Source organism: Trichosurus vulpecula, chromosome 4 (genome assembly GCF_011100635.1).
Source record: "Trichosurus vulpecula isolate mTriVul1 chromosome 4, mTriVul1.pri, whole genome shotgun sequence".
Lineage (NCBI taxonomy): Eukaryota > Metazoa > Chordata > Mammalia > Diprotodontia > Phalangeridae > Trichosurus > Trichosurus vulpecula.
Genome location: NC_050576.1, coordinates 329879811 through 331033243, shown reverse-complemented (window position 1 = coordinate 331033243; position 1153433 = coordinate 329879811). Strand labels below are relative to the sequence as shown.

The 1153433-nt window shown below is 36.0% G+C and overlaps 2 protein-coding genes, 1 non-coding gene and 4 pseudogenes across 6 annotated transcripts; 3 read left to right on the top strand and 4 right to left on the bottom strand.

Annotated features, from left to right (window-relative positions):
* The first annotated feature begins 226702 nt into the window (after nucleotides 1-226702).
* TRNAK-CUU lies at nucleotides 226703-226775 on the top strand. Its single transcript has one exon. It is a non-coding gene; the product is annotated as a tRNA-Lys (tRNA).
* Nucleotides 226776-272030: 45255 nt separating this feature from the next.
* Nucleotides 272031-272751, bottom strand: LOC118847202 (annotated as a pseudogene).
* A 19250-nt stretch (nucleotides 272752-292001) lies between these two features.
* Nucleotides 292002-855317, top strand: KLHL1 (kelch like family member 1). 2 transcript variants are annotated; one of them, XM_036757923.1, is made up of 11 exons: nucleotides 292002-292498; nucleotides 460883-461065; nucleotides 491675-491811; nucleotides 526483-526679; nucleotides 637582-637794; nucleotides 703072-703258; nucleotides 732232-732456; nucleotides 794843-795005; nucleotides 819078-819290; nucleotides 847160-847331; nucleotides 855045-855317. In XM_036757923.1, the coding sequence occupies exons 1-11, from the start codon at nucleotides 292002-292004 to the stop codon at nucleotides 855102-855104; spliced, it is 2247 nt and encodes a 748-aa protein (XP_036613818.1). In that variant the 3' UTR covers nucleotides 855105-855317. The 2 variants fall into 2 exon arrangements, with proteins under 2 accessions (XP_036613818.1, XP_036613819.1); XM_036757924.1 differs by lacking the exon at nucleotides 460883-461065.
* On the top strand, nucleotides 377134-378774 carry LOC118848881 (annotated as a pseudogene).
* LOC118845970 lies at nucleotides 645485-648343 on the bottom strand (annotated as a pseudogene).
* A 193861-nt stretch (nucleotides 855318-1049178) lies between the features above and the next one.
* On the bottom strand, nucleotides 1049179-1050234 carry LOC118847201 (annotated as a pseudogene).
* An 82992-nt stretch (nucleotides 1050235-1133226) lies between these two features.
* Nucleotides 1133227-1138196, bottom strand: LOC118845780 (coiled-coil domain-containing protein 70-like). Of its 3 annotated transcripts, XM_036753802.1 has the most exons (4): nucleotides 1138079-1138196; nucleotides 1136731-1136874; nucleotides 1135040-1135178; nucleotides 1133227-1134698 (listed from the first exon to the last, which is right to left on the bottom strand). In XM_036753802.1, the coding sequence occupies exon 4, from the start codon at nucleotides 1134459-1134461 to the stop codon at nucleotides 1133664-1133666; it is 798 nt and encodes a 265-aa protein (XP_036609697.1). In that variant the 5' UTR covers nucleotides 1134462-1134698; nucleotides 1135040-1135178; nucleotides 1136731-1136874; nucleotides 1138079-1138196; the 3' UTR covers nucleotides 1133227-1133663. The 3 variants fall into 3 exon arrangements, with proteins under 3 accessions (XP_036609697.1, XP_036609698.1, XP_036609699.1); XM_036753803.1 differs by lacking the exon at nucleotides 1136731-1136874 and having other exon boundaries at nucleotides 1138079-1138193; XM_036753804.1 differs by lacking the exons at nucleotides 1135040-1135178; nucleotides 1136731-1136874 and having other exon boundaries at nucleotides 1138079-1138193.
* Between the last annotated feature and the right edge of the window lie 15237 nt (nucleotides 1138197-1153433).

Below are 1153433 nucleotides of genomic sequence, written 5' to 3'. Positions count from 1 at the left end.
CTCTGCAAAATTTATTGTCCTCTCAATGTTTCTCTACTGATGACTTATTCATCTCTAGCTATCCTATCTGATTTTGTTCTGAATTTTTGTCAGTGTCATCTGAAATTCTTGTTTTCATAATCCCCAATATCTTCCAGAAACTCTCCCTGGCAGCCTGCTCTTATAGTCCCTAGAGACTTACTTACATTTATTTTTTTTTAAATTTACAGTCTCAAGTGTTTGTTTTCCCTTCTCCTTCTGGGACTTTGAAGTTGGTCAGATTCCTTCTACCTCTCTTTTATCCTTAAGAGCCCTAGGACATTTGGCATTAAGTGTGCCACTCTTTTAATAAAAGTTTAGAATGGACTAGGGTTTTGGTTTTTTTGTTTGTTTGTTTTGTTTGTTTTTTTTCCTGTACCAAGGCAAATATCAGAAATATTGGTTGTAGCAAGCAGCGTTGGGGGTTGCAGAAGGATGGATAGTTGGAAAAAAGAGGGATTCTACCATCAAGTGAGTAAGAAAGGAGGGATGATTTTAACTAATTATTCTTGACAATTGAGTATTTGTCCTTTTTTTAAAAGTGAACTTATGAAAGATTTCTAGAGTTGCCAGTGCCCTCTAAATTAGTTATCTTCTAAATTCAGAAATTGGTTGTAGAGGATCAAAGCCCCGATTATCCAAGCCTAATTAAAACTCTTCAAGTGGCACATACTATTCTTTGTACAATGCTGGCAGCATAGCTGAGTCTTTGTTCTCCCCACCTAAAACACAACTCCTCACTGAACATTATAGAAAGGTTATTTATTGAGTCACAACTCTAACATGCCTTGGGGTATCACCTATATTAGCTATGATTCTTCTATCTCTAAAAGAACAAAAAATGTGAAAATCATATTTTAAGCACTTTGTTTCAAGCATTGTGCTAAGATCTGGGAATACAAATTACAGTCTAGCAAGATAGTTCCCTACCCTCAAGGAGTTATGTGGAGGAAGTTAACAGGAAGAGGGCGTAAGTAAGTGAATTTTAATGTATGTAAGGTGGATTTTTGTTATTCTTTCTTAGAGTTTAGTTTCCCAGGATCCATGGCCATAACAATCTCTGTTTCCCAGGCTCATGATTCAAAACCTCTCCAGCACACTTGTGCAGTGTTATATAATGATAAATAATATAAACATTTGTGCTTAAATTGTGAATATCCACTGTGAATGCACATTGAGAAACAATGGTGAGATAATGTAAACTTGTGAGGCTATTGCTGGCAATATGCCTTCTTTGTCTGTTCCCCTGTAAAGCAGGTGGGCACTGGTCAGTGAGTGTCAAACCCTTAGTCATTGACTACTGTCTCTTGTGTACCTAACCTGTTCCACTGATCTACCAATCTATTTCTCAGCCAGGTACCAAGTAGTTTTAATGATTGCTACTTTACAATACGGTTTAAGATCTGGTATGGCTAGGCCACCTTCCCTAGCATTTCTTTTCATTAATTCTGTTGATATTCTAGAACGTCTGTTCTTCCAGATGAATTTGGTTATTACTTTTTCTAGCTCTATAAAATAATTTTGGTAGTTTAATTGGTATGGCACTAAATAAGTAAATTAATTTGGGTAAAATTTTCATTTTAATTATATTAGCTCAGCCCAACTACAAGCAACTGATATTTTTCTAATTATTTAGATCTGACTTCATTTGTGTGAAAAGTGGAACATCTTACACTAGTGGAACATCTGCAGCAATCCATGCTTTTCTTCCTCACAAGCAAAGGTCGTATTTATGCGTTCCCAGATCCCAGCATTCATTTACAGGTGAACCTTTTTCCTCACCATCAACCTCAGCTTTTTGTCATTTTAATGATTAAGAAACAAGCGGCTTACTCAACGTCACATAACTAATCAGAAATGTAACAGATACTGAAACCCCTAGGCCTGTGCCTGTTCTGCTATTATTAATGGCAAAAAAGATTATGTCATTTTTTTTGCTATATGACTGGCTATCTTGAGTGTTGTATAGAAAGTGTGTTGTACAGAAAGCAACAAAATTCAAAGGTCTAGTTGTGTTTCCTTTGGGAAAAGTTGCTCCCCACCCCACCCTCCATAATAGGGGAAGAAAGGTACTTTACTTCATTTATTTGCCTAAATTGGATATATATTTTGCATGTAAAGATTCTGTTTTAAATACTGTCACAGAAGAAAAAGGGATATATTCATTTCCCATTTTGAAAAAAAAATTGAGAAATGAATGATTTTCTTAAAAGAATTAAGCAAATGAAATTAATTTTAAAATATTTAAAAGTGGTTTTAAATTAGTTCTCTAAGACTGATAATCATAGCAAATATGAGCTATAATTAAATTTAGTCCCTGGTCCTTCAGTGATTTAAATTATCTATGAGTACTCCCTCTAACTATAAGAGTACCATAGAGGGTCCTCTTATCATTCTGGATCCTTCCTCCAGACCTCTTGACTTTGAATGGATATCCATGAAGAATACGTGCTGTCCGTTATAACAATGGACATTCCTCCCTCCCCCTCACTTTTGCTATATAAATAATCTATTTCCTTCCTTCCTTTCTCTTTCCTTCCTCTCTTTTCTCCCTATCTCAGGCTGGAAGTGTAGTAGCCTGATCTTAAAGCAGCTTGGTGGACATCTTTCCCCAGTGACTTATGATATTATTGCCAGACACTACGAACACCTGAGTGCTTGTAGCCATACTGTAGCACAGAAGCCCCAAACTCAAGTAATGCACAAGTTTCAGCCTCCCCCCAAAGCAGGGATTATCAGCATGCAATACTGCACCTGGTCTCACCTTTTCCAGTAATAAATACATATGATGATACCCATTATATCATTTTTCCGGGGACAGTTGTTCCTTGGATACATGTTATATCCGACATATGCCCATGCAAAGTCTGTCCATGGTTGTTTGGGTGGCTCCAACTTTAATTCTCTGGAGAATAGTATTTTCTGACTCAGCCATACAGCATCGCTGAAAGGATGTCAGTGTTAGAAAGATGGGTCTTGGTTTCATGGAAAAAGTTTGAGGTCATTAAAAAAAGACTGAGGTTTCTCAAAGACAGTTCAACAGTCTCTCCCTTATACAATTCAATTTTAGGCTCAGTTCATTGTTAGGGAATAAGTCAATAAACATTTATTAATTTATTAATTAATGAGCACTGGCTAAGCACTGTTTAATGCTAAGCATTTTCTTTTTATATCTAAAATATTTATTAATGCATCAGCTCTTAGTATTACCCATTTAATTGAATATCATAGTGTGGACAATAGGTATTTTTATCCACTTGCATTTTGTTTTCTCATGAATGGTTCAGTGAACATTTGAATGATGACACCTCAGGACTCTCTCCTATCTTCCTAGGTTTGATATAATCAGCACAGTGTCATCTACAAAGAGAAGCATCTGGAGGACATCACCATCCGTAGGGAATTGGAGAATATCTCTTCCATTTGGACTCCATGCTGAAAGTCCTACGTGAGCATGGCAAATACTTTTGACAACTATATACCTCTCTTTTGTATGCTTTAATTGGTATTAATAATCAGAATTGTCAGAGTTGTCATATCTTTCAAGGAAAATCGTTATGATTTTTACATAGGTATAAGAGGTGCCCTTTTGGAAAATAACCTGCAAGGAATCATTTTTCCCTGAATCAAATAGTTATTTTTTTCTAATTCTCAAGAAACAGTAGGATCTTTTATTTTCTACAACTTTCGATCAATTATGTGATTGTAAAGATGAAGTCTTCTGTAGAAAAAGATTTGTAAAAATGTCCCTGTTTTCTTCTCAAATCATCCTTAAGTATGTTCTTGATTTATGTGTAGACTATTCTCACAAAGATTTCCTATAGATAGGAAAATACACAAGTAGTTCAGTATTTATTGATACTCCTTTGGTTGTCTATTTTTGGTCATAATACTGGCCATGCTTTTTCTAAGCATTAAGTATCCCCTGTCTTGTAGATATCTCAAGAATCAATATCTTGACACTCTCAAAATTAACACTGCCAGGATAGATCTTCCTTGTCCTTTCTCCTCTCTAATCCATCCCTTATGTAGCTGCCAGAAAAATATTATTCCTCAAGCAAAGGTCAGACCTTTGTTATCCCCATACTCAAAAACCTTCAATGCCTCTCCATTATTTCTAGAATAAAATCCTCTGTTTGGCATTTAAAGCCGTTCACAAACTCCAGTCTACCTTTCTGGGTTTATTGAAAATTAATTCTTTCCCTACATGCTATCTAACCATACTTTGTCTACATGGTCTTTATAAATAATTTTCTCCTCTTTATTCCCCATGATTGCACTGCACTCCTTTATTACCCCTGTCTCTTAGAATCTTTATCTTCTTTCACATCTCACCTCAAGTAACATATTTTTGATCTATGCTAGGTGTCCCCTACCCTTTCTCTTTATTTTTGTATTTATTGTGTATGTATGGTATATTTACTTACATCTTGTGTGTTGTATCCTCAATAGAATCTAAGTAGCCTTTTATATCCCTAGCAGCTAGCAAAGTGCCTAGCATATAAAATGTGCTTAATGCTTCGGATTGATTGACTGTAGATTTAGACTTGTCCATATTACTACATTAACAGAATTTTTGTATCGTTTTGTTGTTCTGTTGTTTCAGTTGTGTCCATCTCTTTGTGACTGTATTTGGGATTTTCTTGGCAAAGATACTGGAGTGGCTTGCCATTTCCTTCTCCAGGTCATTTTGTAAATGAGGAAGCCAAAGTACTCTCCACCAAATATTCTGAGATCTGGTGATACTAGCCTCCTTGTGGTTCCTTTAATAGAACATATCATATCCCAACTCAAGGCACTTTCACTGACCTACTCTCATGTCTGGAATTTTCTCCCTCCTCATTTCTACCTCCTGGTTTCTTTGGCTTCCTTCAAACAAATCTCAAGTAAAGAAACTCCTTTAAGAAGTCTTTTTTAGTCTTCCTTAATCTTAGAGCCTTTTCTCTGAAATTATCTTCAATTTATTCTGTGGACATATGGTTCATACATAGGTGATTTCCCCTTCGACTATGAACCCTTTGAGAACAGGGACTGTCTGCTTTTTTCATGTACCCAGAGGTTAGCATGGTGCCTGGCACATAGAAGATGTCTAATAAATGATTATTGACTGAATACATTGGTAACTGTGATGTCAGAGTCCAAATGTATTAGCTCTATCATTAATGGAGAAGAGTTTGTTATGGCTATCTTTGCAAATTCCTCTTTCTCTGTTGCTCTGCCTCTGTCTCTGTCTTTTTGTCTCTCTGTCTCTCTGTCTCTCTGTCTCTCTCTCTCTCTCTTGTTTTATTTTTCTCCTTTCATTTTCATCCTTAAATGTCCTGAAAATAATACTTTATTTGGGTCTGTGGTGCTAGTGTGATCAAAGAATGACAAATCTGGGAGATAGGTATATTATCCCCGTATTAAAGAGGAAGAAACCGAGGATGTGAATGGTTAAGTGACTTGTCTTTCTGTCATATAGTCAGTAAGTGTCTGAGGCAGGACTCCACTTAGGTCTTTGTAACCCCAAGTACAGAGCTGTCTGGACTGTATGTATCACCTAGATTAGACACCTAAATCTCTATATTCTAAACCTTAGAAACAGAAAATCTGGATTTATAGGCATATATTTTTGTTCTTTGTTGTATCAGGTGTGTGAGTACTGCAAGTGATGCAAATCATTTTCAGGTCAATATAAGAACTTATTGAGATGCTTAGGGCATTCTAGTCACTGACTATGTGCGACCATGTGTGACCATGGACAGGTCGCTTAAACCATACTAATTGTTATGACTAACTGTAATAAACTTAAAATTTTAAATTCTTCTGCCTAAACAAGAGGCAGATTGATGGTTGTCATCAAAGTGTACATGTTTATCATATTGTATACATGGGTATCTTCTGTTTTGTCATGTTGCGTTGGTACACAGACTGAAATATTTCGATTTGGGTTTTTTGTGTATATTTAAGCTATCACAAATAGTAGTACAAAAAGATGTGTAATTTTAATATAATTTTTATCAGCTATTGAAGTACAAGTTCTAGCTGAATTCATTTTCTTAAATTATAATTCTAACTTATATAAATTATAATTAAATATAATCAATATATCTAAATTACAATTTTAATTTTATTATTTTAGTTTTGAGTAAAATTATTGTATCCGAAGTTTTAAAAAACAAGAAGCTCTGAATTGTAAAGACAGGATTAATAATCAATTCTCTGGTTTATTTGTATCATCAGCGCAAAAACAATATTTTATAATGATTTAAACTTTAGCTTATAGTACAATGAAATTATTTTTAAAATTACATGTTTCATTAACCTTAATGTTGTTATTAGAACAATTTACAAGGGGGCTTTTTTCATGGGAAATGGGCTGAAAGAGAATTTTGATCCATGATAAATATTTTATTTGCTATTTTATTCTTTGACAAGTGCCATTGCAAAAGGGGCAACATCCGTTTTTCTGGGAATGATTATTGGGGTGAAATAACAGGCAGTTATGGGAATAGTTTAATGTTTTAACTTCTAGCTTAACTTGAAAGCTATCAAATGATGTTGAAAATACTTTCTGAAAATCAAGCTATGGATGTTTATGGTGTGTTGAAGGTCTGTGTGTAACATAGGAGTGAGATGAGTTGTCATGGAACAGACAGTTTTCCTGGAATATCTGAGCAATACTGTTGCAAATGGTCAGGAGAATGGGTGAGGGTGGATCTGTTCTTTTGTTGTCAGCTTTCATGTGTGCACTATAGAAGTAATCCTGTTTTAGATAGTCCTTTTGGCACAAAACAGTTCAGTGTTTCAAATTGCAATGATACCTATGAAAAGGCAAATGTAAGCTACTCATTCTTCTTCCTCTGTCAGTATGGCCTACATGACCACTTAATTTTGTAATACATGTTAAAATAAAATTTTTCATTTAGATAGAGACCTCCATACACCCTAGAGCTGGCCTTTCTCACAGAACCTTTAGTAACCATTAATCTCTTTCTTCTGAAAGTTTTTCATTTCAAATAACACAGAAATTATAACATTGGTGTGGTTGCACTACTTAAAAATTGTCCTTGGGTGTGTTTATTTCATGGGGCAAAGTTATGTCTGGGTGATTGTGGTAAAATGTTTGATCGGTGATAATGATCTAGTTCCAGTACATCTTATTGGGTGAGTTCTTTAGGAAAGAGTGATGTAATGTATTTTTAGGGGAAACATGTACCTCGGTGTCAACCAGATATATCAAATGATTTAATGAAAAATCATTTGGTTCATGTCCCTCTTTAATTTGTTCTATTATCTTAGTTTTATTTGGGAGAATTGTTAATGGATTCAAGGGCAGACAGAATGACCATGGATTAAAACTGTCTCCCTGAAACATTCTATGCATGTATTACTTTAATTATTCTTGACAATATTGGTTTGGGAGAATGTTTTAGTTAGAGGACCCTTGACTACAAAGGATCTATGAGGGAAGATGCTATCCATCTCCAGAGAAAGAACTGATAAATAGATGTAGGCATGGGATGGTTCTACATATATTTATAGATTTGTGTCAAATGATAGCCTTCTCTAGTGCAGGATGACAGGGAGGGAGACAGTTTTGAACATGAAATGCACAAAAATAAATGAAATTACTAAAAAAGAAAAAAAATAGAGGACCCTTCTTCCTTTTGGATGTCAAAATCTCAAGCTTCCTAATTCTACTTCTATATATCTTATACATTTGGAATATAAGAATAACCCATGAGCATAACTGATAATAATATAAATAATAAGTAAGTATCAATACTATAGTACTTTAGGGAAACTTGCTCAATAATTACTTATTGGATAATGAGTTGTTCGTTGTATCCCTGTGACTTTTGCATTCTTTTTGCTTCCCAACCAACACATTTTTTTTCTTGTAAAATTTCATGGAGTTTTAGTGATACAAGTTGGTGATGCTTTGGATAAAATCCATAAACAAGAAATCGTATTACATTCAGAGAAGTCACTGGTGTGCTAATCATGTGCTAGTAGTATGTAATGCCATCTTTTAAGAAGAGGAGAATAAAGCTTACGTTTGAAATGAAGATGATAAAGTGCATTGCTAGTAATTCATGTACCCTGTGAAGCGATTGAACCAATAACTGCACCATTGCTGCTTGTGCCACTTTCCAATTTTGCAGCAAAGCTCATTTCTCTACTAGTTTAGATAATTTCCCATCAGATTTCTTTTCATCCATTTGTTATATTGTTGTTTCCTTTATTTGGATGATATGCCAGTTGTTTTCTACTGTATGTACAAGCAGGATATTGATAAAATTTTCTAATGACTTTCCATAGATCTTTTAAGAGCTTTCTTAAATTGCTTCTGCCAAGACAGTGTTTGACACATATGCTTAGGGGTATCCTTCACCTTTCCTCCTAGGGTTCTTTCAGATGCAATGACTGCCATATACACTGTTGTGTGCAGGCCCAGAAATCTTTTTAAATTGTATGTTAAAGACTGGGGAGTTGAATATGACTGTCACAGATTTCATTTTTTTTTAAATTACTTTGTTTTGTTTCTATTGACCTGCCAATTACATCTGTGTTACTGAAATCTAAAACCATGCAAGACTTGAATGCTGTATTATAATCTATTTTGTCATTACATCAAATTTCTATATATAGGGAGAAATGGGGACTGGCCCTATGATTCCACTGGTGTAGGAAGCTCCATTGTGAGGAAATCTCTCTATCAGTAGATGCCATTACTTTCTCTGCGACTTACCACATTAGAGAGTTGCCCAGGTAGTGCTTCTTAAACTGTGGGTCACACCTTATATGGGGTCATGAAAAATTTGGCAACAGTAAAACTTTTCTGAACACAAAAACAACAAAAAATTAATTAAAAATCAGATGCACGATGAATCCGATGTATTTCCGGCAGAGGTTGCTCATGTTGTATCACTACTTCACTGCAGACTTGGTTTTGAACACAAAGCATGCACAGTTTGCCCTCAGGACATGCAACACCAAGGAAAGCTGCCACTCCAGAAACACAGTGAGGCGGTTCAGATGGTTCATACTCAGTATGTCAAATGTAACACTGAAATGTTTAATTGTTTAGTCAAGATATATGAGAATGATTTGAGGAAATTTAGAATTAGTTTTTTTGGGGAGGGTTGTTTTTTTGAGAGGGGGGTAGGCAGGGCAATTGGGGTTAAGTGACTTACCCAAGGTCACACAGCTAGCAAGTGTGTCAAGCGTCTGAGGCCGAATTTGAACTCAGGTCCTCCTGACTCCAGGGCCAGTGCTCTACTCATTGCACCACCTAGCTGTCTCCAAAATTTAGAATTAGTAAGGAAGAACTGGAAGGGGAGGCGACTGGAGTAAGGCAGGAGTGAGATAAGGACCATTCATTTCTTTTTTTTTTTCATTCAGAACATTAACTACCTTCAAGTGGCCGTGATAAAACACAGTCAGATACCGCTCCACTTGCCCATTTAGAGGCCCCATCTCAGGGCCTTGAAGAAGGAAACACATCTCAGGGCCACTGATGACATAGCAACACTGCTATTGCTGTGAGATACTTGCTACGTTTTTCTACTCCTTCCTTTATTCTCTCTCCAGAGACATCAAAACTCTAGCTGGTATGTGAAAAAAAAAAAACCCTCCACCCTTGCGTCTTGATCTCTCCTTAGTTTCTGTTCTTCCCAACCTGGGAAGAACTGCAGTTCACAGGGTCTTTGTGGCCAGTTAAGTCTTGTCAGAAACTTATATATACTTAAAAGGAAAAGAAACCTGTGTAATAGTCAGAGTTTCACATAAAATCCTCTTTTTATCTTTTACTTTGCATGTGCTGCTTGTTAAATTCATGCACTAATGCTGCTTGTTAAATTCATAATAATAAAAAAACACTTTAAATTTCTACAATTGCTATGACAAGCAGTGATAGTACAATCCAGAGTTGGCAAACCATGCTCTTCTTTTCTACTTGCCTAGGGAGGATGTAATAATGGGGAGAGATACGGGTTACTCCTGCAGGGACTCTCTTGTGAAGAGGCAGTGTCTGGATTGGGATCTTCAGAGTCACCTATGTATCCACATCTGATGGCCTTGTAGCAGGAATGTGTCAGTGATTAGCAAGACCTAGAATATACAGTCCAAAAGAGTTAGAGAACATTGTTCCCCTTGGTTTACTTTTATGTGGACAGTCTCTTAGCTAGAGATAGTGGCAGGGAAGATAAGTCAGGGCCTTAGCTTCATCGGTGGATCAATAAACCTAATATACTTTATTAGTGTTTGTTAATATAGTTTCATCTGTCAATTGGAGTTCTGAAAAATCTGAAGCAAAGCAAGTCTAACTGCCATTCACACTGGGTAAGCCACAGCAATCTCATTAAGTGTAATGCTATGTTTTTCTGTTTTGTTTTGGTTTGTTTTATTCTTTATATTCTTAATATACATGAGATCAGTAGGCAGAGGGAGCATTGGACCATTTAAGGCCCATTTCTGTGCAGGCTTTGACTGAATATGTTTATACTTATAAGCATTTTTACGTTTAACAGCTCCACTGGATTGAGGCAGGATAAAGCCCCAGGTGCAACAGCATGGGAAGGAGCAGATGGATAGACAGGTTAACCCTAGGTGTAACAGAATGGCAAAGAAATAAGCAGAGAAAGGATGAGGTAGTGGGAGGCTTATAGAGATAGAATTCTGGCAGGATCTGGGCAGCAGGTGCGATGTGAAACGAAAGAAGGGTTCATTTTACTCTCATTAGCGATGACAATGGTAAACTATAACTAACCGTATCTGTAGATTAATTAAGTCTGTTAGTGATGGCATTAAGGATACTACAGATCCTTCTAGTCAAAATATTGCTGTTCTAAACATAGGCATAATTGATGTTTGTTGTAATAAGGCTAACATATGGGCTAAGATATGTTACCCACTGTGAGAAAATATATGAAAACTCTTGTGAATCTTAAACCAAGTACTAAGAAAAAATATATTCCAGATGGTTTCAGAGTTTCTCAGATCAAATATTTCACAGAAAAAGGCAGCCCAAGGCCCAGGCATAATAAGGTCACCTAGTTGAGTCTTGAGATGATAATCCTATGAAAGTGTTGAATAATACAGGATAGACTCCAATATATTATAGTCCTATAAAAGTCTTGAACAATTTCCCAAATGCGATTGAAGGCCATTTTTCTCCTCCTGTTCAATTCTGGACTTAGTTCCTTTTCCATATGTGGTTTATATCCTAGATAATTATATGTATTTGTTTTATGTAGGTAGAAGGAGAATGGGAGATGTTCATGCCAATGATTTCATTGGTTTGCAGACTGGTAACTAGGAACAACTTTTATTGTCGAGGATTCTGAGAACCTAAGTGAATTTCCCATGATCAAATAGCCAGTATATGTCAGAGGCACACTGATAGTTGTCAGAGGACTTCATCCCAAATCTTTCCAGCTCCAAGGACGGCTCTCCAGCCCTCTACCCACTTTGCCAAAGTGTGTGTGTTTTTTGTATATGTGTGTGCATATGTGAGTACTAACTCAATAAGTTTCCAGTTCATTGGTATTTCATAACATAGACAACATGCATTATTCATTGACTTTTTTTTGTTTTTTCTACTTTGAGCAGCCACTCTGATGTCTCAAATAACTTTGGATTCCATTGAAGAGGTTTTGTGATATTTCAATTGGCAAAATGCCATTGGCAAATGGGAGGAGACCGCAATCTAAATGGATATATCTATAGACAAGATATATCAAGTACTTTGCAAAACTTGAAGAACTATATGACTTTCTGCTAATGTCATAATCTTTTTTTCTTCCTCACATTTGATAAAGTTCATATAGGACAATGAGAAATATATAGTTTTGATCTTTTCCATTTTGGTGTCTTTATCCTAAAAGCATTGCATTTCAAGTTATTTGGAATTTTGGAGGATTTGTCTTGTTAACATTTACTAAAAATGCTCCCACACTACGTCAGAGATGTACTATCTGCACCTCTCTTGCAACTCAAATCTGTGTGTCATGATCCTGGGCAGTTGTACTAGCCATAGAATATGTTATCAAATGGCAATTCCAAAATCAAATGTTTATGCTAAGCAAATTGAAGAAATTTACAAGTATAAGCTTCGCCTTGATACAAAGATATTCGTGGTGGGAGGGAAGGGTCCGGTGGTAAGTAGAACTTTGGGAGCACGTTCTCACCAAATATGATGCTGAATAGCACCATGTAACTTGAAAGTACATACTGCGCAAATGAATGGTTTTGACAGCTTCTCAAGATAGGAACTGGTCTGGGAACAAAAACTTAGAATCTTGTTTCTGCTTAATCCAACCAGACTGTATTGCTCTGCCATTCTGATACATAATAATATATTATGAAATTAATACATTTCATAGAATGTGGAATACATTGAGACAATATAGGGAGAAAAAAATGCAATCATCCTGCTTGGAATTTGTCCAGGAAGTCACAACACATCTTTATTCCCATCATCAGAATGAGAAACTTTCTAGGCATGAATCAGAGTCTAAAGTTTTATATCTCAATAAAAAGGCAATGCTTTTCCTCACTCACAAATTAATTCAGCTTAGATTAATTCAGCACCTGAGGTTTATCCAGATGATATCACATTATGGTTTCAGAGTTTGAATTCCTAGCCAACGCTCATTTTGGCATGGAATAAACTGTTTTGTAAGTGTGTGGCAGACAAAAATTCACAGGATCATGGACAGAAAGATGGAAGGCGACTCAAAGCTTATCTAATCCAATGTGCTTATTTTATAGATGAGGCCTGGAGAAGTTGATTGACTTGCCCTCGATGAAATTCTCTTATACTAGAGTGGTTAGGCCTGCCCTTAATTCCTTATTATATTACCCAGGAAGAAAAAGACATGTCATTATGAAATGAACCCAGTCATTTACAAAAGCAGATAAGTAGCCCTTTGGCATAGATGAAGCTTATTAGAGATTTTTTATTCATAGAGTTGCCTAGACAATGGGATGATTCTGCCAGCCAAGTGGCAAAGAGTTTATGTGTCAAGCTGGAAGTAGAGGAACTTGATAAAAACGAGAATGATGCTTTGCAACAAAGCTGCATGCCTCGTAGAAGAATGGGTGGAAGACTGGATACTTAGACTCTGAAGAGATAGAATGAAAACGGATTACAGGGATCTTAGACTCAGAGAGCAAGCTATATATAACCTGGGAAGGAATAGGGTAAGTGGAGAAACAACTACACTACTGTTAAATAAATTCTCAATTTTTCTGTCCTTGGACTTCATCTTAGAGTGTTCACCAAGGGGAATAGCAACTACTTCTATTGGGTCAAGGAAGAAGAAACAGAACTCACAGAAAGACAGGATATTATTGTCCATTTGCTAATCAAAGTAGGATAGTAGTCTCTTCTCTTCCCTTAAATGCTTTTTGATAATTGTGCATTATTATGTCCATCTTGGTAGTTTCAGTTACCTACAGGAAGCTGAAACTTTGAGAATCATGAGCCAACTTTTAATGAGCCCAAGGGTTCTTCTGGGCAAGGAAATAGGATAGGGCTAATTGTTGCTGTTGAGTAGTTTCAATCATGTCCAAATCTTTGTGACTTCATTTGGGGTTTTCTTGACAAAGAAGTGGAGTGATTTGCCATTTCCTTCTCCAACGCATTTTATAGATGAGGAATCTGAGGTAAACAGGGTTAAGTGACTTGGCCAGGGTCACACAGCTAGTATGTGCCTGAGGCAGAATTTGAACTCAGGAAGATCAATGTTCGTTACTCTAGGTCTGGCACTCACTCCACTGTGCCATCTACCTGCCTTTGAATATTAAACTAATATCTACCAGGTTTCCTTGTGCCTCCTCCCTATCATTATAGGGGATGATCCCATGCCCCACCAAGGAAGATGTTTTCCTAAAAGGTGGCAAAGCTGTCCCCAGGACTTGACCCTTACCTCCTTAATTTACCTTGCTGGTCACCTAAGGGCATAAAAATCCCCACCTATTGAATTTAAACTTCATTGAGGTAACTGAGTCTAATCATAAACTCATAATTGGGGATCTGTTCAGTGTGCTGGAGTCCCTCTTTGAATACTCTTGACATTGAGAAGACACAAGGAAAAAATATGTGGTGGTCCATCTGTTTTCTGTTGCTATTGTCTTGTCACTACCAGTTCAGAATTAGAGTTAGGGTTCGAATTTAGGCTTAAGAGTTTGGGCTATCTCACTTTTATACTTGTATGATAGGTAATTAATAAATATATATATTTTTCCTCTATCACCTTGAATCAGGAAGTAAAACCTAGGTGTCTTTGGTCCAGCCTAGATCTTCTGATCATATTATGCCAGTAGTATCACAAATTATATTATTTAATTTATTTCTACTCAGTTTTTCTTCTCATATTTGAAGTATCTAAAAGAGAAATATGGAAGCATTTGGGGACAACTAATAACTGTAAGAAATGTAGCTTTGGAATACACATGGCCAAAAATGGTAAATTCTTTAACAACAACCACTACAACAAGATGGTACCCAAGTATAATGTAAAATTAAATATACCTCTTTTTTTTATAAATGAGCCTTTTAATTTGTCTAACCTCCACATGTCCAGTCCTATGCAATGACTTCACTAGCTTATTTTCAATCTCAGATAAAATCACTCTTTTATATAGGAAGCCTTTCCTAATTCCTCTTACTTCTTGTGCCTTCCCTCTATTAACTATTTCTCATTTATCTTATACAAAACTTGTTTGTATATATGTGTTTCCATGTTGTGTTTCCCATTAGATTGTGTGCTCCTTGAGGGAGTTTGACAGTCTTTTGCCTCTTTATGCAATATTTTTTGGTTTTAATTTTGTTTTCTTTCCTAGAACCAGGTTCTCATCTTTATGAGGTATTCTTTACACAATAGCTCCTTTTCTGAAATGTAGGAGGGTTATGGGGCACTGAGAGGTTAAGAAACTTGTCCATCATGGAAGTCAGGATTTGAACATAGATCTTCTTTAATCTAAATCCGGCCCTTTATTAGCTGTTAAAAATTGGTGTATTTTACTAAAATAGAAGTTGATTTTTTTAACTGGTAGATTTTATTTTATGCCATTTTAATATATCTTTCCTCTTTTCCATAATAACAAAAAAGAAAAAAAATTGCTCAGTAAAACTAGTAAATACATCAGTCAAGTCTGACAATATATGAAATGTTCCACACCCAGAGTTCTATACCTCTGCAAAGAGGGGAGGGTGGTGCATATTTTCCTATTTTCTCTGGATCCAGGCTTAATCGTAATAATTATATAACTTTCAACTTCATAAAAAGAGTGCTTGATGATTTTATTATGGTTAAGATAGACTTAAATTTCAAATATTATCATAGAAATTCCAATTGCTATTATTCGCTTAACATGTTAATGTGCCTTTTTATTTTTAATTGACATCCTAGATTAATATTAAAATATGGAACTCTGAAGTTTTCTTTTCCCCACTATGTATCACACAGAAAATTGTTATAAAATTAGTTTGAAAACTCTCAAGTTAATCTAATCAAGAGCACCGATTTTTCAATAATATGTTCATTTTTTAGTTTTAGGTCCAAAAGGAATAAAACATATATTGTCACTTTAAGATCCATGGATTGAACATTGGAGTCTATATTGCACAGAAAAATAACATGAAAAGAGTATCTCAAGATTTTGTTTTTGTTGTTCTCCCCTCTTTTTACTCCCCTTCTCTTTTTCCATTCAAATTCCCCCCCTTCCTCTTCCTCTTTTCTTCTCCTGGATTGATCTATTGATCTATCTATTTATCTGTCTATATCTGTCTAATCTATCTCTGTAAATGAGAGACATAGATGTAGGTTTATATGTGTGTGTCTGTATGTATTAATATGCATATGTAGGTAGCCGGGTGGATATAGGTTATGTCATGTCTATTTTAGGGAGGAGAACAAAATGAGAACTCTGAGGTTTAGGTCAATGCCATTGTTACGCTAACATATTAATTATAATTTTATCATTTGAGCATTGTAAAATATGGCAACAAATGTCTAAAAAGAGAGGAAGGGAAGAAAGGAAGAAAGAAAGAGTATTAAGGAATTACTATGACAAAATTAAACTTTTATAATGTGTTGTTTTTTTAAATTAATAAAATATTCATAAAGCAATACATTTAATATCACTTGCTTTTCCCGAAGATTAAAAATATACCACATAAGAGCAAAATTTAAGATGAAATTACTTTCAGAGTTGTATTTTAAAAATATAACTTAGATCTTAAAAGAACAGAATAATAACAGCTTGTCCAAAGTAGATAAAATGTGTGAGGATAAATGCCTATTGTTAAGTCTCATTTAACTGATTCAGTTCTATATTTGTTATTCCATTAGTTAGATTAACAACATATGGGTTGAAAATGCTTTAATCTTCCTGACATAGTATTTGAAAAATAGAGTAATAGTGTATTAGCCATGCAGGTTCTGTATTAAAATTGCTTTTTAACCATTAATATTTAATCAATTAATTAATAAGCCTTAGTAATAAAAATCAAGATTTATTGTACCTTATAGTGAAGCAATGGAGCATTATGCTTTGGCTACCAACAATAAAATTATTAATAAGGATTCCAGCAGACCTCTAATAAAATATGGAATAAAATAACTGCCATTTTTGCAAACACTTCACAATCATGGAGATAAATAGACGCTAACTTGGCAAAAGTAACTTTGTTGCTTCAGTCTCTAAAAGCCATTTCATAGTAAAGGACCTTACTGTAGCTGATGAACCATTTAACATGTGAAATGTCTTGATAAAACCTAGTAGGAAACGAGAAAATGTTGGATGATAATGGATGGTGTCAGTTTGAAAGGAAAGCATACTTCACCCTTTAGCCGTTAGCACAGAGCTCAACCAGAGATTTTATTGTTGTTCTCTGAGAATTATTTATAGTTTGTGACACTTTTACTTCCCTTAACGCCATGTCCATGATGCAATCCTTTATACACTGTAGCAGTACATCTCACAACTTATTTATTGCATTTTCCTATTTCACCTGTTTCTATACTATTTAGTAGACTGGAAATTCTGTACCATCTATCAGTAACAGCATTGTGCCATGTTTGGGTTAAAAACAAAAGCTTCAACCTTTTTCACTAATCCTTAAGGGGAAGAGTAATTTCCAGCTTACACTTGCCAACTTGGCCTCTTCACAGAAACTCTGGTTAGATAAAAGACTAAAAGAAATAGTGAATAACAAGTGAATTTATTTAACCAAGGAAGTCAACTAACAGGAGTTGGATAAGTTCTACAGATTAGAATAAACCAGTAAACACATCAGATCGGATGAGCTTTTCCGATGAAAGCAAGGTAAGATCTCAGGATCTCAGGTCCAACTGAGAGAGAGAGAGAGAGAGAGAGAGAGAGAGAGAGAGAGAGAGAGGAGAAGAGGACAGAGAAATTCAGAGAGAAATAGAGACAGACAGAGACCCTGATCTCAACAAGAGGAAATATTTTTTCCATATTACATAAACCACCCCCCCCCATGAATATATGTAGGTTTTGGTGTATACACATACTATATAAATGTGTGTATATGTGTATACATGTATGTGTATATATGTATATATACATATGTGTGTATGTGTATGTTTGTATATATGTGTGTATATATATATATATATGTATGTATGTATGTATTTTATTTCCACTTTCACTGAAGTCTTATTCTGATGTTTTATTGTATCATAGAGATCTCAGTGACTTCTTGTGTTGGTAACCAAAAATGGGCTCCTTAGCACTTAGTCAACAAGTGCCCTTGACTAGTTTGGCTTTTTCCCCTGAACTGAATGCTGTTTGTATGTTGGACTGGAGTAAGCTTGTCGGCCCCTTCACCTTGATTCCCTTGCTTACGCTGATCAAAAGAACCTGTGCTTTCCCGGTCAACCCCTTCACCTTGCTTAAGCAGATCGAAAGAACTTGTGCTTTCCCCGGCGTACCTTACACCCCCGCAGAAGCCGGATGGTTAAAAACAGCTTCCGTTGGAGCCAGAGGCTGCTACAGCTACAGCCACAGCCGAAGCTGAAGCAGGAGCTGCCGGTAGCAGAGCTGACCTACGGGAGGAAGCTGAACAAGGACTTGAGGCCAGTGGGTAATCTTTTTACCATAGAGGGGGAAGCATGATTTTGCTTTACACCATCTTGCTTCTCTGTAGCCTCCTGGTTACTCTTGTGCGGCATACTTATTGGGCCTGGAAGCTTTTGATCAATATATCAAAATGGGGATGCTGGTTCATGGGTTGGTTACTGTGGAGCCTAAATATATGCTTTGATTCTTCTGCCTCCTACTTTGAGAGTTTCTTATATCCAGCGGTTCCAAACCTTTCAGACATATATACGATCCTCTTTGAGATTATAAACTCTGCCCTCCTAATACACTTCTTCAAAGCTTTGCCACTAGAGCAGAAATTCTATCAGCTCCTTCAAAGTTGGGAAGACTTAAAATATTGGCCAGGAGACATATTATGTTTTTGTCATTCAAGGAACAGGGAGCTAAGTTTCTGAGAAGCTCATCACCAGAATATTTGCCATCATGTTGTCTACTTAAAATGGGAGCCAGAAGGGACTTTAGAGATAGATATTGCCATACAACTTATGCAGTATAAATGAGGAAGCTTAGGTCTAGAGAAATGAAATTAAATGACTTGGCAAAATTCACAGAGCGAGTAAATTTCAGAACTGTAATTTGAACTCAGTTCCTATGATGTCAAATCTGATGTTCCTTCTGCTGTATCAAAGCTGAACTAGATCAAGTTTTAGTGAAAATTTAGGCAAAGCAAAAAAGGCTATTGACCAATATATTTGCTAAATATATACATATATCTGTAGATTATATAAGACACATTAGTGTACTTTTGAGTCTAAATCTTTGTTTTCCTTCAGTACTAAAGACTGTTGTATGCATCATTCAAAAATTGCTTTAGCTCCTCAGTTCAGCTGATTTTCCCCTACCTCCAGACACCAATAATATTGTGATAAAAATTTTCAATTTGGGGTCAGAGCATCTGGGTTCAAATTCTAGCTTTGCTACTTCTTAACTCTATGATTTAGGGCAAGTCTCAACCTCTATGGTCCTCATTTTCCTAATGGTAAAATTAGGAGGTTTTATTTGATGACTTCTAAGGTCCCTCCCATCTCTAAAACTATGACCCCATGAGTCCTTTCCTTATTGAAATGTCCATCACAGTTCTCTAACTCAAATTGTATGATCTGGGCCTGAAACAGTGAGTTACCTGTGTCTTGATGGCAAAATCAAGTCATTTGAAGGAGCATGTTCACCTTAATATAGGTAGTTATGAAGACAAAATGTTTATTAGTAGGAATGTGGAAAATAAACATTTTTTGAAGAAACGTGTCACCACCCTCATTTCATCCAATGAAACACTGCCGTAAGGATAAAAACATGTCAGATGCAACTGGTAGCCTTGTATGGGTATAGAGATCTAAAGTAGTATCAGCTAATTTTGACTCAAAGAAGAACAAAAATAATTATACTGTATCAAGAAAATAATCAATTTATGCAGAAAATTATCAGCATACAGGAATGACATATCTCAAATCGGAAAGCTTGACTTTTTTTCCTCTTACAAGCCAACAAAATATTTATGACATAATGCCTTAGTGGTGACGCACTTGGAAGAACTGGATTTCAGTGGCCCCAAGACATTGAAAACTAGAGTGGAGTTATCTTTTCTTTTCTTTTTTACCTGTCATGTCCACCTTAATGTCTTTCACATTGGGGAAATTTGCATAGATGATTTAATGTAGATTATAAAAAGAGTAATCTTACTAACAAAAGAGAACTATTGAATGTATTTTAGACATGCCTTGTCATAGTACTGCCATATCAGCACAATGAAAAAGGTAGGTAGAAGGAGTAATTTGGCAAGAAGGGAAATTGTAAGCATACATAGCTTAAGCTTCAAAATGAGTGAACATGAAATGAGTGCAAAAGTATCTAGAAATAGAAATGGGCATCCACGGTTTTTCATAAAGTGTTGCACAAATGTATCATGAAATCATAATAAAAGGAGCTCTTTATATGCAAAGAGAATGGTTTTTCTCCGTTAATAAACATGGATAATATTCGGACTGCATACAAATAATGCACTAAGTAATCAAAAATACAGTTATAACTGAGAAATCAATTCAAGTCATTACTGAGTGCGACTGACATTATATATTGGTTTCCAGGCTATCTATCTATCTGTCTATCAATCTGTCTGTCTATATTTGGCTTCATTAGAAAAGTTATTACACTTTGAAATAATAAGCATTAGAAGCTTTGAATAATTGTGACCTGGTACCCTGGGCCATACATAGGTTGAAGGGTGGGGAGTGATTGAAAATAAACAGATAGCAAAAGGATTTACTGTATACTCAATGTGACAATAGAGGGGCTAAATGTTCTTGGGGACTGAAAAAGTTTCCAAATGGGTGATCCAGCCATGATTTGTTTAATGGATTTAATAATAATAAAGAAAAAGAGACATCCATGTCATGCTAGCAAAGTACCTGTTAAAATCCACACTGTGACTACTACTCCTACTCCTCCTTTTCCCATGATTTATAGTGATAGCTAATATTTATACAACACTTTTAGTGCAACTAGGTGGTGCCATAGATAGAGTTCCAGGCCTGGAGTCATGAAAACTCACATTTCTGAATTTGCATCTGACACCAGCCCCTTATTAGTTATGTGACCCTGGGCGAGTCACTTTATCCTGTTTGCCCTAGTTTCCTCATCTGCGAAATGAGTTGGAGAAGTAAACGGCAGACCACTCTGGTATCTCTACCAAGAAAATCTCAAATGAAGTCACAAAGAGTCAGAAATGACTGATCAATAATAAATACAACATTAGTATTTTAATAAAGTGATTTCTATATGTTATTTCCTCTAGATGTAGAGACATGGTTATTTAGATATATAGTGTGATGACTAAAAAAATTCCAAGAGCATAGTTTCTGGGTGTGTGAGGTAAATAAAATGTGAAGACTTCACAGGGAAGATGTGTATAAATATATATGTATATCTATACTAAGAAACGTTTAAAAATTAAGAAATAGGGAAATAGGGAAGTGGGAAAAATTCTGAGGGCGTGAGAGTCTAATGGCTCAGCGTCTGGGAAAGTTTACCCTGATATTTTTTGTTCTTTCTTCTGGTTCTGGTTTAAAGATTTGCTCAGTAAGAGTGGGGTCACCGTGACCTGCTTTCCTTTATTGTAAAAGTACCGTAGAAGAATGGAGAGGGTCTCCCCCTCCCCTTATCCTATTCTTCTTCAGGTTTATAGATGTCACCTCGGTTGTAATCATTCACTAAGGGAATGGGAATTGGAGTTTCTGTGTCTCGATTTCCCGGCTCGCCTCCCAGCCAATGGTGAGAAGGGTCAGAGGTGGGTGGGAATTCTCTTGCATTAGGTATAATTATTGGTGCTTTGCCCTTGTACTCTGCCTCCTTTTCTGGTTCAGTTCTGTGCTGGTAGAGGATGCCCTATTCTCGCAAGAATTGAATAAAATTCAATTTCTCTTCCCACCTTGAGATGGCTCCTTATTAGTATTATTATTATTTGGTAAGGGTCAAATACCCCACATGTGGATAATTTAATCATTTTATAAAAAGGCCAGCACATTTATTAATAAAAGTATGGTCATGTGGCAGTCTCTTTTAGATCAAAGACCCCTAATGGCAGTTGCCTCACAGTTTATATGCCCTTCAAAGAGTAGGTGTTCCTGAGGGGTGGCAATAAACTCTTATTGGTTAACACAATGGGAGGTGGGCTATATTAAAATGAGGGTCTTGCATGACTTAGGTCACTCAAATATTGGTCAAGGAGACATCAATTTCCATAAACACTTGTCTTGACCAAAGGGAGAATTAACATTTTCCCAGATCTATTTGAGTAAAGACAATGAACAGGAATATACCCATTAGCCCAAATTTCGAATTTCTTTTCCTGTCCGATTAGGTCTTGGCCTGAGTAAATCTTTAAGAGAGATTTCCCACACTGGTTGGTTTCTGGATGAGGAAGTAGAAAAGTGGAAAACCTTGGTTCTAATACAATAATTAGTTATTAAATCCAAGAGAAAAATATTAATTTCTTATAATAGCTTACTTCTTTTTAGCTAAGATGTGTAGAAATCCAGTTTTGTTGAATTTTTAGTCTCTATTAAATTTATATTTCAAAATTATAATTATAATAAAATTGTCTTACCCTAATGTCGAGTGTAGGTCCCATAACTGAACTCCCTAATAAGGATCTGTTTGGTTGTTGTTCTTGTTGTTTTGTTTGTTTTTCTGTTTTCCAGCATCAATGATATTTCCATAGAGAGGGTATAAAATCCTGCATTGATGTGGATTTTACTCTTAAATGATGCTATCTACTTGATAATTCCACATTCGTAGTTAATACATTAAGAGTGATTTATTAAAGCGGTTCTCTAGGAAGGGAAGAGGGGGCAGGTGAGGAGGAATGAGTAAATCTTGCTCTCATCGGATTTGACCTGAGGAGGGAATACCATACACACTCAATTGGGTATCTTACCCCACAGGAAAGAAGGAGGAAGAAGATAAAAAAGGGGGGACGATAGAAGGGAGGGCAGATGGGGGGAGGAGGTAATCAAAAGCAAACACTTTCGAAAAGGGACAGGGTCAAGGGAGAAAATTCAATAAAGGGGCATAGGTTAGGAAGGAGCAAAACATAGTTAATCTTTCACAACATGAGTATAGTGGAAGGGTTTTACATAATGATAAGCATGTGGCTTATGTTGAATTGCTTGCCTTCTTGGGGAGGGTGGGCAGGAAGGGAAGAGGGGAGAGAATTTGGAACTCAAAGTTTTAAAAACAGACGTTCAAAAACAACAACAAAGAAAAAAAGTTTTTGCATGCAACTAGGAAATAAGATACACAGGAAATGGGGCATAGAAATTTATCTTGCCCTACAAGAGAAGAAGGGAAAGGGGGATGGGAGGGGAGTGGGGTGACAAATGGGAGGGCTGACTGGGGAATGGTGCAACCAGAATATACGCCATCTTGGAGTGGGCGGGAGGGTAGAAATGGGGAGAAAATTTGTAATGCAAACTCTTGTGAAAAATCAATGCTGAAAACTAAATATATTAAATAAATTAAATAAAAAAAGAAAACAAACAAACAAAAAAGAGTGATTTATTGATTCACAACCAGTTCCTTCTCCTAAACTATACCTTTCTGCAAAAAGACTTTTCCAGTCCTCTTTAATCTTATTCCCCTCCCTCTGAGACTACTCCCTTATTTACCTTTATATATCTTGTTTGGACATATTTGTTAACATATCATTCCCACATTACACTGTGAGCCCCAAAGAACAGAACTGTCTTTTGTCTTTTTATCCCCACCACTTAGCATAATGTCTGACAAATAGTAGGCACTTAACTACTTATTGACTAACTAACTGATTTAGTTAAGTGGGATACTCTGATTTACTCAACTGATTCTCGCATTATCTCTGAAGGGGGTAGGCGGGGAGGAGGGAGGACAGGGTACAAGACTACGGTCATACTATGAACATAACACCTTTTATAGATCCGTGGATAAAATTGGAGTTCACTGAGAGGAGATGCTTGAATTGATATCCATCCTGGTTAGTTTTCCTTTGGGGCAGGGGTGGCTCAGAGTCAGAATCCTGTTATAAGTCTATAACAGGCCTCTACAACATATGGCCTGTGGACTACTTGTGGCCCACCAAAGGATTTCAGACAGCCCGCGAAAAATGTAGAGATTGTAAAAGAAAGTAAAGATGTAACAAGTGCTTTGTCTGTGCCCCACTTAACCCACCTTCGCTAGTCACTATTGTGCCCATCATGTAACTTGGCAGGTGGGTTGCCACTGTGCACTCTCTCCTGTTTGTAATGTGACCTGTGGCAACCAACCATCCTCAGTCTGTCTCTAGTCTGAAACGAGCATTTTCATGAATAAAATCTTGAATAAAATCATGAATAAAATAAAAATCTTAAGTAATAAGTGTAATTAATTGATACTAATTGAAATTTCTTTTTTATATAGTTTATTTGCAAAATAGTTTAATCATATATTATACCTTTACTTGGAAAGTGAGCCACTGAAAACCTCTCTGCGGCCTGAAAAAGTTTAGCTTATTTTAATTTTGGCCCCAGGTTGTGCAGGTCTGGTTTATAGGAATTATCTCAGTCTTTTGGAGGTGGGTTCCCAGGAAAGAGGAGGACTGTGATAAATTTATAATGTCTGGTATGTGAGCCATTGTATTATATTTTTTGTCATGTTAGAGACACACTCTTTTGCATTCAATATGTAATTAGCTTGATTGTTTATGTTCAGTCATAGAGTATTTTTTTTCCTTGCTTGGTGGAGATTTTAACAAAAGCTCAATTTTGATGTTCCAGTTTAAGAAATATTGGGTACAGACAAGATATGTAAAATTCTGCTGTTCCCAAGGGAAGATATGGGTGGGAGCAAAAATCCCCAAAGAATATTGAGCAACCTCACTCCATGTAAACTGAAATTAGCCCATAAGCTAAACTTGCTTGCATTTCCACAAATTTACATCTTTCTCCTAGCTGCAATAAATGTTTATCCTCATACTTTACTCTACATTTTCCACCATTCATTCATTTTCCTGTACAGTACCTTCTTATATACATATTATAGAAAAGAGATTTGTTATAGAAGTTTTAATAAATTGTTGGTGAAACAGATCAAGTATTGGACTTTTTGTTAGGGAGCCTAGGTGGCAGTGTGGTATTTACCACTGGGCAGGTACTTGCATGACAGTAGGCAAATCAATTGAAAAACAAAAAAAAAACATTTATTGCACAAAATTGACATGCATAGAGACTAAACTTGCACACAGTCTCACAAATATTGACCAAATCCATACTCTAATCTAGGTTTCAAACTACCCCGGTTGTCATTCTCCTTCATGAAGCCACCTTTTTCTGCTAGTTGATATTTGTCAATTTGCTAAGCAGTTGCATTGTTTCCTGTCAATAAGGTGAAGTTGTTTTATCTTTCAGTAGCAAGCAACATTTATGTAGTGCTTTTGGTTTACAGAGCACTTCAAAACAACCCTGTGAATGAAGTAGTACCAATACTGTAACAATTAAAAAAAAAGTCAGCTAAGGCTTAGAGAGTGATTAGATATGATTTACCAAAAGTCACATAGAATGTAAATATCTGAGTCAAGATTTGAACCTAGGTCTATTGAACATAGCATCCTTTCACTCCACTGTGATGCCTCAACTTTTTTTTCCAACTTTTAACCAAAAGATGTCTAACATTTGCTAATTGTTATCTAAATGGACCCTTGATATCAATACGGGTAATTGCTCTCTAGTGGTAAAAGAATGGAACCCAAACACCTTTTTTATCTTGTGTGACTCTTGCCCATATCATTCCAGAAAGGATGTACATCAAATGAAGAAAGAAAATATTCAGCCTACTTTAATTGTCATTCCTGAAATATCATTTTCTAATTGAATTAGTGGAAGAAATTGCATCAGTTCAAGCTTAGTACATTGTGGGTACTACATTTAAGTCTCAGGGAGAATATCTTTATCCTGTTTCTTCTTCACTTTGTTGGAACACCATGACAATGAGCACAATTTCTTGGGTTTGAGTACCATCTAAATGCAAAAACTGGAAAGAACACAAGAATTATAGTTTAGTAACCAACCTCTGCTCAAATCCTTCTGCTACGTACAGTCTGTGTGATCTTGGGTATGACCTTTTAACCTCTGAGAGATAGTTTCCTCATCTATAAAATGAGAGGATTGGACTCAATGGCCTCTAATGTCCTTTTCAGTCATACATCTATAACTATACATCCCGTGATCTTTTAGAGAACAAATTAGGGTTATTCTTTCAGGGTCACAATGAAGGATTTGAATATTTTTATGCTATTTCTAAGCTAATTTTTCTGTTTCTTTATCAAATCTTTTATTGTAGCTGTTGATGTTCTAAACTAATTTGATAAAAGGAGAGAAGTCATATATAAATGGAGCTATTTATAATTAAAGAACTGTCACTGTTGGGTCATCGTGAAATTATAACAGGATGGATTAAAATGAAGAACTTTGCAAATATTCAAACCTTTGTTACATCTAAATAAAGTATGTAGATTTGACTTGTATTAGTAAAATTAAAGAGTTATTCTTTTTATGTCTTCTAAAGTTGATATCTTAAATTATGTGCATGCATTTGTTACTTAAGATGGTCTCATTTGGAGCTAATGAGAAAGTGCAGTTTAGGAACTAGTAACACCTAGTAGGAATTTTCTGGTCTTACAATAAAACTTCTTGTAAACTTCAATTTGCTTTCAGGGGACCAATTGAAAGCAATGTTGCATAATAATGGTGGCTTTTCATGGGATTAGAGACTTAAAGCTGAAAGGAACCTTAGAAATCATCTAGTCAGTCTCTTGCAACCTCGTCTTTATACAGATGGGATCTAAGGTCCAGGTTAAGGGACTTAACGCATAGTCACGCAGGTTACAAATTGCATTCACAAGTCATATAAGAAGTTTTCTGACTTCAAATCCCGAGCTCTTATGCCCCACTACTAGTACACTCTAAATCTGTGATTAGTTTCTTCTTGTGAATATTTGTAGAAGAATATACAAAGATTTCGGCTGGGGAGAAGGGGGGCAGGGATGTACCAGTTATTATGTTATTTTAACAAGTGTCTTTACTTTGAGCTACTTGTGGCTATTGACTGATTAAAGGAAAACTCACCATCTGTCAGTCAACAATTTTTTAAGTGCTTACTATGTGCCAGGCATTATGCTAAGTACTGAATTCATTTAAAATAAAAAAAAAACAGTCCCTACCCTCAATTAGCCCACATTCTAATGGGAGATAATATGTAAATAACTAGGTACATAAAAAGATATTTCAGAGGAGATTGAAGATAATCTAAAATGAAAGACATAAGTGGCTCAGGAGGTGGGTGGGGGAGGGGATTAGGAAAGGCCTCCTCTATAGAAGGTGGGTTTTAAGTTGAACCTTAAAGGAAACCAGAAAAACTAAGAGGAAGAGGTGAGGAAGCAGAACATTCCAGGTATAGGACCTGAGCAATAGTTTTAGGAGAGTGGATGCACCAGAAATTCTAGAATTTGGGAAAATAGTTGTACTCTGGGGACCAAATGAGGGTGGGAGGAGTGAGGGATAAGAACACTGGAAAGGTAGGAGGCGGCCAAGTCATGAAAGTCTTTGAACACCAAACTGAGAATTTTATATCTAATGCTAGAGGTGATGGGGCCTTTGGAGTTTATTGCAAAGCAAAAAACAATCCCAGGATATTTCATTATAGTGTTGTTTTTGTTGACTTATTTTAGTCATGTTCAATTTTTCATGACACCTTTTGGGGTTTTCTTGGCAAAGATACTAGAGTGATTTGCCATTTCCTTCTCCAGTATATTTTATAAATGAGGAAGTTGAGGCAAATGGGGTTAAGTGACTTGCCCAGAATCACACAGCTAATGAATGTCTGAGGCCAGATTTGAACTCAAGAAGATGAGTCTTTCTGATTCCCAGACCAGTGCTGTATCCACTGTGCCAGCTAGCTGCCTCATTTCATAATACACGTAATAATAAATAACTTTGTAGTTAGAATGTCTCATGACAATAGCACAATTAACATGTAGAATCTGAAAATGCAAATCAAGTCAAGCGAAAACAAGAAGCATTAATAATGTGCCTGCTTTGTGTAAGACACAGTGCTAACCACTATCCCTGTGCTCTTTTTCACTATTTGGGGGAGGTTGAGATACTTTGTGGTATAGGAGAAAAATCAATAATCCTAGTACCATACATTTTTTCAATTCTTCCTTCAAATCTATCCTTAAAGTGTCGTTACATATTGAGAAGGAATCCTCACATAGATCAGATCAAATGAGTATGCAGTTATGATTGTCTCTAATGAAGTTTTCAAAGCCAAAAAAGAGGGTTATGAAATAGTTGTTTTACAAACAAGAATTGAAATGTAATTCTAAAATCCCATATAGATTGCACAATTACTTCACTCTACAGATGATTGGTTAAAAGAAAGGAAAAAAATTAGCTTAGGTTGTACAGAAATTAGTTGTCAAAAATTTGTTTAAAATTAAAGACACTGTCTTGCAACTCATTGGATAGCTTCAATAAAGGGACCTACACACACATTTTAACACTTTTAATTGGGCAACGGAACAAGAATCAGCACACTGACCTTCCTTTGTAAAAGTTGAGACCTTATATAACAATGATTATCTAAGCAATTGAATACAATTCATTTGGTAGACCACCTCATTTCATTCTATACACTATTAAAGATCAGGATGATATACATAAGATGAAGGATTGCATCTAAAAGTAGGATTGTAGATTCAGCTAGGTACCACTTTGTTTAAAATCTGCTGATTCCCTGAAACCTTCATTAATATGAGTATCCTTAAAAGGACCTTGAAAAATGTCACTTTTCAGAAATTCTTATATCTGTTCCAAACATTCATGATGAGTTCACACACACTGGAAACCTGCAATTCAGTTTGCTGATTTAAAGTCACTAGTCACCATGTTCTTGAAAAGTCATAAGCAATGTCATACTGCCTACTCTGTGTTCACACAAATTTCTTAAAATACCATCCAGAATGTTTATTTAAAGGAATAAGAAAAAATAGTTATTTTCATCTGCCATAATTCAGACCAGAAAGCTTTTCTGCAGCACATCCTCTAGACAATACAGCACGGAGAAAAGAGGAGACACCTAATTGTCACTTTCACCTATAAAGTTAAAAGAGGTCTGCTGTAAAAATTACATGTAATCAATATGAATACTGCTGTAAAAGGATCTGCACATGGCACCCTGCAATTTCATTTGGTCCTTATAATTACTAGTGGTAGCAGTTTTATATTTATAGTATACATAATGAATGAATGCTTTGGGGGGAAGGGATAAGACCAACTTTCCTCCCCCAACCTGTACTTTTCTACATTATTTGAATTAACTATATATTTTTTTTTCTTCTGAAGTACATTTAAATGAAAATTTTGATCGTTTGAGACTAAATCCTTGAGAATCAGCCATTGGTGTAAGTTTTGGTAGCAAGAAATACAATTTCTTGAAGGGAAACCTGTTTTTAAAAAAGAACTTAGTTTAGAATGAGGGGAAGAGAATCCAAAATAATTTCACTGTACAAAGGATGGAAATCCTGAGCATTAATCGTTATCTTTGTAAGTAAAATTGAATAAATATGCTACAGTTTATTGCTGATTATGTCAATAAGTTCAAAGATGACTTCTTTCATTACTTTGGTGATTCTTTAAAATGAAAATTTTAAAATTCATATATATTATTTATCAAGCATTTCTCCCTCCTAAATGTGAGTTGACTTTTAATCCTGAAAATAGATTAGCTTTGTTTAAAATTTTCCACATCTTTCGTTTTTAAAGTGATTTAAGTATGGCACAGAGGCTTTCACATACAGATTTTAAAGGGTCTTGGTGGTAATGAAATGTGGGTGTACAGAATTACTTAGGCTTCATGAAAATAGCAAATGTAATTAAAAACAAAAATTCATTATGGAAAATCAGTGCCTGCTTTTCCTAAAGGTGATAGAGCATAAAGATTAATTCTGCACCTATGACCAAATCAGTTGTTAGGATGGTCAATGACATCCCTAAATCTGTTCCACTGCAAATTTAGTGAATGATCATTTTGACTAAAATAATGTGAATTTAACTGCAAAGGGTCCTTCTTGGAAAGTCTGCATAGTGTAGTGGATCCAGAGCTGACCTCAGAGATAAGACTCTATAGACTCAAGTCCCTTCTTTGACATATGCTTGTTATGTAAACTTGGGTAAATTTCATTTGATATGTCAATGCTTAAGGAGACTCTTGTGTGTACTATGGTCTCTTTTGGCAGAATGATGAAGCTTAATCCTATTGTGGCTTGTTGCCCACATTCAGGATGTAGGAATTTTAGGAAGAAAATGCTAAAATTTTACTTAGAGATTACTGAAAATAAAGATTTAATTTTTCTGCCTTCTGAGTACATGGATCCCTTAATATCTCTCTAAGGATCTTTTTTTTTTTGGGGGGGGGGAGGAATCTGTTGACTCAATGTTGAAAATCCCTCCTCTAAGAGTACAAGGTGTACTGTGGTTCTTAGTACATATTCATAAAGGAAGTTTCCTGATCTGGAACCTCCCTACACTAGTGAAATCACAAACACATACAGTAGAATCAAAAATGTTCGGCTAAATTTTTGGTTAGCCTAAAAATATTCCACAGTGATGGCAATAATGGCTGTAGTATAGCATGGCTCAAACAAAGCCCATTTGCATAAAACTGTTTGTTGATGGACACTGATTACTCAAATTTCTAAACCTGTGAAAGGGGTGGAGTTGGAAAGAGCTTGAGAGAGAAAGGAGATACCTCCAGCTTCATGAAAGAAGACATGAATTTCAAACTCTCTTGAGGTCCCTGAAGGGAGAGAAAGACCCTAGGAAGAAGTCTGTAAGGTAAGAAGTGGGCACCTCAATCCAGTCCCAATCTGCAGCTTAATAACTGGATATTTTGGGGAACTTTCATTTGTAAAATCTTGGACTTTCTCAGTTGTGCTTTGCACAGCATCTCATGCATAGTATGTGCTTGATAAATGTTCATTGAATTAAATATCTCATTCTCTATATTGTCTGGTACTTTCTCATCTGTATGCTTTTGCCAATTATACTTACTATCATTTTGGATGGGGCACTTAGGTGGCATAGTGGATAGGATTTTGTGCCTGAGTCAGGAAAATTGTCTTCCTGAGTTAAAATCTGGCCTCCTCAGACACTTATTTGCTGTGTGACCATGGGCTAATCACTTCACCCAGTTTACCTCAGTTTCCTCATCTGTAAAATGAGCTGGATAAGGAAATGGCAAACCACTCATATTTTTTTCCCAAGAAAACCCACATAGCCTCCTCAAATAGATACCAAAAAGAAATCTCCTAGGAATATTGTCGCCAAATTCCAGAGCTCCCAGATCAAGGAGAAAATACTGCAAGCAGCCAGAAAGAAACAATTTGAGTATTGTGGAAACCCAATGAGAATAACCCAAGATCTGGCAGCTTCTACATTAAGAGATCGAAGGGCTTGGAATGCGATATTCCGGAGGTCAATGGAGCTAGGATTAAAACCTAGAATCACCTACCCAGCAAAACTGAGTATCATGTTCCAAGGCAAAATATGGATTTTCAATCAAATAGAGGACTTTCAAGCTTTCTCAGTGAAAAGACCAGAACTGAATAGAAAATTTGACTTTCAAACACAAGAATCAAGAGAATCATGAAAAGGTAATCAAGAAACAGAAATTGCAAGGGACTTACTAAAGTTGAACTGTTTTGTTCACATTCCTACATGGAAAGATGATGTGTATGATTCATGAGACCTCAGTATTAGGGTAGCTGAAGGGACTATGCATATATATATATATATATATATATATATATGTGTGTGTGTGTGTTTATGTATATATAGAAGTGAATGTGTATGTATGTATATATCTATGTGTATATGTATGTATGTGTGTATATATATGTATATATATACATATATATATATAGATATAAAAGAAAGAGAGCAGACACAGGGTGAGTTGAAGATGAAGGGAAGATATCTAAAAGAAATAAAATGAAATTAAGGGATGAGAGAGCAACATACTGAGAGAGGGAGATACGGAGAGATAGAATGGGGTGGATTATCTCGCATAAAGGTGGCAAGAGGAAGAAGATCTGTGGGAGGAGGGGAGAGGGCAGGTGAGGGGGGAATGAGTGAACCTTGCTCTCATCAGATTTTGCCTGAGGAGGGAATACCATACATACTCAGTTGGGTATCTTACCCCACAGGAAAGAAGAGGGAGGAAGATAAAAAAATAAAAGGGGGGGATGATGGAGGGGAGGGAAGGTGGGGGTGGAGGTAATCAAAACAAACACTTTGGAAAGGGGACAGGGTCAAGGGAGAAAATTCAATAAAGCGGGATGGGTTGGGAAGGAGCAAAACATAGTTAATCTTTCACAACATGAGTATTATGGAAGGGTTATACATAATGATACACGTGTGGCCTAGGTTGAATTGCTTGACTTCTTAGGGAGGGTGGGTGGGAAGGGAAGAGGGAAGAGAATTTGGAACTCAAAGTTTTAAAAACAGATGTTAAAAAACAACAAAAAAAAAGTTTTTGCATGCAACTAAAAAATAAGATACACAGGCAATGGGGTGTAGAAATTTATCTTGCCCTACAAGAAAGGAAGGGAAAAGGGGATGAGAGGGGAGGGGGGTGATAGAGGGGAGGGCTGACTGGGGAACAGGTCAACCAGAATATATGCAATCTTGGAGTGGGGGGGAGGGTAGAAATGGGGAGAAAATTTGTAATTCAAACTGTTGTGAAAATCAATGCTGAAAACCAAATATGTTAAATAAATAAATTTAAATTAAAAAACCCTCACAAACAAATGCAGAAAATCAGAAATAATAAATACATTTTTATTGATCACAAAAAAACCACATAGGATCACAAAAAATCAGACACAACCAAAAATGATTGACTAAACAAATCAGCTTTGATAATTGGGTTTACTTCCTATTTGCTATATGTGTTCATTGTGGAACTGCCATTTAGCAGGAAAGGAGTCAAGCCTGTCTTCGAACTGCATACTATTAAAAATCAGAATGATATGCCTATGTTAAAGGATATCACCAAAAGTGTGGTTGTAAATACACTGAAGTATCATTTGATTCCAAATCTTGATTCTCTGTAACCTTCGTTAGTATGGATATTCTTAAAAGGACCTCGAAAAATGTCAATTTTGGATCTATAACTTGGGTTACACTTCCATTATAGCACCTCTATTTCTTTTTGTGGGTCTTTTTATGAGAAGGCAATTGCTCGTTTCCATCTCTGTTGTTTTGTTTTCTGCCACCACCTTCTAGGCATCAATTTTTCAGCTCCTTTATGCTGAAGTACAGTGTCTAGGAAATCTGTCTTTGTCCTAGATAAGGACTGATAGTAAGGAGCTATAATCCACCATATTTAGCCAAGGATTCACTGAATTTAAACGAGAAAAAGTGCTATTAAGCTACTACAAAATCCATTCTTTTACCTGCTTGTGCCAGAAAACTGACATCATCAGGTATTTCTCATAACTCTCCTTTTCTTATGACCCTTTTTATCCCCCTAAAAATCACTTTAGGACATTCCATTGAAGAGACCTCATGAGAATTACATGTAAGCTAATGACATCCCCAAGTTTATCTCTATATTTACACACAAAGGTTGGTACATAAGAATAAATAAAAATAAAATGAAAGTGAGGGAATCAAGGTCACTGTTCTCAACTTTCCTAACTTATATTCATGCTTTTATTACATATTTGTCAGCACAAAAAAACAAACAAAACCCTGGGTTTTGTGCTGTATTATCATTACCTCTAAACATTTCTTTCTTCCTACATATGAATTATTCCATTTGATTCTGAAGCAGACCTAGGGAGCAGTGCATATAAACATTATTCTTATTATAACATATGATAATAAAGTGAATAGAGGGGAAATGGGCTGCCTAAGATCCCTCAGCTATCTGTCTGTTTCTTCAGTAGCAAACCAAATACTATCCCCTTGTAATAATGTTACGTTAACATACAGAAGGAAACAAAATGGAGAAGAATATTGGGATACATACTAAATGTACCCATTAGATAAGGAAGATGAAGAAAATTGAATTTTTCAAAAATTTTTTAAAAAATACTTAATAGAACTAACATAAGAGAAGGCGTGCATTATATTGGATAGAGAACCAGTCTTTTGGTTATAAAGACCAGAGTTCAAGTGCTACCTTCACCACACATTGTGTATGGGACCATGGGAAAGTCATTTAAACTCTTAGTGTCACTGGCACCTTTCCAAGACTTTGAGTTGAACAGGACTTGTTCTGAACTGGTAGAAAGAGTTTCCATACTAGAGTTACCCAACACAGATAAATTACATATTCAGACACTGCACCTCCAATAAATAAAAAAATATTAAATATCATATATATTATATATCAAATTATATATATATATATATTTAATATACATATATGTATATATGGATATATGGATATCTGTATATACATATACAGACAGACACACACAGAGTTGTCCTTGCTGTTCAGTCATTTCAGTCATGTCCAGATCCTCGTGACTCAGGGGTTTACTTGGGCAAGATATTGAAATAGTTTGCCATTTCCTTCTCCATATCATTTTATAGATGAGAAAACTAAGGCAAACTGGGTTAAGTGACTTGCCCAGGATCACATAGCTGGTAAGTTTCTGGGACTAGATTTGAACTCATGTCTTCCTGACTGTGAGACTGGCACTCTATCCACTGTGCCACTTAGCTGCCCTAACTATATGTGCATATACATACATACATACATACATATATATGTACATGTGTGTGTATCTATATCTATCTGTCTGCTGTCTATCTGTCTATCTATCTATCGCGTGTGTCCCAAAATCTTAGTGCAGTTTTTTAAGCTTGAGATGTTGAAGCTTAAAACCAAACTTAAGACTTTTGGGATATGCTGTATTATTAATCATCATCATCAATATAATTTACACTTGTATAGTGGTTTAGTTCCACTAAGGCTTTCCTTACACCTCTGTGAGGTAGGATCAACAATTATTATTATTTTCATTTGGAAAAGAAGATTATCTTCATTTGGAAGAAATCGAGACTCAAGGAAAGTATGTGACTTGAGAAATAACAAGGTGTAATAGATAGAATGTTGGATTCGAGGTCATAAAAACTCATTTCAGATCTTGCCTATTAGACTTACGATCTGTGGGGCCATGAATAAATCAATTAGCCTCTGAGGGTAACCTCATCCATAAAATGACTATGGACAGCTTCTTCCCTTGCTATTAATTCCATCTTCTTTAAAGGAAGGACTTAGAGTAAATCACATTTGAGTTATCCTTCAGTTCTAAAATGACATACCACTTGAAGTCCAAGTATCTTACCACAATTTCTTGTCTATTCTTGGATAATAGATGAGGCACTTCAAAGTATGTAACTGAGAGTGGGCAATTTAGTTAATAATAATCTGCCGTTGTATGGCAGAGGACGTGAGTGCAAATCCTGCCTTTGACACATATTAATTCTCCGACCCTGAGTGAATCATTTAAATTTGCATTGCCCTAGATAATGCTTGAAGACCCCCAATTTGCAAATGACTGAAATAATTGATTAAAAATAAATGGAAATCTTTATTTGCATTGATGGAAAGAATTTCCCTAATAGAACTTCCTAGACTTGTTAAAAACCCAAGTCAAAAATAAATAAACAAATAGAGAGAATAGACAGGTAGCCAAATGAATAAATGAATTAACACCTAATAATTACATATACATGTTTAAAGTTTACAAGATGCTTTTGATACAAAACCAACTATATTGGGTTAGCATTACTGTGTCCATTTTATACGTGAGGAAGGTGAAAGCGTAACTTATTTACTCATGGTAACCCATCTACTAAGTATCAGAACCAGAAAACAAACTCATATCTCTCAATATCCAATACTTCATTACAAGTCATAGTTACCTAAAATTATATATGTAATGCTATAATAAAGAAATGTTACCATCATAGAGATTTTATAAAGATCCAAAATTAAATGGGAAAAAGGAGCCCAAATACTGACAATCTGTTATGTTCAAAGCTCTCTACAAGTTACTATATGCATATATATGTATATGTGTGTGTGTGCATTTAACAAACATTTATTAAGCACATTTTTTTCAAGGAACCATGCTAGGCTATGATTCTTCTGCCTTTAACATATTTAAAGTATACTATTAATTCAGACATTCAGCAAACACTTATTAAGCATCTATTATTTTTACTTTCATTTCTCCACCATCTAGTGTAGCACACATTATACTAGGTGCTGTAGCTATAAAAGCAAAATTTAAATAGCCCCTGCCCTCAAGTAACTTATACTTTATTGGGGGATGAGCATTGGGGGAAACAATATGTACATGAATAAGTAAATATAAAATAAAAAGTAAATGCAAAGTGATTTGAAGTTGAGGGTTGGAAGGGATAATAGCCGTCAATTTTTATTAATTATCTTATTTGAATTTTTTTTTTAAAAAAACATTCTTTAAAATTGTATGAATGCAACAATTAGATCAGAACCTAATTAAATCAAGGCAAAGCACAATTTTAGCATCTTATTGTATAGTAAGCTATTCTAGGAAACCTGCCCTGGTTTTTAGATTGCAAGAGTTCTCCTAGAAAAACCTTTCTTTTTACAGATCTGCAGATGAATCAGCTTAAAACTGTATCAATGGTAAGTTTCCCTAGCCATTCCCTACAGGGAACCCAGGCTGACAGAGAGCAAATGATACTATTATTTGTGTTATTCACTTAAATGGCAGCATTAATCTTACTCCAGTAACTTTAGGTTCATGGAAAGAATTATACCCTATTGTCATGTACCACTCATCATCTGAAATGATTGAATGCATTTAAACATGTAAGTGACCACTACTACTAAATCATAATAAGGAACATGAGAATAGAAGAAGCCACAGAAAGTAGAGGTTATACTGTAATTCTGATTGTCCAGGAATTCAAAAAGATTGAATGTTGACTACTAAAGCTGGAGATATCCTTTCCTCACCACACCCCTTCTTGCCCTTATTTTTTTGGATTCATAAATAAAGATGTTGTGCTATGAGAGTAAAGATGTAATTATTGTCATCTAAGCCTTACTATATCCCTTTGTTTCTGGGGTTCTTAATCATTTTTATGTATGTCATAGACTGCTTTGGCAGAACCCCTTCTCAGAAAAAAGTTATTTTAGTAATTGAAGGAACTGATAAATTTCAGATAGTAGTTAATGCAAATTTATTTTTTTTCACATCCAAGATCATAGACCTTCTGAAATCTACCCATGAACAACTTGGGAGGGTACAAGGGAAAGTCCATGGACCTCCATTTTAGAACCATTTCTTGATTACTGAAGTTGCCATCTTGTAACACAAATTCATGAATCTAACACCGTTTGACAATGTAGATCTAAGATTCTGGTAAGGTTAAATGACTTGTCCATAGTCACACAACTGTAATAAGAATGTCTCAGAGGCAGAATTCAGCTCCATAGCTTCCGGGCTTCAAGGCCTCTAAAAATGCATTATTGGAAGTAATAATAAGGACATGTGATTGTGTGTGTGTGAGTTTAAAACTAAAGAATTGCAAGGAAATTCTAACAGCCAATTCTTTAAGCTTCTTTTCAATTACTAGAAAAACGTGAAGGGTAGAGTTGGGGGAGGAATGATAATTAGGAAAAGAACTATAGAACAGATTTTTAAAAACAAATTTGTTCTTTTGTTTTTTAATGCTTGTTCAATTGAATGGTGTTCATGATGATGATACATTATGAAAAAGAAAATGCATTTCACAGTGATAAAGCCCATGATATTTTTAGGGACTTGTCCATCTGCTCCATATTGAAAATACAATGATTTCTAAAATACATGTATTCCTAGCTTAATCTATTATAAATACCAAAATAAAAATAACCAAGCACCCAGATGTCCTAAATTCTACTTTTGTTTTATTTTTCCAAAGACTCAGATGCATGGACAGATTTTTGGAAAAGAAGATAAAAAGGTTATAGTATGTTTTCAAATAAACTTCTATGGAAAAGAAACCAAGATTTCTTCCTTTTCATAAATAATAACTTTTATATCAATAATTATACAATGTAAATTCACACTGCATGAATAACATACATTATATGGCATATGGATCTAAGACCTAATTTTGTATATTTGTATCTTATTTGTATCTGTATTAGAAATGGAGATTTGACTAAATAAATAATAAAGAAGGAAAATTATGCACAAAATATGGGAGAAAATAACATTTTAAAATGCAGAATTGTTGAAATGGAAAAAGAGATACAAAAATTCACTGAATAAAATGACTCATTAAAAAGCAGAATTGGTAAAATAGAAAAAGAACCACAAAGCCTTACTGAAGGAAGTAATTCCTTCCTACATCAAGAAACAATAAAAGAGAGCCAAAAGAATAAAATAATGGCAGAAAATATGAAATATCTCATTGTAAAAAACAACTAACCTGGAAAAAATATATCAAGGAGAGATGATTTAAGAATTATTGGACTAACTGAAAGCTATGGTCAGAGAATATCATTCTATTATACCTGAGTTTTTTCTTCACTTGTAACATTGTTTTATATACATGTATTTAGCGATCTTACACAACCCTACTGTTCTTACTACTACTATTACTACTACTACTGCTACTGCTGCCAGTTATTATAATAATAGCAAGCAGTTTTATAATATTTAAAGTCTAGGAAGCATTTTGCATATTTCATCCCATTTTATCCTTACCAAAATCTCGTGAGGTAGGTGCTATTATTAACTTTATAAATCAAGAAACTGAGTCTGAAAAAGATTAAGTGACTTGCCCAGGGTCATATTATTAGTATGGGTCAGAAAAACAAGAATGATTCAACAAGGATTCGAATTCTAGTTTTCCTGATTCCAGAACCATATTCACAACACTGCCAGTCATCTTTCTATATATTCTATAATGAAGCTACATTGGCCTATTTGCAATTCTTGGAACACAAACTCCATTTCCAATATAACTGCTCTTATTGTGGTTTTTCTACAAGCCTGGGATGCTCAGCTCCACTCACTACTACCTTAGTTTCCTTGGCTTGATTCAAGATTCAGCTCAACTCATACCTTCTTCAGGAATCATTTTGGATCTGCTCAGATGTTAATTCCTTCCGCACAATAAATGCCCTCCATCTACTCACACCTGTGAATGTCCTTTATTATTTAAATGTGATCTACCCCATTAGAATCCTTGGATAGCTACTATTTCTCTAATTAATTAATTAATATAATTTTAAAAATTTAAATTTATTTTTAGGTTTTAACATTCATTTTATAAGATTTTGAGTTTTAAGTTCCATCCCCGTTCCTCCCCAAAACAGAATGCAATCTGATATAGGTTATACATGGACAATCATATTAAACGTATTTCCACATAAGTCATGTTGTGAAAGAAGAATCAGAACAAAAGAGAAAAACCATGAGAAAGAAAAAAAAAGAAAGATAAAATAGTATGCCTCAATCTGCATTCAGACTCCATAGTTCTTTCTCTGGATGTGGATAGCATTTTTCCATCATGAGTCTTTTGGAATTGACTAAGATCATTACATTGCTGAGGAGAGCTAAATCTATCAAAGTCAGTCCCCACACAGTGTTGCTGTTGCTGTGTACAATGTTCGCCTAGTTCTGCTCAGTTCACTTAGCATCAGTTCATGCAAGTCTTTCCAGGATTTTTCTGAAATCTGACTGCTCATCATTTCTTATAGCACAATAGTATTCCATTACATCCGTGTACCAAATCTTGTTCAGCCATTCCCTGATTAATGGGCATTCCCTCCATTTCCAGTTCTTTGCCACCACAAAAAGAGTTGCTATAAATACTTTCATACATGTGGGTCATTTTCCCATTTTTATGATCTCTTTGGGATACAGACCTAGTAGTGGTATTGCTGGATGAAAGGGTATGCACAGTTTTGTAGCCCTTTGGGCATAGTTCCAAAGTGTTCTCCAGAATGGTTGGATCAGTTCACAGCTCCACCAACAATGCATTAATGTTCCAATTTTCCCACATCTTCTCCAACATTTATTGTTTTCCTGTTTTGTAATGTTCACAAATCTGATAGGTGTGATGTGATACATCAGAGTTGTTTGAATTTGCATTTCTCTAATCAGTAGTTATTTTAGAGCATTTTTTATGCTATGGATAGCTTTTATTTCGTCATCTGAAAACTACTTGTTTTGTCCTTTGATCATTTATCAGTTAGGGAATGACTTGTATTCTTATAAATTCAACTCAGTTCTCTATATATTTTAGAAATGGGGCCTTTATCAGAGACACTCTAAAAATCATTTCCCAGCTATCTGCTTCCCTTCTAATCTTGGTTGCATTGGTTTTGTTTGTACAAAAACTTTTTAATTTAATGTAATCAAAATTATCCATTTTGCATTTAATAATGTTCTCTGTCTCTTGTTTGGTCATAAATTCTTCCCTTCTCCATATGTCTGACAGGTAAACTATTCCATGCTCTCCTAATTTTCTTATAGTATCACCCCTTTTATTACATTGTATAACCATTTTGACCTTATCTTATTATAAGGTGTAATTTGCTGGTCTATGGAATGGCTACTATTTTTTTCATTTATTTGTGTCTCCATTGCTTGCTGTGTTGTATGGCACATAGTAAGGGCTAAATGAATGAATATCCAATGAAAGACTGACTGATTTACTCTCTAGGTGAGATTTCAGTATTTTCAAGTAATCTAAAAGAACTATATTAAAATGCTTGGATTTGCAAGGGCTCTTAACTATTCTTTGCATTTGGATTTGACCCATCTAGACACAAACACACATTAAGCCTTTGAAATTTTGGTTTTATGTGTTGCTGTTGTTTAGTCATGTCTGATTCTTAGTGACCCTGTGGACCAAAGCATGCCACTACTGCCCACTGGGTTTTCTTTACAAAGAAACTGGAGTGGTTTGTCATTTCCTTCTTCAGTGGATTAAGGTAAACCAAGGTTAAATGATTTGTCCAGGGTCACACAGCTATTAAGTTTCTGAGACTGGATTTGAACTCAGGTCTTCTAGACTTGAGGCCCAGTATTCAGCCATTTAGCTGTCTTTTTATTTGTTTAGAAAACTACAAAAAAATTTATTTATCTCATATCCATATAATCTTCTGGTGGTATTACTCAAACAGGTAGATTTTATTTGGTACTATTGTCCAGTGGAAGTTGTGCTTAATAAAACTACAAAATCCTGAAATATCTTGAATCTTCAAAGAATGATTAAATAATATGAAGCATAGTTTTGACATTAAATAGATTTTAGGATTTTCTACATTCTAATTTCTAATATTGATGTTCTACGTATAATACGAACAGCAAATTCCAGTTTACTACTATACTTAAAGAAAAAAGATCCCATTCCCGAAAAGAAAATATATAAATGGAGGCATTTTATTATAATTCCTTTGTTAAATAAATAAAACAAACAGAAAATAATTTATCAATCAGAGAACACTGTTTTGTCTACAGCTTCCTAAATGCATTCCCTTGAATCTCACATGTGCCACATAACTTGACGAAGTAGAAATTACTCACTCCACATTTTCATTTTGTATTATGGAAACTAAAAAGATACAGACCATGAATGGGAGCCCTCTCACATCATAAAAGAAAGCAAAAGTATCAAATTTCTTTTTTGTTCCCACTCAGTGCAAAAATCAAACATTTGAAGGAGGTAGTAGCTTAATTTAACTTGTAACTTCTATTATTATTCCAGGTCAGTATGCCATATCCTGCATTCCCTGCCACATTCAGTATTTTCTTTAGTTTTCTTTTTCATTTTATATTTCAGCATCTTAAAACAAACAGAAATGAACTCTCATTACAGGGAAAAAATCCCATTTATATTTGTGTCAATAGAAATAATTTTAATTTTTGAAGTGTGAGGGAATATCATCAATGTCACTCTGTAGTACCTTACAAGTTCCATGTATCTTTGAGCTCAGTGAAATGAGTGCATTTGAAGTTGTCCAATTTCTAAATGGGCATGTCAGTGTACTCGGATTTTCACCTGATAAAGAATGTTCTTTCCCTTTCCTGAACTTGATACTTCTGGTATTGAGTTCTAGGGATAACAAAATGATTAAGTACCCACACACAAACCTGCACATGTATGTGTACATAGGTATCCTATATAGCTATGTGTATGCACAGAAACACATATCTATATGCATACGCATGTATACATAATAATAAAAGCACGCATAAACACAAGACATTGTAGTGAAGTGATTATGGGATCAGCCTTATAATAAAGAAAACCAAGTCAAAACCCCATCCATAACACATACTAACTGTGGGATCATAGACAGGTCGCACAGTCTCTAAGCACTGAAGGCAACAAAACTAGTAAATTGTAAATGAGTCTGCATTATTGGAGGGAGTTCCCACACCTAGACTTCCATACAATGATGAAGTCACAGATCTGAACAACTACAAGAAAAGAAACAAAACATAAATGCCACATAGAAACATACTCCCATATATGCCATCCAATAATGGTGTATTTTTCCTTTTATTGTATTTTATATTTATCCTAATCAGAATTGTATTAGTCTATTCAAGTTAATCCTATTGCACATGCAATTTTATACACGATATTACCTATTAAGTAAGGTAGCAGTTTTCCTTCTAGATAATCAGTGATATGCAGAAACACGAGACATTATCTTCCCCTCTAATCCTTTTACTATATTCTTCTTGGCTATCTCCAAAATTCCTTCATGTTCCTGTTGCCCACAACCTAAGGTAATTCGGCACTTGCCTGGTGACTTGTGGGTAATCTGTATATTTACGGTGCTGAGGTAGCAATGGACAACCATTAAAAACTATGACTAAGAGGCAGGCATCGTGAGAATGTGTCTGCTCACTTTGTAAATGTAGTCCAACCTTGCCTTTTCCTTATTCATAATCTCTTCTATATTCATATATTCCTTCTATACCTTGCACTCTTGATCTTTTCAACACTAATCATTCTTCTGGCTATATTCCTTTCTTTTCTCTAAATGTTGTAAATATCTATCTGACTTTTAGTTTTCATGTTATTATCTTTTGAAGGGGATATGTTTAATTTTACATTCTGCATAAGGTCTATTCCATTCCCAACAGCAAATTTAAAAAAATAATCATAGGAAAAAATTCTAATATGTGACACTTGAATTCATGGATGGTGCTTTTCTGATGTTTATCAATATTAATTTATAAATTGTTTCTTCTGTGTTTTGCATCACTGCAACTGAAATTCTATTTATAAATTGTATATCCAATCTCATATAAAATGGTAAAGATAACTTTTCCAAGTTATGGCTGTAAATGAATCCTGTATGTTAGTCAATGCACGGCATCAATGGAATTACTTGGAACTTAGCAATCGGGTTTACGTACATAAATGTCAGATGCTCTGGCCCCTAGAAATGTATAATTCTTCCATCAGATCATAGATTTAGAACTGGAAGGATCCTTCAAGATCCTCAAGTCTAATCTCCCCATTTTACAAATGAGGAAACTGAGACCTAAAGATTTAAGTGAATTGCCCAAGATCACAGAGGTACCAAGAGACAGAGCCAAGATTTGATCCAAGGTTCTCTGGCTTCCAGTCCCATGTTGTATCTACCCATAAATTTCATACATAGACACTCAGAAGGCCAACAGCTAGAAATGGTCAGGAAACTGCATGAAACTGAATCACCACAGGCTATGTCATGACCATTTAGAGCAAATCCATAACTAAGACTTTTATTTTGTAGCTAGGGCAAATGGCATAAAGCAAGCTTTCAGCCAGAGGACATGGGTAGGATTCCACCCTGGAGGGTCAGAGGCATTAGGAAACCAGAAGGAGCCTACTAATAAGGATCAGAGAACACAAAGGAGGTAGACCAAGTGAGAAGGCCACACCAACCCACCACCTGGTTGCTTCTTATTTTTGTTAGTTATCCTTGCTAGCTAGGAGCTAACCTCTGGGGTTCACTCCTGAAGGACTCAAAGTGACTGAGTGACAAAGTAAATGAATGAATGAAATATTTGACAGTTATTACATGACACGATTTGTGCTAAGACAAAGGAATTAATTTGGAAAAGGAGGAATTCATACTCTAACTGGGAGAGAAGTCACATATAAGTGAGGTCAGCAACAGGGCAATTGGAAAGGCACATAATAAGGCCTAAGGGTACAATGGCGGGTCAGATGTCAGTGCCCACAGATATGGAGGACTTATTAGCAAGGCAGATCTAGAGGATCTCAGGATGTAGTGCTATGGCAGGTGGTAAAACTTAGTAGTCTTACATTTTAGTGGAAGGGCAATCATTGAAGACTCACAGCTCATACAAGTAGTGTGGACATTCGTGTTGTTCTTTCTGTCTGTCTTCAGGGAGGACTGGTTGATTCTGAATTGAGACAGGGCGGAAGGGCACAGGAAGAGTACCCCTACTGGCAGTATCTCTAGAAATTGCTGCCCTCTAGATGTGGTATCCTGGTTAAACCACAACCGCCACAGCAACAATTCTAGTTACATCACTTTGGTTATAGTTCTAGTTTATAATGTTCAAAAACGCTCCACAAAGCAAAAGGTGAAATTATCAGATGACATAATCAGAGAGGCCAGTTCTTTAAGAGAAACTTCTATGCTGTGTCATTAATAATAGAACACAGTGTATTAATTCTGGCAGTATTGACTTAGCGTTTTAGCCATGGTGTTCCTCTTAGGCCCCAAATCATCTGAACTAAAGACAAATGACTATAATCATTAACCCAAATATTATTGTGGGTCATCTGGTATACATAAAGTACAAAGAGAATGGTTGTTAATATTTGAAAAGAGCCATTCTTATGATTGTTACTTTGGCCAGAGAAAGCATTCGATATAGCATTTATTTTGTGTTCTTATGGAGAATTAAAGGGCACCTCCAAAAACAGCATCCCTTCTGCTCTCATCCCATAGTGTATACTTCTAGATTTCTATAGTAATCAACCCACAAACATGCATTAAGCATTTAGATTTTACAGAGCACTATGCTAAGTGCTTGAGGAGATAAATGTTTCAGACATGGCCACTTTCCTCATCAAACTTAGATTATGGGATGACAAAGTTATATTACATTGTGTTTCATTATTAGTGTATTAGGGAGGTTAAAGAAGGGAAAGTCTTTACAAACAAGTAAAATCAGGAAGGGCAACTGAAAGAAGGTGGCATTTGAGTGGGGCTTTAAAGGATGAATAAGAAATTAGCAAATGAAGAGCAGGGGGTAGACATTTAGGTATAGAGAAAAATAGGGAACAAAAATATGGAGATATGACATCATGGGAAGGGAGATGGAAGGGAGTGAGTATTTATTAAATGCCTACTATGGCCTAAGCACTGTGGTAAATATTTTACAGATATCTCACTTGATCCTTACAACAACACTGGAAAGCAAGCATTATTAGGATCTTCATTTTAAATTGAGGAAACTGAGGCAGACAGGGGTTAAGCCTAAGGTTACACAGGTAGTGTCAGGTGAAAAGTGAACTCAGGACTTCCTGAATACAAGCCCATCACTCTAACTAGTGTTCCACTTAGCTTCCAGGGCATGTTTTCATTTTATTTGGCTTTGTTGGGGGAAAGGAGGGGAAGTTAATGATCTAGTCTAGCTAAAATATAGAGTTCGTGGAAGAAATAGGGCTAGGAAGATAGGAAGTCTCTAGCTCATAGAGGGGTTTGAACACCAGGTGGAAGAGTTTTAATTTTATCTAGGGAGACAACAGAAAATTGGAAAAAAATAGAGTCATGATATGATTGAATCTGGGACTTAAAAAAACTACTTTGACAGTAAAACAAAGGAAGGACTGAAGGAAAATATAGAGACTGGAAGCCCTCTTAAGTAGCTATCACAGTAATCCAGGCAGGTAATATTCATGGTCTCTACTAGGATTGAACACTGGGAATAAAGAAGAGAGAAACATGAGAAATGTGGCAGAGGTGGAATCAACAGGTAACTGATTGGATTTGAGAGGTGAAGGAACAACAAATGTGACAGATAGCCCCCAAGATTACAAATGTGGAAGGCCAGCTAAATCGTGAGACCATAGACAGAAACTGAAATCGAGAAGAAGAGCACATCGAAAGGGAAAGATCATGAGTTCAGTTTTAGATGTATGTGAAGTAAAAGAGAGACACCAAAATGGATGCACCCAGCCTGCTACTGGCAATGACTAGAACAGAGACATATTGGGCAACTAACTACTTAGGTGACTGCTAACTAAGTTTCATTAATATAATTTATCATTTCAAGGTATCTGCATTTTAAAGGCTTTAAAGATCTTTGACATAATGCTACTTATCTCTATAGGAAAAAAAATTCCAAAAATGAACCCATATAATTATACGGTCTCAAAGTTGAACTGCATTGGCTAAGCACAATTTTTATGACTATTCACCTAATGTTTCCTTTAATCAATATGCATATAATTTTGAGGTTATTGGTGTCAACTACTTCTATGGATCTGTGATGGTGTAGATTTCTATCAATGGCATAAAACTCTGTGTAAAATTCATCCTCTACAAGTTGTAAGGGACATCTACCCAAGGCCTTCTTTTAGACCTTTGAATGATTCATAGAGGCAATGCAATATACAGCATTTTCATCTCTGATCTGTTTCCTGACCAGATCAACAGTATTTTTGATTAAACATTTCTAGGATTTACTTTTACAGGACAATGATGAAGCTGACCACAGGGACCTGGGCTGCCCTAAAATTGGAGGGACTTATCAGTTCCAAATTGAATCATAGTAAGCAAAGGATGAACAGCTAGTTGGCACAGTGGATAGAACAGTAGGCTTGGAATTAGGAAGACTTTATCTTCCTGAGTTCAACTCCAACCTCAGAAACTTACTAACTGTGTGACACTGGGCAAGTTACTTAACCCTGTCTTAAACCCTCAATTTCCTCATCTGTAAAATCAGTTGAGAAAGAAAATGGCAACCACTTCAGTATATTTACCAAGAAAAACCCAAGTGGGGTCACGGAGAGTCAGACACAACTGAAATGTAGCAGCAGCTAGGTGGCACCAATATTGGATAGAGCACTAGTCCTGAAGTCGGGAAGACTTCACCTTCTGTAGTTCAAATCTGGCCTCAGACACTTACTAGCTGTGTGACCCTGGGCAAGTCACTTCACCCTGTTTGCCTTAGTTTCCTTATCTGTAAAATGGACTGGAGAATCAAATGACAAATCTACTCCAGTATCCTTGCCAAGAAAATCCCAAATGACACAACTCAGACAACAAAAAAGCAAAGGACAACACTGGATCTGCATGTGCTGTTCTCCTGCTACTGAATTTAGGTCAGCATGTGTGCTCTTCAGCTTTGCTGCCTTTTCTGAACCTTGAGGCTGTTGTGCCAGACAGTGTTGGACTATTTACATTAAGATAAAAAATCTGTTCTTTTTTAGTGCAGTAAAGCAGTTTTAAACACATAATCAACTATTATTACAAAGACATATGAGCACACATGCTCTCAGTTTCACATATCCTTACCCTTACTAAACAAAGACCCCATTCAGTATCTCCAGTTAGAAGTGGCCCACACTGAGATTGGGGTTTGTTTTTTTCCAAGTCTGAGGAAATCCAAGAAACAGGCAGTACAGGACAGCTTCTGGTCCTCACAGAGGTTCCTCTTATACAAAAATGCAGTGATTTGAAAGGCCAGAGACTTTGTCCAAAATTATATACCTGGGGGGAGAAAGAAGTTCCTCATCATTGGTTGCCAACTGCTTATATGATTGTCAATTTCTGGTCTATATCTTAAGACAAAAGGAAGTGAAGATAGCCTGTCATGACCTGTCTGATGAATCCATTGGTTGTTGGTAATCACTGCTTCCTTCTTGCTGAAGATTACACAGATTAAACCCAGCCCTTCCTCAATCCAAGGCCAGCTCTCTATCTACTATATAATGCTTTCTGTACCTTATGCAGGTACCTACATAAAAATGTTTCAGAACAAGAATTATTAGAGGAAGAGAAAAAAAGTCTCTCCTGGGTGTATTCAATTCAATCATTTTTTTCAAAGACATATTTAATGTTCTAAACTAACATAGACAAATCATGTAATTCTGAAGTGCCATACAAAAATGTTAAATATACAACAAAGACTATAAGGATAATTGCAGAAAAAAATGTTGTAAGAGGGACTATAGGTCAAGGTAAGGGCAAAGAATGGGTTTAAAAGGAGGAAAGAAGCAGTGGAGGTGGAGTGATAGTACCATTTTACCATCCAGGGGAATTCTGGAGTCCAAGGGCTTGGATATGCAGTAGTTGCAAGTGATGATCAGGCTTCTTGCCATGCTGGAAGATGGACGAGGCAGAGTGGATCAAGGTCATTGGAACTAGGGAGATCAAGTAACAATTAAAAAGTGGCTTATGTTAGCTGCAGTAACTTCAGATATCAATGATATTTCAAGAGATTTCCACTACTTTCTCCTTAACAAACAGAAAGTAACACAGTTTTTTGAAGTGAAGGCAACTGAAGACCCATAGAAGAGGACCAATGTCTCTTGTGTTTTTTCACTATGCCTATTATCACATTTGTGTCAAAGCATTTGTGTTACTGGCATTATTACCTTATAGGATCTGCTCTATTTGACTTATTATTTAAATATATTTACTAAGAGCAGCCAAATTAGTTTCTAATAATCAATTCATTGTCCAAAAGTTCTGAATTTTTTAATGCTGCAATTACTTAGAATCTATCACTTACTGTACCATATACAACATCTCATTATTGGTACAAAGTTTTAAAAATCAGCCTAAAACATATCTGCTCACATTGGCTTCTAAATGAAGATATACTCACTTTCCTTTTTAAAAGTTCCTGTCTTTTTTTTTTGTAATAAATTTTCCATGTCCTTTTCCTTACTATTATAATTGTCAAAGCACTTTGGGACAGAGTATAACTGTAATATATGTAAAAATATATGTATTTATGGAAAGTTACTCATCAAAAAGCTTACTTTGGATATTTTACCTTCCATATGGCCAGTCAGCTGCTATAAATTATGGGAATTAAGATGCAGGGATATCTGTGCTCTTTTCAAAATAGAGGTTGAGTAAGTTGAGGATCTCCCCTTGCCAAGGTGAACAAAAATCACTGACACTCCTTAGCTCCTAGAAAAACTATGAAAAGCTATCTAAGCTCTTCGTAAGCTCAGATTTTATTAATCTATTCAGGGAAAGACACCCTTTGTGCAATGGAGACTTATAATAAAGGAAAACACTAGTGTCAAATATATTATCCAAAATTCAGTTGAAGATTTCTTTAAAAAAAGGAGGAAGTTTATTCATTTAGAGATCGTCAATATTTCAGTCATATTAAGGTTGCCATGCAGTTTTCCAAATTCCCTTTTCTTCCACTGATTGATTCAGTTTTGATTGAATCAATAAATATTTAGTGAATCTTACTATGGGCAAGGCACTTTGCTGGGCACTATGATATAGTTTCTGCACTCCAACCTTGACCCTACCTCAGTATTGTGTAGTAAAAGGTAAATAACCGTATATGGAGTCAGGATGACGTGGGTTCAGATTTTCTGTGTCCAAGGAAAAGTAACTCAACTGATTAGAATCTCAGTTTCCTTCTCTAAAAAATAGGTCTTTATTAAAAGTGCCTCAGAGTCATATTGAAGATCACAAGAAACAATGAAGGCAAAACATTTCTCTAAACTTAAAGTGATAAGTGAACAATGTTAGTAGTAATAGTCATAGTGGTGGCGGTAGGATATAGACAATGCTAAAAATCATACTCATGAATACATATACCACAAAGTAGAATGTGATGAGAATTATCAAAATGATATAAGAATTCAGTAACAGAGAATCAATTTAGAGGGCTGAGAGAAGACTTCGTGGAGAAGGTGGCATATGAGATGTCTCTTGAAGAATGGAAACAATATTCTCAAGAATAGATGAGAGAGTAGACATAGGCATCACAGTTAGGTTTCTGATGCAACAATCCTGTTTAGACTTAAGGAGCCAAAAGTCTTGCAGTGAGAACAGAAACAAAAGGAGACAGATTGTGCGGATTGTGCAAAAAGATTACTTTGGAGTTCTGAATATGGATAATCCTGCACTTTTTAGATAGATAGTACTTATCGTTTAAAGAAAGGTGCCATTGATTCCTTATGCTTCCTAATATTTTTAATAGGAATAGGTATTATATCAATTTTTTTCTGCATCTAACAATATAATAATATAATTTTGTTATTTTTGTAATCGATATGGCCAATTATGCTGATAGTTTTCCTAATATTGAACCAGCCTTGCATTCTTGGTATAAATTCCACTTGGCCATAATGTATGATCTTTGTGACATATTGTTGTAATCTTCTCGCAATTTTATTAGTTAAAATTTTGCATCAATGTTCATTAAGGAATTGGTCTATATAGTCTTTATTTTTGCTCTTCTTGGTTTAGGTATCAAAATGAAATTGTGTCTGGCTTCACTCATGAAACTCCATCTTCTATCTCTCAGCCTTTGCATTGGCCACCCTCCGTGGCTGGAATACAGTCTTTCCTTACTGCCTTCTCATAGAGTTCCTCTCAAAGATGCAGCTCAGAAAACATCTTCTACATGAAGCCTCTTCTGATCCCTTCAACTGTTCGTTTCCTCCCTCAGATGTCTTTTAACTATATACATTGATTTATTTATTAACTTTGATCTTTATGTTGTATATATTTTATATGTATTATTTCCCCATTAGAATTTAAACTTATTGCAAGTAGGGAACATTTCATTCTTTGTACTTGTATCCCCAGGACTTAGTACAGTGCCTGCCTGTAATAACTTAATCAGTTGGTGATTGGTAGACCTCTGACAACATCATAATAATCACTTATACAGCCTCTCATTGAAGACTTACAGTCAAAGGTAACTAACTACCTGAGTGAGCCCATTACCCTTTTGGGTATTTCTACTTATCAGGAAATGTTTTCCCTACAAAAAAACCACAAATTTGAATCTCCTCGGTTTCTACCCATTGCCCCTAACTCTTCTCTCTGTGGCCAGGCAGAATCACTATAATCCTTCTATGATAAGAGAGCTTTTCAAATACTTGGAAACAGTTAACATGTCCTTCTCAAGTTTTCTTTTCTCCCGAATCATACAATTCCTTCAATAAGTCCTTATATGGCATCCCTCATTAACCTCCCTTGGATTTATTTTTCCCTGAAAATGAAATGCCCAGAACTCAACACTCTGCTCGAGAGGTGATCTGACCAGGGAAGAGTTGAGTAGACTCTGAGTAGGCTTAGATCAAACTCAATCTCAGAACTGAGCCTTTAGGCCTTTGAATGTTGATAATCAGGCTAGACCATCAACAAACTTAAAATTAGACCAGCAGTCTAGTCGATTGACCATAGATCTTTACTTATCCCTGGACCATCCTTAAACTGTAGAAGTCACAGTAGAACTTCTGAGATTATCTGGGCAGTGAGCAAGGTTACCTACCTACTCTAGGAGAAATAGAAGTTACCTAGGAAGCCAATTGAAATCCAGAGTTGGGTACATATAATATATGTTTTGCATATCACCAATTTCTATATAATTTTCTACTATGAAGCCAATTGAAATCCAGAGTTGGGTACATATAATATATATTTTGTATTTCATCACTTTTTATCTCATTTTTTACTATTTATGCTCTTCTGTGTATGCAATAGATTTTTTTGGTGTTATGCTTTGTTTGCCATATGTTACTATATTTTAAGAACAAGGGCATACATCTCATGTAACACATACATATAACATAATATAACAGAGTGGTATCTAGTGGCCAAATGCATAGGTAATATGCAGAAACATCCTACATAGAAATACATAATAGCATACAATGTCATGATTAAGATATTTATGACATATGTAGTTGAATACTACATACAATTCTGCTATGTGATGTTTTACACACATGTATATGTATGTATGCATGTAGGGCAGTAAGGTAACACAGTGAATAGTGCTGGGCTTGCAAGAGTCAGGAAGACCTGAGTTCAAATCCAACCTTAGACACCTAATAACTGTATGATCCTGGGCAAGTCTCTTAACCCCTGTCTGCTTCAATTACCACAAGTGTAAATTTGGGCTAATAATAACACCTACCCCCAGAATTGTTTTGAGGATCAAATGAGATTATAATTGTAAGGTCCTATTTAGTCGAAATGACTACCTATAACTATGTTATATGCTAGATTATGATACTTAAGATAGAGATCCAGAGATATTGAATAATACCCCATGAAATTTTCAGAAACTTGTTCCCATTGATAAAGTTTTGTGTGTGAACATGACAGAAGAGTATTCACAACTCCACAATATTGGGGGAGGTGAATTCAATATGGAGTACACAAGGAGAGCCAAACTGGTTAATGGGGATCAGGGACTAAACGAATGGAACCCTAAGAGAGTCAGTACCTTTTTTCATTCCTGTTATTCTGGTGGGACTGGGCAGAGTTGAAAATTAAATGCTTATATTTAGTAAGAGGAGACATCACTGTCTAGTCACAAGACTTCACCAGATGATGCAGGGAATGCCTGTGACATGTATGACATGGTCTGAAGACACCAACTAAGCACTCCGAGGTTCTGTTACTTATTAAAATACATTTTGCCTGTTGAACTACGATGAAGGTTTTGCTTTGAATGAAAATCTCTGAGCATGCACTTGCTAGCTCTCTGCTGGGAACAACAGGAGGAAACCAAACTCCTGGGCTTTTGGCTTAATGGTTACTAGGAAACTGATGCAGTCACTAGAAAGATCATGGCCCAAAAGATGCACATGCTGCACAAACTGAGGTTAACCGGATCTCGTTACCTCTATATTTTGATTAAATGGTATAGAATCAGATCTTTGTAGTAACCTCTAAAAGAAACAGGGTATAGGATGAAGGGAAGAGATGGCAGGTAGGAGGTGCACCACACTAATGGTCTGCCTTGTGGAACAGCAAAACCACATTCTAGAGCGTTTAAAATACTACCCACAAAGAAGCAAAGCAAAGGTTGAGTGCCAGGTAGCTGGTTGAGAGCCCTATGAGAAGAACAGAATGATTAAGAGGTACCCTGCTACTTCACTTGACAGGTGGTATGCCCTGACTAATGGAGCTAAGCACTTCATTCTTAACACATGCACTCATCATAGATAACACAACCCCAGGCCAAACCCTTATCATCAGAAATACAGTCAGCCAAATGTGGTTAATTTCCAAGGCTTCCCCGCCCCACATGCCTATTCTCTTCTCTAATTATACTTTCTTCCTTGGTGCTTGTATCCACTGTCATGGTTTTAATTATCACCTCTATGACAAAAACACCTTATATATCCCCACATATCCTTATCCTGGTACCTTTTAGAACTTTAAACCTAAATATATAACTGTCTAATGCATATCTCCACCTTTCTGTAACTGCCAGTACCTCAATTCAACCTGTCAAGAGCCAAGCTCATCTTTTCCCTAATATATGCACCTCCTCTTATATCTCCTATTTTTTCTGAATATTTCATTATTTTTATGTGCAGTAAGACAATACAGAAAGTTTGTCCATCCATGTCTATATCTTGAACAGATAATAAAAATGAACATGAGTTCAGCCTAGAATTAAACAATAAGAAGAGAGCAGACTGGATTGTCTTCAGGAAATTGCAATGTCTCTTTAATGACCTGAAACTTCTCCAGAAGCAAGGTCCATCTTTTTTTTTTTTACAGTTTTCCAAAGAATTTTTAAAATAAATATCCACAGAGGACAACTAAGAGGAACACTGTGGATGTGATCAGGTTGTGACATATACCAAATAAGTAACTTAAAGAAAAATGAAAATAAACGTTATCAGGAAAAATGTATGATCGAAAACAAGAAGATGGATTGGTCGTGTTAAGAGTGAGGAATAGATAATAGATAGACAGCCCAAATGTGCCATGGCCACTGTTTTGACGTCAAGAGAATGCAAGGAAAGTGTACAGAACACTGGAGAGTCCCCCATCAAGTCAACTAGAATTTATTATGTGCTTTCCATGTTCCAAGCACTGTGCCAACCACTAAGAATGCAATTTTAATAAAAAGATAGAAAATCTTTGTGCCCAAATGGCTTGTATTCTAATGGGGGAAGACGATGTGTAAAATGAACCTGAGAAAGTCAAGGAAGGTGCTCCTGTCGGGATATGATAGAGAAAGAAACCTGATGAGTCAGGAGTAGAGCCAAGAAAGTAAAAAAGGAGTGAATATGGCTGGGCCCTCCTTAAAATGGAGTTTCTAGCAGGAACTAAGTCATCAAAGGAAGTGGTGGAAGTATTTTCCAGTGTGAGAAAACTGTAAGGTGAAGGGATCTTCCAGGGTGAGAAGGCTGAAGGGGCATAGTAAAGTCCTGTGATAAACTTATGGGAGGAGATGGATGAGAGTCAGCTGAGGTGGGGAGGCATGGATGACTGTGATTTGCAACACTAGAGGGAATATACATAGGTCTAAAGTTAAGATCCATTTGAATATTAGAGTGCCCTAGATCAAAGCCTAGTAATCACTTATTTTTTACGCTCCCTAATCTCCCACATCCAATCAGCTGCTCAGTCCTGTTGACTACTGTCCCATTAGTCATCAAAGCTTTACTTATACCTTCTTTTCCCTCATGGCATCGTTTTAGTTGAGTCCATTACTAGCTCTCAGCTGGATTATTGTGGAAGCCTCCCACTAGTCTTATGCCTCTAGAATTTTCAGTCCATCGTACATATTGTGCCCTGAGTTATCTTCCTAATTCACAGCTTATATCACACTATTCCTCTGTTCAAAATTCTAAAATGGCTCCCCACTGTTTACCAAATATGTCCAAAACTCCTAAAATTAACAGTTGTGGTCGAACACAATTTAGTCATTTCCAAATATCTTTAATTATCCTCTCTTTTATAGACTTTATCTTCATGCGAAATTCATTACAAGTCTTAAAATTACAACAGCCCCCTTTTGCTCTCTATGTTTTCTCATGCTACCCCTATTACTAAAATAAAATCCCCCCCCATGCTTAACACTGTCCCTTCTCAAATCTGATAGTTTCACACACACATACACACACACACACACACACACACACACACACACACACACACTTTTGCTTTTAAGGAAAATAAAAACAATTTCTCATCCTTGAACACTCTTCTGGTGATACATCCTAATAGCACTAAAAGTAATCCATCACATTTCTCCAGTCTTTCCTTGAACATTTTGTTTCTCCTATAGATCTAGCAGTTCTGCTTGTCTTATAATGGGGACGTGGCTAGGTGGATTGAAAACTGGGCTTGGAGTTCAAAAGGCCAGACTTAAAATCCCATCTTTGATTGATTTCTATATATCTGATCATGTGCGAAATGCTAGAGATAGAAAGTCAAAACCAGTGCCTCCCTGCAAGGAGCAAATACAATCAATCCTCCACACTTGTGCATTTAACTTTTGCAACTTTAAGCATCTGGATGATTTCATTAATAATCTCATTTTCACTTTCATGTTGGCAACTGCACACATTCCTGGTTTTGCATAGCAGAGGAAAAAAATGATAGGTGCTATGGGCAAGTTTGTGGAGCTCTTCAGTTGTGTTGTTCATCCTAACTTTGTAAAGAGCTCCCCATGAATCTGTTGCAAATATTCCCCCAAAGCATAGTGCAAGTCCTTTAGGCTCTAAGGTGATGTCAAAGATCTCAACAGTCTCAGAATCTTTCTACAGCAGGACTAAAGTCCCAGTCATATGGCAGCCAAAGTGAAAAGGTTGACAGCAGTATAGTATATAACACCCTGATATCACCATCTGAAACAGCGGAAGGTAAGATTCGGGTAAAAACAAAGTTTTAGTTTTAAGAATTTTATTTGCTGCAAAGCATTTACAATACTGTAGATTTCATTTGTTTTGAGAAATGAATAGTGCCTAAAATCAGTGGTTGAGTCATTTATTTATTTACTAATTTATTCATTTAGCTGTTAGCCCAAAAAAGGTCACATAATTCTAGAGAATTAACCAGGGGAAAAATGTTTTGCATGTTACCAGTTTTATTTTGTGTAGTGCATTTTATGAGTTATTTCATAGTTACTATATTAGGAAAAATGCAGATTATCAGAATTAACATTTTGTTATAAAGAATCACAAGTAAAAAAGTTTATTTTCAACAATCTCTAAAAAAAGGTTAGTTTTTGGTGGTTGTAGAACCCTGACCCTCTATTTCCCATAGGTTCAGTGTATCAACATTCATGTTTTTGGTTGTTTGTTTTTTTTGTTTTCCATGAGGTTTTCCCAAAATGTTACCACAGGGAAAGAACTGCTATGTACAATCAATTAAACATTCTTAAGTGCCTACCAGATACTAGGTACTGTGGTAGGAGTTGAGGTTACAAAGAAAACAAGTGAAATAGTCTGTGCCCTAAAGAAACTTATATTCCATCTGGGTTGAGATCCCTATACTTGGATACTAGGCATACCCAGATGAAACTAGATGTTATCCATTTCTCTATGGAACAAACCCATAGAGGGTAAAACTGCCTCCTTTCTCTTCCTACTGTCCCTACCCCTCTCTCCTCTGGACTACATGCCCTTTTATTGTTACTTTTCCCATTCTAGGCTACCCTTATTGTTCATTTAACCTGATTTCTTTTGTATAAAAATAGTTAAGGTGATGATTTAATTCAGAGTGTTATTTACCCTGAGGATTCACCTGTCCATGGACAGGCTTGATCCCTGACACCTACATAAGATTGTCTCTGAAGTCTGCCTTTTGTTTCCATTTCAAATTAATAACTTGTTTATCAAAGAACTTTAATGCCTAAGAAGAATTAATCATATCTGTATTCATACAGATGGTCATCAAGTCTCTGAGAAAACAACCAGTGATAGGGAGCTCACTACTCAAGATAACCAATTATTTTGGAATATTTGTATTTGTTAGGAATATTTTCCTAATAATTGTCTAAAATCTATCTCTCTCTGGATCTTCCAACCATTAAAACGTATTCTTCCCTCTGGGGATAAACAGAACCAGTTCTTATTGTTTGTATCTCTTATTGGTATTATATTAAAAGCAGGGAAGGTCCTTCCCAATGATTCTGCTGACCTTTTCTTTGTTTCAGTAGTATCATTTAGAAGCAAAAGAGGAAGAGGTAGGTAAAAGGAGAAACACAAGAGAGCCTTTGTTCCACTTTATCTGAAGTTCCAGAGAAGTCACAGACCACGAACAGATGAAGACTATTGAATGTCTTATTTTTTCATAAATTGTAATTGGCTGATGGTGACAAAAATACATTTTAATTTAAGAGAGAATTCTGAGATATTAAATCAATAGGTCTATATATTTTTATTCCCTTACAGTTTGTTGTTTATACCATCCTAGGCAGCTTGGTAGCATAGGGAATAAAATGCTAGACTTTGAAACAGGAAGACTTGAATTCAAATCCTGCAGTAGATTTTTAGTATGTATATGATCCTGGCAAATCAATCCACTTCTCTCTGCCTTAGTTCCCTCATTTATAAAAGGGGAACAAAAATAGCATCTATCCTCTCTACTTCTAGATTTATTATGAGGATAAAATGATGTTATACATGTCCATAATTTAAAGCATATATAAATATTAGCCATTATTATTCAAGGACAAGTGAAATCATAGCAATAATTCATCTCATTAACTCCTACTGGACTGTAAGAATTCTATAATTGTTCTTTTTTGTTTGTTCATTTTACAGACAAAGTCTGGATAGGAAAAAAACAATTTAGAGGGTTAAAGAGAACTCACTCTCCATCTGAAACCAAAGGAACAATTAAACCTAGAAATTAGTCACTTTCATTTGAGAGCTATTTCTTTTTCTCTGTATAAGTTGTACCATCAAGAGGGAGCATGTCATAGTGGATAGGAAATTGGACTTGGAGTTAGGAAAACACTGGTTCAAGTGCTGCTTCTGAAACATGCCCAGGTTAAGTCGCTTAACCTTTCAAGCCCCAGGCATCTATTTCTCAAGGAGTATAAGTTGCAGAAAAGCTGCCAAAATGCATTGGTAGAGGTATGAGGAATTCCCTACACCAATGAAATCAAATGTCCAGACTCCCACCCACCCCCCTCCAAAAGAAAAATAATGTATTATACCAAATAGTAACATCAAGAATTCATGGTCTCATTGATAAGGTATTCTCCCTACAAATAACAGATCGCATTTTCCTCCAAATCTTGATAGATCATCTACTCTGTGTTAGTTATAGAAAATCAACACACCAAAAACAAACCATCTAGTAGTCAGCACTGTGGTTATGGGTCTTTGTGAAAACAACGAGGCTGGTCCTCAGATGACAGATATCTAGCACATAGGGAAGCCCATATGTGAGTCCTTTTCAGCTTGATATAACCTCCCAGAATCTGAACTACACTAATTTACCCTTTGAGAATATGGACTTCTCCTCATACCGTACTGAGACATTGGAATAGGACTTTACCAGAGAAATATGTGCATTCTCTTCGTTCTCTCTCTCTCCCCTCTCTCTCTCCATGTATATATAGACACACACACATATATATATGTATGTGTATATATATATATATACACACACACACACACACACATATATGTATGTATATACATATATGTGTATATATATACGTACATATATATGCATATATATGTAATCACTCTGAAGTTTACTTGTCAATCATTTAAAGGGAAGTAATGCTATGACTGAGTTTTAATTTGACATTTTGACATTACAGATGTATGCATATATCATTTTGAAGTATCTAGCACATTTCAGCTTGACATACTAACAGTCTGCATTTTCCTTTGAGAATTTTGTTTTATTTGACACTGTAACATATTATCATGTATGAAGTATTAACCTTTAAAATATTTTTAATTTAAAATGTCAAGGTTTTCTATACCTAGTATGATGGCAAAATTATTTTTTGGACATACAGATAAAAAGCAGTGCATTCATTCAATATGCTATTCTTTTACACTAAAATAATATTTGTCTCATGCTGCAAATTATGTTAATTAGAGCAATGTTTTACAGCAGATTCACCCATTTGGTTGCTGTGCATGGTAGATTATTCTTCATTCAACAATTTTATCATTGTGTGATTCTTCATATTTAATAAATACTGTCCTTGTACTGAGGCAGTGTCTTTGGAGAATTTCTTCATTTTCTGCTGGCATTGTTCTGCTGCCTGATTGGCAGGTTCTCTGCTTTACCATCTGTCTGGCTTTACATTCAGAGACAGCTACCAGTACAATGGGTTTCAAGAATATGGGATGTCATGAAGAATGTTCTTAAATATAAATGTGCATTGATAAAATATTACAGTTTTACTTTGGATGGAAACTAATACATTGGTAATGTCCAAATCACTGTGAGGCAATAATATCCAATATAATGCACAAAAGACTATAAACCTCATTGCAACCCAGGCAAGTCATGTATAATCAATATGCAAATAACATCATTAATGCAAACCACCTTGAAAATACCAAATAAATTAACATCACTGGTATGAATTGGATGAAGCTGTTTATCAAATTATGTAGGGAGAAAAGCAATACAATATATGTTGATTAAAACATTCTAAAGTCTTTGATGTTCTCCAGTCATTGCTTTCTCTTTAATGGAGGAAAGCGAAGTCAAATTGTTAAGAATTTGGGAATGGTCTTCTGTATGTACCCCAACATAAACAAAGCCAGAATTTATTGCATCTATGTAACTACAAAAGGAAAAAGTTATAAAATTTAAGTTTGAAAATCTTAATAATTGATATTTATTAGGCAAAGATGTAACCATCATAGAAAAATAGACCAAATTAACAAAAATAGAAGAAAAAAAAGATCTGGTAGTCAACCTGGAGAATGTCGTCTGTTTATGTTTCCTCTTTATGAACCTCAATATGTTTGCCTTATTTTACTAAAGCTTATAACAAGTTATCCTAGACATTCAAGTTGAAACATCAGTAGGTTGTTTCCAAGAGAGGCTTTAAAATCTTCAAAATCCCTTTACTCTTAAGGTGTTCAATGTTGTTAAAAACTATCTTGAACTTCTTACAAATCACTAAACCTCCATAATTGGAGCAAATGCAGTCTAGGCATTCAGTTGGGATAGGTTAGGGATAAGACCAAGTACTTCACGGGAAGTATTGCTCCTTCTAAAAAAATAAAAACACAGTTATTACAAAGTATAGCACTTGGAGAAAATGAAACAGAAGGAAGTGCTGTTGGTTATTCTCAATGCATCGAGTCAACACAAAAACCAGTATGTCCATCCTACTTTTTTAAAAGATCAATAACCTCACAAAAAATTAAATTCAAGCTATATATCTTTCTCTCAGAAAAATGGTCATTCTCCCCTCCATCCACTTATTTACCCTTTCTCCTTGGTCTCATTTCTTTTAGTGGCTGTGTTAGTATTTAAATTCATAAGTCACAAGATCAGGGATGAAGAATATTCCCCAAAAACAACATCTTCTTGTGGGCCTAGGCCAGTAAACAATATAAAAATTGAAATGTATACAGCAATGGATATATAAGATTTATTGGGAAACAATTCATGTTGGTGTTCTTTTTTTCACTGTTATCCACATTCCTGCTTGCTCATTCCTTTTTGTATTGAGTCTTGATTATTTTTGTCCTGAGGTCTGTAATGAATTTGATGATTTGCCATTGAATAGTCGATCAGTTAGCAAAATTTGGCATTGCAAAAACATTTTCATTATGATCTCAGATCGGAGAACAATGAGATGCCACTTTCTGGGAGAGTGTCTTGAAGATGATCTATCTAGCTTCAGATATGGTTTGGAAGGCTAGCTCTGCTATATGTTATTCTCAGTGGAATTCCTCTACATATTACATTATACATGATCTGCCAATTTTTATTATATCCACATCAACTAATAAGAGGGCTCTAGCTTCAAGAATAGTTGGGAATCTTATTATTGCCTTATTCATGACCCCAAATACCAAATATCTCAATATTTTTCAAATTCATGAGAAGCAAATTATTTTCCAGAACAAATCAAGGAATATGCTGTACAAGATAGCCATGTACACATAAAACTGTTTTTTTTCTGGAGAAAACTAGAAAGCTAAATTTATTTGTTCAATTAGAAATATATGCTTATGTAGTACTAACATTCTTTTAAAATATTTATTATTTATTTTTAAATATTCTTTTAAAATTTTGACTTTCAAATTCTCTCCCTCCATCTCAGCCCATCCCCACCAACTAAGAAGGCAGAAAACATGATACCAGTTATATATGTGTATATACATATATATATATGTATGTATGTATATATGAAATCTTGCAAGACACGTTTCCTTATTAACTATACTGCAAAAAGTGAGAAAATTATACTTCAATTTTCATTCAGAGTTCATCAGTTATCTTTGAAGGTAGATAGCATTTTTCCATCATGAGTCCTTAGAATTGTCTTAGATCACTTTATTGAACAGAGTAGACAAGTTCTTCACAGTTGATCATCATTACAGTTACTACGCATAATGCCATGTTTTGTTTTGCTTTGTTGTTTGGTTTTTTTTGTTTGTTTGTTTCTGATAGCAACCCCCCTCATCATTTCTTATACCACAATGGTACTCCATCACAATCATATGCCACAACTTGTTCAGCTGTTCTTCAATCGACGAACACCCCCTTAATTTCCAATTGTTTGATACCACAAAAGAGCTTATACACACACACACACCTATTTATTTATTTATTTATTTATTCATTCATTCATTCATTCATTCATTCATTTATTTATTTATTTATTTATTTATTTGCGTATAGGTCCTTTTCATTTTTCTTTGATCCCTTTGGGGTATAGACCTAGTAGCAGTATTGGTGAATCAGAGGGTATGCACATTTTTTATTGCTTTTCGCATAGTTCCAGATTGTTCTCCAGAATGGTTGGATCAGTTAGCTATTCCACCAATGGTTCATTAATGTACATATTTTCCTTTATCCCATCCAGCATTTGTTATTTCTGATGGGTGTGAGGTGGTAGTTCAGAGTTGTTTTAATTTGCTTTTCTTGAATAAATAGTAGATTTGGAGCATTTTTATTTCATATGATTATAGATAGCTTTAATTTCTTATTCTTTTTGGTTTTTTTTTTTTTGGAGGTGGAAGGCAGGGCAATTGGGGTTAAGTGACTTGCCCAAGATCACACAGCTAGTAAGTGTGTCAAGTGGCTGAGGCCAAATTTAAACTCAGTTCCTCCTGACTCCAGGACCAGTGCTCTACTCACTGTGCCACCTAGCTGCCCCTAATTTCTTATTCTGAAAGCTCCATGTTCATATACTTTGACCATTTATCAATTGGTGAATGACTCTTCAGTGACTAAAATAAATTTTACTTAGTTCTGTATTTATTTGTGAAATGAGGCCTTTAAAGAGAAACTTGCAGTAAAAAATTATTATTTCATTGTTTATGGTACGTTTTAGAAAAATGAAATTTCCTAATTATCTTTTACAATTAGGTCTAGTTTTGCTTTTGCTTTATCTGAGATCATGATTGCCACTCCTACTCTGTTCACTTCAGTTGAAGCATAATAGACTAAATAGAACAGAAGCTCCAGCCCTTCATTTCAACTCTTTGTGTGTCTTTCTGTCCCAAGCGTACCTCTTACACACAGCATATTATTGGATTCTGGTTTCCCATCCATTCAACTATCTGCTTCCATTCTATGGGTTGATTCATCCCATTCACATTCACAGTTATGATCGTTAACTGTGCATTTCCTTCCAACCCATTTTCCTCTGTTTATCCTTTTCTCTCTCTTTTTTTATCCTGTCCCTCTTCAAAAGTCTGTTTTGCTTGTGACCATTATCTCCTTAATCTGCCCTCCCTCTTATCCCCCCTCAGTACCTCATCCCCTTCCCCTCTTTCCTCCCTGTTGGGTAAGATAGAATTCTATACTCAAATGAGTGGATAGATAGATATAGATATAGATATATGCTTTCCCTTTTTGAACCAATGCCAATAAAAGTGAGGTTCAAGCATTGCCCACCCCAACTTTCCTCTCCACTATAAAAGCTCTTCCTTTCATACCTCCTTTATGTTTGAAAATTTGCCCCATTCTACCTCTCCCTTCTTTCTCCAAATATATCCTTTTCACCCCTATATTGTTCTTTGGAGGTCATCCCAACACAATCAACTTATACCTGTGCTTTCTTGTCTATGCAGATTCCTTCTAACTGCCCAAATAATGAGAAAAAACTAAGAGTTATATTACCATCTTCCCATCTAGGAATGTAAACAGTTTACGTCCAGGAAGTCCTTTATGATTACTAGTTCACATTTGCTTTTTTAGGCTTTTCCAGAATATTGTATTTAAATATCAAATTTTGTATTCAGTTCTGGTCTTTTCATCAGGAATGCTTAGAAGTCCTCTATTGTTTTTTTCCCCTGGGGGATTATATTCAGTTTTGCAGAGTGGATTATTCTTCATTTTAATCCTAACTCCTTTGACCCTCTGCTCCTTTAACATGGAAACTGCCAAATCTTGTTTGATCCTGACTCTGGCTCCAGATATTGTTTCTTTATGGTTGCTTGCAATATTTTCTTTTTGACCTGGGAACTCTGAAATTTATAAATGAGTTTTCATTTTAGGATCTCTTGCAGGAGTTGATCATTGAATTCTTTCAATTTCTATTTTATCCTCTGTATTTAAGGTATTGGGGTAGTTTTCTTTGATGTATGGAAATATGATAGATGTTTAGGTTCCTTTTTGTATCATCACTTTCAGATACTCCCATAATTCTTCAATTATCTCTACTTGATCTATTTTCTAGATCAGTTGCTTTTTCAAAGAGATATTTCATATTTACTTCTATTTTTCGTTCTTTTAATCTTGTTGTATTGTTTCTTGAAGTCTCATTTTGCTTAGACTTATGCAATTCTATTTTTAAGGAACTATTTTCTCTAGTGAGATTTTGTGTCTCCTTTTTCATTGAGCCTATCCTACTTTTAAGAAGATTTTTTTCTTCAGTATTTTTTGTTGCTCTTTTACCAAGCTGGTAATTCTCTTTTCATATTTTTTCCTACATCACTCTCATTTCTTTTCCGATTTTTTTCTTCTACATGCTTATTTCTTTGTTTAACTATTCTAAGAATTCTGCTGGCCTTCAGTCCAATTAGCAATTTTCTCTGCAACTTTGCTTATAGCTTTTTTTTAATGTTGTTGCCTTATTTTAAATTTATGTTTCGGCCTTCCCTGCCAGTGTAAAAGTTTTCTATGATCAAGTTTCTTTTGTTATTGTTTGCTCATTTTCCAAGCCTATTTCTTTATTTTGGCATTTATGTTAAAGTTGGACTCTGCTCAACTGGGGTTGGAGAGACACTGTGCAATGGTCAGGCTTTTTTCATGTTGGTATTTCAGGACCAGCTCTAAAGGTCTTCATTTTTTTGATGTCTCCAAGGTGGTGTTATCCTGGGAGAGGTGTAGTCACTTTGCTCCAGGTCTGCGCTCTGGTCTTTATACAGAAAGCATCCCTGCTCTCCTGAAGCTGCAAATACTAATGCTTCTCTTGGCTGTGAAACTGTGACCAGGACCCCTGCTCCCTTGTGACTGATCACAAGCATTCCTATCATCCCAGAACTGTGACCCAGATTTGCTTTTGGGAAATAGAGTTGCCAGTCAGCACCAGCTGCACCCCATACCAGCAAAGGGGTCCATGCAATCTATCATCAGTTGTCTAACCCCCTTACTATCTCTGGGCTGAGAACTTCTGAAGCTGCTAGTGCTACAGCTGCTGCTTTCATCGCTACATTCGAGGCTCACCATTGGTGCTCTTTGTCACACTCTGGGCCTGAACCCACCCAATTGTTACAGACCTCTTCTGTGAACCACCTAGGTTAACTGAAAAAAACTGGAAAAATTTCTCCCTTCGACATTTCATTGGCTATACTGCTCCAAAATTTCATTTGAGGCATTAAAGTTGTGTGGAGGGGACTTTTGGGAGAGGTCGGCTTGGTCTTAGCCTGTACTCTGCCATTTTAGATCTGCCAGATTACATTAAAACTCTTTCATGGGAAAATAAAATGAAGCATAAAGGATATGAAGATTTGGAGTGTACATAAAATATTAAAACTGAAAAAGATTGTTACAAGTTTCTATTTTAAACAATTCCTCAATTCACATCTAGCATAGTGGGAATGGATCTTTGATCCCTCATCTAGCTGTTGAAGAGAATAAAGAGAGCATGCCTAGAGGCAGGAGAATCCTATATGGCTAATCCTAACACACTGAGTAAGAAGCATTAGCACTAGGAAGAATTTTACATCCCATTCGTTTAAAGTGTTATCCTGGTGAGAAATTACAGAAATAAAAATAAAGATCTTAAGCCTATATGCTCTCACTTTTAATGAAGCAGCCAACAAATGTGGCCAGAGAGCTCCAGGAAAGTAGAGAAAATATATATTCATAAAATTCTGACATGCTTCCAAATATGCAATTGGGCATGCTTAATGTTTCCTGGTTTCTAAAAGATTCTCCTTCTGGCCTACCCTGGAAAATGTCATGCTGTGATATTCTTAAGAATTCTGTAAACACAATAATGCATAGGAAAAATGGCAAACAACAGTTGGCTCTGGTAAGCGTTTATGACAATTGCAGTTTCTACTTTGGTTAACTGTGAAAGGAGTCAATGATTGCTACAAATTTAAACATATTTCAAAAATATTGCTACCTGCATATTGCAGAAATGGTGGCATGCATTGTCAGACATATTACAGTACTATTCAGTAACACTTTGTGTGTGTGCATGTGTGTGAGAGTGTGTGCATGTGTATGGGATGCTATTTGATACTTGCTATGCTACCTGCCTTCTCATTATATTCCTACAAAAAGTATTCATGATTTATAGGCACGAAGCTTCTAAGCATTGTAAAAGCCTTTGCCTTCTGTCATTTCTTAATTCTTTACTATTTTCCAATTTGTATTGTTTGTTGTCGTTGCCCACTATCATACTGTAATTACTGAGTATTCAGATGTGTTAAGAAGCTGAAATTAAATATGTGGCAGGAAGGTTTTTTTTTCCCTGTTAGTGTGTATGCCTATCATGACTACTGCAAGGTGAAATCATTAAATAAATACTTCAAAGATATTCAAACTCTTTGATTCCTTCTACCCAGGCCAAATGAAATCTCTTAATGACTTAATAGATTGTCTTCATTAGTTTCTCAAGCCAAATGAAATCATTGCCTAGAGGCTAATCGTTGTGTAAGGAGTCTCTTCAGTCTTGGCATGGTTGGTTCTCTGATGACAGACATATTGTCTTTACTCAAAGCCTGTACAGGTTAGCAGAAACTCCCATAGTCTGTATAACTTACCAGAAATTCATGGTCACCATTATTTCATGATGTGTCATCCATGTATCACTCTAGGAGAGGAAGGGCCTTTTATCATTTTGATAAAGCTAATATTGTTTTCTATTTTTATGACTTGTTTATGTTATATTTTACTTGTATGAAAATAGTTTGTAAAGGTATTGTCAACATCAGCTCATTTCACTGACGTGAATTTAGTTTCCTGGCAACTAAAGTAAACAGCTGCTCATTTGTAGTCAAGAAAACATCAGTCTATTTCTGACTTACAGGACAAAACAGGAGCTGACAGTTACCGAACCACTGAGGAAAGGGAGAGCAAGGCATCCTGTACTTCCCTCTCATTCTCAATTCTCCCTGACCAGAGGGCAGAAGACCTCAAAGAGTCACAGAACCAATGAATTAGACATTTGCCATATTTCTTTGCATTTAATTTTGAGTATTAATTGGGTATTGATCAGAGGAAGGGAAATCTTTGCTTATCAACTATTTGGATTGAAAACAATCCCATTTAAGAAAATAAAGCAAACATAACTGTTAAGCAAACAATATTAGAGCTAGAAGGGAACTTCGAGAATAATTAATCGAATACTCCTCTTTTATAAATGATAAAACTAGTCTGAAGAAATCTCAGAGAAACTTGGCTAAGATCGTATAGCTAGTAAGCAAAGAGCAGCAGCAATTTGAACTCCATGCTCTGCGTATGTGAGTATATTACATTTAATTCTGGCTTAAATGGAAAAACATCTCAGCCTCTCTTTTACATTTAGATTACACTTTCCCTTGCAAATCACTTTTCCATCTGTTATCTAAGTTTATCCTCATGACTTTCCTGTGAGGCAAGCAAATGAGCAGTTTATGTAAGTATGGACACTTCTTAATTTGTTTATATGACTTCATTAGTGGCTGTTAATACATCAAAGTACTGTTGAGCTTGGCAAAGTGATAAATTGTGCCCTTGTTTATGCTTTTGACAGTTCTTTGATGTTAGAGTCTTAATGAGGACCATTAACACTTTCACTGCCTAATTAATTTCAAGGCAATTAGTTGCAGTACATAATATCAGAAATAAATCTGAACTGAACAGTGACATATGAGTTAATAAAAATGTTAGGCTAGTGCAGGGGTGGGGAACCTGTGGCCTTGAGGCCACATGTACCCTTCTAGATCCTTTGGTGTGGCTTTTTGAATGAGTCCAAGTTTTACAGAATGAATCCTTTTATTAAGAGAATTTGTTCTGTGAAGTTTGGATTCAGTCAAAGGGCCACACTTGAGGACCTGGAGAGCCACATGTGGCCTTGAGGCCACAGGTTCCCCACCTCTGACTTTAGGGGTTGAAATGACCAAGAATAGACACACTTCCTTGGGGGCAGAGCCAAGATGGCCGCATGAAAACAGCATCTTACCAGAGCTCTCTCACGAGGTCTGTCAAATTCCTATAAAAAAGTGAATTTGAGCAGATTTGAGAGACTTAGAAACCGCGAGCAGTCTGAGTGGGGCAAATTTCTGAGCCAGGAGAGTCTGAAAGGCCAAAGGCACGAATCTGTAGGCTCAGAGAGTGCTCTGCGTGCGGAACTGCTCCAGACCAAAGCGGAAGCAGCTGGTTGGGAAATCCATGTGGGAGACGGGCTGGGAGAAAGCTGGGCGCCCGAAACCGGTGGAGATCCCCAGGCCTCCCAACACAGGATGGCAGTCTGGGGAAGCAACTAGAGGCAGTGCAACGCCACGGGCCAGGAAAATACCTACTCCTGAGGCTTGCAGCCTGAAGGAATGAAACCCGGTTTCTTGAATTTCAGGGAGACATAATGGCCAGGTAAACGGCTCTAATTCTTCTCCTCCCTCCCCCACCCAGAGAATTCCTCGAAAAAAAAAAAAAAAACAACACTGGAAGAGAGGAGAAAGATGTGGGGCTTCAGTGGTCAAATAGTAGAAGTCCATTAGTCCCAGAGGAGCAGAGCTGGCAGGGGTCAACACCAGGAGCCCAGACATAATCTTGCTGCCCCAGGGGAAGTGCCAGACATCAGCTCAAACAACAAACAGCTGAGACCATTGCTGAAGAGCAACAGTGCTGGAGAGCACTCGTAGGGAATGAGAAGTCAGGGAGCCAGACCCCTCCCCCACACCTCAAGAAACTGAAGGTTATAATTCTAGACTCACAATCGCAAGAATAAGAAAGCTTGGACAGAGAGCCCTGAGCCCCAAAGGCAAAAATTTGTTGTAAAGCCAGGAAAAGGCAAACCAACATGAAGAAGAGCACAAAAAAAACGAGGACAATAGATTCCTTTTATGGAGACAGGCATGATCAAATTACCAATTTGGAAGAGGGCAGCAATGACACTATAGATACATCTGATACCTCAAAAGATAATGTGAACTGGTCTCCAGCCCAAAAAGCATTGCTGGAAGAGCTACAGGAGGATTTTAAAAACCAAATTAGGGAGGTAAAAGAAAACATGGAAAAAATGGAAAAGGCCCTAAAGAATAAGACTGGCGAAATGGCCGCAGAGATTCAGAATCTAAATAGAGAAAATGACACCCTGAGAGGTAAAATCAACCAATTGGAAAAGGAGACCCAAAAGCAAAATGAAAACACTAACTCATTAAAAATTAGAGTTGAGCAAGTGGAAGCTAATGAATCTATGAGGCACCAAGAAGTAGTAAAACAAAATGTAAAGAATGAAAAAAATAGAAAAAATGTGAAATATCTGATTTGGAAAACAACTGACCTGGAAAATAGATCCAGGAGAGACAATTTGAGAGTTATTGGTCTACCGGAAATCCATGATGAAAAAAAGAGCCTTGACAGTATCTTCGAAGAAATTATCAAAGACAATTGCCCAGAGGTACTAGAACCAGAGGGCAAAATAGTCATTGAAAGAATTCACCGATCACCCCCTGAAAGAGATCCCAAAATGAAAACATCAAGAAATATTATAGCCAAATTTCAGAACTATAAACTCAAGGAGAAAATACTGCAAGCAGCCAAAAAGATGCAATTCAAATATCTTGGAACTACAGTCAGGATCACGCAGGATCCTATGGGAAGTAGGAGGGGAAGGGGGGGATAAAGGGAGGGGGTGGTCAGAAGGGAGGGGAGAAGTAGCAAGTGGGAAATGGTAAGATAAGGGAGAGGAATAAAGAGGGAGGGTAAACTGAGAAAGGCGGTGTACAATAGCAAAACTTTGTTGAGGAGTAGAAGGTGAAAGGGAGAAATAAAAGCATAAACAGGGGGAAATAGGATGGAGAAAAAGACACAGATAGTAATCATAACTGTGAACGTGAATGGGATGAACTCTCCCATAAAACAGAAGCGTATAGCAGAATGGATTAAAAACCATAATCCTACAATATGCTGTTTACAAGAAATGCATTTGAAACAGGGGGATACACTCAGGGTTAAGGTGAAAGGCTGAAGTAAAATATATTGTGCCTCAGCTAAAGTAAAAAAAGCAGGTGTAGCAATCCTAATCTCAGACAAAGCAAAAGTAAAGATAGATTTAATTAAAAGAGATAAGGAAGGACATTATATCCTGCTAAAAGGCACCATAAACAATGAAGCAATATCATTGTTTAACATATATGCACCAAGTGGTAAGGCATACAAATTCTTAGAGGAGAGGTTAAGGGATTTACAGGAAGAAATAGACAGCAAAACTATAAATTGGGAGACCTCAACCTTCCTCTTTCTGAACTTGATAAATCTAACCTCAAAATAAATAAGAAAGAAGTTAAGGAGGTAAACAGAATTTTAGAAAAGGCAGATATGATAGACCTCTGGAGAAACCTGAATGGGTATAAAAATGAATATACTTTCTTCTCAGCGGTACATGACACATACTCAAAAATTGACCATGTACTAGGGCATAAAAACGTCACAGTTCAGTGCAGAATGGCAGAAGTAGTGAAAGCACACTTTTCAGATCATGATGCAATAAGAATTATTTGTAACAAAGAACCATGGAAAAATAAGCTAAAAATTAATTGGAAACTAAATAATCCAATTCTAAAGAATGAGTGGCCAAAGAAGAAATCAGAGAAACAATTAATACCTTCATTCAAGGGAATGACAATAATGAAACAACATACCAAAACTTATGGGATGCAGCAAAAGCAGTTCTTAGGGGAAGTTTTATATCCCTAAATGCTTACATGAATAAAATAGGGAAAAAGGAGATCAATGATCTGGGCATACAGCTGAAAAAGCTAGAAAAAGAGCAAATTGAAAATCCCCAACAAATAACAAATAAGAAATACTGAAAATCAAAGGAAACATTAATAATATTGAAACCAATAAAACTATTGAATTAATAAATAAAGAGCTGGTTTTATGAAAAAACCAATAAAATTGATAAACCTTTGGCCAATTTGATTAAAAAAATAAAGAAGAAAATCAAATTACCAGTATCAAAAATGAAAAGGGTGAGTTCACCTCTAATGAAGAGGAAATCAAAACAATAATTAGGAATTATTTTGCCCAATTGTATGCCTATCAATTTGACAACCTTAAGACATATGGATGAATATCTACAAAAACATAAATTGCCCAGGTTAACAGAAAAGGAAGTAAAATTTCTAAATAACCCCATCTCAGAAAAAGAAATTGAGCATGCTATCAATGAACTCCCTCGGAAAAAATCTCCAGGGCCAGATGGTTTTACATGTGAATTCTGTCAAACATTGAAAGAACAACTAATTCCAATTCTTTGTAGACTATTTGGGAAAATAGGTGAAGAAGGAGTCCTACCAAATTCTTTTTATGACACAAATATGGTACTAATGCCCAAACCAGGTAGAGTCAAAACAGAGAAAGAAAATTATAGACCAATTTCTCTAATGAATATTGATGCAAAAATTTTAAATAAAATATTAGCAAAAAGATTTCAGCAACTTATCATGAGAATAATACACTATGACCAGGTAGGATTTATTCCAGGAATGCAAGGATGGTTCAATATTAGGAAAACTATTAGCATAATTGACCATATCAACAACAAAACTAGCAGAATCCATATGATCATCTCAATAGACTGAGAAAAAGCCTTTGACAAAATACAACAGCCATTCCTATTAAAAACACTAGAAAGCATAGGAATAAATGTAACCTTCCTTAAAATTATAAATAGCATCTACCTAAAACCATCAACAAGCATTATTTGTAATGGGGATAAGCTAGATGCATTCCCAATAAGATCAGGTGTGAAACAAGGATGTCCATTATCACCCCTACTATTCAATTTGGTACTAGAAACGTTAGTTGTAGCAGTAAAAAAAGTAAAAGAAATTGAAGGAATTAGAATAGGAAAAGAAGAAACTAAATTATCACTTTTTGCAGATGATATGATGATTTATTTAGAGAATCCTAGAGAACCAAGTAAAAAACTACTTGAAATAATAAACAACTTTAGCAAAGTTGCAGGATATAAAATAAACCCACATAAATCCTCAGCATTCCTATACCTTACTGACAAAGCCCAACAGCAAGAGATAGAAAGAGAAATTCCATTCAAAGTTACTGTAGACACTATAAAATATTTGGGAGTCTATTTGCCAAGACAAACCCGGGGTCTATATGAACAAACTATGAAACACTTTTCACGTGAATAAAGTCAGATCTAAATAAATGGAAAAATATCAGTTGCTCATGGTTAGGCCGAGCTAATATAATAAAAAATGGCAATTTTACCTAAATTAATCTATCTATTCAGTGACATACCAATTGAACTACCAAAAATTTATTTTACTGAGCTGGATAAAGTAATAACAAAATTCATCTGGAAAAACAAGAAGTCTAGAATATCTAGGGTATTAATGAAAAGAAATGCTAGGGAAGGTGGCCTAGCCATACCAGATATTAAACTGTACTACAGAGCAGCAGTCATCAAAACTACCTGGTACTGGTTAAGAAACAGAGGTGTGGATCAGTGGAATAGGATAGGAATACAAGATGGAGAAGTCAACAACTATAGCAATCTACTCTTTGATAAACCCAAAGAGGCCAGCTTCTGGGCTAATAATTCACTATTTCACAAAAACTGTTGGGAAAATTGGAAAATGGTAGGGCAGAAACTGGGCATAGACCAATATCTTACACCATATACCAAAATAAAGTCAAAATGGGTTCATGATTTAGGAATAAAGGCTGATACTATAAGTAATTTGGCAGAGCAAGGAATAGTTTACTTATCAGATGTATGGAAAAGAAAAGAATTCATGACCCAACAAGAGATAGAGAGCATTACAAAATGCAAAATGGATAATTTTGATTATGTTAAATTGAAATGTTTTTGTACAAAAAAAGCCAATGCAACAAAAATTAGGAGGGAAGCAGAAAATTGGGAGAAAATCTTTACAATTAGTATCTCTGATAAAGGCCTCATTTCTAAAATATACAGGGAACTGAGCCAAATATATAGGAATACAAGCCATTCCCCAATTGAGAAATGGTCAAAGGATATGAACAGGCAGATTTCAGAGGAAGAAATTAAAGTTATCTATAGGCATATGAAAAAATGCTCTAAATCACTACTGATTAGAGAAATACAAATCAAAACAACTCTTAGATACCACATCTCTACTGTCAGATTGGCTAAAATAACAAAACAGGAAAATGATAAATGCTGGAGAGGATGTGGGAAAATTGGAACATTTTTACATTGCTGGTGGAGTTGTGAGATGATCCAGCCATTTTGGAGAGTAATTTGGAAATACGCCCAAAGGGACATAGGAATGTTCATACCCTTTGACCCAGCAATAACACTTCTAGGGTTGTATCCCAAAGAAATCACACAAGTGGGAAAAGGACCCATAAGTACAAAAATATTCATAGCACCTCTTTTTGTGGTAGCCAAGAATTGTAAATCAAAGGGATGCCCATCAATTGGGGAATGGCTGAACAAGCTGTGGTATATGAAGGTAATGGAATACTATTGTGCCATAAGAAATGGGGATGATACGGATTTCATAACTACCTGGAAATACCTACATGACATAATGCTGAGTGAGTGGAGCAGAGCCAGAAGAACATTGTACACAGTCACAGATATATGGATTCCGTGAGGACCAACCCTGACAGACTTCGCTCTTCTCATCAACACAAGGTACAAGGACAACTCCAAAGGACTCATGATGGAGAATGCTATCTACATCCAGAGAAAGAACTATGAAGTTTGAATGCAGATTGAGGCACACTTCATGCTCGCCTTTTTTTCTTCTCTTTTGTTTTTGTTTTTGGGTTGTTTTTTTTTGGTTCTGTTTCTTCTTTCTCATGATTCATTCCATTGGTCATAATTCTTCTCCACAACTTTGACTAGTGTATAAATTAACTTAATGGGAAGTTATTCTTGGTAGTTATATGAGATTCCATGCCGTCTTGGGGAGGGAGGTGGGAGGGAGGGGAGAAAATCTGGAACTCAAAATTATGTAGAACCGTGTAGTATAAACTAAAAATAAAAATTAAAATTAAATAAAAAAGAAATGACCAAGAATAATCTACTAATTTTAGGATCTTTCATACACACTAGCCAGTGGATAAAGAGGGATAAAAATATTTATATTCTGACACAGTAAAATCTTTGGTAATTTTTATAATTAAATATTTTTTAAAATTTCATCTCTAGCTCATACTGGTTGTCTGACATTAAGAATGTCACAACTTCTTAGTTCTCTGGGCAATTTTCTAAGACCACAAATTGCAAAAAAAAAAAAAAAAAGATGAAAACTACAGTGGTGGAGCGAATTTCCTCATGTGAGTGTTTCCTAAATCAGTAAGATCACAGCTCCCCTATTCCGTTATAGTTCATTTATTGTACTATAGTTCAGAAAGAGTCAGTGTGTAATAGTACATAGAAAACCAGTGTCAAAGTGAAGAAGCCTTTAGCTTAAACCCTGCCTTTGGTCCATATACTACTACTAGCTGTGTGGCTCTGTAAGTCACTTAACCTCTAAGTTCCCCAAGAAACTCTGTAAGAGTGTAAGTGTCAGGGAAATTGTCAATCTGCCGAAGTGAAGGTGGTTTCCTTATTAGCAGCTCCTTTACAGATGAAACCACAGATTTAATCCAAAAATAATTTCATTCGCAATTTTTAGATTCTAAAGCCTCATTTTCTGCGATAGGATAGTTGCTTAATGCCTTGTCTGGGTCATTTTAACTTACACAGTCAGAATATGTTTTGAAATAAGGGGGATTAGGAAGGTCGAGAATGCTATTTTCGGGGTGTCAGATTATGACCCTCTGCTAATCTAATGTGGGGTACCTATGGCATCGAGGCCACATGTGACCCTCTAAATCCTGAAGTGTGGCCCTTTGACTGAATCCAAACTTCACAGATCCCTTTATTAAAAGGATTTGTTCTGTAAAACCTGGACGAAGTCGAAAGGCTGCACCCAATCACCTAGAAGGCCACAGGTTCTCCATCCTGATATATACCCTTAATCACAAAGGGGACTGTTAAAGAAGATGGGATGACTAAGCATACACACCACTCCTGAAGATACAACTCCCACAGATAGCGAGGTAGTAAAATCATCTTTGCATATGAAGAACAACACTTTACTTAACCGTTTCTTTGACTACAGCAAGAAGCTTGTTGAGGTGATAATTTTGCTATAAATTTTACATAATTTAGGCAGTCCTCAACTTATGAAGAGGTTATATTCAGTGGAGAACATAGATCATTCTAAAAGGAATTGTTTTACCACACAGCACAATAATGAAAGCTCATAATGAAGACCTTGAGTCATCCAGAGATGTGTCATCAAATGCTACAAGGCCCTCTCTGATACTACCCTTTAGAGGTTTTCTTTCCTCAGACCTTGTATAATATACTCTGTGCCTTGTTTTTTTCTTAACATATTTTAAACTGCATTACACTTCATGTGTTGTTACTGAATATTTAAGTAGGTATCTTAGTCCCTTGATAAATTGTTTATTCCATGAGGGCAGAGATGGTGTCATAATCATTTTTCCATTCCACTCAGCCCTTGCCACTGTATTCTGCAAGTAATTAAAGCTTAATAAATGATAGCTGAGTGAATGAATAAAATGCTTAAATTATGAACAGGGACTTCTGTTTAAGAAAGCAGAACAATTCCTAATCCAAGTGAGCAAAATTTCCTTACGTTTATTTTTTTTAAAGAATGGACTTGTCAATGGAGTTAGCTTCAGTTACTTGAAAAAGTCACACTTCATTCTTTATCTATATCAGACAAAAGAAAGAAATACTATTACATCATAATTATCGTCATCACTCCGGTAAAGGAAGAGGCCTTTATTTTTGGCTATTGCCGTTCTCTGCAGAACCAATCACCTTTTAAAAGTATGACTTTTCACCTCTGCCCAGATTTTTTTGCTAAAATAACAGTAACACAAAGAGGCAGCCTCATCTCTGATTGTAGCACATCTGCCTGGTCTGCCTCCTACTGTGATTCCCCAGGAGTCTCCAACTCTGCTTCATCATTTGAACTACATTTGAGTATGTTCATAGAATTTTTTTTGTCTAGTCTGCTCTTGGTTGTTTGATTTCATTTCCCTGTACAGCAGCTGCTACCTTTAACTCCTCAAAATAGCTGGACATTTTTAATGAGCTACCACAGGAGTCACATTTGTAAATGATCTTCACATTTGGGAAGGATTTCAAATCTTTGTCAATGTGACCTAAGGGAAACGGTTGTAGCAACCAGGAACCAGCTGCTACTCGACCAAAAGTCACCCTCAAATTCTGTTTCCAGTAACGTTTCTTCTTTGTGACTTCACCATTTCTCTCTAGTAGTCCAGGTTGAAATCCCCAGTCATCCTCAACTCCTTATTCTTTGTTGCCCATAAACCTTCACAATTATTTCTTCTCACTGTCTCTCACATTTGTCTTGCCCTTTCACTGTTACTACCACCATCTTGGTTAGGGCCTTCTTACATTAGTTTTAGCATTCTAGAAAAGCTAATGATAAGGAAAATACTTTGTTAATCTTCCTACCTCAAGTCTTTCCCTTCTCCAACCTATCCCACAAAGTAGAATTAGGGAAAATTTCCTAAAACATTTTTTTGGATTGTTCTATCACCTGCTCAAAACCTTTTATGGACCCCCATTGCTCAAAGACAAAATTCCCTGCTCTGGCAATCAAGGACCTGATAAAGTGTTGTTATTGATTTCCCACTACTAAGCTTTTCAGTTTTTTTGTTTGTTTGTTTTTTACCAATACTTATCTAAAGCAACTCTATCCAATAAAGATCGCTTTCTCATTGTCCTCTGAATATCCTTGTGCTTTCCTGTCTCCTGGGGTGCAGTTTGGTTTGGTAAATAGATTGCTAGACTGGATATTAGAAGACTTATGCTCGAGTCCTGATTCTAGCACATTTGGGGTACATGACCTTGGATAAGTCACTTGATATCTCAAGACTTCAGTTTCCTCACCTATGAGACATGGTTAATACTATATACATGAAATATTTCATAGAGATTTTCAGAGAAAAGTACATTATGGAGTATCATATAAATGTAAGGTGTATTATTGGTTTACTCGTGCCATTATGTACACCTAGCTAATCCTCTTTATACATTCAAATCTTTCCAGACCTCCAGATAAACCAGAAATTCAATTGTCTCTGTTAAGCCTTTATTAACTACTCCAACCTGAAGGGATGGTCCTATGCTTTGAACTCAGAAAAGTGATCATCGCTGTGATTTATTACATCAGCTCTTTTAAAAATCCTTAGTCTCATTAGTATGAGTACTCACTACAGCAGTGCACTTTATTGCCCATCCACACCATCTTCCATGCACATTTTCCATGTCTTTCCATAATACTCCAATATAGTAGAAGACTTCCATGGTTGTTTTTTTTTAAATAACAGATAACAAGATACTACATAGGTTGAATACATTCTACTTCTCTCTTTCTCCCTGAACTTAGGATCCTCAATATTATTCAAAAAAATAAAACTAAACTATTTTGGATGGTTAACTGTTTATGGAAAATACTTTTAAAAATTGTGGATATTTTGTTTGTTGGGAGATGTAAGGGCATGTGGAATCTCATTATTGTAGCATCTTCCAGACTATTTCTGAGTTTGAAAAGTTTGAGAAACTCTGGGTTAGAAGAATATCTTATTTAATTGAGATTATAATATAATAAAAATGACAATACTCTTAAATTAATGTAGTTATTCAGTGCTATGCAAATCAAAGACATGAAAGAATATTTTACACATTTAGAAAAATAACAGAATTCATGTGAAATAACAAGAGATCGAGAATCTCAAAAGTAATAAAGAGAAAAAAGGTAGGATGCAGGAGTTTATCAGTACCAGGTCTCAAACATACTTTAATATAGTAATCATTAAATAATTTTATACTGACAAAAATAGAGGTCCATCAGTAAAAGAGATTAGGCATACATCATACAAAAGAAAACAAAGAGCAGCAAACTATTTCAGAAGTCCAAAGACTCCAGTTATGGGGAGAAAATATATCATTTACAAAAATTACTTGAAAAACTGGTTGGCATTATAGCAGTAACTAAGTTTCAGTCGGCACTTCATACCATAAAACAAAGTATGGGGAAAACCAGATAACCTCTTTTATAGGAAATTTAGTTTATCCCAATCATCACCAAACAGTTCTACATAATTTTTCCAGATTCAATCACTGGCTAACACCTTCCTTCTTCCTGAATTGAGAAAGCCAGGTTCTAACTTGCATGTCTGTGTTTCAAAAAACAGAATCACATTTGTTTAACAAACTAAACCAATCCATGAAATCAAATTTTGTACAAGCAGATTTCAACTTCACTAATATCTCTAAACAAGAAAGAATAATTCATTCTCTGGAATCATTTGAGATGATTTAGTAGATTCATCAATTCAGTAAATAAGTATGAAATCCTTATTGAATATGTATCATTGACCACAAAGGATGCTATAATTCTTAGGGTATCAGGATACATTTTGATGGGAATATATTTTTCCAATATTACAGGCAACTCATCCACAACTTCTTGTCCCCCTATGATTCTTCTTTATGTCTTCCATTAACCTTTATAATGAGTTCACTCAGCATACAGTGAGCTTCCCCTTTCATTTATTAACATCTTATGTGTACTAATAATGTCTTGACCACCGGTTATTTCTTCCTCTCAGTACACTACTGACCATCACCCATCTTCACTCATGCATTTCTCCAATGATCCCTTTAATGAAGCTTCATCTGTGGAATTTTTCATATCTTATGCTCATTTTTATTTTTCACAGATTTCAAATTAATTTTGATCTTTGCTTCAACAATTTGATAGTTTGAATTTACAAGGACAGCTGATTCAGAAAGGTTTCTCATATTGGTTACCACAGTTTTCCTGCCTATTATTATATACTTTGTTGTGTGTGATTGTCATTTTATTTAGTGCTATGGCCAAGGCTTCTTAACTCTCTTCTTCAAAAAAGGAATCATTACTCAAAGGTCTGATGCTTCTGTCTGAAACCTTTGGCCTCACTTATTAAATATTTTATAACCCAATTTTCCAGTATGTTTTTGCCTTCTTCCTAAATGCCCATCTTTGTATTAAAGTCACTGGCAATTAAAGTATAGGTTGATTGAATCTGGAGATTCTTGCTGAGTTCTTTCTGTAATTTTTTCTATGTCCTCTTCCTTTACAATAGATGTTGGAATATATGTTGTTATTACCTTCCTAGTTGTTCCTTTCTTTCTTGTCATTAATGTGATTGTCATTTAGAATGTGAAGATTCATATTATTAAGTCTCTCCAATATCTATGTCAACTCATTGGCGATTGGACAAGATTACTTTGTCACTTGGGGTAATAATAGCATTTACATGGCAATTTAAGATTTGAGAAGCACTTTACACATGGTATTTCATTTGATCTTCATGACTCTGGTAGGTGTTATCCCATTTTAAAAATGAGGAAACTAAAGCAGGCAAAGTTACTTGTCAAGGGTAACACAGCAACTTTCTGAGGCAGGATTCAAACTGTCAAACTCCAAATCCAAAACTTTATCTCTTGCACCACCCCTCTGATCTCATATGTAGAGTACCAACAACTAATCTAATGTTTACAAGAAGGTATAGACATTATGTCACTCAGAACTTTCATGGTTATTTTCCATTGCCAAGTGCTTTACAGGGTGGAGGAATTTTTTTTTAATTTTAAGTTCTTCATTGGTTTTCAATGTTCAACGTCCAATGTCCAATAAATAGCCATAGTCAGCCAAATGGTTATAAGCATCTTCATGTCTAGGTAATCTAGTTCTCAGAAAGAACTTTCTTGGCTCAGTAGAATCTAAAGCTTCCACTCTACTCCCACTGACTTGTAAGACCAAGAGACACCTCCAGGTTGCAATAAAATATTAGGAAAAGGACCAGTAATTGATGAAAATGAAAGTAAAATAAGAAGTATAAAAATGCTGTGGACTTTCTAACTAGTGAGAGGAATGAAGACGTTATGGAGGATGTGACCTTTAAGCTGAATCTTGAAGGATGAGTAGGAGATTGAACTCAAATAGTTGAAATAGAAAGAATATTGGATTTGTAGTCACATGACTTGGGTTGGAACTCTATTTCCTACTTGTATAACCCTGACCAAATCACTTAACTTCTATGGACCCTTCTTTCCTTATCTGGAAAACGAGATGACCTTTGAAGTGTCTTTCAGCTATAAATTTTTGATCCTGTGGACATCACAGAAGACCACAAATAGCGAACAGAATGAGCAAAACCACAAAGGCATATTCTGGTAAATATCAGAATTCCAATTTTTCTGGTGCAAAAATGCAGGAAGGGGAATTACAGGAGATAAAATCTAGACAGAAAACTGGTATAAAATCCAAGACAAACCAGAAGGTGTCAAACATTTCTGCCAAATACTTAATGTATCATCTCCTTTCTGGAAAAAAAATGAATGAATTGCAAAATATCAGCAAAAAGCATGATGTTATATGCCTCATTGCCAGGATATGTAACAAAATGATGGTATGTAACACTGTGGATGTAGCAACAATTATGAAGTCAATGGTAAGTTCTTTTCATGGAATGCAAAAATATCCATGAAAAATGCTTCTGGATTTCAATATCCAGAAGCATAAAGGTCATTCAGCATGAGATTTGCATCTCTCATAAATTATTTGGAAGTGCACACAAGCATCTGTAGCTCTCAAAACCCATGTATGTTATGACTCTGAAGTAGAGATTGGCAATATTTTAGTGTGAGCTTTAAAGACACAAAGAATAGCTCACTTCTCTGTAAGAGGAACACAAAGGAGAACTTTCTTCACTTGAAAATACAATGATTTACTTCAGAGAAAAAATAGTACTGAGAAAATGCTATATTAAGAATCAGAAATATATTTTCTATCCCTTGCTCTGCGTTAAGCCTACACAAACATCTACAGACACAGACATTTAATTTTATCTGTTTACTAATATCATTATCTAAAGCATGTGAGGGAATGATTTATTGCTTAACTAGAAATTAAAGAGAAATAATTGTTTCCTGATTGTGCTCTGGCAAAAATAAATGGTTCTGAAGATCTACAAACTTCTCTGGGAACAAATAATGGGTAGAAGACTAAATAATTTTGGTACTACCCATTTTGTCTATTTTTCTTTTTATAATGTTTATTTCCCTCCACCCCCCACTTAAAAGCACTTTTTAAATTGCATGTAAAGATAATTTTCACCATTCACTTTAGTAAGATTTTGAGTTCTAATTTTTTTTCTCCCTCCTGCCCTCCCCTAATCTCTCCCTAAGACGGCAAGCAATCTGATATAGGCTATATGTGTACAATCATATTAAGCATATTTCCAAATTAGTCATGTTGTGAAAGAAGAATCAGAACAAAATGGAAAAACCACAAGAAAGAAAGAAAAAAGAGAGAAAAGAATATGCTTCAATCTGCATTCAGACTCCATAGTTCTTTCTCTGGTTCTGGATAACATTTCCAACATGAGTCTTTTGGAATTGACCATTGCATTTCTGAAAAGAACTAATCTATCAAAGTTAATCATTGCACAATGTAGCTGTTAACTGTGTACAATGGTCTCCTTTCTGCTCACTTCATTCAGCATTAGTTAGTGTAAGTGTTTCCAGGTTTTTCTGAAATCTGCCTGCTTATGATTTCTTGTGGAATAATAGTATTCCATTACATTCATATACCACAACTTGTTCAGCCATTCCCCAATTGATGGGCATCCCCTCAAATCACAATTCTTTGCCATGACAAAAAGAACTGCTATAAATATTTTTGTACATATGAGTTCTTTTATCTTTTTAATGATCTCTTTGGAACACAGACCTAGTACTGGTATTGCTGGATTAAAATATATGCACAGTTTGATTGCCCTTTGGGCATAGTTCCAAATTGCTCTCCAGAATGTTTGGATCGGTTTACAACTCCACCAACCATGCATTGGTGATCTAATTTTCCCACATTTTCTCCAACGTTTGTCATTTTCCTCTTTTGTCATGTTAGCAAACCTGATAGGTGTGATTTGGTATCGAGTTGTTTTAATTTGCATTTCTCTATTCAATACTGATTTAGAGCATTTTGTCATATGCCTATAGATAGTTATAATTTCTTCATAGGAAAACTGCCTATTCATTTCCTTTCACCATTTATCAGTTGGGAATGACTTGTAGTCTTATAGATTTGACTCAGTTCTCTATATATTTTCTCAATGAGGCCATTATCAGAAACACTGGCAGTAAAAATTACTCCCCAGCTTTCTGCTTTTCTTCTAATCCTTCCTTTTGGTTGCATTGGCTTTGATTGTGTGAAATTTTTTTGATGTAATCAAAATTATACATTTGGTCATAAATTTTCCCTTTCTCCATAGATCTGATGGGTACACTATTCCTTGTTCTCCTAATTTATTTATGGTATCACCCTATATGTCTAAATCATGTATCTATTTTGACCTTATTTTTGTACACAGTATATAAGATGTTGGTCTATGCCTAGTTTGTGCCATCCTATTTTCAAGCAGATTTTGTCAAATAGTGAGTTCTTATTCCAGAAGCTGGAATCTTTGGTTTCAAACAGTAGATTACTATAGTCATTGACTACAGTGTTTTGTGTACCTAATCTATTCCATCCACCACCCTATTTCTTAGGTGGTACCAAATAGTTTTGATGATTACTGCTTAATGATATAATTTTAGTTCTAGTATGGCTAGGCCACCTTCCCAGCATTTCTTTTCATTAGTCCCTTTGATATTCAGGACATTTTGTATTTCCAGATGAATTTTGTTATTATTTTTTCTAGCTCTGTAAAATCATTTTTGGTAGTTTGATTGGTATGGCACTGAATAAGTAAATTAATTTAGGTAGAATTGTCATTTTTATTATATTAGTTCGGCCTACCCATGAGCAACTGATATTTTTTCCAGTTATTTATTTCTGTTTTTATTTGCGCGAAAAGTGTTTTGTATTTGTGTTCAGGTAGTTCCCAAGTTTGTCTTGGCAGGTAGACTCCTGAATATTTTATATTGTCTACAGTTATTTTACCTGGAATTTCTCTTTCTATTTCTTGCTGTTGGGCTTTTTTAGTAATATATAGAAATGCTGATGATTTATGTGGGTTATTTTATATCCTGCAACTTTGCTAAAGTTTTTAATTATTTAAGTAGTTTTTTTCAGTTGATTCTTAGGATTTTCTAAGTATACCATCATATCATCTGCAAAGAGTGATAGCTTTGTTTCCTCACGGACTGTTCTAATTCCTTCATTTTTCTTCTCTTATTGGTAAGGCTAACATTTCTAGTACAGTATTGAATAACAGTAGCGATAATAGACATCCTTGTTTCATCCCTGATTTTATTGGAAATGCTTCTAGCTTATCCCCATTACATATAATGCTTGTTTTAGATAATGCTACTTATCATTTTAAGGGAAACTCCATTTTTTCTATTCCCTCTAGTGTTTTCAATAGGAATGGATGCTGTATTTTGTCAAAATCTTTTTCTGCATCTATTGAGATAATCATATGATTTGTTAGTTTTGTTATTGAAATGGTCAGTTATGCTGATATTTTTACTAATATTGAACCAGCCCTGCATTTCTGCTATAAATCATACTTTGTCATAATGTTTTAGCCTGGTGATAAATTGCTATAACTTCTTTGCTAATATTTTATTTAAAATTTCCACATCACTTAGTGAAATTGGTCTATAATTTTCTTTCTCTCTTTTGGCTCTTCCCAGTTTAGGTATCAGAACCATTTTTGTATTATAACATGAATTTGGTAGGACCCCTTCTTCGCCTGTTTTTCCAAATAGTTTATATAGTATTGGAATTAATCGTTCTTAAAATGTTTGGTAGAATTCATTTGTAAATCCAACTGGCCCTGGAGATTTTTTTTTAGGGAGTTCATTGATGGCCTGCTCAATTTCTTTTTCTGAAATGGTGTGACTCTGGCAATATATATATATATATATATATATATATATATATATATATATATATATATATATATATTTGGAAATATTCGTCCATTTCATTAAGATTGTCAGATTTATTGACATACAGTTGGGCAAAATAGCTCCTAATTATTGTTTTAATTTCTTCTTCATTGGTGGTGAATTCCCCCTTTTTATTTTTTATACTGGTAATTTGGTTTTCTTTTTTTTTAATCAAATTAACCAAAGGTTTATTTTATTGCTTTTTTCATAAAATAAGCTTTTAACTTTATTCATTCAGTAGTTTTCTTAATTTGAATTTTATTAATCTTTCCCTTGAGTGTTAGAATTTCTAATTTATTTAATTGGGATTTTAAATTTGTTCTTTTTCTACCTTTTTTAGTTGCATGCCACATTGATCTCTTCTTTCTCAATTTTATTCCTGTAAACATTTAGTGATTTATAATTTCCCCTAAGAATTGCTTTGGCTGTATCCCATAAGTTTCATTATGTTGTCTCATTATTGTCATTCTCTTTTATGAAATGATTGATTGTTTCTATGATTTTTTATTTGACCCACTCATTGTTAAGGATTAGATTAGTTTCCATTAATCTATCTTTCCATGGCTCTTTATTACATGTAATTTTTATTGCGTCATGATCTGAAAAGAATACACTTAATATTTCTGCTTTTCTGCATTGGATTGTCAGGTTTTTATGCCCTAATAGTGTTTCAACAATCCAGCTAGCAGCTTCTGTAGGGGTGTAAGATCTACCAACAACTAGCACCCAGAAAGCTGCCAACACAGGTCCTTTTTGATATGCTTTACTTAAGGAAAGCAATGTTAAGGGGTTAACAATCTTACTTTAATCCAACATACAAATAACATCTACCTAGTTCAGGGGGAAAAGCCAGAAACCTAAATTACACACCAAATACAATTCAAAGTTATCAACATCTGAGTCTTCAGCTGGGGAGCTCATTACAAGGGCAGGCTCAGAGTCATGCACCACTGTTGCTGTCACTAAGAGCTCCAGAGAGAAAGCCAGCCTCTTTTTATATCCTGTTCAGGGCCCTGAGGGCCCTGACCTCACTCAGGCTGGGTGTAGAGAAGTTCCCCACTCCCAATATCACATCAGATACAAATCAATGACTCCCAATTGTCTCAGTGCTGAGAAATACAAAAATATCCCACTTTATCTGCCCCATTCAAACAAAGGCCAGAATCATTAAAGGTCAACAGCAAAAAGTCCCACCTTAATTACTATTACAAATACATGGTCAGTTTTTGTTTAGCTGCCCTTTACCACTGCGGAGAAAAGGTATATTCTGTTCTATCCCCATTCCATTTTCTCCAGAGGTCAACCATATCTAAATTTTCTAAAATTCTATTTCCCTCCCTTATTCCTTTCTTGTTTATTTTATAATTAGATTTATCTAGTTTTGAGAGGGGAACATTGAGGTCTCCCACTAGTATGGTTTTGTTGTCTATTTCTTCCTTAACTTCCTTAACTTCTCCTCTAAGAATTTGGTTGCTATACTACTTGGTTCATATAAGTTTAGTTTTGATATTACTTCATTGTCTGTGGTACCTTTTAGCAAGATATAGTTTCCTTCCTTACCTCTTTTAATACTATTTTATGCTTTTGCTTTGTCTGAGATTAGGACTGCTGCCCCTGTTTTTTGTTTGTTTGTTTGTTTTTTGTTTTTTTTTTTTTACTTCTGCTGAAGCATAACATATTTTGCTCCAGCCTTTTACTTTTACTCTGCGTGTATCTCTCTGTTTCAGATATGTGTTTCTTGTAAACAACATATTTTAAGATAATGGTTTTTAATCCACTCTGTTATCTGCTTCCATTTTATGAGAGAGTTCATTCCATTCATATTCCCAGTTATGATTACTGTGTCTTTCTCTCCATCTTATTTTCCTCCCTGTTTATACTTTTCTCTCTCCTTTCACCCTTTCCCTCTTCACCAGTGCTTTGCTTCTGACCACCACCTCTCTCAATTTGCCCTCCCTTCTATCAGACTTCTCCTTTTTCTTTCCCCTTTCCCCTATTACTTCTGCCCTCTTTTCTATCCCCCTCCCTCCCTTTTCTTTATCCTTTCTCCTCCTACTTCCCTATAGGGCAAGATAGATTTCTATACCCAAATGAATGTGCCTGTTTTTCCCCTTTGAGCTAAATCTGATGAGAGTAAGGTTCAAACAGTGTTCACCCCCATCCCTTCTTTCCTTCTAGGGAAAGACCTGTAATAAGTCTTTTATGCCTTTTCATGTGATATAATTTACCCTATTCTGCCTACCCCTTTCCTCTTCTCCCAGTAATATCCTTTTTTTCACCCCTTAATTAATGAGTTTTTTATATCATTACATCAAAGTCAACTTATACCTATGCCCTCTGTCTACGTACACCCCTTCTAACTACCCAAATAAAGATACAGTTCTCAAGAGTTACAAGTTAATCTTCCTTTGTAAGTATATAAACAGTTTAACCTTATTAAATAGCATGTTGTTTTTTTTTGTTTACTTTTTTTATGCTTCTCTTGAATCTTGTATTTGAAGATCAAATTTTCCCTTCAGCTCTGATTCTTTCATCAAGAATGATGGAAAGTTTCTTATTTCATTGAAGGCCCATTTTTTCACCTGAAAAATCATGCTAAATTTTGCTGGGTAGTTGATTCTTGATTAGAATCCAAGTTCCTTTGCCTTCCAGAATATTGTATTCTGCGCCCTCATATCTTTTAATGTCAAAGCCGCTAAGTCCTGTGTAGTACTGACTGTGGCTCCATCATAGTTGTTTCTTTCTGGCTTCTTGCAGTATTTTGTCCTTGACCTGCTAATTCTGGAATTTGGCTACAATATTCCTTGGAGTTTTTATTTTGGTATTTCTTTTGGATTGGTGGATTCTTTCAATGACTATTTTACCCTCTGGTTCTAGGACCTCAGGACAGTTTTCCTTGATGATTTCTTGAAAGACACTGTTCAGGCCCTTTTTTTTGTTTGTTTTTTTTTGATATGGCTATCAGGTAGTCTGATAATTCTTAAATTATGTCTCCTAGATCTGTTTTCCAGGTCAGTTGTTTTTCCAATGAGGTATTTTCCTTTTTTTCTATTTTTTCATTCTTTTGATTTTTTTGGACTGATTCTTGATGTGTCATGGAGTCATTAGTTTCCACCTGTCTAATTCTAATTTTTAAGGAATTATTTTCTTCTGTTAGCTTTTGTACCTCCTTTTCTATTTGACCAATTCTACTTTTTATGGAGTTGTTTTCTTCAGAGGATTTTTTTTACATTTAGCCAATTGTATTTTTTGAGAAATTGTTTTCTTTAGTCAATTTCTGTCCTTCCTTTTACAAGCATATCTCTCATTTCTTTTCCCAATTTTTCTTCTACTGCTCTTTTTTGGCCTTTAAAATCATTTTTGAACTCTCCCAAGAATGATTTTTGGGCTTGAGACCATTTCATATTCCTTTTTGAGTTTTCACATGTAGGTATATCAACATTGTTGTCCTCTTCTGAGTTTGTGTTTTGATCTTCCCTGTTACCATACTAACTTTCTGTAGTCAATGTTCCTTTTTGTTTCTTGCTAACTTTTTGGCCTATTTTGTGGCTTTTAAAGTTGAGCTCTCCTTCTGGGGCACAGGGGGCACTGTCCCAAACTTCTTGTGCTGGGGGCCAGAGGCCTAGTCACTGGCTTTGTTCTCTAAGGCCTCAGGTGCTGGCAGCTTGCTCACTGTGCTGGGGTAGCCTGCCCTACTCATGCCTGTTGTTGCCTGGTTTCCAGGGCTGGCAATTTGTCTTCTCTTCTAGGACTGGAGGCCTTACTGCTGGCCTGCTGTGCCACTGTCCTGCTGACCCAGGACCAAGGGGCCACAGTTGATGATCTGTGCTGTGGCTAAGACCCTCCCCCTGGCTTGCCTGGACATCTCTGCACTGGTGTCTTGCTCTTCTTTTGCCCAGATGAGACAGACATTTCCTGAAGTCCTCCTAAGTTATCTTTCCTAGAAAATTATTTCACTGCATCTTTTTCTAGGTTGTGTCCCTGTAGAATCCTTTTAGAGGCTTCATTTAATGTTGTTTCTGAGGCAAACTGGGGAGAGCTCAGGCAACTTCCTGGCTTCTGGCTACCATCTTGGCTCCACTGGTACCGACCATTTTGGAGGATGAGCAAGATATTAGGCATTGTCGAGGACAGTTTCTTGTTGGTTTCACTAGGCAAAGTTTGCAAAGACTTATAAATAGATTGGAGGCAAGAAAAAAAATTTAAGTAACCATAGAAAACAAAAATGCGCATTCATCAAGACCATTACATCATTGCAAGAACTCATGAAAAAAGCAGTTACAGGAGGGATTCGTTTGGAGGCCCAACATTATTTTAATTTTTTTTATTATTGTTGTTATGATACAGTCTACACGCACTAATTTCCTTCTTGGGAACGAAGCTATATAATTGCTCTTTTTCATGCCTTGTCTCTACAGAGGCAATTAATAAAGGGATATTAGATATAAAAGAAATTCTCCTGAGATGGCATTTCTGTCATTCAATTACATGAAAAATGAAAAGAAAATGAGAGAATGAGAAGAGTCTGAATGCCCTTAAATAGGTTGTTTAATGAGGCTGGTAAACTATCGTGCAAGTTCCACATTTGGATCAGTTTTAATGTCAATACCAGTTATCAGATTATTTCGGGTGAAGGGAAGTGGATCATGGTGAGATATGCTGGAAAAGCTTTTTTGGTTAATTGGATGAGAGGGACTGGATGCTAACATTTGGTTGCTCAGGGATCATAATCATATACAGCATGAATTTTTATGCCTTGTAGCAGCAAGAAAGGTATGTTGTTTCTCAGATTGAAAATGTCAAATGGATTGTTTTGGGGGTTCATATTATCAACTATAATTTAAATGTTGAGAATAATTATCAAATGTTCCAATTAAAACAAATATTTAAATAATTTCTTTTGAAAATGATGGGGCATTTTTGTTTTCCCTTTATGGTGCTTTTATTATCTGAGTATCACAGTGTTTAACATTTAAATTCATTTCTTAGTCTTAGTGAAGGACCTTTTTTGGTCATGAGCTCAAAATAAAAAAAAATAAGTTAAGGCAACATATTTTCTCTGACAGCACAGTAACTGTATGAGCCAACAAATTTGAAAACAGCATTTTCAACAACATGAAAATCTCTGTAGCACTCCCTGAAATGTTTAGATTCAGTTATATAAGGTCACTGTATCACCATTCACTCCCTTTTCAACATTTAAAGTACGTATATGCATGCAGCCTACCATGATAACTTTTCAGATCATGACAGGGATCATGGGATTTAGAGGTAAAATGACTTACCCAACATTATACAACTACTAAGTAGCACAACTAGGATTCAAACTGCCTTCTAAAGCCAGAGCTTTTATTTTTTTTTTCCCTTCACTGAGATGACCTGTGAAAAGTATTGACCAAAAGCCAAACTTTCCCTTATCTTCTCCTCAGATATTCTTTCTTCATATCTAATTGCCCAGCTACTATTTCCACTACTCCCCATTCAACCTGTAAATAGACAGTCCTCAATTCAATTCAGCAAAACTTAAGTGCCTTCCACACTGGGCTGGGAACTGAGGAAAAAGAGATAAAACTTCATTCTTCAATAAGGTTATATTCTACTCTGGGTTGGAGAAATTATTCAAGGGAGCTCTATTCTACTTTGCTTCAGTCTTTTTTGCACCCTTTATAGCTGAATGCCATCCTTTTGTCACTGATGTATTTCTCCTGCCACCTGGATCAGTGGGGAAAAAAGAAATAGAAAGAAAAAAAGTATCTATTATGTATGAAAAGAAAATGAGTTTCTAAAGAAGCCTAACTGCTGAACAGTATTCTCTAGAATTGTTTATTATTGGTTGGAAAACACTCATAAGAGAGTTGAGCTTTCAACAGTTCTAAATATTATCTACCAAAACATTAAACTGTATGCACTCTTGACTTGATGTTGTAGCTATGGGGATATGATTTCTCATAACAAAAGTTCCTTTTTTTAAGTATGTATTGCCCTATACATACATATTTTCCAAGGAGAATGTATTGTCCAACATTTTTAAAGCATCATTTTGTAACAACAGTAATACGTTCCAGTGAGCAATTCTGATATAACTGAAAGTCTTGGGCAGTTAAATGTGTTTGCCTTTGGTTCATGACTGATAACAAATCTAAAGGATTAGGTTGGCAATGAAAAAATCCCAAGTCTGCCTCAGTTTTGAAGCAGTAACTAGGGATTTTTGCACCTGAGCCAAGTCCCACAAACTGAGCCTGGGGTAAATGGCATCTAGAACATGCTATTGGGGAGGGGAGAGTGTCATATCAAACATGTACAAGGGAGCTCACTGCCATTATCCGTCTGAGAGCTCCCTATGGTAAGTCACTATTCTTGCTAACTCTGTTCTAAGACCTGCTGAAGATCTATAGATGTCTTCTAAACCCTCCAAATTTGACATCCTGGAGCAAGTCTAACTTTTTCCACCCTAGTTAGAACTCCATTTAGTTTAGAAGAAGGGCTCTTAACATGGGATCCACTAAGCCACAAAGGGTGTCTGAACAGACTTCAAGGAATCTTCAAACTTGAATGAGGAAAAGATTCAAGAGAAGGACTTGAGTGCATATGAATCCTTAGGAATGTGCATGTTATTGAGTTTCAACTGGGATTGTAAGATGAGGAAAGAGAAGGGTTGTACTGGTTCTGATATGTTGCTAATGGTCCCAAGTAATTTTCTGGAGCCTGCCAATTACCCATTGCTATTTAACTCAGGCAAAATTGAGATTGCTTTGGCAGATACTAGATTGACAGTTTAGTCATATTCCAATCTGTGAAAGTTAGAATAAGGCACTGATAACTGTTCTTGAAAAAAGACTGATTAGCACGGCCAGACTAATTTGTAGGCCCCAATTTCATGGTGTGATGTCAGGGATCTAATGTCCCATAATTTCCTCCCTTGTCTAATTTTCATTGGTACAAAGCTTTTCATTACACAAGTAGAGAGAAAGGTTAACTTACAAGTAGATCTGTAAGAAGGAATAAATACAAATTAATTCAGTATGAATTTCAAATGACTAAAAGCAGATAGGGAAACTAGGTGGCCTAGTAGAAAGAATGCTGGAAGACCTGAGTCCAAATCCTGCCTCACACACTTGCTAGCTATTTGAACCTGGGCAAGACAGTTAACATCTATCTATAAAATCAGGGGTTTATATGTAATGGCCTCTAAGGTCTGAGTTTATGATCCTTTGATCCTTTCCTGACTTAGTAGAGACAGGAGGGACAAAAGAACAAGGATAGCAGGAATCTAGGTAGGAAATTCTGAAAAATAAAAAGTGGGAAGAACATAATGGTCATTCTGGGGGCACCAAACTGCCTATGACACATTTTTGCCTGGGCCAACTCTAGCCATCAAGCTACAGAAGGAATCTGGAGAGAAGAAGGGAGCATTCCTATGTGAAAAGCCATCCAAAACCCACTTTCAAGGACTTCAGGCTCTGGTTGGGATTGCCCCATTCAAAGGTAACAGAGTTTCAATCAAGAGGAAGGACACCTTGTTTGGGTAATTCAATTTAAAAAGTGGATCTTTTGCCAAAAGAGCTTCAGTGAAGGAATTGACCATTGGCAGAGGCAAACTTCACAATCTGTTCTGAAAATGCCAAGGAGAGCAATGAAAATGTTTGAAAACCTAGAATTCACCAGATCAGAAGATGGTTGCATAAGAAAAACAAATGAACCAACCACATCTATGAGAAGACCATTGTCTGAAGCTATGCAGAAAAAAGGGATGGTGAACAGATTTGACTAGATACAAGAGAGGAAGTATGTATGGATATACATCTAATTCTATAAAGACATGTACATGTATACATAAGGACATATCTATACACATACATGTATTATGTATTATATATAGGCATATATACATAGACATGCACATATCTCTGCATGTACATGTGCATGCATATATATCAAGAAGACATAACTGCCTTTATCCTTAGGAGGCAAGCAGAGCTTGAAAAGTACTAGTGTTGGTGTCAGGAAGACATGAGTCCATTTTCAAATCGCAGGAAACTGAACACAAAAGCTCAATACACTATGTAATGGATTTTTTTCTTTTTCCAAAGGGACTTTATTTTGAAGTTCAGTAACACTAAATGTCAAAATAGATTAAATCAGGGATTCATTTAGCTAAAAAAGTATCAATACTGATAACCACTTCCCCCTGCCTATTTAAAAAAAAAGAGAGGTAAGGAACTTAGGTTCTTTTTTTCTTTTTAATTTTTAGTGGATAGAGTTCCTTCCCCCCTCCCCTCCTCTGATTGATGAGTTCTTCCTGGAACCTCATGTTGAAATATTATCTGGGGCAGCCATTCTCACTCCTTCACTCCTTTCTGTCCTCTGCTCCTTGCTCTCTTGACTTCTTTTCCATTTCCAAGCAGTTTTCTCGTGCTGGAAGATGCTTCTACCCTAGTTACCCTCTCCTCTTTTTCTCCTAGAACCTCCATTTTGGAAAAATGCTCAAGCTAGCCCTGTTTACTCCTTCTCTCCTCTCTAGGCTCCATTCCTGACTCTCTAGACTATATGTTATATTCCCTCCATCCTACCCTTGCTTTTCAGCTCCCTTTTATGTGTTGTCTTCCCCCATTAGAATGTAAGTTCCCTTAAAGGCTGGACTGTCTTTTTTGCTTAAATTTGTATCCCTGGAGCTGAGAAAAAATCAGGGCACATAGTAAGCACTCAATAAATGCTTATTCTTGTTAGGGATCATTTATCTGTTTTGTTACAGCAAAATTTCTAGATGGAATCAACAAACATTATCAAGTACCATTTTTGTGTCAGATTTCAGGACTGAATTTTGGGGTTACAATGACAAAAGGTAAGCAGTTTCTGTCCCAAATTCATGGAGGTCCCTGGGAATATGATGTGACTAAAAGGGAAATATCCAGTCATTGGGAGCTCTCCCCTTCTCTCTGACCTCAGGGTTTCCAGTCCAGTAAACAAAATGAAACTTTGGTGTCTATGTAGAGTTGTGTATGACTAAGAGATGTGGGTGATGAAGGGCAGCTGCTGAGGCTTCTTTTTTCTCCTATTTTTACTACTGCCCCGGAGGTTTTCACTTGGAGCCCCAGAGGCTTAAATACCAAGGAAGTTACTGGGTATAGGCAGATGTAAGAGTAGAGAAAATTATTTTCTTTGAGAGCGGGTACTATATCTCATTTATGTTCATATTCTTCTCACAGGGAATTGCACATAGTAGAAATTTCAAAAATGACTGTTGAATGTTGAATGAATCAGTGAATCAGGCAACAGGCAGTATCTAAGCACTCACTATATGTCAGATACCAATACTAGGTACTGGGATACAACAAGAAAAGGATAACAGTCCCTGTCCTCAAGAAACTTTCTTTCTAACTGAGGATGCAACATGTGCACATATAAAGTATAGCAATATGAGTAGGGGAGAAGGTCTCACGTGTAGGGAGGTCCACCAGTGGTGAGGGCTCAAAGGGAGGCAGAGCAGACATTTCTAGCCTCTTCTCCCTCCATCATTCTCCAAGGCAGACTTTCATTCCTGTTAGGAGGGGAAACAAGAGTTTGGGGCTGGAGGCCACCACTCTGCTCTCTTCAGTTAGAGCTATCTACTCCCTTAAGCACTGTTTGTCTAGGGTATGTATTTTGGTTCTAACTTTTGATTGCTTTGCCATTTTCTGGGGAAAGAGAAAATCCCAGGCTCTATATCCAAAGGTTGTCCCTTTTTCCACCTAATACCAGTTTCAAAATGAACATACACAGCAAATAGCAAAGAAACTCATGTATGCAAATCAATAGTAATACAGAAATCGGAGAAGGCAAACACAGGAGAATATGTGTTAGATAATACAGAATGAAAGAGCTCTCCTGTTGGGATAGGTGTTAACTCAGCTCATCTGAGAGAGAGGTCTTGGATCTCACCCAACATACTGCAATAAACTACACAGTACATTACACTAGCAAACTGGGAATAGGGACATGAGAGAAACTGCCTGCTCCTCTCCTGTCTTCCCAGAGACTTTCCCTTCCACAACCTGGTGTGAGCTTGGCCTTTTCCATCTTTTCTCTTGAAGATGGAAGCCAACTCTATACTCAAAGAAAATTTGAAGATCCTTTAGGACCAACCTGAGGAGTCTCAAAGGGGAACTCTCATTTGAAGAGTCCCTGAAGAGGATTAACTCCTTGAAGACTCCTCAAAGGGGACTGGATAAGAACTGAAATTCTCTGTCTCTCACCAACTCTGTCCTACCCCACCCATCACATGGGTCAGGGCCTTTATCCCCACCAATAAAGGGAGAATACCATATGAATAGGCTTTGAGACAGGGGTTACAATAGTTATATGCAAAATATATACCAGAAAAATTTTTGGTGAAGCTTTAGCAATTTGGAGGAACCAGGAAAGTTTACTTAAAGAATATGGTGCTTAGCTGAGTTTTAAAGGAAACCAGGAATTCTAAGAGACAGAGGTAAAAAGGGAGTACGTTCTACATATTCGGGACAGCCAGTAAAAAGAAATGGCATGTGCCATTAAGTGTGTTGCACGTGGAACAGAAAGATCAGTTTAGGCTATAGAAGGAGCAAAGGAGAGTCATATATAAAAAAGGCTAGAAAGATAGGGTGGGGCCAAATAGAGGAGATTATATTTAAATGTCTTCCTCCTATCCAGATCTATAGGCATTCAGAGTTCTTATGTAAGGAAGTTTAAAAAAATAATGCCTGAAAATCTGTGAATGAAATTTCCTTTATTTGGGTCTAAGTTTTCTTAGAACTTTCAAAGTGCAATAACAAAACAAGTTGACATCCAACACATTAGTCAAACAGCAAATATTTGTTAGCAGTCATCTACTTTTTTTCAACTTGAGAGCTAGCTGAAATCTGGTCCCTGTGAGACTAAGATGGGACAGACACGTAGTTGGGGAGGGATTTAGGGAAAGAGTCATGAAAAGAAAAGTGGGAGGGCAGTAAAGATTGAAGTTAGTCCTTTCCACAATTTTGCCTCAAGCCAGCCCTGCATCTAACCCACAGGGGGGACTGTGAAGATGAATGAGTAATTACTCTGAAGTGCTTTATTTGTTTTAAATAAACCTAGTGTCTGTTGTTTTGCAGTTAGCATTCACACGTGTTTCTCCTGAGAACAGATGTTACAATTTGCTCATTTTAAATCCAGAGGAATAACATATGTAAGAAAGAGCCTCAGAATAAATTTATATATAAAGAAAACAATAGCGTGTCTTTTATTAAAATAAAATAGACCCTAATAACCATTTTTATTTCCCATTCACTTAAACTATACACAAGCACAAAGCTTACAAAGTTATATACATTTTGAAGCTAGGACTCCTTTGCCTCACAAGCTGGTGAAAAGATTCTTCAACTAAAAAGAGGGGGAAGTGTCCAAGTTCCTGAATGTCTAGTAGTCATTAGGAATTTCATTTTACTGGGCTTCCATTGGGTTTGACTCCATGGAGCTACAATCTGAAATTGTGGCAGGGAAGTGAACTGCAAAAAAGGGACAGGTAATTTAAAGAAATGCAGGGTAAACAAAAGGAGTAAACTCTAGAGGAATAGCAGAAATTAACACAGTCTAAAACAAGGAGAAAGAAAAGAACAAATGGGAGAGTTCAGCAAAGATGGTATTGACTCAGCGTTAAACTGAATGGATATAACACATACACGCCCACAGAGAAATAATTGGATATTGTGATTCTATGACCCAGAGCTTCTTTGCAGGGAATTTCTTAAACTGTTTCAAGAAAAATACAAAGCAACTGAGTTGAGCCTTATTCTAAATTGCTATCTGGTTAATGTGGATTTTTTTTAGTGCCCTGTAATTTAAATGGAATAATGATTAAAATGGTCAACAATATAGCCGTATATATTTTCAGATATTCCATAGCTGAATGATAGTCCTTTTTTTTTCCTCCTAGAGGGAGGAAAATCCTATCCTATCTAGAGGATATAGGAAAACAAAACAGGACACATATTGAAGTCATTTTTTTTTAAATTAAGGTATAAGATATAAGCTATTTATTAATTTTTTTAAAAGAGTATTTTTGCTTTTATGGAATGTCAGAAATGGATAAAATCTTGTAAGTCATTTAGTCCAACTCCTTTACCATACAGTTGGGGAAACCAAGACCAAGATAAGTTCACTAACTTGCTCAAGTCATGATAATTAATGGCAGCACTAAGTCTAGAACTTCCTTCTCCTTCCCTCCCCCCCCCCCCCACCAGCCCAACCCAGTTCACTCTGGAACTCACAGATTAGACCCTGCCCTCCTAGCACAGATCAAATTGTAACATCTGTTCTTAGGAGAAACATGCGTGAATGCTAACTGCAAAACAACAGACAGTAGGTTTATTTAAAAGAAATAAAGCACTTCAGAGTATGTAAATACCAAATAGTAACTGTTTCTCTTTTGACCAGGAACCCTGAGAGTCTTCCCCTCCCAGTTTGATTTTTTTTTTTGAGTTTTGATTAAAGGGGCCATCCCTTGATTAACTTCTTAAAGAGGCCTATTCACTGAATTGGGCATTACCTCACAAAGTGAGAACTTGAAAAAACTTTAGCCTGAAAGCACCGGCATGTCACAATGCATCCTGGGCCATCTCCAGTTGTCCTGGTGAATATCAGGCCACTGGACCCAGATGGCTCTGGAGGAGAAAGTGAGGTCAGTGACCTTGCATGGCCCTCCCTCACTCAAATCAAAGTCAACTGCATCATTTCCCTGATGTCATGGTCCTCTTCGAGAACAAAGGACAAACATAGATTCTTTCCAATGTTCTATGCTGCCTCTCTCTCAACTTGAGGGCAAAAAAATTAAAAAGAATTCAAATGATGTATTTAAATGACTGAAAGCTTATAGCAAGTAGCATGGTTAAGACACACTTAATAATGTAGTGAAATATAAATAGTAAATATATAGTAAAAGAAAAGTGTCAGAAATACAAATTATTTACGGAGAAAATCCATATATAAGTACTCATCGTAACTGCAGCTTGAACTTCTGTATCAATGATAGTCCTCTTTTTCTTTCTGGATTTTATTTTTTCAGGAGGGTAGAGTGTTATATTCAGCAGCATTTTCCTAGTTTACCTTTGAGGCAGGAGGTCCTAACTGACTTTTGAAAAGAAAATGCAGCACAAGTAATCCAGTGAATGCCCTGGCAGAGCTGAAAAGCAATCCTAGGATAAAACTAGATATGAATTGTAAGCCATTTTCAGTTTTAAATCCAGGTTTTAAACCTCACAAGAGACTCAAATCAAAGCTAATAAAAGAATTCAAGTTTTCCTCATAGCTCTTAATGAGCTGACCTTCTCTACCTGTGCCTCTCTCTAGAGGAGCACAATCTGTTTGTACAGTCCCAGGCAGCAGACCAACCTTGGGCATATGTTGTGTTTTAGATGTGGGGGAAAAATGGAAATTACTCTGTAATAAGGGTTTCTATTTTTCCCTTAAGTGTTCTATAGGACCAGACTAACGCAAGGCTTCTTGCCTTCTGTTAATGGACCAAAGGTCTTTTCATGTATACAGGCCCAGGGGAATGGAGGGCAAGAAAGATGGTGACCAGCACAGAAAGGAATTTAAAAAGAAAGCCTTAGTTACATTGGGACCAGAATTGGGGTAATTCCTCAAGCCAGTCCTTAAAGATAAACTGAGAGCATGCTTCATACTATTATCATGTTAGAGTTACTATTCATAACTAAAACCATTTAAGGCTCATTTTAAATACTCTCATAAACCAAATGACCTTTTGATCCCATCTGGAGGCTATTCTGTTCTTATGGTTTCATTGTACTATATCATTCTAGGTTTTTTTTCTGAAAATATATTAGATATTGCAAACCTGGTAATTCCAAGTCTTTGTGAATATAGCCCATTCTCAGTTTCTCAAAGTGGGCTTATTTCTTCAAGTTGCTCATTTCCATTACTTAGCTTTAGGACTTGTGTAGGTCTGTTCTATTAGTAGAACAAGACCAGATGGAGTGAGTGAGTGAGTGTGTGTGTGTGTGTGTGTGTGTGTGTGAGCTGCATACCCACATGCATATTCATGTACCTGGCAGTGTGGTGGTAAACTGGATATAATGCTTGTCCTGGAGTCAGGAAGCCCTGAGTTCAAGTCGCATCTTAGACACATGCTACCGTATTTCCCCATGTATAAGATGCACCTTAATTTGGGGGCCCGAAATTTGAAAAAAGTGTATTACATAAAGTTATTGAACTCAAGTTTTATTCATCATAAAATTCATACAACTCCTCCTCGTCAAAACTGCCATCCATTAGCTTGTCCTCATCTGTGTTTGATGACAAATCACTGTCTTCATATATTGCCTTGTCCTCAGTTCCATCTATTTCATGTGAAATGCCACACTTCTTAAATGACTTGACAATGATCTCAATCTTGATATTATCCCAGAATCTTTTCACCCAGGTACAAACTTCTCCTATAATTCGTTTCTTCACTCTTGCCTCTCATGGCCTTCTTCTGCCGTGGCGTTTTCAGTAGGGTTACTTCTTCCCATAGCCAGTCTTGGATTGTTTTCTCAGATGGAGGAGGACCAAATTTAGGTTCACCAGCATGATTTCCATTCACTTTTGCAAACTGGATCACTTTTAACTTGAATTTAGCACTGTTTGAAAATCTTTTCTGAGCCATTTCTGGGGAGAACGTGGCAAAACGTAACCTAATATACCGGTAACAAATGCGAAACAATGAGAGCAAAGACGACAAGCGTGAAAGAGCAGGAAATGCAAGTAAAAAAATCTACAACCACTGAATAAGTTGCACCCAGTTTTTAGACCCCAAATGTTTCGAAAAGGGGTGTGTCTTATACATGGGGAAATATGGTAACTGTGAAACCCTGGGAAAGTCACTTAACCTCTGTTTATCTCTGTATCCTTATCTGTAAAATGAGAGTCATAATAGCAGCTACCTCCCAGGGTTGTTGTAAGGATAAAATGAGATAATATTTCTAAAGTGCTTTGTGAACCTTAAGGCACTATATAACTGCTAGTTATTATTGATGGTGTTATTCAAGGAGTATCAGTTTTGACAGAACTCACAAGCAAGCAAAATGTAAGTGATTTTTGGAAACATCAGCACCAAATAGATCTTTTCCCCTGCATGGAATGTTCTGTCCCTTCATCTCTCAACCTCAGAAAGTGCTTCCCCACACCCACACACACCTTTAAAGCTCAGCTTAGGTGTCACATATGTGGAGATTTCTCTGATCCCTTCAATTGCCACATGTCTCTCTTTCCTCAGTTTACTTTGAATTTTAATCATCCCTGTACATCTCTCATCTTTTCTTGTTTCTTCATGGTAGGGACCGTTTTGTTTGCTTATCTCAATCTGTAACCCAAACCCAGTGAAGGGCACATTGGACCCAGAGGCAAAGTGTTAGAACTGTAAGATCACAGGAGAGAGAGCCAGACCACCTGGGATTAAGTCTTGTCAATTCTCCCTACATTTGTCCTTTTCTCTCCATTCATATGGTCTCCTCCAAAGGTCCTCATCGCTTTTTACCTGGCATATTGCAATAAATTCCTCATTGGTCTCCCTGCCTCAAATTTCCTATCTCTAATTCATCCTCAACAGAGCAAAAATGTGAAATTTCTAAAGGACAGGTCTGACCTACATTTTTTTCCCTGCTTAATAAACACAAGTAGCTCCCTAGCATACCTAGGACCAAACACAAAGCATTTTGGCAATTAAAGTCCCTTCTAACCTGGCGCTCTTTCTCTCTCTCTCTCTCTCTCTCTCTCTCTCTCTCTCTCTCTCTCTCTCTCTCTCTCTCTTTCTCTCTCTCTCTCTCTCTCTCTCTCTCTCTCTCTCTCTCTCTCTCTCTCTCTCTCTCTCTCTCTCTCTCTCTCTCTCTCTTTCTCTCTCTCTCTCTCTCTCTCTCTCTCTCTCTCTCTCTCTCTCTCTCTCTTTCTCTCTCTCTCTCTTTCTCTCCCTTTCACACATTTCATACTGGCCTTCCTGCTGCTCTCCACACTTGACAATCCATCTCTCATCTCTATATGTAGAACAGCACAGACCTAGAATGAACTCCCTCCTCATCTCCACCTCTTAGAAGCCCTAGTTTCCAGGAATACTCAGCACAAAGTCTGTGTGTTTTTCCTGATGCTTCCCACCAAAATTACCTTTTATTTATTTGCATTTTTTGTATGCATAGACATGTATATGTTTTCTCTCTTGGTAGACGTAAGATCCTTAAGGGTAGGAATTGATGTATTTTTGTCTTTGAATCCCCAACATCTGGCAGAGAACCTCACAATTTTATTACCTTAAAAATGTTCATTGTGTAATTAATTGATTAAAATATGGGCTTTGTCAGATGTGTAGCTATCTGTTTGTCACTTGGCCTGTACTGTTGACCCATTTACAAAATGGGTGTAGCAATGCCTGTCCCACCCAACGTAATGACTTGAGAATCAAATGAAATTATAAACACACAAACATTCTCCAAGTAAAGTGTTGTGCAAATAATAGTAAGGCAGCATTACTATGGTAGATGTAGAGGTACCCATCTGCAAATTGTCTTTTAAAGAACACTTGCAAATGGTTCTTCTCCATGAATCAGTGCCCAATGTTTGCAATTTTCACACTGATTTTTTTTTCTGAATAGACACTGAAATTGACTGTTACTATGATATTTTAAGTAATAATGTTAATCTATTATTATACACTAATAACATGAATTGTTTTAGTAGATTACTAAGCATATCAACTGGCAAAGCTCTAAGAAACCTGGGCAGAAGGTGCATAAACAAAGAAATAAAGTAGAAATTGTGTATCAGGATCACTAGCAGGCAGAGCTAGAAGTGTTCTCAAAGATCATCTAGTCTAACTCCTATCCAAATCATTAGTTTAATTTTCAAAAGTCCCAATGTGGTTATCTAACAACTGCTCAGACATGTCTTGTGACAAAAAATTCACTAATACTATTCTCCATTCCCCAACCTACCTCTGATCTGCCTGAGGCAAACTATTCCATTTTGGACACCTTATTGTTAAGATGTTTGTCTTCATAGTGTGCCGTGGAGTTAAATCAAACAAACTTAATCTTTCGTCTACATGGAAGTCTTTCACATATTTGAAGGTAGTCATTACCACCTTCTTAGCTCAAGCTTCTCATATTCAGATTGAAAATAACCACGTCCTTCAATTGATTCTCAGATGCTGTTGTCTGAAAATACCTCGCTTTGAGCATTATCCTCTAAATGTCAAAATGTCTTTCAAAATGATGTTATGTTGCACATAATCCAGCATAGTGTTAGGTCACAATTAATGTTGAGTTCTATTTGAACAACATTTGGTTCTAGTTAGTATAAATTATAAAATGATAACAAGTCATTTTTAATGGATGACAGATTCAATTAATATGACCTGAGGAAGCTTGTCAAGGGTTTTAACATAGTTATCTATTTTCAGTCTATCCTTGCTTATCATAGAATTTGGATGTGATGAGTTATTGTGTTATCTGAATACCAACATTTTAAATTTTTTTTTATTTTAAAGACTGTCTAAAAATGGACAAAAGGAATAATACTTCAGTTAAAAACACAAGGCAAATAAATAAATAGATAAATAAATAAACAAACCAGCAAACAAATAAATAAATAGACAGGCAGGCAGATAGATAGATGAATGAATGAATGAATAAGAGGCTTATCACTACACTGGAACAAAAATTTGATGTAAATGGATGGCATGGGTGTTGTTGTAATAAATCTACAAGGTCTGAATTTACAGAATGATATATTATAAAACATGCAGGCGAAATAAGGTAAAAATAAAAAGTTGCACCAGTTTTTGTGGTTTTCAAACACCTACAAGAAATAGAGATGTTACGATGATGGAAATGGAGAGTCTTTAAGCCGTACGGATTGAAGATTGCAATAAAAAACACATTCTTCTTGGCAAACAGCCATTCAGCTAAAAGCTTCAAGTTTATTTAAGGCAGTGAAAGAAAAGAGAAATGAAGTGGATAGTAAAGAAACTTTTACTGCCAGTGTTGTTTGACTAGGTCACTTTAAAAATCTAGATCAGTTGCATAATGTTAAAATTACCAGAAAGGTGCCTATTGGAGATAAGGACATGCCTATTAAAATATTTTGATGTTCTGAAGACTACAGTCAAAGATGGTGGATGAATTGATCAACCATGGTTAAATGCAGATGAAAAAGGCTTATTCTGGAAAGGGATGCCTTCCAGAACTTAGATTTCTGAGAATGAAAAAAAAGTCAATCTGGATTTAAAATGTTCATGGGTTACCTAATTTTTTTATTGGGAGATAATGCAGATGAAGACTTTAAATGACAAACAATGCTTATTCATCAGTCTTGAAATACTTGTACTCTGAGGGGTCACAACCACTAATATCTTACAATTCATTTGTAGTCAAATAAGAAAGCACGTCTGACTAACCTGGTTTTTAAGCTATTTTAGCTCATCTATTTAAAAATTTTACAAGGTCACCAATATTGCATTTAAATCATTACTGAATTTAAACAATGTTCTAGGTCATCTAATTAAACTTGATCCATTCTAGTAGAATGTAAAAGTAATTTTTATTGTAGCCAGTGGGTCAAAGAACTATTGTGACACCCAAGGCCTACTACCTAAGAAAAACTTTTGAACAGGAAATTGCTAAAATTGCAAGTGACTGAAATTTCCTTAACTGACTTCTGAAAAAATATATACCATTAGAAATACAATCAGAAATATTCACCATGTATAGCCACAAATAATTGCTAGCAATATGCATCTGATACAGAAGCATATTTTCCCACATTGTACAAATAGTAATTTAGAAAGTTTTCACTCACAAAAGCAGATTGTTATAGAAGAAAGAAACATTTGAAGAAAGTTTGTTTTTGATAAACTCAAAATCTATGATGTCTCAGAAATGCTTGTTTGGCACTCAGAAATATTGAGTGATGATGGTCTTCATTAAGATCAACAACCAGTGTTTGAAGAAGCAACCAATGATGCCAAAGAAGCAGAAAATATGCAGATAAAGGAATTCATTGTCAAAGAATCTGAAGACGTGTCTTGAACTCCAGAAGTCATGAAGCAAAGAATTATGATCCTGACTCTTACCAAATGAATCATGAAAATCCTCTGAGATGTGGATAAAATTTTCTGTAACTACCAGTGTACATATGAAGATTCAAAGAAAAAAAATATTTTAAATGGCAATAAGGATATTTTCATCATATCAGTCAGCATAGGCTTGTCTTTAGGTACATATTCGGTTTTTATTTTCCAAATTGTTTGAAATTTATTTTCAGTTCATGGAACAAAATGAGCATTTTAATAACACAATACAATAAAAAAGATGATTGCATGTGAAACTGCAAATCTACCAAGTATAATTTTGCTTTATATAACTACTCTATAACTTTGTAATAAACTTGAATCAGAAATATATTTTTTCTTATCATTTGCTATTATATAATATTAATAAATAGATAAAAAGCTTATTTAAAAAATTCCTGCCCTATTTTCATTGGGCTGGAACCAATTACCATATTTTATATATAATTGTAACTGTAAATAGTGCAAATTAGAATAATGTGACCACTTCATGAGATTCATTATTTCCACAAATTGCGATCTAGCTCTATTTAAAAGTCATCTAATCAAGCAGAATACAAGATTATAACCCTCACTATGAATATCATATTTCTCTTAATGCTGTATAAGATCGAATTAGCTATTTTTGGTTACAATGTCATAAATCTATCTTAAACTTATGTATACTTCATTAGTAGGTGGTTAATATCTGTGTAACCCTGGGTAAACTATAACCTTTCTTGGCCTCAGTTTCTTCACTTATAAAATGAAGGAGTCAACCATGCTGTGGTACTTTTAATCTTTGCTACTGAAGAGTATGAACCTGGTAGATCTCTTAAGTTCAGGAATCCTGAGCCTCAATGGGTAAGGAATTAGGTGTCCACATTAATTTACACATTAATATGGTGAGCCCTCAGGAGTAGGAGGGTTACCAGGATGCCTAAGGAAGGGCAAAGAGGCTCAGGTGGGAAAATGGAGTGGGTCAAGGCTCATGTGGTGATCAACGGTGTGGTGAGTGGCCATTATCCTTCCAGTCTCTGGATGAGACAGGATGATCCAGTCTCCCTATAAACAAAAATCTAGGGAGCTGTATTAGATAAGTGCTAATGTCCCTTTTAGCTTTAGATCTATAAACCTATAATCATCATGCTCACTGATCATAAAAGAGGAAGCTCTATGGAAGGGGGTTTTATGTATCATGAAGAGGAAAAGAGAAGAGGAGGCGGGAGAGAGTCACTAATGCGAGAACTGCTAGTCATGAATTTACTTTATGGTTTTGTCTTGGGCTGCTCATAAATACTGCTAATTGCGCATTTATCATATTCAAGTCAAAATTAAAAACATTCATAGATAGTATGATCTTTGCTGTCTCATACACTTGTCAGTTAAGAGTTACTGTGCTATAAAACAACAAATATGTTTGGATAGGAAAACAGAAACGATGAATACCTTTCAGAGAAAGACATTTTCTATACCCCCTCCCAAGCTGAAACCTGGGGAATGAAATATGCATATTATGCCCAAGGTTAGTTACCTTGGTTCTCTATAGGGAAGTAATAATCACTAAGAGGACTAAAAGTCAAACAATGTGGAGTCTGGTAGATTTATTAACACTTTGAAGTGTGCTTATAAACACATAGCATGGGCTAGGGAGTGCAAATGCAATCTCCTGGTTGTATTCCCTCTATCAGGAAGGCCTTGGGAGAATTCTCCTGGCAGGAAGTTGAGCTACACTCTTCAGTAGAAAGTTAACTTTACTTTGGATCATACCTAAATGTGCACTGCAGAGAAGATAAGACAATATTGTACTCAGGGTAGCCTGAGGAAAAGATTTCATGTAGACAGACTCCTCACTTCCCCACTTTGAGCAGCCTTTTCACTATTCCTGACATATTTCTTTTTTCTTCATACCACCACCTCTCTTTCATAGCCTGCTCCCCATCTTATTCTCAGCTAGCGAACAATTATGATGCAGTAGGAAGTAGCCTAGATTTAGAATCAGGAGAACTCTGTTTGAGGACCTGATTCTGTTACTACTTTGTGAGACAAAGGCAAAGTAACAGACTTCTGGTTGTTCCTCCTTGTTTCCAAATGGTTCCTCATTTGGAAAATGAAGTGGTTGGACGAGATGTCATTTATGGTCTGGGTCAGCTCTAAAGTTATATAATCTCAATTAATCCTCAAGAAGGCGTTGTGTCATCATTGTCATAGACCTACTCATAGTTAATGTCTAAAGGGCTGTTTCCACTTAGAATGTTTCTGCCTTCAAATCTTAGTACTCTCTTTTTCCATGTTGTTCCTTTGAGAGCCTCAGTCATATGACATTCAGATATTTTTAAAAACACCATTAAACTCCCTTATTATTGCTTCTAACTCTTACTTGTAAGTGGGAGAGCACCAGGACCTCTGACTCACACATGGTCTTTGAGATTCATAATCTAAGCTAGATGTGCCATCTCTGACCATGGACTAATATATATCTGACCTTTCTTCAAATCCAGGATCAATCCCCATCCTTTAGACTCACTATAGGTAAAGCTACCAAGCTTATTCTCCCTCTTTTTCTAAACTAATTTAATCACTTGTATAACATCCCTTCCTTTTGTATATCTAGGACCTGGTTTCTCTGAATTACAACCAGTGCAAATCCTGAAACAACATCAGTTCCTAAGAATCAAATTTCTTGTCACCAGAAGTTCGATGGAGAGACAAGTGGCAGGTATTTTATACTCAGACATAATGCCAGTTATGTTTGATGACCTGTTCTCAAGAATATATAAAAGGCTTCAAATTAATACATGATATCAAGGTGAATAAGTCATGTAGCCAAAACCAGGTTGCCATCTAAGCAGGGTCTGGTGGCTATAATCCCTGCATCTAGGGAAGGTTCAGAATGGTGGATCACTTGAGTTTGACAGTGCTGAGCTGCATTGGAAAGTCCATTGGCTGCTTGAACTAAGTCTGCTGCCAATATGGTGAATGCTAAGTGTGAGGGAGAGATGCACCAAGCTGCCTAAGGAGGGACAAACTGGCTCAGATCAGACAGAGAATAGGCCAAAGCCTCAGTATAAATGAGTAGTAGAAATGACATTAAAGAAGAAGCCTTGACATCTGATTTGCTGTTCCACCCTAAGGACCATCTGACTTGCAGCTGAAACCTTCTATATGTGTTATCCCCTCCTCCTCCTGCCCCCATCATTAGAATGTGAGCTCCTTGGGACTGTTTCGTTTTTCTATTTATGTCCCCAGGACTTAGCACAGTATTTTGCAATTAATAAATGCTACATTCATTCATTCATTCATGTATGCCTGTATGCATCCATCCATCTATCCATTCATTAATTCATTAACTCATTCTGAATTTCCAGCCTGGGTGAGGTAGGGAGGTTTAGTATCATCATCATCATCATCATCATCATCATCAGAATAATCTGAATGTTATAATGGCAACCACAAAATGTTAAAATATATATATGTATATATATATATATACACATATATATCTGAAGGAAGGCTTTCCATACATTTGACATTCTCTATGGAGGATTTTAGGGAACACGTGGACAAATATATTAAGTTATGAATAAATGGGCACAGATAGAAATATCCATAATAATAAAATAATGGAACCAGGAAAGTGTTGAAGCATTTTAAATTGGAGTGCTATTTGTTTTTTGTGGTTGTTGTTTTGTTTTGTTTTAGAAAATTAATGACAGAATATAGGTTAGGTACGTGCCTTTGAGATGAAAGATTTTAAGTTCTGAATCTTCCCATTTATTAGTTATGTGACAGTAGGCAAGCCATTTAACCTGTCTCATTTCCCTCATCTATAAAACAGAGATAACAATCAAGGTGCTAGCTAATTCCAAGTGTTATCAGGAAAGTGCTTTTCAAACCTTAAAGTAAGATATAAATATGTGCATGTTTTCTATTTTTGTTTGGTATGAGGTGGGAGTGATTCTGGACTTGAAATTGTGTTGGTATAGGCAAATTGCGGTAAGCAAACACCCTCTATCATTGCAGATTAGTAGCTGTTCTGAAATTCTAATATTAAAATGTTTCCTGCCTGGCCAATACAGGAATTTGTTTACTTGACTCTATATGTTTATAACAGGTTTTGTTTTTCTTGTTCTCTAAATGGGGTTGGGGAAGGGAAAAAGGAAGGAAGAAAATTCAGACTTGAATATAAAATTAAAAAATGAATTTAGAATGAGATTTTCCTAGGGTCACTCAAAGGTTGTGACTTGCCCAGAGCCACACAGCCTGTTTGCATGTAAGATGATACTTGAACCCGGTTGTTTCCGAGCCTAACCTAATGTCCGCTGTCACACTCCCTCTCAAATATGGATGACAATGATGATTAAAAATGATAATGATGAAGATGTCCTTGAATATGTGAGCACATTGATGTGGGTTCTCATCCCCAATAAAAAGATTGCATCTCAAGTTGGCACCATCCTTTACAAATAGGTGTCTTCATGGATTAAGTGATGGACTTGGAGTCAGAAAGATTTCAATTTGAATCCTGCCTTAGACATGAGTTGTGAAAAGCCAGGCAATTCACTTATTCTATCTGTGACTCAGTTTTCTCATCTATAAGATAAAAAAGCTTTGGACCCAAATGGGCTCTAAGATCCTTTCCAAATCTAAATCTGTTATCCCATGATCCTCTCATATCCTTCACAGGGTTCCCCCTAATTTACTGGGCCCCTAGGACTAGAGCTCTATTAATAACTATAATAATAAATGCTACCTAACTCGTGGGGGTTGGTGCGGATCTAGTGATAACATATGTCAAGTTCTTAGGGAACACATAGGCTTTTTCTGAATATAACCTGTTATTATTATGAACTCAAATAAAACATATTGGATATATCAAAAGGCAAAGAGCCTTTTGGTCATCATACTAACATCACATTTCTTCTGAAAGAAACGTCATTCTACAAAGTGATGAAGATTCTAAATATGTTTTGAATACTTTCCTTTTTTAAAACTATGTAACTTTTATTATTGATTGGGGTAGATATTGGGGTTACCTTATTCCATGAGGTATCAAAGGAAATTATCCCCCAAACCATGGAAATTAGAATAATGCCTTTTTAATTTCCTTTGCTATATCACAACGAAAGAGGAAAGAGGAATTTATGATCCTTATGTTCCTTGATCTAGGGATTTCTCTGTCCCAACTACATCATTAGCATCCATAGTCAAATGGACTGGTATAGCATATGGGCTTTTGTTAAATGGATGTCTTTTCATTTACAAACATACCTCTTTGGAGTTGTGGCAAACCATGTGACAGAAGACAATCTCTGGTGTAAAACAAAGCCTTAGTAAAACTTCAGGGTAGAGAACATGTTTCTTATAGATTCTGAATAAAAAAGTTCCATTGCATTCTTTTAGAGTATGGGTGTCTGTTATTAGAAAGTAATTATTATAATATCCTCTGGCAAGACCAAAAATTAAATCAAGAATGTTAAGCTGTTGTGTACTTAAATTATCGCTGGAGAAATTTCAGCTTATGCATAATAAATAACTTGATGTCACTGAGCATTGTCAAACAAGGTCCCAAGGAACATAATTGCACCTCTAGAGAGTTTTGAAAATTAGACCATTTTCTATTTACTGCCTTTGCTAATATAAGTCATTGGATGTCAGGAATTTGGTAAAATGATTACCTGAGGTATCTTTCAGTTGTAAGTTTCAGTCACATGAAAATTAAAATCTACGTTAAACAAGTAAGGAAGTGAAATCATACAAAATGATTTGAACATTAATGTGAGTAGATTCAAGCAGTTTAAGCATTTGGGAATGGAGAACTACAAAATGAAACTGTGGTTAAGTTTTCTGTTTCATAATTTATTCATTGAATTTCGAAAATTTAGATTGTATTTGAGGATTTACATGGAATAGAGTTAATATATAGGAGGCTTGATCTGGTGATTATATAATTTCCTGTTGCTTCTCCCTATGACTCCTTACCGGTGTAATGAAAAGAAGATGTGCGTAATTTGGAAAATGAATTTAGACAACTGAGAGACAAGTAGTCTACTGCTCCAAAAGAATGGAAGGACTATTAAATTTTCTAAACATCACCAGATTTATCATTAGATGATGAATTGAAATACCTGCCTCCACAATTCATTAGCTTTAGCTGTAAAAGCTTAGGCCAGGCACTGAATTTGTCCGATCCTCAATCTTCTCCTATGTTAAGAAAAACAAAAACAAAAATGAAAACTACAGTCATATCATCTAAGGAGGACCAGAAAGAAGTAAATATTTGTATAGTGCCAGCTATGTGCCAATCACTGTGCTAGGCATTTTATAATTATTATATCAGTCCTCACAAAAAACTCTGTGAGGTATATGCTGTTATTATTCACATCTTTATAGTTGAAAAAAATTGAGGGGTAGAGCCAAGATGGCAGCTGGAAAGCAAGGACTTCTTTAAGTACCCCCCCACCCCTCCCAGGTCCCTGAAAACACCTATAAATATGGCTCTGAACAAATTCGAGAGCTGCAGAACCCACGAAATAGCAAAGCGAAGCAGGGCTCCAGCCCAGACAGCCAGGAAGGTCGCTGGGAAGGGTCTATCTCATGGAGCTGGGAGCAGAGTGGAGCACAGTCCAGTGTGGGCCACCCCAGGACCAGCCAGACCTGCAGCTGGGTGGAACAGGCTTAGAGCCCTGAATCAGTGAGCTCTGGCAGTTGCCAGACTTCTCAACCTACAAACATCAATGACAACGGAGAAGGTTAGTAGGAAAAGCTACTGGGACAGAGTGAAAGGAGTTTGTGTTTGGCCACCACCTGGGGGGACAGAGTGAGATCGCCTCCAGAGCTACAGCTGCAGTTGCCTCTGGCCCCGGGCCCACCTGGTAGGAATAATTAAGTGGAATATTAGAGCGGGAGTGCAAAGCCTGCTTTGCTCTGCCTGGATCTGGGCTGAAATCCTGGTTGGTGGTTCTTGGGGGAGAAGGAGTGCTGGTGTGGCAGAGCTTGCCGTGTAGAAGTAGCTCTGAAAATAGCAGCACAGGCCCTCAAGCTTGGGACAAAGTACTCTCTACTCTACGAGTAGTCCTACCCGGACAAAAAACTCAAGGGTCAAGTAGTTGGCTGGGAACATGAACAGGCAGTGAAAACGGTCTCAGATTCAGACTCAGACTTTGGAATCTTTCTTTGGTAACAAAGAAGACCAAAACATACAGCCAAAAGAAGTCAACAAAGTCAAAGAGCCTACATCAAAAGCCTCCAAGAAAAACATGAACTGGTCTCAGGCCATGGAAGAGCTCAAAAAGGATTTGGAAAAGCAAGTTAGAGAAGTAGAAGAAAAATTGGGAAGAGAAATGACAGTGATGCGAGAAAACCATGAAAAACAAGCCAATAACTTGCTAAAGGAGACCCAAAAAATACTGAAGAAAATAACACCTTAAAAAATAGAGTAACTCAAATGGCAAAAGAACTCCAAAAAGCCAATGAGGAGAAGAATGTCTTGAAAGGCAGAATAAGCCAAATGGAAAAGGAAGTCCAAAAGACCACTGAAGAAAATACTACTTTAAAAATTAGATTGGAGCAAGTGGAAGCTAGTGACTTTATGAGAAATCAAGATATTATAAAACAGAACCAAAGGAATGAAAAAATGGACAACAATGTGAAATATCTCCTTGGAAAAACTACTGACCTGGAAAATATATCCAGTAGAGATAATTTAAAAATTATTGGACTACCTGAAAGCCATGATCAAAAAAAGAGCCTAGATATCATCTTTCAAGAAATTATCAAAGAGAACTGCCCTGATATTCTAGAGCCAGCGGGTAAAATAGAAATTGAAAGAATCCACAGATCGCCTCCTAAAAAGATCCCAAAAAGAAAACTCCTAGGAATATTGTTGCCAAATTCCAGAGCTCCGAGATCAAGGAGAAAATACTACAAGCAGCCAGAAAGAAACAATTTGAGTATTGTGGAAACACAGTCAGGATAACTCAAGATCTAGTAGCTTCTACATTATGTGTGTGTGTGTGTGTGTGTGTGTGTGTGTGTGTGTGTGTGTATACATAGAGAGAGAGAGAGAGAGAGAGAGAGAGAGAGAGAGAGACAGAGAGAGAGAGAGAGAGAGAGAGAGAGGGCACAGGGTGAGTTAAATATGAAGGGATGATATCTAAAAAAAATCAAATTAAGGGATGAGAGAGAAATATATTGAGAGAGGGAGAGATAGAATGGGGTAAATTATCTCATATAAAAGTGGTAAGAAAAAGCAGTTCGTTGGAAGGGAAGACAGGGCAGGTGAGGAGGAATGAGTGAATCTTGCTCTCTTTGGATTCGACTTGAGGAGGGAATAACATACACACTCAATCGGGTATCTTACCCCACAGGAAAGAAGGAGGAAGAAGATAAAAAGGGGGGATATAGAAGGGAAGGCAGATAGGAGGAGGAGGTAAACAAAAGCAAACACTTTCGAAAAGGGACAGAGTCAAAGGAGAAAATTAAATAAAGGGGGACAGGATAGGAGGGAGCAAAATACAGTTAGTCTTTCAAAACATGAGTATTGTGGAAGCATTTTACATAATGATACACATGTGGCCTATGTTGAATTGCTTGCCTTCTTAGGGAGGGTGGGTGGGGAGGGAAGAGGGGAGAGAATTTGGAACTCAAAGTTTTAAAGCAGATTTTCAAAAAAAAGTTGTTTTTGCATGCAACTGGGAAATAAGACATACAGGCAATGGGGCATAGAAATCTATCTTGCCCTACCAGAAAGTAAGGGAAAAGGGGATGGGGTGGGGGGAGTGGAGTGACAGAATGGAGGGCTGGCTAGGGAAAGGCGCAATCAGAATATATGTAATCTTGGAGGAGGGGAGGGTAGAAATGGGGAGAAAATTTTTAATTCAAAATCTTGTGGAAATCAATGCTGAAAACTAAAAATATTAAATAAATAAGAAAAAAAGAATAAAAATGAGACAAACAGGGTTTAAGTGATTCACCCGGAGTTATAGAGCTAGTAAGTGTCTGAGACTGGATTTGAACTAAGGCCTTTGTGACCCCAGGCCCAGTATTCTACCCACTGTACCACCTAGCTGCCTCTTTATACTACTGACTGTGGAGAGGGAACAAAAAAATAAACCTGAGTGAAAGTATTTTAAGTTTAAAGTATCATGCTAATAATATATAGTATTACTGTTATTGTTTCAGAAGACTTAATCCTCCTTGTTAGTAAGAACTTATTGCCAGGCACTGTACTGAGTATTGTGGATACAAAGAAACACTGACACAGTCTGATCCCTCAAGAAGCTCACATTTTAATGAAGGAGTCAATATGTAAATGACTAGGTACATACAAATTATATATGTAGATTATATATGGTGTAGATGGAGAGAAAATGGTTCTAACAGAGTGGAAAAGCTTCCTGCAGAAAATATGATTTGAGCTGTCTTAAAGGAAGCCACGGAAACTGAGTACATAGAGTCTTGAGGCACAAAGTAACCATTTAATAAGTGCTTGTTGAATGACTGACTAATAAAATTACCTTGTTAAGTAATAAAAGAACAAATTATTACCTAGCCTCTACTTTGCACCTAACATTACAAAAGTGCAAATGAAATAAAGGATGTGGTCACTGCCAATGGGAAATCTAGTCTGATTTTTGGTTACAACACATGCATTCATTTATTCAGTATTTTTGCCACAAACATTTGTTAAATACTCAGAAAGTATAAAGGTTTATGATGGTACCATGGGAATAATAAAAATGGGGATGATAAAAAAAATCTTAGTTAACATAAACTTCCTGCCTTCTCAGAGCTTATAGTCTAATAGCGTGATAAAATACAAGCACATAGCTGCTATGTACAATGTTGTAAATCCATTGGAGAGTTTACAAAGTGTCACCTAAGGTCAGAGGGAATGGTTGTTCTCTGTAGAGATAATGATAATAGATAGCAGCATGAAAAAGACAAATAAATACTGCAATTCACATTTATATGACACTTAGGGGTTTGCAAAGTGTTTTCCCCAAGACTGTAGGCTTCAGAAAATAATTGTCAGCCAAATAAGACAATATAAAATCAATTGCTAAATTCCTCAGGAAACAACTGTAGATTCTCTAGAAGTCCAAAGATTAGGAATATGATATGGGAAATTAATCAGGGAAGTCTTCATGGAGGACATGGGAAATATGCTTAAACAGACATACTTACAGCCAGAGTACTTTGCTCATAAAGATGGAGTTCAACCTTGAGGGCTTATTTATGAATTACTATATGGCTTGTTCCCTTACCCAAGTTTCCCTTGAAAACAACAGAATTTAGCTTATAGATATAACCTTCCATCAATGATCTCCACAAAAATGAAAAGTGCCCTCAGTAGCCATATAACCACTGAGAACAACAGAATTTCACGTACAAGTTTTATTGACTCAACTAAATAATAATAATAATAAAAATGTCCACATACAGTCAAGGGGAAAAAATCTTTGTTTCTAGTGATTACAACATAATCCTTACCACTGTAACCTTGATAGAACACCAAGTAAAGGACTGATCCAAATGATCATTTCTGGGGAGCTTCATGTAAGCAGAGGTTTTTACTGAGGAGAGTACCTGAGTTCTCTGTCAGGCAGTTTCTGGTCCTGATTCTATTCCTTAATTCCTTCTGATGAATCTGTGTCTGCTGCTCTACTGTCTCTGCTTCACTCTTATAAGTGTTTCTCTCTTCCCTCTTTATCTCTGCTTCTGGTAGAAATGTATGTGACTCCTCCTATATATGTACGAGCCTTTACTTCTGTTTTCTTTGCTTTTACTGTTTGGCATATAAGTCTTTTACTACCTTGATGCCGTTGGGTTTCTGTAGTTCTACATTTATGTCCATGGCTATCTGTATGCAGCACATACTACCCAGCTTCCTCCAGATTTACCAACATTTTAAAGGCCAGCTCAAAGAGTAAGTGAACTAGTTATGACTTTGAATCAATACTAGAACACAGATATCATTGATATCCAGATAATGGAGTAGTGTTGTTTGTTTAATATTGTGGCTTAAGCAAACAAGAAGCATCATTCCATGAGAAACTTGATCATCTCTTTTTGTAATACTCAGAGTAATGATAAAAATGTTATTACCAGTTACAAATCATATTTACATAACACTTTAAGAATGGAAATATATGCTTTTGGCTACATTATCTCATTTGATCATAAGCAAAAAATGAACCCCTAGAAGATAGCTTCCATGTGTGTACCAACATTTGAAGTAACAGATACAGAAACAGGATAAAGAATTCTGTGAAGAATTTTACAAGATTCCACTAAGTAGGTCAACATATACATTGATACTTAGTGACTCTGATGGTAAAATGAGTATTATAAGTGAAAATTAATGTCTGTATCTAATATCCATCTAACCTCTCTTTCTAATTCTCTCTCTCTCTCTCTCTCTCTCTCTCTCTCTCTCTCTCTCTCTCCCAATCCCCTCTCTTTGTAATTTTTTATAGTGATGAGTGTTCTTGGCCGGTGAAGGAAATCTTCAAGTACTCCATGACAACAGTTTTAGAGAGTTGTTTGGGTCACAGATTGGCTGATTGACTTGCCCTGGGTCACATACCTAGGATTTGCCAGAGGCAGGACTTTAACTCAGGTCTTCCTAACATTAGGATTAACTTCTATTCACTATGACACTCTATAGATTATGGTGCAGAAGGCATTGGATATGGTAAGCAACAAACAACATGAAGAACATTGTAAAATTAATTACACAATGTTAAAATCCACAAAATGACTGGACAGATATAAAAATATTTCAAAATTATTTATATATTTACAAGTTCTTCAACTGGTTACAACGATGATCAAAATAAACATCAACTTGAAAAAAAAAATTATGGACAAACATTACTTGGGATTATATCAGCTCAAACTCAATCTATTTCAGTTAATAGGGAAAATGGGAATGGACAAAGGCAAAAGACATTGACTGGCTATCACCATTTCTTAGATAATTTTAAACAAAAATGAACACCAGAAAAAGGAGTTTTAATGAGGGTGGAAAATATGTAACCTGACATACACCCTGTCAAGTAGAGAGTCATGGAAGTCAACATTAATGCCATTTTAGAGTACAAGCTAATATACAAAACACCATGGGAGAGAAAGATAGAAAAGATCACTCATCTTGCAAAACAATTAAAAAGTAGTTGAGAAGAAAGAAGGCTTTAAGAGTACTTGGTGTGAGATCCAGGGAAGCCAGCTGATCTAGATTTATAGGTGGAATCAGAGGAAGAATGAGAGTGAGATGCAAAATGAATTATTTTCCAGTTGTTGTTTTCTTTTAATAGTGATTTATACTGTTCCATGAATGTAGCGAAATCATGTTTAGACTCTGTAGTCTCCATATGTGATATCCAAAGGTAGTTCTAGGTAGTCAATGGATAGAACGTGGGACTTAATGCAAAAGAGTCGAGAAGATGAGATAAAATCAGAATTCAGTCATTTACTAACTGTAAGTCACATCCACTGTCTGTCTCAGTTTCTTCATCTATAGAGAAATGATAATAATAGCACCTGCCACCCAGAGTGGTTTGAGGACCAAATAAGGAAATATTTTAAAACACTTTGCAAAATTTAAAGTATTATGGAAATGCCCACTATTGTTATATATGACATGGACTACCTGAAGCATTGGTCAACAGTTTTGTCTACAGAAATTCCCTTTGCAGGCCAAGAACACTCATCCATATGAAGATAATTATAGAGAGATAGAGGGAGAGGGAAGGATCTATGCTTGCTTGCTTTATCATTTCTAGAAAATGTGCAAGAAAATGGTCTGTGAATATATCAAGGCTATACCTTTTTGTTTCTAAAACTGTATAAGAAATGTAAAGAACATAAGATATCATACTGTCAAATGTTTATTGATTTAACAAAAGCATTTGATTTGGTAGACAGTCTTGAAGATCTTCTTAAAACTGAGTCTCTTCCATGAATGCATTAAATATATACAAGCATTTACAACAGTTGTGTCTTTGGAAATAAAGTTGTTCATATATTTCCTGCATATCAATTTCAAATTAGATGTGAAACAGAGAGGCATATGCTCACCTAAGGTATTTTCTGATGTCATAAAAGATGAGCTGAACAGAATACAAATAAAAGAATTCACTGTTGATGATGAGTTTGTCCAAATGTTCCAATTAGCAGAAAATATTGTACTAATTACACTGAGCTGCAGCATAATACAAAGCATCTAAAGTGTATCTACAGAAAAGTAAAGGAGATTGGCTTCAGCATCCATGCTAGAAAAACAAATTGTGTGATGAATACACAAAATGGAACGGTAACATGCAGATAGATGAACATTCTGGCAAATGAGCTCATCCATATGTACGTATTAGACAGTGTGTGCAGCACGTGGGCATTGATCTGAACTCAGAAATGAGGAGAAGATCAGGGTAGGTGGCTTATGGGAAATCATATAATGTTTTCCATGGTCCCAAACTACTCAGTGAAACAAAAATCAAGCAATTTAGCAGTAGCAATATTTGCCCAGTCATACTATTTATCTGTGAATCATAGTCTCCCAAATATAAACTTGATGAATAAGCCAAAGAGAAATGGAAAGTATTAAGCAAAGGATAAAGAAATAGAAAGGAAAAATTAAGATAAGTGGATGGAAGATGCGAAGAAACAAGTTTAGGTTTGATGTGAGAAAATTCTTCTTAAGTTTTAAGGTGGTCAAAAAGAGGAATGGACTGTCCCCAGAAATAGGGGATCAGATTTCCTTTTATTGGAGATCTTCCCTTAAGTGACGGATAGCCACTTGTCACACTCTGCAGGTCAGGTATCTCCATGTCTTAGTTTTTGCATCAACTTTTAGACACACCTAGAGTCCTATCCTTTCTTACCTCCACCTCTTAGAATCTCTAGTTTTCTTTAAGGTGCAATTCATATGCTTGTTGCCTCTGGTATGGCATCTTTTCTAAGACCTCTATTTCTTAGTGATCTTCCCCATAGTTTACTCCTACCCTCTCTAAATGCATTGTATTTCATACATACTTGCTTAGGTTACACACTTTGGACCACTTCCTTAAGCTTCTAGGCTTCAGTTTCATCCTCTGTTTTTTTGTTGTTTTGTTTTGTTTTATTTTGTTTTAAGGCAGGGTTGGGAGGTTGGTGTTGGACTAGGTTCCCTTTCTATGGTCAGTTATTTTTATGCATTTTGTAACTTCCTTTCTCCTCAGGGAAAATGTTTTTTCATTAATAGTAAGGCTTACTGTGGCCTTATTCCTAGCACCTAGAATGTTGCTGTAAGCAAAGCAGGTGAGTTAATAAATGCTTATTGAATTTAATATAAATAGGGAGATTATTGTTCTGGTAAAAAGTAGACTAGATCACCTGTGAAGTCCTTTTAAATTAGGATTCCAGATAAACAGATTAGACTGGGGAGTTAGGAAATGTAGATATTAATCCTGTTGCTAGTGCTTCCTACTTGTGTAAATTTTCCAGTCACTTCATATCTCTGGTCCTCAGTTGCTTTACCTGTAAAATAAGAAAATTGGATTAGATGACTTCTAAGACTTCTCTCATCTTCAACATTTTCTGCTTCTCAACTTATGAGGTATAGCTCAGATTTAGATATCTACTGATTATCAGGTTCAGGTTTCTTAAAATAAGCAGGAAATGATTTCCTGATGACAAATCTTTCTTTTATAGAAAGATGACACATTTTTAAAAGGATATTAAAATAAAGTAATTAATTTTGGTACCCTGGATCTTAACCACTGAAAGAATTGTTGTATAGGTCAATACTTTCATGCACAAAAATGCTAAAATTATCTCTTTAGTGAACTACAGAATGTAAGAATTATTATATAATCTGTTCATTGATTTGTATGCTTGAGAAATGCTGTGTAACAATGAAAAAGAGGTAATAGATCTGTAAACAATTTGCTATTTTTGGCATCCTAGTTTCTATAGAACATATTTACAAAGGCCATCTTTCAACCAGAGTTGTTAGTCAGAATTAAATCATTTGGGCTGAAGGAAAAAAATCATTATGATGCTAAATGGAAGGTAGAATTAAAGGGAAAATTGGAGATAAAACATTGAGTCTGTTGAGATCTCTTATGAACTATTAGGGAAGAACTTTGACTTGACCCTTCTCTTCTTCTTCAGAGCACCTAGCTGAAAGCCAAAAATATATTAAATGATAAATGTCATCACAGGTATCATCAACATTAGGTTTATCATCACAGGTGCTGTGAGGTGACTGTGAAATTATTTCACTAGATCAACAAACATTAGAAGTTATCTTTAACCAAGATTTTTCTTTTTAAAACATTGAATAAACGATAGATTTTTAGTCTTCAGGTAAATCCAAAGACTCAATATTTTTTCCTATAATAACCTTTGAATGTATATTAACAATGTAGTTTAAATAATCTTTATTGAAGTATTATAAATTATTTTCTAAAATGATACAGTATAAATATTTTGTTAATATGAAAACATTTCCTTTGACATTACACATATTTTCTGCTGCTGAACTCTTCTTCTCTTAAACACTTCTCTGTTTTTCTCCTCTTTTCTATTTACAAGTCTAAAAGAACATAAATGGCCCTAATTTCCAACACCAAGAGAACACTCAACTTTCTCCTTCATGTAGATTCTCATTTAAAAAAATTGAAGAGAGATAAATGAAAGATTACAATAAATTACTTTGAAGGGTGCCACCTATCACTTTTGAACATACGATCACTTACATGTGTTTTAAAGAAATATGATAATTGAAATAATATAATTTGGATTTCTTTATTTCCATTTTATTTTAGGAATATATCACATTGTGAATAGCATACTATGGGGTTTCTGAATCATTGAAAAAAGGCTTATAATTGAGAGAGCACGAATAGTGAAATTTGAAATAATAATGCTTCCACATAAAGGTTCACCCTCAGGGATGACCAAGACAGTATTCCTTCTAGCTTTAGTCTGCGCTAGGTAAGGATTTTTAACATTTAAAAATATACTTTAATAAAACTGAGCTTTTCTTTCGTGTATTCTTAACACACTAGATAAAAAAATTACCCTTTTCTATATCTATAGCTTTATTATGTTTATTTTATACAATATTATACACTACTGAATAACCATAATAATTTATAGATCATTCAGCACATCATCTGGGTCCCAAAACAAACAATAACATTTTTCTGGGAGGTTTATATAGGTAAACATTATGTATCTTTCAAAGTATATCCATACAATTCTAGCAGCAAAAAAATAGTGAGTAAATAACTATCTGCAGGGTGTCTTGTCAAAAACAATAAATGAAATTGAAAGTCCAACCCTTTCTTTCTTTTCTTATCTGATACAAACCTCTGATATTTATATAGCACTTTAAGGTTTTAATAGTACTTGACTTATCCCTTTTGAGTCTCTCCTAGGAAATAGTCACTACAGTTATTATTCCAGTTTTACAAACAAACTCATCTTTAGAAAAGCCATGTGACATGCCCATGGTTATCTAGTGGGCAAATGAGAGAAGAAGAATATAAATCTGCCCAGTTCTTTATCCTATATGGCATTCTTATCTCAAGTAGTCCCTTAAAAAGAGAGATTTTTAGATAACAATAACTTTTAGTAAAATAAGAATCATTACAAAATCAGAATCTAAGAGTTGGAAGGGTTGTCAGAGGCCATTCAATCTAAACCATGCACGTATAGGAAACCTTTTGCTATATGGAAAGTCATTGTGTCATAAAGCAACCTATTCCCTTGTTGACAATTCGAAAATTTGCATTTTATTTGTTTGTTTAATTAAATCAAGCTTACAAAAGCCTCTTTGAAATTTCCAGCTATCTGGTCCAAGATAAGCAAGTCTATTTCTTAATTATTATCCTAGCATTTTTTTCATTCTCAGCTACTATTATTTCTATATCACTTTGTTTTAAGAATGATTGATTTAGGAAATAATCAAGGTTCTTGTTAATTTATCTGTATTTTCTTATCTAAACATACAATAGAGATGATAATACATTAACAAATCAGATGAAAAATTTCAGTCATAAAAACACAACACGTTCAATTAAAGGCCACCCATGTGTTACAAAGAATAATATCCTAAAGTCCTGGGAAAAAATGAATTGGTAAGAAAAGAGAATTGGTAGTCCCACAGGTTAGTCAGAAAACAAACTTAGATCTCTTCCTGGTATATTTCGGCTCTAGGTATTTCATCAGTTTTTCTTATTAATTTGATTTTTGTGTGTGTGTGTATATGTGTGCAGATAATTGGAAAAGCCCAATCCAATTATAAGACATCCTGGTGAATGATTCATTTTATGAAGGATCCAAAAGTTGAGGAACAGGCCGTGGAAGCATAAAAGAGGTCTGAGATATATTCAATAGAGTCATAAAATTTTAATACACATTTACAATTTGCTGCACAAATTAATTTTCATGTCTGATACTATAAAGCTTTAAAAGAAATACTGATACCATTTACTACATATTTGTTATCACAGTTATATGGCACATATTGAAGCTTATTATTAAAAAGATAACTAAAATATTAAACTAATTTGAACTATTAAAGAAATCAATATTAAGGAGAGCAGCTAGCACTTTTAAAGAACAAGTATTAGGAAATAAATGTGCCAAGGAAGAAGGTACAGATATAAGAGTGAAAAGAATCTATTAAATGAGCAGAAAGAAAAAACAATCCTAAAGAGGGAGAATGATGGGAAGTTACCTCAAATCTAGGAAAGACAAAATTCTAAAAAAAAAAAGGATTTTATGCCATTGAAAAGAGAAAGATAATTGGATTTTTAAATAGCACACAGAAATCAAGTTTGATTAAAAAGAGGATAGAAAGGAATAAAGTCTCCAAAAAATATTAGAACACTTCAAGAGACAGCTAATATTTTGTAAACAAATAACTCATGTATAGCTGGATTAGAAAGACAAAAAGATTAGTAAAGAAAAAAAATAGTTATAATATTGTATTTGTTTGTTTCTTTGTTTTCCCCTCAAGAGGTGAAAGACCAAATGGTTTTGTTTTAGGAATTAAATTCAACAAACATTTATTAAAATGCATATTGATTTTAGAGCTGTAGGCTAAATGTTCTACTTATCAGTTATCTATATATATGCCAAAATATATTTTTCTTGATTTTAAATAAAAAAATCATCCTATATTTTCCAGTTATTCTTAAGTTTGGTGCTTATTCCATGATTGACCTTAGCGCTCTTCAGATGGGCGGTAGAGGAGTTATGGTCTTCACTGAGCGTGGGGAGGAAGTGCCAATAGCGAGAAAGCAAGAGATCCTTGAGGCTCCAAGGAAAGATTTGAGTTCAACTCATGTTAGAAATTCCCCCTAACAATGAATGAGTTCTATTGAACATCAAGAACAATATAGAAAGATAGATATCAGGATAAACAGATAAACCAGTTAGCATTTTAATAAAGTTTACTCCTTGAAAAAAAAATGTTATTTTTTCTTTATTTCTGTTTCAATACAATTAGTATGGCCTCATTGAAAAATAATCATCTGTAGTTCAAAATTCAACGTAAGATGAATCTATCTTGGGGACTATCAAAGAGGTTTTATTACTGGGATTATCAGAAGGACCTCATTATAACATTATATCATATAATAGGATTCCACAATATCAACTTTGATGGCACATCTATTTCAAATGAATTCTGATAAATGAATAAATTTATAGAAATAACAATAAAAAAAACACTCCAGAGATTTTTAAGAAAAACATGGGCAAAAAAAGAAAGAAAAGGGGCAGCTAGGTGGTACAGCGAGTAGAGCACTGGCCCTGGAGTCAGGAGGACCTGAGTTCAAATGTGGCCTCAGACACTTGACACACTTACTAGCTGTGTGACCTTGGGCAAGTCACTTAACCCTAATTGCCCTGCCTTCCCCCCTCAAAAAAAAAAAAGAAAACTATATAACAAGCTGGTAGAGATATCAAAAATGTAGGGAATAAATAATATAAATTTTTAAGCTGACTGACATAGGAGGAAAAAGCAAATATATATTTTAAAAAGTTTGTTTCATTTAATTGAATTGTATTGAATATAAGCTTGGTGAATTAACCAGAGGGTTGAAAAGTTATCGTTATGTAGAACTCTCAACCTCTTGCTCCTCTAATCTTTGTTATCCCAAAATACTGCTCTTCTAGGAACCAAAACCTTTCCCCTAGTATCCCTCCTGACTCACACGGATAATTTGCAGCCTCACTTCTTCCCAATAAGTCTCTCTGCTTCCTCTTTTTCCTGTCTCCGCGGCTGGATCCTTTGGAATCCCTTATTTGTTGTTAACACAGTCATCCTCATTCTTATTCTTTTCTTTTTATGTCTCTTCTTTCTGTAATAAATGGAAACCTGGGTTTCCTCTGTGACACCAGATCCTTTGGCATGCTTTAGTGTTACATGTCTATCTTCTGCTCTTATTTCTTGACTCTCGAACCCTTGATCAGGCCTACCTTTGTGCTTTCTCTGTTTCTACTTCTGAGCATCAGGATACTGCTAGAGAAAGTCGCAACACTAAGCTGAAATGACTTACTATAAAATACGTGCTAACACAAACATGGTCATCACTGTGGTTTAATTATTATTTTATTCATGTGTTGTTGGCTTCTTATCAAATTCTCCATATTAACTCTACCAAGCTAAAATGTCAACATCCATCTCCTTCCATGGTTTACCTACCGGATTTCTTTATTAGGCTATTCAACATGAGCTTTCCATCCTATATTCCTTGTAACGTTGTTGTGTCTTTTAACATTCACTCCCCTTTCTCGCTGGTCTCAGAGAATGAAGTGTTCTTCCTCCTTGCCAAAGTGGACCTATTCACCAGTGCCATTGTTCTCATTCCCTTCCCACTCAATAAAGCATTATTCATCTTTCATAAGCCATCTCGCCACTTTTTCCCTCTATTTACAAACATTTTCATGTCTGTTTTTACCCTAGGTTGGATCCTCACCATACAAGTGAAACTATTCTTTTAAAGATCACAAGTGATTTGATAAGTAACAAATCTTGTATTCCTTCCCTTGATCGCTAACATCTACCATTCTTTAGCAACATTTATCTTTTGCCTTTGAATCATTTGGTATATCTTTTTTCATTTACAGATGTACAATTTGTGGTATCCCAGAAGAGTACAAACTTTATAATGAAATGATTTTTTAAACTTATTTTCTTGCACAAAGTAGGATTTTAAGAAAAGTTTAATTAATTCGTGTTTTTTAAGATGTTTCCACTTCCTTCTTCCACTCTGTGTGTATCAGCAGCCCCTAATAATTTTCTTTTCATTTATACTTTCACTTTTTATCTGTAAATGAATGAATAAATAAATGAACAAGTAAGCATTTTTTGATTGATAAGCACTGAGGATGCAAATAAAGAAGCAAGACAGTGGATCTTGTCAAGGCCTTTACGTTCTAGTGCAGGGAGACAAAACAATTGAATTTTTAGCTGCAATTCAGATGGTAGCTAGGTGGTGCTATTGATAGATACCTGGGACTGGAGTTAGGAAGATCTGATCTCCAATTCTGCCTCCATTACTAGCTGTGTGGCCTTGGGCAAATCACTTAAGTTCTATCTCAGTTTCCCTCCCAGGGTTGATTTGAGGATTAAATTAAATAATAATTTTAAAAGCACTTAGCACAGTGTCTCACATATAGTAAGCACAATATAAATGTTGTTGTTATTATGACTTCCAGTAGTAGTCCTTAACCAAAACAGATTGTAATGGATCTTCATTAGTATCATTTACTTATTATCAATTACTAAAAACCATATCCATTGAACCATTTGAGAATGACTCTAACCCTTGGTATTCTCATCCACTCTCATGGATTTGACTTATTTCTACACCAATTAAATATTATAAATATGTTATTATTGTATAAACATTTTATTATAAATTCTATATAATATAAATAATAAATATTATAAATAAATACATTGTTATAAATGTAAATATTTAATATATATATATGTCAAATCATTGGTCTCCCATGAATTACAATTCCATCTTTCTAATACCTACTATATATCTCTGCCTAGATATCCTATCAACACCTCAAACTCAACATGTCCACGATTTAATTAATAACCTTTTCTCAAAAAATGTGCCCTCATCTCCTAACTTCCCTATTTCAGTGTTGATGACACCACCATCAACTGAATTCCTCTCAACACACATTTATTGAGGCTGCTATATGCAAAGAAATGGTAACAATAGAAATACCCTGTGATCAAGGGGCTTCAGTTCCACTGAGGAATAGAACATATTCATAGATCATTGTTCAGAGACAGCAGAATGATCAGAAAGAGCAGAAACATAGTGGAGGTTTGAGATTTTATTGTCTGTAAAGAGTGGAAAGATAAAGGGGTTAGAGATTCAGGGCAGTGAATTGCAAAAATGGTTAACTCAAAAGTGAAAGCTGAGGATAACAAATCAGACCAGAACAAAGATAAGGAGACCTCCTCCTCTGCTCCAGGCATATGGTCAGCCACATGTCTAAGAGCATCTGAAGGCCAGGCAGGAGCAAGTCCTCCTCTATGATTCCACTGTCCAGTTCCCACCAGATGCTGGCACTTGATCTCGGTGGAATATTACCTCCCCCATCCCTAACTCTTCCTGGTCCACCTGGCCTAAGGTCCATTTGCCCAAGCTCCCCTTGACCTAATTCTCCGTCCTGCTTCTTGGCCTTTAAGAACCTAAGGGACACCTGGCCTCTCCTGCCTGAATTTGAATCGTCCCATACATGCTGTGCCCTAAAAATGAATGTGTTTTGTTTTTCTATTTGCATCCCAATTGATTGGCACTGTTTTTGGCATATAGTAATTGCTTGATAAATGCTTTTCCACTTCACTGAAATGCTAATCCCTGTGAAAATTTAGAGCTCCGACTTGGAAGAGCATTGGTGTCAGCATAGTACCAGCAGCATTTCCTCTCTGTTTAGCTGTGCCATCAACAGATGACTTCAGAGTCATCTTTAACCCTTTTCTCTCCCTCACCCTCTATATCTAATCAGACGCCGAGCTTTGCTAGTTATACCTCTGTAATAATTCTTTCCTCCTTCGTTTCTATTCCAACTACCACTGCCTTCCTTAGGTTTCTCATTGTTGTCGTTTAGTAATTTTTCAGTTGTGTCCAACTCTTCGTGACCCCACTTGGGTTTTTCTTGGCAAAGTTACTGGAGTAGTTTGCCATTTCCTGCTCCAGCTCATTTTACAGATAAGGAAACTGAAGCAAACAGGGTTACGTGACTTGCTGAGGGTCACATAGATAGTTAATGTCTGAGGCCAGATTTGAACCCAGGAAGATGTCTTCCTCACTTCAGGCCCAGCACTCAATTCACTGTATCACTTAAATACCACTAAGTTCTTATTAGCTCCTTTAAAATCTCACATGGATCTGGCCATAGTCTCCTAACAGTTTTCCTTGCCTTGAGAGTTTCCCCTTCACAAATTCCATAGTTGTCAAAGCAATCTTCTTACATAGCGATGATGTCAACTTCCATAGTCAGAAACTTTCAACAGCTTTCAATTGCCTACCAGGTGAAATAAAAATGTCTTTACCTTCCAAAATGTCTCTAACTTGCTCTTTCACCTTATTTCATAATAACCTTCCTCATGTAATCTAAGGGAACAGAATGGAACAAGCATTTATATTTTACTTACTATGTCCTAGGTACTTCATAGAGTATTTTACTAATATTACATCATTTAATCCTCCCCTGTGAGGTAGGTGCAGTTATCTGATGCTTTTATAAGTGAGCAAGCTGAGGGAAACAGGTAAAGCGATAGTCACATAGCTAGTAAATATCTGTGGTGGAATTAGAACTCAGATCTTCCTGACTCCAGGACCCATAAGCTGTCCACTGTGAGACCTAAGCTGCCTCTATGATGAAGGTATATTATTCTACACGCACTTCATGTCCTGTACTATCCCATCTTTATCCAGCATACAAACCGTACTCTGTCTAGCTGAGGATGGATTATCCCTCTACGCAATGAATTGATATCCTCCTTCTTTGAGGTCTAAATACCCCCATTCATCTTCCTTCTTGGTTCTCTCAGAGCACTCTTTTGCTTTTATTTTTCATTTGATGCATATTTAACTACTATTATCATTAGTTGTGAATTCACGTAAAGAATTATAAACTCCTTGAGGGCAGAGACTTTACCCTTTATGTCTTTGTAGACTGAAAACCTAGCCAGAACCATAGGCATCTTTAAGTACTTATTAAAGGTTAGGTGAATTGAAAATATCGTTTCTACAAAAATTGAGAAACACCATGATATCTTTAGGCATCGATCAACAAATGCCACTAGTGTCTTACTTGAATCAAGCGGATATTTTCAGACTTCCTAAAGGATAAGAAATATTGACCTTAATCCAAGGGGAAAAAATCACTGCTTTTGATTGCCAAACCCCTCCCATCCTACAAGTACATTTTGCACAGTGGTCTGAGTGCTGCCAGTTGAACCTTCAAAGTTCTTGAAAAAGAAATGGCATGACCAATTTAATGTGTAATTGCTGCTTTTACACTTGAAAGTGCAAATTTTTATAAAGTACATTACTTGGTCAAATGATAACATTAATTTCATTCTGGGCAAATTTTCTAAAAAAAAATCAGTTTTCTTGGCAAACAGTGACCACATTTCTTAAGAAAAAATATCAAACATCTATGTGTTATAACCAAGGCCTAAATTTTTGGGGCCCATTTTCCTCTTCCCAAATTAATGAAAACAGACATGGACAAAAATATTGACAATGCAACCTATGATCTAGATGAACTATATTATTAGATGTTTTCTGAAATTAACTTTACATTTCTTGGCCTACAGTAATTTGTATGCTCTATCTCTCATGACTGGACTACACATTCCTTATTTTTTTTTCTTGGAATTCTTTCAGCAAGGCTCAGTTCAGATTTTACTGCCAACATGAAAATATATTTGTTCCACTAAGTTTCTCCTTCTTTCCTCTAAAAAACTTGTATTCACTTCTCAATGCCTAGTTATACTATCCCCTGACCCTCCCCCACCAATCAGTAGCAATAGAATGTAAGTCCTCCCTGAATATAAACCCCCTGAGGGCACACACTGTCACCCCAAGCAGCCTTCCTGGAATCACCAATCATTTATCCTTTTTTAGGTATATTCCTTGCTAGTCAATCCAAAGCCTTTGACATTCTCTGAAAGGACCCAAGAACTTAAGGATGGGGGCTAAACTGACTCTATCCTATCTATAACAAAGGTAACAATATTCTCCTCTGACCAGATAACATCTGCATGTATTTTGTCCAGTTCTGTATATAACATTAAAGACCATGATAAACTCAAACATGTCCAAAGTTAGATGACAGGATACAAAAAGGCCTGAAAAAAACTACCAATAAACAATATTTTAAAGTACATAATACACCAGCCAAGAAATGGTGACATGAGATAAGCATTTGAAGTGATCATTGAATCAAAATATCAGCATTGAAAGGGTACACATCCAGCTGAAGGTACATCTAAACAGGAACCTCTTCTTCAACATCTCTAGGAAGTGGTCAGTTAGTCATTTGTCTGAAGACCTCTCATGATGGGGAACTTGCCACATTATAACTCCGTTTTGAGACAGCTTCAATTGTTAGGAAATTATATCTTCCATCTGGGTGCGATCTGTCTTTTTGTCACATTTACACATTACTTATAAGACTACTTTCTGGGATCAAGAACAATAATTCTGATATTTCTTTCACTCATATTCTTTCAGGTACTTGAAACTATATATGCTGATCCCTCAAATCTTCTCTTTTGTAGGCTGAATATCTCTAGGCTTTCAAAAGATTTTTTTCTGCGCCATGATTCTGAATTTTCATATTATACTGATCACCCTTCTCTAAACCCACTCTAGTTTGCCAATATTCACATAAATCCGTCATCTCATTCATTTGGTAGTTCCTTCCAAAGAAGCAAATCAAAGATTTCCATTCTTACCCATTTTGAATAACTCTCATCCCATTCTTCCCAAACATTCACCACATGGCATCCATGCTGGAGGCTTTCCTCCTTTTATTCTGACATTACCAGGTACCAAAATCTCTGGCTATCTGTCATTTCTCATTCTTGGGACATGACCAGTCCCTCCATCTTTTTTTCCTATCATAAAATTCCTTGATGATACCCCTTGCTCTTCTTTTTTGGACTTGTTGGCTATATGTTGCTACCTCCTCGTACTCACCATATGCCCTTTCCTTGACTTCTGTGTGATGCTCATTTTTAGGTTTTTGTCAGCATTTGTACTTCAAGTTTGGTTTTCCTAAAGCAAAACTTAAGGCTGCTAATATTGAAAAGAGAAGCTTGGGGTCAATAGAGGTGCTTTGTAATTTCTCAAAAACAACTTAACTTGTTCTAATTCTTGTTAAATTACTTTACTCTTTGTGACATCCAAATTCCTGCAACCAAACAGAGCAAGTTCTTTCTCTCTTCTATGTCAAGCATTTCAAACACTGTAACACATCAATAATATTCTTTCTGAATCTTCTGCTTTACCTTCATCCAATCTTCATAGTAAACGGTATATAAGACCTTTTACAATCCTAGTTGCCTTCCTTTGAACATTGTTCAATTTATCTGTGGTCTTCTAAGATTGTAGTGCCCAGGACTGAATATGGCTCCCTACTGAGTTCTGACAACAATACAGTGCAAAGGGTTGGTCACCTCATTCTTGGAAGTTCTCTTTCTCTTAGTGCAATCTAAAATAAATTGTCTTAACTTTTTGAACTGCCAAATTACATCCATGCCTCTTCTCCAGTTTACAATCCTACTAAAACCATGAGAGTTTTTTCAGTAAGTTTCTATCTAACTATGCCCTTTTGTACTTGGGTGCCAAAAAAAATCAACTTTAGAAATGTAATGTTTCACATTTATCACTGATAAATTTCATCTTACTAAATTCAGGTACATCATAGATCTTCACTCTATTAACCAGTACATTTGATTTCATCAGCAACTTAGTACCATCAGTAAATTTCATGACCATACTGTCTCTTCCTTTATCCAAGACACTGTTTAAAATGTTAATTGGCACAAGGCCAAGCATATATCTCTCTGGAACTCCAAAGGAGACCTCCTACAATATTGATATTAAAATATTAATAACTGCTCTTTGAGGCCAGCAGTCTGACTATTTCTGAAGCAATCTAATTATACAATCATCTAGTCCATATAGTTCCATCTTCTCTAAAGGACTTCATCAATCCCCCTCATTTTGTCCAAAAGAGAATGATTTAAAAAAATAAAAGGCCCACTAGGCTTGTAGTGATCACAAACACTTCCTTTACTTATTTGTTCTATAATTTTGTGGAGAATATAGTTTAAAATGACTGGCTTTTAATTCTAAGTAAATCACCATCTTTACATTTTTACAATTGGGATAAAATTTGCCTTTCTCTAGTCTGAGGCATCTTTCTTATTGTTAGACAATTGTTCTTAGTATTATGCAGAAGATTCGGCGACCTGTTCTATTTGGCCAGAAAATGGAACTAAAACCAATTATGGACATCAAAAGAAGGTAGATTTCAATCCAAAATAAGGAAAATTTTCCTGTCAATTTTTGCTATGTAAAATGGATTGGATTTTTCTAGATAACTAGTGAGTTTCCTGTCACTAAAGATCTCAAGAAATGGCTGGCTAAGCATTGGTTTAGAATAATAATAGTAATATCTACCCATTTTTTATAGTGGTTAATTGGCTATGACTTTTTCTTCTCACAGCAACCCTCTTCAATAAGTAGGACAGGTATTACCTTTATTTTACACATGACTTATCTATTCTTTGATGTTACGTGAACTGCCCAAGGTCACATAGGTAACAAATGCCATAGCCAGGATTTGCCCTCCTATCAGGCAGATATTGGAAACAGGATTTCTTTGCTTAACTTGCAAAAGAAAGTTTGAGTTTGTAGTAGACATATGCTAATAATGTGGGCCTTATACTGCAGCATACGGAGGTACCTTGCAGTGGTTCAGTATAGTCTGGGACGGTCCTTTAAGGGGACAGGGAGGAAGTTTGTCTTCTCTGACACTTGAGACAAAAGTACCAACCTATAGGGAGTTGATTTAGAGGTTTTAGGGGAATTCTCATTCCCCTGTGACATTATCTTTTTGACCCACTGTGGCCAGTTGCCATGGTGAATGTGGAGGGGGCAAAGTAGCCATTTATCTGAAGTGGGATCCTCTATCTCTATTCTCAAGAAATGACATGGGAAGGAAAACTATACAACCTTTTCAGCCTTCCTAAAGTTTAAGAAATGCAAAAGTGCTTTAAAATGAAAAAAATAGACCCCTGTTCGCTTAATAACTAGTCTAATGCTCATTTAACTAGATCCCTCCCTCCTTATATACCTATACCTTCCTTTGTTTTCCCCAACCCAGTGCCTTATGTTTAAGGTAACACATGCTTAGCAAATGCTTATCAAATAATTTGCAGACCATCCAAAGTAGAAAAAGATAGCTAATTGTTTAGAAGAAAAAGAAATGTGAATCTAAAAATACCTCAATATGATATAACAAATAAGTTAGTCTAATAAGAAACATAATAGAAATAAATGTGAAGTCAACATGCTTGCATTCAAAAATCTGCTGCACAAGATGGGCGAAATGCAGAAAGATATCAATTAGCTCATATGAAAAGAGCCTGGGGGATTTAACTACTAGAGGCTTATAAAAAGTCCATAATCATGGTGAATTGAGGAGGCAAGGTTACATCCCTGAATTATTCTTAGTATTGCTAAACTACCAAGATAAACAGGACTCTCATCAGAGAATCCCGCTCTTCTGGAACACAACCACTAGGGATAAGGTGCCCTTATGGACCTTAATGAATCCACCAGCACTTTTAAATAATAATTAGCAAGGGTGGAAACTCAAGACCACCGTGAGTATAGGACTTCCTTTGGTTCCTTGTCTCAGTGTATTAAATAAATGATCCACTTCAGCGGTGCTTCTTTTGGTTTCCTCCCAGTCAATAACGCCACTCTTATACTCACTAGCAAGTAGAGGAATTCTAACTTCTTTAAGAGTACTGCCTTTACCCCAAGGCTCTAGGAAACTTTGGAAACAGCTGTAGTTCAGCAGCTGTCTGAGCATCTGCCATATCTATTTAAAATTACATAGTAGATGAAATTCAGCATTATTTCCCAATAGTCTACATAGGCTTTGGCTGTGAAAACTAACTATTTTATGAAGTTGTGATTGTGGAAAAATTCATTTTGAATTCAAGAAGACAGAAGAGGCTTTAGGTAAAGTGATTTCTCTACAATGTCATCCCTACATGTAGCATCTAATTTAAACAAAAGGAAACCATAATCCAGGTAAATGAATTCCAGATGAAAATATTTAATTATATGTTTTATAAATAATTAATTATATGCTTTCACAGCTTTTCTCATAGTACATATTTTGCCTGGATACTTCCATAGTTAGGCTTAAGGATATAGAATATATTCCCTTCTTGTTAATTTCACTTCTGTCATCAAAGATTGCCAGCTATCTGACTCACGGATTAGCAGCAGTTAAACTTGACAAAAGCAGGCCAATAAGGAAGAATTTATATGAAAAATTACTTAAGTATTTACTGTGCAGTAGAGCACCTAATGACAGTAGTCATCAGCCCATGATGTAGGAGGGACAAAGTGCTAGGGTTAGATAATTTAAGGAGTAGAATTTATAAAGGAAGTATCTTAAGTAGAGTTGGTTCATGATTAGAAGATTTGTAACTCTGGCTACTGGCAGAAGGTGTATAATTCTGTATGGTAAATTTATATGTAGTTTGACTGGAAATTATTTTAATTATGACATGATGTGGCACTCCTTGGCTTTTTTCTTTCAAATTTATTATCCTAGGGAGCATTTCAATTTATGTGAAATATTGGAAAATAGATCAATATGAAACTAGAGACAGCAACATGAATTAAAATCAAATTGGCTATTGGCTCTTTCTTTAAAGTACTCTATAGGGAGTTAACTACTTAGATACCAGTCCATCCCCCTCTCACTGTGAACTGATAATTGCTGTTCTTAAAATACTTTTTAAAAATACATAAATATAATGAGAATTTAGCTAGACTAGCTAACTGAACAGTTCTTTATAACTTCCTTTAATATTTCACCAAATATGTCAGTTGAATACCAGAGGGTAAGGAGGAATAAGCTAAGTGGATCTAAAATGGAACATTCAATGGACTTAATAGAAAATTTCCCTAAAATTCCAACTGGTATATTGAGGCAGTATGGATACCGTGGATACTGTGAGTGTCAGCCTCAGAGTGGGGAGTATTGGTTCAAGTTTCACTGCTGAATCATACTAAAATGTGGCAAATTATTTAACTTTGTAGTCCCCTAGACAGCTTTGGACATCTGTAAATTGCAACCTGCATTTGTAGAGTGAGTTTTCATGCTCTGGAACTCCCTATGTGAATGAAATTGAATGAAATCACAATTCGGTGGATAAAATAAAATCAAGAAAAAGTGTAAAGGCAATTTTAAATGATTTCACTCAAATTCCATTTTGTCTTCCAAACATAAATAATTTATATACATACATGTGATATAGCTGTAGTTATTTTTGAATGATGTTTGGCATCAATATTCTAATAATGCTGTCTGGAAAAATCATGGAATATCACAATTTCAGGAGAATAAAAATAGAAAATATACCATATAAAAATAGAAAATATGTAGAAAGCTATAGGTTAGTGTATAGAATCTAGAACATATCTATAGTGAATTGTAAAAAAAAAAGTACTAACCCCTTGGGGGCGGAGCCAAGATGGTGGCTGGTAAGCAGGGACTAGGGTGAGCTCCATACCGAGTCCCTCCAAAAACCTATAAAAAATGGCTCTGAACCAATCCTAGAAAGGCGGAACCCACAAAACAGCAGAGGGAAGTGGGGCTCCAGCCCAGGGTGGCCTGGATGGTCTCTGGGTGAGGTCTGTCCCACACAGAGCTGGAAGCTGGGAGCAGAGTGGAGTGGAGCCCAGCCTGAGCGGCGCGGACCGGGGGGACCAGCAACCGGGCAGAGCGTGCCCTAGCGCCCTGATTCAGTGAGCTGAGGCAGTTACGAGACTTCTCAAACCACAAACACCAAAGACTGCTGAGAAGGTTAGTGGGAAAAGCTGCGGGGGTGGAAGGAGTTTGTGGTCCAGCTTCCAGCCCTGGGGGCAGCAGAGGTGGGGCAGCCAAGGCTGTTGTTGCTTCTGGTCCCAGGCCCACCTGGTGGGAGGAATTAAGTGGCGGATCAGAGCAGGAGTGCAGAGCCTGCTTAAGATCTAAGCCCAGTCCGGGTTGGGGGTTGGGGAAGGTGCAGTGCTGGTGTGGCAGAGCCGGCACCTCCCCCCCAAACGTGGAACATAGAACTCTCTAGTCTACAAGCAGTCATACCCCACTGAAAAACTCAAAGGCCAAGTTAGTTGGCTGGGAATATGGCCAGGCAGCGAAAACGCACCGAGATTCAGTCTCAGACTTTGGATTCTTTCTTTGCTGACAAAGAAGACAAAAACATACAACCTAAAGAAGTCAATAAAGTGCAAGAGCGTACACCAAAAGCTTCCAAGAAAAACATGAACTGGTCCCAGGCCATGGAAGAGCTCAAAAAGGATTTGGAAAAGCAAGTTAGAGAAGTAGAGGAAAAATTGGGAAGAGAAATGAGAAGGATGCGAGAAAACCATGAAAAACAAGTTAATGACTTGCTAAAGGAGACCCCAAAAATACTGAAAAATACACTGAAGAAAACAACACCTTAAAAAATAGACTAACTCAAAGGTCAAAAGAGCTCCAAAAAAGCCAATGAGGAGAAGAATGCCTTGAAAGGCAGAATTAGCCAAATGGAAAAGGAGGTCCAAAAGACCACTGAAGAAAATACTACTTTAAAAATTAGATTGGAGCAAGTGGAAGCTAGTGACTTTATGAGAAATCAAGATATTATCAAACAGAACCAAAGGAATGAAAAAATGGAAGACAATGTGAAATATCTCCTTGGAAAAACCACTGACCTGGAAAATAGATCCAGGAGAGATAATTTAAAAATTATTGGACTCCCTGAAAGCCATGATCAAAAAAAGAGCCTAGATATCATCTTTCAAGAAATTATCAAGGAGAACTGCCCTGATATTCTAGAGCCACAGGGCAAAATAGAAATTGAAAGAATCCATCGATTGCCTCCTCAAATATATCCCAAAGAGAAATCTCCTAGGAATATTGTCGCCAAATTCCAGAGCTCCCAGATCAAGGAGAAAATACTGCAAGCAGCCAGAAAGAAACAATTTGAGTATTGTGGAAACCCAATCAGAATAACCCAAGATCAGGCATCCTCTACATTAAGAGATCGAAGGGCTTGGAATACGATATTCCAGAGGTCAATGGAGCTGGGATTAAAACCTAGAATCACCTACCCAGCAAAACTGAGTATGATGCTCCAAGGCAAAATATGGATTTTCAATAAAATAGAGGACTTTCAAGCTTTCTCAGTGAAAAGACCAGAATGGAATAGAAAATTTGACTTTCAAACACAAGAATCAAGAGAACCATGAAAAGGTAATCAAGAAAAAGAACAAGAAAAAGAAATTGCAAGGGACTTACTAAAGGTGAACTGTTTTGTTGACACTCCTACATGGAAAGATGACAAGTATGATTCATGAGACCTCAGTTTTAGGGTAGCTGAAAGGAATATGCATACATATATGTTTATGTATACATATATATATATATGGGTGAATGTGTATGTATGTATATATCTATGTGTATATGTATATATATATATGTGTGTGTGTGTGTGTGTGTGTGTGTGTGTGTATGTGTATGTATATATATATATGGAGAGAGAGAGAGAGAGAGAGAGAGAGAGAGAGAGAAAGAAAGAGAGAGAGAGAGAGAGAGAGAGAGAGAGAGAGAGAGAGAGAGAGAGAGAGAGAGAGAGAGGACACAGGGTGAGTTGAAGGTGAAGGGAAGATATCTAAAAGAAATAAAATCAAATTAAGGGATAAGAGAGGAACATACTTAGAGAGGGAGATAAGGAGAGATAGAATGGGGTGGATTATCTCACATAAAAGTGGTAAGAGGAAGCAGTTCTGTGGGAGGAGGGGAGAGGGCAGGTGAGGGGGGAATGAGTGAACATTGCTCTCATCAGATTTGGCCTAAGGAGGGAATGCCATACATACCCAATTGGGAGTCTTATCCCACAGGAAAGAAAAGGGAAAAAGATAAAAAAATGGGGGGGATAATGGAGGGGAGGGCTGATGGGGGTGCAGGTAGTCAAAAACAAACACTTTTGGAAGGGGACAGGGTCAAGGGAGAAAATTTAATAAAGGGGGATAGGTTGGGAAGGAGCAAAATATATTAAGTCTTTCACAACATGAGTATTGTGGAAGGGTTATACATAATGATACACATGTGGCCTATGTTGAATTGCTTGACTTCTTAGGGAGGGTGGGTGGGAAGGGAAGAGGGGAGAGAATTTGGAACTCAAAGTTTTAAGAACAGATGTTCAAAAACAAAAAAAAAATGTTTTTACATGCAACTAGAAAATAAGATACACAGGCAATGGGGTGTAGAAATTTATCTTGCCCTACAAGAAAGGAAGGGAAAAGGGGATGGGAGGGGAGTGGGGTGACAGAGGGGAGGGCTGACTGGGGAACAGGGCAACCAGAATATACGCCATCTTGGAGTGGGGGGAGGGTAGAAATGGGGAGAAAATTTGTAATTCAAAGTCTTGTGAAAATCAATGCTGAAAACTAAATATGTTAAATAAATTAAAAAAAAGAAAAAAAGTACTAACCCCTTCATCTTTAAATCCTAACTTCATTCAAGATTCGGCTCAAATACTACTTCTTACATGAAGTCTTTCTAGATCTATCTAGTTATTAGCAGTTCTCCTCAATCAAAATTATGTTGTATTTATTTTGTATAAGTTTATGTTTACTAATCTGGGTATACATTTTCTCCCTACAGTAGAATATAAGCTGCTGGAGTGCAGGATCTGTTTTTGTATCCCTAGCAGCTCATACATTACTTGGAACATAATAGATGTTTGATAAAGACTTGTTTAATTGAATTGTAATGAATGGAGTTGAAAACAAAACAAAAGAGAGGATGGGTTTGACTACTGCATCTTCTAACTCCATATCTAATGCATTGTCCAATACAGCAAAAAGCAGCACATGAAAACTTCCAGGATATGTAGGGATATGTAGTCAATCACCTGCATATAAAGGACATGAATTACACCAGAAGGAAAGGAATCAAGGAAGGAATTAAGTGACAGTGACTTACAAAGAGAAAGAAATCATTGCAGTTAGTCTTGAGGAGTAGAAGCCTGCAAGAGCTGGCATTTTGACTGGAGAAAAGCAAAAGCTAACCAGGAAAATGAACCTGCCATGAGGGAAAGGGAAGTTAGAATTCTTCATTTAGAACCTGTGAACACTGACGATCTTCCACAACTCAACAAAATCTATTTAAAATTAATGATGTATCACCAAAGAAGTGCATGTTCAGCAGCTTAAGAATCTCTATAGAAAAAAAGTCAAAGTCAAAACACATATAGCAGATGCTCCAGTGTTCCTTGGGATGAATATATTATGAATTCTGAAAAATCATCACAGTTCTGTAAATGTACCTGTATCTGATTTTAAGGTAATGTCATGGGAATATATTATGGACCAGATTAAAAAAGACATAGGAGTTCAATTTTAATGGATTAGTGTATATAGTCGTCAACTATTCTAAACTTGGTATAATAATAAAATTAATATTTGTATTAATGTTCAAAATATTTTAAATATTGTGTCTCTATTTGTCTTTTACATGACTAGTCAGCAATTATTGGCCAGGGATGATTGTAACAATATTTAATATGCCATAAGTTAATGTTTCCATGAATATATAATGCATAATTTTTGCAAAGTGTTTTACACATTCTCTGTCATTTGATTTTCACAATATCCCTGTGATATAAATGTTTTCCCATTTTACAGATGACAAAACTGACAATATCAATTTTCTTTTTGATATATAATAGTGTGCAAGCTAAATTTCTCATATTATTGAGAACTGGGGTTGTAATGAAAAGTTATGTTAAGAGAAATATAATCTAAACCTGTAATATACTGCTTCATAGAATGTCAGAGTAGTCTATGATTATTTTTACTTCTGTTGTTGTTAATACTTAAAGGCTAATTTTACAATCTCTCTAAGAGAGTTCTAACTGAAGATCAACCAATATTTAATTCCAATAAAAATGTTTTATACATTTTTAAAGAGGTGATTCTAAGGTGGAGATCTGTGACTCTCCAAACCAAGAAATTTGAATGAATTTTAACCTGGTAAGTACACCTGATTTTTATCTTGTAATAATTTATATAGCTTGTAGAAGCTTCCTTCCATTGTTCCTTCTTCCCTTCTATCCTGAAACTTTTTACAACTAACACCTTATACTATGTGAAGGGGAAGGTACAAAGACTGGTATTACATGGCCCCTGCTTTTGCAAAGCTTATAGCCTAGAAAAATAGGATGTAGTCACAGGAAACTGTAATGCAAATTACATGATGAGGCCATTTAAAAAGATTAAAAATGGAAAACAATATGAATTGTGAGGAAAGTTATTACCAGTGAATGGATCAACTAAGGCAGATCTGGGCATTAAAGGATAGGCAAGAACATAACACGTATAAGAGGAAGATGTTTCAGGGCGTGGTGGAAGGAGGAAACATAAGATGTAAAGGGTGTATTAGCTTGACTGGATCATATCTAGTACATTATGAATAGGGTTAGGAGACATGGAAGCAAAAGTATGATGATTTAAATTTATGGAGTTGCCTTGAATAACTAGTGAAAGAGCAATTAGACAAACAGGAAGAAAAATAGAACAGAAGTTTATCTGAAATTGGAGAGAGAATACTCAGAAAGAGGCAGTGTTCTGCTATGCGAAAGGCAGAAATCACTTGAAAGAGGTGTTTAAGAATGACATTGGATTGGCTGATTAGTATATCATCAGTGAGCTTTGCAAGAACTATTTCAGTAGAGCGGTATAGGCAGAACTCACGTTCCTATAGGTTTGTAAAAGTATGAGTTAGCGAAAGCCTCTGATGTAGGCAATTTTGTAAAAAAATTTATCAGTGAGGAGGGAGGGAAAAATAGGTCTAGGAAAGGATTTAAGAGTGAAGAGATCAAAGTATGTTTGTAAATAGGCACTAGTGCCCAGCATAGTGCCTGGAAGGTGTTTAATAAATGTGTGTTGATTGATTGTTGGGAAGGAGTTTGTTGAAAGGGAAAGGTGAAAGGTGCATTCAAGGGGGATAACTCCTGGAGCAAGGCCCAGAGAAGGTGATAGTGGATGGAGTTAAGGTAAAAATAAAATAAATTAGTCTTCATGAGGGCTAGAGATGCCACTGCTTCTGTGATTAGAGGGTAAGGGGAGAAAGTGAGTAATTAGCCTGAATTCTGCTTTGAGGAATATAGGAATGCTAAGGAAAGTGATATTCAATAGCCTCAACTACTTTTTATTAAAAATATACTTATATTTTATTTTTAATTCACTTCAGTTTCCTAGTATATCTGCCCCTCCATCATTCAGAGACCTATTCTTTCAAAACAGACTGTGATGTAGTAGGTAAAAAGTTAACACACAGACCTGGATTCACCACTTACCGTTACATTTTTTACCTGCGCAACTTTGGGCAAGTCACTAATCTCTCTAGGCCTTGGTTTCCTCACATGTAAAATCAATGAGTTGGACAAGCTGGCCAATATTGTCCCTTCTAGGTCCAAATATAGTAAAATAAAGCCTAAGGAGTCAAGAGAAGAGGAGGTAGATTGGTATGGCATGATTTTATAAACATGGTTTTGTAGGGTATAGGAACTGTTTAACTACTTTATTCTAAAATTAGAAAATTTTAGAATTGTTCATGCTTCTAAGTGTGTCTGCACTAAGGCTTGTCCAAGCTGGGATTTTGCTGGTTTGCCTTAATGATCTGGGTGGTGATTTGCATTACAGTGGAGAAGGAAAGGAAGCTTTGACAGCTGCCATTGTTCTAATAACAACATTAAAAAATCCTACAGTATTTATTCCTTCCTTATGTTAATCCTATTCATTCATCTTAATATTTCATAGATCTCACAAATGTTATTTGTTACTTAATGTAAATCAATTTTAATTTAGAACTAATGGTTAAAATTATAGTTTCAAGTTAAAGAATTTTCATCTAGAAAGGAATTTACAATTCATCTAATCCAACTTCTTTTCACAGATGAAGATACTGAAATACAAAGATCATGTAGAGAATGTTTATAGACCTGTTAGCTGAGCCCAGCTCCTGGAGCTCACTTTTATTTTATACCTTGCCATTCTGCCTCCCTATAGATTTGCAGAGTAGAAAATTCACTAGGTGTATGTCATAGCTTCCTTACATCTTTATGGCACCAGATGAAAATGAAAACAAAAAAGGATAAAATATAGGAAACTTTCATTTATACAATATCAAATACTGAGTTTCTAAATTTCAAGAACTGAATAGAGATAATGCAGGTAAGTCTCCATAGTTTCTCTCCAGTTCCCAAAGTTAGTATTAGTAATTAGATGAGTGGTTAAAAATAGAATGAGAGACAGAAAAATAATAGTCATACATAGTAGAGAAAGAAGGAGGTCATTGGCCAAATCAGGCTCTGTGATGCAACAAAGCACACAGATCAAAAGGTGTTTTGTTTGTTTGTCTGTGTTTGTTTTTAATAGATCATATCACTTAGTCCTGGAGAGGAGGCATGGACAAAGAGCTGGCCTCAAATCCAGGAAATCCATAACTCAGGGACAAACTCTGGATGCCAGACCCCAAGCAAGTTACTTAAATCTATTATTGCTCCCCCCAATTCTCTAGTAGTATAAATTCCAGAGAAAGCACCTACCTGCATTAGTCAAAGGAGTTTCCTGACTGTGGTGTTCCCGATATTAACAGAATCATAGAGCCATTACAGATTCCTGTATAAACTTGAGGATTTTGGCTTCTCTGTGATAAATATCCAGATGTTCCCATCTGAGGGTATTTTTAAAAATCATCCAAGGGTAATTTTTTTTCCATTTATATTTGTGGAATTTGCTATGAGTTTCCTGAAATTGCCTTAAAAGATAAGGAAACCTGCCACTTTCAATACATGACTACTAATTGTCTAAAAAGAAATGACAGATTCCCTTGCTATCTCAAGAAGATGAAGAGATAGCATCTGTATAACTGCCCTAATTATAGGAGTGTCATAGCAGAAGTACCATCTTCCCAAGAACAACTGAGAAATATTGTTTTGGGAATGCATATAAGCTGACATAAACACGTCAATATGGAAACATCTGTTAGAGAAATATTAAAAGTTAACACTTCAGTCCCATTTCACTTGATGCTTAAGATAAGTAAGGCAATTTGATTATCTATTGGTTCCTATGTTTAGTTAAGTTTTCCTGAGGATTTATTTGTGGTGCCAGATCCTGATTTGATTCTCCTTTATAATTTACATGCCATTGAGTAGCAAAATGTCAAGTTCACTGTATGTGAAAGAACCTACCTATCAATCAAATGCAATAAAAGGGAAGATATTCAATAGCTTCACACTTCATTTTAAGCTCTGGAAGCCTGGGGAGTCTTTCTTTTTGCTGACTCTCCAAGTCTCTTGCTTCTTTTCCACTTCATCAATTCTGCTGGATTAAAAATATTGTTAACCTATTTGGGCTCAGTTCTTATTTCATGACAGGCTATTCAGATAAAGAAATTAGACCGGATATATTTCATGCTGAAATAAATATATTAACTCTTGAAATATTCATTAGCTATTGAAATATTTATTAGTGACATTTAGACATCATACAATAAAATAAAAATCCCTGCCTAGTGTTCTTTGTATAGCTATTGTTAGAAAGGATACACTGGAAAGATTAATTGCTAACTAAATTATTAAGTCTTCACCAATTTTTAACTCTTTGACATTTTTTTAAATCTCCCTATCAATTCTTTTAACTTTATAGGAGTCACTAGTTTTGCCTAATACAGATGCAACTAAAACTCTGTGAGGAAATACTATTTAAATTCTTTTTTTAAATATTCTTTTGATACTCTTCTTGAAATAAACAGGTAATTCTCAAGGAAATTCCAAGCCTAATGCTATGGAAAGAGGGCAGGGTTTTGGAGTCAGAGGACCATGGTATGAATCCTGACTCTGCTACTTACTGCCCCTGTCACTTTGGCCAAGTGATGTAAGCTTCCTGGGCCTCAGTTCCTCATCTATAACATGAGGTATTAAACTAGATGGCATCTAAGGTCCCTTCTGGCTCTAAATATGCTATTCTATAATGAATTGGGTTAGAAAATCAAGCTCTTAGGAGTGAAAGCTACACTTACTCACTAAAAGATCATTGAATTATTGGATAACAAAGTTATTAAGTTGATAAGACCTCAAAGATCATCTAACCCAAACCTTACTTGTCATGAATAGCTCCAGTTTTATCCTTCAAAAGTATTCATCAGGCTTTACTTGGAAGATAAAGTAAGTGATGACACATGTATGACCTATATCTGATTGCTTTCTTCTCAGGGAGTGGGGAGAAGAGGAAGGGAAGGATAGAATTTCGAACTCAAAACTTAAAAAAAAACAAATGTGAAAAATTGTTATAACATGTAATTAGGGGAAGATAAAATATATAAAAAGAATATAATGTAAAACTTGATATTATTAATGAAAGAATGAATAAAAATTTTGTTAAGTGTCTACTTTGTGCCAAGCAGGAGACAGTGCCTGATTTTTGAGAGACTTGCATTCTAATGGGGTAAGACAATGTATATAGAGGACTGCTGTTCTAGGGAACAGAGCTTTGATTTGAAATTTATCAGGAATCATGAGTAGAATCATGGGGCAATAAATTTCATTCCCTTTCCCAAAGCAGTAGGAGTACTGATTAGATAATTGTTCCCAGGGCAAGAAGTTCAAAGTGGGATTTTGAAGAGTCGGGCACAAGAGGCCCAATGGTGAGACGTCTGAGATGGGTGGGTTGTGAAATGTTGTCCCTAGCAAACTGTATAGAGTGAGTTAAGTGAATATGTACTCACTCACAAATAAGGTCAGCTCAACATTAGTGTAGGGTTCCAAAGTAAAGTGGACTAATGTCCTTATAAATGGGGTACATGGTCTCTGGAGACCTGGTCCAGAGCATACCGATATGAAGAGGAGGGTAAGGGGCAGTTTATAAACAGGGCTAATGACAAGATGCCTGACATAAATTAATGTTTGCTTGTTTTTATTCATTTTAACACTAGGTATCCCTATCTCTGCCAAGCTAGAAGTACAGCAGCTACTCAGATCAATTGCATAACTAAACCATATGGAATCTTTCACCTGCTCTGTTTGGGACCTGCCCTGGTTTACACCTCCTACAGTAATTTGGTGGCTCCCTGGTCTGCGAGGCACAGTATATTAATGCTGAGCTTAGTGTGGGCACCCAGTCCGCCCACTGCAGCTCAGAATTCCTGAGCTCAAGAGACCAACAGCCTCAACCTCTTTGGTAGCTTGGATTACAGGCATGCATCACCAAGCCCAAAAGATGTGTTCTTTCTGAAGCCACCAATTCCATTTTTGGAAAGGTCTAGTTAGGAAATTTCTCCTTATATCTTCTCAGATGGGGAGGTGAAGACCTAAAATTGGGCATCAGGAAAACAGAGTGTATCACAAATAATTAGACAAGCTTGAGGCGAAGGAGATAAGTCAGAAGCAGGCTTCTCCTGGTCTAATTGGCAAATGCCAGCCACAGCTGCCATACTGAAAGGAGCAGCTTCTAATACACTTTAGAGGGACCATGGGCAGGGGACAGAAACGTTGCTGATCCCACAGCTGTGACAGACAATCTGCTTTCTAGAGCTGATTGATGAGATGCATTATCTCTGCTGAAGTGACAACTTTTGACACCACGCCAGACAGTGGGAAGACATGCAGTGAGAGTTTTAAATACCACAGACATAAGTGACAGTTCCTGGGCCACAGATGGCCAGGGATCCTGAGTCTTCAAATGTTAGATCTTTAACGGATTTATGAATAGGAAAAGCCCATGATTTAGTCATGCAGTTATTAAAACTAGAGAAATAAAAAAGGTGATCCTTTATTATATATTTATTTATGTACATATCTTCTCCACATTTAGGTTCTAAACTCCTTGAATACAGGAAGTGCATCTTATTTCTCTTTCTATAGCTGTCAGAAAATAACGTAGTCTTTTTTGAATAGTAGGCACTTGACTCTTTCACATTGCATATTATTTTATTTCTTGCTCCATGTGATTTCTTATCTGAAATGCATAAGTGAGTTAATTTTTATTAATTGAAAAATAATCTATAAATTAATGAGGGAATATATTTTTAAAATAAAGTGTATTTTTTTTAAAAGTAGCTTATCTTAGCCTCTGAATTAACCACATGGACTAAATAGAGCTCTTAGAATTTAATATCTACTAAGGAAACCATTCATTGGGGACTAATTCAAATCACTGTCTTAGTCCCAGAGTGAGCTTTTATCCTCCCAGAATGAGAAGGTAATCAATTTAATATTCAAACCATTTCTGGACCTTGTTTCTAGTTCTAAGCATTATATTATTGAAGTGGGACAACAGCAAAATAAAGTGAATCATAGAGAGTGATTGGTAAAAAGTTGGAAACTTTTGTAAAAGAAACATCTGAGGTGGCTGGAGAAGAAAAGTTCAGTTAGGTCAGGACAACTGTCTCCATTATAAAGAATCATTTCACATGGAAGACTGAGCAAGTAGGGCATTGTGTTTTAAAGCAACAGACTTGGAGTCAGAGATATATGTTCAAGTCTTAGCTCTTTTGTTTCTGAATTACATGATTACATAGACTCTAGCCTCAGTTTCTTGATCTGTAGAATAAGTATATTAGTATCTATATCAAATATCTTACAGGGTTGTTGTTTGGGTCAAGTGGGGTAATGTGGTGTGGTAGGGAGAATGGCAGTTTAAGATGAGGAGAATCCACAGAAGAAAAGAGACGGGAATAGAATAATTTTATTTTTAAGGTCCATTGAGGCATCAATTCTTCTAGCAGAGCAGCCAGAACTGAGTATGTGATGGGCAGGAAGCCTGGTTTGGAATTTGTATCAGCTATTCTTTCTCTCTCTCTCTCTCTCTCTCTCTCTCTGTCTCTCTCTCTCTCTCCCCCCCCATGTTATTGTTGTTGTTATATCTCCTAGAAGAATATATGGGAGAGCTAGATGAAAGACTGGATAGAGTGCCAAGCCAAGCATACATGAGGCAGCTAGATGATACAATGGATAGAGTGCCAGGCCTGAAACCAGGAAGTCTCATATTCCTGAGTTCAACCCATCCTCAGAATTTGCCAGCTGTGTGACCCTGAGCAGGTCACTTAATCTATTTTCCTCAGTTTCTTCATCTATGAAATGAGCTGGAGAAGAAAATAGCAAACCACTTCACTATCTTTGGCAAATAAACCCTAAATAGGTCACAAAGAGTCAGACACACTGAAACAACTCAATAACCACAACAAAAAAAATCATATATGCTTATGTGTGTATATTCATGTATGATATTTAAAGAATATAAGGTGCTATACCACCAAGCCCATACAAGTATGGCTTTATGTATTCAAACACAGACATACATATATATGTGTATATGACTATAGGAGTCATGGAGATATATCAATGAAGAAAATCTGCTTAGTACTCATAATATAGAGTATCCTCCTCCATATGATTTTGCAAATGAGTTTATATTCTAAACCAGCATTATCCTTGAACCATTTCTCTCCATTTGGCAAAGAGATTAATTGTTTCCTGGCTAAGGCAGTTTATAGGATCTTTTGTTTTCCTTGGTCTGGAAATTGCTTTCAGATCGCTAACTTTGATATAGGAAGCAAGAAAAATGCATATTGATATCTATTCCTTCATCTATTTATAATTTTTAAAGAATCAATAGCTGTTGGAACAGTTAAGTTGGAATTGTTTTAATTACAATCTCTATATTCTTATCTTTATTCTTCTTTGAATTTGGCATTCATTTGATTTATGTTCCAATACAGGAGGTCTTTACTTTTTTGTGTGTAATAGATCTTCGGCAATCTGGTAAATAGGATCCTCAAAACAGTGTCTTAAATTGACAAAGAAAAGTACTTAGGATTGCAATGAAACCAATTATATTGAAAATTGTCAAACTTTCTAAAAATCAAAAGCTCATAGACCTTAGATTAAAAAACCTCTACAGGGGGGCAGAGCCAAGATGGTGGCTGGAAAGCAGGGACTAGCATGAACTCCCTGCCGAGTCCCTCCAAAAACCTATAAAAATGGCTCTGAACCAATTCTAGAACTGCAGACCCGACAAAATAGCAGAGGAAAGCAGGGCTACAGCCCAGGACAGCCTGGATGGTCTCTGGGTGAGGTCTGTCCCGCACGGAGCTGGGAGCAGAGCGCAGCAGAGCCCAGTGTGGGCAGCATGGACCACCCAGACCGGGAGCCAGGTGGAGCATTCCTAGCACCCTGAATCAGTGAGCTGCAGCAGTTAGCAGACTTCTCAAACCAGAAACACCAAAGACAACAGAGAAGGTTAGTGGGAAAAGCTGCAGGAGTGGAAAGAGTTCAGTTCAGCTACCACCCCAGGGGCAGCGGAGGTGGGGCAGCTACAGAACTACAGCTGCAGTTGCTTCCGGCCCCAGGCCCATCTGGTGGGAGGAATTAAGTGGCAGATTAGAGCAGGAGTGAAGAGCCGCTGAGGATCTAAGTCCAGTCTGGGTTGGGGGTTCTTGGGGAAGGAGGAGTGCTGGTGTGGCAGAGCTGGCACATCCCCCCAAGCTTGGAACATAGTTCTCTTAACTCTACAAGCAGTCATACCCCACTGAAAAACTCAAGGGTCAAGTTAGTTGATGGGGAACATGGCCAGGCAGCGAAAACGCACCCAGATTGAGTCTCAGACTTTGGAATCTTACTTTGGTGACAAAGAAGACCAAGACATACAGACAGAAGAAGTCAACAAAGTCAAAGAGCCTAAAACAAAAGCGTCCAAGAAAAACATGAACTGGTCTCAGGCCATGGAAGAGCTCATAAAGGAGTTGGAAAAGCAAGTTAGAGAAGTAGAGGAAAAATTGGGAACAGGAATGAGAAGGATGCGAGAAAACCATGAAAAACAAGTCAATGACTTGCTAAAGAAGACCCAAAAAAATACTGAAAAATACACTGAAGAAAATAACACCTTAAAAAATAGACTAACTCAAATGGCAAAAGAGCTCCAAAAAGCCAATGAGGAGAAGAATGCCTTGAAAGGCAGAATTAGCCAAATGGAAAAGGAGGTCCAAAAGACCACTGAAGAAAATATTACCTTAAAAATTGGATTGGATCAAGTGGAAGCTAGTGACTTTATGAGAAATCAAGATATTATAAAACAGAACCAAAGGAATGAAAAAATGGAAGACAATGTGAAATATCTCATTGGAAAAACCACTGACCTGGACAATAGATCCAGGAGAGATAATTTAAAAATTATTGGACTACCTGAAAGCCATGATCAAAAAAGGAGCCTAGATATCATCTTTCAAGAAATTATCAAGGAGAACTGCCCTGATATTCTAGAGCCACAGGGCAAAATAGAAATTGAAAGAATCCACCGATTGCCTCCTCAAATAGATACCAAAAAGAAATCTCCTAGGAATATTGTCGCCAAATTCCAGAGCTCCCAGATCAAGGAGAAAATCCTGCAAGCAGCCATAAAGAAACAATTTGAGTATTGTGGAAACACAATCAGAATAACCCAAGATCTAGCAGCTTCTACATTAAGAGATTGAAGGGCTTGGAATACAATATTCTGGAGGTCAATGGAGCTGGGATCAAAACCAAGAATCACCTACCCAGCAAACCTGAGTATCATGCTCCAAGGCAAAATATGGATTTTCAATAAAATAGAGGACTTTCAAGCTTTCTCAGTGAAAAGACCAGAACCGAATAGAAAATGTGACTTTCAAACACAAGAATCCAGAGAAGCATGAAAAGGTAATCAAGAAAAAGAAATTGCAAGGGAATTACTGAAGTTCAACTGTTTTGTTTACATTCCTACATGGAAAGATCATGTGAATGATTCATGAGACCTCAGTATTAGGGTAGCTGAAGGGAATATAGATATAGATATAGATATAGATATAGATATAGATATATATACACACACATACATATATATATGTTTATGTATATATATATGTGAGCATGTATGTATGTATATATGTATGTGATGTGTGTGTGTGTGTATATATATACATGTATATGTATATATATATAATATATATATATATGGAGAGAGAGAGAGAGGGCACAGGGTGAGTTGAAGATGAAGGGCAGACATCTAAAAGAAATAAAATCAAATTAAGGGATGAAAGAGGAATATATTGAGAGAGGGAGATAGGGAGAGATAGAATGGGGTAAATTATCTTGCATAAAAGTGGCAAGAAAAAGCAGTTCTGTAAGAAGAGAAGAGAAGGCAGGTGAGGGGGGAATGAGTGAATCTTGCTCTCATCAGATTTGACCTGAGGAGGGAATACCATATATACTCAATTGGGTATCTTACCCCATAGGAAAAAAAGGAGGAAGAAAATGAAAAAGGGGGGTGATAGAAGGGAAGGCAGATGGGGGTGGAGGCAATCAAAAACAAACACTTTCAAAAGGGGACAGTGTCAAGGGAGAAAATTCAATAAAGGGGGATAGGTTAGGAAGGAGCAAAATATAGTTAGTCTCTCACAACATGAGTATTGTGGAAGGGTTATACATAATGATTCGCATGTGGCCTATGTTGAATTGCTTGACTTCTTAAGGAGGGTGGGAGGGAAGGGAAGAGGGGAGAGAATTTGGAACTCAAAGTTTTAAAAACAGATGTTCAATAACAAAAAAAAAAGGTTTTTGCATGCAACTAGAAAATAAGATACACGGGCAATGGGGCGTAAAATTTGATCTTGCCCTACAAGAAAAGAAGGGAAAAGGGGATGGGAGGGGAGTGGGGTGACAGAAGGAGGGCTGACTGGGAACAGGGCAACCAGAATATATGCCATCTTGGTGGGGGGGGGAGGGTAGAAATGGGGAGAAAATTTGTAATTCAAACTCTTGTGAAAATCAATGCTGAAAACTAAATATATTAAATAAAAAAAAGGAAAGAAACCTCTGCAGTTTAACAAATAAATGGTCTGGCTGTACAAAAATGTCTCAGACATGGCTCCCAGATTGGTAATAAATCATCTCCTGTCTTTTCAGGTAAAATTATTTTCACATTTTGTAATGTTCAGTGTTCACCATGTCCAGCACTTTTCAATCTTATTTTTGAAAAAGAATTAATTATATATAAGTATATACAGATACTTAAATTCTTCTTGTATTTCTCCTATGTAATTTCTCCATTTCCCTACATGCCTATCTTTGTATCACAGTTATCAAATATTGAAATATATTGATTTAACTTGGAGGCTTTAACAGAGTCTTCATAATGCCTCAATCTCAGCTGCAGATGTCATTACAATTGGCAGTTATCTCTTTGGTGCTCTTTTTGATTATGTTCATCATGATCACTGCAATGCCAAATGGTCAAGTGCTTCATGAAATTTTGTTTCAGGTTGCACTTTTATACATAAAAAAAATTCCTATAAATTCCATCTTTTGTCTCTCCGAGAAGAATCGGTGTCCCATACTTTCATCCAGTAGCAATTGTATTATATCTTTGGTTTCTTTTAAAATGTGAATGCCATAATGATATGGTCCAAAATCTCCAGCAACATACCAACTTGTTGGTATTTGGTACAAGCTCTCTCAGGGCAATAACAGTTAAATTATTCTTTATAGATGGTCTAATTTTTTATGCTTCTTAATAACCTCTTCCTTTTCTACCACTCTGCCCCCATTCCTACATAAGCTGAAAAGGACCGTACAGAACTTAGGGTAATTTTGATATTTTTCTTTGTTTTATGATTTGCCATGATTAAAGAATTTGCTATCTGCCATAGTCATAGTTACCTATACACAGTCCTCAGAAAGTATATAATCTATTTCTGTGATCACATTTGAAGATTTTCCTGCATAATTAAAATAAACCTGTCAGAGCTTGTATTCTATTGGAATAGCTGTTGAGAACCTAGAATCACCTTCATACCGTGATGAGACATTGATATAGGAGTTTTACAGAGGCAAAATAGAGTAAAACTGAAGCAACATGGATAAAGGGAGGAAATGTAGAGAAATGAAGCATCAGAATGATAGAGGTAAAATATAATATTAATAATAATAACTAGCATTTACTTAGTGCTTTAAGTTTTGTAAATTACTTTACAAATGCTAATTTTCCCCTCACAACAGTTCTGGGAGATAGGTGCTATTTAATAATACTTTATATTTTAAAATTACCATTCAGGAAACTGAGGCACAGAGAGATTGAGTTTCCCATGGTCAAATACCTAGTAAGATTTGGAGGCAGGATTTAAACCCAGGTCTTCCTGACTCCAAGTTCAATACTCAATGCACTCTGCCACTTCAATAACTATAATAGAGTGATATGTTGCATAGATAATATCTCCTATAGCAGCAAGGGAACGAGCAGCAGCAAAACTGTTATCTATTCCCAAGACACTATCTACATGATAACAAAATGATGATTGGCAAGTAAAATTGATTCAGTAATCAACTAATTCTTTTGCTGAAAATTATTTTTTTTTACTGAATCGCTTTCACATTTTATAGATATAGGCTAAAGAAATTGTGTTAGAAATAAACTCAACTCACATTTGTACCTCCTTCCTTTACTTTTCTTAAATCCATTTGCCCCATATTTAGTATTTTTAAGATGCAGTAGATTCTATAACTACTACTGCCAGTACTAGTACTAGTACTAGTACTACTATGACTACAACTATGACTACTACTACTACTACTACTACTACTACTACTACTACTACTACAACTACTACTATCATTGCTGCTGCTGTTGTCACTACAGAAAAAAGAGGAAGAAGATGGAGAAGAAGGAGGAGGAGGAGGAGAAGCCTTTTCAGACAATCAAGGTATAAGAATAATAAAAATCATTATACATCTATATATACATTATATATGTGTGTGTATATATATGTATGTGTATGTGTGTATATATACATGTATATGTATATGTGTGTGTGTGTGTGTGTGTATATATGTGTGTGTATATATTAAATGGCAGGTGTTCCTATCTACATTTGCTGATGCAGGTTATTTGAAGGAACAACTATATGATTTAAAAATCCTTTCCCTATATTCTGCCCAAGTCAATTTGAAAATCTAGGAGAATAGTCTTAACAGAAACAGAAACAAATTTCCAGCATTAACCATCTTGTAAGACTACTAGAATCATGCAGTGGTTAGTCAAAGAGGCAATTTGAGGCAAATTCACTTTTACATCAGTACTGGATTCAAAGGGGAGAAAATTAAATAGAAGTGGGTCAGGTAGAGGGAAAATCTTTTTTTCTGGTTGGTAAAGTAACCATGTGGGAGTCCTTTGCTACAGATACACACAGAGTTTTCCCATAATCTACCCCAAAGCCCCCAGTCTTGACTTCAGTAAAGCTTCATACAGCACAAAGCAATTGCCCATCCTCAACCTCTATGCAAAGAAACAAGTGAATCAAGGGATTTACTGAACTGGAATTATTTGAGCCATCACAAACAAATGTTTTGCTGGGTCAATTAGAATTTACAGCAGAGAAATCAGTGAATGGCAAAAGAAAATGTACAAGTGGCATATCACCTGCAGCTCTCTATGTTAAGTATTTTGTTAATGATGGAGAGAAACCAGTAACATTTAGCAGCGATTTCTAAACATCAAGTTCAATGTCAGAGCAGAGGGGTGTACTGGAAAGAATGTTGGTTATAGTTGTCATTAGCTAGCATTGTGACTTTTGGCAATTCAGGCTCAGTAAGCCTTAGTCTTTATAGGTGTAAACAGGACTCATTTCATGAGAACCATAAATTTGAAAAAGACTTCAGAGGTCATTTAGTCCAATACTTACCTGAGGGGAAACATGCTCTACAACCTCCCTGACATAAGAGCATCCAGTCTCCAGTTGAAAAACCTGAATAAAAGAAAACTCCCTTTTCCATTGGCAGCCTAGTCTATTTCAGGGTAGCTCTAATTAATAGAAAACTTTTCCCTAAATTAAGAGTTCTTAATCTTTTACATGTCACAGAATCTTTTACATCTCACGCTCTGGTGAAGCATGTGGACTCCTCTCTCCTAATAATGTTTTAAAATCATAGATATCAACTATATTTAGATACATATATATGTACACACACATATACTCACATATGCACACATTATATATACATATATATGTGCATATATATGTACACACATAATATAGATAGATAGATAGATAGATAGATAGATAGATAGATAGATAGATAGATAGATAGTTTGTGGATTTCAAGTTAAGAACTACTGTGGTTTATATTAATACCAATTGACTTTAGTTCTGCTCCTCTGGGACCAATAAAAACAACTTTAATTCTTCACCTACAAATACCTGAAGATATCAAATGTGTTTCCCATGAAGTGCTCTTTTTTCCAGGCTAAAATATAACCAATTCCATCATGTGATCTTTCCATGATTTTAAGCCTCTTTAATATTCTGGCTATCCTTTCTTAACCACCCTGCTTATCATTTTTATTTCTATAATATAACATCCAAAACTGAAAATGTTCATTCTGATTTAGTCTTACCCAGGAAAACAATACCAGAATTCTAACTTCCCTCTTTTTATTAATTAATTTAGTTTTAGTTTTACTTTACAACATTCAGTTCCTCAGGTTTCTGAGTTTCAAATTTTCTCCTCCTCCCTCTCCTCCCTCCAACCCACTTAAGATGACATGCAATACAATATAGTTTCTGCATATACCTTCACACTAAACATATTTTCATAATAGTCAAGTTTTAAAGAACTATAACCAATGGAATGAACTATGAGAAAGAAGAAACAAAACAGAAACAAAAACAAAAACAAACAAAAAGGAGAGCAAGTAGTTTCTTCAATCTGCATTTAGACTCCATAATTCTTTCTCCGGATGTGAGTGTATTTTTCCATGATGACTCTTTTGGAGTGGTCATAGAACCTTGCATTACTGAGAAGAGCCAAGTCTATCAAGGTTAGTAATCGGAGATACCGTGTGTCTTTAATGGTGTATGTTCTCCTGGTTCTGCCCCCCTCACTCAGCATCAGATCATAGAAGTCTTTCCAGGTTATTATGATGTCTGTCTGCTCCTCATTCTTTATAGCACAGTAGTATTCCATTACATTCATATACCACAACATTTTTAGCTATTCCCCAATTGATGGTCATCCCCTTGATTTCCAATTCTTTGTCACCACAAAAAGAGCTAATGTAAATATTTTTGAACATATGGGTTCGTTTCCCACTTGGGTGACGTCTTTGGGATACAGCCCTACAAGTGGTAGTGCTGGGTCAAAGGGTATGCACATTTTTATAGCCCTTTGGGCAAAGTTCCAAATTGCTCTAGAAAGGTTGGATCAGTTCACAACTCCAACAACAGTGCATTAGTGTTCCAATTTTTCCACATCCTCTTCTGCATTTATGATTGTGCTATTTTGTCATGTTAGCCAATCTGACAGGTGAGATGTGGCCCTAAGAATTGTTTTGATTTGCATTCCTCTAATCAATACTGATTTAGAGCATTTTTTTCATACAACTATAGATATCTTTAATTTCTTCCTCTGAAAACTGCCTGTTCATTTCCTTTGGCCATTTCTCAGTTGGGGAATGACTTGTATTCTTATAAATTTGACTCAGTTCTCTGTATATTTTAGAAGTGAGTCCTTTATCAGACACACTGGTTATAAAAATTCTTTCCCAATTTTCTGCTTTCCTTCTAATCTTGATTGCATTGGCTTTGGTAGTATAAAAACTTTTCAAGCTAATATAATCAAAATTATCCACTTTGCATTTCATAATGTTCTCTATCTAGTGTTTGGTCATAAATTCTTCTCTTCTCCATAAATCTGACAGGTAAACTATTCCGGATTGCTTATAGTATCAACCTTTACATCTAAACTGTGAGTCTATTTTGACTTTATTTTCTTATATGGTGTGAGACATTGGTCTTTGCCCAGTTTCTCCTATACTATTTTCAGTTTTCCTAGCAGTTTTTGTCAAATAGTGAGTTTTTATCCCAGAATCTGGAGTCTTTGGGTTTATCAAACAGTAGATTACTATAGTCATTGACTACTGTGTCTTGTGTACCTAACCTATTCCACTGATCCACCACTCTATTTCTTAGCCAATACCAAGCACTTTTGATGACTGCTGCTTTATAATACAGTTTAAGATCTGGTATGGCTAGGCCACCTTCCTTAGCATTTCTTTTCATTAATTCCCTTGATATTCTGGACCTTTCATTCTTCCAGATGAATTTGGTTATTATTTTTTCTAGTTCTATAAAATGATTTTTGGTAGTTTGATTGGCATGGCACTAAACAAGTAAATTAATTCAGGTAAAATTGTCATTTTTATTATATTAACCCAACCCACCCATGAGCAATTGATGTTTTTCCAGTTATTTAGATCTGACTTTATTTGTGTGAAAAGTGTTTTGTAATTGTATTCATATAGTTCCTGGGTTTGTTTTGGCAGGTAGACTCCTAAGTATTTTACAATGTCTACAGTAATTTTAAGCAGAATTTCTCTTTTTCCATCTCTTGCTATTTGGCATCATTTGTAATATATAGGAATGCCTAGGATTTATGTGGGTTTATTTTATATCCTGCAACTCTGCTAAAGTTATTTATTATTTCAGTAGTTTTTTGACCTGATTCTCTAGGATTCTCTAAGTATATCATCATACAATCTGCAAAGAGCAATAACTTAGTTTGTTTTTTACCTATTCTAATTATTTCAATTTCTTTTTCATCTCTTATTGCTAATGCTAACATTTCTAGTACCAAATTGAATAATAGGGGTGATAATGGACATCCTTGTTTCACCCCTGATCTTATTGGGAATGGATCTAGCTTATCCCCATTACATATAATGCTTGCTGATGGTTTTAGGTAGATGTTATTTATCATTTTAAGGAAGGTTCCATTTATTCCTATGCTCTCTAGTGTTTTTAATAGGAATGGATGTTGTATTTTGCCAAAAGTTTTTTTATGGATCTATTGAGGTAGTCATATGGTTTCTACTAATTTTGTTGTTGATATGATCAATTATGCTGATAGTTTTCCTAATATTGAACCAGTCTTCCATTCCTGGAATAAATTTTACATGGTCCTAGTGTGTTGTTCTTGAGATAAGTTGTAATCTTTTAGATAATATTTTATTTAAGATTTTTCCTCTATATTCATTAGGGAAATTGATATACAATTTTCTTTCTCTGTTTTGACTCCTTCTGGTTTAGGTATCAGTACCATATTTGTGTCATAAAAACAGATTGGTAGGACTCCTTCTTCACCTATTTTCCCAAATAGTCAAAAAGTATTGGAATTAATTGTTTCTTTAAATGTTTGACAGAATTTGCTTGTAAATCCATATGGCCTTAGAGATTTTTTTTCCTAGGGAGTTCATTGGATGGCTTCCTCAATTTCTTTTTCTGAGATGGAGTTATTTAGGTATTTTACTTCCTCTTCTGTTGACATATATTTTTGTAAATATTCATCCATTTCCCTAAGATTGTCAAATTTATGAGCATATAATTGGGTAAAATAATTCTAATTATCATTTTAATTTCCTCTTCATTGGAGGTGAATTTACCCTTTTCATCTTTGATACTGGTAATTTGGTTTTCTTCTTTTTTAAAAATCAAATTGACCAAAGGTTTATCAATTTTATTGTTTTTTTCATAAAACCAGCTCTTAGTTTTATTTATTAGTTCAGTAGTTTTCTTAATTTCAATTTTATTAGTCTCTCCTGTGGTTTTCAGTATTTCTAATTTGGTATGTAATTAGAGAATTTCAAGTTGTTCTTTTTCTAGATTTTTCAGTTGCATACCCAATTAATTGATCCCTTTTTCTCTATTTTATTCATGTAAGCATTCAGAGATGTAAAACTTCCCTTAAGAACCACTTTTGTTGCATCCCATAAGTTTTGGTATGTTTCTCATTATTGTCATTCTCTTGAATGAAATTATTGATTGTTTCTATGATTTGTTCTTTGACCCACTCATTCTTCAGTATTAGATTGTTTAGTTTCCAAATAATTGTTAGTCTTTCTTTCCATGGCCCTTTATTACATATAATTTTTTGCAACATGATCTGAAAAGGATGCATTGACTATTTCTGTCTTTCTCCATTGGATTGTGAGATTTTTGGGCCCCAGTACATGGCCAGTTTTTGTGTATGTGCCATGTACTGCTGAGAAAAATGTATATTCCTTTCTATCCCCATTCAGTTGTCTCCAGAGGTCTATCATATCTGCCTTTTCTAAAGTTCCATTCACCTCTTTACTTGTTTCTTGTTTATTTTGAGGTTAGATTTATCAAGTTCAGAGAGGGGGAGGTTAAGGTCCCCCACTAGTATAGTTTTGCTGTCTACTTCTTCCTGAAATTCCCTTGACTTCTCCTCTAGGAATATGGGTGCTATACCACTTGGTGCATATATGTTAAGTAATAATATTACTTCATTGTCTATGGTGACTTTTAGCAGGATATAGTGTCCTTCCTTATCTCTTTTGATTAGATCTATCTTTGCTTTTGTTTGTCTGAGATTAGGATTGCTACCCCTGCTTTTTTTATTTTTACTTTAGCTGAAGCATAATATATTCTGCTCCAGCCTTTTACCTTTACCTTGTGTGTATCCCCATGTTTCAAATGTGTTTCTTGTAAAAAAAAATGTATTGTAGAATTATCCTTTTTAATCCATTCTGCTATCTGCCTCCATTTTATGGGAGAGTTCATCCCATTCACATTCACAGTTATGATTACTATATGTGTCTTTCTCTCCATCCTATTTCCCCTTTGTATGCTTTTATTTCTTCCTTCTCCCTTTCCCCCCTCAAAAGAGTTTTGCTTTTGACCACTGCCTCCCTCAGTTTGCCCTTCCTATCTGCCCTCCTCTCTTATCTTACCTTTTCCCTTACTACTTCTTCCCTTCTTTGTAACCGTCCCCCCCCCCCCTTTGCTTTCCCCTTTCCCCTCCTACTGCCTGTAGGACAAGTCAGATTTCTATACTTATCAGAGTATATTATTCCCTCTTTGAATAAAATCAATTGAGTAAAGCTGCAACAATACTCATCTCTCTCCCTTCTTTTCCTCTACTGTAATATGTTTTTGTGCCTTTTCATGTGATGTAATTTACCCTTTTCTGCTTCCTCCTTGCCTATTCTCTGATTACAATCCTTTTGTACCACTTAGATTTTTTATCATCACATCAGTTAATTTATACCCACACCCTCTACCCATGTATATCCCTTTTAAATGTCATAATAAATATACAAGTCTCAAGATTACCAAGTATCACCCTCCCATGTAGGAATGCAAACAGTTTAGCTTTAATGAATAACAATGTTTTTTTTTAATTTTCCCTGTTTACCTTTTTTATGCCTCCCTTGAGTCCTGTATTTGAAGATCAACTTTCCATTGAGCTCTGGTCTTTTCATCAGGAAAGTCTAGAAATCCCTTATTTCATTGAATATCCATCTCCTTGCCTAAAAGATTATGCTTAATTTCCTGGGTAGTTGATCCTTGGTTGCAGTCCAAGCTCCTTTGCCTTTCAGAATATCATATTCCAATCCCATCAATCTTTTAATGTAGAAACTGCAAGGTCCTGTGTGATCCTGACTGTAGTTCCTCAATATTTGAATTTTTTATCACTGCTTGCAGTGCTTTCTCCTTGACCTAATAATTCTGGAATTTGGCTACAATATTCCTTGGCTTTGCAGTTTGGGATCTCTTTCAGGAGGTGAACAGTGGATTCTTTAGATGAAAATTTTGCCCTCTGGTTCTAGGACATCAGGGAAGTTTTCCTTGTGGATTTCTTGGAAGATACTGTCCAGGCTCTTTTTTCCATCATGGCTTTCTGGTAGACCAATAATTCTTAGATTTTCTCTCTTGAATCTATTTTCAAGGTCAGTTGTTTATCCAATGAGATATTTTACATTTTCTTCTATTTTTCATTCTTCAAATTTTGTTTGACTGATTCTTAATGCCTCATAGAGTCATTAGCTTCTACTTGCCCAATTCTAATTTTTAAACGAATTATTCTCTTCAATTAGCTTTTGTATCTCCCTTTTCCACTTTGTCAATTTTTCCTTTTAAGGAGTTATTTTCTCCAGATAGTCCCTGTCCCTTCTTATGTATTTGGCCAATTTTACATTTTTAAGAAATTGTTCTCTTTTGTGATTTTTTTTTCATTTTGTCCATTGTATTTTTAAAATAACTGGTCGATTTTTCTTCTACCTCTCTAATTTGGTTTTCAAATTCCTTCTTTATCTCTTCCAAAAATCCTTTCTGGGCTTGAGACCATTTCATATTCCTTTTTGAGCTTTTGGATGTGGCTATAGTGTCAATGTTGTCTTCTTCTGAATCCATATTTTGATCTTCCCTGTCCCTATAGTATGATTCAATGGTCTTTACTTTTCTAGTCTGCTTCTTATTCATGGTGGTTGCCTTTTTCCTGGCTTTTAAAGTGGATCTCTGCCTCTGGGGCACAGGGGCCGGGTTTTTCTGAGTTTCCCTGGGGTTGCACTGAAGTTCACAGCATGAGGTGTGGGGAAGGGGTGGTCTAGCTGCTGAAAGTCACCTCCTCCCCTAGGGCTGGATAGGCTCAGCCACTGGTGGACACCTGTGCTGGTGTCTGCCTATTCCCCTGGCTGTGCAGAGGCACATCTGGGGTCCTGGTGTTGGCACTTGCCAGCTCCTCTCCCTTGGGGCTCAGGATCTCCTGCTGCTTCGCTGAAGTGGGACTTACTGAAACGACTCTGGTCCCTTTAGCCACTGCAGGAGGGACCCTTCCCTTCGATCTCCCTAGCCTATTGAGCTAAAAAACTGCTGTACTCCTAGGATCCACTATTCCAGGGTTTTTCCCTGGGGCAATATTCTCTCAGTTTTTCAAGGTTAAGAAAGGGAGAATAAGAGCACTTACTTTTCTCTGCCATCATAGCTCCTGGAAGTTCAAGTATGTGACTTGTCTGTGGGCTGATATCCCCAGGAGTAGCTGCTGCCACTGCCACAGGCACTGCACTTCTGTCTCACCCAGTTCTCAGAGACCCTCATCCTGTGCTAAGAGGTTTGGGGATCACTACTGCTACTGGTAATTGAGTTCCCCAGGGCCAGGCCCACTTCTGCTACTCTATGGCCGAGTCTGCGTTGGTGTAGCCCCCGTACTATGTGATCTGCCAGCTAGGTACAACAGATCCTTCCCTTTGACCTTCTTGGCCTGTCCTCTAACTTCCACCTTAATAATCATTATGTTTCTATCCATATAGTTTAGCATTATTTTGATATTTTGGGGGGAGGGGTTGGCTTGTTGCATTGCTGGTTTTGATATAATGCTCTTTAATTTTTTAGTCTGTTAAAACTTTTTCGAAAATGTGTTTAATATCTCCCCCCCATATAGACACACCTTTGATTACTTGATTTTGATTTTGTACTTTTGATTCTTGGAACCCAAGTACAGGGAAGTGTCAATGAATTTCCCCTAATCATTTAGGGTGATAATCATGTCATTAAAGGAAATTAAATTAGCCTAGTATTATTCATTCTTAAGGAAATCATGAAAGGTTGTAGTCATCATTGCTTTCCCTTTTTAAGTGCTTACAAATTATTCCTTTAATGATATATTCTGAAACTTATCAGAAAACTAAATCAGTTTCACAGCGTTATAGTTTGGGGAAGTGACATTCTTTGTCTTTCCAAAACTTGAGACTTTTTTCCTCCTCTGACTCTTTGGAAACACATCCATTTCCTGTGTGAGAGCAATGGGGATGGTAGCCATGAAAACTGTCTTTAAATACTTGAAGGATTGTTACATTCCCCGCCCCCCAAATAGATATGTTTTGCTTGGCCCCAGAGATCAGAAATTTGAAAAATGCGTTACAGTTGCAGAGACGCAAATTAAAGCCTAACTTAAGGAAAGAAATCCAAATGTTTAGGACTACCTCAAAGTAGAATAATCTACCTCAAAAGATGTGGTACTTAATACTTTGTGCTAGAAGTCAGTTCTGACTGGAGATTCAAGCAGAGAGTAGATGATAAATTATTGGATATTTGCTGAGGGGAATAGGGTGGTTATTCATGTACAGACTGAATGAAATTGCCTCCTAGATTCCTTAAACCTCTGAGATTCTGTGGTTCTTGATATCAGGTAACATCAAATATAAGTCTTGTCTAAAGCGAATCTATTCAGAAAAGAAATATGAAGTTAGTTCCCTTCCATATAGGACCAAGGTTAGTGTCACGCTTAAATTCATTTCAAGTTTAAAGGGCATAAGGGTGTTAATGCATTGGGAGGAAGACTGTCAGACACTGCCAGCTTATACTGCCACCTACACTCCCCCCCCCAACCCCCATGCCATCATTTCTATGCCGTGCTATGCTTCTAAAGCTTCAGGACAATTGCTGTGGCTGGACACTAGTTAAAAGATCGGAGAAGTGTGATGGGAATTGAAAGAGCAAATGACAAGGTGTAGTTGAATTTATCCCCATTCTCAAAAAGACTCACCAGGAAGTGCTAAATATGATATATCAGGACAGGTTCAACTCCTGCACTGTGAGTCAGGGAAAAGGAGAAAGGAATTTACTAAGTGGTCTCCTCATTTCCTGAGTGGCTTTTTCATGTAACATTATGTGAAGCTATAAGACTGATTAAAGATAAAGGAAAATGTGAAATGTGTTGACTAGCCCTGAGACATGTGCCCCAGGTAGATGTCTCTCCCTAAAATAATAGGAATAAAAGATCTTTAGAGTAAGGAGGCTAAGCCACGATGACAGCATTCTTGAGGCAGCCTCAAGAGGATTGAAGCTAAGTAGGTAGATTTTAAGCATAGTATCATAAAAAAAAGAAAGAAACAGACATTTTGGTGTCAGAGTAAATTGGCAAGAGTGAACCCTTATTGTATAAGCATTGTGGAGTCAGGATAAAACGTAAGTGGCAAGAAAATTCCAGAACACTGATAAGACACTGGACCAGACCAAATCAAGGGAGTCATAAGTGGCACCCAGTTGTTTGGTGATAGAGCTGTGTGAACCCAAAGAGGAAAGGTTTTCAAAGCCCTGATTCTGGATAGCCAGGAAGGTGGAAGCTGGACCCTTGATCCATAACTCATGGTGGGACTTTCTTGGGCAGGTTTTTTCTCCCCGCCACTGGTGAAGAAATTTTCAGGAGATTGTACCTGTTTTGTAGAAGGGCTATGAATGATCTTATTCCATATTTTCCCAATAATTACTTTATTGTTCTAACTATTCAATAATTTGGGTGGGGTTTTTTGGTCTAAAATTGACTTACCTGTAAGATGGGATGGCTGAGGGCCAGCACTATAAATGTAACCCCTCTCTAAACTTAAATGAAATGGACCCATAATATGTGATTCCATAGATGAGTGGGATCAGTGCTGTATAAGCTTACAAAATTCTCTTGGCTCCAATACAACTCCATTCAATTCAATAAGCACTGAAGTGCTTATTATAGACAAAGAGATATAGTAGATATTGGGGGTACAGAAGTGACAAATTATAGTCGCTGTCTTCAAGGGTTTAAAGCCTAATAGAAAGGATATAATCCATATACAAATAAATATTATTGAAAATAATAACAAGAAAAGGTGAGTGAAATACTGGGACTATGCTAAAGATCATTTTGATTTGGGTTTTCAATGAAGGTTTCATGCAGGAGTTTGTACATGACATGGGTTCTTAAGGAAGGTAAGGCTTTCAAGAGAATAAGAAATGAAAGAGGTATGTGTGCTAGGGATGTGGGACAGTCAAGTCAATGCAAAGAGGTTGGAGTATAGTGCTATGCCTATAGTTTATACTTAATAAGGTTTTACTGATTGAATTTAACTAGAAGAGTGCAGGACAAAATATGGGAATAGTTTACAACTTGACTGGAATGTAGAGAGTGTACATAGGAAAGCTATTTAAAAACAACAACCTAGAAATGTAGGTTGAATGCAGATTGTGGAGAGTCTTAAATGCCACACTAAACATTTCATGCCAGAGGTAGCTAGGTGACTCAGTGGAGAGCACTCTGGGCCTGGAGTCAGGAAGATATGAGTTGAAATTTGGCCTCAGACATTTACTAGCGATGTGGCTGGACAAATCATTTATTCTCATTTCATGTAAGTTTCTTTGACAGTAAAATGGGTATGATAATAATCCCTACTTTGCAGAGTTGTGAGAATTACATGAGATAATATTTGTAAAGTATTGAACAGTGTCTGGAACAAAATAGGTGCTTAATAAATGCATGTTTCTTTTCTTTTTTAACCAAAGACCTTATATTTTATCTTATACTCAATTTAGTTCATGGTTTTGAGCAGAAAAACGACATGAACAGACTTGGATCATAGGATAATTATTTTGGTAACTCTATGAAGAGGGCTACTAGTATTATCGAGCTTAATTGTTTCCCAGATCTGTTGGAGGTTCTCTATTGTTGGAATCTTTGAAGCACTGGCCATGAGAGTGCCAGAAAACTAAACCAATTCTTAAAAAAGACACAATTGTTCAATGAGGACAAATGATAGTTATTGGAAACATGGGAAATGGGGAAATAGCTAGTTTAGTAATAGCTATAAACAACCCTCAATATAAATTGAGAGCTATCAAAGACAGAAGAGCTTTTACACAGGGCAGCACTGCAGTAGATATGAGATCTCACTGATGGGAATATTCACTCTTATAAGGCAAAATACAACCTATTCATGCTATTAGTCTTAAGCAACTCTCATCCAAGTTCTCTCATACATTTTCTACAGGGAATGAACAAGACAAGGTGAAGGTCTTCCTCATGTTGTCTTTTGTGGGTAGGACACTAGGCATAGAGGCAAAATACCTTGATTTGTATCTGATTCTGGTACTTACTAGAAATATAGACATGAATAATTTCCTTCACCTCTCTAAACATGTAATATCAGGAGTAATTCAATACAAACATGAAAGTTGACCAAAGATGAGTGACACATAACAAAAAGAAAATCCTTAACAATAATCTTTAAAAATATGAAAGACACAATTATTCCTCAAAAAAAGATAGTCATAGATTAACAAAATATTTATCCTATACCCAGCAAGGCTCAATTTGACAAGAGATCGTGTAGTTCTCCCAACTCCAAACAGCATGAGAAGAAAAAGGAAGTAAAGGAAAGGATTGCTAGTTGTTCCTTAGTTCACCACAAGAGTAATCTTTTACTTAGATCTATCTGCTGAGATGCTGGTGAGCAGCCAGGGTATAGCCAGGTGCTCCATTCTTCAAAAAAAAAAAATAAAGAAAAAGAAAATACATAGAACACTGAAATAGTTTTGCTCTCCTATCTATGCTGAGGGAAAGAGAAGAGGAAAAAAAGAGCTGAGGAGCAAGGGGAACAGCAAGGTCAAGAGACCCCAGAAGCTCTGTGTCTTGAAGTTTTAATTAGTATTGCTAGCAGTCAGTTCACATGTTCCTAGTCCTTTGCATTGGCTCTCCCCGCTGCCTGGAATCGATGATGATGATGATGATAACTAACATTTTTCTAGTGCTTACTATGTGCCAGGCACTCTGCTGGAAAGTTTTGCCTCCCCATCTTTGCCTCCTATCTTCTTCTAAAACTCAGGTCAAATCCCACCTACTGCAAAAAGTCATTCCCATGTTTTGGGTTTCTTTGTATCTTGAACACTTATCACCATGTTTTGGGTTTCTTTGTATCTTGAACGTTTATCACAATGCTTGCCACATAGTAAGAGATTAACAAATACTTGGTGCCTGTTTGATTGATTAATTATTCACATTCTTTCTTACAATAATGGAAGATTGCTTTTTTGTGCCTTCCCTAAATGGAGGGGAATATTCTTATCTCCATTTCAAATGCTGTCAGCTCAGAAGATTAATAGATATGATATCCTTCTTTCTAAAGGATGTCAATTTTAAATCAAAGGTTCTCTATTCATAGTAGAAAATTGTTCCCTCATCCTTTTACCCATTGGGAGCCATTCTTATCCTGTTGGTGCCAGGTGTATCAAGTTATATCCTGTGTAACCATCATTCAGCTAGACAGAAGATATGAACCTTCACTTAGAAGAATGGCAAAGATGAGGAAGACTAAAAATCCTGGGATTTTTTCGTGGGAGCAGGAAAATTGAGTTAAAAGCTCACTAGCACTTTAAACTTTGACAAAGTACTCTCCTCACAAGAACACTGTGAGAAAGATATTGTATGTAATATTACTCACATTTTAGAAATGAGGGAAACTAAGCAAAGACAAGGTAAGTGACCGTGCTGTTAAGTGTCAATATGGAATGTTGAACAGACATCTACTTATTCTGTGTCCAAAACTATTTCCACTAAAATAAGGTTTAATCTTTTATCACCAGAGAACAATGGTAAATTTTTGATAAAAAATTATTTTGTACACTAATATTTGGTAAATAACTTGACCATAGTTCCAATAAAGCCTTCTCTTATGATAAAAGTTGTATTTAGAAGAGGTCAATAAGCTAAAATTTTAAAAACCGCTGCTAAGCATAGGATGTTGCTGCTTTTCATAATGTTCCCACATAGTCTTGAAATAGTTATGCATCTTTTATGAATGTTTGTGAAGCCATGTTCCTAATTATTCACGAACATTCATTTTTAAATGCTATGAATATTCTATGGCATGAATTTCCATGAACGTAAAATAAGTCTCTTAATGCTTATGAAGGTAAATTTCCAGAAATATTTCTTCAACTGTTCTTTACAGTTCATGGTCATTATGAATACTTCATGAAGTCCTGTGATTTTTACTAGAAAACTTATGAGGGTTTTTATCCTATATTAGTTTTGTAATATTACAAATTCAGCTATCAGGGCAAAATACGAAGAATATTTTCTCTATTAAAATTGCTGACTACTGTTTAACATAGGATTCAAAATACATAGTTAAAATATTTAGATGAATACTCCAATTGTATATTGTTTAATTTTTAGTGTTTTGTCCAAGTTGAGAAACACCACCAACAATATTTGACGGTAGAAGACACGGTACACATTGTCCAATTGATTGTGAAATTTAGCAAAAAGAAATTAAAAGCCAAATTATAATCATTATTTGTTAAAACATATTCACATACATATATACATATATGTGAGTATGATGCCATGAAAGATTAACAACAGACAGAAACTTTTTTCTGAGTGATGACCCACTGTAAAGTCCAGGTTGAAGAACTCTTTAAAAATGATGAGTTCCTCCCGGTACTAATGTTGAATAATATTGTGCAATCTGAATCATGTCTTATAACATGGGATACCCTTCTAAGTGAGATCCTTATTTATTAAAATGAGCTCTCCCTAACTATCCATGCAGGAAAAAATTAAGGGTCCATTGTCTATATTATGGGCTGATGATGATATATAGCATTTATATAGCAATTAAAATTTTTTGAGGTTCTTTACAAATATCTCATTTTGGTAGCTAATATATAGAGTCAATCTATTAGTGTATGTATGTCTCAGATATTACAGATAAACAAGTCACAATTCATTTAAGGACTACAAGATTACCTATAAAACAATGCTAATCCTTTTATTCCTAGTATTCTTCCAGTGATGTTGGATGACTCAGAATCACAAAACACTGATCTTCAAGGAGCTGAGATTGAGGATCAGGCAAAAGTCAATGGAGAAGGGCACAATGGCCATAAGAAATTTTCTGCCGTTTGCAAGTAGAAAAGCAAAGTGGTGAAAAGCATATCATTTAAGACATACGTGAAAGAAAAAAAAATGAACTGGCTATGTGGTGAGAGTGAGGGATAACTCATTGGCAGAATACAGTTCTATTGTTATCTTTGCAAGGGCCACAGCTTTTGAGAAAAGCCAAGCAAATGTTTAGTGGATGATGAGGGGTAGACTTATAGATAGCTAAAGCCAAAAACCATAGAGATTGAGGAGGTGTAAATGTATTGTGAGTTGCATTACTTTAGGGGATACCAACATTAATGAGATCATAAATCATTTAAAGTATTAGAGCATAAGAAATACTACAGCTTATCAGTAGGAACTATTGAGTTCAAATCTATTTCTCAAAGACCAGTTTTTCCTCAGCTTGTGAGAAATGGCTGCTTAAAGGTAGTATAATCACTTAATAGTGTGTGCATATATACATATGTGTGTGTCTATATACAGGTATGTGATATACATATTATGTGTGCATGTGTGTGTATGTATATATGTGCATATATATACATATATATATGTATGTATATATATCGAGAGAGAGAGAGAGAGAGAGAGATCTTTTTGCCATTTCACTTTTTAAATGATTTTGGTGAGGATCAAATAATTGGAAATGGCTTTGTCCAGGGACTACAGACAACTTTTATCTTCATGTAGATATATTAAATTTAAAATTTATTAAATGGGTATTCTGTTCAGGGGAAGAAATATTGAATATAATACAGTTTCTGCATTCAGAGTGTCAAAAATGAGATTTGAGCCCAGTTTCTCTCACTTGAGAGCTAGAGATCTCTTTCCATTGTACCATGACATTATTTTGGGTTGAGGTAATACTTCATAGTATTATATAGTACTATAGTGTATTACTTACTGCTGAAGGTCACTTCTATCACTCATCCCCATTAGACTGCAATGCCTAATAAGAAAAGTTAATTCATTTAGGCCACTAAGATTACCAGGAGTACTTGGAAAATGTTGGTTGTATGAAACTATTAACTAATCAATAATTCACAACATTTCTAACTCCCACACAGAATTCCTAGTGAGAATCTGCCTTCACAAAGATAAGGCCGTATTTTGTTTAATGCCTCCTTATGCATTTTGTATTCAATATGTCTGATTTAATGTTGATGACAAAGCCTTAATTTCTGAAGTCCTTGTCACTTCATTAAGGGGAATGGTGTGATGTGCTGCAGGCTCAGTTAGTCCTTTCAATCTTTTACTGGTTCTTTAATTAAAGTACAAACTTTTAAAAAAAACTTATAAATCTTAAGTCTCATTGTGGTCTAGAATATAGTGAATGCAAATTCTCAAACATTAAAAATGCAGCTGCTTTAAATATAACTTAGTGTCAAAAAAAACTCGATAATTTCATACCAGACTCTGTTTATTATGAATTCCTAATTTGAAAAATTCTTAATGCATTAATTTGAAATATTCCATAAATACTATACAGCATCTAATATCTGAATCAAGAAGCAAAAAATAGATTCACTATTTATTCACATAAATATTCACATATTTAAATGCTTTCCATTCACTTAGATTCTTTTGCTGACACTTTTCTTGCCATAGAAGCAAGAGGTGTTCTGATCAGAAAGATCCAATTAAGGAGTCATTAAATACACCGTGCTTGATTAGCTAGAAGCTTTATACCATGACAACATCAGATGCCAAGAATTCTGCCATACAGGTGAAGGAAATGATTTTATATTCTTCACCCACCACAACTTTGCACTTGTCTTACGTCCCTGACCATAACCACCTATCACCACTGACTTCTTGGGGATATGGCAAATAAAAATAATGAGTAAAAAAGAGTGAAAGCAAACTCAGTATAGATGAAGAGGAAAGGAAAAAAGGAAAGAAGAGATGATTCCCTAAGAGCCATTTACAACCATTCAGAATGTCACACAGTGATTTTTATTCTTCTGAAGACCAGGAATGCCAATTCTCCCCCTTAGAATCCTGCTATTCTCAACCCAGCATGTAAGAAAGACAAAACTGTCATGTTTAGACCCCCCCCCCCAAATAGTTGTATAAAGGGGAAAGAACACTGGACTTGGAATCAAAAGACTTGAATTCAATCAAATCTTCCCTTTGCTACTTAGCAGCTATGTGACCTGAATAGGACATTTAACTTTTCTAAGCATCAATGTTTGCATCCACAAAATGGGAGAAATAATACCTGCTATCACTAGCTCAAGGTTTTATGAGTACAATCTCGGATAAAGTTTGCCAGATGTCGTGCAACTCTGTAGTTCTTTGTTTGTAAAGTCCATCATTATAGTTTTCCTGGGATGATAAAACTATGGCAACCTTGGAGGACCATATTTTGTGCTGCCAGGTTTATACTATCCGGAAACAGTTAAATGTGTTGTTGGCAATAATTTGACAAATCTGAGCTACAGAGAGAGCTTATCTATCAGGAAAATGAATCCAGGGAAAGAGTAATACACTTTATTATCTTTCCCATTCTCTTTTTTGTTTCAGTCAATTCTGTTACAACTCTAGATTAACCTATACCCTCATAAACCCCAGTGAAATTTTATGTATTCAGAAGTCAATCCTTAGTTTATGCAACTAATCTGTCATTAAGGATGGCAGTGGGATTGGGAGGAGTAGCAGCATGCATAATGTTTAGACCTTCCATTTGTCTCTTTCCATTTATTTTTTTAACATTTTTTTTAAATGCAATTTATTTATTTAACATATTTGGTTTTCAGCATTGATTTTCACAACATTTTGAATTACAAATTTTCTCCCCATTTCTACCCTCCCACTCCAAGATGGCTTATATTCTGGTTGCCCTGTTCCCCAGTCAGCCCTCCCCTCTATCACCCCCCTCCCCTCTCATCCTCTTTTCCCTTCCTTCCTTGTAGGGCAAGATAAATTTCTACGCCCCATTGCCTGTGTATCTTATTTTTTAGTTGCATACAAAAACTTTTTTTGTTTTTGAACATCTGATTTTAAAACTTTGAGTTCCAAATTCTCTTCCCTCTTCCCTTCCCACCCACCCTCCCTAAGAAGTTGAGCAAATCAACCTAGGCCACACATGTATTATTATATATAACCCTTCCACAATACTCATGTTGTGAAAGGCTAACTACATTTTGCTCCTTCCCAACGCATCGCGCTTTATTGAATTTTCTCCCTTGACCCTGTCCCCTTTCCAAAGTGTTTGTTTTGATTACCTCCACCCCCATCTGCCCTCCCCTCCATCATCCTCCCGCCTTTTATTTTCTTTTATCTTCCTCCCTCTTCTTTCCTGTGGGGTATGATGCCCAACTGAGTATGTATGGTATTCCCCCTCAGGCCAAATATGATGAGAGCAAGGTTCACTCATTCCCCCCTCACCTGCCCTCTCCCCTCCTCCCATAGAACTGCTTCCTCTTGCCACCTTTATGCGAGATAATCCACCCCATTCTATCTCTCCCTATCTCCCTCTCTCAGTATGTTACTCTCTCATCCCTTAATTTAATTTTATTTCTTTTAGATATCTTCCCTTCATCTTCAACTCACCCTGTGTCTGCTCTCTCTCTTTTACATATATATATATATATATATATATATATATATATATATATATATATATATATATATAAACACACATATATATATACACATACATACACATACATACATATACACATAGATATATACATACATACACATTCACTTATATATACGTAAACATATATACATACATACATACATATATACGTACATACACATATACATATATACATATATATGTGTGTGTGTGTGTGTGTGTGTATATATATATATATATATATATGTATATATGGATATTCCCTTCAACTACCCTAATACTGAGGTCTCATGAATCAAACTCATCATCTTTCCATGTAGGAATGTAAACAAAACAGTTCAACTTTAGTAAGTCCCTTGCAATTTCCATTTCTTGATTACCTTTTCATGCTTCTCTTGATTCTTGTGTTTGAAAGTCAAATTTTCTATTCAGTTCTGGTCTTTTCACTGAGAAATCTTGAACGTCCTCTATTTTGTTGAAACTCCATATTTTGCCTTGGAACATGATACTCAGTTTTGCTGGGTAAGTGATTCTAGGTTTTAATCCTAGCTCCATTGACCTCCGGAATATCGCATTCCAAGCCCTTCGATCTCTTAATGTAGAAGCTGCCAGATCTTGGGTTATTCTGATTGGGTTTCCACAATACTCAAATTGTTTCTTTCTGGCTGCTTGCAGTATTTTCTCCTTGATCTGGGAGCTCTGGAATTTGGCAACAATATTCCTAGGAGATTTCTTTTTGGGATCTATTTGAGGAGGCAATCGATGGATTCTTTCAATTTCTATTTTGCCCTGTGGCTCTAGAATATCAGGGCAGTTCTCCTTGATAATTTTCTGAAAGATGGTATCTAGGCTCTTTTTTTGATCATGGCTTTCAGGTAGTCCTATAATTTTTAAATTATCTCTCCTGGATCTATTTTCCAGGTCAGTGGTTTTTCCAAGGAGATATTTCACATTGTCTTCCATTTTGTCATTCCTCTGGTTCTGTTTTATAATATCCTGATTTCTCATAAAGTCACTAGCTTCCACTTGCTCCAATCTAATTTTTAAAGTAGTATTTTCTTCAGTGGTCTTTTGGACCTCTTTTTCCATTTGGCTAATTCTGCCTTTCAAGGCATTCTTCTCCTCATTGGCTTTTTGGAGCTCTTTTGCCATTTGAGTTAGTCTGTTTTTTAAGGTGTTGTTTTCTTCAGTGTATTTTTCAGTATTTTTTTGGGTCTCCTTTAGCAAATCATTGACTTGTTTTTCATGGTTTTCTTGCATCCTTCTCATTTCTCTTCCCAATTTTTCCTCCACTTCTCTAACTTGCTTTTCCAAATCCTTTTTGAGTTCTTCTATGGCCTGGGGCCAGTTCATGTTTTTCCTGGAGGCTTTTGTTGTAGGCTCTATGACTTTGTTGTCTTCTTTAGGCTGTATGTTTTGGTCTTCTTTGTCACCAAAGAAAGAATCCAAAGTCTGAGACTGAATCTGGGCGCGTTTTTGCTGCCTGGCCATATTCCCAACCAACTAACTTGACCCTTGAGTTTTTCAGTGGGGTATGACTGCTTGTAGATTAACGAGTTCTATGTTCTACGTTTGGGGGGGAGGTGCCAGCTCTGTCAGAGCCGCACTCCTCCTTCCCCAAGGACCCCCAGTCCAGACTGGGCTTAGATCTTCAGCAGGCTGTTGCACTCCTGCTCTGATCCGCCACTTAATTCCTCCTACCAGGTGGGCCTGGAGCCGGAAGTAACAACAGCTGTAGCTGCCCCACCTCCGCTGCCCCCGGGGCTGGAAGCAGAACCTCGAACTCCTTCCACTCCCGCAGCTTTTCCCACTAACCTTCTCCGCAGTCTTTGGTGTTTGTGGGTCGACGGGCCTGGTAACTGCCGCAGCTCACATATTCAGGGCGCTAGGGCCCCCTCCGCCCGGCTTCTGGTCTGGATGTTCCACGCCGCTCAGGCTGGGCTCTGCTCCACTCCGTTCCCAGCTCCCAGCTCCCAGCTCCCAGCTCCGTGTGGAATAGACCTCACCCAGAGACCATCCAGGCTGTCCCGGGCTGGAGCCCTGCTTCCCTCTGCTGTTCTGTGGGTTCTGCCGTTCTAGAATTGGTTCAGAGCCATTTTTTATAGGTTTTTGGAGGGACTCGGGTACGGAGCTCACTCTAGTCCGTGCTTACCAGCCGCCATCTTGGCTCCGCCCCCTTCCCCTTTTATTTTTTAACACAATCACTGAAGGAGTAATCTGGAAAATAAACAAAGAAAAGCAAAACAAAACTAACATGTACTATACACCACCAAACCAAAAATATGCTACTGTGGTGATACGTGTTGTTGTTGTGTTTGTCCTTCATTTTTGAAGAGGACAGTGACATCAGGGAAATGATGAATTGACTTGCAGTTGACTTTGATTTGAGTGAGGGAGGGCTGTGCAAGGTCACCAGCCTCACTTTCTCCTCCAGAGCCATCTGGATCCAGTGGCCAGATATTCATCAGGATGACTAGGGATGACCCAGGATGCAATGGGAGACCCTGGCCCTTTTAGGCAAAGGCCTTTTCATGTACTCACTTAGAGTGAGGTAATGCCCATTCAGTGAATAGGCCTCTTTAAAAAGTAAGTCAAGGGATGGCCCCTTTAATTAGATAAAAAATCCAAGTGGAAGGAGAAGACCCTCAGGGTTGCTCTTCCAAAGAGAAACAGTTACTATTGATATTCACTCTAAGCCAGGAGGGCTCAAAATACAGCTATTAAGTGGAGCTTGGGCAGGGACCAATTGTGACCTTCAGAGCAAACTGGGTTTAAGGTTTAGGGAAGGAAGGAAGGAACGAAGGAAGGAAGGAAGGAAGAAAAAGATGATATGTAAAACACTTTCAACATATAGCACTATATATATAAATTATTACAGTTATTTCTCATTCTCATCTTTTTATTCAATGAAGTACAAATAGAAACATCTGTATATTGTTAGTATTGTTGCATTTTATAGTGAGTGAAAATACAACATGCTTCGCTGCTTTGGAATAGAAAGATATTTAAATGAAAAATATTTTGAATATATCTTCTCTACTGTACCTAATACACAGTGGTTTAAAAAAACAGGAACTATAACTATTCTTAAATGTTTTCTCTTTTCATGCTGATTTACCTGAAGCTATGAACTGAAAACTCCTTATCCTAAAAATATTTGCCTTTATTATGCATTTCTGGGGTGGGATAGGGTATTTTTAGTTTATATAGATATATATTTAGTTTATATAGATAAATTCCTTGCTGTATTTTAATACATCTATCTCCATATAGGTACCTTTACAGATATTGATATCTTTTGACCTGCTAAAATCCTACTTCAAGAACTTACTATGATATGAAGGTGGTTCCTATGTCTTTGAAAATGATAGCATCAAAGAACAAACTCTGGCAAGTCTTACCAAGCTGGAATGATTTTGAGTCCTGGCCTGAGGGAGAGATTATATCCATCATTCAAGAACTAGAAAGTTCATTTCCAGATAGCTGGTCACTTAATAATAAACTGTTTTGGGCAGCGCATTAAACCACATGATAAAGAATAGAGAGATTTTGATTCCCTAGGAGGAAGAAGCACTGGTGCCAAGGAGAGCCTGGGTGTACATAGTTTTGCATTTAAAATAGAAATCAGTATTTTCTAGAAACAGTATTTTAAAAATATTAGCCTCATTTTCCATGAAATATCAAGGTGTTCTGTAGAACTAGTTTATAAAAGAGAATCACAGCATCCTTTATAATCATAGATTTAGAGCTGGGAATGATCTCAGGTATCACCTAGGCCAACCCAGTCAACTCATAGTTATATTGAAGTATTTATCTAGAATGGGAAAGTACCTCTGAAATTGTCTTTTAACAGGTGTGTGTGTGTGTGTGTGTGTGTGTGTGTGTGTGTGTGTGTAATACATATATATATATATATATATATATATATATATATATATATATATATATATATATATATATATATATATATATATTTGGTTAGAAAACTAAAGCCCTAAACTAAAACTAAAGGGTGAGGGTATGTGCCTTAGGTCACAGGAGTAGTAAGTAAAATGAGGTTATGAATGATCAGGTGATTTTCCCCCAATTAATATAATAGATAATAGGAAATCAGTACAGAAGCAAGACTTAATACTCTTATTCCAGATCATCATAACTGGCCTCATTGTCTTCAGATCTCTAGTCCATCCAAAGTTTGTGTTTTCTAAATTCCCCATTTCTGGTGATGGCCCAAAATCTCTAAGCTTGAAACCTTAGAGTCATTTTTGACCCACCCCTCATCACCCCCTTCCCTTTTTCTTAGTCTCCATATCCACTCAGTGTCTAAGTTCAGTTGATTTCATATCTATAACATCTCTCACATCTTATCTATTTCTAGTACAGCTACCTACATTTGGACTCTAGGTACCTAACCACAAGACTACTTTTTAGTATTTAGTATTTTAGATTCTTTGTTTCACATCTCCCATGCTCAAAGAACTTGGTAGCTCCTGAATACCCACAAGATACAGTAGCAACTCCTAATCCTAACATTCAAGGTCTTTCCCAATGTGGTTCCAACCAATATCTCAACCTTATTCCTCAATTATATTTATCTTTAATAATAATTACCATGATAAAACAATAATAATGTAGAAAGTGAAGCTTTACCAAATGCTTTAATAGAATACTTATTTTAATTGTGACAAATCTATCAGGCAGACAGTTATGGATATTATTATTATTATCCAAGCAGTGATAGCCTACAGTAAAGTTTATTGGCCTGAGGATCAGTATGAATTCTAGTTACTGATCTGCAAACAATTTATTGGGTGTCAGTTGCGTGATACTAAAAACAAACAAACACCACATACTTATTTGAAGGCCGAAGCTCTGGTTTTAAGTCCTTCCTGTACCACTTGCTAAGCTACATGACTTTGGAAAATTCCCAATGTTTCATTTTTAAATTTCTGCTAGAGAGAGAGAGAGACAGAGAGACAGAGAGAATGAGAATACTTGAACCTCACAGGCTTGTGGTAGCAAATCAGATAGTATAATTAGCATGCAAAGTGTTAAAAATGTACATGATTGTTGGCAAATTTCCCCCTTCCCAGCACTGGACCAAGGTTGTCTCATCTCTAATAAGAGGGTGTTGGACTATATGGCTTCTAATTTTGACAGTTTTGAATTACATCAACCTTTCCTTTCATAGCAGAAGCAGATTTAAATATAAAGGTGAGTAGAGGTTGCAAAAGGAACAGGGATTGGCCTCTTCAAATCTCACCTGGCAAGGAACACAACAAATGGGTCCAATTAGAACTCTATCCATGTTCCAAAAAAGTACTATTTTTAAAAAGTAACTAATACCATTATTTGCTATTAGATATATAACTCTATGTACTTCTGATTTAGTGATCAGGTCAATTATTCTGAAATCAGTCATTGTAGCAGGCTAAAAAACACAGCCAAAGCACAGATAAAAGGTATGGAAACATACAAAATGGCCTTCTAGAGATTGGAAATGAATATTCTTATCTCTAATATCCATCAATATCTATAGATTTTTTTAAAAAAACAGTGGAGTCCTGCAAACAAACAAAAATCTTGCCATATTAATGGGTTTAGGTATTTTTCTTTATAATTGATTCTTTAGATAATCTCACTTATTTATAGAAATGTCAGTAAAATAGATTTACTTAAATATGATTTCAGTTTAATCTAATATTCAGTTTTGAGATTTCAAATACAATGAAATCTCTTTGCTACTTTGTTTCTTAGAAAGTAAATCAATTTTAAGATAATTTGAGTTCAAGGGAAAGTAGTTTTGCCCCTTCTTGTTAAAATCTATTTCTAGTTGAATTGAACACTGGCTAAAACCTCAAGTGTATAAATGTCATTATATGCCATAATACTTGTTGGGAAATAAAATTCCTGCTATGTTAAATTTTGCCATGTTCATTAGAAGTTTATAAATAGGCGGAGCCAAGATGGCGGCTGGTAAGCAGGTACTAGAGTGAGCTCCGTACCCGAGTCCCTCCAAAAACCTATAAAAAATGGCTCTGAACCACTTCTAGAACAGCAGAACCCACAGAACAGCAGAGGGAAGCAGGGCTCCAGCCCGGGACAGCCTGGATGGTCTCTGGGTGAGGTCTATTCCACACGGAGCTGGGAGCTGGGAGCTGGGAGCTGGGAACGGAGTGGAGCAGAGCCCAGCCTGAGCGGCGTGGAACATCCAGACCAGAAGCCGGGCGGAGGGGGCCCTAGCGCCCTGAATATGTGAGCTGCAGCAGTTACCAGACCCCTCGACCCACAAACACCAAAGACTGCGGAGAAGGTTAGTGGGAAAAGCTGCCAGAGTGGAAGGAGTTCGCGGTTCTGCTTCCAGCCCCGGGGGCAGCGGAGGTGGGGCAGCTACAGCTGTTGTTACTTCCAGCTCCAGGCCCACCTGGTGGATCAGAGCAGGAGTGCAACAGCCTGCTAAAGATCTAAGCCCAGTCTGGACTGGGGGTTTTGGGGAAGGAGGAGTGCGGCTCTGACAGAGCTGGCACCTCCCGCCCAAACGTAGAACATAGAACTCGTTAGTCTACAAGCAGTCATACCCCACTGAAAAACTCAAGGGTCAAGTTAGTTGGTTGGGAATATGGCCAGGCAGCAAAAACATGCCCAGAATCAGTCTCAGACTTTGGATTCTTTCTTTGGTGACAAAGAAGACCAAAACATACAGCCTAAAGAAGACAACAAAGTCATAGAGCCTACAACAAAAGCCTCCAAGAAAAACATGAACTGGCCCCAGGCCATAGAAGAACTCAAAAAGGATTTGGAAAAGCAAGTTAGAGAAGTGGAGGAAAAATTGGGAAGAGAAATGAGAAGGATGTGAGAAAACCATGAAAAACAAGTCAATGACTTGCTAAAGGAGACCCAAAAAAATACTGAAAAATACACTGAAGAAAACAACACCTTAAAAAACAGACTAACTCAAATGGCAAAAGAGCTCCAAAAAGCCAATGAGGAGAAGAATGCCTTGAAAGGCAGAATTAGCCAAATGGAAAAGGAGGTCCAAAAGACCACTGAAGAAAATACTACTTTAAAAATTAGATTGGAGCAAGTGGAAGCTAGTGACTTTATGAGAAATCAGGATATTATAAAACAGAACCAAAGGAATGAAAAAATGGAAGACAATGTGAAATATCTCCTTGGAAAAACCACTGACCTGGAAAATAGATCCAGGAGAGATAATTTAAAAATTATAGGACTACCTGAAAGCCATGATCAAAAAAAGAGCCTAGATACCATCTTTCAAGAAATTATCAAGGAGAACTGCCCTGATATTCTAGAGCCACAGGGCAAAATAGAAATTGAAAGAATCCATCGATCACCTCCTCAAATAGATCCCAAAAAGAAATCTCCTAGGAATATTGTCGCCAAATTCCAGAGCTCCCAGATCAAGGAGAAAATACTGCAAGCAGCCAGAAAGAAACAATTTGAGTATTGTGGAAACCCAATCAGAATAACCCAAGATCTGGCAGCTTCTACATTAAGAGATCAAAGGGCTTGGAATGCGATATTCCGGAGGTCAATGGAGCTAGGATTAAAACCTAGAATCACCTACGCAGCAAAACTGAGTATCATGTTCCAAGGCAAAATATGGATTTTCAATAAAATAGAGGACTTTCAAGCTTTCTCAGTGAAAAGACCAGAACTGAATAGAAAATTTGACTTTCAAACATAAGAATCAAGAGAAGCATGAAAAGGTAATCAAGAAACGGAAATTGCAAGGGACTTACTAAAGTTGAACTGTTTTGTTTACATTCCTACATGGAAAGATGAGGTGTATGATTCATGAGACCTCAGTATTAGGGTAGTTGAAGGGAATATGCACATGTATATATATGTTTATGTATATATATAAGTGAATGTGTATGTATGTATATATCTATGTGTATGTATGTGTGTGTATGTGTATATATATATATATATATACATATATGTGTGTGTGTATTTATATATATATATATATATATATACATATATATGTAAAAGAGAGAGAGCAGACACAGGGTGAGTTGAGGATGAAGGGAAGATATCTAAAAGAAATAAAATGAAATTAAGGGATGAGAGAGCAACATACTGAGAGAGGGAGATAGGGAGAGATAGAATGGGGTGGATTATCTTGCATAAAGGTGGCAAGAGGAAGCAGTTCTGTGGGAGGAGGGGAGAGGGCAGGTGAGGGGGGAATGAGTGAACCTTGTTCTCATCAGATTTGGCCTGAGGGGGAATACCATACATACTCAGTTGGGTATCTTACCCCACAGGAAAGAAGAGGGAGGAAGATAAAAAAAAATAAAAGGGGGGGGATGATGGAGGGGAGGGCAGATGGTGCTGGAGGTAATCAAAACAAACACTTTGGAAAGGGGACAGGGTCAAGGGAGAAAATTCAATAAAGCAGGATGGGTTGGGAAGGAGCAAAATGTAGTTAGCCTTTCACAACATGGGTATTGTGGAAGGGTTATACATAATGACACATGTGTGGCCTAGGTTGAATTGCTCAACATCTTAGGGAGGGTGAGTGGGAAGGGAAGAGGGGAGAGAATTTGGAACTCAAAGTTTTAAAATCAGATGTTCAAAGACAAAAAAAGTTTTTGCATGCAACTAAAAAATAAGATACACAGGCAATGGGGTGTAGAAATTTATCTTGCCCTACAAGAAAGGAAGGGAAAAGGGGATGAGAGGGGAGGGGGGTGATAGAGGGGAGGGCTGACTGGGGAACAGGGCAACCAGAATATAAGCCATCTTGGAGTGGGGGGGAGGGTAGAATTGGGGAGAAAATTTGTAATTCAAACTGTTGTGAAAATCAATGCTGAAAACCAAATATGTTAAATAAATAAATTTAAATTTAAAAAAAAGTTTCTATTAAGATGTAAAAGGTTTAATAGTTCTATAATAAAAGCATATTGGTTGTAGCCTGACTGAAGCAAACAATACTTAGAGCACAATTTCATCATTTTGGATGTTTGATGATGTTGGGCAAGGCTTTTATTAATAAAGTTATGATATTAAGTTTTTTTTTTAAAAAAAGAAGTTTATAAATACTGAAATCATTTCAATAATTATTCCAGGTGGAACTCAAATTAGAATGGAAAGCTATTAATGATCAAAGCATATACACACATTCAGTTTTGATTCCCTTAGAATGATTTCAGCTACATCATTCTGCACATCAGAGATTAGTTATTTTCCCCAAATAAATTCTTTCCTGTCTCTGATTAAAGGAGTCTGACTTTAATCTAATGGTATGGAGCCTATGAACTAAGACTATAAATATGTGAAACCATATTACTTGGAAGAAACTATAATTATAGCCATTTGTTAAAACCTAGAATAATAATTGTAAACACTAGGAAGGCTAATACAAATTAATTGCACTGAGAGTAGTTATACTAATATGTCAAATTAGCTAGAGATCTGGCAAAAGTCAAAGCAATGAGCAAATGCAGACTGTAAGCTCCATTAATAGCATTCTTAATATATTGATTTGAGATACCATAATTGAGTGTGCTCCAAATTGGAGCATAATATTTTTCAATGCTCTTCTATCATAATATGTCATATAAATTTCACTCCCTGGAAAATGTCTCCTTAGAATTTCCATTCATTTTCCCCAATGCCTTGAATAAGGGAAAATTAGCGTCACATTTCCCAAAAGGAATCCCTACAAATAAAATAATTTGTTTTTAGCTATAATCCATTTACTATATGAGTAATAAGTGCTCCTTGAGTTATTTTCCAGAAATTTTGTTAATTCATATGAATAAACCTAACAGTCAACATGAAAGGAATTGTTAAAGATGCCAGGTCATAACTCAGGAACACTTTGGGAGGTCTATCATAGTTTTACAACTCCAGTTAAAATGGAACAGATTTTTTTTTTCCAGCTCCCTTGAGTACCATAGGAAGATTCAATTTTTTGTTGCTTTATGATAGACTTTTCCGAAGTTATCCTGTTACTTTTCAGGCACTAAAAAACAAAAGCAAAAACTGGTCATGGCATTTTTCATCCGGCACAGAACACAATACCATAAAATTCTAAGTGATAAATGTTGTAATACAGAAGTTTAGTATGTTGGCCCATCATTGGAATACTATAATCTATAAACCTCCTATTAATTTGATCAAGTAACCAATCTGTCATGAGCAATTACTTGTGTCAGGCACTCCCACAAATGGATCAATCTAATGCTGTTTCCTGTCATTTTTCATTTAGCCAGAGAGCAATTCATACACCCACTGCCCTACCCTCAATACACTGACCTCCCACACACTGTGACCTAGCAAAGCACAGCAAATAAAAGGCATTTCTAAGTTTTAAAGCCACTATACTTTAGTAGTTAACTAATAGCAAAGTTATAAATCAACAGAGAGCCTAAAATCAAATCTTGCCTCGGCCTTCCTAGAAATTCTGTTAAATTTTCTGGGCTTCACTTCTCTCATTTGTTAATTGATGGGAATGATCTAATGTCCTCTACATTCCCTACCATCTCTTAATCTATGATCTTTTTAATTTACAGAACAGCAAATTCCTTCTTGTTTATCAGGAGCTAATACTTTAAAATATGCTTTTTTTCTAGTTGTCTGAATTAATCTCTCATTTTCAAGAATATGAATATGTTTCTTTTTACCCTCCTAGTATGAGAGAATTTTGTCCTTTCAGTTATTTCAAGTTCTTCACAACAGCAAAAATTGTTTTGAGTACACTATCACTGCACATCTAAGAAGCCCCCAAATTTGATGTGATTCTGCCCCTTAAAATAAGGGACACACTACTTTGGGGATATGGAATTCCTGGTTTTGGGTTGCTGTCCCCTCTACCTCCAAATCTATGATCCTGTGTGATACCATTGGACAAATCTTTGTCAGGATTGCAATTTGAGGATGGATTTCAATAGTCTTTCTTTTCAATTACATTTGAATTCTTAGAAGAACTTATTGGCCAGGTTACACATGGTTCTGCTCATGGACAGCCTTTGTAAAAATTCAAGATCCTAAGCCAAGATCCTTAGTTACCTTATATGCAGATGGTAGTTAATTGTGGGAAAAGTTTATGAAGAGAACTTCCTTATTAGTAATATTATGTTGGTAATCCTCTAAATCTCCAAGGTATGGAAAACTGCACTCTATAGGGAACTAAGTCAAAGATCTCCCAAAAAGTGATGGAGAAGTTCATAATGGTCATGAGTAGATTGTGACAAAATACACACCAAGAAAAGAACAAGAAAAGCAGAATCAAAATGTCACCTAAATTATGTATGATAGGAAAATGAAAGTTGTCATTTATCTATTGAAGGAAAGAAATAACCACTATGTATTTTGCATGATTTCTTAGTATCCACACCATGTCAATGGAAGCAGAGATCATCCACCAGCATGTTTTTTTTGATATCCTGTGTTGAATTTACAGGGGGACCTGTACAAAAATGAGAGGGAGTGTAATGAGAGTGAGTTGGAGTTGACATTTTTGAAGCAGTAACATCAATGATTTCACAGATTCAATGAAATGTCAAAGTTTATGGACACCAATGAGATTGTTACTTGTCAGAGTTCAAAAGATAATGAATCAATTAAAAAATTACTGGCAGATATGGGCAATAAAGGTAGAGTTATTGAACAAAGATGGAAGTCATTGGCTTTGTTACCTTCAACTAGCTCTTTTATTCTTTAAATTCTAGATTTGTTTGCATGACAATTGAGAAGGGCTTATGGGAGGTGAATAGAACCTCCTTGGTACAGGCTCCACACAGTTTCTAAGATGGTTAATAAGCAGAACTATTGAAAAAAGTGTGAGAGGTGTATGTTACAAATCAGGTATTTGAAAAGGAATTTAAAAGTAATTTTCTGATCTTTAAGTTTCTACCAGCAAAGGACTGGTCTCCAACAGACTCTCCACTGCCACTGATGTTGCCTGGACTTCTGCAGACAGATCTATGCCTTCTGCCCCCTAGTCATGTGTGGTCACCATGTTGAAGCTGGGGAAAACTGCTAAAACCATGGTGAGTCAAAGAAAATGGCTCCTTCTCCAAAAGAGATAGAAGATAGGGAGAATGAGGACACGTCAGAAGACAAAGAAGAAAACAGTGGAGACGAGGGTGTGGTCCCTCAGAAGAAGGGCAAGAAGGCTGTGGCTGCATCAGCAAAGAATGTACCCCCAACCAAAAAGAGTCATTATCGCCACCTCACGCCCTCACCCCAGAAAGCAAGCACAGCTCCTGGTAAGAAGGCCACCGTGGTCCTGGCTAAGAAAGTGGTTACTGCATTCAAAGCTTTTACTACACCAAATGTGAAGGGAGCAACTCTATCTCAAGCAGCAGCCACTCCAGCTAAAGCAGCGGCTCCCCACCAAAGGGCAAAAAATGGGAAGAATGCCAAGAAAGAGAACAATGAATCTGAAGAAAAGGACAGTGAAGATGAAGAATTTGAGCCACAGAAATGGGAGCAGCTCCAGCCAATCACGACTTTGAAGGTGAAGAAGAGGATGAGGAGGAAGAGGATGAGGAGGAAGATGATTGTGATGAGCATGAAGTTGATGAGGATGAGACAGTTTTATAAAACACTGTGAAAAGGCCGTTGGAAGACACTACAGAAGAAACAATGAAAGATTCATTTCACAGCTCTGTGGGTGCTAGGATAGTCATAGACATGGAGAAAGGTTCAGCTAAAGGATTTGGGAAAGAAAGCATGGAAGATGGGGAGGTCAATGGAAACAAAGTAACTCTGGACTGGGCCAAGCCCGGTAGCTTTGAAGGCTGAGGGGGCTTTTAGTGGCAGAGGCCAAGGACACTTTGGAGATCAGGGTGGTTTTTGAGGAGCCCGAGGAGGAGGAGCAAACAACAAGCCATAAGGAAAGAAGGCAAAGTTTGAATAGCTTCTCCCCATTCCCTTTTCCCTTGCCATTTGAATAGACTCTGGGGATTTTATCTTGCCATTTAATCATTTACAGAGCCTTGTGAGGACATTCCAAGACAAATATGCAGTCCAGACATCACCTTGAAAAAAAAACCTGGATGACATTTCAAGGAGAGAGTGTGTTGGTTTTTATTGGATGGATATTCTTATTCTATACAAACATTTTTGCAGAGATGACAGGTAATAGATTGAGTTAACCTTTTTGTCAATGGGTTGTCTTGAGTTTATAATGTTATAGCCTGTTTGTAAAACCATTTTTCCCTAAAAAAAAGCAATTGTCTAACCCCAAGTCAAACAGATGTGCTGAGCCATATATCAGAAGTAAAACGATCAAAAGAATAGTCTTATTCTTAGTTTTGGGCATTTTGCTGGTTGTTGTCTGCCTGATTGATTCAAGTAAATAAGCAAACAGAAATAAGAAAACAAAAACTCTTTAGCACTCCCTTTTAAGGGGAATGGTTATTAGCCACCAGCAGAAAGTAACAGGAAGTAGGAGATGACTCTGAAGAGATACCACACTGAAGTCACTAGAAGAAATTGGAAATTCTGCATCATTGGAGATTTGAGTTGCCCAAGTCATGTATGTACCCTGGCCACAGGAATTCCTTTTTATACATACATTTTTCTGTTGGTGGTGCTGTAACCTGTAAGATCATGCACTCCCAAGAGTCAGAAGGATAAAGGCTCTCTTGTTGTTGCTCAATTTGCTGTACTGCTTGATTAGATTTATTTTGTTTTGAATATTTGTGTTTTGTACAAGTAAATATGTTAGCCTATGTTAGCATAGTTGAAAAAAGGACCCACAGAGTTCATTAAGCCTAGGATAGCTTTCCAAGGCCTTGAGTAACTTTCTACAGAAAGGAAGGCATAGAACTAGAGATGAAAGGCTCTTTCAGCAAAGAATTTGTTACAGAGGTCTGGGGTAAGTTTTAAAAGTTACTAGAACAAGGCTTAATAAGCTTTGCCAATGGACCGTTAAACTCTAGCACGAAGAAAGACCATGCTGAATTCTCACAAAATTTCAGAGAGTTGTGAAGACATTCAGCATATTCTTATCAAAAAGAATATTTATTGGACAAACTTTGCTGGACAAACTGGAAAAATTAGGAATGTGGAAGTGTGAAAGGTGGGCAATTTCTTGGTGCTATCTACATGTGTAAACCTTGTGGTTTAATACATTAAAAATTAGAATCCAAAGGGAAGAATATGAGAACATTCCATAATCCTGACTCAAACTTCTTTTTCAGAGTATTTTTTTAAGTTTCATGAAGGAGAAAAAGACATCACACCTTTGGCAGGTTGTAGGTATTGCTAGAAGCAGTAGAGCCTATTCTATATAAGTAATTAATGAATAACTTGAACTCTGGGGAAAGTGATGAGTCAAATGCAGCAAGACTATTTCTCTAATTAGGAAGAAAAAATGTTGATATTCACCCAGTAGCCAAAGCAAGAATAGTATGCTTCCAGATTCTTTTCACTCTCAGCTGAAAAGTTAAGTTGCAGGAAACAGAGAGAAGCAATGTGGAACAGAGAAAGCAGTTCTCTTAAAGAAGGTACATGGTCCTTAAGGTTTCTGAGATTAGCTGTCACAGGTAAGGTTCTTTTGTTGGCACAGTTAGAACCAGCCCTAACCATTGCATCAGAAGCAATTTGCAAGCATCCAGGAAGTATGCATGGCTAGTCTACATCCAAACCTGGAGTACAGGAAAGTTTGAAATTGTCCTTAAGAGAAAAATAAGGTAGAGTTGTATTGAGCTACAATTGTTTAGCAGATAAAGTTTAATGATGAAAGGTCTAGGGATAGGGAACCTGCAGCCGTGAGGCCACATGTGGCCCTCTAGGTCCTCAAGCCCTTTGACTGAATCCAAACTTCACTGAACAAATCCCCTTGAGGACCTAGAGGGCCACATGTGGCCTCGAGGATGCAGGTTCCCTACCGTGGCATAGACTTTATTTTTCAATGCATGTGTTGTTTAAAACTTGCTTCCTATTGTATCTTTCTTGAAAAATGCATGCAAACATTACCCCTCAAGTCAAAGAAATTATATAGCATGTACAGTGATGTTTGCATAGCAGCGCTCTTACTGGCATCAAAGAACTGTAATCAAACTGGTGGTCCATTGAAGGGAGTATGGCTCAACAAATTATCATGTGAATGTAGTGGACTGTTATTGTGTTCTAAGAAATGAAAGGTATGATGAACTCAAAAACATGAGAAGAAGGATATGAACTTAGGAAGAGAGGAGAAAGAAAAGAACCAGAATAATATGCACAATGACCTAATTAGCATAAATGAAGACAATAATAAAAACATCCAACATGTTGGTTCAAAAACATTGGTTCAAAAAAGCAGATAATGAAAATCACTTTCATATTCTTGGTAGGCGTATGGGGGAGGCAAAGACTATGGATACCAAATATTGCCACTGTGTTGACTGTTAAAACCGTTTTACTACCTTGCAAAGGGAGGCTTGTCTTGGAGGTGAGGCATATCAGTATAAAAAATTACAGGTGTTTTTTAATGTATATGTACATGCAGAGAAATTAATTTTTAGTCAAAAAGTTGCTTTTTATAGCAGAAGTATGTGACTCACTTAAATGTACAACTTCCTAATGATCCTTTCTGGGAAGCACGAAGTCAATTGCCACATGCAATCATAGCCCCCAAATTTGGCTCTCTGAGGCAGCTACCACCCAAATCAAGCAGAGTATATAGGAATCTTATCAATGTCTTAAAGACAGGCACAGGAAAACCAAATCTACAGTGGGCACCTATATAAAATGTATTTCTAGAGCTCATTTTCAGTATGCTATAATTTAAAAATTTTGATTTATTTTTCCATAACCAGTCCCTTTTATTTCTGAGGAAACAAAAGAATACTGAAGCATGAAATGGGACCAACATAACGTGGATGGAAAGAGAAGGAGTATAATCATTTGACTGTTTTTAAAATGCCCTTTTGAAGTCCTATAATTGATGTAGCCTGGGAAATGTTAGACTTTGGCCTGGAAACACAACATGACTAATGTTAGTACATGAAGAACTTAAACTCCTTCTCATATTCCCATACTAATCACCAGGAAGGGAGAAGCAATAGAAAGATGAAGGATTGCTGGGTAGACAACTAAATGAATCCTCTCATAAATCAAGCTCATAAAATCAAGGTTACTGCTTCTGACAGAGATGTACTGATACAACTGACATTGCATTTTGCCATTTCTCAAGAGAAAAAATGATTTAAAATATTTACTCTACAAAACTTTTTTTTTGGTAAAGTAATGAGCCTGATTCCCCCTTGATCATAGACAGAACAAAACCATCTTTTACTTGTCTTGCTGCCCCTTAGTGTTCTCTGAGAATCAAGGTTACCCTGGGATTCAAGGAGAATTGGTGCTCACTTCATAATAATCTATATGGTTGATAGATGTAATAATATCGGTATTTCCATATCTCAATGAAACACTGTTAGTATTCACATGATGAATTCCTCTTTCAGTGAAGATTGAAACTCACCAATACCTTCTCACACAATAGAGCCTTTGTCCTGGTACTTTCATAATCCTTCTTTTGAGGATCTGTCAGTAAACTGGAGGTATTCATGCAATTCTTTTAACATGGGTACCAGGGCAGCACTTTATATCTTAACCACCAATCTTACTATAAGATTGACCTACTCCATTTAATTTAGTTCATATATATTTGTGATACTGTCACTTGTACTACTTTTCAAGTATGACATCTTGGGTGATTTACTGAGCTATATTTAGATTTGCCGTATGGTTTTTCCATCACCCTTTATGAGAGTATTGTAAAGGTCGAATGCGGAAAAAAAGTATGTGAAACAGCAAAGCAGTATATTAATGTCAATTGTTTTTATCATTATGATAATGTTACAAACATATCTCACATTTATAGATATTTTAAGCAATATTTACTTGCAGAAATGAGAATGACTCCAGTGGGAGACTACACATAAGAAGCAAACAATTGGACCAATGACTGAGTGTTGATCTTATCAGACCCATTTGTTGTTGATGTTGCCTAAGTCCCTATGTTCTTCACCTTTGAGGTTCTAGATAAAGAAGATGCTAAAAAGTTAAGACATGACAGACCTGTTGTTGCTGTTGTTCCACCTTCATTCTAAAGAGGATCAAGATATCAAAAGGTACAGTTTTGTCTTGAACTGGATTTAAGTGAGGGATAGCTGTGCAAAGTTATCAACCTCACTCTCTCCTCCAAAGTCATTGGAGTCCAGTTGCAAGACAAAGTCGACTAGCAATGACACTCACTGGATGCAGTGGGAGACTTGGGCCTTTTTAAGATAAGGTCTTTCCCAAGTCTCAGTTTGTCTGAGGCAATGCCCATTCAGTAATTAAAGGCTAGGTAAGAACTGAGGCAAAATATGGCCTAGTTTGCCTTCCCAAAAGACTTAATCCGGGAGAGGGAAGACCTCAGAGTTTCCTTCTTCTAATGCTTATACGTTGTGGACTTGAAAACATAATTTAACCTCTTTAGACATCAGTTTCCTTATCTCTGAAATAAATGGGTTGAAGTTGAGAGACCCTTAGGTCCCTTTCAGTTTTAGCTCTCTTCCTATGGTCCTATTTTAGCACCTGGGGTTATTTTCTCAACTTACAAGTTAGGCTCCCAGCACATGATTAGTTTAGGTTCAAAGTACTTTGTAGGTATGCATACCCCGAAACAGTTAAGTCCTAAGCCCCATCAATATTTAACATAGAGAGCAAGAGAACATAAGTAGCTCAAAGCAAAGACATTCAATAAAAATAAATATTAAGAAAATGGACAACAAAACATTTCTTCCATAAACCTAGGATGAATCCTCTCTAGAATATAAAGGCCATTAGTAAGAAGAATGGGTCCATATATTTCCATGAGGGGAAGGGTACAAATATATGGATGTTGTCTTCTTTGGATTCCTCATCAGAGTCTAGGGAATAGTGCCCCCCATCAGAGACCTCACATTATCTCAACATGACTGTCCCATATACTTATCAATTTCCAGTATTTCAAGATTTGGATACATACTAGACAATGGATAATAAACCAATCAGTTTTAGATTTCATGGTTTTCCAATTTTCACATCCTACTTCTCCTCAATCCACCCATGAAAATGTTGGTGAAGAAAAGATAGAAACATTGTAAAGCCCAGTAGCAAGGCCACCCAGTCTTCTGCCCACTTAGTATTATTCCCAATACTTTTAGATGCAAATGTGACCTATTGGGAGTTCTCTGGAACTTGGAGCCACTCCCTTATTTTAAATTACTATGATATCTTCGTGAGATATGCAACAGGAAGGGACAGAAAAATGAAACAATAACAGCAGCAAAATGCACCCATGAAGAAGGACTAGCATCAGTTTATGGTCTGAGATCTATTCCAGCTCTTTCTCTGATATTTGTGCCCAGATTCTTTCTCTTGCTCCAAAATGAGGGTGACCAGCTCAGATCACAACAGCAGCTTATATCTACTACAGAAATCTTCATATAACCTTTGGTTAATTACAGTCCTTCAAACTAGAATCATCAAATGATATTCCCTGGAGCAGATTATTGTGTATGGCTCACTTTTCTGTTTATTGAAAGAGTAAACTCTTTGTAAACAAATGAATAAACGCAGATGTACATAGCACACTCTTATTTTCTTCCATGTAATAAAAGGATTTGTCAAATTATATTAAAGAAAATATTGAAATATCTATAAAGTCATGACAAAACTTAGGAATGAAAGTAACATTTTGAAATATGCAGGAAAGCAATTCTTCACTAAATGGAGAATTACAGTTCTATGCATACTCTGACCATTCAGTTGGTAACTGTTAACTTGAGGACTAGGCTATGAAAAAGCTCGGAGAGAATGCATCTTCAGGGAAAAACAGATTTTGAAGTGAAAAATTTTGTACATGAGTACAATATTAGCTTCATAGCTAAGAAAGAGATAAGAATAGAAAAATAGTAAAAATATTAATTTGGAATAATCTAGAGCATGCTTCACAATTCAAATATCAACCCCAGTTTTGGGCAGGTAGGTGTCACAGTGGACAAAGTGCTGGGCCTGGGGTCAGGAAGACTCATCTTCCTGAATTCAAATCTGGTCTCAGACACTAACTAGCTGAGTGATCTTGGGGAAGTTATTTAATCCTATTTGCATCAGTTTCCTCATCTGTAAAATGAGTTGGAGAAGGAAATGGCAAACTACTCCAGTATTTTTGCCAAGAAAACCCCAAATGGGGGCATGAAGAGTTGAACATGACTAAAAAAATGAATGAATCCTAGTTATATTTTTGGCATATAATCAACCTCCATACTATAAAGACCTTTGGACACACAGAGACCATGCCGTGGGGGACCTAACTTACCAACCTATGTAACTCCTGCCTTGAAGCTCCTGCCCTGAGGCCCAATTGTCTTGATTTATGGGTCACTGAGCACAAACTCACTTAGTTTACTGTATTTATCCAGTCCCAGACCAAAATTTACATCTGGATTCATCCATTCAGCCTCTCCACATTCAAGCCATAAACCCAGTTGCCCCCTGCCCTGTGCTATTCTTTCTATGGAACTATAATCACATTGATACTATCATTCTATCTGGTAAGGAGTATGTATGTCAGTAGAACCTACTGTGGTTCCATTTACTGTCATGATTTTCTAGATGAAGACATTCTTTCTTGACTACCATTTTCTTAATCATGATTTGGTCCAATGCACAGTTTTTAGCATGACTACAGGAGAAATGTCTCAAATTCTACAGATACTTGCATACTACTTTCAAGGGCATATTAATTTTAAAAATAATTTATATTATGAGATAGTTTGAAGCCCTTTATCTGTTTATTAGTACTAATCATTTTTACTCTGAAACTATTTCACTTAATTAAAAATTCAGTGGTTCTATATGATACTTCTTATTTGCTTTACAAGTCATTAAATAAGGCAAGAAATTCAACTTTTCTATTTTATAAATCGTCCCCCATGCCTTCAATTAATACTGAAGAGTAGATGTACTATTATTTGTCCATCTAACTACCTGTTATTCCTCATTCTCATTACATCTAAATTATCTTATTACTCTGATTGTTCTCCATTGGCAATAGCAAGTGATATCATCAATATAGATACTTCCTCTAATTATTAATAACAGTCTATGTCTTCTCATTCTTTGTGACTCGATTCAATATCTGACAATTTCTCTACAAAGAGCGTACCCAAGGTGCAGTGGGCCTACTAGTTCTCTTTACATTCTGTAGTTACCAAAAGAGTACATGAACCATGGTTAGATCCCCTACATCAGGGCTATTCAGGGCTATTTTATTGAAACAATCAACAATATATTTTGATTTGCCATTTTAGTCAGAGCTCTGCCATAGCTTGGCTTCATTTACTAAAGGATTTATGGAAATTTCTGTGCTTGTAGGCGGGCCTGATCTTGGACAGCCCTGCCCTACATGGTAACTCTATGTCCTCTTTCAGTTGTACATTTCTCATTTCTGTGTCATTCATTATTGATAATATATTTGAGTCTACTTATGATCATCATTTTTCTCTTCATTATTTTGGGGGTGACCTACAGCTTTGATTGTCCATAGGCCTTAATGTTCCATATTTTAATTCCAAATAGAGCTGCTAGAAAATAAATAAATAAATGAATGAGTAAATAAATTAACAAACAAATGAATGAATAAATAAATAAATGTGTGTGTGTGTGTGTGATTTTACAAGTATGAACCTTTTTCCAGAAAGGAGAAGCTTATGGTAATAAAATAATCTATAGTTTCCCAAATGCATTCCCTTTAATTCTCTTCTTTTTTTTAGTTCTCTGCCCTAGTCATTGATTTGTTGTTCATGTAGAGTGTCAATACAATTATAAATGCTTTTAGAAAAGCTCTCTAGGCTTCTCTATCAACTGGCATGTTGTCAATTGACAATAGGCACTCTTCATTCACTTATTCATTCTTGTGTCAATGGGCTCTCCATTAAGTTATTATGCATATCATTTGAGAGATTCTGTCATTTTCTAGAACTTCGTGCAATCATGACAATGCCATGATCAAACAGAAACATCTGGAAGGCCTCACCAATCATAGGAAATCCATTTTTCTGAATTAATTTTGTGCTTCACATCTTCTGTCATAGTGACAAGTATCTTTGGCAAACATAGTTCTCCCCATTTTGTGTAACTATCACTTGATATTTATAATAAAGGAGTTATTAAATGAAGTTAAACATTCATTACATTTACACCATGTTCAAGGCACTGAGCTAGAAGTTAGTCAAAAAAAGACTCTCCGTAAATTCTCTAATGTTAAGGAGCTTACATTCTAATGAGGAGATAAAACATCTATATGAATAATTAGATACAAGATAATTTGAGGAGGGAAATAATATTAACTAGAGTGATAGGGAAAATTTTCCAAAAGAGCATGGCATATGAACTGAGCCCCCAAAAAACTAGGAATCTTAAGAGGAGGAAGTGAAGAAGGGGTTATTCCCAGGCATGAGAAGCCTATGCTTGGGGTGGGATTTTGTGAGTAAATGGAGGCTTGGGAAAATGTTTTCTTCTCATCTTGTCAGTCAAACACATTCTTTACCTGAGTCTTTTAGAATGCTTAGTTGCCAACAGGGCCTAACTCATAGGTCATAACCTGTTGGAAACTATTATGACAATGTTACTTTTTAGTGTTCTCTCCTCAAACTATCGTGTATAGATATTTGTTTATGTATTTTATACCCTGCCCCCCAATTGTATATTAGCCCCTATAAGGCAGAGGTTGTTTTTAATTTTGTCTTTGTATGTATTCCCAGTGCCAGGTATAGTATTTTGCAACAAATAAGTTTTTGATACATAATTATTGGATAGAAATGTATTATACTGGAAGCAAATCAGTATAGCCAGTGGGTCCAGCACAAAAGAAGAAAATAACATCATTAACCAGAGCCCACAAATCCTATGGTGGATTTCCTTTGTGTGCTAAGTATACAACTGAGAGGTTTAAAATTGATATTGCCTCTATTTGAATCCAATCATTCCAATAAAGTTCAACAGCATTAAATTTTGGAGCTAATTTTTCAGTGCACTCTGTCTTGTTGGCAGCGATACACCACTTATCAACATAGTTTATGAGGACTTAGGCACTTCATTTACAACAATACAAGCTTTTTAAATTTGCCACTTACTCAGTGCTTTGGAATGCTAATATTCTTTGTCTCATTGATTTTAGTCTTCCAAAAATTGTCATAAAATATGTTATGAATGACTAATCAAGGTCGATTTTGCTATAGCTATTTGAGAACTTAGCATTTTGGAAAGTAGATAGAGAAGAGTGCAGAGCCTGCTTTGCTTACAAATAGACTTAGTGCTATAATTTTCAAAAATATATAGTTTCTTGCATTTTTTTCTCTAAAGAAAATTTCTTTAAGGTACTATATAAAGAATAGAAATAAAGTGTGCTGAATGTACAAGATGTCGTAAAAGTAAAAAGAATAAGGATGCTCTAAGATGAGATATGAAATGTCCTTCAGGATATAAGCACAAATTGACATTAAGAATAAAGTTAATGATCTAAATAATTTGGTATTTTTTAAAGATTAAAATGGATTTTTTTACTTGACTCAGGATACTTTAATTCATATCTGAGATTCAACATTAGCTATGTGTATGCCTCTGGGCACATCACTTTATTCCTCTAAGTCCCAGTTCCCTAATTTCTAAAACAGGGCTAGTACTATTGGAACTTTTTACATGTTAGGATTATTATTGGGAAGATTTTGTGTATCTTAAGATCTTATATAAATGTAAACTATTCCCATGTAGAATGCATGTGGAAATATGTTCGATGTGAAGATTATATCTGTTCACTTAAATGCAACATTCCCTTCCCAAGCTATTTCATACTTTCTTGTTTATGCAAACTGAGATGTACATCATATAGATTTTAATTCTCAAAACAATTTCATCTCCATTGAGTTATTAAAATCTGGTCATTCTTTTTGGGTTTAATACACATCTGCTCCTTAGTTACAAAAGAAGAAAAATCGATTCAGCAGTAACATGGAACATTTGGGAATTTAAAAATCTGAGAATTATTACTTTTTCTTTATGGTTAAGTTAATGGACATCCTAATTTAACATAAAGTTAACCCAGAGAGTGGTACAATGGATAGAGTTCTGGGTCTGTATCCAGGATGACTTAAGTTTGAATTCTACCTCAGATACTTAATAGCTGTGTGATTTTGGGCACTTAAACTTTGTTTATCTCAGTCTCTTCATTTGTAGTTGTGGTAAAAATAAAATGATATAGTTTTTGTAAAGCACTTTGCATACTTTAAAGTATAAGTGCTATTATAGTAGTAGTAGTAGTTGCTGTAGTTGTAGTCATAGTCATAGTCAGCTGTAGTCATCGTAATTGTAATTATAGTCCTAGTCATAAGGAAGACAAAAATAAAGGGATATAAATCATAGTTTGGCAGCTAGAAGAACCTTTCAACTAATAATACTCTAGTCCAAGTACCTGATTGTATGGGTGAGGAAACTGAGGTTTATAGAATTGTCCAAAGTACATAGGTGGCAAATTAAAGAGCTGAGATTGGACTCAAGTCCCCTTTCTCCACATAGAAAGCCCTTTCAACTATAGCCTGCTGCTTAAGGTCTTATAAATCATCACTCCTATGACCCTTGTACAGTTAGAAGATGGCTTAAGGACAACAAGTGCTTTGCGGGGTTATGTAGTTGAAAGGGAGTAAGGACACCAAACAGATCAGTGTAGAATTAATCACAGTAAACTTTGCACACTTCCAATTTTTTCTAGGCTCTAAGTATAAGTTCACAACATTTTTATAAAACATATTGGTTATAAGTGTAAAATTAAGTTTTCCATTTGTTAAAATAATTAAACATTGAGAACAGGGAAAATAAACAGAAAATTAACTAAAGTCTAAAGAATTAAAATTATCAAGCAAGAATTGTGCTAGTAAGATGTTATTATCCATGTATAAGGTTTCAGAGATTAATAATGTAAATAATTATATCAATGATTGTTGTATGTAGAGCATTTATGATTACATATGTATAACTACATCAATACCTATATTCATACTTCAATACTTTGAAACTTGAATGAATCCATAATCTCATCAATTTCCTACAACAATTCATATCACAACTCATTTTTGCTTTCAATACCCTGTGTTATTTTTGTTTATAATCTTCCAAAAATCCTCCAGATATGGTACTCAAATGTAAGGTACTGGGGCCCTTCTCTAGATCTCTTGACATAGAGTGAATACCAATGGAACATGAATGATATTTTATAGTCAGCTTTTGCTGTCCTTAATAGAGTACCTCACCTCCTCTTTTAGTCACTGTTTCCTGATGACATCCTATCTAGCAATTTTCCTATGCAATTCTTTGTGGATAATTTATTATAGCCTCTCTAGCCACTATGCATCTCTCCTTTATCCTTTGAATGACTTTAGAGACTGGTGGTATTCTATGCTTCAGTTCTATGTAATATCAACTGAAGAACATTGAGATTAAAAACACAGCCTTTTGGTCCAGGAAGAAATTTGGGGTTATTAAACATAATATGCGCTATTCCCAAAGCAGTCTATCCCCTTCTTGTTTAATTTTAGGACTTGTTCACTAGTCATTCGAAATGTTTGTCCATACTGAGGGACCAATTCAATGGGTTGTCTAACTACAGATGAGCCATATGCACATTTTTCATCCACTCTATTTTTTCTGTTTGCATAGATATGACAAATTTTTTTGAGTGATTGCACATCTCATTTAGAAAACCACATAATGTCTGAAGGCTTAAAGTAATCAACACAATGTCATCTGCAAAAATAAGCAAATAGAGAACCTAGGAATTCGTCTTTCATTCAGAAGCTACAGTATCATCCCTTACAGTGACAAATATCTTTGACTAGCATATTTCTTTCTATTTTATGCCTTATCTAATATTAGAGATTTATTGAATAAAGCTCTCTCTTCTAAATCTTTCAAGGAACATTGTATGATGTTGACATATACATAGGAGACACCTTGTTGGAAGAGAGCCTTTAAGACGTATTTTTCTCTTCACAACAAAATGTCTTCTTAAAGTCAACATACAATAAGCACTATTCTCTATATCTTTCAGACAACTGTGCCACAGTAAAGGTGTGCTCTGCTGTACAATATAATTTGTACTTGCTATTCCAATCTAATTCATTCCCACCATGCGTTTCTTGATGAATATGCATAGATTATCTCATGGGATTTGATAGAGAAGAGAAAGTGGGCATAGAAGTCAGTAGTTATATATAATTGGTCATTTACTTTTTTGGCAGCAATGATGTCTATAATATTTCTAGGATTGGATACTTTCCCCTCTTTGAGAGAGCATAATAATTGACTTCCCATAGTCCTCAAAACTATGTAAGCTCTTGCATAGTCCTCCACTGGTCTAATCCACAATATCTAGTCTGGCTGTTCTCCCCATTTTCAAAAAAGTGTCATCTCTCATGCAGCACATTAGTAACTGAGATAGGTTCAGTTGTTCTAATATTATTAATGGAATATAAATTTGTTACATATATCTCACAGATATTTCCTAATTTTTAAAAATTTCTTTGTTTTCCACATAATTTTATCCTCAAACATCATGCAAATATTCTTCTTTTTTTTTCTTCAGCTCAAATCCGGCCTCAGATATTACCCATGTGATCGAAGGCAAATCACTTAACCTATGTCTGTCTCAATTTTCTCAACTGTAAAATTAGCCTGATAATAGTATATACCTCCCAGGGCCTTTATGAGAATCATATAAGATAATATTTGTGAAGAACAGAGTTAAGTGCCTAATAAATGCTTATTTCCTTCTTTTTCCTCTTCCTTCTTTCTCTTTCTTTCTTCCATTCCAGCCATATTGTTTATAAACTTATATGCCCACCAATGATTCTTGCTGTTTCATGTTGATGCTGCCCATAATTATCTAGTATTCTTCTATGTAAAATTTTACACATGAATTTGCATTCTTAAGTAGTGTTGTCATTGGTTGTCACATCTCTTTACTTAATAAAAACATGTTCTAGCTGTGTAGATTTCTAGACCCTTTCAATCTCCTCATTGTGTTGGTTGATTTTATTCAGCTAAACTTCCTTAGGAAATGGTGCATTTATGCTAATAATTTTGTGATGGATCACGATTTTTCTCTGTCAACATTGTATTAAGAGGAGTCAGATTGGTGTTGCCTCAAGAAAACACCACATTTGCTTGTCATTTTTATTCATCTTTCTAAATAGGTATTGATTTTTATTTTCATTCAAACAAGTCGGCTATATATTGAGTGCAGCTTCCCCTTTTGTGAGAAATTCCTCCCACATTAGTAGTCAGTCATTCACTGTCTGTTAAAATGTAATCAATTTATTATTTGTCATATCAGAATTTGCTAAATCCATTGACTTCAGACTCTTTATTTGAAAAAAATATTTACAATATATAGCCTTGTAATATAGCCTACAATATGAACCTTCAGTGTAAAGTATAACCCTTTTGTCTCTCTCATCTAATCTTTTACCCACAAGGATTTTATTGTTTTCTTTTATGCCTAACTTTTCATTGATTTTACTTAACATAAATTATATATTGATTTAAGTTGGAATAACTTATTGAGTTCTTTGTAAAATGTTTCTACCTCTTCATACTCTCCAACAGATGTTGGCAAACAAGCTGGAATTTTGCCCATCATGTTCTTTGCAAACATGATAGAGTATTCCATGAAAGAGATTCTGAGTTTTGGATATATGGCAATACCAAGTCCTTAATTTGCCCCTCCAAAGAAAACTCATGAACAAAAATTCCATTTGCCTTCTGGTTTCATTTATGGTGAAAGCATTCACATTGATGCAATTCAGTTTCTCTAATATATTCACTCCTGTTTCTGAACAATGGCATAACACTTATACTTCTGGCAATTAATTTTTAGGAGGTCCAATAGCTAGACAAAATCCTTGTAGTCTCTGAATCCTTTTCTGCTACTTTAGCATCATCATGGAAGAGGCTGCCAAAGACAGGATCATTCTGTATTTTTCTTTTTTCATTTCATTAACATGACCCAAAACTAATAACCAAGTGGTCCTCCTCCTGGTGTTGAACCCTATCCCCTAAGTTAAGCTGGTCCTCAAAAATTTAACCTAGTCTAATTTTCAATCATGGGCAGTTAAGTGACACAGTGGATAGAGCACTAGACTTGGAATCAGGAAGATTTATAGTCATGAGTTCAAATCTGGCCTCAGAAACTTACTAGCTATGTGGCCCTGGGCAAGTCACTTAACCCTGCTTGCCTCAGTTTTCTCATTTGTAAAATAAGCCAAAGAAGGAAATGACAAACCACTCTGGTGTCTTTGCCAAGAAAACCCCAAATGGGCTCACAAAGAGTCAAACATGATTGTAAAATGACTGAACAGCAACAAAATTTTGGCAGACATAGAGCTTTTGCAGTATTTAAGAAACTCCCAGAGATTGATTCATACCATTAGGAAGCATGGAAATATGATTTTTATAAATCTTATTATGATCATTTAAGTAGGTAAAACATATATGTGTGTTTTCATATTTCAAGAGTACAGATAACTTTTGTTAATCTTTTTTAAACACCTTTCATTCACATTTTTCCAACATTGGCAAAGTGAATCATATTAATTGCAAGCATAACCGAAAATAACCAGGAATTCAAATAATTCATCATAACCATTTTAATTGCATCTTGTCACATGTTTGCTCCAGCAATATAGCTTTTTTTTAGAAAATGTGGCAAAAATTAAAAATTTCTTCCTTATAATGGTTGCATTCACATGAGTTATTTGAAGATATCACAAAAAAACAGTGTGGTCTAAGAGGAAGGGTGATGGCCAATGTGTCAAGAAAACTTTTGGTTCAAATGCCATTTCTGATTCTTGTTGTGTGATTACTTAAACTCTCTGAGGTTTAATTTTCTCATCTATTAAATGATGGTAATAATATCTATATTCATTGCCTCACAGGATTGTCAGGATCAAATGACGTAGGTATGCAAAATGTTTTGCTAAGCTTAAAATGCTTTATAAATATTAGATAATGTTCTTGTTATTGAGAAAACTTAACAAAGAAAAGATTTTATTACGCTTTTCCAGTTAGCATTACCATTCAGCAAATGAATTTTGAATATTTGTGATGCAAGCTCCAAAGAAGAAGAAAAATGATTGATACAAACATCAACAATATGGAGTTTCTGCTTTTAAAAATAATTAATTATACTTTTCTTTTTTATCCTGAATTACACATATGCACCCTTCTTAATCACTGTTAGGGGGGACCTAACCTCTCAGAAAACAGAGATTGTTAATCTTAGAGTCAAAATAATACTTGAGATAGTTTCATCCCTTATATACTAAGTTTTGGTAATTGCTACATAAATAAAGGATGTGTGTATCCTGGAGGTACTAGCTGGCAAATAGTGTTAGTCTTTGGATTCCTGGCTAGACACCCTGTGCCCTGACACTTGAAAAAGTTTTCTGTTGCTATTCAAGTAAGTATGATCATGAAAAACAGTTTTTCAGTCAACTGCAGTAATTCTTCGTGTGTTTGTTCTGTACCTCTCCTCTCTAAGCAACACTTGTGAAATCAGTCACAAATGCACACCAATACCCAGAATACTTACATTTTGAAATTTTCTGATTGGATACACATAATTTTATATATTCAATGAACCCAGTGTTATAATTGAAATCTTATGCATCTTTTTCCTGAAAAGAAATTACCATTATGATCAAATATAAATATAGCATTTTATTCCATAAGGTTGTATTCACTGGGTGCCATAATATTTTAGTAGAAAAATGAAAAATTCATTCAGTCATTTGAATAACAAACAGGATAATGAACTTCTGGATGTTTGGCATCATATGAAGCAAGATGAAGTGGTGAACTATATTATTTATTTTGCAGGCATTTGGTTAAGTGTTGTATAGACACAGCGAGTTCCATGACCTAGTTAGAAGGATTACATTTTGATCATCTAATTAAGTGATTTTGAAAAACAAAAATAACAGTTTGAAAAAAGCAGAAGAAAAAATGGCATGTGTTCTGTCTGTATTATTAATAAAAGCATAGACAGTAATTCAAGTAAATGAGGGAAAATTTTGTCAACAAATTCTCGATATTTCCATTTAGTTCTTATGTTTTCCAGATTTAGAACTGAAAAACAAAATCTCTGAAACCTCTGATTAATCAGTCACTTCAAATGCTGTTTCTCATCTTCAAAATTTTAGCCTGCATTTCCAGGAGAGTTTAATTAGCATATTTGAGTTAATGATGAAAATTTTAAATATTTTGACTGCCTTGTTCTCAAGTCGTTATCTCCTCTTGGCTCCATTGGGTCCCATACAATATTGATATTGACCTATAAGTAGTATTTATTATTTTTTCAGAATAGCTTGCTACCTAATAGATCACAGTTTCTTCCACATTTTCCCAATTTATTGATAAACAGATCATTTTAAAAAATGTTAGTAACATCAGGCTAAGCCATCTCTCACATTCTCTTGAGTTAGAAAGCCTGACACACTATCATAGAGTGAGATTAGTTTACTCTCCTCAGTCATTTGTATACAAAGAAATGTTTATTACCCACTACTATATTCTCTCCAAAGAAGATAACAATTGATTTTTACTATAACTCTGTTCCAATACCTTGCCAGAAAGGAACACAACCTTACTAGTCTGTCTATATTGTTTAGAATATTGCTTTTCCCTTTTTAAAAACAACAGGTACTACCAAACTAGAAAAGAGAAGGTACTTTCCGTTTGTCATGTTCTATGAGTCCATAAAATATTTTTCAGTATAGTAGAATTAAGAAACACAGAGTTTTGGGGGTTGTTTTGTTTTCTTTTTCCCCTTTACGGTAAAATACTAGTGATAGTTTGAGGGTCACATGCTATATAAAAAACAAAACAAAACAATACTATTGTTAGTTTGAAGAATACATTTGAGCTCAATTTGGAAAAAAAGAATTCTGTTGTTTCTGCAAACATATTCTGATGGAATTATTCTTCCTTTTGTATCATTTGCTTCTGAGTCCAGACAGAACAATTTAGCATGGTTCAAGAGGCAGACATTTTCCTCCAAACTATTAAAAAAATCAATTCTGGGAATTTCATTTCAGATGCAGGTGAAAGTCAACATTTATTTTTAAATGTTGACTTTGTACCAGGAATTGTGCTAAGCACTGGGAATATAAATATGGGCATGGAGAAAGATAGTCCTACATATCAATGAATTTACATACTAATGGGTGAATGCAACATATAAAAGGGAACTGCAAATGGAAGGGAAGGTACAGCACAAGGGAGTACAGTAAACAAGTTCTGTGGAGATGAGTCAGCAGTGTAGCCTGGAGAACAATAAAGACATAGTTATCCTACTCATGCTCTTTAAAACAAAGTTTCTGGAAAGAACCAATCAATCAGAAATAGAGGTGGGGCAGGAGAGTACTTCCAATGTAAAAAGTAATATAGAGGTAGAATGAACTTCCAGGGTAAAAAAAAAAAAAAGTTTCTTTGTCATGATAGAGAAGGTATTATGGAAATGAATCAATGATTCAAATTAAGAGAGGAATGAAATGATTTTGAGCTCCTTCTTTTACATGTTTACCTACAAAACCACTAGTGTAATAATAATAATAGTTAACATGTATCGAATGCTTTCAGTTTTGCAAAGCACTTTACATATGTAATCTCATTTGATCATCATAAGAATCCTGTAAAGGGGTGGAGGGGATGTAATTTTCTCTATTTTTCAGAATAGGAAATTGAGGATGGAGGTAAATGACTTGTCCACGGTCATACAGATAGTAAATATCTCAAGAGGGATGAACCCTGATTTTCCCGACTCTAAGTCCATTGCCATATCTACTCCGTTAGTAAATACTGTCTTCTTTAATAAACAATATGCACACATGCACACACACGCACACGCACATATACTCACACACACTGTCTATCCAAAGGGAATGCAAAGTCCACTTTACTACAGATTAATTCATTGTATCTTTTTCTAGTTCCTAGCATAATGCATGGAACATAGAAGGTGGTTAATAAATGCTTGTTGATTGATTTTGAAGGAAGTACCTATGAGGGGAAAAATAATGTATCTTTATATTGAGGTAAGCAATAAAAGATAATTTAATTCTAGTATGAAATTATATATATATATATATATATATATAATTTTTAATCTCTATGCACTTCTGGGGCCTATTGATTCAGACATGAAAAAAATAATGAAATATTTGATATATACTATTATAGTATGATTATACCCATAACACAACTATTTACATGGTAAATGGTATAAAAAATAAATACAAAAGAGTAATTATTTTATATTCTTAATCTACTAAATCTGAGAACATTTTAAACATTATTACTCTCTGAAGGGATCTAAGGTGACAGAATCTACAAAGTAATTTTTGTGTTTGTGAAAAAGACTTGCTTTCTAGCAATAAATAAAAATTGAATACATTGAAGAAACAATGAATACTTGTGTATATGCTTATTGTATTTATTCTAAATTTCTCTCTCCAGTATTGAATTCACAACATAATGGAGTTTAAATTACACAATTCATTAATTGAAAGGTTATGATGTAATTAAAAGAAATATAATCTGTTTCTATGCACAAAAGCCAAGTTGATTGTTTTTACTGAAGAGAAATAATTGTTAAATTCATTCAGATAAACAGAAAAACTAGTAGAATTGGTTTGTGTGGGAAAATATAGCCTAAATCTATTCTTGAGAGATTATTGGGTGCCCTCCCAAAGTCCAAGTCAATTTTATATGTACACATTTGAATTAAATATCAAGTTCCTTGTTTTTTATGTGCTCTACAATTTTGCTCAAATATTTGTATTCAATATAGAGCTCTATGATCTGTAGGTGTATTTTTCTTGCAAGGTAGTTGTATAAATGATGGGAGCAGCATTTATAAAATTTCACCTATCAAAAGGCTAAAGAGAATGGAAAAATAGATTACTGTTTTGTGACTAAATCTTCATTTCTATTCCACAGACATCTATTTAAACATTTATCATATATGAGTATATATGAGTACTGAGCAATACATAAAGATTTTTAAAAGTTTATGAATAAACAAGAGATATAGAGTGCTGTAAAATGGATAACTTTGATTGGATTAAGTTAAACAAAAAAGGGTTTGCACAAACAAAACCAAATAACCAAGATTAGAAGGAAAGCAGGAAACTGGGAAAAATATAATTTCTCAGATAAAGATCTCATATTTCAAATATGTAGAGAAGTTTGTCAAATTTATAAGAATATGAGTCATTCTTCAAATAATAAATGGTCAAAGGATATGATCAAATCGTTGTTTTTGATGAAGAAATCAAAAGTATATGTAGTCATATAAAATGCTATAAATCAATATTGATTAGAGAAATGGAAATTAAAACAACTTTGAGTTATCATCTTATACCTACCATGCTGGTTAAAGCAATAGAAGGGGAAAGAAACAAACAGTGGAGGGAATGTGGAAAAATTGGGAGACTAATTCATTTCTTGTGGAATTGTGAACAGATCCAACCATTTTTAAGAGCAATCTGCAATTATACTCAAAGAATTAAAAAACTTTGACCTAGCAATACTGTCATTAGGTCTGTTTCCCCAAGTTGATTATGGAAAAAAATGAAAAGTACTTAGGTGTTCTAAAATAGTTAGCTCTCTTTATGGTGGCAATGAACTAGAAATTGCAGGGATTTCTGTCAATTGGGGAATGGCTAAACGAATTGTGATATATGACTATGATGAAATAGTACTTTACTATAAGAAATGATAAGCTGGTTTATTTTTAAAATATTATAAATATTCAAATCAACTACAAAGAACCTATGAAGGAAGATGCTACCCACCTCCAGAGAAAGAACAGATAATTAGAAATACATATAGTACAGTTTTACAGACATATACAAATATGTCCAATGTTAGCTTTCTCTAGTGTGAGGTGAGCCAGGAGAAAAGGAGACAGTTTAGAACTTAAAATGTAACAAAAAGAATAAAAGGGGGCAGAGCCAAGATGGCAGCTGAAAGGCAGGGACTAGCATGAGCTCTCCACTGAATCCCTCCAAAAACCTATAATAAATGGCTCTGAACCAATTCTAGAACTGCAGAACCCACAAAGGAGCAGAGGGAAGCAGGGCTTCAGCCCAGGACAGCCTGGATGGTCTCTGAGTAAGGTCTACCCCGCACGGAGCAGGGAGCTGAGTGGAGCAGAGCCCAGCGTGAGCAGCGTGGACCAACCAAACCAGGAGCTGGGCAGAGAGTGCTCTAGCGCCCTGAATCAGTGAGCTGCAGCAGTTACCAGACTTCTCAACCCACAAACACCAAAGACAACAGAGAAGGTTAGTGGGAAAAGCTGCAGGAGTGGAAGGAGTTCGCGGTCTGGCTACCACCCCAGGGGCCGCAGAGGTGGGGCAGCTACAGAACTACAGCTGCAATTGCTTCTGGCCCCAGGCCCACCTGGTGGAAGGAATTAAGTGGCAGATCAGAGGAGGAGTGCACAGCCAGCTGAAGATCTAAGTCCAGTACGGGTTGGGGGTTCTTGGGGAAGGAGGAGTGCTGGTGTGGCAGAGCTGGCACATCCCTTCAAGTTGGAACATAGAACTCTTTAGTCTACAAGCATTCATACCCCACTTAAAAACTCAAGGGTCAAGTTAGTTGGTTGGGAATATGGCCAGGCAACAAAAATGCACGCAGATTGAGTCTCAGACTTTGGAATCTTAATTTGGTGACAACGAAGACCAAAACATACAGACAGAAGAAGTCAACAAAGTGAAAGAGCCTACAACAAAAGCCTCTAAGAAAAACAAGAACTGGTCTCAGGCCATGGAAGAGCTCAAAAAGAATTTGGAAAAGAAAGTTAGACAAGTAGAGGAAAAATTGGGAAGAGACATGAGAAGGATGTGAGAAAGCCATGCAAAACAAGTCAATGACTTGCTAAAGGAGACACAAAAAAATGCTGAAAAATATACTGAAGAAAACAATACCTTAAAAAACAGACTAACTCAAATGGCAAAAGAGCTCCAAAAAGCCAGTGAGGAAAAGAATGCCTTGAAAGGCAGAAGTAGCCAAATGGAAAAGGAGGTCCAAAAGACCACTGAAGAAAATAATACCTTAAAAATTAGATTGGAGCAAGTGGAAGCTAGTGACTTTATGAGAAATCAAGATATTATAAAACAGAACCAAAGGAATGAAAAAAAGGAAGACAATGTAAAATATCTCATTGGAAAAACCACTGACCTGGAAAATAGATCCAGGAGAGATAATTTCAAAATTATTGGACTACCTGAAAGCCATGATCAAAAAAAGCGCATAGATATCATCTTTCAAGACATTATCAAGGAGAACTGCCCTGATATTCTAGAGCCACAGGGCAAAATAGAAATTGAAAGAATCCATCGATTGTCTCCTCAAATAGATCCCAAAAAGAAATGTCCTAGGAATAATGTCACCAAGGTCCAGAGCTCCCAGCTCAAGGAGAAAATACTGCAAGCAGCCAGAAAGAAACAATTTGAGTGTTGTGGAATCACAATCAGAATAACCCAAGATCTAGCAGCTTCTACATTAAGAGATCAAAGGGCTTGGAATATGATATTCCGGAGGTCAATGGAGCTAGGATTAAAACCAAGAATCACCTACGCAGCAAAACTGAGTATCATGCTCCAAGGCAAAATATGGATTTTCAATAAAATAGAGGATTTTGAAGCTTTCTCAGTGAAAAGACCAGAACTGAATAGAAAATTTGACTTTCAAACACAAGGATCAAGAGAAGCATGAAAAGGTAATCAAGAAAAAAGAAACTGCAAGGGACTTACTAAAGTTGAACTGTTTTGTTTATATTCTTACATGGAAAGATGATGTGTATGATTCATAAGGCCTCAGTATTAGGGTAGCTGAAGGGAATATTCGCATATACATACATATATATGTATATATATGTTTATGTATATATATGTATATGTCAGTGTGTAAGTATGTATATATGTATGTATCTATATATGTATATATATTCTTAGGGAGGTTGGGTGGGAAGGGAAGAGGGGAGAGAATTTGGAACTTAAAGTTTTAAAAACAGATGTTCAAAAACAAAAAAAATTTTTTGCATGCAACTAGAAAATAAGATACACAGGCAATGGGGCATAGAAATTTGTGTTGTCCTACAAGAAAGAAAGGAAAAAGGGGATGGGAGGGGAGTGGGGTGACAGAAGGGAGGGCTGACTGGGGAACAGGGCAACCAGAATATATGCCATCTTGGAGTGGGGGGGAGGGTAGAAATGGGGAGAAAATTTGTAATTCAAACTCTTGTGAAAATCAATGCTGAAAACTAAATATATTAAGTAAAAAAACTGGCATCAAAAAATAAAAGAAAAAAATGTAACAAAAAAAAATTTTTAAGAAAAAAACCATGCCCCTTAAGTGTTTATAAAACAATAGACGATGATGGCATACACATGACTTAACATAAAATGAAAAGTAATCATTGAATAAAAACAGAAAAAAATAGGCATTACTTTGAATAAAGATGAGTGAGAAATGAAGATATCATTTACAAGTAACAGGAATCAGAAGATGATTCATGGAGGAATTTGGATTTATTCTGGGCCTCAAAGGACTACAGCAGGCAGAGATGGAAGGTAGTAGGACAGGTTGGGAAGAAAACACAGCCAAAAGCACAGTGGTGAGGAATCAGAGAATGTATTTTGTTGAGCAGTCCAGTTCAGATGGACTCCAGAGTACCTAATTCCTTAAGAGGAATGAGAAATAATTACTAGTCTTTTGTCTTGCTGTCCCTACCACACTGCCTGACACATAGTAGGCACTTAATAAATGTTTTTTGATTGATTCATATTTACAAAACACTTCACAATGTATAAAGCTATTTCCTCAAGGCTATAATCTAAGTGGTGAAAAAAATTATCGTTTCCATTTTACAGATGAAGAAACTGAGCCTCCAAGAGCTTGTGACTTGCCCGTGATCATGCATTACACATATGTGTCAGAACTGGAATTTCAACCCAGGCATCTGAACTGTAAGAAAAATGCTCTCTTTGTTCCTACCATATATATTAAAGTGGACAGAATGAGATACAGCCATAAGTATAGAAAGTCATCCTGTAGAGGACCTTCAATGCACCATGTCTGAAGGTACAAATGATCACAGAACTATAGCATTTGGGTGTGGAAAAAAGACATAGAGAACTGTCATCAGTGCATGGAAAACACAATAGAATTGAGGAGACACTATAGCTCTAAAATATTGCATATTTCTCCAATTAGACATATATAATCATAGAAACTGAGAGATTGTTGATAGCCATCATAACTTTGTCCTTTCTCACATTTCATCAATCTCCCGCCTGCAATTCCAACATGTAGTAATTCATTGGTGTACATCAGAGAATCAGCTAGCTCTTGGAAGCCTATACACTATATACACTATATCAAGTGTGGTTATCAATTTAAAAAAATGCTTGCTTGTACCCCACAAATCAGAATTCAAAGCTGCATGTTCCCCCCTGACACCAGCTAGAAAACAGTAACTTGCTATAAAAATGGGTTAAATTATGATAAGAAAGAATGTGCCTTTTCTGCACATTAGGAGAAACTGCTAGATGAGTGAAAGTTGTTATGGTGCCAGGAAAAAAAATAGTGACAAGAATTAAACTGAATCAGGAATGCAACATTTATTTTCTTGATTGGAGATACTAGTCAGATACTTACTAGCTGTATGACCTTATATAAATCCTTTAACTTCTGTCTGCCTCTTTTTCTTCAGCTTTACAATGAGGCTAATTATAGCACCTAATACCTAGGATTGTTGTGTGCATTTTACAGACTGCCTGGTATATAGTAGGTAATTAATAAATGCTTGTTTTCTTCTTCCCCTCTTTCTTGGAAGTTAGGGGCTTTCATTTACCCCTTGTAGCTTCCAGAGATCATTTTTCTTCATCTGCCATTGCCTCATGGATTCCCTTATTTCTGGAACCATTACTTGAAAGGTCCACTGGGGACTGAGGAAATACTTAATCCAGTTCCATTCCTTTTGCATGTGCATACTTGATTTATGGTTGAATTTTTTAGATTTTGTATGACAGCTGCAATTCCCCATGAAAAGAAAATGTTTGATAGATCAGCATTTTCTTTTGAGCTAAAATTTCCCCAAAGTATGAATGTGTATTTTGTTCATGTATATAGGCTAATTATATTCTCCTGGCTCTGAAATGAAATTTATATATGTGATTTATTGGGGTATAATATACACAAATGCATCATTGTCGATGGCTGAAAGAACCCACTATTTTCAGTAATAGTTCTGATACAGAATTTGAGATATCACAGAAAGAATTCAGGTAGAGGTTATGGAGTAAGTGGGAAGAACACTGAATTTGTAGTTAAAGGAATTATCATTAAACTCCCTTAATACGACTACAACTACAACTCTTCTTTCTCCTCATCTTTTTTTCCTTGTCCTCCCCTTATTAATACTATTACTACTAAAACATTTTCTACTTGCCGGCATTTATACAATGCTCTAAAGTTTGCAAAACACTTTTCATATATTACCTAATAGGAAGTATTATAACTGTTATCTCCATTTTACAAATGAGGAAACAAAGGTTTGGAAGTTTAATTGGCTTCCCTATCATCATGAATTATTTAACCTTTCTGGGACTGACTTTCTTCATCTGTATAACTAATCAGTTGGTCTTGATAAACCATAAAGATCAATTTCTTTCTGACATTCTTGTGACCTTAATAATATCCTTCCTGGGTATTTTGAAGGGAAAACACATGGAAGAAACAAGAAAGATGGCACCAAGTTCAGAAATAGAGGGATTTGCCTTCTTTATGAAATTTGAGCAAATAAAAAGAAATGAAGATAATACTGAAGGGACTTGGAGGAAATTTTTCAACTGGGGTAAAGAGGGAACTCATAATAGATGGCACCCATTTTCTCTGTAAATTATATGGAGCACTCTGCTGACATGATGTCTTGGATGGCTTGAGAAGTTTGTAACTTACTATTATGAGTGTGATAGAGATCCAATCAGGAAAGGGAAAAAAGGAAATGCCAAGTGGTACTATGACTCAGTTGAGATCAGATAACAAAATCATAGTGGAACCAGTCAGCATGGCAGTTTTACTTTTCCTGTAGTGTTCTAGCAGTATGGGTTCAGCAGTAGCAGAGAAAGGGACAGTGAACAAAAAAAAAAAACATGATTTAGTGACATGATTTAGATGAATGATAATAGGGAAAGGATATTGAAAAGATTAATATTGTGAAAGGAGGAGAATTAGGACAAAGCAAAGTGAGAGACATGAAAGACAAGGAGGGATAGAATTATTACAGGACACAGCCACAGTATCAGAGAATTCAAGTTGGAGAGTTTGGGAAATAGGAGTCCTGCAGTATTTGAGAGGATATCAATATTGATACTGAAGTTGTCAAGTGAAGGGTAAAGATTAAGGAGGGACAGAGGAAGACCAGAAGACTTGTTTTAAAATCCTTGAAAAAGAAGGGAGAATGACCTGGGGTGGGGGGCAATGGATAAAAACAACTAAGACATACATACCCTATAATTTAGATGTATAGCGAGGAACAATGACTATGCCTTATTATTTTTCTGGTCCAATCAGAGAAGCTGCATACATCATTGAAAAAAGTTGGAAAGGTGGGGGTGGAGGTGGGGCGGAGCCAAGATGGCAGCTGGAAAGCAGGGACTAGCGTGACCTCCCTGCCGAGTCCCTCCAAAAACCTATAAAAAATGGCTCTGAACAAATTGTAGAACAGCAGAACCCACAAAACAGCAGAGGGAAGCAGGGCTCCAGCCCAGGACAGCCTGGATGGTCTCTGGGTGAGGTCTATCCCGCACGGAGCTGGGAGCTGGGAGCTGGGAGCTGGGAGCTGGGAGCGGAGCAGAGCAGAGCCCAGACTGAGCGGCTCTGACCAACCAGAACAAGAGCCAGGGGGAGCGGGCCCTAGCACCCTGAATCAGTGAGCCGTGGCAGTTACCAGACTTCTCGATGCACAAACACCAAAGACAACAGAGAAGGTTAGTGGGAAAAGCTGCGGGAGTGGAAAGAGTTCGAGGTTCGGCTACCAGCCCTGGGGGCAGCGGAGGTGGGGCAGCTACAGCTGTTCTTGCTTCTGGCCCCAGGCCTACCTGGTGGGAGGAATTAAGTGGCGGATCAGAGCAGGAGTGCACAGCCTGCTGAAGATCTAAGCCCAGTCTGGGTTGGGGGTTCTTGGGGAAGGAGCAGTGCTGGTGTGGCAGAGCTGGCACATCCCCCCCAAACGTGGAAAATAGAAATCTTTAGTCTACAAGCAGTCATACCCTGCTGAAAAACTCAAGGGTCAAGTTAGTTGGTTGGGAATATGACCAGGCAGCGAAAACACACCCAGATTCAGTCTCAGACTTTGGATTCTTTCTTTGGTGACAAAGAAGACCAAAATATACAGACAGAAGAAGTTAACAAAGTCAAAGAGCCTACAACAGAAACCTCCAAGAAAAAACATGAACTAGTCCCAGGCCATGGAAGAGCTCAAAAAGGATTTGGAAAAGCAAGTTAGAGAAGTAGAAGAAAATTGGGAAGAGAAATGAGAAGGATGCGAGAAAACCATGAAAAACAAGTCAATGACTTGCTAAAGGAGACCCAAAAAAATACTGAAAAATACACTGAAGAAAACAACAGAGCTCCCAGATCAAGGAGAAAATACTGCAAGCAGCCAGAAAGAAACAATTTGAGTATTGTGGAAACCCAATCAGAAAAACCCAAGATCTGGCAGCTTCTACATTAAGAGATCGAAGGGCTTTGAATACAATATTCCGGAGGTCAATGGAGCTAGGATTAAAACCTAGAATCACCTACCCAGCAAACCTGAGTATCATGCTCCAAGGCAAAATATGGATTTTCGATAAAATAGAGAACTTTCAAGCTTTCTCAGTGAAAAGACCAGAACTGAATAGAAAATTTGACTTTCAAACACAAGAATCAAGAGAAGCACGAAAAGGTAATAAAGAAAAAGAACAAGAAAAAGAAATTGCAAGGGACTTACTAACGTTGAACTGTTTTGTTTACATTCCTACATGGAAAGATAACATGTATGATTCATGAGACCTCAGTATTAGGGTAGCTGAAGGGAATATGCATATATGTATATATGTTTATGCATATATATATATATAAGTGAATGTGTATGTATGTATATATCTATGTGTGTGTGTATGTATATATATATATATATATATATATATAGAGAGAGAGAGAGAGAGAGAGAGAGAGAGAGAGAGAGAGGGAGGGGGAGAGAGAGAGAGAGAGAGGACACAGGGGGAGTTGAAGATGAAGGGAAGATATCTAAAAGAAATAAAATCAATTTAAGGGATGAGAGAGGAACATATTGAGAGAGGGAGATAGGGAGAGATAGAATGGGGTGGATTATCTCGCATAAAGGTGGCAAGAGGAAGCAGTTCTGTGGGAGGAGGGGAGAGGGCAGGTGAGGGGGGAATGAGTGAATCTTGCTCTCATCAGATTTGGCCTGAGGAGGGAATACCATACATACCCAGTTGGGTATCTTACCCCATAGGAAAGAAGAGGGAAGAAGATAAAAAAGGGGGGATGATGGAGGGGAGGGCAGATGGGGGTGGAGGTAAACAAAAACAAACACTTTCAAAAGGGGACAGGGGCAAGGGAGAAAATTCAATAAAGGGGGATGGGTTGGGAAGGAGCAAAATATAGTTAGTCTTTCACAACATGAGTATTGTGGAAGGGTTATGCATAATGATACACATGTGGCCTATGTTGAATTGCTTGACTTCTTAGGGAGGGTGAGTGGGAAGGGAGGAGGGGGGAGAATTTGGAACTCAAAGTTTTTAAAAACAGATGTTCAAAAACAAAAAAAAAAAAGTTTTTTGCATGCAACTAGAAAATAAGATACACAGGCAATGGGGAGTAGAAATTTATGTTGCCCTACAAAAAAGGAAGGGAATAGGGGATGGGAGGGGAGTGGGGTGACAGAAGGGAGGGCTGACTGGGGAACAGGGCAACCAGAATATATGCCATCTTGGAGTAGGGGGGGAGGGTAGAGATGGGGAGAAAATTTGTAATTCAAACTCTTGTGAAAACCAATGCTGAAAACTAAATATGTTAAATAAATAAATTAAATTTAAAAAAAAGAAAAAAGTTGGAGACAGGGATGCAAGATCTTCTGAAAAGAGAATAAGCATGAGAGTAAGAATTCAGAATGAAGGAGATTTTGTTAACAAGAAAAATGGGGATTTCAGAAGGCGCAAGAGGAGATAAAAGAGGATAGGGACATAATGATTTTATGGATAAGTGTGGAGGAGAGAGAAAAAAGCAAAAAGTGAGTTAACACCTTAAAACCTACCATTCTAAATCACAGAGTTGACTAAAGATAGTGTTTTCTTAGACTTAGGGTAGTGAATTATCATGCCCTTCCTAATAAGCAAGGCTAATTCTGACCTCAGGCACTAGCTGAAATGTTATATTTTGAATTTTACCCCACTTAGAATCCATATTTGTCTGTTTTCCAAAGGACTAATCTGTATGGCCACTGTCTAGGGCCCTTTCTGTTTATGGAGGGTAGAGACACAGTTAATTTGCTTACCCACCTTTATCTAAAGAAAAGCTCTTCTCAGACGGGCAATAGGCCTTTCTTTATGTACAGGTAATTGGCAGAACAAAAATGGAAGCAGTCCTAGGTATTTGTAACAAAATGTATTAGAGGCCAAGATGCATAAGGGGGTGGTGAGAAAAGCAAATATTTAATGGCAAAAAAGTTTGCAAGGAATGGTAGTTTGATTATGTGAGTCAGTGGGGGTCTTATAGTATGGTTGTCAGGAAGTTTGATGGTACACTGGTCACTCTTACATGTTGATCTTCAGAAGTGGAAAAGGAGGAGGCAAAGGAGGAGGAGGAGGAGGAAGGAGAAGAAGAAGAAGAAGAAGAAGAAGAAGAAGAAGAAGAAGAAGAAGAAGAAGAAGAAGAAGAAGAAGAAGAAGAAGAAGAAGAAGAAGAAGAAGAAGAAGAAGAAGAAGAAGGAAAAAAGAAAGAAGAAAGAAAGAGAGAAAGGAAAGAAAGACAAAATAGTATGCTTGATTCTGTATTCAGACACCATTGGTTCTTTCTGTCAAGAGGTATAGCAGTTTTCAGCATAAGTCCTTCAAAATTGTCTTGGATCATTGTATTTGCTATTACTCTGTACAGTATTCTCCTGGTTCTGTTCACTTCCCTCTGTATCAGGTCATGTCTTTCCAGGTTTTTGTGAAATCATCTTGATTGTCATTTCTTATAGTACAATAATTTTCCTTTATAATCACATATCACAACTTGTTCAGCCATTTACCAATTCATAGGCATCCCCTCAACAATGCATTGGTGTCCCAGTTTTCCACAATCCCTCCATCATTTATCATTTTCCTTTTCTGACATATTACCCACTATGATGGGTGTGAAGTGATACCTCAGAGTTGTTTTAATTTCCATTTCTCTAAACAACGATGTAGAGCATTTTTTCATATGGCTACATATACAAATATACATACATATGTACATATATACATATATTCATACATATGTGCATATTGTGGATAGATAGTAATATTTCAAAGCCATCACTAGTCATCTTTACTTTTGTCTTTCCCTTGATCTAGTACAGTCATTTTGATGGGCCAGAATATATATCTTATGTTCTCACTATTGTGATTGCTGAAAATAGTTTACTGTAGAAGCACTAAAAATAATATTCCATTTTCCATTTTTTGTTACCTTCCTTCATCTATGATTCATGTGTTGAAAATTCAATTGACAAGAGGGATGATGATTCCTTCAACAGAGAAATAAGGAAGTTAGCATATGAGGATCACTTTACTGGAAAAGATAGTGAGTTTTCATTTTTACATATTGAGAGATGTCCAGCAAATGTCAAATTGCAACTCAGGAGAAAGATAGGTGCTCACCATGTAGATTTGAGACATATGTGAATAGAAATTAAAACTGAATGCTTGGGAGCTGATGAGAAGAGGGAGAGAGAAAACAGAAAGGGATGAGCCACTAGAACATATCATCTTTAGGTGAGCTGATCTTGAAAGCCTTTAGGGATTGTTATAGAAAAAAGAAGGATGCCAAAATAAGATGCAAAGATCAAATACAATAAATTACCCCAAAAGACAATTTAATTAACATAAATAATTACACATCACTATGTTTACTTTCTCATTTTATTATGCTCATATTCTATCTTTCCTTGATTCCCACTCTTACTGAAATATTAAAGAAATTTTCATACATTCTTATTTGTTTTCTGGAAGGGGAGAGGAGTGAACCACTAAGGTTTTCTGGAAAATATTTTATGGTTTTGAATACTACATTCCTATATTGATGTGAGGAAGGGGATATATCTCCAGCTCTTCAGTGTCTCTTAACTCCCTTTTCTCCAACCAACACTACTGTGTTGGTGCTCCCACTATAGGTATTGACTCACATATAGGGGGTTGCAAGCTTTATTTCATGAAGGATTCATTCAACTCTTCTTTCATTGTCTTATTCCTTATTTTTTCCTTAAGTCCTTAATCCCTCAGATGTCTTTATTTCTTGATAAACTCTATTTTTTAGTTAAATACATTTCCTTTTCCTTTTCAAACAACAGCCTAATATCAAGAGGATATAATTCATTGCTTAGTCTTTTCTTGATTTTTGTTCATATTTATATTTCTTTTATTTCTCTTGTTTGGTGTGCTTACAATTTGAATAGCCTACTCATATCTGGCTTTATCAAACAAAGTAACCAAAAGCTTCTCTTTCACTGAATATCCAAATTGATGATTATTGTCATCTTTGTAGCATGTTATTTTGGGTTATAACTTGAAAACTTTTCCTTTTTTGGAAATATCCTTTTCTTTTATTTTATTCAAATCTCTTGTGATTGCTATATACTAATATTAACTTCATACTTTAATTTTCTCACATGTTTATCTTATGTATAACATTTGTATATGTGTATATTCTTCAGCAAGCATTATTAATTCATATAGATTCCTCAGTGAAGAAACTTGAAAATATTAATTTCACTGCAAATGAACAGAGGTAGGTGCAGAAATGAAGAGAAGGAAAAGACTGGGATGAATTTCATTTGAGAAATTTTGTAGTAATTTAAATGATCCTTAGTAGCTGCCTAGCACAATACACTATTGTTTTCTAGAAGGGGAGAGGAGTGAACTTCTAAGGTTTTCTGGAAAATATTTTATGATTTTGAATACTGCAGTATGATAATCTTCAAATAATCGAAGTTGCTGATGATCCAAAGATCAACAGGTGATACATGTAAATTATAGCATATTTCCAGTGAAATCCTATGTTCAAGAAGTACCATGTGGAATATCATTAAGGATAAGAATAAAGACCGATGGTTGGATGTGCAGGGCATTGCAGAAGTACAACGAAATATAAAAGTACTTAGGGAGAGGTTTTTATTTAATACATTTTGTGGATCCTATTTTGGAAATCTATGGAAGAACATGGACAAGAACCATACTGGATGTGTTGTACAAGAGTTGTGATTTTCACTAATGAAGGGATTACCCACATTGATGACATCATAGTTCCATTGACTTACTCTCATGCTACATAGCTAAATGACTCTCCTTTGAAAGCAGGATAATAATGAAAAAAATAAGATTCATTTAAGAAAGCATTTTTAAAGTTCTAATGTTTATTAAAGTGTCCCCCATTTAAATGTGATTTAAATGTATTTGTCTAACATCTTTGCATTTCCTTGGAAGACACTCGGACTTCAAAATAAACAGCTCTGAATATGGGAGTCTCCTGATTAAAAACCTTAGTGGTATGTTATTGCTGGTATGACACCACGTGTACTATCTGTATTTTTATTGAGTCCTTCACCATCTTGTGATAACCCAGCTTTCTAATCTTATTTCACACTACCCCTCCCCACCCTTTGCACATTTCGATTAAAGCTGAAGACTCTCTCTTCAATTGCATTCCTCTATATATAATGGATTCCTCATCTCACGAAACCTCTCATTGTCTCCTTAGCTTTTAGTGTTCTCTCTGCCCTCAAATTCTCTTATTTTACTTATTTGCATGAAGTGTTAATTTATGTGAACTAACACTGTGGTGATCGCATGAATGGACAAAGGGGAATTAAGACATAGTGAAGAGCTGAAGATACATTCCCTTCTTCCCATCAATATAAAGCTAAGTAAGAATGGATGGGAATTTCATTAGTTTCTCAATAGGAATGGAAATTGTGGGAGGACAACATAAAAGCATGATGAACTGTAGCTATGCAACCTACAACAATAATAAATTATATAAATACAGCCATCTTGAGTGCAGTTTCTGTATGACTTTTCAGTAATAGTAATGATGGTGATGATGATGATTGCTAATAGCAATAGTGAACATCATGTAGCACTTACTGTGTTCTGGGTACTATACTAAACACTTTTCTATGATTATTTCATTTGATCTTGACAACAATCCTGAGAAGTAGGTGCTATTGTCAGCTTCATATTAGAGATGAGGAAACTGAGGTAAACAGAGGTTAAGTGACTTGCCCAGGGTCACATAGCTAGAAAGTGTCTTTGACTGGATTTGAAATTGTCTTCCTGACTCTAGACACCTTGTATTAGCCAATAAATTAACAAATATATATTAGGTACCTACAATATTCTAGGCACTATGTTAAGTCAAAAAACACAAATATAAAAATGAAGCAGTCCCAGTCCTCAACGAGTGTACATTATACTGGAATGTTCATAGACAAGTAAATGCAAGGTTTATATCAGAGCTGTCCAAAATGCGGCCCGCAGCCACATATGGCCTGCAGTGTGATTTGTGTGTCCACCTACAAGCATAGAAATTTACATAAATGCTTTAGTAAGCAAAGCCAAGCTACCACAGAGCTCTCACTAAAATGGCAAATCAAAATATATTGTCTGCTGTTTCAATAAAAACCTGGGGATGGACAACCCTGGTCTATATGAAATAAATATATAGGGATTTGATAGGTATCGCTAACAAGTAGAGGAACTCAGAAAGACTCCTTGAATTGTCCCTTGTTTGAAGGAGGCAGAACTTGATGTAGGTAGTTTAAATTGGTTGGGTTTGAGAAAGGAAAGTAATCCAGGTATGGAAAACAGCATGTGCAAAAGCATATAGGCAGTGGATGGACTATTGTGCAACCTAGCCAATCTGTCTAGTATATAGAGCATACGAAGAAGAGTTACATACGATCAGGCTGGGAATATAGGATGAAATGAGATTGTAGAGGACTTTAAAGACCAAAAAGTAGAGTTTTTACATTATCCTAGAGACAGTGGAACCGATGGAGACTTCTTGAGCTAAGGAGTTACGTGGTCAGACCTGCAATTTACGAATATTAATTTGGCAGCTGTGTGGAGAAAGGATTAGAGATGGGGCCGGACCTGGGGGAAACAAATTAGATTACTGCTATATTTCTGGTGAGAGGTGAAGAGGCTCAGAATAGATCCTCATCAGAAAAATTGGCTGCAACTGTTTCTCATTTGCCTGTTTCCTTTCTAATTTTAGCTGGACTGGTATTGTTTTCTCAAAAAATGTAATCAAAATTGTCCATTTTACCTTCTTGGATTATCCCTATGCCTTGTTTTGTTTTGTTTCCTATACATATCTGAATGGTAATTTCTTCCTTGATCTTCTATGTGTTTATGAATTCAACCTTTATGTCTGAGTCTGAGTATATTTGCAACTTATCTTGGAGTATGTGGTGAGGTGCTAATGTAAACCCAGCTTCTACCAAACTGCTTTCCCCTTTGCCTTGCAATTTTTGTTGAATAATGTGTTCTTTACCCAGTAGCAAGTCTCTTTGTGTTTATCAAACACTAGGTTATTGTGTTCATTTGCTTCTATATTTTGTGTCCTTAATCTATTCCAGCCATCAATTCATTTCTTAAAAAATACCAAATCATTTTGATAATTGTTCCTGTCTTACTATTTTTTATTTGCTCTGAGATTATTGAACTTTTAATCTTTAGATGAATTTTGTTACAGTTTTTGTAGATCTATAAAGCAATTATTTGGTAGTTTAATTGTTATGTCACTGAATAATTAAATTAATATAGTTGGTATGGTCATTTCTATTATGTAGGCATAATCTACTCATTAAGAAATTAACATTTACCCTAATTATTCAAATATATTTTATTTTCATAAAACCAGTATGCAATTGTATTCATATAATTATTTTCCATGCTTTGTAGGTAGACCCCCATATATTTTATGTATTTTGCATTTATTTTATTTCTTTAAATAGTTCCAAATTAAATGTAAAAAAACTTTAACACCCTTTTTTTAAACTTTTGAGCTCCAAATTTTCCCAATTCTCTTACTTCTCCCCCTCTTGGAAAAAAAATTTGATGTCAATTATGCATGTGAAGTCATGCAAACCATATTGTCACATTGACCATGTTGTAAGAGGAAACACACAAAAATAAAAATAAAGGAAAAAAAAACACTTCACTCTGCATTCAGAGTTCATGAGTTCTCTCTCTGGAGGTAGGTAGCATCTTTTTGCATGGGTCCTTTGGAATTTTCTTGGATCATCATCTTGATCAGAGTAGCTAAGTCTTTCACAGCTGGCCATCCTTACAATATTGTTCTTATTGTATACAGTATTCTCCTGATTCTACTCACCACACTTTGCATGAGTTCATATAATTCTTCCCAGGTTTTTCAGAAATGACTCCCTTCATCATTTCTTATAGCACAAAAAGCTGCTATTAATATTTTTGTACAAATAAATCATTTCCCATTTTCTTTGATTTTGTTGGAATACAGACTTATTAAGTAAGATATTTCTGGGTCAAAGGTTCTACATAGTTTTATGCCTTTTTGGGTGTAGTTCAAAATTGTTCTCTTAAATGGTTGGGGTAGTTCATAACTCCACCAATAGTGAATTACTTCCCCAATTTTCCCACATTCTTTCCAGGATTTGTTATTTTCCTATTCTCTTATGTTAATAAGTGAAAGGTGGGATCTCAGAGCTGTTTTAATCTGCATTTCTCTAATCAACAGTGATTTAAATCATTTTTTCAGGTGACTTTTTTTAAAATAATTTTTATTTATTTTGTTAAATATTGCCAAATTACATGTAAAATTTTTTTAATTTTTTTTGAGTTCCAATTTCTCTCTCTCTCAGTACCAACCCTCCACTCTCCTTGAGAAGGCAAGCAATTTGATTTGGATTATACAAATAAGGATGGGGGTGGAGCCAAGATGGTGGCTGGAAAGCAGAGACTTGCTTAAACTCTCCCCCAGGTCCCTCCAAACACCTGTAAAAAATGGCTCTGAACAAATTCTAGAGATGCAGAACCCATGAAATAGCACAGGGAAGCAGGGTTCCAGCCCAGGAAACCCTGGATGGTCACTGGGAAGGGTCTATTGCACAGAACTGGGGCGGAGCACAGCCCAGCGGCAGCTGCGCCAGGAACAACCAAACTGGGAGACAACAGAACAGGCCACATGGTCCTGAATCATTGAGCTGTGGCAGTTACCAGACTTCTCAACCCACAAATGCCAAAGACAACAGAGCAGGTTAGTGGGAAAAAATGCTGGTTGGCCCCAGCCCCAGGGGCGTGGAAGTGGTGCAGCTCTGGGGCTGCTTCTTGAGCTACAGCTGCAGTTGCTTCAGGCCCCAGGCCCACCTGGTGGGAGAAATTAAGCGGTGGATCAGAGTGGGAGTGCAGAGCCTGCTTGGATCTGGGTCATAGTCCAGGTTGGTGGTTCTTGAGGGAGGAAGAGCACTGGTGTGGCAGAGCTTGCTGTGTAGAAGTAGCTCTGACAACAGCAGTGCAGCCCCTAAAGCTTCGGACAAAGTTCTCTCTACAAGCAGTCACATGACCTGGCCCGCAGGTCACACAGTCGTGGGTTAGCGAAGCTGGAGAGGTCCGGGGGAGCTAGGCTCGAGGGGAACCTAATGGCTCTAAGGGCCAAGAGGCTCGGGAACGGGATCACGGAGAGGAAGGAGACTAGACGCGCTGCTGGTGAAAAATGTCTCTCTTTATTGTTCCTGGTAAGGGTTTTTATGAGCATGTTATCAGAATGCCACGTCCCCAGAGGGGTGGCTATGCATAGGACGCAGGCCTGCGTCATATCCCAGAAACGAGAGTTAGCCAGGAAATGAGAGCTAAGCGAGAAATGAAAGCTAGCGAAGGGAGGGGGCGTGGGTCAGGCAGAGGGGAGGGGTAAGGCGATTTTCCAGTCTCCGGCATGTCCCCCATTTTTATTTTAAGGAAAGGGTGACTGGCCTGTCTTAGGCTATGCAACTTGGTTCTGATAATGAGGTGAGAGCGTCAGGTGTACAATGGATTTTGAGAGCCCGCCCTTGATCACTGTCTTAGGTCGTCCGGGCGGGGTGTTTACAGTAGGGTACTACAGCCCTGCGACTTGCGCCACTGGAGGTTGCCCGTCATGGTGATCAGAGGGTCTTACGGCCAGTTTCAACCAGACCTCAACCATCCTTCATTCAGGGTTGCAATAATCCCGTCATGGGCTCAGCCACAGCCGTCCTTCAGAGGGTCAGCAGGACTGTTTAAATGGAGAAAGAAGGGTGGGAAGAGTGAATTCAAAGGTCAAAAGATAAGAATTTGGTGACAGAGCTAAGGCGAAGCTGGTCAGGCAAAAAGGGGAAGAGGTTGATTGGCTTTATTGCACAGGGCACAAAGGTTTGTCTTCCAATCGCCGAGGCCAGGGCTCCTTCAGAAGGTCTTTCGTGAATTGTAGTCGCTCTTCCTGCTGTTCAGTGGTGTCTTGTTCCAGTAGTCTGCTGTAAAATATGTGGCTCTTCCTGGCAATGGCTGCATCTACTTGAGACTTAACAAAAGTGGTTAATTTGTTTAAAAGCCCAGGGGCCAAAGGAAAGGAGCAAGAGAAGACCCACCAGAGGCCCAAGAAGGGGAAGGAGGTATGGGAGAAGCCCATGTAAACCGTTCCAGAGGGGGTTATTTAAAAGCTCTTTACGCCTCTGGACCAATACTTCTTGCAATATCTTAATTTTATCCCTTACTATGCCAGATTAGGCTGAGGAAATAACTTAACCAGTTTTACACAATTGTTTTCATATCATTTTTTTTTTCAACAGAATTCAGATTAATAATTGCTTTGTCTAACACTATCTCCGGTTACTTAAGTTTTGCAATATAGGACATTTTACTACAATCTAGAAGCACACTAATAGTACAAATAGAAAGATTTTCAGATTACATTAATTGCATTCCCAAATCATTACATATTTTAGGCTTACCAAGCATAGAGGCTTTTCTTCTCTCCTCATAGTTGCAGAGCCTAGCTGTGGACTGAAAGGGGGGGGGCGCGAAGGGGGGAAGGTGCTGGGAAGCTGCAGAGTCCAGCACCTGAATTAAAGGTCTAAGGAGTCATTTAGGAGGGTCTCTGAGAGATCTTTACTTTCTAACAGGGGTTGTCAGGTTTGGAAGACTAGGAGCAAAATTCCAGGTTCCAGTGGGAGGGGGGCAATTGCCTAGAAGTGTGGGCTTCAGGGTGCCCGGGGTCCAGGGCTGTTGTCAGTGGGGTAATTATATTTGAAAAGGAGCCAACCCTCTATTGTATATTCGCAGCCAAATCACTTTTTAAACTTTTCAAGTCACAAACTTAGGAAAATCACAGCAAGTTAGAAATATCTATATCTATTGAGCTAATTTCTATTTTAGGAAGTATTTCTGTTTCTCAGGAATGTAATAAGCAACAGTCTTTTGGGTAAAATATGTTCAGATTGGCTCTCATTCTCTGGTCATATTTCTCTATTTTGGAAGCTTTAAGCCATTTTTAAATTCAAATAGGAACAAGGGTCACTAAATTGCACATAAGGATCTCTGTAGTTGTATATTGAAAACTACTATTAACTCTATGGATTTAATACCGTTATGTCATTAAATATTTTCCAACTTTTTTATCTATACTAGTCTCATGGTGATTCTCATTCACCACACAGGAATTAAAACATCTTTGTATATATTTCTGACATAGGGCTGGAATTCTTAACCCCCCAAGGAGTCTACGGATTGGAGGGGGATACAGAATATCTTTTGTCATATAAACTGATTTTTGTTCACATTCATACGTGCATTATTATTTTGAAAAAGGTTTTATATACCTCACCAGATTATCTATGGTTAACAGAATCTGCTAAATCAAAATCTTAATGGTTCTAATTTTCTCAAGTAAATTTTACTTCTGTGTTCACTCCTTAAAAACTTTTTTGGAAGTGAGAGCTTTGAATTTGCCAGTCTAAGGTGAGTGGGACTCCGGAAAAGATCCAGTGGTACCATGTCCCTTTCTCCTCTTACTGGGGAGCTCAAAGTGTCTCTTTAGTAGAGATTTATGCATTTTCCGAATTTGCCTTAGTGCCAAATGGTATGAGAAATTCTGACTTTATCTTAAGCATCAAATCAGGAGTAACACATTTGAATTTCAGGGAAAAGGTCCCCGCCTCCTTTCTTGTCTCTCCACATTCCAAATTGGCCAGATCTGGGATGGAGGGAGACAGAAAGAGCATATATATATATATATATCATTTTTTTAAAACAACTTCCCAAAAGTTTCCACCATGCACTCTCAAAACCTCTATTCACACTATTTGTGCAAATAGATTATGCCTTTTTTAAACTTTCTATACCTCCTCCTCTCTCCTACATGCTTAAACTTTCTTGCCTTTCCTTTCTGGTGGACTTTGATGAAAGCCCCTGTAAAACTGCACATACTTTATTTCTTTCTAATTCTGACCTGACACTCCTCTTTACCTTGCCTTTTCCATCACATAACTTAAACAAGAAAACATTCTTCTCTGTCTTTCTCTCTCCCCCGCCCTCCCGCTCCTCTGCATGCCAGGAGGAGTCAGGGTGGGAGAGAAAGCCAGATAGTGGACATTACAGGGTGTCAGATTACACACACACAGAAGCACAGATACAGACAGACACAGACACAAAGATACAGAAATCCAAAAGCTTTTTGTTTTTCATTTTCCCTGGGAGAGCTTTTCTCAAAACACCAGGAAAAATCCATTCCACCCACCTAGGTCAAATATTTTAAGAGCTCTTGTCTATGGCCATTTTCCTTTCTACTTTTGTTGTTCATTCCAATTTTGCAATCGATTGCCTAAAGGTACCTCACATTTGTGCTCCGACTGCACAGACTTAGATAGATTTTCCCCATAATTTGGTCGGGAGCCGTCGCCGCACTCCCCGAGTCAGAGACTCAACAGACTCTTTTCTCTTATCTCTTACTTTTTGGAATGTCGGAACCTAGCACAGCTTCTGTTCCTCCGAGTCCCTCTCTTCGGGATTTTCCCCCAACTGGGTGGAGCCCCACACCAGGGCCAGGAACCCCCAATAAATCTTTGTGGTGCGCGCTGGATCCTGCTCCCTGGTGAGGAGAACCCCCCCCCCAATCGAGGGGGTCCCGGCCGAGCCCCCAACTGTGTGGGACAAACCACAGGCTCAAAATAAACAAAAACAGAGGTGTCTCGGTTTTCTCAAGGTAGAAACAAAACAGAAGCTTTATTTGATCAAGTCTCGGGAGAATTGGGCATCTCCCACTACCAGGGTGGGATGGTAGTGCAGAGAGGCAAGGGGGAGAAGGCAAGCAAGGGGATATATAACCTTGTACAAACAATTCTAGGAAATAGCTGGAAGTGTCTTAGAATGAATACCAAAGTACATATCTGTAAATGGAGACCATATTGGAAACAGATTTACTGTCCCAAAGTGTAATGCTTACTCAGCCATCTGATGAGATTTGAGCACTAAACAGTTTGAGAGGGATGCATAAAGCTGTTTTATTACAAGATGCTGTTAGTGTTTAATGATGGCATGATCTACTAACTTAAGCAACCGTTCAGGTAGCCATCTGGCGTTTTGTGCATTGGAATCATATATACAGGCATGTCCCTTGCCCCATATAAGGACTGGATCAGGGCCATGCCACTGATGGGTGAGGGGATCCTTCCATTTCACTTGGGCATAATCATGGGCTGACGATGGGTGCCAAAGGCGATCTGCGGCGGATTTGCCATGAGCGTCCAATGTAAGAAAATTTAGGACGAAGAGTGCATGATTTAGGAGGGTCCTATGGTTATTGGCCCGTATGTATAGTTTTTCTGGCCCCGATTGCAATTTAGATATCATTCTTTTCAAAGTCTGATGGGCTCTCTCAACAATACCTTGTCCTTGGGGATTATATGGAATACCTGTAATATTTCTGATGTTCATATATGCACAAAACTGTTTAAAGAATGAACTAACATATCCCGGTCCATTATCAGTTTTGAGAATTTTGGGTTTAGGCCCTATGGCTAATGAGGCCACAATGTGATTGATAACATGCTTGGTGGCTTCTCCCATTTGTAGGGTCGCTATGAGGAAACCACTAAAGGTATCTATGGAAACGTGGATGTATTTGAGTTTACCAAAAGGTGTGAAATGAGTGACGTCCATCTGCCACAGTTCCCCGGGAACCAGGCCTCGGGGGTTCACTCCAAGGTGAGGTTCAGGCAGGAGCACCAGACATCCTGGACATTGTTTGACAATCTGTCTAGCCTGTTCTCTGGTGATTTTATAAATTTGACTTAAGCTGTGGGCATTAAGATGGTGCAACTCGTGTGCCTTGGTGGCAGTCTCTATGGGGGAGGGTTGCAATACAGAGGCGAAAACCAAGTGCTTGGAAGCCGCATCAACAGTATCGTTCCCTTTTGCCAATGGTCCAGGGAGGTCAGAGTGCGCTCTGATATGGCAAATGAAGAAAGGCTGTGCTCTTTCTCTGATCAGTTTTTGTATTTGAAGGAACATAGAGAATGCATTGGTGGAAGGTTTTATATAAGGAACAGTTTCAAGCTCGGGGATTGAATGAGCAATATAAGCACTATCCGTGTATATATTCATTGGGTCCGGTACATGTTCAAAGACCCAAAGTATAGCGGCAAGCTCCACTAGTTGGGCTGATTTATAAGGTGTATGAAAGGAAGTTAGATTTGAGTCTATAGATATGGCAGCAGTTCCTGAGGAGGACCCGTCAGTGAAGACTAGACGAGCATTTTCTAGAGGATCTCTTTTAGTGATTCTGGGGAAGGCCACTGGATTGTCCCTAAGAAATTGGATCAATTTGTCAGGAGGGTAGTGATTATCAAGGATTCCCTGATAAGATACAGAGGAGATGGCCCAAGTATCATCATTCTGTTGAAGCCATGACAGTTGTGCAGAGGTGTAAGGGCAGACAATGTGGTCGGGGTCTTTTCCAAAAAATTTGACTGAAAGAGACCTGCCTTCCTGAAGGAGGGAGGCAGTAAGAAGCGGGTAGGTGGGTAGCACTTTGGTGGGTGTTGCAGGACCATGGATCCAATATAGGGGCAGGTCCTGCCATAAAAGGCCCGTAGGGGAGAATGATGTAGAAAAGATAAGAAACCAGAGTTTTTTCTGGGGGTTAATATATCCTATTTTTTGGGCCGAAATAGCATGATTTATTTTTTGTAGGGCAGCCTCACCTTCTTTAGTCAGAACACGGGGCGAGGTTGGGTTGGAGTCACCTTTCAGAATGTCAAAGAGGGGTTTCAAATCTCCTGTGGTGATTTTAAGGTAAGGGCGTAGCCAATTAATATCACCCAATAACTTTTGGAAGTCATTCAGCGTGTGCAAATGATTTGTCCGTATCTGAGCTTTCTGTGTTATAATATGAGAGGAATGCAATTCGAATCCAAGAAAAAAGAAAGGGGAGGCAAGCTGGACTTTATCCGGGGATATGTATAATCCCCTATCTTTTAAGGCAGTTATTAGCAATGTGGTGATCCTAAGTAATTCCTGCTCGCAGGGCCCAGCAATAAGAATGTCATCCATATAGTGAATGATATAAAGTTGTGGAAATTGTAAGCGAAAGGGGTCGATTGTCTGGGCAACATACTTCTGGCAGAGGGTAGGGCTGTTGGTCATGCCTTGGGGGAGAACTTTCCATTGAAAGCGAGGAGAGGGTCCTACGCAATTGGTAACTGGGACAGTGAAGGCGAATCTTTTGGAGTCGTCGGGGTGGAGAGGAATGGAAAAGAAGCAGTCCTTGAGATCTATTACAATTTTTTGGAAACCTGCCGGGATTGCTACGGGTGCAGGAAGACCCGGTTGCAGCGATCCCATGGGGATCATGGTCTTATTGACCGCCCTTAAATCATGGAGCAATCTCCAGGCACCTGACTTCTTTTTAATAACAAAAATTGGAGTATTCCAAGGAGAGTTGGAGGGTTCTATGTGACCCGCAGTCAATTGTTGTTGAACTAACATTATTGCAGCCTCTAGTTTTTCTTTAGGGAGGGGCCACTGGTCAATCCAGACGGGAGTCTCAGATCTCCATGTAATCTTATCCGCCTGTAGGCTGAGGGGACCAGTGGCCCTTATGAAAAATGTGTCTGGAAACCAAGGCCGGAGCGGTCAGGGTGAGATTGTATATGTAAAGGTTGAGTGATGCCTTGTTTATTTTTTCCTAGTCCTTGGCGGGGTAAAAAGCCTTGACTTAGCATTTGCTCTGTAACAACTGAGCTAGGGCTGCACATGATAACTCCCATTTGTGAGAGGATATCTCTTCCCCACAGATTAACGGGGAGGCATGGGACTACAAAGGGACGGATTGTTCCTCTATTACCCTCACGATCTTCCCATTGCAACAGCTGTGTTGATTGCATAGTGTTGGAACTTTGCCCTATACCTTGTAAGTGGGTCAAGGAGGGCTGTAACGGCCAGGCAGACGGCCAGTGTGATTCAGAAATGACGGTTGAATCAGCCCCAGAATCGAGCAAGCCCATGAAGGGTTTACCTTGTATTTTGAGCATTAGTGTAGGCCTCTCTTGTGACAGAGCCTGGGCCCAGTAAATGTCTGAGGACCCAGGTGTTGAATTGCCCCTCTTATTTTTAGAAGCAGGAAAGGTGGTATTCATAGGAAGAGGGAGGGCTTGGGCAATGCGCTGATTGGGCTGGATTCTCACAGTATCTTTCAGAGCAGAAGCAATTATCTTAATCTCTCCTGCATAGTCATTATCGACAATAGTTGGGTGTATTGTTATTCCTTGAAGGGTGGTAGAGGCACGGCCAATAATGAGGAAAAAGGAACCTCTGGGCGGAGGGCCGAAGACTCCCGTAGGGAGGATTTGTGGGCCGTCCTCCGGTCTCAATATTGCGGCGGCGGTGGCACACAAGTCCACTCCTGCACTGCCTGCCGTTGCTCTGGAGAGCTGTGGGCAGGGTGGGTCCCCGTGGCTGGCTGGGCCAGTCCTTGAGGGGTCCGGGGCGGACCCCGCCAGCCGTTTCCCGACAACGGGGGGAGGGGTTTGCCTTCTACATCATGTGTTGCTCTGCATGTACTCCCCCAGTGAAACCCTTTTCTGCACCTGGGACACGGGGTGGCAGGTGCTGCGCGCCTTTTCTGAGCGGTGGGATTAGGTTGATTCATGGGCCATTGTCTGGCAAAATGACCCTCGGTTCCACATTTAAAACAGGTTTTCACAGTATTATCAACAGCTGCTCCTATAGTTAGAAATGCCTCTGACATGTTTTTCATAGGGTTTTGTAAGGCCAATACCGCCTGAGACATTTTTTCAAGTTTTGCTGCTGTAGGATCTTGGATATCTCGGCATAGTTTAATCATCTCATTTAATGTCTTATCCTGCCATTGACCATTCAGTACACTCCTACATGGGCCATTTGCATTCTCAAAAGCCAGTCTTTTGATAATTAAATCTTCTGATGCCTCATTTCCTAATGTCCTCTCAGCCGTCTCTAACAGTCGACTGACAAAGTCAGAGTACTCTTCATCTCTTCTTTGAGTGATCTTATTAAGGGGTGTAAAGGGGGAGCCTGTAACAGGAAGGGCTCTCCAAGCGCGATTAGCCGCGTGAGCAGTCTGTTCTAGCAAGCCTGTAGGTAACTTTCTTTGTTTTTTCTCTAACGCATATTCACCCCGTCCTGCTAATTTTTCAAAAGTCCAATCCCTATTAGCCTTAGATTTCAAGTTTCTCTTTTCGATGGTTTGACAGTGATATTCAAATTCTGCTTTCCAGGTTAGGAATTGTCCCCTTGATAGGGCGGCCTGAGCTACTCGCACCCATTCCCCGGGCAGCAGATAACCTCCTTGTCCTATAGCCTCAAGGGCAGAGAGAGTGAAAGGAGCATTGGGACCATATTTTTTCACTGCTGCATGGAGATCTTTGATATTTTTAAACTTTGGGGCTTTGTATTTAGAGGAGCATGATTTACTGTCCTCCTCTGAATCAGATTCCTGGTCATCATCCTCCACTTCCTCCTCCTGGCTTTCCTCCTCGGACTCTTCAAGTCCTGCGCTATTTTCAGGGGGGTGCTTATCAGAGTTTGTGTCCTCTGCATCTTTAGGTCTATTCTGTGTATTGCTTCTAAGAATAGGAAAGAGAAGGGATTTCTGTTTCTGTTTTGGTTGGGGAATTTTGTCTTGAGGGAGTGCTATAGGAGTACCTTTTGGGGCAGAGGGAGGAAGCAGTGCCTTCTGCAGGGACGCTTGTAGCGCCGAGAATTCCTTTACCATTTGATGATATTGATTCTGCATATTGACTGTCTTTCTTAATTCAGCCATGCGCTGGGTCAAATCTCTTTGGATTTGGGTAAGGTCCACGAGGGGGGGTAGTAAATAGGGGTGTGGGGAGAAAGCGTGGGATACGAACACTTCTTGAGGGTTGTATGCAGCAGCCTCAACGTCTAAATTGGCTGCGTTCTCGTCAGGGAGCGGGCCGCTTTCGTTTTCGGGGGCAGTATTCATGCCGACTTTCCCCTCGGTAGGGAAGACCGGGAAAGTGAGTGTCTCTTCAGCAGGGTTAGGGAGTGGCGGGTAAATGGACTTGGCGGTAGGGGTAGGGGGAGGAGATTTTACTTCCTCTTTGTCTTGTGAGTTTTCTGCGTGAAGGGAGGAAGCAGAAGCAGCGCGAGAAAGCGGAGCGAGACAGGATTCCGCCTGGACGAGTAACTGGCGGGCACCTTTGTCTCCTGTTGATCCCTCAATAATGTCATTAATTAAGGACCAGAGGGAGAAGGCATTTATGGGAACTGACTCGGGACCTTCTTGTTTCAATCTTTCATTAAGATCTCTCCCTACTTTCTGCCATTTCCCCGGGTGTATTTCTGGACCATTAACAATGAACCAGGGACATACCTTATCTATAAAAATAAAAAACTTTAAAAGGTCTTTTTTCTTTATCCTTATTCCTCTCTCTTTGAAGCTTTGTTTTAAGTCTCTAACAAAAACCTGTTCTTTGGATAGTGGTGATCCCATGATGTCGATAGACGCGAACACTTACCTTAATGGGGTTTTTCGGAGTCCGGAGGAGGGGGCGGGGGCGTCTATCGGGTCCCTGTCCAGCGTTCGAGCCCCCACGCTGGGCGCCAAATGACCTGGCCCGCAGGTCACACAGTCGCCCGGCTAGCTCAGTCGGTAGAGCATGGGACTCTTAATCCCAGGGTCGTGGGTTCGAGCCCCACGTTGGGCGCCAAATGACCTGGCCCGCAGGTCACACAGTCGTGGGTTAGCGAAGCTGGAGAGGTCCGGGGGAGCTAGGCTCGAGGGGAACCTAATGGCTCTAAGGGCCAAGAGGCTCGGGAACGGGATCACGGAGAGGAAGGAGACTAGACGCGCTGCTGGTGAAAAATGTCTCTCTTTATTGTTCCTGGTAAGGGTTTTTATGAGCATGTTATCAGAATGCCACGTCCCCAGAGGGGTGGCTATGCATAGGACGCAGGCCTGCGTCATATCCCAGAAACGAGAGTTAGCCAGGAAATGAGAGCTAAGCGAGAAATGAAAGCTAGCGAAGGGAGGGGGCGTGGGTCAGGCAGAGGGGAGGGGTAAGGCGATTTTCCAGTCTCCGGCAGTCACATACTGACAAAAGCTCAAGGGTCAGGTAGTTGGCTAGGAACATGAACAGGCAGTGAAAATGGACTCAAATTCAGACTCAGACTTTGGAATCTTTTTTTGGTGACAAAGAAGATCGAAACATACAGCTGGAAGAAGTCAACAAAGTCAAAGAGCCTTCATCAAAGCCTCCAAGAAAAATATGAATTGGTCTCAGGCCATGAAAGGGCTCAAAAAGGATTTGGAAAAGCAAGTAAGAGAGGTAGAGGAAAAACTGGGAAGAGAAATGAGAGTGACACAAGAAAATCATGAAAAACAAGTCAATGACTTGCTAGAGAAGACCCAAAAAATACTGAAGAAAATAACACCTTAAAAAAATATGCTAACTCAAATGGCAAAAGAGTTCCAAAAAGCCAATGATACAAATAAGGACAGGCAAAACATTTCCATGTTAGTCATGTTGCAAAAGAAAACACAAGCAAAATACAACAGTAAAGATAAAGAAATTTAAAAACATGTTTTAATCAGCATTCAAAGTTCATCAATTCTCTCTCAGGTTGGATAGGATTTTTCTTAGTGGATCCTCTGGATTTTTTTATTTGGGTTTGTTTTATAACCTGCAACTTTGCTGAAGTTGTAGTTTCAACTGGTTTTTAAATCGATTTTCTAGGGTTTTCTACATGTATCATATTACTAACTGCAAAGAGTGGTTGTTTTGTTTCTTCACTGCCTATTTTTATTTTTTAAGTTTATTGTTCTTGTTTTATTGCCAGAGGCACTAATTTTAATATAATGTTTAATATATTTTAAATTTTTATTTTTCATTTTCATTTTATATTATTTTTAATTTAATTTAATTTTAATTAATATAATATTTTCATTTTAATATAATGTTAAATAAGAGTGGTGATTGTTTTAAGAAAGGCACCATTGATTCTTATACTTTCTAGTTTTTTTTGTATCCATGAATAATTTCATATGGTTATTGTCATTATTGTTATTGATATGGTCGACTATGCTGATAGTTTTCCTGAGAGTGAACCAGTTCTGCATACCTGTCATAAATCTCACCTGGATTGTATGATCTTTGTGGTTTTTCTTCTGTAATCTCCTTGCTATTTTTTTTAAATTTTTTCCATTGATATTGATTAAGGAAGTTAGAATATTTCCTCCTGTGATACATTAAACCTTTCCTTTAAAAATTTGGATGTTCCTCGCTTTCACTTTGGCTTCTTCTGGTCAGTGTAGTTCCAGGCTGCAGTGTAAAGATGGCTACATCTAAGAACCATATCACCCACAACCAATCATGAAAATGGCACAGAAATGGCATCAATAAACCTAGGTCACAGAGATATGAGTCTCTGAAAGGGGCTGCCCACAAGTTTCTCAGAAACATGTGCTCTGCCAAGAAGCACAACAAGAAAGGGCTGAAGTAGAAGAATCAGACCAGCAACGCCAAAGCCATCAAGGCCCTGAGCACCAAGGCCTCCAAGGCCAAGTTCTTCAATCCCAAGATCTACAAGGCCAGTGCCCAGCATTCTGGCCATAAGATAGCCACCAAATGTCCAGGCCCCAGGACTATGAAACCTGACTCTAAGGTTGCCAGAACCACTGACCAAGACTGCTAAGTCCACTGATCCCAAGGCTGCCAAGCCCACTGATCCCAAGGTCACCAATTCTGCCACCAAGGTCAGTAAGCATGATCCCAAGGCTATCAAATCTGGCCCCAAGGTCACCAAATCTGATGCTAAGTCCACCAAGTCTGATTCCAAGGCTGCCAAATCCAATCCCAAGGCAACTGAGTCTAATTCTAAGACCAAAAAGCCCAGTGATTCTATGACTGCTAAGCCTACTGACCCCAAGCCTGCTGAGTCCAAACCCAAAGATGCTGAGGCTAAAACTGCTAGTCCCAAGCCTTCAAAATAGATGCTTCGGGACAGAAAGACTTATTTAAACACTAAACCACCTTTGTTGCTGTTATTGTTGGGTTTTTTCCCCCACTGTATGATCAGTCAGTATTTCACACAAATAAAGGAAATGGTGAGTCATAAGGAAAAAAAAGAATTTGGATGCTGTCATCTGGTACATATAAGTTTTGTATTGATCTTACTTCATTGTCTACAGTTCCTTTTAGCAAGATGTAGTTTCCATTCTTATTCCTTTTAATGAGGTCTATTTTAGCCTTTGCTTTATGTGAAATAATAATTGCTCCTCCTGCCTTTATTTACTTCTTCTGAAGTATATTAGATTTTGTTCCAGCTTCCTATTTTAACTCTGCGTGTGTCTCTCTGTTTCAAGGGTGTTTCTTGTGAAAAAACAAAAACAAAAACATATTCCTGGATTCTGGTTCCTAATGCATTCTGCTATTGCTTCCTTTTTAAGGGTGAGGTCATCCCATTCCCATTCACAATTATGACTACTAACTGTATATTTCCCTCCATCATGTTTTTTATGTTTATCCTTCTGTGTATTTATCCTGTCCCTCCTCTAAAATCTGTTTTTCTTTTCTTTATTTTATCTAAATCAATATTTACATTTATCTTATTTTATCTTCCCCCTCTCATTTCTTTCATCCCTTTCTCTTCTTACTTCCCTGTTAGGTAGGCTAGTTTTTTATGATTGAGTATGTATGTGTGTATGTATTGTTTGTATGTATATGTGTATGTGTATGTATATATGTATGTATGTGTGTATATATAGATATATAGATATTCCCTCTCTGAACTAATTTAGATGGTAGTGAGGTTCAAGTGTTACCTGCTCCCCACCTCCAAACATTTTCCCCTTCACTATAAAAGTTCACCATTGCCCACATCTTTTGTATGCAATAATGTCCACCCTTCTTCTCCTTTCCCCTTTTTCCCAGTGCGTCCCTCTTTCTCATCTATCCATTTTTATATAATCCTGACACAATCATCTCATTCCTGCACTCTTCCTGCAGAATCCTTCTAACTTCCCCAATAATGATTAAGTTCTTAAGAATTACATTTATTATTTTCCCATATAGAAAGGTAAAGAATTTAACTTTACTAAGACCCTTATGATAACTCTTTCATGTTTAGCTTTTTATGCTTCTTTTGAGTCTTATATTTGAAAGTCACATTTTCTATTCAACTCTGGTCCTTTCATCAGGATTGCTTGAAAGTATTCTACTTAATTAAAATCCATTTTTTTCTTGAAGGAATATATTCAGTTTTGCTGGGTAGCTAATTCTTGATTGTAATCGCAGCTCTTTTGCCTTCTGGAATATCATATTCCAAGTCCTCCATTTATTTAATGTTATAGCTGCTAAATCTTGTGTGATCCTGATTGTGGCTCCATGGCATTTGAATAGTTTATTTTTGACTACTTAAATTATTTTCTCATTGACCTGGGAGTTCTGCAATTTGGCTATAATGTTTCTTGGAATTTTCATTTTGGGATCTCTTTCAGGAAGTAATTGGTGGATTCTTTCAATTTCTATTTTACCCTTTGGTTCTAGGATATTGGGGAAGTCTTGCTTTATAATTTCTTGAAATGTGATGTTTAGGCTCTTCCTTTGATTGTGGTTTTCAGGTAATCCAGTAAGTATAAAATTATGTCTCCTTGATCTATTTCCTAATTTGTTTTTTTCTCTATGAAATATTTAAAGTTTTTTCTACTTTTTTATTCTTTTGACTTTGTTTTATTATTTCTCAATGTTTCATGGAGTAATTATCTACCATTTCCCCAATCTTAATTTTTAAGCCATTGTTTTCTTCAGAGAACTTTTGTACCTCTTTTTCTATTTGGCCAATTCTGTTTTTTTAAGGTGTTATTTTCTTGAGTATTTTTTGTGCCTTTTACTAAGCTGTTAATTGTCTTTTCATAAGTTTCTACCTTTGCTTTAATTTCTTTGCCATTTTTATCTATCACTCTTATTTGATTTTGAAAATCATATTAGATCTTCCAAGAATTTATGTTGGTCTTGTTTCCAAGTCACTTTTCCCCCCTTTGAGTCTTAGGTTATAACTGTTTTGACTTCATTGTCTTCTTCTGAGTTTGTGTTTTGATCTTCCCTATCATTACAGTAGCTTTTTGTGGTCAGATTTTCTCATTTTTACACCCTATGCCTTTATTTGGAACTTTATACTAACATTGGGTTCTGTTCTTAGAATGCGGGTTGGAAGAGTACTTTCTCAAGCTTCTGTTTTTTTTTTCCATGATGCTATATTCAGAACTAGCTCTGAGTGTTTGAAAATTTTCAGTGATTCCAAGGTGGTGTGACCTGGGGAGATGTGGTCACTACTGTCCTAGTCTGCATGCTGGTCCTTACCTAGGAAAGGCCCCTGATCCCTGGGATTACAAGTGATGCTAACTGTCACTGATCCCTTAGGACCAGAAGTGAGACTGCCTTTCAAGGTTTCCACTCCCTGACCTTGAACTATGACCCAGAAGTGGCAATGGAGTTGCCAAACATCTTCATGTCCTACATATGGTGCTAGCACAGGGGTCCTTTGTGGGCTTTTTTGGACCAATTCCAGGTCCCCTTATTGTATCTGACCTGGGAACTCCTAAAACTGCTGCTGCTTCTATCACCACTACCAGCTTCCACCACTGGCATTTCAGCCACATGAGCTCCAGGCCATGTCACAGATCTCTTTTTCTGAACTCATAAGTTGTCTTAGGTTTGAGGAATGTCTCACTCTGATCTTTGGTTGACTCTGCCAAGTCAGAATTCAATTTGAACCATTATTTCAAAGTGGTTTGGAGGGGTATGTTGGGAGGGCTTATCGAAGAGACTTCTTTACTCTGGAATCTTTGCTTAGCCCCTGGAAGTCCTCCGTATTTATTTTAAATGAAATGTCTCTATCTACTTCTTCATGTTGGGCTTTGTGGTAATATACAATAATGCTGATGAATTATGTATATTTATTTTATATCCTACTTATGGAAAGTATTCATTTCGATTAAAATTTTAGTTAACTCTCTAGGATCCTCTAAGTAAATAGTTCTAGCTGTATTTAGTTGTATCAAACATGTGGCTTCACTACAAAAATGCAAATATAATATTGAACTCATTTTATAAGTGAAATGTTTATGACTAATGTGGAAATATGATTAATATGATTGTACATGTATAACCTATACCAGATTACTTGCTGCCTTCGGGAGAGGGGAGGAAAGGGAGAGAGGGAGAGAAATTTTGAACTAAAACCTTACTAAATTGAATGTTGAAAACTATTTTACATGTAATTTTAAAATAACAAAATACTAATAAGTGGAAAAAAGAAAGAAAAAGCCACATTACTTTCATTTTAGTGCCTTTTTAAACAACTGTTTTTAGAAATTTAGGTGGCACCAAGTTTAAGAAGATCCTTTATGTTCTGTAATGAATTAAAATAAACTAATTTTTGGTCAAAAAATAAGTGCAATGTTTTGAATAAAAAATATATATTTGTTTCGCTCTTTTGCAGGGTGGTAAGACTATATCTAGAATTCAATGTTTGTTGCTAGACACTAAACCTGGCAGAGTATATTGGCAATCGAATAATTTCAGAGCATGCCACATCAAGATGGAGAGGAAAGACTAAAGTGTGCTGCATGAGTAGTTTAAAAGTATTTAGGCTCAAAACAAAGGTCATGAAAACTGTATTTAAAAAGAATGCTTGCAAGGGTGGGCAATATGACTTATTCTGAGCATTCCATGAGGGAAATGGCTAGAAGTCACATGGAATGGATTTTGGATCATTGTTAAAAAAAATTCAAACACTTGGAGTTATCCCCAAATTCAAGATAATGTTTTCCTAAGTTATTGGAAATAGTAGGAGGCTTAAAAGGAATCCTTGCGTTGGGTAGAATATTTGACTACATGACCCCTGGTGTTCATAGTAACTCTAAGTTTCAAAGATCGTACCCCTGTCCTTCAAATATTGAATATAATTGCTTGACATTAGTATTAGAAAAATTTTCTTTCTCAAAACTCATGGGGAAAAAAATAACTTTTACCTCATAACAGGGAGCAAGCCAAGCCATGCCTTTAAGAAACGGTGAAGTAGAATTGAGAGACAGCATGGAACAATGGATGGACTGCTGACCTTGGAGCTAGAAATACCTAGTTCAAGTTCTGTCTAAGGTATATATTGCCTCTGTGATCCTGGGTAAAACATTTGACATCTTGGTGTTCTGGATACCTCTATAAGTATATAAGTTGTTAGTAAAAAGACTTTCATTGTCAGGACATTCCCTAAACTACCAAAACTACGAGTTGAATTTGATCACCTAATAGCTGAACCATTTTCATTATACCATATGTTTCAAGTTTTCCGCATCCTTTACTGGTTTAGTTTATTAGTGCCTACACAAAAGATTTTGACTTTTGCCTGTGAAATTTCCTTTTATCTACCTTGGTTCCACTATTTCAGCCTATTAATATATTTAAAGAATCTTGATTTTTGCTAACCACTAAAGTCTTCATGTGAAGCCCCATTCTGATAGATGATTGTTACTGAGAGTGACCCTGGGTTTTCGAAGTCATTGTCAATGGAAGACCAGCTCTGACAGGTTCTTCCAAGCTATAAGGGCTTTACCTGTGTCCAATGATGTGTTTTATTCCCATCATCCAAAGACTAGCCTAGCTAAGTTTGGAGAGGCTCACCCATATATTGATTACAGAATGAGATTTTTATTTTTTTCAACACAGATACTCTAGAAGACCTATTTAAACATGAAGAAGTTGTCTGTCAATCAAAGCAGTAACCCATATCAATGAAATCACAGGTGTTTGCAATATGAAATTATAGTAGCTCCAAATAATGTTACTTTTAAAAGAACATACACATACACACACAGATATCTTTAACAATATAATAATATAATTTAATAATATAATAAAATAATAAATATATATGTATGTGTATATATATATATATATATATATATATATATATATATATATATACAAAATCTTTAAAGTCTTTTCCAATAAGTAAAGACTTGGGAATAGAGGTTCTTTTTTTTCTATGTCCTAAAATACTTTGTTGCTAAGTAAGATACATTAAAGCCATACTTAAAATTCAATAAAAATTCTGGCCATAACTTTTAATGCAGCTGACCAGCAAGTTTCTTCTTTTGTATTGTAACATAATTGGAATGATTAATATCGGGAAACAAAAGAATCCCAGTCATACTTCTACTTCAACTGTCATTCTTAATTGGTTTAGCAGAAAAAAAAATATATTTAAATGGTTCTCAGAAATATCTTGTCTTTGCAGTCATCACTTCAAATACAATAATGCAGAAAATGGAACCATAGGGAACTTAAAGCATTAATGCACTTCCATATGCATCTAATATATTATCTCAGAAGAGTTTAGGTCAGTGTAAAAAAAGAACAGATCCCCATATTTAAGCTATGAAGCAATGCTTTAAAAACCTCCAAGGGAAGCTATGGAACAAAGAAAGTGGCATATCAAATATTAACACTTGTTATGCTATATCTATACTAGAATCTTGAGTTATGAATTTCTTTCTGAATCAATAATTCTTAGCCTTTGAAATTTACTATTGAGATTGCAGCTTTTTACCTCAAGTCAATAAAGACATGTGGTTCCATAAATCTTTATGATACTTCTGAAGTGAAATGTTTTCCATTTTTCCCCCAACATAAAAAAGTCTTAAGTATTTTGATGTTTTTTATCAGTAGCAAAATGTCAAGTGAAGGAATCAAATGATTTATATTTCAGTAGACAGCAATGAAGTACTAATGTTCATAAAGAACAGTGGGTTTGGCTCATCATGTAGCTTTCCAACTGCTAGAAAGGGTCTTGGTTAAGTGGACTACAGCTGTTTTACTCCAGATGTCTATTTTCACTTAATGACCATTAGACACAGGCAAGAAAGCAATTAGGAGTTCCCACCTAAGGAAAAAGAGATGGGTAAATCAAACCTTCTGATGACAATCCTTGCAAGACTGTGTAAATCGTATTTTTAATGAATGTTTTCCAAAGAAATTTTTGGAGAGAGAGATTTACTTTTTCTTTGATTCCTCTGGCAAAATTAGTTCAACAATATTTATAAAAACACAAGATCTTCAAGTGTCAATATCTTATAATCCATCTAATCTGAAACCAAGGTTACCATTATAACTAGTATTTTGTACTTTCTTATCTATCATTTCCTCCTCATTCCCACATAGATAGTAAGGGTCAATCAAACAAACAATTATTAAACATCTGCTTTGTAGCAGGCTCAGTTGAAGATAAAAATATAAAAATGAAGCATTCCCTTCCCTCAAGGAGTTTACACTTCATTGGGGGGAAATATGTCTTCATATACATAAATATACATATATATGTATATATGTACATATGTGTGCATGGGTGCCCAACACATATGTGTGTGTATTCAAAATAAATACATGTTGATTTTGGGAAGGGAGGGCACACGTAGCAGGTATTATTAAGAAAGGCATCATGTATAAGGTAGTGGCTGAGCTGAACTTTTAAGAAAGCTAGGAATTCAAAGAGTTTAAGGGAAGAAGAGAATGCCAGACCTTAGGGATAGCATAACATAGTGGGAAAACAAGACAAAATGAAACAATTGCTCTGAAGTCAAAGAACCTAAATTCAAATTCTACCTCAGATGGTTACTTCTTGTGTTACTTTGGATATTCTAATTGATTTTTCTGAGTCTTGCTTTCCTCAGCTACAAAAGAGAATAAAAAAATAATGTTCCCTAGCATTTATATAATACAAACTATGTGCCAGATGCTACACTAAGTGTTTTACCAATATTCTCCCTTTCGGTCCACACAACAACCCTGAGAGTTAGTTGTTGTTGTTACCCTCACTTTACAAATGAGAAAACTAGAACAAGTAGAAGTTAAATGATATGTCTAAGGTAATATGTAGAAAGTGTCTCAGGTCAAATTTGAACTTAGGTTTTCCCAACTCCAGGCCCTGAACCTTGTCCACTGTACCGCTTAGCTGCCTAGGTGTTGTATATAAAGAATACTAAGAACAGTTTTGCTAGATCATAGATTGTGTGGTTGTAATAAGCTTGGAGAGGTAACAGAGAGAGCTGGTGGGAGGATTCAAATGCTAAACTGAGGAATCTGTATTTCATCCTTGAGGAAATAGGATTACACTGCTGAAGCTTATTAAGCAAGACAGATTGATATTGCGATATTAGTGGCTGCTCTATGAGTCAGAGTATTCAACAAGTTCTGAAACCATTTACTTAAATTGTCTCCATCTTGTTCACAAAAATAGTAATGATACTTAATCAAAAGCTTTACTAAAATCTGGCCAAACAACATTTAGAGAACTCGTCATTTGTAATCCTATCAAAAATGGAGATAAGTTTAGTCCGGCGTGACCTTTTCTTTTCTAACAAAGCCACACAACTCATTCCAGTTACTTCTTCCTTTTCTAGTTGAACATGGACAATCTCTTGATCTGTTGTAGAACTTTCAAGCTCATTGCCCTAAAGTTTCCACACCCTTTTTTCTTCCCTTTTCATTTTGACATTTAGTTTGGTGGGGCTTCCCTGACTTTCCATAATCTTTCAGATACTTCTAACAATTTATCAGCTATTATGTCTTCCATCTTTTATACTTAATATGTGATCTATTATGTTACTTTATTCTAATATTTTGTTCATATGACCAACACCTAGACTAGTTACAACATATTCATTTTAGTTACAACATATTCATTTTAGTTACAACATATTCATTTTAGTTACAACATATTCATTTTAGTCACTTTTTGTCTCTTCACAATCAAATCAGTTTATTTAGAAATGCTTTGGACATGATGATTAACTTTATATATAATGAAACATCCTGATGGGCACAGATACTTTTTTTTTCACTTGACTGAGTTTCTAACTACAAATGTCAATGTAATAAATAACTTTGTATATTATATATGACATTTAATATCCATTGAAGTTCTATATATATATAGTGTTCAATAAATTTAAATCAAAGATTAATGTTAAATAATAACTGCATGATTGTCAATTTATCATTATTATTCACAAATAGAGTTGATAGGACGATATAAATCTTTGTCTTAGTACATACTAATGCAAAGTTAAGTACTGGTACAATTGCCATTTATTGAAGGGGGTGAAAGATTTGCTTAAGCATTTGTTTGCATAATTAAAACTTATTTTGTAAAATGTTTCATTTAACTTCAAGTGACTTTAATGGGTACCATAACTTCAATGTTCAAATTATATTTCTTTTCGGGATTAGTAGAAAAGTGAAATTACTTAAATTATTGTCATATTAATGTTTTGATCTAAAAATCACAAAATTCTAAAGTTGGAAAAAACCTTAGAAGTAATGTGGACCTGTCACTTACCTGACCCATAGATATATTCTGCAACATTCTCAATAAGTACTAGAGGTTCTTTTTAAATATCTATATTGATGGAGCATTCAATATTCCTAAAATAAATCTTTTCCATTTATCTATAGTTCTAACAATTAAGCTTCTTCTTTTATAGTTCAATCTATCTATTTATCTACCTATCTATAACTATCTGTCTATTTATCTATCTACCTTCCTATTTGACAAGCCTTAGTTCAAGTCAGATATCATGTTCATTCTTATTTTACCTCTTTTCCAGGTGACACATCTGAAATTTTTCACACGATTATCATGTTCTGTAACTTACAAATAATTTAGCATCTTAATATCCTTGCTTGAGATGTTTCCAATTTTCAAAAAGAGGGAGAATATAAATTTGAAATTTTAGTCGTGTTTGACTTTGATTCATGGTAAAATTATATAATGTATTATAAAATAGATGGTTTGTGAACACTTAGTAAGTTAAGCAGTGTTGCTAAAAGCCAGTATAGTTTATTCAAAATCAAGTATATTTAGGAAGATTCAGAAACAGTGATGTAATGAATGAATGAATGAATAATATAAACACTCATTATGTAACAAAAACTAAGCTAGATGTTTGGGATACAAATACAAAAGTATAGGCATTCCATACATTCAAGGATATTACATGGTATTAACAAGTGATAACATACAGAGGTGAATGGTAGCCAGGGAGGGAAGTCTGGATGCAACAAATTAGAGGAAAAATAGGAAAACAGATTCTTATCCAAAGGATAGCACTTTTGATGGAAAAGGAAATCATGCCACATAAAATTTGTGAAAGTAATTATAAATGTTCAATCCAAGAACAGAACATTTAAGAGGGTTTGAAATTTGTGTTTTCAAGTATTTGAAGTTACACAGAAGAATAATTATTATTTAGGTTGGTCCCTCATGTTAGAACTGGGAACAATGTATGGAAGTTGCAGAAAAGTAGATTTAAACTCCACATAAGAAAAGTAAACAGTAACTACTAAACTATTCAAAAATTGATTAAATGCCTTTAAGATCACTTTTGGGGAATAAAATGAGGCTGACAACTTTCTGCTGCTCTGCCTTATTTCCAGCTAATTCAGGAGTAAGTCAAGGCATCACCCTCGTTATGTTATTGGTCCTCTTCAAAAACAAAGGATGGACAATAACAAAAAAGTGTTCTGCATGAGACATCTACACAGAAACTTCCAGAGCAGGTGTTGTGAGTTCAACCTTTGTCACACAAATTTCTTTCATGTGTTCTTCACTATTTTTATGGTCTAAGTTTAGGCTTATCCCTCCTATGAATATTGTGTGTGTTTGTGGGAAGGGGTGAACCAGATTTTTAGGAGAACATTTTGTAGTAACAGCCTTTACCATGTTTTCTGAACAAATACCTTTGGTAAAAACTAATTGAGACTATTGGGCAGCTAGATGATACAGTGGACGAAGCACTGACCCTGGAGACAGGAAGACTCATCTTCATGAGTTCAAAGACAGCTTCAGAGATGGGGCGGAGCCAAGATGGCCGCATGAAGGCAGCGTCTTACCGGAGCTCTCTCACAAGGTCTGTCAGAGTCCCATAAAAAAGTGAATTTGAGCAGATTTGAGAGAGTCAGAAACCGCGAGCAGTCTGCGTGGCGCAAATTTCCGAGCCGGGAGAGTTTGAAAGGCCAGAGGACAAAACAAATGAAAGGGATATACATAGGTTGTGAATGCCTGTATAAATTAACTGATGTAAAGATATAAAATATAAATAAGAGATATAAAGGGAGGGCTATGAAGGAAGTGGTAAGGAGGTAGTAGAAAAGGGTAAATTACACCAAAGGAAGTGGCAAAAAAACATATTATAGTAGAGGGAAAGAAGGGAGGGAGAAGAGCAGTATTTGACCTTTACTGTCATCTGATCTAGTTCAAGAAGGGAATAACATACTCTGATAAGTTTAGAAATCTAACTTGTCCTACGGGAAGTGGGAGGGAAAGGGGGGAAAAAGGGAGGGGGGAGGGCAGAAGGAAGAGGAGAAGTAGCAAGTGGGTAACGGTAAGATAAGGGAGGGGAATAAAGAGGGAGGGTTAACTGAGGAAAGCGGCGGTCAAAAGGAAAACTTTGTTGGGGAGGAGAAGGGGAAAGGGAGAAATAAAAGCATAAACAGGGGGAATTAGGATGGAGAAAAAGACACAGATAGAAATCATAACCCTGAACGTGCAGGGGATGAATATTCTCACAAAACAGAAGCAGATAGCAGAATGGATTAAAAACAATAATCCTACAATATGCTGTTTACAAGAAACGCATCTGAAACAGGGGGATACGCATAGGGTTAAGGTAAAAGGCTGGAGTAAAATATATTGTGCCTCAGCTAAAGTAAAAAAAGCAGGTGTAGCAATCCTAATCTCAGACAAAGCAAAAGTAAAGATAGATCTAATTAAAAGAGATAAGGAAGGACATTATATCCTGCTAAAAGGCACCATAAACAATGAAGCAATATCATTGCTTAACATATATGCACCAAGTGGTAAGGCATACAAATTCTTAGAGGAGAGGTTAAGGGAGTTACAGGAAGAAATAGACAGCAAAACTATAATATTGGGAGACCTCAACCTCCCCCTTTCTGAACTTGATAAATCTAACCTCAAAATAAATAAGAAAAAAATTAAGGAGGTAAACAGAATTTTAGAAAAGGCACATATGATAGACCTCTGGAGAAAACTGAATGGGGATAAAAAGGAATATACTTTCTTCTCAAAAGTACATGGCACATACTCAAAAATTGACCATGTACTAGGGCATAAAAACCTCACAATCCAGTGCAGAAAAGCAGAAGTAGTCAATGCATCCTTTTCAGATCATGATGCAATAAGAATCATTTTTAATAAAGTACCATGGAAAAATAAGCTAAAAACTAATTGGAAACTAAATAATTTAATTCTAAAGAGTGAGTGGGCCAAAGAACAAATCAGAGAAACAATTAATAATTTCATTCAAGAGAATGACAATAATGAAACAACATACCAAAACTTATGGGATGCAGCAAAAGCAGTTCTTAGGGGAAGTTTTATATCTCTAAATGCCTACATGAATAAAATAGGGAAAGAGGAGATCAAAGATCTGGGCATACAGCTGAAAAAGCTAGAAAAAGAGCAAATTGAAAACCCCCAATTAAATACCAAATTAGAAATACTGAAAATCAAAGGAGAGATTAATAAAATTGAAACCAAGAAAACTATTGAATTAATAAATAAAACAAAGAGCTGGTTTTATGAAAAAACCAATAAAATTGACAAACCTTTGGCCAATTTGATTTAAAAAAAGAAAGAAGAAAATCAAATTACCAGTATCAAAAATGAAAAGGGTGAGGTCACCTCTAATGTAGAGGAAATCAAAACAATAATTAGGAATTATTTTGCCCAACTGTATGCCCATAAATTTGACAACCTTAGAGATATGGATGAATATCTACAAAAACATAAACTGCCCAGACTAACAGAGAAGGAAGTGAAATTTCTTAATGACCCCATATCAGAAAAAGAAATTGAGCAGGCCATCAACGAACTCCCTAGGAAAAAATCTCCAGGGCCAGATGGTTTTACATGTGAATTCTATCAAACATTTAAAGAACAACTAATTCCAATACTTTGTAGACTATTTGGGAAAATAGGTGAAGAAGGAGTCCTACCAAATTCTTTTTATGACACAAATATGGTACTAATACCCAAACCAGGTAGAGTTAAAACAGAGAAAGAAAATTATAGACCAATTTCTCTAATGAATATTGATGCAAAAATTTTAAATAAAATATTAGCAAAAAGATTGCAGCAACTCATTACGAGAATAATACACTATGACCAGGTAGGATTTATTCCAGGAATGCAAGGCTGGTTCAATATTAGGAAAACTATTGGCATAATTGACCATATCAACAACAAAACTAGCAGAAACCATATGATCATCTCAATAGACGCAGAAAAAGCCTTTGACAAAGTACAACACCCATTCCTATTAAAAACACTAGAAAGCATAGGAATAAGTGGAACCTTCCTCAAAATTATAAATAGCATCTACCTAAAACCATCAACAAGCATTATTTGTAATGGGGATAAACTAGATGCATTCCCAATAAGATCAGGGGTGAAACAAGGATGTCCATTATCACCCCTATTATTCAATTTGGTACTAGAAACACTAGCTGTAGCAATAAGAGAAGAAAAAGAAATTGAAGGAATTAGAATAGGAAAAGAAGAAACTAAATTATCACTTTTTGCAGATGATATGATGATTTATCTAGAGAATCCTAGAGAATCAAGTAAAAAACTACTTGAAATAATAAACAACTTTAGCAAAGTTGCAGGATATAAAATAAACCCACATAAATCCTCAGCATTCCTATACATTACTGACAAAGCCCAACAGCAAGAGATAGAAAGAGAAATTCCATTCAAAGTTACTGAAGGCACTATAAAATATTTGGGAGTCTATTTGCCAAGACAAACCCAGGGCCTATATGAACATAACTATGAAACACTTTTCACGCGAATAAAATCAGATCTAAATAAATGGAGAAATATCAGTTGCTCATGGTTAGGCCGAGCTAATATAATAAAAATGACAATTCTACCTAAATTAATCTATCTATTCAGTGCCATACCAATCGAACTACCAAAAAATTTTTTACTGAGCTGGACAAAATAATAACAATATTCATTTGGAAAAACAAGAGGTATAGAGTATCTAGGATATTAATGAAAAGACATGCTAGAGATGGTGGTTTAGCCACACCAGATATTAAACTGTACTACACAGCAGCAGTCATCAAAACTGCCTGGTACTGGTTAAGAAACAGGGGTGTGGATCAGTGGAATAGGATAGGTACACAAGTAGGTGAAATCAACAAGTTTAGCAATCTACTCTTTGATAAAGCCAAAGAGGCCAGTTTCTGGGCTAATAATTCACTATTTCACAAAAACTGTTGGGAAAATTGGAAAATGGTAGGGCAAAAACTGGGCATAGACCAATATCTTACACCATATACCAAAATAAAGTCAAATGGGTTCATGATTTAGGAGTAAAAGTTGATACTCTAAGTAATTTGGGAAAGCAAGGAATAGTTTACTTATCAGATTTGTGGAAAAGTAAAGAATTCATGACCCAACAAGAGATAGAGAGCATTACAAAATGCAAAATGGATAATTTTGATTATGTCAAATTGAAATGTTTTTGTACAAAAAAAGCCAATGCAACAAGAATTAGGAGGGAAGCAGAAAATTGGGAGAAAATCTTTGCAACTAGTATCTCTGATAAAGGCCTCACCTCTAAATATACAGGGAGCTGAGCCAAATATATAGGAATACAAGCCATTCCCCAATTGAGAAATGGTCAAAGGATATGAACAGGCAGTTTTCAGAGGAAGAAATTAAAGCTATCTACAGGCATATGGAAAAATGCTCTGGATCACTGCTGATTAGAGAAATGCAAATCAAAACAACTCTTAGATACCACATCTCTCCTGTCAGATTGGCTAAAATAACAAATCAGGAGAATGATAAATGCTGGAAAGGATGTGGGGAAATTGGAACATTGTTGCATTGCTGGTGGAGTTGTGAGCTGATCCAGCCATTTTGGAGGGCAGTGTGGAACTATGCCCAAAGGGCTATAGAAATGTTCGTACCCTTTGACCCAGCAATACCACTTCTAGGGTTGTATCCCAAAGAAATCACGCAAGCGGGAAAAGGACCCATATGTACAAGAATATTTATAGCAGCTCTCTTTGTGGTAGCCAAGAATTGGAAATCAAAGGGATGCCCATCAATTGGGGAATGACTGAACAAGCTGCGGTATATGAAGGTGATGGAATACTATTGTGCCATAAGAAATGGGGATGATGCAGACTTCATAACAACCTGGAAAAACCTACACGACATAATGCTGAGTGAGCGGAGCAGAGCCAGGAGAACATTGTGCACAGCCATAGATATGTGGATTCCGTGAGGACCAACCCTGACATACTGCACTTTTCTCAGCAACCTAAGGGGCAAGGACAACTCCAGGAGACTCACGATGGAGAATGCTATCTTCATCCAGACAAAGAACTGCGAAGTTTGAATACAGACTGAGGCACACTACATGCTCGCCTTTTCTGCTTCTTTTTTGTTTTTGTTTTTGGGGTTTTTTTTTTTTGGTTCTGTTTCTTCTTTCTCATGATTCATTCCATTGGTCAAAATTCTTCTCCACGACTTGACTAGTGCATAAATTAATTCAATGCAAAGTATTCATGACAGTTATATGAGACTCCATGCCGTCTTGGGGAGGGAGGGGGGAGGGAGGAGAGAAAATCTGGAACTCAAAACTATGTAGAACCGTGTGTGGTAAACCAAAAATAAATAAAGAAATTTATAAAAAAAAAAAAGATAGCCTCAGAAACACCAGCTGTGTGACCCTGGGCAAGGCATTTAATTCTGTTTGCCTCAGTTGTAAAATCAGCTGGAAAAGGAAATGACAAATGATTCCAGTAAACCCAAAATGAGTCATGGAGAATCAAAGACTGGGAACAGATTCTGGGAAGATGGTAGAGTAGGTCAGCAAATTCTGAGCTCTCCAAATTTCCCCCACAAATGAGATAAAATAGTGCCTCAGGGTGTACACAGAATGGTTAAAAAGTAAACAAGAATTGGGGCAGAACAGTGGTTCTCCTGAGACAATCAGAGAAGATCCAAAGAAAAATCGCTGTGAAGAGTAAACACATCCAGGCTAGCATGTTTGAAACAGCAAGAGGTGAACACTGGACCTAGCTGGGTTAGGAGGTGGCCTCTGCCCTAGCAACAGGAATTTTCACCTCCCAGACAGTGAGGGGAGTTGGGTGTCTGAGCCATGGAATATTGAGGGAACCTCAACTGATAAGGAATGCCAGACCCAGCCGTTCTGCAGAGACAAGGGCCTGGACAAGAAGGAACTAACACATACCTATGTATGCATACATATTCTTAGCTTAATTGTAGCCTTCTTTAGGGGGGAGTAGGAAGAATACAAAGTAAAAAGTGCACAGCAGAGAACAAAAGGAAACTTATAAGGAAGCAAAATAAAAAAAAAAGATGGATAACTCTGAACACAATGCATAGTATATATTATATAGGCTTCCTTGAAAAGAAAATTTATTTCTGTATGTTTTGAAACCTCTTTTACATTCTGCTGTGCACATGTGTAAAGGCAATCAGTTAATGGGAAGATCTTCCCTGCCCATTTGAGTGGGCTTAAGGGGTGGGGCTCTCAGGGTCCTGGGGGGCGTGGTGAGGACTGGAGTCCATAGTAGATGCCTGAGCTCTGGTCCACGTGATGACATGAAGCCTGTGGTGGGAGGAGCTTGCTAAACAGTTGTAACAGAGCTAAGAGGCAGTTGGTGAGGCAGTTGGTGAGAGCAGTTAAGAGCTGAAGGAAGGTTCTTGCCAGGATGTCAAATTGGGACACTGGTCCGTGGGTCTGCTACTTTTGAGTTTCAATAAATGCTTTAACTCCTCTTCCTTCTACTTAGACAATTCCTTATATCCTGCAATTCTGGACCATTTAGGCATATTCAAGGTTATCTCTGAAGTCATGAATTCTGCCTTAATGATATAACATGGCATTGCTTTTTTTTGTATTTGTTTCAATATTTAAGTTTACAGTAGGTTTCTTTTTCTATTCTTATTGTATTTAAGTTTAAGATAAAAAAAAACTTTTTAAAAAGACTGAAGAATGACTTAAGAATAATAAATTGAGACTATTGGATGGTTGTCAAGGAGGAATACTGCATTTGATGCTCAAGATCCACAGTAGGAGAAGCACTGGCTCTGAGAGGTATCTTTAGAAATTGGAAAATAGTACCAACCCTGCCAACTGTCAGAAGAATTTGGAGAATGCTACTCTTCCTCCTCCTTCTTCTTCTTCTTCTTCTTCTTCTTCTTCTTCTTCTTCTTCTTCTTCTTCTTCTTCTTCTTCTTCTTCTTCTTCTTCTTCTCTTCTTCTTCTTCTTCTTCTTCTTCTTCTTCTTCTTCTTTCTTCTTCTTCTTCTTCTTCTTCTTCTTCTTCTTCTTCTTCTTCTTCTTCTTCTTCTTCTTCTTCTTCTTCTTCTTCTTCTTCTTCTTCTCTTCCTCCTCCTCCTCCTTTGCCTCCTCCTTTTCCACTTACCACATGTGTTTCCTTTCTCCACTTGGGACACCATATCATTCCATGTGGGTGCTATATCCATAAGGATATAATTTTTGGTCACAAATTTTTACAGTGTTTAGAATTTGGGAGCTAGATTTTTTTAAAAAATATTCATTTATTCTGTTATTTTTCCTCAAAGCTGGGATAATTCACTTTTTGTCCTTTGCAGTTTGACTGTGCCTTTTAACCCAAATCACTCTGACTTTCATTGAATGGCCAATAATAGCCCCTAGTCCAAGCCTTTGTGACTCATTGTTTAGATTTTAATGATTTACAGTAAGTGTAAATAGTGACTGTTTTCTGTTCAGGTCAGAATCTTTGAGGGTCTTCCCCTCCCAGATTGATATTTTTGTGATGGTATCTATGGACATCTTTTGTCTTAATTTTTACCTAGCCCTTAGTCATTGAATGGGCATTTTATCAGACAAACTGAGACCTAGCAAAGACCTTAATTTAGAAAGGCCAAGGTCACCCACTGCATCCTGGGCCATCTAGGTATGGTTGTTTAAACTTTTGTCTCCTGACTGGCCTCCTATAACTCTGGAAGAGAGGGTAAGACTTTGTAGCTCTGCCTCACTTAAATCCAATTCATAAGCAAGTTAAGAAATCATCCTCATGATGTCATTGGTCCTCTTCAAGAAGGAGATCAAACAACAACCTACTGTTTCAGGAGACAGTGGGTTCTTCATCATAGAAAGTTTTCGTGTGGAAACTGGATGACGATTTCCTGCACTTTTAGAGCAGAATCCTGTTATGATGTAGAATGAACAAGATAACTGCTGAGGTTTTTTAGGTTACTGAGATCCTATGATTCTATACTATCAGTTTTCCAATGTCCCTTTTGACATGTGGTACATGAAACTAATCACATCATTCCAGTTGTACCCTGAAGAATGTAGAATAGAGTTGTTTATTGTAATATTTGCTCTGTGTGCTTTACTTTGCATAATGTAAGATTACTCCAGTGATTATTGTGTGGGGTAGTGGTGCTTGGTACTTGTAGACAAGAAAAATGTGGGTATATATCCCAGCTCTGACAATTATTAGTCACATTACTCTGGATAGTTCATTTTGCTTATCTCTTACTCAGTTTCCTCATCTATAAATTAAGGATCATAATTCTTTTATAGTCTGGCATTCGAAGTTGTTTTGATAAAAGCCATTTGTAAACATCTGAGTACTATGTAAATGTAATTTTACATGGTAAGAAAATACTAATTTCACTCATATTAAACTTCTAGTCAACCAAAACTGTCAGGTTTTTTTGATGAATTAATATTAAGCCACATCTCTGCCTTCTTAAAGTCAGGCAGTTGAATGTTATTTTAGCCGAGGGCCAAGACTTACCTTTATTTCTATTAAAATTTGTATTATTAGTCTCTGACCATTGTTTCAACACATCGAGATATTTCAGGTTCCCAATTCTGTTATATAATTAATTATTTATTCATACAAACTTCATGTCATCCACAGAATTGAAAGAAATGTTATCTAAATTTTCTTCTAAGTGATGATTTTTGAAAAAAAACCACTGTTAAATAGAAAAGGGCCAAAGTGAAACACTGCACTAAGAAACAGGAGTTCTTTACCTGGTTAAGGTTGATTCATTAAAGAAAAATTCAGATCTGATAATTGAAATGTGTTAAATTCATCTAAGTGTACATCATCCAGCAATTTTCTTTTTGTCTCCTTTATAGTATATGATGAGGTACTTTCTCAAATGTCTTATAGAAATCCACCTACACATGCCATGTCTTTTTTATTTCATTCTTATATGAATTCAATTCAATATTTAAATACTTCCTGTATTCAAAGTCCTGGGTTCTAAGCATCTGGAAAGGATAGAAAGTTCGTATAAGCTAAAAATTATGTTTTAGTTGAGTGTATAGTCCAACAGGGAAACAAAAATATTTATATGTATAAAAGACTAATATTTTTGGTGTGGGAATTGTCTCTATGATGCAGCTTACAACCTATTTACAACTGGTCTTCCTGCTTATCTATCCAACAAACTTCCAAATTTTGACAAAGTAGTCCAACAAAACATGGTTGGGCTTTGTTACCCTATCTTGATATCACAAAAATTCGGGAAGAGCAATATTGACTATCCTTATGTCTTCTTGGGTGAATCTCCTATTTCTCATGGTAACACATTCCTGTAGTAGCTGAACTCTTCTTTTTCTTTGTAATTCCTCCCATGATCCTTTTAATTGCTCCCTGGGTGGTACTCATTTTTAGTTATTTGAAGACCAGCCTTTCATGTCTCAGAGTCATTGAACTATATAAGAGAAATATTGACATTACAAAGATGGGCCTTTATTTCAAGAAGTTTAGTGGTCCTATGGAAAAATCAGTTTTCCAATTCTGGATACAACTAATTTTACTTTTGGTACTTTGAAGTCTTTCATAATGTGGTAACTACGACCTTTAAGTTTTGCATCACTGGTAATTTAGATAAGCATAGTATCCATAACATAATCCAAATCATCAATAACATAGGTAATAATACAGTGCAATATATCATGGTTTGAAGCCAGGTATGATGGATCACTGACAGCCTGTGAGTTAAGATAAATAATCAACTTAATAAAACATTGAATATCACCAAAGGAAAAAGAAAATGTAGAGAAAACAGCACAGAAAAGTAAAACACATATAAAAGCCACCAAAAGGTACATAGAGAAGGATATTCTACATAACAATATAATTAGTTGAAATCACCAAGGAGATTCTTGGAGTCTCAGGAACATCCCCACCAAAGTCCTAAAACCATTTAAATAGTCTATTTATATTATTATATAGCTACAGCAAAGTTAACTCAAACCATCCTCAGACTTCTCCACAATGTCTTGGCTCACAACAGCTTCAGTTATGTTATGAATGTGTACATGTATGTGTGCATGCGTGTGTGTGTGTGTGGAGCAGCAATCAAACCTCTCCCGTTTCATCAGTTCCCTGAACTGCATCAAAACCAAGAAAGATCTTTGATGAACTCTATGTGACACCTTCTTTTAAGCTGATGCTTAATCAGTCAATCAGTTCAGGATTCAACTAATTTATGTTATTGTGTAGAATACCTCTCTCTATTTTTCCCCAAGGAATAACAAGGGACACTTTACCAAAATAATAATATCCCTTACCCCCCAGTGTTGTTGTGAGGATCAGATGAAATAATATATGTAAAATGCTATGAAAACTAGAAAATAGAATAAAAATGTTAGCTATCAAATGTTTTGGTAAAGTTTAGATGAATTATATTTGTTGTATACTCAGATCATATAACATTTTTGTATGTCAAAAAAGAAGAAAAGGGTTTTTTGGGGTAACTTGCTCTTGACAAAACCAAGCTGGCTCTTTTTAATCACTACTTCTTTTTCAAGATATCCATTGGACATTTTTTTCATATCTTTTGATTATGTAATATTATTGATTTTAACTAATATGCCATATTTTTTCAGCAGCTCCCAAAATGATGAAACCTACTTTGTTTCTAATTTTTAGCTACCACAAATCATGATGTCATGAATATTTTGTTATATACAAAACACAGGTTTCTCTCTTTAGCTTAGTATCAGTAGGAGTGTTGCTGGATGAAAGAAAATAGTTTAACCATTTTTTAAAAATGATTCCAAATTGAGATGCAAACTAATTGACCTGCTTTAGAGTTCTGCCAATAGTGGAACTCTAAAGTATCTTTACATAGATATTCTAACATTAAATTAACTATTCCCATTTTATTTTCCTCTTTGCCTATTTGCGTGGAATTTGATGAAATCTCCAAGTTGTTTCAATTTGCATTTCTCTAAGTACTAGGAACACAGAACCTTTTTTCATTTGTTGATTTATCTGCAAATCTTTGGAAAATGGTTTGTTCATAGCTTTAAACTGTTTCTATATTGGGCAATAACTCTTAGTGTTACATAATGATTTCAATTTCCTTTGTATAATGGATGGCAGATTTTTTTTTGGTGTTATTTGAAAATATTTTCCCATCTACTTTCCATCTTCTACTTCTAGTTTATTGACTTTATACACACAGCATCTTTTTAAAAATTTATAAAATTAAACTTGTCTTTTTTACTTAATAAAGTTGAGTGGATTAATTGCATTCTAAATCAGTGTTTCCCTAAGTGTACATAAATCTCTAGTTAGCAAGTAAGTCAGTTTAAAGTTTTGGTGATCTCTGTCATGGCAATTGACTTCCATTAGCTAAATCTCTTTATGGAATAATCATGGTTGGTGTTTATGTCTGTAGTCTATCCGTATCAAATTCTTCAGCATCAATAATATTTTGTATAGGTCAAATGAGTTGTTTCAATGGCATGCCATTTTCACTAATTCTTCTGGCTTTATATTAAGTTTAATGTTTAATAAGTCAGTGGTTTTGCTGTGAACAGATAACTGATTTTACAAGATTCATATCCATAAAGATTAATTTCCTATCTGTAATCAATTTTGTGATATTAATTGATGTTTACCATGTCCAGAACCTTACTGTTCTTTTGTCCAAGAAGGCACTAATTCAGATGACAGAATGTCTACCATTCAAATAATATCATTCATTTCATGAGATCACCAAATTTTGTCAGTATTTGTTGGATAGAAACTGTTAATATGTATCGATAGCTTATAAGTTTTATCTTTCCAGTTTCTGAATTTTAAGTAATTAAAAATTCTAGCCATATGAAGCTACATAAATGTTATTTCTTTAGCATCAAAATAATATCACAAAGGAATACCACTGCAATAGAGTATATCATCCACATATGATCAATTTTCTGAGTGAAATTACCTTTTCAATTATTTTAGTTCAATACTGATTTTTTAAAAAAATATCTGGAGTACATATTAGCATACATGGTTTTTTATATGGCACACACAGGAATTAACATAATGGGCTAAATGTTACTTTGCTTTATATATAATTCATTTTCATGCTATAAATAAATATTTAAAGAAATTAATTATCAGTCAGACTCACATCATTTAGGGTATTTATTACAAAGTGTAACAGGGAACTTTTGGACATATTTAAATGGGAAAAGATCTTTGAGAAATTCATGTCTTTGATTATTCAAATGAAAAATAGACTAAGAAGTTGGCTTGTACTAAAAGCTAAAAATGGATACAGTCTATTAAAATTTAACCATGAATGTCACATAATTTTCAGTGTTCTATTTACTATATTTCTACTATGGGCATCAGTTTCTCAAATGGCAATGCAGACATAAATTTTCTTCTTTATAAATGTTGAAATTTATTTTACATTCAGATAATATTTTGTTGATTGGCCTTTACAGGCAAGATGGCCCAGAGGGTGGAGTGAAAGGTTTTAAGGGTGAAGGCTATCCTATCTCAAAATAACAAACAAAAATCCTTACAAGAATACAAATAGCATTTTAAATCCAAGAAAATACTGTAACATTAAAATATGATGAGAAATAATATATTTTAATTAACAATAACAACAGTAAATTATAATAAAAATGCATTCTAATTAATGATGCCATTAGTGATCAATCCATTTCTATAAGGGGAGGCCATGGGGCAAAATGACAAAGTAAAGGAATGTAAATCAGGGAGATATACAGTAGGCATTCTGTCTGCCCATAGATTAGTACTGTAGCTGTTGGCAGAAAGACTGAACCACTAGCCAACCGGACTCTGGAAATGCCACTAATTGAGTAGCACTATTACCACCATGATGAAACTCCTCCAATGAATCTAAGAAATATATGGGGTTTTCTAGGGTTGCAGATTGGGCTTAGCTGATTATGAGCATCTTGACATGGAGGAAAGAGGATGAATGAGATACCTTTATGCTCTTCTATCACAAAAAAATAAGAGAAGATACACGAAAACAATGACCAGAAAAATCCACCAATGCTCCATCAGCAGCAAATGCTTCAGCGAAGTTGCCATTAAATCAGACAAACCACAAGCACACATTAAATAAACTGGACACTTGAGTATTTTGATCCTATATCAAAATTATATCCTTACAAAGTTAGAAACAAATGTCACCAATTACAGGCAAAGGATTTATCCTGCTTTTTGTCAGTGGTACCCCACAAGTCCAGTTTACAAATCAACAAATTGCCAACAACTGGAGGATGATCACAAAAATGATTTCTTCTCTGAACCTCAGTTACATAAAATAGCCAAAATTGTGGAGCTACTAAAATCTAAAGAGGGAAAATTTGAAGGCCCTGAGGTCATTGAAAATATTCACATAATACTTAGTAATGAAATGGAGTTTTAAAGTGTTATTTCAAGTGATTTTGAAAAGGAGATAGACTCAAACTGAAAATGAAAACATAATCTAAAGTCAACTATCTTAAACTCCAGTCATAAAAAATAAAATTGACTTACATAATCATTTTAAACAAAGCTGAATTCAAAACAGAAAACAATAAAAGGCCAGAATTTACTTTTAATTATGCTAAATAGTTCCCTTGGAATGAAAATATATCACTTTTACATGTATTTAAGCTTAACCATTTTCAATTGTAATTCTTTTCCACCCATAAGTTCTTTTTCTATTTTATTTTTCCCCAAATATGTGAAAAAACAATTTTCAATACTTGATATTTTACAAATTTTGAGTTCCAAATTTGCTCCTCCTCCCTCATTGAGAAGGCAAGCAATTAAATAAAGGCTATAAATGTGGGGTCATTCAAAACATATCTCCACATTAGTCATGTTGTAAAAGAAACCAAACCTCCCCCTCAAAAAAATAGAAAGAAAGCAAAATTTTAAAAAAAGTATGCTTCAATCTGAATTCAGACTCCATCAGTTCTTTGTCTGGAGATGGATAGCATTTTTCATCATAAGTTCTTCAGAATTGTCTTAGATCATTGTGTTGCTGAGAATAGCTAAGTTATTAATAGCTGATCATCATACAATATTGCAGTTATTATGTACACTGTTCTCCTGATTTTACTTACCTCACTTTGCATCAATTCATGTAAATCTTTCCTGTGTTTTTTTTTTCTGAGAGCATTCTGTTCATCATTTCTTACAATAGCACAGTAGTATTTCATCACAATCATATGCCATAACTTGGTCAGCCATTTCCTAGTTAATAGACATTCCCTCAATTTCCAATTCTGAGCCACCACTAAAGGACCTGCTGTAAATATTTTTATACATATAGGTCCATTTCCTTTTAAAAAAAATACTTTTGGATACAAACCTAGCAGTGGTATTTCTGGGTCAAAGGGTAGATATAGATTTATACCCCAAATTACTCTACAGAATGTTTAAATCAGTTCATAATTCCAACAGTGCATTAATGGCTCAATTTCCCCACATCCAACATTTGTCATTTTCCTTTTCTATCATATTAGCCAATCTGATTGGTGAGGGGTGGTACCTCATGGTTGTTTTATTTTGCATTTCTCAAAACAATAGTGATTTCACATGACTTTGGATAACTTTGATTACTGTTTCTGAAAGGTGCCTGTTCAAATCCTTCGACCATTTATCAATTGGGGGATACTTCTTTTTTATCAATTTGACTCACTTCTCTATGTATTTTAGAAATGAAACCTTTATCAGAGAAATTTGCTGCAAATTTTTTTTCACAATTATGATTACTAACTACATTTCCCTCTATCCTATTTCACTTTGTTTATCCCACTCTCTCTTTTGTATCCAGTTTATCTTTAAAAGTGTTTCTCTTCTGACTGCTACCTACCCCAATCAGTCCGCTCTACTATAAGCCCCCTCCCCTTTCTCTTATCCCCTTTCTCCCACTTTCCTGTAGATAGATTTCTATTCCCAATTGAGTGTACAAATAATACCCTCTTTAAGCCAATTTAGATGAAAGTACGTTTTGAGGGCTCCTGCCCACCACGCCCAACTTTCCCCTCCACTGTAAATGCCTTCTCATGCCTCTTTTATGTGAGATAATTTGCCCCCTTCTACTTCTCTCTTTCCCCTTCTCCCAATGCATTAACTTTCTCACCTCTATATTTTAATTTTTCAGAGATCATTCCATCATATTGAATTCACTTATGTCCCCTCTATGTATACTTCTAATTGTCCTAATGATGAGATAGTTCTTAGGAGTTACAGATATAATCTCCCCGTGTAGGAATGTAAATAGTTTAACCTTATTAAATTCCTTATGATTTTTCTTTCCTTTTTAGATTTTTATGCTTCTCTTGAGCCATATTTGAAAGACAAATTTTCTATTCAGCTCTGGTTATTTTATCAGGAATGCTTGAAAGTCCTCCGTTTCATTGAATGTCCATTTTTCCTCCTGAAAGATTAGGCTCAGTTTTGCTGGGTAGGTGATTCTTGGTTGTAATCCTAGCTTTTTTGCCCTCCAGAACATCAAATTACAAGCCTCTGGTCCTTTAATGTATAAGCTGCTAAGTCCTGTGTTATCCTGACTGCGGCTCCATGATATTCCAGTTGTTTCTTTCTGGCTATTTACAATATTTTCTCCTTGAACTTGGAGCTCTGTAATTTGGCTCTAATATTCCTGGGAGTTTCTATTTTGATATCTCTTTCAGGAGGTGATTGGTGGATTCTTTCATTTTACCTTCTGGTTCTAGAACATCAGGGCAGTTTTCCTGGATAATTTCTTGAAGGCAATGTCTTAAACTCTTTTTTTAATCATGGTTTTCAGGTAGTTCATTAATTCTTAAATATCTCTCCTTGATCTGTTTTCTGGGTCATTCATTTTTTCAATGAGACATTTCACACTTTCTTCTATTTTCCTGCATTCTTTTGATTTTGTTTAACTTCTTCTTGATGTCTCACAGAGTCATTAGCTTCTTCTTGTCCAATTTTAATTTTTTGAGTTCTTCTCTTCAGTGAACTTTTGCACATTTCCCCCCCCCCATTTGGTTAATTCTGCTTTTTTAAGGAGCTCCTCTCTGTATTCTCCCCCCCCATGTTTTCTTTCATCACTATCCTTTCTTTTCCCATTTTCCCCCTCTACCTCTCTCTTTTGATTTCCAATAGACTTTTTGAGCTCTTCCAGAAATACTACGTTTTTGTGTTTGTGTGGCCTAAGACCAATTCACATTTTTTTCTTTGAAGCTTTGGATATAGCAGTTTTGACTTTGTTGTCTTCTTCTAAGTTGGTGTTTTGATCTTCCCAATCACTATAGTAACTTTTTATGGCCAGGATCATTTTTTGATGTAGCTTGCTCTTTTCCCCAACCTCCTTCCTGACTTTTAGCTTTATATTACAATAAGTTGGCTCTCTGTTCCTGAGGTGGAAGGAAGAAGAAATAGCTAAAAGAATCAAGACTAGTAAGACATTAAAACACTCTATTCAGAATATTCTAAATATGACAAAAAGACAAGGAATAGTAGAATGGCATGGAGTAAGATTAGAATGGAGCAATATGTAATAAATACAAGAAAATACTCATTTTAACAATCATAAGAAATGTGTTCTCCACTATATAGGGAACTTAAATAAAAACTGACCCATGCCCCACAAGTTTCATGAAGAAGTGAAAAAGAAGAGATTTTTTTCTTCTATGCCTATAGATGTGATACAGAAAAGCTAATGTTAAATACTAATATGATGACTAGAAGGGATAGGATAGAGAGATCATTTAACATTTTTCATGAACACTCAGCTCTGGCTTAGAAGCAAATTAATAGAATTTTTATCACCAGAAGGTAAACTTATGGAAAATAGTCAGAAAATATGTACTTCTCTGAAGTGGGGAGGGAAAAGCTCCCTCTGTCAAACAACTGATACCTACTTTAATAAGAAACAGAGAGAAGGAAAGAGAGAGAGAGAGAGAGAGAGAGAGAGAGAGAGAGAGAGAGAGAGAGAGAGAGAGAGAGAGAGAGAGAATTGAGATACTGTTAAAAAAAACAACTAGAAAATAAATGAAAAAGCAATAAAAATAAACAGATCAGAGTATCCACTTATAAAACTTGGAATAAGAAAACAAATGAAATGACAAATCTTAAAGCTATTTTTGAAGAGCTATAAAAATGATAAACAACTAACATGTAGGATGAAAAAGAAAAGATCAAAGTCAAATCACTAGAAATCTAAATAAGCAAAAGGAAACAAAAATGAGGACAGAAGAAAAAAAGAAAAATTGCAGAGATTATTATATATTGATGTATTCTGATAAACTTCAAAATACAAAAGAAATGACTGACTCTCCACAGCATCATAAAATATATAAACATATTAAACAAAAACACATAAATAAAATAGGCCAGTCGCAAAAGGAGAATTCAGATATGCTGCAAAATAGTTGTTCTGTAAGGAGACACTGGCTCACATGGGTAAATGGGTGAATTCTATTAAACTTTTGAAGAATATTTAGCTCTTGTTCTCTGTATGGTATATGGTTTCAAGAAATAGATGAAGATTACAATCCATCCATATTCTTCTGTGGCAAATATTTTAGTGGTTCCTATATTGGACAAAAATGAAGAAATGACAGAAAACTATATACTAGTTTTAATTAAAATTTATATTAAATTATATTATATTAAATGTATATTGTAAATATGTGTTATATAAATATATATGTATTAAATTATATTAAATTTACATACCAGTTTAAATTTAAACCATTAAACAACATACAGGGAGAATATATCCATGCATTTAAAAATTATACATTATGACCAAGTCTGATTTACACCTAGGGTACAAGGATGGTTTAATACTTGAAAAATGATCAACATAATAAATCATATCAACAACAAATAAAGGTACAAGAATTTATCTTTAGTAAAAAAAATGATGAAATATAGCATTCATTAAAAATTGAAATAAAAAGTTTTCTTTAATTTTAAAAATACCTACTTGAAAATTTGAAATACTATATAAAATTATATATGTCACTTATAGCTAAGGGTTGCCCAATACCTCTGGGCTCACACTGACTAGGTTCAATCCTGGGGCCTGACTCTAAAGGCTCAGTTTCTCTAAAATAAAATTTTGTATACACTAGAGGGGAGGTTTTCCTTCCTGATAAAACCCTGTGCCTTATGACTCTCAGTCACCAATTACCTTGTAGATAGTTTAAGTGTGGTTGAATGAGAATCAATCATATTAATTTCTTGTGTCTTCTCAGAAAAGGGTCATGAACCACTTGTACTTCTAGAATCTATAACTTAATTCCAGACCCTAAAATCTAATTAAATTACTTGATGGATTTGTCAATTTTATCACGGGTTTCCCAGAAACTCTTATTACTTATATAACTCATATTTGGTTTGTCTCCATGCACTATGTAGTATCTTATACTTCTCACATAATTATACAAATATTCACTCTGAGCTGACTTAGTCACTTCACTCTGCCTTCACACAATATGTATTCCCCGAAAAAGACTACTACCAGGCTATTACATCCAAAGTAACTTGAAATCTTAGGCATCTATATTTTCCCTTCTCATTATATTATGTGCTTCTATTCACACAAAACTAGTCATTTGCAACAAGGCAAAATAAATAATAATTCTATCACCTCCAGAAGTGGTTTGAAAAATTAGTAAATTAAGTCAAAGAGATAGTAAGGAGAGAAGGTTGAGCTCGGAGTGAAAAATTCAGGAGATAAATTCATGGCTTAGACAGAAGCTGGGAAATCTGAAAACAAAACAAGAACCAGCAGGCATCCAAAAAAATGAACTTGAAGAAGACAAAACTCAAAATGCAATGATATACCAATTATCCATTGATATACATATGATTATTGCCATTTTTATATCAAAAGATTAAAAAACAAATTTTCCCTCCATAATAAAACAAATGAAGCACTCTATAATTTTATTTTATTTCTGACATTCTGCTCCCAAAGAAGCTACTGGGAGTTCTTTAATCTTCTTTCGTGGACACTAGTACTGCCAGGTTCAAGGAAGGGGTGGAAGTAGGTGGGCCTTGTACCATCCAGCCTTATATCAGAAGAATAAGGGGGAGCCAGAAGCCTAGGACAGTATGAGTGAGAGTTGGGTTCTGAAAATTATGACACAGGAAAAATTAACAAAGAAGCTATATCTCTTACATCTTACTTTTTTCTGAAAAATAAAGTTCTTAGAAGAGTTGTGGCACACTTCCTCTCCTAACTCCTCTTCTGATGAGATGCCCAAGTTTGGGAAGGGGTCATTGCTGCATCCATCTCTTTTATCTCTTGCACATCCCCATCCCCAGAGATGTCTGCTTTGGGGATGCTCCTTCCTCCTCTATTTGTAAATAATAGCTTCTAAGTCTTGTGAAATGTGTAACTCTAAAAGTTCTTTTTTTTAGTACTCCTGGCTTTCAGTGTCCAATTCCTTCAGTCTTGATACCAGGTGCATCTGGAAGAGGCAATCAAGATACACTGAATCAGGAATCTTTGCCACTTCAGGGTACTGTTGATGTTGATACCCATGGTATGTGTGGTGAGCATGCCTGGGACCTTACTTATATCTGAGTTCTTTTTTTCCTTATCTTGTGATTTTTTTATTAGTTAATTTATTTATTTTTAGTTTTCAACATTTACTTCCATCAGTTTTAAATTTTCTCCCCTTTCCTCCTCCCTCCCTCCCCAAGATGGCCTGCAATCTGATATAGGCTCTACAGATACATTCCTATTAAACATATTTTCACATGAGTCATGTTGCATAGAAGAATTATAACGAACGGTAGAAACCATGAGAAAGGAAAAAACAAAACAAAACAAAAAAGTAAAAGTCTGCTTTGCTCTGCATTCAGACTCCATAGTTCTTTCTCTGGATGTTGATGGCATTTCCCATCAAGGACTCTTTGGATTTGTTTTATGTCCTTGCATTGCTGAGAAGGGCTAAGTCTATCAAAATCAGTCATCACACACTGTGGCTGTTACTATGTACAGTGTTCTCTTCGTTCTGCTCACTTCATTCAGCATCGGTTCATATAAGTCTTTCTCAGTTTTTCTGAAATATGCCTGTTCATCATTTCTCAAAGCACAGTAGTATTCCATTATGTTCATATACCATTCTCCATTTGATGGGTATCCCTTCAATTTCCAGTTCTTGTCCACCACAAAAAGAGCTGTTATAAATATTTTCGTACATGTGGGTCCTTTTCCTATTTTTATAATCTCTTTGGGATACAGCCCTAGAAGCCATATTGTTGGGTCAAAGGGTAGGCACATTTTTATAGCCCTTTGGGCATACTTCCAAATTGCTCTCCAGAATGGTTGGATCAGCTAACAGCTCTTATATCTGAGTTAGTTCTTCAAGGCCTTTGCAGGCAAGGCTTTGCCTTTGTCTATTTTCATGACTGGCTTCTTCATGTTTTCTTGAAAAGAGAAGTGGGAGGTGGAACAGGACCTAGTAGCAAGGAACCCCACAAATCAGTCCAGCTCTGGGCAGCTATGGAGACATGCCAGATGGCCATACCTTCCCCCAATTTGAACTAGAAGACAGCTTCTGGGGAGATAATGTCAAAGTTAAACATTTGTTTTCCCTTTGCTTCAGGTCCTCATCACCTCTGGCATGGATGATTACAATAACCTTTTAAATGTTTTCCCTAACTCACATCTGTTCATTATCCAAAGCATCCTTCCCACAACTGCAAAATTGACATTCCTAATGCAAAAGTGGGACCATGTCCTTTCTCTGAATATATTTTGTATTGACTTATTGCATAAAAGCTATTGATTCTAATAGAATGTAAGCTACTTAAGAAGAGAGTTTTAATTTTAGATTTTTGCCCAATAAATTCTAAGTGAAGACCTAATCTAGAATAGACATAGCTTAACAAGCTTGAAGCAGAATTGGAAGGATGGATCTTTCCCAATTATACATGAGAGGAAAGTCAATAGCCAGATATGGCAAAGACTAGAACATAAAATATATGCACACATGAAAAAAATTGATTGATGCAAATTGAAATAACTTTGTATTATTTCATATCTAGCAAACTAATACGAATTTAAAAGATAGAAAAAAGTCATTGTTAGTGGATAGTGGAAACATTAAAGTGATAATTTCCTGCTGGCAAATTGTTTTTACTATTCTGGTAAACAATTTGAAGTTATACAAGAAAATTTATTAAATTCTTCATCCATTTTGACCCATCCAATCTCTTCTTTATATTTTATACCACAGAATTTATTTAAATTAAGGAAAGAAATATTTTAATGTACAAATATGTTCAATAAAGCATTAGTTTCAGAACCAAAAGCTCAAATAAAATATATGTGCAACTAAATGCTCTAAATGATTGAAGAGTTTATGACACATGAATATTTTAAATATTCTATGTGTCTATAATGTCATTTATTTGAGTACTCCCTCCACTGGTAAAGATTGCAACTTATCCATTCTTTGAGTCCTAGGTAAATCTTGTCCACATCTTCTCATAAATACTTCACAGAAGGTCTATCCATTTGTATTTCTTGACATTACCTGGATATCAATGGATATGATGAATAGTCTCTCTCCTTCTATGGGCCTACTAATCTGGTGAAACTCTTTATATGGAAGAGTAGGGTAAAAGAATAAAACACTAGGTTACAAATCATAAGCCTTATATGCTGTTGTTTGTCCTTCATTTTTGAAGAGGACCAATGACATCATGGGGTGATATCTTGCCTTGCCTTGCTTGTTAATTGAATTCAAGTGTGGCATAGTTGCACAAAGTCATCAGCCTCATCTCTCTTCCAGAGTCATTGAAGTCCAGTGGCAAAAGAAGAGTTAGGAAGATTAACAGTGGCTCAGGATGGAGTGGATGAGTCTGGTGTCTTTGATTTCTGACCGTGTTCTAAGAGCTCCACAGCCCTTGCTTCAGCCCCTTTCATGGTCGTTGGAACAAACTGTTCTCCTCTGCCCATTCTGCCATGGTATGTCTTTACATGCCTGGGGTAGACATCCCAGTAACTCATCACTGGAATTGAGGTCTTTGTTTGCCCTCAACCTGGTTTATCCCATCTTCCAAGAAAGTTTTACTAAGATGTGGTCACTGTCCATGCTACAGCTTCTTGGAGCCACAGATGAGAACTGGTTACTGGTTGGATACCAAAGGAGGATGAACAATCCTAAAAGGTCTAGACAAGTCCTCACACCAGAAGGGCTAGTCCTTCCATAACACCCCATACACCCCTAAACATTATATTATACAATTATATTAAAGAAAAGAATGCTACAACATATCAAAGTTTAAGAACACTGGCCAGAGTTTAATTTTTAATTGTTTGCTTCTTAATAAAAGAAAGAAGATTAATTATTTGTTCCTTCAACTAAAACAAAGTAAATCAATAAATCAACAAGGTGAAAATAAATACCTTTCATTCTTTTTTGATTTTTCAAAATGATGGGCTCTTTTTCCTTTTTCCATTATATAACAATTTTGTGCCTATAATGTATGATATAAAATACTGGTCTAAACTTATGTTTGGCCAAATAGATTCCTATTTTTCTTATCAATTCTTGTTATACAGGGAATTTTCCTTTCAGTAGTTTGTATCATTGAGTTTAATGAGTACCATGTTTCTGTGTTTCTTAGCTTCTACAACTTCATTAACTGTTCCTATGACATATTATTTTCTATTTTTAAAAAAGAAATAGCCAAATATTTCTCATTGTCAGTTTACTATAATTTTATATGTAACTGATCTGCTTTATTTGTGCCTATGTTGAAAAATAATACATAAAATTATTTATCTTCAATTCTAAATGAATTTTTTCATCATGTTTTCTTATTCTATAATTACCTCTTGCTTTTTTCTAATTAGGAAGAGAACAAAACCCTAGCCTAATTTTTTATAATTTCATTTTTATTATATTGACAATGTCCAGATGAATCACAAATATTTCACATATTATTTTTCTTTATTTCTGTAGAGTGCTTTATGTTATACTTATTTTAGTTATGTGTGTATGTATGTTTTATAGGTTGACTCTAATATATTTTATGAATATTATAGGTTTTTTAAAGGTCATTTTATTTCTGTATCCTTTTCCTAGATTTGATTAGCCATATATAGAAAGGTAAATATATCCATTTGGATACTTTAGTCTTTTACCAAATCCGTTAATTGTCATTTATATTTTTCATTGATTGTCTGGAGCTCTTTAAGTCAGAAGCCATAATATCATCAAAGAAAAAATAGATGGGGAGCCACAATGGCAGCTGGAAAGCCGGGACTCACTTAAGTTCTCCCCCAAATCCCTCCAAACAACTGTAAAAAATGGCTCTGAACAGATTCTAGAGCTGCAGAACCCATGTAACAGCAGAGGGAAGCAGGTCTCCAGCTCAGGATAGCTTGGATGGTCACTGGGAAGGGTCTATCATATGGTGCTGCGAGCAGAGCACAGCCCAGTGGGTGCCACACCAAGACAGACTAGACTGAGAGTAGGCTGGAGTCTTAGCACCATGAATCACTGAGCTGTAGCAGTTACCAGACTTCTCAACCCACAAACACCAAAGACAACAGAGCAGGTTAGTGGGAAAACTGTTGGTTCAGGGTAAGAGCAGTCCAGCCCCAGCCCCAGTGGACGTGACACAGCAGCAGCAGAGCACCAGCAAACTCCTATGGCTGCTTCCAGAGCTAAAGCTACAGTTGCTTCCAGCCCCAGGACCAGCTGGTGGGAAGGATCAAGCAGCAGATCAGAGTGGGAGTGCAGGGAGCACTTTGCTTATGCAGAAGAGGGGTTCTTTTGCTTTGCCTTGCTTGGATCTAGGTCATGGTACTGGTTGGTGTTTTTTGGGAGAGGAGGAGCACTGGTGTGGCAGAGCTTGTGGTGACAGTGGAGTAGAAGTAGCTCTGAAAACAGCAGCACAGCCCCTAAAGCTTGGGACAAAGTAATCTCTACTCTACAAGCAGTCATACCCTGACAGAAAGCTCAAGGGTCAAGTAGTTACCTGGGAACATGAACAGGCAGCAAGAACAGTCTCAGATTCAGACTCAGACTTTGGAATCTTTTTTGGTGACAAAGAAGATCAAAACATACAGCCAAAAGAAGTCAACAAAGTCAAAGAGCCTACATCAAAAGCCTCCAAGAAAAACATGAACTGGTCTCAGAACATGGAAGAGCTCAAAAAGGATTTGTAAAAGCATGTAAGAGCAGTAGAGGAAAAATTGGGTAGAGAAATGAGAATGATGTGAGAAAATCATGAAAAACAAGTCAATGACTTGCTAAAAGAGACCCAAAAATACTAAAGAAAATAACACCTTAAAAAATAGACTAATTCAAATGGCAAAAGAGCTACAAAAAGCCAATGAGGAGAAGAATGCCTTGAAAGGCAGAATTACCCAAATGTAAAAGGAGGTCCAAAAGACCACTGAAGAAAAGACTACCTTAAAAATTAGATTGCAGCAAGTGGAAGCTAGTGGCTTAATGAGAAATCAAGATATTATAAAACAGAACCAAAGGAATGATAAAATGGAAGACAATGTGAAATACCTCATTGGAAAAACCACTGACCTGGAAAATAGATCGAGTAGAGATAATTTAAAAATTATTGGACTACCTGAAAGCCATGATCAAAAAAGAGCCTAGATATCATCTTTCAAGGAATTATCAAGGAGAACTGCCCTGATGTTCTAGAGCCACAGGGCAAAATAGAAATTGAAAGAATCCACAGATTGCCTCCTGAGAAACATCCCACAAAGAAAACTCCTAGGAACATTGTTGCCAAATTCCAGAGCTCCCAGATCAAGGAGAAAATTCTGCAAGCAGCCAGAAAGAAACAATTTGAGTATTGGGGAAACACAATCAGGATAACTCAAGATCCAGCAGCTTCTACATTAAGGGATTGAAGGGCTTGGAATATGATATTCTGGAGGTCAAAGGAGCTAGGATTAAAACCAAGAATCACCTACCCAGAAAAACTGAGTATCATGCTCCAAGGAAAAATATGGATTTTCAATAAAATAGAGACCTTTCAAATATTCTTGATGAAAAGACTAGAGCTGAATAGAAAATCTGACTTTCAAATAGGAGAATCAAGAGAAGCATGAAAAGATAAACAAGAAAGAGAAATCATAAGGGACTTACTAAAATTCAACTGTTTTGTTTACATTTCTTCATGGAAAGATGATGTGTGTAATTCATGAGACCTTTCTCAGTATTAGGGTAGTTGAAGGGAATATACATATACATATATATATATATACGCATATATATATGTATATATATATACACACACACACACACACAAACATATATATGTATACACACACACGCACACACACACACACACACATATATATATATACATACATAGACAGAGGGCACAGGGTGATTTGAATATGAAGGGATGATATCTAAAAAATAAAATTAAGCAGTGATAGAGGAATATATTGAGAGAAGGAGAAAGGCAGAGATAAATGGGGTAACTTATCTGACATAAAAGTGGCAAGAAAAAGCAGTTCTGTTGGAAAGGAAGAGGGAGCAGATGAGGGGGAATGAGTGAATCTTGCTCTCATCAGATTTGACTTGAGAAAGGAATAACATACACACTGAATTGGGTATCTTACCCCATAGGAAAGTAGGTGGAAGAGGATAACAAAGGGGGGATGATGGAAGGGAGTGCAGATTGGGGGAGGAGGTAATTAAAAGCAAACACTTCTGAAAAGGGACAGGTTCAAGGGAGAAAATTGAAAAAAGGGGGACAGGATAAAATGGAGGGAAATATAGTTAGTCTTTCACAACATGACTATTATGAAAGTGTTTGCATAATGATATATGTGTGGCCTATGTTGAATTGCTTGCCTTCTTAGGGAGGGTGGGTGGAGAGGGAAGAGGGGAGAGAATTTGGAATTCAAAGTTCTAAAAGCAGATCCTCAAAAAAAAGTTGTTTTGCATGCAACTGGGAAATAAGATATACAGGCAATGGGGTATAGCAATCTATCTTGCCCTACAAGAAAGTAAAGGGAAGGGGATGGGATAGAGGAGTGGGGTGACAGAAAGGAGGGCTAACTGGTGAATGGGGCAATCAGAATATATGCCATCTTGGAGTGTCGGGAGGAGGGTAGAAATGGGGAGAAAATTTGTAACTCCAAATCTTGTGAAAATAAATGCTGAAAACTCAAAATATTAAATAATAAAATAAGAATTTTTTAAAAATAGGTGTTTTCTGTTTGAGTATGTTTATTTTCTATAGTTTTTTGACTCATGGATATTATTAACATTTTTGATGATGTGTCAAAAAATAGTGAATATGGAAGAAAAGGGTATCTTTCATTTTTCTCCAAATTTCAATAAGAAAATATTTATTACAGTCTTCATTATAAATAATGCTATTTCTTGTTTTTTGATAGATAATTTTTATTACATAAAGCAGAGGTTTTTAATTTTTGTGTATATGTCATGGAAGGTTTTGGCAATCTGGTGAAACCTGTGAACTTTTTCTTAGAATTGTGTTTTTTTTCCTAATTCATAATTGATAAAAAAGCTAAATTTCAGTTAGAGGTTACTAAAAATAAAGATGTACTTTTTTCTAATTCCGGTTCATGTGGTTCTATGGAACATAGGTTTAAGAACCCCTCACATAAAGGAATGGCCCTTTTATTCCTATGATTTTTAGTGTTTTTTTTAACATAAAATGTGTGCTATGTTTTGTTAAAGATTTTTAGTGAGTTTATTGACATGCAGCTTTATATAGCTTTCCTAATGTTGAACCATCAAGGCATTCCCAATACAAATTTAACATAATAGTTGTTACTATTTCCAAATCAATTGATACCAAGGCAAATTTCCCTAAATTTTCCTTTGATTTCATCCCCTCCTGATGTTTCCAGAAATTAACTACATGATAATCCTCATTTTCTATCTTATCTTCAGTCTCTTCCTATGTACTGGCTGCTTCTTTTCTGTTTTCAAACATATTGATGTATTACCTATGAAAAACCAAACCAAACAAAACAACTTATTTAATCTTCCCATACCCAGAAGCTATTGTCCTATGTTTATCTTCCTTTTCATTACCAAAAAACAAACAAAAATGGTTGACCATAGATGCTACAACTTCCTCTGTTTTCACTCTCTTCTAAAACCTTTGCAGTTTTTCTTCTCATTTCAACATTCAACTGAAACTGCTGTTCTCTATAGTATCAAATGATCTCTTTATTACCATATCTAATGGCCTTTTCCCACTCCTAATACTACTTGAGTAGGATTTACCACTGTAGATCACCATATCCTCCTAGATATTTTTTCTTCTCTAGGTTTTCTTGAAATTAATCTGTTTCTGTTCCTTTCTATCCAATAGCCCCTCATGCTCCTTTGCTAGTTCTTCAAGTCACACCAACTAACCACGGGTGTCCCACAACCTTTTGTCCTGGTCACCTTTCTGTTCTTGCTCTATACAAAGGCTCTTAACCTAGGAGGTTTTCAAAATTTTGATGATTTTATTTCAATATAATTAGTTTTCTTTGTAATCTTACATATTTTGTTTTATGCATTTAAAAACACTACTCTAAGAAAGGGTATATAGACTTCTTCAGATTGCCCAATATGTCGAAGACACAAAACGGTAAAGAACTCTGTTTGACAGTCTCATTTGGTGATCTCATCAGATTCCTTGGGTTTAATTATCTTCTCCATGCTGATGACTACCACATATTGATATCACGCCCTAGCCTTTCTCCTGAACCCCACTTCTACCTCTTGTACATTTCAAATCAGTTGTCCCAAAGGCATTTCAATTTTAACATATGGAAAAGAAAACTCATCTTCCTCTCCCCAAACTCTCCTCAACTCTGTATATCCTTATTAATGTGGGGAGCACATTGTCCTCACAGTCAGTCCCCAAACGTCATATTCATCCTTGACTCCATGCTCCACATAGCCAACTTCTGCCAAATATTCCAAATATTGTTGTTTCTACCTTGACAACATCACTTGCAAATGTCCACTTCTATTCATATGGCAAAAACCCTATTTCATGCTCTCATTGCCTCTCATCAGGACTATTCTAATATATTTATAACTGGTTTTCTTGCCTCAGTTCTCTCTTCAGTCCATCCACCAGTAAGCAGCCAAAGTTCTCTGGTTGGCATTTAAAGATGTCCATAATATGATCTATTTCTTCCCTTCCATCGTTCTTTAACCTCACTCCCTTCTGCAAATTCCAAAATCCAATAATACTGGACTACTAGTAGTTACTCAAAAACAACCCTCATCTCCCATCCTCTTGGCTTATTAGTCGCTGTCCCCAATGCCTGAAATGTTTTGCTCTCTAACCACCACCTCACTTCCCTGGATTCCTTCAAGGCCCAGATCATACCTTCCTTTCTATAGGAGTCCTATTCAGGTCCCTCCAGATACAAATAACTTCCCATTAAAAATTAACTTCCATCTATTCTGTGTATATTTTCCATGTACATAGTTATTTAGATGTCTCCCTCATTAGAACATGTACATCTCAAGGACAGAGAGAATGGTATTTTGTTTTATTTGCCTTTGTTCATATCCCTAGTCCTTAAAGCAATGAATGTCAGACACATAACGCTTAATAAACATTTTAAATTTACTGTTTCCTCTTTGCTATTATCTTACTTAATATTTTTGTGTCAACATTCATTAGTTGTTTTAGTGCAGAGTATTCTTTCCATTTTCTCTCTTTGCTTAGGTACCAGAATCTTCTGTTTCATAGAAGGAATATGATAAAGTCCCTTTTGTTCTCTACTTTTAAAAACTGTTAATATGTCATACATGCTTATTGTTTTTAAATGGATCCATCTGAACCAAAAAATTTCCCTTCTCCTCTACTATGGGAGATAATTTATGGCTCAATCAATTTTTGTCTTTCTGATATTGGTTTGTTTATATTCCTGATTTTTATGTTTTGCAAATCTTGGGGTTTTTTTGTAACTATGGTTTCATTTCACCTAACCTCTCAAATATGAAGCACTGGACTTTGAATCTAGATGTCCTTGTTCAAATCCTGCCTAACATTCACTGTAAGTCACTTATGACATGTGTGTGCCTCAGTTTCATTTGCAAAAGAAAGGAGTTGGATTGGATGTCCCCTAAGACTCCTTCTATCGCAAAACCTCTGACACTATGATATTATGATCCTACATAAAGCAAATTTTAAGCCTGGAAGTGCTATGCAAATATAACTCACCATAATTCTTATTATTCTAGTGAATTCTGATTATCTTTAAATTTTCTCCTCCATATGTCATGAATTTTCTCTCCCCATTTTTCTACTTTCCATTGTTTTTATTTACCTTTTAAAAATCCAGTTGTCCACTACTGACTTAATTGGTCTTTTAAAAATAGAGCTTACATTTATAAAACAGTTTAAATAATTTTAAATGTTATCAATTTTATTTTTTATTTACAGAATTTTTATTCTTGTACTTATTTTCACAATATTGATATCTTGATATTCCAATTATTTATACTTGAATATTCAATTCATCTTCCATTTCCCTTTATTTGTTAAAAAAAAGTGCAGATAGGAATTTTATCCTACAAACATATTTTATTTGCATGATTTTTCTATATTTTTCTTTAATATAATTACATAATGTTTCTATGACTTGTTCTTTTTCCTGCTCATTTTTTAGAATTCCATTGTGGTGCCATTAATTGTTTCTGAGTTCACATAGCCTTTATTGATTGCAATTTTATTACACAAAGACCTAATGAAGTGTCTTTAATATTTATATCTTTCAGCATTTTTCATGACCTAGCAAAAGTTCAATTTTTATTCAGGTACTGTGTGATGTTGCCAAAATAGATATGTTCCTTAAGATTTGTATTCAGTAATCTCTAAAGTTCTATCATATTTAATTTGTATAATATTCTTTTTGGAGCCTTATTTTCTTCCTTGCTTATCATTTTGTTAGATAATGCTAAGTCTAGGAAAGCCATATTGAAGTCACCTATGATTACTCTCTTACTATATAGATTTTCTGTTATCTGTTAACTTTGTATTTGAGTTTGTAGGTGGAATTATAATAATTTCCATTTGTATGAGATTTAATGTTTTCTGGGCATTTTATATACTTTATTTCATTTGATCCAATACATATACAGCTAATATTGATATGCATTCAATATCTGTGGTGACTTTAAACATAATGCAATTTCCTAATTTGTTCCTAAAACCACATTTATTTTTACTTATGTCTTGCCTGAGATCATAATTGTCATACCTATTTGGGGAGATTCAACAAAGGCAAAAGAAAGTCTACTTAAAACCTTCTTTTTAACTCTACATGAATCTTTACATTTTCAGTAGGTTTGGGGGTTAAGTTCAGCTAATTCTTATTCATAATTATGATAGCTGTTTGTTTTTCTCCACCTTCAAATCTTGTTACATTTCCCTTTCCAACCTCTTTTATGAGAAAAAAAGCAAAAAACAAACAATAAGATTTATACTAGGTAACTATGTTTTGAGGAGCAATCCCCATTCCTCTCCCCTTCTTTTCTCGGCTCAGAGCCAAATTGCTGGGCCTTTTTGTTTCTGTTTCTTTTCCTAATAAACCCTTAATAATGGAAGAATTTATATTTGAGATATTCCTCTCTATTCTCTCTTTTAAACAACTTTTTCCTCTTATGCTTCCCTTTCTTAGCTTAAGCCTACTTTCTTAATTCTATTGTTGTAATGATCCTTTTTCTTAATATATAAATGACTGATCTGGCCAAGATAGAAGGGATACTTAAGACATTCTCCCCCTGCTACCTCTGTGTTTTCACCATCTTTCCCTGTGATCCCACAATCACAACGATTAGTGAGTTTCTCTTCCCTTTTCCTATACTATTTTGGGGTTTTTAAATTTTTTTTTCATTATATTGTAAACCCAGTCTGTTAAATAATCTTTCTTTATTCCCTCAGTGACCTTTAGAGTTAACATAATTCAAGCAATTGATTAATCACTTAGCATTTTTGTAATGTTCAGATTTGTTTTTATCTATTGCATTCACCTTTTGATAACTCTGCCCACATCTGGTCATTGAGATAGGAATGCTCAGAAACTATCGTTTCTCTAAAAAAGTATAAAAAAGAATCATGCTCAACTTTGCAAGATATTATTCTTGGATACAAGCGATTTTCATTTCTTTTTCAGAATGTTGTATTTCTCTCCTTTTTAATTTTATGTACTTAATTTCTAGCACTGTGTGATTCTGACTAGTGTTTCCCAGTACATGCTATATTTTTTTCATAGCCATTGAAAGTGTTTTTCACTTCTTTTATATGGGAGTGCTGGGCTGTGATCACATTTCTGTTTGTGTTACATCCATGGTCTCTCTCCTGCATGAACTATGAATTCAATTGATCTTCATTGTCTTTTGATTCCAATGAATACCTCCAGGTAAATTCTCTTTTCTGATTTCTAAAAATAAGTTGAACAGGTATTTTATTTCTTCCAAATATAGTCCCTGTTTAAGGCTATGCCATCAATTCTCACTCATGTTTTTGGTCCCCTAGGGTATGATTACCTCATTTTCATGGTACTCCTTATAATATATTGCCCTGCCCCTCTCCCAGTGTATATACTCTTAATTGTCATTCAGTCGGCACAATCAGTTCAAAACAAAGGTATTTACTAAAATAGTATGGAGTAAACAGTAGTAGCTAAACTAATGCCCATTTGCCCACGAAACATCACTGGAAAGAGTAGACACACATGGAGAAGAGACCAGCAGAGAGGAACACATAACAGAAACTAGCCAAGGCAATTCACACCTCCATACTGCAGGGGCCTATTTTATTGTTTTCATTACTATTCTATTGGGCAAGTTGCCCAACTACAAGATTCTAATGTCAACCTGAAGGGAAAGGAGAAACATGCCCTTTCTTCTCCCCATCATTATATTATGGAAAAGGTGGAAGAGAAAAGGCTTAGAGCTCTGTTCTTCTATAGTTGGCTCTCTTCTCTACTGCCAGAGAATCTCAGATTCTCAAATTTGCACTTGGTAATCTTTTTTTTAAAGGTCATCAGGTGCAAGACTGATCCTTCAGTCAATCCATGCTTAATAGCCCTATAATTCCATGAAGTATGATGGAGAAACTTCATACCTCTTGAAGAGGCAATTCAGGGTAAACACTTCTTTTACCAGCTGTGAATAAACTTTGATCAGTTTCAAGGCCTTTATAAGCTTGAATGATCCAGTGAGGGTATGAGCTACTCAGTGTTTTATAATCAGGGATCTCTTGATCCACCCCTTAAGACTCAGATTCTGTGAAATAAGGGAAACCTCAAATTCTGTGAACTGAAGGGAAGAGGTGGTGAGTTCCATCTGAGACATCATATGACAACTTAAATGGTTGAATGTATTTCTTTTTGTTTCTTCGTTTGGCTTTCTTAGAACAAACTCAGTAATGGTTGACACTCAGTATCCTCAGACCCAAAGTTAATGGTAGTCAAGCTAAGTGTTTGTTCAATGAATTTGTTTGTCTCCTGGAGAAGTCCCTTTAGACTAGAGTTTAAATTCACTTCTTCAAGCCTCACAACCTTCAACTCTCTGCTCCTGCCCTTATTTATTCAAACAGTGAATAGTTGAGGAGCATCTCCGGGTTGCCCTGGAGCCCTCAGGACTATGCCACTACAGGGCACAGAAGGCTGAGAGTCTCAGCCAGCCCCAAGTCAAGTGCTTGAGGACTTCAGCTGGTTTGGATAAATTCTAGAGATGAGGCTGAAAATGGCTCTCTGGGCCAGATGCCAAGAGAATCAAACCCAGAGGGGGACAGAGATAAGGGTAAAGGGGTTTTTGACTGGGAGAAGGCAAGGGAGAACTTTGGACCTTTTTTTTCTTTAGTGCTATATTTTACTTAAAATCCTCTCAGGTGGGAATCTCAAAAGGCCCATTCAGCTGGTTTGTGACCCCAAAGGAGGGGATCTTTTGTTATTTAGCTCATAAACTCACTTGGGGCTTTGAAGATGCAAACCCCACTGGTCTGAGCCCAATTGCTGCCAGGGTTTTCTAGTTCTCCCTAAACTTTTTGTAGAAGCTGGGGGTTCTTCCCCCCGCCCCCCCGCACTTGGTGTTTTGCGGCTTAACAAACCCTGGAATGTGTTTGTTTCCGTCAGGGGTCTTGTTCTAGCGATCTATTGTTCATGTTACTTACAAGTGGTTTCCATGGCTTTTAGAAGCACTCTGTTTCCTTGTGTCCAGTGTACTTTACCCCCTCTTTTCGTCATCATTTCTCTTGAGGTCTTGCACCTATTGCCACATCCACCCACCTTGCGATTTTGTCTGGTTCTGTAACAGTAATTATCCCGCCCCCCCCCACCCCGCCTTTTTTTTTTTTCCTTTTTGCTTAGATTTAAACATCAGGAAGAGGTAACTGGGCGTCATAGCCTAGGCAACTCCCAAAGGAGGTAGGGGGAGGCCAAGATCTAGGAAGCCACGGTCTAGGAAGGACTTGATGGCAGAGGCCAGAAAGGCACTGGGTGGATAGGCATCAAACAAAAGACTAAATCACTGATTTGTACTCCCAGTTTTCGAGAATGTGTTCAAACCACCTTCAGCTGATGAAGCAGTTTCTGTTTCTCCCGTTGTAGGGCTTGAATCAGGGCTCTTCCCGACTCGTTTTGGCTCTGGAGCTCTGCAATCTCCCAAGCCATCAGCACAGCCGCCCAGAAACTTATCTGGTCCTGCGGCAGACTCTGAGGCACCAAGATCCCAACCCAGGTCAGGGAATCCCGCTCAGGAGATTCCGCGGTGGCATGTGTTGGTAGGGAGGGCTGCAAAGGAGAACCCTGAGGCTGTGCCCGCCCTCGAAGCACTGGAGGCGCAAAGACTCAGACTCTGGCTCCGCATAATCAGTCACATCTTGGGTGTCAAGTACTCCAGGGCCCCAGGTCTAGTGAAAATCACCTGGAACTCTTGCTGACCAAGCTCGGGCTCACTGGTGCAGACCTGGAAGAGGGGAGCCATAGAGGACCCATGCTGAAGGGGACTGACAGCCTTGGCACCCATGGTATAGCGAGTCTGGGAGAGGAATAACCAGCCCTCCTCCACTCGGGCGTTCAGTGCCCCCCGCTTTCCTTCCAGCTGCTGGAGCTCCAGGAGCAGCAGAACGAGGCACGTATCGAACCTGCAAGACACGGTTCCCGAGGCCTCCACCGCCGTGCTCTGCCCGTCCCTGGTCGACGCCATGGCTCCGGAGACCGCCGAGAGCTCCTCTGGTTGAATGTCTTTGTGGCCACAGAAGACCAAATTTTTAAGACCCATTGTCTTCTAGTGATGCTTCTTGACTCTAAATCATGGAATATCGCATTTTTTGAAGGATGAAAGTTAGAAGTCAGACTAAAAAGTGGTGGTGAAGCAGGCAGTGAATGGATGTAAGTAGGCTCTGGAGCACTCCAGATAGGCATTTGGATTCCAGAAGCTGCACTAAAGACATTGTCTAAGGCAAGAATGACCTAAAAAGGAAGGACATTAGAAATGAAGCAAGATCAAGGAATTGTGGACAAAAGACTGGCCCATGTGCTTCCCTGATAATCAAGAAATACTAAATAAAAGTTCTAGATGCATGCCTCCAGGATGCTGACTGAATTTTTAAGGAGGATTTACAGAAGGAAAAAGGTACAATTTGGGGGGGGGTGAGAAAATGTGGATATAATGCAATTTACTTTGGTAGGAAAAAAAAAAGATCCATATACAGGGAGTCCTAAAAATTTTAGTGCAATTTTAAGCTTCAATAAAATGAAACAGCACTAAGACTTTAAGGACGCCCTTTACATAAGAGTGAAGATTAATAGTAGTGTCAGAGTAACCCTAGAATATTTGATAATGCCTTACAAATATTAGATGCTTAATAAAACATCTTGAATGAAAATTACAAAACAGTTCTTGGCACTGCTCTGCTGCAACTTGTAAAGAATTGATCTGTTAGGTTATTATATTAAAAATGCATTTTAGTGATTCGTTGTTTATAAGATATGGCTGCTTGAACATATTCCAACATATTTTAATGAAATTGCAATAAAATTATAAAATGGTCAGAAGGTAAGCAGTATTTGTAAATGTTCTGGCTTCTAAGTAAATTCTTAGTACTTATTTCTTGTTCTTCAATTTATTTTCTGATAAAGTGCTTTTTTTTTTAAAGAGAGATACATAGTATATAGAAAAATTACATTTTGAAGTTGGAGACTTGATGGTCATTTGCCAGACAAGTGAGTACTTCATTCTGAAATTGGATAGCTGGCATATAAACCTGCCTAAAAACTGGACATCAGTCCCCTTCAGGCTTGGTAGAAAGGTCTTCCAGGAGGTAAGGGGTATCATTTGGTGGATATACAGTACTATGTTTTGGGGTAACTAAAGAAATATATCCTCAACTAAGAATTGAGGCTGTTGGATAGCAGGACACAGAATATGTGTACAGGGAACTCTGCCACCTCATCTAAGCTCAGTTCTAGAATATGAGAACCCTTCATTTATCTATATAAATCCTTTCTTCCTAATCTATAATTAGAATTTTAAAGAAGTTTTATTGATGCTCTGTTTTTATATCACAAACACAGTTTATCCTACTTCATAATAGATCTCTTGTAACAAAATAAAAGTACTATTCCCCCTACTCTCTATTTTTAAAAAAAAAAATTAGGTTATCTATTTATTCTTCAATGCTACTCCACATTCAATTGAGAAAAAAATAAAACAAAACAAATTTGTGGTAAAAAAAAATCTACATAGACAAGTAAAATAAAAATCCACAATTAGTATTTAAAGGAGAAGATAGATTTTGCTGTTCCCCACACACTATGTTCTGTTCCCCAGTAACTTCACAATCCAAGAGATGTTCATTTCTGACATGGGAGCTAGGGGCTGAAGTATAGCTACAGCAGGTGCAGCTAAAGCTCAAAGAATTCCAGAATTTCCTAAGGAGGGAGGACATGAACCTGTCTTCCTGAGCAGGGATGTGGTCTTGATTAAAGAATTGTTCCTTCTATCCTACAGATTTTTTCAGTATTTTATGAGGGCTGGTGTTGAGTTATACAGAAATTACTTAATCTTAGAGTAAGGGGTATTTATTTGACATAGAATTACTGGCTGAAGATGCGGAAAGAGTTGATCCTTTTCTGAGGCAGGGTTTATTCCATTAATTTAAGACTTATGGAAAGAGGAATGAAGGAATTAACAAAAGCAGATCAGTATCTAGGTCATTTTCACAAAGTAATTAGAGTTAGAATGGAGAAGTACCAGTGTAAAGAACTGTTCCGCTATGGATAAAGTCGCACCAGGAGAGGGATTTGGGCAACCCTCATCATCATGAAGGTGGAAAGGCACACCATGGTGATGAGACACTGAAGGAAGTGATCCAAAGCATCTGCCCTGTAGGACAGTAGAGAATCCTGTGATGTGGTATAGGGATAATGATGACCATGGGAAAGAAGCAGTGTTTGGGGAATGAAGTAAATGCCTCATCTATCCCCCTAATACTAGCATGAAGGAGGAAGCTACATTGCCCTCCCAATTTACACTCTCTTTTTAGATGCTGTGCAGGAAGCTGGGGATGAAAGTCACCACAAGCTTAGGCCAGGTATATTGACTAGTAAATTCCAAGTGATTGAGTATCCAGACAACTGAGCATATGTATATGTGGTGTAATTCCTGTGTGGAAGAAGGACAAAGCAACCCGTGAGTTTCAGATCTTAATGACTACCAAGAGGGCTTTATGGTTAGGCCCTCTTTAAATTCTGGGTCGCTGCCTTGTCATTCTTTCCTTCCTTTTCATGGAGTTTGTCTCCTTTTTCCTGAATGTGTAGGAATGGGAATGTAGGCTCAAAACATATTGTGGGACTTCCCGTGATATTAGTGGCACTTTTGTATTGAGAATATCTCCTTTAATTCTGGTCAAGAGACCCAGGTAGTTTTTATTCTTGGCAATTTTTTGATGGGAGAAATATGTTGTACTAGAAAAAAGTGTTAGCCCTAGGATCAGAAAAACTTAAAGATTCAAGACTGGCCTCTGATACATACTTTTTGTGTGACCTTGGTCAGGTCATTTAAACTCTCAGTGTCCCTAACGTAATTTTACACATTATAGAGGGGTGGCCAGTCTATATTGTTAGAAGAAATTTCATTATACAGATTTCCTCACACCAATGAAAATAATGCTTAGTCTTTTTTGAACCTAGCTCTATAGTTCTCACTAAAGAAGAAAATGGGGCATAAGTCTCTTAGTGCACCTCTAGACAGAGTTCAAGGAAAAATATCATATGCAATCCTGCTTCCCCATCCATGATTGACAACCACGTCAATCAATGAGTAATTACTAAGCATTTACTATATGCAGACACTTTGCTGGCTATAAAGGGTGAAAAGATAAAAACAAAACAGTCTCTCCCCTCAGGAAACTTACTTTCTATTAGAGGAAATAGGATATATACATATGAATAGAAACAAACTATATACCACTTACCAGATGGTGCTTAAACTAAGTTTTGAAAGAGATAGTCTAAAAGAAAGACACAAAGAGGGAGTACAATCTTGTCACAGAAGATAAATTGTGAAAAGATGAAAAGGTGGGAAGTAGAATGTTGTGGGTAAGGGACAGCATGTAATTCCCCAGTTTGTTTTGACTATGCCTGAAGGAGAGCAATGTGTATTTATTATTGCTATATCATTCTGAAATAACTATCTATTATTTTGTTCAAGAAGAATGCATATAAAATGGCTTTTAATAATGAAAACATTTCATTTATACATAATCCATTTCATGCACTTAAAAATTAGTAATTTATGGCATATATAGTTGGCACTTTCTTAAAAACAAAGCTTCATTAAACAGAATCTTCTAATCCTTAACCATGCTTCTCTCTGTATCCCTAGTGCCTGACAAATATTAAGCATTTATCAAATGCTGGTTAACCAAGTGATTCCAAATTGTAGTATTTGTATTAAGTATTCTAAGTATCATTTTATTTCAAAATGAATTACAAGGAAATAGAATTGGTGTGATAATTTATGCCTATAATACCTATTACCAAGGAGGCTGATTGAGCTCTGAAGTTTTGATGTACAGTGGGGATAAAGTTGATTGGTTGTCCCAACTATCACCAATATGCCAAACCTCTGTGGCTCCCACATTCATTGGCTAACCAGGCTGCCTAAATAGGTGTGAACCAGACCAGACTGGAAACTGAGAAGGTCAGAGAATATACTCATATCAGTAGAGGGATCTGGCTTGTGAATGACCAGCTTCTGCAATTCCGGCATAGAAGGGATAGGGAAAAGCAATTTCCATAAACAAACAAAAAAACAAACTGAAACAGAAAAGAATTATAAATGTGATTCTTGTTTCAAAAAAGAAAGTTTGTGGGTGCATTTTATTTGATAATTCAATTTAATTCAACAAGCATGAATTAGATACGTACTATGTTACATAAAAAGCACTGGGCTGAAGATGGCGGCTGGAAAGCAGGGACTTGCCTAGGGCTCTCCCCCAGGACCCTCCAAACACCAATAAATAATGGCTCTGAATAAATTCTAGAACTGCAGAACCCACGAAATAGCAGAGGGAAGCAGGGCTCCAGCCCAAGACAGCCTGGATGGTCACTAGGTAATGTCTATCGTGCATGGAGCTGGGAGCAGAGCGGAACAGAGCCCAGTGTGGGCTGTTCCCAGACCAACCAGACCAGGAACCGGGTGGAACAGGACCTAGCACCCTGAATCAGTGAGCTGAGGCAGTTACCAGACTTCTCAACCCACAAACACCAAAGACAACAGAGAAGGTTAGTGGGAAAAGCTGCAGGAGACAGAGTAGAAGGAGTTAGTGGTTCAGCCACAGCCACAGCGGAGGTGGTGCAGCTACAGAACTACAGCTACAGTTGCTTCTGGCCCCAGGCCCACCTGGTGGGAGGAATTAAGTGGCAGATCAGAGCAGGGGTGCAGAGCCTGCTTAAGATCTGAGTCAACTCCAGGTTGGTGGTTCTTGGGGGTGGAGGAACGCTGGTGTGGCAGAACTGGCTGTGTAGAAATAGCTCTGAAAACAACAACGCATCCCCTCAAGCTTGGAACAAAGTACTCTCTACTCTACAAGCAGTCATACCCCAACAAAAAACTCAAGGGTCAAGTAGTTGGCTGGGAACATGGCCAAGCAGCAAAAATGGACTCAGATTTGGACTCAGACTTTGGAATCTTTCTTTGGTAACAAAGAAGACCAAAACGTACAGTCAGAAGAAGTCAACAAAGTCAAAGAGCCTACATCAAAAGCCTCCAAGAAAAACATGAACTGGTCTCAGGCCATGGAAGAGCTCAAAAAGGATTTGGAAAAGTGAGTTAGGGAAGTAGAGGAAAAATTGGGAAGAGAAATGAGAATGATGTGAGAAAATCATGAAAAACAAGTCAATGACTTGCTAAAGGAGACCCAAAAATACTGAAGAAAATAACACCTTATAAATTAGACTAACTCAAATGGCAAAAGAGCTACAAAAAGCCAATGAGGAGAAGAATGCCTTGAAAGGCAGAATTACCCAAATGGAAAAGGAGATCCAAAAGACCACTGAAGAAAAGACTACCTTAAAAATTAGATTGCAGCAAGTGGAAGCTAGTAACTTTATGAGAAATCAAGATATTATAAAACAGAAACAAAGGAAGGAAAAAGTGGAAGACAATGTGAAATATCTCATTGGAAAAACCGCTGACATGGAAAATAGATCCAGTAGAGATAATTTAAAAATTATTGGACTACCTGAAAGCCATGATCAAAAAAAGAGCCTAGATATCATCTTTCAAGGAATTATCAAGGAGAACTGCCCTGATATTCTAGAGCCACAGGGCAAAACAGAAATTGAAAGAATCTACAGATTGCCTCCTGAAAAACATCCCAAAAAGAAAACTCCTAGGAATATTGTTGCCAAATTCCAGAGCTCCCAGATCAAGGAGAAAATCCTGCAAGCAGCCAGAAAGAAACAATTTGAGTATTGTGGAAACACAATCAGAATAATACAAGATCTAGCAGCTTCTACATTAAGGGATTGAAGGGCTTGGAATATGATATTCTGGAGGTCAATGGAGCTAGGATTAAAACCAAGAATCACCTACCCAGCAAAACTGAGTATCATGCTCCAAGGCAAAATATCGGTTTTCAATGAAATAGAGGACTTTCAAGCTTTCTCAGTGAAAAGACCAGAGCTGAATAGAAAATTTGACTTTCAAACACAAGAATCAAGAGAAGCATGAAAAGATAAACAAGAAAGAGAAATCACAAGGGACTTACTAAAGTTGAACTCTTTTGTTTACATTCTTTCATGGAAAGATGATGTGTATAATTCATGAGACCTCAGTATTAGGGTAGCTGAAGGGAATATATATATATATATATATATATATATATATATATATATATATACAGAGGGGACAGGGTGAATTGAATACAAAGGGATGATATCTAAAAAAATAAAATCAAATTAAGGGATGAGAGAGGAATATATTGTGAGAGGGAGAAAGGGAGAGATGGAATGGGGTAAATTATCTCACATAAAAGTGGCAAGAAAAAGCAGTTCTGTTGGAAGCAAAGAGGGGGCAGGTGACGGGGCATGAGTGATCTCATTGGATTTGACCTGAGGAGGGAATAACACGCACACTCAATTGGGTATCTTACCCCACAGGAAAGAAGGAGGAAGGAGATAAAAAGGGGGGATGATAGAAGGGAGGGTAGATAGGGGGAGGAGGTAATCAAAAGCAAACACTTTTGAAAAGGGACAGGGTCAAGGGAGAAAATTGGATAAAGGGGGATAGGAAAGGAAGGAGCAAAATATAGTTAGTAGTTCACAAAGTGAGTATTGTGGAAGGGTTTTGCATAATGATACACATGCAGCCTATGTTGAATTGCTTACCTTCTTAGGGAGGGTGGGTGGGGAGCAAAGAGGGGAGAGAATTTGTAACTCAAAGTTTTAAAAGAAGATGTTCAAAAAAAGTTTTTGCATACAACTAGGAAATAAGATATACAGGCAATGGGGCATAAACATCTATCTTGCCCTACAAGAAAGTAAGGGAAAAGGGGATGGGGGGGGAGTGGGGTGACAGAAGGGAAGGCTGACTGGGGAATGGGGCAATCAGAATATATGCCATCTTGGAGTGGGGGAGGGTAGAAATGGGGAGAAAATTTGTAATTCAAAGTCTTGTGAAAATGCTGAAAACTAAAAATATTAAATAAATAATGATTTTTTAAGAAATCACTGCGCTACGGTTAGAGATACAAAGAAAAATAAAACAAAGGCAGAACTGAAATTGTTTAGAATTTCATAGGGAGGTGAGATATGTATACAGATCTGACTGATACAAGTAATAAAATATGAGAGTTCAAACTCACCTGAGAGATTTAAGGAGAAAGGTATCACAATTACCTGGGGGGGATCAAGGAGATCATGGGTGAGGTAGCAATTGATCTGTGCTGTGAAGGGGGAAAAGCAATTTCATAGAAGAGGGAAGAAAGGCTTTTCCAAGAATCAGTGATAGATATGGGAAATGGCATGATTATTGGGGAACAAGGGATGTGATATTACAAAATCATTTCAAAAATTTCTTAAATGTATAAAGAATCCTTATAGCAATTCCAGTCAATTGGAAAACAAGCATTTATTGAGCATGTATTTTGTTCCAGGATCTGTAATAAAGCATACTAGCAGTAGAATTTTATTTTAAAGGGGTGGATGTAGCATTATGAACTTGGAGATATGGATGGTAGCATATAAGTGAAGTCAGAGGCAGGAAAGAGCAAAATCAGACACGGAAACATTCTGCTTCTTTAAGTAGTCTCAAAAATAATGTTTATTTTCAAGCCAAATCTCAAAAAAATTACATATAAGTTACTTTTAGCCAGTCAATAAGCATTTATTAATTGCTTACTATATGCTAGGCTTTGTGCTCATTCTTTCTCATCTCTCTGTAAAGCAGTATCATACTGTGGATAATGTCTTGGAATTGGAGTCAGAGAATTTAGTTCAGATGTCTCTGCCATTTAAAGTCACAGCCTTCCAGGCCTCAGTATCCTCATTTGTAAAATGAGAAAGAGAGGGAACTGGATAACCACTAAGGTCCATTCCAGCTTTTATTCTAGACTCATGGCTTATATTTAGTATTTCATTTGTTTTGCAAATCAGTCATATGTATCATGTATTCAAAAATGAAAGTGAATAACCCATCTCATGCTTACAGATTTTAGAATATATTTTTTAAAAAAACCATAAAGAATACCTCTGTCTTCCAAGTTACATAGCAAATGAATGATTAGAATGGAAAAGCAACTCTGTGACTAAGAATTCTTGTCTATACTCTTCCTTCTGATTCATTTAAAATAGGTTGTGTGTGTATACACAGAAAGAGAGACACAGATACTTCAATGACTGAGTAACGAGGGCTGCCACAATGTTCTTGGAAAATCTCCCTCATTCAGGTATGTGCCCTAGACTCCATAATTCACTCCACTATATGACAACATACAAGTGAATAGTTCAGGATCTTACTGTGAAGAAGTAGTGAGTGGAGAAGTGACAGCTGTCAGTCAAAATATATAAAAGCTTTACTGTAAGTATAGGAGTTGGACTTCAATTCCTTCTACATTTAATGATGCCCTAGAACAGAACCCCAGGTGATTTCACCTCTCATTTTCAGGAGATGTACCCATTAGTTGGAGAAAAGATAATGAGAAACAATTCTTATGTTCCATATGGTCTATTATATTCAAGTCTTTGAAAATAAAGTTCAAGTTCTGTGTTGGGTTGGAAATGCACCAACAGTGTAGCTAGCATGGAATATGTACAATTAATCTACTAATCAACAATTCTGCCCTGGTACTTGTATCCCTTTTTTCCTTTCTAGCTACACTATGCTATCTTCTACTGTAATTCAAATTCAAATTCAAATTTTATTAGACTTTTTCCTAACATGATAATTCCTGTAGTTGTCTCCCGTTTCTTTTTTAGTCAATATGTGTGGCAACAATTTGGCTAGCAGCTGCTGTGGGGGTGAAAAACCAACACAAGCCCAACAACAAAAATGCTGAAGCACAGGTTCTTTTGAGCTGCTTTACTAAGGAAAGCAACATTAAGGGGTTAACAATCTTATTTCAAACCAATATACAAATATCATTCACTTAGTTCAGGGGAAAAAAACCAGCACCTTCAACTTCAGAGCAAATACAAACAAATTACAAACATACATTATAAACAGACCAAACATAATTCATAGGTACCAAGAAACCATCAACATCTGAATGAGCCAGGAGGCTCGTACAGTGGCTGCCCAGAGTCCTCTGCCTCCAGAAGTGAGAGCCTCTTGCAGACAACTCTGTTCCCTCTTTTTATACAGTCTTTAGCCATCAACAAAAGTTATCTGAGCCACCAGAACTTAGGCTCCTACTATTGGCTCTGGTCTTAGCAACTCCCCTTACGACCCTGAGGGCTTCACACCCACATAGGCTTAACACCTAGTAGATTGGGGTTTGGGCCTGGGCCTTTGCAGCTAGTCAGGCTCAATCAAAGACACTTAATTAATTTATCATTCTAAAACAGTAAAAAAATCCGAACTTAATTGGTATTACAAAATGTTAATTTAGTTTCTATTAATCCAGTCTCACCATTATGTTTTCTAGATGGTTAAAAACAACTTAATTCTCCCTTCCCAATCTTTTTCTCCCACACTTACCTTTCTCTCCCTTAAAAGGAGTTACATGGAATTTTTGTTTTGTTTCATATTTCTTCTGTTAGTTATTTGGTATCCTTCCTACCTACTGACAGATATCACATGGCATCATATTTACTGCATTTTTATCCTTCCTTGAATTAATTCACATAGTCACCTATGGAAGGCCAAACTCATATGCAAAAAGAGGAGACATTTCTATTGCTAAAGAATTATCAGTACCTACTGTATGAGCTTAAAAACAAAACTGACAATCAAAAGAAATAGAGGATTATCTTTAATATATAAAATTTCCAAATTAACAAAACACCAGTTAGACATCTTAAATATTCCATTTTCAGAAAAGGAAATTTAAATAGCTTAAAGTAACTAGTCAGGAGGTTAGGGAATGACAGTAACAGTACGTATAGATTGACAGAAGAATTCTATCAGATTTTTTTTCAAAAACCTATGCTACACAACTGATTGTCAAAATTTGAGAAAGAAAATATTTTATTGAACTTCTTTTATCAGACATTACAGTCCTAATACCTAAACCAAGGAATACAGAAAACTAAAAAAAGAAAAAGAAAACTGAAGACAAATATCATTAATTTTGATTAAAAATATTCAATAAAATATTGGCAAAAAGAATACAGCAGCTGTTCCAAAAAATTACTCATTATGACCATGTTAGATGTATCAGGAATGTACACTATTACATATAGCATATATATTACATATATTACATACACATACATACATATTTCAAAATGTTAAGAACTAAAGAACTTAAATAACCAGAAGTATATCCAGTGTTTATGACTAGGCTATGCCAAGATAAAAATAAATGAGCTCAAAGTATATTATAAAGCAGTAATCAACAAAATCACTTGGCACTGGTTAAAAAATATGAAAGGAGATTAAAAGAACAAAATAGAAGGCAGAATCATACAAAATTAATTTTTTTAAATATCAAAGAAGGGTAAAATTTTGAAATCTAGACAGACTTAGAAATAACAATTAATAATGTTAATAAGGGGAGTAACAATTAATTAATTTGCTATAAAACCTATATTCATGAATTGGGAAAGCAATTATTCTACTAACCTACTTTCATGAAGCAAATATGTTACTAATATCTAAATGACAAAGAGTTAACTTGAAGAAAATGAACTTTAGATTAATAATACTGATGAATATTGATAAAAAATATAGAGACAAAGACAGTAGCAGTATATTAAAAAATAGTTATGATCAAGTTGATTTTATCCCTCTGGATATGAAGATATTTCAACATTAGGAAAATAATATAACATTATATTAAAAATCCAAACATCAAACTTGTATTAGCAGAACTTGAAAAAGCCTTTGACAAATTTCACCACTCATTTATGCAAAAGTTCCTACAAAGAATTAATGACAAAAATATAAAAAATGGGGAAATATTAAAATATGTACCAGTAAAGATAGGGGTAAAGCAATGATGCCTCCTCTTCCCGCTACTGATTAGTATGATTCTAGAGATGATAGCAATAGCAATAAAGTGTGTGTGTGTATGTATATATATATATACATACACACACACACACATATATATATATATATATATAAGGGCATAGACATCAACAATGAGATTAAATTATCCCAATTTGCAGATGGTATCATTGTTTACTAAGCTGGGAGAATGAGGAATAGTGCCAATTACAATTAACAGATTCAATAATGAGTAACACTAGAAAATTAATAGAAAAATTGGGATTTTTGTTTAGCAACAATCAACACTAGGAAAAATAATAGAAAAGTGTGCTTTTCAATGTCTACAAAACATGTAAAATATCTGGGAGTCAAAAAATGATGAGCCAGAGATAAAAGTCATTGTATCTCAATCATGCTAACTAAATTTATCTACAAATTTAGTACCACATGAATTAGACTCCCAAGAGGTTACTCTATAGAACTTAACAAATTAATAGTAAAATTCATTTGATGAAACAAATCTGAAGGGGAATATTGAAAAAAATGGTAACAATAACTTTTCCAGATTTGGGGTTGTATTATACTGAAATAATCACCAAAACTATTTGGTACTGCTAAAAACAAAAACAAACAAACAAAAAAACCAGAAAAGTAGGCTGGCTAGTGGAACAGAATGGATAAGGAATAATCAGGCCTAATTAACTCAATAAGCCAATATCAATAAACCTAGGAATATAAAATATTTTGGCAAGGACTCTTTATTTTACAAGAACTAATGGGAAAATTCAATAACATTTCGTCTAAAACATGTGTAGATGAGTATTTAACACCATTTGGAATAATAAATTCCAAGGTGTCATTTAATTATAAAAGATAACATCATAAAAATACTGGAGGGGGAAAAAGGAATATAAGTTTCTGTCACAATTATGTGTTAGAGGATTCCTAACACCGCCCTGCCCCCCCAAAAAGAGGCAAAGAGGTGATCATAAATGATTTTACCATATAAATTTTGGAGGTAGTTGCTATAATTATCCCCAATTTGCAGATGAGGAAACTGAGGCAAATTGTTTAAATGACTTACCCAGGGTCACACAGCTAGTAAGCATCTGGGGTCACATCTGAACTCATATCTTTCTGACTCCAGCCCTAGTGCTCTATCCTATTGTGTCACCAGTATGCCTTTACCTCATATAAATATTATCTGAACCCTAATAAAAGAAAACAAAACTTATTTTCTCCCAACTTAAGCATTCTACACAAAAGATTTAGGAAGTAATAGGGCTGATAAGTGAAATACAGGTTAACTTTGTTATGAACATAAGTTGGTGAACATAATAATATTAAGTGAATAATTGCATAATTTAGGCTTTACACATTTGATCATAAAGCTTTGACTAAAGTACATTAATGTCTTAAATACACTCATTTTTTCTAGAGAGGAATAAAACTTCAAAGAAGCTAAAGAAGTAGAGTAGATTTCTAATATCCCTGGAGGTCAATTAACACCTACAAATGTTTATTTAAGCAGTCACTTAATGGCTATTTAACTAATGTGTACTTAAAATAAAGACTGATTAAGATCTGAACAGGTTTCATCCATTTATTTTCCTGAAGATGGAGTATCCCCTCGAACTCTTCAGGGAATATTTTAAAATGAATACAGTATGGATACTATAGGCCAAATCCCAATACAAAAAAGAAACCGTATAATATAATTTCTACATTACAAGTCAGCTATGCCCTAATTGATGCACCATTTTCCTTCTACTCTACCCAAAGGCATACTCAGTGCATTAAACATTTATATAAAATCTAGACTATTACATTTTTGCCCTTTTTTAAACTATGAAATAATCCTTTGCCAGTCCTGCTTAATCTTACTGTGTTCCTTCTGATACTACTTGACTTTGTTCTATAAAAAAATGGTGTTGTACATAACTTTTTACAGTTTGTCTCCCCCTGGCCCCACCAAGAGACTGAATTACTCCAGATGAGGGATTTTTTTTGTTAATTTTTCTTTTTATCCCTAGGCTTGATGCTATATCCCTGGTACATAGTAAGCACTTACAATTGCTAGTTGACTGACTATGCAACTATACATAGACCTATCCAGATTGGTTATATTCTTTTTAATTTGTCATTCTTTATAGAGATCAAATGTGCCATTGCTTGGATGTACCCTAATGTGTTTAGTTATTCTCCAACTCCTGGGCATTTAGGTAGTTAACAGTTTTGGTTGTTTGTGTGTTGGGCTCTTTTTTCCCTTTGACATCCATAAACTTGATAGTTCTAGTCTTAGCTCTACCATATTCTACCAGTGTAACTTTGGGGAAGTCACTTCCCCTCTCTCAGATTTATTTCCTTCACCAGCAAAAAAAAAATTGCAAACTCTTAGATGATTTTATGTGTCTCGAAGCTCAGAAATTCTTTAACTTTGCTATCCTGCAATATTCCATTCTGATATACAGTGATGATGATGCATTTGAACAGGAAGCTTCACTATCTTTGGAATGGTGGAACATACATCCAACATGCATTTGTAAAAGGTTTACTGGGTTCCCCATTTTTTTTTTAGAAACTGATGGGCAAGGATTAAAAAAGGCATAAAACAAGCAATAACCCAATCCTTTTTATTTTAGATTTTCCCATTATTTCATTGGAAGAAGGATTGACACATAAGACACTATAAAAAAGTAGAAAACAAAAAAAAAAGAAATAATATAATAGAAAAAGAGTGTACAAGGACTGACGAGAGAGGTTGATCAGGAAAATTTTCTTGAAAAAAGCTGAGTCATGGAAGTGCCTCTCCTCAGCAATAAGCATCAGCCTTTTCCTCATTCAATCCATCCGCTCTTGCCATTAACAATGATAACCTTGGTATTACACTTTACATTTTGCCCAAATTTTCTCATTTCATCCTCACAACATTTCTATGATGTAGCTAGCACAATTATTGTTATCCTCTGTACACTGAGACTCAGTGAAAGTCTTAGGTCATACAGGTAGGAAGTAGATGATCCAAGACTCAAACTCAGATATCCTTACATCTCTGCCCTTTTCGTTCTACTAAGATCAATTTTCATAATGGGCAGGTCGGCACGTGCAAAGATTTCCAAAGAATCCATGATAATATTTATTGAATAAATTCAAACTAAAATTCTTTACTTCCTGGTTCCAGTGTAATTGTTTCCAATTGTGCTAAAGTAGAAAAAACCAAGAACACTGAACTTGGTATTGCAATCCCCAGGGTTCAGATCCTTGTTCTGTTCTTTACTACCTCAGTGATTTTGGGAAAGTCATGTGACCTGTCTAGGCTTCAATTTCCTCATCTATAAAATGAGCAGGATGAACTAGATCACCTCTAAGGTTTCTTCTAACTCCAGAACTATTATCCTATGATCTATATGCTCAGACTTGTCTCTATTTATTTTACATAGCTCTTCCTCAATAAGCTATGCTCCAGTTAAACAGGAATACTTGACATCCTTAAACATGTTCATCACTTACCTATTTCCATGGCTATTTCTATTCCCTAAACAGAATATTCTGCTTCTTTTCTCCCTATTTCTATCTCTTGACATTCTCCATACCCTTCAAGGCACAGGCCAGACACCACTATCTCCATGAAGCTTTCCCACCAAAGCTGTTAATGATCTGTTCTATGTGTTCTTTGCATTAACCCTGGGTACTTATCACAGTATAGCAGGAGCTCCTGTACCTCCCCTAAAATCTAGCATTGTGTTGTTGTTCAGTTGTTTCAGTCATGTCTGAATCTTCATGACCCCATGTGGGGTTTTCTTGGCAAAGATACTGGAGTGGTTTGCCATTTCCTTCTCCAGCTCATTTTACAGATAAGGAAACTGAGGCAAACAGGGTTAAGTGACTTGCCCAGGGTCACACAGCTAGTAAATGCCTGAGGCTGGATTTGAACTCAGGTCTTCCTGACTCCAGGCCTGGTGCACTATTCACTGTGCAATCTAGCTACCCCAAGAATCTAGTACAATTCATAGACACTTAGGAGATGTTTGTTGAATGAATAAGGAAATGAATGAACATTGAATCATTTAGTATGTGCATGACATAATCAATCATTTATCATTTATTATTGAATACTATGAGACAAGCACTATGCTGAGTGCTGAATATATATGTATACGTATATATGTATGTGTGCATATATATACATATATACATATTATAGATATATACGTATAATATATATATACACACACATATATATGTATATATATATGAAACAGTACTTGTCTTCAAGGAACTTACATTTGTCAGGAGAAACTAGAAAATGCAGAGTAGTGGGAAGGTGAGTTTCTAGCAGGTGGGGGAATAACGATGGTTTCTTATAGAAGAGACACATGCTTGACTTGAGCTTTGGAGGAAATTACTGTTTCTAAAGGGCAGAGAAGTGAGGAGGGAGTACATTCCAGCAACTGAGGACAGCATGTACAAAGCATGGAGAGCAGGAATGAAGCATTTTGTGTGAGCCAGAGGGAAAAAAAGGAGGACTTTCCTTTACTACAGGGTCTGTGAAGGAGAGTAGTATGTAATATGATTAGAAAAACAGTAAAAATGAAAAAAATATGAATGAAAAAGCACTTCTAGTTCAAAAGAATCTTTCATTAATACTGAGGGGGATGCTACAGTATATTTTTATGTACGTCAGGCAGCTAGGCAGCACAGTAAGTAATGCTGGGCCTGGAATACGGGAGACATGAGTTCAAATATAACTTCAGACACTTACTAGTTGGATGCAACTAGTTGGGTGACTTGGGCAAGTCACAACATATTTGCATCAGTTATTTCAATTTTAAAATAGGGATGAAAATAATAGTACCTACCTCTCAGGCATGTTGTGAGGACTAATTAAGATAATATGTTCCCAGCACATAGTAGGTGTTATGGTAATGTTCTTATTAGTGTACATATTTTGAATATTGAATAATTATGAGGATTCCTTGCACATTTAACTCATTTCTTCTTAAAACTGTCAAAGCATATGCCTGCAGACTGTGTTCACTTGGGCACTTGGTTAGAGAGCTCAGAGTGACCAGTCATTCCAATCAAGGAATCAGTTTGACTGGTACTAGGTAGGGATCCAGAAAAAAAATACTTTGAAGCAGATGTGATTGTGCTTAGGTGATATATTTATGTGTAATTATGGGAATAGATGCTTTTTTGTTTCCCTTTGGCCCTGAATTCCTTATGTGTCAATGGAAGTCAGTAACAGAATATTATTTGATAAACAAATTTCACCTGACATAATTTTCCTAAAAAACAAAAATAAGTAATACATAAAACAAGGTCAGGTTATAATAAGGAACAATTATTTCCCTAATCCCTTTTATACTATACTAAACGAGCTCTTAAGACATAAATGTTAGCAGAATACATAAGTTGTTAGTTCCTCAGGGAATAGTCCTTTCCTAATTTCATTCACACATTTCAGGAGTTTATTGATTAAAGCCCAAATCCATTGCTTTTCATGATTTTAATGAGTTTTAACTTAATAAACTACTTGTCAACATGGCTAGTTTTCTTAGCTAGACTTTTTTTGGTTATCATTACTTTTGCATATAGCTAAAAATACTGGGCTGAAAGATACTGGCAATACTAAAAAAAAATCACTCAGTAATAGCCAAATAGACATTAATTACCAACTGTCACATATTTGTCATTTTCTAATACATTTCCCTGTGTATAGACAAAGCAAATTTTCTCTTTGTTTTTTTTTTTGTTGTTGTTGTATGAATGGAAAGCTTATAGCACATGTAACAGTAATCCAGTGGAAGTCCTTTATCATACTAGTGTCAGAGAACAAAGGACATGAGTGTGATAAATTAATTGCTATTTTTAATTGTTTTGTTGTATGTATATCTATGCTCAAGTGGATGATTTGACATTTGGCAAATTCAAATGTAATAAGATGTTAATATGAACAGAAATGCAATTTGTGGTTTTATAGTTTCTAAAATCATCAATCAGGATTTTTAGGAAAATTTAAAAAGCCTAGACAGTACCAAATTTCTCAACAAATAAACACAATGATGTGCAACTTAACTTTCCAAAGTGACTATATAAAAGAGCTACATTTATCATAAAGTAAAATATTTACTTGATCCAACTCTTGGATGAACGTTATCTGTCGCTATTATTTACTTTGAAGGACTTTTTGTCTTTTTCTTAATCACTAAATACTGAGAGAAAAATCAAGGCACAAGGGACTATGTGGTCCAGCTGTTGTGGCATAAATCAATATGTACAATAGTGATTTTTCTTCCCTTGAAAGGCAAGCTTTGTGTGCTGAATTTCCTGTTTTATTAAAATGTCTAACTTGGTCTAGGCCATCTTCATATTCTTTAGTGAGTTTATGACTAGATTAATTATTCAATGAAAAAATGACTCAGGAGTAATGGAGTAACTCTTTAATATTTGACACCTGCCCTCCTTTTGGGAGTGGCTGAGCCTTGAGATTTTAGTGAGTGGGGAACAGTGTCTTTGTTGAACTCACTGCTCTTTGCTTCCACTGGCCTTAACCAAGGCCTTAGCCAAGGGTTAACAAGAGAGGATTCTGTTAGCACAGTAAAACCAAAGGCAAAGCTAGCAAAAGCAGTAATATCTAGAGAGAAGTGACCTTTCCCAATACTTTTATGAAGAAAAGCACATCCTTCCTTCTCCAAACTCTGATCCTCAAGGTAAAGAGGCACTGAATATCGATTTTTTGCTGCCTAACAACCATCCCATGAATTTTTTTCAGATGATTTTTTTGCATTGAAAATGAATACTTTTCATTATACTTTGGCCATTTTCTTCCATCTAGTTTTCCCCGGGAAAAAAAAAAAAAGCTTTCATTCTGTGCCTAGATTCCGAATGCACTGTTTTGCAAAACTCCTCCCAAGTGGGCATCTGTCCATCAGCCAATTTCTGTGTTGTGACTTCACCTCCCAAGGGTGCAGCACTGTCTGTGTGCATTAATGGCAGGATCAGAAGGTAGGAGCCAGGCGGGTGGCATCGCTCTCCTCTGACACTCAGCGCCTCTCAGTCTGGCATTTATTCCTATTGCCCGAAAACTAAGGCAAGAAGCTAATGAGTACCGCTCTCTAGATACTGTAAGTCATTAACCTGCAACCTGCACACTGATCCCAGTCTATTAAGTTTAGGCTGCTAAGATTCATGCTTTGGTGGGTCCCTGATGCCAAAGCATAATGCCTCTGTTTGTTTTACTTTTATTGCCCTGGTAGCAATGTCGTTAAGGAAGGGGGGAAGAATACAAAGGGTGACAGGACCCACACCAGGGGACAATCAGACCTGCAGACTTACTTGCATAAAGAAGATTGAAGCCTTCCCTCCCTCCCTCTGCCTTTCTGTATAGGCCCCAGTGCACATCTGCGTCACTTAGGGGGGAGGGGGAGGCTCAGAGACAGATAGAAAATTGTACTGTGAGGACCTTAGAAGCTTCATAAGCAGCCCCCCCCCCTTTCTTTATCTTTTCTGCTTTCTCTTTCTCTAATTGGGAAGGGGGTGGCGCAGAGGAAGCTGACTATAAAGAGCTGCCCTTCTCTCTTGTTAGCCATCTCTTGGCTAGCACAGATAACCTGCAAGCATGGGACTCCCCTGAGATCCAGCGGAGGAAGAACCTGCGCACGCTTTATGGCGGGGGGCAGAGCGCTCCGGCGACTTTTCGCTCGCTCTCGGCGCTCTCCCGGGCTCTGAACTCTGGGGCGCTGACTGCGAGAGGAACTGGAGTCCCCACTGGTTTAGGAGGAGGCGGCGGATCGCGTCCGAGCCGGGGCTCTGTTGCTCCAGTGCCTCTGATTAGGGGTTATCTCGCTGCTGTCCGCTGCCAGCCTGCGCCTCCAACTGTGCGTGCGGGTGCGCGCACAGACCTCCCTCTCCCTCTTGGCTCTCTGAGCGCATCTCTCCCGGAGCCGCCGTTCCACTCTTCTTTTACCCCCCTTTCCTCTCCTCCCTTGCACCTCGCGGGTCTGTGCGAGGGATTCCAGAAATCTCTGTTCTCCTCCCTCCAGACCTGGGCTGCTGTCTAGATCCCCAGGGTCAAACGGGCTGAGGGTCCTCTCCGTGAAGAAACAGCTGTAGAACCGTGGTCCCGCGGTGCGCGGTCCTTTCAGCGGGCGGCAGTTCATTTCCAGTGGCTGGACACTCAGCCAGGCAGTCGGGCCCACTCGCGGTCCGTTCCCGGAGGGGAGCGTGGAGGCACAGACTCTGTCTTCTTCCCCTTGCCTTCTTTTACCCTGTACCGCCCAGACTCTCTCCCTCTCTCCCAAGAAAGGACTAGCCTTTCTTGCCTTGGCTGCGGTCGGTTCTCTCCACTTCCCTGCTTCCCTCTGGAAAGCATGTCAGGCTCCGGGAGAAAAGACTTTGATGTGAAACACATCTTGAGACTCCGCTGGAAACTCTTCAGCCACCCTTCCTCTTCCCCAGGCGGGCCGGCGGGGGGCAGCTGCCTCCAACAGGACAGCAGTGGTAGCTTTGAGCACTGGGGGCCAAGCCAGAGCCGTCTGCTGAAAAGCCAGGAAAGGGGCAGCGGGGGCACCTTCTGGAAAAAGCCATCCTCTTCGTCGTCCTCTTCTTCCTCCTCCTCATCCTCCTCCTCTTCCTCCAACCCGCTTAATGGCAGCCCAGCCCCCGCTGCCACCAGACTGCATCAAGGATTACCTGGTCAGAGTCAGCAGCATCCTCCCCGGACAGTCTTCTATGTGGAATCCCTGGAGGAAGAGGTGGTTCCAGGCATGGAGTTTACTGGAGAACATGAAAAGACCTTGGTCCTTCAAGAGATGAAAGTTGAGTCTGTGGACTCCGGCCAGGCAACAGGTGAAGGATGTGGACACAGGTACAGTAACTTCCTTGGGGCAGCCAGAACATCCTCAAGTTTCCATAACAACAGCAGGGTGTCTTCAGTTTTTGTTTGTTTTCCCCATTTAACCTTTCAGGGGCCTAAACTTTCCAGATAATGAATGACCTTTGGCTCAGAATTTTTTAGGCTTTATCTTGTCACCCAGTTGTATTGTTATTAAATGTTTGCTTGCAAGTGATCTTGGATGATGCCTGTTGTTCTTTTGTCAGATATTTTGTTATTGATTTGGCAAACCATATAATCTTCAGGTATAAAGTTCCTATGTTTGTGCTGGGTTTTTTACAACCTTGAGCTAGATTACTACTGGTTGTCTCAGATTCAGGAACATCTGCCTCTGGTGCTTTGCAAATGTTGTAGCAAAATTAAACTCATTGAATGGTACTTTCCAGTTTTATTAATTAGTTATCTGGAATTTCAGTGTCTTGATTTGTGACACATAATATTTGGGAGAGAGTATTAGCATGCATATATTTCTACAAAAGAATTTAAACTGGGAAGAGCTACAATGAGATAATATTAGTAAATATCATCACATGAACTTTTTTGGAAAAGTGCATCTGCAATGAAAATTTGCCATTTATTTATTAACTGCTCTTGAAACCAAACTTTTGATATATGCCATTCACCTCCGAGAGACTCCTTTTTAAATATATTTGTAGTCATATTATTGTTATACTCAACCCCCAAATCACTTTATCCTTATCCCTTTCCCTTTCTGATAAAAGTTATCCCTGAATCATGCTGCTAGCTAAATCTAAGACAGCCTTCAGCTGTCATGAATATTGATCGGGAGTATTAGAAATAGGCATGCTTACTTCCTAACCAAGTACTAAGTCACAAAAAGAGGAAGTTTGAAAACAAGATCCTTTGGATTGTTCCATTCCCTGGGACAGAGAGAAAATTAAACCTATAAATACTTCTGATTTTAAATGTTTAGAGAACTGATGTATTATTATGGCGTGGTTTCCCATCTCTAGATTAAGTGTATAGTATATGAGCTAAAAGTCTTAGTCTTTAATGCTTCATGATGCTTCATAGAGCTTCCTCTCTTGCAAGTTGGACTATACAGAAATCAATGTCTGGTATTTGTTTTATTACTGGAGAAATAATGAATGCTAAGAGATCATAAAGAAATCAGTGGGAACAGTGATAACTTTTTTTAAAAGTTCAAATTGTGGTTTGATGCTCTTTATCAATCAATAGAACCGAACCATAAATATAGCATTAAATGTCATCAAATTATTATATTTTTGCCAGAGGCATTGCAGCAGTTTCTCTTGTAAGATCTTTTCAGTTACACATATTTAAAATATATGTATATTATGCAAATGTTTCCCATTATGTAGTTTTTATTTAACCGAGGGTTAAGGTTTATTATGCCATATAAATATAAATTGTATATTTTGCCATACAAATTTTGAACCATCTAATAAAAGCAAGAGGGAGATTTATTTCCCTTAAAATCATATTGTTATCACTAACTTCTCCAAGTTTTATTCTCCAGTTTTCTTTTCAGTGTAAACTTTTAAAATCCAAAATGAGACAGTAATATGATTTATATCAATATAGTTTTAGGAAAGTAAATTTAAAAATCTTCCAGAAAGTGTTCAGTACTAATTTTGTGTTTTCTTTGGTTAAATCATTTTCTGCTCTTTTATTTTTGGAGACTATTACTAATGCTTTAAAGTCACATCTTCTATTTAGTTGCACAAAAATAAAAAAATTGCATTGAGAAATCATATAGATACTTTTTAGCACTTATTTTCAATAATCCATAATGTAATATTAAAAAAAAAGATTGGGCTAAGTATGTCTTGTTGTGCATGCTCTATGAGAATCAAATATCCCTGGAAAACTTAAGTCTGGTAGAAGATTCTTTACATTCTTTAGCTTTTCTTGTGCCATGAATGCCTTTGACAATGTAGTGAAGCCCAATAGAACCCTTCTCAGAATAATAGTTGTTGTTTGCATTCATAATTGAAGGATAATAAAGATGCATTTTTTCGCATCCATGTTCATAGATCCCCTGAAATCTCTTCAAGGATCCTTTTGGGGCTTGAGGCCCCCAGGTTATGAATTTCTGTTTCAGAGTACGTAAAATTAGCACATCAATCTAAATAAACTTTCTTAATCCACTAGGTTCAATGCTTTAACATTTGGGGAAAAATAACATTGGTCGCTTTTTCTAGCAATTGCACCAATAAAAGTGGATATAATTGATTTGGGGATAACTTTTTTATTGTTTTATAAACCTGAGAATTTTAGAGCAAACATAGAGAACATGAATTAAGGAAGAATAGCTAAATAGGGGGAATGCAAGTGAATTACCTATTCTATAACAAAGTTTTTTGGGAAAAATTATATAAAATACAAAAATTTCCAAATATGAAGATAACAGCCTTACTAATCTTTATCACAAACACCACTGGTCTATATGCATTCTGGAAATAAATATGAAATTCTTACTGGATAGATATTTTTATCATTAGGATCTTGGGAGTGCTATGAGATTCTAGATAATGAGTAACTTGAAGATCTTTCCATTGCTGGGTGAACTTAAAGGCTCTCTCTCTCTCTCTCTCTCTCTCTCTCTCTCTCTCTCTCTCTCTCTCTCTCTCTCTCTCTCTCTCTCTCCCTCTCCCCCCCCACTTCTGTGTGTGTGTGTGTGTGTGTGTGTGTATGTATATATATATACACACATATATATGCATACATACACACATATATATATATATGTATATATATGAGATAAATCTGATTTCCTCACTAGACATAGCACTTAGTAGTGATTGCATTTGATGGATTTTGTATGTTCTTAAGCTTTCATAGTGCATTGGCTCTTTGTTCATGATTAATTGCAGGCTCAGTACAAAATTTAGTAATTAATCACTATTAATATATATTGTTTCAGTTTATATACATGTTAATTATTTAAAATGGTGTTTATTTGTCCAGGAAAAAAAGAATGCTTTTTGTTTGGGGGGCAGGGGAATTGGGGGGGAGGGGCAGGGCAATTAGGGTTAAGTGACTTGCCCAAGGTCACACAGCTAGTACATGTGTCAAGTGTCTGAGCTCGGATTTGAACTCAGGTCCTCCTGACTCCAGGGCTGGTGCTCTAGTCATTGTGCCACATAGCTGCCCCAAGAATGTTTTTCCAAAGACTACTGAAGAGTCTTCCAAAAATTATTGAATTTGAGAGAGAAGAACTTTAAAACTATAACAAGGAATGGTCAACATTTTCTCGGTTTTGTAGAAATTCAGTAAGTTTTGTCTCTGATTTGTGCTACAGAGTATTCAATGAAATATAATTCTTATCAGTACTCATAAGAGAAAAGGAACTATAGAGTCAATACATCATTTTTATAACTGATATAGGAATTTTTTATTCACATTTAATTTTACATTTTTAGCATTTTTACTTTGTACAGTACAATTGCTTTGACAAAATAAATTGTGGTTTTCAATCATGGATCAGTAACCATTACGAAGCAAAATTTTTTTATTTATTCCCTTGCTTGTGAATGGAAAAGATGGTTTTATTTATGAGGAACCTATCTAGATGAGTCTTTTAGCAGAAGTACAGTTGGGATTTCTACCTTAGGGTCCTGTCTAGATGAAGATGGGACCTTAAGTGGAAACAAATTATGGAGGAGTTGGGTGGAGTCCTAGGACTTACCTTTCACACCCAATCTTTATTGCCAATCCACTATTTGTCATAGCCTATAAGTTCATGGCCTATATAATTTTATATATCAATTCATTTCTATCTTAGAAAGTGTATATCTTCAAGTCATTGGCACATCACCACCATATCCTTGCCTTAAAAAAAAAACTTTGATGAACATATTTCTTTACTTAGGTCATGACTTCAAACGTCATAATAACAGACCACCTGAACTTGCAGCACTGTAATAACACCTTGCAAAATGGTCACTTTCTTTGGCTGCAGTCTAAAATAAAAGTTAGCATACTTTGGCAATCATACAGAATCTGTGATCTCAACAGATCTATGATTTGTATTAGTTCAAGACCTAAAAGTAATCACATACACACATATACATACAAACATATGTATGTGCATATGCATGTATACATATGTATCTATATCGCCAAAATATTCTAATTGGTTATAAATCTCGGCTACTTATAGTTCCATAATTTGGTCTAAAGTTGTATTGAAATAACTGGAATGAAGTAAGAATCAAGTGAGAGTCTATATATATATATATATATATATATATATATATACACATATACATATACATATATACACACACACATACACACACACACACACACACACACACACACACACATATATATATATATATAGGTATGTATGTATGTTCTGGAAATAGAAACAGTACAAAAATCATAAAGTTAAAAAAAAGACTTGCAGGGACTAAACAAGATTTAAGGTTTATAATTGACAAATGTGCAGTATTAAAAATAATCAGAGTGCTGGAATGACTAAATATGATCATAAATGTTAAACTTTTGAGTCATTTCTCATTGTCTCATCTATGGAATCCTTTTGCTAATATATTATCTTTGTTCATGGGCACCATAGCTAGACAGAAAAGTCAGAGGAAAAAAGAGCATGAAGATCAAAAAAAAGTCATAAAGAATATTGGAAGAAAGATCAAATTCAATGTTCTTATTCATAAGAATTCATAAGGGTGATTTAATAAATACTGGTGTCAGAAAATACAAGGATTGATTGGTCATATAAAAGGTAGATATTAACTCTTCTCTTTATCCATTAAGGATAAAATCAAATTAGGTAAGCTATATTTTGGCTGTAAGGAATGAGCCTCTTCTTTTCTTGCTGGAAATTAAGTCTATTATTTGTGTGGTGTTATTAAGGTATTTTGATATTTTAAAAGTACGATGATACTATTCTGTAAGTCCACAAATAGAAGTTTGGATTTGTGCTGTTTAAAAGGGTTCAAGAGACATAATTTCTGGGTAATTTAATCATTTTCCTAATCATGTCTGCATTTGGTCATCTTTCTCTTAGCTTAAAGACAATCATGGCAGCAGGCTTACAGTTTATATGCCCTTATAAGAGTAGGTGTTCCTGAAGGTAGCAGTCAACTTTGGTTCACAATTAATGAAAGAATGAATATTACAATGAGGGACTGGGCCTGAACTTTGATTATGTCATTTACTTCTTAAGTTACCCCAAGACTTGGGCAATCCATTCAAAGAATTTATCCCCACCCAAACCTGAGTGGAACAGGAGTGGCCCCCTGGGTGACATCTGGATAGAAGAGAAGGTTAGCTCAATGTTCAGAGACTGAGGTCTTGCAATAAGGATAAAAGAAAAAGGGAGAAAGCTGAATCTTCCCAAATCATTGGTTAGTACTAACCATTTCTCTCCAATTTAAAAGAATAATCCTTATCTTCTTGTGAACAAAGTTTTGTCTGTTATTTGTGTTATCTTGGTATTGTGAGGCTCTAATTATTACATTCTGGAAGACCACACCTCAAGGGAGCACCTTGACTAGGCTTGGTGAGCCAAAAATGAGAATCTGGACAGATTCCAAGAAAGGACATGCACTATCAAGGATATAAAAGTTTTGATAAAGACAGGGTGCTGATATTAGCTTAACTGGAGGCTCTATGATTTTGGTCAGCATGAAGATCTTCCTCTATGAACACAGATCATACCGCATCTGTTAGAGTTAAGAGGTAAGTCCTAGGGAATCATTTGAGTCACCTAGAAAGAAAGTTTAAGTCACTTGTCTAAGGTCACATTATTAATTAGTGTCAGAGGCAAGCTCACAATCCAGATCTTGCTGACTCTTAGCCCAGCTTATTATCCACTGTGCCATCATTACTTTTACAGCAATTGCTTAGGAGTATGGTTTAAGAGGCCGTAAGTATGAAGTCCTTGCAAGATAATCAATATTCCAAGAAGCAATATTTGGGGTGAGGAAGGTGTCATCACTCTAGGTCACATTTCAGGGAGCTTGTATAAGGCTCACAAGAACTATAGAGTGGAGGTATTCCATAACTCTGTGTCATAAATAAGAAATCTGGGGAGCAAATGACAAAAGGTAAAACCAAAATACAGGCTCTGAGCATAATTGTGATCAAACCAGAAATGAAAGTTGGGTCAACTCCACCTAGAATCAAAAGGCAGAATAGCTTTGTATAGCATCCATTCTAGATTGACCTGAGGATAAACTTTAACCTTTGCCAGTCAAGCTAATCACTTTATCAACAGTAGTTAAAAGAAATCTTTAGTCTGCAAACTAATTCATGTCTATGTTTTTCAGTCCTTGCTGTCTTTTCACTTAGTTTCTTTGGGAGAAAAAAGTCTACGTGTTTTGACTACACTAAGCAAGGAAGCAAGGTGATTTTTTCAATGTTTTAAAATTATAGATCTAGAACTGACAGGCACTTAAGAGATCATCTGGTCAAACATAATCTTTTTTGGTTGCAAACCTGAGGAAAAGAGATGTGATGTGGCTTACCTAAGATAACAGGGCCAGTATCTGAACTCAGGTCCCAGGACTCTAAGTTCAGTGATATTTCTATTATACCCAGCTGCATCAAGTTTAGATGGGCTATCAATGTGACCTGAATGCTAGGGGGAAGAGAAATGGATTAGTTTGAGAACCATAAGAAAAAATAGTTTGAGTAGAAAAAAGGGAGGAAATTGAGAATGGTTATCCAAAAATAGGGACTTTGGTTTCTTCCCATCTTCCTATTCACAAATAATAGCACAAAGAGGAGGGAAGGAAACAAGTACTTATATAAGCACCTACTATGTGCCAATCATTGTGCTATATTGCTTTGTAAATATCTCATTTGCACAATGCTTTGATTTTTCACAATTTCCTGGTAGTTAGTGCTGATAGATTTTTGAATGAATTAATATAACAGGTTTATATTATATTTACATATAATCACAATTTAGTAGTCTCACAAAGGAAGGATGTTTGACTAGGAGACTACTGTCTGCTTTAGCACTTCCCAGCCCTAGGATCTGGAGAATATTAAAAGCCCAATAGAGATTATATTTCTTCCTGGAGGTTAAAAAAGTATCACTGGAGCTCAGCATCAGCATGTCAGCTAAGTAGAGGAAGAAATGCAATCGGGAGAGATTTGAAGCAGGAAGATCAGTCGCAGTGCTATTTTAATAGTCCAAGAAAGAGATGATTATGTCTTGAACTAGGGTTGTGACCAAGCAAGTGGAGAGATGTTGTGAAATGAAATGAAATAAAAAGATTTCCCAGTGGATTGTCAAGTGTGGTAAAACCCCACAGGATATGGAGTAAATAAGTTTCAAGGACCATACTGAGATTGTGAACCTGGATCACTGTAAGGATGAAAGTATTCTTCACTGCAACAGGCAAGTTTGAGATAGAAAAGGATTCAGAGCAATAATGAATTCTGCTTGGTACATTTTGAATTTGAGATGTCTAAAGGACATTAAGTTCAAGATGTCCAAAAGGATTTGGTGATGCATGACTGTAACTCAGTAGAGAAGATAGGGCTGGATATAGAGATCTTGGAGTCATCCAAGACAAGGAAGATGGTGTGACATTGTCTAAATTTTGCCAGCATTTCGAAAAGGACAAGAACTGAAAAAAATTGGGATTTGACAATTAAGAGATTGTTGTTAACTTTGGAGAAGACAATTTTAGTTGAATTACGAGATTGGAAGTCAGATCACAGAGGGTTTAAAAGACAATGGTAAGAGAAGTGAAAAGAGATCTCTATTGATCCAAGGCTGCTGGTCCTTTGCCACGCTTGTCCATGTACCCCCATCCTTTTGACGTAGAGCATTGATTCAGTCACTGCAGGTGTTAACTCACTTTTTCCTGAAGCCCTCTTGATTCTTCCATCCCTTGATCAAATTGATGTGTTATAAAACATGTAAATGCTGAAATAAAAATGATCATTTTTAGTCATCTGAAGGTAATCCTGTTTGAAATAACATTTCATGTAACATTTTAAGAAATTTTGTAAATAGGGCAAACAGTGGGGGTATCAATGCAGATTACCAAATAGGTTTAAAGACCATCAGCTTCCTCAAAATAAATTGGTTCTTAGTCAAGGGCGGCTTCATTTTAGTCCAAATTTGGACTTGTGTTTCTCTAAATTTCATGATTGTATCAACAATGTATTAGGTTAAATTTTACTGCTCTTGGCCAAAGGTTGCAGCTAGATTTAAAGACTACAGAACAGGTACATTAACAACTTTAGAATAAATTACAGAAGCAAAGTGAGTTTCTAAATTTGCAGATATGTAACTTTCAAAGATAATTTCATAAAAGGAATCAGACTGCTATATTACCATATAGATTACTATAGCATAGTTTAAAAAAAGTAGAACTGATTTTTTCAATCAGTTAAAAAAATAATCCTCTAGAAGCTATGTATATGTCTGTGCCAGTTTTGTAGTTTGACTGTTAAAAGATAATCAGGGAATTTCTGGCATGGATATAGGTTTTTAGGGCAGACACAAAACTAATGTGGAAGATCCTTCTGCTGAGAGCCCCGAAAAAAAAATAGAGTAATTCAATAATGTGTACCTTGTGTCATGGCAGTGTGCATAGTATATAATTAGATTAACTAATAAGATTGGGGCCTATTTTTAAAATTATATAAGTCCTCAGAAGTAGAATAGAGGTAGCCCATATTAGTTATATACTGAGACCCAGTCTTTAAAGTTCTACAGCTGACTAGAATAAAGGATTAATAATTCATCAATTTCCAGGGAGGAATCTTTTGACTTGTTCAATTGATTTTGGCTATTTGCAAATAATTTCTAATTAAGGAGAGGGGTTATGTCTATACCAGTGATGTGGGTATGCTAAAGTGGAAATGAAATTCATTTTATTGTTCATTATTCATTATTTATTATTTATCATTTAAATGACTCATGCATAGTCACATTGATAATATGTGTCAGAGGCAGCCCTTAAACCCAGGGTTTCCCTAATTCCAGGGATTTTTTTCTAAGCTACCTTCAATACTGCCTAATTGCCTTTGAGGGGTGGCATATATTGGGTGTTTTGTAGAGTCCTCTGTTTTATGATCTCTAGGTCACTTCTGCTTAGCCTCAGAGCTCAGAAAAACTTGGACTGCTGCTTTGCTTTGAAACAACTTTAGGGAAGGGTCATTCAGGTGGTTATGAAAAAAAATACTCAATTTGGCTTCTGTCTTTTTGTTGATTGCTGATCTTTGCTATTTCAATATATCTTTCCAAGATAATTTTTAAATAAATTACTAAATAGGTAAATTTATATTGCTGGTCAATCAGTGTGCTAGTTATAGACCATTGAATATTCCTCGGTGTGTTTCCAAAAAGCCATCATTTTATTTTTAAGATAATTAATATTTTATGATTCTTTTTTGCAGTAGTTGCTGATTTTTCATTGTAGCCTCTAAAAATCTGTGAGTAGTAATAGGATCATATTGTCATCTTAAATGAGAACAGAGATTTTGTCAGAGACAGTTGATAAAGGAAAAATTCTGGGGCAGATAAACTTTTGACTCTCATTAAGATAAAAATCAAATAGAGTTGGGGATAAATGCCCTTGTTCACCCCGTATTCAATATAAATAATTTCTTTCTGGCAAATGTAATTTTTTTATTGTAACATCAAAAAGGAGTATGTGAAGGTCAGACATATTGGAAGTAATCCACCTCCATTTATAGAATTTAAGATGGTAAATTGATAAAGGCAAACCAGAGTTGTAGATCTGGGAAAGGAGGAGGAGTCTCAAGTTAAATGTAAGGAGAAAAAGGAAAAGAGAAATCAAAAAGAAGTTCTTAGAGCATAAAGCCCCAAGTATTTTGATAGATGTAATTCTGAATTTTACCTCCATTGAACTTACTTCTAAAATGATGTATTGAAATTTTGTCAAAGAAGAATTCATGTTTGAAAGGAAAAAAAAGCATTAAATAGAGTCATCTTGACTAGTAATTTAACCGAATTCACTCTGGCTTAGAAAAAAATTGTTCAATGGAATAAGGATAATTTTGAGATTCCAAACAGCAAGTTAAATTTTTATTGAAATATATACATAAATTTATTACCTTTTGTCATTACCTCATGTTCTTACTTTCTTTGAGAAATTTTATTTCCTTAATGAAAGATAAACCTGAAAAGTTTTCTTTTCATTAAATTTTGCCAAATCAATGTTATTTTCAGATATACTTCAGGAATTCGCAAATACATTGATGTGAATTAGAAGTGATTTCTATATCACTTCAAGTCCCTTTAACATATTTTACAAATCTAGATTTTCACATGTTGGGTTTCTGTATATTGGGATGTAATTACAATAACTTAAGCTAGAATAGAGAATTTTTTTCCAACCCAAGAGAGTATGATGTTATTGGGAAACTACCTAATATTTAACTTAACAAATATTTACAACTTTTTTTCTTTTTTTTGTTCAGAACTATTTTGCCTGACTCTCTGACCACTTCAATGATGCAACTATCTATTGTCTTTTTTGACTGTGCAGTTAAATTGCTCATTCATGGTCGGTCACACAGCTGGTATGGGGCAGAGGTAGCACTTGAAATCAGGTGTTCCTGTCTCCCAGGCTAACTTTCTATCCATTATAGTGTACAACTGTTAGGAAGGACCTTTAAGCTCTTTCACAATCTGAATCCTACTGACCATTCCAAGTCTCATTATTCCCCTTCTCATGCTTCATGTCTCTGGATTATTCACTGTTTCCTAAGCTTAATGTGCAGTCTCCCCACTCCATGCCTTTAAGCAAGTTGACAGTAATGATTGTGATGAAATTCCTCGTCTCTGTTTTCCAAAACCCTCATCTTCCTCCCTGCCATGTTTTCTGTCCTTCTTCAAATATCCTTAGAGCACCATCTTGAACTCTCCCTTTCCCCCTTTGCTATTTTATTTCCACCTCTTATTATATTTATCTGTACACATGTCTTATTTCCTCTCACTCCTCTTAGTAGGAATAAGATTCTTGATGGCAAATAATGGGTCATTTTTATCTTTAATATTGAGAAACTTGCATTTTGTAGGCACTCAAATGTTTTCTGAATTAAGTTAAGCTTTTAACCTGAATTATGGCCTCATCACTTAGATTATATTAGCATACAAAGATATTCTTATTAGATGGTCCTTAGCCTTTTGACTACCTGGCATGAAAGTACTCTCTTAAGTTCTCAAAAACTCTACTTATTTAAATCTAGATAGATACTTATAAGTATACATAAACATACACACATACATAATGTGTATGTGTACAAATGAGTGTAAGTATGCTAATATGTATGTACATACATATGTACACGCATGCCCAAATATATACAAGCACATGAAATGCTTGAATCTTTAGATTTACGTTTAAGGCCCGACAGCCACTTAATCTTTCTAACTTTGTTAGTACTCTCATCTGTACGTGCTTCATTCTGGATTACACGGATTTCAATAGTGTCCGACTCTTTGTGACTCAATTTAGGGTTTTCTTGGCAAAAATAATGAAATGGTTTGCCGTATCCCTATCCAGCTCATTTTCCAAATGAGAAACTGAGGCAAGCAAGGTTAAGTAACTTTTCCAGGGGTCAAACAACTAGCAAGTGTCTGAGGTAGGATTTGAAGTCTTCCTGACTCCAGGAAGGGCACTCTATTCATTGTGCCACCTAGCTATTGGATGGACACACATTCCCCAAAGTTGAGCTCCATTTCCCCCCTTTTTGCAATGCACAAATCATTCACCATGGCTGGACTCTATACTTCCTCCTTATCTTTGTCCCTCCGAACCCTTGTCTTTCTTCAAACTCAACAAAGATTCTACTTCTTCCGTTAACCCTTCTCTGACCCCTCCAGTCTCTTAGTGGTCTCTCCCTTCAAATTTCTTTTTACTGATTTGTTTACATTTTATACAGCCCAGTAGCTTATAAGACACTTCAGGGAAGAGAAGATTTCATTTTTTTTAACCCCCATCATAGCAAAATGCCTTTTACAGAGAATAGGCTTAATAATTATTTTCTGAATTAAATTGAAGATGACAGAAAATAGAAATTAGTTCTACTTTCTATCTCCCAGGTGTCCAGTGTTTCTCATATAACTATACCTGCTAATTCACCCAAATGGGGTCACAAAGAATCGGACATGACTGAAATGACTGAACAACAATTACTATTAAGTGCAGTATAATATTGATGATAATGACGTTTATACAGTGCTTGACACAGTGCTCAAGTACCATCCTATCTCATCCTAAGCTGTATGCTTTGATATTATTAGTATTATTATCTTGATATTATTCGAGATACTATGGTAGAGAATCATTTTTGTTGAGGGGGACTAATTGGAGAAAGACAAGCATGAACAGATTATATATATATACATACATGTGTATATGTGTGTGCGTAAATACACACACATGTGTGTGTATATATATATATGTATGTATATATAAACATATGTCTATATTTATGTATCTCCTAGTGCCATTGATTTGAAGATACTTCATTTGGATTTATCCACTAGTCACATTTTAAAAACAGACCAAAAAGTCAAATTTGTACTTATTGTTTAATGTCATGATTGAACAGATTGACTTGGAGAGAAAACAGCAACAACCACCACTAAACAAAAATGATGGTCTGTGAGGAGTTGTAAGGACTTGATTCTAAACTGTTTTGTTCTTATACACAGTGATGTAAAATGTGATAGCACTTTCTTTGTCTTGGATTTTCCTATCCTTGTGATAGTTTGCATCTTGCTTTGGCCTTCCTGGAGTAAGTGTAAGCCAGCAGACTAATGATCCACTGTTTCATAAATTTCCCAAGTGAATGAAGGTAGAAATGGTAGAGGGAGATTTCCAGCTGACAAGACTTATGTTGAATTAGAAGAAAAGGGTCAGGTGGCAGAAGTTTAAAACTCACAAGAACTTATGCAACCTTTTAGTGCTACAAATCATAGCCACATTCCTTGTCAGGCACAACCCCCTGGCATGGAACATTAGAAACATGACATTCAACTTTATTTCTCACCAGCCACCTCTGAAAATTTGTCTTGAGTTCCTTGCTTTCTTGACATCTTAAATGCCTAAAAGTTAGTCAAGCTGCCTACTGGTTTTTTTAAAAAAATTATTTTTTTTGTTACATTTTAAGTTCTGAACTGTCTCTTTTGCTCCCTTCTCACCTCACACTAGGGAAGGGCCACCATTTGTATAAATAGATGTATAAATATATGTAAAACCATACTACATGTACTTATATTTATCAGTTCTTTCCCTGGAGGTGGGTAGCATCTTCTTTCATAGTTCCTTTATAGTTGATTTGAGCATATATAGTATCCTGAATAACTAATTATTCACAATTATTCTTCTAACAATATGGTTGTTACTGTATATAACACTCCCACGGTTCCCTTCACTTCACCTTTCATTATTTCGTGCAAGTCTTTCCATGTTTTTCTAAAAATCAGCCAGCTCATAATTCTTATAGAATAATAATATTCCATTATAATCATATTCCACAACTTGTTTAGCCATTCCCCAATTGATGGGCATCCCCTCAATGTCCAGTTCTTTGCCACCACAAAGAGAATTGCTACAAATATTTTAGAACATAGAGATTATTTTCCTTTTTCCCTGATCACCTTGAATTTGGTATATTTGAACATGCTTCCGACCTCCATCTGAACTAGAATTTCCACTTGCTGCTCCAAGAACAAGAGGGGTTCAGTCAGCACTGTGGACATCACCTTGACAAAGTTTTCATTAAATCTCACTCAGCTCTCGCTCCTCTATCGTGTGAGCCATTATACTGTCCTTAAGATCACAGAAGGATTTTGCCAACATCTATTACAAAGAATGAAGAAGTAATGACTTCAATGTGAGATAAGGCTCAGGAAAGAATAGCAAAAGCTTCCTACAAAAATGACTGAAGGGGCTTATAAAGGTAGTGAAACTCAGCCAAGTGACAGATCACAACAGATACCACAGATGTCAATTGTATGATACAAAATATGTTTAAAGCGATTAGCAATTAAAAATTCAATGCTTGATATCCTAGTGCCCAACTTCAGTTAGGAACTATATAACATGTTTTTCTCTGAGAACCTCCATAATAATTGATCTGTGAATTAGAATTAACTAAGTGCTCAGGCATTTCTAGTAATAAATTTAATTTTAAAATATAGTTTAGTTTCCCATATGATATTCTATTTTAAAAAGGATTGTTTCTAAACAATTTATTCTTATTCCTATCCCTGTTTTTAAATTTTTACAGGAATTTTCTTTATAGATACGAGAAATATCTAATTTTAAATTAGTCAACTCATAAAGTAATAGTATTTTCACTTCACTTCTCATTCTTCATCTAAAAACCAATAAGTGTTGAGGTTGTTGCAAACTCATATCTGTTCAGTCTTCAATCCTGTTGCCACCATTGCTTCTCCTCACAGTTCAAATTGATTGGTTCCATGCAGGAGGTGTGAGGGAGTAGGTCACCTTTAACCTTTAGAATTATTGCTCTCCTCACACTTATCCCCTGCTGGCTTTGGGTAAATCAAAAGTTGACTCTTATCAGGAAAAGGTTGGGGACCACAGAAAAGATCAAGTCTAAGGTTTTGTGTGTGTGTGTGTGTGTGTGTGTGTGTGTGTGTGTGTGTGTAATATTAATTTGATCTCTACTCTTATTTTAGGAATAACTACTGACTTGAAGTAGTTATGCCTCAGCTTCTCTAGGAGAGCACAAATATAGGCAAACGCCACATATTAATAATCATTTCATCGCCCAAACACTTAGCACAGAGTTGCCTTGCTGCTTGCTGAAAGGACCAAACCACTCTAGGGGTATAGCATGGGTTGAGGAAAAAGTTACTTCACTATTTACAGGAAGATATTAATTTCATAGTTGGGGTAAAATAAAACCTGGACATACAGTGCAAAGTCCAGATGAGGTATGTCACAAATCATAGTGTCATAGCCAAGCTTAGAGCCTGAGAAGCAATGCAGGATAGCAATAAGCAGAAATTATCTAATACAACAAGGAATAGTATAGTGAGACAGTGAATGCAGGTAAATTAGAACTGGAGCATAAAGGGCAGTCAATTCTCAGAACTCTTAAGTAGGGCAGTTGGTCAAGGATGAAAAGAAAGAAGAGAGATTAAGAACTAAGACTGACAAGTGATTAACATTGCCAAAGGGCAATAAAGTTGCAGAAGAAATTGGGGCACTGAATGCAGAGAATGCCATCTTTTGGCAGAACTTAGAATATGCTGGAGGAAACTGTTTCTTCCCTCATGGAGGTCATGTAATTGTGTGAGGAAAATGACGATGTCCTTGAACAGAAGAAGTAAGCTATCCCATATTAGTCCAGTTCTAGATCTGAAGGGACAAAAGCATATTCAACTTTAAGCTGACTGAAAGGCTTATTGATAACATAAGCACAATTGATGGAACACTCCTCCGTATTGAAAAGATACAACAAGATGTATGTTTACTCCACAGGACCAGTCGTGGCCTGGTTCTAGGAATTGAAACTGCAACTCACATGTTAGGCTTTATCCAGAGAAAGTCCTATTTGGGGTGAGCCATAAGGATTGGAGTTATGGTTTACGGAGCTTTATACTGAAGTAGAAAAAAAGAGCTGTAGTCTTTTTTATCTAATAGTATTTTTCCCAATTACATGTAAAGATAGTTTTCAACAATCATTTTTGCAAAATTTTGAGTTTCAGTTTTCTCTCCCTTCTTCTCTTCCTCCCCTTCCCTGAGACAGCAAGCAATCTGATATGAGTTATACATGTACAAGCATGTTAAACATATTTCTACATTAGTCATGTGAAAGAAGAATCAGAACAAGGGAAAAACAAGAAAGAAAAAACAAACTAAAAAATGAAAAAGATATGCTTCAATCTGCATTCAGACTCTATGGTTCTTTTCTCTGGATGTGGTTAGCATTTTTCTTCATGAGTCACTTGTAATTTTCTTGAATCATTATATTGCTGAAAAAGGCTAAGTCTATCATAGTTAATCGTTGTACAATGTTGCTATTACTGTGTACAGTGTTCTCCTGGTTCTATTCACTTCACTCAGCATCAGTTCATATAAGTCTTTCCATGTTTTTTTTCCTGAATTCTCTTGCCCATCAATTCTTATAGAACAATAGTATTCCATTACATTCATATACCATAACTTGTCCATCCATTCTCCAATTGATAGGCATCCCCTCAATTTTCAATTCTTTGCTATCACAAAAAAGAGATACTATAAATATTTTTTGTACATTCTTTTCCCTTTTTTATGATCTCTTTAGGATACAGACTTAGTGGTGGTGTTGCTGGATCGAAGGATATGCACAGTTTCCTTGCCCTTTGGGCATAGTTTCAAATTGCTCTCTAGAATGGTTGGATCAGTTCAGAAATATGCATTTGTTTTCCAATTTTATCTATCTATCTATCATCTATTTAAGTTTCCACCTAGCATTTAAGGCCCCACACAATCTAACTCCTCCCCCCACTTCTCTAACTTTATTTTATACTGCTCACTTTCCTTCACTCAGTAGTCTAGATGAACAGCTCAACTAGTTTTTCCCTAAACTCATCACTCCTTTTCCATCATCTTTCCAAATTGAATAGGTCATCTTCTATGGTTGGATACACACACTCCTGACTTCTGTCTTAATTCCTTGTCCTCCCTGAAGACTCCGCTTAAGGGTCAACCCTTATTGGAAACCTTCCCTAGTCACATTAGTTCTTAAGAATGACTTTCTCCTCAAATTATATTGGATTTAATTTATTTATGTACATGTCAAACCCCACCCATCAACTTTGCTTATTGAGAATGGGCACTTTCTGGTGTTTTTATTTCCATGACCTACCAGAACATACTGTAAATAGTAAGTACATAATATATTTTTAAATATATTGCATTCACATGGAAGAAAAGTGGGAAGTTCTATTTTTTTCTCCCAGAAAACCTTTTTGCTGTGTACTCACTGTATGATTGCAATCACTGATATAATTGGTAAAAGTGAGTTAATTATTTGGGAAGTTTAGCAATCGGGGACACGAGGACCAAACCAAATAGAGAAGAGAGAATGATATGATCACATTCACATATCAGAAAGCTTTCAAAAATGTTAAGTTCTGCTCTGTAGGGAGTCCAACCTCTCAAGAGGACCTAGGTTGTCCATCTGTAATGGACAATTATCAGGTAAAAGACATGATATATGATGAAGGCAAGTAGAGAAAACAAGATCATGAAACAACATAAATTCCATGGTTAGCCAGGAGTGTAGTAAAATTGGAAATTTAATAAAAACTGGAGACAGTTAACAGAACTACTTAGCAAAGCAGAGAGTCACTCAGGGAGCCTAGAAAGGACATGAGGAGAGCACAAGTCCTGGCAGCGTTACCTTTTAATGAGAATGTAAATTGATGATGCCCCCTTCCCAACTTGGAACAGCTGCTCTGGACTGAGGTTTGTACAGTACTAGGTACTCATTGAATGTTGAATGGATGAATAAATGCATGAATAAATGAGTTAACTGTATAAACAAATTAGATAAATTGGATGCCTTCCAAAGAATTAACTGATAGGAATATGCCATAAAAAGCTAATTTATACTTTCCCAGTCTACTGATGCTCTGACACACACCACAAAAGAAAATGTTCTTCAATGGTTGCCTCATAACTACTGTAAAATAATCCCACAGTAAATCTGCTTTTGGCAGGGAATTCCTTTTCACTCCATTATTTTATAAACAGTAATTTAAAAAAATAATATGCATGAAATTTCATAAGTGGTACCAATTCCTCAAAAGCAGAACATGGAGAGAAGTTACCTTTTGGTGCCTGTCCCTAGAACTTCACGACAAATAATTTGGGAGTTCTGGAAGCTGGTTCCAGATTTTATTGGAACATTATTATCATTGTTATTATTTTTACATAGATCAGGGAAATGGTAGGTTTGGAATCCATTTCTTCAAATGCTCTAAGTTATTGCTCTTCAGAAATAAATTTGTAATGTGTAGTCTCCATAAATCATGAGGTTAGTGTTCAGAGATTAGCAGTTTACTAAATGCATTTGCTGCTGATCTGTTTCTTGCTAGTCAGAGTCCAGCATAGCTAATTTGTCATAAGCTTTTGGTCTCTTCATTCATTGTTATGGAGAAAATTTCAAATAATACATACAGATCAAACTTTATTTGGAAAGAGTATGAATTAACTGATCAAAGCTGATCAAAGATTTAGGTAAGAAAGGGATCTTGGGAATCATACAGCCCAATGCCCTCATATTACAGATTGTGGAAAATGAGACCCAAAGAAGTTACATAATTTTCCTAAAATCATTCAAGTGGGAAGCAGAGATTTGAAGACAAGTTCTTTGATTTCAAATTCAGTGCTCTTTATGATATAAATCCAAAGGGTTATAGATCTATTGCCAGAAGGGTACTGTGCATTATTCAGTTATCACATGGACAGTAATTTCCAAAATCAATATCAATTATCAATTCTCATCGAGATAATTTTCTAGACTTTTAGAATAGCTTTCTGCTGTTCCATCTAAGACATACATATTCATTCATATATATATATATACATACATATATATGTATGTGCGTATATCTATATCTATATATCAGCTTCAGAAGTCTACTTTTTCAAAGGTGTTTAATAGTTTAATAGATGTGCAACTCTAACCCTAGTTGTCTAATGTGGATTTTAGAGCATCAACTAACCCTGAGGCTAGGAATCCAAGCCTGAAATTTTCATGTAGCTAATTGGTGTCTATATCATTCGAATTGAGTTATCCTCATTCAGTTCTAGTAATTCAGTGGCAGATTCTAAACTCTACACCTTTGTCTTCAAATACTGACTCCAGAATAATACTGCAAACTATAGTTTAAGAGCTTTTAATCTACCCTGCCCCCTTGTTCATATGACTATCAAATGAGGAGAATTTTTCATCCAGAACCATACATGGGCCTATTCATGAGAAACTTAACTAAAAACTACTTGATATGTATCTGATTTCTTAAACAGACAAGTATAATGGATATTTTATAAATTTGACTGCCAGCACCACCACCACTACCACCGAAAAAAAGTTCATTCTTACAGATACTGTGACATATTGTTAGCAATATGTTTTAGCTGGTCTTGGAGTGAGGGGTTGCCAGGTTTCAAATGCTGTCTCTGATATGTATTGCCTGGGGGGACCATGAAGAACCACTTAACCTCTTTATACCTAAATTCCTCATCCTTAAAATGTGAATAATAATAACACCAAAGTTATAAAGTCTTGAGGATCAAGTAAATACACACACATATGTACATATATGTATGTGTGTATGTATAATGTCTTCCCTTAACATGTCATATAAATTTGGGCTATTATGTCACTTTCATATTATAGGATCATGTCTTACAGATATAAAATTTTAAATAATCATGAAACTTTGTTTGACAATTGGCTAGCTAGTTATTCACTTGTAACTTAAAAAAAATAAAACAAAATTGGATAGTATTTTTCTCTGGCTATTTGGTAGTATTTGTGGGTTTTATGTTCTTAATATGTTGTATGTTAAAGGTACCACTGCCTCCAGTAGCATGCTTTCATGTCCTTAGAAAAATGACTAAAAAAAAAACAACAGCACATTTCTAAGAGCTAAACCACTAATTATTAATAAATTATTTATTACGAGAAACCTGTGTTAATTTTCCAGGAAAACAATTGCTTTTCTGCTAATATGTTAATAAGACAGAAAGGTCCTGCCATCAGATAAATTCATAATAATCTTGACACACTTCCAAGATATTTTCTTTTGTAACATTAGTGAGAAAGAGTATGGTTGATAAGTTGAATGAAAAAAAGTGCTGGAAATGGAATCGGAAGGCATATAGGTTTGACTCCAGTGTCTGTGACTTACAGATCCATGAGCATGGAGACCACTTAGCTTCTTAGAGCCCCAGTTTCCTCACCTATAAGATGTGGATAATAAGGACAGAAACTCTTATTGCATAGAGTTGTTGCAAAGATAAAATAAGATAAAGTATGTAAGCTTTAAAATCATATAAAATGTTCATTATGAATGATATAGAAAAATACCAGAATTTCTTATAGTGTGAGTAGTTCATTATGTGTAAGTGGCTCTTTTCTATTATAAAATTTTGAATTTCTTCCCTGAATTATGAGGTTCACTTAGAATATAAATTATATACTTAAGATACATTAAAATAATACACTTGCATAATATATGATATTCTTATGAAAGTAATATATTACAAAATACTCTATCACATATACTGTGTGTTACTGGCCTATTATTTTTATGTGTCTAGAGCTCTCAAAGTAAGAAAATTCTTGCAATCAATGAAGGTCAGCAACTGTATTATGACTTGGAGTTGCCTGGGGCACTGAGAGGTTAAGTTACATTTAGTATATATTAGAGGCAAGACTTAAAGCCAAGTTGTCCTATTAGGCCAGCTCTCTCTTTACTATATCATATCTCTTTCCTTCATAAAAATATAATATATGTACTATCGTATTGATCTACATTAAGAAACTTTACAGTAAGTACCTCCAAGGAGTTCACTAGACAAATGAAATCATGGTTCTAGTAATATATCTATTTTGATATCAATATAGATAGATATACACATATATAATTTATTGTTATCATTTTTCTGTCACGTCCAACTCTTCATGATCTCATTTGGAGTTTTCTTGGCAAAAATATTGGAGTGGTTTGCCATTTCCTTCTCCAGCTCATTTTATAAATGAGGAAACAGAGGCAAATAGGTTAAGTAACATGCCTAGGGTCACACAGGTAGCAAATATCTGAGGAGGGATTTGAGCTCATGAAGATGTGTCTTCCTGATTACAAGCCCAGTGTTCTATCCATTGTGCTACCTAGCTGTCCTCACATATATAATATTCTATATTGTGTTAATATAGTATAAATTTTTAATAAACATGGATTATTTATCCAAAACTTTGCCAGTAAAAAGGAGCCAGGATCTTTAGGAGGTAGGATAATCAAGGCAATAATGTTGTTTCTTAGGAAAAAGGAAAATAATATTTGTAGGCAGAAGAGACAGAACCAAAGCAGAGGGAGATATGAAAAGACACGGGAAAAAGAGGATTGGTGGACATGCAGAGAGATGTTAGCAACGGCAAGAAGTAATGAGAAAGAGGGAATTTGAGGGAGTTCATATTGATTCCATGGTAGGAGCAAACAAATCAATGAAGAGAGTAATCACGAGGTCCAACCTTGGTGGCAGCTCAAATGAAGGCAAAATTTGGCTGAATCAATAAAAAAAAAATTTGAGTGCGGGTTTATGACTAGAATAAATGGAAGATTCAAAGGTCAGAAGAGAATAAGGGAAATGATGGTTTAAAATATGGGGTCCCAATGCAAAAAAAAAAAAAGACAGTTCCCTCTTAGGAGCTTTGTTAATGGACAGATTATAGATTTAGTGTTAGAAGGAATCTTAAAGATCATCTTGTTCAACTCCCTAAATTTATAAATGAGAGACCAAGGCCCAGAGAGTTTATATACCTTGTCCAAACTCTCACATTTAGTAATTAGCAAACAGGAAAGTGGAACAAAGATCCTCCAACTTCAAGTCCAGCGTTGTTTGTGCTATATCACTGCCATTCATTTGCAATTTATGAAGTGTTCTGGCAATGTTAGTATGTGTAAAGGAAGAAAGGTACCAAGCTAATAAGGCTAGCATCTTTCCTGTAATTCTCATACCCTTACTGCAACTTCCTTGCACTCCATTGTTCCCTTTGCATTCACCGTGTGGAGAGCCATACATGTAATTAGTCCTCACAAATAGTCGATGTGATATGGGCCCCCAGTGACATTCTTTGGTTCTGTGGCTTGGGTTCTATTTTCCTTGGGCTTAGGAGAAGACAGGCTATCACTGTGTTAATTGACCAGTAAGGTAGTTTGCTCAGCTGAGTGCAATATGTGAAATGTCTATCATTTGGCGCTCCACTAGTCATCAGCCTTGTTACCGTTCTCTGGCACATATGCAAAGGATCACACTTTCCTAAGAGGTTGAACTATTCATGATGGCCACAAGGGAGTGCTCAGGCTGTACAAATTAGGCTGTTCTTTCCTGCTAATGAATCACTAATTTATCTTTGATTAACCACTCACTGGCCAAATCCCAAGAATGGAACAGTATGCTGCTCAGGTTTTCTCTTTAACTTATTAACCAATTTTCAAAAGTTTTTGTAGCCAAGCTGTTAATTTGCCTCTTTCAAATCAGATGGTCTGGTCTTTGTAGTACAAACATAAAACATGCCCGGCCAATTCTTTCTAGCTTTCTAGGACTTGCAAGCCCATGTGCTTTACTGGTATAACCTTTGAAAACAAAGTGCTACCTCCATATCATGTTGAGGCGTCAGATAAACATTTTGTTGGAGGAATTATCTGTTATTAATGATTAAATTACCATAATCAAGGGGTGCCACAGGAACTAAGGAAGTAAGAGGCTGGTGTAACTTCTTTGTTGGTATAATTGGCTCCCCAGGTATAGTATTACCCAACTCTTGTATAAAGAGATTTATGAGGCAACATTTCACACCCTTCAAAAACTATATTTAAGGCACATCATAAAGACTATACCCAGGAGTACTTGGAAAATTACATGAATTTCTCATTTGGCCCTTCTGCCCAATTTAATTCATTTTTTTCTATTCAGTGAACTCTCATTAAGTGCCTACTATGTGAAAACGTTCTCTTCTTTACAGGACAAGAGGAAGGAAGCTAAAAAAAAAGCCTAAGATCATCTGCCAGAGAGTCTTTGCATTGTTGTTTTTCATGACATTCCTGAATCAGAGGAGATAATTGTTTTAGTGTAAAAGACCTCCTGTTGGGTGCCAGCCAGCGTAGGGAAGTTAAAGAAAATGAGAAAGCTACTTAAGTCAACAAGTTATATTATAACCTCCTTTACCTAATTATGTCAATAAATTTGAAAGTAAGATCTGCCAGAGTAATTAAGACATACTTTTACACCTCTCTGCATTTTTCTATTGTTTTTATTGCCTTACTTTAAATGTCCTCATACTTCCTCTCAAAATGTCTGAATTGTATACATCCATCACTCCAATTCAAATCTCAGGTTCTCGGTGTGAGTTCATTGCTGATCATGCCAGGTGCTAGTGATCTTACTTACTCTAAACTCTTAAGAGTTTTTACTTTCTGTATAAACATTTGGCATTTGCTTTCTGTCCTATACCTTTTAAATTACCATTTAATTTGTATATTTTATCCCCCTCACTGAAAGATAAGCTCCATGAGTCTAAGGACACTTTTTTTTTTCTCATGAAGCTCCTGACTTACAAGTAATTGTATTATAAAGGTCCATTTGCAATTCAGGTGTTTGGAATTTGTAGTACATTTTTTTTTTCCCCACAGAGGGAAATATGCTATAAATGATGGTTGGGCTCTCAAGACAACTCATCATTTTACATCTATCATGAATTAAATAGGTTTTTATCATGACCTTAGTGGTTTGCTACTGCTTATCATAAAATTTGCATTGGAATACATAATTACATGGTACAGAGGGAAGAAGATGATCTAGTGGTATTCCCTCCTTCACGCTTTCCCCATTTTCTGCCTTTCCCTATTGCCACCCAATCACAAATGTTTGGCCCACAATGAGAATAAAATAGTTAAGTGTGACCACTTGTTTTCTCTTCTTCCCATATCCTTCACCACCTGAATTCAACAGGAAGGGAGTTTTGTGGCTTGCAAAATAATCATTGCATTTTAATGGAAGGAAAAAAGAACAAACGGAGAGAGTAATCACAATAAGCCCAGATGACTTCAACAATAATAGGTTATATGAAAATAACCTTATTTCTTTTTACATTCGTTAAACTACCTAATCAAGGGAATGATGCATATACTGGATTTTAATAAAGTTTCTAGATTTTATTGTAGTATGATAGATTTACATGAGCTCTATGAATGTACAAATTAAATGAATTCCAAACTACCTGGCAGGCAGAGCCAAAGAGCAGTCATTAGTATTGTGATGGACTGGATGGCTACATTATTCACTATTCTTTGGGTATAGCCATATAAATATTTAGATGAATTCATCTAATTGTGCTATCATCTAACTCACATGTACTACTTAGACTACAGGGACAATTATAAATGACAGCACAGAATGCAGAAACATTAAATTCATGTTTTGCTCCTGTTTTGTCTTCCAAGAAACATAACCTCTTTGCACTGGAAATAGCAGGACAGAAATGGCCAATGGAGTTAATTGTCAACATAACAAGAAGATATTAAGGAAGTGTTTATTCTTTCTTAGAGGATTTGTCACCTGAACCAGATTAACTATATCTTTGATTATTCACTGAATGGAAGAAATGATTACTTAGGAATTGACAGTAATTTTTTGAAAAGTTATGGAAAGAAGAAATGCTGAAAGACTGAAGTAGGGCAAATTTCCCAGTTTTCAAAAAGGAGAAGAGAACAGACTCTGCAAATGATGGGCCAGTGAACTTGACTTTAATTTCTGTGCAATTCCAGAAGAGTTCATTAAAAAGATGGTTGGTGACCATCTAGAAATGGACATAGTGATCCAACTCTGCCAATACAGTTTCATCAAGGGTAGGGCATGCTAAAAAAAAAGTCTTACTTCTTTTTGTGACAGGATTACTAAACTGTTGCATAATCACATGGATTAATTAGTATCTCACAATATTTTGTGGGCTAGATGGTAATATAATTAGGTAGATTCAGAAATGATTGCATGACTAGACTAAAAGAGTAGTCATTAGTGGCTCAATGTTAACTTGGCAGGAGATCTACATTCAAAGCCCTCGGATGACCCTGTGCTATTTAATATTCTTAAAAAAAAACATAACTTGGAAAAAGGTTTAGATATCATGCACATCTGATTTGCAGATGGTGCAAAGCTGAAATGGATTTCCAACATGCTAGATGACAGAATCAGAATCTGAAAAGATCTTGACAGCCTAGAATTAGATTAAATTTAATAAGAAATAATTCAATAGGTCTGTGTATGCAGTCTTACATTTGCAGTGTGCTATTAGCTTCAAAAGTATAAGACAGGGGTGTCATGGTTAGAGAGTGACTTAATAGAAGAAAAAACATTTATATAGAATAATAGTATTGGCAGAGAAAAGAGATTTAGTGGTCCGAAGCCTAAATATAAGTAGCATTATATGGCAGAGAAAAAAAACTAATCAAAATTGGGCTACATTATAAGAAGCATATCTTCCTAGAATAAAGAGGTTGTAGGCTGTCTTTGCCTTCATCAGATCTTGTCTGGCATGTGTTCAGTGATGAATATAGTGGCATAAGAAATACATGATAAGTTGAAAAGTATTGAGAGGATAGGAAACAAGATGGGTAAGGACCCTGGACTTCAGTTGGGAAATTGGACATGTTTAGCCTTGAGAAAAGAAGACTGAAGACCATATAATTTTACTTTAAGTATTTAAAGGACTATCATATGGAAGAGGTATTAGACTTCTCCTATTTGGCCCCAAAGGCAGAGAGGTAATGGGTGATAGTTACAAATTTAGCTCTGATGTCTGGGAAAAAAATCTGAACAGGTAAGGCCTTCTAAAACTAGAATTGAGTGCTTAATGAGGCTCCTCATCAAAGGTCTCCATAGAGAAGCAGGATGATCACATTACAATGGGATTTCCTTTTCTTTGAGATGGTGATGGTGGTTCTTTTAAACTCTTAAACTTTACATTTAGAGTACTCTGTTCAGTTCTAGCTGCCAAAGCTTAAGAAGCACACTGATGAGGTAGAGAGAGATCAAAGAAAGTGAGTTAGGATAGACCTTAACTACATATTTTGTCAGAGAATGTTAAAAGAACTGGAGATTTTTAGCTTTGAAAAGAAAAGACATAGGAGTAAAGGATAACTGCTTTTAAGTATGTAAAGTACCATCATGTGCAAAATTTATGGGGCTTGTCACAGATTGGAATGTTAGCATGTTCCTCTGAGCCTTAAGGTAATAAGACTAATCTGATGAAAGAAGACATGTGTGCATTATCAGTGTCATATATGAATTTGTACATCCACTGGGTCTCACTCTGACTATATTACTGGCCTACTGTCTTTAAAGGAAAATAGCTTCATTTAATATTAAGAATGTAAATATGAATATGGTTAAATTCTTCTAGTTTTGTTACCTCATCGGTCATGAGAGCAATATTTCTTTTTAAGAGTGCCAACCATCGATGAAGTTTGATAAACACTGTAGGGCAAATTATATGATAACTATGATTCTTAGCATCCTCTGCCTCTTTTAAAAAAAATAATACTATCTTTTGTTTTTATGTCATCTTCATTTCTGAATACCTATTTCCCTGGTCCCATACACATTCATCCCTTTTAACAAAGATACACACACACATACACAAACACATACATATAAAGAGAATAAAACATATCAGCAGAACTTACTAATGCATATACATAAACAGTTTGACAGAGTGCACACAATCATATTCTTTCACTTCCACAAAGAAAGGAAGTCCTGTGTTTTTTTTTCTATTTCTCTAGGATCTTTCACTAGAGAAGTACTCAGGAGCCTTGGAGGAATTAGAGACATTTTGTATTTTTTTGCCTGTTTCATAGGCCATTTTAAGTGGTCATTGGCCAAGATGATATCACTTAGTACCTAGTGAACAACAATAACAAAAAACAGTAATACTAGTAATATCTAGCATTCGTATGGTTCTATAAAATTGGCGAAATATTTTACAAATGTTATTTTATTTAACTGAGTGATGAGACTCAATGAAATCAGTTTACTTCCCAGGTCCATGTACTTGGAACCTGCTCTAGGATTTGAGGGGATAATTTCAGATCCTAGAGAGGTTACCTGTCTCTCTTTTCCATTCTGCGATGGGTACCAGCAAAAGTTTTTGTTTTTGCTTTTGTGAATGGAAGGTTATATGGAAAGCAAAGAGATTTGATATAGGTTAGCATTATAATGTAACAGACTTTTAAAAATGTTACTATATATCATTTTGTAATTTAGGGAGAAACCTTTGGGAATACTTTTAATGATTAATATATAGGCATTTTAGAGTAAAGTTATGATACAAACATATATTATTAGTTATTTTGGCATTTTCCTACCCTAGTAAAATAATGTGAAATGTGCCTTTTATAAATTTATCCATTGGTAACTGAATATTTTGTTTTGCAAACTGTATCTCTTTATATGACAGTACATGCTTTCTGTCCACTATTTATCAATATATGATCTATTATTAATGTTAATAGAATTTGTTTATTTATATTAAATATTTAAGAACGAAAAGAATGAGAGAATATGTTGCATTTATCCTTGGTTCCCTTTTTACATTTTTCTTTCAGCTAAGAAACTGTCTCACTCTCTCTGAGGTAGGTTTAATCCCAGGAATATGCTCAATGTAGGGCTGCCCTTGAAGACCATCTGGAAGCTTCATCTGGTGTAATGTGCAGCTGTCTCTATTCTGAGTCGTATTGGCCAATATGAACATAGAGCATCTGGTCTTGCATTTCTGAACTGGTTCTCTCCAGATGCAATTTAAAGTGGTGGTGTTCATACTTAAAGTTCCTCAGTGGCTGCAACCCAACATGACATTTTTTCCTACAACATCTGACTAAACTAAACTTGTTTTTGATGCTCTTGCCACTTTCAGGTATGCCTTAAACAGTGAGAATGCATAGCCTCCATGCTCTCTACAGCTTTGGTAAATTTGTGCCTGTTAACTAGGCCCAGCTCAACCAGAATCCCTATTCCAAATGTAGGTATTCACACAGAATTCTTTAGTAAGTAGTCTTTCTTGAATTATACTGCTGATTCATCAAAAATAGGCCTCTTCAGTATGCAGTTCAGATTTTGTGAAGAATTGCCAGTGTTTCAGTCTAACTTTGAATGAGCTCAAGAATCCGAAATATATCTCAAAGAACAAAATCAAACAAACAGATGCTGTACAGTCACATATCTTTGCAATGAGAAATTTGTTTTGATTATAGACATTCATTTACTAAATGCTGATTAACTACATACTGTGTACATGTGGAATACCATACTATGAAGTAGCCAGAGGTATTACCTATAAACAGTGCATTGTCTCTTTCCTCGTGGAGTTTATATTCTAAAAGAAGGCTAAGACCTATAGATAAATAAAATCCAACATATATGATACACACAGTAGAAAATATTGCAAAAGTATTATTTGACGTCCAAGAGAGGGGATCATTGACAGCTGGAATTATGAAAGGATTCATGTTGGAGGTGGCCTTTGATTTGTGCTGTAAAAGACTTAAAGGAGTTCAGCAAGGAGAGGAAGGTTGGCTGCTCCAGAAAGAGGAATGTGTGTGAAAGGATCTGGAGGTAGTACAGGAATGGAGGAGTTGGGGTGGGAGGAGAGACGGGCACGGGGAGTATTCTAATTTGCCTGGAGAATAGAGACAAATTTGCTAGGAAGAAAGCAGTAGGAGAAAGGACTAGTAATATGTAATTGATCGTTGTTTTTTTCTTCCCAATTTGTGTCACCAAGCAGGTGACTTAAAACACAATTGACATTCTTTAGTTTCCTTAAGTCTTTTTTGTGCTTTGCAAGTATAGAACTTTTTTGCAATTAAAAAAAAATAAAACTTAGACCTTGCTTCTTACAAAGGATATTATGTGCTCACGAGGCAATTATTTTTGAACAATAGGTAGTTATGAATTAAACTCAATCTTAACATTACTTTTAGTCATCCTGTAAACAAGTTGTATTAAATACTCAATATGAGCAGGAACTGAGAGCTGAGAGGGCAAAAAGAAACAGAAGAAAGTTTTCTACCTTTAAGGATCTTATAGTAAATATACTGATGGTTTTGTAAAAAAAAAAAATTCAAGGTTATGATTTTAATTTCCTTCCTTCAGACAATGGCTTTCCTTTTGTGGAGTATAAATATCTCTCTGGTCAGTTAACAGCTGCACTATCTGAATAACTGCCAGGTGTTGACAGGTGTCTAGACTGAGAGCCAAGTGCACTTTGGCATGTCCATCTGATCCACTCCCCAGGCCAATGAGCAGACCTTCAGTCTATCAGCCTGAGAAAGAAGGCTGAGGTTTGTGCCAAAATGCAACCGGTCAGATTCTGGCAATTACTTGCAACTGATATGATTGCTTGCTGGATAGTGGACAGCACATTAGACATGTAAGTATAATAGCTATGATAGCAGATGTTGTGGATCATGTTCACAAATCACAAATATGTTTTTGATCCTATTAGTCCTATTAGCATAAGATTTAGGGGAACATGCTAACATGCTCTGGTCTATGAAAACCCAGGAATCTCTTACAGGACCAATCACAAAAAATCTCAGTAAATTTAACTGAAAACAAGATGACATCCTGTGATTCTGTGAGATCATGGGGCTTAGAGGTCCTCATAACCTTAGGTGTTACCATGTTTTTCATCCAGATGCAACCCTTCATCCCACTTTTTTTTTACATTTCAATTTATTTATTTATTTTAGATTTCAACATTCACTTCCACAAGATTTTGAGTTCCAAATTTCCTCCACATCTCTCTCCTCCCCACATCCCATGATGTTGGGCATTCTGATTACCCCTTCCCCCAATCAGCTCTCTCTTCTATCACACCCCCCCTTCTCTTCTCTCCTTCACCTTCTATTTTCCTGTAGGGAAAGATAGATCTCTATACCCGATTGCCTGTGGATCTTATTTCCCAGTTGCATGTAAAAACAATTTTTAATATTCATTTCCTCCCTCCCCAACCTACCCTCATTGAGAGCAAGTAATTCGATATTGGTTATACATATGTAGTCATGCAAAATACTTTCATAATAGCCATGTTTTAAAAGACTAACTGTATTTCACTCCGTTCTATCCCACCCCCATTTATTCTATTCTCTTCTTTTATCCTGTAACCCCTCAAAAGTGTTTGCTTCTGATTACCCCCACCCCAATCTGTCGTCCCTTCAATTACTTCCAATTTGTCCCCTTCCAACCTTCTTCCATGTAGGATAAGATAGATTTCCATACCCAATTGAGTGTGTATATTATTCCATTCTTAAGCCAATTCTGATGAGAATAAGTTTCACTTATTCCCTCTCACTTCCTCTTTCCCTCCACTTTCCTGGCCTCCTTTGAGAAAATTTACCCCATTCTACCTCTCCTTTTTTTCCTTCTCCCAGTACATTCATCTCTCACCCCTTAATTTTATTTTTTAGACATCATCCCTTTATACTCAACTCATCCTATGCCCTCTATGTGTGTGTATATGCATATACATATACATATATACATGCACATACACACAAATATATATCTATATGTGTCTATCAATCTACAGATAGGAAGATAGATAGATAGATAGATAGATAGATAGATAGATAGATAGATGTATAGATTATATATATCCTCTAACTACCCTAATACTGAGAAAGGTCTCATGAGTTACAAATATCATCTTTCCATGTGGGAACGTAAATAGTTCAACTTTAATGAGTCCTTTAGGATTTCTCCTTCCTGTTTACCTTTTCATGCTTCTCTTGATTCTCATATTTGAAAGTTAATTTTTCTATTTAGCTCTGGCTCCTCAAGAATGCATTAAATTCTCTGTGTCAACAAATGTCAATTTTTCTCCCTCATAGATTATACTCAGTTTTGCTGGGTAAGTGATTTTTGGTTTTAATCCTAGCTCCTTTGACCTCTGGAATATCATATTCTAAGCCCTCCAATCCCTTAATGTAGAAGCTGCTAAATCTAAAGTGTTACCCTGATTGTGTTTCTACTTACTTGAATTGCTTCTTTCTGACTGCTTGCAATATTTTCTCCTTGACCTGGGAACTCTAGAATTTCACTATAATATTTCTAAGGTTTTCCTTGTGGGATCTCTTTCAGTAGGTAATCAATGGATTCTTTCAATTTCTATTTTACCGTCTGGTTCTAGAATATCAGGACAGTTTTCCTTGATAATTTCTTGAAAGATGATTTATAGGCTCTTTTTTTTATCATGACTCTCAGGTAGTCCAATAATTTTTAAATGATCTCTCCTGGATCTATATTCCAGGTCAGTTGTTTTTCCATGAGATATTTCACATTGTCTTCTATTTTTCATTCTTTTGGTTTTGTTTTATAATTTCTTGATTTCTCATAAAGTCATTAGCTTCTATTTGTTCCATTCTAATTTTTAAGGAATTATTTTCTTCAGTGATCTTTTAGACCCTCTTTTCCATTTGGCTAATTCTGCTTTATAAGGTATCCTTGTCCTCATTGGTTTTTTGGACCTCTTTTGCCCTTGGTCTAGGCTAATTCAGTATTTTTTGAGGTCTCCTTTAGCAAGCTGTTGATTTGGGTTTTTTTATGATTTTCTTGCATTACTCTCATTTCTCTTCCCAATTTTTCCTGTACTTCTCTTACTTGATTTTCAAAATCCTTTTTGACCTCTTCCATGGCCAGATACCAAGTCATAATTTTCCTGGAGGCTTTGGATGTACGAGTTTTGGCTTTGTTGTCTTCTGGTTGTATGTTTTGATCTTCCTTGTCACCAAATTAAGATTCTATAGTCTGAGGTTTTTTTGCTGTTTGTTCATTTCCCCAGCAAAATACTTAACTCTTTGTTAAGGTAGGACTCTTGTGGAAGGCGTACTGTCCCAAGCTTTAGGGGTTTTGTGCACCTGTTTTCAGAGATACTTCTAGGGACCTGTAAGTTTTTGGTTATTCCAAGGTGGAACGATCTAAGGAGAGTTGTTTACTCCTTTCCTGGCCTATGCTGTGGTCAGTGATTGACCACAAGCAATCTTTTCTGCCCTGGAACTGTAAGGAGGGTTCCCTCTCCACTGCTGCCACAAGCTCTGCTATCCCAATCTTCCTCCTTGCCCCAGGACCATCTCCCAGGAATGTGACCCAGATCCAAGTATGGCAAAAGCAAGAGAATGCTGCCTAAGTGCCAGCAGAAAGACCCCTTTAATCTCCTTCTGATCAGTTGTTCAAACCCCTTACTATCTGCAGTCTGAGAGCTCTAGAAGCCGCTGCTGCTCCCTGCTGCAGCTGCTGCCTCTCACCATCGCTGCCCCAGGGGCTGGTCTGTGTTCCTCTCTCACCCAGGTCTGACAGACTTTTCCCACTGAGCCTTCTAAGTTGTCTTTGGTGTTTGTGGGTTGAGAAATCTGGAAACTGCCTCAGCTCCCAGTGATTCAGTCCCCTGAGGCCTCCTCCAAGTTTGCTGGGGCCTGGTCTATGCTGCCCAGGTCCACGCTGGACTGTGTTCCTCTCCCAGCCTGGCACAACAGCAGACCTTTTCCATCGACCATCCAGGCTGTCTTGGGCTGTAAATTTGTTTCACTCTCTCTTTTTATTGGTTCCACTGCTGTCGAATTTGTTTAGTGTCATTTTTTACAGGTATTTGGAAGGGTTTGAGGGAGCTCAAGCAAGTCCCTACTGCCATCTTGACTCCCCCTACTTTTATATCTATGTGGCTTGCTGCATTGTGATCTTTTGAGATCTCTTGCAAGTTTATGGGAATTCAGTGCAAGCAACACAATGTCAATTGCAAAGACAAACATTTAGAGGACCACTCCATTCATAGGGAATCTTTTTTCCCCATTTACCCAGTATGCATAATATTCTCCAAAACACTAGTAACATTTAATGAGTATATGTATACATATTTTATGCCTCATTTAATTCTGATGTTCACAAAATTAGTTAGCAAATGCCATCTCTATGACTGAATCTGTCAAAAGATCTTGTATAATCTTTATAGACGCAGGGGTTATACCTTGGAGAAAAACCCTTAAGTGCCATATCTCAAAGTCAAATGACTTTTAAAATAGCAAATGCAGTAGATTTTTGATATACTTCTCATCTCTTTGTATTATGTATATATAGTCAAATATATAAAGTTGTCTTCAAACCCCTCTGATCCCTTTTTAGATTTTCGTGAATAATATCCTTGATTGGTGATACCAGGGACATTTTAAGAATTAAAATATTAATGACATGAAAAAGTAGTTGGTGGAGTCACCTTGGTTGTTACTAGTGGCTTCTCCAGCTTAAAAAAATAATTCTGCATATAATGTTCTCCACTAATTTTGATTTTTTTCCACTTTGGACAAGTCGTTTAACCTTTTGAAAGGACTAATATAAATTATTGACCTAGATGGTATGATCTTATGATCTATGAAATCTTAAAAGTCAAACCCTGAGTGCCTTTAATATTGTTTCCTCCACCACATGTTTGTAATGTGTGTGTTTTGTGCGTGTATGTGTGTGTGGTCTGTTTTCTATGTTCTTTACTATGAGCCTGTCAAGGAAAGGTAAGATACTATGTGCTAAGTACTGTGCTAAGCTCTGGGGATACAGAGAGAGGTAAAAACATACCCTCCCCTCAAGGGGCTCACCGTTAATTTAATGGGTTTTTTTAGATAGTTTGAAACCTGCAGCACCTCTCACCCACTGTCCTGCTAGTCTACTACCAATCCTAATGATACAAAAGTTGATGACACAAGAATGAGGGCCATAAATCTTATCATTCATTGGCAACCTGGTGAGATGAACTATTCTGTAACTGGTTTGACTGGTTATCTGATATATATAATCACTTGCTAGGCTCATATCTAGCTTGGTGGCCAAAGTTTAAACTCTACTTCTAGAACCTTCAGAACCCATTATTACCTCTCTGCTGCAGTGAAGCTCTCATGAGTGAGCTATTACTGTAGCAATAATAATAACATTGATGATGATGACTGAGGCTTGTGCATTTGATCACATAAACGGAGGAATTTATGACAACAATCCAATTCAATATTATGTCATTACCACTTGAAATTACATAAAGAGCCCAGATTTGTGATCAATGTCAATTGTTTAGGAAATGGCAGAAATTGGCAACAGATCATTGCATGATGCAAAAATTTAGCATGTATCAAATACCTAGTGAAATATAACCTAATGGCCAGAATTTATATCAGTAATTTGCTATTTTTCATGAACAGTTAAATTTCTGAATAACAAATATTGAGCTCACAACGTTCTTCTTCTTATTCAGTCATGACTATCACTTTGTTACCCCATTTGGGGTTTTCTTGGCAAAAATACTTGAGTAGTTTCTCATTTTCTTCTCCAGCTCATTTTACAGATGAGGAAACTGAGGCAAACGGTTATATGACTTGCCCAGGGTCACACAGCTAGTAATTGTTTGAGACTGGATTTGAACTAAGTATGATGAACCTTCCTGACTCCAGGCGCTATCCGCTGCACCATCTAGCTGCGGACAGTATCCTAGAGAAACTAAAATTATTGGAATTTAATTGTCACAAACTGAACTACTGCCCACAATCAGCCATACTTGATATTGATACATAAAAATGTACAAATGATGTTTTTCAATGATATAACAATTCCAAATTATCATAATTTCCAAACTACATGGAATGAAGAACTTTCAAAATATAGAGACTTAGCACAGGCGATCAAAACCTTATGACAATAGCATAATATGTATGTCATACCTATTCTCCCACCTGTTTCTGAAGTTCTACTGAGGATGCTTACAGAGCGAAGTGTACAGCCTAATACTTTTATTCACCATCAATCATTTTATGTATTTGTTCATTATTCTGTAAGAGAGATGTGGACTATGCCTATAATTTCACTGGTATAGAGGACTACTATTTGAGGAAACTCCTTCTATTCATGAAGTTTGGCACCTTCTCTGCAACTTATAGTCTTAGAGAGTTGACTAAACCACTAAGAGATTGTGACTCACTCAGTGACATAGTTAGTCTAAATCAGAAGACTGGAATCCAGACCCTCCTGGCTTTCAGCATGGTTCTCCATTCCCTATAACCTCTCAAGATTAACTAGAAAATTAAATACAAAAGAGTAATAGCATATAGCAGCTGTTCTGGGTTCATTCCCCATCTTCCACTCCAGAGTAGTGGACTGGGTCCCCAGAAAGCGATTCTTACTTCTCCCCTCAGGGTTCTAGAGTTGACCCTCATAGATTGAGGTTTCTACCGCTTTTCTCACAAGCTTCCATCCAGTGTGTTCCCCATTGATTATCAATTAACTACTTGAGATAATTAGCTCTTTACAAGCTAATAGAGTAAAAAAAAGTTGGTATAAAACCAACCCCCAACCCATGGGTATTCTCTCCTAGCTGCATGTTCCCTGGGCAGAGTAGGTTCAGACTTAGCAATCTAATATGGCAAAAGGTAAACTCACAGTTCACTTCATTGAGTCCTCATGAACTTGATAAACCTAGGCTGGTTTTACTCCCTGAACCTGCCTTTCCTCAGTGTGATTAGTTTGTTCTTTCTTAGCACCTAGATGAATACATTGTTTGTGACTGGTCCAGTTCCTCTAATGACACAGTCAATTTGGGGTTGAGAGTTCAAGGGGATGGGGATGGGGAATACTCCATGCCTCTGGGGTCAGACAGCTAGGTGATACAGGGGATAGATGTATCATTAAATAGGCACATGCAGCTGCTTTAACTATTTTTTAGGAACAGATCGCACAGTATAATGACCACCTTTTACACTAAATTAGAATCAGCGTATTCTGCCCTTAAGGACAACGGAAAACAGTATTAAAGAAATATAGAAATATAAAGACAAAGCTAAGCGGAGTAATAGAGATATTTACATACATCACCAAACCAGGGAAGCACCAACATCTGGGTTCACATGTTGGAGGGACCCTTGATTACAGCTCCCAGAGTCCCAGCTGTGAATGCCTTGATCAGAGCATCCTCCCCACGAGTGAAGCCCTGAAGAAAATAACAGTTTTTCTAGATTATATCCAGTTTCAGAGCTCGGTGCCAGGGCCATATGTGACTGCACTTGATTGGCCCTGTGCAAAATCCTTATAGTGATTCAGGACAGGATGTCTTGCGGCTGTGGACTGGGCCAGAGTTCAAAGGGGCAAGACATCCGTGATTGATATGGCAAAACATCTGTGTCAAAAGGACATAGGATTGATTCCATATATTCCTAGAAGGGTGGCCAACCTATCCAGGAAGAGGAATTGTCCAGATATAATCTGACCTTTAAGTCCTGGGAACATGGCCCCAGTTCCCAGGAGAAAGGACAACATTTGTAGTCATGTAAGCCTATAAATGTACAGGAAGATCTTTATATTTCATTAATCCTTCAGCAGAGTGCAGGGCCTGGATTCATCTTCCTGAGTTCAAATCTGGCCTCAGACAAAGCTGTATAACCCTGCACACACCACTCAACCCAGTTTGCCTCAGTTTCCTTATCTGTAAAATGAGCTGGAGAAGGGAATGGCAAACCACTCCAGTATCGTTGCCAAGAAAACCCCAAATAGGGTCACAAAGAGTTGGACAGGACTAACAATAGACCCTTCTGGAATTACTCTAAACACACACCCACACCCTCCCCCCCCCAAAAAAAACCACACACACTGCTATCCTCTGGTACTACTGAGAGGGCTATGTCTCCTTAAGGCACTCCTGAAGCTTAACTAGCTTCCTGCTGGAATCCCTTCTTTAATATACACAGGCTCAGGGGTGTTTCTAATTCTTTCAAGGAATTCCAGTACATTTCCCAAGTGTCCTCATCTGAATCCATCAGATGGTTCAAAAGAAATGCAGTCCTCCCAAACTAATTAAGGACTGTTTGATACCTAGTTTATAATTTTTATTAAACAGAGATGTCTAGGTCTTCTATGAGTATATTAATTGAAGTTGGGGAGTATGAACACCCTTCTTAACAGCAGAATAACTTGTCCCAGGACTTTTTTCCTATATCATCCCCATCAGGAAATTATTAGAATGAGATAACAATAATGTTTGATTTATGTTGAGTTGTTTATTGAAATGGAGGGGGTTATGATAGTGAGTCAGGATCAGGAGATTATCCTAGATAGTAGAGAACATTTATCCTTAAGTTTCCATTATTTATTTATTCAGATCATGCTGTGAATGAGGGAAATCTACGCAACCTATCATGGCAGTTTGTAAAAATTTAACATCTGCACAAACACCTAGAAAGACACAATCGGGTGGTTAGATTCTATGCCAGGGATTTTATATCCTTGATAAAATGATAGAAGGCAAACTTCTACTTCATAGACGACCCCAATAATGTCACCGAGAAGTCAGTCCATAAATTGTACTTGAACCAAAGCATCATTCCAGAGAACTGTTGCCCACAATCACTAAGAGCTAATGTTAATTCATAAAAATTGGAGAACAACATATTAATAGAGGTGACTGTTCCAATAAATACTAATAATCTCCAAATTATGTGGAATGAGGAGCTGTCAAAATATCCAGTTGCTAGTTACACAAATATCCACTTAGTAGTTAAAAAAAACTATAAATGGCATAGTTTTGGTTTAGACACCAGGTCTGTTGACTCATGCTTCTGTGTCCTGCGCCCACTGAGTACTGGGGGAAAAAACAAAGCAAAACAAAACAAAACAGGCTTGGAAGGAGACTCAATCTTGCTAACAAGGTCTTTAGTTTTTGCTAGCTACAGTTTGTCGTTCCAGCCCAACTTGGGTTAATTATACTACATTAGAATTGACTAGACACACTAAGAAAATTTATCTAAGCCAGCAGACAAAATGTTCATTTCTTCGGCCTCTGACCAAAAAGAGAGCAGATGCAGACAATCTGCCAACGTGAAAATGACAGCATGGACCAGCACCTGAGCACTAGGCACTCCAAACACAGGCTAATATCTTCTCTTCCAGAACAGTTTTTTTTTTTAAAGGAAGAGTAAATATAAGCTAAACATTACTTGACCTTTCTGCTTAATGAGAAAAGGGTTGCCTTTTAAAGAAACTCAGCAAGGTAAATATCACAGAAAGGGCAACAGTACATGTACAAGTCTTAAGCATCTATTACTGTCTTCTTCATTGAATAAAATAGTATCTTTTCTTAGTTTCTGTCACTCATCGCGTAGTTCTTAAGTCTTTTAAAGCTAAGTACACATTGTTTGCTTCTTATAAGGAGTTAGGCTCTGGTTGTGTTAGCAAATTAAACTCTTAATATAACTATCCTACATGGATTTAATATCAAACATTTATTTTGGATTTTGCATAAGGAAATTTTAATGAAAATATTCATGCCTTTCTTTGAAGAACAGAAAGGCCTTCTCTATGTCTAGTTATAAAAATACCATTATTTAAATGTAGAAAAGTAAGTATGATTATCTACAATCCTCAACCTGTAGGGTTTTTTTGGAGGTGGTGTTGAGGGTCCCCTCCTAGATGCAGTTGCCTAGAAGGAGTATACAAACTGTAAAATTTTGCTTAGATGCCCAGAATTTAAACTGATGCCTTGGCATATAAAATTAACAGCAACAACAAAAAAAACCCTTAAAACTAATAGTTCCTAAGTTGATATTTTCAACAGCTTAAATTTGTTAACCAAAAAGAATTTTTTTAATATATTAAATGGGAAATCTACTATACTTTTATTCAAAAAACAGCATTTCTGTGATGGATTATAGAAAAATAAAAGGAGAGCAAATATCAGGCTAGGATAAAGTAGCTGTCTACCAAATCTAGTATTCTATTTTTTTTCAAGACTGTGTGTCCCTTCTGGGGATACATCCCTATGCTGGAAGTGCAGAGGTTACTCATAAGGCTATCCTATTCTAATCAGGAGCTTTGTCCTGCTAAGTATCTGACCTAGGCCAGTTCAACTGTCCTTAAGCAGCCCTATGCACTTGTGTGAGCTGATTGTATTAATGCCAAACTTAGTGTGGACTCTTGGTCAGTATAGCCAACTTCAGCTCAGAATTCCAGAGCTTGAGATCTGCCATCTGTGGCCTCCCTGGGAGTTTTGATTACAGGTGTGTGTGGTGGACCCGGTGTTCTATTTCTGAAAGTAGAACCCAAGTATGTTTTGGAGCATACTTCAAGTCACCCAGCACCCAAACTTGGGATTTAATCTGTATAGAGAACTCTCAGTTTGAAATTGTCTTCCCAATGTGTATCAATAATCTTGGAAAATTAATACCTCAGAGAGTTGCCTAGAGTACTAAATTACTTGCTTACATGAATAAGCTTTGGTTACACATCAAATATGTATTAGAGATAGTGCTGGAATCTACATCCTTCTGCCTCTATCCGCTGCACTATGCTGCCTGTTGTAATAATAATTACTTGTTGTGATAATCATTAACATTTATACCACACTTTAAGCTTTGCATAGTGCCTTTTCTCCTGCATGACAACCCCAGCTGTTCAACAGTTAGGAGACGTGTTACTTTACTCATTTTACACATGAGGAAACGGAGAGCCTGGGAAGCTATGGTCACACAACCCATTTCTACAGTGGGATTCCAACCTGACTACAAGTCCATCCTGTTGCCTTCTGTGTGCAAGACACTGCGCTAGATATTTGGGATACGATGACAAAAATTAAGTAGTCTCTGCCTTCAAGGAGCTTTTGTTTTGCAACCTCGTATTTATGATTACAAAAAACAAGGTGAAAATACTGTCCTCTTACAAGCAAAGGAGCCGTGATGAGGTCCTTAAATTGTGTTCTATGCAGAACCTGGCATCTTTGGGCCTTGACTTGGACATGTGAAATCTTACATAAGTAATTCATGCCTACTTTGTGGATATTAGTACTTTCTGACCTTAAAGTATGTTAATTTGTAAAAATATTGTGTCATCTGTTATACTTTAACCCTTTCTCACAATTTGTTCCATACATAGCCACAGGTCTTAACGATGTTTAGTTAGCTAGCTTTCTAACTGGATAGGAGGCACCAAAGAAGGCCTATTCAATCTCATAGAAAATGACTGTTTAGAGAGAGAGCTGAATTTTGTTTCTTATTTAAAACCCATGTTTGTATTTGGGGGACTGACATACATTGGCACTTTTGAAGTACTATTTCTCTCTTGGTTCACCTCCAACTCATCCAAGTGTTCCTTCTCAATATAATTTCCTGGACTGTTATCCACTTCATGCCCACTAACTGTGACTGTACTTTGCCTCTTCTCCTTTTTCTCTGCTTTCTTTCCCTTGCTAACTTCCTCAGCTCTCATGGGTTCAGTTACCACATCTCTACAGATGACTCATGAACTATACTGTATAGCTCTCCCTCATCTCTGGACATTTCAAAATGGATGTCTCATGAGCACTTCAGTCTCTGCATGTCTAAAATAGAACTCATTTTCTTTCCTTCCAAACCTACCACTCTTCCAAACTTCCTCTTTACTAAAGAGAGTACCATCATCCTTAGAGTCAGGCAAGTTCACTAGTTCAGTATCAATCTTGACTTGCCATTCTCCCTCACCCCACATATGCAATCAGTTACCAGATCTTATTATGTCCATTGCCGTAACATTTCTTACATATATGTCACTCTCCCCATTTAGATAGTAATGATCCTAATTCAGCACTTCATCACTTCTCAGCTAGACAATTGAAATAGCCTCATATTTAGTTTCTTTGCCTCAAGTATCTTCCTACTCTAATCTACCCTCCATATCATGTCAATATTATTTTTTCCTCTAAAGTACAAGTCTTACCATGTATGATCTGCGTACTCTTGTGGGAATGCATTACCGTTAGGTTCAAATGTACATTCTTCTGCTTACCATTTAACTTTTTTTTTTACAAGTTGGTCCCATTTTATTTTTTCCAACCTTCTTCCACATTATTCCTCTGTTCTTTTTTATGTTCCAGCCATATTGGCCTACTTAAAATTCAAAACTACATTTCCTCACCTTCCTCAGTGTCTTAGCACAAGCTGTCCCCCATGTTGCTGTGCTCTCCCTTCTGTCTCTTGGAATTCCTGGTCATCTTCAAGAAGTAATTCTTAGCAGTCTCTTGGGTTGTAGGTATTTTAAGTGGTTTGCCTGGCTTTCCCACATGACTCTGTAGCATGGGGAAGGAGTCCTATTAGCCATTCAAAAGTTCAAACTTTTCTTTGTCATTCCCAAAATTTTCTGGCCACCTCAAAAAGTTCTTTTTATCACACACAGGTGTGTAGTGCAATGACCCAGAATTCTGTCAGGTAATCAGGAGTCACATCTCTTACACATAAAACACGACACAGGGCTCTCCTTAAGGGCTCTACGCAACTTGATTGGGTAGAAGTAATGCATTTACTGAATTGAATTGAAATAGAGCCAAAGGTGTGGAAATACAGGGATAAAGGCCTTGGCTTGATATAATGAAAAACTTCCTAACAGAGCCTTCTAAAAATGTGCCGCCTCTATGGTAAGATAAATGGCACCTTAAAACCTGCTACTCCCACAGGGTGTACAATAGGTATCGGGGCTGGAGAAGATAGTGGAAGACATATAGCATGGGCAAGTCTGGTGATGAATGTTCGGTCTTTAAATCCACATATGGCAACGAAGTCTTGGTGGTGATCTATGACAGGTGGAATCCAAGCCACTTGGGACGTATATGCTCAATAGCCTAGGATCTGGATAAGGGAAAGGTCATATCATAGATGCAAGGAAACATGGTGTGAGGTAGGTAGAAGACCCTGAAGTATGGGAGCAACAATTCAGATTACAACAAAGGAAAAGCACATTTCTATATGTTAACTACCCAGTGAAACAATCAGTTATTCCTATATGTTGAAGAAGAACCAGAGACAAAGCAGATGCTTAATAAAGGCTTATTGGAGAGGGAAAGGAAAGAATACATATTTATATGGTGCCTTCTAGATTCCAGTTACTATGATAAGTGCTTTTTAACAAATATTTTAGCATTTGATCCTCACAAAAATCTTATGAGGCAGGGATAGTTAAAACTATCCCTGTTTTACAGTAGAGGATGCCAAGGCAAACAGAGGCTAAGTGACTTTCGTAAGTGTCTGAAGTCAAGTTAGAACTCAAGTCTTCCTGACTACAGGCCTCACTCTCTAAGCACTGTGCAACAAGCGGCCTTATTGATCATTAGGTTGACTGAGTGAGTAAGTAAAAAGTTTCTAAGTGCCTTCTACATCTTGTTGTCTTGGTGAAAATCTTTCAAACTACCACATTCAGCTGCTCACACTTCTGCTTATTGCTTTCAGCTCTACTACGCTAATAAGATCTGGGTTTTTTCTTCCTTTCCTATATATGGGCACAAGGATACAACATAGACTGAACTATTTTGAGGCAGTTAAGAAATCATGGAACTGCAGTTCCTCTACTCATGCTTCAGATACTCTGAACTCCACTTTAAGACCAGAAACAGTTTTCTGTTAATGCAATTGTATTCAGCCTCAGATGTTTTACACAGAGGGAAACAGTAGTTATGCATTCTTTCATTTTCCTTTCAAACTTGCTTCTATTTTTTAATCACCTCTTGAGAAGAAGACAAGATTAAATTTACAGGTAGTAAAAAGCACAGCTGTTAAACCACAGTTCAAATTTGCAAACCCTTATGTTACTTTATTTAGTTCAGTTAATTACTGTTTATTTTGAATAATTACAGTGTAGTCAGTTGTTGAGTAAAAAATATCTAAGTAAATTGATAGAAATATTTATCGCTATCTTGATAAAATATATCTTTTCCCCAAATAATCAATTTAGATTTCTAAGTTTAGCCCAAGCTTCTCCAAAATAGAAGATAAAATATGCTTTAGTCTTTTATTTTAAGTATTTTTGCTATCCCAAATTTGATGAAGCAATGAATGTTAGTAATAAAACTGGGATTTCTGCCTACCATCTGTCTAATCCACCTGCTGAGCTGTTAAGTCAATTGATGCTCAGGTGTCAGAGAACAAAGGCCTGCTCCTAGCATTAAAATGAAGCTTTAAAACTCAGGTCTTTAGCAGTCCATTTCTTCACCCTTTGTCTTCACACCACACACACACACACACACACACACACACACACACACACACAGAAAATAAATCCAAGAAAGATGTCTTTCCCATAATTCCAAAATTTAACATTATGAATTTTATCTAGTGCTGCCTATAGCAAAATTGACTTTGTCTATGATGAAACAATGAAGAGTGAAGTTGAAAGAACAGTTGTCTCCTGACCAGCTTGGGTAGTATGTGGAAAGAACCAGTGGGCATTCAAACTCCTTTCCTTGTCCAATTATTTCTTGTTCACTTCCTTCATATTTCTTTCTATTTTGGCTATATCACTTAACTTCTCTGGACCTAAATTTCCTCATCATTAAATAAAAGACTTGGATTAGATGGCATGTAGGCTTCTTTCCAGCCTGAAATCTATGATCCAATGAATGATGAAGGGCTTATCTGTACCCAGAGCTAATGAATCCAACTCTTTGATGATACTTAAAGCAGGAACTGGGGATGCAAGAACTGTCTGATCTTCCTTTGTAGACTACAGGAATTCAATTACAGACCTTGAAATATGAAAGAAAAGAAAATCCCAAATATGAACATCAACCTCTAACTACTTGGAGTTGTTTTCCTTGTTTCTTTTGCTTTTCAAAAAACTTTTCTGTCTAGGTTCAAAGGAATTGATGAAGGAAAAAAGTAATTGATGAGTTCTAAATTTTTCTGCTTCTATATGTTGTGTAGCTATAGGTGATTTGGAGTTTTTTGTTTTATTTTGCTTTTTCTTTTACTCAATAGGGGTGAAAACTCAAATATTAATGAAAATTTTGGATAAATGGAAACTATGGATCAGGGCCTAGATTCATGCATAATCTATCTCTTCTCTCAGAATGAGCATTTGAAAATAAAATCATTATGTCCCAGGGACTGAGATCCTCAGTCATATCAAGAAACCACACTAGAACTTACTAGGAGTAAGTTGGAATACCAAATTGCTGACAAAGCAAGTGGGAATATCAGCAAATGGGGTGGAAAAGCTACAGTGATGGTGCAGGAAAATGAGATTAGGCTTCCATGTGATCTGAAACCCAAGGAATGCCATCCAGAATCAGGATGTCTGTGGGATTGGTGAAAACTAAAGCAACTACAAGCAAGAAAGCAGAATGGGAAACATGTGGAAACCATGATAGATGTATCAGTTCCACCCTCCAGCGGTCAGCTCTTCATGTGTGGCTATAGCTAATTACAGCTAAGTTGACCTAGGTGCATCCTATAAGAGGAGGTTTAAAACTAGGTATATCTGACTGAAATAGATGACTAGACAGATGTAGCAGCAATTTATGTGAGGTAAACTCTGTCATTCATTAAATCATTAAATGTTCAAGAGGAAAAATTATGTTAAAGATCATCCACTTCAACTTCCTCACTTTACACATGAAAAATTCATTTCAGTGCTACAAAGAAATGCATTATGGGAAGTTACTTGTTCATAGCCATCTTGTTCACACAAAGCTAATCAGTCAATGGCTTTATCTTTTCCATACATGATCATCCTCTTGCCAAGAGTTAGTAGTCTTTTATATATTCTTAGGATAGCATACTTCTCAGTTAATATTATTATTTTAAGATATCAAGAAAGGATTGAAAAATATTGTCATACACAGAAATTCAAGTCATGAAATTGACTTTAGGAGTGACTCATAATGCTCAAGAGAAGTAAAGAAACCACCCAAACACATATGCCATCTGTTAATGTAAACTAAACAGAAATTTGATTTTTAGAAGTCTCTCTTTCTAATATGGCTAGACAATTTTAATGAGTTTATTAAACAATAATTGGAATAAAAAGTCCACAGTGGTCAATCCACATGAACTCAATAATGAGGTGAGGAAAAAAGGAACATATTATATTAATACCCAGAACAACAAATAGCCTGAGTTATGGTGTTAAAAATATATATAAGATTATAGTAATCTTATAGTAATTCATGATCCATGTCAATTTGGCAACTCATAGTATCATAGGAATACAGAGCTGGGAGATAAGTCAAGAGATGATATAGTCTAACATCTAGCCAAAGCTTGGACCCTGCCTTTAGTATCTACAACCAGTGACCACATGGTCTATATTTAAGACCCTCAGTGAGAGCAACTAGGTAATACAGTGGATAGAGCACTGGTCTTGGAGTCAGGAAGACCTGAGTTCAAATTTGATCTTAGAAACTTACTAGCTGTGGGAACATGGGAAAGTCACTTTGCCTCAAAAAATATCAGTGCTGATAGGATATTAACTAATCCAAACTCTCTTTCCCAAAAGCAGCTTGTTCCACTTCTGGCTGATGCTCAATGTCTTTAAAAGGTTTCTTTAAATTGAGCCAAATTCTGTCTCCCATTAATGTCATACTATTAGTTCTAATTCTAAACCTTCCAGGCCAAGAAGAACAAATTGATTTCTTCCTCTACTTGATTATCCTTCAGCTGCTTGAAGATCACTATCAAGTCCATCCTAATTCTTCTTTTCTTTAGGTCAAATATTTGCAAAAGTCATAAGAAGACATGCTTTTGATGTCTCTCACCATCGCGAGCACCATCCTCTACATGAACTCCAGCTTGCTAATGTCTACTCAAAAATGTTATCTGACAAGAGTAGAATGTAAAACTATGACCTCCTTTGTTTTGGACTTGGTATTTTTAATAATACCAATTCACTTGTCAGTATTTTGGGGTACTATGTCACAATTCTTATTTATGCTACTGTGCCATTTTTAACAAGTGCTGCTTTCTGGACACATCATCTCCAATATGCACTTCTACAGTTACGGGACTTTACATTTATTCCTATTAAATTTAATCTTATTAGATTTAACTCATTCACTCAATCAATGAACATTTGTAAAGTGCTCATGTGCCAGACTATTCATGGGGTCAAGTACTGAAGCTGATGCTTAAATGTGCTGGCCACATAATGAGGAGACAGGACTCATGGGAAAACATTGAAGGTGAATGGAGATGTGGATGGCAGAGGATGAGTCAGATGGATAATGTCTTGGAAGCAATGAGCACGAGCTTGGACAGACTTGGGGAGATAGTAAAGAATAGAATGGCCTAGTGTAGGATAGAATGACCTGGTGTGCTGCAGTCCATGGGGTAAGGAAGAGATAAACATGACTGAATGACTGCAAGAACAGCAGTATGTCAGGCACTGTGCTAAGCACTGGGGATACAAAAAGGGACAAAAGATAGTCCCTACTTTCAGGAAGATTACAGTTTATAGGGGAAACAACATTCAAACAAATATATACAAATTGAGCAATATTTATGATAAACAAAAAATAAAAGGGGGAAGATACTTTAATTAAGAGCAGTTGGGAAAGGCTTCCTGTAGAAGGTGAGATTTTAATTTGGAGCTGAAGAGATAGGTCACTCCAGATATGGGGGACAGCCAGAGATATTGCCTGGAGCTGAGAGGTGGAGTAGCTTGTTTGTAGGACAGTCAGAGTCAAAGAAGACTAGAAAATTAGGAGAAGGCTGGGTTATAAGTGACTTTGAATGCCAAACAGAGCATCTTAATCTATCAAAATCTTTTTTTGAATTCTGAATGTGTCATCTTTCTTACTCCCTCTGTCATTCAAATATTTGATTAGCATAACATCTCTGCCTTTATCCAAGTCATAGGTAAAACTGTTGAACAGAACTTTGCAGTAATAAAAAATAATAACAGCTAACATTTATTTAGCACTTACTATATGTCAGGCCCTGTGCTAAGTGCTTTACATTATTTTTTTTCATTTGATTCTCACAACAAACCTGGAGGTAGGTGCTATTACTGTCTCCATCTTGCAGATGAGAAAACTAAGGCAAACAGAAGTTAAATGACTCGACGAGTCAGATAGCTAGCAAGTGTCTGAGAGCGTATCTGAACACAGGTTTTCCTGACCCCAGCTCCAGTGCTCTATTTACTGTACCACAAGTACTTTACTAGAGGTTAGTGTCAGGAATGGTATAAAGAATTACCATTCTTGGTAATCCAGTACAACCAGAAAATTAACAAGTCCATATCTTTTCATCTAGTCCAGTAAAACGTGAAAAACTTGGACAAATCTAGACATTATGGCATTTTTGGTATTCCCTTTATTTACTGGTCTAATATCAGCTCTATATCTATGATCCTATTACCTTCAGGAAAATCACTTTGGCAGTTGTGTAGAGGATAGACTGCAAAGGGGAGAAACTTGAGGCGTGGCGACAGATAAGGTTATTTCAATAGTTCAGTCAAGAAGTGATGAGGACTTGAACTAGGGTGGAAGTCTAGTAAGTAGAAATGAAATATATATGAGAGATGTTGACGAGGTAGAATCAAAGGTTCTTGGCAAGTGACTGAATGTGTGAGGTGAGAGAGAGTTTAGAGTTGAAAATAACATGCCTACTTGACCAGAAGACTGGTGATAACCTCAATATAAATAGAGATATTTGGAAGAGGGGTGGGTTTCAGAGAAAATACAATACATTTTCTTTTAGACATATTGAATTTGAGATGTCTGTAGGATTTCAAGCTCAAAATATCCAATAGGCATTCAAATAAGCAGAACTAACTGATATTCAAAATAACCTTTCAACTATATGTTGAGAGAACCACACCTTCCCACCCTACCCCTATATTCCTTTCTCTTGATTAAATGGTGTGGGACCTAATGTCAGGAAGACCTAAATTTAAATCCTACCTCAGATATTTTCTAGCTGTGTGTCCCTGAGCAAGCCATTTAACTTCTATATGCCTCAGTTTCCTCATCTATTATTGTTGTGATGGTTTAGTCATTTCAGTCATGTCTGATTCTTTGTGGCCCCATTTGAGGTTTCCTTGGCATGTATACTGGAGTGGTTTGCTATTTCCTTCTCCAACTCATTTTACAGGTGAGGAAATGGGGTTAATTGACTTGCCCAAGGTCATACAACTAGTAAATGTCTGAGACCAGATTTGAACTCAATGTTTCCTGATTCATGGACCAGTGGTCTATCCACTACACTATCTCCTCATCTATAAAATGGGGCTAATAATTACATCTACCTCCCAGGGTTGTTGGAAAATGGCAGAGGAAAAATGAGATCATGTTTATAAAGTATTTTGCAAACTTTAAACTGCTATTTTATTGCTGGCTATTATTTGGTATAGTTCTTAGCTCTTTTACTATCCAAGTCACCTATGCTGTTAATGCTTGATTCTACTTTTCTAAAACCCAGGATGTATTTCAGTTTGAGTCCACTGTTTCCCTTCCTGTTCTTCACATATTTATATTCCATTCAATTACATGTGACTTAGTTCAGATCAATTCAATTAAATTTAGCAAATATATATTGTGTCTACAATAACCAAGGCACTGTGATAGGTACTGGGAATACCAGAAATAAAATAAGACACATTTCCTAAATTGAAGAAGAGATAGCCATTGTCTTTTAGGACTCCTGTTATATTTACCAACCAGTTTGTCCTTATCGGTCAGAATTAGGCTCACATCAGTAGTACCCCTCTTCCTCCTTCACTTTCTGAAAGATGAAATTATCGGTAGGGATGTTGGTTTGTCAGTTCCTTGAATTTTAATAGAAATTGCTAGCAGCCATCTAGATAGTTGAAGTTTCGATTCACAATTCTATGCTGCCTCTTTAGCCTTATTTTTTATAAAGACTATAAGATTCATTGCCTCTATTTTGCCCCATAGCATACACCCAATCAGATATCATCTCTTTTTCTTTGCACCTTGAGCCTTTCCCAGTTGCTCTCCATCATGCTTCCCATAGGAGATATATGGGATTCCCACAGAGTTGAATATCTTCTTGATGGTCCTGTCTGATGGTCCATTTGAGCAAGTTATTTCAATTGCAGCCAGTGATGGTGATACTCATGAAGCCAATTTTGCCTTTTTGGATTTAAATCTTTAGCTCACTTTACTGCCCTTATCATAATTTGTTATTTTTTTAAAAGGATATTAGCCCTTGATTGCTCTTTTCGTCTTCCTTATAATTATCCCTTGTGAGATGCTTCCCTTGAATTATTTAGGCAATTGTGATTTTTCTTGATACAATTCACAATAGATGAATACTTATTCTTAGGTCTTGATCATTATTGTGTTTAAGAAGTTGTAAATAAGGTTATTGATCATGTTTATACAGTTAAGTATACATTATAAATATTATAAACCATCAGCAGATGCATTTCCAATAAGATCCAGGGTGAAACAAGGATGGCAATTATCACCCTTATTATTCAATTTGGTACTAGAAATGTTAGCTTTAGCAATAAGAGAAGAAAGGGAAATTGAAGAAATTAGACTAGGCAAAGAAGAAACTAAGTTGTCATTCTTTGCAGATGATAGGATGATTTACTTAGAGAAGCCTAGAGAATCAAGTAAAAATAGTCTAAGTTATTTCAAATTAAAACTATTTTGATGTATTTAATTTGCAGGAACTGTAACAATCATTGAAATTTATGCTATTATTATTGCCACATAATTTTAATGTTATTATTTCCATAAATGCTTTAACTATTCTGAACTTTCACAGAGATGTTCCTTTTTCACTAGTCTCAAAAATACATGTTATTTTACATTTAGATACTCTTTGCTGGTATTTTTCACTCTTAATGATTTGCCAGATGAGGAAACTGAATTACCTGAAGATAAACCACTTTTGTTTTCTAAATTTAACACATGTAATTGGAGTAAGGGGGAAATAGAACTCATTGCAATTTGTACAATAAATAAGGGTATTAGAAGAGTAGTTCTTGAAATTTAAACATTAATAAATTTCTTTTCCATACAGACTTTTGCTCAAATTCCACATTCAGAATCTATGCCATTAGACTGATTTTAGTCATCTTTCTTCTGATAAATAGAAAGTGTCTTAAACAATTAAGTCATTGGAAAACATATAATTTGTAAGTCTAAAGGATGGAAACAGAAATGAGATTCTATTATCTGCTGTCTTGAAGCACTTGTAAAATGCTCAAGAAAACTGACTTGAAAGATGAGACTTTGAGGCCAAGTTTATATGGAACAAACCTATGAAAGACAAGGAAGTTATTATTCAATAAATATAAAAAAGTATATAATTAATATAGTAAATTCAGGGATGGAGTCAAAAAAGTTAGTTAAAAAACAAAAAAATCAACAAGTCAGTAGGTGATACGAAAAGGCAATATGAAAAGTTCTTCAGTGATATGAGACAAAAGACACTAAGGAAGTGTCATGACTCTGATAAACTTGAATCAAAAGTTTATAATTGTGAAAAGCCAAAGGAATTTAATATAAAGTTTTAAAAAAAATCTTTGCCTTTGTGAAAAATTCTCACATGATCACAAAAAACACCTATGGCATAGAATACCTCCATGGAGGCTAATACATCCTTTTGCCCTCATTCATGTCCGTGTTGGTATGTACTATATCACTTGTCTCACAGAAGAGAAATATGCTATAAGCATATCTTTCCACTGTCCTCGAGGTCACCAGAAACCTAGATTCTTCTGAGGTTGCTGAGTTCCATTGTTCACAGTCATAGCATAACTGGGAGAATATTTATGTTAAATACATATAAGCTTCTACAGCAAAGAGCAACTTAGAGTCATTGAAATTGTTGTTCTGTTTCTGAAATGTTATTCAGTCTCATATATGCTTTTACTAAACTTTGGGACCATCTCTTTGTCCCTCTATAGCACTTGCTCAACAATGACTGACTGGCTAACTGAGTCTGTCTGTCAGCCTCTTTGTATATCTATATCTATCCATCTATACCTATCTATCTATCTATCTATCTATCTATCTATCTATCTATCTATCTAATCTTTTTATTTACCAAATGACCAATATACCTACCTATTCACCTATTTATGATAGACCAGACAAGTGAGATAGTCATTCAAGTAAATATTTTAATTTGGGCACTATCAATTTATCATATACTTTATTATTTAAATGCATATTTCACTGATGCTTTTTAGTGTGAGTCAAAACAGTATGGTGCCCTCTACAAGTAGAAGTATTTGTAGAACTATCAATAAGGAGTCATTACTCTGTTTAGTCTCAGATGGCAAAGTACTCTGTTTAGTCTCAGATGGCAAAGTACTTAAGTGAACACACATCTCCTGTTTTATGGCCTACTTCTTCTTAATATTCAGCAGGTAAATTAAAAAAAAAGTTACTTCCATTGTTTTTGTCATATAATTTTATAGTATTTCAATATATAGCTGAAAGACATGTCAGATTCTAAGAGCCTTTCAAGTTTCATCCTATTATATGAAATTGAGTGTGCATGCATTTGTGTTTTAATTAATAAAAATAGAATAGGACGTTAGTTTTCTCTACATCTCCTAGATTTAGATAAATGAAAACATGTATTCTGTTGCAGAAAATTTTCAAAAGCCTGCCTCTTCCCTTTTTATGTTTTCTTTGGGACTGTATATGATTTTTGTAAAGATTGCATAAAGGTGATAAAGTAAGTTTTTGTTGATATCTTCTTAACTACCTATTTTTGGTAACATTCAGTATCATTGGTAACAAATCAATCACCAGATGCCTTTAAAATTGTATTACCACCAGCACATATTTTTTCCTGTTTTTTACTTAGGTCCAGGCATTCTTCCCAACATAATATTCTTAAATGTCTTCTCTACCTGTTTAAATAGTACATTGAATACTGAAGCGTGAAAGTCATAATCAAATTCATAGTTGGAAGGTACCTTAAAAGTCATCAATCCAACTTAGACTTGAATATTGTAGTTTGACTATCCACTGAAGAAAAGACTGCAATAGAAATGCCAGCAGATCTGTTCCAGTTCATATATATTTGGCATCTCAGGATGATTTTCTTGGAACATGGGTTAAAGGTAGAAAGTGAATACAATGGAAATTCATGTGAGATTCTCTTTTTGGGAAGCACTATTGTTTCATTCTTTAAGTGCCTATGAAATAAATAAAAAATACACATGTACATACATTAAGAGTTTTCAAAAACAAAATGAGAAAAAAACAGCTACAGCTATACTATAGCAAACTATAGCTTGCTTCTTTTAAACTGAACACATCAGAAATTCAACCTTCACCTTAATATTTTATAAGCTTAAACTTTATAAAAGTTTAAATCTAGGGATAAAAGTTTAATATACTGGTAGAAGCTGGCTTCTGAATAAGAATTCTGCGAAAAGGTTCTTTAAGAAGAGAGGGAAAAGACATCGGAATCCTGTGTGAATATTTCATGTAACAAGGACCAGCTTCAATGGAAAGGCTTTCTCAAGCCTTTTGGCATACAGAGCATCAAAAGATTACTTATAACATTTTGGAAAAGTTCTACTGCTAATGCGAAACAGATAAAATATCAACTCACTTTCAGACTTTCACTCTTCTTATTTATACTTTATATTATCTGATCAATCAGAATGATCAGTGCAAGGCAACTGTTTTCAAAGTATCTGTTCTCAAGTCATGCAGAAGTATTTCACTGTGCTGCAAATTGGAAGAGGACAGTTTGAAATAAATATAGCCGTTTTAGAAATTTTTTTTGCCTAATTACCAATTCCTGATAGGATTTCTGTCAGTCATTCCCTCCCAGCATCCCCCTTTTCTCTTCCCTTATTCAGTAACCTACAGTTTTACGTAAGTGTGTTCTGTAGATTTTTGTTGCATTTTGTTTTAGTCTGAATTAATGTTATTTCTCTTATCTAGGAAAATTATAAGATTTCAAAATTAAGAAACAGAACACATGTATTGTTCCTGGTGGAATTCTTCTGCCCCATTTGACTACATGCTACAATGCCTATTGGGTAGCTAGGTAGCATATTTGATAGAGTCCAGGGCCTGTAGTCAGTAAAATTCATCTTCCTGAGTTCAAATCCACACTTAGACATTTACTAGCTGTGTGACCCTGGACAATTCACTTAATCCTGTGTAACAACAGTGTGGCTAGCAGCTGCTGCTGAGGTGTAAGAACCAACACGACCAGCAACAACAGCTGCCAGCGCAAGTTCTTTGATCTGCTTTTATAAGGAAAGCAACTTTAAGGGGTTAACAATCTCACTTTAATCAAACATACATATATCATTTACTTAGTTCGGGGGGAAAAGCCAGCACCCTGAACTTCAGAACAAATACAAACAGAAGCTGCAAACAGAAAATACAAGCAGATCAAATAATACAACCAGTAGACAGGCTTCTAGCTTTCTGTCCAACATCTCAGTACATAGTTACCAGGGAAGCACCAACACCTGGGTTTTCAAGGCAGAGGGCTTCTTAACAGTAGCTGCCCAGAGTCTCATCTAGTCAAATCACAGGACACTCTTTCAGTGATTGAGAGCCCCAAACAAAATGCTAACCTCTGAGTTTATATACTCTTCTTAGGGCCAGAAGGCTTCATACCTAATCAGCAAAGGGGTGTGGGCCTAGGGTTTAGCACCTAGCAAGACTTAGTCTAAGGCACTTGATTACTTTAGCATTCTAAAAGAGAAAACAGTAAAAAAAAAGAAAAAAGTCCCACCTTAATTACCATTACCCCCATTTTCCTCAGTTTCTTTATCTGTAAAATGAGCTGGAGAAGGAAATGGCAAACCACTCCAATATCTTTGCCAAGAAACCCTAAAGGAGGTCACAGAGTCAGAAACATGTAAGAACAACAGTAGTGCCCATTACAGTAAAATATGAGTGGCTCATAAGTGCTGCTAATGATGATGATAACAGCCGTCTTCAGCAGGTTGGGATTGTAGTCACAGTTCCACAGTTCCTATTATGTCTTGATCAAGGGCTAATGACACAAGGTGCATGGTGTGAAGGATCAGCAAATGAGGTAGAACTCAAGATACACTGGTAAACCCTGGGAACTCATCGCCCTCAAACCTCTCCTGTGTGCCCATAACCTCATAACTTATACTGTGGTTATTTTTGTCTTTTTAAGCGGGTAGGGAGGGCATGCCAGGGACAGGGTGGGCTGGTATTTTTTTATCTATATAGCCCCCGCACCCAGCATAGCTCATTGAATTTAGTAGGCATTTCATAAGTGTTTGGTGAATTGAATTTATTTAACCTTTGTGTGAATATGTCCAACTATTGACAAAAGATAATTCGGAAGCAGAGAATTTTGAACAGGAAGCTACTCGTCTCTAATGTGTATAAACAGCTATTATGTATTTCAGAGGAAGCATCCCTTTATTGGGTGAGAGATTATACAGAAATGTGCTGGAGCCATCTTGAATTGGCTCATGAGAGCTGATTGTTAAATTTCCACTGTGAGCATTTAATCCCCCAGAAATCAACAAACATCATGGCTTGATGGATTGTTTTGTTGATTGCATAGCATACAAGTGATAGAGGAAATGTAGGTTAAACTTATAACTGTGTCATGAATCACATTTATTGTTCTGATGAGCTGGTGGTATGCATTTAGCAGAATATCGCTAACAATATTAGATAACACCTAAAGTTCCTTTTAATTTTAAGATATTGTTATATTATACATAATCAGTTCTACTATGCATAAATACATACATACACATAAATATGTTCAAAATTAGTATGAAATTTATTTGCCCTAATTTTATTTTTTAATTATGTCACATGAGTCTTTTTATGACTTCTTAGACATATTACAATAATAACTCTTGCCTAGATTTTTCTGATATATAAAACTTTTGAAATTACAGAGTGGCATAGATTATACTTATAAGTCACATAAAATATATGACCTGACTTTTTAAGTGTATACAAGTGGTAAGAGTTGGCATCTGGAGGAGAAAGTATTTTTTTAAATAGATGTGCCATAATCACACTACTTTTTTGAATAACAAGTTAGAAACATTTCTCTTTAAGATTAACTGTGAAAGATTTAAGGTACTTTGATCAATACAATGATCTAAGAAGACAATTCTGAAGGAGTTGTGATGGAAAATGCTGTCCACCTCGAGAGAAAGAGCAAATGCACTCTGAGTGCAAATTGAAGTTTAACTTTTTTAACTTTCTTTTTTTTTGCTTTTATTTTCAACATGGCTAATATGGAATATGTTTTACATGATTTCTCATGTATGATTGATGTTGTACTCCCTGCTTTCTCAGGGGGGAAAGGAGGGATTGGAGGGAGGGGGACATTTGGAATTCAATTTTTTTAAAAGTGTTAAAATGAATATTTTTAAAAGATGAATATTTAGGAGGATAGGGCAGACCTTGAATAAATAATTTGCATTTAATTTGCAGATGCAATAGTGAGTTTAGTGGATAGCCGATACTGTTCTAGAATAACAAGGGAAAATGGCCTTCTTGCTACTCTGAAAACAATATAATTATCACTAGATTTCAAGAGGAAGCGTGGAGCCAGTATGGAATTTTTCTAATCTTGAAACTACTTCTACAAAGTATCTTCCCTTGCAAAATAAGTAGCTATTTGGGGACTTAGGATCTTTCTGGATACCTAAGCATTTTTCTTTCCTAATAACACAAGCATTCATTTATTTATTAAATAACCAATTGATGAATATTTTCCTGTTTAAAGTACCTTGATAGAGGTGGGCATTACAAAGGTAAAAAGAGGAACACGACCCTTGTTTTCATGGCTTTTACAATGTAGGAAGTAGACTAAGACATGCACTCATATACACAATTATAATAAAAGGGAGAATGTAACTAGTGTCACAAGAAAGGTATAAATAGATATATGATTTCAGAGGAAGATTAAAGTTTAAGTTCATGCAAATAAATTCTATGCAATTCAATTTCACTCTTTTTATTTTATTAACCTGTTGTAATCAGATGATTCCCATTTTTCATAGTTAATCTATTCGAAACACCAATGATGTGAACTGTTGGTTGTCAGTCAATAAGCATTTATAAAAAATCTGCTCTAGACTAAGATAGAGAATATATATTAATGGTTCAGTACATATTTGATCTTACCAATGAGTATTTTACTTCTTTCATTAGAAGTTGCAGCCAATCTTTCGGTCTCTTCTCTTCCAGTTGATACTTGTCCATGTTCTCTTGAAGGGCAGAACCACTACACAAGATCTGTTTCATGTTCTGAAGTCCTTGGTCTTTGCGAGACTTTTTGGGTCTTTGTGAAGTTCTTGGGCTATATTCTGTTATTTCTCAATCTTGCAACACATCAAGCCCATCTCACTTTATGGTCATATACTGTTTACAAAAGTAGCCTTTAGTCTAAATCTTGCACATAAGTCACCCATGGAAATATGCTATGTCCTTTTACCCACCATGCTTCTCTCCATTGACCATGGAGCCACCCACAACTTTGATTATTTACCTGCAATTACATTCCAGTATTTCCATTCATACAACATCTTTGATTGAACAGTTTTATTAAAATATGTGCTTTGTGTTAAGGAGCATCTTGGTATTATTCAATGCAAATCCATTCAGGAGGCATTGATGAAACATCTACTGTGTGCAAAATGAGAGGCAATCCTGATATAGTGGACAGAAACCTGGTCTCAAAATTGGAAAGATCTGGGTTCAAGTCCTCCCTCTGATACCTGCTAACTGTGTGACTTGGGGCAACTTAAATTCTCAGTGACCCAGACAACTCTTAAGGAGTATAAATTGAAGAACAGGTACTGATCTGTACTTTCCTTACTAATAATTCTCAACAAAGATGAAATCAAAGATCTGGTCAAAAAAATTATAAGATACCGGGATAAGAGTTGAGGATACAAAATAAACCATAAAACAGTACTTTCTTTCTAAGAGATATGATATTTACACAGGACTAGAGAGTATGCAAACACCTGTGCAACGCTTCCCATAAGAAAAGACACCACCCAAAAAAGTCAAAAGAGAAAGTTTTTAAAAAGATTAAGTTTTTGAATGTAACCTTGACCAGAGGCAAACAGAGGGATAGGAAACAGAATAATACAGTGGAAATATTTCTGGGCTAAGAGTGTGATAAGGCCTAGATTGAACTTCTGTTACTAGTGTTAGCTAAGACAAGTTATTTAAAGTTTCTTGGCCTCAATTTCCCCTCTCTATAAAATGAGAGAGCTGTGTAGTGTAAAGAAATTTACAGTTAGATTCACAGAACCAGGATTCAAATATTATGTCTGATCCTTCAATCTACAGATCAACAACAATCTAATAGCTATTAAAAGCTAGGCATTTTGTTAGAGTCATAGGATATAAAGTCAAAAATGAAATAATTCCTGCTTTCAAGGATCTTACATTCTTTCAGGGAGGATGGCTTGTAAAATAAATGTATATGCAACTAAATAAGAGAAAAATTTTTTGGTGGGGGTGTGTATTGGCAATCAAAATGGGCTCTTAGCACTTAATTCAACCAAGTGCCGTGAGGAGTTTGGCCTTTTATTTTCTTGATTAAATTAGGAGTCCTTGATGACCTCCTTGCCTCAGGGGAGGGCCTAGTCTACATGGGTTTGAATGACATGTTTGTGACATCAGAGGCTTTTAGACCACGTGGGTTTAAATGGCATATTTTGTGACGATTTTAGGTCACGTGGGTAAGTTGCATGTGTGACTCACCCTTGACCCTGAAAAAGATATAAAACCAGGGGTTGGCTTTCCTTTTTAGGAGCTCTGACCCACAGCCGTGGTGGCATGCATTACTCTGGGCCAGCCGTTGTTATGAGTTCTCTGGCTGAACTCAGATGTTGATAACTATGAATTGTATTTGGTCTGTCTGTCCATGTTTGTAATTTGTTTGTATTTGCTCTGATGTTCAGGGTGCTGGCTTTTTCCACAGAACTAAGTGAATGGTATTTGTATGCTGGATTAAAGTAAGATTGTCAACCACTTAACGTTGCTTTTCTTAGTAAAGCAGATCAAAAGAGCCTGGGATTGCAGCGTTCTGTGAGCTGGTTGTTGTTGGTTTTTCACCCACACAGCAGCTGCTAGCCAGATTGTTGAAACAATGGGGTGGGGCAGATCTGGGGAGAACTACTAGCAGTTAGTGTGATTAAAGCCTCGTGAAAGAGCCAGATAGAATTTGAGCCAAGCTTTGATTGAAGCTGGGTTTTTGGGTGTTTTTTTTTTTTGCTCTTTTTGTTTTGTTTTTTGGAAAGGAGGGAGTTCATTTCAGGCATGTTGGTCAGCTTGTGAAAAGTCATGAAGATGAGATATGGAATGCTGTTCCTGGTTTGGGTTACCTTAGAGTGCATAAAGGACACCAATTTATAATAAACCTAGAAAAGTAGGCTGTAGCCATGTTGTGACAGGATTTAAAGGTCAGGCAGAGAATTTTCTACTTCATCCTAGAAATTATAGGGAACCATTAGAATTTTGTTTGCATTTCTTCCTAGATGCTAATATGGTCAGACCTGTGTTTTAAGAAAGTGTGGATTGGGCAGGTCAGAGACTTGAGGTAGGATAATCAATCAGTCCAGTTGAGGGGTAATATGGATTTAAGCCAGAGTTCTGGCCATGTGAATGTAGAAAAAGGGACACATGTAAGAGCTGTTTTGTATGTATTGTTTGGATATAGAATGAGAAAGAATAAGTGAAATTCTTAGCTTCAAAACCTGAGTAGCTGAAAGAGTGGTATTGTCTTCAACCAAAATAGGTAATTTTGGTAGAGAGGATGGGTTTTTTGTGGGGGTAGCAGAGGAGCCAGAACAATGGTATCTGTTTTGTACATGTTAAGTTTGAAATGTCCATGTGACAACTGATTTAATATATCCATTGCACAATAATTGATGTGACTTTGGACAAGTCAGCCCTTTTAATAGGCCTCATTGTTTTCATTGTTATTAATGCTGCATATTTTTTCCAAATGTAATTTAGCTTAATTTCTTCATCCTATTCAATTCTAAGATTAACTCATTGTCTATCTGCAATGGCTGTCACAGATATATGTACTTATATGCCAACTCAAAGAACTGACCGTCTTTCCAATGGCATGCCACCATTTCAGCAATAAGCATTTTTCATTTTTTTTCCTGTATGGATTGTTGAGCTGATTCCTTTTGAGTGATAAAAGGTCTTATTAAGTACACATCATAATTATCTGAGTTTTGATTTAGATCTGATATAATCAGCACAGTATTATCTGCCAAAATGGACATAACAAGCATTTAGTAAATACATATTGATTGGTTGACTTTACCATATTTAAGGAATCTCTATTCCATTTAGATTCCGCACAGGGCATCCTACATTGCGCAGAGCATATGTGTCCCCATTTCATCCTTAATTTTAAATCAATAATTAGAAAGTTATTGAAAAGGATTTTCTGTAGCTCTTTTTTTTAATCAAAGCATTTTGTATTGATTAATATATTTATGAGAAACCCTGGAGTATCCAGCATACAAACTATACCAAGCCATTTGAATTCCTTTTTTATTATCATTATTATTATTGTCCTTCTTGTGTTTTCCCGCAGCTCCTGGTTGCTTTCTGCTCTGATGATGTAAATGACAAGGTGACTTTCCCCTTGGAGGGGTCAGCATAACTTAAACAATCCACAGCTTTTGAGATGATAGATATGCGAATCAAAAGCAAATTATTTGAGCTGTGTGTTGACTTGAGTATAATAGTTTAAATAGTAATTTGCACTCTATGTGAAGATCTACAAAATGATTTTCAAATATGAATTAATTTTCACAACACCCTTGAGAGAGAAATTTGCTCTTCCCTTTCAATACCCAGGAAACCTGGACACAGAAAGTTAAGCAACTTTCCCAAGGTTATATAGTCAGCAGCAAAACTGGAAGAGAGTCCACAAGTCTGGTTCTAGTCTATGACTTGTGCTTTGCTATCTTTCTTAAAACAGCCAAATGTGTTGAAATAGACAGAAACAGAGACAACAATAGAGACATAAGGACAGAGAGGACTTTACAATTTGAAATTATAATTTTAGCATTGAGAATCTGTTGTTATAATGATTTCTTACTATTGTATTTTTCTTATGATACTAGAAAAATACCTAGTATTTCCTTGATACTAAACTTTAATTCAGAGAAGACATTCATAAAGATTTATTATTTTGAACTGAAAGCAGCATTCCCATTAAAATCCTATTATAGAAAAATTCACTCAGTTTTGCTTGATAGCCCAATACATTGATTACTTATTTATACATATGAAAATGTGAATTTCCTTGTCAAAAAATCTTATACCCAGGAATATAACCAATTCCTAGAAGTTGAAATAGAATTTCTGTTGTGTTTAATGCTTCATAGACTAGAACAACAAAGTTATTAATAATGTAAAACAATATTATACCCACCAGCCAAAATTTCCTATCTTATTTTCATTGGTAAGCCACTTACCTACATTGACATTTCAATTTTATAACATTTCAGTGATATTAAAAAATGCCACCTCAAATTGTCTACTTAAACTACAACTTTGAAAAAAATGGCTTTAAAAAAACACCCTTCAATTATGATTCTGAAGATTGTACATAACCAAAACTGTCTTGCTAATATTTGAGGGTTTTTTTACATAGGTTTCTGCATTAGATAGTTATTTCATAAATAGAAAGTGAGTATACTTTTATGAAAAATGAAACCAAGAATATAGGCCCAGTAATATATTTCCTATCTAACAATCACCCTAGTCAAGTATGGAAAGCCTCATCACCAGAAAGTTGGCCATAGGGGGATGACTTATTTGACAATGGTGATAAATTACACAAGTCAAAAATACAAAATAGTTCTTAGTTCTAGGCAACAACATTTTTGTTTCCAGGAGTGGAGTACCCAAAAAGGGGAAAGTTACTAAGATTTACACGGTTCTAGACTATCTACAGCTTTCATTTAACTATTGGTCTCAGTGGATAACCTTGGCCTCAGATGTATTGAATTGGTACACTGCTAAAGGAACTAATCCCTATCCATATTTATATTCTCAGTGTAAAGGACACTATAGAATCTTAGAATCTTAGCCTGGGAGAGGACTTATACCAAAGGGGCCTATACCTGAATTAGGAGCCTCTTCTTAACACTCTCAAAATTTTCAATGATAAGGTACATACTCCCTTTCAAAGCAGTCAACATCAGTTTTGAACAGCTGTAGTTTCTGGAAAGTTTTTCCTTAGATTGTCCAGAAATTTATCTCTCTGTAATTCTCTGTCTATGTTGTCAGGTAGAACAGAATACATTTAACCTCTATTCCATAGTATCTACTTTCAGATACTTGAAGGCAGCTATTTTAAAATCATTTTTATATCTTTTAACTTTACATAATTGACATTTCTCCATGTATTTTTCTTCCCTCTTCCTCCACATAAAAAATGAATAAAAAATAATGAAAAGTAAGTGTATCAAAACCAACCAACACATTCTTATCAGTAACCCCCACTTTAGCAAAAAAAAAATAGGGTTTCATTCTCATATCCCTTCTTTAGGGTGGAGCTGATAATTATAATTTTACAATAATTCAATTTCATTTTTTTATGGTTTGCTGTTATTGTAGCTTTTTTTGTTTTTTCTTGACTTCTTATTTTAATTTTATATCAGTTATTGTTTTCACATGCATCTCTAAATTCATCACATTCATAGTTACGCAGTAAAATTTCTTACATTCATATACCACACTTTGTTTAGTCATTCTACAATCAATGTTCTTCGATTTTGTTTGCACTTCTTAATTTCTATTTTTTAAAAATCTGCTATAAATATGTTGCTACATATTTGATTTTTTCGTCATTGAATTTCTTGGAGAATATATCCGGCAATGAGAATTATAAATCAAAGGATATGGACATTTTATTCACTCTCTTTGATTAATTGCAATTAGCTTTCCACAATTTTTAAACCAATTCAAAACAATGTATTAGGCTGCCTATCTTTCAACAATCCACATATTACCTATTCCCATTTTGTTATTGCTATAAAAAAATGTTGTTTTTGTTTTGTTTATTGTGCACCTTGCTTCTTTCCTGAAGCTGTTAACTATTTCAATTAGTTCCATTGATGATTCTCAAGGATTTTGTGGAGTAAAAGCACGTCTTCAGCCAATACGTAGAGTTTGATTTCCTCTCTGTCTAGCTTTATGCTTTTAATTTCTTCTTCTTGCCTTATTGCTGTTGTTTACATTTCTAGAACTACATCAAATAGCAGCAGGGGAATTCATCATTCTTATTGTTAATCTGTATTTATTGGGAAAGCTTCTAGTTTTTCCCTATAGCATACATTGCTAACTCTAGGTTAAAAGGATCATATTAATAAATAAAAGGATCATATTAATCATATTAATAAAATAAAAATTATTAATAAAATATCTTTCTATTCATATCTTTCTAATCATATTAATAAAATAAAAATTATTAATAAAATATCTTTCTATGTCTCCAACTTCTGGGGTAAAGAGAGATATTACTGTCCTTCCTAAGTCTTCTCTCGTATAAACAAATATAAGCACTCTCCAGATTGATCATCAATAGCTTTCCTAAAATGTGGCACTCAGAATTCATGGCAGCAATCCTGATATAGTCATACCATAGTAAAGTGCCAAAAGGACTGTCATCTGCCTTCTTCTGGATGATATTCTTATATATTACAACTCAGGAATTCCTATGACAAAGCCTTCTCTTTTCAATATGCCATCATTTACACGTCCTTGGCCAAACTTACCTTGTGTTCCCTTCCTGAGAAAAGCCAAACTTGAGCAATATCTTCAACAACCCATGAAGAAAAATACCAGATGGACTTTTGAGGGAAACTGTAGAAATTACAATTACATTTTCTTCTTCCTTTTAGACTTGCTTCAATTCCATCACAATATTTGATAGTTTCTAGAATAAAACATTGCACTAAGGGATGGGAGCTCGTTGTGTTAGCTTTTCATATAAATAAATTTAGATTGTTTTTTGATATTGGATTTATTTTCTTAACAACCTCTGAAGGAAAAATGTTTGTCCAGGAGTTAGAAGGGTTTTTTGTTTTATTTTTGGTTTGTTTGTTTTAATGGCATACTGTGTCTTCATACATTCTATGTTCTCCCAAAGAAATGGTGGAATAGAGGAAGTAGTGGGACCTGCCTGTGTGAGCTTCATAAGAGTTTTATTGATGCCAGTGGAACTCATACTCAAACCGAGATTCCTTGAATTCCAGGCATCTGAAAGCCTTAGGTAGGACAGGACCCTAAGGAAAGAAGGATACAGCAGAGAGAAGAGCTTTCTCACTAGCACCTTTATATATGAGTATATCTTCTCCCTCCTAAAAGTAAATGGCATTAAAATAAATATTTTACTTTAAACTGTACAGTCCAGTGTTTAATAAAATGAAGAACCAACTCCATACCCAAGAAAAAACTATGGCTTTGATAATTACCAAATGTGACTAGTTTTTAAAAAAACTGCCTATTCCTCTTCCTTTGCTTTTTATTTTAGGGAAAGAATAAGGAAACTTTTCTGTCTTTTTCTGTCTCCAATAAGACAATTTTCTCAGCCCTGATCCTATACTAGCAATGATGCATAGAAATGTGGTTGTCATGGCAACTGTTCCACAAACTTGAAGGCAAACACTGCAGATGCTCTAAATGTTTGAGTCTTGGCCTGTGAGAAAAAAGTATGTTCTGAAGACAGGTAAACAGAGGTGAGAGGTGCTTATTCTTAGTTTTTTCCTATGACTGTCTCTGACCTGAAGAAGCCACAAGCATAGATAATAGAATTCTTTCTACATAATATGACTTACTGGCTATGATATTTCTTTGTAATTTCTAATCCTAAAAAAAAAATTCTAATAAGTTCTTTATCCAAGAATTCAATGTAGATTTTCTAAAGAATCATTTATAGTAGACAGGGTATAGTGACCTCCAAATTGATCAGGTAAACCATATTATTTTTTAATAAATGCCATTCTTGGCTGCTAGGCAATTTTGAAAGTTATTTTAGAGGCATACATGGTAACCTGAAATGAACTCCAGCACCTTGGGGAATAACTTATAGCTGCATTAATGTTCACCTCTAGTTATTTCCATGATCCCATGATTCATAGGTACCACCAGCCAGTGATGAATATGTTCCAGAATGGGAAAGGTCTAAAAAAGAAAATGGCAAAACCACTTAGTGGATAGAGAGCTAGAGTCAGAAAGACATAGGCTCCACTCTCACCTCTGAAACTGGTTCTGTAACCCTTGGCAAGCCCTCTCTTCTCTCTGTGCATCAGATATTTGTAAACTAAATTCTAAATTGGTTGAACTTCATACTCAGTTGAAAGTCCCCTACCCTGAAAAAAACATAGGTCCCTAAATGTGAGGCTAAAAGAGGAGATATTTCCAGAATTGCCAGGATTCCAATTCAGTATATCAATCCTACTTTTCTTCTTCCTAACAAGTGGATCAAATACTTTTACTTTCAGCCTTAAGGAGTTTTTAGATGTTGTTGCTGCGGCTCTTAGATTGTAGTTGCTTTTGACTCTTGCTATCCCCAGAGACCAATTTAAATTCTTTTGAAATGCTTCTTCTGACTGCACTTAAGTTTATCTCTTAACCAGAAAGACTGTATACAATGTATGCTTCTATTCTTATTTATGAAGTGAGATCTGGATTTGAAGCAAATAGAAATGAATAAAATTTATAAAAGGGATACTCATAGGTTTTCTGTAATGTTGTTATGATGGCAACACAATAACTTATATTTCTATAGCATTTTATACCATTAGAGTTATTTGAACCTATATAATCTGGTTTTATTTTCAATGCACAGTTTTTAGGTAAGTCATTAGGATAACAGTTTTGTAGATTTGGAAACTGTGGCACATACATTAATTAACTAAGTAAGTAACTAGCACCGACATATTTTCTTGAACACTTTCTATTAATTTCATTGCTTCTTTCATGATACCATAGATTATGTCTATGCACTTTTAGATTGCCATTTTTAGCCTATGCTACAATTATGCAAATGTTTTTACCTGGTAGATCTTCAATGGAAAACATTCTTGCTCAGGAAAAAAGAGACTTTTTTTTTACAGATTGCTTTTGAAAATACTCAGTAATTTCATAGGAAGATGGCTGTCATGTTGTAATAAAGATGTCTCTTTGGGGGATGAATGGCTCCCACCTGCCAATCTCTTAATAAAATGGAATCTCAACAGATTGCTATAGTATAAACTTTGTCTTTGTACTTCTGATCGTTAGGGATGTTCTTGTATAGGGTTTTAATCCTTTTGGGGAAATAGAATTTTTTTTAAAAGAAGAGGAAATAGGGCTGTAACAGTACATTTTATTTATTAATTCTTTAAGGTTTGAAAAACACTCTCCATGTTTTATTTGTTCCTCACAACAAGTATTATAGTTACTATTATCTGCATTTTACAGATGAAGAAGATGAAATTGGGAAATATTATTTGAACTGCCCAGGGCTTAAAACTAGTGTCATAGGTGAGAGTTGAACCCGGGACTTTATGAATTCGAAGCTTGGTGCTTTTTATGCTACCCATGCTGCCAGAATAAGAAAGTAATGATTTAGTACTGATTTTGAAAGGCATCGTTCATGGCAAATTATTTGGGTTTCTGTTTCAGATTAGATTTTTATCTTGTATGAAACTAATAACACAAAATTGCCCAGCCTTTATATAGAGTTTTAAGATTTGCAGAGCTCTTTCCATGTTTCGTCTCATTTGATCCTTACAACATCTCTTTGAGATAGCTACTATCTTTATCTACATTTTAGAGAGAAAGAAACTGAGGCTGAGAAAAATTAAGTAGCTTGCTCAGGGTTGCATACCTAGAAAGTGTCTGAAGCAGGATCTGAACTCAGATCTTCTTGACTCTAGGTGTAGAATAGTATCCACCATACCATCTACAGCTGGACCTATACAATGGCAGAAAAGTGACTTCAACAAAGGGAAAGTTCTGGCCAACAAAAAAAGAGAAATCAGGAAGTAAAAGAAAAGCCCTTTTATATGCAAAGGGAGAATTCTGCATTTCAGGGAGGGTCATGGTCTGGTTAGCGCAAAAGCATATGAAAAGGATGAAGAGACCTGAGCTTGACTCACCACACAAACTACTTCAGTGTCTTTGGCCGGCTTATCCATCTGCCTAAGACCTAAGGAAATGTAGGAAGTGTTTCTGAGGTGGTCCTAGTAAGTAAAGTTGTAGTCTTTCACTGACGGAGCCCCCTCTGGCCAAGAAAAAAATTTGTATAGGAAAGGCTAGACCTATCCCACCTCCCACTTGGGAATGACACAGGTGTCAAGAAGAACTGGTTTCTACTTATCCTAGGCTAAGGGTCTTTGCCAGTGCAGAAAAAAAAACTTCTGAAATATTTCATTTAAAAGAAGAGTTTAACTCTATTGCTAAAAGAGAATGCAGTAACACCCAGCCAAGCCAGAAGATAAAGGTGGTAAAAAAAAATGCCCTTGCCTATTTAAGAGCAAGTCCAGGGGGTTCAGTGGGTCAACCTGCCCAGAAGAGAAACCAAGCCTTATTAAAAGACCACGGGATGAGTGATCTGCCTGGTCAACAGGGCAAGAGATGAAAGCAGCAGAACAAACTTTCCAGATGCAGCTGAATGGCCTGCCTATCCTAGCCCATTTCAAGAGAAATTGTGCCTAATAGCTGAAGCCACCTACCCAGACCAGACCAATGAAGAGGCAGCTCCATAGCTTAAAGACCTGTTTGACTAAGCCTAATAAAAGATCAATGTGTATGACTAATATGTTGGGCCTTTCAAAGAGATAGCACAGTGGAGTGACTCTTACATCACAAATGTCACATAGCACAGGCTTAAAGATCTTCTGATGAAAGAAAGGGCACTGAGTTGTATCCTTGGCCTTGTGTGTTCCCAACATGCGTGTCTTACTACAGTTGGATTGTAAATTTGTGCCCATTCTTTCTTCCATGAAATCTGTATTTAGTTGTGGGAGGAGCCCCAGGTTATGTTAGAAATGCTAGGTAATTATTGTTCTTACCAGTTGAGTATCTACCTTTGCTAAACAACTAATTGAGTCTACTGGCTGATGTTAAGTTGAAGCAGCCCAGTGAGAGTGTGTGTGTGTGTGTGTGTGTGTGTGTGTGTGTGTGTGTATTCCATGAACTAACTACAGTGTTAGGCGTATAGCCAACCATGGGGTTACCCCTAGAATTCTGAATGGAGAAAGAACTTCCCTTCTGGAAGCCCAACCTGTAAACACCAATGTGAGTTGACAGAGTGACTCCAGAGCAGGTGATACTATGAAAATATGAGATCTTAAGAGGAGAGTTTGAATGGAAAAGAACATTGAATTTGGAGTTAAAGAAATTGGGTTCAAGCCCTGGTTCTGATCCTTAAAATCTAGGCAAACCATTTGGACTGAGTCTGAGACTCAAATCTTGGAAACCTCATTCATAAAATGAGGGATTTGGACTAAATAACCTCTAAAGATTCTTCTAGCTCCAAATCCATGTAACTATTAGAATATGACTTACTTGCTATATGGCCATGGGTAAGACATTTAATCTCTTTGAGTCTCAGTTTCTTCATTTGTAATGTGAGTATGATGATTTTTATCCTACCTACCTCACAGGAACAAGGTTAGTTAGTGTAACTTCTTATGGCTATAAAAATGCTATATAAATTTGAGCTATAGTTACTATTAATTTTTCCTTCTTTGAATCTAAGATTCTAACTACATAAAGCTTGCTAAACTTGACAGAAAAATCCAGCTAAGTCTAGATAGAATCTAGTGTTAATAATCTAGATAATAATCTAGATTATTAAGATATAACATTTGTGAAAAATATTTTCTTGCTATATCAAAACATTTTAGTACAATTAATAATCATCTATGGAAACAAGTTGAGAATACCTCAATTTTTCCTATTGAGGATGTAAATTGTCATGCTGTCATATATTTCAGCTGGAAAAAAATATGTATTTTAAACCATACAGATATAATACATTTATTTAATAGCTCTATATGGTCAAAATATTTCAATGGATCATGATCTTCTTGATGCTTTTTAATTTTTTATTTATTTCATTAAATATTTCCCAATTATATATAAAAATATTATAATTTTTTTGAATTCCAAATTCTCTCCCTGCTTCCCTCCTCTACCTCCTCTTGGAGAAGACACTCAATTTAATTTTGATTATATATTTGATGTGATGTAAAAAATTACCATATTAGCCATGTTGCAAAACAAAACATAAATAAAAAATAAAGATATTTTAAGTATGCTTCAATCTATTTAAAGTTCATCCTCTCTCTCTCTGTCTCTCTCTCTGGCTCTCTCTGTCTCTCTCTCTCTCTCTCTCTCTCTCTCTCTCTCTCTCTCTCTCTAGTACTTTTTTTTATTAATTTATTTTTAGTTTTCAACATTTGCTTCCACAAGATTTTGAGTTCCAAATTTTCTCCCCATCTCTCCCTTCCTCCCATACTATGACAGCATGCATTCTGATTACCTCTTCCCACAATCTGATCTCCCTTCTATCACCACCCTTCCTTCTCTTATCCCACTCCCTTCTATTTTCTTATAGGGCAAGGTAGCTTTCTATACACCTTTGCCTGTATAACTTATTTCCCAGATGCATTAAAAACAATTTTTAACATTTGTTTCTAAAACTATGAGTTCCACATTCTCTCCCTTCATCCCTCCCTCGCTACTTTCATTGTGAAAGCAAGCAATTCAATATAGGTTATACATGTGTAGTCATGCAAAACACTTCCATAACAGTCATGTTGTGAAAGACTAACTATATTTCCATCCATCCTATCCTCCCCTCTTTTATTCTATCCTCTCATTTGACCCTGTCTCTCCTCAAAAATGTTTGCTGCATATTACTCCCTCCTCCAATTTGCGCTCTCTTCTATCATCCCCCCCTCTCTTATCCCCTTCCCCCCTACTTTCCTGTAGGGTAAAATAGATTTTTATAGCAAATTGGGTGTGTATGTTAATCCCTCCTTAAACCAAATTCAATGAGAGTAAGATTCACTCATTTCCTCTCACCTCTCCTCTCTTCCCATCCATTGTAAAAGCTTTCTTGCCTCTTTTATGTGAGATAATTTACTCCATTCTACCTCTCCCTTTCTTCTCCCAGTACATTCCTTTCTCATCCCTTATTTTTTAGATGTCAACCCTTCATATTCAACTCACCCTGTGCCCTCTATCTGTGTTTATATCTATATCTATATCTATATCTATATATATATGTGTGTGTGTGTGTGTGTGTGTGTATGTATGTGTGTGTATATATATATATATATATATATATATATATATATATATGGATGGATGTATATTTATATGGATGTATGTCTGTGTACACATGTATATGGATGTATAAGTGCATATATGCATATATATGTATGTATATGTGTATATATGTATGTATATATGCATGTATATGTGTATATGCCTGTATGGATACATGTATGTATGTATGTGTATGTATGCATGAATGTATGTATTCCCTCCAATTACCCTACTCCTGACAAAGGTCTCATGAGTTACAAATATCATCTTTCCATTTAGGAATGTAAACAGTTCAACTTTAATAAATCCCTTATAATTTCTCTCTTCTGTTCACTTTTTCATGCTTCTCTTGAGTCTTGTATTTGAAAGTCAAATTTTCCATTCAACTCTGGTCAAGATTGCTTGAAAGTCCTTTATTTCACTGAATGTCCATTTTTCCCCTGAAGTATCATACTCAGTTTTGCTGGGTAAGTGATTCTTGGTTTTAATTCTAGCTCCTTTGACCTCTGGAATATCATATTCCAAGCCCTTCAATCCCTTAATGTGGAAGCTTCTAGATCTTGTGTTATCGTGATTATGTTTCCACAATACTTGAATCATTTCTTTCTGGAAGCTTGCAGTATTTTCTCTTTGACCTGGGAACTTTGGAATTTGGCTACAATATTCCTAGGAATTTTCCTTTTGTGATCTCTTTCTGGAGGTGATCCTTAGTTTCTTTTAATATCTATTTCCCCCTCTGGTTCTAGAATATCAGGGCAGATTTCCATGATAATTTCTTGAAAGATGATGTCTAAGCTCTTTTTTTGATCATGGCTTTCAGGTAGTCCAGTAATTTTTAAATTTTCTCTCCTGGATCTATTTTCCAGGTCAGTGGCTTTTCCAGTGAGATATTTCATATTGTCTTCTATTTTTTTCATTCTCTTTGTTTTGTTTTATAATTTCTTCATTTCTCATAAAGTCATTAGCTTCCATTTGCTCCATTCTAATTTTTAAGGAATTATTTTCTTCAGTGAGATTTTGGACCTGTTTTTCCATTTGGCCAACTCTGATTTTAAGGCATTCTTCTCCTTATTGTCTTTTTGCACCTGTTTTTTGTCATTTGGGTTAGGTGTTGTTTTCTTCAGCATTTTTTGGGTCTCCTTTAGCAAACTGTTGACTCATTTTTTCATGATTTTCTTGTATCACTCTCATTTATCTTCCCAATTTTTCCTCTATTTCTTTCATTCGAATTTCGTACTCCTTTTTGAGCTCTTCCATGGCCTGCGACAAATTCATATTTTTTCTTGGAGACTTTGGACATAGGTGATTTGACTTTGTTGTCTTCTTCTGGTTTTATGTTTTGATCTTCCTTGTCACTAAAGTAAGATTCTATAGTCTGATTTTTTTCTACTATTTGCTCATTTCCCCAGCCAATTACTTGACTTTTTACCTCTTTGTTAAGGTCTCTGCTTCCAATGTGGAAGGTGCACTGTCCCAAGCTTCAGGGGTTTTGTGTAGCAATTTTCAGAGATATTTTTAGGGACCTGTAAATTTTCAGTTCTCCTAAGCTGGTATGATCAAAGTAGAGGTGTTTACTCCTTTCCTGGTCTGTGCTCTTGTCTGTGAGTGATGACAAGCACTCTTTCTGCCTTGGAACTGTGAGGAAGATTCCCTCTTCACCACTTCCATAAGGTCTGCCATGCCAGTGCTCCTTCTCACCCCAGGACTGCCATACAGAACCGTGACCTAGATAGAAACACAGGCAAAGCAAGAGAATCCTGCCTTAGTGCCAGCAAAGATATCCCTGCAATCCCTCTCTGATCAGTTGCTCTATACCATCCCCCCCATTTGTGGGCTGAGAGCTTCAGAAGCAGCCACTGCCACTGTTGCCACTGCCACCGCCCTGGGGCTGAGGCCATACTTTGCTCCTCTCTCACTCAGGTCCAAGAGACCTTTCCTACTGACTTTCTAAGCTATCTTTGGCATTTGTGGGTTGAGAAGTTTGGAAACCACTACAGCTGCCAGTGATTCAGTACCCTGAGGCCTGCTCCAGCCCCATCTGTACCACTGCAGCCCATGCTGAACTTCACTCTTCTCTTGGATTGGTGCAACAGACCTTTCCTGTCAACCTTCCAGGTTGTCTTGGGCTGGAAATTTTTTTTTTACTCTGTCATTTTTTTGGGTTCTTCTGCTTTAGAATTTGTTTAGAGTCATTTTTACAAGTATTTAAAGGAGTTTGGGGGAGAGCTCAAGCAAGTCCCTGCTTTTACTCTTCCACCTTGCTCCACCCTCCCCTCCCTCTCTTTCTCAAGGTAGATAGCATATTTCATCATGAGTCCTTTGGAATTGTCTTGGATTGTTTTTTTTGATGATTGTAGTTAAGTCTTTCATAGTTGATCACCCTTATAATATTGCTGTTATTTTCCAAAATGTTCTCCTGGTTCTACTCACTTCAGTTTGTATGAGCTTGTATTAGTCTGGCCAGGTTTTTTGGAAACCATCCTGCTCATCACTTCTTATAGCATAGTAGTATTCCATTTCATTCAAATACTACAAATTTTCAGTCATTCCCCAATTGAATCTTTGCCATCACAAAAAGAGCTGCTTTAAATATTTTTTTCCTTTTCCTTTAGATCCTTTTCCATTTTTTTTTTGTTTTTGGAATAAAGACCTAGTGGTGATATTGCTGAGTCAAAGTGTATGCAGTTTTATAGCCCTTTGGGCATAGTTGCAAATTGTTCTCCAGAATGTTTGTAGTAGTTCACAACTCAACCAACAGTGCATTAGTGTCTCCATTTTTCCACATCCCCTCCAACATTTGTCATTTCCCTTTTTTGTCCTATAACCAGTGATAGGTGGTGCCTCATAGTTGTTGCAGGTTTGTTTAATCAGTAGCAATTTTGAGAATTTTTATATGAATATAGATAGCCTTGATTTCTTCATCTGAAAAAGGCCTGTTCATTTTCTTTGACCACTTATTAATTAGGGAATGCCTTTTATTCTTATAATTTTACTTGGTTCCTTGCATAGTTGAGAAATGAGGCCTTTATCAGAGAAAGTTGCTATAAACATTTAGCCTGTTTCCTGTTTTCCTTCTAATTTTGGCTGTATTAGTTTCATTTATGCAAAAGTTTTTTAATTTCATATAATCAAAATTCTCTACTTTGCTTTCTGTAATTTCCTCTATCTTTTGTTTGGTCAAAAACTCTTCCCATATCCACAGATCTGACAGTCACATCCCAAAATGTAAATTCCCAGAAATATTATAACCAATATTATAGTTCATCCAGATGAGTTTTGTTATTATTTGTTCTAGCTTAATTAAAAAAGTTATTTTTGGTAGTTTGAGTGGTATGGGACTGGATAAGTAAGTTGACTTAGGTAGAATTGTTATTTTTATTATATTGGCTCCGCCTATGCATGAATAATTAATATTTCTCCTGTTGTTTAGATCTGTTTTATTTGTGGGAAAAGTGTTTTGTAATTGTGCTCACATAATCCCTGAGCTTGTGAGTTAGTAGACTCCCAATTATTTCATTGTGACTGCAGTTAATTTAAATGGAATTTCGCTTTCTATCTCTTCCTGCTTGGTTTTATCAGCAGTATATAGAAATGTTGATGATTGATATGGGTTTATTGTATATCCTGCAGCTTTGTAGATGTTGTTAATAGTTCCAACTAGTTTTTTAGTTGATTCTCTAGGATTCTCTAAGTATACCATTAAATCATCTGTAAAGAGCGGTAGGTTTTTCCTCATTGTCTATTTTTATTCCTTCAATTTCTTTTTCTTTTCTTATTGCTTTAGGTAGCATTTCTAGTACAATATTGAGTAATAGTGGTGCTGCACTACTGATCTTTTTGGGAAGGTTTGAAGTTTATTCCCACTGTAAGTAATACTTGTTTTTGGTTTTAGACAGATACTACTTATCAGTTTAAGAAAGGCTCCACTGATTCCTAGGAATGGGTGCTGTATTTTGTCAAATGCTTTTTCTGCTTTTATTGATATAATCATATGATTTTTATTGCTATTGTTATTGACATGGTCAATTATGCGGACAGTTTTCTTAATATTGAATCACCCCTTCATTCCTGGTCATGGTGTATGATTTTTGTAATACAGTGCCACAATCTCCTTGCTAGTATTTTATTTAAAAATTTTGCATCATTATTCACTAAGGAAATTGATGTATAGTTTTCTGTGTTTTAGCTTTCCCTGGTTTTTGTATCAAAACCATATTTGTCACATAAAATGAACGTGGTAGGACTCCTCCTTTACCTATCTTTTCAAATATTTTATATGATATTAGGATTATTTGTTCCTTAAATTTTTAGTAGAATTCACTTATAAATCCATCTGGGAATTTTTTCTTAGGGAGCTCATTGATGGTTGGTTCAATTTATTTTTCTATTAAGCTCTCCTTCAATATTTAGGATATGCATTTGGATTCTTTTTTATAAATTTATTTTTTATTTTTCGTTTACACACTCAGTTCCAGAAGTTTTGGGGTTCTAAATTTTCTCTCCCTCCTTCTCCTTCCTCTTCCCCCTAAGATGGCATGTAGTCCAATGTAGGTTCTACATATACCTTCACATTGAACTTATTTACATAATAGTCCAGTTGTAAAGAAGAATAACCAAGGGAACGAATCATGAGAATGGAGAAATGAAAACAAAAAGAAGGAAAAAAGAGAGCAAATAGTTTGCCTCAATCTTCATTCAGACTTCATAATACTTTCTCTGGATGTGCATAGCTTTTTCCATCAGGAGTCTTTTGGAGCTGTCTTTGAACCTTGCATTGATGAGAGGAGTCATTTCTATCACAGATATCATGTGTCTGTAATCATTTATAATGATCTGGTTCTGCTCCCCTCAGTCAGCATCAGTTCATATAGATCTTTCCAGGTAATAATGAAGTTAATCAGCTCCTCATTTCTTATTGCACAATAGTATCCCATTACATTCATATACCATAATTTGTTTAGCCATTCCCCAATTGATGGGCATCCCCTTGATTTCTGATTCTTTGCCACCACAAAGACAGCTGCTATAAATATTTTTGTACATACAGGTCCATTTCCCACTCGTATGATCTCTTTGGGATATAGCCCTAGAAGTGGTATTGCTGGGTCAAAGGTTATGCTCATTATTATAGCCCTTTGAGCATAGTTCCAAATTGCCCTCCAGAGTGGCTGGATCAGTTCACAACTCCACTAACAATGTAACAATGTTCCAATTTTCCCACATCCTCTCCATATAGCCGTAAGGCAAAATTCATGACCTTGGAGAGGGCCATAGACATGCCTGAGTGGTTTGGAATCACAAAGTATAAGGAATTCTCTAGGTAGAAGGCAGAAGAAGTATAATATTTATTTAGACTCCAGAGGATCAAATTCAAGGACCAATGCCCCCAATTTGATATTGTAGCAATAATATTCCAAAGCTAATACCATCTCCAGTCCCTTGTTTTACCTCTGTGTGTTCCTCTTTATGTCAAATGTGTTTTTTTGTAAACAAAGTATTGTTGGGTTCTGGTTTCTTATCCTCTTTGTTACTCACTTCTGTTTATAACTAAGTTCATCCCATCCATGTTCAGTTATGATTATTTGCTGTGTATTCTCTCCATCCTATTTCCTTCTATATGCTTCTCTCTCTCTCTCTCTCTCTCTGTCTGTCTGTCTCTTTCTCTCTCTCCTGACCCTCTTCTAACATGTGTTTTGCTTCTCATCACAGCCATATTTTATCCACTCTTTTTTTCACCAACTACCCCTTTTTCTTATTCCTTTCCTCTCCTACTTTCCTTTTGATTAAGCAAGATATCTATTACGAATTGTGTGTGCATGTGTGTGTGTGTTTGTTTATATATTCCCTTTTTGAACCAATTTAGATGTGCATGAGCTTCAAGGATTTCCCACATCTCCCACTTTTTTCACTCTATCGTAAAAGAAAATCTTCCTTGTGCACCTCTTTTGTGTGAGATATTTCCCCCATTCTTCCTCTCCTTCCCCCTTCTCTCAATACATCCTTTTTCCCACCTATCCATTTTTTTTTGCATCATCCCAACATAATTGAGTCATCACACCCTCTTTCTATGTAGAATCCTGCTAACTGCCCTGATAGTGATTATTATTGTTGTTGTTGATGATGATGCTTAGTTTTTGAGAAGGGTCAGTTATGGTATCATGTATCATGACTTGACGTATGCATGAATTGGATTTAAGTGAGACAGATTTGCCCAAAGTCATCAGTTTCACTCTCTCTTCCAGAAATAATAATGATAAAGTTCTTAGAAGATATAAATATCATCTTCCCATATAGAAAGGTAAACAATTTAACCTTATTGATTCACTTGTGATTTTCCTTTAAAGTTTGCCTTTTGTAGGTATTTTTTTCCCTGAATCTTGTATTTGAAGGTTACATTTCTGATTCAGCTCTGGCCTTTTCATCAGGAATGTTTGAAAGTCCTCTATTTCATTTAATATATACTTTTTTTCCTTGAAGGATTGTGCTCAGTTATTTATTTATTTGTTTGTTTGCTTGTTTATTTGTTTATTTATTGTTATTTTCTTCCACTTAACAGTGATTATGCTCAGTTTTGCTGGGTAATTCATTCATGGTTGTAATCCCAGCTCTTTTGTCTTTTGGACAAAAGTGTGTTTTCTAGGTCCCCTTAAAATTTCTGGCTCAAGAGATCCCAAAGCAGCTGCTGATCCTGTCACCACCACCTAAGTACCACTACTGGTGTTTCTTCCAGCCCCACCCTCTTTGCCACAGATCTCTCTTTCTGACCTCTTATGTTGTCTTGGGTTCTAAAAATGTCTCAATGAACTTTTGTTGGCTCTGACAATCCAAAATTTGATTTGAGGAATGATTTCAAAGTTGTTTAAAAGCGAATGTTGAGAGAACTCGGCTTTCTCTACTCTGCCATCTTAGTTCTGCCTCCATGTTTCATTAATGTTCATTCTTTCCAAGCATCACAAGACATTCTTCCAATGCTTACACGGTGTCTATCACATAATAGGAGCTTAATACTTATTAATTCATTGTAAAGGAAAGGAATTTGATATAGATTACACATGTATAATCATGCAAAACATTTCCATTTTAGCCATGTTGCAAAAGAAAACACAGACCAACCCTACCCCAAACTCCAAATCCCCCAAACCCAAGAAAAATAAAGAAATTTTAAAAATTATATTTCATTCTGTATTTAAATCCCATCAGTTCTTTCTCTGGAATTAGATAGCATTTTTCATCATAAATCCTTTGGAATTGTTTTGCATCATTATATTGCTGAGAATAGCTAAGTCATTTACAATTGATCATAATACAATATTGCTATTACTATGTGGTTAGTATATACAATGTTCTTCTGGTTCTGCTCACTTCACTTTGCATCACTTTATGTACATTTTCTCAGGTTTTTTTTTTTCTGAAACCATTCACCACTTTTTAAATAGCACAATAGTAGGTCATTACAATCACATACCACAACTTTTTCAGCCATTCCTCAATTGGGCATAATAGGAGATATAGAAAGGAGATATAGAAAAATTGAGAATGTCATAGTCAAAGAAATATTTTTCCCCTTTTACTTCAGGGTTTTTCCTAAATGTTTCAATTGTGACAAATCTATAACATTTGAATCCTTGCTTTCAGTGGTGGTGCTTGAATAGAGTTAAAACTTAAAATGAATAGGTTCATACTCTATCCCTTTAATTGGTTATAACTGGATGACTTCTTGCTGGCTTATGGCTGAGGAAAACCTGAACATACACATGCAAAGTGTTTTATTATGTTATTATAACAAATGGCTTTATTTTGTTATTTCCAGTTTCCTTTCTTATGTTCCTCTCACAAAATTTCAGATATCATGGAGATGTCAGCAGCCAAACAGTGTGTGATTACCTCATATACACCCAGCTTATAGGACAAAATAATTCCTTAAAGATTTGCATGCTTGTTGGTGTTTGAGTGGTTTCTTACAAATGTAGAGGTGCATAATAAATAAGGATATGTAGGGAATAAGTTACCTTAAATTTAAGTATTAAGCTATTTTCCCCCATATGATGTGCATTAAATTGTCATGCCTTTATTCAGCACACATTTGATTTTCTCTTTGATAATCTGTCCAGAATGAGAAGTAATGACTATAGTTCTATTGTCAAGAATTGATATTGCCTCCTGAAAGCTGATAAATGCTTCAATTAACTGGATAGTCATACATAGGAGATCCCCTCACCCTGAAAATATAGTGTTTTCTTTCTTGTCCAAAAGCATAATGTTATCTCCTTTCTCCAATGCAGGCTACTGGTCACCTTCACTGAAGAATGTTACCTTCTGATCATCTTTCATGCTCTTGTCAATATGAACCCTTGGAACCTTTTGCTCTTGAATGATTTTCCTTTCATTACAGCTTTTACATCTGTCTTTAGGGCTGGTCCATTTCCCATTCCCTTGGCATTCCACACAAATTGAATTTGCTCAAATGTTTCAGATCCTATCTGATAAATTCTTTTTTTTTTTTTACATTTCAGTTCCTTTGAAATTGGTAGGGGGTAAGGAAAGGGGAATAATGGATGAAATCCCTCAGGCTATCTAGTAATGAGAATTAATAAATCATTCAATCAACAAACATTGATTATACACTTCTTATGTGCTAGACAGAATGATAAACTTCGGGAATACAAAGAAAAAGCAAAAATTGTTACTGTCTTCAAAGAACTTACTTTCTAATATGGGAACAGCATATACATAAATTTGTACATATAAGATTGAAACTGAGTAAATGGAAGCAAACCTTAAACAGGAAATACTAACATGTTAACAGGAAATACAGAAGAGGAACATTAGCTAGAGTCAAAATGTATGTTGAACACAGAATGATTTTTCAATGTTAGCTGCAATAGAGGCCTCAGCGCTTATCAACGTATCTCACATAAGATATATGCTTGAAGTATGAATAAGAGACACTTTCCCTATTACTGTAAAACATTCTGGAATTAAAGATAGGAAAGCTGGTCAAGGGCCCTTATCTGGAATTATATGATACAATAAGTTTCAGTGAATATTAATGGGGAATATGATTTGAACTCCATTATAAATAAATCCGTATCATAGCAATGAAAAAGCATAGATTTAGAGTTGGAAAAGACCTTAAACTCCATCTAGCCCAAGCTTCCAATTTTACAGATATGGAAACTGAAGCCCTAGACAAAAAAAATGAATTGCCAAAGCTGAAAACAAAGAATAAATGGTTGGAAGTTGCAAAGTAAGTTTTAATTTGATGTAAGGAAAAACCTCCTAACAATGAGAATGTAGTAGGAGCTCCTCATTCAGGATCTTCCATGATAAGGGTAGATGACTACTTGTTAGGTATATTGTGGGGGGGGAGAGATTATTTTGGGGATAAAGTTAAAACAGATGGCTGTCCAGGTCCCTCACTTTGAAGCTCTGTGATTTGTGGCAAAGTTGATAAATTATCAGAATTTGAAGCTTAGTCCTCTAAATCCAGTTTTTTTCTAAGAATATTTGATTTAGCAAATATTAATCAATTACTTACTATTTATAAGGCACTATACTGACTTATAAGTTGAGGATGCAGTAACGTGTGTGCAATTGAAAACATAGTGAGTCTGATGTTTGGCAGAGTTGGATCTCCATATGTGTTTAAGAATTGATATGAGTGTTAAAGTCACAGAAAAGACATAGAATTGCTAGATTTGGAGATGGAAAGAACCTTAAATATGCAACAGTTCATCCCCTTCATTTTATAAATAAGGAAACAGGACATGAGAAGTGAAAAGAGTCTTGCTTAATATCCCACAATTTGCACTTGTGTGTATGTATAAATAGTACTTATGTAAATAGAATTTAACCTAATTTTTTTTTACTACAAATCCATTGTTTCTTCTCGTTGACTCAGAGATGGAAGGGGCCTAATAAGTCATCTAGTCCAGCCCCATCATTTTCATATAAAGAAACCGAGGCCCAGAGAGGCTAATCAATTTGTCCAAGGTCTTAGTGCCAAGAAGTGACAGAACTGGGATTTGAACTGTGGTCCTCTGACTCCAAATCCAACATTCCTTCAATTCTGTCACTCAAATGAACAAATTCACACCCTCTCAGATTTGAAAGAAAGATCAAAGGGCATCTAGGACAACCTTTACCTGAAGAAAAATCTTCTCAATTATATTTGCACCAAGAGGCCAACTAGATGCCTATTTGTGACATCTGCTTCTCTTTCCAAGTAGAACAACACCTCTTCCATATGTCTAATAATTTTTCCCGGACTTAGAACTGCTTTTCTTGATCTCTCTCCCATACCCCAAGTTATCTGTTATTTAGGTTTACCATTCTTAATTCCTTCATCCGATCCAAAATTGTACATTTTCATGTTTCTTCACCATCCTGGTAATTGTCCTTTAGATGAGCTACAGTTTTTCAATATCCTTAAAATATAGCTGGCAGAGTCCTCCATTGCCTAGATTATGTGGCTTTGCAACTGCTCATGTTAGATTTCCTGGGGTGGGTGGTTAGATACACATACATACCCTCTGATCACCTGGGAACTCGTACTCAATCACATGAACCAACTTAGTCTTTCTCTGATTATAGAAAATAACATCACTATGCTAAGGTTTCTCATCTTCACCTTTATTAAATTGTTGTTCTACCTTCTATCACAAATACCTGGGATCTGCCTTCCTAACAGACTTTTTTCCAACAATTACCAACATTAGGAGAACATAATGCAAGTCATCTTTATACTTAAGGCTAGGAATTCACAACTATGCACAGCTATGCTTTGACTTGGGCTTATGGGTGATACTACAGTCTATCACTAATGCACAGAACTGTACACAACCTCCCAGTTATAAAAATATTTCATCAAGGAAATATATGAAAGGAAAATAAGATGAGATGGTCATGTGGTGAGGGCAAAGAATGACAAGACCAGCCTTAGTACTCCACTGACATCCTCATATCATCAGAAAAAGTTAGGAAACAAGTAGGGCGAACACCCCCCTGTGACAAATTTATGGAAGGATATGGACAAGAGTCTAACAGATTAGGCAGGCATGGACAGTTTGGTATCTACATCATTGGAAAGGGCAGCCTGATTAATGAAATCACAGATTCATTGGAATATTTTAAAAATCATTTTGCTTTTAACTTATCTGTGAATATACTATATTTGCCAATGGAATGTAACCTCCTTCACGGCAGAGAATGCTTTTTTACCTTTGTCTTCTCAATCCCTGGTAAAGTGCCTGAGATATAGTAGGTGCTTAATAAAGGTGGACTGATTGATTGATACCCTGGAATACAGTCTGTTTGGACCTAATCACTATCTTCATCCTCATCTTCATCTCCAGCCTTCTCTGGCTGCCTTCATGTCTCAGCTGAAATACCACCTTCTTAAAGAACCCTTTTCCAGTTCTACTTAACCTTCCTTCTTTTGAATATTTCCAATTTCTTTTGGATATATCTTGTTTATACATAGTTGTCTACATGTTGTCTTACCCATCAGAATGTGAACTCCTTGAGAGCAGTGACTAGTTTTTGTTTGTTTATTTGTTTTTGCCTTTCTTTATGTACTCAACATTTAGCACAGTGTCTGGCACATAGTAGGTGGTTAATAAATGTTTGTTGATTTGACTAGTCATTGAGGGAAATCATATACTACCTTAATGTCATATTATATATTTTGTAATTCAACATTCTTTTAACCAATTTTGTCATATCCTTCTCAATCCAAAGATCAGTTTGTATGAGAGAAAATGCAAAAGAAAACAGTTCTCCCTTCTCTCCATCATCCATTATCATGACCCCATTCATGCTGAGTAGTGTTTTTATCTTCTTTCATCTTCATCTTAGCCTCAATATAGTTATAAGATCCTCCTTTTATTGTTCATAGTATCCATTGTCAGTCCTGAGCTTTAGTGTTCCTGATACCAGTATTATAGAACTGGGCTTTTTTTTTTGTATTCACCCTCAGTTCCCTGTCTTTATTTCAGCCCTTTAGAAATACCTTTTAAATTCTGTGGATTTTTCCTGTGTACCCAGTTCAGTCTCTAAATAGCTCACACATTTCTTTCACATTGGAATAATTTGTATTTAGAGTTTGAGCTTTCTATCATTCTTGGATGACATTACCGGCAAAATTTACAAATGTGGGATTTAACTGTTCTTTCTATGAATTCATGGGAATCTCTTCTTCCTAAGTCAGTGATTCAGTTCAGGCTGCGTTCAGATTTTCTTTCTTGATCACAGATTCTAAGATGGAGTATTTATTTCTCCTAATGCTTTATATCATTTGTATTTGAATTTGAAAATCAATTAATCATTTAATATGTGAAAGGCATTGTACTAGCCACTTGTGATATAAAGACAAATAATGAAAATAGCTTCTGTACTCAAGTAGATTACAGTCTAGCATGGGATAAAATATGTATGTAGATAAGCAAAAACAAGCTAATTAGAAGAATGCGAAAGCACTAACAACTGAGAGATCATAGAAGTCCTCTTAGAGAAAGTGGCACCAGAGCTGAGGCTTGAGGAACGCTGACAAATTCTTCCTTATTGGTTAAAATTTGGTCTAGGGTAACATTTATTCATATAATAGCTAATATTTATATATCATTTCGAAGTTCACAAAGTGAATTGAACACATCATCTCATTCGATCCTCACAAAAACCCTGTGAGGTAGGTGCTACCGATATCCACGTTTTGCAGATGAAGAAACTGAAGGAGAGGGAGTTTAGGTAACATTATCAGAGTCTGTCTGTCAGCTATTATGTATCTGAGACATGATTTGAACTCAGATCTTTCTTACTTCGGTTTTGGCAATCTTTTCACTCCACCACTCTCTTCACTGTTTGAAAAAGGAAGATATTAGAAAGTGAAGCCAAGAATAGATCATAGGCTTTATTTTTGGCAAAGGAAGAACACTAGAAAATGTCTCAGTAATTGAAATCCCCCCCACCCCAATCCCCCAAGGCCGATAGGGCATGCAGGGAATAGAACACTGAGCCTGAAGTCAGAAAGGCCTGAGTTTAAACCTTGCCTAGACACTTACTAGCTTTGTGACTTCTAGGCAGGTCTCTTAATCTCTGTCTGCCTCAGTTTCCTCAACTATATAATGGGGATATTAGTAAAACCTACTTTTCAGGGTTGCTATGAGGACCAAGTGAGATAAAATTTGTAAAGCACTTACTTAGCCCAGTGACTGGCACACAGTAGGCACTTAGTAAGTCATTATTTCCTTCCTTCCCTTAGGCCAGGTTTGCTTTATGTTTCCTGAAATCCTTGACTAGTTCAGTCTAGTGGGTCAATAATATTCTCTCACAACAAGAAACTTTTTTCTCTCTTTCAGCCACACTGAAATCCTTTCTATCACTTTTTCCCCTCAATTCCTTGATTTTCTCATGTGTCTAACATTATAATTTAAACTGCTTCTCTACTCCCTTTCCCCCTCTATTCTTTCTTTTGGATAAGATATAGACATGATCCAGACTTGTATCCTATTACAAAGCAATTAAATAAGAAATGTGTGAAGTCAGATTTCACAGAATCTCAGAGTTAAGAAGGACCTAAGAGCACACCTAGTCTAGCCTATATGTCAACAAAAATCTCCTTTATCATTTTCCTGGAAAGTGAACAATTAGCATTTGGTTGAAGACTGAAGGTGAAGAAGAACCTACTTTTCCCCAAAGTAGTCCAGTTTCCGTTTGTTCTGCTCTCCCTCTCAAGTGGTTGTATCCTGAAGTGAATAACGTGCTAGACTTGAAATCAGGAACACCTGTGTCTCACTCCTTTCTCATAGAGTTATTAACTGTGTGATGGAGGCAAATCACTTAATTTCTCACAGACTTACTTTCCTCATCTATAAAATAGAGATAATGATAGATGCAACACTTATCTCCTATGGTTGCTATGAGTCCCGAATGAGCTATTTATACAACTATGTATATGAATGTCAGTCATTTCTATTATTGGAAAAGTTTTCCTTATATTAAGCCTCTTTACCATCTGTACTCCACTCCTGGTTCTTTTCACTGGGGCCAAATGAAACTAAACTGTGTTTTTTGTTTGTTTGTGGTTGGAATCAAGGTGTATTAACAAGTATAGAGTGTAGGGCAGGGGGTGGGGAATACATATAGACTGAAAGGTGCAAGATGGCAGGCTGAGACTGAGGAATAGTGGATAGTGTAATTTGATTGCATTGTAGAATGTATGAAGGGGAGTACCATGAAACAAAGCTGGAATAATAGTCTAGAGCCATGGTGGAGAGGACAATGAATGTCAGGCTTTAGCGTTTTACTTTATAAAATAATATACAGTAGGGAACCAGCAAGAATGACCTCATTAAAACTGCATTAGATGATTCTGACAGCTGTATGAAAGAATGATTTGAGAAGGGAGGGACTAGCAAGTAGAAGCCTACTTACCAGAAATCACTATACTCTATACAAGAGATAAGAACTTGATCTGAATACAGATTGCATCAGTGGAAGTGGAATATCAGGGAAGAAGGGACACAGTGATGTTTTGGAGGCAGAATATGGAGAAATTGGGAACCTTTGATTGGGGAATGGAGAGAGATGAGGTGAGAGGAGTCAAGAATCATTCCAAGATACTGAATTTTGAAGAGTGATTTTATATTCTACAGACATAGAGGAGTTAAAAAGGAAATTTTGCTCATGTATTTATATTTCATTTGCTTGAGAAGTTTTTGATATGGTTACACATTGCGTGATCACTTCTCTTATAATGCATCAAGGAAAGAATTAGAGTAAGGATAAAATGATTACATTTCACCATATTCTTATATAGCAACTTTATATCTAATTTCAGAGGGCAGCATATAACATGATTATGTTTATTGCTAAATTTCTTCCTTCACATTTTTTAAAAGTAACATCTAATTTGTAGTCAGAGTATTTTTTAAATAGGTCAAAAATATTTGCTTAAATTTTGAAGCTGAATTTCACTTGCTATAGTAAATATAATAAATATTAATATAAATCTAAGGAAATTTTTTTCTTTATTAACAGAAATATGACATTGCATGAAAAACTTGTTCTTGTCTGGTAGTGTCAAATCTCATTCTTATGCTATGATTCATCAGTCCTTGATATCTGAAGGACAACTTCATTTTTTTAGAATTGGAAAGTTGAGGTAATAAGATTTACTAAAGTGATGGGTTTATTTACAATTGAGGAAACTTAGTTTAGTGTTGCTCCATTGCCAAACCTTATTTGTAATCTCAACCAGCAACCATACAAATGAACACCATTTTTCATGAGGGTGACAGGGTGAAAAGGACATATGGATCCATCATTGCTATCAGGAAAACAACTCAAGTTCATGCCCTTCTGGCATGTTAGAAACATCATCTTTGTCCATGAAGGGTGGTACAGTGTCATTAATGAATACATATAATGTTGTGTATCTATCAAGATCATTACTTGCTCAATAATCCTCTCCACCTTCATCATACTTTGTGCTTGGTTTTGTAGCTTTTTCTGAAAAGCCATTTATTATGACTTTGCCTTTTAGACTAGAAGTGAACACTTCTCTTTTTAAGGTCATGGTAATATCAAGAACAAAGGATAAATTTACTGACAGAAATCATTGCAGAACACGTGAATATAGGCTCCTCCTGAGTTCAACAGGAGACGTTTGGATTCAGAAAGCACAGAAGTTTGGTTCTCGACTATAAGCAGCGTGCTTTCTACTGGAAACTACAGGCACAGCCAAGGAAAACATGCCTTGCCAATACCCAGCATTGACACCAGAGCAAAAGAAATTGCTATCTGATATAGCTCACCAAATTGTTGCTCTGGGCAAGGGAATTTTGGCAGCACATGAGTCCACTTACCCCATTGCGAAGCGGCTGCAGTCCATTGGAACTGAGAACCCAGAGGAAAATTGACGCCTCTATCGGTAGTTGCTTCTGACAGCATATGATAGAGTGAACTCCTGTATTGGAGGTGTTATCCTTTTCCTTGAGACACTCTACCAGAAAGCTGATGATGGTTGTCCCTTCCCCAAAGTCATAAAGGCAAAGGGTGGCCATTGTGGGCATCAAGGTAGAGAAAGGTGTAGTACCCTATATTGGTAATTAAGGTGGGACTTTCTTTTACTGTTTTCTCTTTTAGCACTTATTTAATCAAGTGCCCTTGAAGAGTCTGGCCTTTGTTTCTTTGATTAAATCAGGAGTCTTTGATGACGTCCTTGCCTCAAGGGAAAGCCTAGGCCCCATGTGGGTTTAAGACACATGTTTGTGACACTTTTACGTCACATGGGTGATTCACATGTGTGACGTCCTTTGACCCTGAATAGACTATATAAACTCAAGAGGTTGGCATCTTCCCTTGGAGCTCTCAGCCACTAGAAGAGTGGTGTGTGACTCTGGGGCAACAGATATTAAGAGCTCTGCAGCTTGTGAACCCAGATGTTGATGCTTTCCTGGTAACTATGACTTGTGATCTGGTCTGTTTATATTGTGTATGTTTGTAATTTGTTTGTATGTTGGATTAAAATAAGATTGTTAACCCCTTAATGTTGCTTTCCTTAGTAAAGCAGATCAAAAGAACCTGTTCTGGCAGCATTCTTGTTTTTGGGGTTGTATGGGTCTTTCAGCCCCACAACAGCTGCTAGCCACATTGTTGGTACATGTCCCTGGCAGGGACCAATGGTGAGACTACCAATCAAGGTCTGGATGTGCTGAATTGGAGCTGACTTTGCCAAGTGGCATTGTTTACTGAAGATTGGGGATAATACACCTTCCCCACTTGCCATCATGGAGAATGCCAATGTGCTGGCTTGATATGCCAATGTTTGCTAGCAGAATGGCATCGTCCCCATTGTGGAACCAGAGATCCTCCCTGATAGAGAACACAATCTAAAGTGTTGTCAGTATGTCATTGAAAAGGTCCTGACTGCTGTCTACAAAGGTCTGAGTGACCACCGTGTCTATCTGGAAGGGACCTTGATGAAGCCTAACATAATCACCCTTGGCCATGCCTGTACCCAGAAGTATTCACATGAGGAAATCACAATGGCAACTGTAACTCTCCTTTGCCAGATTGTACATCCAGCAGTCACCGGTATCACCTTCCTTTCTGGGGGTCACAGTGAAGAGGATGCCTTCATCAATCTGAATGCCATCAACACCTGCCCCTTCCACAAGCCATGGGCCCTGACCTTTTCTTATGGCCAAGCCTTGCAGGCATCTGCCCTCAAGACCTGGAATGGAAAGAAGGGAAACAGCCGGGCTGCCCAAGAGGAATATATTAAGCGGGCAACAGCTAACAGCCAGGTTGCTCAAGGCCAATATATTCCAAGTGGAAAGTCAGGAGTAGCAGCCAGCAAGACCCTCTTTGTCTCTAACCATGTGTACTAACTAAGTCAAGGCCTTCCACCTGGGTATGTCCTAACACTCCAGGCCATTCCTCACAGTCAAGGGAGAAGCTTAGATCTAAGAGCTTTGTGCTGACTTCTCTCATCACTCCTAACTTGTGTGGTATTGTTGCTCTCTGGTGAATCTAGTGACCCTTCCTCAACCCACTTTTTCCAATAAACAACTATTTAACAAGGAAAAAAAAAGAACACATGAATAGCTTTAAAATTATTTTTCATAATATATTCACTAGATTCACCAGCGAGGCTGGTTTTTCAAAATTAGAAAATAATTTCTTACATACTGCAGTGTTTAACATGCTGCTCTTTAGCTAAATCTGCTGAAATCCTTTCCACTATGAGTTCAATGACCTGAGATTATATTTTGTATAGTGGAAAGAAAACTGACTTTGAAATGAGATGACCTGGGTTACAATTCAACCTCTGATATGGAGTTTGAACATTGCTTTTGAATCCCTGGAAGATCACTTTTAAGTGACGTAAACAAGGCACTTAACCTTGATTAGCCTCAGTTTTCTCATCTGTAATATGAGGAGACTGAAGTAGATGGCTCTGCCAGGCCTAAATTGGTGATTCTAGGATTCTTTGCTTGGGCTAAGGTTCTCTGATATAGTACTTTAAGAGAAAGAAAAATGGAAAGACCTCTCACCATATTTGAGATTTAGCATCACCTTCTTCCCTTACCAATAATGGCTCTAGAGTTAAATAATTCAATGTTATACTGTCTTTACTTGCTACTTTGTCCCATTGCCACTCATGTCTTGCCATAAGCATGCATAACACACATTTTTGTCACATGAACTTTTTTCCCTATGAATTAAAAAAAGTTTTATTGATGCCTTTCATGTCCAGTACAAGTCACTAACTTATTGTCCCCACAAAACCCCCCAAATAGAAGCCATCCCATGTAAGAAATATCTTTAATTAATTAATACAAATCAGAAAATCAGGTAATGTCTGAAATTGCATGTTTTACTTTCTATCTCTAGTCCATCATCTTTCTACCTAGAGGAAGGAGGTATTTTTCTTCTTTGGTCTTTTGAAGTGATGATTTAACAGATTTATGAGATTTTTAATTTTTCCCCTTCATATTATTATTATTGTGGTCATTGTAGAAATTGTTTTCCTGCTTCCATCCATTCTATCCTGCATCAGTTAACACAAGCCTTTCCATATTTCTGTGAATCCATTATAGTCATCCCTTTTTAAGACACAATAAAATCCCATTACATTCATACACCCCAGTTTGTTCAGTCATTCTCTAGCTGATAAATGCCAACTTTGTTTCTAGTTCTTTGCTACCACAAAAAAAAGTGCTGCTTTGAAAATTCATAAATACTTCACTTCCTTGTGAGTTCCCTCTTTTCCTCTACACTATATCTCACAGCCACTCATCATCCCCCATTCGGTCTTCATTGAATCAAGTATGATTAAGAAATGTTACTTCGAAGCTCAGTATTAAACAATGATAGAAAGGATCATACAGGAAAGAATGGATAATTTGATTTTATAAAGTTAAAAAGGTTTTGGAGAAACAAATTTAATGTAGCAAAAATTAGAAAGGAAGATGGGAAGTGAGGGGCAATCTTTGCAACAGGTTTCTTTGATAAAGGCCACAAAATATCTACAAAGAACTCATCCACATTTATAAGGCTAAGAGCCATTCTCTATAGCTAGTCAAAGGATACGAACAGGCAGTTTTCAAAGAAAGAAAAAAAGAAATCAAAGCTATAAACAGTTATATTATAAATATACATTATATATATATATGTTTATGTATATATATATATGAATATATATATATATAACAGTCGCTAATAACTAAGCAATTTTTAGTGCTATCTCAGTTGGCAAAGATGACAAAAGAGGAAAATGACAAATGTTGATGGGATTGTGGGAAAACAGGGACACTAGTATATGGTTCTTTGAAGCTATGATTAGATCTAGCCATTCTGGAAAGCAATTTGGAACTATGTCTAGGAAGTTCTCAAACTATGCATACTCTTTGACCCAGCTATGCCACTACTATACTTTTGGGATCTATAACCCAAAGCAATCAAAAAACGAGGAAAAATATTGCCGTACATATTTATAGAAGCTCTAATCGTGGCTTTCAAAAATGGGAAGTTTAGGGACTAATTTCCTGTTGGGGGCTGGCTAAATAAATTATGGTGTGAACGTAATAGAATATTATCATTCCAAAAGAAATTATGAAATTACAAACTTCAGAGGAAACTTGGATGAACTTTATGAACTGATGCAGAGTTAAATTCAGAAGAGCTAGGAGAACAGTTTATAGGATGATAATAGTCTTATAGAAAAAAAAAAAACTTTGAAAGACTGTAGAACAATGGAATGATAAACCATGAGTCCAAAAGAAAGAAGAGAGGGAAAAAAAAAACACTCACCTCCTGACAGAGAGATGATGAACATGAAATGAAGAAAGAGACATATTTTTGGACATGGATAAAGTGGGATTTTGTTTTACCACGCCATGTAGGTATGTATTAAAGGATTTGTCTTGTTTATTTATGTATTTGTTCATTTATTCATTTATTTATTTATTTAGCCAATTTTCTCAATTAGGAGAATAGCGTGAGGGATAGATTAAAACAAATATATTAATCATAGAGGCATACGAATGAAGTGCAATGTTTGGATTACATCAAAACTTTATCATAATGTTGAGGTGGTCGTGGGTTTTTTAAGTCAATGCCAGTTGAAAACAATTTCTGTGAAGCTTAAAAGGATTTGACTAGCAGTTTGGCCATGTGCTGTGTGTTCATGATCTGATGACCAGGACAGCTAAGTTCTGAAAGATCCCTCACCAAATCATTGGCTTTAGAGTAATAACTCTCCAATCACACTAACCGACAAATATAGGAACTTAAGGTATACAACTGCAGTCTGCATTGATAGAATGAGTTCTCACAATGAGAAAATTGTAGCCTCTAAAGTACTGAAATATAATTATCATTTTAGCAAACAAAAATGTCTTTTAAAAAACCCAAAAGATAAATGTTACTTCTAACCAAAGCCAAACTCCCTTACTTATACTCTTGAGGCCATGCTCTCTTGTCTGACAAAATGGCCCAACATTCATATTCTCTTTTCTCTAATTTTTAATTCATTCCCTGCTACCCACAAACACACCTAGGTTTTCCCCAACCTTAAGAAATCCTCCCTTCACCTTACAAGGTTATCTTTCTATATTTCTTTCTTCTCTCATAGAATTGTCTGTCTACGCATAGTACTTCCAATTCCTGTTTCACTTTCTTCTCAATTCCTTGCAATGGAAACTACTCCCTCCAAAATTACCAGAGATTTTTAATTTGCCCACCCAATGACCTTTACTCAAGCCGTATCTGTCTTGCTTTTTATGCAGCATTTGAAACTGTTGACCAGCATATCCTCATGTTACTATCTTTTCTCTGTGGTTGTTGCTCTTTTGTTATGCTTTGTTTGTTTTTGTGGTATGGCTCTCTCTTGGTTTTCCTCCTACCTGTATTTCTGTTGTTGTTGTTGTTTTTTTTAATCACTTTTCATTGCTGGATCATAATCTATATCCTGCCACTTAACTGTAGATGTATCAGAATTCTCTGACCTGGATCCTCTTCTCTCTAAGTAGTCTCTCGTGGCACCATTGTTTTCTCCAATGAATTTAATTATTATCTGTATATGAATGACTCTCACATCTATATAACTATTTCTACTCTTTTTTATATAGCTTAAGTCCAATTTGTCCCAACTGTCTATTGGACAGTTCCAAATAAATATACCATATTTAGCTATCCCAAACAGGAGTACTTCATTAAAGAGGTGGCTAGTATCTTTTCTACTTACCTCATAGAAATAGAGGTATTATGAGAAAAAAATTAATATATATATGTATATATCAATTTGTGTGTATATACATGTATATATGTATATGTGCATGTGCATATATACATAAACATATGCCATGAGTTCTAAAATGTAAGTTATTCAAATTTAATGATGTGGTTGGATTTTTTTGGGGGGGTGGCGTGTGCAGGGTGGGCTGTTCACATAGTCTAAGCCAAGTGTCCAAAATATAACTTGCTGCTATCTTTTCCTCAAACCAACCCTTCACCATCATCCTCCTAGCCAGCCAGGGTTAAAAACTTAGAAGTATCTCGAACTCCTTATTCATCCCATAGATTCAGTCAATTAATTCTATGTGCTCAATAGTTATCCCCTTCTCTCCATCCACATGGCCACTACCCATTGCTAAAGAGTTTAAGCCCTCATTACCTTTATTTAGAATATTGTGATCTCTTTCTCGTTGCTCTTCCTGCCTTAGGTTTCTTCCCTCTCAAATCTAGTATCCATAAAGATACCAACTGATGATGTCATTCTCTTGCTCATTAATTTCAGTAAGCTCACTGCTGCCTCGGGGATCAAATATAAAACTCTTGGTTTGGTATTTAAAATCTTCCCAACCTAAATCAAGTTTGCATTTCTAGACTTTTTGTATGTTACTCCCTTTCATTTACTTTACGATAAATTAAAACTGCCTTTTTGATGTTCCTTACATATGACATTCCATCTCCCATCACCATGGCATTATGCAACACTGATTGTTCCCTGGGCTTAGTGTATGCTTTCTTCCTTTCTTTTTAAAATTCCTACTTTATTTCAAATCTTAGCTCAGGCATTAGCAACTATGTGTGGCTAAATCATCATGACCAAAATTATTTATATTTGCTTTTTATAAACAAAGTAACATATAAATCAGTATATCTTATCTCCTCCAATAGAATGTTAGCTCCTGGAAGTCAGAGATGGTTTAATTATCTTTTGTTCGTTTGTATTACTAGCACCTATCACTGTGCCTGGTGCTTAGGAAGTCCTCAACAAATGCTTATTCATTCATTGAATATTCCTTTGAGAGTTTTAAGGATGAAAAGGTCATTATTACTTGGAGAGTAATCAAGGAAAACTTCATTTAAAAAGTTACTAATATCTTCTCTACTTACCACATAGAAATAGAGGCATTATCAGAATAAATTTTTATATACATATACACACATATATGTATGTATGTATATATATGCATGTATGTATATATACACATATACATATATGTATGTGTATATGAATATATACATACATATACATATATGCATACACACATAAAATTCTGGTGTGTGTATATGCCATGTTTTGAAGAAGTAAATGTGTCCTAAAAATGTAAGTTATTCAAATTTAATGATATTGTTATTTTGTGGACATGGTCCAAGCCTTTTTCCAGTCCCATGGTCCCAGTCCCATATCCATCAAAGTCTTTTCAATAATGTGCACAACATTAATCTTTATCCATAAGTATATTTACCTCATTGTCAACTTCAAGGGTCTATCCACTTCTAGAATTCTGAATAAATGGCCATCAGATCTAATAAAATAACTTATTCGAAAAATTGTCCTTGTATACCTAATACAAAGAGCCTATAACAACAATGTGGCTAGCAGCTACTGTGGGGGTGAAAGACCAGCACAAGACCAACAACAAGAAGGCTGCTAGCACAAATTCTTTGATCTGCTTTTGTAAGGAAAGTAACTTTAAGGGGTTAACAATTTCAGCTTAATCAAATATACATATATCATTCACTTAGTTCAGGGGGAAAAGATCAGCCCCCTGAACTTCAGGGCAAATTCAAACAGAAATTACAAACATCAACGACTGACCTTGTCTGATTCAAATCACAATTCATAGTTACCAGAGAAGCACCAACATCTATCCATCTGTGTTACAAAACTGGGGCGGGGAGTGGGTGGGGGTAGGGGATGGGTGGAGGGGAGCAGGTTCAACAGCTTGCCCAGAGTTTCATCACTTTTTCAATGAGTGTACCCCAAAAACAAAAGGCCAACCCCAGATCTTATATGCCCCTCTCAGGGCCCTGGGGGCTCAAGGCTCACCATTTAGGGTGTGGGAAAGCCCTAGAATTGCCAGCACCACCTCATTCATATACAATTCAATGACTGTTGATTGTCTTAGTGCTGAGAAATATTCTAAGACCAAAAAGATCCTATTTTCCCTGTCCCATTCAAACAAAGGCCAAACTCATTAAAGGCACTTAAGAGAAGAACAGGAAAAAGAAAGCCCTGCCCTGATTAACATTACAGAGCTTTCTCAAAATAAACAGTATGATGGGCTACCACTCACCTTCCTAACAAAATCAACTTACACTGGATCCACTAAAAGTAATGCTGACTTTATGCTTTCATTAGATTTTTCCTGGGACTTCAGAAATCATCAACAGCATCAGCATTACCATTGCTGTTGGCATCATCATCTTCAATAATATCTCGCACTTAAATAGCATCTTATATTTCAGGAAAGACTCACTGACATTAAAGTTCAGCAAAGTCCCTATAGCTACTTTGAGCTTGCTGTTGATGTAGGAGATCTTTAATATATATTAATTGATAATACCAGTAAGAATATGTGAAGAACTGCAAGTTTCTTTGTTTTATGTTTCATTGACATTTTCAGCATCTGTCAAATTGAGTGAGTTCAGTGATCATTATTCCAGCTGTCACAACTAAAAGATAATATTTCTACTGTTTCCTCCCTTCTTTTCATCATTTGATCAATGTTTTGAATTCTTCTTATAGGCTCCACCAGAAATGTTTTTACATTTCAAATGATAAGTAATTTTAACCATGTGGATTTATTGCTTATGATAAATCAATACATGCTTAAATAATAACCATCTTATCCACATTTGGTTTATTGTTAGATTTGGTCATTATGTAACTTAAAGCTTTTCTATTTATACAGAAAACTAATATTTGTACATTAAGTACTTTAATTGCCTGTATTTCAATTATTCAAAATATTTCAATCACATCTCATAGTTGAAAAGTGAAAACCAGACAGAATTATTTTACGTTGTGTCACTTATGCTGCTTATCAATGTTGCAATTTTAGACTTGTACAAAGATATAACTTTTTGTTTAAAATCGATTTTTTAGGGGCATCTAGATGGCACAGTGAGTAGAGCACTGGCCCTGGAGTCAGGAAGACCTGAGTTTAAATGTCACCTCAGACAGTTGACACATTTACTAGCTGTGTGACCTTGGGCAAGCCACTTAACCCCAATTGCCTTGCCTTCCCCTCTCCAAAAAAAAAAAAAATCGATTTTTTTACCCTCCAAGTTTCCTTTCTATCACTACTTAACTTTGCTATAAACTAAATATTAATTAGAAATTAAAGAAATTAAACTAGAAATTAAGTAGTTTCATACCCATAATACTTTACATAGCTTTTACTACATTTATTTGTGACTTTGGGAGATTTGGTTTGTTTTGTTTTTTGATCAATGGTATGGTTGAATTTGCATAACAATCAGTTGAGCTATCATAAATTTCTATTATATTTGAGCTTCGGATATTACAATCCTATAAATTTGTGTCTTGACAAATTTCAAAGCCTTACCAATTTCCCAAATACAAATAAGATTTAAATGTTCAATTTGGCAGCTGCATTTCATAATGTTAAAATTATTTATTCTTTTTATATACAAACGTGACCTTACAGAAAACTGCTTTCATCCAAAGAACAGGTGCAAACTATTAACACACACACACACACACACACACACACACACACACAATTAAGATGAATATACCCAGCTATTGTCACAATACTGTCTCTCATTTCCCCACAAAAACTAACAGGAGCAGTCTACCTAAAGAGAAGAAATTGGGAGAGTGGCTGCATGACTTTGTCCTATCAGGCACATTAGCTCAAATAGCTGTGGAAAGCTATTGCAAGCACTTAAGTGTTATGGTGATATTTTCCAGGGATCAGAGTTTATCACTTCCTTGTTCTTGGTCCCTTCCCTTTTCCTTTCTTTATTATTTTAAAGTACCCTTATCTCTTTTCTTACTTCCTCTAGTATGTCTGAATACACCATTTTTGAAGTTTAGGGCTAATGACAGGTTTGTTCCTCAGAATCTATTTGCTATTTTTATTTCATTATTCTATTGAATGCTCCTTTTTATTTCATCTTTGAAGTGTGACTTTTCCATATTCTCTCAAATTAGCAGTGCTATTTGACCTTCAAATTCTGATGCCACATATAATTTTGGTGTCTAATTCCTTTCTTCTGACTTCAAAGAAAAATAACGACTTTCTGCCTTTATGAAACTATAGTATCCTCTTGCACTTTGTTACCGCATGCCCTTCTTCTTGGTTTAGTCCCCTGTTTCCTTAATATAATTGCTACTATTAGAATTTTCTTCAACTTCTATCTCTTCACTGGCTCTTTCATCCATTCACTCAAACACATCTTTCCATTGAGGAAAACAAACAAACAAAAACACCTTTGTGTGATCATATATCTTCTTGAAACATCAACATGTTTATCTCCTTTTCACTAATTCTTAAGTGAAAGGTCTACCTCTGATATCTCCAGTTCACATTTTACCCCCTTTCCCTACTCCATCCATTTCCTTTCTCAACAATGTATTGTAACCAGATGTTTAAGGGTTATAGCAGCATGCCAGTCATCAAATCCAATGGTCTTTCCTCAGGTCTCATTCATTTTGATCTTTCTATAATATTTGATCTTCATGACACATTTATCTGTTTTTTCTCCTATGTCTCTGATTACTTTTTCCTAGTGCCTTTTACTATTTCCACTCACTAACTATGACATTCCTCAAGGTTTCATCTTCAATCTGCCATACCACTTTTCTTTCAATATTTAACTCTTGAAAATTTTTATCAACATTGCCAGCTTCTAAGGTTCTCAATATGATGTCTTTGTCCTTGAAATATCTATTGAAATATCTTTTATCAGCTACTTCCTATTGTACTTTTTTGCTTAGCTGAGCCACAATAAACTCAGTTTAAACATATCTACCACTGAATTTTATCCTTTTTCTCTAGAAGCTCTAAATTTCTTCCTCCTACCCTACCATCTGTGAGGCTAGCAAGTGATTAGCAGATTTAGAGGGAATAAATAAACATGGTAAGAAGGACTTGCTCCAAGTCAGAATTTCAAGACACATCCAAAGTCCATAGAAGTAATATGTATGGGTAGCAAGTAAGGCAGAAAAATTCAAAACCTGGAGTTGAGGTGGAGAGAAAAGTAAAGAAGGAAAAGTCTCCATGGAATAAGATCAGGAAGATACCATGAAAGGAAAAACTTACGGATTTAGTGACTGACAGTTAATTAGTTAGCTATAGACAGCAGAAGCATGCTAATAATCTCTTCTTTCTGTGCATCAGAGAGTTACACAGCTGTGGTCTTGGACACCTCCCATATGCCGTATATATCATTAAACAATGTAAAAAAAAATCTCCTCACTAGGACTTAAAACCTCAAGGTATTCTTTATCCACCATATCTAGTGAATTACCGAGTTCTTTAAAATCTTTCTCATGATATCTAGTACACCCAACCACTACAGTTGTCATTGCCATCACCTCATCCCTGAGTACCCCTCTTGATAGCTTTTCCCCTCCTCACTCTATTTCATATTGTGTAATAGAACTTAGAATTGGGTAGGATCTTAGAGAACTAGTATAACCCCTTTCTCTTCATTTTACAAATTAAGAAACAGGTTCAGGAAGGTTAAATGATTTGCCAAAGACTACATGGACAGTGAATTTCGAAGCTAGAATTCAAATCAGGGTCTCCTGAAGACATGCTGCTTTTTCACTAACAATTAATCCTCCAAAACAATGCTTTCATCAGTCATTAACTATTATTCAGGATAACCCATCCATTCTAACTGGCAAACTCTTTGTCTTCCAAGTATAATATAAAGAAGTGTTCTCCAGTAATATAGGGAGATTTATAGGTAAGTCTTTAATAAACAATACATTCATAGATGAAATAATTAGTGAAAAAGTAATAGTATTTATTATATGCCAAGTAAAGAGTTAAGCACTAAAGATAAAAATACAATAATGATAGTCCCCATTAAATATTTGTATCTTTTAGAGTAGAACTAGGTTCTAGAACTAGAACTATGGGTTCAGCTTTGCAGGCAAGCCAAGACCAAGACCAAGAGATACAGGAGTTCAGATACTAGAATAGTTGGTGAAAATCTCAGTGATAAAGTATCACTTTTCTCCTAATAAAAAAAAGATAGAAAAATCATCCCATCTTCCATCTTTCCCTTCTGCCTGAATCCAAGACTGATCTCTGGTAGAAATAAAATTATGTAGTGTTTAGGAACCTTTCTAAATTAAATGGACATTTCATAGTTGATGACTTTTAGAAATGAGTTATGTCTCTACTATATCAAAGTGAGCCAGGCTCACAGAATTTTTTTTTCCTGTAACTTAGTGCCATCCAATATTCTATTGAAGCAAAATGAGAAAGGAAACATTATCTGGCATTACTTATCTGGCATCCTTGACTCATAAAGATATCTCTAAAAGCAATTTTATTTTGAGAATATACACTAGGTAGCACTGAATTACAAGTACTTTTCAAAGTAATTGCCTTCTGCATCCCATAGCCAACTAAGATAAAATTGTTCCTTACTACTTTTATGTGTGTTTTGCTTTAGAAAAAAAAATAGAAAAGATGCTGATAATGATGTATTCCTGGTATGTTTTTCTCATGTGTTCTTTTTATTTGCAATTTCATTTTTTTTGGCTTTTTTTTTTACCTGTAGAAGTTCTTTTGTAATAATTGATTGTTAAACATTCAGTTGGATGATCCTTCAGGGTGTGAAGCATACCTTTTACCTCAATGACAAATGAGTGGCTTATTTTTCAGGCTGGTAGAAGTGTATCATTCAAAAAAGATAACAAAAGTGGGTGAGAAATGATATGATGAGGAAAAGAGAGAAATATTAATCTTGTGTATCTTCCAGTTTTTAAGCTGTGAATATTTAGGGCTTAATCCTGTCAATGAGAAAAAAAAGAGAAAATCCTTCTTTTTAGGGCATTAGAGAGTTACGCAGATTGATGAAAGGGAGTTCTAAGAATTTTAAAAGTGGCCATTAACAACCATACTCTGTACATCCTTTCTTATATTTCTTGTGTTTTAGTCTGTGCAAAACTTAAATTGTGCAAGATTTTCAATTTAATGTTTTCCATATGGACTCAAGAATAAAAGTGACTAAATATTCATTTAGTTAGAGAAGAAAAGCACTAGTACATTTTGTAATATTGTGCAGTGCATGTAGATTATGTGTGCCCACATGGATTTTCTAAATGTGGCTCAGTGAAGGCATTGAGAAATATTTATGTAATTTTGCCTACCCTTTTCCAAGGTAGACTTTGATCCCTGCCTTGAAAGTAATAATAAAACGGCTTCACTACTAACTGCTACGTTTCTAAACTAAAATATTGCTGGTCTAGGGGCCCAATTTGGGTTCAAAATAAAACATCTCTTCACTAAATGTTCTTAAGGAGAATGGATTACCCCTAACATATTCACAAGCTTAACCCTTCCTTACCAATTTCTACTTACACAAAAGGCCATCACAAATACTGAATAAACTCCTTCACTAATTTTCCATACTTATCTCATACTACTTCTGCTGATTCAATGTACATTTCATCCAATATTCCATAGTGTCTCTATGTCTTTGCTCAAGCTACTACTTCCCAGAAGTAACATGATTTCCTTCAATACCTCTACTTCTTTTACCACCTTCTATGGTGAGTCTTTGGTGATTCCGATAACTTATCTGTGTAAATGTTGTTTCCCTCAAGTAGAATGTAAGAACCCTGAAAATAGAGAAATGAGAGAAAAATAGAGAATGTTTTTCATTTAGTCTTTGCCCCACATGCACATAGTCTATGGCATGGACTGCTGAATGACTGAATCAATCTGAGGAATCTCCCTGAGTGAGAACTTCTAATTGCAACTGTTTCTTTCAAACTGTACATCCTTTGGAAGAAGATCATGGGAGTGAAATTGTATTTAGAAACTATAGGAGTAGTAAAAAAAAAATAGTAGTCTGGCTGTGTAACTCTGAGCAAGTAACTCAACCTCTGCCTTTCAGTGTCTTAGGAAATCCTCAAAGATTGTGAGATGTGATCTACATCACTAGAGGAAGGTTCTTTACTGAAGTGATCCAGGAAACAACAAGAATTGTTAAAAAAAATAGAGGTTTAGTAAAGAATAAAGTATAGACCTCATTTTTCGCATGTGAAAATTTGTTTTAGAAATCTTAAAAATAAATTATACTTATTTACTTTGAGGAAAAAACATTGAGTCTCATGAAAAAGAAAGTAAACATAGAGAATGTTATTTTTAAAATATTACAGCTGTATTCATCTGTGAATATCTTTCCTGCAAACCTGCTGGGTGGCCATCACCTTTCTGGTCCTCAATTTCCTCATCCATAAAATGATGAACTCTATATTAACTTGAAATGTCTGTGAGATCTGATATCCAAAGAACTTGTATATTACCAGAAATATAGTAGGATAAAGTATGTGGAATATTATCACAGAATCATATAACATTAACATTGGAACAGGCCCTAAGAGTTATCTCTTCCAGCTCACAGTTGACACATGAATTTCCCTCTATAATACCACCTACAAATGGCCATCCAACTTCTGTTGGAAGTTTTCCAGTGACAAGAAAACAACAACCTCCTACACCAAAGTAACAACAATGTTACTTTCCGCTACTGTGGCTGTGTAAGGCCAATAACACCAGCACACAGGAGGGCTGCTAGCACAAGGTCTTTGATCTGCTTTTCTAAGGAAAGCAATTTTAAGGGGTAACAATCTTACTTTAATTAAGCGTACATATACCATTCACTTAGTTCAAGGGGAAGAGCAAGCACCCCAAACTTCAGAGCAAATACAAACAGAAACTACAAACGTACATCATATAAACAGAGCAAATAACACATACAGATCAACAGACAGGCATTTACCAGAGAGAAAGGCACCAACATTTGGGTTTTCAAAGCCAGGGGGCTCCAGTGGCTACCCAGAGTCTTGTCTGGTCAAATCACAGGAACACTCTTCCAGTGAGTAAGAGCCCCAAACAAAACACTAACGTCTGAGTGTGAGCCCCAAACAAAACACTAACCTCTTAGTTTATATACCCTGTTCAGGGTCAAAGGGCATCACAACCATGCAACTCAAACCTATGCGAACTAGGCTTTCTTGTTTTTGAAGCAGGTCATCAGAGTCCTGATTTAATCAAAGAAACAAAGGCCAGACTCATCAAAGGCACTTGATTACCTCAGTGCGCCAAAAGGGAAAACAGTAAAAAAGTCCCACCCTAAATACCAATACAACCAACCATGTAAAAATTTTGTATGCTCCAATTATTGGTAACATTTTCCATGTGTTAAGCAGAATTTTTATCCCTAAATCTTTCTCCCATTCATTCTAGTTCTGGTCTCTGGTGTCAGTGAGGAATGAATAAATTTAACGAACAAGAAACAAAAAGAGATAATACTGTGAAATGAATATTGTAGTCAGTATAGATGGTTCTTAGGTGTAACATGGAACAGAAATGAAAAGAAAAGATGAGTAAAATATCTGGTTCAGGTAAACACAAAATTACCTCTAATTGTGAAAAAAGAGACTCATCTATTGTTAATAAATTCCTAGATCTCTTTTGGAAAATAAATTCACTATCATTTAAATGTGAAATGATGAAGTGGATTAAATGATTTTTTTTAAAAATGAAGACAAAAATAACATTGTTTCCATTAATTTTATTCTCCTTCCAGAATTCAAGTTGTTGACAGAAAATAAAACCCAAAACGGTAACTTTTAAGTAATATAACTAACTTATAAGTAAATGGCCAGATGTTAATATCAAACTTTGAGCAGGAAAACAAAGAGCACTAACCAGGCCCTAAGGAATGGAGGGGGTGAGTAGAAAGATGGACAGACAGATATTCATAAAGAGACAAAGACAGACAAAGACATGGAGAGAGGCAGAAAGACACAGGGACAAACAGAAAAAGAGAGAAAGAGATTATATGTGTGAAAATAGTATGTTTAGTACATTTTCCAGATAATTGACAATTTCTTTTGGTCTTAAGTATATTTTAAATTTATCTCTAAGATTGGTTTGGTATGCACATAGATGATGCATGTATCCATACATATACATATCATGGGCTCCAAATTCACATTTGAGACAGAGAAACTAAATTCTCAAGCATGATAATTAGCTGTCACAGACAATACACCATTTTTATCAAGAAAAAGAATCATATTGAGGCTTCTTATTTGCCAGTGCTTTGGAAAAGGACAAGGTTTCACTCTAGGAGTAGCAGAAGTCCAGAGGTGTTCATTTAGTCATAAATATTCAAAATAGAACCTATGAATTATACCACGATAGCCTTATGTTTAATGCAATAAACGGATGTAATTAAACAGACTAACAGACATTACAGAAAATAGCATTTTATTTGTAGGATTCTAAAATAAACACACTGCTTCAAAACTGAACATATCTGCTAATGGAAAACCATAAAGACTATGCTAAAGCAATCAAAGAACAAAAAGAAAAGTGCCAAAAACTCAGAATGAAAACCAGTTGCTATCAAATCAAAATATTTTCACAGTTTCACTCTAAATATTATCATCATAGTACATTTGTCTTTAAATATCAAATTAAATAACTAGAAGAAGTGCAATATTAGAAAAATTCTCTTTTGAGATTTACAGAACGTAAGGCAGGTTGTGCATGTGTGCATGCATGCATGTGTGTGTATATGCGTGTGTGAAATATTTACTATCAAAGTACAGAATGGTTTTATTAAGCAACATTTACGTTCAGAATATTTATAAATAAGGAAAATTTTGTATTCAAAAGCAATGACCCTGAACTTTCACTGTAACATTTTTTATGGTTAGAGGAAATGCTGATAATACCATGTTTTTTTTCATTAATAACAGCTGACATATAAATTTATATATGCATATATAGCTCCTCTTATTTGCTCCTTATAACAAACTCTTTGAGTATGACTGTTTTTAGCCTTTTTTTGTATCTCCAATGATAAGCACAGCATCTGACACAATAGGTGCTTAATAAATGCTCATTGATTGACTAGATATTATAGGAATTATCATGGCCTTTTACAGATGAGGAAACTAACTGAATATCAGTGATTGACTCACAGCAGTGCAAGTGGTAAATGTCAAAAGTGAATTTTTTATTAAAGGACTTCCTCTAAGTATGAAGACCAGCATTGTCCACAGTATGGTACGCTGCCTTTGTTTCGTTCTGAATGCACTCTAAGTATATTAATTCTAAAATTATTTTAATTGATTTTTTGTGGAAAAATTGCACAAATATTTTAGTAAATCATACTTTAGTAGAAGCTACAGATATTTGAGAATAGGATATACATGGTGTCCCAAAAGTCTCAGTGCAACTTTAAGCCATTAAAGCTTTTTAGTTATTTAAAGCTCAAAACTGCACTAAGACTTTGGGGACAACCTCAATAACTAAAGCCCTTTATAATTACTTCCATGTTAGGTTCACTTTGGTTTTGTTGAAGTTGGATTTTAAAAACTTATTTTTACATATATACCTTTTGTTTTTTCTTTCACTTTTTTATCGCTCTGCTATTCTTGCCACTAAGGACCGCCTCTTTTAACAAAAAATAAAATAAATCAAAAAGACTCCAGCCAAATAAAACATCAGTTGCTTCTGACATTATATGCAGCATTCCACATCTATAGTCCCATCCCCCCCACTTCTGCAAAAAAGAAAGGGAGATATCCTTTTCTTCTCAACTAGGGCTAGGCTTGGTAATTATAATTACACAGTGTTAAGTTTCATCATTTTTTGTCATTATTTGTATTGTCATCATCATTGCATATAATATTCTTCCTAGTTCTGCTTACTTCCCTCTGCATAATTCCCTATCATTCTTCCCATGCTTCACTGAATTATTCATATTCTTAATTTCTAATGGCAGAAAGATATTTCACTACAGTCATTCACAATAGCTTATTTAGGCATTCCTCAGTTGATGGGCATTTAATTTATTTGCAGTTTTCTTTGCTGCCACAAGAGATCATGTAACATTTTGGTATATATGATTTCTTCCTTTCTGTCCTTTCTGTCCTGGGTGTATATCTAACAGTGGGATCTCTGGTTCAAAGGATATAAAGAATTCTAAATTGCTTTCTGGAACTATTCCACTAACAGTTTATCTATAGGCCTCTCTTTCCTCCAACATTAACTATTTGCATCTTTTGTCATGAGATTAAAACCTCATAATTGTTTTAATTTTCATTTCTCTACTAGTAATTTATAGCAATCTTACATATAACTTTCAATACTTTTAAATGTATCTTCAGAGATCTGTCTTTGTAATCTCATTACATTGGGGAATTATTCTTTATCTTATGTATTTGGGCTAATTCTCTATATTTCTTGGTTTTAAGATCTTTACTAGGTATATCTGGTGCAAAGAATTTATTTTCCATGCTATCCACATCCAGAGAAAGAACTATGGAGTTTGCATGCAGATTGAAGCACATTATATTCACTTTTTTGGTTTTTTTTTTCTTTCTCATGGTTTTTCCCTTTTGTTCTGATATCTTTTTTCATAACATGACTAATGGGAAAATATGTGTAATATGATTGTACATATATAATCTATATCAAATTGCATGGCATCTTGGGGAAGGGTGAGGGGAGGGAGAGAGAAAAAAATTGACACTCAAAATCTTATAAACGTGAATGTTGAAAACTATCTTTCCATGTAACTGGAAAAAAATAAAATACTATTAAATGGGAAAAAAATAATTTATTTTTCCAATCAATATTTTCCTTTCTTCTTCTAGCTGAAATGATTTTGTTCTTGGCAAAAGTTTTTTAATTGTTTGCATTTATAATTATCCTGTCTTTATCATTTGATTAATAATTCCTCAAGTACTTATAACTATAAGAGGTACTGACATTTGCTATTTTTAATGGTATGAACTTTATAGAAATTTATTTTAATGAGTACATTGCTGGAAAGTACATGTAGTGCCTGAAGCTGAAAAAAGAGTTTGTACTTAGATTCTGTATAATGAATTTGGTCAGTATTTAAATGATGTCTAATTATATAAAAAGTTGGAAGGTATATAAGTTAATAAATTTAATTATTTTAATTCATCCTAATTAATTTGCATGTCATTTCATTCATCCTCACCATCAACCCAAATCTTGACAATGTTGATTATGATCTTTGAGCATTATTTTTGCCAAAATTCCATCACCTGCTGGAGCTAATCAAAATTAGCTCAGTTGGTCTTCAGAAAGCAGACATACAATTAAACATTGATCCCATACCTGAAGCTTCAGTATAACATAACCTACCATAGCAAAACTTTTGGCATAACATAAATCCTTTTGTCCTGAGGAAGATAGGAACCAAATTAAAAAAAAAAGATTAGAAGAAACCAGTAAATATATTTCCAAACCAAATATCATTTGCTTACTTTATGTATTAGAACATCTGACATTGACGAGATGAAATTGGATTGAGCTGGTTTCCCCACTTTCATTTACTTGTCTATAAGTTGTGCTGTATTACATGCCAAACGCATGTATTTCATTGATCTCTTTTGCATATTTTTAATTCTGTGATTTTAAAGGAGATGTACAAAATTTATACTTTTACAGAGAAAACTTCAGTGACCATTAGTGATACTTCAGAGGAAATTAGACTGAGGAAGTTAAACAGTTCAAGTTTCATCCAAGCCACAATGAAATGGGATCAGTCCCACTGAAGCACAGTGGAAAATTTAAAACATCAAGAATTGACAAACTATTACTTCAGAATGGCCTAAGTAATTTGTAAAACACAAATTGACCTTCAGAAGGACCTGGGAGATGGAAGAGTTGTTATTTATTCCTCCAAAATTTAGTGTAGGTTTCTTGTAGTTGAAAAAACAATGAGGAAAAAAAGCAAATAGAACCATTGCTATAAAGAAAACTCTTATCATGGAAGAAGCAATGCTAGAGTATGAAAAACTGAATGTGTGTCTGTGTGTGTGCATGTGTGCATATGTGTGTAGGTACATGTGTACAACTCATGCACAGTTTGTAGCAACAATCTGCTAGCAGCTATTGTAGGTATATAAGACCCACCAACAACCAGCACACTGAAAGCTGCCAATACAGGTTCTTTGATCTGCTTTACTAAGGAAAGTAACTTTAAGGGATTAACAATCTCAGTTTAATCAAACATACAAATATCATTCACAGAGCAGGGGGAAAAAATCCACCCCCTGAACTTCAAGGCAAATACAAACAGAAATTACAAAGATCAACAGACAGACATTGTCTGATTCAAATAACAATTCATAGTTACAAGAGAAACACCAATATCTGGGTTGCAAAGCTGGGGGGGCAGTTTGCAGCTTGCCCAGAATCTCAACACTCCTTCTATGAGTGTGCCCCAAAAGTCAAATGCCAAGCTCTCCTCAATTTTGTCCTGTTCTGGGCCCTGAGGGCTCTGACCTCACCCAGGCTGGGTGTGTGAAAGTTCCCCATCCCTAGTATCACATCATATACAATTTAATGACTCTCTGATTGTCTTAATGCTGAGAAACACTCCAAGGCAAAATCCCACTTCATCTGTCCCATTCAAACAAAGGCCAGAATCCTTAAGGGCACTTAAGAGAAGAATAGCAAAAAGTCCCATCTTAATTATTATTACACAATTGTGGACAAAACCATCATAAGACAGCAAAACATCTAGTCAAAAATTGTTTTGAGGATTTTTCCTCTAACAGATCTAGAAATCTTCCACTGAGGGAAAAAGGAACTCTGATAAATACATTGATATAATGAGAATCAGAATTCTTTTGGAAAACTGAAATTCCTAAATGGAGATGGAATACTGCAGTATGTCATAAAAGGTTCAGAAGTTGTGGAGATAAAACATTATTCAATGAACATAGTCATAAAATGAATATGGTAAATTTGTTATATTATTTTGTTAAAATGGCAGGCTGTTTGTAATTGAGATTCATGGTCTCATGTACAGGATATCTTTCTTATAAGTCTCAGTGTACTTGTAAGGTAGTAAAGCTTAAGACTTTTGGGATATGGTGCATATGCTTTTTCTGTTGTTCAAATATTGAAATGTTTATGACCAAAAAAAATTTTAACGTATATATTAAAAACATAGACAATTAACAAAACTAAACTTTAAAAATGACTGTTAATTGAATTTACACTTGGTTTTTAATATTATAAGTGTGCTTTCATGATGAAGTAAAGAATATATTACAAAATCTTCAGAACGCAATGCCAAATTGTATAAAACAGGGAAATTAAGCAAAAGGAGGATGCATTCATATTAAACATATTAAAATTATAAAAAGTTGGAAGGTATATGGGGCAGCTAGGTGGCGCAGTGAATACAGTGAATACAGCACTGGCCCTAGAGTCAGGAGGACCTGAGTTCAAATCCGACCTCAGACACTTGACATACTTACTACCTTGGGCAAATCACTTAACCCCAATTGCCCTGCCTTCTCCCCTCAAAAAAAAAAAGTTGGAAGGTATGTAAGTTAATAAATTTAATTATTTTAATTCATCCTCATTAATTTGCATATCATGCATAAATTAAATTAGACCTTTTCTTCTTAGCATCTATATAGTGATTAGAGAATATAAGTACCCTTCCATCTCTTCAAAGCTAGATTTTTCATACTCTCTACATATATTTCCAAGAGCATATAAAGTGTCTGCTTTATGTACACATTTTATTCTCACGTTAAAACAATGAAATGAGTTAACGTATCCTTATTGTTAATTTAGTTAATATCAAAATGTTATTTTTCCTCTAAGAAAAGGAATGTAATCATTAAAGCCATGCTTTAATTATGAACCAACGAGATTTTCTAAAATTAAAAACATCCTGCTCAAGCTATTTAGTGCATATTACAATGCTACAATGTATATTCTATAAATGCCAAACTTTTCATCAATATCCCAAGGGAATATTAGGCTATGACATAAAATTGTTCTATAGTCAAGATACTTTTCTTCCTAACTTGGCCACTTTTCAAGACAAGTGAAACTTGAAAATATTGAAACAAAATAAACAGTACAATATGGATGCCATATCATAAAACATTTGTCTTCCTCTTTATTTAACTAAAATAAAATTTTAAAGAAGGGGCTGAATAAACGGCCATTTCTGGGTTTATAAATGTGAAGAGTCAGACTGTTCCACTGCAAAAGTGATTTCATAGTAACTGACAAGGTTTTCAAAGGGCTGAATGTGTTACCTCATTTGATCTCATTTCTGTGTTATCAAGGATTTGTATTTTCATTGGTATTGGATTTCTTTCAACAATGCAGTTTGTACAGCATATCTATAATTCATGAGTTGGGAGTGACCTATGGCTCAGAGAAACTAGGGGCAGTACTTTTAACCTAAGGCTTCCTGACTGTAGTTCTACCTACCACATTCCTCATTGCCATTTTTCTAGCATAACCTATTAGTACTTATAATAAAGAAAAACCTAGAGAATAGAGAACATTCTCAAGTGCTATATAAGCCAGATTTCCATGTGTCCAAGTTACTAGAAACTAGAGTATAATACTTATTGTTGATTTTTCTAATGACATCATATTTTCCCACTGTCCCTTGGTTATCTGCACTTATCAAAGGCATGATAAAGCACATAAAAATTAATAGGGTCAATACTGTTCTTATAAAGTAAATTTTATTTCCTTTTCCTTAACTTCCATTAAAAGTATAATTGCTAGTAACTTAGCACTGGTATTAGAAATTTATTATTTCTTAAGTTTATGATATTTCATTCAAAGACATAAGCAAATCTGCTTAAAAGAATTAGATACATTTTCTTCTTTTTTGCAAAAAAAATTATATTTTTCTTTTAACATCATTTGCATTTCTCACTCTCACTTTTTCCCTAACCCCACAAAAAAGACCATAATAAAGAATGAGAAGGAGGAATATTTTAAAAATTAGTAAAGCTAGCCAACATATCAAAAAATTAAATGCTATACTCAATGTCATATTTCCATAGTTTTCTATCTGAAGTAGGAGGAGGTATCTTCTAATATTTCTTCTTTTGTGTAAGTTTGGCCATTATAATTTGAAAGCATTCAATTTTATTTGTTTTGTTCTACTTTTCTTTCCGTTCGCATTGTTTTAATCATTGAGCATAATGGTCCCCTAATTCTATTTACTTCAGTTTGTATGAATTTATATAAGACATTCCATGTGATCCTCTGTATGCATCATACACAGTAATATTTCATCATATCCACATACCACAATTTCTGTAGCCATTCTCAAGTAAATAAGCATCTGCTTAGTTTTTTTTTTTTTTGGACCACAAAAAGTACTACTATAAATATTTTGGTGCATATGGTTTCTTTATTTTTATTATCGATGTCTTTGGAGTACATGCTTAGCAATAGTCTCTTTGAAACAAGGTAAACAGTGATGCAGAGGATTCTGGGAAGATGGTGGAGTAGGTCAGAAAATTTCAAGCTCTTAAGATTTTCCTCCACAAAAGAGATAAAATAGGTCTCTGAGCAAACATAGAGCAGTGAAACAAATAAAGAGTAGGGGTAGAACAGGGGTCTTCTTAGGACAATCAGAAAAGACCTGAAAAAAAATCACAGGACCAGATTTCCTCCCTGAGAAGAGTAAACACCTCTAGGCTATGGTCTGCTTTAATCACAAGCAGCAAGGGGCAAGCCCTGGGGTTAGATGGGTTGGGAGGCTGCCTCAGCCCCAGCCCCAGAAACTTTTAACCCCAGGACAATGAAGGGAGTTGGGCATCTGACCTGGGGAAGATCCAGGGAACCTCTGCTGACAAGGAATGCCAGACCCAGCTATGCTGCAGAGAGCTGCAGGAGCAAGAAGGAACCAACACATGCCCAATGAGTTCAGAAGCAGTGGGATGTGGACACCACCGACTGTGGGCACTTACTGGAGGCTGGAGGTCTTGGTTTGAGTTCAAGGTCAGAGGAGAGAACTGAAGGAGGATCTAAGGCTGGAGGCACCATCCCCCATACCCCAGGACTAGAAGTGATTATAAAAACTAAATTATTACAAAAACAATGCACAGGCAAAGGAGAAGGAATCAAACAGCGGAGAGCTACTATGGGAATAGGGAAGACTGGGGTTTGTCTTCAGAGGAGGATACTGAAGCAAAGGGACCCTCTCCTACCCTGAAGAGTAATGTCAAATGGTCACCTGCCCAAAAAGAATTCATTGAAGAACTTAAAAAAAGACTTTAAAAATCAAAGGAGAGAGATTGAGGAAAAATTGAAAAGAAAAATAAGAATACTACAAGAAAAATAAGAAGATTTTGTCAGGAAAGTCAACCAATTAGAAAAGGAGATCCAGAATCTTAAGAGAGAAAATTACTCCTTGAAAATCAGAATTGGGCAAGGGGAAGCCAGTGAAGTTATAAGAGATGAAGAAATTATATGTGTGTATATGCATGTGTGTGTATGTATGTATGTATATATGTATGTGTATATGTATATATATATAAAATATATATGTGTCTTCCATATGTATGTGTATGTGTGTATAATGAAAAAATAGATGAGAATGTGAAATATCTCATAAGAAAAACAACAGTTCTACAGAACAGATCAAGAAGAGAAAACATAAGAATAATTGGACTACTTGAAAGTTCTGATCAAAAAAGTATCTTGATACAATAATACCAGAAATAATTAAAGAAAATTGTCCTGAAGCATTAGAACAAGTGGAGGAAGTAGAAATTAAAAAAAAAATCCACTAATCACCACCTGAAAGAGATCCCACAAGGCAAACTCAGGAATGTTATAGTTAAATTCTGAAACCCCCAAATCTAGGACAAAATGTTATGAGCAACAAGAAAAAACTATTTACATATGATGGCACCATAATTAGAATCACACAAGACCTAGCATTAGCCACACTAAAAGATCACAGGTCTTGAAACACTATATATAGAAGAGCAAAAGAAAAAAAAATTGGACATTTGATTAACTGTCAGGACTGTTTCAGGACTCTGTTAAAAAAATGAAACAAAACAAACAAACAAAAAAAATCCCTGAACTCAATAGAAGATTTAAAATATAAGAGCCAAGAGAAATTTAAGGTACATACCAATGACCAATTAGAAGGGACTAAATAAGGATAGAATGTTTACCTTTTGTGTATGGAAAATGTAAAACCTATGTCTATGATTGTTAGTAGTAATTAGGTAGCTTATAAGAAAGATTGGGGTGGACCTGAGTATGATATGACTTCGAAAAGCAAAACCATTCAAGAATGGCCAAAAGAGTAATTATCTTATATAAATGAGGTGGAAGAGGAAGAATTAATTTAGAGGAATCAATAGAGGAGGGGGGGGGGCTGTTAGTTCTGGAAACCTACTTTCATCAGGAATGGGTTTAAGAGGGGAAAATACATGTACATCTAGAAGGGTATAAAAATCTTATAAATTTAAAAAGAAATAAAACTCTAAGGGGATAGGAATGTGGTACCCACAGCAGCTGCAGCTGCTATCAACATGCTGGTGTAGTTCTGAATGGCAAAATATAACAGACTCTCTTCATGGAAGATAGAAACAAGGCATTTATTCCAACACCAGAAAGCCAAATCCATCATAGTAACCAAGAAATCTATACACATTATCAATGCAAGGGCAGCGCCATCCCCAAGCCTGCCCTCTGTCAGCCTTCCCACAAGCAGACTCCCTTAAGCAAAATCACTCCCTCTCTCACTCACACTAGCTGCTGCTGCCTGCTCTCCCTCCAAGCTGCAACTCCCACCGCCTCTTTTCAAGCTCTGCCTCACTCCAACTTCCTGCTCCACCCATTTGGCAAGCTCTTCCCACCACAGACTTGTATGACTCAGGCTTCCATGTGACTCAGGCAGGTCACATGGGCCTATTAATGGATGGGAAAGATCTTCCCATTTTCATTAACATAACAAGGAGAGGGGAGGTGGAATAGCTCAAAAGGGTGCACAAGAGGATGTTTAGATTTAGGGGAGTGGGAAGATAAAGGAGGGACTGCTGGAGTGGGAGTAAGTTAAGTAATAGGAAGGCAAAGTAGCAGGTAGAAGTAAAGTAGAGGAGTTAAGAGAGAAAAGAAAAAAGATGTGCACAAACAAAAACAAGATTAAGTGTAGAAATTCTTAGAGAAAGTATATGTTTATACAGGTATGAATATATGTGTATATATGTGTACATATATGTATATATCAATATCTACATATAAATATATCCATGTTCAATTGTAGCCTTGGGGTTGTGGGGAGCGGGAAGGAAGGGAGAAAAAAGAACAAAGTAAAAAGTATACAGCAGAGAACAAAAGACAACCTACAAGGAAGCAAAGAAAAGATAGGCAGCTTTCAACATAACACACAATATTTAATATATAGGCTTTCTTTAAATTATGGTATTTTTATATATTCTGAATCCTCTCCTATGTTATGCTGTACATGACATGTTTTTTTCTTTTCTTTATATTTAAGTTTAATATTGGTTTATAATGTTTTCTTTTTCTTTCCCTATTATGTATTTAAGTTTTAGTATTTGTCTAAATTCTTTTTAAAAATTATAAAAAGGTAATCAATGAAGAAATGATAAAGCATTTATGGAACATATTTACTATGTGCCAGGCTCTATGGCAAGCTCTAATTATATAAAAAAAGCAAGCAAGGTGGTCCAAAAGGAGTTTACATCATAACATGCAAAGGTGATAAATAAAAGGGAAGGTATAGATGAAAAACGCAGGAGTGAGCCATGGACTAGGCAAGATAAGTTGAATAACAACTCATCCATCAAAGCCCAGGATCATAGATGTAGGAAGCCATATTCAGGTGGGAGAAGGAGATATTTTAGTCACATTCTATACACAATTTCAAATTGATTTACGGAGTGCTTGGGCCAATTCACAACCTAGCAAAAATGCATTAGTATGGCTCTATTTCCATAATCACTGCAAAATTGCATATTGTTGTCTTTGACAAGTTCCTATGTATTAAGTGAAACCACATAGTTATTTTTATTTGCATTTCTTTTATTAGTGATTTATAACATTCTCTCATATGGTTGCTAATAGTCTGTAATTCTTCTTTTGAGAACTATTTGTTCCTAATCTTTGATCACTTCTCTACTTGGGGCATGGCTTTTGACCTATATTTTTCTATTAATTGTTTATATATCTTATGTATACAATCCTTAATAGAGATATTTGATGCAAAGATTTTTTTCTTTCTTAGTCTACCACTTTTCTTCTTCTCCAACTTTGATTAATTTTGTTTGAGCAAAGTTTATCAATGTCATGTAATTTTATATTTTGGAATTGATTTCATCCTGTTTGGTTAATATTTCACCCTTATTCATGACTTTGAAAGAATTATTATTTAATTTTATTCTAATATGTTTAAAATATGATATTTAATATTCAGATCATATGCTCATTTTGAATTTGATTAGCCTTATTTTCTTCTAAACTGCTCTCCAGTTTTCTCAGATTTTTTTTTCAAATAGGAAGTTGTTTCTTAGAATGTTTTAGGGGTATGTAGAAACCTGGCTTTTTATTTCAGTTGGTTTATATTCTTTCTCTATTCTATACTCTTTATATGATTTAAATTTTTTTTACTAGTGTCAGAGAGTCTTGATAACTTTTTTATAATATGGTTTGAGGTCTAGAAATATTATTCCTCTTTGTGGGCATCTTATATGATGCAATTTTGCTGAAGCTATAGTCTTAATTTGTGAGTAGGGGTGGGAAACCTACAACCTTGAGGTCACATGTGGCCCTCTAAATCCTCAAGTGTGGCCCTTTGACTGAATCATCTGGATTCCAAAAGTCTCTGAAGCAAGAAGGGATCTGAATATGGGCTCTAGGCGCAAGTCCTTTGGTGTGTGCATCTCTATCAAAGTAGGATATGTGATGGAGGAGAGGTAATGAGTAAATGTTTTGAGGGATAGCATGCTCTCATCCTAATTTATAAGGATTTTAACTTATTGATGTTGTTTCCCTCTTTAATCTCTGTATTCAACTGTAAATTGCCTTTCATCTGGAATACAGTTCTCTTTATTTTCATTTAATTTTGTTTTTGTTTTATAATTTTTTTGGAGACTGAAGAAAGACTCTACTTCTCCATCTTTTCAATCCCCTGATACCTTCTCTTCTATATTTAACACTGGATGGTTAAATCCATTTAATAAACATTTAATGCTATTTAAAAACAAAACAACTATACCCTTTCAAAAAGATCTTGGAACAAAACTGAAACCCCCAATGTGTAGTCTTTATTCAGTCAACATTCCAACTGTGATTAATTTTGTAAGTGATAAATATTTTATCTTTGCTAAATTGACAAGCAGGAGCTTCAATTGCAAAATGATCTTTCCAGTTATTTCTGAAACCATTCACTCAGTAATGAGTACTATGATTTTTGGGGGGAGGTGGGGCACAAATGATAGTTTTCATCATATCACCACAATTTGGAAAATAGAAATCTAATCTGCATACCAAATAGAATGTTTTATCTCTGGGGTAACAATATAAACCCCTTTTAATTGGTTTGTATCCTTTTTATATTGCTTTGTTATAAATATATGTGTAGGCTTAAAATTTTGTTGGAAATATATAGTCAGTCCTCAAAGAGATGGCAATACCATCATCTTACTTGTCTCCTGAGGAACCTGATGCAGGCCAAGAAGTCACAGTTAGAATGAAACGTGGGACAATTGATTGGTTTAAGAATGGAAAAGGAGTACAAAAAAGACTGTATGTTGTCACCTTATTTATTTAACTTGTATGCAGAGTACGTCATGTCAAATGCCATGCTGGATGAATCAAAAGCAGGAATTAAGGAGGCTGGGAGAAATATGAACAGTATCAAATATGCAGAGAATACCACTCTGATGGCAAAAAGTGAAGAATTAAGAAGACTCTTGATGGCAGTGAAAGAGGAAAGTGTAAAAGCTTGCTAGAAGCTTAACATCAAAAATACTAAGATTTTGGCAACTGGTTCCATCATTTCCTGGCAAATAGGAGGAGAAGAAATTGGAGCACTGTCAGATTTTATGTTCTTGGGCTCAAAGATCAGAGCAGATGGGGACCGCAGCCATTAAATTAGGAGGCAATTGTTCCTTGGAAGGAAACCTATGGGAAATCTGGAAAGCATACTAAAAAGCAGAAACATCACCTTGCTGACCAAGTATAGTCAAAGGTATTTTTTTCTGATAGCTACATATGGCTGTAAGAGTTGGACTATGATGAGAGCTGAGTGCTTCAGAATCAAAACTTTCAAATTGTAATGCAGGAGAAGACTTTTGAGAGTCCCTCAGGCTCTCATGGAGATCAAGTCAATCAATTCTTAAGGAAATTAACCTCCTAGATATTCACTGGGAGGTTAAATACTGAAGTTGAAGCTGAAGCTCAAATACTTTGTCCACATAATGAGAAAACAGATCTTATTGGAAAAGACCATGATGTTGGGAAAGATTGAAGGCAAAAGGAAAGGGGGATGGATGGCATGGAAGCAATGAACGTGAACTTGGCAGACTTTGGGGGATAGTGGAGGAAAGAATGGACTGGCATGCTATGCTCCATGGGTTCATGAAGAGTCAGACATGACTGAACGACTGAACAACAATACAATTTAATTAGTATTCTTTAACCACAAGAGGAATTTGAAGGAAATATTCTAAAGAGACTGAGGAACTAATTGGCCCACAATTCAGGGGACTGGGGAAAGAATTCTATATAGTTTGCTAAGTACCTTCTCATACCTGGAGCAGTAAACGTGATAGATTTTGGGTTGAATGTAATTGGAAATAGTTGTCTTGTATAGTCATGGCCTTGAATTCCTTTTTCTGTGTTTCTTTTTACCAATTTATTTGGATTGGACATAATTTTTTTATTATGAAACAATAGAACTAGAAATCTATTATTTCTTTAGTTGTGTATTCCTTCCAATGATACAGAATGCAAATTAGAAAATGTTTTTTTTTAAAAGTGCTATGGCCTCAAAAATTATTTGCTGAGGCCAACCTGTTGGTGAATTATCTAAAACTAAATAAACAAGTTCTCAAGCAAGAGACATAAAACCTATTACTGCCTCTACATCTGAGACCTTTCTAGGTCACTAGGACCAGATAAATTTTGTGCTTCATTGTTGAGGTCTTGGGAGCAGAGAATCAATGTCTAGCTGCCTCAATGTCATTTTTAAATTTATGGAATAAAAGAAGCATTTCCATAACATAGTACAGTAAAAAAAAGATTATTGTAATTGAAACTGAAAATCTGCTATGCGAAACTTGTTATTCCTTTCAAATAGACAAAAAAGTTATCACATAAATTTCTTTTTTTTTAATTCCCTCCTCCCCCACCCTAGAGATGGCTACCATTAGACACAAATAGGTATGTATTAGCAAAATTATTCTATATGTAATTCTACAATCAGTTCTTTCTCTGGATGCAGATAGTATTTTTCTTCATATGTCCTTTATGGTTAATTTGAGTATTTATAACAGACAAAATACTCATTCACTCAATGTCATTTTTTTTACTTCTTTATTTCTTTATTTAATATTTTTCAGTTTTCAACATTGATTTCTACAAGATTTTGAGATACAGATTTTCTCCACATTTCTACCCTCCCCCACCCCAAGATGGCATATATTCTGATTGCCCTTTCCCCCAGTCTCCCCACTTGCCCCTCCATATCCCCTTTCCCTTCACTTTCTTGTAGGGCAAGATAGATTTCTATACCCCATTGCTTGTATATCTTATTTCTCAGCTGCATGTAAAAAACAACTTTTTTGAGCATTTGTTTTTAGAACTTTGAGTTCCAAATTTTCTCTCTTCTTCCCTCCCCACCCATCCTCCTTGAGAAGGCAAGCAATTCAACATAGGCCACACATGTATCATTATGCAAATCACTTCTGTAATAGTCATGTTGTGAAAGACTAACTGTATTTCCTTCCATCCTATCCTGTCCCCCTTTATTCAATTTTATCTGCTTGACCCTGGCTCTTTTCAAAAGTGTTTGCTTTTGATTACCTCCTTCCCCACTCTGCCCTCCCTTCTATCATCACCTCTCTCTTATCCCCTTCCCTCCTACTTTCCTGTTGGTAAGATACCCAATTCAGTGTGTATGTTGTTCCCTCCTTAGGTCAAATATGATGAGAGCAAGAATTATTTATTCCCTTTCACCTGCCCCTTCTTCCCTTCTAATAGAACTGCTTTTTCTTACCACTTTTATGTGAGATAATTTACCCCATTCTATCTGTCCCTTTCTCCTTCTCCCAATATATTTCTCTTTCATCCCTTAGTTGTATTTGTTTATTTATTTTAAGATATCATCCCTTCATATTCAACTTACCCTGTGCCCTTTGTCTATATATATATGTATATTCCCTTCAACTACCCTAATACTTAGAAAGGTTTCATAAGTTACAATTATCATCTTTCCACGTAGGAATGTAACCAAAAACGTTCAACTTTAGTAAGTCCCTTATGATTTGTCTTTCCTGTTTACCTTTTCATGCTTCTCTTGATCCTTGTATTTGAAAGTCAAATTTTCTCTTCAGTTCTGGTCTTTTCTTTTTCAAGAATACTTGAAGGTCCTCTATTTTATTGAAAATCCATATTTTGTCCTGGAGTGTTATACTCAGTTTTGCTGGGTAGGTGATTCTTGGTTTTAATCCTAGCTCCATTGACCTCTGGAATATCATATTCCACGCCCTTTGATCCCTTAATGTAGAAGCTGCTAGATCTTGTATTATCCTGATTGTGATTCCACAATACTCAAATTGTTTCTTTCTGGCTGCTTGCAATATTTTCTCCTTGACCTGGGAAATCTGCAATTTGGCTATAATATTCCTAGGAGTTTTCTTCTTGGGACCTTTTTCAAGAGGCGATGGGTGGATTCTTTCAATTTCTATTTTACCTTCTGGTTCTAGAATGCCAGGACAATTTTCCTTAATAAAAAGAAAGATTGAAAGATGATGTCAAGGCTCTTTTTTTGGTCTTGGCTTTCAGGTAGTCCAGTAATGTTTAAGCTATCTCTCCCAGATCTGTTCTCCAGGTCTGTGGTTTTTCCAATGAGATATTTCATATTGTCTTCCATTTTTTCATTCTTTTGGTTCTGTTTTATAATTTCTTGATTTCTCATAAAGTCTCTAGCTCCTATTTGCGCCACTCTAATTTTTAAGGTAGTATTTTCTTCACTGGTTTTTTGGATCTCCTTTTTCATTTGGCTAATTCTGCCTTCCATGGCATGCTTCTCCTCATTGGCTTTTTGGAGCTCTTTTGCCATTTGGGTTAGTCTATTTTTAAGGTGTTATTTTTCTTCAGTATTTTTTTGGGTCTCCTTTAGAAGTCATTGACTTGTTTTTCATGATTTTCTTACATCACTCTCATTTCTTTTCCCAATTTTTCCTTTACTTCTCTTACTTACCTTTCCAGATCCTTTTTGAGTTTTTCCATCCCCTGAGCCCAATTCATATTTTTCTTGGAGGCTTTTGATGTGGGCCCTTTGACTTTGTTGAGTTCTTCTGGCTGTATGTTTTGATCTTCTTTGTCACCAAAAAAAGAGATTCAATAGTCTGCCTATTGAACTGCCTGGCCATGTTCCCAGCCAACTACTTGACCCTTGAGGTTTTTGTCAGGGTATGACTGCCTTCAGAATGATGAGTGCTTTGTTCCAAGCTTCAGGGGTGTTGCGTTGCTGTTTTCAGAGCTCCTTCTACATCTCTGTCACCCCTGGAGCTGGGGCGGAACGTACACTCCTCTCACCCTGACCCAGCAATTTTCCCACTGACCTGCTAAGTTGTCTTTGGCGCTCGTGGGTTGAGAAGTCTAGTAGCTGCCAAACCCAAGTGATTTAGGGCTCTATGGCTTGCTCTGCCCAGTGTCCTCAGTACTTGGTCTGTCCTGGTGTGGCCCACCGCTGGGCTGCACTTCTCTCCCAGCATGGTGTGATAGACCCTTCCCAGCAACCATCCTGTCCGTCTTGGGCTAGAGACCTGCTTCCCTCGGTTTTTTCATGGGTTCTGTAGCTCTAGAGTTTGTTCATAGCTATTTCTTACAGGGGTTTGGAGGGATTTGGGGGAGAGCCTAAGAAAGTCCCTGCTTTCCTGCTGCCATATTGGCCCCACCCCCCTCCAATGTCATTCTTAAAATAATATTACTGTTGCTATATACAATATTTTCTATGTTCTGCTCATTTGCTTTTCATTATTTTGTGCAAGTCTTTCCATGTTTCTTTTCTAAAATCATTGAGCTTATAATTTCTTATAGCATAGTATTATTCCATCACAATCATATACCACATCTTGTTCAGCCATTTCTCAATTGATGGGTATCCCTGGAATTTCCAGTTCCTTGCCACAACAAAGAGAGCTCTAAACATTTTAGAACATGTAGGTTCTTTTCCTTTTCCCCTAATTATCTTTGGAAATAGACCAAGTAGTGATATTGCTGGGTTAAAGGGTATATAGGTAGTTTAATAACTTTTGGGGGCATAATGCCAGATTGCTCTCCTAAATGGTTGGATCATTTTACAATTCCACAAACAATAAATTAGTGTCCCAATTTTTCCCCATGTTTTTCAATATTTGTCACTTTCCCCTTCTATCATTCAATCTGGTAGGTATAAAATAATATCTCAAGGATGTTTTAATCTGTCTTTCTCTAATCAATAATGATTCAGAGCATTTTTATGATTATAGTTTGTTTTGATTTCTACATTGGAAAAATACCTGTTCATATACTTTGACCATTTATGAATTGGGGAGTGACTCATATTCTTATAGATTTGACAAAGTTATTTATATATTTTAGATATGAGACCTTTATCTGTTGAACTGTCTTTAATTTTATTTTTCTGAAATTTTCTGCTTTCCTTCTAATCTTAGCTGTGTTTGTTTTATTTGTACAAAAAGTTTTTAATTTGACTTAATTGAAATTATCCATTTTATACCTTATACTGCTCTATCTTATTTATTCATAAATTGTTCACCTATCCATTAGTCTGATAAGTAATATGTTCCATGTTCTTCTGATATTCTTATAAAAATCTCTCTTTATATCTAGGCCATGTATCCATTTTGACATTATCTTGGTATATAATGTAAGATATTGGTCCATGCCCAATTTCTGCCATACTGCTTTCCAGTTTTTCCAACAATTTTTACCAACGTAATTTTTATCAATGTCATTTTAAAAATATTTCAATACTACTATCTTGATCCTGTTCAGAGTTGAACATTTCTATACTCATCAGAAAGAACCAGTTATGGGTGTTCATTTGCTCATCCTGGATGTTAGATGTATCCCCCTACTCCCACAATGGGGAGAAGTGCTAAGATAGTCTTAGGCTCTCTCTTACTATTGGGGGGCAAGGAGGGAACAGAACAAGCATTTATATAGTACACACTATGTACAAAGAAGTGTACTAAGTGCTTTTTACAAATATTATTCCATTGATTCTCACAACAACCCCATGAGGTAGATGCTGCCATTCCCTCCATTTTACAGTTGAGGAAACTGAGACAAACAGAGGTTTTGGTGATTTGTCACACAACTAGGAAGTGTTTGAAACTGACTTTCAACTTAGTTCTTCCTAACTCCAGGCCCAACATTCTATCTACTACACTACCTGCTGCCTGCAGTGGATCACCTTCTATGCCCCAGATCCATGTTTCATACCAAATAGTTACCTAGGAGGTATAGATTATTATTCTTTTACCAAATAAGAAATATGATCTCAAGTCCTCAGTTTTGACAAATCCTGCCTCTTCACTGAACTCATTATGTTTTCTGAATCTGTGTTTTCCAATCTCAGTACACTGGAGCCAACTAAGTGTAGTGTTGGCACAAATATGCTAAGAAATTGACTCTTTTTTACTCTTTGCATAGAATAGTAAAACAATAAACTATACACTGTAGTAATAAACCAATGCATAATTTTGTCTCAATTAAGTATATATATATTATATATATATATATATATATATATATAATATATATATATTTATATACTATCCTCTCTTTAAGACTATAGCACTTTTCAGGTAAAAGATACTTCAAATCCAGGAAATAAAAAAAATGTGTGTCTGTAAAGGGCTACTCCTAGCAGCACTTAAAGAAGAATTCATGAGCCTTGATCTCTTGAGTGTGACTCATATATCTAGTAGGGCCAGTTTCTAGCTGACAATACAAAATCCATGGACTAGAAAGCATTGCTTTTCCTCTGGCAGAAGGCTATGGATCAAGCAAATAGATTATTTTACCCTCTGGTTCTAGAACCTCGGGGGAGTTTTCCATTATAATTTCTTGAAAGATGCAGTCCAGGCTCCTTTTTTTTTTTAAATCATGGCCTTCAGGTAAGCCAATAATTCTTAAATTATCTCTCCTGTATCTGTTTTCCAGGTCAGTTGTTTTTCCAATGAGGTATTTTACATATCCTTCTATTTTTTTCATTCTTTTGATTTTGTTTGATTGATTATCGATGTGCTATAGCATCATTAACTTCTACTTGCTCAATTCTAATTTTTAATAAGAATTGTTTTCTTCAGTTAGTTTTGTACCTCCTTTTCCATTTGGCCAATTTGACTTTTCAAGGAGTTTTTTTCTTAAATGGATTTTTTTTTCCATTTGGCCAATTGTTCTTTTTAAGGAATTATTTTCTATATTTAATTTTTGTCCTTCCTTTTCCAAGCTGTTGACTCTCTCTTCCCAATTTTTCCTTCTACCTCTCTTATTGGATTTTTATAATCCTTCTTGAGTTTTTCCAAGAAGGTTTTTTGGACTTGAGAGTAGTTCATATTCCCATTTGAGGTTTCAGATTTGGGTATATTGACAATGCTGTTCTCTTCTGAGTTTGTGTTTTGATTTTCTGTGAGCCCATAGAAACGGCCTATGGTGAGTGTTCATTTTTACTTTTTTTGCTCATTTTTTGGCCTATCTTGTGGCTTTTAAAGTTCAGCTCTCCTGCCGGGGCATGGGGGCACTGTCCCAAACTTCTTTTGCAAGGGTTCAGGGGTCTGGTCACTAGCTTTGTGCCCTGGGGCCTCAGGTGCTGGCCTTTGGATGCTGTCTATTGGATATAGCATTCTTTGAACCTCTGTGACCGTAAAAATCTCATCTGCTTCAGAATATCATTTATGAAAGACTGCCTGTGCCCTTGTGGATATAAGCATATTATTTCGTAATTTTAAGGTATCTTTGCTTCCATCTTTTTCTGGTAGTAGCATCATCCATAATTTTTATAATCTTTTGGTTTATTTCCCTCTTTTATATATGTCCAAAATTATTGGTCAGTTTCCTCATAAGTTTCACCAAGTACATGAACATCTTTTTTGTATACTCCTATGCATATGGAGCTAAGTGGCACAATAGAGCATAAGACATGAAATCAGGAAGACCCGAACACAAATCCTGCCTCAGATACTTGGTATTTGTTTGGCATTAAACAAATTCCTTAGCCTCTCTATGCTTACTCTTCTCTGTAAAACCGGGTAATAATAGCACCTACCTTTCAGCATTGTTGTGGTTCAGTTCTTCAGTCATTGTCATGTCCAACTCTTTGTGACTCCATGGACCATACTGTTCATGGGATTTTTCTTGGCAAGGACAGTTTTGCAATTTCCTTCCCTAGTGGATTAAGGCAAATGGAGATTAAGTCACTTGCTCAGGGTCACACAGCTAGTAAGTGTCTGAGGCTGGATTTTATCTCACATCTTTCTGACTCCAGGCCCAGTGCTCTATAAACTGAGCCACCTAGCTGTGAGTCAAACTAGATAACATATCAAGTGCTTTGCAAACCTTAAAGTACTCAATAAATGCTAACTCTTGTTCACAGTACTACTATCATTAGTAGTAGTAATAGTAGTAGTAGTACTTAGGGTTGACCACTAGCTGCTCTTCTCCTTGTTTTCTTTATAGCCATTTCTAATTTCTCAGGGATTGTAATGTTAGAGTCTAAATGTGATAGCCCCTGCTATTGATGGGAGAGAATATTTTCTCATAGAAAGGTCGACAAATCCTTTCTACTTTTCATTCATTATTGTTCTTTGAGTTTCATCCCTAAATACTCTCCAGATAATATGACCTTATTGAGTCTGCAGTCAGACTTTCTGGAATTTTCTCATTCATACCATTTTTCATTGATTTGTGCAGTGATACTACACATAAACTTTTACTACTAGCTAATCACAGAGAAAGGTGATTAAACATAGTAACTGGATTTGCCAAAGAGTAAATCTCTCCTTTTTTAAGATTTTGTGAGTTTAAGGTTCAAATCATTATGGTTCTTTGCAAGGAGACCAATTTTTTGTTGGCTAAATAGTTCATAGAATATTTTGGAATCCTTTTAATGATGACTGGTTTCCAATGATTACAATTTAGAAAATAATGATAACACATGCCATTATCTCCTTTTGGTTTTATTGTTCACAGACTGTTAAAATATAAACAAGTTCATCTTCATTATTTTAGTTAGTGCTTGCCATGCACAATACACTTTGACTCTATTATTTAAGAAAATATCCATTATATCAATAGATTTAGATATAAAAAGTATCTAAAGTTTTGTCTATAAAGTATATAGATGTAAATCTACATTTAATTATAAAATTTCTATATAGTTTACAAGTTTCGGCCTCTTTTGTTTCCTGATTGCAGGTCACATTTTTAATATTATGTTTTGGCATTTTTTGTTGGACTCACTTTTGCAATAAAGTTATTGAGTATTAAAACATATTTATTTGATTTGCTGAGTTATATTGAGTTCTTCATAGAATTTTTTACTGCCTTGTTATTTATTCTTATTTAATTATAACTGTAATGTAAGATGGTTTTGTTTATCATGAACACTGTAATGCAAGGTGATCAAGAGTACATTGAAATAATATTTTTCTTCCTTCGAGTATATGTTAAAACCAACTCTGATAACCCTTTCATTTCTCTGCGATCCTAGAATACTAGATTTAGAGTTGTAAAAGATTTAATTGACCATTTAGTACAAGCTTCTCATTTTACAGATGAGGAAACTGAAAAGGGATTTTTGGTTGGAGACTGACAACTCATTGGTCATTGGAAAATGATTTAAATTTAAAAATAATATTTACATTCATATTTGTATACAGTATTAACACTAATTCTTAAAAATCCCTGCCCCCATTTCTACCACTTAACTACTTTTAGTAAAGAAATTGAAAAGGGAAAAATAGAAAAGTAAGGATAATGTTGCATTATTATGTATTTCCAGGATTTGCATGAACAGATAAATTATCATCTGGTCTACCCTACTGGTAATGAGCTCTTTCTACATAGCTATGGTGGTCCTCAGAAAGTAGTTATTGCCAGGACCACATTTGGAACCTTTCCAGTGTTGCAAGACCTTTAAAAACTCATACTTTCTCACCATAGTCTAAAACAACCCAGGGCCATAATTTCAGCATGATGGGGCATAGAGTAAGTTCATGTACTTACTTTAAAAATGAATTTGTAAAAATTGTATTAAGTCATAAGTGACATGTAAGTATTTAATTTTTTCATAACTAACAGATAGTAACTGAATGGATATAACTCAAAATGTTTATAGTTGTTTGAAATCATACATTGTTACAAATGTCACCAATATGTAAAATATATTACAGATAGATCAGTAATAAAGGTCATGTGGGACCTTCTCAATCCAAACCTGAGAGAAACACGAGTTATAAAATCTTATTTGTAATCTATAGATAATGGGAATTGAGGATGGCAGGGAAAATTCAGGGGACTACACAAGAGAGTGAACAGTTGGAAGGCATGGAGAATTTTATTGGAAATAAATATTTTAATACACACATAGAAGAAAGGCAGAGAATTGATTGACTGACTCTGTGTCTGTCTGTCCATATGTCTGTCTCTCTCTGTGTCTCTGTCTCTGTCTCTCTCTCTCTCTCTCTCTCTCTCTTTCTCCTTCCTCTATGTCATTATAGGGGAATAAGCTGTTTTATAGGAAAATGATCAGTAAACATTTACTGGCTACAGATATGCACATTAGAAAATTATTGGTCAAAATATCTAGCATGTAGCATCTGTAATTGGTATTTAAATATGAACACAGCTGTTAAGGCTTTCTGGAATGCTTATAGCTTTTTCTGGGGGTTATGTTTAAGCTAATAGTAAAGAGCACAGCAACTAACTCTAACAGGTGCAAGGGTAGTTTCTCTGGAAATATCTAAAAACCAACAGATGCATATATACATACTATTGGCATTCACATATATGTATGTATGCATGTATGTACATATGTAGTATCCTCCAACCTTCCCAGTTTTATCTCAAATTTTTCTTCTCAACAAATTCTATCCTCTAGTCAAACTGGTGTGTCCATTGAATATGCCCTGTGCTCTGGGATCTCTTGACTATGGTCTTTCCATTCTCTATTCCTGAAATATCCTTCTTCTCCACTTTGCTTGTTGAATTTCACTATTTTTTTTCAAGCACAAGTCAAATTTCACAATAGTCTCCACCACCCTCTAAGCCTGGTTAGTAGTGAAATCTGACCATATGTTACACAGAGTACCTGTTTGTTCGTATTTTGATTGCACATAGGAATTGGATAGTACCTGTAATCTTATTGATTTGGGGACATTTTTATTGAGGACACCCCCTTTACCAATGCAGATTAGCATCTCTTCTTAAACTTAATTTGTTGCCTAGGGTCTTAAAGAGTTGCCTAGAACACTAAAAAGTTAAGTAATTTATCCCAGATCAAAGGGTCACTATACATCAGAGATGGGGACTCGAACCCATGTCCTCTTAAATCCAAGGCCAGCCCTCTATCCATTATGCCACACTGACTCAACTATACTTATCACATGATATTATTTGTATATTTGTGGCTTTCCCTTCCTACTAAACTATAAGCTTCATGATTACTAAGGTACTACTATATACTACTTATATAATTATTTTATCTTCCCTATCACCCTCTACATTGCTTTGTACATAATTAGTGGTTAATAAAAAATTTTTTGAATGAATGATTACCTATAGATGTGACTTTTAGGATGGTCATTTTGATTTCCATTTTATTTTATATTCATTATTTTATCAGAAACCATTTATTAAGTATCTAATTGATTCTTTCATGCTTGGATTCCTCTACAAAGAGAACTATAAAGACTCCTCTGACCTCAATAATCTCAGATAGATATGATGACATAAATATACATATAAAAGGCAAAGAGACAGCAGAATAGAAGCATTAACTAATAAAGTAAAGGTCATGAATGCATATATGGTATGGTATTTTAGGGGTCAGAATCAAGGGCAAGTACATAGTTGAAGTAGACAGAATAGCTTTGGGAGGACACTGCACAAACTGACTTGGACCACTACAGTGATTAGCTTGCTTCTGATTGATCTGAGCAAATTACATGAAAATGTGGCTCTTATGGAGCCTATATTTGTGGTTCAGAATGGCGAAATTATTAGCTCTATTTCTTCCCTTTGTACTATGAGTGATAAAACAACTGCTTCTAGTTTATGCAGTGAAAAAAAATTTTACTCTTCCCTCTTACCCTACCTATACTCATACAACCACACATGAATGCTCACACACGTTTAAGTTTTTTTTTTTTAATTTACATAGTTCTATTCTCTCACTCCCAACTCTCCCACTCTCACTTAAAGGGAAAAAAATATCTTGTAACAAATATAACAGATGTGCATAGTCAAAAAAAAAAAAGACAACCTCCCACATTGACTGTGTCTTAACATTATATTTCTTGTTCTGGACACAGATTCCCTTACCTCTCTCTTAAAAAAGGTGGGTAACAAGCTTAATCATTGGTCCTCTGAAAGCATAGTAGGTCACTGTGTTGATAAGAGTTCACAAGTCTTTCAAAGTTATTTGTCTACAATCACTGATAATTATTGAAATGCGAATTAAGGGAACTCTGAGATTTTACCTTATATTTATCAGACTGGCAAAGCTGACAAAAGATATGACAAAAGTGGAAGGGGTTGTGGGAAAAGACATATAATGCACTATCAGTGGAGTTATTGATTGGTCTATTCATCTGAAAAGGAATTTGTAATTGTATCTCCAAAATCACTAAATTGAGTGTATCAGTGACCCAGTGATAAGGTGAGGCCTATAACTCATTTTTTCCCCATTAATAGTATTTTTCCAATTACATATAAAGATAGTTTTCAACATTCATTTTTATAAGATTTTGATTTCCAAATTTTTCTCCCTCTGTCTGTCCCCGTCCCCATCCCCATCCCCATCCCAAAGACAACAAACAATCTGAAATAGACTATACATGTACAATCCTATTAAACATATTTCCACATTAGGCATTTTATGAAAGAAGAATCAGAAGGGGAAAAAACACGAGAAAGAAAAAATGTAAAACATAAAACAAAAGGTGAAGATAGTATGCATCAATCTGCATTCAGACTCTATAGTTCTTCCTCTGGATGTGGATAGAATTTTCCATCATGAGACTTTTGGAATTGTCTGGGATCATTGTATTGCTGAGAAGGGCTATGTCTGTCATAGCAGATCATTGCACATGTTGTTTTTATTGTGTACAGTGTTCTGGTTCTGCTTCCTTCACTCATCATCAGTTCATGTAAATCTTACCAGATTTTCCTGAAATCTTTCTGCTCATCATTTCTTCCCTTTTCCATTTATCTGACAAGTAAACTATTCCTTGCTTTCTTAATGTGCTTATGGTATCACCCTTTATGTCTAAATCTTGTACATATTTGGACTTCATCTTGGTATATAGGGTGAGATGTTGATCTATGCCTACTTTCTGCCATACTATTTTTCAGTTTTCCCAGCAGTTTTTGTGAGTAAGTTCTTATCCCAGAAGCTGGTGTCTTTGGTTTTATCAAATAGTAGATCACTATAGTCATTGACTCCTGTGTCTTGTGCATCTAAGCTATTCCACTGATCCACTATTCTATTTCTCTACTTACCAAGTAGTTTTGATGATTTCCACTTTATAATTTACTTTTAGATTTGGTATGGCTATGCTACCTTCCTGGCATTTTTTTGATTAATTTCCTTTATACCCTTGACCTTTTGTTCTTCCAGATGAATTTTGTAATTATTTTTTCTAGCTCTATAAAATATTTTGGTAGTTTGATTGCTGTGGCACTGAATAAGTAAATTAATTTAGGTAGAACTGTCATTTTTATTATAATAGCCCGGCCTACCCATGAGAAGTTGATATTTTTCAAATTGTTTAGATCTGACTTTGAAAAGTGTTTTGTAATTGTGTTCATGTAGTTCCTGGCTTTCTCTTGACAGGTAGACTTTTACATATTTTATGTGGTTTACAGTTACGTTAAATGGAATTTCTCTGTCTCTTGCTGCTGGGCTTTGTTAGTAATATACAGATATGCTGATGATTTATGTGAGGTTATTTTATACCTTTTTGTAAGATGCAATTTCCTTCTTTATCTTTATTTTTGCTTTTGCTTTCTCTGAGATCAGGATTGCTAACTCTGCTGTTGTGGTTTTTTGTTTTGTTTTGTTTTACTTCAGATGAAGCATAATATATTCTCCTCCAGCCTTTTCCTTTACTCTATGTGTATCTCTTTGTTTCCAACATGTTTCTTGTAGAGAACGTATTGTAAGATTCTGGTTTTTAATCCACTCACATCTGTTTCCATTTCGTGGGAGTGTTCATTTCATTTATATTCACAATTAAGATTAGTGATGGTTTATTTCCCTTCACCCTATTTTTCACCCTGCTTAAACTTTTCTTTCCTTTCACCCTGTCCCTGCTCACCAGAGTTTTGCTTCTGACTGTCACCTCCCTCAATCCGCCCTCCCTTCTATCAGCCAACTATGCTAGGGTGGCCTGACTAGTCACACCTATTGTGCCCTGGGTTCTAGGGCTAGCAATTTGCCTTCTGCACTGGGGCTGGAGGCCATACAGGTGGCTTGCTGTGACAGTGGCCTGCTGAGCCAGAACCACAGGGCCTCAGTGGCTGATAGATGCTGTGGCTAAGAGCCTCCCACTTTCTTGCCAAGACACTATTCATGCTTCTATCCAAATGAGACAGACTTTTCTTCAAGTCTCCCCAAGTTATCTTAAGCTGGAAAATTGTTTCACTGAAACATTTTGTAGATTCCGTTGCGCCAAAATCCACTTAGAGCTTGATCTAATGTTTTTTCAGAGGGAAACTGGGGAGAGCTCAGGAAATTTCCTGGCTTTTCTCCACCGTCTTGGCCTATAGCTCAAATTGATCAAGGAAAGAAGAAAATTTCCTGAATGTACAAAATTATTTATAGTAATTTTGTATTACTGTTGGCAAATGACTGGAATTTGAGGAAATGCTCATCAAATGGGGAATAGTCGAACAAATTGTGATTTTGATTAGTGATTAGTGGAATATCCATGGTATAAGAAGTGATGAAAGGAACAGTTTCAAAGAAACCTGGGAAGAATTCTATGAACTAATATAGTGTGAAGTTAGCAGAACCAAAAGAACAATTTATATAATAAAATGACACAATGTTGATTCTCATTCGCAGCTAAAGTGCTGTATATTTTCAGCTAAAGGAAACCTGAGGTGTTGCTTTAAGCTGTGCTCATTAATAATCAGCATCCTGCAGATTCTATGAACAGAAGATGTATGTAGGGCAAAGCCTATAAATTGGGATAAAGAGACCAGAAAACATGTCCTCCAAAAACATTAGCTATGTCCTTCATAGAAATGAAGCTAGGGATAGGCAGCTGACTAAGCTACAATGGTTATAGCAGTGTGGTATAGTAAAGTTTGAGGATCTGAGAATGAACCCTGATATTGGAAAGTCTTTTTTTGTCCCTCAGCCTCTGTTTGCTTATTGTAAAGCGAGGGAATTGGCTAGATGGTCTGTAAAGTCCCTTCTAGTTCTCCACATGTGACTCTGTGCTGAATACAAGGGTGGAAAAGATGGATATCATTGATGGGAATGATTCCTTGAAAGGTTCCTCTAAATCTCTTGGATATCACTGGAATACAGTCTATCCATTGGTTCTGTCTCTACCTTACCAATTAACAGGGCCATATCCTTTTCTGGTAATACATTCCAGCTCTCACTACTGTGTGACCTTGGTCAACTCAATAAACCATTCTGAGCCTCAGCTTCTTTATCTATGTGTGGGACGCTAAGTCCTTACTGAAATAAGAATCAGAGGTCTCTCAAGTTTAGACAGAGGCTTTATTGGCAAGTCTCACATGAGAGTTGCACATCACCTACCCCAGGGGGGACTGGTGTAGGGAGGCCCCTTACAAAAAGTAGGCAGACATTTATATATATCAGAAAAACCCCAATAAAAACAATTCAGAGAAAAACCCCAATAAAAACAGTTCAGAGAAGGACATCTTCCTTAATGCCTGGACCTCCATCTCTACTGGTGGAGATGAATGCCCTCACATTCTAGGAACAAGGAAGGACCCTCATACCCGACCTCAATACATATTTCAATTAGTTTCCTTATTGGCTAAAAGAGATAGAGATAGCAGTTGCAAAGTTTGTAATTGTGTGTGCATGAAGGATGTGGATGTATCTGACTATATGGCTTTTCTCTTCAGACAGCCTTCATGTGTGTGCAGGTTTAAGCTGGGGAGGGGGTGCAGCTTCAAATCTTTATGATTTAGGGTAACAAGACATAAGCTCTATAGAGACCAAAGTATTAGGTATCTTTCCCCTTAAATGAGAAACTTTCAGCGGTTTCACTCATCTAGAAAATGAGAAGGTTAGACTAGCTAACTTCTAAGGTCCCTTTAGTCCTGTAAATTTGTGATCCCATTTTCTATCGGAGAATATCTTCCATGTGTTTTTCAATTTATACTATGGAGTAACTTACTCATAACCACTCTGTCCCTCTCTATTGCTAATTGGGGGGTGGTCTACAACTTAAATTCCTATTCAATGACTCACAAACCTACAAACACCAACAAATGAATATTAGTATTTTTTAAAATTATCTTTCATATCATGGAGAACCTGGGAATTATTATTTTAATAGTATTTTATTTTTCCCAATTATATGTAAAAACAATTCTTAGCATTCATTTTACAAGATTTTGAGTTCCAAATTTTTCTCCCACCCTGTCTCCCCCTCCCCTCTTCATAAAATGGCAAGCAATTTGATATTGGTTTCATATATATACATATACATATATATATATATATATACACACACACACACACACACACATGTGTATATATACATATATATGCCATTATGTTAAACATATTTCCACATTAGTCACAGTTGTGAAAGAAGAAACAGAACAAAAGGGAAAAAATGAAAAAAAGTGAAAAAGTATATTCAGAGTTCATCAGTTCTCTCTCCAGATAGATAGTATTTTATGTCCAGATAGATAGTATTCCAGATGGATGGTATTTTCCATCATGAGTCATTTGTAATTCTCTTGGATCATTGTGCTCCTGAGAAGAGCTTAGTCATTCACAGTTGGTGTGTTGGTAAGCAAAATGGCCTTTGTTTTCTTTGAGTAGCTCAGTGTATTTCACTGAGCTTTGCTGGGTGCTGGGCCCCAGGCCCAGAGCCCTATTATGTGTGGAACCTATGTGGGTGCGGATTGGTGACTGGGGTGGGGCCCAAGATGGGGCTGGCTAAGGGGAGGTATTAACTCCAGAGCCATGCCCTATTGGGTGTTAACCTAATCTATGTGGATGTGAACCTCCCAGGGTCCTAAGGGGAGGGGCCAACTCAAGAACCAATCACCATTCACACAGCTCTTGATGATGTCAAAAACTCTGTAAGAGGAGAGAAGACAGCTTGAAGATCCTTTTCTGTTGGAGCTTTACCTGCAGCAGTGGTGGTGAGTGTGACTCTGGGCCAGCTCTTGTTCCGAGCTCCCAGGCTGAACCTAGATGTTGGTAACTATGAATTGGGTCTGTCTGTTGATGTTTGTAATTTGTTTGTATTTTGTTCTGAAGTTCAGGGTGCTGGATTTTTCCCCTGAACTAAGTGAATGATATTTGTATGCTGAATTAAAGTAAGCTTGTCAACCCCCTCACCTTGCTTTCCTTATTAAGGTAGATCAAAAGAACCTGTGCTTTCCTGGCGTGCCAGCAGCTTTCTGGGTGCTGGCTGTGGGTGGATCTTATACCCCCACAGAAGCTGCTAGCCAGATTGTTGAAACAAAAAGCCAGATTGTTGAAACAATTGGCTATCACACAATGTTGCTGATGCTGTGTACAAAGTTTTCCTGGTTCTGCTCATTTTACTTTGCATCAGTGTGTACAAGTCTTTCTAGGTTTTTTCTGAAATTTGTATGCTCATCATGTCTTATTGCATAACAGCATTCCATCACATTCATATAGTACAACTTATTCAGTCATTCCCCAATTGATGGGTATCCCCTCAATTTGCAAAATTTTGCCACCACAAAAAGGGCTGCTACAAATATTTCCCTTTTTTATGATGTCTTTGAGGTACAGACAGTAGTGTTATTGCTGGGTCAAAGAGAACCTGGGAATTATTAAAAGTACTACACAATTTTCCAAATCAATCAAACCCACATTTTTCATGCCAGTCAGTTCTGGAATAAGTTCATTATCTATTTGCAGTGTTTATCCAAGGTGCCTGTGTGTGTGTGTATGTGTGTGTGTGTGTGTGTGTGTGTGTGTGTGTGTGAAGCATGTGTATACTCTTCATGTAGGTATTTATTTTGTAATAAGAAAAGTTGCATTTCCTATATATGGATTCAAAAGATCCTATAGGAGTAACCAAAAAGTAACACAATTTTCAAATCTTGACAGGATAGTGAAGTGAAGCATGTGATTACCATTTTGAAACCCTACCTAGGACAAATGTCTGGGTCATGAATGATTTCTAAAAATATCAACTATTTCCTCTCCATGTCATACCTACTGAAAAAGGGAAGAACTCAGCTTTCATTGTAAATATCCATAAATTAATGCTAAATGTTTTCATATTCTGCATACAGCCCTCTATAGACCCTTCTAGGCTTTGTTCCTTTAAAGTAACAAGGAACTAGCATCATATTTTTTTGCTTAAGCATAACCATCTTTCATAGGGACAGCTATATAGTGCAGTGGATAGAGTGTCCATCTTGGAGTCATGAAGATTCACCTCCCTGAATTCAAATCTAGCCTCACATACTTATTAGTTAGGTGACCTTGGGAAAGTCACTTAACCTGTTTGCTTCAATTCCTCATATGTAAAATGATCTGGAGAAGGATATGATAAACCATTCCAGTATCTGCCAAGAAAACCCCCAAAAGGGGTCATGGAGAATCAAACAGGACTGAAATTACTGAAAAACAACAAACCATCTTTCATGAACATAGACTGCACTAGGAAACAGAGACTGAACTCTTACCTCTGCAAACGGCAACTTCTGTCACAATCTTTTATTGCTCCAGAATCTCTTTCTTTATCCCAGGTCCATTATAAACGTAGCCTTTCTCTCAACATGTCATAATTGCTCATAGTAATTTCCCCTACTGAGCCCTCTAGTGGCAGTTATAGTCTTTTCAAGAAAAAAAAAGTTATATTTAAAGAACATTTAAAAGCTTTGTAGAATTGCATCAGAAAAACTGCTTAGGTAACACTAGTAACAATTCCTAAGTGCCCTTTGATCTCTGCTTTACTATACTCAGTACCAAAGTAAAATGATGCCTCCATTGCTCCAGGACCTTTCATCTTCCCTAAGGATGCCTTCCTGCTAAGGGAACAAATAGAAAAAAAAATAAATTCTTCCAAATTTGTTCCTCTCATGGACCACAGAAGCACACAGACTGCAATCAAATTTCAGTAATAGTCCTAGGTGTTCTCCAATATGCAAATTAAATTTCATTAAAGACCCTGGGTTACAAAAGTTATGCAAATCAACTTCATTATTCAAAGCACTAATATCATAATACTCTGACATTTTCTTCCAACACTGAAGAATTAAAGCATGAAATAAAACCTCATTCCCAAGGGGAAACGTGTATTGGCCAGTGCTTAGGACATTTAAAAATGTCAGTAGCTTCAAGGGTTTCTTTTCTCATTATCAATTCATAAAATCAATATAACAAAAAATGCTTACTGGGATCATTTAAGTTGTGTCTATTATTATGAGTGTAGTGATCATTCACTGTTAACTTCAGCATGGACTGGGGAATTGGTCTGTGGTGCCATTTTTTTCATTCATTCTGTATTTAGATTTAGTTAATTTTAACACCTATAAAATCACAGATGAGAAAATGCATCATACTGAAGTATTTTGATCAACCCAAAGAATGAACTTTATTCTGTTCTCATGAATTGCAGTAGAGATTTCTTACAACACACATATAACATCACAATAATATATGCATATATTGCATTTCATAGTATGATAAATATAGCATATATGTGTCTGTATGTACACACACACACACCACCTTAGAGACTGAATGCAGGCAGGTGTCCTACAATAGCATTTTGGGGTAAATATCACCAGTTCTGAAAACACAAGTATTTCACATTTTCCTCTAGGAGGAAAAAATTGATTATATAAATGATATAAAATTAGGTTTATTCTGGGTATAGTATATTTTCTAATCATGTTTTAGAGAAAATGCACACGTGGGCATGCATGTGTGTGTGTTTATATTTATTTATTTTAAAAAGATTTACCTGAAGATGTCTCTTGCTTATCCCCACACACTTCATGATGACTTGCTTGACTTGTGAAAATTCTTTAGCTGAGTTCTACCTAAACCTTTTAAGGTTGTTGTAGAGTCATTTTTCAGTCATGTCCAACTCTTCATGACCCCATTTGGGGTTTTGTTGGCAAAGATATTGGAGTAGTTTGCCATATCCTTCTTCAGTTTATTTTACAGGTGAAGAAGAAACTGAGGCAACAATGTTAGGCAACTTGTCCAAGGTCATACAATTAGTAAGTGTCTGAGGCTGGATTTAAACTCCGGTCCTCCTGTCTCCAAGGCCAGCTCTTTATCCACTGTGCCATCTAGCTGCCCTCTTTTAACATTAAGCATTTAAAAATCTCAACTTTTTTGGACATCAGTTTTATAATTACTTTGTTATTTGATTAGTGAGTTAATTTCTGAAGAAATGACTACAAATGATATTCAGTAAAATATTTTGTATAAAATAGCAACTCCATTCTGAGCTTTTTAAAATCTCTAAACAAAAATATATTGCATGTGAATTAGGCCAAGAATAGGCTCCTTAATTTTAGGGTTTTTTTTTTTGGTTGGCTTTTTTGCAAAAGAATATCATGTCACTAAAAGCATGAGTGTTAAAACATTTTTTTACACTGGCCATTATATTGAGAACTAGCTATGCCATTTAAATTAAAAATTAGTAGAATCTTGATTTGAGACATACATAACTTCAATTAAAATAAAATTTATGTATTTTTAAACCATAAATATAGTCACTAAAACAAATATTCATTATTATTTTTGTAGTTAGTAGTTAAATGGGAAACTAATTTCTTTTTACTAGACCCAAATTATTTTTAAATACTAAAACTTATGAAAACAGAAAATCAAACCTTATGTCATAGTGAAGGAAAAAACCCTACAGAAATGTTCAATTCTATACATTTTAAAATATGCTTTCTTTTAAAATAGCAGTGCTTAGGATATCAGAGGGACTTTTTATGACAACATACCTGTGATCACCCTCTTAATGATTTGTTTTAAGAACCAATAAAGTTGAAAGGTGGATGTGTTGAGAGACACTTAATTTTGAAAGATTCTCCAAATAAGTATCAATATAGGATTGTATGAACCACAGGAATTTCAAGCCATAAAACTGAGCCTGCCTCATAACCCTTGTCAACTCTCAGTTGGATCATTCTAATAGCTGCTACTCTCTTTATCTCCCCTCCTCAATCCTTTATATAGTTTCCAAGTTAAATTTCTGAAGAATCTAAACCCAAGACTTCATACTCACAGGCTTTTATTGGCTTCTTTTCACTTTTGGAATAAAGTGCACATTCATTATCTTGTCATTCTAAAATTTCCAAACATTGGATGCAACCAGATGATGGGTGAAGTCCCTTCCAACTTTAAAATTTTTTGTCTGCAATTAGTCAGATTTACCTTATTATCTACTATTCTCTATTTTATACTTTTTGTTTGCACCCGACATATTCTGCCTAGTGATTTGTGTGTATGTGATCTCCTCACCTTCACCTAGTGGAATCTCTAACTCCTTTCAAGGCACAAATCAGCTATTCCTCATCCAGCAGGCTTTCCCTAAATGGCCCTAGTTACTGACACTCTCATCTAAAGCACTTTATATTTGTTTTATATCTACTTATTTGCTTTATCTCCCCATTTTTTCTTAAATTTTAAGCTCCTTGAGGGAAGAGATTGTTTTGCACTTTTGTCTTTTTATCTCTAGGACTGGGCTGTCCAAACTTAGGTTATCTTAGGGCTGAATTAAAATAAAATAATTATTCAGGGGCCACACCCAGAATAAAAAATACAGTACACTAATAGAAAGTGGGGGAACGCATATCATCAATACAAAAGGTGAAGGCACAAAGCACGAAAGAAAACATAAAACAACAAAGTGACAACACACATACTGACTAGTCTGCATCTTACAGATGGAACACATTCCACAGATCCATTGAAAATTCCATATGATATGTTCCTTCCGTAATACAGTTTAAAAACACCAAAGAAAATTAACATCAATGAGATTATTTATGAGGGATGGAATTTAAAAATCTAATACGCATTCCATGCAAATTGTTATTTTATGTTTTCGCTCGTGAAAATTAAAACCCCTAGGTGGGCACATAAAATTGCACTGTGGGCTGCATGCGGCCCACGGGCCATATTTTGGACACCCCTGCTCTAGGATATAGCATCCTGCCTTGCAAACAGTAGACACTTAAGGAATGTTTGTTTCATTTTCAAGTCATTAAAGTAGGCTATTCTAAATGTTATTAACTTTTTTTTTCCTCAGAGAAAAGTAGATATAAAAATGTAGTGACTTTCTGCCACAGTGGTAGAATATTGATTACCTAACACCCACTGCTCTACTTAATACTCTAAATTCCATTTAATTCATAAAGTATTTATGCTTTAGGCCAGGCACTGTTCTAAATTCTATGAAGGATTTCAGAAATGGGGGGAGGCAAGAATATTAAGTGAGAGTATATAACTAAGTATGCCATGTAGGGTTACTCAGAATGAGCCTGCTCTGATGGTTGAAGAGTTATGTGAGTTATATGTTGCATTAACATTGTTATGTATGTCTGTAATTTATAAAATCATGTCTTTTTCTCTTGCCCTATCTGTATTTGTTTTCCTTAAATACAGGTAAAGTCCAAGTGTCAGGCCTAGACTAATTTCTTTAGACATTCTTAAAGTTTTCATGTTCAGTCCGAATTTCAGTGTAATATAATGGAGAGACCTCTGAATTTGCAGTCATGGAAATCAAGTTGAAATCCCAGTTTGTATACTTATTCCTAGTGTCGCTTTGGGCAAGATAGGAGTCATAGTAGGGCAATGAATGATTATATAAGAAGACTTGGGTTTACATCATGCCTATGATATTTACTGTCTGTATGACTCTTCGGTGAGTCACGAGTTGCTGGGCTTCGGGTTTTTTTTTTTAATTTGGAAAATGACAGAGATAGTTGGAAAGATTTAAGAACTCTGATAAATTTACTGACCAACCACAATTCCAGATGATCAGTGATGAACTATGCTCCTTACCGTCTGATGGATTAAATACACAGAATGTGATGAACAGTTTTGGACGTGGCCCATGTGACAATTTGGTTTTCATGACTAATATTTGCTATAAAGATTTTGTTTTTCCTAAACACCCAGACTAGAATTAGATTCATGCTTGGTTTTTCCCTCCTTTTCTTTCCTGACATCTAGTCACCAATTTCCTTTCAAAAGGTCTTTCCTTTTTTCCCTCAGCCAATGTCATAACAGGTATGACAAACAAAGACAGGAAGTGGTAAACAAGAAATTTTTATATATTCTTGTCAGGTGTTTCTGTGCTTGATTATATCCAGTAATTACTTAAGGATGCTTGGCTGATAACTAGCACTGAAAGCTAATCAGGCTAGTGCTAACTGATAATTACTCACACCTGGGCAGATCACTGGGGCCTAGCAGAGAGCTGGGAAAGAGGAGTGGATGGAACACTTGAAAATGGCTCTCCTATGTGACTCTGTCTGTGTAGGAGTGCCTCCAGTTTGGCAAAATTAGATGGAAAGTAGTGACTAGCTTGTCACATAGTGGATGCTTAAAATGTTTGCTTAATTGATCAGAAAGTCAAATAAGACCATTTCCTTCTCTAAGGACCTTAGCTCATGCAGACACTAGAAATAATAATCTTCCATATTTTTCCTACAATCCTTCCCTCCTCCAATTTCAGTTAAATCAGTCATTCTGGGAAACATGTTGACCTGTGAAATCTTCCTCAAAAAAAAAAAAAACATTTCCAACTAATTACTAAATAAAAACTGAATTTCCTTAGAATCTCAGGCTATGCAAACCTTCAGCCAGCTTATTTTTCTAGCTTCATCTCCCATTATTGCCCCATGAGAAGCCTTTGTTCAAGATAAACCGTTTATTTATCATCACCTAGAGTACCACAAGGCTGTCTATAAATTTTTGTTCATGCTCTCCTGCTGTAATTCTCTCCTATATCCCCTCCACTAATCCAAATCTTTCAAAGATGTGATACTGTGAGTAGCAGTGGGACAACAGAACTAGAGGAGGAGTTCAGAATGAAGAAGAGAATCAACAGAACGTGGGCCTAAAGAAACAGTAAGGTTGAAAAACTATAGGCAAACATATGTATACATACATATTCAGATACACACACATATGAAATGACAGTTTATAAGATGAGAGGTTCAAAGTCGTTTTACCAAATCAGTCAATATGAAGTCAACATGAGTAGAAGAAATGAAAGGTGAGTAATCAGCAATTTGACTTCTAAAACATAAGCACCATCAATGCACAGAGACCTTTGTTATAGGTAATTGCTTGTGGAGATACAATGCTTGATTGGATATAGTGCATTAACCTCAACTAACTGAGACTGTTTTTGATACAGAGGAGCAAATCACCTTTCTGGTACCATCAACTTTTTGATCCAGTGACTTTATATTTCAACATTTGTCAGAGCCACAAGTCCATTTCCTATGATAGGGTACCCTGTGGCCTATTTTATCTTCTAACAGGGTATGGCCATGGCCCAGATCTTTAGCAGTTCAATTTCCTCCCCACCATGACTGGGGAGGAAGGGAAGATAGGGGCAGAAAGCCTTCCTACTGGACAGAATCACTGAATTGGTTCTTTGGATTGCTTATATTTTTGTAGCCTCAGTTCAACAGTTCCCTTGATTGGCACAGATAATCGAGATTTGATTCTAATGGATGGCTCATAAGAGAAAACAAGTATTTCCCAAGAGATGTCAATGTTCCCCCCAAAGATATTTCTTGTTTTAATGGTCAAAGAATTGCCCATTATTTATTTTCTATTTGAATCTAAAAAGGTTCTTGCTGTTGGACTTTGGCATATTTAAGGAAAATAAGCAGGGGCTGATGTGACCAGTTAACATCATGACTATAATTACTGCGAACTACTGTGCTTAGAGAAATGTTTTGATAATTAGAGGTTCATCCTTGCCTTGCCTGAAGTCTTGGGAAACCCTGGTATGCCAGAAAGTTTCGTTCAGAGTACAAAAGGAAAAGCATGCTGACAGGTTCACATAACAGTCATATTTATAATCAAGTCCTAATTACCTAGCTATAGGTCTCAGCAGCTCTGCACTGATCCCAAGTTGTACTACTGAAATGACTTCTGAAATGTCTGATGCTGATCTACAAATTGTAGGGTGTGGGATAAAGGAAGTACCACTGGTGTGATTTAAATGATGTTGTTCCCATCTCCAAATAACTGTTCCACTCTTCTTTGATGCCTATAATTTACACATTAATCACTCCTTTGGGTTAAGACTTTGAAAATCCCTATTGGAATGCTGTTGTGCCCTTTGAGAGGGGATGAAACACTATCATTTGTGAAGACATGGGCACTAATTATTTCATTAGATTATCTAGTTAGTTTTTTCACCTATTTAGATTTTAATGAAATTGGACTGAAGTCAGGCAAGTTATCACAAGAGTCAAAACATTGGAAGGGACCTCAGAGGGCATCTAGTCCAATCTGACCAAAAATCCACGCTATAACACAAAGAAAAGAAGTCATTCAGAATGAGCTTGAAGACCTCCAATAAATCTTGTCAGCTAAAGCATACTATTCTATTTTTAGATAGCTCTATTACTTTTTTCTTTTTTTTAATTTTTTGATAGTTCTATTATTAAGGAAGTTTTTCTTACATCAAACTTAAATCTGAGTATCTATGATTTTTCCCTTTGATTCCTATTCTGCTTTTTGGAACCAAGCAAAATAAATTTAATGTCTTCTCTGAAGTAGAAATTCAAATATTTGAATTGTTTGATGATTTTTCCCTTGAGGTTGTTAAATATCATAAGATACTCGTGTAATATGTTTTCAGATTCTTTCATCATCATCATCCTTTTATGGATATGCACATTTATTTATCTACATGGCCAACTGTGGCATCTGGAAATCAATTCAGTACTCATCCTGTGGGGTATGAACAAGTCAAAGCAAAACAGACTATTTTGTCCCTTCTTTTGAACTCTCTGACTTAATGCAGACTTGTATAGCATTTATGTTTTAGATGCTTTTTAACTCTTGACAGAGTGAATTGGCAAACCCTCAAAAACCATACATCTTTTTCATAGGAACAATATATTGTCTAGCAATGCATCTACTACACTGGGGCCTTGAGTTCTTTGTCCATTGTTTATTACTTGTCCTCACCACATGACCAGTCCACCTTCTTTTGCGGTCATATGTGTTTTTCAATGACATCTTTTACATCACATCTTCAGAATTCTTTGTAATATGTCACAGCCTACTACAGCCCCTATAGCTACCCTACACCTCTCCATTGTAAAATGTTCATCATTATCACACTTCATGCACAGCCTGAAGATTTCTCAAATTCACAACATACAAATGGATCTAATAGCCTAGCATTCCATACAATGAAATACTCCAGCTACCGAGATAAGAATTCATTATTTAATTTGAAAAAAAAACTGCTGGGAAAATTGGACAACAGAATGGAAGAAATTATATTCAAACCAATACTTCACAATTTACACCAAGATAAACTCCAAATACTTATGTGATGTAGATATAAAAAATCACATCATAAATAAACAAACATATACTTATTCGATCTATGAAGAAAAGAAAATTTCATTATCAAACTGTCCATGTAGATCTGCCAAGCCTTATATTGTGGAGTAGAGATTTAGTGAAGTATATAAAATGGGTTATTCTTAAATTCATTTCATCTATATCTAATAGACACCATGGATACAGTAGATACTCCTGATTACAAAAGAGCATTTCTCTGTGTCTCTGTCTCTGTCTCTGTCTTTCTCTCTGTCTGGCTCTCTCTAATAGAAAGCCTTAGCCCATATTTACCTAAACATATTTACCTAAAGGTGAAATTCTAATGTACTTCTCAACTGACTAAATGAAAGAAATTAATAGAACATAAATAATTGCAATTTCTGATAATGAAAATATAGGTTTCATTATAGTTCTTTAATCTATGAAATAGAGGTAGAATTATGCATTTGTTTTCTAGAATGGAATATATTGCATTTTACAATAGTAATATGCCTTTGTTCAGGGAATACTCTTACATTGAAAATCAAAAATGTTGTCACTGATCTCTCCTCTTCCTCTGTGGGTGGTGGTGGGGAAATCAAACATCACATTGATTGTAGTAGAGTCATAAAAGCTAAATATCATGTAACAGATGCTACCCCCTATGTCTTTCATATAATTTTATTTGACATCCAGTTTGATAAAATCTATTTGATAATAAAAAGGGAAGAAGAGAAAGTGTGCCAGCTCATAGACAAGAGGTGTTACAGTAATTATTAAATATATCATATCACATGGAATGTAATGTGTTTCTCTGTAGTTAAAAAATCATCAAAATCAGTGATGCACATGTGTTGGAAACTCTAACATTATTTTACCTGTACTGCAAGAAAACCCTATTGCCTTAGGGAAATGTGCTCAAGGGGTAATGAAAGTAGAGCAATTTGAAAACAAAACAAAACCACAAACCTGATAAGAGAATGCATTTCTGATAGTAAGTAACAGAGTTCTCATAGTTTAAAATGTCATAAGAGACCCTCAGTGGAATTACAACTCTCTAATTCACAGTGGCTTGCTTTTTATTTTATATAGAAATCTACTGAGATTTTTCCAGTGACCATACCCCATGGATGCTACTATTGCTTTATAAATGAGATTTTCGTTGTCTCTTAAAAGCCTGAGGTAACTTTTTCAGAAAATCTGTACTAAATTGAGTATTTGTGAAAAACACTTCTCCCTTCCACCCCACATCATAGGAAGACTATATTGAAACTCAATTAAATGTAGATGGCATAGGGCCAATTCATTCATTGTTTTAATTAAATAGGAAAAATGACTAGAGGAAATGTGCTAATTTGTTTAGGATTTAGCTTTGATATATGAAAAAAGTTGAACGTAATTAGTTTAAATTTTATTTTGTAAGGAAAAAAAGTTCATCTTTACTTTTAGAACTAGGATACCCCCATTTAAAACACCAACTTATAGCAGATTAAATAAATGGTGATACAGTCACTCTTTTTAAAATTCAATTCAGTAAGTATATACTGAGGTCCAACCATGTTTAAGGCAAAGTGCCAGACACTCAGGATGCAAAGGCAAAAAGACAAATCACTGACATTATGTCCTCATGTAGAACTGGCATTTAAGTTGAATATTGAAGGGAATTAGAGGTTCCAAGACACAGAGATTAAAAGTGAAAGAATCCCAAGCATGGGCCTGGGGTGGGGTGAGAGCACAGGGGGAGGGGGAATGGGGGGATAGCCTGTGCAAGGCAAAGAGGAAGATGTGTCCATCATGCACAGGAAACTGCAAGTAGTCCAATGTGGCCAGAACATAGGTCTTGACGAATAGCAAATGTAAAATTAGTCTGAAACAATAGGTTGGAGCCAGAATGTTAAGTGGCTTTACATATCAAAGAGAGGAGTGTACATTTTATTATGCAGTCAACAGAATACCACTTAAGCATGTTGAATGACATAACAAAACCTGTCCTTGGATAATATTAGTTTAACAGTTACGGACGATGACTTGAAGAGGGAAGAAACTAAATATATAGAGACTATTGCTATAGTCCTAGTGAGAGATAATGAAGGTAGTGATCATGTGATTAAAGAAAGGGGTATAGATATTAGAGATTTTATGGAGGCATAATCAACAAAATTTTATAATCATATATGGTATAGGGGATATTGATCAAAGAGAGGAGAGAGCTGAAGATGACATCACTGTTACAAAACTGAGTGGCTGGAAGGATGATGTTAAAATCTGTAGATTTGGAAGTCATCTGAGAGTCATTTTTTTTCTATATTTTCAATGACACTGTTAAAAGATGATATGAATGATCCATGAAATCACTGAAATGTACACTGCAGCCATCTTAAAGATCAATATGGACAGTCACGTAATCCATTTTATAATGGCAGATGATATGAATAGTAAAGTTAACAGAAATTAATGGATTTGCTATAATAGACTTTATTCTGTGTACAGACATAGACATCAGCCAAACTAAGGGTTACATCATTTTCAAGAGGTATATATTTCATGTTGGAAATGGTATGTCTACAGGTATCATCCAAATTGTGTATGGACTGTCTTCTAAAAGTTCAGTTTTAAGTTGTTTGGGATTTGGAATGGATTTTTTCCATAGAAATTCAATGGTATTTAGGCCCTGGTGATTAGTTATACCAAATACAAAAGCCTATAAAATCTACAACTTATTTGAAAGATAGTACAATTAATACTATCTCAATTATTTATGTATTTATTTATTTATTATATTCGTAAAAACATGCATTCTGAATTCCAGATCTGAATACTAGGTCTTCACCTTAGCAGAGAAATAATTAGCCTTACAGTAGTATCAAAAGCAAGGGAATGAGTACCTGGCCCAAAAACTATGCACCATGTCCTTGAAAAGTATTTTCAAAATGCCTGTTCTGGGTTACTAATAATAAGGTAAAGAGACATAGAATTTAGAGAAGGCACTGACCTAGGGCAATTATTCTTTGAGTATTTTGAATTGGGGAAAAATGGTTAAGGCCTCCTAATTTAGACTACATACTATGGCTATCTGTGACTGCAGGTCATTTGTAAGTCATGTGTTTGTAATTTGAGAGTACCTACACTTATATTTTTGGAAAGAGAATAAAAATAGATATGAACTATTTTAGGAAGAAATTATATTGGAGAAGCAGCTAGTGTAGAAGAAAAAGAAACCATTTAATTCCTTCTCAGATCATATGTGTGTATGTATGTATAAATGTACATATATACATAATTGTATTATTTTAAAACTGAATTTCATATGTAGAAAAAGAAACCATTTAATACCCTTTCAAAATGTATATATGCATATATTTATTATTAGTAGTAGTAGTATCATATTTATATTTATATACATATAAAATTCTGAAAGGGATATGGTTTCTTTTTTATATGTGGAATTACATTCCTAAATAATAGATTTGGTGAAAGTTAATAAATAATAAAAGGATCCCTTCTAAAAGATACATACACACACAATGTTTCTCAAACAAATTAAATACATTGGAAGCATATAATTCTAAAGCTGACACATGGACAGTCATATAAAATTGTCAGATAAGAACTATAATGTATAAATAAATGGAGAGGCCCAAGACAGACCTTAATAGTAATTATAGGCAGAGTCAAGATGGTTGAAGAAAAGCAGGAACTTGCCTGAGCTCTCTGCCAAACTTCTCCAAATATCTGTAAAAAAATGACTCTAATCAAATTCTAGAGTGGCAGAACCCAAAAAAGAGTGAATCATGTTTCCAGCCCAAGACAACCTGGATAGTCACAAGGAAAGGTCTGTTGCACCAGGCTGAGAAAGGAGCACAGTCCAATGGGAGTCTCACCAGTACAGACCAGGCCCCAGCAAACTCCAAGCAGGCATCACAGGACAGAGTCACTGGCAGCTGTGGTAGTTTCCAGACTTTTCAACCCACAAACACCAAAGACAACTTGGAAAGTCAGTAGGAAAGGTCTGTCAGATCTGGGTGAGAGAGGAGCACAGACCAGCCCCAGTAAGATGGCAGCACAGATGTGTTGGCAGTGTCATCAGCTGCTTACAGAGCTTTCAGCGCACAGACAGTAAGGGGATCAAACAACTGATCAGAAGGAGATTACAGGGATCTGTTTGCTGGCACTGAGGCAGCATTCTGTAGGTTTGCCCATACTCAGAACTGGGTTGCAGTACTGGGTGGCACTCCTGGAGCGAGGAGGAATGCTGGTGTCGCAGAGCTTGTGGCAGCAGTGGAGAGGGAACCCTTCTTACAGTTCCAGGGCAGAAAAGAATGCTTGTGGTCATTCACTGACCAGAGCACAGGCCAGGAGAGAAGTAAACATCTCTTCTTTAATCATACCTCCTTGGAAGAACCAAAAACTTACAGGTCTCTAGAAGTGTCTCTGAAAACAGCTCCATAAACCCCTGAAGCTTGGGACAGTTCACCCTCCACAATGGAACAGAGCCATACCTTAACAAAGACTTAAAAATTCAAGTAATTGGCTGGGAAAATGAGCAACAAGCAGGAAAAACTGAGACTATAGAATTTTACTTTGGTAACAAGGAAGACCAAAACATACAATCAGCAGAAGACAAGAAAGCCAACCAAAGCCTCCAAGAAAAATGTGAATTGGTCTTAGGCCATGGAAGAGCTCAAAAAAGGATTTTAAAAACCAAGTAAAAGAAGTAGAGGAAGAATTGGGAAGAGAAATGAGAATGATGCAAGGAAATCATGAAAAACAGTCAACAACTTGCTAAAAGAGACTCCAAAAAATACTGAAGAAAATAACAACTTAAAAAATAGACTAGACCAAATGTCAAAAGAGTCCAAAAGCCCAATGAGGAAAATGCCTTACAAAGCAAAATTGGCCAAATGGAAAAGGATGTCCAAAAGCTCACTAAAGAAAATAATTCCTCAAAACTTAGAATGGAATAAATGGAAAGCTAATGACTCTCTGAGAAATCAAGAAATCATAAAACAAAACCAAAAGAATAAAAAAAGAGAGGACAATGTGAAATATTTCATTGGAAAAACCACTGACCTGGAAAATAGATCCAGGAGAGAAAATTTAAAAATTATTGTACTACCTGAAGGCATGATCAAAAAAGGAACCTAAACATCATCTTTCAAGAAATTATAAAAGAAAACTGCCCTAATATTCTAGAACCAGAGGGGAAAATAGAAATTGAAAGAATCTATCACCTTCTGTAAAAGATGCCAAAAGGAAAACTCCTAGGAATATTGTAGCCAAATTCCAGAGTTCCCAGGTCAAGGAGAAAAATATTGCAAGCAGCCAGAAAGAAACAATTCAAGTATTGTGGAAATACAATCAGGATAACAGAAAATTTAGCAGCTTCTACATTAAGGAATCAGGGTGCTTGGAAAATGATATTCCAGAGGTCAAAGGACCTAGGATTAAAACCAAGAATCACATACCCAGCAAAACTGAGTATAATACTTCACAGAAAAAAATGGAAATTCAATGAAATAGAGGACTTTCAAGCAATCTTGACGAGAATTGAATAGAAAATTTGATTTTCAAATACAAGAATCAAGAAAAGCATGAAAAGGTAAACAGGAAGGAGAAATTATAAGGGACTTATTAAAGTTGAACTGTTTATACTCCTACAAGGAAAGATGATATTTGTAACTCATGAGACCTTTCTCAGTATTAGGGTAGTTGGAGGGAATATATATATATATATATATATATATATATATATATATATATATATATATATATATATATATATATAGACAGAGGGCATAAGGTGAGTTGATGATGAGGGGGATGATATCTAAAAAAATAAAATTAAGGGGTGAGAGAGGAATGTACTGGGAGGAGAAAGGGAGAGGTAGAATGGGGTAAATTATCTCACATAAAAGAGGCAAGAAAAAGCTTTTATAGTGAAAGGGAAGAGGGGGGAGGTGAGAGGAAATGAGTGAACCTTACTCTCATAGGAATTGGCTTAAGGAGGGAATAACATACACACTCAATTGGGTATGGAAAGCTGTCTTATCCTCAAGAAAGTAGAGGGGAAAGGGATAAGAGAGGGGGTAATAGAAAGGAGAGCATATTGGGGGAGGTGTTAATCAGAAGCAAACACTTTTGAGGAGCAACAGGTTGAAAGGAAAGAATAGAATAAAAGGGGGGTGGGATAGGATGGAGTGAAATATAGTTGTCTTTCACAACATGACTATTATGGAAATGTTTTGCATCACTACACATGGATAAACTATATCAAATTGCCTGCCCTCTCAATGAGGGTGGGTGGGGAGAGAGGAAGGGAGAGAATTTGGAACACAAAGTTTTAAAATATGAACGTTAAAAGTTGTTTTTACATGCAACTGGGAAATAAGATACACAGGCAATAAGGTATAGAGATCTCTCTTACCCTACAGGAAAATAGAAAGGGAAGGTGTTGGGGGAGGTGACAGAAGCGGGGACAGGTTGGGGTAAGGGGTTATCCCATCACGGGATGGGGGAGGGAAAGATGAGGAGAAAATTTGGAACTCAAAATCTTGTGGAAGTGAATGATGAAAATTAAAATAAATAAACTGAAATGTGAAAAAAAGAATAATTAAACATCTAGAGTATAAAATGAGTAGGTTAATAACCACAAAACAGGTGTCATCTATACAAATGATAGAAAATTCAAGTCTTCTAACATATTTGGAATACCTAATATTTGTTCGAGATTTTTCTAAGTATCAGGAACATCATAAAAAAGAAGATTCAATGGGAATTTACCATCAGACTTTAATAATAAGTAAATATATTTTGAGAATACTGCATTTGCATATAGTTTCCATTTAATAATTGCTTGCTGAATGAATGAATAAGCACTAACCCTAACCAATGCAAAAGTTGGAAGGAGTGCCAACCTTCTATTGTAAATTTTCAATTTTTGCTATAGGCAAATGTATTAAAGGAATCATACTAATTGAAGCTTAATTTTGGCATGAGAGGCTTTGTCTCAAAAAATCGATGATCTAGCAGACTGAAAAATAACGAGAAATGATTGTTGGTGGCTAGTTTTTTTTCCCTATACATACAATAAAAGTATCATCTGGTGATAGTACCAGTAGCAAGGCTGTGTAAGTCAAAACTCGTCATAGACCACTGACCTGCTAGAGTTTTGCTTTTGAAGGGCACCTTCTATCTACCTACCCTCTGAGCCACCATCTTCCAATATGTCTTGAGTATTACCTGTAGAGAAGCAGATTGCACAGTAGGACACTGGTGAAAAGAGAGTCTTGTCATGAAACAATGAATAGGAACAACATTTATAACTCATAGCACAAGAGAACAAGGAACAGATCTCCTACAATTCCAAGGGCAGTGTCTTTTATGTTATTTGACTCTACCAACTCCTTTTATGCCTGAGTAGCCCAGAGTGATATCAGCAATTTGAATAACCACAGTATGTTAAGGTAAGAAGGTTCTTAGAAAAAAAATAAGGACCATCATTTGCTGGTATAGCGATAAGACAGTGTTAGGGGTTGAAACTCTTATTACATAAGTTTAAGGAACTTCTGAGTGAGGCAACTTCAACTACCAAGTTAGACTGGCACTTTGTTTACAACATATACTCTTAGAGAGATGCCTGGAGCCCTGAGAAATTAAGTGACATGCTCTGGGTTATATAATCATATATTTCTTAAGTGAGATTTGAACCCAGGACTTTTTGGCCTTAGGTTCAGCACCTTGCTATGTCCTTCTGTTATCTAAAATACCTTTTTATACTGTAAAGATACGGCTCTATCTATTCTTTCTATATAATTTCTATATCATAAACAAAGTCTCTGTGCCTACACTGTGTTTTCAGCCCTATCTGCATAGTGAGGGCTAAGATGAGATATTAGCTACATGGATATTCTGTCTTTCAGGAAAGACCATGTCTTGGCAAAGCTGTGAGAGCAGGTATAGTACCATTTAGTTGGCCATGTGTCTGTATCACTTCCTAAGGGCATGTCATCTCTGTGCTATGAACAATATTTCCAGATTCTCAATGGCTTAAGAAAATAGCTATAAGATACTAAATGTTTTGCTACTTTTCTACAAGTTAAAGTTTTCATGTATTTCAATATTTCCTAGGAGCTATGGATTCATCAATATAAATATACATTCCCCCTACTGTCACATCACGATCCCTCTGTGCCTTAATAGATGGACTTCATGACTTGCACTGCCTCAGGAGGAGGGGAGGGATTTTTTTTAAATAAAGAAAAAATTCATCTGCTTCTCTAGAGATGAGACTTTACAACATCACTAGGTTATCCCTCAAGCATGTATCATTGGGAGCGTATGAGATGTCTTTTTAGTCTGATATAACTTGTTAGAACTTGTGCCCCACTGACATATCCTGTGTTACCCAAGTGTCACTACAACATCAAGAAAATGCATCAAAGGAGAACCTTAGTGAACACCTGAATTATATAATTTAAATGCATGAAAAAGCTATGATTCATCAATTGGGGGACCAATTTTTATTGCAACCCACTCAAACAAAGCAGATCACTAACCATCTATCACATAACAAGTAAGTCTTTGGGAGTGCTCAAAACCTACCTGATTTGTCCAGGTTCAAACAGTTGGTATATATCCAGTCAGATATGAACTTATCTTTCTAATTCCAAGCCTGGTACTCTATCCATTAAACACGACAGCCTCTTTCTGGATTTAAAAAAAAAAGCAATTGGTGAATGGTCTCTCAACCTACAATTTTTTCTTTCTCATGCATGCTTCAAATATTTACTGAATCAGTCTTTCTAATGCAGGGGCACCCGTCCTCTGTCACCCAGCTAACAACAGATAAGCTCATTGGCCTGATATTGAAAGCCCTCCACTCTGCCTCATTTTACTCTACTCCCTTTCACACACCACATATTCCAGCTAGAATGTCAGTTTCCTAACCTCATCCTGCTTTCTTCAACCTCCTGTATTTTCTCATGCAGTTATCGACATTCCTCTAAAACTAGCTTTTGAAAACTTCTTCCTTCAGAATCCAAGTCAGGTTCCATGACCTCCATTAAATCTTCACTGATTTCCCCAGGTAATGTTTCTAAACATCATCATATTTTTAGACCACTTTATCTGAATCTTGCTCTTGTCCTTGACACATTCTACATGGATTCATATTTATCTGAATTCATGGAATTCACATCTTCCCCTCCCCTAGGAGATTGTAAACACCTTGAGGGAAGGAAAAGCATTATGTTTCATCTTTGTATCCCCAAGTTCATGCTTTCACATTGAAATTGTTTAATATATTTGGATGAGCTATTAAGAATTGAATCAATTTACCTTAGGCTAAAAAATCTAGAGATGTGAGGGTTCAAAGTATCCAACTAGCCCAACCCCTCCATTTTATACAAGAGAAAACTGAGTCCCAGGAAATACAAATGGTGGGTATTATGTATCACAATTAGGATTTGAACCCAGTCAGTGCACTTTCTTCTCCACCAGGCAGCCTCTACCTGCTTAGAATGAAGAGAAAGCAATGTCTCTCTGTTTGCATTGTTCAGTTTTTATTTATTCAATATAAGAAAATTAGACTTAGAAGATACAAATTCTAGTCCTAACTCTGATAATTATTTATTGTGGAATACTAGGCAACTCTATCACTCCTTGTGGGTCTCAGATTCTTTATCTATAAAATGATGGAGGTGTGGTAAGGAATATGCCTTGTAAAACTTAAATTGCCATATAAATGTGAGTATTATGATTGCTATTTGGAATGGGTACTGTTCTGTGATTTCATCAGTGATGGGAACCCACAGGTGAGGAAATTCCCTTTGCCAATGCAGGTCAGCATTTCCTCTGCTGCCTAGAACACTGAGAGATTAAGTGACTTTCTGAGTGATGAAGCCAGAGGCACAATGTGAACCCAGGTCTTCCTTACCTCTCTCTTTATAATGCTGCGTGGTTGTTATTTTTATTAGTATTATTAACAGACACTTGTGAATTGATCTATATGATTATCATTAATAACAACATAAGGTACCACTAATATGTGCTTCAATATATGCTAGATATATAACTTATCTTCATAGAACCTGTATTGGATAAATGAAAAAAATGACATTGATTTCAGTGATCTAGAAAATTAGGCTCCTTTTTCCAGAATTGGCTTGTTATGCAACCAGTAACTGGTCTATATCTTTTTTTGGTATATTGTATAGAACTGGATCCTTAATGACCATTTTAGTAACTTGACTAACTTTGTACTTTGTAAAACCTTGAGAGCCCATTTTAATCAAGCTCTGTGCAGTGGTATTTGGCACCATCACTACCCCTTTTTATAGGACACTAAGAGTCATGTGCCCTTTTGGAAACGTTATTTTTAAACATTCATGTCCCTTTTGATTCTGCTCTGTGCAGTATTAGTAAGTTGATAACATTCTAAAGACATAAATGAAAGTTTCCTCTCTAGATAAAAAGCATTTAAAGCAACTCATGTGTCCAGAATAACATTTGTCTTCTTTTAATTAAACTCAATCCTGAGCTATTTGGTATATTTAACAGTTAACATTTAACACTGGAGAACTGTAATTGGTAACTAAATCACAAGGAACTAAAAGGTTTTCACTACATTAACTCTTTTTGAATAGTAAACTTCCTTAAAGGGCAATGCAGAAAGGAAAGAGAAAATGTAAATCAAACGAAACCTCGTTAAAAGAGCCATGAAGAACCAACAACATCAAAAAAGATCCAACCAACTTTGTGCCTGATTTACAATCAAAATTTTAAAAGTTGTTGGTGATCTTGGTTTCCTTAATCATTTTTGATAATAATGTGAAGAAAGATTTGCTTATTTTTATGGAATTTGTTTGCAGTTTAAGTCCACAACATACATGTTTTTTCCACACATTTATTGAAAGTAGTAGTAATAGTGGTAGTGGCAGTAGTAGTAATAGTAGTAGTAGTAGTGATGGTGGTGGTGGTGGCAGTAGCATTTGAGTTATCAACAAGCATTTATTAAGCATCTACTATATGTCAGCCATATGTGCTAAGCACTAGGTATACAAAGAAAGAAAAAGCAGTTCCTATCCCCATGAAGCTCACATTTTTATGGGGAAGACATGCATCAAAATAACTAGGTATATACGAGATATATTTAGAATAGATGGGAAGTAATCCCAGAGGGGAAGGCACTAACTGCCAGGGGGATTTAGAAAAGTCCTCCTGCAGGAAGTAGAATTTGAGCTGTTTTCAAAGGAAGCCAAAGAGGCTAAAAGGTGGAGGTAGGGAGCAAGGGTATTACAGGCATGCAGGATAATGAGTGAAAAGGCTTGGAGATGGAGGTGGAGTGTCACGTGCCAAGAACAGGTAGGCTGTATATTAGAGTGAGTAAATGAGAGTAAAGTGTAGGAATGCTAAGAAGAGTCCCGTTGATTAATAAAGAATAGTTTACATACATTATTTTATTTAATTCTTATAATACCCCTATGAGATTTTTATTTGGTTTTGTTCAGTCATTTCAGTTATGTCCAACTTTTCATGACCCCATTTGGGGTTTTCTTGGTAAAGATACCAGAGTGGTTTGACACTTCCTTCTCTAGTTCATTTTATAGAACGGAGACTGAGGCAGACAGGGTTAAGTGACTTGCCTGGGGTCACACAGCTGGAAAGAGTCTGAGACTGAATTTGAACTCAGGTCCTTCTGACTCTAGGCCTGGCATCCTATCTATTGAACTACCCAGCTTCCCACCTATGAGACAGGTACTCTTATTTCCATTTTGCAAATGAGGAAACAGAGCCTCAAAGAAATTAACTGATTTTGCCAGGTACAGAGTAAAATGAATCCGTATGACATCTAGCTAAATTTAAAAATACTCTTTTCCGTAGACTCTATTGAAACAATACTAAAATACTTGATTATCTATTTTTAGTAAACAAAAAGTGAAAATTATTATGTGCCTTTACAATTAACTACAAAATACAGTTGAAATTTATCTTTAAAAATGATTATTTTGTGTATGTTTGAAGGCATTGAATATTTATAGAGATATGTTATATTTAAAACTACTTCATTTCAATACTTTTCTTGTTTTGAAAAAGTCCTAATGAATAATGATTAACAGACAAGGCAATTGATAAATTAGTGTAGTTCTAAAAAACAAGACACACCTGGGATAATGATATTCCTTGGAAAGTAATCTGCTATTCTCACGGTTACTGGTATTTATTTTTATATGGTGATTAATATTTTGGTATTTATTTTAAATGTATAGATTTCTACCTTAGTTTATTAAACAAAGGATAAGCAATGATGTTTATATAAACATTTTTTATATCACAATAATGTTGCACATCTTAAAAATGAATAGAAATCATCTATTTTTTTAACTCTGTGGACTAGACTTATCTCAAAAAGTCAAATAATGCAACAGGCTTTATTTTGTATTTTGTAAGTGGGTGTCCCCGTGCTCATCTTGAAGAAATTTCAATAAACTAATTGGAACTTGGGAATAACTGTTTCTGGTTAATGACCAGACATATGGAAGATACTGGTTTTCTGGTTCCTTCAGTGGTACAACTATCTCTATAAATGAATGGATCCTTAGCATTTAGTGTTATGGCAGATTTACAATCAGACTTCCCGAAAGTGTGGTTATGGTTCTAGCTGCAGCCTCTTCTGTACCCTCTTGGGGCATAGTGTTTCCAGTTTTCCAATTTTTTTGGCCTTCAAACAGATGGACTTTGGCTGGAATACAGAGATTAAATATGGTGTGATTGAAGAAGGTAACAAACAGAGGAATCACCCATATTTATATTGACCAAAATTCAGCTCAGGGAATTTTTCAATTAACCACAATCTCTTCCCTGATTCTGTGACAGCAATATAGAGTTGTTCTTATTCTCTGATGATTGCATTGGTTCCTATTCTTTGATGGAGCATTAAGTCCTCTATGTATATATCTTTGATGGCAATCAATGCCATCATTGACTGTGATTGTTATCCCAGAGCTTAGACATAGGGGGGTTTAGATCTGTTATTTTGTTTGTTTGTTTGTTTTTAAGCCAATGATGTGCTCTCATATGCATGCTAACTTGCCTGGTAGCAATTATGATGGCATTGTCAGGGAAGCCTTCAAGGAGAAGTTGGGACCTGAATTAAGATTTCAATTGGGGTTATTTTTTTGAGCATTATAATTCTTTTTTTTTAAGAAAGCATTGTCACAAAAGTGTATTTCTTCTTGAGTAGGTAGGAACATAAACTGTAGCTCCTGCACTGGAGTTTCCCTGTACCACTCTTTGCCTTTGCTAGTTCGCTTTCTACGCCTTTAAACCCAAATTACTTTGTCCTTCACAGATTGGTAATAATAGGTCTCAAAGGAAGCCTCACTTGCTCTCTGTTTGGGTTTTGTTTCTGTTCTGGCCAGAAACTCTGAGGTCTTCCTCTCCCAGATTAATTATTTTATGAAGACAACTAGGCCATCTTTCACCTCAATTCTTACTTAGCCTTTAAATATTGAGAGAGCTTTGCCTCAGACAAACTGAGACTTGGCAAACACCTTAACTTTGCATCCTGGGCCATGGTCAGTCTTCTTGAGTTATGTCTTGCCACTGGACTCAGTGATTCTGAAGGTGAAAGTAAAGCAGATGACTTTGTACAGCTATGTTTCGACTAAATCCAAGTGAAGACATCAACCTCCTTAAGGCATGGGTCCTTTGACAACAAAGGACAAAGGACAACAATCATTTCCTTAAAGTATTTGCATTTGAAAAGGGAATTATTTCATTGCAGTTTCACTGGACTAAATAAAGAAGACACCACTCTGAGCAAACACTACGGCCTCCCTTCCCATGCTACAAGTTTATACAAAGAATTGACCCTGAGGCATTCTGAACTCCTCTCCTGTCCTCTACTGCCCTTCCCTCTCCTCTCCTGAGGGTGCCTTGCCCAAAGGAAGGTACATTTCGATGGCCGAAGGCTCCCTCCTTAACTTCGGGTTTACTGGCTAGATTTCTTTCTCAAAAAGTAAGCCTTATACCCAACTCATTCTGCAGCTCAGAGACTGGACAATAGGTTCCTGCTCTCCTAGCACAGTGTGAATGTAAATACTAAACAGCAACTGTTTCTCTTTTGGGCAGGAACCCTGAAGGTCTTCCCTTCCCAGTTTGATTTTTTTTTAAATTTTTGATTAAAGGGGCCATCCTTTCCTTGATTAACTTCTTAAAGAGGCCTATTCACTGAATGGGCATTACCTCACTCACAGTGAGAAGCTGAAAAGACCCTAGCCTGGAAGGGCCAGGGTCTCCCAATGTATCCTGGGCCATCTCCAGTTGTCCTGATGAATATCAGACCACTGGACCCAGATGGCTCTGGAGGAGAAAGTGAGGGTGCTGACCTTGCACAGCCTTCCCTCACTCAAATCAAAGTTAACTGCAAATCATGTCATCATTTCCCTGATGTCATGGTCTTCTTCGAGAATGAAGGACAAACACAACTTCTTTGGTATACTCAAGGTGGCCTTGATAATAGTAAGTTCAATTCTAATATGTGCATTCTAGTTTGCCCACCTATAATTGGAGAATATATTTTTGATGGGGTATGTAGCTTAGATAACAAGTGAAAAATGAATGCATGATTCGGATCCACGGGCTATAGTTTTAAGTGGATGCAGCCTTCAATGTGCTATGAAACTGGGGTAGAATTTTTAGAGGCCTTCTAAGCAAGGGCTCCCACCTGCTACATTAAACAGTCACCTGCAAAGTTCTTGGCCTGAGAAGTCCAAGGCATAATATCATCATTAAAAGTGCAAACAACCAGAATAGTAAATGTGCCAGTCATGCAGTGACAATGAGAAATAACTGACAGGTAGCCTGGAATGGAATGAAATGAAGGCCCTCCATAATTATCTGATCTTTTATGGAAGGTGAATAAAAAGACATGAGTGAAAATCACATTGAATGAGAGGGCATGGGTGGTTTCAGAACTATATCAGCAAAGGATTTAGATGGATAAATGGATCACAGATCTATCTCAGTATGCATCTGTATATTATTTGTCATTACAAACACTGTTTAAGTATACAGGTAAAGGAAAAAAATCCCAGCATATTTCACACCAAAGAAATTGGTGTCAGATAATTGAATTTCTGGATGACTGACCATTAATAAAAGGGGTGGGGGGAGTTATATACAAGTGGATAGATTGTTTATTGCAGTAACACAGGGTCTGTGGCATTCTTTGATTTAAGGGTATTGGACTGTTTAATCGAAGTCTTACTATAGTGAATAATGCAACCTGTTCATTCAAACTAAGTACAAGTAAAACAAAATGTAACAGATTATTCCTGATTCTCTCCCAAACATTTGATCTCTCCTCCATTTTGAAGTCAAATCTAAAAGGTTTCCTCTACCTAGCCCTGTTAAGAGATATAAGTTGGAAAACAAAAGAACAGGTAACAGGAGCTAATCATGGCATTTATGATTCACTTTACAACATAGAGTTGCACAAGTTGACTGTAAAGCCAATCATATTTTCTCCTTGACTTCCGTTATAAAATCAGAGAGACCTTCACTTGTAAACTTTTTGGTAAAGAAAAGCATAATATTGTGTACAGATGCATTGTCCTTCCTCCAATAAATTTAATCAGCATGCATGGGACAACTATGGGACAGACACTGTGATTGATACTGGTGATCCAAATGCAATGAATAAAACAATCCCTACTGGCAAGGAGCAAGTAACTTAATTTCAAGTTTACATTGTTTCTTTCATTTTTTTTTCCTTCTTTCCTTCCTCCCTCCCTCCCTACCTCCTTTCCTTCCTTCTTTCCTTGCAAAAGTCATAAAGTCTAATCACAATTCAAGTTAGATGGGCTCATAGTAATTATTTAGTCTAATTTCATTTTATACATGAAGAAAGTTAAGACCTAGAGAATTTAAGTGGCTTGTCCAAGATAGCATCATAAGATAGTGGCAAAAATAAAACTAGAATCTCTATCTTTTCACTCATAATCAAGTATGTTTTTTCTACACGTAGGAGTGGCATTTCTTTTTTAAACACAAACATACTAAAACAAACAAGCAAATAAAAACATTAGAAAAAATGATCCTCTAATAAGAAATTAGGATGCAGGAAGAGAGGTTATAAAGTTCAATAACTTAGATGGCCAGTCTGAGGACCTGATATGAGGAGCAGTCAAGTTGGGGAGATATGAATGGTATCTACTATTCATCATTTTAAATTTCAGTAATGATCTTATTTGATGATGTTGGGAAAAGTTTTCACTTCTCTCTTATCTTGAGCCACTCATTCATTTTCAGCTATTGGCCAGTCACTTTTAGATCTTATTCCCCCATTCTCCATATAAAACTCCATCGACTTTTTTGTCAAACCAATACAGGAATCCCATCTAATACAAAAGGAGAAAGCAACATGATATACAGTTTGTAGAGGAACAAGATTCTCTCCTCCGCCCTTTTTGGGTGGGTCAATGAGTAAAGACTATGAGGCAGATGGAACTTTACTGTCTTATGAGTTTCCAAGAATCTGTTGTGGCATAAATGAGTGTCTGTCCGTGTGTATGATGTTACAGGGATCAATTAGATCCTTAGGAACAATTACAAAATGATTCACTTGCTGCCTTTCCTATTACCAAGGTTCTCCTTTCAAAGATTCTCATTCTTCTTCTTTTGTATGTCTATTGACTTAATTGTTTTAGAATTTATAACTACTTTCTTCACAGAGAAAGATCAAGACCCTCCCCCCACCCTCTCCCTTACACACATGCTCACAACTGAGGAAATGGTCTTTGACAGTTGCTCTGTACTATATATACACACACATATGTATGTGTGCATATATATGCATATGTGTATATATGTATGCATGTGTATATATATATATATATATACATGCATACATAATGCATATGTATATCATTCTTCCATGGCAGATCTAGTGATTATGGTTAGAAAGTCAACAAGCATTTCTTGAGCCCCAATTATATACCAGACACTATGCCAAGTGTTAGGGATAAAAAAAAAAACCCAAACAACCCTAAAACAAACAAAAAAGTCTCTCCTCTCAAGAAGTTCACATTTTAATAGGGGAGACAGCACACATATGGCTAGGTACATGCAAGACAGATAGATAGGTGGATAGGTGGATAGGTAGGTAGGTAGGTGGGTGGATAGATAGATAATCTTAGAGGAGGAAGCACTGGCAGTGAGTGGGATAGGGGAAGATCTATGTAGATTATGTAACTTGACATGAGCCTTGAAGAAAGTTAGAGAAACCAAAAGGTGGAAGAGATGGGGAGATGTAAACTATCAGTACAAGGACACTGAGATGGGAGAGATGGTGTCATGTTTGAGAAACTAGATAGACCAGGATAGCTGGACAGTAGAGTGTTGTATGGAGGACAGTAAAATATAAGAAGACTGGAAAGATAGGAATGGTCCAGGTAATAAAGACATTTAAATGCCAAACAAATATATGAAAATTCATGTATCATATAAATGTAAAATAATAGAATATATATTTGTATCTAACAAATACATATATACATATGTATTTGTAAAGATAATAGAGAGCCACTGGAGATCATTACACAGGGAAGTGATATACTCAAACCTATTTAATAAATCATCTTGACAGCTCAGTGAAGGATGGAGAATAAGGAGGGACTTGGGGCAGGGAGACCAGTTAGAAGGCCATTGCAGTAGTCCAGGCAAGAGGTGATGAGGCCCTGAATTGGGGTTGTGGCTTGGTGAATAAAGAGGTGACATATATGAGACATGTGGAGAAAGTAGAAACAAAAAGATTTGACAACAAATTGAAATGTGGGGTAAAACACCAAGGTTGAGTTGACTGAGGGATGGTGTTGCTATTGGCAGGAATAGGAAAGTTCAAAAGTGGGGAGGATTTGGGGGAAAAAGTAGAGTTCTGTCTTGGACATGTTGAATCTGAAATGCATTCAATGAGCATTTAATAAGCACTTATTGTATACCAAGTACAGTAATTATAAGACATCTAGTTCAAGATATCTAAGAGGCATTTGGTGATATGGGACGGTAGCTCAGGACAGAAATTAGGGCTGGCTTATACATTTATATCTAGACATACATACATACACACACACACACACATATATATATATATATATATATATATATACATATGTATATATATATGTGTGTGTGTGTGTGTCTATGTATATGTACATACACAAATATATAGACAGATATAGATATCTATCTATATGAATGAATGATCTACATAGAGATGCTAAACTCTTGGAAGCTGGGAGCTACTGCAATCACAAAGTCAGATAGTATAGAACATAAAGGACAGAGGGCCTAGGACATACCTAGCCTTGGAGCTTGAAGAGACTTTAGTGTATACTTACCTAGTCACAAAGGAATTATAGAGCTATGGTTTGAATTCGGGTTTTTGACTCCCAACCTCGCAAGCTTTCCACTGCAGCAAGCTCACTCTAAGCTATCCTTTGGACAACAGACATAACAATCCATCATATGGCTGTAAAACAGAATCTTATGTTCGCTAGGATCTGCCAGAGCTTGTGTTCTTACTGTCATGACCTTTAAGAAGCCAAGGTCGTCTAAATACCACACTGAGGCAGCAGAAAAAGACTTTAGTGGTCTGATTATATAGCAGCTTTTTTTTGAATGAGCTAAAATGCAGCATCACAATTTGTTAGCATATGTCTCATTTAACTGAACATGCACTTTGACCTGAAAATTTCTTAAGTGTGTGGCATGAAGAATTTCAAAAGAACTAGTACCCAACTTGATAAATTTTGTTCAAATTCTGTTTGAAAAAAAGTTATAGTTAAAATGAAAGATGCCTGCTTATACATTTACCCTTTGTAAAGATTAAATGCTTAGTCTTGTTTTTAGCAGGATAAAATAAATAGCATGTTAATTAATTCTGTTCTCATTTATGTTTCTATTATCAATATTAGTTGTTTTTTTTTGTATAGGACTTTGTGCCTAGATACTGTTACTTGAAAGGTAAAAGTTGTTACTTCCAAAGTATGGAGGTTTGGATCTTCTTTTATTTCATACCATAGAGAAAGGCCTATCAGATGTTTTTGTATATAAATAATTTGAATCAAAACAGAAAGCTCTAATTCAACTAGGAATTAGCATTAAGAGAAGTGTGTACAATAGTAAAATATGTAAGTTTTAAAATTGTTGACTTCAGTGACTATATCATCTATGGTGATCCTCAAAATCTAGACCAAAGAGTTATTTGCCACTACAGATTTTTGAAGAATATGGAACTCAATGGGTTAAAGCACGTAATACTTGAATTTATTTTGGTCAGCAAAATTTTACTTTCATATTATTGTAATTTGATGATCTTTTGTTGTCTATTCTAGGTAATTTTTAATTGATAATAAAATGCCTCTTATTTGCTATTAATTTCAGTGGTAAGTTCTTTTTCTTCTTAAAAAAATATATGTCTAGAAATGCTACTTTATAGAGAGGCAAAAGTACTGGTCTCTTTATCATCATTGATTTGATTTATGGAGAGGCCAAATATTTTGCTACTATTTCATTGGTTTCCTGTTTATTCTTTTACCATTCCCCAAGGCTTAGGTTATTGTGGGTTAAACACATCCTTAGAGAAAATTTGTTTTTCAACAAGCAGGAAGGAAATAATAAGCAGGAAAGCCTCATAGATAGCTGTTTACTCTGCCCTCCTAAAATTAAATGTCAATCTATCCAAATTGGGTTTTAGCTACTTATCTGATGTAAAATTTCCTTTCCTCCTGAGTCTCTTCAATCCATATAAGACTGTTTTACTTCTTTTTCTAAAAAAAAGGATGAGTTTTCTATACATGTTTGACTCTTTAAAAGAGAGGAAGGGGAATGCTTATGGAATAATAAATGAAGTCATTGAAAAAGTAATAAGTAGAAGAAGGTTGAAATTTGGATAAAGGGGGAAAAAATCCAGATACGATTTAAGAGGAACAAATAAACGAAAAAAAATCCATAATAGACATAAATAAAGATAGGAAAGATAGCAATAAAAGTTTAAAATTAGACACAGGAAGCCTTAGAACATAAGCTCCTTGAAGTCAGGGGCTGCCTTTATCTTTACTTGCATTTTTATCTCTAGCACTTAGCACGGTGCTTGCCTGGCACATTGTACACACTTAACATGCTTATTTCCTTCCTTTTCTTTGAGCAAAAGTTGCATTTTTTTTTAAAAAATAATTCAGATTAATTTATGTGTATTCTGAAGGGATATTATGACACTTCTGAGCTTTTGTTGATTTATTTATTTATTTTTTGGTTTTGGAAACTGTCTCCCTATCACTTCCAAGCTAGAAGAACAAAGACCACTCACTGATCAGCCCCTCTTTTGATTAGGGCAAAAGCTGTGACCTACTTCATTTATGTCCTGGGTCAGTTTTCTCCTCCTTAGGCAGTCTGGTGGCCCCTACTCCCAGGGGCTATTCATATTGGTGCCACGCTTAATGAATTCACCTAATTAGCTTTAGCCCTACTCTATCTCAGATTGCTTGCTATTTGTCCTTCATTCTCGAAGAGGACCATGGTATCAGGGAGGTGATGCCATGACATGCAAGTGAATTGCATTTAAGTGAGGGTGGGTTGTGCAAAGTCACCAGCATCACTTTCTCCTCCGAAGCCATCTGGGTCCAGTGGCCAGATATAGATCAAAAGACTGGAGATGGCACAGGATGCAACGGGGGACCTCTAGCTCAGAATTCCCCAACTCAAGTAATCCAACGGTCCCAGCTTTCCTCAGAGCAGAGATTACAGCACATGCCACTAAACATCTATGAGCTTACAGAGTTTCAGTATTTTTTTAACTCCTAAGTAAAACATTCTATATTGCTGTTACTATTGCCTGGGTAAAAGTCTTTCTTTTAACCTCCCATTTATCAGGTATATAGTTATGATTTTTGATTATCAGTTTTATTAAAACTGACCTCCCAGTGATGTTTGATTACCCCAAACTCCGGGATTAATGTTAATGAGTGGATAGTAGCTCCTATCATTTATTATTAAATGGGGAATATCATGTGAATAATGGTTTTATTTTTAAAATACTTACTGTAAACATGAGAGTAATAGTATCATTTACCTAGAAGTATTCTGGTAAATGTTTAACGACCAGCTTCCAGGAGAAAAAAAATGCTTTTGATATACTTTAAGTTTAATTAGATTATTAACATTTTCTCCCTCACTTTTTCAAGCCTAGAATCGTTGGGTCGGAAAAGATTAGATGATCCCTTCCTTCTTACATCTATGGTTCTAAATAGTATACTTAAAAATATTCAAAAGCATCTGTATCCTATCAGTTTGAATGTTCCTTCCCATGATTAAGATTATAATCCATACATATTCCTATACCCATCTTGTACAACTCTTTTCCATGTCCTACAGATTTGCCATAGGGGATCACCCCAACATGCAGGAAGCCTCACTCACTCTATCTTGACATCCTGAAGGCAACAGTAGAGCATGCTGGCTACCCATTAGTCATTCCTCCTCCTATTTGCCATTTGCCCAGCCTGTGTTCTCTACCTACCATAGGATTCCTTAATGATTTTTTTAACCCCTATTCTTCAAAATCCTTATTTTTAGCTCACCATTAATGTAACTATTGTCCTTTAAAAATGTTCCTGCAATTATTTAATTATTCTGGCATGGAAATATTTTCTTTTTGCAGTCATTCTGTTTTGCCAGATCGGTGAATTTCTTCAGCGTTTTTGCTTTATTTCGTTCTGAGGGGTTTTTTTTGCACTCCCACTGCTATCATCTCTTGTAATCATGCATTATCCTCTTTATGTAAATATATTGTATATAATTAAGAACTTTTAAAAATAGCTTGATTCCACAGGTATCACTTTTAAGGCTTTTTGCCTTCTTTTAAATTCTCCATTATTTTCACCTGAATGTCCTACCAACCATAAGGTTTTTAAAATATATTTTGTGTGTGTTTATGTGTGGCAATGACTTATAAACTGAGGTTTTTTTTTTAAATGTAGCAGAGGATTTCAGAGACCTAAGCTGTGATTTGTTCTCTTAGAAAACTTTAGCTTTCTTAAAAAAAACAAAAAAAACAAAAACAACAACAACAACAAAGAACAAGGACTATACTTTTTTGTTTGCCTCATTTTGTTAAGTGTTTCATAGAAGTAGGCAATTAATAAATGTCTTTGATGATGATTCAAGCTCTTTGGGCCCCTGCTTTCTCCTCTTCTAAGAATGAAGAGCCTTCTTAAATGCTACCTCATATGCAAGGATATTGAAAGGATTTGTGAAGAAATTTGTAACCACTTAGGAAATAGCAGGTGATAGGGTGGGGGGATGAAGGGTGAGAAGCCCTTATCGGCATTGTAGAGAGCAAATCAAGTCAAGCTCATCTGATTTCACTCTGTGACAGAGAGACTGACCTTGGAGAAAAGTGACAGCTTTTTCAAGATATAATATGGCAAGGCTCAAAGACTAGAACATTGGGAATGTGAAAAATTTATAGGTACAGGCTCAGATTTTGGGAAATAACCTTGATTTTAGAACTCTTTCTTTTTCAACCTATTATGCCTCTTGGCATGTTTTCTTCCAAAAACATAATAGTTTTAAATTTTGCAAGGGTTTTTTTCCCATAGACTCATACCAGCCTCACCACAACCTTATCAGGTCTCTTTTTACATGTTAAAAACTGAGATTTAGAGAGTTTAAGAGACTTGTCTATGGTCACACAGGTAGTAAATGTCAGAGCTACAGGCTGAACCCAGGCTTCCCAATTCTGTACAGTTTTCTATCCTTTCTGTTCTGAAGACTATAATTAATATGATAATTCAGGATATTTGCTCCTTAAGCCTCATTAAGAAGAAAAATAAGAAAGAGGAAACTGGAAAAAGGGAAGGAGCCATTCCTTTTAACTTCATACATAAAATTACAAAGGAAAAACAATTATATTGAAATAGAGTTATCTATCTATCCCTCTACATATCTATCATCTATCTATCTTTTTAAAACCATGTTTATGGTCACCAGGCTAAAAATCCCTTCATCAAAGTGGTGCTAATCATGATTGAAGATCTTCCCCTGCCCATTCATTCCCTTAATAGACCTCAGCTGAAGCTAGCTAAGGGAAGCTTAATTAGGGGAGGCTTGTTTACAGGAAGGCCCACACCTTTTTGTTAAGTAGGTATGAAGAACTGGAAGAGACTGAGAGAGAAAGAGAGAGAGAGAACTGCAAGGGCCCGGAGAATTGTAAGGGCTTTCAGAACTGTAAGCTCTCAGAACTTGGGGAGGAGAAGATGCAGGCCAGCAGACAGTTAGGATTCATGAGTGAGTGTTTACGGGAAGGCCCCAGCAGAGGGGAAGGTTACAGGATGGCTTGGCTCCTTGCTGCAATATTGTGTTTTAATTTCTTTGCTGTTACATTGAGGTGGACTTACTGATTTTGGAATACAATTACTGCTATGTTGAATTGGGCTTATTTGTTCTGGGATCTTATCCTTTCATGTCTGAATAAATGTTTTACTTCTTCTGCCTTCTACACAGAGTCTCTTATACTTTGTAATTCCAAACTATACAGGCATATTCATGGTCACCATCAATATCATGAATCTTGCCTTACTGATACAATCAATAGCATGTGTCATACTACCTCTTGGTTCTGGCTGCTGAGAGTCTCTGATTTTTACCTTATTACTACCTCATCTGCCATTAATTCATTCACTCAATTAATATTCTTAGAAAATAAACCTTAGAGAGCTAGCTTCTTTAGAGAGAGGACAGAAAAGTATTTAAGATACAGTCCATGTTGTTGAAGAGTTTATAATCTAGTAGGGGTAGCCCATTAACAAGTAGTTCATTACCAATCTCCCTTGTCATTTTTTCTTATTTACATAGGCATCCTCCATTAATTCTTACTCCAAAGCCTGGAGGTGATGCTAGGCACTAAAAAAAATAGAATAGTACAAAGGGAGAAGATGTTGGAGTATCTTGGCCCTTATCATACTCTGTTGTCCGAGGACAATTCATCATCAGAGGGTTGGCCACAGAGTTCTGAATTTATTATTCACAGCAGATTGTCAAGAAAATATATTGTTGTGTAATAGTTGTTTGGACAGACCCGAGGTGGTTCTGTGCTAAGGACATCTTGAGGGAAGTAGTTTAAGCCTTCACTAAGCATCCCCTGGGTTTATAGTTTGGGAGAGGCTCATCTTCTTGCCAAAAATTTCCTCTCCAGGTAAACATGGGAAATGGAGCTTGGCAAGGACCATGACAAAAAAGAAATGTTGTAATGGGAGTTGGGGAGAGGAGTATTCATTCACCTTGCCCCAGTGGTCACAAGTAGCTGGAAGCAGGCTGGGAACATTCTTATTATCTGTAGTGGCAAGGACAGTAGCAGAGAAGCAGTTTACCTTCCTAGGCCCAGGCTATGGAGAGACTGTGCTCTGTTGTAGTAGCTGGACAGGGTGGGTGAGGAGTTCTAGTCAGGGAAGATATCATGATAATGAACCAGATTGTCTTTATCCAACTGCTCCACCTGCTTGTTTATTAACAAGCATTGGTTTTCAATTAGTTATTGTGTTATGAGCTAAGCTGTTTTCTTTATATTGACTTTTGTTCTTTCTCTCTATAAAAATGTGATTTTGCTAGTGTCCTTTTGTTCACGGACTAAGTTGGTAGTAGGACAACTCTAGTATTTTTGCCAAACAAATGGGTATTGGATGGGAAGTTTCTTTTCTGCTTCCATTGTGTTAGATGTCTCAAATTAGCAACATACATTTTGTTCCACTTTCCAGCTTTTTGCCATTTTTTCTAAGCTCCCCAAAACAGAAACTGGAAAAAGGATTTGTCACCTTTCACTCTTTAAAAATACTAATGAGCCTGACATTCTTTGTGGTATCTAAATGGAGGTTTTGAAGGGAGAGAAAGAGAAGTGACTGTGGTTTGTTTCATGTCTACCCTGCCCTCCTAAATCTTGCTCTACAGTGACCTCTAGTATTACAAGTACCTAGAGGCGTTTCAGTTTTTCAAATGGAAAGTAGATTCAAAATGATGAAATCATGAATGTTTGAAGTTTAAAGTTTGCAAAGTTGTTCATATAGTCCTAAATATCATTAGATCCTCTTCATCCTTATAAAAATTTAGATTGCTACCACTTGTTGCTATTTCTAATATCCTATTCTTATGTGAACTAAAACATCCTAAAACATGATATCCTTTCTTACTGTTCTTTCTCCTTCAACATTCTCCTTTATCTATAATATCCACACCCACCCATACATACAGACAGATACATTCACACTCCCTATTTGTTAGACATATCCAAGAATTTTTTCCCTGATCTTAACACTTATTGATAGGCACTGTAAGCCATATTCCATGACTCTAACAACTTCTATACTCATTTAAAATAAAATGACAAGAAAACCACAAATGGTCCTTTTTTTCCCTTAAACAGCCAAGGCTTAAAAAATGCAGAACAAAACAAAAATAAAACAAAACATCTACTTTATAAATAGCTCAGTCTCAGAACTGTACTAATACCATGGGAATAGAAACGACTCCTCAAAGATCAGGCAATATCATGGAACTCATACAGAGGAAGAAACTTTGTCAGTAGTAATAAAAAACCCAAGAAAGATGGTGGAACCCGGGAATGGAAGCCAGTTCAAGATGATTTCGGGTATTAGTAGATAACACCTAGATTATAGAAACTTAATACCATAAACTAGTAGATTGTACTCCTCTATGGCTACAATCAAAGGGCAATTACTTGTAGGACCTTCTAGTGTTAAACTTAGGAGGGTCCCTGAAATTTCAAGTTCCATCCTTAATGTCTGGCACCTAGAATGTCTTGTGTATGGAACAGAAAATGCTTTATCTTTTCTGTACTGTCTGTGTTGGATTTTAGAGCACTTAGCTATAAACCAAGTAGTGAAGATATACAAAATATGGTAGTGATGAATGATCATTACAAGGAATGTTTTGCAGACGTATCTTTTGTTTATATTAAGTAAAAATTAGTTGATTAAAAGTAATTTTAGTAAGATTTATCATAGATTTTAAATTACATGTATTATTCAGATACCTGGAATATAATTTTGTGTTGTGATTTATTTTAATTTACATTGGGTTTTATACAGCTAATTTTTAAGTAGTTTATTTTTGTAGTAGCATTCAGAATTTATTGAAAGTCTGTATAATCTCTGAATAATTTTATGGCTATAAATAAAATCCTATAACTAAAATAAATCAATTTTCACAGTATTAGCTATTTATGGGAATATCTTATATTTATTTTTAATAATGGTGCCTCCTGTTGACATTTATCTTCTACTAAGAAGACTTCTTTGAAAGACTTATTTTGCTCATTTTTCTTACTTATCATTTCCAAAATCTTTCTTGTCCCTTCCTCCCCTCTGTCTTGCCCTTAATGATATTCAAATCAGAAAATGGGAGTTGCCTTTGTTTTCATTTGACTTTTAGAAGTGAAAGTATATTAAGTTCTAGTGAATTTGAAGGCAAAATTCCATTTTTAAAGTTTACTTCCATGTTTTCTGACCATTACAATAGAATTATCATAGTGGGAAAAATGCTTCTTTATATTCAATTTTTTTCTTTTTATTCTGGAAGATTTTTGCACACCTTTCAGGGAGTTATAAAACTTTTGATCTTACAGACAATTGATAGCCTGCTTGATAAGATCCTGGCAAACTGTTAATATACTGGTGCCAATGAAGCTGTTCTAGGCTTTAATCCTTTTATCCATCTATTGGAGTGCAAGCTACTTGAGCTATCTTATCTGCCTTATTTAAACTTGATAATTCCCTCAGCACTTTGTGTATGGAGTGGATGCTTAATAAACATTAAAAATACATTCACAAGAGTCTACATAGCCTGAGAGCTCCATGACAATTCTTAAGTATAATACTTACAATTTCTCCCAAAGAGTCCATACCATTCCTGAAGTTTGTCAGTATTGAAAGAATTGTAAGAATTTAAACAATGCTTTTGAAAATAAAACAAACATTATTATCAAAGTCACTTATATTTTATATACTATAACTTCCAAAGCCAGGGTACCCTGGGGATACAAAGAAAGGCAAAACCCAGTTCCTGCCTTTAGGGAGCTCACAGTCTATTGGGGTGAACAAGTATGTACATACAAGATATATACAGGATAAGCTAAAATGTTTGAATTAACCTCTACTCACTCTACATTCAGCACACACTTTCCAGTATAACATGCAGCCTCTTCTAAATAATTTGGCTATTTGCAGCAGACTTTTGGCACCAACATTAAAGCAAATTGTGAAAACAACAAAATTTTCTTTCTTCAAATTGGCTTATTCACTGATTAGCTGTGCTACTGCTTGTGTAGCATGTGCAAATCACGTAACTTATCTGAGGATCTTCATTAAATGGGGATGATAATGTTTGCACTACCTACTACATAGGGTTTTTTTGGTTTGTTTTGGTGAGAAATGCAGTTTATAAATGCCTACCATGATTATAGAATCTCAGAGTTGTCAAGGACCTCAGAAACCATCTAGTCCAACCTATGTAATACCTGCATGTAATTCCTTCTACAGCTTATTAGAGAACAAAGAAAATGAAGACCCATATTTGAACTAGGCTTCTAAGTCTCTCTTGCTCCCTTCCTCATCCCACAAAATTGATCAGAATCCTGTGGCTGAGTGTATAGCCCGTTTCCCCTTGTTGGCTGGTCATTCCTCTGGCTGGATTCTAGCCTATGAGTTGAGTTGATTGTTGGAGACATTTTAAGCCTATTTCAGTACTGACTTGAGTCCCCATGGGTGGCACCAGTAACATCAAAGCAATTTCAGTATTGAAAGTACAGGCCATGGAGACTGAATATGCAGCATTATTTCTATGTGATAAACTATTTGAGATATCTTATCTCTGATAAATGATACCGGAAGCTGATGATGTGAAGCAAATGGTAGGAAGTGAATAACATTTGTGGCTGCTTTTTTGAAAATTCCTCTTTGGACAAGTTAGATTTTGGATGAGTTAGGCTACTGTGGATAGATTTTAATTCTGTATCAGTTCAATTTTATTTGGGAATGTTTGCATCATTAAGACTTTAAGGAGAGGCTCATATGGTTTGGTTAAATTAGCCATTGCAAGAATGTGAAAATTACACTCCACTGAGAAACCATATCAGTGTGTATTGTCCCCTTGGTTCCCATTTTTATCAATTTTTTTAGTTGCTATTTTCCTTTAGTAAAGATATTCTTTTCCCCTGTTTCTCTTCTATCTACACTTACAAATTCATTGAATAACAAGAGTCAAGACAGAAGCTTAATTCTAAGATTGCAGGAATATCAGTGCTAAATAAGATAAGGCAGGTGGCTATCGTGCCCTTTTAAATTTCATTGTTAACCTTTAAAAAAAAAGAAAAATCCACTTCTCTCAGAGTAAAGCAGCACTTTGTACAATAGCCAGTAAAATTGGTATCTCTTAGCACAATTATGAGAAGTATATTGAAATTAACTGTTCCCAATAACGCATGGGACTAACATTAGCAATTAACTTTAGGATAAGCATGCTAATTACTTATTGGTTCTTTCAAGTTTAATACATAGTATTTCCCTATAGGTAATGTAAAAATGTGTTATTTCCATCATGCAAGAAAAGTCTTTTACTAGCCCTTTATTTCCTACTCAAGTTAATCCTTTGAACTGTGGAGAAAAAAAAAAAGATTTTTTTCTGCCTTGTATTAGCAGTGATGAAAGCAGAGAAAGATGCATTGACTTCTCCTATCAACGTGGAGAAATCAGTGATTAGGTCTGGACAGTTGGTGGCACCTGATCAACATTACGTTATATTTATAATTCACAGGCTGACAGCAACCAGCCATTCTCTGACACCTCCAAGTGATATGGACTCAAGTAGCTCTGAGGAATTCTATCAGGCAGTTCACCATGCTGAACAAACCTTCCGAAAGATGGAAAGTTACTTGAAGCAGCAACAGCTCTGTGATGTGATCCTGATTGTGGGCAACCGCAAGATTCCTGCGCATAGGTAAAGGGGGAGGGGGTGTCTTTCTTAACTATAAATGTATGCCTGTGTACAAAAGAGCATAGTCTTTCTTTCTGAGAACAAATGTGAGAGTACTTTAAACCTCACATATTTTCATAGAAGAGTAAGAGGATTTTAAAACATCTTTCAATTGTTGATGTGCTTTCATTATAATCTTAGATGTGGGGGCTGAGGTGGGGTTAAGTTGTTGGAGTTTGTTTGGTGTTTGTTTTTCCTAGAGTTAGTTTATATGGAACATGGACTGTATAGCGATATCTGGGGAATAAGATAAGGTCTGCACTTATCTAAAAAACTACTGTGACACCTTAGTTTTATGTAATCATTTTCTTCCAGTAAATGCAAAGAAATTTTCTCATATTTTGGTGTATTGTCATCACTGTTTAATATATTTATTAATAATATTAATGATATTGTACTTTGTCCCTAAGGCATTTTAAAGTGAAAAGACATTTAAACTTCCCTCATTCCTTGGTAATTATAATTCCAAAAGTAAAATGTAAATTATCTCCAATCATAATGATGCCATGTCATTTGCATTAAGAATTATAATCTATTTTGGCTGCATTCACTAAATTCGATTCTGACTACTGCATTTATCTTTTGTAAAATTGCCTCTACAGTTTTAAGTTGGCAAAAGCAATTATGTCGCTTTAAGTTAGGGAGTTTAACTTTTTCTACCATAATGCTCCGTATTTAGGCCTACCTGGAAATACGATATTTTTCATAAGATGGAGAATCTAGCTTGGTGAATAAACATTTGTTTTCCTACCACTTTCTCTGTAGTTTCCAATATTTGTGAGCCTACAATAAGGGAGTTACTTCAGTGACTTTCAGAACCATAAGAAAGGGGCAAAAATGATGATTGTCAATGTGGCCAAGGAATATGCTATAATATAGAAGGTGGACATAAAAATGGGTGTGAGGAGAAAAGAATCACTGATTTTGGAAAAAAAATACTATATCACTTATTCTGATGCTGGCTCAGGCAGCAAGCTGTGTTGGATGTTCAAAAATGTTAGGATTTCTTTTAAATCACTCACACAGAATAATCATTTCTGTTGTTATCCATAAGACAATTTTGCTCTTCAACAAATATGATATTTATGAAACATTCTCTTTGCAGGTAGGGTTAACTAAATTAGTATGGAGCTGGGAAAAGCAAACCTTCCTAAGCTTACATCGATTTTTCTTTCCTCTTTGGCTGGCCAGTTTCTCTCTGAAGTTAATAGAAGTTAGCTTTAGCCTAAAGTAGTGCACTGATTCCATGTTAAGAGAATTGCTTAACATCATGGATCACAATATCCCCTGTGACAATTCTTATTTGAGAATTCTGAAGAACACAGTAAAACTCAGATTATTTTCCCCTGAAAGTATTATTCACTGTGGCAGCACAATTGTTATTGGAGGCAGTTATAAGTTATTGCCAATTAGCTGATTATTCAAACATAATATAGACTGAGAATATTTGTCAAAAGAATTAAACTAAGTAGTTCCTCCAGACCACTAAAGTCTTTCAGCTAAATCCTTTTCTGGCGTATTAATTGGTATATTAACAACTTGAAAGAGGTAATGAACCTAAAAAAAAGAGAAACTCCTCATTGATAGAATAAGACCTATAATTTTTTTGTTTTGTTTTGTTTTTTTTTAACAAAAGCTGACTTAAATCCTAGCATTCCAAATTTTCTCAGTAACTTTTAAAATGTAAACAAATTTGAAGTAAAAATGTTATGCCATCGTTTTGTCCAAAAATGTCAATTACAAGACAGATCATATTTCCTTGAACAGAAAATAATAGATGTTTGAATAAATGTTTCAAGGTTTACAAAGTATTATATTATTTATTATTATATTATTATATAAATACATATATAAACATATGTATTATATGTAAAATGTATGGTGTTGTTCAGTCATGTCTGACTTCATGACCTCATTGGAAGAGAGCGGGGTTTCTTGGCAAAGATGGTGGAGTGGTTTGTCATTTCTTTCTTGAGCTCATTTTATAAATGAGTAACTGAGGCAAACAGGGTTAGGTGACTTGCCTGGGGTCACATAGCTATTAAGTGTCTGAGGTGAGATTTGAATTCAGGAAAAGGAGTCTTCCTGATTCCAGCACTATGCACTGTACCACTTAGCTTCTTCTTCCCCTGGCAAATGTAATAGCTCTCATTTTTAATCTTTGACTTCTCAGCATCGTTATCACATGGTTGATCACCCTTTTCTCCTGGAAATCCTCTCCTTTCTAAGCTTTTATGAACCTTCTCTCTTCTTTTGCCTTCCACCTATCTGGCCATGTCTCATTCTCCTTTGCTGGGTCATCATGCTTGTCAGAACCTCTAACTGTACATCTACTCAAGGCTCTTTATAGGACCTCTTTTTTCTACAGGTTTCTGAGTGGTTTCAACAGATTTTGTGGGATAATTTATCTCCAAAGAGATAATTCTCAAATCAGTATATTATCTTTCTCCTAAGATCCTGTCTTACCCTACTACTTACCTACTGGACATTTCCAACTAGACATTCCATAGGCACATTGAACTCGAGATTTCCCAGATTGAGCTTCCATTTTTCCTCCCTAGTCTTCTCAACTCTGCCCCCACCCCTGTTCCCTTCTATCTAAGCTACCACCTTTTCAGTCAAATCTCAGAGAAATGACTCCTAACTCTCCCTCCCTAACTCTCTAATATGTGATATCAAAATGGTTGCCAAGTCTCATTAATTTTTCCTCCATCATGCCTTTCACATTCTTTCCCAAAGTACATTTGGCTCTCCCTGCAGGTACCTGATGTGGACTGAAACTATTAACTGACCGTAGAGTTATTTGTACTCCCCCAAATGGATGTTCTCCCAACTCTCATTTCAATGACTTCATATTGGGTGTACTGACTCACTGAGGGAAGTTATGTCAGAACCGGGTTTTGTCAATAACTGCCACAGCAGAGAAAGAACAATAAAACTGCAGCTGTGACACAGGCAACAAATTAGTCACCTAGATTTTGGTGGTGTAAATTTTGAAAAATATTCTGGAGTTGGGACCATCATTTTTCCAGGCACTAAGTTTCAAAACCTGAATCATTTCCTCCTTTCATGTCCTCCCATAACCTGCAAGTCTTGTTCAGTCTGCCTCCAAAGCCTCTCACAACCAGCTTTTCTCCACTCACACCATAGCCGCCCTAGTTCAGTTCACTTTCATTTCTCTTATTAGAATAGCATCCTCATTTAGCTCATGGCTTTATATTTCTCTTATCTCTGAATCCATTCCTCACAAGCTACCAAAATGATATTACCAAATCACAGTACTGACCATGGCATACTCCTTCTCTAAATTCTCCAGTGTTCTGTTATCTAGAACCAATATATACTCCTGGATTTTTAAAGACCTTCCGTCTAGCTCACAGTGTTCTATATTGTTCCTGAGAATCACATGAGAGACTTTATCAAATTAATTGCTGAACTCTAGGTAAGACATAACATTCCTCTGATATAGAAATCTGTTGTTCTTCTGTTTTGCTTGTTTTTTGTCTCGCTCCCCCAACCCCGCCACCTTTCTGGGGTTGGTATACAAATTCATCAGTGTAAAAATTGCAAATGTGGAAATGATCAATAAATTTTCTATAATTTACAGTTGTAGAGTTGGTTGACAATATGGAAAACTTAAACGACTTGCCCATGGCAATATGGTTAATACATGTTAGAGTTAGATCTTGAACCTATGTCCTCCTGATTCCAAGGCTTGCCTTCTGTCTGCTAAGCTTCCTCTTGATCTAGTAACGGTCAACAAAGAAAATGATGTTAGTTTTGCATAATCCATTATTGATGAAGCCCTGCTGTCGCTTGGTGATCACCATTTACTTTTCTAGATGTTCACTAACTATATTTTAAATAGTACTTTAAATCATTTTGGTAGGAATTAAGTAACTGGTGTATATTTCTGTGAAAACATTTTTGAAAACTTGAGTATTTGTTCTCCTCCAGTCATGCGGCACTTTTCTTTTTCTCCAGACTCTTTCAAAGGTCACTGTAAGTGGCTCTGCAATTCCATTGGCTAGCTCTTTTGGTACCTGCTTCATCAAACTGGTTTACTATGCTGAGTCTTTTCTAAAAGCTTATTTGCTCATATTCCCCACTCCCTAGATGATCTGTCTTTGACGTTCCCTCTAGCACTAAGAGTCTAGGTTTGATTTCATAATAGAAACATCCAAAAAGCTGAATGAATTATATAAAGGAACAATTTTAAAAGCCTCATTTGCACCTAAAATGTAGAAATCTTGTAAAAAGAATACATGTAAGGTTGTTTTAAAGGAAATAGTATTCTTTCTTTGTGTTATATAGAGCATAGCATGCATTTATTAGCCGATTTTGATTTTTTTTTGTATTTGGAAGAAAAGAAAAATGTACAACATTGCCTTACTTTCCTCAGAGTAAAAGTACTTTAACAGTTTTACCACGAATTCATAATTTAAGGGCTCTTCTAAGCAAAAATAATTGATTTAACTTGAAAATAAATTTTCTGCCTTTGTGCCTGGCAATGTGCTAAGCATTTTTATAAATATAATCTCATTTGATCCTCACAAAAACCCTGGGAGCTAGATGCTGTTATTATCCTCATGTTTCTAGTTAAGGGAACTGAGGCAAGTGGAGGTTAAGTGACGTGCTCAGAGTCACGCAGCTGGGAAATATCTGAGACCACATTTGAACTCAGATCTTCTTGACTCCAGACCACTGCACCACCACTGCCTCTAGAGAACAAAAAGCAGAAGGCTGAACTGTTTTCTTTTTGACCTCTGTCCTTGTATTTGATATCAAAACAATCCTTCAACAACTGCTCAAGACAAATTTTGCCCTAAAAATAAATACAGCATCAATCTACAGGACCTCAAAAGGAACTTGCATCATTGCACCCTCTGACATACATCACATTTATTTTCTTGGCTAATATCAAATTTTAGGTGACAAGTGATTTGAGGCTGTCTGGTGCTTTGTTAGTGGATGGAGAAATGTAATACGACTCCAGTTCCACACTCACAGCTGCTAGAGAAGAATGTTTGCTTCCTACACTTTGTGACTTTTCAGTTTTCAGGCAATATAGTTGAAAAATTGGTATCAGGTGACTAGAAGGGAAACTTCTTATGGTCCTTCTGCTTTCACTTCACCCTGGGAGAAATGTCAATTCTCAGTTTATCAACATGTTGAATTTATTAGCCCATCTGTTTTCTGCACTTTCTGTGATAGATTCAGTAAGTGCCATTACAGTGACAGGAACTGAAATTGATCCAGCTCCATAGTTGATGACAAATACTAATGACTGAGCAAAAATGACTAATGAGTAGGTGAAGGAATAGTAGCATGGGTGTGTGTATTCATGTATGTATATGACAAACACATTTACCTATATGAATATGATGTGTCCATACATGCATTATATCTACATATATGTGTTTGTACATATATAATTTTTATATATATACATACAATGTGGATATAGATTTAATATAGATCTCTTTCTGTCTATGTAGGTTTCTGTGTTTTAATCTGGATGGAAATAACTGAAGCAAGCATTGAGACCTCATGCTATTAACAATTCAATAGGCTTGGTTACTGTTGTTGAAACATTTTGATTCATGATCAACCTGGAAAATTGAAAAACCTGTTTCAAGAATCTGATTCAGTTTGTCTTTACCAGCTATGCCGTGCTTTACTCAAGTGATAAAACATGACAGTGAACATTTGCTTCAAATCCCTGACTACAAAATGCTAAAACTCAATTAAGGGAAATGTAGACCCATTATTAGAAAGGGTACTATCTGTCCATTTAAGTGTTGCAAATAATTGCTGGAATTTTTGACTGTTTGAATATAGGTTGGCTATGTAAGTTATAAGGACTTTTATTCATTTTCACTTTGATAGGCCAAAATAGATCCAAAATTTCTTCCCCTCAGATATTTCTACACAATTAAAAAATTCAGTTAAATTCAAAATTTACTAAGTAACTAGCATGGGCAAGGCATTATAACAAGTGTGGGTTTTAGAATGATGAAAAATGGTATAGGCTTGCCATCAAATAACTTACAATTGAATAAGAGAGATATTATGACATTTTATACTAATTTTATAAATAATAAAGGGACAAAGTTAAAGGAGATATTACGGCACCTTGTTCTAAGAAAAATGTGCGGAGGGAGATATCACTTTACATTGGTAGGATCAGGCAAGGCTTCTTGAAGAATAGTGCCGCTGAGCTTGGTATTAAAAAAAATTTAAATGGGTGAATATTTATAGATAGTATGTTCTAGATAAGGGGATTGCCTGTGTGAACCTTCAAGGAGATGGGGGAAGGCAGGATGAGGTCAGAGAATAGTTAGTAGTGTGAATTTAGATGGAATATGAATCAAGAAAAATAATGTGAAGTAAAGCTTAAATATATGGAGATGGGATAGCTAGGTGGCATAGTGGACAGAGCCCATGGCCTGGGGTCAGGACAGCCTGAGTTCCAGTTCAGTCACACATTTACTAGCTGTTTGACCATGGGCAAGTCACTTAACCTTGTTTGCCTCAGTTTCCTCATCTGTAAAATGAGCTAAAGAAGGAAATGGCAAACCACTCCAGTATCTTTGCCAAGAAAACACCAAATGGGGTCATGAAGAATTGGACATGACTGAAATGACTGAACAACAACATGATGGAGATTGATTGAGATAGGTCTTAAACTTCATGGTAAGGAGTTTGTATTCTGTCCTATTATAAGCAATAGGCATAATAAGAGACTTTTGAATAGGTAAGTGATGATGGTCATATCCATAGATTTGGAAATTACTTTGGCATTCACTCAAAGGAAGGATTAGGGAAGGGAGAGTCTGAAGGAAGGATCATCAGATAGAAGGTTCAACTAATAAGTGTTGTGTAGCCTGACTGGAGTTGACAACAATGTGAGTGGAGACGAGGTAACAGATCTGAGAGATAATGTGCCGCTAGAATGGATATGACTTGGCAATATATCAGATATGGGAAATGGAGATGGAAGAGTATAAGACCGCTGACAGTATAAGATAAGTATAAGAGTATAAGTGTCAAGATTTCGAGCTTAGGTAGCTGGGAGAACGGTGGTATTATCAACCAAATAGCAAAGTTGGAAGGATGGGCAGATTGGGGTCAGGGGACGAGGAAGAAGGAAATTTCAGTTTTACACATTCTTAGTTGGCAGCATCAAAGGGAAATCCATAAACTTCAGATAATAGACCTGGACCTAATAGTGTACATTTGAGAGCCATCAGTATAAATGTATTTAATTAATCAACAAGAATGTATTAAGTACTGCCTATTGGTCAGGCTCTCTGATAGGAACAAGGGAGACAAAGACAAATGAAATAGTTGCTATTCTCAATGTTTCTGTATCCTATTAAGGCAGCAACACTCACATATGAAGTGTGTGTGTGTGTGTGTGTGTGTGTGTGTGTGTGTGTGTGAAGCAGGAAGATATAGTGACTAGGGTAGTGATTTACTTTTGTAAGTATATCCAGATGAAGGAAATTGTTCTACCAGCACAGGTCAGTATTTTCTCTGAAAGTTAGTCTTAGAGAGTTGACATGTTAAGTGACTTGGCCAGAGTTTCACAGCCATTGTGTGGCAGAGTCAAATCTTGAACTCAAGTCTTTTTGGCCCCAATTCTGGGGCCCAATGAACTGTATTTTACTACAAAGTATGAACAAGGTAATTTGTACGATTAGAGCATTAGGTAATGATTGAAACCATAGAAAAGTCTGAGATGTCAAAGAAGAGGAGAAAAAGAAAACCTACCTCAGTTCAGCAACTTGAGGGATATCTGCATTTAGATGTCAGGGGGACATGAAACACTGAAGGAAGCCACTAAGGAACAGCCAGATAGCCCCAAGGACAATTAGAAAAGAACAGTTTCACAAAATCCAAAAAATGTGTGGCCCTCAGGAAATGGGGTGAAGGTAAGAGGTCGTGACATGCCCATGCGTCAAATGCCACCAAAAATTAACAAAGAATGAGGATTGAGGAAAGGTTAATTTGGTTCTTAAGCGCTCATGGGTGTTGGGGAAACAGTTTCAGTAGAACAGTGGAGGCAGAAGCCAGATTGTGGATTGTAAGGAAATAGAAGCAGTGAACATAAACAATTCTTTCTAGAAATTTATCAAGGAAGTAGGAGACCTAGAGCTTGAGGGAGCTGAAGGATCAAGAGGGCTTTTTAAATTTTTTTAAGTGTAGAAGAAAGATGAACTTGTTTATAGTTAGAAACAAAGGTGCCAGTAAATAAACACCAAAAATAGTTATTTTGCGTTTGTGTTTGTTTTTGGTATGTTTGAGTTTTTTGCACTTAATAGTATTTGATTTTTTTTATCTTCACACGTAAAGATAGTTTTCAATGTTCATTTTTGTAAGATTTTGAGTTCCAAATTTTTTTCCTCCTTTTTTCCCTCCCTCCCCACTCCTCAATACAGCAAGCAATCTGTTAGAGGTTATACATACATATGCAATCATGTTAAACATATTTCGACATTAGTCATGTTGTGAAAGAAGAATCAGAACAAAAGGAAAAAAAACACGAGAAAGAAAACAAAAACAAAAAACAAAGTGAAAATAGTATTCTTCAGTCTGCATTCAGACTCTGTAGTTCTTTCTCTGGATATGGATAGCATTTTCCATCATGAGTATTTTGGAATTGTCTTGGTTTGTTGTATTGCTGAGAAGAGATATGTCTGTCATAGGTGATCATTGCACAGTGTTGCTGTTACTGTGTACAATGTTCTCCTGGTTCTAGAAGCTCACTTCACTCAGCATCAGTTCATATAAATCTTTCCAAGTTTTTTCTTAAATCTGCCTGCTCATCATTTCTTATAGAACAGTAGTATTCTATTGCTCTGCCATTCACCAAGTGATGGGCATTCCCTCAGTTGCCAATTCTTTGCTGTATGTGTGTGTTTTTGTGCACACAAGGGAGAGACAGAGAGATCTGTTATTGACTGATCAGTACCAAAAGATTTTAAAGGCAATAAACCAGGATGGGATCAAGAAGACGGCTTAGGTTTGCTGATAAGGAAGTCTGTCTCATGCTCAGATACTAAAGGAAAAATTAAGTGTATGGGTGAGAGCATAGGAACATTCTGAGGTGTGGAAGAGGAGATAACAGAACATTTTCAGCAGATGCCTCATTCAATATGGACTTTTTTTTAAAATCAAAGTTTTTGCTCACTTCTCCCTGAAAAGGAGGCACCATTGACAGGTTATGTGAAGTCACCTAGAATGCCTCCATAGTACTGTCATTATTAGAATCAATTCTAAGACTTAAGATATAGCTGCTTCTTGAAATACTCATATGAACAAATTATATATGCATTATGTATAATATGGGCAGAATAATGGAATAATAGTGTAATTTTCCCGCAAAAAAAGTATCACTTATGGGGGGGGGTGTGAGGATTGCATGGTGATAAATCACAAGCACCTGCATTCCTAAGGCATCTTTTGTTCTTACCACTCCCTCAGTTCAAGGTAAAAGGCAATCTGAGCTACAAGGCAATTAATTGTCCTGTTGGTCAGACTAGAGACATAGGTCAGGGTGACCTAATAACAACAACAAAAAATCAAATGCAAGTGCTACAGAGTGATGTGGAATCTATAGTGACAGATAGTTCTGGGTTTTCTCCTTTCCCACTTTTTCTCCACACATTTGTAGAGTTGGTTGCTGCCATAAACTTTGAGCAATAAAACACAGCTCTGGACACACAGCTACATAACACTGTACAAATTTATCCTTGGAAAAGAATTCCATAGAAGGCCTGAAATTGGTATAAATTGTAAAAACATGAGTATAGAGGTAGTTTTCTTTCTTGGAAGGCAGTACCTTTTAGCGGATAGACAACTGCCCCTAGAATCTATGACATTGGTATGGATCCAATCTCAGACACTTAATATCTCCATAATGATGGGCAAGTCTTTTTTTTAACTTCTTGGAACCTCAGTTTCCTTATCTGTAGAACAAAGTGGATTTAGGGCTGTATTTGATCTTTTGAGGTCATCAAATCCAACCTCTTTGCTTGAATAGATGGAGGAATTTGGTGGAAAAGTAGCATTGTGTGGTTGATAGAATAATGGGCTTATGGAAGGATGACTTGGGTTCAAATCCCACCTTTTACAATCACTAGCTTTGTGACCCTGGAAAGGGCAATTAGTTTTCTGAACCTCAATTTCATTAACTGTAAAATGGGAATAATATTGACTGTGGTATCTATTTCACAGAACTGTTGTGAGACTCAAATGAGATAATGTACATAAAATCCTTCGAAAATCTTAAATGACTCAATATGTCAGGTATTATTGTTTGACTGGATTAATGAACCAGCGTTAATGGCCACTATATGCCAGACTTTGCAAAAAAGATAGATTGGGGTGGGGCACCTGCGGCCTTGAGGCCATATGTGGGGCTTTAGGTCTGTGGCCCTAAAGGGCCACGGGTGATCTCAAAGCCACAAGTGCCCCACCCCTGGGGTAGACATACCAGTGTCTAGGTTCACAAAGCTTATATTCTTTTGGGGATGTTATGGAAAGGGGAGGGTAGAGACAATGCCCTAACTTTGAGATTCTGTGAGGCCCAGTAACATTATATAGGATATGTCACAGAGTTCATTAAGAGGAAGAGCAAAAATTAGAATTTTGATCTAAATCTAGGACTTTTTAAAAAAAACACTTAGACATGAAGTAGAAGAAAAAAACATTGGGTTAGAAGTCAAAGGACCAGAGTTCAAATCCCAGACCTGTTACTTATTATCTGTATATGGATAATGATAATTATCACTGCTATATCTACTTCACAGGGCTATTTTTAGTATTTTACAAAACGTGTAGAGATAAATTAATGCAAATTATTTTTATCCTACTTCCTCTTGAGAAAAGCAAATGCTCAGAATCATGGAATCATAGACCGTCAGAGCTAGAAAGGATGGTAGAGATTTTCTATTCCAAACCTTCATTTTACAGATGATAAAAGTGAGCCCTAAAAGTGATCACTGTCACACAACTGGTTAGAAGTAGGGTCAAGTTTAAAATCTATCTCTTCCAACTCCTATCCAGTATTGGATTTCTCCCTATACTATTACTCCACAGAATAGGTGTTTGTTCATTTGCGTATAACTTCATAGATACTGAAAGACAAGTGATTCAGTTCCATCAGTCATTTTGCAGTTAAGTATATCTCCAATACAAGAGAAATTAATTTTATGTTGTTGCTTTTTTTTTTTTTTGCAATTTACTACTAGTGCAGATTGAAGTCAAGTACTGTGTTACATTCAGAAAACATCTCCATGACAGCAAGTCAAGATGAATAGATCTTCGGTTACTTATTCTCAGTACAGTATTGATGTTGTAGTCCTAGGACATAACATTACAAATGTTCATTTTAGAGATCTCTTTTTTTTCTATTTGTATAACTGATGTATCAATACATTATAGCTAGCCCTAGCCTGTCTCCTAAACTCCAATGTCGCACCATGCCTATTGTACATCTTCATCTGTGTAGCTCAAATTCAACACATCTAAGGCATAATTCATCCCCCCAAAAAGAAAAACAAACCAAAACAAAAAAAAAACCTATCAACATTGCATATTTCTGTTGAGGAAACTATCATCTTCATAGTCACCCAGTTTTCAATCTCAGAGGCATTCTTAATTCATACCCATATCTGATCAATTGATATAACTTGTCATTTCTACCTCTATGACATTCCTTACATATGTTCTATTCTCACCATTTCCATTTCCACCACCCAAATGGAAGTTCTTATTGCCTCTTACCAAGACTGTTGTAATGGACTCCTATTTATAGTCCTCCCTGCCTTAAGTTTCTCCTCTCTCCAACCTGTCTTCCACAAAGCAATATTTCTAAATCACTGTCCATTGCTCAGAAGCTACCCTGGGTCAGTCATTCTTGCCTCTAGGATAAAAGGCAAATTTGTTTGGCCAGACAAGGGTTCTCCCCACCTTCCCCTTCTGTTTGTGTTTATTTGTGCGTAGTATCTGTGTTAAGGTTGTTTCTCCCAAATAGAGTGTGAGCACCTTGAGGGCAGGAACCATTTCATTTTTGCCTTAAACACATAATAGGTGCTTAATAAATGCTTGTTGGATGAAAATATAGATAAATGAGTGAATGAATAAATGGTAGATTTTCATAAAAAAAAAAAAAACTTCTTGTGAGCATCTATTTTACTGTCCTTATGTTCAGCAAAATAAAACACAAACATAATCTTAGAAAATGGGATGTTTGCAACAGTTTATCAAGGTATATGTCTGGGTGAAAGTATGTGCAGCAAAGTAGGGGAAGGCAGGGGAATGAGACTAAAGGGTGAGTACTGGAGGTAGTTTTTGAGTGAAGCACAGTGTTGACTGCTTATTACCCTGTTACTTTAAAACTAAATGCTCCTGAGAGCTGCTGCCTGTTAACCTAACTTGAAAACTTCACACCCCTCACCACCTAGAATTTTTATCTATTTGGATCCATAGCTCTCTTGAGTAGAGACAAATCTTCTGACTCAGCCCTTTTGATTAGATAGTTGACAGACTTACATACTCCCCTTTAAATGAGGCCAACCAATACGTGAAGCACAGCAGAGTCTCTTTACAAGCTGACAAAACTGTGAGCAGGTCAGCTTGGATGAGAAAAAAAAATGTCTCCACAAAGCACTGGGAACCAGGGAAATAAACATTCAGAATGAATGATGTTTACTTTAGAATAATCCTTAATAAAAGACATTTGGTGGTTGTCCGCGGTAACATCACTGAAAATTAATAAGCCTTGGCAAGATCAAGTTTTTTTTTTTCCCCCAAGGAAAAATATATTCTTTTCCTCCAGAGAAAACACTGTAATGACTGGCCTAACTCCTTGTCCCCTGTGTCCCTCTAGCCCCACAGCTGGGACTAATCCCCAATGATAAGGTGAACTTCCCTCTCTAAAGATTCTTAACCTGGATCCAAGAACTTTTAAAGAAGGACTTTATATCTATGTTCCTATGTGATTGGTTTCTTTTGGAATCTTCCATTTTATTTTACGTGTTTAAAAACATTATTCTAAGAAGCTGTCCAAGAGCTTCATTAGATGTCCAAAAGGGTCCATCACACCATGGGTGTTGGATGTTAAGACCATGGGTGTCTTAATATTAAGAATGCTTGGTAGATACTCTAAGGCTTCTCTGATCCTTAGGTAGGGACATAAAAGGATTCTTGTATCTCCTCATAGAACAAGCATCTTAACATCACGTTGCCCTCGGTGCCATTTCCACTATCTTTAATAACAGGGCCCTTCTAAATAAGCCCTTATTTATTTGACTCCACTACCAGCATAGTAGGTTCTGGTTTTATCCCCCTTTCCCCTCCTTCTTCCACGATGACCAATTGGTTGCAGCAATCTATGTCTAGTTTGCAGGGCCTGGCTTTCCCTGGTTTGAGCAGTCCCAATACTATACAAGCTTTGTTATTGACAAACAGTAAGTGATCTATTGATGACAGGAACCAAACATGTCTACTGCTTATATCCTTATTAATAGCATGCCTGTAGTCTCACCAAAGTCGTTTCTTACCATACTGGCGTAAAAAGCATAGCTGATGGGTATGTGTAAATGGTTCAAGCCAACAGGCTTGCTTGCCTCTGGTCTTTTCTTTCTGTTTTTATTAAATAGTCTGGTCCAATGCCAGCCTAAAATCTCCATCACTCATATACAAGTATAGAAGCTCAAGGGAACAAGGCACTAATGTAATACATACATAGCAGATACAATTACAGGGAGAAAGTGACAAGCTCATGAAAGTATTAACTGGATAAGCACAGGTAAAGGTAGCCATCTGTTTCCTTTAATGAGAAAAAAGTTTCACCTGAGAGTAAGTAGAAACCTAGATAGAGAGGTGATGACTATAGCATTCTGCTGTGTGATCCCAGTGGTTACTAGCACAGAGATATATTGTTGGTGAGCATATCATAAGCACAGGATTATAAATCAAGGGTGTGTGTATGTGCAGAGTCTGCTCTCCAACAAAGGAATTGCAAGTAGTGTTTGTAAATCTCTGTATGGTTCTATGCAAAATACATTTTAGCTTCTACCTCCCAGCAACTAACTTTCCTCTCCACTGCAAGCTAGGAACTGAGTCAGCTCCTTATAGGCCTAGAGATCCTCAGAGAACTGCGAACATATGGTACTTCATGCTTTAAAAAAATCATAAATTGAATCAGTAGTTCAATAGATGAAAAATACGCTAGAAATGTATTTGGTAATAATAAATTGAGTATTTTCTGAGCAAAACAGGAAAAAAAAACAACCACCTCTTTTTAAAGTATCAGATTTCATAGTATGCAATTAAAGTACCCACATTTCTTTTCCTCCCCAGTATATAAGTGGGTATCTGATAAAACATAAGGAATATAAAAAAGAATAAATTGTCAAATTATATTAATCCTTTTTCCCCCTTTCTAATCTAGCAAAAAAAAGTTCTTCACTCTCATTACCTTTATTCTTTGTTTAATGCTATAGTCATTATCAATATTCAGGGCCTGAATGTACAAGGCACAGAACAATTCAGTGAGAGAGAGAAAAATGTAAGACATGTCTAAGTCTGTTTATATTAATATTAGCAGCCATGGGGGAAATAATAGAACTGTGCTGAACTCTGGGGACACTTCTATCCTTCAACTGACAATAGTAGATCGAGATCACATCAGAAACACAACTACTGGAACATTTTAATTGCTCACGCTAACAGAGGATCATTGTGTGTCACCAACTTTTCACTTTCAGAGGCAGGAGAAATAGGGATGCAATGGATTGAAGACATGTACATATTTGTTTATAAATCGACCTTAATTGTCTATGGCTTGGAAAGTAAAGAAAACAGTAAATGAGCTCCTGTAGATTAGGGATGACAAAGGAATTCTTTTTCTGGAGGAAACTCTGGGACCCCAATAGAAGTCCTGGGAGTAATGAGAAGTGACAGTTTTTGTAATTATATTGTTTACAACATTCCTTCAATTTCTGGTTGGTTTCTATATTTGAAACAATTTTAATGGTAGACAACAACATAGAAAAAATTAAAAAGAGAGAGAATAATGATATACCTGTGTAAACCATAGACAACTAGCTGCCCCCAAACCAATCAATTTTTTTAAAGCACCAAATATTTTCCAAGCACTGTGCTATTTGCTAAGGGTACAAACACAAAGGATGAAGTAACCCCTGCTCTTAATCAGCAGGTATATAATTGTATAATTATATAAAATACAAATATGTAATTGATACACAAATATTTTGATATTGATGTATATTAATTGATATATAATCTAATGATGTATACACACATACACAGTAGTTAAATCCAACTTAATTTAGCAAGGTGGTCCCCAGCAGCTGGAAGATGAGGAAAGGTTTCATGCAGAAGAAGGTACTTGAAATACGTTTTTAAAAAGGGAGAGGATTCATGAGGTGGTGGTAAGGAGGAGTGCATTCTTAGTCATAGAGGATGGCCAGTTCAAAGACAAGAAGAAGGGAGGCTTAGTGGTGTTCATGAGGAACAGAGGGGACAGTTTAGACAAATCATATAGCGCAGGAGAGGGAGTAATATCCAGTGAGGCTGGAAAGATAGGTTGAGGCAAGGTTTTGTAGGACTTTAAAAGCTGAACAGAAGAGTTCGTATTTTTCCTTGACATAATAGAAAGTAACTAGATTTTATTGAGTAAGGGAGTCACATGATGAGATCTGTATTTAAAGATTTTTTTAGGGGGTGGGAGGGTGGGCAACAGGCTGGAGTGGGGAAGAGGCTTGACACAGAGAAATCATTTAGCAGGCTATGGAAAAAATGTAGTCAATAGGTGATGAGGGCCTGAAGATTTTTTGAATGTTAGAACCTGTGTTAATAGAGATAACGGGTCAGATGCAAGAGGTATTATGAAAATAGAAACAGCAAGATTAAGCAATTGCTTAGATATATGGGGTGAGGTAGACTGAGGAGTACATGGTAATAAAGAGATAATCACTTGGGGAGATGAGAAGCGTGGTGGGGTTCTCAGTGGAAATAAATTGGAAGAAAGGAAAGTTTAGGGGAAAAGATAGTAAGTTCAGTTTTAGACAAGTTGAGTTTAAGACATATCTAAGACACAGTTTGAAATGTCCAATAGGGAATTGATTATATGGGACTATACAGCTCAGGTGATAGGATGGGGCTAGATATATCCGAGTGGAAATTAATCGCATAGAAATAATAATTCAGCCCATAGAGATTGCTGAGATTACCAACAGAGAGGACAGAACCTTAGGGAATACCAATAAGGTGTGTGATGTCAATGATGAACCAGCCAAGGAGACTGAGAAGCAGTGGTCAGCGTTATAACACTTCTTAGAGCAGCTAAAGCTAAACTTGAGGGGGACAAAGTTTATTTATTTATTTATTTTTATTTCTTCACTCTGTCCATTACTGATAATAGTCAAAAGTACTCAGATCCTATGGTGATCCTTTAAAGCTGTTTAGATTGATTCTAGTTAGTAATACTGGTCTCTATAAGGACTTCCATGGTCTCCAACCAGCTAAATGAAAAAGCCATAGGAGAAGCTCAAATCATCTGAGTCACTCTATTAAAATAAAACTTTCAGGTTGACTGAAAGTCCCTTTTCTTGCTGGTGGGGAAGTTTTAATATCAGCTAACTGACAATTCCCCAGGTGTTTCTCCCCCACCCCCACTTACCCAGCATGTATCAGTGCCAATCTCTAAATCCTGATCTACACACCAGATCCAGGCTCCATTCCTCCCTCCTCCTACTCACCTGCCCTTGCCTGATCCTCCTTGATCAGAATAAGAATTGTAAAAAATTTATCAGATTTTAACAAGTTTTGGTGCCCTCTTCCACCCAGCCTCAGCAGACCTGTTCTCATCATCCCTAACTACCAATCTTACTGTAAATATTTCCCCTCAATAAAATTGACTTGCTTTAGGTTCTCTCTGCTATGTTCTCTCTTGTGGTGATCCACCTCTTTGATTTCAATTTAGAATTAGGAAGCTCCCTCAAATTTCATTAAGACAGTCCCCATGCCTTGCTTATATTACCTGAGATCAGTACAGGAAAGAGCTGCAGTAGCTGTCAGAAGGGCTTCAGAATTATAGGACGACTCTAATGGAAATTCATGAAATATTATGTTTCAAAAATAGGTTATCTGTATGAAACATAACCACTATTGTTTTAATTGGATTATCTGCCAGTCTTTGTTATTTTGTAAACTGGTTTGAGAGGATAGATTTCCATCAGCAGTGGGAACATTTTGAATGTGTAGCCTAATTCATTAAGAGAAAAGAATAGATATGAAACAAAGACATTTAGATAAAGAGGCTCACACTTGAGTGGATTTTTATTTAAATTAAGCAAAATCAATTTAAATCATAATTTAAATAACTAGTCAGGAAGAAAGTATTCAATCAAATTTTTCAACAAATTGTTCATTGTCATTTTTTTATATGCTCAATACACATTTTTCACCACTCAGAGATTTAGGTTTCATAATTAGAAGGCATGGACATACATTTTAGGGCAGTGATTTGTGTGTTTTTTTTTAAAAAATAATTTTTAGATGCATCATAAAATTTAATGTGAGTTTCCCAAAATATTTAAATAGATACTGTGATAGTAGTCATCTTTACCGAAAAGTTCAATCAGAATCATTGGAATATTTTTTGTCATGCTGTACCCAGAGGACAATAACCATTACTAAAACAAAACTGTGTGTAAGGTTTCTTGTTTTTTTTTTTTGTTTTGTTTTTTGCTTTATCCAGTCTGACTAAAACACTGAGTATATCTGGGAGAGTAATAGGTTATGATACGTTACAAAAGTTGAAACTATGTGTTGAATAAAATTGTGTACTGTAATGTGAAAAGCACTGGGTCTGGAGTTTAAGGTTGTGCATTCAAACCCTACCTCTTATGCTTACTTTCTGGGTGGCGTTTGATAAATCAATCCTCTTCTATGGACTTCAATTTATATCTGCAAAATAAGAGGACTGGACTAAAATCTCTCTGAGGTCCCTTTCAGCCCTAATCTAATGACCCTGTGACAACTAAGAAAGATAGTATTTAGAGGAATGAGGGCAGCCCCTTGGGGAACCACTATGTTAAGGGATTGGGAAGAGTTTAAAGAAACATCAAAGGAGATGGAAAAGAAGTGATTAGAGAAGAGGAGGAATATGAGGACGGAATTTTTGGAATGAGAGTAAGAGAATATCCAGTAAGACGGTATATTCAACAGTGTCAAAAAGTGAAGACTGATTAAGGAGCATAAAGACTGAGAAAAGGTTTTTTGAATTTGACTTTTCAGATATTTGTGACTTTTGAGGGAGCATTTTAATAATTATGTCACTAAAATCTGTCCTAAGTCTTATTAAAAGTACATACTTTAAAAAATGTTTAAAAAACCAGTCCTGGTTTGTCTTTATGATGTGAATTGGATATTATTTTAGAATGGCTAAACTATGAATACTTACCATTAGTTATGAGGTCATTAAATAAGGTTAATTGGTCAGTATCCATTTGTAAAAAAGCTGTCACAATGGGTCCACAAATTAATGTATTTTTCTAACACACATGGAAGTTTTTAATAATATGAAATCATTAAGTAGAAAGTCAGACAAGATGTTGTGTGTTATTCAATGTTGTATATAATGACCTACTCATTCGAATGATGAGGATTAAGCTGGGGGGGATGACTATAATTTTGAATAAATCCTTAATAATAATGGCACCTATCTACCATGGTGATTGTGAGGATAAAATAAAATATTTGTAAAGTTCATTGTGAACCATAAAGCACTTTATAAAATCAAGCTATTAAAAAAAGTCTAGGTAAAGGGAGAGCATGAATTTGTATTATTGGTTGGGAAATAAAATTGCAATACCTCCTTTACCCCTTAGATGCGCAGCTAGTCCTTAGAAGTTAAGAACATGAGGGAGGGTTTGGGAATGTAAGTAAGAGGGCATAGTACTCAGGGCTGATAATTCTTCAGATTTCCATGAGTTGAGACACTATCTTGAACAGTATCATTTGGGTGACTTGGTTGTATATTCTAATAATCTGTGATTTTAGGAAAACATGGCTTATGTTTTCACACAGATATACCCAATCGATTAACTCTTCAGCAAGTCAAAGATTTCATGCTTCACTTGATAGATTGTTTCTGCTTTATTGTTGGTTAGAATAAGGGTGAATGGATAGGCTTTTATTTCATTTTGATACATTTATTTTAAAATATTAATATTGAAAAATGGAAAATAGGTGAAAGTAAAGTACATTAACTCTGATTATCATATTTTCTTATAGAAATGTAACAAATGTAACATTCTCACTTCATCAAGGGAATTAAAAGATGCCCAAACCATGTCAGCACTTGATCTCCTTTCCAAATGGAAAAAGAATCAGCTGAAAGATAGAACTTACAGAATAATTTCATCCATAAAATTTTTTGGAGGTAGAAAATGAAAGATTACATTTTGTCTAACAAGAGAGGGGGGGGGGAAATTTTGTACAACAAAATACCACTTTCAAGATTCATTTCCCATAAACCGTCTTCCATTTACATGTTATGATTTCATGTTATTACTTTATAGATGTACCCACAAAAATAATTTTATTCCATGATCCTGTAATTAGCAATATCAAGCAAGAAATAAAATAGTTTTTTATATATCTATATCTATAGGTGAATGGATGGATAGATATATTTAGCAAAGATTTTTGCAACTATTGTGAACAAAGCACTTTGTTTAAGTCTACATAGATGGGAAGTTTCTTAGATGACAGGGTCTTCCAGACATGTCTGTTTGTAGGTGGCATTTTGCTAATTGCCAATGGAAAATTAAGTGACGTAGTGGAAACAACATTCAACTGATAGTGAGAAGAGAACCGAATTTTAGCTTTCTTGTCAACACTCTCTCCATAGGCCACTTGGCTCACTATATTAATTGTCAGATTTACTGTAGACATATGATTGTTTTTTAGTACTACTATAATTCAGAATTCCTGAGTTCAAGCAATACACCACCCTCACCTTCCTCTAGTAATATGGATTACAGATGTGTGCTACCCTGCCTGGCATAAAATGAGATTTGTTAAGATAGGTAAAAGAATTTTTTTTATGTCTAGTAAGACTGAACATTTTTTTTCCTGAAAAAGAGGTATGTGATCCAAATTTGGATTACAAAATCTCTGACTGAGAAAGTTCCACGGATATAAACTGAAGTGCCCTATACCTGACTGAGAAATCCCAACCCCTCTAGAACAGATATTAAATACATAGCCAGCCCCAGTACAGCCTGAACCATATTAAAATGTAATTGGGAAATATTTAATAAAATAAATAAAAACACAAGAATAATGTTAATATGTAGTTTTCTAAATCAGCTTGAGGCCCACGTGATTTAGAGGCCCTCATTTTTATTGTAGCTTGAAACCACTGCTCTAAAACAAATTTCTGCCCATTGCTGGTTCTGCTTTCTAGGGATAGGCAGAAAGGAAAAAAAAAACATCCTTCATTTACATTTTTTTTTTTGCTGGCAGTTTATTCAATCTTTATTTGAATGGAAGTCATATGAGACCCTTTCTTTAAAATGTTGACTGCCTTTTTCTGGATATTCTATAGTTTATCAATAAAGATGGTTCTCAGAACTGAAACTAACAACTAGATATAATCTGACAAGGGCAGAATAGGGAAAGGATTATCAATTGCTAACTTATGGACATGTGACAGCTAGAAATAGCTGTAAGAACAAAGATGGGAAAACCTTCTATTTTCAAGAGTAAACCCCCGCCTTAAATAAGGTATACTACTTCTATGAAATACATTAATAAATGTAAAGGAATTTTGGTAGAATCTAAGAGGTATGATAGTTGCCCATCTGGGTTGTTGAGGTTGGTATTCTATATCACTAAGGAGTCAGTCAAGAGTAAAGCAAGAAGGCATTTTCTGGGCAGCCCAGGGAGATACCAAGATGGAAGGCATCTACAATCAACCTGGTGTAAGAGGTTCCTCACATTCAAATTTTTAGAGCAACGTTCATAACTCAATATTAGTTGGTGTATCATGATGTGAAAAAAAGAAAAGTTGACTATTCATAAAACACAAGTAGTTACACACACACACACACACACACACACACGTATACTTGTTGAAGAAAAATGTGTATTATAAGTTAGAGAGGTAGATAAAGCACCTATCTTCTGAGTAGAACTAAGTCTCATTATATTGAAGAATACTGCTCCTCAGGACAAACAGGGATATGAGCTATCCCAGGACTCTGAAATCCTCCAATGTCAGGAGCAAAATCTTTTTGTGCTGATAACAGGCAAAAAGGAGAGAAGGAAGGACTCTAGTTGTTGCAGCGACTCTTACAGCTCACAAGTCATTTTCAGTAAAAAAACAAAAAAAAACAACAAAAAACAACAAAAAAACAAATCCAAAACACACAAAGACAGAGTCAGCTTGCCGCCTTGAGGGAGAGCTCTTTCTAAGGAGGGAAGGGTCTATCTGTTACACAAACATGTCAGGAAAGTTCATGGTCCAATAATAGAGTAGGTTTGGTAAGGGATATTAAGACAAGGGCAGTAAGGAGGTTCATTCAAGGCTGCCAACCTCTGGAAACTTGCTAGAATCAGTCTCCAGAAGCCATTAGGGGAAGTAATTCTGTCTACTTCTCCCACATAAATAAAAAATGTAAATCAACACCTTTCACATCACAATAGGAACCCAAACTCATCTAATACTCTTAATAAAGGAGTAAATATACAAGTTGTCATAAAAATATAAATACAATGTTGCTTCATAAATTGTTATTCTTTTGCTCCAGAATCAGACATGAGCTAGTGTTTTGTTATTTGCTTTGTTTTTAATTTTTTTTACATATATTATATGTGATTCTTTGAATATTTCAACACTACATTAAAGTACTAACTAAAAGAACACCAAGTAGTGCCAACTGATGATTCTCTTTATAGTGAGCTACTGTCTTTCTGATATGAAATAAGCCTTTGCATTCATTTGCAAAATACAAAATAAAAAGTAATGTAAGTCATCTGTTGTTGGACAGATTTTAATTAATAACTCATATTCAAAGTGGCAACATGCCCATGATCATTCTGCTGTATATTCTTTGCAAAAGAAAAAAATCACAAATATAAAGTTCTTCTTTGCTTCAGGCTCAAATATAAATCCTAAAATAAATACTGTCTTCTGAGAAATAACCCAGACTGATTGATTAAGAGCATGCCAAATCATTTGAGAGTAAATCCCTATATTCTAAACACTGAGAATGGCTAATAAGTAAGCTGCTATGATCAGTCATGTCACATTCAGCAAATGAGTCTGACAAAATCAATATTCATAATGAGACTTGAATTTTCAATGGATTCAAAATTAAAATTCTCCAAGCTCTGATTAGACTGTTAGAATATTAAAGGACAATGGATTATGATTCTTACCTGGTTGGTATTAAAAAAAAAGAAATACAATGTCCTAAGAGTAAGTGAATTAAAAAACAAAACACCATGGAAAGCTCTTTATGAACAACAGAGCTTTATGACTGCAAAATAATTATATTTGATGACAGGGGAAAATTATTTTTTTCCTTAATAAAATAGGGGTTTTTAAAAAGGACTCCTGTGACCTCTAATTTCCTCTTAATTAGTCTTTCCTTGGCTCTTCCTCAGTCCTTCCTGACTTCTGGGTTTACCAGGGTTAATCATCTTTTCCTTTATGATAATTTCAATTCCTTTGCCTCTGCATCATGGTCCTATTCTTGGTTTTCCTCCTAAGTCTCAGGCTTACTTTTTTTTGTCATGACCCTCCCAAGCTCATCTTATTCCTCCCACTCTCTAAATGTAGTCACTTCTTAAGGCTCTGCCATGAGCCCTCATTCCTTTTTGTTCTACACCTTTTCCCTTGGTGATTTCATTAACTCTTATGACCTTAACTCTATAAAGATGATTCACGAATCTATAGAATATTAAAACTGAAATAAAGGTGAGAGGTTACTTGCTTCAGCCACCCCATTTTATACATGAGGAAATTGTGGCTCAAAAAGTTAAATGACTTGTCCAAGGTAACAACTACTAGTGGCAGACTGGGATTATACATGGTAGTTATATGAGATTCCATGCCATCCTGGGGAGGGAAGAAAATCTGGAACTCAAAATTATGTAGAACCATGTGTTGTAAACTAAAACTAAAAATAAATAAATAAATGAATTTTTAAAAAAAGAAAAAAATAAATAAATGCATATGGTGCTCAAAAAAAAAAAAGAAGCAAGGTTATATCCAAAAATCTTTTCTCATCCCTTAAGTCAGCAATGATCTTTTCATTCTCTAAACTTTTGTAGTACTTTGTACCTCTTTAAAGTTCTTATTATAATTTGAATTATAGTTATTTTTGTATTTTCCCCTACTATGTATGTGTATCTTAAGGGTGGAGTTGCTATATTAATCTTTATATCAACCAGTTGCAGGTACATAACTATAGATACAATTAGTGGTCAATAGGTCTATGTAGTTTAGTTTAGTAGTTTACAATTGAAATTTCCATCTGCGTGATCATCAAGAAACAACTTAATCTTCCTAATTCTGAGTTTCCTTATCTGTTAAATTGGAAGTGGGGTCAGGTTTATATAGTATTTTTTAATATTAAAAATTTAAGTCTATTATTCTTATGTCCACCCCTATGCTGATAGTATTATATAATCTAAACTAAATTTTTCATAGCTTAAAAATGAGTTATTCACCAACTAAAGGCTCTATACTCAAGTGGAGAATTTAATATTTAAAGTATAGTAAATTACATATAAACATAATATCACTTGCCCAAGCCTCAGAGACATTGAAACTCTAACTTTGTTTCCCCGTCTATGTAGACTTATATTTTGATTCACAAAAGGTTCTCTGATTAAGGAAAATAATTTCATCTTTACTTCATTTTGACCCCTTCATGTGGAGAAGGAAATGGCAAACCACTTTAGTATCTTTGCCACGAAATCTCCAAATGGGGTCACAAAGAATCGGACACTACAGAAACAACTCAGCAACCACAACAATCCCATCATCACCACAATATCCCAATTGACCCATTTGTTCATGTATTCAACTTTCAGCTACCTGTGAACACGCATACTCATCTGTGAGGCAGTATGGTTTAGTGAAGAGAGTCAGGAAGATCTAGGTTCATAGCCTGTCTCAGATACTTACTGGCTGTATAACCCTGAGTAACAACCTCTCTAGACCTCAGTTTCCCCATCCAAAAAAACATTAAACTAAATTCTGACCTCTAAGGTTCCATCTAGTTCAAAGTCTATGAACCTATTATCTCTACAAAGTTCAGAAATAAGAAGTCCTACCACTCACTTGCTTCTCCATCTCATGACATCTTTCTGTTTCAGTCAGTTAACAAGCATTTATTAAGAGCCTTTCATGTGGCATGCACTTTGCTCCCCACTGGTGATAGAAAGAAAGGAAACAGTCCTACCTCTCATGGAGCTTGCAGTCTAATGGGAAGACAACATGCAAACAATTGGTACAAACAAGATACATACAGGATAAATTGAAGATAATTAACAGAGGGAAGGCACTGGAATTAAGGGAGAGCAGGACAGATTTCTTGTACAAGTTGGGATTTTAGCTGGGACTTGAAAGAAGCCAGGGACAACAGAAAATGTAGATAAAGAGGGAGAGTGTGCTGATAACTCAGCAATAGATGTCATGAGCATTTTTCCCTCTATCATTTCCTAATCAACCAACAAGTGTGTGTGTGTGAAATATGTCTGACTAACACAGAAAGAGAGAAATAGTGGGATCCTCCTTTAGGGGAATAAGACATGAACTACTTATGAAATAATTTGAGTGTTGAATTAAATAATTCTGCATCTAAGTGCAAAGGAGTTTAGAGAAAAATGAGAATCAATATGGGCTAGAATAATCTAGAAGGCTTTATTAGGTGGATAAATCTAGAGCTGCACCATGAAGAATAGCTAGGATTTGTTTAGGTAAAGAAGAGTAAGGAAGGCATGACAACTTGGGGAAGCAATAAAAGCCAAAGCGTAGAGATTAGGAATCTATTTGAAAAGAGTTAGGAACCAGGTCTGACTGAATCAGGGAGTGTATGTTGAGCAGTAGTGGGAAATAAGTTTAATTAATTAGAGGAATGACAGTTTATGGACGCCCTTGAAGAGTAGACACACATTCCAACTTGATACCATAAGCAAAAAAAGAGAGGAATTGGCATGATCAAACTGGTATTTTAGGACAGTTTATTTCGTTAGGATACAGGACAGATTATAGGGTAGAGAGGGAGGGAGAAAAGAATCAGCTCTCCCTAGGAAGTCATTGCAGTAATCTAGACAGAAGTCTAAACAAAGATGAGAAGGAAGAGAAAAGCACATACAATAGATATTTCAAAGTAACAAAGAATAAGACTTGGTGATAGATGGAATTTAGGGGATGAAGGAGAAGGAAGAACATTTTCACCTTGAAAATTGGCAACGTGCAATTTATTTTTTTGTTGATTATCTAGACTTTAAAAAGTGATGGAGAAAATGCTAATAGTGAAGATTAAACTTGAGTGTCTTTTGGGGCACCTAGGTGGTGTAGTGGATAGAGCACCAGCTCTGGAGTCAGGAGGACTTGAGTTCAATCCAGCCTCAGAGATTCTTAATAGCTGTGTGACCCTGAGCAAGTTACCTAATCCTGATTGCCTCAAGGAAAAAAAAAATAGTGTCTTTCATTTTTTTTGTTTTTTTTTTTGGAGAGCTGGTTGTTAAATATTTACCAGCACACCCCCTCCTTAAGTAGTAAAAGGCAGAGACAGGATTTGAATTCAGATCTTCTAACTCCAAAAACATCACACTTTCCTCCCTACTGAACTAATTGATTGTGGTTGGGGATACATCGAGTTTGATGCAATAGTGGGGCATCTAAGTGGGGGGTGTTCTTTAGGAATTTGGGAGGAAGAATAAATGACATTTTTGTAAATTAAAGTTCACAAAGTACTCACCTAAATTGTCACATTTGATCACCACTATTCTTCTAGATATGTAATAAAATATAACTATTCTCTATTTTATGTATGAAGAAATAGAAACTCAAGTTAAACATCTTGTCCCTGTTATGGAAAGCAAGTTGATATTTGAAGTAGGATTCAAATCCAGATCTTTCTTGACTCCTAGTCCAATGTTTTGCTTTATATTATTTTTTTATTCTACCATGATAGGACAAAGTTGAAGGTGAAGATTTGAGTGAGATAAGCATGGAAGTGATAACTAAAGTCAAAATATGTAGATAAACTGTTTATAAGGGAGTGGATATATAGAGAAAAGGACTGTGGGGGATAGATTAGTACAGTAGAAAGAATGCTCATTCTAGAATTAGAGGACCTTAGTTGGAATTTTGATATAATTACTTATTGCAGGGCAGCATGGATAGAGCACTGGACCTGGAGTTAGGAAAATTAATCTTCATGAGTTCAGTTCTAGTCTCAGACACTTACTTACTGTGTGTCCTTGGGTAAGGCACTTAATCATGTTTGCCTCAGTTCCTCATCTGTAAAATGAGCTGGAGAAAGAAATGGCAAACCACTCTTTGCCAAGAAAACCCCAGATGGGGTCATGAAGCCTTGGACAGGACTGAAATGACCGAACAACAACAATTGCAATTCATCTAATCTCTCTGGATCTTGGTTCCTCACATGTAAAATGAGTAGATTAAACTACTTGGTCTCTAAGGTTCCTTCCATCTCTAAATCTGTAACAAGAGTTAGGTAGAAATTGCAGGGAAAAGAGTCGATAAATGGGTAAAGGGGGCATAGCTAGAAGAAAGTGTCTATGGATTGTCACATAGTCATTTTGGGGAAGACAGAATTTAAATTTAAAGTTTTGAGGTCCAAATCCAATGTACTCCAATCAATGATACCGCATCTACAATTAAGTACTAAACCTGATAAGGAATGAATAAGAATTTTTTTATCTTCTTTGATACATAAAGCTATTCTCAGCTCTGTTCATTGGACTAAATATTCAAAATTGATCCGTGTGGTCTGTTGCAAACACAGAGACATGAGGTGGTTGAGGATTTTGGGGGGGAAAGCTATTGGATTTTGTAAGAAAGATATTTACAGATTTCTCAATAAAGAGGTTATTTTATATATCCACTTATGTCCCCTACCATTTCTGGGTCGGAACAGTTTGCTGAAAGCCAAATACATAAGTTTAAAAAAATTCCAGAGTAACTTGAAATCGCCTTTTCTAACATCTCCCTGAAATTTCATATATCACCACAGTTAAATGCTACATAGACCTTTTTTCCCACCTCTGCCTTTGAGTGCACTATATTTGGAAAACTGATAGATGAAAAGGATTTAAAGTATTCATTCAAGAGAGCGATTTTTTCACTTCAATTTTCCGAGCTGTATTTTTTTTTCCTTCAGCTGGGCCAACAGTCCATCTTTTTGTAGGTAATAAGTTTAACCCAGTTAATTTCACACTGATAAACAGTTAATTCCCTAGGATTTTGCTAAATCTTACCTAAGTTAAATGGAAAACAGTTCTCACATGTAAGTAAGAACTTGTATCTTTCTGACATAAAATCATGTCTAGTTCCGTGGGACCAATATTTGATGCTGATTTATCTGCTTGGTATGAATTAAATACATGGAGACAGATATGCCTTAATAATTTTATCACACTCTAACACTATAAAGTTCTGACATGTGAGTTACAGACAGCTCCTTGAATAGATGGGTACTTGCTAACTTTGAATAATTGCACAGCATTTCCATGTATACGATGAACATCTTCTGAAGGATTTCAACATGTAAATAACTTTTTTAATGTTTCTTTAAAAAGTGAAAAGGAAAAGAATCAGCATTATGCATTTCTTCAACTACTAAAGGAAATTTGTGGACTGGTTTCAACTTGAAACATCCTCCTTTGATTATTCTGTATTATTGGAAATCAACATTAAATATTGTTAAATATTCTTTCCTCAAGATTTTTAAACTATTGAAGCCTTCAAGTAGCAATGCCTAGCTTACCCTTTTTGGTTAAAAATAAATTTTTGTGGATAGCTTCTATTTTTACATCACCCATTGTAGAGCCATTATAATGAACTACAAAAAGAGGAAAGAAAAACAAAAGCTTATGAAAATTAATTTACATATGAAAAATTATGATATAACATACATTTATACATTGAACTGTTCTCATAGGCCCCACTTCCACAAAGAAGTAAAGGAAGTATCATCATTTTCTTTTGTTTCCATCCTCAACAATGTTCCTCCAAGGAAAATTCATGCCAAGGTCTCCATGTATGTGTGTGTGTATGTATGTGTATATGTGTGTGTGTATATATATATATATATATATATATATATATATATATATATATATATATGTGTATATATATATATGTGTGTGTATATATGCGTGTATGTGTGTATGCATATGTGTATCTATAAATCCTACATATACAATACATATTTGTGTATGCACGTGCATACACAAATATGTACATACACACATATATGTGTGTATTTTTCCTTTATGGTTAAAAATCTGAATGTATCTTTTAAAGAATATCTTATCTTCTTATATAAATTTTGACCATGTTACTTCATGTTTCTTCTTTGGACCCTATCGTACGTCCTGAAATCATTTCACCTCCTTTCACTGACCACTTTTATTCTCATGTCCTTGTATTCAAAAATTTAGACCTGTCTTATTTGTTTGCCATTTACCTTCATCTTCTCATTTAAAATATTCTTCAAGTACTAAATGATCCAGATATTGAACATGAAACAAGTTAGTTAGTTGATGTGCATATATTAGAGTATAACTTATTCTAATTTCTAAGATCTGGGTAACTCAACTTTGTATTGTCCCTAGTAAGTATTGAAATGACTAGAGGTAGGGTATCCTGCCTCTAATGATTACAAGTTGCGTCATCTTCGACAATGACTTAACCTCATTAGGCTTTAGTATCCTCATCTGTAAAATAAGGAAGTGTTGTACTAGATGGTCTCTGAATTTTTTTCCAGCTCTATATTGGTGCGATAATATGCTTTAGGTAATAATATCCTATCTTTGATGTCTCTCTGTCATTAGTTCTTATGTATATGTGTGTGTGTAGTGTGTGTGTATGTGTATATATATATATATATATGTATATAGTTCTTATATATATATATATATATAATTCTTATTCAGCCTTCCCTTTATACTTTGTACATTTGTAAACCTTCTACTAGGGCGAGGGGTATAGTCTGTTGGCGTAGAACTGACAAAAAGCTAACTAATTTACATGGATATCAAACCTATGGCATTAACATAATTAGCATAGTGAACTAGCCAATTTTTGTTAAGCAGACACAGTTCTGTGTTTATTTACTACAAAACCTAGTGTTGTCTGTTCATTCAAATTTTAAATGCACAGTCTCTCTGAATTATCCTGGGCACTGACCCAGTAAAGACATTGTTATGACAGTGGCCAAAACCTACAGAGATTTGTATAAGCATATCTACAGTGACATTGTGACAGGTATCCCCTTGCCATGATCTCAGACTTTCAACTGAGGTTATTATAAATCTGTCTTCATTGTATCATGTATCATAACATTTTTTTCTAAATGCTACTATTGTAATATGATGTACAATGGTGGTTAAAATTAGGCTAAAACAATGGGGATATATTATTTATTTTAATTTTCTTGTTAACCTTTTGAAAAATGAGTATCACTTTTTAATAAATCCCTGAATAATATTTACTTTAATGAGCTCTGCCTATGAAGTCTACTTGGACTTTAATGCTAGATTTTTTTAATCATTAATTTTGAAGAGCAATTGTTCAATTATTATCTAATTATAAAATTGAATGTACATGAAAGAAGAACTTGATATCATATGGTACATTCATGTATGTTCTAAATATGATTTCTGAAAAGTTACATTGCATACGGATAGAGTATTGTGAGACTTGTTTACAGGCTATCATTTGTAATTTAGGGTTTCAAGAGACCACATAGATCATCTTACCTAAAACCCCTATTTTAGAGAGAGTGAAACTGAGGCCTGGAGAGGATTGGCATTCTGCCTATAGTCAATAAGTAGTAAGTTATAGAGCCAGGATCCAATACTTTTTTCTAGAGCTTCACACTATTTCAAATTTGTGTTCCTCCTATGAATCTAGACTAAAATTGAAGACTGAACAGGTAAAAATGTGAAGAAAGTATGGATAGGATAAAATACATTATTAGGGAAAGGGAGGAAAAAATAGACCAAAGCAATAGAGGAAAGAAAAAAAAAATGAGGCAAAGAAACCATGTACTCCCTGTAAGTTTCAGTAGATTAGATGTAGCCATTCATCTCTAATGGCTTAAGTGTGTTCTTTTTGAAGGTAAGGGTCTCTAATAATAGATGACCTCTCGATGTTCCTTCTGGATCACATATCCTACATGACACTTTTTCTTATCAAAGAATATACAGAGGCTTTAATTTAACTTGAAGCTATATGTTTTGCTTTGTCTTTTCCAGGCTTGTTCTCAGTTCTGTCTCCGACTACTTTGCTGCTATGTTTACGAGTGATGTTTGCGAAGCCAAGCAAGAAGAAATCAAAATGGAAGGCATAGATCCTAATGCTCTCTGGGACCTTGTACAGTTCGCATATACAGGTATTTTAAAGAGTATATTTATGATTTCCTGTGACTGATGATGATATCCTTTTTTTCCTTCTATTTGTTCAATTATGGGTTTTATCTTCTAAATTAGTATTTAGAATTATTATTCCTTTACCTGACAGATCATTACTTATACTATCCATTTTATTAGCAGAGAGGGGCAAAAACCAGAGAGGATTCATTTAACATGAAAAGATCAGAGTGAGTCATTTTATGTCTTGTCACTTATATTGTCAAGTTATATTTATTTTCCCACTCTCTATGTTAATGAGCAGAAAAAGAGATGCTAGTTAATTGATTTTTTTCTCCTCCTAGAGGTTCTATCTTTAAATAAACATTTTCACTGGTAGGTATCCTAAAGTTACATCTTTCTAAACAATTCAAGAGGCTGTGCTTTGATCTGTGATGTCATTCAGATACATGATGTTCCTCCAGTTAGTGGTCTGAGATGTTGGTATAAATGATGTTTCTGGGTTTTGTTTGCACTTAACTCTTTTTACATTTGTCAGGTGTCTCTAATCTCTCTACATAATCACATGCTCATGGGTAACTTCAGTGTTTCCTTTCAATTGTTCAAGTATACAGACACATAGTAACACAGCATTTGAGCATACCTTACCATGTGTAGTGGAAACAAATTCTGTGTCTGTTCTTATGATCCTCTTGGTAGGTGCCTTACTGTTTCTCTATGGAGTCAAAGCAGTATGTCACTGAGAAAGAGAGATCTACATTCTTGTTCTTAAATAGGATTTCTGTATCAATTTCATGGAAGCAGGTTTAATGGAACGAGAGTCTTTGATTGGGCAAGGACCCTTAAGAGTCCATGTAGGCCAAATCTTATGCTAATATGTATAATATAACACTATGGTAGAATAATATTATAAGCTTTCCTCCCATACAAAGTAGGATAGTTTGTCTTTAAAGGTTTTTAAACGTTTCTGGAGACTTGGTTGTCTTAGGGGACTAATGGCTTAGACTACTGGCATCATTTTCTCATCACCTGAGTACAAAGCAAGGACAAGAAACTGCAGGGGCAGGAACTTTGGTGCTTAACTGGTGGATCATTCTGGATAACTGGCTGCCTTCGGTTAATAGGACACTGCATCAATGGTTCAAGATTAGACACTTGGATCAATGAAAACTCAGAGAAAGCTTTCCTTCACCTAGTAATGCCATGGCAAAAGAAGAGATTACTAAGAGATACATTTTTTTTAGGAAAAAAAGGATGAAGAAAAATTAGCCTTGAGGGAGTAAGGGAAAAAATTGAAGTGTTTTCTGCAGGAAAAAGAAATGAATCAGCAGGCAAAAATAGAAAAGGCTAGATATTCAGGAACACTTTGTTGGATTTTAAGGTCAAAGGGGATCCTGAGAAGCAAAGAAGCTCAACTACGTCAGAATCTAAGAATTGCCCATTTGTATTGGAAGCAGAAAGGTCAATGGAAACTGGTCAGAGTGTTTCCAACAGTGTTGAGATGGAAGTCCCTGAAATAAGAAAGTATGCGTTTAGGATGTAGAAAAGAGAGTGTATGGATGATTTCAAGTAGAAGTGAAAGGAAGGACTCAAATTGAAAAGCATCTGAATGGGCCAGTGGGATGACATTGTTCTTTGGTCTTTCATTTGTGTCTGGCACTCAGTAACCATACTGTCCATGGAGTTTTCTTAGCAAAGATACAAGAGTAGTTTGCCATTTCCTTCTGCAATGAATTAAGGCAAACAAAGGTTAAGTGATTTACCAACGGTCATGAAGCTAGTAAGTATTTGAAGCTGGATTTGGATTCAGGTCTTCCTAAATACAAGATCATTGTGTTGTGGTTTTGTGATGTGTTGTGGTGGAACAGTCTCAGACCACCTCTAATCCAAGTATAGGCATTTATTGAGATTGACACCTCTCATGAAGCAGGCTAAATTCCAAGAGGAACCAGCAACTTCAGAGAAAGCAAGATGGATTTTTATAGTGTAAAGATGCAATTACATAAGAGGAATTATGAACATTAAAGAGACAGGAGGGGTTTGTTAAGAGATTAGATAATAGAGGAAGGGTCCCAGCCACAGTAGAACTGCATGCAATTACCCAAAATACATACAGAAAAACCTATTTGGGGGGTATGTATGTATGATAATGATATTATAATAAGCTTCTCCATGTCATAAGTTCGCCTTTTGCTGTTACTGCACAGGTGCCTGCTTAGGGAAAGTCCCTTCTATTGTTTTGGGGTTCACATCCTGCTTGAGTATCCTAGTGGTGCTGATTTCTGATTGGCTGAGTATTGTGATCCTGTCTGAGACCAGATGGATGTGGTTGTGGTTGAGTACATGAACACACCTGCTGTTTCTGTGGGACATATGAGGAATGGGTCTGGGGGCAGTAGCTAGCTAGAGGCAGTGGCTGAGATCCCAGCACATGGACTTGCCTGCTGTTTCTGTGAGAAATATGAGTTCATGGACACACCTATTGTTCTACTGAGCCGTGAGGCACATATGAAGAAGTTAGGTTATTGAGTTGGGAGTGGAGGGCTGGGGAGGGGGGTGAGTGGCTAGGTAGGGGCAGTAGGCCTGCTATTCAGTTGGGCCTATAAAGAAAGTTAGACTATTGGGTCTGGGAGCAGTTTTATTAAAGGATTCCATCAATTGATCTTTATCCACTGAGCTATCTAGCTACTTCCTGGATTGAAATTAGCTGTGTTAAATAAATACTAGAGGTCTGTAAGTATTGCCTGAATGCTGGGGAAAAGGATTTATCTTGGCCAAAGACTTTGGAAAATAATGAGTAGCGTAACAAAAATAATAAAGGTAATAACTAGCATTTATATAGTGCTTTAAGGTTTGCAAAGTGATTTACATGTTATAACATTTGATCCTGTCAACAACCTATGAGTCAGATATTATTACCATTCCCATTTTATAGATGATGAAACTGAGGCTGAGATAGATTCAGTACCTATCCAGGTCCACACAGCTAATTAATGCCTAAAACAGTACTTGAATTCAGGAATCAACCGATTTAGAGTCCAGTGTTCTATCCACTATACTATCTGGCACTATGCTACCCCCTCAGGGAGGTTTCTACCCCAGTCCCAATTATTTTAAATAAATGTCTAGATTCAATCAATCAAAGATATAAATTAGGAATGAACAAATCAAATCCTTAATCTGATAGAAGTAAGATTCTTTGAAAACTGGATAAGGAGAGATGAGGCTATGTAGGATTTATCCTGAGATTGGGTGAAAGAATCTGACATACCTCTGGGCCTATGTAATGGTCCAGTTTGGAATCTCCCATTCCAACAGCAGGAAAATCCTCCTCTCCCAACCCCCCTGACCATGTAACCACCTGATGAGTTTTGAGAGGTTAGAGATCTAGATTTCCTATCAACATCACTGGATCTCATTGATTGGACAACAATAGGTCACTGCTGAGGCACCACTTAATGGTTATTTTTTGGGTCCTCCTGGCTCAGAGTGAATAATGTAAGTAGTAACTGTTTCTCTTTTGGCTAGCAACCCTGAGGGTCTTCCCCTCCCAGGTTTGTTTGTTTTTTTTTTTGTTATTGTTTTGTTTTGTTTTTTAAGGGGTGATCCCTAGACTCACTTCTTAAAGAAGCCTATTCACTGAATGGGCACTGCCTCATTCAGAGGGAGAACTTGAAAAGACCTTAGCTTAAAAAGGCCCAGGTCTCCCAGTGCATCCTGGGCCATCTCCAGTAGCTCCTGGGCCCTGATGGCTCTACAGGAGAAAGTGAGGCTGGTGACCTTGCACAGCCCTCTCTCACTCAAATCAAATTCAATTGCAAGTCTTGTCATTATCTCCCTGATGTCATGGTCTTCTTTGAGAGGGAAGGACAAACCAGGCAGCCATAACCACAATAGCAGTGTACCTGAGGAGCAGCCTGGGACAGAAGCATCTGCGTGGTGAGTTTAGAGAGACATTGGGGACAAACTCTACGTCAAGGAAAAACAGTTGTAGACTGTACAGGGACACTGACTCTTGGAACCCTGGCGAGAGATATACCTAAGGCAGGACTATATAAAAAGTGAAAATGGTTTCCAGTAACTAGGGGGCTTACCCTTTGGCAACATGTACTCTCAACTGTCAACCTGAACTAAAGCAGAATACCAAATTAGCAACAACAAGGGTCTTTAACGCTGGCAGGAGGATTGCAATTCAGGGCACTACACAGCACCACAGTACTGAAGTGCCTGGGAAGGGCAGAAGGAGCAGGGTTTAAATACACTTCAACAGAGAGAGAGAGTCTCATGGAAGGCACAGCCGCTCAAAGCTATTGTGTAAATTGTTTTGCAAAATGGTAGAGAGTCCACAGAGAAGACTGGGGAAGCCTGGGGCCTGGTGACATCTGGTCAGAATAGTGGGCAACGAGGAGTTTCCAGAGAAACCACAAGACAGGCTCCAAGTAGTTGGAACTTCTCCATCCATGGGGTCAGGGTCAGGTAGCCCTTCTAATGGCTGAAGTCAACACTATTTTCGAGTCTCCTCTTCACAGGAAGTCTCCAAGGAGTGAGTGTGCTTCCATATGAAACAATAAATTAGCAGTATTAATTAAATGAACTGTGTGCCGAGCTCCGTGCTAAACACTGTGCCTACAAATAGAAAGATCGAGACAATGATCGCTTAAGGAAATCATATTCTAATTTGGGGAGAGAACATGTGTGAAAAAGGTAAACTGTGATGTAGAGACAAAGTACTGGACGCACTAAAGATGCTATGATGGAGCGAATTTCAAGGCCCACAGGTATGTAGGTTAAGAAGATAATGCAGAGGGATTGTAGGGAATAGAGGAAAAGCATCAGTTAAAGCCTGTAAGGTCTTAGGAAGCAGTGGCAGGTGTGGAATAGAGAGGTTGGACTCCTCCCATCTAACCAGTGTAAGCAGTCAAGCACTGTGGGCAAAGTGGAGATATGTGGAGAGTAAGCTTCTCTAGTGGTGGTGGCTCTTCTTGTCTTCCACCCATCCCACTGAAGTTATGGGTTTGGGGCCATGCTTAATGCTTGCCCTTGCTATACCTTATTAGTATCTCATTTCTAAAAACTAATTAACTTTTGTGGATAATCAAAGAACAATGACTATGATCAACTGCATTGCAAACATGAAGTCCCTCAATGTTACCCTTAAGGGAGAAGTCAGATACCCTCTGGGGATCCAGCACGCTAATGTGAATGGAAGTTGGGAGAATGAACTCAGAAGGAATACTACAAAAGGTTATCAGCAGAAAACTGAAATGAAGCTTTCTGTTACAGAACAATATTTCTTTAGGGATTCTCAATTCTGAAGAACAAGAAGATTCAGTGGGTAATTCAACATTTCAAGTGGCATCAACCTACATTTGTTAAGCACCTATCATTCAAAAGGTGGAATCCTAGTTAAAGAAACAATATGCTTCCTCAATAAGGAATAAAAAAAGTATCCCTGGCCTCAAGGAGCTAATAAAGTAAAGCAACTAGGTGCACACAAGTAAATAATAAAATATATACAATGAGGATAGAATGAATGTGGAGGAAGAGAGAAAGAGATAGAAGGAAAAGAGAAAAAAGGGAAACCAGGAAAAGAATATCAGTAGGTTTTGCGATTAATGCTAGGTAAATACCCTATTCTTCTTTTGGAGTAAAGCTTAAATGAAAATTGTCTCATGTCATCACTGCCCTGTGAAATTCTGATTAGCCAATTACTTCCTCAGAGGAAAAATCTGAACTAGCCAAGTTCCTTATTCTGGTTTAAAGAGAAAGGGCTTTCAGGGAATAATAAATGTGTGAAGTAAAAAAAAAAGAAAGAAAAAAGGATAAAAAAGTTACTAGACACTAAGCTGGGTTAGCAGTTATTTGTAGAATATTTAAAAAGGAAGGGTATAAACTACCAAGCTATATGTTATAAAATATCTCTAAAAGGTGTACCTAAATTTAATGACTTAGAAAATGTACATTATATATGCCATATAGATATATGTATATTATGTGCATATGGCACATATGTGACATATAACATACATTATATATTTGAGTGTAGGGTGTGTGTGTGTGTGTGTGTGTGTGTGTGTGTGTACAGAATGAGGGGAGAGAAAATAAAGACATTAAAAGCATCATCTAAATTATTCCCCACCTGGTTCACCTAACTTAGAAGTCCTAGAGTCCAAGTTCTTCTTTGAGACATAAGAGAGCCCATGGTAATGAATGTTTTAAATATAGATGGAACTGAAATCTCCCAACTCTAATGTCCTTGTCCTTCCCCTATAATATACTATAATTCTAAGGGATGACAGGTATGATGTTTGTGGTAAACTGTCTACCGCTCATGCTAAAAATGATGTTTTGTGTGTTCCATTAGAGGAAGTCACCCTGGAGAAGTCAGACCAGGGAAGTATCTTTAGGTTCAGTGCTGCCCATTGGTCTAAAGTCTCCATGATAATGTTGAGTTACATAGGAAGGGATCTCCAGAATGACATCCTTGAAGCAACTTGAATAACACTGGGAACATCCTTGTAGTGAATGTTGAGATATTTGTGACTGCCAAGAGTGGTGTACAATCATAGGATTACAGATTAAGGGGCTGGAAAAGACTTTAAAGATTATGTATTCCAACCCTCTCATTTTACAGATGAGGGAACTAATTCCCAGGGAGTGAGAATCATATGCCTCAGATTAGAAAACATGTAGGTTAAAATTTTTATTGGCTAAATGACAAAACTGGTGTACAGAGATTTGATTTGTTCATGGTGGCGGAGCAAGACTTAAATGAAGGTGCTTTAATTTTCAGCCTATGATTTACTTTATCACAGTTTCCTCTAATCCCACCAACTAAATCTCCATCTAAAAGAGGTTCCGTTACTTCAGTACTTATCCATTTTGGTATTTAATAACCTCTGTGGTCATTTGGTGGTTTTATACATATGTACATACATATACATATCTGCACATATATATAATATAGACATATACAAATATGTATGTGTATGCATGTCTGTGTGTATATATATGCATATAATGCATGCACGTGTATGCATATCCATGTGTATATATGTGTGTAAATATGTATATGTATGTGATTCATATATGTATATGTGTGTGTATATATCTTGATAGATAGGTAGATAGAAATGAACACATCCCAAAGTAATTAAGGCTTCAAACAAACTTGTTTTTCATTAGTGTACATTGTTCTGAGGATAACACAGTTTTTGGTCATACTTTTAAAAAAATGAACACCCTGCTTTTCATTCTTACAGAATGGTGCCTATTATAAATTGCTGAAGGTTAATATACTGCTTTTGTTTATACATTTTAGGATGTCAGACTTTGCCAAAATGTTGATTATTGTATTGTAAAAAAGAAATATTGCTTTGTCTTTTAAAAAGAAGGTATGGGGTCCATTTTTTTTTCTTTTAAAGTTGCCTTCAGGCTGACAGCAAATTGCGTTCTGATTTATCTCTTACATAGTTCCTGGTATCCTGACATCCCCTAAAAATGTTCTGTGCTCATTGATGTGTAAGCAAATAGAGTCCTAACAAATACAGGAGGTGGAATTATGGGGTAAGTAGCAAAGTGTCAGGTTCTGTAGCGAATTGATAAGGACAAGGTTTAAATAAAGGAAGCTGTCCATCTAGCAGCAGTATTAAGGAGAAGGGTAGAAAATTAAACTGCCAAATGGCAAACCTTTAATCATAGTGAGTGTTAGCTTTCCTTTGAGAAACCTTTTCCTGGCACTGAAGTTAATTAAAACTTTGGTATATACTAAGAATGGCTAAAAAAATAGAAATAACAATCTTACACTTACTGCCAAATACATGAATAAAATAAATACTAGCATAAACTGTATGGAATATTTAATGCTGTGTTTAAAAATTTATTTAAAGTATTAATACAAATCATTTTGCTTAGATTTGCTACAAGTTTTACAACTAAAGTTAATAAAGAAGTTTTTTTATTACAATTGAAACTAAATTATAATTTTATTAGACCCACCAGTTTAATTTGAATGGGATGAATTATGCAAAAACATTAGCAAAATGTTGGTTTTAAACTTAGAGTATTCACTAGACTGCAAGCTGCTCTTTTTCAGCTTAAGGGATTGGATGGAAAAGTCTGCCTGCTCACATTTGCCTGTTACATTTGTGGCAAAGCCACTTCACTGATATCAGCAACATAGACTGTATGCCAAAAGAACTGAATTCAGTGTACAAAACACAATCAAACAACCCAGAGACAACAAAAAGCATTACTTTCTTGATTTTTCATCCTCCAATTAGTAGTGATGGCACCAAGTGGAAACAGCCAGAAGGCTTGATGGAGATCAATTGCACCTGATTTTAGACTTTTTATATGTGACTTTAAAACAAAACAAAAACCGAGGCCTGATAGAACCAATATACCATTATATGTAGTTAATGTTTTAAGCTACCTTGGGGTTTATAGAACTATTGCACTTGATTATCTAAGAGATAGAAGATGAAGAGGCATGATTCAGTGCAACAGTATTGCCCTTAGACTTGGGCAAGCAGGGTTTCATGCTTTGGATAAGATCCGACTGTTCATCCTGAGGAACCTGGACCACTTGGGGAAGTGGGAGGCCCGCTGCAATGCAGCTAAACTTGTTAAGCCACAAACAAAGCAACCAGTGCTGTCAGCTCCCAATGAAGAGCTTTTCCTTAGCTGCTATTTACCATCAACTTAGGGCCACCCCTTCTCTTATCCTCCTTGCTGTAAATTCTCCCCCAATTAAATTTGTCTTGAACTCTTTGTATCTTGATCTTGTACTCATTAAAACCTACCCTGTGTTATAGTTCCTGGTGTACATGTTATAACTTGTAAGTTCCATAAGCTCACAGTCTAAAGGGAATCAAGAAAGGATTGTTGTAGAAGGTGGGATTTTAGGTGGAACATGAAGGAAGCCAGGAGGCACAGATGAGGAGAGAAAAAACATCCAGAAATGGGAGACTGCCAGTGAAAACGCACAGAGTTCGGAAATGGAGTGAAGAACCTCAAGATGTTCAGTGTCTTTGGATAACAGAGTACATGTGGGAAGTGAGGTGTAAGAACATCAGAAGAAAAAAAAAGATCATTATAGGAAGGACTCTGAATGGCAAAGAATTTTATATTTGATCTTGGAGGTCCACTGGAGTTTATTGAATAGAGGAGTGAATGACATGATCAGACTTGTTGACTTGTTAATGAATTTATGAAATTATGAAATGGAGGCAGGCATGTCCAGTGTTTTGGGTACTCCCTGAGAAAGCCCATAATGGTAGCAGGAATTGAGACTGCAATCACATTTTAGTAAGGCACTGAGGACACAGAGAGAAGCTGTAAAAGGGGCACAGAGGCAGACAACATGGGAGGAGAGGGAGATGGGATGGTGAAGGGAAGCAGGGTAGCATGGGAGAGAGGCAGAGAGTGTCACTCAAATAACTATAGATTAGAGGTGGGAACACAAGGTAAAGAGGGAGGGAGAGAGAGAAAGGGACAGGGAGAGAAAAAGAAAAGAGAAGGGGAGTCAAAGGAGAGAAGTGGAGAGGGGAGAGGAGAGAGGATTCAAGATGAGCAAGGTGAGGGTTATAGAGGGTGCAACTGTAATATTAATTAAGGTGGGCCTTTTTTTTTTTACTGTTTTTTCTTTTGGAGCACTTATTTAATCAAGTGCCCTTGATGAGTCTGGCCTTTGTTTCTTTGATTAAATTAGGAGCCTTTGATGACCGCCTTGCCTCAAGGGAAAGCCTGGTTTGCATGGGTTTGAGTGACATGTTTGTGACACCAGAGGCTTTTTAGGCCACATGGGTTTGAGTCCCATGTTTGTGATGCTTTTAGGTCATGTAGGTTTGAGTCACACATTATGACACACTTTGATCCTGAACAAGATATATAAACCCAGAGGTTGGTGTTCTCCCTGGGGGCGCTCAGTCACTGGAAGAGACTCTGGGCAGTCATTTTAAGAGCCTCCTGGCTTGTAAATCCAGATGTTGATGCTTCCCTGGTAACTGAATTGTGATTTGGTCTGTTTATATTGTGTGTATTTGTATTTTGTGTTTGCCCTGAAGTTCAGGTTGCTGGCTTTTCCTCCTGAATTAAATGAATGATATTTGTATGTTGGATTAAAGGAAGATTGTTAACCCCTTAACATTGCTTTCCTTAGTAAAGCAGATCAAAGAACCTGTGTTAGTGGCCTTCTGTGTGTTGGTTGTTGTTGGTTTTACACAGCCACAGTAGCTGCTAGCCAGATTATTGCTACAGAAATCTGCTGAGAAAGAGAAGATAGAATGGAATCTTGTGTATATAGAGAGGTGTGACAAGGAGAAGGGCCAACACTTCATGTGAGACAGAAGTGAAGGGGTAAATGGTTGCTGAAAGCATCTAAGTGAGGTAAGATAAGGAAGAAAAAAGGGGGGCTCTAGGAGCATGGCTTCATTTTTTTAAGGGAAATATGAGGCAAGCTTCTTAGCTGAGTGAGAGTAGGTAGAGGGAAGCTCTGAAAAGTTTGATGGGGGGACAAAAAGTACAGAAGAACCTGGGTTAGTGAGTCAGTTAGGAACATGTAAAAGGATTACCCTCCCTTACCGAAGGACCAGTTGAGATTTTATGACGTATTAGCAGTAGATCCAATCAGCACAGTTTCCTGATTTTCCCCAGCTAGTTTCTGCAGCATGTGAGTGGGAACCATGTCAGTGAGGGTAATCCAAGTCTGAGGCTTGGCAGAGCAAGATAGATAATAGAATCAGGGGGTAAGTGGATTCAAGAAAAGAAAACAGTATAGAGTTAAACTATTTCTCCAAGGGGTCAAGAAGGGGGAGGGAGGAAAATGTAGTCATCGTAGAAGTGAGGGCCTGGAAAAGAACTGAGAGATCAAGGAATTGGAGGTCATGGTGAGAATGAAGAAAAAATGTTTGGGGTTAAATATTAAAGTTAGAATGACAACAGATCATAGTCATAAAAAGGAATTTTAGAGTTTATGAACATAGAAGTGGTACATTTGTGGGTGATAGCAAGATGAAGTATATGACCTTTATGACTGGCTAAATATATGACTGAAGTGGATGGAGTTGGTCAGGGGGAATGAGTATATTAAGGAACTGGAAGCTGAGGATATGTTAGTGATTATCAGTATGAATGTTGAAGTCCTATAGTATGAGAGCAGGAGATAGAGAGTAAAGACTATGAGCTGGTCAATTAACTGATTGAGAGGAAAAAAAAGAAAGTATTCTGGAGGTCAGTAGACAACATCTACGAGCATTTTGATTGGGTGGTAGATATGCACTGAGTAAACCTCAAAGCAGAAGCTATTACTGAGTGATGGTGGTAGTTGGAAATCTTGGAAGTGTCCAACTGCCCCACATGAACCAGATTGAAAATACAACCAGTTTTGGAAAGAGTAGCCAGGGAGACTATCACGAGGTGGAAGCCAGGTCTCAATGAGAGTCAGAAGAAGAAAGGAGTGATACAGGAAAAAGATTTAAGATTAAGTCAAGTGTGTTACCTAAGAAGCAGGCCTTCCAGAACACAGTGGAAAGAGGTAGATAAATTTAGGGTGGGACATTGGGGTGGGGGAGATAGAGTGTGTTGAAGAGAATGGGCATAAGGAATTTGGGAAGAACAGTTTTTATATCATGACAATTAAGTGTTCAGAATCCATAGGATGTGGAGGGAATAATGAAATAAGAGATAATAATTGATGAAAGAGTTGAGGTTATTCTTCTAGGGGTTTGACCTCAGGGTAGAGTCTTCTCAGGGCCTTAGGCGGCTCAGGTGAGGGGACCAGTGGGGGCAGATAATGGAATGGAGTTATATTGCTCCTTCACTTAAAACAAAATAATTATTGTACCAGGATTTGGCAAATTCAAGAGAAAGGAAGATTAAAGACAAAAGAGTTTTGAAAACAATTTTCTATTAGTATTCAACTACTTTCAATATCAACACTATATCCACTGGTGTTACCAAGCAACATATGGATAGTCTGTCATCCATTGTACCATAGATTCTAATTCCAAAGTTAAAGACCAAACTCTCGTGAGTATTGATAAGAAGAAAGTACAGTGCTAATGACCATATGTGTATAAATATATGTGCATGTTATGTGTATATGCATTTATGTATTGTATACACACACACACACACACACACATTTTTATATATACATCCACAAAATTTAAGACATGCAGGTAATTTCACAATTACTCTCACAGTGTTCCAATCACTTGTCCATGGACTGGCCATGTTCTAAACAGAGCAGAAGAAATCACCAACAGAACCAGTGAACATAAGAGGAGTATAAATGTGAGGACTATGGTGTTGGTTAAATGGCTCTCACATACTTTTCTTTCCCTTTATGACTATCTCTTACTCAATAGCCATTTGTTTCCTCATTGTTTCCTGGACGTGAGTGTCACGACTATCCACTCTAAATTAACCTTATGTTGTATTCTAGCATCCTTCTTGAGTATTATATTAATTTTTAAAAATTAATTTTAACATTTATTATACTCCTGTGCTGCATGCTTTACAAATATCATCTCACTTGACCCTCACAACAGCTCTGAGTTAGGAGCTATTGTTATCCCCATTTTACGGAAGAGGAAACTGAGGCAGAGAGGTAAATACCTCACCCAGGGTACACAGCTGATAAGTGTCTGAGGCTGGATTTGAACTCAGGACTTCTGACTCCAGGCCTAGTTCCTATCCACTGTGCCACCTACCTGCCTATTAAGAGGTTCAAAGGGAAAAGACTTATAAACACTTCTCTCGTCTTCAGTCTTGTTAGGGTATCTCCATTCAAGTAATTTCTAATGTCTTATATAAAAGTAACCGTAACAATTTGCCATCAAGTTGCAATGATTTCATATTTCTTAAGTTGTTTTCACTTAAATGTTCACACTGAACAAACCCTGTGTGTAAAGCTGACAATAGTTGGATAATCTTGATAGCAGGTATTTGATCATTAACTCTGATTTATTTAGGGAGAAGTGCATTGATTAATTTGACTCTTTGTATAAGCCTAGTGCCTTCCTAGTCACAGCAAATACTTTAATTCCATTACTTTAACCTTGAAGGTAGAATTGAAGCTTAAATGGAATGAGGCAGTATCCTGGCATACTGATACAACACAGCTTTTCAGGGCTTGATATATTCCACTGACTTTCCATTCATTTTACCACAGTTAAAGCTAAGGTTGTTTTCCTCTAAATCCATAAATCTAAATTCTTTTTTTTGCCCTATACCTCTGATATTTGGAATTTTATTTTAACTAGCCACTTCCTCACTGTCAACAGAATTAATATGTGTTTACTAAGCTGTATTAAGCAACTTCCATTGCTATGAGAATCTTTATTTCAGCTTTAGAAATGTCATTTCTTTTTAATTTTGGAGATGAAGATCTGCATGATCTACATAAAAAGTTATTTATTTTTGAGAATCTGCTTAAGGATAAAAGGTGTTTGTTCTTCCATAGTATAGTGAAGGCAATGTATGGTTGCAGGTGAAAATTTAATTCACACTAGTCATGGTTCAGAACAGTTGTCTAGCAAAGAGACTGGCTGAAGGAAGATAGGCCACAGACTAAGACAGGCTACTGGTAAGGTAGAGGTTAAAAGAGAGATAAATTAGCTCAGAGGACTGGTATCAGTAATATTCAAAGGTTTAAAGCAAACAGAAAACATTGAGACAGACACAGAAACAAAGGGCTGTGGTTTACTAGGTTAGAAAGAATGTTAGTAAGGCTGCAGCTTTACCAAATTTAGAGATCTCCTTGGGGGGAAAATACACTAAGTTGATCTGAGAGATTTTTATGCTCAGAATCCCAGGCTGATTCAACTGGCTTCACTTTCAATGCATCAACACATCCATGAATTCATTAATGTGGCTACTGCTTTCAGTGATGCGGGTTGACAACCACGAAAGAACTTAGGATATAGTCTTCTTGAATTTACTTGGAAAAAGAAAAAAAACTACCTGGTAAACTCTCTCTCTACATAGCTACATAAATATATCTATATGAATTATGTTATACTTAGTGTATTCTCTCTGTATATATTCTGCATATAATACTTTAGTAGCTGTGATATTGTACATATAAAGTTTCATATTTGCCAAATATATGAAGTAAGCATAATAAAAATACATGATACAAAAATGAATTGTCAGGTATGTATGTATATGTGTATATATATATGTATATGTATATGTGTGTGTATTTTTATATATATATATATGTTGTGTACGTACCCACAGATGATTACTTTTTTTATCCAGAGAAGTCCTTGAAAACCATGTACTAGACTATATTCTACTTATACCATGCATGCCCCAAAGCAGACAGGTAGGTAGTGCGTGAATAGAAGGGTTCAAATGTGGCCTCAGACACTTATGAGCTATATAACACTGGTATGTCACTTAAACTCAGTTTCCTCAACTATTAAGGGGGAATTATAACAGCATCTACCTCACAGAGTTGTTGTGTGGATCAAATGAGATATTTGTAAAAAAAAAAAAAAAAAGAGGAGGGGAGCTTAGTTATATAGAGACTTGTACCCTTTCCTTCCCCTCACGAAGCTTTCAATTTAATAGAGAATGGAAGGCAAGCTATCATCTCCTCCCCTAAAGATTATGATGTGTACTCTTAAAGAAGCAACAACAACAAAAAAACACCATTGTTATTTCAAAAACAAGAGTGATCACACCTCATTGTGGAAATCCGAGAATGCTTCATGGATGAAGTAATGTTTCATCTGTTATTTTTTTTTAAGGATGGTCAACATTTTAATTGAGTCAATGAAAAGTCAAGGCACATTTACAGCTAACACATCATATGGGAAAATGAGTGCTGAATATATCTTTAGTTCCAACTGTCATCAGGCATTAGTGTCTTGAAAATTAATTCTTTAGTACATGAGGCACAAGGTATCCCTGAGGAAAGGAAGTAAAGATTCAAAAAATTATTTGGAAAGATAATTCAATGCAGATCATTGAGGACTTCAGTTTAATAACAGACTTGATATTAATTTTCTGATAAATTCATAATTGACAAATTTTGTTGTATTTTTGTAATTCAAGACCAAAAAGAAATGGAGTTAAATGTATTGAGTTGGCCTCTTCAAAAGAAGACAAGATGTGATGAATGTCACTTTCATTGTTTTTGTTTTGTTTTGTTTGTACGGACTAAAATTTTGCCTATCCTGCACAGGGTGAGGTGATGATATACCACTACATTTGAATAATGTGAATTTCAAAGTAGAAATTGATTAATCCTTCAATAAGCAAATGCTTTTGAGTGTCTTTTTGTATAAGTTATTATCTAATTCACTTATTAGTTACTATTTAATATACAAGGGATATAAGACTTATAAGACATAGGTCTGTAACAACAATGCTACTTGCTGCTACTGTGGCTATATGAGACCGATAACACCAGCACACAGTAGGGCTGCTAGCACAGGTTCTTTGATCTGCTTTTCTAAGGAAAGCAACTTTAAGGGGTTTACAATCTCACTTTAATTAAACATACATATGTCGTTCACTTAGTTCAGGGGAAAAAGTCAACACTCTGAACTTCAGAGCAAATACAAACAGAAATTACAAACAGAGAAAATATAAACAGAGAAAATAACACAAATCAGCAGACGGAGCTTCTAGCTGTCTGACCAAAGCTATACATACATAGTTATCAGAGAGAGAGTCATGAACATGTGGGTTTTCAAAGATGGGGGGAGGAGGGGCTCCTTAATGGCTACCCAGAGTCTCGTCTGGCCAAGTCACAGACACACTCTTCCAATGGGTGAGCCCCCGAGGCAAAATGCTAACCTCAAAGTATACATACACTTCTTCAGGGTCAGAGGGCGTCACAACCATGTCACTCAAACCCATGTAACTTAAGCAGGTCATCAAAGTCTTCCGATTCAATCAGAGACTCTTAATTGAAACAAAGGCAATACTCAAAGGCACTTGATTGCCTTAGTGCTGAGAAGCATTCCAAAACAAAGACAACATAAAAGTCCCACCCTGCTTGTCATTACAGATCTTTCTTTCACGGAGCCTTTAATGGAATTAGGGAAAAAGGACATGAGTTCTTTGTTAAAAACACAAGGCAGTGCATGGTTATTTAGCAGGTGATCATATGAACAATAAATACTGCAAGTTGTTAGATAAAAGACTTGTGAACTCAGGGGTAAGATTGGAGTAGGACCTTGTAAATCTGGGATGGGTAGTAGAAATAGTAAAGTCATTCCAAGAGGAGGGAAGGACATCATTTATCCTGTTGTAAACAAATAATAGAAGATAGTGGGTATAAATATACATATACACATAAATATGTATGTGTATATATATATGTATGTCTATATGTATGATTGAATGAGTATATGTACATATTGTGTGTGTATATCATATATATACATATATATGTAGATTGTGTGTATGTATACATATATCCATCCATTCATATATGCGTGTGTTTGGTTTTTTTTAACATGAGCAAGTAATGGAATTTATACCTGTAAACAAATTAGGGTCAGATTATGTAGGATCTTGCATGACTGATAAAAGAGTCTAGAGTTTATCTTGTAGGCAGCAAATTCCATTTGACAGTTTTAATAGATTAACATTTTAAAAGAATGATCAAATTAATTGCAATATTTCTTGACTTTATGTTTTTGTTGTGTAATTTAGCTAACCGAGCACTCTATCTAAGAAGGTATTGCCCAGCAAAGGTCACTGTGACTACCTTGGGGTGAGACCTCTTAAAGTCTCTATTCCCCACTTTGGGAAAACTGGAAGGACTCTAAATACTAAGTTACCTGTCTGCTAGTAGATAATGAAGATTTTAAAACTGTGAAGGTGATTAGTGTATTGTCAGTTTCCTTTCTCTTGAAAGCTAAAAAACAAAACACACACACACACACACACACACACAAACACACACCAAAACATAAAAATTAAAAATAAAATAAAACTAGCAAGCACGATTGCATAAAATGCTTCAAGTACCAGGCATTCCTCTGATTACCAAAGAGGAAAATTAACTACTTGCCACCCAGTTAAATTTAGCACAATAAAGATGGATCCAGGACAGAGTAGATCAGGGAGGAGATTCAGCATCATAGTTGGCTATTAGTAAGTAGAGCTGACAGATCATGATAGACAACTGGGTCCCTGATTCATACTAGGCTTGTGATCTTTTTAAATAGATGCTAGACACTATGAAAATTCAGCCTTGGATAAAATGTAACAGAGATGCAGCTGGTTGAGTATTAAATCTTTGAGTGTTAAATCTTCATTTACACTTCAGAAATTGGCAAATACTACAAATTAGTCCTTGGTTTATTGTTTTGTTGATTGTCTAGACTTAAGAAATCATGGAGGAAATGTTGATAATGCAGATTAAACTTCAGTTTTGTGCATGTGCAATTTTGTTGTGGTGGTCACTATTAAATATTTACTAGCATATGCCTATAGAAACTCTTCAGTAACAAAAGATTTTTCATGGAACATGATTTTTATTTTGTTATAACCAGTGAGAGATTCAAATAAATTAACAGCCTGTTCTCCACACAACTGAGCCGAGGCCCCGCTGCGGCCGCTGACATTGTGGGTGCAGGCCCTGCCCCTGCTAACAACAGGTTCGCCAAATTCAACCTAAAATTGCGTAGTGGTTCTGCCGAACCAGTGAGAACCAGCTGAATCCCACTACTAGTTGTAACCATTATTAGAGATGGTACAGTGGATAGAGCACTGGACCTGACGTCAGGAAGATCTATCTTCCTGAATTCAAATCTGGCCTCAGACACTTACTAGCTGTGTGACCCTGGGAAAGTCAGTAACTGGAAATGGATATTGCAAACCACTCTAGTATCTTTGCCAAGAAAACCCCAAGTGGGGTCACAAAGAGTTGGACAGGACTGAAAGTGACTGAACAACAATAATAACCATTATTAAAATCATCATGACTGGGAAGTGACAAAGAGACACAGTGGATAGAACTCTGGGTCTGGAGTAAGAAAGACTTGAATTCAAATATTGCCTCAAATATTTAATAACTGTATGATCTTGGTTTAGTCAATAACATCTATTTGCTTCAGTTTCTTCAACTGTGAAATGGGGATAATAGCAACATTTATCTCCCAGGGTTGTTGGGAGGATCAAAAGAGTAATATTTTAATGCACTTAATAATAAGTAATGAGTAATATTTTAATGCACTTTAATGCAGAATACCTGGTACATAGTAGTTGCTACTTAAATGCTAGCTATCATCGTCATTAGTAGATGTCTATTAGCTAGCTATTATCATCACCATCACTTTCTATAGTCATTTATAGTTTACAAAGTGCTTTCCCTATAGCCCTATGAGGTAGGTATTGCCAAGCAGTATTCTCATTTGATGGAATAGGAGACTGAGACAGAAATTTTAGGCAATTAGCCCATAGTCATAAAGGTAGGAAGTGTTTGATTTGGAATTCGAACACAGGTCTTCTGAATCTTATTCCAGTTTTCCTTCTATTATACCTGGATATCTCCCAGATTATCTTTAGCTAATCACTGGGCAGTAATTTTGTGGTTTGTTTGAAATATAAGAAAGTATTAAAACACTGAAAGATCAAATTGTTAGTCTGACCTAGTCAAAATAGCAGTTAATTCACAGTGAGGTAGTTCCCATAAGGTAGGATGGCAGGTTGAGAAATGTTTTAAGCTCAGAATGTTCTTTGTAATAACAAGTATAATAGTGTGGGCTGAAAAAGGGTTTGCTGAAGGTTTCAGGAAAACTCCTGAGAACACATGCCGGAATGATTAGTTGGCCTGGGGCAAAGTATGTTTTCAAAGAAGCCTGAGACATATGCTTTCTTTATGTCTTACTCTGCTAAATATATGGTCAACACTTTAGTTGACTGAAGTACCCTTTCTAAACTAAAGAAAATCAAATCTTATGATTGTTTTGTTCAAGGTTCTCTTATATTTCAAACAAATGCATTCACTAAAAGTTCCAGGGACCCTTAATATCCATATGAAATAGAAGCTTTGAGGGTGGGGAAATTTTTTATTACTTACTGTATTTACTATTGCCCATAGGTAGAAACTGGCCCATTTGAAGATGGAAGGAAAACATTTAGAACATTCAAAAATATTAGAAATGTTGACTTATTGAGTGAATGAATAGATATAGCATTTAAGAGGTTACTATGTGCCAAGCACTGCTTTAAAAAAGGATATGAGTACAAAAACAAAGACAGCCCATCCCCACAAAGAACTTACATCCTAATTAGGGAAGGCAACAACACATACAGGGAATTGCTGTCAAGTTAAACATATAGTGAATATAGTCAAAGAGGAGTAGATTGACACCTCCTTTCCAGGAGCAATGGCATTGACACCTCCTTTCCAGGCGCAATGGCAGATTGTATTTATTATGGTTTTAGAACTTAGAGGTGTGTGTGTGTGTGTGTGTGTGTGTGTGTGTGTGTGTGTGTGTGTGTGCGCACGCGCGTGCGCACACACACACATGTATGATATACATGTGAATCTGGTGAGAAGACCAGGAGTTAGGAAGTAATGAAGAATGCGAAGCATGGCTGATACCTGCCTGAAATAGTGGGCCAGTGAAGGAAGTGAGGCCCCAGATCAGAAATTCCAAAAATTAAAGGATTAAAACCTTCAGGTCATAAAATAAAACTAATTCCTGCTCAAAAATGAAGTTGATATTTTATGTTGTATGCTGTGTTTTTATAATATGCTTTGCCTTTTTAACCCATGAATATGAATTCCCCTGATCTTGAATATTTCGCTTAATTTCCAGTAAGTTTCTGTTTGTGTTTGTGCTCATAGAAAGGTCAAGTAAATTTTAATTCTCATCAATAACAAAGCTCTTTCAAAGTGACCCGACATTTCACTTGATTTTTGCATGGCCTTTAGTATTTTGTATAAATAAGGGCAGATCTAATTTTCCATTGGCAAACAAGCATGGGATGTTAAAATGTAAATTTGCATCACCTCATCCTTCCCATGGCTGTGTATGTCTCTTTCATGGTTTCCAAGGATTTAGCCCATGGAATTTAAGATTGTTCAATATAAGTTTTCCTTTTATACTGAAGAGATACTCTTCAAATGTTCCCTAAACACATACATTTCCTCTTCTTGCAGTAAAGGGAGAATCAACTGATGGGAAGTGGGGAGATACTTCAGTCTTGGAAATAGATGACATTACCTAAATAAGGCTGCATGAGTACATTCCCTGATCCTTTGGGATGAAAGTGGACCTTAGAAGGAAAGCTGATTGTTTCCTCTCACCAGATGGTACAACAATCTCTCTCTACTGACTTCTCCCTTTCTGCTTTCCTTTACCAGTGAAAATACTAGCATACCAATTGGCATTTACAGGATTCTATTTCTCTCCTCCTCCCAGTTTCCCTTTTACTTTTCCCCAACTTAAGTAGGTAGATTAGGTAAGATGATAGAGCAAAAATGATAGAAATTAAAAAGTCAAGAGATAAAAAGAAATTATTGTACAGCAAAAAACACAGTAAACTCAGAAGGAAAAAAAACTATATAGCCTAGGAATGCCTACAGAAACAATTTAGAGACATTTAACAATTTAGCAAGGTGCAATATATGAACCTTAGGTAACTTTTGAAACAAACAATGGATTTAGTATAATATAGTTTCAGATATTCCTGGTATTGTTATCTGTAACATACCTTGAAATTAAAATGACATATATACTTCATAAACATAAATTATTGCTATTGAGTGCTACCTGTATGGCAGAATACTCTCAGTAACTCTCTGCTAACATTTTGTTAAGCTTCTAAATTTGCAATATCAAAAGCAAAAATACATTCCTATGTATTTATTCATGCATGTGCTCCAAAGCAATATATTTCACACTTTTCAAAGAACTTAAGCAAATGGAAATATCTCATGCAAATAGGCACATTCAACAAATATTAAAAAGAAGTATTTTTCCTTCCTATAATAACCTATAACCATATGAAGTGGAAAACTACCTGAAAACCTTATCTCACATAAGAAGGGGGAAAAAAAGATGAAGAGAATTATTCTCCTTTAAACATTAAGGAAAAAGAGATCTAAGCAAACAGAGGATATGTTCAATAGAGTCTAAACTAAATGGAGTGAAAAGAAATTTTATCCATATATTCAGCAAAACTTTTCAACTATATTTTTTTTCCTCCATTAGAAATAAGCAAACATTGTAGGGGGGGGGGCTTAGAAACTTTATACAATTATTTTGTATTAGTATTTTTAATTTTAAAATAATGAAAAGTATTGAATTTCATAGTTATTCATAATCAGTGGATTTCAAATGGTATCCCCTGGACAAGATCTTTTGATTTCATTGGTGCAGGGAATGAATATGGTCAACTGTTCTGCAGCTTACAGTTTCTTAGAGGCTCTGAGAGGTTGGATGAATTACCCAAGGTCACATAGTCAGTATGGGTGAGAAGTGGTACTTCTCAAACCCAGGTCTTCCAGACACTGAGGACAATTCTCTCTATACAGTACTTTTCCAGGCCACCTCTCAACCAAGGCACATTGGTGAAGGCGGGGGAAAATAAAGTGAGCCAAAGGCACTAATTATGTGGAGTGACTCTGTGATGTGTTCTAAAGGGCTTGGCTCCTGGTCACAAATCTCCTAGAGCAGAAATAACTATCTCAGTCAATGCCCAAGAAACAGAGAGATTTACTTCCTTGCAAGAGGAAAACCACTGGAGAGTTATTTTTTCCCCCTTGTTTGAGGACTGGATAAAATAAGATTTTTGTCTTTTGTAGAAGAAAACAGATTATAGATTGTAAGCTATGCGAACAATGGCATAGGCCATTTCTCAGATAAGGAATTGAGAGATTGTGGCAATTACTGCCATACCTGTAACAGCTACCAGCACCTGCAGCTTCTCGAAAGTGCCTTCTCCACTGAACTTCAGCCCCCAGGGGATATTGGGATATAAATAATGATCAACATGTATTCCAGTTAGTGAAAAGATTTTTTTTTTCCCCATCCAGAACAAACCCTGAAACCTAAAAAGGTTTTAGGAAGAATTTTGTTAAATTGGGTCAGCAGAGGAGAAAGCCAGAAAAGACGTGGCTCCCTCTCCAAATTTCTGTTGTCTGACATTATATAGAGTTCAAAGTCTCACGTTGTACAGAGCTCTAACAAGAGCATAAGGACAAACATCTGGGTAGCCAGTACTTGGTAGGTAAGCAGTTTCTAGAAAAAAGCAATTTCCTAGGTTGCTTGAGATGTATATCAGCAGGTAAGTATAAACATTCGTTGTAATTTAGATGAAGCCAAAACACAAGCCTAAGACCTGGGTGGACCAAGTTCTCTGGCTTAGCTAGGTCAACATGACCTACTCTTTGGGGCTAGATGCTTTTTCTAGCCACATAAAGCTAGGTTCAAACAATATCAATACATAATAAAGTTTTTTTTTCCCTCCCAGTTGGGGCAGAAAGCGAAAAATTATGGGAACCTCACTATTAATAGGGAGGAAATTAGGTGGAAAAAAGCTAGTTTGCAATGATTTGCAAAGACCCAGACTTAAATTGATTCTGCCCCTGGATCTGAACAAAGAAAAAAAGAGGCTATCTCATAGCATGTACTGCCCAGGGGACTCTTGTAGTAACAGGAGTAGCCCCAAAATAATCAAATAGCAGCTTCTCCGTCCCATGTATGCTCTGTAAATAACAAGAGGCCAGCCCTGTGAAAGTGAGGCGAACCTTGGTAGAGAGAACAAATTAGCCAAGGGCAAAAGTTCTCTAATTTAATTAGTTTTTATTCAACTTCTCAAGATGCAGGAAAATACTATTTCTTACTCAATTTAATTTTAAAACCATTTTATTTAATTTCAGGAATTGTGTTAATATTGCTTTCAACTATTTCATTAAAGAGATATAATATTCATCTGCATGATAGGCTAAACAGATTCTTGTAAGCTAACAGGGAAATAATCCCGATGATAATAATAATAGGGGCTAATAGTTTACATAGTGCTTTACGGTTTGCAAAGTACTTTAAAAATATCACATTTTATCCTCATATTGACACTTGTAGGTAGCTGCTATTATTTTCCCCCTTATATAGAAGAGGAAACTGTGTCAGACAAAGGATAAATGACTGACTTAGGGTCACACACAGTTAGTAAGTATATAGGCCATATTTGAACTCAGGTCTACGCTGACTCTGTTGTCTACTGTCCCTAAAATTTGGTCCGGCACTCTATCCTATATGCCACTTAGCTCTCTAAGTGACATTCATAATACTGTTCCTAAGGGAAAATGTCATCTGAGCTGTAAGCATTTGACTTAAAAATGAACTTTTGGAACAAACTACATTCATAATTGGAGAACTTTTATACATTTTAAAAATGGGAAGGGCATGATTTCATATTTTGCCCTTATAATTTAGTTATCTCCCATTCACTATGTTTGGGATAATAAGGATCAAAGTTAAGGGTTCCTCAGAAATTCCATAGTCCAACTTTTTCATTTTATAGCAGAGGATATGGAGACCTAAAGATGTTATTCATCTACCCAAGATCATCCAGGTCCTGGGACTATGAATAGAGTATGTATTTCCACATTAACCCTTGTTAATGTTTATTATTATTAACATTAAGACTTCTTAATGTTAATGTGTAACATTATGTAAAAATAGTCATCTAGCTGGTGTAGTGAATAGAGCATTGAACTTGAAGCCAGGAAGAATTGAGTTCATATTCTCTTTCAGGCAACCCAGTCACATACCTACAGTTTGCCTTGGTTTTCTCTTTTGCAAAACAGAAATAATAATAATAGTGATAATCTTCTAAGATGATGTGAGGATTGTAGTGGAATTTTTTAGGGACCCAAGAGGGTGAATACTTATTAATCTGCTTTCTTGAGGTCAGGATTGGATAGTAGCAGTAAGGAATCAATTGAGAGTGAAGCAGAAAGCCTTTTAGCAGGGTAGATACCAAGATGGAAAGCATCTATAATGAGTCTGATGTAAGAAGTTCCATATATACAAATTTTTGAGGCAATATTTGTAACCTAACATTATTTAATGTATCATCGTGTAAAACAAAGAAAAGAAAGATGGCTATTCATAAAACACAGGTAAGGTTACCTGCGTACTTGTTGAATAAAAATGTATATTATTTGTTAAAGGAGATAGATAAGGAAGTTGCTAAATTAAAGAAATGTGCCCATCAGGCCAGCCAGGGAAAAGAACTGTCCCAAGACTCTGGAATCCTTCATTTTCTGCAGTGAAGTCTTTTTATATCTCTAAGAGGTGAAAAGGAAATGCTGAGGAGCATTAGCTGCTGTACCTGGTCTTACAGTTCATTAGGGGGTCATTTCCAGCAAAATGGCTGGTACAGAACAAGATGGAGTGAGCATTGAATTGGTTCTGTTTCTAATGAAAGGAAGGTTTATGCATTACACAAAGAATATCTGGGAAACTCATTGTGCAATAACAGTGGGATTGGTAAGGGATGTTATCAAGGCAAGGTTGGTGAAGATGCTCTCTGGAAGCTGTCAACCTCTGGAAACTCGCTGAAGTCAGTGGAGCAGGGACATGGTATAGCACATAGAGTGCTAGACCTAGTCAGGAAGACTCAAATTCAAGTCCAGTCTTACATGATTTTACTAGCTGTGTGACCCTGGGCAAGACACGTTAACTCAGCTTGTCTTAGTTTCCTCAACTATAAAATGATGATAAGAATAGCACCTCCCTCCCCAGGTTGATGTGAGGATCAATTGAGATAATTTTAAAATGCTTAGCACAGTGCCTGGCACATAGTAAGTGCCATATAAATATTATTATTATTTTTGTTATTATCATTATTACTATGTCAGTCTCTGGGGATGGCAATTTTGTCCACTTCTACAGGATCAAATGAGATAACTTATATAAAGTGCATTGCAAACCTTATAGTGATATTAAATTGCTAGCTGTTATTATTATTAGCAGGTTAACAGTGGTCTACAATTTGTTTCACCTTTTTTCTTTTATGGAGAACCAGTGTTTTGTTTTTATAGCTAAATAACTGAAGGATATAGCAGGTTCATTTTTTATTGTAGTCAGGACTTTAAATGAATTTCAGCTAAATATAGATATCAGGATTTTTATCCCATTGTGAAAAATGCCACTCAAACATAGTATTTTGAAGCTGAGAAAGAGCTGAGAAACACAATTACCTTAATCATTTGGAAAAATAGCTATTCTTTACTTTGTTTTGGTTGGCAGTATTCATATCTTTCCTAAAATCACCTTGAAATCAAATTTATTGACAAAATTTTTGTCAGTACCACCTACTAGCAAAGTGGCCAGGTAAAGTATGTAAAGGAATACAGCATCCATGAGGAAAAAGTTCAATTTGTGTGCACTCAACCTCAACTTTCATTATTATTCTATGTGTACCTTCTAGATTTTACAAAATGGTTCTTTTTTCCCCAATTTTTAACATTTTTATTTAAAGTTTTGAGATACAAATTCTATCCCTTTGTCCTTTCTTCCCCTCCCCCTCCCTGAAAATGGCTCTTTTTTAAAAGGAAGTATTTAAAGGTGGAAAACAAAAAAAAAATTAACTTTCCAGGGCACATGGTGATTGGATTCTACTTATTCCCAATATGTATTCTTTTCACTTTTGCTTTGGAGTGGGCCTGCTGGGAAACATTTAGCTGACATTGTCTCTTTATTATGAAGCAACAAACTAATCTCCTTTTAAAAGTCTTCTTTAAACCCTGAAAACTTATACATGTCTATTACATACACACACACACACACACACACACATGTCCTTTAATTAAAAGAGCACCCATCTCTGGAACTTATTCATGCATTGGTCTGATTAGGTTAATTTTGATGACTCTAAAAAACTGATAATAGAAACATATAATTAAAGACTGGCTTATTACAGAAATAAAAATCTTTGTGCTCATACATTTTAAAGGTTATTTATAGATTATTTCATAGATATTACCTTTGCATTCAATTCAAACTTTCCACAATTCTGATGGGTAATGCTGCTACTCCGTGGAGAAAGTTGCCTTGCATATAGATGCACAGTCATACTGGGGAGACATGCACAAATGGGGAAGAAAGAGCAAGCAGTCATATGGAAAAAGAGCAGATGGTGTGGACAGAGAAGATAGCAGCCACCTGGAACAGAGAACATCTACATCAGAAGGAAAAGCAGGCAGGTTCTATGGATCTGAAGTAGATAGACTGAAGAAATCAACAAACATTTATTAAATGCCTCCTATATGCCAGACACAGTGCTATACAATGACAATAAAGAGAAAAAAATCAAACAGTCCCTGCCTTCAAAGAGTTTATATTCTACAAGGGAAAGGAATAGGCCATGGGGACTGGGAAGAAAGGACAACATTGAATTGGATTGTAATAATAATAGCTTTAATATAAATCTTTAACTACGGCAAAACACTTTACAAATAGCTCATTTTAACCTCACAACCATGCTGGGAGGTAGATACTTCACTATGCCAGCTGGTCCTCTGCTCTACTTATTATCCAGCCTGTGTGATTGAGATTAGATGGGAAAGAAGCTCAAAAGACAGATGGAAAGGGATCTGAATCTTTACTAGTAGTACTATACATATGAACTGAAAGTGTCAGCCAAAATCCAGCCTTCTGCAAGAAGCCTTTCCCAGGCAGGAGGCAGCTAGGTGGACCAGTGAATGCTGGACAGGGAATCAAGAAGATCTGAGTTCAAGTCAAACCTCAGACCCTTCACTGTTTAACCCCAGGCAAGTTACTCAATCTCTGCTTGCCACAATGTCTTGAACTATAAAATGGACATCTTTAATCAAAAATTAGAGGGTCACTTCTTAGGAATGTCCCAGAAAAGATTTTTATTAAGGTGTAAGGTTGACTGGATGGTCTCTACCTCCCAGGGATGTTGTGAGGATCAAAGATAATATTTTCAAAGTGCCAAGAACATAGTAAGTGCTATGTAAATGCTTATTGCACTTTCCCCCAATGCTAGTGTGAAACTTCCCATTAGACTGATCACCTTTCATCTATCCTGTATCTATCTTGTATGCACATAGTGAATTCTTCCTCCCACATTAGGAAATGAGTCCTTTGAGGACTGTTTTTGCCTCTCTTTGCATCTCTAGCATTTAATACAGTGCTTAATAAATATTTGCTGAAAGGGAGGGCTGACTGGGGAACAGGGCAACCAGAATATATGCCATCTTGGAGTGGGCGGGACGGTAGAAATGGGGAGAAAATTCGTAATTCAAACTCTTGTGAAAATCGATGCTGAAAACTAAATATATTAAATAAATTAAGTAAATAAAAAAATTTAAAAAAATAAATATTTGCTGACTGAATTAAGAGGAGATGTATTAGTGTCATGGAGTTATGAAAAGGCAGATATATTGGTGCATTGAATCTTCATTACTTGAGTCATTTCCGTTTTAGTTACCTTTGTAGGAAACTCCTAGTGTGGAAACTCTCTCCACCAATGCAGATCAGGAAATACTCTGTAATTTGTCGTTTTCGAGAGTTGTCTAAAGATACTGAGAGTTTATGTAATTTACCCAGGGTGGCATACTCAAGGTGTTTCAGAAGGAAGATTTGAATCTAGGTGTTTGTCTTCTATGCCTCACAGCCTTAGAGGTCCAGAGCCAAGCTTTTGCTTTTACGATTCATGTATTATGTGATCTATCACAAGGATACGTTGGTTGTAGTTTAGGCCATAGTCTTAAGGGCAGCTAGGTGGCACAGTGGATAGAGCACCAGACCTGGAGTCAGGAAGACTCATCTCCCTAAATTCAAATCTGGCCTCAGAGACTTACTAACTTGTGATTGTGACCCTAGGCAAGTCACTGAATCCTGTTTCCCTCAGTTCCTCCTCTATTAAAAGAGCTGGAGAGGGAAACAGCAAACCATTCCAATGTCAATGCCAAAAGAACCCCAGATAGGGTGATGACTGTCCTTTCATCTCCCTTTTATATGCTGCATTCTTTCATTAGCATTCAAGCTCCTTTAGAGGCCTATTCACTGAAGGGGCTTTACCTACCTCAAAGTGAGAACTTGAAAAGACCTTAGCCTAAAAGGGACAAGGTCTCCCACTGCATCCTGGGCCATCTTCAGTCATCCTGATGAATATCCGGCCATTGGACCCAGATGGCTCAGGAGGAGAAAGTGAGGCTGGTGACCTTGCGCAGCCCTCCCTCACTCAAAGTCAACTACAAGTCATGTCATCATCTCCCTGATGTCATGAGAACAAAGGACAAATACAACACAAGCCCCTTTAGAAAGGGGGCTTTGTTTTTAGTTGAATTTATAAAACCAGCATTTAGCATAGTTTAATCTACTCTAATCTATTTGTTGTTGAAATGGTGGTGTAGGGAGCACTGAAAAAGTACTAATGGCAAGTTGTTCAAGATAGATAGATGAAGATCCTCCCTTGTTCTTTGCCCATCCCCTTTCTTCCCATAGAATGATTAATAAGAACATATACATTAGAACTAATTTCTTCAATTCAGTGTTTGCCAGATAGTATTTTTTGAGACCAATTGGACCATTAGTGTTACCCCACCCCTACCCCCAGGGGAAGAAGTCCATGCTCCCAATGCCAAAGCCATGCAGTTCTAGAGAGAAGTAAACTTAAAAAGTCAGTACTAACAATGACATAGAATTGGTCACATTTATATAGCTCTTTGAAGTTTACAAAACATTTTCCTCACAGCAACAACCATACGTAAATTATTCAAATAGTATCCCCATTTTAAAGAGAATAAAAATCAAGTTTGGAGAGGTTTGTCCCAAGGCTACACAACTAGCAAAGATCAGAGCTAAGACTCCAACCTAGGTCTTTTAACTTCAAAATTTCAGTTCTTTCAGCTGCCCAATGCCTATTATTTAATATAAATTCATTCCAGCTTACTTTAGTTAAAAATAAATAGGTAAAAATAGCAGAGAAAACTCCCAATGGGAAGAAATCAAAATTCTTAGCTGATGGGCTCTATCCTCTGCTTCAGCTCGGGTTTTCACGTTTCCCATCACTCCAACTTCCCTACTTCTTGTGCTCCTGAGATAGACTGCTACTGTCAACCCAATCTTTACTCAGGATCATTTTTATACCCCTGTTTCTTTTATTCGAGGTTCAGGAACCCCCCCCTTTTTTTCCTTTCCTTAAGAGAAAACAAGGTTGAGTTTTAAAGGAAGTTTACCAGGTAGCTACGGGCAAGTTACACAAAATAATGTAAGTGCAATCTTGTCTTACTGGTCTGGCTGACAGCTCAAGTAGATATGTTCACTAAATTCTATTCTTACCTGATGTCTTGTCCCTTTTTCTTCATCCCTTCCCTACCTTTCTGAAAGTAAAGAAAAGAGGTCTAATTTTCATAAGAGGAAAGAAGAGAAATTAAAAGATCAGAAATTGATAGCAACTTGGATTTCCACTAAGATTTACCAGGCAAAAGGTAGGAACCACTACTGATTATGTTACAGTGATGACAGGAATCTGCTCATTTGCATTCATATGCACCTGAACAGTGGAACAAGTAACTTCAGATTACAAGATGAAAGGGTGGAAAGTCCCAAAGGAATCCAAGGATAGGAGATGGTGGACAAGGAAGGGGAAAAGTACACTGATATCTTGACATCTGATCAGTTATAAGGGCAGAAGAGAAAAGAAAGGAAAGATCAAGAATTGCCCAGAATTTGTATTTCTACATGAGATCATAGAGACAATAAGTAGCTAAGAGAAGGTGTGATTTGCTTTAGGTTTGCTGAGAGTTTGCTAGAGTAGTTTTCAACACAAATCTTAAATTCCATTGAGATAGCAGGCGTTGGGGCAGCTAGGTGGTGCAGTGAGTAGAGCAGTGGCCCTGGAGTCAGGAGGACCTGAGTTCAAATGCGGCCTCAGACACTTGACACACTTATTAGCTGTGTGACCTTGGGCAAGTCACTTAACCCCAATTGCTCTGCGTCCCCCCCCCGCCCCGGCCCCCCCAAAAAAGGGAGATAACAGGTGTTGCAAAAGGTAGACTATTGAAAATATGTTATATAGGATCTTTAAAAGTAATATGATAATACTATATATATGTGTGTGTGTATATATATATATACATACATATACATATATTATACAAACGCACACACAAACACACAGATATATGTTTAAGAAAAAGGCTGACTTAGAAAAATACATTGCTCCAAGTTGACAACTTCTCTCACTAATCATAGGAAGATTTTCACAGCTCGGAAAGGTAAGTATTGAGTTGCAGGAAGAGAATTTGCTCTTGTCAGATCAAATTAGGTAAACTGAGTTAGAAGTCTAAAACATTTTAGAAGTCAGGAGTCCCCATTTTTCTTTCACATCTTAAGTTTCCCAAGTAGGCCAAAAAAACAAAACAAAACATGGGCACTGAAGGGAGAGCCAGCTGTGCTGTCAAATGCCATTGCCTATGAGTTCTTATTTGAGAAGAGTAGTCAGAGGAAAAAAAAAGACCAAATGAGGTTTCTGTCCTGACACTTAAGCTAGAGTCGATGTAATTACAGAAGATCTAAAGAAGAATTTCTTAACCTGGGACTCACAGACCCTTAGTGGATATATAAATAGATTTCAGGGGGTCCAGGAAATTGATGGGAAGAAAAATTACAACATTATTTTCATTAACCTCAAAATAAAATTTAGCTTTTTTCTATCAGTTTTGGAACAAACATTATTCTGAGGCAACACATATTATTCTGAGAAAGATCGCTTCACCAGAAGGAATAATGTTATTCAGGCCTCAGCTCTTTCCTGTCTGCCACCTTCTCTGGTCCTCTCTTCCTTCTTGCCTTCTCTGAAGAATTTGACACTCGATCACTCTCTTCTCCTTGATATTCTCTTCTTGATAGATTTCTATGATAATACTGCTTCTTCTGTTACCTGTCTGATCCCTCCTTCCCAGCTTCCTTTCCTGGATCTTCATCAGAGTCATCATCATGTGTCCCCTAGGGCTCCATGCTGGACTCTCTTGTCTTCTTTTTCAATCCTTTTCCATTGGTCATCTCATCAACTCCCATGAGTTTAGTTACCATCTTTATGCTGATGATTCTCAGGTCAAGTTTGCCATCCCTTACCTCTCCCTCAGCTTCCAGTTTCATGTCTCCAACTCACTATTGAAAACCTGAAACTGGATGTTCAGTAGACATCTTAAACTCAACATGTTCAAAATTGAAATCATTATCTTTCCCCTCAAACCTTCCCCTTTTCCTAACTTTCTAATTATTGTTAAGGGTACCTTCATTCTCTATATCTCTGACACACTGCAATCTCCTTAAAGGTAGTGGCTATTTGTTTTTGGCTTTGTATCTCCGGTGCCTAGCAAAGTATAATGAATAACTTGGAACTTGATAAATGTTTGGTGAATTAAATTGATTGTACCTTCTCATTATAGCATATCCCTCACTAAATTTTGATGAACCAAGTATGATAAAACCTTTTCTTGTTTGTTTAGTTTCTAAAAGCTTGTGCATTGTATTGTTTAAAATTATTTTCCAAATGGAGAATATGCAATAGGAGTGACCTTACCATTGTAGAAACAAAGTTTCTCAAACTGTTGTTTTGGTCCATTAAGGGATCATAAATTGATTATAACATCTGGAAAAGTTCAAAGAGGTGTTTGGCAGTGTCAGCAACTGAATTCTCATAGCTTTCTTCTTTGAATCCTCATAACACTTTTAAAAATAATTCTCATAAGACAAACACAGGGCTGACATGAACACAATTATGAAACACTTGTCACACAAATAAAGTCAGATCTAAACAAATGGAAAAACATCACTTGCTCGTGGTTAGGCCAAGCAAATATGATATAATAAAAATGACAATTTTACCTAAATTAATTTACTTATTCAGTGCCATAACAATTGAACTACCAAAAAATTATTTTACTGAGCTGGATAAAGTAACAACAAAATTAATCTGGAAGAACAATAGGTCCAGAATATCAAGAGAATTAATGAAAAGAAGTGCTAATGAAGGTGGCCTAGCCATACCAGATATTAAACTATACTATAAAGCAGCAGTCATAAAAACTATTTGGTACTGGCTAAGAAACAGAGTGGTGGATCAGTGGAATAGGTTAGGTACACAGGTTGCAGTAGTCGACAACTATAGCAATCTAATCTTTGATAAACACAAAGAATCCAGCTTCTGGACTAAGAATTCACTATTCCACAAAAACTGCTGGGAAAATTGGAAAATGGTGTGGCAGAAACTGGGCCTAGACCAATATCTTACACCATATACCAAAATAAAGTCAAAATGGGTTTATGATTTAGGAATAAAGGCTGATACTATAAGCAATTTGGGAGAGCAAAGAATAGTTTACCTGTCAGATTTATGGGAAAGAGAAGAATTCATGACCCAGCAAGAGATAGAGAGCATTACAAAATGTAAAATGGATAGTTTTGATTATGTTAAATTGAAAAGTTTTTTGTATAAACAAAGCCAATACAACAAAGATCAGGCAGGAAGCAGAAAATTGGGAGAAAATCTTTACAACTACTGTCTTCATCAAGGGGATGCCCATCAATTGGGGAAAGGCTAAACAAGTTGTGGTATATGAATGTAATAGAATACCATTTTGCTATAAGAAATGGGAAGATCCTACATGATATGATGCTGAGTGAAAGGAGCAGTGTTAGGGTCTTGGCCAGCAAGTTGCCCTGTCTCAGTACGCAATGATGAGGCGGGAGCAATGATGATTATAACTCCGCTTTATTGGCAGACATTATCCAGTTTTATAGGGTTTTGCACTACATAAGCAGAAGCAGGTGTTCAAGGGGATGAAAGCATGGGAAAAAAGGGATGTGCTTCAGTAATGTATTGTTGCACTTAGATTAGTAGCGATATCTGGTGGGAAGAATCTGGATTATTGTAAACTATGCTGCCTACAAGCGTATGGGAAAACTAGGGCTGTAGTAAGTATGGGAACAGGACGGGGTGCTGTCCTACAGTATCTACGGAGGTATGGGAAGGCTCAGGCATGTAGCCAGCTGATATCAGAGCTGTATGAGCTATGTGAGGCATGGGGCAGGATGCCCTTGTAAAGTATCAAAGAAGTTCCCATTAATTAAAGCATGTTTGTGTTAGGCACTGGTTCAAGAGCATTGGGTAGTGGCCTGCTGTGTTCCTCCTTCTGGGCCTGTGAGTCCTTGGTGAATGGACTCTGCCTGCATGAGAAAGGATGGCTATCAGAGCAGGAGGGGGGTGCTGTTAGGGGGGCTGCTGCTAGGGATGGAAGTCTTTCCTCTGGGCGCCTACCGTTCCAACTCCTACTAAGCCTGTCTGGTATTACCCAGGAAACAGGCCAAGTGCTAGGGTCTGAGCAGCCCCGGGGTCGGCCCTAACTCCCTACAGAGCAGAACCAGGAGACCATTGTATACAACCACAGACATATTGATTCTATGATGACTTTGATAGACTTGGCTCTTCTTAGCAACACAAGGTTCAAAGACAGCCCCAAAGGTCTCATGATGGAAAGAGCTATCTATAATCAGATAAAGAACTATGCAGTCTGAATGCAAATTGAAGGACTCTATCTTCTCTCTTTTTCTATATCTTTTTTTTTATTATTTTGTTCCTTCTTTCTCATGATTCATTCCATTGATGGTTCTTCTTTATGACTTGACTATTGTGTAAATATGTTTAATGTGAACGTATATGTAGAACATATATCGGATTCCATGCCATCTTGGGGGGAGGGGAGGGAGGGCAAGAAAATTTGGAACTCAAAGATGTGTGGGATTGAGTGTTATAAAGTAAAAATAAAAAAAATCTAAAAGCTAGTAATTCTTATGTATTTATCATAAATTAGTACTATATTTATTTGTGTATATGTATTTTCTCCTCCATTATTTTGTAAGTTGTGAGGCATGTCTGTAACTGTTTGTATCCCACTGTTACTGGGTTTTGATTATTTTAGGTGCTTGGTGCTTATCTTTTGAATTTTGGTTAATGAATAAGTATCCAACTCCTGGGTTCTTCTGCCGAACTCCTAACTTCACAGTCTTTAAGAATTACTCTGTTAACTAGAAGGGCTTCAGAACTTCAGCATTCTAAATAAATATTCATTGGTAAGGTTGTTGTTACAATAAAACTATCTGAGTTATTTTAATATTTTGGTGATATGGATTATAATGTGGAAAGTGAGCGTTTGGAAAGGGAATCATTAGGATTAAAAAAAAAAACAATAAGAATCACTGATCTTGGAGGCCATGGTCCAAGGAAGATGGGACATTTTGACTTCCCAGTGGAAGGCACTCCAAAACTTTGAATTCAAATAAAGTAAAATCAATTGGACTGTCTAAGAACCTTTTGTTCAAGTTTATATACAGCCAGATACTCTGAAGTGCCATAAACTTGTACTCAAAGGTCCTAAACTGAGTTCATGTCTTTTTTAAAATTCTAAATCATGAGACAGTAGTAGCTACTGCTGGAGGGGCTACTATTCTTATAATAAATGGCAACTCCTTCTGGTTTCGGATACTCATTTTCCTTCATCAACTCAGTGTAACTTTGATTTCCAGTATTACATTAATGCATACAATTTCACTTAGCTATGTTATAAATGAGAGAGAGAGAGAGAGAGAGAGAGAGAGAGAGAGAGAGAGAGAGAGAGAGAGAGAGAGAGAGAGAATTTCATGAGTCTCTTAACTTATTTTCAGGTTGCCTGGAATTAAAGGAAGACACTATTGAAAATCTTCTTGCTGCTGCTTGCCTTCTTCAGCTTCCTCAAGTAGTAGAAGTGTGCTGTCATTTTCTCATGAAGCTTTTACATCCATCAAACTGTTTAGGAATCCGAGCATTTGCAGATGCTCAGGGGTGTATTGAACTCATGAAGGTGGCCCATAGCTACACAATGGTAAGAAAGTCTTACTATAAATTTCCATAATAGAGAAGTACTGTAACTACAGACACATACAATGTATTGAATAATCTAGTGCTGTTATTTAATGCATCATATAATATGGGCAAAGGCAATAGCTTATAGTGGCTGAAACTCTGAATTTGGATTCAGGAAGACTAGGTCCAGATCCTACCTTTAGCACTAGCTGTTTGATGCTAGGTATGTTATAAGTCCTATGTGCTTTAGATATATAGAGCTACACGTATACTTATTTACAGTCATAAATGGGTTGTATTGGTAGAAGGCATTCTGGTGCCAAGGGTTTTTTGCATTGATGAAATCACAACCCGATAGCATACAATGTGTATGGCATAACAATATGTTATCATTTCACAACCATTGTATAATGAATACTTTATTGCTGTTTGATCAGATGTATTTATAGATGAGTCTTTCTCTCTGTACGTATACATATATATGTACACACACACACATATATAATACACATATACACACACACATATATTTATCATCCTACACACACACACACACACACACACACACACACACAAATGTAGCTTGTTCATTTCAGGTGCCAACAAATCTATCAGTATTTTATTCTGTTTTTTCATGTTAGTTTTAAGCTATGATTATGTTTGTCTTTGTTAATTTAGTTGTATCTGACTCTTTGTGACCCCATGGACCATATCACAACAGTATTTTCCGTGGGGTTTTCTTGGCAAACTAACTGAAGTCATTTGCCATTTCCTTCTGCAGTGGTCTGTGTGTTTAATCATCAGTACATAGTGTTAATGTAATTTGGGCCCATCTTTTCATTATCTATTATTTACTTCTTATATAACTGTAAGATTATCACAGTCTTATGTAAACCACCTTGCTATTATTATTACTTATTATTTATTAAGATTTCTTTACTAGATATTAAAGAACTCTTCCTTTCCCAGTTATGATTAAAATTAGAAATCTTGGAGAAATTCCTACTAAGCAGAGAAGAAAATCTGATTTAGACCAGATACAATAGGTTTTTTTTAAATTGACAAATTACTTATGATCAGACAGTATAATACTCTTCTAATTGGTATTCTTAGGTATACTTTCAAGATTATTTCTGTTTTACTCTGTTCAATCCTTTAATCAGATTATTGAAATAAATTAAAATATAAAAATGTAGGGCGAGATACAGAATTTGTAATTCCATTGTTAATTCCTACTTTAGCAATCTTCCCAGACAAGATCGAGCTCCAGTTTTAAAATTTATGAAACATTTAAAATCAACATAGCCAAGCATTTCATCAGTTACAATATGAAAGTCCAACCACATTCATTTAATTATGTATGTTTTAATACAATTAGCAAGTTCTGCCTTGCCAAGCTAAAGAATAATATGCTCCCCTACCAAAGGGAGGATGGTCCCTTCTGCTCTAGATTGAAATAATTTGTTCAGTAATAAAAATGTTTTCCATGCAGCTGCCTGAGTTGTTAAGCAGTTTACCAACAAGTATAGCTACTATTTTTTGAATGCTCAAAGATGTTCATTCTATAGAAGCATAGATGTTCAGTGGCTGATATGATAACCATTCTCACTAATGTGCAATTATGATCTATACATGCTATGTCAATTTCCACATTTCCCTCTCAATCCTTAGATCTCTGAAATCTTGCTTCTCACCCTACCATGATATTGAAACTTCTCTTTGAAAGCTGTATTTTAAATTACTGAATTCAGTAGTCTTATCTCATTCCTTGTTTACCATTGCCTTTTGAATATACAGTATACTCTTGGTTACCACCTTCTTGCATCTCTCTTCTTCCCCTTTCTGGTTAACATGGTTACACTTTTAAAATTCTTGCTCTATGTTCTGATGTTCCTCCCTCATCTGCTTTGCTGATTCCAATTGTTTCTATTCCTTCCTGAAAATGAACATTTCTTAAGAATCATTCCCAAGCCCCTCCTCTCCTTTCTGTACATCATTTTCCTCAGAGATCTCATCCATTATGACAGATTCAGTCATGGCTGCTATGTCAATTGTATGTATATGTATATATGCATATATTTATATATGTGTATATATCATATATGCTTGTATATATATGTATATTGTGTGTATCTATATGTACACATGTACGTGCATATGTGTACATATGCATATGTACATATACATATATGGCCTATATATACATACATAATAAACACACATATATAAACTAGATGGCACTTTGGATAGAGTGGCGGACCTGAAGTCAGGAACACTCATCTCACCTCAGACCCTTACTAGCTATGTGATTCTGGGCAAGTCACTTAATCCTGTTTGCCTCAGTTTCCTCACCTGTAAAATTAGCTGGTGTAGGGAATGTCAAACCACTGCAGTATCTTTGTCAAGAAGACCCCAAACAGGGTCACAAAGAGTTAGACATGATTGAACAACAACATGGCAGAGACCAGTACCAGCAAACAATTCAGATGAAACTGACCAGCAAGTTTCAAATTAACTTAAGTTTTAAATGAATCAATATTGTGATATTTATTGACAAAAAATCAATCTATCTTAGACTATACTAACAGAAGTCTAGATCATGGGAGATAATACCACAATAATCTTTGTTATTCTCAATACATCTTGCAATTTTGAGTACTCTAACATCTGTTAGAAATGATGAGGAGGTAGGGAAATTCTAGGAAGATTTCAACAAAACCATCCAAAATGAAGTATTCAGTGGACATGGAGAAGATGGCAAACATTGTGGGGAAAAAATGGCTCAGAGGTAAACAATAAGGTTAAAGTCTTATAGATATCTGAAAAGCTTCACATCCAGTTATCATGACTATTTTTTAAGGAAATTTAGGAATTTAGGAAATTCAATCCAATTAATGTACTGTGCCAGGTGCTAGAGATAGACAAAAATTAAGTAGTTCTTATTCTTGAGGAATTTATGTTGTATAGGGGCATAGAACATTTATAAAAATCAGTAAATACTACATTGCCTATGGCAGCTGGTTTAGAAACCATAATCCTGTATATGAATATAGGTATGCATGTGTCTGTGCGCATACATTCATAAATATGTGTACTGTACATATGCTGTATTGTGCACTTATGTGTGTATTATGTGTATATGCATAGCTATCCAAAAGATACAATTATTTTCTGGTGTTCTTTTTGCAAATGCTTCCTATGTACACCACAAAAAGACCTCACCAAAACCCATTATATATTTATTGTTGTCTTTTGATTTATGATTGAAACCAGCTCTGCCAATTCAGTTTCTTTATTTTCCTTTGTAAGGAGAACCAGAAGAGCTGCAAATTCCTTTTGTCTTCTGATTTCATTTATAGTGCAAATGTGAAGATTGCTATGATTTAGTCCCTCCAGTAGGATGCCCACTACTTTATAATTGGATAATCATTTCTCATTTAGAACACCATAGCTAAATTAATGATTTAAATAATTTAATAATTAAATAAATTTAAATAAATGATTTAAAAAATGTTTGACTCTTAAATTGAAAGTCCTTGATGTCAGGAACAGTACCTTGTTCAACAATACTTTGAATTTAAAGTTTTGAAAGATACACACACACATGCGCACATGTACACGCGCGCACACACACACAGAGGTAAGCATGTGCCAGCATCACCTGACCCCTGAGTCTACCACTTCTTCAGTGTGAGAATGAAAAGGTACTACAGAAATTTGCTATTATTCCCTTGATTTGAATTACAGACAATATAGGGAGATTGTTGTCATGGAAGATTATCTTTTCTGAAATTTCTTTTCTCCCTTGGCTTGTTTTTACGTGATGATGATGGTGATGTATAATTTTTTTACACACAGATACATATATATATGTATATGTACACACACACACACACACACACACACACACACACACACACACACATATTTATCCGAGTGTGTGTTTCCTCCTCTGGTGGCTATATTTTATTTGTCTTATAAAAATCATTGGTAAGACTTCATTAATGTAATCAAAGTGCTGTAATGAGTAGGGATTTTTGTGAATGAATGAAATCAGTATTAAGAATAGTTTTTGACTTACATACTTGGATTCAGGAATGCTTTAGGTTTGGAAAAATTAGCTATGTTGTCTTGGCATTATATGAGCATATCTATTTTCTTTTTTATGTATCATCTCTTTTTCTATCAATCCATCTGTAGATTTAAATGAAGAAAGACAGGCACCGTATTTCACAGTGGATAAAACCTGTTTCAGAGTTAAAAAACATCTGGTTTCTCAGAAACTAAGTTATTCTTTTCTACTGTAAATTGCAGAGAAGGCAGATCTTCGCTGGTAGAGGGAATTTGCTTATTAGATATTCACTACTCCATTGAAATCTGAATGCAACTGTATTTGAAATTTCTAAAATGTTTAATAATTGTGGTCATTTGATAGTATCTCATATAATATAATCACATGCTCTTAATAGCTTAGAGAGACCTTAAAGGTCATTTAGTCTAATGTCTGCCCCATGTTGAAATCCTCTCTCGTATAACTCAGAGATCACTATGCAACATGTATTTGAATATGTTCAGTATTCAAATCTGAGTTTTACTTCCATCCTATCTATCCATATTACAGAGTCCCAGGCAAAGGGAGGGAGACCTTGCATTACTATATAGCCTGTGAGGCAATGGTAGGGTGAATAAAATATGATCCAAGATGAGAAAAAAAAGAGCTCCATAGATTTAAACTTCTGTTCATTCTATTTTCTTACCTTCCCATATGACTTTTGACTTCAATTTCTGTTCTGTGCCACCTTATGGCATATAGCATTTACAGTGTTCACCTTAGAGATGGAAGCAATTTTCAAATTGCTGATTTGGGGCTCTGGACCTCCCCACAAAGCAGTATCTGTGGAAGAATCTATTGAGCTATTAGTGGAGAATGAAGATTTTTTTGAATCAGTGTTTGCTTCCTAAAGCTGTCCTTTCAAAGTCAGGTGGCAATAACAAATCTTATAGGCAGCTCACTTGCTCTTCATGGCTATTGCAGCCCTACGTGCAAAAGAACATAAGCTTTATTTATGTGTCTTCATTCCAAGATTTATTTTAAAACATATTTTCCATTTCTCATAGTCACCAGGACTGCTTGGAAAGCTAGCACTGTGCCTTATCTTTCCTAATAAACTTTTCTAATAAACCAGAAATTGAATTCTTGGACTGAGTACTCAAATTGATGAGACCACAGTTCTATCAAAGTATTTGAGTAGAGCTTTTTGTGTGATATTGTCAAAGTATAATTATGTTTTATAGTATATAAGTTTTATAATATTTCGTATTATCATACAGTAGTTGTTAATTATTGAATATGTTTACATCTTATCAAGCTACTAGCCTATCAGGTGTTCATTTTAACTTTTTTATCTCCTTTGACACCTCTCAGAATGTTCTAGATACAGTAAGCAATGAATATGTAGCTTTTTGGTACATTTTTCTGAAGTGGAATTTATTGAAATGGAAGTAGATAAGTAAAGAGAAATGGAACTTATTTCTAAATTCGTCAATTTTCTTCTTCCTTTTCCATTGTTTTCTTTTCCTCCTGTCATGCTTAGCCCCAATTGAGCAACAGAGATTAGAACAGAATTTGGATAATAAATAATGTTTTCTTGTTTTCAAATTATAGCCATGGATATAAATTCTTAGATGTCTTGCCTTTAAGTCATAATACTAAGCCTTTTAAAATTAGGAGTTTTTAAAATATTCTAAGATGTTGTACATTTTTCTCTTGTATTTTTAATAACTGAAGTTTTACTGGAAATTAAAGGCAATTTTATTACAAAAGTCACAATTTTTAAAAATATATAAAATAAATGGTTTGACAGAATATTTTGTCTTGCTTTGCTTTGCTTTTGTTTTATTTTGCTCTTATTGGATCTGTGATTTCACTTGCATATGCAACTTCCATTGAGAAAATCCTTCTATTAGTGCAGATATGTATGAGAGGAGATTCCACATGGGGCAGATAATGGACTAAATAATTTTTAAGTTCTTTTCAAGTTCTTAAGATTCTATTCAGTTATTGGATAGCTCTAAACAAATTACTTCATTGAGAAGAAATCTACTTTCCTGTAATTTTCATCTATTCTTCTAGGTTCTATCCACTAGAGAATGTCTAAGGCTACTTTATAGAGATATTCCTTCAAATATTTGAAGAAGTCCATCACATCTTATTTGTTGTTTGTTCATGTTTTTAAAATTCATTTAATTTCCCATTCTATGACTTTTGGGAGAGGTGAGGAAAGTGGGGAGCATGGGCATATTTAACAGAACTTGTCTTCTGACAGTTCAATTGATCAATATTATTTTTTAAAAGTTCTGCAACTATATTATTAGAAAGTTGACTAAGCCACTGAGAATTTAAATGACTTGACAAGTCACACAGCCATTGGGACCTGACTCTAGGTCTTCCTGATTCCAAGGTTGTTCCTCAGATGATAGGAAACAAAACAAAACAAAACAAAACATTGATTTGGGAAAATCTTTTGTGTTAATCAGAAATGAGTTTGTTTCATTTTTTCCACAAAGTGCCTCAAAACATAGGCCTTTATAGAAAGGGAAAAGATACAGATTATTAAAAAAATAACTGAACTGTGAAAAATACTTTAGGATATTCATTCTTAAGTCATTCAGAAATTACAGCAACATTGCCAAAATTAAATGGCTATTTATTGTTGGTTTTTTATATTATCTTATAATATGTAGTCATAGAACCTTAAGAGCTTGAAGAAACCTTAAAATTATTTAATACAATCTCTACCCTATGTTGAAATTACCTCTGAGAGATCATCATTCTATTTTAATACACCCAGTCATGGAGTGTACAGTAATAATAATAATACTATATATTAAAATACTTTAAAAATTAAAGTATGCATTTGTAACTATTGTCTCATTTGAGTCTCACTACAGCCTTGTTTGGGAGGTATTATTACACACCTTTATTGATGAGGAAGTTTGCAGTTCAAGGAACTAATCTATGATAACATTGTAAGTGATGGAGCTAAGACTTAAACCAAAATATTCTCCCTCCAAGTGGTGTCCCCATCCCACCCCAAAGCATAATTTCATTACCACATGAGATTATCAGTTCTGTTAGACAACTCAAAAAAAGATTCCATCACTCATAAGAAATCTACTTTCCTATAATATTCACCCATTCTATCCACTTGAGAATGTCTCAAGCTACTTTGGAGAGACATTCCTTCAAATATTTGAAGACATCTATCATGTCTTAATTTTTTTCAGTTCATTTAATCTCTCATTTGATGACTTTTGTGGGAAGGGAGAGGAGGAAGAATGAGAATATTTTAAAGGACTAATTGTTTTACCTCTGACAATTCAGTTGATCAATATTTTTTAAATACTTTTCTGGAAATGAACATAATATACCTCTCCAGATCTAGGCACTATAACTCTATGCGATCTATAATTGCATTAGTTTTATTGATAGCTCTGTCAGTCACACGGTTTGTTCCCATTGATTTCATAGTCACCTGAAAGTATAGGTCTTTTGTACATCCCTTGTGATTGTACATGTAGTTAATCAATGAACATTTATTAAGTACCTACTGTGTGCCAGGCACTGTGCTTATAAAACGATTGCTTGAATATATATTTTTGTTAAGTAAAGTTTCCCCAGTTAATCCTTAAGTAAACACATGATTTAAAAAATAAGTATTTCTTGATTTTATCCCCCCAAGAATTCCACGGTAGAATCAGATCACAATTACTGTATATAAAAATAAATCTGAATCATTTCTTTATTTCTTTCCTCTATATTATTAGACATCTTTTCTAATTCAGTTTTAAACAATTTTTTTTTGCCATTCGTATTATTTATTTAAATGTCATGGTATCTATTTAGGTTCTTGACAGAGCATTAAATCAGTTTCACAAATGAATTCTCTGGACCTGGATCTGAGAGGACAGACTCTGGAACCGGGGGTCTCCAGAGAAAGCTGGTGCCTTGGGTCAAAGTGACAGAGCTCACTCTCTCCGGTCTTCTTCTGGTCACGGAGGAGGCTTTTTCCAAGCTCTCCAGTGATCATTTTGGAGTAGCTGAATGTGAGACTGTCTCTTGGTCAGATAATAGCTTGCATATATGCTCTCTTGAGCTATGGTCAGTTTGCTTTCTGCAATATTGCTATTTTCTAAGCATGCGGTGAAATGGCAGACAGTAATTGCCAATTAGATAACTGAATATTTTTCTGCTGTTTAAGCTGCGATGCCAGTAAAAACTCTTTCTCCCGTTCCATCTCCCAAAAACAAATCTGCAAGAAAACAGGAGGTGACCTCACTAAAACGGGGGGGAGGGGGGAGCAATGATTTAACGTTTCCCCGCTTTTGAACGGAAGATAACGTCTTGACAAATTCCTGTGTCTTGTCTAGAACTGTCGTTCCATCAGAGATCATGAGATCTTAGAAATCCAAATGCTTCATTTTGCTGATGAGGAAACAGGCTAAGAGAAATTACCCAACTTAGACCAGTGACTTAATAATAGAACCAGGGCTGGATTTTCTCCATCTCCTAAATGGCTTTCTTTCTACCGTGCCACAATTGTCCCCATTGAGAAGCCTCTTGGATGAGAGGAGAGTAATGAGACAGTAAGGGATAATGACTGGAAGTCTTACCACATGAGGGCAGGCCGGAGGAAATGACATTTAACCTGGAAGAAAGAGGACACGATCATTGTCTCCATTCATCAAAAGGGCTTGTCCTTTTCATGCTTCTCTTGATTCTTGTGTTTGAGAGTCAAATTTTCTATTCAGCTATGGTCTTTTCACTGAGAAAGCTTGAAAGTCCTTTATTTTATTGAAAATCCATATTTTGCATTGGAGCAGTTTTGCTGGGTAGGTGATTCTTGATTTTAATCCTAGCTCCACAGACCTCCAGAATATGATATTCCAAGCCCTTTGATCCCTTAATGTAGAAGCTGCTAGATCTTGTATTATCCTGATTATGTTTCTACAATACTCAAATTGTTTCTTTCTGGCTGCTTGCAGTATTTTCTCCTTGATCTGGGAGCTCTGAAATTTGGTGACAATATTCCTAGGAGTTTTCTTTTGGGATCTTTTTCAGGAGGCAATTGGTGGATTCTTTCAATTTCTATTTTACCTTCTGGTTCTAGAATATCAGGGCAGTTCTCCTTGATAATTTCTTGAAAGATGTTGTCCAGGCTCCTTTTTTGATCATGACTTTCAGGTAGTCCAATAATTTTAAAATTATCTCTCCTGGATCTATTTTTCAGGTCAGTGGTTTTTCCAATGAGATATTTAACATTGTCTTCCAGTTTTTCATTCCTTTAGTTCTGTTTTATAATATCTTGATTTCTCATAAAGTCACTTGCTCCAATCTAATTTTTAAGGTAGTATTTTCTTCAGTGGTCTTTTGGACCTCCTTTTCCATTTGGATAATTCTGCCTTTCAAGGTATTCTTCTCCTCATTGGCTTTTTGGAGTTCTTTTGCCATTTGAGTTAGTCTATTTTTTTAAGGTATTGTTTTCTTCAGTATTTTTTTGGGTCTCCTTTAGCAAGTCATTGACTTGTTTTTCATGGTTTTCTTGCATCCTTCTCATTTCTCTTCCCAATTTTTCCTCTGCTTTCTCTAACTTGCTTTTCCAAATCCTTTTTGAACTCTTCCATGTCCTGAGACCAGTTCATGTTTTTCTTGGAGGCTTTTGATGTAGGCTCTTTGACTTTGTTGACTTCTGGCTGTATGTTTTGGTCTTCTTTGTCACCAAAGAAAAATTCCAAAGTCTGAGTCTGAATCTGAGTCTGTTTTCGCTGCCTGGCCATGTTCCCAGCCCACTTACTTTACCCTTGAGTTCTTCATCTACTGCTTGTAGAATATAGAGTACTTTGTCCCAAGCTTGAGGGCATGCACTGTTGTTTTCAGAGGTATTTCTACACAACCAGCTCTGCCACACCAGCACTACTCCTCCCCCAAGAACTGCCAACCTGGATCAGACTCAGATTTAAGCTGGCTCTGCACTCCTACTCAGATCCTCCACTTAATTCCTCCCACCAGGTGGGCCTGGGGCCTGAAGCAACTGCCACTGTAGTTCTGTCCTCAGAGCTGAACCACCTCTGCTGTCCCCAGGGTGGTGGCCGTACCTCAAACTTCTTTCACTCTGTCCCTTGCAGTTTTTTCCACTAACCTTCTCTGGTGTCTTTGGTGTTTGTGGGTTGAGAAGTCTGGTAATTGCCACAGCTCACTGATTCAGGGCACTGGGGCCTGTTCTGCCCAGCTCTTGGTTCAAGCACAGCTCATGCTGGGCTCTGCTCCCAGCAGTGGACCTTACCCCGCGACCATCCAGGCTGGCCTGTGCTGGATCCCTGCTTCCCTCTGCTATTTCATGGGTTCTGCCATTTTTTATAGGTGTTTAGAGGGACCTGGGGCGGGGAGCTCATGCAAGTCCCTGCTTTCCAGTCGCCATCTTGGCTCCACCCCACCCCAAACAAATCTTAATTGAGTGCCCACTGTGTGCAATGGACTTTGCTAGTTGTACTCCTGTGACATATTTGGTAAGCATACTTGCCATGTTTTCATTAAAAAAGGTAATAAAAATATTGAATGGAAAAGGGTAAATTATGGGCCTTTGAGGTATGCCACTAGACACTAACTTCCATAAATCGCTTAATCTACATTTTTGTGCATATTTGTTCCACAGAATCCACTTTTTATTCAGATCATGTTTTTTCCTCATCTCATAGACAGCCTAACAAAGAGAGAATCCAGGCCTTAGAAGTCAGAACACCTGTGTTCAAACCTTCCCTTAGATACTTATCAGTTTTGTGACCCTGAGCCTGTACCTTTTTCTCTGTGACCCTTAGATAAGTGCTTGTAGCTTGATATTCATTCACGGAGGCAGCTCCCACAGCACAAATTCTTCACATTGATAAAAATATGAATTTTTTCAGGTATACAGGCCATCTTGAAAAACTTTGAAAAATCAAGGTATTCTCTGTCTATGGAAATCTACAAAATATACTAACATTTTTTTAAAGGAAGGATGAAAGAAATTGGGTTACTTTGGAAATCTTTCCCCTTCTTTCAGAATCCGTGCTAGTTCCAAGTGACCACCTCTCCTTTATGTGCTCAAAAATTAAACTATTTAGTAATCAAATCTGTTCTGGAGTCATTCCTAGCATTAACATTAAATTCATTGGTCTGTAGTTTCCTGAATCTACTTCATTTTATTCCCCTCCCCATCTTTAAAAAAAAAATAATCATTTACTCATCTCCATACTGTCTTTTCGTTTCTTATTCTCCATGATTCTTCCTCTAACTCCCCCAATCCCATCTTCTTTCTGCGTTTTGGGATATAATTTTTGGAGACCTAGAAATCTGATCTTATCTAGGATCATGGGGCCAAAAAACTAGAGCTGGCGAGACCCTTAGAGGTCATCTGTTTCATGGATGAAAATACTGAGGCTCACAAATTTTAAAGTATTTGTTAAGGTCATAGAGATCGTATGAAACAGGGCTGGAAATTCAATTGAAGTTCTGCGCTCTGGGTCTCTAAGTTCAGCCTTTTTTCCACCTACACAAAGGAGCTACATAAACTCATACTTCTTCATTTACCCTAGACTTCAATTTTCTTTTACATTTTCAGTTTTTAAAACCATTCTCCTCAGTATACACAATGGATAAAGAACAAGAATGGAGTGCTTATGTTTTTCCTCATCTGTTAATATTATAGCACTTTTCCTAATTCATATTCTTCCTCTAAACATAGCTTTTGAAGAATACTTTTTTATTGCCTTTAACCTTTTATCAAAAGCCACAGATGATTCCATGTTTTAAACTTACTGACATTGTATTTACAGTCATGCTAAATTTTTTCTTGTATTCACATCGTGACCTTCTTTCTGTCTTCCTTTATGTATTTTTAAAGTCTGAATTCATTAGCTTCCTGTACAGTCATACCAGTTTATTAAAAGAACTTTTTACCCTTTCTCATCAGGATAATTTAAGATTGTTTTGCCAGAACTTCATTTTTTTTGAGCATCCTTTTTCATTTAGAGATATCTTACATTTAGATTTTGTGATTTTGCGGTACCTAATTTAGTGGGAGTCATTGAATCAAGTAATCTGAGATCACTGAGACCATCTTGATTATTTCACAGATGAAAAAAAACAAACAAACCAAGGCCCTCTGAACTAAAGTGGTTTATCCAAAGCCAGTACTCAAACTTACCCCTCCTTCTAAATCTCCCCCCCCATTGTCATTCTTAAGTTGTTTCAGTCATGTCTGACTTTTTATGACCCCATTTGGGGTATTCTTGGTAAAGAGACTGGAATGGTTTGCCATTTCCCCCACCAGCATGTTCCCATTTTGCAGATGAGAAACTGAAGCAAATAGGGCTTATGTGACTTACCCAGGGTAACATAGCTGGTAAATGTCTGAGGTCAGATTTGAATTCAGAAAGACGAGTCTTCCTGATTTCAAGCCCAGCACTCTATCTATCCATTTTGTTACTTAGCAGCCTAGCCCTTCCGTTATAATGTGCATATTTCCCTTTTTCATTACTATTTTGAAACTTGGTACATTCCTTACAATGGCTAACGTCCTTTTACTTGATTACTATTAACTCTAATGTTGACACACTTTCACCTAAAGTTTTATGTTAACATCTTTGTCCATTTCCTTTCTTCTTATGAATCAAATACAGATTGTTATTCAATCATTTCAGTTGTGTCTGACTCTTTGTGACCCCATTTGGGGTTTTCTTGGCAGGGATACTGGAGTGGTTTGACATTTCCTTTTCCAGCTCATTTTATAGATGAGGCAAACAGGGTTAAGTGATGTGCCCAGTGTAACACAGCTAGTAAGCATATGAGGCTGGATTTGAACTCATGAAGATGAGTCTTCTTGATTCCAAGCCCAGTATTCTATCTGCTGTCCCACCTAAATACAGAGTAGCTACCTTTTTATTCCTTCTACAGTCTGTAAGATGAAATGGTCAATGCACAGATAAGGAACTTCTTAGTTGTCTCTGGAGTGTTTTGTGTGTGTGTGTGTGTGTGTGTGTGTGTGTGTGTGTGTATAAAGAAAATGCCAGAAGCTTTAGGATCATTGAAGTAACCCTCTAGGGCTATCTCTTTCTTTGATTCAGTTTTGTGATTCATTTTGAAGCACTTTCAGCTATATTCTTCAACTTAAAACTCAGCCTGCAACTATACCAGATAGAGGAAATGCACATAGAATACACCTGAATGCTTTTCCTTTCCTGGAGAATCGGATATGAGACTATGTGAAAAATTTGTAATTTAACTTACTAGTATATGAAATTTCCAAGGTGGAAAATCTCTTTGCCAATAAGGGAGATCAAAACTCCCTTGAGGAAGAGTCTCAACCAAACTTCTGTGGGACTTGTCTAGCACTGTTTGATTTATTTATTTATTTTCGGAGGTATGCTATTTGCCATAGAAAGCAATTCAAGATCCCTCAAAAATTGTGCTACACCAGTATGTTTATGGGGCCTCATGCAGCATCTCAATAAACTAAAAGTCCATAGGAAGGGGTTGCTTAACTCCTGAGAAACCCCTAGGGCTGCCCAGGAGAATGTAATTTCCTTCAGCACATCTAGTCTTTTTTGTCTTTGTGTCATTAATGCTTTTTTTTTAATAGTAGACACTTAAGAACTGTGTGTTGAATTAAACTTAATTTCTCACTTTTGTTGGGAGTTCATTTTATATTTTTTTTCCTTTTTCATTTTCATTATTTGTTTGATACTGGTTTTTTTAATTTGTTTTTTGATTCTTTTGGAACCTTTTCCTAATTATTTGTTGGAGGTCAGTGTAAGCCACCCAGATATGGAAAGTCTGAACACTCATATAAGATTGCTAATTTGGGGCACATGCGAGGCCTGGACACCTTTGGGGAAAATATAAAGAGCTAGAGAAACCAATCAGGAAACAGACTTGCTACTATGGAGTCTTTCTAGATCCTCAGAGAACTATGCAAAATTGGGGATTAAAGCAATTTTCCTGGAGGCAACTTGGTTTGATTTTCAGGAACTGAAATATTTTAAGGGGGTGATGGGACACTACAGAGATGGTTGATGAAGGAAGCCTAATCAACTAGATGCAATTAAAGAGACCATTGTTTAGGACTTTTGAGTATATGTCCAGCAGCTGTGAATATTTCCCTTAAACCTCACTGAGAGGTTTGAGAATATCTGAGTCTGGGTTCTAGTTGACCTATACAGAACTCACCTAGAATTAGTGAATAAGTCTCAGTATCTGGGTCTTTTTTTGTAATCTGTTCTGGTTACTGTGAATCCTAGACACTCCTATGTATTGGGCCTATAAAGGAGATCGGGTAATCTATTTCAGACCTGCTTGAGTCAGACAGTTAAAAGTGATATCAGAGCTGTGGGTGAAAAGCCTGTATGTCTTCATTGCCTAATTCTCCTACCCCCTGCTATTAATGACAGCCTAGGAGAGGCAGAGACCCTTTGCAGTTATACATATTATCATCCCTGCTGCTTTAGTCTAACTAAAATCTAGTAGAGAAATCCCAGAGAGTTGCTTGGGATGTATAGAGGTAAGATTGTCCTAAGTATTAAGTGTCAAAGGCAAGACCCAGGAGATCCTCACCCCAGACCTGGTGCTCTATCTACAATTCCCTACTGCCTCTATGGAGAAAACGATATCCAACATTACAACCCTTATTGTCTCACAATTGCTGCACCTGTATTGCTTTCCTACTAGGAAAGTCTATTCATTTGCTGCTGCTTTGTATCTGTGCTATGATGAAATATAGTCTCAAAGACAAACACTTATTACAGACTGCTTTCCTTCTACTTCGATAGACTACCTGACTGCCTAATAGTCTTGAGTTTGGGGACAGAGTGGGGGAGTATGTTACACTTTCAGGTTTACCTGATTCCTTCTTTTCTTTGTGTTCCCACTAGTCCCTCCCTGTGCCCCTTCCAGGTTTTTAACAGTGAGTTTTTAGACTTATTTTTTTATTTGATAACTTAATAGTCCTTAATAAATATTTAGTTTTGATTATTTGGACCAGAGTACTCCTAAAAGAAAAGATAATTCATTTTCACATACAACCAAAAAATAATAAAGAGAATAATTAGGTTGTTCAGAGTTCCTCTAAATTAAAGAGTTTTACATAAACTGAGTCTTTTGAAATGATACTGATTCACCATGATTAGAACTAATAGAAGTCATTGTAAAGGACATTGCGGATATTAATTATACTATGAATATACATTTAGAAGAACTGCACAGCAATTCTTAAGTAGTGTATTAGTGTTAGGCAATGATTTTACTAATTACTCCTTACAACATCCCTCTGTGAAAAGTAATATTCCCATCTTCTTGAAATTGTACAAAAAAGTTAAATTAACTTCCGATATTATAAACCAACAGGATTACAACAGAGGGTTTTCTGAATCTTAGTCCTTTGTGGAATTTTCCAAGTGCATTGCTAAATTCTGTTATTTACCTATAATTTAGCATATGCGACTATAAAAATATTATTGTTTATTTAAAAAGATGTCATGACCCCAAACAAACATTTTATCATAAGCAAAGGAAATAGCATGTTTCTATTCTTCTCCAAAGCTAGATGCATGGTTGTCAAACATTAGAGAAATGTTACTTTAATTCATCTTGTTTAGAATTCTTTTGAGCCATCACTTCTCAACCTGTATTGTGCAGTTACTTTAGAAGAGTCAAAAGAAGAAAGAACTGATTACAGTTAAAAAGAAAGTATGTGAAAAATGAGGTTGGAGAAACAATGAAAACATGGCCATTTCACCTCATCCAGTGATACGACACAAAATACGAAGGTCGGGGTCAGGGATCTTTGGTGTTGTTTTTTAAGTTTTGAGGCACTTGACATTCTTGCTATGGCTTTTCAAGTGTAGTCTGCTATGTCCATATCCGTCTTACATTTGGTGTCTTTAGAAGAATTCTCTGAAGTTATCAAAAGGTCTTTCTCTAACAGCTACAATCTTATAGGCAACAGTAGTAAAGTGGAGAAACTCAAAGGAAGAAGGCTAATTGGGAAGCTATTGCAATAAACTAAGGAAAAGGTGATGAGTCCCTGAACCAAGGTGAAAGCTGTGTGAGTGGAGAAAAGAAAACAGATGCAACAGAATTGAAAGTCTAGGACAAAACCTTGGGGAACACTCAGAGGGGAGTGTGATATAAATGATGTGCTAGATAGGTAGGAAGAGAAAACCAAAAGTAAAGAATGTCACAAAAACCCAGAGAGGAGAGGGTTTTCGAAAAGATAATGTGGGTCATGATGTGAGATGGAGTGTTTAGATTGAGGAGGAAGAAGAAAAAAAAAGATGATTCAATTTGGCATTTAAATTATCATCAATGACTTTGGAGACAACAGCTTTAGTTGAGTGATGAGGCTGGGAGCCAGATTGAGTAGTAGGAGAGAAGAAAGAAACTGGAAATAATGAGTTTAGAGTTTTAAGAGTTTGACTAGGAAAAGGAGAAGAAATATAGGACAATAACTTGTGGCTATAGTAGGATCTAGTGAAAGTTTTAATTGTTTACCTGTTGTGTGAAGCCTTTGGGCCCTAAGAAGGGTCTATACGCTTGGAGGTTAGCAGTTTGCTTTTGGTCTCTCACTCACTGGAAGAGTGTCCTGTGATTTGACCAGATGAGACCCTGGGTAGCCGCTGGAGCCCCCCAACTTTGAAAACCCAGATGTTGGTGCCTCTATCTCTGGTAACCATGTAATTCTTTGATTAGACAGCTTAGAGGCCTATCTGTTGATAACTGTGTGTGTTTGCTCTGTTTATATTGTCTCTGTAATTTCTCTTTGTGTTTGCTCTGAAGTTCAGGGTGTTGACTTTTTCCCCTGAACCCCTTAAAGTTGCTTTCCTTAGAAAAGCAGATCAAAGAACTTGTGCTGACAGCCCTTCTGTGTGCTTTTGTTATTGGTCTTATACCCTCACAGCAGCTGCTAGCAACATTATTGTTACAGTTTCTCAAATAAATAATACCAAAACTTAATAGTTACTCTTCATAAAGGATAGGAATCAAAGAAAAATAAAGGTTGTATGTCCTAGTGGACAGATTGTTAGGATAGGAGTCAGGAAGACTTGGGATTGAATCTTGTCTCTGAAACTTACCAGTTGTAAATGGCCATGAACAAGATGAAACCTCTCCCAATTTCAGTTTCCTCATCTGTGAAATAGGGATGATGATAATACTTGCAGTCACTATCTCATAGAACAGTCAAACTCAAATTAGAGTGTATCAAGGAATGTTCAATCTTTTAAGTGGTACATAGGCGTAAGTTACTATTCTATGTGTGTGTATATATATATATATATATATATATATATATATATATGTATTTGTGTATATGTGTATGTATGTATATGTATACACACATAAGAAAAAATATTCATTGTCATATTAAAGTGTGATTATCTCTAATTAGAACTTAACCAAGAGGATAGGGGATTCATAGGGGAAAAAAAGATTTAACTATTTTAGGACATCACTGAATTCTTTACGATATGCATATTAATTATTATTTCACCCTTTTATATCCTTTTTTTCATCAGCATGTTACCATATCAAAATGGCAATAAAGATGTGACTGTTAGCAGAGGCTTGGATCTGTTATCGAGTTGGAGGCAGCTATAAAGTTTGGCACGTTATGCTGAATCATTGGAAGCGATGAAAATCTAATAATACATACCGTCACATTTCTTTTTATTTGGTAACTAAGCTGAGGTGGAAATGTTTTAGAATTTGGAACCTATGCCATTTATTTCACATCTTTCCTGGAAGTCTAAATGTGATTTCAAAAGAGAAAAAAAAAGAGGTATTGACTGTCAGTCTGTTCTCATAATGCACTCTTTTTCCTACTTTGATTTATACTATAAGATGGGACTTCCTACATTTTTATCTTTTTTTGTTTTGTTTTGAATAACTTAAACTATTGTACATTTTATGCTTCAGATTTTGAAGTAATTTTGGGTTCTTGATACATAGTGTACTCAGTGATAAATAAAATCAATGATTTCTCCAAGATAACTCCATTCTGTTTCCCAATTTGTTGTAATTCCCAACTTCATGCATACACTTTTAGCAGGCTATATAGTCCCACTTAGCTACCATGAAAAAGTGGGTTGAAATATATTTGATCTCACAAAAAATAAAAATAACATTCCCATATATGCTTTAGTTCTCAGTCCCAGACTTCCAGTACAACTTCCAGAATAGATACCCTCTTCAAACCAAATCAACAAATATTTATTAAATTCCTATTATGTCCAAAACTCTGTAGTAGTGGGGCAAAGTATTACATATAGTTGTGTCCTCAAGAATATCACAAACTACTTGGGTAATAAATACAAAAAAAACTGCAGAATTTGTATCAGCGAAATATTTAAACAATATTTTGGGGTACTTTTAAAGGATATTAAGTAGGACTTTATATGATTAATTGTAAGACATAATTTCTATAGGAATTAAAATGGGGGGACATAATTTCACACAAGGGTGGTCTGGGAATACTTATTGAAAAGACAGTATTCGAACTGGTTTTAGAGGGATGGTATTTGGGTAAGTAAAGGAGGTAGAAGGGAATTCCAGATAAGCACAGCAAAAATAAAAAATAGATAAGAAAATTAAACATGTTGTGGGACAGTAAATTTGACTGGACAGGTGGTCATTTAGAAAGGTACTTTACGATGAACCTGGGAAAATTCCTAGGGAATGGATTGAATAAGAAAACTCATCTTCCTAGTTCATTAATATTAAGAAATTAGGAGGGGCGGAGCCAAGATGGTGGCTGGAAAGCAGGGACTAGCGTGAACTCCCTGCGAATCCCTCCAAAAACCTATAAAAAATGGCTCTGAACCAATTCTAGAACTGCAGAACCAACAAAACAGCAGAGGGAAGCAGGACTCCAGCCCAGGACAGCCTGGATGGTCTCTGGGTAAGGTCTATCCCACACGGAGCTGGGAGCTGGGAGGGAAGCAGATCAGAGCCCAGCATGAGCGGCTTGGACCAACCAGACCAGGAGCCAGGTGGAGCCTGCCCTAGAGCCCTGAATCAGTGAGCTGAGGCAGTTACCAGACTTCTCAACCCACAAACACCAAAGACAGCAGAGAAGTTTAGTGGGAAAAGCTTCGGGAGTGGAAGGAGTTCGTGGTTAGGTCACCACCCCTGGAGCAGCGGAGGTGGGGCAGCTATAGCTGCTGTTGCTTCCGGCCCTAGGCCCACCTGGTGGGAGGAATTAAGTGGGGGTCAGAGCAGGAGTGCAGAGCCTGCTGAAGATCTAAGCCCAGTCCGGGTTGGGGGCTCTTGGGGAAGGAGGAGTGCTGGTGTGGCAGAGCTGGCGCATCCCCCCCAAATGTGGAACATAGAACTCTTTAGTCTACAAGCAGTCATACCCCGCTGAAAAACTCAAGGGTCAAGTTAGTTAGTTGGGAATATGGCCAGGCAGCGAAAACACACCCAGATTCAGTCTCAGACTTTGGATTCTTTGGTGACAAAGAAGACCAAAACATACAGCCTAAAGAAGTCAACAAAGTGCAAGAGCCTACACCAAAAGCCTCCAAGAAAAACATGAACTGGTCCCAGGCCATGGAAGAGCTCCAAAAGGATTTGGAAAAGCAAGTTAGAGAAGTAGAGGAAAAATTGGGAAGAGAAATGAGAAGGATTTGAGGAAAACCATGAAAAACAAGTCAATGACATGCTAAAGGAGACCCCAAAAAATACTGAAAAATACACTGAAGAAAACAACACATTAAAAAATAGACTAACTCAAATGGCAAAAGAACTCCAAAAAGCCAATGAGGAGAAGAATGCCTTGAAAGGCAGAATTATCCAAATGGAAAAGGAGGTCCAACGGACCATTGAAGAAAATACTACCTTAAAAATTAGATTGGAGCAAGTGGAAGCTAGTGATTTTATGAGAAATCAAGATATTATAGAACAGAACCAAAGGAATGAAAAACTGGAAGACAGTGTTAAATATCTCATTGGAAAAACCACTTACCTGGAAAATAGATCCAGGAGAGATAATTTAAAAATTATTGGACTACCTGAAAGCCATGATCAAAAAAAGAGCCTAGATACCATCTTTCAAGAAATTATCAAGGACAACTGCCCTGATATTCTAGAGCCACAGGGCAAAATAGAAATTGAAAGAATCTACAGATTGCCTCCTTAAAGTATATCCCAAAAAGAAATCTCCTAGGAATATTGTTGCCAAATTCCAGAGCTCCCAGATCAAGGAGAAAATCCTGCAAGCAGCCAGAATGAAACAATTTGAGTATTGGGGAAACACAATCAGGATAATACAAGATCTGGCAGCTTCTACATTAAGAGATCGAAGGGCTTAGAATACAATATTCCAGAGGTCAATGGAGCTAGGATTAAAACCTAGAATCACCTACCCAGCAAAACTGAGTATCATGCTCCAAGGCAACATATGGACTTTCAATAAAATAGAGAACTTTCAAGCTTTCTCAATGAAAAGATGAGAGCTGAATAGAAAATTTGACTTTCAAACACAAGAATCAAGAGAAGCATGAAAAGGTAAACAAGAAAAAGAAATCACAAGGGACTTACTAAAGTTGAACTGTTTTGTTCACATTCCTACGTAGAAAGATGATGTGTATGATTCATGAGACCTCAATATCATAGTAGCTGAAAGGAATATGCATATATATGTATATGTTTATGTGTATATATATATATATATATATTATATATATAAGTGAATGTGCATATATATATATATATATATATATACAGAGAGAGAGAGAGAGAGAGAGAGGACACAGGGTGAGTTGAAGATGAAAGGAAGATATCTAAAAGAAATAAAACCAAATTAAGGGATGAGAGAGGAATATATTGAGAGAGGGAGATAGGGAGGGATAGAATGGGGTGGAATATCTCGCATAAAGATGGCAAGAGGAAGCAGTTCTGTGGGAGGAGGGGAGAGGGCAGGTGAGGGGGGGATGAGTGAATCTTGCTCTCATCAAATTTGGCCTGAGAAGGGAATACCATACATACTCAATTGGGTATCTTACCCCACAGGAAAGAAGAGGGAAGAAGATAAAAAAGGGGGGGGATGATGGAGGGGAGGGCAGATGGGGGTGGAGGCAATTAAAAACAAACACTTTGGAAAGGGGACAGGGTCAAGGGAGAAAATTCAATAAAGCGGGATGGGTTGGGAAGGAGCAAAATATAGTTAGTCTTTCACAACATGAGTATTGTGGAAGGGTTGTACAAAATGATACACATGTGGCCTACGTTGAACTGCTTGACTTCTTAGGGAGGGTGGGTGAGAAGGGAAGAGGGGAGAGAATTTGGAACTCAAAGTTTTAAAAACAGATGTTCAGAAACAAACAAAAAAAAGTTTTTGCATGCAACTAGAAAATAAGATACACAGGCAATGGGGCGTAGAAATTTATCTTGCCCTACAAGAAAGGAAGGGAAAAGGGGATGGGAGGGGAGTGGGGTGACAGAAGAGAGGGCTGAATGGGGAACAGGGCAACCAGAATATATGTCATCTTGGAGTGGGGGGGAGGGTAGAAATGGGAGAAAATTTGTAATTCAAACTCTTTTGGAAATCAATGCTGAAAACTAAATATGTTAAATAAATTAAAAAAAATAAACTATTATCAGCTACTGCAAAAAAAAAGAAAGAAATTAGCACCGTTTTAGGTATTTTATGACAGCAAAGAAAGAAGAAGTTTATAATCTTGTCTTTGCATCTTCACTCCCTACTTTGTTCAGGTGGGCATATTCAGAAAACTTAAAGCCCTGGAAAGAAAGGATTTAAAGTCCCACTTTAAAAAGCCTTTTAACATTTTATCAAGTTCCCTTTTTGTGACTGATATCCTTTGTCTATTATTACATCTAATATCTAAACAGTGATCTCTTGTTGCTCATACATTTTGGGTTAGGGTGTCCAGATCTATACCAGAGGCAATGTAATTTAATGTCTAGAGCCCTCGGTTTGCAATTAGAAGATATAATTGAAATCCAGTTCTGCTACATGTTGCTTTGTGCGATTTTTTTTGTGGGAAAATCACTCAGTTTCCCCATTTGAAAAATGAGACGGCTGGACTAGATTATGTCTAAGGTCCTTTCCAATTCAAAAATCATTTGAGCTTACCTTGTTTTATTTCCCTTCTTTCCCAAGTCTCCTTCCTTAGGGGTTCCTGACTCTTGCTTGAGCTAACTTCCTTTGGGGATGGTTGTTTTTCGGTTTAGAACCACAATTTGTTCCTGATGTCAAGTACAGTGACTAGAACACAGTAGGAACTGGATAAATAACTGCCGGTTGATAGAATGATTCTTCCAAAATTTTGCTATCTTCTGTAGGCCTCACCACTAGAAGAATTGTATATGTTCTCTGTCATCCCTCCTCCTGTCTAGGCGAACTCCTAGCCTTGGCCTGCCAGATTTTGATGTGACAATGTCCTCTACCCACCAGCAGCTTCTAATTGAATCAATACACATGGATAGATATGGTATTCTTCCAAGACATTAATTGATAACTAAGGGGTTGGCTTGGATACCTCTCAGCTGGTTTTGCATTTTAATTTGCAATTATTGAAGACCAGAAGATTTTTAAGACTCAGAGGCATGAAGTTATAATTGTAGAAAAACAAATGGAGCAGATCTTTTGGGCAGGCAGGAAACCTCTTCTTGTAAAGCACACTAAGTAGGTAATCTTCTGTGCTTTCATCCTGTATTTTTTTATGAGATTCTCACAAAGTTTCCTCTTTTAGATTTCCCTATATATAGGAGTAAAATCAAGAGAAAAGGATGAGGAGGGAAATCTGAAGTGTATGTAAAATAAAAGTCAGTGAAAACCAATTCATATAAGGTACATGGAAATCACCAGCCTTCTGCTACATAATGTGTAGAAAGCTAATTTGACATAATCTCTAACTTGGAAATTTCTACTTTGTTATTTCAAGAACTGTTAAATCAAAAAAAAATTAGTATTGAAATGCAGTTACTCTGAGTACTGCATGATGTAGGTCAACAAGCTTCCAACCAGGGAAACAGGGTTTAAATTCTACCACTGATACTACCTCTATGACCTTTCCATCAATCTCTGTGGGTCTGTTACTTAACCACTCTGCATCTTAGTGAGGGAGTTGACTTAATTCTGTGGGCCTATTACTTAACTACTATGGACCTCAATTGTTTGGTCCACAAAGTGAGGGATCTACACTCAACCTCTGAAGTCTCTTCTTGCTCTAGAGAGATTATCTATGTTCTCAAGTAACAGAGAACATTATTTCCTAATTGGTTTCCTAAGTTTGAAAGGATTACTATTTGGGACAGAGGAGCAGGAAAGGGGGAAAGAAGCAGTTAAAAAACTAATCCTAAATAAATTTCAAAAAGTTCTTCCCATCTCCAAATAACCTACAGGGCTTTTCATCAGTCTTATTGCAAGTAAAAGGATACAGACCCAAAGAATGTCATGCCTAGTAAAGGTGATTTTTTTCCAGAAAGGAGGCAGCTTTGCCTTGTGCTGTTGCCATAAGATGCCTAGGGCCTTAGCCCAGTGGCCGGCTTGTAAGTAAAGCCACTGAGTACATCCTGCATCCCTCTGTTGCTGCTTGTTATCCATTTAATTGTGGGCTTCATTCCAGGGGAAGGCTCATTATTGTTTATGGAAGGGAGTATATGAATGCAAGTGAAGATTTTAGTAACATGCCAGTGACAGATCCAGAAGCACTTTGGATTTTAACCTACTTAAGATAGTATCATTTAAAATTGTGTAATCAGTAAAAGGGTTGTTGTTTTGATAGTGCTGAAGGCTTAAAATGTTTCTTAAAGAAGAAATAGGACTATTATTTTGTCTGTCTTCTTGTCAATATGAAATCTTAGAGAGCTGATTTAAAAATTGTTGTAGGAACAGCACTTGCTTTATGTAGGTTTGTCGGTTTTAGGGCAAAGAAGGGTCGTCACGGGTTTGGATTCCATGCTTTCTGAAGCATAAAAAGCCAAGCCTATGGGGAGTACTGTCTAAAATACCTCACTGTCCTTAGAGAACCCCTTTCTGACCTAGCATGGCTTATTATGGCCAGTTGCCATGGTGAGTGGGGAGGGGGCTAGCCATTTTACCTGAATTTAGAAATGATATCATTTTTATCCATTGTTACTGGTTATTTAAGGTTTGTGGGTGTACATTTCATTCTAACCTCAAGCCTCAATTATCAGACCATCCTGAGTTAGGTCTAGTCCAAAATAAGATTTAATAGAATACCAAGCCAAGTGATATATTAATTAAAGTAATGTATCTTAAAGACACATTGAATCTTAATAGTTTTGAGGTAAAAGAAAATAAAGAAGTTTCCAAATAAATTTATAGGTCTGGAATTCAATTTACTCTATACTCAACATTTAAAAGGATAATAAGATGATTATAGTATTTTCTAACCTTAATCCAGGTGACTAAGCTGGAATAAATAATTCTAATAAAAACAAGAGGCAATAGTGAAGAATTTAAAATGTGGGGGGAATAAGGCAGTTTAATAAAATACATTACAGTTAAAGTTACAGAATATTGATTGAGTTAAAAACTAATTATGGCATCCTGTGTTCAGTCACTGAAAATTTGAGCTTATTCCTCTAATTGTCAGACCAAGGATAGCAGGAATTTAGAGTTGGCAATAGAGTATGATGAGGTAATTACGTACTCTAGGACAAAAGCAAAAGGAGAGTTGGCACCAAAATGCAAATAGTAATGACATATGCATATGTGGATTTATAAGAATACAGTGTACCTGTTTGTGAACAAACTGCTATGCTATGTGCTAAGATCCTAGGCATTTTAGGGCAACAGCACAAGTATAATATACTATATATGTGTATATAGTATATTACATGTCTCTGTATAAATGTATAGTGTGTGTGTGTATATATATATATATATATAGTATATTATATGTCTGTGTGTGTGTACGTATACATTAGTACCTCAGATAATATCACTGACAAAATGGTGTTATCTGAGCTACTGTTTTCTGTCACAACTTTCATTCAGGGATAATAATCTAGAATTCCAAATTCATTTTCCATTTTGTAACTAGGCAAATCAAGAAGCAGGATTATTTGGGTGCCCTTAACATTCTGGACACAGGAGATGCGACAAAAGGAAAAGGCAACAGGATAAAAAAACACCCGATACATGGTAATGATTTTTCTCAAGGAAAATTTAGCTTGCCATCTATATTGGCAGATGTCACTGTCAGGTATAATGATCTACTTGTTCACCTATAGAAGAATGTGGCCAATTGTATTTTCCTTTAATGAGATGACATGCACCTTAATGGGTGAGGATGCTATTAAAAGTTGTATCCTTAAAGAATTGAGCTATTCATGCAAAGACTAAAACTGGTGATTAAAAGGCCAAAAAGATTGTGTGCAGTGAATGTCTGTTGTGCTGAGTATAGAGAGCTGCATAATTTGCTGTAGTTTATTATTCATTTGACAGATGGAGACTTCAGTTTGCACATGAAAAGGAGATCATTTTACTAGTACATTTAGAGTTCCAAAGTGGACACTTTGATGAATTCACTTGAGATCCATCATAGTAAATGTACATTGAGTTTTTTTTTGTTTTTTTTTTGTTAAGTTTTGAAATGCAGTGAAAATTATCACTCTATCTTATTTAAGCAGGACAGAAATATGAGCAATATATACCAGTATAATACAAATAAAACTTGGTAATAACCATATTCTGAACTAAACAAGCTCGGAGTCTATAAACTTTACAAAGCAAATGCATCCGTTGGCAGCCTAGTCCATAGAGTTTGGAACCAATGAAGCTGCATACTCTAAATCAAATTTAAAGATAATTTACAGACTGAGTTATGACTGTGGATGGAAATCCACCAACTCCTGTCTTTTGGAGCAATAGCATAGGATGGATAGCTGCTTGCAATAAGTATTTTCTAATCTATTTTCAACAAAGAAGGGTTGTCACTGGCTGCCAAGTTCAGGATATTTCCTGCACCAAGATTCTGTTGGGATTTGAGTTGGATATGTACAAAGCATAATTGGAACTTTGGGTCTGGGGCACTGGGGATAGGCATAGGGTGGAGACAGAGATTTAGGAGCTTGTTGTTACTAGAAATGATAGTCAAAGCCATAGGAGGAGGTAACCTCCTCAAAACCAATCAGAATTAAAGAGGTTGGAGGCCATCTAGTCAAGCGTACGCCTTAATAAAAATCTTTTCTGTGACATCCCTAACAAGTGACCATCTAACTTTTGATTAAAGACTTCCAGTTTGGTTGAAATCACCACCTCCAAAGGCAGTAGTTTTCATTTTGGCTGCTCTATTGTACTGTTGATAAATATTTTGCTTGTAGTCAGTTATAACTTGGGGAAGTTTTTCATAGGAAAAATCATTTAGCCCTGCCTCCAAGTATTTTGCATATAAAGTTGACATTTATAACCTTTTTCTAGACATAGGATTATATATTTAGAGCTTTAAGGGACCTCCTAAATCATTTAATACAAGTTCCTTTAGTTTACATATGGAGAAACTGAGGTCCAGGGAGGCTGGACCTCAAGGTCACACCAGTCATAGACATTGGAGATGAGTTCTAAACTCAAGTTCTTCGACTCTGGAGCCATTCTTCTTTCTACTGTTGTACCACACTCCTCCCCTTAAAGTAGAATTTTATATTTAATCCTATCAAATTTCATTTTAAAAGGTCCTACCCAAATTTTATACTCTGATTAAGAGCTGAATTCAAATCCCAGCCCTGCCATTAAATAATTGTGTGACTTTGAGCAAGTCATTTAACCTTTATCCACAGTTTTCTCATATATAAAATAAGTGTTTTGTACTATGTGAATTCTGATGGCCCTTCCAGCTCTAGGTCTATGTTTCTGATCTTTTCATCTTTTTTTAAGATCCTGACTTTGTAATCTAATATGTGAGCTATTCCTCCAAATGTTGTATCATCTGCAAATTTAATAAGCATGCCATTTATATTTTCACGCAAATCATCAGTGAGAAAATTGGACATCACAATGCTAAGCACAGATCCATAGTCCAGTCCACTTGAGACTATTTTCCAATATAGCATGAACTCTTTGTATCCTCTCATTCAATGAGTTCTTAAATTTACTTAACCAAACTATTACCAAGTCTACATTTTTGCATAGTCTATTAATCAACAAGTATTTATGAAATGTTTATTATGTCCCAGATACTGTGCTAAGTGCTGGAGATATGCCTACAAAACTGAGACCATTCTTGCCCTCAAGGAAATTGCACTCTATTAGTTATTGGCATAGCATATTGACAGAGAAGATATATACAAAATCAATGCTCTAAATCACCATTGATTAGAGAAATGCAAATCAAAATGTGGCTCAGGTAGCACAAGATGCCTATCATATTGGCTAACATGACAAAACAGGAAAATTATAAATGTTGGAGAAGATATGGGAAAATTGGAACACTAATGCATTGTTGGTGGAGTTGTAAACTGATTCAATCATTCTGGAGAGCAATTTGGAACTATGCACAAAGGGTTATAAAAATGTGCATACCCTTTGACCTAGCACTACCACTCCTAGGTCTGTATCCCAAAGAGATCATAAATACGGGACAAAGACCTACATGTACAAAAATATTTATAGTAGCTCTTCTTGTGGTGGCCAAGAATTTGAAATTGAGGGCATGTCCATTAATTGGGGAATGGCTGAGCAAGTTGTGGTATATGAATGTAATGGAAGAGTATTGTGCTATAAGAAATGATGAGTAGGCGGACTTCGGAAAAACCTGGAAAGATTTATATGAACCGATGCTGAATGAAATGAGCAGAAACATGAGGACATTGTACACAGTAACAGCCACATTGTGCAGTGACTGCCCTTGGCAGACTTAGCTCTTCTCAGCAATGCAAGGATCCAAGACAGCTTCCAAAAGACTCACAATGGAAAATGCTATCCATGTCCAGAGAAAGAACTTTGGAGTCTGAATGCAGATGGAACAATACTATTTGCTCTCCTTTTCTTTTGTTGCTTTGTTTTGTTTTCTTCTTTCTTGTGGTTCCTCCTATTATTCTAATTCTTCATCATGACTAATGTGAAAATATCAGATTGCATGCCATCTTGGGGAGGGGGGAGGAGAGGATGGGGGAAAAAATTCAAAACTCAAAATGTTATGGAAGTGAATGTTAAAAAAACCTAAAAATAAATAAATTATAAGAAACAAAGTTTAAAAAGATATATACAAAATCAAGAATATAGGAGACTGTCAAATCTCTAAAATCTAGGTATATGGGTTCTTACCATCTGGCTTACCTGTGAAACCTTCTTTCTGCATTTACTCCTTCATTAGAATGTGAGCTCCTTGAATACAATGACTATACTTTTCTATTTGTATCCCCAGCACATAGCACATTACTTTATCCTTAATAAATGTTTTATTTATTCATTCATTCAAGAACTTGAGAACTTTCATTATTCTGGTTGTCCTTCTGTAGACACTCTCCAGGTTAACCTTTCTAATGTTTTTTTCTAGAATGTGGTACCTAGGACTAGACAGTTCTCTAGATGTACTCTGACCAGGGCAGGGTAACCAAGAAACGATCTGTGGCTATCATATCACACCATTGATTTATTAAGCTTTCAGTCTTCTGAAATTCTTTTGTGTATTTTTTCAGACCAACTTCTACCTGGTCATACACTTACAGATTCAAACAATGTTCTGGGCTAGAGGTGTCAAATATCCTGCCAACAGACTGTATGGATCCAATGGGGCATGGCACACAAGTGTCATGAATGCAACTAGAACTGAATTAAAATATAATTAAGAACTATTTTACAAAATAAATACAACTACAATAAAGCATAGATAATGTTAATTTGTGCTTTTCTAAGTTAATATGTAGTCCACGAGTGTACTATGTTATGGCTTAGTGTCTCCCATTTCTATTTGTGTTTGACATGACTGTTCTTTCCTCACTACCTCAGCTCATTCTGAACTGTAACATTCCTGCCTATAAATAGTCTTACACTGCTGGGCACATTGTTGCATCCTGACTCTCAGACAGCTATCCCTTCCAATTTAATGGCATCTGAAACTTTTATGAGAATGCTCTCTTCCTCATCTAAGTTATTGAGAAAAATCATAAATATACAGGACTAATCAGATTCCTGGCTCTCTCTGAAGGAGACCACATGCCAAGTTGACATGGAATCATTATTCTATGGTTCCTACTTAACCAGTATTTCCAAAAAACATCTGAGCATTTTGCTGTCTAGTCTATCACTCCATTTATTTTTTTTAGTTTTTTTTTTAATTTATGGACTAAAACAAACATTTTCATATCAGTATAATAAAAAATGTTTGCACATGAAACTGCAATTCTATTTTTTACTTTTTAAACAAAAGTACAGCAGACTAAACTTTTTTAATCTATATGAACTATATTTGTACTATGCCCTTGATCTATGATCTAAATATCTTGTCAAGAAATGAAATAATTTTATTGTCAGATGATCTATTCTTGAAGTCACCCTTTTCCTTTGTGATCACTGCTTCCTTTTCCATGTTGTCATTTACCATTCCTCTCTTACTACTACATTACACTTCTTTGGTGTCCACTTTCTACAAGTCATGTTTCATTCTGTCATTTCTATACCCAAGGTTATTGTTTTAGGCAGAGAAAACAGAAGAAAATAGAAATTGAGCTGTTCCCTCTTTTTTGTTATCACCATGTCACTGATATAGAAAAGCATCTCCATGTCATCTTTGATCTTTCTCTCTGTGCCCAACAAAGCTAAAACAACAGAAACCTGAAAACAAGACAAAAAAATACTCTTGTTTACCACTTAACATTTTAAAGCAATGAACAGATTTTATGTTAGAGCTTTCTGATTTCAGACCATTTGGGCAGTTAGATGAATATGTCCCAGCAACCAGTGATTTTATAACAGATAATGCAGTAGGTCAGTTTGGAGAGGAAAAAATAATCATTTGGTGATATGCTATTTAATAGACAGAGGTTAGTAATACAGTGTTCTAAGTGGAGTTATCTGATGGTCAAACTCTCTCTCTCTCTACACATACATATGTATATATATATATATATATATATATATATATATATATGTGTGTGTGTGTGTGTGTGTATGTATGTATGTATATGTATGCACATATATAGTATACATATATATGTATCATATATACATACATATATGCATATATATGTATAATGTCTATAAACACACATGCATGTATGTATACATAGTTGTAGCGTCAATGCGATACAGCTACCACTGCTGCTATGAATATGCCCGCGCAGTTCTAAATCACAAAATATAACAGACTCTTCATCAAAGGCAGAGTCAAAACATTTATCCCAACATCAGAGAGCCAAATCCATCATAGCAACAAAGAAATCTATACACATTATCAATGCAGGGGCAGCGCCATCCCCAAGCCTTCCCCCTGCCAGGGCCTTCCCACAAATGAGGGCAAAAGCCCACCCTCCATCTCTCACTCACTTGCTGCTCTGTGTGTGTCTCTCTCCCAGCTCTGACTGCTCTGTCTCACTTCCTCTTAGCTCAGCCCCACCCTTCCTGCTCCACCCATTCAGTAAGCTCCTCCCACCACAGGCTCATGCGACTCAGGTTTCCATGTGACTCAGGTCACATGGGCCTATTAATGGATGGGAAAGATCTTCAAATAGTATTACCATTACTATAGTGAAATTGTCTCTGGCCAATATTACCCCATGTAGGGTTTGGCGTATAAAATATGCTTTCATTAGAGCATCTGGTAGAAAGTTGTACCAGTCGAGATCTTAATTATAATATTTGAGAAATCCCAGTCGCCACCTAGTTTCTATCTAGTAACCAGCCACATTGTCGATGCACTCTGAAAATCTTGCTACTGAGAAGATCATGACCATCTACTACTGCTTTTTGGATACATTCAGACTCCCTGTGAAATTCCCTTCCTTGATGAAGATCTCACAGATCCCTCATGCCAATCAATGTCAGTCCTATTCCTTCCTTATCACTCTTCTACTCCACCCTACCCTTTCATTGTGCATTCTGGCAGAACCTTTTATTATTTTATTATTTATTGTTATTATTTATTTATTATTATTTGAATTGTTGTCTTATTATTAGAATTATTATTCTATTATTAGAATTGTTCTCTTTCCCCTAAACTCCAAATGTACACAGATGCATATGTATATATATACTTTTTTGTATATATATATATGTATATACTTTTTTAAAAATAAATTCATACATATAATTACATATATGTATGAATTTATTTTTAAAGTATACATTGCACTACACCCTTCTGTATAATATAAACTTTTTGAGGTCAGAGACTATTTCATCTTTGTTTTTGTATCCTCAGCATATGGTACAGACCTTGAGTAGGTACTTATTAAATGCTTGTTAAATTGAATTTAGCTCAAGATCCCTGATATGATGCAGTTATCAGTTACTCTCTCCATTACACATCTTGTACTCAGTACTTTTCAGGTGTTCTTTGGTCTTTTAGGAAGATTGATTGCACTTTCTATAGGTGTGATTGTATATCTGTACAGATCACTATTTCCATAGCATGTCCCAATATTAGCACAATGAATATATGTAAAACTCTACGTTAAAAAATAGCATATGGAATAGTGAATAGAGTGCTGGACATCAAGTCAAGAAGATGTGAGTTCAAATTCTACCTCAGATATTTAATAGAAACTATCTCACAGAGTTATGAGGATAAAATGAAATAATACGCATAAAGTACTTTGCAAGTCTTAAAGCACTGTATGTGGTAGCTAGTATGTTGCTACGATGATGATGATGTAAAATATTCAATTTCTGTGAGACTCAATTTACTCATCCATAAAATAGGGTAAGAATATCCACGTCCTAGTGTTTTTGCGAGCATCAAAGAGAAGCATATTTAGAGCTCTTTGAAAAGCTGAAAGCAATATATGAATCTCAGTTATTTCTGTCTATTTTAGAAACAATGACTATATTATTCTGAAAGAAGTTCTCTCTAGATTTTAGACTGGAGTTTTAGGGAATTCCCAGGGAAGAAAGTATTTGGTCCTTTCACGACATCACTGAATTTTTGTTTGCTTCATGTTGCCTTAGGTCCATTAACTATCCAATTATCCCTGCTTGGCTTATCGCAGCTCTGGCATATTCTAGTGAGACTAAGATCTCTGTAAAAATCCCGTTTTAAAATTTTATAGTCAAAATCTCGGCTGCCCAGGAACTTGTCTTTCGTTTATAACATTGTTGCTGTGAACCTAACTCTCATTTCCCTTGAAGTTGTACTTTCCTAGAACCAATTAATGGTATTCCTTCCCTACTGACCCCGCTTTATGACCCTTGATTAAAATATATAAAATCAGTCAAAGAAACTAATGAAGCTGTATTCTCTGGTCTGAAGGTTTCACACCAGGCAGGTTTTAGATACAGCTTTCCTGAACACAGGCTCTCAAGAGTTCCCGGCTTAGGTTGTGAGCTTTGCTGTTTTGGAAGGTTTTGTTTTGTTTTATTTTTTTGTGAAATCAGTTGTTTCAGAGTGCTGATTAACTTGGAGGTAGTGGTAGTGGTATTACTGTATTGGGAATAGACAGCACATTATTCTTAAAGGTACTTTAGGGATAATAATACCTCAAACTGTGCAGTTCTTTAAGGTTTACAGACCTTTTCCTACAGATAAACTTGTAGGGAATATAGATTATCACTTGGTCCTAAGGAATGGGAATGACATATCCCCCCGAGATGGTCATATTGTTCACATTTGCACTGCATACTTCCAGTGGGCTGAACCAGTGGCCATATTTTATAATACTACAACTTAAATTAGTGTGAATTTAGATACATGCTAGTAGTCAGGACCAAGCTGTGTACCATTATCTGAATGAGAAAACTGAGGCACAGAGCACAGGCTCATAAGTGCTAACTTATGCACTCACACCCAGTCCTCTGACTCCAAATGCATTATTCTATTATTCCAAACAACTTTTGAGATATCGTAATTCTGTACTGCTATGTTTTAAAACATATAATTTAAGCAGTTTCATCCAAAGCCATTTAAAGTCTTACTATAGCTTAATCATAATACTTTGGTATTTTTAATCCATGATCTTACTAATGTGGGTAGTCTTTTCACCCTTGTTGATTGCAATACAGCCAAACCATCTGATCAAATTGCAACTCAACCAACATTGTAAAATAATTACTATTTTTCAGGCATTAATTGATAATTCTGATTTTTAGCAAGTTGTTCATATCATCAAACCTAAATGTGTCTTTTCAACTTATACCTATTATTCATAGTTTTTGCTTTAGGATAAGCACAACAATCCCAATCTCCCTTCCATGTGACAGGTTTCAAATAAATGAATCTGGAAATATTTTCAAATACATAAATCTGGAAATATTTTCAGATACATAAATCTGGAAATATTTTCAAAACAATATTTTCAACAATTGCTGGCTGCCAATTTCAGGATATTTCCTACACCAAGACTCTGTTGGGACTTTCAGGTAGTTAAAGTTGGAACTTTGGGTCTGGGGCTTTGGGGATAGGCCTAGGGTGGAGACAGAGATTTAGGAGCTTGTCTTCTCATGTCTTCTTTCTTCTACTCTAAATATTCCTAAATACTTCATCCAGTTTTAAGATAACATGATCTCAAGATCACTGACCATCCTGGTTATTCTTCTATAGTCACCCCCCCCCCACACACACACACTCCCCAGCTTCTCCATATCCTCCCTAAAATTTAACACCCAGAACTATTCAAAATATTCCAGATAAGGTCTGACCATGACATAATATAGCAAGACTACCTACCCAATCCTGGGCACTATACTTCTCTCAATGCAGCTAAATATTTATTGGCTTTGTTGGCTATGGTTCTTTGGTGTGACTCTATCATATTTTCAACATATTTTTTACTATTATCATCCTTCCTAAAGTTATCAAGCATAATAAATATTAAGTTGGACTGATAAAGTTTTGTCAGCTTTTTAAAATTTCTCAACCTTTAAATCCTCTTCAACAGGTCCTGTTAATTAAGCTAATATTATCTTCATGGTGGCCTTTTACTTATGATGGTTATGAGATTGCAAGTCATTGCTTGTCTTTGGATGATTTTCTTCTCTCTGTTCCCTGTCTCTTTCTTTGTCTTTCTTTGTTTCTCTCCTGCATCCCTTATCAATCTCATGTGGTTGATAATCTCTATGCAGGTGTTGTTGTTGTTGTGTTTGTCCTTCATTTTTGAAGAGGGCCATGACATCAGGAAAATGATGACATGACTTGCAGCTGACTTTGATTTCAGTGAGAGAGGGCTGTGCAAGGTTACCAGCCTCACTTTCTCCTCCAGAGCCAACTGGATTCAGTGGCCTGGTATTCATCAGGACAACTGGAGATAGCCCAGGATGCAATGGGAGACCCTGGCACTATCAGGCTAAGGCCTTTTCAGGTTCTCGCTTTGAGTGAGGTAATGCCTATTCAGTGAATAGGCCTCTTTAAGAAGTGAGTTAAGGTATGGCCCCTCTAATTAGAAAAAAGAATTGGAGAGGGGAAGACCCTCAGGGTTGCTTTCTCTCTTCTGAGTTCCATCCCCATATTAACAATGGACTATTGCATATCTCTACCTTCCTGCAACATAGACATCTCAAGCTCAGTATATCCAAAACAAAGATTCTTGTCTTTCCCCATGAATCTATCCCTCTTCCTAAATTCCAGATTTAACTGATGGTAATACCATTCCTCTGGTCATAGATTTACAGCTTGCAAGCCATCCTCTCCTTTTCACCTTATCTCATTTTGCCAAGACTAGCTAGTTGCTAAGTTTTGTCAATTCTATCTCTATAACTTATTTCATGCCAGTCCCCTTCTTTCAACTCACAAAGCACTATACTATTCCTCCCTTCATTATTTCTCACTTGAACTAGAGCAATATGCTTGTAATTGATATCACTGTTTCCATTCTCTTCCCTCTCTAATCTGTCATCCGAATAGCTGCCAAATGTATATGGTCATATATATAGTAGGTGGCAGAGCCAGTATTCATACTCAGCTTTTCTGACTTAAAATCTGGTATTTTTTTTTCCTTTAGTACCACCATCTCCTACATGAGCATGCAAATATACACCTGCACCATGAAGATGTGTCTTTAGTGTAACAAATAATTTTGCTCTAATAGGCAAATGATATATGATTTCTTCAAAGTAGAAACTAGTTCCTGCGTTTGGGAATTTCCTGCAATGATCTGTGATACAGATCAATTCCACCAATTTACAGTTCTGTAGATAAGCCTTGGGGACTTGCCTGAGGCATGTAAAGTCCAAGGTCTCAAAGCTAGTGTGAGAGACAAAATTTGAATCTAAGTCTCCCTGACCCCTAGCCCTAACACTCTATCTACTATATCATATTGTCTCTAACAACTAATTTTATTTCCTAATAGAACTACAAATAGGACTCAAATTAGTGGATTTGCTATTGGTTGTTCCCTTTTAAAATAGTTAGGCTAATTTTTGTCATAAGATGGAATATATATTTAAAACTCTTGATGTTAATGCAATTGCTGGGCAGAGTTAAAGTGAATAAGTATTCTGAATTACCACACTGCATTATCTCAATTTTCAGAGAAATTATTCAATATGAAATCACCAGTAGAAGTGATAAAGAAATAATTTGTTTCTCATAACAACAATGCTAAAAGAAAGATGATTAGATGGAAATGAAAATCCCTATCTTTTTTTTCTTTAGTTGAATGAAGCACAGTAGTGATTTGACAGCAATAGAGTATACTTAAGGTGAAATGATAAATTAAGGATACTTAAATATGTAGTCACTTTTCACTGAAATAGTATATGATTAAGATTTTTGGCAGCAAAATAATTACACATCTATAATATAATGTACTTATTAATATGATTCATTCTCTCTTATATTTCTGCTTCAGTTACTTCACTTTATCTATAATTTTAAGTTATTCATTCTTTTGCAAAAAAATAAAAATAAATGCATTCACTCTAGCGTTTGATTGACCCAATCGAGTCTAACTCGTGTTATATACAGAATGCAAATACACAAATTATATTGCTACTTTATTAAGAAAAAGCTAAAGTAAACTAAGCTAATAATTGGAAGTAATACAAAAGGACAGGACAGAAATATTCTATATAAAGGATTTTATGTTGCTCATCATACAATTCTTCAATTCCCTTATGTCCAATGATTCCTTCCTCTATCCGACTTCCAACACCTAGTCAGTATAGTCACAAGTGGAGTTATAACTATTTGGTGTTTGTCTTGACCAGTATTTTATCCTAGAAGTGGATCTTATGTGCTGTCTGTTGTAGATATAATCTGGACAGGCAAGATGGCAACTAACTGAAAATCTTTCTGATAGGGACACAGGCATCAGAAGGAAATATAGCAAGCTAAATGTACATACTGTTTGAAGTCACACCTTAAAGATATCCAGAGAATGGGAGCATGGTGATAGCTGAAGAAAATATTGGATTACTAGTGTATAATGTGGTATTTGAAACAAGGATGGGTAGATAAGATGTTGCAAGCTAAGTCCAATTCCAAAGCTAGCTGTCTAAACACTGGGGGAAAAGAATGAATAGAGTACAGGGTTGTTGTTGTTGTTTTTGTTCACTTATTTCAGTTGTGTCCAACTCTTTGTGACCCCATTTGGGGTGTTCTTGGCAAATATACTGGAGTGGTTTGGTATTTCCTTCTCCAGCTCATTATTACAGATGAGGAAACGGAGGTAAACAGCTCTGGATCACACAGCTAGTAAGAATTGGAGGCAATATTTAAACTCAGGCAGATGAGTCTTCCTTACTTCATGCCTAGCCTCTATTTACTCTGCCATCTAGCTGCCTCAGGCCAGTACAGGTATTTGAGATAAATTTCATCAAAATTTAAGGCAAAATACAAGGGAGCTCCAGTCCTAGAGGACTAAATCACAGCAATAACTGAGCACTGATGGCTCAATGAAGGAATTTATGGGAAACAACCAAACCACTCATCACATAAAATAACTGGATATTTCAAAACAGTGGAATAAGATATCATGTTGGAGGTGGGGGGTGGGGATGAGATTCAATTGAACATCACTTTTCTAGACTTGGAGTCAGGAGAAACTTGAATTCAGTTCCTGCCTCTGGTGCTTTTAGCTATGTGGCCATGATCAAGTCACCTAAATTCTGTGAGTTGTAGTCATTCAGTTTCTTCATTTATAAAATGAGGATAATTATACCTGTTATTCTTACTTCATGAGGATGTTCTGATGATCAGATGATTAAGTTTATGTAAAATATTTTGTGTATCTTAAAGTACTGTCAAAATGTCAGATACTGTTATACAGAACATGATCTCTATTGCTACCTGTTGCTCAGGACCAGCAAAGAGGAAGAAAACTAAGAAGAGAGCAGATATGGATTCCCCTTTGGGAATTCTTCTACCTCTGAAAGAGAAAAGAAAAAAAAGGGGGGAAGGGCTTATTAACTTCTGCCTCATACTTTTAATCTAGTTTGATAACATGGTCCTAGTTAAGATTATTACTTACTAGTGTCTAAGCCTAAGGTCCTTCCCACTGTATCTGCCTCTCCTCTTCTATTAGAAGTGAATGGGCTTTGACTGCCATTGGGTGAAAAATATGTAAATAGATCGACTAAAACCACAGTGTCATAGAGGTACATCAGGACTCTGTCTTCTCCATTCCCTGGAGTCAAGGCCTAGGTCTAGAGTTACTGATTTGTTACCTAATGACTAGCCATATCAAATGAATAATCAAATATGAGATGCAAACAGCTGTGTTGTCTAATCTCCTTTGCCTATTTGAAGAGGAATGAGCCATGAAAACCAAAGAAATTGAGTAATAACTTTCCTAGAACTCCTGTATTTGGAATGACTGATGGACTGTATAGTAGTGACCTATGTCTGAGAGAGGTTGTGGGCACAAGCCTGAATAGCAGATTGTTTTTATTGCTTTTTATTGTCCCAAGGCCAAAAGTAAAATATGCTACACAATGGCCAAGTATGATTATCCATTCCTGTGGGGAGATCACTCCATTATGCCAAGGTCATGTGACTATAATTCAATGAAATATAGCAAGCTCAAAGGAAGCAGGGTTTTGCCAGTATAATAGTGGCTGGGAACTTATTCCACATGAACTATTTTTTCCACATAACTTCTCAGCACAGCCACCGAGAGAGGTATCTGAGGGAGTGAAAGATGTCCAGTCTAAGAATTATAGAAAGCTTAGAACTTAACTAGCAAGGTAGCACAGTACAAGCATGGGACTAGTCCAACTTCTGTTTCTGCCTGTTGACTAGGATCAGGTTAATGCCTAGCAACACCACCACGTAGTTGAATATGCTGGTTATTCTCTCCTCCTGAGAATTGAAAACATCCTACCTTCTGCTTTTATAATTTGGAGGACCAGTGGAAATATTTTCTTTTCGAGAGACAAGTAGATTTTGATTACCATCACTTATGCCGTATTGACAGAAAGTCATATTGTTCTGGATGTCCCCCTTATGGGGGACAATTTATCATTCTCCCTTTTTCCCCATTCCATATAGACCGAAGACAACCCAGTGTCAGGATGGCTAAGCAAATAGTCTCTTGGTTTATGGGAATGGAGGAACTGTTCTATGGACTGATTAATATGGTTTTTCTGCTGATGAGATTGGGGATAGTAAAAAATGGACAGGCAAATTTCCATTTAGAGAGCAATGAATAGAGTCATCTAGAAATGAATTATGACTGTCATCTGTAGTCTTAGACTGTAGAGTTTGCATCTATACATGCGCAACAGAGTTGGGTTTTTCTCTGGAGGGGCAAGCAGAGTCAGTGTAAAGGAATATAGAATATAGATGCTACATGACTAATGTGGGATTTAATTTTGCTTATTTATACATATTTGTAATGGGTTGTGTTTTTCTTGTCTTGTTGATGGGGGGAAATGTAGTGGGAGGGAGAGAACCAAATTCAGAACCAAAAACAAAATTAAATTGAATTAAAAACAAACACAAGTCCCACTGCTACTATTGTCAGAAAACTAGATGAGATCAAAGTGAGACAGGGCAACTATAAAATTCTCAGCTGAGAATAATTCTTATGGCGATTACCTCTCCTAAGCTTCCCCCACCCCAGACTCTGGTTACCTGTCACGATGTTTGCTAATAGTTCTCAGCCTTGGGGGAGCTATTTGACTTTAAAATCAAGCCCACTAAAAGAAAACAGAACCCATCATTTGTTGTACTGGTCTAGGTTATTGCAGACCCCAGATAATCTACTATGGGATAGTTTTTTTTCAACTCTAATTGGATGTTTTATCCCCCCAAGTGTTTTTTTTTTCTTTTTCATAATGATAGACTGTTTGATTAGTAGCACTTCTCCTGCACCCCCACCCCCACCACCCCAGATTGTATGGTCATGTTCTTCTCTAGTCTTTTTTGTACAGTGGAAAAGTGAGGGTCATTACACATTGGGTGATAGGTTCAGATCAGCCTTTAACATGATTGCTTTGTTTTGTTTTGTTTTTTTTAACTTCCTAAGAAGCATAATTTCCCATCCTAAAAGCATAGTGGATTTGGAGTAATGCTGGTAGGCAAATGACAATGGACTTACAGCTTTGTTTCTTGAATACCTATTCAGTAGTAGTGCCTGCATGTTGGAATTCTTTAGAGTTCTCTGTTGCATATTATTAAAAGGTTAGTCAAGGCTGATTAGTATATAATATTCATTCAGGATGCCCTGAAGGGTTTTGTTGTTGTTGTTATATTTGTTTGTTTTGTGGTATTAAAAGGTTCCCTATCACCTCATACTTTGCCTGGATCATGTTCTGGGTAGTCTTTCTGACTCCCTGGCCTGTTTAGTGCTAATGAAATTAATGTGTTTTTAAAACTGTCACTTAAAAGTGCCTCTTCACAAAGATGTAGTGTTAGTGAGAATGGAGCAAGATATCGGTTTGGTTCTCTAGATCTTGTAAATAGATTAAAGTGTTGAAAGTAAGATACCATGCTTTGGCCCATCTTAGAAGAGATAATTCAAACAAAAATAAATGATGGAAGGTAGGCGAGACATTATAGAATCCAAGGACCATGCTTCCATATTCGTACTCTAAAGTGGGTGTACTTCCTTCTTAATATTTCTCTGGAAGATATGGAAAAAGATGACATGGCCCAATTGGTCCAGGAAGAGAGTAGTGCAGAGAAATGAGTACCCCTAATAACATTAGCATTAGAGAAGTAGTAGAAGAGTACAATGAAAAGGATATTAGATCTGGGTTCAGATCTGCTAGTATATAAGAGACTTTGAGGAAGTCTCTTAGCCTCTCTAAGCTTCAGTTTTCTCATCTACAAATAGAGGAGTTTGAAACAGATTGTCTCTTTAAAGTTCCCTAGTGTCCTAAGCAACTAGCTATCACATGATCAATTTTATTTCAGACAAACGCTGTTGGGAGAGGTGACTAGGTGGACAGATCATGGTTGGACATTCGTTTTTGTGTGTTCCTTCAAGGTTCACATTTCACATCTTGAGAAGGAATAGATGTGACCTGTAATGATGGTGGACATTGGTACTAAATTAGTTGAAGAACCATAGGCCCACAGAACCATTTTGGGAATGAATTAGATTGATCTGATTCAATCAGCAAGAGACTTGGATGTCAGGTAGGGTCAGCCAATAGATCCTGGGAAGAAGAATTAAAGAAAGGGCATCAAAGGTGAAGTTTCTTATTGTGCCCTCTGTCAGTTGACAATGGAATGGTTTTGTGAGTGATGAGGTCCAAATGGAAGGGTCAGTTCCCATTTGTTTCCAGTATGGTGGATTTTAATCTGATGTCTCTAGGGAACTTGTGGATAGATATCAGGGAACTCTGAACTCAAGGAAAAAATATATATCTTTATTTCAAATAATTGACATACTTTGTAATCTTCTATCTTTTATACATTTAGGAATATACTTTAAGAAGAGATCCCTTCCATAGGATTTACCAAACTGTGGACAAGATCAATGACAGACAAAAATTAAGCACTCTTGTTCTAATAGCACTCTGGTGGCATACCAACACTAAGGAGAAATTTTGATCTATCAAGTTATATTTTTTAAAGCGGCAGCATGGCTCTTGAGTCTTTCCCAACAGGGTCTAGACCTAGGCTGTGTAATGTATCAGGAATTTTACTACAAGAGATAAATATAGATGGGGGCTGACTAAAATTTTAGTAATGGAGGTCATGGGTAGAATGGTGACTTGTGACTCTGGGAGTTTGGGTTTCTTTTTAATCATCTTCCGTATTTCCTAAGCTTCTTTGTTAGGGCAACTCAGAATAAAGTGCCCAAAGTGTTTATGGAGTAAGTAGTTAATAAAAGAAGGAATTCTCAGCCAGTAAGGGTGCTCTTTGTGGTGTTAGCTAGATTTCATCCTTACCTGTATTTGCATCTTGCTGTGAAAAAGGGAAAAGGGACCAAGGAGTTGTTGCTATTAGCCTTAATAAGTGGAATGTTTTGTGTATCTTAAAAATATTGTTATGCAAGAATAGGTTAGGAATTTGTATCTTTATCTGATGTGGTTCATACTTGACTGATATCTTGTAAGTTAGTTCAGTCCCAGGAAAATTTTGGCTGAGCACCTCGAAGATATAACCATATATAAAAACTTGTAAGCCTGAGGGAACCAGATATTATCCCCAGTTCATGGTTTTTATCTGTTAGGAATTGTCAAAGACCCTATAGGTGAAAGACTCAAAAGTACCCAGAAGTTGATTGTTTTTAGTTAACTGATAACATAGCCCTGTGTTTTACCAAACCAGAAGCTACAATAGAGCCACTCACACCGTTGTTCGTTTGATGTAGTCTGGAGGAAGAATTCTAGATATAGTAATGTCTGGGCCAAAAAGTCAGTGAACTTTTCTGCATGTAAAATGAGTTTGGGATGGGGGTATTAAACTAAGTGAGAAGACTATGGACTTGGATGACTAGTTTTTCAGGCATTCATTTGCAGGACACATTGCATCTCTCATTGGAGTTGGCCTTTCTATAATGCCTTCCTCTCTTGTTGCTTGGTTAATTTAGTGCCAATAGTTGCCAAAGGAGACTCCATTTCTCTTGGTAGATAAGATTAATCTGACATATCCTCACTACTTTGGAAAATTAGCTCCCAAAGAAATTACCCCTCATGAAGAAAAGATATATGACCCGGGTAGACAATATAACAGTCAATTAGAAAACTTCTTGAAGAAGCCACTAGAAGGGATGTAAGGAGCATTAGCATCAAGGAAAAGCTGAACAACAGAACTGAACAGACACTTTACCAGCAAGCCAGCTCTAGGTACCAGAGAGATTCAGCTAGGTCAGTGGTATGGTCAGAGCATAGAAACTTTAAATTAAATCAACCAAATTGTCAAAAATGCTGATATACTGAAGTACATTATTTGAACTATTCATTTGATGAACCATGAGCTTAGTTTTATGGGTCAGTTTGTCATGACCCTTTTATGAGAGCAGGGAGCATACTTATGCACTCTGGTGAAGCATTAACAACTCACTAGTGACTTGGGATAGAAACCTTTGTCTATGTTACTATATTTTGGTCCCAACCTGCTATAATTCAAGGCAGAGTAAATCCTGTCATCTGATGTCTTTGCCTTTGCTTGCAGGCTTCTGAACATTACTGGGGAAAATAGCAAAATCAAGCTTTTCCCTGACTAGAAATTTATAGTGTATAACCCTCACTGCTGCTCTGTAATTCTTCTATTGTGCTTATCGACTCCCTAACTCATTTCCCACAATTACATTTCCAAACCTTTACCTGTTTCCTCAAGCCCACATGCTTAACAGAGATGATTTACCCTATTACTCCACAGAAAAGACTGATGCCGTTTGACAGATTCCCTTTCAATTTTCCTCCTCCACTTCTCAAAACTTTTCAATATCATCACTCATTTTCTTCTCCTTACCTCTAGTCACAAAGGAAAATGTATTCCCGTTCTTCACTAACACTAATCACTCTCCCTATTCTCTGGATCTTAACCATTCCTGCTTCCTTCAGGACCTTGCCCCAGAAACCGTCTCTTTCCCCTCATTTTTACATAATTTCTCCCATTCATCTACAAACATGCTTAGTTCCTCTCAAATCCTAAAAAAATATGCAAAAATGTACATCTTCAACCTTTCTTTCTGGTCTATTTAATGTTCTAATTTGTGTCTTTACTCTCACCCTTCCTGATATCCAGTCTGTTGCTAATTCCTGCCAATTCTACCTTTGAAATATCATATATGTGTGTGTGTGTATGTGAATGTGTATGTGTACGTATATTTGTCTACATGTACACACGTATAAATGTGCATACATGCACATGCATACACACGTGCATATGCACATGTGTGTCCATATATGTATAATGTAACAAAATGCACACACATATACATACACATATGCTTGCACACATATACATATATATGTATGTGTATGTATACATGCAAATACATGTATCTATGTTTCTATCTATGTATCTATCTATCTATTTGTATGTATGTATGTATGTATGTATCTTTTTCATCTGACACTGTTAGCACCTGGTATAGGCCTTGCCAATTCACTGGACTATTGCAATAAATAGACTTCTGGTTGGTCTCCCTGCTTTTAGTCTCTCTTTGCTTTAGCCATACCCCACTCAACTGTCCCAGTGACCTCCCTGAAGCCTAGCACTGATCATATCATCTCACTCTTTAGTCAACTACAGTTGGTCCCTATTACATCCCAGATCAATATACTATTTATTTTTTGGCTTTAATGGCCTTCATAACCAGATCTCTTCTTAGTTTTGCAGTACTCTTATTCCTTTCTCTCCTCCACATATTCTAAGAGCCAGTGACAGTGATGTTCTTGCTGTTCCTCAAACTAGACACATTTTCACTGGCTGGCTCCAATGTCTGGAATTTTCTCCCTCCTTACTTAACCCTCTTGCATTCTGTGGATTAATTCAAGTCTGAGCTAAAATTCCATCTTCTGCAAGATGACTTTTCTGATCTCCCCCAATGCTAGTGTCTTTCCTCTGAGATTATTTCCAATTTATCCTAAATATATCTTTGTTATACATCACTGTTCATATGTTGTTTACCCTATTAGATTGTGAGGTCCTCAAGGGAAGGAACTGTTTTTGCCTTTCTTTGTAATCCCAGTGCTTAGCCCAGTGCCTGGCACATAGTAGGTACTTAACAATGCTTGGTGCCTTGATCTCACTTGAGTAGTGGTTCATCACTCCTCTTCAATCAATTAATCAGTAAACATTTATTAAGCACCTACCATGTGCCATTCAATCTGCTAAGCACTGGAAATACAAAAAGGACAAAAGGCAGTCCCTACCCTCAAAGAGCTTACAACCTAATGGAGACAGCACGTGGACAAATATACTTGAATCAGGCTATATACAGAATAAATAGGAAATAATTAACAGAGGGAAGACGCTAGAGTTAAGAGGGGTTGGAAAAGCCTTCCTGTAAAAGAAAGGATTTTAGTTGGGATTTAGAGGAATCAATGAAGTCTCTAGGCAGAGTTGAGGAGGGATAGCATTCCAGGAATGGCAGACAACCAGCGAAAATGCTCTAACAACAATGTGGCTTGCCACTACTATAGCTGTGTAAGACCAACAACACCAGCACACAGAGGACCTGCCAGCACAGATTCTTTGATCTGCTTTTCTAAGGAAAGCAACCTTAAGGGGTTAACGGTTTCACTTTAATCAAACATACATATATCATTTACTTGGTTCAGGGGGAAAAGCCAGCTCCCTTAACTTCAGAGCAAATACAAACAGAAATTACATACAGAGACAATATAAACAGAGCGAACACACAGAGTTATCAATAGACAGGCCTCTAGCTGCCTGACCAAAGAATTACATCATTACCAGAGAGAGAGAAAACATCTGGGTGTTCATAGCTCAGGGGTGGTGGTGGGGGGCTCCAGTGGCTATCCAGAGTCTAGTCTGGTCAAATCACAGGATACTGTTCCAGTGAGTGAGAGCCCCAAAACAAAAAGCCAACCTCAGAGCTCTTATCCCCTGTTTAGGGTCCTGAGGGCTCAGAACCTACTTAGCAAAAAGGTGTGGGGCCTGAGCTTTCTTGTTTCTTAAGCAGGTCAAAAATTTTTGATTCAATCAAAGAAAGAAAAGCCAACAAAAAGTGCACTTTGCTTGCCATTACATTTGAAAGGCAAGACTCATCAAAGGTACTTGATTACCTTAGCATTCTAAAAGAGGAAACAAAATAAAGTCCCACCCTGATTACCGTAACAAATGCCTGGAGATGGCGTTGTCTTATTTTTGGGACATCCTGGAAGCCAGTGTCACTGGATGGAAGACTATGTGATAGGAGGTATAAAATAGAGGTATAAGAATGCTGGAAAGGTAGGAGGGGGTAGGTTCTGATGGGCTTTGAATGTCAAATTTAGGATTTTGTATTTGATTTGTATTTGATCCTGGAGGTGATAAAGAGCCACTGAAGTTCCAACATGCTCAAACTCCTAGGGGAAGAAACGTCTACTTTGATCTTAAGCCAGACAGTCTAGTTTCTTTCTTCACACTATACCATAATCTTCCTTAAAATTATCATCAGAGATCTGATCATGAAATCCATTGTCTTTCCCTTCAGTCTTTATCCTCTTCGACCTTTTATCAGCGTTTGGGACTGTTAACTTCTCTCCCATTTTGGAGACTCTCTCTACCCTTGCCTTCTGACTTTCTCCATTTTCTAGTTTTCTTCTTAGCTCTAAATCTACTCCTCTGTCTCTTTCACCTTCTTTCTAATTCCTTAAGGTGTGTTTTCACATATAGACTTCTAGGATTTTCTTTGCTTCTACTCTGCCATAGACAGTTTCATTTTTTCCCAGGACTTTAACTTTTATGAAGACGATACACAGTTCTTCACCCTATGACTGAGTGTCCTCTGTTCAGACCCACATTTCCAACTAGGTATAGAATTTCTCCATTTGATGGTTCCGACTTCACCTCAAACCATTATGTCTCTAATTACACTTATTACCTTTCTCCCATAAAGTCATCTTTAATGAAGCAAGAAAGAAAGCATTTATTAAGTGCTCACTCTGTGCCAGACATTTTGCTAGGGATGGGAGATACAAAGACAAAAACGGATCAGCCCCTGCTCTCAAAGAGCTTACCTCTTAAGAGGAGAAGTAACTACATGTATGTGTGTGTATATATAAATATATGTGTGTATGTATATATGCATGTGTATCTATATATGTATACATATATTCATGGATAGATATATATATAGATGTGCAGGTAAATATTAAGTTACTTTGGAGATGGACTCTAGCAGTATAAATGATTCTTGAGCTAGGCTTTGAAGCACAGGGGTTACAAGAGGTATAGGTAAAAAAGGGATTCCATTTCAGGTATAGGGAATGGCCAGTAAAAAAAGCAAAAAACAACGTATAGTTATGGGAGATGGATGTCTTGTCTGGGTAAGAACAAGAAGGGTAGTTTGGTTAGAATGGGTAAATGTAAGTCATCGTGTCCTTTTGATTTCAGTCTATCTGCAATATTGCTGCATTCTTAGAGATTTCCACATTCAGAACTTTAATTCTGTATGTACTTGATTCTTCCTCTGTCATATACAAGGCTATCAAGTCCTGTTCATTCTTCCTTCAGAGTATCTATTGCATCTTTTGTATCTTTTCCCTCCTCTCATTTCTACCAGCCACCCCCTAATATCCTCATTACCTCCCACCTGAATTATTACAGAGTCTTAATAAGTGTTTCTAATTCCACTCTCTCCCCCTCATCTCTGCCTTTCTTACAATCAAACAAATCTTCCTTGTGTCATTAAACTCCTGCTCAAAACTTTGCCTTTGTTTTTCCTTGGAGGGGGGGAAGGGAATAAGTTATTAATATAGTGCTTACTAGGGACCAGGCGCTATGCTAAGCACTTCACAAATATTTTCTCATATGATCCTCATAACAGCTTTGTGCAATAGCTTTATTATACTCTCCATTTCACAGTTGAGGAAACTGAAGCAAACAGAGCTTAAGTGACTTGCCCAGGGTAGCAAAACTGCTAAGTATACGAGGCAGAATTAGAACCTGGGTCTTCCTGACTCCCTCCCCAGTGCTTCATCCACTGTGCCACCTAACTGCCTTTATTGCCTATGAATCAAAACAAACATCTCTTACCTAGGGATTCAAAAACATCACCACTTTAGCATCTCCCTACCTTTTGCTTTTCCCTGCTGTATACTCCACACTCTATAGCTATTTGCTATTCATACTATAACTGAATTTTCAAGCAGTCCTATCTTTGTTCATATTGTTCTCAATCTTTTGAATAGCCTCCTACCCAACCCATTAAATCCCCCAAATAAATAAACAAATAAATGAATGAATAAATAAATAAACAAAAAATTCAATTTAACAATCATCTCCTAATAGGAAAAATTTCTAATTATCACACATTAACACTGACATCCCCAACTTGGGCCACAAAAAGAATTTTTACATTATCTCTCTTTTTTACATTTAGCTTACATCATAACTCTTTGAGTAGATGTCATATAACATAAGCTCTATGGAAAGAAAGATTCCTTAGTTTAATCTGGTATTTCCTTAAGCACCTAGCACCATATTACATGCAGAATAGATGCTTAATAAATGCTTCCTTAATTTGGAAACTTCCAGAGGAGGGTAATCAGGATGACAGTGATTGGCTGAAGAAACTGAGTGTATGTATCCTAAAAAAGAAAAGATTTAGGGAAAATGTGTCACATGCAAAAAGAATTAGACCTGTTGTTTTTGGCCTCAAAGGGCAGACACGGGGAAATGGATAAAAGTTACAAAGAGGCAAATTTAGCCCTGATTTAAGGGGGTAAGAAGACTTCCACTCAGCAGATTTTTTTTGAGCAGCTGTTCTATATGAAGATGAAGCGTATTAAACGGTTTTGGTAGTGGCGGCGGTACCAGCAGCAGCAGCAGTAGTATTGGTAGTGATAGTGTTGAGAGTTTTCAACTATTACAAAAAGAATATCTACCTATGGGAACAAATTTGATTGACTGAGACTTAATGAAAATGAAAGTATTACCAATGTCAGGAAGGAGACAGAAATTGGGAGAGTGAGAAAAGTCAAGATTTCTGTCTCCAAAATAATATTGTGGTGGCCGAGTCCTAGCTATTCAGCAATATAAATATCAAATAAATTTTTTAAAAGACTAGGGATATTGGCTGAACCCTACTGTAATGCTGGTATTGGTGAATATGGTTTGAAGTCAGCCTTAAGTAGGCTTTTTGGGTGTGAAGTTTAATATCCATCACTATGCAGACATTTGCATGATTTGATGCATAATACAACCTAATCAAAGGCATGGTAAGGTCCTTTATAATGATGCATATGGGTGGAAAGGAGAGGATTTTAATTATATCTGAATGAGCCATTGTGCCCTCGGTTCTGTTTAAGTCTTAGCTGGTAGGATGCTAATGAAAACATGATACATGTCCCTTGGTGTTTGGTCAGTAAGATCATTTACATTTTAGGATATAGAAAGCCCCTTGTTATATAGCAAGTAAATGCTGAAACAGCACCAATCTGTTTAATTATTATGCAGAAACAGATTTTATGGATATGCTAAAGCTGAACAGAGGTTAACATTTTATGACATTTTCTTTATATATTTGTTTATTTTGATGTTCTTGTCTCCCCCTTCACTGCTCCCCCCACCTGCCCCCACACTGGCTCTTCCCAGGCTGAATCTACTTTATGAATGCTTACAGAGCCTGGTTAATGTTTGTAAATTTTCTGTGCCAATGATAACATGTTCAGCAAGCAAAATTAATTTAGCTGACTTTTGGCTGTTGCCTCCCACCCCTCACACAAAATAAATAAATATAGAACAATTACTTCAGAAAAAGGAAATTTAAATGGAAAAAGTTCAAAAGAGTCTTTTTAAAAATTTTTATGCTTTATAAGTGAAAAAAAAATCTTATCTTAAAAAAAATGCCATGTCTTTATATAAAATAGTACTTTCTAGATAGATGTTGAAATAAGCATTTCCATTCCAATATTCTGTGACTCTATGATCTCATATAGGTGTGTATTCTCTTTCCTGTAATAACGCCCACAACATAGTTATGCCATCCAGGAAATTGAACATATATATGTGTGTATAAACACATATACACGTATTTATAGTTTACATATGCATATAGTTTACATTATATTCCACAACATTGCATTGTAAATCATGTTATATATGTATAATTATAAATATATAGACATTTGAGCATCCTCAATTTTCCCAGTGAAGTCCTTTACCTTTGTGACTACCAAACTCACTATTGCTTTCAGTATTCTCATAGAAGCTGAACCTTCACCCTAATTGCCTAGCCCTACCCACTCCAAGAGTTTAAAAAGTAACTTTAAAAGCCCTTATTGTTTCAGATTTCCTCTTTTTCATATATGTAATGTTCTAGTAGTGGCAAATGTAAGTAGCCTCTTTTTTTTTTTTCCATTCTTATTCTCAGTGTTTCGGCTCTCTTAGAACTCTGGCTAACCATAGTCATAATGTCATTGGCTTGTCTGCTAAATTAGTATTTATTAGTCAATCAACAAACATTCATTAAAAATTTGTGATAATAGTCATAATGCTATGCACTGAGGATACAGAGAAAAATTGAAAGTATCGCTTGCCCTCAAGGAACTTACGTTGTAATAGAGGAGACAATATAAACATAAATAGATATATGAAAGATATCCACCTTGGAAGGGGTGAAGGTGCCTCTTTACCATCATCCTCTGATAAACAGTGGGCCATGCATTTTACTCATAGCATTTTTTTCTAGTCCTATGATTTGAGAATACAATGATTCTCCCTTGAAAAAGAGTTATTTATAGTTTTATATATCTAACATTAATGGTTCTTTCCAGTTCTTCAAGAGGAAATTAGCTATACTCTTTAAATAATGGATAACAAATGTGCACTTTTTGCAATTCTATCTCCTTTCCTATTAAGTTAGCTTTTTAAATTATTTTATAGCCATTATTGATCGGGCAACATCATTTTATTTGTCTGTTTAATTGGATAATGCCTGAGGGGTTGATAAAATAATACCTTAAGCCACAAAGGATCCAATGTTTTAGATCTGAATATTCATTAAATTTTCTAATTTCCCTTGAACTTGAAGGTGATCTGGACAAATTATTACTGTCTTAAGGCAATCAAGTTAGGCCAGAGTATTTATTTCCTCTTCCCCTTCTTCTATTAAGAGTAATTTTCTTACCTCTCTCAGAATAGATATGGAAAAAAAAATAGTAATTTCAACACAATGGGCTTAGTGAAAGCATAAGACAGGTATGCTAATTTTATGTTTTCAATATGTAAGAAAGCATCGGTATTATTAAAAACTTTGTAAAACAAATCATCATCCATGCTACTATACTAAGAATTATGCACAGTTGTTCAAATGGATGAAATCCATGTGATGCCCTCAGACAAAATTCAGAAGCTTCAGAAGTTAACTTTGAAAGATTTCAAACATATTACTTGGTTTTCAAAAAATGTCAAGTAGGAGTAAGGAAAATATCTCCATGGTAATGTCTATATGATAAAATATTGAAATTAACTCAATGAATATTTACTGAGAGCCTGTCATGTGCAAGGTGCTGTAGGAGCTTTTTGTGTATATTTTAAAAAATGACATAGTCTCTGCCCTCAGGATGTTATATTCTGTGATTAAAAATAGTTCTTAGTCAATGAACTGGAACTCTCTAAATATATTAAATAATTAAAAATTGTGTCGTATAAGGATTAGATAATAAACTGGAAAGTTGTCAGAAAAAACATCTGACTTTGTATTTCTATGGTCGCTCTTTCAGTAATTATTTTCTGGTTCTCAGAGTAAAGATTTGTGTTTGTTAAAGTGCTAAATATCTAATACACAAATGAGAAGATAACCATTATATACTGTAATTCTACACATTCAAAAGGGTTCTTAGGGGTTAGTAAAGTATATATATGCTTATGAAGGGCTCTTCCTTCGTCAGTTTTACTGAAATTCCTTTTAACTGAGGGTACAGCATTTAGTTTAAGGAAAACTTGCTTTTTCCCTAATCTTGATGACTAATTGTATATAAATAGAGATAGATTACACATATGCATAATACTTACTTATGTGAGAAAATATATATTCATGTTTCCACATATCTGTAGCTGTCCACAGCTAGCTAGCTTTCTATCTAGCTTCCTCTCTAGCTTAAGGTAGTTTAAGAATCTCAAAATGTTCTTTCCAGTGATAGAGATTAGAGATAATTTGATAGGAAGACTATCATTTTGCTAAGAAAAATACTGTGTTTATTTTAAGTGATCAATAAAACTTGCCAAATGGATTGATAGGTTAATTCTACTTATTCCCAACACATATCTCATTATACTATTTTAAGAGGGAAAAGATTTCTTTTAAATATTCTTTTTTTGAGGGGAGTATAAAAATAGAAATGGCAAAATTCTGTGTACCATAATTTATCATATTTCAGTAGTTGAATAGCTAAAGGATTTTTTTTTTAAGATTAAGAAAAAGGAGATTAAGATTAAGGAAAAAGGAAAAAAAAATCTTTAAATTCAATTAATTAAATTAAGCTTTAGATCCATGTTCCCCTGAGAGGTTAAAAATGAAGCACATTAATAATATGCAAATGAGGTCAATTGTTACTGCTTGATCACCAAAGAAATTATGTTCAATCACTGTCAGTTTGACATGTTTAGTGATTAGTAAAATCATTTAAAACGATTATCATTCAGCTTCTTAATGATTCTGTATTTTTTTTTCTGGGAATTGCCTTTCCAAGTGATTTTCTCCAAACTTTTGGAAGTCTGCTATAACAGGAGTAGCTCTAATTAATTTTAGTTGTTGGGAGTGGTGATAATAAATCCCTGGAGAGCAATGGGGGGGAGGAGGTGGGGGCTGGGGCTGCTCTTCTTTCTCTGAGACCCTTGGTTAGGTTGAGTTAGGAGGGAATTTGAAGGAAACAGCCTTCAGTATTTCCAAGTAAGAGCCCCTAGTTTGCTATAAATCCATTTTTATATCGATCATTTATGTATGTCACTTAATACACATGAAATATAACTGCTAGTGAAGATTATATTACTAAAATGTGTAATTTTATTTTTTATTGCTTGTAATTTATCCAATCAAACTGTCACTAGTCTTCACAGCAACACCTCTTCCCCCACCAAAAAAAAAAATGGAGTTACAGGAGTTGATTCCCTTCTTGGTACAGTGGAAAAAGAATTGTCTATGGAGTCAAGTCTTGCCCCCGATATGTGGCTACCTCAATGACCTTGGAACATCCGTTTAATATCCCTTGGTCTCAGTTCCTTCATCTATAATGTGAAGGGACTGGACTGAATGTCCTCTGAGTCTCCTTCCAAATCTAAATCTATCATCCTAGGAAAATAAATCATTAGAATTTAAATGGAATTACAATGGCAGAATGCTGAGAGCTAGCAAATTGATTTTAAATACTAAGAGACTTGGTGAATGACTTTCTACACTCCCACTGCCAAGAACCACTCCTCTACCCCAGGGTCAGTATTATCTCTGGAGATATGGGAAAACCTTTTGAGAGGCAGTTCATATTCCTTTTGGAAGACTGAATTCAGTAGTGTTTTATCCTACATCTAGAGAATGACTAAGACCTTAGAATAGATCCAGCACTTCTGGGAAGTTAAAGACCTACTTTATAGGACCACTGGGGGCCTTGGTTTAATCTTGAACCTCTAGGATCCTTCATAGCTGGGTAAGAAACATCTTTGAAGTCCTAGGAAGAATTTAGAACCTGTAGTCAACACATACAATTCCTTTGAACTTATTTTAGGCACGTAATGCTCAAATATCAGGAAGGTAAAAGAATGAGAATTGGCAGAGCTGTTTAAACTTGGTGGGGGAGAGTAAGGGTATAGGGAGGGAGGGAGAGGGAAATGATCTTAGCTTGAATTTTTTAGTATGAGACCAAGTTATTTCAAACATAAAAAAACAGGATTTCAGTTTTTGTAGTGTCATAGTCGGAACAGAATTAGAACTTATATTGTTTATGTGACATAAAAAAATTATTTTAGGGAGGATCTTTTAGCTTTGTCATCTATATTTCCCCCTGATGAGGGTTTGGGGTGAGAGGTGCTCAACACCCCAAAGTACCGACACACCGGGTCCTGCCGACAGAATTCGACTCAAGCTTTCTCAGCCAAGGGAAAAGATAAAGTTTATTAAGAGTTAGCCAAATAGGCCTGCCCCAAGAGATCCCACCCCTTGTGACGCCCGTAAGGAAAGCGGGCCAGACCAATCTGAGCTAGATTGGATCTGACCACCTTCATGGAGGCAAGATAGAGATTTTATATACACAAAGGTTGTGGGAGGGATTGAGGGATGGTCTGGGGTGACCAGAGGAGGGGTCTAGGGTAACAGAGCTAGGGTATAGATATTTTGATCAGGATTAAGGGTGGGAAACAGCTGGACAATAGAGGACTGGGCAAGGTAGGCATTTGGGCCTAATGGTTATAGCCTCAGGCCAAGGCCAGATCAAGTGGGAAGATTCAAGGAGAGTTCAAGGGTTCAAGGGGTTCCCAGAGACTGTGCCCTCATCACCCCCATTTTAAATAAAGCTAAGTACATCTTATGTATACTGACCGCAATATCTTCTGTATTCCCGACTTCAGTTCCCTTTTCACATATGCACACCTAATGGTCCTTTAACATGTATATGGACATGTGGCCTAGGATACTTTTAATTAGGAACTTGTCTAGGCAAATCTGAAGAAGAGGAACTTTCATTGAAAATGAGCAGTTCATATAACCCTGTGATACCACAAGGTGCAATATGCTCACCTTCATTACATCTAGATAAATATGCCTTTATGATTCCTGTCATAGAAGCAATGCTACAAAAGTGTGGGCTGCTGTCGAGAACACGTTAGTTTCTTTTCCTGGTAAAATTCCTGGAGATTGGTGCTTGGTAAAATGTAGATCATTTCGTCTTTCTTCTGCCCCATCCTATGTTAAAATAAATTTAAACATAACAGAACTTATCATATGTACTTCTCAGGGCTAGTCATTCAGCCTGTTCTGAATTCATCTAACTATACAGTCATAAAGATGATATTTTTTCCCATCTCGTTCATAAGACATTTATGCCATTCCTTCTGCATATGATATTTTCCTTCTTATTTTTGCCTATCAAAAATTTATCTGTCCTTTAAGGCTCAGTTCTAATGTCACTTCTTTTATGAAGCAGTGTAGCTCACTACAACCAAAACTCCTCCGCTCTATACTCCTACAGGTCTTTACAGCACTTATAGGATGCCTAACATGTATGCTGCCTTTCATTGTGATTATTTTTGTGAGTTCTCATCTACTACATATCTCAAACAAGAAAATATTTGTGAAATGCTTAGCACATTGCCTGGGACATATTAGGTGCTTTATAAATGCTTATTCCCTTTCCCCTTCCCTATATATTGCATTACATATTTTCATATTCTTCCTAGGACCTGGTATAGTGCTTTACAGAAAACAAACACTAGATATGTGGTTGTTAAATGAATTAATTTATATATCTATTATGTAGAGACATATATACACTATGTGAATTTACATAAGCATTATTTGTATATATTATCCTAATTACTACATTATACATATGTAGTATACATATGTACACAACTGTATTATCTGTAAAATTTGTATACCACTTTGCAGGGTTTGTTTATACTTTATCTCATTTGATTAGATTTTGAAAATTGCTTTTATGATTAAATCCTTGCCAGCTACTCACTTACTTGTCATTTCTATCTTTCTCATGAAAATAGAGCAGGAAAGTAATACTTTATGAATTGGTGCATGAGGTTAAATTTCAAGTTTTAAAGATTATGTGGATTAAAAATAATTGTGATTTGCATGAATTATTTGGCCAATATCTAATTTCATCACTTTTGTACTCAGTATAATGCCACTATTTATTTTATTCCTTCTGCAAACATAGCACTGTTAAAATGATATGCTTCAGTCACAGAGACCAATGATTCCTTGGTTAGTAATAACTCTCTTTATTCAACAGGATATAAATGTCATTAAGAATATCTTATGATAACCCTAAGGGGGTTTCATTTTAATATTTTTTTTTATCTAAGCTTTAGGTTAGTTCTTGCTAAAGGGAATATGTGCCTTTCTGTATGAATATGTAATTCCAATCCACATTAATGGGAGTTAGCCATACATTGAAAAGAAGAATAGACTACTCCACCTTCTCCCCTCAGGTCATTTTTGCCTTTAATGAAAGGCAAAAAGCTTCAATATTTTTAAACAAAGTAGAATTCAGAGATTCTCCAAAAGGATATTAAACATTCTTAGCAGGACCTAAAGAGACATGATAGGAATGAATATCAAGGCTATGAAAAACTTGGCTGCTGTGTAACATTTATTACATAATATAGTGATAGAAAAAATACTCTTAAAGGTAAACTCTGAACTCTAAGAACACTTCATTGAGATTCTCCACCAAGTGAAGATCCCCTTTAAAAAAAGAAATAGTGTTTATGCTATTTTCTGAATGGCCATCTCATTTTATTTTTGAGACACCTAGTTGTATCAAGATCCTGCAGTATTTTTTCCCCCAATTTTCTTTGGGGATTTGGCATTTTAGCTGTTATATTGTGAGTTTTGCAAAAATTCTCTGAGGAATACATCATGCTAAGGCCCTTTTCCTCCCTTCTTGAAACATTATTTATATGGCTGTAGCCCCGTTTAAAAATGAATTCTCTCTGGACTAAAGGTATGCTTAGTCTGCATAGTTTTGTTGTAAGTTATAGATGTTAAAATTCCCTCTAAGCCAAAATGCATCTGGTCAGCATTTAGCCTGTGCTATTCAGGATTTGGGGCAGGGAGGTGGTGTAGTGGATAGAGTACCAGGGCTGGAGTCAGGAAGACCTGCTTGAGTTCAAATCTGGACTCAGACTTACTAGCTGTTAGCCTATGCAAGTCACTTAACTTTTGCATCAGTTTCCTCATCTGTAAAATGAGTTGGAGAAAGAAATGGCAAACCATTCCAGTATCTCTGCCAAGAAAACACCAAATGCAGTCACAAAGAGTCAGAATGACTGAAATGACTGAACAACAAAAATTCAGGTTTAGAGTTTTTGTTGTTTTCAGATCCAAAAAATAATTTTTAAATCTCTCCCCCCAATGTAAATGAATATTTTGGGCTTGTGAATATTACATCCCTTCCTTTAAATTAGAGAAAATAGTCACTCAACAGGCATTTATTAAATGCCTATTATGTACCAGGCTCTGTGCTAGGTAAGACAACTACTGACTTCAAGGAGCTCACTTAATCCTACTCAAAATCTTTTTGTCCCTAGGAAGCATTCCTATAGTTTAACAAAGGGTCTAATGTTTACTAGGGGCTTAATAAAAGTTTATTGAATTGAACTGAATTTAAATAGATACTGAAAGATAAGAAAAGGCCACAGTTACTACTCTAGAAATTAGACAAGGAACATACTCATTAACATCCCAGTGTTTCATAGCTGTTTCACAACAATGATTTTCCTACAATTATCAGAATTTGAGTGAGTTTATTAACCTTTAGTTTTTGGCATCAGCTGAAATCACATCAACGGGCTATAGCATGAATTTGCTGATTATAGCATGAATTCCTGAAATATGCGAAATTGCCCTCTGAAAATAGAAGTTAATAGCCATTATTTCTAACTGTCATATAACAGAAATAATCTCTTTCACACTTATTCTTATAGTACTGTACAGTGCTTTATGCCCTTATGGTGGTGTCAAATTTATACGTTTAACTGTGTGTGCGTGTGTGTGTGTGTGTATGTGTGTGTATAATATACTTATATACACTTATAAAAACATAAATGGCTTAGCATAACTACTAGTTTGAAAGGTCTTGGAAGTCAAAGAATGAGTCTTTTTTATACTTGCATCTCTCTCCTCACTTCTATGATCTTATGCCTAGCACAGTGTATTTCCCGTAAAGAGTGCTCAGTAGATGTATTAAATCAATGAATACAGTGATAATAACTCTAATCATCTTCAAATCAAAATGCTAGCATTTATCTCTAAGAAGATTAATATATTTTCCTCAGCATGGTGATGTTTTCTGTTTTATATGGAAATGATTTTAAAAATAATATTCCTTTCTCAATCAACCAATAAGCATTTATTAAGAGAGGCACTGTGCAAAATGCACAAAAAAATGCAAAGCAAAAAAATCTCTCTTTGTAATGGATTAGATAACATATCCCAAAATGAGTGTATCAAGATTCATAGAAAGTAGATAAAAAGTAAAGTAAGGCGACCAATTAAGACATTAATATTATAGTAGAGGCAAGAAGTAATGAAGACCTGAACTAGGGTGGTGGCTGTGTGATTGAGTAAAAAGTTTATATATTAGAGGTGAGGTGTGGTAGAGATTCAAATGATAGGATTTGATGACCGGTTGGGTATGCTGGATGGTATGTTGGGTAAGAGAGAAAGAAGAGTTGAGGGTGACACCAAGGTGGTGAAGCAAGGTCAGTAGAATGATGGTAGCTCTCTTGACAGTAACAGGGAAGTTCAGAAAGAGTTTGGAAGAAAAGTTATTTTTATGTTGGACATATTGAGTTTGAAGTGCCTTTAGGATATCCAGTTCAAAATATCAAAAGTTTCTTTTAATGTGCCATATTAACATATTTGTAAAATATGATTGAACAACCTTTATATTATCTTCTCCACAATGTAATTTTTTAGTTGAATGAAACATTGAATTAAGCCTGGTGATATAAAAACTTTTGTCAGAAAATGAACAACTATTTTGTCCTATGCTTTTCAATATTATACTTTTTTTTCCTCCCTTCGTTCCATTCTGTCTTATAAGTTTCTTTTTCTGTTCTACACTATAGCACTTGCTAAAAAAACATTCCTAAACAGATTTTATAATAAGCATGAATAGGAATTAGGAATTATCCATTGAATTTTAGGCTGCTTTTTTCATTGCACTTGACTCCTACTGCCAATATGCCCAATGTGGTGTCTTTAGAAAGAAAAGGAAGGCATCAAGACTAATGATGCCATTATATTATCATGCTTATTCTATAGTAATCACACTCTACTCAGTGGTCAAAATAATAAAAAAAAAATAATGGATTTTTGACTAAATATAGAGGTATTTACTACTCCTTAATTCGCTTCTCTTAGTGGCTGCCAAAGGAAACCAATATATAGGAAGTCAAAGAATGCAAAGGCATGTAGGTGGAGACATAGTACTGTTTGGGAGAAATGGCAGTAAGGCCTTATTGCTAGACTGTAGAGTCCCTGGAAGGTTATAATTTGTAAGATTTGAAAGATAGGAAAGGATCTGGATTGAAGAACTTGAAATGGTAACAGAGCATGGTCCTAAAGATAATAAGAAACAATTGAAATTTGTTGAGTAGAATGTAGTTGGACCTGAACTTTAGGAATATCATTTTGGTAGCTCATAGAACAAAGGTATTGTTGTACCAGAAGCGAGTGAGACACTCCACAGAGTATAAGTTTTAAATGGAGAATTTATTAGCTGGCGGCCATTCGGGGAATTCATCCCAAATCAAAATGGCCCCGTGTTGGGGTGACAGCTTGACTTATATAGGATATGTGGGGGTACAGGGTGGGGGAACAGGAACAAAGATCCTGGCTGCTCAAAAGATTCAGTCAGGTTATCATACTAGTGGGATAATCTCATTTACAATCCTTGGTGGAGTCATGGAGTCCCAGGGATATCTGCTAGAAAGGGTCTGCCAGGTTATCCTTCAGTGGGATGGTCTTATCTATTGACATTCCTTGGTGGAGTCATGGAGTCCCAGGGGGTTTGCTAAATGCCAAAGATATCTGGGTCTATTCTTTCTGGGAGTGCTTGTCAGTAGCTAGGGGTTTCTCAGGGGTTCCTAATTTTTCCTTGTATTACAGTATCAAACATGCAACTCTTCCAAGTGTAGCACAAACCAGATTAAAATGTAATTGGGAAATACTTAACAAAATAAATAAAAATACAATGAAAGATAGCATTACATTTTAAAACTAAGTCAATATGTGGGTGAAAGTTAACCTTATATGTAGATTAGTGGCCCCCATTCTTATTTAAGTTTGACACCACTAGTGTAGAGGATGACTTGTAGTAGAGAGAGATTTTAGGCAGGGAAACCAATTTGAAAGCTATTGCAATAGTGTAAGTGAGAAGTGATGATGCTGGGCCTAGGATGGTGGCTGTGTGAGAAGAGTGAAGCAGATATTATACAGATATAAATGACAAGAAATGTGTAGAAATTTCAAAGAGCCAAATTTGGTTCCCTCTCATTTAAGATTTTAAGGGTAACACTAAATTGTTGGGCATGTTGGAGCAGGGATTATATGTCATCTATGAATTGAATTCCTTGGTCTCTGAAGTCCCTTCAAAGCATATAAAATTCTGTGACCTTCCAATTAGTTGTAAGAAGTTATTTCTCAGTCTTGTGTGTGGTATGATGATTATTTTTCAATTGTCTTCCTTTTTTAGAAAAACATACATAAATAATTTTTGAAAGAATATAATGAAAAGGTGTGTAATTAGAATTAAAATACTTTTCTAAAGTAACACTAGTGAAAATTGACTTGCCATAATTATTATAGCACAAAATCCATTCTGTTAACATTCTCTGACATTGAATAATGGAGCCATAGCATGTGTTCCTTCCATATATGCTTTTTAAAACAAATAAAATAGAATTCATACCAATTCAATTAATATCATCTACATAAAGACCCGGTTTTCATTGACATTTGTGTCTGAGTGGTTTGTGTTTCATGGAGGAAACATTTAACATGACAGGTTTGGTTTTGATTTTTCTTTTTTACATTTTCTGGTATTTAATGAAATTAGGAAAACTGGTAACACAAAATATAGGAGTGAATAGATTAGGAAATTGCTTAGTTCTGAGAATAATGCTTTTTTTCCAGAGATATAATAGATAACATGCAATTTTTAAAGGCTGCTATTCAGACATGATTGGCACTCCATTTAAACTACAGCATGCCTGTGACAATAGGCCATGAAGTATAACTTTGAATATATGTGAAAAAGGAATGATTCATGTTTCAATTATAAAACACAGTTTGGAACGTTCTCTTTAGAAATCCAGTTATATTTTGAAAACAGACCACATGAAGTGCTTTTACTTTGCCAGTTTTCACCATTTATGAATGCTAATTGTCACTGAACACTTAATAACTTTTCATTCACTAACGTTTAATGTTAAGAATTCAAGACATTAAGTCCATAGAGTTATATAAATGTTGTTTGAAATTCTAAAGCCTTGTTGCATTTTGTTGAACCTCTGCAGAATTCTTTGTAGAGGTTATTGAATTAAAATGTAATCCATAAAAACTTCTTTAAAGCCTAGAGACAATAACAAAATCATCACACTATTAGTCCTCTTCTTCACCTGCTCATCCCTTTATTTTTTTTTGAATTTTTCGTAACATGTAGATTATATTATCCAAAGATAACAAACAAGTCAGCAACAGATTAATGTGCACAATTTATGTTTCATTTTAGATGCTTTCTCAGATCACTAAGATATATTGTTTTCTGTTATCTCTCTGTGGGAAAACAATATTGTTAAAATATTTTTTTTGGTTATGTTTATGATGTTCGGAAGAAAATGTTTCTGGCTCTTCTGAGAAAATTCTCTGAAAGGAAGGAAACTTTGAAATCTTCAGCTTAGTTGTAAAAGTTTAACACTGCATTTCTGGAAGGACCTTTTCAAGTAAAGAAATTCATTCAATGCTAATGGAACTGTTCAATAGAAAAGAGAGGTAAATGAATAAAAGTAGGTTAGAAGTAGGAAGTTTGCATCTTGGCTAAAACAGCAATTTAGAAATTCTCTTAATAGAGGAATTTATTATGGAGTAGGACCGAGTTTTAAAGAACTTGAGGGAAAAGAGATACCTGTCCTGACCTTGGGAAAAGAAAAAGAACAAAGAATAGTGGAACAGCAAAGGCAGTTTGAGTTCTTACCTGAACCCATTTGTAAGGGGCCAAATGGGCAGTGGCCAGCAGAGGAAGACAGTATGCCATCCATTGTGCTTAATAAGAGCAAAAGAAACTCCTTTCTCAGGTAAGGTTAAGTAGCTAATTAAAACCTTTCCAAACTTAAAAAGAGGAAGCAAGACAGACACAGTGGTTACCTTCAGATTAGAGTTCGTGCACACATATGTACATGTATATGTACATATATACACATATATGTATACATACACACACACACACACATATCCTAATACCCTAGAGTCCAATCCCCTCATTTTACAGGTGGTGAAATCAAGATTCACAGAACTTTAGTGATTTTTCAACTTAGAAAATGAATTAGTTAATGGCAGAATCAGAGTTCGAATCCAGAAATCCCTTTGAACAGTCAGGATCTCTTTGATTATTCCTTAAAGAAGCATAGTTTCATAATAATGGAATAGCTGAAGTGGATGGAACTGTCAGTAAATAATTCCCAGGTATTTTTTGCTTCTTTTAAACATTTCTCCATGTGTTATTTATTTATTTTATTCATTTCGTACAGTGCCTGTGTATTTATTCATAATGCTAATTTCAGCAAAAACTTTTATTTCTATTTTGTCTGAGTTTCTTATTGACTCAGTAGCATTACCCCAGCTTTCGGGGAAGGTGAGTGATTACTGGCACACATGTGTTAGCTTGTACCTTCAGCCACAGGGTGGCAAGAAGGATTACGACCCTGAGTCTGTCTTGCTAATTTTCTATCTCTGACAGTAGCACCAAGAAATAGTATTATAATTGGTATTGTTATTAGTGCTATTAGCTAAAATTTAGAAAGAGCTTTGAAGTTTGTAAAGGGTTGGAAATACATAAATTCATTGAGTTAGCAACAATCAACCTTGGAGGTAGTACAAACAACATTATTCCTATTTTACAGATGAGAAATGGAGTTTAAATGGCTTGTCTAAGGGGTGAGCTATAACTAGGATTTTTTTTTTAATGTGAGCAAAGATACTTGAAAGGTGAGCAGTTTTCCCTCAGACCCAGAATAGCAATTTTCCTCTTTGATTCCCTAACTTTTTAGCATATGAAAATTAGCTTAGTACTCCAATGGATAGCGTTGGACTTCAAATCAGGAACCTTCGAGTTCAAATCCTGCCTTAGACACTTACTAGCTGTTTGACCCTGGGCAAGTCATGTAACGTCTCTCATGCTCATTTTCCTCATTTGTAAAATGCGAGTAAGAGCACCTACCTCAAAGGACTGTTGCAAGGACCAAATGAAATAAAATATTTTGTAAACCTCAAATCATTATTGAAAACATGCTAGCTGATGTTATCCTTATTATGATTTTGAAATTATTAAGGTAAGTTAAGAAATCCCCTGAATCTCAGCATGTCTCCAAATAATTGAAATCCTCCTTTGCTACTATATCATGCCCTAGGTTTGTAATCTGTTTCCTGAAACTGCTTATCTATTTTGCATTTCTAAATGATATGTATTACATGCACATTTGACAACCTTCTTCTTCATTCTAACCATGACATCCAGTCCCTTGACTGCTTAGTTCTTTCTAGGTCATCATCCTTCTAATGGCAGAACTCCACTTGCTTGCCCATCTTGATGCCTTGATGAACTAGTTCACCTCTACACTGTCTCTCTCAAGTCACTTGCTTTCTTATCTCACTGCCTATGTTGCCCTGGCAAGCCTTGGCCTTGGATCATTCCCACCATCTACTGCTTTTAGGCCTATACCTGTGTACCAAATGAAGCTGATGGAAATTGCAAAACCTTATTGAGTCAATCCATTACAGTTTTTGTCATATAATCTCAACTGGGACCTCACTGTAGCAAGACAGTCCCTTTATACTTCCCTAATTGACTCATTACTCGCTTACCCAGGGGCTTTTCCAAAGCTTTTCATCCCTCCTCAAACCTACCATGGCTCATCTTCCTGCCACTCTCTCAGCTGAGAACCTTACCTCACATTTCATTGAAAAAAAAAAAATCAGGCCATTCAATGAGAGCTTCCTCTTGCTCCATCTTCTACCCTCTAGCAATTATCTCTGCCTTCAGCCCTCTTTCATATGAGTCAGCCTTTCTTCTTGCCAAGGCAAATCCCTCTACATGCTGGAGTGATTCCATTCTGTTAGATCTTCTCCAGGGGATTATCATACCCACTTTCTCATTTATCTTCAATCTAATCCTGTCTACTTCATACAGACATACCCTCTATCATAAAACAAACAAATCAAAAAAGAAACAAAAAATAAAAACAACAACAAAACCCTCTCTTGATCCCTAGGAACTATTTTCTCTTATCTCTTTTGCCTTTTGTGGATAAATTCTTTGAGAAGTCTATCTGCAACAGATGCCCTCATTTCTTTTCCTTTCACTTTTTTCTTTACTCTCAATAGTCTGGCTTCCAACCTCATCACTTTCCAAAGACATTAATCCCTTAATTAACAAGTTTGATGCCTTTTTTCTTCATTCTTCTACTGTGCGATACAGTGACCCTGGCCTTTCTGTTCCTTGCACAAAATACTCTGGCTCCTGACTGGGCATTCTCACTGACTGTCTCTAATAACTAGAATGCTCTTCCTCCTCACTTTGTCTCCTGACTTCTCTTGATTCCTTCAAGTGCCTGCTAAAATCCTACCATCTACAATAAGCCTTTCCTATACTTCAAAGAATGCAACTCTGATGGGCTGGGTCACTTTTGTTTGAATGCCAAACATACAGTTGCCCAAAAGACTATTTTATTGAAAACTCAGACAAGGCTCATACAGTAGTTAGGAAAAGGACACTCTTAAGATTTCTCTTAAGAACTTTGGAATTGATTGCATGACATGGGGACACGCTGGCACAGGATCATCTAGCATGGCATGACCTCATCAGAGAAGGTGCTGTGCCCTATGAGCAAAGCAGAATCGAAGTAGCTCAAAAGAAATAAGAAATGTGCAAATTTAGAGAATCCATCTCAAATGTTCACATGCCCAATCTGTGGTAGAGCATTCCAAGCTCATATTAGTCTGATCAGCCACAGCTGGACACACTGTAACTCAACTCTAACATAATGATGTCATTTTGGTCCTCTTCAAGTACAAAGGACAGCAACGAACCTGATTCCTTTTAATTCAAATGCCTTCCCTCTGTTATCTCAAATTTATAGGTTGTTTGTATTTATCTGGTTGTATATTACCTCCCTAATTAGATCACAGGCTCCTTGAGAACAGGACTGTCTTTGGCTTTCTTTGTATCCAGAGCCCTTAGAACAGAGTCTGACATACAGTAGTTAGTAAATGTCTATTGAATAATTAACTGACATGCTCTGGATGATGCCTCTCTCCTCACCAATTTAGTTTCTGACTTTCATTGAATGAATATATCTTCTTAATATGTGAGGTTGTTTGGCTCCACTACCCCTACATGTTTTATCTATTCTGTTTTTTAAAATTATTTATTTATATTTCTTCTTAAAATTATTTAATTATTTTTTAGTTCTCACCATTCACTTCCGCAACATAACTCTTCCATTTTTATTCCAGAAATGATCTGAAAAGAGCATCAAATTGAATGATTTTTTTGATAGAAAGAAGATGTGGGTACTGAAAGAGGTGTCCCAATAGAGAAGCCAGTATAAACTGAGATAAACCCTAGTCTCACAAAAGAGGAAGCCTGAAGCACCATTCTGCCTGGGCTGGCCTATGAAGAATAATAGAGTCCTAATAAGGGAAACCTCAAAGTGGGGGCTACTGAGACAAATGGGGCAATGCTCAACAGAGGAAAAGAAGACTTCAGAGCACCCTAGACAAGGAAGTCCCAGGGAAAACAAAAGACTACCTGGTTTCTGATCAAGGATGTCTCAAGGGGCACAGATACCTAATTATACAGTGACTTGATCAGGGCTAGTCAACTAGAGACCTCTGGCAAGGACAGTGAAGCATGACAGTACTCTGAGCTAGGAGAAAGGTATTCACACCCACATCCTTTGACTTCAGAATGAATGTTCTTTCTAGTGTGCCACACAAACCAAACATCAAGTTCAGAAGATGCTATGTGAGAATGAATTTGGATTTATGAACCTTGGTTTAAATAAAAAAAAATATTGACCCAATGAGGATGGACAGGAATAATTTTACTTGGCACACTTTCTATCCACTAACAAAGAGGTAGTAGAAATAGGTGCAGAATGAGGCAGGTGTTTTCATACATGACCCATGCTTTCAAGTAACTTACAGTCTAAAGGAGGAAACAAAGCTATATACAAAACAAGCTATATGCAGGAAAAACAAAAATAAAAATAACAGAGAGAAATCACTGGAATTAAGGGGCATTAGGGAAGGCTTCTTGTAGAAGGTTGGCTTTTAGTTAGAACTTTAGTGGAGCCAGAGAGATAATGTATGTATTACAGATTAATATGACAGATACATATTACTGTATTCATGTTACAGATTAATATTGTAAGGATTTGTGATATTTTCAAGGTTACATGTGGCCTCAGTGAATAGAAGCTAAGACTCTTTACTTTTAGCTATGACTCTGTCTAAATTGCTATTTATTAGAGCATATTGACTTTGCACTCTTTGACATGACCTTTATAGATTAAACATTTCCACTGAACATTAAGGATCTATAAAGCATTACTTAATTTAATTAATTTACATGAAACCTTCATGGACTTATCAATAGTCCTAGAATTTTGGAACTGGAAGGGAACTTTGATATTATCTATGGCAATCTCCCATTGAATGAAGAATGATTTTTGTCTTATTCATGACCTATAGAGAAGTGGTATTTTTTTCCCTGTTTTAATTTTTGTAGTTCTCCATAGTGAAAAAAGTGTGTGTGTGTGTGTGTGTGTGTGTGTTTTGCTACAATTTATATAGTATCTAAGGAATTTTAGTCTCTACCACCTCCTAGATAACAGCGTCTAAAAATTCCATCCATAGAAGGAAGAAGAATTTTCTTGAAGGGTTGCTTACTCTTCCTATTATCATATCACTTGACCAACTTATTTTTAGTCAGCAGAAACAAATCAGTACAAAAAAATGTTACTTTGCCACTTAAAATCAGGAACTCAAGCCAAAATTGATTAAGTATGTACTATATGCCAAGAACTGGGCTAAGCAGCAAGGAAAAACAGCCCCTGTCCTTGGTGAGCTCACTGACTAATGTGGGGAAAGGGAGACAATGTGACAACAACCATGTACAAAAAAGATATAGACAGCATGAATTGGAGATAAACTCAGAAGGAAGGCTTTAGCATTAAGGAGGGGAGAGAAAGGCTTCTTGAAGAATGCAAGATTTATTTGAGACATAAAGGAAGCAAACTAGTCCATTTTCAGGCATTCATAGAATAGTTATGAGATTTGGCGTATCCTTCAAAATTCCTCCTTATGAATGGTAGAATCTGTTCCTTGAAATTCATGTTTACACACGACACAATAACCCAGAAGCTAGGAGCTACCTCAGAAAATATTAAATACTCATTAACAGGATTATGGAGACATTTACATACTCAGGTATTAATCACTCAGAGATTTACTCATTGTACATCAAACAGTTGTTTCTATATCTAGCATTTTTGAGCTGTAAATATTTCCATGAGTTAAAATGGATCTATATATACAAGAGAAATTTTATTTCAATTGGGGACACAGAATAATAAAGGACAGTGAAGTATAGATATAGCTAGAAGAATATAGAATTGAGTTAAGGTCAGTTGGATGCAGGGGTTCTTAACCTTTTTTGTGTCATAGACTCTTTTGGCAGTCTAGTGAAGCCATAGACCCCTTCTCAGAATATTTTTAGATGTATAAAATAAAATGTATAGGATTATAAAGTAAGTCAATTATATTGAAATACACTTAAAAATTTTAATTGTGATAGAATACAATGTGTTTCTTTATTAACATGTCAGGTTACATTTAAAACATAGGCTATTTAAAATTAAATTTCATTTAATTTATTTTTGAGACTAGGTTTTGCTATCATGCCCAGGATAGAAGTTCAATTGTCACTCATGAGCTCAATCACTCTGCTTATTGATGTAGCAACTTTGATTGGCTCCATTTCATTGCCTCTCCTTTAGGCAGCCTGATCTCCAACCCTGAATCTACTCCTTTGGCAACTGCCATGCTTATTCTGGAATTAGTATAGTCATTAATCTACTTTTTAGCCCTGCTTCAGCCTAGAACTTTTGAGTTCAAGCAATCCATAACCCTTTGTCTCTCAGTAGTAGGGTTAACAAAAATATACCACCACACCCAACAAATTTTATTTTATTAAGAACATATCAGGCTATTCTTTCTTCACCTGAAGTAGAACATTAACCTATCAGATTGTCATTGATAAAGAAACACAAATCTTATATTGGACATATATTGGACATAAGAACTGAACATCCACCCTGATTAACAAAGACAAATTGCTACAAATGGAATTAAAGCATCTCTAGCTCACTTTACAAGGCAAGGAAAGACTTTTCTCAAGGAACACCAGAATTTTCCAAAGTTTCTTGAGTTAAACTCCAATTGCAGTAAGTTTTTTGTCCTAAGATCAAGATATTCATCATTGGCTATGTTACCATCCTCATTATAGTTTAAATCAGAAATAAAAGGATTGTGAATCCATGAACCGATTTTAATGTCATCAAGATAGGAAAAAAAAAAACTTGGAAGAATTTTGAAGTGTTCTTAGATGTTCGCAGATTTCTCTTTTCAAATAAATTGACAGAGAATTTTGTATCTCAACTCCATCTTGTTAAAGCATTTCCTCTAGCATTTGAAAAGTTTGTAAGAATGTCAGCCTCTATTCTCTCTCTCCACATTGACGGCTTAGCCAAGAAAGTTTGTAATTTTTCAGTAGCATTTATAATGATGACTTCAGGAACTTGAATGGAAAGGTTTATTTCATTCCTGTGGTTGAAAATATCTGCCAGATAATCTAACAAATGATTTAAATTCTCTTTTTCTTTTATATAAAGTCAAGCTTCCACTTTGAGTTCAAACAAACTCTTCAAGACTTATCTCCTTGAACAAAAAAAAAAAAAAGAAAGGAAGAAAGAAAGGAAGAAAAAGGAAAAAAGAAAAAAACCTTTTGTATTGTAGAGAAAGACTTTATATTCTGGTACAATTTCTTGACAAAATCTTTTTTTTTTCTTTAAGATACAGTGATTCAGAAACCTGCTTCTGATTAAGTTGATGACATTTATACATGCTAACAAAGCTACTTTCAGGATAGCTGTGATTATCTTTCTTACCAGTGCATGTCTGTGTAAAAGCAAGAAGTGACAAAGATGTGAGGAGCTTCCTTTTTCGCTAAACAAAATGAGGTATATTACCCAGCATCGAAGCTTTTTATTTCTTTTCAATATTTTATTTTTGTGGCAATGGTTTGAGAGGGGAAACATTCATATTTTCAAAAACACAGCCTTTGGATTTTACAAAAGGGACTCACAAAATAAAAGTCTTTGATAGCATCAAAATATATGTACACATCAAGCAAAAACAAAGACCTTACTGAAAGTGAGTGAAAAGGCCTTTCATTTCCTTGATAGTTTGCTTCAAAATCTGAAATATCAACTGGTTTAGATTACATTACATCATTTGACAATGGAATCATTATTTGTTTGGTTTTTTTTTTCTCTGTTATGGTCACAAAACACATTGACTATTTCTAGTACACAGGATCTCAATAAATCTGTCCAATATTTTTTGTTTCTTTCTTTGTTTTTGTTTGTTTGGCAATCTGGTGAGCAAATTTGTAGTATGCCTTAAAAATTTTTTTTTTTTGTGAAATGACAAATTCAGATTTTGGAAGCACCTTTTATTTTTATTTTTAATAGTATTTTTTTTTTTCTAATTACATGTCAAGACAATTTTTAGCATTCATTTTTATGAGATTTTGAGTTCTAAATTTTTCTCCCTCCTTTCCTCTCCTCTCCTCTCGTAAAATGGTAGACAATTTGATATAGATTATACATGTGCTATCATGTAGAACATATTGCCATATTAGTCACAGTTGTGAAAGAATAAAGAGAGCAAAAGAAACACACACACACACACACACACACACACACACACACTAAAGTGAAAATAGCTTTGATCTGCATTCATAATCCATGAGTTCTTTATCTGGATATGTATAGAATTTTCCTCCATGAAAATTTATACTTGTCTTGCCTCATTGTGTTGCTGAGAAGATCTGAATTATTCATAGTTGATCATCACACAATGTTGCTTGATACTGTGCACAATGTTTTCCTGGTTCTGCTCATTTCATTTTTTATCAGTTTCTTTTCAGGTCTTTCTGAAATCTACCTGTTCATCATTTCTTATTGCACGGTAATATTCCATTATATTCATATGCCACATCTTGTTCAGCCATTTCCTAATTGATGGGCATCTCCTCAATTTACAATATTTTTTTTAAAGTACTGTATAGAATTTATTATATGAATTTTTTTTTTGAATTTCTTTATTTTTAGTTTACCACACACGGTTCTACATGGTTTTGAGTTCCAGTTTTTTCCCCTCCCTCTCCCCTCCCTCCCCAAGACGGCATGGAATCTCATATAACTGTCATATATAACTTCGCATTGAATTAATTTATGCCCTAGTCAAGTCGTGGAGAAGAATTTTGACCAATGGAATGAATCATGAGAAAGAAGAGACAGAACCAAAAAAAAAACCCAAAAACAAAAACAAGAAAAGAAGCAAAAAAGGCGAGCATGTAGTGCGCCTCGATCTGTATTCAAACTTCACAGTTCTTTCTCTGGATGAAGACAGCATTCTCCATCGTGAGTCCCCTGGAGTTGTCCTTGCCCCTTAGGTTGCTGAGAAGAGCGCAGTATGTCAGGGTTGGTCCTCACGGAATCCATATATCTGTGGCTGTGCACAACGTTCTCCTGGCTCTGCTCTGCTCACTCAGCATTATGTCGTGTAGGTTTTTCCAGGTTGTTACAAAGTCTGCATCATCCCCATTTCTTATGGCACAATAGTATTCCATCACCTTCATATACCACAGTTTGTTCAGCCATTCCCCAATTGATGGGCATCCCTTTGATTTCCAATTCTTAGCTACCACAAAAGAGCTGCTATAAATATTCTTGTACATATGGGTCCTTTTCCCGCTTGCGTGATTTCTTTGGGATACAACCCTAGAAGTGGTATTACTGGGTCAAAGGGTATGAACATTTCTATAGCCCTTTGGGCATAGTTCCACACTGCTCTCCAAAATGGCTGGATCAGCTCACAACTCCACCAGCAATGCAACAATGTTCCAATTTCCCCACATCCTTTCCAGCATTTATCATTTTCTTGTTTTGTTATTTTAGCCAATCTGACAGGAGAGATGTGGTATCTAAGAGTTGTTTTGATTTGCATTTCTCTAATCAGTAGTGATCCAGAGCATTTTTTCATATGCCTGTAGATAGCTTTAATTTCTTCCTCTGAAAACTGCCTGTTCATATCCTTTGACCATTTCTCAATTGGGGAATGGCTTGTATTCCTATATATTTGGCTTAGCTCCCTGTATATTTTAGAGATGAGGCCTTTATCAGAGATACTAGTTGCAAAGATTTTCTCCCAATTTTCTGCTTCCCTCCTAATTCTTGTTGCATTGGCTTTTTTTGTACAAAAACATTTCAATTTGACATAATCAAAATTATCCATTTTGCATTTTGTAATGCTCTCTATCTCTTGTTGGGTCATGAATTCTTTACTTTTCCACAAATCTGATAAGTAAACTATTCCTTGCTTTCCCAAATTACTTAGAGTATCAACTTTTACTCCTAAATCATGAACCCATTTTGACTTTATTTTGGTATATGGTGTAAGATATTGGTCTATGCCCAGTTTTTGCCCTACCATTTTCCAATTTTCCCAACAGTTTTTGTGAAATAGTGAATTATTAGCCCAGAAGCTGGCCTCTTTGGGTTTATCAAAGAGTAGATTGCTAAACTTGTTGATTTCATCCTACTTGTGTACCTATCCTATTCCACTGATCCACACCCCTGTTTCTTAACCAGTACCAGGCAGTTTTGATGACTGCTGCTGTGTAGTACAGTTTAATATCTGGTGTGGCTAAGCCACCATCTCTAGAATGTCTTTTCATTAATACCCTAGATACTCTAGACCTCTTGTTTTTCCAAATGAATTTTGTTATTATTTTGTCCAGCTCAGTAAAAAAAATTTTGGTAGTTCGATTGGTATGGCACTGAATAGATAGATTAATTTAGGTAGAATTGTCATTTTTATTATATTAGCTCGGCCTGACCATGAGCAACTGATATTTCTCCATTTATTTAGATCTGATTTTATTCGCGTGAAAAGTGTTTCATAGTTATGTTCATATAGGCCCTGGGTTTGTCTTGGCAAATAGACTCCCAAATATTTTATAGTGCCTTCAGTAACTTTGAATGGAATTTCTCTTTCTATCTCTTGCTGTTGGGCTTTGTCAGTAATGTATAGGAATGCTGAAGATTTATGTGGGTTTATTTTATATCCTGCAACTTTGCTAAAGTTGTTTATTATTTCAAGTAGTTTTTTACTTGATACTCTAGGATTCTCTAGATAAATCATCATATCATCTGCAAAAAGTGATAATTTAGTTTCTTCTTTTCCTATTCTAATTCCTTCAATTTCTTTTTCTTCTCTTATTGCTACAGCTAATGTTTCTAGTACCAAATTGAATAATAGGGGTGATAATGGACATCCTTGTTTCACCCCTGATCTTATTGGGAATGCATCTAGCTTATCCCCATTACAAATAATACTTGTCGATGGTTTTAGGTAGATGCTATTTATAATTTTGAGGAAGGTTCCCCTTATTCCTATGCTTTCTAGTGTTTTTAATAGGAATGGGTGTTGTACTTTGTCAAAGGCTTTTTCTGCGTCTATTGAGATGATCATATGGTTTCTGCTAGTTTTGTTGTTGATATGGTCAATTATGCTAATAGTTTTCCTAATATTGAACCAGCCTTGCATTCCTGGAATAAATCCTACCTGGTCGTAGTGTATTATTCTCGTAATGAGTTGCTGCAATCTTTTTGCTAATATTTTATTTAAAATTTTTGCCTCAATATTCATTAGAGAAATTGGTCTATAATTTTCTTTCTCTGTTTTGACTCTACCTGGTTTGGGTATTAGTACCATATTTGTGTCATAAAAAGAATTTGGTAGGACTCCTTCTTCACCTATTTTCCCAAATAGTCTACAAAGTATTGGAATTAGTTGTTCTTTAAATGTTTGATAGAATTCACATGTAAAGCCATCTGGCCCTGGAGATTTTTTCCTAGGGAGTTCGTTGATGGCATGCTCAATTTCTTTTTCTGATATGGGGTCATTAAGAAATTTCACTTCCTTCTCTGTTAGCCTGGGCAGTTTATGTTTTTGTAGATATTCATCCATATCTCTAAGGTTGTCAAATTTATGGGCATACAGTTGGGCAAAATAATTCCTAATTATTGTTTTGATTTCCTCTTCATTAGAGGTGACCTCACCCTTTTCATTTTTGATACTAGTAATTTGATTTTCTTCTTTCTTTTTTTTAATCAAATTGGCCAAAGGTTTGTCAATTTTATTGGTTTTTTCATAAAACCAGCTCTTTGTTTTATTTATTAATTCAATAGTTTTCTTGGTTTCAATTTTATTAATCTCTCCTTTGATTTTCAGTATTTCTAATTTGGTATTTAATTGGGGGTTTTCAATTTGCTCTTTTTCTAACTTTTTCAGCTGTCTGCCCAGATCATTGATCTCCTCTTTCCCTATTTTATTCATGTAGGCATTTAGAGATATAAAACTTCCCCTAAGAACTGCTTTTGCTGCATCCCATAAGTTTTGGTATGTGTTTTCATTATTGTCATTCTCTTGAATTAAATTATTAATTGTTTCTCTGATTTGTTCTTTGGCCCACTCATTCTTTAGAATTAAATTATTTAGTTTCCAATTAGTTTTTAGCTTATTTTTCCATGGTACTTTGTTAAAAATGATTCTTATTGCATCATGATCTGAAAAGGATGCATTGACTACTTCTGCTTTTCTGCACTGAATTGTGAGGTTTTTATGCCCTAGTACATGGTCAATTTTTGAGTATGTGCCATGTACTTTTGAGAAGAAAGTATATTCCTTTTTATCCCCATTCAGTTTTCTCCTATGAGGTTTCTCCTATATGAGGTCTATCATATGTGCCTTTTCTAAAATACTGTTTACCTCCTTAACTTTTTTCTTATTTATTTTGAGGTTAGATTTATCAAGTTCAGAAAGGGGGAGGTTGAGGTCTCCCAATATTATAGTTTTGCTGTCTATTTCTTCCTGTAACTCCCTTAACCTCTCCTCTAAGAATTTGTATGCCTTACCACTTGGTGCATATATGTTAAGCAATGATATTGCTTCATTGTTTATGGTGCCTTTTAGCAGGATATAATGTCCTTCCTTATCTCTTTTAATTAGATCTATCTTTACTTTTGCTTTGTCTGAGATTAGGATTGCTACACCTGCTTTTTTTACTTTAGCTGAGGCACAATATATTTTACTCCAGCCTTTTACCTTAACCCTATGTGTATCCCCCTGTTTCAGATGCGTTTCTTGTAAACAGCATATTGTAGGATTATGGTTTTTAATCCATTCTGCTATCTGCTTCTGTTTTGTGAGAATGTTCATCCCCTGCACGTTCAGGGTTATGATTTCTATCTGTGTCTTTTTCTCCATCCTAATTCCCCCTGTTTATGCTTTTATTTCTCCCTTTCCCCTTCTCCTCCTCAACAAAGTTTTGCTTTTGACCGCTGCTTTCCTCAGTTAACCCTCCCTCTTTATTCCCCTCCTTGTCTTACCGTTACCCACTTGCTACTTCTCCTCTCCCTTCTGCCCACCCCCCTCCCTTTTTCCCCCCTTACCCTCCCATTTCCCGTAGGACAAGTTAGATTCCTAAACTTATCAGAGTATGTTATTCCTTTCTTGAACTAGATCAGATGACAGTAGAGCTCAAATACTGCTCTTCTCCCTCCCTTCTTTCCCTCTACTATAATATGTTTTTGTGCCACTTCATTTGGTGTAATTTACCCTTTTCTACTACCTCCTTACCACTTCCCTCATAGCCCTCCTTTTATATCTCTTATTTATATTTTATGTTTTTACATCAGTTAATTTATACAGGCATTCACAACCTATGTATATCCCTTTCATTTGTCATAATAGTTGTACCATTCACAAGAATGACTTATATATGTATATGTATATACACACACACACACACACATATATATATATACATATACATAAAAAACATACATAATATGATATAACCCCACATAAAGATGTAAACAACCTGCCCTTATTGGTTAATAAGGTTTGTGGGGTTTTTCCCCCGGGTTACCTTTTTATGTCTGTCTTGAGGTTTGTATTTGGAGATCAAATTTTCCATTGAGTTCTGGCCTTTTCGTCAGGAAGGTCTGGAATTCCCTTATTTCATTGAATGTCCATCGCCTTGCCTGGAAAATTATGCTTAGTTTTGCTGGGTAGTTGATCCTTGGTTGTAGTCCCAGCTCCTTTGCCCTTTGGAATATCATATTCCAATTTCTCCTGTCTTTTAATGTGGAAGCTGAGAGATCCTGCGTGATCCTGACTGTAGTTCCACGATATTTGATTTGCTTCTTTTTGGCTGCTTGCAGTATTTTCTCCTTGAGTTTATAGCTCTGAAATTTGGCTAAAATATTTCTTGGTGTTTTCAGTTTGGGATCTCTTTCAGGGGGTGATCGGTGAATTCTTTCAATGACTATTTTGCCCTCTGGTTCTAGGACCTCTGGGCAGTTGTCTTTGATAATTTCTTCGAAGATACTGTCAAGGCTCCTTTTTTCATCGTGGATTTCCGGTAGACCAATAGCTCTCAAATTGTCTCTCCTGGATCTATTTTCCAGGTCAGTTGTTTTGCCAATCAGATATTTCACATTTTTTTCTATTTTTTCATTCTTTACGTTTTGTTTTATTACTTCTTGGTGCCTCATAGATTCATTAGCTTCCACTTGCTCAAGTCTAATTTTTAATGAGTTAGTGTTTACATTTTGCTTTTGAGTCTCCTTTTCCAATTGGTTGATTTTGCCTCTTAGGGTGTGATTTTCTCTCTCTAGGCTCTGAATCTCCGTAGCCATTTCGCCAATCTTTTTTTCCATATTTTCTTTTAGCTCCCTAATTTGGTTTTTAAAATATTTTGCCACCACAATAGCCAAGAATTGGAAATCAAAGGGATGCCCATCAATTGGGGAATGGCTGAACAAGCTGTGGTATATGAAGGTAATGGAATACTATTGTGCTATAAGAAATGGGGATGATACGGACTTTGTAACAACCTGGAAAAACCTACACGACATAATGCTGAGTGAGCGGAGCAGAGCCAGGAAAACATTGTACACAACCACAGATATATGGATTCCGTGAGGACCAACCCTGACATACTTTGCTCTTCTCAGCAATGTAAGGTGCAGGGACAACTCCGGGGGACTCACAATGGAGAATGCTATCTTCATCCAGAGAAAGAACTGTGAAGTTTGAATACATATTGAGGCGCACTACATGCTCGCCTTTTTTCTTCTCTTTTGTTTTTGTTTTGGGTTTTGTTTTTTTTTTTTGGCTCTGTCTCTTCTTTCTCATGATTCATTCCATTGGTCATAATTCTTCTCCACAACTTGACTAGTGTATAAATTAATTCAATGCAAAGTTATACATGGTAGTTATATGAGATATATGAGATATATATAGTTATATGAGATTCCATGCCGTCTTGGGGAGGGAGGGGGGAGGGAGGTGAGAAAATCTGGAACTCAAAATTATGTAGAACCATGTGTGGTAAATGAAAAATAAATTCAAAAAAAAGGAGAAAGAAGAAAGGGGCAACACTCTCAGAATGAAAAAAAAACCAACCATTTTTTTTTTCTCATATTGCTTAGCCTCAAATAGAAAACATTTTTTTTTTTTGGAAAAAAAATTCAGGAGACTTTCCATTTAATAATACATAACATGTACACACATAATTTATAGATACATGATAATGTATCTTTGTATTGAATAATATATATATGGATGCATCTATGTGTATCTATACATATTTATTTGCATATATGTATATTTATATACGTATACACTTATGTGTATGTGTATACATATATACAGATTCGCATACACATAACTATATTTAAGACATGCCCTGCCTTTTTCGGTAACAAAGTTAAAATGTTGATAAAAGTAGCATTTTTTTTAACAATCTGCAAGCATATAATTGACTATAATAAAATGTAGAATATAAAAAAAATATATTTTGCAACCACAAAAAGGGCTGCTATGAATATTTTAGCAAATGTAGGTCCTTTAGCATTTTTCATGATCTCTTTGGAATACAGACCTAGTAGTGGTATTGCTGGATTAAAGGGTACCCACTGTTTGGTTGCCCTTTGCACATAGTTCCAAATTGCTCTACAAAATGGTTGGACCAGTTCACAACTTCACCGACAATGTATTAGTGTCCCGATTTTCCCACTCCAACATTTATCCTTTTCCTTTTTTTTATCTTATTAGCCAATCTGATAGGTGTGAGATGGTGTCTTAGAGTTGTTTTAATTTAAATTTCTCTAATTGAAAGTGATTTAGAGCACTTCTTCACATGGCTGTAGATAGGTTTGATTTCTTCATTTAAAAACTGCCTGTTCATATCCTTTGACCACTTATCAATTGGGGAATGGCTCTTATTTTTATAAATTTGACTCAGTTCTCTATATATTTGAGAAATGAGACCTTTATCAAAGACAGTTGTTGTAAAGATTGTTTCCCAGCTTTCTGGTTCTCTTTTAACCTTGGTTGCATTGGTTTTGTTTGTGCGAACACTGTTTAATTAAATATATTTTACATTTTGTAATTTTCTGTTTTGGTCATGAACCTGTAATTCATTTAACATCTCCTTTAAGAATTTGGATGCTATGCCACTTGATGTATGTATGTTTAGTGTTCATATTACTTCATTGTCTGTGGAACCTTTTAGCAAGGTGTAATTTCCTCCTTTATCTCTTAATCAGGTCTATTTTTGCTTTTGTTTTGTCTGAGATCAGGGTTGCTACCCCTGCTTTTTTAATTTCTGGAAAGGCCTTTTTAAATTGAGATTCCTATGCATGAAAAAAAAGCATTTTTAGATGTATTTTCTGGTTGGGCAGATATGACTTTGGATGCTGGCTTCCTCCTACCATACATAAAAAAACACAAACAAAGAAATAAAAACTGTTTTTTTTTCTGTCTTGCCGTGGTTGCTAATGCAAAAGAAACCATATAATATATATTGTCTTTACTTCAACATTTTGACTGAAATTGGTTCAGTAAATATACACAAACACACACACACTATCTATATCTATATATCAGCTAAAATGAAGTATTAGTTGATATTTTTGAACTCTACATTTTAAGTCACTTTTGAGGAGGGGCAGGGTGAAAGGAGACAAAGACTTGAATAAATAGGGAGGGGGGAATAGGATAGAGAGAAATACATTAGAAATAGTAACCAAAAAAAAACATTGAAAGAAGTTTCTCTGAGAAAGCCCACATTTCTAACATATATGGAGAACTAAGTCACATTCATTAAAAAAAAAAGCCATTTCCCAATGGATAAATGATCAAAAGTTATGAACGGTTTTCAAATGAAGTAATCAAAGCTATCTATAGCCATATGGAAAAAAATTGCTGTAACTCACTATTGATTGGAGAAATCCCAAATAGAACAATTCGGAGGTAATACCTCAAACCTATTAGAATTGCTAATAGGACAGAAAAGTAAAATGACAAATGTTAGAGGGCATGTGGGGAAAATGAGACATTAATGCATTGTTGGTGGAGTTGTGATCTGATTCAACCATTCTATAGAGCAATTTGGAATCAGCATCAAGGGGCTATAAAATCCTGCATACCATTTGACCTAGCAATACCAATACTAGGTCTGTATCCAAGGAGACTTAAAAAAAAGGAAAGGATATATGTGTGTGTGTGTGTGTGTGTGTGTGTGTGTGTATACACACACACACACACTATATGTGTATATATGTATATATATATATATATATATATATATATATATATATATATATATATATATATATATATATGTTTAAGGTGTTATTTTCTTCAGCATTTTTTTTGTGTCTCCTTTAGCAAGCTGTTAACTCATTTTTAATGATTTTCTTGCATTGCTCTCATTTCCCTTCCCAATTTTTCCTCTACTTCTCTTACTTGATTTTCAAATCCTTTTTAAACTCTTCAATGGCCTGCAACCAATTCATATTTTTCTTGGAGGCTTTGGATGTAGGAGCTTTGACTTTGTTGTCTTCTGGTTGTATGTTTTGATCTTCCTTGTCACCAAAGTCAGATTCTGTAGTCTGTTTTTTTTCCTTTGTTTGCTCATTTTCCCGGCCAGTTACTTGACTTTTTAGCTCTTTGTTAAGGTAGGTATCTTCTTACGCTGTGGACAGTGTACTGTTCCAAGCTTCAGGGTTTTGTACAGCTATTTTCAGAGATATTTCTAGGGACCTATAAATTTTCAGTTCTTCCAAGATTGCATTATCAAAAGAGAGGTGTTTACTCCTCTCCTGGTCTGTGCTCTGGTCTGTAAGTGACCACAAGCACTCTTTTCTGCCTTGGAACTATGAGGAGGATTCCCTCTCTACCACCACCACAAGCCCCGCCAAGCCAGTGCTCCTCCTTGCCCCAGGACCTCCACTCAGGACTGTGACCCAGATCCAAGAACAGGGAAAGCAAGAGAATCCTGCCTCAGCACCAGCAGAAAGATCCCTGCAATCATCCTCTGATAAGCCACTTCATCCCTGCCACTGTATGTGGTTTCGAGTGCTTTGGGAGTACCCAGTGCCTCTTCCATTGCCACTGCTGCTGCCATTGCCACCCTGGGGCTAGACCATGCCTCTTTCTCACCCAGGTCCAAAGGACCTTTCCTACTGACCTACTAGGTTGTCTTTGGGGTTTGTAGGTTATGAAGTCTGGAAACCACCACAGCTCCTAGTGATTTAGTCCCCTGAGGACTGCTCTGGCCCTGTCTGTGCTAGCATATCCCGTGGTGGACTGTGCTCTTCTTTCAGACAGGTGCAACAGACCTTTCCTGTTGATTTTCCAAGTTGTCTTGAGCTGGAAATTTGTTTCACTCTGTCATTTTGTGGGTTCTGCTGCTCTAGAATTCATTTAGTCATTTTTTACAGGTATTTGGAGATGTTTGAGGGAGAGCTCAAGCAAGTCCCTCCTTTTACTCCACCATCTTGGCTCTGCCCCCGAAAGGACATATATGTATAAAAAATATTAATCGCAGCTCTGTTCTAGTGGAAAAGAATTGGAAATTGAGGGGATGCCTATCAATTGGGCAATGTCAGAACAAGTTGTAGTATGAGATTGTGATGGGATACTATTGGGCTATAAGAAATGATGAGCAGGATGCTCTCAGAGAAACCTAGAAAGACTTCTGTGAGCTGACACAAAGTGAAGTGTATTGTGTACAAAGTAACAGCAATATTGTAGGGTGGTCAGCTGTGAATGACTTAGCTATTCTCAGGAATACAATGATCCAAGACAACTCTGAAGGACTTATGAGGAAAAATGCCATCCATCCCCAGAGAAAGAACTGATGGTGTCTGAATACAGATTGAAACATGCTGTTTTACTTGATTTTTCTTGATTTTTTTTGTCTAGCTTTTCTTTCACAACATAACTAATGTGGAAATGCTTTGTATGAAATACACATGTATAACCCATATTGAATTGCTCTCCTTCTCAGTCGGGGTGAGGGGGGAGGAAAGGAGAGAATGTGGAACTCAAAGTTTTAAAAACAAGTGTCAAAAATTGTTTTTACATGTAGTAGGGGGGAAATACTAAATAAATTTGAACAATATTTTAAGTGATTCATTTACTAAATGAAAAAAATTTAATAAATATGCATGGAAATAAGTAATTTTATGTCAAATGTAAGATAGTCAAGTGTGTTTCGTAAATAAGTAAAATATACATGTTTTTACAATTTATCCATTTAAAATATTTTTGGTGGCTTCTAATCCTCTGCTAGACATATTAAAAAAAAGTCTCTGAAGTAATTTTCTTTCTAGAATTGACTGTGGTTACACATGGAGTCACATGGATTTCTGCATCTTCTTAAAAAATGGCTATTTTTTTATTCTCTTTGAAATTTTGTCACAGGGTAAATTTTAAATTTGTGATATTTTAATGGAAAAATAATGCACAGATAACACTTGTACAACATACTGTGTGTGCATGCTTTTATTCATAACTCATTCTAAAAAAATGAGAATATGAAAAGAAAACTAAAAGTAAGAGCCTTTCAACTCAGAACTTAACAGAATTCTACATGGCATATGTAACTATGCAATCTGTTAGAAATAATGAGAAGTTACTTTAAGTAACACATTTCAGCAGTTATCTCAACTGCTTGAACTTTCCTAGTCTAGAGATTCATAACCTGAGTGTAAACCATCTTATTTGACAGAGAGTTAAGAATTCTAATTTAAATTATTTATTTTTGAAAAACATAAACAAACAATACAAACAACTCAAATCCTCACATGTATTGATCAAGAAAAAAATTAGATAAAGAATATTGTAAGGCAAAATAAATATTTAGGTCACTCAATGTGAGTACATTCAACCACTTTTTATGGGCCAAATAACTAACAGGTACAAATGCCAGACAGTTGGCCAGGTACAAGGGAGTGTCTATAGTCAAAAGGGCTATGATCTCCTGTGATTTAGCAGGAGATCTAATAACTAAAGTAATTTTGAAATAATGATTATTATAAATTATACTTTGAGATGTTTACACTAACTGCAATGTGAATATTTGTATGATTTCTCTTAGTGACAGAGCCACAGGTATTATTAATACTCCTATGGTTTGTTGTTTATATCCATAATTGAAGGCAATGGGAAATTTCAAATAGAGACTAATGAAAATTAAAGTTATACATATTTTTATCTATCCAAGATCACAGATCCTCTGAAATCTATGCACAGATCTAGAATCCCTGATCTATAGTTAGTACAAGGAGTGGTAATAATAATAATGATGATGGTGATGATACCTGGCTTTACTAGGTATGTATTTTAAAGTTAGCAAAGGACATTGTCACATTTGACCCTTACAAAAACTGTAAGAAGCAGGTACTGTAGATATTAACATCCTCATTTTACAGTTGAAGAAATCGAGACTCAGGAAGCTTAAATAGCCATTTCTTACATAATATCTATGGCATGGAAGCTCTCTGAGGGTGGTAAGTGATTTAGAATGTTCTTCAGGCTCCTATCAATTATAGCAGTCAGAAGATGAGAGAACGAGAAGCAAACTGTGACAAGTCCCTCTAGAATGCTTTTGGATCTGATCCCATGAATCACAAATATGTCACCCTTTCAGGTATCCCAGATGTGGGCATATCTGGAGAGGATCACCACTCAGAGGGGTTAGAGACTGAATTTTTCCTTAGCCCACTCATACCTAGAATGGTTCCTGTTATATAATTATTTTGTTCTCTACTCAAACATTTCGTTGAAATGTCATAACTTTAAATTCTATTACTAGAACACTTTCAGATGGAACTGACAAAGCAAACTATTGAAAAGCAACTAGCATCCCACTTAATGAAGATAAAAGAGGTAGCTACAGCCAAAGGAAAAGTGTGGAACTGTTCAATCCCTTTCTCACAAAGGAAGGGGGTGGGGAAAAGAATCGATAAAACTTCATACTTAAAGAATCTCTAATCCTTAATTGTACTTTGGGAGGGTGTTTCAACAATCTGGCTAGCAGCTTCTGTGGGGGTGTAAGATCCACCCACAGCCAGCACCCAGAAAACTGCCAACAGCACAGGTTCTTTTGATCTGCTTAACTAAGGAAAGCAAGGTGAAGGGGTTGACAAGTTTACTTTAATCCAGCATACAGACAGCATTCACTTAGTTCAGGGGAAAAAGCCAGTACCCTGAACTTCAGAATAAAATACAGACAAATTATAAACATCAACAGACAGACCCAATACAGATTCATAGTTACCAACATCTAGGTTCAGCCCGGGAGCTCAGAACAAGGGCTGGCCCAGAGTCACGCGCCACCACTGCTGTAAGGGGGAGCTCCAAAGAACAAACAGCCAACCCCTGGTTTTTATATCTTTTTCAGCATTGGGGTGAGTCACACATGCGACTCACCCACGTGACCTAGAATCGTCATGAAGAGGCAGACTTAAACCCACATGGTCTAAAAGCCTCTGCTCTCTCAGACATGTAAACTAGGCCCTCCCTGGAGTTAGCCCCACCTTGGGCCCCACCTTAGTTGCCAATCCACACTCACTAAGGTTTTACACCTAATAGGGGTTTGGGCCTGGGGCTTAGCACCTAGTAAGGCTCAATGAATTACTCAAAGGGAACAAAAGCCAAACTATTCAAGGGCACTTGTTGAACTAAGTGCTAAGGAGCCCATTTTGCCTATCAACACAGAGGGGATGTCTAGTGGCAACACACAACTATGTCTTCTTCCATATTTATGTGTGTATGCATATATACATACATATATATAAATACATACATATATACATACACACATATGTACACATACACAGACATGCTATATACACATGCATATTACTTATGCACACATGTATATATTTCTGGGATCTGGTCCAACAGAAGGTTAGAGTCTGAGAAGGTAGATTGTAAAAGTGCTGAGAAATGCAGACCAAACAAGAAAGATTAATAAAAATATGATTTTCAATAAAATGGGTATATTTGGCATCTGAGAGATATGCATACCCAAAGGTGCCCCAATGCCAAACCATTCTGAATCAGAAAAAGCTTGATACTACTACAAGAGGGCTTGGAGCCCAAGTTAAGATCAGCAGGATAAATTATGAATGTTAACATTTCTAATTTATTTTTCTTTAAAAATAAGATTAGAATCAGCTTTTAAGCAAAAACAAAAGAAAAATAAATCAAAACAACAACCTAGAGATTATTAAGAAAAGTTACACCCATATATCTCACATATCTTACTTCCCTTTATCTTCATGTTTAAAATATCATTTGACTTAATGCTTAAGTTACAGAGGGATCTTCAGGGTCTGTGGTTTAATGTCAGAAAGTTCATAAACTTTAAAAAAAGTAAGAGAGGCAACTAGTTGGCATAGTGGTTAGTGGCCTAGACCTTGAAATAGGAAAAGCTGAGTTCCAAACCAGCCTCAGACGCTAACTTTATGATCCTGGAAAAGTCACTTAACCTTAATTTCTTCATCTGTAAAATGGGGACAATAATAGCAACTACCTCCCAGTGTTGTTGTGAGGATAACATAATATTGATAAAGTGTTTCACAAATCTCAAAGTGCTATAAAAATGCTAACTGTTATTAAAACATTCAAATATCTTTGCTCAAATATTCTTATAATTTATGCATTATTACTTGGGCCTGTGGTGAGCCAAGATCAGCCAATAACCTTGTGCCTAAAACAGAGGAAGTATTAAGGGAATGGAAATGTCTCCCTGAAATGCAGGGATTTTAAAACTTACTTCAAGGCACCTGAAATTCAAGATCTAAGCTATAGGTCCATGAGTCACAGAGCAATGAATGGTAAGGAGATACAACTCCTAGAGCATGTTTACTTAAAAAAAATACACACACACACACACACATATGCATACACACAAATATATATGTATGTGTATACACACACACACACACACACACACAAACACACCAGGAAATGCAGCAAACTTCTGGACATAGTTAATTTTTGCTCTATGTTCTCAGCAGCACCTAGAAATTCTCCCTGTTATGATCTCTGTGTTAAGGAGGAATGAGGGAGAGATTTGGATTCTGGGAAACTGGAGTCAAATTTCTGTTCTGCTACTTGTTACCTATATAACTTTTTATCCTCTCAAGGTCTAAGTTTCACAGTCTATAAAATGAAAGGATTAGACTAAATTAGTTTTTAAATCCCTTCCAACCTTAGACCCTCTGACAGTAGCTGAAACATAACAAAACAACAATCCAGAAAAGCTGCATATTTTACCAAAGGTCTCATTGCACTGCCACATCGTCAGCAATTAATAATACAAATAACTGTGAACCACATATGGAATGTAGACCATACTTCTAGGATCACTGCTTGGATCACCATCCTTCTCATTCTCTCTCTCTCTCTCTCTCTCTCTCTCTCTCTCTCTCTCTCTCTCCACCCCCCCTTTCCCTCTGTAAACACACACACATACACATGTATATATACACATATGTGTGTATGTATATGTGTATATGTATGTATACACATATATGGACTTGGTAGTGCAAATTCTTTTGAGAGTTATGATAAGAATAATGTCTAGAAAATGAGAATTTCCATCAGTCCAAGTAATTACTTAAATGTGAGTCAAATGGAGGAAGGAAACTGAATTAATATAAAACAGAAAGTAGAAAAGGCAGTTGTAATTTTTTACATTATTCTTTTCTTTAGTATAACTGTGGTATAGTCAGTGTCATTTTCCCTAGTTATCTTAGTAAGATGTTCAAATATTGCAGATACTACAGCTATGGGAACCATCAGATAGAACATATAATTGCAAACCATTAGCAATAGGTTGTCAAAGAAAATTAAAGAAATGATATTAAGACCCTTAATGAAAATCCAAATCTAGTTCATTTGTATTTTTACAAGATTGGAGATCAAGTATTAAACATGGAACATACTTTAAGGCAGAACAGTGATGACAAAAGCTAGAGAAATAGTAAGATTTTATTTTGATGTTTATAATCAATTTATAATAAATCAGATAACTGGTAAACATATTGTAAAGACAAAGCATCTATAACCTCCATTCTTATTAGACAAGTTCTAAAGAGATCAAATTTTAAATGACCTATGTGTGTCTTTTAACTTTAGAATAAAAGATAATTCATATTTTCCTAAAATGAGCAGTCAGGATAAAGCATAATTGTGGTCTAAACAATTGCATACTACCTTAGATTACATAAAATGATGATAACAGTTTATAAAGAGAGAGGACAAAAGAGAACTCGGTAGCCAAGAGATCGTTCTCTCTTTGGGTAGATATGCTCACATCAACATCACTGCATTATAAAAAGAATTACACACATACACTTCAGTTCGCCTTACATTCTGCTGCAAACATGATTTTCCTTCTGCTCAGATCTGACATTGACAATCTCAGTTTAATCAATTCTGTTTAATCAATTCCATATTGCTATTAGGATAAAATGTAAACTCCTTGGTTTAGCTTTTAAAGCTGGTAACATAAAATCCCCCATCTATTTTTTCATCTTCATTAGACACTTACCTTCTCACACACTGTTTTACAACCAACTTAGCCTAGTCTCTGTTCCTCTGATAGGACATTCCATTTCCCAGACTCTATGTCTATCCATTGCCATCTCCCATGATTGAAATGCACTCCCTCTACACTCCCACCTCAAAGAATGCCACCCTTCAAGATACACATCTTAGTGAAGCCTTTCCTGATCTCTCCCACTTTGTAGAGTTCTTCCTCTCAAATCACTGTGTAATTAATTACTTTGTGTACATACTTTGTATATGTTTGTATTTATTCACGCATTTATCCTGTGTTTATCCTATAGGAGTGTGTGTGTGTATGTATGTGTGTGTGTGTGTGTGTGTGTGTGTGTAGACACATGTGTTATCTCTCCATTTTGATGTAAAGTTTTTTTGTGAAGGTCTTTCGTTGTTCCTAAATTGCATATTGCCACAAAAGCCCATCTTACTCACACCGGTATTATTCTATTGATATAATGTAGCTGTGAACCAGGAAACATTTTGATCTGAGAGAAGTCAGAAATAAAAAAATAATAACAATCTATGAGGCAATGAGAAAGATGCATGGTAGACATAAGTAGAATATAACAATTTTACCAAAGATGAATTTTGTATTATAAGTGTCACACAAAACATGACATCCTATAGTGAGGAATGAGAATGAGAAAAAAACAGCCTGAATGATTCATTGTTACACACATACACACACAGACACACACACACAGACTGCATGTTGAATGAATGTATCTTCTTTGGAAGAGTTGTAGAAAAATACACACAAGGTATCACAAAGAGTGAAAAAGTGTGTAGGCTATATATTTTTCACAATCGGCACTGATAGAATATATGCCAGTAAACAAAGTATTCCATTGCTAAATATTACCAAAGGGATGTTGGTAGGACTGATGTTGGTTCCAAGCAGTCACTGTCTATAATGTACTGCATATAGTTATTCAAGGAGTATTTGCAGTATTTCTTCTACTTATGTTGCCAGTAGTCACTCTATTCCTCTCCAGAAGAGTATCTGTTTTAACATTTTTCCTCATATCCAAGTTGAACTAGATTGCTGTGAATATTGTGACAATACTGAAAGGCTGTGAGTCAAAGTTAGTGGTAATTCTGGTTTTCTATTTACTCATAAATATTGCTGATTGATGATTCAAATGGAATGCTTCACAATTCAGAATGGAATGTAGTTGACTGGTCTAAGGAATGAATTTAAAATTATATGATTCCAGGAACATTTAATTTTAACAGGAGACTCATGCAGACGTGATATCAGACTGCCAATTACCCAGAGATGCCTGGGGATTCTTGAATCAGTTTTTTTTTTTCAGCACATCATTTTGCTTCATTGATGTTCAACTAAATTAGAGTTAGGTGACAGATTTCAGTTCTATATGCAGATCTCTGGAATTTTTTCAAAGGTTCTTTTTGCCAGTACTAAAAATCTTTTAGGAATTTGAGACACAAATCAGGGAAGAAGAAGCCAAGTTAAGTGATCCCTACTGTTAACACATATAGAAAGATCAACAAAATATAAATGTAAAATTATTCTTAAAAGTACAGTACTGTAAATTCTTAGGATGATAGCTTTCAAAAGAAAACAATTGCCTTTCAGATACTTTTTATGATGGATGATGACATAGGTATGAAGTAAATGGAAAGAGATAGGCAAGAAGAGATAAAGAGAGAGATCTCAATGGGAAACATAGCCAGAGTACTAGTCCCAGTCTCACCCATTGATACTTGAGATAAAGTTAAGAAACTAACATTGGGAATTTTCTCCTTTTTCTCTTCATCCTGCCTGCTAATTTTTTGACCAAGTCATCTCCAATTTAAGCAACTTAATATGATTCAAAGTTCTTAGAATTTTATATTTCCTGACTGCTGTGATTTAAATTTGTAACCTTAATTCAAGGGTTTTTTTTTTAAATTTTTTGCATTAAATAATGAATGTGAAATCACTTTAATAAATCTTTCCTATGATCTTTTTAGTTCTTAATTTCTAACATAAAATAGCTTTAAGGTCTATATATTAATATAAACACTTTTAGTAGTTTAATTCCTTTTATTAAAACTAAACTGAGAAAGGTTTTAACTTGCAAAAGATTTTTTTTAATTTGTAAGTAAATAATGAATATCATATTCATGTTGTTTAAGATTTAGGAAAAGTATCATTTCTTGGGCACATTGGGAATAACCGTCTAACTAGTAAAATTCTTGTAGCACAGTTTTCTCTTGGTTGTTTAGAGGTACTTGCATTTGAATTCTTATTTATATGAATTGCTACTAGATCTATGATTTTATTAACATAAAAATGCCTAGGAGAGGGAACTCCAACGACTGTAGGGGTAGTACATTTTTTTTTTTTGGAATTTTTACCTTTATGAGTTGTGTTGAACATAAGAAGATAAGGGTCTGGCCTGGGGTGATATAACCAGAACGTTATGGGGCAAAATTTTGACAGAAATACTTTAGGCTACGATCTGGCTTTCTATCCTGTTACAATACCATACTTCTCATGAGGTGTTTGTGTGTGTGTGTGTGTGTGTATACACATGTGTATATTTAATTAAAGTAATTACACTTTGTGGTAGTTTAATACAAGACAATTTCCCCCTCCTTTGAAGGAGCTTCACACTGTACTTTCATGCTATTCATTTCACAATAAGTAATTAGTAACTAATTGAAATGCTTTGCAATGTATAGAATATTTGGTTTGTATAGATACTAGCTAATCTTTGGATTGTAGATATATTCCGTCCATTTTGATGCTGTATTGCTGGGAATGTTTTACTTTTCTTCTACCCATTGGGAGTTTGTGTGTGTTCAAAAAGAAAACACTCAGAATTGCTAATATTCAGTGATGAAGGCTAGAGCCTGGTTTTAAAGTAATAAGCAACCTAGTTTCCTCCTACATGTTTTTGGCTCTCTGAAGTTGCATAAAGAAACTCATTTTCTCTTTTCCCCTACCTGTGTTCTTATGTTTACCCAACCAGCATCATCCGGCACATTGATCTATTGGATTATCTGTTTCTTCCTCTTATCTCTTTCAACTTCAATTATCCCTTAATAGATGATGTCTTTCCCCATAGCAAAATAGAGTCTATCCTTCACTATCCTATAAACATGTACCACCCAACCCCTGCCTTTAGTAGATTCTTTACATTTTAAACTTTAATGTCATATTAATTTTGTTTTCTGTCATTTTATACTATTAACTCCTGTTGAGGTTTAAGTTCATGAAAACCCCCAAGATTTGTTCTGCACAATCTGTTATCTAACCTTGCTTCCCCTAAAAGCCCTGGCTACAGTTTCAAAAGACCCTAGTTTGATTTCTCGTACTTCCATTTGCTACTGATGTGACCTCAAGCAAATAACTACTTCTGTGGACCTCAGTTTCCTCATATGTAAAATGAATTAGATGTCCTTTATGGTTCCTTCCAACTCTAATTTTATGAATACAGTGTTATATAAGCAAAACTGATTTTTTTTTTAATGCAAAGGGAGGATCTTACATGTATCTTTGTCAGGAATTTGTAACCATCTTTGTGTCATGGATCCCTTTGGAGGAATAGTAAAGCCTATGGACTTCTCTCAGAATAGTATTTTTAAATATACAGGATCACAAAGGAAACCAATTAAATTGAAATACAATTTATCAAAAAATTAATTTCATTTAAAAAATTATATTAATCATAATGTCAAAATGCAAGTTATCAAAATTTGTATTTTTAAAAAATGAGTTCTTGTACTCAATGCTAAGAACCCCTTCCCTTATACTGAATTTTCTTATTACATTTGGCCTATTATTTTAACCTTTTGATATCATTTAACATCCTGATACATTCACCCAATGTGTTTGCTATTCCTTCATGGAACCAAGGACAAATTTCTCTATTAATCCCTATGTGGGCTTTGTCTCCTTAACTAGTTGATGTGATCTGTATTGATACAGACTGACTTCAATATTCTACATACATACGTACGTATGATAGATAGGTAGACAGATATACATATGTATATCTGTATATATATTTATATGTGACAGAATTCAAATAAATCAATATATGAAATAAATCTAATTTATCTAATAAATCTAGGTATGTATTATATAGAAATATAAATATATTTATGTATATATACACATACATATATACATATATATGTACACATACACATGCAAACATAGAGAGCAAGAGAGGGCCAGGGCTATTTCCAAACTCGTGGTTTATTTTGGAAGTTGTAGTTGGTGATTGTTCAGATAGTGACACAGGAATAATATGTTTGTTTTCCTCTAGGTGTGATGCCACTTGTTTCCCCATCATGATCTGCTTGCATATATGAAGGGTAGACAAAGAATAGAAATACTCTTTGAAAGATTTAAATGACAAAACTAAGTTGTAGTCAGCTTGAATCTATAGCTTCTGGCCTTTCTTTGTAGCTATACAATCTGCTGATAACTCCCAAAATTTTCTCTTTTCCAAGAAAAGAAACTACAACTCAAAAATGCAAAATAAGGGAGTATCTTCCTATTATAGAGTGGCTAAACAAATTATCGTGTATGAATTTAATGAAATATTGTTATGCTATAAGAAATTATGAAATTTAATGTTTCAGAGAAAAGTAGAAAGGCCTCCAATGAACTGATGCAGAGTGAAAAAGCAGAATTACAGAATAATTACAAGAATAAAACATTATAAAGAAAAAACAACTTTGAAAGACTTTAGGATTCTAATCAATGCAATGGTAAACCAGAAGTTCAGAAGAATCAAGTTGAAACATGCCACTCACCTCTGTTAAGAGCGGTGATCAAGTTAAAATGAAGTAAGGAATGAAAGTTCAGGCACTGAAAATACAGAAATTCGTTTTGTTGAATTATGCATGTTTATGAGAAGGTTTTTTGTTTGTTTTTATTGGGGGAGGATTGAGAGGAATAGACTATACATTCATGTGCAATATAAATAGGTGTATTTTTAATGAAAGAAACTATATGTATAACTTTAGCTTGTGTAGTATTAAAGTCTATCATGACACTTCCAGAATATAATTTATTTTTCAACTTTGTAGTCTAGGTATGTGTAAAGTTGAGGATTGATATATGATTATGCATGTTTCAAATACTTGTCAAAGTACCCTATTATCAGCAACACAATTTTAGATCATAAGAAGTATTTTTAAAAAAATTTTCCTAAACCAAGTGGTCCTCTTCATTATCCTGGATAAGTAAAGTATCTTTAATTACTCAACATTCAGAACAAATCTCCACCTCAGCTAGTGTTCATTAGCAAGAAGAGAATGAATCTTCTTGCTAAGTATCATAATGCCTCTGTACTTGTGCTTTGCAAGTTTACTCTAGGGATCATCATGCATTTCCTAGAGTATTATGTAGGTGATTAAAAAATAGATCATCAATTAATTGGCTGGATTTGGTTCTCCTTTGAAAGTTCCCCGCTGCTACAGAAATACAATAAACTTATTGGCCATTTGTCTGTGAGCTGTTAGTGCACATTAATCAATCAACACATATTTTAGAGAATATATTGTGTACAAAGTACCAAATTAGGTATGATGGAACATACAGAGATGTTTAGGACATAGTCCGTATATTTGAATGCAATCATAACATACATATAGAGATTTACAATTTGTAAATTATTTTCTGTGACATAGCAATGAGGGGTGGGTGAGGCAAACCTTACTGGCTCCATTTTATAGTTGAGAAAGCTGTAGCTAGAAAGAAAAGTAACTGTCCCCTGGTCATATATTTATTAAATGTTGGAGTGTATCTCAAAAAGCAAGGTCTTCTGGCTCCCAGTTTGTGATTGTTTTCATGACCTAGAATGAAAAAATATGTTGTGTCTAGGCTTCACTTTCTCAATTGATTCTCTTCAGCTTTGTACCTTTGAGGAAGATTGCTCCCAGAATAGAAAAGACCTCATGATAATATAATAGGGAGAGAAGTCCTCAGGCTGACACTGGGAAAGCAAAGAGAAAAGAACAGATTCACTGCATCTTTTATTGTTTGTTTGTTTTATAATAATGAAATATATATTAAAAAGAGGTTGGTTGGGCATATGATTTAGGTGAGGGACAGCTGAAGTGTTCTATAGATATTTTCAAATTGTAAAAAAGACCTATAGGAAAATCTCTAACAAATTGAGTGGATCTTTCTTGGAGAATCTATGGAAGAATATGTACAGGAACTGCACACCTGTATAGACAAATTATGGTCTGTGATGTTGGAAGGAATACCCACAATCAAAGAGATCATAGGTTCATTGAAGTATTGAAATACTAAGGAATTATATTATACAGTATATCTGTCCTAATTGTGAGCTTAGGATAAAATTTTATTGTGTTATGCTATTTGGTCTGTCTACTTTCCAGAATTTAAGGACACAAATAAAACAAAGTCCTAGGGGAACACACGTAGTTTTGTTGTAGAGCTTTGTATGCACTGCAAACGTCTTATTTAATTAAGGCAACTCATTTAGTACTAAGGTGCGGCACCTCTGGCGATATCATCTGGAAGTACTTATATTTCACCTTAGTATAGTAGTTCTTTCAGAAACAATATTTTCATAGATAGAACTAAAGTTTTCAAAGAACCCTCATTGAGGTTTCCTAGTCAGTCATCTTTGGTCCATTGGTCATACAAATATCAAGCACATGAGCCTAGACCAGTAATTGGGAGGTACAAAATCAACCTGCTGGATTTTCACAGTGAAAAATAAAATAAAAAGCAAACTGTTGATTCAGTGAATGATACTCCTATTGCCACCATTTTCTCTTTCAAACCACCCTTGGACTATTGACAGCTAAAAGAGGAACATAGACTTTTAAAGATGGAAAGAAGCTTAGGGGTATTCTATCTAGTCCACAAACCTTCTCTCCACATTTTTACACATTAGGAAAAAAAGAATTTCAGAGAGATTAAGTGGTTTGTCAAAAATTAAAAAGCTAGTATGACTTAAGATTTAAATATAGCTCTCCTGATTCCAAGTTCAGGTCCTTTTGAATAGAGCTCTTTCAAAGTACGTGTGATGCTCTTTAATGAAGATAGCATCAAAAAAATCATAAAATTACATTTTCCATAAAATTATGCTTGGTATTAGTTTTCCTCTTTAAAGCATTTTATCTTTTATTATAACATAAGTCATAGGCTTACTTGTGGCCCTTTTTAAATTTGTTTGATCAGAAAACTTGACACTTATGCAGATCTGCTGCTTATAAAGATTGACACATTTAATGTAACCTTTACGCCTATGAGTAGGATTTCTTTATTCTTCCCATTTTTTAACTGTCCATTTTAATCTTCCTGACCTACTTGGTAAACTCCAGTGGCTCCCTGTGACCTCCAGGATCAAATATAAAATCATGTGTTTAGCATTTTGAGCCGTTCATAATCGTACTTTCCTACCTTTCCAGGACTTTTACACCTTACTCCTTCCCAAACTTTGAGATCCAGTGACACCAGCCTTACTATTCTTCTCAACTGACAATCCTTCTTGTGATTTTGGGTGCTTCACTGGCAGAACCTTCTGCTGGTGACTCTTTACCTCCTCACTTCTACATACTAACATCTCTGGCTTCCGTTGAGTTTTGCTTACAGTGTGAAACCTTTCCAGGTCTTCCTTAAATATTAATTCCTTCCCCTCTGAGACTATCCTCAATTTATCATATATATATATATTATATATACATATGTGTATATATATATATATTATATATATATACATTTTGTTTATATGTATTTATATTCGTGCCATCTCCCCTATTAGACAATATACTCCTTAAGAGCAGGTACTGTCTTGATTGTTGTGGTAGTGGCAGTAGTTGTGTTTGTTTTGATTTTCTTTCCTTTGCATTATTAGTGCTTAGCATAGTAACTGGTACACAGTAAGTGTTTAATAAATACTAGTTGACTGACTATGTTTTTCCCTAATGAAAGAAATAATCTGAATTTCCATTTTAGGCCCATTAGAATTTTTTTGGTGGAAGGTCTTTTATCTTGCTTATGATTTTTCCCCATTTAATAGTATTTTGTTTTGCAATTACATGTAAAGATAGTTTTCAACATTTATTTTTATAAGATTTTGAGGTCCAAGTTTTTCTCCCTGTCTCCCTTCCCTTCCTCTTCCCCAAGACAGCAAGTATTCTGATAAACGTTATACGTGTACAATCATGTTAAATATATTTTTACATTAGACATGTTGTGAAAGAATCAGAGCAAAAGGGGAAAAAAGTGAAAATAGTATGCATTGAGCTACATTCAGACCACATAGTTTTTTCTCTGGATGTGGTGAGTATTTTCCATCATGAATCTTTCGGAATTGTCTTAGATCATCGTATTGCTGAGAAGAGCTAAGCCTGTCATAGTTGATTATCACACGAATGTTGCTGTTACTGTGTACATTGTTCTCCTGGTTCTGCTCACTTCACTCGGCATCAGTTCATGTAAGTCTTTTCCAGGTTTTTCTGAAATCCATCTGCTCATAATTCTTGTGGCAAAATAGTGTTCCATTATATTCATATACCACAACTTATTCAGCCATTCCCCAACTGATGATACCATTCAGTATCCAATTCTTAACCATTACAAAAAGAGCTATTATAAATATTTTTGTACATGTAGGTCCTTTTTACTTTTTTATGATCTCTTTGGGATACGGTACTAGTAGTGGAATTGCTGGATTGCAGGCTATGTACAGATTGCTTGCCCTCTGGACCTAGTTCCAAATTGTTCTCCAGAATGGACAGATCAATTCACAGCTCCACCACAAATTCATTAGTGTTCCAATTGTCCCACGTCTGCACCAACATTTATCATTTTCCTTTCTGTCATCTCCAATCTGATAGGTGAGGTGGTACCTCAGAGTTGTTTAAATTTGCATTTCTCTAATCAGTATTGATTTAGAGCATTTCTTCATACGACTATATGTGGCTTTAATTTCTATAGCTCAAAACTGTCTTTTCATATCTTTTGACCATTTCTCAATTTGGGAATGAGTTGGATTCTTATAAATTTGAAGCATTTCACTATATACTTTAGAAAGAGGTCCTTATTAGAAACACTGGCTGCAAAATTGTTTCCCGGATTTCTGCTTCTCTTCTACTCTTGATTGCATTGGCATTGTTTGTGAAAAAACCTTTTTAATTTAATGGAATCTTAACTTAATGGAATCAAAATTATCTATTTTGCATGTCATAATGTTCTCTATCTCTAGTTGGATCACAAATTTTTCACTTCTCCATAGATCAGACCGGTAAACTATTCCTTTTCTTGCTTAATTTGCTTATGGTATCAATCTGTATGTCTAAATTATATACCCATTTTGACCTTATCTCATATAGGGTATGAGATATTGTTCTATGCCTAGTTTCCGCCATACTATTTTCCAGTTTTCCCATCAGTTTTTGTAAAGTAGTGAGTTCTTTATCCCAGTAGCTAGAGTCTTAAGGTAAAACAGAAAATTACTATAATCATTGACTACTGTGTCTCATGTACCTAAGCTATTCCACTGATCTACCACTCTTATTTCTTATCCAGTAATAAATAATTTTGATGATTGCCACTTTATAATAATGTTTTAGATCTGGTATAGATAGGCTACCTTCCTTTGCAATTTTTTTTCCATTAATTCCCTTGATATTCTTGACCTTTGTTTTTCCAGATGAATTTTGTTATTACTTTTTTCTAACTCTGTAAAATAATTTGTGGTAGTTTGATTAATATGACACTGAGTAAGTAAAATAATTTAGGTAGAACTGTTAATTTATTATATTAGCTCAGCCTACCCATGAGCAATTAATATTATCCAATTATTTAAATCTCATTTTATTTGTGTGAAAAATGCTTTGTGATTGTGTTCATATAGTTCCTGGGTTTGTCTTGGCAGTTAGAATCCCAAATATTTTATATGTATACACTTATTATAAATGGAATTTCTCTTTCTATCTCCTGCCGCTGGGCTTTGTTGGTAACATATAGAAATGCTAATGATTTATGTGGCTTTATTTTGTATTCTGCAACTTGGCTAAAGTTTTTAATTATTTCAAGTAATTTTTACTTTATTCTCTAGGATTCAGCAAGCATATGATCATATCATCTGCAAAGAGTGATAGTTTTGTTTCATTGTTTATTCCAATTCCTTCAATTTATTTTCTTTCTCTCATTGCTAAAGCTAGCATTTCTAGTACAATATTGAATAATAGTGTTATTAATGGGCATCCTTGTTTCACTCCTGATCTTATTGGGAAAACTTCTTACTTATCCCAGTTACATGTAATGCTTGCTGATGGTTTTAGATAGATGCTACTTATCATTTTGAGGAAAACTCTATTCCTATGTTCTCCAGTGTTTTTAATAGGAATGATTGCTGCATTTTGTAAAAGCTTTTTCTTCATCTATTGAGAAAATCATATGATTTCTGTTGGTTTTATTATTGATATAGTCAATTATGCTGATAGTTTTCCTAATACTGAACCAGCCTTGAATTCCTGGTTTAAATCTCACCTGGTCACAGTATACTATCCTCTTGACAAACTGCTGTAATCTCTATGCTAATGTTTTATTTACAATTTTAAATCAATATTCTGTAGATAAGTTGGTCTATAATTGTCTTTCTCTGTTTTGACTCTTCCTGTTTAGAGTATCAGCTTCAGATTTTTGTCATAAAAGGAATTTCATAGGACTCTTTCTTCTCCTATGATCTTCCCTGTCACCATAGTAACTTTCAATGGTCAGGGCTCTTTTCTATTTTTTTTACTAATTTTTTAATTTGTTTCATAAGTTTTAAAGTTGAGCTCTGCTCCTGAGGCAGAGGGGGCACTGTCCCAAGCTTCTTGTGTTGGGAACCGGGGCCTGGTCACTGGCTTTCTCTTCTGGGGCATCTGGTGCTGGCAGCTTGCCCACTGTGCTGAGGTGGCCTAGCCTAGTCATACCTGTTGTTCCATGGAATCCTGGGCTGGCAGTTTGCCTTCTGTGCTGGAAATGGAGGCCTCACAGCTGGCCTGCTATAGCACTAGCCTGCTGAGCCAGGACTGAGGGGCCTTGGTTACTGATCTTTGTTGTGGCTAAGAGCCTCCTGCTGTTTGCCCAGACACTGTCTGCGCTGGACTGTTACTCTATTCCTATTTTATGCACTATTCCTCTTGTACTCAAGTGAGACAGACCTTTCCTGGAGTCATTCTAACTTATCTTAAGCTGGAAAGTTGTTTCAATCCATATTTTTGTAGGTTCTGCTGCTCCACAATCTGTTAAGAGGCTTGATTTAACATTTTTGAGAGAAATTGGGTAGAGCTCGGGCAACTGCCTGGCTTTTCTCCTTCATCTTGGCTCCCCATCTCTTGCTCAGGATTTTTAAATTTCATTTTGGATGATGATCCTAATTATGCCTGCTGTTAAAAGGTTTTAAATTAGGTTAAATATTATGAACAGTAATATGCTTTGATCCTGTAATATTGGGTGCATGCAACTGTTGATAACTTTCTGGCATATTAGTCCAGACCAGAAGGGAAATAGCCCAATTCCCTTTATTAAAAAATGAATGGATGCAAAACAATAATTAAATTTTTAATGGGATGCTGTAGATTCAATTTTGGTCTTCACATTCTTACATAGCACTATACAGCCAAGTCACTGTTTGTTTGTGAGAGGACGTTGTACAATATAGGCAAAACACTTGGTTTTTTGACCGCGAATGCTAAATTTGTAGATTTATGCTCAAAGTGAAGTTGGGGCAATGTTCTTTTTACTTAGTATTTTATTTTTCTGCAGTTACATGTAAAAACAATTTTTGACATTAGTTTTTAGAACTTCGAGTTACAAATTGTCTCCTTTCCTCCCTCCCAAACCCCTCCCCCCACCTACACTCATTTAGAAGGCAAGAAATTTGATATAGGTTATACATGTGTAGTCATGCAAACTATTTCCATAATAGTCATATTGTGAAAGAAAACAGAGAAGAAAACCTTGAGAAAAATAAAGTTTAAAAATTATGCTTAAATCTTTGTTCAGACACCATCAGTTCATAAGTCCTTCAGAGTTGTTTTGGAGAGTTGTATTGTTGAGAATAGCTAAGTCATTCACAGCTTATCATCTTCCAATATTGCTCTTGCTTTGTGTGTAGTATGTTTCACTTTGTATCAGCTCGTGTAAGTCTATTTCCAGGCTTTATCATCCAGCTTATTATGTCTCATAGCATAATAGTATTCCATTACAATCACATAACACAGCTTGTTCAACCATCCCCCAATTGATGAGCATCCCCTCAATTTTCAATTCCAGAAAAGAACTGTTATAAATATTTTTATACATATAAGTCCTTTTTTGTTTTTCATCTCTTTTGGCATGCAGACCTAGAAGTGGTATTGCTAGGTCAAAACGTATGCATGGTTTTATAGCCCTTTGGGCATAGTTCTGAATTGCTCTACAGAATGTTAGAATCAGTTCACAACTCCAGCAACAGTGCATTAATGCCCCATTTTCCCCACATTCCCTTCACCATCCATCATTTTCCTTTTCTGTCCTATTAGCCATTCTAATAGATATGAGGGAATATCTCAGCATTGTTTTAATTTGGATTTTTCTAATCAATAGTGACCTAGAACATTTTTTCATATGGCTATAGACAGCTTTGTTTACTTCATCTGAAAACTGTTTGTCTTTCGATGATTTATCAGCTGGGAAATGGCTCTAAACTTTATATATTTCCTTCATTTTTCTATGTTTGAGAAATATGGCATTTATGAGAGAAACTTGCTTCATTTTTTTCCACAGTTGCTATTGCTAACTGTATCTCCTTCCATCCTATCCTCTCATTTATTCCATTCTCTCTCTACTTTCACCCTGTCCTCCTCAAAAGTTTTGCTTCTGAATAGACCTTCCCCCAGTCTTCCCTCTTTTCTGTCCCCACACTCCTTTCTCTTATCCCCTTCCCCTCCTACTTTCCTCTTGGGTAATATAGATTTCTATATGCACTTGAGTATATATGTTATTCCCTCTTTGAGCCAATTCTGATGAGCATAAGCTTCACTCACTAAAAGTGCTGTTATTAGCGTTTTTTTTGCATACATGAATCCTTTCTTCTGTCTTTGACATCCACTGGTATACGTTCAGCAGAAAGATTGGTGGGGAGGGCCCAGGGTCCAGCCGCTGCCACTCACGCCCTCCTACCCCTTGGCTCTCTCCATTGGGGCTAGGCTAGGTTCCTGACCAGCCAGACCTCATCCCCCAGATGGATGAGGGTCCCCCTGGAGAAGCTGACCCTGCACTACCTGCAGCTCCAGCTCCAGACCCGCCCTGGGCCCACCTCCCTCCATTGGGGGTGATTGAGGTGGCTTGGAGTGGGGCTGGGGATGCCATCGGGTACCCCTTCTCATTGTACAGAGGCAGCTGAGGCCCAGAGAAGGTATTGGCTGACTTGGGATCACACAGCATCAGGGCTGGGGTTGACCCACCGCTTCCGCCCCTCAGCGGTCCTTCAGTTCTAATTTTTATGGAATTATTTTCTTCAATAAGCTTTTGTACCTCCTTTTCCATTTGGCCAGTTCTGTTGTTTAAGTTGTTATTTTCTTCAGTGTTTTTTCCTGTCTCATTTGCTGAGCTGTTGACACATTTTCATTGTTTTCTTGCATCGCTCTCATTCTTCTTCCCAGTTTTGCCTCTGCCTCTCTTAACTTGATTTTCACAATTCTTTTTGAGCACTTCTATGGCCTAAGACCAATTCATATTGTTCTTGGAGGCTTTGGATAGAGGAGCTTTGTTATCTTCTTCTGAGTGTGTGTTTTGTTCTTCCTTGTCACCATAGTAACTTTCTGTGGTTAGGATCTTTTCCTCTTATTTGCTCATTTTCCCAGCCTATTACTTGACTTTTAACTGTTAAAATAGGGCTCTGCTTCCAGGGTAGAGGTACACCATCCCAAGCTTTAGGGGTTTTGTGCAGCTATTTTCAGAGACACTTCTAGGGAACTGGAAGTATTCAGTTCTTCCAAGGTGGTATGATCTAAGGAGAGGTGTTTACTCTTGTGCTCTGGTCCGTGAGTGACCACAAGCAATCTTTTGTGCCCTGGAACTATGAGGAGTGTTCCTGTTTCATTGTGGCCACAAGCTGTGGTGTGCTAGTGCTCCTCCTTGCCCTGGCACTGCCACCCAGAACTGCGACCCAAATCCAAGTATGGTCAAAGCAACAGATTCCTGCCACAGTGCTAGCAAAGAGATTGTTATGATCTCCTTCCGGCCGGTTGTTGGACCCCCTTACTTTCTGAGCTGAGAGCTCTGGAAGCAGCTGCTGCTGCTGATTCAGGCATTCCCAAGGCCTACTCCTGGTTTGCTGGGGCTAGAGCTGGACTGCTCCTCTCTCATCCAGGTGTGACACACCTTTCCTGCTGACCTTCTAAGTTGTCTTTGGCATCTGTGGGCTGAGAGGTCTGGAAACTGCCATTGCTATCACTGATTCAGTCTCCCCAAGGCCTCCTCCTGGTCTGCTGGGGCCTGTTCTGTGCTGGCGTTGACTTGCACTGGATTGTGTTCCCCCTTCACTCTCGTGCAAAAGACCTTTCCTGTGGACCGTCTAAGTTGTCCTGGGCTGGAAATTTGATTCATTCCATTTTTTTTTGTCTGTTCTATTGCTTTAGAATTTGATTAGAGTCATTATTTAAAGCTATTTGGAGGAGTTTGGGGGAGAGATCAGGTGAGTCCCTCCCTATACTCTGCCATCTTAACTCCACAGCTGTGGCATTTTTCAAGAGAATTTACGCCTCCCCTTCTTTGCTTGTTCCTTCATATTCTACTGCCTCAATTTTCCCACTTCACCGTATTTGATTTATTGTGGCCTAAAGGGATAAGAACAGAACCACCAATTCTAGACTAGCAACATATACCTTTTTTGGGATTGAAAACTATTTATTTCCGGTAAATGATAGAAGTATCTTTTTTTTAGTTTTCTAGTCATTTATAATAGTTATTACTATACTATTTGATATGTTATAAATTGATACAGACATAACTAATTCCTGATTCTTACTTTTGCTCCTTCATTCTCTCCAGATATGTTGCATTCATGTATTTTTTACTCTAACCCTAAATATTAGGGGATCAAGATGATTCTTGCATTTCCAGCAAGTCCATTGAAATATATATATAGCATGTAACTTCAACCAAGAGTTCTATAAACTAATCATACACATATTACTAATTATTTTCCTCTTCTGCACAGGGAATAAATGAATGTGTTCGATTCACAAAAGGATTCCAAAGTTAACACTGTTCTCTCAATTACCCCCCAAAATTTCTGTATCTGACCAGAGTCTATTGTAGAACTCTCACAATTTGAATTGTCGATGTATAAATAATGGAGGAGCGATGAATATTTTGTAGTACCTTTGTACTAGAAACTAGTATTGAATCCTTGTACTCTAGTATTTTCTTTATGTGATAAAGTGGATAAAGAGCTAGCCCAGACAGCAGGAAGACCTGGCTTTGAGGCCTGCATCTGACACGTTTAGTCACAGCGTCTTGGTGCTCTTGAGAACTCCTTAAGACAATAAATTGCAGAGAAGGTGATGATATCATTTGGTAGAAAGATTTTCTTTTCCCAGTTATTCCACATACTAATGAAACAATGAGCTCGATCCTTATATAGCAGGCAATCTAGTGCCTGAACTGATTGTCAAACTGGAAATTTTGAGACCTGAACTGTCTCAAAAAAAGGGGGAGGCTGTCCTAGATTTAAATTCCCTTGTACACACTTATTTGATTTGATATGTGGTCTTTTGATATGAGGCAGCTAGGGGATGTAGTGCTGGGTCTGGAGTCAGGAAGATTCAGGTTCAAATTTAGACCAAGTTATTTAATAACTATATGATGCAAATCACTCAATCTCTGTATGTCTCTGTTTCCTTAACTATAAAATGAAGATTCAATTTAATAAACATTTTAAAATACCTACTATGTGTCAGGCACCATGATAATATTAGGGATATAAATAAGAAAAAGAAAGATGGTTCCTGCCCTCAAAGCTTATAATCTTAGAGAGGAAGGCAGTATACGAAAGGAAGCTAAAAACAGTGGGGTACCTGGGGTAGACAATGAGGAATGGTATTTGGGAGTCCAGACCAAACAGAGGTGCTCATGAAAAATGGAGATTTAACTGGAATGTTTTGAGCCCTCTATAAAGGAATATATAATGACAGCAGTTACCCCACAGCATTGTTATGAGCATCAAATGACTTAATGCTTCTAGAAGCAAGGACTTAGCACAATGCCTGGCACATAGTAGGTGCTTAATAAATGCTTGTTCCCTCCTTTCCCTCTTGGGAAAAGTCACTTAGTTTCTTCTTTTTTAATTTATTTTTTTAATTTTTAGTTTACAACACTCAGTTCCACAGGTTTTTGAGTTCCAAATTTTCTTCCTTTCCCTCCCCTCTCCCCTCCCCCCAAGACGGCATGGAATCCGATATGTGTTCTACATATACCTTTGCATTAAACATATTTATGCAATAGTCAAGTCATAAAGAAGAACCATGATCAATGGAGTGAATCATGAGAAAGAAGAAACAAGATTAAAAAAAATACATAGAGAAAAAAAAAGAGAGAAAGCAGATAGTTTTCTTCAACCCCCATTCATACTCCATAGTTCTTTATCTAAATGTAGATAGCTCTTTCCATCATGAGACCTTTGGGGCTGTCTTTGAACCATTGCTGAGAAGAGCCAAGTCTATCAAAGTTAGTCATCACAGATTCAATATGTCTGTGGTTGTGTACTCTGTTCTCCTGGTTCTGCTCCTCTCACTCAGCATCATATCATATAGTCCTTTCCAGGTTATTATGAATTCCGTATCTCCCCCATTTCTTATAGTACAATAATATCCCATTACATTCATATACCACAACTTGTTTAGCCATTCCCCAATTAATGGGTATCCCCTTGATTTCCAATTCTTTGCTACCACAAAAAGAGCTGCTATAAATATTTTTGTACATACAGGTCCCTTTCCCCAAAGTCACTTAGTTTCTAGGAGGCTTCCTTCCCTCATTCATAAAATTGTGAAATGTAATTGGCAATTCTTACCTGATAGGTGAGGAACCTTACCTTACGGTGAGGAAAATGTTTTGAAGATTTTGAAGGGCTCTAAACATGTAGTATCATTATTCCTGGATAGTGATTTAAAAGAATAATAATATTGTATTTTTTACTCAAATGCATTAAAACAATTCTTAACATTTTCTTTGTTTTGAGTTCCAAATGTGTAAAAATTAGAGTCATTGCCCAATTGATAGATTGTCTAAATTTATAAGCAGACATTTTTCAAGGGCAACAACCTATACTATCTATAGACATTGTAATAAATGCTTCTAATTACTACTAAGTTGAGAAATGCAAACTAAAGCAATTTTGAGATTTCACCTCATACTCTACAGATTGGCAATGTATAAAAAAAAAAAGAAAAGTGATAAATATTAGGGGAGATGTGGGGAAACAGGCACATTGTTGTACTGTTGGTACAACCGTGAATGGTACAATTATGCTGCAAAGTAATGTAGAATTATAAATTAAAAGTTAGTTGGTAGTTCATGTCCTTTCACTCATTAACACACTAGTAGGCTTATACATAAAAATTAGAGAAATACAAAAAGCTTTCATGTTGAAAAAATATTTATTCTAACTCTTTGTGGTTGCAAAAAATTGAAAATTAAAGAAATGCTCATCAGCTGGTGATGGGACAAATTGTGGCATCTGATTTTGATAGAACATTATTGTATTTACTCATTGTGAAGAAATGAGTAAATAATTTCAATAAAGCATGGAAAGATTTATATGAACTGATACGGAGTGAAGTAAGCAGAACCAGAAGAATAATTGATACTATAGCATCCATGTTATAAAAAACAAACTATTTCAAAGACTTATAAACTGATGAAGAATGAAATGAGCAGATCATGAAAATAATTTATGCAATAATAACACTATAAAGTAAAACTTTTTTGAAAGCTATATGAAGTGTAATCAATACGTCAATAATCTATGATTACTGAGGACCAATAATAAAAAATATTATCCATCTCCTGATACGTATGTGACTGAGACATGCCCCCAAGCCCCGCTCTGTGTAATTATGTCTATATTTATCTACACACATAAGAGAGAAGTAGACATATATGTATCATATTTGATAAATATGTATATACACACATATATGTAAATATGAATGTGCATGTGTATTTGTACGCAGCCATTGAGAGAATTTGTTTTGCTCGATTAGTCATATTTGTTGCAAGAAATTGTTTTCCTCTTCTTTTTTTTTCTCCTAGTGGAGGTGGGTGGTGGGAAGGAGAAAAAATTTATTTCATTTAGGAAAAAAAAATATAGAGTGGGATTTAGGATAAAAATTATAGAGGGGGATTTTGTAAACTAGGAAGCTAGGTGGTACATTGGATAGAGTGCTGGGCCTTAAGTCAGAAAGACTCATCTTTATGATTTCAAATCTGGCGTCAGACAATTACTAGCTATGCAATCCTGTGCAAGTCACTTAACCCTCTTTGCCTCTGTTTCCTCATCTGTAAAATGAGCTGGAGAAGGAAATGGCAATGCACTCCACTATCTTTGCCAAGAAAACCTCCAGTGGGGTCAAGAAGTATCAGAAATGACTGAAAACAACTAAACAACAACAACAATCTGTAAACTAAGTGATATTAAGATTTTTGTTTTCTTTCTAGTTTCACATGAAACAATTTCAAGGATAAGAGGTAGCTAATCTACCATGTGATCTTGAGCTTGTTGCTCAATTTCTCTGTACCCCGGTTCATTCATCTGTACCTGAAGACTTTGTACGAGGCAACTTCTGAGATCTTTTCTTCTAACTTAAAATTTATGATCATATGTTTTTCAGTCGAGGTAGAGCCAAGAGAAAGCAACCAGGTGAACTTTTCCCAGTCAGGATACACACAGGAAAGTTCAAAACAGGGGTCAAAAACCAGAGTGATATGTAAGGATTAGCAGGACACAAATACAGTCAGACAAGTAGCATGGATGCTAGTAAGCTAGTTTTACTGGAATTGCAAATTATAAGGTAGTATAAAAATGAAATAAGCTAGAAAGGTAGGTAGAGGCCACTTTATGAAATACTCAAAATGTTAGGCCGAAGATATTTTTTTATCATAGAAGCAATGTAAAGCCACCGATGATTTTTAGTTGAGGAGTTATATTATCAGATCTGCATTTTAGTTAATATCAGTTTGTTATTTATGTGGAGAATGGAATGGAAAGTAGAGAGACTGGAAAGAAGAATTAGGAGACTATCACAGTTGTCTTGGTAAGAGGTGATAGAGGATGAGTGTGTATAAAGAGAAGGATAGTTGCTAGGGATGCTATGCAAGTAGAATTATTCTAAAGTTTTAAACCTAGGTGATTGGATGGATGGCCATGCCTTAGCTGAAATCACAAAGCAGAGAAGCTGAGTAGCCTTAGGAGTAAACAATAAATTTTATTTTGGACACAAGATTTAGATGTCTATGGGATATCCAGGTGGAGATGTCCAGCAGAGAATCAGCAATGTAGCCCTAGAATTCCAAAGAGGAGATTAGGGATTGATACAAAGATTTGAGAATCATTCTCCATGATGATGGTAATTCAACCTTTGGGAGCAAGTGAGGTCACCAACAGAGAGTGGTCCTAGCATGGAGCTTTGTGGGAAACATCTATGCTTAGCGAATGGGAGATAGTTAATGATACAACAAAACAGTGAAAAAGAATGGTTGGACAGGAGGTAAATCAAGAGAACAATGTCATGAAAACCATTAGAAGATAGAGTTCAAGAAGGAGTGGTGATTTATCCTGTCAAAAGCTAAGAGAGTAACAAAGGAGAAAAAGAAAGCATTTTATATTTAAGCCTTCAATAGGCAAAGCATTGTGTTAGTAAAAGTTATTATGTGCTACTTAGAGACTTGAGACTTTTAAACAAACCTTTATGCACAGTGTCACATGTAAAAAGAAGACTGTTTTTTTTTACTCAAGAGGTCCAATCTCATTTCATGGTTTGACTTTAATCATGAGACCTTGGACAAGTCCTTGCATCTCTGAGACTGAGTTTCCTTTTAAGTAAAATGAGATTAGACAAAATTAACATCCTCTCTATATCTATCCTCACAAATAATTGACCAGTCACATAAGACAGAACTGGCTAACCAGGAATCCTAGTCAAGTGAAACAATGCTAGATTTGGAGTTAGAAAACCAAGATTTGAAACTTGGCCCTCCCTGCTAGTTGCCACCTGTGTGACCTGGGAAAATTCACACAACTTCTTTGTGCCTCATTTTCAAAATCTCAAAAATTGATGGAGTTGGGCTTTTAAAGACTCTTATAGCTCAAAAGCTGTCATTTGTACCCTGAAGCCCAATGCAATTTGTGGTTAAATGGAGTGCTGGGAACCTTTTGTTACACACAAAGGAAAGAAAATGAAAACATGGCATTGCCATGAGACTAATTTTGCCTTTAAGACCCACTCTGGTTCATTGAAAAAAGTCCAAGGCTAAATTTGAGAAGTGTCTTCAGATGAAGATTTTGAATTATGCTTAGGTTCTTAAAGATGACCTTAAAGTCATCTATGGATACAAATATCTAGATCTAAAAGAAACAGGGCAAACACTAAGTTGACGCATAGCACAAACATCCCCTGGTTTGATTATAATGATGGTGGATACCAGAAAATCTAATGATGGCAGAATATTCCACTAAATGTTCAAAGCTTAATAATACTGAATTCAGTAAACATAAGATCTAAACCAAAAAGTACTAGATAATGTTTGTTGGTGGGTACTTGTGTGAATGAATGTTGCTAGTTTTAACATCACCATTAAATTTAGTCTAATGTCTTTGGTAGAGATTGAGAAAGAAAAAAAGTAGAGTGAATAAAATACTATATGACAAATTAGCTGTGGGTACTATCTTTCATAATAACAAAATTATAAAGCCAAGGAAATAATTAAATGAAGTTACAAATGAAAATGAATGTTTTAAAGAATGGTCATAATATAGAGGAAAATTATATTCAACCAATTGTGCATGAAAATAGAATAAAAATAATTTGATTAAGATGGTCCTAAATTTTTCACCTATATGTTTATTAGAAATTAAAATATATAGAGATAAACACACAAATATATTTTGTTCTTAAATCTGTTTTACTATTTTATTAGATCAGTGACCTATTGATTCAACGATATAGATCAAAACTCTCCTGCCTTTTCATTCTGTTCAACTATAGTCTATGTCCAATTCTAAATCTTCCAGAAGGATTACATCAATTAATCTGGGCCAGGCGTGGGACACTTATTCTTTATCTCTTGGCATTCCATGGGGTTATTGTAACATTCAAAGTATTTATCTTTTATTTCTTGTTCTTGTTCGTTAGCTGGCCTGCCTCTTTTACTGGACATTCCTCTCTTTGGTGACATTCTTTATGTTGTTTTATATGTGGAAACAATCATTTATAATATACTTCATTCTCTTCTATCTACCATTTTCCTTCAGATGGAGGTTTTGTTATATTACCTGACTCACATCCGTAGAATATTACTAGTGAGAAGTTTGATTTCATTGAAAGGATTGGAGAATTTTACAAATACAATCCAGCCCTCTCTGTTCCTGTTTTTCAATCCTGAGTCCCAACTATTATCCATTTATATTGTCTATTTCAGATATATGTATTCATGCTTATCAGATATAAACATTTGGTGAGCATAAATCTCCCTGTTTTATACTGCACTGGGTATTGTGAGAGAGTAGTCAAAATTATTTCTGCTTTTGAATCTTTGAAACAATCTTATGTGATCTTAATACAGCCTAAGAGAACTTTACTGGCGGCAGGTGGAGGGGGCGGGGTCGAAACTTTGAAGGTTAAATTTTATTCTATCAAATTTCATACGTTTTTATAGTAAGCAAACAACATACAAAATGGAGTCTTTTATTAGCTATATACTTCAGTGAATTGTGTGATTATGTAAGATGTTGAATATAGAATATCATTTGCAAAGCCTCTGCATTCCTTTATAATGCTTTCATCATTGATGGATATATACGTTTCTCTGATAAAGGATTGTGAAGAAAAGAAAGTATGTGTATGAGTAGTAAATTATTAATATTGACTTGATTGCCTTTTTTGGTGATATAAAACTTGTTATATTTTCCCAACTCTATTGCTTAGTTTTGTTTTTTTTTTTCATTTAATATAGCTTCAAAAATGATCCCTCAACATCCTGACAATTTTGTTACCTGTAGCATAGAACTCCTTTGTGTATATTGATTTTACTGCTTTTCTACTGTTGTTTCCTTTAGCTCAGTTTCCATTTCCTCATGCAAAGCTTTTGGGATTGTTATTTTAGAATCCAAAAATAGCAATTCCACTGATATTGACAGAGAAAATTTGTTAGAAATTTTGGCATATGGTTTCTGTTTTTCATCTCTAGTCCACCTTTTGGCGCTCAACTCTAAGGAGATCAGAGATTGCCTGGAAAGCCCATCTGTTGGCAGAACGCCGCATCCTTCTCTTCTTCTGTTCCAAGCTCTTTTGGAGGACCTCCAAAAGGTGGACCACTCATCTATTTGTTGTCCTTCCAGTTTCATAATTAAATGTTCCTGGGAGGATCTGGCTTAAATGAGTATCACAAGGAGCTCATAAACTCATTTTCTCATTATTTCATAATTAATATTATTAATAATCTAACATCATCCTTTATATTTCACAGGTGATTTATATTCTGAGCTGATTGCTACTCTTAATTGTAGTATCCTGCTTAACAAAGAGATCAAGTGTTACCTTGATAGGTCTCCTCATTATGTTTATTGATTGCACTGGTTAAAATAGTGTAGAAAATAGTGAATAGTTCATGTTGATGGCTGCTTTTTTATTCATTTGGCCTTTTTTCTGAGTCAATTAGTAACTTAAGTGATATAGTTTGGAGTTAGTTTTATTACAAGTACTATATTCTTATTTTTATTCTTCATTCTAATTTGGTCTTTATTTTTAATCTTCTAATAAATCAATGATATGACTCCATAGAGAGCTGCATTGTTGTTAAATTATTTCCTTTCAGTTATAGTCAATTTCACTTTTTTTGGTAATGTTAATCAGTGCTCATTATGGCCAATATATCCCAACCCCTTTTAAAGAAAGCATTTGTGATAGCTAGGCATTGGGTTCATGTGTGTCACATATGTGTTCATAATAAGGAAATAGTTTGTCCTTTAATCTGGCAGCTAAATAATAACATTTGGTGCCAGGGATTAAGTTTATAATAAACATCTACTTGGATAGTGTACATAAATATAATCCCATTCCTGTGGTTCATGTGAAATAAAGATTTCAATTAATGTAGGTGCCATGTAAGAAAGAAAACTTTTCTAGTTAGAGCTATGCAAAAGTGGATTAGCCTTACCAGGAGATAGTGAGTTGCTCAGAATTAAAAGTTTTTAAGCAGTGGTTGGCCAACCGCTTGTCAGGTATATTGTGGAAAGAATTCTTGTTCAGCTACAAGTAGGACTAGACTACCTATGATGATATTGCATTCATGATTCATTCCTTTCTAGCTAAGCAGATTAAGTTATATTAGGGTCTTAGATGTATTTACTTTTAAAATACATTTATATTGATATATTTTATTTTTACAAAGCTTAAATTTCCTCCTGAATCTGCCCACTTATCCTGTTCTGCAGAGCTATTCCAATTAACTTTAAAAAAAAAAGAAAAAGAAAAAAGGAAAGGAAAGCAGAGTATAAGGGAAGAGTCAATAAAACTGATCAATCCATCAGAAAAACATGACTATATATACAATTGAACTTCTGATCTTTGTAAAGGAATAAAGGGAGGTGTCTTCTCAATTCTTTTTTTAGGATCATAGATTTATACTAAAAATCTAGTCTTTCCACTCCATCTTTTATAGATGAAGAAATTGATGTGGAGAGAGGTAAAGTAATTTGCACTAGGCCACATAGGTAGTTGGTGACAGAGTTGATATTTGAACTGAGATCTCTTGATTCCAAAGCTAGCTCATTTTCTATGTTGTCTCTAATCCTTCTTCCACATGACAGCACTTCAGATATTTGGTAATAATTATCTTTCCCTTAAGATTTCTCTTTTCCATATTAACCATCCCTACTTGCTTCCACTTATGAGAAGAGATCCTGGGTTGTCAAGTTTCCTTCTTAAAATGTGGCACTAAAATCTGAGTAAATTCATAATTTGAGAATACATATTGGGGAGTAGTGTGAATTAGGACTGAAAATGCAGATTACAGATTATGAAGAACCTTAAAAGCCATACTAAAAAGCATGAAATTTATAAAACATGTCTCCTGAGTGGGCACTTTCCATCCCCACTCTCCTTTTTAGTTTCCTTTTCCGTATTAAAATATAAGTTCCTTGAAGGCAGAGACTATCCTTTTTGCTTGCATTTGTGTTCTCACAGTTTAGTATGGTGCCTGGAACATAGTAAGCACCTAAATGCTTGTTGTCTGTCTGTGACAGGCAATGGAGAGCCATAGAAACTTTTGAGGTGTGAAACATCATTATCAGACCAGTGAATTCGGAAGGTTGATCTGAAAACGATACGTAAAATGTGTTGAAGGAGTAGGGACTGGAAGCATAGAGACTACTTAAGAGGACCTATCAGTTTGGCAATTTATGAGATCTTATCAGTTTCATTTTGTCAGATTTGACCCATCATTCTAGCCTTTTGAGATCTTCTTGGATTCCAGTTCTGTCATTCAACATATTGGCTATCAGTTCCAGCTTTGTATCATCTGCTAATTTGATAAGTGAGCCATCTGTGCTGTTATTTGAGTTATTGATAAAAGTGTTAAAAAGAACAGGGTAATGGACAGAGCCCTGAGGCATGCTTCTCATTGACATGAAGTAAAATTCTTTCTTTGCCTTCACTTGCTCAACCCATTATGGATCCACTCAACTATAGTATCCACACTTCTTGTTATTATTGCTATTGTTTTTAATCCTGGAGTTTTTATCTTCTTTTAATACATATGTTAGTTCTCTGTTTAAAACCCTACTGTTTCCTTCACTAATTATTAAATGGAAGTTCACTTGATGCTTCATCATTTTAAGTGCTCTGTGTATTCTTCCTGCAGATAGAAACTCACCATTATGTGTATAATTTGAAACAAAATCCCTCATTTATTTTTAGGATTCTGTTGTCCTGGGTGCATTTATACATCAGTTACCATTACCAGGCTTTCATTTTTGCTCATTTCTGAAGGATTCACTTTCAAGGATTATGTTTTAATGAATACAAAAGTTATTATAGGCTGCTTTTCCCCCTTTTCTTTCTGAGGTACCTGCCTTTGCTAAATAAAAGCAAGCAGAATTTATGCTGAGATATTTTCTCTCTGCAGGAAAATATAATGGAAGTTATCAGAAATCAAGAGTTTTTACTCCTCCCAGCTGAGGAGCTCCATAAGCTGCTGGCCAGTGATGATGTGAATGTTCCTGATGAAGAAACCATCTTCCATGCTTTGATGATGTGGGTTAAGTATGACACACAGAGGAGATGCAGTGACCTAAGCATGCTTCTTGCCTTTATAAGACTGCCACTGCTTCCACCTCAGGTAATTTGATGTGACTGTCTTAATTGATATACAAAATTTCATGGTCAACAGTTAACATTTTACTCAAATGTTAACAATCCATTATCCCAATAAATTAGTTCATAATCTATTAATTCAATTTTTTTCTTGTAATTAATTTTTATTGTTTGAAAGTATATTTAGCTAACATCACCTGGAGTAACATTATTATTCTGTGACTGAGATAACATATTCTGTTTGTCCTTTGTTTCCCTCTGGAGTTCTTTTTCTGCATTTCAGCCATTTGTAGAGAAAATTTATTTATTTTTCCAGATTAGAATGCAGATATAGAAATAGTGCATTTTCCAAATGTAAAATGTTGCATAGTCTATATATTTTTTCAGGATAAGAAGTTGGGAAGTAGATAATCAGGAAACAGAATAGTAACATACAGTTTTATAATATTTGAAAAACTGGATCATAGTTTGGGCTATAGGAATTTTTTAAAAAGAGTTCATAAAACTATATTAATAATATTGGTAATGGCTTCATATGACAATATTCTAAGTAAAGAAAGCTTTGCATATAAAAATTATTATACTACCTTGCAAATACAAATTAAAAATGGTTATTACCTTTATAGGCAAAGAAACATAAATGGTCAAACCAAACCACTATATCCCCTCGTTTTCGTGTCAGGTGAAGTTATGGATTGGTGGATAGCTGTAGCAAAATAGAACATGTCTTTCAATGTTCCCAGTATGAGAAAGTGGTACCATCTAGATACTTCCTCCATGCAATTGAAAGGACTTCATGGTTGCCACAACACATCAATATGAAAGATGCTATTCAAGGATAGGAGAAACAAGCCTACCATTTTCATCTCTTGTTAGACGAAAGTACAGTTATAATCTCAATGGATCTATCTTGATCATGGTTTTTCCCAGCCTTTCAATGGGGAGGGGTCTTCAAACTGGATAAGAGACTTTTAGGGTTTTGCTGTATCCAGGAAACATTGTTTTTTGTTTGTTTTATTTTTAGTTTTTGGAACTATAGATTATAACTTTTGCTGGTGGAAATTGCCTTACCCTGGACTTAGGGGAAAGTGGGGAGGTTTTTTTAAATTTTATTTATTTATTTTTTTAGTAAAGATCAAATCTCTTAATTTCTGTAAGTGTCTTACAAGAGTAGGTGGACCTCTAATGATATGAAGTTTGATATGATAGCAACTATAGATAACAAATAAGAAAATATTGAGAAGGTCTATTTTCCATGAGCAATAATGTAGAAGGGAGCTTATATTGTGAGCAAACTTGTGTGAATGGTTAGGGTAAAAATGTAAAGAGTACTAGGAATATTAAAGTGCCATGATCTACTAAGAGTATTAAAAAGCTAATGGATTTATGTGACAATAAAATGCAATTATGTAGGATTTTTTCCCTTATACGTGGAGAGAATAGTTATGAGTATTCCATATTAAAGTCATGAAAGTTTAATCTTGATAATGTTAAAAGGAAGAAAAAAATGAGATAAAATATTAAACTGGATTTTGGAAGATGTGGAATCAAAGCAAAACAAGAGATATGAACATTATGGAATATTAGGAATGATGGAATTTAGGCTATGATCTCAAATGGCTTTTAGATCATTCTTGTTCTTAGATATCCTTGTTCTTTAAAAATCATTGGGCAGTTCACCTAACAGTCTGAGAAAAAAAATTCAGTTACAATCACTTTTGCTGCTGTATCTCCTCATGTTTTTGGTCAAGATGTCTGCAAATGACTAATCTTAAAGGCTACATAATAACTTTTGTTTCAGTATTTTCTATATATTGTAAGTGCTCATGTATTTTATGTAACCTTGAAGACTAGTGGTATAAAAAAGGAAAAAAAAAACTTTGCTCATAATTATATAAAAAAGTAGATTTTGGGAGAATATATGATGACCAAAGAAGAAATAAAAAAGGGAAAGTCAATAGTGATTATTTTATCCTCTTGAAATGGGGCAGCTGATATTGAAGAAAAGTTGTTTGACTTTGCTATAGGAAAAAAAGTTGCACAAAATTGCAGAATGGAAGGAAAAGGATAATTGAACTGATGGTATAGGAAAAGATAAATGATTCCTGTTAACATTAAAAATAAGTGAAGGATAGATAGAATTAGACTTAATACCTTCCTTGCACTGCATGGCTACTCTAGATATCCAAATCTTAAGTGCATTGTGTGAAACTGTGGACATAATTATCATTTCAGAAAATATTACTTTCTGGAATTGTATTCCTAACTGATGCCAGGTCATACATATTTGTCTCCCATGAGATCCATTGGAATAGCTTATGTAATTTTCTAGTTCCTGTCCTATTGACAGAATGATGTAAAAAAAGGCATGGTGGTTCAGTACGATTAATAATATATGACAAATTCAAAAGTTATGACTTTTAACTCTCTGCATTGCATTTGGTGATTTTCATGACACCTATCTATGCCTCTTTTTTATCTTGAAATATATTAAAATTTATAAATATATTGAAATCATGGTACCTAGACTTCTGATAAACAAAAAATGAGAATAAAGCAGAATGCTAACATACTAATTATACACTCTATGTGTATATATGTGTTTGTATGTATAAATATATCTGTAAACAAGCATATGACAAAAGATGCTCAGAGAAATGTAATCTGATCACACTCAGAGGGCGCCAAGAATAGCATGGACAAATTGATAAAATTTACCTTGATATGATTCTTGAAATTTGGTAATATTCCTCTCTTTTGGAAAAAAAAAACAAACCAATACCTAATGGATATTGTCTCATGGATCTAGTGCTGTTATGGTTAGGTAGGTTTAGAAATGAATGACAGATTTCTTGAGTGTTGACTAACATATTTTGCCAGCTTTGAAGGAAGATTCTAACAAAGTTCTACAGGTCTCTGTAAATGACCCTATTACATTCTATAGTATCGAAAATTTGAATTAAAATGCAAATGGTATGCTTATCAAATTTACAAATGACATGATTTTCAGATGGGAGTGCTATCATGTAGCATAATATGAGTCCAAAACAATAAAGAAAATGAGTATAAATCTTTTTTAAAGCAAATACGTTGAATAAGGTCCAATCTTTTTTTAAAAAAAAAACCATTTGCACAAGTGTGAAATTGATAAAATGTCACTAGAAGCAAAAAAAAGACAGCAATTTTAATTGCCTGCAAATTCAGTAAGAGTAAACAGTGTGATTTATAGAATAACTAAGGTGTTTTAGGATGCATTAAAATAAATACAGTGTTATAACAGAAGAAAATATAATTCTACTTCTGACTTCCATGGTCAAGGTATTGTATGTCTTATGTCAGCACTGTCAATAACCACCTACTATACATGAGCAAACTTGAAAACCTGGGCGGGGGGGTTCTATCAAAATTTTATATTTCTAACACTTTTTTTTAAAGTTTTGCATTCTAAATTCTCTTTCTCCTCTAGCCACTCGCCTACTCCTTGAAAAAAAGCAATATCAATTATACATATGAAATAATGTAAACCATAGTTTCATATTAACCATGTTACAAAAAAAGCAAGAAAAAAGTGAAAAAAATATTCTTTAATTTGCATTTAGAGTTCATCAGTTCTCTCCCGGGAATCGAATAGCATTTATCATTATAAGTCTTTCGAAATTGGAATCTTAACACTTACCTCTCCCTCATCCTGTATGACCAAGAAGTTAAATACTCTTGAAGCTTTCATCTCAGGAAAAAAAGTTACACAGACTTAACCCTTCCAACTTGCAGGGATTAGGGTTAGTTCAAACCCTCCTTCCCTTACGTGGCATGTTGCAGTAGATACCTAATCAGTCTCCTTAACCTCAATCTCTATCTTATCCAAAATATAACTGGCTCCAGCTAGATAAACATGTGGTGAAGCTCTTCTGCTTACTTAGAAGTCATTCAAAAAGATCTGTAGGCTTCATCTTCCTCTTCTTGGCTTCAGCACTTTTAAGGGAAATAAGTGTAGAAGGGAGTGGAGGCTATGATCTTTTGTGTTTAAAAAGTCCAGAGGGCTCTTTGGTATCTCAGTGTTCCAGAGATCAGGTTAGCATCTAATGCAGCATCGATGCCAAGAAATTTGAAAAGAGTTAGGACCACCACATACCCACCTTGCTATCCTATCATTTTTGAGTCTAGGCCCTGAGAAACAAGGAGTAACTTTTGGGAATGACCTACTCCAGAAATAGCTGAGAAGCAAACTTATCTGGCAGTCATGCTGCATCTGAATATGAGACTGGTGGGCCTGCACATGTGTAGGAACTGAGCTAAATGTTGAGTAACGCTAGCAGCAGAGATTGAGGTGGTGTATGGAAATTATGCCCCTCTCCCTGAAGTATTAGGAGAAATATTTTCATGTTTTATTTTTCTTGCTACATTTTTAAAGTAAAAGCTAATTGAGTTGTAAGTGCTTAAATGGAACTGGTAGTATGAGTCACAGGCCCCTAAAAGATGGGGGCTTGAGTTGACATAAAGAATACCCACAAAATCCTCAGGATACCGAAGAACCCTAAGGGGAAGATAGTTCAGCAGGTCTGGCCTTGAGAGAGTTGGGGCAGAGCAGACATGTTATAGTAAACACTGCTTGAAGTATTTTGAATCAATGGCAAAAAAAGTGTTAAGAAGACTCCCAAAAGTGTTGAACTTCAAAAAATAAGTCATATCTGTATTATGCTGGACTGAATTTATACTAGACAAAGTGGTAATGGGGTGTGTGTGTGTGTGTGTGTGTGTGTGTGTGTGTTTAAAGTTTCTTTCTCTTAGTAATAGATGAGAGAGGTAGAAAAAAGATCTTCAGCCTTTTACTACATTGGCAATACAGTGATTGATCAGACACCAATACCATAAAGTTTCTGTTGTCCACAAAAATTATAGCTGCAAATAAGAAACCTAATGAAAAGGCAAGCCAAATGACACAGAACAAATCAATATCAAAAGATCCTTCATAAATAACCACATAAGATTTATGCATTTTGTTTCGTTCTTGAGTTATTTATGTATTTTGTTTGATTTTACTTCCCAACATTAAGCACATGTAAAGCACATTCTGCCAAATGTGACAGGTTGCAAAGTTTATCACCCACAAATATATGCTCTTTCTTTGATTTTATCTGTTGCTGTCTGTTTTAGAGCAAGAAAACACTTAGTTTCTATAAATGTGAACTACCAGATAGATAGGTAGATAGATATACTTAGACATTAGCAATGCCAAATTCACAACATTCATATTAGTTTTATTCATCTTAATATTTATCTAGTGTGGATTCTTAAGCTTTGTTGTGTCATGTATCCCCTTGGCAGTCTGGTAAAGCCTATTCACCACATTTCAGAACAATTTTTTTAAATGCATAAAATAAAATACATAAGATTGATTTAAAAAATCAAAGGTTAGCAGAAATAAAATTGTACTTTTTTCTGTATTTATGGACTCCTTGAAAGGATGTTTGGGGATGTTTGTTATTGTTATTGTTTCATTCATGTTTGACTCTTCATGACTCTGTTGGGGTTTTCTTGGCAAATATACTAGAGAGATGCACCATTTCTTTCTCCAGCTCATTTTACATATGAAAAAGCTGAGGCAAACAGGGTTAAGTGACTTGCCCAGAGTCACACAACTAGTAAGTGTCTGAGGTCAGATTTGAACTCAGGTATTGCTGACTCCAGGCACTGCACTCTATCCACTCTGCCACCCAGCTGCCCCATGTTTGAGGACACAAAAAAGAACTGAACCTGGTTTTTATTGCTACACGAAATTCATAGGTGATGAAACTTGCTCCGGCAATGCAGGTCATCAGTATCTCTAGAATTTATAATCCTAGCAAGAGGCCTAGGCAGGGGTGGCAAACACATAGCCTGTGGGCCATATGCTGCTTCAACACTCCAAAATTGGTGAAGTGGAGGGGAAAACCAGATTAAAAGGTAATTGGGAAATATTTAACAAAATAAGCAAAAGTAAAATAAAACATTGGTAATGTTGCATTTTAAAACTGAGTTCTGTATGCAACCCTGAGGGATACAGGTTAGAGGCCTCTGCTTCTTTTTGAGTTGGATACCATTGGCCTAGAGCACTGAGAAAGGAAATGGTCAGGGTGACACAGACTCTGTGTCAGTCAGAACTTAAACCACCCTAGGTCCTTTTTGCCTCTGAGACCATATTTCTACTGATTGTGCTTTACTGCATCTCTCATCATAGGGTAGTAGATTCATCCTAATGGCTATCTAAGTTCATTATAACTATGACATTAACAAGAAAATTTGCAAAGTAAATAGCAGTAGGCACTTAAGTGTCCTAGGTACTTAAGGGGAAACAGAAATTTATAGCCTCATCGGAGATGAAGTAATCGAATTTTATGAACTTGTGTATATGAAATAATTCTTTTTTTTAACAATAAATTGAATAATTTTTATGCATTTGCTTGCCAACTTGGGGGTAACTAATGATATTCTGTTCTTAAAATTTTCCTATTAAAATGTGAAAGTCTTCAAATAACCTGGCACTGTGAAAGCTATAGTCAGATTTGATAGTTGCAAGTGGGTTCATTTGGCCTGCTAACCTTGCATGAGACAGTCTGAAAACCACAAAAAAGCTTACATTTTATGCTAAAGTTAATGAGCACAGAGGAAAAAAGACTTCTGTGCCTGTTGTCTCTTAGCAGAGAATTGAAATGCCTATGTACAGGTAACAAGTGACAGAATTTGTTGATGAAGATCTCTAAATTATGGGCAATTATAGAATCTTGGTAAAGAGAAGAGCATTTCTATACAAGGTCAACTATATATGATAGGATTTTTAGGTTCCAAGGAGAATCTAACATGATGTACAGATTTTTTAACATCATGGGTTTGGGTGGCATTGTTTACTTCCCTTTCTTTTGCTTCTTGATTTGGTCCTACTTTTGCTTAGTGAATGAATTGATTCTTGAAGATATATTAGCTGCTTGGACTGGGGCTGGAGGTAAGGTGGGTAGTGAATTACTCTCATCTACCACTATCCTTTTCAATGCACATTATTCAAATATATGAGTAATTCAGGCCCAAAAGGTTTGTAGCATTTTTTTTGTCTTAACAATAATAGAAGAAATTATTTTGTATCGCCTAGATGACAGTTTAACAGTTCAGATTCGACCCAATTCATCATTGAATCTTCCCTATCTAGTTTAGTAATCTTAAGAGCCCTGCGGCTAAGGAGTGGTAGGAATGCTATATTCTCTTGCCCAAAGTTCTGAAAAATAGAGATTAGATCTAAAGGAAATGTGATAGTCCCTCCTTTTCCTTTCCATTTTCTTTTTTGTATGGATCTCATGGAAAAAGGTATCTGTGGAAACCCTATCATAGAGTCGTAGAGCTGGAAAGGAAACTATGGGTCAGAAAGGATTAAAGGATTTTCCTAAGGTCACATAGCCTGAGAGTGGTAGGGTCAGGATTAGAACTCAGCTCTCTTGACTGTTTCAGAAAACAAATATTTTATATTCCCATAGTCTAGGGAAAGGAGAAACAGTAAGAAAGAAGTCAGGGCTAAGGAGAGATAGCATTGGTAAAATCAAGTGAACTTTATCTTTTAGAAACTTGAAAAAGCTTTTCATAGTAGTAATATATAAGGAAAATTACTTAGTGGGCCAAAATGGTGCTTTTGTGAGTACCATAACAGACCTTTGTTGCTAACCAGATATGATTTCTACAATTCCATTCTTTTATACTAAGGTATTCATCAAGAATATAGGCTTTAAGTCATAGAAACAAGTCTGTATATCTTTCTGGGCAACACAAAATGATTGGATCCCTGGTAGGCCCTTGTAGAGGTGACTGCTGGAAGTGGTTTCAAGGAGCATCTAGAGTCAGAAAAAAAAAATCTTGAAAAAGATTTTCCCTCACAACCCCATTCCCATCCTGTTATTCATTGCTCAAAATAGCCACTCTCTTCAGTCTTTTTTTTTTTTTTACTTTAGGTTCAAGTCAGCTTCAGTTCTTTGTGGCAGTACCAAGCACTAGATAGCTAAAGCAGCTGAAAGGTGTATATGATGAAATGGGTGGCATCTGCTAAGGCATTGGAGAATATCCAAATGCAGACTCCATGTCACTACAGGTGGCATCGGAAGAGGGAGGATCTCCACTGTCAAAGTCCTACTAACTTTTGTTGTACCTCCCCTTAGAGAACTTTGTCTTTTAGACTTGTTTGTGGAACAAATTAATTGGGAAATCTTCCAGAGAGGATGGATCATTCTGCTATCACCTAAGTTTTGAGATGCAATCTTAGTCATGGTAATACTTCCTTGTTCTCTTAAGGGTGATATCTTATGGGGAGAGATTAGGTTAAAACCATTCATGTGCAAAATGTATTTATTCATTGTAAAAATGCAGGAACAGAAGGGAGGGGGGAAAATGTTTGGCCCAGTGTTAGAATACTTCAATTAGGAAATCAGGATTCTGTCAATCAGGTTACCATTTTGAGATGTTTTAGAGTATGAGGATGAGCTTATAAAATTGTTAGTTTGCAGTTTACCTTGAGTTGGTTCTGCTTGCCTTTGGCCAGATGAGTTTTCAAATAGTTCATAGTCAACCTGCACATTGGCAAAGATCCTTCCCTGCTCCCTAACAACCTTTCTGACCATTAATACCAATGCTATTTTTTAAAGAGATTGTCTGCCCTTGGTATGCTTGAGCCTGGTGCTTACAAATACCAAACTTACTCAGTAGAATGAAAGCATCTCGGGTAAAGATCTTGTAGAAAAATGGATTGGCACAGGGGTTAAGCAGATAGAAAAGGACCAGTAGGATTTTTGAGTTACTAATGGTGATGAGAGGCTTGCTTATAACAGCTGACAAAGCATGGAAGGAAATCGGCTCCATGCACATGAAATCAGTGAAGATCAGGACAGCCATCCTCTCAGCAATTTTGGCATCTTTGTCTCCTGGGCTGTACTGGGGATTTCAGACAGTAATGTAAATTTTTATGTAGCAGGCACAGATGATGATAAAAGTGATGATATTCAGAATCAGGACTACAATGATATACATAAGATCAAGGGGAGTGCCTGTGTCCATGGGGATCCAGATACTAACTTTGACATAACTGCTGATCCCCACCAATGGAAGCAGGGCTAGAAGGAAAGAGCAAACCAACTCACCTAACATGATCACATATGCATGCTGTAGTTGGGTCTTCCTCTCCAGGTACCTGGCAAAAATGATGGGATACCAGCGCTTCAATATGATGACTATCTATGTGTACACAGAAGGCTCACTGGCAAAAACAGTGAAAAATCTAGCTGTGATGCAACCAGAGTCAGTCTGCCAATTGATGGCATAGTTGTAGTACTCAGAGAGGATATTGAAGTTAATAGAAGCAATAAGGAACACGTAGATCCCCAAACAGAAGTCAGCAAAGGCCAAGTTACATATGAGAACACTTGGGATGGTAAGTTTGTAATGGCTGGTGAGGATAATAAACAGGATGAAGAAATTGCCAAGGAGAGCTAGCAGGTTGACAAACCACACTATAATTCTAAGAAACTTGTATCGCATTATATCTTCACAGGGGTTGAATTCATTTGCCTCTGGGGAGCATGCCAGATCTTCATTGTCTCCACACACAGAACAGTCATAATTGCTATCAAATGCCTATATAATCATTCTTGAGGATTTTTAAGTTCTTGGCCAAATCCAATATTCTTATCCTCCTGCTCTTCAAAGAAGACATTATAATGGTTAGTTGCTGTGTGAAATCCTGTAGTGTGGAGTCTCCTCATGCACTGCCTTTGTGTGGTTCTGTTCCTCTGGATAGTCCTGGTAGAAGAGACCATTCAAGGCATTGACAGATTTCTTCTGACACAAGCTCTGAATGCTGCTCTGGTTGCACATTAGGGACTCAAGGATCCCTTTGATTTTCTTTCTATTCTTGAAAGCACAGCATTGACTTGGATAGGAAAAGTCAGTCTATGTCAGGTAAAGGAAATTCAAACGAAAGGGAATCTTCTTAAGAGTCCAAGTATTTCTTGGTATTGGTTCTTTCAGATGCTTTGGACCCTTAGGTGGACTTCAGACAGCAATGTAAATTTTTACATAGCAGGCCTGTGCTATGAAGATAAAAGCAATGATGTTCATAATCAGGACTATGATGATATAGATAAGAGCAAGGGGAGTCTCTGTGTCCAGTTACTTTGACGTAACTGCAGTGATACTGGTGTACAGGATAGGTACACTGTATGTTCCTCCAAAAAGCATCTTCATCAATGACAGTCAGATATTTGTTTTTGTTTAAGTAAACGGCATCCAACTTTGTCCCATTAAAGGCATGTCCTTGGACACAGGTAAAGCCATTAGCCATTAGTATAGATTTTCAAGGTTAAGGTCTGATTGCACAGCCCTTGGAAATCATTCACAGGAACTGATGTTATAAAAGTGTTATCTGTAATTTCAAGTAAAAAGAACACATCAGCTGAATCAATTTTGGTCAGGTCAGGAAATATTTTATGTCTGATACTGAAAATCCCAAGAAATTGTAAGAGAGGCAGGACTTTGAGGGCATAAGGATCTACATAAGTTAAGTTCCTAGTATTTCAAATTCCTCTGCAAGAGTTAAAATGAACAAGTTCGCAGGCTGAAAAATATTGTGCTGAATAAAATACCTGAGCTCTTTCTTCATTAGCTACAAAACTCAAAGAAGCAAGACATTAAAAGAACCCCAGAGGGGGAAAAATAAATGAGTTTGAATTAGGAGATGAGAATAGCTACTGGCAGAAGTACAACAACAAATTGCTCTCAACTCAGAGAAGAGGGGCCTGCTCATTCTTTGCTGCCTCTGGTAGCTAGTTATAAAGTCATTCTAAGACTATGGAGGGAGGTGTTTCCTAGAAGGTTAGAGAATGCTTCATGTCTATTTAGAAGCACACATTTGATTTCTTAGTATCATCATTTGATTTCTTAGTATCATCTTTTCTGTTAAATTTTCTTCTATGAATTGAAGAAGCAGTATCCCTGCTGGGCCTGTTGGTGTGCACCTGTGATCCCAGGGAGCAGGAAGGCAGAGGCTGGTGCATCACCTGAGCTCAGGAGTTCTGAGCAGCAGTGGGCTATGTCTATGGGGTACCACACTAAGTTCAGTATGAATATGGCAAGCCTGTTTCTGGAGGACATTATCTAGGGATCACTCCTTAGGCAACCTAGCGATAAAAAGGCCCAGACAGGAAACAGAGCAGTGCAAAGCTTCCCAGCCTATTAAAGCAGGACCACTAGAGTAGTCCCTATTGGTTCAGACTGGATAATAGGGAGGCATAGTCTAAAAAAGATTTTCTAATACTCGCCATCAAACTTGATTTTTTTCAAGGTCACAAAAGGCAGCCTTTATTAAATTGAACTGAGTTGGAGCTAAACAGTTTTGTTATTGTTGTTTAGTTGAAAGTATATGTATCCAGGATCAATCAGTAAATGATCAAGCGTTTATTAATTACTTAGGTGCCAGGCACTGTGCTGACTACTAGGAGTACAAAGAAAACCCCTACACTAAAGAAATTTATAGTATGATGAAGGAGATAACATGATTAACTAAGTAAAAACAAAATATTATCAATGCCAAGGAAGGTGGCCAAGCCATACCAGATCTTAAATTGTATTATGAATCAGCAATCATCAAAACTATTTGGTACTGGCTAAGAAATAGAGTGGTGGATCAATGGAATAGGTTAGGGAACACAAGACACAGTAGTCAGTGACTATAGTAATCTACTGTGTGATAAACCCAAAGACTCCAGGTTCTGGGATAAGAACTTGCTATTTGACAAAAACTGCTGGGAAACCTAGAAAATAGTATGGCAGAAATTGGGCATAGACCGACATTTTATACTATATATCAAAAGAAAGTCCAAATGGGTACATGATTTTGATATAAAGGCTGATACTATAAGCAAATTAGGAGAGCAAGGAATAGTTTACTTGTCAGATTTATGGAGAACAGAGGAATTTATGACCAAAAAAGAGATAGAGAACATTATGAAATGCAAGATGGATAATTTTGATTACATTAAGTTGAAATGTATTTGCATAAACAAAGCCAATGCAGCCAAGATGAGGAGGGAAGCAGAATATCGGGAATTTTTACAACCAGTGTCTCTGATAAAGACCTCATTTCAAAAATATATAGAAAACTGCATCAAAGTTTTAAGAATACAAGTCGTTCCCTAATTGATAAATGGTCAAAGGATATGAACAGGCAGCTTTCAGAGGAAGAAATTAAAGCTATCTATAGTCATATGAAAAATGCTCTCAATCACTATTGATTAGAGAAATGCCAATCAAAACAACTCTTAGGTACCATATCATACCTATCAGATTGGTTAACATGACAAAACAGGAAAACTATAAATGTTGGAAAAGATGTGGGAAATTGGAACACTAATTCATTATTGGTAGAATTGTAAAATGATTTAACCATTCTGGAGAGCAATTAGGAACTATGGCCAAAGGGCTATAAAAATGTACATACCTTTTGACCCAGCAATACCAATTCTAGGGCTATGTCCCAAAGAGATCATACGCATGGGAAAAGGACCCACATGTACAAAAATATTTATAACTGCTCTTCCTGTGGTGGAGGGAATCCATCAATTGGGGAATGGCTGAACAAGTTGTGGTATACGAATGTAATAGAATACTGTTGTGCTATAAGAAATGATGAACAGGTGTACTTTAGAAAAACCTGGAAAGACTTATATGAACTGATGCAGAATGAAGTGAGCAGAACCGGTAGAATGTTGTACACAATAACAGCCACATTGTGCAATGACTGACTTTGGTAGACTTTGCTCTTCTCAGCAATGCAAGGACTTAAAACAGTCCAAAAGACTCATGATAGAAAATGCCATCCACTTCTAGAGAAAGAAATGTGGAGTCTGAATGCAGATGGAAGCATACTATTTTCCTTTCTTTTATTGTTTCGTTTTGTTTTTCTTTCTCATGGTTACTTCCATTCATTCTAATTCTTCTATACAACACGACTAATGTGCAAATATGTTTAATAAGAATGTATATGTAGAGCCTATATCGGATTGCATGCTATCTTGTGGAGGGGGGAGGGAAGGGAGGCAGAGAAAATTTAAAACTTATCGAAGTGAATGTCCAAAATTAAAAAAAATAAATGAATGTATAAAGATATTATCTAGAGAGATTAGATGAAAGGAAAGGAACAAGCCCCTGGGGATACTGGGAAAGGCCTCTTGCAGAAAGTAGTCTGGGCCCACTATAGGCAATGACTAGTACCAGCCCAATAAGGACATTTCCACTTACTTCTTCCAACCTTTTCTAGCAGTCATATCTTCACTCTCATGAATCTTTAATTCTTCTCTTCCCTATTGGTTCTCTACTCTGACTACAGGGACACTTGAATCTACTTTATTCTAAAATAAAATTTTAAAAAATCATTTGACTTTTTTATCCTCAGTACTATATTATAAATTTGTTTTCCTTCACTGTGAATCTTTTTGAAATAGTTTTCTAAAACATATTGGTTAAAAAAAAATGGAAGCTTACAGTCCGATTGCTCATCATAACCCCTTCTAGGCCCTCTCCTTCTTGGAGGTTTGCCCCATTCAGATATTTTACTGGATCTTAATCTTAGTGATTTATGTACTTGGCCCCAGGTCATTATCCCTCCTTTCTCAAAGAGTTCAATACTTGGTCCCACAGTATTTCTTTCCACCCCCATCCCTGCTTTACAGCTTATTCCAAGACTTCAACTTACATGTTTGTTTTCTTTCAGACAGCCTTGATTCCCTGTTCATTAGCCTCCTAAACTCCATATTCTTTACTTTAACCTTACACAAATCACAGACAGTGATGCATTAAATCCTTGATCTTGTCATCACCCATAAATATTAAACCTAGAAAATCAAAATTAATTTCTTGGGTTCCTTGAAATGTCTATGAAATTCAATTTTATATTTACATAGTAAATGAAGTTTTTTTTCTTTTTTTCTTTCTTATTTTATTTTACTAAAAAAACATATGCAACTACCAATAAAATTATAAATGAAATTTTCAACAATCTGACTAGTCAAATATCCCCTTATTTTGCACCTGTAGTATGAATTTGTAAAAACCCAAGCAATAAAATGCCCTCCATTCACAATTAAATATCCTGAAAGATTCTTTAAGAATATATCAAAATTTCTTATTTTTGGTCATTGCTTGAAATACTTGGTAGACTCTGTGTTGAAGCCACTTACTTTACTTTTCTCAGAAAGGTTCGTTTTTCACATCGTTTATCATTCATATTTTAATAGACAGAAAGAATGACTATTTTTAAATTATAAAGAAGCACTTTAGAAATTACTTTGAAATTGCTTCATAATTAAAAAATTCCCTAAGAGAAAAGGAAGCAAAACTCTGACAGTGTGAAAAAATCTCAAGTGAATTTAGTTTTATCACCAATGTGCAGAAATTACTGTTATTGAGATTTTAATTTCCAACACTTAGACAAATAAAGCAGTATATCATTTTAATACTTCTGAAAACAGAAAGAAAATACCCCCTAGAGAAGAGCAAGTTCAGCATTAATGACTAGCCAGAGGATGGTGGGTAAACTTTCTTTCTCCTACCCTTTGAAAAAAAGTGGAAGAAAAAAAATCCTGCATCATACCACAAAATGGAATAGGTCATTCTGAAATAATTTGAAAATTGTCAGTGGAAAAGCTATCTGACTCCATGGATTGAATAGTTTTAAGTGATTTTTTTCAAGTTTTCAACATAATATATTTAGCATAGTATATTTAAAAATATAACAGTCTGAGATAAATCAAAATTATCAGTAATCCAAAGCATGGTAGAACACTTCATGATGGGCATGTAAATAGATATTAGCATGTTAGCAACACAAGATGTGAACTTTAGATGGGTCATAGAAGATACTATCAAGAATACTTGTGACCAAGAAAGGGATGTTTGTAGTTAGAATGATAAACCTATGAGTAAAGTAAATGCCCTGCGAATGTTAATGACAACAACAAATCAGAGAAAGCCCTCTTGTGTATTCAATGTGTCTATCATGGAGAATGTATAGAATAGCTAGGTCAAGAAATCCTCAGGATGAGACCGTTCCATGTGTTTGCACTCTGCATCAGTGGAGTAAATACCAATTTTGGTCAAATCCTGGATTTTCTACACAACTTTCTAAACAAATCTTCATAACATATAGTTGCTGACTGTGTCATTTCCCTGAAACCCTCAGAAATTCCATTCTTCACTTCTCTAACTCCCCCCTCCTTACCACTTATCAGAAACATAATCTTCCTCCACAGCCCAGCTCAGATGCCACTTACTCTTTTGAAGCCCATCTTGTTTATCTTAGTTACTACTACTTTTGTTCTCCCCACATTATTTTTTTAATCATCATTCGTTACTTTTTTGAGTTAGACCTTCAACCAACAAATACTGGTGCAGCATAATCTTGACTGAAAGACTGTGAAGAACATTGTGACATTTTACTACACCAAGTTAGATTGAGAAAGGTTTTTGTTTGTTTTATTTTGTTTTTTGTTTGTTTGTGTTTTTTAGAATGGAGACAAGGGTGAGGGGTGGCAAGGCAGATGGATCTAATCTCTCTCCTGAAATCCAATGACAATTTGGCAAGTGTTTTATGGCCTGCTTAAATCTGATGCCCTACAGGAATCTCAAACTCAATATGTACAAAAGGAAAAAAAGTTACCCTCAAACTACTTCTTTTCCCAATTTATCTTGTGTTGTGTTTGTCCTTCATTTTCCAAAAGATCATGGTATCAGGGAGATAATGACGTGACTTCCAGTTGATTTTGATTTCAGTGAAGGAGGGCTGTGCAAGGTCACCAGCCTCACTTTCTCCTCCAGAGTCATGTGGGTCCAGTGACCAGATATTCATCAGGATGGCTAGAGATGGCCCAGGATGTAATTGGAGACCTGGCCCTTTTAGGCTGAGGCCTTTTCAGATACTCACTTAGAGTGAGGTAATGCCTATTCAGTCAATAGGCCTCTTTAAGAAGTGAATCAAGGAATGGCCCCTTTAATTAGAAAAAGGAAAAAAAAATCAAGCAGGGAGGGGAAGACCCTCAGGATTGCTGTTCCAAAGAGAAATAGTTACTCTAAGCCATTCGCTCTAAGCCAGGAGGGTCCAAAATACAGCCATTAAGTGTAGCTTGAGTGGACCAATCTATGAGATTCAGAGTGAATTGAGTTTAAGGAGAGAGAGACAGAGACAGACAAAGAAACAAAGATCTACCCAATAAACCCCAAGTTAAGTGGACAGCTTCTGGCCATCAAAATTTGCCTCCTTTTGGAGAGGAGAAGGAGAAGGAAAGGGAGAGAGCGAGGATGAGCTGAGTTACCCAACTAGCTGGGTCCCCATTCAAGCATCTCAGTCTACTCACAGGTTGTCTTTGTCTTTTTTTTTGGTTTTGTTTTGTTTTTTATTTTTAGTTTACAACACTCAGTTCCACAAGTTTTTGAGTTCCAAATTTTCTCCCCATTCCTCTCCTTCCCCTTCCCCCTCAAGACAGCATGTAATCCAATATAGGTTCTACATATACCTTCATATTAAACTTATTTACACAGCAGTCAAGTTGTAAAGAAGAATTATAACAAATGGAATGAATCATGAGAAAGAAGAAACAAAACCAAAAAAGAAGAGAAAAAGAAAAGAGAGCAAATAGTTTGCTTCAATCCGCATTCAGATTCCATAATTCTTTCTCTGGATGTGGATAGCTTTTTCCATCATGAGTCTTTTGGAGCTGTCTTTCAACCTTGAGGACCATGGCATCAGGAAAATGATGGCATGACTTGCAGTTGACTTAATTACTGTCTGTACACCCAGGCTTAAAACCTTGATCCTCATTTCTCATCTTGTATACCTCATATATCCAATCTTTTGCCAGATCTTGTCATTTTTGCTTACCAGTCATTTAGTCAACAAGCATTCATTCAAGGCATACTATCTGCCAGATATGGTACTAAGCACTGAGGACACAAAGGAAGGCTAAAACACAGTCCCTGCCCTCAGGAAACTCACATTCCATTGGAGGAGACAGTACAGCCACCACCTTTGTACAGGTAGGTCCTCATCACTTCTGGCCTGGACTTATTGTGCAATAGCCTTCTCAGTGGTCTCCCTGATTTAAGTACCTCTTTATTCCAATCTATCTTCCAATTAGCTAAGTATTTTTTTCTTTTCCAAAAAAATATCAAATTGTGAATCCCATTCATCTCCATAAACTTTAGTGACTCCCTGTTACCTCTAGGATCAAATATAAAATGCTCTTATTTTCTATTTAAATCCCTTCATAACCTGTCCCTTTTCTACCTTTTTTTTAGAGTTTAACAGAAATCCCTTTTCTCTCTCTCCCCACCCCCACCTTATTGGGAAAAAAAAGAATGAAAAACAAATATCTTGTAACAAATATGCAGAGTCAAATTCACTCATTAACTGTGCTTAAAACAAAAAATCATGTCTCGTCTGTATCCTTAATCCATCAATCCTGTGTAATGGTCATGTAAATTTGAAGATCTTTCCCACCTATCAATAGGCTCATGTGACCTGCTTATGTCACAGGAAGCCTAAGTAACATGTGGTGGGAGGAGCTTGCTGAAGGAGAGAAACAAGGAGGGTGGAGATGGAAATGCTCAGAGCAGTTAGAGCTGAGGGAAAGAGAGGGGGCAGGCAGCTTGCTGTGAGTGTGTTTGTGGCAAGGTCCCCTCAGGGCGGGAGGAAGGCTCATGGGATGGGGAGGCTCCATGCTGTGATATTGTGTTTTAAGTTCCTTGCTGTTATGATGAAGTGGGCTTACTGGTTTGGGTAGTTGGTTGCTGCTTGGATGGTATGGATTTATCAGTTTTGGGATTTGGTCCTCTGGTGTCTGAATAAATGTTTTAGTTCTTCTACCTTCTATATGGAGAGCCTCTTATATTTTGCTAGACAGAACTATACAGGCATATTCACAATTATCGCTGATGTTGTGATTATTGCCTTGCTGATACACCCTGTCAAGGTGCTTTGTCACAGGTCCTTTGAAATTATGGATGGCAATTCTGTTGTTCAAAGTTCTTAAGGCTTTCAATATTATTTGTCTTTGCAGTGTTGTTGTTATTGTATAAATTGTTTTCCTGATTCTGATTATTTCATTCTTTTGTTAGTTTATAAAAGTCATCAAAATAGTTTGGTTTTGTAATATTGATGTTGTAATACAAATTATTCTTCTGGTTCTGATTACTTCACTCTGCATCAGTTTATACAAGTTGTTCTATGTTTTTTTTTAAATCATCTATTTCCTTAATTCTTATAGAACAATAATATTCTATAACATTTACAGATCACAATTTGTTCAACCATCACCTGACTGGTAAGCAACTCCTTAGTTTCTATTTGGTTTTGTCACCTTAAAGTAATATTATAAATATTTTTATACATAAAAGACCTTTTTCTCTTCCTTTAACCTCCTTTGGGTATGGGCCTAGCAGTGGCCTTAACCATGTATTCCTTTTAAAATTTTTGTGTATAATTCCAAGCTGCTTTCCAGAATGCTTCTATCCATTTACAGGCCTAATAGTGCAACATTTCACCTGTTTTCCTTCCAATATTTGTTACTCCTTTTTTCATTGTTGCCAATGTAATGGGTGTGAGGTGGAACACCAGATTTTTTAAAATTTTCATTTCTCTAATTATTATTGTTTTGAACTCCCCTTGCCCCCATATAACTATAGATAACCTGGGTTTCTTCCCTGAGAACTATCTGTTCTTATTCTTAGACCATTTGTTAAAAGTATAATGGCTCTTATTTTTTTTTTATTTGAATCTGTTATCTATATATCTTGGAAATGATTCCCTTATCAGGAAAAAAAACTTGCTGCAAGGACTCTTTTTTTCCCAGTTAACAGCTTCTCTTCTAACCTTATGGTCCTTTCCCCCCTTGTTTGGTCATGAATTATACCCCCCATCCATATAACTGAAAAATCTTTGCACCAGGTTTTCTCTGATAAAGATCTCATTTCTCTTTCCTACCTTTCCAGTCTTCTTACACTTTATTTCCTTCCACATACCCAACAGCCTAGCCACAGTGACTTACTTTCTCTTCTTCACCCATGGCACTGCATCTTCTAATTCTGAATTTGTACTGACCATTTCCTATACCTGAAATTCTCTGTCTCCTGACCTCCAAATCTTAGCTTCTCTGACTTTTTTCAAATCTTGTAGCTGTACAGGCTATTGCGTTAGATGATGCCTTCCTTGGACCATTCCTACTCTTCTCTTCCCTCTGAGTAAACTTCCATTTATACAGTATGTATCTTACATGTACACACTTATTTGCATGTTGTTTTACCATCAGAATGTGGACATCTTCAGAGCAACAGCTACGCTGTTTTTTCCCTCATTTTTTTTGTATCCTAAGTCCAGTAGTGTGCATATAAATACTTAATAAAGATTTCTTGTTAATTTATGTGCTCTGTGCCCCAGCCAAACTAGGCAACTCACTGTATATATGTGTATGTGTTTGTATGTGTGTGTACTTTGTCCTTATCTATCCCTCTGTTCCTTTGTTCATTCTGTTCCCTATATTTCTAATACATTTATTTTCTCTCTGCTTGTTGAATTTCTACCCATCCTTTAAACCTCAGCTCAAATACCTGATCCCGTAATAATCATCTCTTTCACCTAAAACATAACACAGTATTATGCCTTCACTTCTCTCAAACAATTACAGTTTATTATTTTAATATTTATTTTTACATACATATCATATATTCTCATAGTCAAGTGTAGGCTCCATCACAGGTGCTGATGAATTGAATCAAGTTGACTTGTTAGATAACAAGAACTGGTTACCGTTCAGTATAAAATAAAGTCAGGCATGATCCTACTTGGAGATATTGAATTAGACATCAGAATCTCTCAAGATTTGTTCTAGCTCTATGATTTTCTTTGACTTCAAAATGTCTTATGAACTTGTCTGCTAAGTTGAAAAAGCAGCACAGTTAGTGAATTCTCCAAGTTGACCTACAAAAACCTGGGGATAGAGTCATAAATAATAATGAATTTGTTAGTCTATTCAGTCAACTGTGGGAGTTTTCCACGCCATTAAACAACTATCCAATTTGCTGCAATTCAGCATAAGTGCCAAATTATTTTCAAAAGAAGTTTAGATATAAGGGTGGCATATTTCAGGTCAGGGCTTAGGTAGCAGTGAATATTTAATGGAGAAGGGGGAGCACCTGACATCTGGTTTCAATGAGTATTCATTTATAATATTATACACTATGAAAATAGAAAATGCAATTCTCGAATGACCTGTACTCTATTGCCTTTCCTACTTTCATATATGTATAGATGTATGTGTGTTGTTTATATATATTAACCTTAATATTGAAACTGTGTGTTCCTGTGCCTGCGGTATAAGTGAATAAGGATTTGATGGATAGACAGGACTAGAATAGAAAATAAAACCCTGGTTGTGGCCTGACTAATAATTTGCAATATGAATCTATATTTCACCTCTCTGGTGAATTTACTGTTGACCTCCCTTCAGGAGAAGTGACTGCCATCTCCTCTTAAACAAATAGTATTCATGTCTCTGTCCTTTTGACATTAATCAAATCTTTCACATGAAATAATGTCTTGCTCAAATGCTTTTCTGCCTCCAACTTCCCTATTTTCCTGATCATCAAAATCATTCCTAAAATGCTATGGCAAGGGACAGGGGAGATGAATCTGTTCCTTAAAACATTTTTTGTACCTAAATTTGTAACAAAGCATGATTATGTTCATTTGCTATTCATCTTTTCTAAGTTATGCTTCTCAAAATAATATAAGTATTTGATTGTTTGGAGACACCTTAATTGAAGTGAAATTTTTGGGGCTGGGAATATGGAGTGTGGTGAAATACTTGCCCCAAAACAAGGTCAGGAGCACTAGTCATTTATATTTACTGAATTATTTTTAAAAATCTTTTTCTCTAACACAATTTTAATATTTTTTTTGATTTTTTAAGCTGCCAGAATGTTCTGTTATAAATCATTGGACCTTCATATAATTTTATTAATACTTTTTGTGAATGTAAGAGTTGGTTAATGTATCTATAAATATTACATATTACCTTTGAAATATATACCATATGTGTATATTGCAGAGATACAAATGCATGGACATATGGGTGTGTGTGTGTTGTGTATGTATTATATCTGTGTATTCATCTAGACCAGGGGTGGGGAATCTGTGGCCTTGAGGCCACATGAAGCCTTCCAGGTCCTCAAGTGCAGCCCTTAAGGGAATAGAGGGCCATATGTGGCCTTGAGGCCACAGATTCCCCACCCCTGATCTAGACCTATGATTTCATCTTTGTGTGGACTTTTGATATGGATACTTCCTTCACTGATACCAACTGGCAACTCTTTTGTAACTTCTAGTCCTAGAGAGGTTCTTTTGTGACTTGACTGTGGTCATAGAGCTAGTAATTGAAACCCAGGTCTTCTTGACTCCAAAGCCACCCCTCTATCCATAAGGCTATGTTGACTTTCACTTGAAATACATAATCAATCTTATTATTTAAATGATTTAATAATGAAGTCATTATTTAAATGATTTATCAATCACATTATTTAAACAACATAGATCTCAAAAAGTGGGAGAGATTGTTTTTAGGAAAAATTATTTTCCTAGGTATTTATTTAAAATAATAAAAAAAAACTGTTGCCTGTATTTTAAAATTTGAAAATGTTTCCACATTGAATGTAGAATGATATATTCCTGGTATATTTTTCAGGTGTGTACAAAACAATTTTTCATTTGACAATTCATCAGAATTTAGTTGAATTGATAGAGGTCACAGAAGCATAGAACCAGTATGTTTCTTCTTCAGAGACATTTTATGAAGTTGCAATTTTTCCGCCAGATGAGCTGAACATTCGATTAGCACAGAATGCCTGAGTCTAGGATTCCTGTAGATTAGCCTGGAGCTATTTCCTAGGTACTGTGATCTTGACAGGGCCCCTGTACTAAACAAGGTCATGTTGCATCATCTCTTGTGTAACTGAAGAAGGCTCTGTAGAAAAAACTCAAAACAAACAAACAAAAAGCTGTTAATTCAGGAAGTGAAATCACTTTTCCCCCAAGTTAATAAACAGATATGCAAAAAAAATAGATATAAATAGTGTGCACACACGCGTGTGTATATACACATGTGTATATACATATATGTGTATAATGGTGTGTATGCCTATACATATACACACATAGATACATATACACACATATATTTATTTATTTAATGGTCAGTTGTCACAATGGGTTCTCACACGGATGGGAGACGCAGAAACCTAGCACATTAATCTTTTTTTCTGAGTTGCGGCCATTTTACTGAGACGGTATATTGAAATCCGAAACATTCTTAGGCCATTCTGTGGTTCATAAAAGTGAGTGGTGATACTAGTGGAAGTCCAGATGTCACAACAGATCAAACCCATGTTTTGATGTGACAGATATTGAAATGCCCGGGTTCGTAGTAATTTTGCCCGTGGATATACGTGAGTGGCTCATGATTATTGCCACGTCCCTCCTCACACACATTCCCCAGAGAAAGAACACTTTTTACAATGTACTGAGAGATTTGTGTCCCAGCCCTGAAGCAAGAGCTCTCCAGCTCTTAAATGCCTTTAACAAAATTATACAAGGAAATGCACAGGATAGAGTTAACCATGAAATGGGTGTCAGCCACACCCACTGAAGTAAGGCTGAAGGGAATGAGGACTGCATGTTCCTTCACATTTCTGTATCATATTCATTTTTTTTCTTTTTGTTTTTTCTCCCCCTTAGCGGTCCAGTCCCTTAAGTTAACAACCACAATAAAAATAAATAAATAATGTTATATTTCCTTGCTTTAGCTTTCACCTCTACAATCTACCCAGAGCTGCAGGAACTTGCTAAACTCATGGCAGCTCCTCCACTTGACTTGGGGGTAAGGGGAAAGGGAATGTTGCTATTGTTTTCTCTCCCCTCTCTCTCCTTCATAATTTTTCAAACTGCCTCTGTGGGGGAAGACTTCATCCTGTACCACTGATCCTACAGTTAAGAAATACCAGTCCTAGGATCTTTAGGGATTCAAATTCCTCTGCATTGCTGCCAATCCAACAAAGTCTTGTCCGGAAAAATGGTTACACTAGTGCATGTGCGCTCGCCCGCCCTCCCTCTCTCTCTCTCTCTCTCTCTCTCTCTCCCTCTCCATCTATCTCCCTATCTCCCTCTCTCCCCCCGCACCTCTCCCCCTTGTCTCTCTCTCTTGTCCCTCGGTCTCTGTCTCTCTCTCTTTCTCTGTTTTCTTTTTTGTCTCCCCACATAGGGAAAGAAACACACATGTTGCGGAAAAGACTTTCATTGGGGTGGGGGGAGAAATCTGAGCCTATGTGGAGCTTCTCCCAATCCCCCTTCCCTGGAGCAGTTAATGACAACTTAAGGTAGAAGCACCTGGCAGAAGTAGACATGTGCTTGTACAGTTCCTGACAATGAACTTTCCAGACTCAACAAATAGAAATTGAGGGCACTGGTAGATTTTCCTATAGGAGAAATAAGGTAGACATGTTGATGCCTGCTTGACCCAAGGAATGATAGTTAAGAGACAGTATTCTGGAACTCCAATTCCTATGTGGAAGGGGGGGAACCTGAATTCTGTAAAAATTGTGATGTTAAATTATAGTCTTCTAGCCAGAGAGGAATATTTCCTGGGAAGCATTTGTCTTAGAAATGTCTAAATTTTGGAGTTCCCACGAATGAAGGTTTATAACTCAGACCTTCTGTATCAGTGGTTCTTAAATTTTTTTGTGTCGTGGACCTCTTTATGAATTTGGTGAGGTTCGTGGAGCCCTTGTCAATATAATGTTTTTAAAAACATGTATGGTGGGGTTTGGTTCTACAAACAAGGAAATCAAATCAGCAGAAAAAGCTAATAGGTTCTGCACATATATCAGACCCTCATTCCATGTAAAAATAAAATATACGGAATTACAAAGGAAATCAATTATATTGAAACAGAGTTATCAGAATATTAAATAAAACAGGTTTGTGGATTCCAGGTTAAGAATGCCTGTCATAGAAATGGGGATTTCTAAATATAGAACGTTGTTGAAAAATGAGACTCATTATATATTAATTCCTCAGCACCCTGCTTTGAGAGGAAAACCAGTGAATTTCCCAAAGAGTAAGAGTCTGATGGAAATATGATTGCTTATTCAGGAGCTCCCAGTTTGTTTTTTTTCCCTGAATAGAATCAATTCTCTAGTGGTCACTATAACTCTTGAAAATATTAAGTTACTATGATACTGGGGGACAACTATTAAGGACTTTTTAAAAGGAGAACCTCATCAGAATGTTCTTGGCATCCTATGCATTATCTATGTGATAAAACAAAGACTATCTTGTATCTATGTCCTTTTGCTACCTTACGTACCGTGTGTGTGCAATCTGGACATCTTTTTACAAACATTTGGGGAAACTTAGCCAAGAACATTCTAGGAGATTTTTCTGGAATGAATATAGACTGAGACAATGAGTAGGTAAGAAAACTCGTTTTACTTGAGGTTAGTCCCTAAGATCAAAGAATCGGTGTAAGTCCAGAATACTTGGGGGTGGGGTGGGAAGAAAGTTAAATATATCATATGCCTTTTTTATTTGTTTTAGGAGCAATTAGAAATCACGAACCTAAAAAAAATCACAGAATATTGGTGACCGCACAGTCTCATTTTCAGAGTTTTTCTGTTTTTGTGCTATGTGAAACTTCATATAATTTAATATTTCTAGGAAAAGGATTGCAGGTACAATAAGGTCATCCAACTATGTCACAGGCTTAGGATTTAATGGGGACTTCACTGATATTTCCTCTGCTCAGAATTGGGTGATTAAAAACAAACTAAATGCTTGATTTATTTTTAAAAAATGTATAATATGCATACCATCAAAATGAAATTGTTTTCGTAAAAATCCTCCAATATGGCAGAATTTTATAGTCAACTGACTCGTAGTAACTTTTTCGTTGTGACATGACAATGAGAGAATAGCCTCTGTCTACTTTTAGTTGGTTATTTTACCAGAAGCCTGGTTCACTTTTAGCTTTGTGATGTTGGCTTAATCACTTTCAATTGGCTAGTTACTGGATGGGGTTTTTAACTGTCTTCAGCATATTTTTAAACTTTTCCCCCAGACACCAAATAAAAGAATCATAGAATCTCAAAGTTAGAAGGGATCTTCTAGTGTATGATCTAGTCAATCTTCTTAATACAAAACAAAATAACCAAGGAGGAATCCCTTCATTTCTCACTGATGCTCATTCAGTTTATACTCTCACTTTTAATGACATGGATTTCTCCCATCAATCAAAGTTTCATGACTCTGTGTTATAGTCCATTTGACCGTTGATAAAAATCTTATTTTGAGAATAGTTTTCTCCTCCTATAGTTGTAGAGACCAAGAGTGATGTCTCTTCCACTTCAAATAGCTCTTCAAATACTTAAAATCACTTACTAGTTACCAGTTGTTCAAAAGTCTCCTGTGTTCAAAACTAAATCTTTCGTTATATGAAAGTTTCCAGATCTCTTGCCTTCTTGGTCCATCTTCTCTAGATATATTCCATCTTTTCAATGGGCTTAAAATGTAGTGCCCAAAACTAAACATGAACTCCACATGTTAACACATCATTTCAAAGTATTTTTTCAATGTAACATGCAACTCCTCAGACCCCCAAAGCTTAGCCTTAGGAGCCCTGTAAAACTGCAAATTTGACTTTGGCAGGAGATCCCTAGAGTAGCAACAGACCAATATTTACTTTCTTTTCCCAAACAACCCAACCTTGTCAGAAATGCATGTTTTATAATTTAACTTTATTTTATGGATCTTTTTTTTATTCTTGCGGTCTTTTGGTTGGAAATACATGTTGGTAGAACTCCCGGAGGACTTGAAAAGACCTTATGTATTTTAAATTGTATGGAAATTTTAGCTATTAGATGCAGTTGCTTATTCAGGAATTGGACGTCTGGGAAGAATTTCAGAAACTCTATGCATGACAAAATTTTATTAAAATCCAATATGAAATTCTTACCAGAATATACAGCCAACAAAACATACTTTTCAGATTTTGAGGGCTGTCAAAAATGGTTGAATTGGAAGGTTAGAGATTGAATTTTATATACTTTTTCTTTGTCTTTTTTTATGTGACTGTAAAAGAAATGTTTAGAATTTCAGGAAAAATGGAAATTTGAATAAACTTAACACCTGCATTGAGATTTAATTTAAATACCTTCATAGCATTGACAGGTGATATATAATATTAGATTATAATTTATTGAAAATTAAAATTGGACAAATGAATAATGCAAAAATTAATGGAGCATGTTTGGACCAAGCTTTTAAAATTGAATGAAAAGTTATCAGTCAGTTCCATATGTCATGCGCCTCACTTTTCCTGTCAGTCAGATCTGTCCTGCTAGAATCCAGTTTCTCTGAAATACTTCTACTGAGACAAGCTACATGGTGAGCAATTGTTTGTAAAGAGTGATTTCCTTGCTTCTGACATTAGTAAAGTAATTTCCATTGGACTCAATAGCTACTATTCTTAATAAGAAGTTTATAGCATTTAGATCTGGAAGAGACCTCAGAAATCATTTGTACTTGCACTTTGTTTTACAAAACATTCAGATTAAACTAACAGCATGGTGAAGCAAAAAGAACCTGGTTTTCAGAATAGGATGACCGCTGCTACTTTCTGTCTGTGTTACTTTGGTCAAATCTTATAGTATCTGTGCATCTGTAAGATGAGGTGATTGTAATCTAAAGTATAGCAGCTAGGTGGGCCTGGCTTCAGGAAGTGCTCAGTTCAAATCTGGCCTCAGAAATTTGCTGGCTGGGTGACCCTGGGCAAGTTACTTAACCTTGTTTTCCTCACTTTCCTCCTCGTCAAATGAGTAGGAGAAGGAAATGCCAAATCAGTGCAGTATCTTTGCCAAGAAAACTGCAAATGGGCTCACAAAGAGTCTAAACCACAGGAGGGCTTCATTTGATTTGCCCAAGGACACAGGAATGGTTATGGGTGTTGAAAGGATGGAAGAAATGATGAAACCCAACTGGGACAGTGAAAGGGTTAGAGATAGGAAGTAAGAAGAGTCTTTGGACGGTTAAGTCCCTACCCAACACTGCCCTGTCCATATTTTTCAATAAGAGAGAATTTATTTTGCCACAACCAATTCTTTCTTTTTTCACCTCATCTCATTGTAGCTGCCACTTCTATGATGTAATAGAACTCTAGGCTACAAGTAAATAGACTCACATTCTAGTTTCAGTTTTAGCATTCAGTTCCTGTATGACATTAGGCAAGCTCATTTACCTTCCTGGTCCCCCCTCTCTTCACATGTAAAATGAGAAGCATTGAGCTTGTGACCTCTGAGTTCCCTTTCAGCAACAACCTTATATAATTCTATTCTGCATGTTTGCTAAAAAGTTCTTTACTCCCTTCTTCTAGCCCATGTTAACGCTATCAGTCCTCATTTTTGGATGTGCCATGCGACTGTATTTGTATATTTCTGTCTGTGTATATGCGTGTGTATGTGTGTGTATGCACGTGTATTCCTTTGGTTGTCAATGTTCTCATTAGCATTGTTGAGTTTTCCTTTTAAGGTGCCTGACCCACTTCTCCCCCTTTTTTCTTTCTTTCACCCATGCCTGATATCCATGGAGTAATTTCCAAAGGGCTTTTTATTATTTTCTACTAAAAACTACCCCAAAGAATTAAAGCCATTGTCCATGTCTTTTAGACCAACACACCTTAACCAAAAATGTGTTGATAGTGGATGCAAGCTGGTGCACTGTTGCTACATAGACATTTAAGTTATCTGATGCACAATAAATGAATAGAAAGTGACAGATGATACGCACCATTTACCTCCTCCCCTTCAGTTGTTTCACTAATTCATTTGTTGTTTTTTGTTTAGTTGTATTCATTATCTGTCTGGGGTTACCATGTAGTTCTCCATCATGTTACAGCATTAGACATACAACACTATAACTTCAGGGGCTGTTAGCACCAAAATATTAAGATGCCTATAACCTGATTCAGGTACTATACCTGTAAAACCTGTAGTCCCCTAGTTATGGACTCAGGGTTTGCACTTAGGTTTCCCAAAGGAGTGGAATTAGTGGGTAGCTTCCCCATACACGCATTCTACTATTATATGTATTGGAAGTATGTGTTTGTATGTATATATGTATATGTGCATGTATATGTGTGTGTGACTGATATGTATACATATATACACACACACATATATAATGAGGGCTAATTTTATACATACACATATATGTGACTGATACACACATGTTTGTGTTCATGCATGTGTATATATGTATGTGTGCTTTCCAGTGCTGCAGAATGTATTTTAAGACTCTCCCTTGCTCGTTTGGTACTTTCAATATTTGTAAAAGGTGATGGCATTTTCAACAAGATTTGTAGGAATATATACTTATGTAAGAGAGACAGCATGATTTAATAGATTCAGCACTAGAAACACCCAGAAAAACAATGACTGAGTAACTTTTCTCCAGTCACTTAACTTCTCAGGTCCTACCTAGTGCCAATCTACAATGATAGAGAGAGTTCTTAACTGTGGCAGTTCCCTATACCAGTGAAATTACAGATTCAATCTAAGAAAGTAATAAAAAAGTTAATTACTTTTCTCATCATTTGTCTCACTGTTCTTTACAAAGTCTTAATCTTAAGGTACTAAACCTTTCTTTACCGAAAAAACAAACAAACAAACAAACAAAACCAAATCCAACCTGAACTTTTCTTCATATCCATATATTTTTTTAATTTTTTACTTCAAGACTTAGTAGCTATCTTTGAATCAAAACTCTCTTTACATAGCTTTCTTGTAGCCTTTGACCTCTAGTCATCACTTACAACTTGGGTAGTAAGATAGTAAGTTGCACTATTAGTTTTTCCAGTTAGTTATCTCTTTAACTTTCCTGTTCCTTTCTGGCTTTCTTCTTTATATCTTCCCTGACCAGGTGGCAAAAAGGAAACATGGATTATAAGGGTAGAGATTAGTCATTCTTCAGCCCCACTTGAAACTTTCCTCTTCTTTAAATTGTCCCAAATTCCTCACTACCTTCAATTCTATAGCTCTTATCTGTATACATTCCATCTCTCCATTAATTGCTGCAAATCCTCTATATTATTTTTATAGCTTGGCCCTAATACTTGATTTTAAGAAGACCATAGGCATCTGTATTTAAGAAGACCATATGCAGGATATAATATTTTAAAATGTAACATAAGGTTTTTGAATGTAAATGTAGTTATTTCTCCATACTCATGTGCATATGAAAAATTAGATGACTGTTCTCTTAATTAAATTAAAATTGAGTTAATTCTCATTTACCTCTCTTCTGTTTCTAACCTTTAATGTTAGAATTCCATTAACATTAACTTGACGTGGGATGATAAATACATTCATGTCAAAAATTCAGTTTAAAAACGTTCTTGTTTACCATTCTCTGTAAAGGTATATTACTGAAAATCCGAAAACTTTTTTTTTTCCCGGAGATTCTTTATATCACTGTTTCTGTTGTGTATTTAAAATCGAATTTGTAAATTTAGTTATCAAGACTCTAGATTCTAGAAAGGCTAAGAGAGAAAAGTGATAGTGAAAGTGATAAACTGCCTTAACTTCTATGAAATAATAATAAAAGAGATATTTAGGATAGACATAGAATGACATCTTTTGAAATTGTAGTCAACATTTTGCAGATATCCACAAGAGAAACAGAAAGACACATGATAAGTGACATAAAAAATAAAATTATTGAGTACATTTGTCACTAAAAAAGTAGATGGCTCAGTTATGCAGCAAAAATGAGAGAATCTGGATTAATAACCTGAGTGGTATCTTGTTTCCTAGAAATTTAAAAAAAAAAGAAACAGAGGAAGATATTCATCAAAATAGGCAGTTCCTTCATTGAATGTGTATGAAAAAACAAAAACAAGAATTACACACCATGAGAAGAATTGGAGGAGTTGCATCTGTATTTAAGAAGACCATATGCAAGATATAATATTTGGACATAGTATTTGTATCAATGAAATCATGACTCAATAGGAACTCTATATTTGTTTTTTTTTAATTTTTTTATTTAATATTTTTATTTTCAGCATTGATTTTCACAAGAGTTTGAATTACAAATTTTCTCCCCATTTCTACCCTCCCCCCTCCAAGATAGCATATATTCTGATTGCCCTGTTCCACAGTCAGCCCTCCCTTGTCACCCCACTCCCCCCCCATCCCCTTTTCCCTTACTTTTTTGTAGGGCAAGATAGATTTCTATGCCCCATTGCCTGTATATCTTATTTCCTAGTTGCATGCAAAAACTATTTTTTTGAACATCTGCTTTTAAAACATTTGAAAGTGTTTGCTTTTGATTACCTCTTCCCCCTATCTGCCCTCCCTTCTATCATCCCCCCTTTTTATCTCCTTCCTCCTTCTTTCCTGTGGGGTAAGATACCCAATTGAGTGTGTATGTTATTCCCTCCTCAGGTCAAATCTGATGAGAGCAAGATTCACTCATTCCCCCTCACCTGCCCCCTCTTCCCTTCCTACAGAACTGCTTTTTTTGCCACTTTATGCATGATAATTTACCTCATTCTATCTCTTCCTTTCTCCCTCTCTCAATATATTCCTCTCTAATCCCTTAATTTGGTTTTTTAGATATCATCCTTTCATATTCAACTCACCCTGTGCCCCCCCGCCTGCCCCTTCTATGTGTGTGTGTGTGTGTGTGTGTGTCTGTATACACACACACACACACACACATATATATATGTATATGTGTGTATATATATATATATATATATATATATATATATATATATATATATATGTATGTGTATTCCCTTCAGCTACCCTAATACTGAGGTCTCATGAATTATACACATCATCTTTCCATGTAGGAATGTAAACAAAATAGTTCAACTTTACTTTAGTAAGTCCCCTATGATTTCTCTTTCTTGTTTACCTTTTCATGCTTCTCTTGATTCTTGTGTTTGAAAGTCAAATTTTCTATTCAGCTCTGGTCTTTTCACTGAGAAAGCTTGAAAGTCCTCTATTTTACTGAAAATCCATATTTTGCCTTGGAGTACGATACTCAGTTTTGCTGGGTAGGTGATTCTTGGTTTTAATCCTAGCTCCATTGACGTCTGGAATATCATAATCCAAGCCCTTTGATCCCTTAATGTAGAAGCTGCTAGATCTTGTGTTATCTTGATTGTGTTTCCACAGTACTCAATTGTTTCTTTCTGGCTGCTTGCAGTATTTTCTCCTTGACCTGGGAGCTCTGGAATTTGGTGACAATGTTCCTAGGAGTCTTCTTTTTGGGATATTTTTCAGGAGGTGATTGATGGATTCTTTCAATTTCTATTTTACCCTCTAGCTCTAGAATATCAGGGCAGTTTTCCTTGATAATTTCTTGAAAGATGATATCTAGGCTCTTTTTTTAATCATGGCTTTCAGGTAGTCCAATAATTTTTAAATTATCTCTCCTGGATCTGTTCTCCAGGTCAGTCAGTGGTTTTTCCAATGAGATATTTCACATTATCTTCCATTTTTTCATTCCTTTGGTTCTGTTTGATAATATCTTGATTTCTCATCAAGTCACTAGCTTCCACTTGCTCCAATCTAATTTTTAAGGTAGTCTTTTCTTCAGTGGTCCATTGGACCTCCTTTTCCATTTGGCTAATTCTATCTTTCAAGGCATTCTTCTCCTCATTGGCTTTTTGGAGCTCTTTTGTCATTTGAGTTAGTCTATTTTTTTAAGGTGTCATTTTCTTCAGTATTTTTTGGGTCTCCTTTAGCAAGTCATTGACTTGTTTTTCATAGTTTTCTTGCCTCATTCTCATTTCTCGTCCCAATTTTTCCTCTACTTCTCTAACTTGCTTTTCCAAATGCTTTTGGAGCTCTTCCATGGCCTGAGACCACTTCATATTTTTCTTGGAGGTTTTTGATGTAGGCTCTTTGACTTTGTTGACTTCTTCTGGTTGTATGTTTTGGTCTTCTTTGTCACCAAAGAAAGATTCCAGAGTCTGAGTCTGAATCTGAGTCCGTTTTCACTGCCTGGCCATGTTCCCAGCAAACTGCTTGACATTTGATATTTTCATCGGGGTATGAGTGTTTGTAGAGTATAGAGTACTTTGTCTCAAGCTTGAGGGGCTGTGCTGTTGTTTTCAGAGCTTTTTCTACACAGAAAGCTCTACCACACCAGTGCTCCTCCTCCCCCAAGAACTGGCAATTTGGACCAACTCAGATCTGAGCAGGCTCTCCACTCCCACTCTGATCTGCCACTTAATTCCTCCCACCAGGTGGGCCTGGGGCCTGAAGCAGCTTCAGCTGTAGTTCTGTAGGTGCACCACCACTGCCCCTGGGCCGGTGGCCAAACCGTGAACTCCTTTCACTCTGTCCTGGAAGTTTTCTCCCACTAACCTTCTCTGTTGTCTTTGGTGTTTGTGGGTTGAGAAGTCTGGTAACTGCCACGGCTCACTGATTCAGGGCACTAGGGCCTGTTCTGCTTGACTCCCTGTCTGGTTGGTCCGAGAGCAGCCCAGATTGGGCTCTGTTCCCCTCTGCTCTCAGCTCCGTGCATGATAGACCTTACCCAGAGGCCATCCAGGCTGTCCTGGGCTGGTGCCCTGCTTCTCTCTGCTATATTGTGGGTTCTGCAGTTCTAGAATTTGTTCAGAGCCGTTTTTTATAGGTATTTGGAAGGTCGTGGGGGAGAGCTTTAGGCAACTCCCTGCTTTCTAGCTGTCACCTTGGCTCCACCCCAGGAACTCTATATTTGAAAGGTATAATACAGAGGGAATAAAAACCTTACAGAAACATAAATGAGTCCCATCAGTTTATTGACAGATTAAAGGTAAATTGTACTCTGCCACATTATATTCCCTTGGCTTTCATTAAGCATTACCTTATTATGTTACATTGCTTCTAAAATACTGCTAGAGGTAGTATTCATTTAGAAAGTTATAGGAATTAACATTTTGTAAGAAAAGAAGTGGAGTAGGGAAATGTGTATTCTTTTAATTAGATATCACATAATATTTTGGACTTCAACAAAAATAGATCAACATATTAACACTTAAGCATCTGTAATATGTGAATTATTTTAATGTGTAATTATATTTTTTTCTATTTGAAAAAGGTGCAATTTTAACTACATGTGAATGTGGCCAAAAAGTTTATCAAGTGAGAGACATTTCTTTCCTTTCTCATTAATACATACATATATATATATTTGTGTGTGTATATATGTATGTATGTATGTCTATATATACATACATATATATATTATATATATATGTATACACATATATACAGACAGACCTATTGCTCTCTTTTTGTTCTTGATAGATATATCTTATCTCAACTAGGATTTTAAACTTCTTGAGGTCAGTACCTGTCTCTTCTGGCTCTTTAAAATGTCTCTGATGGCATGTCACAAGAGGCATTTAATCATTTGCTTGTTAGCTATAAACTGCCCTTTAGTTGATGGCCTTACCTTTTATTTGTGATTGACTTCTAAAATGTGTAGGTTGAAATGTACATTTATTTTAAAGCTAAAGGCCACATACTGTCAAGAGAATATCAGATTTTACTTTTGTTAGCACCTCTCTCAATCCAATCATATGTTTAATTGAGATGACTACCTTCTTCTCCAGGGATGATTTATATACAAATACTGTGTTTTATTAAGCCTACAAAGTGATAAACTGGGTTTGTTCTTCCTTCTTTGTTCCCAAGGTTGGCTGTCACTTTTAATAACTTTTCAATATATCAATACCCCTACACATCATTTTCCCATTCTCTCCTCTTTTACTTTAGTCTCTGATGAAGAAATGGTCCTTTTCTTTATCAATATTAACCCTTCTATGTATGCCCTTTCTCGAGCTGATTACCCCATCCCCCACCCAAATCATTCCTCAACGTCTCTTTCTAGTTTTTTATTTCTTTTTAGCTCCTGGCTCTTTTTCTGCCACCTACAAACCAGCCCAGATCTCTACCAACTTTTAAAAAAAGAAAACAAAGAAATAAACAAAAAACCCTCACTTGATTCTTCCATTTCCTCAAGCTGTTATTCTATTTCTCTCTTTTCTTTCATAATCACCTAGAAAAAGCTGCCTACACTCATTTCCTGTCCTTCCCCTCCATGCCTGCTTATCATCCTCTTTCAAACTGGTTTCTGATCTTAACACTCAGCTGAAACATCTTTCTCCAAAGTTAGTTATTGGAGTCAATTATCTCTTAACTGCCAAATGCAATGTCCTTTTCTCAATACTCACGCTTTTCTTCTCTGCAGGACTTGAGACTTTTGACGATCCTGTCCTCCTGTATACTCTCTCCTCCCTGGAATTGTTGCGTTGTTCTCTTATACTTAACCTATGTATCTGACTGATCTTTCTCAGCATTCTTTGCTGGTTCACATCCATAATTGCCGCCTCACTCTCCTTCTCCCCCAAGCTCTGTCCCAGAGGTCTTCCTCTATATTCTCTATCTTGGTGACCTCATCAGTTCTTATGATTTCATTTACTTTTCTATAAAGATGACTACCAGATAAAGTCCTGATGTTTCTCCTTATCCCATGTTCCAAATTACCACCAGCTCATAGTACATGTCAAAGTGATTGTCCAATAAACATCTCAAAGGGCAGCTAGGTGGGGCAGTGGACAGAGCACCAGGCCTGGATGACTCATATTCTGGAGTTCAGATTGGGCCTCAGACATTTCCAGCTATGTGACCCTGGGCAAGTAACTTAATACTGCTTGCCTCAGTTTCATGATCTGTAAAATGAGCTGGAGAAGGAAATGACAAACCAGTATCTTTGCCAGGAAAACCCCCAATGGGTCACAAGGAGTCAGATACAACTGAAAAATGACTGAAGTGAAAACGTTTCAAAGTGTCTAAAACAGAACTTTTTTTTTTTTTCATGAAAACCAATCTCTCTTCAAAACTTGCCTTTTTTTCTCTCAGGGGCATATTCTGTTTACCAGGCTTGGTCACTTTGGAATTATGATCCATTCTTCATTCTACCTAGCCCCACATATCCAATCATTTGCCATGTTTCGTATATTATATCTGTACAGTATCTCTTGAATCTATTCCTTTCTTTCCACCCACGAAGGCACTTCACTAGTTCACTCCTTCATCACTTGGACTGTTGTAATAGCATCTGAATTAATCTTGCTGCCTCCGGTCTCACCCCTCTCCACTCTATTTTTTTTTTTGCACAGCTATCAAAGTGATATTCCTAAAGCACCATGTCAGACTCTTGATCAATAAACTCCAATGGCTCCCATTGTCTGTAAAATCAAATACAAACTCATTTGTCTACTATTTAAAGTCTTTCACAACTTGGCTCTACTCTACTTTTTAGAGTTTATACCCTACTTGGCTATCACAGTGTAAAACACATAGTAAGAGCTTAATAATGTAAGACATAACCCCTGCCCTTATAATCCATCAGGATAAATAAATGATTATAAAATAGAATTATGATGAATGCATTCATTTTAATTCAATAAAACAAATAATTGCTAAGCTTCTTCTAGCATCATGAGAGGTACTGGGATAAAAAGAGGAAATGGAAAACTAATCCCTTCAGGAGCTTACATACACATAGTGTACAATATTTAAACTCCTCCTTTCTAGCTCCCCTTTAAGTATTATCTTTAGCAATTAGAATGTAAGCCCTTTGGGGTCAGAGGCCATCTCTTTTGCTTTTATTTGAATCCCTGGCATGTAGTACAGAGTAAGTGCTTAATAAATGTTCTATTTATCTGTCTTCCTGATCTTTAGGGTCCAGCCAAACTGGTCATTTTTCTATTCCTTACACATTATATTCTGTCTCCTATCTTTGCCTTTGTATAGGCTATCCTCCATGCCAGAAATATTCTTCCTTCTTGTCATTGCCACTTAGAATCCCTAGTTTCTTTAAAAAACTCAAGTATTACCTTCTTCAAGAGGCCTTTTGCAATCTCTATCTCTAGCAGCTAGTGCCAAATTATTTTTCTCATATATATTTCATACACTTATATCGTCTCCTGATTGAAATCATCCCCTTAAAAGCAAGCATTATGTCATGTTTGTCTTTGCATACCCTGGGACATAGTAGGCACTTAATAAATATTTTCTTGTTTGTGTGATTGAATGATGCTAATGGCCCCTAAAGAAGTATGTTAAATTCATATGATATTGCATTGAGGATCATGAAGTTTTATCATAACTTGCTATCAAAGTGATATTCCTAAAGTACTATGTCAGACTTGACTTGGTTATGTGTTTTGCTTGCTTGCTCTGCTTGCTTGATTAGGTCTTTTATATGTGTTATAGCTTGATTTATCAGTGAATCATACCCAGTCTGATATTGGCATATTGGATTGATTCTACAGATTTCAGTTGCTTTCAGATATCCTACGTCCATTTTGATGGTCTCCAGTATTCTTTCAATATAATGTTCTATTAAATAATTCAAGTTTTGAGTCTATTATGTTCAAGGCATTGTGTTTGGTAGACATTGACTGATATAAGATGAATTTTGTCCATTTCTAGTCTATATTACCTCCATTCCAGCCACCCTCCTCCATCCCCACCAAATTCATTTGGACTCTGCTCCTGGGTCCCTGAGCTCTGATAGGTGAGATTTCACCTTAACTTGTAGAAAACCAGGCCTCCAAATCACTTCTAGGCCATTTCCAAACCATATCCCCTCCTACATACTGTCCTCCTAATACCCCTAACTTGGAAGCTCTTGATATGTCATCCGCTTCTTAGAATTTAAACTTCTTGAGGACAGAAATTTCCTTGCTTACTTATATTGTAAATCCAATATGTAGTATGGTGCTTGGCACACAGTAAGAATTAATAATTACTTTATCATTCATCATTCCAAAATTATGACCCTCTTGTCCTTACAATCTAGCCTGAAAAATAATTATAAAATAGAATTATGATAAATTCATTCATTTTAATTCAATATGGCAAGCAATGATTAAGCTTCTTCTACACTATGCAAAGTATTTTGCTAGATAAAAAGAGAAAATGAAAAAAAAAGCCTTTCAAGGTGCTTACATATCCAGGGTATAAATATTTAAACAAAAGTATGAGATCATTTGAGGAGGGCAAAAGTACTAAGAACTACAAAAATTAGGAAAGGTTTCCTAAAGAAAGAAAACATATTTCTGAATTGAGGCTTCAGGAAAGTAAAGGATTTTAAAAGAAAAGAAAACCTGTACAAAGGCAAGTGATAGAATTCTGAATCTGGGCAACCACACTAGAAAGGTAATTTAGCTAGAACATAGAATACATGAAGGGGAGAAATGTGAAATGAGCCTAGAAGAGTTAGACTGGAAGCAAAATATCTTTCTGATGATTGTATTCAGCTGTAAGTAACATTTGCTTGAAGAAAGCCAATACTTTAACTAGGTCTTACTTGGACTTATGTGCTGATTTTGTAAAACAGTCAGTGACACGCTACACATCTTTCCCATGTGTGCCCTTAAGGTACAGTGACTGGAAAAATACAGGACTGCAATCTTAGTAAGTGATTGGTGTTCAAGCATGGCAGTAGGGTTCAAACTAGCTAGAGTTGTTTTTTGTTGTTGTTTCTTTTATTTTGAGTTAAAGAAATATCTAAGTAGAGAGCTGTAAGCTTTGGAGACTTTGTAAGAAAAAGAAGCCATCAAAATTTTAGAACATTTCTAGTGAATTTATAAGATGACCCAAAATCAAGGAACAAAATCATATGAAAGGAATTTTAGGAAATATGTTTACCTCTATGGCAAGGGAAAGGGGAGATCACCAGTTTGTTTTTATTTTTATTCATTTTTATTTTTATGTCTCCTAACCTAGCAGCTCCATTTTTATTCCTTTAGTCATAGTATATTTTGCCCTGGGTGATCAGCTCATGACCCATACATCTACCTTCTTAAGCCCAAACTCCAGTGAGATCAGTTCTAATCTACCCAAACGATTAGTATGAGTAATGAAAGAAGAACAGTGTCAGGAATGAGATTACTATATGCTATTGTAGATAGAATGAGAACTATGAACAAAAAAATAAACATCTCATTCCTGACACAATTTCCTTTTCATTACTCATGTTAATCATATGAATATATGTGTCAAGCACAATACTAGCTACCGGAGATATGAAGAGAAAAACCCAAAGTTTCTTGTATTTCATCATACCATAACATAAGTTTGTACATATAAATAAAGACTGGGCCAATAATTTCCTTGGTGTAGGCAACTCCCATGTTTTTTCTAACAGTGCAGGCCAGTACCTTCTCCTAAGATCAGTCTTAGAGAACTATCTATAGCACCGAGGGGTTAAGTTACTTCCCCAAAGTCACATAGCCAGTATGTGTCAGAGGCAAGAAATGAACTCAGATCTTCTTAGCTTTCAGGCTAACTCTCTATCCACTGTACCATGCTGCTTCTGTTTGTTCACACACATACATACTCACACACACACACACACACACACACACACACACACACATACTCTCACAGGCACACACATATCTGTTTGTCTGTGTATATCTCCCAACAAAATAGTGCTTCGCACATATCAAGTGCATGAGAACCATTTATTGAATTTAATTTACATGTATTGGTATCAGTTTCTGTCTGATGAGCCTAGGGACCTCAATAAATATTTCAATAATATTTTAGAAGAAAAATACTATTCTTCTAAAATGAGAAACGAGACCCCAAAGATGGTAGTTAATTTACTAAATTTGAAAAACATTAATTGCTTATTATAATGCTTCTAAATGCCTTAAAATCACTCTTCCTTTGTTAGGCAGGACTCCTGGTTATAAATTGTATTTTTAGTCAGTTTATTAAAGGAACCAAGGGGATCAAAGTTCTTTCATATATTGTCAAAGGGTTAATTCTGAATTGTAAAACTAGAAAGAAATTTGTATTGGGCAGGGGGATAGAGACCACAGGAGTACAGTCAAGTTCAGTGCTGGGTCTGGGAAACTGTGGAAAAAAAATACAAGTATGAAGGAGGTAGGAATGATTTTTAAGGTTTATGGTTACTTTTGGAGGTCAAAAGTAGAGACAATTATTCTGAGCTGGGCCTGACTTAGGCCAGGCCCTTGCTAGTTATGTTCAACATTGGAGAAAAAATTGGAGCTTAGAGATCATTCTGCAGTTAAGAAAAGGAGTTTTTCTTAGCAATAGCAGAAGGATATGTGGTGATATTCCATATGCCTGGATACATCCCAGGCTGATTCCAGAGAGCTAAGTTCCATTGCCTGGATTGTACCAGCCAAATACCAGCAAGGGCCTCAAATCCCTTCATGTCTATACTATAATCAGGTATGGGGGAAGTTATGTCAACCACCTAATGAAAAAATTGATCCCCTGAACCAATCAGGTTTCAAGGATGGCCTTAATACCTTTTAATAAAAAATTAGCTTAATTTGCATGGATTAGGGGACGGATATTACCACCACGACAGGCAGATAATTCAGGACAATCAGAGTAGTGGAAATACATCGAGCTGAAGATTGGAGAAGTGGGCACGTTCCTGAGAAGATCCCAGTGTTGTAAACTACAGTGGATTATGGAATCCAAGACAAGAAGGTATACTGTTGGTATTAGATAATTCCCTGTCCATGTGTACGCTTTTTGAGCAAATTACAATATCCCTCTTGACTGTATGTCAGGCCCTATACAAGCACACATTCTTTGTGTTCTCCTTAGTTATTATCACATAGAAATATACAATATATGGGATCTAGTTTATAAATGCTCTCCTGGCCCATGACTCTCCTAAATGTCTTTTATTCTTTTGGAAATTAGATCTGGAGTGTCTCCAGAATGAACAACAGGTCCCAGACTTTGCTGCTTCAGCTCTTCTGAAGCCCTCCCATCGCTTGATCCCATTCTGTCAGTATTTATTTCCTTGAATCACATCATGCTTAGTCCTACATTGCCAACCTATACCTGCATCATCAATCCTTCTCTTTCCTTTACATGTTTTTATTATTTTAGTATTATTCTCAATTATACATCTTTACAGATATGTCCAAAAAAGGGACAAGTAACTGTGTACCTGATTCATTTATAGGTACATATCTTCTTATAATTAAAATGTAAATGACTACTCCCCAGACTTAAGTGGGTATTCAATTATTTAGGGGAAGAAGCTATTATTTTCAGTAACATGAAAGCTTTGAGGAGTTAGGAAAAGTGGCTAAATATTAAAAAAAGAGAAATTCTCAGTGGTGGCAAGTAGAGCCCATAGACATCACTGGAAAAGAGAAGTTATATAATAGAAGTTGTGTTATTTGGAGTTGTAGATGGATCAGAGGAGGAACACAAGTGAAAGAAAACATGGCCCATTGTTCACCTTTTACTCAGATTTCTTTTTTTTTGACATTCTTGACATTGATAGTCAGCTTTTGTTGGAATTCCTTCTAATATGACAGTCTAGACATATTAGTCTAATGAAATATTCAATGCAGTATGTAAAAAAACTGTCTGGCATAGGTTGGATTTAATTAAATTGATGTCTACCAGTATGTACCATAAGGTATGAATAGACATTGATTTTTACAAAATAATAATGATTAAATGCATAATCTCACTAAATTAGAGGAAGTGTTAATATAAAAAATGATTTTACATGCTGCAGTCAGCATGACCCCCACATGTGTTAAACGATATTAGCTATATAAAATTAAGTTCAAACAATATTAACAAAGAACAAAGTATTTTCCCTATAGCATCTGATTCTCAGATTTATATATCCAACCCTAACCTCTCTGCTGAACTACAAGCACAGATCTCTACGTGCCTCAGGGGCATATCAAACTGGGTGTTTTGTTGGTATCTTACTCTCCTAAACCTCAACCTATTCCAAACTTCCCTGTTACCTTTGAAAGCATCCTCATCTCCCAGTCACTCACAACTACAGCTTTGGCATCATCTTTAAATCTGCTTTTGCACTCTTCCCACACAACCAACTATCAAAAAATTTTGCCATTTCTACCTTGAAAATATTTCTGATATGCATCCACTTGTTTCTACTCATAGTTTTCATAACCCAAGTTTAGACCTTAATCACCTCTTGACTATACTGCTAAGATAATCTTGTAACTGGTCTCCCCATCTCAAGTTTTTCCCCACTTTAATCATCTGCCAGAGTTATTTTCCTAAAACATGTATTTGGGCGTGTCATTCTCCATGCTCAGTGAATTCCATTTACCTCCTGAATCAAATCTATGACTCTGTTGGCATTTAAGGCACTTCATTATCTGGCTCCTTCCTACCTTTCCAGCTTTTTTATATCTTACTTAAAGAAGAATGCAGTCCAGTTAAATTTGCCTACTAGTAATTGCTCAAACTCTACGTTCAATCTCTTTGCCTCTGCACTGTCTGGCTCTGATTCCTGGAATGCCCTTCCCCCTGACCTTTACTTTAAGTTCCTCACCTTTTTCTTTCAAATATCACTGTCCTCAAGAAACCTTTCTGCTTCCCAACCCCCATCTTGCTACTAATGTCAATCTCTTTCAGACTACCTTCCCTCTTTTATCTATCTATCTTCTATGTGCTTAAGGATTTACATGTTGACTCCCTCCCATATACTCCTTAAAGATGGGATCTGTTTTTTCTTTGTTTATTTTGCCCTTCTTTGTATCCCCAGCACTTCCCACAATGTCTGGCACATAAGCGCTTAATTGTGCTCGTTGACTGAGAAATTCCATTTAGTGAAAGTGCCTCCTATACCCTTTCTTCTTCTCCTAAGACATTGGCATACTTTATACTACACTAGGCACCTCAAGTATCCAAGGGGTAACAAATTTGTAGCCCAGTTACCTTCCCTTAAGTGTTTGGTTGGGCTTATTCAACTCATTCAAATCTGTCAACATCTGCCTAGTTTTCAGCCTGATTACTCTCCATTCCCAGGTACAATTCTACCATTAGGTGTCTAAGACAGGGGTTCTTATATGTGTGTGTGTGTGTGTGTGTGTGTGTGTGTGTGCGTGTGTGTGTGTGTGTGTGTGCATACATGTGCTGTGGATTCGTTTGGCAATATGATGACAACTGGGCTCCATCTAAAAATAATGGCTTTAAAGAAATACTAAATTTTAGCTAGAGGCTAGTAAAAGTAAAGGTATAGATATATGTAGATATATTTTCCCTAACAGCAGGAAAACCCATTAAGTTTCACTAAAACCCCATTAAAATATCTCCCCTATGGTAGGCATGCTCTCAGTTGGCTACCATTTACCTAAATTAGCTTGAGGGAGAAAGGAGTAAAGGATATTCTTCTCACTAAAGAACAAGTGGGCAGAGGTTGAGAGGCTAATGGATAGAAAGCAGGTTCTGGCCTCAGGAAGTTATAGATTCAAGTCCCATCTCTGACAGTCCTATCTGTGTGACCACAGGCAAATCACTTAACCTCTGGGTCCCACTGACAGCTTTCTAAAACTATAAATTAGGAACCGGTTGCTGATCAGTGCAGGAAATTTCCACAAAGATGACCTCATAGGTCTTACCAAGTGGGAGATAGGGAAGCAAGGCATAAATACTTTAATTCTAGAGGGAATGATGTGGAAAAAAATGTTTGTAGCACACATTCATTCACTTAGTTAGCATTTAGCAAACATTTGTGAAATGCTGTAAACACCCAAAGCACTATACCATACAAAGATGAATAGTTTATGGTGTTCTCTTTTCTGGCCTCACTGCTTTTGAGAAATACACTCAGCCTGGATTTGGAAGGAGAGTAACATACTGCTCAGCCTTCCAAAAGGCAGTCTCTAGCCTTTGACAAACTGGAAAGGGCTGTTAGTCTTTCATTGTATGGTAATGATCTTTTTTTTTTTTAAAAAATCAAACCTATATACATAAGTAGTGACCATCATAATGGTTACTTACTGTAATTAATTATCTTTAATTTTCATTATGAACATCTTTGATACTTTTTGTTTCCAAGTGTTTCAGTGGATGTCATTTTTTATTGAAGTTTCTGCATAGTAATGGTCCACTTGGGAAACTCTCCTTTATGTCCCAGCATTATAAATTACACAATGAACATACCTGGTGGAGATAGCTTTGCTTATGAGAATTTTTTTTAATCCCTTATTGACTTGCAAGACTCATCCACCTTGATGTTTTCACAGGAGCTTATTCCACTGGCAATGATCAAAAGAGGTATGCTGGGCTTTGATCAGAGTAAATCTGAAGAAAGCTGGAAATCTGCAAATATGCGGTGATTAAAATTCTCCCAGCTTGTTCCATTATTAAAAGGAAATTAAGATCCTGACCAAATAATACTTTGCACTAATAGTTAGACAAATTATAAGGCTTTACCTTGAAGGTCACTGAGATAAGAATGAAACAAAACTAAACTTTAAGCATGGCTACACAATTCAATGACATCAGTGAATCAGATTTTCTAGATATATATCTTAATGAATACTATGTCTATCACTCCTGAACCCCCTTCCTGCAGATTGGTGACTAACAGTTGCCAATAATACCATCTGCTTGCTGGTTCCTGACTGCAATCACTGGGGAATTTCATGCCTGCCATGTGACCCTCCCTTCCCCCTGCCTCCTATACATCTTCACAAAGAGCAAGTTTAAAATGCAGGAGGAGGGGGGTGAGATAACAAGAGTATACTGGTTTTCCTAGCACTAGATTTCAATTTCAGGCACCAAGAGATGAAAACAATTATAACAAAGTACAGTCTGTTGGCCAGACTTACTCATGAAGCAGCCTATTCTATTTTGAGTAGCAGTAATTTTTAGGAAGCATTTCATTACAAAATTCTAAATACGCCTTTCTTAAACTTTGCTCTCCTCCGGTGAATATCCCCATAAGTTTTGTGTCTTTTGCTAATTTTCCAAGAATGCCAATAATGTCTTTGTAGTATTTGCTGATATAAAACAAACATTTAAGAGACAAGAATGAAGCCCACATCCCTGAGGAACTCCATTAGAGATTTCTTTCAGTGGTGATGATGCCTCATGGAACAAATGAGACATAATCTGTGCTTGTAGGTTAGGTGGGATTTGGATAGGTGAAGGGAAGAAGAAAAAACATGCCAGAATGAGGGGAAAGCCCTTTGTAGATTTGGAAATAGGCATGGAATATTTATGTAATAGTGAAAAGACCAGCTCATCTACAGAATTTTTGGAAGTTGAGGAAGACAAGATTAAGAAGACAAAATGGTACCAGACCATGGGAAACTTGGATTCCCAAGAAGTTTTAATTCTATATTGAAGGTGGTAAGGTACTATGGGGTATGTTTCAGTGGCATGAGAAAATTAGGGAAGCCTGTTTTGAGAAAAGTGTGTAAGGTAGGTTGGAGAGAAAGAGCAAATGAAGGCCAGAAGAACATTTAGGAGATTACCCTACTAATGTAGGTGTGAGGTGATGATCTTGCTGGAAAAACAAATAATTTTATTCATTAGTCCATTTATTTTACTTACAGAAATGTTCCTATATAGGACTGCCACTATTTCACAGTAAAAGATGGAATTTGGTAGGATTTCTAGAGGACTGACTTTTTAGAATGTAGTTGTTGGAATCCTTATTCTAGTGTAGCATGTGAAATTTAACAAAAAAGGTAAATGGAAGCAATTGTCTGAGCAAGATGACATTTTATTAACAGAGGCATGCTGACTGTCAATAAAAGGCTCAATGGTTACCTCATTTTTATGCCAAAAGGATAGCTCCACTTTTAAAGGTATTGGGGAGTACAGAACAAAGAACAGAATAAGATAGGTGACATTATGGGGTTGAGGGCAACATGATTGGTTACAGAGCTGAAGCACAAGGGACAATATGATTGGTTGGAAGTTTGGTAATGAAGGGCTAGTAGTGACACACACTCCACCCCTACCCCACCCCATCCCACTTATCTGCTGCAGCTAAGAAGTGTTCATTGTTTTAGTTAGGTTACTAGGTCTTAGAGATAATAGACCAGACCTTTTGGACAGCAAACCAGGCAACCTTGGAGGATGGCTTGGTGGTATAAGATATTAGCCTTAACACCCAGGTATTCACACATATTCCCCAAAGATAGCTAAATTCCTTGAGGCAATAACAGATCAATGATCATCAAGAAAACTTTTTTTTTTGCAAATTCAACCCACGATAGAGCAGCTGAATTCTGAACTAAGTTCAGAGACAAAGAACCATGACTTAAGCAATTACAAGGCAAAGTCAATTAACTATATATTGAACCAATAAATAAATGATACACCATCAATCTTAGTCTTCTCACTAGGATGGTTTAAACAGAGCCCTGCTTGGTAACAGAGGAATTGGCTGCATCTCTCAAAGTTCCTCAGATAGATTATTATTTGTGGTGCTCACAACAACCCTTAAAGGTAAATAGCACTTCAGGTCTTATTATCCGTGTGGTGTAGATAAGGAAACAACTTCAGAGAAGTAAGTGAAATGTCTGTGGTTACAGAGTTAATAAATATGAGTGGTGGTATTTGCACCAAGGACTTTATGACTGCAGGTCCAGCACCTTATTACAGTTCCACCACAAATATAATCCTTTGGTTTTCATCATTTCTAGGAATCTTTGGATTTGAAACCAAATGCTATTACTATATCTAGAGTAGAGAACCTCTGTCTTATTTGTTGTCTGGCCATAATACTGAGTTTGTATGCCCCTCCAGCCCATGCAAATATTTGCCAAGTGGTAACTTGCTGTGATTAACCAGATTAAAGCTGAGACTCAGGAGGTTTAAGGAAAAGAGTTTAATTTAATTAGAATTTCAAAATTTCCAGGGGTTGCTGGCCATTATATTTATCATATTCTTTCCCCAAACTCCCCCCAAAAGTGCAAAATGTTGAAAATTATGCCTCAAGTTATGGCATTATTCCCTTCCCTGCTTATATGTTTCCAGATTCTATGTTACTAAAGTCTATGATCTTTGAATTCCCCCCTATCCTCAGGGAATATTCCTATTGACCACTGTGGAATTCATTTGCAGTATTTACTTCTTTTCTGGAGCATACTCTGGAAATAACAATACAAAATTTTAAAAACATAAGAAAAATGAAATCTAGACTCATATGAATAATTGTTATGTCTTTTGAGATACTGATTTGCCATCTTTTGCCTAATGGTATGTGGCATATGGTGATATTTCATCAATCATTTTATCTTTTTTTAATTTAGATGATTTTTTGGAAAGTTATAAAACTGTCAGTTTTATTCTAAGGGCTGTCTCTTCCTATAAGAATCCATTTAGTTTTATACATTTACATTTTATGAATAGATTTTATTATCCCTTATGTCACGGAAAAAAAAGTATTAAAAATTCTGAAGTAAAGCCAAAGGGTTTTTGACCATCTTTGTTTGTAAAGGTGGCAATATTTTTAACATCTTTGAACCCTGAAGACAGTGCAAATAGAGGAACTTAATGTTCTATTCTTGGTTTTAGTTTGTCCTATTTTTTTCTTTCAGTAAGCATTCCACAGCAAAAATAAGCAATGAACATTTATTAAAAGCTCCTTGCATAAAATCTTCCCCTACCACCCCATCTCCCAGGTTTTCACTGAGTGAAACAAAAGTCTTGGTTCCTGTCTTCAAGGAATTTACCATCTCAGACAGAAGTGGTATACTGTGTGCATGTGTGTGTGTGTGTGTGTGTGTGTGTGTGTGTGTGTGTGTGGTATTCAGAGACAAATAATTAAAGTAGAATAACTAAGGGACCAAGAAAGGTGCAAAGTTCAGAAGTGGGGTGAGATCAATTCTGATTGTGAAAGTTTTATGAAAGAATTTGCACTAATCTGAAAGGGGAGTAGTGGAGGGCATGTGCAGAGTATGTTTTGAACCAAAACATAAATGCCATACAGATGTATTTGTAAGGAAGTTAGTAGTACACTGTGTCTCAAGTTTAGGGTGTATAATAAATGATAGCAGTCCATCAACAAGCATTTACATTCCTCCTGTGTTTCAGGCACCATAGTAAAGTCTAGGGATAAAAAGATAAAAGTGGAATATCCCCTGCCCTCAAAAAGCTTGTTTTCTTATGAAGAAGACAATGTATATTCATGAAGTGTATAGTTATTAACAAGGTACAAAGTTAATGAAAAGGTTACCTTACAGGGGAAGGCACTAGCATTTATGGGAACCAGAAAAAGCCTCCTGCAGAAGTTAGTGTTTTAACCCAGTCTTGAAATTAGAGATTCTAAGAGAGGAGGTGAGAAGAGAGCACATTCCAGACATGTAGGACAGCCAATCCAAAGTCCCAGATATGAGAGATGAAAACGTGAGCAACAGCAAGTGGACCTGAATGAATGGAGGAGAGTAATGGATCAGCAGACTGGAAAGGTAGAGAGTATCAACTGTCTAACAGAGAAGTTTACTATGACATTGGCAATGTAGAATAGAGACAGATTATTAAGAAGTGTGGATATAATTCATCACAAAATTATTTGCTACTCCACAGATGATTTGTCTCCTGGCCATATAGTGATATCCTAGGATGGGATAGGTTTTAGAACTGGATCTTTCCAAGTGTCCTACAGATAGCACATAGGAGACCAGATATTCGTATTGAGAACTTCCAGCGCTAAACTCAGTGTTCTTTGGGAACTTCCATAAACACATTGGTGTTCTTGAAACATCTTGATTTTTCAGTTTATCCTCCTTATAACTCCCATAACCTTTAATTTTACAGTACATCATCTACCCACAGGGATACATCTGATCTCAGAGGCACCCATATATGTGTGGCATCCATGATCTTGACCTCTGAAATCTTCTTTTCTGATCATAATTTTCCATCTTTCCATTTCTCCATCTGCTTAATTGAAAACTTTGGCACCCATATCCTTCCTTATTTTCCAGTCAAGCACCTATCATATGGACTCACTTTCCTCTCTTCACAGTTTCAATTCCATAATTGACTAGTTTAATTCTAAATGTCCTTACCTCACGCTTCCTGAGACCCCTTTCCCCATCCTGCTGCCACTCATTCCTGCTAGAACTCAACCACAAACTACCCCTCCTATCAGCCTTCTCTGGTTTACTCAAACTGCTTAGTATTTCTGGAAAAAGTTACACAATCTTGCCCTCAAAACCCCTCTATAGTTTTACTTAATTTCTCTATTTTTTTTGTCTCTTAGTCTGAGAAAGAGGTGACTCCAAAAATTACCAAGTCCACACTGTAAACCTGTATGGTCTGCTCTGGTCCCCTTTTGTATTCTCAAGAACTTGCCCAATGAGCCACTCTCTTTCATCCTCAGCCTCTTCTTATCTTTTGACTCTTTCCCCACTGCCAAATAGTTAGACTCATCCTATCCTTAAAAACATGAAATAAAACAAAAACAAAGACCTCTATCTAAAGATTTTATTTAGAGCCTCAATTCTAATTCTAATAGAATATGCTCCCTGTTGCTCTGATGTCTATGGGCTATAAAGTCCATGTGGGCAGGAACAATGGAAGCCACTATGCCATTTTGGAAATGGAAGGATGGGACTATGTTCAAGGGATAGAGACAGGGGACTGGACCTGTAATTTCATCTGGTATATTGATGTGCCCTCTATTGGTAATCATTTTCTATAATTTATAATTTTGGAAGGTTGACTAGAGCCCTGAGACTAAGGGACTTGCCAGGGTCACTCAATTAATATGTGTCAAATGTGGCACTTGAACCCAAGTCATGCTGGTTTTGAAATCTTCTCTCTATTCACTTTGCCAAAAGCTTCAACCATGCTTTACACTAGAAAAATAAAGACCACCGCTTGACACAGAATCCAAATGAAAATTTTGTTGTGGCATTTCCTAACGATGAATATATTGAACACTACAAAGTATAGCTGCAATGATTTACATTAACTAGGCACTGTAAAATATATTAGGTATATATTTGGATCTCTTAAGTATAGAGATATACTCTCATTCATTCAACAAATGTTTATTGTGTGCATACTATGTGGAGATACTGTGAGGTTTTTCAGAAAAATGTAGATATTCTCTGACCAGAGCCACTAAGGCATCTATTTTAAAATGTCCAAGGATTAATATTAAGTTTGCTGTACTTTTAAAATGTACATAGCAAAAAAAAGTATGATCCTTTGGCTTTACTTATGATTTGAAATGAATTTAGATTTATTTTTCATTTAAGAAAGTATAACTCCATTATTCTGCATTGAGTTGACAAAATAGTAGATAAAATACAGGACATTAGCATGAAATTCAGATAAAGTTACAACATATTTCATTTGTTTTCCTTCTCAGATGTCATTTCTGGTAAAGCATTATATAAATGACAACCAAAAAAATCTGCAATGCAGCTTAAAAATGGTTGTTGGTTTTTATAAAAGTTTTTAGGCATATTTTTAAGAATTTTCACTTAGGATCATTTAAGCTTAAAATGCTATTTGTAATTTTTGTTTTAAAAAAGATAGATTTATTGGAGTAAAAAGGGATTGTAAATATTTCCAAATTTAATAACTCAACTATCTGTGCTTGAAGGAATATGGCCATAGGCTTTTATCATGCCATTTTTCTATTAAAATGATTGGATCCTGAGATAAAGTTATATATATGGCAGGCTTTACCACCATGTTAGGTAGCAAGTATATACAAAAAGAATAGAAAAGATTTTAGCCTGAAGATTTAAAGTCGCATGGATTAGAAAATTGATTTAAATTCTAACATTCTTCCTACAGGTAATCATTGATTCTGATTTATATCTTTAGCTCTTATCCAAACTATGAGAGCTTAATTTCTTTTCTGTCTTCATTTTTTCTTAAATTTTAACTTGTAAGTAATTTATGAGATTAGCTAGCTGACATTTTATTTCCAAACTAAAATGATGTTGCAACCATCCCATCACAAGGAAGAATTGAACCTGCCTGCAACCAGGCCTAAATCTCATCTTCTAGTCTTGACCATACCAGGAAGGCTTTTGGTGACAAGTAGTGATGTTAAGATAATGCTCTTTAAGATGTGTGTCTGGCAAAATGGGTATCCTACTCTCGCCTGATTGCATGGCTTTTTCTGGTATAAACCCCAAACCTAAGGGTATCAGGTTCTTTCACTAGGAATCATCATTCATCTGAACAAGGTTAAAGGTGTGTTTTTTTAAAGGAAAACTCATTTGAATCTTTTTAAACATGCTCATTCCTTTCATCTTACTGGCTAGCTTTGAACCTGTATCTTGATGGATCTTAAAATTCCACTGCCTGTAGTTAGCCAAGAAAATCTATTCTCTTTCTTTTCCTTGTTAGATAATAGTAAACAACTACCTTTGATTTCTTCAGCAGGTAAAATGAGTTTTACTGACAGATATCAACAATCAATGAACTCTGTTAATAATGAGTTATTCTTCAAAGCACCACCGTTTCTAACCTCTTATCAATGCATTTACTCAGTAGCAAATTTGAAAGCTTCAGCCCTTTGTTTGAAAATCTTTAGGCAGTAAGACTTGTCCTTGATATTTGTTAGTTTGATAACACTTCCCTGTGAAAATTCTTAGCTTACTAGTTCAGTTAAGCACACTCTACGAAAGAGTGGACAACATTGCTTTATTAATGAAAGAATGAAAAATGACAAAACAAACAAACGTGTTAATCACTGTGCTAAACACTTACAATAGAAATATTAAAAAAGTCCTAAGTTCCACCAGGAACTTACAGTCTAATGGGGGAGACAACACGTGTGTGTGTGTGTGTGACACACACACACACACACACACACACACACACACACACATATATATATATATATAGATATAGATATAGATATAGAAATGGTGACTAGCAAAGGGAGTTTTCTTCTGTGGTATCACAGAGATGGTAAGGGAAGTCATAGAGTGCTTGACTGACATGGCCTTTTTAAAAAAGAACTGATAGTGTTTATTTTCTTATAATTTCCAGATTAATATATAAAAAGTTATTTGAGGGGTCATGGGGCTGACACATTGGAGTAGACAACATGAGTTGTCTTTCAGTCACTCACCAGTCAGAAAAGAACCACCTCAAAACAACACTTCCAAAGGTGAATGGCTTAGCATGGTCACTAGAAATCTTTTATCCCTATTCTGAGTAGGACAGTCACTAATTTTTCTCCAAATCATATAAATCTAGCTCTTGGTTTCAAGTAAATACTTACATAATAAAATAGAAAATTCCTTATATTTCTCTCTTTTTCATGTTTTTACATACATTTTAAGAAATATTTTGTATTTCTATTAATAAAACCATGTGACTTTCATGACTTTTATTCTTGTAAGGAGGGAGAGGAGGAATGCTGAGATTTCATTAGTAAGGAGAAATACCAGAAAGGACACAATGTAGATTGTCACCTGCTCTGCAACGTATATTCTTAGATCTAGAGTCACCTGAGTAACTGATAGTTTTAGTGACTTAAGCAGGGACACTCAGCCATTATGTGTCAAAGGTAGGACTAGAACCCAGGCCTTCTTATCTCTTTCTATCTCTCTATTCACTGTGCAATACTGCCTCTCTTTTATAACAATATAATTTATTAAAATGTTTCCTGCTATTACACTGTTCTTTTATTCCTATTATAAATCTGAGAATCATAATTATAATTTTTGCTACATATTAGTATACTATATTACTCAATACTTTAGTTAATAATAATTATCATATAGTTTAATTTATGTAATACTTATATAGTTTAGACTAGATAATAAATAATAACTAACATTTATTTAGTGTCTACTGTGTATCAGGCACTATACTAGGCACTTTACAATTGTTAACCTATTTGATCATCACAAAAACCCTACTTTCGTGTAGGGTAAGATACCCAATTGAGTGTGTATGTTGTTTCTTCCTTAAGCCAAATACAATGAGAGTAAGGTTCACTTATTCTGTTTCACCTCCCCACTTTTCCCTTCCATTATAACAGCCTTTTCTTGCCTCTCTTATGTGAGATAATTTACCCCATTCTATCTCTCCCTTTATCCTTCTCGCAATATATTCCTCTTTTACCCCTTAATTTTATTTTTTAGATATCATCACTTCATATTCAACTCACCCTGTGCCTTCTGTTTCTCTATATATGTATATATATATATATATATATGCATATGTGTGTGTGTGTGTATATATATATATATATATATGTATGTATGTATTTTTGTATGTATGTATATTCCTTTCAACTACCCTAATACTGAGAAAGGTCTCATGAGTTACAAATATCATCTTTCCATGTAGGAATGTAAACAGTTAAACTTTAATAAGTCCCTTGTGATTTCTCTTTCCTGTTTACCTTTTCATGCTTTTCTTGATTCTTGTATTTGAAAGTCACATTTTCTATTCAGCTCTGGTCTTTTCATCAAGAATGTTTGAAAGTCCTCTATGTCATTGAAAATCTTTTTTCCCCTGAAGTATTATACTTGGTTTTGTTGGGTAGGTGATTCTTAGTTTTGATCCTAGCTCCTTTGGCCTCTGGAATATCATATTCCAAGCCCTTTGATCCCTTAGTGTAGAAGCTGCTAGATCTTGTGTAAACCTGATTGTGTTTCCACAATATTTAAATTGTTTCCTTCTAGCTGCTTTCAATATTTTCTTTTTGGCCTGGGAACTCTGTAATTTGGCTACAATATTCCTAGGAGTTTTCCTTTTGGGATCTTTTTCAAGAGGCAATTCTTTCCATTTCTATTTTACCTTCTGATTCTAGAGTATCAGGGAAGTTTTCCTTGATAATTTCTTGAAAGATGGTGTCTAGACTCTTTTTTTGATCATGACTTTCAGGTAGTCCAATGATTTTTAAATTATCTCTCCTGGATCTATTTTCCAAGTCAGTGGTTTTTCCAATGAGATCTGTCACGTTGTCTTCTGTTTTTTTTCATTCTTTTGGTTCTGTTTTATAATTTCTTTATTTTTCATAGAGTCATTAGCTTCCATTTGGTCAATTCTAATTTTTCAAAATTATTTTCTTCAGTGAGCTTTTGTACCTCCTTTTCCATTTGGCCCATTATGTTTTTTAAGAAATTCTTCTCCTCATTGGCTTTTTGGGTCTCTTGCCGTTTGGGTTAGTCTATTTTCAAGGTTTTATTTTCTTCAGCATTTTTTGGGTCTCCTTTAACAAGCTGTTGACTCATTTTTCACGATTTTCTTGCATCCCTCTCATTTCTTTTCCCAATTTTTCCTCTATTTCTCTGACTTTATTTTCCAAATCCTTTTTGAGCCTTTCCATGGTCTGAGTCCAATTCATATTTTTCTTGGAGGCTTTCGATGTAGCATCTTTGACTTTGTGGTCTTCTTCTGTCTGTATGTTTTTATCTTTTTTGTCTGCAAAGTAAGATTCTATAATTCTATACTCTGAGTATTTTTACCCTGCCTCCTCATTTTCCCAGCCAATTACTTGACTTTTGAGCTCTCTGTCAAAGTATGACTCTGCTTCCAGAATGGAGAGTGCTCTGTCCCAAACTTCAGGGGTTTTTCGCTGCTGTTTTCTGAGCTACTTGTAGGCATCTGTAAATTTTCACTTCTTCTGAGGTGGTATGATCCAAGGAGAGGTCTTTACTCCTCTACTGGCCTGTGCTCTGGTCTGTGAGTACCCTCAAGCACTCTTCTCTGCCTTGGAACTGAGAGGAGGTCTCCCTCTGCACAGCCACCACAAGTTCTGCTATACTAATGCTCCTCCTCCCCCAAGGACCACCAACCAGGACTGCGACCCAGATGCAAGCAAGGCAAAGCAAGAGAATCCTGCCTCAGTGCCAGCAAAGAGATCTCTGCACTCCACCTCTGATCAGCCACTTTATTCCTCCCATCATCTATGAGCCTGGAACTCCAAAAGCAGCTGCCACCAACACCCTGTGGCTGCGGCTGGATCAAGCCTTTCTCTCACCCAGGTCCAACAGAGTTTTCCCACTGACCTGCTAAGTTGTCTTTGGCATTTGTGGGCTGAGAAGTCTGGAAACAGCCACAGATTAGTGATTCAGTGCCCTGAGGCCTGCTCACCAGGTCTGCTCTGGCCTGGTCTGTCCTGGTGTGGCCCACACTGGGCTATCCTGTGCTTCCAGCATGGTGCAATAGACCCTTCCTAGTGACCTTCCAGGCTGTCTTGGGTTGGAGACTTGTTTCACTATGTCATTTCATGGGTTCTGTAGCTCTAGAATTTGTTTAGAGTTTTTTTTTTTTTAACAGGTGTTTGGAGGGATTTGGGGGAGAGCTCAAGCAAGTCCCTGCTTTTACTCCGCCCATCTTGGCTCTGCGTCCAATAGGTGCTATTATTATCTGAATTTGACTAATAAGGAGACTGAGGCAAACAAAGGTTAAGTGGGTTGCCCAGGGTCACATAGCTAGTAAATGTGTCAAGTGCTTGAGGCCGGATTTGAACTCAGGTCTTCCTGAGTTCAGGGCTGATGCTATACTCAAAGTGCCACCTAGCTGCCCCCAAGAGTATGCCTTTTAATGGGGAAACAACATTCACATAGGTCACCTGTTAAGACTCTTCCCTTAAATGCTATGGACTACTGTGAAACAGCATAAGCTACAGCCTTGGATTTCCAAGATCAGTCACATCTCAGGAGTGGCTTCTGTGCTTTTTGGGGAAAAACAAAAACAAAAGAAAAAGGGAAAAAAACCAACCAGCTAGCCTAGTTTATTTGTCCAGGCCTTCAGGTGACTGAAACCTTAGCCTCCAGAGCAATCAAATAAAAACTAATTAGAAATAAGGTAACTTTTAGAGAAGTCACTAAGCAGCCGAATGACCAGGATATATTTCATATAAAAAGTAGCTCTTGAGCTGCCTTGAAGGATACTCATCATTCCAAAAGGAAGGAGCAAGAAGGGAGAACATTTCATGCATGGAGAACAGTACATGCAGAAGTGGATTATGATATATAAAGATCTGTAAGGAGGGCAAGACCACGGAGGATGTGAAACAGAGTAATATTTTTATAGCCTGGACATGTAAATTGGGAGTAAGACTGTGGAGACCTTTGAATTCCAAACATCAGTTTGTTTAATGCAAAGATCATTTGTTATTTCAACATTTTGCAGAATGTAATTTTCAACCTACCTGGTACTTTTCGATGGGGCAGCTTGTTAATGACTTATTGGACCTTGCATTCTAAGACTGGTTTGTTTTGGTTATATGTTTTCTAGCTGGTGAATCTGGATTCTTTACATTGTTATAATTGTTCGTGTCTTTCCTATTACAAGTTTTATCCACATATATCAGTGCATAAGAAAAACAATGCAGAGGACTGAGTTCAAGCATTGGAATGAAGAAGCCCTGGCTTCAAATGCTCTGTGACTTGAGAGTTTGGCCAATAACTATCCAAGTCACTTACCTGTCAATACTTCGGATACCTCTCTAAGACAACTGGACAGCTAGGTGGCCCAGCGGATAAAGTACCCAACCTGGAGTTAGAAAGACTCCTCTTCTTGAATTCAAATCTGGCTTTAGACATTTACTAGTTCTATGTCCTGGGGCAAGTCACTTAACCCTGTTTGCCTCAGTTTCCTCATAGGTAAAATGAGCTAGAGAAGGAAATGGCAAGGTACTTCAGTATCTTTGCCAAGAAAACCCTAAATGGGTTCATGAAGAGTCAGATACAACTGAATAACAGCTAAGACAGTAAATTTCATAGAACTTGTCTTTTGACATAATTAGGGGAATTTCTCACTAAGAGGTTTCTACACTAATCAAATCACAAGTCTAGTAGCAAAACAAAATAAAACAAAATATGCATGATATTTCTCCATTTCTTCATTTGAAGCAATCTTTTTTTAACCTCTGATTCTGGTATTCATCATCATCAACAATAAGTATTTATTAAGTGCCAAGTGTCTCCAGCATTGTGCTGAAATGCTGGGCAAAAACTCAGCTACTATCCTGAAGGAGCTCACATTCTCATGAGGGAGTCAACATCTCAGAAATATGTACATACATACCAGATATGTAAATTATAGTTTACAGGCCATCTCAGAGGAAGACCCTTGCAGTGCAGGAAGAGGGCATTCAAGATGGGTCAGAAAAGTCCTCTTGGCAGAACGTAGGAATCTTGAGTGTTTATTTTTATTAATTTTTGTTTTAGTGACACCTTGAAGAAAGTGAGGGAAGCCATGAGGGGAAACTGAATAGGGAGAGCATTCTTTTGGGGGAAATTTAACTTAGGGGAAAGCCAGAGAAACAACATGGACTCTGGAAATGGAGTGTTATGTGTGAGGGACATCAATGAGGCCAGGGTTACTTGATCAGACTGCAAGGAGGTGTCTAAAATTTAAAAGGAAAAATAGAAAATGATCAGGGCTTTAAAACCTCAAAAGAGGATTTTATACATTTATTATCCTTTCTCTCCTCTTTTTGATTAAATTGCATTGCATAGTGGGTAGAGACCTGGCCTTAAAGCCAGTAATGTCTGGGTTCAGATCCTGTCTTTGGAGATATAGTAACTGTGTGTCTCTGGGCAAGTCACTCAGTGTTCTGGGGAATTTTCCAAGAAATTAAATTGCAGAGAACATGATAACCTGCATTAGTTAAGAGAATTTCCTCAAGTGAGAATTCCAGTTACCAGTGAGATGACAGATCCAGACTCTAGCACTCTCCCTATGCCAATGACATCAATTTAATAGGTATTTTCAAAAAAGCAAATATTTGTTGAGTTCATTTTGTTTTATTGATTTTTTGGGAGGGTGGGTTGCTGATTTTGTATTGTGATTACTTTTTTGTATTAATGTATTCAACTTTTTTCTATGTAAGTTTTTTTCTACTTATGATGTGTTCAAAAATTATAATTTTCATCTGAAAACTATGTTGCTTTTATTTCATGAGTTATATAGTATATCTATATTTTTGCTTTATCATCTACAATTTGTTCATGAACTCCTGATACTCCTAATTTTTTATGTTTTTATTGCAGATTACTGTTTTTGTTGCATCTTTATCCATAAATAATTTTCATTTTCTGATTTTTTTCAAATATATCTATAATATGCTGTGTTCTTTAATGTCGTTCATTTTGTGAGTGCATGTTCCGAACATGTTTGGAAAATAAAAGCAGATTTCCAGCTTTTTAATTCAAGTCCCTCCATTTACCTATCAAAGCAAATTTCCACTTTCTATTAAAGTGTATAATTTTTTTCTTACTTATCTTTCTTTTTTAAATTTGTTTATTGTATTATATTACTAGAATCTCCCACTATTAACTTTTTATCTTTTTTTTTAACACAATTAACTTTTCCTTTGTTTTTGCTTGTCTGTCATTCTAGAAGAGGACCATGATGTCAGGGAGGTGATGCCATGACATGCAAGTGAATTGGATTTAAGTGAGGGAAGGCTGTGCTAAGTCACCAGACTTACTTTCTCCTCTGGAGAAATTATAGGTTGTGATTCTGTTTCATTAGGTGGAGAGTTTGAGGTTAATATTTTCTTCTTGTCAATGGTACTTTTAAGTTAAATGCAATTCCTTTTTAAATTTCTCTTATTACATTTTAATTTGGATTAGAGTTTTAAAAGATATGTGTCTATATACATATATGTGTATGTATATACACACATATATCTTTATACAACTCTGGATTTTCTGGAGTTTCCTGAAGCATGGCAAATTTTAGTTCATCCTACCATCTTGAGTCTATCTGTATCTAAGAATATTAACTACATATTTTTATTAGCAACAAGTTTATTAATTTTATTTTTAAAACATAAAACACTTTTTTCCCTTTTACTATCAGGGAATTCAATAGAAATAATAGTTAAATTTAACTCATCTGCTATTATTTTTTAAAATTATTCATTTTTTGATAGAGATATGTAATCTTTATTATTGTTAATACTAATAATTTCCCATCTTTAATACACAGAAACCACTAAAGTTCCAAATTTTAAATATCAGCTCCATAAATTATCTCTTAAAATGACTTCTACCAATGACCCCTTCCTCTCTCTCTATCTCTTCAAATTCAACCTTTTTTCTCTCTTCCCTCCACCTTTTGTTTTTCCTTCTCTTATCTATATCTTTCAGGAGTTAAGCAATGAACTACTACTTTTGTTGTTCACTTGTTTCAGTCGTGTCCAACTCTCCATGTCCCCAATTGGGGGTTTTCTTGGCAAAGATATTGGAGTGGTTTGGCACTTCCTTCTCCAGCTCATTTTACAGATGAGAAACTGAGGCAAACAGGATTAAGTAATTTAACTAGGGTCATTCAAATAGTAAGTGTCTGAGGCTAGATTTGAACTCATGAAGATGAGTCTTCCTGATTCCAAGCCCAGTTTTCTATCTACAATGCCACCTCACTGCCCATTTACTACTAGTAAGATTTTTTTAAAATACCTCTCTGACATTTGCCCTGAGATAGTTAATCACACTTGTAAAACATCAATTACTTCAAATCCCATAAACTGTTTTAAATTTGAATCTTCTTTCCATAACTTATTCAAGTTCAATTTTTTAAATGGCCAGCTTTCCCTTTTTAAAGATTATTTAGCTTTAGTGGAAACTTGATTTTAGAATTGTCTTATGTCACCTGTTCATATATCACATTCTACTTAATTGTGTTCCATTAAGAAGAAATTTGTTCAATTCAAAATGTTGGAGTTGAGGTAGAAATAGCTACCATCTTTCATATTAATTGCTTGTAAAGCACCTTGCCATTTTATTCTTGACTTGAAATTTCATAAACATGTATGTGGACAAATTGAATTTGGGGTCCACTACCACTGTCATATAATACATTCTGCAGATTTGCTCTTTTTCTCCATTTTCAGTATTTTGAGGAGAATTTCTTGTTCAGCTTCCTGAAATGCAGTGATCAGATCATTTTCTTTTTCACAGCTTTCCAGACAAAAATTCTTAAATTATTTCTCCTCCTTTTGTACCATAAAAATATTGCTTTAATTTTCATTACCTACAAATTTTTTTTTCAATTAGGTAATTTTATTAGTTTGTTTTTCTGCTACCTCTATTCCTTCTGTCAATTCTATCCTTAAGTAAAATATTCCACTTTTTACAAAATCAATTGTTGTCATTTTCCATAGATATCATTAAGCTATTTAACTCATCACCATCTCCAGGGATTTTTTTTTATCAAACTCAGTTTCTTCTTCATTATAACTCAGACTATTTTTCTTTAACTTTTTATTTATATTTTTTTCTTTTAATCATTTGTGGATGTATAGCACACACTTTACTAAAAGAATATCCTAGCTTTTTTTATTTCTACATATTTTTGACCTCGTGTTTTTTGCCTAAGCTTCTTTTAATCCCTGCCTCAAAAATCTCATAATGATGCCTCATTGTAAAGTCATTCTTATGCTCTTGAATGATATTCATATGGAACAAAAATTATGACAACTCCTATTAAGCCAGAAAATGCTTCAATTATAGCCCAAATGGGATGATGATAGTTTTGTCCTCCAAGGAAGAGACTAGCCCCACTCAGAAGTGGGCATGATCAGTCTAGTCACAGGGTGATAAGATTTTTAGACAAAGGGACTCTTTAAAAACACCAACTAAGGTGTAAAAGAATTATGCTCTGTGTTAGTGAAGGTATTACACATATTGGTAACATTGTAGACATGTAAATATTTTTGTATCCTTTTAATTTGAGACCTGTCAGTGGATCCAGAATCATTAAAGGAAGAGGTCTTCCTAATGTAGCAAGAATGAGCAATAGCAGGTGATCAGACTGAGTGCTATACTTTCTTCTCAAAAAGTGTTGTAACACTTCGGCAAAGCCTGAAGGATATTGCATAGATCTTTTTTAAAAGAACCAATGGGAGATCATGGGCAAGAATCACAAAAGATAAGTCATGAATTAATTATTTTCTATTTTGGTGGAGGAATAGCTCACACCAATGCGATTTGAATTATAGAAGTATTTTCTTTGGGGTTGGTACTTTGGAATACTTACTTTTTAAAAGATATTTTAAGCATTTTTAATACTTTTGCTTCTCTTTGACATTTATCTTGGCAGTGTCAAGGGAAAGAAATAAAAGGATACTAACTTTTGTGACCTTTCTCTCTATATCTTCTTAGGAATTCCTTCCTACAGGAGAGGTTTCCGAGGAAAAAATTCTAGATTTACTTTATCAGTTTCCCAATTGCCCTCATTTCCTTCCCATCTCCTTCCTCATTCATTTTATAAATCACTATCAGATAAGCTTTCCTAAAAAAAACAACTTTCATCACATCAATGTTTTGTTCAAAGGCTTTTGAGGCTTTTGTCTGTCACTGTCTTGAAGAACCTTTTGCCTGAAGTCTATATGAGACCCTTAGAATTATTTTGTGGAACCTGAGGGATGGTATTGCTGCAGCCATAGCAGCTGCAATGTAAGGAATATGCCCATTCTCAAGTGCTATCTTGTTTGGCAAGTACCATGGCTATACTTTATGGAGAAGAGTCTTTTAGGTTTTAAAGTGTGGAGGACTTGAAATGCTATGAAGAGGGAAAAAGCAAATTATTAGTTTTTATGGTCAAATGGTAACTGTAATATACACTGAACTTCACCATTTAAGTGAATAAAAAAAGTTTTTGGCTTCTCTTTTTCTCTTTCTTCTCTTCCACTCTCTCTACACCACTCCCATTTTCTTGGTCATTTCTGTTTTATGTGTCCTTAAGCTCTTCCCTATCTCCTATTATTTTTCCCAGCTGCCTGTCTCTTTCTCCTTCTTTTGACTTCCTTTCTTTCTAAAGCTTCCCCTTTTTCTGCTTCTCTTTTTGGGTCCTGTGTCCAGATAGTTAGGCACTTGCTAGATTTGTTACCATGGGCAACTCATTTAACTACTATCTGCCTCCACTGTAAAATGGGGTGTGTGATAGCAAATACCTTCCAGGGTTGTTGTGAGGACCAGATGGGATAATATTTGTAAAGTGCTTAATAGAGTGCCTAGAACAAAGGAGGCACTTAACAAATGATTCCTTCCTTCCTTCGTTCCTTCCATCTTTCATTATTTTTTCCTTCCTGCCTTCCTTCTCTTCCCACCTTTCCCTACTCTTTCTTCTATTTTCCTTTCTTTTCTTCATTCAAATCCACCATTCGTATTAGTCTCAGACCAATTGTCCTATTCAAGTATTAATCATTACTAACATACATATCCAAACTTCTCTGGCACTTAAGGCCCACTAGTATCTGATCCTACCTTACCTTTCTGTCCATCTCCCTTACTACTCTGCAAAAGGCACACCTTCTGTTCTAGCCGAACTGGTCCCTTCAATATCCAATTCTCAACTCCACGTTTCTGCTTAAGTTTTTCTCTTCCTTTCCCTGTTAAGAATGCCCTTTTCCCCTTATTCCTAATCAGACTTAATCCACTATTCAAATCTCAGCCTATATCTCAGTTTCCTCATGAAATCTTTTTATGACTACTCTAGTCCACACTGATTGGTACCCTGGCAGAACTTGTCAATATACTAACATTAATTACTATCTAGTTTCATATGTGCTCGTCTTCCCAGTTAGGTTGTAAGGTCCAAGGAGGAGAGAATATGACATATAATAAATAATAATAACAACTTCCCGATTTGACTAGAGAACCTACAGGTCAAGTTACTTGCCCACTGTCACACAATCAGTATGTGTCAGATGTAGGTCTTAGACTCAGGTCTTCTTAGCTTTGAGGCCAGCTGCATCTATAATGCCACTTTGCCTCCCTACCATATAGCTTGTGTACTTATAATGCTTTATGCTTTACAAGATGATTTCCCAACAATATACACACTACCTAGTAAAAAGAACTGTTTTATAGTTTAGGAGCCAAGGGATTGGAAAGGTTAAGTAATTTGTCCCAATTTACACAGCTAATAAGTATCAAACCCACTACTCAAACTAAGGGCTGACTCCAATTTTTGTACTTTTTCTACTGTTCCATACTGCCTCTAAATTTTTTTTTATCTTATAACCTCTCCTAGCACGTTGTATTGACATATGCACTATTGCCATTAAAAAAATTCCCAGAGCTCCTATTTTGCTTGTATCTTTAGCTCAGATGTCTACAGACAGTTATTAGGTGATAAGACTCTTTAGCCTTTAGCCTAAAGTCTCAAAAGAGAAAACCTTACCACAGATTATACCTCTTCCCTCTTGTGCTGCATAAAAACAGAACAATGATTCCTCAGCATTTATTGGTTTAAAGTGATCTCCTTAGACACATGGATGTTTTCAATGGGTAATATGGGAAGATAGGCAAGATTAATTTACTTCCTGATTGCAGTGCCTGGCCTCAGATAAATAGGGAGCCTGAAATCAATCTCAAACTCTTTTCATCACTAGATACATGGACACCATGGCTTCTTGTATCCTTTCCAACTGAGTGATTTCAGTATGAATTCAGTAAATACTTGTTATGGAGTAGGCACCAAACCTTTGATTTCATTGATTTCTCTGGTGAAGAAACTGCTATCAATGCAGACTGGCACTTTCTCTGCAACTTGTAGACTTGGAAAGTTAAATAGAGAACCTACAGGTCAAATAACTTGTTCATAATTACACAGTCAGTATATATCTGTGTTAGGTCTTAGACTCACATCTTCCTGTCTCTGAGGCCAATTATATACACAATATTGTAGTGCCTCTCTAAATATTTATTATTTGATAATCCAGGTATGAGCTGATGAGCATCTAATTGTGTCATGGATTCCCTTAGCCCCTTAGCATTCTGATTAATCTTGTAGAACCCTTAAAATAATGTTTTTAAATAAAAAAAATAAAATGCATAAGATTGCAAAGGAAAGTAATCATATTGAAATATATCTGGCATTTTTTAAATTATATACCACAGTTTAAGAACTCCCTAGTCTGACATAATATGGTTGTTGTGTTTGTCCTTTGTTTTCGAAGAGGACTGTGGCATCAGGGATATGATGACATGACTTGCAATTGACTTTGATTTGAGTGAGGGAGGGCTGTGCAAGGTCACCAGCCTCACTTTCTCCTCCAGAGCCATCTGGATCCAGTGACCAGATATTCATCAGTATGACTGGAGATGACCCAGGATGCAATGAGAGACCCTGCCCCAGCTTGATTTCTTTTTCTTTTTTTCTAGTTGAAAGGACCCTCCCTTGACTCACTTCTTAAGGAGGCCTATTCACTGAATGGGATTTACCTCACTTTAAGTAAGGACATGAAAAGGCCTTAGCCTAAAATGGCCTCAATCAAATCACTTAAAGGACCTCACTCCAAATCAAAGTCAACTGCAAGTCATGTCATCATTTCCCTGATGCCATGGTCTTCTTTGAAAATGAAGGACAAACACAACCTGTAACTAGACCGAGCTGGCTGAATGGGGACCCAGCTAGTTGGGTAACTCAGCTCTCCCTCTTCCTGTTTCTCTCCCTCTCCTTCTCCCTCTCCTCTCCAAAGAAAGGTAAATTTGATGGCCAAAAGCTGCCAACTTAACCTGGAGTTTACTCACTAAATTTCCTTCTTTTTGTCTGTCTGTATGTCTGTCTTCTTTCACAAAACCTTAAACCCAGTTCACTCTGAAGCTTATAGATTGGACCACAATAGGTCCCTGCCGAAGCTCCACTTAATGGCTGTATTTTGGGCCCTTCTGTCTTAGAGTGAATGTCGATGGGAACTATTTCTCTTTGGAACAGCAACCCTGAGGGTCTTCCCCTCCCAGCTTGATTTTTAATTTTTTTTTTTCTAATTAAAGGGCCCATCCTTTGAACATAATATGGTGGGAAAAGAAACAAAGATGAAAAAGATAAACACCACTATGAAGATGGTCTGTAAAAGACCAATTAGATAAACAATTGTGGTCTGAATGATCCTCCAAAGGTGTCTATTGACAATTGAATATTTCAACCCTGTCTAAATTAATTATGGCTGCCATATAATGCTTTAAGATTTGTAAAACATTTTACAAAAATTATGCCATTTGAGCATCAAAAGTGCCCAAGAGGTAGAAAACAAAGATATTAGTGTCTAAAGATAAGGTAAACTAGATCTTTGAGAAGTTGAGTAATTTCTTCATAAGTCACACAGATGGTAAAAATCAAAGACTAGATTTTAACAAAGATTTTTCTGACTCTAAGTCAAGGAGGCTAAAAAGTGGCTTATTAAGAATCTTCAGTTTACCTCAAGATTTGTAATGAGGAGAGTGACGTTTTCACTAAGGATAAAAAACATTCTCTGAATGATACCAGCATAGACTTAGATGAGACATAACAAATATTTCCTGACAGACATGAATTATTTAGGAATATTGATTAATTTATCTGCCTGGACACTATTAAAGGATAGCATAGACAATCATTTTTATTTTTATTCTTAGCAATAATAGAGGGATGGCCCAAGTGACTTCTGAAATTCCCTTTAGCCTCTGTGAATCTGGTGAAAGGAGGCATTGAGATATAAAGTTACCATTCTTCTCAGTGAAATTTACTCATGTTTTTAATGACAGTATTGAGAAGTTCCTTGTTACTCCTTGCATTATTGATTTTTTTACCTTCAAAAATCATTATTTTTTCCTTTTTTGTTTTATTTTTCATTTTAGACTCAAAACACCAGAACTCAAATACAGAATAGACAAAAGAAAAAGAAATGTATCATAAACTTAATTACCAAGTTATAAAAGAAAAAAAAGCATGTCCTGTGCACACCAGAACGTAAGAAAGAATTCAAAATATATAGCAATAAATTTTGATTTCAAGAAAGCCTGTATGATAAATACTGTATGTTGTGTTGAGAGCTGCCCATCTTTTCTTTGCTTCCTTGTAAGTTTTCTTTTGTTCTCTGCTGTCCAATTTTTACTTTGTTCCTTTTTCCCCCTTCTTCCCCTCCTCCACCACCCCCACCCACAGAAGGCTACAATATTTATATATAGATATATAATACACATATACACATATACCCATATATACCTACATACATACATAGACTTATACTTACTTTCCCTAACAAATTCTACACCTGATCTTTTTTATGTTTGTGCATATCTCTTATTTCCTATACCTCCTGACTCCTCTAGTTTACTTCTACCTGCTACCTTGCCCTCCTATTACTTAACCTACCCCCCTCAAAGGATCCTTCCCCTATCCTCCCATTCTCATTCATCTCAACATGCTTCTGTTGCCCTCTTTTAACCTATCCCCCCATTCTCCCCTATAGACATCCCTCCCTTATCCTCTCCCCCCTCCCTATAACCATACTTCTTTATTTCTTCTGTTTAGAAGACATTTATACTCATATATACTTATATACATATATGTATTGTTCCAAAAACCATTATTAATAAAGAATCTGATTTATTATTCACAGATTTTGGCTGACCTTGAAAACCATGCTTTATTTAAAGATGACCTAGAATGTCAAAAACTGATTTTGGAAGCCATGAAGTACCATCTGTTGCCTGAAAGAAGAACTTTAATGCAAAGTCCAAGAACTAAACCAAGAAAATCTACTGTTGGAACCCTATATGCTGTAGGAGGAATGGACAACAATAAAGGTATACAAATCCAAGGCTCCAAATTGGTTATGTTTTGTATCCTTTTAAGAAGTTATTTGCAATGTGATAATTTCTAAAATCTTAACCAACCATAAATAAAGTATCCCAGAAATTTTTCCTCATTGTTTAGGGATAAAAGGTTTTGCAAGAACTACGTTTTCCCTCTTGCCCTTCATCTTTTCCTGCTTTTTTTTCACACACACACACACCCTACACATTTTACCAATAAATAAGTTTGTGTTTTTTATAGTCTTTTAAAAATAACTCATTTTAATTTAATGGAGAAGGAATATGAAACAACATTTGTAATAATAAGGAGAAAAGCACATATGTTTGTGTAGGTTGATTGTTGAATATTATTTATAGTGTTGCCAAGGCTTGGACTAAATCTAAAATGATAGAAACACTGCAATCTATTGAAATTCAACAGGTCAGGTGATCCCACCTTTGAAAATATTAAAATTATGAAAAAGCGGTTTCACCTATGCTGCTGTCCTATTGCAAGACTTCCCTGCTTCTAACCCCCCTGACCCACCCAAGGTGTGACATAAGGACATGATGCATCCTAAGACCTGTCTTTCATCTCCCCCAACTCCTCCTTTACCTTCAACCGTGCTTAGATTTTCCCGTAGCTCTGTGTTCATTGTCAAACTTTTTGCAGTGGGGATTGGGATAAATAATCATTCTTTGATAGTAGGCTTTCCCAGATGAGGAAACTCTCTCTATCAAAGCAGGTCAGCACCTTCCCTGCAATTTAGAGACCTGGAGAATTGATTAATATGCTTAAAGGTTAAATGACTTGCCCAGTATGTCAGAAAGTGTGTGTCAAAGATAAAACTTGAATCTAGGTCTTTCTGAATTCAAGTTTCAAATTTCAAAATCAAAATTCAGAGTCATCTCTCTATCTACTATGTCTGGCTTCCAATTAAAGTAGCATATACTTATTATTTCTATTTCTTCAACTTCTGTTTACACCCTGGTGATTGGTTTCTTCTCTACTGAAACTTCCCTGTCAAAAGTTCCCAATGGCCTTGTAATGGTCAATTACAATTATCCCCCCTCCCCCCCAGTTCTCATTCCCTTTTATCTCTCTTTACCATCTTACACTGTTGACTATACCCTTGTTCTTGAAACTGCCCTACTTTGGCTTTCCCAGTATTCTGTTAACCTGAGTCTCTTTTCTTCTCTCTGACTGCTCCTTCTGTGGCTTTTTTTTTTTGCTTTCTCTTCATCCTCCTTTACCCCTACATAAAATGATTCCCCAAAGAATAGTCTCTCTTTTCTTTTTAGTACTTCTCCTTTATCATTCTCATCCACTTTCTTATCTTTAAAAAATGGTCATACTCTGTTCTAGTTACTTTTCTCCCCTTAGTATAATTATTAAGGAATTCTCAAGGATAAATTGTTTTTATCTTTTCATAACTGCTTTTAATTTGGTTTAGAAAGGAATAACAACAAAAAGAAACCTTCACAGTATTTAAAAGAAAAAAGAAGAGAAGTTGCTTATATGCTATTGTACCCCAAATCCCTATAACCAGCCCCAATCCCTCTTCTGAACTACAGACTTTCATTTCTAAATATCTACTAGAAACTTTCATTTTTATGTTCCATTGGTCTCTCAAACAACATTTCCAAGACCAAACTTCCAAAATAGCTTCTCCTCTGATATTCCTTGTCTCTGTTAAAGGTATTCACATTTTCCCAGTCACTATTTTTAACAGTCATTCACATTTCTCTTTGATGTCCAATTAGTTGTGTTGGTTTTAGCTCTGATATATCTCTTGGATATGCCCCTTTTCATTTTTGCTGTCAGAACACAGCTCACCCAACTTAATTGGACTTTGCACCTCCAGCTTCCTCCCAATATAAAGTATTGCCATGGTAATCCTCCTAAAATTTGCCTTGGATTGCATTACTCTTGTGCTCAAAAACCTTTAAATTGTGCCTTATTGCTTACAGAATAAAGTCTAAGCTATTTCACATGGTATTTAAATTTCTTTGGTCTCTAGCTTTAATCTTTTTTTTTCTCAGCTGTGTTACCTACTATGGCCCTTGATATGCTCTCTGTTCAAGGAGTCATATGTGCTAGCTCTTTAAGCATAATCATCTTTTAGCCAAAATAAATATATAAATCTAAGTATAGACTTATCTTACCTAAATTAGTAATTTGTAAATCTTATGTAAAATCATAACAGCTATTTTAATATTATTTAAGATCTGAAAAATTTATACATTTATGTATATGTGTATAATATTATATATGTGTGTGTGTTTATTTATATACACACTCATACACCTATACATCACTTCATTTACTCCTAAAATAGTCCAGTGAGGTAGGCATTAGAAATAGTATTCTTTTTTCATTTACATATGAACAACATGAATTTTAGAGATATTAGTGACTTATGGTTACATGGCTAGCTAGTAGTAAAACCAGGTTTTGAAACAGTCTTTTTAAACTCTATGCTCAGGTGTCTTTGTATTCTATCACATTGCTACATTGTTATGTTTAGAACTGAAGAGAATTCAGATATAGATCTCTTATATTCTCTTACCTATTTCCCAAAACAGAGTCCGCATTGTATTGTTTCAGTTGAACCTTTTCTCCTCATTCATTATCTCTATTTGAAAAACCTCCTCATCCCATCAGGACTTATTGCTGGCATGTTTTCCATTTTTTCACCCTCCTGGCCAATACTTCCATTAATCAGTATTAGAATTTTGCTGCCTTCAGAGATAACAGTCAACTAACTGTCCTAATATGTTAATAGACAAAAGGAATAGGAGATTCTCAGGACTTTTCCTTCAGCAGACCCTAAGTGCATTATAACCATGGATTTTTAGAGAGAGTATAATGATTTGTATTTGGCATTTCTATTGTACTGTACTGACTTATATGAATTTAAATAAAATAATCAAAATGTATAAACAAATACAGATTAGATGAGTTTGATGTAAAATCTTTTTGGCTTCAATTTAAGATCTATAGAAAGATATACACACATATGTATGTGTGTGTGTATATATATATATATATATACACACACATATATATATATATGTACATATACCTATGTGCATATGAGGTACAAATCAAATTAAATTAGGTCACAGGTAACAAGTGCATTAATACAAATTGTATTTGAATCCCATGAGTTTTATTTTGTGAACATTACCAAGTTAAATATCTCCAGGTTTTTTTTAATCCATTTCTCAGATGACATGGCTTTGAATCCCATAACTCTGTTCCACTCCTCTGGGAGCCCTGCTAAACATTGTTACCGAGAGTTTACTATAACCATAGGTGTAATCTGATCCAGAAGACCATAGCAAAATCGTCATGACTCCCTTGTTCTAGGTATTATACTTATGAGGAGAAAGATAGGAATGGTTTGAGTTGTTTAGAATATAGTATAAAAGTTAAGGGCATTGTTGTTCCCAGATTTACATAATAAAGGCAAGGAAGTAAGTCTGGGGATGGAGGGTAATGATTTTGCTCTTTTAATTTAGCTTTTGATCTTCCTTAATTTAATTTATATGCCAATAAAAGAGGAACTTTATAGTGAACAGAACTTCAGAGACTCAGCCTACACACTGCTTCTGTAGGTTCTGTTTTACTTTGTTTTGCATAATTTCAGAAATAAGCCTTTTTAAAGGCACAGAATCCTCGTTGAGATTTAAACTGGATTTACAAGGAATTTTCTTACCCAAAGTCATATAACTTGGATAAGATAGACCAAGGCAGTCAAAAGAATAGATTTAATTTTACTTAAAAAGGATATAGCTGGCTTTTGTCTAGTTTTCCTTTGTTTTAGCTATGCAATGCTGTCAGCTTTCCCTTGTCAAAAAACATGCTTTCTAGCAAATGTACCTTAGCATTTGGGATCCAAGATTTCCCCAAAGCCAATGCACAGAATCTGGCAGCAAAGAGATTGTTTCTCTTCCACATTATTGATAGAAACATTGAAGAGAATGGAAGTGAAGAAACAGCCCTAGAGCCTGACACTAAAGGGTTTCTTACAGATTGATCTTCATTAATAAAATAAAGTAGCACATGACCAGTAAAGAAATGTACAGCATAAATAATATACCCAGGAGAGAGCAATAGCATGACCCATTCAGATCAGAGAACATCAGCATCTGCACCTCGGGAGCACTGAAGGTCTGGTGTGCCCAGTACATATTTATTCCTTGGCCCCACCTGTCCCCTGCATGTATTCTCTGGACAAATTGGTTCCTGGAATGTAGCCTTTCATTCAAGTTCCTTGGTATATGTATTTCCTATATATGTGTCAGTGCCTAGCGTATAATAGGCACTTTATAAATGTTTAGTGAATTGAATTATTGAATTCATGTTCCCTGGTCATGTGTGTTTTCTGAGTGTGTTAACTACTATGTGTTTACTCTGAGTTTACAACCTTTCCACACATCTGTTGGGGTAGTAAACCACAGCAAAGTGTATAATAACTATGTAATGTATATGTGGTGGTGGAAGGGTCTCAAGTCTCTATTTGCTATACCATTGGATTAAATTTCTTTTGCTTTGAATTAAAAGCCTCGTAAAAGTAAGCAAATCAATAAGGGGCTATAATCAGCATTTTGGACATTGACCCACAAAAGTGCCTTGGAGTAAGAAAGTTTTTTTTCTGAGGCCCATGTATTTGTCAGTGCCTCATTAACTATATACTTCACTTAATGTATTTTGAGATCTAATTTGTTTTTCTGGAAACCATATCATATTGCTGGCCCCTCCTAGAATTTTAGCTGACTATCCTGCATAAGGCATTTTTTTTTTGTTCACGTACACTTCCATCCGACTCTATCACCCTAATCTCGATTTTCTTTCTTTTTTTTCTTAACCTAAGTGCCAGAGATTATTTTTATTCTTAAGTTCTGTTTGGGGCTGTTGAAACCTTTTTGAATTCCAAATCATTCATCTAGCATGTTATAAACACCTCTTCATCTATTGATGAAAACATTATTGATAAAAAACATTGAATAGAATGGAGGTGAAGAAACAGCCTTGGAGTTTGACACTTACAGTTTTTTTCCAGGTTCATCTTGCATCATTAATCAAATAAAGTATCAGATATAATTGCCATTGACAGGAAGTATTTGTGATGATCAAGGGAATCATACACACAGTAATTTGTAAAATCCTTCTTTATTTAAAGAAACAACCAATAGTCTTTTAGATATAAATAAAAATTCACAGACCTAGTATGTGATATTTTCTTTTCTTTTTGAAATGCACATCCATTCCAAGTTTGGAACCACACATGTTATTCTTATGAGAACAATAAATACAAACTGTTATCTATGTTTTTAAAATGGATGTGTATCATGTGCGCGCACACACACACACACATACTTCAAAGCTGATAATTGCTCAACTTGCTCTTAAATTAGTAGTACAGCCCTTCACTATGAGCCCAATATTCATTCTTACTGCAAGGTTGTTGGAGGTTAGTATGAGCTGCCAAGGGAAGTGTCCTGATTTCCATTGACTTCTTAATGACTACCCCAAACTTTGTGTCTGGAGGGACAAATATGTTTTCAGTTAGTGCCACTCTATCTGGCTATCTTTATTTTCAAATAATTAGATATCATTTTTTAAAATGTCTATGGTATCCTATAAAAAGAATATGCATTATCACATGGTGAATTTTCCTTCAAATTAGTACTTCTCAGTAACTGTTTTTTTTCTTCATAAAAACTTAATATGAAAATCCATAAGTTTATGTCTGGCATTTTTGCCTTAAACTATTAATCGGCATTAGTACTCAGCAAAGATGGTATGGAAGAATGTGATTAATTTGAATTTTTAGCTAGTTTGGTATTACCTATTACCTAATACTCATTACCTACATTGAGGACTTTAATTATTACTCTAAATATCCACTCATCTTGTCCTGATGCAGTTTTAATTGATCCAGATCTGGAAATCTTTTCTTTGAGTTAATATTTTACCATTTTGTTTGGTATAATCAATCTGGCATGACTGTAGATGAGAGGCTAACCTACTATCCTGGAAAGCAGGATAGCTACTTTTGTACACATCAATTGACCCTTGTATTATTATGGCATTTTGACAGGAAGGTATGGAAGTTGGAAATTATGCTTTAATCTGGAGCTAAAGACTTTGAAGCTTTCCCAGACACCTAGATGATTAAACATTTCTTGGCTGGAAATCATTAAGGTATCATGCAAATGATTTTCCTCAAGCATTTTAAAAGCATTATGACATTTCTGTTTGAAGAGCTGGTGCTTTGACCTGCTGCTGCTCATTTGTCTTACTTCAGAGCCACACAGGCCAGAGTTCCACTTTCTCCAATTGCTCTTCCGTTAATTACCCTTCTGCTTGTCTGTGGTGTCTGAGATGTAAATGAATCTCAAGAATTTCACAGTTCCCTAATGAAAAATCCTTTTAATTCAGCATTATTTTTGTTATTTAAATATTATATATTATTAAATATCATATAACATGGTCTAATCTATAGGTTTGTTGTTGTTGTTGAATTGTATGTTTATTTCAGGACTGTGATTTTACAGATCTATAGAATTCCCGGTGTGGAAACTCCATCCATAAAGCATATTACTGACTCTTCTATAACTTTCGTCTTAGGCAGTTGTCTGGGTTACTGAGAAGAATGTTGGTTGACCTGACTGTGGTCACATAACTATTTATATGCAACAGAGACAGAACCTGAATTGAGATCTTTCTGATTTCGAGGTATTAGCAGTTGCCATTACAATATGCTGTCTCCAGTGAAAGTCATTGCACATATAGAAGAAAGTTATGGAAGTAAAAATGCTTGTGCAATGGGTTCAGCTGGCACATGATGGAGGGTAGTGGGACCCAAAATATAGGAAACATGTCTTGAATGCAAGGCTAAGGAGCTTGGACCCTTTTTAGGGACTAATGAGCCAACACAAATTTGTGAGCAGGACATTGATGATCAAGGCAGTATTATGGGATGATAAATCTGAAAATGAAAAATGGAGCAGGAGAATCTAAGGAAGAAAACATAACTTGGGAGGTTATCATAATCGATTTTGCAAAAGGCAATGAAGATTTGAGTTAGGATGGTGATAGTGATATAAAGGAGGAGCTAACCACAAGAGGTATTGCAGAAGAAGAACTGATAAGACTTAGTTATCAATTCCATGTGGAATGATAAGAGAAAGGGTGGGGGGCAGCTTTGGACACAAATAATTAGGAGGATAGTGGTGCCATTAGTAGAAGGAAGTCGAGATTATTGCAGCCACTGAGATGTACTGGACATGTAGATTCAAAGTACAAATAAGCCATTCTGGTGAAGATTCTGATAGGCAATTAGAATTTCATGTCTTGAGCTTATGAGAAAACAGGAGAAGAGAAAAATTTGGGAATTATCTCATAAACATGATAGATGAATCCATGGACCTTATTGAAATTGCTAAGGGTGAGAGTATATCTAGATAGAACAGAAAGTGACAGAGGAGTATCTCAGGGTACTTAAGAGGATGTGACGAAGAACAGCTAGCAAAGAAGACAAAATCAAAGGTTTCAAACTGGAAAGAAATGTAAACATCATCTTTTCTACCATCACAATTTTATAGATGTGGAAACTAAGGTGACCTTGTGGCCAAACAGTCCCACTAAAAACACACATTTACCAACTAACAGAGTAGGGACCCAAATTTGACTGCTCTGAGCCCAACTCCATCTCTCCTTTCCTGTTCCAATTTTCTTGGTTGGTTAATTAATATGTTTTAAAAAAGGTAAATTAATAGAACCATAAGTCATTATTTTATTTGCTACCCAGAATTATAACACTTTTCTTCATTTGTTACCTTCATCCTTTCCCTAAATGAAAAAAGAGAATGAAGGATCATAGAGATTGGATAAAAATCAGGAAAGTGCAATTTCAGAGATGCCAAGAGAAGAGAAAGTGTCCAGAAGGGTAGAGTTGTCAGCAATATTTAATGCTGAAAGAAGTCAAAGCAGGGGCGAACTGAAGCCAATGAAATGGAATTTTCTTTAGTTTATAAGGTTTTTCTTTGATGTTCTCTTAGTTAATTTGCAACAGTACACAAGCAGAAATATTTCTGAGAAACTTAAATCAGCAAATGGCAATCAAATCACAGAAAAAAATGTAGATATGATCAAACATATATAATCTGGAAGCATAATATAGCTATAAATATTTTCATTAAGCTTGATAAATAAAACCTTTCTAAATAAATTTATTTGCCCTTTAAATTATCTCCACATAATTTGAGTGTCTTACTCTAGTGATTTTCATTGAGCTCTTCATGTAATATCTCTTTATATTAGAACTATTGTAGCAGTTGCTAGAATTGGATTTGTATATTTTAAGGATAAATAACATGAGAGCTTGCATTAGTGATTTTTAAATGAGGAAAGACAAACAAATTACAATAATTCCATGTAAAACAAGGACAATGCATAATGTATTGGTAGTAGAATTTATTCTTGTGGCTAACTTTAAAGTCCTACATATATTTATCATCTATCAGTAGTTGTGCTTGTTTTCTCTCACTTTAGAATATTTTTTTCTTCCACTGATCATTGGAACTAAAGCAAACATTTAACTTCAGCTATATGAAATATAGCTCCCACTTTAACCAAATCTAGATGGCAATTCTTAGATTATTTAAACAAAAATTATCTTAAATTTAAATGTTAAGTATTGTTTGTAATCAAACCATGCATATATGCTGTGTGAATAACTAATTTTCAGTATAGGACATAGAATGGCAATACTATGATTTCTCTACCTGTCCAGGCACAAAATGTCAGTCATCTTTGACTCCTCACTTCCTTGGCCCCATACAAATCATGATATTCTGTTTTCACATTATCCTGACATTTCCTTTCCTACTGTCTCTCAGATCAGTCTTTATTCCCACTTCCACCACCCTAGTTCAGACACTTTTCGCATCACATCTAACCTCCTGTAATAGCTTCCCAGCTGGTCTGTTATTTTCAGATGCACAAAATTCAGGAGGATTCATGACACAGAGCTGGTCCCTGTGGGTCTAAACTTTCACCATCACAAAACATTTTTATACTTTTTGTAAAATAATCTTCCATGTCTATCTCGTCATTCCCCAGCTTAAAAATTGTCGTCTCCCCTCATCAATCAAGGAAAAGTTCTAGCCTTGTTAACTTTTAAGGCATTCTAGAGGCATAGACATCCTTTTCTGACATTATCATTTATTATTATTATTATTATTATTATTATTATTATTATTAAACTATCCTACAAACCAGAAAAAAATTTACAATAAAAATGCCTTGATAAACCCATTGATTTCTTTACTTTTTACCAGCCTATTTCCCTAATTTGGAATGCCTTCCTCCCCCTTCCCTACTTTGCTAACTCTGTCCCAAATTTAAGTTTTGGAACATATCCTACATCTCTTGTGTAGCTATTTCCTCAATACCTCAGCTCACATCTTCTTCCTCCAAATATGTCAAGCATTTGTCTAAGCTACTCATTTTAAACATTACCTAGCCTGCTTTTGTTTCTTTACTTAACATATTATATGGCTATTTACTATCTTATAAGTTAAATTTTAAGCTTCTTGAGAGCTGGGACTACATATTATACTTCTTTGTGTCCTCTGTAGTAACTAAATTGTTGAACACCTAGGTGGCACAGTGGATAGAGTGCAGACTGGAAGTCAGGAACTCATTTCCTGAGTTTGTCTGGCCTCACTGACTTACTAGCTATGTGACCCTGGGCAAATCACTTAACCCTGTTTACCTCAGTTTCCTCATGAATAAAATTAACTGGAGAAGGACATGGAAAATCACTCTAATATCTTTGCCAAGAAAACCCCAAATGGGGTCACAAAAAGTTGGAATGACTCAACAACAACAAAAATAAATTGTTAATTTATAATATTAAACACATTCATTTATTTTTTAAGGACCAGTTCTACAGGCAGTCTTTCTAGTTCTTCTTATAGAGTTATCTGGATCTGTTTGAAATCTTCCTTCTTACCAGCTGAACATGGACTTTAAATTAGGCAGTCAAAATAAAAAAAAATGTTGGACAAATCTCTACTGTCTATTAATCGTTGTGGGAAGGTAAAAAATTATTTGGAGAATAAAATTCTTGTCCTCCAGAAGTTTTTATCTTATTCTAATTGAAGATATCAAACCATTAAAAAGTTAAAGGACACACACTATCTGACCATCAAGTAGAAACCGATTTAGTATAATCAGAGTATCAACAAGGGCACACTCAAGATATGGAACCAATGTTTCAGTGTCATTATATGCTATTAGGCTCAAATATATTTTTTCCAATCTGTGGTTCTTTTTCACTCCTACTGAAATGCTTCTTAAATAAAGCTAAAGAAAATCATATATTATTGACTGGGCCTATTACAATTTTGTGTTACATAATATTAATAGGGCTGTCACTGAGGCAACTGTTTTTCATCTCCCTGATTGACTCACTCTCCCGCTTACTCTTATCCCACTTACTAAGTTTTTGCCAAACCTTTTCTTCCTCCTCAAATGCCCCCCCCCCCACACTTCCCTCTGCCCACACTCTCTCAGATGAAAACTTTACTTCATATTTCCTTGGAAAAATTAGGCCCATTCACCAACAGTTCTCACTTCTCTACTCCTCATGGCATATCCCCCCGGATGCTTTCTGCCACTATATATCCTTCTTTAGCTCTGTCTCACATAAAGCAGTATCCCTTCTTATCAAGGCAAACCTCTGTACATACATAAACGATACCTTTCCATTACATCTTCTCCAACAATTTGCCCTTTCTATTATTCCCATTCTTACTTGACTTTAATATTTCCCTGTCTGCTAGCTGCTTGCAAAATGCCTACAAATATACCCATATCTTCCCCATTCTAATAAAAGAAAACAAACAAAAAAATAAAACAAATAAAAATAATCTCTTTTGATCTATCACTAGCTATCACCCCATATCTCTCCTTCCTTCTGTGTTAATTTGATGCCTCTATTTCCTTCTCATTCTCCTCTTAACTCTTTACAGTATGGTTTCTAACTTTATCAAGTTCAACCATACCTGATTTCTCCAGTTATCAGTGCTGTGTTAATACAAAATCTTTTGGCCTTTTCTCAGTTCTCATTCATGTTAACCTCTCTGTAAGTTGTTAGAATAGAAAAGAATGAATTCATTACCTTAAGCTTCTGCTTTCTTATTAGATGCCGACATAGACCTTGATACAACCATAAAATTATCTATATATTAATTTTAATATTCTGTTCATAAAATCAAAGAAATATTGCTTTGAATTGCTTGTTCTTAAATAACAATACAACATCTCTCCCGAAAACCTCAGGTCCATTCCCTGACCATTGTATGCTATGTCACTGGGAAGAATGAAAACACCTAGGACACACTTATGGTGAGGCACACTAATAGAAACATATATGATCAGGGAATAAATATTGATTTCACCTTATTCATTTGCTTTTGGTTGATTTGATTTTACCCTCATCTTTTTAATAATATTGACTAAAGCCTCATCAATTTTATTCATCTTTTCAAAGAAAAAAATCTTTGAATTTTATCATTTCTGTATTTTGGGAGGTTTCAGTTTATTTCACTTCTTGTTTTATAACTCGTCTTTTGTGCTTATTTTATGTTTGTTTGTTGCCGTTCTAATTTTTGATGCATAATCAATTCTTTAATTTTCTCCTTTTCTATTTTGTTAATGTATATTTTAGGGATGTAATTTCCCCCCTGTGGACTGCTTTAGCTGATTCCCAGAAATTTTGGTATGTTGTTTCATCATTATTATTTTCTTTCACATAATTATTATTTCAATTTTTTACCCACTCATCTGGAATTCCATTGTTAAGTTTCCATGTATGTATGTTATTTATTCTACTCCCTGAAATTATGACTATTTTTATGTGTTATGATCTTACAATTTTTGCCTTTTTACGATTATTTGCATTATCGCTATGCTCTGATACCTGGTGAATTGTTTCTGAAAGTTATATATAGTGTTAAGAAATATCTATATTCTTTCATAATCTCCTTTAGAAGACACTATCTATGCATATCTATATCTATTCCTATACATACACATATGTGTGTATATGTATGTGTGTATACATATATTTAGCTCTTGTATCTCAACAATTTATTCAATTCTATGTTTTTCCTTTTTATATCTTACTGTTAAATTTCTCTAAAACCGAGTGAAGGACATTAAAATATTCTGCCATCATTGTACTACCATCTGTATCTTCTTGTTACTCAATTTCTTTTTCCTTTATGGAGTTAGATACTAAGACATTTATAGCACAAAAGTTTAATATTAATATTAATTTGTTGTCTATGGTCCCTTTCTGCATAGTGTAGTTTCCTTGTTTATCTCTCTTTATGCTGCAAATATTTGTTTTTGGTGGTGTTTTTTCCCCCGATAGTGTGATTAAATATATTTTTTTATTCACCTGATACATAGTAAATTTTGTTCAAGTTCTTTTTTTATCTGTCTTTTTTATTTTAATAAATTTATTTTTTTATTTTTAGTTTACAACACTCAGTTCCACAAGTTTTTGGGTTCCAAATTTTCTTTCCGTCCCACTTCACCTCCCAACCCCCCAAGACAGCATATAATCCAACGTAGGTTCTACATATACCTTCACATTGAACGTATTTACATAATAGTCCAGTTGTAAGGAAGAATTATAACCAATGGATGTGTCTTTTTTTAAGGTACATTTCTTATATGCAACACATTGTGTTTTTTTTTTATTTTTAATACAGTCTGTCACTTTTTGTCCTATACATTTTTATCCATTCACATTTAAAGTTATAAGTTTTTTTCTCTCTCTCTAATATTTTTCCAAATTAATTGTTTTGCTTTGTATTCAAGTACTTTATCTTTTCAGTTATTTTAGATTAATATATTTAAATGCAATTATTTTTATACCAGCTCCCTTTCCCTCATCTTTAGATTTTCCCCTACCATATTTTTGTACCCCTTTCCCTAGCATTGGAGTTTTCCTTAGATTATTATTATTTTTTCTTTCCTTCTGTTTCTCCACTATAACTTCTATGTGACTACCAATGTCATATTTTACTTAAAGTACCTTATGTTTACTTTTAGTTTCTCTGTTGTTTTGTTGCTATTGTTTTTGGGTCCTCTATTTGTTAAGGTTTGTAATTGAGTTTTATTTCTCCTGAAATCTTTGGTAATTTCAGTCTCTTCCCCCTCTCCCCCCAACATTGCTCACTTTCTGACTCCTTCCCTTTTGGTGGTGGTTTTCCTTGGGGCAGGACCACAAAACTATCTTAGCCTCTCCCACACTAGGAAAGTCACATTTCATTGGCCTCAGTCTTTTCCCAAAATGATTTCTGGAGAGACAGATCTGGCCCCAGCTGATTGCTGGTCTCTTTACTTAAGGCAGATCTACTATATAAATGCACATGCTGGTGACCCTGTTTATGTTGCCCATTTCTTTCATTAATTCATCTCATTTTTATCATTCATTAATCTGTTGGGTGTGTGTGGATTCTGAACTAATTTCTTCATCTGAATTTCCAGTTTCTTCATTTGCTTCATCTTATCATTTTCTTAGCAGTGCCAGATTTTGCTAAATTTCTTTGAGTGTTTCATTTATCTGTCAGCAGAGAGTTCTTAGGATATATCATTTTTTTCATCTTCTTGCTTTTTACCTTATTCAGTTATTGTGATGCATTTTTAGTCATATGAGTGCCCTGCTTTGTTAATTTTAAAAACTCATTTTGATTGTGTTTTCTTTTCTAATATTATTTTTTAGGCAGTTCTCATCTGTTTGGTGCTTTTCTTTGTTTTTTTTTTCCTTTTTTGGTTATTTTGTTTATTGTGTGAAGAATCTGTGTTCCTTTGATCCTCTTTGATGTGCTAGATCAGACATCTCTACTAAATCTTTATAAAATATTCTTTTTACCTGTCATAGTTATTCTTGATAAGAAACATAAGATGAGAAAAGAAATGTTTTTCTATGCTTTTTTAAACTGGAAACAATATCAATAAGGCTGAACAATTGAATGAAAGGTGTAGAACATGCTTTTTCCCCCGTTTTCATTTATTTTAAGAAAATAATAAACTTAGTAACTTGTTAGGGTTCTTCTCAGAAAAGGTGTTTTTCATGTGCATTTCAAAATCATACAAAGCTGTGACCAATGTGACTATGGAAATAAGCTTTTCCATTGGCTTTCTCTTTGGGCACAGGGAAGGTATTTTTGTTTATATTTGTTTTAAATTTCTACTTTGTCTTAGTAAACAATGTTAATCTCCCCCCTCCCACATTGTACTATTTCATATTGCATCTGGGCTGGAGCTATTGAGAACTGAGAGAGGGAATGATCTAGCATTGAGAAGCTTTGCCAGATGCTTTGTTTTCTGCCTGGGGGCTTGGGACTGAAAATGATAAAGAGAATTACAAACCTGTTAGTTCAGCTTCCCAGAGTAGAGGGAACAAAGCATTATAAAGGGAAATCTATCACCAAAGTTTCCTACCTATGTGTGTGTGTGTGTGTGTGTGTGTGTCTGTCTGTCTGTGTGTATGTGTATATATGTATGTGTGTATTTGATGGATTCATTTGGCAATCTAGTAAAACTTAATACTACTGTTATCTGTCGCTCACATAATTAAAATATAGCTAGGGGTTAGAAGAGAGAGAGAGAGAGAGAGAGGGAGAGAGAGATGGAGCTATAGATATATCTATATATTTTTTTCTTATCCAAGTTCATGAATAGTTTAAGAACCCTTTATCTAAACAATGATTCAGTAGGAGAGAAAGACAAAGAGGACTAATTGAACATTACTGCTCATTGCACCATCCTGCTACAAGCAGAAAGGGGAGAAAAGGCTAAAATATAGCACAAATGAAGACAACAGGTAGATAACAGAAAGGAATTTTTGAAGACCTTTGGCAGGTTTGGCATATCCACTGTAGAGGATTTATAGGGTAGTATGGACAAAAATCACACATAATGTGAAAGGGAATTATTTTGAGAATCCATTGATACAGACATTATTTCTTTAAATTTATATTTTATTTTCAGTTTACAACACTCAGCTCCACAAGTTTTTGAGTTCCAAATTTTCTCCCCCTCCCTCCAAGATGGCATGTAATCCACTATAGGTTCTACATATACCTTCACATTAAACTTATTTTCACAATAGTCAAGTTGTAAAGAATTCTAACCAATGGAATAAATCACGAGAAAGAAGAAATAAAACAGAGAGAGAGAGAGAGAGAGAGAGAAAGAAAGAGAGAGAGAGAGAGAGAGAGAGAGAGAGAGAGAGCACAAATAGTTTGCTTCAATCTGCATTCAGACTCCATAATTCTTTCTGTGGATGTGGATAGCTTTTTCCTTCATGTGTCTTTTGGAGCTGTCTTAGAACCTTCCGTTGCTGAGAAGAGCCATGCCTGTCAGTCAGTCATCACAGATACTGTGTGTCTGTAATTGAGTAAAATGTTCTCCTGATTCTGCTCCCCACTCAGCATCAGATTATATAAGTCTTTCCAGGTTATTATGAAGTCCATCTGCTCCTCATTTCTTATAGCATAATAGTATTCCATTACATTCATATACCACAACTTGTTTAACCATTCCCAATTGATGGGCATCCCCTTGATTTCCAATTCTTTGCCACTACAAAAAGAGCTGCTATAAATATTTTTGTACATACAGGTCCTTTTCCTACTTGCATGACAAACTTATCATTAATACACTTTAATTTACTTGTATAAAATAAATATTTCTTAAAGCATATTCTTGTATAACATTATTTGTGCTTTAAAAAAATCTACTTGTGGAGAGCAAAAGGAACAAATTTTGCATGCAATAGACACTTTTTACACATATTCTTGGTGTTTCCATAATGTTATATTCAGATTTCATGTTAACCTAGATAACCATAGTTTCTTCAGAATTTCTTTTTCACCTGTAATAGTGACAATGAAGGTTGCCCATAACTGTCTTCAGAAGCTTCTGGCAGAATTTAAGTCCAAGGGTGTTTTTCTCTATTTGGTTAATGAATGACTCACCATTTGCCATTTAAAACAACATAAAATCTGTAGCTATTCATGATATTGTGAGGGGAAAAAATCCTCAGCTTAGGTTTGTCTTGTTCTCTGACAAATACGGATAAGACTTCTATTATTACCCCTTTATCCCATAATACAGTTCTGCCTGATGAAAAAGAACTGATTTGGAAGAAAAGGAACATCATTTTATCCTCTTAGTGAGTTCCCTGGCTCTCTGCTGTGTGCAAGAGTTGTTTAAGAATGCTCAGCTTGCAGTATAATACAGAAACAAATGCTTAACTTTCCCTTTTCTGAAGCTCTAACACAAATTGTTGCCTGGAAACCCACTGATTTTTCACTGATAGAGACCTCTTCTGATGCTTCTTTTGTGCGACACATAGAATCGTCTTCCTAATAAACAGTTTGTCTCCAGTGTTATAGTGGGCATTTTTGTTGCAGAAAAGCATCCTCATCGTGCTTCTAACTGGTAAAGAAACCCCATGAAAGAAGGAACATTTAAAGAACTATTTAATATATAGGTGGGAGAAGAGTGTGAAAGCAAGACTGTATAAATATAAATAAGTACTTGCAGATTCTACATAGTTTAACAGTATACATGAAAGTAAAGTATAAACCTGCACAAATGAATTGTTGGTGTCCATAGCAGGGGAGATTATAGATAAAAAATAAAAGAGAAAGAAACAGCATGGTATAATGGAATAACTACCGGATTTGAATTCAAACCCTAGTTTTGATGACCTATATGATGGTTTGAAAATCCTGTAACCCCTCTAAATTTCAGTTTCTTAATCTATAAAATGAAAATGTTGAGCTATATGATCTCTAAATTATCTTCCAGTTCAAACATTTTTGGATATAACTAAACCCAAATACCTATGAATAATATATTTTGAAAGAGGATAAAGAACCTTTAGAATGTAAACTCCATGAAGTCAAGTACTGTCTTTCTACTTGCATTTATATTTTTGGTGCTTAGTGCAGTGTCTGGCACATAGCAAGGGTTTAATAAATTTGAAGTCATAAAAGTTGATTATTGCTAGATGGATTCCAGGGAACAAAACTGAAGTGGAGACTCATTACTATATACACAGTAGAACAAAGACAGCTTAGTACACTGTCTGTTTCCTCTTCCAGATGAGTTTCAACAATCACTTCATAACTGGCACCTAATGAGTTTCATTTAGTAGTGATCTTTTTTAGATCACCTGGGCCAACCTCTTTATTTTACAGGTGAGGAAAATAAACCCTGAAGAGTTTAAATGATTTCCCCAAAATAAAAAAAATAGATTGAACCCAGGTCTTGTCACTCTAGATAATCAGCTTTTTTCTGCTGCTGTATGAATACATGATTGCTCAGGAGATCTTAAAAAGTCTGCCCTGATAGTCAGGATTCTGAGTTAAAATCTTTCCTTAGGCACTTACTAGATGTGTGATCTTGGGCAAGTACTTTACCTCTTAGATTGTATTCCCCCCACACCTGTAAAATGAGGATGATAACTGCATCTACATCACCAGGTTGAAGTGAGGATCAAATGTGCAAATGTGAGGATATTCTTCTTGAGAGTTAGGACTGACTCTTTCTGTCTTTCTTTGTATTTCAAGGTTTAGCCCAGTACCTCATACAGAGTAGGTGTCTAATAAATGCTTGTTGGGTGATTGGCTAAAATCAAATGAGATAATATATGAAAAGAGCTTTACAAAACATAAAGAACCATAAATAATAGATAGCTATTATGTCTTAAATTATAATATTCATCATAAATATATGATTGGCAATAATCACAGAAAAAGGAAAAACAGGAGAAAGAGAAAAATGAAAATCTTATTCTTAACTAAAATTTCTGTTCATTCTTTCAGAGAGATTCTCTTTCCCATACTTTTAAAATTTTGTAATCAGTACTATTTTGTTAAAGTGCTCATGTCCCACTGAAGGAAGAAAAAATTGACAAATTCACCTAGCCATGGACCTGGAGTAACAAGAATTGTGTGTGAAATAGTTCTAATTAGCTCAGTTTGTCAGCTCTAAGTCAAGTAGGTAAAAATCAGGTCAAGATGGCTATTCTTATTCATCTATTTCAGTTTCAGCTCTTACTTTTCAATGAGGCCTATGATGATAGAATCAGTGAAGAGGCACCTTGAAGATAAATTGGTTAGGCACAGTCTTTGGAATCTAAAGTGAAAAGCAAAATCGGGAGAAAAGAAGGTGATTGTTGGAGTTTCTCGCTTTCCTTCTTTTTCATATGAAAGTCCAGTACAAACTCCCAAATTGTGGAACCCACAGTGCTACAAGATGTAGCATAGAATGACTAATGTTCATTTTAACATCAGAGAAGCCAGTATGTATTGCAATTAGATGAGGAAAAAGAGAGGCTTTACTGAAGCTATAGGGCTTCCTCTGAAAAAAAAAAGCTGAATCACAACAAGGTGATCCATTATCTCTGCCCTGTATGGGACTGCCCTACTTAATATCTGACTCAGTAACCTACTTTGCTCTGTTTGGTTCCACTTCAGCACATTTTCTTTGTGCCTGGTGTGTGACTTTGGAGAATACCAGATCAAGGTTGTCAGTTTGCACCAAGTCACAGAAACAACTATCAAAACCTTGAATAAAATTGTGCCAGCTGTAGCCCTAGCATCTTGTTTCCAAGATGGGGGTTGAGGGGAGAAAATCCTTTATAGAATGAATCTCTTTCCTGGAGTTTTGAGCAGGTTTGTACAAAAGAAACTGAGTAATCATGCCTCTTTTGGTATTCCTAGCACTTAGCACAGTGTTTGGTACATAATAGATAATTAGTAAATGTTTATTGATTGGTATCATCAGGGTCCTAACAGCCAACATAGGTGCAGAACATCAGCACAAGCAAAAACAGGTAGGGCAGCATTTGCACATAAGAATAGACTTAAGCTAAGCATATATTTAGTTTGCCAATTATAAAAGCTCCAGTTCTTCCTTGTTGTTGATTTCTCCATGTCTGATCTATACCTCACCACTGGACACAGATGGTTCTGGAGGAGAAAGTGAGGCTGGTGACTTTGCATATACCTCCTTGCATGCCATGGCATCCTCTCTGATGTCATGGTCCTCTTCAAGAATGAAGGACAAACAACAACTTTCTCTGTAATAATGCATTTTGGAATTTTGCTGGGATTTGAAGTCCAGCTAAGTCAGTCATGCAATAAACATTTATTAAGTGCCAGGCACTGTGTTAAGAATACAGGTTGTGTTTGTCCTTCATTTTCAAAGAGGACCATAGCATGGGGGAAACGATGACATGACTTGCAGTTGACTTTGATTTGAGTGAGGGAGGGCTGTGCGAGGTCACCAGCCTCACTTTCTCCTACAGGGCCATCTGGGTCCAGTGGCCTGATATTCACCAGGATGATTGGAGATGGAAGACAGATGGTCTTTGCCTTCAAGGAGTTCACAATCTAACAGAGGAAAATGGAGGAAATCTAATGGAGGAAAATAACACATAACAAAGAAGCTGAAAGAGGGAGGGAAAAGCAGGAGTACAGCCAAGTGGAGAAGTATGAGATGGCCACCATGGGTACCCCTCCTTAAGTGGAAGATCAGGGAGGAGCTCACCACTGTCCATCCCCCATTCACTATAATCAGAGGGAGGTAAAGGCCTGGGATCACAGATACTGAGAAGGTGTGAGTTTTGGAGCTGGTATGATCTTTCAGTAAAATGAGTTTCTGGAGAGTGATGAAGCTCTAGACTCCTGAATTTTGAAGATTACATTATTTTCCCTTTCTTGGAAATCAGGAAAAATATTTACCCTTCTCCAGTCGTGTGGTCATCTCTTATTCTCCACAATCTTTTATTAACAATGCATAGACATCACATCTATGTTTTTTTTATTACGTTAGGATATAATTTATCTGAGTCAAGTTACTTGAATTTATCAAAGGCAACTAAGCCACTTGAATTTATTACAGGCAACTAAGTGTTATCTTAATGTCTCCTTGTTTTGAGATCAGCTCCTTGCTAGTCATTTTTGTTGTGTCCTTTCCCCATTGAAAGGTCTTTTTCCTTTGAAAATAGAAGCAAAAGAAGAAAAAAAATACCTTTTCTTAACTGACAGTTATCTTCCTGTACTTTCTTTTATCCTCCTCTCTTCCTCAATGTAGTTAAAAAACAAAGCAGAAACATAAACAAGAAAAATATTCTTTATTTTATCCTTAGCTTTCCTCACTTGTTTCAGCTCTTTATGAGCTCTAATACTCTCTAAACTATTCTTGCAGTAATATGCCCCATTTTTATTTTCTGGAATCTGCCCCCCCCCTCTCCAGAATCTTCAGAATTTCATTCCTGAGAATTTTACAACTTTCCTGGCCCTCCTTCTCTTGTAGAATTTTAAGACCTGGGAACCTAACCTAGCCTTCTTCTGCATACCTGGAAATATGTGCTCCCAAAATCGTCGGTGCTCCTCTCTTTGTATATCAGAAGCCCTAGTAGTCATTTTCCCCCAACATTACCATTATTTCCATCACAGCAAGCATTTTCTTACTGTTAATGGGAATTAAATCTTGAAAAGAAATTCCTTTTTCTTGTTCCTCTGATTTTTGAAAATAAAACCATAATTAAGACATACGAAAAAATCACTATGTGCTTGGATTTTTTGGCAGAGAGATAGAGATCCAACAGGTCTTAATAATTAAAATTCCCACCACTATTCTAGCATGTCTTTGTGCCAGACAGGATCTCTTTCCTGAAGTTTTCACTTACTTATTCTTTGTCTCTTGGTGGTCTCTAGTATACCATGATGGCAATAGTCTTTCTTCCTCAATTGATTGTCACCCAGATGTTTTCCACCATGCTTCCACATTCTCCTATTCCCAGTTCGGCATTTACTCACTTAATTGCAGTTACTTAAAACATATTTCAACTCTGATTTCCTATATTCTTCCACTTATTCTACTTATTTCAAATAAGGCATACCAATCTTAGAATCTTATTTCAATCATATGTTATATTGCAATGTCTCAATAACTATGAGGTCAAATTTACCTCCTTGGTAATAAAACCCCTATTTAACTTTGCTTCTTGCCTTCACATTTGGCATCAGTCTACATTTTGAAGGCATGGGTTCTTCTCTTGTGTACTTTCTTGGATTTTGTTTGCTGTCAACTTTGAGACATCTCAATAGCTAGTTTTTCTACTTTGCAGTTACTCTTTATGATATCTAGATTGGTAGAGGAAAAAGTGCCTAGGTACAGATAAGTGCCAATGTGTATTTATACATAGGTACTTTTTCCTCTACCATTTCTTTTTTAGTCTAAAATCCTGAGGGTTAACCTCAGGAATCTATGTCTGTAGTATTTGGGGAGAAAAAAAAATAACCGTGTGTTGCATATTTTGCTTTAAAGATATTTAGACGTTAGGAAAAAAATTTTGCAAGGAGGATCTGAGGAACATCATTGTACCCCCTTCGCTAAAAGTATTTAAAATTGGATCGATGCCTATCTGTTATTGCAAATACATGATGACCCATGTAAATTTCCTTTGACACAAAGCTGCTATTATTCATGTGAAATAGTGAGAAAAAGTAGGATTTAATCTTCGGGAGAACTGAGACTCCCTCCTCCCCTCCTTTTATCTACTTAGCATGAACTTTGTGTTCATTAGAAATAGGCAGAGTCCCCAGGGGATCACCAAGCAAGATCACACGTTATAATGGTAAGAAGAAAAAAGACAAAAAATGAGGGGAAAAGAAATCAAATTCTTTCCACTTTCAACTCAAAAGCCAATAACTGAATTTTGACCTTGAGCAGTTGCAGTGTATAAATACTTTCTGTATAGAACCTAGTACATCATGAATGCACCATGAATATTAAATAAATACATTTTGGTAAAGTGCCTAGCACAGTATCATGTGCTGATGGGTACTTAATAAATTCTGTTTGATCATGTTGGCTACGAATGTGCAAAATGTTAATAAATGCAGTTCTCTTCCACAATAAGACTCTCATATATGGCCCCACAGGGGGCAGAGACTGTGTGAGGAGGTATAAGGTAGGAGGTGTGTGCACAGGCTTGAATGTGCTCCCACTGAGTATATGTCAGGAGACTGGCAATGAAAGACAAACTTCCTAGAGCTGATTTAAATTGCTTGCTCAGTAGAGGCCGGCAGAGAGAGCAGAAAGTAAAAGAGTTGGAGATAGGTTAGGAAAACTACACATTCGGTGCCTGAAGTGAGGCGATTTTCAAACATCTTTTTGAAATAAGTCAACATGTAGCTGTAGCTGTCTATGCCAAAGGTACAATGCCTTCCTAGTGTACATAACATACATGAGGGCATTAGGACACTCTTGTAAGTCACTACAACTATGATAAGGTATTACTGACCAGGATTTCAGGCAAGCATTCAATAATACATGGAGAAACTACTGTCAAGTAAGTCATCTTTTCCATTCATTTCTGAAAGTGCCTGCCAGTCTCAAGTAAAGGCTAGAAGACCTCAAGTAAAAACTAAATAAAGTATATCCGATCCTGAAGTATTTTTTAATAAAAATCAAATCAGGAAATGTTCATTTATTTCCTGGCAACTCTTATTCATTATGGGACTATATTATATTATGGGACTATATTTATTTAGGAAATTTTTATTAAATTAGGATTTATGTTCAAGGAACATTCATTAGAAACACAGAAAATAAAATTCCCTGGCAACAGTCTTTTTTCTCTCTCTGTTATTTAATTTCCCCCAAAAGGGTAGTTAAGCCTCAGTGGTAGAAGAAATAACTTCATGCTTTGGCTTACTCTGTATTTGTAGACTAATTATCTATGATACTTGGGAATTTCTCAGCTCAGAGTTGTTGTTGATCACCATTACCATCATTATCACTATCAAAAAGCATTTAACACATGTCTATGTGAGGTGGCATTGCACCAAGTTCTTGGAAAAAAGTCATTAAGACACTTTTCCTGCCATTTAAAGATTTATGCTGAAGTAGAAATCCTATTTGGAAGAGTGTATTCATTAGAAGAATGAATAAGAGTATTTTCGTGTGTTCTGCATATACTCTGAGAATAGTGACTTTTCCCCCACAATTTATATTTAAATCCCTGGTACCAAGACATGCCTGGGAACCTAGTAGGCACTAAAAAGTGTGTGTTGATTTCATTAATTGATTGATTAGAGTATCTGTAAGAGAACATGAACACAAACTATAGCGGAGAAAGAGGCATGGAAGAGTCTCAATCTTTACTCATAGAGGATAACCATATCATGAGCTAAAAGATTCATTAAAGTAAAGAACTATTACTATATATGAAAATAAAATGAAAAGTGCATATCATAGTGAGTAAAAGGGGAATGATAAAAATGAGACATAGACTGACTAGGTCAAATTGGAAAACACTGCCTTCCTTTACATTAACCTGAGCAAATTTTGTGGCAAGAGAGAATTAAAGAACAATTTGAAATTATTAGAGTAGAAATAATGAAAATGATGAGGAAAGAATATCCAAACATAGTACATGCATCTTATGTTATATATTTGATTATGACATAAATTTGACTCAGAATAACAGGGTGATTGGATGAAGAAGAAAAAAAAAGACAAGGGAGGAGAGCAAAGAGCTTTGCAGTGTGAAACAGAGCACTTAGAGGTGATCTAATATACAATAACGAATACCTGAGACAGAACACTTAAAATTATGATGACACAAACAAAACTATGAACAGAGAAGATCATATGGATATATTACATTTAGTTATGAGCCTTGGCTTTGGATAAGGAGCTATCAACCTGCCCTTTTCAAGGAGAAGCTTTCTCATTATTGTACCTCAGCTAATGGAAACTGAGATATCCAGTAGGGACCTAATGAGATGAAGCCTAGAAACTGGTAATAGAGAGAAGGAGTTACTACAAAACCAGGAGGGAAGACCAGTGGAGACAATGATATGCACAGTGGAGAACAGATGTGATACTTGAGAATATAGTAACTTCTAGTATTTATATGATGCTTTAAGGTTTGCAAAGCATGTTCCATGTTATATCATTTGATCCTTGCAATAACCCCATGTAGGTGATATTATTATCCATATTTTACAGATGAGGTGAGGCTGAAAAAGTCAAGTAATTTGTCTAAGGCTGCAGAATTAGTGAGGGTATGAGTATCTGAATTTAGGTCTTCCTGATTGCAGCTTTAGCCCTCTATCCATTTACACCTCGCTTTGTATAAAGAGACAACATTCTTGGCAATGATAATGTGCTAAGTGGAAAGGAGAGATGTGATTCCCATTAGAGCAGAGCAGAGAATAGTGTGATGACATCGACAGAGGAAACCAGCAGCTCTATTGTATCAGTTGTGAGTTTCTTTGGCTACAAGACCCGGCAATTTTCCTGAGGAATTCTAGAACATAGGATTCTATATAATACGCTCTCTCTATGTACACTATGTCCATGTGTTTTCCCTGGTCTTATATGTTCTCTGCTTCTTTTCTATCTTCTACAGTTGATGTGGGAAATATACTTAATGTTTGCATGGGAGTTGTGACAAGATCTTTTTTCTGTATTTTAATTGCTATGCTATCTGATTACATTTTTTTATTTGAACCATTGTTTTCTCCATCTTGCTGGTCAATATATTCCATTGATGGGGGCTCATGAACTATAATTTTGGTTTGGTAATGACTCAGAATGCTGAAGCCTGAAATATATTTACTGAGGTACCAAATGAGAACGTGCTATAGATACTACATTTATCTTTAGAGCTTTGATATCAGGGTCTGTATAGTGTATTCTTTTCATTTCTACTACTCTCAACAATCCCTTATTTTCACCAATGGGGGCATTCTTCTTGTAAAGTAGATTTAGTTTCCAAGCATTCATGTATATTCCTCTTGGGAATAAATCTTGGTATAGTGGAAGGAATGCTAGTTTGTGAATTCTCTAAATCCTTTGTAGCTTTGAGGCTCTGAGAATGAGCTAGTTGAGTGATCAATAGAATTTTACAGATACAAGTAAATATAAGTATAATTTTACACATACATAGATGGGGGGCGGGGAGAGAAGAGGGACACAGGAACAAGCCCATAAATGTATAACAAATCTTTATCTCTGTTGATCCACATAGTACACGCTAAATAGTACTTAGTATTTTGTCTCAGAAATTGTATTTTTTTCATTGTTTCATTCATTCATTTAGTCAGTCAGCCAGGCAAGCAGTCATTAAACTAGTCATTTCACTAAAAATCTCTATTACTAGCAAATGACATTTTACACCTGGGAAAGTATATTTTTCAGGAGTGAAAACTTTGCTGCAATTAGATAGTGAAACAAAATCATAACATAAGGTGAATGGGAATGAACAAATTTATAGGAAAATAAGGGAAACATCAGACAGATAAAATATAACTTTAATACATCTTTCATACAGTAGTTAACTTATAGTAAATGCTTAATAAAGGCTTATTCATTTATCTACTCACCTGATTGACTGATATGCTCATAATTTATTATTATTAAAATTTTGTGTATGAAGTACATTTTATTCAGAGTTACAAGTAGAGATAAAAAGGTGAGTAGTCTAGGGTATAATTTATAGGGAAGGTATACTGAGCATTGTGCAATGCTTTTTGGTATGGTAATCACTCCGAGATTACCTTTCATCTACTATGTTTGTGTGTGCATGTATGTGTATATGCACCACACATATATATGTATAAATATATATATACACATATATATATATACATATACACATATATGTATATACACACATATGAGTGGTAGCATGTCATTGCTAATACAGAACCAGCCTTATAGTCAGGAAGACCAGTATTGAAGTTCTGCCTTAAAGATAGAGAGATAAATGATAAATAAATATAGATACAGGTTTGGGTGACATAGTGGATGGAGTGCTGGACCTGGAGTCAGGAAGACTCATCTTTGTTAGTTTAAATCTGGCCTCAGGCACTTAAAAGCTTTCTGCCCCTGGTCAAGTCACTAAACCCTGCTTACCTCAGTTTCTTCATCTGTAAAGTGAGGTGGGAAAAAAATGGCAAAAGCACCTCAATATCTTTGCCAAGAAAACCCCAGATGGGGTCATGAAGAGTTAGACATGGCTCAAAATGACTGAACATACAGATATTCAATATGTGAATATATTTTATGTATGTATACGTATATATATGTGTGTGTGTGTGTGTGTGTGTGTGTGTGTGTATAATGTGTGTTTTTTGCATGTTGCATTTTGTTTTACGCATTACACTGTGAGGTCCTTAAGAATAGGGACTATTTTGCCTTTCTTTGTTTCCACAGGACTTAGCACAGAGCTCACATATAGTAAGTGCCTAATAAAATCTTGTTGACTAACTTATGACATGGTATCATTTTCCAGGGAGGAAATTTGATCAAGGAATGCATATTGGGAACTTTGAAATATACTATCTTAGAAAACTGGCTAGGGAAGCTGAGAGACTAAGCAACCTATCTTTGGTATACGTTAGAGGCAGGGTTTGCATGACTGTCTTCCTGACTCCAAGGCTGGGTCTGTTCTGTATTCACTATGCCATGTTACCTCTCACGTGTGTGTGTAATATGTACATATGTATATGCATATATATGTACATCTAAAACGATCATTTAGTAAGAGGATAACTTGACTGGGAGTCAAGTGATGCATGTAATATACACTGGCTGTTTGAACCTAAGACAAGTCACAACCTCAGTGCCGAAGACTGCTCTGAGACTATTGCGGGGAAGGTGTTGACCTGCATTGGAAGGGGTTGTTAACTTATCTGGGAGTTCCCTATACTAGAGAAATCTCATGTCCATTCAATCCTTATGCCTATAACTTGATGACAATTTCTGAACAACCAGAATGCCAATTTTCAACACCAAATCTTTCATTCCTCATCACCAGATGAAGGTCCAAGTAAAAAGTAAATAACCACTGATTGTGAACATTATTAAAGAGGTTATATATTAAGTAGGATGTTGAGTAATATAACCTTAAAGATCAATCCAACTTCAACTCATTTTTTGAACTAAAATGTTCAAGGCCACTTTAGGGACTAATGCAACCTTTTTCTATTCTAGGATTCTTCCATCTTGCCTTTGAAAATGTAATCATCAGGGTCTTATCTTGTCATTATAACCAAGAGCAGAAATCTATCCATAGTACCTCAGGGACACAGCAGTATACTGAATAGAAGGAATAAGGAGTGATGCTACATATAATCAGAAAATTAAACTTTAAGTATAATTCCAAATTATTGCTGAATGCTATTAAAATTTGACTGAAAAGTTAGACAAAGTCTGAATTAATAATGAAATTTTTTCTGTTCAACAAATTAGTTCACCTTAGAACAGATCCAGTGTGGAAAAAATTCTACTTGAGTACATGAGGACTTTAGTTTTATAGAATACTGTGTAATAAACTTTTACTGAAAATAATTATCTTCATGTTATGTCATACTAATATGCACTCTCCTCAGATAATTATATATAAAGAACATTGTGTTTCCTTATTGTTGTGTATAATCAGGAGATTAATTCATTTATGCAACTTTCAATTTTAAATTCAGATCTGCTAAGAAAAAAATCACTTCAGTTAATTGAATGTGGAAATTAGTTCATATTTTTATAGTGTCTGAAAACTAGCAAGGGACTTAATATACCCAGTTGGATTTCCATGTTATTACAGCTCAGGTACACTTAAATAGAATTGAATATTATTTATTTATACTTTTAGTTCAATTAAACCAAAACTACTGATACTATGCTGTTTGGTATTTGTGTGTGCCTGTCTGTATTTATCAGTATCTCAATTTAAGAGATAAATGAATACTGAAATTATTGCTTTCCATAGAATTTCAAACTTTTTAAATAGTAAAAATAGTCAAAGCTTTCTTAAAGAAATACAGGGGTGTTGATTCTCTCAAGAGAAACTTTTAATTATTTGGGTTGAACTATTACCAGACATAAATTTGAACATTAAAGTAAAATACTGAAATTGCTTAGTTCCAGTTAATCACTGTTTATCAGTGGTGAGTTAACTTATAATCAATCATATAAATATTCACCAGTATGTTCTAAGTAAATATTTGTCTATACAACTTGATTAATACAATTTATTTTATAAAAGCTTAAGTACTAGGTTAACTTATTTTTATCACTATTACCATTCTTTGCTATTAACATATTTTGTATCTGTTTACTTATATATTACATCCATAATCAAATAAGTTCCTTAATTTAGAGATGTCATCGTTAGCAAGAAATTAATTTACATCTCTGTTTTCAGTCTATACATCAGTTAGTTACATAATAAAATAAAAATTTCAACTCTAAAATGATATTAAATGTTAAAATGTCTTTCAACTGAACAGGAAGGCCACTTGAGAGTTAAGGTTTAGTATGTAAATTAAAAGGCACCATATAATTCATTTTGTTATGGGGAATGTCAAACTTTCTGAAATATATTTTATCATTAATATCTTTCATTAGAAACTCTTGAAGCATAATATATAATTCAGCAAACTCTAATCTTAAAGTTTTGGTTTAGAAAGCTTTACCTAACTCAGACATATCACTATTCTAAATTGATTAGCAAGCTGTAGTTCTAGTTAGGATGAGAAACCAGCCAAAATAACTGGACCATGAATAGCCACTTTGCCAATCCAATCAAGATCCTGGCACCTGGGCTGTTAAGACTATCAAACAAACTAACAAGTCCCATCAGTTTGACAGGTAAACATACTCATTACCCAGCAAGCCATAAGGGGGATGTGAGGAAAATAAATTTTAATAACTTTGTTATTGCTTTTATTTTGGTTTTAAGAGAGACTGACTGTGGTAGATATAATTCTTGTTCCAATTTTTGTAGTAAGTATAATGCAACAGTTATATAGTCAATGGTAATTGGTGATGATCTTATTATATGCTTTATCAGGTGCTACAACTATTGAGAAATATGACCTCAGAACAAATTTATGGATCCAGGCAGGAGTGATGAATGGCAGAAGGTTACAGTTTGGTGTGGCTGTCATTGATGAAAAGCTGTTTGTTATTGGTGGTCGGGATGGCTTAAAGACCTTGAACACAGTTGAGTGTTACAACCCCAAAACCAAGACTTGGACAGTTTTACCTCCAATGTCAACACACAGGCATGGTTTAGGTAAGGATATCAAACCTTAAAGATTTTATATTTTGCATTTGCTTTAGTTTATAATGTAAAATGAATGTTGAAATGTGCAATGACCACATCTTGTCAATTATTTGGAGGTTAAGAATCTGACATTTTGTTTTACCTGAAGCAAATCCTGAATTATAGCTAAAATTGATGTAATATTAACTCTGGTTGTTATATATTTTGTTAACACTACCATTTCCTCCGTTTACTTTTACAATCAAGGTATAGAATGAAAGCCAGCAGAAGTTTGAACTGAAGTCCTTTTAATACCCCTGAATTTCTTTTAATCCCAAATTATATTCATTATCTCTAGATCCAATAAAAGTTATATATTATTAAGCTACAGAAAAAGAGCAGTTCTCACACTAGCAGAGTAAATTCTGAGAGGTTCTGTCCATCACTCATGTGCAAGGAGAAAATTTGTGAGGAATCAAGTTAAGGTGCAACATTTTAATACTTCCTAAATCAGCTATCAATGGCAAATAATTTAGTTATTTATATTGAGTTACTTCAAAACTCTTTAAGTTTTAAACTAGCACCAGTAGTATGGACACTAAGAGATTGATTCTTTGGACATGGCAAACCATAAAACAAACACAATGAAAGAAAAACATGGTCTTCAGTGTTATGGCTGTGGTGATGGTGGCAGAGTGGCAAAAAGAGAAGAGAAGATGAGAAGAATCTCCAAATTTTTAAGTTGTAAGTTTTATTTTAAATGTTGTTACTCTAAACATGAAATCCTTGTCCAGACACCAAAGAGTTAACATGGTAATAGAAGAATTAAACTATGTCAATATTGTTAGTCTTGTAAATAAAACCAAAAAACATAGGAAAGTTGGAGGTAAACAGAAAAAATGGCTCAAAGTATCCTTTTGTCATTATCCCAATCATCATCATAAATTTCAAAGCTCAAGGGGACCTAAGAATCCATTAAATCCAATCCTCTGATTTAAAGACTAGGAAACTGAGGTACAGATTGGCTAAATGATTTGACCCATGTCACATGGTGACTAAGTGTCTGCTGTAGTTCAAGGGTAGAATCTGGTCTGTTCCAATGAAACTAAACCAGAAATGGTGCTTTTGTTCATCTCAACATTAATAGCAAAATAAAAATATTTCAATAAATGTATCTTAAATGTATGTGGATATATCTCATGACATGAATGAAAAAAGTAGGCAAAATCTTCTGATTAAATCATTATGTACAACATGGATACTTGGTGATTTCAAAGCCTATGAGGAGAACAGTGAAAAATATTTTAGAAAATGGACTTAAAGGTTAGAGAACAAAAAAGTCCAAAGGCTTGCAAATGCATAGAACCGTCTAACTGTATTGATATCACATATCAATTTTTTTTTACTATATCTGATTCATCTCCTCATCTCATCTTGGTTTCTTTATGGCTATTTCCATTTCTTCCTATATTCCACAGGTACTGAGGTGTGAGTGGTCAAACAGGTAATTTATAATTTTACTAATGGTGAATGTGCCAGTCACCTCCTATTTACCCATATACACATACATATTTGCTAACATGTATATATAGACACACATATGCACATGTATAGTATATCTCACCATGAATATTTTAAAAGTTTTATATCTCCCTTAAACCCTGTATGATCCTGACCATAACTCCTTAGTAATTTAATTCTTTCTTGCTATAAATAATATTGTTTTCTTTGACCTGGAAGGTTTGGATTTTGGCTATATGATGATCCTGAAGTTTTTCATTTTGGGATTTCTTTAAGGAGGTAAATGGGAAATTCCTTCTATTTTCATTTTGCCATTCTGGTTTGAAGAGATCTGGGCAGTTTTATTGCGAATTTGTTGAGATATAATGTCAAGGATCTTTTTTTATAATAACCTTCTAATAGTCCCATGATTCTTAAATGATCTCTTTTCAATTGGTTTTCCAGGTCTGTTATTTTTTATAAGAGATATATTATATTTTCTTCTATTTTTTCAGGCTTTTCCCTTTGTTTTAGTATTTCTTGTTATCTCATGGAGCCATTAACTTCTATCTGGTTCATCTAATTTTTAAGGGTAAAATTTATACCTCTTGTGCTAAGCTGTTAATTTTCTTTCCAAGTCTATCTTCTATAGCTCTCATTTGTCTTCCATTTCTTTCCTTTATTTTTTTAATTTCATGTAAAATATCATTCTTTCTCTGTCTCTGCATGTCTGTGTCTGTCTGTCTGCCTCTCTCCCCCACCCTACATTCCCCAGGAAATCTAGGCAGATTTGTTGCTAAACTATCTTTTAATTTGAGGTTTTCCTATAACATATTTAAAGTCATTCTCTTCTTGTGAAATGTTGTCTTGAGCATCATTGTCACATACATACATACATTTACATATGTATGTACACACACATTATATACACACATATATTACACATACATATATGTATATATGTGTATGTATATATATGCATGTATGTGTATATATACACACACATACATGTGTGTATGTGTATGTATATATGTGTATATATATACACATATATACATATACATACACACACACACACACACATATATATATATATATGGGGTTCTTTTTCTTACTCTTTCTTCCACTTTACATCCAGAATTTGTACTTTACATCAGGGCTATGCCTATGCAATGCTGGAGAAAATATTTGGGTCTTGTTCTGTCCTGATTTGTATTCTCTAGGTTGTAGAATTTGAGTACTATGTTCTTCAGGGATTTCAGGGCACCTACATGTTTTTGGTAAAGTCAATATATACCAATCCAGGGCAAAGTTTGATTAGTGCCCTTCCTGATTTGAACTTTGCAAGATCCTGAGCTGGGTTTGGATCTTTAGGTCTCCATTTCCTCATCATTAAAATAAAGGTTTTGGAATAGATAACCTCCTGGAGCATCCTCCAACTCTAATCTTTGATCTCATGATCTTTTAAACAATATTGGTTGCTTGGTAATCATTTCCAAGGTGGTAAGTTTTAAAGAAAATTCTAAGACATGAGGCTCATATTGTTTTAGAATGTTCCAGCTATTACATCCTACAAAAATCTAATTTAACAGATCCATTTTAGTGGAAATTATCATGATTTACCTTATCATGATATCTGTAACCATTCCTTCAGTTGCCTCAAGTAGCATTGTGTTAAATATACATTAGACACAGTTTTAATTCGATAATTTTGTTTAACCTGAGGTTAAGGTACCATTTAGACCTTTTTGTTTCTAAATCTGAACTTTAAAAAATGATATGTAGATTTTCCATTAGATTTTATTTCAGTAGCATTTGTTTTAAAGATGCTGTTATTGTCAACTATAATGATCAATTAATACTGATTATATTCTGATTTTCTATTAAAATAGTCTCACATTTATGTAACATAGGAAAAGAAAGGGAATAAGCTGTATTAAGTATTTGCTATGTGGCAGGAACTGTGCTAAGTGTTATATAGATATCATTTCAGTTGGTCCTCACAGCAACACAATGAAGTAGGTCCCTACTTTAAATTTAGAAAATTGAGGCAGAAAGAGGTTAAGTGACTTACCAGGATCATATAGCTAGAAAATGTCTGAGGTGAGATTTGAATTCAGGTCTTGATTCCCAATCCTTTATTTCCTGTACTATCTAGAAGTAGATGTGAAAAACAGTTATGAGATAGCTGGAATCTTCTTGAAGTTCCTCTGTTTATACATATGTCTTTTGCTGTACAGTTCTATAATATTCCAACTAAATGGAAACATTTCGATAGCTTTTCTATGTTTCACATATTTTTTAATCCAAGGAACGTTTTAGCAAGGCTTCTTTCTAGAATATCCTGTAATGGATATTTTCCTCAACTCTTTCTGTCTGGTTTATTCAGTTATTTAAGGGTAGTTAATGTTAACTACTTCTGAGTTACCTTAGCAATGTAACATGATTTACTACCCATACGTCAAGGTAGTGCATCCTCTCATCATATTTATAGTTTATCACTTATCACCAGAGGTCTTTGACACCCACGTAAACAAAATGTCCTTTTGGGATCTTCGTCGTCATTTTTACAGGCCATCGTGATGCCATCCAGATTTGTTGCATCAAACTCACTTATGGATTTTGGGACTGAATTATGTTCTATCACCCTTAAATCCAATCCATTTTGCAATTCGAGACTTACGTAAATTGTGACCCTTGATTATTTAACTATGTTGCTGCTGGATGTATGCTTATACTTCCAGTGAATATCAGAAAGAAGAAATCTGAGATCTGGGATTACATGAACTTTACCTTCCATAGCAAATAGCCCCTGGTCGAACTAACTAACTGGTCCCTGATCCAAGCAGCTAAAGTCCAGAGATGTTCCTCAGCTTCTTTTACCCAAGAACTAGACTAGGCCATGCATTCAACATTTCTGGTTCTTCAATTAAAGGAACAAATTTTGAATTGAAGCTCTTAATAGAAAGACACTTTTGAAACTACATCCACATACCAGTTGGATGATGAAGTTTTTAAACAAGGGGTAAGTTGCACAAAAAGAAGTTTGCTTCTCTCAGTCTGTGACTATTAGAACTATTCTTATGTATTAGCTAGAGCCAAAGGGAGAACTCCCACTTCTTCCAATCAAACGACCAGAATGTGCCAATTATTAATTATGTGAACATTGGCAGTGACTGACCTGAGATCTTATAACACATAGTGGGTGCTTTAATAATTTGTTGAATTAAATCCAAAGTAATAATGTGTCATATTTTGCATAGTTGGTTAAAGAAATTTATGGATTATTATTTTATGTAACTACCATGATTGAATTAGTGTTATTTTAATATAAACTAGATTATCATTTAAAAGGACTTTAATTATGGTCATTTCAAGAGATTGACTTTACAGAGATTTATGGAGCTTAATTTTATTCCCCCTCATTTTACAGATGAAGCAACTTTAATCTTTGAAGATCAAGTTGGGCTTTGTTGAAAGGGTTCATTATTGTAAAAACAACATATAAAATGGTTGACTTTTTTGGTTGCAATTATAAATAACAGGGAAATATGTACCAAAAATAAAGAAGAAAAACATTTCATCTTAGTGAGTATTCTTATGAATTATGTGATATTTACTTCTTGCCTAAAATAAAAAACTTGTATGTTATTAATAATCTCCATATTCTAATTTAATTTATATATTTTGGCAAAAAGGAATCTGATTCTCTGTCTAGAGTTACTGGTAAGATATTTTATATGTTTATAATATTATATAAAAGGAGAAATGAATAGAATATTTGGCCTGATTTTCATTAATAAACTGGTCTTTTAATCCAGTAGATTTTGCATAAATAATCTGTTAATTTAGTCTGTTGCTGATTTAGAAGAATTCCTTCAGCTCTTTCTCATTTTTACCCCTAAGGATGGAAGTAATATTATCTTTTCCCATCACTACTCACATTAATGCTATGAGGATTAATTATGTGAGGATAATGGCCATATAAGTTCCCTGAGATTTCCGATAAAAAGTATTATGTCAAGGATAAAGAATGATTATGGAGTCAATGAATTAAATTGAACTGAAAGCACATTTATTTCACAAATTATGCAAGATGGAATGATAAGAAATTCATCAATAGACCTTTACTCTGAAATTGCAGCACTCCACACAAATCTATTTCTGTGAAATGGGAATATGATCCATATGTTTTTTCTCTACTAAAATATAATCATTAGCAAATTTATTGCAGAGTATGGAAACATTAGATTCCATTTTCCACAATTCCTAATTCCTTCTTGGTTAAGGATGCATTGAAACTCTATACATACAGCTAATAGAACCTGAAAAGTTAAAAAAAAATCTAATCAGCTAGTGATTTATTTGATTTATAAATGCCAAAGAGCTGATTTTGTGACAGGAAATGACTGAGTTGGCTGTGTTTTCATTAATTTTCTGTTCCCATAACTTAGCTTCTAGGAATGAAAATATTATGAATTGGTAAACATGGTCTAAGTGGTGTAACATGTTTTAAATGTTCCCTAGAAAGAATGCATTAATTCACATTCTATTGATTTTATTTTTTAGAGTATGTTTTAGTTTCTGTATATACTACCCATCTCACAAAATTAAACTCTATCTTGTAATAAAGACAAAAATAGCCAACATGTTGTCCATGTTTAAGAAGACATTTAAAATTTTCTTCCCATAATCTATCACTTTTCTGGTGAAAGGTGGTAGTTAGGTTTCATTAACTCATTTAAGCTATATTCATTTGTTTTTAAAACTACTCCAAATTTGGCTTCCCTTAAGTTATCTTTTCATTTGCATCATTATAATCATTGGATTTATGTTTCTTCTAGTTTAGCTTACTTTACTATGTATCTCTTCCCACAAGTTTTCCCTTTTTTAATTTCCTCAGATTTATTATTCCTTTATATACAGTAATATTTATGTTATTATACCAATTTACTCTGCCATCTCCCTATAGACCACCTGTCTTCTTAATCTTATTCTTTCCCTTATTCCCTCTGAAACTCTCCCCAACTTTTCTTATATCTTTTATTCGTATATACTTCTTTGCTTGTTATCTCCTCTTTATACTATGAGCTCCTCAATAACAGGTATGGTTTGGTTTTACCTTTCATTTTATCCTTCGTACTGACCTCAGATGGGGGTGCCTTCAATATAAAAGGAAAATTTGGAAGAAAAATTAGTTTGGAGAAAAAAAGATAATGTAATTTTAACCTGTCCATGCCTGTTCATGTAAGCATTGTAAGCATGTAAGCATTACTCACTTTTTCCCTCCTAAAAATTAAAAGTATGAAGAACACTTATTCAGTGGCTACTGTCCCATAATGCAGTGGCAGCTAAGGGAAAAATCCAGTAGTCTCTAGCTAATGAGAGATGGAGGGGTACAGGATGTGGAGATGATTTTTTTGAGGGAGGGAATTTTTCCTGTACAGCTGCTGGAGGGACCTAGGGCAGGTTAGGTTATGACATCCTTGTAACAGCCATGCTTGGTTCATAGGGGAAGACCAGGCTAGGGGAATGCTTAAGGTGAAAGCATAGTTGTGTTGATAATAAACCCAGGTATCATTTTGAGGAGGAGAGTCATGCAGCCCATTTAACTTTCTTTTAATTGGTTGATGATATATATCATAAAGGTCAAATCACAGGCCCATTGTGTTACCATGGTACCACAGGGACGAACGTTCAGTCCCTAACTGGAAACCACTAGAGACATGACAGAAACATGAATCGTGAGAGAATTCATATGCCTGAAAAATAGTTATACACATACACTATGTTTAAGGCAAACCATTTATTCAATCAATAGCAAGTATACTTACTTATTTTTGGATTAATTAAGTTGTTAAAACAGAAGATATAGCTAAAGAAATACAAAACAGCTGTAGGTACATATTATCAGTTACTGAATCCTTGTCAATAAATTAAAATACATAATTACAAATTACATTTCTTTTTTTCTTACCTATTCGTTTTTGTTTTCTGTCATTATATTTTTTTTCTTAGTAACATCTTCGTTCTAGTAGACACTAATGAGTTTTCAAATGAGTTCATGGATTTATACCCTATTGTGATTGGCTATTTGCGGTAGGAATAGTTAAAATGTGCCTTGGCTTCCCTAGCTATTATGTACTCCCAACTCTATGGTACTGAAAAGAGGAAAAGAAGTGTACCAAAAAAGGAATAACAAAAAAGACCAGAGAGCATCATTAGGGAATTTATCTCTGATATGGATCAAATCTGCAATTAAGACCCTTATTATTTTCAAATTCAATATGATCAAACAGATACCTCATATTGCCTTCTTGGATTCAATTTAATTCAACAGACAGTATATATTTATAAAGAAACCAACCTAATATTCTATGTCAAACTTTTGAACTAGTGAATCTAGTAGATCATTTGCAACTTAGACTATGAAAGTAATTAGCCTATTTAAATCATATTTCTGATTTTTCCTTCTGTCTTCTTGCTTCACAGAAAAGTACATATAAAGCTGAAAGAAAAGAAAGGAGGGAGAGGAGCTGGACAATGATATGATAAACTAGGATTTGTCCAACACATTTAATATATGTCTGATAAAAATATATAGGACATGTTATTGAAGAAAAAGTATGGTTATGGCTGTAATTGGCCTATACATTTGCATTGTTATAGGCAAGATTTTTATAGACATTTCAATACTATCATTTGAATATGAGTTTCAATGATAAAAAAACACATTCAACCAATATCTATGGACAGGGAAAATGTGACGTGTTTAAACCTTGGGGAAACAAGAATGAATAATCTGTTTTATAGAAGGAAAAGTGAGGCAAATCAAACATTTTAAGTGTTTAGTTTCTGTATAGGGCTATCTGCTACATAACTGAAATGGTAAGTCTCAAGCCTCTAATTTCTAAATACCAAAACAAAAACAAGACTGAAAACTTCCCTTTACCTTTCTTATCAGGATAGTGTACTCTCTTCCACTTGCTAGGAAATCAGATATTAGAGATTGCAAATGTTTTTAACTGCCCATGAAGCAGAGAAAATTGAATGAAATGGGATAGAGGTAGCTGTAAAGTTACAGGTTTTTTTTTTATAAACTAAATCAATAATAGCACAATACTTGCTATAAAAATAATTGGGATATATATGTATATACACATAAATGATAGAAAAATTCTTTATTACCTATTTTGTTATAACATGAATTCAGATATAACATAGATCAAATTATCTTCTCTTGGTTCAGTTAGAAAATCTTTTCCTGTATCTCTCAAAGTCCTGTTATAAAATGCAAGGGCACTGACTCCCAGCTGTTTTGAGAATCAGTATCTATTTTTATTTTGTGAGGAAGAGATGTGAGAGATCCCCATATGATATTATTATTTGTATCTATTAATTACAAAAATGCAGTGACACAAAACTACCTCTGGATATATTGGTACTTTTTATTAATTTGCATTTTACTAATCATGCCAGAATATATATATATATATATATATATATATATATATATATATATATATATATACACACACATTTAAAAATTGTAATAGATACATATGTCATACTATTTATTCAGTTAATATTTATTTTTAGATTATAGATCCCTATGATAAATTCATGTTCTTTTCCCCAGGAATCTATAACTCACTGTATTTTTACCACTGTTTTTTGGGAAAAGACCTGTTTCTAATCATACTGGAAGAATATTAATTTCTGTGTATGCTATTTAAATATACATGATACACAAAATTAATGAAAGTAGCAATAAATTTTATACTAAATATAGCTATGAGATAAAGCTTTTATTTTTATATCATGGTAAAAGGATATAGTGTCATATCTTCTAATGACTGAAATAAAGCATATTGTATGATTATATTGAGAAAAATGATGAAAGCACAAAATGTAACTAATTTTAAAACACATTTTACTGTTTGATTTATTAAATTATCAAATGACTGTTACTGTGGCTCTGCCATAGGAAAATTCTATTTAGTGTGGGAGTAAGTCTCTACCACTTCAGTCTTTTAACACAAACAAGGAGAATAAAAATCTGGTTTATGAACCCATGTCTCTGTCTTTATGATTGCTAGTACAACTTAATTTTAAAATCCTTTAATACATTGTAGAATAATAATCTGCTCTTACACAGTTATATCAAAATCAGCATATCAAAAACATTCTAACTGAAAGAAAAAAATTTTTATTTTGTTTGTTTTTAAATTAGAAGTATTTTCAGTCCTAGGTCTATTACTAGCTGAATGACATCTGGTAAGTCACTAATTTTCCTTGGGCCATATAGATTCTTTGTCTCTAAAACAAAGGAGTTAGGAGATGATACTTGCAATCTACTCACACTCTACAATTCTATGTCTCTATTAACTATATACAATAAGAGTGTGAAAATAACATGAGGAACTTAAAATGTGGTATTTTATTCATTCATATAACCTGTATTTAAGCACCTACTATTTGCAAAATACTGTGCTAGGCAGTAAGAAAAAGAACTCTCCTTGCCCTCATAAATGATACATTAGTGGATTCACTGTATTTATTTTCTTTAACAACAACAACAACAAAAAGATAAACACAAAGAATGTTGAATATTTGCATTTGTATCAACATCTCCCAAGGTCCCAGCAACACAATAGTAAAAAAAAAACTAACAAGAAAGTACTACTTATATTTAGTAACTTTTTAAAAATAATTGCAATTCACTCCAAAGATCCTAGAAATCCTAGTTTCTCCACCATATTTAGTAAAATACATTATTTTCTGAGGCTAATTATAAAAAAAATTCCTTCTGTAGAGAAAAACTGTGCCTTTCTACTAGCAATAGCTTGCCACTACTCTCTTCCCCCACTTTCACCACACTTTGTTGTTTTTTAGTCATTTTAGTAGTGTCTGACTCTTCATGACCCTTTTTGGGGTTTTTCTTGTCAAAGATCCTGGAGTGTTTTGTCATTTTCTTCTCCAGCTTATTTTACAGATGAGGAAACTCAGAGTTAAGTGACTGGCCCAGGGTCACATGGCTAGTAAGTGTCTGAAGCTGGATTTGAACTAGGTCTTCCTGACTCCAGGCTCAGTACTCTATCCACTGCACCACCCCACATATCACATCTGAAGTTCCCTCCTTCTTCACCTGTGCCTTGTAGGATCCCTTACTTCCTGTAAGGATGTGTTCCAGTTCATCTTATGTGAAGCCTTTCTTGATCTTCCCAATTGCTAGTGCTCTCCTTCTCCAAATTGCTTCATTTTATGTTGTATTTATTAGATAGAAAGATAGATAGATAGACTGACAGACAATAGATAGATGGACTGACAGACAGGCAGACAGACAGATCAATAGATGTCTGTGTTGTTTCCTTCATTAGTGTCTTTGTATTCCTAGTACTAAGCTTAGATTCTGGCACACAGCAGATACTAAATGTTCCTTGATTGAGCTTTAAGACATGCACAACTGAACTAAAACATTAGCCAATCATATAATGACTATTCTATCTCAATTGGTGATCTCATCAGCTCCCATGGGTTAAATTACCAGATGATTCACCAATTCTATATAATTCAATCCTAGTTTATATTAGGAGCTTCAGTGTTGTATCACCAACTGCTTATTGAATTCTTCTTAGTAAATATTCCATATACATCTTAAACTCAGCATATCCCAAATAGAACTCACTTCCCTCTCTCATTCTCTGCTCTTCATCCATATTTTCCTTTTACTGTCAAGGACATTACCATCCTCCCTATGTTTCAGGTGGCCAGCTTAAATGTGATTCCCAATTTATCACTTTCACTTAAACTTCAATTCCGTTGCCAAATTTTGTTCTTTCTAACTTTACAGCATCTTTGGTATATAGCCCCCTCTCCTCACTCTCATGGACATTAACCTAGTTCAAACCTGTACAACAGCTCCCACTGACTCAGACCTCTTCTCATACCAATCTTTTCTCTATTTCTGCTAAAGTGAATTTCCTGAAGTATAGGCAGATCTGTTCATTTTACCTTCTCCCTTGGAAAATTCCAATGACTTCTTATAACCACCAAGTTCAAATTATGTCTTTAGAAGAAACCCTTTCCTACCCTTTCCTGCCCTTTCCTACCTTTCTGTCTTCTTATAATTTATATAACTCCTGTCCACACATTGGATCATCCATACTGAAGTGTTTGCTGTTAATTGCTTATGCACTCTATCTCCTGCCTCCAGACCTTTGAGTTAGTGGTCCACCATGCCTAGAATGCATTTCTTCTTTATCTTCATCTCTTAAAATTCCTTTCTTCCTTTAAAGATCAGCTCAAATGCCACCATTTGCAAAAGTCTTTTCCTAGTTTCCTTGGCTTTTCATGTGCTCTTTACGTTCCTGTGTGCATATCTATTTATTTACACATTACCTCCAGAATCCTTCTGGAAAGAATTGTTTTGCTCTTCTTTATATCCCCCCAAGAAATTTGCATAGTAAGCACTTTATAAGTGCTTGTTCATGAATCGATGGACAAAATGACCAGTCCTATAGCAGCATAAAGGAATGGGGTGGGGAAGGGAAAGAAACATTTATTAAGTGCTTTACTATATGCCAGTCACTGTGCTAAGTCCTTTAAAATATCATCTCCTTTAATCTTCAAAACAATGCTGTGAGATAGGTGGTATCACCATTCTCATTTTACAGCTGAAGAAAGTGAGGCACACAGAAACTAAGTGACTTTCTCAGGGCTGTGTAACTAGTGAGAGTCTAAGGCTGGATTTCTGTTCAGGTATAGCTCTTCCTGATGACTCTAGGCCAAGGGCTCTGTCTACTGGTAAAACTAGCTATGTATGGGAAGTGTATTATAGAGGGCTAAAGTTTTAATTGAATCAGTCAGAGATATGAACGAGGTGTGAACAAAGCCTAGACATCCCTACTGAATCAATTAATCACTCAATCAAAAGTATTAAGCTAAATGAACAAAAAAAGTTCATAAATCAAGTTTCAAAAGGAACCAAAATCTGTGCTTCCCCCCACACTTTCCAGACTTCTCTACCTCCCCACTAACAACCTGGAAGTGCCTGAAACTCAATCTTACATTTGGTGAGTCCCTGACCACGTGAACTGTTATTACATGAGGTAGTCAGACCGTGCTCACTTTACTCCTTGTCCAGTCCTCTCTCTTGATGGAGTGCGATTTCCAGAGGCAGCAAGATGTTAGACTGCTGGGCCTAGAGTCAGGCTGACCTGAATTCAAATCAGGCCCCAGACACTTTCTACCTATGTGATCCTGAGCGAATCACGTAACCTCCATGTCTTCACTTGTAAATGGGGATCATAATTGCACCTGCCTCCCAGGGGTTGACATGTGGGTCAAATGAGATATTTGTAAATAGCTTAGTGCAGTGCCTGGCACTTAATAATTGCTTGTTTCCTTCCTTCTTCCTATCCTTCCATGCCTACAGCCTTGCTCCCATGTGGGTATCCCCCCTCCACTTTGCAGCTCCTTTTTATGGATTGTCTACTCCCATTAGAATGCAACCTCCTTGAATATAGGTGCTGTCTCTCTTTGTTTATATCACTAACATCTAGCATAGTACCTGACACATGGTGATCATGAAATAAGTGCTTTCTCTCTGTCCCTGCCTTTATCTCTCTGTTTCAGTCTTTCTCCTTCCCCTCTCTCCACACCTCCCCCTCTTACTTCATCTATGTATCTGCATATCTATATATCTATGTAACTGTCTGTCTCTCTATCTATCTAGCTATCTGTCTTTCCTCCTTGAGGTTGTGGACTATCTTTTGGTACAGTGCTTGGCAAATAATAGGTGCTTGTTAAATGCTTATTGACTGATGATGCACACAGGATGTATATCAAGATTGAATGAAAGAACTCAGTCATGTCCTCTGAGTCTTGTATAAAACAACAGGCTAGTTTGGAAAAGGAATAATTTGACTGAATGTCTAGAAGAGAGGGCAATACTCTGAGAGGGAAACATTTGGGTTGGGAATGGGAGGGAAAGAGACTCTACATATCCCACCCTCCTTGATTAAAGGAAGACCTTAAAAAGTTTGAAAGTTCTGGAAGATTCAGACTTCTATTAGATGACATAGCAGTGTTTCTATAACAGCTGACAACAATGTTTGCCTCAGAAGCAAAGGACAAACCAGACATACTTGGGAAAGACAGCTTAGAATTATACAGAGACCCCAGCAGAAGGCTGTATCATATCTAAGGGAGCTTTATGAGGGACACAAAAGGGGGTAAATGACTTAGGAAAAAACTTTCAAGATCTGGGAGTCGTACTTTGCCACATGGACTCCAAGATTGAGCTCACTTTTCCCTAGATTATGTATATACTTGTGGGAGAATGTTTTTCAGACTTTTAGGGGGGAAGCTAGTGCCATCTGCTCTTTCCATAACACCTTAGTAAATATCCCTAAATAAAAGCTAATTAAATCTATCAACTGATTGCAATCAATTGATAATAAATGGGGGAAACACTGACATGAACTCATGATCTACATTGTATTAGAAAATCACCAGCCCCAACCCTCCAGGCCTACCTTTAGCACCCTGGAGAGAGAAGAAGCCAGGTGGCCTCCGACTTATTAGCATGAGCTGAGATTGAGATACCCACAGAGCCTGTGCTACACTGGTATTCCTAAAATACTATGAGAATAAGAGGATTTTTTTGTTTGTTTTACATGGATCCTCTTTGGAGGATGTATGAAAATAAAGAATCACAATGGGTGATGGGTTATAGATGGGTTACAGTCTTCATTATTGAAAGAACTGTTCATGCTGATGAGATAATATATCGAGAAAGAATCAAAATTCTAGTATTCTAGGTCCACATCTAAATTCTAATAAGATTTTGGAGAGAATTCGTCTCATAAATTGAAGTTCTATATTGCACTTGTCAATTGCAATTTTGTATGAAAACTGACCCATTTTCTAAATGGGACTTTTAAATTAAAATTGCTTACAATGTAAAAAATGGATGATTTCATGAGAAAAATAACATATATATGAAAAGATTTTAAGGATGATGAGCTGCTTGAAAATGCTTTCATTTGTATAATTAAATAACAGGGGGTCCCTCTGGTGGATGAAACTCTCTAAAAAAAATTCTCCATATATGTCAACAAAAACCTGAGAAGTCAAAAGAAAAGGGTTTTTTTTAATTTTGTTTTGTTTTGTTTTGTTTAGCCTTGAGAATGGAATTAAGATTTCAATACCACCGATGTGTAAAGAGACTGTTTGTTTTGTTACATATAAAACAAATAATTATTTTATTACCTTATTTTTAACTCATTTTCAAATTTGGGAGCAAAACATTTCAACTCAACCAAGAGAGAATCCTAGATCTCACCTAAAGGGGAAATTGCCTGAAGTCTCTATTGTAACAGGTAGGGGATAGGAACATTCTGGAGATTATTAGCTCTTCTCATTTAGCTTCTTTCATCTTTCAGCAACTTGAAATGGTGGTGGTGGGGGGGCTGCTATTGTCCATATTCTAGCTCAGATCTGGAAGCCAGAAGTTCCTAAAGAGCATGAAAATTCTCAAAACACTACGAGAGTAAAGAGATCAAACCTTTTCTCTCCCTCATTTTTGCGGAGCCTACCACACCCCTCACTTAGGCATAGGACATTGATCTCCACCAATGAGAAGAAAGTTTCATACCAATTGGCTTTGGGCCTTGGGTTAGAGTAGAATCATAGTATTTATAATAGAAAAGCAATGGAATGCCACATTTTACATATAAGGAAACTGAAGCCCAGAGAGGCTGTGACTTGAACAAGGTCATGTACCTAATTAATGGAAAAGTCAAAATTTAAACCCAAGTACTCTGATTCCAGATATAATAGTCATTACACTATGCTACATTTTCTCCTGTTATTCACTTTATTACCCTGTTTATTCAAAAAAGCAGTAAGTATTCAAAAAATTTTCTAGTGATTAAATTAAATCAATTAGATCAATTAGTCTTGACCTTGTTTAAAGTGCAATAGACTGGATGAAAACATTTCACTTAAAATATGGTAGATGTGGAGGATGCTTATGCATACTACTTCTGCTTTTTGGTTGCTCGCCTGTTTTAAAAGGGATTTCATAAATCTGTGCAGTGCACTACTGAAAACAGAGTTGTGATCTGATATTGATAGGGAGGATAGGGATTGGGTCTGTGGTATTACTGTTGTACACAACGTCCAGGTAAAGGAATTCTCTTTACCAATAAAATTCAGTACCATCTCTATAATCAAAAGGCTAACAGAGTTGCTTAGAGCATGGGGAAGTTAAATTACTTGCCTTAGGCTATATATATATCCAGTGTCTGTGTGTCAAACCCAGGTCTTCCTGGCTTCCAGACTGGCTTTCTATCCATGACACCACACTGCCTCTATTGCAATTATAATTTTACCATTAGCATGTAACTATGTTGTAAGAAATTTGAAGAAATAGGCTGTGGAAATTGAATATTTCCATGCCTCCTGAAATCTAACCAGCACTCTTGAATAATAAGATGAAAACTGTGTTCGTTGTCATTTTCAAAAATGTAGGATATATTTCACACACATGCACACACACAATACTTGTAATAGGAAGCAAGGATTTCTGCTATCTATTTTATTGATTGATGTATGTACATACATACACACGCTGTCCATAAATTCTTATTACAGTTTTAAGCAACTCTGTGCAGGTTAAATGAATGAATGAATGAGTGAATGAATGAATGAATGAAATACACTATTACCCACACATATATTGTAATACAAATATGAGAATGTTGTCATTTGAAATACATTTCTTAATAAGTCAATATAAGGTATTATTTGAATGACAATTCATCAGGTGACTATTGAACTATGTTTAAAGAAAAAAGATAAATTCCTGACGTCCAAGTTGATATTACATTCATTAATAATTGCATGTGATACTATATGCCATTTCATTATGCAAGATTTTCCTAATTTCTTTTTTGTTATTATCTTCCTTGGCTTAAGAACAAAATGATTTTTTTCTGGCTAAAATCAATGATGTGATTCTTAGTTAAAATTTTTAAAGTTATAAAACATTTAACTAGAACAGATTCTCCAAGTTTTAGATTTAGTAATAGTTTTCACCTGCTTCTAAGCTGAAAACAACTCTAAAACAATTAATCAGTTTTTTTTCCTTTTTCTTTGTACAGTCAGCAGTGTGTGAAAAAGCCTTAGTAGATGGCTACCTTCCAAATGTAGACCCCCACTGAAGAATTGAATATCACATTGCAGAGTTTCCCACTGAGCCTCTATGGTTGTTTGTATTTTGTTGAATGCTCAATTAAATTGAACCATCTATACAGATGCCTGCTGCACTAAAGAAAATGTTTTCAGTAGTGGAAAATAAGAAATATCATGTTGGGTCAAATCAATAATGTATCTAACCCAGTATTCTGTCCAGTGGTACTAAGTCATGATGATATCAGAGATAGCTGCAGTTGTATTTCATTACTTCCAGCCTACAACTTGAGTGATTTGCCTCAGACAATCTAAATTTCCATTTATAACTCAAATCTAAGGCTGTCATTGTTCATTAAACAACAACAAAAACAGAATTCCTAAAGCTACTTACTAACTATTCCATTTTGGGTTTCTGTAAAATGCATATAAAATATTTCCTTTTGTATGTCCTACAACCTCTGCTCAAGAACTTTAAAGAGTAAAAGGATTTCTACAATTCAATCCACACCAATGTACTCAGTTCAAACAGCATTTATTGTGTCTAGTAATTCAGAATTTGATGAGAAGTCCACATTTGCTACCTTCTTCTTGGATCATCTCACTCTTTAATATTTTTTTCAAATATGAAATATCTTTAATTGAGCAGAGAAGACACTTTTTAGATTAAAGGTCCTGATCTTCTTCTTTTCTTTTTCAATTCAGTAGCTCTTTCCTGTACCTACAAATCTCTGTTAATTCTGTTTTGAAGTTTAATGGCCAGAACTACCATAAGGGTAAGAGTAAATGACCTCTAAGGATTATTCAAGCTCTAGTCTATGCTTTGAGATATTACTCTCTAAGCATAGAACAAAACTCTTCATCTGCCAGTCAGTCAACCAGCATTTAAATTCTGGGAATACCAAAAAAAATTTAAAAAATAGTAAACTAAACAAAACAAAACACAATACTGTCCTTTCTCCCAAGGAATTCACAATCTAATGGGGAAGACAACATGCAAACAACTATGTACAAATAAGATATATGAAAGATGAAGTAGAGTCAATCTCAGAGGGAAAGCACTAAGGGAGACTAAAAGAAATTTCTTGTAAAAGTTGAAATTCTACCTGAGACCCCTTCAAGCCAAGGAAGTCAGAAGTTAGGAATGAGAAGGGACAGCATTCCAGGCATAGGGGCCATATAGTGAAAATGCCTAGAGCCAGGAGATAGACTGCCATTCATTCTCAATTACTTTTCTCCTTATTTCATATATTGTCTGTTCTTCTGGTTTTATTCTTTAATTTATAATTATTTAATAACTTATTATAGGCTTTGAATAGTTAGGTGGATATTTTGTTACTTTTCCTTGCTTTATAAGAGGGCAGATTAGATTATTATACAAATTGTAATAAAATGATAATATAGAGAAGGTTGATTATTTTAGAAAGGATTTCTACAATCCACTAATTTTATTATTAAAATCCTTGCTCCTATATATTAGTAATTAAGATTATTCTTAATCAAGCAACTTTTATTATGGTACTCTGTAAGGTATTGGGGATATATAAACACAAATGGAATAGTCCCTATCTTCAAAAAGCTTACATTATTAAATTATGAATTATCAAAACTTTGCCCTTTAAAATGATTTTAATACATTTTTAAAAGCAAAGAGAAATCATTAAAAATGTGATGTCTGTATTTAATGTTAGTACTGAATGAATAGCCTAAGTGAATTCTAAGCTAGTATGCTTGCAAAGTGTGCCCTTCCCCACTCCCAAGCACCAAGGTTACTATAGTTCTTTGTTATCTGGCTCTATCAGCATCCCATTACTTTCAGGATTGGAGAGCTTCAGAAGCAGTTTCTTTATTTATCTGGTGAATTTAAAAAATGCAATTTAACTGATTTATTTTTAAATGAAAAGTAAAAGTTTAATGCTATAGAAGAAATGCTAGTGGACATTTCAATCATAGTAGCAGTTTTGACTTCCAGATTTAGCAATTTTTAAAAATGATATCAATGAATCCATATTTTTACTTGCTCTTCCAATATATTGTGCCTTTTATTTTCCTTTCAAGCTGACGGTCTAAGCTGCATATACCTGCAGATGAAGAATTTTTGAAATATGTTAATTAGGCTAATAAGGATGTTCAGAGAAGAAATGGAGACATACATGCTTAGGAAGGCTTTAATCAATGTAACTGGTATTTTAGGGCTTGTTCTCAGTCTCATTAAGGACTAGCCTTTGAGCTGAGACATTATTATGAGTACTGCTTGACTGGAGAATGGTTTTGACAGCAGAGGTGAAACATGTTATTTCCTTTTTCAAATATTGATGTAACTCAACTCTCTATGATAAGATCTGAGTTTCTCTAGCAGGAATGGGAAAAAAAGCTTTAACAATAGTAGGTTTGAAATTCCCCAACCCTGTTTATTAGGTCATTATATGGACAATTTCCATTGATTCCAATCTAGTAGCAAATTATACTTGTTGAAAATTAAATTGTTATTTGAAAAAAATGAACCTTCCTCATTCCCTTTTCTGAATTTAACTTGATCCTATATATCTTAGGTTGCTATAGTGATAGAATATACGTTCTTTCCCCATAGTTGTCTATCTTATGTCTACAGCAATTAATTAATATTAAGTTATTTTAATGATTCCTTCTGTACAAGAGAATATTTATGACATTTTAAATATGGCATATGCTCAATAATGACTGTTAAGTGTAGACATAGCAATTCTTGTTTTGCAGTCCAGAAGAACAAGGCAGTCGGTGTTTATAGAGGTTTAAATCTTTTGACTGTTCAAATTATATCAATAAGGCAAGATTCACGACCTTGAGGATGACTATGAACATGCCTGAATGGTTCAGAATCACAAAGTATGAAAAACTCTGTATGTAGAAGGCAGAGGAAGTATAACATTTATTTAGACTCCAGAGGATCAAATTTGAGAACCAATACCCCTAATTTGATATCGTAGCAATCATATTCCAAAACCAATAAGCCCACCTCAATGTGGTAACAAGGTAATTATAACACAGTATTATAGCAAGGAACCAAATCATCCTGTAACTTTCCCCCCTGCTAGGTCCCTCCTGTAAACAATCACAAATCCTAATGCTCTGCTCAGCACTTTCTTCTGCAGCTCTGCCAAGGCTGGTTCTCTCAATGTCTGCTCTTCAGCACCCTCTTGATGTCTGCTGCCTCAATGTCTTCCTCTCAGTCCTGCTGCTGTCAGTCCTGCTGCTCTCAGTTCTGCTGCTCTTAGCTCTGCTCTCAGTTCTGCTCCCCTTCAATTCTGCTCTTCTTCAATTCTGGGATCTCCTTTTATACAGTCCTAGCTGGCATCTGATTGGATAGAACTCAGGTCTCTGATTGGCTGAATTCATGATTGACTAGAACTCAGTGCACATGCCATTGGCTCTGGTCTTAGCAACTTCCCTCAGGGTCCTGAGGGCTGCATGCCCACATCGGTTTAGCACCTAGTAAGTAGGGACTTTAGGCCTACTTACAAACAAAGATAGAATCAAGCTTTCCCACCTAGGTTCACCTGAGGCCTATTGAATGGGTGGGGAAGATATTCAATCACATTAATACTACAGGGACTTAATATAATTTTGTATTCCTTTGTCAGCAACAGCATAAAGATCTCCACTGAGATAGTCTACCAGAATAATTGTAGTGTATATGCTGAGTTAACCAGACAAGAGAAAAACAAAAAAATGAAGTAGTGTCGAAAGCATATACAGTCTGACATTAGTTTGTGCAAATATTTTTTTAATTAGTACAACTGTTAAACCATTAATTTCCCCCATGAGATTCATCTCATATGTTTTATTTCAAAGAACTTTCCTTAAAAATTTCTGACATATGAAATCATATTTTCCTGCCATCTAGAGGTTGGTTTTTCAATGGAAGTTGAAGTATTGTAGAAAAATTCAAAATCATTTTAAATCTATCATTGTCATAAATTTATATTTTTTGATTAACACATGTTCTAGGAAGAGAGTCAGAAATGAAAATCATTTGTCAGTTTTTTTTCTTTCACATTTTGGAAAACAGACATCATAACAGACAGCAAGAGAATTATATGATTTTTCTCATGGTCAGAAGAGAATCTTATATTTTTATGATAAATCTCATTAGAGTAGAAAATCACATTTTTGGTTGTCTTTTGCCATTGCTCCAAAAGGAACTCCTATTTCTGTTTATTTTCTAGGTTCTCCAACTACATCTGCATAGTTCTTTTTTCTTTCATGTCTCTTAACAAAAATAATTTTCTTCTCAGCATCAGTAAAAGACTTGCTTCTTAAGATCACATTCCCTCTTCTGAGTTTTGAGAAAACTATGAAGGGAATAGAATCAAAATCTATCAATTTTTTTGCAGCCTCCTACATTTATAACCTAGGAGTTATCCTAAATTCTTTACTCTCCTTCACTCCCCATATCTAGTTATAAGCTGCCACTGTTTCTGCCTCCATAACACCTCTCATGTCTAACCCTGCTTCCTTACATCTCTACTCTATTTAATTCTCTACCCCCTTAGTTCAAGCCTTCGTCACTTCTCAATACAGCAGCCATTTCCTAGTCTCCCTCCCTCAAGTCTCTCTCAACTACAATCTGTCCTCTACAATTCTATCAAAGTGATTTTCCTTAAGTGGAGATCTGACTATGTCACTCCCCTACTCTGTAAAATTCAGTGGTTTCTTATTGCCTTTAAAATGAGACATAATTTTAAATTGCCTTTTAAATGAGACACAAATTCATTTGTTTAGCTTTTAAAGCCCTAAACAACCTTGTCCCAACCTATATTTCCCTTCTTATTGTACATTACTTCCTGTCAGTCATTGTTATGCAGAAAAGCTATGCTCTTTGTTCCTCACACATAGAAGTCTATCCTATCTTTGTACTTTTTTCTGGCCATGGGTATGTCAATCAAACTATCTGAGCCTTAGTTTCTCACCAAAAAAAAAAAAAAAAAAACAAAACCCAAAACAAAACAAAAAACCCTAAAGGTAACACTAGATAACCTCTAAGGATTATTCAAACTCTAATCTATGCTTTGATATATTTACTCTCTAAGTGTAGAACAAAACTCTTCATTTGCCAGTCAGTCAACCAGCATTTAAATGCTCAGAATAAAAAAAAAAAGTAAAAAAAAAACCCACAAAACTGTTCTCTCTCCCAAGGAACTCACAGTCTAATGGGAAAGACAACATGCAAACAACTATGTGCAAATAAAATATATGAAAGATGAATGAAGTCAATCTCAGAGGGAAAGCACTAAGGGAGACTAAAAGAAACTTCTTGTGAAAGTTGAAATTCTTCCTGAGACTCCTTCAAGCCAAGGAAGCCAGAAGTTAGGAACGAGAAGGCACAGCATTCCAGGCATGGGGGCCATACAGTGAAAATGCCTAGAGCCAGGAGATAGACTGCCATTCATTCTCAATTACTTTTCTTCTTATTTCATATATTCACTGTTCTTCTGGTTTTTGTTAATTTATAATTATTCAATAACAGTGTAATCCCAAAGGACCAATGATGAAGCATACTATCCATCTCCAGAGAAAGAACTGAAATTGATTGAATACAGACTGAAGTATGTGTTTTTTTTCTTTCTTTTTTTTCCCTTTTATGAGTCTTGTACAAAATGACTTATCTGGAAATATTTTACATAATTGCACGTGTATAGCCTATATCTCACTGCTTACTACTCAGGGAGGGAGGAAGGACAGAATTTGGAATTCAAAGCTTTAAATAAAAATGTTTTAAAAACAGTCTTTCTGCATTGCTATATTAGCAAGGCAATAATCAAAATATGGATGATAATTGTCAATATGCCTATGTAGTTCTGTATTGCAAAATATAAGAGACTCTCCATATAGAAGGCAGAAGAAGTAAACCATTTGTTCAGACACCAGAGAATCTGATTACAAAACCAATAAGCCTAATCCATCACAGCAGCAAAGAATTCAATGCACAGTGTCACAGCAGAGAGCCATTCCATCCCAAAGCCATCCACACCCCCTGCTGGGGCCTTCCCACAAACATACTCACAGCACAGCTAGCTCACCTTTGACTGCTCTTTTCCTCAGTTCTAACTGCTCTCTGAGCATTTCCTGTGGCACACTTTACTTTTTTTCTCAGCAAGCTTCTCCTACCACATGTTACTTAGGGTTCCTGTGATGTAAGCAGGTTACATGGGCCTATTAATGTGTGGGAAAGATCTTCAAATTTAAATTACCATTATAATTGCTTTATATTGCACATACTTCCTAGTGTTAAAGGCATTACCATATAGTGTTCCATTAAATTTAATGTACCTTAATTTATTCAACCATCCCTCAATTACTGAATATTCAGATTACTTCCAGTTTTCTGTAATTATACGTAATACTACCATGAGATTATTGAATTAATAGTTCTTTTTTGTAGTTTTCAAAAAGCTTCCAGTGAATATTTGCAACCATGGAATTATTGGGCCAAAGGATATTCAATTCAATTTCAACAAACATTTGATTATTTTTATGTCTTTTTCAAAGAAAGTTTTAGGCCCTTTTGTTATTTGTTGTTTTTTTTATAGCTTGATTATTGCTTGATATGCTCTCTCATATACACATCGATTCCATCTCTGTAACATGGGAGAATAGTTAAACAAAACTGACCTTTGACAGATTATCTGATAGCATATGCATGCAGTGTTATATGATCTTTGCTCAAAAGAAAAAAGAGTGTTTCATTTTCTGTTCTCTAGGATCATTACAATATGACTTCTTTTAAGATTGGAATGGTTTTTGCCTTTATTTCTCCAGCATTTGTCACAGTACTTGGTTAGTGGTAAATGCTTAATAAATGCTTATTGACTGACTGACTAACCAAGAATGGTCATTGCAGTTGATCTAAATTTTGATTTTCATTGTCATAGTCATGAATATTCTTCTCCTGGTTGTACTTATTTTATTCTGCATTAGTTCAAATATGCCTTTTGATGTTTCTCTGACTTTCACACATTCTTTCTCTTTTATAATTCATTAAGTTAACAAGCATTTATTAAGCACCTACTATATGTACCATACAGTTTTCAACATGCTGAGGATACAAAGAAAGGAGGAAAAAAAGTTCCTGCTCTCACAAAGCTCAAAATAAAATGGGGGAAATGACATATAAACAACTGTATACAAATAGGATATAAACAGTATAAATTTAAAACAATCTGAGGGAAAAGGCATGAATAATAAGCAGGACTGGGAATTTTCAATTCTAAGTCATATAAAGATGAATGAAAATGTGTCACCTTGTTTTGTTTCTCTGTTTTAGTGGTAATGCATAGTGTTTTTTTTCTGCTGTTGCCTTCTATTGGCTCTTGATTTTAAGTATATATATTTTTTATTACCTTCAGAAAAATCCCTTTATAGTTTATAATATTTTTCTCACAGATTATGTAAAATTCTTTTTTTCTGATTCTATTGTTAAAATGTGTTCTTTTGAGGTTTTTCTGGTTTATATAATTTGTTATGTTGATGCTTTCTTTTATTGAACAAACCTTTTAGTGTGCATTGATACATTATTAATGTATTGTTTTGTATCATAGTTGAATTCAATATATCTCTATCTATCTATCTATCCATCCATCCATCTATCTATCCATCTGTCTATCCATCTATCTATCCTTTGCCTGGAGTCAAAAAGACTCAAATTCAAATTTGCCTCAGAAATTGACTGTGTGACCTTAGGCACTTAACCTCTGCTTCAGTTTCCTCAACTATAAAATGAAAAAAATGATACCATCTAACTCCCAGGGTCACTGTGAGGATAAAACAAGATAATATTTGTAAAACACTTATCATAATGCCTAGCACATTGTTTTTGTTGGTCAGTCATTTCACTCGTGTCTAACTTTTCATGACTCCATTAGAAGTTTTCTTGGCAAAGATACTGGAGTGATTTGCCATTACCTTGTCCAGATTGTTTTGCAGATGAGGAAACTGAGGCAAACACAGTTAAGTGACTTTCCCAGGGCCACATGGCTAGTAAGTATCTGAGACTGAATTTCAACTCAGGAAAATGAATCCTTCTCACTTCAGGCCTGTTACCTAGCTTCCCTGTCTAGGACATTGTAGGTACTATATATTATATGTATTATATATATTATATGTGTATATTTCTGTGTGTATAAATACAAATATCTATATGTACACACACAAGTGAAGTCAGTCTAGACTTTTTCTTTTTTCATGTTCTATTTTGCATTTCAACATCAACACCATATTTGCTTCATAAAAGGTATTAGGTAGTATTTTAGCTTTCTACTTATGTAATATATGTAATACTATGCTCTTTCTTAAATTGGAAATTTTGAAAGAATTGATATATGAATCTGTCTGGATACAGTGAGTTGTTGTGGTTTTGATAGGTGGACAAGACAGAGTAATTATTTGAGTATCTGGTTTATTTTTTCCTTCAGGATTAGTCCATTCACATTATTCATTGCCTGTTGTATTAGATTTTGAAATTATATTTTGGTAGGAATTTGGTTTTGATTTTCTTTTTTAGCATATAACTATGAATTATATTCTCTAATAATATTATTCATTTCTTTTTTGTTGTGGTCTGTACTTTATCATTCATTTTTTGCTTATTCACATATTTCTTTGCATTTTAAAAATAAATTTGATAATGGTTTGTCTTTATTATTATTATTTTCAAAGCTCCTAATTTTACTGATCAATTCAATTATTCATTCTTTTTTAAATTCTATTTATTTTTACTGTTAAATTTAAATTTTCCTTAGTACCTCCTCACTCTCTTTCTTTGATTTTTACTGTTTCGTTTCTTCTTTTCTAGTGCATTTAGATATGAACTTAATTTATTTTATCTTTTTCATTGTTACTAATGTAAGCACTAAGTGACATAAATTTGCTGTTAAGATCAATTTGGATTGTATCCCATACACTTTGATATATGATGTTATTGTGGCATTGTCTTGTAAATATTGTCTTTATTTTATGATTTCTTCTTTTACCCGATCATTGTTTAATGTTTTTTTCCACTTTCTGTAAAGTTTTTAAAGTACCAATTGTCATTATTTACTCTAATTATGTTACATTTTGATAAGGTTACAGAGTGGGTAAGTTTTGCCTTTTTCCTATTTCATGCAGAACTTCTTAGCATATGTTCAGTTTTTGTGAGCCGTCCATGTATACTTGAGAAGACTATTCAATCTCTACTTCTAATGCCTATTTATTCTTTTTTTTTGCTTTTTTTGGGGAGCAGGGCAATTGGGGTTAAGTGACTTGCCCAAGGTCACACAGCTAGTACATATGTCAAGTGTCTGAGACCGGATTTGAACTCAGGTCCTCCTGACTCCAGGGCTGGTGCTCTACTCACCGTGCCACCTAGCTGCCCCTGCCTATTTATTCTTATATGTTAATTCTAACCTATTTCATCCATTTAAGGCTGGGTCCCCCTACCTCAACCAAACCAGAACTACAGCAGTCACCTCATAGGTCTGATATCAATACTGATCAATGTAGTTATTTTCATCCGTGCCATTTTTTTTTTGAGCTGCCATCAGCTGGGCCAATTTTCCTCTTCAGAGTGGACTTCCACTGCAAGTAACTCATCATATTGGTGTCAGATTTATGGAGGTTGCTTAATTGGCTTTAGTCTTATATAGCTTAAAACTCTGGAACTCAAGCAATTCTCCAGCCTCGGCCTCCTCAGCATCAGGGACTACAGATATGCATCACTCATGCCTTTCACCACTGCATTCTCTTATACATATATATATATATATATGCATATATATATATTTATATCTTTCATTTTTTCTAATTTTACCTTTTTTCTAATGTTACCTTGCCTACTTTTTTTTTACTGTAAAGTTGAATGACATATATTTAGAAGAGCTTATTAAGATGTCTCTCTTTTGGATCTAATTACCAAAGATTAGGGTTCATAGCAGAATTCCTCACAGATACTCAAAATTTTCTAGAGTGTGGGAGCAGGCAGCCTCAGAACTGGGGTTCATAGAATGGTAGGAGGGAGTGCACCTAGCCTCATTACCACTGTCCAGTGGGTAAAATTTACAGTGGGGAAAAGCCTACAGCAAGATACAGGTAGGATGGGACTGAGTAGCAAGTAGTCTTTGTGATTTTTATCCCTTAAGAGCTATTCTGAGGTCTAATGGTAAATAGAAAGAGAGAGTGATCCATGAAGCAGGTACAAGGAGGAGGTGGGAGGAATTGGACCAAGGAAACTTTTCCTTGGCAAGAACCAGTGACACTTTTTTTCCTCTTTTTTCCCCACTTATTGAGATGAGGAAGGGACTAAATGAAGTTTCTCTACCCAGCGAAAAATGGACAAGGGGATCTGAGCCAAGCATTTCCTCTGACTTGTTTCTTATTTTGTCATCTTACAGGAAATACCTGTTTATGTTTTTTTTTTCACTACCTATTAATTTCATGATTGTAACTGTTTTCACATCCAAAACAAAATGTAGTATATTGAAGCAATTATCTAGATAATTTAAACAAAAATATTTTGTGTAAGGCATTCACAATGTATTTTTAAATTATTTCCATTATCTCACCTCATTTTGATTGTACATATACTTTATCTTGCTTCTCATTTTGAGCGAGATCAAGTTCATAATCAGAAAGATAACATTTTAGTGAAGAGAATACATTTCATATGACATATAGAATTCAGTGTTCATAGATTTTGGCTTTATGTTAATGTATACTTATATATGATTATATTAAAGTAACAACTTGTATAAAATTCAAATGCACATACGAATTGCCAACTTTGATATTAAGTTTATGATAACCACATGCATTCTATGTTTGTTTATATTTATTTGTATATTCGTTTGGTTGATCTGCTAAAGTTTTATAAACCTTTAGGTATGCTGGTCATGGTGGAGTGGATAGATTTCAAATTGTTTTCAACATAAAAAAATTAAATAGAGCATTACAAAGCTTCCCCTTAACTATTTCTATTTTTCTTAGAAATCCTCGTTATTCCATTTTTTCTTCCTAAAAGAGAAGTTGTGCATTTAGCTTCTCTAATTCTAGAAACATTCTACAAAATGATGATTCTAATAAAAGTACTTACATTTGAACTTATAAATTAAAAATTAGTTTCTTTTGTAGAATAAGATGCAGTAGATAAACATAATTTTAGATGAATATAATTAAGTGTAATTAATTTAGATTTCCAGCCACATTTCATTATAGGTAGTGCTTCAGAGTTGAAAGTATTGCATTGGGTAAAAAAGGGTAAAAGTACACATTTTTAAAGGTATCCCTTCTAAAGGTGACTGTTCACTAAATTATTCATTCAGAATCTGAAGCTCTATTACCCATTCTTCTATCCTTTCATGGTTCTGCTACTATCACCACTATCATCACCACATATGTAGTCTCCAAGACTGCTATAAAGGAAGCATAATGTCTATAGTTGTCAAGATCAATCTTTTTAACCCAGTCACCCAGATGAAAAGATGTAATGTGTGAATGTCTTCCTACTTTCAATCATATTTGTGATTAGGTGCTTTTTGGGCATGAAGCAATTAGTGAATAGGGAGTGTGGGGAACCAACCCTACCCATAGTCATAAATCATACCTTTTTAACGACATCTATGGAATAGACAGTTGCACTCCAAATTTTAATAGTTTATCAGTCATAGATTAAGATTTGAATAGAGAAGCCCTTTTTGCATCTCTGAAGAAAAATGGATTGGCAGAGTTGTCAAATTTAATAAGGATAAAAGTTGGTTTCTGAAAATGTGTCACCTTTTTACAACCTCCATTCTGGGTTTTACTTTCAAGTGAGAGATAAAATATCTTAGGACATGAAGCCTCTGTTCAAGGTACTATAGAGTTGGAAAATGGTGTCATAGCAACATTATCTTTCCCTGATCATTTTGGTTAAAAATAGTTTTAAATGTAGAAGGCTCAAATGGATTTTAGAAACAGCTTTGATGGATAAGCAGGGCTGGTTCAATGAAAGACAACTCACAGGTAATTGGTAAAAAGAATTCCTGAGGGGTAGGAGGACCTGATAAGTTGTCTTTAAAAAAAATAAAACTTTATTAGACTTGAACTATGCAAAACTATCTAGAATATTTTTATAGTTACAGATATTGACTTTTTAAAAAATGAATTAATGCTATATTGCATATTTAAAGAAGTTCCTTTAGAAAACATGAAAAGGGAGGCTAAAACAAGATTTATTTTAGGGGGTTTTTTTCAGGCAAAATTACATGACCCTTGTGAAAATATGAGATAAGGAAGGTGATTGTTATTTTTTTTAATCTGATATTTTAGAGTGGATAATGGTTTTCTGAGAAAATTAAGCAGTGCCATAAAAAGATAAAAAGGAATGATTCACAAGAATGAAAAGTGACACCACATATGATATGTGTCAATTTTTTATTTACACATGCTTAGCCATTCATTGGACAAGGATCTCAAATCTAGAGTATTAATATATGAACATTTAAATTAAAATGGGTTTTTTCAAAAAGTGTAGTAGATGAAGGTAATTTTTAATGAATATAAGTAGGCATAATTAATTTAGATTTTTAGCCATTTTTACCCATTCTGGGTAATCCTTCAGAGCCAAAAATACGGCCATTGATAATGTTTAAAGGTATCCCTTCAAAAGTGGCTTTTCATTGGGTCATTGATTCAGGATTTGAAGCTCTATTACCCATTCTTCCATCCTTTCAAGACTCTGCCACCATCACCACTATCATGTTTGTGTTTATAAACTTCCTAACATAGCAATGAGATTTTTAGCATTCTCTTCCTGATTTTCAGTCACTCAGTCATTGTCACTGCCAAAATGAAAGAGGATTTCATATTCCTCATGGTATTTTGCATTTTTAAAAATTTTAACATTTATTAAACAGACATGGCTTATTTGCCATTTTCATTGATCTTAATACCAAATGATCAGCCTCCTAGTAATTATCTTTCCAAAGAATTAAAGTTGTGTATCACTACAAGGGCAGTGGAGGGGTTGGTATTAGTGAGAGTATACAGCAACAATATAGTAAAGAGGGAAAGATTACACGGAAGTGGCATAAAGGGCATTATCAAAGAAATATGATCAGAAAAAGATGGGTTGGTCACACAGCAAGAGTCAGGGATAACTCTTTTATTTGTATAAAAACTTTTAATTTAAGGTAATTGAAATTATCCATCTAAAACTCACACCACTCTCTATCTCTTATTTATTAATAAATTGTGCACCTACCCATAGACCTAATAGGCGATATGTTCCATGTTCTTCTAATTTTCTTGTAATATATCTCTTTATATCTAGGTCATATATCAATTCCAACCTTTATCTTGGTAAATAGTGTAAGATATTGGTCTGTGCCCAGTTTCTACCATACTACCTTTCAGTTATCCCAAGAATTTTTAGCAAGTAATTGATTCTTATCCTAAAAGTCTGCCCTTACAATTGTCAAATACAAGGTTACTATATTTATTTGCTGCTGTAAATAGTATGTTTGCTCTGTTCCACTGATCTACCATTCCATTTCTAAGCCAGTAGCAGGTAGTTCTGATAGTTATGGCTTTATAATATAGTTTAAGATCTGGTACTGGTAAATCTCCTTCCTTTACATATTTTTTCCATTAGTTCCTTTGATATTCTTAACATTTTGTTCTTCCAAATGAAATTTATTATTTTTTTTCTCTAATTCAGTAAAATAATTTTGGTAATTTAGTTGAGATGGCATTGAATATATAAATTAGTTTAGGTAAAAATGTCATTTTTATTATATTGATCCTGCCTGTCCATGGACAATTACTATTTCTCCAATTTTGGTTTTATTTGTATTAAATGTTTTTTTACATAATTTTGTTTATATAGTTCCTGGGTTTGTTTTGGCAGGTATATTCCCAGGTATTTTTTACTGTCTAGAATTATTTAAAATATTTATCTCTTCTTGTAGGGTCTTGTTTGTAAAACATAGGAATGCTGATGATTTATATGGATTTACTTTATGTCCTGATACTTTGCTAAAATTATTAATATAACTGTTATCTAATGGGCAGCCGATGGCTCTGTTGGTATCTTTGTTATATCAAAAGAATGTGATGATAGCCCATATCATTTTGAGTGGATCCTTGGTAGATGTATGGGAGGTTGTAGACAAGTGCTTTAGAACATAATATAATACAGTCACATGAGATAATATATTTGATCAAATAAGCTAATGTGATTTTGGTCTGCTCATAGAAGGGAAAAGTGTGGTGACTATTCCACTGTACTCTACCCTCATTATAACTCATGCAGAATATTGTGTTAAGTTGTGGGGGCCATAGTTTATTCAGGACATTCATGAGCTCAAAAGTGTCCAGAGAATTGTTAAGATGATGAGGGCTCTTGAGTCCTTGATATAAGGATCAGCTGAAGTCTAGAAAAAAAGATTCATTTGAGGGGATTTGACAGCTTTTTGTACATTTGACTTTTGTTTAGCTTCAGAGGGCAAGATATGGCAGGCAAGTTTTGGCTTGATGTCAGCAAAAAACAAAATGAACAAATGAACACCCTCTCTCCCAATTTTCTAACAATTAGAGGTGTCTAAATCTTGCTCTTGAGAGGGGATAAGTTTCCCTTCCTTGGAGATTATCAAGAAGAAGATGAATGAAAGCAGGGAAGTGTATCAGCATTTATAAAGCACTTACTATGTTCTAAGCTCTTTAAAACATATTACCTTATTTGATCCTCAGAACAACCCTGCAAGGTAGGAGGGACCAGAGGCAAACAGTTACATGCTGAGGCTTACACAGTTATTAAATATCTGAGGCCAAATTTAAACTCAGGCCTTTCTGACTCCAGGCCCATTGCTCTGTCCACTGTGCCACCCGTAGCTGCCTCTAATGATTATTTGTCCAGTATGTTATATTGGGAGTTCCTTTGGTAGATGGGTTAGATGAGGTCATTGCTGAGGTCCTTCTGACCTCTCAGTCCTGTGATTCTATGAACTAAACTACCTAGCAGATTGCCTGGCACAGAGTAAGCACTATATAAATGTTGTTGTTATTGCTGTCATTGACTTTAAAGAAATTAAGTCTAAATCAGTTAACCGACCTTAGCCAAGGTCACGTTGGTAGCAAATGTCAGAGTCAGAATTTGAACCTATATCCTGTGATTCTAGATACATCATGTTAGGTCTACTATATCACACTGCCTTCCTTTCAAAAAATAATGGATAACATCTTGGGCGGTAAACCACTGAAACAGATTCCAAAGGAGTAAATTGAATTTTGAACAACTAAGATACCCCTAGACCATGATAGAGTATGAGTAATTAAAATTTGTATTAAGTGAAATCATGAGGGGAAATCATTACCTTCCAATAAATGTGTATATATGTGCATATATAATATATGTAACATACATATATTATATATATATATGGGCACTTATATGTTTATACAAATATTTTGCTTCTGGGGTAATTTGTCTTTCATTCTTTTTGAACAAGAGTAATGATTCTACTTCATTATTTATTAGCCATGAAGATAAATATTAAATAAAAGTAGTCTTTTTTCCCCATCATGATACAGGTATGATAATCAATATGTTATTCCATGATTCAGATTCTCTAATCAAAAGTTATATTGAGATTACTCTTATTTGATAATTAAGAAAAAGTTGTTTCCCTTTCTTTATAAAACAATCCAACTAACATTACCTTTGGGGATAGTCTAATGAAGCAAGTAAATGGGAAGGTATTTGAAGTCTGTTGCAGAAGGAATGAAGACATGTACTTTAACTGTTTTTTTCCCCACATACCAGCATTTAAAAAGGAAATACTGCTTTGTTTTTGGTGGTGTAAACAAAGTAAACAAGCATTTATGTTTGCTAGACTATGGCATAATGGCTGAAGTCTCTGAGCAGAGGAGGGAGTAGGGTTATTTATAGTGAATTTGAATGATTGTTAAAGTAGTTTTTTTCCTTGTAAATGATAAAAGTTAAATTGCTCTGTTTTAATATCTCAGAGGAAATAAAACATTCTGACCTTCACTGTCTGTGGATGGAAAAGTAATTCTCTGAAACAGTTATTGACCAGCCATTTTTTTCAATTCTTAGTTAAGTTTTTGGTTTTATTGTTCTTTTTTTTTCTTTGTCAACTATCAAAAGGCTTTTTAAAAAATCTTCTGAATCAAAATGATAGCCTGATCATCATTTATTTTTACTATAGTACTTTACAATTCATTAAAGTTACCCTGAGCCCATGTCTATCAGTCAATAAAATTTATGAAATAGCTTCCTTTAAATATCCCTCATGGTAAACAAATGGTAATTTCCTAATTTAAGAAAGCTAGGGGCAGCTAGGTGGCACAATGAGTAGAGCATTGGCCCTGGAGGCAGGAGGACCTGAGTTCAAATCCAGCCTCAGACACTTTACACACTTACTAGCTGTGTGATCTTGGGCAAGTCACTTAACCCCAATTGCTCTGCCTCCCCCCCTGCAAAAAAAAAAAAAAAGAAAGCTCATGGAAATTGAACCCTTATTAAAATGTTTTGCATTTCAAGGAGAGGAAGGAGTAGAACTCAGAAAGTCAAAACTTGGAGAGAGACATGATCACAAGTGGCAGAGATTATAGTTAAGGAGGATTTATGAGTAGAAGAGAAAATCAGGGTAGGTGGCCAGAGATAAGTTAGAGAACTAGGGCAGGAAAAAGTCATATTCAAGGGAATTCAGCCCTTTTAAAAAATTATCCTTACAGTAAATAGTTATGTCTAGGTAGCTGATCCTCACTTTTTATTTCTGGCACTCAGAACATGAGTTCAAGTGACAGGCAACTTTGTGTATCCACCACCAAATTCCAGGTCCAAGGAAATACTTCCATGCCAATTAAATGTTTCCATTAACTGTTCAAATACCTAAAGTCTTTGAGTAGGATCATATGTAATCTCAAAATTAAGAAAAAGATAGTAAAAATGAATTCCAGCAAATGTGGATAATCTTTTCCTACTTTTTAATTTCTTTGATTTTCCACAGCAATTAAATCGAATCTTTTGCATAATGATGATAGAAATGCTGTTATTTCTTCAAAATGTTTTCCTTTGATATCTCTTTAAATATCATTTTCTGGTGTCACCTCAGAACCAATACGTTCATGATGATAAAAGGATAGCATCCCTGAATAAAAGTTCAATTATAATTTTGCTAAAGTTTGTTTTTTAAATTTTATTCATCATACAGTACTGAAAAAGGAAATAAATTTTGAAATCATTAGGTTAATGCAAAGTTTCATTTCAAAGGAAAAAAATAAGGATTGGACTTGTTTGAAAATTGCTTTGTCAAGGAATAAGTGTTGTATGTGGTACAGTGTATTAAATGGTTGAAATGGATCCATCCAATGAAATTGCCTGGAACCATACTATTGACTTGTAGACAGAATAGCTTATTTAAAATTAGAGAATCAAAAAAAATCTATAAATCTGGGAAGGATTTGAAAGATTGTGTTCTACATTATAACCTCCTAACTCTCTATCTTCTAGAAACCAATAGACTCCCTTGCCCATAATAGGTATTTGGTAAAATAATAAACAAGTGTAGTATGACCTTTTATTTTTCAGATTAATATATTGAGGATATAGAAGTTCAGTGATTTGGCCCAGGTCACAAAACTAGTCTATTTGTATGGCTAAAGAGTCTGAGATTCTGGCTTTAAGCTTTCCTAAGCGTTTTGTGATTGACAGCCAGTTAGGGGATCATTATGATCAGCTGTCAATTGTCACTAATATATAAGGAACAGAAGAAATGCAAGACAAAGGCAAAGACACCCAGTCTCTTGAGCTGAAAGCTTATAAATTAGGTCCCTGACCTTGCCACTTAAGTCTTGGTTTTTATTGCTATGGATAGCCTGCCAATATGGCCTTAAGGATTTAAGGCAGAATAGCAAAGTTAGCTCATTAAAAATAAATTGAGATAGTTAATCCTCAGTGCTTAAAACAGAATAAAAAATAATAGACAGGAAGTGTGTTGGTATTACAAGATATTGAAAATAAGCGACCATTTCCTACCTTTTGTAATCTTTATAAAGATGGGTTGCCAAAAGTAAATCAGAATGTTATTAATCTCCTAAGGTTTTCCTTTCAGCATGATTTTAAAGACATAATAATAAATAAAAGGTTAAGCTGTTAAATTAGGGTTAAAATGATCAGACATATAATAGAAAGTAAGAGCTCTGGTTAGGTGAACTTCACAGGATAAGACATGCAGTGCAAAGGTTGGAAAGAAGGTAGGGAACTAGGATTATAAAATAAACATATTCATATATAATAGTAGGGGCTGGACCTATTATCTCTAGAATGGAAGTTTCTAAAGTATTTCATAGAGGATAGAGTGGTCTAGGGGGATTAAAGCTGGATACAAGTATTTAGAGATGAATGCTCTGCCTGATTGAAGTGGGTGCTGGTGATGTGAACTGTTTTTTTTTCAAAACAACAAAAAACATAAGATGATTATAAAAAATGTTCTCTTACTTCATTCTTTTTTATGTGCCATTTATATTTGTTTTGGCTTAAAGCCAAATAATCAAATGCCAATTATTAATAATTTCATTAATCAGGATCCTATTTTAGTTTTCATCTGATATTGTGCCTTTGAAACAAATCATAATTATGTAGAAATGCAGAGTGAGCTAGGTCCAAGACATGGGAATATTCAAATACATTATCTCTTACTTATGGGCAGTAACAACTTTACCAAAATAAAGACACCCATTTCAAACAAACTTCAGATTGATTTTACAGGATAGTCATAATGCAAAGGATACAGATGTTTGATGTCAAGACATTTAATTTAAGTTCTTACCTGAGTCATAACCAAGCAGGAAGAGAAAGGTAGAATAATGATCCTCAAGCCATTGGGTGAAGCAAAATTATTCTGTCAATGAATTCTTTCTATTATTGGAGTGTACATTATTTTCAAATGTACAAAGTACCCTATATAACAGACTTACAAAACTTGGGAGTAGGTAGGAACCAAAATTAAAATAGGATTCAGCTGGTGGATAGGTTTTTAGCAGCTCACTTTATAAGTAAAAGTATGATTAATGATTAAACTATTTTGCAAATAAGCCATCTTTGAAAAGGGACGTTTCAATTAATATCAATTAATTACACGTATTACTTATGATTTTTGTTTATCATGAAATCACATTAATGTTAAAAATTATTTTGCTAAGCAGTACAAATTTTAATACATTTTTCAGGTTGTCTTACAGTTTACATTTAGTTAATCGGGTGTATTATACTTCTTGTCAGCAATCAGTGTTTCGTACTCTGGAATCATGTTTGAAATAAATGTTTTCAAAATATCTTCAAAGTATTCATCGGTTAGAGTTGATTGTTGCTTGTTTTTACTCAAGTTCATAATGGAGAAGGTTTATTCACATATGCAGGTACTCCCAAATATGCTGACAAACTGTAAAGCAGATTTTCAAACTTTCCCTTGTCCAAACTTTTGGAGAAGCCTTGAAGGTTGGTTTCTCTGTGTTTATTTTGATAAACTGTTGAACACTGAATTTCAGTCACCTCTAGTTAGAAATACCCGGGGGAGTTCCTGTGGATCCACAGAGAAAGGATCTTCAATTAACTTAAATTTAATGTCATCTTCTTTGGATAGTATCAGTCTTCGGTCAAACTCCTGGATCAGAAGTTCAATGCTTACACAACGGAATATGTTTCATACACGTAGTAAAGTGGCACATTTCTCCCTTTCACAGTTGGCTTTTGAATAGCCCCAGTTTCATTTTGAAAGCCTTTACTGCTTTTATCACTCATTTTACAAAGTCACCCCAAAAACTTTAATGTTAGAACCAAAAAATCTCTACAGCAGCTGCTCACATACAAAGAAATACTGAATTGAGTGTCTGACCTTGGAGAGAGTGCCAGATACTCATGTAACTTGGAGGGTGGCAGTGAAGTGAGGGAGGGGCAGATACCCTCTCCTGTTGCTTTTCATTGCATAGAAAGTGTCAGCTGCATTGTCTCGTGGCTGCACTCACTTTTTTGCCCTGTTCAATGCCAGTAAGGATGGAAAACTCTCACTCCTCTCAAACTAGAGACAGACTAATAATGGTTGGTTGCCACTCATCACCTGACAAACAGGAGAGAGTGACCAGTGCCAACCTACCCACCAAGTCACATGATGGGCACAGTAGTGACTAGTGGAAGGAGAGTTAAGCAGGGTATGGACAAAACACTCATTACATCTTTACTTTCTTTTACATGCTCTACATCTTTGGGGGGCTGGCCAAAATCCTTTGGCTGGACCCAAGTTGCTTGCAGGCCATATGTTGTGCAGGCCTGCTATATGCATATATGTACATACATATATACATATGTGTATATATGTTATTATTTTATCTTGATCTCAATTTGGAAGTGGCTTTGTAACCATAGCATTAATTTTTAATAATTTGAAAGTTAAAGAGATAGAGTACATTAAAATATAGACTTTATCTTGAAATTTTTCTGAATCCAGAAAAAATAAATTGGTTTGGTTTTCCATTTTGGCTAGAAGTAATTAATTAATTAAGGATCATTTCAGGAGAATGACTCCTTGTTAAATTCAGATAATTCTCTCATAAGAGAATTGGAAGAATCTTTATAATGCATTAGTTTAAATAAAATTTAGACTATTTACTCACAGAATGTTAAAATTTTAGAATTCTTTAGAATATTTCTCCAGTGTATACAATTTCTCACTTCACTCTTCACTATCTACCAATCACCTTTTCATTTACAATATCATACCATTTTGCACAGATGTGTGGGTCGTAACAATATTTATACTGTAATTCAATCCACTAATGTAGGCTACTGGAAATATCAGGCCCTTATACAGATTCACCTTTAAATAATTAGCATTTAATGAGTTAATCTATAATACCTTATTGTACTAAAAGATTTTTAAGAGATTTTGTAATTAATGCTTATTGTCTTGGCTTGTATACAAACCCCAGAGTCATACCAATGAATAGCAAAATGTTAACACTCGAGTATTAGTGGTATAATTTGTACATACCTATATATTAAGAAATCAATGGGTTTTGTACACATATCCACACACCTCATACCCAAAGAACTTTCCTTATGAGAACATATGCCCCCACTTATGCATTCATTGAAATAGCCTATAAATGACCAAATTACCCTTTACATTGAATAGGACTCATTTTGCTTGGACCCTATTAACCTAATTAGGCTTGAAACAAACCAGCTCATCCTCAGCGTCCCTCCCCATGGAGAAATAACTTTATTTTATATGTAAGTAAGCTATATGAAAGATCGATTCTTGATAATTATAGGAGCTGCTAACTTTGATAAATAATTTAATAAAATACATGTCCACTCATTTTCCTTTAACCCACCTGACTTCACCAAGGAAAAACTTAAAAGGTAGTAGCAGCTTTCACTTTAACGCAGTGATCTTACAACAGATCAGAGAGTCACACTTGAAGTCAGAGAGTCATGTGATCAAGTCCTGCCTCTGAAACACACTGGCTGGGTGGCTCTGCACAAGTTACTTGACCCCTGAGTGTTCCAGGCTACTCTCTAGAATTCTTAACTTTCAGGGTAAGGGCCCATCTGTGCTAGTAGAGGGAGCTTCCTTTGAAAGTTACCTTTACCAAAGAAATCACGATTCGGGTCTTTAAAAAATACTGCCAATAATGCAATTGTCTATTCCTTTTTTTAAAAATAAATGAGTGAGCTTCCATGTAGTTCATTTAAAAGTGAAGACATTGCTGCTGTTCATGAAATATTTGGTACAGGCTTGACCAGGTTTACAAGGTTAAAGCAGAGTGAGTCCTAGCAAAAAAATGGAGATATAGCAAGATTTGATTGGTGTAGATGTGAAGATTATCTATAGTATTAAAAAAATCATCCTCTGCTGGTGTGACTGAGAAAACTGATGTGTGACAAATAGGAGTTTACCTTAGGTTTTCCACACTCCAAAATGAAGCATAGAATAGGTTTAAAAATCTTTCATGCCTTCTATGATCTCATAACCATAAAGCTATAGATAGGCTTGTCCTGTGGGCCCTATTCCTTACGTAACTGAGGATTTATGATTTCATAACTTTGATTTCCCTCAATTTGTGTCAATATTTCTGAGGAGTCAAGCTTTCTTTCTTTAAATTGATATTTTCTGAAAGTAATTTGGGAGAATTTTAAAGCTAAAACTAAATATAAAAGTACATTCATTCAACAAATACTTTTGAGTACCTATTAGTTGCAAGGCACTATATTACTTACTGTGTTATAACCCAGTTCTTCTGTATTAATCTTTGCCAAGCTACACGTTTCAAGGAAATCACCCTTAAACTCTTATTTCCCAAATGAATAAAATCACAAAATAATATAATTTTAAAGTGGAATAGAAGAAATACTGTATACTATTAAATTTCTAACACTGATGAAAAATATCTTAGGACAGGTTGGTGAAAGGAAAGACAGATAGGCAGGCACAAAAAGAAGAGAGAGAGGGAAAGATAGAGAAGGGGTGGAGGAAGAGAGAAAAGAGAGACAGAGCAAGAGAGGGAGAAGGAGAGATGGACCAGAGATGGAGAAAGGTAGAGAAACAGAGAGACAAATATGGCTAAAAGAGTTGTTCATGTAACATATTTTGGCTTCTTGAATTTGTTGTCTTGGACCTCTTTGGTAAGCTAGTGGGACCTATAGATCCCTTCTCAGAGTAATATTTTTTTAAATAGTTGAAGGAAAATTTAAATACACTTAAAAATAAATGTAAAAAAGGATGAGTTTTCAACATTCAAATTTAGTGACCCAATGAAATCTACCGCCCCCCCCCCACCAAAGTCCATGGACCCCAGGTTAAGAACCTCTAAAACAGACGATAAAAGCAGTTTTATAACTTTTATGAAAATATATTTCAAGGTTGATGCTTTAGCTCCCTAGATAATTATCTCTACCTTTCAACTATAAATGTCACTCTCACCACTAGGATGCCTTTCAAAATTGACTTCATTTCTTACATATTAGATACAATTTAATTCAGTTGTACACATACTCATATACACACAGACATATACACACACAGATGCACATTGTACACTTATATTTGCTATGTTCTGGAAGCAACTGTGCTAGGCACTAAGAATATAAAAACAAAAATAATCCCTGATAATAAGGAGTTTACATGTTACTGGGGAGACATAGTATGAACACACAAATAAATACAAATATATGGAATATTCAATAAAATCATTTTAGGAGGGAGAGAGTACTGATAGCTGGATGAGTCAGAAAAGGCTTCATAGAGTAGGGGATACCCGAACTGTACTTTAAAAATGAAGATAATCTGAATTGAAAGTGAAGAGAGAGCTTATTTAATAGAAATGTGATACTATCTATGAGCTTAACAAATCTCCCTTTTGATATTCTTTACAAAATTTTCTAGCTTGATTATGACAGTTCTTTTAATTTCCTCATGTCAACTTTCTGACAGTACCAATGGCTTCTAAGTCTCTCTGCCTCCAGCAATTTCTAGATTCACTTTTGTACAAACCGAGCTAGTTGGCACAGTGCATATTGCCCTGGCCCTGGAGTCAGGAAGACCTGAGTTCAAATGTGTCCTCAGACACTTGGGTGACCCTGGGCAAGTCACTTAACCCTGTTTGCCTTAGTTTTCTCATATGTAAAATGAGCTGGAAAGGAAAATGGCAAACCACTCCATTATCTTTGCCAAGAAAACCCCAAATGGGGTCACGAAGAGTCAAACACTACCAAAATGAACACAGTGTATACATATGTGCATGCGTATATACATACATGCATACATACATACATATACCTCTCACAGAGCAGCCGCATCATGTATTAAAGAACTGGCCTCTAAGTCAGGTAGTCCTGGATGCAAATTACCATTCCACCACATATTGGCTGTATGACTGAGGAAATAATTTCTCAGTGTGCTAGAAAAAATCTCTAAGGATATAAATTTCAGACCTGATACATTGGTAGATGAAGTTCTTCTCGGGATCCCTTAATACCAGTATACCAGTAATACCATTGCCAACAGGAGCAGAATTTGGCAGAGGTTTACTAAGCTAGAAAGGTTTTAAGTATGTGTCTGATGATAGAATCTGTATCTGTCATCTGAGGATCAGGTACCAGCTAAATTCAGAGACTCTTCACCAGAAAACTGTCAATCATAAGCTAGAAAGGCTCTAAGTATGTGCCTGATGACAGAATCTGTATCTTTCATCTGAGGACCAATCAACAGCTAAATTCAGAGGCTCTTCACCAGAAAACTGGCAACTATATATCAAATTTTTATGGCCAAGTCAACTCATAAGAAAATCTATTAAGGAGTGTGTGTGTGTGTGTGTGTGTGTGTGTGTGTGTGTGACTAGTGAAGAAGGGTTATGATTTGCAAACGTGTGTCCCCAAACTAATGAAATCACTGAACCTTAAAGTACTGAAATGATTTAACAATTTAGCAGCTTCTCTAATGTGTTGCTAAAGAAGCAGGCGAAGTACATGGAAGGGTGAGGCAGGATAATCCTCCTTAATAAGCAGTTATTAAATATCTTTAACACTGAATGCTGCAACATTTCTATTCTTTTTAAATTCTCTAAATGGAAAATGTAAGAACTTCATAAAAATTGCATTATGCCATACCATTCATTCATTAACTTCTTTAATGTTTCGAATGCTTATTAAATAGAATATAACACACCAAAAAGAGAATGAAAGCCAATTGCTTGAAGAAGCAACAGTTTACTAAGTTCATTGATTCAATTTTACCAGCCCAAATGTCATTACATTACTTTCTGAAACTATTTACTTGTGATTTAGGGTGTGCATTTTATGCAAGCCTCATTAAGTAAACTCTTGGTTATTTAAAGGAATGAGAACATAAATTAGATGAGAAAAGCTTTCAGAGAAAATAGTCTCTCAAACTCTTTTTTTTTCCAGACTTTGGAAGATTGTTGTGTAAGAAATACACATTCTAAAGCTCTCTTTTCCCAAGGAGGGGAGTTTGCTATAATGAAAACCATACTCTAGCAGTAGAGAAAAGACCAAGGTTTTAGTTCCAAGTGGTGCACTGGATATAGTGGCAGGCCTGGAGTCAAGAAGGGCTATCTTCCTGAATTCAAATCTTAGACACTCATTAGCTGCGTGACCCTGAACAAGTCACTTAACCCTTTTGCCTCAGTTTCCTTACCTGTAAAATGAGATGGAGAAGGTATCTTTGTGAAGAAAATCCCAAATTGGGTCACAAAGAGTTGGACGTGACTGAAACAACTGAACAATAATCGTCAGTTATCGGCCAGTTGGCTTTGATTAAATCCCTTCATATCTCTGAGCTTGTTTCATCACTGCAAAAATGAGGGCTCAAAACTCGATCAATTAATCAGAAAGTATTTTAAATACACCTTTTTTGTATAAGAACTGACCAGGGGGTCTGGTTTACAAACACGAAAATGACACAATACCTGCCAACAGGGAGCTTCCATTCTATCAGTGAAAACAATCTCTTTACAGATAAGAAAATATAAGATATATATACAAAAATAGATATAGTGATGTCAAGATAGAGATGGTCCTAACAACTAGGAGAATCAGGAAAGGCCTCTTCTAATTCCTCCATTTCTTATGGGATCAGTTTTATTTTGTCATTTATGCAGCTTTCCAACTTCAGGGATATCCTCAACTTCTTAATCAGTTTGCTGAATCTTATCTAGTGTACCATGTTAGATGTCAGTTAATCAAGCAGTCAGTCAGTCAGTAAGCCTTTATTAAGCACCTACTAGGGACCGGTTAGATCTAATTAAGAGAAATTATTTTGGTTTACCACTATGATTTTAAGAGTGTATAGGACCTCCTCTTCAGAAACTGCCTTCATTGATTCAGATGAGAAACTCAATTGCAAGATATAATCTGAGAAGATTGTTATATTCTGTTATATTCTGCATTATATTCTATTCAATTAGCATTCCAAACATTAAAGATGTTAATGAATGAATGGTATGGCATAACGTAATTTTTATAAAGTTCTTCCATTTAGAGACTTTAAAAAGAATAGAAATGTACCAGCATTCAGTGTTAAAGATATTTAATAACTACTTATTAAGGAGGATTATCCTGCCTCACCCTTCCATGCACTTCACCTGCTTCCTTAGCAACACATTAGAGAAGCTGCTAAACTGTTAAATCATTTCAGCACTTTAGGGTTCAGTGATTTCATTAGTGTGGGGATACACAACGTTTGCAGTTCATAACCGTTCTCCATTAGTCAATAACACACACACACACACACATACACACACACAGGATACTAAGAGTTTATGTCCATGGTCACACATCTATTATGTCAGAGAGGGAACCTGAGCCTACATTAGGTCTTCCTGAGTTCAAGACCTGCCCTCTGTCCTCTATGCAATCTCTCTTTTATCTGACAGAAATTTATCAGAACTAAAGGTTTAAGAAGTCTTGTGCTTCATTTCTTTTTTTAAAATTTTAGACAAATACTAAAACTTAAATACCTAATAAGAAACATTATAAGCTTAAATACAAAATAAGAAAAGAAAAAAAAGTACATCTCATGTACAACAGAACATAGGAAAGGATTCAAAATATATAGCAATAGCTTTTCATTTCAAGAAAGTCTATGTATTAAATACTGTGCATTAAGTTAAAAGCTGCCCATCTTTTCTTTGCTTCCTTCTAGGTTTTCTTTTATTCTCCGTTGTATACTTTTTTACTTTGCTCATTTTCCCCCTTACTCTCCTCCTACTTATCACCCCAAGGCTACAATTGAGCATGAATATATTTATATATAGGTGTTTACATGTACATACACATATACATATATACACGCATGCTTCATTGAGGATGAATAGGTCATCAAGGTCAGCTACCACACTGATGGTAAATTCTTCAACTTGAAAAGGCTACAAGCCAAGACCAAAGTGGAGGGAGTGTTGGTACATGATTTTCTGTTTGAAGATGATTGTGCACTCAGTATAGCCTCTGAAGCTGAGATGCAACAAGGTATGGATCAATTCTCTGCTGCTTGTGCTAATTCTGGCTTACTAATTAACACCAGGAAAACACAGGTACTCCATCAGCCACCACCACACCACCTACACATGGAACCATTGGTTACAGCAAATGGAGAAGTTTTGAACACTGTGGATAAGTTCACTTACCATGGTAGTGTACTTTCTAGGGATGTGCACATTGATGATGAGGTTAACACATGCATTGCCAGAGTTAGCTCAGAGTTTGGGAGGCTCCGAAAAAATGTATGGGAGAGAAGAGGTATGAGACTGACTACCAAGCTGAAAGTCTACAGAGCTGTTTTGCTGACCTCCTTGCTGTATGCCTGTGAAACCTGGACAGTCTACCAGCGCCATGCCAGGAAACTGAATCACTTCCATTTGAATTGTCTTAGGAAGATTCTGCAGGTCACCTGGCAGGATAAGGTACCAGATACTGAGGTCCTTATTGGATCTACACTACCAAGCATTCAACTTCTGCTTCAGAGAGCACAACTCTGATGGGCAGGCCGCATTGTTCGAATGCAAAATGTGCCCTTGTCAAAAAGACTATTTTATGGAGAACTCACACAGGGCAAGTGTTTACATGGTGGTCAAAAGAAGTGATGCAAGGACACTCTCAAGGTCTCTCTTAAGAATTTTGGAATTGATTGTGTGACATGGGTAACACTGACACAGGACCCCTCAGCATGGTGTGCCCACATCAGAGAAGATGCTGTGATCTATGAGCAAAGCAGAATTGAAACAGATTAAAGGAAACACAGGATGTGCAAATTTAGAGTATCTACCCCAAATGTTCACACAAACTATTTGTGCCCAACCTGTGGTAGAGCATTCTGATTTTGTATTGGTCTGATCAGCCACAGTGGGACACGCTGAAACTTGACTAGCATAGTGATATCATTTTGTTCCTCTTCTAGAATGAAGGACAGTAACCAACCAACCAACCAACATATGACATACATACATACATACATACATACATACATAAACATACACCTTCCCGAAGAGATTCTACTCCTAATCTTTTTGTTTGTGCATATCTCTTTTTTTCCTAACTTTCCTACCTCCTCTACTTTACTTCTACCTGCTACCTTACCCTCCTATTACTTAACCTACCCACACTCCAGCAATCCCTCCGTTACCCTCCCATTGTCCTAAATCTAAATACCCTTTTGTACACCCCTTTGACCTATTCTGTCCCCCTCCCCTCTAAAGTTCTCTCTATTATCCTCCCATTCCCCTAAATCTAAACACCCTTTGATACCCTCCTTTTAACCTATTCCCTGACCCTCTTCTCTAAAGATCACTCCTTTATCTTCTCCCCCATCCCTATCCCCTTAGAGTTTTATTTATTTTTATTAGATTTAGAAGACTCTTTTATACTTTTCTATGTATTTACCCCCCTTAAACCCATTCCCAATGAAAGTAGGTTTCTAGAACTAATGGTCCCTCACCCCTATCTAAATCCTCTATATTGGTTCTTCCTCCTGTACCTTGTTTGTATAATTACTCTTTTAGCTGTTCTTCAATGGTTTTACTTTTTAAAGCCATATCATACTCAGGGCTGCCCCAATCTTTCTTATAAGCTACCTAATTACTATTAACAATCTTAGACATAAGGTTTGCATTTTCTCTACATAAAAGGAAAACATTCTAGCCTTATTGAGTCCCTTGTATTTGATCATGCACCTTGTATGCACCTTATCTTTCTCTTGGCTCTCTTGTACATCAAATCTTCTGAGTTCGGAATTTTGTTTTTTAACAGAGTCCTGAAAGTCTGACAGTTGATCAAATGTTCATTTTTTCCCATTCAAAATTATGCTTAGCTTTGCTGGGTATGATATTTTTGCCTGGAGGCCCAATTCTTTTGCTCTTCTGCATATAGTCTTCCAAGACCTGTGATCTTTTAGTGTTGCCAGCACTAGATGTTGTGTGATTCTAATTGTGGTACCATCATATGTAAATTGTTTTTTTCTTGTTGCTTGTAATATTTTGTCCTTGATCTGGGGGGTTTCAGAATTTAATTATAATATTCCTATGCGTTTTCCTTCTACGATCTCTTTCATGTGGTGATCAGTAGATTTTTTCTATTTTTACTTTCTCTTCTTGTTCTAATGCCCCAGGATAATTTCTAAAAATTATTTCTTGTATTATTTTACCAAGACTCTTTTTTTGATCAGAACTTTCAGGTAGTCCAATTATTCTTGTGTTTTCCCTTCTTGATCTGTTCTCTAGATCCATCATTTTTCTTATGAGGTGTTTCACATTATCTTCTATTTTTTCCTTCTTTATATTTTGTTTTTTTTTAAATTTCTTCATCTTCCTATCTTTGCTGACTTCCCTTTTCCCAATTCTGATTTTCAAGGAGTCATTTTCTTCATTAAGATTCTGGATCTCTTTTTCTAATTGGTTGGCTTTGTTGTCATAATCTTGTTTTTCTTGTATTATTCTTTTTTTCTTTTAATTTTTTCCTTAATGTCTCTCATTTGATTTTTAAAGTCTTTTTTAAGTTCTTCAATGAATTCTTTTTGGGCAGGTGACCATTTGGCATTACTCTTGGGGTAGAAAAGGGTTTCTTTCCCTCAGTATCCTCCTCTGAAGATGAATCCCAGTCTTTTCTATTCCCATAGTACCTCTCTATGGTTGGATTCTTTCTCCTTTGCCTATGTATTTTCTCTCTCTCTCTCTCTCTCTGTCTCTCTCTCTCTCTCTCTGATAATTTAGTTTTTATAATCACCTCTAGTCCTGGAGTAGGGGGGATGGTGCCTCTGGCCTCTGATCCTCTTTAGTTCTCCCTCTGACCTTGAACTGAAAGCAAGACCTCCAACCTCCTGTAAGTGCCCACAACCAGCAGTGTCCCTGCCCATGGCTTCTGCACTCACTGGGCATGTGCTGGTTCCTTCTTGCCCCACCCCCTTCATGGTCAGACACCCAACTCCCCTCACTGTCCTTTTACTCTTATTTGTTTTCATGGCTCTATGTTTGCTCAGAGGCACTATTTTATCTCTTTTGTGAAGGAAAATCTTGAGACCTTGAAATTTTCTGACCTGCTCCGGTATCTTCCCAGAATCTTCTCTCTTGTGCTTCATTTCAAATAATCCTCTCTACAAATACAAAATAAGGGAAAAGGTGAGTATCCAGAACCTCAGGTTAAGTTTTCTTGGGAGTTTTCCTTAATTGAAACTTCAAATTGATCGAGAATATGATTGATATTCACAAAATGTATGTTCCTTTAGACCTAGGAGTTAGACAAAAATCTCACCCTCATGACCAAGCATGAAATGGACATGACCATGAGGTATGGATGCTTTTGCCAGTGTAGTACATCTTCTGTCTTTGCAATAGAATGATTGATTTACAAGAACCAGTCCAAGAACAGAGAAGTTCCTCACCAATAATACTAATAATAATACCAATAGTAATAGCTAACATGTATATAGAGCATACCATGTATTCATGGAGACAGCTAGGTGGCTCAGTAAAAAGAACACTGGGCTTGGCATCAGGAAGACCAGAGTCCAAATCCAGTCTTAGACATTAGCTGTGTGACCCTGGGCAAGTCACTTAACCCTTGTTTGCCTTAATTCACTGGAGAACTATCTGTACCTTATTTACCAATATGTTGCAAAGAATTATCAGGCAGAGAAATTCTGTAGGGAGCTGAATAAGAAAGAGCCTATAAATTAATTCAATATATCCTTTGATAACTAGTACTTAATGAAAAGGAAGGAAGAGGTGAGGACAGTGAAAAATGTCTTGGGAAATATAGATCAGAAATAACAGATGAGAAAAGTCGAAGACTTAGACTACACAGAAAGCTTCTGCCCATAGGTGATGAATATGTTCCTTTAGAAAAGATTTGATAGGCCTTAGATGTTCTGTGGACTAAATAACTTCACCAAAAAAATGAAATAGATTATATTTCCATGTAGAGGAAAGAATTAGTTATTAATATGGGAGCCATTACCAAATGAGTCATCTCTCTGCATTCAGACCATTGACTTGTTAGCACGACAATAAAAATGTAAAGCTGTAGGAAAGAATTAAAATGAGTGTGAGAAAAAGATGTGGAATGCAATAAAAAGAACTCAAACCTGATTTAACAAGTAATTGATACCAAGTTGTTGTTGCTGTTGTTGCTGTTTGTCCTTCATTCTTGAAGAGGATCATGACCTCAGGAAGGTGATGCCACGACTTTCAAGTGAATTGGATTTAAGTGAGGGAGGGCTGTCCAAAAGGACATAGACAAAAGAAGAGATATACACATCAATTGCAATGATCGCAGTGATTCAGCTATTTAACTGATGTATGTCAGTTGCTACAATGAGGAAAACAAAACAATCTTATTTGGCAATTGATCAATCAACATGCATTCAATAAGGGCTTACAATGTGCCGAACATTGTACTTAGTTGCCAAGCAGAGAAATATGGTAGATAAAGGCAATACTAGTTGAGAATATAAACTACTTTGTATGATCTTACAGAGAGTGAAAATGGAAGATTATAAGCATTATCATGGAGATGGAGAGATGCAATGGAGCTTGGCAAGAGACCCCACTAAACAAAGCCATTCAGAGGTTCTTTAAGGAATTAACTCGAAAGAGTATAACAATCAGAAAAAGGAAGATGGAAAAGTTTTTTTTTTTTTAAATAACAAACCCTTTTCAGAATCAAGGATAGCAAAGCAACTATATTTGTACTGCTTATAAAAGAAGAAGTGGTTCTTGGGAGAAGCAAGATCAGAACGTCATTTGGGTTAGGTGAAATAATCTTAGAGGAGATCCTTGCTGTACATGATTGTTAGGGCTTTGAAGGATAAATTTACACGGTATCTGGAGAAAAGAAAGGTATCAGATGTGTGAGAAAAATCTCAATCCTTATAATTATTCCCTCATCCCTTGCCAAGGGCTACAAAATAATCACCAACAAATATATATATATATATATATATATATATATACATATATATATATATATGTATATATATATATATATACACACACACACACACACACATATATATACACATATATATGATATATGCACATATATATCCCTACTTTCTTATTTATATATTTTTATTAAAATAACATAAATGTACATTGATTGTTTCCTTGAAATGGGTACCATTCCAAAGCAAGCGGCCTTTTTATTTTTTCCATTTTATTCCATAAAAGACCACATCTTTTATTATATAAATGACTGAAAGAGTGATTATAAAGATCCCACTGTGCTTAATATTTGTTGGCTATTTTTTAAAATTTAGAATTTTCAGTTCCAAATTTTCTGTTGGATATTTGTTTTAAGATTTTATCTGATAAGGCCAAAAGACATCTTAAAAGCACTTTTTCAGCTTTGTGTCTCTTCCATACAAGTGAAAATTTTCAACACTCCTTGAGGGGCAGCTAGGTGGTACAGTGAGTAGAGTAGTGTCCCTAGAGTCAGGAGGACCTGAGTTCAAATCCGGAGTCAAACACTTGACACACTTACTAAGCTGTATGACCTTGGGCAAGTCACTTAACCCCAATTGCCTTGCCTTCCCCCCTCAAAAAATGAAAAAAAAAACTCCTTGAAAGACATAACAGAAATAGCCTTATTTAATGGCTCCTGGTTATTACTATCAAGTGAGAAATAAAGCAGACATATATTTTCCAAAGGCATTCACCTTTGTCAGGGAGCAGATCCAGCAAAGAATCACAGTTGAAGAGGGATTCATTACAGAAAGTGAGACCCTCCAGATGTCTCTATTGACTATTATACTATTTACCTTAAGTCCTAGGACTCTGCTGAGCCCCCGTATGAGAGCTATTGCCATACAAGTAAATTCAACTAAACCATTCACACCAAAATACTTAGACACACAAGAGAATGAAAAATATATAGTCTAGATTATGACTGTTACATAACCTAGTACTCCATCTGTGTAGTTACAAACATGTGCATGTACATACATGCACACATACATACACACCCTTATATTGGACAGATATTGCAAATGGACAGTGATTTTGGCCTAGAATTAAACAGGAAAGGAGAACACTGGACTGGACTGCTTTGTGAAAATTTAAAAACTTTTTTAATGACACCAAACTTTTTCCATGAAATAAAGAGCTACCTTCTTAATATCTAACAGTAATATTGTCTGATTATGAATTATGGAGTGCTATAGTCTCTAAAGAATTAAAATAAAATTCAAAAGCTATGGAGAGCTGTATGACAGATGTAAGCATGAGGCCATAAATAATGATTAAAAAAATTGAATCAGATTTAAGGATATCATCAAATAAATATGTGACAGAAAATTAAGACAAGCTGGTGCTCAGATGGCATGATTTAAGAATAACTGTCAGCTCATGTGTACCACTAACATCCTTCCAATATCAAGACAAAGCAAGGAAGCTTCCTCCCCCACCTCAGGCTTTGAGGTGGACCCTCTGCAGTCAATACATGGTCAAATATGTACAAGAGTCACAGAAGATGGGCTGCAATTTGTATCACTGGAGGAGTGTGCCCATGGATGAGATCACAAATCCTTTAGAGTATTTTGAATATTTTGGACCACAGGTGTTAAACATGCACTCCAGGGGACATATCTCCTGAGTGTGGCTAGGGCCAGATTAAAATGTAATTGGGAAATATTTAACAAAAAAATAAAATAATTAAAAAATAAAACTAAATAAATAAATAAATGATGTAATGAAACATAGCACTACATCTTAAAACTAAGTATGCAGCTGCAGGGACCCTTATGTATGCATTAGTGGCCCCCATTTCTATTTGAGTTTAACACCATGGCTCTAGACTACATATTAATAGAAATATGTCTAGAGCAAGGATTGGTGAGGGTTCCACTGAAATCCTCAATGTGAATACCATATCTGAAGTAATATGTTCAAATGAGAGTACACCATTTTAGGAAGAACATTGACAAGCTGTGGAACAAATACAATTGGTACCCAGAATGGAGGGGGAAACTTTGATTGTGTTATATAAGGTCCAGTCGAAGGAAATATTTAAGAAGATTTAGGGGAGTAAGCAATTGCTATTTTCAAGTGAGATAAAATGAAATTTCATATGTAAATTGCTTTAAATACTTAAAAGCACTATATAAATGTTAGCAATAATCATTATTTTCATATACTTAATAAATGATATTCATGTATAGTCTAAACCTGTGGATTCTTCAGTTTAGGGAACATTTCATATTGAAATTATCTGCAATAATGTAAGTGGGATTATGACAGAGAAAAAAGTGATATGACTACAAACTATCAAGGAAGAACTCAATCTACCCTTCCTAGTAACCATCATTATCCACTTGAGCAGCTCTGGTGCTGCTACTTTGCTGAGCTTGTGCTGGCTTATAATATAACAGTAAAGTGGCTTCACTGCCTTACATAAGTGGTCTCCTTCGGCACACTTCCAACCATCCCCACCTGGAATCCTGTCATCCCTTGCTCTGATGAACTGATCATCAGTTGCACTCTCTTCAATAATTCAGTAACCCTTGATCTGAATAACTTGAGTACCCCCTTCAGCAGTTCAGATCCCACTTTGTGGTTCTTGCCATACGTCCGAATGGTCACATGCTAGATCTTCCAATTGCTCTCAGATGTCCCTGTCCTAATTAGACATTCTGACATTCACCATCTGATTGAAACATCCTATCATTCTTCTTGTGCCTCACCCTTCCTAAACACACTCTTTGCACTCATTGACTTTCCTCTACCTGTTCTCCAAGTGTTCCCCCTTCTCTGGCTTCAATTTCTTCTCTTCCTATTCTTAACTCAATGGTTAGCCATTTCAACTCTACATTGCTCTCTGCTTTTGAATCCCTTACTGTCTTCTCCTCTGTATTGCTCATCTATTACCAAAATTCAGCCTTGGGTCAATCTCAGCATTTGCTAGTTCTGTTCCTATTAACAAGTTCGTTGAATGCTCCTGGAGGAAGTCTTGCAACCTGCTAACTGTGTATATTACACATTCATGTAATTAAATTTTAACTGGACATTATTGCTTTAAGGCAATTATTTTATTCTTCCCTAATTATTTCCTATCTCACTCTGCACTGACACTATTTCAGACTTCCTCTTTTCAACTGAAAGAGGTAATTGTGAGAGGCTTGAAGAGAAAAAACCTTGGCTACTATTTCACTGAGAAAATTGAGGTTATTTGATTTAACCTTCCTCTTTCCCCTTCTTTTCATCTCAAAATCCTTTGACATATCTTCCACTCTCTCTTCCTCTCCACTCTCTAACAAAAAATTGTTGCTTCTTTTTGCCAAGGCCAATCCCTATACATGTGTACTTGGCCTCTTCCCATTTTCTCCAGCAGATTGCAACCTCAATTATCTCCTCTGTTTCTCAAATCTCAAACCTCTTGCTATCTATTTTACTTCACTACTGTTTTAAATATGCCCAATTCTCCACATTTCCTTAAAACAGACAGACAACAAGAAAGTTTACCAGACCAGACCATGCCCTCAAGGTGTTGTCATGTGCTTTCTGAGACAAACTTAAAAAAATCTGTCTATGCTTGCTGTCTCCACTCTTCCTCTCATTCACTCTTCAGCCATTTGCAATTTGGTTTCTCACCTCATTACTCAACTCATACTACTCTTTTCAAAATTACTAACAAATGCAGGGTGACAAATATGGTTATTTTTTTCTCAGTCATTATTTTTCCAGAGCCTTTGGCATTTGACACTGTTGAGCAGGCTCTCCTCCTGGACAGTCTCTCCACTCTGGAATTTTGTAACACTAATCTCTTCTGATTCTCCTCTTATCTCTCTGAACACTCCCTCTCAATCTCCTTTGCTGGCTCATCATCCATATCCCTTACCCTAATTGTGGGATTTCATGTAGGTTCTGTCCTAGACCCTCTTCTCTTCTCACTCCACACATTACTTCTCTTCTCAACTCCATCAGTTTCCATAGTTACTGACATCTCTATGCAAGAGATGTATATCTACATACATGTCAGTGTACATGTCACTTTACGTTCAGACCCAGTATTTCCCCTGCACCTTGTTCCTGAATCACCCAATGGCTATTATAGATTTTGACATTTCAGAATGGGTATGTGAGAGACATTTCAAATTTAGCACATTCAAAACTGAGCTCATTGCCTTTCCTTTTAAACCTTTCCCTCTTCTAGATGTCCCTATTTCTCTTGAAGGTACCATCATCTTTCCATCTCTCACTTTTAGAATAATCTCACCATTAGTCTTGCCTGCACTCGCCTTCATCTCACATATCAGATTAGTTTCCAAATCATTTCATTTCTCCCTCTACAGTAGCTCTCACTTTTGCCTGCTTCTCCACACTCAGCATCTTAGTCCAGGTATCCCTCATTTCTCTCAATTATTCCAACAAGCACCAAAATGATTTCCCTGACTCATCTGACCATATGATTCTCCTAGTCATCAACTTCAGTGACCTCCTATTGCTTTGATATACCAACTCCTTTTTTTTTTTTTGGTTTTCAGTGCCTTAGCAATCTGGCCTCTACTTTAATGGGCTCGTTATTCCCTCTTCCAAATTCTGTGATTGAGCCAAATTGGACTTCTCCTTTTTCCTCTAATTTCCTATATTCATGCCTTTGCACTGTCTTTCTCCCATGCCTAGAATGCACTCCCTCTTTGTGCTTCTTACAATCTTTTTTCTTCCTTTAACATGCAGCTCTTGCGCCATATTCTTTAAGAAGTCTTTCTTGATTATCCTATTTACTGGGACCCTCCATTCCAAGCTCCCTTGTATTCAACTAGTCTGTATACAATTGTGTTTATTCCCGATATATATGTATGTGTGTGTGTGTCTGTATACATATATACATATATATGTGCATGTGTATGTATACATATACACAAACACACATTCATCTACTTGTCATTCCCATTAGAATGTAAGCCCTATTAAAGTAAAAATTGTTTAATTCTTTGAAATTGTATCTATAATACCTATAATAGTGTTTAGCAAATAGATTGTCTGACTGATTGATATAAAATGACAGCTTTATGTAGAAAGTGAGCATGGCACAATAGTTACAGTGCTAGGCTTGAAATCAGGGACCTGGGCTTGATTTCCATTTCAGACTTACTTTATTGACTATATTAACCTCTCATAGTCAGTTTCCTTACCTATATAACAGAATAAGTTATATTTATGCTAGAAGATCATAGATTCAGAGCTGGATGGGACCTTCTCATTTATTTAGTCGAACCCTAATGTAATAGATAAGGCAGAGTACCAGAGAGGTTCATTGATTAACTCAAGGTCATACAGATGGTATGCAGCAAAATCAGGACTTTAAGCATGGGTATTTGTCAATTAATCCAGGGTCCTCCACCTTCCCCCATACCACAAAACTTCTTTTGAAGAAAGTATTATGCAACCTTAAAGCACTATGTAAGTATGAATTATTATACATCGCAAGTATTAAAGGTATTAAAATTAGGGATCTTTAATTACTTTATCTTATTTATTTCTCCCCACACTCAGAAATCATTGAGAGTGTTTTTGGTATTTTATTTATTGTTATTTCTGTGCCTCGAACAGCGTTGAGAGTTACCTCTTTACTGCTGATTATTCACTGAATCACTGCTTTTGTGGTAACAAATATTAGCTACCATGGCCATTAAATAAATCACCAGCATCATTAGCAATGAATATTTATTAAGGGCCACCATGCCCTTGAGATGTTTACAATCCAGTTCAGGAAAGACAAATACAGAAATATATCAATTAAGGATATACAAGGCCATATATAGCCTGTGAGAACACAAATAAGATGGAGTCTCTTTTTGTGACTTTCATGGAGTAAAAACTTATTAATATGATAGTGGTTTGTTTACCATGCTAAATAAATCAAAGTAATTATAATTTCTCATTCTCTACTTATAGCCATTCTTTCCCTCTAAAAACAACTAAAATGAGATAATTTAATAGGCAAAACAAAGTCTAACTTTTTCTTCTGATTTCGTGAATTTCAAATACCAATAATATATATATGAAAACTTGACAGTAACCAATATAGGAAATTCATTTCATTTTTTCCATTATGTATTTTTAAGATCCCTGTTATTTGGAATGAGACATTATTAGAAAATTGAGATTAAATTTAGTGTGATCTTGAACCAAGGGGAAAAGGTTTGTATGCTAGAAAAGTCATTAGGCTAGAAGTTAATTGGAATCAACAAGCATTTCAGTACCCACTATGTGTCAGACACTGTGCTATGCATTGGGGATAAAAAGAAAGGAAAAAAAATGCCCCCGCTGTTAAGAAACTCACAGTATTATGGAGGAGGCAACAAGTAGATAGCTAGGCTCAAAAAACATATATTGGATAATTTAGAGATAGGTACCTTAGATATAAGATTTGTGGGTCTACTCTGTCACAAACTACCTATTTGACACTAGACAAATCATTTTTTCTCTGAAAGCCTCAGTTTATTTGTTTGTAAAATGATAGGAGTAGACTAGATAATCACTATGGTCTCATCTATATCTAAATTCCCAACTTCTTTGATAATTTAGATTGGTTGGTTTTGCAAAAATGTGGTTTGTTCATGCCAATGAAGAGTTTGGAGTAATAAACAGATTAATACGCAAAGTAGAAATGAGCGACTCATGAATGGCTGACAATATCTGGGCCAGTTTCAGACTGGCAACCTTATAGCAAGCTGCCTTCTAGTTATGAAACCATAACTAACAATATCACTGTTGCTACTGGAAAGGGCTTTCTTTTTTTTTTAATTTAAATTTATTTATATAACAAAGTTAGTTTTCAGCATTGATTTTCAAAAGAGTTTGAATTACAAATTTTCTCCCCATCTCTACCCTCCCCCCCACTCCAAGATGGCATATATTCTGGTTGCCCTATTCCCCAGTCAGCCCTCTCCTGTATTATCCCACTCCCCTCCCATCCCCTTTTCCCTTCCTTACTTGTAGGGCAAGATAAATTTCTATGCTCCATTGCCTGTGTATCTTATTTTCTAGTTGCATGCAAAAACTTTTTTTTTTCTTTTTGAACATCTGTTTTTAAAACTTTGAGTTCCAAATTCTCTCCCCTCCTCCCTCTCCACCCACCCTCCCTAAGAAGTCAAGCAATTCAACATAGGCCACATGCATGTCATTATGTATAACCCTTCCACAATACTCATGTTGTAAAAGACTAACTATATTTTGCTGCTTCACAACCCATCCCCCTTTATTGAATTTTTTCCCTTGACCCTGTCCCCTTTCCAAAGTGTTTGTTTTGGATTACCTCTACCCCCATCTTCCCTCCCCTCCATCATCCCCCCCTTTTTTATCTTCCTCCCTCTTCTTTCCTGTGGGGTAAGATACCCAATTGGGTATGTATGGTATTCCCTCCTCAGGCCAAATCTGATGAGAGCAAGGTTCACTCATTCCCCCCTCACCTGCCCTCTCCCCTCGTCCCACAGAACTGCTTCCTCTTGCCACCTTTATGCGAGATAATCTACCCCATTCTATCTCTCCCTATCTCCCTCTCTCAGTATGTTCCTCTCTCATCCCTTAATTTGATTTTATTTCTTTTAGCTATCTTCCCTTCATCTTCAACTCACCCTGTGTCTGCTCTCTCTCTTTTATATATATATACACATAGATATATACATACATACACATTCACTTATATATATACATACACACACACACACACACACACACACATACATATATATATATATATATATATATATATATATGCATATTCCCTTCAGCTACCCTAATACTGAGGTCTCATGAATCATACATGTCACCTTTCCATGTAGGAATGTAAACAAAACAGTTCAACTTTAGTAAGTCTCTTATGATTTCTCTTTCTTGTTTACCTTTTCATGCTTCTCTTGATTCTTGTGTTTGAAAGTCAAATTTTCTATTCAGCTCTGGACTTTTCACTGAGAAAGCTTGAAAGTCCTCTATTTTATTGAAAATCCATATTTTGCCTTGGAGCATGATACTCAGTTTTGCTGGGTAGGTGATTCTAGGTTTTAATCCTAGCTCCATTGACCTCCGGAATATCATATTCCAAGCCCTTCGATCTCTTAATGTAGAAGCTGCCAGATCTTGGGTTATTCTGATTGGGTTTCCACAATACTCAAATTGTTTCTTTCTGGCTGCTTGCAGTATTTTCTCCTTGATCTGGGAGCTCTGGAATTTGGCGACAATATTCCTAGGAGATTTCTTTTTGGGGTCTATTTGAGGAGGCGATCAATGGATTCTTTTAATTTCTATTTTGCCCTGTGGCTCTAGAATATCAGGGCACTTCTCCTTGATAATTGCTTGAAAGATGATATCTAGGCTCTTTTTTTGATCATGGCTTTCAGGAAAGGGCTTTCTAATCTAAACCCCTATGACTTAATTCCTTTAACTTTCCAAACCAAAATGCCTACTTCCTTAGCTGTGTGATGTCTTTCTCTATCAGAATATAAGTGTCTTGGGGCCACTAGGTGGTGCACTGGATAGAGCACCAGCCCTGGAATCAGGAAGACCTTAATTCAAAGCTGGGTTCAGATACTTCTTAGCTGTGTGACTCTGGGCAAGTCACTTAACCTTGATTGATTTTAAAAAAGAATATAAGATTCTTAAAGTTAGGGACTATATTTGCTTTTGTATTTATATCTGAAACCTTTAGCTTAGTACTTGGCACATAGTGGCCTCTTGAGAAATGCATATTCGTTAATTTCTATTATGCAAGCAAGTATTGATAATATACGAAAGGCACAGGAAAGACTTTTATGTTACATTTTTTGCTCGTAGTCCTTTAGTCAGTCAACAAATATTTATTAAGAACCTACTATGTGTCAGGCACTGTAATAAGTGTTGGAAACACAAAACAAAAACAAAAAAAGTCTCCAGTTTCAAGGAGGTTACATTCCAATGGGAGAGAATAAAGCACATAGAACCTTAGATACACAGTAATTGATATCAGTCAGTAATAGTAAGTCAAGCACTGGTTGTGGCCATTAGGGGGTGCCATAGTGCACAGAGTGCTGAGATCAGGAAGACTTGAGTTTAAGTCTGGTCTCAGACAAATGTGAATAATAATAGCAGCCACTTTGTAGGTTATGTAAGGATCAAATGAGATAATATTTATAAATAATAATACAGTGCCTGGCACATAGTAGGTTCCTTAAATGTTACTTATCATTATTATTATTATTACTATTAGACCCCAGAAATAGAATCGAATTGCTGGAAACCACACTGACACAGAGAAAGTTCTCAAAAGAAAGAGATGATGACGATACTCAAAGCAGAAAAAAAAAAATGTAAACTGCCTATTCCCGCTTTTTCAAAGCATACTGTTTTCCCCTTTCCCAAGATGAACGAATTTAGATTCTGATTTACAAAACTATGAATCTTTCTTTGAGGCAGACTATGCTGTTAATTAAGTAACCAAAAAAAAATTCCCTATAAATGGCAGTTAATTTTCTCAAATAAAACTTTTATACAATCATTAAAATATTAATGAATGAATAATGATTTCTCCAGTGCCTACTAGATGCTAGGCACTGTGCTAAGTGATAAAGATCCAAAGAAAGGTAAAAGGCAGTTCATAGTCTAATGGAGGAAACAACATACAAAACAAACTATATACAAATGCAATAAATACAGAATAAATTGGAAATAATCTCAGTAGGAAGACACTAGCATTGATCAAGAAAGACTGCTTGTAGAGGATGAGATTTTAATTGGGATTCCAAGAAAGCCAGGAGATAGAGATAAAAAGAGAGAAAGTATTCTAGGTTTGGGGAACAATCAGTAAAAAAACCTGAAGTCTGGCGATGTAGTATCTTGTTTGTGGAACAGCAAGGAGGTCAGTGTCACTGGATCGTGGGGTAGTTGGTAACAAGAAAGATGTAAGAAGACTGCAAAGGTAGAATGGGTGCATAGTTGTAAAGGTCTTTGGATGTCAAACAAATGATTTTACATTTGATCCTGGAGGTGATAGGGAGCCAGGAGAGTTGACTGAATCAAAGGAGGGGGTAACACGGTTAGACTTGCGCTTTAGGAATTTGACAGCCAAACAGAGGGGATGGGCTGGAGTACAGAGATAATTGAGGCAGGGAGACCAGCCATCCAGCTAGAACAGTAGTACTGGCATGTGGTAATGAGTGCTAGAACCAAGGTGGACAGTGGGGCATATACAAGTGATGTTATGAAGGTAGGAATGACAGGACTTGTCAATAGACTGGCTATGGGGATTGGAATGGTGAGAGATAGTAAGGAGGTATGGTGGATATCTAGGTTGTGAGCCTCAGTGACTGGAAGCCTGGGGGGCTGGGAGGAAGTTGGTGCCTTCTACGGTAACAGGGAAGTTCAGATACAGGGACAGTTTCAGAAAAAAAGACAATAAATTCATTTTTGGACATGTTTAGTTTAAGATGCAAAAGAACATTAAGTTTCAGATGTCTAATAGTTGGAAATATGAGTGTGCAGGTTAGGAAGGAGGTTATGATTGGATAAGTAGATCTGTAAACCATCATCAAAGAGATGATGAAACCATGGGAACTGATGAGATTACCAAGTGAAATCATAGAAAGGGGGAAGAGAAAAGGGACTGGGTTGTTTTTGAGTCATTTCAGTAATATCTGCCTGACTTTTTGTGACTCCATTTGGGGTTTTCTTGTCAAAGATAAGGGAGTGGTATGCCATTCCCTTCTCCAACAACAATAATAACAATTCATTATGAAAAGGGCAGGTAGTATAGAGCACCAGTCCTGGAGTCACTTAGTCCCAATTTGCCTCTGTTTCCTCATCTGTAAAATGAGCCGGAGAAGGAAATGACAAACCACTGTAGTATCTTTGCCAAGAAAAGCCCAAATGGTATCATGAAGAGTCTGACAGAACTGAACAACATACTCATCATGATTTTTTAGTGGTACATATAAGAAGAATGTATCATTTCTTGGAATTTATATTTGTGGGTTTGGGAGAAGGGCATATGTCAGGGAGGAAATACGCATTTATATAGCACTTATTATGTGCCAGCCACTTTACAAATATCTCATTTGATCCTCACAATGACCTTATGAGGTGGGTACTGTTTTTTTATTACATAATTTATTTTCAGTTTTCAACCTTCACTTCCACAAGATTTTGAATTCCAAATTTTCTCCCCATCTCTCCCTTCCCCCCACTCCAGAACAGCATGCACCCCAATCACCCCTTTCCCCAATCTGCCCTCCCTTCTATCACCCCCTTCTCCTATGCCTCATCCCTCTACCTGTAGGGCAAAATAGATTTCTGTACCCGATTGCCTCTACATCTTATTTCCCATTTGCACGCAAAAATAATTTTTTAACATTCATTGTTTTGAAGCTTTGAGTTCCACATTGTCTCCTTTCCTTCCTCCTTCCCCACTCACCCTCACTGAGAAAACAAGCAATTCCATATAGGTCATACATGTGTAGCCATGCAAAACACTTCCGTAACAGTCGTGTTGCCAAAGACTAACCACATTTCCCTCTATCCTGTCCTTTCCTCCATTTATTTCATCCTCTCCCTTGACCTGTCCCCCCAAAAGTATTTGCTTCTGATTACTCCTTCCCCCAATCTTCTGTCCTTTCTATTACCACCCCCTCTTTTATTCCCTTCCCCCCTGCTTTCCTGAGAGGTAAGATAGATTTCCATACCCAATTGTGTATGTTATTCCCTCCTTAAGCCAAATCCAATGAGATAAGGCTCACTTATTCCCTCTCACTTCCCCCCTCTTCCCCACCCAGTGGTGGCGAAGGAGCATAAAAGCTTGTTCTTGCCTCTTTAATGTGAGATGTTTTAGATAGGTACTACTATTATCCCCATTTCACAGATGAAGAAACCGATGTCAATAAAGGGATTTTGCAGCCCTGAAAACAGTATATAAATTCCAGGAAAATGAGAAGCAGTTTGGTATAGAAGAAAGAAGACTTGATTTATAGTCAGAGAACCTGGGATTGAATCCTGCCTCTGGCATCTATTGCATAACACTGGGCACGTAGTTTAACCTCTCTGAGCCTCAGTTTTCTCATTTGTAAAATGAGGTGTTGGACCAGATGGTCTTCAAGGCATATTCCATCTCTAATCTATGATTCAGTGATTCCATGAATGTAATGATTTCCATTCACATGTCAACCTTCATAGTTGTTTCCATTTTTAAACTTTAGAAAGTTCCCTGACCCTCTTCCTCCATTAACCCCAAATCGGTTCACTTTCTAGGGCAGGATATTTTAAATCAGAAAGTGGAGCTGAGTACTGTGAAGAGACTCACCAGAATGACAGGGACTGATTGCCCTAATAGTAACTCCCAGTTAATTTCCTCTCCAGCAGGAACTGAAGATGGGCTTTTTCAGTGTTTTGTGTATTTATCTTTTCACAAACTCCTGTGAGTCTTTATGTTGTCTGCCTTTTCTATGGGTATGAAATAAAATCTGTCTTCAAACATAATTTGCCTGTATTACCTTGAGTGCTCACTCTGCACCTGAACACATTTTTTTTTGAAACCAACAATTATGGAAACAGGCATAAAGCCCGGATGAGAATAATAAGCCAAAGAGAGATAATGACCTTTGATAGGTCAGTCTTTGTTATTGAACCTGTTGGGTCTGAACTTATAGTCTTGGGGGGCTCTGGGTCACAGATTATAGGGTCATTGAAAGCAATAGATAATTTCCCACTCTCTTCTCCTCCCATCACTTCCATCACTCATACATTATCATAGCCTCATTATCATTTTGCAGTGCCGATCCAAGATAAATATACTAATAGAAAAGCTTAAGAGAGGGTTTATCCAATGCGTATAATAGTTTGCACAGAAGATAATTAGTTTTTTCCTGTATGCAATTATTCCACTTTTTTGAGTTATTATGGGTTTCATTTATGAAGCTCTTATTTTTCTAGGTTTGAAGCAATTGCCACAATATAATCTGAATGCAGTGTATCTATATGACAAAAAAAGTATAGAGCTAACATTTTGAAAATAGTTGTTTCCAAGAACAACAGACATATTTGTTTGATTTTATTTGTTAATGTCTACTTGGAAACAGTAGGATTCCGTTTGTGCCCTTATCTTTTGAATTCATCTGAAATGTTGCTAAAATATTGTAAGTGTTAGTTTATATAAGTCCTTGAAATAGTCACAGAAGATTTTTTATTATTTCTAATATGACTGCATCTAAATATAACTTATTTATGATATCTCTCACTTAGGCTTCAACATGTAATGCCATTCTTTGTATCTATTCCCATGGACCAATAATTTGCATGGCAGGTAGAAGTATGTGAGATCAGGGAATCATAAGGTTATTAGCTTTACCAAACAGTTCTATTATAACTAAACTGAAAAAATTATTGTCCTACTGTAAGGCATATCTAATATTGTATGTATTTTCCTTTAATATAGTTAATATTCATTTGAATGAGGCTGTTCAATTCATGTTATAACATGTTCTGCAATATTCCCTGTCTATTTCTTCTCAACAGGAATTTGTACTAAATAACAACAGAGTACTATATGGGTGTGTGTGTGTGTGTGTGTGTGTGTGTGCATGTATTAACACATCTGTGCATATATTTATGCACGTATTTATTTTGTGGGAATTATCTATACTGATAAATAATTTTATGAATTCATGCATTTTTTCTTTGTTAGGAGTGACAGTACTGGAAGGTCCAATTTATGCTGTTGGAGGCCATGATGGCTGGAGCTACCTGAACACAGTGGAGAGGTGGGATCCACAAAGTCAGCAGTGGACATTTGTAGCAAGTATGTCAATTGCTCGGAGTACAGTTGGTGTGGCAGCACTAAATGGCAAGTGAGTAGGTTACCTTGTTCTGTTACTTGAATACTGTGTAAGGTAATCATTGTTCTCGTTTTACTTTTTGACAATCTCTGAGTAAGATAAATGATGCTAATTTAAATGTTTTGGATTTTGTCATTTCTGCCTTAGTCACCACGGATAAATGACAAATGAAGATATATTTCCTTATATTTTATTACTTGGAATTTCATTATCACCCCTGTACTGAAATACCTTGAACTAAAACCCAACTCTATATACTGGCAGTTCCAAGAGTTTTATGGTTTTTTGATGGTTTGTAGTGGCCAAAGGATTACTCACCCAGTGACCAATCTACTGGTGATAAGGTTCTTTATATTCAGTTTAGTCTGTCCCCAAATATCAGACTTGCTCTGTTTGATGGAACTGCTCCATATGCATTTACAGTGTGATGCCAGTCAAAAAAGCCAATTCAGTGCTGTATAGCATTGAGAGGTATTGCTTTCATGAATAAGAGAATGACTACCTTCTTATGTCCTATGCTGGTCAAGCAAGATCTGGAGTACTGAGTTCAGTCCTGTGCATCACATTGTAGGAAGTATATTGATAGAAGCTGGGGAGTATACAGAAAGGGCAACTAGAGGAGGAAAATCACTGAAGGAACCGGGGATCTTTAGCCTGAAGAAGAGGTGACTCAGGAGGTACATTACTCTCCACAAATATTTGAAGACTTATTCTACTTCCAGATATCAGAAACAATATCAATGGTTTGAAATAGTAAAAATGGAAATTTGGCCTTGATGTGAAGAGAGGAGAGAAAAACAAAACTTCCTAGCAATTAGAGCTACCCCCAAGTGTAATGGACTTTCTCCCAAGTTGGTGAGTGTACCTTTGATAGAGAGTTTTAAGCAAAGGGTGGATGACCACTTCTTTGGTGTGTTGTAGCACAGATTATTTGTCAGGTATGCGTTGGACAATCTCTATGGCTGCTAAAGCCACTCCTAACTGAAATTTTATGATTTCATATTTCTGTGATAGAACTTTCTAGAATTTGAGTTCTGTTGGCACAGATTTTATGGGGTCACATTACAGGATCTTTGGGTGCTCATTAAGTAAATGTGCATACACCTGAAAACAACACTGAAACTATTTTATAAAGCATACATTAGGTCTAGATGTATACAGGTGAATCTTAAACATCACTGCAATTTTATTGCTGGCAGAATTACTGGTTAATCCTTAAAAGGGAATCTTTCTTCTTCTGGAAAAGTCATCAAAAATTGAAATCGTATCTCTAGGAAATGACTTCTTTGTATCTCTTGAGTAAACATTCTATCCAGTCATCTTAAAAAAAAATCTCTGTTTTTGGTTCCAAGTTTATGATAGAATGATGGTGTTTTTGTAACACAACTTAACCTTAAAAGGATCATATTTGATATGAACAAAGTATTGCTGAAATAAATATTTTAAATGGCATTTTAGTTTTTACAATTACATGCAAAGATAGTCTTCAACATTCACTTTTTATAACATTTTGAATTCTAAATTTCTCTCTCTCCCTTCCCTCTGCCTTCCCCAAGACAGCAAGCAATCTGATATAGGTGATACGTGTGCAGTCATGTCAAACTTATTTCCCCATTAGTCATGTTGTAACAAAAGGGATGTTGTTACAAAAGGGAAAACCATGGGAAAAAAGAGTGAGAGTAAAATGGTTCGATCTGCATTCAAACTCCATAATTCTTTCTCTGGATATGGATAGCATCATGAGTCTTTTGGAATTGTCTTGGATCATTGTATTGCTGAGAATAGGCAAGTCATTCACAGCTGATCATGTGATATTGCTGTTACTGTATATAATGTTCTCTTGGTTCTATTTGCTTTACTTTGCATTAGTTCATGTAAGTCTGAAATAAATACTTTCAGTATTTTTATGGAATAATCAGTACCTTAATGGTAGAGGCATCTTTGAGTAGTGAAAAAGAAGCTGGTCTCAAGAGGCAAGAGGACATGAGTTCATGTCCTTTCTCTGAAATATACTGACTGTGTGACTTTGAGCAAGATACTTAATCTATTAGTGACCCAGTTGGTGTATGCCAACTTTTTAATAGGCAATAAACATTGATTAAGAGCTTGCTATGTGCACTGTGCTAAATGCTTGGAATACAAATAAGAAAAAGAAAGACAGTCCTGGCCCTCAAGGAACTTACATTTCTTTCTCCAGTGGATTAATACAAATTAATTAAATTAATTAATACAAATACAAATACAAGTGACTTGCCCAGGGTCACACAACTTGTAAATGTCTGAGGTTAGATTTCAACTCAGGTCTCCCTGACTCCAGGCCCAGAGCTCTAGCCATCTAGCTGCCTCCATGATATCACTATAAATTAGTTATATAGATATAGACATGTACTTATTATTCTTCAATAATGAAAACATGTTTCTAATTCTCATAAAATATGTATAATTAGGCCACTTGAGAAATATCCTAGAATTGTTTTACTGTCAACATAATATTGATGTGATTTTTTTACTTTAATTTTTCCATTTTCAACTTTTATTCCTTCTTTACATTTGTGACAGTTTATAAAGCATGGTAAACCAAGCATGTAACTTATTTTTTCATTTTCTGACTAAGAATTTGGTGGTACCATGTCTACTACTTGACAGAACTAACTATAAATGAAGCAAAAATTTGTCTAATGTAAGAAGTGACAAAGACCTGTCTTCCTAGGACAATCAGCTCTCATGTCTCCTACCTAATAGTTGCATAAATAAAGAAGATTTCTCAAGTACCAAATGTATGCAGGATCAAAGAATCATATATTTAGTGCTGGGGGGCAAACCTTTGAGGACGTTTATTTTAATCCTTCCCCTCTTATGTATTACAGATATGGAAACTGAGTTCCAGAAAGATTACAAGTAATTTGCCCACGGTCAAAGATGTAGTAAATGAAAGATGTAGGATCTGAATCCAGGTTCTCTGACTTCATACCTAGTGTTCTTCCACTACAGAATACTGCCTATTTAGTGCAAAATTGAAAGTATTTTTATTATTACAAAAAATGCTTTTAGAATGTAAATAACTTTAGGGTTAAAGAAAAGGATTTTATTTCTAGGCAGTGGCAAGATTCAACATGAGTGGGTACCTCTCTACATAAATGAGAAATGTACTAATGTCTTCTATGTCACCTTGCTATTCTGCAATGGAAAACTACTGGTCTGGGGTGTAAGCTTTAATATAAGCAATGATCCACTTATACCAACAAATCAGGATTCATTTCTCACATTGTAGGCAAAAGTATCTACATTCATTTGAGACTCCAGGAGAAACTCTAATGTAAAACAATTTCATTTCCTTCTGAATCACATAAAGATACAAGGTCATAGAAAAAAAAATATAAAATAATCAAGCTGTTCTCTTATTTTAATGCATAAGGAATTACAATGGTATAAATTTAACAGCTGTGCATAGTTGCAAATTTATTATCATATAGGGAAAAGGCATTTGGTCATATTTCAATGATGGAACTTTAAAAAAAAGCTATTGATGAACATATATAATTATTGTATGGTATCAAAGAAATGGAATGTTTCTCATTAGATTTTGGTTTGTTTGTTTGTTTTCCTTTCTGTAAAGAGGCATCACGGTTTATTGCATAGAGAGGTGGCCTCAAAGTCAGGAAGACCTGGGTAAAAGCCTTGCCTGACTCTGGCTATGTGATCTTTCATGAGCCTTTTAATTTACTTAGGTAACTCTCTAAGATTGTGAATTTCAGAGCATTTGTAGAACTGAATGGGTAGAATGTTCTTCATTCTGCAGAATTCCTACACCTATGAAATCACAGATACCACTTTTAGCTTGTGGGCTGTACCTAAACTGGCTCAGACTGGATTTGGCCCTGGGGCATTAGTTTGCCAACCCTTGCTTTGGATCCATTCTTCATATTCCATGCAGCCAAGAACAGGAAGTAACTTGGGTACATCTGGATGTTTTGCCATCTGTACCTCCACCATGTCTGTCACTCTTCTCCAACTCCTAATTTTTCACTTCTTTTTCTGAGAAGAGTAATCAAATTAATACTACCATTGTTGCTGGAAAGAGCACAACACCATTCCCAATACCTGTAACTCCCCAGACCAAAGCTCCCTTCTCAGGTCAACTATTCTAATATGTTTTATACTCTTTAAAATGTAAAATTCCTGAGGGCAGAGACTGGCTCAATTTTTAAATTTGTATCTCTGGTTCCTGGTACATAGTAGAGAGATTCTGTGCACCAAGTGCAAGATGAGGTCCTAGACACTCATACGGATACTGAGATCGTATGCAGGTATAGAAATAGGGGCTAACTGTGCAGCTATGTTGCCCACTACCTAGTTTTAGGTTATAGATCCAGGAAACAGAAATAGGGACCTGCACTAAGAAGTGGCATTCCAGGAGGAAAATTGTGTACCAAGCAAGGAGCAAGTTTAGAAACATATAGCAACAGTACAACATAGATCCACAGGAATGGAATGGATAGTCACCTTCTAGACCAAACTGTAGTCTAAAGAGAGATAACCATGGCACAAGTCCCTCTCAGTTCACAAAAATGACCTTCCTAAAGTGCAATTGTTACTGTGTCTTCCCGCAAACCTCCCCCTGCCCCCAACACATACACATCAATAAACTCCAGTGTCTCTCCATCACCCCCAGGAACAAATATAAAATCCTTCATTTGTCATTCAAGCCCTTCAATATCTACCCTCTACACACACACACACACACACACACACACACACACACACACACACCCCTTCTTATGCCTTCACCCCAACCCCCACATATATTGTAATCCATTGACCCCTCCTTGCTGTTCCTTGAACAAGACATCCCCAACCCCTGAGTCTGGGTATTTTCTGTGGCTATCCCTCTCCCCTATGCTTGAGTATTGTCCATCCTTATCTCTGCCTCCTGGTTTATTTGATTTCCTTCAAGTCCCACCTAAATTCCATCTTCTACAGCAAGCCTTCCTGATCCCCCTTATTTACAATGTATCCTATATATAGCTTATTTGTACATAGTTGCTGCTTCTTGTGTCCCCATGAGACTGTGAGCTCCTCGAGAGCAAGGACTATTTTTTTACCTTTCTTTGTATTTCCAGTGGTTAACACAATGCCTGACACATATTAGGTGAATAATAAATGTTTATTGACTATTTATTGATCTTACTCTGAACTAGGACAGTTTTCCAGCCGGAGAATACTGGCCAAGTCCAGCAGCATCTACATATAAGTTGTTAACACGAACTTTGACCTAAGCTTCACTTCAACCCAATATCTTTTATGGGCAGCTAGGTGGCACAGTGGATAGAGTGCCAGGAGTAGAGTCAGGAAGACCTGAGTTCAAATCCAATCTCAACACCGTGGTCTTGGGCAAGTCATTTAACCTCTGTTTGCCTTGAAGACAGCTAGGTGTCTTAGCGGAAAGATCTCTGCGAAGGAAGATCTGAGTTCAAATCCGACCTCAGACACTGACTATGTGACCCCTGGGCAAGTTACTTAATCACTGTTTGCCTTAATCCACTGGTGAAGGAAATAGCAAACCACTCCAGTATCTTTGTCAAGAAAACCGCACGAATGTTATTGGTGTGATATGGTCCACCAAGTTTTAAGTTAGACGTGACTGAATAATTCAACAAGAACAATTAGACAGATAGCCTGAGAGTGGTTCTATCTTAATGATATCAATGATGACGCATGCTGTCCACTTCCTAATGAAGAGATAAGAGACTAGAATAAGGTATATATGTAATAGAACATATAATAAAAGCAGATGTATAGGACTTTCAGGGAGCCCTGTCCTCTATCCAAACTCATTCCCTACATGGACATGAAAATGGAGAACATTAAAATGTTTTGCAGCAAAGGCGGGCCAAAAAAAGAAAGAAAATGAAGAAATTGGTAGAAAAGAATTTTCTGCAGGGATAATAAAAACTTGACTCATTGGAAATGGTAACTATTCAACTTAAATATGATGGTTTAAAAGAAATCTCTGCATTACGTAGTTTTTCTTTTGTATGTTTGTAACAAAAAATACAGTCCAAGTTGTATTTAATTTTTAAAGATATATATATAGAAGCAAATATTCTGAATGTGGCCTGAATCATGTTTAAATACTGTTGGCTCATATTGATTATGATGCTGGATAAATACATATATACATACAGATAGATGGATTCCTAGATAATTCTAGGTAGATAGATATAGATATATCAATAGGTATAGCTCTATCCATCTATATGTGTGTGTGTTTGTATGTATAGTCAACTTGTTTTACTGTCTTGAGTTCTGTCTTAATTCTGCAAAATAAAAGTTGCATATTTTTGTAAAAAAATTATGTAATATGTATGTATACATGTGTATATATTCATATATGCATGCATGTTAGGTTCCTTTTGGACATAGTCAATGTGGACATTTGTTTTGTTTGACTACCCCATGTTTGCAATAGTGGTTTTATTTCCTTTTGTTTTTATTTTTCCCTTTTATTTAAGGAAAAGGGAGAGAAGGCAGAATTTTCCTGATTGGAAAAGAATAAAATTTAGTTAATACTCAAAAAAGAAAGCAGAAGACTGGTAGAATAAGTTATTAGAATAGATGGCAGATTTCAAGTGAGGTCAAAGGCATCAAGGATTGAACTTATTCAGAAAGAAAAGAAGACCTAGGATCTACTCCTGTACTCCACTGAAAAGATTAAAGCCATCCTATGTTAGTTCTCTCCTTTGTTCCTCATGAGTTCTCAGCATTTTCACCTTCTCTCTCAATTCTGGTCACAGAAGAAAAGAAGAGAAAAAGATGTTTGAACAGTCAGTATGGAGAAAGAGATGTGAGTTAACAGGGCAAAGTGGAAAGATTATCATGCATCGGCAATAGCTCAGCTGAGGTTTTGTGTCAGGAATTTCTGGCTATTTCCAGAGAAGTTTAGCATCCTTGTAGCATGAGCAAAGGAATCAAGTGATGGGTTTTTACCAAAGGATGACATTTAGCAGGTCAGGAATGGCAGGTTAGTGGGGCAAAGGATTATAAAAGAGTAACTTTTAAAATATTCAAGTAGTAGGTCATGATGGGTAGCTATTAAAGATAGGGCATGAAATGAATACTGGTTAAATTCAGTAACACATTGTAAGGAAGGAAGTATATGGAAAACATAAGGAAAAAAGTAATACCAGAGTTCAGAGTTCAGAACTAAGATTGAATATTCTATGTCAGGATTAGGGTTGATCAGAGTAGGAATTGTGAGACTTTATAGAAGGGGAAATGTTATAGATGTTTAATTTGCAGAAAAGGCATTGAGGCTAATGTGCAAATGTAATAAGAGGTAGATTCTGATGACTTGCTAAATAGTGAAATAACAAAATCCATTGAATTTCAAACCACAGTTTTTTAAATGTTTGCGTTATATTGACTATTTAAATAACATTAATAGGGGATTTACAGGTTGTATTACCTTGAACTTATATACTATGTAATAAATGTTTATATGAAATTACATAACAGTTGCAAAAGAAAACATATGCACATTCCTTCTAGTAAATACTTAAACATGTCATAGATAGTTTTCCTGAATCCTTTTCCAGAAATAATTAGATATATTAACATGTAAACTAGCATTTTGACCATGCAGATTTTTAATGAAAAAGGATAAACCTCAAAAATTGACAAAAATAAGATGACAAATCTATTCTTTTCATTGATTGTTATACAACACTTTCATCCACTACTGTTGCTTATAGCAAATGTTGCAGTCCATTAGTAAGAATAACAAAGAGGGACTAACAGTTCTTCATAGGCGAAAACATGAGTCCAGATGGCATGGTGGCTCTCTTGGACTTCTGTCAGGATGCTGTGACTCCATATATGTCTCTCTTTAAGGATGGTTTAGAAATGGAGAAATGTTAACAAATTCACCTGTCATCATAACTGGCTGGTTTATTTTTGGTTTATTTATTTTTAGTTTTCAGCATTCACTTCCATAAGTTTCAAATTTTCTGCTCCTCCCTCCCTCCCAAAGACAGCTATGCTGTCTGATATAGGCTCTACATATACATTCTTATTAAACATATTTTCACATTAGTCATGTTGTATAGAAGAATTATAACAAATGAAAGTAACCATGAGAAAGAACAAAATGAAACAACAACAAAAGAAAATAGTCAGCTTTGCTCTACATTCAGACTCCATAGTCCTTTCTCTGGATGTGGATAGCATTTTCCACCATGAGTCCTTTGGAATTGTTTTAGGTCCTTGCATTGCTGAGAAGGGCTAAGTCTATCAAAATCAGCCATCTCACACTGTGGCTGCTACTGTATACAATGTTCTCCTGGTTCTGCTCACTTCACTCAGCATCAGTTCATGTAAGCCTTTCCAAGTTTTTCTGAAGTCTGCCTAGTCATACTTTCTTATAGCACAATAGTATTCCATTAAATTTATATGCCACTACTTGTTCAGCCATTCCCCATTAATGGGCATCCCCTCCCCCTCAATTTCCAGTTCTTGGCCACCACAAAGAGAACTTCTATAAATATTTTTGTACATGCGTGTCCTTTTCCCATCTTTATGATCTCTTTGGGATACAGCTTTAGAAGTGGTATTGCTGGGTCAAAGGGTATGAACATTTTTCTAGCCCTTTGGGCATAGTTCCAAGTTGCTCTCCAGAATGGTTGGATTAGCTCACGGCTCCACTAACAACAAATTAGTATTCCAACTTTCCCACATCTCCAACACATATCATTTCCCTGTTTTGTCATGTTATTCGCTGCTGCTTTCTGTCCTCTACAGAACAGAAGGACTTGGACAAACTTGGACTGATATCATCTTGAGCTTTATTCACTTATTTTTGACCTTGATTTATTTGGAGTGGAGGCATTTTTTTAAACATGCCATGTAGGCTGTCTAAAGTAAAACATAATTAAATCCCCACTCCCTCACCACCAAAAAAGAAAAGGACATTTTTGAGTTTGTGGGGTCAAATGGTTCTGCTTATTTATTTTTCTTTCAGAGTTCAAATTGTAAATTATTGGCATTATCTTTAAGCTTCAGACAATATTTAATAGATCATAGCCATTTTTTGTGGTTTGTCAATTGGTAATTTTATAACTAATTCCAATTATTTGGTGATGATAATTTCAATTACTGGGTATCCACACATATTAAACTCAGTCTAAAGATACTAGCTTTTGAGCTGAAAGCCCCTTGGAGGTCGCCAAGTACAACCTCTCCCTCATTTTATAGAACCTGAAACCAAGAGAGGTTAAGGGATTTGAGAAGGGTCACACAGCTAATAAATAGCACAGCATTTGAACCCACAGATCTTCTAACTCCAAATATAAAACTTCTTCTACTATATATCAGGCTGCCTTTCTATGAAAAGCTACAGGACACCATGTTGACTGATAAGCTAAGTCATTATAGACTTATTTGCCCTGACTAGAAAAGAAGGCCTATTAAGATGCCAGTGAACTAATTTCTTCCCAAAGTGGCTTACTAATAATTAGTCTTATCTATATGGAAACTAGAGACAACCAAAGAATCAATAAAAAATTCCATCTTCATTTTCCTCAAGTTTCTTCCTTATAATTGTTTTCCATATAATCCATTGCTTGTGTGAAACTGACTATATAAGAGGAAATCTAGCCACGTCTCATTGGATGGCCCCAGTGTAACATAGATATTATTGGTTTTCTTCAGCCACTCCCTTCACTGCCTTGGATCCACCTCCTCCACAGTAGGATCTTAGTGAGCATACATGAGAGGAAGAGGCAATGTGACCAACATGGCTCAGACAGCAATGGCTGCCATAAAAGAGCAGTTCCATGAACAAGTCACAAATGCTCAGCACCCTAGGCCACTTCCTAGGACATATATGCTATAGTAAGTTATAGAGAGATTGTTATCTGACATGGTAGAGGGAGTTACCACACTAGAATTTCCATCACAGATCCTTTAAAGATTCACATCAGTGAGTAAGTTGAGAGGCAAAGAGTTTAAGTGATCTGCCCAAGGTAAAGCATCAAGTGCCAAAAGAACTCAGTGGTAGTGAAATCAGAGGAGGAGGTTCAGATTCCACCTCTGACACTTGCTATGTGTTACCTTGGGCAAATCACTGTTACTGCTCCTAAAATTCCTAAATTCTAAAATGATAAGAGTTGGAGAAGGTAGCTTATGAGGTCCTTTCCTAGAACTATAATCTGTAACCCAGGTCTGCCGACTTCAAGCTCACTACTCTTTTGATTAGCCTTATTATTGGAGTTTTTTTTTCATATAAAAAAACATAATGCTTACCAATTTAAAAATGTAAAACATGTCATTAAAGAAAGTTTCTATATATTCATATATTCAAAGTTTCTATATGTTCATATATTCAAAATAATCTCAAGGAAGACATTTTCAAGATACCTAAAACTGTAATGATAATTGTGTGTCTTGTGTTAATAGTAGGGAATCAATATCCCAGTAACACTAGGAAAAGTACAAACAGTTTATAAAATAATTGATTAACTTTAATTAGTGTTCTGTACTTAATTATTCTATAAAAGAAAGTCCTATATTAAATACTGGCTTAATATTTTTTAGGACAGACTGTTTCACTTTCAAAATGATTTGGAATATTCAAAATTATATAGTCTGTATAGAAAACAGTCTATATCTCTTTATCTTTTCTCTTGCATTGATGAAAATTCATTTGCTTTATTTGAATAAATCTCAACACAAATAAAAATACCCTTTTATTCTTACATAAAATGCTTTTTGGTAATGCAAAGGGTGATTATGAATGTAATGTGTGAATTCTTTTCAGAGAACTAGAAAATTAAAGTCATATTTTCATTTCATTGAATATACACTTAATGTAGATAATCCTCATGCATCAAGAAGAGAAAATGCACTTAGCCATGCTTGATGTCTTCCATTCAAAAGTGATTACTATTCTACACCAATGTATTTCTTTTCTATTATATTTATTTCAGTAAAAGATTGAATTATAATTTGGATGTAAAATAACATTAAACTATGACCTGGAAGTCTTTGAAGCTTTGAAATAAAGATAATACTTGCTTTTACTCTTTCCCCTAGATTCCGTTAACATCCTAAATATTACAGTGGTCTTTCAAGATATGTTGTAAAACATAAATGCAACGTTTTAATGAAGGTTAAAGATAAAGTGTAAAGAATTTATATTTCTTCTTTAATTCTGTTTATGTAGCTATTTCAAAATTAAAATATATACTCCTGAGAATGCCACATCATATTCGTATTTTTTGAAGAGCTAATTATTTTGTTTATTAAACTAGTGGTGAAAAAGGCAATTTCAGAAATATTTAGAAAGCACAATGCTTATAGCAACATAAGATTGAGGAAAAATCTCTGAGCTACATGTCAAAGACATTGATTCTAGTCCCAGCTTTACCATCTATATGACCTTGAGAAAAATCACTTAACTTCTTTAAATTTCAGATTCCCCATTTGTAAATTGGTATAATAGCTCTGTCTACCTCATGAGATTCTTATAAGACTCCAATGAGATAATGGATATTAAAGTACTTTGAAAACTGTAAAGTGCCAGACAAAATCGAGTATCTGGAGGTCACTTACTTATCTGGCAACCTAAACTAAATGGAATGCAGCCAAGAAATAAGGGGGGAAAAGTCTCAGAATAGCTAAAAGGCAGTTCACTAATATTGTTGCTCCTTATTCATCAGAGTCCCTCAGAGCTTCAATAGAATATATCTACTGGTATTATAGAATCAATTCTAACAAGTCCTCGTATCTAATTTTTCTAGCCCGCTAAAAATGGTATGGCAAAATACTCTGCTGACCATACAAGTAGCATCAAAAAATAGTTGCTGGCAGTTTGACAGAAATTGTGGATTATTACAGACTGTCAGGAGCAGAACCAAGATTTCAAAAAGCAAAGAAGTCTGGAGCCAGATCTTGTGGAGGAACATAACTTAGCCATCTCAGTTATGAAATCCTACAATGACAATGTACAGGGGATTTTTATACTGTTGACCTTGAGCTTTGAAAGAAGAGTTTCAAATGCTGTTTAAATAGGAAAAGGAGAATATCTTTTGCATTTTAATGCATTTTTAAAAGACCTTATCCAAAATTATTAAAATACTGTATATTTGCTTATTTTTTTTTTACAATGAAAATAGAAAGCTTCTCTTTTCTGGAAAATTTATTTCTGTGCATCACCTCATTTTTCAAGTATTCTACTCCATCTCATGTGACAAGAATTTTACTCAGTGATTACTAACTGTAAGGCACCTTATTAAGTGCTAGGTACACAAATACAAAATTTTAAAAAAAGGTTCTCCCTGCAAAACATTATATTCTGGTGGAATTCAGCTTGGAAATAGATAAATGTGAATATGCTAAAATTCAGGAGGCAGGAGGGGTCCCTAACAGCTAAGAAATTCCAGTAAGACTTCTCTAGAAAGTAGTACATGAGTTAAGCCTTGAAAGGATTTTAAAACATGGGGATGACAAGGTAAGTCACCCCAAACATGGAGGACAGTCTATGCAAAGGCACAGGGTTGGAAAATGTAAGACTAAGTTTAAGGAAGAAGAAATATGCCAGTTTGGCTGGACATATAGTGTGTAAGGGGAGATAATATGAAATAAGCCTGATAATATTAGTAAGAGCTATGCTAAAAAAAGCAAAATATCAAGGTAAAAATATTATATTTTATGTTAGGGACCATTGGAAACCAATGAGAGGTTTGAGCATGGAATTTCAGTATCGACCATTGTATTCTAATTATTTCTAACAATAAATTCTTAAGTTAGTGCCTTGGTAGCAATCTTATGTTGTCTGCTCATTTCATTGGTGTCCAACTCTTTGTAACCCCATTTGGGGTTTTCTTGGCAGACACTGGAATGGTTTGCCTTTTCCTTCTCCAGCTCATTTTGCAGTTGAGGAAACTGAAGCAAACAGAATTAAATGTCTTGCCCATGGTCATACAGGTATTAAGTGTCTAAAGTTAGATTTGATCTCAAGTCTTCCTGATTCCAGGCCCAGCACTCTATTGACTATGCTTACTGGCTGCCCCAGAAATCCTATAGTTGAACTAAAAATATAGTGTATATATTACAGGCTACTGAGATGCACTGATAAGTCAATATGCTTCCATTGCTCCATTTTCTTAAACATTTGATACAAATTATTGAGGATTTGTACAGTAACAGACTTCTTTCCCTCTTCACTGCCCTGGAGTGGGAGGGTGGGAATGAAGCAGAAATATCTAGTTGCTAATCTTTATTGCTCTGCCTCAGAGACATTGTTAGGCTTTAACACTTCAATTTCTAAATGTTACTGGAAGTTCTAGCTTTCTTCATTACTTGGCTCAAGGGCCACTTTCTACATGATGTATTTCCTGATCTCCTTGTCTGATAATACCTCCCTACCCTTTACCAAAAGTATCTTCTAGATAATATTCCAAAAAAACTTTTAACTCTAATAGCTTAAAACTTCACTAAGTCTTTTGGGACACCCTGAATTTACTTTGTAGATATTTTAAATTTACTTATATGTGTACATGTTAATTTTTCTAGATGGAATTATGAATTCCTTGATGGCAAAGACTTTCATTTTTGACTTTCTAACCTCATTACCTAACCTCAATAGTTAGCATATAGTTGACACTTAAAATAAACCCTTGTTATTTGATTAATTGACTTAAGATATGTAAATGAGATATATTTTTATAACCTTATGCCACATGTGAGTGCTTAGTAATTACTGTAATTAAAAATGCACTTTCCCCAAGCATACATATTTTTCTTTACATATGAAGTCAAGTTGGATGGTGGCACAGTGGACACAACAATGGTCCTGGAATCAAGAAGATATGGATTCAGCCCCATACACTTACTGGCTGTGACACCTTGAGCAAGTCTCTTGGCTCTGCCATAGTTTTCTTATCTGTAAAATAGAGATAATATCACCTGCCTCAGGTTGTCGAGATCAAATGAGATCCTATTTATAAAGCACTTAGCACCGTGCCTGACACATAATAGACACTATATAAATGCTTATTCCTTCCCTTTTCCTGTTTCTAAACCACTTGAATTCCATTAAATGGGGAAATGATTAATAATAACTATGCTTTTGATCATTAAAATAGTTACCACTGCTTTATACTCAAAGGGCCTGTCATCTTATCCAAGAAAATTTAGTAGAAACTATGTTGTAATATATTCCAAAAAAATATTACTCAAAGGAAATTGTTTTGACTGTTGTTAAGCATGTTAGAAGCACCAATCTCTCTTTCTTAGCACTCTAATTCCAGCTGCTGTATATACCTGAGAGTAATAAAATTGTTTTTTTACCCCCCAAATAACTTATAATTTCACCCTGTCACTAACAGTGTTTGTGACCTTTCTTTCTTGGCTTCCCCATCTGTAAAGGGGCTTCAGGCTCAATTAGGTGCCTTCCAGCTGTTACAACTCTGTGAGACTTTAACTGAAATTGCCTTTCACTCAATTAGTCCACATCAGGAAAGTTTTACTCTATTTAGTAGTGTGTATATATATGTAATAACTGTTTTTATTTTAATAATTTGATTGCAACCCTACCCTTCATAAGGAGGCAAGAGCAGGCTGATCTAAATCAATTCAGTAATGCTTTCCATGGCTTTATGAAGGGGGCAAAAGATATCTTCACTCTCATGTTGAGATGCCTTTTTGCAGCACAGTACCCCTGTGCTCACGTGTACTGCATAATTAACGTCATTGTCATATCCCATCCAATTTGCCATTTTCTTCCAAAGGGGAAAAACTATTTAACCAAATATTGATAATTGGCTCAACCCTCTACTAACATACTTGTACTTTATACAGGAGAGCTCCTTAGGAAGGAGTTTATCTTCATTGACTAAAAATATACCCAGTTACATAGTATAGACTACAATATAATTGTAAAGGAAACTAGGGCAGAGACACTTTTAATGCAAATAAAAATGACTAGTATGGTTCAATAGTTGTGGAATGAAGAGAGTGATGAACCCCACATGAAGAGAGTGGTTCACATATGGTAAGGGATCTGTCATTGTGTGTGGCTTGAAGGTGGCAATATAGATATCTCAGTAGAGCAGGAAGCTGGGCCAAGAGGCCTCTCTGCTCTCCTTCAGAAAAAGGGAGTATTGGGCTAGAAATACACGTATCTGTTCCCTTAAATATTTTAGTCTCTAAGGTATGATTGCATTCCATCTAATTTCAGATCATTTTGTCATTTCTTGGGGAAAGAGGATCCCAAGCTCTATAGCCAAGGCTTGACCCCCTTCCTACCTTCCACAACGAATACATATAGCAAATAGAAAAAAAAAACCCATTTATCAAATAGTAGCAAAACAGAAATCAGGGAAGTTATACATGGGAAACTATATACCAGACAATACTGAATGAAGTGGTGTTCCCATTGGCAGCTTGATAGCTCAGCTCAACCAAGAGGGTGTGTCCTAGATTTTACCCAGACGGAAACTTCCCAAAGTCTCTAGCATACCAAGCTGGAAATAAGGATATGATGGAGGCTGCCAGGTCCTCTCATGTCTTTCCGGAGTCTTTTCTTTCCACAACCTAAAGTGAGGTTAGTCTTTTTCCTCTTCTTTTTCGCAACTTTGGAAGCAAGGGACACCTGGATGATCAATCCCCAAAGTGGGACTGGCCGAGAACTGATGCTCTCACTTCTCACCTCTCACCACCCCTACCCCATCTCTCCTGCAGGGCAGGACATTAATCTCCCCCAGTAAGGATGTACCAACAGGCTATGTGAAGGGGGTTACAGTTGTTATTGTACTTTTCCACTTACTAAGCCATTCTACACTATAATGTAATCTTTTTTTTCCAGGTCATTCAGACACTGTAAATTACATAGATAATTGCTAGTTAACAAACAGTTTATTTAGTGGGAAAATCTAGCTCAATATATACACTTCTAAAGAGCAGAGAAGGTCAATGAAATGACTCATTGGATAGAAGGCTGGACCTAAAGTCAGAAGACCTGAATTAAAATCTGGCCTCAGACACTTACTTAGACAAGTTACTTAACCCTGTTTGCCTCAGTTTCTTCATATGTAAAATGAGCTGGAGAAGGAAAAGGTAAACTACTCCAGTATCTTTGCCAAGAAAACCACAAATGGGGTCATGATGAGTTGGAGACGACTGAAAAACAACTGAACAACAAAAGAGGGCAGAGATGGCATCATGTTCATCTTTGTATCCTTAGTGAGCAGCACAGGGCCTTAAGCAGTGTGTGTGGGGGTGTGAGTTAATATTTCCATATATATGTGTGTGTGTATATATATATATATATATATGTGAGAGATCAGTAATTAGTGCAGAGTTACTCATCAAAATTTAAAGGAAATTGAGAGAATTCATGTTCATTCAAAAAGGCAAACAATGGAATTTAACACTTAGTTATCTAGAATAATTAGTTAAGTTGGAAACCTACCAGATGGCATGTTTCTTTTCCATGACACACTAGGAAAGATCTTCCTTAGTCCTGGCTTTCACTGTTTCTTCCTCCACAACAACTTTATGATGTTCTAGTCCTCCATTCATATGAGAGAGCAACATATGGTCTTTCCTCATAATGGGGCTTTATATCCTGAGATATTTAACCTATGTTTCCAAATTTTTTCCTGATTCCCAGCTACTAGTGTTCCCAAAAATTACATTACATTTACTTTACAAAATTCTGTATTTTATGTGTTATGTCCTACTACGACCTCTGCCATCACCACCACAGAATATAAACTCCTTTTGGGCAGAGCTTACATTTTTTCTTTTTATTCTTAATATCTATCATAGTGTCTAAGACATAGTGGGTACTCAATAAATGCTTGTTTGTTGACTAATGCTTGTCCCCTTTAACAGAATTGCTAGTAATGATTTTCATGAAGATGCACACATGCCTTAATATATTTCCGTGTTATCTTTTACCAACATAAAGGGAATAATAACAAAAAAGGAGGGGGTGATGGTCTCAGTATTAATTTAGATCAGATAATTTGGCAGTTCTTTCCCTAAAGTCATGCTCAGTTACTTTATCTTGCCATTGAAGTGACCTTGAGTCGTTGGCGACTGTGGTATTGGAGTTCTGGAAATTTTCATTAAGATGAAAACACTTGGACTATGTGTCCATAATCCAAAGATCTAATTACTTAGGTTTGCAGAGATATGTCATGTAAAAAGAGGAAGCATGGTATAGTTGGTTGATAGAGAAACTACCCTGAAGTCAGAAAAACCTGGGTTCAATTTTGACCTTTGATCTCTGGGCAAATCAAAGACTCTCATTGCCCTAGGTCATTTTAAGAGCTTAAAGTTGCCTAGAATGTGCAAGCCTATATTGGTAAAGGAAGTTTCTTCATTTAGAAGTTCTTCATACCAGTAAAAACAATAGGCCTAGTTAAAAGCCCATCACCAAAAGCTTGGCTAAAGCAAATTGTAAAGATCACAGACCAAGGTATATGGGAATTGTTTTTTACATTAGTAAAGAAAATGTCCACCCCAATGAAGCTATAGGTGCTTGAATGCTGAAGAAATTTACTCACTTGAATTGCTGGTCTTGGATTAAATCGGTAGCATTTCATATCATTATTACTTAATTCAAGTCTTCAAGAATCCATTTTTAAATATTGGCTTGTGTTCTTCCATTGACACGAATAATAGCTCCTTTATGGCTTGATAAGTGGCATCTGAGTTTCTGTGAACAAATCATTATTTTAGAGCCAACCTACTGAGGAGTTCATTCATAGATCATTATAACTTATTTATGAATAAATATTGCAAAATGGTTGGGGATCCCTATTCCCTTTAGTAAACAGAAAAGGAAATTAATGTGACATAGGGAACTTCAGTTACCTTACTTAAGTCAAAACTTATGGATTTATTGAAGATCTAGAGATTATAATGTACTTCCTCGATGTTGATATTCAGCACATCTTCAATTTTAATGAAACATGGAAATAAATTCAGGTCAGAATTCATGGAGTGTTTAAGATGATAAAAGCTTCCATGTGAATAATTGTTTCACTGCTGGGAGCTTTTGTAGACTGCATTGCCAAATTCTTGGACTTTATAATGTTCCTATTGGTTAACTTCACTGTGTTCAAAGGAAGACAACTAGTTAGAAACCAACTTAATGAGCAATATATGTGGAAAGTTAACACAAAGGGCAATTAGAAATATTTTTATCATGGAAAATACTAAAGATATTTGGAGCAACACTTGTTATACGTCTAGGGGAATTGAATGGTAGTTGAACAAGAATTTTTAAAGGTTCTCACAGAATAGATTCATAACGCAGACATGAGTGATTTAATGGTCTTAGAAAAATGGTTATGTAATTGTCTATATGGGAAGATTACTGACATAAAGTTATCATCCAAACAAATTAAGCAAAACATTCCACTAGTGGAGGAGAGTGGGAGGAATAAGACTTGGACTATACATAATTCATTAGATAATTGGCTGAAATGGTCTTGGCCCATTATATTTGCTTATTCCAATTTATTCCCAGTCATTTTAATGATATGGGTTGCAGGATCTGTGGTAGCTATGTTCCTGATTCCTTCCTCTACACCCCAGTTAAAGATGACCCATAGTGAATAGCATGGACTTAATATTTTAGTCCCTTTGCTTTGGATATCCTTATCCAGAATGCTTGATGTTTTGAAATGTTTGAGGTAGCACCAGCAAAGAGTTATTAATATTGTCCATTGAACATGATAGACTTTAGTTTACATTATCACACAATGACAAAGCAGGTATGGGTAGGCATGGGGTCAACATTAGCAGACTGATTGCAGTCCACTGGACAAAATGATCAATTATTTCCATCATTAGGATAATTTTCTTTTTTTTAATTAATGAATTTATTTTTAAATTTAATTTATTTAATATATTTAGTTTTCAGCACTGATTTTCACAAGAGTTTGAATTACAAATTTTCTCCCCATTTCTACCCTCCCGCCCACTCCAAGATGGCGTATATTCTGGTTGCACCATTCCCCAGTCAGCCCTCCCATCTGTCACCCCACTCCCTTCCCATCCCCTTTCCCTTCTTCTCTTGTAGGGCAAGATAAATTTCTATGCCCCATTTCCTGTGTATCTTATTTCCTAGTTGCATGCAAAAACTTTTTTCTTTGTTGTTGTTTTTGAACATCTGTTTTTAAAACTTTGAGTTCCAAGTTCTCTCCCCTCTTCCCTCCCCGCCCACCCTCCCTAAGAAGGCAAGCAATTCAACATAGACCACATGCGTATCATTATGTAAAACCCTTCCACTATACTCATGTTGTGAAAGATTAAATATGTTTTGCTCCTTCCTAAACTATCCCCCTTTATTGAATTTTCTCCCTTGACCCTGTCCCTTTTCGAAAATGTTTGTTTTTGATTACCTCCTCCCCCCATCTGCCCTCCCTTCTATCATCCCCCCTTTTTTATCTTCTTCCTCCTTCTTTCCTGTGGGCTAAGATACCCAATTGAGTGTGTATGTTATTCCCTCCTCAGGTCAAATCCGATGAGAGCAAGATTTACTCATTCCTCCTCCCCTGCCCCCTCTTCCCTTCCTAGAGAACCACTTTTTCTTGCCACTTTTATGTGAGATAATTTACCCCATTCTATCTCTCCCTTTCTCCATCTCTCAATATATTCCTCTCTTATCCCTTAAATTGATTTTATTTTTTTAGTTATCATCCCTTCATATTCAACTTACCCTGTGCCCTCTGTGTGTGTATGTATATATATGATATATATGTATGTGTGTGTGTATATATAAATATACATACACACACACACAGAGATATACACACACACACACACATATATATATACGCACCTACATATATACATACATGGACATACACATATGTATATATATGTATACACACACACACACACACACACATATATATATATATATATATATATATAACATATTCCTTTCATCTACTATGATATTGAGGTCTCATGAATTATACAAATCATTTTTCCATGTAGGAATGTAAACAAAACAGTTGAACTTTAGTAAGTCCCTTATTATTTCTCTTTCTTGTTTACCTTTTCATGCTTCTCTTGATTCTTGTGTTTGAAAGTCAAATTTTCTATTCAGCTCTGGACTTTTCACTGAGAAAGCTTGAAAGTCCTCTATTTTATTGAAAATCCATATTTTGCCTTGGAGCATGATACTCAGTTTTGCTGGGTAGGTGATTCTTGGTTTTAATCCTAGCTCCATTGGCCTCCGGAATATTGTATTCCAAGCCCTTCAGTCCCTTAATGTGGAAGCTGCCAGATCCTGTGTTATCCTGATTGTTTTTCCACAATACTCAAATTTTTCTTTCTGGGTGCTTGAAGTATTTTCTCCTTGACCTGGGAGCTCTGAAATTTGGCAACAATGTTCCTAGGAGTTTTGTTTTTGGGATCTATTTGAGGAGGCGATCGGTGGATTCTTTCAATTTCTATTTTACCCTCTGGCTCTAGAGGGTATCAAGGGCAGTTCTCCTTGATAATTTCTTGAAAGATGATATCTAGGCTCTTTTTTTGATCATGGCTTTCAGGTAGTCCAATAATTTTTAAATTATCTCTCCTGGATCTATTTTCTAGGTCAGTGGTTTTTCCAATGAGATATTTCACATTGTCTTCCAGTTTTTCAATCCTTTGGTTCTGTTTTATAATATCTTGATTTCTCATAAAGTCACTAGCTTCTTTGTTCCAATCTCATTTTTAAGATAGTATTTTCTTCAGTGGTCTTTTGGACCTCCTTTTCCATTTGGGTAATTCTGTCTTTCAAGGCATTCTTCTCCTCATTGGCTTTTTGGAGCTCTTTTGCCATTTGAGTTAGTCTATTTTTTAAAGTGTTGTTTTCTTCAATATTTTTTTCAGTATTTTTTGGGGTCTCCTTTAGCAAGTCACTGACTTGTTTTTCATGGTTTTCTTGAATACTTCTCATTTCTCTTCCCAATTTTTCCTCTACTTCTCTAACTTGCTTTTCCAAATTCTTTTTGACCTCTTCCATGGCCTGAGACCATTTCATGTTTTTCTTGGAGGCTTTTGTTGTAGGTTCTTTGACTTTGTTGACTTCTTTAGGCTGTATGTTTTGGTTTTCTTTGTCACCAAAGAAAGATTCCAAAGTCTGAGACTGAATCTGAGTGCATTTTTGCTGCCTGGCCATGTTCCCAGCCAACTTACTTGACCCTTGAGTTTTTCTCTGGGGTTTGACTGTTTGTAGAGCAAAGAGTACTTTGTTCCAAGCTTGAGGGGATGCGCTGTTGATTTCAGAGCTATTTCTATACAGCCAGCTCTGTCAACCCAGCACTCTTCCTTCCTCAAGAACCACCAACCCGGACCTGACACAAATCTTCAGCAGGCTCTGCACTCCTGCTCTGATCTGCCACTTAATTCCTCCCACCACGTGGACCTGGGGCCGGAAGTAACTGCAGCTGTAGTTTTGTAGCTGCACCTCCCCCGCTGCCCCTGGGGCAGTGGCCTAACCACGAACTCTGTCCCCCGCAGCTTTTCCCACTAACCTTCTCTGTTGTCTTTGGTGTTTGTGGGTTAAGAAGTCTGGTAACTGCCACAGCTCAGTGATTCAGAGCGCTAGAGCCTGTTCCAGCCTGCTGCTGGTCTGGTTGGTCCTGCCATCCCCCACGCTGAGCTCCATTCCCTTCTGCTCTGTGCATGATAGACTTCATCTAGCGACCATCCAGGCTGTCCTGGGCTAGATCCCTGCTTCCCTCTGCTATTTTGTGGGTTCTGCATTTCTAGAATTTTTTCAGAGCCATTTTTTATAGTTTTTTGGAGGGACCTGGCAGGGAGCTCACGCAAGTCCCTGCTTTTCAGCTGCCATCTTGGCTCTGCCCCTGGATGTGTCTAGGATCATTTTCAATAGGCTGTTTTAGCATTTTCTTATATTTTATGTAAACAACACGAGGGAATCTTTTAACATTGTCAGCAACAGATTTTTAAAACATGACAACTTTCTGGAAATGATAGATTTTAAGGGGAGGAAAAGCAAAGAGGCTATAAATGATTTTCCATTTTGGAAAATAATTAGGATTTCAATGAAACTGAATTTAAAAAAAAACTGATTAGGGATGGGGGGAGGGGCATAGCAACATTGTCAATGACCCTTCTTTCACCTGGTAGAAAAAATAGAAATTTTGAAGGAAAGCTTCATGTCACACTTTAATGAACTGGTTATAACAACTGACATTTGGTTTGGAAACTCTTTAGAGGAAAAATATTTATATTTACTAGCCTAACTTCTTGCTGGTTCCCAAAATCTAGACTTTTACTAAGCTTCGCTATTTTGCAATTCTGACTCCTCATCTCAAAATATTCTACTTTTGTAGAGAAAACTAGTGGAACGCTGACTTTACTTTTGACAATTATACCATTTACTACTTGAGACTTATATTATTTTCTTAACCATTTTATATTTTGAAATGTGTCTTCTCAGGAGTATATTTTCAAACACTTTCCTTTCAGGCAGTATATTTTCTGATTAACTCTTGGGTGAAATGTGTTTAGAAACATTTTAGAACTTAAATCAAGAGGTTTGAATCTGAACCAATCTCTCTTCCAATCTTTGTATCTTTGTGACCAGCTTTTTAATTACTTGACTGTATAATCTCTTGGATATGCCACACACACACACCCACACACACCCACACCCCCCCACACACACTCAGTATATGTATGTATACATATATACATACATATAAATAAATGTGTATATGTGTGTGTTCCTATTCTTGTTTCTATTTAGATTTATGTCTGTACTTATCTCTTTAGGGTATATATTGGGGTAGTGAGAAATATAATAAATAAAAATTACTATCATTTTAAAAAGAGGCTCTCATTTCTGCTGCTGTAGCAATGGTCAGATTTTACTATCTTAAAATCTTTATAGTGGCATGTAAATTACTTAGGACAACGAGTAGTTTTGATAGGATTACATTTTGTGATAGTAATTACCATGAGTCTATACTTCTACTGACACTATAGTGACTCAAGATATCTGAACTTAACTATATGAAATCAAATTGCAATAGTTTCCTGACTTTCAGTGAGTACTTTGGCACTTAAGTGCTAGATTTCCTACTATACATAACACACACACACACACACACACACACACACACACACACACACACATGTTTCATTGCTCTCCTTGGTTATATTTTAAAATCTTTGGTTTTTAAGTATTAATATTACTCTAAGGAAATGCACCAAAGTTATAGCTCTTAAAGTTCATAATTCAATTACTATGAGAGATATTGCAGTAATTGTGGGTTTGGGGAAATCAAGCATTTCAAGAATCATTCAAGCTTGCAATGAAACAGGATTGGTTATACAGAAAAAAGAGGAAAGTGTGTTAAAGAAGAAAAATATCAAGAATTGGCAAGATATTACTGCAAAATAGAATAATTAATTCTTATGGGAAAACAAAATGCTCTTTAAAATACCGTCATAAATTAAGTGATTACTATTCATTTTCTACAGTGAAGCATAGGCTTCTTAAAGTTGGAGTAACAGAGAGAAGATCAATCTAAAAAGAAAAACAGTTGCTTTTCATGATTACAAAGAAAAACTTATAATTTGCAAGAAAATACAAAGATTGAGTAGTGAAAATTAGGAAAATATAATTTTTCTTCATAAAACTCAATTTTTCATTCAAGGCTATACCAAAACTATTATACAAATTGTAGTTGTGCGTGGAAGATATGGGTATCTTTTAATCAATCTGCAAAACATCTCCTCCCAAAAATGAAGGATTTTTTTAAACTTTCAATGGGCTTAGAAATCTTGTCTTCATTAAAGGAGGAGCTTATGTTTATTTTTTTATCTTTGAATGTTTTATTTATCTTTCAATTTTCCTGTATTTATCACATCACCTTGAACTTAGAAGGCTACTTTAAATAAATCATTGTTTAATGAATGAATATGCTACTGAGGAGCAGTTTTTAACCAACTGAAAGCAACTACAATTAGGTATATTTTCCTTTCTACTCAGCCTGCATCAAATCTCCACATGTCTAAAATGTGTTTCCCATTTTTATATTTTAGGTTATATTCAGTTGGAGGTCGTGATGGTAGTTCTTGTTTGAGTTCAATGGAATACTATGACCCTCATACCAACAAGTGGAACATGTGTGCACCAATGTGTAAAAGAAGAGGAGGAGTAGGAGTGGCCACCTGTGATGGTTTTCTTTATGCAGTAGGAGGCCATGATGCACCTGCTTCAAATCATTGTTCCCGTCTGTTAGACTATGTGGAAAGGTAAGATTTAAGAATGCTGTTATATGTGACACAGACAAAGCGAAGTGGAGAATTAATTCATGCCACCTTCAGATCTGGAAAAAGATAAAATCCCAAAGTATTACTATTCTTAAGTAATCAAATATAAATATTTCGTCTAAGTCCCCAGTGCACTTAGTTTGTTAAACAACATTTTTATATGCAAAATATATTATTTATATTATTATAATCAAGTAAAGCTTTATTATTTAATGGGACCTGACATCTCTATGGTATAAATGCTGTGACCCCAAAATGATATGATATAATACTTTAAAATTAATCTTAAGTATACAGTGTATATTTTCCTGGTTAAATTAATTTTAAATTATTAAAGCTAAGCATTTTTAAAACAGTTGTTGAACTAGTTAAATGCACATTGATTTGTTACTTTAATTCTGTTTTTCTTTTTTTTTGCCTTTGGGTATTCTACATTTATATACATTGGGTGCTATTACTCTAAAATGTTATGGAAATCTTAAATATTATAGAAATGATAGTTGCTGTTGTTATTTTCTTTGGTCTAGTCTCCTAGAACCTTATGTTCTTCCAGGACTATTTTTGTAACAAGCAGAATTAGTTATTCTGATTGGGTGAGACCATATTATGGCTGGGTGATGAGATACTCTGCTAGGGTATGTATTTTTCCTTTTTTCCTGAATAAATAATTGCTTAGGAAGTTGGCAAAAGAATGGCTATGGCTGCAGGTTTATCCATGTTTCCCAGAAACCCCTTGAATTGGTATTATCTGTGCAGTCACATAATTTTATTTCTGAGATTGTGTCACATGAAAGTCTTAGGTTGTACTCAGGGGTGGGGAGTGGTAAGTGAGTGTGAATACGGGAAGGGCAAAGAAATAATAAGTTGCTCTTCCTGACATAACAGTACTTGACACCAGAGCCGTGACTAGGTTGAGGCTACTGGGGCCTTCTCTTGAGGCATCAAAATTTAAACAGATTACATTCCTGTGACAAGTAGAAAGAAATGCACTTAACATCTAGTTAGCAAGTATGCTTATTTATAATAGGGGAAAGCTACCAGATAATGCTTCTGTGGTTGTCCCCTGGATGAGCTCCTACTCAGTCCAGCCAAGTCCTAGTCTCTTGCCCGGTAGTGGTTTTTCCAACAGCAAACTTAAAAAGTTCCACCGGTTAGGATAGTGTCTTGGGATTTTTGATTCCATGGGACTTCATTTTCCAACATCCAAGATTTCTTTTTGTGTTCTTTCCATACCTCCCTTAAACTATTTGCACCCTGCCGGAATTCCTAGTTATGACTCCTCGTTGTTACTCAAAAAATAAAATGATGATTAGAGTTCAATGAAGCTGATTTTCCTCTTTGGACTCATGAAATCATGTCTAGTGGTTCTAAGGGTCTACCTTTCCTAGGAATATTATAGAAAGAATTAGTCACCATCCACTCCTACTCCATTTTTTTTTGCTGGGTGATCTAATACCTGAAAGAAAAGTAATATTAGTCTCTCACTTCATAAGGAGGATAACCAGCTTCTTTAAAAGAGTGATCAAATTTGATACTTCCTGACCAAAAGTATATGGATAGGCACTAGTTGCATAGATACCAGCCTGAAAAATCTACTAACAAAGGAATTTAATCATTGAAATCTATAATCCAAAAGAAAATAAAATCATATTCTCCACGAATTTGATGTCTCCCTTCTCCAGATCTCTACTTTTCCTTAGCTTTTGGTTTCTATCTTTTGAGCTGATAGCCATGAAGTTAAGACATGGAGAGCAGTACAGTCAGCTATAGAAAATTTAGATATATTACCACTGTGTTAGTATTACTGGGTTTGAAAATAAAGTTCAGTGTGATGATAGGCTTATATTCCATGCCCAGATGGCTAGTCTTCTGCAAGGTTATACCTCGGCCATAAAGCAAAGTGCACAGAGTTGCTGCTCCTAGGCAATGAGTGCTATGTCTCCTATGTACCCACATACCAATTTGCCCTGGGATATGAATTACATCTTCACTCATCTGGGCAGCTAGGTGGCACAGTGGATAAAGCACTGGGCCTGAATTCAGAAAGACTCATCTTCCTGAGTTCAAATATGGCTTCAGATACTTACTAGCTGTGTGACCCTGGGCAAGTCACTTAACCTTCTGCCTCAGCTCCTCATCAGTAAAATGAGCTGGAAATGGCAAGCCACTCCAGTGTCTTTACCCAGAAAACCACAAAAGGGGTCACAAAGAGTCAGACACAACTGAACAACAACATTGTGTTATAATGGAGAGATCTGTGGATTCAGAGTCAGAAGACATCCAGAGGAGAGAGACCAGGATAGTGAACAACCTAGGTCATCTGTGATAAGGAACGTTTATCCTGAAGTAAAGAATATTTGGAGAATAGAGGAATGGGAATTCCATAACAGTTATTGCAAGAATCTGAAGGTCTTCCTCAAAGGAAAATGGGGAATAGCCCTTGTTCTTTTTGGCCCTAGAGGACAGACCTAAGAACAAGGGGACCGAAACTTACAGAAAGGTAAATCTCGAGCTGATATAAAGAAGAAACAAACTTTCCAGATAATTAGAGCTTTTCAAAAGTTAAGTGAGAAAGTTCTCTTTGGTTAGAAGTCTTTAACTATGGGTCAAGATGACTGACCACATATCTGGTATATTATTGAGGGAATTTCTATTTGAAGGAAGAAAGGAAAGAAGGAAGGAAGCAAGCACTTATTAAATGCATACTATGTACCAGATGCTCTACTGAGTGCTAGAGATGCAAAATATATACAAAAAGAAAAACAGACCTTGTTCTCTGGAAGCTTTGGAAGACAACACACAAATATAAAAGAGAAGGCTGAAAAGTGGTGGGTGGGTGGGAGTAGGTGGAGAGAGAATGAGAGTAGCCATCATATTATTGTTGTTTAATCATTTCAGTGGTGTCCTACTCTTAGTGACAGGGGCAGGGTGGGGGTGGGGGTGGGGGGATGGTCTTGACAGAGGTATTGGAGCGCTTTGCCAATTCCTTCTTCAGCTCATTTTACAGATGAAGAATTGAGGCAAATATGGTTAAATGACTTTCCCAGTGTCACACAACTAATAAATGTCTGAGGATGAATTTGAACTCTTGAATATGAGTCTTCTTAATTCCAAACCCAGTGATCTATCCACTGTGCCACCTAGCTCCCACTAGGAAAGGCTTTTTGAAGTCTGGAGCCAGGATTAGGGCCGGGAGAAGAATGAAGGCTGAAGAACTCACCAGTGGAATATGTTGGGGGCCAGGAAGGGGATAGAAGGTTCCATCTACTGATGACACAGCAACGGGCCCATGGTTTGAAAGTCTGGAAGCTAAGAATGAGGCAGGAATAGCATACTCTATCGTAGTCATATGACTTGGTTTTTATGACCTTTGAGTGCCTCAGAGTTCCAATGCTGAAATCTCTTTTTGGTACTGAAATTCTGTGATTCAGTAAATGAGTTTGAATTGCAGGCTTCTTAGTTACTGGCTATGTGACACTGAGCAAGTCACTTAACACTTCCATGCCTCATTTTCTCATCTAAAATCCTGAATTTGAACTAGGTCATCTCTAAAGTTTCTTTGAACCTAGGCTTCTGTACATAACAAAGTTAGGAAAAATAGAAAGGAAATTTGAGGAAGGAAGAACAAAATACTCATACTCTCATCATCCTGTATATTTAAATAGATAGTGTAAATGCCACCAGTGTAATGACACTTCAAAGGCATATTTCCAACCTAAGATCCTCTTCTGAAATATTGAAACATTTGGAAATAGAGAGTATGACTTTTACATCTCCTGTCACAATCATGCACATATAAGTAGTTGATGTAAATGCTGCTAATGAAATGGCATATCACTCAATTTCACCTGCGTTTCTCATTTAAAAAAAATGAAATGTGGGGTGTGTGCAGAAGCATAAAGAATTTGGTCCAGGAATCAATTCATGTTACAAAAATTTGCCTTAAACAAATTTACCTATTCTTAAGTTATAGGAATTCATGTGGGAAGAAAAGCTATTTAAGTAATGCTGATGCACACTGCAGCATCATGATTCTTATCAAAGCTGTTAGTGCATGTCACATAAATGGAATTTTGTTTTTGCTATATTTACAGTATATTTCCTATAGTGTTCATTTAGCATGTAAATAGTCAGTAAATCAAGATGCCTAATGCATAGTTGGATAGTCTAAGAGCCATTATAGTATATCATTATAGTGAGTTATAGATTATAAAATAATCTAATATAGTTTAGTGAAGTGTCTTATAGAGTTTCAGAAATATTCTATAATATTGGAAATAGGGAACGGATTCAATAATTCACAGGAAGAGCATAGCTAAGATTTCCAAATTTTCTCCAGTGAGATAGATTTTGAAGGCGATATGAAGTGTTTTAAAATTTGCCCAAAGGATAATAAATTAATACAATCTATCACAGTAACCATAACTCATATTTCTATAGCTACTTAAGATTTTCAAAGTACTTTCCTTCTGACAACCTGTGATATTGGTTATGCAAACAATATTATCCCTATCTTACAGATTAGAGAACAGAAGTTCGGAAAAGTTTAGTAACTGGCTGAACGTCATAAAGTTTAGTAAGCTTCCCAGCGCTGGAGCTCAAACTCGTTTTCTCTTGACCTTAAGTCCAGGGAAGTATCCATTACACCAAATACTTCACCTATACTTAGTGTCACAAAGGCCTAGAATCCCAGAATTGGAAAGTATCTCAGAGGCCATGAATCCAACTGTACTTGTACCTATGCACAAATCCATCCTATGTAATCCTGATCAAGCAGTCATTCAGCTTTTCCTTTAAGGTGACTAATGTGGAGGAAGTCACTACCAGCTGAGATTGCCTATTTAAATTTTGCATGCTTCTGTTATTAAAAAAGATTTTCCTTACACCAAAATTTAATATGCCTCTCTGCAATTTCCACATATTACTCCTAGTTCTGCCTTTTAGGTCAAGCAAAACACAAATCTAATACATCTTCCACATAATAGACCTTTAAATATCATTGACAATCATAAGCATTCTCCATCTTTTCTTCAGGCTACGTTCCTTTAGTTTGTCTTATGTCATAATCACAATGTTCATCAAAATCTCAATTGTCTTTCTCTAACTGCTCTTCTTCTTTTCTATGTCCATCCTCAAATGTATATAGTCCCAGAATTCCTTCCTAGGAATGAACACAATTATCTGGATATAGCCTAACCAGGAAATATTATAATGGTAGTGTCACTTTCTATATTTTAGATTACTTTTCTTTCTTTCTTTAATTATTTTATTTTCAATTCATGGAACAATACTAGCATTTCCAAAACACATAAAATAAAAAAGATGATTGGATAATAAACTGCAAATCTTCCATATACAACTTGCTATTCACTTCAAATATACAACAAAGTTATTATGTAAATTTCTTTTTTTTCTTTTCTTCCTTCTCTCCTTACCCTAGAGATGGCTACCATTAGACACAAATACAAACATATATGTATGTGTGTGCACGTGTGTATACACATACATACAAGTATATATGTGTGTATATCTGTATCTGTGTATATGTATGTGTATGTATACCTATGTATGTGTATATATAACATGTATATATATATATATGTATACACACATATATATTTTTGCCTGGAAGAAGATATTGTTTTTCTTCTTATGTCCTTTATTTAGTCACTCAAAGTCGTTCTTAAAAGAATAATGCTGTTACTGTATACAATGTTCTCCTGGTTCTGCTTATTTAGCTCTTCATAATTTCATGCAAGTCTTTCCATGCCTTTCTACGATCACTGGGCTCATCAATCACAATAGTATTCCTTCACAACCATGCACCATAACTTCTTCAGCCATTCCTCAATTGATGAGGATCCCTGCAATTTCCAGTACTTTGACACCAAAAAAAGAGCCGCTGTAAACATCCCATACTTTTCAATGAAAGTGATTACATCAATTTTTATGACTGCCACGATATACTATTGACACTGAGATTGTTACCCTCTGAAATTTCAGATTTTTTAATATGAATTATTTTTTGCCCAATAACCCTTTACCCATCTTGAGATTGTGAGATTGATTTTTTTTGACCTGAGGCATAAGATTTTACATTTGTTCCTATAAAATTACATTTTATTAGGTGTAGTCCACTTTCTGTACTGTTGAGATCTTTGCTAGTATTTGGTTCAATGTATTAACTACCCTCCAACTTTAGATAATCTATACATTTAATCGATATGGCATCTGTGCCTATAAGTTGATTTAAATATACATACATACACAATACATTCGTGTATGTGTGTATGAATACATATGTGTATATATTGATGCATATGTGTACATGTATTGTTGGGCCAAAGGCAAATCCCTGGTACCTCAAATAGTAACTTTTCTCCAAAGAAACATAATCACTAGAAAAGGAATCCAATCAATACTGGGCAATACCTGACAGCATTATAGTCACGCAAGCACAGAATAAAGGGTACCAGAAAGTGGCGTAAACCATTCAATATTTTTTTCATAAAGGAGATTTTGCCTCTGATTTTTTTTAATGTATTGATACTTTTTGTTTGAATATAACAGACACTTCCCAACAAATATCCAAATAAACCTTCTTGCAAAGTACATATCTCCCAAACATTATGAGTTACTAACTGAAAGAAGAAAAGTGTCTTTAACTTTAACAGTATATTTCAAACATTGACAATTAGGACAAGAACTTTGTTGCTTCTTTGCATTGTCGTATATTGTTCTTCTGGGTCTAATTTCTTCATTCTTCTTCCATGGAAATCTTTCTATGAATTCTTCACATTTATCACTTCTTAAAATGCCATAAAAATATATTGTGTTTATTTTCCATAATTTATTCAGTTATTGAGCATATATTTTATTTCTGACTTTTTCTTATGACAGATAACATAGCTCTATGAACATTTTTAAACATGTGGGAGAATGCCTTTCATATTGTCAGTAATCTTGTTTGAAAGTAATCCAATTAGTGTAATCTCTAAAGTTAGAGGATTCTGACAATTTATTCACCCTTCTGGCTTAATTCCAAATGGTTTTCAAGGACACTTGAATCAATCCATAGGTTCACCAATGATTAATCAGGGTCCCTCTTTTCTCACAGCCTCTTATAAAATGACACTTCTCATCTTTTATTTTCTTTATTTCCTTGATATATATGAGGTAATACTTTACAGAATCTCTTATTTCCTTTTCTTTGATTATTGGGGATTATGAAATTTTTTCATGTCATTATTTATAGTTAGTAGTTATTTTAAAAACTATTTGTGTATTTCACCTACTTGCCTATTAGGAAATGTCTCTAAGCTGGAATAAATCATGTCAATTTACTGTAGATTTGGGGCATCAAATTTTAACAAAGAAGTATAATACAAAGATTTTTTCCCCCAATTCATATATTTTCTTGGTTCTTGCTGAATGTGTTATTAGTGCAAAATTTTTTGATTCATATAATTTAGATGATCTATTTTATCTTTTCATTATCTTTTATATCCCATGACTAATAACAAAATTTTTTCCCATCCTTAATTATAAAATATACAAATTTCCATTATCCTCTTCTTTTGTTGTAGCATGACTTTTTTTTAATTTTTAATTTTTTATTTATTTTTAATTTTTTTATTTAACATATTTAGTTTTCAGCATTGATTTTCACAAGAGTTTGAATTACAAATTTTCTCCCCATTTCTACCCTCCCCCCACTCCAAGATGGCCTATATTCTGGTTGTGCTGCTCCCCAGTCAGCCCTTCCTTCTGTCACCCTACTCCCCTCCCATCCCCTTTTCCCTTCCTTACTTGTAGGGCAAGATAAATTTCTACACCCCATTGCCTGTGTATCTTATTTTCTAGTTGCATGCAAAATTTTTTTTTTGTTTTTGAACATCTGTTTTTAAAACTTTGAGTTCCAAATTCTCTCCCCTCTTCCCGTCCCACCCACCCTCCCTAAGAAGGCAAGCAATTCAACATAGGCCACGTGCGTATCATTATGTATAACCCTTGCACAATACTTATGTTGTGAAAGACTCACTATATTTTGCTCCTTCCTAACCTATTTATTGAATTTTCTCCCTTGACCCTGTCCCCTTTCAAAAGTGTTTGTTTTTTATTACCTCCACTCCATCTGCCCTCCCTTCTATCATTCCCCCCCTTTTTTTATCTTCTTCCTCCTTTTGTCCTGTGGGGTAAGATACCCAATTGAGTATGTATGGTATTCCCTCCTCAGGTCAAATCTGATGAGAGCAAGACTCACTCATTCCCCCTCACCTGACTTCTCTTCTCTTCCTACAGAACTGCTTTTTCTTGCCACTTTTATGTGAGAAAAATTACCCCATTCTATCTCTCCTTATCTCCCTCTCTCAATATATTCTTCTATCATCCCTTAATTTTATTTTATTTCTTTTAGATATCTTCCCTTCATTTTCAACTCACCCTGTGCCCTCTCTGTCTCTCTCTCTCTATTTATATACACATACATATATACATACATACGCACTCACATATACATATATACATAAACATATATATATATATGCATATTCCCTTCTGCTACCCTAATACCGAGGTCTCACGAATCATACACATCATCTTTCCATGTAGGAATGTAAACAAAACAGTTGAACTTTAGTAAGTCCTTTGCAATTTCTTTTTCTTGTTCTCTTTCTTGATTACCTTTTCATGCTTCTTTTGATTCTTGTGTTTGAAAGTCAAATTTTCTATTCAGCTCTGGTCTTTTCACTGAGAAAGCTTGAAAGTCCTCTATTTTATTGAAAATCCATATTTTGCCTTGGAGCATGACACTCAGTTTTGCTGGGTAGGTGATTCTTGGTTTTAATCCTAGCTCCATTGACCTCCAGAATATTGTATTCCAAGCCCTTTGATCTCTTAATGTAGAAGCTGCCAGATCTGGGGTTATTCTGATTGTGTTTCCACAATACTCAAATTGTTTCTTTCTGGCTACTTGCGGTATTTTCTTCTTGATATAGGAGCTCTGGAATTTGGTGACAATATTCCTAGGAGATTTCGTTTTGGGATCTATTTGAGGAGGCAATCAGTGGATTCTTTCAATTTCTATTTTTCCCTATGGCTCTAGAATATCAGGGCAATTCCTCTTGATAATTTCTTGAAAGATGATATCTAGGATCTTTTTTTGATCATGACTTTCAGGTAGTCCAATAATTTTAAAATTATTTCTCCTGGATCTATTTTCCAGGTCAGTGGTTTTCCAATGAGATATTTTACATTGTCTTCCATTTTTTCATTCCTTTGGTTCTGTTTTATAATATCTTGATTTCTCATAAAGTCACTAGCTTCCACTTGCTCCAATCTCATTTTTAAGGTAGTATTTTCTTCAGTGGTCTTTTGGACCTCCTTTTCCATTTGGCTAATTCTGCCTTTCAAGGCATTCTTCTCCTCATTGGCTTTTTGGAGCTCTTTTGCCATTTGAGTTAGTCTATTTATTAAGGTGTTGTTTTCTTCAGTGTATTTTTCAGCATTTTTCGGGTCTCCTTTAGCAAGTCATTGACTTGTTTTTCATGGTTTTCTCACATCCTTCCCATTTCTCTTCCCAATTTTTCCTCTACTTCTCTAACTTGCTTTTCCAAATCCTTTTTGACCTCTTCCATGGCCTGAGACCAGTTCATGTTTTTCTTGGAGGCTTTTGTTGTAGGCTCTTTGACTTTGTTGACTTCTTTAGGCTGTATGTTTCGGTCTTCTTTGTCAACAAAGAAAAATTCCAAAGTCTGAGACTGAATCTGGGTGTGTTTTCGCTGCCTGGCCATGTTCCCAGCCAACTAACTTGACCCTTGAGTTTTTCAGCCGGGTATGACTGCTTGTAGAGTTAAGAGAACCATGTTCCAAGCTTGGGGGAATGTGCCAGCTCTGCCACACCAGCACTCCTCCTTCCCCAAGAACCCCAACCTGGACTGGACTTAGATCTTCAGCAGGCTCTTCACTCCTGCGATGATCTGCCACTTAATTCCTCCCACCAGGTGGGCCTGGGGCCAGAAGCAACTGCAGCTGTAGTTCTGTAGCTGCGCCACCTCTGTTGCCCCCTGGGTGGTGACCGAACCGCAAACTTCTTCTTTCACTCTGTCCCCTGCAGCTTTTCCCACTAACCTTCTCTGTTGTCTTTGGTGTTTGTGGGTTGAGAAGTCTGGTAACTGCTGCAGCTCACTGATTCAGGGCGCTAGGGCATGCTCCTCCCGGCTCCTGCTCTGGTTGGTCCATGCCGCCCACGCTGGGCTCTGCTCCACTCCGCTCTGCTCCCAGCTCCGTGTGGGGTAGACCTTACCCAGAGACCATCCAGGCTGTCCTGGGCTGGAGACCTGCTTCCCTCTGCTATTTCGTGGGTTCTGCAGTTCTAGAATTGGTTCAGAACCATTTTTTATAGGTTTTTGGAGGGACTTGGCAGGGAGCTCACGCTAGTCTCTGCTTTCCAGATGCCATCTTGGCTCTGCCCTGTAGCATGACTTTTTATAATTGGGCTGCTTTTTTTTTTATTTTGGAGCTATTGTAGGATTTGGCATAACATTATTCTAGGCCTTTTCATTTTTTATTTTTACTACATCGCCTTCTAGTTCTCTCAATAGAACTTGCCAAGTAAACAGTCCCTTTTCCTAATAGTAGGTTTACTTGAATTTATCAAAACGGGATTTGACATTATTGCTTTGTAATATTATTGCATCTTTGCAGACCTTCTTTCTACTTCCCTTATATATGCTCTCGTACAACTGATATTATATTGCACCAAATGAGTTTTTTAAAATAATCTGTCCAATTCTGGAAATTGTATGATACAAACTTAAATCTGTTGAATAATTTTGGTAGTAGCATAACTTTTATTATATTGATTGTCCATGTAATATAGTCTCTATTAGTCATTCTTCACATTCCATAAAAAATTGAATCCTTCCATGTCTTCATAGGTTCATCCCCACATAATTGAATGCATGCAGCTATTATATCAAGAGAAATTTGTCCCCCTAACTCTTTTTATGAATTTTTTTAGTAATATGCAGTAAACTCGATGATTTTGTGGATTTCCATTTTTACCCTGCTAATTTAAGGAAATTAATAATTTAAAAAAAAATTTTAAAATGAATTCTCCGTGGTTCTCTAAGTAAACCATCATATAATCTGAAAATAGAGAGAGTTTGATTAGTTTGCCCATGCTTACTTTCTCATCTTCTATTTTTCCTTATTGATATAGCTATCTAACACTATGTCAAATAATCATGGGAATAGTGGCCATTTTTGCTTTACCTGTGATGTTACTGAAAACTTGTTTTCCTCATTACAAATTGTACTGACTCTTTATTTTAGATAAACATTTTACCATGTTAAGAAAATGCTCATTTATTCTTTAATTTTGCACTTTGCATAAATTAACTTTGTTAAAGCTTTTTCTAATAATTTATATATTCATTAACCCTAAATTTTATACTATAAATTACTGTATTTCTCTTATTTTCTTTTTGAGATATTCTTGTATTATTGGTGTAAATCCAACTAGAGAAGAGTAAATAATTTTTTCAGGATATCATTATGGCACTTTTTTCAATACTGTATATTATTTAATATTTCATTTCAATATTAATTAAGGATATTAGTCAATCATTTTCTTACTCTACTTCATCCTTCCTGGTCTGAGTATCAGGGCAATTTTTCTTCATATGATAAGTTTTGGTAAGGTTCTTTTTCTCTACTTTTACAAATAGTTTATGTAAGAAAAATGTTTAATCATTAAATGTTTGATGGAATTCACTTAAGATATCATTGGGGGCAGCTTTTAATTTTTTTTATATTTATTTATGGTTTATTTGCTCTAACATAGTATTTAGATTTTATATTTGCTACTATGCTATTCTGCATATTTTATATTTTTATAATACTCAACTTATATAAGTTTTAATTTATTAGCATACAACTGGCTATGGTAGCTTTTAATCATTTCCTTTATTATGCCTTCATTTACTGTGAATTCTGTTTTCTAATTTTGATATAGATTTTTTTTCTTTTAAGTCTATCTCTGCATTTTAAAAAATAACTCTTAATTGTAATTATCAGAATTATAGGCTTTGTTTTGAATTTTGTATATCTTGATTTTTCAAAATTTTTACTTTGGAGTTTATTTAGGAATCAGTTTGCTATGCTTTGGACTTAATTATTAGTCTGTTCAACTTATTGGTCTTCTCAGTCTCTCTTTTTTTGATATATGGTCGGAGAGATAAAATTTCTTCTAAAGATCAATTTAGCTGTCTTCCAAAAGTTGTAATCAGTTGTGGCACCATTACATTCTTACCAAAGTTATCATTTTCTGAAATAGCATCATTTATTGTTTCTATAATTTGTTCTTTGACCCACTCATTATGAATTCTTTGCTCATATTTCCTTCATTAATTATATTATGCTCCATAAAGAATGCATTCAGTATTTCCAGTTTTCTGCCTTTATCAGTTATTCTTTTATGCCCTAACACATGGTCATTTTTGTATTGTTGCTATGCAATGTTGAAAAATAGGTATTATCTTTAACATTCTCAAAGACCTATAATAAACAATGCTCATATCTTTAATTGCTTTACTGTTCATCTTTATTTTAGAATTGTCTAAAATTAAAAGAGATATTTTGAAATTCCCCCAAAGTCATTCTTTTTACCAGCTAGGTATGCCATTAGCTTTTCTAGAATATTTAAAGTATACATTTGTTTATACTGTGTATATATAAGTGTCTATCTTTTTAATGTTGATATTTTTATTATTTGTGGTGTCTGCAAGCATATAATTTCCCTATACACTCTCTTGACTATATAAACCCTTAATTTTTAAAAAAATTATAATTCTTATTCTTGTTTTTACACCGTGATTTTAGCCATAATAAATTCTTTATCATCCTCTCATTTTATTTTTGCAGGATTTATATCTTATATATGTTTCTAAAACTTGTTGGATTTTTCTTTCTAATTCATTATGTCATCCCTGAACATTTTGTGGACAAATTTGTTACCATTCACATTTGTAGTTAAAAATCATTTTTTCCCTTAATGAAACACTGTTAAGTTTTGTTTGAATGGGGGTTAAAAATTAGCATAGAAATTGACATTTAAAGTTAAATTGTATTATTAACACTTTATCCTTCAATATTTAAATCTTGATAATCAATAAAACCATATAGTAAGCACTGATTTGTAGTGTTTGCCAATATTTGAGATGTAACACTGAGAAAAGTAATTGAACAATCACCTTTCCTGAGTCAATATTAACTGACTCCAACCCATGCCTGGGTGATCTCCTTCCTATCACATGTATTTGGCTAAGGGATTGCTCCTTTTATTTCCCTCTAAGACTTTATGTTTCAGGAGGGACTTCTGAGGTCAGAGCCAAGATGATAGAGGAGAGGAAGCAGGTGAGCTGTCTCAATATTCGCATCCAAACAATTTTAAAATGACACTCAAATCAAATTCTGGGATAACAGAGCCAACAAAAGGTCAAAATGAGACATTTTCCAGCTCAAGATAACTTAAGGGCCTTGAAGAAGAGGTCTTTGACCCTGGAGTCTACGTAGCAGCTACACTAGCACTAAACTTTGGAGGCAGCAGCAGCAACAGTAGTACCTTTGGGAATTCTCAAACCAGAGATGGTTAGGGTATCCGACAAAGGGTTAGAAAGAGACTTTCCACTGAATGCAGGACTTCATACTGTTCTACAACTTCACTGCTTATACCTACTTCCAAGTCACAGATCCAGGGCAGAGAAGAGTATTTGCTTTCCTGAAGGGAGCCAGGGTCCTAAGAAGCAGTATTCCTTTCAGTCCCAAGGGATCGGGATCCCTGAGAAACAAGTGAGAAATGGCCCTGATTAGTGTTGCTTCTGATCTCAAATGAACAGTGACCATGCCTCCCTATGGATCACACCATTTTGGAAGCATTGAAAACTTTTAAACTCCCAAAACAAGCTCTGAAAATGCAATGCAGAAAAGCCTGAAGCATCAAACATTTCACCTACCTATCTGCCTCCAGTCCTTCCATGAGAGCAAAGTCAAATTTTAACATAAAGTTCAAAAGTTAAGAAATACTCTGGGAAAATGAGCAAAAAAAAAAGAAAAAGAAAAAGAAAAAAAAACCCTGGCCATAAGAAAATATTACAGTGACAAGAAAGATCAAGACACACAGTTAGACTACATGATGACAAAAGAGCTACAAGGAAAACCTCAAAGCAAAAAAAAAAGTGAATTAGACAAAAGACAGAAATTAGACAAAAAATCATTGGAAGAAATTTTAAAAATGATTTTAAAAATCAAATAGGACTCATAGAGGAAAAATTAGGAAAAGAAATGAAAGTAGTGCAAAGCAATTATGAAAAGACAAAAAACAACTTGGTAAAAGAGCTACAAAAATGATGAAGAAAATAACACCTTTAAAAAAAACCAGAATTCACCAAATGGAAAAAAGAGATACAAAGCCTCACTGAAGAAAATAATTCCTTAAAATTTAGGATTAGACAAATGGAACATAATAACTCCATGAGATATGAAGAAACAATAAAAAAGTGAAAAGAATGAAATAAAAGAAAATGTGAAGTATCTAATTGGAAAAATAACTGACCTAAGAAATAGATTAAGGAGAGATAATTTAAACATTATTGGATTGCCTGAAAGCCAGGATCAAAAAGAAGAGCTTGGACACCACATTTCAAAACAAAAAAATCAAAGAAAGTTGTCTTAATATCCTACAACCAGAGAATAAAAGAGGAATTGAATGAATCTGAATCTGCTAAAACAGATCTCAAAATGAAAAGTCCCTGGAGTACTGTAGCCAAATTCTAGATCCAACCATAACCATTCAAATATCATACAACTATTCAGGATCACACAAAGTTTAGCAGCTTCCATGTTAAAATAGCAGATGACTTGCCATATGACATTCTGTAAGGCAAAGGAGCTAGGATTACAAACAAGAATAATCTACCAGGCAAAACTTAGTATCATACTGAAGGGAGGAAAATGGATATTTAATGACATAGAGAACTTTAAGTATTCTTGATAAAAAGATCAGAGATAAGTAGAAAATTTGACTTTCAAATCCAAGAGTCCGGAGAAGCATAAAAAGTTAAACATGAAAGAGAAACCGTAAGGGAATCAATAAGATTACACTGTTTACATTCTTATATGGGAAGATAATATATACAACTCCTAAGAACTTTATCATCATTAGAGCAGTTAGAAAGACTCAACATAGAGGACACAGGAGTGAAGCAATTATTTTAGGTTGATCTCAACAAAAAAATACTGGATGGGTGGGAAAGAGAGATCCCTGGGACAAGGGTAGAGGGAAAAGAAGAATAGAGAAAATTATCTCTCCAAGGAAAAAAAAAGAGGTACACATGGAAGAGCTTTTAGAGTAGAGGGTAAAATGGTGAAGGGAGAATGCTTGAACCTTACTTTCATATGAATTGGCTCAAAAAGGGAAGACTATCTATGAACACTTAATTGGGTATAGAAATCTCTCTTACCTTATAGAGAAGTAGGAGTTGAAGATGATAAAAGAAAGAGTGGATGATAAAAAGGGAAGGTAGATTAAGGGAAGCCATAGTCAGAAGTAACACAGACTCTTGTAAAGAAACAAGGTTAAAAAAAAAAAAACAAGAAGACAAAATGGAAGAAAATAGCATGGAGGGAAATGTACGGTTGGTAATCGTAATTATGAGTGTGAATGGGATAAATTTACACATAAAACAGAAATATGTAGAAGAATGGATTAGAGGAAACACACTTAGAACAGAGAGACACACAAAGGGGCTGTAGTGGAATATATTATACTTCAGTTGATGTAAAAAAAGGGAGGAGTAACAGTCATGATCTTGAACAAAGCAAAAGGAAAAACAAAAACAGACAATTAAAAGAGATACTCAGGAAAACTACATCTTGCTAAAAAAATACCATAGACAATGAAGTAATATCAACACTAATATATATATATATATAATCACATATATATATTATTATATATATACCAATAGCATCTAAACTCTTAAAGGAAAAGTTAAATGAGTTAGAAGAAATAGTAAAATTGTACTAGGGGAAGACCTCAACTTTCCTTCTCAGAGCAGATAAATCTAACAATGAAATAAATAAGAAAAAAATTTTTTAGGAGAATAGCATCTTAGAAAATTTAGATATGATAGACCTTTCTAGAAAATTGATTGTGAATGCAAAGGGGTATGCCTTTTTTCTCAGCTGTACAGCTGTACCTTCAAAAATATTAACTATTTGAACCTCATAACAACCTCACAATCAAATGCGTGACTTTATGTTTGAATGACCCTCTTCTCTGGTGCCACAATTTTTTACAAACACATGTTCACGCACAGACACACACACACAAATTCCCTGCTTTCTTTTCTTTTTCTATGGTATATGTGTGTATGTTACATGGGGTTTATATACGTGTGTTATATAGTGTATGTATATGTTGCATAATATATGTTTTATATATAACATATAATATGATAACATTATATATATACACACAAACATATACATACATACACCCACACAGGTGTGTGTGTCTATGTGTCTGTGTGTTTGTCCTTTGTTCTCGTAGAGAACCATGACATCAGTGAGATGACATGACTCGCAATTGACTTTGCTTTAAGTGAGCGAAGCCTGTACAAAATCACCAGCCTCACTTTCTCCTCCAGAGTCATGTGGCTACAAATTGGGAGGGGAAGACCCTCAGGGTTGCCGGCCAAAAGAGAAATAGGTACTTTGGGTAGAACACCCTCAGTTAAGGGGAGAGGAGGGGAGAGGAGAAGAGGGGAAGGAAGTAGAAGGGAGAGGAGAAAAGGAGAGGGGAAGTGAGGGGTTGAGTTGCCCAACCAGCAAGCATTTATTAAGTACCTATTATGTGTCAGGTACTGTACTCCTAAGCTGGAGATAGAGAAAATTATACAGTACTTTCCTTCAAGGATTGAGGGAGATCACATGTGCATCTAAATGCAATATTTGCATTTAAATAGAATACAGACTAAATACAAAGTAGTTTGAAGGAGGAGAGCACTAACAACTAGCACTAATGAGAGCAGGAAAGACTTTATGTAGAATGTAGAGTTTTAAGATGTGACTGGAAGGAAGTAAGAGATATTATGAGGTAAGAGGAGGAAGTACTTTCTAGGCATTGAGGCTTGGAGTAGGAGATGAGTGTCACATATAAGGCAAAGGAAGGCCAATTCGATTGGATTGTAGAGTGTAAAAGGGGTGTGTATGTGATATAATAAGCTCAAAAGGTAGATTAGGGACAGATTAAAATGGGTTTTAAAAGCCAAACAGAGGAATTTATATCTTGTCTTAAAGGCAGGATAGAGACACTGGAATTGAGTAAGGATGTGACTTGGCAGCTGTATAGAAGATGGATGGGAGTAGAGATATTTGACCAAGGACAAGTTATCATACCATTGCAATAGTCAAGGCAAGAGGTGAAGAGGTCCTGACTCAGGGTTATGTCTTTGTGAATAGTAAAAATGGAATAAATTTGAGAAAAGTTGTGGAATTAGAAAATGTATGATCTGACAATCAATTGAATATGTGGGGTGTGGGAGAATGAGGAGTCATGGATAATGTAAGCCTGAGGGACTTGAAGGGTAATGGTGCTTTTGACAGAAAAAGAGAAGGAAAACAAACAGGGAACTTGGGGATAATAATGAGTTCTGTTTTGGATATATTCATAGTATATCCAGTGTGAATACATAAGTAGCAGTTGGTGCTGCAAGACTGGAGCTCAGGATAGAGACCAAAATTGGATATATTGATCTGGGAGTCCTTTGAATAGAGAAAAGAGAAAAGGTCCAGAAGAGAGCTTCAGGATATCACCACAGCAAGGGGGTGTTATATAGATGATGAGACCACAAAGGAGACTTAAAGGAGTACAAACCCAGGTAGGAGGAATGGCAAGAAAAGATAGTATCATGAATACTCAGAGAACAGAGAATATCAAGGAAAATACCAATAGTATCACATGCTGCAGAGAGGCCAAAAAGGATAAGAATTCAGAAAAGACTACTATATTTGGCAATTAAGAGCTCGCTGATAATAAAGAACAGTGATGAGAACCAGGACAAAGCAATTTTATGTTAGCCAATGATAGAAAGAGTATCAAAAATGGAAGAGTATCAGAAGTCACTAAAATATCGTTAAAGTTCAAGAATTAAAATATCATTAGAGTTCAAGGAGGAAGCCTGAAAAAGAGGCTGGATATTCTAGAAAGTTGTATTCAGTAAATGTTACTTTTATGTGTTTCAGGCTGCATACTAGTTTATCGCAATCCCTTCTCAACTCCAAATTCAATTATGCCTGAAGGCATTAAATTTCATATATTTCATGTCATCTTACTAATAATAGTTTCTCAGGGTGACTTTTATTTGCCTTATTGCCATATTCTGGTCATGTACCCTTTAGATCTCTATGCACTACCAAATTCAAGCTTTTCCACTGATTCATGAATGCCTTAAGTTTCCAGGATTCCATCCCAAATAGTTGTTTCCACCTGTACACATATTCTTTTAGTAGGAGGATGAAGTAGAGAGAATATACTATTCTTTTTTTTTGAGGGGGGAAGGCAAGGTAATTGGGTTGAGACCAAGGTCACATACCTAGTGTCAAGTGTCTGAGGCCACATTTGAACTCAGGTCCTCCTGACTCCAGGGCCGGTCCTCTATTCACTGCACCACCTAGATGCCCTGAGAATATACTATTCTTGATGTGATACAATAGCACGCATGGAGACCTAGGTACCCAAATATTAAATAAGAAGGAGAAATTGGCATTTGTTCCAGAGGTTCTAAGCTTTATAATTAAATTAAAATTTTAAAAAGCATTATCATATTTTCCCAATGATTTGTTATTCACAAAAATCATAATTATTCCAATGATCAAATTGGTTTTTTTTTCTAATTTATTCCTTTCTACACGCTATGCAATATTGGGGAAATCACGCAACCTCTAGGTTTTAGTATTCAAGAATGTTAAATGAAATGGAATCTAAAATTCCTTCTGGCTCAAAATGTTATAATCTGTTGTATATCATCTTCATTTCCAAATAGATCCCTCACCTGTGTTCTGCCTCAAGAACCATTTATGAAAACAAAGGGAAAAAAAGGAAAGGGAAAAAAAAGAGTTAAAAAAACTAACTCATATATTGACCCAGTTTGAGTGCAAATACAATGTTCTATGCTCACTAAGTCCATAATCCATAAGTTCCATACTTCTGTGATTTTGAATAAGTTCTTATTAGAGTTAATTTGTCTTAATTTCCTCTTTTATAGGTTTTTCTTAAAGTCAAAATATAGTATTTTTGATTATCCATTTGGCCTGATAGTCATTGATTTTCTTGCTATGGTCAAATCAAATTATAACTTAATTTTAACTAATACCTTTTTCTTTCTCAAATACTGGTCACATCTGATTTATTAAAAATCAGTTAAAGTACAGCATGTGTGAGTCATTTACTTTTGAATTCCCAAATGACTATTAAAATCTATTTATCATCACAGAACTCATCTCAGCATGAAAAAAGTGGATCTTTTTCAAAAGATCAAACAACCATCTGTAGATTCTATTTTGATTTAAAATCCTCTAAACTTTAATTTAGGTCATTCTCCATTTTAATAAAATGAACTTCCATAATTTCACTTACTACCCAGGTATATATGGATAAGAACCAGACCTGTTATTCTACTGATATATTATGCTCCATGATGAAAAACTCACAACCAATGAAAATCAACATTATCTCTACATTTTATAACCTTAGACAGTTTCTTGGAACACTAAGAAATTAAGAAACTAGAGTAGACTTATATAGTCCATTTGTGTGAGAGGCAGCATCGGAACCCAAGCCCTCTAAGCTCCAAAACCAGTTCTGTATCCACTATCATGCTGACTACTCCCTATGCAATATTGGGGAAATCACTCAACCTCTAGATTTTAGTATTGAAGAGTATTAGATGAAATGGTGTCTAAAATTCCTTCTAGCTCAAAATGTTTTAATCCATTGATCCTATTTATAAGATAAACATTTTGTTGAGAAAGTACAGATAGACTGCAAGCCTTCTGTTGAAGGGACTACCACATCAATGGAATCTATTGACCATAGTTGTTTAATTTTATCATCCAAAAACAAAGCATTAATTATCTTACAAAATATTTAAGTGCATTTTATTCATTAAAGTGTGGAAAGAATTTGTCATTATTATTAGATTTATCATTAGTCCTATGATTTAATCAGTGAAAAGGACAGATCTAATCCATAGATACAGAAACTACCTTGAAATTCCAGATGAACCATTTCTGACTGTTACTTTCATAACCATAGAGCATGAGTTAGTGACAGGTAAAGTGACTTACTCATAGTCATATGGATTATATATGTCAGATATGAGTGAAACTCATATCTTTATGACTAAAGTCAGCCTTCTATCTAATATATTATGCTGGGGGTGGGGGGAAACCACAATAGTATTATTTTACAACTCCTGAAAAAAAATACTATCTTCACAGCTATTTTTAAAGATAATCTAACTTCAGTTTTAAGAGGATCCTATACCTCTAGCCATTACATTTTACAACTAACTTTAGCAACTGTGCATAGTGTCTTCACTTCTCTAAAGGCTATAAATTGTAATAGATTCTTTGATATAATACTTCCATTGTAACTCCACAAAGTCCAAGGTGAGTAGTCGGAAAGGAAAAATATCTAAAAATAAGCATGCATATATGCATGCATTTGTATGCATATATATAGCTACCTATGCCCATATATATATATGGAGATATGTAGATATATACATATATAGATACCAATACATAGAGAGATCTACATCTATTTATCTACATATTTTAGTCATTTCAGTCATATCTGACTCTTTGTGACCCTGTTTGAAGTTTTCTTGGCAAAGATACTGGATGGTTTGCATTTCCTTCTCTAGCTCATTTTACAGATGAGCAAAGTAAGGCAAACAGGGTTAAGTGACTTGCTCGGGGTCACATGGCTAGTAAGTGTTTGAGGCCATATTTGAATTCAGGAGGATGAGTCTTCCTGACTCCCAGCATGGTATTCTATCCATTGGGCGAATTAGCTGCCCATATCTACAAAATAAATGTATAAATATAGACATACATAGCAGGTATGTACATAGCAGGGCTAAAAAGAATGCTGAGAACTGAATCCTATCAACAGAATAGGGCTGAAAAAGAGAATTTGCTGTTGTAATTGCTTAGAAAAATTTTTCCTTCACTTTCTTATTTTCTTTCCTCAGCTAGAAAAAGCTGTTGATTTCATCTTTGTGTAATAACTTGAGATGCCCCAGGCTAGAGAGAATAAGAAAAAAATCCTGAATGTAGAAAGTAATGAATTTAAAGGTGAAGACAAGGAGAAATGTCACTGAGTGATGTTTAATTTAATTATTTAACTGGAAACCCTCATCTATAGAGCATCTGAGAATAATTACTGTGAAAGGAAAAAAGAAAAGCTCCATGGGTTTTTGTTTTGGGGTGTTTTTTTCTGCTTGATTTTGTGTATTTTTCGATCAATACATTAATTTAAATGATGTTACCAGAACTAGGTATTTTTGTTGTTCTCTTTAAAGTTTTCTGCTTTTCTGCATTTGAAATAAAATACATACAACCATACTGAACACACAAAAAGTGTTTGTTAAGAATTGATCACAATTAATTTTGAATCCTTTGTAGTCAGCTTATCATTCAAGTCTGAATTTCAGTTATCCTAATAATTCCGTGTAGAGCCATGGTTAGTACTGCATGATCATGGACAAATCAGACAGCACAAAACATTGAGTCTGATTTTCCATAATTATTCTGCCCAGTTCTTCAAGTGGGAGGGAAAATAAAAGTGGTAGCCTTTGCTTCTTATGTCCCCATTTAGACTGTCCATCAGTTTCATAACTGAGACAGGGTCACTGAGCTTTTGTCTCAGGGTGCAAAAATGTAGAAGTGCTGACAAGGTTTACATTCCTTTCTGAAAAATCGAAGAAACTAAGTTTAGCATCTAGTTCAAAAGAGCAATTTTAAAAATAGGAATCTACCAGATGGTGCAATCTTTTAAATCTCAGGTGAGCTCCATCCTCTCTCCCATCCCTGTGGAGAGTCCTCTCCATCTCCTGAGACCTCTCCCTCATTCCCCACCAATAGACAATGTCTGGATTAGTCTTTAAAAGTTAATTTCAGGACAATTTTCAAGCTTTTTGCCCCAGGCTCATTTTTTGAAACTTGCCCTAGGCATGTTTTGTGAAATTTGCCACAGGCATGGAAAAATCTAGTTTTATATAGCTGCTGGCCTCAGTGAATCAGAATGACTGAAAAGCTTGCTTGTATATGCACCAGCAAAATGTATAGGCAGACAATTCTTTACCATTCTGCTCCTCTATGCCAATACAAGAAGCAGAAATATTGTCCCTAAATCAATAACCCTAAAGGAACTTTTTTCCCACTTAAAAACTTTATTTATAACAACCCTTTTTGTGGTGGCAAAATATTGTAAATTGAAGGGATGCCCATAAATTGGGGAATAGCTGAACAAGCCATGGTATATGAATGTAATGAAATACTATTGTGTGATATGAAATGATGAACACGCAGATTTCAGAAAAACATGGAAAGACTTGCATGAACTAATGCAAAGTGAAATGAGCAGAACCAGGAAAACATTGTACACAGTCACCAGCAATATTCTGTGATGATCACCTGTGAATTACTTGGCTCTTCTCAGCAATACAACGATCCAAGACAAATACAAAAGATTCACAAAGTAAAATGCCATCCATATCCAGATAAAGAACCCTGAATGGACTCTGAGTGCAGATCAACCCATATTTTTTCCCACTTGCTTCATTCTTTCTCATTTTTTCCTTTTAATCTATTTCTTCTTTCAAAACTGTGACTAATAAAGAAATATTTTTGCATAACAGCACATGTATGAACTATATCAAACTGCATACCATTTTCATCGGAGGGGAGGGAAGGGAGGGAGGAAGAAATTTGGAACTCAAACTCTCATTAAAATGAATGCTAAAAATTTTCTTGACAAGTAACTGGGGAAAAATAAAATGCTATTTAAAACGATAAAAACTTTATTTGCCAGAAAATATTTACAAAAAAAGGAAGCAATTGTTTCAGAAAATGTTATGAAATAAATGGTTGTGACACATTAGAATTATATGAATGGCCCGAAATTTCCCAGATAAAAAATGTTGACCACTTATCCTATTGCTGAAAATGGATAGATTATTAAGAAGAGCATTGCTAATGTGCAAATGCCACCCCTCCCCATACACACACACACACACACACACACACACACACACACACACACACACACATTAGCTTGTACTTGTAATCCTCTCTCTTGGAAATATTTTTAGAGTTCTTCAATGCTTGCCAGTTTAGATGTAGCTTCTAAGTAATCTGATTTAAAAGGAATTCTTACATTTTACAAGAAGCTTTGCAGCTGCTTTGATCCCCTTCCATTTAATGTGAATCAGTTAATGAAATACATAGCAATTACTTTGGAGACCTAAAATGAACAAAAATCTTTTGGAATCCTTTGGGGATGTGTAAGGTTGGAACAATGAGGGAAAAAAGCAACATGCCTTTCAAAAATCTTCATGGCAAGCTCATTCTAATGATTGCCATTAGCAGATGGAAATGATGTCGTTTATAGACAAGGAGAGCAGGCCTTTGTGGCCCCCTTGCACCTGTAACAGACAGGGAAGGGGAAAGTGCTTCTTCAATAAATGTTATAGACTGAGAAAACTTTCCACTTATCAGCCTGATGCTGTGCACATTAAGTAGATGTACTGAAAGGAGAAATTCAGTTAAAGACAAATTCTCGGGAAATTTTTGCAGTATGAAGGACCTATATAATATCTGTTCATGATTCTAGGACATTTAAAACAAAGCTCTATTTTATTAATTTGCCATTGAAAATGTACAAAGTGAATAGGTGTCAGTGTTAGAATGTCTTGAGGCCAAATTTAATGGATAGCTAAAGGCTTCGGAAATGTTTTACTATTCAAACATCTATTAGTATGAAATCTTCTCTTAATTCCCTTTCCCCGCCCAAAGAAATCTTGTTAAATATTTTGTTGACTGAAAGTAATGATTGCATTTAATAGAACTATATGATAAAAATTGAGTTAAATGAATAATGTGAGAAAGCATATATCTGTCCTGGAATAGTAGACAAAGCAGCTTTGGAGTGAGGAAGAACAGGATTCAAGTCCTTCCTCTGACAAAGAACCTATACATACACATGTGTATATGTGTATATATGTGTGGATATATCTTTGTGTTGTGTATATTTAGACAGATGTATGTATGAAAAATACATATGTTACATGTGTATATAGACATGACTTTACTAACATATCTGTATGCATGTATGAACAAGCCTTTTCTTTTGTGTAATGGTAAGAAGGGTGCGCCTTTTTTTTTTTTTTACTGTTTTCTCTTTTAGAATGCTGACATAATCAAGTTCCTTTTGTGAGTCTTTCCTTTCAAATGTAATGGTAAGCAAAGTGGACTTTTTGCTGTTTTTTGTTTGAGTGCCTCTTAGCACCAAAGCAATCAAGTGCCTTTGATGAGTCTTTCCTTTGTTTCTTTGATTGAATGAAGAGTCTTTGAAGACCTGCCTAAGAAACAAGAAAGCCTAGTTCACAATGGGTTTGAGTTGCATGGTTGTGACAGCCTCTGACCCTGAGAAGGGGATATAAGATCTGAGGTTGGTGGTTTGTTTGGGGGTTCTCACTCACTGGAAGAATGTCCTGTGGTTTGACCAGATGAGACTCTGGGTAGCCATCAGGGAGCCCTCTAGCTTTGAAAACCCAGATGTTGTTGCTTCTCTCTCTAGTAAATGTATGTATTGCTATAGTTAGACAATTAGAAGTCTGTCTGCTGTTTTGTGTTTATTTGCTCTGTTTATATAATGTATGCTTGTAATTTCTGTTTGTATACTCTCTGAAGTTCAGGGTACTGGCTTTTCATATGTATGTTTAATTAGAGTAAGATTGTAAACCCCTTAAAGTTGCTTCCTTAGAAAAGCAGATCAAAGAACCTGTGCTAGCAGCCCTCCTGTGTGCTGGTGTTATTGGCCTTACACAACCACAGTAGCAGCAAGCAACATTGTTGTTACATGTTGATAATAACTCATCCCTGAAAAGTCACCTCATCCCTCTGTCTCAATTTTCCTCTCCTATAAAATGAGGGTGTTGGACTAGTCTTCCCCGCCAAGGTTTCTTCCAACTCTAAGATACTATGTGGGTTACTATAACCTTAGTCTCTGATGGGTGGAAATTACTGTCAGGCAAGTAGATATATGGTTGAATGAAGAGGGAATTAAAGAATGGTTCCCACAATTTTGGAGTAAAGTGCTAAACTTCTTTACATCTGTGACATTTGCAGACAAAATCTAAAGGTAGAAATTTTCCGCTGAGAGAAGTTCTAGGAATGGTTATCAGACCTACGGAAATATACTGACTTTCCTTCCTCCAATGTTACTGGCTAAATGAGTTGTCTATCAATATTGGTCCAGCCATGGATTTCTGTAATTTGTTGTTATACATTCCAAAGGACAACCTGTGCTGATTGACAGCTCAATCTATGACAGGGAATGGAGAATTCACTCTCTGGCCTTCTCCCTCTTCCCTTTGCAGATTCAACCTAAGGGAAAAGTCCCGAACTGTAATCTGTTAAACAACTATATACTACAACTCTGCAAATACTGAGGCTGTAGTAGATTCACTAGTTTCTTAGAGTACGGGTTAGTATATCTCTCACTACTTCATGCAAATAGGACTGGGAGGTAGAGGAATTTCCAAATGGGATTTGGGCATCACAATACCCTTCTCACCCTGGTGGTTTTGACCTTGGCCAAGAAATATGTTAAACAGTTTTCCTCTCTTTTTCATCCATCAAGCTAGAAATGCTATGAAAATCTAAAGTCGATTCAGATGAACCTGACTACATATTTGAACATTGAGTTACTTAGGGGTATTCCTAGGCACAATTGTAATACTAATAGAACATAGCACCCCTTGGTGGCTCAAGTTTCCTGGCAGTTCTGGATGGCATGTCATGTTGCCAACCTCCCTCTTCATTATAGCTTAGATAGCCTACATTTCCTTCTTCCAAGAAGTTATTTTATTACAATCAAATAACTCTCTCTCCTCAACTTGTAGAAACCTTCAAAACTTTTATAGCCCTGACAGTCTAACAGGATATGGCATGAATACCAAGGGAGTTGCTTCCCAGAGTCCAAATCTGTTGCTAATAGCATGAAGAAAAATTCAGTGAAATTATAGCACATTCTATATTGCCCATTCCATGACCCATATCCATGTTTTTTTAAGGCATCACTTTCAAGTCAGTAAGTATTGTTAAAAGCAGTCTTTGACAGTTATTTTTGCAGGTCTCACATTTGCTAGTTGTGCTTTACAAATCTTATTCACAGTAATTCAAAGTGAATTATCTCATGTCTGATCTTCAAGGCAATTGTACCACATCAGGCCCCTGACCAACCCATCATTCTTTAAATACATTATTAAGGTAATCTCAAATTCAAAAAATACAAAGTGCTTGTATACCATTTTGGAAGTGACATGTTCATTATAGAGACATGATGTAGGGGAAAGAGTATTAGATTTAAAGTCAAGAAATATTCCAGGTTCAATCCTTGCTCTGATACTTAGTGGCTGACAATGAGCAAGTAGCAAAATCTGTGAGCTTTACTTTCTTTACCTGTAAAGTGGAGATAATAACATGTGTAGTTGCTACCTCACAGAATTACTACGAAAAGTGTTTTACAACCTTTAAAGTGTAAAACGTGGTGTTATTTTATCAGTCCCAGGCTTGTGGTATTTTCTTATCCATTGATAAAGAATGTCTTAACTTCCATTAAGATTAAATTAATATGTACTGAATCCAAAGGATGTGTTGTAATTTCTTAAATTTTCTTGAAGAAGTGTATGAAGATGCATAAGGTAAATAGAACCAAGGAAGCAATATACACAGTGACTGTGGCAATGCAAATGAAAGAACAAAATAATAATTTTAATGTGTGTTTACAATGACCAAGTTTGGCTAGAGATGAGAAAATACACTTCCCTCCCTTTGATGCAACCACGGGGAACTATGGTTGTAGACTACTGCATGTACTGTCAGATTTATTTAATATTTTGACTCTTTCCCACCCCTCCCTTTTTATTTATTTATTATTTGTTTATTTATGTATGTATGAATTTATTTATTTTGTTGAAAGGGAAGGCTATTTGGGTAGCAGAAGGGAAGAGATATTTCTTGTGATGATAATGACATAAAAACAGAAATTATATTTACAAGTTCAAAGTAAAAAAGCTACATTAAAATGCAGGAAACTAAAGTATTGTTTTTAAAATATATGTTTAGAATTTAGGATAACTGTGACTTTTAAAAATAGATTTTAGTAGTAGTTTAATGTTAATAATCATGCCCTTTTTCCAAGTAATATTCTGAGGACCTTTAAAAAATTAAGGAAGATTATTCATCTGTGAAATGAAGTTAAACTACTTGTTTTCTTAAGTTCCTTTAAGAGCTAAATCATATAAAGCTCAACAAGCAAGACAACCAGATTGTTAGATATGTTCCTATTATCATTAGCTTTTAATCTTTCTCATTATTGATGATGTTAAAGTTAAACATTTTTCTCCATAAAAATACCCTCTGAAGATAAATCATTTATAAAGGTACAATTAAGAATATACTACATAATTTATTTGCAATTTCGCCTTGTTTTATAGATACGACCCTAAAACAGACACATGGACCATGGTGGCTCCTTTGAGTATGCCTCGAGATGCTGTTGGGGTCTGTCTGCTGGGTGACAGGTTATATGCAGTAGGTGGGTATGATGGACAGTCCTACCTGAACACTATGGAATCCTATGACCCACAAACAAATGAATGGACACAGGTGAGTCAGATTGGTTACCATAAAATGTTAGAAGTCTTTCTTCAAAAATTCTTGAGAAATGAAGTATGTAACCTGCCCAAGGAAGATGATCAAGAAGCCTTGCATGGTGCAATATATTTTCCTTTTTACTGTAATGATAACTTGATTGTTCTTTTCCTCATAGAAAATTGAATTATTTTCCTGATTAAATATATTTCTTAGTCTTAATTAATTTTTTTAAATAGAAGTTTCTTTTTTTGGAAGCACTATTCTAAGTCTTTGCATTAACTGAAAGAAGGTTCTAGAATTGTGATCTTTATAATCATTTCAATATAAATTTTCTGTAGTCACTAAACTTTTTAGTTTCTCACAAAGAGAAAACAAAGTAGTAACCAAAAAGCAAACTCTTAATAGGTTTACTTCACATTAGAGAGACTTAACGTACATTCCTGCCTAAATCTGTCTATTAGAGGTCTTTCTGTGTGGTCATGAAGCTTGGGCTAGCCTAAGATTAATTCCAAAAAGACACAGTGGGCCTAAGTGAGGCCAGCATCCAGCAGCCCCAGAGCTTGCACCTGTCCCATACTCCGAAATGAATTTGGATAGCCTGTCTTTGAAGCAGACAAAACTCTTCTCTTATTTTTAAGGACAGGCTGTCAGCAAAGATTTTATTCTTCTGTAATATATAAGCCTGACTCTTTGGAAAGCACTCTCCTATGTGCTAAATAGAAGAGGGTCCAAAAACTGGTGCCCCAATAGGGAGAGAGAAAGAAACAAACCTTAAGATACTCTATGACTCATTATGACTCTTGAAGAAATTATCTCTCACCAAAATTATTATAAGGTAAAACGAAAATGATGTTAATGGTCTCAACTCTCCCAGCCCAGTTCCTAATATAATGCAAAATCTTGTAACTGAACTTCTCGCTTTCCTAAAATACAGTGTTCTAGATATAATAAGTACTGAATAAATATTATTGACCAACTAAGTGAATGCTCTGGGTAAGAGTACATTTTAAAGGTGCCATTTGTACAAATGCACATTAAGAAAGGCCATGAATGTGTGGTTTATGGGTATATAAATGTTGTAATATAGAATCTTCATTACTTATTCATAATGACTAGCCATTACACATATCATTCTTCTAAAATTGAAATAAAAATCTGCCTTTTTCCTCTCTTGTATTTTATTATACCCTTTTGGCTCATATAGCATATTGTGGATGGCTAAGTAGCATTTAAATTTTTTTGAAAACAGCAACTTTACTTTAGTACATTAAAATTGTTTTTTAAACTGGTACATTACTTTTAGGTTTTACTTCTTAATTCTTTTTCCCTTTCTTTACAATTGTGCCATCCACCTAAGGTACCAGGGTAAGATAACCTCCACAAAATAGGTGGGGAATTTCTAAGCAGAGTACTAATCACCTCTCTTCTACTCTTCTCATAAGAACAAAAATAAATAAATAAACACAGTTTACCTTTTATGCCTTAGAGCAAATGCCTGATTGTTATAATGAGAGGATATAGTATTGCAAATGTTTACATTTAACATTTACCTTAATTCTTCTATTTGAATTAAGGATGAAATATGTCCTCCAAGGCATAGAAGGAAACACTTCTCTGATGCCTCATTAAAGCTGATCAGTGCCTCTGGGCTTTCAACTGGTTACTGTTAGAGAATAAATGATCGGCCATCACCTTTTCTGTACCAGACACTGTATTAAATTCCGGAGATATAAAGAAAAGCAAGCATGAAAGTCCTTGACATCAATGAGCTTATATTCTAAAGGGAGTAGACAACAGAAAAAGTGGAGCTGGTAATGGGACAGAAAGGGGAGGTACACAAATGCAGGCATGGCTAGAGATGTCCAAGAACTGTGGGTGAAGGTCTGGAACTGAGTAAGATAAGGCAAAAGCTGAACTATCAAAGCCCAGGAGGGCTGGTTTCAGAGGCAAAGTCCAATCATCAGGTGAGGAGGGAGTGGAAGACCTGATATAGCTTGAGATGTCCAGGAAGAATAGTGGTTCATATCTATTCCTACTCATGCCTTTAAGAACTCCATGGTTGAAGGAAAAAAAAATGCTATCCACTCTCCAAAGCAAGAACTGATAAACTCTGAGTGCAAATGGAAGCATATTTTCCCACTTTATTTATGTTTCTTTATTTTTGTTGCTAGATAGCTAACATGGAAATATGTCTTGCATGATTTTACATATATAATTGATATATTGCTTGCCTTTTCAATTGGTAGAGGAGGGACAGGAGGGAAGGAGGGAATTTAGAATTCAAAAAAAATTAACTGAATGTTAAAAACTAATTAATAAATGAATAAACAAATGAACACATAGATAAAGTTTTGTATGTTGTGGGGGGTGGAACTGCATGGTTATGTTCTTTCTAGTTGCTCTATCATTAACTCATATGGCATATCATTTGCAGGGAGGGTGGGGGAGAGGGACTAATACTGAAAGAAATGGTTTGGGTTTGTACCCAGGGATTTCCCCACTTTCAGAGAGGGAAATGGTATGGAATGTGAAAAAAGCAACCATCCCCAAAATCATTGCCTTATGACTGAATGAGTGCATATTCATTCTATGTTGTCTAAACTGGAACAATTTGCATGGGACTTCTAGAATTGAGATAGATAGACAACCATTTTATGACCTTAGGCAGAAAAAGTCACCTTAAAAAAAGGGAGCAAGAGGAAACCAGGGAACGTCCACAGTAGGGAATTTTTTAAGGCAAAATGAGGTGAGAAAAAAACATTTTTTCCTAATCATTTGGGGGTTAATGATGGTTAAAGAAATGTATCCCTTTCACTATTGGTTATTTTTTTAAAAAATCACTATATGACTCTGGGTCATTATTTTGTTGTCACTGTTTGTATGACAAAGAATATAAGTTGAAACCTTAAACTTTATTCTGTCATTTTCTTGTATCCACTAATTATTTCCAAAGATCTATGGTGAAGAAGAGTTTATGGATGGCAAAATCTCACATTAATATAAAGTTGATCTAACATCCAAGGTACAAAGTTTCATTAAAACCCAAGTAAAACTTTTTCTTTTTAATATATTTCTAACCATGTTCATATCCTTCATTATTAAAAAAATCTGGGTTCTTTCCTCAGTTATTGTCATAAGATGGATTTTAATAAGGTACTATGATTTTTGAATTTTAATAAGGTCAATAGCATTTTTAGCTGTTGCCTATTTATGACAAAATATTGGAGTTATTCCATCGTGTGTCTCTGACTGGAGTGAATGAATAACACATTTTTAATACAGTATAATGGTCTGGGGAAATATCTTCAAAATTATCCCAATAAGCATAATAGCTATTTCACCTGAAGTGTACTCCAAGTGAATAAATTTATAGATAGTTGTCCCAAAGCTATCACTTCCTACACCACAGTGGCAGCATAATAAAAGAAGTATTCTGTATGGAGATATAAAATATACTCTCTGTGTATATCTACTCACTTCATATATCCATATATGTTAGCTTCACTTCACTAAGGAATACTAAAAATATGCCAATGTATCTTTCCTGCTAAATCAATATGATTCTTGAAAATCAATCAATAAGCATTTATTAAGTGCCTACTATTTTCCAGGTACTGGAAACACTAAGGATAAAAATAGAAAAGGAAAATATCCCCTATCCTAAAAGAGCTTACATTCTAATCAAGGTTAAAATATGTACCTAAATGACAAGGGTTCTTAATCTTGGGTCTACAAATTTCCAAGGATCCATGACCTTGAAAAGAAAACAATATACTTTAAAAAATTCACTAACCACTATGAAAAATGGTACATTTCCTTCAATTACGAATCCAAGCAAAACTCAACTAAAATAGACATTATTCTGAGGAATCCATAGGCTTCACCAGACTGCCAAAAGGATCTATGATGCAAAAAAAAGTTAAGAACCCCTGCTTTATTGATATTTTCAAGATATGTATATAAGACACATGCAAAGGAGAAACAAGGTACTTTGTGTGAAGGGAAGGCACTAGCAATTAGGCAATCAGAAAAGGCCTGCAGCAGCAAATGGCACTTGAGTCTTGAAGGAAACCATGGATTCCAAAAGACACAGCTGAGGAAAGAGAGTGTTATAAAGTGAGGGACAGACAATGCCAAACATAGAGTCACATGTGAGACATTTGTGGCTGGATTATAGAGTGCATGGAGAGGATTAAAATGCAAAAAGACTGAAAAAATAGGTTCTAGGTTGTTAAGAACTCTGAATTCCAAATAAAGGAGTTTCCCTTTGATTCTAAGACTACTTAAAATAATTCTACATATTAGTTTTAACTTGTAAAATGTGATTTTCAGTGACTCATTTAAACATAAACTTATTTATTAACCCCCTAAAAGTAGCTTTGAAATTTGCATTTGGCATTCTTTAATTCTCACTTATAACTCACTATTCTGTTTTATTGCTCTTATTTAACATTTTATTTTTCCCCAATTACACATAAAAACTACTTTTAACATTCTTTTTTAGTTTTAATTTTAAGTTTAATTTAAATTCTATCTTATTGAGAAGGAAGACCAACAATTTGATATAGGCTATAGGTGTGCAGTCATGTAAAACATTTCCATATTTGTCCTGTTGTGAAAGAAAAGACAGACCAAAAAAAGAAAGGAAAAAAAAAAGAAAGTTAAAAAATGTATGCTTCAATCTGAATTCAGACTCCATCAGTTCTTTCTCTAGAGGTGGATAGCATTTTTCATCATAAGTTCCTGAAAACTGACTTGGATCATTGTATTGCTGAGAATAACTAAGTCATTCACAACTGATCACTGTATAATATTGCTGTTACTACCTGCAATGTTCTCCTTGTTCTGTACATTACTGTATATTTCCCTCCCTCCATTCTATTCTCTCTCTCTCTCTCTCTCTCTCTCTCTCTCTCTCTCTCTCTCTCTCTCTCTCTCTCTCTCTCTTTCTCTCTCACTTCAACCTGTCCATCCTGAAGAGTGATTTACTTCTGACTACCACCTCCCCCAATCTGCCCTTTCTTCTCTCAGCACCTTGCCCCCTCTTTTCCCCTGCCCCTTTTACTTTCCTGTAGCTTAATGTAGTGAGTGTGTGTGTTATTCACAATTTGAGCCAATTCTGATGAGGTTAAGCTTCAAGCACTTCTCTCCCCTCCCCCATTTCCCTTCCTCTGTAAAAAGCTCTTCTGTTGCTCTTTTATGTTGGACAATTTACCCCATTCTACTTCCCCCTTTCCCTTCCTCCCAGTACATTCCCCTTTCTTATCCCTTTATTTTATTTTTTAGACATCATTCCACCATATTGAACTCACAACCATGTCCACTGTCTATGTATATTTCTTCTAACTGCCTAATAAATGAAAAAATTTCTTAAGTTACAAGTATCATCTTCCCATGTAAGAATGTAAATAGTTCAGCCTTATTGAATATCTTATGATTTATCTTTCCTGATTATCATTTTTATACTTTTCTTGAGTCTTGTATCTGGAAACCAAATTTTTTATTCAACTCTGGTCTTTTCATCAGAAAGTTTTAAAAGTCCTTTATTTCATTGAATATCCATTTTTTCCTCTGAAGAATTATACTAAGTTTTGCTGGGTAGGGGATTCTTGATTACTATCCTCCCTACTTTACCCTCCAGAATGTCACATTCTAAGCCCTCCAACCCTTTAACATGGAAGCTACCAAATCTTGCATTATCCTGATTGTGGCTCTACAATATTTTAATCTTTTTTTCCTGCTTACAATATTTTCTCCTTGCCCCAGGAGCTCTGGAATTTGGCTATAATGTTTCTGGGAGTTTTCATTTTGGGATCTCTTTCAAGGGATGATTGGTGAACTTTTTCAATTCCTATTTTACCCTTTGGTTCAGGAATACCAGGGCAGTTTTCCTTGATAGTTTCTTAAAAGATAATGTCAGGGCTCTTTTTTTTATCATGGCTTTGAGATAGTCCAACAATTCTTAAATTATTTCTCCTCAATCTATTTTCCACATCAGTTGTTTTACTTTTTCCAATGAGATATTTCACTTTTTCTTCGTTTTTACAATTCTTTTGATTTGATTTGATTGTTTCCTGATGTCTCTTGTAGTGATTATCTTTGACTTATCCAATTCTAATTTTTTTTGTGTGGAATTATTTTCTTTATTGCACTTTTGTACCTCCTTTTCCATTTGGACAATTCTGCTTTTCAAGGTGTTCTCTTCAATAATTTTTTTTATATTTTTTTTCCATTTGGCCAGTTGTACTTTTAAAGATTTCTCTTCAGTAGATTTTGGTTCTTCTTCTATGATTTAGTGTATTCTGTTTTTTAAGTCGTTATTTTCTTTACATTTTCTGTGCTTCCTTTGCCTAGCTTTTGGCTCTTTTTTCATGATTTGTTTACATCACTGTCATTTATTTTTTCCAATTTTTCTTCTACCTATCTTATTTGACTTTTAAAATCCTTCTTGAGCTGTTCCTGGAATTCTTTTGGGGCATATACTAATTCATATTTTCTTTGAGTCTTTGGATATAGCAGTTTTGACTTTGTTGTCTTCTGAGTTTGTGTTTTAAAATTCTTTCTCACCATGATAATTTTCTATGGTCAGGGCCTTTTGTTGTTATTTGCTCATTTTTTTTCAGCTTACTTCTTGGCTTTTAAATTTATGTTAAAATGGGGCTCTACTCTAATATATGTATGTATGTACACACACACACACACACACACACATATATATATAATATCTAATAGATAGATATGTACATGGGTTTGAGTCCCTATTATCTACTTATTTAGAGATTTAACATGGTAGCAAAGAAGATTAATTTCATATTTGTATGTAGTTAATTTGAACAAAGAATGAATTTTAAAAATCTTATTTAAAGTCCTATAACCAAAACCAATGTTATAACATATGTGTATATATGTATAGATGTGGATATTATATATAAGTATATGGATAAAATATCAAGAAAAATACGATTATTGTTAAAAATAAAAAGAAAACATTAAGAGAAACTTGTCTTAATCAGCTGTCCCACTAATACCACTACCTTTTTCACTTTTAATTCTGACTTACGATATTTTGCGAGTACTTGCAAATATTTTTGAGCAAATTTTAATCAAAATGTCCTTTAATTGCAATCATAAAGCTATTTAAATCTGTATTATGTTCATATTTGAACAAGTAAACCTTTTAAAGTTTTTACTGGCTTAGAACCAGAGTATGAACTTAAGCAAGGTCTCATTTATCTTATACAAAAGAATGAAAGGAACGTTTCCTTATACAAGGCAAGGCAGATAGGTGATTAATGATTTTTCAATAATTTAATTGTCAACCAGTTAGTGTGATTAACATTTTTTTAAACAATTGCATTCCTGAATTGTTTATACAGTTCATATCATATAAAACTGAAAATTGCTAATAAATTTATTTTTAATGTTTTTAAATATAAATTGATAAAATCTTACTCAATTTTACTTCTTTTTCCCTATTTACCCCTCCTGTTTCTATACATTTTTCCTGGAGATATATCCCATAACTCTCATTTCTGTCACCTTGAATCAGTGTGGCAGGTTGATTTGTATCGTACTATTTCTAGCTGAAATATGAAAATATAATCCTATTGAATGCCTTTATTAGCCTTCACTAATCCAGACCCTTTTTAAATATCACTATATTAATAGTTTTCTACAATAGCCCCAGCATCCTACATTAAATTATTTTTCATCTTCTCTCAACAGATGGCTTCATTAAACATTGGAAGAGCAGGTGCCTGTGTCGTAGTCATCAAGCAACCTTGACCTGCTTATATCTCTTGGGATTTGGCTCACTGGAGTGATTATTTTTCTATCAGATGATGAGAATGGTATCTTATAAGAACAAGATTTTATGAAAATTGGGCTACCACTATCAAAGAAGGTGGAAGATCAAAAAGAAGGAAAGGGAATAAGAGAACATTAATCAGCCTGTTTTGGGGACAATGTCTGGCCATGCTGTAGTTAGCTGAGGAACTGGTACTGGTGCTTTGTTTTGTAGAATATATGATAACCAGAAATGGTGAAAGTTGTGTTTTTTTTTAAATTAACCAAAAGACGAGAAACAGGTATTTATCTGTGGCATGACTATTTCCAATAACTATACAATATTCATTTTTTAATGTCACATATTTTAAGAGGAAGTCAACAATAGTTACCCTTCATTGGGTCAGGATACATTTGAATGAGTTATTATTTTCCTAGTTTCATGTGATTTTTGAAAGGAAGCAGAATAATTTCTATAAAATAAAGATGTTTGAGAGGATGTACATTCTTCATTTTCCTAAATCATAACGAAAATTGTGCAGAAAGACTTGTGATTGCCTCTTGAACATAGGAAACAAAACAAAACAAGACAACTCTCCCTTCTATCAGAAGTGCACATCTCACCTGCCAAGGTGGTTCTATTTTATTCTGGATGCCTAAACAAACTGAACGAGCAAGATGGAAGAACTGTTTTAGCTAGGTTATCCACATAATTTTGTTTGATAAGAACATGAGCCAAAGATTTATGGTTTAATAATTGACATTTGCCTTGTGTAGAGTTAAGCGTGTGCATGTGAAATGTAGTCCCAGAATACTTCTTTGCATGCTTTGCATGTTAAAGGCCAGATACTACTTAGAAAAACTAAACTATCTGACCTATTAAAATGATGACATCAAGGTCTTAAAGTCACAAGTGTGAAAGCAGAACTCTCATTCTTACTCCACTAGTGACTCTTTTGGAGCCCATAGCATTGAGTTATGCATTCTTTTATCTGTTCCAAAAATTCTTTGTGAAGGATAATTCGCCAGTGAATAAAAATTCAAGTAGCATGGTAGTTTCTTTAAGGGGCCCATGGATACTCATGTTTCAACCAACAAATGGTTGAAATAAACAGCATTTTTAGCAATTAGTATTCCCTTTCATTTCTTTTGAAGTAAAATTAAGTACACAAAAGTCATTAGTAGAATGTCACAAAAAGAACATTTCCACTGCTTTCCCCAGACCTTGAACAGTCCATATCTATATCAAAGGATCAGATCCAGATTCCTCCTAAGTAGACCCAGCTGCTATCAATAAGAGTAAACCTTCATTAAAGCTTTCCTTATTCTCACTCACTTAACATCATCAGTATTTAATGGAGTGTCCACTCCCATAGAAAAAGCATGTAATAAGACTCAAGAGACATACAAAGCTGGAGAAGTGGGCAGGAATGGACAGAGCAGGAAATTGCCTCCCTCCGTGAACTAATGCAAGCCTATGTAAGAATAGATGGGTGTCACGTTTCAGATTCTGAAGCATGAGGGCATCCTTCTTAACTGGTTGTGGTTCCTCATTTTTGTTGAGTATTCTTATTGAGTGTTTCTTACTGCTGAGATATATTGAAATACAATTCATCTAAAAGGAAACTGAAAAAAAACAGATTAAAAATAAAATGAAAAGAATTCATTAATGCTCTTTTCTCTTTCATGTTCTCTTCATAGCACAGAGGTGTGTGGAAGGCTCTTAATGATTTTAGGGCCAAGTTCAGTAGGGAATGTTCTATATACCAAAGTTATCAACATAAATCCTAGAGCAGTAGCAGTTAGATCCTAAATTCCAAGAGTTAATTAGAGAACTAATTACAAATAAGGAAGACTTTCCTTGTATAAGGACTGGTGAATGATCTTTTAAATTTTTTTTCCTGGATCTGAATTGATGTTTAAGCAAATTATCATCTTTATTTAAGGCCTAAAACCAGACATATTCAGTGATAACAATGAGTCTGCTTGTTTGCTCCATGTTGTGTTGTGTTGTGTTGTGTTTTTTAACTTCTCTATTTTTAATCCTCTAGGTTGAAAAATATGCTATCAGAAAAAAAAATCTACAATATAATAAAGCATCCAACTAGATGTCAGAAATTTTTCTTCTAATTAAAAAATCATTAAAAGAATCAATGGAAATTGGTCCAAGTTGTGCTTTAAATGTATATATTAACATCCATTCCTGTTAACACTGATAATGGGGGTGCTTTAGAAGAATTTGGTATCCTTCCTTACCCTTAAACTGGACATGGTTTATGGTATGGTCAAATACATTTTCCTTTTGGAAAGAAAGATCAACTTCTACAGCTAACTTCCATTAGTGAAATGTAGATAAAAGGAAACATTTCAGACCATTGCTCTTCTAATGTGTTTTTTAAATCTTTACATTCCTCTATATGTATAGTCTCAAATGTACATTTTAGAGAATTTTTTTTGAGAATTTACAGAAGTCCAATGTGGTAGTTAAGTTTATCTCATTTATTGAACAAAATAAATCCACAGTATCAGTGAAGGCAAAGGTAGATGCTAATGTTTTTCTTATAATTAGTGAAATAAAAATTAAAGTATTTCTGCTAGCTTTAAAATTCACATAATACCTTATTTAATTACCATTAAATGAAAATATTGTTTAAAATCTGAATGGTAAATTCAATCCTTCCTCAAACCAAATAATCTAAAAAAAATTCAAATTCACCCCATGGTTTACTGCAATATGTTAAATGTTAAAAAAAAAACTAGCATCAAATATAATTAAATTCACTTGATGAAAACTGTCTTTTTTCTGTTCTGAATTTTTTATTTTTTTTTTATAATTTTTGTTTAATTATATATCATAACCAAACTGACCATTTTGTTAGGGAAATGTTTGCTATGGAATGGTCCATGAAACAATTTAGGATGAAGATGTTCCAGTCTTCCAAATAAAATTCAAATTGCAAAGGTTTGTCATTCCTTGTTACTTGTAGATCAACAATTCTACTGATTTTTTCTTTTATTTCCACACTGTCCTTGTTCCTCTCCTTTTCCTTCTGTCTCTTCTCCATGTCCCTTAGTATTAATTGCCCTAAAAGGATACAACCAGGCATGTGCTGTTAAATGGATACTTTAACCTCAGGTTCTCCAAAAAAATAATAATGTATGAACACACACTTTTAAGTTTTATTAAAACTTTCTTAAATCTACACAATTTGAATAATCAATCAACCAATAACTGATTTGTAATTATTTTCCATTTCTGAAGTGTAAATGTTCACAAGGAAAATTTAACAATTGTCTCTAGAAAGCCAATTAGAGCTGACTCCAGCAAGCTCCTGGATACAATTATTTTCCATTTTTGAAGAATGAGAAAACCAACCCACAATTTATTGATACCACTTAAATGTTTATAAAGTATTTCTCCCCCACAACTACTGTATTAAGTAGTTACAGAGCAGAAAACAGGCCAAAGAAGTAAAATGATTCATCAAGTCTGTGATTGAATGCAATGTTAAGTGCCAGAGCTAAGATTTGAAGAAGGACCTGTGGCCTTGCTTTAAATCTTTTCAAAAGACTGAAACATTTACCTATGTCTCATTTGTAAATTAAACTTTTACCATTTGTAGCATGCATCACACACAGGTCTTTCTTTCCTTCCTTCCTTTTTCTCTGGCCTTTACATACTTACCTCAAAAGCCACTGAATATTTAAATTTAGCAAAATGTTTCCTGTAGGATGTAAACCACTTCTCACTTGCAACCAATTCTGTCAGAGCTACAGAACATGGTCAAATCCACTGAAAATAGAAAGAATATATATTTTCACAGGTGGCTGGATTCAGTACAGAACTGATGTATTTACATGAGGAGCTTCGTGGAAATAGAAAGAGGATTCTTGTTTTGTTTAAATAAAAAAGGGAAGCAAAAGTAAACTTTTAAAACAGAAACATTGCTGAACAGAAATTCTATCTTTCATAAAACCCTCAGCTTCCAGCACTATAATGGACTCCTTTTCCTGTTTTTAATTTTGGCTAATTTCAATAAAATCTGCCATATCCAAATCAGCTGTGACACCTTTTCTCTCTCAAATTTTCTCTTGCATGCCTACATATGCCCCAAACTCCCATTTATTCAGAAGAGTTTATTAGACCTGGCTAATTAAATATTCTCCAAATGTGAAGGGAAAAAAGAATACAGTAAATTATACTTGCCAGCCTGAAATGAACTGAATATAATCTTTCTTTAATGACTCTGTAGGTGCTTTAGTACCTCATAATGCCTTGCACAAAGTAGGTGTTCAAATGTTTGATTATAAAAATTTAGAAAATCCCTTTTCTAATTGTATAGTACTAAAGCTATTGAAAATACAGGAAAATGAATATAATCTGTTGTCACGAGCTTCTGAAGCCTCGTAACTACGCTCGGGGTTCCCCCCCCAAGCCCCAGGCCTCTGCCTAAGCAAAGGACCTGATCTCGCGGACAATGTAAGGGGCAGGAGCCGAACAAGATGGTGAATGACTCCGTTTATTATTTCAGCAAGCAGCACATTTATACCTTTAGTGACGTAGGTACACTCTTTGGTTACGTGGGTGAAGGACAGGTAAAACTATACACCTGGGGACTAGGACCGCCCTGACTCTGCCTACTCTCCTCCCCTTCTCTTCCCGCACTACCCAAAGCTCCATGCGGGCAGGCAGTCCAGGCAAAGACCGGAAACTCCAAGTGGTCAGGCAGCCGGAAGTTCCAATTTCGAGACTGCATGCTCTGCCAGAGAGCCGGAAGTTCCACATGATCAGGCAGGTCCGACCTGGAATCGCTAGGGAGGCAACAAAGGCGAGACCCCTCCTCCTGGCTCCACCCCCATCCCAAAGCCCTGAGTCTATCTCAGCAGGCCCCTGGGCCTGGAGGTCCGAGGAGGACAGGGCTCAGCTCTAACTCGGCCTGTAACAATCTGTACCATCCCCTTACAAGTTGTCTCCCTATCCTTCCCCCAAGTTCAACGAATCTCTGATAGCACCTTCTTTATTTTTAATTTATATCTTATGAAATTAGAGCATGTGTGAGAAAGGTTAGAATTCTGCTAATGTGAGTCTCCTGATTGTTTTGTTTCTGACAAAAAAAAAATATATATATATATACATACACATACATACGTATGAATATACAAATGCATATATGCGTGTGCATATGTGTAATGCATTTACTAGAAAATTCGTGCTACAAGGAAGAGTTGAACTAGAGAACTTCTCAAGTCTTCAAATCTAAGGTTCTATAACTTTGTGATAATAACACATATACCATTTCCTGTCCATCTGCTCAACCATGCTGCCTATGATCTGACCATCATCCTTACTTCCTATCCTGACTGTCATGCAACCTTGGATTCTGCCATATGATTCCTTTGGTCCTCATCTTGCCAGTAATTAACCCTGTACTTCCTGGATATCTCTTCACTATGCCCCTTCATCCCTCAGCAATTCTTACCATCTTCAACTTTACCCTTTCAATTCTACTTTGTGTTATCTCTCCCCCCATTTCAATATAAAATCTTTGAAGTCAGGATCTGGTTTGTTCCTTTGTATTCTTGTCCCCTGCTCTTAGCACAGTGCTTTGCATAGAATAAGTACTTAGAAAAGGTTATACCTGTCTGTCTCTCTGTGTATCTATCTATCTATCTATGTCTATCTATCCATCCATCTACCTACCTATTTTTGTCTATCATCTATCTACATGTCTTTAATACTGCAGACATATCATTTCATAAGATTTTTGAAATGATTATACTTATATCACTATTAAACATAGATTAATTATTTAAATCCTTTAAAAAATTAATATATCCCTGATTTTCAGTGATATGACAGCAAAAATATAGTTTGTCAGTAAAATGATCTTCAAAATCTTAATAAAATATGTTAAGATGATAGTCTCTTAACTTTAGAATTTAAAACATACATTTTCAAAGGTAGTTATTTTTTCATTAAAATTCAAGATGCATTTTTTGGTCAAAATACATCAGCAATGGTTAGTAGGCTATGGAAATATGGAATTTTAAAATACACTTTATGTGATGTGCAAATAAAGATGAAGATTCTATATGAGGCAACGTAGTAGAGTGAAAAAAAAAACACTGAATTTGAAATCAAGAAAACAAGGATTACAATCCCCTTTGTTACAATCTCCTAACATGGGCAAATCACTTAATCTCTCTGGACCTTTGTTTCCTCATCTGTTAAATGGGAACCATAGTACTTGAATTACATCCATCATGGGGTTGTTCTTAGAAGAATGCTTTATAAACTTTAAACATTTAAACATGCGGTATCATTGATAAGATCTCAGCTCTGGATCTGGAAGAGTCCAACTTTTCATTTTAGAGATGAACAAACTTCCTCATGTCACATGAGAATAGAATGTTAGAATTGAAAGGGGATTTTGAGATCATGTAGTCTGACCTCATTTTACAAATGAATAAATTGAGGCCTGAGGGAGTAAACTGAGTAGAAATCTAATGGCCAAGCAGGGGGCATATAGGTTTAGTTTCTATTACTCTATTTCCACAAATCAACAAACAAACTGAAAATTATCCAATGGCAGACATTTTCAGATGATCTTCAAGCTCATAGATTTAAAACCTATTTTTGAAAGTAGGAATTCATAAAAGAGGATTTTGTGGTACTGCTATATAACATGTCATAATGAAGCCATCTTTGAAGATCCCTGACTACATAGGGATTAAGATTATTAAAGTTCATCTTTAACTTCAATACCAGTGTTAATGTGCTCTGGCTGAAAATATGGCCTCCATTGAAATAGGCAGGACTCAGACCTTGAATTTTGGGACATAGTATCTTGGTTGATGAATTTGTTTACCTATATGGCATGATAAAATGTAGAAAGTTTTAGTTTTCCTTGGAATATTTTGCTTGAAGTTTTTTTCTTTCATCTAAATCTCTAGAACTGGAGTTCTTAGGATGTTCATGGATAGATTTCAATAGAACTATGAAATTGGATGGAAAAAATACATTCTTCTTTCACTGTCATTTTTATTTTAATATTATATATTTTCTTTTAGGTATTTAAAAACTGACAAAGAGTTCATTGTCTTTACTAGACTGCCAAAGAAGACAATTATCAAAACAAGTTTAAGAATACCTCACATAGAACATTTATCCACTCAACAGTGAAGAGTCACTATGCTAGGAAATAGGGGAGTTATGAAAACAGAGTCACACATTTCAAGGACATCTAGTGAGAGCGAGAGGGGAAAACAGAGGAGTGAATAATACAGTACATGCATACAGATAATTGTAACACAATGGAATGTGATTAATATGTCAAGTAGGCACAAAATACTACGAACTACGACTTCAGTGAAAGGAAGAATGCTTATCAACTGAGAAGATGAAGGATTCAAGGAGATGTTATATAAATCAGGCCCTGAGCGATGTAGGTTTTAACACTCTAATGCAGCGGTTCTTAACCAAGGGTCAGAGAATGTACTTTTTTGTTTTATTTTGATAATTGTATGACATCATTATTGGTTTCCTTTCTAATCCTTTGTATTTTATGGACTTAAAACATTGTTTTGAGAAGGGGTCCATATACTTCATCAGTCTGCTGTTAGGGTCAATAACACACAGATACATACAGGTTAAAAACCTCTCCTGTAGTGGTGGACTTGGAGTTAGGAAGATCAGGGTTCAAATCCTTACTCTGACATTTATAGGTTAAGCAGGGAGGGGTAAGTCTCTTAATCTCTCTGAGATTCAATTTCATCATCTGAAATATGAGGATAAAACTTATAGTATTTGTCTGACAGGGTTATTGTGAGGATCAAATGAGAAAAGTTATCTACAATGATTTGCAAACCTTAAGGTGCTATATAATTGGCAGCTATTATAATTACTAAAGCTAGAGGTATATCCATGATAATCCATTTTTTCAAGATCTGTTAATTTTTTTTTAATTTTACTACTTTTTAAAATTTATAATGTAGTCCACATGGGGCTTACAAAGTCTATGTTCTTGTCCAGGCTCAATCTTGAATTTGCTTTCTATTAAGCTAGTTACTTAACCATTTCTAAATGGGAATAAAACACCATCTATCTCACAAGAATAATGGGGATATCAAAGTAAGAAAATGTATAAAGCACTTCAAGCTCCCTGGAAGAAAGACACAATAAGAATAGAAGATTATCATGACATTCTCTGGAGAGTTAATACTTGCCTAAGGAGTTTTAAGGAATTAAAAACCAAAGTATCTGCTTTTGTCAAGAGTAGTGAAAAGATACCAGAAACTAAAGGAAAAAGGGAGCTTTTTCATTACTCAGCTGGTACCCAGACTGGAAGAAAGAAACTTCATATTTTTTTGTAAAAGGTTTTATAGGAACGCCTCTAATTTGAAAATTTTGTGAATTTTATGCTATTTTACTCCAGGAAACTATTCTAAAGATACTGGTGTGAACTGTATCAATGCCATCAGATTTTTGGGAAATCCTACAGTTAATCATATCTCCACCCCCTCACTGCTACTTTGCATAATTTGTTTTAAAGAAGGATTCAGTTCAAACATTCTATCCATAAGAAGTCATATTTTAAATTATTAATTTTTTGTAAATTGTGATTGATTTGATGCCATGGAAATAGTGTTGGATTTCATGGCAGAGGATTCAGTTTCCAACTCTTCTTCACACTGTATGACTTTGGACCTTGGACAAATCACTTCTCTCAGGTCTCAGTTTCTTCATTTGTGAAATGAGGAAGTTAAACTAGTTGTCCTCTGATGTCCCTTCTTGCTCAAAATGTATAATCTGATGGTTTGAACAGCACTTTTTTATCCTCATCCTATAAATTGTACTCATCAAAGACTTTCTTCTGGGTGACTATGTTACTGGGTCTCCAGCTGAGTTAAGCTGCTGGTGCTTCCAAATCATTGAATGTCTTTTCATGTGCCAGATCCATGAGTCAGACAGTATCTCTTGGGGTGTAGCAAACCACATTTGAACTTTATGTAAATGGATATAAATGACAGTGTCACTAAGATAAAGGCAAATATATTCAACCTAACAGTTTATTTTGTTTTCTTTAATGAACTATGGCATTACTGTTTTTTAATTTGTGGAGAAAAAATTCAACCACCAGAGTGTGCAAAATATAAATGTGAGTGTGTGTATATTTATACACACATATATGTATATGCATATACATATATGTGTGTATATATATATATTAATATATGTTTATTTCGCACCCCTATCAATTTAAGACCTTTAAAATGGACAGCCATAAGTCAACTACAACATGAGAAAGAATCATTTCACTTTAGAGTGTATTGGAAACATCTTGTGACAATGTACACTACAATCTGACATCTGTATATAAATTAAGTGTCAAAACTAATTGCATTTCCTTCTGGATTTATGGAATATTGCTCAGAATTTGTTCATTTGTTCACATCTATGTATAGAGTAAAATGTTACAGTGTAGGAAACTCATCTATTTACAACTCATCATGTTTAAAGAAATTTAAATCCATTGTCAGTCAAACAATAAATGTGCCTGTTTTAATGACTGTGGAGTTGGGATTATTGACAATTGCTGTGATAGCCCATGAAGGGACTCCTTTATAGTACTACCTGGTCCACTCTGTTTTCTTAATAATAACATGTGCTAACAGTATTAAAATCCTCATCAAGAGGATCATTATTGCTAGTATACATCAGTTAGATTCTGTGTTTCTAGCTAATGTCTTGCCACATGCCAATGTTACTTGCCTATTAGGAACTGACAGCAAAAAGAATTAGAAAAACAGGTTACCAGTGAGGGAGATAGTAATTGTAGTAGCTAGAATGTAGGGTAAAAACACAGTAGATTTATTTAATAATTCTTACATCAAACCCTCAATAATTCAACCAATCCACTGATATGGAGCTCCTACCCTCCCCACCACAGACCAAGGCCATGATGTTGTTGAAAGCAAAAAGAGAAGAGTTGGAAAAAGAAAAAAAAACACAGCCTACACAATTAAACAGGAGAAAGAGTGATATATTAAGTAGTCTTCTAAAGATAGTGGCTATTTATTTGTATTTTTATTTGCATTTATTTGCATTTTGCATTTCCTAGTAGCCCACGTGGACATTTATTATCCAGACTGTGCCTGCTACACTGCCCAAATTATGGTAAGCTATTACCCTAGCTGCTCCCACAATAACAATGCCAATGTGTGTTTCAAGGACTGGAAAGTGAGGAGAGCTTAAATCAGAAAGAAATATAGGATGTGTCTTATATGTGCTGTCACATGAATGAGCATCCGCTCCAAGGAAAGGCCCAAATCAGAAAGTTGCAGGAAATTGTTGAGGTAGAGGAATCAGCAAATCATATACAGAGAGATGGTAGAGAAAGAAGCTATAAAAACCAAGCAGTAGGAGAATAAAGGAGATGGGAGGTTGGATGTTAAAGTGAATGGACCTCTCTAAGGTCATCCTCAGACCATCAGGACTTTCTGAGGTTATGCTGAGGCTGAAATATGGCTGATGTGGACTGGGGTTAGAGTATAGACTTGGTAATTCTATTTCTACAGTAGAATTTACTTATATTACTGGTGGAAGAGAAGTGGGAGAATCTTTGCTGCATCCCTCATGAAGTACTTGGGTATAATAAGACCAATACCAACTGGGCTCCACACTCCATATTAACACCATCCCCTTACCCCCATTCCCATCAACATGGGTTAGGAAGAGATGACAAAGGCAGGGCTTGATTGGCTTAGGGATAGAGCAAGGCTCAAGCTGGGAACCTCTTGACACAGCTTCCTAGTGGTCTTTGGTTGTTTTGAAAAGCCTTCCTGGTTATATAGGAGCATATGTTGAGTTGGGGTCCCCCAGACTTGGTGGATGCCAGAAAAACCACAGGACAAGATTCATCACACCTGAACCCTTTGCCCTGCTGAAGAAATGCTTCCCTATGAAGTCTGTGGGGTTTAGGGGAGCATGTCTATTGAAGCTAAGCACCACTATATCCCTATTGCATATTCTTGCTATGACAGGGTTAAATAAATCTTTTGTTACCTGTTCAGTGACTTAAGAGTTCCTCGTTTCCTTTCAAAATCAAACCTGAATTAATGGAGTGCCTACATCAAAGTCTTCCCAAACACCTGATTAGAGTCCCTTTCCTATCTTTTCTGGATTTTGTTTTAAGAACCCTCAGCAGGTCTAGAGCTAGGGAGAATGATGGTGTATTAATTAGGAAAAAGACTTTTATTTACCTCCCAATAGGTTATCCTCTTATGAGCCCAGGAATCTGTTAGGATGGTAGACAGAAAGTTGAAAATAGAAAGACAGAGGATCTGGGCTCAAATTCAACCCCTGATGCTTAGGAAAGTCATTTAACTTTCCTGGGTCACAATTTCTTCATCTGAAGAAAGAGAGGGGAGAATCCTAAGGTCTCTTCCAGATCTAGATTTATGGTTTAATTAAGCTATGCTGGCCACATCTGAAGAAACTCCTTGCTAGATTAGAGATTATCCAGCAAAATCACCAGCTGTGCCTGAAGCCCAACCACATGCAAACATGCTCCAACTTGTTATAGTCTTGACATAAGTAGTTACTTCTCTTACTCTGTCACTCACTCACTCTTCTGCCTGTATCCACACTAGGATACGGGGTCTTCTAGGGTTCTAGAGTCAAATGTGTGGGAGACTGCATTCCTACTCTGGTAGCTCATCAGCCCCCACTAGTGCCTCTCCATTACCAAATAAGGCACTTGACTCATTAGCTCAACCAAAACATGTATTCAAAAGATAAAAAATGATAATTAAACAGCATTCTACCCATCAACCTGGTGAACACTCTCTCATCAATGCACACCGTGTCTGTAAGGGTGGGGTAAAGTGGGCACAAATTTGAAATACCTTGGTAGTGAGGCACACATTAAAAGTCACAAGTCTGGAGCCTCAGTTTTTTCTTTTTTTTTGGTTGTTTTTTTTGGAGGGGGGAAGGCAGGGCAATTGGGGTTAAGTGACTTGCCCAAGGTCACACAGCTAGTAAGTGTGTCAAGTGTCTGAGGCCAGATTTGAACTCAGGTCCTTCCGACTCCAGGGCCAGTGCTGTATTCACTGCACTACCTAGTTGCCCCGAGCCTCAATTTTTTCAAGGACTGGTAATGCAGAGTTCACTAGTGGGTATAATCTCTGTTTTGAATTGATACCCTGATTCCAAACAGGGTTGCTAGATTCCTGAGGAACTTTGCTCCAAACCTAGGATACTCTGCTGTTTAGTTGGACTTACTCTAAGGCTAGATAGGTGAAGTACACTGTTCTGCTGTCAAGCCATTCTTTATCTCTGCCTATCAGGCCACTATGCTGTTAAGCAAAGACTATTTATTGCTGGGATGGTGTTGTACTCTTTCAGAAATGACAAATACACTTAGCCTGGTGTTTCACAAATAACACACGGGAGGCACTTGAGTTTCTGAACTCCAGACTCTAACAGGTTCACTCTTAATCTGTTCAGACAGGAAGGAAAGGAAGACAGCTTCTGAGGGGTTAATGATCTTACTTTATTCTAGTCTAGTCTTCTCAAAGAGAGTTTGCTGATAACAGGAGCATCAGCTCCTACAGCAGTCCCTAATCACCCTTCCCACAGGGGCAGGCGAGAATACAGTAAGTAGGAACTACAACTCCTATGGGATCCCCTAAGCCTCAGTGGGGGCCGGTTGAGGCAAACACACATTCCCCCCTTGCCTTGATGGGGCCAATCAAGGCACACAAAGCATTACACTGTCATATCCGCCTTTGGGTTCCCCACTTACTGACCAGTGCCCAGTTGCTTTATAGGGCAACAGACAAAGAAGATATCTTGCCACCAATAGCCTCACTGCTAACTTTAGTAATATCTTCATTCAGTCCAAGCTCAGTGAAAATCACATCATGTCACCTCTATATCTCACTGTGCATGCATGGAAACTATTTTCAACCATGATTGTGAGAATTATTACCTAGCACCTGTACCTAGAGATTATTATGGCCATGTAAGCTGGAAAACTAAATTCTAAATTCTAGGCACTCTGTATTCAGGTTTTATTTTGAGACAAAATGAGGAATTTGTAAGTTACTCAACAGGTAACAAAAGATTTATTCAACCGTTTCATAGCAAGAATATGCAATAAGGATATAGTGGTACTTAGCTTCTATAGACATACTCCCCCAAATCCCCCAGACTTCATAGGGAAGCATCTCTTCAGCAGGGTAAGGTGTTAAGGTGTGATGCAGTCTCCCACATGTTAGCCTCTAGAACCCTAGAAGAGTTGTAGGAGCCATCCCTGTAGACCCTGTATCCTTTAAGAAGGACAACAAAATCCTCCTTACTTGTACCTAGAATTCATATAAGTTAGGTGGCACAGTGGGTAGAGTGGCAGGTCTGGAATTATCTTCCTGAGTTCGAATCTGGCCCCAGGCACTTAGTAGCTGTGTGACCTTGGGCAAGTCACTTAATGCTGTTTGCCTCAGTTTCTTTATCTGTAAAATAAACAGGAAAAGAAAATGGCAAATATTCCAGTATCTTTGCAAAGAAAAACCCAAATAGGATCACAAAGAGATAGACATGACTGAAACAACTATACAACAAAAACAACAAATTTGAAGTTCCGGTCCCTTGGCTGGGTTCTGAAGGGTTTTCTACATCCCAGACAGCAAGTGGTTGTGCAAAGTATAATCTCTCTCTTTTGCCATTTCCAGCCAATAAGTATCAGTGCAAAGAGTGTTATAACTGGCTTGTCATTAATCAACTAGAGGGCATATGTCTACTGTGCTAGGCACTATGTTAAGCACTGGGGTCACAAAGATAGAAACAAAGCAGTGCCTGTCTCAAGGAGTTTGCATTCTCTTGAGGGAGATAATATGTAAATAAGTAAGCTTATATAAAATTAAATAAAATCCTAGTTAAATGGGAGGTACTATAAGCTGGGAAGATGGTGGAAGGCTTCATGTTCATAAGACAAGGCTTCATAGAAGGTATTGTTTGAGCAGAGTTTTGAAGGAAACAAGAGACTGTTAAAAGGTGGAGGAGATATGAGCATACATTTCATGCAAGGGGTAGAAGAAAGCTAGTGCAAAACCAAAAAGCCAGGAAATATAGTGATATGTATGAGGAATAATTAGAAGAAATTACTGGAAGATTGTGGTTGTTAAAAAAATTAACTTTTATTTAATATGAAAAAAATTGGGATGATCAAAAGTATTGCATAATTTAATAAAACAAAAACCAACAACAATAGTTAACATTTAGATAGCTCTTACTATGTATCAATCACTATACTAAATGCTTCCTAATATATTATCTCATTTGAGGTACTATCATTGCCCCATTTTGCAGATGAGGAAAATGAGGCAAACAGAGTTAAGTGACTTGCCCAGAGTTTCACATCTAATAAATGTCTGAGACCAGACTTGAACTCAGATCTTCCTGACTCCTGGTCTGACACTCTATCCACTGCACCACATTACTATCAATCCAACCCAATTACTTCCTTCTATTCAATTTCAATCCAATTGCTGTCTGTCTAAGATATATGTTCTCTGGGTCCAGCTCTGGGTACTGTCTAATGGACAATATATAATATAGTTTTGACAATAGATATTCTTTATCCACTAAATATTTTGTCCCAACATGTGGATAATTAAAATAAACTTTTCAGTGCGATTCTGTATCTCCTATTGGAAACCTGTGTTATTCTAGGGCTTGAGGCAATTAGAAAAAATAAATCCAAAAGTAAGAGTATTAACCTTGGGGAATGTAAGTAGGTTGCAATGTAGTCCTAAGAAAGGATTGTACATGAGAAATGGCATAAATGATATCATCCAAGAGATACATCACCTTATATTGGCTCTAAAGCCAGTGCTCTGGTGTTGGGGTTTGATGTCAGGAGAAAATGAAGGACTCATATGACATTTAACAATTAACAAAAAGAGATTTACTGTGCTCTAAGAGAGCAAATACATGAAACAAAGATACAATGGCACTGAAACTTAGCTTTTCTAGATTCTATATGCTCCAAAGGGAAATGTGTCTCACGATCACAAAATTGTACATGTACTGTGAAAGAAATGCTCCCTGATCACATAGAAAATATACTAATGATTACACAATGATAGCATGCCTTCATTAAGAGTAGCTTAGCAAAATAAAGTCAAAAGTCAAAATAAAGTCAAAATGGATTCATGATTTAGGAATAAAGGCTGATACTATAAGCAATTTGGGAGAGCAACGAATAGTTTACCTGTCAGATTTATGGGAAAGGGAAGGATTCATGACCCAACAAGAGATAGAGAGCATTACAAAATGCAAAATGAATAATTTTGATTATGTTAAATTGAAAAGATTTTGTATAAATAAAGCCAATGCAACAAAGATTAGGAGGGAAGCAGAAAATTAGGACAAAATCTTTATACAACCAGTGTCTGTGATAAAGCCCTCATATCTAAAATATACAGGGAACTGAGCCAAATTTATAGGAGTACAAGCCATTCCCTAATTGAGAAATGGTCAAAGGATATAAACGGGCAGTTTTCAGAGGAAGAAATTAAAGATCTCTATAGGCATATGAAAAAATGCTCTTAATCACTATTGATTAGAGAAATGCAAATCAAAACAACTCTTAGGTACCACATCTTTCCTGTCAGATTGGCTAACACGACAAAACAGGAAAATTATAAGTGCTGGAGAAAATTGAAACACTGTTACATTGTTGGTGGAGTTGTGAACTGATTCAGCCATTCTGGAGAGCAATTTGGAACTATGCCCAAAGGGCTATAAAAATGTGCACTCTTTGACCCATCAATATCACTTCTAGGGCTGTATCCCAAAGAGATCACACAAGTAGGAAAGGGACCCATATGTACAAAAATATTTATAGCAGCTCTTTTTGTGATAGCAAAGAACTAGAAATCAAGGGGATGCCCATCAACTGGGAAATGGCTAAGCAAGTTGTAGTATATGAATGTAATGGAATATTACTGTGCTATAAGAAATAGGGAAGATACGGATTTCATAATAACCTCGAAAGACCTACGTGATCTGATACTGAGTGAGGGGAGCAGAACCAGGACAACATTGTACACAACCACAGACATATTGCTTCTGTGATGACTAACTTTGATAGACTTGGCTCTTCCCAGCAATACAAGGTTCAAAGACAGCTCCAAAGGATTCATGATGGAAAGAGCTATCTACATCCAGAGAAAGAATTTTGGAGTCTGAATGCAGATTGAGGCAAACTATTTGCTCTCTCTCTTTATTTCTCTTCTTTTTTGGTTTTGTTTCTTCTCTCTCATGATTCATTACATTGGTCATAATTCTTCTTTACAACTTGACTATTGCATAAATAAGTTTAATGATAAGGTATATGTAGAACATATATTCCATTGGGGCGGGGGGAGGGAGGAAGGGGAAGAAAATTTGGAACTCAAAAACTTGTGGAATATTGTAACCTAAAAATAAAAAATGTAAAAAAAAATTTTTAAAAAGAAGAAAAAGAGTAGGTCATACTAAAACTTCATGTTATTTGTTGACAAAACATCAAACTAGTTTATAACCAATCGGTTTCTATAGGGGAAGCCAACTTAGGAAAGTTACCAAGAATGAAGTTCTGAAGAAAAAAGCAAAAACAATTCTGATGAGTCAGAAGTGGGAGGAGGAGGAGGATAAGATAGAGCTAATGTAGTGATAGAGAAAGAAATAGAGGTAGGAATAGAGAGCTAGCTTCTGAGTCAGGAAGAGTTGGGCTCAAGTCCTGCTATAGGCATATTGGATATTTGATCCAGGAATTTTGATTTAATCAGAGAATTTGATTTAATTTAAGAGATCATTTAATCTCTCAATGCCCTATGTATCTTCCCAAATTGATAAAATAGCAGGATAAGTGCCAATCTTTACTGGTAGAAAAGATTTCCTAAGGAAAACCAACCCCCCCCCCCCCACAAAAAAAAAAAGCAAAAAAAAAAAAAGAAATCATAAATCTGGGAAAAGAAGAAAAAAATGGAGGAATGAGGGGAAACCATTCAACTTGTACATCAGAGAAATACTAAAGACATAGTTAACCTAAATTTCATCAAAGCATATAATATTTTATTTTCATACTATTCCTGTGTGTAAGATGGAGTGATGTGAGCAAGAAGACATTTAGATATCTTCAGAGATGGTCTACTGGCCAGACTCAGAGGCCATTAATGATTTGATATCAACTTGTTGCCAGATCTCATTTAGGCTTCCTCAGAGATCTGTCTTATTGTCCTGTGATATTTAATGATTTCTATAATTTATTTGAATGAACTCATGTATTGTATGCTTTTCATATTTTCTGATTACTTAAATCTAGATAATATACAGGGCAAAATTTAAAATTTTATATATTTTTTTCAAAAGTTAAAGATAAAGAAGGTAGCTAGATAACAATTTGTATGAAAATGTCAGTTTTAGTCAACTATATAATCAATATTAAGTCAAAAATGCAATAGACAAAAGAAAGTAATGAGAACTTGGAGGCCATTTGCTGGGAATTCCCTCTTTTCCTCTCTTCCTCATCTCATATCAATCACACACCTTCTGCCACTATCTCTTCCTTAACTCCTGTCAGACATAAAGAGATTTATTTTTCTCCTTTCCAAGACAAATAACTCTAAGTATACTTTTGATCTCATCCCATCCCATCTTTTGCAGGAGATTGCTCCTGCTATCATCCTCCATTCTCTCTGAAATCTTCAATCTTTTCTTATGTACTTATTCTTTCCTTGCTACTTGCAAACACACCCACATCTTCCCTGTTCTTTAAAAGCAGTCTTACTCCTAGTTTTAGAAAAAATGTTAGAACCAAAAATTATGTTTCACTTTTAAACTTGGAATTGATGGGGTGATGGACCTGAGCCCCTAAAAAAGGGAAAGACCATGTCTTTGAAAGCAGCACAGTCCCTTAATTTTTCCACACATTTCAGCAGCCCAGATCACTGGTGTCTCTCCTGAAGCATGTGGCCCATCCCAGTCCACCTAGATACTCAGTTGTCCTTTCAAAGTGGCTCTTGTCTCACCCCAGACCACGTAACTCCTTTCACTGTCCCACCCAGACCACCCCAGGCTATTTACACTCCTTAATCCCATCCAGATCTTCTCACTGTCTTTTTTGTATCAATCTCACTGGCATTAAGGTATAGATTCACTAGGAATGTTGCCTGCTCTATTGGTCTTACAATAAATCTCTCTACTTTGAACAAAATAAGGATTGAGTGCTTGAATTCTTTCTAGGAAAAGCCCCCCTGTACCCTGACATTTCAGGGTTCCTAGCAACCCTAAACTGCATCAGAATGATGCTTTTTGAGAGTGCATTCTGCCTTATATATTTCCCATAAAATTGCCTGAGTCCTTAGCCTGCCAAATATAGGTCATCAAAAACTGAGTCTGTTTAGAGCCCTTCCAGAACATCTGACTCCCATCAATTAAAACAGCTGCTATTTCCCCAAGTGTTCTAGATACTTGCTGTAGTAAGAAATCATGGAAAAATCATTGATAATTTCTCTTGGTCAAGGAAAGCTTTATTCCAAGGTCTGAGTAAGCCCTAAAAGTACTAACTAAAAGGACAATATAAAAGGAGAAGGGCTCCATTTTCTAAGGGTTTACTGAACCACAGTTGCTAGTACCATTTGCCCAGTGTCCAGGCCTTATTAAAGCCTACTTGGGCATTTTTCTCCATCTATCTCTATAAACTAACATTAGCTGAACATATTTCACCACCCGCACTGAAAGTGATCCCTCCCTACTTAAATTTCTTACAACTCTGTACCTGAATCTCTGCTTTATACTTACAAAATCCCCCCTTGTATAATAAATACTTCATCTTCTCTGACTCCTTGCCTACAATTAGATTGCAAATTCCTGGAGAGGATGGATTGTGCCAGCTATTTTCATATTCCTGGAGTATGCCCTGAGCATAGCTGGCACTGAAAAAAAAGTATTTGTTGAATAGACCTATGCCAAACATTGATCTCTTGGTTACTATATTTTCCCCCATTACATATTAATAGGAAAGGTATATGGCCTTCATCTTAGATCTTCGCTGAAAAGCAGGTTTCCAAGTTTTATCCCCTTTGTTCATGAAAATTTTATGAAGAATTCCAGAGTGGTAAAGTGAAACAAAGGTCACTTGACTGATTAATCCTTGACCCAATGCTAAAGTCAATTTGATTCAATTCAAGGAGGAAGTATTATTATTTTTTTATGAGCAAAGAATGATGTTACACCCTAGGGATACACACACATTAAAATATGTTTCTTTTATTTGGAAATATTAAGAAATAATGTTATGTTAATGTTATAGTCTGAAGTCCTTGGAGTCACCTGAATGAAAAACCTTATGAATTTCCCTTGAACCTGGACTTAATCTGTCCCAGGGAGGAATTCTGATCCTCCATTCCCAGAAATAGATTAGGGTAGTGACCAGAATAAGAACAGGAAATTATTGTGATTAATTTAAAAAGAGGAATGTCCAGAGGAAACTAAGGCACCAGAGTTCAACTTTGACCAAATTAAAATGGGAACATTTGAAGAAGGAAAATCCTTTTGTTAAAAAAAAGATGAGTACCTTAGTTTATCCTGGATTCAATCAAGGAAGATGGCTCTTTGTTTAATCTGGAGATAGGGACCCTTTATTTTCCTAGGAACACAGCTATTTTTCTAATAGTACACCGGTGATATTAGCCTTATTATTTTACTTTGGTAAATTAAACCTAGCCTGTAGACCTGGCACCTGGCTTTATCATGCTGGAGGAATCTGTCTTTTTCTTTCTTGAATATAGTAAAATGCCACAAGCCCTTGTCTGGGTGAGATAGAATTTCAATTAGCAGGAAGGAATTCTGTTCCTTTGGATCTTCCTACAAGCAGCAATATTTGTAAACATCAATAGATGTGTGCATACATAAGAGTGTGTATACATCTCATACATGTATGAGATGTATACAGACACACACACACACATATATGCATATGCGTGTATGCTGTTGTTGTTTATCCTTATGACAAATGACACCGGGAGGGTCACGCCATTTGGATGTGACTTGCAAGTGAATTAGATTTAAGTGAGCAGTGTTGTATGTACGTATGTATTGAGAGTATATGTATACTCTGATTCTTTTAAGCCTATTTAGCCAATGTTTGTCCCTAGGACAAAGAATCAGAGTTATGGAGTTTTTTCTACCAGAAATCTGTTGTTTTTGTTTGTTTGTTTTGTTTGTTTATAAAATTCAAATTAGAATATTGTGATAATTGAATAAAAGAGGTCAGATAGAGTATTAGGAGAAGTAAGGGTTGGTGGCTGTGTGGGATTAGAAGAGTAAAGGTAGTATGTTACAGTTCAGAAATGTTATGTAGGCTAGAGTTACATATGAATGGTGGAAGAAGAGGACAGGAGAAGATCAGGGGCAGAAGTCCAGTTTGCCTAAAGGATGTACATAAAGGGAAAAAAGTATGAATATAGCTGAAAATGTAGGTTGAGCCATGTGAGGGGGAAGAGGAGTTGAGAAGACATTGCTAAGATTCACCTACTTCACTCTCCTTCCTGTGGCTGTGTATCTCTGGTGGCAGACTTCCTTTTCAGCTATTTTTCCACCTAAAATTGGAGCAAAGTCAAAAGAAGATCCAGGTGATACTTTGTTTAATATTAACAAATTCACATTGGTCTTTCATTTTATAAGTCTACAAATTTCTTTCCAAAAAAACCCACAACTCTGTTGTAGCTCTGATGCATATGAAGTATATAAAACAAGTAGTATTACTCTTTTTTAAAAATTTCCTTTGAGGATTAAAGTAGTAAAGTAATTGGCCCAGGGTCATAAACGTAGCCTTATAGAGTATGAATTTGAACCCAAGTCTTCTAACTTCCAAGGTCAGTGTGTTTTCTACTAAACCACATTAAGCCAGCTTGCATATTTTCTAAGTTATTTACTTTCTGTAGGGAAACATGACACCTATTAAAGTAAGAGATCCTCAAAATTTGGCATTTCTTCCTTGAAGAAAGACTACTAAAAGAAAAGACTAATTGAAATCCTTTCTGGTTCTAGGAAAAGACCTATTCTTCATTAAGAGCAGTTCTTAAAGAGGAATAAGGGGCCTTCATATTACTAGGGCTGAAGACTTAGCTGGTTTGGATAAAGCATTAGCTATCTCTTTCAGTTTGCTAGGATATCTTTAATGCTTTAATTCACTGTCCAATTTTCTCTTTCTATGTGTAACACCCAGTTAAAATTGTTAAAAGAAAATCTTTTTCCAGGTCTTGCTCTCAATAATGAAGCAAACCCAGAAAGAGAAAATTTAAAGGAGTTTATTGTGGCGCCCAAGGCAAAAGCACGGTGAATGTAGCCAGGCACCACATGCAAAGTGCACGATATTTTTATAGATTAATTCCTTAATAAAAGAATATGATCCTGATAGGTACACATTCCTAAAAGGGGATCAAAGTGTAGGCATCTGCCCTTTCCTAAGCTTGAGTTAGCAGGTACTTATAAGACGTCAGGCACATACAGCTATGGGAAATTATGGGCTCAGTAGAATTAACTTGGTGGTAGTGGCTAAGTTCTGTGCTTAATACTACTTCAGGTCTACTTGATTACCTATTGGGGGGCTTTAAGGATTTTACTTTTGAGTTCAGTCACTCTGGCTCTGAGTTCCCAGGTAGGGAAAAAATCCTAAAACCTAGGCAGGGCTTGGGTTCTTCTTTGCCTATCCTTTCATTCATATCTATCTCTTGTTAACCTCTGGCTTCATTGTACTTGAGGCAAAATTCAGTTTACTACGAACATTTGGGTAATGAACACAGCAGGTTATATTATAATATCTGTAAATAGACAAGCAATCAGAAGGGAAAGTTGGGACAGAGGCAACTGTTTCTTTGGACTTCCCTCAGTCTGAGTCCATCTGAGATGGAATCAGTGACTTTGCTCTGTGCTTTCCTTCTCTGCCACAGACCAATCCTCCTTTTGCTCCATTCTTGTTCTAGCTCTGACGTTTGTTGGCAGAAGACTGTGAAATTCTCTACCTCTATACACATGTCCAGCTAGAAGTACCAGGTGCATCGATTGATATAAATTTTTCAAAATTGATGAATTTTTTTAAAAAATTGTGATAGTTTAATTTCTCCTCTCTGTGCAAATCAGCTTTAAATGTAAATAATTACAAAAAAATTATAATTTTACTTTGAAATAAAAATTACATCCAACTTATTCTACTGCCCTTGCTTTATTGTTAAAAAAATGTACTTTGTCAATTGACCCAGCTTGTTCATTTGAGGTATTCTTAAATTGTTGTCCTTTTGGTTTAAACAAACTCTAATTTTTTTTCTACTACAGTTAACAGGAGCAATTTTTACCTAAACTGTAACGATGGAACTCATATGAAAAGTGAAGATTATTCCAGCTTGCTACCTATTAAGAGATAGTCCAATTTTAATATTAATTAGGCCTGTTTGTAGAAACATTTAAAATTAAAGCCAAGAGATTATAAAATTTTAATTCCTAATTTTCTTTGATTTTTACAAAGTATCTTTTGCAACTATATTTGGGTAAGGACAGAATTCTTTTCTATTAAATGCAAGTCTGTTTTGTTCATAGGGGCACCAAGACAAAAGCTTTCTATGTTTGCACATATATAATTTAATTTTATCTATACCTTCATCTTTGCTAAAACTAGTTTATAAGAATTACAATCTCTCCCAGTCTGATTGGAAAACTCATTCAATTCTGTCTAAATAACAAAGCTGTCTTTTACCTTTAAGTAGCAGTAGATAATAATGAAACCAGGGGTTTGTTTTTTGCTTTACAATTGGTGAGTAGTGAAAGGAAAAGGCAAAAAATAAATAAATAAAAACAAAAAGGAACCCCAAGCTGGATATTTGATAGACTTTATAAAGCAATTGTGAACTGCAAATAAGAAGAAAGAAAATTGAACAGTAAATAAGGCAACACAATTGAAATGAATTGCAATTACACCTTCCCTTGGAAAAAAAAGTAATAAAAGGGAGAAGAAAAACAAAAAAAAGAAAGTGGTTTGTTGGTAAGCCTTATATTGCTTTTTTGTTCCTAACACGGCTAATTTTAAGTGCCACTATTCTGTGGACCATTACGATAATTAACTTTGAGTTGCATTTTCCTCTTTGCCACAGTTGTGCCATAATTTGATCAACTGACTTTTGCTCTATTTAATTTTTTTTCTGCCCCAAAGATACTGCTCAATATAGAAACCTTGTGTGACTCACTGGATCATTATAGCCAAAGGATTTATAATCCACCTGCTTCTCCCAGTGCTTAATATCCTCCTTACAAGTAAGTTTAAAGTTCCTCAGGGATCATCATAATCTTCTTTTATGTGCCAGGCCTGCTTGCACTGGAGGAATAGCCATCTCCAAGTGGCATCTCAGAACAGTAGGGTCTTGTTTGAGAGTACTAAAAGGTATCCTAATGGCTTAACTACATTAGTGTCTCTCTGAAAGAACCTAGCTCATAGCAAGCAGTAAAAGTTCATTGGCAAAATAGGATGAAATAGCACTAGTCAATACTTCCAGGATTCATAATTTTATTGTTGTAAATAATATCTAGGATGACAGAATATGAACCCTCTGGACTTTAGTGAACTTCATGAATCTGTGTCTGAAAAAAACAAAAACAAAAAAAGGTACCATTCTTCTGTCTGCATATGTATAACTGGGCTGGCCCTTTGCAGAGAAACATATTTTGTCACCATGCCTAGATCTGAAATCTTTCCAACTTGGTAAGACCTCTCAGAGCTTCTGCCCCAGTGGGGCAAACCTTGAGAGCCTGGGGTCATCTGTGTATCACAATGAGGAATTTAGGGTCTAAAAATAGCAATAGTCATTATTAAAAAAAAAGGAAATAGGCTTACTATATCATCAAAAAGGAGCAACATTTATTTCTGCTAGGTTTGATTTCTCCTCTATTATTTACTAGCCATAACTAAATCATTTAACCTCTGTGAATCTCAATTTCCTCACATTTTTAATGGTGATAATGATATCTGTAATTCCTGCTTTACAGGGGTTTTTTTTCCTGCCTGATTATAAAATGAGATGATATCTGTAAAGCATTTTATAAATCTTTAAGTACCCTATCAATCAAGCAATTCATAAGGATTTATTAACTACCTATTACCTGCCAGGCAAGGTGATGGAGGGGAAAGGGAAGGAACTAGCAGCTGGGGAATCAGGAAAAATCACACACGCACACACACACACACACACACACACACAGATATTATGTCTATAATATATAATTATATTTATAAATATATACTTATTATAGATATTATTTACATATATATTGGTGAGGTATATATAATATATATGTGTATATACACACATATAATTATAGTAGTAGTAGCAGCAGCAGCTAACATGTATACAGCACTTTCTGTGTGCCAGGTGCTGTACTAAGCACTTTACAAATATTATCTCATTTGATCCTTACAACAACTGTAGGAGGTAGGTATTATCATGTCCATCTTATAATTGAGGAAACTAAGGCACCCAGGATCAAAGAGCTAGTAAATGTCTGAGGCCAGATTTGTACTTAGTTTTCCCTGACTCCAAGCCATGTGATCTAGCCATTGGGTCACATTGTCACACATACACACACACACACACACACCCTACTACCACCACCATATATGTGTGTATGTGTGTGTGTGTGTGTGTGTGTGTGTGTGTGTGTGTGTGTAGAATAGACTCTACTAGGGCTAATTTCCCAAATTCTAGTTTGCTCTTATAGGCTGGGTCCCCAGAGAGCCATGGTCTAACCTTATTTCAGGGTTCTAGAAATAACCTTAAGGGGTTAGCAGTGTCTTTCTAAATGCTGTTGCTAAGGAGGCCTCCATGAATATGGTCCTCTATTGATTATCAACTGAGATGTATTAGCTAGTTAGGCATAACTAGTTTTTAAAAACATGTATTTCCTAAGGTGGTGTGGTAAGAACAGCTAGTATAAAACCTTTCTCCAAACTGGGGGCACACTTTTCCATAAGTACATACAGAGTCCAGAGTAAATGTACTTAGCTTAGAGAGCACACAAATGTGGCAAAGGGTCAGCTTTGCTCCTGACCATTCCCTCCCTTTTTCTCTTCCTAGAGTGCTCACGAAATCCCCCTTAGCTATTGTGCAGCTTTTTGTTGGGCTCTTTTAGAATCTTGAAGCTGCTTTTCCTCAGAGAATCTAGTTTGTCTTCGATGTGTCTCTCAATTTATGATGTGAATGTTGCTCATTGGAGTCAGAGCCCAGCTCAAGCCTTACTTGCTCATCATTTGGGATTTGATGGCTCAACATGAGTGTAAAAAGCAATTATTTCTGTTCTGACTAGATACTCTGAGGATCTTCCCCTCCCAGACTGATTCTTTTGCGAAGGCAAGCCTTTACCTCAATTCTTACCTAGCCTTTAATTACTGAATAGGTGTTGCATCAGACAAACTGAGACCTGGGAAAGACCCTAGCTTAAAAAAGGCCAAGGTTTCCCATTGCATCCGGGCCATAGCCAGTTGTCTTGACCTATGTTTTGCCACTGGACTCCAATGGCTCTGGAGGAGAGAGTGAGGCTTATGATTTCATACAGTTCTGCCACCCTTAAATCCAATTGACTTGCAAGTCAAGACGTCACCCTCCCGTTGTCATTGCTCGTCTGAAAGAAGGATGAACAACAACAGCTGCCCATCAGTCACTAGTGTTCCAGAGACATTGCATTGGTAAGATGCCTGTGGAAATTACCAAATCTTCTGACCTTTCAATGTTGAACCAGTCATCTTCTAGTCTTAGGGGTGAGGAAGAGCCAGAGACATTTCAAGCAGTTGTAACAACAGTGCTACTTGCCACTACTGTGGCTGTGTAAGAGCAATAGTGCCAGCACACAGGAGGGCTGCTAGCACAGTTTCTTTGATCTGCTCTTCTAAGGCAGAGTATATACTCTTTTTCAGGGCTTCACAAGGGCTCCACACCTCTCCTGACCTAATTAGCAAAAGGGTGTGAGCCTTCCTACAAACAAAGACAAGACTCAATCAAAGGCATTTGATTGCCTCACTGCTGAAAAGCACTCCAAAAACAGTAAAAAAAGGCCCACTTTGCTTGCCCTTAACAGCAGTTCAGCCTCAGGGGCTTGTTTTGTTCTCCTTCCATCATTGAGCTGACCCAGAACACAAATCCCAGCTTGCTCTTTTCCACAAGTTCCATAGCTTGTGACTGAATCTCCTAAACCAATACCTTCTTTTTTGGTTTCATTTCATTTCATCCAATTGCTCAAAGCAGTCTATTGTTTCCCTGCTTTACTAACTAGATTGTTCACACTTAGTTTAATACCTATGATGGATGGATTAGTTTAATAGAGCTGTTCTCACCTGAAAAAGATATTGGACTAAGATATGTCTTGTTAGTTACTTTAAGTAGTGAAGTACAGTGGGGATAATTGATTAAATTGACCCTTTCCATCTGTACATATGCATATATACATACATGCCTGGGGGAGTCAATTAAATGATAATCATGATGGATAATGATGGAGAGATTTGTCTACGTGTGTATGTGTATTATATATGTATATACACACATGCAATTTACATACATGGATATGATGTATTTAATATACACAAATATATACATACATGCTTGAGAAAGCAGCATGGTGATGAGACTAGAAGTGAGGAGCTTTTCCTGGAAGTGACATCTTGTTCTGTGGAGGTGAAACCAGGGAAAACAGCAGATGCAAAGTGGGGTGGTGAGGAAGACTCAGGGAATCAATATCCACCCAAATGAAGATCTCATGATACAGAGAAATATCACAAAATTTTTCAAAGTTTTCTGTGTATTAGATTCTAAATGAAGAACAGTGCTTCCCTTTTCCATTTTAGACAAATAAATAGTGAAACAGCTTTGGTGGCCTCAGAGTCTGAAAGACCTGGGTTCAAGTATCACTTCTGATAATTTCTTTGTGACCCTGAATAAATCACACAATCTCCCAGTGCTCTGGGGATTATAAATTTCAGAGAAGATGCTGATCTGCATTATTGGAGGGATTTAACTCATCCAGGAGTTAGATATATCGATGAAATCACAGGTCCAGTACCTATCTCTTCCCCTTTTGTGTAAATAGAAGCAATGAAATGAGAAAATAGAAGACAAAAAATAGAAAAAATATAAATATACATACATACATGTATGCACCCATATATAAAACAACTCTGATAAAAGTATGATCTCCAAAAATCGATAGGCATTTGAAGTAAATCTAAAAGACTAAGAAGTATTCCTTATTAGCTAAGTGGTCAAAGGAAATAAACTACATTTTTTTTCAAGAAACAAACCAACTACCAATAATGTTAAAGAGTATTCAAAATTGCTATGAATCAGAGAAATGAAACTTAAAAGAAATTTGAGGTATTACCTTAAATGCAGCAAGTTGGCAAACATGTTAAAGGATGAAAAAAAATCAATGTTATTTGGCTTAGTGGAAAATAAAGCATGTTTACTGCTGGCAGAGCAATAAATTAGTACTATTGTTTTTAAAAGAATATGGAATTATTTAATAAAAGTCACAAAATTGCTTATACCCTTTGACCTAGAATCCTGTTAATGTGTCTGAGATCAAAATAAGTTATAAGCATTGGTAAGAAAAGAACTAGCTGTGAGGGGGGAAAAATGTAGCAGTGCTGTTTTAAGAGTTAAAAAAAAATTATGTAGGGACTATTTTTTGTCCTTTCTTTGCATCCTCTTCACTTAATACAGTGCCTGGCATATAGTAGGTGCTTAATAAATGCTATGTGATTGACTGACTACAAATGTGAATGTCAAGATATTAAATGGCAGTAAAATTCAAGTTAAATATAATGTAATATGTCAGCATTTTCTCATTAAGATCACAAGATACAGCTTAGTTTCTTCTAAAAGCAGTTCTCAAGTGTTATGGTCTCAGAACCCCTTTGTACACTTAAAAATTATCAAAGATCAAAAAAAGCTTTTGTTTATGTGGAGTATCGCTGTCAATATTTGTCATATTAGTACAACAGATAGAGCACTGAGCTTAGAGTCAGGAAGATCTGATCTCTAATCTAGCCTGAGTCACGGGTTGTGTGTCCTAGGAAAGTCATTGAATCTCTGTTTGCCTCAGTTTACTTGACTATAAAATGAGATAATAATAGCATTTACCTCCCAGAGTTGCTGGGAGGTTCAAATGAGATAAAAATTGTAAAGTGCTTAGCACAGTGCCTGACACATAGCAGGCACTATATAAAAATTTATTATTGTTATATTATAAATTAAACTAACTTGGTATTATTAGGAAAATATTTTTGATCTCCCAGACCATATGAAAAGGTCTTGGGTACCCCCAGATGTCACTGGACCACACTTTGAGAACTTTTGTTCTAACCTATGTAGCAAAATACAAGAGGGCCTGTAATGGCAAGTAAAATGGGACTTTTTGCTGTTTTTAATTTTGGAGTGTTTCTCAGCACTAAGGCAATCAAGTGCCTTTGACTGAGTCTTTGGCTGAGTCAAGAGTCTTTGATGACATCCTTAGAAAGCCTAAGTCACATGAGTTTGAGTCGCATGATTGTGATGCCCTTTGTGGATTGACCTTGAAGAAGTGTGTGTATATATATATACTCTGAGGTTGGCATTTTGCTTTGGGGGCTCACTCATTAGAAGAGTGTTCCTGTGGAGACCCTGGGTAGCCATTAAAGAGCCCACTGGCTTTGAAAACCCAGATGTTGGTGCTTCACTCTCTGGTAACTATGTATGTATTGCTATGGACAGTTCTTCTAACTGTTGTCTACTGATTTGTGTTATTTGCTCTGTTTGTATAATTTCTGCTTGTAATTTCTGTTTGTGTTTTCTCTGAAGTTCAGGGTGCGGACTTTTTTCCCCTGACCTAAGTGAATGATATATGTAAGTTTAATTAAAGTGAGATTGTAAACCCGTTAAACTTGCTTTCCTTAGAAAAGCAGATCAAAGATCCTGTGCTGGCAGCCCTCCTATGTGCTGGTGTTATTGGCCTTACACAGCCACAGTAGCTGCAAGTAGCATTATTGTTACGGGGCCCCATTCTGTGAAATTGTGGCCAGAGTGGCCTTTGTTTTCTTTGAGTGACTCAGTTTATCTCACTGAGCCTTGCTGGGCCATGCTTGGGAGCAGAGAACTTCCTGCGTGACCTCTTCCGGGGCAGGAAGCCCAGAGACTCATGCCTGTTAGCAGAGAACTTCCTGTGTGATGAGTCATGGGGCTGGCTGAGAGGAGGTGTTGACTCCAGAGCCACGCCCTATTGGGTGTTAAGCTAGGGGAAGGGGCCAACTCAAGAACCAATCGGCCCGGTCATTCAGGTGGTGCTTGATGATGTCAAAAACTCTATAAGAGAGGAGAGGACAGCTTGAAGATTCTTCTTTCCTTTTCCGGTTTGCGTGGGAGCAGTGGCAAGCGTGACTCTGGGCCAGCCCTTGCTCTCGGGCTGAGCCCAGATGTTGGTAACTATGAATTGTATTGGGTCTGTCTGTTGATATTCGTAATTTGTTTGTATTTTGTCCTGAAGTTTGGGATGCTGGTTTTGTTTTTCCCTGGGACTAAATGAATGTTGCCTGTATGCTCCCCTGAACTAATTGAATGCTGGATTAAAGTAAGCTGGTCAACCCCTTCACCGTTCTTTCCTTGTTTAAGCAGATAAAAAGAACCTGTGCTTTCCCGGAGTGCCGGCAGCCTCCTGGGTGCATCTTATGCCCCCACAGAAGCTGCTAGCCGATTGTTAAAACAGAAATCTTTACCAGTTTCAAGCATTCTTTTGGGATGTTTGACAACTATTTTGGGGAGAGTAAGTACTATATATGTTTCTGGGTTGTGTGCCTATGTTCATCTGATTTGGTAAAACAAAATATAGCAATAAAAAGAGTGACAAATAGTCTCAATAAGGATCATTGTTGCACAGTACTTACTTGCTCATGAATCATATGCACAAAGCAGATTTGTGAACAGCATATTTAATTACCTCCCATTCTGATTCCTATAAATATCGTCAAAAAGGCACATCTCTATACATTTATAATACTTAAAATAGCTTCTGGTAATTATGCAATTAAACAATTTTAAATGTTTTCATCTCAGTTTTAAAAATACATATGGAAAATTCATTTATTCTTTAATTTTATAACTCTCTGATTTTTTTTATAAATCCATGTAATTGCATCTGTTTCTTTCCTGCCTCCAATTTAAGAAAGCTAGAATTCAATCCCTGCTCATTTTCAAACCAGATCCAGCTATAAAATTTAGATTTAATGTTAGTGCAATTCAATGGCCATCTGACCAGGATAGAAGCAATAAATGTTCATTTCACCATGCCAGTGACTTTGACATCGCTGGACAATCATTTCCCCTACAGTGCCATCATCCCCTGTACAGACAAAGGGATGATTCAACATTATATTTTTACCTTGACAAGAGCATATGCCTTTTGGGATGGATTAAGTACTGCCACACAGAATTTCATTGCTAATTTTCATATTTCTGGATGAACGTTTGTACCAAATGCCCTTTAAAAAACTTTTTTTAAAAGGCTTTAAATGATGCCTATTGGACTCTCTTTGTTCTCAGCAAAAATCCAAAATTATATTCACCTTGCTCTTGTTCTGAGACTTGCTAATTCAAATTTGTCTCTGTACTGTTGTTTTGTTTAAAAAAAATTATGATATGTTCAAGTTGTTTTAAATTGTTCTTAAAAGAGATAAAGAACATGAGAGGGATTAAATTACTTTAGAAGCAAGGTCATTTAGTAACTGAGGCTAGGATTATGCTAAAATTGGAAGACTGCAGTCAAGAAGAGATTGATGAACGTCAAAGGCAGTTGCTGCTCCATTAAAAATGAAGAAGGGTTAGGCAATTTTCTGAAAGCAACCAGCCATTGGAGAAAGATAGACTTTGATCCTTCTTGGGAAGAAAATCCAACTAGATTGAACAAGGTTAAGCAGGCCATACAGGAAAGGGATCTGGGGGTTTTCGGGGATTTTTCCTTGATATTTTTTTAATAGGAGTTGTTGTTTTGACTTGAAAGGAAAGATAAGAGATAGTATCTGGCAGGAGCACACAGCAAATAAGGTAGCGCAACCTGGGACTTGCCAGCATGAGCAGAAGGCAATCATAGGTAATGGTACTCACTAAGATATTCAGATAAGTATTCAATTTAAAATGATGGCTAATGGGAGTACACAGAGGCAGGAACTTTCCAGAGAAGATAGAGTAAGCCCGGAAGTAGAGCCACAGTGATGCTTCCAAGCTTCTAAGGGCCAAAACACTCCACAGCCGTAGCCAAAAATTTTAGCAGGTGACAAAGTCACATTGAGCCCTGAACTATTATATCATTCAAATTTTGGAGGACTTAAATGATAGAGTTGTGAGGGAACCTTGGAAGTCATCTACCAACTCTGATCTTTCACAGTTTTGGTGCCTTTAGAATGAACACAATTCAAGCAGCATTGACTAATCAGCTTAGACCATCTGACTGATTTTCTTCCTGGACTGCAGAACCTGCTCTGTCTTATGTGGCAGCAGATAATAAAAGAAACAAGATCCTTTTATTCTTTCCTGTATTGCTTCCTACTTGCTGTGTAATTCTGGTCCAACCTACCAGCTGGAATAGGTGGTCAACAACGAGGTGTGGCCAACAGGTATTTGAGATAGAACCAGTCTGAGTCTCTTGCCTGAACTAGAACTAGACAAGAATGTTGGCATATGAAAGTATTCATTTTAACACTTTCAATAATAGGGAACTCACATCTAGAAGTAGGAAGACCTGAGTTCAAATCCTACCTTCCATAATTATTAGCTATATGGCCCAGGTAAATCACTTAACCTCTCTGCCTCCCTTTCCTCAGCTTCAATATGACGAATTCAGAATCAATGGCGTCTAAAGTCCTTTCTAACTTTAAATCTATAATCCTAGGAAAAAGCCTTTCATTTTCTAATAATTCTAATTGTTAGGGAGTAGTTAATTAACACTAAACAGAAATCTACCTCTGTGAATGCTGGTCCTTAGAAAAGATCCTCGGAGAAGCAATCAGGTGCAAAGGGAAGCCCTCTATCTCTGGAATCAGAGGATTTAGCTTTAAATCCCTGCTTCTGATGGCCACTAACTTTATGAATTTGCCTAGTAACATAACCTCCACAGGACTCAGTTTCTCCAAAAATGAGTATTAGACAAGGGTCCTCCAAAGCTGCTAATAGCTCTAGATCTTTGGTGCTATGGAACGGAATGGGATTCTGATGAGTTTGGGAGCACGCTAATAGACAATTAGAAAACTAAAAGCTTTTCTATCGAATGTAAATCTTTAAGTTTATGGGGGGAGGAAGATGCTCTAAGCGATATATCCACTTGTGGCACTGATTGAGAGCTAGTTTTATAAGATGTAAAATTATGTTTTACTCATAAAATATTTAAGTATTTCATGATAGCTGATGATGTATCACAGTTCTCTAGATACGGCTTAATAAAGATACAAGCTCTTTGCTTATGCTTTCAATGATGAGGGCCATCTGGTGGTGCTTCAAGACAATTAAAATTACGTGGCCTTAGCATGGGATATGTGTGTGTGTGTGTGTGTGTGTGTGCGTGTGTGTGCTTGCTGTGTAATTCTGGTCCAACCTACCAGCTGGAATAGGTGGTCAACAATGAAGTGTGGCCAACAGGTATTTGAGATAGAACCAATCTCAGTCTCTTGCCCAAACTAGAACTAGACAAGAATATTGGCATATGAAAGTATTCATTTTAACACATATATACATGTAAACACTCACATTTTTGTGTGTACATATGTTTATGTGTACACACACATATATATCAGAGAAAGTCAAAGCTACATCATTGATTTATACAAATAGCATATTCTTAGTAGAAAGCATGATACAATGATAGTATTAATAATAATAATAATACCTAGCATTTATATAACACTTTAAGGTTTACATACTTAATCTCCTTTGATTCTTAGAGAAAAAAAAACTGTTAGGTTACTGTTGTTATCCGTGTTTGTAAAATGAGACTGATAGAGGTTAAGTGACATGCCTGGGATGGTATCACTGGGAGTCATCAGAGACAGGATTTGAACGCAGGTGTTCCTGATTCCAAGTCCAAAACTTTATATACTGCTCTACCAGCATGTTTTTTTTAATTGATATCCCATCGCTCCGATTTCATAGAACTGAGACAAATTACATCTCTGAGTTGTCTCCTTACTCCATCTGTTTACAAATACATAATCCTTCAGTCAATAATTCTGATGATTTTTTATCAGAGATGATTCAAATTGGTTCAATACTTATTTATTTTAAAATTAAAACAAAATCCAATTATTTATAATCACAGCTGAAACTGGTTTATAATTAAAATGGGGAGAAATGACTAGCGATCCTTTCATTGGTTTGACTAACTCACTGATGAAAAAAAAAGGCCACTGCCTTAAATATTTTCTCAGTCAATAGTGGGCAACTGAGCATGGCAAAATTCAAACTAATGAAATATTGAGACATCAGCATTAGTTTTAAATTGGGTTTAGATGGTCACATTTCCCATTGATCTTCAAATCTCTAAATTTCCAATATAACTACTTTATTTTTTTCTCAAGAGTTTACACATCAAAATGTAGGCATAGACTTTATAGTGAGTGAGAAAATTATATCCAACTCAATCAATCTTCAGAGCTTTTTATTCAGAATTTGCATTTACAGGTGAAAAGGAAAAACTATATTATTCTGAATTTACCATCTCATTTTTCACTGCCTGGTAGAAATAATTTTCCTGTGATTTATTAATTATTGGGACTATGTTAGACTACTCAAGTAGTTCTTAAAACAATATTAAGACCTATTTTTGTCACTTTTTCCTATATATAATATGCATGTTCTAGAATTGAAAGCTTTTATACTATATTTTTCAGTCAAGATGTTTCAGCTCAAGATTTTCATAAATACCTAAGTTTAAAAAAATTTTTAAAAATGTGAAATAAGAATAAAAGAAACACTAATATACTATTACTAAGTCCCATGAAAATTTGGAAGTGACTCCTAAATTCTCAAAAATAACATCAGTGAATGCAAGTCCTGGAAGGTTCAAATAAACTGGAAAGATTTCAAGTATGGTCTCAAAAAGAGATTGTATACATATCATCCTTGCTAAGTTCAATGAGACATCATAATAAAGTTGGTATTAAGTAATTTTTTTTTTAGCTAAAAGAACTCATGGAGACCATGTACTATGGAAGGACTGCAATCAGCATCAATAAAAAAAAAACTACACTGAAGAAATCATAGATGTTTGGATGAATCATATGAACACTTTGAGTTCCCCAATGGAAATATGAAAATAATATGATGTTGATCCTTCTGTCTTGTCTTAGGCCTAGATACTATCTTCTTCCTGGGTTTCAGAGACACCATAATCTCCTGGTTTTATTCCCACCTTACTATTTTTTTTCCTTCTTCTCCGGCTCCTCATCCTCCATGGATAGAGAACTGGACCTCTAAAACCAGGAAGACATGAGTTCAAATCCATTTACTAGCTAAATGACCCTGGGCAAGTAATAACCTCACTTTGCCTAATTCCTCATCTGTAAAAAAAAACAGAATAAAAATAGGCTCTACCTCCCAAGGTTGTTGTGAGGATAAAATGAGATAATATTTGTAAAGTACTTTGCAAACCTTAAAAGTCCACAATTAAGGTGGATGGTGCCTAATGTTCCACACTGACCTTCTTTTCTTTATACTCTTGGCAATCTTATTTTTTTCTCACAGCTTCACACATCATCTATATTCAAATGGGTCACAAATTTATGTCTCCAGCCCTGATCACTTTCCTGAGTACTGGATCTGTACTTCCAATTACCTGCCTGAATGTTCCCTTGGTATCTCAAGCTCATGAAATCCCTTTCATCTTTCCCCCTAACTCAGTACTCCACGTCAAAACCTTGGAGTTATCTTTGACTCAACCTTCTTATCTGTCCTATATATTTGTAAAATATTTAGCATAGAGCCTGGCACATATTAGGCACTATGAAAATGATTATTCCCTTCCCTATATTCAACTACCATAATATTTCTCACACCCATTCCCTAGTCTCTTTTCTAATGACTGCTATCTTTTGTTCAGACCCTTATGACCACCTACCTGGTCTACTGGAATAATCTTCGCAAAGTCTTCCTTGATACTTCTTTTTGGCAATGACCTTCCTCCTCATATCTCAAATAACACTTTCTCTTGTGACTCTCTAATACGTTTGTCTTATAATACTGTATATTTTTGCTGGTCTCTTATTCGCCTACTAGACTGTACATTTCATGAATGCAGGCAGTACTTTTTATTTAAACTTCATATCATCCCCTTTCTCTAGTGCTAAGCATTGTTCTGGATTAATTAATGTTGATTGAACATGGAATGAATAAATGGATGGTTGGATTATCAAAAAATCTTCTAGCCTCCACTAGCATTCCTTCTAATGGATCCTACTTACTTCTGACAGACAAATCTTCTTTAGAGATAGATCTAGTCACTTTACTCCCTTGCTCAAAAACCTTTTGTGGCTCCCATCTCCTGAGTAAAATTCAATCTTCTTCACCAGATGTTCTAGGTCCTCTACAGTCTGATAACATCTTAACTTTCTAGTTGTATTTTGTATTGCTTCCTGATATAAACCCCTTGTTCCAGATAAACTCAGTTACTCCCTGTCCCCTGAATATGTTCTGAATGTTCTTACCTTGATGCATTTTTTCGTGAAGTAACCTGTATGCAGAATGTCCTTCCTCTACCTCTTTGCATGTTGAATTCCTACCCAACCCTCATAGTCCAATCAACTTATTACCTCTTCCTAGAATCTTCTCTGATGCTCTATTTTCCCCTTGGACCTCACAGAGTGCAGTTTTATACTAAGCTGTTGACTGTATTATGAATTAATTTGTGTTATATTGTATTTCTACAGTAAGAACCTTATATAAACCAAGAGAGATAAGGAATATATATCATTTAAGACTCATATTCTTCCCAGAATTTGGCACAGTGTAGATAACAGAGCATATAGAAGATAATGGAAAAAGTATCTGATAAATTTGTTGAATATGAGAAAAGACCTCTTAGAGCAATGCTACTTGTCCTCATTATGGATTCCCTCCACCACTAACATAACCTCTACAGGACACGTGGAAGAGAAAATAATTATATATGTATATGTATATACACACACACACATAGGTACAGGGTGTTCTCAAAGTCTGGACACATAGGAAGTCTCATTAGCACCTCATTAATCATTTCACCAAAGACTCATTGTTGTTCAGCAACTTCTTTTTCCTGGGTATACTAAAGGAGAAGGTGTACTCAATGAAAATCACAGATGCAACACACTTGATTGAATGCATAAATGCATGAAGAGTGAATGTGCTAAAATTGACGGCAATGTGGAGTTATTGCAAGGAGTTCATGTGAATCTTGCAAAGCACAATTTTTACATGACAAATGATGGAAATCATATTGAAGATGTTATTTGTTAATATTCCAATTAAATAAAATGTTGAAAATTTCATTCATTTCAATTCTTGAAAATATGCATTTTCATGTGTCCAGACTTTAGGAACACCCTGTACATATGTGTGTATACACACACGATTAGACATGTAATATGTGTGCATTATACACACATATACACAATACCTATGTGGATACATATACAAATACATATATACACATAAACACACACACATACACACACACACACACACACACACACACACATATATATTTGATGGGGGGGGGGAAGGAAATGGTGAACAGGGCTGGTGAGGGAAACATTGAAAACCAGCTTAATTAGAAACAATAATCCTGTGTGATGACTATTCCTGAGTCCTCATACATATGGTAATTCAAAATTTTTTAATCTAACCTAATCAATATTTCAAGTCAATGCTTACAGCACATCACTAACTCAAACGTAGAAAAACTCAATGTGTCTAGGACAAAGTCAGGGCTTTTTAAGTAGCAAGGTCTTCCAAGATTCATGTATAGAACTGAGTTTCCATATATGTGAATGCTTCCAAAGGTAAATTAAAGACCCTTCCTTTTAAGATCATCTGGCTTGGTATCTACTGAATACTTAGGTATTAAAACTGTCAACACTGAGGGAAGATCTGTAGACAAGAAATCTGGATAGTGAAGAAACAAAGAACTGGTTTGTTTGCTTTTCTGTGTCTATATTTGGCTATTTTGAGTATTCTGAGAAAGATGAGGCATAATACAAGGAAGAAAAAGGATATGGTCAACCTTGGGAAGCATAATCACACTATTACTCTTGAGTGAATCACATAAAAAGAACTGGATGTTTCACTACATATTTGTTACCCAATCAGGAGACTGACAATGCTACCCCGTAAAGGGTTTGGCTCTTTATTTTCCACTGTCTGGCAGAAACTTTTTGGTTGTTTCTCTCCTCCTGCTTACCTACCCCACACTGTTTATTATAAAAGTCCTACTTAAACAGAAACCATTAAGAAAAAAACAATATTTGGCGGTAACATTAAACAGAATAAATAATAATGATTTTGTCCCAAGAAGGCATGGTTAAACTAAAAAACTGCCTAACTAACAAATGAACTAACGATGAGATTGAGAATAGAATCAATGTTGTAGGTTCAGAAATATCATAATAGTGAGTATACAGCAATTATAACTTGGTAAGTATTCTCATATTCCTTTCTCTCTATGTGAAGAACAAATTCAGAATTCCCTTGATCAAGGCCAAATTACAAGTCATAGAATCATAAGATCATAGAGCTAGAAGATCATAAGATCAGAAGGGCTAGAAAAGACCTTAGGGCTCATCAAATCTAATCCCTTCATTTCACAAATGAGGAAACTGAGATTAAAAAAAGTCCATGCTTTGCTCAGAGACACAAAGTCAGTAAGTGTCTGAGAGGGGATTTGAATGGGATCTTCCCGATTTTAGATCCATGACTTTATCTTCTATGCCCCTCTACCTTTCTAACAGTCTTTCCATCCCAAGTCTCCATGACCTGTGGATGGTTCTGATTGGTGCCCAGGGATTCATTGCATATACCAGGTCAGAGCAGATCACCTATGAATGGAATGGAAAAGAAGGAAGTTTAGATAGACGCCTGAAGCAGTAGAAGATCTAGAAAGTCTGGGATCATTGTAAGAGAAGTTAAAGAAAGGTAACAGGATGTTGTTGCAAAAATAGGGCCGAGCACAGCACCATCTGAGTAGTGTTCCAGATAAATGAATTTAACAACAAGTAGAGGAGAAAGAATCCATAGCATCAGCAGAGTGTGGAACGGAGTTCTAGTTCTTCAGAGAACTAGTGAGAACTTGGTGACTACCTCAGATGCTACCACTGTGGTCTGTGCCCTTAATAAATATTTGCTTACTACCTAATTCTTCTCAGCAAAGCAAGGAAGGACCTAAAATAATTCCAAAAGACTCATGACGGAAAATGTCATCCACATGCAGAAAAAGAAATGTGGAGTCTGAATGCAGATCGAAGCAGACTATTTTCTTTTTTTGTTTGTTTTATGTTTTTCTTTTTCATAGTTACTCCCCTTCTTTCTAATTCTTCTATACAGCATGACTAATGTGAAAATATGTTTAATAGGAATGTATATGTAGAGCCTATATTAGATTGCATGCCATCCTGGGGAAGGCGAACGGAGAGAGGGGAAGAAAATTTAAAACTTATGGAAGTGAATGTTAAAAACTAAAAATAAATAAATTAACTTCTTAATAAATGAATAAATAAATATTTCCTTACCTCAAAGGATCACAGCATTGATAGCTAAATGGATTTTTGGAGTTCATCTAGTTCAATTGCCTCATTTTGCAGTTAAGGAAATTGAGACCCTGAAAGATTAAGTGATTTGCTACCAATGAGTAGTAAATAGCAGAATTAGAATTCAATCTGGGTTTTCTGATTCCAGTTCAATTTAACTTGTATTGAATTGAGCACATGGTTAGAATCCAATCCAAGAAGATCTAGGATAGGGTAAAAGATGGACTTAGATAGAAGGAATAATAAGACAAAGTCCTGGTACAGGAACTGGGAAACAAAATATAGTACTCAACCAAAATGGTCAAGGAAAGAAACTAATTCTTAGAAGTGGGTTATGAGATGAGAGCAGGAATATAGCAAAGCGATAATGCCAAGCTATCGGAGACATAGCTCTACAGGCTCTCTTGTCTTTTAGGACTGAGGATCAGACTACAGCAAGAGTCAGGAGTACCATTAAGTCTATGTACAGGTGGAGGGTTAAGTGGCCATAAATGGGAGAATAAAATGTATCTCATTGCTTTTCTGTATATAGTATGCCTTATTTTGATGACCCAAAGCATCCAAATGTTAGATGTTTTCAAATGGTAATTATTTGTTTCTCAATTATCCAGGCTTATTACCCCAAAAATATGTGGGGTAAGAGGGTGACAAGAACCCAGTTCAACAATTACAAAGTCAGCAGCAAAGTTTGTTCAGAACTCAGGTCTTAGTTCCTTTGACCAGACAGTCTATGAGAACAACCTGCATGAATTGCCTTGAGATTTTGATTTATGAGGAAAATCTATGGAACTGAATTCATTTAGGCAAAATAAAAATGACATTTTAGAAACTGTAGTAACTCTGTATGAGGACTGAAAGGAGGGCACTAGCCTGCAGCTAAATGCCTAGCTCCCATTAAAATCATTATAAGGATATAATATGAAAGTAAAGAAAGGAATGAACAAGAAATTTGACTAGCTCTCATTTTAGCAAAGTGCAAATCCTTTTACCTTTTGTGAAATAATAAGCAGTCTCTCACTAGAATATAATAAAGTTTACCAGAAAGTTATTTAGAGGTCTAACTGTTCAGGTAAATTGGATTGTCCTTGTGCTTAATGTTTTGTTTTATATTTCCCCCCATATGATACCAACAAATTAAACTTTTCTGGGGTGAACCCAGGTAAAAGTATTTGATTCAGGAGTCCTGCCTCCCTCTATTACTTCATCAAAGAATGGTTAAAATATATTTAACCAAAATAAAAAAAATAAAATATATTTAACCAAACTATACAGTTATATTGGTTATCAACAAGTAGTGTTTCTTACTGGAAGCCACACTCTTATACAAAGGTGTTCTAAGGATTGAACTGTCCCAACATACTAAATAAAAAAGAAAAAAATAGGGGCAGCTAGGTGGTACAGCGAGTAGAGCTCCGGCTCTGGAGTCAGGAGGACCTGAGTTCAAATCAGGCCTCAGACAATTGACATATTTAATAGCTGTATGACCTTAGGCAAGTCACTTAACCCTAATTGCCTTCCCTTCTCCCCTCCAAAACACAAACAAACAACAAATCTGTAGTCATGCAAGGAGGGTAGGGAGAGAAAGAATAGTAATCATATATCTCACATTAGTGACACTAGTCAATCATGTGTATTCATACTCTGATCAGACCCACTATTTGTATCCAGTCACACAAAGCAAGTTATCATTAAGAAATACTGGGTCCTCAAGTGAGATGTTTATAGGACCGTGTTAAGCAGGAATCTCCTCACCTGTAATTTTAGCAATCCTGTTTTTATTGTCCACATGAGTGGGTCAAGATAGCTCCCAAAAAAATTTGTTTTTTATCCCCTTATTTGGATCTGAGTCCCAGAAATAGAGTTTATATCTCTGTTTCCCAAGAGAACTGGGGTCCATAAAACATTATCTCAGAATACCATAGTGGCCTCAATTGGAAAGATTATAAAGCAATATCATCAGTGAAAAGTATTGGCCACACATTAGGTAGGTTTATCTCTTGACTTAGCTCTAATGTTTCCCCAATCAGTAGACACACAATATAGCTGGTGACCCTGGGCAAGTCACTTAACCTCTTGGTGTCCCAATAAAAGCTCTTAGACTGTTAAGTTACAGATATGTCAAACTACATCACTGGAGGGAACTTTCACACTAGAAGCTCCCCACACAGATGAAATTACAAGTCTGGACAAAAACCAAAATAAGGCACAGTCTCTTCCCACATGGGGCTTAGAATATAGTTGGTAGAAAACTTGTTCCTTGCCCACTAGCTACTTAAATGTGGTCCTTTATAACGGTCTTTCACCCAACCCTAAAATGCAAACTATCTAAGCTTGAAGCTCCTAAATGACTGAGCAGGATTGCTATGACAACACCTTGAGAAATAGTATATTATAAATGATAGAGGGTCGTCCCTGAATTCAGGAAGCCCACTCAATCCCTGCCACTGAAACATACTGGCTCTGTGACCTTGGGCAAATTATATAATTTCAGTGCTCTGGGAAACGCTGTCAGACTATATTTTGCAGAAAATATGCTGACCTGCATTGGTAGAGGTAGTTTGCTCACCTAAGAGTTCACTATACCAATGAATTTACAGATCTTGTCTTTAGCCTTACCTCTCTAATTAAGGCACAGTGAACATTTCAACCAAGATTTTGGCTTTTCATCCCTTCAAGGGAACAAAAACTTCTCTCATCTTAGCATTTCCTATCTCTCCAAATTAACTCAGGGACAACATGGCTTCTGCTACCCTCCCAGGTTATATTATATCCTATCAAGGAAAATTAAAACCTGTGTAGTAATTAGGAAACAATTGAACAAAAGGTGATATATAAATGTAATTAAAATATGTTGACTCACAAATAATAATAATTATATATTTGATGAACTAAAAATGACAGGAAGTCTACAAAGGCAGTGACTAACAGTGGAAAGGGTGCTGATTACAAAATTAAATGTCTGGAGTTTGAATCCTATTTTTGCCACTTATAGCTTATGACTTTGAGCAAGTTACCTGTCTTCTTTGTGCCTTAGTTTCCTTATGAATAAATGATAGGATTGATGGGGCACTGATGCCAGACTCCTAAAAGACCCTGGACTTTTCCACATGGCCCAGGTCCCTGGTATTCAGCCTGTGGCATACAACCCTTCTAGGTTAATAATCCTTTCAACTGTCTTTGTGTTGTGGCTTTGACCCTGCCCCAATCTCTAATTCTCTCTTATCTCTAACCTGACCCAGTACTTCCTTGTCTCTTACCAAGGGATCTCCCAGGCTACTTCCCACCCTTAATTCCATCTAGATCCCTTCTCTGTTATCCCCCCTCCCCCATCACCCCAGATCCCTTGTCTACTCCCATCCAAATCTTCCCACAGATCTTTTCCCTATAAAAAGGGCTAGTCTCATCTACCAGAGGGCAGATTCTTAAAATCTTACCCACCTCAATCTGGGTTTTAATAAACAAGGCTTGGGTTGAATTCTTTCAAGGCAGGACCTGCATCTTTTGCCCTTGAACTTCAGGGTTCCCTTCATCAATGTATGAATGAATGAGTGAGTGATTGAAAAAGCATTTATTATGTTCTTACTATGTGCCAGCAGGCACAAAAATAAGCCAGATAGTTCCCTGACTCCTAGGATCTTGCATTCTAATAGAAGGAAACAACACATAAATGGGGTGCTAGAATTAAGAAGGAGATAGTGAAGGGAAGCTTGACTTTCAGGTGGCTAGGAACAGAATGGTAGATTAAGGACCAGAATAGATAAATTGACAAGTTACCACTCAGAGGCAGGTCACAAGAGGGGAAGAAGGAAAATGAGGATGGGGAAGAAGGAGGAGGAAGAGGCCAAAGTACAAACAGAACTCCTTCGAGATGACTGGTAAATGACTTGACCATTGTAGATCTAGTCAAGATAAAAGGAAAGGTCACCAATCATTCATTTCATACCAGCTTGCATTTCTGGATTGTACCCCAGCATGCCTTTAAGAAACCTCTTGTTTAGGAAATTCACCCAATGAGATGGCTTCAGCTTTTGTTCTCACACTTCATTATTGCAGTCAGTATCCTCTGCCTCTTTGGAGGGCTGGGGAGGAGAACCAAGACCCCCTCCAAAACCTCCACTTAAACAAGACACCCAGGGCCACTTACCTGTTCATTTGTTATAGGCTATACACCTTTAGACTAGGCTCCATCATAGTCCCATACCCTCCCCCACTTGTCAGCTTCCCCTTCATGTGCTGTCTTCCCTAATTAGACTATAAGCTCCTTGAAGACTGGAACTGTCTTTCTTTTTCATATTTATGTCCTCAGCATTTAGCCCAATACCTGGCATATAGCAGTTGTTTAATAAATGTTTATTAACTAACTGATCGTGAGCCTATATTAACAAGCACCCTAGCACACCCAGGATGGCCTGCTAGCACAGGTTCCTTGATCTACTTTTATAAAGGAAAAACAGCTTCAAATGGGTTAAAAATTAGTCAATGCAGACTTTATTCTAACTAACCTTCTCCCAAGGGTTGCTAAGCACCACCTCCTACAGCATTCCCTAATCACCCTTCTTGCAGGGACCAGAGAGAAGGGGTGTGCAACTGCCCCTACATCTCCATGGGGCCAGTTGAGACAGGCACAATTTGTGCATTCTGCTAAATCTCCTCAAGCTTCAAAGGGGGCCGGCTGAGACAAACAGATTCCCCCCAGCCTTGATGGGGGCTGATCAAAGCACACACAGCAGCCTAGCTTGTGCATTTCAGCCCTAAGATTCCCTACTCACTGACCAGTGCCCATCTGCTTTACACTCCACCCTTCAGGGTCCTGACCTTTATAATCTAAACAGGTGACACGGGCCTTTACAATCTACACAAGTCATGGTGGAGATGTTTTGAACCATAGAACACCTGGGGATGAGAGATTGTTATGGTCATGGATGTTGGAAAACCAAACTCCAAAAAATACTAACAAAAATCTACTTTGCTTATGCGTACTGAGCCAGAGAGCACATTCAGTACAAAGATAATGCTAAAAGGCAAAAACTGAGGTCAAATATAGTAGACGGCATTAGTACTAAGTATTAAAGTTAAATACAATGCACAGACTTCCTTTCTATTATTATTCAATAAAGTACAAAAGTAGAAAGTGACACTTCCATAAGAACACTATTTTGCTGGGAAATAGCCCCTTGTATATGAGAGTGTTTAATTCAGAATCAGTAGTCCTGGGATCACATCTCCATTACGACATTCCTTAGCTGTGTGATCCTGGACAGGACATTTGACCTGTGGCATGTTTCCTAGCCTATAAAGTGGGAACAATATACTAGCATTAACTATTTCATTGGGTTGATTTGGGGCTCTCATTCATTGGCCAAAAAATAGGTCACAGGCCTAACCCTATTTGGGCCCTGATTAGCTCAGAAGAAATATAAATAGAAGGATTTTTTTTTCCTGCTTTGGCCAGAAACACTTAGGGTCTTCCCCTCCCAGATATTTTTTTTTAAATTATGCAAAGAGGCTATTCTCTGCCTTATTTCTTATTGAGCCTTAATTACTGACCGGGCATTGTCTCAGTCAAAATGAGATCTATTAAAGACCTTAGCTTGAAAAGGCCAAGGTACCCCAGTGCATTCTGGATTATCTCCAGTTGTTCTGTTCTATATTTGCCCACTGTACCCAGATGGCTATGGAGGAGAAAGTGAGGCTGGTGACTTTGCACAGCCCTCCCTCACTTAAATCCAATTTACTTGCATGTCATGGCATCACCTCCCTGATGTCATGGTCCTCTTTGAGAATGAAGGACAAGCAACAACATTTCACAGGGTTGTGTCAGTGAGTAAGCAGTTTGCAATCCTTAAAGGGCTAAATATATAAGTTGTGACTACCATATCACAAGCCTTTGCTCTCTGATTCCCCTCTCCCTTATCTGAATGGGATTTATGCCTACAGAATGGATATTTGCTAAGCAAGCCCTGTTTCTAGGAGACCAAACTATAAGTGATGTGTGCGTGTGTGCGTGTGTGTGTTTTCTGCAAGCTGTTAAGCTGTAGCATCCTAGTGCTTGAAAAGTCCTTTTAAATTCTGCAGCCTCACCTTTTGTAGAATAGACCATCAGACTCAGAAAGGGTATATGATTTGCCCAAAATCACACAGGCAGACAAAGCTGGGATTACTATGTTTGTATTTTAAAACCTCAGAACATTGTTCTTTTTCAGATGCAGCTAATTTATAAGTAATTATGATAGTGTTGCTTTCTCCTTAAAAGCAATCATTTACTGAATATTGACTAGAAGGTATGAATAGGAAGAGAATTGTGATATGTTGCTATGGCTATAAGGAGTTCTGAACCGTGTGTGTGTGTGTGTGTGTGTGTGTGTATGCACATTGATGGGTCCCTTTGGCAGTATCATGAAGCCTATTGATCCCTTCTTATAATATTTCAATGCATAAAAAATAAAATACATAGGATTGCAAAGGAAACCATTATTCTAGAGTATTTATCAAAATATTAAAGAAGCAACATCATGGATGCAGGAATAGATCACTGTAAATGACTATATTTATCCAGTGCTCATGAAACATCGGAGGTGAAAAGAATCATAGAGTTTATTTGCTTCAAAACCCTCATGTTACAGAGAAGGAAAAAGAAGCGCAGACATATGACATAGTCATGTAGTCTTGTAGTCTTATAACACTGTGAGATAATGGTAAAGCTAGGATCAGAACCCAGATGGCCTATGACATCCACTATGGCATGGTGCCTGTTTGGTTGTGAGGAAAAGTAATAAGAAATATTGGAGAATGAAAAATCTATCTGGTAGAAAAGATTTTAGACTTACATAATAAGTAAACATTCTTTGAGATTCTCTAATGAAAGACAAGAGGTATTGTAATGAGCCATTAATAAAGGAAGCTATCCACTGCCACAAAATCCCTGAGTTAATATAATCTGCTAATATTCCTAATAGGCACTGAAAAATTAATTTTAAGATGTAATAATGACTTTGGCTTTATTCTCAGTGAATGAGGTTGACTATATCTCCTCATCAGGGTCCTAGGAGTCTGGAAAGGTGCTGTAGCATCTAATACAGTCATCTTGCCCCCTTTCTGGTGTGTCTCACTCTCACTGTTAGCTGTCAGTTCCATTTAACATATTATTCTCAATTAGTTTTTACAAAAGAATACTTACTTAGAAGACATAGGAAGATGTATAAACTTTCTTCTGCCTTACACCACCTTGGTCTTTTAGTAGTGTGGGCTAAGAATTAATGCAGTTTCTACAAAGCATTCACCAAAACCAAGTTCACTTTTAATTGGAGCATGGCCTCCAGGGATTCTGCATCTCTGCTTTTACTTAACTTCATCCCTATCTAGTTTCCAGTGAATCTGCACACGGATTCTAGCTCCTGGATTCTAATTGCTCCCTCTCCTGGTCTTTCAAAGATCACAAAGTCATTGCCATCTTCGATCTCTTTCACCTAAAACTGGAATAAATGGAAAGAAGCAAAGGACAGAAAGGTCATCAGTCGTGGGCCACGTGTTTGTCATGCATGTGGAAGGCCTGAGGCTTCTTCCTTTACAGAATTAACTCAGCAGAACATAGAAAGAAAAGGAAAAGACTGATCAACAGCATAGCCCTGGCTGACTTGTGCCTTTACTGTGCCCTAGTTCCAGTTCCATCACAAATCAGGACACCTACTTTTCTTCATGTAGTCAGTGGACCAGGACCAGTTACAGAATGTTTGCATGTGTTCCAAAGTCCACATGGGAACTTCATCAGCTGAGTATTCTGTGCATGCTTATGAGAATTAAGCTCATTTGTCAGTACCTGTTTTAAAACAAAACAAAGCAAACCCTTTGTTCTTTCTAGACCTCATGCATATCTAAGAGTCCATACTAATAAAGATAGACATAAGAGAATATTGGCATCAATTAGCAGTTTGAAAGAAAATTACTTTTAGGTCTTCACAGAACACCAGGCAGGATGGGTTCTGAGCCTGGGTTATCTAGAAGAGGAAATACCACTTGAATTACATACTCAAGTACTTCTCAAATACAAATTAAAACAATTCTGAGGTACTACCTCACACCTATCAGATTGGCTAATATGACAGAAAAGGAAAATGATAAATATTGGAGAGGATGTGGAAAAATTGGGAAACTAATGCATCGTTGGTGGAATTATGAACTGATCCAACCTTTCTGGAGAGCAATTTGGAACTATACCCAAAGGGCAATCAAACTGTGCATACTCTTTGATCCAGCCATACCACAACTAGGTCTGTATCCTAAAGAGATCACAGAAAAGGGGGAATGACCTACGTGTGCGTGCGTGTGTGTGTGTGTGTGTGTGTGTGTGTGTGTGTGTTTATTTATAGCAGCTCTTTTGTGGTGGCAAAGAATTGGAAATTGAAGGGATGCTTATCAATTGGGGAATGGCTGAACAAGTTGTGGTATATGAATGTAATGGCATACTATTGTCCAATAAGAAATGTCAGGCAGGCAGATATCAGAAAGACCTGGAAAGACTTGCATGAACTGATTGACGAAAGTGAAGTGAGCAGAACCAGGAAAACTTTGTATACAGTTATAGCAACATTGTACGATGATTAACTGTGAATGACTTAGCTTTTCTCAGCAATACAATGATCTAAGACAATCCCAAAAGACTCATGATAGAAAATGCTGTCTATATGCAGAGAAAGAACTCATGGAATCTGAATACTGATCGAAGCATACTATTTTCAATTTATTTTGTGTGCGTGTCTGTGTGTATGTTTCTGTGTGTATGTGTGTTTCTTTTGGTCTGTTTCTTCTTTCACAATATGACTAATATGGAAATATGTTTTACACATTTTCACGTATTTAGCCTATATAAAATCACTTACCATGTTAGGGTGTGGGGAGGGGAAAGATGGAAGGAGAAAATTTGGAACGCAATTTTTTAAATGAATGTGAAAAATTGTCTTTATATGTAATTGGAAGAAGATAAAATGCTATTTAAAAACAAACAAAAAAAGTTTTCTCTCCACTACCCTAGCCTCAATGCATTTTAATGAGATTGGCTTTACATGTCCATCAACCTTTCTTAGATCAGACTCTCTATGTTCCTAACCATGAATTAGCAGCCTGACTCTAATGTTCATGCTCCTGAATTCAACAATTTTCATTTTCAGTCTATACTTGTACCAATTTCTATCTTTATATTTCCAGTCTCTGCCATGACCAATTGACACTGACATCTGATTTCTTTCTTTCTTAACTTATTTTTAAAAACAAGACCTATGATTTCACTGGTATAGAGAACTCCTAGTATAGAAGCTCCTTACACAAATGGAGTTCACCATCAGCTTGACCACTTAAAGTCTTAGACAGTTGTCTAGCATCACTAAGTAATTTCCTTATGGTCATATATCCAGAATTTGTCAGTCAAAATCTGAATGTGAATGTGGGTGTTCCTGATTCCATGGCTAGAATATTATCTGCTATGCCATGCTCTCATGAAACCATCTCCATGCTAAGCCATGTAGTTTATTCCGAAGTTGCTTGAGGTAGAAAATACAAGTTAATTTCATTTTGATGATGAATAACCTGCTGTATCTGTATACTGCCACTGATTGAAACTTCCTTATGGCCAATCCAAATTGTCTAATCATGTGAACGGTAGTCTTATTTAGTGGTGTTAAAAAGACTTTAAATTTTACCAATTAAAGCATGAGACACCACATAGCATGCTTACCAAAGGTGGCATGCCAGGTGACTTGAAGGATCCTCACACGACAAATTTAATTAACAGTTTATAAACTCATGCCAGATAAACTTCAGAACCTTAGCAGTTATCTATAGATACTGCTGCTGAGCCCAGAGTTGATCTTTGAATTCTAGGTCTCAGATGAGTAGTGGTAACAGAACCCACTTTCCTGCCTTCTCCCTACTATTCAAGCCAGAATCAGAATCTTTTACAACCACACTCAGCTTCAGCTAGTTAACTGTTTAAATATGTAGACCCAGGACTGCTTATGCTTTGACCCCAATTTCTGCCCTGGCAGAATCTCTTTGAGGAGGTTAGATACTCCTTACCTCAGTATCAGACTCACACTTCATAGAAGGTCATCACATGCTGTCATACCATAAATAGTAATTCTAAGAATAAAATCCTTACCTTCACAAAAAAGAAAGTGCTTATTCTCTTGAGGTATAGGACCAAAGCTTTAATAAGCACAATTTTGTTGGATACAAAGCTATTCTGTAAGGTTAAAAAAAAACTGATTGTACGTTAAATATTCTGCTCAACCATTCCTAAGTTCATCTTTAACCAATTTGAAATATGAACATAAAGGCTTACCATCCCCTTTCTCTTCTTTGCTTAATGGTCAAATTGTACTGCTATATGATCCTTATCACCTAGTCATTCCTATAATCTGGCCTCCCACTTCTGTCTATAGAAACTGCACATTGAGAGGCTACTATTGAACTCCTAATCTCTTAATACAAGCACATTTTCACCACCCTCATTTTCCTTCAGGTTTTTAATGTATTTGTTTCTGTGTACTGCTACTCTGTTCCTGTTTCTGAAAATTCTTTCTTCCTTTGTTTTCTATGACACTATAAAATACTTTTTTTTTTCCTGAACCAATTTTTGATTTAACATTTCTTCTTTAACTAGGGTTTTTCTTCCCAAACCCCAAACCTAAGTAGTCATTTAAAATCATAAAATCACATAATCAGAGAGAAGACAATTCAGAGATTGTTAATCCAAACCATCTTTAAACAGGAATCTGCTCTATGATATTCACAAAAATGTTTATCCAGCCTCCGTTTGAAGACTTTCCATGATGAGCAACTTACTAGCTCCTGAGGCAACTTATTCCATATTTGAACGCTTTTAATTGGTTGGGAGATTTCCATACATTGAGCTGAAATCTTCCACTCAGTATTCTGCTAAAAAGCTATTACGATAGTATATGAGAGAATTAAGGAACTTGAACTATGGAGGTAGCAAGTGAATGAAAAAGTGGGGGGAGCCAGGGCAGACAAGACAGAAATTGCGGAAGTTGGCCAGTGAGGATATAAGTGGTGATAATGAAGGAAATGCCAAATATGAGTTTGAGTTTTTAAGTCTGAGTGACTAAAGAAAGATTAGTACCGTAAAAATAAATAGGCAAGTAAGGAGAAAAGCAGATTGGGGAGGGGGGTGATGTTGAGCACGGTTTTGTATGTGTTGGTCTGAGATTTCAACATCTAGGAGGTAGCGAGAGATCCAGATCACATTTTCTATCGTCTTCCACTGCCCTGGAATACTTACTTCTTACTTCATACATTGATACTGCCCAACATTCATGCTATGTTTCTGTGAGGAATCTTTTAGCTTTGGCGGATTGCGTCATAATACATTTAAACCTTAATCAATGTCTTCATGCCTTGTAGTGGCCAAAAATTAATCATCTACTGGTCAATGGTATTAGTCATACTTTTACAACAACAACTACTACTACTACCATTACTACTACTATGTTATCAGGGGCAGCTAGGTGGTGCAGTGGATAGAGCGCTTGGCTTGGTGTCAGGAAGAACTGAGTTCAAATCCAGCATCAGATGCTTACTAACGGTGTGACCCTGGACAAGTCACTTAACCCTATCTGCCTCAGATTCCTCATCTGTCAAATGAGCTGGAGAAGGAAAGGACAAACTGCTCTAGCATCTTTGCTGAGAAAACCTCAAATGGGGTCATGGCGAGTTGGACATAACTGAAACAAATGAACAACAGCACATATATGATCATATGTGATGTTCATAATAACCATGGGACATAGAAAGTGCAAGCATTTGTTACTATTCCCAGCTAAGGAAACTGAAGCTCAGGGAGATTATCTAATTTGCCGTTGTAACAAACTAGTAAGAATCAGAGTAGAATTCAAACCCAGATTTCCCTGGACCTTAAGTCCAATGCCAGCTCCACCATTCCACACTGTCTCACATATTGAACATTTCTGAATTTAGGCTGGTCCTTAAACCATGTGTAGCCAATCACCAAGCCCATATTACAGCTGGGAAGGATTTGACAGATGATGTTCTCTGCTAGTGCAATGTCTGGTAACCCAGGGTTACCTCTGCAGTTCTATGAGGCTTCAAACTAGGAGTATAGGAGGGATTGCATATAAAAAATTAATAGGCTTCTGGGAATGGAATTGTGAGCTCCAAACTTTTTCAACAATTTAAGGCCTATTTAAAAAGAAGACCAAAGGCTAAATTAGCTTAAGCTTCATGGCAAATCAATGTTTTTTGCTAGCGTACTTCATTTTCCAAGAGAAGAATGCTTTTGTTATTTTAAATATGTTCTGGGTTGCATGCTTGGAATAAAATCTGACAATTTCAGTTCCATCAGGCAATGTTTATTGATCACAATTGGAGCTGGTTATACAGACTGAAGGATGATAAATTATAGCACTAAAATTCCTTTTTTGTGATAATAAATTAGAAATTTAATTAGCAACACTTTTTTATGTGACATTCGTCATCCACAAGGATCACTTTATAGCTATTTAGAGGTATGATAAGTAATCAATATGCTATTAAGGCTTCAAGCAAATAGTTTGTGTTAATCAAAAATTCAAAAGCTGTCTTCAATGAGAAAAATCATCATATCATTATCTTGTTTAGTATTTATTGCACGACTCAATTCTTCAAGAAACTTTGTCATTATTTATTTGTGCTATAAGGACTTCAGTAGTGATATCTATGGTTAAAGATGATATATATTCTTGTTCGAATAAGGCTTTGAGGCTATAAAATTTGCAGCATTCTGAAATCAGCAGAAACCAGGTTTTCAGGGAGGTGGAGGGAAGGATTGAGGAAAACCAATTCACCATTTTGGAAGCAAGTAGAAAAAACAACATACTTTCAACTCTTCCTCTTTTATACGTAGTTCCAAATTCTAAACTAATAAAGGTTTCTGGAAATAAAGTAGTTTTGAATACAGAAAAGGAAACTTTTATGAGATGATTTATTTAGGCATAAGGAAGGTACAGGCAATTTTGAGCATGCCTGTGGCAAAATATCCTTTAGACGCTCAGTTAAGAGGGTATAGGATGAATGTCTTCTTTCAACAGCTCTTTGGGGAGAGCAGCATCTGTGTGGCACCATCAGCCAACAAAGATCACCTGCTGAGTAAGTGGAATATAGAATTAATCCCTGCTAGAGGGGACCTATCCTGGGGCAAATGATAAAGGATTTATCAATTGCACGACAATTTGAAGAAATAAATCAAGACAGTCTTTGGCATGCTGACTACTAAGAAAGTAAATTTATTCCTTGTGCAATGGGGTTTTTAAAGATTCTCAGGTATTTAGTATGTGAATTACTATATTCAGATACTTTATTTCTTTTTATTCTTCAGTAAACATACCTATTAGGCAATTGGAACATATTAGATTGTAACTTCACTCTTCGCACATCAGAAGCAGCTGACTACTGGATTTATACAGGGTGTTTGACTTGGAGTCAGAAAAGCCTGAATTCAAATTCTGCCTCAGACACTTACTAGCTATGTGACCCTGGGCAAGTCACTTAAACTCTTTTAGCCTCAGTTTCCTCATTCATAAAATGGGAAAAATAAAATTACTTACTTCACCAATATCACCTAATTTGCCTTACAGGGTTATTGCCAGGGATTAAATGAAATAGTATATATGGAACTTTGCAAATCTTAAAATGCTATGTGATTGCTAGCTATTATTACAAGCCTAGCTAACAGAGCCTGTGTGCTAGTTTACCACTACGAAGTGGCATAAGGTTAAGGAAGACACATACAACAAAATATTGCAATTTATCATACCTCTGCCCACAAAAATCCATGTACCTGAAATTACATACTCTTTAAAATATCAGTTTTCATTGGATGAGGAAGAACAGCTTTTTTAGTCTAGAAATATTTATTGATTACTTGCTTTGTGCAAGGTACTGTTCTAAATTCTGACAAAACTAGAGGCATAAAGTACAGTTCTTGAACTCTAGGAATTTGCAACGTAGTAAGGAATATAAGATATATGCACAGGAAAGTGTAGCTAAGAATAACAGGCAGTAAATCTCAATTGTCATTTGAATGTTCAGACAATATTGGGAAAGGATTTCAGAGGAAAGAGAGATCATTTTGTCTGTTAAAGCCCAGGCAATGGGTGGGATCTAACTGGATCTTGAAGAATAAATAAAATGCATCAATGAAAACAATGATTATTCCGGGTTGGAGAACTGAATGAGAAATAACAAAAAGGAAAACAACAACCCTTCAAGCATTCACTGGTTATGTGACCATGGGCAAGTGAGCCTGTGATTCAAATTATTGGCAGCTCTCATGTTTAAAAATGAGGCAGAAGTACATTTTAAATAGATTTTTTTTTGTCTCAACTGAACATTTAAATGACCTTTAATATTTTTCATTGATAATCAAGAGTTGGCTGTAGAGTTGATCTTCAACATTCTCCCATTTAATTTTTGCCACTTGATTTTGATAGTAACCTCATTTTCACTTTTGTGTTGGCAATTGCCCACATTCGTGGCTATGCACAGTAGAGAAAAAAATGGCAGATCCGATGCCCTCAAGTTTGTGGAGTAGTTGGTGCCCTGCTAGGTGCTTCACTGGTCTGGGTCACCCTACTGTTGTAAAGAGTTCTAAATGCATTCATTGTGTATTTTCATTGTTTGTCTTTAAAACTGATTTTGTGTTTCAATTATGAACCCAAACTATAATAAAAATCCTTTGGTCTCTAAGCCCAAGTGGCAAAGTCAGTGACGTGGCTTAGTGAGAAAAATAAAGGTGTTAGATAAACTTCATGTCTGCAGCAGCTGTCTGCCTCAAGTGTGGTGTTAATGAATGGATGATTCCTTATATCTGCAAAAAGGAGTCAAGTATTCATAAAAGTGTTTGTGAATCTGCTCCAGAAATTGCATATTATAAGAATTAATGTTTTGTTTTAAAGAACAGTATGCAGAAAAGTGTGTTTTCATCAATTTCTACCAAAAGATTATGGTTTTTGGTAGTCAAATGGGTACCTAACACCTTATTTCCCATAGGTTCAATGTACTAACATTTGTGTTTTTGACTTGCATGCCATTTTCTAAGAATATTTCCCACATGAAAGTTGAAGATTGACTATACTTATAATTCAGCGTCCCAGAATCTCAGCATACCTCAGGAGCCAAATGAGCCAATCCTTATCTGGATAAGAATCTCCTCTACAACATATCCAACTAGTGATCATTCAGTCTTTGCTTCAAAATTGCTAGTGAGAAAAACCCCAACCCATTTTTGGATAGCTTCAATTGATGGATACATTTTCTTTACATTAAGCCTAAATCTGCTGCTTTCAAACTTCCATCTATTTTTCCTAGTTCTGCCCTGTGGCATCAATCACAATACTCTAATCCATCTTCCCTGTCACAACTTTGCAAATACTTGAAGATGACAATAATTCTCCCTACTCGCCATCCAGAGTCTTTTTTCCCCCATAGGTTAAATATAATTTAATTCAATCGATTCTCATATAGAATGAATTCAAGTCCCTTTACCATCCTGATCACTCACTTCTGGATTCTTTTTAGCTTTTTATTGCGCTCAGATAACTACCACCCAGGTGACAGTGTTTTGACATATATTTGCACATAGTGACTTCATAGTTATATGCCTCTACCTGGATGAAGAAGAAAAGAGCTCGATGATAAGATTGAGCCATAAAGGAAAAAAGAGACCATATTTTAACCATGAAGTCCCACCTCAAAAGTATAGAGAGAAGAAATACAAATTATCCCTTTGTCTTTTTTCATTTATTCACATTCAAGAAGCCTCCAGAATATGATTTGCAGAGTTAGATGACAGAGAAGGACACACATATACACAAAAGAAAAGACATGATCATGGACTCCAGGTAGAGAGAAGGCATATTCACATGATATAACATCAAGTGTTAAGTAAAATAAAGTATAAGTACTAAGTAGCTGCAGGAAGAAAAAAAAGGAAAGAAAGAAAGAAAAAGAAAAAAAAGCAACAATCAGAATGGATGAGGCCAATTAAGAAAGACTTTTCAGGTGAATTTTGAAATGGATGCTAAAGAAGGAGATAGACATAGCTGGAAGGTGTGTGAGAGAGTGGAGAAGAGTAAGGGGAAGGGAGATGTAATTTGAGTGAGGGGAATGAGATGAGCAATAGAATTGAGGTAGAGATGAGCAAGTGAGAAAGAACAATAAGTAGATTATCTTGATCTGGACGGAAGAACCTCATGAGAAAATACTAAGAGATGAGCTATAGAAATGAGTAGCACTAGTTAATGAACATCTTAAATACAACTTTGGAAATAATCATTAGATGTTATTTCCTATAAGGAAATTACATAAAGAATTATATTGATGCACTCAATGCTTATGAATGTCTTTTATGTGCGCAACATCATAGCAGTTCATGGGATATAAGAAAGACATCATTTACCAACTTGGAATTTTCAGAGTTGGAAATCTAAACACCAATTTAACCAAAATCTCTTCATTTTATAAATGAATTGAATGGTTAAGTCAATTACCCAAGATCACCTAGCAAGTCCATTGAAGAACCAGATCTGGAACCAAAGTCTCCTGATTGCCGATCTAGTACCTTGCTGTACCATTATTTTGTACTAGACTCCCACTACACAATTATTTTGGTCTCTGGAACATTATAAAATTTACAGAATAATCTTCTAGGCAACATTAAAAGGCATTACAGCTCCAAGTTCCTCATTTAACTTACGGTCAGTGACTTAAATGGTAGTAGAATGGATTTGATTAACCAAAAAGTAAATGACTAATTGGGGCAGCTAGATGGTGCAGTTTCTAGCAGAGTGCTGGGCTTGCATCCAGGAAGATTGATCTTTCTGAGTTCAAATCTGGTCTCTGCTACAATCTGGCATTCATTCAAATCGGGCCTCTATTCAAATTTGTCTAGTGTGATCCTGAGTAAGTCACTTAACCCTGTTTGTCTCAGATTCCTCACCTTTAAAAAGAGAAATGGAGCCATGAGAAGTCCACACAACTGAAAATTAATTGGGAGACAAGAAGTGACCAATTTCTTAATATAACTAAGAATGTGGTCTTGGCCATTTTTTTGCTGAATTTTGCAATGGTGAATATGGATCCAAAATTTTTGGATAGATTTTCTTTAAAATGCTTAATCTTTACCAACAAAAAATATTAAATTCATTAAATTCAAGATGTATTCTTATTAGGTGGTCTTTACTTCCAGCTTCCTCAATCCTGTCCCAAACCATTACATGCTATCTTTCATGATATATCTAACCTAAAACGAAAGGGGGAGGAGTCAACTGGGTTGGAAAAATCAGTGCCATATCCTCTTGACTAAATGGCCCATAAGGTGCCCCTTTAACCTCTCCTCCAACATTGGGGGTTGGGGAATCAGAAGCCATTTGCTCCTCTTGCTATGTTCTGGAAGGATTCTTGAAGGGTCAGAATTTCTTGGATGAGTTTTACACATAAATTCATGCAACTTTGGTAAAGTAATATCCCTTTTGTTTGTAAGCAGTTTGATGGCAAAAAGAGTGAATAAGAGAAATTAGCAAAGGACAAAATTGTTTTGAGAGGAAACACAGCCTCAGATAAAATCTTGAGGTGAGAACTAGGTTGTTAGAAGGACCAAATAAGGAACTGCTCAAATAAATACACACAGAGTATCTGGTTAAAGATTGAGAAATTACTGAGGTAATTATAGCTTCAAGGTATGTTGATTCATCATCTCATTTTGCATATGACTATTTTGTTAGAGCTTCGAAGGTCATGATTTACAAAATTTTAAATCAAGTAACTGCCTGGAGATTATGAGGAGAATAAATATGAGGAATGTCATATTCATACTTTAAAGGAACATGGATTTCTTGAATTTTACTTGATAAAGATGAATCACTGACCATCAGAAGGCTCTTTAAGTCATTGGTTGTATGAAAAGCCAACTGTTCAGAAGCCAACAGGAGAATAGGCTGAAAAGAAGGCTTTAGCTGTTTTGCTGGGAACCAGTTGATTATTTAGAAAAGGGACACTCATTGGAAGAGAGATCAATTCTTCTTCTAAGTTTCCCTATTTATGTGCTCACTGTCCTCCACAGACAATTAATTCATTAGTGGAAGAGGATAATCCACATTTATGGTTGGATTGTGTTGGGATTTAGTGATTTTTCCTTGATTTGTCTTACATAGAGTAATTGTTTTGTCTTATTTTTAAATAAATGGTTTATGTTAAAAAGTTAATGGTGTCCTGATAACTGATTTAGTCACACTTGTTGGGGTTACAGAGATATGGTGGTGAGTAGTGGAGTCTATCCCTCCCACATTAGGATTGAGACAAGGATCCTGAGAAATTTTTTGTAGCAGTGTAGTGGTAGATCCTTTTTAGGAACCCCATACTTGCTTCATGAGGGTAAGTTGGAGTGATCAAGCAATCCCAGAGAGTAAGGAAAGAGGATGTGATGTATTCCATACTGTTGTGGGGTTTTTATGTTTTGCTTTGTTTTTGTTTGTTTATTTTTTGGAACAAGAATTACCTTTGTGGGGCTAGCATAGGTTTTTATTGGTGGACAAGTGCATCCTAGAAAAAAAAATTAAAGCTCGGGTCAGGTTAGGAGATGAACACTCATATGGTGGTGTTAGAACAATCAGCATGTATTATTAGGTCGAATATTTTAGAATTATGAAGGTTGCTGCCAACACAAGCCATAAGGGTCATTTTATTTCTTGCAGTGATGGGCTGAGATAAAAGAAAAATCATAGAGTTTTCCAAATCAACCTGAGTAGTGAACATAAAATGATATCACATTCCACGAGGTTGATGAAGTCACCTCAATAATGAGGAGATGATGGTCAGAGTGCTGGGATTAAAGATTCTCTTTATAGTCACTCTTGTTTGGCTTGTCCAGAAAGCCACTGGGGCATGTAAATCCACTGGGATGTGAAATGTGTGTAGGTTCATGGAAAATAAGAAAAGAACCATAAGAAGAAAGCAAATACCCAATTTTGAACAAGAACAAAAAAGATAGAGGTGGAAGAGAATGGAATCTAGAAACAATAGACCAGTGAGCTTTATTTTGATACCTAGGAAAATTCTAGAATAGACTATCAAGCAATGATTAAAAGAGTCAGCATGGCTTCTTATAGAGTAGGCCATGTCAAACAAATATTATTTCTTCTTTTTATAAAGATACTAAAATCATAGATAAAGGGAATACTGTAATTATTTGATTGCTAAGATTTTTGTCAACACTTTTGCATTTCAAATTCTTCTTATAAAAATGGAGAAATGTAGACTAGGGGATAATATAATTAGATTGATTAAGAAGGGATTAGATAGCTGGGGTACAAGAATAGTCACTGGGGTACAAGAATAGTCACTAATGGTTTGATATGAACATTGTAGGGGGTCTCTACTGAGATATCTCAGGGATCTGTCTGGGCCTGTCATGATTAACATTTTTATCAGTGACTTGGATAAAGTCATAGATATTATGCTTTATCAAGTTTGTAGATTATATTAAGCTTTGAGGGATAGGGAACCCACTAGAAGATAGTTGGTATCCACAAAAACCTTGACAGTATAGAACATTTGACTAATTCTAACAAAATGAAATTCAGTGCTGAGAAAAAGTCTTACAAGTGAGTAAAAAAAAAAAAGAAGCCACAAGACAAGCCAACATGGTCAGTAGCAATATGCTTCAAAACGATTTGAGGGCTAGTGGACTATGGCCTTTAGACAATGTGATGTGGCATCTAAAAAATACTAATACAATCTCTGAGGGGTATAGCTTCCAGAACTAGGTGGAAATACTGCATTCTTGTCCCATCATACTTCACCTGGGGTGTTGTGCTCAAAGGTGGGTGGTGCAGTTTTAGAAGGTACATTGATAAACTGAAGAGTCCATAAGAGGGCAACCAGGATAATGAAGGGATTCGAGTCTATGTCATTTGAGGATAGAAAGGAACTGTTTATATTTAGCCAGGAGAAGAGATGCCTCAGGGGGATATGGTAGTTGTCTTCAAGTATTTGAAAGGGTCTCATATGGGTTTATCTTTAAAGGGAAGAACAAGAAACAATGGGTGAAAATTGTAATTTTAGTCTTGACATCAGAAAAATACTTACTGATAATTAGAGTTGTCCGAAAGTAGAGTGGGCTGCCTTGAGAGGTGGTGGGTTTCCCCTCGTTGGAGGTCTTCAAGCAGAGGCTGGATGATTACTTGTTAATTACTTCATAGTGGGGATTCTTTTTAGGTGTGGATTGGACTAGATGGCTATTGAGGACCCTTCACCTCTCAAATTCTTTGATTCTCTTTCAAAAATATAATATAATTCTCAGGATGTATTATATCATATCATGTGACACAATATGATATGATGTTATGTAATATTGTATACCCATTTTATACAAATATATGCATGTGTGTATATATACACATATGTATATACGTATATGTGTGTATATGTGTATATATATGTATCTTCAATTTAGTCAAATGATTTTGTTGTTGTTATTGGGGGTTGAACTAAGAAAAGTACTACACAATATTAACTGGGTTTGATTTCCCTACTTTTTCCTCATGTACACATAAGTATCTGCACTTACTTGCATACACACACATACACTAATTTAACTTATTTAGACCCAGCCTCAGAGGAACGTTCCTTCACCTTGGAGGTGAAACCAAATGAACAATCTGTTTATACCTTTAAGGTAAAAAATAGACTACTGAATAATCAGTATAGTTATACTTTCTTGATTTAATTCAGAAATAACATGCATATTATATATATATGTATATGTGTGTGTGTACATATATATGTATGTATGCATGTGTATATATGTATGTGTGTGTGGGGAGAAAAATGTTTTGCCTCTACTTCATTGTTAACTTTTTTTTCATTTTTCAAAGCATGGGCAACACAAGGAAGCTTCCATCATCTTGCCAAATGGATTGTATAGCAAAGTCTTTAAGCATTTGCATTTTTCAAATGACTGTTAATATTGTGCTTATTTAAGATTGAAGAATTTAGCCTTTTTTTCCAGTACATTAGGCCTTATCAGCCTCAATATTTTTTTTTCTGTTTTTAGATACTTGTTGATAGATTTTGCAATTTTATAGAGATTAAAACAACAACCAAGATAGTGAGGCCCATAAAAAACTCAGTAGGTTTCACTATCTTGGCTGTAATTCTAATTTTTTCCATCAGAGCACAGCAATAAAAGCACTGAGAGAGGAATCTTAATAGGATGTATTGCAATGCATTGCTCTGAAGGCTGAGCTTTTATCTTCTCTATACGCTGAGTCTGCCTCTTATATATTCTTATGAGTGGTAATGCCACTATATATATAATGTATGTGTTTCATATTCCTTCAAGACATGAAATAGATTTTGAAGTTCTTTTTCTTATTAAAAATATTTATTAACTTTAGCAACAATGTCTCTTGAGCCAGAGGGAAATTGCTAATGTATATAGAGAGACAATGTGATAAAAGTTAATACTTTATATTTTTTGGTTAATAACGGTATTCAATGCCCATGGTTGGAAAAGAGTTCTCTCTGTTTGCTTTGCTTTATATGCTGGGTAATAGAAAGTTGCTTGTACTATAACACATTCGTTTTTCAAATTGTTGTCCCAAATGCATTAGGAATAATGTTGCTGCAGAGTTAAGCCACAGTGGACTTAAAAAGAAATTTAATAATATAGAGTAGAGGAGGATGTACACAGTTGGGAGAGGAAATGCTTGATTTGTTTTACTGGTGCATCATTAACCAGAGATTATGATTTCCTTTACATGCATTAAGCAGTTTAACTCTTCCAATTCAATTAACCTATCAACTTATTTTATAAAGAAAATAAAACTCAGTAAGAAATATAGTTGCTGGGCCACTCAATTCAGACATAATGATGAATACATTCTTTTATATGTGACAGAAACAGAGTCAAGATTGCTACTTCCCTTATATATGCTTTGTATGGGAGGGCAACAGGCAAAGTGATTGTCTAAGAGGTTATACTTGAGTTCATTATCTGGGCATCTTTTCTCTTTCATACTTGCTTCATCAGAAAGACTCCCTTCATTTTGAAACTATACATGACATTATTGGTGCCATGGATCCAACGGAGAAAATATGACATTCTCAGGAAGGTTGTTGTAGTCCTTCAGAATTTTTATTCTACCTTTTATAAGCATACCTGCTTTTTGTTTTCCTAGCCAACTTTGCATGTTGGGGAAATCAATGCATCGACCATCTTCCATTTTGTGTTCAGTAGCTCCAGACTTTCCCAATCAAGGGATTTGAAGATAGAGTCAAGCCCTTACCCCCTGCCCTACCTCCCCCATGACCAGGCTCAGGTGCAATCACTCCTTCTAATAGAACCCTTTCAAACTCAGCAGGGAATGAAATAAGAGTCAATATCTTCTCCCTGAGAATCACTGTGACAAGACAAGATATTTTTGTTTTAATTGTAAAGATAATTAGTCTTGAAATCATTGCTTCCAGCTAGACTGCTTCCCCAATTGATGAGCACACTGGTGCTATTTAAGGAGTTCTGAAAGTCGCTTTCGGAACAAACTTATTTGTAGGTCTCCAGACATTTATGTTGAGAGGTACTGAATTTTGTTAAACTTGCTTAGCCAAGCTCAGTCTTTCTTTTAATTTCTTGCCTCTCTGTTTTATTTGTTTACTTTCTTTGAGATGTAGAGCTGCCTTCACTTTGATCCAGAGCTGCCCTTTCCCTGGATGCTTCTATTTACAGGCAAGACTCTTTAACACAGTCCATATAACAATATGAAATATTAATAGACTATGGATACTACAGCTGTTCTACTTTTATAAAACTACTCCCAACCAAAAAACAATAGGAATGACATAAATAAATGAAAACCTACCAGGCCTCTCATAGGTGCAGAACAAACTGCTAAAAATGAAACATCTGCTCTCTCTCTGGTCAGTAAAATTACTTTGATTTGAATTTTGATAATACTCACTGTTCCATTAGATCTAGAGGAAAAAACATATAGGGGTCATGCATTAGTGCAAATAGTCTCTCTAGGGCTTGGCAACTTCAATAAAGGAGGCACTCAAGACTTAGGGCAATAGTCAACAAATGGCCTGGTGAACACAGTCGACTAAAAAGGTTGCCTAGGTTCCAAACCTGCAGTTTTGTTGCTGTATCTCAGTCTTGCCCAACTCTTCATGACCCCATTTGCACTTTTCTGACAAAGATACTAGAGCATTTCCTTATCTAGATCATGTTTACCAACAAGGAACTAAGACAAAAGAGTTAAGTGACTTGCCCAGAGTCGCACAGATAGTAAGTATCTGAGGCTGTATTTGAAGTAACAAAGATAAGTCTTCCTGACTATAGGCCCAGCACTCTATGCACTGTGCCTCCTAGATACCCTAAATTTGTTGCTGTTCACTGTGTCTAACTCTTCATGACCCTATGGACCATACTGTGCATGGAGTTTTCTTGGCAAAGACAGTGGAGTGGTTTGCCATTTCCTTCTTCAGTGGATTAAGGCAAACAGAAGGTTAAGTGACTTGCCTAGGGTCATACAACTAGTATCTGAGGCTGGATTTGAACTCATGTCTTCCTGACTCCAAACCCAGTATTCTATCCACTGAGCCACTTAGCTGACTAGGAGCATTTCAAATAGTACTAAATGCAAAGGCAATAAATGTTGGGTCCAGAGAAATCTTTCCAATCAATCAGAGGAGAGAATTGAGAGAAAAAGTCAGATTACTTAATTATTGTGTATGACTTTCCTAACCATTGTGCCTTAAGAATGTTTATCACAATGCCTGTGGTATTATAATTGCTACTGCCAACTTGGATTAGGAACAATTGGATCTCAATGTTGGCTCTAGATGAAGTTGAGAGAATCTAAGACAGACTCAGGAAGGAAGAGAGGGAGGGAAATGGAAATATAGGCAGCATTGAAGACAGAGATAACAACTGACTTTGTGGTTTCCTTCTCTTTCCTCTCCGTCAACACTTGTTCCCTCACCATAAGCCAATGTTACCAAGAGGTTAGCTATGCGTGGAACAACGCCACTGTCTATCCTCTGATTTTTCTCCTAATGTTCTGTTGTCTTATCTACAGCATGAAATGCTAACAGTCAGTTATTCAAAACAGCAATGAGCTAAAGAAATGAATCTGGATATGAAGGCTACTCAGGTGAATATTAACAATACCTCCACACATGTGCACACATCCTAAAATTACTCACAGCCCTTTGCCTTGACCTCTCCTTTACAGTTTGCACTGTCTCTCGCTGTATGGCAATTTGTGTCTATGTCAGTCTCCATTATGAAATTATAGAATCCTGGAGTTGGAAGGACCCTCAAAGGTCATCTTGTATAACCTATACTTGACTGGATCCATTCACTCAACATCACGGATAAGTGATTATCTAGCCGCCGCTTGAATACTTCCAGACAAGTCACTATATCCCCAGACCTTTTATTTTACTTTGAGACAGCTCTACTTGTTAGGAAGCTTTTCCTCACATCAAACATTAATTTTCCTCTCTGTAACTAGTTCTTCTCTCTCTGGTGTTAAACAGGAAAGTTTCATTTCTCTTCCACATGACAGCGGGCCAAATTCTCAAAGATAGCTATCTCATGCCCACTAATTCTTTTCCCTCACCTAGACATCCTGAGTTCTTTCAATATATCCAACTATGCCAAGGTCTTGAATCCTTTCACCATCCTGGTTACCCTTCTCCGAATGTGAAACGCTAAAGCTTGTCTACTTCATTAAAATGTGGTGCTGAGAACTGAATACGGATTTACTTATGCAGTGTGAGAAAGAAATATTGAACTATTATTATTATATTTTTGATGATCAGATCTGGTATTTACACAGTACTTAAAAGTTTGCAAAGCACTTTGCATGCATTATATATTCTGATACCTCTTAACTAAGCCAAAGGTAAGATTAAAGATTTTGGCTGCTGTTCTATTGTTGACTCATTTTGAGCTTTTCCATATATTTAAATCAGAAGATTTTTTTTCATTTTTTCTCATAGAAAATTGTCTCCCCATGCCTCCCCTGTGCTGCACTTGTCCTTTCCTTTTTAACAGAAGCATAGAACTGTTCATTTGTGATTGTTACATTTCATCACATTAGATTCTATTTTGGATTTTGACTGCCACACACTGCGTTAGCAACCTCATAGTTTTGTATCATCTGCAGAATTAATAATCATAATATCTATAAATTTATAGAATTCATTGATAAAAAATATTGATAAACACTGATTCAATGATAAATCCCTATGGTACTCCATTAGAGACTTTCACTCAAGTTGGCATCTCCCTGTTAACTACTCTTCGGTGTTAGTCATTAAACCACTTGTCACATGTGTCTCTCCATCTTATTCCCAAGTATAATATGTCAAATGCTTCTCTGAAATCTAGTTATTTTATATGACAGGATAAGGGGATTACTAATCTAGGACTAGAAAGGTACTCAGAGATTATCTAGTCCAACTAGACTTTTTACATAGATAAGGATGTTAAGTCTCAGAAAATTGTCTAAGGTTACATAGTAAGTGGCAAAGATAGATTTTACTCTGGTACTCAGGTACTCTGACTCCAAATTCAGCAATCTTTGCACTGTACCATACTGTTTCTGAGGCAGTTCAGTGGTAGGTAAGGCACAAGGTCTGGAGTCAAGAAGACTGAGTTCAAATTCAGCTTCCAATACTTACTAGCTGTGTGACCTTGGGCAAGTCACTTAACCCCTATTTATCTCAGTACCTCATCTGTAAAATAGAGACCCACTGGAAAAGAAAATGGCAAATATCTTTGCCAAGAAAACCCCATGGTTTTTGTCCATGAGGTCAAGTGAGTTAGACATGACTGAACAACAAAACAACAACACTGTTTCTACAATGCGTCCTTATTTTTGGTTCAGAAAATATGGTCATCACAACCAGTGCTCAAGAGATAAGCTAAGGATTCTTCCCTAACTTAAGTCTTTTATGATTAGTGTCTTGTGCAATACTTTCTTCCAGTATGAATCATGAGGACTGGATAGTGATTGTCTCTTGGGAAATATCTCAAATATATTCAAGAAAAGAGAAGACTTCCCCATTGTTTTTTTAACTAGTCAAAAGTTACTGCCTTACTGCCCCTCAAAAGGTATCTACTACCTTAATACAAGGAAGGTAATTCCAAGGATTAAAGGAGTGATAAATCTTACACTATCAAATATTCTCTAAATGAATAGTTATATGGTAAATATTTGGTGAAAGGTGAAAGCAAAACCCAAAATATAACTCTCATAGTACAGTGGTGTTTATTGAAGAATATTATGGCCAGCTGGATCTTGATTAGATAGTGAATGGAGGAAATGTGACGACTTCCAGGATCATTCCTTGAATACTTCTAAATGAAGATCACATTTCCATAGGCCCACAAAATTCCTTGTGTCACATTAGTCTTCAACACAACAATACAAGAACCAGCATCAAATGAGGGTTGTGTGGTGAATTTATGGTAATTATGATGTAATTTGGGGTGGATGCTCCTGCTTATATACTTTAAAAGCTCTTTTTTTTTTCATTACTTATCAACAAAGTCTCACTTTTTGATTAGCCTTGAAAATTTTGGACCACTAGGTTGACATGGCTGAACTGTTTTCACAATTCAAAATTGGCCTTTCAGGCAATTTGTCCTGCATTCAATACCCTCATAAGTCTCAGATATAGGTGACTATTATCTGGTGCTATGTGAGGCACAGTGATATAATAAGAAGATTGTCAGAATTAACCTACTTACTTATGCATAAGGAAAAAATCCTGTAAATGAAAAATTCCCCACTTAAGTCTATTAAACTGCTAGTTTATCATACTTTATCTTTCTACTGTTTCTCAGATAAACTTCTTTTGAAAGCCATCTTCTCTAGGTGACCCCACTTCTCTACTAATTCCTCTCTAATCTGACTTCTGACCTCATCATTTAACTGAAGGTATTCCCTCCACATTTACCAATGATCTCTTAATTGCAATATCTACTAGTCCTTTTTCATCCTGCTTGACCTCTCTGCAACATCTGACACTGTTGATAAGATTCTCTTTATAGACATTCTCTTTGGGTTTTGCTATTTCTTTGTTCTTCTAGCTATCTGGTCACTCAGTCCCCTCTGCTGGCTCTGTATCCAGGTAAGACAGACTAACCATAGCTATCCCCAAAGGTTCTGTCCTGGACCTTCTCTTTTCTCTCTCTTCTCTCTCTCTCTCTCTCTCTCTCTCTCTCTCTCTCTCTCTCTCTCTCTCTCTCTCTCTCTCTCTCTGTCTGTCTCTCTCTCTCCATGTTTCATTTGGTAAATGTAAAATTACTTTAAATATAAATTTCCTTTTAACTTGTCCCATTCCTTTGATACTTCTTATTTTTAATGCTTCATTCTTGGTCTTATTTCCTCTGCTCATGAAGACAATATATTATAATTTACTATAGTATCTTATAATTTGTGTTCACCGTAAGTCTAAGCACAGGGTATTATATCAAATACATATTCATTAAATGAATGAACTATTACATATGATAAAACTGAAGTACACAAAGTCACATATTCTCTCAAAATGTTACTTCCAACAAATATTAGGCAGAAAAATAAATAGAGTAAAATGTGTAGTTTTTGAAATAAATTCAATATATAGTGAATGCTTTCGTTGTTTTTTTCTTCTAATTTTTGTGAAGCTATGCAGCATAAGGCTTAATTGTTCTTTAAATGTTTGATAGAATTCAGTTATATGTCCATCAGAACAAGGATTTCTTTCTTTGAAATCCTTTTGTAGTTTACTCAATTTTATTTTGTAAGACCAGGTTGTTTAAATTTCCTTTTTCATATTCTAATAATTTAGGTATTTTTATAATTTTTGTAATTTTGGTCAGCCATTGTGGCACAGTGGATAAAGTGGCAGGCCTGGATTCAGGAAGACTAATCTGTCTTAGTTCAAATCTGGCCTCGGACACTTAGTAGTTAAGTAACCTTTGGCAATTTACTTAAACTATTTACCTTAGTTTCCTCATCTGTAAAATGAGCTGAAGAAGGAAATGGCAAACCACTCCAGTATCTCTGCCAAGAAAAACCCAAATGTGGTCACAAAGAGGCAGACACAACTGAAACAACTGAATGACAACAAGAACAAGTATTCATCAATTTTGAATTTCTAATTTTGTTAGCATATAACTGGGATAATAAACTGGCATAATAAATTTTGATTATTTCATGCATTTTCTCTCTATATCCATTGTTAATTAATATTTCTCATTAAAAAATCTGGATACCTCTTCTATCTCTTGGATAATAGTATGAAATTATTTTTATTGACCATTTTAAAAAGTGGTTACTAATTTGATTTATTATTTTAATAGGATTTTTGTCTCAAATCACGTTTATCTCATTTTAGTTTTCTATTATATGCTTGCTTGACATTCAACTACCTCATTTTCTATGTTTTTTTAGTTGTTGCTTTCAAAGATTGATCTTTTCTTTTTCTCCTTTCTTTACTTAATTATCCAGAGACACATAAATTATCCATAAGAATATTCTTAGTTACATCTCACAAATCTTGGTTACTTATATCATGATATTTTTCTTCATAATCACGCATTTAATAGTATTATACTTTCCTCCCCCCGCAATTACATGTAAAGACAATTTTTAGCATTCATTTCTTTTCCTTTTTTCTTAATAGTATTTTTTTTCCAATTACGTGTAAAGATAATTTTCAACATTCATTTTTTGTAAAATTTTGAATTCCAAATTTATCTCCCTTCCCAAGATAGCAAGCAATCTGATATAGGTTATATATGTATAATCATGTTAAAAATGTTCCCACATTAGTCATGTTGTGCAAGAAGAATCAGAACAAAAGGGGGGAAAAAACTACAAGAAAGAAAAAACAAACGTCAACAGAAAAAAATAATACCCTTCACTCTGCATTTAGACTCCATAGTTCTTCCTCAGGATGTGGTTAGCATTTTCCGTCACTAGTCTTTTGGAATTGTCTTAGAAGAGCTAAGTCTATCATAGTTAATCATTACACAGTGTTGCTGTTACTGGGTACAATGTTCTCCTGCCTCTGCTCACTTCATTCAACATCAGTTCATGTAAGTCCCAGTTTTTCTGAAGTCCACCTGCTCATCATTTCTTATAGCACAATAATATTCCATTACATTCATATGCCACAATTTGTTCAGCCATTTCTCAATTGATGGGCATCCCCTCAATTTCTAAAACTTTGTCACCACAAAAAGAGCTGCTATAAATATTTTTGTAAACGTGGGTCCTTTTCTCTTTCTTATGATCTCTTTGGGATAGAGACCTAGTAGTGGTATTGCTGGGCACAGTTTTATAGCCCTTCAGTCATAGTTCCAAAGTGCTCTCCAGAACGGTTAGATCAGTTTACAACTCTACCAATAACGTATTAGTTTCCCAATTTTCCCACTTCTTCTCCAACATTTATCATTTTCCTGTTTTTCATATTAGTCAATCTAAAAGGTGTAGTGTGATACCTCAGGGTTGTTTTGATATTCATTCAATTTTGATTTAGAGGATTTTTTCATATGACTATAGATAGATTTAATTTCTTCACCTGAATGCAGCCTGTTCAAATCATTAGATCATTTATCAATTGCAGAATGAATTGTATTTTTTAAAATTTGATTCTGTTTTTTCATATATTGAGAAATGAGGCCTTTATCAGAAACACTTGCTGTAAAAATTGTTTCCCAGTTTCCCACTTCCCTTTTAATCTTGATTGCATTGGTTTTGTTTGTGCAAAAACTTTTTAATTTAATGTAATTAAAATTATCAATTTTGCATTGCATAATGTTCTCTATCTCTTGTTTGGTCATAAATTCTTCCTTTCTCCATAGATCTGACAAACTATTCCGTGCTCTCCTAATTTGCTTATGGTATCAACCTTTATGTCTAAATCATGGGCCCACTTCAAGCTTATCTTCATATAAGGTGTGAGATGTTGGTCTGTGTTTAGTTTCTACCATGCTATTTTCTAGTTTCCCAGCAGTTTTTGTCAGAGAGTGAGTTCACATACCAGAAGCTGGAGTCTTTGGGTTTATCAAACAGTAGACTACCATAGTCATTTACTATTACCTCTTGTGTGCCTAATCTATTCCACTGACTCCCCACTCTTTTACTTAGCCAGTACTAAATAGCATCGATGACTCTGCTTTATAATATTGTCTTAAATCTGGAACAGCAAGGCCACCTTCCTTTGCATTTTTTCATTAACTTCTTTGATATTCTTGACCTTTTGTTCTTCCAGATAAATTTTATTATTTTTTCTAGCTCTATGAAATAATTTTTGGTAGTTTGATTGGTATGGCACTGAATAAGTAAATTCAATTATTTAGAATTGCCATTTTTGTTATATTAGCTCAGCCTACCCATGAGCATTTGATATTTTTCCAATTGTTTAGATTTGACTTTATTTGTGTGAACAGTGTTTTGTAATTGTGTTCATATAGTTCATGGGTTTGTTTGGGTGGGTAGACTCCTAAATATTTTATACTGTCTATTGTTGTTTTAAATGGAATTTCTCTTTCTATCTCTTGCTGCTGGGCTTGCTTGGTGATATATTGAAAATGACATTCACTTTTACAAGATTTTGAGATCCACATTTTTCTCCCTCCCTCCTTCCCCCTCCTTTATTCCCCAAATGGTAGGTGATTTGATATAGATTATGCATGTGCTCTAATATAAAATACATTTACATAGTAGTCACAGTTGTGAAAGAAGAAATAGGTCAAAAGGAAAAAAAACATGGAAAAAATAAAGTGAAAAAAAGTATGTTTGAAGCTTCATTCAGAGTCCATCAGTTCTTTATCTGAATGTGGATATCATTTTCCTGCCTGAGTCCTTTGTACTTGTCCTAGACCTTTGTGTGGCTGAGAAGAGCTGAGTCATTCATACCTGAACAATGTTGCAGGTACTGAGCATGATGTTTTTGTGAATTTGCTCATTTCACCTTTCATCGGTTCATATAAATCTTTCCAGGTATTTTTTTTCTGAAATCTGCCTGTCATTTCTTATTGCATAAAGTATTCCCTTACATTTGTATATACAGCAGCTTGTTCAGCCATTTCCCAAATGATGAGAAATTTCTAATACTCTCCCACCATGGAAAGGACTACCATAAATATTTTTGCACATGTAGGTCCTTTCCCCTTTTTATGATCTCTTTGGGATACAGACCTAGCAGTGGTATTGCTGGTATGCACAGTTTGATTGCCCTTTGGGCATAGTTCCAAATTGCTCTCCAGAACGGTTGGATCAATTCATGACTCCACCAATAGTGCACTGGGACATGCATTCATGTCCCAATTTTCCCACATCCTCTCCAACACTTACCATTTTCCATTTTTTGTCATATTAACGAATCTGTTAGGTGTGAGGTAGTACTTCAGGTACTTTGCATTTCTCTAAACAAAAGTGACTTGGAGGACTTCTTCATATGCCTATGGATAGGTTTGATTTCTTCATCTGAAAACTGTCTGTTCATATCCCTTGACTGCTTACCAGTTGGGGAATGGCTTGTATCCTTATAAATTTGACTCAATTCTCTACGTATTTGAGAAATGAGGCCTTTATCAGAGACACTTGCTGTAAAGATTGTTTCCCACCTTTCTGCTTTCCTTCTAATGTTTGTTGTATTGGTTTTGTTTTGGCAAATGCTTTTTAATTTAATATAGCTAAAGTCATCTATTTTATATTTCATAGTATTCTGTATCTCTTCTTTGGTCATGAATCTGTAATTCACTTAACTTCTGTAAAAATTTAAGAATACCACTTGGTGCATACATTTTTACTATTGGTATTACTTAATTGCTTCACTTTCTATGGCACCTTTTAGGAAGATGTAGTTTCCTTCCTTCTCTCTTTTAATAATGAAATCTATTTTTGCTTTTGCTTTGTCTGAGATCAGGTTTGCTACCTCTGCTTTTTTTTTGACTTCAGTTGAAGCATAATAGATTCTGCTCCAGCTCCTTATCTTTTCTCTGTTTATGTCTCTACTTCAAGTGTGTTTCTGTTTTTTATGTATATATTTTATTTAATATTTTAGTTTTTCAACACTGATTTGCACAAGATTTTGAGTTACAAATTATCTCACCATTACTACCCTCCCCCCCATTCCAAGATGGCATATATTCTGGTTGCCTCTTCCCCAGTCAGCCCTCCCCTCTTTCACGCCATTCCCCACCCCCATCCCCCCATCCCCTTTCCACTTACTTTCTTGTAGGGCAAGATAGATTTCTATGCCCCATTCCCTATATATCTTGTTTCCCAGATACATGAAATTTTAAAAAAAAAATTTTTAAGCATCTGCTTTTAAAACTTTGAGTTCCAAATTCTCTCCCCTCTTCCCTTCCCACCCACCCTCCCTAGGAAGGCAAGCAATTCAACATAGATCACACATGTATCATTTTGCAAAACACTTCCACAATGCTCATGTTGTGAAAGGCTAACTACATTTCTTTCCGTCCTATCCTGTCCCCCTTTGTTCAATTTTCTCCCTTGACCCTGTCCCTTTTCAAATGTGTTTGCTTTTGATTACCTCTTCCCCCACCTGCCCTCCCTCCTTATTTTTTTTTTATTATCCCCTTCCCCTTACTTTCCTGTTGAGTAAGATACCCAGTTAAGTGTATATGTTATTCCTTCCTCAAGTTGAATCCAGTGAGGGTAAGATTCACTCATTCCCCCTCACCTGCCCCCTCTTCCCTTCCAACAGAACTGCCTTTTCTTGCCACTTTTATGTGAGATAATTTACTCCCTTCTATCTCTCCCTTTATCCCTCTCCCAATATATTTGCTCTCTCACCCTTAAATTTATTTCATTTTTTTAGATATCATCCCTTCATATTCAACTCATCCTGTGCCCTCTGTCTATATTCCCTTCAACTCCCCTAATACTGAGAAAGGTCTCATGAATTACACACATCATCTTTCCATGTAGGAATGTAAACATAACAGTTCAACTTTAGTAAGTCCTGTATGAATTCTCTTTCTTGTTTGCCTTTTCATGCTTCTCTTGATTCTTGAGTTTGAAAGTCAAATTTTCTATTCAGCTCTGGTCTTTTCATTGAGAAAGCTTGAAAGTCCCTTATTTTATTGAAAATCCATATTTTTCCTTGGAGCATGATACTCAGTTTTGCTGGGTAGGTGATTTTTGGTTTTAATTCTAGCTCCTTTAGCCTCTGGAATATCAAATTCCAAGCCCTTCGATCCCTTAATGTAGATCTTGGGTTATTCTGACTATGTTTCCACAATATTCAAATTGTTTCTTTCTGCTGGCTCTTTATTACATTCCTCACAGAAGCTGTATTAAACAATTGTCCTTCTGTCCTATTCCCTAGTTCCTTCCCTCTAAGCAGATAACCTGGCAGGGACATGTTTTTTACTGAGAGTAATGTGACTGAAATGATAGGTCTCTTGACAGAAACTGGGCCATGGCTCTGCTTTCCCACTGGATCTCTGTCTTTACAAGGTCAAGCCAAGCATAAACTCCAACTGATATAACAGATATAGCTGCTAGTTGTCCATGCAAATTCTTTCCTCATTTGGAGAGCAGCATTGGGAAGCAGTTTTACTCCCTGAATTTTGAGGGAAGAGTGGTGAGGATAAGGTAAAATAAGACCATAAATCCTCAGGAATTCCTCCCTAAGTTAATTAAACTTTCAGATGACAGTCACTTGGCCTAACTCTAGATTGACTATCTTTGATGAATTCATCAATATTTGCCCACACTCATACAAACTGTATGAAGATACAAGAACACTCAAACCACGTATCCAGATCTATGTCAGTATTCATCAATCCATCTGACAATCCATGGAGATTTGCAGTTTAGGAATTTAATAAAGGCTTCCTAAGGCTGTAACTCCAAGGTGATTCAAAGGAAAGGGACAAATGTGCACGTGCCAGACAAGGAAGGTAGTTTGATGCCCAAAGGTGAGAATTACAAGCAGTGAGCCATAACTAAGTCAGAGTGATCAGATCTGCCACAGAATGGGAAAGGACGGGAGGGAAAGAAGAGAGAGGGAAAGGAGTAAGCATTTATACAGTATGTACTCCATGCAGGGCACTTTACAGTATAATTTCCTTTGATCGTCACAGCAGCCCTCTAAGGTAGGCTTTGCTATTATGCCCACTTTACATTTGATGAAAATGAGACAAACAGAACTTGCGACTTGATTAGGGTTACACAGTAAGTAAGCATCTGAGCCTGAACTAGAGTCTTCCTGACTCAAGACTCAGTGGTTATATCCACTGTGCTACTAAGTACACTCAGAGTGATGAATTTGCAGGACACTGACAATACTTTAAATCCTTCAGCAGAATAGAAATAACATAGCTTAGTACCTAGTTACCAAGAATAATTACTTAAGGTATTAAGCTTCACCTCACTCCCTTGAAGCGTCTTTAGAAGCCGGTCTCTGCTAGTATTCCTGGGCCTTTCAATTCCTACTCAAAGGTAGTTTTCACCCTTCCCAACTAAAACTGCTCTTGGTGCAACTTGCTATATGGACTGCAGTTGTTGCCCAGGTATCAGAAAATCCTAATTATGGTTTTGCTTTATAAACTAACACTGGAAAGTGATCAGACTGTGACAAGTGAGAGCTCTTATTTCAAAGTGTTTGCTTTGACCATTCAGTTTCAGGAAAATGACCCAATGCAGATAATACTCGATTAGATTATGCTCAATTGCCTTCTTTGCTCTTCTTTTTGTGGCCTTTGCTCTAGGGGATTCTCTTAGGTATTGGGAGACTGCGAGGAAGACTTTGTTCCTAGTCTAATCACTCTTTAAACAAACATAGAGTTTGGGGATACTGAAGAGTTTCTTGAAACTTCTAGGTGTTCTTATATATTCCTTTGATATTATAGGAAATAACCCCAACATAAAAGTCTAGAAAATGGAAAACTACAGTGACAAGTTTGGCTCCCATCTCCAACATTCCCATAGGCAGGGAACTTTATCCCTATGTCTTGGTTCAGACTACTCAAAGACCTCAGAACAATCAAGCTCCTTGGCAAGGGAGCCACAAAGCTCCAGATCTACAGCCAAAGCTTGGATGATTGAGCATTCAGACCTGTCTAGGGAAAACAATTGTTTCACTTCCACTAACCATCCATCCCAAACCAGTAAAGTGACAGCAAATGCCATAAAGGGCATTAATGTTAGATTAAGTACCTGTCCAGGACAAATTGGAGGGTTGCTGGATCTGGAGAGAATAATCAAGGAAAAAAAGCCGGTAAATCAACAGGAACTCCTACACCAAGTAAATTTAATTGACTGCAGCCTGATCCAGCCACAGAAATGCCAAACAAAAAAGTTTTGTCTAAGGATAGTATTTAAAATTAATTTCCTTTAGTAAAGCTGATTTGTCTCATTATATATAATTGTGTTTCTTCTACCTCTGCAAATGGAGAGTGATTCTGTGGATAAAAGAATTGAAATTACCTCATCCGCTTTTATCTCCTAAGAATCAGATTTCAGAGTGATGATATTCTCTGATCATGTCACCTTTAGGTCAAGGAACCTTACGCTAGAAAATCAATGCCCATTTATTTAGGTCCTCTCTTCTGACACTAACTGTATGAGCATGGGAAATTCACTTAACTGTGACTCAGTTTCCTATAATGTAAAATGAGGAGGTTGGACTAGATGGCCTCTGAAGTGCCCTTTACCTTTAAACTGTAATCTTTCTTCTCTTCAAGCTAAAATAACCATTGTAGTGATTTCTCTGAAACTTTCTTTAAAATTCTAAATTTGGCATATCTATCCTAAGATGAGTCCATGAATCACTTGTTAGGTAGGGGAAGTAAGGAGTGAAGGAGGACTTCTAAAACTTTCTGATGGTCAGATTGCCTCCACCCAATCATTTTTTATTTTAAAAAAGAATCTCATTGCTATCGTTTTAAAAAGATTTAATCTTTTTTCAATAGAAAGCATTTTCTATATCTCCCTCCCTCACTGGAAAAATAAAATAAAACCTTTGTAATACACATATACAAGTGTGTTGGAATTTTTACCTTTTTCAAAGTTTTAAAGTTTTTACAGTATTATTGTTATATCATCAATCTTCTGATTGAGCATACTTTACTCTGCATCAGATCTTAATTTTTTTCTGAAATTTTCCCTTCGTTGTTTCTTATGACTTAATAACACTCAATATTATTGATAAATAACATTTTGGCAATTCGACAATATAGTTGAAAAATAATAATTTGTTTAACCAGTAGCCACTTGATGGTCACAATAAGCAAGCTACTATAATTTTTTTGGTACTTACAGATCCTTTTCTCCTTTGACTAATCTCCAAGAAGCAGGTAGGTAACTCAGTGGATAGAGCACTGGGTATGGAATCAGGAAAATCTGAGGTCAAATCCAGCCTCAGACACTAGCTGTGTGACCCTGGACAAGTCATTTAACCTCTGCCTTAATTTCCTCACCTGTACCTACTTCCTAGGGCTGTTGTGAGGAACAAATGAGACAATCTTTTTAAAGTGCTCAGGACAGTGCGTGGCCCATAGTAGATACCTAGTAATGATTATTTCCTTTCTTTCTCTTTTGTATTTTGGGCATAGAGTGGTATGTGGGGCATTCAGGAAGGAGTAGTACCTCTGGTTTGAGGGTTCTGAAGCCTTTTTCAGGGCTGCTCATCCACCTTTGGTGTCCACCTTTCACCCACCTCTGACCTTTGGCTCTAAGAAGCTCTATCATGCACAATAGCCACCACCCATCTTGACAGGCAGGCTAAACCAGGTTGAGAGTAATCAAGAGACATCAAACCTGTCAGTGAGTTAGGAAAATGTCTGCCCAAGCATGTGAAGACACCCCCCTGGCAGAATGGGAAAATGAGAACAATTTGTTCCAACAACCATGAAGGCTCCTGCATCAGGTGCTGGGGAGTGCTTAGAGTTTGTTTAGACACCAAAGAAAGCAAGGCCTTCTGCTCTATCCCAGGCCACCACCAGTCGTCATGATTTTTCTCTTGCCACTGGACTCTGATGACTCTGGAAGAGAGAGTGAGGTTGAGAACTTTGTGCAATTCTACCTCACTTAAATCAAATTCAAGAGCAAGTCAAAACCTTACCTATGATGTCATTGGTCCCTCTTTGAAATGAAGGATGAACAGCAGTAGGCATGGAAGTTGATATTGCTTAGTCAAAGAGTATGAACAGGTTATCAACGTTGAGGAATAGTTTAAACTGCTTTATAGAATGTTTAGAATGATTTACTTCTCCAACAGGGTATTAACCAACTTTTCCCACAGTCCCTTCTTTTCATTTAACTTTGCCAGTGTGATAGGAGTGAGATGGAACCTCAGAGTTGATTTAAATTTTATATATTTATTATTATAGCTAAGAACATTTTTTTTCATGTCACTAGTGATAACTTGGATTTATTCACTTGAAAATTGACTATTCATATCCTTTATTTAACATTTGTGTGATAGCTTTTATTCTTATAATTTTAAAGTAGTTCCTTTTATCTCTGAAGTGGGTCTATTATTATAGAAAATTACAGAAACATTTTTTTCCCATTTAACTGTTTTTCTTCTAATCATAGCTGCAATGGCTTTGTTTGTGAATTTAAAAAAATTTTATGTAACAATATTGTCTAATCTTCTCTGTGATCTTTATTTCTTAGTTGGTCATGAATTCTTCCCTCAATTCACTCCTACTTTACAATGCAAAATTTAGGGTTACTGTTCTTCCTTTCCCTAACCTTACCCTAGCAGTTCATTTAGGGCTTACTCAATTACTTTTTCTGAGCCCACACTTCTACATACATTTTCTTAATTTGAATGACATTTATTTGTAATGACTCATTTTAAGGATTTAAAAAAAAATAATCCTTCCGTACTTCTTTCTCCTACAATAACATAGAATCAAATATCATCTTGGGCTTCTCTATCTCATTGTCTCTGTCTTTATCTATCTTTGTGTCTCTGTCTCTCCCCATTCTCTGTAATATTAATTCATTGAGTACACAGTCCTATTCTTTGGTGTTTTTTTTTCTTTTAAATTATAAGTCTATCTTAATGTCATAATTATTATAATTATTCTTCTGGGCCAGTGACCCCATTATCCAGCCACTCTGATTTACGAGCCTCACTCCCCAAAGGATACATAACAGTAGTGTTCTTCTGTTTTGTTCTTAATGTTACACACACACACACACACACACACACATTTCTGGCAGATCAGTCAGTTACAGGCAAGATGGTTTCATTTCCCTAACTATGAGCTGTCTCCACACCCATTCTCCTTGCCTATTCTCACAAAACCTCTACAAGATTCTACCAGTACACTCCTCTCAACTCAATGTAGAGACTTCCCTCTATGCTATTATCCCCTAGATTGATTCATTAATGAGGGGAGATTTAAACAAAAATCTCTGTAAAATGATTTTTTTTCTTCCTTCCCTCTGATTTATCAAGAATGCTTAAAAATCCTTTATCTCATTGAATATCCATTTTTCTCCCTGCAGGATTATACTCAGTTTTGCTGGGTAGGTGATTTTTGGTTGTAATCCTAGTGCCTTTGCCCTCCAAAATATCACATTCCAAGTCCTCTGATCCTTTAATGTAAAAGCTGCTAAATCTTGTGTTATCCTGACAATGGCTTCACAATACTTGAAATGTTTTTTTCCTGACTACTTGCAATATTTTCTTCTTGACCTGAGAACTCTGGAATTTGGCTCTAATATTCCTCTGAGTTTTCATTTTGGGATGTCTTTCAGGAGGTGATCAGTGGATTCTTTCAATTTTTATTTTGCCCTGTGGTTCTATAATATCAGGGCAGTTTTCCTTAACAATTTCTTGAAAGATGATGTCTAGGTTTTTTTTTGTTTGTGTATTTGTTTTTATCATGGCTTTCGGGAAATATAATAATTTTTTCAAGTTATCTCTCCTGGATCTATTTTCCAGGTCGGTTGTTTCTCCAATGAGATATTTCACATTGTCATCTATTTTTTTTTGTACTTTTGTTTTTTTTTTTTGTTGTTGTTGTTGTTGTTTCTTGATGTCTCATAAAGTCATTAGCTTCCATTTGCTCCATTCTAATTTTTAAGGAATTATTTTCTTCAATGAACTTTTGCACCTTTTCTCCCATTTGGCCAATTCTGCTTTATAAAGCATTCTTCTTTCCATTGGCTTTTTGTATCTCTTTCACTGTTTGGCTTAGTCTGTTTTTTTAAGGTGTTATTTTTTCAGTATTTTTTTGTGTCTCCTTTTCCAAGCTGTTGACTCTTTTCTCATGATTTTCTTGCATCACTCTCATTTCTATTCCTAATTTTTTCTCTACCTTTCTTAATCAATATTCAAAATCCTTCCTGAGCTTCTCCACGGCCTGAAACCAATTTACATTTTTTTTGGAGGCTTTGGATTAACAGCTTTGACTTTGTTGTCTTCTGAGTGTGTGTTTTGATCTTCCTTGTCACCATAATAACTTTCTGTAGTCAGAGGGTTTGTTTTCTATTGCTTGCTCTTTTTCCTAACCTATTAGTTGACTTTTAACTCTTTGTTAAAATCCAGCTCTGCTTACAGAGTAGAGAGTGCATTGTCCCAAGCTTCAGTTATTTTGTGCAGCTGTTTTCAGAGCTGCTTGTAGATATTTCAGAGATACTTCTTCCAAAGTGGTATGATCTAAGGAGAGGTGGTTGCTAGTCTCCTGGCCTGTGTTCTGGTCTCTGAGTGACCACAAGCACTCTTTTCTGCCCTGGAATTGTGAGGAGGTTCCCTGTTCCACTGTGGCCATAAGTTCTCTTGTGCTAGTGCTCCTAGTCCTGGAACTGCCACTTAGGACTGTGACCTGGATCACAGTATATTCAAAACAACAGGGTCTTGCCTCAGTACTATCAAAAATACCCCCATAATCTCCTTCTGACTGGTTGTTCCACCCCTTTACTGTTTGTGGGCTGAGAGATCTGGAAGCAGCTGCCCCTGCTGCCCCCTTCCCTCTGATTAACACCACCAACAAAGGCCTTAGATAAAAGAAAGCATTGATTTCATTGCTTAGTGATTTCTTGCTACCTTAACTAAATTGTATTTCTTTTTGGTAAAGATGAGCTTGTAAAATGCTTTTATCATCTATGTTTTCTGTTGAAGAGAGAATGACTATAGTCTTTGCCTTTTTGCCTTCTGATCTTTTCAGTCTTGTGCCCTACCATAGTCTTGTATTGTAACAAGAACTACTTCTGGTCCACTTTGCTCTCCACTTTTCAAGTTTTTTTCAGTCCTGAGTCAAGGGCCAATCAGATGTAACAAGTTTAAACCTAATGTGGGTTGGAGTTGAGTGGAGGTATGACTTTGCTGGATGGACAATCTGAAAGTTGATATATCACACTGAAGCACACTGCACACAGCTCCAGGCCAGCACAGTGTCCTATGGTTTGAAAGTATTTGATAGCCTTCTGTCACTTTTTCTATAAGAATTATCTTGTAATTTGTTTCCTTTATTTTGTTATTAACATTTTTATTTCCTTTTTGATTTGAGGTACTGAGGAGAGAGCTAGGGAGCACATTTCTTAACCTGTCATCACAACTAGAAAATGTTTTATATGTTTTGTTGAACAGGATAGATCTTGAGACAAAGAAAAAGAAGGAGTAAAAAGGAAAGCCTAAATTTTCATATCCTGAGGTGTAAAGAGAGAAGTCTAGAGTTTCAAGGACTAGGAAATAGAATTTTAGAGTTGTAAAGTACCACAGAAGTTAATCTGGTTCAACACATACTTACATAATAAATTTTGTATGCTGCATCAGTGATAATTAGACTCTTAGCCTGCACTCAATATTTCTCATGACTAGGGAGTCTCTACCAACCTATTTTTGTGCACTTCTAGTTGTTAAGAAGTTTTTCCTTATGTAAAGGTGAAATCTGCTCCCCTGTGACCTCCATCCATTGGCCAAGAAAAACCAAAACCAAAGAAACAAGTATAATTTATCTTTGCTACAAAAGCCCTCAAGTATCTGAAGACAAGGGTCTTTCTCCCAAGTCTTCTCTTTATATTTTCAGGTTTTCCACCTAACTCTCATACGATAAAGTTTTAAGTCTCTTCATTATGCAAGTTGTTCTTCACTAGTTAACAAAACTCTAGCTTTCAGACATATGTTGTTCGGTGCAGTGCCCAAAGGGAGATTATGTAGAAATAGACTTAGTCAATTTCCTATGCTGCTTTCACAATCATATAAGAAATTAACTTTGTTTAGGAACATATGTTTTAGGAAAAGGGTTTTGAGTGGCGAAAAGTGGAAGAATATTAATATATTAAGATTTCTCCCTAATGTATTCAAGTCACTTTCTATATCAGAAATGGATTGAACCAGTGAAGAAAACCAATACTGGTATTATTTTTAAGTGAAATGCTACCTTATATTTTAAAAGAACACATTTTATAACCTATAAGTTACCTTTTTTGCTATATCTGTGTGAATTAACATAAAATAGCTGAAACAAAATGGTTTTAGATACTATTCTATATTGAATATTCTCACTTCAGAAAAAGACAAACTATATAAATAATGCCAAAATAAATGGAATGGGAGACATATTGTAAGCTAATTAGATTTACCGTGCTCCCTTGAATTCACTGGTGGTACATAAAGGCAACTAGACATAATGCATTCCGAAAAACATGACTATGATATAGCATAGTAGTGAAGTGAACTAAGATTTAAAGCTATTGTACATGATTAAATCTTTCAGGCTGTGGAAAGATTAAGTAGGTTATTTGATTTTTTGGACTATATTTTAAATTGTATTATTTACATTATGAATTTATACAGAGAAAGAATGACAAATGAGAAGCAATCATTGTTATGTCATGTTAAATATATATGCAATCTTTCTAAACAAATTTATGTCAAGAAATTTATTGAAGACTTCACACAGCAGATAATACCTTGTTGGCATTAAAAAATAAAGGAAAGGAATGGAATCTATCAGGAAAAAATTTTCTTAGCATTTTATTTTCACATGAAAAATTTATTATATTAATCTAAGACTTAAAAATCGGATTTTCAGATCCATTTTGGATATATGGTATCATTTAATTTGTTCTATCACAAATCTACCAGCGCATTTCCTTTGGTAAGTTATAATATACAACCCTGACTACCTGTAATAGAAATATGGCTTAAACTTTTATAACTTATAAGAATTGTTCTTTAAACGTGTAAGAAGCTAAACTTTTCAGAGCGCAGGTGATTTCCAAGAAGCACAAAATAGAAATTAATTAGGAATTTTAATATTGCAAATATACAGCAGACATACTGACTTGCTGGCTTTTAACTAGATTATTCCTTCTAGGAAGATTTAGGGTTCTCTAGCACAGGAGTCCTGGAGGTCTTCCTAGGTATGCAGGTAAGACACATGACTATCTCTGGATGCAGGACTATCAAAAAAAGGTCATGAGGAAGAGATACATAAGAATGGCATCTCCATGCTTTGACCAGCTTTTATACCCATTGAAGAAATGGCCTGTGTAGTAGCAGAAAAACCACTAAGCATAAGTAAGAGAGTGGGCAAGGTTTATTCCAGTCAAGCTCATGGGGAACAGTGCAGAAAATCATTAGGAGTGGGAACCACCTTCCTGCTGTCATTTAGAGTGACAAGTGAGACCCCAGTTTCCTCATCTGTAAACTATAGATAATAATACTTCAGGGTTTTTTGGTGAGGATAAAATAAGATTTTTGCAATATATTTTGCAAACCTTAAAGCTTCCTTGTAGTTATTATAATTATAATTATCTTTATTATTACTATTATACCAGTATGTGTTGGGAGGAACTGACATGGAAGCCACTTCAGAGATATGTTAGGCTCTCCTTACTTTTGATTACCTTTTCATCTAATCAGATGAGGTACATGGGGTGTTCAGGGGGGACTAGTGCCTCTGGTGTGAGGGCTGCCAAGCCTTTTTCATAGCTGCTCATCTACCTTTGGTGTCCACTTTTCACCTAACTCTTACTGGTGGATGCAAGAAGTTGTAGCATGTGCAGTAACCACACCCTGGTATAACTATCTGGGCAGATCGGCTAAATCAGGTTGAGAGTAATTGACAGGTCTCAAACCTGTCAGTGAGTTAAGAGAATGTCTACCCTAAGCCTGTGAAGACTTTCCCTGGCTGAGTGGATGAATGAGAACAATGTGTTCCAGTAGCCATGAAGGCTCCTGAATCAGGTACTGGGGAGTGCTTAGAGCCTGGTCAGACATCAAAGACACAAAGGTCATCCATTCCATCCCAGGCCATCACCAGGCATCCTGACTTTTGTCTTGCCACTGGACTTTGGTGACTCTGGAAGAGAGAGTGAATCTGAGGACTTTGTGCAACTATGCTTCACTTAAATCCAATTCAAGAGCAAGTCTCTTTGAAAAGGAAGGAAGAATGACAATCTAATCAGATAAAACTTTTTTTTACTAAGATAATGATGTCTTGTTAATAGGATTGAGAAAGAAGTGAAGGAAGGGAGTTGCTAGTAGGTGAGGATATGAATCTAATGTTTTGATTAATGAACATACAAAAGACTCAATGCAACCAATATGTGCCATTCCTCTGTCATATACATGATACTGCCAAGAGTGACAGGTTTCACCACATGCCAACTGACATTTGGATGAGAGTACACGTTCATCTATTGGATTATCCTTTGAAATTATCATGATAATGCTCCATCATCATGTCTACCCTTAATTCCTAGAGACTCTAAATCAAAGGATTAAACTATGGGTCAACCCAGAGCTTAAGTGAGGGGTGCAACATAACAGAACAGGAGACATGAAGAATCATATTAAGCAATCCACAAACCCAAGATAAGTCCCGGAACCATTCATTTACTAAGCCAATTTAATGATCTTCTAGGAGCATTGGAAGCAGTTACCTATTCAAGCAGTAGGTGTCTGTTGACAGAGTGCTTCTGATGTGTTCTTTGTGTATAAATCCTGCCTCAGACACTTTTTACCTCTGTAAGCCTGAGTAAGTCACTTAGCCTTTTTCAGCCTCAGTTTCCTCGTATGTAAAATAGAGATAATTATACCCAACAGACAGCATGGCTGTGAGGATCAAATGAGATTACAGATGTAAAGTATTTTACAAACATGAAGACTATATAAATGCTAGGTATTATTATTATTATTATTATTAACCAAACATGCTTTATTGTTGATGACCTATGTAATTTCTCTTCAATATGCTTTTCTTTTTCATCTATGCTCTATGTGCTAATGCCATGTATATATAATTCTTATTTGTTCATATATTATTTTTCTAGGAGTGATCTCAGTGCTATCAAATGTAAGTAGAGATGGGGCGACTAAACCATTCATATGGATGCTTGTGGGATGTTTATTGACTCAGAAAGCCACATATTAACACTATCTACATTCCAATATATCTTATTTATTTGTTAAATATTTCTCAATTACATTTTAATCTATTTCAGGTTCCAGCTGAGCAAATTTTGGGCTTCAATACTACCGTCTGGTGGTATGTTTGATACCCCTGATCTCAATCATGGCATGTTGTGGACTGATCATTACAATGCTGTTGGATACTTTTGATTATGTATTATATCTTTGAAGAGTTGAATATACTCATTCTAAAGTAAATATCATGTTAAAAGGTAGAGCCAAGATAACAGATTAGAGGCAACTCAGCTGAACTTTTATGATGTCTCCCTCCAAACAACTTTGAAATAATGCATCAAATAAAAATTTTTATTTTTTTTAATTTATTTAACATATTTAGTTTTCAGCATTGGTTTTCACAAGAGTTTGAATTACAAATTTTCTCCCCATTTCTACACTCCCCCCACTCCAAAATGGCATATATTCTGGTTGCCCTGTTCCCCAGTCGGCCCTCCCTTCTGTCACCCCACTCCCCTCCCATCCCCTTTTCCCTTCCTTTCTTGTAGGGCAAGATAAATTTCTACGCCCCATTGCCTCTGTGTCTTATTTTCTAGTTGCATGCAAAAACTTTTTTTTGTTGTTTTTGAACATCTGTTTTTAAAACTTTGAATTCCAAATTCTCCCCCCTCCTCCCTTCCCACCCACCCTCCCTAAGAAATCAAGCAATTCAATACAGGCCACATGTGTATCATTATGTATAACCCTTCCGCAATACTCATGTTGTGAAAGACTCACTATATTTTGCTCCTTCCCAACCCATCCCGCTTTATTGAATTTTCTCCCTTGACCCTGTCCCCTTTCAAAAGTGTTTGTTTTTGATTACCTCCACCCCCATCGGCCCTCCCCTCCATCATCCCCCCCTTTTTTTATCTTCTTCCCTCTTCTTTCCTGTGGGGTAAGATACCCAATTGAGTATGTATGGTATTCCCTCCTCAGGCCAAATCTGATGAGAGCAAGATTCACTCATTCCCCCCTCACCTGCCTTCCCCCCTCCTCCCACAGAACTGCTTCCTCTTGCCACCTTTATGCGAGATAATCCACTCCATTCTATCTCTCCCTATTCTCCCTCTCTCAATATATTCCTCTCTCATCCCTTAATTTGATTTTATTTCTTTTAGGTATCTTCCCTTCATCTTCAACTCACCCTGTGTCCGCTCTCTCTCTCTCTCTCTCTCTCTCTCTCTCTCTGTATATATATATATATATATATACACATACATATATACATACATACACATTCACTTTATATATATATATATATATATATATATATATATATATGTATGTATATCTGTATTCCCTTCAGCTACACTAATACTGAGGTCTCATGAATCATACACGTCATCTTTCCATGTAGGAATGTAAGCAAAACAGTTCAACTTTAGTAAGTCCCTTGCAGTTTCTGTTTCTTGATTACCTTTTCATGCTTCTCTTGATTCTTGTGTTTGAAAGTCAAATTTTCTATTCAGCTCTGGTCTTTTCAGTGAGAAAGTTTGAAAGTGCTCTATTTTATTGAAAATCCATATTTTGCCTTGGAGCATGATACTCAGTTTTGCAGGGTAGGTGATTCTAGGTTTTAATCCTAGCTCCATTGACCTCCGGAATATCGTATTCCAAGCCCTTCGATCTCTTAATGTAGAAGCTGCCAGATCTTGGATTATTCTGATTGTGTTTCCACAATACTCAAATTGTTTCTTTCTGGCTGCTTGCAATATTTTCTCCTTGATCTGGGAGCTCTGGAATTTGGCAACAATATTCCTAGGAGATTTCTTTTTGGGAGATGATCGATGGATTCTTTCAATTTCTATTTTGCCCTGTGGCTCTAGAATATCAGGGCAGTTCTCCTTGATTATTTCTTGAAAGATGATATCTAGGCTCTTTTTTTGATCAAATAAAAATTTTAAAGCAGCAGAGACAACAAAAGGCTAGGGAGAGATTTTTTTTTGGCCTAAGAAAACTCAGGAGGTTGGCAGAAGTTTGTGACATGGGATAGAAGCCTGTCTGTAGGAGAGAGAGAGAGAGAGAGAGTGAGAGAACACTGCCATTGCAGCAGCTTCAGGGGTTCTCAAACCAGAGACAGTGTAAGGGTTTGATAATTGGTCAGGAAGAAATTACAGGGGACCCTTTGCTGAAATTGGGTACAGCTGGCATTGATTGGCAGTGTTATTGTCCCTACACAGTTCTAGGTCATAGTTCCAGTATGAAGAGCATCACTGGGCATCAGTGAAAACAGAGCAAGGGCTCTGGTCACAGTTCCAAGGAAGAGAGAACAATAGTGTTTGTGGATTCCTGGTATCAGGAGCATTCCTGGGTAAAGACCAGAGAGTATACCTGGAGAACAGTGACTATGTTTCCCCAGGATCCCACCATCATGGAAATGCTAAACATTCAGACCCCCAGAACATGCTCTGAAAACAACAACATAAAAAAGCCTGAAGCTTGGGACAGTTTTTCCCCATTCCCAGGGGAGCAGAGCCCAACTTTAACATTAAGTTAAACGTTAAGAAATGGGCTAGGAAAATGAGCAAACAACAAAACAACCAAGAAGAATTTGACCATAAAAAGTTACTATGGTGACAGAGAAGACCAAGATGTAAACACAAAAGAAGATAATAATGTGAAAACAGCTACAAACAAAGCCTCATAGAAAAATGCTAGTTGGACACAATTCCAATAAGAATTCCCAGAAGAGTTTAATAGAGAGATGAGTAGCCAAGAAAAAATGGGAGGGAGAGTGATGAGAGTGATGTAAAACAATTATCAAAAGAGAATTAATAGGTTGGTAAAGGAGGCACAAAAATACTGAATAAAATAACTTAAAAATAGAATTGGCTTAATGGCTTAAAAAAGCACAAAAATTCACTTAAGGAAAGAACTCCTTTAAAAGCATAATTGGTCTAATTAGAGGTGGGGGATGTACAAAATTTCATTGAAGAAAATAATTTCACAAAAATTAGAACTGGGCAAGTGGAAGCAAATAGTTGTAGAAGACATAAAGAAATAATAAAACAAAGTCAAAAGAATGAAAAAAAGAAAAGAAAAGAAGACATGAAATATATCATCAGAAAAACAATTGACTTGGAAAATAGATCCAGGTGAGATAATTTAAAATTATTGGACTTCTTGAAAGTCATTATCAAAGAAAGAGCATAGGCATCATGTTTCAAGGAGTTATCAAGGAAAACTGCCCCAATATCTTTGATCCAGAGGATAAAATATAAATTGAAAGAATCTACTGTTCACTTCCTGAAATAGATCCCAAAATGAAAATTCCGAGGAATATTATAGCCAAATTCCAGAGGTCCCAAGTCAAAGAAAAAATGCTTCAAGTAATCATAAAGAAACAATTCAAATATTGTTGAGCCACAGTCAGGATCACACAAGATTAAGTGGCTTCCATGGTAAAGGAGCAGAGGATTGTGACATTCCAGAAAGCAAAAGAATTAGGATTACAACCAAGAATAACCTACACAGGAAAACTGTGCATAATCTTTTAGGGGGAAAAATAGATACTCAATGAAACAGAGGACTTTCACATGTTCCTGATGAAAAGACCAGAGCTGAATAGAAAATTTGACATTCAAATACAAGACTCAAGAGAAGCATGGAAATGTAAACATGAAAGAGTAATCATAAAGGCCTATATAAAGTTAAACTATTTATATTTCTGAGTGGGAAGATGATGCATGTAACTCCTACAAATTTTATGATTATTAGGGAAGTTTAAAGGACTTTACATAAAGATCAGGGATGAAAGTCAATTATGTTGGAATGATGTAAAAAAATGAAGGGATGAGAAAGAGGGATGCACTGGGAGAAGGGAGAGGGAAGAAACAGAATGGGGGATATCATCTCATGTAAAAGAGTCATGAATTAGATTTTACTGTGGGAGAAGTTGTAGCAGGGTAGTAGGCAATGCTTACTGTCATTGGAATTGGTTCAAAGAGGGAAGAATACACACACATGTACATGCACACACACACATACACATGCAATTGTGTATAGAAATGTAACTTAGACTTAGGTAGTATGGATGGGAAGGGAAGAGGGGAGAGAATTTGGAACTCAAAGTTTTTAAAAACAGATGTTCAAAAACAAAACAAAAAAAAAGTTTTTGCATGCAGCTAGGAAATAAGATACACAGGCAATGGGGCGTAGAAATTTATCTTGCCCTACAAGAAAGGAAGGGAAAAGGGGATGGGAGGGGATTGGGGTGACAGTAGGGAGGGCTGATTGGGGAATGGGGCAACCAGAATATACGCCATCTTGGAGTGGCGGGGAGGGTAGAAATGGGGAGAAAATTCGTAATTCAAACTCTTGTGAAAATCAATGCTGAAAACTAAATATATTAAATAAATTAAATAATAGCTAAAAAAGCCAAAAAAAAAAAAAAGAAGTGTAACTTATCTGATAGAGAATTAGGAGAGCAAAGTGATTAGAGAAAGGAGCAGTGTTGATAAAGGGGGAGGACAGATTTAGGGAGGTAATGCTTAGAAGCAAAATAGACTTTTTAGGAGGGACAAGATAAAAAGAGATAGAGAAGAAGAAACAGAAAGAAAAATAGGGTGGAGGCATATACACAGTAATCAAAACTGTGAAGGTTAATGTGATGAGCTTACCCATAAAACAGAAACTGGTAGCAGAATGGATTAGAAACCAGAATTCAATAAAATGTTGTTTACAAGAAACACACTTGAAGCATAATGACACCGAGTGCTAAAATAAAGGGCAGGATCAAAACCTAATATGTTTCAGATGAGCTAAAAAACAAAACAAAACAACAACCAAAAAAACCAACAAGAGTAGCAATAACGAAATCAGACAAAGAAAAAGCAAAAAAATACAGTTGGTTAAAAGGGATAATCAGGGAAACTACATTTTGCTAAAAGGTACCATAGACAATGATGTAATATCAAAAAATTTTACAGCAAGTTTCTCTGAAAAAGGCCTCATTTCTCAAATATATACTGAGTATAGCATCAAGTTAAATTTCTAAAAATTAGACCCTTTCTCCAACTGATGAATGGTCAAAGGCTATAAATAGAAAGTTTTCAGAAGAAACCCTAGCTTTATGTAGTCATATAAAAAAAATACTCCAAATCACTATTGATTAGAGAAAGGCAAATTAAAACAGCTCTGAAGTACCACTTCACCAACAATTCCCATTAATCCGTCATTACAAATGCTGGAAGGGATGAGGCAAACACAGGTATAATAATGAATTGTTGGTAGAGTAGTGAACCAGTCCAATCATTCTGGACAACAATTTAGAACTAGCCCCCAAAGGCTATATAAAACTGCATACACCCTTTGACCCAGAAATACCACTACTAGGTCTGTATCCTAAAGAGATCAAAGAAAAAGAAAAAAAGACCTATATGTACAAAAATATTTATAGCAGTTCTTTTTTTGTAGAGGCCACGGACTGGAAATTGAGGGGATGCCCATCAACTGGGGAATGCCTGAACTTGTGTTATTTGTGATGGAGTACTATTGTGCTATTTAAAACAATGATGAGGGGGGTGACTTCAGAAAACAAACAAAAAAACAAACAAACACGGCAAGACCTATATGAACTGATGCTATGTGAGGAGGAAGAACCAGGAGATCATTATGTACAGTAACAGCAATGTTGTAAAGATGATCAACTATGAAAGACTTGGCTATTCTGATCAATGCAATGATCCCAGAATATTCCAAAAGACTTAGGATGAAAAACTGCTATTCACCTCCAGAGAGAGAACTGATCAGCTTTGAAGGCAAACTGAAATATACATTTCTCATTTTCTTTACTTTTTGCCTGTTTTTGGAAGTATGGTTAATATGGCAATATGTTTTGTGTGATTTCACATGTATAACTGATATATGTGTGGGGTAGGAGGGAGGGAGAGAATTTAGAACATAGAATTTAAAAAGAAAAGAATATTTAAAATAAATACATAATATTTTTAAAATAAAGTAGATATCAGACATTAAGTACTTGAATATGCATTTTTAAAAATGTATTTGCTATGTGCTTGCTTTTGTCCCTGGATTTTATCTTCTGGGCAGCTCTATTGCTACCTCATATATGAATGTGTGTGTGTGTGTGTGTGTGTGTGTGTGTGTGTGTGTGTGTGTATGTGTGTGCACCTTTTCCCAAGGGCTTCTCTCTGACTTTGAAAGTGAAGTCTAGAAGGAAGGGACATAGAGAATTGCTGCCCAAGGGAAGAATTTCTCTCTACTTTTTAGCTTGGCTCTGCACATGAAAAAGAAATTTACAATTCTATAAAAGGGATAGCAACAGGTATGAGCAGCAAAGTCAGTGTGGTCCCATCCAATCACACAGATGGGGAGCTACAAGAAGTGGCAATTGGGTGGAGATTCAGTTTCTTACTGATATGAGAGCAACAAACAAAATCCCAACCCATGGTCAAGAATTGGGTGGGGAATGTGAGTGACTAAGACCCATTTTCTCCCTCCAGAAATTAGGCTTACTTGAGCACCTGAATCTTTTGTTACTTTTCCTATGAGTAGCTGGTGCCAACGAGGGTGAAACTGCTTCCCAGTGAGGGATGGGAGAAATAGTCATGATTATTTCTTCCTAGGTACATGTTTCTTTACCTATTTTTTGCTATCCTTTAATCTTATTAAATTGTTTAATATGATATGCTCTGTGAAAAGGTTATTGATAGGCAGCTTGAGGGGAAGAAATGAACTTGCTATTGAGTGGAGGAATGAAGGGAGTAATTTGATAAAAGGACATAGGACTACCTCTAAATCTACACCAGAATTTGTTTTAGCTGACTGCACGGCCAATGGTCTATAGACAACGAGCTCCATTAGAATATTGAAATGGAAACCAGGTGGTGTGGCTAAAACAAAGTCACAAAGACTTTTAAAAACATAACACCCTTGTACATAATGGGCATGCACAAGATATTTAAGGGTTAGTATACCATGGAAAAATTCAATTACACTTTAAAACATATACAGAATTAATCCATAGATGTAAGATATAAAAGACATTATAGTAGCTACCCGAAAAAAAAAAAAGAAAGACATTGTCCTTGCCTTCAAGGAGTGGTGGATATAGTCAGGATACAAATCAATTCTAAAATGAATCCATAATCTAATTTGTGTGGGAACTTTCTCCATCAATGTTTCTGTCTTTTTATAAGATTATTTTGATCTTCATTTTCCATAAATTCAATATTAAGAATCCACCCAGAGCTCTGAAGGTTTTTTTTTTGTAGTTTTTAAAAAAATATTTATTCATTATCATTTCAGTGCTCAGGCTGTCAATCCTACTGTCACTTAGTCTCATTTATTTTATCTAGTCATGTACGTTTTTTTGAATATCTTTTCTCATCGTTGATTATAGAATTACAGAATTTCAGAGTTGAAAGAAACTTTAGTACCTACTTGTTCTAACCCATGTCTGAAAAAGAAAAGGCACTATAATATACTCAATAAGTACTTGAAGGCACCCAATGGAGAGCCTACTAATTCTTGAGTTAGCACACTACACTTTTAGAGAGCTCTAATATTTGGAAGTATTTTATGGCATCGAGTCTAAATCTTACTTTTTATAACTTTCATAAGTTAAACCCATAGTTACTAATTTTGCCCCCTACAATCAAAGCAAATCTAATCCCACTTTCATTTTATATGACAGTCCATTAAATGCTTCAGACAAGCTATGATATGAGCCCTGAGTCTTCTCCTAACCAAGCTAACTATTGGCATTTAACCAATCCTCATGTGACATGTATCATATGTCCTTCACTATTGTGACTGTCCTTCACTTTATCAATATCTTATATTCTCCATTTTATCAATATCCTGAATATATTTATCAATTTTTTTAAGAAAAATTGTTGCAGGGATGACTCTCTGAGAGGAAGGAGGTGAAGGTATTCATGAGGAAATCTAATAGATGTAAAAAGAAAAAATATCAACAAAAATCTATCTTTAAAAGGAGATTAATCTATCTTAAAAGGAGAATACCTTCCAAGGAGCTAGGCTGCACACTGGAGAAAGCACTAGACTTTGGTCAGGAACACCTGAGTTCAAATCTAGCCTCAGACATTTACTAGCTATGTGACCCTGGGCAAGCCACAACATTTCTCTACCTCAGTTTCCTCAACTGTAAAGTAGGGGCAAAAATAATACCTACTTTTCTGGGTTGTGAGGGACAAATTAGATAATATTTGTAAAGTGTTAAGCATAGTTTCTGGAACATAGTAAGTACATAACATATGTTTCCTCCCTCCCTTCCTTCCTTCTTTCCTTCTTTCCTTCCTTCCTGTATTTCTGCTTGTCTTCCTTCCTTCCTTGATCAGGAATACAAGTCATGCCACAGATCTAATTTACTTAAGTCAGAGAGAGGAAACTGAACCAGAAAGTCACAGGGAAGTCAAGCCTAGTTGTAGAGGAGTAAATAGAAATAACCCTTCTAGGAACAATGATAAATTTGATTTGTTTATGGTTCCAGAACTAGAGAGGGTATGTGTTACAATAAGGTGGTTGGTGAAAAGGTTTCTGTGGAGTAAGTACTGATGTAAAGCATGACTGGGACCTGACACAGTTGGTCAAATGCAGGTAGTCACCAATCAGGACCTCTTTCTTTATTTTCATAAAGACTGGTGGATTTAAAAATAGTTGCTGTCTGCTAATCCTTGACTTTTGCTTATGAAAATGATTCTGTCTCTCTTTGCCTATAACATTTAAAAACCCCAAAGATATTAATCACCATGAGTTTCATAGAAAAATCGTACAAAATTCTGGGCAAGGGTGCCGGCCTGAAACAATCACTAATGCTGCTTAATTATCTTCGATACAGAATTTATAGTTGCCCCTGCATGGCAGTGGAATGGTCAGGACACAATATATTCAATGACCTTTGTCTTCTAAATAGATTTGTGTACTATCAATAAATTTCTTAAATCAACTGAATGTGAGCCTTAAAATCCAGCACAAGGCTGGAAGTATATTGCTTCAGTTTAATGTTCTCTTCATTCTTGAATGTGTTCAAATATTGATGATTCTTTTATATTGCTTACATACCCAGTGTCCTTATGCTGTTCCCCGCTACCCAAAGCTTACCATGCTCAGTATCCTGGGACCTGATATTTTGAGTAAAGTCTTATGGTTCACACCTTTTCTCTCTCCTCCAGTCAAAAGTGACCTACTATTTGCTTTCTTCCAGTCCCATAAAGTGACTGACTAGTTCATCTTATTAGCAAATCTGACTTGTGGTATTAATTGAAGGTGGCTTAATGTGCTCTTCTTTCCAGAGAATAAGATCACAGGGTTCCAGATTTGGGGTTAGAAGGAACATTATACTTCATCTCCTCCAAACCCATTATTTTTCAGATGAAATAATTGCAGCTGGGAGAAATGAAATTACTTACTCCAAGTCATGCTAGCAAATAGAACCATGTTTTTAATCTAGGTCCTTTGATTCCAAATATAGCATTACTTTGAATATATTTCCATTTTAACAGGATCCTTCAACATAGTTAACCAAAGAATTTTTTTTTTTTTACAAACTATATTTTACAAATTGTAGCAAGGAAATTTAAGGAGATATTTGATGATAAGGAGAAATATTATTCCTTTATAGGGTCAACCAGATGGCGCAGTGGATGCTGCACTGGGAATGGAATTTGGAAGATTCATCTTCATGAGTTCAAAAACGGCCTCAGATAGTTACTAGCTGTGTGACCTTGAGTAACTCAGCTCTTCATCTGTGAAATGAGATGGAAAAGGACATGGCAAGCCACTCCAGTATCTTTGCAAAAAAAATGGTAAAATGGGGTCACAAAGAGTCAGACACAACTGAAATGACTCAATAATAACAAAAGTGTTACAAAAGTCTGGATACAGTTTTATATCATTAAATCTTAAGCTTTCACTAGGACTTTTGCAACACCCTGTGTGCATGTGGTCACCTACTCCACCTTGCTCAGAAGGTTTGGCTTAAGTATAACTGTTGGCAAGGACAACTCCAAAGGACTCATTATGGAGAATGCTATCTACATCCAGAGAAAGAACTATGAAGTTTGAATGCAGATTGAGACACACTTCATGCTCGCCTTTTTTTCTTCTCATTTGTTTCTGTTTTGGGGTGTTTTTTTTTTTTGGTTCTGTTTCTTCTTTCTCATGATTCATTCCATTGGTCATAATCCTTCTCCACAACTTGACTAGTGTATAAATTAATTTAATGTGAAGTTATACGTGGTAGTTATATGAGATTCCATGCTGTCTTGGGGAGGGAGGGGGGAGGGAGGGGAGAAAATCTGGAACTCAAAATTATGTAGAACCATGTGTTGTAAACTAAAAATAAAATAAAATAAAAATAAAAAAAATATTCAAAAAGAAAGTATAACTGTTGACTTGATTTTGAAATTTCCTGTGTCAGAAAAATGCTTATGCATCTCTGTTGGAAAGTGAAGAAGAAAAGAAATGATGTCTGAATTACTTTGTTTTTTTAAAAAGAGGATACTAGACAACTGTAGGTAAGGTGGGTTTTGTTATTCTTTTTTAGATAATTGTTCCCAGGATCATAGATACTAGTTCCCAGGATCCATGGCCATAACAATCTACTAGTTCCCAGGCTCCTGGCTTGTAAACATCTTCAGCATACTTCCACAGTGAGATATAGGGATAAATAATAAAAACATTTGAGTTAAATTGTAAACAACCCAGTGTGTGCACACCGTGCTAAGTCACAATGATATTGCTAAAGCGAATGTAAACTTGTGAAGTTATTGCTGGCAAATTGTCTTCTTTGTTTATTACCCTATAAATCAAGTGACCACTGGTCGGTAACTGGGTAGTAGGAATGCACAAGGAGAATGCGCATGTGTGCAAGCCTTGACTGTCCCCTATCAAGGCTCAGGGGTGGGGATACACAAGCTAGAGTGCTGTGCATGTCTTGATCGGTCCCTGTGGAGACTTAGGGGATCTTGTAGGAGTTGGAACTCCCATTCTTGCCCACCCCTGGGAGAAAATAATTAGGGAATGCTGTAGGAGTTGTGCTCCCATTATCAGTAACACCTTTGAGAAGACCAGAATAAAGTAAACTTAATTAGCCCCTTATTTTGTCTCCATTCTTGTCCTTCTGCCTGCCCAGATCAAGAGTGAACCTGCTGGAAACTTTCCTGAGTTACCTCCCACCCTACAATTGGCATAGTCGGTGTTATTTGTCTTACAACTATACTGATGGTAAGTATCAGAGTACAACCAAGAACAGGTCTGTCTTATTTGGAGGACCTAGCTAAGAAATACATTGTACATTCGATGATTTACTCTGGAAGCATAATTAAGTCATAGTAAAGTTCTGCATGTGATGAGTTTATATCTTTTTGAATAAACTTAAAAGACTTTATTCAAAATTTTAAACTTACAAAGTCAATTGTGACTAAAGAACCAAAGTAAAGCAGGAGATTTAAAAGTATGTTGTTGTTCTCCCTTTTATATATTTCTTTGGAGAAGAAATCTCTCCTTCAACCAAAGCTTGTCTAATTTGTATTTATATTCATTCAGCTTAGTTAATTAAAAGTATATCTTTCGCTAAATATCTTTCACTCAGGCATCCTATGAATATTAGAATTCACGTCGTGTTTTCAGACCAAGAATTAAAAGACATATTCATCATGCACCAAATACTGGTGGTTGTAATGGCACTTTGAATAATCACTGAGCCATGCTCTCCACAGAACTGAAGGAGCTCTCTGCTAGAGAAGTAGTTATTTAGAGTGGTCCGTTAATTCTTTCAGCCATTGAAAACATTTCAACTTTCACCTATTACTAGAGCAACAATGCGCTAAACTATATCTATATAAAGTCAAATAATTACAGATCAAAACCAGAAAATTTTAGTCAAGGATCAGGATAATCACTGAAATATGAATGCTTGGTTTCATGTAGTCCCCTGCCCCTGCCCTTTTAAACTCTATGACTGATCGAGTTTTGTCTTCATCTGCCATTAAAAACAAACAAACAAACAAACCAAAAAACCACATATATTTTGAAAGACCTAATTTGCTACCGTGAAACTTCTCAGGCTCAGAGAAGGCACAGTTAGGTAATGCTCCTGATCAAATGGATATAGTTTTTTCAGTAATAATTATAATTGGCATTAATATAGTAATTCGAGTTTGCAAAGCACTTTATAGATGTAATCCCCTTCCCCCCCACCCTCCACAAGTTTCTAAGGATTAATCACATCCTCATTAAGACATCATATAGGATTGGAGCCTGGATAGTAGGAGGTCTTTCAGCCTACAGAGTTTTCTAGGAGTACAGGAGTCCAGGCTAGGAAAGTAGCATGCCAAGAGTGCCAGGAGCAGTAGCAAAAGTTGATATATCAACTAAGGGACATAGGGAGAGAGGTTATGGTGGGAGAGCAGAGCTGAAAGGTGTCAGGGAATGGAAGCTGAAACCACTCACACTCTTAGGGACCAACCCAGCCAGATACTGCTCAGCAATTAACAACACTGATAAGTAGGTTGTAGACTTGTCACCTGATCCTCCAGTCCTTCTAGGTTGTGAATCCAAATAACTTGGGGCTGCGTTCTGTCTCCTCATCTTGTGTCTTCCTGCTCCTGCAGCTGTCCAAAGCAACTGAATTTAAAGCCAAGGTGTCTTATTTCCCTGGTAAGCTCTTAAATTTCCATTATCATTGTAACCTCTGGTGGAATATACTAAGGCAGCCCATGCTTGAGGTTAAAGCTAAGTTTCCTTTCCTGCTTTTGATATGAGGGAATTCGGGTTAGGGGACCAGGAGAGGCCAGAGTAGAAAGTCTTGGTTCCAGCCTACCAGTAGGTGGAGATAAGAAACTTAGTCAATCAAAAAATTAATTTATTCCTTAGTACGTGCCGGGCATTCCTTTTAAAGATATAAAAATGATGTACTTTCACATAAGTAAGAAAGAGTATAAACAAACTGAAGGTTAAAAAAGTTAGGCTACTTTAAATCTTCATATAACTTTGGAAAGTCATTTTCTGGTATATGGCATCCTTCTATCAAGGGCCTTAATTTGTTTTTGATAACTTTATTTCGATGTAATTGATTTCCTTTGTTATCTTATATATTTTATGCATTTAAAACATTATTCTAAGGAAGGATCTATGAACTTCATTAGACTATTAGAGGGATCTCTCTCTCTCTCTCTCTCTCACACACACACACACACACACGCACACACAGAGTTAGGAATTCCTGTGCTAATCTATATGAAACATTGATTATGAAAAAATATATCAAGTACTCACTTGGGACATAATTATTGTAACCAATTCTGAACACTTGAAAAGGAAAAGTCTTATTTAAATAAAAAGTCTTACTTAAATTTTTAAAATCTTATTTAAATCATTACAAAATTAGCACATCTCATATGCAATATGCATTTTTGTAATTCCAAACGATTTTATAAGGATCAGGTTAGCAAGTGGCAAAATAATTTATCACTACTATTTCTACAACCAGGAAGTAAAGGCAGCTGATTTGAAGGCAAGAGCTGTTTCACAAAGCCCTAATGAGTACCACCAATTTTTATTTCACTCTAGGGCTGACCATAAGCATCATATAAAAAAGGGAGAACTGGAACCTCTGGACTGGTGTTAGGCTAGCCCACAATGCACTGGTGATTGAATTATATGTTTCTGATGGAGACAAGAGGGCCAAAAAGCAGTCCCTTTGCAGCAGAGGGGCAAATATCTGGGGGCATTAGTTACCATAGTAGTTTGTTTGGTGAAAAGTCTTATACATAAAGCTGTGTTTTAAGGTCCTGGAGGTCTTAGGCACACAATGTAGCCAGGAACTGCTCAGTGACCATTGTCTTGCAAATAATCTTCCTCAGCTCTCCACTGTCCTTGGTATTATCATGCAATAGCTGACCCCTGGCACCATCATCATGGTTCACTCCAGAAACACACTCATCTCTATTAGTGAGAATCAGCTTCAAATTATAATTTCCTCCTCCTCCTCCTTCACCCCTTCTAGAGTTTGTCCAATATAGGCACATTCCCCAAGGGGTTAAAATTTAAAGGGACTATCCTGTAATTCTAGGTTGACAGATCAGCCAATGGATATAATATACAGGCTAAAGAGATAGCTTCAAAAACTATAGGAGATGGTTGTTACATTGTGGTGTAGCAGAATAATCCCCTTCGGGTGATGACAATGACTCCATTAATTGCCTGGCTGCTGCATGATCACATCCTTACTTCCTAACACAAGGTTTATGGGCAAGAGAAGTAGACACTAGCCTCCCTAGTCAGTCTGAGCTAATCCTTAAGACACAGCCGTGGATCTTCTCAACAGGTCTAATCAAGGGTGGCCTTAACCGTGAACATACTAGATTGTGGCCTTGTATTGGTTAGTTCTTCTGACAGAATAGTAGAATTCTTATGGTTTTAGCTACCATGATGCCAAGTAGGATTTAATTATTTCCTTTCCTTCTCTCCCAAGAAAGACATACTTTCATAGTCTACATAAAAGAAATTCGCCAGAAGATGGCGGCTGGAAAGCAGGGACTTGCGTGAGCTCCCCACCACGTCCCTCCAAAAACCTATAAAAAATGGCTCTGAACAAATTCCAGAACTGTAGAACCCACAAAATAGCAGAGGGAAGCAGGGATCCAGCCCAGGACAGCCTGGAAAGTCGTTGGATGAGGTCTATCGCACATGGAGTGGAGGGGAGCAGAACTCAGCGTATGAGGCAGCAGGACCAACCAGACCAGGAGCTGGGCAGGACAGGCCCTAGCACCCTGAATCAGTGAGCTGTGGCAGTTACCAGACTTCTCAACCCACAAACACCAAAGACAACAGAAAAGGTTAGTGGGAAAAGCTGCGGGGGACAGAGTTCGTGGTTCAACCACCTGCCCAGGGGCAGTGGGGGAGGTGCAGCTACAGAACTACAGCTGCAGTTACTTCGGGCCCCAGGCCCACGTGGTGGGAGGAATTAAGTGGTGGGTCAGAGCAGGAGTGCAGAGCCTGCTGAAGATTTGCATCAGGTCTGGGTTGGTAGTTCTTGAGGAAGGAGGAGTGCTGGGGTGCCAGAGCTGGCTGTATAGAAATAGCTCTGAAATCAACAGCACATCCCCTCAAGCTTGGAACAAAGTACTCTTTGCTCTACAAGCAGTCATACCCTGCTGAAAAACTCAAGGGTCAAGTAAGTTGGCTGGGAACATGGCCAGGCAGCGAAAACACACCCAGATTCAGTCTCAGACTTTGGAATCCTTCTTCGGTGACAAAGAAGACCAAAACATATGGCCTGAAGAAGTCAACAAAGTCCAAGAGCCTACACCAAAAGCTCCAAGAAAAATATGAACTGCTCTCAGGCCATGGAAGAGCTCAAAAAGGATTTGGAAAAGCAAGTTAGAGAAGTAGAGGAAAAATTGGGACGAGAAATGAGAATGATGCAAGAAAACCACGAAAAACAAGTCAATGACTTGCTAAAGGAGACCCAAAAAAATACTGAAAAAAATATTGAAGAAGGCAACACTTTAAAAAATAGACGAACTCAAATGTCAAAAGAGCTCCAAAAAGCCAATGAGGAGAATGCCTTGAAAGGCAGAATTAGCCAAATGGAAAAGGAGGTCCAAAAGACCACTGAAGAAAATACTACCTTAAAAATGAGATTGGAACAAGTGGATGCTAGTGACTTTATGAAAAATCAAGATATTATAAAACCGAACAAAAGGAATAAAAAATGAAAGACAATGTCAAAAATCTCTTTGGAAAAACCACTGACCTAGAAAATAGATCCAGGAGAGATAATTTAAAAATTATTGGACTACCTGAAAGCCATGATCAAAAAAGAGCCTAGATATCATCCTTCAAGAAATTATCAAGGAGAATTGCCCTGATATTCTAGAGCCAGAGGGTAAAATAGAAATTGAAAGAATCAACAGATTGCCTCCTCAAATAGATCCCAAAAAGAAAACTCCTAGGAACATTGTCGCCAAATTCCAGAGCTCCCAGGTCAAGGAGAAAATACTGCAAGCAGCCAGAAAGAAATAATTTGAATATTGTGGAAAAACAATCAGGATAATAGAGGATCAGGCAGCTTCCACATTAAGGGACTGAAGGGCTTGGAATATGATATTCCAGAGGTCAATGGAGCTAGGATTAAAACCAAGAATCACCTACCCAGCAAAACTGAGTATCATGCTCCAAGGCAAAATATGGATTTTCAATAAAATAGAGGACTTTCAAGCTTTCTCAGTGAAAAGACCAGAGCTGAATAGAAAATTTGACTTTCAAACACAAGAATCCAGAGAAGCATGTAAAGGTAAACAAGAAAGAGAAATCATAAGGAACTTACTAAAGTTGAACAGTTTTGTTGACATTCCTACATAGAAAGTTGATGTGTATGATTCATGAGACCTCAATATCATAGTAGCGGAAAGGAATATGCATACACACACACACACACACACACACACATATATATACATATATATATACACACACACACATATATACATATATATACATATATACATATATGTATATATATATATGTGTGTGTATGTATATATATGTGTGTGTGTGTGTACATATATACACATACAGGTGTGTCTATGTATGTATATATGTAGGTATATATATACACACACACACAAAGGGCACTGGGTGAGTTGAATATGAAGGGATGATATCTAAAAAAATAAAATCAATTTAAGGGATTAGAGAGGAATATATTGAGAGAGGGAGAAAGGGAGAGACAGAATGGGGTAAGTTATCTTGCATAGAAGTGGCAAGAAAAAGTGGTTCTGTAGGAAGGGAAGAGGGGCCAGGTGAGGGGGAATGAGTAAATCTTGCTCTCTTTGGATTTGACCTGAGGAGGGAATGCCATACACACTCAATTGGGTATCTTACCCCACAGGAAAGAAGGAGGAATAAGATAAAAAAGGGGGGATGATAGAAGGGAGGGCAGACGAGGGGAGGAGGTAATCAAACATTTTCGAAAAGGGACAGGGTCAAGGGAGAAAATTCAATAAAGGGGGATAGGTTAGGAAATAGGGAAACATAGTTAATCATTCACAACATGAATATTGTGGAAGGGTTTTGCATAGTGATACGCATGTGGCCTATGTTGAATTGCTTGCCTTCTTAGGGAGGGTGGGTGGGGAGGGAAGAGGGGAGAGAATTTGGAACTCAAAGTTTTAAAAACAGATGTTTAAAAACAACAACAACAAAAAAAGATTTTTCATGCAGCTATCAAATAAGATACACAGGCAATGGGGCATAGAAATTTATCTTGCCCTACAAGAGAAGAAGAGAAAGGGGGATGGGAGGGGAGTGGGGTGACAGATGGGAGGGCTGACTAGGGAATGGGGCAACCAGAATATACGCCATCTTGGAGTGGGGAGAAGGTAGAAATGGGGAAAAATTTTGTAATTCAAACTTTTGTGAAAATCAATGCTTAGAACTAAATATATTAAATAAATTTAAAAAAAAAGAAAAAAAAAAGAAATTCACCAACCGAAGGCCATTTGGTTCTAGAATAAGGTAATGCTGATGGAAATATTTATAAAGGCTGCAGAATATGGACGATACCCTTCAGTTGAATGACAGCCTGGAAGAAAGAAGTAAAGAGTAAAATTGGCACTAGGAATTATATGGAGCCATGGCACAGTAGTGGTTCTGAGTCCCACAGCCAGAGGCCAGTCAGAGATTATGGAACCCGAATAAATTTTAGTTTTATATTTACCAGAGTTTATACTTGTAATGTGATGTCTCTGATAATAGGCCTTTGGTGCCTGTAATCTAGGGATCAGGACAAGTCAAGTCAGTAAACATTTATTAAGCACTTACGGAAAGAAGCCATTAAATAGTGGGAAATACAATTTCCCTAGACCTCAGAATTGATAGCGCTGTGCCTGGCTAACTTGTCCTGTCTTTAGTCCCAGGTCGCTACTTCCTTGGGGAGAAAAAATGGAGGAGAGGGGTTAGGGAGCTCTTGGACTCATTAGGAGAAACTAATCTTAGACTTGGTATTCTAATGTACTCGTGTAATAAGTAGAATTATCTGAACCTGAGCTTCTGGTGCAGGGTCCCAGATCAACTAAGTAGTGTAAACAGAAACTACATGAGAGCAAGAGGCAGCGAATAGAGTCTTGGGGATACAGATAGGAAAAAAATTCTCTATTATTTACATTTAATGAATGGAAAATGAATGAATTAAAGAAAAAGAAATCATTAAATACGTTCTACATTCCAGGAACTGTGGTAAGTGCTGAGGATACAAATAAAAGGAAATAAGACAATCCTGGGACTCAAGGAGCTTACATTCTAACATGGAATGGCAACAAAGTTAGGGGAATGGTAACCAGGAAAGAGTATATTTCACAGAAAGTTGGAGGGAATGGTGATTGTTATTATCAGGGAAATTATTTACATGTCCCAAAGGAGTAATTTACCTGGAATTGGGGCTAAGGAAGTCTAGATAAACTTGGGCCCAAGGAAATTATATTTCTACCCCTTAATGGTGAAGTGGGGCATGCCATTTTAAAGATTGTCCTTGAACTAATTTTCATGGCTGAAAGAAGACGTCTGACTTGAGAGCCCATGTACTAACAAACCATTTTTCATACCTGGTAGTCAAGGATCCACTCGGGGTGGCTAGTTTTGAGCAATATTAACAGTGTCGTATCAGCAGTAGCATCTGGGCTGCAATAACTCTTCGAATTCCTCCTGATCTCCCAATAGAAAAGTTGGAACCTTGAATCAAACCAACGTTAGGGAGGAAGCCAATCAATGTCCTTCTGTCATTGAGAATGAGAACACTGGGACATCATTTAAAAAGCGAGGTAAAAGTTAAAAGCTTCATTAATGTTTGAGAGTCCTACATGCTGTCAGAATCTTGAAACTGAACTTTTGGGGAGAACTTTGAATGTGCAAGATGGGAGGAGAAATAGCCTTTAGCATCAATCAATTCTCTAGGGAAGGGATAAATGAAAGAATTGGGAAAAAACAAAAAGAAAACCCAGCAGAGTGCTCTGAATAAACACAGGTGTACCAAAGCAGGCCACAAGGGTGTTTATATTTGTGGAGGCATTAGCTCAGAAGCAGATAGTGGACCCTGACCAGACCCAGGGAACAAATAAGAAGAGACCTTTGCAAGCCCTGTCTACTTCCTCATCAGAGGTGCAAAGTGAAACAAGGTTGGCCTCATATTCCTTCCTCTTTGGAAAACTGAAAAAGGAAGAATAGATGATATAGGGAAATACTGTTTCTACAACGAGAACAGCAACTTTCCTGGTCTATGGGAAAGGACAGGAGTGCTATTGTCAATGTCCCTAACTTAAAGACACACCCTTTTCTCCCATACTGAGGCTGCTGGGGTACTTAACCTTGGGTCTGTGAACTTATTTTGGCAACTGTGTTTCAATATACTATTTTTTCCCTTTTGCAGTCCTATGTATTCTACTTTGTGCCTTTGAAAAAATATTCTGAGAAGGGGTCAAAATTACTAAAGGAGTCCATGATGCAAAAACAGTTTAAGAAGCCCTGTTTAAGGAAAGTTGAATCTCCAAACTAGTGTTAGGTAGGTCCATTATATTGTGGTGGTAAAGAGCTGTGTGCCTTGGAAGACAGAAAAGCAAGAAAACAAGTTGAGACTTCTCCACAAAAGAGCAGTAATATTCTAGGGAATCTGTTTTCCTTTCACTAATGTTTGGCTCTTGGGAAATTCTCCTTTTGTTGGGCTGTCCTATACGCTACTTGAGGACATAAACATAAACTGAATCAAGGCTAGTCACTAAGATTTTGTGCAATCAACAACTATTTTTCCCTTGAATGAACCTTCTGCACCTTTCCCAGTTCTGTGTGGCTGGTCCACATCTCAGGATACAGATTATATAATGAAACCCTGGCAGATATTGGTCTCCAAAGCCTGGCACCTCTCAGTCTCATTACCATTATAGGCTATGTCTTGTTTTTCGGCACTATTGCTTGTACAACTTAGTCTTCTGGGGAATGTTACAGTGCACCATGAGTTTTACAAGAATCGTTTAAAGTTATATGGCCTGAGTATAGGTGGCAGATCTATAGCATTAGAGCAGATAAGATGTGTTCTAACTTCCATCGATTTGCTGTCACCATTAAACTATTCTTGTATATGGCAGTCTTTTTTATGTCATCCTTGGATCCAGCACTTTATAAGGGGGACTGAAAGAAACAGAAAATAAGGTATAGAAATTTGAAATTCCTTTCTCAATTCACCTGCTTACCAAATTCAAGTGATTCTCTATGAAACCAGTATCAGGTAAATCAGTTTCATGTATCTTTTGCTCAAGCTTCCTCCATCTTCCTTGATTCTTTCTCAGGTACCATCCACGCACATAACTTGGAACTTGCTGCTCCCAGCCTCAGGCCCATAAAAGATGGAAACTAATGGTCAGAGCTGGATATGACTGACTAGATAAATTAGTAAGGGAAAAACGAGAACTGCCTACAAACTCTGATTTGGCCAATGCAACTGGATTTATAGAAATGACCAGTTTAAGCATTCCTAGGCTCATAGGTGGAAAACTGGAAAGACACAGAGGTGATTTAAACAATTCATTTTGCAAATGAAGAAACTAAGGTGTAAGACAGATTAAATGAGTTATCCGAGGTCACATAAGAGCTAAGCATCAGAGCCCATGTTGGAACTCAGGTCTAGTCATTCTAGTTTCAGCACCTGTTCCCATTCTGAATGCTAAAATACTGTTGACCAAGTTGTTTCCCCCAACAAACTTGTCTGCTGTTCTTAAACAAAAGGTAAAGACTTCCTGGGGTGGGGGGAGAGCACTAATCTAAAGGGAAACTGCTGCAGGGGAAATTATTCACATTCCAGATTGGATTTTTGAACTGTATCACTAACACTTCTCCACAAATACAAAATGGGACAGCAGAGTTTCATATCATTTTGATGAAATGAATAAATTCAGAGGGGAACACCATTGGTACTCAGGGTTTACCAGAGAGGAGAAACTCACAATTTTTTTTTTGAAGAGTCATCAGATAAGAACAAAAGACGATATAAAGCTGCCAAAAAAGAGAAGCCGATTTCATGTTTGCCTCAGGCAAACCAAATGTTCAGTGCTGATTTACTGTCGATTTGCTAGAGCAAAGGAATTTAAAAGCAGAAACAATCTTTGTTCTTCTTTTTCTCCCCATTTTGGCCCCTTGGTATCCTGGAATGATAGAATCTGCTTTGGGAGGTTAGATGGGTAAAATTTAGAGACTTTAAAGCAATTTTAACATTGTGCACATGACACATTACAAATGAAATCATTGCTGTTGCAAGCACTGTTAGAATTACTATTACATTACAATCAGCCTGCGATAGAGAAAGTGAGTTTTAATTAACTCTTTCCATCTTTGTAGTCATTGTTTGTGGGATTGAATTGTATTGGCAGTGACATAATGAATGCTGAGAAATTCAGTGAGGAAAGGAACATCACCCTCTGATGTCTGCATACCATTGCTTTAGAGATAGTACACATCCCAGAGGGATTCCTCTTGGTGCTGCAGGGATGACTAAAAGTGACTATATAGATCGAGTCCTGTGGGAAAAGTGGGAATTTGGTAGCAGTAGGGAGTCCTCGAGAGTCTGGAGTTTTATTTCTCTCCTAAGGCCCATTGTACCTGATGTAGAGAGTCTGTGACCAACCAACCCTTTGAAGTAGCAGGTCACCTGTGGGGACAGAAGAAATCTCAAAATGATTCTTTAAGTTTATGAAAAAAATCTGACTCATAGTAACTGGAGACTTTAATTTTTGAGGCCTGCTGCTCTAAAATGAAAATTTCTATAGCAGCCAGGGAAGTAGCCAATAGGTACAGCTCCAAGTTCCTATGACTACTAAAAAAAGGGGGCAAAAGGTGAAAAGAAATGAAACTTATTCTTTGTTTTTTGCCTTGTCAAATGTGTTTGTTTTTCAGGATGTTTCTGAGAATTTATGAGCAGAATCTGAGTATTTACTTTAAATGATTAACCTGGTGATAGGATGTGTCAGAACAGAAAAACGGGCTGGATTTGGAGTTGGAAGATCTGGGCTCAAATCTTGTCTCCACACTTAACAGATGTATCAACTTAAGTAATTCGCTTAACCTTTTGAAGATTCTCCTTCCTCCTCTGTAAAATGGAGATAACATTCTCCCACTTACCTGGGGGGACTATCGTGTTTTATATCTTGAAAAGTCACTAGTTCCATTCTAGTGGCAATTCATGTAATTCACAGATTCAATTGTCATCTCTATGCTAGTGATTCTCAAATCTTCTTATCTTAACCTCTCTGCTAAGCTACCGTCTTGCATCACCAACTTATTGGACATTTCAAATTGGACATCCCTAGACATCTTAAACTTAACTTGTCCAAAATGCAATTCATGATACTTTCTTCCAAACTTTCCTTTTCTTATTCTCCCAGTCACCCAGGATTTTAATCTAGATGTCATCACTGACTGCACTCTATCTCATCCCTCACATCCAATCTGTTGCCAGGATCTGTCAATTTTGTCTTTGCAACATTTCTTGCATACACCCCCTTCTCTCCTCTAACATGGCCTTCATCACCTCACCCTTGCACTATTGCCATAGTCTGCTGGTTAGTCTGATCACCGGAAGTCTCTCTCCATTACAGTCTATCCTCCACTTAGCTGTTAAAGTGATTTTACTTAAGGGTAGGTTAGATCATGTCACCACCACCACTCCCCCCACTCAGTAACATCCGGTGGCTCCCTATCATCTTTAGGATCAAATATAAATCTCTCTTTGGTGTTCAAAACTCTTCATAATCTGCTCTTTCAACCTTTCTTGTCTTCTCACGTCTTACACCCGCACTCCCCAATGTGTGTTCTCTTTCATCCAGTGATACTGGCCTTCTAGCTATTCTTCTAACAAAATGTTCTCTCTCTTGACCCCGGGCATTTTCATGGTCCGCTATGCATAGATTCCTCACCCTCCTCATTTTTGCCTCCTGATTTCCCTGGCTTCTTTCAAGTCCCGGATAAAACTCAACCTTCTACAGAAAGCCTTTTCTAATTCTTCTTGATTCTAACATCTAACCTCTCTTGATTATTTATGATTTATCCTGTATATAGATTGTTTGTACATGGTTGTTCAAGTGTTATCTCCCCTATTATATTGTGAGCTCAAGAGCAAGGTGTTTGTTTGTTTTTCTTTCTTTGTGTCTTCACCATGCATGGCGAATTGTAGGTGTTTAACAAATGTTGTTGACTGACCGACACCTTTAGCCCTCTTTGATAGCTCTTTATCCTCTGCCTACAAGTATGCTTAGATTCTAAAACTGATGCATATATACACACATTTTTCATATATGTGTATATACACATAGCTATATTATATACATAAACACATATTTTGTATATAGATATATACATACATATATACATACACACATATATATATATATACACACATATTTATATCTGTGTGTATATGCCCTTAACCTTGATCTCCTCTTTAATCTAATCTCTTTTTTTCCTCCATTTTTAAACTAAAAAGAATCATTTTAATTTGTGTGTCTTTTGCTTCCATACTACATACTCATACCTCAACCCTTTATGATTTAACTTCCATCCCTTCAGCTGTACTTAAACAGGACTTTTCAAAGATATCAGTTACTTTAGTATTGTTAAAACCAATGGTCATTTTTTTTCTTCAGTCCAATATTATTTTATTTTACTTCTCTGCAGCATTGGGCATTTTTACTACATTGCAGTATAGGCTTTCTTTCTTTGCATTCTATAACATTCTCCTAGATCTCCTTGTACCCTTCTGTTTACTCCTTTTCTTTCTTATTCTCTGGTTCTTCTTCTAATCTGATGCTCTCTAAAGGTGGGCATCAAACAAGTTTCATTCCATGGCATCATCTCTTTCTACCTTCATTGGCCTTATCCATAGCCTTGACTTTAATTATCATCCCTGGGTAGATAATGAGATCAAACTTCTATTTCTAGTCATGACCTTTGTCTTAAGCTCCATCTCTACATTTCCAGCTACTTCATGCATGTGTCTTACCACAACCTTAACCTGTACAACATTGAAATCATCCACCTCCCCACCAGGTACCTTGCTCCCTTCAGGACAATACCATCCCGAAACATGCTCTTGGGACTAGTGAGTTCCTGGATGGTGTCACTATTTCTTTAGGGAGCTCCAGACCTATTGGCTTGATTCCAGCTCATCTTACTCTCTGAACTGCTTCACCTCCCCATCAGTTGCCTTTTTATTGCTGAAATTCTAATCTTTCCCCACCTTTTCAATCCTCTACATCCCTCCTTGCCAGTTGCCATTTATGGTTTGTCTTCATTTAATACAGTGCAAGCTCTTTGGGAATAGGAATGCTACCCAACTTTTGAGTTTTTTGTTTGTTTGTACTTATGTCCCCAGTACTCTCTCTCTCTCTCTTCTTCTTCTTTTCCCCTAAATCTGTCTCTCCAGCTAGAATTCCTTACTTAATTGTAGTACTGTCCCAGTCACAAAGACATCTGAGTAATCCTGGACTCTTGTTTCTCCCTCACTCTGCATATATAATCAGTTACCAAATCTTTTTCTTTTTTTCAATTCAACCCTGAAATATCTCTTTAATTGTACCTTTTCTTGTACTCCCTCTACCTAAACCCTAGTTTTGGCATTAGATATGTATTGACCGCATAATTGCAATCTTATTTTTGATCTCTTCTCTCTCCAGTTTTCATCCTTCCTCCAGAATATTTTCCATTGTCCACATCTTATCATGTTCTTTTCTTGCTTAAACCCTTCACTGATTCCCTTTTGCTTATAGAATAAAGTAAAAATTTTGCAGGTCCTAATGTTGTTCTACCCTTTCCTACCCCCCTACTATTAGTCATACTGTTTGCCATTCTTAAGATGGTTCCATTTCATATATTTGCCTCTTGAAATTGTTTTTACTAAAGAAAAGGATGTGTGAATTTTAAAAAGTAAATGAAATAGAAATAAATTAAAATGAAATAAAATAAAATAAAATGGTAGGAACTTGAGACAGGATGCTCATTTGGGAGGTTTTTAAATATACGGAAAGATAAAGTGGGTGACTGAGTAGAAAGTTTCATTATAAATGAAGATTTCTCACCACTTTAGGAAATAAAGATTCAGTGTAAACTGTCTGGAAAAGTCCCTCCCTAGTCAAAAACTAGGCAAGCTAATGTTGTCCCAAGAGGGCCCAAGAGGACATTAACCTAAGCTCACTCATTAATGACCAAGGGTTGGTAAAATATGCCTTCTCGATATTGATTTACAATAGAGAACTGGAAAAAAAAATAAAACACCTCCTAGGTAGCAAATGAGGTGAATATTGCTGCCCTTGAAAGAAAGTTGGAATCCCATAAAAGAGCTAAGTTCATCATTACTGAACATTAGTAATGCTCCAACAACATGGAGCAGGTACATGGAATATAGAATGAGATTTAATCCTTTTCCATAGTACTCACATGTAAATTTAATAGATGAAACATGACAAGTGTGAGAAATGAAAACCGGATTGTAATAGCATGCAGTGTCACTGAGTCCTAGACACAGGCTACCTTCAGGGAAAAGAATTTATATTATTCCGAGAAACAAAGAAACAAAAAAGATGCTTAAAGACATTACTGAAAGGGCATGATGAAAGTATGGTAATAGACACTGAGAGAAAGGACTTAACATAAAGATTTCAGGAAATGAAAATGAAATGGGCCAAATATAAATGAGTGCATTTGAACATTTGTGGCCAAGAATAACTATGGGTGAAAGACAACCTTTTAAAAGTAAGAAGATGGGAGCAAATTGGTAAAGATCCTTTGCATGTATCAAATCACATATTACTAACTTACATAATATCACCACATGACGTGGCATGTGAATTTAGGCTGTGACCATGTGGACAAAGTGAAGTGGAGATTGGAGAGAATTAACAAAATATGAAACCATTTTGCAGAATGTTTTAATCTTCCTCCCACAAACCTATTATGTGAACTTGCATAAGGGAACTTGCGAGAAAATTTCAGTCTCAGTTTCCTTATTTGCAAGACAATGACTTAACCTAGATTTGCTGGTGCTTGACCTCTAAGGTCCTTCCCTATTCTAACATTCTACTATTTATATGATAAAGATACATACATATACTCTAATATGGCAACCCTCCACCAAAAAAACAAAACAAAACAAAACAAAAAACCAAAACTAGGCTTTTGGGCTTAAGTTAATGAGATTAGACCTGAAAAAAAAAGAAAAGAAAAGAAATTACTGAAGTAGATGGTTGCCCATTTGGGCCAATTGTAGAAAACCAAAAGGACACTTAGTTGTATTTAATTAACTCAGGAAAGAATGCTAGGAGTATTCCAAACCTTGATTGATAGTGATATTTATTAAGAAAATTGAAAGCTTGGATATATACATATTGACTGCTTTTTCAGATATGTTCATGCATTTTTTTCATAGAAAACTTTTTTCTAGCCTTAATACACACACACACACACACATACACACACACACACACGTCTTGATAATTAGTTGAGAAATTATGTGAAATGAAAATTCCTAGAGGAAAACAGTATTTCACATAAGTGATGTTCCTATTTTAATAAATAAATAATATTCTAGTGATTTCCCTCACTGGATTACTTTAAATTTCTACTGACAATTGCCTGCATAGACATAACTAAAATGAGGGTAAGGCTAGAATGTTACCATTAAAAACTCTGCCTTTTATTGATCCTACGAAGGAAGAAAATCATTATTAGTTGAATGCTAGTGATCTTCATTCCATGTTGTTTTCCTGACCTTGCGCTGTGTTTACTCCCTTTACGCTGTTCTCCACTCGTGGACATCTCACCCATTGCTCCTGATCTCACTCCATGCTCCCTTAAATGTTAGATCACTGATTATTGATTTTGATGCTTGCATTTTTTACCAGGTGCTCTCCTGAACTCTGAGAAGGTCATTGGATTTGAAGCACAATCATTCCTACAGAAGTACTGACATAAAACAAAGGTTATAATACAATGAAAGGCCCTTGCATTGTTGAAAAATCTCACTACTGCTACTCTGTGACTGAGTTTTCAGCTGACGATTCCTTTTAACCTGTTGAAACAATTCAACTAGACCCCAAAATCACAGAGCATGATCAATGAGTTCAAGCAACTTTTTAAAATTTCATCTTCTTTGTTGATTTACTCAGTATTTTTAAAAGTTCATGCAGTAGTAGAGAATTCCTCATCCAGTTTTAGAATTGGACTGATTCATCCCACAGAAGACATTTCCCCAACACATGCACTATCAATATACATGTACCTTTCCTGAAAGTTAACTCTAACAGAGAAAAACTAAATTATATCTGATTAAAATACATACACAAACACACACCCACACCTATACCCCACCACACACAATTCAAAAATTAATATATGCAAGTCTCTGTATTAGGTGTTGGGGATAAATAAAACAAAATATAGTCTCTATCCTCTCTCCCAAAAGAGCTTATATTCTGCTGTGGGTAGCAGATAACATAATATATAAACAGATAAATATATATGTGATCATTTGAGAAAGAAAAATAAACTAATAAATGGAGAAATCAGGGAAGTCCTCCATGAGATGTCCTGTTTGGAAGCAGCTAGGTGGCTGGACCTGGAAGAAGTAAGGTCTGAATTCAAATCCAACGTCAGAGACTAGCTGTGTGACCCTTGGCAAAGTCACTTAACTTCTGTTTGCCTTGGTTTCCTCAATTCTAACATGAGAATAATAGCAACACCTACCTGGCAGACATCATTGTGAGGATTAAATGACATGAAATTTAAAAAGCTCTTAGCACGGTGCCTGACACACAAAATAGGCACTATATAAATGTTGATTCCCTTTCCTTACTTACATTCCCTTCCTCTTCTTCCCCCACCCCCTTCCAACAAGTAAATTTCAAGTGTGGCACAAAGTCTGTGCCAAGGTAGAGAGGCAGAAGATAGGATGCCAAGAAAGACCTAGAGGAGAGTTTGGCTCGAACATTAAACAAGTGAAGGGATGGGTAATGTTAAATAAACCTAGACTGGCAAGCTGGAGCAAAATTATTAAAAGCACAACTGAAGAATTTGTGTTTTATCCTAGAGACAATAGGGATTCACAGGAAATCATGAGCAGGGGAGTGACGTAGTCAAGTTTATGATTTCAGAAGAGTACTTTGGAAACTCTGTATAAAATGCAGCAGGGGAAAAAAAGAATGCTGGGAACCAGAACTCCACTTAGGAAGTCACTGTACAAGTCCAGGAAAGATTTTTTTTTTTTTTTTTTGGTATTCAAGGGCATTTTTGAAATGAAATGCCTTAATTCAGGAGCCTACAACTCCATCATTCAGGAGCCTAGAACTCCATCATCATTTATACATGCAAGAGACTACAGTACTCTCAGTCTTTTTCTTGCAGTCTATTACATCAACTTAGACACTGATTGGTGAGTCTGCCAATTTAACACAATATCTTGAGACAAATTTATAAAAATAAAACCCATTCCCCAATTGAAAAATGTTCAAAGGATCTGAAAAGGCAGTTTTCAGAAGAATCAAAGCTATCAATAGTCATATGAAAAAAAATGCTCTAGATCACATAAAAGTAAATAAACTCTGAAATACCACTTCATACCTATCAAATTGGCTAACATGACAGAAAGGGAAAATGACAAATCCTGGAGGAGAGGTGGAAAAATAGAGATGGATTGTTGGTAGAGTTGTAAACTGGTCAAACCATTCTGGACAACAATTTAGAACTATGCCCAAAGGGCTATAAAACTGTATAGCTTTTGACCCAACAATACCATTATTAAGTCTATATCCTAAAGAGATCAAAGAAAAAGAAAAAGGACCTATATGCACACAAATATTTGTTGCAGCTCTTTTTGTTGTGGCTAAGAATTGGAAATTGAGTGGATACCCATCAACTAGGGAATGGCTGAAAAAGTTGTGGTATATGATTGTGATAGAATACTATTGTGCTGTAAGAAATTATGAAGGGGATGATTTCAGAAAAACCTGGGTAGACTTATGTGAGCTGACAGTAATAGCGGTATTGTGACAATAATCAACTATGAAAGATTTCACTACTCTGATAAGTACAATGATCCACAACAGTTCCAAAGGACTCATGATGAAAAATGTTATCCACCTTGAGAGAAAACTCATGGACTCTGAGTACAGATTGAAAGTACTTTTTCACTTTTTCTTGTTTTTTTTTTGCCATATGGTTAATATGGAAACTTTTTTTTTGCATAACTTCACATGTATAATTGGTTTCATATTCCTTCACTTACCAATGGTTATGGAAAGGTCTGGGGGGGTTGAAGAGAATTTGGAACTTCAAATAAAAAATGAATTATAAAAAAATACAACTACCCTTTCTTAACATTTTTAGTGAATCCCTATTGCTTTTAAACTACAAAAAAAATGAGCATGATACTTAAAGCCCAACCACAATCCAGCTTCAACCAATTTTCCAGGCTTATGGTACATTACTCCCCTTAATGTAGTAAATAAGACAGCCAAATTTCCTTACTTACTCTTCCCAGAACTTTCGAGTCCACCTCCCATCCCCTTACTTTTGAACAGGCTCACACTTATACCTAGAATGAAGTCTTTTCTTAACTATTTATAAGAATCCTTAGAATCAAGTCTCAGCTTGAAACCTTACTTGATGTCTCAGGTTGTTACCATTCTCTCCATTCTTCAATTACTTTTTTCTTTACTTATCTCTGTCCTGAGGGACTGGCCAAAGTGCCTAGTCTTCATGAGCCTGAGGCACTAGCCAATGCAATCCCCATGTGGACTTCAGGGTATGTATAGACATTCTGTTACTGATCAAATAAAATGAAATCTCACCTTCAGGAAGCCTTTCCCAATCCCTTTTAATTCTGATATCTTCTTTCTGTTAGTTGTTTCCTATTTATCCTGTCTATTAACTTGCTTGTACCTAGTTGCTTAGATGTGGTTTCCCCATTGGACTCTTTGAGGGCAGTGACTGTTTCTGTTTGTTTGTTTGCTTTTCTGTGTATCCCAAACATTTAGCACAGTGCCCAGCACTTAATAGGCACTTAATAAATGCTTATTGGATGGTTTCTAGTTGCTAACAAAATTGTGGAGCTTTTGGTTTTTGTTTTAGCTATGGAACCAGATTTGGGATATTAATTACACATGAAAATGAGGGCCTGAGCACATAGATATGATGAGAATAATAGCAAAATGAACCTTTGAGTTGCCACATGAGCCCAGAAGGGGTGATGTAGCTGATTTCTTTTCAGAAGAATGAGTCCATATGTATGTATGTATGCACGTATGTATGCATATATATATATATATTGCATATGGTATCATTCTAAAACAATATAAATTTCTTGACTGCAAAGACTTTTTCATTTTTGCCTTTGTATCGCTAAAACCTAACACCTAACACTTACAGCAAATGCTTAATTTATTTTTCTCGAACCAATTGAATTGTATTGTGAAGATGAATACAAGATGTCACAATAACACACATACATTTCAAGTAAGACAGGACACCTGTCCAAGTTTGTTTGCCATTTAATTTATAGTTAAGTAATTTAAAGCTCCATCTATTAAAGATTAAAATTCATGAGATTCATTAGTCCTAGACTCGTATCCTAGCCCTTTCAATAGGTAGGTACGTTTTCTACATTTAACAAATTTAATCAAAAGTATTTTTGATTATTAATGCCACTTGGAGTCACCTAAAATTTGGATCCTATATTTTCCAATGATTTTAGGAAATTATCTAATCTCCCCAGACATATAAATATATTTATTCTCTTTGAATTTTCACTGTAAAATACACAGAATGATAACATACAACTCACATGTGATACTTTGGGATATGAAGTAATGATAGAATATTTGGTTTAAAAGAGGCCTTAAGAGAACACGTAAGACATGTGGGGGTCCTCAAAGAAGGATATTTCTTTCTAATTCTCTAATGGTTGTAAGATTTCATTAATGTATGTATTACTTCCAGTGATGAAAATTATAGGCCAGTTTTTGTTACTCTCATTTCTATGCTCCCATTAGTTCATCGCAAGGGGTTCATTTAATATCTTGGAGCCTTTTCTCAAATTTTCTTGACATCACAATGATACTAGTATGGAATATGAGCTGAACGAAGTTTATCTTTGGTTTTCTAATGTAACTTAAAATAAGGAATTAGGAAAAAGTTTACTAATAAGGAAAGACACCAAAGAAAACAAATACTTTATTCTATTCACTTTATTGAAGCAAGTGATAAAGGAAAGATGGTACAAGGTAGATCTTATTAGAAAAAAGATAAACGCAAAAAGAAAAAGCAAAATCAGCAAATGTTCCCATCTCTTTTCTGTGCTTAATATTTTGTCTGGAATTTAGCGCTTAAAAATACTTCTTTTATTAATTCAAAGCTAAAAAGAGACAGGGCTAAATTCTTAACTGAAGTGAACATTTGAATAATATTTATCTCTACCAAAGTAAACTAACTACTAGATGGATATACGCACCTACAATACACATACATATGCATATACACATAAACATATATGTGCACACACATACATTCACATGCATGTGTAGATGTATGTTGTACATGTATGTGCATATACATGTATGTGTATATACATGCACATGAATGTATATATGTATACATATGTATGGATATATGCATGTGTATATAGTATATATGTATATGCATGTGTGCATATACATATACATGTATGCCTATGTGTGTATATATATGCACACATACATACGCATACACACATACATATATGTATTTAAAAATATACATATATGCATATACATATACACATACATATGTACATACACACTGATTTTTATATCTAGATCTCTCTCTATATATATATACATACATATATATATATATACACATACATATATATATATATATATATATATATATATATATATATATATATATATATATATATATTAGATATAGATATAGATATGTAGTGACTTTGGTGATGAGCCTCTCAAACGTACCTAGCATATCTCTTGGAGAACATGGAGCAAATTTAATACAATCATAACACTATTTAAGTTTTTTTTAAAATCATGAACGACCAAGTCAACAAGCCATTGTTTAATGCCTACTGTATGCCAAATACTGTGCTAAGCACTGGGGATACAGAGAAAAGAAAAAGAATCCATCCCTAGTCTCAAAAAGCTCACAGTCTAATGGACAGACACTAGTCACAAAGAAAACTTATAAAGAATAATTTGGAGAAAAATCTCATGGGCAGGCCCTAATGTTAAGGGAGAAAGGGAAAGGTGTCTTGTAGAAGATGGGATTTTAGTTCCAACTTGCAAGAACCTGAGAAAGCAGGACTTTATTGGATAGAGGGGGTGACATAGCAGTAGATGGCCTGGCCTGTAGTGACTTGAGGAAAGTAGGTCAACCAAAAGGCCACTGCAATAGTCCAGGCATGTGGTGGTGAAAACTTTCACCAGGTTGGTGGCAGTAACAGAGAGAAGGGGGCATATATAAGACATGTTGCAGAAGTAGAATCAATAGAACTTTGCAGCTGATTGGATGGGGGTGAAGAAGACAAGAGAGAGTGAAGATGAAGGGTAAGTGGAAGGGAATAAATATTTATTAGGTGCCCATTGTGTTGCAGGAACTGTATGATCCTTAAAACAACCCTATGAGGTAGATCGCCACTTTTACATACCATGAGGTATCTCCATTTTTGCAGCAATTTCGCATCATCAGCTTCTCCTATGGGAAGCATCTTGCTCCACGCATTGAAACCAAGCAGAGTCTGGCATAGAAAATGGAGTAATAGTTTCCTACAGCAGTGGGAAAATTAGGAAGAATGGAGGGTTTAGAGGAAAATATAATGATTCCAATTTTGCACTTGTTGAGTTTGAGGTACTTATGACATATATAATTTAAGATATCCAGTAGGAGATTCAGGACTGGAGGTCAGGAGAGAGATTAGGGTCAGATAAATAAATATGAGAATCTTCTAGATAAACATGATAGTTGAATCCCTGGGTGCTAGTGAGATCACTAAGCAAAATAGTATAGAAGGAAAAGAGGGCCCAGGACAGAACCTTGGTGGATGGATATCCATAGTTACCAGGCATGAGACAAGGCCATTAGATTTTACAATTAAGAAATCTTTGGTAACTTCTGGTAATTTTGTTTCAGTGAAAATATGAAGCAAAATTCTTGGCTGAGAAGGTAGAGGGAGGAAAAGCCATGGGAGGTTTGAGTAGGAATGAAAAGCAGTTGGAGAGGTGGAATAACAACATATAGTGATGAAAAAAGGGAATTTCAGAGTTCATGATGATGGAAGTGGAACACTTATGGGTGATGACAAGATTTAGGATGTGACCATCTCTGTATGTAGCTGATCTGGGGCAGATCAGTAGGTCGTGGTAACTGAGAAAGTTGTAGAATTGGAGGGTTAGGTGTTTGAGATAGTATTAAAATGTACGTTGAAGTCTCCTTGTATGAGGGTAGTAGTTGGGGAGGAGAGAAAGAATGTGAGCCAGACACTGAACTCATTGAAGAAGAAAGGAAAGAGTACTGAGGATTAGTAGATAATAACTACCAGAAACTGGACAGTGCAACAAATATGGATTGAGTGAACTTCAGGGGAAAAGAGGTTAGTGAGTGATGGTAAGAACTGCCAGAAAGCCTTCAAGAATGTAAGGTTTCTTCCATAGTATAATGAGATATCAGAGGAAGACTTTAGTGGACATAAGTAGAAAATAATAGTAGCAAGTGCATTAGGATTTTACATTAAATTTCAGCCAGCACATGCTTTACATATTTAATTTTTTTTCTTTTTTAAAATCACATGAAACCACTGTTAGTGTAGGTAAAGCTCTGAAAACAGAATTAAGGCATGCTTATGATAATTGGAATTCTTGATTTAAATGTAACTGTGAATATGTTTTTTCTACGTAATTAGTGCAGAAAGATGTTAGACCTCAATTAACAATACCGTTATTCAATTCTGGGGCAGGGATTTGTATTATTCAATAACATTGCTAAGCAGACTAAAACATTAATATTCTGCTTTCTCAGCTGTTGCCTGAAGTCGATTTCTCCTTGCTTCCAGCCATAGAGGTAAATATCATCTTGTAGCTAAGTAGTTTCTTTGTATTTATATGGTGTAATACTTTAAGTTTACAACATTTGAATTTTTGCAGCAACAAAGATGTCAACACTTTTATAGCCCTGTTCCTAACTATATCATATTAAATCTTAGCTATTAACATATTTAAAATATGAGAATTAAGCAATGTGAATTCTCCAGACTTTGATAGGAACTAAAGGTTAAACCCATATACTCTTTTTGTAATATTAGTACTTAATTCTGAGTAATTCTGGTACAACAACAACAACAAACAACAAATCGTTGTTTAGACACTAAATCTGCAAGCAGTTTCCAGACCTTTAAACTCAGAAACAAAATAAGATTTAGATCTTGGTAGGGTTCATTATTTTTAGCAATACTTTCTTATCCTTGGGAGAGTATTGCTAACTTTTAAAATCCATATACATTAGTCTCTTCAGTGAAAGCTTCTATGGATGCTTTTTTTCCTTTCTATTTTCATGAGCTCTAATCTTGTTCCAGAAGTTGAGTGGTAGAGAGGTGGTCATCTCACCAAGGGAGACAACAGATTTCACATCTCATAGAAGGTGTTTTTTTTTTTGGTGGGGCAGCATTCTAGGGACATGGAGAGCAGTGTGTAAAGCATCAATTTCTATGATTGGAAAGAAACCATCTTTCAAACTCGTTTTATTAGCAGGTGGCACCTCATAGTAGTAGGATAGTTGCCGGCATGAACTCATGGAGATGGAGAGAGGTAAGTGAGACGGCACTGATTGGACCCCAGATTACTGAAACTCAACCTTGTCCCATCTTCAGTACTCATTAAAGGTGAGTATTGTGAAGTCACAGAAAATATGTCCATCTATCACTTTCCTCCTCCTTCCCTACTCCACTCCCTCCTCTCTGTCTCTGTCTCTCTGTGTCTATCTCTTTTCTCTCTCACTTTCACTCTCACATACACATACACAGAGAGAGATACGATATATGTGTGTGTGCCCATGTATCTATATATACATATATGCACATATATGTGTGTATGTATAAAGATACACACATATATGCTTTTAATTTGGGGACAATGATTTTAGAATATAGGAGAAACCAATATAATCTAAGCGAGCTTAGTTCCCTTTATGAGAGAAGTAATTTGGAATTTTTAGCACCTTAGGGATGCATCTTTTGTGTACTTCTGCCCCCAGAAGAGTAATAATATGTTCAAGATTATCTTTGGTTCACATTCACTAAAGAAGAAAAAAACCCATAGTTCCTGAGATCCTGCTTGCAGTGTTCACCTGGTAGACAGGAAACACTATTAGTTCAAAGCAAAGGCATTTAATGAGATAACATAGTAACAAAAGTAGCAATAGAACATTTCCCCCCAAAACCAGAAACTTATTCTTCTACAAATAGTGATTTCTAGTGAGAAGAATAGATATAGCCAGAGAACATGTGAAGGGTAATACATGTAGAGAACAGATGTGGCCTGAGTGCAAGCACAAAAAGGCAAATTGTTGTTAGTTCTTTCTTCTGGAAGAGGACCAATGACATCACAAGGGTGATGTTTTGACTTGTGTGTGAATTGTATTTAAATGAGGCAGAGATGCTGCACAAAGCCTTCATCCTCACTCTCTCCTCCAGAATCATTGAAGTCCAATGGCAAGACAAAAGTTAAGATTATGGACAAATTATATAACAGAATCTAAATAGCCTCTTATGGAGGGGTGGGGAACCTGAGGCCTAGGTGGCCTTCTAGGTCCTTGGGTGCAGCCTTTTGACTAAGCCCAAATTTTACAGAACAAATCCTTTTATTAAGGGGATTTGTTTTGTGAAGTTTGGATTCAGTCAAAGGGCTGCACTTGAGGACCCAGAGGGCCACATGTGGCCTTGAAGCTACAGGTTCCCCACCTGTGGACTCATGTCCTTTAATAATGTGATCATGCTTCTCTGATGACTAAATGATACTTTTGTTTTTAAAGTATCTGTGAAACATTTTGCATCTTCTAGGCATTGCTTCTGGGCAAACTCTTCTATGTTACCAGCTTTGGGGTTTATCATTTTAGGATTAACTACTGACTATCTCAGGTCCCGTTTTATAGAGTACAGTGATTAGGAAGCTTCTCTATAATGAAAATAGGCTGATAAGTCCTTAGTTATAATAAGTCTACAAACCACAATATCCAGTGAAGGAGGCTGCCAACTAAAAGCCAGCAGAGTGCATCCAGGCTAAAATTAAGTCTTTTCATCACTCTGTGCCTGAGACTGAATCGTAGCCCTTTGCTCCATTATCACTTACTGATTTAGGTTTAGAAATGCCCAAGCTTCTCTCAACTTGGCATAGAAATGGATCTGAGTCACAACAACTGAAACTACTACCTTTATTACATTTAAAGGGTTAGTGATAAGCTTGGAAACATACAAGAATATTAAGCTATTGAAATTCATTTAAAATGAATACTTAATAAAATAAATAATGATTGATTTACCAAACAAGGGTCTATTGTGGCCAGAACATTGACATAGGCCATTTTCTTTCTAAACAGAGAGACTTGAGAAAATTTCTCTCCAATTCACTTTAATTTAGTTTGACAAATAGTGTATAGAATTTAGTCCCAATTGTTCCACATATTTTGTGAAGCTCTGTGTGAAGGGCATGTAAGAAAGAATGATAATAGTACCATTCTTTCCCATAACCCAGTACTGAAGGGGATTTCCTGAAGGTCCATATCAAGAAGTGGTTCAGCAAAGATCCTTCATTCAACTGCTTCTTCTGTCTTTTAAGAAAGTACATCCAGAGTACAAGAAAACTGAGTCTAGTTTTAAGTGAAAATCTAAGGCCAGATGACAAAATTTTTTAAAAAAATCAGCATCAATTTCATGAAACGGTGCTCTGTCCACATACTTCTAGCCCCACAAAATCCATTTTAAGGCCTGATCTGGAACAGACAAGGTTGAAAGGAAAGAAACTAGCATTTATTAAGTGCCACCTGTGGGACAGGCACTGGGTCAAGTGATTTACAAATATATATCACTGATCTTTATAACAGCCCTGAGAGGTAGGCATTATTTTTATCTTTATTTTACAGGTGAAGAAACTGAGACAGATTAAGGTTAAGTGATTTGCTCAGGGTCACATGGCTAGAAGTGTCTGAGACAAGCTTTGAACTAAGTTCTTCCTGACTCCAGGCCCAGTGCTCTATCCACTGCACCATTAAGTTGCCCTAGGAAAGGACAATATTTCATGTAAGCTTTTTCTTCCTTCAGTTACTAACAATGCTTTACTCTGATAGGCTTTTAGAAACACCTTTGGAACTGGATTGGTTCTTTCTTCACAAAGGCAGCCAGGTATATGAATGGTGATGTCTAAACACTATAACAAGCAATTAACATGGCAGGATATTTTATCCCCTGAATCTTTTAGTTAATTGTATGACTGTAAAGATGTGATCTGTTGGGGATAATGTTTTTTTAAAAATCCTTTTTCAAAAATCTTGAAAATTCGGGATAAAAGCCCCAAATTTATAAATGCTATGGCATATCTTCAGAAGACAATGTAGCCTAGAGGATAGGGGTCCAGTCTCAAAGCCAAAAAGGCCTACATCTAAGTCCCCTCTGGTGCATGTTAGTTTGTGACTCTGAGCAACTTACTTAACCTCTAGTCAATTGTCTTTGACAAAATAGAGAAAATACTCACCTGCATTAGTAGAGGGAGTTTCCTCACCAAGGGAGTTCCCCTTACCAATGAAATCAAGTATGTAGTCACTATCTATATTATATATTTTATACCTATAACTTTAGTTAGCTAGATTATGTTATTATATTCTTGATAGGAGAGTCAAAAGAGCTCTAGAAATCAGAAATGTGTTAGGATCCTGCCTCAGAAACTAACTGTGTGACCTGGGCAAATTATTTAACCTTTGTCCATCTTGTTTTCCTCATTTGTTTTACAGGATTGTTGTGAGGATCAAACTATTTAATCTATGTAAAGCACTTTCAAATCTTAAAGTTCTATATTAATGTCAGCTATTATTACCCAAGTGAATTGACAAGCTCATGTTCAGCAAGCTTAGAGCTCCCCCTTTCAAGGGAAGAAAATGGTAGGATCTTGGAGTAAGCCTGATGTCATGTTTCCAAGGTCATTTTTTAGTCCTTCTCATCGATCATAGATATTTACTTTCAAACAGTTCAAAAGTCACAAATCATTAGCTTCTCATGGCCAATAGAATGACTTTAATACAACTTTTAACATATTGTGTGTTAACTTCAGGATTTTTTAGATACATCCCATATTTTAACCTACTTTCCAGGGAAAGTGACTAAGTTAAAGGCTGACTTTAGAGCTATAAGCTGGTTTCAGGAACAAAGAAAGTGACTTTATCACTCAAATTACCTGAAGTTGCTTGCTTGTCTTCAAAATATTGCCATAGGTGGGATCGGTTTTTCTTCATCTATGCAAGGACAAGTAGGTACTGTGCCAACATAGGTGTTTCATGTACTGCTTGGTAATGCAAGCCTCTATCTTTTAGGGAACTCTGGTCTCTAGGGAAGAACCAAGGAGGAGTTTGATTGGCTATGCCCTCTTCTATGTAGCATCACTTTAAAGAAAAACTTCAAAGCCTTCTCATGCAAAATAGCTAGAGCACAGAAGGCCATCTTTGCACCATGGGCACCTCACAGGCAAACAACTTTCTCTGACAAGTTAATTGCTCCCCTGGTGCTTTTATCAGTTTTACAACAGCCTGCCAAGGCTGTGAGCTTTGTGAGTTTGAAAGACTTTTCAGAAATTGTACTTTATTGAGTTTGGTCATCTGGGGTAAATTATTATTGATGAAAGCCAACGTCTCCAGCTCTGCACATTCTTCAGTATTTGTTTCTCCCTATATATTGTTGATAAACTCTGTAATTTGTTCTTACCTATCAAGAAAGAGAAGAAAAACATATTCAGTATACAGTAGGGTATGGTAATAAACATAATAATAAACACAAGATATTAACTTTTTTTAAATCCATGGGTCTCTGCAGTATAAAATGTTAATAGTAGAACAATAAAGTGCTTAAGATAATGGTAATTTAACCTGAATTGCTATTAAATGCAGTGTAAAGTCATTCTTTCAACATGACTGCTTAGTTCCAGATTAGAAACTTTTCTTTGAATATAATTATAATACACTAACTTCTTTCACTGATGAAATATAATGTCCATTTTTAAAGCCTATATAAAGTGTAATTAGACAATTCACACTCTGAGTGCTCTAGGTGTTTAATTAGTTTCCCTGTTAACTAAGGTTATAGATGAATGGGCAGAAGCAGGCTTTAATGATGAAAAGAAAGTTCTTCATTATCCCCTTCCAATCAAGGACATATATACCATGTCACCTTTCTCATCTTCCAGCAATCAAGTCACCAAAGATCCCATAGGAATCATCTCTCTATCCCCAACTTGACTGCTCTTCATCCAAAGGAAAAAATGGGATGAACCTGATTATTCCTTCTGCCCTAGGGAACATATTTGCCTTCTAGAGGAGGATATGTTGGGAGCAGACAGCCCATACACTGTTAAGTTCATAGTGAACCCCAAACTGCTACCTAATGTTATAGCCAGTTAGCAATGTCAATGAAGCATTGCCTATCACCAAAAGTGTGTCTGTCTGTCTGTCTAATCTATTTATCAATATTCTATATATCTTGATATATAGATAAAGAATGGAAAAATAGACACAGGGATATATAGACAGACATACAGACAGGTAGATGGATAGACAGGTAGATAGATAGACAGATAGACAGACAGACAGATAGATAGATGCATAGATAGATAGAGGGATAGCAACACTGCATTATGAGTCATATTTCATTAGATGCATCTTATGTAGCTATACGACTGAGAATACACTTCTGTTCTCCTAGGAAACTCTTTCAACTTAACAAGCTAAAAATGTCATCAAAAGTTATAGAAGCTGTCATCCAGGAACTATTGCACAGAAATTGCTATACTTTGTAAGTACAAAAACAAATCCATTCTGCAGGATAAGCATAGCAGTGACTGACAATGCAGTAGCCAACAGGATTGGTTAAAGAACAATTGCTTACTTGGCAAACATATTGGTGGAACCACAGAAGCTTTGTAATTACTTGTATTTGAAAAAAAAATTGAAAAAAGCAAAGAAAAATACTTTAAAACTGATGAATGTCAGTGTTCAACTAAAACCAACATTTAAATTCTAAATTAGAAGTGCAGTTGCAGTTTAACACATGTTTATATTTTCAACAGGTGCTGCACAAAAGAGATAAGAAACCAAAATCAATGACCCAGAGCCTGCTGACACTCTCATCCATCTGGAGTCCCCATTTTCTAACATTTCACAGTAATATAGAGAAATGCTTCACTTATCAGATTTCTCTCTCTCTCTCTCTCTCTCTCTCTCTCTCTCTCTCTTTTTCTTTCTCCCTTCTGTATATATATATATATAATATTATATATGTATGTATATATATGTGTGTGTGTATGTGTGTACATATATACACACTTACGTATGTAATATTTCTATATATCTATCTCACAGTGTCTAAACCTATCTCTACATAAATCTCTCTACTCCTGTTTTCTCTCCTTCTGTCTCTTGATCTCTGTCAATTCTATCTTAATCACATAAAAAGTATAAATCTATATATGTCTTCAGTACTTCCAAAGGATCTCTGTGTTTAGGTGCCATTTCTCCCAATACCGAAACACTTTGACAACTTGGCTGATGGATTTAGGGATCTTCTGAGAGTAAAAAAAAAATCTTACCCTGCAGCAAGCCTTGTGATAAGATCCTCCCAAGTTAGGTAGTTTTGTTCTCTTCCTACAGACATCTAGTTCAGCGACAGAACCGTACCAAAATGCTTTCCAATAGAACCTGCACAGAATTTACTATATGTTGCCATAGTCTTTGAAAATCCAAGGTCACCCTCAGAAGCCCTGAAATTCAAACTGAGATGAGTGGGAAATAAGGAAGTAAAATTATGATCCCCTATTCTGATCCTGTTCATTCTAGCTTTGGTTTGTATTTCTGGAAAATGTGAAGCTAGCTTTCCTTTTTTTAATTTTTATTCATATCCTTTACATTATTTTTACATCATCTTTATTTTCCAATACATACTTTTTCCCACACAGAGATCCATCTCTTATAACAAAGAATAAAAAGAAAGAGAAAAACATAGTAACTCATCAAAACTAACCAGCATATCAAACAGGTCCAACATTCTATGTGGGACTCCATATTTATAGTTGCCCACCTCTATAAAGAAAGGAGGAAGGTGCATTCTTATATCTCTTCTTCATGGCCAAGTTTGGTGATTATAATCATACAGCATTCAATTTCTATTTTTTTTTTAATAATTTTTAATTTTTTTCTAATTACATTGTCATATTTAGTCTATGGTGTTGTGATACTTCCAAGCAGCGTATGTCACCCAGCACAGAGATGTGAATGTCATAACACTATTATACTACCAGGATAAACTATGCAATGAAAGTGTTGATGGGCCCAGTAGCATTAGGTAAGGCATTCAGTTTGTCCTTCTGGTCACACACTTCTGTTTTGCTTTCATCTGCACACCAATAACTTTTCCATTCCACTCACTACTACATCTTTTCTTTTTTGTTTTGTGAATCTCAATATTGGTGAAACTGGGAAGGCAGAACTCCCAACATCACCCACAACTGTTGTGAGATCTGGTATAGACCTGAGGCATTTTGAGTTAACTTTGCTCCCAGATGGATTGATCTGGAACCCAACTGGAAGCCTTTTGAGTATAAAGAATATTAAATAAGTTTGGGGGACTTTAGCAGAATACTCCTGAGATTCCAAAGAATTTCTTTTCCCTTCTTACTTTTAATTTTTTTGCCAGTAACTTTTATCCATTTTTATTTTCCTGAACTGCTTTTATGTTAGGTTATTTGAATATATATTTTATCAAATGGATTGTTTAAGACCGCAGGCTTTGTGTCATACATTATGTTGGAAGTAGAATCTCTGTCCAGTCAATTTTATTTCCGGTCTCTAAGAAACTCTCTCTCAAATCTCTAGAGCCACACCTGGAAGGGGCAACAAAGGTTTTGAGAGAGAGTGCTAACATGGGGAGTGGGAATAGGCAGGTGGATCCTTCTTCTCTTATGTCTTATGTCAACTATGGCACAATTCTTCTCTGGGCTGGGAGTGGGATCAGCTATGCGGGCCGTTGAAGTGAGACTCATAAAATTGGGAGGAAACTCACCCCTCACCTGCTATGTTTATGCCCTGACTGTAGGAAATAGCCTGGATAGCCATCTCCTGTTGCTGCCATGGCGTTCTCTCGAATGTACCCACCACTGCGCAGATCTGTCTGCACCTCATCAGGAAAAACCAAGTGTCCAGAATCAGTAACAATTATGGTCATCACTGAACCTCAAGTGTCCCATGTCCCCGATGCCTTCAGTCCGCACTCGCTCCATTTCTGAATTTGCTTCAGGAGTCAGAATTTCAATAGAAAGCTATACAAACGACTTCATAGGGGACACTGTATTCTAGGCTATGGGGGGGGGGGTGCGGTGAAGCTGAAGGATTGAAACAAGGAAGAAAGCACAAAGGATGATAAGTCGCTCGGGACCCAGCCCTAAGATCATGTCTCTGGAAGCCTTCCAATTTCTCACAGGGCAAAGGCCTACGGAGAAATTGGGAGGCTTCCAGAACGAAGAGGTTTAGGGGTGCTGGGACCCTGAGAATGGCAAGGCAGAGTTGCCTCGAATGAATTCACACACTCAAGCCTTCTCTTAGTCAAGTGGTAAAAAATTTATTTTAATGCTCTAGCAAAAGCAGCAAGGGTCCTTAGGGAACCTTCAAGCTAGTGAGGATGTTGCTGGGGCTTATATGGCAAAGGAACAAGGGAATGCAATGGCAGGAATGCTAGTTAGGTAATCTATAGGTCTAGGTGTCTTTGGGAGCTATGGATGGGAAAATTCAGGGAATCTACAGAGATAACTTTGTTTACACCAGGCACTGAGGGAGTTGTCAGGAGCTTGGATCTTGGGGATCTGGTGTAAGGGAGAGTCCTTGGGTCAGCCATGGACAAAAATCCTTGGGCCAGTATCCCTGTGTCTGTTCTGATAAGAGAATATGTTTTGCAACAAGAAAAAATTTTCTCACAGGGCAAGGACCTACTAAAAAATTGGGAGGCTTCCAGAGACATGATCTTAGGGCTGGGGCCCTAACACCCTATCAAGAAGATCTGCCTGTATAAGAGTGGTCCCAGGGATATAGTAGTCTGCTAATTTTCTGAGTTTCCAGATGATAGATTGTGTGGTAACAGGTGAAGTACTATTAACAGCTTTGATCAAGTTCTCTCTTGCTGTATAAAACATTAATCCCAACAAGAAATAACTAGATAAACAAGAATAAAATAGGCAATTTTGAAATTATCTGCCCACTGTCATAATAATGCAAATACATTTTTGAAACATGCATTGAGAATCATTGAAAAGACTCTCTTGGATTAGTTATGTATAGTCTCTGGAACATGCATTGTGTCATTCTGAGTAGCATTCTAGTCAGGAATGAGGTCTAATCTATCCTTGCAAGTGTGCATTTGCTCACTGCACCTAGGGAAAATAAAGATTCTGACTTCTGTTATGTTACTGTACAGGCTTATGAAGAGGATGAATGAGAAATAATCTATTCTCATTTATATTGTCCAGAAAAGGCTTACTGCTTATCCAGAAAGGAATATTCGCTGGTTCTTCACATGAATTGTGTGACATCATGTATCTGAGGAATGAGATGCAGAAAAGCACTTTTTTCTGTATCTCAAGCTATTATTGTGCTGCTGTTACTTTTTTTCATTTTCTTCTGGCACAAACTTCTTGGACTTTGTCACGCTTTATTCCTTTTTATCTTTTGAAACACAAAGAAGTACAAGACTTGAATGCTGGTGCTTTGTATTAGAAGGGGAAAAGGCAAAGGTGGAAACTGTTTTGATTTGGCCCATCTTGTGTGAAAGCCTCTATAAAACTAGAAAATTTTCCACTAATCACCTGGATGTTTTTGACATCTGTTGCAACGCATTTAAAAACACTTCAATAATGCATGTCAAATTATTATTGAATAGATCTCTCTTATTTTCCAAATGCTGCTTTTTGATTTTATATTTATAGAAATACCTGTGTATATATGTAGATACTTACCTATATGTACACATATGCATATACTTTATACATACATGTATTTATATTTAAAGATAGTATATATATATATATATGTGGAGAGACAGGAATATGCATATATGTATATACATATAGGTGTGTGTGTATGGAGAAAGAGAGAGTTCTTATGTGTGATGGTATATTTTTCCTTCTTTTTTATATCACTTTTTTGTTCCAACTCTTGTGTTTTGTCTTATTGTTACTTGCCAAAACAAATTTCTATTATGCTTATTTGGTAGAAATGAAGACTGTGTCTATATGGAAGCATGGTACATCAACCACAACAATAATTATGACTAGTGGGGCCACTAGGTGGCGCAGTGAGTAGAGCAACAGCCCTGGAGTCAGGAGGACCTGAGTTCAAATCCAGCCTCAGATGCTTGACACACTTACTAGCTGTGTGACCGTGAGCAAGTCACTTAAACTAAATTGCCCTGCTTTCCCCCTTAAAAATAGAAAGAATAATTATGACTAGCATTTCTATAGTTCTTTAAGGTATGCAAAACACTGTAATCTCATTTATGTCTCATTTTATTATTATATATCTCATTCTTACATCTCAGTATCTCATCTTACCCTCACGACAATCCTGGGAGGTGGGTGCTATTATTAGCCCTGTTTTACACGTGAGGACACTGAGACTGGGTGATTAAATAACCAGCCAAAGGTGACACAGCCAGTAACTGTCACAAGCCAGAATTGATCTTGGGTTTTTCTGACTCCACATCTAGAAAACTTACCCATTGCATCACTTAGCTGCCTTGTATATTGGAGCAGGTATTAATATGGGAGTCAGAACACCTGGATTTGAATCATACAACTGTTTTTTGTTGCCTGAATGATCCTGGGCAAGAAGATGTCATTGCTCTGGTCTAGCCCTTAGTTCTACCATTTGTAAATGAGTGGATGATTTCCAATGTCCTTACTATAGGGAAAAAGCTCCAAATAATGTCCTATGGTAAAAATTCAGAACTAAAGAGCTAAGTGGTTTAAGAAAAACAATGACAACCGGCATTTTCATAGAATCTTTAACTCTTCAATCTACATACCTATACCCTGCCTTTTACTACACAGCGCCTTTACATGAAACTTGGAGTCAAGCTGGACCTTGGCCACGTCATTTATAATCCATTTAACATAGCCTCTCAACCTCAGTTTCCTCATCTTTCAAATAAAGATAATACTTGTACGACCCACCTCACAGGATTGTTGTGAGAAAATGTTTTTATAAATTATGAAGTACCATAGAATTCTGAATTGTTATCAGTAGCAGCAGCATTATTAAGTTTTCATCTTTTTTGATGGGATGCTGATAAACGGTTCTGGAACAAATCTCAAATGTGCTATTATTCTCTTATATTTAATAATCTGTAGACTACTGCAAAGATAGATAAAAAAATTTTGTTTTGATACAAATATTAGAATATACACTCATCATCCATAGGCTCACTTAAATCATACTGGCAGGCAACACCTATAGCAGACAACATGCTGGGCTTATATATATGCCCCTTATCTTGTTCCCACATGATTTTGATCTCCTTTGATGGATATCTAGTTTTTGAAAGCTTCTCATTCCCTGTAGCTGGGAGATTGAGAAAATTTGGTATAGCTCCACATATTTTAAAGGTACTTATTTATTTTGAAAAAATTTATCAATGTGATATCTAACACATGTGGGCAATAGTTTGGATTTTTTAATAGCCTTTTTCCAACAGAGTCTTTTGGGTGAATTTTCCAGAATGTTTTGAAGTCTGTGTTTATAGTGTGGGGATTCGTTATCTGTCAGTCTATGCAAGAAAGTAAACTTCTGTTGTATAATTCTAGCCCCCAGGTCATCACTTGCTAGATAGTTGGCAAGTGATAACGTTTTTCATCCAGTTGTGTTGTATTGTGCAGTTTCTGCTTCCAAGGATAAGCTGTATTGATCACCAAGAGACATTTCCTTAGGTGTGACCCTCCCTGTGGTAATAACTTGGTCTTAAATTACAATAAAAACCAACTTCTCCAGAAATAAATCCTCATGACTCAGCCATCTGTTTGATGTTTCTTTGTTGCCATGTTGTTGTCTTAGTTAGCGTAGATGTTGCCCATAGAGAGCCTTTTGATTCCATTCTTGGATCTTAGCCATTTCATAGGTTGCATTTGGAAGTGAACCACTTTTAGCTACATTTAACAAGGTGAATGGCATGTGCCTGTTATTAGCCTTTACTATTACCTGGTAAAATATCTGTTTCAGAGTGTTTCTGTAGCTTTTTAAAAAACTCGTTGATTGTGTTTTCTATCAATTCATTCCCTTTTGGGGGAAGTGTTAATCTTCCTTTAGCAGTTTGTGTGGTAAGGGTATGTCTTATTACTATTCTTCTGGAGTTGTTAGGATAATTTCAAAATATGTTAGGATGCATTATATGGCTCTGAACCTATATAATAAGACTGATACTCAAGTGTTACATAGTGGAATTATCAACATTCTTCCTGTGATCACTGTTACTCCATTTCTTTCCTCTTTGATGGAGTTAAGATGGGAATCATCTGAAGATATTATCCTGTTATTATCTTTTATATTAGACATTCTATGAACTATGGTGCAAATACATAAAATGACTGTTTTTTCAACTGAGTGAGAATATTGAGTATATCATCTTCTCTTATGGTCCGTTGAAAGCATCTTTGGACAGCTCTAGTAGCAGAAAGGACTACAAGCATGACATGTACCTCATCCTGTCGGCGGCATGGTGTGAATCTCTTTCTCTATATTCAGAGAGGTTTTCATTTTATGTAGTTTGGAGATTGTGAGAATTCAGTATGGCAATATCTATTAAAATGTTTATAATTTTGTATGGATCAATACTATGTGTCATATGTGTAATTAAATAGCATATCCAATTTATTTAAAAGGATATCAGGAGGTTAAACTAGTAAGTAAAAGAATCATGGTTCATAGAAACAACTTATTCACTGCCAGTAAGTTTGTTTGTTGGTCTGTGAGAAATTGATCTATTTCACTGGATGGAAATATTTTCTGACGGAAATGAGTGAATTTAGGTGTATTGAGTTAATTTACTGGGTTAATTTCTCAGTTTTAAATTCACATTTGTTCCTAGAGGAAAAGAAAACATTTGAATTTGAAAACTAAATGAATCAATAATTTGATGGATCTGTGATATCATAGGTATAATACTCTTTCCTCTGTGTCAATCAGAATTTTCAGTACTTTTTTTTGACCCATGTAGTATCTTCTTTTCTTCTTCAAATCTTCCTTAAACAACCTTTCAAATGAGTGAGTGCTTTGCTCTAGCTCTTTCAATATTTCATAGATACCACTGTAGCATATGGGCCATTTATCTAGTATCATTTCCCTTTCTATGTGACTTGGCCACCTCCTTTTTTACTTATTTCTTGATTATATCTCCTTAAGCTACTGCTTGCCTACAATGTTGGTGTAATACACTTTATTTATGTGCATATGTATCTTTCCATTGTAATTTGGGTTGCTCCCACTTTAATTCTTCTGAGTTTTGTGAGGTTCCGTGATTCATACACTATGACTATGAATCATAGAACCCCACAAAATTTAGAAGAGACAAAACGCTGAGAGAATGCTACTGTTTAAAAGATGGGCTTGTGGCAGTGAGCAGCTTGGAGTCATTGAAGAAAGGAATGATACATGGTGAGTAGTTTTCCCCCATTTTTTTTCCTGGATTATATAAAGCTCTTTTCACTAATCTCTAGAAAACAATTTCAGGAGTCACATTCAAGGAAAAAAAAACATAAGATTTACAGGGTGAAGTGGAGTTACTAAATTGCTACCAAATTATATGTTATATTTACATATAGTGTTTGAAAATAGAAACGACAAAATATAGAGCAGATTGTTTATATCGTATCTGATAGAAAGAGTTGACGAGATTTGTGGTAGCAAGAAAAAATATTTTAATGGATTTACAATTAGGCCAATTAAGCTTGTTAAATGGGATATCATTGCTAGTTATCTGATTTATATGCTAATTTTACAAAGAAGATATAGTTGCTGTGTTTATATAAATTGCTTGTTAAAGAAACAAAAAAAAATCAGAAATGTTTTTATATCTTTTGGACACATAGCCATACAATCAATAATACTTAACTGATTAATTGACTGAAATATAGCTTTATTTTTCCATCTTGACTATCAAGTAAGTGTTTTGGTATGTGTGAACTGCTGAATATCCAGGGCATTCTCACATATGGATGGAGGGAATTTTCTGTCCACGTAGGTGCTAGGTAGGCTACCATATTGCTAGTCTATTTTTTTTCATAATTTTGAGAAGGAATGCAGCTTAAGGGGGGGGGGGAAGCAGGAAGAAGAAGAGGAAGGATGAGGTGAGGTAGCTCTCAAGTATCCTCCACGGTGATTCCCTGATTGACTCCATGACATTCTTCCCCCTTGCTTGGAAACCATTCTGTTATCAAAGTGGCAAAATTCTAGCAAATCATTTGCTAAGACAGTTATTTTTATATTATTCCTTGGGTCTGTGTAATGAGGAAAAAAAAAAACTATGTTTACTCTGACATTTTCCAGAGAGTAGTAGTAGCAATAGTAGTGATGATAAAGAACGAGAATGATAGGTCATATTTACATAGTCCTTTATAATTAATATATTGCCATACATAGGATTTGTAGTATACATGGTATTGAACATGAGATTGTAGAAATTGGATTTGAATTTTCCTTCAGAGACTTAATTATGTGTTTGGACACAGTAAATGTACTTTTTCAAACATTGATTAATTGGTATTGTTCCCATGTGATCACGGACTTTCCCTCATGAATATCTGTCAATATAATTATACACATCCTTTTAAATTTAGTGCATTTGTTTTCAATAAGCAATATACTATGGAGGTCATATTCTCTAGCAGCATCGTTTTATATATTGTAAACTGAGGCACCAATAGTGGATAGAGCACTGGGCTGGGAATCAGAAAGACTTAATCTTCCTGAGTTCAAATCTGGCCTCAGACACTTACTAGCTGTGTGACCCTGGACAAGTCACTTAATTCTGTTTGCCTCAGTTCCTCATCTGTAAAATGAGCTGGAGAAGGAAATGGCATGCCATTCCAGGATCTTTGCTAAGAAAACTCCAAATGGAGTCATGAAGAATCAGATATGACTGAAAAATGACTTACAACAACAAAACTGAGACCTAAATGTCTAAGTGACTTTCCCAAAGTCACATAGGTAGTAAGTAGTACTGGTAGAATTTCAAACCTCGGTCCTGTGACTCCAACTCTAGCACTCCCTACCATGCTACCCCTCTATAATCCTTCATGAATCCTATCCTATCAGGTATCAGGGATTCCTGTGATCAATTTTAGCCCCCAATATTAAGATCTCTATTACTTTACTCATTATCTTTATATTCTTTTTATGTTTGTGTGTAACAGTCTCCATTTCTGTATATAGTTTACATTCCTGGAAACAGGTCCTCATTCATATATTTTAGAACAAGGTATAGAATCTGAATGTTATCATTAGACCCCATCTTCATAACCAGTTGTTTACTTCCTAAACCTCCCTATCTCTTCTAAAGCAACCTTCAGTCGACATGAATGATGAAAACACCATCTGTGTACCTGTGGTCTTCAGTTCCCTGTTTAACAATGATGTACTAGTTCCTAATGTAATTTGCCTTGATATCAATCAATGAAAAATGATAGTGGCTGTCAGGTTTGACAAGTCTTTATTACATCCTGAAAACATGTTCCAGGAAGACAACATACTATCCTATTCTTCTTGCCAGTCAACCTTTGGCAGCCTTCTTAGCTCTCAGAAAGGATTTGCAAATACCCTTCACTTGCTTCTTCTCCTCTAGTGAGTATTAGGTTTCTTCTTTCATAATGGTGCATGTGGATCCTCACACCTTTCCTTGGGGCATGAAAGGTTCTTTTTTCTCCAGAAGATGCAACTTCTATTTTTATGGAAAAGGCCTTCTAGCCTATTAAATGAGCACAACAATCCATGGTTCTTCTTCCATTTCTTCTTGATATCAGTCTCTTCAGAATATTCTTTTTTTTTTAATTTTCAATTTCACAAGTAAAGAGTAGAGTGGTTAGATAGCAATTTATACAGAAAAAAAATCTGAGGATATTAATAGACTGCTAGTTCAATATGAGGAAACAGCAGTATGATAGCCAAGAAAGGTTAAGCAATTTGAGGCTGCATATGTGAACAGGCGATAATCTAGTTATTATATGCCCTAGCCAGGCCACATTTGTTATATTATGTTTAGATATAGGTGTTACATTAATAAACTGGAGACTGTTCCAAGAACAGTAACTAAAATGGTAAAAGACTTTAGGATCAATTGAAGGAACAAGGATTGTTTCAGCAGCTGATCCAGCAGCTATACCATATTTTGGCATAAACTAGATGAGACCCAAACTATAGAAACTCCATTTTCCACTCTCCCTAGGGACAGAAGTAGCATAGGTAGGAATCAGCCTCATTCCCCAATTGTAGGGAGTAGAAGGTGGGAGATGTCTGCAGTTCTGTTCTTGATATATCTCTGAAGTAAATATCCCTTTGTAAAAGTTAATTGATGTTAATTGGTTGAAAGAAACCTAGATGTTAATCACTGTCAGCTAAATATAAGGGAGTGGGGAGCAGAATAAGAGTTTCAGCTGAGAGCACTACACAGAATCACCCTGAGTTAAGTGTATCCCCAGACCCTGAGGGGACTATGTAGCTGACCTTGTTCTGGAGGCCAGAGAGTATCACTACACTTATGTAAGTATATGTAGAATAATGAAAAACAAAGCAAAACAGAAAACAAATATAAGCTAGTTTAGGGAGGTATAGAATTAGCAGTTGGAGGTATCATAAAAGGTTTCATGCAGACAGTGGTGATCGAAATTAGTCACGAAGGAATGAGATTCTAGGAGGTAGAGAGAAGGAGGGGGGACTCAAAATGGGTATTTGAAAAAGATGCCAGCACATTAGGAGTGTAGGAAATTAAGTTTCACCTAGATTTCCTGATGCTTTTAGTAAAGTAACTCAGTGTTTACTTGTTCATATCAATTATCTAGTTTCCTAAATGATGTTCCAAATAATATTCAGTTTTATGAAGACTATACTATTAGATATTTTTCAATATATAGCACTGCAACTGAAAATTTTAAAATAATAAGCTTACTCTACACCCGTTAACGTGCCTGGTATATAAAACCACAGTAGTATTATACAGTGGTTAGTACAAATAAATAGATATTTAGTACTTGTGCTAAATGTGAAGAATGATGATGTAACTATTAAAGTCTTACTATGATTCTTCCTTATGTAGTGTAAGTAATCTTGAGTTCTTTGGGAAATACCTGTCCAGTGAGGGAAATATTTGTCCTTCAAAGATCATAACCTTGGATCCAGGCCCCCTTTTCACTGTCATTTTCTCACTAGGAGTATGTCTTTCTTCCACTCTCCTTAGCTCTTTATACTCTCCCTGGGAGTACAGAAACTGTTAGGGGAGAAAAAGGATAGAAAGAAATCTCCTAGCCTAGTCCCTCAATATGCAGAAATGGAAGCAAAGTACCTGCACTGGGACCAAGTAACAAAATAAATACATATTAGTACAGTAGCAGTGTCGAGTTAATTCCCTTTCTGCCCTTCACCACTGTTTTTTTTTCTCTCCTTACATTTTAAATACTTAATGCCTCACATTTATTTCAGATGAGAGAAGAATCGCTTTTTATCCAGGGAGAAGTTTCAGTTAGCAATCACACTTTAAAAATGAGACCTTTTGCTGCAAGGAAATCAGAAGATCATGGATTTAGAGGGAATAGACCTTAACAATCACAAATTCCATATTGATAAGAAAAATGAGAACAAAAGAAATTAAATGATCTTCCTAAAGTTATACAGTAAGCATGAGGACGAGTTTGAATCTAAATCTCCCTCACTGCAAGTCCGTGTTCTATACACCATTCTATATTGAATTATGCTGTTATAGCCTTAAAAATCTAGAATCATCTCCATTCCACATCAAAGAAGGACTCAAGAGGGAAAGAAAGCAAGTCATAAGTAATTTGCAAATTGATGAAGGACTGTCCATCTATAATATCTTGAAACTTTAATAAAATATTAATAAAAAAAGAAACAACCTGACTCATAATAGCTGTGTATTTTTTCAGGGGGATTACAAATGCTTTTGAGAATTATCTTTGATAACTCATATGCTATACATACTTTTTGACATTTGTCATGACCTCGAATAATTAATGAAATGAATTTTGACTTTGAAAATCAGGATTTCTTTAATGAGGGAGACTGAGAGGCAAGTAGTTTGGCATTCTATTCCAATTTAGTAAGATTTAAAAAAAAATTGAAAAACATCTCATTGTTTACTACATGGTTTACATAACATGTTAACAAAGCCTGGATTAGAGTCAGAAAGCTTGGTTTCAAATTTTATTTCAACTATTTACTGCCTGCTTGATATCTGAGCAATTTATTTGATATCTATGGGCATCAGTTTCTTCATCTTTAAAATCAAAAATCAAGACTAGGTGAGCTTTAGGGTGCTACCCAACTTGAAAATCCAATGATCATAGGTCAAAGACCAGATGATTGACCACGTCGTTTAGTGTCCATTCAGATGTATTGGAATTTGATAGACATAGATAAAGTATAATCCAAAATCAAAACAGAATACCTTTTGTCTCATTTATTTTATCATTTTTTAAACCAGAGGCAAGGGACAGCAATAGTTTTATTATTGTTCATGATATCCCAAGAAATATTTTTTTTCTGTATGGTGAAATAAGTAAGGTGAAAAAACTACCATTTTTTTCCTTAAAATATCATTTGGATTTTCACTGACTTGCTCCTTTTATAGTTATCTCTATCACAAATAGAATTACTTTAAAAAAAAAAACAACAGCTATTAGATTGCCTTACAGAGGTCAGCTATGATAAGAAGGTGGAAATTGGGTCATTCATTTTTAGAAGTTATGATATAAACACAGCCATGAATAATGTTAAATCTTGCCACCCATCTGCCTCAGGTTTTTCAGGAATCCCTTCTAGTTCCAATAAGTGCTATTGGAATGGGTGGCGTGATACTTCCCTACTGTAAATTACTCAATACTTGACACCCATTAAGAGACTATAAAATGAATAATTGTTCCTGGAGTCAAGACAAATAAAGATTTTAGTTAATTATTGGTATGGCATACCAAATGCTATAGAAATGAATAATAGTTTCACTATATAATGCCCTTGAAGGTATCCATGGATACTTGGATGAAAATTATTATTCCTAAATAGAAACTCCTACAATTGATAAATTAGTTACTTTCTGTTCCAGTAAAATAAAAATATATTTAACCTTTATTGTTGAACATAAATGCTACAGTAGAGACCATATTCTTTTGCCCTTTAAATTGAATCTAATGTGGTTTAAATAAAACAAAACCCATCTGCTCATGTCTATTTATGATAATTTGAAATAGATATTGTTTTATTTTTTAGTTGTCACATTTAATTGTTTTAGTTGTCATACTATCAGACAAACACAAAACAAGGAAATGTTTACTAGCCAAAGCTGTTCACCATAGTCATAGTGTAGTATGATTTTAAAAGCAAACAGAAAACTTTCACATTCACAACCCCATCCCCAAAGGCCTCCCCACCTGTTTGTTGTGGTCTGAAATTCCTTTAGCAGGATTAAAATATTTCCATAATCAATGATAAAAGGTTTACATGTGTAAATACCATAGGGGAGTTAGTACAGCAATATGGATCAGTTTTAAGTATATAGTAGTTATTGTTAAGTCCTTTTAGTCCTGTGCAACAATCTGTGCCAGAGTGGTTTGCCATTTCCTTCTCCAGATCATTTTACAGATAAGGAAACCGAGGCAAATAGGGTTAAGTGATTAACCCAGGGTTGCACAGTTAGCAAGTGTCTGAGACTGGATTTGAACTTGACTCCAGGCTTGGTACTCTATCCACTATGCCACTTAGCTGCCCAAGTTTTAAGTATAAAGAGTACTATTAGAGCCTGCCTTGATAGGGGGAAAAAAAAGATAAAAAAGAATAGAAAAAACACTGGCTCTGGCATCAGGAAACTTGGTTTTAAATCCCAGTTCTGATCCTCACTATCTGTGTGACCTTGGGTAGCTAACAACCTTCTGGACGTCAATTTCCTCAATTTAAAATGGGGAAGAGGTGAATTACACGGAATAAGGCCCTGGATTTAGGAGTCAGAAAGACCTTGATTTACATCTTGCCTAGGATACTTAATAGTTGGCTTAATAGCTGGCTGATTATTTAACCTTTTGCATCTTAGGTTCCTCAACTGTACAATGAAGGTGTGGGTTCAATGAATGCCCCTCTCTGGTCTAGGTCTATGGTGCAATGATCAGAGAGCCTCTGGGGTCCCTTATAAGTCAAGGTTTAATTTTTAACTAGTCGCATGCCTATTAAAAAACAAACAAACAAAAAACAAGTTCAGGGACCTCAGTTTAAAATCCTTTCAATGTGTCAAACTCACATAATTCCTAAGAGTTTCTGAGGCTAAGCCCAGTTGAATGGATTTTGGAAGTCTAGAATTTCTGTAATGGGCAGGACAGGAGTTCAGAATGTTTGCCTTTCACAAACAGTTTGTGTTAAACACAAAACTCCAAAGGTTTGGGCTGCCCAAAATATTGCTTAAGTTCTTTCCAGTATGTTTCTATAATGTAATCCACAAAATAGAGGAGGAAATTTAATTTTATGACATTGAAAAAACTTGGCCTGGAGAAATGATTCATTCATTTTTGTTTTATCTTTCATAGTCTAGTAATGATTCCCATACAGTAGATGCCATGATCCTTCAACTATTACATGCATCAAGCATACTTTCACCTGCATTGATGAAGTTTACTTTGCTCCACTTCATCTCCTTTTTTTCCCCTTTTTTTTTCTTTCCTATTGCTGCTACCAAAAAGGATGAAAGAAAAGTTTAAGGGGGAAAACTATTTTAAAAAGCTATCTTGAAAAATCAAAATCAATATTCTCTCCTATAAAGCCAAGTAGGAAAATAGAATGCTAAAATAGTTTGTCTGGGGAACTATATAGCAGGTGACATAAATCAATAGTTCCTTGTTAGAAAAATAAAAATCTTTGGGGAAATGGAAAGATACAAGATAGCAACAGAATACTAGTTTCTGTTTCTAGCATTTCTAGAGTTGATAATTCAATAACTAATCATTGTCTCAGACTAGAAATTGTCCCACCATTTCCAAAGGTTTTAAAGATCTGGGGTGAATATATTGTTGAATTTTTTACTGAGCTAGCTGAGCTTTTCTATACATGGGAGACTCTAATATTCGACTGATCAATTAAATGTGAATGGCTATGTGACTTAACCTTTGTCTATAGTGGTAATTAAGTCTTTTAAAGCCTGATGCTTACCTTGTATTAGCTCTCTTACAAACTGAACATTTTTTTTACACCTCTTAAAAATTCTTGCCATTATTAAATACTTGTTTAAAATCTCTAAAGGAAAAGAAATCTAGAAGGGGCATGTCACTTAGTTGAATGTGGCCTAAAATGTGTGAAAATAATAAGTCACCAAGGTCAAATTTTCTTTCTCTGAAAGTCTCTATAGATACAAGTAATGACTTTCCTGGTCATAAAGAGAAGAAAACATTTCTCTTATTCCAAGCCTAGTTTACTCTCTCAAACCAGGTTTGAATGTAGCTCAAGGAAAAAAAAAATTCATACACTCATATAGACATAGACATAAATACATACATATATGCATAAACATATACATACATATATACAGACACATGTACATATATACACATACACATACACACAAATATATATGTGTGTATATATGAGTGTATATGAATATATACATGCACACACATATATAAAAATGATTTTGCCTGAAACAATTGCCTCCTCTGGGAACTTAGCTTTACTATGAATTTTCTTACTTTGAGCAGCTGGACATATAAACACACACACACACACACAATGTTATTGCATATATGTTGTTGATCAAGTGCCACATAATACATTTAGCTGTGCCCAATAGTTACACAGCAAATATTTGCTAACCAATTTATGGAAGAATGCTAGTTTCCAGACTTTTAAAAACTAAATCATATAAATGTTTATGAGAGTTTTTAGTACAAATTATTGGGGACAAGGAATATCTCTACTTGAATAATCCCAAGTAACTAGAAAGCTCTCCAGTGCTGTGAATATGGACTTTATTAAAAAAAATTCAGTTGATTTGTGTGGCATAGCAAATTTTCTAACTGGGAGGAGGGGGAGTGTAAGGGAATCTCTGATTGCCCTCTCAGCCCTTAAAGTATAGTGTTTACAATCACAAGTTGTTAAGAAGTATAACCCTGGTTTCTAGCTAAGCCTGTGGCATTTTGCATGAGACTCTCTTAAATGATGAACAGAATGCTGACAAGATGGTATGCGCCATGTGAGGGAAGGAATTGGTGTGAGAGATTTGAAGAAGAGAGACCTTCTTTCTTTGGGATTGAAACAAGTGGTTCCAATATCTCTTCCAAGAGAGACATGTGGAAAAAAAGGAAGACCTTGTAAGCTACAAACTGGCTCCTCATCCTGGACCTGATTTCTAGCTTGCTTCCCTGAACATCAGAGAATTCCCTTTGGCCAGAGATAGGGGCCTATTTATCTTGGTTGCGGCAAAATCTCATCTCACTCCCATCTAAAGAGCTGATTAATTTTCTGGTATATTGTAATCTGTAGAATTTCTCTGATTTCTGTTTACTACCTAGTTGGAAAAATGGTTTTACTACGTATTTGTTATTTGTGACAGACTTTTGTATAACAAATGTTTGGTGGAAGAGCAGCAAACCAATGTGGTTAAGTTTGGACCAACCCTACCCCATAAGGTATAGCGACCAAGAACTATCCCTAGTTTACCTTAAAATTACTTTATTTGTTAAGTACCCCTCCATATTTCAAAGTTACTGGTAAAGAAATTTCCTAAAACTTTCAAAGAAACCTATGGCAAAACCAGAGATATTACTCTTATAGATCTTTCTCTATTCCCTTGTGCCACTCTAGGACTTTTTTTTTTCTTCTGGGAATCCGTTAGTTTCTTAAGGAAATATACCATGTGGTAATGGCATAATGCTGCAACATACAATTTTCTAGCACCCTGAACTGCGCTCACTGTACTGCATTCTTACATTGCATGGTATTATGATTCTCTGCTGCCTTGTATGACCCGAGAGAAGATTTTCTATGTTGGTTTTAGGAAGTCTACTTTACTCACCCAGGGGATAGGAAGGGAACTATGTTATAACATACTAGAGAAAATTGGGGGTGCACCTCTATCATCCCCCACAATTCCAGGGTTCCTATGATAAAACCTGGTCTCTAACTTGTAACGGAGAGATAATGAGTTCAAGTACAGATTGACATTTTTTTTGGACATAGCCAATACAGACCTTTGTTCTCTTTGACTATGTATATATATTTTCACAAGAATCTTGTTTTTCTTTCTTTTGTCTTTTTCTAATGGGGAGTGGGAGGGAGAGAAAATAGACTTTTGTCAATTAAAAAAATATTTAAACAATGGATATAAAGCTGAAGTTGGGGTTGAAATAACCCAAGTTCAAATCTTGCCTTAGACACTTAATAACTGTGTGATGCTAATCAATTCATTTAACCTCTCTCACCCTCAATCTTCTCATCTATAAAATGGGGATAATTATAACATGCTGTTATAATCATAAGCCCTGGGGCTTATATTTCCAAAGTCACTCATACTAGTAGGTACAGAACTGGGCCTTCATTTTAGAAGGGGAATAGATCTTAGAGACATTCCTTAAAGTACAAGCTCTTAATTTTACAGATGAGCAGGGATACTACCTAAGGCACATAAATGACTTGTCTATGGTTATGTAAACAGAGTACTCATGTATAATTTGAATCCACTACTCCATGCTGCCTATTTTAATGATAGCTCCCACCCCACATGATTGTTGTGAGGATCAAATAGGACAATATTTGTAAAGCACTTAGTGAAAACAGGAGTGATAAATAAATGACTGCTATTATTATTTTGTTTGATCATCCCTACAAAAGAGTATACTAGCATTTTAGGAAAGAAGAAATGTATGTCCATGCTTATGAACAACACCATCTAAACATCCAAACTACTTCCTTGATACTTTAAGTTAGATTTCGGTCCCTCCCATGGCTTTCAAAAACATTCAAAACCGATTATTTTTCAAAGCAGAAAAGCAATTCACCTTCCCAATATTGTGCTGTGTTTATATTCTTCCTTCTGGGAATAATTCTTTGATGAGTCTGTTTTAAGATCTTAGATCTCATAGTCCTTCTTTTATTGTCCTTTCTTACTTTTCTCATTTTGCATTTTTAAATTGCACACACACTCCATTTTCAGACTGTCTCATATTGACCATCCAGGCTTTTAGAGAAACACTTTCTCTACTTTCTCTTTTAGTGGAAACTTTTTCTCCACTGTTATATTAATAACAATTTGTTCTTTAAAACCCCTTATACACTGAAAATATACTTATTAATAACAATCTTGCCAACATAATATACAACAGCATTCTTGAACATAGGATATAATTGGATTATATATCCTGGGCATAGTTGAATCTACTTCGACACAACGCAATGTCAACTGAAGTCCTGTGAGAGAGGAAAAGGAAAGAGAGTAGGTCTTGAAATGAAGATGAAAAAAAGCATTTCTCACTGCCTCTCAGACCTAAGAGAGGGAGCTTGGTAATACCCCAGGAAAAGGATCGTGTAGGTTGTCTCCTCCTCCTTCTGTCTTCCAAAAAAAGGAGAAAAGGGAAAGCTATTGCTTAGCTCTACAATATAAAAACCTAGAGAGCACACCCACGAGAATTCAATTGTAATAAACCTTGGCAAGAGATCGGCAGGTAGGTATATCTGCCATATCTGTAATTCCTTTCTTTGAACCATGAGAGATGACTTCCATCTAAATGGATAAGTCAGGAGGTATGTTTGCTTTTACTGTAGGTGCTCATTCAAGTGGCAAGAAGTCAGAGAGAAACTAACAAGAGGAATGTATGGGTGGGATCTACCCTGCCCTGGACATATACTTAATTGTATCTTTTAAAATTTCTGTTTAAGGATATAGTTACCAAATTTAACATTATTTCACATAAACACCTGTGGTTGAAACTGTCTTTATTTTGCCAGATATCAATTTGCTTGTGGCACGAGGGCTACAATGGAAACTCATAGAAGAGAGAGATCTTTCTGAGCTTAGGGCAGGTATCTCAATCTCTGGTCCACTGTTAACTGGAGGCATTGGTGTGAACAAGTTCACAACCAGACCTAAGGAAGAATTATTCTGAATTTGTTATAGAAATACATATAAATCAGCTCCATAGACGTGCACCAAGGTTACGCTGTCTTTTACTTCTGCCCAGGTTTTTCTGGACATTAACTATGTTTCCAATTTGTTCCACTTACAAAACTTTTCATTATAAATATCTAGGAATAAATGGAATCTTTCTTTTTGCTGCCACTGACCTCCTTGAGGCATATGCCTAGCAATAGACTCTCTGAATCAAGATGTATGGACATTTAAGTCACTATGATATAAAGTTATAAGGTCTTTGCATTCCAAACAGTTAATCAGTGGCTTCTTGTCAGCTATAATTAAGATTTTTTCAATGATATGGAAATAGACACACTCCCAACAAGGAGAAAATAAGTCCAGTAGTCAATAGTCCGTGCAGTTTCTGGTTTTATTCAAGAATGAATGAATGAAAAAAAAATCATTAAGTGTTGTGTGGTAAGCACTGTGCTAAGTGCTTGGTATATAAATACAAATTAGATATATCTATATCTTTATCTGTATCTATCTAACTATATTTAGAGAGAGAGAGAGAGAGAGAGAGAGAGAGAGAGAGAGAGAGAATGAGAGAAAGAGAGAGAGAAAAGAGGGAGGGAGGGAGAGAGAGAGAGAGAGAGAGAGAGAGAGAGAGAGAGAGAGTCCTTGACCTTTCCTGTGAATGTGAGAAACAATATAAAAAGGAGTGGCTAAAAAGGTCATTATTTATGGATTGTAGACAGCCGATTGACAGAAAATATGTCCTTAAATTGAATAGAGAACCAGCATTGACAAACTCTTCTAAAAATCATTCCTGCTTTACCCAAGAATTTTAGAATTAAAAAATGTAATGACTAATGAGAAACTGCTTGATTTGGAAATACCTTCTTTACTACTGTAGAACAGAAGAATTCAAAGCAAATATTTTTATTAAGCTTTTTTTCTCAGCCCAGTTTGGCTTTGAAGTTTATGTTATTTCTATGTGATATCACAAATGCTATGAAAACTAGTGTTTTTCAAAGAGTTGGATTTTGGTATGCCATACACAATGCATACAGGTATTTTGCTCTAATTCACATTAGAAGAATATTGAAGAACGAGAGACTTTTGATCATTTCTAATGCCCTTTGATTATACAACCTATCTCAAAAATTAGAATTTATGGCTAGTTCATTTTGATTATGTAGAAGTAGGGGGTGCAGAAGTATTCAGGTTATGAAGAATAAAACTCCACCAAAGTCTTTCTCCAATGCTTCGTCTTGGTATAGAATTGACCCCAGATTGTCAAAGGCTGTGGCCACAAAGAACAAACTCTGACAAGTCATACAAATCTAGAGAATGGTATGACCCTAATTAGAAATTGTTGTCTGATCCAGCCATTTTGGAGAGCAATTTGGAACTATGCCCAAAGGACTATAAAAATGTTCATACCCTTTGACCCAGCAATACCACTTCGAGGGTGGTATCCCAAAGAAATCACACAAGCGGGAAAAGGACCCATATGTACAAGGATATTTATAGCAGCTCTTTTTGTGGTAGCCAAGAATTGGAAATCAAAGGGATGCCATCAATTGGGGGATGGCTGAACAAGCTGTGGTATATGAAGGTAATGGAATACTATCGTGCCATAAGAAATGGGGATGATACGGACTTCATAACAACCTGGAAAAACCTACACGACATAATGCTGAGTGAGTGGAGCAGAGCCAGGAGAACCCTGTACACAACCACAGATACATGGATTCTGTGAGAACCAAGCCTGACAGACTTCGCTCCTCTCAGTAACACAAGGTGCAGGCACAACTCCAAAGGAGTCAGGATGGAGAATGCTATCTACATCCAGAGAAAGAACTATGAAGTTTGAATGCAGATTGAGGCACACTTCATGCTCGCCTTTTTCTCTTCTCTTCTGTTTTTGTTTTGGGGTTGTTTTATTTTTTTTTTTTGGTTCTGTTTCTTCTTTTTCGTTATTCATTCCATTGGTTGTAATTCTTCTCTGCAACTTGACTAGTGTATAAATTAATTTAATGTGAAGTCATTCGTGGTAGTTATATGAGATTCCATGCTGTCTTGGAGAGGGAGGGGGGAGGGAGGGGAGAAAATCTGGAACTCAAAATTATGTAGAACCGTCTAGTGTAAACTAAAAATAAAAATAAATTAAAAAAAAGAAATTGTTGTCTGAGAAACAGCACAGATAAGTTCAGAGAAGGTCATAAACAAAAGGTCAGCTACCAGTAAATGCAGTTTCAGAGTCACAGAAATCATGAAGCCACCTACTAAGGGGCAGAAGGGTTGCAGTCTGTGATAATGAAGGAAGTATACCACACCATGAAATCATGGATCATTTGAGATATTAAAGGAAGCCGGAAAAATAATTATCTATGTGAAACTAATTCAATAAAGAAACATTGCCTCATGCATTTGCTAAATAATGGTCATATCAACTTAGTATATATATGAAATATATTCAGATAGGTACAGAGGGCAGACTCATTAGAGGTCATAATTTTAAATATATTCATTACCCCAGGGCTGTGTTAGCAGTACACAAAAAGTTAATAGTATTATTTCCGAACCCCATTAAATGTTATGACCATAAGAAGAGTTGCTATCAGTCAGACAGACCTAGTTGACTATTTTGGGGGGTCCTACATAATTTATACACATTCAAATATCAATGTATTTCCTGAGAATTACTTTCTTTTATGCTTAGCAAGTTACAAAGGGGACTAAAATCATTATATAGAACGCATATGTCTGGAAAGGTTGCATTCTATACTAAATAATTTTAGAATGTTGACCACAAATACAATTGATTCAATTGGCCAAGTTTTGAAAGGGGCTCAATAATTCCTGCATAAGTATCCTTGATAGGTGATCATTCCTTGCTTGACTTGTTATTCAGAATGAAAAAATCAAAACCTACTTCACTGTAAACATATTACCATGTGATTTTACAGATACCGATGTCTCCATTCCAAATTCAGAGTACACCAACTCTAGCTAATACCATTGTACTGTAATGGGTAAAGTAGCTGGAAAGCATGTGGAATGTTATCCATTCAGAGAAGTCTTCCAAAGTTATCTTCTCTGTATCCCCTGGTAGGGGGAATAATGATTCAGAGATGTCAAATGACAATTGTAATGAGGAATGTTGCTGAAATTCTATTGTATATCACTGTTAGTCTCATTAAAAAGCTATGACTCAAATTCTGTATATTTAAAAATGTAATGCTAAGCTGTTGATAATTCTGCTGACTTAAAGATGAGCAAACAAATAGCATTACTTCAGTTTGTTTATAAGTGTGATATATATATATATATAAATTTATATATGTAATATATATTATATATACATACATACACACATGCATATACATATATAGTATATGTATTCATAATGGTGTGTATACACACACACACACATATATATATATATAATATAAAATTAGCAAATGTAATTATGTAATACAACATAATTGTTTTTCCTTTTTTACAGCATTTAATATCTAAATTGGAAATGGGATTTTGCCTCATAGAATAGTGAATTTTTATTCACTTTGTGTTTTTGGCACTTAGGTTTGCAGTTTTCTTCCATAAGAATCACGTCTACTGAAATAAAACACGTATCCCCTTCACTTCCCCCCATTGTTTTATGGTTTGGGATCAAACTAGAATGAGAAAAAATTTCTGGTTCAGTTCAATAAGCAAGGAAAACAAAAGTCTAGTTATTGGCTATATTATACATTGAGAGTTTATAGAGAACCTAGGATCAATATTTTTGTTGCTTTCTGCAATGCAGCTTCACATATCAATAATAATTTGGAACTAAAAACAAATTAAATGCTTAGGGACAAATTAGGTAGGAAAAAGCCCCTGATAATAGTAACATTCATAGAAGAGAACTTTTTGAAGTTTGTTTTGCACTACAGCAAGCCTCTCTGGTCTGAGGCATTGAAAAATACATTAATTATTCAAAACCTGTTATGAAAGGAATAAGCAGCCAGTAGCACTGACAAACCAGGGCCTCAGAACTCCTGTGATCTAAATGAAAACTGAGAGCTTCTAGACAAGGCATCGAGAGTTATCTGTTAACCAAAAAAAAGATGGGATAAATTCTTGTCTAGAAATGCTTTGGATAATTCAACAGGAAATACATACATATATACACATACATATGGAGTCAATTTATTTTAAGGTAGAATTTCAAACATGACAAGAAGAGATAGATGGGAGGGTACTCAAATGTACCCTCCAAAAATCAATAAAACTTCTTAACTTATATGCACATATATATGTCTGCATGTCTATATACACATAGGCATGCAGACATGTGTATGTGGATTATATATAATGTACAAAGAAGAGCTTGATCTTGGACCTGATGCACATCTGGCTATAGGAGTCAGGGAAAAGATCCTCAAGCTTTACACAGCCTACATTTAGAATGATAATAGCTAATATTTATATAATATTTACTTTATGCCAGGCACTGAGCTAAGCACTTTACAATTATTATCACCTTCGGTCCTCACAACAACCTATGTGAGATAAGAGCTTTTTTATCCACATTTAACAGATGAGGAAACTGGGGCTGAGAGAGGTGAGGCTATCACATAGCTAGTAGATTTCTGAGGCTAGATTTGAACTCAGGTCCTCCTAATTCCAAGAGCAGAACTCTATCTACTGGGCCACCTAGCTGCTTGGAACAAAGAGAGCTCACTTCGCAAACAGGCTTACACAATTATAAGTTACATACTTTAATTTGTTGAATATAATTTGTTTATCTCCAGATAGAACCTCTGAAATAGATTAGATCCAAGACTAGACTCGAAAGGGATTACATGGGCAAGATATACATGTACTCAAACAAAAATATTTTAGTAAAGTCTCTTTGAACAAGTGTCAAGTTATTCAAATTTGTTTATAGAAATGAGAGATGATTATTGTAATCCAAGATCATATTAGCCACTATAAATTCCAAAAAAAATATCCTTAGACACTCTAGATTTATTGATCAATATAGATTATACAATGAAATAATGGAAACTGTATCACATGACATTGAAACTTGAAAAAACAATAGTATCTACCAGCTACATAGAAAAACACAATCTAGTGGCCAAAATTAGACACCATAAGATTGTTATTTTTTGCAAATTCACAGCCATTTTCCTACACTACAAATACAAATCCCAAGATAACCCTGAGAATTCAAGAAATACATTCTCCTGGAACCAGAACATTATTTCAGACAGGATTGTTGCCCACAACAGCCCAGACATAACATTGATCCATAGAAATCTAAGAAACATGCTTTAAAAGATGTCATCGTACCAAATGCTCAAATCTCCAAACTACCTGGAATGAAAAGTTTTCAAAATATATCAAACTAGTGGAAGAAACTGAAATCAGGTGGAAATAAGACAAGGTACATGTCACCTTCGTCACATTTTCTGCTACTAGTTGTATCCTGAAGATTTTTTAAAGAAAATGTGCTTATGTTCCCACATTTTTTTATTCTGTTAGAAGAGTAGTCATTTTGCCCACCTGAAAGGCAGAGGGAAAAATAGTCAATATTAAATAATAGTAGCAGGATAGTGATTTGTCTCTGGATTCATTGTTTCTTGTCTTCCTAAAATATGAGAAGAATAATAGGACAGCAAAAATGAGAGCAACCATAATACTAAATGAAAGGAAGTAAGGATGGTTCCTAAGCCATAGAGGAAAACATATCAAAACATATTAATCAGATGTTACACACATTATAAGTTCAAGTTATATGGCTCCAAACAAAGACTCTTTAAAGAGCTTCTTTATTTTATAGAAATGATATTAAAATGATATTAATGCCATTAAATCATATGTATGTACAGACCTACATGTGCATATATGTATAATGAGATTAATAATATTAAAATGATACTTGATGTTATTCAATGGTATTAAAATGTTATTCACACTTCAAAAGTACAAAATCATTAAAGTATGCTAAAGAAAAATAGAAAAATTAAAGGCTTTGAGCTTAAATTTCTACATTAAATAAAAACAATGCACGAAGGTGATAATTGCAAATATCTTGATATTCTAGAGGTAAGATGAATCAAGTGTAAAGTGATAAATGTCAAAACTGTGAGTATATATGTCAAGTATATGTAGAGCAACTAATTCCTACGTAATCTTGATTTAACACATATTTTTGAACCAGTAAAATGGTTGATAATTGATGCAGAAAAATATCCAAATGAAAACCTGTATATTATTAATGAAAGAAGAATCTATTATATTGAAAACAGCCATAGAAAGATTCATACTTCTTCATCAAAAGAAGGAAAACAATTGATAGATTTTCTGAGAACACATGACAAACAGTTTGAAAACTTATAAAAATGCTTCTGGAACTAGTGTATATTTCTTTATCATTCAAAAGCTGACAATAAATGTACATCACTGTTTTGTTTTGTTTTTTAATGTGATCAGAAGTAATTCTCTCTGAATGGAGCCTATGAAATAGCCAATATTTAATAGGAGTAACAAAAAGCATTTCATGACTATATTCAGAGAAAATCAAACCAAAATATGGTGGCAAAGGAACATTGAACGTATGTCCAAGTCATTTGGATTTTTTTTTACAGAAACAGTAAGTTTTATTGTAGGCATTTAGGATCAAGTCTTTGCCAAAGGAAATTAACAAAAAGGTTATCTTCAGCTCACTGACATTAATCATTGCAAGGAAAATTATAAAACTATTCAATTTATGATGACAGATTGCAAAAAAAAATAGCATCTACCAAATACTTAGAAAGACAGGATCAGATATCCAGAATTGCACACCAGAAGTTTGTTGTTCTTTACAAACCTACAAGGGAAACAAACAAACAAACAGAACTAACTCTTATTAGAAGTTGGTAATCCAAAATACCTATAAGAACTCAATATTAAACCTGGAGCATTATCACAGACAAGACTCTTATAACTTTGATGCATAAAACTTAAGAACAGCATTTTAAGTAGATGTTATGAGACCAAAATACTTATTATCTCCAAACTACATGGAGTAAAAAGCTGTCAAAATTCAGAGACCTTGCAGAAGAAATCAAAATCATGTGGGAGCAGGAGGAAACACATATTATCCCTACCATCTTGTATTCTACCATAGTTGTCTTGAATCAATCAGCATGTACTTATTAAGCACCTACATGTGTCAGACACCTTACACAAAGTATGATTTTTCCTACTCCATAGTTTGCTACCTAATTGGGAAGACAATAAATACATGTTAGACATATGCAGCAGAGATATAAAGTTAATAAATACATATGCATAAACAAAGTAATTAAGGACAACATACTATTAGGGAGGGCACTAGCAGTTGGAGGGATCAGGAAAGGTTTTATACAAAGATAGTATCTGAGACATTATAAAGAGAGAGACACAGACAGACAGAGACAGAGAAAGAGAGATGGAGAGAGACAGAGAGAGACAAAGACAAAGAGAGAGAGACAGAGACACAGAGAGACAGACAGACAGAGACAAAGACAGAGAGACAGACAGACAGAGACAAAGACAGAGAGACAGACAGACAGAGACAAAGACAGAGAGACACACAGAGTGAGAGACAGAGGGAAACAGAGAGAGAGAGAGAGAGAGAGAGAGAGAGAGACAGTGAGAGAGACAGACAGACAGATAGACAGACAGACAGACTTGGAGGTAAGTGAGTAATTCTAGGCATGGCAATAACCAATGCAAAAACAAGAAGATGGAGATATAGTGCTGAGAGAAGGTCAGTTTAGCTGGATAACAGAATGTGGGAAGAAGATTAATGTTCAGTGAGAATTGAAAGGCAAGGTTGGGAACAGGTTGTGCAGTGCTTGAGAAGCTAAACTGGGAATTTTCTATTTTATTCTTCGATATGAGTTAGGTGAGTAGAGGAGCCACATGGTAAGATATGTGCTTAAGAAAAATTATTTTAGCAGCAATGTAGTATAGTTCAGAGTAGTATAAGATTTGAGTTAGGGAAACCAAGTACGATATTGCTATAATAATCTAACTGAGCTAAGTAATACGCTAACTAATCTGAACTAAGATCATAGCAACATGACTGGAAAGAAGGAACTGAAAGTAGAAATGGTAGTATTTATCAACGGATTAGATTATGTGTTATGAAGGAGAAGCAAATCTGGCTTTAGACAATTACTTAGATACTTAGTCACTTGCTACCTGTGTGTCATTTATCTTTGCCTGCCTCAGCTTATTCATCTGCAAATTGGTTTGCTATTTTCTATGAGCCCTGTGGGGCATGATTGTGTTTCTTTAACCAAACCACATAGACTTTTTCATGATGTCCTTTATGTCATCCAATGTCTTTAATCACTACTTCTTTATAACTTGATAACCTAGGTTTTCACACTTAGTTTAATGCTTTTGATCCATTAATTCAATATAGGCATTCTTACTTGATAAAGTATCAGAGTTATAGGATCTTGTTAGGTGACCTTGTTGAGGTAATTGATTGATTCAGTGGACTCCCTTTCCCCATACTTTGCACACAGCAGGTATACATATGCATACATATAAACTGATAGTGTCTTATACTGGATGCTCTCCTTTAGTCATTAGAAACTTACAGTGGGTAGTAAAGGGAAGGGACATAGTGAGGAAGGCATGTCATCCACAGGTCCTTGTTTTTCTTGTAGTCAGTCAACTGACATTTGTTAAGCACCAACAGTGTGCTAAATTCTGGGGATACAAGGAAAGACAAAAAATAGTTCCTATTCTCAAGGAGCTCATATTGTAATGTGGAAGATAACATATAAATAATTATGTACAAACAAGACATATATATATATATATATATATATATATATATATATATATATATATATATATGCATGTATACTAAGAAAAAGAGGGAGTAGAGATTCTTCTTGCCAAAGGTGGGACTTGAGCTGAGACATGAAAGAAGCAAGGTAAACCAAAAAGGCAGAGATGAAGAGGGAGAGTTCTAGGCATGAGGAAAACCAAGGAAAATGCCCAGATTCAGGAGATGAAGTATCATATATCAGGGATGGCAAGGAGGCCAGTGCCATTAGATCAGAGTATGTGGAAGTGACTAAGGTGTAAAAAGGCTGAAAGGGTGGGAAGGCAAAAGGTTGTAAAGGTTTTTGAAAACCAAAAAGAACATTTTATATTTGATCCTGGAGGTAATAATGCAGCTCCTGGAGCTTATTGAAAGGTGGGGTGATACAGTAAGATCTGTGTTGTAGAAAAGTCTTCTTTTTTCAGTTGAGTGGAGAATGACATGGAGTGCAGAGAGAACTGAGAAGAGAAGATGAATCAGCAGACTATTGCAATAGTATAAGTGTAAGGTGATCAGGCCTGCCCCAGGATAGTTGCAAAGTCAGAGGAGAGAAATGAGTACATATGACAGATATTATGAAGGTACAATTAATAGGACTTGACACTTGATTATAGATAGGGGGTGAAAGTGGGTAAGTAAGTACCTTTAACATTAATATGATGTCAGGAGGAGGGAAGGGTTTGGGGGCAAAGATAATGAGTTCGGATTTGAAAATGTTGAATGTAGGATGTCTATGATCCTACATTAAAAAAATGAGAATCATCTATATAGAGATGATCATTGAATGCATGGGAGCAGATAAAATCACCAAGAAAGATAGAATGAGAGCAGTAGAGAAAGCATTTAGGATGGAGCCTTAAGGGACACCTAAAGTTAGAGGGCATAATATAGATAGATAAAGATCTGACAAAGAAGCCAGAGAAAAAAGCACTCAGGTAGGAGAAAAACCAGCATAGAATGGTGTCACAAAAATCTAGAAAGAAGAGTTAACAAAGAGAAGAAGATGAGTGACCCTGTAAAAGACTGCAGAGAGGTCAAGAAGGATAAGGAGTGAATAGAGGTCCAGAGATCCACTCTGCAGGAGGAAAATGCTCCAAAATATTTTAAATGACACAGTATCCATTAACATCAAGATTTTTTTAAAAAAATTATTTAACCAAAAGGGAAAATCAAAAACCTGCAAATTTGCCAAATATCACACTCTAGCACATGAAATAAGTTTTCTGAACAGGTTTGTGCAGGCTTTTTTCTTTATATTTCTATAGACAGTAGCACATCAGAAGGTCAATTTGTTTCAGGATTACTAATGCTGTTCTGATGTTTAACTTTTATTGCCTGGAAACTTCATGGAATAAGTAGCCTACAGATACACTGTAAAGATGAATACCTTTTTTTCTTTTTGCTTGGAGTATTTGAATACTAGCTTGTTTCTGTCTTTTGCTTTTTTATGTATTTTTCTAATATTTTTAGAATGCTAGCCATCCATAAAACAATCAACAACTATTTATTAAGCTTCTACTACGTGCCCAGCTCTGTATTAAGTGCTAGAGGTGCAAAAATAGGCAAAAGATAGTCCCTGTTCTCAAGGAGCTTCCATTCTAACATATATTTCCTAAGTATATTCTCTGTGCATAGCAGTGAGCTAGGCTGGACTGTTGTTAAAGAAAATAGTAATTTATAGGTTATAAGTTAATAAGTGTCAAATAGTAGTAGAGACAAAAAAAATAGTATAGAGGTTCTGGCAGGGAGATACCATCGAGAGCTAGGGATGTTAAGGACATCTTATAGAAGAGATGGATCTTAAACTAAATATTGTAAAATAGGTAGAATTAAGGCAATGACCATAATAACAGTAAAAAAAACACATTTATTAATCATGTACCATGTGCAAAACAATATGCTAGATCCTGAGTCAGATACAAAGATTTATTAGAAATGAGTCCTGCCATCTTGGGACTTAGGGTCAAATAGAAGGGTATAATACAAACATAAGTAATTATAAATATCTTTAAATCCCTTTCAGTTCCAAAATTCCAAGAGTCTATAATTCTATGACATGAAATATGTTGAGCACATGGTCTTAGGCTTATGCTCATGTTTAACAAGCAGTTTATTCTCAATCAACACAATTTCCACGGTATGGAGGCTGATGTTTTGACATTTTAAAAGTCATTTCAAGAAGGATTTCGAGTACAAGAATGAGGAGGCCTGGATAGATAGCAGTTTATCTGAAAAAAGATATGGAGATTTGAGGGGATATGAATCAATAGTGTATTATGATTAACCACACACACACACACACACACACACACACACACACACATACACATGTCCCACCACCACCACCACTACCACCAATAACAACTAGTGAGATCTTAATTTATATTTAAAAAGTAAAAGACTCTAAACTCAAGTAGTGATAGTTCTGATGTTGCCTGACCTGCTCAAGCTATAGCTTGAAAATCATATTTAGTTATAGAAAGGAAATTGATAAGGTAGAAAATATCCCAAGGCAAGCAACCAGGGTGGTAAAGTATCTTGAAATCATACCAAAAGGACTGTGGATGAGTAATTTCATTTTGACATAAAGGTAGCATAGAAATATCCACAGAAAAGAAAAGATTTTTTACAAGGTTTAGGAGGAGAGTAAAGAAGAAGAGAAAGAAATAAGCATTTGTATAGTACCATTTATGTGCCAGGCATTATGATAAGTGCTTTTTAAAATGTCTCATTTCAAGATTATTATATCTTGTTAGTTACATTAAATGGGGTAGTATGATCCATTGATTCAATGAATTCTCTAAGCCTTTCCACCCTCCCAAATACATACATAAATACACATACATACATAGAGGATAAAAAGAGAGAGGAAGCATATTTTCTGAAGATTTGATCTATATGGTATTATTCCTAGGAGTGAGAGGGAGGACAGTGGCAGGGTAGAAAAGTGATGCTATGTTTAATTGTTTTCCCCAAAAAGATGTGATAAATATTTTATCTTTAAATTACTACTCCAAACACCTAAAGTCAGATCATGCAATTTTAAAATATGAGATTTCATGATTCAAAAATGTATTTCCTTTATAAAAAGGTGTTGCTGTTGTTGTTGTTTTAATTTGAGGATGAGGAGCAAGCCTTCATGATGAAGATGTTAGAGAACCTACTTCTAAAAGGCATGATGGTGTCCAAAGTGCCTTGTTTATTCAGTTGCAGACTTCCTGTAATTGGTTCTTCTCTGGTAATTATGTGAGGCAAGTTGTTACTTGGATACATAACTACAACTCAAGTGCATTCAGAAGACGCTGTTAAGGTACCAGACACTGAGGTTCTTACCAGAACTAAAACAGCAAGCATTCAAACTCTGCTTCAGAGAGCACAACTCCAATGGGCTGACCATGCTGTTTGAATTCAAAACGTATGCTTGCCAAAAAGACTATTTCATGGAGAACTCACACAGGGCAAGCGTTCATGTGGTGGTCAGAAGAAGCAATACAAGGACACTCTCAAGATTGTGTGACATGGGAGACACTGGCACAGGACCACTCAGCATCAGAGAAGGTGCTGTGCTCTATGAGCAAAGAAGAATTGAAGTAGCTCAAAGGAAATGCAGGATGTGCAAATTTAGAATATCCACCCCAAATGTTCACATGGACTATTTGTGCCCAACCTGTAGTAGAGCATTCCGAGCTCATATTGGTCTGATCAACCACAGTTGGACACATTGAAGCTTGACTCTAGCATAGTTATGTTATTTTGGTCCTCTTCGAGAATGAAGGACAACAACCAACCAATCAGCCAACCTTAGATAATCTTTTCTCTTTTGAATCCCTGGTGAGACAATGCTATAATAAGAGAGGCCGTAGGAATAAAAATAAGGATGATAACAGTAATGATGGTAATCATAACTATCACCAATACTGCTACTATTACTTCCACTACCACCAACACCAGCACCACCTCCACTACTACTACTACCATAAATAATATTCCACCTTCTCAGGCACATCTCAGAGCATCTGTCCCTTAATAGAAGGTCTTCATCAGTTGTCTTTTTTTAACTAAAATTTTAAAGTAATTTTTTATTTTCAGTTTCATATTCTCTCCTTCCCTCTGGTCCACCTTTCACTCACCCATTGAGAAAGTAAAAACTATACTCATTACTAATTGTAATATGAAATTGTGCAAAACACATTTCCAAATTAGCCATGTAGTGAAGTGGAAGAGGGGCAAGAAAAATGAAGTGAAAGAAAATATGCTTCAATCTGTACTCACTATTCTGTCCGGAGGTTAACACTTTTCATCATGAGTCCTTTGGATTGTCATGGATCATTGCGTAGATCAGAGTAGCAAAATCTTTCACAGTTAATCATTGTCACAATATTGTTGTTACTGTGTACAATAGTCTTCTGGTTCTGCTCACTATGCTTTGCATCAATTCATATAAGTCTTCCCAGGTTTCTCTGTAACCATCTTGCTTGTCATTTCTTACAGCACAATAATATTCCATCACAGTCATATACCACAATTTAATCAGCCATTCCTCAATTGATGGGCACCTGTATATGTATATGTATATATGTATATATAGGTATATGCATGTATATATGCACACACATATGTATGTGCATATGTATGTATATATGTGTGTATATGTATGTATGTAGGTATGTATATATGTATAACAAATAGGTCCTTTTTCTTTGATCTTTTTGGGATACAGACCAGTGGTATTGCTGGGTCAAAGGTAGGGCACAATTTTATAGCCCTTTCAGCATAATTCCAAATTGTTCTCCAAAATGATTGGACTAGTTCACAATTCTACCCAAAGCATATTAATGTCCTAGTTTTTCCACACCCCCTCCATTCAGCATTTGTCATTTTCACTGTGTAACAACAAAGTTGCTTGCTACTACTGTGGCTGTGTAAGACCAACAACACCAACACACAGAAGGGGTGCCAGCACAGGTCCTTTGATCTGCTTTTCTAAGGAAAGCAACTTTAAGGGGTTAACAATCTCATTTTAATCAAACATACATATATCATTCACTTAATTCAGGGGGGAAAGCGGGCTGCACCCTGAACTTTAGAGCAAATACAAACAGTTATCAACAGACAGGCCTCCAGCTGTCTGACCAAAGAATAACATAGTTATCAGAGAGAGAGGCACCAACATCTGGGTTTTCAAAGCAGGCAGGCTCCAGCGGCTACCCAGAGTCTTGTCTGGTCAAATCACATGACATTTTTCCAGTGAGTCAGAGCCCCAAACAAAATGCTAACCTCTGAGTTTATATACCCTGTTCAGGGTCAAAGGATGTCACAACCATGCAACTTAAAACCATGTGACAATTCTTCAGGCATCACAACCATGGGACTCAAACCTATGTGAACTAGGCTTTCCTTTGATGTAAGAAGGTCATCAAAGACTCCCCATTTAATCAATTGATTACAACAATGCTCCAAAAGAGAAAACAGTAAAAAAGTCCCACACTAATTACCAATACACCTTGTCTGTCATGTTAGCCAATCTGATACAGGATGTGGGAAGAGTCATTTAAACTTTCTAGGCCTCATATCTCAGAGATGTTTTAATTTGCATTTCTCTAATCAATAGTGATTTAGAACACTTTTTTCATGTGACTATTAATAGTTTTGATTTCTTATCCTATTTCTATCTTTGAGGGGAAAATGGCAAACAAAGATTTTTGACATTCAAATAATCAAGGAGTCATTCTGGTAGAAACCCTATAGAAAGAAATTAGTAAACCATAAACTCTGGTAGAAAAACTCTAGAGGAAGAAATAAGTTATTGACTACAGGAAACATATCTAGGAACTCAGGGAAGAAAATCATAAAGGAGATTGACTATCTGTGTTAGCTACTCATAAGAACTCAGAGAAATGATTTCTTCATTTGCAAAATGAAGGGTTTGGATTAAATAACCTCTAAGATCCCTTCTAACTCTAAATTTTTGATTTTATAACTCCTCAAAAAGACTCATTCTAAATGGAGAAGGAGAAATAAGACATTTATTGTGGTCAGATATAAGATAGAATGTGGTAAGAACAATCAAGAAATCTAATAAAGGATTTAAAGGAGAAAGAAATCATTTAAAGTTGGAGAGATTGGGCAAGGGCTTCTTATTGGAATTGGTAATTGGGATATGTCTTGATAGAAGGAGAGGATTTTAATAGACTGAGGTTTGTAGGGAATATATTAGAAATGTGGGGAGCTGTCAACAGAAGCACAGAAGACAGTAAAGGCAAGAAAAGACTGGAGAAGATTGTTTATTTTGGCTGAATATAGAATTCATAAAGAGAAAAATAATGAACTAGGATTGCAAAGGCAGATGGAGTCAGATTAAATAGTTGTTTAGACAGCCAAAATGGTTTCTGGGCCTTGAGTTTGCATAAGCTTTGCAACTGATCGTAAAAGCAACAACATACACAGAATCAGGAGACATGGGCTTGAATTCCAGAACCACTACTCACCACCTATATAACCTTGGACAAGTCCCCTCACTTCTTTGGGCCTCAATTTTCTCATTTTTAGAATGGGTTTGTATTAGGTTATCTTGAAAATTTCTTCAAGCTCAAAATCACCAATCCTGTGAGCTGAGTCTTGAATGATTGCTATCCAATGATATTAACTTGGATCTCCAGCTTCCCTGTCATTTTATCTTGAATGAATGAAAAAGTGTTTATTAAATCCATATGAAGTATCAGATGAGAAAGTGTGGTATAGTAGTTAGAGAGCTGGCCTGGAAAGCCAGGAAGATCTTACACATAGTGACTGACATAGCCATCTTGGACAAGTCATTCAAACACTGAGTGTTCTTTAAAACTATAGATTGCAGAATATATGAGACCAAAATTGGTGGGATGGACAGTCTTAACCTCATAGTTCTCTACAGCAATGAAACTACAGTCCAGCACATATTACTCTGTATCAAGCACAGTGCAAAGCTTTGGGAATACAAATACAAAAGCAAAGACAGTTCCTGGTCTCAAGAAACTCATGTTACATCAGAGGGAGACAAAACAAATACAGTTTGACAGTTCTGCTGTAGGGAATGGTCAATGTCACCTAGGTGTGGTGGGACACTCGAGGCATTCACCAATCAGAACCTTCAACAGTCTTGAGCCTTGCTTACCTGCCTGCTTCCTAGGTTTCTAATTTGCATATATGATGCTGTACTACAACCAATGAAAGGCAGTTGGTGGCATAGTGGATAGAGTACTGGGCCTGAAGTCAGGAAGACTCATCTTCCTGATTTCAAATCTGGCCTCAGACACTTAATAGCTGGGTGACCTTGGACAAGTCACTTAACCCTGCTTGCCTTGGTGTCCTTATCTGTAAAATGAGCTGGAGAAGGAAATGGCAAACCACTCCGGTATCTTTGCCAAGAAAATCCTAAATGGGGTCACAAAGACTCAAGACACTACAAAAACAACTGAAAAACAACAGATGAGGATGCTCTCCTATGAGGTCCAACTTAGCAATATAAAAAAAAAAGCCTGTTAAAAGTTCTAGTTTTATCTTCAGGAAGATGGCCTCCTCCTGAGTAGGCACCTAATTAGTTGAAGGATATCTATGCACATTCAATTAGGCATCAAATTATCATTATTATGGGAAATTTCAAACTTAGAATGGTAGCAAGAAAAATCTGTTCCTGTGACAGGAGAGTTTGGAAAGCTCGGTTGATTATAAGGAAAGGAAACTTCAGCCATTCACTAACATTCTTAAGAAGAGGGCAAAAACAGGAAAATATTTGTCTATGAGAGAGTCCTTTTAGCCATAATAAAGGGGATCACCCAGCATTCATTAACCTGTATTCTATAAAACAAAAGAGAATTTAAGTGATTTATCCAAGTTCACAGGGCTAGTTTGAAATCCAACACAAATCTTTGGGTTTTCAAATATAATATGCCACTTTTTCCAGTATAAATGTATTGTTCCATATTGGTTGAACTCTACATTAGACACAGTTGTAGAATATACATGAAAAGTATCAATAATCCCTACTAGTCAAGGAATGTACAATCTTGCTGGAAATGAATAATGTATACCCTAAGAAAACCTTTCTAAGTTTCAATTTTAACTTTGTTTTTTTAGTAAATATAATATATACCACTCACTACATTTTAAACTATGTTACACCTCAACCAAAGCTGATTTACTATTTGTCTGGTGGTGACTTATTGCTATTATAAATTATGAAAATTGCTCTGTGACAGGGACATCTATAATAATAGGACATTGGCTATTTCAAATGTGATTCAAGATCAGAAGTGGATACTGAATGTTTAAAAAAAAACTCAGGGAGTTTCACATACAATACTACATTTAAAATGCTTGACTTTATAGGTAGTAAAGTGAAAGGGCTAATCAATACTGCAAGAGGTAAAAGGCATAAAGAAAGAAATGAAATCATTCTACCCAGAGCATCATGAAATTATAAAGGCATGTATTGTTTCTGGTTAGGACAGTTGGGTGAGCTATCTGAAGGAAAGAAATTTTCAGTGTTTGCATTTCTATTCAATATATATTCAAGTTTATTGCCGAGGTAGTATTGCTCAGTCTTTGGTATGCTGTCAATTCTATCTTGAAAATTTACTTTAAAATGGTGTTCCTGGGGGCTATTTTTAAAACTAAAGACAAATTAGCCCATTCAAAAAGTTTAAAAAAAAGTAGCTTAGAGAGAGAGACAGAGACAGAGGGAAAGAGAGAGAGATTCCACAGCAAGGGTTTCAAACTATTGACGAAAACCTAAGTGTCCCAGAGCGATTCTTCTGACTTCAGAGAGGACAAAAGGTATCTGGGGATGGGTGGGAAGGCAGAGATAGGCAAACATCTTGAATTAAGGAGATTTTTTTTTAAATTGTCTGTCTACATTTGAAAACAAACAAATAAACATTCAGGTATTTGGAAATATCCTTATTTTTGCATCTTTTTTAAAAAGCTTTATTTAGTTTAGCACTGCGTAGATACTAGAAAACTCACATATGGTGGCTGTTGGTGAATACTCCTTGCTACTATGTAGATTTCACCCAATCCATAACTATCTATGTCATGTTTTTATAAGTCCTTTACTTGGACTTAGGCTAACCCTTTAGCTAAAAGCAAGGAAGCTGTCTTCAAGACTTGATTGGCCTCAGGGACTAAGGCCTACCCAGCAAAGCTATTTAAACAGTTTTCTTATGGCCCCAAGTTTGGTTAATTGGGTTATGATGGCCTGCTTGCCTAGAATCAGATCTCTTCATACTTAGTAGAAATCCTGAGTTCTCCAATGTCTTACAATTCACCATTCCTTTCCATGTTGACCTGACAAATACCAATATGAAGACAAAGGGCCCTGCTTCTAACTCAGCTAAGTACTCTCTCTGTCACTGCTGAATATACTTTAAAAGCTATGGTTAAGCAAACCTTCTTTCACTATCTAAAAGACTGAGTATCTGTTTTGTTCCAACATCACATCCAAACATCTAGGGAACCAGCCTCTGCCAGGCTCCAACTGACAATTTTATGTAATGTAGATATGCCTTTAAAATAGTTTTGCAATTTGTCTTACTTTATTTTCAAATCAATTTCCTTTAATGATCTGTAGTTCTTTTAAAAAATAAATTTGTACTAGTATCTTTTGCCTTCATATTATCTGTGTTTCCTACTGTATCTCTCCATACTTCAGAGAGTCATCTTTTACAACAAATAATTCAAAAGTAAAAGAGGAAGAAGAGAAAAATTGGTAAACTCAACTCTAAAAGGTTGTCATAGGGATTCAATAAAATAATATATGTAAAGAGATTTGCTCCTTAAAATGCTATATTAATGTTTTACAGAATGGACTCTAAAGTTCCATTTACCTGTGAGATTCTGTGATTCTGGATATATCATTTTTTTGAGATGCAAAAGGCATAATATTAAATTGTGTTAGAAGTATCTGGGTCAGGTTTCCTGACTCACAGAGGGAAGCCCAATCACCTGAGCTTTTTTCTCAGTTTCTAGTTTTGGATTCTGTTTGAATAAGATTTCCACTCTTTATCTTTCCTAATGCCTATGTACTGCTTTTTAATTTCTTCTGTAATAGTGAAACCTAAGCTCAATTCTTGGCAATTTTGCAGAAGAGCCTGATTTGAATTTCTGAGCCAAAGCTCCTCTCCTCTGACTTTGGCCATCTGTGATCAGTATAACAAAATTCAAAAGAAACTAGACTTTCTCTGTCAAGCCTATGGACTAGTTACAGGAATCTGTTTTGTGTTATACTTGGAATATAGGTATATATATATATATATATATATATATATATATATATATATATATATATATATATAGGAGGTACTACTGGCTGTATTTGTAAAGCTTTAGCTATTTTTAGTCTGTGTTAAATAAAAGGATTTTAGAACTGCTCTTTTTATGAATCCAAGCATTGTGAATACTCATAATTAATAATAATAGCAATCATTTATAGAGTATTTCAAGGTAACACTTTACATATTATTTCATTTGCTTCTCATAATGACACTGTGAGGTAGGTATTCTTATTATCCCATTTAACACATGAGTAAACTGAGGCAATCAGAAGTGAATTAATTTGCTCGGGGTAGTGCAACAATTAAGTGCCTAAGGCCACATGTGAACTCAGGTATTCCTGACTCCAAGTGCAGCCCTCCTACCCACTGTACCACCTAGCTGTTTCTTCCCATGTTGAGTATGCTCTGTAAGTGGAGCTCTGAATGGGCCAATGTTTACTTTAAAAAAAATAACATAAATATATCCCCAATCTGTCCAATTCAAATAATTGCCATAGCTCAAAGTCGAAAAGGCCATTGAGTCTAACCTGTCTCTGAATTAGATGCCTTCTACAATGTGCTCTGCTTAACCAACCTTCGCTCAAGACTTCTCTATTAAGGGAGAACCCACTGTTTGTCTCTTCATTCAGTTCATTCCATTTGGGGACAGCTCTTTTTGTTAGCATTTTCCCTTAAATTAAGGTGAAATCTATCTATATATTTTCCCATTGAGCCAAGTTCCAGACTCAGGTGGCTTCTCTAGTAAGTCTAACCCTTTTTCAATATGATAACCATTCATTAATTGAAGACAATATCGGCCTCCCCTTCTAGGCTAAACATATCCATTTTCTTCAATTGATTCTCACATGGCATAATCTCAAGTTCCTTTACCTTCTGGTCACACTTCTATCTCTAGCTTTTCAATACTTTTTTCTTAGCATCTGGGATCCAGAACAGAACACAGTAAAGCTAAAATATTATTTAAGTATTAATGGACACCATGCTTCTCCATGCAGCCTAAGATGGCATTGACTCTTTTTGGCTGTAATGCCACGTTATTGAATTATACTGACCTCAAGGTCCAACAAAACTCTCAGATCTATTTCAGAGGAACTATACTCTAATGCCCTCCATCTTGAACTTTTGAACTTAGAGCAGGACTTGCTATTTAATTCTAGTGAATTTCTTCTTATTTGATTTGGCCTAGGCTTTTAGCCTTTCAAGATATTTTTGGATCCTGATCTGATCATCCAAAAAAGACATATTATATGAAATAAAAGAGAAGAATAATTGGGAGACAAATTGTGTGACTTTGCACAATTTGTCTCCTGACTATCCTCCTTTTTTTGTTTCATATTCAATTTTAAGTGACCCTGTCAGGATCAAATTATATTGAACCCCTTCTGCTGCTCATGATAGGGAGAGCAGAGAAGTTTGTCCTTTTTATATGGACAGGCATTACTCATCACAATTGCTGATAGAATGAAACCTGAACCTGGCATTATAAAATGGAGCAATATACAGAGAATGGATGAAGTCTTCTATATTCCCGAACTTTTGCTCTATTACTAAAGGGAAAATGTGACTTCTTATTTAGGTTAGAGGACCTATACAAAATATTTCCAAATATTGGCCTTTATAGAGTTTGTGATTTGAGTTAAAATTCGATTTATTCATTCTAGATAATTTCCTTAATGAAGAAAGATGTGAAAAGTAATCTGCATCTTAGTTGTCTACACTTGTTAAAATAATACAATTTGTGAATATTTGTGGAATTGAATTGTTGAAACGTATGATTCCAAAATTTAAAGGAAAAAATTCTGTATACTTCCAATTTTATTCATAATAATGAAAAGAATACTGGACAAAGCACCATAAAACCTCGCTTTTAGTTCCAAATATATTAATAGCTTTATCATCTCAGCCAAGTCAACTAATCTTTTTTTGTATCATTTCCTAATTCGTGAAATAATGGTTTGACCAAGATCATCTATAAGGCCTTTTTATTAGTTATAGATATATACTATTTATCTGAGTGACTGACTAGATTTTTCAGTTATTGCATTTTTTTAAACTACTTGAGAATAGGTCTTGTTTTACTTTTCTCTTTGGAGCCTCAGATCCTAGCACAGTACCTACAACAAAGAAGGTACTTCATTGATTTCACATCTAAATGGTAGATGGAAACAATCCATTTATATCACAACACAGTTAGGCAGATTAAGGACCAACTGAATGCCAGACCCCAAAACTAATGATTAATGAGTATCTGAGATTGGTTGTTGGAAGTGTGCTATTGATATGTGCTATGATATGAATGAAGATATACAAAGTACGTTTTTCAAATTTACAAATGATATGAAGCAAGAAAGAAGAGCTAATTAAATCATAAAATCATGATTCCAAAATATTATAAAAGGCTAGAATACTAGGCCAAATCAAACAGAGTGAAAATGTGTGTGTGTTTTGTGTTTGTGTTTGTGTGTGTATGTGTGTGTATACCTTACACACTTGAATTCAATGCTTCAATTCTTTGTTTTTATTTTTTATTTTTAGTTTACAACACTCTTCCACAAGTTTCAATGCTTCAATTATATAAATACAGTGTGCCTCACAACTATAGATGAAAGTTTACAAAAGTATAAACATAATGATAAAAAGATAAAAGATAATTTTTATTATGTGAAATTGAAACACTTTTAAATCAATATAGCTAGGACAACAAAGGCAGCCGTTGATTGGGGGTAAAAAAATCTTTATATTAAATATCTGTGATGAAGGTCTGGTATTCAAGATGTTAAGTAAACAAAAAAATAAAAGACTAACAGCCCTTCTCCAATGCATAAGTGGTAATAGGAAATGAATAGTTTTCAAAAGAAAAAATTACAAAGCATTTTCAACCATATAAAAAATGAAAAAAGAGAAATGTAAATCAAAATAAGCCTGAGGTTTTAGCTCATATCCAACAAATTGGCAAAGATGACAAAAATGATCAGTTTTGGAGAAGATAAAGAAAGAAAGGCACATTGTTGTCAGAGTTGTGAAGCAGCCATATATTTCTAAGAATTATTAATGGATTATGAGCTCAATATTTATGTTTTGTTTAATATTGTAATATATCTTTTGATGGTCTTGGTGCATATACAATATAGTGAAGTTACATATAGAGTTTATCCTTCTAAAATATTTTAGATTTTTGTTTTAGTTTTAGAGCTAAAAAGTGACTTAAGAGGGGATCTAGTCTACCCCCATAATTTTATATGTGAGAAAACTAAGACCCACAAAGATGAAACAACTTGTCCAAGGGAAAACAATGCCCAAGGCAGGGTTTGAACCTTAAGGCTTAAAGTTCTTAACAATTCTTTTCCAATATCCCTGCCCCCACCCACACTGGAGACAATTCAGTTACAGTTATGGTGATTAAAGCAAAAAACTAAGTAGATATCTTTCCATTAAAATGTAGGAGGAAAAGTTTATTTAACATTTAAACATAGTATTTAGAAGTCAAATGAAAGATAAATTATTATGGCAATTTAAGAACAACTTTCCTTTATGCAGGAATCTAATATAGGAAGAGAATAGCCATGTTAGGGCAGGGAAGTGGCACAGTGGATAGAGTGCTGGGCTAGGAGTCAGGAAGGCTTGACTTCTTGGGTTCAGATCTGGCCCTAGAAACTAACTCTGTGACCCTGGGCAAGTCACTTAATCCTGTTTGCCTCAGTTTCCTCATCTGTAAAATGAGCTGAAGAAGGAAATGGCAACCTACTCCAGTATCTCTGCCGAGAAAATGCCCAAAATGGGGTCACAAAGAATCTGACATGACTGAAATGTCTGAACATTTTTTATCTGTGTGGTCTTGACCAAGGCACCTGACCTCTAAGTGCCTCATTTTCCTTGCTTGTAAGTTAAAGGAGGTGACCAATATGATCTTTAAGTTCCCTTCCAGTTCTAGATGAACAAGAAAGTCCTTTAGTTCTTGATCTTTAAACAATATTTTTTTTCTAGCTCTGATCCTTTTACAGCAGTTCACAAGTTATACCACCTATTTTTGAGCTATGCTACATGTAGTGAGCTCTATTTATACTTGCTACATTACAGCTCATTTTTCAGGCACTCCTCATTGGGTTCCACTGCTAGCTCTAAACACATCTTATTCATATGCCCTGCCCACATACAAAAGAGCTATGTTTCAGTGGGAATTGCTTTTGTATTGATAGAAGTTCATGTAGTCATCCTGTTTTAGTGAGAGCTACAGATGAAACTTCTAACTAAATGTAATATCTGTGGTAAATTTATAGTTATATTGCAAACAGAGCTGAGTACCACTATGCTTTTTAGTGAACTATTTTATTAGGCTGCTGTGTAGTGAAATCTTTAATTAATATTCTCTTCATAAGTTCATGTTTGTCTTTTTACATTGATCTTCAACATTGTCAGTGAGTGTTGCACTAGACCTGACCTATGTACCATCCAGAGAACAGAATTTATGAACAACATTAAAACTATGCCTATAACTATGGCAAAAAAATGAAGAAAGGAAAATTGCTAATGGCAAGTACCAACAATATACGAGAAATTAGTTTTTCTTACCTGTATGCTTCCTAATCTAAGCTTTTCTCTTTCTGTTTCTCAAGGTCCCTTAGACGTGATCCTGTTAAAGAATTCTAACTGAGGTTTTCATCAAAGAGCCATAATTCATACTCTTATGTCTATTCTTGGTTTCTAGACTCAACCTAATAGAGTTTGAGGAGGTCTCATGTGTATTGAAACATAACAAATTTTACATATGGATAGATAGATAAAATATAATATATGTATGTATATGCATATGTATATACATATACATATATGCATATGCATATATGTATAGGTATGCATATACATACATATGTGGGGTATATGTGTGTATATAATATCCTGGCTGCAACTATCCAAATATCTCATCAGGCTTTCATTTGCTGTGCTTCATGATTCTTTCTTATAAGCTGATTTTTTTAATGAATTTTTTCATTGAGTAATAAAGTGTATAGAGTTAATGGCACCTTGAAAAGTAAAAAACAATTTTTATCTATCTTTTAAAAAGTCAAAAAGTATATTTTTAAGGCTTAAATTCTGTAGAAATTGATATCTAATCTCTTCTAAAATAACTTGATTAGTAGGAAAAACAAATGCAGCTAAAGAGTAAATATTAGTCATAGAGTAATTAGAACTAATCCATAAGTCAGCATATTAGATACTGAGGCTCTAGAGTCTGTATTGACCTCCCCTCCTCCACCCCCCCAAAAAAACAGTATCTTAATGACACGGAATTTTCTCTTAGAGATAAAAGGAAGAAAGCATTATTGTCAAGAAGTTTTTTTTTTTAATTCTCATTTCATTTTGATGTTGATTGGAGAGAGCAGATAGAGAACAACTTAGAAGTCTTAGAAGTGAGAAGATAGATGCTGTGTTAAAAGGATTAGCTAGAGGGTGGGGGAAAAAAAAAACTCAACAACTCTATTCTGAAAAAAAAATTTTTTTTTTGTTCTGGGCATTCGCCAGAGCTAGAAAACATAACATGGCAGTTGTTTCTTAGTAGAAAAATTCATCTATAGTTTCTGCTTCTTTATCTCTCTTTTTTCCCCCAGATTTAGAAGTGAGCTAAGCTATAATAAAACATTTATTTCTCTTTGTTTCTTTGAGGGAAGACTATGTCTTTGAAAATATAGATACAGTAAACTCTCAAGTATGAACACAAATGGAGTGAATCAATGAGAAAACATAATCTCATAATTGTATATGGAAACAAAATGTAACAAAACTTTGGAAAGAGAGATGTGTACCATTCACTGCCTGGTAAGAGTTTTGAACAAGTAATAATGCAAACTAGAGCCCTAGTGAAACCAGTTCATCAAGGTTAACTACTATCTATATCTATGTGAAGTGATTTTGTCAGCCCTAGAAAGGTTCCCTGGATGCAAAAATACCTCTCCCATCTGGTCAATGATTCTTGAAATCACTTTAATAAAGAAAAAGAAAAGGGAATTTATTGCACAATAAAAGATGTTTCACATTGCAAATTCTCCTGCTAAAGCGAACATAGTGACACATTCTCCCTGATGTATAAATGACTGATACCAGATGCTTACATGAAAGCAGATTTGGATCCAATCTATCCAATTCAACAAATATTTATTAACCTGTTTCCATGAAGGACACTCTGCTAAGTATTGGAGATAGAAAGAAAAAGTAGAAGGATATAATATGAGAACCAACAAGTATATGTAATTGGAGTGTGAGAAAGAGAGAGAGAGAGAGAGAGAGAAAAATTTGGGGGATAAAGGAATCCTCCCTAGGGGACATGAGCTCTCCCTTGAAGTAAGTACATTATGAAGATTAACAGATAGAAAGGGAAAATCCATTTTAGCCTAGGGAGATAGTCAACGCAAAGAAACAGAAGCAGAAGATGGAGTATGAAGTTCAGTGTAAAGGAAGTAGAGCAGTTTATTTGGGAGATCACATGGAGGGCACTAGCAATGGTAGACATTGAAGAGGAACCAAGAGCCAGATAGTAAAGGATTCTAAAGTTTGAGCTGACCTCTTTGTATTTTATTCTAAAGGCAATAAGGAGCCACTGAAGACTCTTGAGCAAGGAACAAATATGGTCAGGCTTGTATTTCAGGGGAAAAAATGTGTTTTGGCAGCATTGTGGAGGATGGATATGAAAGAGAGACTAGAAGCCAGGAGTCTAATTTCTAGGCTATTACAAGAATCTGGACAAGAGGTAATAAGAAGTAATACCCTTTATTTTAGAAATAGAAAGGATCCTCTGGTTCTCACAGGTACAAAGTTGTGAGCCTCATTCCATTTGTTTTAAAATGTTGTGTTGTTTGAGTTCTACCTCTCCTTTCCTCCAAAACAGTTCAGCTTTGATTTTTACCCCCTTAATGTCAATTTTCCATGTTTAGATGTTATGACTTTGATGTGACATTTCAAGAAAAAAATAGGGAGCCACAATGGTGGAGAGAAGCCAGGAAGTTGCCTGAGCTCTCCAGAGTTTCCCTTGGAAAAAAAGTTAAACCAGATTCTGGAGGGACAAGACCTCAAAAAGACACAGGGAAATAGTTTTCCAGCTTAAGAGACCTTAGAAGTACTTCGGAAAAGATTGGTCTCCCTTAGGTAAAAGGGGAGCACAACCCAGTGCAGATGGTGTCCAGGAAGCCAGAAAGAGGCTCTTAGCCATGGCACAGATCAGTAACCAAGGCTCTACAGTCCTGACTCAGCAGGCCAATGATGAGGACTGCAGCCCCAGTGCAGAAATTGCGAGCCCCAGAATCCAGGCACAACAGGCACAATTAGGCAGGGTCACAATGTCAAAATGCCTACACGTGAAGCCTTGAAATGGAATATGAATTGGTCTCAAGCATAAAAAGTCCCCTTGGAAGAGCTCAAAAAGCATCTTAAAAATCATGTAAGAAAAGAAGAATAAAAATTGAGAAAAGAAATGAGAGTTATGCAGGAAAATTATGAATAAAAGAGTCAACAGCTTGGAAAAGAACCACAAAAATTAACTGAAGAAAATAACTCCTTAAAAAAATAGAATAGGCCAAATTGGGGGGGGGGGATCTACTGAAGAAAACAACTCCTTTAAAAATAAAATTGGCCAAATGGAAAAGGAGGTACAAAAGTTACCTGAAGAAAATAATTCCTTAAAAATTAGAATTGTGCAAGTGGAGATTAACATCTCTCTAAGACATTAAGAATCAGTCTAACAAAATCCAAAGATTGAAAAAAATAGAAGAAAATTTAAAATACCTCATTGGAGAAACAATTGACCTGGAAAATAGATCCAGGAGAGATAACTGGACTACCTAAAAGCATGATTTAAAAATTAAAATAATAATAATAATAACAAAAAGATCCTGGAGAACATCTTTCAAGAAATAATTAAGGGAAACTGCCGTGATATCCCAGAACCAGAGGGTAAAATAGTCATTGAAAGAAACTACTGTTCACCTCCTGAAAGAGATCACAAAACAAAAACTCCAAGGAATATTGTAGCCAAATTCCAGAATTATCAGATCAAGGAGAAAATACTGCAAGAAGCCAGAAGGAAGCAGTACAAATATAAAGGGGCCACAGGCAGGATTACACAGGATTTAGCAACTTTTACATTAAAGGATCAGAGGGCTTGGAATATGATATTCCAGGAAAAAAAGGAGCTTGGATTACCACCAAGAATCAATTACTCATCAAAAATGAGCATAATGTTTCAGGGGAAAGGATGGATATTCAATGAAACTTTCAAACTTTCCTAATGAAAAGAAAAGAGCTGAACAGAAAATTTGATTGTCAAAGTCAAGACTCAAGAGAAGCATAAGGTAAACAGGAAAGAAAAAGGAAAACAAAACATGTTATTCAATAAAACTTTTTACATCTCTACATGTGAAGATTATACATATAACTATTGAGAACTCTCTTTATTAGGGCAGTTAGAAGAAGCATATACAGACAAGGGGTGTGGGTTTGTTGGCTTTGATGTGATGATATTAAAACAAATAAGAGAGTGAAAAAAAAGGATTATACTGGGAGAAGAGGAAAGGGAGAGGCAGATAGGGTAAATTATATCACATGAAGAGACACAAAAAACCTATTACAGTACAGGGAAAGAAGGGAGGTGTGACCATCATTTGAAACTTAGTCTCACTAGATTTGGCTCAAAGAGGGAATAATACACACACACACACACAAACACACTCAGCTGGGCATAGAAATTTACCTTACCCTTTAGGGAAGAAGGAGGGGAAAAGGGAAAGGAAAAGCAAAGGGGGCATTGAAAGAAAGGAGGGCAGACATGGTAGTTAGAAGTAAACGCTGGTGAGAAGGGACAGGATGAAAATAGGGCGAAAATTATAAATGGGGGAGAGGGTAGGGAAGAATAGAATGGAAGGAAACACACAATTAGTAATCATAACTGTGAATGGGATTAATTCTCCCATAAAATGGAAGTAGATACTAGCAGAGTGGATTAAAACCAGAATCCTATAATATATTGTTTACAAAAAAACACATTTAGAGCAGAGAGATACACAGAGAGTAAAGGTAAAAGGCTGGAGCAGAATAAATTATGCTTCAGCTGAAAAAAAAATTAAGGAACAGCAATCCTGACTTCAAACAAAGCAAAAGCAAAAATAGATCTAATTAAAGGAGATAAGGAAGGAAACTACATTTTGCTAAAAGGTATTACAGACAATGAAGCAGTATCAATACTAAGGAAACATGCACCAAGTGGTATAGCATCCAAATTCTTAGAGGAGCAGTTGATTCAGTTACAGGAAGAAATAGACAGCAAAATTATACTAGTAGCAGACCTCAACTTCCCCCTCTCAGAACTAGATAAATCTAACCACAAAATAAACAAGAAAGAAGTTAACAAGATGAATAGAATTTTAGAAAATTTAGGTATGATAGACCTCTGGAGAAAACTGAGTGGGGATAGAATGGAATACACCTTTTTCCTAATACATTAGGATATAAAAACCTCACAATCAAGTGCAGAAAGGTAGAAATATTAAATGCATCCTTTCCAGATCATGATGTAATAAGAATTTTAAAGGGCCAAGGAAAAATAGGTTAAAAACTATTTGGAAAGTAAATAATCTAATCCTGAAGAACGAGTGAGTCAAACAACAAATCATAGAAATAATCAATAATTTCAATAAAGAGAACAACAATAATAAGGCAACATAAAAAAACTTATGGGATGCAGTCAAAGTAATTCTTAGGGGAAATTTTATATCTCTAAATGCTTACATGAATAAAATAGAGAAAGAGGAGATGAATGAATTGGGCATGCAACTAAAAAAGCTAGAGAGACAACAAATTAAAAATCTCCAATTAAATACCAAATTAGAAATTTTGAAAACCAAAGAAGAGATTAATAAAATTGAAAGTAAGAAAACTACAAATAAAACTGAGATGGTTTTATGAAAAAAAATCAATACCAAAACTAACAAAAATCATGATTATCTAAATAGTAGCAGGAAATGCTTTTGACAAAATACAGCATCCATTCCTACTAAGAACAACAGAGAACATAGGAATAAATGGAGTTTTCCTTAAAATGATAAGCAGTACCTATCTAAAACCATGAGCAAACATTGTATGTAATGGGTATAAGCTAGAAGCATTACCAATAAGAGCAGTGGTAAAACGAGGATGTCCCTTATCACCAATATTATTCAATATTGTGTTAGAAATGCAAGTTATAGCAATAAAAGAAGAAAAAGAAATTGAAGAAATTATAATGGGCGATGAAGAAACAAAACCATCACTCTTTGCAAATGATATGATAGTATACTATGAAAAACCTAGAGAATCAACTAAAAAAACTACTTGAAACAATTAACAGCTTTAGCAAAGTGGCAGGGTATAAAACAAACTCACTTAAATCATCAGCATTTCTATACATAACCAAGAAAGCCCAGAAGCAAGAGATAGAAAGAGAAATTCCATTTAAAATAACTGTAGACAATATAAAATATTTAGGACTATACCTATCAAGACAAACAAGTACAAAATATTTTTCACACAAATAAAGTCAGATCTAAATAATTGGAAAAATATCAGTTGCTTGGGTGGACTGAAATAACGTAATAAAAATTACAATTCTACCTAAATTCATTACTTATTCAGTGCCATACCAATCAAACTACCAAAAATTACTTTATAAAACTAGAGAAAATAATAACAAAATTCATCTGAAAGAACAAAAGGTTAAGAATATCAAGGGAATTATTTTTTTTTAATGTAAAGGAAGGTGCCCTAGCCATGCTAGATCTAAAACCATGTTATAAAGTGGAAATCATCAAAACTACTTGGTATTGGCTAAGAAAGAGTGTGGAATACATTAGGTATATAACACATGATAGTAAATGAACATAGTAATAAACCCAAAGTATCCATCTTCTGGATAAGAACTCACTATTTGTCAAAAACTGCTGGGAAAACTGGAAAATAGTATGGCTGAAACTATGCATAGACCAACATCTCACACCTTATACCAATACAAGGTTGAAATGAGCACATGATTTAGACATAAGGGATGATAACATAAGCACATTAGGAGTACAAGGAATAGTTTACTATCAGATTTATGGAGAAGGGAAGAATGTGTGACCAAACAAGAGAAAGAACATTATGAAATGCAAAATGGATAATTTTGATTACATTAAATTAAAAAAAAGTTTTTACACAAACAAACCAAAGCAACCAAGATTAGAAGGGAAGCAGAAAGCTAGAAAACATTTTTAAGTGTTTCTGATAAAGGCCTCATTTCTAAAATATCCAGAGAACAATAACAATAAGAATCATTCCCCAATTGATAACTGGTCAAAGGATGCAAACAAGGTGTTTTCTGATGAAGAAATTAAAGCTACCTATGGTCATATAAAAATGCTTTAAACCACTATTGATTAAGAAAAAACAAATTAAAACAACTCTGAGGTACCACCTCACGCCTATCAGATTGGCTAATATGAGAAAAGGAAAATGATAAATATTGGAGAAGATTTGGGAAAATTGGGAGAACAATGCATTGTTGGTGGAGTTGTGAACTGATCTAACCATTATGGAGGGCAATTTGGAACTATGCCCAAAGGGCTATAAAACTGTGTTTACCCTTTGATCCAGCAATACCACTAGTAAGTCTGTATCCCAAAGTGATCATTAAAACTACTTACAGGTACAAAAGTATTTATAGAAACTCTTTTAGTGGTGGCAAAAAATTGGATATTGAGGAAATGCCCATCAGTTGCAGAATGGCTGAACAAGTTGTATGTGAGTGTTGTGGAATACTATTGTTTTGTAAGAAATGATTAACAGGGAGATTTCAGGAAAAAAAAAACCTTGAAAGACTTACATGAATTGATGCTGAGTGAAGTGAGCAGAACCAGGAGAACATTGTGCACAGTAATAGGAACAATATTGTGTGATGACCAACTTTGGTAGACTTAGCTCTTCTCAGCGATACAATGATCCAAGGTAATTCCAAAAGACTGGTAATAGAAAATGTTATCCATTTCCAGAGAAAGACCTATGGAGTCTGAATGTAGATCAAATCATACTACTTTCACTTTTCTTTTGTTTGTTTATGTGTGTGTGTGTGTGTGTGTTTCCTTTCTTGTGGTTTTTCCTTTTTTTTCTGATTCTTCTTTCACAACATGACTAATGTCGAAATATATTTAACATGATTGTACATGTATAACCTATATCAGATTGCTTGCTGTCTTGGGGTGGGAGAAGGGAAGGGAGAGGTAGAGAAAAATTTGGAACTCAAAATTTTACAAAAATGAATGTTGAAAACTATCTTTACACTTAAATTAAAAATAATGTTAAGAAAAAATACTGTTCAAAGTCAAAATTTTTTTACCAAGTTATTTTACTCTATTTTACAATACTTCAGATCTTACAGAAATTGTAATTAGATTGCTATTCATCTTGGTTAGCCTCACTATACAGGTATTCCATGAAGTGATACATTTTTATATTTCTAACTACAGGAATGGGTAGTGACTGCACTGCATAAAGAAGGGAAGGGGAAAGATCTGAGTGATGTTGTGAAGGTAAAATTGGCAAGACTTGGTAAACAATTGTGTATGTTGAGGGGACATAAAACGAGAGGGAAAGTCCTTGGATAATTCTTAGGTTTTAAAATTCAGGAGCTAGAAAAATAGAAATAGTAATAGATAGATGTGCTAGGCACTGTGCTAAGAGCTTTACAATTAGCATCTCATTTGGTCTTCACAACAACCCTGGGAAGTAGGTGCTATTGTTATCCCAATCTTACAATTGGGGAAACTAAGGCAGATTTAGAGCATGAAAAGGTTCTAAACAGTGATGTGCTGGAACCACTTCATACAAGCTTGTGAGAGTGACTTTATATTTTCAGTGTGAAAAGTTACACCTCGGAAATTGGTAACCACTACAAATTAGGGATTTATTGTTTTATTGATTGTCTAGACTGAACGTGATGCAAAAATGTTAATAATGCTGATTAAACTTAAAAGTGGGTTGTATTTTTTTTTTCCTAGACAGCTGGTTGTAAAATATTCACCAGCACACCCCTGACCTTAGTGGTCATGTGGTTCAAACCTCTTATTATATAGATTGGGAAATTGAGAACCAGAGAGTGGAAATGACTTGCCTAGGGTGGATTGAGAAGGGAATACTGGGAACTTGATGTTGAGGGTTGGGGAGAATTAAGAAGCGATTTCTAGACAGGGATCAAGTGTAGAAAGAAAGTCATGACAGGCACCTGGATTTCTACACAATTTATAAGCTATTAAGTCAGAATCCACTCTCAAGGGTACAAAGCAACTGTAAAGAGGAGGCTAAGTCCTGAAGTCTAGAGGTGTTAAACACATGGCCCAGATTAAAATGTAATTGAGAATCATTTAATAGAATAAATAAAAATATAATAAAACATTTCTTGTTGAATCCATTAGTCTTGACTCTTTGTGACACAATTTGGGGTTTTCTTGGCAGAAGTACTGGAATGGTTTACCATTTCCTTCTCCGACTCATTTGACAGATGAGGAAACTGAGGGAAACAGAGTTAAGTGATTAGCCCAGGGTCACAAGGGTCAGCATGGGTCAGCACTACAGTGCCCAGGTGTTCTAACACAATGTTAATTTGTTGGTTTCTAAGTCAATATGCAGTTCGAAGACATCTTTATATAAGGTGGGCCTAATTTAGTGAGCCCTGTTTCAGTTTCAGCTTGACACCACTGCTTTAGTCTAAAGTAAAATTTTTATTTCTAAATTTTGCTGAGTTTTGATGCCTCAAATGGGAAATTTGCATTCTTAATTGATTAAAAGTTGCCCAGCTGGTGTTCACCCTTAGCAAATCAGAATCAGAGCAAAGATTTCAACTTATAACTTATGGGTTGTTTTTTATTTTGGCTCCCTTTTCACATTTTCTATGTAAAAGGTTCATATAGAGTACTAGAGTACTATCTCATTGATTCAAGTACATTACTTGATAAGAAAGTTCTGAGGTAAATTCTTCTTAGAAATTAAAGGTGGGAGTGGTAGACCTGTGCTTATCTATCCTGATTTGCAATCCTTCAGAAAACAAAGCATTTGCAGGAAATAAGAAAAGTTCTGGCACTAATTAAAGAACCTCCAGGAAATTTAAATAACAACTCCCCCCACACCCCCCACATGCCCACTCCACTACCCACCCCCCCACTTCAGAGATTGATTAATTTCAAAAACAAAACAAAACAAAAAAAAACAAAAAAAAACCCAAAAAAAAACCCAAAAAATAAAAAACAAAATAACTCTTACTTTACAAATGTTTCTAAGGGCAGAATAACCAGATGTAAAGCAGACTTGAAATTTCCTTAACATCAGAAGGGAGAAGTAAGAAGAGTAAAAGAATTTTTCTTTAAAGATCACATCAAAAGATATAATATTTTAAATGTGCAAAATTGACAGCAAGAGAAAACTGACTTGTTTTTGTTTGTTTGAGGAGGGAGAGGTAGACACCATTATAGCAGCAGATTTCATAACACCTGGGACAAGACTTACAGTTTTATGCCTATAAGAATCAATGATTCCTATTTATTCATTCTAAATGTCTCTTGCTTTTGCATAGATTCTAGCTACAGCATTGATCAGGCAGAGAAAATGTGATGCCTCTTCAGGCCCTGACAGCACCACTGAAGCAGAAAATGACTGGCACATTGGGATGGAATCCACAAATTAACGTTTCCTTAGCCTATGCTGGACAAGAGAGGCATCCTGGTATCATGGAAAGCATAATGGCACTGGAATGAAGAGACCTGAGTTCAAATCCCAAATCCGAAATTATACCTGGACCTCTAAGCATTGTCAGTTTCCTCATCTGTACAAAAGATATAATCAGTTATTCTCCATCACTCCATAAGGCTGCTGTGAGGGAAGTATCTTGTAAACATTCAGGTACCATGGAAATGAATACTATTGTTATTTTAATTCCAACTAAGGTTAAAATCAAGTAGATCTCAGAAACTGATACCTTTTTTTCCCTCAGTGGGTTCAGGATCAAAGTCTAGAAAATGAATTATTTTAAAGGAAGGTGGGAAAAGGACAATCTAAGTACATGTGTTTGGTTTAAATACTATCCCAGTGTGTTTGGCAGTCAGACTGAAGCAATTCCAACCATCTATAATCTACACTCAAACACTGAAGAAAAAAATCCTCTGGTTCTTAAGGCAGAGAGCTGTCACAAAATCCATCCATCCAGTAAATTATACTGTACAGAAGGAGTACATCCACCCTCCAGCCATAGTCTACAGATTTGGTAGAACAAATTCCACCTAATAGACTCTTTTTCTACATGTACCCCTTCCATACATCAAAATCATTCAAGATATATACTTACCTTACTGACAATACTTTTGTACTTAAAGTATCCATTATCTATTTCAGTGATGTGGGTGTATCTTCCATTCATGTGAATGAAAGCCCTCTATGATTTAATTGATGGTTCCATACATGGAAATTGCTGAGAAAATTCACAAACATACACATACCCCTCTCTCACTCTCCCCACTCTCTGACAGCTGAGCAAAATTTTGTTTAGGAGATTTTCTTAATTAAGCTAGACTGATCAGTGAACGGAAGGAAAAAGTCCACCATCAAGGCTCATTCTTACGACTTTATCAGCTTAGTTGACAGTGCATTTGAGAACCAGAGGCCACCTGTACCTTATAATGAAGCATTAGAATAAGACTTTGGAAGTCATTTGCAATACTATGTGTTTAAAAAAAGGCAATTCAAGGTTGTCCTAGCTTCCCATGCTTTCCTTTTGAATGTTACTTTATTTTTTAAAAAATTTATTTAACATTTTATTTTTCCCCAGTTACAGGCAAAAAAACCAATTTTTAACATTTGTTTTTAAAACTTTGAGCTCCAAATTCTCTCTCTTCCTTATTCCTCACTCACCCCCATTGAGAAGGCAAGCAATTCAATATAGGTTACATACGTGTAGTCATGAAAAACATGTCCATATTAGTCATATTGTGAAAGAAAACACAGACAAAAAACAATAACTTCAAGAAAAATAAAGAAAGTAGAAAAAGTATGCTTCAATCTATATTCAGACACCATGAGTTCTTTCTCTGGACATGGATAGCATTTTTCATCATAATTCCTTCAGAGTTGTCTTGGATCATTGTATTGATGAGAATAGCTAAGTCATTCAGAGCTGAACATCTTAAAATACTGATGTTACTTTGTACACAGTACATTTCACTTTGCATCAGCTCATGAAAGTCTTTCCAGGTTTTTTTCGCCCCCTGAGAGCATTCTGCTCATCCTATCTTGTAGCACAATAGTATTCCATCATAATCACATACTGCAACTTGTCCATCAATTTCCTAATTTATGGGCATCCCCTCAATTTCCAATTATTTGCCCCCAGAAAAGAGCTGCTATAAAATTTTTTGCATGTATACATATTTTCCCTTTTTTGTTTGTTATGTCTTTTGGGATACAGATCTAGTAGTGGCACTGATAGTTTGAAGACTATGCATGGTTTTATAACCCTTTGGGCATAGTTGCAGATTTCTCTACAGAATAGTTGAATCACTGTGCAACTCCACCAACAGTGCATTAATGTCTCATTTTCCCCACATCCCCTTCAACACTTGTCATGTACCTTTTCTGTCCTATTAGCCAATCTAACAGGTATGAGATAGTACCTCAGAATTGTTTTAATTTGCATTTCCACAATCAGTAGTGATTTAGAACATTTTTTTTTTCATTATGGCTATACATAGCTTTGGTTACTTCATCTGAAAACTTTCTATCTTTTGATCATTTATCAATTGGGAAATAACTATTTTTTATATAAATTTTACTCAGTTTGTATATGTTTGAGAAATGAGGTCTTTATCAGAGAAACTTGCTTCAATTTTTTTTCACAGTTACTGTCACTAATTGTATTGCCTCCATTCTATTGCCCCAATTTATTCTCTCTCTCCTTTCACCCTTTCCCTCTTCAAGTCTTTTGCTTCTGACCAACTCCCTCCCCAATTTGCTTTTTCTTCTATCAACCCCCTTCTTTTACCCCTTTCCTTCCTATCTTCCTGTAGGGTAAGATAGATTTCTATACCCAATTGAATGCACATGCTACTTCCTCTTTGAGCTAATTCTGATGAGATTGTAAGGTTTACTGACTTTCCCCCTTCCCCTCCACTGTAAAAGCTTTTTTTTTTTTTTGCCTCTTTTATGTGAGATAATTTACCTCATTCTACCTCTCCCTTTCCCTTTCCCCTTACATTCCTTTCTCTACTCTTAATTTTATTTTTTATGTCTTCCCTTCATATTCAACTAACACCTTTGCCCTCTAATTATACTCCTTCTAACTGCCCTAATAATGAGAAAGCTCTTATGAGTTACAAGTATCACCTTCCCATGTAGGAATGTAAACAGTTTAACCTTATTAAATCCTTTATGATTTCCCTTTCCTGTTTACCTTTTTATGCTTCTTTTGAGTCCTGTATTTGAAAGTCAAATTTTCTATTCAGATTTGTTCTTTTCACCAAGAATGTTTGAACGTCCTCTATTTCACTTTTCTTCCTCAAAGGATTATACTCATTTTTTCCCCCTAAAGGACTACACTCAGTTTTGCCGGGTAGGTGATTCTTGGTTGTAATCCTAGCTCCTTTGCCCTCCAGAAAATCATATTACAAGCCATCCAATCCAATGAAATGTAGAAGGTGCTAAATCTTGTGTTATCCTGAATGTGCTCCATGATACTTGAATTGTTTCTTTCTGGCTGCTTGAATATTTTGTCCTTGACCTTGAACTCTGGAATTTGGCTCTGATATTCTTGGGAGTTTCCATTTTTGGATCTGTTTCAGGATCTGATCAAAAGATTCTTTTAATTTTACCCTCTGTTTCTAGCATATTGGGGCAGTTTTCCTTGATAATTTCTTGAAAGATGATGTCTAGGTACTTTTTTTTGATCATGGTTTTCAGGTAGTCCAATTATTTTAAAATTATGTTTTCTAGATCTATTTTCCAGGTCACTTGTTTTTTTTTTTCCTATGAGATATTACACAGCTTTTTTCATTCTTTTAGTTTTATTGTTTCTTGATATCTCATAAAGTCATTAGCTTCCATATGCTCCATTCTAATTTTTAAGGAATTATTTTCTTCAGTGAGCTCAGTACCTCCTTTTCCATTTGGCCAATTCTACTTTTCAAGGATTTTTTTTCTTCAGTGAATTTTTGTGCCTCTTTTACCATTTGACCAATTATGCTTTTCTGAGGCATTATTCTGATTGGCTTTTGGTTTCTCTTTTACCATTTGGCCTTGTCTATTTTTTAAGGTGTTATTTTCTTCAGTATTTTTTGTTTCTCCTTTACCAAGCTGTTGACTCATTTTTCATTATTTTCTTCCATCACTCTCACTTCTCTTCCCAATTTTTCCTCTACCTTTCTTACTTGATTTTCAAAATCCTTTCTGAAATTTTCTATGGCCTGAGAGCAATTCACATTTTTCTTGGAGACTTTGGGTGTATGAGCTTTGACTTAGTTATTTTCTTCTGAGTGTATATTATGGTTTTCCTTGTCACTGTAGTGACTTTTGAACTCAAGTCCTCCTGACTCCATGGCCAATGCTCTACTTTTTTATGGTCAGAATTTTTCTGTCATTTGCATATTTGCCCAGCCTATTATTTGACATTTAACTCTTTGTTAAAGTATGGCTCTGGCTCCAGGGTGGAGGGCACACTGCCCCAAGCTTCATGGGTTTTGTGCAGCTGTTTTCAGAGCTATTTCTAGACACCTGTAAGTTTTCACTTCTTCCAAGGTGTTAAAATCTAAAGAGAGGTATATTTCTATTCTCCGGGCTTGTGCTCTCATCAAGTACTCTTTTCTGCCCTGGAACTGTGGGGAGGGTTCCCTCCCTGCTGAAGTCATAAACTCTAGTGTGCTAGTCCTCCTCCTCGCCCTGGGACTGCCACCCAGGACCGCGACCTGGATCTGAGTATGGGTGAAGCAACAGATTCCTGCCTCAATCCTAGCAGAGAGAACCCTGTAATCTTCTTCTGACCAGTTGTTTGATCCCCTTACCATCTATTGGCTGAGTGCTCTGGAAGCAGCTGCTGCAGGTGCTGCTTCATTCACTCTCAAGTCCTGTTCCTGGTTTATTGGAGCTGGGTCAGTGCTGGTACAGGCTGTGCTGGACTGTGCTCAACTCTCACCCAGGTACAACAGAGCTTTCCTGCTAACCTTCTAACTAGTCTTTGGCTAGAAAATTATGGGTTCTGCTGCTCCAGAAATTGTCTTATGGCATTATTTAAATGTGTTCATAGGGGTTTGGGGGAAAGGTAAGGAGACTGGCTGACTTTTCTCTGCCATCTAATGTTACCTTATTATTAACTTTATCTGTATTTTGTATATATCTACATTTTATCTCCCCCAATAGAATGTAAGCTTCTTGAGGGGAGTGTTTCACTTTTGTCTTTGTCTTCTCAGCACTTAGCATACTGCCTGGGGGTGCTTAATGAATGCTTATTGATTGACAATTTTAAGGAAAGTGAAAGAGTGCCTTGCAAGATATTTAAGGAGGGGAAGATACCAAAGGTATGTGTGGGGAAAATCTCATACTTAAAATAAAAAGCAACTAAGGAAGCATTGATAATCACTAACCCATATGTCTCTTTTCCCATTCAAAGTAAATTTTTACGAGTGTTAATTATGTGTGATGTTCACTACTGTTTTGGAGAAAATCCAGTGAAGAATTAAAGTTGAAAAGAGATTCTCCTTGTATGATGAGCTCCTCCAGATGGTCCTGTTTTTGGAAGACATTGTACAGATTGCATTAAGCCTTGTAACAGCAAAGAATAACGTTTAAGCAACACCAACCAGAAAAGGAAACCCTTTGTTATCAGGACAATTATCCATATATATTGTTAATGTAATGGATATGGGTGTGCTGACAGGAGCTAATTTCTAGGAAATAGAAAATTAAGCAAAAAAGCAAAGAGCAAGACATAGCTATCTTCTTTCTTGGGGTAGGGGTGGGAAGGGGTGGGAAAGAACACAAATGAGTTGTTATTGTTGTTGCTGGTGGTATTTATTTGTTGTTGCTGTTGTTCAGTTATTTCAGTCATGTCTGACTCTTCATTACCCATCTGGGGTTTTTTTGTCAAAGATACTGGAGTGGTTTGCCATTTCCCTCTCTAGCTCATTTTACAAATAAGGGAACTGAGGCAAACAGGATTAAATGACTTACCCAGGGTCACATAGCTAGTATGTGTCTGAGGCTGGATTTGAACTCAGGAAAATGATTCTTCTTGACACCAGGTCCACCACTCAATCCATTGCAGTGCCACCTAGCTGTCCTAAAATGAATTGTAATGGCAACCTTGGATGTGAATATAGGAATTGGACCTCTTGAGTTGATGTATAGATCTATAATTCACTTGCTGTCTTCTATTACAGTGTAACTGATAATAATAATACTGAGTTTAGATCATTAAGAATGGATTAGATTATGCTCACTACTTGAAGGGATCTGTAGGTGAATCACTTAACCTTTGGTTTGTTCCTCTGTAAAATTAGGGAGTTGGACTATATGACTTCTGAGATCCTTTCCTTCTCTCTATGATCCGATGATCTGTAATTTCACAAGCATGGACTCTTGTTCCACTAATAAATAACAGTTCTATAACTTAGATTATAATGAACAGTTGTAGCAAAAAAAAAAATGTATCAGCCTGTAGTCAGACCTGGTAATGAGTCTCTGAATATAGGCAAGTTTTAGAACACAGTAAATCACTGAGCACATTTGATACCCTCAGTTTATTAATGACCAAAAGTTTTACGAAATAGTTTTAAAAGATTTTGCTAAGGAAACATACATAATTATTAAAAAGCACTCTGAGCACTTAAACAGAATGTGGTTTAGTTATCTGGAAAACATAACTTATCTGGAATATTTAATTCCCTGATGATCCAGATAAACAAAATATGCTTTTATTGGCATGTCAATGAAACTCGGGATGAGTAGTGCAATAACTTATATGCCTAATCAGCCCACCTTAATAGCATTAAGACTTGCAAACCACTTTACCTTGGTAGCCATGTAACAGAGGTAGTGTTAGTATTAAACTGAGGCTTAGGTTAAGTGATTGGCCCATGAACATAAGTGTCTAGTAAGTCTAGTAAGTGTTAGAGGCTGGCTATGAAGCACGTGTCCATTCCAGTGAAACTCTGGGAGCCCTGCTCTGTTCTGACTAGCAATGTTGACTCACCCCTTAACCCTGAGGTAAACTCATGGGAATCTCACTATGGCAAGCAGTTTCTAACTGCTTCTGTTGCGGGGTAGAGATCTCTCCAAGGACACTTCTGCAACCCCTCTCTCCCTGAAGTTTGTCTATTCTGGTGACCCTATGGGTGACCCCAGCTAGGAACCTGCTCAGCAGCCTGCCTCTGTTGGCTAGAAGTGGCCTAAATTGATCCTGTGTCCAAGGCAAAATATGGACTTTCCATAAAATAGAGGACTTTCAAGCTTTCTCAGTGAAAAGGCCAGAACTGAATAGAAAATTTGACTTTCAAACACAAGAATCAAGAGAAGCATGAAAAGGTAATCAAGAAACGGAAATTGCAAGGGACTTACTAAAGTTGAACTGTTTTGTTTACATTCCTACATGGAAAGCTGATGTGTATGATTCATGAGACCTCAGTATTAGGGTAGTTGAAGGGAATATGCACATATATATGTTTATGTATCTATATAGGTGAATGTGTATGTATGTATGTATCTATGTGTATATGTATGCATGTGTATGTAGGTATATATATATAGTGTGCTTTTATATATGTATATACATATATATATACATATATATATATGTATATATATATATATATATGTAAAAGAGAGAGAACAGACACAGGGTGAGTTGAAGATGAAGGGAAGATATGTAAAAGAAATAAAATGAAATTAAGGGATGAGAGAGCAACATACTGAGAGAGGGAGATAGGGAGAGATAGAATGGGGTGGATTATCTCGCATAAAGGTGGCAAGAGGAAGCAGTTCTGTAGGAGGAGGGGAGAGGGCAGGTGAGGGGGGAATGAGTGAACCTTGCTCTCATCAGATTTGGCCTGAGGGGGAATACCATACATACTCAATTGGGTATCTTACCCCACAGGAAAGAAGAGGGAGGAAGATAAAAAAAAATAAAAGGTGGGGGAATGATGGAGGGGAGGGCAGATGGGGGTGGAGGTAATCAAAACAAACACTTTGGAAAGGGGACAGGGTCAAGGGAGAAAATTCAATAAAGCGGGATGGGTTGGGAAGGAGCAAAATGTAGTTAGCCTTTCACAACATGAGTATTGTGGAAGGGTTATACATAATGATACATGCGTGGCCTAGGTTGAAGTGCTCGACTTCTTAGGGAGGGTGGGTGGGAAGGGAAGAGGGGAGAGAATTTGGAACTGAAAGTTTTAAAAACAGATGTTCAAAAACAAAAAAAAAAGTTTTTGCAAGCAACTAAAAAATAAGATACACAGGCAATGGGGCGTAGAAATTTATCTTGCCCTATAAGAAAGGAAGGGAAAAGGGAATGAGAGGGGAGGGGGGTGACAGAGGGGAGGGCTGACTGGGGAACAGGGCAACCAGAATATATGCCATCTTGGAGTGGGGGGGAGGGGAGAAATGGGGAGAAAATTTGTAATTCAAACTGTTGTGAAAATCAATGCTGAAAACCAAATATGTTAAATAAATAAATTTAAATTGATCCTGTGGTCCTTATAGGAAAGTGCTGTCACCTTGCAATAATTAACTTATGAACAATCCCCAGTTTCATCTATGTACCTAACAGCCCCCTACTTCTGAGTACGTAGAACCTCTGTTTGTAAGTCTCCTCACTGAACTTCCCTGTAAGACAGTTCATCGTTCCAAATTGCAACTCCTTGATCCTGAATAAATGCCTTTGTTGATCTGATTTTTCTACAGGCTTGACACAAGCTTATCAAATTAGAAGTTTAGCATATGTTTCAACATTCCTCACTGCTATTCAGTTTATCAAATTGTTTTAATACTGAGAGAAATTCATTTTCCTTCTGATTTTCATTTTATTTTTATTATATTCCATTTTATTTTATTTTAAAAATACACAGTTGGCAAACTGATTTTAGAAAAGATCCTTGGTATATAAACTTTTTAAAATAGAGGGTCCCTGTGAGTTTAGGAGCTGAGAAATCCCTGAGATCATTACATATGAAAAGAGTGCCCTCTATCGACTCTGTATGGCCATTCAACTCTCTAAACATGTAGGTTTGCTGTTATAACTATCATCCTTCTGTGGCATATGACAATGGCACCTAAATCCCTTAGTTAACACTGTTCATCGTGTCTCTGAAGGTTTTGCAGACACTGTTACATGCAGTATATCATGCTACAGGTCAAAAATCTTCCTTTTGTAGATAGGCTAGGAAACAAAGAAAGAAGTCAGAAATGAAACTATTCTCTTCAACACTCCAAAAGTTATATTATTTACTTTTATGCAAACTAAAACTGATGTGGTCTGATCATACCTGGAAAAAATGTGATCACTTTTGGGCAATAGCATTCAGGAAGGACATTAATACGCTGGAATACATCTGGAGATGAGCAATCGGGCAGGTAAAAGAGGGGAAGGAAACAAATATTTATTAAGCACCTACTATGTGCAGGCATTGCACTAAGTACTTTACAAATATTATTTCATTTGAACCTCATAGAAATCCTGTAAAGTATGTGATATCCCCACGTTACAGTTGAGGAAATAAGGCAGATGGAGGTTAAGTGACTTCCCAGGGTCACACAGCTAGTAGGTGTCTAAAGTTGGATTCAAACTCAGATCTTCCTGACTCCAGGCCCAGAGCTCTATACACTGTACTACCTAGTTGCTTTTAAATGCCTTTAATCTATATTATGACAGATTATATACGTATGTATATATATATATAGATAATCAATATACATATATAATTATATATTAATATAGATTAATCTATATTATGAAGACAGATTAAATAATTCTGTGCAGGTGGTGGTGTTAAGTAAGTCAGCCATGTCTGAGATTCTTCATGATCCTGCGGACCATAGCACACCCAGCCCTGTTATCCTCCATTATCTCTTGAATTCTGTCCAAGTTCACGTTCATTGTTTCCTTGACAGTATCTATCCCATCCTCCACCATTGCCTTTTCCTTTTGCTTTCAATCTTTACAAACATCAGAGTCTTTTCCAACGGGTCCTGTCTTCTCATCATGTGGCCAAAGTTTTTAAGCTTCAGCTTCAGTATTTGACCTTCCAGTGAAGAGTCTAAATTGATTTATTTAAGCATTGACTAATTTGGCCTCCTTGCTGTCCAAGGGATTCTCAAAAGTCTTCTTCAGCGTCAAAACTTGAAAGCAACAATTCTGCAGTACTCATTTTTCTTTATAGTCCAATTGTCACAGCCATGTAGTGCTAGCCATATATTGCTACTGGAAAAATCATATACAGACCTTCGTTAGCAAGGTGATGTCTCTGCTTTTTAGTGCGCTGTCCGACTTTCCTTTTAAGGAGCAAGCAATAATATTATTGTACATGTAGGTCTCTTCCCCCTTTTATGATCTCTTTGGGATAGAGGCCAAGTAGTGGCATTTCTGGATTAAAGGGTATACACTGTTTAATTGCCCTTTGAGCTTAGTTTCAAATTGCTCTCCAGAATGGTTGGATCATCTTTTTTTCTGGGGGTAAAGACTTGGAAATTGAGGGGATGACCATCAATTGGGGAATAGCTGAACAAGTTGTGGTATATGAACTTAATAAGACGCTGTTGTGCTATAAGAAATGAAAAACAGGTAGATTTCAGAAAAAAAGAAAGCTGTAAAGGCTTACATACACTGATGCAGACTGAAGTGGATGAAACCAGGAGAACATTGTACACAGTATCAGCAACCTTGTGCTATGATCAACTACGAAGAATAAACTTTTCTTAGCAATACAAGGATTGATGACAATTCCAAAGGACTCACGATGGAAAATGCAATCCACATCCAGAGAAAGAACTGATGAAGTCTGAACGTAGATCAAAACATACTATTTTTATTTTCTTTACTTTTATGTGGTTCTTTTCTTTTGGGCTGTTTCTTCTTTCACAACTTGACTAACATGGAAATATGGTTTATATGATCATATGTTCGCAACCTATATCAAATTGCTTACCAGCTTAGGAATGGGGGAGTGAGAGAGGGAGGGAGATAATCTGGAGCTCAAAATTTTTAGAAAATGAATTTTAAAATTGTCCTTACACGTAATTGGGAAAAAAATGAAACACTATTTAAAATAAATTGAATAACAAAGCCCACTACTGTTTCTACAGTAATTTAAGATTTAAAAAACAATTTTCTTAATATGATTTCATGAAGCAGGTACTGTAAAACTCTCATTATCCCATTCTGACACAAGTGGAAAATGAGGTTCAGAAATACTGCTAATAAATGTCAGAGCTAGGATTTAAGCCCAGGTTCTGTGGTTTAGAGAACGGTATATGATGGCTTTTTCAAAACATTTCCTTAATGGATATTCCTCCTTCCCCATTCTGTGCAATCCTAAATTCACTAATTATTTTAATAATTTAGTAGCATTTCAAACTGTTTTATAGTATTTGACTTTTCTGATCAGGAACACAAATGTTGACCTACAATGCTATATCATTAAGGCAGAATTTATGACTTCAAAGATAACCATGAATATGCTTGAATGGTCCAGAATCACAGGATATAAGGAATTCTCTAAGTAGAAGGAAGAGGAGTTAAAGCATTTATTGAAACTCAAAAGTAGCAGACCCACGAACCAGTGTCCCCAATTCAACATCCTGGCAAGAACCTTCCAAAACCAGTATGCCCATCTCATAATAGTGACCAGGAGACCACAGAAAAAGATTACAGCAGCAAGCCAAGCCATACTGGTGCTTCCCCCCCAATGCCAGGGCCCTCCAGCAAGAAGACCACCCACTGGCCTCAAGCCCTTGCTCAGCATTCTCCAGTCTCCACGAGGGTCAGTCCTGCTTTTTTGTAGTGCCTGCTGCCGTTGCTGCCGCTTCCGCCACAATCTCCAAGCTGTGTTCCAGCTAGCTGACTGCTTCCTCTCTCCTTCAGCTCTTAACTGCTCTCACTGACTCCCTCACCAGCAGCCTCTTAGCTCTGCTCCAACCGTTCAGCAAGCTCCTCCCACCACAGGCTTCATGTCATCATGTGGACCAGAACTCAGACACCTACCATTGGCTCCAGTCCTAGCCACTCCCCCCAGGACCCTGAGAGCCCTGCCCCCGAAGCCCACTCAAATGGGCGGGGAAGATCTTTCCATTCACTGATTGCCTTTACAAATGCTTAATCTCATGTGAAGTATTGTGTATAATTTATGAGTTCCCTTAAGTTAGATTTTAGGGGGAAAAAGATATATTAAAAAAAATACATTCTTTCCTTCATGGGAGAATGCGTGTAGGATGTAGACCATGATCAAAGTACATAAAGTTGCTCATTTCATGAAGCCATTTGAGTGGCAATTGGTCATAGGTAACCAACCAGTCTGGGTAGAGGAATCCTTCAAGGAATGTTGAATGTGTAAGCTGTAGGGTGGGGGGGGGGGGGAAAGTCTTAATTCCTTTATTTGGCATTTAAGGACCATAACAGCCAGGTCTTTTTCATAGTTCTTTTTCTAGATGTGGACAGCAGTTTCCATCATGAGTCTTTTGGAGTTGTCTTAGATCTTTGTATTGCTAAGAAGAGGTAAGTCTATCAAATTTAATCATCACACAATGTTGCTGTTATTGTATACAATGTTCTCCTGGTTCTGCTCACTTTACTTGCCATCAATTCATATAAGTCTTCCCAGGTTTTTCTAATAGTCTTCTTAGACTTTACACCTCACCACTTATGCTGATCTGCAACTATACTGAGTGACTTGCTGTTCCTCACACAAGACACTCCATTGCCCAAATCCATGAATTTTAACAGGCTATCCTCTGTCCCTGGAAGGTTTCTCCTGACCTCTGATCTCTTATTTCCCTGACTTCCCTCAATTTCAGTTTAAAGATTTCTTTCTACCTCAGCCCTTTCCTTCTCCCTTCCTCTGTTAGTTCCTTCCTTCTGAAATCACCTTCTATTTACAGGGCCACCTGTATCTTGTATGTTTATAGCTATTTGCATGTTTTCCCACTTCATTAAAATCTGATGCCCTGATATTGCCTTTCTTTTGCATCCCCAAAACTTAGCACTGTGACTGGCACAAAGTATTTAAAAATAAATGCTTGTTGACTGACTGACTTGGGATGGGGAGGCATAATAGCTGCCCATAAAAATTTAAAGAGGTTTAATTTGGAAAAAGTATTTCATTTGTTTTGTTTGATCTTTGAGGGTAGGCCTAGATTAGTGAGTAGAGTTTCAAAGTTGAATTCCAAATTTAGTTTTCAAGTAGGTGTAATAATAATTAAGGTGGTACTTTTTTACTCTCTTCTCTTTTGGAGCACTTATTTAATTAAGTGCCCTTGATGAGTCTGGCCCTTGTTTCTTTGATTAAATCAGGAGTCTTTGATGACCTCCTTACCTCAAGGGAAAGCCTGGTTTGCTTGGGTTTGAGTGACATTTTTGTGACAACAGAGACTTTTAGGCCACAGGGGTTTGATTCCCAGGTTTGTGATGCTTTTAGGTCACACATTGTAATGCCCTTTGACCCTGAACAAGATATATAAACCCAGAGGTTGGCATTCTCCCTGGGGGTTCTCTGTCACTGCAAGAGTGGCATAGTACTCTGGGCAGCCATTTTAAGAGCCCCGCCTTGTAAATCCAGATGTTGATGCTTTCCTGGTAACTATGAATTGTGATTTGGTCTGTTTATATTGTATATGTTTATAATTTGTTTGTATTTTCTCTGAAGTTCAGGTTACTGGCTTTTCCTCTTGAACAGGTTACTGGCTTTTCCTCTTGAACTAAGTGAATGATATTTATATGTTGGATTAAAATAAGATTGTTAACCTCTTAACGTTACTAGTAAAGCAGATCAAAAGAATCTGTGTTAGCAGCTTTCTCTTGTTGCTGGTCTTGTTGGGTCTTATACCTCAACAGCTGCTGCTAGCTGAATTGTTGCTACTGTGGAGGGGTGGGGTGGCAAACTTTTTAACAATAGTAATAACCAGCCGAAGGTAGAATTTACAGCTTATAAAGGCAGGACAGCCACAAAACATTTAAAAGACTTCTTAGTAATGAGAGCTGTTCAAAAATGGAAAGTCAGTCTTAGATGGTAGTAAGTTCCCCTCACTTGGAGACATAGGATGGGCTACCTATCCTCTGAGATCCTATCCAGTTCTGATATTCTGTGATTTTTTGATTTCTTCTTATTAGAGACATGAACAGTGTGCCAAGGGTATGCTTGCAAATGGTACGATCTACATACATGTTTGTGTCAATATTTTATGCCCCAATCCCTAAATGCAGTAAATCCCCCTTTCCCCTTCCCTCCTTTTCTTCCCATGTAAGTAGAGCACAAATTGCTGTCATTTTTTCTCTAAAGTATCTTTGGTATGAAGACAAAGTTCAATAAATCCACTCCATAAACCAGAAAGTTAGTGAAGGCAAAAGAACAAAACAATTGTATAAAAGCCATTTTTATATGTCTCCATATCTGTTACTTTGTAAAAGTCTTGTCACTATATCATATAAAAGATTCAAGAGCAGGAGAAAGTCTGGAAAAAGGTTAATAAAAAAAGATTAGAGAAGGTGAATTTGTATGTCTTGGGGGGGGGTGAAGAGATGTGACATAAATCGAAATAACAACAAACTAAAAACTTAGTTCTTTCCGTTTGAAAAAAAAATAAAGAAAAAGGATATGATTGCAACCTATCAAATCTTGAATGACACAAATGAGAAGATAAAGACAGTATCTGCAAATAGAGGTCACAGTAACAAATGTATAGCTTGGCCTCAGTGTAGAAAGTCAGTCAGTTGGTCAGTTAATAAACATTAATTAAATACCTATTATGTGCCAGGCACAGGATTAACTTCTGGGGATACAAAAAAAAAAGGCAAAACATGATCCCTGTCCTCAAAGACCTCTCATTCTAATGGGGGTAGGGAGAACAACATGCAAACAGCTATATATTTAGAAAAATGTGTGTATGTATATATCTATATATACATGTTTTAGATATATGAGTACATACATATTTATGTTTATACATACATACATATATGCATGCATGCATACATACATGGTAGATGGAAGACAATTTCAATTGACTGTATTAGCAATGGAGTTAGGAGTGGGAAAGGTGACTGAGAAGGGACTCCTGTAGAAGGTAGGGTTTGAGCTGAATCTTGAAGGGAATTAGAGAAGCCAGTAGGCTGAAGAGAGAGGTAGAGTCTTCCAGGAATGGGAAATAACCATTGAAATAACATGGAGGAGGAAGACGAAATCATGGTAGATGTTGGATTGCAGTTCAAGAAGACTGAAAAGAGAGGGAGGAGTCAGGTTATGAAAGGTTTTAAAAGCCAAAGAGAAATTTTATACATAGTCCAGGCAATAATATGGAGTTACTACAGTTTATTGAGTATAGGGAAAGAGGGAACAAGCATTTGTTAGTCACCTACTATGGGTCAGACACTGTATTAAGTACTTTATAAATCTACCTCATCTGATCCTCACAGCTCTATAAGGGAGACAACATTATTACCTCCCCCTTTAGAGTTGAAGAAACAGAGGATAAGTGAGAACCTCCATGTGGGGTAATATGTTCTGATCTGTACCGTAAGAAAATCACTCTGGCAACTGATTGGAAGATGGACTGCAGTCAGAAGACAGTTGAGGCAGGAAGACTTAACTAAAAGACTATTGCAATGATCCAAGTGATGAGATAATGAGCATATGCCCCAGTGCTGGCTCAGTGAATAGAGAGACCTGAATACACATATGAGATGTGAAACCTAAACAACACGACTTGGCAACAAATTGTATATGTGGAATAAGAGTAAGAGTTGTATCTTTGGGCCACCTAGTTCAAGATGTCCAATAGGACATCCAATAGGAGATGTGAGGGGAGGTCAGGAGAGAGGTTAGGACTGAATAAATTGATTTAGGAATCATCTGAATAAAGGGGACAATTAAATCTGTGGGAGCTAATGAGATCACAAAGTAAGAGTAAAAGAAGAGGCCCAAACACTGATCCCTTTGCACATGCAGTAGAAATATAGTCCATGCACTAATAATCAAAAAACATTTATTAGGGGCTTATTGTGTGTAAGGTATTGCCCTAACCACTGAAGATAGAAAAATAAAAATCGAGATGGTAGCTCTCCTCAAGGAGCTTTAGATTAAAAAAGGGTAAGTCACATATCCAGCAGAATGACGGACAAGGAAATATGTTTTGGTCTTTGTAATTGGAGATTGTCGAACGCTTTCTGGAAGTAATATTAATGGTGATTTGATTATGGTTCTCAAAGCAAGAGTCAGAAAGCTGGTGGGCCATGGTAATATATACCTGGTGGCAGAGAAGAAAAAGACTGGGATGTAGAAATATGGTTGGGTGGGTCTGGAATTATCTAGATAAAATGAGCTGTCATCTGTCAGGATGAGAGGGAACAGTAGTAGTAACAGTAGTGATATGGAAACAGGGGGAAAATGATGATGGTGAAGCAGTCTGAAGCCAGTTAGATATGGAAACCCATAATTGCATACATACATACACATGGTAGATGGAAGACAATTTCAATTGACTGTATTAGCAATAGAGTTAGGAGTGGGAAAGGTGACTGAGAAGGGACTCCTGTAGTACTAGTAGTACCCTTAGACTAGAGCTATTGGAGTGGTGTTATATAGATATAAGTTTAGCCCCACATTCCTATTGAAGATTGGAGAAAAGATCATCCAGCTGCATCTATCCTTTACCCTGCCTGTTCTACCCCCAGATGCTACTGTCATTTCCTTTACTTTTCATGGATAATTCATGCCCACCTGGGAGCCTTGTCTGTCTGTCTGTTTGTCTGTCTGGGGCATTAGATATAGCATTGGGCCTAGAGTCAGTAAAAATTGAGTTCAAATCCACCCTCTGGGGCAGCTAGGTGGCACAGTGAGTAGAGCACTGGCCCCGGAGTCAGGAGGACCTGAGTTCAAATCCGGCCTCAGATACTTGACACATGTACTAGCTGTGTGACCTTGGGCAAGTCACTTAACCCCAATTGCCCTGCCAAAAAGCAAAAAAAAAAAAAAAAAAAATCTACCCTCAGCCACTTACAAACTGTCTGATCCTGGGAAGTAGTGTGACCTCTATTTCCATTTCCTCATCTTTAAATTAACAATAATAGTAGCACCTCCCTCAAGGTTATCAAGTGGGACAATATCAGGCACTTAGTACAGTATAATACTAATATATGATAAGCACTTAATAAATGTTTTTTTCTCCACCGTTACTTGTTCGTTTTTTTGTCTATCTTTCTATCAGTTTAGGTATCTGTCTGACTATATATCTATCTATCCATCTATTATATATTCTACAGCAGTGTTAGCAACTTCCAAAACGAAATTCAGATATTTGAATCATGAAGCCAACCTCAATATCTCAATATGTCTATTGGAAATGTAGTGATTGGGCAGTCAATTCCATCAGTGCCTCTGGATTGATTCACTTTTTTTTTTTCCAAAAAGCAATGTCTGTGGTTTATAAATATTATAAATATAAATAGCTCATCTATAGAAAACAGGCAACTTAAAGTAGATGGTTAAAGAAGAATCCACTTTTCTTCTGCTCTATGCTAGGGGTGGGGCCAAGGGAAGACCCACATCAGGTGGAGTTGTTGGCTGTAGCTGCTGCTCACTGGGTTTCCTCACAGGCTCACAAGTTTCTCACTGAGAGCAATTTGTGACTGGGTTAGGTTGGCAAGGTAAGTCACCATCAACCGGTCACGGTCTCGAAGTCCTCAGGGGCAATCTTGGGAACCTGGCTAACCAGGACCATCAGGAAGCGGCCAAGGTGTTGTCAGCTGATGCCTTTCCAGACAGCACATGCTCAGCACACTGCAGCATTGTGCTTAGAGCATCTTGTATCCGGGCTGATGCCCCACCACCTTGCTGCAGATCACTTAGAGGGCCAATCACACGGTTGGAGCTGAAACACGTCTCCATGATCAGGTCGATTCCAATTCGCTCAGTATCATAGTAGACATATTTCACTGTCATCGTTTTTCCATGGAAGCACTGACATAGGCTTTGATGCTCCTTTGTCTGTTCTGGAGGCTGGGGTTCACAGTGAGGCGAATGGGTCTATGGGCCTCCCTGCTGTAGTACTCATGAATCAGCACCAAGCGTCCTGTGATGTCACGGCCCGTGGCAAACCAGCCCAGAATAAGCTCACTTGGAGAGACATCATACATATTCTTACCAGATTCCACGTCCTCGGAAGCCTCATTCTCAGACTCATCATGTGGCACTGAAAAGCAGTTGGTGACCTCTACCGAGTGTTTGTCCACTGTTCCCAGCAGAGTGCTGATGACGCGGCCCGCGCCCTCGCGGCGACGCTCGTAGATGTCCACGCCGGAGGAGAGGATGGCCGGGCGCTGCCGGGCCACGCAGACGCCCGGGAACTGCCTGAGAGCCCGGGCCGGAGGGGGCCTGGCCCTGGGCCCGTGGCTAGGCCAGGGTGGGACTGGAGGCCAAGACTGTGGTGGATCGGAAGCAGACTCCCGGGTTGGGGTCGGGGCCCCGGTCGAAGTCTGGGAGGAACCTGAGGCCGCCGTCGCATCAGTGAGCAAACTGTCAAACTGGTGTCTACCTCCTCGAGTCTGCGTTTGAGGGTTAGTAAAGCTCCGTGAGTTCACGAACCACAGCGTTCCAAAGACATAGGGAAGGCATAAAAACGTCGAGCGTCTTTCTAATTTTAACATAGCAGTACCCGCGTTATATTGTACACGTAGGAATGTGTGCAGATGTGGATTATAATGTATTATATATGCATATATGTATTAGTCGATTTCCAAAAGAAAATTCAAAAGAAAAATAAGCGTTCGTAATGAAATGAAATTAAAGAAATAACCGTACTTATCCAATACCTGTAGAATTTCAATCATTAATAAAATGATCAATTATTTGAGTATAAATCTTAATAGACGTGATTTTAACTGATTAAAATTTATATGAAACATTTGTAGAGACAAAAGATAATTTTAAAGTTTGGGGTCATTTTTTAACTTTAACTAGAATATTAAATTTCTTACTAAATTACAATACTCTAAAACATTTTCACTTTAAGTGTTGCTAGCCACGCTTGAGAGTGAAAACATTTGCAGGCCTATACTGACATCTGGTGGATATTCTATTTATTATCCTAAACAGAATATCAAACAAGTAAATGGTACCAACCTGCTAGTACAATTTGATTTTAGGTGGATGAAAGAACTCCGTAAACTGTTAAATTTCATCATCTGGGGAATGGAAACATTAGGTTACACTGCTAATGATGAGACTTCAGACCTTAGGACAACTAAAATGATTAAGGTGATGGAGTGGAGAGAGAGTTTTAAAAACTGGATGTAACAATTTGGGAAGGCAGAATGAGATCAGAATCTATAAAATTTTGAGAGAAATGGAGAAAATGAGTTTGTTCATCAAATCTTAATATCCTAGAACATACTTCTCCCTTAAAATGTAACTTGAAAAAGGTAAGGGTAAAAGTTATTAAACAACAACAACAAAATCTGTTAGATCTTTTTAATAATGTTGTAGCAAGAAAAAAACTACTGAAATTTAGAATATAACCTAGTCAAAGACTTTGTTCTGTATATTATTTCATGTATAAGAAGCAAGAAAGCTTCATAGACATGTAGACAATTGTGTCTATGGGGCAAGTGGACTTCTAGTTATGAAATATTCCCTGCAAATACCAAAGCAACATAGTTATGACAGGTTTACAACCATTCAATCATTGGCCTTGTGGGGCAGTTAATTATTTTGTTTGAGACAAGGGAAGATACTATCCAATCTCATAGTCTGTTGATGATCTTGGTGACTTGAAACATAATGAGCTCTTTACCTTTTGGTTAGCCTTATAAGAAGAATAGGGGGGTAAAGAAAGGCAAAACATAAAAATTAGATGAGACTGCCTTGAGGCATTTGAAATTAAGGCTTATTCTTAAATATCATTACTCTTGTCAAGATGGAAAAATGCAGTGACCCTTTTTCTCTTCCACTGCAACATCTAGTAAATTTAAGAGACTTGCTATACTCAAGATATGTTTCTTCGACATTTTTAAAGACCTGTAATCTCACTGCTGTAGGTACTTCTTTCTCTGAAACAAATAACATCTTCTCCATGTTTTCACAGACCTGTAGAGCTGGAAAGGACATAGGGTCCATAAGACCTATGCCTGAACATGAATCTTTCTACCAGTATTTATGACAAGAAGGCATTCAGTTTCTATTTTAAGAAGTTCCAGGAAGAAATAACGCACTACATTCTGAGTCAACCTCTTCTGCTTTTGGACTGGTAGCTAACTATTCTGTATATTGAACTAAAATCTTCCGATCTGCAAGTTTTAACTATGACTTCTAGTTCTGCCCTCTGAGACCAAACAAAATAAGACTTGCTCTTCGCCAGGGAAACTCCTCCAATATTTGAAGAGAGTTTTCATGTCCCACCTAAGTCTACTTCTCTTGCTTCAACCAATCTTCCCATGGAATGGAGACCAGTCCCCTCAGCTTCTCAATGTCCATCCAAAAACTGCCCGTGTAGGAAGAAAGAACAAATCATTATTTACATAAATTCTTGGGTGATTGCCTTGAAAACATTACTCTATATGTGGTTTAACTATAGCAGTGTACAAACAGATTGCTGTTTTCCTCCTTCATTCATTTCCATAGGCCTTTTTCCCTGGCCAGGTACATACTAGTCCAAACTTCAAGCCAATTCTTGGCTGCCATTAACAATGGGGATGGAGAAAAAAAATGCAAAAATGTCAATTTCACATAACCTTATACAATCTCACAACAATAAATATCTCAGTAATAAATATCTCCAAATACAATGTTTTACAGATTCAACAAACATTTTGATAAGTTTATCAGAGATTACTGTTTCTTTCATAGTGAACGAATGTTTCCCTAGAATGGCCATTCTAAAGCCATCAGGAAAAGAGATAGGAAATAGAAAAGAACATTGATTTGCTGTCTTGGAAGAAAACCTGGTCTTTATGAAACTTTCCAGACCACTAGAGAATTTCATCATAAGGATTTAGGACCCAGGATTGATGAGGCATCTCCTGTCTTTCTCAAAAGAGAATTTTTCTGGGTGAAAACTTCTCCATGTTTCCCTTAGCGCAGAAGGCCATGCTACTGGAATCTGGTCATTTTTTATTTTTACTTATCACTTTCTTCCCAGGGCACACAAAATTTTCTCCCAACACATAAGGAAGTAAAAAAAGTTTACAAAATTACATCAATGAATCAATTGGTGGGGGACCATCACTTAAAAAATACTGTATAATTACAACCTATTTTTTTCTTCAATTTCTATGGGATTCCACAAACTAAACTATCAAAAGTTTTAAGTTCTCAATAAAGAATCTCTCTAGGGGTCCTCACAAATGGGAAGGACCTACTTTAATCCTAGATGAGGCCCAGGGTCTGATATTTATTTATCATGGAAGAAAAGTGGGATTTTATTGAAATCTAGTATAAGGACAGATTCATTCTAGCTTATATGAAAAAAAGGGGAGTACTGAGAACATATCTGAGTAGAAATTCCTAGTGCCTATCCTGGAAATCTATAGTCCCTGAAAGAAAAATTATAGCACTAAGAATAGATCTGAATAGTAACTCCAAGGACCTGGGTCGGACATTCCTGTTTCCTTGAAGAAGAAGGGATCTCTGGAGAGATCTTAGTAACAACTCCAAATGCCTGGATCTCTTCCTTCAGAAAATAGCTTGCCATTTAACTAAGTAAAAGAAGCAAGGGGACAGGAACCTGAAATATATTACTTCTCAGGAACAGTGAATAAGTGGTACTAAGGCTAGGCTAGAAAAACAAGCAATTATGCCTTGCACATCACGATTTTCCCCATTGCAGTTTCAATATATCATGAGTTGGCATGAGAAATTAAATGAGAATTTTGGGGAGTTTTGTGGAAGCCATAGATGATATGCAAAGGCCAACAGATGACACCAGAAAAAGTTTAATGAAATGAAGGGAGGGCCAAAAAATTTTACTCAGATTTTTCAAGATTGTGGGGGCGTAGTAACCCTAATCCCCATGATGTGGAAGGGATAGTTATATTCCCTTTTTTTTTTTTTTAAGCTGGTAATTAAGAGCAGGAGGTTGGGTTCATTTGTTTTATAAGTGATTAGGTTCTTCAGAATTTAGAAGAAATATGATCAAGTTTCTGACTTTGATGGGAGAATGGAGGTGGGAGGAGGGTATTATCTACTCCAAAAATCTTAATGTAATTTTAAGCTGTAATGAGGGGTGCCTATCGTAACAGGCCTGGTCCCAAAACAATGGGGTCATGTTACATGTAACGTCTTATCTGGGGTAAAACTGTACCTTTCCCATTTGTGAAGATTAGAAATTCTCTAGCTAGGACTTCAAAGTTTAAAATTGCACAAAGAATTTTGCAACACCATATATAGTAGAAGCCAAAGCTAAGATAATAGCTATTCTTCTGATCCAACTCCTGTCTCTTATCTCCTGGAAAAAAAATTGGGAAAGAAATATTATAATATCTGCCATGAATTCATGAAAAGTTCATCGAAATATTGAGTTTTCTCCTTGTATGTCAAGATGACATGTGTTTGCTTCCCTGTCTTTATAAATGTAAACATTCAGTAAGAAGGTGAAATAACCTCTAATAAACCTGTAGTCAGGCAAAAGAAAAGAAAACAAAAAAAAAAGTTTCAGGAAAAAACTGTAGAAATATTTTGATTAGGATTGGAATCAGATTAAAGTAGAGTGTGGTTTTGCCTTATCTAGAGTGTTGTTCCTCTGGAAGAACTGATAAGTAATCTTGAAATTTATTGCATTAGAGGATAAATTATATTAAAAAATCAAGAGTTTGCTACATGCATGGAATCAGACATGATCACTTCAAATATGAATTCGATGAGTTTATTTGTTGCAAATTTTAATGAGAGTCTCATTGTCAATATTTCAAACACTGAGTTTCATGGTTTTGTTTGTTTGTTTTTTTCTGGGATTTTCTGGATACATCCATCATGGGTTGTTAAATTGGATACTAAATTTGGATGTTTGCAGCTAGAATCCTTTCTTGAACATGTTCTCTTCTTTCTCTGTCTCTGTGCCTCTCACTGAGCTTCTATGTCTCTCTGTCTCTCTCTCCCTCTCTCTCTCTCTGTCTCCATCTCTTTTTCCTCTCCCTGTGTCTCTGTCTGTCTCTTAAAATCTCTCTCTCCTTTCCCTCTTATTTTCCTGGCTTGAAGTTTTACTGCTCTGATTTATCACTTATGTCATATTGTCACATCTCTAATTTATTGTTATGAGTTGTTAAAATTAAGTTCCCTATATAAGTTATCTGACTTAAAAATGTTTTACTTTGATAAAAAAGATTTGTGTATTAAATTTAGAGCTAAAATTCTCTCAATATGATGTTACGGTAATTAGGGTGGGACTTTTTTTTCTGTTTTTTTCTTTTGGAATGCTGAAGTACCTATGAGGAATCTTGCCTTTCAAATGTAATGGCAAGCAAAGTGGACTTTTTGTTGTCTTTTGTTTCTTTGATTGAATCAAAAATCTCTGACCTGCTTAAGAAACAAGAAAGCCTAGTTCACATAGGTTTGAGTCCTATGGTTGTGAGGCCCTCTGTCCCTGAAGAAGTGTCACATGGTTTTGAGTCATATAGTTGTGACGCCCTCTGACTCTGAGAAGGGTATATAAGATCTGAGATTGGTGTTTTGTTTTGGGGCTCTCCCTCACTGGAAGAGTGTCGTGTGATTTGACCAGACGAGACTCTGGGTAGCCGTTCTTAACAGGCCCCTGGCTTTGAAAAACCTAGATGTTGCTGTCTCTTTCTCTGGTAACTATGTAATTCTTTGGTCAGACAGACAGAGGCCTGTCTGTTGACCTCTGTGTGTTATTTGCTCTGTTTATATAATGTATGCTAGTAATTTCTGTTTGTATTTGCTCTGAAGTTCAAGGTGCTGACTTTTTCCCCTGAACTAAGTGAATGATATATGAATGTTTAATTAAAGTAAAATTGTTAACCTCTTAAAGTTGCTTTCCTTAGAAAAGCAGATCAAAGAGCCTGTGCCAGCAGCTCTCCTGTGAGCGCTTGTTGTTGGTCTTATTATTGGTCTTTCACCTCCACAGCAGCTGCTAGCAACATTGTTGTTACATGCGACAAAGGCATATTTTTGGAAAATTCTGTAATTAAGCAAGACTCCTTTTGGGGGATTTATTTTTTTTAAAGAGGAAAAAAAGTGTTGCTTTAGTCTATATACTAATTCATTTGTGTAATTAGAGAATTAAGTATACCACATCTAGAATATGAGTTATAACATCTAAATTAGAAAGCAAGCAGTTTTGATACTCAAAGTGAATTTAAATCAGCTTGAGTCTGCATAAATTTGTATGACTGTAAATTTAAATGAATCAGTCTTAAAATTTAGAAGTCCTTGTGAACAGTAAACTATGAAAATTTAGAAGCTTGGATTTGTTGCAGACCCTCTTTCCTATTTTAGCTAACTTAAGAAAGGAGTTCTGAATAATACAGGAAAACCTGAAAAAATGAAATTCAAGAATTCTAGGCCATAAGATACTTGCTTTAATTTTGAATCTCTTCTCTAATTGTGAAGTCCTTTAGCATATATTTAATGTTGGTGAATAACCAAATAAAATGTCAGGGAATAAATAGAAATCCAGCTTGAGTAGAATATGGAGTACATGAAAGGGTGTAATGTGAAATCACACTGGAAAGATTGAGAAAAATCTTAAAAGATGGTAAAAGATTGCATATTCTATCCCAGAAACAATAAGAAGAAGCTCCTGAAAGCTTTTACGGGAATTAAGGGGGTGATTTTACATTCCCCCACTAGAATGTAAACTCATATAAAGTAGAGATTGTTTCATTCTTGGTATACCTCTAGTACCTAGCACAGTATCTGGCACATAGTAGGTACATAATGAATAAATATTTGTTGATTGGTTTATTGATTATCAGATCTATATCTTAGAGAAATCGTGTTGCTGTTATGTGAAGAATGGATTGGACAGATCAAAGACTTGAGGCAGGGAGGCCATTTAGGAGGCTATTAGACTAGGCCAGGAAGTGGTGAGAAACTGAATTATGGTGGTAGCACTGTGAGTGGTGAATTGGGGATTGGATGAGAAATGATAGCAGAATCAAGGCTTAGCAACTGATTAAATGTGGAGGGTAAAAAAGGTATCAAATATGACTGTCAGGTTAAAGAAATATTAGTAGAAAAAGGGAAATAAGGGACAAGGGAAGGTTTAGTGGAAAAGATGATGAATTCACTCTCAGACATAGTGCTTTTCAGGTGCTGATATGGAATCCTGCTGGAGATTCCAGTAGGAAGTTGCAGATTCAGGGCTAGAATTCATGGATGTGTATACAGATTTGGGAATCATCTGAATAGAGGTGATAACTGAACCCACTGGAAGGAGTATAATAACACAGGGTAGCAGTGGGAGAAAAGGAGAAAAGAAAGAAGGGGTAGTAAGGAGAGGAAAAATGAAGAAAGCCTAGGTCAGAGTTAGGGAATATACTTAATATCCAGAAGGAAGATGAGCAAGTAAGTGAGATTGAGTAGGAACTATGAAATAGGCAGGAAAAAACAAACAAACAAAAAACCAGAAGAGACAAACGTTGGCCTAGAAATCAGGGGAATCTAGACTACTGAGGAGGAGGGAGTGATAAACAAAAATCAAGTGTTATATGAAGGTCAAGAGGGATTAGAACAGAGAAAAGGTGAGAGAATTTATCAATAATTAGAATGTTAGAATAATTTCACTAGAAGAGTGGGATCTGAAGCCAGGTTATAAGGCAATGAAGAGTGAATAGAGGGTAAGAAAGTAAAATGTATATTACATTTTTTTTTCTCTCCCTTGGAGTTTGGCAGTGAAAAATACAGTAAACACATGACAAGAATTTCTAAGCACAGGGACTACCTGAGAATTTATAAGCAGAAGCAAGGACTCAAGGTGAATAGGAAAACAATTCAAGATGAGCAGAAGAAAGCGAGTGATGACTACGGCAATAAGGAGAGTATAAGATCAAGAGAGAGTACATGGCAATAAAAAAGCATTGTGTTAGAAGTCAGAAGATATGAGCTTGACACCCACTTTTCCACAGAATAAGTTCTAGGACCTCAGGATAATTATTTAAATTCTTTGGTCTCAGTTTCATCATTGGCAAAATAAAGAGTTAGACCAGATGGCCTTGTATATTCCCTTCCAGCTCTAAGTCTATGAGCTCAAAAACTCAGGATTGGTCATTTTTTTGTTTGTTTGCTTTTTTGTTTTTGTTTTTGTTTTTCCCAATTCATAGTTTCCCTTCTTGCCATGGTTGAATTATTTTTTCCAGGGGAAATGATTCATATTTATTTAACAATCAGTTGTTAAACATTTACCATTTGCAAGATATACTGCTGGGGGCTAGTGATGCAAGGACAAAAATAAATCTTCCCTGCCCTTAAGAAGCTTATATTCTATTCAGAGGAAGGGCAGATATATGGTGCATACATAGATAAATAAGTATAAAATATACACAAAATTAGAATATGGTTTCTTAATTTGTTTTGGTGTTATGGACCCCTTTAGCAGTCTGTTGAAACTTCAAGCAATGCAGTAGCCTCCCTAAACTGCTAAATGAAGATACCCCAAAGAAGCTTAAAACCTTTGACAAGGAAGATAAAACACCCTGCCAATTTAAGACCAGCAGTAACAACAAAGCTAGCAAGGAATTTGAATATGAACTAGCTTCTAATTTCCCAGGTATCTTCCCTCCCTATTAAAAAAAATTTAATTAATTAATTTTTAGTTTAGAACATTAAGTTCCACAAGATTTGGAGTTTTACATTTTCTCCTCCTCTTTCCTTTCCCCATTCCCCAAGACAACATACAATCTGATATAGGCTCTACATATACATTCATAATAAAACATATTATCACATTAGTCATGTTGTAAAGAAGAATTATAACCAATGGAATGAATCATGAGAAAGAGGAAACAAAACAAAAGAAAACAAAAAGGAGAGAGAGAAAATAGTATGCTTTGATCTACATCCAGTCCCTATAATTCTTTCTCTGGATGTGGATAGCATTTTCCATCATGAGCTTTTTGGAGTCATCTTGGAACCTTGCATTGCTGAGAAGATCCAAATCTATCAAAATTAGTTATCACACAATGCATCTGAAACTGTATACAATGTTCTGGTTCTGCTCCTCTCACTCAGCATCAGTTCATATAAGTCTTTCCAGGTTTTTCTGAATTCCACCCGCTCATCATTTCTCATAGCACAATAGTATTCCATTATACTCATATACCACAACTTGTTCAGCCATTCCCCAATTGGTGAGCATGCCCTCAATTTCCAATTCTTTACCACCACAAAAAAGAGTTTCTATAAATATTTTTGTATATGTGGGTCCTTTTCCCATTTGTATGATCTCTTTGGGATATAACCCTGGAAGGATGCTGCACAGTTTTATAGCCCAATTGAATTGTTTTTGTTTGTATCAATCAATACCTAGTAATCAGAATTACACATTTTAAATTGTCTTTGCCCCTTGTTTGTTTAAAAATTATTCTCTTGAGGATCTTAATTTTCTTCAATAGCTCCCTATTGTCTCCATGGTAAAATTTAAAAAAATTAAAGAAAACAAAAAATCATCAATCTGGCATTTGCAATATCAGATTCCCACTCATCTTTTCAGTCTTATTCCATATTATTGACCTTCATGTACTTTCCATTACAGTCCAGGTGCCCTACTAACTGTTTTCCACATGTGACAATTCTAAATTTTTTCTCCATACCTAGAACATTTTTATTCATTATGACCACTTTGTAGAATTCCTATCTTCGTGAAAGAAGATCTCAGGTGTCATTTCTTTTTTAATAGTATTCTATTTTTCAAATTATATATTATATTATATATATCATGTATTATATTCCATTCATTTTTACAAAATTTTAAGTTCCAAATTTTCCTCCCTCCCCTTTTTCTAAAACTGTAAGCAATTTGATATAAGTTATATATGTGCAATCATGTAAAACATATTTCCATATTAGTCATGTTGTTAAAAAAGTAACAGAGCAAAAGAAAAACAAAAAATAAAGTGAAAATATTATGCTTCACTCTTCCGCTATCATTTCTTAAAGACTTCTACGAGTAGTGATTTCCTTACTCTGAAAGTATTCAAGATGAAATGATAAGCATTTGTCTGAGTAGAAATCAATCATACTTTATATTTTGCTTAGGCCTTAGTCTAGATTCTAGATTTCTGACATAACTATCAATTCCACCATGAAATGGCACAGCGAGTAGAATGCTCAAGTTTGAGTCAGAGGTCATAAATTCAAAATGAGCTCTGGATACTTACTCCTCATGTGACCTTGAACAAGTCATCTATCCTCTGAGTCGTCAATAGGTTTATCTATAAAATGAAGGAGTTGGACTTGATGGATTCTATGTGGACCCATTCTACTTCAAATCTACAGTTTGTAATTATAACTTGATACACTGTTATCATATGAATTTTTCTTGAACCTAAAAAAAACCCTAGGGAATATTGTGATTTTGCTTTATCACTATGACTTGGCTTCCAGTGGTAGCAAGGGTATACTTTGCCCTCTGTGGCTATTTGAAGATTTTTTTCCCATTAATTATTTAATATGAATCCCAAAATTCCAGATTGGATGAGTGATGTTGTTCCTTCTGGAGTTAAACATCCAAGTAAAAATATCAAAATATTCACATCACTAATTATCCATTAAAAAGCATGATCTACCTGAGTAGAGATGAAGAGGTACCAGAATTCTAGTCAGCTTCTAGGTGATCTCAAGATAAATCTGAGACGTGGATCAGACTGTGCAGAAGATTTTTGTAAGAAGAAACTTAAGATGTCTTGCTCCCCAAATATCTATCATTTAGAACCACTGTCTGACTAGTTTTAAATCTTTCTTTTCACTCTCTATATCTTCAGGATTATCCATCCCATACAACCTTTCTTTATACCATATGTTCCTAAAGTGATCCATACCCACCCCCTGGGGGATGATAGAATGATCTGGTTAGGAGGGGAGTAGTAGCCTCAGGTACAATTGGGAGGCATTGAATAAAAATAGGGAGGTGGTAGAAGCTTAAAGAAAGAAGAGAAGAAAGTTCTGAAAAACCATCCATACATGTTTCATGTGTTGCATAACAGAGTTAGTCATAGTGACTATATTTTTTTCCAAATGAACACACAAAATGCAAATTATAACCCATCAATGGCTAAGTCCACCGACTGGTCTTAACAAGCAGGTGTTGGCAGGCAAGCATGTCCAGCATTGTTGGGAAATCCAGCATGCATTGGTAGGAATATGTGCATGTAATGCCTTATTTATAATATGATACTCTATAGTTACATGAGGCAATATTGTGTCATCAAAATTTCAATGTAGGAATAAAACCCCCACAAATTTACAGCAAATGACTAAATTTAAGATATGCCTAAACATTGATGTATTTTTTTAAAATGATGCAAATTAAAAAAAAACTTTTAAAGGGTTAAAGAAAGTAGATTTTCAGGGGGGTGCTGAGGATTTTTTTAAAGGGGGCAGTTGACCAAATCAGTTTGGGAACCTCTTTTCTACACATACTTTCCAACATATCTTTCAGAAACACTTTGTTAATGAACTCCTCTCCTTTTCATCCTCCTTTTCTTCTTATAATTGTAGCTCAAGTTCAAAAAATTTAACACTGAACGTAACAATTCCCCACATCTTATACACAGTTCTATTTTCTCTATTTATCTGAATGTCACCACCAACCTCTCAGTCCTCAGAATTAAAATCTGAGTAATATTTGGCTCTTATATTTCATTCTCCACGTCCAACAAGTTTCAAAATCCTGTTTTCTCTAATCTCTACTCAGATTGCTATGACTCTGTTTCAAGTTGTCTCCTACTTCTCCCATAAGATACTATACTTGTTTCCTAATTTGGTTTCCTGGATCTAGGCACTTCCATTGCTAAATCATCCTTTATACAAATGCCAATATAATTTTTCTAATACTGTATACAGGTCTGAAGTCATCCCTCTATGTAAGCATTAATGGCTTGCCATTGCCTAAGAAACAAACTATTTACTCCTTTGCCAGTGTTTTAAGGCCCTGAAAAATCTAGCTGTAAACTATATTTCCTAAACTTATTTCATGCTGCTCTCACTGAGAAATATTACTCTTAGGCCAATGCCTGCCCCTACTAACTCTCCCCATATTTTCAGCCTTATCCAACCCAGTTCTGTTTCATCTCTGCCCCTAACTTTTTTCTGAGGCAGACTTGATACAGTGGATAAAGTGCTAGGCCAAGAGTCAGGAAGACCTGAGTTTAAATCTGACCTCAGATATTTACTAGCTGGGTGACTCTGGGTAAGTCATTTAATCTCTGCCTCAGTTTCTTTAACTGTAAAATTAGGATAATAATAGCATCTCCCTGACAGGAGTGTTGTGAAGATCAAATAAGACAACATTTGTAAATCATTTAGCATAGTGGCTGGCACAGACTAGGCACTTAATAAATGCTTGTTGCTTTTCCTTCTCATTCCTTGTCCCAAATTTCCTCTGATCAGAGCAGTCCTTTTTATGAACTCTGTAATCCAGGCAAACTAATTTCCTGGTCTCTTTACTCCTGGGCTCCTGATCACTGTCTTCTCCATTCCTAGAGGGCTACTGGGCCATTTTCCATGCTTGAAATACACTTTCTCTCCACATCTTTATTTGTGGGAACCATGCTCTTTTTTAAATGTTAGACAAAGGGGGACCCTCTTTGATAAAACTTCCTCTGATCTTCCAATCTAAAAGTGATCTCTCGCTCCACAAATTTCTCATGCAACTTTGTCAGTATCTCTCCTTCAACATGATCATTTGCTTCAATAATTTTTGTACTGCCTTTACCATTTTATCAATTCTTATTTCTAAAGAGTTATTTTTTCAGTATTTTTGTACCTCTTTTACAAAGCTGTAGATTTTTTTTTCATAGTTGTGTACATCTTATTTTATTTCCCAGTTTATCCTCTATTACTCTTGATTTTTAAGATATTTTTTGCTCTTAAAAATCTTTCTTTAGCTGTTCTTGGAATTTTTATTGGGTTTATATCCACTCTGCATTTTTCTTTGAGACTTTGCTTATAGATCTTTTCAAGCCATTGTCTTCTGTATTTGTATCTTAAGCTTCCCTGTCACCATAGCAGATTTTTATGGTCATGCTCTGTTTTTGTTGTTTGCTCATTTTTTTCAACCTACTTATTGAATTGGGCTTTATGTTGATGTCAGCCTCTGATCACCTTGAGGTTGGGAATGACTGGCTTGCACATCTGTTCTTTATGTCCTGCCGCTTTCACAGCTCAGTCTGGGGGCATGAATGTTTTTGGTGCTTTCAAAGTGATGTGCTCTGGGGAAGTCTGTTCACTGTCCTGGTCTGCACTCTGCTCTGCAAATTAATGATCCGGTTTCAATCTCTTACCTTCTGTATGGTTGAGTTTTTATACTACGTCAGATCTTAGGAACTGTTGGCCTACTGGGAGGTTTTGCAGGTTCAGAGCAACTGAACTGCTGACTTCCCATTGACTTTGGTCTCCTTCCCCACTTCATTCCACTTAAGGCTGATATGTGGGGCTAAAGGTTAATACTGAGTCTGCCCTTTGCCCTCGGACTCAGAATCACACGGTTATGTCTTTGGAACTTTTTCCTTGCTTCTTACACAGATAGATCCCTGTTCCCTTTAGCTACTCCTTTCTACCTTGCTACTGTGACTTAGAACTTTAAAATAGGCAACAAAGGTACCAGATAGCACCTGCTCTTATTGCTGGTGCTACTACAGGGGTCACCTAGGATCACTTTATGCCTAAGTGTAGATTCCTTTATCATCCCTAAGTGCTATTCTGCTGCCTATGGCTGCTGCTATCATCATATACATCTACCTGGTGACATGCTGCTGCTGCTGTAATGTGTTCCTAGCCAGTCCCTACACCAGTGACCAAAGGTCTCTCTGATTATCATTCTAATTTTCTTTAGGCTGGAAAAAAATGACCCACTGTGACTTTTTCTTGTCTTTTCCAATCAAAATTTGGTTTGGCACATTTTCTATGTTGTGGTGGAGGAGAAATTGGGAGAACTAGGCAAAAATGCTGCCTCTCAATCTTGTTTAGACATTTTAGTAGTGTCCTACTTGTTGTGATCCCATTTTGGGTTTTCTTGGCAAAGATACTAAAGTGCTTGCCATTTATTTCTCCATCCAGCTCATTTTACAGATGAGGAAAGCAAGGCAAAAGGGGTTGAGCAGCTTGCCCAGGGTCACACAGATAAAGGCATAATCACAAATATAGAAATTTACTAACCCCACCACATGGTGTAACCCCCCTCCCAGATCTTATACTTCTCTGCCTGGGGAAGGAAAGGGGATTAGGTTTATAGTTTAGCTCGGTTCCTATAGAGCACAGATGTGAGGCCAGATTTGAATTCAGGAAGATGCAAATACCTGATTCTAGGCTCTGCACTCTAACCACTGTCCAACCTAGCTGCCCACTATCATCTTCCACTAAGATCATTTTATATGGTATTATAAGCATTTATACACATGTATCATCTTTCTTTTAGTCCATTGGGCCAGAGACTGTGTTGTTGTTGTTTTTAAACTCTTTATTACCTATTATATACCATCTTGCCTATAGAAGATGCTTAATAAATATTTTTAATTGATTAGTTTGTGTATATTCACTGCTGAGAGTTGTTTTAAGGCAGTCATTGTCTACCTTAGCAACTTTAAATGCCACCATTCACCTGATGGCACATAGGAAGATCAGCTATTTTGTTATTATCATGTGTAAGGATGTGTCCCTTTCAGACCTCAGAAAATCTGCGGGATGTAAAAGCTAAGTAAGCAATAGAAATGAGATATGAGCATAAGAACCTTTTAGATGAGTGGATCACTTTACACCTTGAAAAGGATATAGACTTTTGAGCAGAATCATGCGTACCTTATAAGAGAAGTGAGGATTTGAGTTATTTATTTGTACATATCAGTGCTAGGAAAGCAGCTGAGCAGCCAGGAGACAATTAACTCACCCCCAGGGCATAGATTTCATCTCAATATCTTTTCCCCAGCCAATCACTTACATAGATCTATCTATTCTTAAACTCTTTAGACTCTGGACTATTCTACATTTGTAACTCAGGCTTTTGAGCATGCCCAGTTTGTTTAGGATGGAGCCTATGGTGCCCCCTTGCAGAGGTTGCTGTTTGTCTTTCATTGTTGAAGAGGACCATGACATCGAGGAGGTGACACCATGACATTCAAGTGAATTGATTTAAGTGAGGGAGGGCTGTGCAAAGACACTTTCTCCTCCAGAGACATCTGGGTCCAGTAGCCAGATATAGATCAGGAAAACTGGAGATGGCCTGAGATTGGTGGCAGACCTTGGCCTTTTCAAGCTAAAGTCTGTAATAAAGTCTGTAATAGGTTTCAGTTTGATTGAGGCAACACCTGTTCAGTGACTAAGGCTTAATAAGAAATTAGGCAAAGAATGGCCTCTTACATATGGGGAGGGGGGAGACCCTCAGAGTTTCTAGGCAAAACAGAAACAATTGCTATTTACATTCATTCTGAGCTAATCAGGGTCCAAACAATAATCAAGTAGGGCTTGGGCTGTGCTCTATTATTGGCCAATCAATGGGAGCCAGATTAATTTGGTGTTAAGGCTGGTCTTTAAGAGAAAAAAAAATAGTTTCAGAGATTAAAATTTACATTCCTTTTGGGCAGAGGACCTGCAGGTAAGGGTGTTCTTGGGGGCAGCCTCCTTTGATTGGCTACCAGAATCTTTAAAACTGGTGAGACTGAGCCATTCACCCTCTTTTCCAATATCCTTTTTCAGCTGTTCTTTTCTGCCATTTTTTGGCTCCAGTGTTTTTGATGATTCCTATCTGCTTATGCCCAGCATGGAAGCCATGAACTAAACTGGTGAGAAGGAAACGAGAATTCTTCCCCTGCTCCCTTTTGTTTCCCCTGGCAAAAAGAAATGATTGCAGGAGCTGTTTTTTTCTGTTTGATGTCTCTTTTCAGTTGCTAAGGTGATGAACCTCATATAATGTGGAGTTCAGGCCATGACAGCTTTGGGCCCAGGAGTACAGATGGGCTGCTGTAGCAGCCAGACCTTCATGAAAACCCTGAGCATCCACCAGCCCTGGGATTTGAGCCCAGAGTGGGTTCTGGTCTTTGAACTTTGAATGTGCTCTACAGGAACCTAGCTAAACTATATACCCAATCCTTTTTCCTTCCCCAGGCAGGGAAATATAAGATCTGGAAGAGGGATTATGCTTTGTGTTGGGGAGAGTAAATTTGTGTATTTGTGATTACACCTTTGGAAATAAATATTCCTTTGTAAAAAACCCCTGTATTATATGTGAGGCTGTGTCTGGAATAAAATAGACCCTTTAATTGTTGAGATTCTGCCCAGGATTTTTGATTTTTGAGATACCCTAGGTGTAGACCATAAAATTCCCAAGTAATTTGGCAATTTTTCTTTTTATGGGTGTAAATGTCTAGGGGTATTGTTTTTGTTTTTGTTTGCTGGTGAGTGTTCCCTCACAAGTCAGTTCCACTGATTTAATATTTCAAACTTTTCCTTTGTCGATTACTTGGCTGTTTAAGCACTCATACTGTTCATATTATACAATTCTGTGTAAAGATTGATGTATGTTCTATGTTATTTAATCCTATAAAGACTGGTATTAAGTTTGGTGGGAGAAATTTAGAATCCTTCAATTGCTTGGGACTAGTGGAAATGCTTATATTGATATTTTTGCATTTAAGTAGACCTAATCTGCTTGCCATTTTTTGAAAGAAAAACATCCTACAAATTCTTAGAGTGAGAATATCTAAGCCCAAAATCCACAAGTAGCGGATAGTTTTTGCTACTTCTCTGAGCTTACTTGTTTTTTTGTCCGGATGAGTGAGTTAACAATTCATTCTGTCTTGTCCTGGCAGTAGCAAGGATCCATGGGTGGATTTTCAATGCCCTTAGGGATAAGGACCCCTGAAACTCTATGGGATTACCTATGCTAAAGGGAATCCTACAGAATTTTTAGTATGCCCTGTGTAGAAAGTGACACTTTTTGCTTTGGTTGTATAATTTGGGCTTTTGAGAATACCCAGTCTGCCTAATATGGAGCCTGTTGTGTCCCCTACCATATGGATGGGGGTAGCATCCTTTGATTGGCCACCTGTTTAGAACTGGTAAGGCTAAGTAATTTGCTCTTTTCCGCCATCTTTTGATGTGCTACTTTCAGCGACTCCTATCTACAGTACCCAACACGGGTGGAAGGAACGTGCCTTTCTCTTCTCCCATTCTTGTATGCTGGCTCTGAGAAATAGACACAGGGTGATGTTTGCTTCTGTTCTGTGATGTTTGCCTTCAGTTTCAGGTGCCAGAGGCTATTCCCATGGACTAGGAATTTGAGCCATGAAAACCATGGATCCAGGGCTGCATTTGGGGTAGCACAAAAAGCCAAACCAGCATGAAAATCCTGAGAAGCCAGGATGCCTGAGACTCAAGCCTGAAGCAGGTTTTGGACCTAGAATTGGGACTATGCTCTCTGGGAAAATAGAGCTAAGATATGAAGCTAATCCCCTTCTAACTCCCCAGGGCCTGGGGTGGTACTTCCCATATGTGGGAGATAGTAGGGGCTAAGGGGAGGGGAATGGAAGGTTTTCAATATTTGTTATCATGCCTTCTGAAGTAAATATTTTGGTAGTCTAGATTATAACTTCTCAAAAAAATCATTGAGGGCCCCAAAAACCTTCTTTTTATGTGGGATATATCTATCAATATTTTCCAATTTAGAAATGAAAACAAATAATTAAAATAATTTTTATTTTTAAAATCGCACATGTTCAAAATCATAACATATTAATGTTCTATAGTAATATAAAAGCATATTTTGTGAAAATAACTGTTAATGTCCAAAACAAAAAAAATAAAAAGAGTGTAATTGTTTTTATCTATTTTTGCAAATCTTTTAAATTTCTGGCTTAATAGAAAACAGATGAGTTTTTATATCTGCTTCTGCATTCATATTGGTGTGGTTTTTTGTTGTTGTTAAAGTATATGAAGAAAACTGGGCCTCACACAGCTATGTAGTTGGAAAAGGGAGAAATATGATATCACAGGCCCGTGGGAGGATCTCAGGGACTTACTGGGTTCTATAGACCACACTTTGAGAACCATTGGCGTATAGCAACTAGAGAAACTTAAGAGTTAAAAAGAAAACTAAGGAGTCCTAAATCCCAGTGCTACTGGGTGACTATTGGGCATATGCCCCCTGATTCATTATGGTCTAGTTTATAGAATTTAAGATTCTGGAAATGTATTAGATGGTAATCATGAGTTAGTATGAGGTCTCTCATGAAGAGGTCAAAGCTGTGAACTAGGAAGATGTGTTAAGGAAAGACTTAAACTTGGCACTCCTACTTCCTGTCTGTGAGATAGCAAATCTCAGAGCCAAAGCCCTGAGGAAATAAATAGGGTTCAAGAAGCTTCTGGAAGTTCCAGACTAATTCTCTCCACTCAAAATGTATAGCAGCACCCTATTTGAGGTTTTGAACTGAGTGTGAAAATGCAGGTGGTGGAAACCAAAAAGCAAAGCCTGGGAGTTAAAGAGATCCATCTGTCCAGCTGAAGTGTTGTGACCTGTAAGGGGTAAGCCCAACCAACTGACTCATATAGCTCAGATGTTATTCCTAGCACTGAACTTGGTGAGTACTCTTCAATAAAAGGAGAGAGTCCCTGAACATTCGGTTTTGAGTTTCCATGGCCATTTGTGCTCCCAGTATGTGTGCTTTAAATTTATGCTCCCTCTCCAAAGACTTGTGTATTTGTGGGATAGTGCACCCAATGATTTTGAGGGAATGTTTTGCCACTCTTGTTCTTGTTACGCCATTGAGTTAAGTGGCTAATAGCTAACTGTCTAAACTGATTATTAATGGGTGGTGCAGTGGTTAGAGTGCCCGGTCTGAATTCTAAAAAACACTCATCTTTCTGAGTTAAAATTTGAGCACTGAATAGCTGTATGACCCTGAGCAAGTCAATTAGCCCCATTTACCTCAGTTCCTCATCTATAAAATGAGTTGAGAAAGTAAATGGCAAACCATTCCAGTATCTTTGCCAAGAAGACCCCAAATGGGGTCACGGAGAGTTGGATGAAACTGAAACAACTGAAGAATAACAATAACAATGAGGGCTTGCGAGATGTAGTTTTAGAATGGTGGTCTTATAGGATACATCACTGAACACTGAGAACAGACACAATCCCTAAGTACAAGTGGGAGGAGTAATACAGAGAAGGGGCTATGCATATACTGATAATCAAAGGAGTGTTGATCAATATCAGTTAATATAACTAGAAAAGGAAAGAACCAAAGAAGCAATGAATCCAAGGGTCCTTTTGTAGACATTTGTTTATATATATATATATATATATATATATATATATATATATATATGTATACACATAAATATACATATGCATACATGCATACATGTATACCCACACTGATATGGAATCTTCCTGGCAATTCTAAAATTGTTTTAGTTTACAATTTTTATGCTTAATGAAGGGAATTTTTTTAAAAAGTGCATAGAATACTCTCACATTAAATGCCAGGTCATCTGCCACAGGCACAAAAAAAAGGTCAATGCTATTTTAGGTTGCATACAATTATGCAGCGTGTCAGGAAAGGTGAGAGTTGATATTCCTTCCTCGTTTGGAAAAGGTGAGACTGCACCTGAGAGAATAAATTCAATTTAGAGCACCTCAGAGTTAAAAATATATCTTAATGGTCCACACATTTTTATAATATATTAATTGGTTTGAATTCAGAAGATAGAAACAGTTCCCATAGAGGCAGCTTAGTAGAGTAACAATAGTTGTGGATTATAGTCAGAAAATTCAGGCTTGAGTTTCTTACCAGCTTTGTGATCACTGGCAAGATTTACTTTATCTTTCACAGCCTCAGTTTCCTTATCTATAAAATCTGGATAATATTATCTCCAGTTGCTACCTCATAGGGTGTTGTAAGGAAAGCTGAGAGTTAATGACATAGTTGTTATCATATAGAAAAAATTTTGCCAGTAGTTTAACGGACATGTTGCAGAGAACATATGGGAGGACATGAGTAAGTCACATCAGCTAACAATGCATGGGTTAGTTTTAATCTGTACCATTAAAGAGAATATCTATGTATGAATGGATCACAACTCCATGAACTGGCTGCTCTGTAGTATTCTCCAATTTATCAATGTCTTTCCTAAAATGTGGTGCTTAAAACCAAACTGCTGCCTTGGGGTTTCCTAAACTAGGGGGACCTCCCAAGACTGAAGAAAAACATAGTCATCCCCTACTATATTGCTTCTTCTGCATGTGGTTAGGCAAATTTGAAATCACCTACTTTTTGAAATAGGATACTGGTTGAGTGGCAGAGATTAGGAGCATCAGTGGAAGGGGTAATAGGAGGGAAATCTCTGAGGTAGTAAGTCCTGAAGGCCAAGCAGGATGGGTAGTGGAGGGATGTGGAGTATGGGGAGTTTGAGGAGGTGCTGAGTAAGCTAGTTAGGGGTTAGTGTTTTTCACTGTTAACTCATAAGACTCTTAGGTTGTTAGGCTTATTGCTTTGCTGTCCTGTGGAGACAGTGGTAATTTCTCCACTCCAGGCACTTAATTCCTTTTGGGAATTTTTTTAATGTATTGATGGGGTTTAGAAAAAATGTCTAGCCCCCATCCCTATCTCTGTTAACTGCTACAAGACCTATGAGCATCTCATTTTTTTCAATTATACAGCCTAAACTAATAGAATACCGTGTGGAGTCAGACTTGCCCATTAAAACCTCTGCCATTATCTATTTTCTATTGTTTATGAAATTTCTTATAAGATTAGATACAATCTTGGTAGTCCTCTAGTCCTACTCATACTCAGAAAAAAAATCTCTTTGACAACATATCTAAGTAAAAGATTTTACATTTATCCCTCTTAAATTTCATCTTCTTAGATTCACCCTATTTTAACCTAATAAAGAAACATTTGGTCCCCGAGTTTCATGTAATGTAATAGCTATCCCTCCAATTCTAAGTCATCTGCAAATTTGATGAAGAAGCCTTTAATGGATTAACTCAAGTAACTGATAAAAATTTTAAATAGCACAGGGCCATTAATTTTGCAAACAAAAGCATTTTAATACTGTCATAAACCTTATTTAATAATGACTTTTGAGTTATTTTTCAGTCATGTCTAACTTTTCATGACCCCATTTTGGATTTTTTTTGGCAAAGATACTAGAATAGTTTGTCATTTACTTTTCCAACTCGTTTTACAGATGAGAAAACTGAGGCAAACAGGGTTAAGTGACTTGTCCAGGGTCACACAGCTGGTAAAAGTCTGAAGCTAGATTTGAACTCAGGAAGATGATTCTTCTTGACACCAGGCCTGGCACTCTATCTACTGTGCCACCTAGCTGCCTATTATTGATTTATGACTTATCTATTGGCAAAGCGTTTTGAAATTTGATATTTGTGTCATTACTTTTTTAATATATACTTTGAAAATTAGACAAATGCCTATATCATAGATATTTGATACAAAGATGTTTTCTCAGTTGATAGTCTTTCTTTTATTCTAGTTACATGTCATTTGCTTACATAAAAACTATTTAATTTTATTACTGCAATTACTTCAGTCTTTTGCAATCACTTCTATCCCTTACTTGCTTAGGAATTTTCTCCATAGCTTCAGGTGAAAAAGGTTTCTTCTTCTTCTTCTTCTTCTTCTTCTTCTTCTTCTTCTTCTTCTTCTTCTTCTTCTTCTTCTTCTTCTTCTTCTTCTTCTTCTTCTCTAAACTTAAGTTCTGCCAAACTCAGTAGTTTTCTCAGTAGTTCTTATTGAAAATGGAATATTCCCCATAGTAGTTTGTGATCTTTGCTTTATTAAATAGCAGATTACTGTGTTTAATTCCTTCTGAACCTAGTTTATCATCCATTTTGTTTCACTGAAATACCTTTCTATTTTTTACCAATTCTAATGGTTTTGATAGTTACTGATTTATATTATACTTTGATGTTTGGTAATGCTATAGTCCCCATTACTTTTTATCATCATTTTCTTTGAGATTTCATTATTTTATTTTCTTCCTTAAAAACACAATTTATTATTTTGGCTAATTCTATAAAATAATATGTTGAAAATCATATTATATACTCATTTACATATTTAACTAGAAACACAATAAACCTCAATACAACTAAAATTACTTAGTAACAATTTATATTTACATGAATTAATTTCAGCATATATAATGTAACATAACACTTTTTAAGTCTCTGTTTTTTAAAACCTCATTAGATATGGTATTCGTTTTGCAATTATTTTAAGTGGCTAGTCTGATTTATTCTTGGCAAACCCATGCTGGCTCATACAGATTGCTGTTTCCCTTTCTTAGCGCTCATAGAACACCTCTGCACTAATCTAGTCTAGGTTGTCTAAGGAATCACCATCAAGTTATTGAGCAATAGTCTGCATAATATGTTTTTCCCCTTTAGGAAAATCAAGCTTCATCTGCACATCTCCTATTCTGGAACTCCATTTCTGTTCTTCATAATTTGTGAAAGATCCCTAGCATTAGTAGAGTATTCATATCTCTAAGCTCTTTCAATGCCTTAGGATATAATTCAAGAAATTCAGGAGACTTCAGCTCAATAAAAAGCACCTAAGTACTTTCTTCATTTATATATTCCATGTATATGTAATGTTTTATATATATGCACCAATGTCTAGTTCTATCTACGATCTACCTATCTATTTTATGTTTTAATTTCTCCCCATCCCACCCCTGCCCCATACTATCTCATTTAAGGTCATTCTCTGTGATAAAGAGCAAAACAAAATAGGAATTGAGTCGTTCTGTTCTCTTGTTATTTCTATTATCATCACTCTATCCACCCTGAATATCAGACCCACCACTTATTTATTCTTTTGCTTTTCTCTTACTGTATAGCTTAAAAAAGAAGCCGCTTAGTATTTTTGCAAGGTTCTGTTCATACCAAATTTCAGGCACCTTGTTCTTCATTGTATGTTGTCCTTCATCTTTGGAACAAAAACATTTAAGTATGAGCTCACTGAAGAATTCCCTGTGTATGTAGCCTCATGAGTCTTCTTAGACTACTCCTCCTTATTTTCCTCACCAGAATCATTAGCAAATGAACCATTGGAATGATGATGTTATAATAGACTATGCTGGCTCTAGGATGTGGTATTCAGCAATTTCTTTTTTTTTCCCCCAAAATCTCTTTATTCAATTCAATTCAGTTCAATTGTACAAACATTTATTATGTGCCTAATGGGCAAAGCACTGTGTTAGGTACGTGGGGTACAAAGACAAAAATGAAAAAGTGCCTGCTTTCAAGAAGATTATATTCTACTCAGAGAATGTGTGTTATCTGACTTTCAACTTCTTTGAATTTAATCTATTAACATGTGATAAAGACTGATGAAAAGATGGCAAAGATGATAGGATGATATATGATATATATATCTGGAGCTGCAAGGAACATTTGGGGCAAACTTGTCTAACTTCCTCCTCCTATAAGTGAGGAGACAGAGGCACTGGGAGATTAAGTGACTTATAGTCATTACTGTTAGTGGTAGAATCTGAACCAAGGTCATTTCACTATGGAGTCAGTGCTCTATCCACTCTAACTTTTCATCCCTACGAACGCCTGCAAATAAGCATTTTAAACCACCACTCTTGTATATGACACACATACAATTGTTAGATGTAAATTCGCTTTTGGAATCTTATTTAGGCATTTTCTGCAGACGACCCTAAAAGACAATGAAGCATAGTTTCAACTCAACTCTATTTGAGCATATGTTGGTAAGACTACTCAGGTGCTTTCCTTTCCTGCTGTCTGAGCTCTATCCACTTTATAAATGACAGCATTGGCAATTTAAGTCCATCTGGAACACCTCAAGCATTCAGTTCATTTATTAACTTATTACCAAGCCTGGCATATGAATCCTCTGACTATCAGTGAGGCATAAAACTTAAAATGAAATTAGATAAACAGACTTTTAGAGAACTTATGGCTATAGGTGATATTATTGAAAATTGCTTCCTTTTAATATTCGAAATTGTCTATCTCTCTGATGTCAGATTACTATAAATTAGCTGCACAGAAACTTTGTGATGAATTTAAGAATATGATATTTTGAATAGAGAGCCAAAATGCAAAAAGAAAAAAATGGCCAGAAGAGGGAGATCTTGTAAAAATATCCAGCACCATTTTTGAAAAGATTTCGAAGAGCCACGGACAGACATAGTGTGATTTGCACACAGATAATGGAAAAGATGATTAAAGTTTTAGAAATTAGAACTTCCTATAATTACTCCAGTTCACTTGGCAAAACTCTTTGTGAAATTGGGGCACAGCTTTGTAATTTATACAAACCTACATGCATAACATGGTATTTATATTAACATTTTGATTAAAAATGAAGACTTGATTATACTAAATCTACTGCAAATGAAAATAGTATTTAATATACAATGTAGAAGCTTTTTTGTGAGGCTTTAATTTTAATGGTCTTAAATCATTATAGGTCTGTGATTACGCTATCTGACTATCATGCTATCCAAAAATAAAGTGATTGTGAGGTAATCGTAGTAGTGGTACATTCCATAATAACACATATTGGCCCAAATTGATGTATGTTTTTTAGAGGTCAAGTTCTTCTTGATGGATATGGTTAATTTTTAAAATATTAAAATAAACACAGATGGAGCTTTGATTTTGCCACCTGGAGAGTCTCATTTGATGAATTTGTGTAGTGAGATGAGGAAAGGCCAAAAATTGTGTTTTGGGCAGCCAATACCTACAGTTGGCACCCTTTTAGCTCAGAATACCACTGGGAAAACTAAGAGATGCCTATGAGTGGCCCCAGGAAATATCCCTTCTCCTTCTGATGGAACAAGGCTATTCATATGAGAGACAAAATAGGATGCTATCATCTCTGCTTTTGGCATCTAGTACTTGCAAAAATCTGAAACATGAGGGATTTGTCTTTCTTTACACATGACAACAACATGGAAATGACCTCATCTTTCTCTCTTAGTAGTAATGAAGAACCAGTTTTATAATATAACAGCTCCTGTCCCAACTTCCCAAGAGTCCTACATTAATAAGATCTCAGATTCCTACAAGGCAAAGCCTATACTACAATAGGGAATATGCATTTGTGTAAAAGACTTATAGCAGTTCTCTAGCTGCTCAAAGTACCACTATGACTTTATCTCCACATTGTCCATATTGATAGCATCCGTGGCTAATCTTCTGAGACATCTTAATGCGGGTACAGATATAATCATCTGAAGACTCAGTTCACTTCAGCTCCACCTTGATACGCTCTTATTCGTAAATCCACCTAATTACGGATTTCATGTAGGCAATGGAGCTTCCTGTAAAAACTTATAGACTGACAAGAGCATGGACCCAATGAGAAACCATAATAGTAGACAACATGTATAAATGGTAGAGGTTTCCTATCAGTGCCATTTCACCAACTCATTGCCTCAAGGTTTGGGAAAACTTTTCAAGATAATAAAAGTATCTTAGCCACCAGTCTTAGTGGCAGGGATGAATCAACAAGTATCTTGGTTGATCAATAGGTTGAATTAAAAAAAAAGTTAACTCCTGTGACATATCCACATCTTGTGTACATTCTCCCCAGGTGGGTCTTTAATCCTGCAACTGGTTTGCTTACTATCTCAGGAATAGTGATTTTACTTTTGCAAAAAAAAAAAAAAAAGAAAGGAAAAAAACAGAAACAAAAAACAACTCTGGTACTGACCCAGTCTGACCTGGTCTTTGGTTAATTCTTGCATGAATGGATCTTTCTATAGATTCTTCTACCACCATCTGGGGAGGAACTGTTGATTTTGCCATCTTGATATTTGTCAGATAAGTAGTACTTAGTACTCTGGTCCTTAATGTTGCATAAAATTAGATTCTGATATAATAATTTATAGAGTACATTGAAATGGGAGTCAGGAGAACTGTGTTCTAGTATCGGCTTTTCTGCCACTAATAAGCTGTTTGATTAAACTTGGACATGTTATCTTTCTTTTCTTTGTCTCTTTGTCTTCACCTATAAGTTGTATTAATGATTCCTAATTGAAGATGACTGTAGTAATGATTCCTAAACTCCCTTCCAGCTCCAAAATTAAATAGTTAATTGGAATGCCTATCTTCCATCAGGCCTGCACAACATGTGGCCCATAGACCAAGGATTTTAGGTGGCCCACGAAAAATGTAGGGTTGCCACTCCATACCCTCCTGTTTGTCATGTGACCCGTGGCAACCAACCATCATCAGTCTGTCTCTAGTCTAAGCCATCTGCAGCCTGAAGAAATTTATGAGATGTTCAGTTCTATCTTACGTTAGTCAAGATTTTAAAAAGTGAAAAATAAAATTCAAATTACAGAATCTCAGAGTTGAGAGAGAACTAACAGATTTTCTAACCAAATCATATCTGAACAGGAATTTGCTCTACAACATCCTTGACAAGTAACCATAGAACCTTATGATCTTTGTGTGTTCAATCATTTTTCAGCCCTGTCTCGTTGGGACCCCATTGGGGGTTTTCTTGGCAGATACTAGAGTGGTTTGCCATTTCCTCCTCCCCCTCATTTTACAGATGAAGAACTGAGGCAAATAGGGTTAAGCAACTTGCTTAGGATCAGACAGCTAGTAAGTGTTTAAGACTGGATTTGAACTCAAGCCCTGTTGACTCTAGGGCCAGCATTCTATCCACTGTGCCATCTAGCTGCCCCTTAAGATCTTCAGTGAAGGTGAACCTACACCTTCTCAAGACACCCTGTTCCACTTTTTAACTTTTATTTGTTCTTAAATTGTTTCTTGTATCAAGCCTAAGTTTGCCATTGTGCAGCTTCTACCCAATGTTCCTAACGAATGTTAAGATTGTGACTACATTGGCCAAATTAACAGGCAAGATACACCCTAAATTGATGAATTGGAGGTACTGTGGTGCCTTAAAAGGAAACATCAGATTCAAAGTTAGAGACCTTCTGGCTTTGCAGCTTTCTACTTGTGTGATCCTGGAAGTCATGCCACTGAACCAACCTCAGCCTTAGTCTCTTAATGTGCAAAATGAGGAAGTTAGACTATATGGCTTCTGAGTGTCTTTCCAGCTCTGCTAGAGGCAGCTAAATGGCAGAGTGGATGAAGCACTGGGTCTGGAGTCAGAAAGACCTGAGTTCAAATTAAGCTCAGGCACTCACTCGTTGTGTGACTCTGAGTAAACCACTTAACTTCTTTTTGGCTCTGTTTCTTAAACTATAAAATGGGGATAATAAACACACCTGCTTCACAGGGTTGTTTCGAGGATCAAATGAGATAATATTTGCAAAGCACTTAGCACAGTGGATGACATATAGTAGGAACTTAATGAATATTTATCTCACTCCCTTTCTCATCCCCTCTAAATCATGACCCTAGGTAGAAGTTTTCCAAAGTCCCTTCTACTCTAAGTCTGGCTTTTTCCTTCCCACTTACCTTTTTTCCTTCCCACTTACCATTGACACCCAATAGAACCCCTAACCTATTTTTTTTTGAGAAATGCCATCACTTTCTTCTTTCCCATTGTGTATACATAACTGAAGTAGCTAATGATAGCAACACAAGAGTTCCATTTGAATCATACACAATAGTGATAATGGTGATGCAGCTAATAAATTTACTTTCATACCACTTAAATTCTGCAGTCTGCTTAAATTTTGTTTTCCTTTCAGAGTTCATTATATATTTTTTTAAATATAAGTTTCTTATACCTGGCTTGACATATGGTATTTATAATCTAAGAATCCTGTTCATAGGTTGCAATTTTTTGTTTTTGTTTTTTTTTTTGGTTTGTTTTTTTTTTAAGCAGGGCAATTGGGGTACATGTGTCAAGTGTCTGAGGCTGGGTTTGAACTCAGGTTCTCCTGATTCCAGGGCCAGTGCTCTACTCACTGCACCACCTAGCTGCCCCATAGGTTGCAAGTTTTTAAATGTTACACAATGAAAGTTATTCAATTAGAACAACAACATATAACAATTACCAAAACAGTTTGCCCTTTTGGTCTCATTATTTTCTTTCATTCTTCTCTGTCACATCGTTTTCTAGTTCTGGATGGTAATTTTCAGAGGGCATCCCTTAATTGAAATGATATTATTTTATGTGCTTCGAATTAATGGCATTCCATTACAAGTCATAAAAAAGAAAAGAAAACAAAACAACTCCACCCCTTTAATGAATGTAGCATGATGAAAATTGTTTATAATAGAATTTGTCCATCATGTTGTGAAAGATTTTAGTTTGACTGCTATAATTTTCTTACTGAAACAATTCTTTTGTGAGCAAAGGACATTTTAATGCTCTTAAGAAATTTGTAGAAATTAAAGTTTCTCTTAACACTTAAGAAATTTTCCTAAGAATACAGAAGGGAATCCACTATCAGGGGGATTATATGAATTTAGCTTCACAAATTTTCATTAGCTTGAGGAAAATAACCTTTTATGCCAGCCCCATAACTCACAAAACCCATTTCATTTTTCTACTTTGGTTTCCTGAGGAGTATAGATGGTCTTATGGAATGTTCTATAGAGTTGTTTTTTAAAGTATTTTTTAATTATTTTATGTTTACATCATGGACTATAAAATAAACAATTGGAGGTATCAGTTCCACAATAATTCTCTTACGAATAATTTCCCAAGCATAAACTTATTTATGCATTCTTTATAAATATCAGCCAAGCTAATTCATATGTTGGATTTAATATGTACTGATCAATATTTTCCCCCCAATTTGTGAATTGTAAACTCCTTTCTTCCTGATCCAGTGGATTCGATGATGATCCTAACCTTAATGTAATGAAGTTTAAAGGTTCATCCTGAATGCAGTTCCCCAGTGAAGGTCTTCATGCCAATGTTAAGTGATCATTTGTTGACTGTGCTGAAGAAAGGATTCTTTTTTTCAGGTAGAGGCTGACTAGATGGTTTCTGAGGTAATTGCAGACATCTAAGGGAACTGGCAGCTCTGAGATTTTCTGGTTCCATGTGTAGTTCTCCCTTTCTCAGATACAATAGGATCATTCACTTTCCCAAGAGTCTTCTCATCATTTTTTTTCTGGTATTTTACCAAATCTTTAATAGTTCCAAACAAGTTTTTCAGACAGTGACAAGAAAAATAAAATCCCTAACTCCTTGCATACAAGCCCATACTACCATCCCCCACCCCTCATTCCCTATTCATTTGCTTGGTTCCCTGGATATGGCTATAAAAAAGAATAAAGAGCCAACTACAAATAGATACTTTTTTCTGCTTCACTAGCCAAAGGAAGAAACAAAGAGAGCAAGAATGGCCACAATGGTGAGACAGACACCGAAGATTGACAGAAATGCTTGATTTCTTTCTTGAAATCTTGAGAAGGAAGTGAGATGTACTTGAAAGGGGACAAATGAGGGGCAGGGAGGAAAATCATTCTATCCCTCCTAAGCAAGAAATAGCAAAATTGAGCTCCATCATGTATAAAGTATCACATGAGAAATGAGGCTAATTTTCTTGTTTCTCTAGCATCATTCTAGCTGCTAAAGAAGAATGTGCAGGGAAAATGTGACAAAGGAATAAAAACCCAATGAAGAAAGAAGTGAATAGGAAGATGATAACCATGGTTTCTTGAGGATTTCATTGAGATAAGACAAAGTTTCAGTAATAGAGAGAATGTAAAACACGAGTTGTAAAATAATGGTGAAAAGGATGCTGGTTGATCAGTGTGAGGGGCTAGGTTTCATTTAGGATTTGTGATTTTAAAGGGGAGAATGATTTGTTGTAATCACTGGAAAAAAAATCAGGAGGAGGAAAATCACATATATTTGTTATAACTTTCTTTCAAAAGCACCGGACAATCTTGAAATCAGATTCAAAACCACACTCTATAATCACTATTTGTATGACCTCAGACAAATCATAAAAATCTCAATGAACCTCAGTTTCCTCATCTGTGAAAAGGAGATATACAAAATATGTCCTTTGCCAGTGTAACAGGGTTATTGTGAGAATTGAAGTATCCTTTGTGAAGATTGTTATTTTTCAGTTTTTTCATATGTATACAAGTCTTCATGACCCCATTTGGGGTTTTCTTGGCAGACACTGGAGTGCTTTGCCATTTCTTTCTCCAGCTCATTTTATTGAAGAGGAAACTGAAGCAAACAGGGTTAAATGGCTTGCCCAGAGTCAAACAGCAAGTAGATATCTGAGGCAGAATTTGAATTTGAGTCTTCCTAACTCCAGGCCTAGTACTCTATCTACTGCAGCACATAACTTTCCCTAGGAATGACATTAAAGAGACTTTAATATCTGCTTTGCCACTGTACCCCTAAGGATCATGGGACTTCTCCGATCTGACTTGTAGCTGAAACCTTCTGTATGTGTTGTCTCACCCATTTGAACATAGTCTCCTTGAGAGCACTGACTTTCTTACTTTTCTATTTATATTATCAACCCTTAGCACAGAGCTTTGAGCATAGTAGAAACAATAAATATTTCATTCATTTGTTCATTCATTCATTAAACCAACTTATGGATGTGAAATGAATTAATACAGTGTAATGTGCTACACTCACAATATATTGTTCTTGTTTTTAGAAATGTTCAAGATGAATCACAGGGAAGTATGTGAATATGTATGAACTAAATTGAAAGAAGATAGGCAATGTTAATCTTACTAACTTGAGGATAAAGGGAAAATATCCTAAATGGAATAAATACCAAAATACAGTTTAAGATGGCAAACACAAACATACACCCACCTATACAAATGGATAGTAAATTCCATGAGAAGGATCATTTCTTATTCATACATTTTCCTCCTCTTCACCAAGATTTGTCTTATGCACAGTAGGTACCCAGTGAATGTTTATTGGATAAACAAATCATTAGTTGTAGGATCAGTGGAAGCTAGAAGAATTGCTTTGTTGTGAGTGTTTATATGTGAGTATGTTATGTATGTGTTTTCTGTTAGAATTCTACTTCCAAGAGGAAAGCTTTGACTACCACTCTCAAATGCTGAGAGTGGCCATTAAAATGTGAAGTTTCTTAAGAGCAAACTGAAAGAGAATAAAAAACAATACAAATAAGGAGTACCCTCTGAATCTAGAACTGAGTTGACAATGTTAATCTACAGGCTAATGTTAAATATTCAGCAAAAATAAAAATCAAGACTAAAACATGGGCAGGAAACTGATTCTCTGTGATAGGTTAGTTTAATGATACAGCTCACAATTGAAAGAAAAGTTTAATGGAAAGGCATCATCTTGTTTGTTGATCTGTAGCAAATACTAAGTGCTAGTCTTGCAAAATAAAATTGATTATAAGATTATAATTCATTCATTCATTAAAAATGTTTATTGCACACATATTATGCACAGGGTGCTATGGGACTACAAAAAAAGAGTAGGAAATCTTCTATTCTCAAAACACTATGCATTCTTATAACCATACTTTTCAAACTCCATTATACTTATCTATGTGAATATTTTATTAGTTCTAAGAAGGTCACTCCAGGGACTCAAATATTTTAGTTTTCTTTGAATTCTCTTTCTTCCAGGGTCCAGCACCATACTAGTAGATGCTTAGTAATATTTGCTAAATGAATGTTGAAAAACTCAATCTCCCACCTCCATGTAACTTGTATCCTATTAAGGAGACAAGACAAAGGGACATATGATTACAGAACCTTTATATCAGAACAGCCCACGGCATAAACAAGGCAGATTATTTTAGGGGTGACACTTCTCTGGGCTTAACCTACCACTCAGGATCCTGAAATAAACTCTTGACTTGTCATCCTAATAAGGCTGGGATAATTTCCCAGCCCTAGGCTCAAGGACCACAATGGCTCATGGCACCATGAGATTATAGGTTTAGAGAAGGAGGGAGCATTTGGGGCCAGCTAGATCTATCCCCTCAGTTTACAAATAGGGAGATTGAGATTTACAAATGAGAGAGGTTAAATTACCTGCCAAAAATCACACAGTATAATATGCAAAGCATGGATTCAAACTCTGGTCTTTTGACTCCAAATTTAGCACTCTTTTCACTTTGCCTTGCTGCCTCTTCAATGTCATTCAAATGAACAAACTTTAAATATACGTATATACACATACACGCATATATATATAAATAAATATACATATAAATTTTGTTTTTAAGTACTATATTGTATATAATATAAAAATTATTTTATAAAAATATATATATGTATATAAAATTACAGATGCCTTCTACTTCTTGTGCTATATAGCCATTTCAGGACCCCCTTGCGACCAAGAAAGACATTTGAATATAATAGCAACCAACACAACAAGGCTATCTGAAAACCTATTCAATACTTCACCCCTATAGGTCACCACTCCTCTATAAACATTCCACACCTATCATTCTCTCACTGTTAAGTGTTTTTTCAGTCTTATCAGCCTCTCCATCACCCCATTTGGGGTTTTCTTGGCAGAAATACTGTAGTGGTTTGCAATTTCCTTCTCCAGCTCACTTTACAGATGAGAAATCTGAGACAAACAGGTTAAGCGACTTGCCCAGGGTCCATTGCTAGTATGTGTCTGAAGCCAGATTTGAACTCAGTATGATCAATCTTCCTGCCTCCAGGCCCAGTTATTCTATCAGCTGTGCTATCTAATAATAGGATGAGGGAGCCTATCACTCTACAGTCTACCACAAGTCATCCTAGGGAGTTCACTTATTGTGCATGGAGGCCTATGTCATAGTGGGCACGACAGCAGTGACTTTTTGCTCCCTATTCATTATTATTTCTTAATTGTACCTTATGCTGTTTCCAAATACCAATTTTCTGCATCAACTCTCAGTGTCCTCTCTAAATACATCTTATCTTGACTCACTCTTGTTTCAGTCTTTTCTTGACCACCATGTGTGTATATACCTGTGTGTTAGTGTGTATGTGTGTGTGTTAGGTTTTGTGTGTGTGTGTGTGTGTGTGTGTGTGTGTGTTAGGGAAGATCCATTGACCTCTATGAATCCACTATGTGCTGGATGCAGTTTGTGTGTCTTTCCCTGTTCATGTTGAATGTTGTCACTTATTCCACACTAAATAAAATTAACATAGTACATAGCATTAGCATCCAGTGACCTAGCCAGAGATTATCCCTTGCTGAGTCCAATTCCTTGTAAGTATACAGAGACACCCACCTGAGTTCTGTCAGAGCAATAACATGTAAGTTGTTCACAAGAACTTCGACCTAGGCTTTACTCCAACCTAATATATTTTATGGGCAGCTAGGTGGTACACTGAATAGAGGCCCAGGCCTGGAGTTAGGAAGATCTGAGTTCAAATCTGGTCTCAGATATGTGTGATCCTGGGCAAGTCACTTAACCCTGTTTATCTCAGTTTCTTCATCTGTAAAATGAACTGGAGAAGGAAATGACAAGCCACTCCAGTATCTTTGCTAAGGAAACCTCAAATGAGATCATGAAGAGTCGGACATAACTGAACAACGACAATATCTTTTATACTTCTTGACATGAAGGGATAGACATCCCACCCCGCAACATCCATTCTGCCATAAGGAAATAGTTCCTGTAATGTCGAAGGCATACATTCTAATCATTCCCCATTTTTTACTCCCTCAGTGCTTAGGTGTAATAATTTAAACCAAATTAAGTATCTGTACTAAATATCATCCCCACCTGAGGTTCATCAGTTCTTAAAGCAGTCATATTTTGGAATCCCACTTACAATCAACATAAGGTGGATGGAGAGGTAAGATTTTAGAACCTTCTTTAACCAAGGTTAAAAGTCTGTTGGAAGATGTAAAAACAGAATTAAGTGCTATGGAAATTTAGAAGAGGGAGGATTACTTTCTGTTGTGAAGAATCAGGAATGCTTCATAGAGGATTTGGCATTTTAACTGGGCTTTAAAAGATGGTGAGGATTTGGAACAATGGAGTAGAACAGTGGAGACAGCTAGTCTAAAAAGGGCAAGAGAGGGCATTTGGAGCTCAAAGAGCAGTATCATCAAAGGAATAGAGGTTGGAAAGCATGGGGCATATTTGGAGAAGGAGGGTTAGTCCTGTTTCCTGGATCATTGGCTACGTGAAGGAAATAAGTCAAGGAAAGTTTTGGGAAAGTAATACTACTAAAAACAGCTAGTGCTTATATAATGCTTTGAGGTTCACAAGGCGCTTTACAAATAATATTTCATTTTATTTTCACAATAGCCCTGGGTACTAGATTCTGTTATTATCCCCATTTGATAAATGAAAAACTGAGGTACAGAAAAGCTAAATGGCTTGCTCAGGGTCACACAGCTGGTAAGTATGTGGGGATTGACTTAAACTTCCTGACTCCACAATGGTCTATCCACTGCATCTTCTAATTGCCTCTGACAGTAGACTATGACCAAATCATGGGTGACCCTAAATGTCAGTCTAGGGAATTTAGGCTATGATTAGTAGGCAGTGGGGAGCATTGAAGATTGGTGAGGAGGAGTATTGGGATGCAATTTGTGCTTTAAATTGGCAGCAGCGCTCATCCGAAAGGTGGTTTTTGAGCAAGAGAGACTGTAGGTAGGATGTTTCCTTGGGAAAATATTACAATCGTACAGGCAAGAGATAATGAGCACTTAAATGTTGGTTGTAGCAGTGTAAGAGATGGATTCAAGAGTTATTTCAGAGGCAAAATTGACAAGACTCAGGAACAGATGAAATTTAGAGGGCAAGGAAGAGGAAGGGCTCAAATATGAAACCTAGATTTCAATCCTGGATGTTGGAGAAAATGATACTCCCACCAACAGAAATAGGAAAATAAGGGAAAGAAAAATGTAGAGTTGGGGAGATGGATGAGTTTAGCTTTGAAAAAGTTGTATCTGAAAATTAAATGTAACATATGTATCTTAATAAGTTATCCTTATGAGAAATGTGTTTCTAATTTAAAAAAAAGCAAATTGAAGACAGCTTCTTAATCCTTTAGGAATTGGAAGCTCTGAAAAAATTTCTATTTTGATATACAACCTATGTCTTCAGAATTTGGTTAGCTATTATGCTTACGGTATGTGCAATAATATATTTGTAATGGATTTGTACCTTGATTTCCAATCTACTTAATAGAAGGTTCATGTTTGTTAAAAGCAAAATAGTCTTTAAAAATACAAGTTTCTGCATACATTAGATTATTAGGGAATTCTGAAAAATTTGTTTTCCAATTTAATTTATTCACCTGCATTTTACCTTTCTAGTTATGAGAGCACATACAAATTGTCACCCATAACCAGTTAATATTCAAGTCGACAATTTTTTTGGTCATAATTCCAGTCAGCTAAATAAAAACTGAAAATTTAATACTGTGTGGTAGTTGCTATGGCATCAAATGATTCACAATAAAATACAGGTGCATCTCTCACATAATTCACTCCTGTTTAACATGATCCTCTATTTATTTTGGTCAACACCTGTCAGCTCAAATAGCTTGTGTGTGTATGCAGTTGCATTTTTCTGCCTAATTGGATCACATTCTGGTGGGGGTGAAAAAAGAATAATCCAATCAGGAAATTCTGAATTCTCTACAACAAATGACAACAAATCAAAGTTGTTTTTCATTTTTTCCCTTTCTATCATGTCTTTAGTTGAGAAGTGCTTTAAAAAAACAACTTTCCATGGATGATTAAAAAGGTAAAGATACATAAATATAGGAAAATAATAAAAATAATTCCATAAAACAATAATGGTGATGATGACAAAGGAACAAATCATAGAGAACTTAGTGATTTTCGACACTCTCCTGCTAAGTCTTTAAGAAGATTTTCAAAATAACAGGAAGTAACCTAAAACTAAAGATGAGTATATAAAATACATGCTTATGGAAGCAAGGGGGTTAGAAATGTGTTGGAGACCATTTAATCCATCAACCCACCAACTGAAGGAATTTCACTAAAGCATTCTAAGGAGGTGAGAACCTATCTAATCTTTATTGTAACAGCAACAGTAATAACAATAATACCACCACCTTTAGCAACAATGAGAACTAACATTTGGCAGTTTCCAAATATGATCTCATTTGATCCTTACAAAATCATCAGTGGAGATGCCACAGCAATATGATTTTGCATATAACGGATCTGAATTTCAGGACATCATGCCTTCTTCTTGACTTATTTCTTTCATTCTGTAATTCAAATGTCCTTTTTTATAAACTGTTATTTTTGCAAATAATCCTAGAACTGGAAAAAATCTATCAGTATATGATAACTCCCAGGAAAGGCCAACTTCCTTTTACTAATTTTAAGAGCTCTTCATACATTAGTCTAACCCTACATATAAAACCTTATTTCTTAATGCTTGCCAAAACACAAACACATAAACACATACATACTCCATTCTAGTTAGGCAGGTTTATTCACTGTTCTCCACATATGTTATGCTTATTCCTGTCTCTCTGGGCCATCCTGCACGTGGTTCCCATGAATTTGCTTTGGTTTCATTTCTCTTATGTACATGCTACATCATCCCACAAGGTTGACTGCCTCCATCTAGATACTTTCCTTTATTCCTATAAGTCCATCTATTCCTTGAATGCCAGTAGCATTGAACCATGGAATTAAACATTTAGTTGACCTGTCGAAGTTTTCTAACTCTAGGCAAAGTATTGGAGCATACATCTTCTGCGTCTTTTGTATTTGTAACAGTTCTAAGTACCTAATAAGTACTTAATATATACTTGAGTGAATCCTTAATATTGTGTATCTAAGCAAGTAAATAACTAAGATGTTCCACAGAAATGACTGCCTATTCTAGTTCTGAAGATCTCCACAGACCTAACTTCCTAGGACAATAGTAACATAAGATATCAGAGCTGAAGAGGACCATAGAGTTAATGGTATTCAACTTCCTCATTTTGCAGATGAGGAAAGAGGTGAGATGTATAGTAAGCTAAGACTAAGCAGTTTGGTGGGCAGTTAGGTGATGCAGTGAATAGACCTCTGGCCCTGGAGTCAGGAGGATCCGTGTTCAAAACTGGTCTCAGACAATTACTAGCTGTGTGAACCTCAGGAAGTCACTTAACCCTGTTTGCCTCAGTTTCCCCATCTGTAAAATGAGCTGAAGAAGGAAATGGCAAACCACTATAGTATTTTTCCCAAGAAAATCCCAAATGAGAATCAGACACCACTGAAACAACTCAACAACAAAAGCAACTTCATAAGGGCAGAGCTCGCTCCCTCAAACATTTATCTCACATTGGCTCCTCATTTTTTTCATAAAATATTTCCCTATCCTATCTGAGAAAAGAAGACAATGAATATATAAAGAAAATGGACCATACATGCAGGAAATATATATATGGGCAAATAGCGTGTAACAGAGTAGGTGATTGCTTAGATCCAGTCTCACTGTTAAATTTTGTGATTCTGCAATGGCTTAATGTGATTTCATATGAACTAATGATGATAGATACATCAAAGTGATGTCAAACACCATCTAATCTAGCTCTTTAATGTACAGATGAAGAAACTGAGGTCCAGAGAGACTGAGAGATTGTTCTCAAGGTCAGTTAAATAGTAAAGAACAAACCTAAGATTTGAACATAAAAACAGGAAGCTAGAATTTCTTTAGGGAATCATAAGTACAGAGTTTACTAATATTTTGACAGACAAGAATTAGTCTTTTATCTAGAAATTTTCTCTTAAGAAAGTAGAAATGAACATTTTGAAATACACATTTTATTTCAGGAACAAAAGTCACTTTATTTTTATGTTTAATGATGTTAATATTATAACACATTCAATTTATCACTCAGAGTACAATAATGGAATTCAGAGCCTAGGTCTATCTACAAAAATATTTATTCAATGATTCATAGAAATGATAGGTTGCTAGTTAATGTAATTAAATCCAGAGTTTCCACCTTTCCTAAAGCGCATGGGTCCAGTCCAAATTAATAAGATTTAGAATTTGCACATATGCTCATAGAGGGCATGAATTGTCTCTCTTTTACATTTGTTCATGGTAATAATAACTGACATTTATATAGCATTTTAAGAAAGTTGACAAAGTACCTTCAAATATTACATCATTTTAACCACATAACAATCCTGGGTGGTAAATGCTTTATTTATCTCAATTTACAGATAAGGAAACTGAGACAGTCACTTATCCAAAGTAACACAGTAAGTATATGAGGATGGATTTGAACCAAAGTCTTCCCAATTCCAAGTTGAGCACTCCACCCACTATACCACCTAGCTACAGTTTTAAAATTACATATTCTAACACTATGCCTTGAAATATCAGGAACTTTATGAATGTTTGCGAAGCTGTATTGAATTTCATCCTTTGTATTTATCTACATGTATTTATATTTAAAGCCATGAAAATCTAATGCTGAATTTTCCTCAACTGTTTTCTAAGAAATTTTTTCTTCCATCAAGGGAAAATTTTATGAGACGGATATGACTCTGAGATTTGTGCAGTTGTGTCAATCATTTATTGATTTCCTTACAAATTTATCAGGACAAATAATAATGATTACATTCGAAAGTTTTCTGAGGCTTGTAGTTGATTATAAATTAAAATTAACTTAAGTTTTGAAGAATTTCAGATAAAAAGTCAAATTTTTAACTTTCAAAATTAATTAATTTTCACTATACTTGCTTATGTGGCTAGATTTGAGTTTCACTGAATTTGTTAGAAAATGCTAATTCATCAAAAATTTGTTGGATTCAAAAAGTTCTCTCAAAATTTATTTTCATGTCTTTGTACATGGTTTGCACATACACAGTGCACATATTTGTGTGGGTGTGTGTGTGTTTTCTTCTGCCTATTTTAGAGTTTGATAACTACAGAACAAATGAGAGGAAAATAATATACTCCTCATGACAATTCTATATTACTAAGACAAAACGGGCTCATTCCTTCCTATAAATCAGAAATAGGATCTGTGATCAGAGGACAAGATACAGCTATTGGTTTGATTTCACCTGGCATTCAGGCTACTATTATCCTAATTTTTGCCATTATAGCAAGAACAACTGAGCTCCATGGTATATACTTCTTGGTCTATTCTGTTTAGAGTTGAGACTCTAAATATTTAAAGCGCTTACATTCTAATTTCTGACTGGAGAAATTGTTCCAATTTTGTCTTTGCAGTCCTTGCAAGGTATAAAACTGAGAGACAGGTTTTACCAAAAGTGTTTGCCAACATCACAGGATATTTGGCATAGAGTCCAAATATTGTAGAAAAGGGATTTTCTAGGATGAAGTGTTCCAAGTGATCCTGTTAATAGATGGTCCTTTGTTGATTACACCAAAGTCTGAAATGTTATAGAGCCTCCTATGTGAGATTTATAGTCACTTAAAAGTTTAATCATTTGCATAAGAAAATTAAAGGAGAGAGTCTTTGTCCAGAAAATGAAATGCCATCGGTTGGACTACCCATAAAGTTGGTTCATCAAAGTTCACAGACACTATAAATGGACAATGAACTAAGCCAAGACCTGTGGAGGAGGAAGTGAAGGAGGAAGATTTGAACTGCCTTTGGGCATTTATATAGCTCCTTTAATGACTGAATAAAAGGCAAACAGAAGGGCAAACTTAATAATACCAGTATTATTTTAGTAATATGTATTGATGTGAATCATGAAATGTGATAGTATCCAAAGAACTGAAATTGATGATCACCCAGTGGACAATTGAGAATCTTGGAGACAATGCATGGTGGGCATGTTGTTTGTTGTTTCAGGTGTGTCTGACTCTTCATGACCCCATTTGGGATTTTCTCTGCAGAGATACTGAAATGATTTGTCATTTCCTTCTCTAACTCATTTTACAGATGAGGGAACTGAGACAAAGTTAAGTGACTTCCCCAGAATCACACAGCCAGTATAGGTTTGAGGCCAGATTTGTAATCATAGAGTTGAGTCTTCTGATTCCAAGCCCTTTGCTCTATACACTGTACCATCTAGCTGCCCCAATATGCAGATGGGTAGGCCTCTGAAATAATGTATGTGACAGATCTATGAAAAGTATAAAAAGACAGAAATAGAATAGAAATTATTATTGCTATTATTTGAGCTAATAGAATCAGGCAGAGTGGTCATTGCTAGGAAGGATCTTGGTGAGTGATAGAAACACATTCCTTTGCTTGAAGCTACACAGACTGCTGGAAGTGGAAGGTTATCTCTTCTTTTCTTGCATATAAGAATAAAGGAAGGTCTGGAGAAAGGTTTTTCTGGTGTGTAGGCACTGGAGGGTACATTGCAATCTTCACTCAGATACAGAGAATCAAGCCCTAAGAGAATTAACAATTTTTAGTTATTAGAATTTGTTATTGCTGCCACTAGTTTAACATTGTACAAATAAGGCTAAACTGCTTACTACAATTTCTATTTTACCCGTGGGTACTTATATTTTCCTATTCAGTGGGAATAAATTATTGAACATATTCAGATGTATTTATTAATGTAACTAGATAGTATTGTGTTTATATTAAATATTTTTAAGATACTTTGTAAAAATCTTGACATAACCTGAAAAATTAAATATAGACAAGTCATTGCTACCTTAAATGCCCCATTTTCACTTAACTCTTTAAAATTAAAGTTCAAAATATGGAAATATTGAAAAAAGGGTTCTTCATGTAGAACAATTATACAAAATGGTAGAAATATTGCATGAAGGAAAAAAAATCTAAATTAACAGATGATTATGCTAGATTACCTACCTAATTGCTGCTCCCAGTCAACTATTTATTGTGCTTATTGATGTATATAGCACTATGGTAAATAGTCAAATATATTTCCTCTATTATCCTCATTTATCAGAAAAAAGCAACTGTTTCTAACATAATTGCTTTATCTTAAAGATTAGTGATCATATTATTAATAATTTAAATAAAATAAATAGTTTTAAAAGTTTCATTTCACAAAGCAACTCTTAAGAAAAGGAACAAATGATGTTTAAGTTCATGCTAGTAACTTTGGCAGAGTACCATAGTAGAAAGAGTACTAATCTGAAAACTAGGAAGACCTGGGTTCAAGTTCTACCTCTGACTTCTGGTTGTATTACCCAGGGTAAGTCACTTAACCTCTTAGTGCTCTAAGCAGTTTCTAAGACTAGCATTGGTAGAGGGCATTTATTCATTCTGGAGTATCCAACAGCAGTGAAATCATACGTACAGCCCCTATTGTTATCTCATCAATTTTCATTGATTAGGAGCTTTCTTTATGATCATTTAAAAGTAACCTTGTGCCTTTAAAGATTTATTTTTTAAATTATAAAATATTTGATTACACAGGTTATTTTTCTACTTCTTTGCATCTTATCTATATCTTTTCCCAGCTCCTCATTTTCTACTTGTCCCTTAAATTGGCATCCTGAGTTCTCTTCTTTCTTTAAATTTCTTTCCTTGGGGATCTCATCTACATCCACGACTTCAATTATCTTCATGTAGCTGACTACTCAATAAATACCTGTTACCTTGGGTTCAAGCTTGGACTATTTGCATAATACTTTGCCCATTGGCAGAGAGGATTCTGAGGAGGTTGCCTGCTTATGTGAAGGTCAGATTTGACATTAGAGCTTTGGGCAAAGAGAGATCTCTTTGTTTCTGCTTGAAGAAAATATATACATAGCTTCAGAACATCCTTGGGAAGAAATCTTAAAAACAAAAACAAAAAACAGACTTAGAAAGGCAAATACTGAAGAGAAAGTCAACCTCCCAATACATCTCTAATTTTCAGTTTTTCTTTCCAGAGACTGTGGGGAATTTTCTTTTCAATGAGATAAGATATCCCCCTCTCAGTTGAACTGATATATTTCATTTCCAGTAGGATAGCACATTCACTTGTTATATTGTCTGGTATACCCTCATATGTGTAACTCCTCTGACAGGTTTACTCCAATAGATAGGTTTACTTGCTATTCACTATTTTTCATGGTCTTTTATACTACTAGAATTTAGCAGGAGTCAAGCATGAGGATATAAGAAAAGTTTATTCCTTCCCTTTTAAGGGATAGAGACTAGAAAATATCTTGAACCTAAGAACAAAATTATTTCATTTAAACCAGCAATATTTAAGCCAACTAGGTGGCACAGTGGATAGAGTGCCTGCTGGGCCTGGAGTCAGGAAGATTCATCTTCCTGAGTTCAAATTTGGCCTCAGAATCACTAGCTGTGTGACCCTGAGCAAATCACATTAACTCTGTTTCCCTCAGTGTCTTCATCTGTAAAATGAGCTGGAGAAGGATATGGAAAACCACTCCAGTATCTCTGCCAAGAAAACCCAAAATGGGGTCACTGAGAGTCAGGCAAGACTGAAAGGACCCAATAACTTGAAGTAATATTTAGGGGAGGTGGGTTGAGTGATATAATGATAGAGAACTATTGTCTCCCCAGGGGAAAACAATGTGGCCCACCTGCTGGTTCTAATCTCTTGCTTTCCTTCAGGAAGGATTCTAAATCTTACTTGGAGATATTCCAGAGATATTTATGCATACATTCCTGCCAGTCTCATTAGACAACCCATGTGGACATACATCACCTATATTGTCACATTCTAGGCTAAGTTTGACTCAGACTAGTCCTTCGGTAATTTTTGTCCAGTATTAGAACCTCAACGGCTTTCTCTCCAAAATCCCAACAGGTATTTATTGAGTAGTCAGCTACATGATGATAACCGAAGTCGTGGATGTAGATGAGATCCCCAAGGAAAGAATTTAGAGAAAGAAGAGAACCAAGGACACGGATTTAAGGGACAAGTAGAAAACGAGGAGCTGGGAAAAGATATAGATAAGATGCAGTCAAAGGAGTAGAAAAATAACCTGTGTAATCACATATTTTAAAATTTAAAAAATAAATCTTTAAAGGCACAAGGTTACTTTTAAATGATCTTTAAAAAACTCCTAATCAATGAAAATTGAAGAGATAACAATAGTGGCTGTACATATGGTTTCACTGCTATTGGATACTCCAGAATGAATAAATGCCCTCTACCAATGCTAGGTCTCTCAAATCCCAAATTTATAAAGAAACAAAGAAAGAAAATAGACAAAACTCAAATGATGCCTTCAGTGCAGCTGTTAGACAATCCTTAAATTTTAGAAATTTTTCATTTTCTCTCTTTTGGGGTCCCTCATTCCACTGACTATGTCTATATATGATTATAGGGCTAAGCACCTCTCTCTTGGCTGCACTGTTATTTTCCCAAATCTTTTCAAAACAAAATAGCTTACACAAATAGGACTCTCTCAAACCAAGAAGAATTTTTTTTCGAGAGACTTCACCTGAGGCACTGGGTAATAACTACCATTAACAATGTCATTCCCAGAAAGTACTGAACGCAAGTTCTTATGAATTTGTCCTTTTCTAATGAGAGAAACATTTCTTTCTGTACTCCCCCAAATTCAGTCTTTCCCAGAGGTCTTAAAGGCAAACTGAAGAGATCCCCTGTTAGAATTTAGCAGAGGCTTAAATCACCAGTCTGGAAGATCCAGCAAAGATGGAGAGCCTAAAACACAATTCACCTCAATTATATTCAAGGTACAGTTCTTAAGGACATCAAACATTCTCATTGTCCTCTTCTTGCTTGAATGACTACAATCAGTTTACTCTCTAATTTCCCAGGAGTGCCTGCCTCATTACAAAGAAACACTATTTCTGAAGACACCGCCAATAAAACCACTAGAAGCACGAAGGCCAATTTGGGTTCACCTTCCTCTGGACTGCCCAGCCCCCACTTCAACCAGCTTATTATGTTCTAATCCTGCAAGACTCTGCCAGTTGTTCTGGGCTGGGTTGGACTCAGGCCAGTCCCCTGGAAGTTTAGCTTTGATATTGAAACAAAATGAGACAGAAGATCTTTTAGCAGCTAACAAAAGGAGAAACTTAGTCAAAGTTAAGCAATCGACATTCAGTAAGGATAAACACTAAGTATATCTGTAGTGGATTCAGCTCTAGCAACTCCGTTGCCTGAGTTGTCCACTGCGATCCACCGGCCAAAATTTTTGTAACATCTCCATGAAGGTCTTAGAAATGTCTCAATATCTTTATAAGGAAAAACTAGCCAAATCTGCATGAAGGAAGGGATTAAGATACAGCTCCTACCACAGGACAATGCACACATCCTACATATCTCTACTTCTCCTCTCCCCCCAGGGTTACTTCTCAATATTGCTAACTACCTAATGTCAATCTCCACTTGGACTTTCTATCAGCAACTAAAATTCAACATGCCCAAATCAGAACACCCCCCCCCCGTCCCATCTCAAAGTCTCTCATTCACATTGATTGTACCATCATCTCTACCATCATCCAAGATCAAACTTCATTTTTGTCTTTTTTTTTTACTTTCCTGTCTCTCTCTGCCTGAGTATCGATTCAATTGACAATTTCTACCAGAAATACCTTGTTGATATCTTTTGCACCCATACTTACCTTTCCATTCCTGCCACAATCACCCTTGTTCAGACATTTTATTTTAATAGTCTTTTAAATGGAGTTCTTATTTCCAGTCAATCTATAAAATCCATCCTCCATAGTACTACCTGAGTAATTTTCTTAATATATTGCTCTGATAATTTCTTAATATACTGCTCTGATAATGAGATTCATCTATTCAAAAACATTTAATGACTTTCCATTGCCTACTGAATAAATTATAAACTTCTCTTTCCGTTTGCTAATAACTCCTCAAAACTCCCATTGTATGTTAAGCTCTCTCTCCCCTTCTTCTTATCCCCACCCCAGTGCTGATTCCCCATTAACTTCCTCTGTTCCCAATCTCTTAGTATTCCTGGGGAATAACATAGCATCATGGATAGAGCAGGTACTTAATAAATGTTGATTGAATCAAATTTAATTCATTTATGTTCAACGTGCTTTATATAACATAATAGGCTATAGCTAAATGCTCAAGAATATTTCTGATTAGAGAATATTGAGGCACAAAAATAGGATGATTTGCCTCTCACAGATCAGAAGGATTGTAGCAATCATCCTAATAGATAAAAGTGTTAGACTTAGAGTCTGAAAAACCTTTATCAAATATTTCTTTAAACTGGTTGTGACTCTGTGCAAGTCACTTACCATTTAGTAACCTCAGTTTACTTATCTATAAAATTGAGATAATAACATGCACTTCATAAGGATGTTGTGATCATCAAGGAGATAATATAGGTAAAATGTTTTGGAAACCTTAAAGTACTACATAAATGTTAGCTATTATCATCACCATCAAATAAAGATAAAAGGGATAGAAATGGAGAATATTTGTGGGAATGTATATGAAATGGAGAGACTAGTTAAAGTTATAGCCTAATAAGGAATATAATCTCTATCTAAATCTTATCAAAGATGGAAATGTTTCTTTCAACTTTATAACATCAGGCATTCAGATTCAGCACTCAAGGGACTACTTTGTCCCTAAATACTTCTTTTTATCATGATGTAGTGGAATGAACACTGGAGAGTGGAATCACAAGACCTCAATTTAAATGTTGCCCTTTACAATTGAAAATAGTATGACCTTGCATAAATCAGTTGAACTCATGACTATTGCTGAAGATGGGCCAGACCAGGCACCGTTAAAGCTTTACTAGGCCTGCACATATCGCCCCAATGCTGGGAATGTGCATTTTACTTGATCAGAGTTAAGAAGACACTCACTAAGGTAAATACCCCCTAGACCAGGCTGAGCAGAGCCAAATCCCCTTTACATACATAATCCATTACTTAGTGAATGGGATAGATAATTGTGAAGACTTCACAGGGTATGTCTAATGGAGTAGGAGAGGTTTTGGGACTTGGCTTTGTGATTTTGGAAGGTCAGGGCCTAGACCTGTGGGCATGCCCTTCCCCCAGTCTCTCAAATGTTAGAAGATAATGAACTTCCTGTGAGCTATTTGTTCTCTGCTCCAGGAAGGTCTCTCCTCCCCCCTCCCCAACCCCATTTCTTCTCCTAGACTTTCAGATGCCACCTTGGCAGTTGAGTTCTGATAGAGAAAACCTGAATGGACCGGATCAACCTTGGTCCTCTGTGTAGTTTTCCCACCTAGACTGTAAGCCCACCTTTCAGCCAATGATGAGAAGGGATAGAGGTGGGTGGGAATCTTTTCATTAAAGAGTATAAATTAAGGTAGGTTCCCTTTTACCTTGCCTCCTCCATTATGGAGGTGTGCCCAAATCTTGCAAGGTTTGTAAAATAAATTTACTTTGTTTCTCCTAAGGATGTCTCTCCTATTATTTAAAAATCCTGTCCCACACACTAGGGACCCCATGTAAGCCCCAAATCCACTCTCTGAAGTAAAAAGATCCCATAGCTGCACCAGAAACTCAGATCCATGTAAGCAAACTGCTAACACAGGACATAAGATCCGCAAGGTTAGAGACGACCTGGGCTTGCAGCTCTATGCAAAGTAGCTATGCTAGTTAGGATAAAGTAGAGATTACTAATGTTTCTCTGTCTTCAATATAGATTATGCAAGCAAACTGACAGTAAGTATGTTCCTTGTGGGAAAGCCTTGGAAGTACTTTGAGTCCAAGGTCAAGACAATAAATTTCTCTAATGAGAATATTTTTCTTTTTCTGATAGTTTTCTTCTAAGTCGTTACCTGATTATTATTGGTTTCTGCTTTTTTGTATGGGTTGTTTGTTGCTATTTCTTGTTTTTGTAAGTCATTCTAATTCTTCCTTTCCTTTCTGATCAATGGTTCATTTGTGTATAATGATTTTCAGTCACACTGAGGTTATTCCTAGCAATGGCTATAGTTACTAATTCACCTGTAACTTTAAGACTGACTGATACAAAGTTTCCTGCTACTAATCCGAGAAGAATCCCCAATTGAATATGTGGTAAAATGTTTTCTCACCTCCGTGGTTCTAGGAAGCACATTGTTATGCCCTGAAGATTAGCTAGGGGGAACCGGGAAGATTATATGGTAATAAGAAAATCAATTCCAATTATTATTTGAGAGTTTCCCCATCTTAAGGAAAATAATGGACCAAATTCATTACTTGGCTTCTGGGATCTAATCTGCGGCCCTGTGGCTCTGTTCTTTAACAGAGAAGACAATTAACTAAAGATAAGTGGCTTGTTCAAGATCACACAGCAAGTTATTGGCATAGTCTGAACTTGAACACATGGACTCTCAGTTTCCCATCTGTTGCTTAGCTCATTTGGCTGTTGTACTGTGTGTGGGTGTACGTATGTATGTTCATCCAGGAATTTCAGTGAACAAAAAAAGGAAATGGAATGGTCTTTATATTATTGCAATTAGAGAAATAAAGAAAGCGAATGACTTCTCCTTCCCACCCCCACTCCCCTTGTGTTTGTTTAAATGTAATATGGGGATATTTAAGCTCTACTTAAAGGAAGCATCATAATATTCTGATAGCATGGTGCAGTGTAATGTCTGTCAGTTCAAGAGATCTGGCCTTTAGTCTTGGTTCTATCATTACCTATCTTTAGGACCATTGACAAGTTGACTGACTGACCTATTGGCAACTCATGTGGACTTTGTGTATCTATATAATAAAGAGATTGGATGAAATGATTTCCAAAGAACTTTTTTTTTGCTTCAAAATGCTGTTAATTACTGAAAATTTCATAGGATATATTTGTGTCTGTGCAGATTTTTAGCTATGTATTTTTTGAAAATTCCTTGATGAAGAATATGAGCCCTTTTCATTCTTATCATCAGTATAGAGATGATGCTTGGGAAGTAAGGAAGAATCAGTCTGATACTAATCCCTGACTCCTCAAGAGTAAAATCTTTCTTTTATTTTTACCTGCACTGTCTGTTCTTCTTATCCCCATCCACTCTAATGTCATCTCTCAAATGACCCTCTGCATTTCTGTGCCCTTACTATATTTACTGTAATTCCTATCCCACGATTAACAAATTTCCCTTCATTTTGTACCGCCTCCTCTGATCTTCTGGCCCTCACAGAGATCTGGTTATCCCTAGATAATACAGAAGCCTTGGCTATCATTTTCGATATTAGTAGGACCTTCACTACTTGACACACTGGTCTTAGAGGGAAAGTCAGAATACTTTTTGCTCCCAATTGCCAATTCCAGTTTCTCTCTACCAACATCATCCAGCAATTTCTCTTCCTTTAATGGCCACTACAGCCAAATGTATTATCCAAATCAGATCCCTATCAGGTCATTATCTACTGAACATCTTAAAAAGCTCAGTACATGGTGCTTGGTTTTCCTCTCCACCCCAAATCCTATCTACCTACTAAAAAGCTACAAAGTACGAATTGATGTTCCCTTAAATGCATTTATGTCTCAGTTCCTCAGTCCACTCAACTCCAAATAACTAATCCTCTCTTCCACTTCATCTCCAAATAGAACTGTTCATATCCCTTCTCATGAATCACATTCTACTTTTATGATAAAGAACTCAGAAATACCTTTATCTAATTGTAAATTTTTATCATTCTACTTCTCATTCTTTTTTATTCATAAATGAGTCTATTGTTTTTGTTATGACCTACATTTCATTTTGACCTATGGTGTCTCCCCACCTTGGCATTTTCCCAGTTTATTACCCTAGCTTTGGCTATATTCTTTTCCCATCCCAATCTCAACCTGTTAGTTGTCAAGTTCAATTCTACCCTGTCCTCTACTCTCAAAACATTGCTTCTTTAACCTGTTACCTCTCATACTTTACTTATCCTCAAACCTGCATTGCTCCTGCTATTTGCCTCTTATAAATATGTTCTTGAGCAGATCTAGAGAAAGTGACACAGTGCATTTATCTGATCCACTAAAATGACTAATCTAATATGACTAATATGACTGGGTGCTGCCTATAGTGAGTCAATGCTCTTAACCATTCCTATCAATTTTCTTCCCCTCTCACCACAATAACCATTACAATCCCTTCTTCCCTCCTCAAGCTTCCGACTTGACACCTCCCTCAATCCTTAAACCTGAGGATTTTTCATACTTTACTGAGAAAAGACACCATCTGCCATATCTCCTTTGGGTTTTTTTGTCCCTCCTTACATCTCACAGCCTCTTTACATCTTCCCTTATGCTTTCCTCCCTTTCTCGAATTTTGGTGAAGTGACCCTTAAACTTCCCAATACACGTACATTTGCTTCCATTCTCTTTCATCTCCTTCAGCAGGTTGCTTCCCCCCCCTTATCTTCATCATCTATTGGCTACTTTATATACTGATTTTACCAACATACCTCATCTCTGTCATCCTTAAAAATCCCTTATTACACTGGACTACTCCTACAAACTTGTCTTATATGTCTTCTCCCTTTGTCAGCCAAAGTCTTAGGACACACACACACACACAAACACAAGCACACACACAAGCACACACACGCACCCACATGCACACACACATACATGCACAAAGAGTTTCTTGTTGCCTTGACTTCTCTCACTTCTTAATGTTTTTTTTTAATTTCCTTTCTGATCTCAGCTTACCTTAAACTACTCTCTCCAGTGTTATAAAATATTCAATTGTAAAGTCTAATGATATTTTCTCAGTCCTCATCTTATCTAAACTCTGTGCAGCGTTTCTCACTACCCTTTGCTGACTACAGCATGCTGACTACCCTTTACTCTTGAATAGTCTCTCCTCTCTGTATTTCATGCTCCTACTGTTGTTGTTTGTCTTTCATTCTCGAAGAGGCCCAATGACATCATGAGGGTGACTCACTTCTCTTCTACCTGTTTCATTGCTTCTTTTCAGGTATCTTTGCTTGATCACCAACTACATCATGCCCACTAGCCTTTCTTCTCTTCTTGTGCAAGAACACTTAGATGAAATACGATGAGGCTTTTTGTCCTCTCCATTCAGGGACACTTAGGATTTCCTAAGGAAAGGTCTTCTCCCTATTAATTTGGAAAGACTTTATGACTGACAATGTGTTTATACAATGTTTTCAATTATACCATACTGTTTGTTGAGCAAAAGTCCTTCTCTTTATATGACCAATATCTTCTTGGTGCTGCTATGTGACTGAAAATTCATAGAATAACATGATATAGTCAGTATTCAAATTACAAACAATCCTGAGGTAAATGAAACTGTTATATAGGGAGCATAAAATGAAGATACATCCTATAAGCTAAACTAAGAATAGGCTTGTTTCAAGTAAAAAAAAAATGCATTTTATAAACTAGATATATAACAAAGAACAATGTATTAGAGGTCAAGTGACTTGGGTTCTAATGCAAATTCGACCAAAATGTTATTGTTTTGTCTACTGCAAATCACTTAATGCTATAATGTGATAGAGGAAAAGCAACAGGAATTGGAGCTAGTGAAGTGGGTTTTGACCTTGAGTCTGCTTCTTTCCTCTTTAATGAATCCAGGCAAGTCACTGAACCTTGGGGGGGGGGTTATTTTCTCCCCTTTCAATAATTTTCCATTAAGTGACCTTTAAAGTCCTTTTCTGCTCTAATCCTTATAATCCACTTCTGCACCATTGTCCTTTTTTTGGATTTAGAGACTTCTACAAACTGTCAGATGCAAAAATTCTAATTCTCTTTTAGAAAAAATAATACCTGATTCATAGGATAGTTTTTAGTCTTGAAGTATTTATCCTCGATTCTCAAAAGAAACTGAAAAATGAAATGATGATATAAGGATCTAGTCAAATTGAGTGACTTGCATATCTGGTTCAGAATTGCTTCAAATGAAAATATTTTTAACATTTTCACCATAGTTAGATTATATGTTTTATACCAATCAGTTCAAAAAAGTTATAGAAAGTATTTAATCATTTATCTTTGCCCTCGGAAATTAATCTGCAATGTAACATGACTTGAACATTAATATTTGATAAGACTCTTGCTTGTACCATTAGAATGCAAAGGAAACATTGTTCATTAGAATCCTGATTTCATACTTATCAGTTGTGGGTCTGCAAGTGTGAGCCCTGTGCCCTTTCCAGGGCCAACCTTGTCATTTATACACAAACTCCAGAGAATGCCAACTACTGGAGAAACTTCCTACTATATTATCTTGTTTCTCTTTTTGCATCCCAACTTCAAGGATATAAAAGTGACTCACAAACTTTAAATTAACCCATTGGGTATAGATAGATGCTCAGGACAAACCAATAGACAGATGTGATCACTCATTTTCATTGAGTTGCAGCACTGCGCATAGACAGTGATGTTACATCACTGACAAGTGTCATGTCATTTGATGTTGCCCAGACAAAAAACTCCAAGGTCTCTGTTTGTGCTGCCAGACTGGATGACATACAGTCTCAGATACTGGTTTTATGCCTCAGGCAACTGGAACTAAAGGAAGTAGAGTGGAATATGGCAAGTTAGAGGAGACCCATGGATTCAAGGCAGCCTATTTTCAGCCTTCCAGCTGTCTGTGGTGCATCTCTATTCTCTGTGTTACTTCTATAGTTCTTTCCCTAGAGAAGTAATTCATGCCCATGACATCAGCTGCTACGTCTCTGTGGATATCACCTAAATATACATTTAGAACTCGGTCTAAGGAAATGGCTTCTAGTTCCGGCTCCTCCACTAGCTAGCCAGATGACCTTGAACAAATCATATAACTTCTCTGGGTATCATTTTCCTCTGCTGTAAGTGGACGGATAGAGCATATTACTTCTAATGTATGGCAGTGCACTGCAGCAAGAAAACTGCTGCAGTGGAGTTAATAGACCTGGGTCCAAATCCTAGCTCTGTCTTTTCTTATTTATAGGACCTTGGCAACCTATCTGGGTCCGAAGTTCCTTCTCTATAAAATGAACAGTTGGACTACTTAACATCTAATGTCCTTTTCACTTTGAAATATATGATCCTCCAGCTCTAAATATTATGATTTATATTGTTCATTCTAGCTCCCTAATTCTATAATTCTATGTATATATGTTTCCAATATTGCAACATCTATTTTTTTTTCTAAAATTATCTAGACCCTTTATGATTGTATGTCTCATATTCACAATCTACTTTTCCCTTTTTCAAAATTACATTCCAGCTTTATTATTAAAGGAGATATTCCTTCCTTCTTTAAATCTGCCATGATGGGTCTAACAAATATGTTGGGAGCTTTCTTTTAATTCTCTTGACATTGCATGAATGTCAATGGATTATGTAGGCTGACCATCAATTATTCTTCCTTCTCACAATATGAAAGATCTCTCTCTCTCCCTCTCTCTCTCTCTCTCTCTTTTCCCCCCCACCCAGTTGTACATTGATCTCTCTCATGACATCCTTTAGGAAACACCTGTGGGAGTTCTGCCCAGATCCTACATGAAGTGGTCTCTACCACCGCTGAGGAAGCCCTTTGCCTTCTCTGACAACCCTGGGAAGGCTGGACCATATCAAGATTCCAGGTGGGTAGAACAGCATGGCTGTTTCACACCATTTGGATAAACTAGTTAGTTAGCAACTAGTCTTCCACTGAAATAGAAGACCATCAGGCCTTACCATCTGCCCTGTTACTTCAGCCTAAAGTTTTCTGGGCCTTACCATGTGTCCTGCCATGCCCTTCACGCTTTTGGGAACTGTTATCTGACCTATTGCTTTGCCCTAATGAATCCTAGGCCTTTTAATCCACCCTGTGGCTGAACCCTTAGGATTTCTGGTACTTTCCATCCTGAAGCTAAATTATTTTGTGTGTATCGTCTCTCCCAATTAGAGCATAAGCTCTTTGAGAACATGGGTTATTTTTTATTTATTCCAACTGTTTTTTCCCTATTATTTAGCACAGTGTTTGGCACATAGTAAGCACTTAATAAATGTGTTTTTTGTTTTATTCATTCATTAATTTGTTTTAAAGTGTGGTATATCGGATAGACAGAATTACAGAGGACAGGTAGTCAAGGGGGTGCTATGATCTGTGTCACTGCAGGGAATACCTATCTCACTGAATTCACAGAACCATTAAAGTATCAAACTCCAGGCACCTAGAAATCATGCTCATTGTAGTTTTCAATTAAATCCTCCACCCCAGGCTCAGTTTATCAGAAGAGTTTATTTAGGGTTTGTTTGACATGATTATTTTCCTAGGGGATGTATGAGATTATGATTCTGGTTAACTAAGTTTGTTCAACTTCTATAACATCGAAGGGTATATGATATCATGGACCTACTTTTCTTTAACTTTTATGGCCTAAGAGGAATGTACTTGATTTCAATAAGTAAAAGATTTTTTTTTATTTTGCTGTCACTCTGATGTAATTTTGCCTGTAGGAGGATTGTGAGAATCCCAATGGTTGTTGAGGTTTTCTGGGGTCTGAACCTATATTTGAGCATAAGAGTAAAACCTAGATTTTTACCTCTATAATTTCTGTACTGTTGTAAATATATTTTGGGAGAAGTTACCTATGACATAAACTCAGTGAGGTGATATTGCTCCTGTAACAGTCCATTCAAATACATGCCATAGTCTGGACAATAAGCAGTCTTCATTAATCATACAAGATTCCTTCACAGACAAAACAAGAGAGATATTTTAGGACCCCTTAGAGGGTCCAATGACCCTCTGATTATTATATCAATGGAGGCATAAATAGAGAACTGTTATCTTGCCAAAGGTATTAGTCACTATTCTGAAAGATGTCCAGCATCCAAATGGCAGAAGAATGGCCTACATTGGATAAAGTCTTCTAGATATTTGTTTCCGGATGACCTGTGTTAATTGAATTATTCCTCCATTGCTGAGGAGTCTTTAATGAAATCTATAGTCATTCAGAGGGATTCAGCCAAATCTCGATGCTACAGAGAAAAAAAATACTCCCTCTGAACCTTTTGGTGTGTATGGGCATTTCTGAGGTATGTCTAAATAACAGTAATAGCTAACATTTATATAGCATTGACTATGTACCAGGCACTATGCTAAGTACTTTCTAATTATTATTATTATGTCATTTGATCCTACAAAGTAGATTCTATTATTACTCTCATTTTACAGATGAGGAAACTGAGGCAAATATCACTTAAACAAGAAGTTAAAACAAAACTAAACAAAACAAAAAGCAGTTAAGGATCACACAGCTAGTAAGTGTCTGAAGCCAGATTTGAACTCATATCTTTCTAATTCCAGGCCCCAGTGCTTTTTTTGTTTTACTACACCACCTAGCTCCTACAGTGATATCAATCTGGCACAACAAAGACATTTCATGTAGTTATTGTCTCACAGTCCAAGACAAATATGTTGGTTAAAAAATAGCAGTTCTTACTATACAGATGAGGTTTTCTGATGACAGGAGCCTTAATGTCCCTGATCAGCTTTCATTTTCCCACTTCCTTTGCCCTCTCCAGACAAAGTACTATTCCTTTCTTCAATGTATTCTTCTATTATCAATATGGATCCCCTGTATTTAGAATTTTCCCTGTGGTTTTCATTGTTTGTAGTATCCTTAATTATATACTCAAATGCTTGTCTCCAAATAGTCCAAGTGATTATCAATAAGTAAGATATAAATAGTACCTTACTATTCTGAAGATGAAGGGTAGTATAGTGCAATGGGGTCAGACTCAAAGAGAAACAGATTCGGGACCACAGAGTGACTTAGAAAATAACAAATTAACATTATCTATGCTGTACTGAAGTATTTATTTACTTTTAAGCATTCCTCAATTATATTTTAATCTGGTTCTGCTAGCCAGACTGTGTCTCTGGTGTAGTGGAAAGAATCATGGTTTTGGATGAAAGATCTAAGTTTAAATCCCAACTTTATTACTTCATACATATGTAACTTTAACAAGTCACTGAACCTTCCATGACTTCATTTTCTTCATCCTTAAAATGAATGAATTAGACAAGGTGATCTCAAAAGCCTTTTCTAACCCTAAATCTTAAGACTCTGTTGTTCATTTGAAAATTCTGTTCCCCTCATACAGCAAATTTCAAATGCTGTTCCTTTAACTGAATGCCAGCACACCTGAAAATTGTACTCCTTGTAGTCTTCAATTAAATCCTCACCTATATATTACTTCCTGGATGTTTTTTATACCATGATGTAGCTGTGACATCTCTGATGTGAATATTCTGTCCTTCCTTGACATTTCAAGGAATTCTGTCTCCTCTTGGCTAAATAACAAAATTCTCTTTGCCTTACTTATATTCTTTACTCAAGTAACAAGAATTCTTCATTTCTTTCTCAGCATCAATTCTATATTTATTTCTGCATTCCTAAAATATAATTTGCATTAATTTGCAAAATATTATTGCATTAATTTCAATGGGGTCATATGTATTCACATGTTCTCAATATTTTGCTGTGTCTCTGACATATAATTATAACAAAAACATTAATCAAAATTTTGTGTATTTTTTTAGTTTGTTTTCCTGCAGTCTCTTTAGAGAACAAACCCTTGGATAGTATGAAGAAATGGGTTAAATTTACCTAGACATAAGGAAGAACTTTTTGACCATGTTAGTAATAAAACATCGGAAGAGAATACCAAGAGAAGCTCTGAAGTCTTTATCTTTAAGGTTTCAGGAAAGGGGAAGAATGAGATAAGCTTAAGGTCTCTCAGTTCAGTTATTTTTCTCCCCCACCCCCTTTATTCATTACTTACCACATTGTGGCTGTAAAATACATCCTAAATCAATTGAGAATATATGCTTCTCCTTGTATGAATCATCTATAAAAATGTGTATCCATGAGTAAAGATTGCCTCATCAAAATATTGGATTAGTTTCATGTAGAAAAAACTAAACCCAATGGAGAAAAACAGCGGATGACATTTTCTCACTTCTGTTCCTTTCTCAAATGCAGTACATTAATTTTTGCTGCCTTAAGACATCTTGGTACACCATGAAAAGGGGTGTTGTGTCATAATGGTAATGTTACTTGTAAATAACCTAAGAAAATTTACCTTTTCTATTATTACCTTAAAAGTTCATTTTTGTAACATTTCTTTTATTATGCTCCTCATTTAATACCTTTATGTATACCTTCTTAATTGAGAATCAGTTCCCTATATACTTCCCCTTCCTTGAATCCTTAAGCAAAACTCAACCCACAAAGCAATTGTGTTTGACAGTATACATACCATTTCACACTGGGAGTTTCTTTGCTTCTCTAATGAATGGACAGATCTGTGGTACTTCTTGTTTTCTTAAGGAGCAAAGTTGGTTAATGTAAATGTTCTTTGAATTCAACAGCATTTTATCATCTTCATTCACTTTGTTATAGACATTTGTAAATATGCAAATATGATTCTCATGATTCTACTCCCATGTTGCAGCAGTTCAAATAATTTTTCTCACCTGTAAAATGAGGAGAGAAGTAGAAGGAACAGTATGGTACAGGTTAAAGAGCATTGAAATTTGAGTCAGAGGACTTGAATTCAAAGTGAATTTTACTGTGTGCTACCTGTATGAACTTGGGCCAGTCACTTCATCTTAGCTATAGCACCTGCAAAATTCGTATTTGGCTTAGAATATACCCTTCCAAGCCTAAATTCTATGAACAAATCAACCCTAAGGACCAACCCAGTTCTGAAACTGAATGAGTTTGGTGTTATCCTTGATTCCTTTGAGCTAAAAGTATGTTGTCTCTCATTTTTTTCATGTAGGTTGACTACATTATATTATTGAAAATATTTATTGCCTGTGTAACCATCTGTTCAGCCAGACCTCAAGAAACAATGAAAGGACTATTTCTTGCTATTCCTTGAAAAGTTTGTGCTGCAAAGACTGGATTTCAGTACGAAAAAGCTGATTCTCTCCATGTTGCCCAATTTTCCCTGTCCCTAGATGTCTGTAGGTAGCAGCTTAGAGTTAGTCATATTACTACTATATCTGTGTCCTTTTTGGGAAAATAGTCTAGAGATGTAAGAGATCTTAACTTTTAACTTTACACATCAACTCTCCTCTGTTTAGAGCATTACTATTTATCAGTGCTGAAAATATGGCATCATGTGTAGCACACCAATTTTCCCTATCTGTCACTCTCCAGTCTAGTTCCTGATTTCCTGTAGAAGCTGTCACAATCTTTTTATCAATCAATAGCAGATGTTCTTGCAAAGCATTTAATCTTTCTTCTATAATTTCTTACCCAGCTGTTTTTGAAAAGATGTCTTCGTAATTTTTCATCCAAATCATCTCAAAACATGAGTTTTCTTTTATAAGCACAAGTAGGAACTTTAAAGTTTCTTTTAAAATCTGTCCATTGTATGTCACATTTGTATGAGAATTCTAAGAGGTTTTTGTGAAAATTAATAATGTCTAGCACTAATAAAAGACAATCAAAATATAATTACTATGACTAGCTACATGTAGAATTCTTCAGTACAAAACTTTGTTAGAAGATATCAAATCCCATCAAAAATCTTAATACAATTGAACTCATAACTTTTTCCATTTTAAATGACAACTGAATGTAAACCAAGTGAAACTGTTTAATACCTAACATTGCCTCTTGAGATTTTTCCTTGATTTCAGATATGATGTGAAAGCTGTATGACTCATGCAATATGATTCATTGCCCTTGAGGAAGGTTGAATGGAATAGCTTCAATAAGGGAGATGAATTCCCCATAGCATCTCAGAATGCAGCATTTTTTAGAGGGTAAGAATATTTTTCCCCACACAATTAGCACAAAATCATACTGTCAGGGATTTGCCTTCAGGTTGTTAACTAATTTGTTCCCTAACAACTCTCAGACAAGGGAAAGGAGGGGGAGAAATGAGAGAGAGAGAGAGAGAGAGAGAGAGAGAGAGAGAGAGAGGGAGAGAGAGAGAGAGAGAGAATTTTCTGTGTGTCAGAATGAACTGCAAATGATTAGAACATTCACAACGAAACTCCATCAGTTGACTTCTAATTTTTATAGTAGATTGCTGTTCCAATTATAACCCTCAATGACATTCAGAGTTTTTAATTTATTTTTCTGCCTCATCCATCTCTATGATGCTAGAATACTTTTATAACAAGGATAATGATTTAATCTCTCTGCAGCTTGTTCCTTCTTCTGCTTCTACCCAGGACATTGTACCAAAGATCATAAAAATCTGAACATTTGGACTTTTTTCATTAGTTGGTGTTGGTCATTTTTACTGCCAAATTTGTTAATTATCCTTGAGAGTATTGACAGTATATTCTGGGTGTGTTATGTATGTTTTTGGGGGGTTGGATTCTGAATACCAAGGATAGTGCAAGCAGCTGCTGGCACTTAATATTTATTAAATGGATTGAATCATTATTTGAGAATTTTGGTTATTAAAAAGACTTACCCTAATTCTTAAATAGTTTTAATTTATCAACAACTAAGTCAACTAATAATAAAACTTTTTTGTTGTTCAGTTACTTCAGTCTTGGCCAACTCTTTGTGACTCCTTTTTGGTTTTTCTTGGCAAAGATATTGCAGAGATTTGCCATTTCCTTCTCCAGCTAGTTTTATAGTTGAGGAAAGGGAGGCAAACAGGGTTAAATGACTTGCCCAGGGTCACACAGCTAATAAGTTTCTGAGGCTGGATTTGAAATCAGAAAGATGAGTCTTCCTGACTCCAAGCCCAGCACTCTATCCACTGAGCCACCTAGCTCTCCAACAATAATAATGATAGCTAACATTTATATAGTTCTTATTATGTTCAGGCACTTAGCTAAGTGTTTCACAATTATTTTCTCATTTGATCCTCACAACGACCTTGGGAGGTAGGTGCTGTTATCATACCCGTTTTACAGATAAGGTACTGAGGCGAACAGGTTAAGTGACTTGCTCGGGCTCACACAGCCAATAAGTACCTGAGGTCACATTTGAACTTAGATCTTCCTGACTCCAGGTCCTGGACTTCACCATTGAGTTAGATCCTCTTAAGAGTACTCAGATATTCCCATTAAATAATTTTTACCTATTATCACTCATTTGCTGCTGGGTCAGTCAGTCAGTAAGCATTTATTAAGCACCCACTATGTGCCAATCACTATGCAGTGAGCTATGGATATAAAAATATACAAATAACAGTCCCTGCCATTGAGGAGTTCACAATCTAATGGAGGAGACAATAAACAAATACATATATACACGCAAACTGTATTCAGGAAAAGCTAGGAAATAATTTACAGTGGGAAGGCATTAGAATAAAGAAGGATTGGGAAAGATCTCCAATAGAAGGCAGGATTTTAAATGGGACTTGAAGGAAATCAGGGAAGCCAGCAGGTAGAGATGAGGAGGACAGAGAAAATGCCCAGAGCTGAGAGATGGAGAATCTTGTTCAAGGAACATCAAGGAGGCTGGTGTCAGTGGATTGAAAAGAGTGGTGAGGGGAAGACTAGATCATGAAGGACTTTGAATAGCAGAAGATTTTTGTATGTGATCTTGGAAGTGGGAAGGAAGCCACCGGAGTTTGAGTAGGGACATAAACTGGTCAGACCTGCATTTTAGGAAGATCGCTTTGGTTGCTGAATGGAGAATGGATTAGAGTGGAGAAGCACATGAGGCAGGCAGATCTACCAAGAGGCTGTTGCAATAGTCCAACTTGAGGGGAGGAGGGCCCGCACCAGAGTGGTGGCAATGTCAGAAGAGAAATGGGAGATTCGCAGATTGTAACATAGAACAACATAATAAAAAGTGAAGATTTGCATTGAGGAACAAGAGAAAAATAAGGTCAGAGTAAAACAAATGGAGGACAAATGGAGAGCAGGGTAGGAGTAAAATACAGGGTAAAACCAAACATGTAACCCAGATTTATGCAAAGAAAATTCTAAATGATTCAGAAAAAAATACTATGGCACAGAAAAAGAATCTCAAAATAAAGATGGTTCCAGAGGATTGAATGGCTCAAACATATGTGCATATATATCAACTTTGTATTCAAAATGATCTTGACTTTGAATAAAAGGGAAAGGCAATTAAAGATGACCAAGAGTAAATAAAAAAGAATGATTAAGGATATATAAGAACAGTATCAAGAAAATGACTCACCATCCCCTCCTCCCACCCTGAAGAAGAAGAAGAAGAAGAAGAAGAAGAAGAAGAAGAAGAAGAAGAAGAAGAAGAAGAAGAAGAAGAAGAAGAAGAGGAGGAGGAAGAGGAGGAGGAGGAGGAGGAAGAGGAGGAGGAGGAGGAAGAAGAAGAAGAACAACAACAACAACCACAACAACAACAGAATGTACTTTAGTTATCTGAAAAATGCTGAGAACCACAAAGGGGTTGGTTTAGGTATATTCAGAGAAAGAGGAACATATGGAATTGACCCACTATTCAAGGAAGATGATAGTGTATTATCAGACCACAGATAGAAAGGAGAATCAACATCTTCTATTTGGCTTCCATCTCCTCTGTTAAAAATTATATTGGAAAGGAGAAGATAAAAATTGTTAAAAGGGAATTTGAACTCAACGTAAGTAAAAAGATTGCAAGAGAGCATCAAGCCATTTTAAACGAGTTCATATCTCCTGGTTCAGACATCCTAGGTTATTGAAAGAACTTGCAGGAGATAGAAAAGAATGTGCCAGAATTTCTGATCATAGCCTTATAGATGAAAAAGGAGAAATAGTGGATGGATTAGGGTGAGTTAAATGAATTCATTGCTCTTGGAACAACTATATCTTGAGCCTTGACTAATTGATCAGTGCTAATCTGGAGAGAGGTTTCTGGTGATACATCACTTTCCTGTTCTCTGACCTATTCAACAATTTTGTCAGTAATTTATCAACCCCCAGATTGGACGGCATGACCTGTTAAACGATATTACTTTTGCAAAATGTCTTTATGTGATTCCTTCCTTCCTTCCTTCCTTCCTTCTTTGTTTCCTTTCCTCACTCCTTCACCTCACCATGGAATAGTGGAAAGAGTTTAAGATTTGGAGTCAGATGATCTAGACTCAAATCCTACCTCTGCTATTTTCTACCAGTATGATCTTGGAAAACACATTTAACCTCTCAGTGTCTCAGTTTTCTTATGCAAAATAATGAGAAGGCTGGACTAGATGGCCTCCAAGGTCCTTTCCAGTTCTAAATATGTGATCTTTTAAAAATAAGACTTTTCTAGAAAACCTGGGACATATAGTCACTAGGCATCCATACAGGCATTATATTTTCAGTGCTAAGAAAGCATTCTATGTAAAACATGATTTTTATATTTTTTAAACTTCAAAAAGTTAAAACAAAAATTCTCACAAAGGCCTTGAATATTCATTCCTCTCCATAACTTTACAATCCAACTATACTGCCTTACTTGCTGTTCATTAAACCCAAGACTCCATTCTCCTGTCTTTGTACATTTCCCTACACCCAGAATGTTCTCCCTTTTCAATTCTGCCTCTTAGAATACCTGGTTTCCTTCAAGATTCATTTCATATACTATCTCCAGCAGGAGGCTTTTCTTAGTCTTCACAGACTCTATAATTTTTCTCCCTAGGATTACTTTCATTTATTCTGTATGTATCTTGCATATACCTAATTATTTCAACTCGTCTCCCTTACTTGCATGTAAGCTCCTTTAGGGCAGAGACAGCTTTTGTATTTCTTGTTGTTATTTTATTCTGAAGTTTGGCACAGTAGACTTATCGATTGATTGGCATGATTGCCCCTGGGAAAGAATCTTAAGGAAAATCATATATAATTTTACAAAGGTAACTTTATTTTTTATTCACTGGAGCTACTTAAACCTAATTTAAAATATACATTGTGAGACTGAAACTTTTTAAATTCATTATTTTGTGATACTAGACATACATTTAAATTTTTATCTGTTTAGAGAATGGATTTCTCTATCTCAACCAGGCTGGAAGTACAGCAGCCTTATGCTCCATCCCCACTGTTGATCAACATGAGTTGCTCCATTGCTAAAATAGTCCAGTTTACACTATCCTTAGGCCGCACCTATCCCCACCTTGGAGATCACCAAATTGGTGCCAGACTTAGTGTAGACAATCATATCTTCCACTCTATGGTAGCTCAATACTCCCAAGTTTAAGTAATTCCCCAGCTTCAGGTTCTCCAGTATTAGAGAGTATAGGTTATCTGCTACCATGCCAGCCAACAGCATGGAATTCTGATGCAGCAAATAAAATAGCTCCTCCCCGCAACAACACTATTTTAAAGGTATGCAGTCAGAAAAATGACTATTTTGTTGATTATTTCAATTTACAAGGCTGTGACAGAATAACATCTTAGTTAGCAAAAATCTATGGTGGAGAAATGATCACTAAAACTTCTTGAGAAAAAAATGTGTGTTTTCGTTTGTTTGTTTTGCTTGTCCTGTAAAAGCTCACTTAAAGGGAAAATATTTTATTTACAAATTCGAAGGATAGTTTGGCATTCTGGGGGCTTGTATTGCCTTCCTAGGTTGGCAGACCTAAGTGCTAAAGAATCATGAGTAGTTTTGCATAAGAAGGGCCTCGCTCAGGTGGGGAGCCTGCTTTGAAAAACTCCATCCCTGCCAGGGGTTGGCAAGTTGAGCCTGAGTAGAATCACACTTTTGATGATTTTAAGATTTACCTTTTTGTTTGAAGAGGCAGAGACTTCTGAGAAGTTACTCAGAAAGGTTCCCAGCTTGGGTGAGGGTGAGACCGAACTGCAGGTTTTCTGGGGGAGTTAGGATGCACTGCAGCTTGTACACGACTAAGATGGAAAATTTTTGACCTTGTCTGCAGAGAAAGAGACACTGCTGAATACCTCCTGCTGGTTCCTAAGCCTGTAACTCACTCTGGCTCTGAAGTAGGGGAGATAATACATTAATAGGGAGCTCTAAGATGTTTGTATATCTTTATAACAAATATAATTTGGCTTCACTATCTTGGAGGCAAAATGGCTTTCTATATGAGATTTAATGTAAACTCAGGTCTTAATTTGTTTTTGTTTTTATACTACCTTTCCCTGCCCCCCTTCCCTTTTTTTCTTTACCTGGTTATTTTGAAGATGAAGGGAACAACCAACATTTAGATAGTCCTTATTAGTTTATTATCAGCTAGGTACTGTGCTAAGAAGTATCTGAGGAGGAGTTTTAAACTCAGATTCTCCTAACTCCAAATGCAGTGCCCTTTCCACTTACCTGATTAATTTTCTTCCATCTCCTCTATAGTGGTTTTTTGTCTGTTTGTTTTATTTTGTTTTAATGTTTAAGTCATTCTTCCAGCTGAAATCAAATGTGTGTCTCTCTGTATCCATTCCTGTGTGGAGCATATTTCTCTCTTACCTCAGCTAGAGCTCTAACTTTCTCTGACTCTCCGATTGCAGGGTAAGATAGTTTTCTTCTTTTGGCTGAGTTATTCTGCGGCTAGAAACAAGTAAAAAAATCCTTCAACTCAAAAGCTTTTCTCTAGGTCTTGTTTCCTCCTCCTATCCTAGCTCCTTGGTCTATGCTACTCACACTAACTAGACTGTGTCTTTAAGGGCCATTGGAAGACATGGCCAATCATCATGCATCCAATGACATTGCTCTCTTCTAAGTCAATCAAGAAGTACTCATTTTTGGTAAGGGGATAACAGGATGTTAATATTACATTAACACTTTAACACCTTATCTTTAGTAATTAATTATATCTTGTTACTACATTGAGTTCCTGAGGGTTTATTCCTCACCATAAATTAACACATTTTCTTCTCATTCTTGAAAATTTAATTCTTTCAAAATGTTTATTTCCTCCTCCCCCACTCATTGTCCTTACTCCCCAAGAGCATACAGTTAAATGTTTTTATTGACTTGTTTTTTTTGTAGGGAATAATATTATATAAAGTAAAGTAGATAAATATTTACCAGAGACTTTTTTTCTGTCAGTTTGCTGTGTATCTAACCTGATTAATCCTAAGGGTCTATACCTCAGTATTAGGTACTTGGCTTTGAATCATTTTGTAGTTTGTTGCTTACAAACTTCTGCAATTCTAATGCTGCCATTCATATAACACTTTAAAAGCAGCCAAGTGTTTTAAGTGATTGTTCTCATTCAAGCTTTGCAAAAGCCCTGTGAGGCAGGCACTGCTGACAGATTGATCCTAATCTTACAGATGAAGAAACTGTGGTTCAGTGAGGTTACGTGATTTGCCCAGGGTCACACAAGTTGTCAGATGTTAGGGATGGGATATGAATCTTCATCTCTCTGACTTCAAGTCCAGGTCTTTTAACCACAATGTGATACTACCTTCTGGACAGTAATGGTGTTCAATATCCCTTATGTTTTTATTTTTTACACCTAATACTTGTCCTTCATTTTGTTTTTGATAAGATGGCCATCTGCCCTGTTCATCTTCTTACCCTCTTGGTGATGGGGTGCTTGAACCCCAATACCAAGATCATACTTCTCCCTAGCCTAAAAACACTATCCCTGGCAGTTTCTCCCCAACCCAAGGACACTATGCCTAGCAATTACTCATGAGTGGGCCCCAGCAAAACACCTCTCTCTCTCCCTGGTACAGTAACAATCTGCAACTGTAGGAATTATTAGATTGAACTGGCTTTGTACTGGCTCATAAAGCTATTCAGTACCCCCTGGACTATCTATACCAACTCCTTATCTCATTATATGCATCCTGGCCTCCTCATTATGTGTATCCTAGTCTCAAGACATATGTATACTCCCTACATCTATCTTGTCAAACAGGACATTGATTGGTGGCAGACTGGGCAATCCTGAGTTGGCTCTGACTGCTAGTTAACTTAGTAAAGTATCAGACATAAAACCACACCTCCCTGTGCCCCTCCCCCCCCCACCTTAGGCTTTTCCTGGTGAACTCTCCATAAAATGCCTACACAGTAGATACAAAAAGTACATGTTCCTTTAAGTACTGACCGCCCCTTAACCACTCCCTGATCCCACCCTGAATTAGCATATTTGGCATATGTTTTACTATAGTTTATCCTATATAAACTTTAACTGTACCCCTCTAAGATCGCAGGTTCCTTAAGAACTTTTGCCCTATGAAAAGTATAAAAATAAACCTTTGCCAACTTGACTTAAAGAATGCTTGAGTATGTGAAATCATTCCAGACCACCCTGTCTAGTACTCTGGTACTAGAGGGGTCCCTGAACCATCCTCAAACTACATCATTGGGACCTCTTGAGATTATGCCCTAGAGGGCTTGATATACTTCCTTTTGGAAGGGGCATGCCAATCAATTCCTCTGTGACTCCACTCATGATTTCTGTTATTCCCCAGAACAAACCACCCTCCCCTGGCTACCATTCATCTGAAAGCACTGGTGTTACATTAGAATGTAAACTCTGTAGGATCATAGATTTCATTGCTTTTGTATTTGAAACCCCAGCACCTATTACAATGCTTGACACAAAGCGAGTATTTGATAAACGTTCTTTATTGTTCATTCCATCATTTTTCCTGTCTGATGTACGAGATTCTTAGAATTCCATCTCCTCCCCCCGGGGTTGCTCAATACATACCCAAACATTTAGTTTTTATAGTAAGATGCCAGATTATTGATCTGTTTAGTCAGGGAGATGATGGTTATTGGCTAAGTGAAGCACCAGCTATATAGGCATAGGGAGAGGTTTTCAGCATGGAATATGGAACTTGCCCAAAAAGGAAAATAGGAAATTTTAGGTAGGAAGAGGGCATGGATCCAAAGAAAAGGCAACCTGCTGCAAACAAATTTTATAAATCTTAAATCAGCTTCAAAATACCAAGAATCATACTATCACACCAGGGAATAAAAATTGAGAGTTTTTGGAACCTACTGACTGATGAATAGCTTCTTAACTTCTCCACAATGTCAACCTGTCAAACCATTGGTGATTTTTGATGTCTCCCACATACACAAGGGAAAATAGTTGTCTTGCCTTAATTTAAAGGAAAAATGTACTGAACTAAGGCATGCTGGGTTTCTACCTTACTTGTAATTCTCTCCTTCTTCATCTCCACCTTCTGGCTTTCCTGGCTTCCTTCAGATGGCAGCTAAAATGTCACTTTCTGAAGAAAAAGACTTTCCTAGTTCTTTTTAATGACTGGGTCTTTTCTCTAATATTAACTTTGATTATCATGTATCATTTTTACATAGTTGTTTAAATCTCTCTCTCTCTCTCTCTCTCTCTCTCTGAAATAAGAAACTGAACACCTGATAACTAGCAACAGCATTTATCAGGCAAATGATTTCACTTCTACCACCCAAATATTGGGAGAGCTCAACATTTGAGTTGTGGGAACTGGAGAAATCTTGATTTCTTTGCAAAAGTGTCAAATATGATGAACCTTTTCATAAATCACCAGAATATATATTCATCCATAATATAAAAAAAAAACAAATTAGGAGATTCTATAGGAAATGGAGATACCATAGACAGATCAAAATAATGAACAAGAAAGTTGTGGTGCCAAGATATTGGGATAATTGACTAACATGCCAGATATTTATGTATTTATCTTATTATCTTATCTTATTAATGTATTATATTGTTAGTTTTAACACTTTGTATCTCCACCCCCACCCCCATCACCACTGTATTGCATAGCACAGTTCTCTGTGCACAGTGGGTGCTTACCAAATTTTAGTGCAGAATTTGGGGCCAGAATACTTGTTTAGGGGAAGGAGGATGCTCTTTATGTGACAATAGCAAAGTTGGCATTTTCCAGGGCATCATTTTCCTCATCTATAGAAGAAAAGGAGGGAGAGAGTAGATTGAAAAATGAGGGGAGGAAAATGACAAAGGCTGGAGAGGATGTAGGAAAACAGGGATACTAATGCACTTTGGTGGAGCTGTAAGCTGGTCCAACAATTTTTAGGACAATTTGTAATTATGCTCAAAAGGTTATTAAACTGTGCATACCATTTTACCTAGCAATACCACTACTAAGCTTGTATCCTCAAAGAGATGAATGAAAAAGGAAAAGGATCCATATGTATAAAATATTTATAGTAGCTCTTTTTGCGGTAACAAAGAATTAGAAACCGAGGAGATGCCCAACCCCTGGGTAATGTGATGAAATACTCTTATGCTATGAGAAATGATGAAGCGTATGGTTTCAGAAGAATCTGGAAAGGCGTATATGAGCTGATGCAAAGTGAAGTGAGCAGAACTAGGAGAACATTTATACAGAAACAGCAATATTGTGACGGCAATCAATTATGAAGCAATTAGATACTCTGAACAATACATGACAATTCCAAAGGACTTATGATAAAAATGCTATCCACTTCCAAAAAGAGAACTAATGAACTCAGAGTACAGATTGAAGCATATTTTCTTTCTTCTAATTTTGCTTTTTTTTTTCTTTTGCAATATGACTCATGTGGAAATATGTTTTGCATGACTTCACATACATAATGGGTATCACGTTTCTTGCCTTCTTAGTTGCAAGTGGGAGGGAGGGAATGAAGGGACATTATTTAGAACTGAAAATAATTTTTAAATAAAGGAAAATTAAACAAAATAAAAGAAAAAATGAGAGGATTGGAATATATACTCTCTGAGGTCTCTTCTAATTCTAGCTCCATGATCCTTTCATCTCCAAAGTCCCTTCAAGCTTTTAATACACAATCTCAGAATTGTTAGGAAATTCAGAGGCCACTAAGTCAAACCCATACCTGAGTGAGAATCCCCTGAATAAAACCTCACCAGCTAAATGCTTGCCAAATAGAGTAAGAGCTTCATTGTACATTAGGAACCATATGCTTCTAGTCTCTGCTTCACTTTCTTTCATTTTCATGTGGGGGCATTAAGTCTATGATTTATATAAGTAGCAGAGTCTGTTCATGGGGATTCTTACTTCTAGCCAGTTGAAAGTCTTTACTGGTAGACTGGTTATGCTGTGAGAAGCAGATTCAGTGTTTTCATTCCTTCAAACTATTCTTTCTTTGAGGGTGCTGCCATCTTGCCGATCATCCAGTTTCACAACTTCAAAGTCATCATGAGGATTCTTTGTAATGTGAGTAGAGAAGAGATAGTTCAGAAAAATGAGGTTTCAAAGAGAAGGGGGAGGGGCTAGATCTGGAGAGATGGGACTTGTGATTGAAAGAAGATTCCTCCAAAACAGCTCTTATACTTTCCTATCACTCACCTCAAGTTCTGGCTGAATGAATCTCAGTTAAGGAGTGTGCTGCATCAGGTTTGAACTAGAAAAATCTCTTTAAAAAATTTAGTGTGACCATTTACCCCCTCACAAATCAACAAATCAGGGCTTAATTTATTGCTCTGTGATTGTCTAGGTTTAAGGAAGTTATGGAAAAATGTTAATAATGCAAATTAAACTTAAAAGTATGTCATGTATTTATTTCCTCCCTTCCTCCTCTCCCCACACCCCAACAGATGGTTAAAAATTTAGAGCACCAGCCCTGGAGTCTGGAGGATCCAAGTACAAATCTGGCTTCAGACACTTACTAGCTATGTGACTCTAAGAAACTCATTTAACCTCAGTTGCCTCAAGGAAAAGGAAAAAAAAAAAGAAAATTCCATGAGTTTTAAGAGTAAGTTGATTTTTTTTTATTCAGGATTTGAACTCAAACTCACCTGCCTGTAGTTGGAAGAATTCATTTTCTTTCTGTTTTGGAAAATTTGAAAAGCATTAGCCCATCTCTGACCCGGCAATGCTTACATTTTTTACTCATTTCTTTTTCTTTTCTTAGCCAACACATCTACAATTTGAAATACAAAATTTATTAAATACTTTACAATTTCGAGATTTTTCTGATCATAAATGATTTAGTCTACTGGTTTTGCAGACAATCCAGTCTAAGGTAAACGCTGAGGTGGGTGGGCAAAAACAACAACTTTCCCCTTCCACCTTCCCTCGCCCCCACAAACCCTCATAATCCTTTTGGGCGGACAAAATATGATTCCTTAAAGCTATATCTTGTTAAGCATAGATATAAGAGAAAGACTATTTTTATATTTTACCATATCATGAAAAATTAACTTTCTTATAAACATAATTTCCCTGTTTGTCTAACAATATGGATTATGTCAGAGTATCTGTCATGAAATACGAATCTTCATTTATCTTAACTTCAAGGGAATGCTAAACCTTCATTCTTTCTAATTGTTTTGACTCATCACGATGGAAATTGCTTCAACTTTGGTACTCACATCTCATTCATAGCCTCAGTTGCTTCTGCCCTTCTGATCAGAAGGCGCAAGGGTGAAGAAAAATCTCCTCCGATAGCCTTCTTTGAGAGGGTTCAAAATCCCAGCCATCTCTTCATTCGTCACCAGGTTATCTGCGTGGTTTCGATTCCAACATCTTCATCATGCTCTTGTGTCTAGTACCCTCTGATGCCCCTCTCCTAGCATTTCTAGCTTCCTTTGGTGTATTATTCCCCTCAATTACATTGTAATCTCCTTGAGGGCAGGGACTATCTTTTTCATTCTTATTTGTATCCTCTCTGTTTAGCACAGTGCATGGCAAGTAGTAGGAACTTAATAAATGTTCATTGTATTTCTGCCATCCTATTGTTAATATTTGTATTTATCTTGTGATAGAACCAGTGTTTCCCTGATACAAATTGTTTCCTCATATTCACGTTAGGGAGAATTTATCTAAAAGGAGACAACGCTGCCCGGTGGACCTGATTATCCCGTTTCTCTGATGCTTCTTCTTGATATTACAAGGGCATAAAAAATCCCTAAAGTAATCTAGTCCCCTTAGACGTGGTGGTTTTCTGAAGACCATGCGAGTTACCACATCCTTAAACATATCCTGCTGTGATAATCAGAAACATTTCCATATAGAGAAGGGAGTGTTGGCGGGGGGAAGAAGACAGACACATCCTGAAAAATCTAAGTGCCATTATATCTCTGTTTTACAGCCTTATTGTGTTAAGGCAATTAAACTTCCTTTTATTAACTGTTCAATGACTGTTAAGTACTTAATTCTGTCCTGACATTGTACCTGAACTAAAAGACGGCCAGTATTGAAGCTGCCTCTTCTGCTTGTCTTCAAGTAATTATCAATACATATAAAATAGTTACTATATGTTCTGAAACCTCAATGTTCACTAACATCACAATTATGTTTACCCTACTCTTTAATAAGAATTTAAAAGCCCATTTAAATACTATCAAGCTCTGTTAATCATTATTAGAGGTCTCATGCTTCTTCTTTTGCTAACGGTTTACTACATAGTATTTTTGCAAAATAATCATTCTATCTAAGAAAATTTCTTCTTATTAATATTATTGATGTTTCACTAAAGGAAAACCTTGTTTATTATTTGAAAGAAGAGACCTCAAAAATAATGTCAAAAGAAGTGAAATATGATTCAATATTTTGAAGAAAAAATAATTTTTCTTTAGAAATCCTCACGACAAACAATTTAAAAATATTGGCTAATGGTTAAATGTGAAGTTGTAAAGTATAGCTGTATAGTTTGGTTGTAGCATTAATACTGTATTGCTTTAATTTCTGTCTCTGCTTTTATTTCCTAATCAAATTATATGATGAAAATATAGCTAAATTAACTAAGATTATGACCAACCCTGTAGTATAAAACTGTAAGATCATAGATTTAAGGCTGGCAGGGATATTCCAGCACTCAACTAGACGTCATTTAATACAATTTCCCAATTTTGTAGGTGAGGAAATAGAGCTTCCTCTAGGTATTAATATGATGATCCCATGTGTTCCTTCCAATTCATTTAATGGTGATCTCTCATTTGATGAGGTGCTAAAGATGTCTATAGGGGTATGAAAGAAGTAAGTTCTGATTTGGCTCAGTACTGTGTCCTGGGAATTTAAAGTTTGGAAATTAAGGGAAAAGCTAGACTGAGGATCATAGCAAGTCTTTCTTATTCAGTGTTATTGACAAAACCATGTATCCCACTAGAACAATTGCTTCAGGAAGAATCACGGGAAGCTTAACATTGTATGGACTTTAGTGTTTTCAGTTAAATTTCTTTTTTGATTTAACAAAACTATTCTTCTCCTTGACTAGCTATCTCAAATGTCCTTTTGATTTTTTAGTTTTCTGAATTGTGTTAAATTCTCTGAACTCCACCATAACAAAATCCATAATTTTGGACAGCTCTAATATTTCCTTAGCATCCTTAACCATAAAATGATTTCCCTAAGGAGACCTCTAACAGCCATTTTCTCAGTCCTGCTGTCCATTACAATCCCTGAACATAAGGTTTAGTGTCTAGGACATAAAATATGAATTGTGATATCTGTGTTCTATACCTAGCTTGTCCTTGAACTTAGGTTTCCTATTAAGTAAACTTTTCTTTTATGCCTCAGTTTCCTCTACCACCAAAACTACTGGTCACGAAATATATCTTGTTAACATTCATAACAATGTTTTACAAGCTCATAGGTTTCTTCAAAAGAAAGAGATAGTAATAAAATACCACAAGTTCAAAAACAAAATAGAAGTTTTATTCTCTAATTCCCTTGTTATTTTTAATATTATCAGTCATTGATCATAATTGGAAAATAATATGAGATAATTTATGGAAAACATAATTAAATATGTGCTTCATATAGTTCAAATGCATTATGTTTAAAAGGCATGCCTTACTTCAAACAAAAATATTCTTTTGAATAATATTTGATATTACATATATTATATTATATGTGATATGATATAATAATAATGTTAATAATGTCATGACACTCATGGAAATTTTGCTGAAACTCTATTAATAGCCTTAAAGGTTCATATGAATAATGAATTTCCCCTATCAAAAATCTAGTAAGGTGAAAGATTAGAAGAGCGGCTTCGTAAATTCTGACAGTTCTCTTTTTCCTCCCTATTAATAAAGTATATTATATGTCACATAGACAAATACATCTATTCAAATATATAAATTATAAAAAAGAAAAGTAAACATAAGAAAAACAAAGTTACATAAGAAAAAAAATAAATGTAAGTGATGGTATTCGTGATCATTATTCAATATATATATATATATATTTTTTTTTTTGATTATTTTTAAAATGTTAGAATTTTCTTCTGAATGTGTAATCCCAAATCTTTTTGTCTCCCCTTTGGTTGCTCAGTATTTGCCTACTCATTTTTTTTCCTTATGTAAGTGGCTTATTCAATTCCCTGATATTATTGGTTTGAGTATTATATGATAGACAAACACATAGTTACATATGTGTGTTCATTTGTTTATTAAATATTGTTTAAGATTTTTTCCCCTCTAAATTCATTTTTGGCTCAATAATTTCTTTGGGCTCTAGAATATGAAGATTCTTTGTGATTATTTCATATGTATTTGAATAAAAAATAAATTTCTTCCTTTTCATATATCTTTCTTTTTTACTACTGAATTCAATTTTCTGCATTCAAGTCAAATATGCAACATCCTTCTTCTTTGCTACCTTTTTGTTTGATGTCAGGACTGCTCAGATTTCTCCTCTTAGGAAGAACCCCACCCCAAATCATATTGCCTGCAAGTCTAGAACTTTTAGGTGGTGACAAGAACAATGAATAGAAAATTAGGCTCTGTAGTCATGAAAACAACCTGTATGAGTAGGAAATTCTTTAATAGAATCCTACATAAGATTAAGAAATATTGAAAACTTTAAAATATTTAAAACTTGTCCCACTTGTACTTAAGGCTATTCTACATAATATTAGTGAGAAATTGGCAGAACCTGGTTTTCAGTGTGTTTCTCTTTCTCCTCCATTTTAAGTAATACATTCTAATTCTTAAGGAAGATCCATGTGTATTTTTTTCTATAAGTAGCTAATTTGTTTTAGTAAAAATGTATACTAATATTTGCACAGCTAAGCAGAGGCACAGTAACAGAGGCCATTTATGAATAAAAAAGTAATTTCTTCATATGCGTAATAGATATATTGGATATATATATTGATGTATTGTGGATATATTATGGATATATGGTTACATCATATCCATAATGGATATATTATGTATTTGCATATGATGAATGTTTTACAAGCACATTTTCACGAGAGGCAGTTTAGCATGGTAACCTTAAAGTCAGGGCTACCTGTGCTCATGCCTAGCCTCTGATATATTCTGTGATCCTTCACAAATCAGTGAATTATCCATTGTTAAGGAAAAAAAAACCTTTAAGATTATATAATACCAATAAAGCACCAGCCTGCATTAGCAGATAGAATTTCCTTATCTCTTATTTCTCTATAGTTACCAATGAAATCGGAGGTCTAATCTTCAGCTATCTCTTTCTCTTTCCATTTTTTCTATCCCATCTTTTCCTTTCCTCATCCATTCTTTATCTCTGACTGTTTTTTTTCCTTCTACATCTCTCTCTCTGCAAATATACATGTATAAGTGTATGCCTGTGTACATATATGCATGTGTATATGTCTAAATTGCATATTTTTAAACATATGCAAAATTTTAGATGATTTATCGATGCTCTCTGTCTTCATATCTATCATTCATTACCCACCAACCCACCTTCTCTTTTGCCTACCATTATAAAAAATTGTCAAGAAAATAGTCAAGAAAAAAATCAAAATACTGTCCATACCTAAGATTTTTCATCTTGCTCTATATCTGCATTGTAGCACAGTGAATAGAACACAGGACTTTGTACCCAGAAGACCTGAGTTTGAATTCTGCTTTATGTACCTAGCATTATGACTCTGGGAAAAAAAAAACTATCTTCTCTCTGGCCTAATTTCTTTATCTGAAAAATAGATATAATAGTAGCACCTTACTTCACAATCAGTGCCAATCAGCTCTCTATGCATTATGCCATAATCTCATTGCCTATTCCCCACCATATTAATGAATTATTTGACTTTGTTTTGAGTGAGGGAGGGCTGTGCAAGGTCACCAGCCTCACTTTCTCCTCCAGAGCCATCTGGGTCCAGTGGTCAGATATTCATCAGGATGACTGGAGGCTCACTTCTTAGAGAGTCCTATTCACTGAATGGGTGCTACCTCACTCAAAGTGAGAAAATGAAAAGGCCTTAGCCTAAAAGGCCAGGGTCTCCCATTGTATCTCCTGTCAACCTGATGAATATCTGTCACTGGACCCAAATGGCCCTGGAGGAGAAAGTAAGGCAGGTGACCTTGCACAGCCTTCCCTCACTCAAATCATGGTCAACTGTAAGTCATGTCATCATCTCCCTGATGTCATGGTCCTCTTCAAAAACAAAGGACAAAACACACAACAACCCACAACAATGAATTACTTACACATTGTAAGTTATAGTAATCCTATAATAATTTGATAATATCTAATATCTATTATATGGTTGTTTATATTAGTAATAGGTAATAGAGAGCATATTGTTATGGATACTATAGATAATATAGAGCAAACAATTAAGTTCTAAGGGGAAAATGCAAAAGTTAAATGTTGCCTCCCCTTCCCTGCCTCCTCAAGAAGTTTACAATCTAATTTTGGAGACAGGGAAAAAGTTTAATAATAATTATAATAATAATTAAAATAGATAAGGAAATCATATAAGTTAGAAAATAATATAGTAAAAACCAAAAACATAAAATTTGGACTTATTATATAGAATGAAAAGGATATTTAAGATTAATTAAACACTTTATCCAATAAACAATTTTTGAGAAATATTTTCAGTCAAAGACCAATTGCATTCTATAGGGTTCTTATGAATTTCCTGTAGGGAATCATCATCCTACCATTAACCATATCTACTTGGTATGGAAAAAGAAAGTAGGTGCCAGATGCAGTTCTTTCATGTGGATGGGAAGTAGATATTTGGAGAGGATGGTTTTATTCTCCATTATAATGCAAAAATGTTATCTCTTACCTAGTCAAGTCAAGCCAATAAGCATTTATTAAGTACCTGCTAAAAGGCAAAATCTCATTCTTGGGCATAAAAGCAGAAAGGGATGGGGAAGACAACAAGTAAGTGCCTACTGTGTGCCAGAAACTGTGCTAAGGACTTAATATTGTCTAATTTGATCTTCTTATCAAGCCCGTCAGTGAGATGCTATTATGATCCTCATTTTGTAGGTCTGAAAACTGAGATAGACAAGGGTCACAAAGCTAATAAATGTTTGAGGTTAGATTTGAACCTGGGTCTTTCTAGCTCCAGGCCCAGGTTCCACCAGCCTCTGGAATTTTCATCATAATATTCTATTAATTTTGTCTTCACAAAGGGTTCTTTTTTATACTTTATTGAATAGCTTCTTTCCGTCCCATCTTTTCCTTCACCCATTCTTTCTCTATCTCTGACTGCTGCTTTTCTTCCACACATCTTAATTCCTCTCCTTTCTTCAAATCTTCATCCATTTATATATTGTATTACTCCCTTCACTAATCATATTGCCTGCCCACATATGCTACAGGTTCTCCAAACCTTGCCCAAGAGCATTGACTTGGGAGAGGGTTCTCAATCACCATGTCCTTTAGTTGTTCACTCACCTTACCTATTTCTTTCTTTGAAAAGAAAAAATGTCCACTGTAGAAATGGGGAGGGACTCATTTTTTTAGGATAAAGTGGTCACGAAGAAACAAAAAATGATATAATACAAACCCTGTACCTAATCCCTCATTGGTCTATGACTGGCCTATTTCCTTTTCTGGTTTTTCTTTCTGACTTCTTTTACATCAATTCTTACATGAAAGTCATTGCTGACAACATGTTTGCAGGTTAATCATGGCAGCAGGGGGAGTAGCTGGTTCAAAGGAAAATAATTTTTCGACTAGTTTGCAAGAATCATTACACCTTGAAAAAGAAATATTCTCAGTTCTGAAAGAGATTTAGTAATGCTATCTTTTCTGGACCCATTTTACACTACATCTTTCTACCACTTTCCTTACAAGAGAATGCCGGCCTCCTACCTGAAAAAAAATACTCAGAGCTCATCCACAAACATATTCGTGTGAAAATCAAACAAATGATGATGAGAAAGTAGAGTCAGAGCATATTAAATTTCTCATTAGGCCTACTGCCTAAGTCACATAAAGCTCTCTCTCATTTATTCTAGTCACTATCCACATAGACTATTAAACATTTTTATGGACAGAACAGGGAAGATGAAATTATTAAGTTCAGTAACCTACCATTTAGAATCAGAGCATGTATGGACAGAAGAGATCTAAAACATCATTTCATACAGCTCCCTCATCTTACAGATGAGGAAACTGAGGCCCAGAACTGAAGTATTCAAAGTCACTTAGTCAATAAGTAGCAGAATTGGAATGGTCCTGAGAGGCTTGCGCGCTAATAGCCACAGGAATAATTACAATGTCAAAGACAGGAGAGAGTCAAACTATAAGACTGGCACACAAAATCAGCAACTATATAAAATCATAGAAGTGTTAGGACAGTATGTTTAAGGATTTTATCATTCAGTCAGTATCAGTTCTGTCTGACTTTCCATGACTCCATTTGGGTTTTTCTTGGCAAAAATGCAGGATTTGTTATTTCCCTCTCCAACTCATTTTATAAGTGAGGAAACTGAAGCAAACATGGTTAAGTGACTTGCCCAGGGTCACATATATAGTAAATATTAGAAGCTAGATGTTCCTGACTCTAGGCCTGACGCTCAAACCACCGTGCCACCTAGCTGGATGGATGTAGGAGAAATATGCAAATTGCCCCCAAAATAGCATCATTCTATTCAAATATTATACAACAATGAGGTTCTTAATGAGGATCTGAGTCATCAAAATACTTGATCTTATCTAAACTTGATTTCTCACACAATGTCTGGTGAATCTAATTGAAAGATTAAAGTTCAGTAAGGATGCTCAGAATTATGAAAAATTCATTCATATAGTGCTTAGTTCTCTAGTGCTGCTAGATAAATAAGAAACCACGGTTTTAAGGTAAAAGGAACACGATTTCCTTTTGAAAATGAGCTGATAGGTATTCTAAAGCAATTTCTCAGTTTTGTCCATTCTCCCTCCACACCTTTTTTCACATTCATACCCTCTCCATTTGCATGGTCACCACCCTATCAGATCTTGCCTGGACTATTGCGATTATCTCCTCAGTGGTCTCCATGCCACTACTCTCTCCTTTATTCAGTTTGATCTCTACACAGCTGCTAAAGTGACATTCTTAAATCTCATGTCCCTCAGCAATCTTCAATAGCTCCCAGTTGCCTCGAGGGTTCTTAATTTTTGTTTGTGTGTCATGTACTCTTGTGGCAATTGGGGTAGAACCTATGGACTCTTCTCAGAATATTTTTAGATGCATAAAAATAAATTTGTAGGACTAAAAAGATAACTAATTTATGCTGAAATAAAATGGTTTGTTTCTTTTTCCTCCTCCAAGATCACAGACCCTTCGAAAATCTAACCACAAAATCCTCAGGGGTCTCTAAACCCCAGGATAAGAATTCTTACTTTAGATCATTTAAAGATTTCTTTGATTGACATTTTACACCCTTAACAAAATCTAGCTCCAATTTATCTTCCCAAGATTTGCATATGCTACCTTCTACACAAACTGGAGAGTACAATGAAATTGGCTTCCTTGCTATTCCTCATTCACAGTGTGGTGTTTCCTGTTGTCAGTCATTCAGTTGTGTCTATCTTTTCTTGGCAAAGATGCTGCAGTGGTTTGCCATTTCCTTCTCTAGTTCATTTCACATCTGTAAAATGATGGAAATTGAGACAAATAGGGGTAAATGACTTACCCAAGGTCGTTCAGCTGAAAAGTATATGAAGCCAGATTTGAATTCAGGAAAATGAATCCAGGACCAGCACTCTATCCACTGTGTCACCTAGCTGCCCTATCACCTATAAATGTGCTAATGAACAATCTATCTATCCCCCATGCTTGGCATTAGTTTTCTCTTTAGATATGCCTCTTTGAATGCCTAGTTTTCTTCACAGATCAGCCTGAGTACTTTCTTCCTCCATGAGGTCTTTCCAAATTCCTCTGGCTACCAAAGCCTCCTCTATCCTTGAAGTTTTGCCTTATATTTACTTTGAACATATTTTGTGTATGTTAATATGTGCACATGTTTTTTCTTCTGATGAGAGTGTAAACTTCTTGAAGGCAGGAACAGTTACATTTTTTTTTCTTTGTTATCTCCCACATGAATGGAAGAAGTACAGTGTAGTGGGTTAGAACACACCTTAGAGTCAGGAAGACTTGGGTTCAAGTCCTGCCTCTAACACATATGGATTGTGTGACCTTAGGCAAGTCACTTAACCTCTAGCATTCTGGGAAATTCTCTAAGGCTATAGGTTGCAGAGAAGCTAGTTTCCTTAGGTGAGAGCTCCCTATAATGATGAAATCACAGGTCTGGTCCGTACCTCTAGAACTTAGGAATGCCTAGCACATAATTATTGCTTGTTAATCAAGCAATTCTCTATGAATACAGAAAAAGAATATTCCACAAAAGGAGGTGGAACCAAGATGACAGAGTGGAAGCAGAAACCTGCTCGAGCTCTCCCCCAAACCCCTCAAAATACCTGTAAAAGTGACTCTAAATAAATTCTAGAGCAGCAGAAGCCACAAAATGACAGAGTGAAACAGGTTTCCAGCCCAAGACAGCCTTGAAGGTTGACAGGAAGGGTCTATTGCACCAGACTCAGAGTGGAGCACAGCCCAGTATGGGCTACTGCACACAGATGGGGCTGGAGCAGGCCTCAGGGCACTGAATCACTGGCAGCTTCAATGGTTTCCAGACTTCTCAACCCACAAATGCCAAAGACAGCTTCAAATGTCAGTGAAAAAGGTCTTCTACCTGGTTGCTTTCTCTGCTGCACAGAGCCAAGCCAGAGCAGATTGGGCCCCAGGAAACCAGGGGCAAGCCTCATGGCAACTGAAATCAGTGGCAGCAGTGACAGTTTCCGGACTTCTCAGCCCACAGACACCAACGACAAGTTAGAAGATCGGCAGGATAGGTCTGTCCCACCTGGATGAGAGTGGAGCACTGTCTAGCACAGGCTGTTTCAGTGCAGCCCTGGCCACAGCAAACCAGGAGCAGGCCTTGGGAGAGACTGAATCAGCAGCAACAGCAGGAGTTGCTTCTGGAGCTCTCAGCGCACAGACAGTAAAGGGGTTGCCAACACGGCGGCAGCACTCTATTGCTTTGCCCATACTCAGATCTGGGTTGCAGACATAGGAGGCAGTCTCTCGGCAAGGAGGAGGAGCACTAGCACACCAGAGTTTGTGGCCACATGGAAGGGAGCCCCTTCTCATAATTCTAGGGCACAAAAGAGTGCTTGTGGTCACTCACAAACCAGAACACAGACTAGGAGACTTGTATATACCTCTCATTAGATCATACCACCTTAGAAGAACTGAAAACTTGCAGATCCTTAGAAGTATCTCTGAAAACAGCTGTGCCAAACCCCTGAAGCTTGGGACAGTGTGCCCTCCCCACTGGAAGCAGAACCATACTTTAACAAAGAGTTGAAAGTCAAGTAATAGGTTAGAAAAATGAGCAAACAACAGAAAAAAAATTCTGAACATAGAAAGTCACTAAGGTGACAAAGAAGATCAATATGCATACTCAGAGGAAGACGAGAAAGTCAAACTTCCTACATCCAAAGCCTCCAAGAAAAATTTGTATTGGTTTGAGGCTGTGGAAGAGCTCAAAAAAGATTTTTACAATCAAGAGAGGTAGAGGAAAAATTGGGGAGATAAATGAGAGTGACGCAAGAAAATCATGAAAAATGAGTCAATTGCTTGGTAAAGAAGACACAAAAAAAATGAAGAAAAAACATCTTTAAAAACTGACTATGCCAAATGGTAAAAGAGGACCAAAAAGCCAATAAGGAGAAGAATTCCTTAAAAATCAGAATTGCCAAAATGGAAAGGAAGTACAAAAGCTCACTGAAAAAAAATGACTTAAAAATCAGAATTGAGCCAATGGAAGCTAATGACTTTACGAGAAATTAAGAAACAATAAAGCAAAACCAAAAGAATGAAAAAATAAGACAACGTGAAATATCTCACTGGAGAAATATGTGACCTGGAAAATATATCCAAGAGAGATAACTTAAAAATTATCGGACTACCTGAAAGCCAGGATCAAAACAGAGCCTAGACATTATCTTTCAAGAAATTATCATGGAAAACTGCCCTGAGATTCTAGAACCAAGAGAGTAAAATAGAAATTCAAAGAATCCACCAATCATCTCCTGAAAGAGATCCCCAAATTAAAACCCCCGTGAATATTGTAGCCAAATTCCAGAGCTTCTAGGTCAAGGAGAAAATATTGTAAGCAGCCTGAAAGTAACAATTCAAGCATGGTGGAGCCACAGTCAGGCTAACACAAGATTTAGCAGCTTCAAAAGGATTGGAGGGCTTGGAATACAATATTCCAGAGGACAAAGGAGGTGGGATTACAACCAAGAGTCACCTACCCAACAAAACTGAGTATAATCATTCAGGTGAAAAATGGATATTCGATGAGATAGAAGACTTTCAATCATTCTTGATGAAAAGAACAGAGCCAAATAGAAAATTTGACTTTCAAAAAGAATACTCCAGAGAAGTATAAAAAGGTAAGCAGGAAAGGGAAATCATAAGGAACCTACTAAGGTTAAACTGGTTACATTCCTACATGAAAGGATGATCATTGTAACTCATAAGACTTTTCTTGTTTTCATGGTGGTTAGAAGGAGTATATATAGACAGAGGTTACAGGTGTGAGTTGAATATGAAGGGATGATATCTACAAAAAATAAAATGAAGAAGTGAGAGAGGAATGTACTGGGAGAAAGGGAAGAGGGAGAGGTAGAATAAGGTAAATTATCTAACATAAAAGAGGTAAGGAAAAGCTTTTACAGTGGAGGGGAAGAGGGAGGAAAGTGAGGGGGAGTGAGTGAACCTTTCATCAGAAGGACATACACACTCAATTGGGTATAGAAATCTATCTTACCCTATAGGAAAGTAGGAGGAGAAGGGGATAAGAGAAGAGGAGGGGGTGATAGGAGAGAGAGCAGGTTGGGGGAGGGGATAGTCAGAAGCAAAACACTTTTGAAGAGGCACAAGCTGAAACAAGAGAGAATAGAATAGGATGGAGGGTAAAACATTTAGCAATAGTGTGAAAAAAATGCAAATAGTAAAGGGGATATGGGAAAACGGGACATTAATATATATTAATGTACTGTTAGTGGAGTTGTGAACTGATTCAACCATTCTGTGGAGCAATTTGGAACCATGCCTAAAGGGCTATAGAACCATGCATGCCCTTTGACTTAGCAATACCACAACTAGGTCTGTATCCCAAAAGAGATTAAAAAAAGAAAAGGACCTATATGTACAAAAATATTTATAGCATCTCCTTTCTGGGGGCAAAGGATAAGAAATTGAAGGGATGCCCATCCATTGGGGACTGTCTGAACGAATTGTGGTATGTGATTATGATGGAATATTATTGTACTATAAGAACTGATGAGCAGAATGATCTCAGAAAAACCTGGATTTACATGAGCTGATGCAAAGTAAAATGTACTGCATGCAAAGTAACAGCAATATTGTAAATTGTGAATAACTTAGATATTCTCAAGAACACAAAGATCCAAGACAACTTCAAAGGACTTACAGTAAAAAATGTTCTCCATCCTCAGAGAAAGAACTGATGGTGTCTGAATATAAATTGAAGCATACTTTTAAAAAAAAATTAGTATATGTTTTCTTTCACAAACATGACTTTTATGGAAATGCTTTGCATGACTACACATGTGTAACCTATATCAAATTGTTTGCCTTCTCAATGAGGAGGCAGGGTGGGGGAGGGTGAAATGGAAAGAATATGTAATTCAAAGTTTTAAAAACAGATTTTGGGGCAGCTAGGTGGCGCAGTGAATAGAGCACCTGCCCTGGAGTCAGAAGGACCTGAGTTCAAATCCAGCCTCAGACACTTGACACACTTACTAGCTGTGAGACCTTGGGCAAGTCACTTAACCTCAATTGTGTGACCAAAAAAACCTAAAAAACCAAATGTTAAAAGTTGTTTTTACATGTAACAGGAAAAATAAAATACTAAATAAATAGTTTTTTAAATAGAAATGTTCTGGCTAAGAGAGAGAAATAAATGATTATTAAGAATAGGGTTACAAGAGCATATAGGTTAAAACTGAAAGAGACCTAGTTAGATTTCATAGCATCAAATCCCCTCATTTTACAGGTGCCCGGAAAGGTTCACAGGACTGTGAATGCAGATTTGGTGGGGACCTCTGTGATGGATTCAAAGCTCACATTTCACAGATGAGAACTAATGCCCAGGTTGGTGAAGTGACTTAACCAAAGATATGTCAGAGACAAATTTTATACCTAAATCCTAACAACCAAATTCAATACTTTATTTTTTTGTTATGTTGTTCAGTTGTGTCAGTTGTATCTGACTCTTCATGACCTCATTTGGGTTGGCAAAGATACTGAAATGGTATGCCATGTCCTTCTCCACCCTATTTTATAGATGAGGAAACTGAGGCCAACAGGGTTGTGTCTGAGGCCAGATTTGAACACAGGAAGATGAGTCTTCCTGACTTCGGCCCCTGAACTCTGTCTGCTGGGACACTTAGCTGCCCTTTAATATACTGTTGTTGATCAGTCTTTTTTAGTTTTGCCCAATTCTCTGTGACTCTATTTGGGGTTTCTTGGTAAAGATTCTGCAGTGGTTTGCTATTTCCTTCTCTAGCTCATTTTATAGATGAGAAACTGAGACAAACAGGGTTATGACTTACCCAAGGTCTCACAACTAATATCTGAGACCAGATTTGAGTTTATGGTCTTCCTGCTTCAGCCCCAGCACTTTATCCACTGTACCACTTAGCTGTCCCTCTTTATCTATATCTCTACTCTGTATCTAAATCTATATTAATACACTATACTGCCTCAAAGCAACTTCTTAAGAGGGTCACCAACACCTGGGAATAAACAAGAGGGATTAAAATGGTTTTTCACTCATTTCTCAAAGTTTCCTTCCTCCCGGGACAGTCTCATAGCAGCTTTGGATAAAGGCTTGCTGGGTAGAACTTTCATTCCCTAAATACTTACCAAGCACCCTTGTGGTAGTGGCAGAATTTGCTTCCTTGATGGGAATGTGGGATATAATACTGCATATGACAGTATCACTGCCCTAAAATGATACTAATTTTACTATACATTTTTAGCTTTCCCTCCCCCTGTCCCCTTTTCTTGCTTTTCTTATTGCTGCAATGGTTTCCTGGTGTAGGCATGAAGTGATTCGGTACCCCTTTCTACCTGAAGTGTAGCATCATCATTGTGTGAACTTGTAAATATTATAAAAACTGAGGTCAGACCCTAGAGCCTCAACCACTTCTGTAGCCTGTATGATAGGAAGAAAGTCATTTACTGTCTCTGGGCTTATTTCCTAAGATATAAAACAAGGGAATAAAACTAAATGATCCTTAAAGTCCTGTTCTCCAAATCTATCTTTTGAATAGCAAGTAAACTTTGTAAGGGGCACACTCCTAGGTGAGTTCACTGGAATCCATCTTTTCATACCTCTTTCAAGGAAAAAAAAGAGGTGGGAGTGAGGGAAGTTAGCAGATCTTGAGAGCTCCAGAGTTCTGAGTTACATTGGGCTTATGCTGATTAGGTCCCTGATCTCTAAGTTGGGAACTTATCTTGTGGGCAGACAGGCTCCGAGATCACACAATTGGCTAATCAGGAGAGGGGTCAGGTCTGTGAATGGCGTCGCTGTTTCCTGACTGAGCAAGACAGGAGAAATATCCTTAATTTTTTAAAAAGAGACTAATGCACAAAGAAAAAGAAAAAAAAAGAAAGGGGAAACCTAGCTAGTACATCTTTGAGGGTTCTGGTTCCTCATCTGTAAAAGGAGAAGGGTTGAATTTCCTGAACTCTGAGGTCCCTTCCAGCTCTGGATCTGTGATCCTTTCCTTTCAGAGTAATTTTGGTCAAAGACCAGAGGAAGAGAGAAATACATAACAGTAGCAATCTAAATAATATAGCAATAAAACTCGGACACCATTGCCCTTTTGAATCTTCTTCAGCACTGTATTGTTTCCAGGACCTGCTACTGAGTAAGTTTAAAATGGTAAACTTCGAGGCTTTGGCGCCAAGTCCAGTATAATCATTTCACCGTCATCATAATCATCAGTCATCCCTCCGGGTGATTCTCATGGTCTTTGTCGACTGTCTGTATTCTCATTATCTTTTCATCTTATGCAAAATGCCCATGATCATCCTTCCTCAGCGGTATGTATGGGTCACAGCCACAAACTGTCTTTCTCCTCCGCTTTATTCTACATTTTCACAGCTAGCTTGGGAGTCCTCTTCATTCTCTTTGAGCATCTTGTTCCACTCCCTAAGTACCTTGGACTCCTCTCGAAGGGCTCGGTCCTCCTCCTGCAGGGCGTTGTTCTCCTCCCTGAGAGCCTTATTCTCCTCCCGGAGAGCAAGATCTTCCTTCCACAGAGCTTGCTCTTCCATACGCAGGGCCTTGCCCTCCTTCCGCAAGGCCTGCTCCTCCACGTTCAGGGCACTTTCCTGATGCTGGAGGGCCTTGATCTCCTCCTGGAGGGATTTGATCTCTTCTTGAAGAGCTTTTTCCTCATTTTGGAAAGCTTTCCCCTGCTCCTGGAGAGCCCTGATCTGTGCCTGAAGGGCTCTGTTCTGTTCCCAAAAAGCTTTTTTTTCCTTACTCAAGGTATTACTTTTTTCACAGAGGGCTTTTTTGCTCCCCCAAACAATCCTCTTCTCCTCCCAGAGGATATGATTTTGTTGTCTAAGGAACTGGTTTGCCTCCCAAAGTATCTGGTTTTCTATTCTAAAGGTCCTATTTTCTCCTCGAAGAGCCCTGTTTTCTAACCAAAGGAACTTATTTTCTTTGCGGAGTGCTTTGTTCTCATCCCGAAATATTTTGTTATCTCTCCAAAGATTTTTTTTCATCTCGTGTTGTTGTTGTTGCTGTTGGCGTTGGGGTTGTTGCTGTTGTTCATGGTCATGCTGATGTTGCTCATGAATGAACGAGGGAAAAGAGAAAAAAAAGCGGGACAGCTGCCCCTTACTGATCCATTTGGAACCCAAGACAACCATTTCTTCACTTTTGTATGAGGATTAAAGTAAAATCCAGTTAACTTTGTTCACATGCTGAGATCCACCAAAGAAGAAATGAAGTTTTGTTGTTTTTAAGCAGAAAATGGGAAGGTCATAATCTTACAGAAGTCTTTGATATGAATCGGACTGTAATTGGTTCCAAACTGGTATCTAGTGTTGGTGACTTTGGCAAGGACTAGTATGGCAGTAGTCTAAAGCAAGGTTCACTCAGTTCCACTGCCAAAATATAATGAAAAAAATCCAAACACATATTAATAATTATGCAGACTTTATATAATGCATAACTCTAAGAATGTGAAATAAATATATACAAATTTTATTCTAGCTGCTTTTTGCTAGTACATGTCTAGTTCTTTTTCAAATATCTTCCTGCTAAACTACTTATTGCCTGTTACCTTAAGGCCTACTTCTTGTTGTGGCATTAAAACAAATTTTATTAGAATTTTCTTGGTTTCATAAAGACCAAACAACTCAGGAGAAGGATAATATACCATTCTACAAATTCTAATTAATATATTATTAGTGATACGAAACATAAGCTGGCAATCACTACTTACATTTGTGCTGTCTTTGAATTCCCCTGGAAGTCTTAGGCTTTTGAGTGCAGGGAACAGTCAGCAGGTTAGGTCATCTATAGTGATGTCATTTACAAGTGTTGACAATGCTGCTACAGTGAATGCTACCTGTAATGACTGCCTATGTTTTGTCCCAGTCCACAGCCATAAGAAAGGGAGTGAACATACAGAAGATGAATTATTTTTAAAAAAAATATTGATAGTGATTCCTTCCCTTTAAGTTTATCTTGCATATATTACGTATGCATCTTTTATGTGTGTATATATATATATACACACACATATATATGTATGTATGCTTATATTTATATGTACATTGTCTCCCCACAAAGATTCAAGGCCCATGAAAACAGGGAAGATTTTTTTTCGTCTCCCTAGAGCATAGTCAAGCTCTTTTCACATAGTAGATGCTTAATAAATGATTGTTATTGACTGACATGGAAATGAAGGTAAATTTATATGATTAGGTATGTTTTTCTGTCTGTCAAAAGCTTATAATAAATTAGTCTCTGACACCATCTACCACTGCAAGGGTTCTTAACCTGGGGCACATGAACTTTTAAAAACATTATCATTATACTTTATGAATTTAAAAACATTGTTTCTAGACCAAGATCATATGCTTCAGTAAATGGCTAACAATGTCCATGACACACAGAAAGTTAAGAACTCCTGACCTATTATGTGAAAATCTTTTTATTAAAACTTCGAATTTCAAGGGAGGAAGGGAAGAAGGAAGAAAGATAAGAAGGAAGGAAGGTGGAAAGAAGGGAAGGAAGGAAAGAAGAAAGAAAGGAAGGAAGGAAGGAAAGAAGGAAGGAAGGAAGGAAGAAGAAGGAAGGGAGGGAGAAAAGGAAGGAGTGAGGGAGAAAGAAAGGCTGTGAATGATTTTAATAAAATTATATGTAGGTACAGTACACCCTAAATTAAACATTGCATGTGGAACATGTGCCTAGTTTGTGATTCTGTTTTCTTCCCTTTTGCTCTTATGTCTATGACTAGACAGAATCATAGAATCTCTGTTGAAAAGGAACTCAGAAGTCAAGCAGTCCAACACACACCTGAACAAGAATAACAATCCAGAGGACTTTTTTTGAGACTTGGAGTGAGAAGTCTACTGCCTCCAGGGACAGACGTCCCACTTTGGGGAGCTCTGTTAGGAACTTTTTCCTTATGCCAGTCAGAAATCTTCCTCTCTGCAACTTTCACCAAATGCTCCTTCCTCTGTCTTTTGGTGTAAAACAGTATCTCTCTCTCTCTCTCTCTCTCTCTCTCTCTCTCTCTCTCTCTCTCTCTCTCTCTATCTATCTCTTCTATCCTCTCTCTCTCCTCTCCTCTCTCTCTTTTTCTCTATCTGTCCACATATGTGTATTATGCATATGTATTTTATGTATTTATATGTGTATACACACATATACATATATGATCATCTTTCTTCCATACACGTGTGTGTATATTATATATGTATGTATGAGTATATATAATATATTGTGTGTATGTATAGATATGTATGTATATGTGTGTATAATCTCTTTTCCATATACCTACCCTTCAATCAAATACTTGAAGCATCAAGCAATCAGTATATCTTGTAAATAAGAAAAAAAAAGATTACTTAAAGGATTACTTTATACTTATTTTGTTATTTATTAATTGAGAGTTTTATGCATCACCTTTGTATTTGAACCCTTAGTTCAATAGACTAGCAGGATCCTGGGGTCATGGATTTGATTCTCCTAAATTCCAGTTTACCCTCACAAATTGGAGGGGGGGGCAGGATTCATTCCATGGGCACTGCATATACTTTTAAATCTTCACTATAATACAGGATAAGAAAGAAGGAATATCTTAATATAAACCTATTACCTCTGCAGAAGAACAACCTAAAAAGGATATTTATTGAAAGAAGCATGGGTTGCCAAGTGTCATCATTTTATATGTAGGTAGGGCTTCACATGCTTTGATGCTTATACCATAAAAATAAATAATAAAATAATGAAAAGAGCATAACAGGATGTTGATTCAGAATAAATCAATAAAATATACAGTATAATGATACCAGTAAATTCTGTACCCTTGCAATACCATGTGTGGAACTCTTAAAGGTATTTTCAGATGGTTCTGTTATTGGTAAGATTCTGGGACAGAAGATATCAACGTGTAATCACATCACCATCTTTCTGTACTGAGTTATGAATTCACTCAGGAGACAATGGTACTGGACCTGAAGTTTGGAAAACCTGAGTTCAAATCTACCATCAGACTCTTATTAACTATATTACCCCAGGCAAGTCACCTAACCACTCTGCTTTAATTTCATCAGCTGAAAAATGGGGATAATATTAGTATCTACTCCCCAGGGTTGTTTTGAGAGTACAATGATATAATATTTGTAAAATACTTTGCAAACATTAAAGTATTGTATAAAGGTAAATGGTTGTTGTTGTTGCTGTTCTTGTTATAGGAGAAAGCATGATGGACCTTGACTCAGAAGAACTGGTTCAAATCTGGCTTTTGATACACATGGCTCTGTGAACCTGGACAAATCACTAAATCCCATGCGACCTCAGTTTCCTTATGAGGAGATTGGACTAGAATGGTCTCTGGAGTTCCATGTAGTTATAGATCTATGATTCTATAATCCAATTTGTTCATTCTGATGATCGTACTTGGTTATGACTAATCTTTTCTGATTAACTTAAGGCATTTCTATATACGTATTATAATCAAACGAATGAAAAGTTGGGTAATCTCAAAATAAGATTCCATATCCAGATGCAGAATTACTAATTTGAACACGTTGCTAGACTTTCAGTTATTCCCAGCATCATTACGATTTTCCCAAGTTTGAAAAATAAGGATCTTATAGCTTTGATATAGACCTACTATTGATTTGTATAGTAACCCTTATCATAACAATTACAATAGGAAGAAGAAAAAGAGAGACATAATAAGAAATAGAAAAATTAGGATAGTGCCTCTATTAATGTGAAAAGAGATCGTTTTAATGCCTTAACTTACTAAGACTGGAATAGCCGCAGAATTGTCCACATCTGGAATTAAAATGAGCCTGGATTTTATCTAAGTAAGTGCCATGTTTACTTGATCCTACTTATGTGGTAGTTGTTGCTGCCATGGTAGCTAGGAATTCATACTCAATGTTAAATAACAAAGAACTCTCTGAATATTCCATTTTAGAATGCAGTGTTTCCTTGGTTTTAAAGATGACTAGGGCAAATGTCTTATGTTTGTCAAGAATGTAGTTTTGTCATTTTAAATAAGAAATTCCTAGAACATCCGTGAGTTTGAGTTTATATCTGAATAACATTTTAGTTTCAAATACTTTAGACTTTAAAAGATTAGAAAAGGTTTGTAGTTTCTTCTACCCTTCTACATTACTTTTACAAATTTCCTGGAACTCTGAAGACAAAGTCTCTGCTTGTTTCAAAAGGGTCTGTTTGGTATCATTCTGAATAATGTGCACATTTCAAGATGGACATCTACTTGCCTTTGTATTTTATGAAATGAAATGAGATTGTAGAGTGAACAAAGCTAGTTCTCTCTTGGCTCTTGCTAAAAGATATTAAAAGGGTTGGATATGACGAGAAATAATAATAAACCATGCTTATAAGCTGTAGTTCTGATTTCCCTGAGGTTATCTCTAATTTGCCCTATATCTCTATCTACCTATCTATCCATCATCTATCTATCTACCTATCTATGCATCATCTATCTATATCTATCTATCTATCTATCTATCTATCTATCTATCTATCTATCTATCTATCTATCTATTGCCTGTTCAGAATTGTTTGTATCTTGTCTCTCCCCCATTTGATTTTGAGCTTGAGAACAGGGCTTGTCTTTTGCCACTCAGTACTTAGCTCAGGACCTGAACCAACAGGCACATAATAAAAGCTTGTCTGTCAATAAACATTTATTAAGCACCTACTTTGTTTCTAGTGCTCTGCTAAAACCATTGACTTGACTGTACTATCCTGAGAAGCAGGGATTATTTCTTTGTTTTGTTTTGTTTTTTTGTCTTTGTATTCCTGTTACCTAGCCCATTACCTGGTACAGAGTAGGTCCTTAATAAGTGCCTGTCAATTGCCTGAATATAAAGATTCATATAGTTAATGTTTCATGTTGACTTCCATGAGATTGTACAAGATGGAATTTAATGGACAAGAGGGAAGAATCACAGTGATACCTAGCAAAACCTCAAAAGACCTAAGTTGTACACAACAGGGGCTGCATCTAGATATATTACATTTTATTAATTCAGAAAATCACAGACTTCAAACAGAACTCAGAGGCCACCTATATGGTCCCTATGTAAATAAGAATAACCTCTGTGTGTACCCAAGTGGTCCTATTTAGACTTTTCTTAAAGAAGGCAAAATTAGCACCTGAGGAGGCTTATCTCATTTTGGCCAGTTTTAATTGGTAGAAAGTTTTTTTCTCCCTCCTACCCTTACCTCAAGCTTAATTTATTTCTAACTTCCATCTGTTGATCCTAGTTCTGGCTTTTTAGGTAGGGTCAATACAGAACATATTTAAGTCACTTAATATGTGGCATCAACATTGTACAGTGGAAAGATTTGTGTCAGAGAAAGTGATTAAACCCTAACTCTGAAACTTACTACCTACGTGATCTTTCACAAGCCACTTTACCTTGATAGACCTGTTTCCTTACCTATAAATGAAAGAATTGGACCTAATGACTTCTAATATCTTCTCTACTTCAAAATATAAAATGATTCTAAGATTAATATTAACTTATTTGAACAAGAAACCAAGCCATTGGGAACAGGGTTGGGACACCTAGGCCGAAGTGAGGCCTGTGCTATTGACTCGTTGTTGAGCCATAGAACTACTAATATGAAATCTTCTTACATTTCAGCTGCCTAAGGTCACAGTTGGGAATTAAGTAAGAACAGTCCTAGCTTTAGAGAGAGTCACTATAATGATTAATTTCCCTTTCAAATCCAAAAATTATATCACTTAATATTCAAAGTAATATTTTAAACAAAAGATTTATTTTGTTTTTCAAAAGTTATAAAAAGAAAACCCAATCACCACAGTCATTTGTTTGTGTGAACTGGCTATGTAATTACTTTCTAGAAAATCACTATTCCTTCTAAACCATAATGTGAAGCAGCCAAAATCATTCCCCAACCAGTGAGTAACTCTACTCAGGCTACTTGGCTCTCAGGCAACATCTGCGTTTGTGCTGCATCTGTTTTCATATTCTTCAAATTCGTTTCACAAGGAGGAGAGAGAAGCTGTAATTCATGTCAGGGCACCCAGCCAGAGTGGAAATTGCCAAATATCAGCATCAGATTTTGTGAGAATTAAGTTACCCACACTTTCCCTTCAGTACATGAAGACTTGCTGGTTGATAAAAGGTTAGGAAGTTTGAATCACTATCCCCATCCAGCTGGGAAGATTCAGAGAATTTGGCAGTGAGAATATGTGCCTATGATGTGATTTGGACTTTTCACATGGGACTAACCTTTTCAAGTTGTATTGTTGCTGATTCTGTGCTTTTCCTTTTATCTACAGCTTCACAAAGCTGGTTGGTTGAGCTACTATAATTGATAGCACCAGGACAAAACTTGGTAACCAATGTTACCAACTTGGAAATGTTACTTCAGAGAAATAAAGTCTGGTTTCTGAAGGGATGTGAAAATGGGGGGAGGAAAGAGAAGGGGATGAACTATTTTGCAATCAGTAAATATCTTCCATGGTTCCTCTATCCTTTATCACAGTTTCTAGTGTTTACTATACATCAGTAGTAAATACATTGCTCTACTTCAAAATCAGTTATGCATTTGATGAATGTGATGACATCATTGTGCTGCATTGATCAAAATATTTGAATACAAAAGAAGGTGATATTAGATTTTTTCCAGATGCAAATACTGAAAGTCTTTAGTATTTTAAAGGATGTTGTGAATGTCAAGGCAGGGATAATGCAAAAAGGAGAAAAAACTGCCCATATTGAAAGGGAAGTTATATAACTTCTTTAATGTGTTTGGGTGGAACCTTTGGGATTAGTTTGTAGGTGGAGTTATAAAGACTTAAGAGAAGTATTGAAAGCATGGAGAGAGAAAAGTTAATGGGAATTCCAAAGAAAAGGAAGAAATGACAACTACATCCATGACCCAACCTAAAACACTGAATACTTTCTATTTCTTCCATAGGTGGTACAATAGGTACCTTGTTCCAGTGGATATCACACGTTGGGTCACTATCCACTTATCATGTTGGTGATAATCACATATCCTTAGGGTTATAGGTAGTGAAATTAATTTCTTGGAAATTCTCCTTCATTTCCTAAAACAGAAAATAGAATAACAGTGTTAGACATCAGCAACAACCTGTATCCTCACTCAAGTATTCAAATAGATCTGCAATTTCATTGATTTAGGAGTTTCTACCAATGATGAAGATTGCAACCCATCCTTGTGTCCCTGCTGTGGGATGCACGTGGATGTCCACCTATAAATTCACTAAAGGGAAATGTGCTGGATACCTACTGCCCTTTCTCCAAAAATTTACCAGGATATTAATACATTTGTAAGTGGAGTATTTTGGCTGTGCCTATCATCACTGTTTCTCACCATATTAACCATCCCTTCTTCTTTTCTTATCACAGAGTTCCTTTGTGATGTCTTTTATTCCTGTTCTTTTTCTGAGCTCCTCATTTGTAACATGTCACAGCCCACTCATGCCCACTAGGTACCTCTCCACTTCTCTTTGTATGATAATCATTTTAATTATTTATACAGTTGTATACCTTGCTGTCATAAATAACACTAGTAGAATGGTGACATTAAAAAAAAGATGAGTCTTTGCTTTCTTGGGAAGCTTAAAGTTTGTAAAGGAATTTTGCCATTTCCTTAGGACTATCTAGCCTCTTCCCCTCACCCTCTTCAACTCTGGTCTTAAGGTTTTTTTTATTTGTTTGTTTGTCTTTCTATAGTGTCTGTTACAGATATATATATACTAACTGATGAGCTCTATAGGATGTCAATCAAAATTCATGGAACAAGGATAACTCCCTCAACCACATGAAGTCTTTTAAAAAATTATTGAAATATAATCTATATCATTCCTTGGAAAATAAACTCTATTGTCAGGGACATACTTTGTGACATGTTTCAACATTCTGGGAATAAATAGTAAGGTATCACAGAAACTAAATATAAGGTGTTTTTAATCCAGTATGAAGTGAATATATATGATAAATTGCTTTTGCTAATGGCATTCAATTACTTTCCAAGCATTGCCTTCTAAGTCTGTGACTCTCAACAAATATGCCCTGACATTTTAGTAATATCCTATCATAGACAGGCAGTATGGCATGATGGATAGACAACTGTCCTCTAAGCCAAAAATACCTGTGTTCAAGTCCTGCCCCTCCCAAAGACAATTGATAAAATTTTGGGCAAGTAGTTACAACCTCTTGGCATGCTTAAATACTAAGGCCCCTAAGACCCTAAATTGCAAGGAAGTTATTACCTTCATTGTCAAAGCTCTTCACCAGAATCTTTCTAAACCTGAGAGAATAACTATTTTTATTATAACCCTATAATCCTTACTTTTTCTATCTTGAATTCCTCTTCATGTCCTTCAATCATCTATCTGTATAATTTAGACAATTGTTTTATTTACCCTTTTGGTTAATATCTGAACTATCGGCTTGTCATATTTACATCCTAGTTCCACAAAGCCAACTGAGAGGTAATAGGCTTATGATAAGTAAAGAAAATAAATTCTCCCCTCCCAAAGTTGAGTAGTAATTTTATTTTATTTTTTTTTATTTGTGGAGGAAGTAGGGGGAGGGTTAAGAGCAACGCAAATAAAACAAGTAATAATGAATAATAATAACAACATTTCTGCCAAACATTACTCATCTGTAACTCCTATTTTAAGAAAAAGTTATAAAAATGAAATGTCATTATGAAAATAATTTCAGTTATAATGAAAATGTTTATATTATCTATATCTACATATGCATATATGTAGATTAAAGCATATGTCCGAATTGTAGGAGCCTGTATACAAGTACTTGTATATGTACATGTTTCTATACATCTGAATATATAAAGAGTGCGTGATTTCTTTAGTCTAGGCAGCTACCACAGACATCACCTATTGAAATACTGAGCCCCAGAGAGATTAAGACCTTGCTAAAGTAATAATAATAGCAAAACAATAATAATAATGACCATTTATAGAGCCTTTTAAGGTCTGCAAAACCCCTTTAAAATATCATTCCATTTTGTCCTCACAAAAAAGCCCTTTGAAGTAAATATTCTTATTATTCTCAATCTACGGATGAGGAAACTGAGGCAGAAAACAGCTAAGTGACTTGCTCAGGGTCACATAGCTCATTAGTATCTGAGGTGGGATTTGAATTCAAGTCTTTCTGATTCTCAGTTTAGTGTTTTGTCCACTAACTGTTACTAATACAGGGAACATACTCTTTGGCTCAAGAATGAGACAGTCTTGCCACTGGTCGTGTGTGTGTGTGTGTGTGTGTGTGTGTGTGTGTGTGTGTGTCTACATTTCTGCCTCTGTCACTCTCCGTCTCTCTGTCTCTCTCTGTTTCTCTCCTCTCTGTCTCTCTCGGTCTCTCTGTCTCTGTCTCTCTCTCTCTCTCTCTCTCTCTCTCTGTCTCTCTGTCTCTCTCTCTCTCTCTCTCTCTCTCTCTGTCTCTCTGTCTCTCTCTCTCTGTCTCTCTCTCTCTCTGTCTCTCTGTCTCTCTCTCTCTCTCTCTCTCTATATATATATATATACTCATACATATATTTCTCTCATTTCCCTAGAATTCTTATCCCAACCAAGAGGGTATGATAAGAAGAGCAATCAGTCTTTAGCTACAAGTCAGATTCAACAAGGGGAGTCAGCGGACACAGTAGCGGAAAGAGTTTAAAGAACAGATGTGACATTAGCCTAGCTCGGACATCTGTTACAGTCTATATGTAGTCAGAAGGCGGAGAAAAGCTTCAGAGCCATCACTTGAAGATACTGGCTAAGAGAGTAATAGCCCTTCCCTTCAGCATGTTAATCACAGCGCTCCTTTGCTGAAGGTGAATAAAATTACAAACTGATATGAAGATAAGCATTCAGAGGAAATGAATAGCTGAGTGTATCTACTATGTTGTTGTTCTTCAGTCGTGTCTGACTTTTCTCAGCCCCAATTTGTGGTTTTCTTGGCAAAGCTACTGGAGTGGTTTGCCATGTCCTTCTCTAGATCATTTAACAGATGAAGAAACTGAGGCAAACAAGGTCAAGTGACTTGCCCATGGTCATGCAGCTAGTAAGTGTCTGAGTCCAGATTTGAACTCAGGAAGATAAATCTTCCTGACTCTAGGCCTAGTTCTCTGTCCACTGTACCACCTTGCACTCTATCCACTGGGTCACCTAACTGCCCTTATATGTATCTCCCATACCTAATTCTTATGCATATCTCTCTCCTCATAGAGAACATTTGTATTTATGTGAGAATGACCTCCAGATTTACGGGGGGAATGTCCTATTATTACATCTATTGCTATACTTTTTCATTATATTCCATTTTCATTAAACTAAGATATCATTGACTGACTAGTAAAAGGAAAGACAATGGCAGGCATTCATTTATTTTGAGAGAATTCTGACCCCAAAAGTCCTTAAAATCTGAGGCCTATGGGTGAGGGGCACGCCAGGTGTCGCAGAGGTATTTGGTAACACATTTTTTAAAAATCTTGTTCTATGTCTACCTGGTCTATCACAAGTACATTTTTCATGAAATTCCAGACTTTAGCACAAATATTACAACACAGATATTAAAGCTGGGATACAAAAGTTTGCTGATTTTTTAAAATGATTTATAAAATCACAAAAATGTGTGATATATATTTTAACTAATTTTGTGAGGTTTTTCTTCTTCATAATGTTTAACTATTATAATTAGTTTGCAGAGTTCCAAAATTATGACTGCTTGCATGACTAATTGTGACCAAATTTGTAGCACACTACATCTAAACTTATTAGGGTCAAAGTAAAAGACAGCTATTTCATGATCCTCATTTTCTTTCCATCCTTATAAAAGACATTTTTAAAAGTTGTGATTAATATTAAGTATTTTTTTTTGAAAAAGCAACTACAGATTGAGCCTAAATTCAAGACTTAGCTTATCTGGAACTTCGGGGCAACGTTTTTGTTTCATTGTGTTTTGAAGACTTTTGTGCTGAGGCGGCTTATTTTTTAGATTATCTAACCCCAGCAGTTTCTCTCTCCAATGGTCTCTCTGTTGTTTCTTCCAAGGGACAGAAAACTAGAACCAAGTTTTATTGTTCGTCTACCTGTCACAGATTAGCAGAGTACCACCGAGAGCAAAGTTGATGGTATTGTACATCTGTGCATTCAACATTCCATGGCACTAAGCCACCATCCTCTTTTCTGCATGACCAATTGACTAATTGCTATACTTGGCCTTTTCCATTCTCTTCAATTAATGCAATGCACAATTGCACATAGCAACAGAGTCGCCCATACAGAACAGAATCTGGGCCAGAATTAGGCTCTAAATCCCAGAAGCACCTGTTACAAACACAAAGCATCCAGATGGTCCAGTCTTTGTGGGGAAGTGTCAAGCATTGACTTATCTGTCTTTCTTACTTTTGGTTTAAGGTCATAAACATGATCCTTTGGAAGTGGGAAGCCAAATAAAATTCAGAAAAAAAATACCTAGGATTAGTGCAGAAACCCCTCAATTTGTTTATCTAAATCTTTATAGCCCAGTGGAGCTCATTGTTATCACTTTCTAAGCATGCAAATGGGATTAGTCCATGATTACATGGCAGGCTTCAGCATAATTAGATGGATTTATTTAAACACAGCTGTAAATCACAAAAAAAAAATGTGAAATATTTAGTGATTGTAAATTTTGCAGTTCATAAATTCAAACTTAAGGCTCCAATCAGCTGTATTGTTCTGGTTTTGCTTGAGATGCTGGAAAGTACAAATATATTACCATACCTTAGCTCTTTTTTATAGTTTTCAATTATTTCTAGTTTACAGCAATGATGCTGTATGTTGATATGCTTTCCTGTGAACTGCAACAATATATCATGTTTCTGTTTTTCTTTCCTTCTAGACAACACCAAATTTAAAATGGCTGTTTTATTCATAGACAGAATTCACAGGAATACTCGTTTTATTTTAACTGGCCCATGTGGATATATTGTGATTTTAATAAATAATTTAAAATTGATTCTGAGGTTGCTGTAAGCCTATTTTGAGTCTTTCTTCTCTTCAAATCTTATTTTTCCTAGGATGAAATACTTTCAGAAATAATCCTGCATGCCATTTACATGCAGCTGCAAATATACAACCTATAAAAGAGAGAAAGCACGTTTGCTGGAAATAACCAGTTGACCATTTGGGGGAAGATTCATTTGCCCTCACATTTCACTACCAAAGGGAAAAGATTTTTCATTTTTGTTTGTTTGCTTATCCTCTAGTTCACTCTAAATTCTTGAGGGATTATTACTATACTCATCTCCCCGTGGACCTCTCTGTAAGGGCTGCTAGAACCTTCTTGACACAGTGAGATTAACAGCTGTTCTTATCCCAAGATATGCTTTCCAATCAACATCAATCTTTCAAAGATTTTTAAAGGCGACACATATGTATGATATTAATGATTGCTTTAGAATAAGCCTGTATAATTATTAAGATTGACTGATATTGTTAAGTAGTTGGCAAAAAGTATTTAGATGGTTGATATTACACAATATTATTACTTTTTGTTTACCAATTCTACACATAATCTTAAGTGTAATGTTAAAATTAATTATCTGAAATAAAAAGAAACTGAGAACAAAGTTGCCAAACATCTATGATTTAATTTGCAAAGCTAGCATTTCATATCAAATCGGGTTACCTGACTCCTCAGATGTCAGAGACGCCAAATGATTTAGAGAGTTCTTACACTGTGTGGTTTGTCCTTCATTCGTGAAGAAGACCGTGATATCAGGAAGATGATTCCATTACTTGCAATTGAATTGGATTTAAGTGATGGAGGGCTCTACAAAGTCACCAGCCTCACTTTCTCCTCCAGAGCCATCTGGGTCCAGTGGCCTGATGCAGATCAGAATTGACTGGTGATGGCCCAGGATGGAGTGGGAGACCTTGACCTTTTAAGCTAATGTCTTTCCTAGTTCTCACTTTGAATGAGGCAACACCCATTTAGTGAATAGGCCTGTTTAATAAGTGAGTCAAAGGATGGCCTCCTTAAAAGAAAATCAAACTGGGAAGAGAAGATGCTCAGGGTTGCTGGCTGAAAGAGAAACAATTACGATTTACATTCAATCTGAGCCATCTGGGCCCAAAAATATAACCATTAAGTGGTGCTTGGGCAGGGACCTATTGTTGGCCAATCAATGAGAGCCAGAGTGAATTGGGAAATAACTAAGTGGGTTTTTGCCATCAATATTTACTTTATATTGGGCAGAATACTCTCAGGTAACAAAAAAGAGGAATAAAAAAAATGACAGAAACTTGTTTTAGGCATAATCCAATTGGACATGATAGGTCACCTGACTAGTTGATTTCTTCCAGTCTTTCTTAATCCTATCCCAGAAGTCCTTGCCTTCAGGTGATGCCTTTGACTGGGAAAGAGGAACTTGGGGTCAGTAGTTAGCAGTCACCACCGCTAAACCCCAATCCTTCTCATAAGATTCCATTACTCAACTTAGACTCTAGTCTAGCTCAAGAAAAAAAGGAGCGTATCCATTAAGACTAGAAAGATGAATGTAACCACTAACCAACTCCAGCTGCACGAAAGGGGAACTTAACCTTTTAAAAAATCTTGCAATGTTATGATTATTTAATTCTGCTAAATTATCTGCTATTAAATGATAAGGTTTATCAATTTCTCTTCACTAAATCCATAGGTAACCTTGACTTAAGAGACTATGTTACTCTGGCTTAGCTTTTAGGGGTAGCTTTCCTAAAGAAAGGAGTTTAAGCCTACAATCAAAATAAAAAGAAACCAAAGTAATCAATACTAACTGATTTTCTTTTCTGTAGTTTTAACAATTGGAAAAAATCATTTATTTTGCTGTCATATTGGAGCATAATTTATAGAAAGCTTGATGATTCTACTGTTATTTTTCTTGATTTTTTTCTTTATTTTTATAGAACCTTATATATATATATATATATATGTATATGTACATATATATATATATATTATTTTAAATACCTCACTGGTTTAAAAAGTAGGCTAGTTTGAATCATGTATGTAAATATGTTCATTTCTAAGTATGTACACATTTATGTATATGTGTTGGTAAGCAAAATGGGCTCCTTAGCACTTAGTTCAACCAACTGCCCTTGAATAGTTTGGCTTTTGTTTCCTTTGAGTAATTCACCTCTTACTAGGTGCTAAGCCCCAGGCCCAAACCCCTATTAGGTGTAAAACCTATGTGGGTGTGAATTGGTAACTAAGGTGGGACCCAAGGTGGGGCTAACTAAGGGGAGGTGCTAACTCCAGAGCCAATCATAGCAGCCTAAGTTCTGGTCATTCAGATGATGTTTGATGACATCTGAAATCCTATAAGAAGAGAAGACAGAGCCATTTGCACAGGCCTCTCACTCTCTGTGGTGCTGATGCGAAGACTCCAGGCAGCTGTAGCTAGAAGCCCTCCAGCTTGTAACCCAGATGCTGAGACTTTGTTAAACTCTGGTAACTATGTATTGGGATTTGAATCAGACAAGGTCTGTCTGTCGATGTTTGTATTTTGTTCTGAAGTTCAGGGTGCTGGCTTTTTCCCCCAAACTAAGTGAATGGTATTTGTTGGCTGAATTAAAATAAGCTTGCCAACCCCTTAATGTTGCTTTCCTTACTAAAGCAGATCAAAAGAACCTGTGCTTTTGCAGTGTGTTGGCAGCTTTCTGGGTGCTGGTTGTTGGTGGATCTTACACCCCCACAGAAGCTGCTAGCTAGATTGTTGCAACAGTATATTAGCATCATATAGCAACCAATAATGAATCAAAAAGTTGTTGAGAACTTGCTATGTCCTAGCTTAAAATCCTGTTTCTAACACCTCTTACCTGTGTGACCTTGGGTGAGTCTATACCGTCCTTTTCATCGATAAACATTCATTAAGTACCCACTATGTGTTAGATACTATTTTAAACAGTAGGGATTCAAAGAAAGGCAAAACAAAACAAAACATCCCTACTTTCAAGAAATTCCTGCTCTAACACAATGATCTAAGACAATTCCAAAAGACTCATGATGAAAAACTTTTTCCACATCCAGAGAAAGAACTATGGAGTCTGAATGCAGATCGAAGCATGCTGTTTTCACTTTCTCTTCTTTCTCATGGTTTTTCCTTTTTGTTCTGATTCTTCTTTCACAACATGACTAATGTGGAAATATGTTTAATACAATTGTACACTTATCTGATTGCTTGCCATTTTGGGGAAGGGGCAGAGGAGGGGAAGAAGGAAGAAAAGAACTGGAACTCAAAATCTTATAAAAGTGAATGTCGAAAACTAAAAATAAATAAATAATTTTATTTAAACAAAGAAATTTATGATCTAATGGAGAGGCCCATTGTTCCTCCATTTCTTTTTTTTTTCTTTTTTCTTTCTTTTTTTTTGGCAGGTCAATTGGGGTTAAGTGACTTGCCCAAGGTCACACAGCTAGTACATGTGTCAAATGTCTGAGGCTGGATTTAAACTCAGGTCCTCCTGACTCCAGGGGCCAGTGCTCTACTCACTGTACCACCTAGCTGCCCCCCTCCATTTCTTCCTCTGTAAAATGAAGCTGCTGCACCAGATGATCCCTAAGGTCCCTTCTAGTTTTAGACCTATGATCCTAGGATTCTGTTATCAAAATATTGTGCTGGGAGATGGGAAGAGCAGTAAAGAAACATGACAATACTTCTCCTCTCAAAGAGTTTCTAGTCCAGTTAGGGGGAGTAAGACCAAAACAAATGGAAAGTTTAAATGAAAACGAAATTTTAAATAATAGTAAAGGCGGCAATTTAAGAGATTTTAGCAGACAGCGAATGCTTAATTTCTGAAGGAGTGGTATGAAACATAAATGCTGTGTTCAGAAGATGGAGAGAGTGCCATGAACTAGAATCCTTTGATAATACTTCATGGAGAAGGAGGGCACTATATAAGGGCAATCTCTGGCTCGAAGCCACTGAATTTATGCCACTCATTTCTTTGCCACTTTTCTTCCCAATCATTCTTGAGGAGTCCCCATGACCATCCCTGCCAGCAGTGGAGTAAGTTATTGCTCTATCATCACCTCTTCTCCCAGATGCTACTGGAACCAAGTGTTTCCTACAGCTCAATACTGGAGGAGATTGTGAGATCTCCATATATACTCCTAGAATTTCACAATGAGTAAGATGTGATCCTAGTGTCCTAAGTTAGAGTTCACAATGAGTTTTCTCATTTGTAAAAAATAAATAATAAATCTGGCATTCTCAGTTATAATTTGTTTGTTTCCCATTTTTTCAACGTAACAAAATGCTTAAATAAGCTTGTAGGCTACTCAATGAGAAACAGAGAAGTGTATTGCATCTGTGTGAATAGGACACAATATTATAACTGCCAAACTATCAAGAATTCCCACAAAGAAGAGAAAATATGGGTTTGTTGTTACAACAAAATGGATATCCCATCATCTAGCTTCTAGACCCTTGACTAAATTTGTTACCTGGATGTTAGGTATCATGTAGATATAATTTGAATTTTTCCATGCTAAAGAGACTAGAAAATTCTGCACATAAGCTGAGAATCAAAAATCATAACCATGCATTTGCAGGCATAGTGTTATATCTTTCCTGAGGTGACTATATCTATATCCAATAGAAATTAAATTATTTATAAACAAATCCTAAATCATACAAATCAGAGAAAGAAATTACATAGTTCTCATCTGGAATAACTGTGTGGTTATATATCACTGTTTTGCTTTGTTTCGAAAAAAAAAACAGGTAGGCCATGTTTTTGACCTATAATAGCCAGGATAATTGCAGCACTCTCTGAAAGTTTTATAAAATAGTTTTTGATGAGTCTTGGTCAGGTATTGAACTTCTTTTAATATGAACTCAATGCCTTTAATAGGGTACTTTGAAAGAACACCACTTATAGAAATCTTTAAGAGCCCTGGACAGATTAAACGAAAATATCATAGGGGTGTGGATTTGTGGGAGTTTGAAAGGAAGGCAGAAAAAAGAGAAGTCATCAATACTGTCTGGTTCTACCTGATTACAAAAAGGAAAGGGGCTGCTTCATTAAGGGCTCTTTTATCACTATTTGTAGACCTTCAAGCAGAGGTTGAATGACCACTTCTAGGGTAAGTTATAGTGGGGATTCCTTTCATGTATGGGTAGGACTAGATGGCCATTGGACATCTCCTTCAACTCTCAAAGTCTGGGATTCTATGATAAACATTTTGTGGTTAAAGAAGGAAAAAGAGAAAGACTAATGTTCAAAATTCTTAAGAATCTTGCTTTTGCAAAATAAGATAATTCTTTTGTCCTTGAGTTTATGCATCACTTTCAAATGGCCAAATTAATAAGAAAGTAAATACACTTATTAGTGGAATCACTTGTTTTTGTTTGTTTGTTTTGTTTTTAACACCAAGAATTTTAGGTTTAGAAAAGTACAGGACGGTCCTTCATGGACAGGGGAACAAAGGAAAATAAAATAACCACTTTAAGTTGTGAAATTGAATTATGGTTTTCTTGGATTACTGTTTTTGTTGTCTTTATAAATCAATGCCTAAATAAATTGGTTAGTTTAGCTCACAAAAAGATATCTTCAAAATAAACTTACACAATTTGAGTAGAAAGTGATATTGTTGGAAATCTCATAAAAGTATGTATTACGAGGAAGTGTGGTTTTTTACTTATGGCAAGAGATTTAGATTTAAGACTTCCAGGTTCCTGTACAAACTGAGATGATTTAGGGACAGTTAGTTGGTATTTCTCTGTATTAGGTACTGAACTTTATTTAGTATAAAGCAAATATAATTGTTATGTTGCATCTGAGAATTTGTACTTGTAGAGCTCTATAAAATTCCCAGAGAAACAAAATGAAAATATCATAATATGATGTGGGTTTGTGAGAATTAGAAGGGGGGAAAGAGAGAGAGAGAGAGAGAGAGAGAGAGAGAGAGAGAGAGAGAGAGAGAGAGAGAGAGAGAGACAGAGAGAGAGAGAGAGAGAGAGAGAGACAGAGACAGAGAGAGACAGAGACAGAGAGAGAGAGAGAGAGACAGAGACAGAGACAGAGAGAGACAGAGAGAGACAGAGAGACAGAGACAGAGAGAAGAGAAAAAAAAATAGGAAGGAGAGAGAGAGAGAAGTGGAGGTGGGGAAGGGGGCCTTCAATACTTTCAGGTTCTTCGTGATACTCAGTACCTCCTACACACTGACACCCCAGTTCCCTCATTCTATCATACACAGTAGTAAATGCTCTATTTTTGGGAACTAAATTTTTATTTTAGTTGGCTTGGTGACAGTGCTTTTGTAGCTCAGTGGTTTCCCCATGTGACCTCGTAGAATGACAAGGCAGCTTGATGACAACCTTTCTTTCCCCCAACCCCACCATTCTTCCTTTCCAGAAGAATAAGGAAATATGATGCTGCAGTGTGCTCTAGTATAAGAAAACAACTAAGTAGACAGTGGTTGAGTATAGATAGAATTCCTGTACCTGAACTCTAAGAGCAAAGGATATTTCTTATCTACCAAATTCCCTAGCTCCTGAGAACCTCAATAAGGTCAGAAAGTTCTACCTATTGATATCTCATTAAAATGCAGTAAAATGAATCAATTCTAATGATTCTTGGCAACCTCCCAAAGGTAAAATTTCCATGATTATTCTTTTGCTTCATATACTGCCTAAAAATTAATGCAATTTTTATGATTTTCATTTAGAATTCCAAAATCTATACTTGCAATAATTCCCATACATTACAAAAATTAATTTTAACTAAAACACTTGAACCACTAATGAATGTGTAGACATAGTCTAAATATCACTGATTTTCTGAATGACTTATGCATTAGAGCTGGTATTTTAATGAATGTATTCTTGCAGAATGTTAGCAAGCTTTAAGATCAATTGCATGATATTGTTAAAAGAGTGCTGGTTTAGGAGTCAAAAGACCTGACTTTAAATTGCATCCCTGCCCTTACTTCTTGAAGGACCTTGGGCAAATTACTTAACCTCTCCTGGGCAATGTTTACATAATTTTTCAATGTGGATTGAACTTGATGACCTCTAAGGTCCCTTCTTTGGTCCCTTCTGAATTATTCTTCAAAGGCTCAATCTGGGTGGAGCA

Bases quoted from the DNA above. Each gene is read 5' to 3' on its own strand.
- LOC118845780 (XM_036753802.1), bottom strand. From the start codon at position 1,134,461: ATGGTTGTCTTGGGTTCCAAATGGATCAGTAAGGGGCAGCTGTCCCGC.
- KLHL1 (XM_036757923.1), top strand. From the start codon at position 292,002: ATGTCAGGCTCCGGGAGAAAAGACTTTGATGTGAAACACATCTTGAGA. The intron at 491,812-526,482 runs GTATTTTAAAGA...ACTTATTTTCAG, and splicing joins TGTACAGTTCGCATATACAG to GTTGCCTGGAATTAAAGGAA. The intron at 819,291-847,159 runs GTAAGATTTAAG...CTTGTTTTATAG, and splicing joins CTGTTAGACTATGTGGAAAG to ATACGACCCTAAAACAGACA.